This window comes from Anser cygnoides, chromosome 8 (assembly GCF_040182565.1).
Source record: "Anser cygnoides isolate HZ-2024a breed goose chromosome 8, Taihu_goose_T2T_genome, whole genome shotgun sequence".
NCBI lineage: Eukaryota > Metazoa > Chordata > Aves > Anseriformes > Anatidae > Anser > Anser cygnoides.
In genome coordinates, this window is record NC_089880.1 from 21,407,110 (window position 1) to 22,246,598 (window position 839,489).

At 42.2% G+C, this 839,489-nt stretch overlaps 18 protein-coding genes and 3 long non-coding RNA genes across 58 annotated transcripts; 11 read left to right on the forward strand and 10 right to left on the reverse strand.

Moving 5' to 3' along the window:
* Positions 1–9,634: 9,634 nt before the first annotated feature.
* On the forward strand, positions 9,635–72,271 carry ZZZ3 (zinc finger ZZ-type containing 3). 5 transcript variants are annotated; one of them, XM_067001714.1, is made up of 13 exons: positions 9,635–9,784; positions 35,656–35,811; positions 39,681–41,239; positions 53,628–53,766; positions 55,170–55,317; positions 55,400–55,518; positions 55,809–55,880; positions 56,064–56,165; positions 57,523–57,618; positions 61,916–62,068; positions 65,447–65,581; positions 68,209–68,309; positions 68,684–72,271. In XM_067001714.1, exons 3-13 carry the CDS (start codon positions 39,732–39,734, stop codon positions 68,826–68,828), a joined length of 2,718 nt encoding a protein of 905 aa, XP_066857815.1. In that variant the 5' UTR covers positions 9,635–9,784; positions 35,656–35,811; positions 39,681–39,731; the 3' UTR covers positions 68,829–72,271. The 5 variants fall into 5 exon arrangements, with proteins under 5 accessions (XP_066857815.1, XP_066857818.1, XP_066857817.1 ...); XM_067001717.1 differs by having other exon boundaries at positions 55,403–55,518; XM_067001716.1 differs by having other exon boundaries at positions 9,701–9,719.
* LOC106034028 (uncharacterized) lies at positions 31,368–41,211 on the reverse strand. Its single transcript, XR_001205758.3, has 3 exons — positions 41,073–41,211; positions 33,347–33,437; positions 31,368–31,502 (listed from the first exon to the last, which is right to left on the reverse strand). It is a non-coding gene; the product is annotated as an uncharacterized lncRNA (long non-coding RNA).
* Positions 71,923–166,954, reverse strand: AK5 (adenylate kinase 5). Its single transcript, XM_048059040.2, has 14 exons — positions 166,715–166,954; positions 164,828–165,014; positions 163,626–163,793; positions 157,486–157,655; positions 157,242–157,355; positions 146,092–146,283; positions 118,693–118,783; positions 112,209–112,285; positions 97,633–97,675; positions 96,568–96,612; positions 88,148–88,311; positions 87,037–87,153; positions 83,121–83,309; positions 71,923–73,304 (listed from the first exon to the last, which is right to left on the reverse strand). Exons 1-14 carry the CDS (start codon positions 166,772–166,774, stop codon positions 73,200–73,202), a joined length of 1,722 nt encoding a protein of 573 aa, XP_047914997.2. The 5' UTR covers positions 166,775–166,954; the 3' UTR covers positions 71,923–73,199.
* Positions 166,955–182,066: 15,112 nt separating this feature from the next.
* PIGK (phosphatidylinositol glycan anchor biosynthesis class K) lies at positions 182,067–255,203 on the forward strand. Of its 2 annotated transcripts, XM_048059042.2 has the most exons (12): positions 182,067–182,215; positions 183,661–183,714; positions 185,980–186,071; positions 189,409–189,544; positions 190,906–191,017; positions 191,528–191,624; positions 191,967–192,084; positions 193,503–193,613; positions 200,569–200,741; positions 218,299–218,403; positions 231,566–231,641; positions 253,987–255,203. In XM_048059042.2, the coding sequence occupies exons 1-12, from the start codon at positions 182,144–182,146 to the stop codon at positions 254,101–254,103; spliced, it is 1,263 nt and encodes a 420-aa protein (XP_047914999.1). In that variant the 5' UTR covers positions 182,067–182,143; the 3' UTR covers positions 254,104–255,203. The 2 variants fall into 2 exon arrangements, with proteins under 2 accessions (XP_047914999.1, XP_066857819.1); XM_067001718.1 differs by lacking the exon at positions 218,299–218,403 and having other exon boundaries at positions 182,069–182,215.
* Positions 255,204–260,691: 5,488 nt separating this feature from the next.
* Positions 260,692–278,656, forward strand: LOC106034027 (uncharacterized). 4 transcript variants are annotated; one of them, XR_010833350.1, is made up of 5 exons: positions 260,692–262,071; positions 263,401–263,471; positions 265,619–268,244; positions 269,419–275,072; positions 276,650–278,656. It is a non-coding gene; the product is annotated as an uncharacterized lncRNA (long non-coding RNA). The 4 variants fall into 4 exon arrangements; XR_010833351.1 differs by lacking the exons at positions 260,692–262,071; positions 263,401–263,471 and having other exon boundaries at positions 265,619–265,735; positions 266,362–266,463; positions 267,993–268,244; XR_010833349.1 differs by having other exon boundaries at positions 260,692–263,471.
* Positions 264,438–386,121, reverse strand: ST6GALNAC5 (ST6 N-acetylgalactosaminide alpha-2,6-sialyltransferase 5). 3 transcript variants are annotated; one of them, XM_067001719.1, is made up of 5 exons: positions 385,661–386,108; positions 334,921–335,154; positions 278,651–279,060; positions 273,605–273,712; positions 264,438–265,933 (listed from the first exon to the last, which is right to left on the reverse strand). In XM_067001719.1, the coding sequence occupies exons 1-5, from the start codon at positions 385,730–385,732 to the stop codon at positions 265,702–265,704; spliced, it is 1,056 nt and encodes a 351-aa protein (XP_066857820.1). In that variant the 5' UTR covers positions 385,733–386,108; the 3' UTR covers positions 264,438–265,701. The 3 variants fall into 3 exon arrangements, with proteins under 3 accessions (XP_066857820.1, XP_047915002.2, XP_066857821.1); XM_048059045.2 differs by lacking the exon at positions 385,661–386,108 and adding an exon at positions 335,731–336,032; XM_067001720.1 differs by lacking the exon at positions 273,605–273,712 and having other exon boundaries at positions 385,661–386,121.
* Positions 386,122–393,014: 6,893 nt separating this feature from the next.
* Positions 393,015–631,297, reverse strand: ST6GALNAC3 (ST6 N-acetylgalactosaminide alpha-2,6-sialyltransferase 3). Of its 5 annotated transcripts, none has more exons than XM_048059047.2 (5): positions 631,167–631,295; positions 514,768–514,962; positions 470,676–471,085; positions 402,245–402,352; positions 393,015–400,660 (listed from the first exon to the last, which is right to left on the reverse strand). In XM_048059047.2, exons 1-5 carry the CDS (start codon positions 631,188–631,190, stop codon positions 400,474–400,476), a joined length of 924 nt encoding a protein of 307 aa, XP_047915004.1. In that variant the 5' UTR covers positions 631,191–631,295; the 3' UTR covers positions 393,015–400,473. The 5 variants fall into 5 exon arrangements, with proteins under 5 accessions (XP_047915004.1, XP_066857750.1, XP_047915005.1 ...); XM_067001649.1 differs by lacking the exon at positions 631,167–631,295 and adding an exon at positions 613,047–613,873; XM_048059048.2 differs by lacking the exon at positions 631,167–631,295 and adding an exon at positions 598,243–600,147.
* On the forward strand, positions 612,316–617,330 carry LOC125182211 (uncharacterized). The gene is made up of 2 exons (XR_007161503.2): positions 612,316–612,454; positions 616,689–617,330. It is a non-coding gene; the product is annotated as an uncharacterized lncRNA (long non-coding RNA).
* A 13,148-nt stretch (positions 631,298–644,445) lies between the features above and the next one.
* Positions 644,446–652,408, reverse strand: PIF1 (PIF1 5'-to-3' DNA helicase). The gene is made up of 12 exons (XM_048059036.2): positions 651,888–652,408; positions 651,704–651,809; positions 651,428–651,553; positions 651,179–651,332; positions 650,431–650,545; positions 650,254–650,360; positions 649,706–649,845; positions 648,917–649,023; positions 648,058–648,145; positions 647,330–647,475; positions 646,175–646,366; positions 644,446–645,840 (listed from the first exon to the last, which is right to left on the reverse strand). The coding sequence occupies exons 1-12, from the start codon at positions 652,380–652,382 to the stop codon at positions 645,784–645,786; spliced, it is 1,833 nt and encodes a 610-aa protein (XP_047914993.1). The 5' UTR covers positions 652,383–652,408; the 3' UTR covers positions 644,446–645,783.
* Positions 652,409–652,473: 65 nt separating this feature from the next.
* On the forward strand, positions 652,474–653,986 carry CFAP144 (cilia and flagella associated protein 144). The gene is made up of 4 exons (XM_013177887.3): positions 652,474–652,665; positions 652,940–652,999; positions 653,193–653,296; positions 653,550–653,986. The coding sequence occupies exons 1-4, from the start codon at positions 652,533–652,535 to the stop codon at positions 653,637–653,639; spliced, it is 387 nt and encodes a 128-aa protein (XP_013033341.2). The 5' UTR covers positions 652,474–652,532; the 3' UTR covers positions 653,640–653,986.
* A 103-nt stretch (positions 653,987–654,089) lies between these two features.
* On the reverse strand, positions 654,090–659,139 carry EBNA1BP2 (EBNA1 binding protein 2). The gene is made up of 9 exons (XM_013177882.3): positions 659,007–659,139; positions 658,848–658,931; positions 657,667–657,833; positions 657,238–657,361; positions 655,821–655,910; positions 655,516–655,591; positions 655,160–655,250; positions 654,696–654,858; positions 654,090–654,368 (listed from the first exon to the last, which is right to left on the reverse strand). The coding sequence occupies exons 1-9, from the start codon at positions 659,079–659,081 to the stop codon at positions 654,318–654,320; spliced, it is 921 nt and encodes a 306-aa protein (XP_013033336.1). The 5' UTR covers positions 659,082–659,139; the 3' UTR covers positions 654,090–654,317.
* Positions 659,087–680,986, forward strand: CFAP57 (cilia and flagella associated protein 57). 5 transcript variants are annotated; one of them, XM_048059033.2, is made up of 22 exons: positions 659,130–659,315; positions 659,396–659,715; positions 661,078–661,361; positions 661,534–661,717; positions 662,506–662,658; positions 663,383–663,522; positions 664,242–664,407; positions 664,785–664,898; positions 665,368–665,580; positions 666,232–666,405; positions 666,603–666,764; positions 667,235–667,390; positions 669,500–669,593; positions 670,482–670,672; positions 671,731–671,904; positions 672,703–672,861; positions 673,270–673,413; positions 674,524–674,640; positions 675,116–675,250; positions 675,373–675,516; positions 679,376–679,502; positions 679,784–680,986. In XM_048059033.2, the coding sequence occupies exons 1-22, from the start codon at positions 659,159–659,161 to the stop codon at positions 679,993–679,995; spliced, it is 3,720 nt and encodes a 1,239-aa protein (XP_047914990.2). In that variant the 5' UTR covers positions 659,130–659,158; the 3' UTR covers positions 679,996–680,986. The 5 variants fall into 5 exon arrangements, with proteins under 5 accessions (XP_066857747.1, XP_066857746.1, XP_047914990.2 ...); XM_067001643.1 differs by lacking the exon at positions 659,130–659,315 and having other exon boundaries at positions 659,588–660,524; positions 679,784–680,980; XM_067001644.1 differs by lacking the exon at positions 659,130–659,315 and having other exon boundaries at positions 659,588–660,393; positions 679,784–680,980.
* Positions 680,987–683,035: 2,049 nt separating this feature from the next.
* TMEM125 (transmembrane protein 125) lies at positions 683,036–690,853 on the forward strand. Of its 4 annotated transcripts, none has more exons than XM_048059050.2 (2): positions 683,036–683,428; positions 687,732–690,853. In XM_048059050.2, the coding sequence occupies exon 2, from the start codon at positions 688,042–688,044 to the stop codon at positions 688,702–688,704; it is 663 nt and encodes a 220-aa protein (XP_047915007.1). In that variant the 5' UTR covers positions 683,036–683,428; positions 687,732–688,041; the 3' UTR covers positions 688,705–690,853. The 4 variants fall into 4 exon arrangements, with proteins under 4 accessions (XP_047915007.1, XP_066857754.1, XP_047915008.1 ...); XM_067001653.1 differs by lacking the exon at positions 683,036–683,428 and adding an exon at positions 684,554–684,674; XM_048059051.2 differs by lacking the exon at positions 683,036–683,428 and adding an exon at positions 687,370–687,651.
* A 3,613-nt stretch (positions 690,854–694,466) lies between these two features.
* C8H1orf210 (chromosome 8 C1orf210 homolog) lies at positions 694,467–698,707 on the reverse strand. Of its 3 annotated transcripts, XM_048059044.2 has the most exons (5): positions 698,451–698,707; positions 698,218–698,321; positions 696,157–696,408; positions 695,266–695,412; positions 694,467–695,120 (listed from the first exon to the last, which is right to left on the reverse strand). In XM_048059044.2, exons 1-5 carry the CDS (start codon positions 698,690–698,692, stop codon positions 694,744–694,746), a joined length of 1,122 nt encoding a protein of 373 aa, XP_047915001.2. In that variant the 5' UTR covers positions 698,693–698,707; the 3' UTR covers positions 694,467–694,743. The 3 variants fall into 3 exon arrangements, with proteins under 3 accessions (XP_047915001.2, XP_047915000.2, XP_066857749.1); XM_048059043.2 differs by lacking the exon at positions 698,451–698,707 and having other exon boundaries at positions 696,157–696,664; positions 698,218–698,436; XM_067001648.1 differs by lacking the exon at positions 698,451–698,707 and having other exon boundaries at positions 696,157–696,769; positions 698,218–698,307.
* Positions 698,708–701,384: 2,677 nt separating this feature from the next.
* On the forward strand, positions 701,385–713,997 carry TIE1 (tyrosine kinase with immunoglobulin like and EGF like domains 1). 3 transcript variants are annotated; one of them, XM_013177997.3, is made up of 23 exons: positions 701,385–701,932; positions 702,386–702,688; positions 705,746–705,856; positions 705,979–706,134; positions 706,242–706,373; positions 706,628–706,768; positions 706,881–707,009; positions 707,378–707,523; positions 707,675–707,819; positions 708,057–708,215; positions 708,391–708,528; positions 708,634–708,924; positions 709,851–710,141; positions 710,709–711,022; positions 711,123–711,333; positions 711,494–711,604; positions 711,687–711,877; positions 711,948–712,061; positions 712,222–712,292; positions 712,509–712,549; positions 712,757–712,853; positions 713,038–713,137; positions 713,325–713,997. In XM_013177997.3, exons 1-23 carry the CDS (start codon positions 701,887–701,889, stop codon positions 713,394–713,396), a joined length of 3,510 nt encoding a protein of 1,169 aa, XP_013033451.3. In that variant the 5' UTR covers positions 701,385–701,886; the 3' UTR covers positions 713,397–713,997. The 3 variants fall into 3 exon arrangements, with proteins under 3 accessions (XP_013033451.3, XP_013033453.3, XP_013033452.3); XM_013177999.3 differs by having other exon boundaries at positions 701,386–701,932; positions 710,709–710,902; XM_013177998.3 differs by having other exon boundaries at positions 701,386–701,932; positions 702,401–702,688.
* A 168-nt stretch (positions 713,998–714,165) lies between these two features.
* Positions 714,166–720,148, forward strand: MPL (MPL proto-oncogene, thrombopoietin receptor). Of its 3 annotated transcripts, XM_048059037.2 has the most exons (12): positions 714,166–715,377; positions 717,058–717,187; positions 717,324–717,499; positions 717,666–717,937; positions 718,005–718,161; positions 718,295–718,424; positions 718,693–718,865; positions 718,962–719,104; positions 719,188–719,347; positions 719,445–719,532; positions 719,640–719,727; positions 719,832–720,148. In XM_048059037.2, exons 1-12 carry the CDS (start codon positions 715,275–715,277, stop codon positions 720,030–720,032), a joined length of 1,821 nt encoding a protein of 606 aa, XP_047914994.2. In that variant the 5' UTR covers positions 714,166–715,274; the 3' UTR covers positions 720,033–720,148. The 3 variants fall into 3 exon arrangements, 1 of the variants encoding a protein (XP_047914994.2); XR_010833321.1 differs by having other exon boundaries at positions 717,263–717,495; positions 718,962–719,347; positions 719,643–719,727; positions 719,832–719,857; XR_010833320.1 differs by lacking the exon at positions 719,832–720,148 and having other exon boundaries at positions 717,263–717,495; positions 718,962–719,347.
* A 141-nt stretch (positions 720,149–720,289) lies between these two features.
* CDC20 (cell division cycle 20) lies at positions 720,290–725,967 on the forward strand. Its single transcript, XM_067001647.1, has 11 exons — positions 720,290–720,360; positions 720,709–720,935; positions 721,469–721,614; positions 722,355–722,451; positions 722,905–723,033; positions 723,246–723,442; positions 724,128–724,222; positions 724,579–724,810; positions 724,996–725,121; positions 725,287–725,404; positions 725,705–725,967. Exons 2-11 carry the CDS (start codon positions 720,737–720,739, stop codon positions 725,881–725,883), a joined length of 1,518 nt encoding a protein of 505 aa, XP_066857748.1. The 5' UTR covers positions 720,290–720,360; positions 720,709–720,736; the 3' UTR covers positions 725,884–725,967.
* Positions 725,968–729,444: 3,477 nt separating this feature from the next.
* On the reverse strand, positions 729,445–741,053 carry ELOVL1 (ELOVL fatty acid elongase 1). 3 transcript variants are annotated; one of them, XM_067001651.1, is made up of 8 exons: positions 741,009–741,053; positions 733,079–733,149; positions 732,472–732,662; positions 732,218–732,298; positions 731,994–732,050; positions 731,574–731,679; positions 731,280–731,416; positions 729,445–730,895 (listed from the first exon to the last, which is right to left on the reverse strand). In XM_067001651.1, exons 2-8 carry the CDS (start codon positions 733,131–733,133, stop codon positions 730,641–730,643), a joined length of 882 nt encoding a protein of 293 aa, XP_066857752.1. In that variant the 5' UTR covers positions 733,134–733,149; positions 741,009–741,053; the 3' UTR covers positions 729,445–730,640. The 3 variants fall into 3 exon arrangements, with proteins under 3 accessions (XP_066857752.1, XP_013033415.1, XP_047915075.1); XM_013177961.3 differs by lacking the exon at positions 741,009–741,053 and adding an exon at positions 738,996–739,141; XM_048059118.2 differs by lacking the exon at positions 741,009–741,053 and adding an exon at positions 734,311–734,447.
* An 11,268-nt stretch (positions 741,054–752,321) lies between these two features.
* MED8 (mediator complex subunit 8) lies at positions 752,322–761,932 on the reverse strand. Its single transcript, XM_048059246.2, has 7 exons — positions 761,828–761,932; positions 759,661–759,779; positions 758,462–758,606; positions 757,643–757,783; positions 757,146–757,227; positions 755,936–756,184; positions 752,322–752,791 (listed from the first exon to the last, which is right to left on the reverse strand). The coding sequence occupies exons 1-7, from the start codon at positions 761,831–761,833 to the stop codon at positions 752,727–752,729; spliced, it is 807 nt and encodes a 268-aa protein (XP_047915203.1). The 5' UTR covers positions 761,834–761,932; the 3' UTR covers positions 752,322–752,726.
* SZT2 (SZT2 subunit of KICSTOR complex) lies at positions 761,813–818,582 on the forward strand. 9 transcript variants are annotated; one of them, XM_067001170.1, is made up of 73 exons: positions 761,813–761,966; positions 762,042–762,167; positions 762,280–762,453; positions 762,791–762,961; positions 764,818–764,949; positions 767,007–767,166; positions 767,618–767,724; positions 767,917–768,127; positions 769,339–769,509; positions 774,822–775,053; positions 775,673–775,802; positions 777,031–777,173; positions 777,773–777,925; positions 778,201–778,315; positions 780,009–780,214; positions 780,614–780,838; positions 781,213–781,291; positions 781,661–781,758; positions 781,991–782,159; positions 782,637–782,751; positions 784,246–784,359; positions 784,831–785,031; positions 785,149–785,261; positions 785,771–785,912; positions 786,290–786,454; positions 787,160–787,364; positions 787,602–787,714; positions 788,180–788,438; positions 789,763–789,928; positions 790,011–790,103; positions 790,284–790,365; positions 790,480–790,761; positions 791,111–791,249; positions 791,502–791,618; positions 791,726–791,789; positions 792,126–792,311; positions 792,383–792,721; positions 792,873–793,062; positions 793,446–793,520; positions 793,726–793,864; positions 794,081–794,201; positions 794,438–794,567; positions 794,670–794,822; positions 794,934–795,036; positions 795,410–795,527; positions 795,823–795,934; positions 796,383–796,501; positions 796,900–797,064; positions 797,684–797,768; positions 800,754–800,942; positions 801,042–801,242; positions 801,600–801,769; positions 801,957–802,117; positions 802,514–802,611; positions 803,196–803,328; positions 803,442–803,569; positions 804,144–804,274; positions 804,717–804,899; positions 805,343–805,613; positions 805,862–805,941; positions 806,253–806,378; positions 808,107–808,312; positions 808,431–808,524; positions 809,652–809,732; positions 810,174–810,248; positions 811,321–811,386; positions 812,561–812,774; positions 813,048–813,231; positions 813,562–813,684; positions 813,946–814,447; positions 814,742–814,858; positions 815,257–815,325; positions 817,856–818,582. In XM_067001170.1, the coding sequence occupies exons 1-73, from the start codon at positions 761,937–761,939 to the stop codon at positions 817,997–817,999; spliced, it is 10,983 nt and encodes a 3,660-aa protein (XP_066857271.1). In that variant the 5' UTR covers positions 761,813–761,936; the 3' UTR covers positions 818,000–818,582. The 9 variants fall into 9 exon arrangements, with proteins under 9 accessions (XP_066857271.1, XP_066857273.1, XP_066857274.1 ...); XM_067001172.1 differs by having other exon boundaries at positions 801,045–801,242; XM_067001173.1 differs by having other exon boundaries at positions 794,084–794,201.
* Positions 818,583–818,961: 379 nt separating this feature from the next.
* HYI (hydroxypyruvate isomerase (putative)) lies at positions 818,962–821,774 on the reverse strand. The gene is made up of 8 exons (XM_067001179.1): positions 821,554–821,774; positions 821,344–821,455; positions 820,429–820,543; positions 820,210–820,288; positions 819,983–820,032; positions 819,567–819,636; positions 819,254–819,388; positions 818,962–819,093 (listed from the first exon to the last, which is right to left on the reverse strand). The coding sequence occupies exons 1-8, from the start codon at positions 821,747–821,749 to the stop codon at positions 819,005–819,007; spliced, it is 846 nt and encodes a 281-aa protein (XP_066857280.1). The 5' UTR covers positions 821,750–821,774; the 3' UTR covers positions 818,962–819,004.
* Between the last annotated feature and the right edge of the window lie 17,715 nt (positions 821,775–839,489).

Here is an 839,489-nt window from a genome sequence, read left to right on the forward strand (position 1 = left end):
GTTTCCTCAGCCTGTCTGAGAAGAGCTAGAACTAAAAACAGATCCCAGCTGAGGGGCGTTTTCTGTTTGAGGAGGGTAAATGAACAGCAATGCAAAGCCTAGCGTGGCTAGTACATGAGGAAAACACTTTTCGAACTTGAACTGTATCACAGGTATCAATTGGCCACCCAATTTTTTCTTTAGTAATCAGGGTAGTGGAACAGACTGCCTTAGTAGAACTTGCAGGAGAATAAAGGATTGAATGTTGGGGACATGGGCTTGTCAGAGGAGCGAAGCAGTTCTGTGCAACGTATTCTGGCTATTACAGCAGATCAGGCAAAGAGTTAAAATCCAGTGATACCAAACCAAAGTATATTCTGGGTAATAGTAACGGAAGCATCAGATGTGAGGCACAGGAGGTAATTATTCTGCTCTACTTGGTCCTGTGTTTGGTGGTGAGATTGTCTGTACATCCCAATTTTGGATGTTATTGGGTACTAAATGCAAGTTGAGGAGAGATTATTTCAGAGAAGAGCAACAAGACTCAGAATACAGAAAAGTGCTTTCACTTAAAAGAATGCCGGTGGAAGATGCAAGACTTTCAGTGTGAAAATATTGCTAGATGGTAGTGAATGTTTTTTCCTGGATGTGTAGGAATATTTGCTTCAGCTTTAGCAATGGTGACTTGTGCTGGGTTTAGGTAGCCCATTGGAACCTAGAAATCATTCTTCTAGCAGTTCGACAGAAGTTTTTTCCACTGGATGCCTGGGAATCTGTAGTCAAACATAATCTTAAATTGTGATGTGCGTAAACCAATAACGAGTACTTTAAACTAGCAGAGCTGTGAAATGCCTCTGTCACCTCTGTGACAGGCATCTTCACACTACAACTGTCATGCTAACAAAAAAAAAAAGGAAATCCCCCAGTTTGCTAGATGAAATGTTTGTGTTTGAGACAGTTCCAAAGAGATGACTTGCTTGTTTTTAGCTCTTTCAGAACTTTAGAAGGGATTTTATGTCACCAAAATGGAAGTAGCCTTTTAAAATAAGACAGTGTGGGAGAACTCCAGATGGATCGCTTGTGTATACTGGCAGGCAGGCAGTACTGCAGTGTTTAAAGGAGAAACCTTTACTGTGAAGAGAGGTCCAATTCACAGCAGAGAAAGAATGCATCTCGGGAAGGGGCTATGGAAATGATTTTTTTCCATAAGCCTTTCACCAGACTTTTTAGATTCTTTGTCCATTTGTTTCCAGTTGAGAAAACATGGCAATGTGTTTGGGTGCCAGGGAAGCTGTCATTTCAAGAAGGGGAAAATTCAGTGGAGGCCTTGTTTGAAGCCTGGGAATCTATATTTGATCTGTTAAAAGCCTGCTGTTCAGTCTGGGAACTTTAACCCTCTCTTCTGGAGAAAACAGCATGGGAGGTAGGGTACAGCTTACCAGCTCTAAGCTTAATTTTTCTAATTTTTTTCAAGTTTTTTTTGCAAGTAGTACAGCTAATCGTTCGTTTGTCCCCCCAGCATCCAGAAGAATGCTTTAGATATTGTGTAATGTAAGTAAGCAGTGTAATTGGACAGAGAAAGGTTAACCAAAAAGCTATTGACTTAGTAGCAAAATAAGGCACTTTTACAGTATACTTCAGAGGTCAAAGCTAAGTAGTCTGCCTTTTTAATGAAACAAGTTAGCTGTAAAATTATCCCTTGTCATTGGGATGTCTTACTGACTTAAAAGCCAATCTTTTCCTTTCATGTCAATAGAATTTTAGGAAACAGAGGAAGTTCTGGAGATGATTGTGTTGCAAATTCATTTTTTGTTAGTCCAGAAAACTGTTTTTGCAAATAGAGTATAAATTAGTCCTGCGTCTAGGGATGGTGATGTGTCTGTATACTGATATATGTATGTATATATAAATGACATGCAGTCTATTTCTCCTGTTCCTCAATTGACCTTTGGCTGGAGGCACTACAGTAATTACTTTTAGTTCTACACTGGAATAGTGATCTTGAGTAGATGCATCAGATAAATATTTTTTTTGTTTTCAAACAGATAAATGATATTAAATGCCATAATGGGTGTCAGTCTTCCTATCAGTAATGGCCAGAAAGTTTGGGTAAGCTAGACTTAATACACTGTTCAATAATTGTGTCAAGAGAAGAAAGGTAATCAAGCTCAGAATCCATTTTGGTAACTGCGTGTTTTGAGTAGTATTGTCATTGCCTGATGTTGAGATGCCTGAACGCAGCGAAAACAATTTTTCAAGGTATCCTTTAGTATATTTGACAAAAATTGCTGTAAGGCAGCATCCCTTTGGTAAGAAATCTGCCAAATTCAAGAGAAAATAGCCCCACCCTTTGTTGCTACATGTCCCCAGCCATGATAAGGAAATGTTGCATTTGAATTTTACTGCTCTGTCTGGATACTGTACTGTGACTTGAAAACCTATTATATGCAGTTGCATCAATGGAGGCTAATTTACTTAGTTTTTTATTTAATTAATTTTCCTCAATTATACTATATTTTATGTGGGACTTCAAGTCTGTTTAGGTTTGCCTGGGAGTTGCATAGTCACATGGGAATACTTACTGTTCTATTGATAGAGCCAGGCTGATAGGAATTAACTTCTGACCAAGCTATCAAAGTAGAGATGTCAGCCAACTGCAGCCAACAAGTAGTAGTGTGTTAGTCCCTAATCTGGAGGCTAATTTGGATAACATGCTCACAGAAGTCTGCCCTTTCAGCAGAGTGCAACGCTTAGTGACATCTGGAAGAATTTATATTTAGAGCCTTTTGTAAATGTGTATAATCCTGTATTTCATTAGAGAGCCCCAGAGCAGGGTAATTTCATATAACTAGCTGTTGAGTTAGCAGTATGTCCTACTGGCAGTGGGATATCAGCATAAAGAGTTGGAAATATGCTTGGCTAGAAAATAGGTGGATGAAACATTTTTAATTTGTGGAACAAAAGTTAAATTTGCCCATCTAGGCCTGATTTTTTCTTATGCAATCTGGTGTAATTTGATGTGTGATGATCATGCATTATGTAAGAAACCTGATTTTCAGATTCAAAACTCATACACTGTTTGGCTTTTGGCAACACAAGATATTTTAGGATTTCTTAAAAGGACTAAATCCAAGAAGCTTCTTTCCTGTTTGTATTATAGGTACTTGTTTATAAAGATATTCATCGTATAAGTTCCTTTGGAAAAGCAAACGTGAGATTTTGAAAATTTACAGGAAAACTTTCAAATTATCTGTGTAAGGGGGCAAATAGATTCTTCATATTCATCACAGAACCATTTTACACTGAACTAAGAAAATCCTGTTCCATTTATTCCTTTTGAATTCCCTATATACATCTGGCTTATTGCAGTCTAAGCAGTTTTCTCACTGAAAACCTTTCAGCTCTTCATTTTGCCCAGGAAATGAGTAAAACAACTAGGCTTTTTCATTCTTCCAAACAGATGGCTTTTCTGGCTTCCCTCTATGCTTAAGCCATCCAGAGCTGACAATTAGTAGCAGGAAGCAAAGTAAGAGTTCTAGACTTCTGAAGTATCACAAAGAAGGACAAATCACTTTCAACATTATTTCACAGAAATTATCTGGTTGCAAACAAATTCTGTTTATTTTGGGATATTAGAAAATATTCTTGGTAAGGAAAAAAATTAGACTATTCTCACAATCAGAGGAAAAACATAACTTATTTTCTTGCGTGTGTTCTGTAATAGATACTGCTGTTTAAAACTTGTGCCTTGTTTTTAATTGATAGCATCAGCCTAGCTTTCAGCCATTCAACAAGGTGATAAGGCACTTTTCTCCATGAAAGAATTGTGAGCACGGCCATATCGTAAGATAAAGTGTCACCTTTTTATAATACATCTAACGTTACAGATGTTTGCTGACAATAGCTGAGTCATGTATTTCATAGAAAGCTGGTACACATTTGTCACAAAACGTTCCTCTCTTCTAAATGTGTCAGCTGAGCATGCAGATAAAAAAAAAAAAAGTCCATTTGTGAGAAGCAGCTCACTAATGCCTGATAGGTTTTATGAATCATTAGCAATACTACAGGCTTGACGAGTTATAAGTGCTGTATATGGGCAGATGAGTGGATTTAAGAAAATACAATAGGATCTTGATCACTCCAATAGAAAGTAAGTAAAGTTGGAGTAATAGGAATACGCTGGTGGTTATGCAGTTCTGTTATGCTTTTATGTAATGCAGGCGAATCGCAATCACTTATTTTTCTTATAAGCTAGTCATTTGTTCAGCAGCACAGAAGGTGCAAAATTAAAGCAGTCACCCATCCACAAACTGTTTTCATAATATAAATGAAGCTGAGACAGTATCTTCCAAATATAAGTGTAACAAACGTATATCCTTTCCAGACCTGTTCCTCCTTTTTCACTTGGAACTCACAAGGAATTTATTATATATTAAGAACTTCACTAAGTTCCATTTTTGGAATTAACCACGTACGAAAGTAAATCTTGAAGTACTTTGTTGAGAATAAAGAGGGCGGAGGAGAAGAGGAGACGTTTGGTTCTCACAAGTAAGGAAAAACCTAGCTTAAAATAACAGGCAGCAGTCAAGAATGAAAAATAGCAACTTTAGTCTCTTATCTCAAAGGAAAATGCCAAGACCTTTTCATTTTAATTTTGTGAAGTTTTGCCCAGAAATTAATATTTTGTAGGTGACTAATTTTGTTCTATCCTGTGTGGTTTTTGAATGTATGCTCTGAGACAAGATGTCCTGATACCAGGTTGATACATTGCCTTTTTATTCTCCCTACCATGCCCCCCCCCAATCTGTGGGTGTCTGTTAAAATGCCAAACCCAAATGAACTGAGATACAACACGTGCTCATGCTGTGAATGCATGTTCATTTCAACAGAAGCGCACACACCTTCTTCTTCTGTTGAGGACCATAAGTAAGATTATTAAAGATTTTCAACTGTAACAAAAGAAATGCACTCAGCCATTAATCCATTTGGGCAGTATTTTCAGTTAAATTTCTAGTCTACTCCCGAGTTCTAATATTTAGACTGACTTTGATTTAATTGTAGAAGCAAAAAAAAAAAAAGTTTGTAGCTGGACAAATGTCTTCTTTGGTGTCATAGAAGAGCTGCCTTCTTGTTACGCTGTTTTCGTATCTAATACGTTTCAATCTGGAGTATTTTTTTTTAATAATGCACCACAGTGTAGCTAATATTCGTATCTGACTTTGAAGCCTCTACTGAAATTGGAAGCAGCCATTTAAATGGGAGTACCTCATGAGCAAGGAGTGGTTGCGTGTACTGAATGTAGTCAAATGGATTTTATTGTGAAAGATACCTATTGGTTCTACTTAACTGTAACTTTCTTGGACCAATTTGGATTAGATTGCCCCTCCTTTAAATACATGGGCATAAGATGGAAATAAACTAACAGTTTCCTAAATGTGTTTAACTTTTACGATTGGCAGCTTGCTTTTTTGATGTTGTACATGAAATCCTTCAATGATCAAAGTGAACTCCACAATAGTCTGTGTGGGGCTTAAGACTCCTAAATAGTCTTATGTGACGTTATCAAGACTGGAGATTATTCTGTTTAATAAAAAGTAAAAATTGATTTTCTTAAAAATTGTAATTTAAACCATTTCCACAAAACCAAGCGCCATAAAACCAAGCATTGTTCATTTATGGCTTGTGTGGATTTATTTTGAGTAGATGTTAGACCAGGTGACCACTTTTATAATCATGTGCAATTTACCACAATTGTGTATTATTCTTTCAGTTATGATTTTAGTAATTTTTTTTGACATGGCAACTTAACTACTGTAAAGGCTTTCTCCAAGTAATATTTGAAGTAATTGAAATAGTTTTAAAAAAAAAATTACTATATTAGTGAACTGATAAAATTGTAAATTTTAACAAGTTCTGGCAAAAAACTTTAAAGTCTCTGATGTAAACTGACCACTGAAGACACACCTAAATGAGTCAGTAGAGTACCTCCTCAGGCAGAACTTTTTTGGGACACGAAGCAACTTTGTTTATCTAAAGCATTTTGCCTAAGGTAAGAACGCTGAAAATGCTTTTCTGTTGTTCTTGATATTAAGGGAAACCCTAGCCTTTCTCATGTTTGTTCTCTATGTATGGCTGCATGACTGAGAAATGTTTAGGGCTCTCCAGGGATTACAGCAGGCAGAGCTGAGCAGCAAAATAGAGGACTTCTAACGCTGAAAACAGGTAGTGATTCTATGTAAGGATACTTAAATAAATGTGTAAGAACTTAACACTCTTAAAAATGTTATTGTCTTTAACTCAGCTAATCTCTATTATACCTTTAAGCTCTTTTCTGTATCTTTTTTTTTTGAATTCTCAAGAATGTAAGTGTCTTGTGGTTTCTTTCAGAAAAACTGCAAATACAAAATCCAAAAAGTCACCTATAAAGTAGTCACAAACAAAATTACTGACTTGGCAAACTAATTAGTGCAGAGATTTCTGGCTATTGTGTTCAGCCAACGCTCATCCAGTCCAGGGTGGTTTATTAGGTTTGGGCAGTACTGTGGAAGCTGACACTATTCAACCTAAGCTGGCTTCAGGAAGAGTCTCTGCTCTTTTCCAGGACTTACTGTGCAGCCACCCAAGTAATTCCACACAAACCTGCCAGTCCAATCAGCTGGCCTTGAGTCAGAGCAAATAAGCCTGAGCTGAACTCTGGAGAAGAATTCAGCTCTAATCTCCCTCCTGCATGCCTTTTTTACATCTAGAGCAGCACCCAAGAACACAAACCCTATGTTTAATTGTGGCGTTGGGTAGCAAGCAGCAGCAGGTTGCTACTGCATTTCCTGGAGAGTGCTATGAAGATAACAGAGTGGCCGTCACAGAGCGAACCCACCTGTCCTTAGGATCAACTCAGTTGTGCTGAAGTGTGAAGACTGAACTTTGTTAATCTTTATGTTACCAAAAAAAAAAAATCACATTTTATTTGCTTTATCAATATGCTACTTCAGACTAAATAGAAAAAACAATGATGCTATTTGATGGATTGAAATAGGTTGAACCAATGATGCTACCTTTGAAAGCATGAGGCATGGAACAGCGCCATCAATGCCTGGCCTTGCGGTCTTAGGCAGCTCTTAGAGCACAAACGTGAAGTGGGGTTTCAGTGAAATGGGGGGGAATAAAGCAGTTTGTTGTGTAGCAAGTAGTGACTTGAGGGGTGGGGGCTGATCTAGTATTTTTAGCTTGTCCCTCTATAACATGATGAAAAGCTGGTGTTAGCATCATTTTCTCTTGATCAGAATAGGTTTTTACTGCCACCATTGGCAAGGGTGGAAAAATTTTATTGCCCTATCAATTACCCAAGGCTGGGTAAAAAATATACATAATAAATATGGTTACCCATTATTGGTACAAGACAGAAGTCGTTGCACAGAGAAAAGGGCGGCCCCAAGACTTTGGGTTGGGTTAAGTTTGGTAGGTTACATGAGGAGCAAGGAAGACTGTGGAAGGAGAAATGTATTAGAGCACTGTGATGCTGCTAGGCAGGAGTGGGTGGGTTCCTTTATACTTGGGAATTACTCAGAAGCTACTACAGGATCCTGCAGGAAAGGGGCAGCCAGATAGCAAGAGCACATGGAAGAGATTTTGAGCTGTGGGGATAAGAGAATCGAAGCAGAGCTGTATCCAACCAGCTTCAAACGAAGCAGGTTTCTCAAGGTTTAAATGTAAATTCTCTTGGGTGGAGATCTCATAGTAAACCTGCTTGATCTCACTCCTTACTACGCATGGACTGCTTTTTGTTTGCATATTATTTTCCTCTGGTAGGGCAGCTGAGCCAAACTACCCTGTAGGTACACAGATGCTGGATTCAATCCAGGGAAAGCAGGGGGCATGTAAAGGCAGGGTAGGAGCCCCAGGAGTATCCCTTTCATTAGCAGGAGCTATTACCTGAAACATCACACTATTAACAACAGTTGCTCTTTGTTATCATCCCATCCCTAGACATTATTGCTTCTTAAGCAAGATGGCAGAACATAATATTTAAGTACTTAGTGAATTCAAGGCAAATCCTGGTCCAGGGTGTGGTTAGACAATATGAACTGGTTTAATCCTGTTGCCAAAAGGTTACTGCTGCCAAGAGGATAGTCCTGCTCCTCCCCTCTGTTGGCAGCACCTTCTCCCCCACTTCTCACATGCTGGCTCCATTGTCTGTCTCTCTACTGTGAGCCAATGCAGCTCATTTTTTAGCTGAAAATTTAACACCCCAGAAACAGGAACAGTTTCTTGGTGGCTTAGGAAATCTGCCTGGTTGACCGTACGTATGCTCACATGAGCACCGGAATGGGCAGAGGGGCAAGCGCTGGGAGTGCATGGCTGGCAGCAAGGGCAGCTTTTTGTCAGCAGGCCATCAGATTAGGTCTGCCTATTGCTCAACTGCACCCTTAAGTGGCCATGGGAATTTGAAAAAATACAATACACTTTGCTCTGAAGCAGCTGAGAAGAACAGTCAGTTCTACTGCGAAAGCACTAGCACTTGGCTGAAATGCAATAACGCCTTCAACCACTGCAGCTGTTTAGCTAAGCGAACATATTTCCAAACTGATTGCAGTTAGTGCTTACAGGTGCTCCTGCAATAACACAGAAAGCTCCATTACTCTTTAAGATTTGGGCACGTGGACAAAAGACTGCATGAGAACAGTGGCATAGGTTCAAGAAAAAATTTTCCTTCCCTCTCTTGTGGGATTTCAGTTGTTTTGAATCTGATGGCAGGAGAAGAGTTCCAAGTCAGCAAGAAGCAGGGAAAAGTGAAAACTGCTTGGGAAAGTGGAAAAGCTACTGAGGTTTTTATGCAGACTCCAGGACTGCAGAACGAACGTCTGTCTGACTAGACTAGTAATTTGGACAATTACCATTTTATTAAATCTGAAAGATACCGTCTTCACAGAAGTACAAGCCAGTCTAACTACCATAGTAACTGCCTTCAAAAGAAATTGAAAATATTTTTTAGTGCCTAGTCTCCTGTTACAGAAAACTGGTTTAGTTTTAGGATTTTCTCGCAATTTGCAAAGTTGCTAAGGGTTCTTAATGCAATAAGGGTTTTGAATTTCATAAGGATTTAAACGGGAAAAAAAATGAATCTTCCCTGTTTCTTGGTTAGCTGAAGCTCTTACAGGTGAATTATAACTGTGAATTATCAGGGAAAAAATAATAATTAAAAAAAAAACAACGAGAGGATAGCGATAAATGCATGGTAGTTCCTCTCCCTCTGTAGGAAGACTGAGGTAAATAATGCCCTTTCTGAGCGCGCTCTGCGTTAGGCGGTAACTTGGCGACCACACGCCGGCTGGGAGGCAAACAGGCGGCTGCCAAAGCATTAAAATAGCCCCGCTGCTTCATTTCCAGTCACGGTCCCGCGGGCTGGGGAGGCGGGCGCGGGGAGCCGCTCGGCTTCATCCCCCTCCTTCTCCTCAGCGCTCCCCTCAGCCCCCCGCCCCCGCGGGCGGGGCTGGCCCGGCCGCAGCCCCCCTCAGGGCCGCCCCCCGCCCTGGGCATGCCCCGGGGGGCGGCGGGCAGGCGGCGCCGTGCCGAGCCCAGCCGAGCCGCGCCGGCCGCCTCCGCCCTCAGCCAGCAGGCGGAGCTGCAGGGAGCGGGTCCCCGCCGCAGCGCAGCGGCGGGAGGGGGAGGGGAAGGAAGCGGAAGGAGCCGCCGCCGCGCTGAGGGGAGCAGGCGCTGTGCGGAGCCGCCGCCGCCGCCGCCGGGTGCGGGCAGCGCGGAGGGGAGGGAGCGGAGCGCGGCCGGGGCCGCGGCCGGGAGCGGGCGGCAGGTGAGGGCCCGGGCCCGGCCCCGGGGGAGGGGGGAGCCGGGCGGGGACGGGGTCGGGACCCGCCGGGGGAGGGGGAGGAGGAGGAGGAGGAGGAGGAGGGAAGGAGAGGGGGGAAGCCCCCACGTGACCAGCGCGTGCGGGAGGAGGCGGCGGCTCGCGCGCCCCGTTCGAATCAGCTGGCCCGCAGCGGCGCCTCCCGCGCGTGCGCGGCAGCTCCGCCCCCCTCCTCTCCCCTCCCCTCCCCTCCCCTCCCCGGCCGGCCGTGCGCGCTCCCGCCCGCCCTGACACACGGCGGGGCTGGCGACACGTGCGCGGCGCCGCGGCCGCCATGTTGGGGCCGAGCGGGCGCGCGGCTTTGCGCGTGCGCGCGCGGGGCCGAGCCGGGTCGCGGGGCGGGGCTGCGTAGAGAAGGAGTCGGGGTTGGGGGGGGGGGGGGGTGAAGGAAGGAAATCTCGCGAGGTGTCGCGGTTCCTGCGGGAGCGGGCCGGCTGCGGGATGGCGGCGCAGCGCTGGGCGTGCTGGGTAATGGTACCGGGCCGGGGGGCGGGCACCCCGCGCGCAGCCCCCGCCCCGCCCCCGCCGCCCGGCCCCGGGGCAGCGCCGCGGCCTCGGGCTCCTCAGGGAGCGGCCCCGGCGCGGCCCCGCCTCACCTCAGCTCACCTCGCCCCGCCGCGCCCTCACAGCGCCGGCCGCTGCGGCACCGCCGGGCACGGCCTTACCCCGCCGCCCCTCGGGCAGCCCCGCCGCGCTCCCCGCCTCTGGGCACCGGCCCGGCCCGGCCGCCGCTGTGCCGGCAGCCCCCGGCCCCTTCGGGCCGGCCTCGCCCTGAGAGCTGCCGGGCAGGGCCCCCGAGCCGCCTGAGGGGGGTTCGCACCTCGGCACGGCTGTCCCGGGTCTCTGCGCCCTCATGAGCCTGAGCTGGTGTGGGGATGTGGGGCCCGGCAGGAGCCACCTGGCACCGCAGAGCTGAGCTCCTGGCGCGCTGGGTCCCCTCGTTGTCCCGGGCTTGGGAAATGTTCCTGGTTTCGGCTGCACTTGGACGCTACCGCAGTTATTCTTCCAAGTGTCCCAGCTTGGCGATGTCCCTTTGTCTCCTGGTCCTGATCTCGAAGGGAGAGCATATGGCTCTTACGGGGCCGGTGGTCTCTCCCCGAGTACAGGAACACCCGCAGTACTTGTGGTCAGGGACTGTAGCTCTTCATTTAATAATCCAGGCTTAGCGTGCCACGTAACTGAGCCTAGAACTCTTATAAATAATGGGTTCTTCGGCTTCGAACTTGCAAGCTGTGTTTTGGGAAGAGGTCTGCAGTCATTAAATGCACCGTAATAGCTCTTTGGTGTTTGTAGGTGTATCTGCATGTTTTCCGTTGGTGTTGCCATTATTATTGAAATAATATCGTGCAGATAGTTAGAGATCAAAGCTCGAAGCGTGCGCCGTGTTTCATACTGTATAATAACTCATACAACCCTCAAGGGCATGCCTTCTGGGTATGTTTCTACCCTGCAGTCAGTTACTAGACTTCCCCCCCTTCTAGCTGGTACAAGGACTGGTGATCCAGAAGGCTCTGTAGTTTGGGGTTAGCAAAATGTGATTCTTTCTGTAAACAAGTATAACTTCTCAGAAAATAGGCTGATGAGTTACTGTTGCAGTTTTTCAAGTTGTTTTTTTTTTTAATTTATTTATTATGCTTACTATACTGTCTGTCAGGTTAATTATGTTAGTATTTACTTAAACAAAACTGGAAAAAACTTTGTTTAAGAAAAAGTGGTGTAGAGGAGAAAAATGCAATTCTTTTAAATTAAAGAGTATGTAGTAAAATGTTAGCATTAGCAGGCCCCAGTTTTAAAAAAAATAAGCCATCAGGTGAAATTTTCACCCACTTGAGGCCACTCATGAAACTCCCTTGCCTTAGAAGGGGCTGGTTAGGATTTTACTTCAGCATGTGACTTCTAGCGAGTCATTCAGGGCATGAACAACTTTGGTTGCAGGATTTGTATAGCGCTGTCGCGTTTATTTCGTAAAAACATTACATGTCCTGAAATTACAGTAAATGCTTTTTGTTTTGGGCTGTTACACAGTGCAGCCATGTGCGTCCATAAGGAGCAGCAGTTAGCCGCCTTAAATTGAGATACTGTTTGTGTGTCTCTTCGTTGTTTAGTCCAACTTAGGCACTTCTTGCAATTATCAGCTGTACCACCATTAACTGAAATGATTTGTCTTTGCATTGCATGTCCTAAGTGTAGTTACTGAGATAAGCTGTATTAGGTAGCTTAGTTCCTGAGCTCTTTAGTGATGAAGTTCAATCATATGTTTCATCTCATAATATTGAACATTTCTGGAAAATGAGAAATAGTAAATAATATTTTTAAGCTTGGTGTTATTACACATCTAAGGACATAGAGGTGCTCGAGAGAGTCCAGAGAAGGGTGACGAAGCTGGTGAGGGGTCTGGAGAACAAGTCTTACGAGGAGCGGCTGAGGGAGCTGGGGTTGTTTAGCCTCGAGAAGAGGAGGCTCAGGGGAGACGTCATTGCTCTCTGTAGGTACCTTAAAGGAGGCTGTAGAGAGGTGGGGGTTGGTCTGTTCTCCCGCATGCCTGGTGACAGGATGAGGGGGAATGGGCTAAAGTTGCACCAGGGGAGGTTTAGGTTGGATGTTAGGAAGAACTTCTTTACCGAAAGGGTTGTTAGGCATTGGAATGGGCTGCCCAGGGAAGTGGTTGAGTCACCATCCCTGGAGGTCTTTAAGAGACGTTTAGATGTAGAGCCTAGTGATATGGTTTAGTGGAGGACTTGTTAGTGTTAGGTCAGAGGTTGGACTAGGTGATCTTGGAGGTCTCTTCCAACCTTGACGATTCTGTGTGATTCTGTAATATGCAAAAATAACTAGATCTCTCTTACACAAAATTTGGGAATGTATCCTATGGGCGTCGACTGTAGTGCTGACCAGCATGATTGCTGTAACGTTTATTGGTGTTACTGGCATACTTGTGATGTAAGATTCCAGTCTGCTCTCTGCCTCATACAAAATGAAGACTTCCCTCTCCCAGTATTTCAAGGAGACTGAAAGAAAATGTTGTTTCTTGTTCTTCCAGTGCTGGGAGCGGGTTGGCATCTGGTCAGTGATCCTTGTCTGGTTGATACAAGGTGGAGAGACTTTCACTTTGCTCTTTTGCCACTATATTGGCTAAGAGAAATAAGAAATAGTTTTTAAAAGTACTCATCAAGTTGGAATAGAAGTCTTGGCAGTCAGTCTGTCCTATTTCCAATTGTTTTTTACATTTTTTTAAAGTAGTCTTTCACATTTGAAAAGCTCTTTCAAGTCTTTACACCTAATCTATTGGTGTTCTCTTTGTTTTGGTTTTCCCAAAAATGGAAGTCTTTGCATTTTGTGGTAACTGATGATACAGGTCTCTTCACTTATAAAAAAAAGAGATTTGCAAGGGAGAGCTTAATTTCAAGATTCAGCACTTGCTTATAGCCACAGATTTACACTGTACTTACATAAATCCCAGAAATACAGTGCTGGAAGACCTATTGTTCCCCTTCTTTCAGGTTGGTTTAAATATGCTAGGATTATTCCAGACAGATATTTGTAGGACTTGTCCTTAAAAACCTTGAACAAGAAAAAAATCTTCCACCTCTGTAGGCGGGAGTGAAGTTGCAGAAAGTGAGAAACTTTCTCACTTCTGTAGTGAGAAAGGTTTTTTTTTCTTAGTTTCCAAATTAAGTGTTCTTTGCTGGAAATCAAGCTGCTTATTATAAGAACTTGCTCCTGATAAACGTTACGCTTATGGCTATATTGTTCTGGCTTTAAGAACATTGTAAATATGGCTTCTGCTTCAAAAACCGCCTGTGGTGTAGAAGAACGTTTGTAAGAGTTTATTTTAACTTTGTGAAAACTTTCTTTCAGTTTGAGTAACTTAAAATACCATTAGGAAATGCAGACCTAAACATTAAATAGCATGTTCTCTTTCTTCTTGGACGCTGTTCTTAAACAAAAAGACTTTTAAAAAGGTTCTCTGCTGAGGTGATGTTTCATAACCAAAGTAAATACTTTGGTTTTGTAGCATAAGTTGACCCTTTTTAGAGTTTGTGTTATAATCTGGGTATTAGTTACAAGGTTGCGTTCAACTACTTTCACTTAGACAATTTGTCATATAGGAGGTTTGTTGTTTTTATATAACTTTGGACCAAAAGCTTTGTAGATTAAGTTACACTGACTGTTCCTAAAAGTTACTTTAATGTTTAATGCTACAGTGAGTCCAGTTAAATGTAGAAAGGCGGAAAGATCAGCTAGTCCAATCCTCTGGAATCCTTTGGGAGGGCACCAAGATCATTCCCTCTTCTGACAAAGTTCCTCTTTGTGATGCTTCTTGCAGCAGCTCATCACCCCTTGGTGCAAGTTTCACCCGATACTCAATTTCAATATTTTTGCTTTGCATTAAGTGGATAGCTTTCTGTCATGTTGCTTCTGAAAACACTTGACTCCCCTTTCAGCAATGTTTTATCTGTTAGATTGCCGTTTGCCGCTCTCCATTTTTTTCTGGTCTATCAAACTTCATCATAGGATATAGAGAACATGAATGTTGGCAAGACAGAAAATATAATTGCCCGAGATTTTAAAGGTGTTTATACTAGTTCCGTTAAATACTGTATTTAGACACAAGTGTTTGCTTTGATTAATGGGATGCACATGTGCCAGACAAACTCCTGTTAAGACAGGTCAGAGTAAACAGTTGCTTTTAGAGAATACCTGTCAGTAGTAGAGCAGAGGGATTTTTTTGTCTGTTTTGTACAGCTCTGTCATGAGACATACCTAATTCTGTCCTTAAAATGTAGTGATTTGAACTTTAAAACACTTATTTTCATTAGAAAATGTAAAAATCGGAAAGGAAATGTGTGCGCTTGACAGTTTGCTTGTTGGTGCGTAAGTAGTACTATCCTGCTTTTTGTTGTTGCTTTCCTTTTTGTTGTATCGGTGTGTACATATGCACATATATGACCTGAGTTTTCTAGAGGCAGAGTGTTTTTGTTGTTGATTTAGTGTGTGTGTGTGAGCTGAAGTGTTTTTGTAGTATCGGAATACAGCCCAAAATCAAAATTGGAAGAGCTGTGCAACTGGGTTACTGTGCCACAGCCAAACATGTTAAAGAGGAAGGAGAGTGCCAGAGCCTCCCTCCCTTGTCTGTGTATTTGCGTTTGAAAGATAACCTAGTAGAATAAGTCCAGTAGTGCTGAAGTTAGGGGTTTTCTCTTCGCAGCTAAAGAATACAGAAACACCAAAACTAGATACTGTCAGAGACGATTTACTGTGCTGGTTAGTTACTTGTTAATTACATGCTCTAAGGACATTTCAGATTGAAGGAGTGCAGTGAGTGGAATTTAGCAGGTGTATTTTCTGAATTTAATCCTGTTGTGACCTGGATGATAGAACAGAGCACATATGCACTGTCCAGGCAATATGTAAATCAAGGGGGCAATATGAGCACCAGAGTATGAAAAGGTCCAAGCAAATCAACAAATAATCTGAAATACATGGGTTGCAGTTCAGTAAAGAGAAACGTGAAATAATATGTTTGGGTAGCAACAATAGACTTAAATAAGAGAAACAATTGGCTGGGCAGCAGCTCTGCAAATAAGCAGCTGTACCACAAAATGAGCACAAATGAGTCATGACAGCTTTAAAAAAAACTTACAGGAGTCACAGTGGGACATAGGAACAGGATTGTGGTTTGTGTGTAAGATAGGAAATGCTTCTACAGTGGTCGGCGTAAGGCCTCAGATTGGGTACTGGCTGGTTTTTGTTTTGTACTTGGAGCAGATTTGGACCACTTGAAGAGCATTTAGAGGAGGGTTGCAGTTAGGACCTTTGGGGAAGGACTGCAAGAACTGAACTTGTTTAGGTTATGGCAGAGGTGGGCAGGCATAATGATAGGTTTCAAATACAGTAAAGATTGCTACAGAGGGGACTGTAGTAAACTCTTCTCTCCAGGTAGGGTAAGAAATAATGGTCCTAAATAGCACAAAAGGAGATTTCTGTGCTAGAAGGAAACTTTCCAGCTCTGTGGATAGATAAAAATGGGGTTAGATATCTGAGGGAGGTAATGGGATATCTATTGCTGAAAGTGCTCTAGAAAAGGTTAAATAACCTCCTCTTAGAAGTGATTTGGGTATAGCTGGTCTGTCCTTGGCCACAGGAGGTAGGGTGACTTGCCAGTGTAAGATCTCTACGTTTCTGTGATTTTTATGATGTTGCTGGCAGTGACTAAAAAAACAACAACAAAAATCAGACTTAAAACCCCAGACTTTGTAGTGGAGCGAAAAGCTAAGTGATGTGACAGTCTGTAAGGTTTAGTTTGAGAAAGTACATCAAATAGTTCATTAAAGAGTTGTTTTATAAAGCACTTTAAGCCTTCTGTATAAGCTAATACGGAAAATAAATAGGCTTCCTTCTTTTTTTTTTTAATCTTTGACTTACCTTTTGTGTTTTTGTTTATGATGCGGTAGAAACAAACTGAGCTAGAGTCAAGGTCTTTCAGAAAACTTCACTGAAAATAATCAAAGTTAAAATGATGAAGTCTAAGGAGCCAGGGAATCAGGTGCATGCCAAGGCTCTGGAACAGAGCGAATCATTCAGCTTCAACTTGTCGCTGTATAACAGAGATAAGTGCTATCATCTGGGAGATGTGTTTTGGGCAATAATCATCACTTATAAAGTATCTTCAGTATCACAGTATTGCTGTGTAATAGTGCCAGTATGGAAGAGGCTGAATAGAAATACGTGCTTTCTGCTACATATACTATTTCTAAACAACATTTCTCCTTTGAGATTTTTTTAGGTGGTGTGAAAGTCTTTGTTTAAGGTGGGAGAACTACGAAAAGTTACTAAAGCTCTTTAGGATTAAAAGTGCCATGCAGTTTGATAGAACAGTTCTGAACCAAATTCAGTTTAATAATTTACTCTGAAATTTTTCTATTAAGTGTCAACTGCCTGCAGTTTATGTGACCTTGTTCAAGCTTTTCTGATTTTTAAATTTTGTCAGAGCTGCCTTGGGGTTAATGAAGAATGAAGGAAAGGCTGCGTCATATAGGTTTATGCTCTGTAATTAGAAAAAGGGTTAAATAAATTGTCACATTCTTAACATTTCAAGAGAGTGTAGAGGACTGAGATAAGATAATGCTTTCAGTCTGTTTCTTCCTAATTGCAATTAGACTTAATTGCATTTTTCTATTTGACCAATGGTTTGGATTAAACTTTCTGTACACTTTAGGTCAACAAGGTGTCGTCATCCTGTTTGTTGTAATTGATGGGAAATTGCTCGCTAAAGCATTGAGAAACAAGGTGTTGGTAACTGATACGGCACTGGTTTGAGGTGCTGACCTGCTGCCTGCTTACAAACGGCTGCAGGTGCAACAGGACACGGTGAAAGCTAATGCTAAAGGTTTCTTGTACATTAGTTAAATGGGGTTTCAGAACTGTTTTTTCTAAAAATTGATAAAAGGAAGAAAGATAGAGCACTGTCCCCTAAGTTAGAATGATGTCAAAAAAAAAAAAAGTAATTTGTTCCTTTCCTCAAATATCTCAAGTCTTCCAGGGATTTTTCTTACATGTATCACTGCAGTACAGAGGCTTTCTTGTAGAGTATTGTGAAGGGGTCACAGTATCTCGCAGTAAGGGCACAAAGGCTTAAGCCTTGGGCAGAGACAGATGCACCTATTCCCTAAGCTCCACCTGGAGAGCTGTTACTGAGAAGGAATCATCAGAGAGAACAACTGTCTGAGAGCTGAGCTGTCTGGGGGGAAAAAATGCTGTTTTAACCTGGAGTTTGGAGAAGTAGATCCTGCAGGGTGGTCTGGGGGAATATATGGGCAGTGGCTGACTAAAAGATTTGTAATGGGAACCCATGGATGTTACAACAGATGATGGAGTTTGTTTCCTTATTTTTTTTCTGTTTCCAAGCATATAAAATTTTGGCAACTTTTAAAACTGTGTTTTGCTAATCTCTCTGAAGTTAGAATATATTGGTACATGTTTTCTCGTCCACCCACTACCTTCTTGTCATGTACTTGCACTTTCTCTGTGTATGTGTCTCTGAAAGTCAGAGTATAACTAGCAGCAAGTCTTAGTTCTTCGGTGTATGTTGTTATATTGCTTTTGATAGTAACTGCTCGATCTAAATTGCTTCTTGAAAAGATTTGACAATGTGTCTGTGCTTTGCTGTGCTGCCAGGGCTGTTCTCTGGGTATTTCCTCAAAAGTGAGGTTTCAGGAAAAAGGAAGCTAATCAGAAGTTCTCAGTTCTTTCCAGTCTTCAGCCTGCAACGTGCTTTGTAGTTTTTAATTTGTTTTGCCCTAGAAAGATAGGCAAAAGAGAAAGATGCTGCAGCACATGATTTTTTAAAAAGTGGGTTTCTATTTTTAGCAGAATCATGGTCTTTATGAGATCTTTTTTTTTTGGAAATTCTGCTACATCCCATGCATTGCAAAAAGGCTGAAAAATCATCATTCAAGGTATTATTGTAGAGCCTGCAGCAATGCAATTACTTTTCATATATGCTTGCATAGTTTTAAGTCCGTCTGTGAGGAAGTGGTTTCTGACAGAACAGAGTGTAGTTATCTCATTTCTCTTCACTGAGATCAGCTGCAAATTTCTCTGGATCATGTAATTGGGAATCTGCTGATCCTTTGTTAAGAGGATTCCAAAGATACTTTAGATGGAAAAGGTTCTTCACCAGCTTGCCACCGTCTCAAAGGCAGTGCTGAAAAGGACAGTGAGAAACATTTACTACTTGTCTAATGTCTGAGTTCAGATAAAGCTTCTCCCCACCAAAGTAAAGCCTTTTCAGATTTCTTTTCCTACTCTATGGTTCAATTCAAGTCTTTTTTTTTGATGCTGAGTCTTATTTTGATGGGGTTCTTGACACATAGTTTGAAGATCTGAGTCATAGTTGATACAGAAAATGTTGCAAACCCTTAAGAACCCTCTGTATTTTATTGGCATGAATGGGTTGCTTTATGGAGAAGCCAGGCTTGCTGTCGGCACCTTCCAAATTCTCCAAGTGCATAAGGGAACAGAGTTATTGCTGTTAAGATCTAGATTTCTTTTTTTAAAGACTACCCCCCTCCCATCCCACTCAGTCGTTGCCCCCCCCCCCAAAAAAAAAAAAAAAAAACAAAAAAACAACACCCAACACACCAACAGTCTAGGTAATTCAGTTCTGTCACGTACTAACTTAAAATATCCCTGGTTACAGCACAGAGGTGATTTATTGAAACTTCATATATTACATGAGAGGTTTTTTTTTCTCTTACCAAAATTCTGAATACCAGAGGGAATCTTTTGCAGGGATCTGGAGGTAAAGGCAGGCAGGTTACTGTTGTTTTATCCGGTGTGAGTCATCTCATTGATTTTCCAGGTGAGAGGTAACTGGTGATCGGAATTGTCCTGCTCTAAGGACACAAGGATGATAACTCATCATGAGCTGTAGTTGTGGTTAGATCAATGGTCTTTAAAAAAAAAAAAATTAGATTGTTGAAAGTCTCTGTTTACGTGGCCCAATAAATTGTCCCAAAGAGACCATCCCAAAGAGTCCATGAGAAACAGAGCTGTGGGAAGGCGTACTGTGTGATGCTCGTGGTACTGTTTTCAGGCTTGATTCGTGGGTCGCTATAAGTTTGTTATATGACGTGTACCAGACAGTCACGTGGACATTTCTTCTTGTTCTATCTGTTGTATCAGTAGCCTGATTTGAAGAAGTGGCATGAGCTAGAATTTAAGGTCTCTGTGTATCTGCCCTTAAATGTGTCCTTTGCTACGTGTGGGCTGCCCTTACAGCTTCCCTAGCCGGTTCGCTCGTGCTCCTGCTTTGAAACAAAAGTTTGCTTTTCTTATACTTCAGCAATTACCTTTTGTGTGTAGTCTGACAACTGTTTCCTCTTGACCCTCACTGACTGTATTTTCCATAACAAGAAGATGTCAAAAAGAGCCCAGGGGGTTGAATCAGTAACAAACACAACCCCAGAACATCTTGCTTCTTTTTCTCTGATGCCTTCTTTGTGCCTCAGGTTCTGTCAGTGAAGACATGCATCAACTGGGTTTCAGTTAAACTTCCAATAAAAGTGTAAGTTTTATATTCAAGTCAGCAGTACAGCAGAGTGAAAATAAAGAGATGCTGTGACCCCAGCTTTGCAGAAGCAGATGTGAAGAACGTTTCCCCCAAGCAGCTCACAATTCCAGTATGACCTGATTTATAGCTGGGCAGTACAGCTGGACAGAAACAGTAAGGCAGCTAAATTGCTTTCTGTGCGTCAGTTATCAAATGGTTTTATCTTCATTGTGGAAAATCAGAGTTCTAAGCTAAGCAAAGTAACTGTGCTTTTTATGCTTACGAGGAGCTAAGGGATAAGGGACAGCCTGAGAGTACGGCTTCATGTTACAGCTAACCCGACCCAGTGGCTATCTGCCACCAAAGCACGTAGTTCTGGCCCCTGCTTTCTGGTAGCACCTGTGCTCATTTGACCATTACAGTATGCCCGTTTTGGGAGCTAAACCAGCCGAAAAATAATGGCTCTTTTGTAGGGGGTTGTGTTTTCTAAATCAGCTCATTGTGAGATCGGATTGAATACTACTAACATGAATGCATAGGAAAAATGAGGATGGCGTGTCAGGGTTACATGGGAGTGGGATTGCCTCTTTTTTGTAGATTATATCACTTAACAGTAAAATGAAACCTCACCTGGGAAGTCTCACTGAAAACTCAAAAGAGGGAATGAGTGAAGGCTCACCAGAGTACGTGTCAGGCCTTTTGATAAGGAGCAGGATGATAGATGAGTGTGGTTTTCTTTGCTGTGTTAGAAAGGTATGGGGAAAGTGGTTACTTGGATAGCAGCAAAGGAGGGAAATGCCCTTTGGAAACATATCTGAGTGGATACGAGTGGAGCAGGGGTAGGTGTTGCAGTAATTAGTATAGAAAATGATGAGATCCTCATCGAGTTGCCTGCTTGGCACAACAGTGGAAGCCTTTTTTAAATGAAGTCAGATGCTGAAAAGAGGGTTCATTCACTAAAAAAGGTGTTTGCCGTTGGGTCATCATAACATGCACTGTTGATGGATGTGCAGCCTTCAGCACAGGTGCCTACACTGGCCCAACATACCGAGAATTAGTCTGTGAACCCCCAGATAGATTTCCAGTTTTATTTCTTTAGCGTCTTTTTAAATACATGGACATTGAGTTGCTTTTCCTCTCCACTATGAGCGAATTAAAAGTGTTTCTAATGTTTTCTCAACCAAGTAAGGGTAATCCAAAGTGTATGCACACACAACTCTGAGGAGGAAGCAGCCACCGCCTTACCTGGGGGCTTTTTCAGTCAGCTGACTTGAAACGCATAGCAGCCAATATGTTTTACGAACATCCTGGGCAAAGTTTGGAAGTGTGTGTGCTAGGAGAGCATTAATTTCATTGCAGATAGTGTTTTGAAATGTTAATGTCAAGGTTTATTCTGAGCCTGGCAGAAGTGATTTAATGTACTCTCTCTACAGTTCCCGTATAAATAAATGTACAAAGGAGGATTCAACCCAAATTTTGTAGAGGGAATGCACGTATTCCTTTGGACAGAACATTCAGTATTTTCATGGATGGCATTGAATGTTTTTTTCTTCTCTTTTCTGAGCAGTACAAATAATCAGGTGTCTTAGGTGATGGTCAGAATTGTTAATTTTAATCAAGTACTTCTAGAGTGGTGATACTTTAAAAATATTTCAGTGATTACAGAAAAGAACTGATAATAATCTAGAGCTGATACAAATCTGACTTGATTTCACTGCTGGCTTGAGTCAGAGTTGTAAAATGATCTTGCAAAACTGAGTGAATGGGGGATAAAATAGAATCTCATTTTCAAAAATGGGAAATAATGCATAAGAATAAAATATGCAAAAAAAATTCAGTGTTCTGATATAGGTGCTTTTGTAAAAACATAACTCAATTTTCACAAGCTGTCAAAAAAAGTAAATAGTGTTGAGTGTTATTAGGAAGGGGGTCACAACACAAAACATTACTATTCTGTGGTAAAAATCGTTTGAATGAATTGTGGATATCATGCTTTGAATATTGTAGTCAGCACTGATCCCTCTGATGGATTCAGCACAGCAAAGAGCAACAAGAATAATCAGAGGCTTGGGATAGCTTCTGGGTGCAGAATACAGGGAAGAGAAGCTAAAGAAAACACCAGTTAATTCTGTGGCCATACAGCAGGTATATCCTCAGGTCTGCCATGCCCTACATGATCATTGTATTTAAGTACTTTTTCTGTTTCCAGTTACAGTGAAACTAATTTTTAAAGATACGGGATTTTCACATATTTTTCCTCAAGCTGTTGAGCATGGTATGTGTTTAATTGCTTATTGCCATAGGAGAGTGAATATGTCACGGAGTTATGAGGGCTTTGTGTCTTGAAGGTACAGCAAATCCTGCTCTTAGGGGCTGCATTCCTACTGTACTTCTTTTTTTATGGCTACAACGTTATGCCGTAGGTAATGCAGTTGTTCATATTGAAGTCATTTCTACTTTTAGAGAAAATTTTAGATGTTCTGTAAGAACTGGCAGTCAGGGTTTTTTGGAAAATATTTTAAATCATAAAGCGAAGCAGTTTTATGGGTGGCTTGTAAATTACGTTTGTCATGTTAATCCTTGCTAAATACTTGATGTCAGCTCTTCAGAGGTACAAAGAAAGGAATAAGCAAAGCACTTGCTTTGACACAGCACTCAAATTTCGTACAATAGTTTGAAAAAAAAATGCTTTAGAAAGGGTCAGTAAGGTTTTTCTGGGACATCACCGGCAAAGCGTAAGCAGTTTATTGTTAAAAAAGAGCAATGTCGAGTCATCTGCTTCATATCTTTTCTCTATAAATACAACTGTGAATATTCTTGTCGAGGTGAATGAAAACGATTTTGAACTTTGTAACTGCTGTTGATTATTTTCAAATTCACTCTATAAAGATCCCAAACTCTCTCTGGCAAACTCAGAAAGCTGCTAACAAATGGTTTTCAGTCTTGTAAGGAATAAGCATTTTAACTACTTAAATCTATGTAACTGAATGTTTCAGTAGGCGAAAAATGGGGAAAATCCCACTTTACCTTGTATTTGTATAAGTTAATATATTAAGTCCAACATAAATAATTTTCCTGTTTAGTCTAAGCTTGACCTAAAGTCTTTTGGTTAGTTTTTCAGTGTGGTGTCAGTGTGTATTGCAGAGGCAAAGCCCAAGCATGTGGAGAGTGAGACCTTGAAGAACTTAATGGCAAGTGTGGATTTTGTATTCCTGTGATGGGTTAGCTGTTTAGCAGTGTTTGAATTCTGGCAATCTGCTCTTGTTTGCTTAGGATAGGTATGGAAACTATATAATTCACACTCTTTGACCCAGCTGCTGACAGCTCCTTCCTGTTGCCTGAGTCTGGTAAAATATGCTGAAGATAGGCTCTTTTCCTTTTGTTCTTGTGCTTCGAGAAATTCTCTAGTGGCTGAATCTGGATCTTGAATATCCTTTTCATGTTTCTTCAGGCCTTTTACCTGCTGATACAGGGTAATTGCAAGGAATGGTAGGATGAGCATCTCCTTTCTTTCTTTGAAATAGATATTAAGAATAATAGGCACTCTATTCAGACATATTTACTATATAAAAGGTTAAATTCTCTGTTAACTTATTAAAATGTGATCACTGTTTGCAATATACTATTGAATTACTAAGTTAATGAAGTATAAAGGCACTAAAATACTATTGCAGTTATCATGAGTTCTGTCATCTTAAGAGAAAGGCCAGAAGTCAAACATGTCAAAAGTTAATTGAGTTTCAGGAAAATACAATGAGAAAGGACAAGATGTCATTTAAAACCTTGAGGTCTTGTGTTCTATTAGGGTGGATAAAACTGCAAACATACATTGAGGTTACCAACACTCAGTTGTATCCATGTGAAACATCTATGACGTTGTAGTTGAAATGGCATACTCATTTATGCAGTAGCTTTCTGTTACTGATAATACCATGGATCTTCTTTTTTTTTTTTTTTGTGGAAAACTGTATATAGGCAAAGTCAAAAAGCAAAACAGGTGGGGAAGCTCTAAGTAAAACACAAAAGTGTCATTCCGGTATGTACAATTGAAAGCAACAAAGAGAATGAGGTAAAACTGGAGTTGCTGTTGGATATCTAACCTTTCATCTTTACCTTTTTGCCAGGTTATGGGTCTTGATACCCATTTGTAAAAATGAAAAATTAGCATTCTCTTTTACAAACACATCTGTGGGATAGCTTGAATGCTAAAAATTTATGGGAGCTTAAGGGAAAACAGTGAAAATTCACAGAAGAGAAATCAATTGAAGTTTATTACATAGGTAGAAATCAGCCATGACGTAAGAGCTGAAAATAGTTGGAAGCTGGAAATGTATATTCCCTCTCTTCCCCAGGCATCTGCTTATGGCTGTTGGTGAGACAGAGTGCTGACTGGATAGGCCTTTGGTCTGACTTAGTTTCAAACTTCTTTCCTCGCATTAAGTTTAAAATAATGGACTTGCTTTTAAAGTCAGTGAATAAGTTTTGAAAATGGGTTATCAATTAACGTAAAAGGGAATTGAATGTGTATATGCACAGATGACAAGTATGTTCACATGCTTAGACAGTAATAGGTAAGTTGCTTGCTCTGTAAATGTAGTGCAGCTTCTCAGTATCTGGAGCATGGGATATATTTAGAAAGTGCTTGATAAAGTATTCAGAAAGAGGGAAGGGGTAGTACAATTGGGATGAATTCTGCACTTCGTAGGCAGTCTTTCATTTTATGCTTGAGCAGTGAGCATAATTTTGAAAGTAAATTGCCTCATGCAGGTGCAGGAAATAATAAACTGGGTATTGCAAAACAAAACAACCCTGGAGAACAATAAGAGTCAAAGCAGAATACCTGGGTATTCCTTATATCACAAAGTTGAGTAAAGGAAACAAAAAGAAGAGCATTCAGAGGGTAAATTGTAATTGTATTTCAGCAGTGTGTTGACAGGTTAATGGTGGGTTTAGAGGAACAGTATAAAATCTTAGAAAGGCTTAGAAACACATTTTTAATCTATAAAATATATCTATTGAGCAATTTAATAAGCTACCTGGAAAAAAAAACACATTTGATATATGGTTGTATTGTGTGAAAAGTTACTCTTCTGGCTGAGTCTTTCAAGATAACTGATACCTGATATCTGACTTTTAAACATTAAAAAAGTATGAGTCGGAATGGTCTGTCTTGTGCTGAGGACAGTAGAAATTGCAAAACCAATGAGTAAACCTGCATCTAGATGAAAAACACAAGTGGAGCAAGCTTGAAGACAGTTTGTCAGTGGTCGCAAGAAAAGCAAAGACCTGTAGTTATAGTAGAGAGAAATAAAAATAGTCTTTTTTTTTCTTTCCCCAAGATGATAATTACATTTCATGCCAAAACAGAAAATGTTCATATTGAGAATGCAAGAACTAAAAGGCTGAGATTTTAAATGTAAATGCAGGCTAAACAAACTTTTTATGTATTTTCAATGAATAGTATGAGCACAGGCAAGGCAGAACACAGAAAACCCAGGAAATTAAAAACAGCGAGTTATTCATCAGTGCATGTACTGGCCTACCAATACAAATACTACTCTGAGCAGAGCAAGAGAAGAAAGCAAAATTGTAGTCAAGCAAAACAAAGTTACACATGATGCAATCATAGGTCTATTGGAGAATATACTAGAATATATAGTAGAGTAAAAAAGGAAAATAGGCTCCCATTGTACTATTAAATCAAGGAAATTCTGGCTTGCTATGCTGTCTGGAAGTTGCTGGATATAGACAGAAGCAGCTACGCAAAGTAATGTACTAGTTGAATGAGGACCACTATTAAAATACTTCTGTTGTTGTTGTTGTTTTAATCGAGGCCAGTTCTGAATTAAGAGAAGATATGCAGTGATGTTCATACTGAAAGTTGTTTTTTCTGTGACCAGGTAAAGAACAATGTTCAAATATAAAGGGACTGGTCACTGTAAGAGCTTTAAAAAAAATGCAGTTACCACTGCACTTAAAACACCTTCAGTAGTTGTCAGCTGACACTTCAGGAATCCATGCAGCCTGAAATACGCACAATGGTCGGCTTATTCAGAATACTTAAGTGTAGACCCAGGCAAAGAATGAGCATGTCAGATAAGAGTGAGTTATGAAACCTGTCAGCTTAACGAGCTAAGAGTCGGTTGCAAAGCAGAATTTGGAAAGCATCTAAGAATAAGTTGTAAGACGTCGTTTACAAGTGCTGTTGTCTGTTGTTCCATTGGGATGCTCAGGCACTGGGAGAAATTATCTGTCTGCCTTCCAGTACTGGGGCTACTGAGGTGAGACCGGCTTGTTCTCAGTGGGGCTGATGCTGATGTGCAGCTCACCGAGAACAGAACTGGCCCAAAGCTGCTTTCAAAAGACCATCTGCAAAGGCAAAGCTATCATACGTGGCTAAGTGCAGCCAGCAGTTGCGGTATGTGTTAGACCATTTGTAAAAAGTCCCTCTCCAGCTTTCTTGTGAGCCCCCTTTAGGCACTGGCAGGACCCAATATATTGAAGTCAGTCATAACACAGCTGAATGAGCATTTAAAAGAGCTAAGAATCCTTAAAAATAACTGCCAGAGTGCAACACGAGGCAAGTCACTCCTGATAGCAGGCTACTACAGTATTTAAATTCCAGGTTAAAGCAGTTTGTTTTAAACGCTAGCCCATTACTTTCCAGAGCCCCAGCACGTGAGAACACTTCAGGTGGTTACCCAGAGTGGTGCTACAAGTACACCTGCACTATCAGCTCACGTGGCAAGGGAGCCTGTAATTCCGGGATCATGAAGGTGCCTCTGCTCAGAAGGCACAGCATGGTTCTGACTATTTCTTTTATTCGGAGATGCCAGGATAGTTCTTCTGCTACTTTTCCCTCCCTAAGTCTGTCTAGAATGTTTTGAAGCATTTAGAGCCATAATTTGATCAACCCCTTAGCTTAGAGAAGAAGGCATCGCTTTCTTTGACGCTACCAACACTGAGCATCATTAGAACCTCTTGGCCAGTTATGCTACATTTAGCAGGGGGTGGAGATCTTGGAAGTGTAAAGAGTTTGCAGCTTTCCTGAAAGCTGGAGTCTGCTTTTTATGAGAGATTGCGGTCTGACCCCAGCAATTACTTGCTCTGTATGGTTTGATAGCAGTATACGTGCTGCATGGGTAGAGTGGAATTGGTCCTTGAGTTTTGGAGACAGCCAGAGAGAGGAACTTGAAGTTTTTCAAAATGTTGGAGGCAAGGTGGGATATGTGGCAGAACTGTCATTTAGGATGACTAGGAGCCAGCCCATAGGATAACAGTTTTGTTGCTCTGCTTATAGAATAACAGGTTTATCTCATAGACTGAGTCACAGGTATTATCAGATGGAAACTGAGTGGTTAAAATGTGCTACTTGAATGGAGATAATTGGAAACAAATCCTTTTTCTTCTTTGGGTACAGAGGGGAACATTTTAAATTTTGATTAAAAAAACAGAGAAGAAAAGCATTTAAGTTCTGATACAATACTAAAAATACCTTACAGAAAGCATTGCGTACCTCATGCTCCCGTTTTTCTAAATTTTCTGGTGTGATACTTGCCTTAATACCTGTTGCAGTGGCACTTCCAAGTGCAGTGCATGGAGAATACCTGGTTGTGTACATAATACTGCTCCATCTCGTACATCATGGTTTGTCATTATGGTAGCTTTCTGAGGCTTATGTAGCTGATGCTGTAATTTTCCTATAAAAAGTACATTAACTGGTGTATTTCAAATGCATGCCCTTGGTTGAAAGTCATGTGGGATAAAAATACACAGTATTTCATACAATCCAAGCATTGCAGTGTACTTCGAAAGGTAACACGGTTGCGATTGTTTTGCAAGTAAATCAGAGTAGCTGTTCTGGTGTTGTGTTCTGCAAACAGGAGCAGTGGTGTTACAACTTATCTTTGGGCTTTTTAGAAAGTCGGGCAGCACTGTTTTTCTTCATCAACTTCCTTTTCATAGGTAAGCTATTAGCAGGGCTATTAACTATTTGATGACCTCTGGCAATAGCAGCCTGCCTTTTGGAAAAAAGTCTGTCTTTTTGTGCTTGGTATTTTTTGCATATTGTAATAATAACTTAATTGGGAAACATGACACATTTTACCTATTCACTTTATTGGTGTATAATTATGTGGTTAAGAAATTAAATACAATTGCAATCTATTCTATTACAATAGCATTTTGATAAATGGTTACTGTAATCCAGTTGCTGTTATTAATTTTATAATGAACTTTTTCAAAAATGTGTTTAATGTATCTGAAAGATATTAGATGTTTTGTTAATCCTGCACAGGAGATGTTCTTTGGGTAACAGCAAAGCTATTTAGCGGCTGAATAGTTTCACCTGAGAAGCAGTGAGTGTTTCACTGGGCTGATCACAGAATGGCTCAGGTTGGAGGGGACCTTAAAGCTCATCCAGCCCCAGCCCCATGGTACAGGGGGGTGAATAGGCAGAGGAGGCAAGAAGGGCAGAGTGCTGGGCAGTAAATGAGGTTACGCATGACTTTCTGAAGTGGCACATGGAAGTCATTTGCCAACTCTGTTTTTTATTTTCTGGAGAAGTGCATTGTATCAGCCAACAGTTACTGACCTTACTGGTCAGTCAATAAAAGGAGGGGTGTTGAGTTAAGGCTACTTGCCTTATGCTAAATGCAATTTGTATTAAATGGCTTCATAGTAATTTAATTAAACCTCTTGTAGATTTTTCCAGTACATTAAGAGGAAGCAGTGCTAGGACATGCATCAAAGTGTGGAATCTATTTTATTGTTTTTAGGGCTTTGTTTGGTACTGCTTACAAAGTTCACATCTTCACCTTTCGTTCCTGCCATGTGAACTCACTCACGCTTGTGCTGCAGCATGCTGGCCTTTTAATTTGGTCCACTGAGACCTATCTGAAAAGATACAAAGAGCAGTTGATATTTTCATATTAGACATGCTTGCAGATCCATTTCATAGTACAGTTGCACAAATATTTCTATTGACTGTTATCACAAATACTTGTTGCAAATCCTTGGTGTGATGTGCTGGGGTGATGGCTGGGGGTTGGTTGTGACTTGGTAAGATCCCAGATTGTGCAAGGTCTGCCTGCTTCCTCCAGTTATTCCCAGTCCTAGTTTCCCTCTTGCAGTTGTAAGCCCACTGTTTTCTACTAATTCTTCGTGATTTCCAGTCTGTCTCTCTTCCCAGTCAATACCCACTCGCTTTGTTAATCTAAGTGCTCTCCTTACCCATCTGTTCGTGCTTAGCATTCCCCTTAGCCTGCCTTCATCACAGTTCTACCAAGCATGGAGGTAAGACAAACTCCTTGAAAAAAACGTCAGCTGTTCTAGCCAGTAAGAGGATTGGATTGTGGTGGTGTGTTTTTTTTTAATTCCATATTTGTGCACAGAAACGACTAATTATTTTGACTGAAAATTGAGGGGAAAGGCAGCAGGGTGGGAGTAGCAGTACAAGGCAGATGCCTCAGTGTAGATTTCAGCTCAAAATCCAATTTGGCCAAGATACAAGAAACTGAAAGCAGTTTAGGTCTTGTCTGTAAGGAAAAGAAATCTGATAGAGTGCTTTCTTTTTCTAGAGTTCTGTTGCATAGGTACGCTTGCATAATTTATACTTGCTTTTATATAAATTGGCAGCCTATTGTTAGAATTTGCCTAGGAAAGGGGTTATGCCTCTATCATAACTATTCTCCCATTAAATTCCCTAATGTGGGTAGCAGCCTTTTGATAACCTCCTGCTGACTGGAAGGGTTACAGAGGGACAGATGGGCACTGCTAGTCATTCTCCTCTAACTTACTGTTTTGACATTTCTCTTTATTTTACGGGTTTAAAGAAAGAAGGGTCAATGTGAAACAGTGCAAAGAAGCTTATATGATGGAAGAGGATAAGCTTATGTTTATTTTCACACATTCGGTTATTTAAATACCAGATTCAGGTTATTCTTCTTCAATATAGGGTTGTTTTTTTCCCCCCCCCCCCCCCCCCCCTCAGAAGAACTAGAATCAGCTTTTTTGTAAGATTCTTTCTAAAGACCTTTTTTTTTTTTGTCTTGTCTAAGAATAGGTTTGTCTGGCCTTGTGAATCTTTCTATTTTAAGGAAGAAAATGAGCATATTAAACTATCCATTCCGGTTTGTCTCCAGTTTAGTGGGTTTTTGGTAAAGCATATCCCTGCTAGTTTTAAGTAGTATGACTGTATAAAAACAAACAAAAAAATGTGTTGATAAGTTTTTTTTTACCATTCTATTTTTTTATTTCTTTCTTTTTTTTCATCTTGTTGTCCTGATGAGATAAATATAAGTAGTATAACTCCTATTCTGACAAACTGTATTTGACCATATGTAGTGTAATTTTACTGTGTCAGAGACAGCTGAAATCTGAGAATAGTTCCAGGCTGTGGGGCCTTGTAACACTTACTTTTGCTCTTATTGCCTTTAGGCTTTCATTATAGCTTTAAGTAACTTGCGTATTATCTTTGGTGCAGATTGTTTCTATAGTTTGAAAGCATTGCTTGTGTTTGATGTAATGTGAAATCAGAAAACTATAGTGCCTTCTTCAGAAAACTAAATTCTTGCTAATGTAGTTATGTGTGGGAAGGGATGCTGGCATACTTGATTGTGATAGACTGGTGAATATAATTTGTTAAATGGAATTCATCCTTAATTTAGTAATGCCACTTTGCTAGGAGGTGATATGCTTTGTATGTGAAGATAAACCTAAGTCCTGATAATCTGAGGTCTGTGCAGATGCTCTTCCATTCCAAGATGTTTTTTTTTCTTGCACAAATATTCCTGTAAGTGATTAGATTGTGTTTACGTCACTAGCTTCTGCAGTTTTCATTTGATACTATGAACTTTCCATTTTTAAAGATGTTCTAAATAACATACTGCTGCTCTACGGAGGATTTACGAATTGCTATTTTCTAGCACAGAGATGCCCCAGTTTTATTTTGTAGCGTAAGTGATCCCTGAATATTCTTTACTTTTGGGATACACGCTTAAGTAGTACTATGCAAGCTTAAAATTTGTATAGTCTAATTGCTTCTTCTGTCACTCAAATAATATGGTCTGGAATGTATAGCTGATAAGAAGGTGTAAACGGCATAATGAGCGGGAGATATGTAGGCAGTCAGAACACAAAAGCCTATTCAAGATACCGTTGGTATAATTTGATGTGGAAAATAGAAAACCAGCAGATGTAACACCACTCCCTCTGCAAAGGTCCATAGCATGCAGTAAATACTGTCCTGCTAGTGATTAAAGATTGTGTGCGTGTGCTTAATGTATGGATACCCTAATTGATAAGAATGTATGCCGCACGCATAATAGACCGTAATGACAAACAGGAGATTGATGATAAATGTTATGCATTTTCTTTGTTAAACTGCTTTAATGTAGAAGACTGAACTACAAATCAACTCAGATCAAGCACGGTTTGTCAACTCTGATGGAGTCTTAGGAGAAGTAGAATTTAGAAAGAGGCTTGAGAAGAGCCACTTGGGCTCTCAGTTTTGTATCTGCACTCTGATCCACCACGAGGAGGTTCTTGGTACACTGCTCTGTCCTAACATGTAAATGGTGGCCGGCAGTTCAGAGTGCTTCTGGAGAGGCTCTGAAAGAAAGAGAGAATGTTTATAGGTTCAGAAATGTGGCAGATTTTTCTACATACTTGTGTGAAAATCATAGTTATTTTAACAGTTACATTCAGTACATTGTAATAGTGGTGTAGAAAAACACTAGGTCACTTGAAGCAGCATTTCAAAATTAGGGGGCTAGACTGGGATAAGATACAGAATAATAGAGTGGACATTGTTCATAATTTATCTAGTTTGACACAGTCTTAAGCTCAAATCATACCATCTTACTGTCATCGGCATGGATTTGTTTTGTTTTGTTTTCCTTCCCAGAAAATGTTCTTTGTTTCAATATTAAAGAGATGTGTGCAAAAGCGATGCTGCTTCTGAGGTATTACAATTTGAAACAGGCAATGTAAAATCTGACACAGTTTTTGTGTAAAGAATAAAATGCAATGCTTTAAAAAAACCCAATATATATCAAGGACTCCCCAGTTGTGTTGACAGAAGTATGATTAAAGACTTGTGACTGAACTAGCAAATTGTGCTATCTTCCTTTCAGGCAGAGGCAGGCATGGTCCCACAGATCTAGAACAGAATGAAAATAAACCAGGAGGGGGTGACTGTGTGTGTGTGTCACACTTGTTCTTGTAATTGGTAACTAAACCAATAACAGATTTGGGGATTTACTGCGGTATGGGACTTAAGAACACTACTGCTAGCAGATGTCCACAGCTGTAGTATCTGCACAGAGGAAAATGTTGGTCTTTATGGCCACGCATATTATCATTGTGCACAAATAGAAATAGATTATTAGTTGAGACACAGAAGAATAGGAAGAGAACAGATAATTTCTCATCATATAAAAATGATTCATTATAATCTAGATGAGATGAATGAAGTATTTTATTTTCTAGGGTTGAATTGATGTGGAAGGCTGTGATTATTGTCCGTTGCCATAAAATATGCGATAGCAAATAAGTATTAGAGACTTTCCTGCTGCAAGGGTCTCTCTTTTTTTTTCTACCACACAGGTATGAAATTTTGTGTGTTTTTTTAAAGTTAATATATCCACTCTAAGTACCAGATATATAAAGCACCACTACACAATTACAGTAGAGGCTGTGGTGCTTTGCTCCTTTCAGGTCCTCTATGCAGATACGCCCCATATGTTCCTATATAGAACTCTTCTTTAATGTTGCTTTTCTAGCTTAAGGCTATGTTGAATGTACTTTGTCTCTCTAGCTGTGTATGTGTTTCTTAGTTCTTGGGATTCCTTTAAATAATTGACTTGTACTTGGTTCCCAGATACCCAGAGCTGGCTTAACCCAGTTAAGAAATGGGTTATTCTACATATTTAGGAAGGAGCTGTCTTCAAGTGTTTGTATCCATCTCTGTGTAAATTTGTTTCCCCTGTTGCAGGAGGTTTTTTGTACACACAAGTCAGTATTTACTAGCCTATTTGCTAAGTAGGCTTCTGGTTAACTTAATAATCTGACTGCAGTGTTTATCGGGGAAGTCCACATAAAGCTGTGTAACCCTTCAGTCTGACTGTGAAGAAGTGCCGCACTGATTAATGTATGACCATTCCCTATAAGGATTCAGTATCACCACTTCTGTCTCAGTGCTTACCCATCTCTCCCGATGGGAGATGAATTCAGAGTCTCTTACTTTAAAGCTTTGTCTCCATCTGCGTTACATTCTACATTAATCTGTAATTTCTCACTCCTTCGTTTTTAGTGGACTTCACACGCAGCAGACCATGTTGTTTCTTGGCTAATTCTTTAGAGTCTTTATTGTAATATTTGCTTTTTTTAAAGGTTGATTTCATTCCCTGAAGAAAGCTTTAATCCTCGAAGCATGTTTAGTTTCCCTTGCATACCTTGCTCCAACTCATACTTTCTAAAGAGTGGTGTCCAAAACATAAGATCAGGCTGCCAGTGAACTTCTCAACCATGGAATGTGTGTTTGTTCTAGATGAAAAAAAATCATTCTAATTAGTTTTGAAATATACAGAAATAGTTTATTATCAAGACATTTTTGCCAAATGAACTTCTAAGTTGACGAACATAGAACTCAGTAAGTTCTTGGTATTTTTTTTTTTTATTTTTCTAGTTTTTAAGCAGTAATCAAGGTGCAGTCATTTCAGTGTATCCTGATTAAAGGTTTGTTTTGGGGTTTGGTGGGTTTCTTTGGTCAATTTAGTTTTTGCAAAGCAGGTAACAAAAAGTCCTGATTAGGTAAAATCTTTTTTTTTTTTTCCACCTTGGTTTCTCCTAATGTAATATTTACATTCTTTCAGCTGTTTCAGAAATCTTCTTGTTCTCCCAAAAGGCCACAAGGCACAGCAGAGGTGGTTTCTCCCCCGCAGGGAGTAAAATAGGGTGGTTTTGGAGGAGAGGAAATTAGGGGAGATGAAGTATACCAATCAGTGGAAAGCCTGCCATTGCTAGTTCAGCCATTCCTGAAACAACTTACACAAATGCCCATTTCTTATGGACTGGTAAAGTAATTAAAATTTTTGAGATTAGGATTTCTTATGTTTGACTTACAGTTCTATAGTGTCTTATGCTTTTCCTGTATTTTAAGTTTTACCAGCACTACCGAGCAATGGCATTTTTGTTGTGGTATGATGTTTGTTTTTTTTTTTTTTTGCAAGAATCTGTCAAAATCTGTCTTTACTTTTCGTAGTTACGTAAAGTTACACTTAAAGGGATCAATAGGAAAGATAACTGTACAGGTTTTAAGTAACTGAGAATATACCAGAGTATTAAAAACAGAAGAAATTTGATATAGTGGGGGGAGAAAACAGCCTGAAGTCAGTTCATATTGGAGCTCTTCATGGAGTCCATCTCTGCGTTCTGGGTATGTTCCTGGTTACAGCTAGGTAGCTGCTGTGCCTTTTTGCTTATTCTTTTCAGTCATTTACCTCTTGGGTTTTCAAATATTTTTCCTTGCCTTCTTGTTTTTCCGTTCTTTATTTGTCTTTTATTTTGACAGCTCCCTGCTGTTTGTTAAATTCAGAAATTCCACTGAATAATTGAAATCTCATTTGATTTAGTTAGCCATGTAATAGAATTTGTGATACTTCATTTAACATCATTGTAGAAATATCTTTTATTATTGAATTTCTCTATAACTAGATACAATTAAACTGTTCTGTTCATACCTAGATGAATTTATATTTTGAATTGGTAACATGATAGGGAATTCATTTTCAACTCTTACCAATATGATGATATTAGTAAGTTCAAAGTAAACAAGACAATTTCCCAAGGCTTTTTACATTTATAATCCAAATATAATAATGGTGTAGAAAGACAAATGTGGAGAAACCTGTCAGCTTGTGGTTTGCACCATGAAGTTTCTGAATTTTCAGTATGAAAATAAGATTGCTCTAATGAATTCAATAGAAGATGAAGAAAGATTCAGTAATCTCTATTCCACAGGGATCTCTGGTGCCTCCATAATACCGGGTGTTCTTAGGTTAAATGTGATTCCTGGTGTGATTCCTCATTAATAGCTGTTGGGTGTTGGCACTGGTGCCTATACTCGGGAGACAGCTGGAAGCATAGGGTGGCTTTTTATTCTGTACATTTATTTCTGTGTTTCGATGTCAAAATTGGTTCACTTCCACTGTAAACAAGGTATTTTTGTTTGTTTTCCTTGTGAGAAGAATAGGTTTGGTGTGAACTCTGGAAAGCATGTCACTTAATTAAGGGTAGATCAGGGATTTAGAGCTAATGTAGATTTTAAGTTTAACTTGGTGAAATTTGAATAGCAGAATAATTATTTTTCACTATGTATCTAATTATAAAATATATTTAATAAAGTATTTCATAATTCATTGTAATCTATATTTTTTTTACTACTTGCTTTCTTGTGTCTCTTGAAGTATCTTCCGAGGTTTGAATACCATGACTCCTTTGTGAATTCATTTTCTCGCATATCGTGAGTGTACTATACTGAGTCACTTAATCCAAGAAAGATATTTTACATTTGAAACCTGAATTAGCGTTTCACATTCTTAATTACTTTATAACATACTGTTTTTTATGTAGGACACTTGTAAAACTGGTAATTGCTTCTTAGGAAAGCCGTTACTCTTTACTATATACTGTTGCATTTTTCTTATTTTTTAATGAAATAACTTACATGTTTTATTGATGTCCTTTGTCCTTTTCTCAACAGTTTTCAAAATCTTGCTAATGTGATGGCATAAACTAGTAAAAAGCATTTGGATTACCTCACGGATGTCAGCAATGGTGTTTGATATTGTTAGAGTGGTGCAGTGGGAGTCTGCTGTATGAAACATCAGAAGTTTATATTTCTTCTAGTTTTGCAATGGTAAGATTTTACGTTTTGTACTAAGTAAATAACAGATTATTCTGTAAGGTTTCTTTCTTTAGCAAATAACAGCAGCAAATCAGTTAAGATTTTTGTCTTGTATATTATTTCTAGTTTGTCGAGTTTAACAGTAGTTTCTTGCCAAAGTGTACATTGGAATTTGTTTTATTTTATCAATATCTGTTTCAAATGTCAGTTACTGATCCTTATGTATGCTAGGCTTAATCACAAAACCTAGGTGAAATGGAGTGTCTAAATGACCTTGTTTTTTGTGTTTGGGTTCCTTCTCAAATGAGAATGCTCTCTAGAAAGTACTGAGCTTGTACATTAAAGGGGAGAATATACAGGCAAGTTGACGCATGCAGAAAATAGTTACAAACAACTATTGTAGACAACATATCGTTAGTTTCTTTACCTCTTCAGCTCAACTACTGATGTTTTCCCCATTTGCTATCTTGCTATTTATATTTGCTCCTAAGACAGAGTTCATCAGAGAACTTGCACTTTGTCCTGAATTGTTACTCTTAATTGAACAAAATGGAAGTTAATATGATAGCAGTTGTTTACACCTGTATCTCCCGGAATACAAACAGCACTCCTTTACAGACATAGATACTCATGTAAGACAGCAGGAGTAAGCAGGAGGGTTTTAGCAGTACAAATATAACTCAGTTTGGGGAGCTTTTGAAAATTCCATTTCATAATTGTTTTTTTTCTTTGTTACATGGTTATATAGCACATCCTTGTCAGTGTTCTGTAAAGGAGAAGTACTTAAAAAGAAAAAAAAAAAAAAAGGGAAAGGAAAAGACATGTGCAGTGTGGTTCAGCTAGTCCACTGTTTTCCAGCAGCACTGCTGGCATGTTGCTTTTCAGGAAGTGTGTGGCTGAGGAAAATGCTGCTGTTCAAGTGCCTGCCTTTTAGTATTATCCTAGCAGTTCAACAGCGAGAGTGGCTAGGGCTAGCCATTATTCTACAGCAGGAAAGTAGGAGTGTTTTTTCTTGCTTTGTCCTGAGTTTTGGAATGTAGGGAAGATTCCAGAACATCTAGGATGCAAGTGCAAGAATTCTAAGGTATAAACATCACACTTCTGACTTACAGGCCTTCCACTCCAACTGCTACAGCATGTCTTGGATGAAGGCCTTCCAAAACCTGGCTCTGCCTCCACTGAGGGGAACAGACAAGAGAAAGAGCTCTTTCCAGCATAGTAACATACAGTGTGCTAGGGGTCTGTTCTGAAGTTCCTGGTAGCACAATTACCAAATGATTTAGATTGTAAGCTCTGAGGGCTGCATTGGACTCCACAGCGGTGATTTTGACAGCGTTGCTTTTTGGTGACTTGTTAGATACCTTTGGGGAATTCTTTAATGTTGCTGTACACAGCAGAATACTATTTTGTCTAAAGATTCATAGCAACAGTTCCACATACTACACAGTACCAACTTAACAAAAATCTGCTATGTTGTGTTGAATTTCCTTAGTGTGCATTATTTACTTGAACAGGTAAAACAGGTTTAAAAAAAACAAAAACAAACAGAAGAAACAACTCCCAAACAAATTGTCCTCCTATCTTTGGTATCCTAATGGCTTTTTTTCTGCCTTTCCTCTCCTTTTTGATTGGCCTGCATTATGAAGCTCAGAGTTGCCATGTTTTATACAAGGTACAAAGAACCTGCCCTATAGCTGAAAAATGACCATAAAATGCTATGCTCAAATATTTTTACCTGAAAAAGGAATTGCAGCAATGACTTTGTAGAGAGGTGTGATGCTGAATTTAAATTTATATTGCTGCTCTGTGTGGTTGATTGAGATTTAGCAAGTTCTATTCAGTCCTAGCCAAATTAGAACTGTTCATAACTGGTATTAATTAATGTTTTATTTTGGGGTTTTGCTTTGGAATGTATTTAGGAAAAGAAAGATACTTGTGAATTAAGAGAAACATTTTCAGTTAATCTACTATATTTATGTTTTAAAGTATGTATTAGAAATTCAAAAGTCTCCTGTCTTATTCACATTTATTGCTTTGACTGGGTTAGAGTTTTACCTGTTCAGTGCTTTGGAAGTCTCTGTTTCCAGGTTTATGCTTGAGATTTTCAAACAGCACTTTTTTAAGTGGGACCAAAGGAACTACTGTCCATCGTACCTGATTGATTGTTGATTTGGAACTAAACTACTGAGCATTTACAGTATATAGCTGAGACTATAGTCAGGGTACTGTATGAGGTATAGTTTATGCTGTCAGAATTAATTGGTAATGAAAATCTGTCCTCTTCAGATCAGCAAAACTTCCTCTTCCCACCAACCTTCAGTTTGTCGTCTTGCTAGCTGAAAAGCTAGAGAGAAGAATTGTATAGCCATTGCTCATTCAAATGCTGCTAAAGCCAGAAGCTCCTTGAGAGTAACGTTTCTGTATTCCATAATTGACTTCTGTTAATTTATGACTTTAAGTATAAAAACAGTTTGCTTGTTTTTTAGTTGTTGTTTGTGGTTTACTACCAGTAATATATTAGGGTCAGACTGATTTTGTATTCAGTGATTTTCAGAGTTCACAAGCTTTATATTAACAAAGCTAAATGCTAGAGTTGTTTTTTCATATTATTATAGTTAAGAAGAAACACTTTGTATTAATTGTATATATAGCTATACCAAACAATACTTTTAGCGTACATTTCTTTTGCTATGAAAGACTGCTTGCACTAAGAACACCTAAGCAGACAGCATTACTAGTTGTAATCACTATTACAATTACTACTAATTGTGTCAAACTTTAATTGCTTCAGAGGTGTACTGGACTTGTCCCATTCTCTCTTTTCTGCTCTAGGACCAACTGACACTTAATAGAATTCTGAGAATCTGTGCTCTTATTTTTGTTCTCTTCTTGCTGAATATAAAAAAAAAAAAACCTCATAAAACAATTTTCTTCCATTTGTCATTTTCTGCCTTTCGAAATAGCATGTAAAAGGTTTGATTCCATATTTAAAATTTTAAGCTTTCACATCATATGTTAGTGGAACAGGTTCCTGAAATCTGGAATTCAGCTAGATGGAAAAGGGGATGGTATGCCATTATGTACAAACGTGAATCTATTCATTATCATGCATATTATGACAGATTCGTGGTGATGTGGATTTTGACATGTTGAATTTTTAGAGATGAAATGAATAAAAAAGGTATAAGACTGAAATGATTTTTATGAAAAATGTTTTTTTCAGGTTGGGCACATCGAGTGCTCCTATGTTTCAGCCAGAAGTCTCAAATACACTCTCAAACTAGATGTTTTAAACTTAGCATTGAGTCTGAATTTACTTAAATCCTGTGTAGGTGATGATTCATCCAAGCAGCTACGTGAAAAGTTTAAAAATTGAGAAGGCTTGGGAGGACAGCGTTCTAGTACTTCAGAGGAGATTGAGGCACTAGAGCCTGGCTTTTTGTTCATGTAAATAGTGCAAGAATGAGAGATGGTGATCAAAAGTTGAAAGAGGGGAGATCCCACCTAGATATAACAAAACTGTTTTTCCCTATGAGGACAGTTAAGCACTGGAACAGGTTGCCCTGAGAGGCTGTACTTGGAAGTTCTCAAGGCCCAACTGGAAGTAGTCGTATGTAACCTCATTTAAATTTTATTTGAGCATGAGGTTAGACCTGAGTGATTTGTGTTTTAAACAAGTTGAAATAGATGACCTTAGAGGTCTTTTCCAAGCTAAACTTATTTAATGTCCTAATTTATTGGCATAGAAAGGAGTCATATTAACATATTGAATATACATGTTCAGTTTTACATTAGATAAATGTGGTAATATATTCCTCAAAATTGCTATGTCTGTAGGTGGTTCTGTATTTTTTTTTTAATTCTTGTTTATTTTTTTGAAGGTTTCCCAATGAGTGGATCATGATGAACATACTTTAGGGACTTGCCATAGTATGGCTGCTTCTCGATCTACTCGTGTTACAAGATCAACAGTGGGTTTAAATGGTTTGGATGAAAACTTTTGTGGTCGAACATTAAGAAACCGTAGTATTGCTCATCCAGAGGAAGTTTCACCCCATCCTCAAGTACGATCGAGGTCACCAAAGAAGAGGCCAGAGTCTGTGCAAACTCAGAAGGGAAGTAACGGTGGAAGAACTACTGATTTGAAACAACAGAGTGCTCGGGAATCATGGGTGAGCCCTAGAAAGAGAGGGCTTTCTACTTCAGAAAAAGATAATGTTGATAAACAAACTGTGGAAAATTGTGAGAAAAGACAAGGAGAACCTGTATCACCAGTATTGAAAAGAATTAAGCGCTGTCTACGTTCAGAGGCACCCAACAGTTCAGAAGAAGACTTGCCTACTAAAACAGAGAAGGAATCATTGGAACGTAAAAGTTTAGTGTCGGACAATGATGCACTCTCTCCTGGGACTAAGCGAGCTTGTCGATGTCTTATATTGGATGATTGTGACAAAAGGGAAGTTAAAAAGGTGAATGTGTGTGCAGAAGGATTTAATAATTCTGCAGTAGTTGAAGAAATCGCTGGCTACCAGACTGTCAATGGAGTTGGCGAGAGAGACTCAAATTCTTTAAACTGTGATGACTGTCAGTTTGATGGGAACGCTAAGCAAAACAATGCTGGCTCCTGTACACCCAAGGATAAAACAGTAGCAGAAAATGGAAACTCATTTGCCCATTCTTCATTGTTGCTCAATAGCAGCAAGGAGGACAGTGTTGTAGACCATTATGTGCCTTGCACAAACTCTCAAGAACAGGTAAAGTTAGAGGACCATAAAATAATAAATGACTGCTTGCCTGAGGAGCATGCTAATCAGGCAGATGAGCCAGCTACGGGGTCCTTTTCTGAAATCCAGTCATCTTTGTTGAGGGATTCTGAGGAGGAAGTAGATGTAGTAGGAGATAGCAGTGCCTCTAAGGAACAGTGTGCTGAAAACACCAATAGCAACCCGAATACTCATCATGACAGTACATCAATCTCAGGTGAACCTGAACCACATTCTTCAGTGCTGGACTGTGTTTCAGCTCAAATGACATCTATTACAGAACTTCAAGAACACAGATATACATTGAGAACTTCACCACGAAGGGCTGCCCCTGCCAGAAGTAGCCCTACTAAAAATAACTCTCCTTGTAGAGAAAACGGACAGGTTGAGGAAAATAATCTTAGTCCCACTGAAAAGAATGTACCTGTAGGTATTAATAATATCAATGGATCTCCCAAAAACTCTGAGGAAATTAAACAGAATGAAAAAGAGAGGAATTGTAATACAGACCATGGGAGTGATGGACTAAGAAAGCCACTTTCTGAGGCTAGGCTTGTTGCTGGATATGTACCATCTGCCAAAGAGAGTGCCAACAACCACGCTGCAGAGGACGATGAGGAAGAGCCTGATGTGTATTACTTTGAATCAGATCATGTGGCATTGAAACACAACAAAGAGTATGTGTAACTATGGTAACCATGAATTCTGCTTTTGTTTCTTACAAAAATACGTAAATTAATAAGTATTTAAAGTACTGTCACAAAAACTTAAATGCTTTATAATTTTCATGGTCTTCAATCTTCATTTTTCTACCTTGTTTCTACCCCAAACAAAATTAAACTCTCTATTTAATATGCAGTATGGTACAGCAATGTGGTTTATACATTTCTAGTGATATGAGTTCTTTGGCCAGAAATTGTTTTTGGAAGCACATCTGTTATCTCTTTTCTCTAGAAAGCTAGCTGGAAGCAAAACAAAGAATCTACGACCCCCTAATTAGAAACAGTTCAGTTACCTATCAGCGTATCTAATAGACACAGCACAGACAGCTTATGAAGCTGACATTCTGTTGTATATAGAATTTAAGGTTAGATACCTTGTTTTCATGCTCATGGGAAAGACTTTCCGTTATCATATTAAGGAAGGTAAATTTTCTAAACACATCAATTTGAGAAATTTCTCCAGAATAAGTTATGTTACACTGTTGTTTATATTCATTTAAAAGTAAATATATATACATTCTGATTATTAGTAGAAAAGAGTACTGATATGGTTTTATATTTATCATCTAAATGTCTGTAAGTAGAGAATTGCAGTAATTGTAAATGCATGATAACTGTGACAGTGATCTTTAAAACAAAAGGGCGCTTTTCTCAGTGAAGAAAGTTTACGTGGAGAAAATTTGTCTTCAAATAATAGATTGTGGCAGTTTTTATTGTGCAGTCTGTTACACTTTTGACTTGTGCGTTTTGCCGTTTAGTAGATGCTCTGCATTTTGTTGTGAGTACTGAAGGGCCAAATTCAGATCATCTTCAGTTTGCTTCATGTGGAGAGCTAAAGCCATTGCTAGTAGTTTCTGTAATAATCACAGCACAATCTTTACGAATAAGGGGCACAAAGCAGAGATGATTGTTTAATCCAGCAGAAGTTTGCCTGCTTTTGGGGGGGGATATTAGAGTTGCATTATTTTCATGATCAAATTTTGCTCAATATTGGATATGAATGCATTATTTTAATCAGAGAAAATTATGGATTAGAGCATGGTTGACACAAACTAGTATTTTAAAATAATGATGAACTATCTATAGCTTCAGCCATCAGTCCGAAGTATATGGACACTTGTCCTGCTAGATAGAATTGTAAATGGGAAAAATGGACTGTTGTCTTTTGAAATTTTTTAATCTGTATATGGGATGACTTTACTAGTTCCGTTACTACAAAGATATAATAGTATTGTATCCACTTACTTGATATTCATTAGGAAGAGTGATGAAGATTAGATCAGATTTTTAGATGTAGTTTCCATTTTAACATCTTCCAAATTAAACATGTTCAAAATGCACAGTTCTTTAAATCAAAATCTGAACTTTAAGGTAAATGTGGGGGGAAAAAAAGTGTTTTTTTTTTTTTCCCCTAACAATTAAACAAAGATCCAAAGTGTTCTTGAAAAATTTCAGGAATATGCCCTAGTCTTAGCTTTTGAATATATACTGTTGCTCTGAAAATGTGACTAGTTGTTGTTCACACTGGCAGGCTGTTTGTTAGAGCTTTTGAAATCGGATCTTTGTACAGATCACCTGCAACTAGGATTTGGTAGCTTGCTATTAACTTGCTGTCTGAATGCAGAATTCTGAAAAAAGTGCTATGTTTTTTATCCTATCTTATATTTTACTGATATTTGGTGGTAAAACAAAGTCAAAACTAGAATTCTCTCCTAGATCAAGAAAGTCATCCCTACTATTGAGAAGGGAAGCATGCTTCTGAAGGTAGTGTTACTTAACTGGATACTCTTTTTCCTTTAAAAGCATGTTGTTATTTTTGGAAAATTATGGGCAGCTTTGCAGGGGCATTAGGGCTTATATTTGAAAGAAAATAAATCTAGTATTCTGATGGTTCCTCATGATAATGTGATCTTTCTAAAGAACTTAAATCTATATTTGGTATTTGAATGCTGTTATCCTTTATCTGGAACTCCATAGTTCAAAAGTTAATCAAATACAGTACAATACATTCTTTTACAGATTTAAAATACATCAACATTCATTACAGGGTACTCTTAATTCATGTGTTGGGTTTTGAATTGTGTATTGATTTTAGCCCTGTTTAATCTCATTTGGTGATTATTTTCAAAAATGGTAGCTTAAAAAAATAGATGTTGGCAGAAATGTTTTCCCTGATGTCCCCTTTTCGGACACAAAGAATTCCAGGGTTCCCATGCCATCAGGTACAGGCTATTCATTTTGCCTTTGATATTTTTGATTAAGCAAAGTATGCTAGTCTTAAGCTTCTTAGATCTGCAAATGGTATACGGTTTTGTTCTTCTGTCCTTCATTAGCTTGTGATTAAACTTGTCTTTATGGATGATATTTTCCTTTGGTTTATGTTTCTGTTCACTTTTAAAAGCAAATTCAGAAAGACATTAGCATCTTGGCTGGGTTCAGGAGACAGATTTCTCCAGCAAGCCATTAATACCGTTCTTTGGATCTGCCACAGAGGGGAAAAAAATCTATATTCCTCTGAGTTGTAGAATCAATTTATGTCTATAGACTTAAATTATTTCTTGTTTCATTACATAGTTTGATTAATACACATTCATACAGATGATTTACACTCTCCAAGAAATTATTGCAACATTGATAAAATATGAATATACCATAACCTTCAACAGCTGGTGATGTGACTTGCTATAAGAAAAACAAGTGAATGTATATTGTGGTATTTTGTATGAGTATCTGTTGTTTTTTGAATGTTAACATCTTTAAGCAACATTCATATGTTAATATTTTTGGGAAAACTGGATGATACGGTAGGAAAAATAATTATTACAGAAAGCACATTATGGAATATTATCGTTCTGAGAGAAGATCAAAACAATGGATGCTCCACAACCTCTTTAATAGGATATATCCATCCTACAAAGAAGGATCCAAGATCTCTAAAGATAAATTTTATTGCAGTGTTAGACACTCATGTAGACAGTAACAGAGTGATCTAGGGGGTTGTATAATTGTAAAGTATTGTTAATGTTAATTTTCCTGTGATTGAACACACAATTTGATTTCTTGTGTATTAGTGTAATGCCTCAGAAAAATATGGTTTGGTGAATATTTGAGAAATTGGCTTTTATTTTCTCAGAAACCTTTAAATCATCTTTTGAGATACTTTCATTAAAACAGAACTTGTTGATTTAATTTTTACATTGCTAAATTTTCTACGCTGTGTTTAGTGTTTTGCATATGTCTTTTATTAGTAGTGTTGAATATCTCTTTGCTGTATCTTTTTATAGTCTGTTTCTTACAGTGCATTAGCTTATTTTAATTTTCTATCTTTGCAATATTTTTTTTCTCAGTGTATTTTCCCCTTTGTCCTGTTTCATTTAGTGCTCTTTTTTCTTCTTCTCTTAATCTCTTTGGAAGTTTGCACTGTTTGGCAGGTACCAGGTTGTGAGGGACAAATTTTGCTCAGCGCTCTTCTGGAGCTACTGAAGGCTTTAGGTGAAAATGTGATGGAGTTTCCATGTGTATAAGATTCACGTATATTTCTAAGATAATGTAAATTGTGGTTTGCTTTGTAGGGAGCACTTAGGCCTGTAGGTAAGCCCATTGAAATACAAGAATTGTGCGTGAAGACTTGCCTACAAGCATTAAGTTGCAAGAAATAGTACCCTGTGTTTGTTCAGTAAATAAATATTCTCATATATCTTTGTTTTCATTTATTACTTTGTAATATTTAACATTATAATAGTTGTACTGACATTTAATCTGAAGACAGATTAAAATGAATTATTTTAATGCATCTCTTAAAACCCAGTCTTGTGAATTCTTATTGCAGGTTTTATTGTTGCAGAGGCCTTGGAAACTTGGACTACATTAGATAGTCCAATAAGATTTAATTGACCATTCATAGAAATACCGTTAATTTATTTGGATGTGTTTAACTTTCAATATTATATGAATGTGAGAAACAAAAACATCTGTGGCACTTTCTGTGGTACTGGATTTGTATTTTATTCAGTGAGTCAGAAATGTTTCTGTGTAATAAATCAGATTTGAAAAGTTTGTCTTATTGCACTTGACTTGCTAGTATACAGTCTCGTGCATCTTGCTATACCAGTTATTTATTTGTTATGCCTAGGTCTTCTTGAAGTGTAACTCTAACATAATTTTGTAGCAGTCTCTTTCATTAAGCTGAATTTCTAATATTCCCTACACCGTCTTTTTTCTTTAACTGGCTGGTAACGAATATTAAAAATCAAGCTACTTCTCAGTGAATATATTTTATGATAAAATCTCGATGTCTATCTTCATATGTATGTTGGTTAAGAATAAAAATATTCTAACAGTACTGTATTTTATCCCCATGCTTTCAGATATGTTCAGATATATATGTCAGAGTTAAGGACAAATTTATCATACAGTGTGGATTTATTTTAATGTACAGATAAGGTAGTCTAACATTCCTTTGTAGTGAGGGTATGCAGCTATGAGTAGCTAGTACCGCAGAATAAATTATCCTCCTGTGTTACTTTTCAGAACATCTTTGTCTTGTCTTCCTGTGCAGCATACAGTTTTATTCTGAGGAGACCAGGTTTTAGATTGTTTCATCATTTTCAGGAGCACAGGGAATTGGTGCATATCAAGTTACTTTTCAGTGGCAGTTTTTATTCCATACTGAGGTGGAGAGCATTAGGAGAAGGCAGTTGTTTTGTAAATATGTAACCCGTGATTTCTCTATAGGAGAATATTTGGCAGCATTGATGAAGTATAAATTTTTGTGTTGAAGAATAATAGAAATTAATTGCTAATTTTAAAAAAGCGCATATGCCATACGTATTAGATCAGAGTGTTTTAATTCCTGCTTAGTCTGCTCCACCATAAAGTGGTATGGCACATAGCATAACATTTTTCTTAAACTACATCTTAATGTAAAATTTAAGCATACACAATCACCACCATCCCCAAGGAGTAGTTTCTGTTCTCTGGTAGATGGATCTATATTCTCGGGAAGTAACAAAACATTAAATCGGCTTTAAGTTAAAAATCTCATTTCATGTAGAATTTGAATGCTACAACTAATTTATCTGCAACATAGAAAAATAAGAAATCAATTAAAAACTCCTAGTATGAGTTTCTGATCAACTGCAGATTGGTAGTGCAGATAATTGTGTTACTAAATCATATCATGTTCCTGTAATGGGCATACAACCAGATTTATTAATCAAGTTCTGGTTATATTTTACACCAGCTTAAAATATTCAGGTTTATTTTTTTCTGCCAGCATTATTATATTTTATAACATCCTTTCTATATACTTATCAATGGAAAAAGTTGTAAATGATATAAAATTATTGCAAGATCAAAGAAATGTTTAGTAAGAGTATTTTCATATTCATAGAATCATGATTTATAATTACATAAACTGCCCAATAAACACTAAATAATAGAGTTCTTAATTTGCAAGAGGTAATGTCTTGGGCGTGTGCAACATCTGCTTTTTTCTCACCAGTAATAGGCTTATCCCAGAAGCTATTAAATGTCAAGTACATTTGTCAAATTCATTTTTCTTTCTCTGAATATATTTATCTTGCTGTCAGCCACAGTGCAATCCTGGTGAACAGCACTATCAACCCCAGAGTGATCCTCATTTAAATAATGCATCCTGTGGAAAGCAAAGCTTGATTTCTCTTGGATTAGTGTCCTTTGCTCCTTGAATTCTCTTCTCGTTTGCCTGATACCTGCTTTTCTTTCTTATTACTCTCACCTCCAAGAGTCCTCTGTTGTAGCTTCCTGTCCTGGGAGAGAGACTGCTTACCTGCTGACTGACACGGTGGTGGTGCGTGTGCCTTCGTGCCTGCTGATGGACTGACCAGTATGCAGAAAGTAACAGCGGAATTCTGCTCGACTTGCTCTTAGTGGAGCCAGCACTTACCATCTCTCCCACTTCCCGTACTGACAGATTGTAGAGAGACCATGCAGGAACTCATTGATCTTTCAAACTTTGTTGTTCAGCTTGGATCAGAAATCACAGAGAAGAAATGCACAAATGAAAAACAAATGAGTAACCCGCCAATTTACTACTTTAATGCAGAACAATGGTAGAAATTTATTTTCCCACCTGGTCATTTAGAAATGCTTGCCATTTTTGGAGGATCCTCATAGTAAATCAGATGTTTCCAAGGTGTAGGAAACATCAGAGTTGCAAGATCAAATGCTGTAGGAAAATCATGGTTCTTATTTTTTTTTTTTTAAGTATTAATTTATTCACGCAGCACAGCTATGTAAGAGTAAAGGTCTGGTTTTGGCTTTACACAAGTGACACTTTAAACAAAAGCAGAAGTGGTGATATCTCAGTGCTGGTGTACCAGTATAAAAGTATATCTGGTGGGGCAAGGAATAAATGATAATGTAATTGTCTACCTGATAAGGATGTTCAGATATTTCACTAAAATGTTAATAAGCATAATGATGCAACCAAGAAAATAACCAGACCCTAGTGACTGACGTGTGCTATGAGAATGCTGGTGTTTTTACTCTTCAGTTTTAACTAACCTAGCTTGAAATGCTAACTTCATTACCAGTCTTGCATATTTGTTCTGATCTTATATGAATTTTTGGCAGGATGTCTATCATGAACTACAAACTGATTTTAGAGTCAGTCTTTTAGAGAGGAATTGTGTGAGCAGCACATACTCAAGTTTGTTTTAATCTTGTCAAGTTCTTATCAAGATAGTTCCTTTGGTACTACAAACTACTTACATGCTATTTTAAGAGGAGAAAAGATGCTAGGGTTTTGTTTCCTGTATATTCAGGCTTTGATAGGGATGGGTACGTGATTTTTAACTTCTCGTTGTTGCGTATCTCTTTGTCCATCTTTGTTTTGCTCTGCATAGTTAAAGATGAAGATAGTTTCTTGATTCATATAAGAAACTTTAAAAGTTCTGTTTCCAAAGTGAAGGCCCGAATGTGTTTGCTTCATGGTTTATTATCATAGTGGGTGTTAATAAAAAAAAAACACGTTTTAATCCTTTACTTCCTTATTTCTTCCCTCTCTTTCATTCTCTACACAAAAAAAAAAAGAGTGAATAATTCTTTGTTTTAAAAATTTTGTTCCTACAGCATGAACATTTTATTGTTACCAGCAGAAGTCACTTAGTGCGTGCTTTGTTGTTGTTTCATGTATAAAAATGGAGATACAGTTTAATTATTTAGTTATCTCAGAAGTCTTTTAGGTGTTCTGAAGTATCAATACTATGTATGGATAAAGTACAATAAATTACAGTACATATAAAGAGTTAAAGTTGTAGTGGAAAGCAGTTTCATAATGAGTTACAAAATGGGTCCTAAGTGGATTACCTTAGTCACAGTACCAAAGTATTAGGTAAGTAAAAACCTACCATGTGCTGCTTTCTTCAGGGAAAGGTGCTTTTGTCCTGATGGGACTTGATATATGTCTATATTGATTATACCCTTAAAGTCTCCTGTTTCTGAAGGAATATCAAAAAAGGGTCCCACTTCATCAGTCTCTTCTGCTTCCGTGTTGCTGTCATATGTTCTACAAGTCTCGCATTAGTGTGAATCCCAGCACTTGTCCCCAGTGCACTTGATAGATTTTTTTAAAAATCTTGAATGTACTGTAGAATAATTTGCAGGGAACTAGTCTCAAAATTTCTGCATCTTGCAGACTTCATGCCAAGGTTAAAAGCTGGGGACTTTATCTGATGTTCATGAACTAAATTAAAAGAAAAAAATGTCTTTGAAAGGAGATGATTCTGTTTGATCTGACTTGAAGATTTCTTTGGGAAGCTGATCTGGTACTATAGCTGCCTTGGGTTAAACTAGAAATTCTAAGTACGTTTTCTTCTATTTACTTGTGTAAATATACCTGTGTAAATTTAAATTAAGTGTATTTACTTAATTTACTACATTAATTTTCAGTCTTCTAATACAATCTGCTTAATACCAATCCTTTCTTAGCTTAGCATCTAATAAAGTTTTTTTCTGACTTGCTGATAGTATGCCAAAATCCAGAGTGATAAATGTTGAGGAAAGCATTTTTTAATACATACTTTGCTACAGTGCCAGTAGATGGCACTAAAACAAAGACTTGCTTAAAGCCTCCCAAGGAATGATAGATACTGATTGTGCACAGAGTTCTTGGAATTACAAATTACAAAACAAGTTTGTTTTGCTGTAGGTATTTTTTCTACATATATTTTAGCCATGTTTTTTTATTAAAAAATTATACTCTTTCTTTTAAGATAAATCCTACCTGCATAAGAAATAATAAAATTTTCAGATGTCATAACATTCAAATTATGGCATGCATATTTTTACCTTCTAATCCCCAAAAGTTTTGTTACCATAGTACTTATTATATTGTGAACTATATTCAGACAACTGTAGAAATGCAGCTAGTTTGGGGATTGGAAAGTGATGACTGACAGCTTCACAGCATTTTCTTGATCAGGAGAGGACAAGTCGCTTGTTTTTAGTTAGTCAACAAAATACATGTCTTCGCGTGGTACTGAGTGGTGATTGTGTGGCAAAGGGGGTTGACTTATTCACTGTTTTTTTAACCTGCAAGTAATTTCCTAGAGCAGGCAGACAATAAATTACAGGGAGGTCCGTAAGCTAACTTAATATATTAAAAAAAAAAATCCTCGCTACAGCTTTCCTTTGTTAATAAGTGTCACCTGCTAGCTTTATAAAGCTATTTTGTGTATTGCCATCTTTTTAAAAATACTGCATAGATTTGCAATAGTGGTCTGCCAGTGATAAATATATTTAAATAATAAGGGAACAGATTGTTTGTGATAATAATGGAAGTGTTTTAAATCCGTAATTGGTCACACTAAAAGCAAGTAGTAAGCTTTCAGCGATGTGTATGTAAGATAGCCTGTCTGAATGCTCTGTGAAACTTTGAGGTGGTCAAAGTCACATGTGATTATATAAAGAAGTAAATGTGAGAATTTGTATCGTTACTTTGGAGGTGATTATGTAAGGTTGATCAAGATAAATTAGTTAACATTAGGAAATAAGGACTAAACCTTGAGGTTGAAGGGATTTCAGTCTACAACTTCTGTTTATTTTCACCTGAGGGGAAAGTAGGATACTACTGTCTCTACCTGCATTATAATTATGTTGGAATATTAGATAATAAAAATTCAATAAATTCACACTGTAGTGTGCTGAGATACCTCTTGCAAATTTCAAGTTTGTTGTGTGAGTTTACTTTAGATAGATACTTGAAATGGAAATTATCTATGGATGAGAGAGGACCAGTGGCATACGGTTTTCTCATGTGTTCTTAAGCATTTGTGGATGAAGACTCTTTGGGTGGCTTATTTTCAGAGGAGGGCCTGGCACGTTTTTATGGCTGCCCCTTACATTGTCCAGCAGGACAAAACTGATGCTTTACATTTACATAATATATAATATATATTAACTAATAATATGTTTAACTGAAAAGCCTCACTCGTTACTTTTCATCCCATTCACTGATTTGAATCAACTGCCTAAAAGTTAAAATCTTCACTTTGTAGCATGTTTGTCAGATCACTCGTTCACTTAAGATTTGAAGTACAGTACATTCTCCCCTTGAAGAAAGGAGAAACCTTCAGCAAGCAGTAACTAGCATCTGACTCTTCCTGCAATACTGAAATTGATTTACTAAAACATGCTGAATGACATGACCTCGTGTACAGACTGCTGCTAAGTCATTCGCTATAAAAATAGTGTTTCACTATAGAAGTTGTGGAAACACAGAAGTGCATTCAGAAAATGAGTCTTCCTAAAAAATAAATTGTGCTTCAGGTTTCGTATGTTCCAAAAATTTTGTGATTTGAACTGAGAGAAGCTTACCTTCCATCACTGTAGGTGATACAAGTTCTGCAGGTTTACTCAGATAATGTATATTTAGTCGTATGACTTGGTTTTGTTTTTGCAGAGAATGTGAGTTCATTTTCTTTGGTAATTCCTCACAGATGCGTCACGGGAAATTCTGTAGTGGTTGCTGATAATGTAGAGATGGTTGCTTTTTGGTTGCCTTGTTGAAGTATGGACCCATTTTTACAGCAGAGTGGAGAATTGAGGTGCAGCTACTTTCTCCTTCCTGTGTCTTATGTTCACTAGGCTTTTTGATTTTTGGAGAATGTTAGTTCTCAGCTGCAGGAAGTAGTCTGAATCCTCATTGTTGTGCCTATTTACAAAGGAACTGGAAGATGTATCATAAAATTGTTAGCTGCTTTATTTTTGAAGTGTTGTGGAAATTATGTGGACACCTCTGTCCTTTGCTTAATGTAGTAAAGGAACAGACAGACTTTGAGAAAGTGCTCAACATGTGTTACTTGACTTACTGCTTTTTCAGAGAAATTCTTGGCTCTCTTACTTAAACAACTGAACTTACTTAAAAAACTAAAACTTACTTACTCTACAATCTGTAGGATTGTCGAGCGGAAAGCCTGTACAACCATGTGAAAACTGTAGTAGTTCAAAACTTAGGGTTATTTGCAGGTGCATTATTTTATAGTCAGTTAAAAAGTTATGTTAGAATATAAAAGGAAGAAGAGTGGTTCAGAGAGAATGCAGTATTTAGCAAATATCAAGTACATGAATATGGAATATGTTAACGATGTATTTGAGGGCTAGTATTTTCTGTGTTCTGTTTGCAAAGCAAGACCTAAAGTGCACATTTCCCCCCATTTAAACAAATCTGATGAGGAGTGGAAGTAATAGAGAGTTTGATATTCTTGTTTTGTTCCTCCTCCCTAGTTGTCATTTCTTTCCATTCGAACTCAATTATGGAAAGATAGGCAGTAATCCGATGTTATTGGTAAAAACTAAGTGAAGATTTTAATTCCACCTATGGTGCTTCCTGTGAACCCATAACCCTTTGAATTGCAGTATTTTCTCAGGCCAATTACGATGTGCTGTCACTACCTTCACAGAACTTATTTCTGAAATTCTTTGTTTTGCCTGTTCAGGAATAATTGCATTAGTTATTGAACAAGCATTTCTGGTCTCAATTGAATATAACCTGAATATGTACAGACAAATTTAAATAATAATAGATCCATAATATATTTATATCATGCTGGCTTTAAATCCACTCAGCATTTTAGTATTCAACTAAAAAATTTAGGACTGTATCTTGTGTTTTCAACTATTACATGTAAGTGGAAAGAAAATTAACGTTTTGGGGGGTGAGGCAACAGTTGGTCTAGGCAGAATCTTAAATGCTTGATGGTGTGAAGCCTGCACTTTGCCTTCAGGCTGTTTACTTCCCTGCACTTCAGGCCTTATCCAATTACCAGGGTAGTCAATTGAAAAACTTGCATTAGCTCTGTAACCTCTGGATCTTTTCTGTAATATGTGTGGAATTCATTATATTAGTGCTCTCTTTGTTTTAGCAATAAGGGAACAGAAAGAAAATTCACTGAAATAGTCGTATAGTCTATATTTAGTAATTGCAACATCAGTGGCCACAGGTAACTGCATGATTAAGGAACTGAAGTGGATTACCATAACTAGAAAGCTTATAAAAATGATTAAACATAGTTACCCATTTTTTAAAGGCTTACAGTATGGTATGATTTCCTGTCTCCAAGTTAGCTTTGTAGAAGGTAGTCTGAGAAGCTTCCATTATCAGGCACAGATATGAGAGTCACGTAAGTGATGCTTTAGTGTATCTGCTGAATAGGAAATCAGAACTGTATGTGAATCCAGCATGGCAGATTTGAGGGAAACTCAAAACTCAAAACTGACATTTCATTCAACTTCTGTATACTTAGAGGAATCTCTTTTTGTATGTATTTATTTTGCGAATTACTTCTTGGTTTATTGGTACATTTTGTAAATGGTCCTTACATTTTTCTCTAAAGTGAAGCTTCTATGAAATGTTTAACTACAAAGTTTGTACATTCCTGTACAGCGTGGGGGTGGTTGAGTGCAATGTTAAAATTTTGTAGTAGAGTCATTTGTAGCTTATTTTGAAGTGAAAGAAATTACATCATTTTGTTTATTTTCTTTCCTTGTAAGCAAAGTATGTTGATCGTAGCTATTGAGAATATGAGTAGCTTGTCCCTGATACCATATTGTTTTAGCTAGTGTAGGTTTTACATTTAAAGAAATATAGTACATACATATTTTTACTGGTTTATATAAATTCATCTACTACTTAAAATAAGTTTGAGATAATTATTTATATAACTCAGTAAAAATGTCTGTAAACTGTTTCAGATAAGCTATGAAATGTTAGATACTAGTTGATTATTGTGGCTAGTATTTAGATTTGGGGGGATCACTTGTAAAGACAAATTTAGTGAGATGTTTTCCTTTGTCTCTGTAGTTATCAGAGACTGTTACAGACGATTGCTGTACTCGAGGCTCAACGTACTCAAGCAGTTCAAGACCTTGAAAGTTTAGGCAGACACCAGAGAGAAGCACTGAAAGATCCTATTGGATTTGTGGAAAGACTCCAGAAGAAGGTATTTCAATGGGCATTTCTTAAGTCTTATTCAGATTTTTTTTTAATAACCAGTAATTCATTATTTGTAGGAATCAGAATTCCATATATACTTGCACAGAAACATTAGGAGCTTGAAGTCCTTTCTCTGCTGAGCAGAAAACCCTTGGGCTTATAAAATCTTTGAGAGAGGTCTTCAAATATTTTATTAGATATGTTTTCTTTCCATTGTTACATGGAAATGTAATTTTTAAACTTGTAATGTGGGTATTTTAAGATAACCTGAAATCTACAGGTGACTGCAAGTGCTTGGTTGTAAAGCCAGGAATTTGTAACTTTTCTCATTAGAGAAATTAAATGACATTCTATGAGTGAATTTGGTAGTGTACTTTTGAAAGAGTAGGAACTATAGTTCATTAAACCAAAATGGACATTAGAAAACATACCTGGAAGAGTGCTGGATAATGTAACTAAAATACTGTCTGATGGAGGAGAATGATTTTTGATAAAGAATGATTTTCTTTTCAAGCTTAAAATGTGTAGTAACAGAGAAACTAAAAAAAAAAAATAAATTTTAAAGCTTGAACATTTTGCCACATCTGCCAGTGACAAACATGCTTGACCCTCTGGTCTGGTAGCAACATGCTGTATTTCAGTGGAGAATTAAATAAGTATTTTATGATGCCCTTTCCCTAGGTTTGTAGAGACCTTGGTTTAAAGAGAGGTCTGACCTCAGCCTATTGGTTTCAGTGGTTGTTTAGTCATTACATTTTGAGATGTATTAATAACATGTAATAGGATTGCATTTGATAATCGTTGTATCGTATAGGAAATACTAATGCTAGTTGAAGGCATCTGATGTGTTTATGTCTCTGAATCCAAGGAAGGATACTCTCAAGGTTGACCATAAAATAAAGTTGTAAGGCTTACATCAGTTGTGTTATAGTAAGAAGACAGCATAAACACTGTGAATTGTGCTTTGATTTCCTTGAAGGGATTTGTTTGGGTTTCAGTTTATCAGATAATAAAACTTTGTGTTTTCTTAACCTTAAGAAAGTTACAGGTAGTGGGCAAGCAGTATGTCTAAACAAAATAAAAGACAGGTAGACAGCAACAGAGTATTGAAGTCAGAAAACACCTGATTTCAGCTGTGAAACAAATTTTAAAGCTTTGTGCTCAATAAGCCATCATTGACCGTGCCGCTGCATATTTTATATGCACTGTTGTGTATTACTCTTGAAAGAGATCTTCTCCTGAAAAAAAGTGTGCTTCATGGCACTTTAAAATACTGATTTTGAATTTTGCATTTAGTTGAAAGGCAGGTTTTCATAACTTTATCATAACTTTCCAGGATTCATAGTTCTTTGTTGGGATATACAACAATTACATTAAGTATTGTTTATCACTTTTCACATTTTTTTTCAGGTCGATATGGGTCTTCCATATCCTCAGAGAGTTGTTCAGCTCCCTGAGATTGCCTGGGACCAATACACCACTAGCCTTGGAAACTTTGAGAGAGAATTCAAAAACCGAAAACGTAACAGTAGGAGAGCAAAGCTGATTTTTGACAAAGGTAAAAGGAGAATGAATATATGTTACAAGAAGCAAAAGACCAGCACGGAGGTTTAATAATTCAGTTCTTGTGTTGTTTGCAGTAGGTATACCTGCAAGACCAAAAAGTCCTTTGGATCCCAAGAAGGATGGAGAGTCTATTTCATACTCTGTCTTGCCTTTAAGTGATGGTCCAGAAGGTTCTACAAGCAGTCGTCCACAGGTAGTTGTCACAAAAGGAAAGATAAATTTTTACAAAACAGTAACATTTTTCAAATTATGGGGTATGTGGATAATTTTAACTGTTACTTTAACCGTTAAAATTGATCATAAAATTCATTCATGGATCAAATTGGAGACCCTGTGTTTTGCTTTAGAACAGTTTTATTTCAATTTTTCGTGCATGTATTTCTTTCAGTTTTGATCCTTACTTCGGAAAAGGATCAAAGTCAAGTTATCCTAGCTGTACATTTTCTAAACACCTGTTCCATTTTATATACTGTATTTGAGCAGATGATAAGAGGACGACTTTGCGATGAGACCAAACCTGAAACTTTTAACCAGCTGTGGACTGTAGAGGAACAGGTAATGGGAAACTCTTGCACATTGGTAGCTGCAATAACATATGTGATAATAATGACAAACATTGTAATAATATTTACAGTAATTAGAAGTGAAAGTCACATGTATGTAGATACCTGTCCTTTGACAACTTGTATCTCTACTAAGAAAAATGTGTGTTTTTTCTGTTGTTTGTGCTTGATTTAGAAAAAACTCGAGCAGTTGCTTCTGAAGTATCCACCAGAGGAAGTAGAGTCCCGAAGGTGGCAGAAGATAGCTGATGAACTGGGAAATAGAACAGCAAAGCAGGTAACAAGTAAAATGCTTGATGAAGTAATCCCTTTTGTTGATTATTTTTTAGCTTTTTAAGAAGCACTGATAAGAGATTTTTTTTAACAGAAAATAAAAAATCAAATTAGAAATAAATCTAGATACAATAAGTCATAAAATGAGAAATTGGAGAAGAGGTTTATTTTTGATAATGTTCATAATTAAATCAATAAAACCTATTTTGATAGAAAAAGATTTGACTGTTTATGCATTGTTTGAATATTCTACTGCATATGGTAGTACCGGTATCAGTCACTGTATCCCAGCAGTTGGTATATAATTTCACAGTAGTTATAATTGTAGGTCTCTCTTTTTATAACTGCAATACATAAAATTCAGTACCTTTTCAGTTATCACTTTTTCTTAAAAATTTAACAGCAGGGTCTGCATTTCGCTAATAACAATGTGATTCTTTTAATCTCAAATAAAGAATTTTAATAGTGCCCCAAAGCCCATGACAAAACTGCCGGAGATAGTTGTTCATTAGATTTTGACAGCATCCGTTTAATTCTTTATAGCAAGTATAGTGTGTGACACCATTTGTTCTCAGATTGAGTTACACTGGAGTACTGAATTTCCTGCACCTCAGTACTGTAAAATGGGCAGACATTTTAATACTTGCAGACAGAAGAATTAGTTTTATACTGGGGCCCACATCCACAAAAGAAGTGGAGACACTGAATGTTTTTGCATCTGACTTTTAGGGATTTTTCCACTAAAGCAGCATACTTTCTCCAGTTTGACCAGAAGGTATAAATAAATAAATATGCTGATGTTCCGTGTTTATGGAACTTTCATTTCTCCTATTTCACTAGTATTCTTTTGCATAAAACAGTACTTAAGTGTTTCACTTAATACAGCGTTACCTCATCTCGGGTCATATCTATGCTTACAGGTATTTATGCTTACAGGTTTCTACATACTGGGAAATTAAAATGCATGCTTTTTATTTCATAAATAAAATGCAGAAGCACTTTCTGTATGCTAACTATACATAATTTATCTGTTGCTGTTAAGAAAGAATACGTTGAGCTTCAGCAGGTAACAAACTACTGAAGCTCTTTGCTTCCTATCCCTACTCTTGGTAGATTTCCTGTATAATTTTTAAACAAGAGGCATTTTTTACTCTTAAAGACTTCAAAGTGTCTGGAAATATGATAAATGAAGCATTGCAGGATAGGTAATGGTTAAAGTAGTTGTTGCAGAGCAGAAAACGACAATTTGTCGTCTTTATATTCTGAACCAGTGTAACGATGCTGGCAAAGCTTTGAAGTGAAGGCCTGTTATATTTCATTTGACATTTAATTGTTACTTGTTTTTTGCTTTTTGTTTTTAGGTTGCCAGTAGAGTACAAAAATATTTTATTAAACTGACTAAAGCTGGTATTCCAGTTCCGGGAAGAACTCCAAATTTATATTTATATTCCAAAAAGGTGAGACAATATTACAACAGAAATTCCATTTTTCTTCTTGCATTTGCATGCAAATTGAAACTAAAATATTAATATTTCAATGGACTTAAGCCTTGATTAAGGCTTTCTCATTCACTAGCTCCACATTGCATGTATTTCTTAATTAATCTATTTCTTTTGCCATTAGCAATGTAGAGTGAGTTAGGAGTTATTCTAGTTTCACATCAACACCTGTTAATTACAGCTGTATTGCATAATCACACCAAGATGAAGTGTCAGAAAAAAGAATGCTGCAGTTAGAGTGCAGGCTGAACTAACAAAGCTGGAGCATTGGACATGGGGGGTACTTTTTCCTTGTTTGTAAGTTTATTGTAATTGATATAGAAGAGGCTAATGAGAACCCTATTGGAAAAGGATAAGGAGCCCTCTGGTTCATATTGTACAGTCATCTTTTAATTAACAAAAACATATGTGAGTGTGTATAACAGCATCCTAAGCTAGCACATTAAATGAGCATTTAATTCTGAAATGTCATCTTATATTTTGATTTGCAGTATATATGACCGTTAAAATGAAAAGGTCATATAAATGACTATTAAAATGTAATGTTTTTCCTGATCTTGGAATGGGTGAGAAAATACGACCCTGAGAAATCTTCTTAATTTGCAAAAGCATAGAGAAGACCCTAGATTGCTGTGCAGGCCAGTCGTATATTTTGATGTAAATCATGTAGTACTCCTGGATACTAATGAGAACCCTAGACATTTGAAGAGGGAAATCTCAGCATGTTTTTGCTGTTGTTTTTTTGCTAACAGTGTGTTTACAGAAGTTGTTTAAAACCGGTTACAATCACATTTTATAGAGCAACACTGATTATTTTTTTTTTTTTTGCATCCAGGTATCTGTGATGTTTTCTGATAAGGAATTAGAGTAAGCCTTGCACTGATACTGAAAATGCATATTTGCAAATTTAGTCCCTTGAAAGTTTGGGACCTAAAGTTACTGTCAGATGAGTCTGATAGGAGATCTACTAATGCTTGTCTGTAATGATGTAAAAGGGTACACACCCCCACTTGTCTACTACTTTTCTCTGAAATTACTGCAAAGAATGAGTATCATAGACTTTCCATTTAACACGGTAATGCCATTTTACTTCCACCAGTATTTTAATCTACTATTCTGCTCTATAAACAGAGGCAGGGAAGGCACAGACATGATTTTGTCTGCTGCTTTATCTATTGGAAAAGTGCTTTCTGGCAGAAGAACCCAAAAAGCAGCTGCAAACATTGATACCTTAAATATTGTGGTGAGATTTATCTATTAGAGCTCTACATTCCTTGTACGGTTTACCGTTCTGTGGGGCTAATTTCGAAAGGGGGGTGAGGGGTGAAAATTGTTTTTTGAAAATTATAACCCTTGGGGTTCTTTGTGTCACCTTATAATTTTAAATGACCTTAGTCATGTGTTAGGGTTTTTTTGTTTCCTCTTGATTTTATTTGGAAGACTGTTATTACAGAGTGCAGGGCAGCAGACCACTGTATTTGCTGAATAATGGGAGCATTTAATCAGTACGTGTGTGACACTAACCGTGTTTTCCACTAATCTGAACAGTGATCCATAAAGTTCTTTAGCCCTGCTGTTCTGCTTACATACACAGTATAATCAATACTGAAACATATTTTACAAAATTTTCAACGTTTTCAAGCTGCAATATATAGATTTTAGGTAAACTTATACATAGAACAAATGTAACGCTCATGTCTGTTTTCACAGTATAATTCATACCCATAACACAGTATAATTCATACTTGGTAATAAACCAAGTTGTAAGAGTAAGGTCATTGTCCCTGATTTTTATTAAGGTAGCTTCTTCATTTTTTCTTTGTAACCCACATAACAAAAAATACAGCACATAAAATCAAACAAATAGTGTATGTGGGGGGAATTGAGCTAATATAGCTGTCTACTTAGAGCACTGATTGACAGCACCATACCAGGCTGTAGTTATTCCCAGGTCTCCAAAGCAAATAACATAATGTGGCAGAAAGGAAGTGCAAGGGGTACTGAAAGCCTGGATCCTGCTTATGCTGTGCTCATGTTTGTTTCAATACTGGGTGTGTGTATACACTGTAAAGTGCACTATCTGCTTTACTGCCAATAATAGAAATATAAATATTGGATGCTGATACTTAAAGTATGCATTTTTGAGGAAATAAAAACACAATTATATGTGACGTAAACAATTGTGTCAAAAGTGATGCTTCACAAGGGGAAGGTACTTCTGTTTTTCCATGGGGATTGCCTAGGCTGCTCTTTTGAAATGGTTACTGGGTAGGTGAGAATGCTATTCAGTTCCTTAACATCTTGTTGAAGTTGCTGTGTGTGTCTCCTTGTATGAGATAATGTCTCTTGTGATAAATGGCGCAGGAAATCAAGCACGATGCACCAGTTTATTTTCCTGTTCAATGTTATCAACTGTTGGTGAAAATAGAATCAGTGATTTAGGACTACAGTAATCAATTCTTCAATTACGGCTTATTGGTTTCAGTTTTATGTTTATATTCTATCAGTGCACCTGCCTTTAAGCTTAATCCAAAAGATAAATTTCCCAAAGGAAAAATGATTTTTTAACTATCTGCTCTTACATAGTATTTTAGTTCTTTCTTCACCAGAAGCAGAATCATATTAAAAACAGAATTCAAAACCCATAACCATATGCATAATACTGCAACTATTTAAGCATAGACATGGTTTTCCTTTCTTGAATTCCAGATCTAGTATTGTATGCAGATCTGTTTTCCTTATATTAATGGAAAATTTAAATCAGTGTGTCAGCTCAAGCTAAAATACAGCCTAACCTTACAAATTGAATTACTTTTGGCGGTATGAAATCTTAAAGGAAACCAGAAAGGAAGCAAAACTCAGCAAGTTGGTGATTGTAAGGCAGAAGGTGGAAAAATTCAATGCAACGGGCACTATATTAGTCTTAGAACAAAACGGTCATTTTTATTCCGTGCATTGTGCTCCTACAGATATGAGGTACCAGCTTCCAATCGTTATTATTTCAAATCATTCCTTAAAATGGGGCTAGTCTTAATTCCTTGTTATACTTCTGTCTGCAGAGCTCCATTCTATCTAATATAATTTATGGGATCTTTGCCTTTGCTTTTTAAGCTGTGCAGAACTATAAAATAATGTTATGTATTGAATCCCGGTTTAGAGATAAATGGTTTTATTACAGTGCTACAGGTTTCTAACTGATTTTAGGAGCCTTTGGGATAAAGCATCTTGTATGAAAAGAGAAAACATTAACTTGTAAATATTCCTTATGCTTTGTCTACGTGACAGAACCTAGACAAGTCCTCTGTTTTATAATTAAAAGAAAATGTTTTCCATGCTTACAGTTTTTGATTTGCATTGTTTACTTTAAATTGTGGAATGTATTTAAGATGTCAAAATGCTGGTCTGGAAAGGAGCTAAGTAAAAAGTTGAGTCAGTTTCATTCACTGATAGTTCTTCTACTTGATATTTAATATTCTTCCGTGGGGATTAAGTAATGGGGGCTGAGTGCCTTTAAGTAATACACTTTAAAATTGCTGTGCATTCTACACCTTCAGACAGCGTTAGATACACACTAATGGAGTAATTTATCTGTTCTAACATTTCTTGGATTCCTTTTCCAGTCAGTGGCAATGAAAAAGAACCTTCAGAGACAAATTCTTTCTCATATAAACCTCTTTTGTGGTGGAATGAAAAGCCTTTAGCAGTAGCATTTTCTTACCATAGAGTAAGAAAGAAATCTGGACAAAATTAGCCTAGACTAGCATTTTCTAAGGCACAAACTAATACACGAATTTGATGATGTGTCAAATGTGGACTGGTTTCTTGGGTCTTGAATGTGTACAAAAGTACTTCTTTGGTTAGTCCCACACGAGAGCCATCCCTTAAGCCTTGGAAGTCTTTTAATATCTTTGCACTTTGGTTCTCAGTCTTTAAAATTGTATGTTTTATTTTCTATTTTTTTACTGTTGTGTCTCATTAATTTAGATGGTGGGCTTTTTTATAGCAAGAGCACTTTCTTGCTGGGTTTTTAGCAGAGAAGCGTTCCACTCTTCATCTGATTTCACTTACTGGGGAAAAAAGCTCCGCAATATGAAGCTATACGAGGCTCCGATATAGAGGTTTAAGTAAAAATAATGGGGAAGATGATACACGTTCAGTGCAAAATAGTGATTTTTCTGACAAGGTTGTATTGATGAGGATTACTTAAAAGGTAATCAAGCAATTTCTTTATAAATATATTATTTTTCCACTGTAGTCATCAAGTAGACGGCAGCACCCTTTAAATAAACATCTTTTCAAACCTTCAACTTTCATGACATCTCATGAACCCCCAGTTTATATGGATGAAGATGATGACAGATCCAGTTTTCACAGTCATATGGATACTGCAGCAGAAGAGGAAGTATCGGTATGTCATTTAAATCAGTAAGCAGATGTATTCCTTACTGTCGTCTTAACTTGTTTATTGTACAATATAAGGATGAAGCATCTTTGTCATAAAACAAATATCATCAATTAAGTCCTAAATTGTAGTCAGATTCATGGGCCATTTTGAATTGCAAACACATCGTTAATGTAAAGGTTCACAATTCCAGAAAAATTAGACCAAAAAAAGAAAGGAAATAAATGAAGTAATAAAAATTTCCGTCCTGAAACAACTTCTAAAATGTTTTAGTTTTGCATATTTTCAAAAAGTGATCTGATGTGAGATTTGTTTTAAAATCGTACAAACTAGCCAGGCATGATTCTGGGTAAAGATGTGTGGTATTAGACAGGTTGCGTAGTGTCTTGGTAAAGCTTGAGTTCCGTTGGCATCATTGCTTTTTTGTCTTCCTCCACTGACTGAATTTTTTTTCAATCTGCTTGAAAACATGAACTAACAGTCTGAGTCCTGAAGTGGCAAATACGTGCTTTTAGAGGCAAATTCCAGTAGATGTCTTGTCCCAATGTGTCATTACAGCGTGTAGTGTTCCAGTTTCCTAATTTATCACATGCAGTAATAGTACAATGGTTTAGACACTTCTTACAACCATATGGGGGACTATAGTTCCTATATATAGGGATCCCAATGCAAAGATGTTTGGCAAGGCTCACAGCTGGTGTGAATCACTGTGGCTTTACTGTGTTTAGACTGAAGGACCTGACCTGTTAATTTTTTTTTTGTTTTGGAGAGCCTAGTGACATCTTGTGTGTGAAAAGCTTGTTGCATAACAGAGGCATTAAGGCTGCCCAGGTTAAGTCCATTCATTTACTTTATTGACTTTTTTTTACATGCACTGCATGATCTTCCTTAAATTATTACATTTGCTCATTTATTACCCAGTCTTAAATCACATTTTCACTCCTCCTGTCTCTCAGTGATGGTCTTTTTTCATCTACAGGCATTTCTGATAACTTATTTATTTCTAATAAGAATCTTAAAAGGCATGGAAAGAAAAATGTGTATTAGAAGAGATGCCGATTACTATTATGTATCTCAATGGAACTGTTTTTGATCACACATTCCTTTGTTCTGTATTATTCTTAAATACATATTCTGTTCTTAATATTTTCCTAAAACTTTCTAAACACTTTTTTCCCCATGGTGTCCTAACTTTAGTAAATAATGAGCACCATAAACAAACTGGGATTTATTTTCATTTTGATAGAAGTTGCCGTTTTTTTGCAGTGATAATGGTGGACTTGTGCCCCTTTTTTTTTTTTTTTTAATTTGGCTTAATCTTTTCTTTCTTCACTAGTGCAGCATTTCCAGATGGATATATTTCTGGCTTGCAGTAATGTAGAAAGACACAGGTGAGCTCAGTTACGAAAAAGATCCCCATTATCAATGCAAAATAGAAACAATTTGGAAAGAAAAAGAGATCATGAACTATAATCAAAATAAATATACTGGAGTCTGTTCTAATGTTAAAAATCAGATCTCTTAGTTACAGTCAGTGTCTCAGAGAAAAATACTTTGTATATTTGGTGTAGCGAGAAAATTATGGGCAAGGTTTTCTTTGATTTCTTTACAATGGAAGTACCAGGTGCTGTTTCCTTGTAAAAAACAAAAGATTATGTCTGGGTATTGCAAGTTGACTGGCATAACCATTCTTCAAAAAATTGTTGTGGTATAGATTAATTATTCCTAAGTGAAGACCCTCTATTCTTAAAAGAGTGAATTTATTTTTCAGTTATAGTTACTTCATTTTGTGAATAGTCTAATTATTCTAGAACACAATTTACAAGAACAGAATAAATTATTATAGGATTATTATAGCATAGTTTATTCAATATACAGTTATATTGTTCCAGGCAGGTTTTTCTCAGAAAAACTTAGATTTGCATAGAAAGTGAATCCCTGTTTTATATGAAAAGAACATAGCTTATTACCACAGAGTTTGTGTCATTTGATCTTGTTTTTTTTCCTGAATATTTGCAGTCTAGTCCTCAAAATAGTTTCAGAATTACAATTAAATAATTGATACAACCTTTAGAAATTTAGCACTAAAGAGCATGCCATTTTCCCTCCCTTCCTTTAGTAAACTTACTAAATATAGCATACATTCTTCAAACTTCACAGTTTCTTAAAATTAATTGAAAGGATGTGTGCAGGCTACATTTGAAGATTTTATTACTGTCTCGTAGTTCATTTTCATAACTGAACATTCCTACCAGTATAGGATCTGAAAACTGTTGTAAATCCATAGAGACCTCTCTTCTTTGAAAACTGTTGATAACTACCAAGTACAGCTGCTACAATTAAATAGCCACCTTGAAGTAGACATTTGAATTAGAATGAGAGCTTCTCTGTTCTCATAACGTACAGGTCTTTAAGCTTTGCTGAAGAAAATTGGATGAGAAAAATCAGAATGTTGTGTTTTTTATTTAAATAGAGAACTGTGTTATGATTTTGGGGGTACAGTTATATGCACTGGCATATAGGGATACAGACTTTCATAATTTAGGAAGCGTAGCAATCTATTTTATTGAACTATTAAGACAACATGAAGTGAATGGAAGGAGGAGTGAGCACGAGACGAAATAACCCTGCAACTTTCTACTCTTACAGTCATGGAATGATATTTCTCATCACTTTTTATTCTTACAGGTAAAGGTGAGAATCTAATCTGTTAAAGATTGTTTTCAGTTAAAAAGTACGTAGTACGTATAATGAAAGCTTGGTACTGTCTTGATTTATGGGTCTTTTAAACAAATGGCCTCATGCAAAAATTCTTAAAACTCTGAAGAATTTTTGGGTGTCATCAGCTTTTTATATTTTTACAGTTTTGAAAGTACTTCTGAACAGTGATTGCAACTATCCTTAGAATAATATTGCTCCATGTTATTCCATAGAATAGTAAAGGGGAAGATCAACGAAGTTGATAAAACCTACCTGAAATTTTAATACTCAAATTTAGTCTTTACTGCAGTTGCCATTTTGCCTACAGTATACGAGCAAGTAGATTACATACAAATTGCAGTAAGGCATCAAAGATGAGAGAAAAGCTGGGTTTTAAGATAAAGGTCTGCTGTCTCCTTTATCCTACTGCTAAGCAGTTCACCAGAAGAAACTTATTTGCAGGATAATGTTTTGGTATAATGCAAATAATAAAGAATATTTAATAAAAAATGTAAGTTAATTTTATGTACTTTTTTTTGCTGTGGTTTTAAAAATAATTTCCCATTATGTCTCTTTGAATATATTGCCAGCGTTTTCCCAGAAGTTAGTTAATTATACTTACTGATTTGTGAAATATGTAGGTACATTTCTAAAGAATATTTATCTTTTTTTAACCACGAACAGGATGAAGAGAGTATTCCAATAATGTATCGTGATTTACCTGAATATAAAGAACTGTTAGAGTTTAAAAAATTAAAGAAACAAAAATTACAGCAGATGCATGCAGAAAGTGGATTTGTACAGCATGTGGGATTCAAGGTAAGTTTAAGTGATGTTCCGTTACTCAGCAGAGTGTAGAAGTCTTTGAAGATAACATGGTTTAGATTTCCTAAAAAGGCTTTGTTTAGTATAACAAGTATGGTTCTGTAATTCTTTTTCGCTGTGTCTGCTTTCCCTCATCTTCTTTAATCAAAACAACTCAGTTAATCCACTCTTTCCAATGCCTCAGGTTTCATAGAATATATGGAATATTGTATGGAAATTAATAAGCATGTTGTCTTTTCCTCATTCATAGTATGGAAACATGGCTCTAGAGCTAGGTTAAATCACTACAGAATTCCATTTGGCACCATACTCTGGTTTGGCAGTGATTCATCGACGATAATTCTTATATGATTTTGGAGTCATTTTTCCTCCACCTTAGACCAAAGAAAGGAAAAAGATACGGAATGAGAACAGTAACAGATTAACAATTTTTTGATTTTTTTTCTCTACAGAGAAAAATTGTACCAGCTTCATAATCATATCAAGTAATGCTTGCAGAAGTTGAAGCAACAATATAAAACAATGATTATGTGAAAATAATATAATAAACAATGAGTTAAAACAGTGTGTTATCCCAGTGTCAGCCATTAATAAACGGTATGAAAGAAAGGGCATTCTCTCAATTACATTTTCTGGTTTGCAAGGGGATTTCCTGTATAACTGTGTGCTGTGTTGGAACAGCTTCTTCACCTTGTTAGAAGTATTAGACAAGTAGACTTATTTTCTAGTAACCATTTATATAAGAATGCAAAGGTATTCAGCTTAAAGTTCAGTTCAGAACAATGGGAAAATTGAGATAGCCTCATTTGTTGGCACTGACAGACTTACTCATGTTGTTAGACTTCCAAGGCTTTTCTTTTTCTTTTTTTCCCTCCTTTTTTTTCCCTTTTTTCTTCTTTAAGTTAGTGGGTTTGTTCCAAAAAAAAAAAAATGAAAACTTCAGTCAGACAGAGAGCCCTTCTAGGTTAGAAGCTAGTTGCTTTCTTCTACATAAAATTACACTGAAAAGTACATTTGGCATTATGCAGTGTCAGGCATCCAAAGATTGAAAGTTTCTTTGCAACCCCAATTTGATTTTATTATTCATTATAATCTATGAAATTATATGATTATATACTGTTTTCCCTCAGCAGTGCTGCCTCACTCAGCACGCAGGCTGGATGGTGCTCACCTAATAAGCAACTATTCAGAACGCTACTGGTTCTGCATGGCCTTCAACCTCATTTACTACACTTTATTCAAACTCTACTTTGAATATTGAATTATTGAATCTCATTTTGGATTTTTATGGCTTTTATTGCTATAATATCAAAATACTTTGCAAATACTATTTTCTTTCATAAAATGAAAGGCATGCTATTATTTGTCTCACAGGGGAGAGGGAAGCTGGAGCACAGAAATCAAGATTAAGGGTTTCCACTATCTTTTGGCTCTCAACTTGAGATAACTGGAACTGTTTTTAATTATAACTTAGTATCGTATTGAACTTGATACTTTCAGAGAAAAGCCCTAAGTATGCCTATTACTTCTTTATTATCAGCCCTCAAACTCTGAAAGCTGTCATTGTCACAGCTGTATCCCTTACTTTCACAGATTGATTGTGAGGTGTTTGTAACCCTGAGTGGTTTGGTTGTGCTTGGGTGAGTTGCTGTGCAAGTGCGTTTCACAGATGACACCCAAAGTTCTCCCACAGCACTTCATGTCCTGAAGGAGGATGAGCTATGTGAGCACGGGCTCGTTTTCCATGTTTCTCTTTCCTTTTCTGTCCTATCTCTGCAGCGATGTTGATGGTTTAGGTTTTTGCAAGTTCTTGCCTTAAAGTCCCATTCTCCAAGTTTCTTTTTTTTAACCAAATCTCTTTGCATCTCTGCTCTTCTTCTCTATCATCGTGAATTTTTCATTCAGTATTGCTGATTCATTTGTAGTTCATTTTTTTCCTCTTCATGCCACATTCTTCTTGCACTTAGATGCTCTTTAAGATGTACGATTCTTCTGAGGAGAATAGTTCTTTCCTTCTCACTCGGTTTAAGATTTGGGCTTCTGTTTCCTTATCTGAACCTGTTATCCCAGTTCCTTTCCAACCACCTGGCTTTTAGTTCCAGCCCACCTATAATGTGTAACTTTAGTATTGGAAAGTGCCTCAGTCTGACCCTTGTGTCCCTACCTACAGCACGTCAACAGCCTCCGAACAAACTCTAGTGGTAAAGTTTTGCTCCTGTCTTCTGTCCTGGAAAGTGAATCCATATTAAGGCATTACACATGGTTGGGCTTAAGCTATAGAAACATCTTTCAGCTGTGTGAGGATAAGCAGTGACTACAGGCAGGACTAGGCCTGCTTTTGTTGAGCAGGAGGTTAATGTCAGTGTGGAGCACTGGAGTAGTGGGAAGCAAAACGAGAGAGATTGATCAGTCCTCAGGGTTCTGGAGGGCCTGTCCTGGAGTCTGAGGACTTCTTTATCCCAGCTACATTATGGTCTGTGAGGAGAAGAATTCAGCTAGCAGTAATCGTCATATATAAAGACAGAGAATTGTATGTTATGTTGGTGCCATAAATACTAACCCTGTTACTAACGTAAGTGATTACAGTTGCTTTTTCCAATGCTCTTCAATCTGTTTCATAGTGTGATAACTGCGGGATTGAACCTATTCAGGGTGTTCGGTGGCACTGCCAAGACTGCCCTCAAGAAATGTCCTTGGATTTCTGTGACTCCTGTTCTGACTGGTGAGCAGCATATACTTGTATTTGGTATTTGTAATTACCGTGAGTATATCAATGTGGTATTACTGCTGTGTACATTGGGTACCTGCTCCAGCATAGGATACATCTGCGTTGGGTGAACTGAAAGATACTTAAACATATGTTTGTGGGAGATGTACATCTAGAACATGCTTGGAAAATATATACAATAATAATACAGAGGACAGATTAAGTTTACTACTGTTAAATAGTGGGGGGCAATGTTTTTTTGTACAATAATTGTTTAGTATCAAATTTGGTGACTGTTAATGACTGTTAATATGATCACTGAAAGATGTTTATGAAAGTTAAGGAAAATATTTGACTTTTAAACTGTTATCTTTTTCTTTCCCTTGCAGTCTGCATGAAACAGAGATTCATAAGGAGGATCATCAGTTAGAACCTATTTACAGAGCAGAGACATTTTTAGACAGAGACTACTGCATGTCCCAGGGCACCAGTTACAATTACCTTGACCCAAACTACTTTCCAGCAAATAGATGACATGGGAAGCAGATCTACAATCTTGGGCTTACTATCCTATTTGAAAAATAACAATGGCACCATTGTTAATTCTGTGCACATTTTGGAAAGACTCTCTGCTTTCCCTGAAATGTCGCTCACAGCATGACAGCTTCCTGGGTGTACTTGTCAAACTACAGCTTTGAGCTGTCATGGTTCTAGATCACTGAACAGCAGCTGAACATTCCTAGTGTGCAGAAGGTTTCACTGGGAGACTTTTTTCACCACATGAGTCATTTTTAGGTGGTGAATCTAAACACAAAAGAAAAACATACAAAAGGGTGAGCCAGAAATGAGAGCACACATTAAAGACAGAGTAAATTCCAAAGGCTTTGAAGAACTTGGTTATAACGAGATCCAGAGGAGATGAAGTATTTATATAAAAACAGTTTAGTAGCTTGCAGTTTTGTTGTGAAATAGTTTTCAGCACAGTAACTGACTTCTTTAGGCAAGGTTTTAACCAATGACAGTGTTTGCTTCTAGGATGTACTCTAAAAAATACTCACTGTCTCAGCAATGGTTGGTTACAGGCCTTTATTAAATCGGAGCTGCTTAATCACATTGACTTTCAATTTTTTTAATTTTTTTTAATTTTTTTTAAAACCACAATGAACTCTATTTACCAACAGTGAAGCACTACAGGGGGCAACTGTGGCATTGCTTCCTTAACCAGCTCATGGTGTGTGAATGTTATAAAATTGTCACTCAGATATATTTTTTAAATGTAATGTTATATAAGATGATCATGTGATGTGTACAAAATATGGTGAAAAGTGCCAGTGGTAGTAACTGTGTAAAGTCTCTAATACTCAACATTAACTCCTTTAAAATAAAATACACAGCCTTCTGCCTCTGTATTTGGAGTTGTTAGTGCAACTCATCAAAGAAAACTGCCTAATATAAATCATATATATGGTAATAATTTTTCCTCTTTTGTAGTCTGCACAAGATCCATGAAAGATTGTATTTTTATTACTATTTAAACAGTGATTAAAATTAGCCTGAGCAGTGAGCAAGGGTTCACATGCATTCTTTTATACTGCTGGATTTTGTTGTGCATCATTTAAAACATTTTGTATGTTTCTTCTTATCTGTGTATACAGTATGTTCTTAAATAATGTTCAATTGTCAGGAGAACTGTGAGAAATAAACTATGTGGATACAGTCTGTTTATATATAGAATGCTTGCTGTGACTTCCTTTCTGTGTAGTTTTGACTTTTTAATCAAAATTGAAAACATTAAAGGGCATTTTAATATGTCATTCACTATGCAGACCTGCAAGATGCCCAGCGCCTTCCTCGGCTGTTAATATCAGTAGGAGCTGATGGCGCTCTGCACCTACGTAAATATGCTTCGCCTTTGCAGGATTGGCATTTCAGTTTTCTTGTATCTTATTCATAAATTGTTCTTTTTCAGATTTCAGGAAAATCAGACTTTAGTAGCTTTGGTACACTGTATGCCATTGTCTGAGAAGCTTTGTAATTATTGTGACATATTTTTAGTTAATATATTTTTTATTGAAATGTATAGCTTGTGATTCAGAAACACTTGATTATTTTATAACTGTAGTAGACTTCCAGTTGCTTGAAAACTTGAACATTCAAGAGTAATTAGCTATAAAAGAAAGTAATTTGACTTTAAAAGTAAATAAATATGGCAATAAGAAGGGCTGGCTGCACCTAATAACCATAATTATAGTCTGATCAGTATTAATTTTCACAATAACATTTAGGTGTAGTCATTTTTTGCTTCAGAGGAAAGCAAATTTAAGCATTTAACCTATTTAGAAGGTAATAGAGTACAGTTACTAGAACACTGAGCAAGTATCATATGTAAACCTATCTCACATATCTTGTATACTTAAATAAATTAAACCTAGGAAAATACAACAGAAAAATTCACAAGGCATACTTCAGTTCTCCCTTTAATTCAGAAAGATACTGCTCTGACAGGATCTAGTGAAAGAGTATGAAAGACCATTTGTGCTGTTTATGAGAAGGCAGAGTTGGTGAAGATGTGTTATCAGGGAGAGAATCTGTAGTAAACTGTGTTCTGTTGATATCCTAAAAAAAAAAAAGGAAATAATGGAAGTACATTAGTGAAAATATGATTAAAAGCAAATATTCAGTCATCCATTTAGGATAGCTTGGGAAGAAAAATATATATATAACTTGAATGAAATTGGAAGCAGAAGGAGAATTTCAAATCTGAATCACCTAAGAAAGAAGTGTCTTGGATAAATCCTTTTGTTAACTGAATGCATATAAATACTTATATGTCCATATGCATGCATATACAGATATTTCTCTTGCATACATTATGAACATATGCAAATAGATATCTAATGCACATATACCCAGACAAGCATGGGATTTTTTTTTGTTCCATAAAAAGGACCAGAAAAATCAGCAAGAAAATTTAAACTGAAACTGTATGTTGAATAATTTTTGTATTTTTTAAGGTAGCAGCTGATTTTTGCCTTTATTTCCATCCTGACAAGTGTGATGTTCCACACTTTTTCCACACTTTTTAACCTATTTGTAATTAGTCATAATAAAAAAAAAAATACTCTAAAAGCTACCCAGATGAATTGGAACTTCATGGTAACTCCAGATTTTTATTTTTTATTTTTAAGTACTATACAATACAGCTGCTACTGCTGGCAGGCTTGGTTTAGAAAAAAACCTACCTTTTCAAGCTCATGCATTACAAAAGTCTCTTGCTTAAAGCTGTTGTACTGCAGATGTTGCTGGTCATGTAATGCCACTACTCTGGAGCTGGAAAAACACTTCCTAGAGCATCAGAGGTAAAATGTAGCCTGTAAAAGGACCGAGGGAAGGAGGAACATCCAGGATGTGAAGGATAAGAACATATCTAAAATATTCCCTTAACAAAATAATTGAATTAGCATTTACAGGGCAAATGCTATGGAAGAGAAAGAAAACAGAAGAGTCTGCCCTGAGCGGAAAAAAGACATACTTTGTAAGCATGCTGATTTGAACTATATGTCCAAGTCATGTACTGTGCTTTAAAAAGGATTAAACCCACATAAATTGTAACAGAAATTATTACTCCTCATTTTTGTATGTTTTATTTGTATTATGTCCTCATTACAAGAAAGGTAACTTTAAAAATACAAATCTGCTGCATCAAGTGCAACTTTAACAGAAAGAGCAATCATGCAACCCACTTCAACTGAATTTATCGAATAGTTCCAGTAAGAGGATGCAATTTTATAGGAATGTCAAACAAGCTTTTATTTAGTTGTCAGTAAACCAAAGAAACTCCACAATATTTTTGTTAACTTAATGGAAATACAATATGATTTGTACAGACTTATTTTCAGATGTTATGGATAAGTGGCCTACTGAAGATGCAAGCAATATTTTGATTATTTTAAATCCCTGACACCACCCCACCCCCCCTTTTTTTCTGTCAAAGTTTTGGCAATGCCAATACAGGATAACGTGATGGTCTGAATTTTGAATTTTAAATACCATTGAAGTATGATTTAAGGACACCTCCATATGCTCTGGCTCATGGTTAACTTTATATGTAGATTTTAGCTAGTATAGTAAAACTGCTGTTAATGTGGATTATTATCAAATTGCACATGTAACTACACTATACAATCATTATTTTCACCTCCGTCCATGAAACTGGGAAGTCGTCATTTATAATACCCAACACTTTCCAGCAGAAGACAGCTGTCTCCAAAATGGTGTCTGCTCTCAGACAAGTCACACCCACAGGACTGACAGACTTCCACAGTATTCAACTGTGTCTTTGCTTTCAATTATTTTTTCCTGCTTTGTGTTGTAGCCGTGTTCTGGGGATGTCTGAAAACTGTATTTTAACTTCTAGCTTGACTAATTCCAGCTGTCTTACAGCTGCGTGTAACGAGATTTTAGTCACTAGGAAAAAAAAAAAGAACAAGCCAAGTGATACCACAAATATTAATGCTGTTAATTAAAAATCAATGGGAAAATTGCAGCATTCTTAATATGCTATACAGTGAATGATGTGGTTGAAGAGCTCACTGCTGACCAGGCAATGTGTCTGACTTCCAATCAAATACATAAGATCATGAAATACAAACCAGAGCTGCTGTTCACCATGCTGCTTGTAGCCCGTGAAGAGCAAACAACCACTAAAACAACATACAGTTCTTAGTGTGGAGCATACAGGCCACTCAATATTGAGTGTATTGTCTGAACAGAGAAAAAAATCATCGAAAATAATATACCACATGCACAAATTTCAGATACCTCTCAAGAAAGCAGTATTGCTTTGAACAGCATTTTATTCATGACTGCCAAGTGCACGTGTGAGGTGAAGCTGTGTACAGACCATTACTGCATTTCTGTTGAAAACGCTGCAGCTTCGTTTTTCAGAAAAGAGTCAATTGACTTGCAGACTTCCAGAAAAACATCCTCTGGTGTTGCTTCTGCATCAACCTGTGAAGGAAAACAAAACAAAATTAGTTTTGATTAAATTATAAATAATTATCTTAAAAAATATCAACAATGACACAGAAAAGGGGTCCAGTATAAAAGAGGAATTCTGTTTCATGTTATAAGCATCCCAATATAACAAAGCAGCTTCCATAAAAGTTACTCAGTTTCCAGAGATTTATGTGGAAGAATCTGAAGGCTTCATTGTCTGGAGCAAAACACGCTGATCAAATGAGGAAGATTGAGCTCTTTATCCGAAGTACTCCTATTTTAAAGTAAAATTATACCTTTGATATACAGAAAAGTTTCAAAGATTTGCAGAAACTATTTCAATATTTAATACCTGCAAAAAAAACAAAACAAATTAAAAAAAAATAGAATAACTCTCATGCTCTGCCCTTAATGAAATGAAGGAATAACTTGTTAATTTGTTTTCTGTCATCTAAAGTCAGAGTATGCAATGCTCTGACTGACCTAAATGCTTCCAAATGACAGTAAGAGCAAGGTTGTGTGTTTGTGTGTTTCCATTTTCAAGGTTGGTGAATCAGTTCTGGTTTTCTTACAACCTCTGGGCAAGGTGTGTCTTACAGCAGCACTGCTTTTGTTGTATGACCACTCGCTTTCAGTGAAGGTTTTTGTTTCTTTAATAACAAAAACTTTCTGTTTTGGCCAGAGGTTGTCCAGGTTGTTCAAGTTATTTTTTGTGAACTGACTTCAACAAAAACAAGACCAGACAATTCTCCTATTCTGAGGAAGAGAGCACTGCCTTGTAGTGATGGGGAACAACATTTGCAGCCACTAATGTTCCTGTTACCTAGAAAACATAACATATCAACAAGTTTCTTTCAACAATGAGTTTCATGTCCAACCTGTGCAGGTAATTACTTGGGGAAGGAGAGCTTTCTGTTGTCTTCATAGTAGTCGCAGAAGAAGCTTTCATGCTGGCTGTGTACACCTGCAGATTGCACCTGCTGGTGATTCAGTTCCTCTCAAATGCCCTGGTGAGAGTCTTCAGATCCTCTACTCAAAAGCAAGCTTCCTCTCTGCTTCTTTCTCAGTGCTTCCTCTTTCATGCATGCAAGACATCGAGTTTGCACACATTCTAGTTAGACCCATGACAACTTTCCTGAAGCCTGTGTTTCTGACCTACACGCTGCATTTTCAACTCCAAGATGCTGACGCCAGACAATTGTAGTGTTTGAAGGGGACATTCTTGACCATCACGCTTTTCTGCCACCAATTTGTTCTGCAGAAGGAAAGGAATTTTAACACCCTCCCCCAATACATTTTTGAAATAATCCCCTCAGATGCACTGGTGCTTGCAGCCAGCTCCCATAGAGCCTGACTGCGCTCAACACACGTTTAAGTCCCTCAGTGCTAAGTCTTGTGTGAAAGTCAGCAGCTGCTCCTTGCAGAGAGCCGCCGAGGGATCGCATTTGTGCTCCAGAGCTTGGTTTCACTCTTGGTGGCAGCCACAGATGCTGTGAAGTTTGGTCCCTTGTCACGTCCTGTCAGACATGCTGGCACATCCAGCCGGGCTAGCTCCAAACTCAGCAGTTCCAGCAGTGGAAACAACCCAGCACCAGTCTGACCAACCTTTAATGAGCCTGACAGGGTCTGGTCCCCTTGGACTCATTGCAAGGGTGTCTTACAGTCTGAGCCACCCAACCCCATTCTGGCAGCCTTTCAGAAACATGGTTCTGTTGCTGCCATTGCAGCTTTGTTAGAAAGGTTTTTGATGGAGCAGGTGGTGCCTTGGAAAGGTCAGGTCACAAACAAGGGCTGCATGCCGTTCAGAAGCCCTCTATGGCACAGAAACAAAGGGCTTAGGGGATGGTTACCTATGTGTGCCAAGAGAAAAAGGGAAGAGAGAACCATTCAGGACCAAAAGCCTAGATTCCCAAATTAGAATAAAACTAGCAGCTCCCATCTTGCGTACTATAAAGCAGCTTCGTTTGCCTGTTTCAATTGCCAAGACACCTGCTTCATACAGCTATCCCACAGGGAAAAAACTTCACGCCAGGTGAAGGCCGCAGCCGCTTCAAAGCTCTCAGCATTTCTTCAGCCCGGAGGATCTCCTGGTGCTGACAGGGCCGTGTGGTCTGGCTGGGGAGCACACTGTGAGCTCCAGAGCTGACGTTTGATCTGATAAATGCACACCTGAGAACTGGTTGTGCCAAGCTTCACACCATCCTTCACCTACTTGAGAAGTTAGATCTCACTGCGAATGCTGTGAGTTAGCACAAAGGATCCCGGTCTGGTAGAGTTCATTGGGGCAGCTGTGATAGCAAAACCTGCCTAAGGACGGAAAGACCGGATTCAATGCCTGTGCTAAATTGATAGCTCACTCAGAAACTTCTGATTCATGTGACAACCACGTGAGACTAAACCTCTGGAGACAGTGCAAACCCGATGGCCGACAGCCTGTTCCCTGGCTGGTGACCAGTCTAACCCAGATCAGCCTTGGCAGACCTTCTGCTTCTGAAATGGGTGGCTTGCTCATGCCTGTGTAGCACAGCAAAAACCACTTCCATACAGTTGCAATAAACACGTGGGCTTATGGCTTGAGAACTATTAAATTAGACAAGCACTCATTAAGGTGTTGTCTCCTTGTTTGTTGAAATGCCTGCCCTCCTCTTCCTCTGATTCCTCCCAGAAAGCTGATACAGTGTGACTGTGCTTGCAGGGAGCTAAAATAGCACTGTGTGAATTCTGCCCTGCACAGACAGCTCTGAGCTTGAGGCAGTACAGAACGTGATTGTGATCTCTGCGGCTCCTGCAAGAAGTGTTATCTGTGTTGGAGCTCAGAATGAATGCCAGCCTTTGGTAAATATTTGGTGACTTTTAGTCCTAAACAGCTCTGATAGTGAAGGAAAAAAAAAAAGTTTAATACTAAATGCTTGAACTTGATATTTTCCTTATAGATATTAGAAAATACAGACGCATTTATGTATATACAATTTCTATATACACTAACATACATATATAAAATGTAAGTGTATTTGATAAATATGCATCCTTTTATATTGTCTCAATACAGATTTTTATTATCTCTTTATTGCATAAATGCATCTGAAGTGGATAACCAATCAAACCTAATCAGTGTAGCTGTCTTGCCATAGGTGTTTCCTGACCTTTTCTAGAACTGGGATTGATTCTCAGGTCTAGGTCCAGGATGCTGTGATGAAGAATTAGGTTTGTGAGCACGGAAATTGCTGCCCTTTATGACTGGCTGGAACGCTGCCTTCCTAACAGTCACAGTAAAATACGGATGAGCTTGACTAATGACAGCCCCATGCTGGCCTCCAAAATAACAAAGGTCCGATTCATAAAACTAACTTAATGTCGTGGCACAAAACTAACTTAATGTGACAATAATTCACAGCTAGTACAGCAGTAATTCAGTGGCACTCTCTGCAGTTCCAGGAGAGAAAACTGTATTTTTCAGATTAGAAGAAACCTCATGAACTAGGACTGTTTTCAAGGTTATTCAAGGCTATATTCTGATATTAAAAGCAAGATCTAGATATGGTTTTATATAGTGCTTTTAGGTCTGAAATACCACTATGACTTTAGGCAACTTCTAACACAGAACAATTTAATGAGCTTATTTGAAAGATGATTGAAATAATCATTATAGTACAATGTTGCTCATTCTGGCATTAAAATCAGCTAGTTAAATTTTTTGTCATCAGATCTCCATTTGTTGTAGGTTTGGGGAGCTAGAACCCTGAATGTCTACTGCCACCAGGAAAAAAGTGCCTGGAGAGGGGATGGGTGAGGACTGCAGTTTTCAGAAGGTCAGACTGAGACTGGAATAAACTCACTGGTTAGAAGCTTCTTATCGCAGGTCGGTCAAGGTCAGCTGTGTTGTCACTAACATCTCTTTGTCATTAAATAGGAGTGTTAAAAACCTCTTTGAGCCTGGTAGTACAGTACCAGTACCTCTTTGAGCCTGTACTATCAGAACCAACGGATCAAGCTGTCTGGAAATCCAGGGGAAACATGCTGCCCTGATTCACATTTGGTGTGAATAACACTGTGTGTTATCTATAACCACCTGCTAACATTTCCGATGTATCTTTTCACACTGGTGTCTCATCTAATGGGTCACAAACCACCAAGGGGAGTGACAAAGAAATACTTGTTCTTTTGTTCCCCAAGTACTTATCTGCCAGGGTTAATGATTCTCTGATAACCTTTCAAAAGATGGAAATAAATTACATACTTGCTATCACTATTAGCATTGATCATCCCTTCTCAAAAGGGAAAATTACACATCTGTCCCTCCCCAGAGAAACTTTTAATAGGGGATAGCAGCATGAGAAGGCTCAGAAGTGGAAGATCATGAGATGGTGGATGGTGGCTGATTCAGTGTGACCATCTGCTCACAATTCTTCTTACAGTTGTGTTTGTTTCATAACAGTTATGTGAAATGTGTGTGGTAAGAATCTAATAGTTTCTGCTTAACCAGCATGTGACTTTAACTAATTTTAGAAAAAAACAGTATAACAATAATGTGAAAAAGAAGGAAAAGGAAAAGGAAAAGGAAAAGGAAAAGGAAAAGGAAAAGGAAAAGGAAAAGGAAAAGGGAAAGGGAAAGGGAAAGGGAAAGGGAAAGGGAAAGGGAAAGGGAAAAAGGGAAAGGGAAAAAGGGAAAGGGAAAAAGGGAAAGGGAAAAAGGGAAAGGGAAAAAGGGAAAGGGAAAAAGGGAAAGGGAAAGGCAAAGGGAAAGGGAAAGGCAAAGGGAAAGGCAAAGGGAAAGGGAAAGGCAAAGGCAAAGGGAAAGGCAAAGGGAAAGGGAAAGGGAAAGGGAAAGGGAAAGGGAAAGAAAAAAAAGAAAGAGAAAGAGAAAGAGAAAGAGAAAGAAAGAGAAAGAGAAAGAGAAAGAGAAAAAGAAAAAGAAAAAGAAAAAGAAAAAGAAAAAGAAAAAGAAAAAGAAAAAGAAAAAGAAAAAGAAAAAGAAAGAAAAAAAAGAAAAAAAAAGAAAAAGGAATGCATTTTAATTGAAGTTTGTAGGCTAAGCAATAACGAAGGTTTACGGAAATCTGCTCTGGGATGCCTTCCTTGTTTGTTATATTCATGTTCCTTTTCCTCAGATGTCTGTTTGACTAGGGAAGTTGTATTTGAGACACCTACTCTTTTGATGTTAACTAGGTAGGATCAGCCTTGTCTTGCTTGACTACCAAGGCATTGCTCTTCTCTATTACTTATTACCCTCCTACATACTGTCACTTGGAAAAAGCTTTAAAGTATGAGTCAGACATTAAAAACAATCTTTTTTTTTTCCCCTTTCTTCTCAATTGACAGAGGGCCACGTATTCAAAGATATTTACATTTAGGCAAGTTAAAAAACAAGTAGGTGCTGACTGAATTTTCAGATACACTGTTCTGTCCAGGTGCCTCAGAATTCACCAAGAAATAAATTCAAGAACAACAATATCCACCTGCTTACTACAGCTAGCATAGTATATTTCATTCACCTGAGCATCTGCATCCCACAGAATTAGTCAATTTGCAACTGTTTTATTTGTGTGAGAAGCACTTTCAGCCCTCAGATTTCTGGTGAATTCTTTCTTAAAAAGCACCTCCTTGCTGTCATTAGCAGCAGGTGGATGTTCTGTAACTGACCATAAAAGCAACTATGGAACATTAAACCATATCCCCAAAACATTATTATTTTTTAAATAAATTGGAAATTTTCTAGCTCGCTGCAACAGCTACTTTGCCTTCCAGAACACAATTTGGAAACTGTTGCCTTAGCAGAAAAGGGAAGAAAGGACACTGTTATTCTTTGCCCTTCATTTTGTCAGTTCCTCTTCCCTCCTAAATACATCCCTGTGAGTTACATCACAGTCCTTTGTCTCAGCTGAGCAGCTGGAAGGATCACCATTACTTATTCCAGTCAGGTTCTCAGACATTTCATCTGCATCCAAAGGTTCCACCCTTTGTGCATGTCTCGCACTTCCACTGCTGTGCAGCAACACTGACAGGTAATCTTGGTACAAAGGGAAATTTCAGACAGAGTCCTGATCTTCTGGCAGCACTGTTAGGTCACAGTTCTTGTTCAGAGATCAGCAGAACAGAGAAATGCTCCACTTCCACGTATGATATTGGTTAATTATTAATGCATCAATGCACAATAACTCTGGGTTTAGAGAATGTCATAAATTTCTCATTGATTAAAAAAGGAATGCTGTTACAACCATATACCTTCATCTTTTCTGTGTAAATAAAGCAAAGAGAAGAATTCCCAATAACTGCAGAGGAAGCTAGGTCAGACCTGAATTTTTCTGTCTCTGTTGGGTTTATTAGGCTCCTGCCATCCGTGCTGTAATCCCTGTTCCAATGCAGAGAATGAGCAAGCCAATTTGACATTGTGGTCTCAAGTACACCTTGATGCGGCACAACAGACCAGTTCCTCCTCCACTGAGTGCTCATCTGACATTTAATTCCCGCACCAACCCCTTTGCTGGCCTTATGCCCAGGTCTGAATTTTACATTTGCATATTTAATCTCCTGCCTGTTTCCAGACTGAAAACTTCTGGGCTGGATAGGACAAGTTAAACGTGTACCACCATTGCCATGTGCTGTTCCCAGCCCATGGAAAACTGCTCAGCCCTAAATACACTTAAAATGGAGAAATCAAATAATATCAACATTCCAGACCGATGTTGTTAAATAAGTCTGTTCAACAATTCTGACTTTCTCCTCTGTGGCAAAGCAGGGACTGGGTGCTATAATTGAGACCTGTTAAATGTGATCACTTATACAATTAAACACCACTTCATCTAGAATTATTAGTGGTGCTTTGTCACACATTGCAAAAAGCTGACAAAAATGTCTGATGCTGAATTTTCATGTCAGTTAGGTGGGATTTAGACTCCAAGGTTCCTCTTAAAATCCCAGCATCAACTCCTTTGAAACTCCTCCATCAACTCCTAAGAAAGGGCCCAGCTGGAATCTCAAGGGACATAAAGCTCACATGGGTGCTTCCCTGAAGAGCTGCTTCTGTTGAAAAAACAGTCCTGGGCAGGATATAACTTTCCAGAAGAAGGCAACTAAATATTCATTTGAACCCTTATTCTCTCCTTGTCTTAAATTGATTCTCTTCAGATGCTTTGGCTGTCTCTTATCCTGGGATCACAGCTAGATCTGGATCTGTAAACAGCACCTTCAGGTAAGACTTCGCTTCCCTAAAGCTGTTAGACCCCATCAGCTTTGCCTGAGAGGAGTACAAAAGCATCTTGTCTGGAGTCACATGGATTAGTTTAAAGACTCTATGAATGTAGATGAAATCCTTTCTTTTGAGAGGTCTTCAAAGCAACACCTGTAAATTCACTGTGGTAACTTTGCCTGTCATATAACACAGTTCCTTCAGTGAGCAGAATTATAAAGGCAGCGGCATCTAAATGGGATGCTAACATCTAACATCTTCAGCCTGTGGTGGTCAGTGGTGGAGAGTAATAAAAAACACTTAGGAATGAACAGATTCCTCAAGATGAAAACATTTGGTGTTATAAATAAAATCAATAAATAAAAAAATACTTAACATGTTAGACTGCCAGTAGGTAAAGTCTCGGTCTTCAGTGTATGTGTATGATATTACAAATAACAAAAACCAAGAACTATTTTAGCCTAGCCTAAAATACAAAAAAAAAAAAAAAAAAAAAGGTGTGGGGGTCATTTACATGTGTTACTGATATTCTTTTTGCTTTCAACCCAAATTTTCTTTCTTCATCCAGAGAACATCAGAGTGGCTGCTAATGTCAATGCTTATGCAGTCTCTAAAATATGTTGCTATAAATAAGAAACTAACCCCATGTGCAGGGACCCTGGGAACTGCAAACTTTTCCATTACTCTCTGCTTTCTTCAACACATGCAGCTTAAACATATTCACTGCTAAAATTGTTTAAAAACTATATTCATAAATGTTTATTTTTTTCTTAATTTTCCACATAGTTTAACTTAAAGCAAATATTGCATATCACAATCAACACATTTTGTGTTATGTGGAAACAGCTGTTGACCAAGTCTTAATTTGAATTTTTTTTGTCTTTGTTCTTCAAATTGTTGACCCAAATAACGTACAGGCTTGAAAGATGTGCATTTACAAATGATAATACAGGTTGGAAAGAACCTCAGTGGGTCATCTTGTCCAACCTTCTGCTCAAAGGAGGGCTGAGCAGTGGAAGGATGCCATGATGCCAGGCACTATGTTTGAGTTGTGTGATTGACCAAGTCAGACTGTATGACTAAACTCTTTGGGATCACTTATCCAGGAATATTACCCAGAAAAATTTCCTATACAAGCATTTCTTCCAGAAAAATAACAAAAACAAAAAAACAACAAAAAAACTTGTTTCAAAGTATTTAGTGCATTTCCAAAATTGAATGTTTGATTGATTGATTGATTGTTTGTTTGTTTGTTTATTTATTTCTATTTATTCTAGCAGTACTCACTGCAGAACTGGTGAGGAGTATTTGGATCAGAATAGCTATTGAAGCCAACTGCACTGTGTGAATAAGTGCTTAGACCTACTTTTACAATTTGACTATAGGTGGAAAGTAAACTTTAACATAGATTCCAACAATTGTTCAACAACACTTGGTTAAAAAAATCACTTCCCTCTCCCATAAACAATCTAAACTACATTTACTTCTGCTCCTTGCTGTACAGGTACTGGGACTGGAGGTTTCTACCTGAGACTGTCCGTTGGTAACAAGGATAATCTGGGAGGATTAATTTTAAAAGCCTACCTTTGTTGAATATTTTGGCAGTGTTCTCCAAATGCCAGTGAATTGCTGAACAAGTACTTGTCTACATCATAAGTGTATGGTGGCGGGGGGTTGAGATAGGGGGTGTCTCTGTACTTAAATCCATAATGGATTCACATCTCTGACAGAAGATGTGTATTTTACCAGCTTAGTAAAAAGGGCATGAGGTGAATATTTCAATATGGAGTACCTGTGTTCAAGAAAAATAGAACACATTTTTCAGCCTTAAAAGCATACGTGACTTGCGTACTTGCTACAGCCTCTAGAAAGAAGCTCCCAGAATAATTCCAGAAAGTATTACTGGATTCTTTCACTTTTAGGACGAGAAGGATCAGCAAGACTGGTACTTTCTGTAGCTGATGATAAGGCAGTTTGCCATGATGGAGAAGAAAATATATAAAAAGGAATATAAACATCCTATGTAAATGAGATTAGAGAGTTGCCAGCATATCCATCAGTTAATTGCACTGATAGAATTTGTCTTGCTTCTCTGCAAAGTATTGGTCAGAGAATATAAAAAGTGCTTTAAATATCACATCCTCAGCAGGTGTAAACTGAAGTAATTAACTGAAATTAATATAACTATGTTATTTATACCAGCTGAAAGATCTTTCTTGTGTGCAGGTCTGTTTTATTTCAGGATATACACTGTCAGCTGTGTAAAGGTAACTAAGGGGCTTTGGATTAATATAATCTTTCATCTTAATTGTGAAAGCCTTTATAGAGAAATAAATCCTAATACCTAAACAAAAGCTTTCCAGCATTAACATTTAGCAAGAGATTCTATACTGATGAGGTAGTGATTCAGGATATGTCGTCAGAATCAGGATAAATTTGTGTTTTTATTCTTTCAATTTGTACCATGGAATTCAGAAATTTGAGAATTTTCAAACAAACCAGGTAAGTGGAAGATAAGAACAAACTCTGAAGTGCGGCAACTAATACAGTACATAAATGGTGTCATGTCAGTATTTTCTGAATATTGCTTATATAATGGAAGTAAAAAGCAATAATTTAATTCAAAAGGTCAATCAATTTACCTTGCATAACTGTGCCTTTTTTTCATAGTATGCAATCACAGGTTTTGCTGCTTGGTAATAGCTTTCGATTCCTTCCTTGATGGTTTCAGCACTGTCAAAGTGCTGACTGCTCTGACTTCTCATCAAAAGGCGACTGCTCATGGTTTCTGCAGAGCAGTCCAGACAAAACACAAGTTTTGGTTCTCCAATCTAGAAAAAAAAAAGATAATAAGTATGCAAAGCAGTGTCCTGGCAAAGCCTATTTAGTTTGGATAACTTTAAAAAGAAATGCTACCGAAATAATCATCAAGAAAATTATTAGCAAATTACTTATTTGTTTTGGCAGAAATTATGCTTACTAAAAAACACCTCTTTTTGTAGCAGAATTTAGAGAACCTTGTCTTTAGGATCAAGACTTGATTGAACTCTACACATACAGAGAAGAAGAGAGAGGATCTGAAAAATTCTGGCTGCTTTGACTGAAGCTTATCAATATATTCATCATTTGCAATTGTTTGATAAAAGCTTGATGCAAAAAGCACTGGACTCATGGTATGCTTGGCACGGTTATTCTATCCTTTAGTTTTTTTCAGTCTATGGAAAGTATATTTTTAATTTAGGGAGTGGTAAACTATAGCTTAGAGCTTCAAGAGTAAACCCAAGAAAATGTCCAAATTAAAGTGTGCCCACTTGAACTGGAAATGAGTAGCAACACACAGGCTCGGGAATACCATCAAATGCTTGTCATTGGACTTATTCACAGGAATATGTCCTGTGAATTATTTTGTGTCACACTGTATTTTATGTCAATATTTGCAGTGTAACTCTGCATCATTACTACCCATGGCATAAATGAAAGATCTGATATATACACTGCATTTTCAGATTGGTGGATCATTTCCAAATTCTGTGAGATGCCTACCACTTAGTGCTTTTTGGCTACTGCCAAACTAGTCCTGAGGGAAGGTCTGCCTTTTCCTATAAAAACATAAGTAAGGATTTATCTATTTTTATTCTCAGGCTTTGGGAAAGATAGTAAGTAATTGTCTCTATCTGCATTTGACATCAGATACTTTGGTACTTTATGGGTGAAAAATAACTTGCAAGAAACAACAAAATATTTCTGATAATATTTTAGGAGAGATCCAAAAGCTCTAAAAACCAATCTCTATCATTCTTTCCCCAAGATGATATAAATATACAAGTCTTTTGGAATAAACCTTGCAGTACACTCTGTCATGTGCCTTGCTCAGGCACAGCAGTGCCTGACACAAAGTTTTATCTGAGCAACAACTGTTGGTCTGAATCTAAAGTGATAAACTTCACTCTAGCAAGTAAAATAAAGGTGTTACAGGATCAGAAATAAATAATGTAATAGATTTTCCATGCAGTTATGCATTGAAGCTTTCAATGATGCTTTCAGGCTTTTTCTCATTCCTTCCAGCAGGGATTTGCAGAACATCTTATAGAAAAGAGTGAGAAAGTCTTGAGACAAGATAACTGTTCTTCACGCTAGTGACCATTAGATACTTATGTTTTTTCCATGGCTACATGGCAAAGGAAATCTAAATGACTGATACATGGAAACTGATGTTGCTACCCTAGTTTGCATTCTTTATAGAATTAAATATTCTAAAGGTAAATATTTCATGTTAGGCCTTGTGGCTTTGGGGATCGTTGCATTGTGTTGACCTTTCTACTACTTTAATGAGTTTCTAAGAGACAGCTGAATCTAAGGGATTATCCTGGACAGTTCAATGACAGGCTTTTTTCCAAGCATTTTTTCCATACGGACGAGAAAACATTAATGTCATTAGCATTAGCAGCAGCGGTTGGATTTCAAAAGCCAACGAGGCAGTTTTAACATTGCAGAGACTTAAATCAATTTAAAAACAGATGTGGGCTTAAGCAATGATTTCAACAAATGCCCTTTTTGTCTAATTGAATTAAGATTGTGAGAAATTATTCTGCCTCCTGCCCCCCCCCATTTGCTATTGAAAAATCCACATGGTGCTCTTAAAAGTTTCAACATATTCTCCTGACTTCAAAACGTTACAGAAACTTCACTCCTAAATGTTAAATACTGCAAAAAGTAAAAGTAATGACCCTATCAGATTTACAGCAATTTTTATTACTTTTTAAATTAGTGTTTTATTGACACAATTTACCTTAAACACTACATTTTGTGGGACATCTGCAGGAAGCTAAATAAGTCTAATGTATTGTGTCTTCAGTCTGTTTTATTGGATGTCTTACAACATAAAAAAGCTACTCAATCTGGTAAAGTGGAACTTGCAATTTAATATTGTTTTCTACTTCTCACATATAGCAGAAAGATCATGGAGGGAACAAAGAGAGATGTGGACTTTTGCTTCTCTAAAATTATGGCTAGTAAAAAGTTCAGTTATATCACAGAAAGGATTTGGGCAAAATGTGCTGAAGAATAAACTGTTTCTACATATCTGATTCTAGTTAGGGCTGTCAGTCTTTTAAATATAAGCACTATTCCAAAAGTCTTCTAAATAGAACAGCTCTTTGTTAACAATTATGTTTTTTGCACACCATGTAGATAGTAGTATTATTCATATGCACTTTGCCACCATTAATTTATACAGTCTATGTCCACCTCATTTCATTCAATTACAGCATAGGAAGAACTTCTGACCACCCTTTAGAAAGAATTGCAGACCATTATCTCAGTAATGAGTCATTTAAAAAAAACTTCATAGAATTTCTGAATAGCCAAATTCACCCTGCAAAAGCTGAAGTGGAAGCATCGATTCAAAACAGGTATGACCTACCAATTTCAAAGTTATCACTTGGTGTCCTTGTATTTTACTCCAAATGCCAAAGAAGGTTCAGGACTACAAGATCTTTTGCTGTGATTGTGTCTATGGGAACTGAAAGGGGCTCTGCTTTTCCACTGGATTAAGACCTGTTTGCCTGGCAATGCCACAGTCCAAGACACACTGATTTCCAAGAGTTATTTACAAGAGAAATCTCTAATGTCTTTTTAATAATCTGTGGCAATTTAGTAAAGGAACTAATAGGCCAACATTTCTGCGAATGGCTTCTCTACCAACTCCTAGCACCCATTATTTTTTCTAGTTTTTGATGCTGTCTGTAAGTCTTGATAGACTTTTGTGTTAATCAGCTAAATAAAGCAGCTGTTTTCAGGGAGAAAATAGATGATTCATTAAAGCTTTATTACCCTTCAAGCATGTATAGGACATTTGTGAAGTATAATTTGATAGAACATGTAGTTAACTATTTCCCTTAATTCAACACTTCCTTTCTTACAAGCCCTGGTAAATCCATTCATGGGTTTTATACAGAGTATTTTCTGCAGATTGAGAAATGGACAGCTGAGATTCCTAAGTAAGTCTTAGCACATACTGAGAAAATCAATAACTCTCAAAACTGCCACACAGTCACTTGCAAAACACTCTTTTTATGGTTATATCACCTGTTACTCATGACAAAAATGTAATCTGTTTACTGATTCAAAGTGGCAGCAAGCTTTAGCAGATCCGGCTCAATGGTAAGAGGTATTAATTGTGGTGACACAGACCTTCATGTACCTCCACCATGTAGTGCTTGATGATATTTTCATGAGAAGTGTAGCAACCATCCAATAGAATTAGAAAACTCACTCTAAAAATGGTAATTTTCACTAAATGAGAATCGCTCCCAGTTTTTATAAAAAATCTAGCTAAAATAATCCTTTACTGTCTGCGTAGGCAAGGGCAAAAGCTACAATCACTATATTAATGGGGTGCCAAAGTCTCAGTGATCAGCAGCAAAACTCTATTTTTGGGGCTGATGGATTGGCTCTTTACAAAAAAAACCCTGTTGAAATCCACTGAAGATGGAGCGGCACTAGAAGTACAGTCCTATCTTAATAGGAGTAGTAACAGAATTACAACTACACGGTCACCTTGCTCTCAAACTCTTTTGCTTCTTTCAGCTCCCGGGGATAACCATCGATCAGAAATCCTTTTGTGTCCCCTAAATTGGCAACCATGGCTTCCTTCAGTAGCTCTAGGACAATACCCTGCATTGGAAAGAAAGGAAGTTACTTGATTAATTAATAAGAAAGTCTGGTATCTTTATTTGTTACACCAACGTTAGTTCTATGCCCTTGAGAACCACTCTGATCTGTTTTGCTAAAAGCAGGTCCTGCAAATGCAGGTGTTTTTCTTTGGTACCTGCACATGCTACACAAATCTAGTTTTGCAACCCACCCAAGAGTTTCCAAAGTATCCTCTGCATAGCTGGAAATATTTCATAGTTTCAAAATTAATGTTACTATCTGTGAAACTTTGGGGGCAGTGCTGCTAATTTTTCTAATCTGATTGCATTTAGTTCTGTCACTGATAATAATTATATTACATGGAATGTGATAAGACACCCCCTTTGATCAAACACACTGAAGAGCAAAGCAATCAAAATCAAGTCTCATCATAGCTTTTATTTTCCCGTGAACAGCACTTCCCAGTATATTTCATTAGCAAGCACATACTACAATCTAACTGCACTTGCTGAAGACCCATCAAGAGGTCAGGCTGCAGACCTGCCACGTGAAAGTCAAGTTCAGCTGAGAACAACAAACTGTCTTCATAGTCTCCATTAAACTGCAGTCCAGCTACTCTGGGATGTTAGCCAGCTCTGCAGGGAAACACTGCAGGTATTGTAAATTAGAGCAGCTGCCAGGAGGACCAGCTCTGAATTTGAAATGCAAAGCTATAAAATGGACATAAAGTTTCTGTTTCCTGTACTTATTCTTGTATTCCGCAATGTATAGTACAGCATCTGTCTCACTGTATTTTTGAGTAATCTATATTGTGTATGGGAATCTGAAATGTAAACAGCTACTGGCACAGAAAGGGAAAAGAAGTGCCACAGATCTGGCAATGAGGAAACTTCTCCCTCAAGTTGCAGATTCATTTTCCTTAAATATGAATAACCTCTTATTTCCACCCTTTTAGACAATCTATATACTACCGTTGCTCTTAACAATTCAGACCACAGATAAAACTGTAGCTTACTCCTGGCACAGGTTCACCACATTCCATGATGTCTTTGATCAATTTACTTCTCTCTGATAATGACGATAACTCATTTTGGAGAAGGTCACCAGTGGACAGGTGAGTAAATCCATACTTCTTCACTAACTGTTCACATTGGCTGCCTTTGCCAGACCCAGGACCACCTTTGTAAGGGAAAAATGTCAAGAATTAGAAAGAAAGAAGTGCATTTTCTCAATTTATAGCAACTGAGAAAATTGAAGGAAATTGATATGACTATGATATTATTATTTTTTTATTTTTTAGCAAAAACACTCTATATAGTAGAACAAATCATATAATTCCTTTCCGATACACTACAGCGCTGACTCCAAAAATGTGTGTTGAAATCAAAGGAGTCACAACAATGTGAAATGTCTTGCAAAAGAGAACCTGTTCCTAAAACACAATTACCATGTCAATGAAATACATTAAACAGGGAGCAGGGGAGGGGATTTGATTCCGTACACATTCAGGCTTGCTAGTTGCAACAAATACTAGCAAATTAATCTTCCCTGCATCCCTGCGAAGGAAATGTTTTGCCCTCAGTTGTGTGGAATGGAAAGGTATAAGCAGAGATGGTGAAACCTGACTGTGTTATGTGGCATACATGTGGGAGCACAGCAGCTAAATCCTTTTGCCCTGTGGCAAATGCAAAAGCACAACTTCACTGAGCTTGCTCCCTCTTCCCCTGAGCTGGAAAGCTTTCACAGGTGCTGGTACATCTGCCGATAACCAAAAGCCACATACAGAAGCAGCTAAATGCTGGCGAAGGCTTGATCCTACAGCTCCCTGAAACTGTGGTATCAACTCGCTCTTCATGCGTGCTGCAGGGAAATGTAGGTGCCTAGTGCTCAGTGATGCACGGCACCCTGTCACCACTCGTTCACCTGTATTCAGACGGGAGCTGGAAAATCACCTTGGACCAGGGCTCAGATTCAAACAGCTGTAGGGGTAAGGGCAGTCTCAGCAGCTGAGGTGAAGCTGCTGAGGTGATTCTTCCACCAGCTGAAGGGAAGGCACCTGCAGCCCACCACAGCTGCAGGCCGGGTTTTGCTTCTCCCAGGGGCCTGTGGGTGACAGAAAGGGCGGGAGGGGAAGGGCAGCAACTTGGGTGGGTGCTGCAGGTGTCCTCCTGTCAGCAGTGCCTCAGGGATACACCTCAAGCCACCCTGCTTCCTCTAGGACTGTATCAACAGTCCCCAAACACACAACCTCTGGCAGGTATTCTTTCTGGGGTCTGCTCGGAGATGGTGGACGCTGCCTCGTGCTCCGGGTGCTGGCACTGCCCTGTCCCACCTCCTCACAGGAAGGTGGCGTCTCCTGCCTCCTCACCCTGATGGCTCACCCCATGAAAGGCCAGGGGCCTTCTCAGCCACTTGCTGAGCAGTAGCCACCCCAGGCTGGCTGGTCAGATCACCAAAATGGCCAAAAGCTTCATCTTGTGAACCCTGCTCCTGTGGTGGTGACCTCCAGAGCTGTTGGAGGATCTGAGGTGAGTGTTCCGCAAGGTTACGGCTGTGGGAGAACCTGAGGCGGCCATGTTGGTGTCCAGGGTGGGGGGAGGCCTAGAAAGTAATTTAATGTTGCAGGTATTGGTGTTTGGGGAGAAATTTCAAGGTGTGTGGCAGTCAGCAGCATTTTTATAATCTTTGATGGATCTGTTTGGAAGAACTACATAAGCAGGAGGTAATTACACCCTTTCAGGTGGACAGTACTCAAAAATCAAAAGAAGAGGCAAGGCTGTATGCTTAAAATTAAAGATAAAAAATCACACTCTATTAAAAACTTTTTTTTTTTTAAAGCATATGACTTGCATATTTATTAACTATCGGGAATCACAGATATGCCAATATGGCTCTATTATGTGGACTTAAGATGCTCGAACAAGTGATGATAAGCAGTGTGCTTTTTGTTTTTGTTTATCTTTCTGTTAATGAATACAGGAATAACACATTCACAGTGTAGTGAATGTGGCATCATCTCCTCCCACCTTGAAATTTCTTCTAACTTTTGCATTCAATTTAAGAAATAACTGCACCAAGTCTATAATTTTCAGAGAAGATACAGTACTGTAGCTGAGAATAAAATCTGGGTCATAAGGCAGTTGCAACAAAGGAGCGGTTTTGTCTAGCGTAACCTGCAGTCTTCTACTTCAGATTCACAAAGATAATCATCAGCCTGTGGTGTGAGGATCACAATTGTGCTATGGTTTTAGCTAGAGAGTCTTTTTCACAGTCATTTTCTTTCCAGTGTGGGTTACTTGCTGTTATTGTATTGCTTTAATAAAAAGAAAACCATACTTCTGTAAAAGCAGCCATTGGCAGAAAACAAGGAGTAAATAAGAATGGCTATAGAGGAACAGGTATAGAGATGTTATAGACAAACTACATGTAAATATCTGTAATGGCAAACTGTTTCTGGTCTGTTTTTTAGATGAGCAATTTTGTGTGTGCATGTGCTTGTTTACATATTCTGTCTTCTGGACTTATACATTAGCAGTGCAGTAATTTCATCCTACTTCTTTAGAATATACCCAGTATTAGGTAAACAGATGGGATGTAGAATAAGGTAATTTTTATAGCTATGTAACAGTTTCTCTCCTGAATGTAGAGCCAAAATAGAAATTCCATGGTGTCCCTTCACATACTAAATAAAACTAGATCTCTTTTCAGAAATAACAATACAAGAACAATTTTAGGTTGTTTAATTACTAGATAAATCCTCAGAAAAGCTAATGCATTTCTATAATACCTTTATCTCTTAGTATTTTAAAGAGAATGCTGTCAAAGTGAAACAATATGCAGGACATACGCTGTAACGACCATTACTGTTCTCCCAAAACATTAAAGTTGACTGTTTATTTTCACAGAAGAGTTCCAACAAAGCTGATATTAAAATGCTGAGCCTTTTAAAGAGGAGAAGATGTAATTAAATAACAACTATGTGCTGAAAGTGGTAATTTTCATGGCCACTACTATTAATTTCGCATAACTTGACGTGTAGCCAAGTATCCTATTGCCTGATAAGTGTATGTGACCCACTTTACAGTCTTGTGTTTTTCTTATCAACAAATGAGCTTGCAACTCTTACTTTGCCTGATCTGAAAGGAGACTGAATGCCTCCAGGGAATTCAGCATTCCTGAGCATACTCAGCATTTATGTCAGTATTAATTTATATACATGAAGTTCGAATATTAGTAATGTCTTAAATTCTGGCCTTCAGAGGGAGTTAATGTGATTGCAAAAGAGCTATCAAGATGGGAAAGGGCACTTCCTTCCTAATTAGTACTTCCTTTCTGCTTGGGGTACATATTTAAAGGAGTGCTACATAAGTGGCTTTAACAACAAACAAATCCCACAGTTGTGAGGTATATCATAATTTTTGCAACACTACAAATTGATATTTTATTGTTTTAGAGGGTCTCTTTATTAAATCTATGCATCTTTCTTTTAAAAAAAATGAGAAAAATAACTTAATTGAGGGAAGCTTATAATAAAACAGCAGCTGCATATTAAACATAACAAAAGCTATTACAAAGATATCTTCAGATAGGAAGCCTTCACCACAAGGCTTGTTACGCTGTTTTTCAAACATAAAGAACTGGAGGCTGTGAAAAAGGTGGTGAAGTTTCCACAATAGCTCGATTGTTTGGAGGAGAAAAACATGCCCCCACTTTCATTGCGAAGGTGTATGATTCTTTGTGAACACTGTCACTTTTTGGTATGCTGTCGTCTTTTATTCTGCCTACATATATTTGGGAAAAAGCTTGTGTTAAACCAGTGACAAACTGATTCTCAAGTAACTTGCTATTCACATTTAATCGTGTTCTTTTCTAACTTGTGCATATGACATGAAGTTAAAGTATAGAAATTACGAATGTGCTGTGACCTATAGGAAAATGTAGAATAAGTGTGTGGAGTTTGAACTTGAATATGTCCATCTATGCTTGTTTACAAGGAACAGTTGGTTTGGGCATGTTCCCTATCAGCAGATAAGCAATGGGGAGCTAACTGGAGATCAGCTATTGTGGAGATCAGAGGCTTCCAGGGTCAGGTCAGCATGGTTACACCTTGATGAGATCATGAAGACGTAGGAGAGCTTCTACCAACTCTTCATTTTTCTAATCAGGCTCACAGCTGTGTAAAGAGGTTGCAGCCAGGAGCTGCGTGGCTTCACTCTGCAGGCTCCTGCTGCAGCAGACTGTGCAGCTCCCTGCTCAGCAGCAAGGTCAGGGAAAAGGAGAGCATCTGTGAACTGCAGCAGGAGGGGGCACGAGGCCCTCCTTGAGCCAAAGGCCAAATTGCAATGGTCAAAACAGATGCATGTTACTACTGGATTTTGCATTCAGGATGTATTAATAGTAAAACTGCGCACTGCTCTTTGTTGGCCTTTACATACAGAATCTGAGAAATAGCAGTTCTTCAATGTTAGCATGTTTGTCAGCTATCTTATTATTTCTGAGTGCAGTATATACTGCTTTAAAGTTCATTCATTAACTTAACTAATAAAAATGTGCAGATTTAGAGATCGGGCGTATTGCTCACTGAGATGTATCTTGAAATCTTTTGTGTGTCCCTTTGTGATTTCTGGTGCAAAAAAGTGAGCAAATATCTGGAACCAGGGTACTAGACAATGCATAAAAATTACATGCAGTTTGGCATATTGATTTTTCTGTAAACAAGCTGGGATTAAAATGTCTGTGTGCTCTCTTAGCACGGATTTCTATTCCATTATGTTGATTCAGTTGCCTGTTCAATTGTATAAAAAAATCTTGGGATAAATAACTTTCTGGTAGCCCTGCCAACTTAGGTGGTCACCTTTCCTGCTTTAATTATTGACTGCAGAATTTCTTCATGGAGAGCCGTTCAAGGGCGGGAAAAGAGTGGTCTCGGTGGGGAGAAATGACAACTGCCTGAGCAGCACTTCTGAATATTTAACAGCAGCCTGCACTAGATCGTAAACAGATCTTCCAACAAACTTACACCTGCTCTACCTCAGGCCCTAGTCACCCTCAGACTATGAAAAACTGCAAGTCTATGCATGTGATTCAAATGTACTGGTCTGGCCTAGAGCACAGCATCACAAATGGATGAATTAATGATGCTAGGGGGAGCTGGGACTGCCGCAGGGAGCAAGCAGGGAGAGGAACAAGCCACGTGAGCAGTCTGTGAACTGGCTTTGCTGGCAGAAATATTAGTGAAGGGAAAACTGCCATACCGACAGACTGGGGTGTCTCTGTGTTAAACCTGCTAAATCTTGTGAGTTTATCATATAGCAGTGACATACATATTGCACGCTATGAACATCAGCATAAAATGCCAGCAGCAGAATTTACAAGAATCTCACCATTTATTTTAAAATATCTCAATTTATATACCTTGCTTTTGTAATGGGTATTATCCTTGTGTCATCCAGTGTCATGGGAAAGTGCTTGCAGGTGAAACCTAGCTGTACAATGAAGCCTCAGAAGTCAGAATTGAAAACAAAATAATCCTAGTCAAACTATCTTTATATTCAGGCTATGATTTTTTGGAGGCCTTGATCAATTTGGTAATTCTACTAAGGCTACTTGGATTATTTATACAAATACAAAAAGCTTAGCTTCAGAACATAGCATCTGAAGGCTCCTCAGTAGCACCTAGACTAAAATCCATACCTGAACAAAAGATTAGTTAAACCATATAGGAATGCTGCTGCTACTTAAAAACAAATAAAATCTTTTCTTCTGAAAGAGGATTTTAATGAGAAAACAACCTGGACTGCATGTCATGGGGATGTGGCTTGGGACATCACTGAGGTTTATTCGCTCCAAGAAAACACGTTGGAGTTCTTTTCCCTGCCCCAGCTTGCATTTTCTTGGAAAATTACATTCTGCTCCTTTGAGGTTTCTTGAAAACTTTCTTTTTTCTTTGCATAATTTTCAGTGATCAGACTCAAGTCACGTGTAAGTCAACTTTACTGCCTAGGCAAATTAGTATATGTTTGGCTAGTGTGTATAGTGTAAAACCTGGAGTGCGTGAGGGTCAACAAACTACTGAGGCTGATTTACTTTCCTGAAAAGGCCCCAAGAAAAACAACCCTGTGGCCCGCTGACCTAGCACCAGCATAAAGTCTGAAAAATAACGCGTTTTATTTTCACTACCTGGCTCTAGCAAAATGAAGATTTTGCAGCCAAATGAGTGACCTTGGCAATTTCACGTTGGTCAGATCAAAAAAGTGAAGTCCAGAAAAATTTACCCTCACTCCTTACATCAGACTTCTAGAAGTTTTTTAGGAGGTTATTTTTTGGGAAAATTATATATCGTTCTACATAATCTGAAAAGTAACCCGTGTTTGGACTTAGTCAAATTTTCTATTATAACATTTTCAGTGAAGGAAACTTGAGGTTTTCACAGAATCACAGAATCGAAGAGGTTGGAAGGGACCTCAAAAGATCATCGGGTCCAACCCCCCTGCCAAAGCAGGCTTTTGATTAAGCCAGTTTTTCCTCTATTCCTAGAAATAAGTTAATGGAAAATCTGAAATTGATTTAAGGATGGGAATAAATAGAGAAGAGGTGAATTTTAAGTTTCAAGCTGGAAGATGACTAGTGGATGGTCTATTTAAAAAAAATAATTTGTAAGTGGAGTTAAAAACCACTCCTTGAAAAGGAGAGAGCACTCCAAAGTTATATGAGAAATATGCCTTACCACAGGCAATTTTAAAGACAAAATTCCCTGAGCTGCTTCACATTTTTTTAATGTCTGTACAAACCCAAATGTAATTTCCCAATAAGATATGTGAAGAAGAGAGAAGGTAAAATTTGTCACTGGCAAACAGCAGGAAGATGTACTCCAGTAAGTGTGGCATTACAGTTTTCTTGAAGGTTAAGAATTAAGTATTATGTATTTTTTTCCCCTAAGAGAAGGCTCCGATGAGCTGTTCGGTAACCTAATTATGTCAAACGCATCGTATGCAATATATATCTGCAATAAACTGAGTCAACTCGTATTTGGGATAAGACAGGGTAAGCTAGAATTACAACACACAGACATGTCATCTACTAACAGGATCTTTTTAGGTTGGAAGAAACCTCTTGGGATCTTCAACCCTGTTAAAGTATGACCAGCTGGAGCAGGCTGACCAGGACTGAGCCCAGTCAGGTTTTGAGTACCTTCAGGGATGGAGACTACAGCCTCTCTGGGCAATCTGTTCCACTGTTTGACTACCCTGAGAGTGGAAAAACAAGTGTTTCCTTGTGCTCAGGTGGAATTTCATGTGTATTAAGTTGTCCCCACTGCCTCTTCTCCTGTCACTGGGTGCTTCCGAGAAGAGTTTAGCTCCCTCATCTTCAATCCCTCTGTTCAGGTGCTTCAGGCACACACATTGGTAAGATCCCCTGGAGCCTTCCCTTCTCCAGGCTGAGTTCCAGCTCTCTCAGCCTCTCATAGACTCTCTTCAGCAAGTCAGTATCTTTCTTCTGCTGGAGAGCCCACAGCTGGATGCAGTCCTCCAGGTGCAGCTTCCCCAGTGAGCAGCAGGGAGGTCATCTCACTTGACCTGCTGGCATTGAAGTGATTTTGTCTCCTGAATTCTGAATGAAACTTCCATTCATTTATGACTCATTTCAGAAGTCACATTTCTTTTTTTCTTAGGGCACAAAGTGACTTACTTTTTATGTAATACCTGTACTTGGGTCTCTCTCCTTAGGTCCATTGAAATGTACTGCTCTTGCTTAGTTTTACAAAACTTCTCTGAAAAACTCTGATTTTTAAGGAAAGCAATGATCCTTTCCAGCTTTCAGTTGAAACTTGTTAATCTTCTGGTTATAATATTTTTCAAAAGGCTGTTCCAAGTGTTTGTGGCTTACATGAGTCACATTTATCTAATAATGGATATTGACATGATGCTTTTCCTCTGTGGACTTCCAGAAAGGAAATATAATGTAAAGCTTGAATCTCCATTGACTTTTAATGGCACATTAAGCAAATGCGGGAGTGAAACTGGTATTTACAGATGATGATTTGCATATGAAGAGGTAAAGAGACCTGACTTTTTCACCTAAACCTTAAAGTTATAAGCCAGAAGTCCAAGCTAGTAATATCTTAGCTAACGCCTGAGTCAGCTCTGTCATATGGGATCACACAGCAGTGCTGTAACTGCAGAACTAAGGTCACTTTGAATCAGTTCACACTTGGACATATTTCCTGCTCTGAACTTTACACAGCCATTGTTAGCATGGCCAGTGCCAGGTTAAGAACATGATATCAATTTCTAACTCCTTTTCCAAAGACTGCACCCCCACTGTAGAGTAAATACTCAGCCAAACCCTTCTGCTAAACTTTAAAAGAAATCACAGAAGTAAAACCAAAACACATGGATTTTCAAATGTAGCAGTCAGATAAGGAATCCTACTTACCAACTACAAAAATGATGTTTGATTTCCTCAGGTCTTCTGAAAAATCTAAGATAAAAATAAAAATTCTTGAGTTGGCAGCACCTACTCATTTTCATCTTGCCTACTTTCCACAGTGATTTTTTTTTTCCCCTGGATTTGCTTTCTGCTATAATGCTGTGCATTCCAAAAGACACAATTATCTTGCTTATTTATCCCCCAGCCTTGTAGCTGTTGCTGCAGATATGATTTAAAAAAAACAATAAAAATGTCACCTGAAAACTAGACCTTGCATATATACATTGACTTAAATAAAAAATGAGAAGCAGATAAATCTTGATGTAATAATGTGCCTCCCAAGCCATTGCATCTTTCTTTGAATGTATAATTAGATTGTAATTGGTACAGAAATTTGTCCACATCCCATTAAGATTATATTTGGTGTACTATATCTGAGAGGTAGTCTTAAATTCCTTTGTCTCAGATCAGCCAAATAATGTGTCATTTTAGCATCAAAACTATTGTATGTACTAAAGTGCTCCCTTTTACTGAAGCTTTTTTTTTTTTTGAAGCAATTCCTTCTAGTCTGAGTCCTAGTCACTGCCCTGATTATACCAAGATAAAGGGCAATCCTGCACCATCTGAGCCTGCTGGAATTTTATTATGTCTTTCAGTAAACCACTTCCAACACACATTCATTTACCACGTATAATTTTGTTTAATGTGTTATGTAGAAGCATCTACATCTCTTACTACATATTGTGATTAGATGTAGAAGGTTTTCATTAATCATTACGTTCATCTTGGACTCTTAGCAGCTCATACTTTCCAACAAGCTTTTCATAAGTGCCAATGTCTGAAGCCATCTATCTGGTATGATTAACAGTCATGTTTTCAAATAATTTTGGAGTGTAGAAATGTCTTTTATAAGCTTTGTGTTCAAAGAGAATTCACATGGCAATATTTTGAGACAACTTTCATGCTATAAATAATCTGAATTCATTTTTCTTTTTATGTAGCTTTTTAAATATAAGGGGAAATGAAAGGTTTCGAAATTAAATGCAAAATTATACTGAAAAAGAAACTCACCTCCTGTGCTCTCATAACCAGAAAAACTTGACTGATCCTCCTCCTGTTAATTAAGCAATTGACAAATTGAAATGGATTTTTCTTGAACAGTTTGCATCACTTCTTCTATCTGCTTATCTGTATGTCTACATCTTCTCCATTTTCTAACCCTTTGAGTTTTAATCTATGTTGAGACAAGGTTAACAATCTCACAGGAATGTTTCAGTCTGTACGGTGTGAACATGGAGAACCGAAGGTAACTGTAGGTGATTCACTGGCACACACTGGTTTCTGTGAGGAACAGCTTTGTGTGCTTCAGTGTCCAGATGCACAGCTCCAGACCATCAAATAAGCAGCCACTGTGCACGCTGAATTGCTTTGGGAGTGTGGTATGATAAGCTGTATGTGCTGGAAAGGCAACACTGGAGCAAGTGCTAGAAGTGAGCTACAGTATGAAGACAAAATTAGCCTTTGGTCCAAACCAACTTGAATTTGCTGACCTTCAGAATGCAGTGCAAGCTACAACCTGTTATAAAGGCTGCTGAACTACAAAGAGGGATCACACCAGGGGAATGGGAAACTTAGTATGTTTTTTTTTTTTCCCTGATGGTTGGCCATTTGGGGTTATTTTGCCGTGTCCTGTATGGTATAACCAACAAAGATTTATGGATGCTGGCCAGTGAGAGCATCAGAGTGGGAATTCTTTGCTCTTCATATAAATCAGAATTATATACGTATATGCAGGATGTAGTCTGGGTTATGTAGTGTCAATACATTCATGTTGTTAGTGCCATAATCTAGTCTATAAAATATCAATAATAACCTTGACATTAACATGCATATATTACATAATCACTGCACAATATCAGCCCAGTACATATTATGCTAGTCCCCTCAAAATAACTTTGTGAATTCTATGTATTTATCTTCAGTACTAGCGCAGGGTTATCAGGCTGTAGTCTTCTGGAGTTCTGCTTCAGTATGGTGTCAGAAACACCCACCGTTAGGACCATGTATTGCTGCGTGCGTAGATTAAGGGGAACGAACAGCATGGTGACCAGAACAGATAAACTGCTGGCTGCTGCATTTCGCAGGGCTCATGCACTACGCTTGCAGGTTTCTCCCTGTGTTCCCATTATCACTAAAACACAAGCGCTCTTCATTAGGCTGAAGTACCATTACACCGACCACGCAGAACACTTTCGTTCTCTGATTTGCAGTGATTCTCAGCCTATTATGCTGCAGTAGGCTTGCCTTTATCTTCTTTCAGAATGCAAAATTAAAGTTTGCAAGAGTATTCCAGGGGAAAAATGTCAAAATGGAAGTTTTTTCCCTACAATTCAAGTGACAGAATTAATCCTGCATTTTTTCTGAAGTAATAATACAATAAAATTTTTGACCCTACAAAGGATATGTTACATATAAAAGGCCTGGTTTTAGATTCAGCTTCTTATCATGCGTTTGAATGTTTATGAATGCAAGTCACTTTAGGCACAAAGTTTAGAGTAAGGTTTCTTTAAAAATCAAGATCACAGTCACCAGTTTACCTTGTGATCAAATGAATGAGGCATTCCTTCTTTCAAGTAATGCTCTTTCAAATAATATACTTTGTTCTCCCTTGTAATTGCAGAATGAAATTGCCTCGATAACCCTGGTGGGCTGCTCAGAGCAGCAGGTGATAACAAAGGTCCATTAAAGTCAGGAACAGCTCTCATTTTTTAGAGCTGAAATATGTAAGAACTAGAGACAAAGGTGAGGCTAAATAAGCTATCAGCCTTTTTTTTTTTTTTTTTTTAAGTATTATTATTATTCGACCAACCTTATCTGCTTTAATAGACCAACAGGTTAACTAGCCAACCAGTCGTGTTCACATAAGGAATAAGGGCTATGAAAGGCCATTAAAGTGGATTCTAATTACAGCTCAAAAGCAGGTAAACAAGAAGTTTCAGTCACGCTGACCAACACAGAAATTCAAAATAAGAAATCCTGTTTATACCAGTACCTGGTCATCTTTCAGGTATAGAAATACTGGTTTTAAAAGAAGTAATTTTTTTCCACTTTTTTTTCCCCCTCCGAAAGGCACCTGTTCTATAATTCTAGGAGACAACTCAACATGCAGCTTGATGTGAGTGGGACCGCTGGCCCCACTGAACTTCCCTGGCAAAACAAGCTCTCCACAGTTCACAGAATAAGTCATGCTATAAAAACATTTATTTCACACAGAATTCAATGGCACCCAGCTCAGAGTGGAAAGAGGTCCTGACAGCTTGGTCTCTAGGGGAGTTGTGAGAGATGTCTGGAGGAACAAATTAGAACAGTGGGTCCGCAGTCGGTTTGACTCTGAGGATAAGGTGTTCACAGCTTTTGTTATTCTGTATGTAAGTTCTACTCAGAACTATTTCCCTTCATCCATTTCTTCCTAGTCTCCTCAAAAGTACAATCAGTTTTCCTCCTGATTTGGGTCAAGAAAGCCATACTTTACAGCATGGAGTCCTTTGTGGAGAGTAGCAGGCTTGCATCCTGGTTAATCCCACTGTGCTTGTGGTTTATGTTTGACAATACCTACTTCTAGCAGCATATTTCTAGCAAAAGGTCTCTAACCTGTGAATGACAGAACCTCTGTTGGCTTGAAAGCACTGTTCCACCGGGTTACCAAAGTGCATTGGAAAATAGCTGTTGGATTTAGCTAGTGACCGGATACAGAAAAGTGTCACCAATTCCTAAATATGATTTACACAGCATCGCCATCAGGAATGCAGTGAAACAGCAGCAGAACAGTCTTGGTATTCTCGGTGTAGCTGTTTCCATTTAGCTGAAAGCAAGGTAAGGAAGACAATCATACCTAATGAGCTCTGAAGAAAGGTGAGTGGTTTGTAATTCCAGCTGCCTCTAAAGCCATGTAACATCTACAGATATTATCCAGAAACATCAATTACTGGGGCACAGCTGATAGCAAATCCTAGAAGGAATATTCCATCTCATGCTTCAGCAAGTCAACCAATCTCTATCACAGATCTGGATAATATTGAACTTGAAAGTAACTTTGTATTTGGCTTCTGTGAGAATTTTCACCCTTTCTTCTGAGTTATTTGGCAGATGTTAAAACAAAAAATAGTGGAAGGACACTAAATAAGGCTGATCTGGGTCTGAAAGCAATTTGTATGTTATTAGCTGAATATTTTCCACACATGTATCTATTGTGCCATACTGGCAGTTCTGTGAGCAAATAAAAATATTTAAAAGGGGGGGGGGGGGGGGGGATAAGGAAGAATGTAGAAAAGATTTGTTGAAAATCAAAATTAATCTGTAAGTAAAAAAAAAAAAAGCAGCATAGGCAAATAACTTTATACATGTTGACATTCTGTACTGAAGTAAAGTACAGGCAAGAACTGATTATAGTTTTATTACAGTGATCTCATCAGCATCCCTTTAATGGGGACGTAGGTGTATATAACCACCAATTTCTCAGCACGCTGCAGTAGTATAGATCTCCCTTTGCTGCTGTTAGGTATGCAAAACACTTATACTCCTGTAGCATTTTATTTCTTCAAAGAACACTACAGTTCCACATAAATCATCCCTGTACTTCCTTTGGGAGTGGAGGTAATGGCATTATTTTAATTTTAGCAGAGACGTTTGGTGACTTGTCAATAAGAACGCAATTATATGTAGAAGTAGAGCCAGGTTTAGGACTTGGATGTCCAGTTTCACTTGTTCAGTCCACAGTATATTTGCTTTGAATTTCCTTTTCCTTAATAACGTAATATTAAATTAAATTTCAAATGTTTCTAGATGATGTTCCTACATCTAGTACCCTCAAAATCAACTTCAGCTGTCAATTAAATAAATTTTCTCACTGATTAAAAATGGTCAGGGGAATCAGAAAGCAGTATGAGGTCCAACACCCTCTGGATATACAATTTCTTTGTTTGAGCACGGTCCAGTCGGTCGCTGTCTGCGTGGTTGTAGAGTCTGACATCTCTTTTCAACTGCATTAGTAGCCACATGCCTATCACAGAGGCTGATATTCCAGATCAGATGTGTGCAGCAGCCTCTACTTGTCAAAATCTCGTGTCACTGACAGGTGCCCTTACGTCTGTAGTTTGGCTGCACTCAGACTACAGAGCATAAGGACTCTGAGCAAGCTTTAGCTAGGTGAATTTAAGTGTGAGAAGAAACTGGGGCTAGTCAGTGCCAAGCTGTGGAATTTCTCTTCTAAATTCCTGCTTTCCTGTAAGAGCGAATGTTTGGTTTTGATGAGATCTGCTGGGTTACTTGCTGGTTTTATGTATGGGCAATGGTCCCTGGGAACAGGTTTTATGAGCCATACAGTTGCTTGCCTTTAAATTTGATTTGTGACTCAAATCAGTTTTTGAGGTTGAGCTGCTTTCTGCAAGCTTCGTGTTGAGGTATGCCTCTGGAAAGGCGTGGGGGGGGGGGGGGGGGGCTGCTGTGCTCTGACCTCCTCTGGTCCAGAACTAATGAATATGTGTAAATAAGATAAGATTCACTATGAATGCGCTCAGACTTGAAGGCTTTTCTTTCCCCAGAAGGCATATCTTCTTATACGGTTCATACTGTTCAGCAGAGTGGAGTTATTTGTGTCAAAAGGGACTAATAGTAATTAGGATGAGAAAACAGTGCTAATGTTATTTGAGGTGATTTTTGTTTGTTATGCATACATCCAGGAAGTGCAGATACAATTATTTTTTTTGTAATAGCATCCACAAAATGCTGACAGATTAGATTCCTATGATTCCTCTTTACCTTTGAGTTCCTAGCAAAGACAAGAATTTCTATGCCACTTTACTTTTAAAATAAACCTTATTATCCATTCTTAAAAGAGGAGAAATTAATACCCATATAGAGATGGAAATGAATTTGTTTTAAACACTTATAAACCAAGATCATGCTTATCTTCATTTAAAGGATGTGCAGGATGTCTTCAGATTTTTCATTCTCATTCTTGATAGCATAAAGAAAAATACCCATCAGTAGTTTAGGGGGGAAAATTGCTATTTGTTTGCTGTACGTATGTGGTTTTCTTTAACTTTCTGTAGGCTATTTTATGCCAAAAATTACATGGGATTACTAAGAAGAAAATAAAAGTATAACCTATTTAGATTCATATTAATTTCCAGGCACTATCATGCTAGACAAAAAAAAAAAAAAAAAATCAAAGAAATTAACTTTTAAAGGGCAAACCTAACAAGCAAGGCATGCTGTGAGTATACCTTTTCCAGCAGGGCAGCAGCATTTTGCATGATCAGAGCAGCGTAAGAATGTTCTGGTAAATCAGACACTTCAGCTGCAATTTGTGCGGTGGGTTAAACATCTGACCTCGCGAGGACAGCAGTAGAACTTAGCAGCATGGGTTAGTGGTGGACTTTAGTACTAAGTTAAAGGTTGGACTAGGTGATCTTAGAGGTCTCTTTCAACCTGAATGATTCTATGATTATATCTGAACTGAAGAAGAACTGAGGCTTTTAAAATATACCTTTGTGCTTTGCAGACAGTAGAGAACACTCAACAGCTATATTTTCTGTGCATAGTTATTATCTATTGCTCATTTTAAAATACTTTATTATATACAGTTATGTTACTTTTCAGTAGATCTATTGTTATAAAAAGTTCCCAGAAAAAATACATATTTTTTTTCCTTTATCATTCCTCTTTTCTGCACCTTGTCATCACTCCTAAAATGATTCTTTTCTGTGTTGAGTATTTATGCTGCCTGGTGGAATTCTTCCCATGGGGGCTTTTTGTTACATTAAGCCACTGCAGCAGAGAAAAGTGCAGCAGAGAAAAGTGCAGCAGGAAACCTGCCGGTGCATTTCAACTGCAGACTCAGTGCTGCTTCGCTCCTGCTCTTAGGCTGCTAATGACAATGCTAATGAAAGTATCCCTCAAATTATACACCGTTGGCGCTATCTGCCAAGCTGGAATGCAGTTTTTTGTTTTTACTTTAGATGGTGAAGGCTCTTCTGCAGGACAGTCTCAAATAGAGTTCCAGTAAGACTGTGCTGCAAAGATGTCAAAGCTTTGACGAGATTCAGTTATGGTGGAACTCAGTGACCGGTTCCTTTGAAAGCACAAAAAGTTCAGGGTGTTACTTCCCACAGATAACCCACAGTGGTGTGTGTCTGCTGCCATGCATCATTATTGTTACCAGCCATTTGTCTTGCTAGCGTCAGCCCTACTATTTTATGAAAATGAAACTCAGGGATGGGTGCAGTAACCTGTGAGAAATAACCTGTCGTTAGTCTTAAAGATTTATTACAGCAATTCAAACCCTCTTTAAGAACAAAACGGCGAAGGAATCGAGGGCAGGGTGTAACTTCCACTTGTAATCTCCTGAGTTTTCTAAGAACATTTAATTTTCTATATGATGTATTTATTCCTTTATTTCTTTCTTTTAGATGAAAGTGCGTCCTCTCTTAGCTATGTCTGCAACAGTCTGTATGCTCAGAAATCTTTCCTATTGCTTGCTCCCTGTCAAGCTTGGTACAACCCATGCCCAGCGCAACACGCTACAGAGCGCACCCAAGGCTCTACACAGTACCACGTTTGTATAAAGCTCTGTTCTTTAAACTGCCAGTCAAATTTAGCACTGAAAGTGAAGAAAAAAAAAACAAAACAGTTTTGTTTCAGGATGGCACTGCAAAAATTAGCAGGCACCATTCCCATGAGTGGCAGATGATCAGGTCTTGAGACAGCGAGCAAGGGCTGGGGGCAGTGCTCTGCCCTGATCGCATTAGGCATTACAAAAAGCAGACACGTGCACAGGCACACGGCGTGCAGATATACGGCTCTCAGGATTGCAGCAGGGAGAAAGAGGGAAGAAATGTAGACCCAGGAAATGTGGCTAATGAGAACAGACCTTTTAAAATATGGAAATAGAGCATCGCCTGAAAGAATTTGGCATGGAGAAGGACGTGAACAGGGTGTTGTAAAATCAGACCAGCATGTGGCCTCACATCCTGTGATTTGCTGCTATTAAGACAGAATTTGACAGCTGTGCTCAAATCTTTCTCTCTCAACGACCTTTGAGACCAGCTTAACTTTTGACCGTGCTTATTCTAAGTTTACTAAAACACTTATTTGTGTTTTCTGAGTTAGTTTATAACAACAAGGAGCTTCTAGAGTATTTATAAAGAAGTAATCTGCTGAAAAGGATTTTAACCATGAGAACACTTCACTAGTCCAAGAGGCACTACTGTGAAGGAATTCTAAAACCAGGCCACTTCTCTCTCTCTATGAGCAGTATTTAAGCCCAAATTACTAAAGATTATACAGTCATTGGATACATAAGGACGAAAAAGACACCAAATAGGAAACACAGAGTTTCAAGAAAATACGTAGAGGATTATTTGTGTTTCTGTTGTACCCAGAGAAGCCACCCTGCTGTTTCGATACAAATAAGTTATTTAAAAAGCACTTCTCTATCCTGTACAGTAAAATAGCATCCTTGCAATCATTGCAGTTTAAAACATCAATGTAAAATTCTATAGTGTACTTTGACAGTGATTAGTAAATATTAATATTTGCTACAGAAGCGTTTCTTCCTTAATGCTTTAAAATATAGGAGTTGTTGCTAAAATGCTTTGAAGGAAGGGCTTTGGTAGTGGTCTTTTCAGGTGCTGGACTACGTGACCAGAGCCTGTCCATGGCCCTGTCTGAGGTGCCTAAATCTGGAGGGTGGATTTTAAAAGTACCGTTGCATTTCTTTAACAGCTCTAGGTGCAATGTGAAATGTTCCGATGTGGATCTTATTTGCATTAACTGTGTGGGATGCCAGATATTCTCCATGAATTATACAGGTTCTCTGGGCTGTAAAGGTAGACATGTAAAAGGCAGAACTCATAAATTTAGCTGCAAAGTTGTTTTTTATGCATGAAAGGAGAAGGCCTCTAGTTTGCCAACAGCGAGGCAAGCTGGTATTAGGAAAGGAGGTATGCTATCCTAGTACTATTTCCAGAAAAAATGAGGGTGAGGCATGATAAACTGTAATGCTTTGTTCTACAGACACCTTGCACAAGTCACAGAGCTGCCTGAGTTAATGCAGAAGTATTCAGTGGAGCATAAATGCGGCACATCTTGAAGAACGATGCTGTCACTGTAGTTTAAATCTCCAGTAACTCGCCTGAGCTCACCCTCCTTGTAACCGAGTCCTCACTGAAGCGTAATCGTGTCCTGTCCTGCCCACCACAGCTGCAGGAACAACTTCTGGTTCAAACACAGAAAAGAAGGAAACACCGAAACACCTAACCTTGACAGTTCAGTCCCCCCGAATACACACATCATCAGAAAGTAAAGCTAAATAATGTCAGTAAAAGGAGGAGCAAACAACTGTTTTCTGGCATTCCAAATTAAAAATGCAGATTGAGCTTATGGCAGTTTTTCTTGCCCATTTTGCTATGGTTTGCATGGGGGGAAACCAAGTGGTTAGCTTTCTTTTATATGCCTGAGATCAAAGTGTTCCATGGTGATATTGAAAGAGAGGAATAATTCTTCAAGCTTGCAAAATGATACAGAAGCACCAAAATACACTTGATTTGAGCTTATTAAGGGAGCACTTTGTAACAGGCAAACTGTAGTACTTTGTTTCTAGAACTGATTTTTTTTTTTTTAGCATTTAATAGGGTAGTTTCCATGGCAACTTGAACTGAACAGATTGTTCATTGACTTCAGTACATTTCTATTAAACATCTTTTCTCTGTAGTTAGGCCTGCCTCTCCAGCTCTTTCATCTATTTGGATGCTCATGCATTATTGTTTTTTTGCAGATATGCTTAAACTGAAATGGACTCCACTTTTCTGTGCTCTTTAACAAGCACAAACGTTGAGGGACAATTTCACAACTGTTCTCTAAGTTTCCAAGAGTCCATCTTCTTTTCTGTGTCACACTCTAGTTTTTAATCAGTTTCCCTGTAGAACCAGAATCTGTGGTTCAACTTCATGCCACTGTCTACTGGTGAAAGAGAAATGCACACCGCAGAGACGTTCAACATTAGGAGCCCAAAGGGCTTCTGGATACTTGTGATCATTTCACTCAGACTTGTAATTAATGCTGCACAGCATATGCAAATAAAACTGCCGTTATACCAGAAGGTCCCTACGTTCTCAAGTGAAGAGAAAGCACGATTAATATAATATATTGCAGATCTGATCCCCTTAAATAATTTAATCACTCTTTGTCCAATTTTGAAAGGCAGCTTTAGAAGTCCCAATGAAAGTTACTCCTGCTAATGGAAATGCACGGTTTGCTCTTTGCCATATTGTAATGTCAGCCTTGGAGCACTGTGTCTGAAGTGTTGAATAACTTTTGGACTGAATCTTCTAGGTGTAGAGAAAACGGAGTCAAAATACAGTTAAAACTGGTATAAAACACTGTAAATACAGGAAAGTAATCTTTGGTTTAATCCATAGTTTTAATTACAAGAGGCTTTAAATTTGCCGTTGCTCATGCATTTTAGGAACATTTGGGTTCTGCTTGTGCATTTGAAAGGCTTTCAGGGCCTTTTCATTATCTCTCTTGAATATTTCAGTTTCAAGGTAGGATAATCAGTCAGGCCAGAAATGTTGTTACACTCTTGGTAGCAACGGAGTCTGTTTTTCATCAGTTAGCAGCTTAAAGCTTTCCTCCTGCTCCCCTGCAGCCTAGATTTGTATGTGCTCTGGGTGGGAAGCGACAGCGAGCTGCAAGCAGAATTGTCACTGCATGGCAACAACTTTTAATCAAGAGGTTGTTTCCTCTCGTTAGAATGAGAGTAAATCTCTTCGAGAGCTTTTTTTTTTCCTCCACTACACTTTGGTTTTCCTTGTTGCTTTTCAAGTGAGCTGTCACATTTTCTAATTATAAAACATTCTGCACTTACATCAAAGATTGGGTTATGCAATTTACTTAATTCAATAGATTGCTTGTCACTGCTGAACAGAAAACCTTTTATTATCTTTCAGTCTTTTTTACATCTACTTTTCCTAGATCTTTGACATACTTGGAAAAAAAAAAAAACACACACACAAAAACAAAAACAGTCTTTCTGTTGCATATGCCATTGCGTTTACCTAATTGCACAAGTAAATGCAGTCTAACACTGGGAGGGCACAGAAGAAATACCTCAATTATAAACTGGTAGTTTCCCTTGTGGCACAAAAATGTGTTTTCATGTTCTGTAGATTTGAAAACATATTTGCTCTGTCCCCCAAAACACAGAAAATACAAAAACATTAGATATATAAAATATTTTAAAGAATTTTACTTGGACTTTACCTGCTGTTCATTACCTTGATTGTCATATTTCCCAAATTTTTAAGATTTCAATTCCACAACTACTTGTTCAGGAGTGTATTCACTCCACGATCACATAACTGTATGTTATAAGTTGTTCTTTAATTAGTCTAAATATTCCTCAGACTAGCTAAGATTGTCTTGAAAGCCTTGTTTTCACAAGAATATAATTGGATGCTCGTTTGTTCTGGAAGTCTTTTATAGTATTCACTGATGTGAATTTTTTTATGCTCCTTTTTGGTCTGAATGCACTTGAAATAAGCCAAATGGTAGATTTCTAATAAAAAATCTAGTTGTTAAAGTTAAAACTTGTCTGATCTTTGGAAACAAATGGCGTTATATCAACAGCCTCTCTGTGAAAGTTGAGAAATTGAATGGCAAATAAAAATGAACACGGTGAGCAGTGAAAACCTGCCTCCCACTTGAGGACATTCCGCTATAAAAGGTGCTCCTTGTTAAACCAGCCAGGCACTGTTCATGGCAGCGAGTTCTGCAAACTGAGAATGTTCTAAAAAGCCCAGGTCTTCCCTCATCAGAAGCTGTGCCCTTGCAACCGAAAGCGAGTCGCCAAAAAGATATTCCTGTCTTAATATAGGTGAAAGTATTCATCATCTTACTGTGCTTTGTTTTTCAACCAAGTCATGGATAGTGTAATCGTTGCTCCAGCTAAGGGTATAAGGAGCGCTACCACGTGGATCTTTGGCTGGTTCACCTGGTAGGCATTCCTAGTGAGAGGTACTGACTGCTTTTGTGTTATTTTTTGGTCAGATATATTTTGGGCAGTCATTCTAAACAGCTATCTTATTCTTTCCGTAATACGGGATCTGACAGCTGGAGATCTGAGAGAGAACAGAAATTAATATTTGTTTTGGAAAAATGATTGGTTCGTATTTAAAAATAAAGTCAGTATTTCCCTTTTGTCTTTCAGTGCTGTAGGGACATAGTGATCACAAATGTTCTAGGTCCTGAGGAATTCATGCATAGCCAGTAGAAAACAGGTCAGCTTGTTTTTAATTGTTACATGAATTAAATTAAAAAAAAAAAAAACAAACTCAGAAAAAGCTTGAGTTTTGTATTATACATACTTTAAAGGAATGTTCGATCTCCCCTGTGTATTCCTCTGGAAAAGCTAGAACTTAGTCTGAGCTAGTGTTGCTTTGCACTGTTTCACTGGTAGGTAGAGTGTTTCCAAAGCACTTTGCTGTATTTTGGAGCACTGCTAGGTGAGGTGATGACTACACGGGGAGGGGAACCACACCACGGGTTCTCCTTGTTCCTTCCTGCCTGTGGGTGGGAGAGGTGATTCTGGCAGAAGCAGTGCATGGCCTGAAGAACTCGGATAATACCTCATTGGCTTAAGTTTACACTGGAGAATTTCCTACCTCATTCCAAGAACGAATAAATGCAAAGGTGTCTGTGTACGTCGGTTTCAGTTGTGCCAAGTGCTACTCATCCTCAGCTGTGGCTTTGTCTTCAGTATACGCTGTGTACCGCTGTAACCCCCAGCTTCTCTTGCTCAGTGACTACCAAGATGTTCTGCTAAAACTCAACCATTTTTAGCAGCTCAGCTGTGTAAGGTTGCTTAGAAACAAGCCTTCTTATCCCCCACATTCTCATGACACATTTCCTATGCAATAACATCACTGCGTGACACATTTGTATCCAGACAAGCGTTCCTTTTCCACTTGAGATTCTCAGTGTAAAGGTTGTTGGTGCTTCACACAATTCGCAAACAGCATGCAGTAAATCACTGGAGTATTAAATCACTGCCACAGTCAAAATGAGCTCAAGTTTTGAATGCAAGCAGTTTTTCGCTCCTGAATTTAGTTATTGATCTTTTCTTCCTGAGAGTAATTTCTAATTTTGTTTTTCAGGCTGGCTAACTGAAAGGTATTATGACTGTATGGTAATCTCTCCCTTCTCTGCTTCGGTATCGAATACTGGCATCGTAACAAAATTTAGATCCTAAGGGCACGTCTGCAGTTGATTTTTCCCTTATTTTCTTCATATCTGTGTAAAAGAGCCCATATAAACTGGCTATAAGAATATTATCGATAGAACTATTTACACTTTTTAAATGTCACTAGTAAGTATCAATTAGATCTACTTGCAGCTGAAGATGGTCATTGTCAGCCACTTGGCATTTGCATATCTCTTATGACTGAAGGATTTTTAGCACTGTTTTTACTTAATTCTCCTTCTCTGTTTGGTAACAGTGATGCACTCTTTCCAGTATGGCAATGTGCTCATCTGGCAAAATAACAAAAAAAGCTCACAGCCACATCTGGCAGAAGGAAAAATTCCTATTCACAAAGACAACAAGGTCCCATCATAGTCTTCTCATTTAGTCTCACATAAGAACCTCATGCAACTTCATTCAAAGCTACAGTCAGTGCTTTTATGGACTGTGCAATGTATCACTGGGGAAACATATAGTTGGAAATTATAAATTAGTACAATTTTCATATATTTCTTTCTTAATGTTATTTTGTAACTGTAAAGCTCCTTGTGCGTGTTATTTTAACAGCACTTCAAACATTATGAACCAAGAGTCTAATTTCCACAGTGTTTATACTCTGCCAAAAGGACGTCTTTTGTCAATAAAAATGCAAAATTTAGCATCAGCAGAATCCAGACATGATTTAAATACATATTCCTGCTTTATAGGACATAAAGACCTATAAAGACCCTGCTCTAAACAACAAGTACAGTCAAGACAAAGATGATGAGAAACTAAAGAGTTTCCTGGGATAGAGAATGTTTTATGAAGGATTTATGAAAGAATGGAATTTAAAATGGGATTAGGAGACAAAAGCATGCTGTCTGCTTGACAAGAAGACAAACTGAAATAACCGTGTCAAAAAGAATAGTAAAAGGATCAAGAATTAATAGGAATCAATTGGGCTAGAACATGCAGCATGTTGCAGGTGAGAATAGAGTATTGCACTGAATACAGTGAAAGAAAATGATTGAATGAATGGATGGTACTGGATGAAATTCAGTTTTCTTGGTCCTGATTTTATCACTAGCTTTGAAATTTCACAAGAAAAGATGTCTTTCTGAAATAATGGGGAAAGAGATGAGAACAGTCTCAACTGCATTTAAATGGATGATAACAAACACTAAGATTCTTGGCCAAGTTGCTCATAAATCTGGGAAAATAGTTGTAGTATTTGTGAAGAAAGCAGAGTCATGTAAAATTGAAAGGCAGAAACCAAAACCTACAAAACCACCATCCTTCAGTATGGCAGTGTGATAGGCAGATAGGTTTAAAAAGAAATTCTTTTTAATTATAAGTCAGTCGTTCAGTGCTTTAACAGCACAGAAACAAGAGCAATGCTTAGCACAGTAACAAGAACAGTGCTTAGCACAGTATCCAAGCCATGCTTCGTCTCATAGGACACTTTAATTCTAGTACAGACTTGTATCTTTCACTGGCTACAGAATCACCACATAGTTGAGGTTGGATGAGTTGGAAGGCAACCTGCTCCAGTGCTCAGTCACCCTCACGCTTTGCTGATGTTCAGATGGAACCTCACATGTTCCAGGTTGTGCCCGCTGTCTCCCACCACTGACCAGAGCCTGGCTCTGTTGCCTTTGCACCCTCCCTTCAGATTTTTGTACACATCAATGAGACTTCCTCTGAGCCTGTTCTTCTCTAGGCTGAACAGTTCCAGCTCCCTCAACCCTTCCTCACAGGAGAGATTTTCCAGTCCCTTCATCATAGTGGCCCTTCACTGGACTCTCTACAGTAGCTCCATGTCTTGAACTGGTGAGCCCAGAACTGGACGCAATAGATATGGCCTTATCAGAGCTAAGTAAAGAGGAAGTATAGGCTGTATACACACTTTGATGAATAGAAAAGCTGATTTCAGCACACTGTAAGCATTTGTGATTATTTTTATAAGGACTTTTTCAAGAGAAGTATGTTTCATTTGGTTTTAGTTGTTCCACTTTTTTTTTGTATTTTCATCCCTCTTTTGAAAATTGTTTTGTTCTCTGTTCTTAAATATACAGTAGGATTGCAGTGCATTCCAACAATTGTTTGCAATATTTAGCAACACTTTGAAATTCACAGAGGATTCTCAGCAGTGTATAGTAATGGAAGATATGGGCTCTTAATAAATATTCACTCTTCTCATGATCAGAAAGCAACATTTGTGTGTCACAAATTTACTAATATTGCACTTAAAAGCACTTACACTTTGCTACACTTGCAGTTCAGCTACCCTGCTTAGACAAATTGTACAGCAGTATATACATAATGTAGAAAACTCGAGAGAGAGGCCGTATATACATAAAATTACCCGGTCGTCGAAGTCAAATTCTGTATAAGCAGTATCTCCAGAATCCATAATCAGACCGCAATCTAGTTCATTTGGCCCTAAAATAGGAAGGAAAATTTGGAAAATTTCACTTTCTGTGATGAAACACTCTGCTATTTCCAATTCTCTGTATGTATGCAAGAACTGTGACCCAAGAATTTATTCAGATGTGCCAGAATACCCAGGTGAACAGTATTCCATTAACAAAGCCTTCAAAGCATCCATAAAAGCTACCACAAACCTTAATAAGGGACAGGTCTACTAACCAATGAATTGTTTCAGCTAGCTTGCAAACTTATTGGGCAGTGCGTTCCGCGTGCCATGACTTGCAATTGTAACACTGTCATGGGAATCTTAGCTTAGGGAAGAATACAAGCCACAGTTAGGGAACATAAAGGAAGTACTGACTAATCAGCAATTAGGAAATATGGATACTGGAGTGACGCTGATGGGGGACTAAAGCAGCGTGCTTGCAGCAGCAATAGTCCTTGTTCCTCTCCCACCCTTTCCAAGGTGACAGTGTGGCCCTGTCCCTTTGGTCCATCATCTTCCTGTGTTGGGATCAGTAAGTTGTGCAGCCTCTTTCACTTGGGGTGACAAAATTCAGTTGCTGAGAAGACTTGAGCTGGCTGAGCTTTACCAGCTTAGATTCAGCTGGACAGCTGAAGGTGCAGGATAACAGAAAATTGGGCTTGGTATTTTGAGGAGTCATGTGGGTGGGTAATCACTGCTAAACAAGAATGGGAGGATTAACCACCTTTCTTTCTACCTAAGTGTAGCAAGGATGTAGCATGGACATCGCATTCGTTTTCTGGCATCACCACCCCATGCAGTTTATCTCACTCCTGGGCAGTGAGGAAGGAAAGAGTCTCCTGTGCCCTCCAGATGGTGCAACCCTAAACCAAATCCTGCAAATATTCAGCACATTAAAATGTCAATAGACATATGCCTGCAAGAGTATTTTTCACAGCATTAATAAAATTAGATAATGAAATACTGTAAGGACACACAGGGTTTTAAACGTTGTAAGCATCCATGAGTGGGCCCGATATGGGTCTTCATATGGGAAGCAACAGAAAACACCAGGGGGTGTATAAGATAAGTACTTAGTACTGGGCCCTCATGGCCCCAGTCAGACAAGGTCACTGGTGAGGAAGGGGAGCCAACCCCATCCCTCCTGGATTACAGGTGTCCCTACCCAATGTCCCTACAAGTAGCTGGCCTGGAGGGTATGTGGTTTTAAGACCAGTGTTGGCCTGGAGATGATTTCTGACTGTGAGAGACGCTGTGCGGATGGCTCTCTGTTACCAAGCACTATTAATAACAGATTTTGCAGTTCAACTTGTGCCAGATGCATTTACACATTATCTGCTTTTGTTTGTTTTTAAAGTTTACATAGTAATAATCTATGTAGGTGGTGAACTAAACATTGCTGAGAGAGAGAACAGAGGAGAGGAACTGGATGTCATGATGACTAAAACCATAACTGCTTGGCAGAAAGGATGGTCTGGGGTACCTTAATCCATATTAGAATTGCTGCCAAAGTCATCTTTGATGCAACTCTTCAGACTACGTAAGAGGCACCAGTGAAAGACTTGGGCCTACCATCTGCTGCTGTTTTTTGTTGGTGTTTTTTATTTTTTCTTTTCCCTAATGTTCCTGTATACTTTAACAGGTTGTTATAAAAAAAAGAAAGGGGGATTATATATTTCCTATCATACAATGCCACATGTATATATGCAGCATGTTCTCTGGCGTATACGCTTTGCAGTCTTTTGAAAATACCTGTCTGTAAAAGATACATGCAAGCAAATAGAATTACAGCTACTGAGAGAAGCTTAATTTTTTCTTGATTTATTTACACAGCTGACATCTCACTCTTGATACTGTGTCATTGTTGGTAATATGATTTACCTAAGACTCAACTGCTACTACCATTAGCCTACCTTGACCCATCAATCACTTTTAACAGCACTTGTGTGCAAGTATTTGATTAACTATCACTTAACTACGAAGAGCAGTATCTCTCCCCAGCTAGGAGCATTAATATGAAATATGGTGCTGGGAACTTAAATGTGAAGATCAGGCTGAAAATGAATACTCATGCATAAAGCATCTTAAGTGTCAAAAGCCATAACGGCTATATAATGTTAATGCATGGTCAAGCATCTTAAGGGCTTTTATCTTGAACTAGGACACCAGTTTCCTTGGGGAAGCATAACTCTTTTCCAGAGAATATTCGAAGGTCAGGAAAATTGGAAATGTCTTTTCTTTCTTGGTTCAATGAAAGCTAACAAAAACATAACCATCTATCGCTGGCCAGTGTACAGATTGCCCCTAGTGCTGTATGAATAAGCATGAGTTGTTTGCTATTTTACAGCTCAGTTTTTTGTTGGAGGGAGTATGTTTTGGTGAGTTTAGACTAAAGTTTGCTAAAACAGGTCTTCTATGGGAGGTGAACAGGCTCACTAACCAATCACTAGTACAAGTGGCAGCAGAAGCATGCCAGATAGCCACTGTGCAACATAGTGGGAGACAGTAGTTCTGGCAGTAGGCAAAGCTACTGACAAGGCTAAAGCTGAAAGGAGGGTGCTAGGAAGAATGGGTAATGTGAAACTCAGCTTAAATTCTCTGAGTTTCAATCATCAACATTTTATGTAAAACTTGTGGCAATATCCAGCTATGAAACGAGAAACAGAAAATGCTGGCTTAAGGAAAGGAGGAGGATTTGCTAACGAATTTGGAAATGAACATGCCCTGTTGCTTTAAATGAGTCTGCATCCTGCAGATCTTGCAGTCTTGCAACAAAACAGGATCATAAGTAAGTTTCATTGCATTTTCTGAGTAAGTTGTGTTGTTTTTTCTTTGCTAATTTGGTAGACTAAGAACTAGGTTATAAAAAAAATTAACACTTGTTTACCACTGAGAGGGAAGTATTATAGTCCGAAGCATCCTAGTTCCTTTCAGATGGATGCCCCATTCCATTTGATAATCTCAGCTCTTGATTAACTTAGAGCATTGGTGTCCTTGTATGAGCTGTTCACAAATGATGAGCAACTGTAGCAGATTTAAAAGGGGAAGCTCAACAGTTAAAAATTTAAGAAAATGCACAAAAGCTCCACTGCCGTGGAGAAATAACTTGCAGGCATCTGATCTGAAAGGGTACATTTGTGACTTGAAATACGCTTTCTCAATTTGAGTGTATGCGTAAAGTCGAGATACAGAAAACTTGGTAATTATAATGTGCCCTCTGTTTTCCTTAGGGAAAAAATGGAGAGGATTTTATTATGTACAGTACTGCACAATTAAAAAATAAATCAGTTGGAAGTTTTTATTAAATCCCCGTTAACTGAATAATCAGCTCTCCAGGGAGGAGGGGGCTGCTGAAAAAAGAAACAGCACATCACTTAGAATGCATTCCCCCCCCCCCCCCCCCCCCCCCTTTTTTTATGCTAGGCTTTGCATTTGACACTGAAGGCATCATTCATAAAGGTTTGTCTTGCTAGGGACTCAAGAGGACCAGCACTGAGGGAAGAGCTAAATTAATGGGTGGCTGCATTTGTCCAGGGGTTTGCTGACAGGAGTTATTGCCAGGGCTGACAGTCTGGGAGAACGACTCCCTTGTCCCCTGAAGCGGTGCAGGGCTGTACTCAGTTGCTTCTTTCCCCATGAGGCTTTACCTTTAAATTTTATGTTGTATTTCAGGCATTGTTTGTTGCTCCCCAGGACTGGTAATGGCAAGTTAGGAGGGTATGGCTGTTACGGGCTCGTGTGTGGTTCCTACCAAAGAAATGTACCCCAGAACCTAGGGGTGCAATGGTCATAAATGTCCCTGGTTTATGTTTACTTCAGTGCCTGGGTGTGTGTCACTTTCTCCAAAATCATATTAATCCTTAAGTTTTCATAAATGCAAGTGTCAGGCCTTGCTCTTTCACAGTTCACTAAATTCACTTACACAGATAAGCTAAATTGTACTGATCTCTCTAAATTTAGCCATAGTTAATTTAACTTCCTGTTACAAGGTAGCTATATACCATCATGTGAGGTAATTATGCTCCTTAGACATTTGTGTTTGGGCAAATCATTTTATGTATTTCCAGTCCTTGCTTAAATCTGTTACTAATTTGAAGTCCTGGTAGCAATACTATTCAGTGTGGTTCATTGGCTCGAATATGCCCATATTCATGTTTTAACAACTATAGTATTTGCACTAACACTGTCATAAAAGTAATTTAAGGCCATCCTGTGAAACATGTTGCTTCTACTAATATCATGTTTAAGCTCAATACAATAAAAATTGTCACTTTATGTTATGGAACATGCTCTGAAGCGCTGTCTAATAACTTACTTAATATATGTTGCATATAAGCACTTGAGCAAGACATGCTTGGAAGATTAATTTTCAGTGTCATAGAACACAAACAATTTACTAGAGGACTGATTAGCATTAGAATGATTACAATTTCATTTGTCTCTCAGTAAGATGCTTCTAATACAAATTTTATTGCAACCTTATTGAATTTCATGACAGGTTGTTGCTCTTAGCAACGGTCTTAATATGTCATAGAATGCCAAAATGAGAAAATTTGTATTATAGTCCATAAAAATATGCTGTTGTTTTCTTTCAGCATATATCGTTATATGGTTACAACTGGATCTTACAGGTACATCGTATGAATTAGTTTGATGTGAAGACATTAAAATATTATACTAAGTCTCTGTTATCTACCAGGAACCAAAATATATTGCAATATCACTACAAGGATTAAAAGACAAAAAGTGATTAAGGGAATGCTGGAATTGCAGCCTCTAGAAATTAAATACCTGGTCTCAAAAGATCACTAGAAATCCTACTTTAAATCTTCTTACCATTATTGGTGCTCAACTTAAGCACTAATTAGATGATTGTGGCATGGTTTCTGACATGGCTCATGGCTCTCCTATTATTTTTGTGATGAATTTATAAAGTATAAGCTCATACTTTCAAGGAACAGACTGGGACACATCCCAGATCACAACTATTTTGTGTGAATTGTTCAGCTTTTGCCAATCTCTGCTTGTCAGAGTTAGCACCTTTATGCCATGTGTTTCATCTGCTTGCTATTCAGTATTTAGCTCATTTAATTAGGAAATCCAGAGGTAATCATCAATACAATACAATAAAGTGGAAATGTCATTTTAGGTTAGGAATCGATCTCTCCTCCCCTAGAAATAAATCTATGCACAGAACAGGTAAGTGTGCCATTTAATGGAGAAAGCTGGTGGTCTTTTTTCTTGTGTACGTCTTACCTTGAAGCTGACCACTAGAAACCTGTTTGTTAGGTAATGCACTTTTTATCATTCGTTTTTACCCCTCATTGATAATTTGTCTTTATCTCTTTTTGAACATTCTAAAAACGAGCTAGCCTGGAACCTCCTTTCAAATCTTCAAAGTATAACGTAGTCTCTCTGTCTGAAGCAACTGCTCTTTGCACACCTCGCCAGTAGACAAGAAGTAATCCCCCGCGTTGTCAAAAAATGCTAATGGATGTATTGCTCCTACTAGATTTCACCATTTCTCCTTCCTTGGCAGGCCTTCATCCATTTCTCCTTCCTTGGCAGGCCCCAGATGATTGTTCGTGATTACAAATGACTGAAGCCATCTTGTCTGCCAATTTAGGGCAGACAAGTTTTCCCTTAAACAGAGGAGAGATCAGATACACGATTTTCTCTACTACGCATATCTAATCTTTGTTTTAATAAAACTAGTACATTTTACAGGAAAACATTTCACCTAGAATTTTCTTTGTGTGCTGTTTTGCATTACAACATTTATGACCTCATCTACCTATATAACCCTCAACATCTACTCAGAAGGCAGCCAGAGATGCCATCTGCAAAAGGAAAATTGTATAGTTACCAAGGAACATTTTACTGTTCCCGCAAACACAATATTTCTGACAGATGTCATGGATTTTTACTGTTTTAGCTTCTTTTTTTCTTTGAATACATTCAAAATTCAGTACGCACAAATAATAATAATAAGGGAAAACAAACAAACAAACAAACCCCCTTCCTTGACATACTTGCACACAGTTTCAGAATTAGTACCAACTATTAGAGAGGGAGTATGATCGTAAATCTCTTAGGATGGGTTTTCTGGTGACACTGAGGTATCATCTGGAACTAAGCCAGAGACAATTGGAATTAATAAACATACGATTTTTGCATTAATGATATAGCTTAGTGGATTATCTACATTATCTTAAAGTGAGCTTGTAGAAAAGCAGGATGTTAGCTAGGTTGTATGAAGTTTTCAAGTGCAAAGAGATTTTTTTTTTGCCCTGGGTTGTGCAAATGTTTGAGTTGGGTCAAGATTTTGCTACAGTACATACATTCATACTCAAGGAATATAAGAAAAGGCATTCCACAAATGTCAAATGCAGTAGAAAAAACATGTGGTTCTTTAAATCTTGAATTAACTCACCTGCTGCAGCCTCTTTGTTAGCAAATAGCTTACTGTCAACTGCCAAACTTATATCAAAGAACACTTCTTCTTCATCTCTGTCTGCATCAAACTATTAAGAAGAAAAAAAAAATGGCAGTCAGACACTACTTACTACTTGGCTGATCACTAATGTGTAATCCCAAGACTTTTAATTTGTTAGGAACATTTCTAATTTTCTGGGTGCTGTTCATTGCAAGCTTTAAGTACTTCAACTCAATTTTGACTGAAAACTGAACTAAATTTGTAAACCGTTTTGTCCATTTCTAATACCTTGTCAGGAATGGTAACTACAGTAAAATTGATTTGGTCTCAGAAAATGAAGTTTCAAAGCAGAAAGCAATACTAGTAATACCTTTTAAATGCTGTAGATGATTGGAAAAAAAATGACACCATAGAGACTGGAGAAGGGATTACTTTCTTTTCAGGCTCTTCAGAGATTAGTGTAATTAAGTATACTTAACTTGCAAGTGAAAAATTTTCAGCAACTTCTAAAAGCAATTTTTGTAATAGGTGTGTGTGTATGACTTCAAGTAGTTATGCAAAATTCTTATTGAAAAGTAAACTATTTTTGAAAGTGTGTCTGTTATTTAGAAAAGAAAGCTTTTCTTGCTCTGGCACTAGCACAAAGTGTACTGACACAGTTATAAATTAATAAAATTAGGAAAGCAAAGCTTCTTTAAAATGACAAATAATTAATCGAATTTCTTTCTATTTTGAACTTTTTTTGATTTATTCTGTTTCTTGATAGTTTGACCTTGCATCTCCCAAGTCTTCTTTCTCTGTCCATTAGGATTTTTTATGGCCAGGTGACATTGGACAGGTTTTGGTTTTGTTTCCCCCTTGATAATATTTATCAAGAGTTATTAGTTTAGATCATCACTTGTTGAACTTTTTGGGAAGAAAAAAAAGTACATCTTATTACTCTTGCTCTGAAATTCTTCTAATTTCTTGAATTAAGGCCTAATACTTTGCTATGGAAAAAGGGAAGAGTGTAACCCCATTTACTGGAGCAACCAAATAATGGTCCCACTATGCTGGTCATTCACTGCATGCCCCCCTGTATAAGAGTCACTACTTTCAATCATTTTATATTTTCAGTGTAGCATGTCTTAGGATGCAGAAATGAAACCCAGAAAACTACACTACTGATTGTGTGCTTATTCTTTCAAGTCCAAAATTGTTGAGCACCTTTTCAGATATCTCACCAACACCTGTCTGTCTCATGGTAAAAATTGTAGGTAGGGAAAAACTTTGGAGAGACAAAGTGAAACCCTAGTAGGACCTTGGCTGCTGACATTTATGGAAATGAAGTTGTTTTCTCAATATTTGTCATAGAATATGGCACAATAGTTAATAAGAGTAGAGAGGTACTGAATTGCTTATCTAGCACCCAGCATTGCCAAAACAGTATCAGTTTTTTCATTATGTGTTATGATGACTTATGTAGCATTTATACTACGTAAGCTGTTCTGTCACTGCCTAATGAAATTTGCTTTCTTATGGAATTTTCCACAAGCACCTCAAGGTAAACCCAGAGGCAGATCAGCCCAAAAATATTTATTTTGAGCGTCAGATGTCAGAAATAGTTCAAAAATAGAGAAAGAACATTAAAGAGACAAAGGCTGGTTCTACTGTGTGAATGGGCTGTATAAATGAAAGAAATTGGATGTTTGTGAGAGGCGAGAGTACGTAAGAGAAAGGCAGTAGTGAAGTTTGCTGCCAGCAAGCTAAACTCTCTAAACATGAGTGCTCAAATGTGAGTGGTATTAGCCCTGATTGAAGTCTTTATTATGGTCTTCATACATAGGTTTATGCTTAGCTCAGCCCAAGAGATCGTTTCTACCGCAGATGAGTCTAGTATCGTTGCCAATACACATGGAATTTTCAGATTGGTTTTTGAAATTGTTTGTGGCTCTGACTCGGAGGACCACTCAGAAGTTCATGCTGTGGTGCAGCATCGTTGTCTGTCTATCTGGGCAGACCTATTTGTTCTTGAGGAGGAGTTTATTCAATGTTAATTAAAACACAAAGCATTATTTTTTATTTAAAAGGCAGAAATTTGCTTGTTTTTAACTATTAGAAGAGGTAATTAGAATCTGAATTTGTGTCAAAACTGAAGCTTGTGGAAGAACAGGTCTTAAAGTTTTAGGCTACTGCTGGGCATTTTATTATCAGTGGACATTATGCAGAAAGTGCAGCTTTGGAATTTCCTTGTTGTTAAGGAAAGAGTATCGAGCTCTGCAAATTCTTTTGCACTGGTCTTTCTGTGAGGAAGTATGGAGGCATGCTTTTCTTCTATCACTTCTCAGCAAAAAAAAGTATGCATTTTATTAAATATGCTAGGGAAGACATCATATAATATAACATTTATGGATATGTGTAGCCATAAACACCAGTAAATTGTAATCAGGTTGTATCTAATCATTACTGCGTAGGTCACACCACACTTGGAGAGATGACAGGCTTGCTTTCTCATTAGTAGCATTACTTTGAGTAATTCAGTTTACCATGAAAAAACGCATGATCAATCTCAAAATGTTCTGAAAGTTCCAAGAATTTGAAAGATCAACTTCCCCCATTCAAAGAACACCAGCTGTGCTTCAGCACGCTGAAAAATCTGAGCTCTGTAATGAAATCCTATATTGTGACCCAAAGAAAACCAATTATTTGAAGCTTGCACATAGGCTCAGTTTTCCCCTTGCAAAAAGAGAATTGTAATACCCTGAGCCACAGGAAGGCAAGGTAGCTTTCATAGAGAAAATATTTTTGAAAGAAAATAAGTAACTGTGTGAGTTCTGTACTTCATTGAATTGCTAAACATTTTAAAATGAAATCCTTTGATAATTATTGGAGGCTTGAATAAAACATAACAGGTACTCAAACAACCCTATTCACAAAGAACAAACAGCAGTAAAACTCTTATTTTTAACAGAACATGCCTAAATCGATAGGTTGCTTTCCCTTCTGAAAACAGCCCCCTGCCTGCTTCAAAACATACCTCTCTGCAGCTAAATTATCTACTGGCATCTTTATGGATGGCTCAGTTCAATTATAGTCAAGGTCTATGTTGTATAGAAATACAATTTTATAAAGCATGCCACTGAAACCATTTGAAATACACAAGACCCGTTAACTGTACTGTTACCTGAACTGATATAACCTTTACCAACGATGCAGGAAGGAGCAAAGTATCTCTTCCCTGGGAGGTCAGTGGGGTTTGAGGTCTGGACTCACTCCCTAGTCTTTCCCTCAATGAGGCACTAATGAGCTTTTGTACCTTGCTATTCTGTTTTGTTGGGACAGGAAAATATGGAGGGCCTCAGCGGTCAGTTGAATCCCATTTCTTTAAGAGACCTGGCTATGACAGCCAATGTGATTTTCCCCAACCTTTCGAAAGTGTATTTGGTAGCTATACTTGGTCAGAACCTAGAGGAGTAGTTTTCCCCTTTACATACATGCACAAAAGCTGTGGGGCAGCAATCTCCACATCACTCCTGTGGTCTGTGCAGGGTGGTCCTGCTTCCAGGATGCATCTCCCTGTGATTAAGGATAGCACGAGAGGCTTTTCTACCTTCTGTCTCCATCAGTTCAATGATGCTGATACTACCTCTTCCTCCCACTCCTTTTAAAACAAAGCCAGTGATTCCAACTCAGAAACATCATTATTCATGTGAGTTTACCACATCCATGCACTGTATCTACACCATGCTGCTCTGCTCTCACCCGGCTCAGGGGAACACCTCCCAGGAATTAAAGTAGGAAGAGATCTCTGAAGTCTTCAATATTTCCTCTTAGTTGAATTTCAGATAGTTTTGCTTTGCTCTAGCATCAGTATTTAGTAGAGAACTGACTAGCAGAAGCCACATACCTCAGTGTGTGTGTGTATATGTTAGAAAATAAATGATGGCAGGCATAATTATGAATTTTCTGGAAAGTTTGTCCCAGTTTCATGAGAAGATCATTCAGCTGGAGGATTTGGTGCTGACACAGAGCTATATATAAAAAATGATGAAAAATATTTCCTACATACTCTGCACTGTAAATAATTGTTCTAGGGAAAGCAGGTTGTACATGCTGCCCTCAGAGACACAATGATTAGTGTTTCTAAATACGTGCCCAAGAAATCAGAGCCAAGAGAAGGAGCTTTACAGGAAAATGATCTGAGTTGTTGAACGTAGTGAGTCTCACTGGTCAGTGATGATAAATGGGGTTGAGTTAAAGAAAAAAGTGCACAGCTCTTCCCTTACAGGCTACTGGAGGCAAGCATCAAGGAAACTGCAGTTAAGTAGAATTTTGTGTGAGGGTGAAGACATTCAGTCTGGCACTGCCCCTGTGGACTGATTCACCCAAAGTGACACTGCTGGTCTTTGCAGGTGGTTTATCCAAAATGACAATCCCAAAATAGTGGAAGATCATAACAGCCTTTCAAATTGCAGCAGACGAAAACTAGAAAGAAATCTGATTGCAGCAGACTCGCAGGGAATTTTTGTTTGTGCACTTTGAAATAAAGGTTGAAATTGGGAAAACATAAAACAAATCAAGGTAGTTAAATAATATTTGCAACAGTAGATGAAAATGTACTCTCTTTTAGAACATGATGGATATCAATGAAAAGAAAATAAGCCATGTTCCAATTAAAATAATAGCATTGGGCTAATTGCTCTATGGCAATATTCCCATCCACCTCAAAATCAAATAGAATTACAGGAATTGGATGATGAATGCTCTATTTGCTCATCTGACAGGCAGGCAAATACTGCAACAATAACTGTAATTCATAAATGCCCGAGTGTTTTCTCAGTCCTTGAAACATGTATTATGTCACTTGAAGAAGTGCCCCCAGGTAGTGTACATTTAAAGGTATGGGTGATCTGATTATCAGACCTAGCTGCTGCAAGCAAGATGGCATTCACATGTGCTCTTTTAGGCTCTTGGTCTTGCCTCAGTAGGAAGTTATTCATCGCTTCTCTTCAAGAGCGGGAGTGAGCACAGAGTGCTAAGCCTCTGACCAATGCAGCCAGTGTTGGTCAGGAGAGAAAACAAAACAAAAACAACAACAAAAACACAAAAAAAACAGAGAGACATTGAGTCGTTCTTTTAAGTCACATCCTCAGGTACGGATCTTTCTGTAGTGTTTGACTGATCTTTGGCCATGGAAAATAGGCTGTTAGATCCCGTCCTGTTAGTAGGAGAGGGGATTTTTTTTTCTCAGATAAGGCAATTTCTGAAAGGAGATTTATAGCGAACAATTAAGTGAACAGGACTTGGGTTGTGCTGCTTAGTCAGAGGGTCTAATGAGACGTATGCACAGGAATGCTGAATGGATGCCAAGTGATGACATAACATCTGGGTGCTTGGCAGATGGTGCTGTGTGCTGTGCTGGTATCCACGGCTGAGAAACTGGAGGGGCTTCCAGATGGGCAATGAGAATGATGACTCGACTGTCACATCTAACGGGAAGATTCAGGGCTGAGATAAGAAAAGGATGAAAAATGAGTCTGCTTCCTGTGCCCTCCCATGGGACAGAACAATTTTAAGAACTACTATATCCAGCAGACAAAATTATAAGATACAAGGATGAGAAGCGAAACAAACTCAGAACTGAAGCAGCAAAATTTATTCTGATAAATAAGTTTCTTTACTGCTTAATGAATCATAATTGTTAATGGATTATCTATGAATTCTCTAAGAAAGATGCTTCCAAAAAATTAATTAAAGGTCAAACAGGAATTAATTCAGGATAGAATGCAGTTTATAAATTGCTTTACATAACTATAGCTGTCACTTCTGGCTTTATAATCCTTTAGTCAGCTATATGTGGAAGTGAAAGACAGTCATTGTTTAGGAAGTAGACAAAGCATCCATATATTATCACCTCCTGTGAAGGATTATTTTCTTTTTATATAGAAGAAAAGGACAATAAAACACAAAAAGAGAACGAGGCTTCTTGTATCATGAATATCCCATGCTTTTAAAGAGACACCTAGTTTAGAAGTTAGATAGTACTCCTGTCCTTGAAGTGTTGGTATTTTTTTGGTTGAAAAACTGTTGTTCCTTTAGCTAGTAACATTTAGAGATTCATAAGGCTGAGCCCCAATCTGCTACATCTGTGACAAGAACTCACTATTTTAATTCATGCTGGTTTAGGCAGGGTTTGTTTCTGAAGGACTGAAAACAAATAGGTATTTTATTTCACCCTTACCAGTACTACTGGGTGAAGTGAGACATACATTTTGGTGTATGTGTGCTTCTTTATGATTTAACAACACCCTCACTGATACTCCTTTATTAGTGTTGTTTCATCACTAGTTTGTTTCTCTTAATAATTACAAGTTAATTGACTCGTGCAGCAAGTTACTTCTAGAGAAATGTGGAAAGAGGAAAAAAAAATCAGAAATGTGAAAACAGAAAAGAAATATGTGAGAAAAAGACGTGATACCGGCCATTTTGAAGGGAGGAAAGGAAAAAGAGTTGAAGCCTTGTATAAGAAAAATAATAAGCAGAGTAGTTGAAGAATGAAGCTGGAATGTGCAGACTGGGAGCTCAGGGAACATTTCCCTATTATAAAGTACTTTTAATGATATTATTTTAAAAAAAGAGGAGAAGGGGACATAATGGGAAAGCTATCTATCTGTAATCCATTCTCTAATTCTGGTGTCTTCTTTTTTTATATCAAATACTCTGAAATCTCATTTTTATAGGTATTGTATCGTGTACAGAAGAACAATTACAACTGAAACTGCAGTAGAGCTCACCAGTGATTTATTAAAAAAAAAAAAATACCAAAGGTCATAAATTGTTGTCAGATGAATTTAAAAGAGAAACTGAATTGGATATATTATTACCATTATTAACATCCCAAGGACTACTCTGGGTTATCTAAAATAAACCACTTAATGCTTTTTTTTCTTTAACTGTAAGTGTTCCACAGAGGATTCATAAATCATTGCAGAGTCCCCAGACTTCTATCATTAGAGTTCCTCAAGTTCCACTTGTCATCTGAGTGTCTCTTGCTACGAGTGCTTCTTGTAAACAAGCACAAAGGTGAATGTTCAGCAGCCCTGAGTGGAGCTTACGGTTCTGCAGGGGCTGCTGTTACCTTGTGTGCGCCCCAAACTCACTCAGAATAGGTGCAATTTGAAGTAATGTTTGAAGCTGTTAGGTGCATAGACAGAATCTAGTATTGTAAGAGAAAATAAAAAATGAAACCATCAAATTCAAGTAACATCTTCCATTGACATTAGAGAGAACTGAAATGACCCTCAAAATGAGTAAATACACAATTATAACTGAAACTATCTTGCACAGCTAATTGCCTCAATATGACTAGATTTAGGGATTTTGTTATAGATGATCTGAAATACAAAAAATGAGGCCAGATTCTAGCCCATCCCCACACCAGTGCAAAAGAGGCTAGCTCGGGACATTTGTAGTTCCACTGCTAATCATCTCCCTTTTCTATTGACTTGGCAATGTATAAACACTGCAATTACTACAAAAGGCTTTGGTTTTTTTTTGTTCTTAAAGTGAATTTCCATTATTTCATAAACTCAAGAACATTGTGCCATGGCACACAAAATGTGTGAAGATGTTCTGACAGTTTAATTGCTTTCACAGTAAAATTATGTGAAGCCAGCATCCATATGTGTAATACGGAACAGTATGACACCAAGTAAATGGTATGTCTTATATGAAGAAACAATTAACAGTAAGCTGTAGGAATAGCCTGTCTTTGCAGGTTTTTACAGAGTAATAGCTTTTGATAGGCAGAAAAAGGGAGAAGTCCTGTCTTTATGCTGTGATCATACTGAGCTACACCCTGACTTATATCAGTTTTCAGCTGTTAAAAATGCGTGCCTTAGGCAATGTGGTGGCGAGAGTTGATGGGAAAGACACCATGCAATTATGGGCCCTTGTAGAGTGAAAAATGGGCAAGCTGAAGGACAGCTAGATTTGAGCAGGGGGAGGGAGGGAGGAAATCAATAATTTGGTGGCATGGTAGGCAGAAAATTAATGAGCTGGGTGGGGAAGCAGTTACATGTTTGGTAGGGAAGCTGATGGAGGCAGAAAGAGGCGCCACAGAGTGGTTTTGGAACATACATACTTTTAGTAGCACTAAGATGCAAGGCCTTTCTGTCTGAGCAGCTATTTAAGAGCACTAGCTGGTTATATTTTTCCCCAGGAAGGATATTAATCTGGATGGTTGGTGACTGTTGTGTGAAAAGCAAACCTATTGCTGCTTTATTTCTGAAATTGTTTTTGTGTCATGTTTTCCATTAGTATTAGAGCAGCTCTGAGCTTCATATAGGCGTTGTCTTCTGCTATATTTCTCTCTCTTTAACTTTCTAAAGCTTAAATCAATTTAAGCAGTCAGTAATCAGCAATTCAGAATGTTTCATCCATCTGTCAACATTACTGTGACCCTTACAATAACTATTCTATTTCTCTATTAATTTGTCATCAGGAGTCAGAACTGAATTATGCAGCATATGCATTAGTTTAAATAGTATTTAAGAAGCACAAATTGTGTTTGTTTGTTCCGGATATGTGACTTGTCAGCTTCTAGAATAACTTTTCAGGTTATAAATACAGCCAGCAGCTCTACATATAAACTCTCTGTGCATATTCACTTTGCAAATGATTAAAAGCTTGCACCTTTGAAATGTAGTACATCTGTCCAACGGTTGCTAGAATAAAGTCAACTGTACTAATTATTTTTGCAGATTAATTAAAAACAAAGAGATGCTTTACCTCGTGCACACATACAGACTTTTTCTACTTTGAAAGCACAAACATTTTTGCTTATTTTAAAAAATATGCATTCCACTGTTGGAGTAATTTTCACTTTTACTTTTAAAGGAGGTTGCCTTTAAAGAGGCAAATGGCATTGCAAAAGCCTGAATAGTGATGTCCAGCATCAAGACAGATCACTGCTGAAGAGCTCAAGTGGAAAACTGAATTGTAGTTTGAGTTAGGAGATGCTCCATGATATATTTGTTACTCTCTTCCTGTAAAACTCAGGAAAACATTAAGCCTGAGGGAGAGATCACCTTAGTCTTGCTTCCACTGGCTCTAGAAGAAATTGTTTTATTTTTACTTTATTGCACCTAACCCTAAAAGAAGGAGAAAACCACTATTGATTACAGAGAGTCAGGTATGGTCAGATGCTGTCCAAATCCTCATGTAGCTTTAACAACCCTCTCTGTCTTAACCAGCAATATCCCTTTTTACGTCTTACAGTACAGGAGTTCACAGTGATGCTGCAAATTCTGAAGCATTCACATAAAATGCAGTATTTTGAAATCCAGACAAAGGCCAGAGCTGTACAAGCAAGTTGCATGAAGCCTACTTAATGACAGATCTAGTTGGCAGTTTGCTAAATACGTCTCAGTGACATTACAGGAAGACTTCAAATCTCCCGACTCTTCCCCAGATGCCTTTGCTTTTTTTTTATTCTATAGCAATATTGCTGGTCCTCCAGTCTTGTCCCTTCATCTTCATCTAGGAAGATTTCTGTTGGGGCTTGGATGTGTCTTTGTTCTTCAGAAGTCTCAGGGAGCTCACACTATTTCATATAAACCAAGAGACTCTATGAAAATAAGAATGAGGACCAGATGCTACAGCATAATTCCTCTATTTCCTCCAGTACCACATGAGGCGAGTACTGCAGTGTTCCCATTCCTGCAGCCCCCAGCTCAGTGAAACAGCTCTGAGTACAGATACACTCAAATAAACGCTTTCCTCACTACCTCCCTACTGGGTGCAACAGTACTTCTCAGAGGGCACCAACCCTAAAGCTATGCAACGATAATCAATATGTTTGTGTGAAGCGGTATATTTTCTGAATGAAGTTTAAAAAATGTATCTGTTTTTCCATTTCTGCAGTGCTACTAGAGCTCCAGTTTTCCTTTCCCCTTTGTTTAAAACAAACCGAAATCATTTTCTGGCATTAGCTCCCACAGATGGCAGACAGGCATCCCAAACGAATATATAGTAACACTAGTTTCCTAGAAAAGGTTCATACATACAACAACTGTAACTCATGTAATGCAACTAAAACAAATTTTAGAAAAACTTGGAGAAATAAAATATATTTCTGCCTATAAATACTTGTTTCTTCCAGTGATACTTTGTACTTTACTTCAGTGAAAAGCATTGATACTAGTGCCAAATACACTAAATATTTCCCTTTCAAGATAACAGCATTGCTCCTGTTGGCTTTTGTAGCAGAGATTCTGAACTAAAATACTAAAATATTGTAGGCTGGTCTTTTAGCATTGTCAAAACAACTATTGCAAAAAATACGAGTTTTGCCTATGTGTCATCATAACTTTCTATGGAGGAACGCTGCGAACTGAAAGCTAATATGAAAAGTCCTGTATTAATCTCGACTGCAAATTTAATTAATTAACGCATGAGAACTAATGACTTAGATCCAAGGACAAGCACGGGATATACCATACACTTAAATGTTAGTTGCTGTATTTTTATTTATTTTTTAATGCCAACTTTTCATTTAATTCGGGAAATAATTTGACGTTTGTAGGTGTCAAAGATATTGGAAATGTGGATAGCTTGATCCACAGTATTTGTGGTTATTCCAAGTGGAATTTCAGGTTGTAAGAACTAGAACATTCGAAACTTACTAGCTTTCTCTGTTTTCCTTGGATGAAAAAAAAAAAAAACTTAGCCAAACATTTCTTGTGTATTTAAATAAATTCTGACCCAGGACAAGCAAGGTTTCAGTGGTGATCTCTATATCAAATTTATAAAAGGCATTGGAATCCTTGATAATAAGCCTTTCCCTGGTCTTCTGGAGCTGGAGAGTGCTAAATTTTGATAAAATTATATTATTTGTCTGTAGAAGCATGACTTGTACCAAATTTAGGCTAATGTTCAGCAAATGTCAGTGTGAGTTTAGCACGGGCTCATAAAAGCAGCTTCCAATTGTGCTGCCTCGGGAAGGACCTGAATTCGTTTCCTGCAGCAAGCAGTGAGAGCATTGCTATTTTAATTTCTGTACCAGAAAGCTCAGTTTAGTTGTCTAAATTATTGGAGCATGTTGTTTCAGAGCACAAAGGAGACTATTTGATTTATAAATGAAAGCTGGCAAGCTAAGGAGATACTGACAGAAACTATTGCTGTAGTTATCATGGAATGTGACATTCTTGCATCCAGTATGTATTTTTTGGAAATGAATATAGGACAAAATCCCACATGATTATGTAGGCTGAAAGCATTTTTTAAATATCATTAACAAAAAAGTGGATGAAGTGGAACTGATTGACATAATTTATTTAACTTCTCCGAAGCTTTTGACAATATGTCTACCCAGAGGCTACTGAATGAAACATAATTTTAGGGAAGCACCAAAAAATGTTATGAGTTTAAAAGTGAGAAAGAAGACATGACAACTGTCTGAAGGATGTCTTGTCAACAAGTTAGTGTGCAGAATGGCCGCTACATTGATCAAAGGAATAGAAAGCACGGATCAGAAAACTAGAGCAGCTCTCTGACTTTGTGGAAATGAAGTCTGAGAAGGAATAGGGATATTGTCAAGAAAAGCGTGTAATGTTGCTGTAGAGTGTGGCTATGGAGTGTGCCTGAAACCCACTTACTTGCAGGAGAAAGAGGAAAAAAACCACAAAACAACAAAGATGGAAATGAAGCCAGCACAATGGTTCCTTGTAAATATGATTTCTTAACTTTCTTTGGCTGTCATTTGAGCTAAGTGAATTATAGAACACCTGAAACTCTAACACTTGAGATCTAATTACCATAGTATTGATAGGTTCTTGAGATATCACTAATTTATTGCAAAAACAAGCCAAATAACCTATATTGAATATTTATACCTTAAAAACTGCTGTAACTGTTTTTGATGAGTTTGCTTTTGTAATGTGGCAGCTCCAAGTTCACGAAAGGTGCATCTCTTCCTTTCAGCCCTCACCGTTGTTGTAGTCCTGACTTGAATTCAAATGGCGAGTAGAAATGCTAGCTATTTGGAACATTTAACAATTATCCATTGTTTTTGATTTGCCTTTATATAATAATTTTTTTAAATTCACATTTGTCTTTCCTTCCTTGTTAAAAATGTATTATTAATAAAAATATTATTAAAACCATCCATGTTATCAAGAAAGAGCGAATGTCATAGGCTCTGGCATGCTTATGGACCCTGAAAAACAGGATAGATAGATTTGTATTCAGGATAGACTTTGGGAGAAATTCTTGATTTGATTGTATTTTGTATGTCGAAACACCTGATGAACAGCCGCCATACGATTATGGCTAAGAATTAATGTATGTTTGTGTTAACAATTAAAAATTACTTCAGTATAAGCTCACGGAAACTCTGTAAAAGCAACTCCAAGTGTAAATGGGTATTCTTACATGCTTCTTAGACACAGAAGATATATAAGAAATGAGATGACAAATTTGTATATGACAAATTATAAATTATCTATAGCTTGTATTGTCAAGATATTTTGAAAAGTAGCAATGTGAATTGGTACAAGCAATTTAGAATTTATTTCAAAAACATGCAGTGGTGAAGGTAATGTTAAGATGGAATTTACAAGCTTAGTATTAAGCTGTGTGACAGTTTCAATTCATCTCGTACTAGGCTTACAGGCATCTTTCATTTTTTTCTGCATAAGAAAACATGAAACAAAATGAAACAAAAGACATTCAAGAAAATTAGGATTTCTTTACTTTTGGAGTGAAATTGCTTAAAATGGAAAAAAGAAGTGTGAGAACACGTCCTGTTTGCTTGTTTGCTTACAAAAGGGATTATTTGGGGGGATTTTAGGTTCTCATTTTTCTTTACATGGTTTAAGCTAAATTGAAATAGAAAATGAAGTATTTTAAATACTTGTCTCTTTTCTATAACTTTTTTAAAGAAGTTCTAGCTAGACTAACTTGGATAATCTGACAGTAAAAGTCTTTTTAAATAAGAAATAATTTCAGATGACCTTATCCTGAACCTTTTTCATTAACTGAGTTTTCTGGCATTCTTTGGCTACCTGTCCCCTTTTGAGTGTTACGTTATAAGGCACTGCACAGTGCAGATAGTCAAATTCAGTCAGTGGTTCTCACCAGCAGTATCCTACTGCAATAATTAGTAGTCATTAATACAATTCCAGTTCCCTCCTTTTGCATATAATAAATATTACTACATCTCATAACTTTTTATATTGAATATTATATCAAACATTGTAAATTACTTTTTCATTCTAATGGCCACAGCCCTCTCCAATGAATACCTAAGCAGCATCAATACTTGACTCACTCTGAAAGTAAACTTGTGATAATTTGTAGAGCAAAGACAAGATTTTCAGAGTCTTCAAGCTAGTTTAGATACTAGTTCTTAAAACTAGTTTTCAAAATGTAAAGTTGAAACAATAGTTCTCTGTACTTGTAACAATATCCAACTTTAGCCTGTTAGAGAGGAAAATTGTCACATCCTGTGTTGAAATGTCTTCAGGCTTTGCCGAGGTTTCGTTTCTGGCTGCCTTCCTTTATTACATGTTTCTACACAACTTGCTTTCCTATTATTTTCTCCTTCAGAAAATTCAGATAGAACAAAAAACCTAAAACTGACAGCAGGATGGGCATATTATCCTCTGAGTGAGAATGACATCCCCATCCAAAGGATGTTTCCAATTACTAGAAACATTCAGGTAACACAAATCAATTATTTCTTCCCTGTCTGTACCTCTGTATTATGAACATATTATGAAGCTTAAATGACATATTTCAATGCTCATCTGTAGACGGTATTTTTGGCCACCCGGTGACTAGATTTGCTCAGAACAAAATTAGTGACAAAACTCCTTTTGACAACAGTGGGAAAGCACAAGATCAATTTTATGTATTTTTGAGGACATGCACATTTCATTTTCTCTTTCTGGAATTGCACTGATGAAAACAAATTGTTCTGTATCATTTTTTTTTATATGACATAGAATAGGAACTGCATACATCACATTTTATTATTATTGTTTTGTCCTGAATGCGTAATCCATCTCAAAAAGATGCTGTTTTACTAAACATTACTGCAAACAGCAGAAGGATCAACTGAAGCAAAACAGGAATGTAAAAGAATGAAAGAAGAAACATTCACTAGTAAAGTGTGCCACTTTCTTTTGACTTTTCCTCAGTCTTTGTTTCTATGACACAAAACATTTGACTCATAAATAATGAGTGTAAGGTGATACATTTTCCTCATTTGCCCTTCTTAGAAGTGTGTTGTTGCAAATGAATAAGGGTTAGATGTTCATGTTGTATCAATTGTTGAACATAGAGCTTCAAAAGCCTGTCATAGATTCATGGGTGAGATGATAGTACTGATCCCTGCCATTATAAACTGATACAATTTTGCATTATTTTATATTTACTTGCAAATAGTTGACACAAAAAATCCACAAATAAAAGGAGGCAAACAAGCTTTAGGATTATTGTATTGCCTTCAATAAAAGTATTGACAACTGTATGAAATGAACAGCCCTAAGTATGCAGAAGCAGGCTTTCAGAAAAAGAACTTAGATTAATAAATTTTAAGGTTGGAAAGGAGGACTAAAATCACTTAACCTGTCCTTTTGGGGTAATATAGACAAAAAATATCTTGCCAGTTGTGTGTGCATAAAACTCACAACTGCTGTTTTGAGCTCTAAGTTTGATTTCTAGAGTAATATCCAGTGCTGATTTAAACGACTGGGAGTAACACAGTATATGTAACACAGTATATGTGCCTATGTAAAACTTGGATATCTAAATTTTAGCCAGCATTTATTTTGCTTCAGCTTTCAATTAGTGGGATCGAGGCTCCCAGCTCTCCATAGCAGAGTTGTAAACAGTGATCTGGTCTCAAACGTATACTGTGAAAAACCGATGCCTGAACAGGCCAGCAGTGATACCACAAAACTGAGGCAATCTAGCCACTTCTTTCTTAAAACAGAGCATTGGCAGATGCTTATGATCCCAGCATCTGCACTAACAGGCAGTTGTTGAATTAAAATTCTTTGCTTTTACTGTGAATTTCTTTATGTACGTAGCTATGCAGTAAAAACCTTCCAGTCAGCAATTCTGAAGTGTGTTGCAGCACCTTGAATGTGTGGGAGATGATGTGAACAGAGTCCTCTGAGTTTTCATCGCTTGTTTTTCATAAGAGCAACATGGAGCTTCTAAAGTCAGACTATTAGTTGGTTTCATTCTCTCTCTCTCTTTTTTTTTTTTTTTGGACTTATGAAATTACAAGTCAGTAAATAAGTTATGAAAAATAGGTTCTGACAACTGTACTTAATTCTGAAAATAACATTTGTGATATTTGTCCCTGGCTCAAATACCACAAGAGATGATGATGGAGAAGTTCCCCTGGTTTTAGTCTTTCTGCTTGGGACTTTTCTAATTATCATCATTTCATAAGCCACTTTCATTAAATACAAATTTTCAGTGTAAAGCATACCACTGCATTCGATCTACAGAGTAAACAACACACTGAAAACATGGTGTTCTACAACAAAGCTGTTGCATATTTGAGTTATTTTCCAAAAGAAAACAAATTCAAGTAGAAGGGTATCTTTGTGCAATTAACCTCGTGTAGCAGTGAAATTTATAACAGAATGTCATTGTCTTTTCCTGGGGGAGGGTGGTGTGGGAAGTGTCAGATAGTTACACGTAGGTGTTCAAGTGCTTTGGGAAGGCATTGCTGCAGGGACGAATTGGTGACTGCATCCCATATGATCATTACTGCCACGGAGGAAAGTGTACAAGTTTTTTTTTAGCTTGGGCTGTAGCGATCTAGCTCCCAGTTATTTTTGAAAGTCACTGTTCTAGCTTCCAGAAGGCTCTCATCTGATTCCAGTGGTGCTGAGACTAGTCTATACTGTAAAAGAGGAAAAAGCACTTAGAGGCAGATTGTAATTATTTGTAGAGCTTACCCTGTATTAAAATTACACTGGGGGTAGAGGGACTGACTAATTACAAATCCCCTGTCAAAGGAAAGTCTGTGTTGTCCAGTCTACACTGAACAAACTTATTCCCACTTCCATTAATAGCCCTCCTCTGGGTCTTGGGATGTTGTCAAAATCCCCCTTCTTCCAGTGTGGAAAGCAAGATTGTACGGAGAGCCCCTTTATATACATTGGCTGTGCAAGTAATTGATTTTTCACACCAGCTAATTTTTAACAGATTGACTGATGTGAACTCAAGCACTCTTTTGCCTCATATAGTGAGGATCTTGGACACTTGCCTATGATTTATTTTGCAGGTTTCCTGCATACTCTCCTCTCAGAGCTACATCGCTTTTGTAAATACATAAATCATAAATAATCACTGAGGTAGAGAGTGACTCTCTACGTACTTATGTCCCATCCTTATTCCAATGAAAAACTTGTTATTGCAAGCTTCTATCCCTGATTAAGGCTTCTTTATTTGTCCGTTTTTTATCCTCAAGCCAAATCATGCACTAGATGAAGATTAGATTTAGGTCTAGTTTCAAGCCTCAAATGTTTGTCATTTTCTAGTAAATCTTTTTCTAGGGCACATTTATTTTTATTGTTTTTTTGTATCAGCAAAGTTCACCATGCTTGTGCAATTTACGGGAAAAAAAAAGGAATTTTATAATTTTGCTTGAACTTTGCTCATTGTAGAAAGAGCAAGCATAATTTGCTTGTAACTCAAATAATAATTAATATCTGCAAAGTATGTTATCAGAATGGGGTTATCACAAACTGTTGTGCACCCTTAACAAGAAGCTATCAAATTCCCTTGGAAGTTATTTCTATCACGGCTAATTGTAAAGCTAAGGGTTTGAGTAGAGACATCTTTCCAAGAAATACTGACATGGTTTCTGTTACCAAGTCCTAACCTAAACTGTGAGAGAATATCCAGATCTGTGTAAGTTATTCTTTATTAAATGTAGGGATTTTCTAAGGGGTGGTCTCCTGCCTGTAGTTCAAGGGTATAACGAACAGTTCTCAGAACCAAAACCAAACTGATTTCAGAATTCACACAGCTCCTGGCCCTCTTTCTAAAGTACAAGAGATATGAGAGAACAGGAATTACATAGATGAAGAAAAGATTCTGTTCACAGTACAGGAATGGAACTCATATGTGTCTTGTACCCCATGAACAGGGTCAGAGATGGAAGCTGAAGTACCTACAAAACCTTTAATAGCCATTACAGCAGACGTAGCCTGAAGGAGAGCAGAGAACTGTGATAATGTTCTAAACAAAACAAAACACAAACACAGAAATGAGCTGTTCTGGGTATAAGTGAAATAGGTAGAATCTATATAGCAAAATTCGTGGGATGAGACTTGGAATACAAAAAGTATTACTGAAACTTTTTTCAATGTTATAGACTGACAAATTTAATAAGCAACTTGAATAAAAACTGTATTGCCCACATTCTGAGATCCGTCTCTGTCAGGACTCTGCACTTATACGCAAGTCTGTTCTTTTCAAGTAGAGAAGACCAAAGGAGCACAGAAGGCGGGACACGGCAGGAAACTTGTGAAAAGAGTATTTTTAAATTGCCTAATTGGCATCTTGCAGTGGCAGGGGAGGGAGATGACATAGGCATTACAAAAAGTGTATTATTACCAAAACACAATGGATGGTAGAATGCAGGAGAAGACCTGAGACGTTAGATAGGGCAGAGAATTTTGCAGTGCTGGTTTGACATTGTGGTCAAAAGCGGGAGGAGAAAGCCAGTGAAGGACATAAAGAAAATATGTTAAGATCTGCCTAAAAAATATTTTTAACAAAATGGATCAAGGGGTATATGTATGAAAAATTCTTGATATATAACAGACCGATCATAACAGGTTACGGTGAAAAGATGCCACATTTTACACATTCAGATCTCTATTTGCTATGTCATGGCTGGCATGAATGACCGTGTTGTTGAGTTATTGGTGCAAGAAGAGATTAACCATCATGAATGGAAACAACAGATCTTCCTTCACAAAATATTACAATGATAACTGTGATTGCAGTGCTCCAGTGATGTTTTGTGAGGTTTGTCTTCCCATTTTATTATTTAAATACACTACTGAATTGCAGAATTTGGCATGGTGACAACAAAGTGAACAGATAGTTCTATTCACTGGCCATTAAAGAAACAAATTTCAGTCGTGTTCAGATGGGATGGTACAAATGCTAACTCGGGGAATAGGAAGGATGATAATTGTGCTGGAGTATAAAGGAAACATATGCTTAGTTGTAGTACTCACAAGAGATTCTTTGCCAAGAAATTTAGCTAATGTCTATGTGACACAAGGCAATACTGTGCAGAGATGTAGGAGCTAACTTTAAATGATGTAACTGCAGTTACCCGGAGCAAAACAGCCGTATTGGTGGTTACCTGATGTAGGTATCAGTGAATTTAGGATGCGGGATATGTTACTTCAATGAAGTGCTGAGTTAACGCAATAGCAGTGTTTCCTAATTCTGAAGTATTTCAAACAGTTCTTGAATGTACTGTTTGGTAGTTGTTCCTTAGTCGCATTAGAAAAAAAAAAAATCCTTGAAAGAGGAAGCATTCAAAAGAATCTTCTGCACAGGGGAAGATGTATTAGGGGAAGGCTACAGTTCTGACACTAGTCCTGCCTAGTGTGTTGTGTTCCCTGATTCAGATAACAGAGGAGTAGCTTTTCAGCTTTCTCAGTTCTTCACCAACACTGCAGCTGCATCTAACCATGTCTTGTGCTGAACCTAAATGCTGAAATAAGACTCCAGAATGCTAGAGAAAAATGCCACAGTGGTCCAGAAAATAACTGTATCAGACTTTCTGTTGATAGTCTGAGCTTCTCCATTTTGATACCTCAATGGCTGCCATCATTACAGTACCTGAGCATTCACAACTATTAATAAGTTTATCTTTATGACGTATGGAAGATAAGAAAGGGAAATCTTTCACGTCTCCTCTCTTTTTCATGTAGTAAATCTACAGGAAAGGAGGAACATGAGCAAATGCTCGAACAATCATAGGATGATATTATCTGTCAACTCAGTTTCATTTCACCCATTTGAATCCAAACTGACTATGGTTGATATCAGAACAAGTAGTTGCCTAGTGCATAAAGAAATAAAAATATTTCACAGAAGCTAATGCTACCAACTTATGATTCGGGAAATAAAGAAGTTAAACACCAGAATTGTAGAGCTCAAGCCAGCTAATGCAGTTACATTATAACAGGACTGTGAGAGTGAGAGCTTGTTAGGGAGAGGACTCTGTAGGTGTAGCAACTCTCCTAAGCTGATATCCAAAAATTCTTCCATCAATCAAATGTCAGCAAAAGGGTTTTGCCATAAAATTGGGAATTCGTTGAATATAAATTTTTCACAGGGAAGTCCACCAGTGGTAATCGGAGCTCAAAATCACTAATTGAACTTTTGGTAATAAAGTGGTATTTTAACATTTACAGAAAGGCGTGGCTGAAATGGAGCTTTGGATCTTCTGCAGGATCATCACAAAATTAGATGCATTTTAATATAGGAAAATTTGCTCACGGGTGCCAGGTATTCCTGATCCAATGCAAAAGGACTTCCCAGAGACGAAGTACTTTTTCCAAGCTGATTTCTTAATATGAGGCTCCTCTAAATATGAAAAATTGATCTTCTTTAAGCATCATTTTAACTACAAACAGGAAATTAGAAGCAAATATTCACGAAAAGGACACAGTTTAATTACCTTAAGATGAACGGTTTAAGATGACTTGAAGAATATATAGAGCATGATATTTTAAATATCTCTTACAGTTCATTTCTCTGCATGATAACTTGGCTTAATTACTTAGATTTAGTTTTACATCTGTAAAAACAACCCAGTTAATTTTAAATGTATCAGCTTTCACAGTGCCAGAAATGGATAAAATCTGGGGCAGCATGGCTGTCAAAAAAGCATTCCCTCTCTCTGTTTTGTGTTCCTAAATCAGTCTGGACCACAGCTAACTCTGGAGACAGACTTTTCAAAGTTTATTTCTTTTTTTCAAAGTCTACTTCACTGAAGCTACCAGGGGTCACAGGGTGCAGGGCAAGATTTCAGAAAGCGTGTATTTATTTAAATCATTATGCTTCCAAAGTTAGAAAAGAACAGAGTGCTGCACCAATGCTGTGCCCCCAGCAAAGAATTTCCACCCTCCAGTTTTTTCTGCACACTTGCGCATACACAGATGGCAAGTTTCCAAGCTTGGTCATTCTCTGGCAGACATTAGTGTTTCTGGTATACTGAACTTGCTGACATAAATCATATAATCAGAGGCTGAAAATATTTTGAAGCTTCGGAAGTGTGTATGGTGCACATGCTTCCACATATGCTCAAATGACTCGTTTCTCCCATACACAAAGTGCATATGTTTATAAATGGTTTGCTTAGGCACATTTCTATGTACATTTCATTTATATATGTTCTTTGGTATGTTCTTCAAATATCTCACAAAGTAGTAATACTTGAAGAGTGCTGAGACAAAATGTAAAACCCAGCAGTGATGACAGCATGTGTAATCATGCTCTAGTTCAGCAGTTCCACGGAAAACAGTTACAGAGGGAGGCTTGCGCTTGTGTCCTGGTTTTTCTGCAAAAGAGCTACCAGACATAGGAGAAACACACAGACCCTTAATCTGCAATGACAGCTAGGTGACTGTCTGTGTATGCTGAGATCTGATTACCTGTTCCAAACTTCAACTTCTGTTTCATTGCTCTGAATCAGCAGAAAAATAAAAATGAAAATGAAAGTGATTGTAATTCTTTCCGTCCCACATCTCATTTTCCCTGCATAGAAATGTTTCCTGGGATTATATAAGCATATGCATTCATGGAGCCAGATAAAGATTTGGGAACTACGCAGCAAAACACTGGAAAACTCCCAAATTACAAACAAAACCTATGATCTCGAGGGTCCCACAAAGAGCTGCCTGTGTTCTTTGTTTGATTTGAAAAGTTCCTTAAACATTGTGAAGTTTGGCTCCTGCTAACACTCAGAACTATCTGATTTCTTCTTCCCACCCCCAGGTGATCGTGCCCAAGAAACCAGAAGTACCCTGAAAAGCCAGTGTAGCAGTCATGTTGAAAGCACATCTAACATGTTCCTGCAAGACTGCACTCATGACTGCTGTATTGTTAAAACAATTGAGAGATAATTGAGGATATATTGGTAGACAATCAGTGGGAATCCTCAACTCAGTGCCCTCTACAAAGCACAGCAACTTCAAAGTCACATTTATGACTTGTGGGGAGAAGGGTTATGCTTGGATACGGACAAGGCTAGGTTCAAGTGAAACTATCCCTGCCAAATTTGTATTACTTTGCTGTCAAAAATGCAAGATACAAGGCATCAGATGGCATATAAAATGGCATATAAATGAGATCCTGAGCCTCTGGTGGAGAAGTGAGAGCATGCGGGGGAGGTGGTGGCTAACAGTCTCTATTCCTGGAAATATTTCAGGGAAGGGAGTGTGGGAATTTTATTTTTACTTTACTTTTTAAGGATTATTTAATGCAAAACTGCACGGATGAGAGCAAGCACCACTACCACAAAAATGAGAGCAGCGAGTCAGCCTGCTTTTTGCCAAAAGAGATGCAAGTGCCTTCACTGAGGAGAAGATTCGCAGAGCTGGGTGGAGGTTCAGATCATGCCTTTGCTTACCATTTCCTATCGATAAGATCTGGCTTGACCCTGAGAGTTGCTGGCAGGACTGCAGGACCCACTTTTCTCAGAGAGAAGAGGGGCAATTAAAGGGAAATGCGTAATTGAAAGTCCTTTGAACTCAGCATTCAGAGCTAAAGAAAGAAATAAGCAAAACAACAAAAAAGACCAAACCAAAACCTCACGTTGGACAGATATATGATAGCACAGAGACTTTAGAAACTGATTATGACTGATACTTTCATCAGTGTATTGGTAAGTCTCAGCCTGTAGCTAAAGTTCATGTCAGCGTGCAATGCTGTAGCAAAAATCTTTCTATAAACAAATCAAGAGAAAAATTTATATAATGCTGTTCCATGGGGAATTTTTTCTGTGACAGTTGACAGCCATTAGGCTTGTTTGATGCTAATGAGGACAGACAGCTATATAAGCTATTTCCTTCACCGCAACTATTTAACTTCTAAATTTGTGCTTAAAAAAAAAAAGCTGCAGCTGCTTTTTCTGGTTTCTCTTCATTTCTCTGACTAATCTGAAAGTCATTTTAATGTTTTTCATAGGCATGGTAGATTCCCTAAACAGACAAGTGAGACAATGAAGACATGGATGAAATCAGCATTTTCTGCCACTGGATGCTGTCCTGTCCTGACTGTTTAAATAAGGACTATAGCCTTCTCTTAATGTTTAGCACTTCTGTCTCACTAAAGCCAGTCTTGTATTTTTCTTCTTTTTTTAGAACACACACACGCTTATTAACATAACAAGGTTGACACTGAAGTACTATGCTTACACAGAATTATCATAAATAATAATATTATAATATATACAGATATATGTGTACCAGATAAAAGTTCAGATAAAGTAAAGACTTAAACATCCTTCTCAAAATAACCAGGAGCTGGGTAATGGGTATCACTGGGGTGGGAACAGCAGAGATTTAAAGTGCATATCTGAACAAGGCAAAGTAGAGACTTGAAGCTGGATTGCTTTTCCTTTTTACCCAACTTCTCCCCTATCCTACCATCTTCCTACAATTAGCTTTGGTTTGATACAGATCACTAGTAAAGGTTATTTGGAGATACATATTCTAAGCACTTCACATTATCTTGCTGTCTTCCTTTTTTCCGCTGATAAAATCACAACAGCAGTGACCACAACATGGCCAAAGTTATTACTTTACTCAACATGACTGATTGCTACCACTGGCCTAATTTTATAAAAGTAAGTACCCATCATTTTTACATGCATTTTATGCACTAAATTAGCAGTAAAAAGGGTACATCTGGCATTTTTCATAGCAGGTGTTCAAAGAAAGTGATCTTGGGGTGGGGGAGTGTGAGGGGGTTCTGTCTGCTGTCCTCTGAATTCCCTTCTCTCTAGAATAGAGCCCCTCCTTAGGGCTGCGAACTTAACTGAGTCACTTGAGTGGACAGAGCCATGTCTTGTACACAGAGGCTGCTTTCTGTGGGAGATTTTGTTAGTCACTTAGACTTAGGGACATCAAGATGGAAGTGCTAGACTGGTTTGTTCATTATGGTTTACCATATGTATTTTTGTGTTCTCTAAACTTCCCTGCATTAGGATGAATTATGTCTGTTGGGGTGTATATGAAAAAGTTTTCTAGTTAGGAAAATTTTCCATTAGAGCAGTTTATTCAAAGGTCAAAGAATGTGATTTTTGAGCCTTCCCCTAGAGTTCTTAAGGTAGTTCATAGCAGTAGGTCTACTAATGATGAAACATCAATATAAAGTCCAGAAGAGAAATGTATTTTAACACAAAGAAACCATTTTCAGCTCTTTTTTCAATTGATTCTTAAGAAACTCTTGTAATAGTAATTTTCTTTAAAAGCAAGTTCTAACCAGACAGCAATAACATGCTAGACTAGACCTTTAGCTATCCCAAATCATCTTTATCCTGAGATAGAGTTTGTCTAGGCTGGGGTGCCAGAGGTGGAGGGGAGGAGCATTAACCTTTTATTATTCGTATCACACCACACTTTTTGAGATCAAAGTAGCTCTCTGTCTGGACAGCAACCACATTAAAGGCATTAAAACACACTAGTTCCATAGGGTTTTGATTTTTTTTTCTCTGTATATATTTATTTGTTTCATTATTAACTTCTTTTAAAAAAACAGAGGGAAACCCTTATAAGTCAGCGTTAGAAGGTGAAATGATACCATACTGCTTCCAGTGATGGAATTTTCATCTTTAGAAATTCTGTAGCCAACATAACAAAGTACCTAGCAATTATTCTAATAGGTGAATGGTATGAACCACGTAAGTATTTTTAATGGAATGGCAATCAATGTCTAGAAGTTTATAGACACAGACACTTTTATTCTGGGGTTCTCTACTCATGGCCATACCTCAGTAGTAGCCTTGGTTTATGGGGCATGGCTGTGTACACGTACCAATTGTCATGTCAGCACCTGAAACCAAATAAACAATACTCTAAAATATTAATCTAAATAATTTCTAGGTGGCAGGAAGGATACAGGAATAAATTAAACTGTGTTCAGAACTGAAGTCCCCTGCTAAACAGTAGAGTACTTGCAGATCATCTCGGCTATTGCGTTTTCTCCCTTTTAAAATTTAATTTAACAGTAACATTTTTTCCTCTGGTATTTTGTGACTTAGCTATTGTCTTGATAGTATGTAATGTTAAAAGATTTTTAAGAAGTTTCTGGTTCAATAAATGTCAATGTATGCATCTATTTACATACTCCATGTCCAATATTGTGATATCTATTACTATTGTCTTGTTATCTTCAGAAATGGCATTTGACTTAGTAAAGTCAGGTTTTGATGGTAGACTTACCGACACATTGCTAAACAGAATTTCAAACACAGATTTTACGTGTTCATGAAAATATCATATATTTACTTCTTTTTCTTATTAATAATGCTGTTTACAATCTGTTAAATTTGAACAACAGTCCATAATCTTAGATATTCCAACTTCATTATTCCAAAGAAGGAGCTCTTCAGAAAGAACAGTTATACCTTCCTGTTTCTTAGAAGTATTGTAGGTGGGGCCCTCATTTTTTCCTTGAAAACAGAAACTAGGATCAGACTCTGAGGGCAGGGATGCCATGCACAGACTGTAAAAATAAGGTGTAGAAAGCAGCGAAGAAGTAAAGAAATATAAGATACATACCGTATAACACTAGCAAAGGCTAAGGGTGGGGTGGGGAGATGAAGGCAAAGAAAGAAACCTAAGCAACATAAGCAAAAAGATCTGAAACAAGACAAATGTGTTTTTTTAATTCTATTAACTTAATCAAAATATGTCAAATACAGTGTGAAATATCTGTTGGAGAAGAGAAATTCATAGTCTCTAGGAATTTAGATTTTTATTTGCCTGCTCATATAGTGTTTAACAGCAGACAATGATTGTGTCAGATGTCTGCTCATTAATCTCATGTAGTCACATTTTAGTAAATTTTTCTTTTCTCTCTTTTGGGCTTTTTATTGATGGAGAACAAAATATTTAACTAGATGCTTAAAAGTTGAGTTGTAGTCCTAGAGTTATAATTCTCTCTAAATCATCCTCTTTTTTTTCCCTGAATAGAATCGTGATGCTGGGTAGGAGTGTCTAAAATTCAGAGCTTTGAATAGCTGTGATAAGGAGCAGGTAGAGGCTTAAAAAAAAATATCTTTCTGTTTTCCCACTGATCAACATCAACCTTCCCTGACCTTGCCCTAAGGATTAATTCCTCCAGAAATTAGGCTAGTGAAATTCTGTTTTATGTTGTTCAAGATCTTACACTGCTCTCATCCACATAACATTTCAGTGCCTTCCAAGTTCAACATTATAATCAGCAGGATAAATGTGATTTTCTTTCTTGCTTCCTCCTCCTGTAGGGAAATAATGTGCACAAGTGCTTCAAATGTACATAGAAGTGTTAATATTACATGTATATTATACAGATATGTACTAGTAAAGGCAAGTTGAAAATATATGGCTTCCACCTGGAGGAAAACGTGATGAATACTGCAGTGGCTCCTGGATCCTATGGCTTTGAGAAAACTATCTTCTCCACTGATGAAAGGCTATCAAAAACTGTTAATTTTTGTTCAAAAACAAAAGAAAGCTCAAGTTCATCAATGAAGAAGGCAGGGGGATATTTCAGTGCGAGCAAAGATAAGGCAGAGTAAGAAACATCTGTTATCTCCATTGATTAAAGGAATTGTACAGGCAGTTGGAGAAACACACTTAGATTTCCCATTGGACAAAATAATTTCCAACAAAATGAACCTGTTAACAAACTGTTGTCAGAGGAATGTCAAAACTCAATAGATAATGCTAATCTATAAATTGACCACTAAGTGAAAGAACAAATGATGACTGATGACAAAATAACAGTTTTTTTAATGTTAAAGTTTACAACTTGCTGTAGTAGTGTGTAGCTTTATATGTGGACTTAGCATATGTTTCCCCTGTTTCAAGGTCATGTGTTTTTAAAAATGCCCTTTTGTAGGAATTTTTAATTGCTTACTTGCTCTGGAGTATGCATGCTTAATCCATTTCTTAATAAATTTTTACTACTTCTTTCCTAGCTACTCCTTTATCTCAGTTATTCCCACCACCCTAGTCGCGTCTGTGAAATCTATATTCTATATGCAATTAAATCCTATGGAAATGAGGTATGCCATATGTATTCTTATCATCTACAGAAAAGGATCTCCTTATCCTCTGGGCATCAAATTGCCAGTAACTCCATGGGCTCAGCTTTACTACTGCATCCTTCTTTTTGCAACGAAGGAAAAACAGCTGCACTACTGTAGCAGCTCTAATAAGACATGCAAACAACAGGGCCTCCTTTCCAATTCTAGACAGATGCCCCAGCCACTTTCTCTGCAAGACACATCTTCCCTCAAGAACTAAGAAGGCTTTGTGTAGGAAGAGCATTCAAAAAGACTATACAAATGTCACAAAATACATACTTTCTCAATAATGTAAAACAACTTCCAAGAACTCCAGTCCTCTTATCCTTCCAAAGAGAGTTAATGAAAATCCTCAAACAGAACGGATACTATCTGGAGAAAACAATTATTTCTTGGGAATTTCATTTTGAAATTCCAGAAAGTGTTGAATTGCATTGTTAGGACTACCAGCACCATTAGATGACGTTGCAATTAAAGACGCTCTGGTGCAGCATATATCTGTCCAGCACATAGAATCAGTCCTATTTGCCATGAAGAGAACGTACCTTGGTTACTTAAGCTATCATAAGAAACAAAAGGCCATCTGTGCTCTTCTGGTACCATATGTAGTACCAAGTTCCACACACTGTTACAACCAGGCACCGTTTGTAATTGAGAACTTGTCAGTAATTCAACCGTTACCAACTGTTCATTGAATTCATCACAATTAAGCACTTACATAGACAGTTGGGAAGATGGTTTAAGTTCTTGTCAATATTATCGCTCGTCCGTACTTATATATACCTACACACACACTCCCTTTGACTCTCACACAATTTTTTTAGTATAACAACTGAAAAATGTTCTGGATTGTACAGAACAATACAAAGAATGTCATATTCTTTAAAGTACATCTTCACTTTGTAACTACAGACGAAAGGTAAGTTTGCTGCCAGTAAACATGGTGTTTGAATACCTAAAACATAATTTGACTCATCTAGCCTGTCTTAAAACAAAAGGTCTAAGAAACCAAACGTAACCACAACAGTTAAGTTTTCAGAGGTATATATTAAATGACTTACTGTGATGATTAGCCCTTTTTCCTGGAAATATTTAACCAGGGGGATGGCATTCTGCTTGAAATTCATTAGTCTTCTTTGAGTAGCTTTCAGGTTATCATCAGGTCTCCCTTGCTGTTCAGCACGCTTCAGTAACCTTTCTTTGAGCCTTTGATTGGAACATGCCAGAAACACCACCAAATCTGGTGTACAGATCTGTGGAAAAAAACAATTTAAGAATTCTGTGACTGACTGCTCAGCACAACAGGACTCAGCAATTCCATTACTAGATGAGAGTCAGATATGCAACATTTGCGTAAAGTAGAACTTAATTAATTTTCTATCTTTTCATTTTGGGGGGAATTCACAGGTGGACAAATCTGTAAAACAGATTAAAAATAGATTAAAAATAAATAGATAAATTAAAAAATTTAAATTAACAAAAAATAAAATAAATAAATAATAATTCCATGTAGCTGGATTTCTGTCATTTGGGGGAATACAACCTGAAATACTCTGGCCTTTTCCCATGGCAGTCTCAGTACAGAAAAGTTCTTCTAAAGTCAAAAGAAATGAATAAAACTTTTCAGTTTTGGGGTGGTGGTTATTAGCCTTTGGTTGCAAAGTAGGGCACTGGCAGAGTAGGATATGGAGGAAGTAGGACGTGGCTAAAAAGCAGGGCCATTTTCAAACTGTAAAGGACAGTCTGATAAGCAGTACTAGCAAGTAGAATGGTGGCCTCTTTATCATTACAGAAAACCAGATTTTAAAGAAAATTAAATTACGTTTTATACGCATTGTAGAGGATTATAGACCTGAGGACAGAAACTACAACCGAAACCCCAAAATACTAATTTTGGTAATTTTTCAATTCCATTAGATTTTGAAACAACTAACCTTGTAATCTAAGGTGTTGTTTATTTGTTTGTTTGTTTTTTAATAACTGTCAGTGGGAGAGAAGCTGTCTCCTCTCTCTCCTAAATCCAAAACAGGTACCACAACTTTATAAAAGCAGAATAATTCTCCCACTTTTCAGCCTATTTTAATTGACAGGGTTATTTTGTCCTTTCATGGGATGAATTAATTACGACAGTTAATCTTATTACCACATAATAGCTTTAAGGCACATAATTATTCATGTGAATGACTATGAAAGTAAGTTTGTGTTAGACTTTCATGCAATGTGGACTTTATTAAAAGTAGCTCTGTTAAATGAGGGTTGCTTCGTTAGCAGTAGAAACATAATGAGAAATCAGACATTGGGAGTTTAAAGAGCATACAGTAGTAAAGAAATCCAGATTTTGACATAGTTCTTAACCACTGCTACAAGAGAATACAAAAGAATTCAAAGCCTGTTAGGCATGGAACGCAATCTCATGAAAGGGAACGACTGATGCACATTGCAGAGGACTGAGTGAGGTGTTTCATGTCACAGTGTGAATATCCAGCTGATTGGAACTTCCTAACATGAATTAGAAAAATTCAGAAATTGTAACTGTAAATCAGGGATCTAGAAAAGCAAAGAACAAAAGTGGTTTATATGAGTGATTTTTTTTATTTAGTATTTCCGTTTCTGCTGATTCCAATAGTTGTGAAGAAAGATCGTAAGAAATCTTCAGATGCTCCAAGCTGCAGCTGCCTTCTTCCCACTCTCAATACGCACTCCCAAATATCTTCCAGACTACCATCCACGACACACTTAGGTCTGTGAAGTCATACCAGACATACTCAAGAGTAGAACCTAAGCTTTAGCATATCACATAATTTTTCATATAGCATCAAACCTTACACAGAGTACTTAAAATAAATAAATCTCCCATTAAATAAGTAGCTCTAAAGAAAAAAGAGAAGGAAGCAAATCGAAGGTTTCCTTCTCTTTGACACAGCCACGAGACTGCACCTTTCCATGGTCAGTCTTAATTCTTTAAAGAAACTGTGGCTGACTAAGTGCAGCCTCACAGCAAGGGAAGGATCTGAAAACCACCATGACCCCACCAGGCGTGGGGCTTCTCACCTGCTTAGTTCCACCAAACTGGGCAGGCTTCCGCAGTCAGTTCCTTTTTAAGAAAAAGGGAAAGCATACCCTGGGCTGAATTCTTTAAGATTCTCATTGTAAAATGAGGATGATAATGAGGTACAACACAGTAAATGCTGTGAGAAATTAATTAATTAGGCTTTTAATTATTCCCTATTGCTTTTTAAAATGGAAAGGCCTCTACAGGAGTTAAGTATTGTTGTTCTTATTTTTTTTTGACTAGTAACAGTAACAAAAGACAGTATCAGAATCTCAAGAACTAAAACTATTTATTCTGACACCAGCTTTGTAATTTGAAATACATTTCATTCACTGAAATAAAATGCCATTGATAACAATGGCTTGAAAGTCGTAGTTCTTGAAACTTAGTTTCAAAGGAAGTATTGTCCAAAAGGTTTTCTGAAGTGGAAGAAAAGGTAATTCAAGCATATTTGAGGTAGAAATACAAAATAGATTCATGATTATGTGATGCCTCTATGAACTCTTCTCCTACCTACAGAATACTCTTCATCATCAGAAAGTAGCTGGAAACCATTTAAAAAACACATCTCTACTTGGTTTTAGATGTATGAAAGGGTAATATCTCTTCTACATCCACAGGTCTACAGATATAATAGCACTTATGATATTTTCCTACATGCATTTATAACCTTCAGGGTAAACCCTTGAAATGCTATTGATATTTCATTCCTGATTTCATGAAACATTCTGCTTCCATTTACCTCAACTGCACCCACCTGCAAAGCATGCTTATAAATATGGTGGAACGTAACAGCTCTGTGTGAATGCATGGATGTCTGAGGTTACTCCTTTGCTGATACAATAGCTAGCTATGTAAATATGAGTACAAGTTGCTTTTTTTCTGGTGATGGAAATGATTTTTTTATGACTTATCTGAAAACAAGATTTTATTTTATTTTTTTAAACTCAGAATTAACTGTTGTTGATTTTAATGACTAGGAACTGCTTTTTTCTTAGACTTGGCTTATAGAAATGGTTCTCTGTGTATGGAACCAGCGCAGATAGAACTGGATTCCTTCATGCTGATTTTTCTTAACATGCTTATGTTATGTTGAAGGTAGGGGGTCTTATTCACATCCAAGGGAACCAAATTTAACCACTTACTAATTGGGATTTGGCAGAAGGGAAAATCTTGGCTAATGGGAACAGGTAGGTTTCTGGTTTTTCACAACTTTCTGAAATTTAACTGAGACAAAAAACATATGGCATCAACTTAAAATAACACTGGTGGGTAGGAAATGTTCAATCCTCTCATTCTTTTAGAATGGTATTTACTAGTAAGTAAAACTTACTCTCTGTGGGTCTAAATCTCCTTCCTAAAGCAGTACAAAGAGTAATTCCATTCAAGTCAGTGCTTAAGTCCATTCAAGTGGTGTTACTGATGTAAAGCAGTGTAAGTAGAAAGATGCTTGTCTCTCTGGGGATATGTTCTACATCTCCTCTTATTACTGAGAGTAGAGTGGTTGTTTGCTATAAATTAGATGATTACGCTCTCTGTCGTTATTCCTCATTAGGCAAAAGATGAACATGCTTTGTTTCTTAATTCCTGGTATGTTCTATTAGATACTCATGAGAAAACTTAACTGACAGTTCATGAACAATCAACATTAATTCAACAGTGCATTTTATTCCAATTGGTAAAGGTTACCAGCAAGTTAGTTTATGTCCATTGTAAGGGCACTCTCCCTTGTAATTACTGATTTGATTTTTATAATTCCATCTCTGCTGGGTTACTATACTGTTTTAATAGTTTATTTTTTTTCTTGTTTTATAAGACCAAAATCGTGTAGTGTATTGTCAAAGAATGAATCCTGAAAATAGGATTTTTTCTGGTAAGTGCTTCTGAACCATACTCACACTGCCTGACAATAAGCTCACAGCAAATTGCCCAGACTAGGTGATTAGGCCCTCTAGTAATTGATTAAGAGTCAGATGCCTTTAGGAAGGACTAATGCAGTATTTCCCCTGTGTAAGAAAGCTAACCAAGAGGAATCCCTAGCTGTAAATACTAGTGTAAGTGCTACAAAGAAAAGTCTAAGTAGATCCCAGGTTCAGAACTGCTCAGCAGGCATCTTAATCCTTTCTGAATACAGAATATTAGGTCCCTTCCTGAGAGGTAAGGACCAACAATGGATGAGCTCTCATTTGGCTAGTAGGGAAGAACCTTTACCCAGAAAAATAGCAAACATGCGATTTTACCCAGCAGAAATTTGAACCATTGCTTGCTTTCCCCAAGAGTTTTTTAGCTACCAGGAGGTAAAACAGATAATGATAAGACCATTCTACAAGGCTTCCTGTTCAGGCTTGACTTTAAGAAAGCAATTTAAAGCTCACAGGGCCAAAGAGAATGAATGAAAGGAAACACAGCAATGCAGCCTGCTGTTATGGTACACTCCTACCCCTCGTACAGACTGGGTACATATGACTGGGTACATATATCCATTATCACAGACTATACCTGTGAGGCTTATCAGCCTGGGACAACAGACTGGAAATTTGGAGGAAGGGAGATAGAAATTGAAGAAAGACTGAAATGAAGAAGACGTAAAGACGATGATGCGGAAAAAACATCTTTACTGGAACAAAAGCCTATTGCAAAGGACAGATTCTTTCCCCTTCAGGCAATTAAGAGAAGGGTTTCATTCCTTTCATTAGTTGTTCTGGAGCTCACGTTCTTGACCAGTGACAAAGCAGATTTTCTCTGAGAAGCTCTTTGCTGAGCATGAGCTTGGCAGTTGGACTGCCATAGGTGTGTTGGCCACAAACACCTATGTCAAGCTTTCGAGAGGACTGAGCAGGCATCATTTCTGCTTGGAGGTTTAGGTATCAGACTTGGAGGAATAGTGCTACTTTCCTGACGCTGTGAGAGGAGAAGTCGGCTCTTCCCAACATCCTATACTGTCCCTTCTACACAGCCTGTTTTACTTCAGCACAATTATTTTACACAGTAATTTCCATAAGGAATATATCTGGGAGTTAAAAAGTTAACTTGAATCACAGCTGAGATGAACTAGTTATTCTTTGTACATGTAGCACGTTTATGAATATTCTTAAGGAAATTTTAAACAGACAAAATTTACTACAGTTATTTAAATTAACATTTTACATCTTCAAATATAGCCTTGTCACCAAGGCCATATAACACAAAAATATTTCTAAGATAATTTCTACAAAAATATTTTCTGTTTATCAAGGAATTAAATGATATTCATTAATGAGTATTCATTAATTCTACCTGTTCCCCATTTCATTTCACTGTTAATAAACCTCACAATTAATATATTTTAAGCAAACTTCATCTCGATTTACTTATTCTACTGAAATGAATGGTGTTAATGGTGGTGAAGAAATTACTGAAATCAGAAGGAAATTTATGCATGAATGACTGAAAATGGAAAAAAAACAAACAAAAAATCCACAAAGCAGTAATTGAAATTAACTGGTAAATACTGAAGTGAGAAATTGTTTCTCCTGGGACAAGAGAAACTTATCACCATGTGAGAGATTACACACAAAGTCAAACTGCCGTTTCTTCTTCACAAGTCATTTGAGTTCAATACACCAGTCGGAGACATTTCATTACAGTGCTACCAGAGAGGAAGAGATTTAGCATGCTTGAGCATGCTGGTACCGTAGGTGACTTGCTGAATTTCAAGCTGACAGGTTAATGGTAAGTAAACCATTTTCTCCTTGGCATTTTCGAAAGTGTGCTTGGAATCTAAACACCTTTCTAGTATTTGCACTCAGTTGAGATAATGGATACCTTAGAAGTGTCTGCTTTAGGGTTGCTATATGTCTAGGCTCAAACTGAAAAGATAAATAAATAAAAAAGTATTAAATCAGAACTACTACCAATCAGAAGAAATTTTAAAATGATCAAAATCCAGCAATTATCAGGTATTTAAAACAAATACATAAAGTGTAAGTTCTGTTTGCTTTTAAGCCATTAAAATTCATGTTTTCATTTTTTTCTTCATAACCATGAGCAGTTGAAACTTTGTTTTAAAGTGAGAGCTGAGATTCTCATAATTGTGTGACTTCAAGGTTTTATGAACAGTACCACTATCATAAATGTTAGCAGTATTGACTCTGCTTTCTGGAAGTAAGAAACGGGAGATTCAAATTCTGGCAAGAATTAAAATCTGACAAGAATCCAAGACTTTCAGTGAGAGAAGTTATATGTTATATATTCACAGAATCATAGAATATCTTGAGTTGGAAGGGACCCACAAGGATCATCGAGTCCAAATCCTTCAGTCTTTGAAGGTATAATTAAAAGAAAAAAATACAGGCTTGGCTTTCGACTCAGATAAGAATTTCACAGAAAATTAGGTAACTTCTCCAATACTCATGGCTATGAGGTCTCACAGGCTGAAAGGAGTAAGTGACCATTAAGAAATGAAACTGGTATAAGTATGGCAGAGCTGTTGCTGGCTGCTAAGCACTGCTGAAAATCTGAAAACATCACTGATGACATCTGAAGACTTCTTTCCTGCTTGAAATAAATGAATGATAGGAACAGTGATAGTAAAAAAAAAAAAAAAATAAATCAATAAAATAGAAAAAATAATGCTTGAATTCAAATGTAAAATTCCTCAGATGTGTAAAGTGCTTTTCATCCACTTACTGCAGATTGACATTATTGCTTGGAAGCAGTGTTTGTTCCTTCTGGTTTCTAGATCCGAGCAGGAAGAGAAATACTGTGTTTCTGTGAGTATTGCAAATGATAGGTTGGTTTATCCTAGGCACTTTAGTCGTTGGGATGTGATGTGTTTTTAATACAGTTCTGCCTAGCAACACTTGGAGTACTGACTGGCCAAATGGGAGCCTGGCAACATAATAAGAAAGGAATCATAATCTTTTAACTATATGTATGTTTGGGAATGTTAGCATAAGTTGGTTCGCTTTGACTCATTTATCTAAAAATAACATTTTTCCCAGAGAAAAGTTTAGCTTTTGGATTAGTTAACAGGATAAAAATGTGCTGGTAGTACCAATAGCAATTACGAGTGAAGTTCAATAAGAATTCTTTATCATCGTGTATTTTTGTACTAGATATTATATAGGACAAGTATTGTAACTAGAGTTCAGACATATAAGTTTTCATTTAACTTTTTCAGAAAAAAAAGAGATAACGAAAGCTCAAATAATGTCAGGTCTCAATAACAGCTGTTAGCCATAAAACTGAAGGAATTATTTGAGCATAAATAGTTTCTGTTAAAGATGTCTGCAGACCCAGCACAGTCAGACTCTGTGTGCTTGCAAAAGAAACCAGGCACCTTAGCTGACCTTCCTCTTTTCCGCTCGCTATTAATATGGTGAGCCATTTCCAATATAAATTAGTTTATCTTCACAGTAACTCAGCACAGTTCTTACTCGTGAAATCAATGTAATAATATATACAAAACAGTTTGGTAAATAGAGTTCAAGGAATTGTAGTGCTCAGGAGCAAGTTGGATGTTATGCCCTTCATGTTTTGCCTTTCAGTTCTTTAGCATCCACTGTCCACAACATGCGTTGGTGGAAAATGGGGAGACAGTGTGGCTTAGATCCCAAATATATGGAACAACATACGGGTAACATAACAATATAAACTTCTTATGATTAATAAAGACCAGACGTGCTCTCTTGAATGATAATTATGTTAGGTTTTGGCAGCCTGCTTTGTTTATAGACCTTCTATGCTCATTACATTTGTTCAGTCTCTGTTTGAGCCTTAGCTACTCTCTCAGTATCTTGTATTACTCGTCTCTAGTTCCATGTAGTGCAGTAACTTGTCCTTCACATTCTCCCCTACAATTTATTTTTGGTATTGTTGCATATATTCTTGGAGATCTTTTCTGTCTGTGTAAACAAGGGCAAAGGAGAAAGGCTATACAGTGGAAAATGATACTTGTAAAAGAATACTTCTTTGCTTATTTCAAGCTTTCATAGGATTACTGATGAATACACATCCCAACATACTCAAATGAGAAAGAATAAGCGAATAGTCACCCTTGTCCCTGCTGCTCATTCCTCCCACTGACAGCTACTCTATTTCCTATATGGCCAAAAGAACTGAGAAGGCAAACGTACTCTCTTTAACCATATACTAATTTACCTTCATTATTTTAATGTACATCATAAATTCCAAAAGTGTTCAGGCTGCTTTACAGAACAAATAATAATGTAAAATCACTGTTCTAAAGGATACAATTTCATTTTAGAACCCTTGTAATCAAAACAATTAGCTGCAAAGGGATCATGCAATGAGGGAAAAAAGTTAAATCAGTAGTAACTCCTACGTCATCTATCTGTGTATCTTTTGACAGTTCCCCTAAATGTAACCTTTAAAATGGCTTGTGTCATACAAACATATCTGCTGTTTTCAGGTACATAAGCATGCAAAGGTCTTAAAGAGACCTTCATAAAATAAGTATGCGTCTGTGTCAAAACTGATGATAACAATAATAAAAATAAATTTTTATTCACAACTTTTTATCAACACATTTCAGTATTCTACAGGGGATGTCTTTGTAAGAATAAGGCATACTAATTACTGAATAATGTGATTTGACTATTTGCATTTTGTGGGATTTCACCATTTTCTTCGGAAGGATGTCCCATTGCTTAATAGGTCTTCTAATTAAAAAAGTGTCTTACTATTTAATCAAAATTTTCTTTGCTGAAATTTCAACTAATTATTTCTCATTTTGTCACTTTTGTCTAATGAGACCAATTCTGTTCCTTCCTCATTATAAATTATGAATGGCTTCTACACACTGCTAGCAAGAAAGCTATAGCATTTCTAAACTGTGGAAAACACACACAGCATCTTTAATTGCAGACCTACACAAATTATCACAACAGTTAATCAATGAATTCACCACAACTCAATTGCACTTCCCATTGAGGGATCTCTGTGTTGCTCAGAAATACTAGCATGTTTAATGTAAATAATCTGACATGCCATGGATTACTGTCAGCCTCATCCTGTGAGGGAAGACAAGTACCACATCTGCTGATAGTTCCCTTGCCTTATTACAAGACATTGTCGTGTAAGTAGTATTATGGCTTACTAAACAGGATTTTAAAGAAACAGCAAGCATTTTATTTCTGTAAAATATAAAGCTAACATGAAATACTGGATTAAAAAGGTGTTGTACGTTGAAATACATACATCCTTTTTCTGCATTTACTTCCATGGCCTTAGATATGCTCATATAAGAGGTCAGCTGCAAGGATAGGTGAAAGAGGGAGGGTTGCCTAAACAGACCAAATTTTCGTTCCTGTGCTCACATAAAAGCTCTATGGTTCCTTTCCCTCCCCATATTCATTTCAGAGCAGATAAGATTGAAAGGTGGCCCTATATGAAGTGCTGTGCAATTTTTTTTTTTTTTGAAGGACTCAAATAGTCATCTATCTTTCAGGCAGAACCAGGCCTTGAGGAGGAAGATTTAGCAAATCCCATTAGACTAAAAATGAACAAACTGAGAATATAGTCAAGTCTAAAATGACTAAATCCATTCTCTCTTCTCTGGAAAAGTAAGACCAATCTACAGCATCCTTGAAATGGAACATACTAAAAAGGAGCCCAAGTCAGAATATCTATCATCCATCTTTCTATCAGTCTTTTTTTCATGCAGTTTTATACAGTGAACAAGGGCTAACCAAACTGGCAGAGTGGAATCTTTCATATTAAATTTGGAAATACTAGAAAAGCATATTTGAATGATGCAATGGGAGGGCTCAACCATATATGAAACATAGTGTTAATCTTTCTCGTCTTCCACAGTGTGCTTTGCAAGAGATTCTTCTACTACCTCCTCATCTCTGCTTCTTAGTTGCATTAGTAATGGATCCTATGATGGGTGCTCAAATGTTTTTTAACTGGTTTTCCATTGTGGAGGGAGAATCTGCTAACTTGAAGCATGTCATAATTTAGCTCCCGTCAGTTTTTCCACTCTTACATCCCCCATTCTTTCGTCAACCACAACGTAAGTGCAAAATTAGAACACCAAGAAATGCTCTTAAGTCATGCTATCACAAAATATACTGGAGATAAAAATGAGACAAGGAAATGACCATTAAGCCTAAATTCCTGCTCTCTGTTTCGTTTATAAAATAGTTAATCTTTCCTTTTGTTAATTACAAGGAGATATAACTGGCAGTCATTGGCTCTTTTCTATAATAACTCTTTTGTCTGTTTCCTTTAATTTCCTCAACTCGGTCTTCTAAATTTTGCCCAGAATACCTTATAAAAGCACATTAATGAAATGCCTCATTAGCTGCTTTCTTTTGTTAGTTCTGCCTTGGCAATGCCACTTAGAATTCAAAGTACAGAAACAGCAGTATGCTAGTGATTGGGAAGTACTTTGAAATGCTCTGCTTGAAAATTCAGCACTGAAACTGCAACCTTTACTTGTGACCACAGCCATTACGTTAACGGTGCTCGGTAAGAAAATTATGTAATCTGTTTGTTTTTCCACTGAAATAAAGTATTTTTAGATGAGTTTAAAATATACACAGGAAAACAACATCTGAATAGAACTCAGAAATACAGTTTTAGCTGACTATATCTTAGAACTACAATTTATAATAACCAAAATGACCTAAAAATAAAAAGTGCATTTATGGTTTAGAAAAACTTGCAAAACAGGCAATTTTAACTCTTATTTTATTCCCATTTTTTCAATGCACTATAATAAACTTGAGACTAAATTCATTGTGAAGATATGCATTGATTTAAGTACATTTCTCTTAATGTACAGTAAATTGAACAAATAGATGTGGAATATAATGTTTTCCTCCTTTCTAAATAACTAATAAATGAAAAGTATTGTTAGAATTCATGTAATTTTCTTCTTCACCTTGGGAGGATTTTAATTACTGAGACAGGAGACTTGGATCATTGGTTATACTATCACACTGCCTTTTTACAAAATACTCTGGTTTCACACTCGATAACATAAACCAAAAGAAGAACCTTTTGTCAGTCTGTAATAAGGTATTTGCAAACATTTAAAGAGCAATGCTCAGTTAGAAATAGCATATTTCTTGGAATCTGCCTGTTAATTTCAAGAAGCTTAGCTGTTACAGAGATACATAAGTAATTATAAGAATAAAACCAAACTCTTACTTGGTCCTCAAAGGAGATTGCCTGGGCAACATCTCTGGGAAATCCATCGATCACTATACCTTCTTCATCAGGGATCTGCATTAATCTCTGCTTGATCTCAGTTATAGTTGTTTCCTTTCACATAGAAAAGAAGTTATTTATTCAGGATTGTAAAGAAGGTTTTCTTGTTGGTGCACATTAATACAGCATGTACAAATCCTTAGAAAGTAAACATTAACACAGGATAGGCTTAACTTTGCTGTACCTGAGGGGCTAGTTCTCCAGTCGTAATTATTTTGGCAATTAGACTCCATTTTCTATTGCTGCTTGTGCTGTGGATCTTCTTCCTTAACAATTCACCAACTGATATGTAGTTAAATCCATAGCGTTCTGCTATTTTCAAACTCTGTGTTCCTTTACCACTTCCTGGGCCACCTATTGTTAAGTATAAGCAAAACATTAGATTAAACTCTCATCTGAGGTACCCAGTCATATGTGAAATCTCTGTTATCAGCACCGATCTTCAAACCATTATCAGGATAAATCTTGCCATTGCATGATTTGTTACTAATCATTAGAAATTGGTCTTATCTACCTGATCATAAAGGTAACAGTTTTTACAAGTAAAGAAAGAATACAAATCTGCTAATGAAAAAAAAATAAAAAATCTCTTTTGGGCTTGACTTCATTCTAAAGCTATTTCTGCAAGGGAGTTTTTTTTTTGATTTGTAGTAGAAGGAGACACAAGTGAACTGGTCTCCTCTTGAACTCTTTGAATCCAAAGGTAGAGTCAAATTGTCTGAAGTGTTTATTCATGACAGAATCACACCTGGTGAAATAAGTCAGTGAAATCAATGGACCATTCACAAAATGGATCTAATAAAATTTCTTAAATATGTTTGCATGAGTTTCTGAGGTTCTCTAATTGTAAAATACAGAAAAATATTAAATAATCAGCAGAGGTGTTTCCATAGAGATTTGGTACATTGATTTTTACTGAACTGTGCATACTTCTGGTATTGATGCTTGAAGCATCTCACAGAGAAGCAATTTGCTGGGTTCAGCTTGCTGGACAACCTGAAAAATACAGAGACCCTGGAATTTAGCACAGGCAGAATTAGAATCAAAATCACAGAAAACAGCCACACTAGATACCAGGGAATGCTGAAGTGAAGGTTGGCTGGACAGCAGAAGCAGGAATGCATGTATAAAAAAATCAGAACAGGTCTGAACTAAGAGGACATGTTATGATGTGAAGAACAGGGGAACTAGAATCCAGTATGTCGAAATAGGGAATGATTTTGATAGAATAAATATTTATGTATAGAAAGGTGTGTTTTACTGAATAGCATAACAAAGCAAAAACAAAACACATGTTTTGGTATTAATTCCTGACACTAACTAGTTGGAATTTTATTTCAACAGACAAAGAATTAGTCTAATTAAAAATATAGTATACATTTCCTGTGAACTTTAAAAAATAGAGCAATGCAGTGAAAGTAAATATAGATACAATGAGCTGCCTGTTAGTAATAATACAACTCTTTCCTTTGTTATCTGCTTCATTCCCATAAGTAGCTTTTTATGTAATTAATACAGATTTGACGGCAGAATAACTTTACAGTATTTCTTCCTACATGGTTATGTGTAACCAGGCTCAAACCTGTACCCCAGCATTACATGCCAGAGAGCTTTCAGCGAAACCAGCAGCCACTAGCAGCTCTTCTGTCCCCCTGACCCTGGTAACTCTCTGCCTTGCCCTTGCAACTCAGATCAGGACCCACCTGATGAGGATGGGCAGGGAAACGTGGATATTGTTAAGGTGTTACTTAAGCCTTAACCCAGCCTACAGTTTAGTTACACCCTTGGGTAGCGAATGCTTTATCATTACCCAATTAAATAAATAATGCTTAAATCAAGCCAGGTTAAAATAAATACAAATATAAGCATCTGTACATCCAACTTGACAATGTAATTACCGATGTTCATAAAACACACAATCAAAGATGTGAAAGAAAAATTGTCTTATCTCTGTGCAGTAACACTCCAGCAGAAAAATACTTTTCCCTCACCGAGTTCACTTGCTGTTTGTCCCTAACAAGGCACAAACTTTCTCTCTTCTTTTGGCAGATTGTGTTAGCCTTTACAGCTATTCTTGAATGTCAAGTCTTCTAGGTGACCTAGATGGACTTATTTTTTTCAGCTATCCTCTTCATTAGAATAAAGGATGCTTCCCTTTTGTAGATCTGCAAGCATCTGTTATACCAGGAATCACCTCCTCCACTGAAGTGCCTACAAAGCAATTCTGCTTTGGCTCTCCCTCTGATGGCACACCCAGCCTTCCCCACGACAAACACATTTCAGCAAACCTTTTGTTCTGTTTCACTCCTACATCAAAAACGTACCTGATACAAATTTTCAAACAAGATAATTCTATGTCTTTTATGGTTTATTACAGGCTCTCAGTAATTTGGGATGATAGTGGGTTTGCAGTAATTGATTTCCAGTGCGATTTTTCTTAAGTAGATGAAAACAAGAGCACAAAGAAGTGCTGCTAATTGCCAGATGATTGCTGCTGGTGTGCATGGAATAGATTTTGCCAGGTGTAAAAGTATGATTACTACTAAATACAGGAATGTCTACTCACTGTCTAAAGGTTGCCATAAGCAGCCTTCTATATGCATAAAGCCACATATTGCAATCTAGTGAGCATAACTTAATTTGTATTTTATAGTATTTGTGTGTGTTTACACGGTTAACATTTATTTCTGTGTATTTATGTGGCTTTATTTATTGGCAATAGTACTACTGGATAAAAGGAGCAGTAGGTTGTGACTATGCTTCAAAGCAAAGGGTTTATAAAACATACCAGAGCCAATGCTGTGCTTAATTCTTGCAGATATAAAACTTCCTTTCAAGGATGGAAATTCAGTTTATTTCCCTGGAGATGCAAGACCAGTTTGAAACAAACTATCCTGCACTATAGAAACAATAAAGATGCAAAATATATATAGCTCATAAGTAGAAAATTAGAAATGGTAGAAAATTTGAAAACAAGGAAAATAGTGCGTGTATTTCAGTAGAGATACAAGAGGTGCCAGAAAAACAGAACTGTTTCTCGAAAAAAGCATCTGTCTCTGTAAAAGCCTAAAATAGCTGAAAAAAAATCAGTAAAACTTTTTGAAACCAAGTAGGTAGACTTCATTTCTGAAGAAGAAAAGGAGATCTTGCCTTTGCCATTAAAGAGAAGCAGAAAAAAAAAGGCATAGATCAGCACTTCGTTCATTCAATTTAGATTTGCAAGCATAAAAAAAGGAAAATATTTGCTTCAGTGTTCATAAACTTCTCATATATTGTGTTTTTCTCAATCCAAAAAATGTCCCTTTATAATAAACTGGGATTATCCATTTACGATCTAATGCTGAATTCAGGTAATAAAAAAAGAGGAAAGTGATAGGACAAAACTACATCCCACAGTAAGTCATTACAATTTATTGAACTCTGTATTCATTTTTGACTCTGATAAATTATACTGAGAAACTGTTCACTAGAAAGGAAAATCAAATCACTTTTGTTTTTCATTCTTTTCACTTATTCTGAGATTATACATTATTCAGGAAGAGCATGACAATTATTTTAAGTATTTCGTACATGTCTAGACTAAGGAACATTCACTGCATCTAAAATTATGTTTTCTAAGTGTTTTTAAGTGATGGTTTTTGTGCCCCAAAAGTTTTACTAAAGCAGTTGTTTTAATTTAGTTTTGTCAGTGGAAGTTCAAACTTTTGACTTCGCTTAAATTGTAAATTCCAGTTCAGTTTGTGTAATAATAAGATTTCTGAAAAGATATGTGATTTTAAAATCTAGCTGTGGACTGGATTTAAGAAATAAAAGGGTCAGCTGACTACTGACAGTTCAGTCTTTGATCTATCCTTTACATTTTGCTTATAAAAGGATATTTTTCATTAAGTGCAGTTTAAAAACATATTGCAGAATGGAGCTAGTGATGTGAGGTAATTCATTTTATAAGATCTTTGTATTCAGGCTGTATCAATAGTATAAATGCATTTGTTGAAGTATGTCAGGAAGCACATTTTTCAAATGCAATGTAGTTTCCTAGTGTTATAATGTCTTAGAAACTTAATTTTCCATTGATTCAGATGTGTGCCATCCTGGCTGATTCCATATGATTTTTCTAAAATCCAGTCACATACTCACTTTGCAGCTTTACATTTCATCAGAAGACTTCTCTGCAAACGCAGAAAAAGAACAAAAACCAATCCCACACTTTTGAGTTACTTTTTGCCTTGAAGCTACTTGGTTCATTATATGGATGATAAATTTCATAAAGCAAGGAGGTTGTAAAAACCTTTATGGAAGCATTAACGAGATCTTGGGCTGGTGTATTATTAAAGTTCAGAAATACGTGAAGCAGAAGACAGTTTTTTAACTTCTGTTCATTGCAATCTCCAACAGTGAATGGGACTAGTATCGTCCTAGTTAGGCAGTATGGTGAATTATGGCCAGTTAGACATATCTACTTTCTTAACTGAATGCTTAGCTGGCATTTTATGCAAACTGAAAAGTATGCAATACATTTTTTTGTGTACAATTTTTGTTTCTTGAAATTAATAGTTCACTTTTTTCATTATCTCTCTTTTATTTAGTATATTAGTTACTCTTTTATACTTCCAATCTGTTTTTACGTGCTTTCTCAATAGAAAGTTGAATTTGGATGAAATTTTCTTGATATTGTACAAAATTGGACAATAGCTGTCAAGCTTCATATTGATTTGTGTTTCTATCAGATCACACTACAGTAGACAGATTCAGAGAAACTCAGTTGTAAAATAAACCTGAAATAGCTTTTGTGGGATGTTTACAATGTTCCCTATATAAATGGGGGAAAAGAAAAGCTTTGTAAAATCCATGCTCTGTTCACTATATGCTGGTGTTCAAGGATTTCACTTCAAATACTCCTGTGCTCAGTTCCAGAGCTGAAAGCCAATCTCTCTTTCTTTCACCTAGATCAAATCTTCATTCATCACTCTACTGCAATACAGCTACACAGATCTCAATGCATAAGAGGCTTCTGTGGTGACTGAAAAGGAGCCAGTTTTTCTCCTCTGTGAAAAGGAAGGCTAGCTAATTAGTTAAGATGAAAGAAAGGCATGTGTTCTTTCCCCATCTAATGCAAACTATAGTTCAATGGTGCATGGAGAGATTTGCATGGAGAGAATTGTAATTCAGAAACAAAAGATCAAGACAAAATGCTTAAGCAATTCTTTTGGCATACCACAAATATATAGAAAAATGCTTGTTTTTCTGTTTTTAATATATTAATATCATATTTCCAAGAACTGCTGTTTGCAGAGCACACGCTGTTCTTAGAGATCCCACTGTATAGCACAGAGAAGACATTTCTATTTTCTTTTACTATATTACATACTATTCTCTGTTATGGAGAAAATCTCTCTCTCTAAAATAAATAAGGCTTTGTAGGCAAAAAAAAAAAGAGATTCTTGTCACCTGACACCTGTGTTGTAACTATTTAAACAGTGCAGAGAATCAGGCATTAAGCCTCAATGTAGAATCTGGAAAGACAACCATCCCAGATTACAATCAAAATTCAGAAAAAGAAGAAAGCATTGATTTAGCCTTAAACTGCAGCTATCTCTTAATAAACAGAATGCTGGTCCAAGGCTGGAAAAGACGAGTTGCTTAGAAAGTACACTAAACAGCACACTAGAGATAACCTGGGGAGAGAGCACAATTAACTAATGATAACTGATGGCTCACTCTCCCTGAAGATGGCACAAGATTCACTCACCAAATAGATCTAGGGATTAATTACAAGTGAGAGTATACGTTCACCCCAGCTGGATGTACCGATCTGTTTTCAAGGTTCTAAATATAGAGGACAATTGCTCCCTATCACCTTTTTGAGTGGGCTTATCCAATGTTTTTAAATATCCTTTTTTTTGTGAGCAGCTTTGGTTACATCTACCTTAAGTGCTTCAGTTCCGATCCAGAGGACCCTTTGGAAGAGCACTTTGGTTCACATGGTGGACCTGTCACAAAATGGGTGAGCTGAGTTCATTTTAGGTTAAATTGTACTGGTAGATGTGCTCCAAAAGCGTGAGCACTCCAACCACTAATGGGGATTCAACCTACAGAATATGACTGCAGATGCTCCCTCTAACTCCATTAAAATGCTAACACTTGGGATGTTGTGTCCTCAGCACTAACAATTTCACTTTCTGATACACTAATCAGGCTGCACCACTTGCTAAGGTAGACAAAAAATGCATTTAAATACATATAAGCATCCGATGTATTTGCAGGACCGAATATTAGATGAAGTAACAAATATAAAATCTTGTCAAATTGAGTCTGCTTTCATACCTATGACAAGGATAATTTTTGGTCGCGGTCTTGCAGGATCAAACACATCATACTCCTCTATTAGCTCAGCAGTTTCAGAAAGGTCAGTGTCACTTTCTATAGAAAACTGATGGATTGGAGGGAGTCGGTCATACCGTCGGTATGGGAAGTTGGAATTGTCAGGCATCACTGTAAAACAGTAAGATAAACTGGGAATTGTGGAAACATACAGAAAGCTGAAAACCTATTCTTTACACAGATTTAAATAAATGTAGTAAGTAAAAGGCATAAAGGCTAGCTTTTCTGTAATAAAAAATATAATATCTCCTAATTTTACAGCGTGCTCACTATTACTGTATTAATTATTCCTTGCCTCTATTTAGCTGATTTATTAAATTGGAACCATTAGGAGTCAGTTCTCTTGGGTGTTTCTTTAAATTTATAAGCACTTCAGCTTTGCTGTGAAAATCTGCTCATAGCACCCAGAGTTTGGCAGTAGCCTGTGAGAAGAAAAACCTGGTATTGTGCAGACAGCCTGTACTGTCAGGCAGAACTCCTCTGGTGATACATGTTGTACATAGAGATAGAGTAGTATTCTTGCTAATTAGTTTAATGAACTGCTGGATGGCAAGGAAGAATAACTATGGAAACTGAAAGATAAGCTCATTATTCCTTGTTAACATTACAAATAAAATAATTACAGGTATTGGTATGACATTTGCTTAGGTTTTATGAGAAACACCTTTTTCTAAGAATTTATCATTTCCATCATATTTAGTAAATTAGCATATAGCTTCAACAGAAAAAAAATAACAGCGTAAATCCAAGGACGTTAGTATGTACACTAACTTCCCACCCATACACACCCATAAGGACCAACCAAAAATGTAAGCCAAATGTATTGTCGGCTTTGCCCCCATCTTTACAAATATTTTAAGTAGGATACAAGAAATCTCTCCACTAATGTGTTAAATATTTACACAGCAAACATCCTTCATCAGGCTGCAAAATGATCACAACTTTCTCTCTTGCACAGAATCCATTATGGGAGGAGAGAAAACCAAATGTGAAAACCCAAGCAAACAGAATACTTAATCCTTCGCCAAAGGAAGATCAGAATGAGGCTTGATCTGCTATGGAAGTGAGTAAAAAATAGCTCAGTAGAGGATGTTAAATCTTCCATAGTACAGGAAATATAAGTGTGTTCATAGTTAATACCTTACCATTTCTGAAAAAAGATCTCCTGGATTGTCCTCCATTGAGTGGAGGCAGAGTCTTCTTTTCTGGGCTGACAAAAGTGTCCCATTTTACTTTTTCTGCCCCTCCAAGCTCTTTCACCTTCTGCAAGCAGCTTTCCAAATATTCAATGGGGTCATCAGGTTTGTAACACATTAATCCATTCAACAGACTCTGCAATGTAAAATCGGACATACACACTGCAATGATAGATGGCAGGAAAAAATGAGCACTTCTATTTTGAATTTTTGACCTTACACAGAGCATTCCCGTTTTCCTTGTATTCTCAAACTATCCTATTCAAGGATGAGAGCAAGGTCTGCAAAATAACAAGATTTGAACTCGCTGGTGTCACAAAAATGGTTCAGAACAAGCGTGCTTGTGGCTATGTCTTTATACTTGTCTGCTTGCATAAGAATAACAACTGAAAATAGTATAAAAGTTCCTTACATTTTCTTAGACCTACCACTGGCAACTGTATGCACAGCAGTACATGAGCTAGATAAGCCCCAAAAGTTGCACACACTGTGTAGCCTACTAAAATACTAACATGTATCTTTTCCTTAAAGACAGGTGAAGTCACAGGTATTTTATCTGTATTGTTGAGCCAACACTTTCACAAATAACGAAAAAAAAAGATTCTAAAAATCATGAGAAATGCTCAAATACCATATTGATGAGCACTGGAAAAAAAAAAAAAAAAAAACCAAACCCGAAGTCCACAGGCACTTCCAGATTTAGCTGAGCAGAAATTCCTAGCCATTAGAAAATCCCTGTCTCCAGTATTAATTCTACACTCATTCTGCCAATGAACATTATGGGGTGTGTGGAAGAAGGAATGCCAGGCCCTCCTCTGACGCATGGGAATTGATTTTCCTTGACAAAGTGATACATAGGTCATCATCTCACCTCTCCACGAGACAACTGCATCCAACCTACTCTTAACAATAAATGTGTCAGGGTGATTTCTGTTCCTTTGTGCTTTCCCTAATTTGTGTGCAAATACACGGAGGGTTGTAGTTGATACTAGTCGTAAACATAAAGAGCTCTGATTGAGGATTTGCTCAGTTATTTGTTATTATCTACAGTTTATACAATAACTGTTACTTACACAGATTTGTGTTTATAAAACAGGGTATCATTTATATGCATCTAGGTTCTTATGATATTACTTAACTGACCACAGCAACTAGCCAGATATTTTTGCAGATGTGCACCATTTTTTAAAATTGCCAACGTGAGCCTTACGCCTGTAGAGAAAAACAGTTTTATCTGCATCTCCTGCTCAACCATTCACATCTTAGATGTGCTAGTAAAACATTAGCATGGGCTGTGCCCTGTAATTTTCAGACATGCATAGAAAAATGTCTTGCTTCAGAACAGACCAGGGAAAATGCGTGTGTGTGTGTTTTATATAGAGGCAAGGATGGCTGATTCTGAAAAAAAAAAAAAAAAAAAGAAAAAAAAATCCACATTGCACGGGGAAGAAGTAATTACCAGCCATTAGCAGCAGGTAACTTGTAGGAAGCCAAACAAAACCTCACTGAACAGTTGTGGGTTTTGCTTTTTTTTTAAGAAAAAAATTTCTCCCAGCCCGAGGAAAAGCCCGAGACACCCTGCAAACTGCCGGCCGCCTGAATTCCTGGGCAGGGCGGCAGCGGGCTGGGGTCCCCCTGCCCTGCGGCCCCCCAAGTTCGCTCCTTCCCAAGGCGGATGGAAAGGGGGGGACGGCACCCCCCGGGCCGGGACCGGCCCCGGGCCGGCTGCCCCGTCCTTGCGGCCCCCTCCAGCCCGCTCCCCGCCAGAGGGGTCCCGGTGCGGAGCATCCCCCCGAGCCCCCCCGGCTGCCTCCCCGCTGACCTGCCCCGCCTCACCTCGAAGAGCTGCGGGATCTCCCTGCGGGCCAGGTACTCCTTCGCCTCACCGGCGCTCATAGCGGGGGCGCGGGGGGGCAGCGCCGAGCCCCGAGCCCGGCACGGCACAGCCCGGCCCGGCACGGCCCGGCACGGCCCGGCGGTGCAATGCGGGAGCCTCAGCGAGGCTCCTGCGGGCGGGCGAGCCGGGGCTCGGGGGGAGGAGGGAGGCAGGCTGCCCGCCTCCCCGGCCCCGCCGCACGGAGCGAGCACGGATTTTTTTTCCTTCCCCCCCCCGCCCCAAAAATGAAAAAGGCGGGGAGGAAGGGCGGGCGCAGGCTGCCGGGGAAAGTTTGGGGGTGCCCGCGGGGAGGAGGCCGAGAGGGGGCGGGGGGGGGGGCCCGCCGGGCTGCCAGCCGCTGGGGGTGCCCCCCGTGAGCCCCCTGAGGGGATGAGGGGAGCTGGCGGCAGCTCCCCTGGGTAACGCGGTTCCTGGCACCTCAGAGCGGGGTGTTTTGTACGCTTTGGGTGTTGAGAGCCCACGGGCTGCTATCACCCCTGAGTGGCGATTGGTCCACAGGAAGGGACCCGAAGAGGTTTGGGGTCCGACCTCCTGCTCCCAGACCGGGCTACTCGGGGCTTTGTCCGGTCTCATCCTGCAAACCGTCAAGGATGGAGACTGCACAGCCGGTCTGGGCAACCTGTGCCTGGCTGGTCTCGTGATGAACAAGGGTTTCGTCCCGTTCCAGCAGAGCCTATCCTGCCTCAGTTTGTCTCTTGACATTGCACCACTGTGAAGCACCTGGCTCCATCTTCGTGGTAACCTCAACAGGCACTGGGGAGCTGCTGCTGTCTCTCCTCTAAGGCTAAACAAGCCCAGTTCCCTCAGCCTCTCCTCGAGGGCAAGTGCCCCCTTCCCTGCTCACCTTTGTGGCTGTCCATAACCTCACTCCAATTTACCAACATCTTTCCTCTGGGGAGCCCCAAACTGGATGCAGGAGCAGATTTTAGATGTGCTCTGATGAGTGCTATCAAGGGGATATCTCCTGTAATAGTCTGTGGCATATTGGGAGTCAGAGTAGATTATTTCAGTTGCTTAATTGTTCTACATCAAGTCTGATGTTCTAATTAGATGTTTGCTTGTTTGTTTGTTTGTTTGATGCTGAGCTTTTCTAACACAACATCCATGTAGTTTCACTCATGCACACCCTTACAGAAATAGGTTACATAACTGCGAGCTGAGCTTCTTGTAGCTTGTCCTGCCCATCCTTTGGATAGATCTTCTCAGGAGCCTTTTAGGGAGCTTCTCGTCTTGTGTGTGGATTTATTTGTGGGTCAACAGCAATTCGGCATGCTGCCCTCTCTCACCTGCAGCCACCGTCGTTGAACTGCCCCCTTCTTGCTCTGCCCTACCTCCAGCCTTTTATGCAGTTTCCTGTATCTTGGAGGGGCTTCCAGTCCTCGTTCATTCGCCGACTGATCAACGCTGCCGCAGGGGCAGTTCCACTGTCTTCTTCAGACAAACCAGACTGGGAGGTTTTCCAGGTATTCAGTCACCCACTAGCACCTCTTTGTAGTACCCCGCTGATGGGCTTATGCTCCACTTCAGCTGAGCTACCTCTGGAAAGGAGTTTGGATTAGACAGCTTCAGACCATTGCTCCATTGCTCCATCTCCAGCTCCACTGTCTGTGAATCCAGGTGTCCACTTAAGAAAGCTGCCGTGATGTCCCTGAATTGGAACCTCTCATGTGTTTAAGGATGTGGCATTAACCCTTTCTCTTGGTAAGATTTTAATACATCCAAATGAATGTTCACTGAAAAGTACAGTATCTCAATTTTGCTTAAGTGAGTACAAAATAGAGTAGCCTCCAATGTCCTAATAAAAAGAAGCGGTATAATTGCATTTAAAAGACCTTAAGTGAAGCTTGATAAGAGGAAGAATGAAATAAATTAAATAGATATTTTCTTAAAACAAGCTCTGTCCTAAGAGAGGGCTAATGGAAGATGTCATCCTATTTGGGAAGACAGAACTGTGATTTTGGCATTTTGTGGTTTTAAAATTTATTTTTAGTTTATGCAAAAAAAAATCTAGCTATATTTTTGTTGTCTCAGACAAATTCCTTTTATAGGCTTTCAACATATCTATATTTATATATTCAGCATTTATGGGGAAATTAGTATCTCATCCAATGTCCCGGATGTCCTGGAATAATTTTTCCTTTCACATGCTTTCCATGGTTTTGCATACATTGTGACATCTTCCTCAGGAACGTGATTTTTTGGGGGGTATAAAGTCTTGTTTGACATGTTTGTTTTCTACTGTAAGCTCCCTGTCATTTTGCTCAGTTAGGTCATACTAACAGAAAATAAAAATTCTGACTGTTCTGCCATAAATCTATTATCATTGTGCACATCCAAATTATTGTCTAAAGAAAGAGTGATTTTGAGCTAATTTCTTCTGTTGTTGCAAAAAAATCAAATTCTATGTTACAGAAATTACCACTTCAGAAAAAATATGGCCATTTAGGAAATCTGTCAGGCTGAATATGTGAAATGTATCTCAGAAAGGTATTTTTGTACCTAATAATATGGTACCTCCTTCTAGAAGTAATTTGTTATGCATTTGCCTGTGGCAAAATCCCCGTATTGAAACAGGGTCACAGGTCAATGCCTCTCAAGGGCTCTGAAGAACATCAGCAGCAAAGAATTAAGAATACATTAATTAAATGGGCACACAAAATAGGGTTATTTATCATTTCAGGTATGTGAGTAGCTTAAAGGCAGCTGTTTGAAGGTTAGCTCTTTGTCATTTAACAGTATCTGATCAAGACTGTGGATGGAGATGAAGTGGTCTTACTGCCTCAGAAAATCACAGAATCATTTAGGATGCAGAAGTTGACAGAAATAGGGACATGAATTTGAACTCAAGAGCAGTGTGCACTCCTGACAGTACAGGCAGTTCTTCATGGTACTGGGATGAGGCAGAAGTCTTACTGGTTGTACTTCTGCCACTTCCAACCTCTTCTGGAAAGGAAGAAGCTGCAGAAGAACAACGTTTTGCTATCAAAATGGTAATTCAACATTTCTGGAAATTCGCCTTGAAACTTCTAATGGGTCCTTTTTTTTTTTTCTCCTACTGATATCTAAACAGGTTACTTTAGGTTAAACAGGTTACTTTACATGTTACTTTTTTACATCACAACTAATTGAAAGGTAGGGAAAATTCAAAACCTTATCTTTGGATCTAATTTTCACTGAGTCCTAGAACTGCCATTTTATGTAACTTTAGCAGACACCAAAATGAATAAAACCTGGGAGGGAAGAAAGAAGGTTGTGCTGCTTAAAAAATTGAGGATGCATATTTCAATCTGCTGAGAAAAAATATTTAAAAAATGCTTTGATCAAGTCACTCCTTAACCTTCTTGTGATAAGCTAAATACACGTGGCTTTGATTTTCCCATTAAAGTGTAATCATTCTTATGACCCTTTCCTGCACTCTTTCCAATTTAGCAACAGGCTTCTTCAGCAGAGGCATCAAACAGGACACACTGTTCCAGAAATGGTCACACCAGTGCCACGTACTGATGTGATTCAGCCTGCCTATAACATCATGACAGTTCTCATTCTCTTCACACTGATGGATTGAAATTGTGCTTTGTCCTCTGTGTTGCAATGGGGTTCATCCTTAGTTGGTTATCTAGCAGGCTTCTAGCAGTGCTTTCCACTCTGCTATTTTCTCACATTGATTCCTCCACTCTAGAATCAACAACTGCTCTTTATTCTTAGATGTATAACATCATATATTTGCTTGCAGCCAATTTACTAAGAAATCAGATTGCTCAGTACCAATATCCTCTTTGTGAATTACCACTTCCCTGGTCTTCTTTGCTGTTTGTTTCACTGACTCTCTCTCTCTCTCTCTCTCTTTTGGGTAATCAATAGACATGGTATACAGCACGCGGCCCCAGAACATAGTGCCCATGGGTGCAAACCAGAAACTCGCTTAGTATTTCCCATTTACTTTTCAGTTTTGAGAATGGTCAACTAGCATTCTTAAATAATTCCCAATTATCATGCATATTTTTCTGTTTAAGTCCTTACCCCTGATCTGGCTTATAATAATTAGATAATATGAGGATATTGTACAGACAAAATGTAGCTTAATAAATTCAAGGTTGCCACCTCAGGAAGTCCTTAAGTCTCAGTGAGATAGAAAGCAGGAAATCCTGTAGAAGTTTTCCCTGTTCTTAACTCAATTCCTGCTGGTCTCTATTGGTGAGAACACAGTGGGGTTACATAGACCTTCAGTCCGAACCATTTTGGCTTCTGGATGCTTTTTGCTTTATGTCACTTATATTGAAATTCCTCACCCAAAATGATAAAGAAATTGCTTTTGGGGAAGGTTATTTTATTTTCCTGAGTTACCATTTTTGGTAACTGATTGATAAACATTCCAAATCATTTTGTACTGAATTTTCAATGACCGACTTAGAAAGGTTGTGATGCTTTTTATCGAATAAAATTCTAAATTTCCTTGCCTTTTCTTCCTGAAGAATCCGACCACAGATTTTCAGGTTCTAATCAGGTTAAATACCCCCAAATAGATACTGACAATCAATCAATTTCAGTATGTCTTGTCTACATGAACAAAGGAAATTGAGGTAGCTGTAGGAAAAAAAAAACTAAACAAAACAAACAAACAAAAAAAAACAGCAAAGAAACATGGCGCAAGCCAGTTAATAAAATAGGCTTGAATGACTTGGAGGGATGGAAATAAAAGAATTCAAGCACAGCTATTAGACTGTTCTGGAAACGGTAGGGAGCATAAGGCTGTTAGAAAGTATGTTGTCCTGCTACTTATCATTTGGTTTTTATTTGAGTGGTATAATGGACCAATGCCTTAGGACATTATTTCTTTAACCAGTTATTCAATCATACGGTGAAAATCTTCCCTACTTGACAATCACCTTGATACAAAGTAAGCTCTTGAAAAGATAAGCCTCTTGCTTTATTATTATTTTTTTTAATAGCTAAATGAATGGAAAGTAGTGACAACTTCCAATATGAAGGGCTTAGAAGAGTCGTATGATATGATTTCAGGGATTTCTCACATTGAGAAACCTTTAACAATTTTTCATAGTGATATCTTTAAGCAGCACAACACATTGTGATGTTAAGTCATGGGGAAAAAGGTGCAAGTTAGTTTGATATAATTCTTTTACCTAGAGTCGAGAAGGATTCCAGACTGAGCTTTATCAAGTACGATAGGGTCCACAGGACTTCTTCAATTACAGGTTTCTACTTCCATGTAGAAAAAACAAAGTGCCATGAATTTTGGACAAGTTGTACATGTAAATGAAACAATAAAAGTTAAGAAGAAAATCCTGTTTTCTACTACTGCTTTCTTTTTTTTTTTTTTTGTAGTTATGATTCACAATTGAATAACTTTGGCATGTATTCTTGTTGAGAGCAATTGCTGCAATAACTGTAGTGTTCCGGTAAAAACTGAAGAGTCACCCATTGCCATATTCAGTGTGCACTCAGTATTCACCACAAAGCACTAGCTGTCAAAATGACGGTCAGCCACTGGTGTTTATTGTTTCACTGGTAAAGAGCTTAGCTTCTTTAGAGCTAAAGCTTTGTTTGCTTCTCATATTTCATTGTAAAATGGGAAATGACTGTCCAAACTCTTTTTTCTAAAGCCAGGAGGGCTGTAACTTGGGAAGGTGTTGGCTCACAATTCTGATTTCTATTGTAAGGAACGGTAGCATTCTGGAGGGAATTTTATTTTTGATTGAGCTAAGTCCTTTTTGAATGAGCTAAGGTTCTTGAACTCATCCATTTAACTTTTTGTTCTTGCACTGCAGTGAATAGAACATGAATTAGAGACTAAAATGTGCACATTGCATAATTAGATAAAAATCAAAATATAGAACAAGGAAAAGATAAAGAAATTGCATCTTAAGATGCAATGAGATATGTGAAGAGACAACATGATAGAAATTGGCAAATGTTTTAACCATGGAAATGTTTTAATGTTAATTCAAAATTTATCCTGACTGTCTGCTGCCATAAAAGAACATTGTCTGAATTTAGTCACCAACTTCAATGAATGCTTTCTTGACAGTATAACAAATGAGAATTGGATCAAACACCTGTTTTCAGTAGAAGATGACACCCTGCCAGATGGTTTATTAGCAGAGATAACAGAACAGTTGATGAAACTGTAATATGATGGTTGAACTTGAACTCAGATTCAACAAAGCATGGGCTGAAAACTTCTGGCTAAATGGAAGAAGCATTTAGCTTGATACTGGATAGAGCCTGATACTGAATATTTTTTTTTAACATTTCAAATTGCTAACAATCCTCAGCACTTCTTGAGTCACCAAGACATTTTTTTCCTGTCCTGCTATCCAATAAAACTAAGTAGTTACTCGGTTTCAGTGCTGAGCAGGACTCCCGGCCCTGTCTTACTAACATCTCTTGAGAGATGAAGCTGTTTTGCTCTGGATAGTAAACACACCCTGGCTGGGTGTATGAGTGGTGACAAAAGGCAGGACTCAGGAGAAGCTTGTTTAGGATATTTATTTTCAGGAGAACTTCTTACAAAGTTCTGCTCGTATGTGAACTCATCATTTCAAGAGGCAGGTTGCTAGGAAGTTGCACAGCTGTACAAGTGACAAGCTCTGTGGCTGCAGTTTACATGCTTATTCATAAATGTTCAGGAAAAAAAAATAATGTTTTAAACAGTATTTTGACTCCCACATGTATTTGAAAAAGTAATTACTTGCTTCAAATGTTTTTCCTTGTATATTCTGGATTTTAATGGATTCATGGAGCAAGTCTTTTTAATATCTTTTATATCATTTTATTCAAGTTTTCTAATGAAACTGGAATCACTAATATGTTCCTTATCCTCATTTAATCAAAAATTTGAAAGAATGGCTCTCTGGGAGTCTGCAGTCCTAAGAATGTGTTCTCTGACTACACTTTAACAGTGAGAATCTAAGTTGATACTAACTTTAGGTTGCATTTGAATACTTCACGTCTGATAAATCATGACTTCTCTTACGGAAACAATGTTATGAGCAATTTCTGGAAAAGGACTGATTTTACCATTGAGTATTATTAATATTGAGCAAACACAGACATAGTCCCTTTCCAAAACATGTTTTATTAGTAAACCTATAAAAATCTCCTCTGAGAGAGAAAATACATTTGATTTCTAGAGTTCTGAGCAGTTAAATAGCCTAATGAATGAACTTATTTCACAAAAGGATTTGAAAACCAATGTGACAATTTTAGATCATAATAACTAGATACAGAATTACTGAAGGAAATGGAAAAGGTGGTTAACACTGTTCTGGTTCCTAGTTGAGGATATAAGGCAGACAAAATACTCTGAATCTTCTTAATTTTAAATAGTCATTTAGTGCCTTGTGATAGAAATCCATACAAGGAAGAGATGGATTAATTTTTTGTATTAAAAATGCTTCTCATAACATAATATATAACAACCCCAAAAATTAAATACTTTTCTTTATCTTCTGGAAATATTCAGGTAAACAGAATCAGATGAAAGAATGAAAATTAATATATAGTAGCAAAACCTCAGCATTTTGAGTAGGGTTTGCAGTCTCTTGGTTTCAAGGTCACATGAAATTGACACTGAATGCTTTGAGATCATTGGATAAGAGGTGCTGTATGGATGGAAAGTGTTTATTATTTTTATATCTAGTAAAGTCAAATGATTATCGTATTTATCCTAAATCTAAGTAGTAAGTGATATTATGTACCCTTGATCTCAAATGATTTTGATGTCACTGATGTGAAAAGGATTATCTTAACATTTTTAACATACTCTTTGTGAAACGTAAAGATGAAATTTTGCAATTTGAGCTGTAGATTGCAATTTGCAATCTACAAGTAGAGCATACATGATAAACACGTGTATATATATTATTATATATATATAATATATATATTATATATATAATATATATATTATATATTATATATATATATACACGTGTATATATATTATTTTTTGAGATGTGTATGATAGGGACATGTATCTTTTAGATCTTAGGAAAAATATGTATTTGACGTGTTTAAAGCCTGGGACTTTCATTAAAAGCTGGGGTTTAATGATTTGAGAGTTCCAAAAGGAAGATTTTTTTTTCTCGCCATTGACTAAGCCATTGCCAGAAGGACACATCTTCCAGACCAGGTCACTAATAATCTGTTAAAAAATAAAGAGAGGATGTGACAAAAGCAGACTTAAATCACCTTTGTAGTCTATAATGCAAGCCAGGCATATATTCAGTTAATCCATGGCCACTGTTGACTTAGACTGTGCTATCTGAGGTTTTGGGCCAGGGCACTGTGGGGAGCCTGGCCACTCCACTGACCTGAACTTCCTCCTTTGGGCTAGGGTGGTGAGGCAAAAGCCTGCTAAAATTATCACACAATGTTCTATGAAACTGGGACACACATCAGGCTCTATGCTTTAAATCTTTCATATACATACACACACAAAGATTTTTCTTTAATGTTGTTTTTAATCTTTTTTTTTTCCAAAGTGCAAGAAAAAATATATTTTTTCAGCATTTATTTTATTTTACAGTAAGAGTTTGTTTTGTTTTGTTTTGTTTTAAGGAAATCCATGATAGCTCTCAGAGAGTTAAAGTTCAGGAAGATGATTTTCACTGAAAAAATACTTTTGTAAATATATCCATTTAGGCACTGACTAGTTGAAACTGATTGATTGATTGGTGTCTTTTCTCCATATAAAAATCAATCACCTTGAGTGAACATGTAAATTCAAATGCCTGTCTTCAAAATGTAAAAGGTCATTACCTGCAATAAACATAGCTTTTAAATTTTCATGTCATATATATTTAGCAGTTAAAACAATTTGTTCAGGTCATAGAACAGGACAGATATACAGAATCAACAGACATGTATTAATATATTGGTAATTCCTCTTATCACTATGACTTTTTCTTGATGGTCTCTTTCAGATTCGAAGGTAGAAAAATTTTTTTTCTTTACTAGAAAATAATCAATATAGAATCATAGAATCATTAAGGTTGGAAAAGACCATCATCTTCATTAAGATACACTCCTCCTCACAAATATAAACGGAGGTGAAGAGAAAGCCTTTGATTTTTCTTCTTCTTTTTATTTATTATTATTCATGAGAGGATTGCAGAACAATATACAAAATCTTTCATAAATTTCATAACAAAACACAATCTCATCTGGGCAGTTCTCTTCAACTTGAACAATATCCTGATCAACTTAGGCCACAGAATTTGGCTTTTAAGTAACAAAGTATTTGGGGGATTGCCTAGCCACCAGTTTACTTTCTTGCTGAATGTGATATTTGGTTTCATCTAGACTTTTTGCTTATTAAGAGCCCATTTAATTTTTTAAGTAAAATTCCACTTTGCACTAAGTGCCAGCACTTTAATGGTGAAAAGGCGTATTTACCTGACCTGTACAGAATGCAATTTCAACAACAGTGCATTTTTATAAATCATAGCAAAATGTGGCTCCCAAGCATAATGATTTCAATTTACAAAGTCATTCTGGCATTTTTACTTGGGAACAGCTTCCAGTAAATATGCTCAAAGAAATACGTACTTTTAATTCCAAAGAGCATTATGTACGATGGAACTAGAACTTATAGTATGTTGAAGGATAGCTCAGCTTTCCTCCTTATCTGCAGCAACTTCTAGAGTATCCTGCTAAAAGTAGCTGAAGAGGGAACCAAATTCCAACCAAAGTTTTAATAATCAAGGAAATTATTAAGGGTTGTTGATCCACCTCTACTTTTATTCACAGCTTACCACCTACTCTAAAAGGTATAAGCAATCTTTTGTCTAAAACTTTTTGATTGTTTTGATCCATTCCAGCCCATAATGCCTCGGAAAGCAAAAACAATCAAAAAAAAAAAAAAAAAACAATAAACAATAAAAAAAATAATTTTTGTTTTTGTATATCTATATACTAGATCATTCCTTCTGTTGAGAATATTTCTTTGAATTTCTACATGGTCTGTTTTTGGATTTGCCTTACATTTTGCTTCTCAAGTGCAATCTTCCACTAATCAGTTCTAATAACATTTCAGTACTCATCACACAATGATCTACATAACCTTTGCTGGCAATTGTCTGGATTCAGTGTAGTCACTGTTCAAATATTTAACATTAATCAACATTATTGTACTTGGTGTCTGTGTAAGCTCTTTTAAAGTTGACTCTGCTCATTGTGTATCTTATTTCTAATGCATTTTTCATAATATTAAATCTAATACTTTTTCAGGTACTGTTGACATAGATGCCGCCTGTAATTTTCAAAACTTTGTTTGTTTTCTCATTTAGCTGATGAGTAGTTCTCAACAGAGTAAAATAAGAGCTTGCTTGCAAATGAAGAAAATTACTTGGAAGACAAAAGGATATATCTAGATTGCAGACTGTACCGTAGTTTAAGAATACACAAGACAGCTTTAAGTAATGGTTTGGGAGCTAAAATCAGTTCATCAGCAATACAGCCCTTTACTTGACTTCATTTAACCAGCAAAGCTGAGACTACTTCAGTTCATTCACTGTTTGGAGGTTTTTCCTGAGACAGTCAGACACTGTTTTTTTCTGGGGACATGTGACAGATTTATCATAGAGATGTCAGAACCTGCAATGGAATAAAAATTATGAATTTTAAAGGATTCTTAGGTATGATGTGTTATATCCACTGCTTGAAATTAAGAGTAGAACTACTATGTTTTTAAACTCAGCTTTACTTAGGGAAATTTAATTAAGATTCTTATCTTGTTCCTAAATAAGAAGCCCATTAATTTTCTATTTGAAAATGAACCCTTTTGAAATATCAGTGGAAAAATGCAATGAAGAGGATAATTTTAAAAAGATGAAGGTGGACTTTTACTGCTGCATTTCATTTATCTTAATGAGAATGATAAAAGTTTTAAGCATTGTTTTCTATTGAGAAAAATATTGTTCAACTAGACCAAATGTAATGTGAATTCGTATTTGATGACCGCCATTATACCTTACAAACTATGTAAATAAGTCATCGGTGTTTTTATATTTTGTTTTCTCATATTTTACTTGTATTACCGACAGGGTAACGTGTTGGAATGACTTCTAACCTGATGTCTTCCAAAGACGTGGATTAATGGATTATTACACAATTCAACATTATAGAAGCTACATGCCTGATGAGATTTGCAACATTAATTACAGAACAGAACTAATGACAAGGTAGATGGTTAATTCATTAAGAACAAATGTCAACTGAAATTCATTGTAGGTTTCATTCTTGCCTGTGTTCTCATGTGACCTCAAAAGGCACTGTAAGAAGTGATTTCCGTAATTTCACTTTGTAAATAACAGTAAAAAATATTATCTAGTTTGCTTCCCAAGTAGAGGTGAGCAACTGGATTCTATGGATGAACAGAAGTGTAGGTCATAATGTGTTTATCCAGTGTTCAAAAAGAATCTATTGAAAAATACAGTCCAGTAAAACTGTTTCAGCTTGATAATATTAGAAGGAAGACGTCTTTCAAGTTATTTTCCTTTGGAAGTTCTGTATTTATTACTTTCACCATAATAATGTTGCATATTTTTCATTAGTATTACTTTGCTATTTTAAATCTTTTTAAGTACTATGTTCCGTAGTAAAGCCATTCTCCTACTTATAGAAATGGAAAACAAACAAATAAACAACAAATGAATAAAATCAGTAATTAATTTGTAAACTATTGTTTCATCCAGGTTCCATATTTGAAGACAGAAATTTTGTCAGCTCAGATACCAAGCTGTAGTAGAATTGTTTGTTGGTTACAAAAACCACAAGCAATACAAAAATGGGAGATATTAAGGGACTTTTTCATTTTTTTTTAATGTATTATATTGACAGTCAAAATGAAGAAAGTAATAAATCTGCATTTTTTAGTGTGATAATACAGTGGAGCTATCACTGATGATTCTTTAAGTATCTGTCTTGTTGACATATTTCATTGCAAGAGTTCTTTTTCATTTTTCTTATGGAATCTTATTAAGTATAGCCAAATATATTTTTCTTTATCTTATTTCTACAGTAGAAAATCACCAGGCAGTATGTGCAAATCTGATAAAAACGGGAAAAGAAAAATCAGACCAGGATCAAGAATACACAAGAAGGGATCCACTATGATACATACAGGTAATATAATCAAGGTTAATACTAACCAAAATTAAGCTATTTAATTATTATTTTTCATACAGAAAAAAAAACACCCTTCGTGGTCAAAAAACGTCAGATAAACCCTAGTAGGCACAAATTCTTGTCTTAGGAGCTTATGGGGTTACATTTATGATTGCTAATCTTCCTCAGTTTGTTGGCACCATGCTGGACAGGAGGAACTGACAGATGGCTCTAAGAGGGCAATTTCTAAAGGGTTTAGATTAGAGGATTAGGGCCTGAGCAACCTGCTGAAGGAGGGAAGAATCTGGAGGGGAACCAACAGTTGCTCCAATGTGAATACCAACTGCAGTTACAGCAGCTTTTTAAACAGTTGTTTTAATTACAAATCATTTTTGGATACACACTTGGTGTCCTTTCTAATTACTCAGCAAGAGGTACAAGAAACACGGTGGTAAAGGTCAAGCTAAAGAGACTCCAAGCATGAAAAAAACTGTGATTAGCATGAAAACAAAACAGAACGAAGCAGGCAGCTTAGAGCTCAATTTCTAGAAAACAACAACAACAACAACAAAAAAAAAACTGTACAGGCGTGGAAGTGAACACCAAGTCTGTATTGAGAGCTGCCTATAGGGAATAGAGATGAAAAAATGAAGGCAAAGCTTTTTGAACTATCTTACTGGGGAAAAAAAAAAAAAAAAAAAAAAAAAGGAAAGAAAGAAAGAAGTGATGCCACCTCCAGGAATAATGCCTGCAGCACTGGGACACTCACGAGTGGCTGATGAATACTAAAGCCCATGAAAGACCGAGACTGTAAAGAAATAAAAGCCAGAAGTAGAAGAAGGAATAAATCCATTACAAAATACACTCAAGCAGGCTAAGGGAATCTAGCAGGCAAAACAGAGAGATCTAAAAAATGGTATACTTTATAATGTGGTATATAAATCAGGGGGAATAATGGCCATTCTTTTGGAATACTCCAGTGTGCTTGTGAAACTGAGTTTGCTTTAACTCAGCACTGTCTCCACCCTGGGAGGGAAAGGCAGCCATATGACCTGAACACTTAGGATAAAAGAGTAACGCCTGCAGTGTGACTGCAGTTGATCTAAATACTACTCACATGCTGTAGCAGACAGCATGTGACACAAGAGTGATGAATTTGCAACTATGCTTTTACATCAAGAGTCAGTTAAACCTTACTGTATGTTGCAGAACCAACTACAGACAGCCATGACAAATAGCAACAATATTGAATAGACAAGTGTGCTTAAACTATTCTATCAGTGAAACCTAGTATTTTAAATGTCTCATCCCCTGCAAGTGGTCTTTGAAATAAGGATAATTTACTACAGTTCTTAATTGCTCAGCACAAGGAGATTTCTGTTTGTAGAGTCTCTAGGTAAAAACCTATGTTTACATCATTCCAATAATATGACAAAAATTTGTTTTTTTTCCATTTCCTTATTTGTTTGTTATGTAGAAAATCACATGTAGTGAAATTTAAAGAATGTTATTAAAACTACAAATTCAAGTATTCCAAAGAATGCCATGACTAAGGTTGTCTGTGATACAAATTTTAGAAGGTTCAGGAATTTTAAAGTGAATATGACATTTTAAAGTTTTATTCACAGAAAATATGTTAATTACTTCTCATGTCAAGAAAGGTTCTTGGTAAGTTGAAGTTATCTTTTGGTAACATTTGACTTAACTTTTCATTCAGTATAAACATCTGAAGGACTTATGCCTGGTTCAAAGATGCATCATCAAGATATAGATGATGACATTAATTCTGTGGGAAAAACTGTTGACCAAAATGCAATGCCAAAGGATGAATACTTGTCATAAAGTCAAAGAGCAAAGAATTTGGCTTAAAAGAAACAAATTCAGTTAAAGAGTTGAGATTTTATGTATTTGTCACTTGGTGCCTGACCAAGTCCACGTGGCAGCTGAAGGGTAATGAGGAACTATCTGAGTCAAAGAACATGAAATCAGCTCATCAATTATAAAACTGGATGAGTACATGCTCTGAAAGACAGCTGCCTGTCCTTTGGAATTACTGACACATCTTGAACACATCTGAGAATGATCACAGACCTAAGCAGAAACTTTTGAAAGGGGAAGGAGAAATCTCATCTTTGGTCCCATTTTAAATTCATTTAATTTTCTGGAGCAAGAAGATTCATGATGCGGCGTACAAGCAGGGACAGAGGGACAAACACCCATGACACTTCTCAGTAGGTTCGTAAGAGGTTCACACAGGAGACATGTTCATGCAAAACAGGAGCTGGTAGCAACTGTCTTTGAAAGGGAATAAGTTCCTTAGCTTTCTGCACAGAAAGAAAATGTGATCTAATCACAGGTGATTATGTTTATAACAAGGAAAGCAGTAATTTCAAAGAGAAAATGTGATGTTACTGACATTATAACATCAATATATGGAAAAAGTATGACTTTCTCTTTACTGAGAAAGTCATTACTGATGACAAATAGACGGAGCAGGAAAGAGCTTCCTGGTTCAGGGCAGGTACCTTAGCTAATGGAAGGCATCAGGCAACTGAACAGAGGTGTTGATGGGGTGTTAGTGGAAATGAAGGAATCATACCAAGTGGTTCAATAGATTGAAATAAAAGCCTGATAATTTATTGGCGCTGAGGGATGAACTGTATGTGGCAAAGGCTGTATCCCGACAAAACATCTACTTTCTGATCTCCCTCCCTACATTGCTCACCTTTCCCTCGCTGCCCTGCAGCCATCTGGGCCCAAGGCCACCTTGCCAACCCCACATTCTGTCCTCACAGTGCCTCCCACAAAGGCCAGAGATTTGATGACATTTCTGGTATGAGGCTGAGAGGCACTGCTGGTGCTGCACCCCTAGGAGCCTCCCCAGCTTAACACAGGACATGAGGCCATCATGTTTTCTACCACCAGCTCAGCCTGTCCATGGGACGGCCAAGGTCTGGCTGGGGCCACGCTGCACTCCATCACAGGACTCTAACAAACAGCAGTGGTGAGACCTGCTACTACTACCGTCCCAGCTCTACTAAAAAAAAAACACAACATAAAACGACTAAACGCTCGTCACAGCTCTGATCAAAGGGACAACTCGTGCTTTATTCAGTTCCAAAAAGCTACGCCGCTAGCCCAGACCGACCCGTGTAGAGCCCCGGGCTGAAGCAGCCCGAAGCGCCTCTCCCCGCCCCGTGCATGCGCAGCGGCCGCTTCCCGGAGCCGGGCGGGGTAAGATGGCGGCGGCGCTGAGTGCCGCGGCCCTGCTCCTGGGCTGCTGCGGCGCGGCGCTCGCCAGCGGCGTCCAGGTACGGGGGCTGCAGGGGGAGAGCGGCTGGTGAGGACAGACAGAGAGGGAGGGCGAGCGGGCGGCGCTGCAGCCTCCACGCCGCTACCATGCTGCTGCTGCTGCTGCTTCCCCCCTATCTCCGCCCCGCCGCAGGCAGAGCCCGCCCCGCGCCGCTGGTGGCTCTCGGGGAAGGACAGGGAGGGCTGAGGGCAAAGGGGTTGAGCTGAGCGCCCCGCCGCGGAATTAGGGTTTTATAAACTAATGCGGCACATCCCAGAAGCGCCAGCTGCTCGTCAGGCGCGTGCAACTTGTTCAGTGTGTGTGAAGTTAAAGAAAACCCTCCCTGTAAATATATCTGCTTCTGAAACATCTCGCTTTGGCAGCGCAACGCAGCTCTCGGTAGTCGGTGATCTGTTTGGCCTCTTTAGCCACGTGCTGACTGAGTTGTGTGAGGGAAAATGGAGGTGAAAAGGGAGTGGAGAGTTGTGGGCTTCCACAGGTGGCTGGGTGCCACGGCCTCACCTGGCCGTGATTGCTGTGCGCAGCTCTGGCAGGTGTTTCCATTTTATAAACCTAAGCTAATGCTTTTTTTTTTCCAAGTGTGAATTAATTCCATATTTCAGTAATTATATTCTTTTTTTATAGCACACACGCTGCATCTGGGGTGTTTGCACTTGGATTCTGCTTTATTTAAAAAAAACAAAAACACAGTTGTACTTGAAAATAATTACCTGTAGGGCAAAATGTAACCAATAGAAACACCTTTAGTATTTGGAAACTGCAGATTTTTAGCTACTTGAAGTATAGTACCCTCGCATATGTTTTAACACACTTTTCTATGAATGTGTGTTTTGTGTAAGACATCAGGCTGGTACTCCTCAGAGAAGTAAAGCAGTCAAATTAAGCGTCAGGAGTCTGGATTTCTGTCTTGTCTCTTTCTGTGACTGCTGGAAAGTCTTAGCCCATCTGCAAAGCATGCTGGGATCTATATAGAAATGGTTGGCATTGTTCTAGCTCCTTATTTTGAAACGTGGATTTAAAATGGGTTACAATTCTAGATTAGCTTCTCTGCTGCTGAAAAGACAGGAGGAATAATGAAAACAGAAATTTATCCAAGCCCCTTTTCTCATTAAGGAAGAAACTGTAGGTCAGTAAATCATTGTACTTTGTTCTTGGAGTGTACTCTGGAATAGAGATGCGTGGGCTTTTTAACTAACTTGAAAGTGACTAATGGATCTTTCTCATTTAGCAAGTTTCGGGGAAAGATTTGTTAGAGCTAACTTAGATAAAATATGCAACATAGAATAAGAAAAATTTGTATTCTTGAATGTTTTGTGAGGTTTATTCAGTGTTAGGTGTGGTAAATGCAAACATGCATTGAACATGGTTTGTTTTGTTGAAACACAAATATGATCAGTTATTGCTTTCTATTGAAAAACATCTAATATTTTCTCTATCTATAAGGATCAAGCAGAACAGTTCTTTAGAAGTGGACATACAAATAACTGGGCAGTTTTGGTAAGTGCGGTCCAGGCTGTATTCTTCAAATAATGTTTACACGTTTTTACGTGCTTTTTGTAATGTGCCATAATTGCAACAGTTGCTCAAGAATTCTGTTCATCTGAAAGAAATAGAAGGAGAAGGGCTTGGAAATGAATAAATTTGAAGTTAGCCCTGCAAATTTATTAACTATATTAAAATTATCTTTTCATTGTAATTTCATGTCAAGCACTCAGAACGTATAGATACATGGTAGGTTTCATAAAGCAAAAGTTATAACAGCATTAAATCAGTTAATTTATCATGGTGCATATTGAACAGAAGTGTAATTATTATATCAGAAAAGTATATCTCTTTGACCAGGAAGGTATCATTTATTTCTGATTTATGTATTCTTACTCAATCTGTTAACTTGTGATAACAGGCTTAGAATAAAATAAATTCAGGCAACATAATGTTTAGATCAACTGTTCTTATCTTAATTTTTTTCATTGCTACGAATCTTTTATTAGCTTTGAATCATGCTACACAATTCGTTCTTAATCACAATTCGGGTCTTAATGACTAATTTGTCTCAGAACACTATCATGATTACTCAGTAGCAGATGTTTGTTTTCCAGATACTAAAATGCAGCAACATAAAATGAAAGTGAATAGTAATGAATCAAATTAGAACAAATAATTTCTATAGTCTACAGTGTACAAACTGGAAACCATTAAAACATCAAGTACTACTTTAATACCTTTAACAAATAGGTGCTGTTGTTAGTACACTTAAAAACACAAAGAAAGTGGAAAATTCTGTCCAAGGAACTGTAATTTCCATCTTCAACAGATTCCCTGCTGCTTTTTTTTTTTTTTTGGTAGTTCATGATTCAGCTTTATAACAATTGTAACTAATTTTTTAAAGCAATAAAGTACAGAGGGTTTAACTGCTATCAAATACTTCAGGCCTCAAATTGTACTGCAAACCCACCGTGTCAGTAGTTTGAATTAGTATGCTGTGAATAGCTAAATTTAAAACGTAGGCATGTTTTATGCTGTGTTGTAAGGGAGGTAATGAAGGGAAGGGGCAAATGATAATTTCTTGAAAAGTCACAGCTACATTTACCAGGGTTAGCTTTCAGGCCTGTAAATCTTGCTGAAAGGCAAATGTGCTCACAGACTTTTTGAAATTCCAAGCTGGAGGGACTTGAGGATCCTTTCAGGCTGAATTTTGATTTATAAGCTACTAAACTATTTTGATTTATAAACTACTAATTTTGATTTTTAAGCTACTATTCATTTCTTCGTATAAAAGACTAGAGAAAAAGATGTTATATAGTTTGCTCTGTGTGACTTGGCTTAAAAGATGTTTCTATTCAAATCAGAGATGAAGAATTAAAAGTGTCTTAAATGCTATGCTTGTTTCTTCTTAGCTTTTGCGGCTTTAAAATCATGGCTCAATGCTTTTTCCTTCATCTGTCTGAAAGACTGGTAAAACTGAAGGAAATTTGCAAAGGAGTTGCTGTCCTTGGTGCAGAACAAATTGAAAGTACTGAACTTCATTTAAACACAATGACAGTGATGAGGCTATTAAGAACTACAGCAGATTGCCTCTGAAGATTTTGGAATCTCATTGGTTTCAAGTTTTGGAGGACAGATTAAATAATATCTGACCTGCGGAATAGTTTCAGTACAGGAATGGCTCACACCAACTCTTTGCCCTGTTAGAAGAGTAGAATCTGAACTCCTTTGAGATGTTTTGAGAATCTGTATTCAGATTTTGGCTAGAGTTTACTTAGCTTTGCTTTATTGTATTTGACTCCTTAAATGCAAAGCACTCAGTGTGTTTTCTCACGTGTGGCTTCTGCATGAATTCGCTTATGCTTAATGCAAGAATGCTCCCAGAATGGGTTTGCTATTGAGATGAAAACTCTTCCTTCGATTTTTCTTTCATCGGATATGGAGAAAGTAAATGAAAAATTTAGCTTATCCACTTACTGTTGCTCGATTATTCCCTAAAGTGCCACTTTCTATGCTCGGTTGGTTTTATGACAATTTTCTTGTGAGCCAGTATGTTAAGAACATTTATTTTTTTTAACACTTATTTTCAGCGTTTATTGCTCTGGTGCAACAAAGGTTTATATGGCTTATATCATGACTTTCTTGGTGTTGCTATGTTCTTTCTGATTTGTAACTTTGTTGGAATACCTGTAATCAGTGTCTTCTGATGTATATTCCAGGCCAATTTGTATATTTTATACTACTTAACGTATTGTGTTTTTATTTTTCCTTTAAAAGGTGTGCACATCTCGATTCTGGTTTAATTACCGTCACGTTGCAAACACTCTTTCAGTATACAGAAGTGTGAAGAGACTGGGCATTCCTGATAGGTGAGGGTACCTTGGTGAATACAATTCCATATAAGTGTGCTATTAAAGTTCTTTCGTTGTCTGAAGCAGTATAAAAATACATTTCTCTTTCCAATTCAACTGGATAAAAGTAAAAAGTAAAGATGTGATCACAGCAGTGTTTTGAAAAGTGCAGCAATAGTGTTCAAAAGGAAAAAGCAACAAGTTATGTAAGAAAACTTCCAGTTGGAATGTGTCAATTAGATTTAAAAGAGGGGGACAAAAAAGAAGCTGTCTGGCCACTAAACTGTACCACTTACTAAATTGCTGAAAGTATAACGTGAAAGCTGGTAAATGCATTCAGTGATGACAATACTACTCTGAAACCTTGCTTTTGCTATACTTTAATTTCCTTTCTGTTAGCAACCCTAACTACTAAAAATAGCAAGGCTTCCGTATCTCTTACTACACTGAGAATCTCTGTACTTAAGGCCTTGAACAAAGCAGCTCCTATATATTGATAGCAGCCTTGAAAAATCAATTTTGCATGATATTTTTGAGGAAACCAGAGGCTTTGTCCATGCAAACTGCTTCTATAGCTGTAGCACAGAGATTAAAAGAATATTCCTTCTTTAACAACAAGATTAAGAAGATGAATGAACTGTTCTAAAGTGCCTTTTTAATTGTGTACTGACTGGAAGTTTTAGGGGGTATTGACAGGGTTCCATCCAGCTGTATTGGAATGCAGTTTACTAGTACCATATCAATGAAATGGATTTTGGTGCTTACAAATTCTTTGAGTAATAGGCTTTGTGTATCCATGGGCTCCTATGGAAATACTTGTGATCCTATTTTTTTATGTTAATTTAGGGCACTGGTAGTTTCTCCAGCATATCTGCCGAAGATGTATGGCCTGCTTCATCATTGCAAAATGCATATTTTAATGAGGATTATGTTTGTATGTCATTTATTTGTCCAGGATTAAACTGGTAGTGTCTGGAGTCCCGACTCAGCTTACACTCAACTGTGAATACAGTGACAACATCATCCCTATTCCTGTCTTTATTTTTAAAAATAAGAGAGTGACTTTTCTGTTTCTGAAAGATGGGATGTTGAAACCTAATTTGTGGAGGAGTTTTGGGGTTATAAATCCAAGGAAACATACTGCCTAAGCATTGTATGGCATTTTTTTGCACATCTCATTCAGAAATATCTGTCTTCTCTCCTGCTATCCAGGAGAGAATAAGCATAGACACCATAGGTGCTACCTTAGAAATTCTTTTGCTAGTTCTATCCTTACCTGAAAGCTTTTTTTTTTTTTAAAAAAAAAATCTACATCATTCACCATTAAGGTGAAAATAGGTGGTGGTTTTAGTAATACTACAAAAACTACAGCATAGAAGGAGATTTCTGATTTTCAGGGGCCTGGTCTGTTTGTTATCCGTACCCAAAGATCCAGAAATGAATCTCAAAAAGCTAGCTATCCTTTAGACTAAGGTCAAGAATAAGACATTAAAGAAGACCTAAAGAGATAGGTATCCCATTCTCTCCTATTCCATCATTTTCAACATGGATTTGAGTGGGTTTCTCCTGTTCCTCTACCTGGTTTGCTTTCTTTGCAGCAAGATTTCATTCAAAATACTTTTTTTTTTTTTTTTTTTTTTAGTCTTAATGATATCCTAAAAACAAACATTTATCATGATTCTTGGATGGGCTTCTTTGAAAGGATTTGTTCATAGCCTTGTTTTGAATGGAGCTGTGTCAGTCTGGTAGTTTAAATTATTTGTCATCTGACAACAGAACACATTCGGAAAATGGTTTGTGGTTTTCTGACTGCAAGTTGCTCTGATTTGTTGACATGTGGGCACAATGCTACAATTTGTAAGAACGAGTTATGCTAGAATATAACAAAGCCAAAATGAATCGAGAAGATCTTTTTGATTGCTGGAATCATTACACAGCTTAAGTTTTACAACATGGGAATAACAGTAATATAATACATGATTACATTAGTTTAACAGCTAAGCTTTGAGTTAGCACTGAGGTTATTATGTTGGATGTGTGGACAATGTGCTTTTAAGAATGCCATATGGTGTTCAAACTCTGTTTGTGCTTACCTGTCTTCACTACAACCATGCAGAGCTTTTACTGAGTGATGTGTGATTATTATTATTTTTTTTAATAGACACATTCCTTGCAAATAGAGTGCTAAATCATGGGTCTAGTGATGGCTTAGTTTTCATCTCGTCTGTGTGTAATGCAAAAAATGGGTCTAGACCTAAATGTTTCGGTAGACCTGTAGGGTATATATTTGACACTTGCTTCCAAATAATTCCTGTTTAACGAGTGATTTTTTTAAAAATAAAAATAGTTTTGTACTTGTGTGCAAGCGTGGGGAAAAATGTTATTTCTCTTCTGTGGTTATCTTCCTCTGACTTCTGTCATTACAGCATCATAATTATTCCAGCATTTTATTCCCAGTGAAATCATTTACTTTCATTACTTTTTAGGGTCTGTGCTTGAATTATTTTGGATAGCAATTATCTGTCTTTTTTTGGTGTGTTCAGTGTGGAGCGTATCAGCACTTAATAAAGAATAACATTACTCATAAAGTACTCATGCAGACATATAGGTGACACACAGGTGAATGATGACAGGCACAAGAACAGTATTTAAATGGCAGGACACAGTTTAATTTATAACTGTATCTGCGGGTCTGAATTAGCAGCATTCTTTGTGGATTACTTAAAAGTTTACTTACAAAGATTACTTAAACTATATCAAAGAGTGTTTTCAAAGGAAAAGAATTACATCCTTGTTCCAGACATCTCTGGCACATTCTCTGTAGTGCTGCATCTCTCAGGTGTCAGCCCATGTGTTCTTTAGGAAAATTCCTGGTTAACACAGATAATCATGCAGTCGTACATCAGATGTAGTATGATGTAGATGTAGTCTGAGGAGTGCTTAGGAGCTCCTCAAATTTAATTAACAACACAATTTTCATAACATTTTTAATTTGCCCAAAGGGCAAAGCTGGGATTTCTTATAAAAATCTGGAGATTTTGCTAGAGTTTTGCCCACCTAGCTCCAGGCAAGTCTGTACCGTAAAGTTGCTAGCATTAACTACCTGCATATTCAGGTTTGGCCTGACTGAACCCTGTAAATATCAGCTAGCTGCATTACCATGTGTGGTATCGTTATACTAGTGAGGATGTATGTAAGGAAGTACAGTGTAACTAAGCAAAGTTTCACTTGCAATATCAGGAATCTTCCTAATGTTGTAAGCTACTGTTTTAGTCATGGAATGGTTTTATTGTAATTTCCTTTTGACTCGTGTGAAACAAGAACATCAAAAATGTTTTTCTTGTGTTTCCTACAGTCACATTGTCCTGATGCTGGCAGATGATATGGCATGTAATCCCAGAAATCCCAAACCAGCTACGGTGTTTAGTCATAAAAACATGGAGCTAAATGTGTATGGAGATGATGTGGAAGTAGATTACAGAAGCTATGAGGTAACTGTGCTTTAAATTACTGGGTCTTGATTTTTGTTGTTTTAAAGCTTTATAAAGCTTCTGAAGGAAGTCTTTATTCACATGACTAGGCTGGGCTTTTACTGTCACCAACTCTCCTCCCTCATTGGGTTTTGTATGTGAAATTCATTGTACCAGAAACATGATTTGTATTGGTTAAAGAACAGAATCTCCACAGTATAAAAAAGATATCATGATACTTGAATGTGTCCAGGGGAGAGCAACAAAGCAGGTAAAAGGGCTGGAAGGCATGACCTATAAGGAGAAGCTGGGGACACTTGGGTTGCCTAGTCTAGAGAAAAGGCTGAGAGGCGACCTTGCTGCTCTCTGCAGCTTGCTGAGGAGGGGAAGCGACGAGGGAGGTGCTGGTCTCTGCTTCGGGTAACCGATGAAAAGCTGCACCAGGGGACGTTCAGACTGAACACTAGGAAAAATTTCTGTGCTGTGGGGGTAGTCAAACACTGGAACAGGCTTCCAGGCAATGTGTTTGATGCCCCAAGCCATCAGCCGGTGTTCAAGAGCCATTTGGATAATGCTGTCATTAATACTCTCTAACTTCTGGTTAGCCCTGAAGTGGTTAAGCACTTGAAATAAGTGATCTTTGTAGGTCATTTCCATCTGAGCTATTCTAATTAAGAATATATGGAACTCCTTGTGTGTATACAAGGAATATATGGATGTTACAGAATTTTCTCATTCGGAAATGGTAGATTGCTGGTTGATGTCTCATCTTGCAAGTACTTAACACCACTGTGAAACTTAGAGCATGCAAGTGAAATGTGTATTATGTTCTTACCAGAGTACGATTTTGTTGCTAGCATTTGAGTTGTATACATCTGCATGAAGAGAAAATGCTGTTTTATAGGAGGTTTTACAATCACCGTTGTGATGATTCTCAAAGACTTATGTAACTGAAATTGATCTTGTTTTTTCTTTCCTGAGTTGCAGAGGAAATTTAAACTTTTATTTTTCCATGGTAACACACACTAATGTTGCACTTTGAGTACATGAACAGCTTTGCCAGAATAAAGGTATACAGTGACAGGTTTTCAGATCAATGAAAAATGTACTTAGAAATTGCAACAGTGGTAGCCTTATTTGATATAATAAAGCAACAGGCTGATACTAGTGAGATGTAATAAAAGGTACTGTATAATTCTGAACCTTACTGCAGTAAAACCTTGAACAGAAAATGTCTGTTGATGCAGTTTATACCATGCAGTATTGCATCTTATTAGACGCACTACATGTTCTATTGTTCTGTTATGTATTTAATGTAACCCAGTTTAGAACTATTGATCAATCTTTTTCTTTAGAAAATTACTTTTTGCTTCTATTCATAGGTTACTGTGGAAAATTTTTTGCGTGTATTAACAGGAAGAATTCCACCAAGCACACCTCGATCCAAACGTCTTCTTTCTGATGACAGAAGCAATATTCTGATATATATGACAGGTAATTTAAGGTTTGTGTATATTGTTCATTGACTTTGTTGGATGGAGCTATATGAAATCTTGAAATCCCGTCAAGAGTCCAAACAAACAAAAGAATTAACAAATACATTTTTTTCTTATCACGTTGTACTAATTAAGAAAATCTGTAAGACAGTACTTATAACCTATAAGACAGTACAAAATATAGTATATATAAGAACCTGTAAGACATAGAGATAGTATATATATAAATCTATGTATATAAATACATCTAGAAAAAAATATAATAAGTATGTATAAAAATATATAAGATACTTAAATATATAACGAGACAGTACAGAATATAGTTTCCAGTCTAAAATCTTCTCACTGTCCTAGTATTTTCTTCTGCTGGAGTTCCATTGGAGAAAGAGAATTGTGTTTTGTGCTTTTTATTTTTTATTTATTTATTTTAAGAAAAAACATCAGAGCGAACAGACTAATTATCTTCCTTTAACCTACATACTTGCCTAACTTGTGTTTTTTCTACCAGGCCATGGTGGAAATGGTTTCCTAAAATTTCAAGATTCAGAAGAAATCACAAATGTGGAACTTGCTGATGCTTTTGAACAAATGTGGCAGAAAAGAAGGTAATAATTTTTTATTCAGCGGTTACATACTATATTTCATGAAGATGCCTGAAGTCTTACTGGTAGGCCTTGCTTACCTTTCATCAGTGATGCTATCTGTCATCCATAGAATTGCCTGAAAGTTTGCATTCAGAAAGAAGAGTTCTAAATTTTGTTTTTAGCGTCCTACAGTTACAGATGCTCATATGAATTGCTTTGTCTGAACTCACATCTTATAATCAATCAGTGTGAAGTCTTCTGTTCCTTAGGTTCCTAGAAGCTATCCTGGTAACGAAAAAGCAAAGCTTTTATATTTCAATCTAAAGGAATATGAGTAAGAAAAGGCTGTTCTATTTCTTTCAGGTACAACGAATTGTTATTTATTATTGATACTTGTCAAGGAGCATCCATGTATGAACGATTTTATTCACCTAATATAATGGCCTTGGCTAGCAGCCAAGTAGGAGAAGATTCTTTATCAGTAAGTATGCTTTTTTGTGATCCTGAAGACAATTTTCGGAATACCTGAGTGAATTAAAAGCACAGGTCCGATTGATTTTTTTTTTTTTTTAACTAAAGATTTCTCTTCCAATTGCTGAATGTATAATGTGTTTAGTTACAATGTACAGTTTTGACAAAGCTCCTAAGTGTATTTTCCTATTTGTTTTGTGGGTTCGCGCAAAGAACCAGGCTGCCAGACCAGAGGGAATGGCATGAAGCTGTGACAGTGGAAGTTCAGACTGAATATTAGGAAAAGGTTCTTCACTCAGAGGCCAGTCAGGCTCTAGAATGGGATCCCTAGGGAAGTGGTCACGGCACCGAGCCTGCTGGGGTTCAAGAAGCTCTTAGTCAGCATTCAGACCTGGTTTTGGTTTCATTTTTTTGGGTGATGTTGTGTGGAGCCAGGAGTTGGATTCAGTGATCCTTGTTTGTCCTTTCCAACTCAGGATCTTCTGTGATTGTATGATTCCAGTATACATCTTATTTTTCAGCTTTTCTTACCATAAAAATAAATAATATCAAAAATATTTCTTAGTAAATTTTATAAATGTAAAACAACAGAAAAGCTTAATTTACTATGCAAAATGTATCATATAAGGAAGAAGATGACTCATCTCTTCCTTTGTCTGTGTGTTGATTTAGTCTAAACTAAATCAACACTATCTACACTAGCTCTTATTGCTCTTGTTTGTGTATTTTGTACTGAGACTATTCTACACAGTTCCAGTTCTGTTCTAAAAAGTTCTGAAGGGCTTGGAAAAGTTTACAGAAATGTTGAGGACCCACAAATCATCATCAGTTCAGTGCTGATAGTTAAAGGTGTCAGTGGAGTTCTTTGCTTCCTGGCCAATTTATGCATTGCCTAGGACTGGCAAAAATCTTAATGGGAAGACTGAGGAGATACATGTGGGAAATATTCAGTCTAGTGTTTCTTACACTTGATATATGAAAAAAAACACCACTATCTTTCACTGTAATTATATCTCACCTACATTACAAAAGGAAAATGGGAGAGAGATCTAAGCCAGACCAAAACCAGCAGGTCAGGATTACCTGAATCCACAAAGTACTGTAAAATAAGCTGTCTCTCAGCTCTCTTTTCCAAGACGTAAGGAGCTTGGAGCAGTACATAAATCTCTACTGGAGCGCTAAGAAGAAGGGAGTTTCCACCTTTTTGTCTGGATATAGTCTGGAAAAATGAAGATAAACTGTGTTACGTAGCTCATCAACAATGTATTTCTTCATGGCTAGTTGTTTGCTTTGCTTAATTTTCCTAAGAACAACAACAAAAAAATATTATGCTTAACTTCTGTAACATGCTGTTATGTTCTGTTCCTTTGTCCAAACATCAAGTTCTCTTCTACAAATGCCCAGTAATTGTTGCATGTTGTTTTTAAGCATCAACCTGATCTTGGGATTGGCGTTCATCTTATGGACAGATACACATTCTATGTGCTGGAGTTCTTGGAAGAAATTCATCCAGCCAGTCAGACAAATATGAACGACCTAGTAAGTACAATCTCAACATTTATCAATACAGCAATGACTTCCATTCTTAAAACTATTTTGTCCACGGTGTTCTCCAGATACTTTCTGTTCACCTTCGGTTTCTCTCAGAAGAGGCTTTGTGGGGAGGGTCCTTGTGCCATTATTAAATGTAACAGTAGTGTGACATTTACAGGTTTGTCCTCAGCCTGAAAGTGGTTTGTTGGCTACAGAAAAAATTAACCAAAACTAGCTAGATTTTTAAAAATCCACTGAAAAATGGATAAAAATAATTAAATACTCATTTTAATAAGATGAAATATTTTCATGTGAAAAATGATAGTTGGAAACTTCTAAGATACGTAAAATCAGCTTAATAGATGATCAAAGTTAACGTAACAGATACTTTGCAGATGTTGGAAGGTAACCATCTATACTAAGGTGAAAAACAGTTAAAATACTAACTGTGCACTCAAACACCTAGAGACTGATTTCTTCACTTAGATTCCAGAACAAGATATGTGCAAATCCAGGTGTGTTTGGAGTTTATAATATGTTAGGTAACTATCAGATGGAGCTTTCACTTATGAGACGGGAAAAAAAAAAAAAAAACAGCAAGATAACCTCTGACAAAATTTATGAAAATTCCCTTATAACATTTAGATAGGTACATTGATGAGATGACACAAAAAGGAACCATCTTTTCTTTACTTTATTAATTCTTTATGCATGTTCCAGTACTAATTTTATTGTAATAGTATATTATTCTGCAGTATCTTGTAGCTGTAAATCCTGACATGCTGTGTCAATGATTTAAGAGCACCACTGACAGAGCCCATTGTCTTTGATTCATTTTTGTAAATGGAGCAGGTGCTCAAAAGTTTTATGCTACCCTCTGTCTACAGAGGTTGGTCTTAGTCTGGCTGTGAGCTCTATAGTAGAATTCACTCTGAACAGCCCACACTTGACAGATTTTATGTTGATACAGAAGCAATTCAGTAGCTGAGATTTGAGATTCTTTTATTGCCATGGGAATGCAATTCTGTTCTTTTAATTTAATACCTGTCTGATCATGAGATACAGAAAACTTTAAAATAAATCCTGTTAAAGAAGAATATGCACTTTTTTTTTCATTCATAGTGCATTTGCTTCTACCCGATTAATTCAAACAACATTTTAGAATTTTACTTTGTAAACCAATTTTTTTAAAAAAAGTAATCAGAAATGAATGGTTGTTTCTATTGTATAAGAAGCCATCTGGGAAGTGGTACAGCTGGTTCAGTCAGGCAAATACTAATTCAGTTATTGTCGACAGCATAGAAAACTTGTTAGTTGGTCAACCATCTTACCTTTTGTGCTCTTTGGAGAAGATATCATTCTGCCTTTACTTTTGTTTTGCTTTTTATGCCAAATAATTATGAAGAGCTGTGGGAACTTATCCCTGACTGATAAATGACAACATGTAAGTCATCATACATCATCAATCAGTCCCTTCTGGGAAGGGAAGAGAATGGACCCAAATATACCATGATACAAGTTGATAATGTGCTCAGTCATAATATGCATGTATTTCAGCAACCTTGTTATAGGGGATGTATGGGGAATACTTTGGCACTGGAACACTGTTAGTGTTGTGCTGGATTAAGAACAAAGAGTTGCTGCTTATGCAAGTCTGATTTTTAAAATTAACACTTTCAGACTCAGGATAACTTATTATGTGTCTCACTAACTAGCTCACTCACAGAACTTTTAAATTATTAGCTAATGTTTAGTTTGCTGTCCAGTTTCGTTCTGTGTCTGATGTCTACTCTTTCAGAAGTGCTCTGCTTTTTTACGCTGCTCCCATTGCATCACCTATGTAGTTTTCTCCAGCCACTCTTAAAAAAAGCTTCTCTTCACATCCACCTAAGTGTTGGATATTGCATTCCTGCAAAGAATGAGACATCTTTCCACCACCTACTTCCCACCTGCTCCGTCTGTGTTGCTAAGGGATAAAGCTGTGCAAATGACTGATTTTCAGTTTGACTGCAATTCCAAAAAAGTAAAGACTAAATTGAAATGTCACACATTTGAACTTTTAAAATAAGATTCAAATACATTTCTAAATGAGACATCGTTTGTCATGAAATAGCTACAAAAACTGTTAAGAAAAGTCAAGATAACAAAGTTTCCATTTGTGGAAATTGTATAGCTTATTTTAAATAGAAACTTATTTAAGCAATTTGGAAAAAATCAATACATTAAGAAATGTGTTTCATATAGCCAGTGTTTGCATTTTCTTTTTTCTTCTATCAGAAGACTTCAGTTGTGAAAGCGCTGGTCTGCTAGGATGTGATTGCTTTGCAGTTTTTCTTTTCTCACATAGGTACTGGGTAGTTGGATTGTTAATACTGAAGTCCTCTTCTTCCTAGTGCCATTATGTGTTTCTGTTCCAAACGTGTCTCAAAATCTTCCTGTGGTAATAAATTGTTGTTGGACAGGTTACAAACAGTTGAGTGTGCTATCTGTTTCTCACTTTCAGTGCTCATGCAGTTGTTTTTGAATGTGTACGTGTCTCTTAAGAGCTTAGAAAAGAGACTTTCAAATCACACCTGACTTGATAATTACATCATCCCAGCACAAAGCAGCATTGAGTAGAAAATTACCCCAAAATCAGAGCATTCATGGCAGAGTTACTGGGTCAAAGCCACTAAGCTTTGCTGACTGTGCCGTGCTAATGAATCTGTGTGGCTTTTGCTCTGGTTATTGAGTGAACTTTTTGCAATGATACGTGACCTGTTATAGCTACTTTTTTCATTGTAAAAAATAAGATGTTGCTATTTTTCTATACCTATCAAAAAACCTGTGAAAATTCATGTTTTTTTTTTCTCTTTTAATTGGGGAGATATTTTTCCCCTTTTTTCAGTGATGCTCAATATTAAGCAGTGCTAGAAGCATTGGTTTTGACCATTATTTAATGTTAAATATAATATATCAATATGTTTACTAAATAATTTCACTTAACAAAGAGAGGTTAATACAAAACTTACATGTGTTCGATAAAGTAGGTTCTCAGGATCTGTTTTCAGTTCTTCCCCAGTTAGCGAATATTGTATTTGCATGGGGGCAGTAGCTATGTTCTGGATGTTCATATGTGGTCTTGAACACACAGGAGAATAAATTTGGTGTTTTTTTTTTTTGACTGCTGCAAAGTACAGAAGCACATTGCTGGGTGCTGGTATGCTTCAGGATTCATACTCTTTCATAGGTTTTTAAGGAGTTATGCATAGAGATTTACGAGATACACCAGCTATTTTATGTAATGAACTCTTAAGCTTTTTTTCCAACATAGAAAATAGTATGGAATGTTACAGCTTTTCTTTGTTAAAATGATAGTTCTGATTTGAATGACTTTTATTAACAAAACTGATATAGTTTAGGTGAAAGAATTGCCATCTGTCTCTGCGTCTTGCTGTCCAAAAGAAGTTTGCATTTAAAATGAATCAAGGTAGATTATGAGACTCCATGATAAACATGCTGATTTTGGTCTGAAATTTGCCAGTTTTTAAAACAGATTAAATGTTTTACTTTCAGATTATAGACTTACAGTGCATTTTTGTTTTGTGTGTGTTTTAATTTAAATTTCTTTGTTTGTTTGTTTTAAAACCCCATCAGTGGAGGAAACGTGAGCAGGTTCAGGAGCAGTTGGTGAGACTGGTGCTATCTTCCCTCAAGAATCAGGATATGATAACAATGCAGGAGAGTGGCCTATTCAAAAAGAAACAGATGTTATGTTGTTGAAAATTCATAAGCTTTGAACAATCTGTTTAGTATGTCCGCGAGGTAAAGCTAAAAGGAATCATTAAATCATTTGATGTGATATCCTGCATGTTCTTGTCACAGGCTATTGTTTTTCTACTTACAAATGTCTGTTTTGCTAAGGCATGTTATCCGGAAAAGTGTTTAGTCTCTCTGTGAAAGCACAGAATTATTATACTGAAAGTTTGCTGTAGTGGTTGGACAGCTTTACAGGTAAACCTGTGCATGTCATTTTTCATTTGAATTTGTCTGAGCTTATATTTCTTTTTGTTGTTAGTATTGACAGGTCTAGATTAAATTCATCTTTGTTATTACTTTCTTTCCGTGAAAATATTTCTATACTGGAATCAATTTTCTTTTTTTTTTTTCCTTTTTTTAAGAAAAAACCTTTTTATAAAATGCAAAAGTTCTGTTTGTAATGCCACTGGTGTGCTGGAAGGAGGTAGGCTGAGGCAGGCACATGATGAGATTTATTCTGGCCGTGAAGACAGTGTTTTCATGCAGTGTCATATATGTGATACTCTCAGCTGAGTCTAGTGGAGGTGAAGTAAAAGCTCTAAAGAACGGTGATTAAATCCCTTCTCTGTTTAAGTTTGCCATAATGATTTGTGCAGATCTCACTCTTAAAATGCATTTGTTGAGGGCAAGAAGGAAATACTTGAAGCTGGTGTTTTAGGAATGAAATGAAAGTATTTGCCATGACCAGCAAGGCAAAAAGTTCAGTAAGCTATCAGATAAAAAGATCACTGGGCTTCTGTGCCTTTACTAGCTAACATAAAGCAGAATTGGGAAGCAGGTTTTTCTGATGCCTTTGAAGCTATTTGCAACAGTTGCCTAAGATCAGTAAACCTTTGACTTGCAGTTGGAGAGTCTGTTTGGAGCTGATAGAAGGCAGCTGCATTGAAAGATCATTCATAATTTTTTGAGTTGTTCATTCTCATCATCTAGAGTTATGCTGGTGTTAATGGTACAGGAACATAAAAGTATTAGTTCTTCATGTTTTGTAGCTTTTCTAGCCAGTACGCTTAAAAAGATAGCTGCAGCGTAGATCAATGGATCTGATATATTTATCAAAATAAATATTTAGGTTATATAGCTTACTTTAGAAGACAGTTTTTGTTTGTGCCCTTAGGTGGAGCTAAGTTGAAGAAAATGTGTTGTCTTTTGGTGAAACTGTGAAACAGTGTTAATGAGTACTGACAAACATCTTCTGTATGGGCAGCATGATGCTGACGAGCCTGATTCAGCTTCGCTTCACATGGAGGATAACAAAGATTGGATCTGCTCCTCTCTTGGTTAGCAGCTGTATGATACTCTGCCAACAAGAGAGATGGGAAACATTAACAAACAGCCCAGTGGGTCTGTGTGCTTGTATCCATCAGTTAGGGTGAAGCTGAGCTGGAAAGTGAGCTGAAGCTGAAGCCTCCCTGGACTTACAGGCTTAGACTTTAGGTATGAAACAGATGTTGTAATGGGAGCGGAATGGAGAGACAGAATCTGTCCTCAGTGACGACGAACTGGGTATATTGTTTCATCTCTGAGAAACTCTTTTAAGAGTAGGATTCTGTTGCCCTAAGAAGAGCCACACAAACCGTGTATTTTGTGTCAGGCTGAGCACAGAACTTGTGCTAGAAGGTATGGGACTGAAACTTAGAGATCTGGTTAGTCAGCAACTGGGCTAATAGAGGCTGCATCTGCATTGAGCCAATTAGGACCTGTGATTCTGCCCTAAGAGTGCAATCACCTAAGAGCTGACTCATGATGTAATAATTAGGGTGTATGAGCTCTACATTCTGTGACTCATGGACCAGTTTGTGAAAATCATTTGGAAAACTTAATCTTTAGGAAGATGAGCACCCTTTGTAGTTGTGTGGGTGAATCTGCTCAGTTAAATGTTCTTTGTTGCTGGAACACATGAGGACGTGCATAGCCTACAGTGTTAGCAGGTGGTCTGCAGGCTGTCCATGAGGCAGTTGAATGGACAGCCACATTTGGTGGAGAAACTGTCCGGGGCACTGTACACCTAGCACCCACATCTAGCGGGATTGTTTGTCTTGTGCCTGTGTCTAGCAGGGCCGTGCGTTTGGTTGTGCAGTGCCTTCTAAGGACTGAGACATGAACTCAGCTTTCTCCAGAGAGTGAGGCCGGTGGTTACGTTTCATGGCACTTGAAGCAATGTAGTGTTACTAAGAAAATTACAAACTAATTATTATTTATTAAGTTTAACTACATGCATTAGGAGATCCCTTGAAATAAGCAGTCTGTCCAGGTAGCAAATGTTAGAGACTTTTGGGTCAGTGTGGTAGGACTTGTGCAAAAAAGCATGGTGTCCAAAATCCATTGGTTTTGCCTTGAATATCTGCTGGATATGTAACAGTCTTGTTATTTAATAGGCATGCTGCTTGTGAGATATTTTAAATGCTACAACAAATCCATCACTATTATGTCTACATATTTTTCTGCAAATCTATACAGAATTGAGTCCATTGAAACCAGTTTAATTTGTTATTGCTGGTTTTATCTTCCAACTGTTGGAATGTGTGCTGAAGATAGTGGACTGACATGTATATAAAACAAATAGTAAAGTGTATAGCTAATTTGTAGGTGTTGCAGGTGTGTCTATGTGAACTTAGTATACATAAGACACCTTTCATATTTTAAGATCCTCATTCTACATTAATTCATAGGTTGTAAACCAGAAATAAGAAAAAGATTTTTTTTTCCCAGTCAAAATTTAAATTCTTGCTTCATTTCTGAAGCGTTTACTGAGAGATACTTGTCAAGGCTTGTTAATCTTGCCTGCCTCCCTTTGGTAAGTGTGAAGAATTTATACCAACTTACGCTTTTTGGAAGGTTATAGCAGTGTTGCTGCTTCTATATTCAGAAATGCATTTGTGCATTTAATCAATCAAAGGTAATTGGTTAGCTTTCGCAGAAACATTTCTAAACTGGTGTGGGTAATTGTGAAGATTAAGGTTTTTCTGAAACCCATTATCAAGGTGTTTATGCTTTTTAATGTTTTTGATCAATCATTCTTTTTCAGCTGTGGAGCTTGTAGTGAAGCTACTGCAAGTTCTGTGTGACATTTATCTTTCTTATATAAGAATTTCATTTTGATAAGTACCTGAAGAGACTATTAATCAACGAGGGACATGGTATGATTGTTCATCTTTGTTTTCAGTTTCAGGTCTGTCCAAAAAGTTTGTGTGTTTCCACACCTGGACACCGAACCGATCTCTTTCAGCGAGACCCTCAAAATGTTCTCATAACAGACTTCTTTGGCAGTGTAAGAAAGGTGGAAATTACGACGGAGACAATTTCTTTGGACCGTGACTTAGCTGGCTTTGAAAATGAGTAAGTATTCACTATTTAGACTTGGTTTAGAATGGCAGAATCGTTCAGGTTGGATAAGACCTTTAAGATTATGTAGTCCAACCTTTAACCTAGTACTAAGTCCACTAAACCATGCTACTAAGTTCTGAATCTATGCGTTTATTGAAGACCTCCAGGGATAGTGACTCAACCACTTCCCTGGGTAGCCTATTCCAATGCCACACAACCCTTTTAATAAAGAAATTTATCCTGATATCCATCCTAAACCTCCCTTGGTGCAACTTGAGGCCATTTCCCCTCGTCTTATCTCTTGGTGCTTGGGAAAAGAGCTACAACCTCCTTTAAGGTAATGGTAAAGTAGAATAAGGTCTCCCCTGAACTTTCTCTAAGGTGAAAAACCCCAGCTCCCTCAGCCACTTCTCATAAGATTTGTAATAGCAAAAATAAATGTGTATAGTTCTGTGCAGCAGAAACAAACGAAGGTCTTGTAACTGTCAAGGAAAGAAGAACTCTGACTTCCTGTCAATTTCCTACAGCTGTTCAAAGAATCAGGGAGTCAGTATGGACTGTTACTACTGATAAAGTTGGGATTTATCAGCTGAAAACTTACTTTCTGTTTAAAAATTCCCACCCCCCTTATTCCATCCTGTAAGTAAATACTGCTAGAGACGAAGGTGTCTTGGTCAAAACCAAACAATAACAAAATAGTATAAAATTTTATTTCTTCTTTGATAGTTTCATGTGCAGAAACATTTTATTACTGGAAATTCCTGTTTGTGGAAGTTTACCCCTTCAGATAAGCTCTGACTTTAAACTATTGGTTGTTTTCACTGCAGCTAGGTTTCCTTAATAAATGCTTTGTTTCTGTTCTGCAAATTCTCTACCTATTGGCTTTAACTGTCCTGAGAAATTCAGTTGCAGACGTGCAACTATTTACATGAATGAAGTTGCTGATGAAAAATTAGTTGATAGAAATAACAGGGATTCCATTCCTTTGAGGATAAAGAAAGAATTATAAACTCCTTTGTATTCTTGGTATTCTGTTGCCACCTATTGGAAACATGTAAAGGAAGATGTGCTTGTACTGCAGAGTTTATCTGGTGTTGAACTTCTTCCATTTCTAGTAAATCTTCTATGCTTCATGATACCCTCCTCTAGGAGGGGGAAAAAAGAATTAAACTATTCAGCTATAGCCAGGGATGTAATATTTTTCAACCCATAAATTTATGTAAATTATTATCTACCTTGTTGTTTACTATCACTCAAATCAAAGAAGTTGTTAGTGGATATCAATTTCATTAATTTTAAAGATAATAGTAACTCTGGCCTTTGTAATTAAAAATCCTACACTCAGTGTATTTTACAATTTATTTTCATATTTTTATTTTTATCTGCATTGGGCATTTTAGTACCAAACATATAGTGATTAAGCTAATTCTGTGACTGCTCAATTTAGAACAGTTATTCATTGCACTATATTCAGATAGGGGGTTGATTTTTTTTTTAAAACTAAGTTTTCAGTTTCTTGTAACCACTTTGGGAGATTATATAGAGAGTATATTTTAATCAAGAAGAAAGTATGGGCTTTGTAGAAAAGTGCTGGAAAATTGTACCATATAGATAGTGGTGAGGAGTGCTTAATAAATTAAAGAGAATCCCAGGGACTGTACCTCTTGGTATGACAGAGATCTGTCTCATTACAACAAAGAAGAATTCTAGCTTCGAGTGCTTATAAATTTAAATAACGTTTTTAAAAATTACCATTTTGGAGGATCTGTTCTGCAAGAAATGGGTATTCTCTTTTCATTTAAAGAATGGTATAAGCATCTTACACATCCCTTTCTAAGGTTAAGAACTCAGAACTTCACAAATTATGTGATTTTTACATACATGCTACCCAAGTTGTCCCAAATTAATGGAAGTTTGACCCTTGAATGAAAGAATGTGAGTGCATATTCTTATATCATCAGTGTTAGTTCAGTCGTTCTGTGCATTTTGGGCATGTGGTGTCTGCCTACACCCCAGATTGCACTTCTATATGAAATAGGCAGGGAAAGATGGGAATAACATGGACTGGTTTATTCTTTTGGTATCACTGGGAGAGATCATTACTCAGCTTTAATTTTTTTAAATAAAAACCCAGTAAAATTGATAGATTATGAAATCTTCTGGTTAGCACTCTAATTAAATGTTGTTTTGCTTTTAGTATACTTGAATAGTAAGTAAACTCTTCATAAGCTTAGTTTTTAAGCCTACCAGAATGCTTAACTGAATGAACTGCTAATGAATTGTACAACAGGATGCTTTCTTGGGCTAGCTAAATACATTACTTGCTATTTTTTCCTATGCTGTTTTTGGAATTCTAGGATGAAGGATTTTTTTTATTCTCTAGAAAGTGTGTAGTGAGGATATTGTTTTCATTTTAGTTTATATTGATGCCAAATGTTAGATTTTTTTTAAATGAATTTTCATCTTGATTACATTGATCCACAAAGACCAGAGTTTAATAATCTTTTCAAACCAGTCATGAATAATCTTATTCAAGCTTAATAGCATTTTTAAAAGCCTGGGCAAAGAGGAAAAAGGTCATGTAGAATTGAACTTGTACCCCTTACGGGTTTACCTTAACAAAAACATATGTATTTGCCCTTAAGTGTCTGATACAGAAATCAAGTCTATACACCCTAATACAAATATTGATGCATTACAGTTACTGTAAATCTGAGTGTGCAGATCTTATTCTAACAAAATCTATGCATAATATTAAATCTTTTCCTTGTTCTATATTGTATTTGTTAAGTTTTATTCTAAAAGATACTTTGTAGAGATTTTATTTTTAACATTTGATGTATTCTCTTGCTTGCATTCCTTTATGAATCATTTCCTCTTTGTTTCAGTGTTAGCTTGATACTTCTTCCCTTTTTCTGTTACATACTGGTGGCAGTAGAGCGCTACAAAATATTTGTGTTACAGAGCAAAAGGAGGAAACGAAATACAGACTCTAGCTCTGATCGAGTCCTAGGGTAGACAGCTTTAGGTCTGATTTATTTGCTTTAAAGTTGCAAGGGTCATGTGTGTAGCTAAGGATGTTATTTAAAGAAACAAACAAAAACTGATTACACAGATAATGGGTAAAGAAGATGCTGTTGTGAGATATGAACGTGTATTAGGACTGCACTGTTGGCAGACTGTACAAGTTTTCATCCAACCCACTGATGTGACTTTGCCAAATCTCTTCAGTAGAACTTTGTTCATTTTTACACGCTTCCTTAGGAATTACTTCATAATGCGGCTCTACTCCCAAGCTCAGCGCGCCCTGTACCTGTGCAACCAGCTCAGAATTGGCAGCTTTATGTTGAGCACAAGCCGAGGTATTTGACAGTGAGGTCTTTGAAGTTTCCTTTGGCTTGGGTTGAACTAACACAAAGAAACAATGACTAATTAACCAAAAGAATAGCATTTCTTTCTGTCCATTTAGTGGTAGGTGACTATTTGCAAGTAAAAGCTTTTTTTTTTTTTTAAAAAAAAAAAAAAAGGACGGGAGGGGAAAAAAAGAGAATCCTCTGTTGTTTCCTTTCTTCATAGCAGTTTCGACCTAAGCTATGTTCACTTCAAAGGGTTTCTTCTGTAGTTGCCTCAGTCCTGACTGGGCTTGTAGCTGCCATTTTTAGCAAAATGCCTGAATGTGTAGGTGTTCTGGGGGTTCACCTGATTCTTTTTGTGAGTCTAAATCCCTGTGAAATAACAAAAAGTGAGCATGAGGAGTAAAAGAAATCCAACATCTTTGGAGAAAGATCTGTAGAGTTTAGGGATTTGGTAAACCAGGAGTGTCTCTCTCGAACTGGGATTGTGACTACACAGTCAATTAGAATGCTTTCTCCTTTCCAGCTCCTATCGTAGGGAAAAGTGTGTCAGCAGGAAGCATTGATAAAAATTGGGGATGAGTATTTCTCCTGAGGATGGTAAGAAGTGAATTAAAGACAGCATCATATAAAACCTTCCTAGCTTTATTGCTTTTGAGAATTGGGCTTCATATTTAATAATTCTGTTGAGATGAATTGTGGCACTCCTATCAGTGACTGTTTTCCTGAAAATAAATAAATTGGCCACTTGAGTTAGGAAGGACGCTTGTGTAATAGAGAATAATTGTGAGTAATTGGTTCATTTGCAGTATGTTAATAGCTAATGTTGTCTCAATCTGGTTTTTTGATAGTGACTCTTGTTTTCTGTCTGTTTCCTGTTCTTTCTTCTTTTGTCAGTTATTTTCAATTTTATGTGCGTAATAGGTGAAGCTGCTGTTGTGTGTTCCTGAATCCATAGGGATCTAGTTTGTGAGCTAATAGGTAATTCGTTTTGGCTAGTAAAAGTTGCGTAGCTCAGTGAACATTTCCTAAAATAAGAGTCTGGGTTTGTTCACCATTATTTTCTGACCAGATGCCTCAGCTTTATAATTCTTTAAGCCTTGTAAGGGATTTCCACAACTAATTCTGAAAGCCCTTGTTCTCAGAGAAGTTCCCAGTTCTCATTCGCATTCTGATGTGCTGTTAGGGTGCTGATAAAGTTACGTCAGCTTTTCTTCGCGTTTTCTACCTATTCTTCAGGCGAAGGTGAACACCACCACGTTTATGTTGGGGTGGCAGCAGGTGCTGGGCCTTGCAGGAGCTGGTGGGGGCTGCCTGCGGCCCTGTTGGGGACGGCCTGGGCCCAGCTGCAGAGGCCGAGCACGAGCACGGGGCCTGCTCCTGCCATGCCTGAGGTGGCTGTGGCCTGTGGGCGGGCACCAGGAGGTGGCAGCGAGTGCTGAGGTGGGGGAGTGGCTTGTGCTTGATTTAGGGTTTGGGGTTTTCTTTCCTCGCCACCTGATCAGTTTGAGGGTGACGTTGGATGGGGAGGGGAAGGATGAGTTCAATTATCATTATTATCGTTATTGCTGGTTTTTACTTAGACTGAATTTTCAGGAGGTTATGTAAGATTTTTATTTTGCACTTTTCTTGTCAGACAACTTTGTGGAGATGTAAAGCATTTCAATTTCAGTGTAATGAATAAATAAATAGTCATAATACAGTAGGCCCCTAATCTGTAGTGAATTGACCAGGGGGTTACAAATCTGTTAATTCCAAGTAGAGTTATTTTTGTGAAAACATCTTCAGAAGGTTATATATATGTGTGTGTGTATTCATAAAACATGCTGATCAGTTATGCATGTAGTATATTTTCCTCTAATGCCTTACCATTCTAACAAAATAAATTCGTAACTGGATTTTTTGATCAATGTGTGTTTTAATAGCCTACATGTAATTCAAAAAGATTGGTGAAGTAATAATTACAGTTAAATATTATCGGTATATTTCTTAAAGTATTTAGTAAATACATTTGTTTTTTCTCTGCTTGCCTAGCCACAGAGAAATGTGTGTATACATTTACATGTGCATGTACACACTACTGTATTTGTTAGTGTAAAATAACTCTTCGAGCAAATGCAACTAATATTAATACAATGGCTGTAGTAGAAGGAATGATATAGTTGGATACAATTTTACTAGTATAACAACACTATAAAGTAAGTAAGGATGACTATCAAAAAGAACTGGTAGGTGTAAATTGTGTTGGGAAGACTTCAGATACACTGAAGTATTATGCTTGATAATTATACTCCCTATTTAGCAAGATGTTTTATATTTATCTATTTGAAAGGATTTTTGAACTGTACTTTTGCCAGAGTTTACTTGTGTTTTTTTGCGAAACTGTATCTTCAGTCAGGTTTTCTTTGATCTTGGATGTTTTTTCCTCCAACTTCTAGTGGGATTTATATGACATCCAGCATTTCTTCTTTGACAAAGCTTTAATTGTTAGTGCCAGGTTGTTTTGCTGTCATTTTGTGTTGTTTTCAGTAGAATGCTGCTCTACTGAACCTACATATAGTATGCTGAATCTGCATGCAGTTTAAATAGGCATTAACATCAAAACAAATCTGTTGGTCCACAGAGGTGCTTTTACTGGGAATACTTCACAAAGGTCAAAAACTTTTAGTCTTCTGAAAAGCGCATGTAAATCAGTGACAATATTTTTATGAACTTCATACATATCTTTGTGACTTACTAGTACAAATTAACTGAAGGCGCATAATAGTTTCAGTGAACAGACAAGTAATGTCTAAATTTGTAGTATGTCAGCTTTAGGAGGTCTTCAGTAAACCCAGCAGATTTTAACACCTAGATAGCTGAGAATATCTAGGAATCGTAGGATATTCAGTCAAGGTTTTTATTCCACTGCTTACCCATTCCTCATTACACCTTTCTTATGTAGCATTCTTATTTTGTCTCATTATTCCTTCTTCACCTTTTCTCCCTTGTGTGATCTTTACCTGCTATTATTTTTGCAGTTGAGTGGGCTTTTCTCTAATTCTAGTCCCCTGAAGTGCTCTTTAGACAGTCTAGTGCTCTTTACATGGAGATCATGATTTGATCTTGCTTTGCTGTCCAGGCACTAAATTCAAATTAATATCTATTCAAGGAGGTACTTATGTAGTTGTGTTCTATATTATGCCATTCAAGAAGACCATGCAGACAATTGTAGTGTTTGACATAGGTCTGACCAGGAAGTATTTCCGTGTAAATTTTTTTTCCAGGGCTTTGAGATAGCATGATCATTTCAATAAAATTCTATTATTATTATTTTATAATTCTTATCAAAAGTACCAAAGATGCTGTTGATCTTTCTTAGGTGAAAAGTTTATTACATACTTTTTGTGTGATTAAGAAGAAAATGTTGAGGGAGTAGAAAAATGGGGCAACAGAAGCGAGAAGGTGGGTTCAAACAGTTATTTTGTTATGTCTTAGACTGTTATGTCTCTGGAATTTAGTGGCCAAGCATATGTTACAGTTCCTTATGCCCCAGAAATGCTTCTGTGCACGTAACAAACAATTAAGTCTCCAGGGCTCAAACAACATTGCTTTTTTTTTTTTTTTTTAATATGGGATTAAAGCACATGCAAGTGCTCTTAGTCTTTCACTGTTTTGATATTGTGAAAAAGCTTACCCTTGTTTTTTGAGTGCCTGAGGGATTACCTTCCAGATGGTCAGAGATTTCTGCCACTGAAAATTCATATATTGTCCAAAACTGTAGAGGAGGAAGGGGCATTTTGCCTTCACAACACATTTATGTAACTGATGGTTAAAAGACCATAAAATGATCTTTATAGGCATCTCCCAGCCCTCCCAGTAAGAGTTGATTTTTTTTGAGTCATGTGTTGGGTGGAATAAAGTTCTTGTCACAGGGCTATTAAATTTATTACCTAAGTCCTTGAAGTCCTGTTACTGATTTTAGTAAGCTGTGAGATGATCTGAAAGATAGGAAGAAGTTTCTCTATACTGCTTATTTCTGAAAACTCTGTAACACTCACGTTACACTTCACAGTGACTGTAGTAAGGGTCTTAGTTCTTCAGCAAAAACAAAACAAAAAAAAAAGGAAAGAAAAAGTATAAATGTACTTTCTGAGAGGAGAAGAAGAGCTGAAATCCAAAAAAGCATTGCATTATTGCTAGGCATCTCTTTTCAGTCCAGTTAGCTATTTGAATAGACTGCTGGAAGCTTCTGGCAAGGGGAGAGCGAGGAAGCCACAATCACATCAAAGGACAAAGAAAACTGGAGGTGATTTCAAAAGAAAATTCTGATCACATAAAGAAGTGCGTTTACAGATGGTTTGCTGAACACTGTTTAATATTACTTTACAAAATAGTATTGTTTTATGTGCTTGGTCAAGAATATCAGAAATCTATAGAAGGTGTGGGAGGAGGAATAACAGATGCTGAATATGTCTACCAAAGTGCCCGAGCTTCTATTAAGATTATTGTATGAAATCTGTTGGACAGCAGAATATTAACTCTGTGGCAAGATTGATTTTACAGGAAAAAAAAATTATAAACAAAGAACTTACAGCAAAATAGGATTTATTCAGCTTTTTTGCAGGCAGGAGATTGTGATTGCACAAAAGGTTGCTATTGGTAAATGCCAGGAGAAACAAACAAAAAGTAATGAAACATAATAAGGGGTTTGGCATACCCTGTTTAAAAAAAAAAAAAAAAAAAAAAGGAAGAGGGAAGTGGGATACAAAGGGAGTTGGAAGAATTGCTGTTCAGAGACTGGATATGTTGTAGTATTCATTTATTTATTTTTTGAGTTCTAGCAAACTCACTTCAATGGGCTCCAGTTGCTATTCAGAGGTTGCTGCGACTGCAAGGGAATATAATGGCAACTATATGGATGTTCAACTGTCATAGAACGGTGACAGATCACCTCTATTGTGCCAGTTACTGTTAAAAAGGCAAGACTAAATTGGCCCCAACTTTACATAATATTGAAAGAGAACTGAGAAGCATGAAAACCCTTTATCCATCTGCCTAGAGGTCAAATCCAATTTGGAACATAAATACAGGCAGGATTTCTCTTTCACAAAATCATCTGGAAGATCCTACTGTGTATATATATGTGTACAGGCATGTTCATATTTTGTCATGTAGTATCAAAAGTAGTGCCACTGAAGGCAGTACATTCCCATATCATAAACAGAACAAACATTTTTGTTGCAAACTGAAATTACTAGGTTTCTGTATACTCAAACTGTATTTATGTTTCTTGTGAACATAGGAATAAGACAAATCATGACTTGCAAAAAATATAAATGGAACCCAACAGTTATGTTTGGGGAATTCCCCTTTCACTCTGTACGTATGGTACAGAATTTGTGAAGGCACAGTGTCACCTGAGTAGCGTTTTGGTGACTGGCAGGAATGAGGATTTGGAAGCAAACAGACAGAGCATTCCCTTCCTGCCCCCCTGTGTATTCACACTATGCGGCTCATTCCAGGAGTTCTCAGGAGAAGACAAGACCATGGTGGAGGCTAGGATTTCCTTCGTTGTAGGGAAGCAAGGAGAAAATGCTGACCATTGATACAGCTGCTTTAGCATAAGCTCCTCAAATTATATGATAGCTGGTTTAAGTGTCTGTTCCTCCTGGTTAAAAAAAAATGTTGCTGAAATCTTGCTGGCATACAAATTTGTTCTAATGTTGAGAGAATGCTTGATTAGAAATCAACAATTAACAATGTTGCACTTTCCTCCTGACTCCTGTTGGCAGATTTTCAATGTTACAGTAGTTTTCCATGTAATTTCTCCGTATTGCTATGTAAAAAATAAAAATGAAAAAAAAATCAGTTCTGCAGGGCCCAGATACAGTGGAAAAGATGGCACAATGCTGGCTGTGTGTATATTTTCAAAGGGTATCCTTTGATTCAAAGCAAAGTATAATGAAAACTTTGCTAAACTCTGAGACTTCAGCAGATTATAGTCTTTAAATCAACTAAATGTATGTTTTCATTCTGTGAAGTTTCTCATCTTAATGTTTTTTTAAAAATATTTATTAACTAGATTATTGGTTTATCTGTGACAGATGGTGAATGACAAATGTTGGGATTCGCACAGCTTCAGAAGGAGTGTGGAAGGGTACTTTGTGAAAGCAGGGTACTGCTTATCCTTATTCTGCAAAGTGTTTAAATTGACATTTAACATTAGTAACCTGCATAGCCCCATCGGGTTAACCACTAGTGAAGGTGTTTTTGCTGGCCTGGGACACTGCAGGGTTTTAAGACAAAGCTGGGCTTGCTTTTTCTGCTTAGAAAAGCCAATCTGGCTATCAGAAAAAGCGACTAAAATGTACATTTTCTGTGGGCCAGCTGGTCTCAGGTAGTTTGTTAGTCTGTATAATTGATACTCCACTGGCACAGCAGAGCTGCTGCCCTCTCGGGGAGGGAGATTATCCGCAAGGAGTGAACAGATGGTCTTCCTGCTCCCTGCTGAGGGCATTGTATCATGGAGAGGGCAGAGTTAATCTGTGGCTAGGACTTGCTAGTTTGGCTAGCCAGAGCGGCTGAAGGCATCCTGCTGGCCAGCAGTACTTTATTTTCAGTTTGTGCAGAGCCTGGACGGGCTCTTAGAGGACAGGAGGGTTGGGGCTGCTTCGTGCCAATGTGTTTTCCCCATGGCTGACTTCCTGGAACTGCAGTCCAGGGCTGTGGTGCTGCTGGCAGAAGCTTTCCTAGACTAGGGGCAAATCTGGCTTGCAGATTGTACATCTAAATTTCCTCTTGCGTAGCATGGTGCTCTGAAGGGTAGGAGTGGATAGATTTTTCAATGCAATAGGACATATTATTTTAAAGTGTGAAAGAAGCAGATAAGGGTATGTTTGTCCTGTAGTTCCACAGTAGCTGTTTAAATTTTACAGGTGGGGTACTGCATATCGTATTATAATTGTATTAAGTGATGAGGTAAAAATCAGAAAGGGTTACTTGTATTCCTGCATGATTTCTGGTCTTGTGTTACCTGCAAATGAGACATGTTGCCATAGGCATTTTTCATCTGCTCTAAAATTTCAGTAATATTTTTGTTTGAAATAGTAGGACAAAAGTTACGTCTATACATATTTAGCAATTTATGACTCAGTTTGTGAGAGCAGAATAATGAACCCTGTAGTTACTATAAAGTTTATCTGAATTTAATTGTAACATAATATTTAAACTTCATAGTTCCCCACTGGCTAGCTTTTTTTTTTCTACTGGTTATTTAAGAGTCTGAGCCATGACTACCCACTAGAATAAAATAGGAATGAAGACTGCTTGCTGTAGGTCTAAATTTTATCTGGGGAATTGGAGCAGAACAGCCACTAAGTGAAACTGCTCTGAATCTCAGCCATAGAGGACATAACCTCTGTTTCTTCCTTAGCTGTCAAATAGAGTGCCCTGCTTCCCTTTTCCTTTGTGTGTGGTTTCCCTCTGATACAGTTTTTACTGATAGATAATTTATTACAAAATATTCTGAGCTGAGTTCTATCTTATCAGGTGCTTAGGAGCTTTTATAAATGTCTCCATAAAAATATATGGTGTATCTGTTTTTGGAAAAAAAAAAAAAAGGACAAATCCACACTATACTATAATGTTTTAAAACTGAAAGCTGTACATATGCACAAAAATGTGATTAGATGGAAAATTTTCCTTAAAACAGAATATTCCTGCTTGATACATGAATCTAATGACACTATTGAAAAACATTAGCCTACATATTAATCTGTGACTTTATAAAGTAGTTTAGGAAGGGCAGAAGAAAGAAGTGCTCTAGCTGTGGCAGGAAGACTTTCCATGCCATACATTGAAAGGTGGCTTAGTTCAGGGGTTACTCTAAATATATTATAGGAATCGGTTGTTGTATTTTAAGTGATGTGTGGTTGTCTGTTCAGTTACTAATGAGCCAACATCTAGAAAAGACCTTGAGAACAGCTTCCGCTGTTGCAATTCTTGGGGAAGCTTCTAACAACACGGACTGTTGAAAGGCCATGGGGGAGGCCTTTATAGTTTGGTGATGGGATGTGGAAAAAATTGTACTGGTGGTGTACGTGTTCTGCAAACAGACAGCTTCCATTACTGGTCACAAAATTTGTATTATATTGGACTATCAGGGTTTTATGCAAACAAAATGATTTCTTTAACACCATGAGGGAGTATACATGAGTCATTTGGTAATTATGTGCCAAATTATGACTGTTTTTAAATTCGTCTAATACTAAATATAAAACATTTAAAATTACAGTGTAATTATTAAGAGATTATCATTATCACTGTGTTGAATTTTGTGTACACATACACGGGTTTTATGGTGGGTAATAATAGATGCTAAGGATGTGTTAGAATCATAGTGATTGGTAGTCTGACATGGAATTTATTTGTGATAATATATCACCCAAGAGGTACTTGGTTGAGTTTTTAGATATTCTAAATAATTGTTTCTTTCTGGTTTCTAACTGTTTCTTCCCTCTTTCTTTAGACATAAAATGAAGTCTAATTGAAATAGCTGTCTTCTACAAGATATATTGAGACTAGAAATAAAAGGGTGAGGGGGAGCTCATTTTACATGTAAATGATTTTATTTTAAAATGCAGCTACGAACAGACTTAATCTCTCTATGACTGTTGCCTATATCTGGTTGAGCATAAGAGTAAGCTATAGAAACTAAGGCTGATACAGATATCATTAGAAAGGAAATCCCACCTACTGAGGAAATCCCACCTTCTTTTAATGTGCCAAATGAATATGAAACCTGCGCATTGAAGCAAACTGGAGTCTCAGTAAAGATAGTGTAACATAAATTGAAACAGGGATTAATTAATGTGTTAATGCATTTTGTGCCTACTGTGCTCATCTAGTGATCGGATTATTTTGCTAAACGTAATCAGAATTGGACAAAAGACTAATTATATAATAAAGCTAACTTCACCAGAAACGTGAGAAGAAACAAAATAACTTAAGTGAAGTGAAATGAATTATAGAATGTTATTTATTGTCATCAATAATTGTCTTTGTAAAGTAAAAGTATAATTTCTAGGTATGATTCTTTTCAAACTGAATTAGAAAAAAAGGTAATAGAGAATCAGAAAGTCAATATAATCAGAAATACCAGTAATTTACATGTTAGTAATCCATCCAAGTCAAGAAGCATAATGTGTTTCTGGTTATAAAAGCTAAAATGAAGGAAAATTTTCATATCAAAAAAGATGAATTGTCATTGTTTGGGCAAATGAATGTTGAATGCAACCCATCTCCAAACAGAGTAAAGCAAAATCATTCTCAGGGTTGAATTCTTTGAAGTAGTAACTCTTAGTTTGTAAATCTTTTATATTATTTGCTAATATTATTTGATAGTGCTTAAAAGGACAACAGTATTAAAGGTAAATTAATTATTTCGGTTTTCAACTCTGTTGCTGTTTCTGAAGTCCACAGTGACATCAGTGTTCTAAAGAGAATACAAGTTTCCTAGCTAACATGGTTCTTACGATTTTCAAGTGTGCTTACTAAGTCCATGGTCCAGAATTATGGCAGTTGCAGAAGTGTGGTAACGAAGGAGGCTTATTGGAGACTGACCTGCATTACATAATAAGCAGGTCTGCAATGCTCTGCTTCTCATAATATCAAATGTGGCAACTGGTTTGATGCTGTAGCTGTGCAAATGGGTGTGTTCCACAAGAAGTATCATTAGGTTTTGAAAAGATGGTCAAGAGAGCAAGGCAGCAAAGGATGGCAGTGGCAAGCTGGCAGACACTGTGGAAGGGCTGGGCTGTGGGAGCTGGGAGGTGATGGGACGGGGTGGAGAAGCAGTCTTGGTCAACCCAAGCACAGCTCCCCAGAGAGAGGGTGGCAACAGGGTTAAGAGCTATAGTTTAACAGAGGTTGTTTCAATAGCTTCCTGTTATTGAAACTGGCTCCGCCTGGCCCTGGCTGTATATATTCTGGAGTAATGTTAGGGGACAGATGCAGGTAACTCTATTTGAGTAAAACTTTAGTTTAGGATGCTACTTTTGGAACTGATTTAATGAGTGAGGTAGTTAATCTGTTTGTTGCTAATATCTTTGCGTGGATTTATGTTTGTAATGCTCAGTCTTGCATGCTGGATGAATCTTGTGTAATTAGCTCCGTTTGACTGAATCACTGTATTTGAGTTACTTTTCATGAGTAAGGGGATAAATTCTTATGAGGAGTATTTCCTATGTAGAGCAGAAAAATATGACATTGTGCTATAGAAAATATCAGAAGAGCGTCTCCTTTGCATTAATTCAAGGAAAAGCAAGACCTCATGAACAAACCCGTATCAAAGAACTTAGTCCTAAACTTAAATAGTCATGGAAAAATAGATTTATAAAAGAATCCGAGTGAAAAGTGTTTGGAGATGGCTCAAGCCTTAGCATGTACTTCATCTGCTTGCTGGCATATGTAGTTTGCTTCTAGTCAGTTCTAGACCAACTTAATAACAGACTATGTTCTAATCTGAAGAAATCACTTTATAAAAGTGACCAGACACATTTTTTATATGGCAGGGTTATTTGAACTGATGTCCATCTGCAGTGGCAGTGTAGTGCTTAAGCACATTGAGCAATTGCAGAGAATCACTCAATTCTCTGTTTGTGTCCTGCCTAAGCCACATGAAACAACAATGATTAATTTTCTTCTAAAATAAAAAAAACCCTACTGGTTATAGTAAGTCACCACACAAGGTCTCTTGTTCCTGGAATGTTAGTGGTTTTTAAAATTGCTTTATCTTACATGTACTAGTACCTGAATTAGTACGTTTTACCTGAATAATGTTCAGATTAAAAAAGTAAATGTAGTCAGACACTAAAAAAAAAAAAAAAAACAACAAAAAACTTAAAACCAAAAAAGCCACTGCAATTGCTAGTTTTCAAAATTTAGTGTAACATATTTTTTTTTGTTCCAGTTACTAGTGTGAAATAGCAGGATTCTCATCTAATACAGTATACAGCACTTTAGTCAAGGAACTATTGTTATAGAGCAGATAAGATTAAAAAAAGTCATTGGGTTTGATGAAAACCTGCATGAACAGTGCAGGAAAAAAAAAGCCAAAGTTACCATAGCAACCAGCAGTGCTTTAGACAGAAGCTAAGTTAAAAAGCAAAGAAATGTAACAGAAAATGTGAGGGCCGTTTGATAAAGCATTAAAAAAATAATGAAATTTTAAGGCAAACATGATTAATGCTCAGCTTTTATCACTTTGGTGTTCCTGATCAGGTGCTGACTGTCCTTAAAGGAAAAATATTAAAACTGTTATTAATAAAGAAATTTTAGTGTTGGAATCCATTAGACTCTTTTAAGGAGACATTTTTGTGAATTTCTTGAAAAATGTGTGAAAGTTGTATGAGATTTTTTGCTTATTTTCTTGTCAGTAGATGTTAAGATTAGTCTTATCCTGTATTGTAGAATAGTCTTTAAAAATGCTTTTCATGATATAAGCAGTGTTTAGACCAAAAGTCTTTCCAATAAAAGTGGTTCCGCAGTAGGAATACCGTGAGTTCTTTGTGGGATTTTATGCTAGGTCAACTGACTGTGCAGCATTCCCTTCAGTATAGGAGGGCCAAGGGCAGCTTTAAAATGCTTGGATGGTGAAATTTCAAGACAAGACAGTGTTGGTACGTTATGGAGAGGCAGAATGTCCTGAGCAAAACAGGGTTTTGTAAAGTAATTTGTACAGCCAGTTTCCTGTGCCTTCGTGTCTGAACCCATGTTCTTTAACTTAAATGCTGTGCTTTGATTTTTGCCTTTTTGAATGCAATTCAGCATCCTGCAGTGATTTGCTATCGGGTATTAATGTTTTGCCTGTATATTGCTTCACAGTTAGGCAGAATTAGATGTTATGTGGGTGAACATCAAATGTATATGTGATGAGATTGCAAGCGTCATTTCTACTTCCTATGCAGCTATTAAGTCTTAAATTTGATCTTAGTCCTCATGGAGTGGTCTGTGTTGGAACCTTAATTAAATAAGAAAGTTATGAATGTGGAAAATGCATTTCAGTGTTCCATCCTGAAAGAGTGCTTTATATGGGAATTGAAACTATCTAAAAGTTTTAGTACAGCAAGGGAATCAAAAAAAATACTTTATTCTTTCTTTAAAATACAGTCACTCGCTTCTTGTTTTCCATTTGGAGGATTGCGTTAGCGTCTGCTGGGTTGCCACATTTTTTTTTTTTTTTTAGAATATGCTTCCATCGTACACAAGGAGCTGGTACACAGCTGTCCTAGGCAGTACCGTACGTAGCCTGGGGCTTTGCATACGTGTCGGCACAGTTGTGACTGGTGTCTCTTTCTTTTGTTCTTCTGGCATAAAGCAGCATTGTTTCTGAAGAATCAGAGATTGTAGTTATTTTATGAAATTAAAATGTTTTATTCTTCTCACATATAGAAGTTCAGAGAAGAGTAAAAAGCTTTGCATTATTCCCTGAAGTCCTCCTGTGAATCCAAATGGAACATATGTAATGAGTTCCTTATTGTAAAGAAGGTGCAGTATTTTTTCCTCTTCTGATACTAGGAGTTACAAGTATACGTCTACATTAAAGTACGAGCTTAAACCGATAAAGTGCTGTGTGGCTGGGCTTCGAGTAGCAAGGTTTTGTGTAGGGGCAGTGCATTATAAAGGGACATATATAACTGAAAACCGAGGCAGCTTAGGGGCTTCTGCAGTCAGGTTTCACTACAAGTGGTTGCTGCTCCCAGATCAGCCTCTTTCCTGAAGACAGAGCTCTTTGCACAGCGTGCCTGCCTCTGCCAGAGGTTTGATCCAAAAGCACTGTAGAAATCTTTCAAATCTCAGTGTGAGGCCTATTATGACATAACAGTCTGTTAGGACTGTTGAGGCTTTTTTGTGGTATGCACTGATGAGGTAGTGTTTGTGAGTACTTCAAGTCAGAGACTCAAACATGTTGTGAAGTAGTTTTCTATGACACCTCTGTGAAGTCCCTGCTGACCTTGTTTAACACAAGTAAAATAGGAACAGTTTTCTAGTGTTTTTTTGTACTGTGCTTTTTTATAGATGTGTGGGAACCTAGAAGTATGGTACTGTTAGTGGGTCATGCAGGCTTGAAATCCTAAGCCTGTCGTGAGAAAGCAGTCTGTCGCTGATGTCATGAGGTAGGAACATGACTGAACCCAATTTCGGTAGATGAAACTAAACCCCACTAGGTGGTGCAAGCAAATAAATCACCTTGCAAAGAGTTTATTTTTACCTTTGTAATTACGTACACCAGTTATTAAAATGCAACTCTTAACTGTGTTTTAGACATCTCTTCCCAGATAGAAGGAAAAGTGTGTTCTGTTCTTTGCTTAGACTTGCATATCTGCCTTTCTGGCAGCTTAGGCTGGTGTCAGGATGTTGTGTTCTCAGCTGACGTGGTGGCCCATGGAAGAAGTAGCAGAGCTTGCGCTGTGTTGTGCTGTGCTATCAGAAGGGGCTGCTGATATCCTTCTGAAGGGCTTAGTGAGGCATTTTCAGGCTTTCCTTACCTGTCTCTCAGGATCTCTCTCATTACAGTTTATCCTCCTGCCAGTTTCACTTTGAATTTGCTTACCTTTGAAGCAGTATTGCTTAAAATTAAACTACTTACTTAAAAATTAAAACTACTTACAAGAAAAACAGTAAGTTAATGTGCTGTCAATTTATTGTTCTGAAAGAAGTGGAATGAATAAAATTCCAGTAGAAAATAATTTTTGAGGTATAATGTATACAGATGGTCTGTAATGGTTAATGTACTATGTTTGTTAGATCAGTGGTTCTATTATGTTTTAAAAAAACAAACAAGACAACCAACAGAAAACCACAAACACCCAAACCTGGAAACACATTTTCATTGTACTCCTGGAGGTGATTATAATACAACATTATCAATTCATGATGTACCAGCTATACTGCTGTATTGAATTCAAACTATAGAATCTCTCAGAAATTCAGTCTTACTAGTTTTTCTTTTCTTCCTCCTTCCTGTTAAAAAGATCTCTTGTAGAACGGTGTTTTTTCTAAAGATAAGCTGGCTGGTAGTTGGTTAACAGCTTATTACAGCTGCAAAATATTTAGATTTAAAAAGAAAAAAAATACAAAACACATTCTTGAGATAAGAAGAAATTCCTGGGGCCTTCCACTTATGGAGAGCCATCAGCACTGTCATTTTCTTGTCATAAATCATATTTTACTAGAGTTTGTATGGCTTCCCAGCGGACCCCAGGCTGCCAGCTCTCTGAGAAGGTGATGGCATCACGGCTCTGCCATGGTACTGAGGCAACCCCTGCCTGTGCTAAAGGGTGAGTGCTGCAGTGAAAATGTTGTCAGCTGCTTAGCAGTCAGCTTGAGATAGCAGGTGTTCTTCTGTACTGCTGTTTTCCCCACTGTATCTATCTTTCAGGCCTTTCTCTCTCAAAGAATACAGTCCATCGGTAAATAATATATTATCATGTTGCAGTCTAGGGCTCTGTAATAAGACAATGACTGCAGCCATTAAGCAGCTTTCTAGTGAAAGTTGAGTACTTTACAGTGCCGTATATTTACTGAAATGGAAATTTTTCATTTCAAAGTGACTTACATATTCATCAGTTAGGTTGGGTGTGTTTGCTGCATTCACCCTAGCCTTGGTAAATGCAGTAGAAGCAGGTGGTTTGTTTGTTTGTTTGTTTGTTTTAGGAAATAAAGCAGGGAGACATTAAAGTATAAAAAGTAAAGGCAGCAGTACTTGACATAAAAACATTGCATATATAGCCTGTGTCCATGAAGTCTCAATTGACCAACAGCCGTACAGCGTACATATACTAGCCACAAATAGTCAACACATACTGAGTTTCACAATAAGATTTTCTTAGAATATATAATCTCTATAGACTAGACAAAAAATGCTGCAGAGTTGTTGTACTTAAAATGCAAAAAGAATTTTTTTTTTAACCTTAGTTTCTTTGGGTAGAGGACCAACATACTCTAATGCTATTATACACTTTTGGTTATCATTAACTCAAAAATCAGGGTAGGATTTGTATTTATATTATGAATGAAGCAGAAGGACTTTATAGTATGTATATTAAAGCACTTTGATATTCATGCTGAAAAAAATGGGGCCTACTGTGTTGGTTGGTTACTTAAATTGCAATAACATGTGGGAAGCCCAGCCATGAATGACGATCCGCTGTAGCTGAGCAATGAACGTACAGAAGAAAGATACCCACCTGCCACTATGGTGCTTGCGTTCAAAGTAGTCTAACAATTTTGGTGACAGACTGAACGTTCATGGAAACATGAAAGAGAAAACTGTTGATTTAGATAATCAAGTTTGTTTTCCACAAAATTTTTTTACAATGAAGCTAAAAGGTACATGACTAAGTGTGAACTCTGTCTTGATCTATTTGATAATATATAGCATGTAAAACTTTGTAGGAAGAAATCTTTTGGCTCTTGCCTGTGTTTGTGCTTTCCTTACTTTGGATTTTTTTTTTTTTCTTGAACATATTACTGTGCAGTTGGAGTTGTTCCATTGTTTCTGTAACTGTTAGTTATTCCATATGCAGATTGTGAAAGAGAAATCTGGCCTCATTATCTGTACTAGATGAACCAAGAAACTTAATTCTTTCCTCAGTTTCATATTTGCCCTTTTATGCAGATGCTTATGCATATGCACAAACTTGCACGGGAATGTGAAGGACCTTAGCAGCATTGGAGACTTTGTTCTTTTATGTAAGGTATACTGAGAGTCTGAAGTTTTAAAATCTGAGAGATTGGCATTTTGGATATTTTTCTGCTTTACACAGTCTGCTGAGAGTATCTGCTGATAACATACACTTAACATTCAGATTTACTGATACAATGCTCTGTAGATTGTAAACATTAGCAGGAAATGACTTTTAGATAATGGAAGAACTTGCCACTGAGATTATGTTAATAAACCGTGCCAGATGCAGGCACAAACTGGAAGATGGGTGGCTGGAAAGCATCTCAGCTGAAGGGAATCTGGGGGATCTGGAGGTGCTGGTTGACAACAGACTTGACAGGAGCCAGCAGTGTGCCCTGGCAGCCAAGAGGGCAAACTGCATTTTGGGTTGCATTAAACGCAGCACGTCCAGCTGGTCAAAAGAGGTGATTCTTCCACTACATTTTGTGTTGGTGCAGCCTCATTATGACATTGCAAGATTTTTATAAACTAGAATTCATATCAACATAGGTATGGAAATAAACTAAAATTTGTTTTTAAACTTTTTTGTATCAAATGTTTTTAGCTCTTTACTGTTGTAAGACAAATAAAACACTACAGAAAATATGAGGTAACTGAACAGGAACATGGTTGTAGCTCACTCAGAGCTGCTTCTGTTCCTGCTTTAACCTTGTCCCTGGGAGACTGCAAAGAGAAAGGGAGCTTATAGCTTGTGGCATGCTCAGAGCTACTGCATCTGTCTCGTCCCAGCACGAGGAGAGTGAGGTAATCAGAAATCTGGACTTCTCAGGTGTCTGAGATACTGGATTTTGTGTCAAGTATTTGGATTAGAAACCACCTTTGAACATTAGAAATCTGGGTTGTCCAGCCTACTGTTTGGCTTTGCAGCCAGGGATAACTTGCAAATCCAGGCGTATCTGGTAAGGTACAGCTGCAGGTATAGCTGGCAGATGCTGGAACTACTACAGCATTGAATTGCTTGGAAGGAGATAGTGTTCCTCTCTCTGTCCTGTAGACTTCGGACCTAGTGGCTTGCCTTGATAGGCAGGGGAATTCCAAAGTTTGTATGCCTCTTGGCAAGTAGTGTGCCATGTGCTTTGATGCAGGAGAAGTGATCTGACTTGCTGCTGTTTCTGTTCCTGAGAGCAGGGCACCAAAATTATTCTGGCTTAAGTGCTGCAAAATTTGGGAAGGCAGGAAGTTGAGTAGAAATCAGTGGTACGCAGTCATCATCAATATTGCAAGCTGCCTGCAGAGCTACATGAGGAGATTGCTAGCAGATTGAGCAATATTATTACTATTTCTCCACGATCATTACCGATGGAGTCCCACGTGAAAGAGTGTGTCTGGCTTTTGGCCTTTACCTTCAAGAAAGATGCTGAGGTAGAAGAGAGTGCCCACTAGAGGGTTGCCAAGATGTTGAGGACCTAGAGTAACCGACCTGTGTGAGGTGATTGAGAGATCTGGCCTTACTTAGCCTTGTAAAGAGAGGAATTGTAATAGCAGGCTGCAACAGTTTGAAATGCAGGTTTTTTGGTATCAAGGGGCATTGGCTGTGTGTTGCAGGCTGGCGAGGTCCAGGTTGTACACGAGGAGTTTGTTTTCAAAGAGATTAGAGTAGCCTTAGAGCATGTTACAAGGAAAGGTTGTAGAGGTTTTGAAGACAAAGCTAGACAAAGCTGTGGCTGACCTGTTCTGATATTGGGAGGATGAACTGGGTAATCTCCAAAAGTCCCTTGGAAACGATACTTCTATAATTTCAGGTGGTTATCTACGTTGATAAATTTGAGTAAAAGTGCAAGAAAGTGAAGTAGGAAGCTTGAAATGCAGGGAGGTGTTTTTAGAAGAAGGTCTAATGATGGTGTCAAGCAGAGAACAGACATTGCCACTGCTACTTTGACAGATTCTTGTAGCGAACTAAGCAGTCTCATGAGAAATTATAGCTGGATGGTACATTACATGACTCATGAACTGAAAAAACAGAAATATGTACTGTAGGTGTAGAAATATTGGGACTTAAAAATGTGTATATTACAGGGTTTTTAGAAAGTGCTTGTTGAAAAGTGTAACAATATAAATAATGCATACATTCTGTTTAATTTGAACATATGCAGAAAGGAACAGTAGTATTGAACAAAATATTAATTTAACTGATCATGGCCTCTAAGTAATGGAATTGCTATCCTGGCACATTTCCATGTTAATTCTTTGTTTTAAAACTTTCTGCTGATTTTTCTGCACTGGCAGGTGTTGTTACAGCCTCAGTTACTAGACATCATAGCAAAAATACACTTCAAACTAAATCAAACGTTTGTTCAGCTAGGTGGGAGATGTTCTGTCCTGACTGGTTTGGACCATCAATAAAAGGTCCTTTGAAATTGCTGAACTTGACTGTATGACATGCTCTGAGTTTGGGAAATTTCATGGAGACATTTGTTCTCTTTTCTTCCCCCAGACCTTGCCTGCTGTGGGAACGAATTAATGTTAAGCAAGGAGTACCTACTTTTAGCTGTGGACTCAAATGGTGATTTTCAGTGATAGAGACTTAGCTGGTCTTTTTATCTCAAATTTTTTATTAGCATTTTGTGCTTAGGCAGCATCATCATGTTGAAGTTTAAATTAATTCAAGAGAGATTTTCTAATTTACCTAAAGTGTGGAATATTTGAGATAACAAAATGAAGCCCTACAGGTCATGTGTTTTCCAGTAGCAGCAAAGTCAGTTCTGCTTAGTTAAGCTAATATTCTTTTTAATTCCTTTCCTGTGTCTTGCCTAAGTATAAAAATAGGAGCAGGAGCTTAAATATAAGAACAGAGAGTCTCTTCAGTGACTAGATGTATTTTGACAAAAGTCATTGGCTAGAAAAGGGCAGAGACAATATTGGTCAACCTGCATGTTTGGCTAAAAACACGTTACGGATTTCCATCATCTGTTTTTAGGATCTTGGGATGGTTAAGTATATGTAGCTCGACAAAAGTTAATCACCTGAGATTCTTCAGGTAAGAAATTATGTGTGGATCACAGAAATGCAGAGGAACCATTTGTTACAGTCTAGTTTTATACAGTTTATGAAGCAACAGATTAAAGCTCAAGTATGTCTGGCGACTCTGGAAATGCTAACAGACCTGTTTATGATCGCATCCAACAGAAATCACTGTGCCTTCAGAGACTCCAGGATTAAGTCTGTACGACTAGCTTGGATCAAAATTGTTGACACTTGTTTGAAAAGAAGTTAACAGTTTACTGAAAGTATTTTTGCATTCCCAAGCAATAAGAGGCTTTGCTTCTTTATTCTACAGGAGTTTATCTTTGTAAAGGCCAAGTTAAGAAACTTTACTGAAGTAAAATATTTTTCTTTTCAATGCAAGTCATTAGCTTTCTTTTCCCCAGATAATCATAAATCTGATTGTCTAACATTGATTGAATTTTTCATTGCATAAGAGATCACTTTTTTTTTCCCTTTTGTTTTCTTTATCTTCATACTGTATTGTTCATTGTTCTTTTTAAGCCTTCTTTCACAGTAGGCCACCTGCTGGATTAGGTTCCGCAAGCATCATGAAGTGAAGGTTACTGCATTCAGCTACCAAAGGATCTTGGTGTACTTGTCTATAATTGTGAAGTACCTGTGTATTTTCACTGTAGACATATCTCCTTCCTCTTTTCATCTTTGAATGTGCACTAAATCGCGTACCCGTTGAAAGACATGACTTTCAGACTTCGCAATAATGAACGGCAAAAGATGCACATTAGCATTCTTAGACAGTCATGCAAAGTCACGCTAGGTAAGCTGCCAGCTGTCCAGCTAACTAAAGCTCAGGACACTGGAAGTGAGTGAAATTGTTTGCGTTATTAGGTATATCAGGTTCTTAGAGAAGGACATCCGCACACACCTGAGGAAAGCGAACAAAGTGCACACCGAATGTTCTGTTAAATAGTCAAAGAGCGGTGTACATCAGGGGTCTGTCCTGGGACCCGTACTGTTTAATATCTTTATCAGCAACATAACATAGTGGAATCTAGTGCACCCTCAGCAAGTTTGCAGATGACACTAAGCTGAGCAGTGCAATTAATACAACAGAAGGAAGGGAAGCCATCCAAGGGACCTGAAGAGAAGGACGTGGGGGTTCTGGTGGGTGAAAAGCTTGACATGAGCCAGCAGTGTGCTCTTGAAGCCCAGAAGGCCAACTGCATCCTGGGCTGCATCAAAAGAGGAGTGGGCAGCAGGTGGATGGAGGTGATTGTCCCCTTCTTCTCTGCCCTTGTGAGGCCTCATGTGGAGTCCTGCATCCAGGTTTGGGGCACCCACCCCTAGAAGGATGTGGATCTGTTAGAAATGGTCCAGAGGAGGGCTACGAAGATGATCAGAGGGCTGGAGCACCTCTCCTATGAAGAAAGGCTAAGGGAGATGGGGCTGTTAAGCCTGAGGAAGAGAAGACTCAGGGGTGACCTGACCGCAGCTTTTCAGTACTTAGAAGGGGCTTATAAAAAAGATGGATGCCATTTTGCTCAGGCAGACAGGACAAGGGGGAATGGTTTTAAATTCAAAGAGGGTAGATTTAGATTAGAGGTCAGGGGGAAGCTCTTCACTCAGAGGGGTGGTGATGAAATGGAACAGGTTGCCCAGAGGTTGTGGATGCCCTGTCCCTGGAGATGTTTAAGATGAGGTTGAATGAGGCCCTGGGCAGCCTGATCTAGTGGGTGGCATCCCTTCCTGTGGCAGGGGGTTGGAGATAGATGATCTTTAGGGTCCTTCCAACCCAAGCCAATCTATAATTTCTAAGTAATGGAAGAAATTGATACCATAAAGGAGATGTGAGAAAATTCCTTGGGATGATTTTTACTTTTGAGTGTTTGCTTTTATTGTTTGTGACTATGTATGGTGGACATGCCTGTGTAATCTTGTGTTCCATTAAAAAGAGAAGAAAATAATCTATTTGCACATTTTTTGAGGAAGAGCAGAACTAACAATGTTCTCTTCTGGCATTTTCCATGTAGACTAGTGCTCCTGTTGGTTAAATATACCCTATTCTTAAGTACATGTGAAGTTAGGACTTAGCAGATAGATCAAGTACCTGGCATTGATCCAAGGTCTAATTCTTAATCTTTTGTAGTATGGATATGGTAGATAAATTTTTCAATGGCCAATTTTAAAAACTATTCACTCAAACTCGACATAGCCCATTTCAGGCTCTTTTTAATAGGAAACCTAATAACTTTTTCTGATGTGGTGCATAAAGCTCTGGTATTTTGTTTTCTTTTTATTGCCAGATGCAAGCACGTTCATGTATTTACAGTCAATAAAGCTATTGGTGCTATTCATGGACTTAAATTAATCATTTCGACCTTTCAACCTGGGATGTGTAATGTAGGCCACTGCAGTGTTACTTGCATCCTTTGGCCACATACTGACTATCCAATCAGTTGCTGTATTTCTGCTTTTGAGCCACTTTTAGAAGTGGGACAATCTGTTCCAGTATCTTCATTCATAATATTCAGAAGTTTTCTATTGAACAAGCCAGGCTGCAGTTCAGGAGCAGCTTGTCTTGTACATCTACATCAAATAAAGAAGGTACCCTCACACCCACTTCTTCCTTAATATATTTTTGTCTCTGATAGCCTGTTCTCCTTACCCTGACTAAACACTCTGACTTTGATTTTGTGTCATTTCTGAGAGGAGTGGTTATATAAGGACTTATCTTCACGGATCAGCACTTTCAAAGAGGTGCAGTACTGCCTATACATGGGTCATATGCGTGAAAGAACACGATCTGTTCAAACCAGCAAATCTAAAGACTGTATAGGAAGAAAGAAATGTTAGCCTTATCCCTAGTGCCTCATGCAATTAGCGAATGTTTACATTGCCCAGGGAGCCAGGTTATATGGCTGTGTGGTATAGTTTGTCCTGGTTATCAAGTCTTTTCTCTCCCCTGAAGTGTCCTAACAACCCATTTCTGCCATGAGCAAACCAGTTAGTGATCACATGCTGCTCTTTTTTTTCCTTGTATTCTTGCAATACTTGCACGAGATAAAATATATCTAAGCCCTAAAGCCACTGCAGCTATTCCGTGTAGCAGACCATAGGTTGGATTAGCATTTGTGGCAAAATATGCCACTTCTTGATAATAGGGATTTATATTTCTTCAGCACATGTTGACTTAAGAATTTTCCCACAAGAAAGAGCATGTAAATATAAATAACAAATAAGATTTTTCACTAAATATCTTGACACATTTTACTGGATTTAGATTCACTTTCCACAGTTTCTGTTTCATGCTTACTTTCCTCCATCTAAAAGCAGTCACAGTGGCAGTATAAAAATAACTTTCAAATTGAATTTTTCAGGATCTTCCTCTTCTGCTGTCTCCTACTGCTTCCCACTTCTCTTCTGATTTTATGTTTCTTTCTAGTCTTCTCCCTGAAAATCAAGATCTCCTTATGCTTTGCATTATCAGCTGTCAGGCGTGATGCACTATATGCTGATATGCCACTGCGTTAGCTTGCTTTGCCACTGTTGGCAGCACTCTGCTGTCATGCTCAATTGAGACAGAAAGGGCCATTTCTTACTGGAAAATTAATTCATAAAATATTAGTTTTGTTTTCGTAACGGAATTGTTTTGAAAGACGTTAAGCATACAAAGAAATCTGTATTACAACAAATTAGGCTTTAATTTTACAAAGGTTTAAGTGTCAAATATAAATGAACTGAACAGGCCGACTAATTTTGTGAAATTACAGCCTCAAATTGCCTCATATGTGATTTGAGCACAAATTCCATCAACAGAGATGATTTTTTTGTATTTTTTTTTCCTGGCATAACTGTGTTTGAGCAAAAGTGAATGCAGTCCCAGGCACCTGGAAATTGTCTTTGGAAGGAGGACAGTAACCAACTTAATTGTGTCCTGCTGAAAGGGAGAAGCAAGGTCAGGATGATGGTAATGGACATGATCTTTCTCCTGACCTGTTCTTCTTCCTCCGCCCTGCAAACGAGAGGAGGAAGTAGAACATCCTCTTTTGTGGTGACCTTTTACTCCTTGCTAGTCAGGGCCTTTCTATCCCTTATGCTTTTTAGAAGAGGATTGTCTTTTATAGGTAATTCATCCAGCCTCGGAGGCCCAATGTTAGTGGGCTAGTAATCTTAGATTCATGTAAAATGCAGTAGCAGTTTAGCAGTAAGTTTTCACATAATTCTTTCATACTCTGTACTGACTGCCCGAATCGTGCCTTTTTTTTTTTTTTTTTTAAATTTGACCTACTTACAAAGCTGGCCAGGCTAACTAACGTAATTCTCTAATGATGGAATATGAGGCTGCTCTGTACTTGTAAATTAGACAGACATAGGGACTGTCTTGCCATCGTGATGTTTAATTGTTAGCATAGTCCTTGCTCCCCTCAGCTGGCGCTTTCCCAGACCCTGTTTTGCGCATGGCTCAGGCCATAACACTCTGGTGTCCAGAGAAACCGGCTCTGGGTGCAGCTCCCACTTGGTTGGGGGTGGGAATTTAGAGATGTCTATGTCAGCTATGTCATGTTTTTTGATCTTACTGGCAGTGAGCTGTCTCTGTTCTATCTTATTTAAAAGATTATTTAAAATATAGTCAGTGTGCCTGCTTCCAGGGGATTTTAGGCTCCAGTAGCTGCGTTTGGCCTTTCCTTAGGACAGACAAGTCTTGAGTTTACTCCGGTTCTTGGAGCTTTCAGGATGGATGGTGTTTCATGGAGGCCTTTCGTATATAGTGTTTTATCCTCTGTGCTGCTTCTAGGATAGCAATTTTTTGTTGCATCATCCACTTCTCAACTCTGTTAGAGGGAATGACTGTATACAGGTTTTGTTGATAAAATAAAAGAAGCAAAAAGTGAAACAATTTAGAGGAGGTTGCCTTATACCAGCTATATAAGTATTTAGACCAGTAAGCTGGTGCTTGTGAGGGGAAATCAAAAAGGGATAGTTGGAGCCTTTGTATGTATATAATTTTCTTCAAAGGAGTTTCTAATAATTGCTTATATCCCTTAAAACTGATAATGAAAGTGGTATTGCTGACTGACATAGTTACACTTGTAGTACTTACCTAGACTAGAACATTTCATTCCATGCTGTGGATGTTTTACAGCACTTGGAAACATTTTCCAAACGAGCTGTATAAGACTACTTTAAAACTTAGGCCTGGAAGGAAATTCTGGGTCATAAAGTTCAATTTCTGTCTGTCACAGGTACCATCACGTGATGGAAAATTAGATAAATCAAGCAAAAGGTATATTTTTCTCACAGAGCTTTTATTTTTACTTGCTTAAAATGTGACAAAGAAACTTCAAGGGATTTTTTTTTTTAGCTAAAAGGAACATTACTACTATTAGATACTCTTAATTTTCAGGAGTGTAAATAGCTATAAACAGTGAACATAACTGCAGCTCATTACTTTGACTCTTGGTCAAAAGCACAAGTAGAAGTGACTGAGATTACTCCTAGAAAAATGCATTGAAATATTCTTATAGTTGATCAAAAAGAAGAGATCTGGGAACAAAATGTTCAGGACAACCTTTGTGAAACTATATATATGCATATGAATTTAGGCCAAAAAATTCATTTATGGTCAGTGAGAACTCGATGTTTTTGGTTGTCTCGATGATCTGCATATTCTTTTCACAGTTAATTTTTGTTAGACCGATCTGAGCATATGGTACTAGGAGGAGGTGGTCTGTTCTTTCACTTGACAAAACGCCTTGCTGTAGCTTTAGATGATAGTACTGCAATATCATTATAATGAACGCTACACTACTATTGTCAAATTTGCAAAGACCATTTACTGTGAGTTATTCTTGCTCTTTATTCAGTAACCTCAAATACCCAAAGTTTATTGATACATTGCTTTATCATACCTGCTAGCTCAAATTAATGACTTGCTGTAGATAAAAGCCATACTTTGGCAATGTTTCATATAGCTTTTTTGTCAACACTTTTGTGCTTCCATGCTTTAATTTATGCAGTTTAATATTGAAGATTGAGATGCATGCTCATCCAGTGGAGGAGGCTCATCTGCAGCAGAGAAGAATGAAAACTCTTTTGTTGTCTTGACAGCTAGTACATCACTGGGTATAGAAGAAGCTCATGCCATTTAAGCAAAAACTTTGAGAGAACAGTTCTGAGCTCCTCTTGTAGAATACCTGTGTGTGTGTGTAATTATAGTGTGTATATGTATGTATACACATGTATGCATATATAATGTCTATCTAAATCTTATAATTTATATATAATATAAAATGTAGTGTAGTTCAATTGACTTGATACTTTTTTTTTGAAAAGCAATTTAGAAAAAAAAAACAACTTGATCTTGAAAGATTCCTGTCAGCCTAATTTCAATGTAAATCTAAATCTACTTTAAAATACATGTTTATACTATTCTTTCCTACCCATTTTTTTAGTAAAGCTTCCTAAGGCTCAAAATTATCTTGGTAATTTTTCTCCTTTTAATCCTTTGACACGTTAAGAAAGGTCTTTGTCTGCAGTTGACAAGGAGGTTGTTTGACTATGCAAAGGGTGCTGACACTGTCTAGACAGAAAACATTGCCAAATGTACAAAGTCCTTGATAGAACAGACAAGCTTTTTTATTTCCTGCTAACGTTCAGTTATAGTAATTTTAGCTGTTACTTGCAGCTTCAAATCTTTCATTTTGGGATTTGAGATACAATTTTTTTTTCCAGATTTGCATTGTTATTGTAAAGACTGCAGAAATAAGTGTTCAAGATATTAATGAATATTATGTTCTGTGTGCAGTGGTTTACTGCGTCGAACTATGGCAAAGAAATGGGTTTATGTAGCTGGTATCCATATATCAGAGTATTGTGTCAGCTAACAGGCTCCCGGTAGAACAGAAGTCATCTCAAATTCACATTGAATGTAGATAGCTAAATAGACAGTGGTATGTTTGCCAGTCAGGACTCCACAAACGATAGAAAATAGAAAAGAAATGAGTGGAAAGGTACCTTCTGCACACCACAGATGAATTGCTGAGTCCACTTAAAGCTCCCATGATTCTACTGGACTAAAAAAAAGCAGTATATTTCATGACACGTACCTTCCAGATTACATCTGCAGTTGTTATGTATTTTTTGGAAGGGGAAAAAAAGAAAGGGTGCTTTTTAAAAAGAATCAATGCAACCACCAGTCACCTGAAACAGTAATGGAGAACTTGAGACTGTTTTAAAACAGTTCCAAAAAGATCTGACTACTTCATGGAAAAAAAAAAAACAACCAACCAAACACAAAAAGCAAACCAACCCCCCCCAAAAAAACCCAACCCATGGATGCAAATTCTCTTGCAGAATGCAATAAAGAATTGGAAAATCTTTTCAAAATTGGTGACAATTTTTCCAGGTATTTCAACAGAACACAGTGAAATACTTAGTTTGTTCAGTTGTGACCTCTTTGGAGCACAAACCATTATTACTGAAGTTTGGAAAGTAGCATGTTGTGAGTGTAAATTTATTGTTGCCATTAATAGTCCTTTCTAAAAAACCCTGTAAATAAATCAGCTGTTTCAGTCAACCAACTTCAATACTTTAGAGCTTGCTACTTAATTTTTCTTCATTCAGGCTCTTATTTTAACTTAAAAGCATTCCAGACCACAGCAGAAATAAGGAAATGGAAAATGGAAGAGATATATGTTTACAGTTCTATCTTTTACCTGTTGAATTAAGTACAGAGACAGTCTGTAGTTTCTGGCTCTTACCTGGCAGCCAACGTGCAGGCAAAGTAACCGTGCAAGCACACTTACTGGTTTTGACTTGAATACATATAAGTTAGTAACTTGAACCTGGAAAATAATGTCATGGCTACAGTTTTTGTGTGAAAGTAATTATGATTTAACTTTGTAGAAAGGTCTTGTTTTCATAGGGATCTCTTTTCCTTCATTTCTTCTCGTAATACGGTAATTCCTATATTCAGAACTCTTTAAAAGGATTGTTAGAAACTTTGAATGATACTTTGAAAATATAGCACATGCTGTGTGGTTTCAGTAGAAGAAAGCAGCATGGTTGAAATGTTTAAAACATTTTCATATTAATTTACTGTCATTTAAATATTCTTTTAAGTGAGGGTTTATGGATTCGGCGTTCTCAGTTGTAGCTACAGTTTGTTTGAAGTTTAAAGGGATGTATGATGCATGTTGTTTGTGAAGTATTCTGCTCCTGCAGTTGATGTTCTTTGGCTTGCTTTGAAACCAGTAGTACATGTTACTGTGCTCGCAAATGCACAGACGTTTGTGTTTAATTTATCAGCTGAACAGTGATGTGCACTTGCGGCAAAAGGGGAACAGACTAAATAATCCCTCTTGCCTTTTGAGATGGTCGTATTTGAGTTATGTTCTCAGGATTGAGTGAAGAAGCTTGTACTATTAACAGTGCTGAATGTGCTTTGCAAACTCTTAAGACTTCTTTTCTGTGGGGATTTCAATCCAGCTTTCACCAACACATTGTCTAAAACTAAATCTAAAGGCTTTCGTAGGCCTCTGCTGCTTAAATTGGTGGTTTACGTGCTTTGGCTGGGAGAAAATCCACAATGGTACTAGCATTTGTTTATAGTAAACTGAGTATTTCACTCAACTTTGTAAGAAGTATGTTCAACTAAGCTCTTAAAATAAACTTTTGCTTCATTTTAAGTAAAACTATCTCCCTGATACCAAACTTTTAAAAGTGATATACATGCAACTTTTAAATTGCAGTAATTTAACTTAGTAAACTTTGTGCTAACTTTAATAAATGTTAACTTCATTTCTTCCCAGGCTTCCAAAGGATGAATTGGCAACAGAACCACTAAAGTATGCTGATCAACTTCCTGTAGCTCAGATAATACACCAGGTATGCCTTTCTATTTTGAGGATTTTCTTTGAGAACAAACAACATCTGTAATATTTAAACTGCTTTTCTAGGTCATGCACAATCAATGTGCTCATGCTGGAGGTATGCAAAAACAACATATTCTTGTTCAGATGACAGCTATGACCTTATAAAAGGCTTGTTCAGAACATGGCAATGAAACAGTAACTTGCTGTATGACACAGTTGTAGCTTCAGAAGTTGCTGTTAAAATTGTTGTGTATTACTGATGTTAAAGTAGAAAAAATCCATCAATTTAATCTAATTTGCATCCTTATCCAAATCATATTTCCACTCCTAAAAAAAAAAGCAGCCAAGCTATAGAAATTATTGTTGTGGAATTGTCATGAAGAGTTTGGTGGGAAAACAATCTCCCCACCTAATACGGTTCTGAATGATGTTAGCAGCATTTCTGTTTCCAGCTACAGCAGTATCATTATACTTTCTGCTTTCCACAGACTTTTCTGTTTGCTTTTTGGTTTTGCGCAATTGTAAACAGATTGAGACTTTGCCTAGATTGTGCCTACCTACTGTGCTTCTATTTGGAATCAATACTTTTCCATTGATTCAGATGCTCAAATGAGGGATGATGTGGACTTCTGAGCTGGGATTGAATAGCAGGCTGCAGTTTTTATTACAATATGTCTAATTATAGTAAGCCTATGACAAGGAAGAGGAAGAGATCTTTTCTATGAACAAGGTTCTATAGTCCCTTCTGGCTCTTTTCTCAAAGTTCAGGGCCTCTGTCCATCCTGCTGATAGATTAGATGCCGGGACTGTATTTATAAGTCTTTCTTGTGAAGCCTGATTTTTGGGCCTTAGCCACAGTGGGCTCTGTATTCTTTGTGGAAGGACAGGTCTGGTGACCAAGTAACATCCACAGAACTTGTGATGTACTGTTAAACCTGAGTATTGAGACTTAGCATCTCTTGGTGGTGTTTTAAAGAAAGCAAAAAGACTTTGTTGCAGTCATTTGGAATTTTCTCTGAAAATTTCATTTTTGAACTTTGTTGATGTCAGTCCTGCTTCGGAGACGGATAGCCATAATGTTCCTAAGTCAGGTCTGAATAGGTCATATTACTGTTTTCCATGTGGTACCTTGACTGTATGAAATCTTTCAAGTAAACAGGTATACTCTGAACAATTGACCTGAAAGCTGGGGAACATGATGACAGTTCACCATGGGAGACAAAATGGTATAGTCCATTACCTTGTCTTGAGACAACGAAAACTTCCAACCTGAAAACTGGAAGCTGATGTTGATCAGGGTAGTAATAAGCCAGAGAGACAATGTTAAATAAAGCTGTGGTTTCAGACTGAGCTGGCTTTGAACACATAAGGATCAACAAGAAGAAATGAAAGTCCACCAAAGTTGCTTTCAAAATCCTATTAGTGTTAATTATTGTAGATCTTTCCGAATACCTTTGTCAATCAGTGTTTATAAGCAGTTAAGTTGCATGCTGCAGGCAGTGCTCATTTTACCTTAAAGGAAACATGAGCTTTATTTTAAAACTTTAAAGTGTACAGGTCTTTTCTGCAAGATGTAAGGGGATTTAAAAACTTTTGGCTGAAATCTGCACCTCCAGGAAGAATATCTGATGTGTTCAGAACATGGAAGATTGGAAATCAGGACCAGTTTGTATGTCAGGAACTCCCTGGTGTTGTCAGAGCTTCAAATGACCCAACAGCCTGCAAATGTCACATTTAAAATTCTGTCTTCATGCCTGACTCTCAGCATAAATGAATTAAACAGCAGAGCAGGCAGCCAGTCAATATGCTCTTAACAGTGAGAGTGAGCAATGAAACAGTTTGGGGGTTGTTTGGAATCAGTAAATAGAAACTGCACAGAATGTCGCACCTAGAGAAAAATCTCAAATAGGAAACAGAATTAACCTTTAAGATGGTCAACCAGACAAAATGTCATAGTAATATTTTTACAACATTAGGTGGGTAATAACCAGGAAAGGTTCATTTAGCTACTGTGTATTATACTGCAATAGAATATTGTACTGTGGAAAGGCAAAAATGTGTTTTTTATGTACTCTTATCCATTTGCTATAGCAGATTTGCCAGTATAGGCTGTTGTCCACACAAAGCAACAAGTCAGACCTGGCATAACTGCAAATGTCTCTGATGTAGAGAAACAGAAGAAAATGGCCATTGTTTAGCTATCATGTCCTGGTTTTGTTTGACATTGATGCTCTTTTTGAGGCTTTAGGTGCTGTAGTCAGCTAAGCATACTGTCCACCAGTGAGAGTCCTGGTGAATAAGCATTTCTAAGTTTACAGTGTATTGCTTCTGAGGAACCTTTAACAATTGGGACAGAGTGCAAGGACCGTGTAAAGTGTATATGAACAAATATATATATATTTTTTTGACTTTGAAAGTATAAGAGAAGAAAAAAGAACATGAGTAAAATCAGTGAATGCTGTATGTGGAGATAATCTTTGTCCAAACAGTTAATCACTGTCTTAATTATGGGCCTTTGTTTTCATGTAAACCTGTCTATATTTTAGCTCTAGGTAGGAATAAAGACACAGTAAAGATTGCAAATTATTCTGGTACATAAGACAGAATTTCTATTGTGGCATAAATATACATTAAAGCTTCTAAATGGTAGACAGGTAGCCTAAATAAATATAACGACAAGGTACATTTTAGTTCTATGTTGTAGCCAACATGGCCACTAATTTTGTCCAAATTTTACTGTAGATTTATATTCCTGAACATTACTAAAACCGTGCACATTTTCCTTGGGCACTTGTATGTAATTTCTAACATTCTCTTCAGTAGTTAATCTCTGTTATTTAAAAAAAAATATGCTAACCAATAGAAATTAACTTTTGATTTCTAATCTGGTAATTCCACAAAAAAAATGTCATACTTGGTACATGTTAATCTACTTAACAAAAGGGAAAAAAAAAAAAAACCAACTAATTTTGGGTCTGATCTTAAACTTTATGGTACAAGTAATTATTTATTATTGTAGCAGTATAAAAAAAAACTGAAGAATAAAAACCCTGTGAAATTCAAAGTTTCAGTTCTCATAAATATGTTAAATGCAATGCATTAGACCATGGTTAATTAAAAAGACAAATGTGAAGAATGAAATTAAACAGCAGAATGAAAACAGTTACATTTAAATTACATACCAAAATCAGACATTATAAATAAAACAGCTTTCTACATTTTGAAAAACAAAAAGGAGAAATGTGTTTAAATGAAGTAAAAAAACAAACAAAAAAACAACTAAGGAATCTAGTTATTAATATAAATTTCTAAAATGGGAAAACTTAAGCTGTCAGATGAATACCTACGTAGGACATTTAAATGAGGTTCTTTGGATACATCAGTGCATGCTGTGCTACTACTTAGAATGATTTTATGAATAGTAAGGCCAGAATAAGGAGAGAGTAATTTTGCATTTGTCTTTAGTTCAAACAGGTCTAGTGAAAGAACAGGCAAAACTGCATTTGAGAAGATTGTTTTCATATATCATTAAGGATATTCATTGCTCGGCCTCCGATGCAGCACGGTATTTTAATAAAAGTACCTAACTTCAGTGATAGCACTCATGCTCTGAATGTCACTCTGTGGTAATATATCTTACCTAACTGGGATTTAGGATATTGAAGAGACTTAAATTGTTACAGGTGTCTTACTGATGGAAGCATGTTTTATTGATGAAAGACATATTTCAGTGGATAAATGCCAGATCTTCTGATGTTGTTATAATTGAAAACAAGATGAAATGGCAAATTCAGACCAGAATCAACTTGTATACTTATTTATTATAGCCCACTGTAAAATATTAAGCAGATAAATTAACATGCTGTTAAAACAGGACAGTATTTCAAGAAAGCTAACTTCTGACCCTTGGCAGGGATTGCATAATTTATTTAATCTTTGACATGGTTTACAGTTGCACATGTACTTAAAATAAAGGGGGGTGTTTTCTCATGTAGGGGAATGCATGGGGAAATGTTAGAAGTTTTTCTAATCAAATTAAATTGAATTTCCTTTTGCAGGTTTGTTTGTTTTGTACCATTTTAAACCAGTGCACAAATGTAGCCTTTCTCTGTAGAAGGTTCAATGGAATATGCCTTCTGTAATCTCAGGAGATTACAGGGAGAGCATGCTGACCCTGGTGTGTAAATGTGCTTTTCTATTGCAGATTCCAGCTGAGCAAAGCGTGTGAGCACCGTTTGGGACTACACCATTAGCTTTGCTCAGTTTAGATTCAAGGGACATTAGGGACTTACTGTATCCAGTCCAGCCTGAGGGTATTCACTGGGGTCCACAGTAAGGGAAATGGAATAAGAAATTGAAGAAATAAGATGGGAGAGGAATCTTCAGAGCTGTGGAGAAACAGGCTGATGGTCATCAAAGATAACTTGAGTTGCAGTTCTTTGAGTCTTCCAGGAACGTCTTAGTTTCCACAGTTTTCTCTGCTTCTGTAAGTAGTTTGCCAAAAAGTCCTTTTGGCTTGAAATGTAGTTTTTATTCATTCTTGAAACCTTATTCTCACGTAGTGGAGGTGTGTTAGTTTATTGCATTCATCAATGTTACTACTATTTCACACTGGTTTAATTGGGAGAGGTTTTCTTTAGCAGCATTTGGCAGAAATTGTAGAAACAGTATTAAGAGAATACAACATGTTGTATAGATTTTTTGGAAGTATTTTTGGTTGTCTGTAACACAACAATTTTAGCTCTTGAGCTTTAATGTTTGTGAATATATTTTAAGTGTTTTTTATGTGGCTTACTGTGTTTGTGAAATGATGAACATGGAAATGAACACATCACATGCCGATAGGTAGCCTGTAGAGCATACCTTTAACGTTCAGGGATCGCACTGGTGCCTTGGCCCTGTCCTGTAGCTGTCCTTAGGCAGTTATGTTTCAAGGGGGGAATCTTGCACTCAGGCTGGGTCTGTCCTCATGGTGGAGTCGTGGTTCCTTAGTTGTGTTTTATAAAAATTATTGGGGACGTTCAAAACTGCAGTCAAGCATGCAAAGTGCTCACTGGCACAACAGTAGCACGGGTTTTTATTTTTAATGTAGACCATAATTTTATTTTATGGATAATAATTTATTAAAAAGTTTTAAATTACATTGATAAGTGATACTTGCTTTTTACTGTTTCTTTGTGTGCTAGAAGGTTCAAAAGCAACTTGTGACACTTAGATGTGTCAGGCTGTACATGTAAAGTTACAGATTTTACCTATTTATATGTTCTCTGAAGATCTATTCCTGTAGATGTGTTTAAAAATAACTTTAAAGGATAGCTTACTTTTATAAAACTGTGGTCATAGTATCCAGCTAGGACAGTCGCAGATCTCCTCAGAAAAGCTTCATTTTGTAAGACCTGAATTTTTTTCAGGATAGTTGAAAATCTAATTTTTCATATAAAAGATTAGAAAGATTTCATTAGCTAGGCAAAAGCCTTATTTCATGTCTTGCACTAGGACACCTGCCTGGCTCAGGTTTTACTTTTGGAATGTCCAGCAACATACTTAGGATGGTGCTGTACTCTTACCACTGCCACTTCTCAAGGCTGCTTCAGCCATGAGAACAGCAGCCTCTTCTGACAGTGTTCGTGTCTGTTTGTTCCAGACTAGAGGTGAAAAAAGCTGTTTCTCATGCATGTCACTACAATCTATGGATTTCTTCTTCCTCACTAGATGACCTAAACTTCCTTCAGGGCTCAGATATTCTGATGGGTCCATGTGTAGGGCGAAACCCAGGTGTGCAGTATACCTTTTGCTGAGCTAGCCCTTTCTCTAGGACACTTGGCATGGATTGAAGTTAGAAAGTAATGTGCTTTACTAAGATTTTTTGGGGTAATTCCTTTTCTCTTCTACATTAAACATATTTGTGAATTCTGTAAGCTAAAGGTGGTTTGCCTGCATTTTATAACTCTAATAGAAGTAGTCTCAAGTGGAATCAGAACTGGATGTTATCCAGTAAACAAGAACTTGCTTTTTTCCCCAAATGAAACACAGTATGTGGATTACATTTCTCTCACTCTTAGAAATTTACTTTTTGTTTGGCTTCCTTTAATACTACTGTATAGAAGAAAACTCTGCTTAGAAGGGGCAAAACAAACTTCCTGTCAAAAGCTATTACTGCATGTGTTTGCCAACCACCAAAACAAATATGTCATAGGACAGCAAAGATATTCCTGCCAACACTGTGCACAGCTTGGGGTGGTTAGGTGCTTTGATGTTTACTCCCCAGTATTTCTTCTAATGTTAAGGTTGATTAAAAGAGGTTGATTTAAGTAGCAGAGCTGTGCTGTGAACATGTGAGTCACGCAATGTATGTGATTTGCACTATTAACTCTAGAGAATGAGTGCATAATGATTTTAATAGTACTGTTTTCTATTAATAATTAATTAAGAATGGAATAGTCCTGTTTCTCTGACTTACTCCAAGAAACTACCAAGTGCATTCTTCACTTGGTTGTAGCTGTTACAAGTCTTTTAATGGCAAATCATTAAACCAGCAACATTTTCAGGTAGTTCTTCATCTAGTGAATTACCGCAGCATCAGTGAAGATACTCAGTACCCTCACATGTGAGCCGGTAGGTAGTCAACACTAACAGGGTTGGCACTATTTTTTTGTTCTATCAGAAATTAAGTAGTACACTAGCCTAATGAGCTCTCATAAGCAAAATCATAATATTCCTGAAATAGAGCATATTTCTAAGTGTAGCATGAGGTATTTTTGTAAAAGATCTGAACTATCATTTTTTGATGTGCTACTGTTCTTCTCATCTATTCTTCCTGATCGCAGAATACAATGATGTGGAGTTAGCATAAATTACTGATGATCTGTTTTTACAGATGAGGCGCAGCTGCCTTTATTTTGTTATGTTTTCTGAACATACATGTCATCTGAACGTGAGGGGAAGAAGCCCTCTGGAAGCAGAGACCCAGTAAAGAGGTCTCTTTTCTTCCCTCTTCCCATTAAAGGAGTGTTGTGGGTGATCACTTTCTGCCTATCCAGGATCATTATTTTACTGTTTCTCAACCATAGCAAGGTTCTGCTTCTTTATCTATTTATTATGTTGAACTATTACTTGGAACCTCTCCTCATAGTCTTCAAGACACAATAATGATAAGTTTTTTTGGAATTATTTTTCTTTCAAATGCTGTTTTCCAAATCTTAAAAATTTAGCAGTAATTATGAGGAACTTCATTTCCATAAGGATTGACTACCAAAATATTCATGCATGGGGAATTCTTCTTTTGTCTGCACACAACACTGCTTGTCAGAGCCAGAAAGGAAGCATTAGTTTTTTTGTTGCTGACCGAGCATTACAGGGGAATTGAATGTAGTATTAAATTCTTCCAATTATAGCTGAATACAATGGATTGAATGGCTAAATGCATTGAAAAGTAGCTTGCATGAGGCACCTGAACAGTCAGTTGTGGGGTACTTGCTTTAACTGTTTCCTAGTAAAAATATAGGAATGAACATTTTCTATAAGCCAGAGATAGGTAACTTTGCCATGGCCTGTCGCAGCCGCCCTGAGGCGCTCTTTTATCCTATTGCATGGCTCTGTTAAGAAGAGTTAGCTGAGCAGTTAGTAGGGTGCTCTGTTTGAGGTGCAGATGTATTAGCTCGTCTGTGTATTGGTAGGGCCCACTCTCTGCTGCCACGTCCTGGGGACACGAGGTTATCTCTTCACAATGGTGGCACCCAGCAAGTGTGCGTACACCTAGACTGTGCTCTCCCGCAGACACTCTGCACACAGCTGTTGGAGAGAGCTTTGTAGTTCCGCTCTCTTGCTATTCACCTCTTCAGGGAGATGCAGGAGCTGAAATGGATTCAGTTGATGCAGTGCTTTCAGATGGGCTGGTTTAGGCTGCACAGATCCTGCGGTTTGGACAAAGAAGTATAGCAGCAAACTGCTGAACTGTTTCGCTTTCTGAGGTCATGTAATTTTTCCCTGTGTCCCTGATCCCTGGAAAGCTGTACATTTACAGATCGGTGTTGTATCTTCATTTTTCTTTGGCATGAGCTGGGAGGATGAATTGATGGGCAGGTTGGAGTAATTTAGCTAGGGATGCCCCTTACATGGACACATTTTTCTCTCTCCCCCATTCATCTTACTGAGTCCTGTGCTCTCCCTTGCACTGCCACAACAATGTAAGCACAACAGTGAGCTCTAAACTACTGATTAAAAAAAGACAATTAAAAAGGGGGAGCATTAAAAAAAAAAAAAAAGAAAAAGAACAGTTCAGCCTGGTTTGTTATGTGAATACAAAATTTCTGAAGCCAGCTACAATAGGCAGTATAAGCCAAAATGGTTAAAACATATGTTTTATCAAATGAAAATGTTTGTTTGAATTTCTCATGAGCAAGTGAAAGGGAGTGAAACCAAATTGTTACTGTGGAAAGTAGACATGGAAATAAGTTGAAACCTTTTGTGCATATCACCGGAGTGCGTGGTTTGCCCTTGAGAATACTAGTAACATGAGGCATTATATGTGAATATCGTGGCATCCATTTAATGTATTGGGCTTATGAGACATCACTTGCATACCCACCAGCATACAGAACTGTCAGAAGTACTATTAAAAATATATGAAAAGATACCCACACACTAAAGTAGCTATAATTGTTACAGATACCATGTTGGAGGTGCGGCTTCTTTAAGACAATCCCTGAAATAATTTCTTTTTAATAGACATTATCTCAGTTTTAAAATGAAGGAAGAGGTTCAGGAAGTGACTGTAACATGTCAGGCTTTACAGAGTGCTATGCATCTTTGTAGTTTATTCATCAGAACTTCAAGTCACTGCATTTGGAGGGTCATTAGTAGCTGTGTGACTATGAACTGTAAGAACTGTTACATTTCTTATATTCGGAAGAATAACTAACATCTTTTTTTCGAGCTGAATCAGCCATGTGCTTCAAAATCCTGTATGCACAACCTTTCAATATATAATATTGGCATACCTTATATACCTTTATCTTGGCTTTCAGTTGGTCATGCAGTTGCATTTTACAGCCTGGTCACAGCTGTGATTTTAAGACAGTGGTTATTGTTTGTAATGTGCTGTAGATATTCTTAGAGCTTTACACAAAGAGACAGGTTCAAAAATGCTTACAGCTTAAAGTAAACTTCACATAGCATGTTGGCAAAAAGCAAAATAAGGTTAACAGTGAGAGATTCTGATTTGTAGACCAAGGCCTTAAAGGACCATTATGTTAATCTCTTCTGACTTTCTGCACAAAGTCCATACATAGTTTGTTTATATTCTCCCTTTGTTGTGGCTATGCTGAGATCAGGAAGAATGACTAGAAAAAGTGAGTGAGTAGAGGTTGTTAGACGTTTAATCAAAATACTGTAATTATAAAGGGAGTATAAATTAAGAGGACAATTACTGCATGTTAGTACAGGTATGTGATTAGGGAAAGTATGCACGAAATTGCAGCTGTTATGGAAGAAGCAATATGTATGTGTCCCAGGGGTCTCAATTACTAACGTCATGTGAATTGTTGCACGGTGCTATAGATAAAATATCAATAGCTATCTTAGGCAGCTGATGTTAGAACTGCTGCTGTTGCTGAAAGTGGAGGGAGGTTATTTTTAAGTGAGTTCTGTGATTTGAGACTCTTTTCTCTCCTTTGTGGTTGTAATAAGCTTGGGTAATGTTAGAGCTTTTTTGCAAAAATTCTCTCTCCAGTCGTTTTCAGTCTCAGCATTGTCCTCTGTTAAGTCCTCAGCATAGTCCTCTATTAAGCATATAATTTACTTTTTTCATCATTCTTTGCTTCCATGAGAATTTTTGTGATACACTGGTCTGCGTTCATTTGCATTTGTCATTCATAAGTCTGGATTCTCGGATATTCTGAGTCTTTTTGGATTTGTCTGCGCTGAGCCCCATTTATTTGCCATTCCTTCAAATATTGGAAAAGTGAATGCTATTTAGGTCACTGTGGTGAGTTGTCTCCAGTGGGGATAACTGAATAGGTTTTCAGAGCATAATGGTATGCAAATAATATACTTCTGACTCACATGGGAATAGACTAAATATATGCACAAGCTTTCTGTGACCTTAATAGGTTTGTAGGCATCATAACACACCATGTGCTGCTGCAGCGTAGTATCTGATGTACAAATATATAAGCTGTGGTGGGGGGCAAAGAAATGTATGAATTAACTCTGTGAATTTAATATGTGGTCCATATACCTTATTGCATCTGGAAGTGTACACCAGCGATATATCTGATTTACTTTTGTAACATAAGCAGTAAGTATGATAATATTAATCACTGCTAACAAAATGGAAGGTGCTTAATATCTTATGCTTAGAACATGCTAATTCATTGCACTGTTAAAGCTTGTTCATACTTGCTACAAGATGAAACTGAAAAACATACAGGAAAATGATAAATAAGTTGTTCCATTAGACTGGGTTTCACATTTATGATATTCACAAGAAGTAGTAGCTTTTACAAATTTTGCTGCTTTTAGTTTATTTTTATTACAGGTTCTAGAGCGATTCAGGAAACAGATGCTGCATTTAAAAAAGCTTTGTTTTAGTGAAGCTTTCTTTGCAAGAGAATTCATTCTTCCTAAAACTTCATTTCACTTAAATTAACTTGTATTGCCACTGAGGATGGCTTATATTAAACACAAAGGGAGGCTTAGCGGTTTAGGCTTCCATCAAATAAACTGCATAACTAAAAAGAGAAGATGCCAAGCCTCACACTCTTGTACTTGAAAGTATTGTGTTCCCTCTCATGGGAACTCAAGATTAGAGAAATTATAAAGGCTTTGCATAAAAACAGGGAGTTAGAATTAATTTTTGCTTAAGCAGGGAAGTGTCAAAAGCCTATTATGGTAATTTTTCAATTTTGTCTTAACTGTTCACACATTTTAAAATAGTTGTACAATTGAGTAGAGGCATAATTGATGTTTTGTGGTTTCTCTCTCTCTTTTTTTTTCTTTCCTTGGGCCATCATAAAGCGTAGCTTAGGTGCACTTAGAGGTCTGAGAGAAGTAGGTGTGCTAATTAAGTAGTTGATATTTTTCATATCATACTGAGAAAATTTGCCTAATGGACTGAAATAGTCTAAGAATGGTTCCCCTGTTCTTAATTACATCCAAGAACTAAATATCGATATTAGATGAAGATAGCTAAACCACAAAAAAACCTTAGTAAGAAAATGTAAAAGAATTTGGAGGTTGTAGAGACTATCTTCATTACTATCAGAGTAAATGGCAGCAGTAAAGGTCTACATGAAAAAATATTACTTCAATAACTTTATTAATTGTCTTTTAATATAAATACCAATTCTTTTAAAGAAGCTGAAAATGTCATGGAATGCAGAGCTACTGCTGCATTTGTTTTATTAATCTTTTTTGAATTAAAAAATTATCAATTTTTTCTATATCATAATACCTGTAAAATGCTAGAGTTGTAGTTTAAAAATTATGTTTGAACTAAACAAGCTTTAGGGCTTCCATAATGAAAGGAAAAAACTGATTTATCAAAACCTTCAAATGGTAAATTAAATCACTTTTTCTTTTAGTAAACATGGTATTTAACGGAAGAAATATTATTCCAGAATTGCTTTCATTTTGGTGACCAGTTTTACTGTTCCAGAGGAGGTGTTTTTGGTGGAACAAGCTTTGGATTTGGAATAAGACTTACTGGCAAATGTGAAAGTAAGCAATATTCCTAAATGATTGCTGATTAGGTAAGACTTCCATTTTTATATGCAGAGAAAAGGTATCTTTCCTACCTTGGAGCTATTTTTTCTGCAAAAGCCTCTCTGGGCTATGAAAGAGCTACCATTGGCATTCCCAGTTATGACCAACTAGTTTTGAATCTTTGTGGCCTTGTCTGCAGTAGAAACTGGTGAAAAAAGTGGGATCTGCTGTATTACAGGGATGAGGTATCTTCTTGAGAGCTTTTCCTAATGCTGCTGAATGGCTTCTGTGAGAACCCACATTCAGTTTCTCTTACTGTGGACATTAGGAGCGGTCTGAATCTTCCTTAGCTCTTCTTCCTTTCCCCCAGAACTGTGAATGGCAACTGCGCAACTAAAAGCCCAATGTGGTCCTGCAGTTTGTGTGATGAGGTAGCAGGTCAGCATCGCTTCTGGCTGCTGGCATTTTTCTTCTGGCATTTTACGGGTTTCTGGTGTTTTGTGTTTGTGTCACTTGAATAATAATGCCAGAATAATGGAGCCAGGTGCATGCATGTCTGTGTGCATGGAGTGGAGGGGAAGGAGCGGATGTTTTTAGATCCTTAGGCAAAGGGAACAGTATTTGTTGGTATGTATTGCTTATTTCATTACTTAATACTGGTTGCACCGGGCATAGAAATAACGTTAGTGTGTGTTTGTGGAAGTGTGTGTAATTTTAGTGTAAGACTAAATTCTTTGACGTAACCTGTGTTTCTTGTCACAAAGTACATGCAGGATCAGGACCTTTCTGTGTGAAACAGATCACTGAAGTACGTTATAGTAGGTTGTCTAAGATGGAGGATTTAATTTCAGCTTTCTGCTGTCAGTTCAGTGTTCTTTAATTTCTCACATAACCTTGTATAGTTTTTATTAATCATTGCTTTTGTGTTGCTTACACATGAAAGTTTCTCTGATAGACAGCGTTTATTTAAATGGTATTTCAGTGAATAGTAAAATTAATAGTAACAGTTTTCCATTTTTTTTCTTATATCTGCTATATTTTTTCTTCTGAGCTCATGCAGAATAAAAAGTAGCTGTTACCAATAAGTTCACATTGATAAGGACAGAATATAAATGTTATCAATTTTAGCCTGACATATTTTGTAGTGCTGTCTGTGATACTAGATACTTCTCAGAACATTTTTCCTCAGGTGACGGCACTGTTAGCTCCAAATATATTCACACATTTATCCCACTTAAGCATGTAAACTTAGTGAGGTGTTCTTTGTGATTTTTTGTGTTAAGTTAATTATAGTTTGTTTACCCTTCAGTAGCATACTGTGAGGAGCATGGCAATGTAACACAGAAGCTTTTGACAGTACTGATGAATGGCAAGAGATAGAGATATTGGCAGAATGTTCTCTAGTGCTCTGTCTGGAATTGTTTTCCTAAATAATTCAGAGAGTTGAAATTCGATGAAATCATTTCCATTTTAAGAACGGGTGGAAGGGGTAAATGAGTGAAGACTCCAGTATGGGAAGAGTTGTGTTCATATTGTTAAACAGAGAAGATAGCATCCTGTTTCATTGTTCTTGTGGAAATTCTTTGTATGCATCTGATTCAGCTTCGTGCAGGCAGCTACTTCCTCATTGACCAGCTTTCTTGATCTGCATGTGGCACCCAGCCAGTGCCAGCTTTCTCCTCCTCACACCCTTTCCCCACACATTGACTCTTGCACTCAAGTGATTGCGTATTTCCAGGAGGATTGTATGGAAGTAATGCTGAAAGCCCACCTACAAGTACGTGGCTGACAATCAGATGTTTAGTACTTACATGGGACATTTACAGTACGTGACATCTGTAGGGCGGTAACCAGGGGTCACTTTAGGTGGTAGGCAGCTAAAGTGGAACAGCTTTGCCATTAGATAAGATCATCTGTGGTTTTATCCTTTTAAAGGACTTACCCTTTCAGAAAGGTGATAGTGTATATACTACACGTGTTAGTCTGGGGGAGTATATATAGTCAGCTATACTCATTCATTCTTCCAGGACTTTGTTGAGCCCCAGGTGGCATCTGACTGATGAACTGGTGTCATGCAAATGTTATGGGGGAAAACGGAATATTTATGATACTATAAATCTGTCATTCTTTCTTAATGGCAGCTGCCTACAAAAACTCTTTGCAGGAATGAATCTGCTCTCTGGGACTCTTTGTTCTTTGACATATCAAGCGTAACAGAAATGGCTTTCTGGTGTTAGTCTAATTATGTGCAACTCCTAACTAAGTTCCTGTATTGCTTCCATGTTTTATGATTTGTTTTCAAGGTTGTATAGCAGCTAGAATAGCCAAAACTGTTGAGTTGATATTTCAGAATAGTTCTTTTTTCCTTTTGCATTTTTTCTGCTCACAGAGAGAGTGTATACAACATAAACTTGGGTGAGAATACTTGTCTGGCATGCAAGTGCAAAACTACTGCATACAACAATTGCTTTTAAAAGCAGGGTGGTGGTGGGGAGCAAACAGATCCAGCACCAGCTGTAATACCCTGATTACTCACCGAAAATGAAAATGTTTTGCAGTAAAAACACAGCTATATTTGATCTTGCTCATATATATGTGCAGACACCTTTTGCGTCAGCCCTGCTTCTCCCTCCATTCATTTTTTCTCATGTCTGCCTCTTAAATGTAATGCAGTTTTGAGTTGTGCAAGCCAAAGTTAGAAAAACCTGGAGCTCTACTGCACACAGGTATAATGTCGCACACAGCTTAGGGCAAAGGAGAACTTTTTAAATTATAGTTGTAGAGATCCTGGAGACATTTAAAAATGAGCAGTAAAAAGTACATGAATAGGGAGTATTTATTTGGATTCCAGTTTCTTTAAATGTAGCTGTTAAGATGTTTGATTAGATTTTGTACTCAATATGGCATATTGAGTAAAAGATCTAATGTTGTCTAACATCTGTTGTTAATACAGCCTGCCACCTGGAAATAAATGAATAGATACTCACGGGATATCCAGAAAAAAATGTGCGGTTAGAACCATCACTACTACTTTGAAGGGAAGAGCAAAATAATTTATGAATGTCATGGCTTCTCCGCATAAACAGATACAACTTAATCTGAATGTGAGTGACAAAACTGTACTTCATAGTGGAAGTTTGAGGCATATAATTAATTTTATGAGATTAAGAAGAAAAAAAAACTGCCTCAGAGTACATTGATTTAAAAGTACTTGAATGGTCTCACTGTGTGGTGCAGTGACCCTGTGGGAGAGCCACATTAGACTTCCCAGCAGGAGGCCAGTACGGGGAGCGGTCATCCGAATGCGGAGCAGGCTGCAGCCTGCACTGGCGCATGCGGTCTCTTCTCCTCTGCAGAGCTGAGCAGTTGCTTGTGGTTCTGCTCCCCATGGTTTTTAGACCCTGTATTTGTAGCAACAACCTTTGCCCTGTAGAAGACCTTAGGATAGTCTTTTCCTAGGGGAAAATGGGCAGTGTATGCTGCTCCAAAAATATTGTTGTGAGAGTAGGGTGGCTCACTTCACACCTTTCTAGTTAATACAAAATAAATTTATCCAACTAGAGCCTCTACAGACCTTTTTCAAATCCTTTGAACTTTTGCAGCTGGTTTTTCTGTCTGCTTAACCAAAAGTCTGGGTAGCAGCAGGTGGGTCATTTTTGGAGGTACCCTCCACTGAGGTGTGGGCAGCTAGTGCATATTTCTGTCATTTTCTGACCCCCTCTGATGTAAGGACCTCAACAACCTTATCCTTTGGATTGTGTCATGGCATTGTGTGCTGAATGCCTTCAGTCATGTTTTTGCTAATAATCCTCTTCTTGTTCACGTTAAGTAAAAACATTTTTGAAAAGAAGGATGCTTCTCAGAGTAACAGTGGCCAACTCTTGAATATCAAGTCTGTTTAATTATGCTGCTCATCTATTTTTGCGTGCTTCAGTTGGCAAGAAGCTCTGTTTGCAAATGTAATTCATGTATTTGATGTGGACTTGGATGTGATCTTTAATGAAGAACATGATCATGGCTTCATATAAGAGTATGAATGAATATGAACAGAAAAACAATCTGTCTAGTAGATCCTAAAAAGATGTGATTTATATAAATATATATATATATATATAAATATAAAATATAAAGCTTTTTCTTGTGACTTTTTTTGTCTCTGTCCTTGAGCATATGCATGATTTTGAGTGTCATAATAGAACTGAGTAACTGAGCAGGTAAGAGCTGAGTCCTCTTACCTCAGCAGAGTTAAGACCTCTGCTGTGCCAGCCTGTAGCAGATAGACATGCATTGTTAGAGCTGCCAGTACAGAGCCGTGTTTGTTAGCTTTGGTTTTATCAAATCGCACTTCTTGGTTTGGAAGCCCCATAGCACGATCCCTGTTTGCCAATCAGGCATCATTCATATGAGTGCTAGCTTGTCTGGGAATTAAACTGCACAGGGTCTCAGGTGCTGGGAAAGCTCCCTGTGATTAGAAGAAGTATATTATGTGTTGTGTCACAGGTTGGAAGATTAATGAATAATTGTTAAAACACTGAAAGCACTTTAAAGTGCTATGTAATGCTGAGAGATAACGCTGGAAGTAGAAAATAATAAGTGAGCAGCCATAATTGAAGTAGAAGTTCATTTCTAAAAAGCCCTTACAGATTATGTATTTTAGAAGGAAATGAAAAACTAAAGCTATCATAGCAGTATTTGTTTTATGGTGATTGTACAGTTTTCAAAGTAAATATTTAAAATGCAGTTGTTGGCAATGACATGTTAATTTAGTTTAACTGCTGTTTTTCCCCATATCTTCCATGAGTTTTTGATGTTGATGAGTGAACTTTCTTCACTATTTTATTAATATTGGAGATATCAGTAATCATGGCACTGTGGTTAATAAATACAAACTGGGAGATTAGACAAGTGTGCTTTAAATTGTTTTGCAGATTAACAGGCACTACTTAGGCTGGAGTTCTCTTATGACTTTAATCTTGCTGTGGGCACAAAAGAGGATTAAACTATTACTAGATGGCTGGAATTATTTGATTTCCCCCACCCCACTGTGAGGACCACAAATCAAAACTGTAACCGACAAATTAGAAGTGCATACTCCTAATAAAAGCTCTGAGGATGTATTTTATGCCGTGATTTACTTGTGATGCACATAAATTTGTTCTGAAATAAAACTTTATTGTGTGTTTTCTCATAAGAATTGAAATGACTACCCAATTTTAAATTGTCAGTAAAGCCAAATTCCTATGGAGTGCCTCTAAGAAATATATAAAGTGCTGTTGACGTGGGGTCCTGCCTAGTAGAATTTGGCTTTTCCATAGTTTTCTTGTCCTTTGGTTTGAGATATTATTATTTTTTCTGAAATAAGAAGTAGGTGATCTTGGGTCTGAGGTTAGTCCTGGATTTCAAAGACCTCCTTTTTGAAATGTGGATCTTTTCTTTTTTCAGGTATGAATACTGGTTTTCAACATAGACCCTACCATAAATATAGGTATCTTGAGAAACAAAAAATGAAAGCTTTAGTATTGCAATGAAAGAAATAGAAATGTTCATTCAAATGGAGAATGATCAAGAAAATAATCTTGGAAATGTACACCCCAAAACATGTAACATTCACCCCAATGACCTAATAATGATGCAGGGCACTGCACTGACAAGCAGCAGTCGTGCTTCACTTCTCTGCTAGTGCTTGCTGACCCCTAAGACTTGTAGAGGTGGAGAAATCCACAGAGAGATATGCACAGGACTTCCCTGAGTAGCTGCTGCTGTCTGCCAGAAAGCCCCAGGATCCTAAGTGATATTTTATATCATGTCCGCTGCAATAAATAGACCAAAATGGGCCTAGAGCACTGTGAAATTCCAGAGAGAATTAAGCACGGTTTAATCTGAAATATGATAGCTGCCACTTTAACGGGCTCATTGGAATACAGAACTTGTAACTTTTGATTTTTGTGTGATTACATATGGATATTTTGCACTTCTGTGATACAAATGCACACCACCTGTCTCAGGTTGGGTTAGAACATCCCTTGTAGGAAAGCTTTTGTACGTATTGATTTTTAAGGTTTTGCATCCTTTCCTGAAGCCCTGTGTGAAATAAGATGTTGGTGTAGACTGAAGAATTGACCTCTTTCCTGCTTGGGAATTTCTGCATTCCTGACTGTAACGCTGCTACGTTTATACTGTGTGCATTGCTTTTTCTGGATTCTGAGTTTAACTCAAAGCTTTCTGTACCAATATTCTTATCCTTATTCAGGACACCGGCACAAAGGGATTTCTGCTGGAAGAGGACTGTAGGGTTGGATTATAATGATATTTATCATAGTGTTTTCCATGTGAAATGTTAATACGTGATGTTTTAAATCTTGTTTCTGTTCTGATGTGACATTTTAAAATTAGACCATTCTTAATCTAATTACTACTTCAGCTTTAATACTTTCTATTTCTTGCATAAAACTCATTTTAATTGCAATAACAAGTACTGTATGTTTTATGAAACACCTTCATTGAAACTCTTGGATACTTTCCATTATGGTCTCTGTAGACCCATCCAGTTTGAAAATACACTGCTTTATCCTCTCCTTAATTACAGTACTTGCAGCAACTTTCTGTTAACTGTTTCTTAAGTTCTGCAGAATAATGAGTCTACCAGAACTAGAGAGAGTACAGCAGAAAACTGTTCACAGGAGGAAGCTTGCTGTTGCTTAGCTACCTATCTTTTTAATTTGGGATCTCCAGCAACTCAATAATGACTAGCCCTTAAGCTGCTAAATGCATTTGTTCATGACGCATTGTGCCATTTTGTATGTGTATTTCACCTGTGTGTTACTGCTATTATTGTAGGGAGAAAGAGGGCGTTTATAATGGGGTTGTATTTTACCATAAATGACAAAACCTAAATATGTCAATTATATAAGCAGTACTTAGCAAAGTTCTTATGTGTGTTCTGCTATACTGAAATTCAGAATGAGTCAAAAAGCTACTGCCTCTGCTCCTCCAGATCAGTCCCAAATAAGAGTGTTATGCATAATTTGTAAGTACTGCAACTAGTCTGTAGTCTTTCAATCATACACATTCTGACATCAATTTAGGCACCATAAAGCTATATAATTAATTGCAAATTTAAATACTGCAACACTTAATATTTTTTGTCCATATTTAGCGATTTATCACAAGTGAGAAAATGCCTGAATTTCAAAAATTGCCTTTCACAGAAATTTACTGGAATAAGACCCTGAATTAGGCCCTGTTCATGTGATAAGTACTGATTTTTTTTGTTTTTTATTTTTAGGAATCTGGGAGAAACTTTGTATTCACTAATGCTTTCTGACCAATCCTAAAAGTGATACAAAGGGCCAGTTTATCTGTAGCTTATGGCTACAGAACTGGTATAAGCATAGAAATAAACCATCTTTTCTAAACGTGTTTCCAGTATGTGCAGGTAAAATAGGAAACCTTTCCATTCGCTATTGAAATACTTCTGTTTTTAATAGCTTTTCCCACTAGGAGACATCTCAGTGATGTTTCCCTGCCCTCCTGAGAAAAATTCTATAGGTGAAGAAGTTTCTGCACCAGGCAGCCTCCCTGCAGAGGCTCGCCTGTGCTCTGCAGGAGGCCACCCCGGCCTGGCCTCCGACTTCAGGGTGAATCACCGCAGGCACTGCTGTGCCTGCTGGGTGTGATTCCACCCTTCCGAGCCCACACAGGTGTGCAGGAATTGCTTTTGGCATTGACACAGCTGTGCCAAGAGGGAAGAATTGCTGGGTGAGCTGTTACAGCTGTGCTGGCCGAAAGCTCTGGCAGCATATGTTACAGGTACAGTTCGCTGACATTAACTTCCAGAAGCAGGGGCTCCATCCTAAATCCAGAGGGGTGCGATTCACAGGTGTGACAGGCAGCTTTTCCTAAAGGAACCCTGGTGCTTAGCTGATGTGCCCAGCTGGACAGAGATGTGTTACTGAAGTTTTCTGTGTAACATTTGTTATGATTTTAAATGGATGAATTTGTCAAGTCAAAAGCTTGTTATGCTTAATTATGTTTTTACGTCAGTGATGAACTTTCTTGGGAATCTACGATGAAGTTACTTTAAAGAAACCTGCTTCTTTCAGCACTTACAGGTATACTTTAAAGGTTTAGACATGAATCTGTGTAATCTCATTTTAGGCATTCAGAAAGCTTTGGTGTTTTTGTCCCCAGTGGAAAATACTTGCATATTTCTATATAATTTTGTGCTCAATTAACCTCACTATTGACTTCCAGATGTACAGTAGAGTTGCATCTCTCTGCCCTTTTATTGTGGTTTAATATTTACATGTAGATTCCAGTTTCCAGGTCTGTGAATCTTTTTTGTTAAGATAATTTATTTTTAAGATGGCCAAGTATGTAGCTCTTGTATAGCCTCAGATATTTTTTGTGGTACCTTCATGTTTTTAACAGTAATATATCTTACAGAATTTAACACCGCATTGTATGGCTTTAAGCTGGTAATTTTTATGTCCTTGATATCTCAGTGTAGAGACTGCATTACTGCAGATTACTGCACTGGCCTTTGTTTCCTTGTGGAATTTCATGGAGGAGCTTTAAATACATGGCATGACAAAATGGAAAACCATACTCATAGATCACCTTATAAATATTTATTCATATAAATTCTTTAAAGAAATTAAATTACGTGTCCTATACAAAATAGGAGAGAGAGGCTTTTAGTGTCACTGACTGCAAATTGAAGTCATTTGTCTAGAAGGGTCAGATGCCACTTTGTGGTAAGGAATTTGTCTGAGATCCAAGAAAGGAAAGATTGATAGTACAAAGAGATTGATGAAACGGGCACTGCAATATGCATACGAAGTTATGGGTTAATTAGGAGGATTTAAACAAGAAAGTTCCTCTGTGTGGAGAAGTGTCATGTGCTGTTACTTTCAGAAGTGAGGTGTGCTGGCAGCCTTTTTGAACGTTCAGAGTCGATTTCTTGAGATCTTTATATGGAGATGGGTGGTTGTGAAATCAGTGAGGTGGCAAATTACCAATATCGCGTCCATTGCAGCTGATGGTTGCTTCTTAGGAAATTGAGTGGTTTGCATGCACATATATACCATCTTTGGTATGTTACTAATATAAATTATAATGCTTGTTCTGTGATTCCTGTATCAGAGGAAACAAAAAATCATTAATATTTCTGGGTATCAGCTTCTTTGGATGTCTTAGGGGACACAGCTCTTGTTCCACTTTCAAGTGCAATCGTGGTACTTATGCTAAAAAATTAAAGCTGTAACTATGTCACTTAGAGAATGGGAGCTGAAAGTCCACAAATACTGTTTTCTTGTTGATAGAAAAGCTGTTTTGAAAGAACAGATGCTGCAAACAGTTCCTTATTGCCTTAAAGTTCACCAGCCACTTGGTATGTTTAGTGGAGAACAGCAAGGCAGGCTTTCATAAGCAGATTCATGCAGAAATTGAAACAGTACCATCTTTTTTAAGTTATTCACATGGCTGAAAGAAAATTTTAAATTTGACTTAAATGCAACAAAGCTAAAAATACTCGGTGTGCCCCTTGTGCCTCATTCTGTATGAGGACAGAATAGAGCAAATCATTCAGCAAGGCAGGAATAAAAAAGTCAGAAAGTACAGTATTTATTATTGTAAAAGTAAATCACTTCTGTCTGCAAAGCAGACCTGTAAAGCATAACTGCTGAAGCAAGAGTTGACATAGGCATGAGGGACTGAATTATACCTCTAAATACTGTAATTCTGATACTTTTGTCATGATACTCTTAACTAAAATTTTGTATTCATACAGATTCACCTTGCTGCTTAGCCTTAGAGATAAGAGCTGCTGCACGCCCCAAGATCTATCTCCCAGAATCCATTTCTCACAGAATATGGAGTATCTGAAAGTTTTGTCAATATGAGAAGAGGAAGAAGGGGACAGATGAGTTTTATCTCGCCTTACTGTTAAGTGTGTGATAGGAAAAGCCTTAACAGATTGCAGTGAATTTCTTCTTACTGAAGATGAAAAAATTGTTGAAGGGGCAGGTATTTGAATTGCAGAATACATTTCTACATTAAGGAAAAGCAGTTAGACTCAGTGAGGCCTCTGGGAAATGTGATTGACATTAAAAACAATCCTATTTTGTGTTATGATATTCCTTTAATAATGAATCATAGCTTTTTATATGTTTAGATATCTGTTTATTTAAAAAATTCTGAATACAGAAAGAGCTGTAGAAAACATTCTGGGTAGTGGAAAAACAATACCTTCTATTCTCTGTCATGTTTTCACTTGCAGGAACTGTTTTTCATACTTGTAAAATTCTTCTCTTATATTAACACGAAACCAGATATGAGAAATTCTGTCCAAAGAAGTGAGTTTAAACATGTCCCACGGTGCCGACGTGCACCATCAAAGTAGCGTCATGGGCACAGCTGTAGTGGCCTTTTGTGGTATTTAACCTCCCTGCTTGAGCATCCACTCTCTTCCCATCAGCATTTACACCACATCAAGAAAGATGCTTCCTCTTTATGAAGAAATACAGCTTAATGGTGTTTTTCTCTGCTGCCAGGAGTTTTACTTTTTTTGCACTTGATAAAACACTGTGCCTGTTTAATATGGAGACTAAGTATGAAATCTTTGTTTTTCTCTCCTTGTTTGTTCTTTTTTTCAGAAGCCAAAACAAAAGGACTGGCATCCTCCTGGAGGATTTATTCTAGGACTCTGGGCATTGATTATCATGGTTTTCTTCAAAACATATGGAATCAAGCACATGAAACACATCTTCTGAATCTGAGCAAGCAAGATGATTGCGTTGACTGCTTCTTTGGATTCCCTGGTGTCATTTGAGTTCCCTGTATGTGTATTATGGTTGTAGTGAAAAACAGTGTTGCAATCTCACTTCAACTGTTTTTTTGAAGTTATGTCTTCTCTTCCTTTTTCTGAAAAGAGTCTCACAGGTGGTTATAAAATTAGACAGTTTTTTGAGTTTGTTTTAAGCATATTTTAATGCTTTTTTGAGCTTATCTTTCCAGTTAAATTTAAAAAGAAGGGGACTTAAATATCTTAGAATTTCTAAGGTTGACTATGAAATGTGAATGGGCAAATTTGTTCCCCCATACTTATAAGTAAATCTTAAAAGAGTCATCCTGTCACTGAAGAACTAGACAGTTTGCAGAACATTATTTAGGATGTCATTTTATCAATAAAAGCTTAAGCCACTTTGCAGACTTTAGCATGATGTATTGAAACCTTTCTTCAGAAAAACAAAAATTACAAGAAATACTCTGGAAAGATATTGATTTTTTTTTCCTGCTCTGTTAAATACAACCCTAAGAACAGTCTTTTCACCTTTAGGCAATTTTGGATTTAGGATTCTATGAACTGGTGAAAGTGAAACAAAAATACATGATAACCTCACTGAAACCACTTCATAAAATGCTGAAAAGGGTGAAACTACAACTACATCATGTCCATTAGGAACCCTTTATAGATGTCTTTTCACTCCGTATGATCCAGAGTTGGCCTCTTTCAGGTTTTTTTGCACTGGATTTTTGCACAGAGCAAAACTGACTGTAGCATCAGGATGAAAAATGTTATCAGTCGTACTATTGTATTCTGTAATGTCTGAACACTTGGAAATGAGGTTTATTGTTTAGGTTTTGTAAATTCTGTTCTGGCATATTGATTTGTTCTTCTTGGACGTGTAATGATGAATGCATGCTAAATGCATTTTGTCTGTATAATATACCGATAATAGAGAAGAGAACAAATTTCTGCATGTATGGAAACAATGAGGTTGTCAACTGGGTGATGCTCTTGCGGTGTGCTTTTGGAGTCTGTTCTCTATCCTGATCATAATAAAGCTGATGCATACGTGGTCTAAAGTCACTAGGAGTTACCTGTAACTGCATGTTATATCAGAGGCAATAGTGTTGTCTTAGCATATGGTATTGAGCATTTTCCTATTGCTCAGAACATACAAATCTCAGTGCTTATACATTTTTATTGTTTTTTCCTTTTTGTTCTCTTTCAGATTGACTGTGGCATCATAGCCTTGGGTTAGGGTTAGTGGCCTTGTCAGAGAGCTGTGTGTGTATGATGTGTATGTTTGTTTTGGACAGCATTTTTCACAGGCAGTAAATTCATATGCAAAACCTAATACAAGGGTGACTTCTTAAAATGTGTAAAATTTTATCTTTCTCAGCTATTTCTAATGCAATAATCAACTAAGATCTGTTGTAGACAGACTAATAGGAATGCAGAGACATTGTATAGAAATGTATAGATGCTTTATAGAAATGAATTCTTCAGAATTTGTTCTTAGAGGATTTGCTTACATTTGATTTTTTAATCCAGCCTTTGATACTCTTTTTTTTTTTGTATTTTAGTGAGTATTTTTAATCAGATACTTTATGGCTAAGTTTTATCACATACTTAAAGATGGCTAAAGTGAAATTGATTGAGCTTTCTGCCTTACTTCAGCTGCAATTACACTTACTCAGACTCCTCTGACCTTACTCAATTTCTCTCTTTCCCTCTTTCCAGCCACCTTATCCAGGATGCAATAGGTAGAAAGATCAACAGAACTCAGCTGAATTTTGCACATAGCAGAAGACACCACAGTTACTGTATTTTTAAAAGCTTATCTGCTTGGGGAAAAGGAGGCAATTAGGTTGGTTATTAAAATGCTATTTATGAATAGAAGCACTCAGTAAATATGCCTGTGAAGGTGATTAAACTGAAGCAAGAACAACAATTAGACTGAAATGCACCAAGCTATGGTTTGGGCATTTCTAGCATTTTTATAAGCACAAAGTAAGGAGTTGAAATAGATAGCTCTCAGAGAAACCATAAAGTTGTCTGTGCTACATGTATGACAGTATTTTCTATACTATGGTAACTTTTATTCCTTGAGCAGTTATAGCCTGAAAGCAACCTCAGAAATGTCTCAGAATTGTCTGTAAATGTGTTTTGTGCAATTATTTATTTATTTGCTTTAAGTTAGTAATCTTTTTCCCTGACAGCCCTTCAAACACAGTTTGGGATCTGGGCACTGGGAACAAACCAGGACATTCTTAAACACCATGTGTGCTTTTCAGGACAGAAAATATGGTTGTGCAGTGTAGATGCTTTCTGCGTTGTGCACAGATGATCTTTTTAATAGAATCCAGAAAACAAGCCAGATGGCAGTTCCTTTATTTTTCCTTGCATAGAAAGTTATAGAGCAGAATTAATTTCAGCATTGTGTGGGTCTACATAGAAAGGTCTGTGAACCAAGCATGCCCATGCTTGCAGGATTTTGTACATGCATGTCTGCATCTTGTACTATGTAACTGCATTGACGTGTCTTGCAATGGGTTTTGTAGGCATTGTTTAGAACACTAGAGGCTGATAAAAATTTAAAATAGTGGTTTCATTTCAGTTTTTCAGCTCTTTCAGAATCATGTGTTGAAATGCATTACCATTATTCAACTGGAGAAATGGTAAGTTAACAGTAGGTTTATACTCCTATACACACTCTCATGCCTCTGCACTTCATTTGATTTCTAAATTGTCTTTAAAATGCTGTATACATTTGAGAACGGTTTTGTTTGACCATGCCCAAACATTTACATAAATGCACAACTGTAAGCCATACTTCTGTAACGGATTGAAAAGCGAGATCCCTGCAGGAATCACTGGAGAAGGAAGCCTGAGCAGTGATGAGATGATCAGCATTTGATTTGTCTGTGCCAGCCAAATAGTTATATTTTTTATCTGAATATTGCCATGAAATGCTGTCTTTCTACTACAGGCAAAGATCACAGACTCATAAAAGTGTCTTTACAAGAGTATGTCTCTTCTCTAGAGATTGGCCTGGTTTTTGTCCTTTTTTCCTGCCCCGCCCCCCCCCCCCCCCCCCCTTTCCCTAAAGGCTGGTCTCCATTATTGACTAAAGGAAAACAAATGTAATCTGGTTCTAATTCTGTTGCTGAGTGTCTGCAAAATGAGTCCATTTCCATCTCTTCTTTCAGCAATCAGGGATTTCTGTTCTCTGGTACCACATCCTGGAAACGTACTGAAAGTGAATAGATCTCATGGTCTAATGTCCCTTCAAATGGGGATCGGTAAATGTTAAAGCAGGGCTGAGTTGTACGTAGTACTAAGCCAGAGCTAAGACCAGATTCAGCTATGAACTTATCATGCATAGAGAGGCTGTGCATAGTGATAAGGACAGGGAAGTGTTGTATATGGAACAATTTTGGGACAAAGCCTGGGATCATCACAAAACTCAAGTGTCCCTGCGTATAGATCTTCCACCTCTGTCTGTCAGAGAGCTCTGTGAGACCTGTTTGACTTTTATTATGCTTTCTGTACTAATTCACCTTTGGACTGAGGACAAACATAAAATATGTCACCCAGGAGACTAATTAATCCATAAAGTTATGAACTACAGAAAATAGAGTATATAATGAAAGCGTCTTGTCCACCGTAACTAGTTCTTTGCAATAATGAGCATAATAGATTTTTTGCATTTTTTGAGTGTTAAAAAGCAGTTGTTTTTTTTTTTTTTATAAGAAAAGGGGGAGATGTTTCTTGTGGAAGATAACTTCTGCTGTGTGTACTCCACTGTTATCTCTGCTTTACCTTTTTCCATTAACTTTTTAAAATAACATGCTATATATGGGGAAATGCATCTTCAAAGTGTGGGTGTTTTGTGTGAAAACTTGTATATGCTGTGTAATGTGCTCTGAAATCAGCATTTCCTAGCACTAATTTCACTTGCAAGTTATTTAAAATAAGTTACCTTTTCTACTTAATGAGGATTTCTGCCTCATTCAGTGATTGAATTGATAGTGTTTACGGTTTCAGTTCAAAGTTTCTGAGGACATACTTCTCTTAATGTTCAATTGTACTGTGTCTTCTTCCCCCTCAAGTTTTCGATTGTTGTTGTCGTTCCGTATGTATATACATACAGCACACTGAAGCCTTGTCAATACAGCCATGTCTTTTTTGTTAACAGGCTTACTAGAGATGTGGATTGTATCAGCAGAAGTTACTTGGTAGCATTGTTTACAGGAGTACCTTGAACAAAATAAGCTACACCAGAAATGGGCTGTTTCTGTAGAATAACAGCAATGCTGGCAAAGCTCTAGCAAAGATGCTTTTTCTTTCGGTATGATTTTTTTTCACGCTGCTCGCTAATTCATAGCTTTGGTGACACAGCTCTGTGGAGACCAGGCAACCAGGCTATTTTATTTGGGCAATTCATGGCATGTCATACAAGTTCCTATGTCAAAGCTGATTAATTTGAAATAGCACGTGTATTTCCTTCTGTGCTTGAAAATGGACTTACTGGAATAATGCTGTCATATATTAAATGTTTGACTTGGTCCACTGGTTTTGCATGTAGCAGGCATTTTAAGTTTAGGCTGTGTGCTTTCTTTACATTTGGTTCTAATGTAATGTTACTTACTTCCTTTGTCAAATGCTTTGATTTATTTATTTACCAATGAAGAGTACCACTAAGCATTACATACTGCTGTTTGGTTTTTGTTAGCTCCTTACTATTTTTGTGTTGGTTTTCCTGTCCAGCTTATGTTTGTAACTCAAAATATTATGGCTTAAATTGTGATGATATTAGGTTCCCCTTACCTCCCCCTCCCTTCATCTTTCTAAAGCAAGAGGAATGATGAACAGGATTGTCAGTATTGTTGCACTGCATGTTAGTATTTTGTAGAGCTCTTACACATAACCTCCTTCAGACTAGTTCCTATCTTTGCTATTTTGTTTGTTTGTTTGTTTAGAAGCTTTTCTGCACTTGCTTTTGTTGCATATTACTATACAGCTGCTTCTTCTCTGCAATATGATTTGCAATGGAGCAATCAGGGATAGCCTTTTAGTGTTTCATACGCTGCTTGTCTGGAGATGTATATAACCATATTAAAAAATAAATGCTGTAGTGAGAAATGTTCCAGTTTTGTCCAACACAAAGGAACATTGAGTATTAGTAATGTCTTCCAGTTTTGGCATTGTGTGCAGCTTGACTACAGCAAGGATAGAAGGAGGGGAGACTATAAATGTTATCCCCTTTTCTCTATTTGTTAAAATACAAACGTAACCTACGCTCTTGCCTTAAAGTCACAACAAATGTTTTCCTTATGAATTTCATTCATTCTGCTATTAATAGACTCGGATCATGCGTGTTTGGATTGTAACTAATAGGCTCTAGCCTGATCTAATGGCCAAAGTGAAGTCAGCAAAGTTCTAAAACCTTATACCCTGCTAAATATGCATTATTCCCTTTATCTTCACTATACTTAAGGAAGTATCTGGTGTCCTAAAAGCTATTGATGTTATCTTAATGGTTGTCTGTCTTGGCAGTGTAAAGAAGCTGGCCGATTTAAATATCATTGGGCATCTCCTGAAGGAGATAAATCTGCTCTGAGAAATCAGAAATTATTAAGATGGCTTTCCTTGGCTGTTAAAAAGGGTCTAGTTTTGCTCTCCATCTGAGCTAAGTGCTTTGACGTTGCTTTCAGTAAAATGAAAATGCGGTTACTGTTAGATCGTGTGGCTGCTTGGCACATGCCTTTGGTCTGCGTGGGCATATTGTGAGCGTGGCAAGACTGTAACTGTGCTTCAGTGTACAAATTAATGTTCATTGTATACAGTTTTTTTTTTAAATTATTATTTATCTATTTATTTATATAGAGTCTAGCCCTTGTGTCCTGGTTTTGGCCAGGATAGAGTAAATTTTCCTCCTAGTAACTGGTATGGTGCTGTGTTTTGGATTTAGGATGAGAATAATGTTGATAACATACTGATGTTTTAATTGTTGCAGAGCTGTGCTTACACTAAGCCAAGGACTTTTCAGCTTCTCACACTGCCCTGCCAGTGAGGAGGCTGGGGGCTCACCAGGAGCTGGGAGGGGACAGAACGAGGAGAGCTGACCCAAACTGGCCAAAGGGATGTCCCATACCATGTGATGTCATGCAGAGCAATTGTATGGGGTCTTGGGGTGGCTGGCCAGGGTGGGAGGGAGACCCATCTATGTCATATATGTCCCATATATGTCATATATTGTGACATCTTCCTCTGGAATTCTGCTTGTAGCCCTATGGTGATGGAAAAGCTGATGATGCGTTCTCTTAACCTCTGTTTCCTGTGTTCTGATGGGTTCCTTAGGTAACAATCTTCTCTGTTATGCTGTGCTACCATAGCTTTTTTGGAAGTCTTTGAAGAGCGACTTTGCAAAACCAGCTGTGGAGCTCCAAGTGGACTCATCACCTGGATCTTGTCCACTTGCTTCAGAAAACACCGAAGGCGTGAATAGATTGGCGAGGCATGCCTTTTACAAAAACTGCACTGATTTTTAGCCAAGATAAGGTAAGTCTTTATGACTGCTAATTCTCTTCTGTTACAGCTTTCCATCTATTCATCTGGAACGTGCTAGGGTTACTTGTCTGTAGTTTCTTGTCTTTGTGTTCATGATTTCTGAAGACAACTTCCAACCAAATTACTCTGCAATGAGTAACGATATTGCATGTTGATCATCTGTTGAGTAGTTTCTCAGGCTTGCTCTGGTGTTCAAAGACAACATAAGAAACATTCTCACTTTTCTGCTGGCACTGCAAGAGTGTGTCCTATTAGAGCTGTGCTCTCTTGTACGTGGCTCTGGGAGGGGTGCCACAGAAGGGAAGGAGATGCTGGTTTGTGGCCTCTAACTGCACATCACAGTTCTTTTCGATACTGTGTTTGCCATGGAGCCTGTTCAACATTCAGCTGGGATAAAAGTCACCATCTTTATTTCCACTACGATACTGAAAGTCCATCCTTACTGTGGTTAAATGACATTTGATGTTGCAAGTTTTGTTGTCGTTTTCATTGTAGAAAATGCTTTAAAATGTAGCAGTTATAACAGATATTCAGCATAAGCAGAGTTATTTTAGAGACATTTTATCAAACATCCTTTGAAGCTTTTATATTTTTCAGCTTCTGTCCAGAGAAATCTCTCACCGTCTTAGGCTTTTGTCCTTTCAGATTTCCCTGTTCTTTTTTTTTTTCATTTTTCTTTTTTTCAGGAGACTGTGTTCTTCCAAAAAAATTCTTTTTCCTTTCTCCTTATAAAATCTTGTGATGTGTAAGGTATGCTGGCAGTAGGTAGCTGGAAGCTCAGAATTGATCAGTATTAAGTAATGTACCAGAAGTGGAAACCTCATAGAACCTATAAGGTTTCTGTACTTTGTTCTTTTTTGCACTACATTTTTCCATCTTACAAATACTTTGTTTCCATACCTATTAGTTTTTATATCCCTAAGGTATGTTTTTAATATAGATAGAAATTGCATTTCCTTGCATCAAATAAATAATTTTCATTATTCAGAGGTGATTTTCAGAATTTTTCAAAGAGTTTTTGTGGTGCATGCAATAGATCTATAGAAAATTGAAAAGAAACTTCTGCAGCACAGTGTTTGCTGTTGAGCCACAACTTTCCACTCTGTCAGCTTCAGCACGACTTTGATCTTCCTGTTTCAGGGGAATATAGTTAGACAGCACAAACCATGCTCCACTGCCCATTTGCTAGACTCCCCTCACTTCATCCCCTCAAACTTACTGGCTGGGTAGTAATCTCCTTCATAAAAGTCTTGTATTTGGAATGTTCTTCCATCTGTTTTTCTGTTGTTGTGTCCTTGCCTCCTCAGCCCTATCTAGATTAAAAATCACTTGATTTCCTAAGAAGTTTGCTTGAGAAGTACTGTAGAACAAGACCCAGGTAAACACATCCTGCAGAATTTTATCAATTTATACTTCTGTTTGTGTGTTTGTGTGTAATACATGAAACATTGTGTGTTCTTTGAAGTCGTGGTTCCTGACACAATTGGCTAGAGCCAGAGGTAGTTTGTCAGCAGACCTGAATCTCTTCTAAAAACAGGGTGGTAAAGCTGTAGTTCATATGTTCTTATTAAGTTATTTAACTTAGTGAGTAGTTACTTCTTATTAAGTTAAGTAACTCCTTTTCTCGGTTCTCCTCTCCAGGAATAGACAGTATTAACCTGTTGTTCTGAGGTGCTTTAAAACTCTGTATGGAAGGTTTTCTCAGGGGCATTGTGTCTTATTTTGTGTAGTGATGCTGTTAGCTGGGTATTTTGCAACTGTGTTGTGCCAAAATAACAAAAACCGATGGTGATATTTTTCCATTCTTAGTTGCAGAGATTTTCTTTATCATTCTCAGCTCTCATTCTCATTTGCACGTGGCATGGCTTAAGAGCTATGGTTCTTCAAGATGAAAAATAGCTACTCTGTTGAAGCCTAACATAAAAGGATATAAGGGGTGCTACAAGTACAGAGCTGAAGTAACAGATCTTAAAACTGCTGATCTCTGTAAACACTGTTTTGCAACAATTTTTAATATATAAAATGATGCACAATGAAGCTCATGAATTGATCAAATTATAGTGAGGAGTGTAAGATGACAGCATAAACTAGAGAATCCTGGTTGTACTACTTATCTTTGGCCTGACAAGATTTCATGTTGTAAATCTGTTTGTTTTATAACTAGGCCATAAAACCTTACTTCAGGCTGAAATGTAGCACAATATGATATAGTTGAAAATTTTGCATTTATAGAAAAATACATCAGTGATTTTTAAATTAAAATTGCAGCGTTTTAGAAATAATTTTTTTTTGCACTCATAACTTGCACTTTCTGGACTGGATTTATATTCTCTATAAATCAGCGATCAATCCTATTTAAAACTTGCTGTCTTGGCTTCATCAAATTCCTTCTTCGGAAAGTCTTATATATGCACGTGTGACTTACTCTTAGAAAAGACATCTTCATACCTTTTTTAATTATGTTGGGGACCATGCTGAATCAGCATAGGAGTTTGATAAGAATAAAGTGAGTTTTGAGTTTGTTTTGGTTTTTAGAAGACTGGAAATGTTTAACGGTATCAACAACACATAATTATCAACAAAACTGAAGCAGGAATATTTATGATCCTTAGTTTCACTCTGTTGGAAGTTAGGAGATCTGATGTCAGTTTATCCCATGTTTCTTCAGAGTCTTAATATTTCATCTGATCTATTTTGTACTGACCAGTCTTTCAGACAGGAAACATGCATGTGGAGCACAACATATTCTTGAAAGTGTACATTGTCCTGCTGAATACTGTAAGTAGATCACAGTAATCTATTTTAAAATGATCTCTATATATATAAAAATAACGTGACTAGCTTAAAACATCTAGCATACATATCCTGCAGCCCTTCTCAACTGATGTAAAAACTAACAGCTCTACTTTATAATGACAAGATCCTTTTATTATTATATAATAAAATAAGAAAAGGATGGTGGCATCAGAGTACCTCCTGTGATCTGCGTCATCTCTTGCAGTCATATTAGAAATAACCTGTAAATCAATTTGACAGAGTTCCTCAATTTGAGTAATGCATGTTGGCTACATGCCCCAGTACACATGCTGAAAGGGATGTGCAAATTACCATTAGTTCAAAAGACAATTCTGTAGAATTTTTGTGAAATGAAGTGGAAGGAATGAAACACAATCAATGAAATAAGAAGAGTTAAACATCAGCTGGCAAGAGATGGGTTACAAGTAATTGTCAGTAGTAGAGCTTTGCATTCACTTTGTGTGCTGAATCATGTTTCTTTTGATGAACTTTACACCACAAGAGGAGTTTAAAGGTAAAATAGGTTATAGTTTCTTAATCTGGTTGCGGGGAGCACAGCAACAAGGAAAATGGCTCTCTCAGACCTGCTCTTCAGGTCCACACAGTATTAAAGGGGTAAACAAGGCATTTTACTGCACATTGTCACTAGAGAACCAAGGCATCTGCTGGGCAGCTGCAGCTATTGCTATGAATTTTGGAAAGAGGAAGTCATAATGGGTCATAATTGGGTTTAATTGACACGGAGTTTGGTCCCAGTTCCATGTACTGCCTCTGAGGTTGAGCTTGTTGGGCTTAGATGCTTTAAGGTAACATCTTTGTTTTAGCTTTATTTTTCTAATGACAGGCACCTTTTGTCACCTAAATTATGTTGTTTCATGCAATAACTTCTTCAAAGTAATCAATAGAGTAATTAGAGATTTAATATTTGTGAGGCAAAAGGAAAAATAATAGTGTAACTGAAATGTTCTTTATTCATAAGCCGAGTATAACCCAGTAAGACACAGTGTGAGGTTCCATATACAGAGCTAGCATTGCCCACCCCCTCGCGTTTGCCAGGCTTTAGTACTTCACAAAGAAAATGCCAAGTGTAACTTGGCTGTTTGCAGGGGCACAATTTCATACTCGTGGAAATCCTTCCACATCTCACCTCAGTGTGATCCACGATCTCTGAGATCGGTGATGGTCTTGGAACAGTGGAAGGCATAGACCATACAGGTGTAACATTACCATCTTTTTGGCTAGTATGGCTGATACTGTAGTACCTGGTGATGCAGCTTCTTGATTTCAGAAGTTTGGTCACGTTGTTGCAAGCCGTTGTTGCAAACTGTTGTTGCCTGTTTTTGTAGCTTGTTACCTCAGGAAGGTTGCTCCTTCAGCCTCTTACAGGATGACAACAGGCAAAACAAAACGCAACCCCTCTAGCCTTAGTTGGTCTTCTTCATTGAGAACGCGTTGCTATAAACAGTCATTTTTTGATGAACTTTGCCCTTCTTCCCCCACCTCTGATTAAAAACCAGCAGTTTGATATCACAGCAGAAAATTCACATTAATATCGAAAAGAATTTTCACTACCATTTTCATATTAACATGAATGTAAAGTTAGCTAGATCTGCACATGGGACCATTCTTGCTGTTAAAGGCTTTATGCTGGAACGGAGCCCAAAATTTTTAAAAGAAATGCAACATTTCCAGATCAAATATTAATTACATGCTATATAGAATCATATTTTTCAAACAAATCCTATAAATAAAAAGCTAGGCCTTTCAAACCATCAGCAATATTAATTCTGGATTTGAAAGATTATGAAAGATCAACAACCACAGAACTGTGAATTAGAAAAATACTGGCCTAGGTTGCATAAAAACCTCCATTAAATAAATACTGTAAGTTTTCACTATGAAAATTCAGTGGTGTTGTACTTTAAAAAATCATAATGAATTAACCATCCCATTAATGATACTCAAATTGCTTTTCACAAGTCACATACACACACAGGAAGTTAGATGGCCAAAAAAGGCTATACTGGATTAATACACAGTTCAATGGAAAGCACTGGATATACTCCTTCATAACTTCCTGACTGTTGTTGCAGTTATCAGCTGCAAATTCTGTTACCCTTCTCCTCTAGGTTGTCTTGCTGTCCCAGGAGGTCCAACACACTGACGGCTGATACAGGAGGTGATTGTGATTGCGGTCTTGTGCGCTCATCCCTCAGACCACTGGTTTAATCTCGGGGTGATTTACAGTAAGTGGTTCTGGTTTCCAGTCTGGTTGGAAAAAGTGAATATTGAATGTCCGTGCCCAGTTCTCAAACACTCGTTTCTCTGTGATGAAACGATGATGACTGCCCTTTCGTCCCCGCTCATGTGAAATGTACATTGTGCACTCGTCGGGTCCCAAAGGTTCATAATAATGATAAGGTACTGAAAGATGATTAGGATCCCTGTGGGAGAAAGAAAATAGATGGAAGCCCCAGATGTTCTTCTTTACTGATTGAAAAGATATTATCTTTAATAAGCTGATGGGCTCAAATCCACTTTTACTCCCAGCTAAACCATATTTCTAGGTATCTGCATTTTTCTTGAATATTTAATACATCAGAATGTGACAAAGGCTTTTCCTTTGCTCCTTCTTTTAATCTCTTCCTCCCAGTTAAACAAAAGACAGCAGTAGCTCAGAAACAAGGGAGAGTGCTGCAGGGCTGTGTTACTACTCTGAAATTTGAGGCAAACTGCTTAAGAGATTTATATCTTGATAGTGATTTGTAAAAAGCTTTGGAGAGGTATTTACTGAAATGGCAGAAGAAAGGGAAGGGAAAGTTAGAGGGGAGGTGGTTATCTGTGTCACTGCAGTTCAGTTGAACACTCGCAGGTGCACCAGGATGTGAGCACACAACTTCAACGAGCATCTGCATGCCAGGTCACTGATACAGCCCACTGCTGCTGGCCTTACAATCAAACATCAAACGCACAGGTGAGTTATTTTGGATTTTATAATGGCACCTTTCACATATCCAAGCTAAAAACTAAAGTCATTCACCCACAGTACCCTTCTGCCCTTGTGAGCCCATCAGTGTTAACCAGTAGGAGATGCTGTACTCATGTGGTGACACGTAGGTTATGCTGAAGACCCATTAGATAGGTAGGATAAAAATTATTTCAACAGTTTTAACATCAATGTTTTGGTGTTGCGTTCTGTAAAAGACACATATGTATTATGTTTATAATGTAGTAAGCCACAATGGTTCATTCTTTTCTGTCTTATTCTCTATAGTAAACTATACCCATTATGTTTTGCTTTGAGCACAGGCTGACAGGACCTCATCCAACTGTCTCTGTCATTAACTCAAAGAGAGATAACTGTCCCTGACAGAATGACCCAGTTGGACCTATCTCCGCAGTTACTACCAAGAAACTATTTTGTAGCGGCAGAAAAAAAAATAACAAAAAGTTGATCAAAACACTGCCATTTAGTAAAGCCTTGGAACTGCTCTATATTAAAACCTGAGCTGAGTAAGAACCACCGTACAGAGCAAAAATTCAGAGCTGTCATGGAGATTCAGGGCTGTCAGCTCTAATATTGAGTTGATTATTTTCATTTTGAAGAGCTAATATTTAAGCTCAATTTCAATTGAATGCATCCACAATCTGTCAGCGTTCTGTCTTGGTCATTATTTTTACTATGTAATTCTGTCACCTACGCAGTTCTCTAATTCTTCTTATTTTATCATTATCCACATTGTATATGCAGTGGTAATGTATGATATTACTGCTGTTTTCCATTTGTACTGTAGATTAATGTTTTAATTCAATCAATCTAGCTTCCTAGTAACACAACAGGGTGATCAATCTTACAACAACAGAATAACAATAAAATTACATTTTTGGAATAAGATGGATTCTAAATTTGCTGTATATATTCTCACTGGAATACATAGGAGAGTGAAAAATCTTTTAATACCTCACTTACAGAATGTGTATCTTTAATGTAAAAAAATACACTTTTATATATATTTAATACATTCTTTTTAGCTTTCACTATTAGATCTCAATCTTCAATTACATTTTCTTATAGTTCTTTTTTTATATATTGGAGCTTTTATTATAATTTCTTAAATTAATCATTTGTTTGCTTACTGTAAATCTAACAAGATACATTTGGATGTGATTTATGCTTTCTTAAGAACTACCGAACAAACCAGCATCTGCCTCTCATTTAGACTGTTCTTTTCCACACTGTAGCTGGATTTTACTCTTGTGTTCTCAAGGGTAAACCTATATTGCTTGGTGGAAATTTACGGCTTTAAAATTAGGATTAGTAAAGTTGAAATCTTATTTCGAACTGACTTTGAATAAATGCAGTCACAATGGAAATAAGTTAACTGCTAAGGCCCCAGTACTGCACGGAGACCCTGTTAAGGCTGCTGGCCCTGATGCCTCTTCACAGATTTAGTTACTGTTCCCCCCTTGTTGTGTTTTTTTTCTTTTTTTTTTTTTTTTCAGGCCTGAGTTGGATTTGCAGAACATGAACTAGAAGAGCAAAAAAGCAGGAAATAACTCTTTTTGCGTCCCATCCCTATTCCTTTGCTGTACACTGAAATTAACAATGGCTTGTTGTGAGAACTTTGGAATCAGATTTGCCTCAGAGGATCTAAAGGAATGCCTTCTCCCTGGCTCTGATGATGTAGTATTTACCTAGGGTTACACTTTTCCTAGTCCCTCTTTGAAGCAACATTTTGAAGCCTGTACCTTACAGTAAGTGCTTTCTTATCAATATTCTATATCAATATATAATTATATTATATATATAATCATTTTTATGATATTAATATATCAATTATGATATATAATATATCAATATTTAATATTTATTATTGTTTTATTTTAATATATAGTATATTTTGTTTTATTTTATTAAAAAGTATATTGTTTTGTAAAGTATATTGTTTTATTTTAATATATAGTATATTAATATTTATTATTGTATTATTTATTATTATATATTATTATATATATTATTTATTATATTATTGATATAATATATCAATATTTAATATATCAATATATTAATATATCAATTTTATGATATATAATATATCAATAATATATCAATATTCTACCAATGGATTTCTTTAGCAAAGGATTTCCCTTTTGAAGACAGGGATTCCACGTTACATTAAAATTCCAAAGTTAAAACTAGAATATCCCAAGTGGATACTGAAGTATCCTCCCAGGTACCCCTTAGCTTCGGGCTGTAGTGGGTCGCTGTATTTTGTGCACTGCCCAATGGGTGCTGTCAGGAGTTGCGTGGAGTTGCGTGCAGGCTCAGGGGCTGAACCAGAGGCAAATTCTAATACAGAGCCCAAAATGCTGATGGCTTTAACCAGCTCCAGGATTACCCTGCAGCAGACTGAGGTTTTTGAGGCTAAAAGTCCAAATGTGTTTGGCTTTATGAACACTGAAAGGCAGTTACGTACTTAGCACTTTTTGTCTGAAGTTTTTTCCCCTTTGTGGGAGTTCTGGATTCCCCCAGATTTCATGCTAGTAAGGTTTGGATTTGTATGCTGGCTTGGGTAACTACACCATAGCCGAAATTAACTGTACTGTGTTATCTTCTAACTCTGCAATTAGCTTGTGTCACCAGCGAATGAAATGCATGAGTAATTTCTATACGGAAATTGCTTGCCACCTCATTTATTAACATTAAAACAGATGCTGTTTTATCACTGACTGATACTGGACATTAATCAGTATTTTGTCAGACTTCACATGCATATTAATATCACAGCTGGGAGGAATCTAGGGAAGATCCTTTGTAAAATATACTCTACTTCCTGCCTAATAGCCTGCCAGCACAGCAACAGTGTAAGTGCTTGTACCCAATGTCAGTCATCTACCGTTTGCCACTTCAGTGCACATTTTCCCACAGATGGTATCCACCCACAGTGAAAGCTGAAAATACAGCAACCAGTGTTTGCCTCAGAAGAAACAAGACAGAAAAACACGGCCATCCCATTCCATGTTCTGGTCAGCCTCTCCCTTTACATACAGAGTGATCAACCTACTAAAGCTATATGAACTTAACTTGCAGTGTCAAGAAATTCCTGTTTTCAAGGGTGAGTAAGATGTAATTAACACATTGAGTGATGGGCAGCATGCTATGATAATACTATGAAGGTTTCTGGATAACTTTTTGCCTTTTATTCCTAGGATCCCATTTCCTTGACAGTTTTCCAAACCATTGTTATTAAGGTAATGAGGTGAAATGTGTGTATAACAACTAAAAGGCATGGCTACTTCCCATACAGTTTATACAATCCTATGAGCATCAAGCCCTCCATAAGCCGCAGCAAATCTAACTAGCAACAACTGCTTCTTTGCACTTGATTTAAAGCAGTTGAAAATGGAGAGAGGGAGGTAAGAAAACACTAGATTTAAAAGCTGTACCCAAAGGAATAAATTAAAGGATTTCAAATGCCAACTTTCAGGCAAATTATCGCAGATGGGAAATGGCCTGGCAGTCAAATGAGGATTCTTCATAGGAAAATGATCTGGTTCCATAATTGGAAGAAAAAATACTCCTATCAGTTAAAGTAAGGCTCAGAATTAAGCTTTAAGTTTCTGTGAGTTCCAGAAGGCCCATGAAGGCAGGGAGGTAAGAGAGGGGAGGTTAAAGAGGGTTCTTCAACACCTTGAATTTTCCTTGTGTGAAAACCCAGAGATACCTACAAGGACCCAACCTGCTGCAGCTAATCCGACAGACAGGGCTTGGCATTATTACAAAATGCATTAAGATTTGTCTGTGTCCTTCCCACATATGCTGCTGAGCAGCCACAAAGAAAAGCAGCAGCACTGCAGCTCCTTCAGGAATTGTGGTGCTATCTGAGCTCCACAATCTGGCTGCTGATGGAGGGAGAGTGGCAAGAGGAAACGTCGATGTCCCAGTCAGGGGTGAGTCCTTCCATGTGCATACAGTAGATTGCTGAAGGCTGCTTAGGGAGGGAAACCTTTCCTACCTGGGGCACTAGTTTTTACTCCAGTAAAGGCCAGGAGTGGGTTCCTGGGCACTGAAAGAAATATAGCAAGATGACTGGTTTGGTGGCAGAGAGCGAGAGGTGCACACTCTCCAAAACATTTGTAATGCGCATGCAAACACAGGCTTTCATCTTATTCTAGAATGTGCAAGACAGACGTATGTAACAGCACGAGAGCAGTATCAAAGCCATTAACCCTTAGAGCAGTGTAAATCTGTAGCCAAGTAAAGGGATTCAATATTACATAGAGCTTTGCTGCATGGTACTAGGAATTTATAATAATCAGGTCACCAATTCCAGTTCAACTATAAAATCAATGTCCAGTGAAAGTAAATAGAAATGAATCTAAAACACGTTGTTGCAATTAATAGTGACAAATCTTTTTAGTCTCTAGTGCAGACTGCTTCACTAGACTATTTTTCCTGCATGGGTGGAAAGCAATTTGGTTAATGATCTTAAGCTAATAATTTGTAGCAGATTCAATAGTATGATATTCATGATACCTTTGAGGTGTCCTTCACGTTACAGATGTGATACTAATTTAATTCCACAATAGTGATCACCCACACTCATTACTTACTCCAGAGATTAAAACTTAAAAAATAATGGGTATCTGCTGGAGTTGTAAATCTGGTGATATTACATTTGAGTGGAAACCAGAATACTTATAAATATATTTTAAATCTTAATGGTTCTTCAGCTGCACAGCAAATAAGATACACTTTTACCTATACCATTTCATACATACATGAGAGAAGTAGGGTGATTTTTGTTGCCTCTTTTATAATTTTTTTCGACGTGGTAGATGTGTGTTTTGTCTGAGTGCAAAGCAGGGAAATGTGGCTTAAAGTACAGCTGTTTACAGACTATTTCTTTCTTTATGCTATTTTGGTTTGTTGTCTTATTTCTTTGAAAGGAAGCACTGTTTAATGAGCAGCTGAAGAGCAAACTAAGTTTAACTTCATTTATAGCAACAGGTTCATTTCACAGATCTTCATGGATAGCATCTTCTAGGCATGGAAACTACAAATTTCCCCTTCGTTGTCTGGGGAATAAACCACTTAAGTAAGCACATTTTATATTATTTTGATTAAGAAATGACCTTCTAGCATTTTTATGACCAAGTGAGCCTTTAGATTATGATTTGTTATCCAGGCTATAAGCATTATTACATTTATTGACAATAGAATTGATCGCAGCACTTAAATGTTATAATTTAATATTACATCCATTTGATTTCAGGGTGTCAATTCCGTGAAAGCCTTTTGTATGGTCTCAGTTACAATTTTAGTCTCTCTCAAAGAGATGATTTTGTTTGTTTGTTTTTAAAACCAAGCATATGCACCTAAACTAATCTGATTTTGACAAGTAAGGAAGCTGGCCTGAAAAGTTAGCAATTCAATGTAAAGCAGTGCTCACTCCTAACTTCTCCATTTTTAGATCGCTTATTTAAGAATTACTTCCATGTGCCACTGGAATGCAGCCACTTCTGCAGTAAGATAGACCAGCCACTTACAGCGATGCCAGGGACATAACCATTTCAGAACAGAAACTGAAGAAGTGTGTCTTGGCAAAACGAAATGACAGGGGAACTGAAACGCTGTGCTATGGAAGGTATTTATGTTGCCTGGAATATCGGATCTAGTTTGTTATTTTCCTTGGAGAATTCATGATGAAATCTGGCAGTACATCACAGCATTTATCATCTGTATTTTGTTATAATTTGTAGAAATTCTCACAAAGTGGAATTTAGTGTTGACATTTTATACTATAATTTCTTCAGGGATTTCGACTATTTTGTGCCCAGGATAAATGCAGATTTTTGAATGATCCTTTTTAGTGCTCAAAAGAAAGTCAAAGCACTCCTATTCTTTGTGATAGATGAGCTAACCTGTCACTACAACAGTTCTCTCCCCTTTCCCCTGAAAGGCATCTTGAATTAGTCAATGAACCAAACTTCAGTGAGATTATTACATTTGCAACAAAATTCAGGCAAGTACCTCTCAGTGAGAGGGCCTTGTGAGCAGGGGTTGAAACGTTGCACTGATGCCACGTTCCAGACTCTGACTACCAGCTCCGTGCATTGCTGGATCGATCACTTGGCAGTGCAGCTGGCCTCAGGCCTAGGCGGGTGGGCACACAACCACATTTTTCAGAAGGCCAGAGTACTAGGCCTAGTTATAGATGGACAGATGATACTTAAATCAGTGTAAAGACTGTTGGTGTAAAACACATCTGTATGAGCTCATACCAAGTTAGTACTTTGCATCATGTGAATAACGAGGGAAGGGGAGGTCTGTTTCCCTACCTCTGTGACCCCTAGTAGGAAACCATAACTGGCACCTCAGGTCTGGGGCCTGAATAGGGCTGGGCATGATGTAGCTGGAAAATCTGCACAAGCTGTTACTGTGTACAACAGCGTGAAGGGGGTCACAGCTTCCACTGACAGAATGTGTGTGCTCTTTCCACCACTTGTAGCCCACACCCTGCATGACCAAAATGGGTGATTACAGGGCTGATTATCTAGTCTGCAGGCCCAAATTCTGAGGTGGTTCTGTTGTTGTTGTTTGTTTTGATTTTGGTTGGTCAGTTGTTTTTGGTGGGGATTATTTAGGAAACCAGTTAATTGGCAGACTGGGATGTATGTGGTATAGGTACAATGAGCTTAACTTTAGTTGTATAGAAAGTTAGTTTAGAAACTAGTCACTGTAATAACTCCATTTCTCTATTAATTGTGGCGGGAACCTTTAAAAACAAGTTAGAAGTAATATTTTCCAGTATTCCTTTTTTCAGATTAATTTCATGCCAATTATTGCATTACTTTTAGCTGATAAATATTCAGAGACTAAAAGAAACCAACAAGATGGATTAATTCTCCCACACTACAAACAAATTTTTTTTTAATATTTTATATAACATAATTAAATGCTGTTTGTTGCTTTCAGAATCAGATCTTGGGACATGTTAATTAATTGCTTTAAGAGGACGGAAAACATGTTTCAGAGAAAAAATTAAAGACTCAGATATTTATCTGTAGTGTTCAACCTTGTTGACTAATAATGGTTCCAAAATAAATCCTACCTGCAGAAATCCGGTGGCACCATGCCATAAACATTTATCCTGTCACAGAGCTCTAATGCGATAGTCATTGTGAACCAGCCCGTGCTAAGCCAAGTGTTGGATATCTTCCTGAAAGCAAAAACATAATTAAGTTTCTAGGCTGCCAAATAATTCTTGAGATATCTGAAACAATTTCTGGGCATTTCTTTCATTCTTGTGAAAGGTTATGAAAATTGGGCAACCAAGACTCGCTTGCTCATTCATCTTTTAACGATTTTACTAGTGTCTTCTGTCAGTGGACTAATTACACAGAAACTGCCATTGCTGTAATTAATTTTGGGCACAGCAATGTTAATATTTAGCTGACCTTTTGGTAAGTTTACCTTAAGTTACTGAAACTTCATGTCCTATATTTATATTCTTCTGCTAGTAATGTACTGGGAAAACACCACCCATTGGTAATCACTTAATGGAATTTGTACACTAAATAGTCAGGAAGACATCACAGGGGATAAAGAGGACTGCTTAAAATGCTACAATGCGCCTGTCTGCCGCAGTAAGTGATGGCCTCAAGTGCTTGGTCTCATCACCTTTCCTCACACCTTGGTCCACGGTTTGGTTTCTAGAAGCTCCCAGCCCCTCACCATGACTGCTGGCAGGAAACTTTGTTGGCTGCAGCTATGCCCTGGGAAACCTTCACCTAGGGCCTGCCCCCCCCCCCCCCCCCCCCCCCCCCCCCCCCCCCCGCCTCTCCCGAGTCCCATTCCCTCCTGGTGGGCCCTTTTGAATTTGACTGCCAAGTGCTGCAAGGGAGCCCTCCAAGGCAGTTCCTTTCCTGGCCTTGTCTGCAGGTTGGGAGACATCTTTTAAAAGAAGCACAAACTGATCCCAGCATTATTTATGCAAAATTAGCCCATATCTTCACGTAATCTCTCACAGATCTATGAGATTTACAACCTGTGCTTAAATTGCACTGTATCATGGGTTCTTACCTGCAAAATGGCATCAGTAATGCTGCTTCTTTCTAGCACTTGCTCATCACTGCTGTTCATTGTGTAAGAGCTGGCTGCTACAATGGTTATGGGTTGGCTGGCATATGCACTGAAAGCCCCGATCCTGTGTTAAGTTCCCGCACTGTCCCTATGCCTGGGGAGAGCTGGCTGTCTTGGAATGGGAGGACCAAGGACATGCCGGTGAGGAGCACATCTTAAAGATGCAATTGCATATTTAGGGACAGCCCTGCAGGACCAAGTCAGGCACCTCTGTTAGAAATGGGGTCACAGTCCTCAGCTCTCTTCTGGAGGTGGGTATTTGTCCCTGATGCAATGCATTCACAGGTCTCCTTTGAAATACTACTGAAGAAGGAAAGAGCAGGTCTCCCTGATGGCTACTTACTCATCTAGAAAAGTCGTGCAGGAAGAAGTTCAAACTCAGCAGCGTTTCAAAAAGATGGGCTTCGATTCCTGACTTCAGACTGTCACAGTGACCGGTGAGTCTCTTTCCATCTCTTACTCAAGCTGAGGCATTGCAAGAGCTAAGTGTGCAGGCTTGTGTCAGGTAAAACGTTGTGAGCCTTTAAGGTTTGAGGAGTGCCTTGTACTGAGGTCTCCTGTTTCCTCAGTGAATTAAGACTATCGCAAATTAACAAAAGAAGTGGTGGTATCCATGTCTACTGTTAAAAGGGCACTTCTAAACATAAGGGTATTCTTTAAACAGAAATGCCTAGAGGATGCTGGGGAGCCTGTGTACTTTGCCCTGTCCTTTGCTGGTTACCTGGTAATGTGTAAGCTTCCAGAATGTATGCCTTTACTGCTCCTGATGTCCAGGCTTTCAGGCTAAGCTAGCATTTGGAGAATAACTCATTTAAGCATCTCATTAGTTCCAATTATGGGGCTTTATTCTTATCTGCATTTGCACTTAAGCTTTTTTTTTTTTTTGGCGGGGGGAGGAGAGGGAAGAGGAGGACAGTTTATCACAATGTAGTAGCTGGGTCATGAGCTCAGCAGAGGCCTTCAGGCATGGCAACAATACAAACCAGTAAATAATTTCTGGCTCAAAATTATTAGGGAAGGGACGGGTAAGGAAAAGCCTAAAAAATTGCTTTCCTGCCACTTGAGAGTTTCTGAGCTTATGAATCACCAGGTAATTTAGGAACATACTCAGGCTAGTATTTTGGAGCTTGAACAAGGCGTTGTTCTAGGTGCCTAAGACCTTGCATCCAGAACTGAGGGAGCATTGCACTTAAACCACGACCTAGGCTCTGCACACATCAGAAAGCTAGCTAGACTGTGTGCTGGGTTAGATTTCTTTTTGCTTACACACACTTATTTTGCAATTTAGTGTTTTCAGTAAAGCGGAGAATAACTGAATTTAAGTAAGCTAAAAAGCTGAACAATAGAATAAAGATTTAAAAGCATACTCAAGTACTACTTTGGCCTCTTTAAATACCATGTCTGTAGGACAGCAATACAGAAACAGGGTTACAATGTCTTGCCTTTTCATAAACGATCTGAACAAGATTCCAACAAAAGAATACTGTTTTTATACCTAATCAGCTGTAATGAAAGAATATGAAGAACTGTCATGTGCTTATTAGGGGAAATTATCAGATATTCTTTTATATGATGAACTAACACACTGTGCTGATAATTCTGTAGTGCACACTAAATTACAATTAAAGGCCTTTCTGCTCCACCAAAATCTCATTTATAATCTCTATGGAAATACTCTTCCTGCAGTTATTTCATTTATGCTTCCTTTATCTAATTACTATAATATTGGTTCTGAATCATATTTTCTTAATGTACCCTTATTCAATTATAAAGTTATTTTCAAGTACAGTTACTTTATAATACCAAGTATATTGCTCTGCAGCCTTTGTCATTCACTGTACTATTTAATTGGCAATGTTTTCTGAAGTTTTTCCTTCTTTTCAAAATCAGCTTTTTATTGTAAAGCACAATATATCCAATTACCTTTTTTCTCATCATTTTCAAGACAGAAAGGAATGGTTTGATTATTGCACCCTTGCAATCAGATTTCTCTCTCCTTTTGTTTTTTTTGCAGGCACTGATGGTGAGAGCTCAGCAGAAACCTCCCAGGGAACAGCATCATCCTGGGCACAATGTTCTGCTCCTGCCGCCACAGCTACATAAGTGTTCTTCCCTTATAAAGTCTTTCCTACCCCTGTTTCTTTTCATCTTTCCCTCTTTTCCTGTGCTGCCTATTCATTTATTTCCATCTCCCATTTTAACCTTCTTAGTCCTTCAAGTATGCTGTATGTAGCCTCTAAAGCAGTGGCTCCTATACAGCAAAGCCTACAATTTCTTAAATGCAACAGGCGCTGCTCACGAACGAGGCTGAGTTTTGATAGATCCAAGTGCCATTATTCATGCTGGGAGTTCAGGGTGCCCACGACTGAGCCCACTATAAACTTGTTATAACATCATTAATGTCTCAGACTCCTTGAGAATGTTTCAGGAGCCAAGACTGGGCCTGGTGCCTGTGCAGAAAAAGAAATGCTTTCATCCCATGCTTAGCTGTAGGCCGCCGCCTGCTCCAGATCGGTAATACAGAATTAGAAAGCAGCAGCACAGCAAGAGTCAGGAAAGGAACGGGACCCCAGCTCCTCATGGCAGAACCGGCCAGCTCTTCCTCAAAACTTGGGACTGCGAGCAGTCCCACAGTGAGTCAGCTGGGGCAGAAGGAGGCAGTGTGCATGCCTTGGCTGCAGCCTCTGACCCCTAGGGCTGGTGGTAGCCATTTACAGCTTTACCACAGCTTTGTGAATTTTAATGCCTTTGTAAATACTGGCCATACAGATAATCCTTTGCATTTTTCTTGCTTAATTCCCACAGATTATAACCTTCTCACTTTGCTCGGCTCTGAGTGAACAACTCTGGCAGAAAATCACAAGCACTGTTTTGGGGATGAAGAGGAAAGGACCTTTAACAGTAAGAAACTGAACAAGTTACTGCGTGCTTTAGTGTTAATGTGAGCCAGTCAAGTATTTGGATACTTAGTTTGATCCACTGTAACTGAACTGTGCTCTGCAAGCAAAGCACGTGGGATATGACAAAAGACAGCAAACGCCAACCAAAGATGCAGTCGCCATCAGCTAATAGGATACAAGGGTTTCCTGTGCCACTGGCTCCGCCTCTGTTGTACAGCCCCGAAGACAAGTCTGTGCCCTCGAGCCCTCTGTCCACAGAGGATTGGCTTCAGGCTGTGGTGTATATGTTTTTGTAAAGTTAGAGAATTTTACCATGAGTTACTGCACAATAAGCCCACCTCTTCATTTGTACCGAAGTGGGGACCCTGTTCCATTTTTTACAGCTGCATATTTAATATGTAAAAAAATAGGAGTTCATTAACAATAAATGTGTTTCTCTCTAGGAAGTCTTTGGCTTAAATGCCCATTTTCAAACATTATATATGAAAATACTCAAGTCCTGCAGTGGGTCACTTATTAAAAATTTGATTTGAAGATCAGCCTACAAGTCATAAACAGTCTCATAAAGATGTAACTATTGTAATAACTTTCCTTTTCCCAGTTGGAAATATAAGATGAACTCCTCTGAAGCACCTAATGTATGACTAATGTTTATTTGTATTACAAGAAGCTTTACAGCTGCAATGTTCCAAGAAAGCTTAAATTCAATAAACAGCTATTATAATTCATAGAACGGTGACATTTCCTCTGTAAGAAAACATAACCTATCCATTCTGATTTTTCAGAATCAAAAAAAAAAAAAGGAAACTTTCAGGTATATTACCCCAAAGTGAGATTTAAACAGCTCCTAACTCCTTGGCTATATATACAGTACAGCCAGACTCTGGTATTCTAAGTTGATGCGGCAATACTCCACAAAAATTATTTTGATGCATAATTTTTCCTTACATTACAAGTGATGTTATTTGGCCTGTTATACCATATTACAACTCATGCAGCAGAGGATTTAATGGGTGTGATAGTCCCTCTGAGCAGATCTGAAATTGGTACATATAAACTACATTATTTTTCTACTGTATGACTTCCCCCAAATGTATCCACATAAATTTTCTCACCTGTCTTTCCCAGTTTCTCGTTTAAAAAGGTCATCAAATTGAAGCATCTTGTGGCGAGAAATCATATATGCTTTTAATTGAGGCAGTATCTGATTCATCAGCTGCAGGTTGTTATATACCAAGCCTTTACCATCTCTCCTCATGTAGCTGCTAGGACCCCAGAAGATAAACACGGCACCGTGGCTCATATTTAAGAGTTCGTTGCGATTTCGCAAAATCCTCTGAATACTGGAGTGTGCAATGACTCGAAGGCTCGTTTTGTTTCCAACATCTTTTCCATAACCTCGAGTAGGTGCATCATTCATTCGTATTACGCACTCTGTCTCGTCGATTCTGTCACCTTGTTTACTTCCCAGAAGGTGTCCAGAACTGGTTACCAATGCACAGCTCTTGCAATGCATTTTTAAAGGCTGCAAAGACATACATACTCGAAATTAGCTGTGAACACCTTCCCATTCACTACATGATAACTGTAACTAGTATTTTACATATACATGGAATATTTTGCAACAAAAATCTCAGAGGACTTTATATAAATCTCTCTCAGCATTCTTCCCAAATAACTGGGAACATATTACCTGAACCTTTTATAGAGGGGGAAAAAATGTGTGTAACCCTTAAAGTTCTTCCGTGGAATTGAATCCACTGTTTAAATCCTCCTTTCCACTGCTGTTTAACCTTCATGTATAGTAATGACAATGGCTTCTAAACTCTTTACAGCTGCATAGCATTGTACTTCTACTTGCTATAAATGAGCTCTAATTGGAGTATTTCTGATTTCTCCTCTTCCAATTTTTGCAGGAAATCAGTAAGTCCTGGTAAGCACAAATGTGAATAGCTTTTATCCTAGGGTCAGGATATTTTGCTAAGGGAAGAGAATTATACCTTGGTCTAATCCTTCCGCACCATTTCCAAATCAGTGCCATAACCACTGCACTGCTCTCATACTTCTGTTGTGGTTCTACAGTCAGAGCTGGTCATTAACGTCTGCATATCTTTTACATGACAGTGAGGCAGCGCACTGAACTTTTCCTAGCTTGTCAGGTCACGTTTAAAAGTTAAACAATAAAATGGAACAGGAGGTGCCTGTTCAGTGAGTGTCTGACCTAATAGAAGTGCGAGACTAAAACAAGCTTTCATGAAAATGCATTATAAACCATACTACTGAATTAAATAAATAAATACATACATAAATAAATATATAAACAAGAGGAGTATGTAAGTTTATCTGCTGCCCAGCATGAGAACTGAAAAGGAGCAAAGGGTTAACAGAATCCCCAAAGTGCTGATTTCCAACAATACAGCAAACAAAGGTGAAGAATGTTTGAAGGCATGCCTCCGTGATCCTCTGTGAAACCGTATCTTGCAGCATCTAAGGCCAGTAAGACCAAATTACAGACCATACAGATTGTGCATCCTATGCTGGTAGAAGGCAGTAGCCTGACTTGCTGTCCTGACTTGGCATGCTCGTGTTTCTTGCCAGAAGAGACAAAACAAACAAACAAACCAAACCAAACAAACAAAAAAACACAACTGAACTATGGTTACTGAGATTATGATTAATGATGAACGTAAAGATAATAGACAGCCTCAGGGAACAAGCTCAGTCAATCAAAATGACTGCGAACCAAAAAGACTGGGGTTCTAACACCTTCCTGGTGAGTACTAGATTTGTTTAATTCCAGAGGCTCCAAGTCAGACACGCAACACACTGGGAGCAGTCATCCCCTGCACTAGGCGCTGGCCTGACCCAGCACTACGTGTTGGCTCTGAGTTCTACCAACCTATATCCACCCCGACAGCACAGGCTTCAGCACCTCTCCAGATCAGATCCCGTGGCTCTCCATGGCAGCTCGTTGTTTGTGCCACTACAAACAAAGCTCGTGTGTTGCCAGGTGTACACCTGATGGATTTATAGATGAGGAGCAGTTCGTACAGTGGCATGTAATTATACTTAGTATCGACCACATACCTATAGGCAATAAATAATTAAATCAGTGTGCTATGGTGCACAGCTGAAAAAACTCTAAAGGTCAAAACAAGACAGAGCCTAGGTCTGGGATCATCTTAATGCCCTGTTTGCAAATACTTCGGCATCCAGTATTTGAAGGAGTTGCTTTATTTAAGTAATGTTTTTAATTCTGAAGGAAATAAGGGGTTGTAGTTTGAGCTTGTTTTCTATGAGAATAGCTATTGCATGATTAATTTAAAAAAAAAAAAAAAGACAAAAATAACTAAATTATACCATTTCTTCAGCGATACAACCAGTAAGCGTTGGGTCTCCATCTCCCCAAACAACAACATCCTTTTTCTTTCACATACATGGACTGTAATCCAGAGCTAATGATATGAGTAGAAATGTTTATGCTTTTGTGAACCAAGGTTTCTAATGCAGTATTTACATGCATTTTCCTTCAAGCTTTCATCTGACACTTTGATAAATTACCTAGCAAAAGGCTCTAAGGTGAACTAGCTTCTCCACCATCATGCATGGGAAAGCAAGATGAAGTGCTAATGAGGTTAAAGGAAATATAGTCGGCACCAGTGTTAATCACATGGGTTTGAATATCCACATTGCGAGACATTTTCTAAAACATCTGCTGGTTTCTGGCCTACACGTTACTCATTTCTTTTAAAAGTCTGCCAGAGAATGTCACTTGTGAGGAAACGAGGGTAACCACAGTGAAGCTGTTGAAACATTTTTTTTGTGGGGTGAGGAGGGAAATGTCAACATTTGCTAGATGATGCACATTAACACTCCCAAAACATCTGTCCCACATCTTGTTTGAAAATGGTTCCTTTTGGGAAAAGGTCTTTGGACTGAAGCATTCAGGTATTACCCAGCTAATGCTTCAATGATGCATGGGGGCTGATAACTTGCGCCTGCTCCGGGCAAGTCATTTACACTCACCTCACTGAGTCTTTCAGTCCGAATCTACAAAACTCATACCTAAAATTGTCAGGGGAATTCACAGCCAACAGTCACAACATTCTCATACCAGTTGTCTCTAAGGCCCTGACAATATTGAAAGCAAGGCGAAAAACCTGTTGGCTGTAATATCATTGGGAAGGCAGTGGTTGCACCAGAAATGTCATCTACTTAAGCAATAATAATGGAGGCACAAGGCATTGCTTTGGGATTGATGACCAGCTGGGAAAAGTTGATGGCCTGAGAATAACCAGGGGCCATTAAGCCAGAAGAACATTAAGTCCACAGAAAGCTCTCTGCTAAGGTAATTATTACAGTGATACGTGGAAAAAAAAGCAAGCCAAAAAAAGCAAACCCATGACATACGAGTTATATTTTAGGTAGGCAATGCAACCCTTACTTCATTAATCTTGCTTCAAAATGCCCAGAAAAGTGAGAGGTAGGTGAGTTTTATGGCACCTCTATTAGCTACCTTGAAACATAACACAGAACGCATGTAAAAGCTGCTGCCATTTAATGGCGCCCATTGTCACCAGCAATAAGCAGCTACGTTTTCACGTGTACCTGAAGTACACCGACAGCGCCTTGCACACAGAGCACGTGGCCACCTCTACAGCACAAGTCAGTCGTGTCAACACGCTGGGCACTTAGTGAATGAGCCAAGTAGCAGCCAAACAAACTGCCTCAATTTTCTCTCTTACTTCCAGTCAACCAAAAATACACAGGGAGAGAGGGGAAAAGGAGATTACAAGAAAGAAAGATGACTGTGCTAGTACCCCAGGAGCTGGCAAAATGAGCCGGTGCTTTTCCCTGATAGAAGGGCTGTCCCCAGTGAAAGAAGGGTGCAGAGGAACTTGCCAGGTTCTGGTAAACCCCGTAACAGCCCCGTAGTGGCCATGACAACTGGGCGCAACCTGGCACAACTCTAAGTATCATGGGCCAAAATGACTCCTGGCAGCTGTCACTTACGTGCGTTATAGCCCAGTCAGTACTGCTGCTATACCATATACTTCTGGTTTGTTTAAAAGCAACCAACAAGCAAACAGCAACAAAAAAAACAATGCCACAGTTGTTCCTGTATTTTCCAATTTGAGACAATCTCTGCTGTGTTATTGACTTCAAAATCTATGTTGTCCAATGATAGAAAAACGTTATTTTCAGACACTTTATTGCTCAAAAAAAAATCAATGGAAGAATGTTATTCCTGATTCAAAATACGTTACTCTTAGATAAAATTATTTTCTCTGTGATGAAATCAAGTGATCCATTTTTATTTATTTATTTTGCTTAAAAAAGGCCTTTGATTTTAAAGCCAAAATTTTAGAAAACAGGACAATTCCCTCCAGTAAAATAAGCAGCACTGGAAAGCACACTTTTTCCTACTGAGTACTTAATGACCTACTTTCAAGACCCCTGGGTTCAGATCATACCGTTATCAGTAGTATAAAAGTTTCCTTTCTATAAATAAAAAATCACATATTTTATCTTGGCAATAATGACCTGGCCAAAAAAAAAAAAAAAAGAGAAAAGAAAAGAATTATCTTCTGGAGTGAAGAAAAGCTCATTACTGAGTTCAGCAGAATAAGACGACCTATCAGTTCCTTAACACCAACATTCCTAATAGATACAGCTGGAAATATTGCAGATGATTTCCAAGTGTATTGGAGAGAGCAAGAGACCGAGAAAGATTAAAAAATATCCAAATTCCTTCTGGATGAATGACCTTTAGCTAAACATTTGAGACTGAAAGTGCAGAACATCAATGAGACTGCTCAAGTAACTGAAATAAGACTGCCACCGGTAGCATTTTGTGCCGCTGGAGTACCTGAGAGCTGTGGGCTCCTATTGCTCTGCAACACCTCCACAGAGCTTTCTGTTCCTCAGCGCCAACACACTTGTCTCCTGTCCGACCCGGAATGAAAAACCGTAGGGCTTCTTCACCTTACGCTAACCGAACCACACCAACCACCAGCTTCACAGCAGCTCTCAGACTGATGCTAGCGTAAAAGCAGCAGTAGAAATTCAAACTGTGATCCAAAGGAAAGCAGAATTGTTTCTGTTTGCGATTGAATTAATTCAGATAGGGCAATATTAATGGCTACAAAAGGAACACATGGACCCTGAAAGAGACCGTCTTACTGATTCAGAGGATGTCCATCTTCTTCCAGAGCAGTCTAGCTTTCTTTTTTTTTTGTTAGAAATAAGTGAATTTCTTTGGTAGGACTTACATTACATGTCTACCCTACCTAGTTCCTTTTGTGCCTGGTCTACACACAAGAGTTACCTTGTGACACTTACTGCACGTTAACCTCAGTAATTACTTTTTATGTTCCTTGCCTTGTGCCCAGAACTTGATTGGTATTTCATACCTGATATTAAAGAACACTGTATTAACCCCTGGTTCAGTGTAATTTGTTACTTATGGCTCACTCCTGATTGCTGGGTCATGAGCTACCAGCAATGACGCTGTGCAATTAACGCATTGCTGCTAACATTGTACTTTGCCCTGGCACCTTCAGTTCCAAGTTTGTACTTTCTTGGAGCCTTGAGCAGCTTTGGGATTTCTCAAAAGCTGCTGGCTTGAGACCGCTGCTCCAGCAGAGGCTGGCTGCTCCTCCCCAGTTCTCCTCTCCCAGCGGCTCCTAGGACAACCCCCCTATCACGACAGCACCCCGGCCTCTGCAGGAGCTGCAGGTACCCGCAGCCATCTGCTGGCACCACACAAACAGCTGCTCCAGCTCTGGCGAGCCCCTGCCACCCAGCACGGCTCCAGCTACGCAGCCTCTCTTGCCATTACACCTGCCACTCACGACCAAGCTATAGCATGTCGCTTCCCAAGGTGCGTCTCCTCCTTTAGTATTTTTCCTAGGAGACAAATGATTGTAAGGCCTAATCTATTCTTTGAGAAATTCCAATCACCTTCAAGTAGAATAGAAACCCTGAAGCTGCACATTTGCAAAGTAATGTCTGCTCTTCGAGTCAACGCAACAAGCCGTGGGGCTCAACCTGTCTCATTAGTGAACGACAGCTGTGCACTCCAGGACTGCTTTCCAAATTGCAAGTTACTTTGGGAGACACGATCTTGTGAAAATAATGCAAGTTCCCTGATATTTTTTGCTTTGTAATATATTGATGGTGGAACAGGGCATATGAAAAGAACTAAAAATGAAAAAAGAGATGCACGAGAGCTTGCTTTAGTATTTCCTATCCCCACACATGTGACACACTATGAAATGATGCTCTCAAACTAGTCTGAACAGTGAAAATAATTCAGATGCATATTGGGATATTTAGGTAATATTTCTATGTATTAAAAGCTGGAAGTAAAAACAGACTGAAACACACAAAGCACGTAGAGGATTCTGAACCTCAACCAACCTCAACTTTCTGTGGAACGTGCCTCTTAAGTCTCTGGGAGTTTTGGTTTTGTGGTGCCAAGTTCTGATCTAAGACATGAGTTTGCTTTGACCGTTAAATTCTCATGCATATGTTCAGATGAAGAGTGTAGCTTAATTTTTACACTACGCATGCCAGCTCAGACTTTCCCCTCAAGTTTCATAGCTTTTTGTTCTTTAACCCTTATGCTAGCAGGTACAGAGAGGCCTTAAAGAGGAGGAAAAATCCCCGGAGCAAATACATTTATAATTTTTGTTGAACTAGACTTTTAGAGCATTAGACATTCTGCCATGAAAACAAAGTGCATTATCCACTGAAATGAAAGCGCTGATTGCTTTGAAAGCTGTATCCCAGTGACTGATACCACACAAGTAAATAGAAAGGGTTAGGAGATACCACTTCCCAACATTGTTAATCCTTATGCAAATCCAAATAACAAGCACTTGCAGCAAAACTTTGCAATTCAAAAAAGGTCTGGCAAGTCTGTTTAGAAAGATAAATGCATGTCTGTTTAAAAAGATAAAAGATAAAACAAATGAATTTCTTATTACTTCTCTTTGTTTCTTGAGCTGTAGAGCTTGAATATGCAAATGTTGTGGAAACATTAGCATCTTCATTTCCCATTGATTCTTCAGAGTTAATTATATAACTGGACTCTGCCTTCAGATATTTGATAAATCGAAACAGTGAAATAGCCAAACTTCAGCAAATGCATTCATCACACCAGTGATCACAGTGCCGTAGGTTTTATTTCTCCAAGGAATGGAATATTTGTGTCTGCCACAATATTATACTGATGGGCATCTGCAAAACTTGTAGTAAAAATATAATAATTCTATTTTCAAACGGTCCTTAGGCGAATCTAATTCAATTTCTAAACATGAGGCTGTATTACGAAAAGAAAAATAAAAAAACAAATGCACTCCATAAAGCTTTCACTGGGATAATTTTCTTAGAAAAAGTACCGTTCAGCACATTAGTCAATGAAGAGTCTTCTGCTTGTGTGAAGTGTTTTCCGGCACATTAACTCTTTTTCAGGGAACTGCCTGCTAGTCAAAGCTTCCATTAGATTAATTAAAATATGGCTCCTCTCACTGGAAAGAAACGGCATGAGTTTGGTTACAGGACATTGACCACCTACAGAAACCAAGCCCTTGCTAGTCACATAAAATACCAGCGGAAGCAGCGCAGGAGCCTGAACAACAAGATAACTTGTAGGATAGGGAGCACATTTCTTTTCTTATTTGGAAGCATGATTACAAGGTGCTGATGTTTTCCCCTAAGCCACCTGAAGTGAATATAAGGTGCAACCTTGCAAATTGTCAGCACATATAAAGCTAAGATTTAGAGAGTAGTTTCCATCCTGCATCCTATAAATGTGTCCCATGAGGAAGATTAGTATCAATCATAGGCTTATTGGAGAGGGAGATAGGATACAATGATAACCTGGAGCTATCAACTAGAGTAATGGTCTAAGAAGAAAAAGCAATCAGAGAAAGAAAAGAATATCTTCAATGAAAGACAGCACTGGAAAATCAGGCAGGAATGCATCATGTTGATGAACATGAGCTGTTATGAGAGAGAGAATCATACGAACAATATACAGGCTCAGAAGAAATGGTTATTGCCTAATGTTTATCTTAAAAGGAGTGCAAATAGACATTCATATTACATCAAACTGCTTTACTTTTGTTCTGCAGCTGAAGTACTTGCACTAAAATGCAATAAAGCAACAAGCATGGTGTCTTAACTATGCAAACTGTTATCAACATTTCAGAAAAACAGGAACTATTACAACAGTCCTTAGAGAAGGCACTGGATGGTTTGGATTTTTGCTTCCGAAAGTTTGCACATCAGCTTCTCTCATCTGCTTTGGTATGTTTTGTCAATTCCTCATGGAAATACGCCCTCGGCTGCTCTCTCTGCACCTGTCGTGGCTGTGCAAGATTTTTTTGAGCTTCAATTTTCACAGGGTCACTCCTTTATCTAACCCAGCTTTTAAAGGTGAGCATCATTGATCCTTAAAGACTGTGCCTAAGTTTTCAGCTTAAAGCTCACGTCTTTCTGCGACACTCTTTGCCCCATCCAAATACATCTAAACTCTCACTAGAGCCAGATCCCTAGAAGGCAATAACATGACAGCAATTGCAAGGGCACAGGGAAACCTTTCCAGTGGCACCCAGTTTTCAGATGCCAACATCAACACAGCATGCTGAGTCTCTAGGACAGACCAGAAGAAATTTAAGATCAACTATCTTCTTAGAAAGAGTCACTGACCCCACAGAGAATTTTCTCTAAAACGTATTTTGTCTTTTATTTCTCTACCTTGTTGAAGTTGACTGCAATAAAAAGCAAGGCTCCTTATTGCTTTCCAAGGTCTTTGTTTCAAAAACTGTCAAAAATGTCCAGCCTCACTGTGTCTTCCAAGACCTTTTGATTTTTATGTGGCCAGCTCCGTATAATCCTCATCAGTTTATTTTATATTAACCCAGACTGCGCTTTACTTCTTGACAATAAAGTAAGATGCCAGAATCTGGTACTGGTACTGAAACTGGTACAACTGGTCAAAACATCCATCTCATTCCATAGCTATAGGATGTAGAAAATCACTGTGACTTCTCCCATGTGAATACATAGATAAGAAAAAAAGAGCGGGTTTGGAGCTAAAATATTTGTATCTTTGGTTTGGGACTAAAACAAGATGACAAGAAAATATCTTGCAGACAGATGTTAAATAGGTGCAGATGCAGATTTTTACTCTCTTATAATTTTAAACTTATTTTGGACAACAACTAAATTTGAAAAATATTCCTTTGAATTCAGGGGTCAACTTTGGGTATTTTTTTGAAGGGAGCATTTGAAACATGTCTCTCCAGCTGATTGTTTCCTATTACCACAGTCCTGATCAGGAAACAAAAATAAACATATTTATCCCATTGGACTATTTGTATCCACTCTATTTCCCAGTATGCAGGTTATTATGAAGTTAAATACTCCCAGGAAACATTTAGCACCGAACTGCACCTACCACCAAGGGTTAATAAGACAGTCGAGTGGCACCCTGTCTGCCACTGTGTCATTTGATTCCCTGAGGAGATGAGATGCTCTTAATTTATATCAGGAATGTCAAAGCTGAATGTCTTCTGAATGAGTTAGGGGTAAATAAGTTTGGTGGAAGTTTGAGGTTAGCTGGTATCCCTAGAGGAAACAGAGAAAAAGGCTGGCTGGAGAGAAAGGAAGGGCTCTTTCCGAGGAAGGCACCCTGAGCTGCAGGGCAAATGAGAAGAGGGAATCTTTGAAAAAAATGAGCCAGGAAAGAGCTGATAGCAAGGCAGCTAATTACAGGGAGAGAGTGGGTTTGACCTTGCTAGAAGTAGAGTTAAGTAGATTTCCATATCTGTGCATTTCACAGACATTTATAAGTGTGCCATCTCTTGGGGCCATGGCACGTAAGTGCTTTTATTTATGTTTTACTGTCAGCTGATTTGAGTGAAGAATAATTCCCAGGCACTTCGCTAACACTCTTCAGCAATATTCCTTGTTTAAAGACGGAGCTTATCTATAAACTGGGGAATGGTATAACTTAAATCCAGTGACCCTACTCATTTAGCCAAGGTATTTGAAGTGTAGAAGGGCATGCCACCGGGAGGATGTGAGAGGCAGTTTTAAGAACAGATACCACAGAAATTGGGAAGAAAGGAATCGTCTTTTAGCGAGCAGCAGCAGACAGGGAGCCGCCCTGGGAAGAGGTGAAGTGCAGAGCCCCAGAGTCCTAATGGATTCGTGGGTGCTTTACACTTCATCTGCTTTTTATTTTACATTAATAGTCCTAAATTGCGCTCCCTGAATGTGATGCATGCGTCATTTGAAGTGCATTTTACCTAGTAGTGACATTAAACAGTTCCTGCTCGCTTCTTCCCCCTTTTTTGTGGGGAGGTGGAGGGGAGTTTATTTCACCAGATCAGTCTTTGGAGCAGTTTCACAATGGAAACAGGAGGCAAAGAGAAGTACAAAAAAAAAAAAAAAAAAAGTCAGGTAAAAAAAAAAAGGTAAGTGGGAGGAATTACTTTCTTTAGCAACACTGAACGTACATAGAATTCAGCCCTGAATGCTACAAGATGGGTGGTGGTGGAGGAATGAAAAGGAAAACCTGACAGCATGACCAAGAAACGCGAGGCTGCAAGGTCTTTCAAAATCTCTCTCATCAGTCTTTCATTGCTACAAATCGCCGTTACCGAGCGCCTTGAGATGAGATACCTGGCAGCAGGAAGCCCTGGATTCTGCGAGGAACGCCTGCTTTCAGGTCACTGTACCTGCCTGCCTGCAGCCCCGAGTTCTTGTTTCATGTCCGTGCACCTCTGTTAAGCAGTTTCTTCAGAGCAGTAAGCATATTCTGAAGTTTTTCAGCACTGGACATGTAGGTCATCTTTCCAGCTTTACTGCCCCACATAGTGCCTGCCCACCTAAACAGCATTTTTGACAAATCTGAACCTCTCTAGAGCCACAGTTTCACATCTCAGGAGAGATGGCAGGGCCTCTTCTTCGTTACAGGGGAAACAGTGATGTTTTTGTATGGAAACCTTTCAGCAAAGGCTCAGAAAGGCCAGCTTCTCCTCAGGCACAAGCACTTCACTCCACCGACCCAAGAGGTGTGCAGATGGGTTCCTCCTGTCCGTACTGCAGGGCCCTGGGGTGGCCCGTGGGGCTGCTTCACACCACAGCAGAATGGGCTGAGGAGTGCCCACAGCTGCCAAATCCCACTGCCTGGCCAGCAGGGAGAGCTGGCACCCCTTTCCTGCCACCCATGTGCGCCCGCTGGCAGGAGCTCCCAACACTTCCAGCTCCTGGCTTCCCTCAGAGCCCAGCACTCGCGTCCACCTTGGCGACTGCAGGCACTCAGCAGGGCTGTGACACCCAAGCCCACAGCCTCAGCATCCCCGGCCGGGCTCAGCACACCTCCTGTACCAGCACCATCCTCTGCAGTCCCCACCACACCCCAACAAGGCCACCCACAGCCCCCTGCCCGTCTCACAGGGCTGGCAGGTGGGACAAGTGTGAGGACAGGACGGGGCCAAAGGGACGTGGCGCAGAGGCAAACACGGTGACCGCCTTTGCCAGGAGATGACATGAGAGCATAATCCTGACTCGGTGTGCCCAGCTGCAGGCACCGTGAGATGGCTGTCCGTGCTGCTCACAAGGGAGAGCCCTTGAGGACACCGGTCACCCTGACGCCCTGAAAACCACTGAATTTCACCTCAGGCATGGTATTGCCTGTGCTGTGCCAGGCCTGCCTATCTGCACACCTGGGGGAAGAAGACATCCTACCAGGATGAACTGCTGCCTCCGATAGTGTGGCACGGCCAGGGGCAGCCTCCGTCCTGGAAATACACGTCTGAACAAAAGAGCAGCCAAACTTTACAGACATGTCAGCATTTAATTACAGCTGCAGTGTGGTTAAAACCCTTCCCTTTCTGTCATGTGTTCTGCTTCCCAAAACAGAAAATTGCAACCGTGCAGAATTTCTACCCTCAAAAAATAACAATCCCACCACAGCACTACTATAATTAAACAAAAATTAATTACATCCTATAGAACAGGACAGGTTCTGAAGGCTTAACTGGTTTCCTTTTTAATTATTGTATAACATCGTGAACACAGCACAAATCTTCTTTTTAAGATGCTAAACACATTGGAGGTTTTGTTTGCTTTAAAAGACTGCAATGCCACGTTTGCATTTAATTTAAAAATAAGTTATTAAAATAGTTTATTTTGGTTCAATGTGTATTTGTTCACCATGAGACTATTTCACATCAGAAATCGGATTTTTTTTTTTCCCCCCAATTGGTATTGAGCAATAGACATCTGGGAAAGCAAATAAAAAGAACAGATCGATATATTTTCAAAGGAAAGCTTGTTGATACAAAAGCACTTGGTCCTGTCACAACTGGATTATCTTTTAATATTCACTGTTGCCAAAGCAATCAATCCACATCCCAAAACCTAAACAGAAAGTCACATTTTTGATGGGAACAAAGCACCACAACACCAGGAACCGGAACGCATGGAAAGGCGCACGCTCCGAGCGGGACCAGCCTCTGGACACGGCAACGGCAGCGGGCAGGCGCCACCGCCCCGTCCAGCCACATTTGGTGGGGCAAGGCTGCCCCGATGCCTCTCCGGGCCTGGCCATGGGACAAATTCCCACTGCCACATCCCGACCAGCCTTACACAGGGAGCAGGCGAAGATTTTGTAAGAAAATGCACTGTAGGCACCCGGATCACCTGCAACTCCAATGAGGAAGCAGGCAGTTGGCTTGCACGCTGCTGGGGTTAGGCAGCGGCCAAGCCAGGATTTCTTTAAACTGCAGTTTTACGTTGGGGTTTAGGAGCTTTAGTTGGGCTAAGTCCTGCTTTAGACATCAAAGCTCCTCCTCGCAGGATGTAACTCAGTGGCCCTCTACTGAATAAAAGTCCTAGGGAGCCACTTCTTTGCAGTCACACACCTGATTCATCACTCTTTGAAAGCTCCAATAAATCTGTCGGGGAAGCCTACTAATTGCTAGTAAATCACCAGAGCTGGAAGCGTCACAAGCATATGCAAAAAGAGTAAAAGTGAAGAACATAACATTCAAAGAGCTCTGGGGTGAAATCCTGTCTTGAACTTGTAATCTATGTGAAAATAAATGATGTATAACGATTACTAAATTTGAAATCAAATCTTCACATGGGGACAATTCAATAAGGTTAGGTGATTATAGGACTATGCAGCAGCATTAATTATGGAACCAGAAATAGCCTCACGTCCCTCAAAGGCTACAAAAGCTCTGCACTGCTTTAGTCACCAACATCAGAGGACACTCAAACAGTCTGGGGGTTCTCATTTGGAAAAAAGAAAGAAAGAAAGAAAGAAAGAACTGAAGGCATGAGCCCAGAAACGACTGGCAATGATCCTAACTTGTCATCTGAGCTACCATTTGCTCTGCCAGTTGATGGGAAATGAAGTGTGATCAATTCCAGTCCATCATACATTGTTCTCATTGACTGACCTGCCAAATCTTTGATTGAATAATTAGTTAAGATGTGAATATCAGACATTTTGCACAGTGCTCACAAGTCAAAGCCCTAATGTTGTCATAAAATGGAAAATTACCATGTTATCTGTGACTTTATATCTTTCACATAAGCCTTGATATTGCCAAAATACGGAATAAAAACATAATGGTACATAAGAAGTAGTAAAATCCAGAAGCATGAAATCCAGAGGTCAGTGCAGCTCCTGAAGTAATACAACATACGCTTTTAATCTTACGTATGGATAATAAGCCATATCAGATGGGATTAAATATGTGCTCCTCACTTACAATAGTTCACTTTAAGTAGCAGCCTGTGTATTTGCCAGCCTCAATGCCAGGGGAAGGGAGCGGCACTAACTGAGGTGCTCTGCAGTGACTGACATCAGCGCTGACATTTTAATAGCAGCTACTGCTTAAGAGCACCACCACCATCCTGTGATTCTTAATAGTGATTTAATCTAGATTTGATGCAGCAAAGCTCTTTACACCAGACAATCTGCTGTTAAGGCAGATGAGGAGGTGGGGGCTTCTTTACTGCTGTCACCCAGCCCCAGCGCGGGTGCGTAAGAGGCTGGGAGGCGAGGCCAGGCGCTGCTCCACATCACAAGCCCAGGGCTGCACAGCGAGTGAACGGGTACACTGTGGGTACTTTTCTATCTGAGACACAAATGGTGTTAGCTGTGAATACAAACCGGTTATTAGTGTAAAACATGACACCTAACTTGCAAATTGGGCCCTCTATGAGCACCGTGGCATTTCTGCGTTCAGCTCACACGCACAGACGCGGTCGCAGAGCGCTGTGGCGGTGTCGGAAGTCACCACCTCCCTCCCCACACGCCATTCTGCTGCGGCCCTGGCTGCACTCAACAACTTTCCCCTTAATTCTCCTGCCTGTTCCCTTCTTATCTGCCAACAGACAGCAAAACCAGAAAGAGAAATGTACAAATTGGAAATGCAAATGCATTATCTAAAATGTAGGAACGTGCCAGTGGCTTAGAAAGCAGCAATGGAGAAGCCATGTGAAAGGGAAAATATCCTACTCCACATCATGGGTGACTGATTCCTTCCCACACTGTGTTGTAATAAATCCTAGCCTTTGCTAACACAAGAATAGGAGAGCTCTTTCCCAGAGCTAATAAAGACATGCCCTGCTTAGCGCTTACTTTAGTGTGCATAAACGGAAGGCATTTCTGGCTTGCCAGGCAGTGGCACCTCAGATAACCCAAGGAGAACAGGCTCGTCTTCCCTCCTGGGCCGACAGCAGGTTACAGACGTAACACCACGGCTTTGTATCCGCAAAAGCTTCCTCTGGACGTCACACTGACCCTATCCCAGGTCCTTATTTTTAAATTGGCAGCAAATATTGTACCAGTGCAATCCTAGGGCTTGCTGACTGATTGTTTTTCCGATCCCTGCGCTCGGCAGGTATGTGACACAGCTGGGGCACGCTGCGGTGTGTTTCCGCAGCTGCCGCTGTAGTGCAGTAGTTTGCATAACACTTTGAAGTGAATGTTTCTTAAGAGGAAATCTGCATTACAGAGGCAGCACATGTATCACACACGAACTATATATTCAACTTCAGTGCCTTTTTATGCCAAACCAGCTTTCCCGTGCAACTCTGTACCAACAGGATCTGCAGACGAGGGCAGTGACACCTGTTGGACTGATCCCACTCCCAAATGCTTCAACAGTGTTTGCTTAGGATGTCTACAGGTGAGCTTTGTGCAGTGCACAAACTCTTAATAGGGAAATGTGAAATGCAGATATATTTGCCATGTGCAGCTGAGTATGGTTGGACGGAACCCAGTTCTGTGCATTTTGCAGGTTGAGATGGCTTTCTCTTGTCTGCTGTGAGTGATGCCTTTTTGCCCTATTTGACAACCAGCTACCCAACGCTACCTAGGAATATTTTACATTTGGTTCCTGCTAAAGTGAAGGAATGGAATGACCACCACAAGCCCACAGACAGACAAAATGCTAATGCACCATCTTCACCAGAAATAACAGCTCACTTCCTGTAGCTATCCATGGCGATTTGGGTCTTAAGAGTTACTCAGCCTCCCTCCTCAAGAACAAAAACACTTTCTCTGTTGTTTTCTACAGGGCTTAGCTCTGGTGAGTATTAATTAAGCACTGTGAGTATCACTGCAGAAAAACACCTCCTTTCTCCCTGCTAGCAAGAGTAGTAGCAGGGGGTATATAAAATATAAAATAAAATATTTCACCCTTTCCAGATTAGCCCAAAGCACAAACAAGTACTGGCATTCTCTTTGTTCTTCTTACCCAGAGCAAATGCTACATCAAGTTCGAGAAAGACAGTTGCATCTTGAGCAAATTGGCTCCAGGAATCAATCAACTTATTGCAGCCAAGAAGCTAGGATGTCTAGACTTTACACTTGTGGAAATGGTTACTAGGCATTCAGTTATAACGACAACATAATGGGCTGACAAGACTTTGTTTTCCTCTGAGATTGGAAAATTCTGATTCTGCTTGGCAATAAATGTAAATTATTTACAGTGCAAAGATTTGGCAGATACCACGCAGTATTGTGCACACGGGTGTAGGTAATTCTTATGTACAGTAATTGTGCACTATATATGCACTGATAAAATTAATGGAACCTCAGGCAGAATATTTCTATCTTGAATAATTTTCCACATATTAACCTATATTAACCACATATTAATGCCTTTGCTTATCTGATTATTTTATTAAGAATTGGTAGGGTTTTTTTATTCAACTAAAGCTTATTGCACGAAGAAAAACTTGCAATTGCTTAGCAGGTCAGGTAATAAGTGGATGAAGAAGCCTCAGTGCTGCATAAGATGCCAACACCCTCCTAAATAACATTCACTAAATGTATTTCACAAGCAGCAATCTCTTTACTGAAGTGGTAAATGCAGTCCTGCAATATCTAAAAGAATTAAACTTTCTCTGTGAAAATTAGCCATACAGCATCACAGGAGGCTCCCCTTATCCAGCATCAGTTAAATTTTGCTGTCTCTAAGAAGCAGATTAAATTTCCTCTTTACAACTCAGTTTCCAACTGTCTAACACACTTCAGCAAGCTTTCAGAGGCAGGCTGACATCACTGAATTCTCTCTCAAACCCTGGCTGCTTCCTTTGAACCAAGCCTCTCCACTCACTATTTTTTCAGTGTTTTTTCCTTTCTTTCAGTATATCCTTATTTTCTAGGGTAAATCTCCATGCCACATATATACCACTGCAATGATACAACATAAATGAAGCACATCTGGTAAATTAAGAGCTCATTTGAAACATCCCTGAAATTCATTTTGAAGGATGAAGGGAGCACATCAAAAATGTAAGATGTTACAGAATGTCAATTTTAGAATGTTACAGAAATCAGTGGGGCATGCGATAGATTTCAGACTTCTTTCTGTTTCTTTTGTATTTGTTCTCTGCATAAGGTTACCAAAGACTTTGTACGGATAAACTGCAGCCTAGGGATTGTTAACAAAATGTGCTTTCTGTATGCATTCATCATTTGTTTAAAACCTACACAGCTGTTACTTTAATAAAGCATGTTTTGGTAACGTCAATATATTTACAAGTTTGGGGTCTACATTCCAGGTTTTTTATTCTCTCGGGAACATAGCAGAGGCTGCTTATATCTAAAACATGGAAATTAAAACCTTTTCTGGACCTTAGTAAACAACTTTCCTTCTGGTGACCAAATAAAGCTTTTCTTGACTCAAGCATCCACAACAGAATAGGATGAATTACTACATATTGTAGTCTTAGACTGATGATGTTTACTCTTGTCACCATATTGCCAATTGTTAAAAGTTCATAATTTTTTTCATAATATAGTGTGTTTTTCTTAAATCTCCAGCTCTGAGAGTGGTGGGATTAAAAGAGAATGTGATTCTCAGAGTGGCTGAGAAACTGAGAAGTGTAATGTTCAGTACAACATGAAACTTCAAAAGCAGAGGAGACAATAAACTCCAAACATACTACTAGTGTTTATAGTTTATGGTATTTAACTTAATGTATTAATTGGACATAATTTCTGATTGTTTGACTTGGATTGGCCATAGCCATGATATAGAAGGGTTGGAGGAGGATTGCGGGAATTAAAGGCCTGTCAGTCTGACGGATGGATGGACTTGGTGATCTTGAAGATCTTTTCCAACCTAGATAATTTTATGATTCTGTTTCAGAGAATGCGCAAAGAATGGTCATGGATGCTCACTCTAGACTTCTGTAGTTATCACAACCGAGATATTGTTGCTTAAGCTGTATCTACTCTCTACCCAGGAGTTTTGAGTAGTCCTAACTGGTAAGTGTTGCCTCGCATTCTCATCTTTAACCACGTTAGCCTTGGGATTCCCACCGGGGGCTGCAGAACAGAGCTTCACGTGCTAACTCACTAAGCCTACCGTACTCTGCTTCCCAAAATCAGTTCTGCAACAAAACCTGAAAACTTCCTGTACACACGAAGTTTCTGCACGGTAACAGGCCTTCAACATCACAGCAAATCCCCTCTACCCAGCCACCCTGCTGCTGACTCCTGGTACTCCCAGACAAGCCACATATGTTCCAGTGAGCCTATTCCTGCTCCCTCCCTCTCACACAGAAGCACTTGAGTCTATATTTGATTTACTCTTCACACTTCAGCAGAAGACTCCCTTGTGCTGCATCCCCTCCACTTCTTCTGAAGAACAAGCCACTAAGGACTCACCTGCCATATGTCCTGGTATAAAAGTAAGGTCATTTGGACCACTTTTTTGCCCTCTGTCCTCTTGCCTTCCTCCTGAGAAGAAGCCAGCAACTCTCAAACTCCATCTTAAAGACAAAATTTTGTTCACCCTGGGAGAGCAAATTTATTGAGTTTCAACCTCTGTCCAGTTAGTGGCACTCCTATGCAGCTCTCAGAGCAACAATGTGAATGAGAAGGGTTTTTTGTTTTGTTTTTTTGTTTTACTTTTGAGTGAGACTGTAACCATCTCCTTGAAACACTCAGGAAAATCCTTCATGCCAAGTGAGAGAGATGTTACATGCTGCCTTAAAAATTGGTCCCAAATGAATGAGTCACCTTCTTAGTAAGTAAGACTTGGCAGGACTGACTTCCATCACAAAGCCACCACTGCCTTCTAGCATCCTGATGACATTGTCAGTGAAAAAGCGAAGGACTGGATGGATACAGATTAGAATTACTCCTAGGGTAAGCTTCAGCTGCCTAGATAGCCTGAACTTTAAGTATTGCTCCCTAACATTTCCCAGCCCTGGAAAGTTTCTGATCTGTTTCAGAGGGCATTTCCAGATTGTGTTAACACTGCGAGGGAAGTACAAGCCTGAGCCCTGACTTTGCTCCGTCCAGGCTGACAAGCTACCTAGCTGCATGTAACACACGAGCACACCGATCCCACAGGCTGCTAGTTAGTGAGCCTTACTGCACTGTTCGACTATGATGAGATGCTGTTGTTCTCTGGCACAAGCCCTAAATTTGCTACAGCAAACTATGATCATGGATAGCTTTTGAAGCAAAGATGTGTCATGAGATGTCACTGTGGCTATTCTCTATGTAACTTTATTTTGGCAGAAAAGAAAGGGAATCTTCTAAAAAGATCTTCCTTGGTTAGCAGTAAATATGTAATATATCACCAGCAATCCCATTATTACACTGACACTAACTTTATTTAAAGGACTTCCATCCTCTCAATGGTTTCAGGCAATTCCCTGTGAGTTTCCATGTCTAGTATGTCAATAAAGTCAGTTTCTCAAGCAGCAAGAATAATCCACCACGGGAATAATAACTGCATTTGCCAAATGTACACAAATAAATTAGACTAACAGAAGTATCAGTTTAAAAGCAAAAACCACACCTGTTTGTATTTATATGTATTAAATGCATTCTTGTCCTATCTCCTTTGGTTCACAGAAGACAAACTGCAAGGGTGTGATTCTTGCATAGAATAATCCTGCTGAGCCTCACTTTTTATCCCAGCCTCTTCTTGAAATTCGTTCCAACTGCTGAGTGTGACAGGTATGCAGCAATATACACTTAGTGATAAGCATTTGTGACAACATTTAAGTTGACCCAGTTTTCAAGGTAGTTCATATATCTTAGTAGAAAAAAAAATCCACATCAATGAATAGGATAGAAATGCTATTATAACATTTTTGTCTCTACTGACCCTCCCAAAGAGAAAAAGAAACACTCTTCATTTGTATTCGGCCTTTCTCATTCTTAGGTTATTTTTATTCAAGAGGGACATTGTTGTTATAGCAAAACAAGTATATTATGCCAAAAAGCAGCCCTACCAAGGGTATGGCTATAGGGTAAAGAAGTGCTTTGCACTAGACAAGTTGCATCACCCTCTCGCAGTCAAGCCAAATTCTACCAGATTTATGGGTACAAACACTTCTATATCACAGCCTCTTCAGGAACAACTGTGCCAGTCCGTGATTACACCTACTCTCCTCTATCACCACCTACAGGTCTCCTTAGCATAGATTTGCTTTCTGATTTCCTCCCTTTGCTACCAAAAGTAGCACTGACAAAGATATTACTGTTAAGATGCCAACAGCCCCCACTGCCATTTTGATTAGGCATTCCCCTCCTAAGCTCTAGAAATTCTGATTTCTTTAGTCTTTCTTTTTGACAATGAAAAAAAATACATCTGGTCCTCCCACTGACCAACTACAAAATCAGACGGACCAGTAATGCTTCAAAAGTTCCCTGTTCACTTCTCTGTTTAGATGTCACATTGACACAACCTTGCTTGCTTACGATTAAATGCAATTTCCATCCTACCATTTGCAGTCCTGGTTCTTAAGTGCTTTTTACAAGCAGGAATAATGGTACTTTATTGCTTTCAGCAATAAAGCATTCACTGGTCAAAACCAGAAAAGCAAATATAAAATCCCTCCTTCTTCTCTTTCACATAAAATTTGTTTAATAAAAAGGCTGCTTTGTTTTTCTGCGGCATAACTCTTAGCACCAAATGTCAAGCCAGGTTCTTTCTCATACCACAAAAAGTAATTAGGATGCTGCGCTCTCCGCCAGTTGGCAACTTGGTTGATAAGCAGTAAGACAGAAAAAGAATTCAAAGTTCAAGACTCCTTTCTATCACTTAAAGCAGTCAAAGAAAAAGAATATCTAATATGAATGACCAGAAGAAATGGTAAGCAGAGATTGCAGAGCATGCTTGCCTGAAGCTATTTGATGCTTCAAGGACGTTCACGAATTGCACCATAAAATGGTCACTGGACAACATGCAGAAAGACGAGCAGGGGTTGAAACCGTGCCCTCCCCAACATTCAGCTCGCAGTGCAGCTGGCTCAGTTGTGTGACCAGCTCACCGATCAGAGCTGGCAGTTCTTTAAGGACACTTGGAGTGCAAGAATCCCCACGTGTAATAAACGCCCTTCTGTGATGGGGTGACTGCATCAGTCACCAAGGGAAGGCCTACTGATGTCATCTACTTAGACTTCTCTAAGGCTTTTGTCACTATCCCACTTGATAGCCGTATCTCTAAATCGTAGACATGAATTTGAAGGGTGGGATATTCGGTGAATAAGGAATCCTGGGCTGCATCTAAAGAGGAGTGGCCAGCAGCTGGAGCGAGGCAAAGCAGAGGACCCCCTTGTTTGGCAATTTTATTTTTTTTGGTAAAGGTGTCCTTGATCTCATATTTTTGAGAAAAGGCCTCAGGAACTTATTTCAGGATCAACTTTTAGGTCAGCATTAAGGAAGGTGTTTCCTCAGATGCATGAATGAGTTTGAAGACAGTATATTTAAGACATACTCTCTCCCTCATTGTTTTCTATTATCTCGTTTCTTCTTTCTCTATTGTCGAGGCAACTGTATATTACCTAAAACATATGTCAAGGGGTATATATTTACTAAATACTGCATAAAGTATGGAGATTAGGTATTTTATGTGCAAACACAGAAATACCTCTAAGGCTTAAACAGTAGCTATTGAAATATTTAGGATCTTCAAATATATTACTGCTTTACACAGTTTATTCACAGACATTTCTGAATGCAAGACAAACTCTACTTTTCAGTAAAGAGCAGATGCTATTTTCTGAAATATAAGCCCAGTAAAAAAACATTGCTGTGGTTATGTAACATGTTTTTGTATTTCTTCCTTACATCTTTATCTCCATCACTAATTTTGTAATTTCAAGTAAATCCCAGTGTATATCTCCTGTGAGAATATGAAACACTATTCCCTTCACATCTACAGGAAGCACAGATACTGCACTGTTTATCTTGAACATAGATTTGAATGTGTTCTTGACAGGAAAGTGCCCACCTTATTGATTCAAACAATATCTGAAAGGCATCAAAACTGCAGCAGTAGTTTAGCTGCTAACCCGAATCACAAACTCTTTTTCAGCACATTTGAACTGGGATCTTACTGCCCTGAACACTGATACATAAATACAGTTATCTGACATAATGTAATTTCAGAGCACAATCACATCAGTGCATTGACTTAATACCAGATTCTATATGAGAGTCTCATATTCTTTGCTGATTACTTAGAAAGTGCAGCCTAAACAGCCCTGCACAAGGAAAAAAAATACCTAACCTATAGAAAATAAGATGAATAACTTTATTGGACAGATGCACTCTGAGATTTTAATTCTGCTACAATTCCTGTTTAGCAGAAGTTCATTAAACTCCTACACCATGAGTCTGACCTAGAAAAGTAAATAAGTACTCCGTTATTCCCTTTAGAGCCCCGAGTTACTAATAAGGAATTATAAATCTCCAGTCACTTTGTCAAGCAGCCAAATACATCCCAAGTGAAACACAACTGCAAAGTTCATAAAAATAAGACCGATGGAAATGCTAGACTAAAAATGTGATTTTGTTTTATAGACCATGAATTAATACCACATTGTTTCCGCCTTTCTGAACTACAAATATGGACAACTAGGAACAAAGAGAATACAGCTACATTCACTGACCTAGTCAACTCTTTTACTGGTCCTTATTTGTCTCCTCCTTAAAAACATCAAGTTATTGCACTTCTATAGCACTGTTCATCATAGATGTTTAAGCTTTTTATGAAGACAGATTGGTAGCTTAGATGTGGAGAGACACCGGAGCAAATAATCATAAACATTCACATGTGACTTAGCCAAAGTCACCGAGCAAGCCAGTGATGGATTTGGTAATAGGACCACAGTGCCCTGTCTCACCTCTTCCAGCTCTAAAAATCACAGCATGTCATGGGCACTGATCCAGCAAAACGCTAAGCGTATATATTACTAGAAATTTATGAATAATCAAATTTAAGATGTTTTCTGAAACAAAGCCACAGCCCTTCTACATGTAGAGCGCAATCCTGGCTCTGCTAAAAAACCTGACACACTGATAGAACTCCTCTTGGCTCCAGTGGGTCTAAGACTTTCCTTTCTAAACGTTTCTTGAAAATCTGCTCTGGATTTGTTGATTCATTCATTGGATGACCTCAGTTATACTATCCAGGCTATGTTAAATATAGTAGCTTGAATTGTCATTACCTACAGCAATTAAGCCTATAATTAGATCCCCTTCAATGTCTTCTTGACTTGCAAATGCATCCCTTTAACCTTCCCCGATGCAGTTTTACCATTTGACCCTGGAATAACTCCAATTGCTTTCCTGATGCAGTAGCTCTGATGTCCTCTTCAAACTAACCTAGCCAAAAAGCTGAGCGCTACTTTTAAAAATCTAGTGAGAATTATTTATAATTGTTTCCTCTGCCTAACTACAAAAGGGCTAAGGCTCACGTACAAACCATCCTACTACACTTTATCCCACTGCTCTTGCAGCTGGCAGTCAGAGCACAGCTTTGCTTTCAGAGCATTCTGCCTGCTGAAACTTCAAAATACACAACTGTCCACGTAAACATTGGTTTTGGTTGGAATGTGGCTATATTAATCATACAGGTAAGCTTAACCCATCACCTTGTGAGGTTTAATTGGTTCATGAGGAAACCCTTCTAGAGCCATAAAAGCTCCAAAGTCCTGCCTGCTCCCAGGAATGAAGACGGCACACCTTTTTCACAAGATTCGTGTTCTGCCCATGGCCAAACCTTCCTGAGTCAGGTGCTGTCCACTTGGCAGCTGCTTTCTCGAGACAGAATGGCCTGTGCTTTGTACATTCTGCATATGCTCTGTAAGCAGTTTGGGACTCTGTGGTACGAAAATAATTAACATGGCTTCACAATTTGAATTATACCTGATGTATTTGTCATGCTGATTTTTAATTCTCTATCCACCTCTAAAGCTGATGTGGCATCATTAATTACACAGATGAAATACCATACCTGTATAAAAATGTGAACAAAATCGCTACATTAAGATTGCTTCCAAGAAACTGTTGCTTTCTCTCATTAGCAATACAAAAGTGCAGTAATTGAAATGCATACACAAAGCTGTTTATTCAACTGGCCAAGAAACCTGACAGTTACTGAAGGCAATCTTAATCTAAACAAAGAGAGGGTTAATTAAAGATATGCAAATAATTTGTTTTCCTGTATTTCAAGCCAGAAAGTTTCTAGTGTTCCATTTAAATAGGTGATCACAAGACAATGGATCCTTTGGAAGACCACAATGACACATGGAATACATTGTAGGGTAGGCGTTAAAAAAACATCATGCTAAAATACAATGTACTACAAAAATGGAAATTAAAGTCTTGCGTACTTGGTCCAATTTCCATGCATTTTAGCACCCCATTGGGGAAATAAACATGCTTTGTAACTACTGACACCTTCACATCAAGTTCAGAGACCTAGTCACTGAGGGGGTTTTCTGGCCACACAAACGATGTTTCAAAGACAGCATGTCACAGTCCTTCCAGCTTTGACAGAAAAAGACAGACATGGCTTTGGGCTGTCAGAGAGACTATGCTTTACTGTTATATGGTTGAACCAACTAAAAATCCACCAGCAATTCTGTAAACTGAAGAGTAATGCTAGCAACTGGACGTTCTGTGTCTCCACTTCAGGCAATTTAATATCTCCTATCTTTTATTTTCTTTCTCTCTCTATTCCATAAAACACCAATAAATCCTCCTTTTCTTTAATCTAAGCTTAATTGGGTTTTTGGCTGTTATCTGGGGAAATTACTTTTTCACATTCCTGAGGGAACCAGAACAGTGTCCCCAGGAGAGCTGAACACAGCCGTCAGCGTACTGGTCAAGGGCACGGGAAAAACTGTTATCTTCTTTCAAGGAATAGCCTCAGAGGGGTCAGTGGTATCATTATGAACACAGAAAAGGCTAAATGACTTGAGGATACAATGCACCATCAGGGACTTAGATACATGTAATAGACTACTGTTAGTGAGAGGCAGGATTATACACAAACACGTTAGGAATAAGATGGATATCTTCAAAAATATTTCAAAAGCAATGTGTTCACTGATATAGAGCCCACATGCAGAAGTCACATCACTTTCATTATAAAAGTAAATTAAAATGGTAACTTGTCTTAGTGTGAATGCAGACTTAGAGGTACGAAGGTGTTTGTTCCATGATAAACTAGTCTTGGAAAACGAGAATAAAGTGTATTTCTGGGATAAGGTGTCTTGTCTATACATCTATGCCAATGGCAGAAGGTGACTGTTTCCATTAGGGATGTGAACATAATATAAACTGCATGTAGACCAGTCCAAACAAAAGAGGGCATGTTTTAACAGAAATGTGGAAAATAGGGTTCTTGATAAAAAAAGCATTAACAAAATTATCTTTTGTTTGCATATCAAAGGCACCCCATTATCAAAACAAAGGAAACTTCTATTCTCATTGAGGCCCTCCTCAGGGATTTCACATGCAGACCTTCCAATAATAGTCCTCGGCATCATGTAATTATAGAAGATGGAAATAGACCCACGGTTATGAGGTGCTTTCAACAGAGTTATCACTTTGCAAGTCTGAGCCCAGCATTTTTATTATTTTTGCTGCTTTGTATCACTGTGCTGTTTGGAATATTTATTCAGAGCATTTGTGTTCCAAATATTTCCATTTTCAGAATACAATTTAATGTATAGACAGAGCAGCAGACTGTCTGCTTCCTGACTGTGCCGATAAAAACCCGAGCGTTCACAAGGTAAAACTCTCTGAGAAGGAAAGCAACACCTCTGCAGGACAGGCAATCAGACCAGAATATCTAATAGTAAATCTGAAATGTCCCGATCCCTGGAAGTGTTCAAGGCCAGGTTGGAGGAGGCTTTAAGCAATCTGGTCTAGTGGGAGGTGTCCCTGCCCACGGCAGGGGGCTTGGAAACAGATGGCCTTTAAAGTCCCTTCCAACCCAAACCATTCTAGGATTCTATGACAGAGACATCCTACAAGCTACCCAAAAATAAATGTTTCTCTGAAATGCCAAAAGATGTAGTAAAAATATTACATCTTCCCCTATTATGGTCAGATATACCCCATACAGCAACATACTTGAAATGTTTTGCTGTGGCACCAACATCCATGCATATTTTTTCCTCCTACCTGAAACTAGATGCTTCTGAACAGCCTGTGATGTGCTAGGGCAAGCATACATTGCTCTGCTTGGATTTCTTCAACAGCTCTATAGAACGTGGAAAGTTATTGCAACCCTTGTGTGGTGCCTAGCGCTGAGTACTGTTATGTCCCGCTGCACTCTTAGGCCATGCCTCCTGCAATCCTAACTTGCGCCCACAACCCACTAACTCATTGCCCGGTACCACATTGTCCTAACACAAGCAATTTGCCAAAAGATCACAATATCCATAATTCTACATGGCTACTTTGAGAGAGGGCTTGGGAGGAAATAAATAGCCCTGAAACAAACTCTGCCCAGTGAATTATTCTGATGCAAATCCATACTCTAAAATATTTTGTGCGCGCTAAAAGAAAGGAATGTAAATAACTGAGAATATATTTTTATATTTGGATTTACCATTATGAAAAATCAATTAATTATAACAAACCTCCAAACAAATACTAACTTAAAGAGTTACTTACAGCAGTGATGAACAGCTAACCAATACCTAACACAGAGTCACATTCAAAATATGTAACTTCCATTATTCCAATTTAATGTTGTGGATTTTAAAGTATTTTGGCCTAGATCGTTGAAACACACAGACACTTAAATCTATTTAAAATGAAAGAGAATTTCCATCTAACTACTTTTGAAGAACCAGCCTCTGGATTTCTCAGGGTATTATCATCACAGTTAATATATTCATAAGAGAGAAATTGGCTTAGTCACACAACCCATCAGCGGAGGTTTGCAGAACCCTCCTCACTGAAGAAAATAATTTAATATCAAACTTTTGAACATCTTCAAACTGCTTCAAACAGCAATATTGTTCCGCGCAGCACGATCCCCTCCTATTGATGATGGCTAACATGCTGGTATCACCACAAGATCAGGATTCTAAGCTGATGAAATACTGAATTATACTGGAATTACTAGGTGCCGATTCCACCAGGCTACCGTGGTGCCTGTGCCGCAGGGCGCCGGCAGAGCCGGCAGCTCCCTGGGGCCCAGCGGCGGTGGGGCTCCCCTCAGGGCCAGCAGGACTCACCCCAGGGCAGGCAGGGCAGGGCCTGGCAGCCGAGGCCCGTCCCACAGCCCCAGCTAGGAGCACGGCTGCCAGGGGCACCTCCGTGGGGACAGGGACGGCCCGAGGTCTGTGGGTTTGGCCCAGCTTGGCACGGCAGGGCTGGTGCCATGGCAGAGCTGGAGACTGGCACTCCCATGGCGATGGTGTTGGGGTCACCAGGCAGGGACTGACAGCATGGGCTGTAATGGGGCTGCTGGACCCACAGCAGCAGTGTGGGAAGCCCTTCACATCCCTCTCCAAAGCAAAAGCAGAGCTAAGTGAGCTGAGCAAAAAGTATCTGCTGTTTTTAAGGAGAACACAGATGAAGAAGACTGCTGTACTGGGAAAGGGTCCTGTCGTAAACGAAATGTTGGGCAGGAAGGTCCCAGTATCTGCTTGTGCTGCAGTACTGAGTCCACAACAATGTCAGTTAGGAATACGTCCTCATCTGTTAGGGAGATCTAACAAAATTAGGCATCAGAGAAGGGGTAGGCAAGTCAAACAGTAATTATAGTATTTATAACAAGGATAGAAGTCAAAAGACACAGACAGTGTTGCTCATCACTCAGTTACAGTGATTCCGTGATGGCATGGCCAGGCCAAGTTACACTAAGTGACATCTTTTACAATTTTACCAGTCTTAAGCACATCAGGGTAAGACACCAGGATATGATCTTTCTTCTGTGTGCATCGCTCTGATGAATTTTAGAAAATGCCCAGTTATAAACCTGGTATTACTATTCCACAGTAAGAGTTGAGATCTTTCATTTACGGGCCCTGAACATAAGATGCCAAATTCAACCCCAGAAGTAGTCAACTACTATCAATTTAGGGCAGCTCGTGTCCATCCAACCAACATACAAATAGTTAACTGCACACAACCTTTCTTAATCTTCTAAAAGCAACTTGCAACCAGTCTTTCATAAAAGTCACTATGAAATTCACTTTGGAGAATCCATTTTTTCATCTTTTCCTAATGCAGATTTAAATTAACATGTTCAATAAAGCAAGTAACACTCCAGCTCTAATAGCCAGAATCAGGCTTGACCCTCATTTCATCTTAGCTGGAGATAATTACTTGTTACTAATGTTGAGTGCCAAAGACATTCCTGAATTTCACTGAATTATTATTAGACAGACGTTGGTTCAAATCACTCAGTATAGCACAGCATTACATAGCTATATACCTCAGTTTATTTTGTACTATTCTTCCTTGCTTGCAGATGAAGGTCACAAACCTTGACTTACATTCAAGTAAATCCACAGACTTCAGGACCAATCCCATAATCTGATACATGCCAGTAATCACATCAATTGGTTTGTACAAATCCTTTTCAAATAGAAAGGTGCGCACTTGTTTTGCTGAACCATTTTATGTGCATTTATTACAGGTAGAAGGCGTGGAATATTATATTCCGAATAGGATATCGTGCGTGTCTTACATCAGCTATGTAGCAAGTAGTCGCTGCTTTTGAGGGGGTGTGTTACACGAGCTGTCAATAGGGTTTGTCAAGCAGTACCTTGAAATTCAGTTATATCTCACTGGATGACTGGCTAATTTTATGGAGTCTAGACGGAAAGTCTGAAAATTAACAGGCATAAATTTGAATCAATCATTCCCGTGCATTTAGCAGTCCCTGAACTACTGATATCTATGGAAAAATGACCAGAGCTGTCTGGAATATCAATAAGAAACACACTAGGTGGTTACCTGTCAACAAGTCTTGAAGTATCTGTATAATCACAATTCCACTGCGTTTGAAGGAACATACAATCTCTCTGAACGAGGTGCCCGTGCCCTCAGTAGCTATTAGCATTAAGTAGTGGTCAGTCACAGTGGAAAATCTCCTTGATTCAGCCTTAGGATATACAGCACAGAGCTCTGTGTCACATGAGCAAAGTCTGGCTAGGTTTTCACTAATCAGTTCTGAGAGTGCCAAAGGCTCGCTGATTGTTTCATCAACTCAGGTTTATTCCAAGGATAGCTCATCAGATTACAAGTCTGACAGATGCTGAAGTACCTCACAGTGTCACACAGCTGATGAGCACGGTGTCACAAGAGTAAACTGAAAAAAGGCAGAATCTTTCTCTCAAAACATATTTTACTAAATATTAAGCTTTCTCCTTCAAAGTATGCTACGCAAAAAAATTAACTGTGTCATGCCAGAACGCCTTAATATTCGGATGCCACCACTTAACTGCATACTCCAGCACACCCTACTTTCACTGTGTGTCTGCAATGACGCTCCTATGCACATTGAAGTAATATGACAAATGGTGTCTTTTGTATTCTTAATGGATCAGAACCAATGCAAGGACACAAGATGGTTGATCTGAGAAAGCAACAGGCACACAGGCATTAATTGAACAAGGTACCTGATATATGAGGCAATCCCCATAGTGGATGTTTCGCATGCATCAGATATGTTGCTTTGATATTAATGCTCTGAAGAAATATTTCAACCTTCCTCTGCAGCCTAGTAAGTAGTTAATAATCTTAATCTTGTCTAGTATATCTTTAAACATTGTAAAACATTTTGTTCTGTTGTATCTACCATACACACTCAGCCTAACCAGGAGTGACACATACAGGCATATATCCCTGGACTGGTATTAAGAAACTAATTTTTATTAACAGACAGATCACTTTGGATTATAGGAGTTTAGAGCCTCTGAAACATTTTGTAGTACTGTAGGAACCTTCCACTGCACTGACTCCTATGAGGAGCCCAGAAATTTGTAGGTAATTCAGTGACTTTATCCTGTGGTGCTTCAGCATTCCTATTGACTTTTTTCTGGTGTTTGATATAGTTAACTGAATCAATCTGTAATTATAGCAATATGAGATAAATGGTACCTATAACACTTACTTTTAGCACTTAGCAGAACTCCTTATAGTTCAGATGCGAGTGTACTACAACAGTAACCAGACTTTTTTTGAGAAAAGCCTCTTGTTTTACCTTGCGTCTTCTTGCTTAACCTACTGTCTTTCATCTTAGTCCTGACCAACTTGAGGTCTGGGAATTGATCTATTTATTATATGTTTGTACAGTTCCAGGCACGTTTATGCTTGATCCCCTACCCCTGCTTTAACATAATAACAGAAAAGGTTCTCTATTGCAGTTCACTAAAGACAATATCCACCACCAACACCCCAAAGCTCATTTCTTTCAGGTTCTCAGACCAAAGCAATGCAAATTCATACATTCCACTCACAGCAAAATGCTGCACCTGCACTTTGTAGGATTCATAGATTGTATGCTGCTTTACATAGAACGATAACTGAACTCTCCTGCAGAGCCAATATTGTCCTCCTTTATTCTGACCTTATTCAAACATACCCTATCAATGCATAAAAATCCATATATTTTCATATCACTAAGGTACAACATTGCAAGAAAAATGGGGGAGGAGCCCTTTTTATGCCAAGGGCTTCAGTTCTGGATACAGAAGCACTAACACCACTTTTCCAGATTACATCCTGTCAATAGTAACTAATCACAAGCTGCCTGTGTGTAGATTCAAGTAGCCACATATCCCCAAAGGGCAATGCATCACTTCGGGAGAGGCCGTCACAGTGGCCGAACCCACTGAAGATGTTTACATGCACCAGGGGAAGCTGAGGCCGGTCTGGAATCAGCCTAGGATTACCTGGAGTCCCGCGCTAATTACTACAGCCTCAACTCAGCAAGACAGTTAAGAATGTGCTTAAATGCTTAATTATTCTCACTGAAGTAACAGAACTCACATGCTTAAGTAACTCAGTGAATTATAGCTGCAATTATGCTCTATTCTTCCTGCCAGTACCTTTCAATATCACCGAAGATGGATTCTTCTAAGTATGTAGACGTTTCTGGACTTAGATCGGCTGTTGAGAGGAGTGGGGCCTCGACAGCAGTCACTCGGTAGTTTCTCAGCATAACCTCTGCGAGTACTGATGTGCTGGTCTATCCCGAATACTAGGTATCCCTAAGTTTCTAGAGAGTCAATGCAGGGATGCTTCTAAAACGTAGTGCTGTGCATTATCTGACTGAACTCCATTCCTCCCCAAGGGCTTGTGAAGCAATATAAAGCCAAAGTGGGTTAGGCATTAAATAGCATTAAAACTGAGTCTGAAGTTCCCTTTCCTAAATTCTCCTATGCTGAATTAAATAAATAAATAAAATCTTCATCCTAGTAAATAATTCATGATAAACATAATCCTTGGAATTTGAACACCTCATTAAATGCTGCAATCATTAAACATTTATAAAGTTTTAATTTATAAAGTTTTAAAAGTACGGTACAGTTGAAAATACTGAATACGTTAGTTACAGAGAAATATGACTTGTCCTGATTATTCACTGAGTCCCTGACATACCATAACACACAGCACTGATCTTGGAACTTGGCACTTGAATTACTGCACTGTTTGTTCACAGCAGATCTTTACAGAATATAAAGGAAGATTTTGGTTGTTTTTTGGGGGGGGGCGGGGGGGGAGCGGATTTTGTTTTCTTTTAAGATGCTGAAGTTGTACAGTGAAGGCACTGAGGGGGAAGGAGAAATGGAGCATGGGAGTTGGATGAGTACTGGCCTGAAGACCTCATGGATGTGGGTAAATATTTCAATTATATTTTTAATGCTCAAACTTACAACCATGCAACAGTCCTGTGAAAGGCAGAGGAGAATGATTTGGCAGGATAAATACAAGTTCTAAATGGCATATCTTTACCTCAAACTAATATCCCATCATAATCATTACTAGCTGATTCCTTTAGAATAATAGCAAAATACTGTTGAAGGTCACAATTTGAACACAGATTCTCTTCAAAGAAAGTCTTTCACAGTTTTGAAAAACAGTTTTGAAAACTGTTAACATTAAAACAAAAACAACCTAAGCTTCCTAAAAAGTGTGCTTTTCTCTCAGCTTCAAATTTATTTGGTTTTACGGAAATGCAGTGTCACTTGCAATTGCAACATAATTTTCAAAAATTATAATTTTCCAGATATCAAAATACATTAATATAAAATATGAAAACCTGTATTTGAAATATCTAAAACAAAATACCTGAAATATTTGAAAATATTTGAAATATCTAAAACAAAATTTAAAAAATTTTAGAAATACTTTAGTTTTCTGGTAGGTTCTCCCAGAAAGAAGACAGATTGCTAATGTCTCTACATATGCTTTCTTTAAGGCTGGTCACTTTTTATACAGCATAGAAAATGGTAAAGGAAACTTACCCTCTCATTACTATTATAACTCACTGGTAAACACAAAGTATACCAACTATACACAACACTTCCAGAACCATTCTGTTCACTTAAAAACAACTGAAGAAATATTCCTGCCATGCAAATTATTTGATATTAAATCATTAATTAAAGCAAATTTAATTTCACTTGGGATTCCTTTTTATCTTAGAGCAAAGTAAGTAAATAGATCCTATTTGTTTTCATGTTTATGCTTTCTTTGATCTTCAAAATACAGGGAAATATACTGCTTTTTAAAATAATTCTGTATACTCAAATCATTAATTCCTACTAACGAAGTCTCCAAACCACAGCCTTATTTTAGAACAGCATATAGCAATGCTCAGAAGAAAGATTTACCTCTATCCCATAGGTTATTAATGAATGCCCATTAAAAAGTGCAAAGATGCAGGTTATTCATTTATCCGATAAATAGCTAAAGTAATAGTTGTTATACCCTGCAACATTCATGACACTCAATATCACTAGGTTGTTAGAAGGCAAGTTTTGTTCTCCATGCAACCAGCTACTTAAGAAATATGAATGTTCACAGGCATCAGAACATATCTACACCTGGTACATAATAACAAAGAATATTTACACTTCCACATAACTGACCCTATGGGAGAGCTTTTATTTAGTAACCAATATAAGGATTTGGGTGCCTGATGTCAAATTTAACTTCACTTTTATTACAGTGTAGTTTGGGGAGGTAATTAACCATAAATTCTTTCAACACTTAAACTCAAACCATCTTTTTGTAGGATTAAGGCTTTCTAGGACAAAAGAAACACACCTGCAGGAGCACATTTTAAAGACAGACCTGCCTAATTAAACATGACTGGGAAATTTTGCACAGCTCCAGGCTGGAGGCCTAACTGGATTTTCTCCAAAGTGCCATGACTTTTTTCACTTCTAAGTACAAGGAAATTTGTAAAGCATTTGACAGTGGTTGTGTAGAAAGTACAGTCTTCCAAATCCCTAGCTGCTTCTGAACAGGGAAGCTGCCTGCAGTACTTTGACCATGGACATGATGTGTATTAGCTAAAGTTATGGAGCTCAAACTTAACTGCTGTTTTGAAGGCAGGGAAGTCTGAGGTGGAACCAAGCTGAGGTATTGATCCCTATTGTATGTAACCAGCAAAACAGGCATCGTAAGCCCTGAAAAGCAGCATAAGCATCCGAGACATATTTAGTGTAAAGATATATCTGAAGTTTAGGAGAATTAAAAGGCAGAAGTAAAACAAAACACAAAATATGATTAACATAACAAGCAGGAATTAGACAGGTAGAACACAAAGAAGAAAAACAGGTTAAAGGCAATAAAATGTGAAATTTCATAAAGAGCATTATGCTATATTGAGAAAGAAGAAAACTACACTTAGAACAGGCAAATCTCTACCAGAAGTCTGAAGGAGAGTACTAGAAAATATAATGGATAATGACATGGGATAATTTTGAAAGAAAGTCCTCAGTAAAAGGGAACACAACTTATGGTCCTTCAAACACATCTCACAATTGTAATTGGTATTCAGAGAAGATCAGAAAAAATAACACTCATCAACTTTCTTCCTGACATCAAAACCTAGTTAAGAAAGAAATGTGATCAAAAGCCCACTCCCCCATCAATGGGCCTGGTAATACAGCAAGAGGTGCTTGTTGGAGAGCAAAGCACCCAAGGAGGGGAGGCTGGATGCCCCCAGGATGACTCCACCATGAGGTACAAGCACAGCACTCCCTAGCATGATGATGAGCACAGAGGTCTTCCCAAGGGCTGACCTGCTGCACTGACTTTCAACCTACAGCTATAATGAGGAACATTTCAATCCATATTGTCTACAACAGAAAAACATCAGTGGGTAAATGAGCTATTAGAGATAATGAAACTACACCTGCTGATTAAAAAGCGCATGGATTAGATTCTGTTCCTCAAATCTGTACATAAAGACAGACCCTGTACCACATTTCTGTACAGAGAGTTAAAATACTAAGAGCTAAGTTAGCATAAGGTCACGCCACGTCCTCGGAGACATACTTGCATAACAACAAAATCTTGTAGAGGACACGTAAGATCATTGAAAAGGACTTTTCTTACCCTCAAGGAGAAAGACCTAACCTGCTGAGGAATAAATGGGAGCTATGTTAGTTCCAGTCACATGAAGACAGCAAGAATATTTGACCAATATTGTAGAAATGTTCAGAACACTGAATAATACTGGACTGACTTCAGACCAGCTGAGGACTTAAAACTGAAATCTTGGGAAAGAAAAAGAAAAAAAAAAAAAGATTATAGAGTTTTATTTCAAAAAGAAAGAAAACTGCAAAACCTCAAACGCTTTCTGGTTTCAAAAAGCCAGAGGTTATACTAATGAATACATAGGATGGGAGACAGGCAATGTACTCTGTGTTTAATCAATTCACTTAAAAGCTGCAAGTAGATGCAGTATGAACAAGTCAAGTTTCTAATTCAAGAACCCCTGTGCTAGAGCATTAAGATTCATGGCACAACTTCCTTCGTATTTCAGGTTTTCTCATAATCCAGGAACCAAAATAGTTTTCAACGTGCAATAACATGCATATAGTGCAATAATGCATATAGTATCTATAGCCCCGTAGAGATGTCTGGCAAGAATCCATTGTACCACAGATACCAGTCTGTTACAGCTCAAACTAGAGCAACTCAAGTCCTTCAGTTCCTACTGCAGCATCCTTTGGTTTTAAATCTGTGGGTCTCCAGTACAAGCTATGATGTCTGTCACATACATACTAAATAAAGTACTGACACAACTGTTAGAACAGCTCAACATCTGAACTTAGGCATGTGTTGGCAGGACTGTGGCTTTCGATTCTACATATCTGGAAGTTGCTGGGAAGTGAAGCAAAAGGAAAAATATCTCATGGTTTCCTGGAGACAAGAGAAGAGACTGTCTCAAAGTAAAGAATGATTTATTTATGTTAGTAAAAAAGAAAATAGACAACTATCACAGAAATACATTTCAGTATTTATTACTATCCCCTAAGATGATCCATAGAAGTCATTGATGGACTTGGTATTGACTCCAGGGCTTCAGAATCCCATGTAAGCCATGTTCACTTAATAAATTCTAACCAAGTACAAGATGAAAGTGCTGTCTACATTTCTGGAATGCCTAATGTTATGTTCACCACATCGGACTACCTGATATTCACGCTGAAAACCAAGATAACCCTGAGGAAGAACTAGTCATTAACATTCCAGAGGACACCACAGCTGCTGAAGGAGTGGATAGTTTGGAAAAGCACTGAATTTTAGAGAATCACCTTACAGGAGATGCAGCAAGGAATATGGATCCACACGCACTCCTATCTGCAGGTGAGTAACTAAGCTACCTACAAACCAGTAGCTTTTCAAGCAGTCACAAGATAAGGCTTTGCAAATGGGCAAAGAGAAAGAGCAGGCTTAAGACTGTAACTCTCCAAGTAATTATGTAGTTCTGTATAACCCAATAGACATGTTAAATAGGCACCTGTCCTTCTGGAGAGAAGTGTACAGTCAGAAACTATTTAAATTCAAGTGACTACTTAAATTGAGTAATGCTATATAGCCCTAGCATTACTGATTGTCCTTCCTCTTGTTTGTTCCTGTGTCACAAGTTCTACCATAAATCACTTAGATGACATACTAAATCCTCACGCTGGCTGCCCCAGACCTCAAGAGCATTGCTTCACTGCCTACAGCAGAATCGAGTAATTCTCCATGGCAAGCCTTAAAGCAAGTAGAGCAAACCTATGGCAACACTTGTGGGCAGCCCCGTCATTGTCACCACTCCCCTCCAAAGGTCTATCAATGTTATACCAATGTGGACAGGACAAAATGGGGGACAGGAAGAGGAAGAGAGACATGACATCTCTATCCAAAATGCCACCACAATGAATCTTTCCATTTTGAGTGCTAATTCATCTGGTAAGTTTTAAGGGTAACTGCAGCACACACAAAAATCCACTTTCGGTAATAAATCCTTAGCAGCTCTAAATAACCAAAACATTACAACAAATGAGCATTGTGAATAGTCACATATCCATTTCTCATTGATTTCAATGGGATTCAATGTACCATATCTGCTAAATTATACTGCACAGCTGATACAACACACACAGTACTGCATGAATATGGATATTTCCCTTTTTTTTAAACTCGTAATTCTATAAATAGTACTTTGTATTTTATATTGCTTTTAGGGCACATATAATGCATTATGTCCCACTAGAATCAATGAGGGATGAAAATACAATTACTGAAAATAATTTGGATTAAGATAAATATGATTGACCTTTTAGCCTTTTTCATGTTTTCAACAAAAGAGGCTGAGAAACAAATTTAAGGGTAGCACAAAGGGATAAGAGAACTTATGACATCCAGACACAAGGGATGGACCTACAAACCAGACAGTAAAATTGCTCAGGTGAATAACAAATACATGAAGAGTTGGTCTGACATTTATTTCTTACTTCTTGCCTGTCCCCTATCAAACTTAATTTTCTATCTAAATCAAACACTGAAATCATCAGCGCTTTTCTTGTGAAAACTGGAATTTAGATTCTATAGCACATGCTTAATCTTCTGGAAAACAGCATTACCACAAGCACAAGCAATTATATCAGAATATCAAATAAATGGATTTAACTGACTTTTGCAAAAACTACATCGATGAATTCATCAGTCAAATTTAAAGGTTTGAATAAAGCAATAATGTTACCTACTAAACACGTCTATGAAGAGCCCGTAGATTCTGTACTTGCCAAGAGCAGCAACACCCACCTGAGAATAATCATAAATGATGTGGCTAAAAACTAAACAGGTGCTACCACTTCACTCACAGAGGGTGGGAAGACAAACAGCATAAAGAATATTGACAGAAAGGCAAATTACAAATAGTAGAACTTATCAACATGCTATTTTGTAGTTGTATCACAAACATACTAATGCAGAATACTAAGTTTTTTCATGCAGGACACAAGCAAATTAATTTCAAAAACAAAGATCTTTTATTGTCTTCCAGAACATGAATACCGATCTCGTGTAAGTGCATTGTTACCTCAAAAGAAATATTTTCCTTCCTATTTCTACAAACTTAATCATGTCTCTTCTGCTTCTTGCTTTTTTAAAGCACCCTAGTGCTGTGTGGTGGTTCTTTTGAACTAATAAGATTAGAGACTTTCATTATCACTGTCTACTAGTAAAAGGGAAAATGTGTCTCACCAGACTTTATGGCAGAGGTTTTCAGCGTTATATATCTTAATGGTACATTTCATTTGAATGCACAGCAACAGACCGCACTGAGATGCAATGAGATGAGGAAATAACACACAGGAAAAAGATTATTTTTTTAAAAAAATGTCATACTGAGATGATATATAACGTACAATTGGTATTTTTGAGACTACCGTTATTCCAATGCAGGATTTAACCTTTACTGAAAGAAGACCAAGCATCTAGTTTCTCTGACTTCAAAACAAGCATTTCACTGTGTTTCACTTTACCTCTGGCATCAAATAATTTGAGGTAAACACAGCTACAATATAGCTAAAAGGTGATTTATATTTTCAGCACTGGGCTTCAAGACACAAACCTTCTCTTTTTGTAAACCAGATTCACCTGGTACTACAAACTCACTGCAGGTGAATTACTTTTCTCCTCTGCACCCCATCCCATACCCTGTCACTATATATTCCCTCCATACTCTTACTCTGATTGCAAATAACAAGATGAACCATTCTGAAAAGCAAATCTGAACCAGCACAACTGAGTCATTTCTAAAACCTGGAAGAATCCTTCCAAAAGCTTTATCACTGAGAAAATACTGAATCTTGCGTCTCCTCCCTAATATCTTCAAAATTGCTGACTTCACAACTGGATTAAATGGCAAAGGAGGTAAAGAATGTCTGCTGCTTTTGCAGTCAGATATGCTATGTAGAGTAAAATCACCAAATTGTTCCACAAAAAAGAACAAGGCAATCACATGTGAAATACAGACAACTCGGATGAGATGCTCTCTGCATAGTTTTCCAGGGATGAGAATGTTTCGCCTGGATTTAGCGCCTACACTCAGTTATGCAACTTTGTAGAACAAATGCTTAACAGAAAAATGAAAACATCTAATTTCTTTCTCTATCCCATTTCATGGCTGTAAGTCAGTCTCCTTAAACAAGTAAGAATGTACTGCCTTTCATTTAACAACTGGAGCAGACAGGCAGCAGGTCCAGCAAGTGTGGGTGCAGGTGTGAGTGGAATAAGCCCCCCTCCAGCTAGCTGGGCTGTACCTTTCAATCAGGCACCAGCTTCCTCCACATCAGCCACAGGACAAGAAATAGAGAACCCCCAAGCAAACAATGCAGGCTGCCTTTAGCCTAAGCAGCAGCCCTGTGGATCATTACGAACCCACAGGCTGCCTAGTTTGTAGTGAAATTATCACTAGGAATTTCATTTTCCAGCTTTAAACTGAGAGTCATAACATTGATCCATTCTTTACCCAAAGAGCTCAAAGCACTTCAGGAAGAGTTATGCAAGTGCTCAGTACATCATATTAAAGGAACAATCAATAGCATGGGACTGTCTGCTTGTCCTGTGTTTGCAAGTACCTGGCACCCCAGCACCTGCTCTGTAACCTGCTTAAAGGAATAATGGTACCAGGAATAAGCACCCCATTCTGTACCCGTGTCCTGCTTGCGTTGCCCCCGCAGCCAATTAGTTCACTGCCAGGAACAACCGCAAGGTCTGTTTGTAGCAGTCACTTCTTGCATGGCCTTGAGTTAACAAGTTCTCACATAGTGTCACACTATTTTCATTTCTTTATTAAGAAAGCAAATGAACTGCCAAACACATCACTCATTAAAGCCAAATTATAACTTGCCTCCTTTAAATGCTGCTTCCACTACAAAGGGTGCCTAAGGAGAGTTAGAGACAGCATAGAGCTGCTTGAATGCTCACCAGGGTCCAGGAGAAACAAGGTACAGCTCCAGAAATGTTCGCCTGTTTGAGTTTCTCTCTCTCTGTCTCAACTACTGGACTAAACCAGAAGTCAGCTTCAGTGTGGTAGCATTTACAAACAGAATTTGTAGTTCAAGTACCAAATCTCTGAAAAACGCATATAGAATTATAACAAGGCATCGTATTTTTGCATTCACAAAGGGCTCCTCTACCTGTATCTCTGGTTTCAAGTTGACTGACACATTCTTCAATCTCATCAGACAAATGTTTTTTTGTTTGTTTGTATTCCCAGCCTTTTTAATACATAGAAGCGCTCTTCTCCATTTCCTCAGATTTAGAATAACATATTTAAAAGGCATTCAGGACTCACATTAACATCTAACCAGCAGCAAAAACCGTCACTTCTATTTTAGCCCTCTTAGCTCCCCAATTACCAAGTTCTATTAACTGAAAGACAGCACCAGTTCACAAAGATAATCACGATGAAAGGTCAGTGGTTTATGAAAGGAAGTTCTGGCCTTTCAGGGCACCGCTGGGACTTGAGCTTAGCGTTAGTTTCAAGAAAAGGCAGAGATTCAATGTCCCTCATTAATATAATGCTGGCACCACTCATAAAACCATACAGATTTCCTCTGATCTGAGGAAAACCACTGAAACATTAACCCTCCAACGGGAATTCCATATAAATGGTCATTGCATGGACACCATCAGAATAATAGGCAACTATCAGCATTGCCAATGTCTGTACTTTATTAAAACCTAGAACTGTTAATACAAAGACAAGTGTCACTTTCTATTGCTGTCACCCTTTAACACAGAGAATCCTAAAACATTTTAGAATAACATCATTATTTCCCCCAGCCCAACTCTGTAATAGCAGCATGGCTTCAATGTCTGTAGTAGTTTTCTGAGTTCTCTTGCTCCTTGAACAATGAGACCTATATGCAAGGATTTTTAGAAGCGTTCAGGAAGTCTTTGGGACCTATTATTAGCTCTAGACTGCAGCTTCCCACTCTTTTCCCTAACATGTATCAATCTGACAGAGAGAACCTGACCTTGCATGATATTTGCCCTTCTGTCTTCAAATTTTATTGATCTACAGATTTCAACACTTCAGAGCAGAATGAGGAAATAATCTGTGCCCTAACATAAGAGAGGCCTGCTATTAGGTGATCAGCAGCTGACGCTGGACACAGGTCTGAGCCCGCTGCACCAGCAGCCTTTGCTAACAACAACTGACTGGGCTGCAAGCTTGGGTACTCATCCTGCTTCTGCTGATTTCCAGGGGAGAATTCCATGGAGTTAGAGCAGAAACAAGACTGGGCTCTTTGAATAACAGCATGTCATTCGTAGCATTTTCTGACCTCGTGTGCCTCTTCCTAGCTCTGCAAAGCAGCATGTGGGAACGGCCCTAATCAGCCAATGCTATGCTTCGTTCACCTAAGAAATACAAAGAGTTAGAAAGTAAGAAGAATATCTGGCAATATGAGAACATTAGGAGATGCACAACAAGAAATGATGGATTCTAATAAAGACAATAAAAGTTGTTGGAGGCTGCCTTTCCTGAGACTCTTCTCACCATCACTTGATGGATTATTTGTCAGACTTCACCATCTGTGAGTCAGGCAGCTAGCCTATGTTACCGCAGGAATGTGTGTAATTCAGTACCTGATCGGAATGGCCTGGTTAGTACACCTTAACTCTAAAAACTGGCCACTGTAGCTTTTATTGCAGTTTTATTATTCATGATAACAGAATTCACTGCTTGCAGTTCTCCAACCTTCCCATTTTAAATGAGAAGATCAGAATTGTCTTATCTTCATTTTCACCCACTGAAAGGGAAGAGAAAAATATTTACTCCTAATCCACAGAAAGCAAAGAAAACTGAGGTCATTTAGACGTCAGCTGCGTAATGTTAAGCCTGAAAAAAGACCTGTATTTTTTCCAAAGAAGATACTCCACAAATCCTGTATTCCTGTACCTAATTGTTTGTATGTAACTACTGCTGTGTAGAAAATAATTAAACTTTTTGTATCTGTATTTGTAATTTGCACTTGCTCTATAGGTTCCGCAAATTTTAGGCACAGGAAACTGAGGGCTACATAAACACTAAGCCTTCAGTGGATGTCCTGGCAGTCTATAAATCTTCAGAAGATGTACCATTTTCGCTTACAAGATCAAATACAGCCCCACCACAAGTGATTTTTATGCAATTCCATGCCCTGGGAAACTCTGGGTCAGCATTCATACAGAGGTTAAGGACTGAGCTGGCAGCCTAAAGAGTGCTTCTACCTTTGCTCTTAAAGAATGTTTCCAGGTATACAGCAAGAATTTTCCTGCTCTTCCCAAACTGTTTGTGTTTTATAGGATTGTGATAGACTCCAAAATCCAATACTGTCAGTCAAGTACTTTATGTAATCACAACATTTACATTCAAGTTTGTTTTAAATCACCCTATTTGTTGGTCTTCTTCTGTAGTTATGTAAGGATTTTATTTTTCTTTATATTAAATATGATGGGCTTACTTGAATATGCAAAAAGTGTAACAATCTGAGATATGTTATCATAATTCTTCTCTCCATCAGTGAAATTCACTTGATTATTAAACATTTTGATATTATGTCACATAATAGATATCAAATGCACAATATAATAAAATATAAAAGATATAACAAATATTTTAAGGCGTAAGAAATTAATGAACTTTGTATTAGTAGTTGGTGCCAGTTTGATGAATATGCTGCTTCTCTAAGGACCTAAGTCAAAGACCTGAGGGTGCCTATTTAACGCTGTTCAGTGCCTGTATTTGCACGCCCCATTACGGTTTATTACCGCCCAAAATACTGTGCAGCCCTGCTGTGCAAATCAAATACCACGCTCAAAGAGTTAACCTGCCCTAGGTCACCAGAGTTGCTGCGAAATGCATGTGGTTCAGCATGCTCTGAAAATCCGGTCATTTATTTACGTGCCCGCATACTAATTTAGAGTGAGATCTCAGCATCACAGACACAGATGACATTTCCACAGAACCTGAAAGCCTAAACCAAAAGTGTGGTCTTCAAAAGCCTTTTGTTCAGCTACGATCTCAATCTGTGCTCAAGTGCCACTCTTCCTGCTTGCCTGACCATGTTCTGGCAGGGGCTAAACCTGGCGGCCGCCCAGGACACCCAACACAGCATTGCCACACACAAGGAAGGGGCTGGAGGTGCCTGGGCAAGTTAATTCAGTAGAACAGATTGGAAAACCTCTTTGGAAAGTTACAAGGTAACGCTGTAACCTTCCACTTATGTGGCAGAACTGTTTAAAACATGTTTTAACAGTTTCTGGAGCAGGAACTCAGGCCCTTTACGCCTCATTTCCGTGTAAGATCCACACATTGCATTCTGTTTTGCTACCTTTTCTCTATGTGCTAAATTATCCTTCACCATGATTCTGGTCAAGCAAAAGGTCCGGACTGAAAGTGCACTTCAGTACTTTTCTGCTGGGCAGCTCCACACAGCAGATGGGTATCCTGAATCCATTTTCAGGTGCATAACTGCCCCAGTACACAGTATGTAACTCCAAGTTAATCTCCAGTGAGTGCTTGTGGGCCTATCCTGAGGTTGAGTCCCCATGGTTTTCAACACTTCAGCACTTTTCAAATTCCTGTCTGAAATTCCTAAGTGGGCACTCAAGGTCAAAACTATGGTTTGAACTTTCCTCTGTTTCACTATCCCCCTATGTAATAAGGAATTAATACGCCTGTACTGTAAGGCAGGAGTCTCCATTTAATGTTTCTATGGCACTTGGAGATCCTCAGAAGCAAGGTGATATGTAAGTACAAAGTATTATTATTTCATGAGTTGAGGGAAAGGACCTCCTGTTTCAGAAAATGGGAAGGTTGTATGTGTATAAAATACAAAAACAGGCACTTGAAACTATATTTGAAGAACAAGATAGAAAATTTTTATTTGTTGAGGGTTTCTTTCCCCATTACTTCAAAAAATATGGCCTGATCAGAAAAGTACTATTTAGGCATCTTCCATGCCAAAAAGCTTATTTGTAGAATTTTTTGCTACTGCTGCAATGTTCAACCTGTATCATTTCAATGGATGATTATGCTACCAATTTCATGATCACATATATTTGCACAAATTGCACTACTTGGCTATTATTGGATAATTATTTTAAAATCCTCTTCATAAATTTTAGCTAAGACAATATTGAAGTTATTAAACAGTACAGGCATCCACAGTGAAATCTAAACATCTAATATCTATAGCACAGCACTGTGGCTCCTTATTACCAATTTTATACCTTGCTGGGGCTAAAATATTAGGTTTAATCCCTCACGATGAATTTAACTTTGCCTCCCAGCTTCACCACTCTTTTCATACGGTTTTGTTTCAAGTCTTGCCTTCTCGAAATATGCTGCAACTATAGCACATTTCCTCTTTTGTGACTTAATGCTGTAATTTGAAAGGAAAGTGTAAGAGTAATTACTGATGTAATAAAACATGAACATAACGTAGACAACTCTATAGAATTTTAATTAGAAAAAGTAGGCTCACACAATTTCCCCTGTCCTCCTTTCAATGGGCTGTCACCCACTGCACGTCTTATTTTCATGAATTTAGTATTTTGAACACCTTCTGTCAACTTTGTCTTCATATTTCACAAGCATAAACATAAAGCAAATTATGATGCTGCTAAATAAGGGCCTTGAAATGCAATCTTCTTATAGGACTATCTATGCCTAGCGCCGCTTCTCTTTTTATTGATTGCTCTGTGCAAAAATATGAAGGCGTAAATACTAGGAGAGTTGATTCTTTTTAATTTTTTTGCACTTAGACATGGCCTCAGTCTAAAGAAGGATCTCACCAGAGTCTGACAGTTAAAGATTAACAGTCCTGCCATACCAACAGGCTTGACAAAGGAGCTTAACTTAATCCTTAAGGCAGTATAAGATGTCTTATGTGTATTACTGGGTAGGAGCACAGCTTTAATAAACACAGTGTAATGTAATTTTCAGTACTTTTACTGATGTAAAATATGGGATATGAAACAAAAAAATTGACACATCTATTTGTTTTCAAAGGGAAACAAAAAGGAATTAGATTTTTTTTAAGATTGCTTTTATTTTGAATTTCAAAGTCTCAGTGCTTTGCACAGACTGGTACACAAAAAGCAATTCCGATAAAAAAGAGTAGACGCAACTTCATCATCCACGCTCAAGAGGCAATGGGACAGCAATTTTAGCTAAACTGGCTTACACTCTGCTCTGTTATAGCTGTCCTTAGTTTTTACCTCAGATCTCAGTCACAAGGTTTTCATGCACTTTCTCTGAGCATGCACTCAAATTCACAAAGTCTTGAGGACTTGAATAACCACTGGTCCTTGGACGTAGCAGGACACAGCTGAGATAACCTCTTGCACTTTCAAGTGGAATTAATCTTCTTTTGTAATTTGCTATTGACTGTGAAAATTAACCATCGTACCTGAAAGTTCAAATGTTAGGACACTAATCATCATGTTAAAACATTTTTTTTCACATTATGCACTACAAATAGGAGATGTCATATTCATAACACACTGAAAAATATCCCTAGGAAGCAGCACAGTTATAAAAAAAAACAGTTCTGAGAAACTTTAATAAAGCTGGTACAAGATATCATCAATCAATTTATTCTAGATATGTCTGAGAGCACTGATATAAGCATTACGGCTTTGTCGGTGTTTTTAGCATAAGCTCGATTTCTAAGGTGCTCCTAACACAGCAGTTTCACTGTATACCATAGCAATATGAAAGACAGGTTTTCAGGTCCTGTGAATCATCTCCAACCTAGATTTGATCTGAAGATATGTGTCATTATAGGTAATATGCATATGTATGTATATGATATGTTGTTACTGCTTCTTGAGAGCTCTGACAGAAAGGCTGAGAGCCAGCTGCACCTTCTACTGAAGCCCAAGGTGCTGTACATTCATTGTCTTTCATGAGAGCAGAAACATGATCCTTACACTTACAGCTGGGTAACAAGCTGTGCGAAGTTTCAAATCAGCACAGCTGGGAGTGAAAGGTGATTCTAAAGCCTCATTCCACTTTCCAGGCCAAAATGTCGACAGGCATAATTAAAGATACCCGGAAAGCTGCTCTGTATTGCACAAATTGCTGCAGATCAAAAGGGATCACTGTGCTGGCAGAAATCAGACACATTAATACCAGAGATACCCTCCTGGCCCTGCTATCCCTCCTGCACATCTACCAGCTGCACAAAGTACCTCATTTATGCCCTTAAACCATCAGGGATACACCAACACTGCTACTGAGAACAAATATTCAGCATATCTGTAACTAGCTTCATTGCTTCTTTGTGCTGCCACCGAGACACAGCACAGATACAGGGAAAAGGAAGACTTTAGCTCTAGTTTTGATACTACTTTTTAAAAAACATAGCTTTTGGCAATTCATAAAAATTAAAAGAGAAGTCTAAATTAAATCTATGAATATGAAAATTAGCTATGGGAAGAGTACCATTAAGGCTCAGTCTTATGTTAGATAGTGAAGATATTGCTAAATATCCTATCATCTTCAAAAATTTCTTCACTGACTGAAATTAAGGTGCAGTTGTCAGTATTTCCAATGAAATGTACATGGTAAGAAAACACATTACAAACGAAATAACCTGTCTAGGTGTATAGAAACAGCTATATAACAAACAAACAAAAAAAACCCTTAGCCTGATTTTCAAACATGACTTTCTAAACCAACACAATTAAAATCTTTCTTTGATAAGAATGTGCCCAGTGAAATCAGCAGAATTTGTCCTAAATTAGATGATTAAATTGTGCTCTGTGAACTTAGCTTAGGGTTTCATTTCAAAAAACTGAAAATATTAGTCTGTTGCACAAAAGAGAAATGCTGAAAAACAACCTTTTTATGTATGTATCTTTGGCAGTCTGTTCTAGGGACCACAGTTGAAGTAACAAGTACTGTGAGGTATGTCACACTTCTGACTGAACACTGAGGAGCGTGCAGTTTCCTGTGCTCCTCGAGGAGCATGAGGAAACCACCAGGATGTGGAGTACAGGTTTTAGCAGGGAGGTGCAAGCAAACGCTGCCCATGCTCAGTACAACCACGAGCAAGCTCTGCCTGTGAGTCAAGGCCGTAGGACACGCAGAAGCTCTATGGTACGAGCCACAGAACCACGCTAAATATCCTGCTGAGCCCAAGATAATAAACCCTGCCTCCCCGTCAAGCTTATTAGTTCTGGCTTAGCAACATGCTCACTGCAGCTCCTCAGCTGCCAGAGCGGAGCTGACGCATCTCCAAGCAGCTCAAAGGGAGGGCAGAGCACGCGCCCGTCTGCTGGCAGCCTCCCACCCCGCCATATGCTGCGACACCGTGTCAGCTGGCACCCGGCACGAGGGGAAACCCTCACTCAAGTGCTGCTTCTTCCGCATGGACCCGTTCGTGTGCGAGTGGTTCTCGTGGACAATGTGAGCAATGCTATAACCAACTGACCCAGTCTTCCTAAGACTCACAAATTGGTATTAAAAACAGGAAGAAAGCCGGAGTGGTATTACAAAGAGAATACACAAGTAGCTGAACGCATGGCAACGGCAGTGACTTTGCCGCAGGTTTTTAATCTGTAAAATGTATTTTGGATAGTCATCAACGATAATGGTAATTTCTTTCTTAACACTTATATTCTTTAAAATAATCTAAATAAAATATAAAGTGATTTGGTTTGCTTTGTTTTAGAAAAAAAAAAGGAGTTTGCCTACAAATATCCAGGCACAGGACAATTTGCTGAGAAGGACAGGCAGCATTAATTCTGCTTTACTCTGGCAGCTGCAGTCAGACCACTGGCTGTATTTTGAGATTTTATGTTCCTAGTTTAGAGACAACCAATATGCTGAGGTATGTATAACTAACCCTTTTACAGTAGCATTAGGAATAAAATGGACAGCAACAAAATTTAGGAGCACGTTTGTCATTATTCTAATCTCCAGGGATGAAATTTAGCCAAGTACCTCAAGGACGGGCCCAAGGAAGGCATGTTGTAAGCTACAGCAGAGCAGGGAAGGGACGGCACAGGTTGTACAACAGCGCACACACTGCCCGTGAGCCTCTGTACTCTGCATAAAGGTTGGGAGGGCAGTGCTTCCATGCAAATGGTCAAAAGATTTCTCGTAAGGACTATGGACAGGCCTTGGAAATCATAATGTTTTCTAAGCAGATTTTTAGCCAAATGTTCAATCTCTGCAAAATACAACGTGGTTATAGTTTAGAAGGGTAAAGCTAAAGAACAGCTAATACTGCAAATGTGGTTTCAGTCCTTGGCACCACACCTGAGAATTGTCGAGAAATGTTCTGGACGTGCCGGTACCACCTTTCACAAGACCCTCGGTGTAGCTGCAGCCTATCCTGACCCTGAGTGCTGCAGACAGCACGGTGCAGAGCCCACACAGCTCCAGAAGAAATATTGCTGCCAAAGGCCAGGATTTATTTGCTCAGGTTCAGTGTGACAATTCTGATTTCAAATTCAAGCTAACAAGCGTGTCTCAAACTACACTGTATAGAATTATTGACCAAGCCCCCCCTAGCTTTGGGATCTCTGCATCACACTTTACTACCCCACGACAACGTGCCACCTTCCTGTCAGCTGCCTCCATCATGTGCTCCCTCAGATGCTTATGGTTCGTACAAGCCATGCAGGTGAATTTCATTGACACAGAACAAAAACGCCTATCCATAGAGAATGCAATGCAGGCAAGAAAGTTTAGAAGGCAATGAGCCTGGATGTAGCTCATGTCACTATCTGCACAAATTGTCCTGGTGTCTCGAACTGGAACAAAAGGTTTTAATCCCATGCAGGCAAACTGGTGAAGAGCGTGCCTTGGTGACGAGCGCAGTCTCCAGAAGCCTATTTCTCAGAGAGCCATTTCTGAACCATAGCAGCTGCCTTTAACTTTCCTGTGCACAGAGCTTGATACAGATGTACATTTGCACAAACTTTCACTGTAGAGTTTTGCTTTTCCTTAGAGATATACCGATGCTCTGCTGAGTGTTACTACATCTACTCTTATGACCTGCTACAGCTGAGGGCAAGACATACTCTAATTTAATGCTGACGGTATAAACTTTACAGAATATTTTGCTTTTGCAATATTAACTTCACGACAATATCTCAGGAGGCTAATAACATAGTAAAATAAAAATATATTTGCTAAACAAAAATGCATAATATAAATGCACTGCCTGTTTACTGAGAAACATACTGCTGCTCTTTTCCGGGTTATTTCTTACCAAGTCACCCATTCTGTGATGGGAAATTTTCTACAAATGCAATGAAGTCTTAATGTGTTCTATTAGACGACAAAGCACACATTTATATATTCTTGTTCTGTGTTACTTACAACAGTCTAAATTATTAAATCCAAACTAAAAAAAAAAAAAAATCTATGCTGCCTGTATACCATGTAAGCCTATTGCTGTTCCCTTATCTTAGACAATGAACATTTTGCACTGGCTCATCATCACTGTGAAAAAAAAATACTCTAGTAATCTATTACTTCTACTAGTTTACCCCCCTCCGTATTTTAAATTAACCTAATCTTTTTCCAAAGTTTTCTTACAGTGATCCGGTCAGAATTCAGTATTACCACAGCTAATACACACGTTGTATGGGAGCATGTACCTCTCTGCATACAGTCCAGGCACTAGAAGTATTACCAGATTCGCCTAATCTCAGTTCACATGTTGTGTATTTCCTACAGGAACGTGTCGGCATGTTTCTCAGGGCCCAGCTCTATCTTTCATATACCATCAGGGGGCACCTCAGAGCTCCACTTCACCATCTGCATTTTGCAAACAGACTGTGAAGGCTGAAGGTTACAGCTTTGATCTGTCCCCTCCCATCCTATGAGACTCTTATTCTTAACCGTATTTGGATATTTTCAGAAAGACAAAGGAGAACAATTAATAGCAATGCCTGAACTGAAAATATTTGCTTTTCCAGCTGAGAGCAAACTTCAGTAATTAACCTGGTCTTAACACTTTTAGCTTTAACTGCTGGAGCAAAAGAGTGATGAGACTGCTTAAGGAGGAGGTGAAACGGGATGAGGTGAAACATCATGATGCTCCATCTCACCTTCAAAGTAGCTTTTGTGCTGTCACATCTGCTTATATCAGCACCAAACGACTGCTGATTTGATCATAATTGCCCTAATTAGAAGTTAAATTAATACACTGAGTTCCTCAGTATCAATGCCACCTCAGCATCAAGGATGTGCATACAGAGCATTACTGAGCAATACAGGTTAAACTAATAAAGAAGGTCACCGAGGAAAGGAAACTACCTGCAGTCTATTGTTCTGAAGATCACACAGTTAGGACGGCACTCAATATCCACTTACGCCCCAGGACAAGCAGAAAGGGAAAACTTAAGGAACTCTATTGAGAGATATCCATCAGTTGTGAACAAAAATTACATTTCCTGTCATTGAAAATCTCATTTAGTTCAGACTTGCTTCCACTAAGGATTAACGCCCTTCAAAAGAGCACTTCGTCTTCACAGGAAGATGGAAATAGCCTAAAATGCTCACAGTGAAAGACAGTGTGCAAAAAGTGCGTAACATGGTAAATTTAAATTGTTATGAAGTGTAATATACTTAGGCACGTACTGGAAATATAAATGTGGTCATTGAAACTAATGATGAAAACGAAAAGAAAAAAAATAACAGGTTTTGCATGAAAGACATGCAAATCTTCCTAGCAGACAAAGTGTCACTAATTCCCCGTCTGGAAGTATTTTGCATATCCACCAAATGAGGAATTCTTCGTGTTCTTAAAAGAAGACAGGGAATGAGATAAGGGAAACAGGCCGTTCACACTTATTAAAATATGATGCAAAGGGCATTCATTAAACTGGAAAGAACATATTTACTCATTCTTCATTTTCCATGAGTCAGAAGAAAGGCTGTATGTAATCCAGAAACAATCAAAAATGAGAAGCACAAAATAAATAAAAACATCTTCATGTTCCTGCAATTCTTCTAGGAAGAAAAAAAAATAAGAACTTTGTCTGAGTCAGTTGTAAAAAGAAGATAATTATTATGACCAATTTCATGGTGTCAGATATTGCTGTGAGATGTGACTCTTTCAAAATGTAAGAAAATTAAAATACAATTCTGCATTAACTGTCTTGACCTGACCATCTATCTACTATTTATGCTTGTACTGAAATCAATCATCAAGAATTTGTGATACAGTCTCTGAAATAATCTTTTTGTTTCAGTTTATATGAAAGACTTAAGGTATACCACAATTTTAGATCATGTCACAAATTACATGGGGCAAGATCTTCGTCTGGTGTAAACTCCAGTGCTTTCTCTGTTCTCAGTACAATGACAATGATTTATTCTGCTTAATCTCCTCAACAACCAAAAAATGATCAGAACATGGCTAGTTTGTGGCTGGGTAGGATTTTATGTATCACATTACATGAATTAATGTAAAACCAGCAAATATTAGATGCATACCAAACATCTTTCAATTTCAGGGACATCTGAATGGTACCTGTACTCTTTTCGGACATTTCTTTCAAGCAACAGGTCCTCATCTCAGCCTGGAGCCACTACTTCTGCTAGATTCCATCTTCAATGGCACTCATTTCAGAAAGAATTAGGCAATAATTATAACTGTAAAATATTACTTGGCTTTATGACTTTGACAGCCAACATTCATATTCTCTCTCAAGCAGACACTGGAGTAAGAATTCTAAAAATAAACATTGTCCAACTACAGAAGATGCCCCTTTCAAAAAGCTGAATAAAACAGATGCATAACCTGCACAGCTAACTCATGGCTCTATGTAAATAATATTTGAAAATATTTCAAGATCTTGTAAGTAGGAACAGTGCCAAGCTAGGACTACTGGTTTTTCGCAGAGGTGCCAAGCAACTTGGAAAACAGAAAAATGTACCATCATTTCCCAGCATTGTTGTGTGCTCCGTAATGCACACTAGGTGAACACGGAAGCTGCTAGAAATTTTAGACAAGGATCAGAACAATGATTTGTTAGGTTGAAAAAGCAGGCTACTGCAGTAGCTCAAAAGCAAGAAAATGTAAAGCACAAGATAGTTGTTACTCAGACACTGGGTAAATCTGGTAAAATATAATTGTCTCAGACTGTACGTCTGTATATTCAGTTACATTCTCCTATTGTCATAGTCTTACTGTTTTGTTTACTCTGTCAGTAATGAACTTACAGCTTATCAGAAGAAAAGGTAACTACAGTACACACACACAAGTATATATATATATATATATATACATATATATATATCCAAGAAACCAACAAAACCAAGGGGCTCTTTGGACTCTCACCTCACTTAGATTTTTGGCAGGTGTGAGTGTCCCCCAAGAAAGTTATTCCAGAATAAAGTCTCCCCCTTGTGGATCTCTCTTATAATAAAAACTCCATCAAATATTTAATTGCACAGTAAAGTCTGTGCTCCTTCCCTTACAGGTGAGAATTTCTAAAGCAAAAAAAGAACATTTAATGGAATCATGGAATATGGTTTAGTTTAACTCAGTGTGTTTGAGCCCACCTCAGGCAAGACAAGCTATTTTGTCCCAAGATACCTTCAATTTTGTGAGAAATTAATTTCAAAGAAGCTATAACCCTCATTCCTTCCCATCTCCACATAGGTTAGTTGTGAAGGTTGGTTTAATGACCCCCTCTAAATATTCAGCCCCAAAACATCAATGCTTTAATTACTTAGGTAAAATTCAAATTCCAAACTGTCTCTCTCTAATACTCCTTAAAAAGGACATAAAACATGGGGAGATTGCACCCCCCACCTCTAAATGAAAAAAAGTTTACTAAGCTAGAAAAAAACAGCTTAATCTGAGAACAAGTTAGTGTGTCTCAGATATTATGGAGCTATTGCACTATTTGCAGAATGACTCTTCCTCAAACACTTCATTAACTACACCACTCTCTGATCTGCATTAATTTACAGGGATCACAAAGATTTCTTTGCATATGATGATTTACATTACCATAAATTAAGAAAACATTGTGATCTCTTATATTATCATGTTGGTCTCCATGCTCTCTTAAGGTATTTCAACAGAGTTCTAGTAACTCGTACATTTTGTCTGCAAGACTGATTTTGATTTTTTGTATTATTTTCTAAGAAACAAAATGGCTTGAAATATTATTCAATTACACATGTGACAAACTCGTATTTTATTCGTAGTACCAACTGTTGAGTCAATACCGGGTAAAAAGCTTTTTAACTATCCAGAGACATGTTCTCACATTCATTTCAGAATAGTAATATAATGGTTAAATATTTATTTCTTGCAAGTTTTGCAATAGTGCTAGGTTTCCTACTTTCATTAACAGTCCCTTATTTGTATGCAGTAATTGCTTTAAAAATATTAGCATTGTAATTTCTTGCCAGCACTGTGATAAATCAGCAGAAAGTCTTATCCTCATGCCTCCCTACGGAAGAGCATAATTCTGCTTCCCTTGACACCAATGACAAAACCTCTTTAATTTCAGGATTACACTCAAAGAATTCATGAAAGATGTTAGTTTGACAGTCTGGGACTCTTGTCCTTCCTAATTGCAGATGCAAAAGCTAAGCAGCGCTCCTCTGCCAATGTGCCTCTGCAGACAGTAACAGCTCCTCGAAGTAGGGCAGCTGCTACATCTCTGTTGCGCTTCAGTCCTTGACCCCCCAACAGCAGCCATCAGCAAACCATGTTTTCTGTTCCGAATGTGAGAGTTTTTAGGATATAAACATCTGACTATTAGGAACAAAAAGGATATTAATTCATTTCAAACATCCATCAACAGTGACTGTCAACTGCTGTTGGTCTGGGACATGCTGAGGTGAAATGCCAAGAACCCACCTCTGAATCGGTTGCCATTCTACATTTCTTAAGAGCTCAGTTCAACAAAAATGAAGTTTGCAGTGCTAAACTACAAAAGGCTGCTAAAGCTAAGAAAACGGATTCTGATCTCTGCTTCTCCGTTCAAGGAAAAAGGCTTGCAAAAACCATAAAGACAAAACACTAAGAACAAAACATCACAAATCTGACCAAGTGACAAGAGACTCCTGCAAAAAGACTCTCCAACCCAGGAAAAAGACAATTATGTATTTTAGCCGTATTCTCAGAGACTGCTTGCTTATCTTGACAGGATGGATGAGGAACTACAGTTCTTACTGAATGTAAAATAAAAGGAGGCAAATAATTGGTAATTACAGAATTGCAAGCTATATTTTAAAATCATTGGTACTTTACTAAGTACCTTGATTTTCTGGGAAACAGTCTTCATACATTATCACCCAGCGCTACCAAATGAGCTGTACTGCTAGAAGTGATAGGCATTTGTAATATGTGGTATATCATAAGGTGGACAATTATTAAATTTTACTCCTGAAGAGAAATGTCTATGCAACCGTATAGTACAGCTTCTGTACATGACAATATCCACGTTGCAATTTTGGATTAATAACTTTATCACTTATCAGCTTCTACATATACGTGCATACTTACTCTCATTAAAGGTATCAGAAGGTGTACAAGAACATAAACACGAAATTAGTTTTCCTATTAAAGCAAACCATGGGCTCCAGAGAACAAACAAACAAAGAAGTCTTTCTAAAGTTATCAATGTGTTTTAGCTCCTAGACCTGAGTTCAACAATTAGTCTACTCCTGTCAACAGTGCATGAACTGTATGCAAATGATGAATTTTGCAAAATGGTCATTCAGCTTCTTGGCAGATAAAGTGCAGATTCTATGTGAGAAATTAAGGCAGCTGTTTTGTGAAAAATCCCTCTGTTGTCATTTCACAGTGACCTCTGTGCCATCAAAATAACACATACCTTTGCTGAAGTCATTCTCCTCCCCTTACCTTTCCAAGCCTGTTGTCCTCATACACAAAGTACTTTTCATCTCCTTCCAGACCCATCTCTTAAAATACCATGTCCTCCTCACAGGTACAGAAGTTTATCTTGCTCTCTTCTTGCAGTTCTCCTAATGTTCCTTAAATCTCCCTGATTACTTCATTTTCTTTCGCTTTGGACTGGACTTTTATGCTTATTGCTATTCAAACTGTCACCTCTGCAGTCTTCACTGTCCACCGAAGAACCATGTTCCCTGAAAATCTGTCACCTTTTTTCAGTTCTTGCAAACTCTCTCCTTCTCCTTCTCTCATCATCACTAATCCTGCACCCTTCTTTTTCCAAGCCATTAGTGTCTGGGATTTTCAAGCTCACCATTTTTTATTCCACCAGAAATCTACGTATTTTGGGATTCAAAATCCATGTTAAATATCTCTGTCTCTTAAATTACTAAAACAAATGCACTATTAAGAGACAAATCTGAGCCCTTCTTTCCACCATCATCTCCCTGTCCTCACGGCTCTGTGTACCACGGTGGCACAGCTCTCTGCAGGATCTCGTGAGTTAAAATAACACAAAGCAAGCTGGGATCACAGCAGGGACTGCACTATCTTCTTTTTGACCCACAGAAGTTATGTGGAAAAGTTATTAAAGCTTCAGCAGATTACTACTGCAAGGCACAAGCTGTGTGAAATAAAATTCAGAAATAGAGTGTCTGTGGGTTTGGGGGCATAATACAATATATTAAAAAGCTAGAGAAGCAGCTTTTTCCAAAACACAGGGAAATGTTAAAATTACCTTGGAAAATAATAATCACAGAATAATGATTTTAAATATATTCTAATAATATTTTGTAGTCAGGAGAAATGGTCCTAAGGGGTTACCAGTGTCAGATGGCTATGCACATATATGGCCTAAAAAACCCCACAGATGCCTTTTCAGTGATTACAGCTTACGAAAATCATGCACATATATATTTACATCTCATCACTACAGCCAAGTCCAAGAAGGACAAAAGAATTACAAAAGATCACACAGTAGGTATACACACATTAGGAAGCCCCATGGCCAAGCTTGCTTCTTCTATAGCCGACAGACACTGCATCTGAGAATTTCCAAGGAACCATGTAAGAAAGCAAATAAAGCCTACAAGGGACCATCACGAGCTATTTTTCTGTGTTAAGAGCACTACAGATAACTCTTGCATAGAAAGCGAAGCCAGAAGGAACAATAAAAATCCCTGTATATCAAAGTCACTAGTCTTCACACAGTACCTCTAAACTGAGCCCAGTAACTTGTTTGACAACACATCTTTCAGAAAGATGTCAGTCTGGATGTGAAAACATGAGAAAGTTGAGAATCCTCACTTCCCTTGCTGTTTTTCCCATTCTTGCTGTAAAGTGTGCGTACTAAACATTAGCTGGGGGGTTGGCAGAGGGGGGTCCTTGGAGCCTCTACATAAACGCAACAAACTGAGCACTGCCTGAGCGGCAGAGGAATCTGCCTTCTGAGAAAATTATTGAATCTCAAGTACCTCTTCAGCATGGATGTGCCACCTTGCTCACTTTATTTCATTACATCTCTCCTGTGAGATACCAAAGCTCAGTCTGCCTATCTCTCATACACGGGCATTACAGTCTGATGATTCCCATGTCAAGGGGAGGGACATCATTTTGATCACCATTAAAGAGGTGTCCTCGATTTCTAGAATGGAAACTATGGTTGACAACTTCTGCTTCCCAGGAGGAGGATGAAAAGGTCATTTGTGCTGGAGCTACAGTTCTCTTTGGTTTCCCAAGACTAAATCAGCTAAGAATAAACACCTGCCTATTGACTTTCCCTTCCAGTAACTAAACTTACTTCCTTAACCCTTCCTCGGCTCTAGAGGTAGTGTACCTCCAGCATTCAGCACCAGACCCTAAACACTTCACCTTGCATCTTCTGCTGGGCAAGAGAGGAGAAAAAACAGCACCACGGAGGCTCACCTGCCAGCAGTCCACCAACTCCTGACCCCGCTAACCCACACACCCAGGGCCAGGCACATCAGCACCCGAAGGCTGCTGGAGCCAGAGCTGGCTGCGAGGCCGGGGGGCATCCCGAGCCCCCCACCACCTCCCGGTGGGCTGCGAGGCGAGCTCAGCTGTCCCCTCAGAGGACGGGGCAGCGCAGGACCCCCAGGTGCCCGGTGAGAGGGCTCACCTTGTGCTCCAGGACGCTGATGTAGCCCTCCAGGAGCCCGGCTCCGACGGGGAGCGCCGGGCGCTGCTGGCCGCGTCCCGGCGGGCGGCTGGGCACCGCCGCCACCTGCTGCTGCTGCTGCTGCTGCTGCTGCTGCCGCGGCTCCGGGTGGCCCCCGCCGCCGATGCCGCCGTACATGAGCAACAAGCTGGTGCACATGGTGGTGAGCGCCAAGCAGACGGCCAGCCCGTGGCGCTGCGGGGGGCAGAGAGAGGCGGCTGAGCGCTGCGGGGCCGGCCGGCAGCCCCGCTCCGTGCACCGCTCCCCACCGCAAGTTTCACGCTGCGAGAGCCCCGGCAAAAGTGCGCCCGTGGATCACCCCCCTCCCCCCCCCCCCGGTGCCGACCCGCTCCTCTGCCCCGCTGGCAGCCCCCGGGTCTGCCTCTTGCCTCCTGCCCGGCTCCCCCGCGCCTCTCCTCGCCATGCACCGTCCCCCTCCGGGCATCTCATGCGTGCGTTTGACCGAGTGCTGGGGATTGTCGCGCCCCCCCCGCTCCCTCCGGCCACCTCCAGCCTCGTCCTTTAAGCAGCTCGGCTTTCCGCACGCTCCTTCAAACGCACACACACACACACAGCCGGATCCCCCGAACGGCGAGCAACACGAATAAAAGAAAGCAGGCGGAAAGTTCTTCGCCGCCGCCGCCTGGGTTTCGCTCGGCTCCCCGCGAGCCCGGGGAGCCGCGGGGTGCGCGGGCAGGGATGCGGGGGCCCCGGGGCAGCCCCGCTCCCCCCCGCCGGGGCCGGGCTGAGCAGCGGCGGCAAGGCACTCACCAGCAGGCTCTTCATTTTGGGCGCCTCCCGGCCGCCGGGCCTCCCGCTGCCCGCTAGGCTCGGCATGGCGGGGATGCCGCGGCCATGGCTCGGCCGGGGAAGCGCCGCCGTGGCGGGGATGCGGGGGGAGCCGCGGCCGGCCGGACCCCCGGGGCTGCCAGAGCCGGGTCCTCGGCTGCCCCGCCTGCCTCCGCCTCCGCCTCCGCCTCCTCCCGCCGGCGCAGCGGCGGCTGCAGGGCAGGTGGAAGTTAACTTCTGCCTCCCCCCGGCCGCGGGGCTCCGCCGGAGGGCAGCGGCTCCGGTTCCGTCCCCAGCCCCAGCCCCGTCCCCGTCCCCGTCCCCGTCCCGCGCAGCCGCCCCCGCCCGGCCGCCGCTGGCTCCCCGGCAGCGGGCAGGCAGCGCTTGGAAGCCGCGTTCCCGAACCACACCGACGCCCCCAACTCCTGGTGCGGCGCTGCCACCGCCCTCCCCCTTGCAAGCTTTCCCCGAGCCGATTCCAAAGCCTTTCGATCGCAGCTTCCCTCGGTATTTTTCCCGTAGAACAAGAGTTTCTCCCAGGCTTGCTGCCCGTGCCGTCTCTTCGGTAGCTGAAGACGGGCGTTTTCCCACCCTTCCTTTACGAGCAGCCTTCTGAAGTTTTTTATTGTGCCCTTCTTTGTGCTAATGGTGTGCGGTTCAGTTGTAAAAACTTTAGTCAGGGACCTGGACTTACATAGGCTTCTTGCTCTGGGAATTCCCCGTGCAGAAATGTGCCCCTGCACAACAAGCCGCTGTAAGGCTGGTTTCTTACGAAGTTATTAAAATGACAGCATAGCATTAAAAAAAAAAAAAAAATCTATCTCCTAATCATGAAGATATTTCTCTTGAAATTACTCATGGAAATAATAGTTCTAATATATGGCTCCACATCTAACCTATAGCTATATCACATTAAGGATCACATTAAGGGGAAAACGATCAGCAGGCTAACTCAACCATGGTCACAATAGCAGCTTTCTCAAGGCTGGAGTCAGTGAAATCCATTTTTTATCTTTACTAATTCATTGGAGGACTAACAGTGAAACAAATGCCATCTCTAGCACTGGCACAGCCCGCAGCATTTGCTGCCTCTCAAGAAGGGAAAAAGAAACAAGAATGTAGGGTTCGTCAGCGGACAGCTCAGCAAACCTCTTTTCCCACTTCAGAGAGTGGCCATGCTGCACGCATACCTGCTATTCATTCAGTTTGCGGGTTGAGTTTCAATAGCACCGGTTGTTAAGACAAACGAAGCAACATAAGAAGGAACTTATCAGGTCTTGGTAATTCTTTATGATGTGGTTGCACTTGACACTCAAATTAGTGAAACAAAGGGCCAACTTGATGAATCATTGAAAGCAAATTATCTGTGGCTCTCCAAGGCTTCCTGCAATAGACTACAAAAGGCAGCTCATGCATTTTACAGTGCTGATTCTCAACTATCAGCTAGCAGGTTGCTGGTGACTGACCTTTCCAAGCCTTCCTAATATATTTTGCCATGCCAAACTGAAGCCTCACTTTTATGATTTAGGCTCACGGCCCTATGTCAGACATCTGTTACCCAGCATGTCTGACCAAATTCATTAAACTTATGGGTTTTGGTAGAATAGACCGATTCAAAACTCTTCTGATAAGGGAGACAGACTAAATTTTCTAATTTAATGCTGAGCTTGACTTGAATAATGTCCAGCTTTCTGCTTCTCAAATATTTAATTAGATTGCCATGGTGGTCATAGACAGTATTCTTGGCAGCCAAATGCACACTGAAACTAATACAGTAGTGTAATGTAAATCCTACAGAGGTAGTTATGTGTAAGCATGGGAACTTTGGAAAACATCTGGAAAACAGCCCAGCCATTTAATTTAATTTTAATTCCTATGAATTAATACTTTTAGCTATCTAGAGGCTTGCATTTTAACAGTATGTGAATCCACATATGTGTGTGGGTATGCATCTGAATACCCAGTAGCTAGACCTGAAAAGAGCAGAAGAGCATAGGCTGAACTCATAAGCTTTTAATCAACTTGGAAACAAGTCAATGAAGAAAGTATCTTAAAATGCATCCGAATTTCTGCTTCAACCTATTTATTTTCATTATGTGACATATACTGGACTGGATTTCTGACTGTTCAGAATTTCACTGTAGTCCTGTACACCGAAGGCATTGCAGGTGCTTTGTCTCACCCATGCACAGTTTGTCACTTTGGCTGTTTCTCCAAGGTTCGACACTCACTTGGAGGCAAAGCACAAGACTGATACTGCTCTTCACAGCCCTACTTATGCCACTGTCCATTTATTTCTCTTCCTACTTAAGAACTGGGGGTAAAGACATTAAAATATGAGCAGCTGCTTTCCCTAACCCATGAGTAAAAGTGGCAGAATCACTTTTTAAGGCTTTCAGCAAAGCCTGACTGAGGAGAGCTTCGCATGTGCTCGGAAGGGACTGGGTTGTCCCCTCTCCTGATTCACCCTTCTCACTTTCACCTTTCTGGTAGCCACAGGCTGTCAGAAGAGTCACACGAAATAAAAATCTGCTTGTGACAGCTTCAGGAGGACCTAAGACACTAATGACGACATAAAAATCCACGTAGCGTGAGAAATCCATGTCAGAAACAGTGATGTAGATGGAGACAAACTTCTCCAAACTGACAAGACTTGAAGCAACAGGACTCCTAGATGAATTCCCAAATAAAACTGCTCAAACAGCAACTTTCCCTCAGCTGTCTGGATGAATGAAATAGCTACCATTTCATAATGCAGTTTTTGGCTTGTCTTTCAGAGATTCCCTTGTATATATATAGTATAGATCTAGATATAGGACTGTATCTGTATAGATACCATATATATAGTTCCTTGTATAGGCTTCCTTGCATAGATATAAAACACCCTTTCAAACAAACTATGGCTGATTTCTCATGAAGCTCATAAAAAAGCAACGTAGTGTAATCTACACCTTAATATCATGACAAATTCCAAACATGTTCTCCACATTATGGTTGGCCTGGAATGAAGTGTAAGAGCCTCTTACCCTTCATCCATGCCAGAGCGTCTCAGCAGCTTGCAGCCAAAATGTTGAGTGCAAGTCAGGGTGAGGGCAATGGCTGGTGTTTCTGATGGTGACCCAGGTGCTGTCTGCCAGGACATTGTCCCTGAGCACCTTGGCTACCACCTGTGTGACCCCAGCAGCCCCTTGCTCTGGGCCCTGTTGTCCCTCTCTCCTTTCCACCGTACCTGGAGGCTGTGTGTTTGTGCCTGCAGGTGCACAGAATGCCTCCCAACTGCGAGCCTCAGCTACTCTTCAGCCCTGTCACCTCCTCAGAATGAAAGCCCAGACACTCTTAAATGTTTAATTATTTTGTGACTCATTGATGGCAGCATGGCTTCTTTGCTGGAAAAAAAAAAAAAAAAAAAGAAAAAAAAAGAAGAAGACTATTTGGAGAACTGATTTAGCTTGGTGCCCAGTTCTAAAGGGAGTAAGAAAATGGAGTTTTTGTTTATCTCCCACCCTTCACTAAAGAGTGAGAAAAAAAAGGGATTTGGTGTGATATAAGTAGTTAAACTCTAGGTGAGTTCCACATGTTACTCTGCAGGAGTGCTGAAAACACTTTCATACATTCCCATAGTGCAATATGTTTGAAGAGGTTTTCCAGAAAAATATTGGTGCTAGAAATGCTTAAAATAGATTGGAGGGGGCAGGTTAATTGTATCAGGGCCACTTTGATATCCTTATGCCTTTGATATTAAGAACCTGAGTTACTAAGATTCAATATGTGGGTAAGCAGGAGAAAATATTTGTTAAAAATATAATATTCATCTGAAAGTGACTCTGTTAAAGTTGTATCATTTTGCCATTTCCATTATATTCTGTGGTCTGTGACGCCCCGGATCTGTCTCTTCAAGAGTAAAATCCTGGCCCCACTGAAATTAACTCCTATACATCTCTTATCCCTCTTTGCTTGCTGGGGCAAAGAGCTCGCTAGCAAGTACAAAGCTCCCACTTCTAGCTCTGCAGCCTCATGAGATATGAGCTTAAACCATGATCACTAGCGTAGAACAGAATATTGCTTGTCCTGGGCCTCAAGCCAGTGACATTTGGGAGGATGGCTTCAAGTGCCACATTTCAAGGGGGGAGAAGTAAGCATTTTTTGACTGACTAGCTAGAAAAATAAGACTAAAGGTGCTAAGGAGGTTGCAATATCATGAACGTTTGTGTGGATTAATGGACAGAGGGGTAGTCAAAGGTATACAGGAAATGAAATACATCACTTTGATATCACCTCCATTTTTTTAATTATTATTTATGTACATATGAAAATTTAACTTCTTTTTCCTGAGAGAAAGGGCTGTATATTTTGCATCACAAACAGAACCAATGGAAAACACTCAGCAGCCAGAAAGTAATGAGCTTACACTATAGATTTTTCAAACTGCCCAGTGATTCATGAAATACTTTTCAAAACTGGAAATACGCATTGAAGATTGGTCAAAAAAGGTAGAAACAATATTATAGCTCAGTCAGTACAGTCCCTCCTTTATGAAAGCAGGCTGCCTTTGAACTTCTGACAGAAGCAAACAGTGATAGATGCATAAAAAAATGAAATACTGCATGGAAATAAAAGTGCAAATGAAAACAGAACGGGAAAAATAGTGAGATAAGATCTGCTGAATCTGCTGGTTTTTACTTTTCTATTTCGTAGTTTTCTCCCCAATCTTGGAAGCATAAATAAAGATATTGAATATTTCAGAAACAATCTGTCTAGCTCGACTGAGTGGACCCTGCTTTAAGGCTACCTGTGAAACACGTTGTATCGTTCTAATCACTTTTTTTTTGGGGGGGGGGGGGGGGGGGGGGTGGTGGTGGTTAGTTAAACAAGGCGCAGCCTGGAATACACAACATGCCAGCCACTACATCTGCTTACAACAGTTCAGAATTCCACGTCTAAAGTCAGAAACTTTGGAGGTAAGAAAATTGGCACAGGAGGTCACAGGTGGAGGGTGCCCAGTACGGCATGTGAAGCCAACAGGCATGAGCAGCAAGTGTTGTGCATGGCCTGTTGTGTTACAGCGCCATGCCAGCACAAAAGCAGGAAGACTTTCATAATCTCTGTGCAGAGAACAGGTCTAACATATGGACTAAAGCGACTGAGGACATAATTACTACAATTTGGTGAGTGATCAGATATATCTGAATATTCTAGGTGTACTTTTGCTGTTTACTTTTGAGATCTCAACAGGATCCTGAATGTCTGTGTATGCCTGTTCCTTTCCATAGAAAAACTATGCTGATGGGAAGTCAAATTGTTAAATGGAGCAGAATTTCTAAACTTTTAAAAAAATTACTGAGCAAATATCAGACATGAAGCATTACAGCAAAAAAAAGGAAGCAAAGAAGGATAAGTGCTCATTATGGATTGGTTTGCAGTTCTTTATGTATCATTAGAGAGTCGATAGAAAACTCTCCTGCTATTACTAACACAAACACAAACATCACTTATGATGACAGGCTGAACAACAACCAAAGCAAAGAGGGGATCCATTACCATCAAACTGAAAAGGCACAGTCACAGAGACAAGTAAGGTCCTTCAGTGGTCAAGCTATATATATCTTAGCTTCGTAATAGGTGTTGTTCTCATCTACAAATTTACAGAAACCATCCATACTATTCACATACTCACTATATAAGCATATATGCAAATTCAGAGTAATAAATCAGTAAATGTACAGTGTGAGAATATCTGCTAGTGACTCCCATCATAGCTCAGCAATTTCAGGCTTGTGTCCCACATGCTTCTGTTTCATTAAAAATTAGTATTTTCTACAGAAAAAAAAAATACTTTTTAGAGCTTGGGCTCTGTAGTAATTTAATGTTTCCTATTTCAGCTTTGTAAAACAAAGTAGGCAATACATTTAAGTCACAGAGTGGTTAGGTTGAAATCATGTCGTGGCCTTCTTTTTTATGTGAGAATTTCTTTCATTTACCCAGAATACTCCAGGTACAGGTACCTGAAAGAAGGAGAGAAGTCTTTGGGAGCTGAGCGTACTGCTGAGGGATCCCAAGCACTCCTGTTTCCAAGGAAGTCAACAGGAATTGGAAGAGGTTCTCTGCATTCAAGTGAGCTGGTGATAGGTGGTGACAGATTTCTACTAGGAGATAGCAGAGAGTGTGAGTCCAAGGTGCAGTAATTTGAAGGAATGGACATAGTGAATTTGTTTATGCAGCTTGCTTAATTAATTGCAGTTGCACACAGAATGTGAACCTACAAGAGAGCACAAAATGGCTATACAATGATTTCTAGGCCTCATTCTGCAAACCATCCCAGACAACTCTTCTAGCCAAGATGAATAAGCATTACAGGAACTAGACTGAAACACTGGGAGAATTTCTTTGCTGATGTAGGTATCTCACTGAATGTTTCAAAGCAGCTGCTAAAACAGATGGGTTGTCCTCCTTTGTGATCTGCTGTGTCCTTGTTTAAACATTTCTGCCTTATTATTGATATTTGTCACTCTCAAACAAATACAGAAAACCAGCCTTCTCCGTTTCATGGAGGATAGATATCCTGGTTGTCTACTGGCATCCTCAAATCATGGCTTAGAGCAAATCCATGGCTGCATACGCTCATTTTTCTCTCTTACACTTCAGGGCAGACGACCAAGCCCAGCTCAGCTGCAGAGCTGGATCCAACACTTCCTGCAGCAGCTGTACCTGCCTTCCTTTGAACTGCTATCAATACTTGTTGTCACATTCCCCCTAGCCTTTGTCACCACCACCTGCCTCATGCTTCTCATTCAAGTGACAGAACTTTAAAAACTCCTATACTTTTTCCAATCACAGTAAATATTTTTTCAAGGTGATGATTATCTATCTAGTCCCTCCAATAAACTATAGTGCCAGGAACATGCTGACTTGAGTTTTGCCACTGTACTTTTACCGCCTTCTGATGATTTCCTTGGTGGGAATTGCACTTGGTCTTTTTTTTTGCTGAATTTATCCAGAGACCAAAGCGTTCTAATCTAACTCTCCTATTTATCTAATTGATTTTTCCTTTTTGTTCAGGATTTATCACAGTTTAGAAGTGATTATTATGATTCTTCTCTAAAACGGTTTTTGCTTTTATGGTAAGTATCTAATTTTAGTTTTTACCAAAAGCCCCCAAATTCTGTAAGGCTTGTTCAGTTTTCTTTGTAATCAGTACTTGAAATGTGAAGCTAAGCTCTGTAGGGCATGTGTTGTTTCTGTCCTGAGCTCAAATAAATGAGGCCTTAGGCCATTTATGGTTTAGACCATAAATTCAGATGTCAAAGGAACAGGTGGTAACGTGACACAAGCTGTTCTTGCTCGTTGTATGAGTTTCCTCTGCTCAGTCTCCTACTGCTTTATCTTTGTCACAATCCCGAATCACTCTCCAACAATGGGTACTCCATTTTGGCAGGTTCCGTTGCTGCCCATTGATAAATGAGAGCTGCTCTGCTTCTAAGCAATATCAGTCTGGAAAAGCGTGGAGCTTGGAATCTGAGAGCGTGTCTGTACTGGCACAGTAACTCATGCACAGCCCCGTGTTACTGCGATTAACCCTTCTGGGATAAACCTGGCTCACGTCTGCCCAGCTTGGAGCTGGCGCAGAGGAGCTCTGTTCCATCTGCACACCGGCTCTGGCTGACTAGCATTCTGCTAGGTTGAAGCACGAAGGGCTGTGGTTCAAGATCTTGCAAACAGAGGAATGAATGCTTACCAGAAAAGTGAAAACAAGGGACACGATACATTAGCATCAAATAAGGTGATAGTTTTTCAATGCAGTCACTGATTATGGAGATATTTTACATATACTATTTGACAGCCTGCTAGTGAGCAAGTGTGGATGGTGTTGAGCTTCCTAAGTGAGGAGAGGAAGAATTATCTGCTTGAATTATTAGTTTTTTTTGTGTAGCTGGCTCCATCATTTTAATCGAAGAAACTACAGACTTCGCCAATTTCCTTAGGATCCTCAAAAATTGTATCCGAAGTACTATTAATCTTCAAGCATTGTCTTTACATTAACTAGTCCTCACAAAAACCACGCGCATACATCCCTTTTGACAGAAGACATCAAGATAAGAAGACCTCAAACAAATACTGGTTTGGAAGAGTATCTGACTGATTCCACACATTTCTAGTTACCGTAAATTATGAAACCTCAGAGTCTCTCCTGTATAACCATAAAAAGTTACCAAAAGCTGATCAAACACATTGGAGATTAGCAAGTCATTAGAAAAAATGTCTTCCTCCTTCTTCCACTAAAGGCAAAGATGAACTATACACACAGTCATTTCATGAGGTATTGGGTTAGTCTCTGCTAGCCAGACATGTGGTCCAACTTTGCTTTTCAGTTTCCTTTATTCAGCTTCTAAAGTGGCCACACAGAAACGGTGGCTCTGGTCAGCCATTTTTACTCTGCTCTCAGGCAGCAAGGCACAGAGACCTACCAGAAGCCATGCAGAGCTGAACCAGAAGTGTCGAGGTGCCCATCATCACTGCAATCATTTCAATTGCTCTGTACCTCCAGTTCTGATTGTCCCAACACATTGCACCTGCAAACAGCACCTGACACACAAACCTTTCTCACATTCCTACCCTCATCTTCAATTAGAACCACCAGCACTCATTTTCTTTCTTTTCTTCTTTCTTTCCTCTCTTCTTTCCTTCCCTGTCCCTTGCCCACTCATGCAGTTGCTGGGCTGGGTCCTCCCTGGCTCCTGCTCTTTCCTACCACTTACTCAAACCATGCAGAGCTCCACAATGTAACTAAGGATGGCTCTGCTGGGCAAGTTGCTTTTCAGCAGAGCCCTGGTTGATTACTTATCTGTAGCCATATTATTACAGCATGTCTTCTTGATTAATTAGAAATGCAGCACTGTAGGTTTAGTTTCACAGTCAGGGTAATATTAACTAACATGCAGAAGAAAGAGTGCCCTGTTTGCAGCTTCCCATATTTGAAGGTGAGAGAGAAAGGAGAAAGGATTAGGGTGGGGTGGAAAGAGTATATGCAACAAACATGGATACAGTATAGGATGGGAAACTGTAGAAGGGGGTATTTAAGGGGTATGTCAGGGATAAACAAGGCCCTGTACATCATCACAGAGAGCTAAGAAGTCAAAAGAGATATTAATACGAGTATTATGTCTGAGCTGCACAGTTTCACTTGCACAAACAGAAAAGAAAGCTCTGGGGCCTAAAGGCGGCCCTGGGCTCCTGAAATTTCTTCGGCTAAATCCTGATTAGCTGGCTTGAAGTGGAAGATGGTACACAGCAAAGGCATGGCATGCAATGTCTGCTCTCCGACCATACCAAATATAAGGGAAGTATCATTTCTAAATCTTAACAAAGAGATGATTTAAAGGGAAACAACAGCTCTGCTTCACCCATAGAGTCATAAGAGCCATAAAAGCAGAGGCTACTTGTTCAAACCTGGGTGATTAAAGTGTATTCCTAAACGCAAATGCATACAAGCACATTACTTCTCAGCATGCTGTGCTGTCTTGAAAAACCAGCTCTAGATCCAAGTTGGATCTTTGTCTTATCTTTCATCCCACCCAAAGTTGTTCAGTCTTTGAGCACATGTGGGCTAACCTTTCACTTTTCTGGTCCATTGCTAATGAATGGTTCATAAATCTTGGGACCATTAGGCAAGGTTAGCCCTCACATTTCAAAAGGGGAACATCATTTTTGCAAGCTGTGTTGGCTGTTTTCATGTCTTTGTAGCACTTGATTATGCAAACCAGGTGCTGACCAGCAGATACTTTGCAGACTGCAGGGTGCTGATTCTGGCAACACTGAAACAGACTAAAACATACAGCAATATGGGCTGCATAGATCCATTTCATTCCTAAATGCAGGTATTAACAAATTGGCAAAGTCATTGGCCAATTGACTTGAAGTATAAGCATTAAAATAATTCATCCTGAACAATGCGTGGTTTTATTTTATGTTTAGTACGGGAGTCTCACCTGCATGAATTTGCTGTGCTTATTTAATATCCTCTTTAAGATGAAAAATGATGCCAGTCCTGTGGTAATAGCACCTTTTGACGCTGAGAAAGCATTTCACTGGATTGAATGGCAGTTTCTATTTACTATGATAGAAATTTAAAAATTTGCTCTAAATGTATTGCATCAGTTACACTGTTCTGAGCAAGGATGCATACTAATGTCACAATACTATCTCAATTTTGACTTTCGAGGGAGACTAGTCAAGGGTGCCCACTTTCAGTGCTATTTTTGCTAGCAGAAGCAAACCAATCTTTAAAAGACTAAGGAGATTGGGTGGAGATTCTAAGACAGAATGCATTAGAGCTGAGAGCTCGTATTTGCAGAACTGCCCTGAAAATAGCGTCCCATTTTGTTATATGTTAGTAATCCTTTGGAGAATCTAAAAGAGATTCTACAGGGTGCTACAGATCCTAAACAACCCCCCAGATACGTTGTAGATCAGGATTCAGCCAAAGACTGGAGCTGAAGTGATGATATCTGTGGAACCTCTGTGAGTCCTTCATTGCTCATTAAACTGAAAACTCGCAAGTCTGAGGACATTCATGGTGACCTGCATGGGGTACAGCAAGGCTTTAAATGAAAGAAATGCTTTACTCCAGGCCTGGATTTTCACATGATTTTCTGGTGGAAGAATTTTGTGAGGAGCATTACAGACCGTTCTGGATGCTATGATCATTGGAGTGATATAAGGAAGAGGTGTCTCTTCCCCTTGCAGTCAAACATATCACCAAGGAGAAAAAAAAGGAAGATCCTTATGAATTCTCAAGAGTTATAAAATTTTTTAATTACTTTTCCTCAGTGTCCTGACTGAGTTGGACAGAAGTATGGCAGCAGTATTAGAAAGAATAAGTCTTTGCTTCTACAAACAGAAAGAAAATAATATCTGAAAATACATTCAGTTAAATCAGGCATCCTGTGAGTAACTGTGGCATAACCTCTTCCTCCATGTCCTGGCTTTCTGCTCTTGCTAGCTGAAACACACTAAAATGTCAGAACCCTCTTCGGTGATATTTTAGACATTTCTTGTTCTGCTTTCCTGCATTATGTTCACATTGACAGTGCTGAGAGATCATCCTCACATACTGATCCTCTCCAGCACACACCAACCCTTATTTGAACCCTCCCCAACCCAAGTTTTTGTTACTGTTCTCCCCAGCATCAGAGGAGCTTGGACATTCTTGCAGATAGCTGTTGGCAAAGTTTCTTCCTCCGCCAGCTCACTTACAGCTGAAACCTGTGACCTCCATACCTTGCTGCTACAGATTTGGGAAACTGGAATTAGTCCCTATGGCAACGGAGAAATCAGTAAAGTACAGGTGAAATGTTGAGAGGTACCTGATGAAACTAAGTAAACAGCTGGTTCCAATTTTTCATGGGCTTCTGCAATTAAGTGTAATCAGATCATCATTTCCACTAAGACGAAGATTGGAGATAACAGTGCATGGCCAAGGAAATGCTCTCCTTGAGTAGAGCATTGTTTGTACACTAGGGCACAGGATTGCCACAAAGGTGATGGGTCATTTAATTGCCCCTAGAATGAGCAGTGTCTAACAGGCACGAGTTCTTGGCAAGCCTTGCCTTTCAGTAACAGGGTAAACTGAGGTGTCTACAGAGGGAAAAGCAATCTAAAATAAATTAAATGCTGATTTTCCATTCTTACATCATAAAAGATGTTACAACTGAAGGTACTTTTTGCAAATTCATTACTTTAAATCTCCTGTTAAGCTATTTGTATTTATGGACTTGTGACAGGTTTAAATATACGGCGATGTAAATTAAATACACATTATTTCAAACATTTAGGAATAAAGCCCTATCGTTACAGAAATTGAGATTTCACTAAGTACTTAAAAGTTAAACACAAAATTAGTAAATAAAGTTTAACAAAGGTAAAATGAAAGGCAAAATGAACTCACTCTGATGAGTTAATGTAATTCCCTTATGTAATGCTAGTTTCCCTACAATAATTAATTTTAAACACTAAACCAGTATGTCGGTTTTTTGATAATTATAAAAATGCATTCATCCATGTCCTTGCAAATTATTAATATTTATCATATGGAATATCCTGTAGACATTAAAAATCAAGGGAGACAGAGTTTTCAGTAAATTCTTGCACAGCTTTACTGAAACAATAATGGAGTTTTAAATACCTGTGACTCCAAACCAAAGAGAGATACAGGGCTAAATCCTCAAGTGCCCTACCCATCATCTTCCTCACAAATCACTCAGGCAAAATTTTCACTGAACCTCAAAATCAAAGATTTCAGGACTGCAAGTGTGTGATACTGCCAGGTATCCTATGTGCTCACTTCAGTTTTGTTCCACTTCACAGAGCCAAGAGTATCAAGGGTTCTAAAGGGATGAGGCCATAATGATGTTATAAAAAGATTATGAAAGCCCCTGTAGTTCTCTTCCATTTCAGGGATAACTTCAGCGATAAGGAAGCAGCATCATGACACTTTTGAGCTACTTCTCTGACATTTCAGCAACACTGATTATCAGTAGTTCTGTTCATGGATATTGTTAAGCCTCTCAGCACATTGGACGTAAAGCTCCACACTTATAGGAACTCAAACTCATCACTGGTAGCAATAAGGAGCTTCCCTTAAGTCAGCATGAGTCAATGGGGGTTTTGCTTGGATAGAATCTGCTAGATCAGATGCATGTGATCTAGTTATGCATTGGCTTTCTGATTATGATAAACCTGAAAAGCAGAAACTGGAGCCAAATATGAAGCAAAGCACTTGCAGTTTCAAAAAGTTAGCTTCCATCTAACTTTCTTTTCTGTAACAACAAAATAAAACCCCAAATTCACATAATTCACTACTTTCTAAATGGAAATCCAACCAGAATGTACTTTCTTTCAAAATATAACTCAACCCAGAGGCAGGAAGCAGAGTAGTTTCATGGAATAGCTGATTCTACCATACACAGAATCCCAGAATCACTAAATGGTTGAGACTGGAATGACTCTGGAGGTCATCTGGTCCAATCACCTGCTCAAGCGGGGACACCCAGAGCAGGCTGCCCATGATTATATCCACATTTGAAGATCTGCAAGAATGGAGACTCCGCAACCTCTCTGGGTTGTTCCAGTCACCTGCGCAGTAAAGAATAAACACTGACGTATGCCTCTGTGTGTGTGTATGAGATAGAGAGAGAAAGAGAGAGAATACGCATTCGAATTTGCTTGGTTGATAGGGATTCAATTTTAGGGATTTTTTTCTGAGTGAAGAAGCAGAAACTCACCTACACTAGCAGCAAGGTTTACAATAGCAATGGCCAACAACAATCATCATCTCCTTCCAAAATTATAGGCAAACATCAGTTTACAGGCTCACAAATTAGTGGGCAAACAGTGTCATCTCCACAGATCTGAGAAAGGGAGATGAATCTTGGTGGGGATATCAGGTGAACCTAATAACATTTTTGTGGATAGTTCTGCCAACAAACTGAAGGAGTTGGGTTTTAAGAAGATACCCTGAGTTGTTTTCTTCTTTTTCTTTTTCATTTGACTGAAGTAGAACAGCTCAGCTCTGTTTGTGATGGGGACTGTGAAAACACAAAGGAGCAGATGAGGCAGAGCAAGATAAGAAAGGACAGAAGTGTATTCCTTGTCCTATCTCTCTACTCAGTAACTAGAGGAGGCAGGAACCACAGCAGTGTTGGTACAGGCAGATGTACATTCTCCCTGTGCAGAGTGATGATGCAGCAACCTGTGCTCCTACAATGCAAATTAACTTCCCGCTGTTTCATATTCCATTGGAAAGACTTAAACCAGCAAGTTAGCTAACATGCTAAATATATAGATATAGGCTGAGGAAACAAACTATTAGATTCATTTTGACTAGTCCAGAAGTATCAGAGGCACACAAGACAACCATGTTGGTGTAAGACAGATGAAACAGCTAATGATGCTTTAAGGACGAGTAGTTCTTGCCTCTGAAAGTGAAGTGCTGTAACTGGTTTGTTCTCTTTCGCTTTGATCTGACATTCCCACTTTTGTTCACCTTGGTGACCACTGAGAGAGGGGAGTGAAAAGATTCTGTGTGTGAGATTGTAGGGTGCTATTTTTTATGTCAGTGTTCTTCATTATTGAGTTGGCTGTTTATGCTGCTGGTGTGTAATGTTGTGAAGCAGATGAGCTGATAAAGTATGAAGGGTATTCTATAACCTTTGCTATACTTTCAATTACCTTACAGGAACTTAGAATTCAGAAAGGCCACTCTGAACAAAATAAAAATACAATAAGATAAACTCCATTAGCAACTGCAGTGCTAGGGCTCTTGTTGAAGGAGGGCAAAATGGTCTAATTAATAGTTACTGCATTAAATTCATGCAGCAGTTGCAGTAATGACACTGATGATACTGATGGCATTGAAGATGGGGTTTAATTCACAATGGAAATGAGCAGAATATTCATCTATCAACTGCATATTGCTGTAGGCGGTGGAAGGCCTCAGAGCTTCTCTTTTTTTTGTTGTTATTGTTCGCTTGGTTTGCTTTGGTAGTGCAGCTCCAAGTGATTACTATATATTTACTCATGAGCATGTTATTTCACAGGACCCCTATGGCTGACACTTGGCCATACCTGAAGAATAAGCATTTATTGGTTTTTGTTCCTGCTGTTTGGTTTTTCAGTGGCAGCTACGTGTAGGTGGATAGTTATCTAAGCGGGTCTCCCAAATTCTGTATAATTTTTCTAAAACATTTCTCTCACTTCTTTGGTTTGTGAAAGCTGTCAGCAGCAGAGAATGCCAACTCCTGCGTTCCGAGATAAGGGTTCATTCTCATCAGTATTTAGTTTCCATTCAGACTCCTGTTGATATGTTTTCTTTCTTTCAGTTTACTGATGTATCTGTTTGGCTTGTGTTATTGTTCAGAAATAAACATGTCACGAAGTCTTCCAGTAACCAAGCTGATTTCTGTAGGTAGATGAGGTCTTCATCGAATGTGGGTTTGGTAAAGTTCACACCCCCTCTGTCTCACAAACACTATTTGGTAATATGAAATGTCAAATCCCTAAACTGGAACAAAAATCACTGAATAGGACCTGAAGCTAACAAGGGAATCTAGAACTTGGAATATACCTAGGGAAATCATCACAGTAACTGATGCCTATAGCAATAGCACCTTCATCCTGAGTGGGTCATGCCATACAAGTAAGATCAAGACAGCCCTGTGATCAAAACAAGGAGTCAGAGTTACATACTCTGGATAAAATCTATTTTTCCAGTCCCACTGAATTTGATGGTAAAATTACTCCTGACTTCAGCAGAGGAAAAAAATGTATTTCCTTGCCTCTATCCAGGCTTGAGTCACCTGCTAATGCAGACTTCAAGGTTGCAAGTGCAATCCCAGGTGCAGCCAAGTCAAGGTGCAATCAAAGGTGCAGCCAAGCATCCTAGCAGGTTTCTCAGTAAGCAACTCTCAAATACACAAGTGGACAGAAGCTTACCAGGCAAACAAAGAGTGTGTCAGGCCTCCAGATACTCTGTAAGCCACGTTTTCAGAGAGGCAGGTAATATTTCTACACCTTTCTGGATAGCTCCTTCAGCACAAAACAGCTATAGGACTTGTTTAGCTGGCTGCCTGCAGGTTCTGCTAATTAAGGAACAGTCTCTGGTGAAGGTGTGGCAGAATGGCTTTGAACTCGTTTTTCAGAAGAACTGTTGAGAAAAATGAGATTTACTCTAAACATCTCCCTGGCTTCAGGAATGGCCACTTGTGATTAGAAGGCAGCCTTTGGCTTTGTTCCTTTCTTTCTGCTTCCCCCAGCATCGGTAAAATGATGGGTCACTCAGTGTTCAAATTTCCCCAGGTGAATCTTATCTGTTGCCTTAGGAGCAGACTTACTATTTACTTTCTTTATGTTTTAATGTGCTTTCCCTATAGATAGCACTCCAAATCAGAAACTAATGTTCTGTAACCTCTTTATTGATCCATCTTAACACCTGTTCATCCATTTGCAAAGAGAAACTCTCTGTGCAGAAGGAAGAATGGAAATAGAAGAAGTATTGTAGAGGCCTGGACATATTCCCAGGCTTTACCATTAATTTGTACGTTTAATGTCAAGAGAAATTGAAGGTTTCTGTCATTCTAAGTTTTGAATTCATATAATACCTTAAAAAAGTTATACAACTTGTTCTCCTTGATGGTGTACATCATAAAACCTTCACTATCCTTTAGTCCAGAGCTGCTGACAACAGAGCTAGCTGCTCCATTTCACCAGGTACACATACCACAGAGCCTGAAAATTTGCCTTTGCCAGGACCATCCTCTGCCATTCTCTGGTTTGCATCATGGAAACTTTTTCATTCATTTGCAAGGCTTGTCCAACTGTTGGCATAGATGGAAAGCAGACAGGATTGTTGCTAAGAATATAACAGCAGTAGAATCAAAGACACTGAAAACCTCATTTCTAACTAGGCATGATATCCATGTTATTCTTGGTTTTCAACCTACTGTCCCAGATTACAGAGTACAGGAGAATCTCTATCCCAAGCCTTACCAAATGTCAATTAACATAAGGCCATTGGCCCCAGAGCAGCTACGCAAGCTAACCTCAAGAAGATTATGCTCTTTGCATTCCCCAGGATAGAGAAGGCTTGTTTTTCAGTAGCATGTCTGTCAGTGCAGTGTCTCACAGTCCACTGTCTAACACTGATATGTCAGTGTGTGGTCATTTGTTCACAATTTGGATTAGGAGTGGCTGGCACGTGTTCAGTCTGGATTCCTACTTAGAAAACGTATCAGTTTCATTGTCCTACTAGGTTTGTAGGGTTACAGCTGAAATCAGACCTGGATCGAGGATGTTTTGTCTTTGAACAATAACTAATGACCAAGGCTAATACTGCACATGTGATATGGGCACAGTCTGTCCATATGATATGTGAACAGTGTTCAAACAAGGAGTCTCAATGTTATTTTGTTGGGGAATATAATTTGCTAAGGGACCACTGAATGAGGACTCAAGAGCTTTCCTTTCAGCTCAACCAAACGCTTACCATTTGAGTGGGGACAAATCATCTCACCTGCCCTGTATAAATGAGAATGATATTTTGCTTGGTATGGGGTTTTCAGAATAATAACTTCATAATGGCTAAGACAAATGTGATGAAAACCAAAGAAGTATTTAACAGATAATGTTAGACCTTTAAAGATCCATGTTCATGTTCTCCCTCAAGATCTGTGCAGAAGAGGTGCTGAAATTTGGCCTCATGCCCTGACATGCTGTGACAAACTATTCAAAGTTTCCTAATATGTGAGACTCAGCAGAAGGGAAATATTCTTGCCTTATTAACACAAAGCTTCATTATACTAATTTTATTAATTGGTTACTAAATAGTTAGACTAACCCTTCCTTTAAAGTCTACATCTGCTCTCACATACCATCATCACTTAGTATTTTATGCAGTATTACTTTCTGGGTCTTTTTTGTTTTGTTTTGGTTTTTAGCAGGTATCCAACCCACCTCAGGCTATTTTGCTGCACACACCCCTACTTCACTCTTTTTTACCTTTCTGTGAACCACAGAACGTTTGCTTGCAGAATAAGCTTCACGGGCGAGTTGTTGCATTCAACAATATTTTCCCCTCTCGTCTGCTATCACATGCAGGGTGGCCAATCTGCCCGGCCAAAGTAAACGGAGCAAAGGCAAGGCTGCCAGCTAGCAATCTGTGCTCTGTTTGGCATTGCTGGAGCGAGTTGTGATGTGGCAGGCAGAATGCGTGTTACCTACATATTGAGAGTACCCGTCAGGGTCAAAAACTGGCCATTAGGGGCTAAGGACAAGTAAGAATGTATGAAAATTATCCCAAAATCAAATGTTTTCTGAAACTGCATCAGCTTTAATAAGAAACGGCAGCTCCAGGCACCACACGCACCTTTTTATACTGTCAGACGTAAATGCACAGAAAGGTATAGTACATGATTAGCAAGTGGAGCCACCAGATCTGCCAAGAAATTCGTGCACCTTGCCAAATAAATGCCAGTCAGGTTAGGCAGCACAGACACCGGTTCTGGCCTTGGCACCTCTGAGCAGTAAACACTTGCCCCTCTAATAAATAGTGAAGCACAATGGCATTGGGCTTCTCCAACATATGGGCAGCAACAGCAATATCTCAGCTCTTGTGAAGAGAACTCCCTTTATTCCCCTCCAATATTTTCTTCAGTTTATAGAAAAATAAATGTATGTTCTCCTGCCTATCAAGCTGGTAGTATGCTCCTCTGTTACCAGTCATCAGCGATATGCTGCGCACTGGAGTGCATGACCTGTTTTAATGAGCTTTGGCAGAACATCAGATTCATTCCCCCTCCCCCGGCTAATTGCTGTATGCCATTTGTGCCATTCTGGTTCAGGATCTATCTGCAGATCTACTAGAAACACCTATTTCTAGGGATTTAGAAATAAGCAATAATAACGTGCTTAAAAATGACAGAAGAGTGACGTGCAGCTTCAATATTTTTTGATCCTTTTTATGCTGTTTACCCAGTTGGTTTGAGGTGTTTTTGAGGTCTTGCAGCCCTGTGTAAAGAGCAACGTTTCCTGCAATTAACATATGCTGTAAATTAATTCATTTTCGTACTTGAAGGTGTTTCATAAACTCTTGTAAAACAATTCAGTGAGAAAACAATTTGTGAAATTTCACCCATAGTTCAAAGTCCTCATCCTGCAAGGACGAATACACATATTTTACTTTCAGTAATTTAGCAGACATGTTTACATCTAAAGGATGACTGATGTGCTTAGAGTCAAGCCCGGTGTAGGTCTTCAGCAGACCTGGATCTGCAGGAACAGGCTGAAGCTACCTTTGGCCCCTAAATGCTGTTAAATTATTTTAAAACAAAGCATTTGAAAATTAGTTCTAGCTTTATTCATTTGCCAGCCCTGGTTTTCTCAGGACTCAGATCCTGGCAGAAAGACAAATGATATGTAGAATGTTTTGTATGTGGATTAGCCAGGGACAGAAATTGGAACTGTACAATGTATGCTATTCTGATGATTAAGGACAGGACTTTGCCATCTTTTCCAATTTTTCTGAACCAAACAGGAATTTTGCTTAAATACAATCTGCATACAAGCTGATCAACATGATGCTCAGGTTGCTTTTGAATTTTCTTAAGTTTTACAGATTGAAATACATACCCATGCACATACATATGTATGTATAAATTCTGAGGTTAAAAAAATGGTGTTTGGATTTTCTAAGCTGTCAATTGTTATCTAGTAACCACAGATTAAGCCAGGACAAAGTCAAAACATATCCTTCCTGCTTATAGACAGAGATGGCTCCTAAAGTTTTCTAGGGTTATAAAACCATCAGCTTCATTTATTTCAGTTCATTTATTTCCTTTCTGTTCCACCAAGGGTATACAATACAGATAGTAGTTTCTGGTTTTATTTTTACAGGAAGAATTATCAGTATAGGAAAGGTGATAATCTGAAGAAAGAGCTGCTGTAGAGGTCACAAACGCACAGCAATTTTTGTTATTGCAAGTCTACCTCACTCCATACAACTATTTAACACAGCCTTTGCTTTGTTGCTGTATTGCATTTTCCATTCTCAGCTTTGTTCTCTGAACACCAAATGTCATGGCTTATGAGCTGACTTTGTCAGCTTTTGCCCACTACCTCCCCATTTTTATCTACGTAGCTCTCCAGTTGCATTATCGGTAACATGTTTCTCAAGAGCAAGTTTAAAAGTGGATAATGGGGTATGAACGTCTTTGTTTCCCTTATCCAATGCACACGGGTATGGCAGTATGTGTCCTGGTTGCCAGCCTTTCTTCACTCTTGTAAACCAAGAACTAGTACAGTTCCATTTTCCCCTTTTATGCCTATTTACATTTCTACAGCTTAGTAACTTCCATAAAACAAAAGGTTCAGGGTGCGTTTTCAAGGTTGACAAGTTGAAAATGTGGTTACTGTCCTACCAGTGAAGGCTGCAATGGCTATAAAATCCCAATTTCCAGAAACACGATGTGTATTAAGTTTGCAGACAATGGTATAATGGTAAATACAAATGTGGTGAGAAGTGCATAAAAAGCTGTTATTAAATTCTTATAAATAAGAAGTAGAAAAGCTCCATTTACTTGCATCTACCCCTGACTGCATCAGTACCTGATGACATATACCTCTGCATCTTCCTGTTTCACCTTTCTAGCTGCCTGTGTTTTCATGGATCCCTAGGGCAGGTAAAAACTTTACTCTCTAAACCACTCAGTCATGAACTTCTTTATTTACAGTCCCAACAGCTCCCAGATTTTATTATCTGGCATTGCTATGTCCTGTTTTCTGCAGAACTGACTGTCATCGTTTCTTTAAAGGGATTGCAGGTGCTAAAACTATGGTATTTCAAAACAAAGCTGGGGATGACATTCAGGATCTGTTGGTTTTGTCAACCTTCATTTTTCAGTTTCATTATAATTATCAGTAAAAGCCACCTGCTTCTTGTTGTGGGGACAGAGGTAGGATCCACAGTGGGCACATTCAATTAAAAACTTTTGTTGGATTTAAAAGGTATTTAATTTAATTCCATCTTCAGGTATTTCAACTCTCAATAATCTGAAGCAGCATAAGGCATATCAAATATGTCATCACTTTGTGACCATCAATTAGGGCTCCCATAAACCTGGGATTTGCCACAAACCTTTATGACTTTAAGCATGACATTTGCCTGACACTCAATTTTCTGATTTAGGAAGCAATCGCAGTGGCTTCATGGGAATGGTGTGTGGATAGACATTTAATGGCTATGAGACACTCAAGTACTGTTGAGAAGTGGCCACAGAAAAAAATCAGGTAAAATCTGTAATACTGAGTGATCCAGCGAGGGTGCCAGTAACCATATACATACATCCTGCAACCTTGCCAAACACTTCTGGATGACTACTGCAAATTAACCACCTGCCTTCATTCTCCATTTAGTTTCTCCAGTCTCTCTGATTTCCATACATTTAAGAAAAAGTGTGTGGAAAATGCAAAGGGGGGTGCACGGTTTCCCTGTTAGGTAGCTAGTTGTGGACAATTTCTTTGTACTATTTTAACTCAAATCCTATTACCTATGTCAACAAAATAGTGATAGCCAAAATGAGCTGCAATGTTCTTGGACCTTTTCTATACACAGGTAATATTTCTTAAGGGTCATGGTTTCCTGAATATACATAGAAGGTTATGCCGGGCCTGATTATAGCTCCTTTGTATTTGCAAGGTGGCAAAAATAATTAAAAACATGGGCTTGTGAAGTTTAACTCTTAATATAAAAATTAAATTAAACAAAAGTCAATTTCATGAGTCATAAAAGCAAAGGTTCTAGACAACGAATGTTCATCATGCATCTAACTTCCATTACTACAATTTTTCATTCTACAAACTCATTTGAAATAATAGGGATGCTCCCTGGCCGTTCCCATTGGTCCTTTGGTGCATGCTAAGAAATGGATTCACAGAGAGGTAGGTGGTGAAGTTCAAAGATCCTTTCTGAGGCAAAAATGCAAGAAGCCCTCAGACTCCCCAAAGACATCAGAATACAATAGGATCCTGCTGATAAAGAGTAGAAAATGCCAAGTAGCCAGTGCAGCTTCCTAAAAGTCTACTCGAAGACTGACGGGCAGTGAGAAAGTTCTGGAAATGGAGAGAATTGCTCATAAACGAGCAGAGCTGCAGAAAGATGAGAGCAACTAAATGTGCACTGAGGTAACTTCAGTCAAAGAAGAAGCAGCGAATAAAAGAATACTTACAAAGACTTCAAGAAGAAAAGATAAACTAATCAGTTAAGTGGCAAAAAAGCTGTCAACTCTGCATGGCTGGCTTGGGAGCCCAAAGCTCGTAGCTGCTATTAGCAGCCTTCCCGACGGCAGACTCACCTGGATGCAGGCATGCTTTCCCCAGATCTCTGCCACTGCTCCAGGGAAAGTTTGCTGAATCCAAAATGTTTCAATGAACTGGTGTTACCAGTGAAATTTGACTTCATTGTATTTCTACAGCAAGCTCCTCTAACACTTGCAAGAGGGGTCCTGAGCCTGGCTGGGACATAAAATGAGGAGTTTATATCAAGTCAGAGTGCTCTGATAGCTTGTGTTGGTTTAATTCTGGGTGGTGGAAACAGCACGGTGCATAGAGACAACTGGAGATACAGAGCCAGGCAAGGCCTTAGGAGAAGGTCTTGCTCTGAGGCAGAATCAGGAAAGGCTGGCCTATTTTCCTTTTCTCAAAATCCTCTGGGAAAAGCTCACATGACTTCTAGAGGAGTACAGTGGTCCTGGAGACTCCCAGCAGTACTAAAAATCACGGTGTAATTAGATCACTCTTGTACTACGCTTCAGAATGGCATTTGTTTTTTTCATACAGCATCATATTTGTATAGTGACTCCTATTTAGTTTATGGCCAGATAATTATCTGCAGCGATTTATTCTGCATAACTAATCATTTCTCAGGGTGTTGGTGTTTCTGTCTAGAGATCCGTCTTGATTGGATGTCACCTTACCGATTCCAGACTGTTTTTCCAATTTATCATAACCATTTCCAGTTTCAATATTCCCCTCCAGACGACTTGCAGTTCTTCCCAACCTTTTAGTCTTGTCTACAATTTTTTTAAAACCCCCTGTTTCACTTTCTCAATCAATAGTGAAATGCTGATATTACCAGACATAGAAAAGATCCTTGTAGGACTCCACTTGTCTTCAGTTTGATGTACCAACAGACTTACCAAACACTCCTCACTAAGTCTTATTAAAAATGCATTTAAATTATCTTGGACACTATCACTGTCTTAGCAACAGGATACAAGCAAACCCCACGATGAACAGGAGGCTAGCATGCTTTATCTAAAGCTGTGACAATTTAAATGAAGTAGAAAAAACATATTCCACATATTTCATATGCCAGCATATAATTTCATAATAAATTTGGCCCTTTTGCATTCTAGTAGAAGACAGAGACATCATATAAAGAAATCTTCGACATTAGAAATAAGAGTAGAAATAATATGAAATTCTTTCTCCAAAAATTAAAGTCATGCTTTGTTATGCTTCAAAGCAGTGCTATTCTGTACAAAGGACATACTGGAAAGTCCAAAGAAACAGCCAAGCATGGCAAATTAAAGCTTATAGTGAAAGGCTGAAGCAGGCAAAACTGGGTTGCAGAAATGCTGTATCACAGCCCAGGGAGGTGATCGTCTTTCTCCTTGCAGCTTTCGTAAGACTGCACAGAGAATTCTGTACATAGCTTTTGGTACTCTAATACTGGAAAGATGTCAGCGAATGAAACATAATTTGGGGAAAAAAAATAAGTGGGAAGATGTGTAGATTAAAGATACTTTTGAAGAAGGATTAAAATAACTAAGTTAGGGTTTGCTAAGGAATGCCTATAGGGAATATTATAACATCTACCAGTATTTGACAAGGGAGAAGTGAAATATTTCAGAGTTATATAATGGATCATAATAATGAGTTGCAAAATGAAGGTAAAAAAGCAGATATAACCAGAACACTAGGAGAAGCTTCCTAACTTCATGGCCAAAGTACATTTCTACTGGGAATTAAGTCAGCAGCCTTTGTCAGCCCTAGCAAAACTTGCCTGAGAAACTTCATGAAAACCAGGAAATGGATGTCATCTTAATGAACTTTCTGAACATATGACAGAGTGTTATATAACTTCCATCTAACTTTCTATCTCATTTAACCATATTGGAAATTGTACTCCAGATTGAATTTGGAGTATGGATTTTGAAAAATAGGATCTCTTTAGTAAACCTTTCCAGAAGGCAGTGAAAGATGATCAAGTCAGGCAAAACTGCCATTAAAGATGTCGTTCAAAGTTAATGAATAATCATTTCTTGCTACCTTTAAGGGAATAAATGGGATGTTTAGTTCTATTCTTGTCTGAGCAGCTGACCAGGGCGGAAGATACTAAAGGAAAAAAGGACTGTCCTGGTCACACGGATGACAAGATTGGTTTAGATGCAGTTAGATTACTGGGAATCACAGAGAGATCAGGGGCTTTCTCTTAGATGACTCCCACAGCTCCACTCATAGTAATCATCCTGCTTTTTAGACTTCACTAAGAATTCCTCTGAATTCCATCATTTTTTTCCTATTTTTGAAATACCTTATTTATCTGAATCTATAACTCATACTGTTAACAAGCATCCTGTGCCAACAGAACTAAAACCTGCTGGAATTTCTACACACAGAATCATACATTTAGCTTGTGAAATATTCCACTAGCTTGAGCCAGAAGCTGCAAACAGTACTTTCACTGGAAGTGAACCAAGGTCATACTTACACCCAGTGAGATCACCTGCTTCAGCTGGAAATAAAGAACATCCTACCAAATAAAGGAGAAAGGGAATTTCAATGCTATGCATGATTCCCCCTTCCTTCCTCCAAAGGTAATCTAGCCTTAGGAGTGAGATGTACAACTGCCATGTACATGCCATGGATTCTGATAGCCATTATGCCTTTAATTATTGCACCCTGAGTGCATCAGGTGCTTTGTAAACAAATATGGGGACAAGCCCTGAGGAGCTGACGATCTAAATAGGTTACAAGTTTTAGCATCATGCTAAGTGGAGAGTTCGGCCGCAGCTGATAGAACGCAACAGAGCCCAGTTTCCACCATGGCGATTTTCAGAAGAGGAGGAATGAACACCCCATGAATATACACATACTTGGTATCTGTCATTTCAGCCTGGGTAAGAGGGTGCTGCTCTCACGGAGATTAAAAGATTTGCAAGTATTCCTTGCCTTCAGGTCTTGGCCTTTTGTAAAAGAAGCAATCACTGAAGCAATGGAGGCTCAGAGAATGCATATTAAACAGTCAAAAAAGAGAAAAGTGCTACCCTTTTAATTAATGCACATGAATCCATTTTTTTTTCATGAGAGAAATCACTTTCCAATATTGTTTCTGCTTACCAGTATTGTTTCTACCACACCATTGCATTTCAAAAATACTGCCTGAATCAGTTTTCAAAACCTAAATCAGAATACCAAAACCTAAGTACTTTGCTGAACTGCCGTCCATATAGCTATTGATTTAAAAGACAAAATATCCTGTGATTTTTATTTTTTTTTAAATAACCAGCTCCAATCTCAGTTTTCTTGAAGCTCACACAACCTATTGGTAAACATTTTCCTAATAACCTGTATATAGGGAAAGATTAGGTACATTTCTGTTTCTAGACTTCAACAACTACTGTTGATACAGAAAATAAGTGGAAATAAAACAGAGACAAAGAATGAAATTTGTGTATTTTTGCAGACAGATCAGCACTACCTTATACATTGTTATTAATATTCATATAGTGCCCTGGGAGAGTCACACAATGCATCAAGCAAAAATTAAAAGGCATAACTTATCAGAGCCTTTTAATCTTTTAAAGAGATTTTACTGAGTTATATTAAATTACCAATGTCAAAATCTAGTAACTGCTACCTGTCTCTGACAAGGTTATCAAAATCTGATGAAAGAAAGCTGTGCTACAGTTGTTAGGCAGGCAACCTGGCCGGGTTTTCTGCCATACTTGCTGATGAAACAAAAGCTATAGCTTGTAGAGAACAATTGAATATTTCCATGTGTTATGCCAGTAATAGCTTTCCCTGTAGAGAAATGTCTCTTGCTTCCAGCTAACAGCCATGCTAGCTACCTAAAATCTGACAAATGGACTGTGTTCAAAGTTGGCTAATTGGAATCTCAGTAGTGTGGACGTGACTTTTGTCGCTTAAAGCTATGACAGTTCCTCTGTTGTCAATGGTAACTTAAATAGAAAGCAGAGACCATTCATTCGTCATCCTTTGCTATATATTCACAAGTGCTCACTGTCACAGTTACCAATATATTCAGAACAGAATTGTTGTGAAAATAGTTTGAATGCACTCTTGAACAATTTGAGCTGACTCAAGAAAGCCTATCAAACATGAAGATAAAATAGTGCTGTAATGGAGATTCTACAATATGGTTCTTGAAGCTTGAAAATAAGATAAAATTAAGTCTAATTTTGGAATGTTTAGGATTTGGGGTTATAAGTCATTTCAATTTGTTTTTGACTCTTAAAATAAATAAAAAATAAGTACGAATTGTAAGATATGGAGGACCCACACTTAATTGCTCCATTTAATGGTATCCTTTCTCCTAAAATATGTGATAAATGTTGTCAATATCTGATTGTGTACATTGATTTTAGACTAGGCAAAATGTTCACTCCCCTGACTGCTTTCAGATAGGAATGTTTAAAGTGCAAATCAGCAGACAACACTGGTTTATGCTGGTTGCACATAACAAGGAATCCTCATTAACATTTGGGAAAATCATATTCCAAATTTTTAAAGCCCAATAAACACTGAGGGAAAAAAATTAAAAAATTCAGTAAACTGGATTCTGTTCTCACCATTGCTTCAGTTATGCAGTGTAATTAGGTAGCACGTAGTTAAAACATGCAAGTAAACAATGGCTTTGAATTAAAGGCTCCATTTGAATGCTTGCACTTTGGTACTTGCTTACACAGACCTTAAAGCAAGAAGATGTAGGAACCAGGTGTAGAAATCACACAGAAAACTTGGGGACCTCAAATAGTCTGAGCAGTAATGAACTAATGATATGAGATCATGTCTACGTACGTTTTCAGGATAAGTATCTTTTCATTGATTAACTCCATTAAGTCAATAAAGTGAAAGTAACCAAACTGAAAATCTTAAATGGGTTTCTGTAGCAAATCTATGATGCCAGTACGTTAAAATTCAGTGTTCAGAATATGGATAAACAAACAAAAACCAAATAGCTTTTTGTTTTACCTGATTTTTACTATCAGTTTAAGTGTTCCTTAAATTGCTTATAGCAGACTTTACAAAACTTTGAAAGAAAAGCTGGGATAAACATGGCAAGAGACCCTCTACTCCCTATTCAAACTGAGCTCCCAATTGCAAGTTTTCAAATTTTTTCCATAAGCATCATCCAATGCTGTGGCAAATCATTGCTGAATGTGTTAAAAATTCCAGTAACTGCTTACATATACAAGTTCCTTTTTCATATGACTCATCACTATCAAAATATCTCAAAAATGAAACAGAGAATAAAAAGACTGAGTTGATTTGTAATTCATAAGTCAGTCAGAAATAACTTTTAAAAAATCAGATAGTGAAACGTTTGAATTTGCCATAGTCTCATACAAAAAAAAAGCCTTCACCTTCTAAAAAGCAGAAGTAAAACAAAAATAAATATTTCATATTTTAAGGGAGTATCATGTCAAGCAGTGACTGGATAAAATATCCCTATTTTACTAAGTCTTCACTATTTCAAGGCAGCAATTTCCACTATGTTCAGCTATCTCTGACTGCAGGACTAGTCAAAAACAAATCAATCCAGAGATTTGACAAAAAGGGTATAGCAGCATTTCCTCCAGTTGCTCAGAGATGGCTTGGACTAATCTTCACTACTGTTAGGTCTGAACACGACCTAAGGCATGACAAGGCAGATCTCTTTTCTTTGTATCTCCTTACTCTCCTTGCAGTGAGATGAAACTAAGAATGAAGACCTGATCTACCTCCAGAATAGTCCAATACCAACCAAGTCCACTCTTACAATATGCATATGTGTTTACACCTGCACTGACAGGTAAGAAATGTTCTGGGGCTGATTCTGATTTGCACTAAGGTAACTGTAGCTCTTATTGGGCTGTGATTGGGTAAATGTCAGATAAGAAGATCTTTCTAAAGACTCCTTTTCATTGCTTTACAGGTGTCCAAGATTTCATGTAAAGAGTCAGACCCCATCAAAACCCAGGGTAGTAAATATTCTGATGAATAATTACCACATTTTCAATGCATGTCAGCATCCATGTGGAGATAAATTCATAATGTAATTAAAACAGTTTGAAAATTAGGAAAATGAAACACTATATTTGCAGTTTGATTCACAGAGAGCCAGAATAGTGTTACTTTTCTCATCTGATAAAAAAATCTTATTTATATTTTCTGAAGAAGTGTCTGCATAAGCATCTTTTTTTTGTTTAGTTCATGAAAATAACGGAGGAGTAAGGACATTTATTAGCTGGAACCTGACAGCATGTATACATGTAGTCTTATTTGCAAAATAATTCAATTTGACTTCCGTGGAACTACAGGACATAAGCAAGAGGTAGTCAGATAAAGTCTGTGTGATCAACCTCTGTCTGTTTGCCTTATCCAGGATGCCTAAAATTGGCCCACCATAATTATATGTGAGTAATGGGCTTCATGAAGAGCTGATTCTCCTTTACATACTGGTTTATGCTGTAAAATAATCTTTCCTAACTTATAAAAACTTAAGAAATAACAATGCTAAGTTGTTATTAACAAGGATCAGTACACACGGTTGAATGTCACTGTACTGATTTGGTGAGGTAATAGAAAAAGCAGTGCTTCTATTTATTGATGTTACTTTTCTGCAAGGTAAGAAAATTGGTTAGAAAATTTGCATCTTCTACTCTTTTATAGTGTCCCAAAGAAGATCAGATATACTCCTGCAATGGAGATATATACAAAATATAGGACTTCTGTTTGGCTTTTTTTATTTTACTATTACAGAAACTTTTTACCTTTGGATAAAGTATTACTTCTCAATGACTTTACAGAATGTCAAGAACTGTTAGGTTAATATAACAACTTTTTAGATGCTTGCTCTTATTCTCCTGTGTATAGCACTCACTACCCCTATTTTCCTTCATTTGATCATAACACTAGTAACAAAACTTCACTTCACCTTAATAAAACGGAGTCAAAACATCTCATTTCATATATTTCTATTTTATTTTAAATAGACGCCGATTACTGATCTGAAAACATACTATCCTATGCTGTTGTACATTTCTGCCTCATTTTTCCACCTTTCAGTGTATATCCATTGTTGACTGTGATGGAATTATACTAGCAAAACAATATGATCCCAGCCTTGAGAAGATGTCTCTCTGCTAGGTCAAACCATTTGCCATAATGAAAATTGCAAAAAGAAAATAAGTGCATTCACCAAACAGTCAAGAACACTGGCCTTTCTTCTCCATGCCTCGTAATAACAGATTGGCCTTGCCAACTTCGATCACAAAAACATTTTCATCTGTAGGAGATCTTATAATTCTTGTTTTGAGTGACTGCTTTTAAATGACACACTGCAGTAAATATGAACTTTATTTTATTTAGTGACCAGTGCTTCTTAAAGAGTGCAAGCCAACTAGAGCAGCAGAATATTGAATACATAAAACTGCTATTAAAGAAGGTTAAGGCTGTGTCATAAACCATCTAAAATGTTATTATTATTTCAAGCTCAGGCTGATCTGTTGGCACACTGTAGGGAGAAGAGAAAATGATACAATAGCAGGAGTGAAAGCACAGTCACAGTCAGAAAAGTTGCTGTCATGACTTTGGGATGACTTCAATACAAGCGAGCAAATCCACTGGGGGGATACCCAGCCTATGCCAATGATATAATATCCAAGTCATTCAACTCCCAAGTTACAGGAGATTTTTTTGTCAAATAACAGCCTAGAAGACACAAGGATTGGCCTCATTTGCAAAGAACACAATGTGAGCAAGAGCTGCGATTTGAAAACTGAAAATCTCTCTACCTTTCTCCTGTTTTTCTGCCACCCTTACTAATGACTTTACAGCTGGAATGTAGTGGATGGTTTTCATACAGAGCAGAAACCAAAAAGGTCCTATCAAGTCCACAGACAGATAATTCAGTTGTATTAACAAGTACATCTTGTTATATAACTTTAGCATTCAACAAACTTACTGCCTATGTACATATGCACCGCTCCGAAGTCCAAGCTGAGCGAAGGCATTGCCCTCAGAGGTCCCAGAGATACGCTGGTGAGGTAGCTACTCTTTCTAGAAACCTCTCCAGGCAGCCAGCGTACACAGCTGTCCCCCTTGGCTACAGGAATTGGTATTCACCCCTCAGGAGCATTTGCAATTTTCTCAATCTTTTCCAGAAAAATCCACTTGAAAAATGTCCAACTCACAGAAAATTTACATGGTGAATATAACACACAAAGATTTCTAAAAACACATCTGAAACCACTGCTCTTTAACAGCATGAGAAATGTTCAGATGTGTGCTCAAAAATAACGTTGCATGCACTTCACTCTCTTTGTCTTCTCACCACTGGCTAGGACAAAGCCCAGGCGGGTGAGTAACCCATGGTCTTTCTGTGACATGGAGTTTTTTCAGCCCAAGTCGGGTACCCATTCATGCTGGTAATGAAATATAGCAATGTTATACCTTCACAATATCTCTGAAACTATGTAACTCTCCAACCAGTCATAGAAATTTCTCAATTAATGTTGATGGGCATTGGCTCAAACATTGAAAGATCATTGAAGGAATCAATCACACCACTGAACCAATGATTGCTGCACAGTAGTGCTGGTGCAGTCATGATGGTTTGTGGGTATAGGAGAGAAGTAGATGATACTTGTACCTACCGAAATGAAAAATGTAAATGCAAAATATTTCCAGCCACCGTGTAATACAAACTATATTTATTAACTGAGTTATACGGCTTGCAGAATGACTGATGATTTATACGTGATATTTACATCTGGTTGAAATATCTGAAATCCAGATTCTGATGATCTGCTGACTTAGACACATTCTGTGTTTTTGCTTGATTGTGAATAAAGAATATTTTTCATTTTTCTTCTACCCAATGCCCCAAAGAGCTGAAAGCATGGTAAAATTCATTAAATAAATAATTTCTGCTAGGTATTGGCTTATGCTAACACAATCCATACTGTAAAATACATATTTCCTCCATTTTCCTAGCTGATGGATTTTTTCTCTGCTTTTGTATTTCCTTGAGTTTTGCAATCCAGGGGCCCTGGAAAGTAAAGTCTGTTCTGCAGCTGTAAAACAGACATTATGTTTGCTCAGAGAGAGCTCCCCCACAAGAGAACGGGACATCTGAATAGCATCTTCAATGCCTTGGCATATCCAGTATAACTATAATCGGGTGCCAGACACTGGAAGGATTAATTACCCAACACCTCAGTACTGAAAACATGATTATCACAAGGAGATAAATGTCATGTACACAGACATGACATGGTAACAACTGTCTACTTTTTTGATGATGTAGATTTGAACTGCAGTGTAGAAGCAGGGATCGTAAGTGCTTTTCTTTGCTTTCCTCTGTGGAAAGTCTACACCCAAACAGAAAAAAAAACAAAACAAAAAAGCTAATTTTTCCTTCCTTTTTTTTTTTTTTTTTGCATGTGATGTCTTTTCTTTCTATCTTTAGTATATGTTCTATGATATGGGAAGGAATTTGGATGAGAAAAATGTTTCTCTTTTAAAGTAATTAAAAATTCTTATTTTATGTATATCAAATATATTTATGACTACGCCATATTATTTTTGTTATAATGTGTGAGGTAGAAGATACAAAATACTGCATATACTGATAGGAAATGTTGCAATTTTAGGTTAATCACTGAGAAAAACTGTAGCTTGATAATGAGGTTAAGAATAAAAATGTGGTATACAGAAAACCTTATGTGATATACATTTCAAATGCAGTTTTAATCAACCCCTTACGGAGGAGTGTGAAATCTAAGTAATAAAAGTGACATACTGCCTGTGAGAGTTTTAAAGTGACATGACATTATACACCAAAAAGATCAATGGCTGGATAACCTCTCAAACAGGGTTATTGAACATGGGTTATCAGCACAGTTAGTATAGGTGTCTCAAAACTATTTTTCAGTGTCATTATAAGACTAATTGAGACCAGATAGGACACACAAACTATATAGATTATGGATGTCTTATGAAAGAAAGGGGATTCATGATGATTATAGGCAAAGTGATAATTAAAAAGGCATTTAATCATTTTTAATAAAGCTTACATATCAGGTCCACACGTAACATTTTAAATCAACAAGACCGTATACCACATGAATAAGTAAACCCTGGCATACTTATTAACCTATCGGGAAATGTCAAGTAATGAGGCAAAGGGCATTAAGTAGATCGTTTTATTACCATGACTGTAGCTAACACTAGGAGCTAGGCTTCTTTTACAACAAAGAAAAAGCCCAACAAATCTAACATGACAAAAGATAAATCAGTGCTCTCGAAAAGCTATTAAGACATAAGTGTTAATTTCCCTTAGTTAAATCTTTGCTCCATCACCTTGTTATATGTGAATCATTTCATAAAAGTGAAAAAATGGTGCTTTAGAAATATTAAAGTAACAGCTTTATGTCTTCCTGAATAGGTCAGGTTCTAAAACTTTCAGTAAAGGGTACCTAAATGCAGCTATCTTTGAAAAAGCTAAAAAAAAGATGACACACAGCGCAGTGGAGAGAATCTGTGAAAAATCAAGAATACAGACATATCTCAAATAGATCTCATTGACTTTTAGAAACACTTTGAACAACAGCTGTAGCCACTGGGGTGCTGTAATGACATACCCCATTATAAAATGTAACACTAAGTAAATGTAGGAGTGGAAATTTAACAATTGGACGTTTAATGGCTGCAATTATGGCAAAAGAATAATGAACCTATTAGACAGAAGAACTGGCAATTACTCTAAGGCTTATTGCAATACAGCTGTGAAAAAAGTAATACAGAAGCATGCTTAAAAATGGTTATTAAAGGGGGATAATGCATTCTGTTTACCTTGACAGAAGCAATTTTTCTTCTGAAATGAAATGGAGCTTTTTGGCTATCAGACATGGGAGCTCAGATGTGATGGATCCTGCTATTTAAAGGTAATGTATTTTCAGGTATGCTTTTCTAGGTATAAATGATGTCTACACTAAGCCTGTAACAGCTAGATTTATCAGCCAACAAACAGACGGAGGAAGATGTTTAAGAGCAGACATAAATGAAAAATAAATAACATACAAAAATTTAAGGTACCCTCTAAACAGTCTAAGTAGCTACTTTTTATGAATGGAAATGGTAAATGTTAGTTGTCTCCCTTCAAGACAGATTAGGTGCCAGACTCATTAGGCAGCTTACAAGATTCCCATGTTGGGATTCAAATATAATTTATTTGGCTTACTTAATTTTCAGCTGTACGCACCCCAGTGAGGGCAGAAGTGAATGGAAAGAAGCAAAATGTGATACAGATGCAACAAAGACGACTTGAGAAGAAAGCCTCAGTGGTATTGTATGAAAGCATAATATCTGATTACAATAGTATATAATTTTGAAAATTTTAGTTTCCTTTTGATAGCCAGAGTCAATAACTAAGGGTAGAAAGTCCATGAAAGTGCTAGTAAATGATACAGGATGTGTTGTTTGTCCACTCGAAGTCCACATAATTAGCAATCTGAGAGAAGTTCAGAGGACAGTCGTGTCCACCTTGCCCAGTTCAATGCTCTAACTGGTTACTCTAACTTAAATACTGAAAAGTTAAATGTTCCACATCAAGTCGTGGCAGTGTTCCTAAAATATATGTCTCAAGCCTGACTACCATTCATTGGCTTTCCACTTCCTTCAGTGTTTCATAAGGAATTTATTAAATACATTGCAGTTCTCAGCTGTACATCACCAAGAAGGAGCTCAGAACATAAACATGGCTCTGAATTTGGTGGCATTGAGTGCAACTGAAGAAAGGGCCCACATCTTACCATTCGGTGTGGACGGTTTAAAAGAAATGAGTCCTTGCCCTTAAAAAGCAATGAAAATAACATCAAATAATTGAGAAAGAGAGTCTTGGAAGACACAAAACACAGTGCCTTATGAATAGCTTCATAAGGCCAGGAACCAAAGTAATCACAAAGTTACCCACTAGGAAAATTCTCATCAAGGGCTTTATGCTAAGCTTGCTTACATCACAGAAATGAGTATGTCCAAGACCAGGTTTATGCTTGGCATTAAACAGCATGATCTGTGTGCATTTGGTTCAGGTTCTGGGACTGGCTTTGGTTGTTTCATGCAGCTGTAGCTGCTCAAAGCAGCTGGAAAACTGCTATAAGGGGCCATAAAATGCTCCAGTTCGCTCTAAATTATTCAGTAGGCCGTTTAGTCCCAAGGCTGGTACATGAACATGGATATGGAGAAGTGGCTTTGAGCTATGGCTCTCAGCTATTCTCTGCTTCCCAGTATGGGAATTCATTCTGAGAATAAAAAGGAAGATGCTGAAATTTGACCTGTTGACTTTAAAAGGTTTCTGGGCAATATGAAATGAAAATCAAGCTCTTTATAATGTGCACCTTGCACTGCGGTACATTTTTGTTACATACTTGTTTAGTCTATGGAACTACCTCATTAGTACACACGTTCTCTGCATGCTCTTCTCCGAAAGTATCAGTTCTTGAAAATCAGTCCCCAGATCACTGTGAGCGGGAGGGCTATCAGTGTAGAAGAAACAGGCTCTTGAAGCTCAGGAGTGGGAATTGTATAGGCTATGGACAAGCACGTTACTGAGGCAGAAGCAGAAAATACCACTAGGGAATTCTGAGGTAAACGTAACCTTGTATTACCTGTCCACGGTCATAACTCCACTGCTGCCAAAATGCAGGTTGTTTATTTATTCTTAAAATATATAAATATACATGTATTTACAGATGACTTGCGGGTGCTATAGTGTGAAAATACAGTATAATAATTCCCCTGAAAAAGATAGACATTCGTTTTACTTTGAAGTTAGTGACACTTATACCATCACTCCTTGAGCATGCCTGCCAGACAAAATGTCATGATACTATAAACGATGTCTCTTTTCCCACATGTACTTCCTCCTTGTTTCCCTCATCTTTGCCCAAGACACTGCTGTAGGGGTTTTAGACCTTACTTACACTAGCAGTGTATTGCATCAGCATGCAAATTACACTTACATCTCTCAATATGCAAGTGGCTGTTTTACCAGTGTCTAAATCATTACGCTTCTCTTTAGACTGCAATGAATCATTGGTGTCTCTGGCTGGAGAGGCAGTGTTTTCACACATCCAACTCAAGCATGGCTGAGAATGTTGCTTTAAAAGCATAACCTGTTTGATTAGTGTCAATGCATGCATCAGAAGCCACTAACAAACAGAAAATCCAAGAAGGTGAATATGAAGGAAAGTAGAAAAAAATGTGCCATGAAAAATTCCCGTTAAGGCAGAATGTTATCCTCAATTGTCATCTGCTGAGAATATATTTGTTTACCAAGTAATAAATAAACATATCCTCAGGTTCTCTGCTTTGAAAGGATGTTACAGAAAAGCACATTTCTACTATAATCAAGTTCAGGTTGTCATTGGGTTACGACAACTAGATGGTATTAGTTAACTATCACTTAAATAAATCATTCATTGCACAAGGAGGAGCAGTGTGGTCAAAGGCCTGCCTTCAAACTTCCCAGATCCCCAGAGATGAAGCATATTACACAAGACTGGGGAAGAATAGTCTGTCTGTGCATAAGTATTAACATGCAGTGCTATCTTTTAAATGTTTTAATTGCTGGTATTCAGCACTTGTATGAGTAAGACAGTCTGTTTATATCAAATTTCTCTTCCTTGTTAACTTCCTTGTTCTTCAGAAATTGCTGAGAGGAGTTTGTGCTTTTTCTCTACAAGCTGTGCATATTCGTCTGGGTGCCCCTGTGCTCAGTCTCTTTTGTACAGAAAGCCCTCACTCTTATGCTTTCTCAAAGCTCTTAGAATATAGGTAGGTTTTGCAACATAGTTAACTTTCAAATATCACTGAAAGTCACTATTAAAAAAACATAGCTACTATGTGGACTACTATGTGGACGGATGAGGCTGGACTGTTGAATTTTGAATCTTCTTGAATGTGGTGATATAGCTGATTTCCTGAATTCTAAAAATTGCCATTCAGATAGACAATACACTAGGGACACACATTTAGGATAGTGATTATCCTATAAAGCTTCCCTTTTACTTTTTTCTTTGTTTTATTCTTGTGTAACATCAGACCTTTTAAAATGAGCTGTAGGTTGTCCTGGTTCATTTAGCTCCATCTGTCTGCTTCAAATATGGTTTTATTATGTGGTAGACTGCCTATAAGTGTCTTCTTTCTACAGTAACCTTTTAAATTAAATATGTTAGCGGACTATGTGAGCTTGCTAAACAAAGATTTGCCCTGTTTCCCCTATAGCTTCCTCTCAAAGAAAAATTCTCTTTTCACAATAAATAAATAAAAATAATAAAAAAGAACCTACAGATACTCAGCTTACCATCTTGGGGAATGTATTTCACTCCACAGAGTTCACAAGACAGGAAGCCCCATTAGTTGCAATCTGAGGCTGGTAGCAGCACCTTAGAGATACAGTAGCTTGGACCTGGAAGCAGAGCTTTGCTCATGTAGGTCTATGACCAAGCTAAGAGTCCATGCTGTGATACTGAGGTGACCAGATGTTTCAGGTCTGAGCTGCTTTGTGTACACCTATGTAGGTGTTCCCACAGTGTAAGCCTCTACTGTACCTCCTAACACACATCTATGTAAACATGGCTAAAAATGCATCCAAAGGTGCACCTGTGAAGACCTCAGTACATACTGAAAAAATGCTTTAAACAGGCTATGTGGAATATCCAGAGCACTCCTGGCATTAGCTACTCAGTAAGAAGGGTGGGAAACATCACCTCAAACATGCTGTGTAGTGGAGACTCTCAGATTTGGTCTGTAAGAAGTCAAACATTCCCAGACACCAGACTCTGGCATCAAATGCCCAATTGCAATAGCTTATAAAATTCTGAATTCTGACTATATGAAGGAAATACGTGTGAATAATTACCTTTCATATTTTAATGAGTGTGTGTTTTTTTGAAGGCAGTGAAAGGTACCTCATTATTTACTACTGCATTTCTTGAGGGGGCAACTAGGCTGTGTTATTTATAAGACAAGGAATGTACTTGCTTAGTTCTTGGAAATCTGTTCTTTAGAACTGGACTGGCACAGAGTGCTAACGCACAGAGATGCTGTTGGTTTTTTTTTTTTTAAAAAAAAAGTCTCCCAAAGACTCATGAACTGGAACTACATCTGCAAACATCAGAAAATGTTTAGAAAGTTTGGGTAAACTCAAATTTCATGAGAATTGTTCATCCCTAATTTGCATGTATGAGTCATGTAATTGTCAGTGAGTGATGAAACAGGGAAGCAGGTGGTAGTGTCTGCACACTGGGTTATGAGCAGAGAGTTCCGAGGCAGGATGTGCTTCAGTCTATAAGAGAGTTAGTGGGAAATGCGACAGACCCAGTTCTTTTGGTTACTGGACAGACAGAATAGATCGGAAAGAGCAGTTTAACAGGCCAGGAAGATAAATGCTCTAGCTATGTTAGAAAGTCTGTTATAAGAAAGATGATTTCTGGGATGACAGATGTGAAAATATTGCAGGCTCAAAAATACAAAGCACTCTGAGGGCTCCTATTATAACCAGCTCAATGAAAGATAAGAGAATAAAGAAGATCAGAGAGATACATTTGCATTGAAGGGTGGAAAAAAGCGTCACACCCTTTTTATTCTGCCCAATGGCCTCATTAAAACAAACAAACAGACAAACCACCTCATTATAAAATTGAGATCTGCTGTCTGTGTTCCTCCACTCTAGTGCAGGCTGTCTTATTTCCTGACATCTGCATATTCCCATAGAATTTATACTGCTTGCACATCTTTCTAAACAGTATTATGCCACAAAAAGTAATGTACTAGGTATCCAGTACTGCAACATCCTTTGGACTAAAAGAAAAAAGAGAAAAAGAAAAAAGAAAAAAAAACAGGAAAAAAACCAGGTACATATTCTTCCAAAATATTGTTTTGGAAACTGCTGGACTGCATAACCGTGTTGTAGTTCTGGGAGGTTTCTTATCACTTTTTTTCATAAGCTGCTATTTTGGCTGCTAAAAGAACAACAAAAAAAAAGCATAGACCGATGAGAAGAAAATTCAGCTTCCCCAGTTCAGCTCTGACACCATTCAGAAATTAACAACAGCATGATGGCTGGACATGGATATACACATGATGTAGCTGTAAAGCCTGGAAAGCTGCACAATATTAACTGTGTAACGTTCTCCACCTGTCCATAACTAAGCAATCCTGAAGGCATGTTGACAGCCAGGCCACATTGCAGATTACAGTGGACAGAATCAAAGTTTTCTTAATTGCTGGGTCATTAATACAGACTAAAGAAATCTAAATCATTACTAACAATTACTACCTGCAAAAGACATTCAGGAATACTCTGACATTGAGATCAGCATTTCTGACTTGTCCATTTTGAAAGATGATAGCTCTGTACTGAAAGCTAAAGGCAAATGTTTTGTCATTGGCTTGTTGCATTACAAGCTCCATTTAGGACTAAACCATCCGTACTGTGCCAGGAGATAGAAACCATGTAAACCGCTGCGAACTTGAGAGTCATTGTGGGATCTCAACTGCATATGTCTCTTCCTCACTGAAATATAATACAATTTCCTAGTAGGAAAGCCTTTGAATGGACTCTGCATAGAAACCTGCATGGGAAAAGTGAAATTCTTCAGTGGTTTGCTCTGAAAGCTGCAGTTTATCTACCTGAACACTTAGCTTGTCTGAGGAGCGAGCTGTTTTCTTGCAACTAGTAAGGTGAACAGGCTGGAAGAAGAAGAGGCAGGAGGCATCCATTTGAACCAAGAGTGCTAAGCAGAATGAGAATCAAAGATAAACCAAGATCCATCAAAGAGAATTTTCTCATTTTCAGATTTCCAGGGCTGTAAGCTTCTTGAGAGAAAACACCCCTTGGATTAAGAAATGCTTTGCCAAGTGTGTTTTTGCCATTACTGCCTCAGTACCCACGAATGTATTGAAGGTGCCAGGCTCTCTGGTTCTGCCATGTCTTCCACTACATTAGCAGATCAGTGCAAAGCAAATTAATAAGTCCTATTCTTTGCTTTATGTATTCTTCCTGTCTCTTAGTGACCAGGTTAACAAGGCAAACTTGTATCCAACAAAGAACAGCCTAACAAATACTAGCACTTGTGAAATGTCAAGAAAATGTGTATGCTTACAGAATCCAGAGCATATTTCTATGAACTATAACTCCTCCAGGCTTGGAAGGTAGGTAGGATCACAACAGTCGTGGGCTTTACATGCTCCCATGGTGCTTCTAAATAGTCAGTGCCGTAACCGCCAACCTAAGCAGCATTCTTCTGCCACCGTTTGCTCACTTTCTGCATGTGCTCATCTAGCCTGACCTACAGGACGGCCTGGTTGGAATGTCAATTCATACAAACCACCAAATTGCTACCCATCAGTGTTCGATCGTATGCTCTGATCCTTAATTTCTTATTCTTCATAGATAGACTTCATAGAAGACCAACATGCATAAGTAAAAGCTATCGCCACGGCATGCCTGCAGGTAGAGCAGCACTTGGCAGACAGAACATTCCTAGAGACGTGGTGCTTGCAAAATTTCAGACGTCTGTAGTTTTCTGCTTGGAAATAGTTCTCTTTGCCTAGATTAATTTCTTAATGACAATCAATTACTACACTTGTTGTTGGTTTAGATTACACTTAGCAGATTTCCAGTTCTCTGCCAATGAAAGTAAACTTCCTGACCTTCAGTACATTAAGCTAATGTACTGCCACATTAATGTAATCAGATGATCACAGCACTTCCCACCATCTGCAATTTACTTTTACAGTGATCAGTGCAGAAGCCATCATGTTTCAGTTGTGTTGTCTGCTACGATAACAATCTCCTTGCTATTTAATTTTCAGTCTGTTATTATGGTGCAGTCACACTTTCCACAAAGGATGGTGGCTATGAGAAAATGTAACTTGCTGAATGTAAATGAAAATTTAACTTAGAAGAAAAATGTAAATTTACAACATTAGGGAAAGGTAATATTTTTATTATATAAGCAAATGAAGTAAGGACTAGCTAGCTTTGGGTGCACAAGGCCTTCTTCAAGTGAGGGTATTTTTCCCCCGCCCCAAAAAATATAATAGTTTTTGTATTAAAGGGTACGAGTTTTTCTTGCAAACCTTGCCTTATCTGTGCTCTTAGACATCACAATGTTTTTTCTCTATACTGTACACAAAATTGAAAACCTAGGAATCTCAAAATAATTTGTATTGTTTCTGTTTGTTATGTGCCTTTGAAATATAAACAGTTCCTGAATGGAGACATGGGTGTGCAACACTGGAATTGCAACACAAACATTTAATACAGGAAATTAAAAGTTTCCCTGTTAGAACTAGCAGAAGGAATTAGGTTGGAATGCAATGATTACATAAACTGAAAACTTCACATTTTTCCTAAACTATGCATGAAGTTAGTCATTTGGGAGAGGAAATCCTAAAAGAGGCTCACTGCCTGCCAGCCACTTGTTCGGTGATGTCATATGGAAACAAGCGCTAGCTCCAGCGCTCTTTAAGCACCCAGGCTTGGTTTGGAGGAGTGTGCTCCCTCCAGTAACGTAGAGCAATCCAAACAAGGAATGTGCAATAAATCTGCATACTTTGTAAAACTCATAAGCTTATCTTACAAGCTGGTTACATGATATATTCTCTTTGAAAATGTTATGGATAAACTTGTGCCAGCCACAGTCCATCAATTTTATGAAACGATATTTAATGAATGCAGCAGATTCCCATAGCATAGGAATAACTAGAGAACCATCATGAATAATGAACATAATGAAAGAAATATACCTTCAAGCACAGAATAAACTACTGACTGCACCATCAGATTAAAAAAAGAGGGTGACTTAAATAGTTATTTGCAAATATCATTCTGTAAACAAATTTGAATATAAAAGCCACACAGAATTTGTTGTTTTTCAAATTTGTATAAAGGATTTGTCATCTCTGAAATGACAATCCCTTCAAAGTACAAAGGCAAATGTGCTGAAGGTGGCAGTTTGATGTACCAGAAATACCTGGAAATAGGGCAGAATACACAGAGTATAAATTGCTACCTGAAGTTATCCTTAAGCGACTGATCACCAGAGAGTAAGATGCTCATGCCTCCATTTCACGGAGATCTCAAAGTCTCGCAGTGCACTTATCACTAATCAGTATCATTACCAGAAGATCATACTTGGAGAGGTTTATTGTGTCCTTTATTTTACTGTTCCCAATCAGATTCAGACTTGGATCTAAAGTGACCCCCACCTTTTCCCATGCAGAATAAAAACCAAACAAAAACACACAAACCAACAAATCATTTGCCCCCACATTCAGAGAACAGTCTGAAGATAAACAAATGGATTTTCCCTTTGTTTCCCAGTGTACTGCATACCTTTATCAGGCCACTATCACATACTGAAAGATTAGAGCGCTGATAGTGCGATCACCTGACAGTGTTGGCTCGAAGACAACTCTAAACCCTCTGTTTGCTAACCAGCTTAATTCGGCCCCCTTCAGCAGTGCTCAGTCCGAGCCTAAGGAGGGGAGGGTCTGTGACTGCACCTGCCAGTGGTCCGCCTTCTTGGCGAAATGCAGCTTGCTCTAGCACCTTGCTGCAGGTAGCATCTCTGCCTGCCTGTACAGCTCCTCATTAAAGGGGAAAGTGAACTCTCTACATGGGTGAGGATGAAACAAACAGCCCAAATGGGATGAAAGCTTTTAAAATAGTTTACAGATAGGGGAGAGATAGTACCTACAGCAGAGGCTGGGTGAAAGTAAGCCTTGAACTCCAACCCAAAAGCTAGCTGTAGCCCTTAGTGTCCACATAAATGGCCACCAAGAGAGGGCAGGTGAAAGGAGGCTGGATTTGTCTCCTCCAGCTTCCAAACTAATGTTTTGCTTTAGTAAAACAGTTCATGTTTTGGTTAGCACGTTGTTACCTCTGCTACAGAGGGATATGTTTTCAGTTGGTTACAGACATAGCAATGACGTTATCTGGAAGGTACTGTCTCCTGTGCACAAGCACTAACAAGAATATACGAATTTATGAGTCGCGCCAAGGTGAATGAAAAATTGTCAGAATAGTTGAAGGAATATGAAGAGGGAATATAGGAGGCAAAGAACTACTAAGCGAGTAGTGCAGGTGTTAATTTGACTGTAGACACATTCTCTACATTTTTAGGGTGACTTAGGATGTGTTTTAGGGGATCTTAGAGTTAATCAGAGGCTTACTCATGCAAAGCAGTGGCACACATGGGACATAGCATTGGTAACTGCTTCTCACTGGCTTTTTTAATGTTTCAGGAAGCCAATTAAAAAAAAACAAAAAACAAAACAAAAAAAACAATCATAAGCAATCTGGTTATGTCATTGCATTTCCTGGATGGTGAATCTGTAAAACGATGCTTGGACTTTGTATAATTGGACCCACAGATGTCTCTCAGAGGAGTTGAAATGTACGTAAAAAAGATATATGAGTTTTTGTTTGGGTTCATTTGGAAAGAAAAGGCACAGCCCTACTGCAAAGCATATTTGTGAAGCTGGGAAAAAAATAAATGTGGTTGTTGCCATCTGGCTCTTTCAAAACGATCCCTGCAGAGATTTGTCTCTGTCTATTTATACCGTATCCATTGTCATCATATCTGACCGTCCTGTGTGATGGGATTCTGGGCAGGAAACATACAGGATGATACTTTGAAGATTATGGAGATGATTCTCAGTGAAAAATCCACATAGCAAGACTAATGAATGAATTACATCATTTATGCCAAATGAGAATCTGCCCTTATGAATGAACTGCCCATAGTTAAAGGATTTTAGAAATACACTATGTGGTTATTTTTAGTGTGCTCATCCTGCCTCAGGGATGGGGGATAAGTAAAAATGGCTTTTTGCTTTCTTCTGCTGCTGAGCATTTCCATGTATGCACAAATAGAGGCTCATTTACACGCCTGTTCATGGACCCTCTGTAAGCATACTCACGTACAAATACATATAATGTCAGAAAAGCTTAGATAGCTATCTCCAACATTCTCTGTAAGAAACAGGACTAAAAGGAGGTTGGAGGGACACTGGAGAGGGAACAATTAAAGATAAATATCTGTAAATTAAATACAACTACTATAGAGCTAACAATGAGGGTAGATAGGCAGAATGTTAGCTATTTCATATCTAATATTCAGGGATACCTATGAACAGAACATTGTGCTCTTCTGAAGACTCATCTCTTCGTAGCTTTTGTCTACGTATCTCCAGCTGTCCTTCCTCTTTATGCAGTTGTCTCTCCCTTTTGAAGGCAATAAAATCCCTAACAGACCCAAGCAAGGCTCACTTTCTGATTAAAAGCACCGTGGGCATCCACTCTAGTAACAGGAACAATACTATATGTTTTATCCATCCATTCAGAGCATTCAAATGTTAATTATTCACAGTAGAAGTTCAGTGAGGAAGCCACAGGAAAATGTGTCATAAATACGTTAACAACGACTGTGCTAACAAAAGGTATTTACCTGATTTGAGGGAGGGAGCTGCCTCCAACAGTTAAAAGGGACACATTCCACCAGTTTCCCCTTTTCCAATTTCATATCCCATCCAAATGGGAAAAGTGTTCAAAATATTCAACCAGCCAATGGGGGAAAAACAACAACAACAACATTAACTCCACTGATTTTCTTGGTACAGCAGAAGAAATGCTGTAAACACTGGGTTTTTACATGTAGCATTCTATCAGTGTTTGTAAAATATACCATTAAGACTCTCAAAACAACTGAAGACTTCAAAAACAACCCCCCTCCCCCCCCCCCCAAACAAACAAACAAAAAAATGCCCTGACATAATCTTTAAGACCCTAGGCAGGGGCACAGTTACATTATTCACAAACAGCTCACTTCTCTTAAAACATCCAGACTCCACATCCCCAAAAAGGGTCTCTGAGCTTTTAAGTGTTTAATGATTTCTGAAAGCTTTCAAAGTGTTTTTTTCCCTTCTGTCTGATATCATGTATCTGCTGTTACTGCCCCTTAGTCATGTAAAGACGTCCTAAAAATGGCTAGACGTTTAAATATGAAGGAGCCTCTATAAGAATACGACTGAGGGGCTTAATTCTGCTCCGACTGAACCGAGCTGAGAGTAACAAGGAGCAGTTTGGTGCTGGATTAAGTTTCTGCCTGCCCTGTCCCCTGCTCACTGCTGGAGTTAGTTCTTTTGGCAAAACCCTGCTATGCAAATCCCTGCAAAGACACAGGAACATGCGTCTGGGTGAAGGACAGCTGGGCCTGCAAGCACCTCAATGCAGTACTCTCACCGAATGCTTCTTGGGCTCCACCTAACAGCAAAGGGCCTGATGCTGATGCACCCCTTAGTGTAAAAAGGTACGACGTCTATATCAAACTTAGTTACAAGGTTGTATCCTCGTGGCAAATCCACTGAACCACACTTGAGGTAGGAGGTATTCCTAACGTAACCACCAGGAGTCACGTCTGAACCACAGCTCCTGATTTAAAAAAACAAGTTCCAGGAGTATGAAATGAGATAAGATCCAGGGATAGCCGATATAGGTGAATGCAAGGTTAGCGTTAAAATTGTCATGGAGCCTCCTCTTGGACAGGCTGCAAGATGTGAATATTTATCAGAGCCCAAATACCTACTACACAGCAAGTCCCTAGTACGTTCATTTTTCTTTAGCATTTTGCTATAAATAACTCTGCTAGAGAAGCCTAGCAGCTGATTCTTTCCCTACCTTTCAGTCACCTCTTAGGAGAAGAGCTTCTACTTTCAGCTCTTTGGGGATCACTTTTATATCTTTTCTTCTAATCACATCTAGCTCCTTTGCTGGAAGTTGAATTTTCTTTCACATTTTTCTCTTTAAAAGAAATACAACTTTTCCGGCTACAGCCCTTTGTTCCTTTCTCTTCAAGTCACACAACTATCATTCTGCAGCTCCCTCTAAAAAAACATTTTATATAGTTACTCATAGAGCAAAAGAGCAGAGAGCATCCTTCATACTGCAGTTTTTGAGAGTTTCTGATAACTATATAATGGGAAAAGGCTCTGCACTACAGTTTTTGTGGCCTAGTCTGATATTACTCATATTTAGATCTTGATATAGCAAACACTTGAAATTAATTTTCACGAGTATTTGCTGCAAAAAGGAGCTGCATTTGAAATGATAATATTTAGATTCTATTAAGGTGCAATTGACCAGCTCGCAGACAGCAACAAAGGCTCAGGAAGAAATTACCTAAGATCCCTTTAGGGCTCAACATTCAGGACCAGATCTTCTGCTTGGCTTCAATGGAGCAATGCTGATGTGCTCCCACGCACAATCTGGCCTTGTTCTCTGCAGTGCTATTGCACCCAGTACTTTTTTTTTTTCCCAAAAAAAAAAAAAAGACAGGTTTGCCTTTGTCTGATTGAAAAAAAATTTTTTTGAATATTCAAATAACTCTTCTTTATTAAAAAAAATAACAACCAACACCTCTGGTTGCATTTTAAAGCTTTGAAACACAACGAACTCTGTGTCAGACTCCTGCCTCAACAATTTTTTATTCAGTCTTCATGGGCAAACTCGAAGACCTTCAAAACCCATTTCCTTTCTGCTGCATCTCCCACAGATGCACAGTATTCCTTGGAAACTTTTCCAAAGATTAATGTGCTGAATATTCACAGTGTAGGGATAAAATATTATATTATGTAATATTGAGTTTAAGTCTCATATCAGAGATTTTCATCTGGAAATATTACAGCACCCAAAATGTAATCTTCCAGCCTCAGTATTTAACTGCCAAATACGTGCTCTGTCAGCTGGATCCCTCGAGTGGTATCTGGAGCTCTTCAGATAATTCTCAGATTTTTTTTCCCCTGTGAATTTCTTGGGGAAGCGTCTCAAGCTAGATTGTGCCTATGTAAAAGCAGCAGTCCAAAAGTAAGACCATGCTTGCATCCAACACGCCAAGATAAAACATCGTCACTGGTTTATCGTCCAATGTTCTGCAGTTACAGGTATGAATGGTAGGCAAAACCCAGAATTTAATAAGCTGCTCTCATTCATGTGTCTACAGGGAGTCTTCATTAAGATTAAAGCTGAACCTCTAAAGAGATGGCTAGACATTTTGCATGGTGCTCCTCCTGGCCCATTACTTACAGTATTTTATTAGCATCGACACCGAGATATTACTTACGTAATAAGGGTTTATGACAGCACAAGTGCTTGTATGAGAGGACTGCACTTCATTAGAACATATTTTCTGACATCGTGTATTCTTCATTAACTTTTAAACATTTTACTAATTAGATTTCACTTTATGAAATGGACACTAAGTAGGATGGCTTTTATCCTGGATCCTACTCAGTGAAAAATTATGGGATTGTGGCAGCAAATGTTAATTGAAAATAGAGCAGTGGCTGAGTTGTGCTGCTGCCCTTCTCTTCCTGCTGCCCTTTCCGAGACTGAAGGCTGCCATTATTGTTTCATTCCTTTGGCCTCTTATAAGGGCAGCACAGAAAGGTCAGGCTGCTCTTTTCTTTCCTCTCCTCCAGATCCCATGAAGTTCAGACACAGCAGCTGACAGTCCAGACCTCTCTAAACCTCTGCCCATAGTTTTCTATTACAGAACACTCCCCTGCACACCTTACTTGTTCTTACCTCTCATTTACTTTTGTACTATTGATACATCCAAAATTAGACACCTCCATCTCTACAGCCACCAAGATTACCTCTTACTATCAAATGACTAACAGTTCTCATATGATAAGACACCTAAAGCAAAATGTGATACAACCCTGCAACAGTTTCACCCAAAATCCCTTGTTGCCCCCTTTCAGTCCCTCTGCCTCTGTGCCCAGAGGGAAAACAAGCAACTGGTCCTGAAGGCTGACAGCGATGCCGACAGGAATGCTGAGCCACTGCCTCCATTTTCCCACTTAGGTTTGTTTAAGGCAGAGTAATCAAAGCTTACGTGACCACTGCCACCCTGCTCGTGTGCAAGTGTGTCTGCCTCTGCCGGGTAACTTTGGATTTCACTGGATAATTTAAAACTAATTTTGCAGAAAAGCACAAGTCTCAGACAGAGGCATAAATTTCATGAAGCTCAGCAGGTAGCTAATAGGAGAGAGCCCCTGATAGCACTTGGAATGAAAAGGCAGGAATGGTTCAAATTGTTTCTTTTGTTCAGTTTGTGCAGATTTTAGGAGGAAGTAGCAAACAGGTGAGTCATGCCATGTGTTAACTGGACCAGAAGTCTACGTGTAACTTTAATCCAGCCAAAACATGCTGGTTTTTGACCACTTGGCAGGGCTGAGGCTGGTAGAAATTAATTCAAGCATTTTCTTATTAAGAGATTTTAGTACTCTCATTAACAGCACAAGAGCAGTATCTTGTTAAGAGGAAACAGTAGCTGAAGGAAGAGTGCTCCAGAGAGGAAGATTTTCACAGAGCTTAAAGATCCTTGGGACAGGATACAAATGAGAGTGACTTTTTGGTCTCAGAGAAGTTACCTTGCTTTGCCCACAGAAACATGGCCAACTCTGGGTTCAATTAAATACAGCCCTTAGGCTTAATTGCTATAGGTGACGAGTTTGATGTTAATTATCCCTTATGCATTATGAGTTATGAATAGAGGAATGTACTGATTTTGTGTAACTTGGATGTGGGTACTACTGCTTTGGAAAATCCAAAGCAAACATGTTGTATGGCTTCCTCAAGTATCTGAATACAACTTGCAGATTTGTTCAGAGACTGAAAATCCTGGGATAAAATTCAGGAAAAGGAACAGACTTTTTTCTCTGTTTTAACAAGCATTTTCTTCCACACTTTCAGGCAGATTATTATGGAGTTTAAAAACCTAAGTAAATCTGGACCACCTAAGGAAGAAGACAGGTTTAATCTATCCTGAAACACCTTTTTGTTTCCATAAGTGTTAAACCTTCTGTACTGGAAAAAAACCACACACATATATTAAGCAACAGATATACTGGGGGCTGATGCCATCTATTCTAGGACTTGTGCCCATGCTGGCAATGCTCCTATGAAACAGGATTTAGGCATAGTAAAAGGTATGGCATGTGAGGAATTAAGTTGCTTCTTTCATGTCTTCATAGCTAACACTTTTATCTAGTTAGTATGTGGACTGATCACAGTAAGAGAGTTTTAATAGTTGGTGACTTGTCACACTGGGGCCTTCAACTGTTTGGAACAGTAGATTATTTTCAGACAGTTGCTGCTGTTCAATTATGCATTTTTGCTTTGTGATGCATATAATCAGTCACTATATTCACAAATTCAAGATTTCCCAGTGGGAAAAGTCTTAAAGATAGGACTTCTATTGCTTTCATGCCTTATCAAAATGGAGGCAAGTAGTACATATCTTCAGCAACAAATATCCTGGGAAATATAGTAAAGGCTCAGTCCTGCAGTTTTCAGAAATGTTAGTATTTACTGCTACCAATATAATGGTTTAAGGCAGCATGCTAAATCCAGATCTATTCTGTGTTCCAGGCAGCAAAATGTTTTGAGAGGAATAAAGGCTATACAGGGAGGCTACCAAATTCCAGACTAAAAGGATAATACACATGTCAAAAAAATTTACTCAAAAGAATGAATGTTAGTTTCTTTGGCTTACACATTATCAATTTTATCAATCATTTTTGTGAACAAACCCAGGAACAAAAACCTGTAATCAGCACTGAAAAACCCTCTTCCCAACGAGGAGAAGCTGCCAGTTTTGCAGCTATCCCTCAGCATCTACCTGCGATGTAGCTCAGCACTAACTGCAGATGCACAAAACCACTGCGCACCTCCCCTGACACACAGCTGACCTTGGTGCCCACCATACCTTCTTTTGCCCCTGACAAAGTTTTTACATAATACATCAGGTAAAAAGGAGACCACGTGCAGGCAATCCACCTAGATTTGCCCCATGCATTCCACCAGAAGCTTTGGTTCTTTTGATATGTTAAAGATGGAAATGCATTACGTCACTGATAGACTGTGACATAATTCTTGATATGGAGATGTACGGTAATGTGACACCACTGAGGCCCAGACTGCTTTGAAAAATGGATCCCAATCATAGTCTCTTAGCTCACTAGATGACATCAAAACAGCATCTAAAATTTTAAGCCTTACAAAATTTAAGGGAGAGGAATACCAAAATACAGATCCAAGCTTTGTCCAGTACACCCACCTCTATTCATACCGTGCAGGAAGATGGAGGACGAGGCACATGCCAAAGATAGGCTGCCCAGAGGAGAAGGACAGTGATGCAGCTTTTACATTTCAAATCTTAGTTTTGCTTACCATCAGAGATACTTCCAGACCCCCCTGTGAGAACCAAGACGTCATCACTCTGGGTGCTGAGCAGACAGTTGGTATATAGCCTGATTCAGGCCTGAAGATTTTTCCATTCCCAGACAAGATATATGCAGCCAACTTTGACAATAACTTTTCACGCTTTTTTTTTTTTTTTTTTGGATTAGAAATGTGCTCAGAAAACAGTCCATTAAAACTCAATGAAAGGTCAAGTCTCCATTTGGGTAATTATGTTGTTTTCAAGAGTGATCAGAGAGAACTATGGTAACATATTGTGGATTAGTATCTGCCACCATATGGCACTTCAAAATGACAAATAGAAACAATATATATACTTTGTTAAAGAAGCAAATTGTAAGCAGTTTTAAAGACTGATTTACCAAATCAGTCCTTGGTATTAAATACAGAAAATCTGTGGGATATTTTCCTGTGCACATTGCTATTCAGATACGGAAAGATCCAAGACCAACAAGACTTTAAAAAAAAAATAAAAAATACTTCTGATTATGCTTAAAATGCAAAGCAAAGACACCCTAATTGAAAGGCTGAGTACTTAGCCCTATTAAAATCAACAGAGAAGAAAAAAAAAAAAAAAAAAAAAACAGGAAGAAATCCTACAAAATGAAATGGGGCTGAGATTTCAAATGGCAACAGCTGAAAACCAAATTGTTCCTCCATCCCTCTACTTCCCTTTCCCCAAATCATGAAATGGCTAAAAAACTAAAAATACAAGAAGAAAAAAATAACTTTTTTTTTTTTTACCTGTTTCTTGCCTTCAAACTGCCGAAGTGCACACAGACCAGCTCTGAGGTTTTCCTGAAGGATGAACTGCATTATTTTTTTTATTTTTTATTTTTTTTCTTAAAGAGAGCTCTGGTATGAACCAGGTCTTCAGGAGACGTCACAAAATCTTGCAAAATACATCTTTATGAGCACCTTTGGAGCAGTACGCACCTTGCGTCCCACTGCTGAGGGAAATGTCGCCCCCTTCAGAACGCTTCCTCAGTGAGAGGCTGGTGATGGACAGCCAATCCCTTGCCTTTCCCGGAGAGTGACGCACCTCTTCTCCAATGAAAGCCCAGCTCTCGGCCAGGCAGGCACCGCCCCACGCCAAAGGGGGCTGGCTGGCCAAGGGCAGGGCAGGTGGGGCCCTCAGGCCTCAGGTGCCCCTCATGACACACAACATGGCGCCCATCATGGCGCCCATCATGGTGCCCCTCATGACACATAACATGGCGGCCATCATGGCGCCCATCAAAGTGCCCCTCATGACACACAACATGGCGCCCATCATGGCGCCCCTCATGACACATAACATGGCGGCCATCATGGCGCCCATCAAGGTGCCCCTCATGACACACAACATGGCGCCCATCATGGTGCCCATCATGGTGCCCCTCATGACACATAACATGGCGGCCATCATGGCGCCCATCAAGGTGCCCCTCATGACACATAACATGGCGGCCATCATGGCGCCCATCAAGGTGCCCCTCATGACACACAACATGGCGGCCATCATGGCGATGCCTGGCCACCGCCCACCTCCTTGCCTGGAGGGTCAGAAATAGAGACAGAAACCTCCCCAGAACACCGCAAACAGAACTGTGTCAGTCAGAAACCCGTGGAAACAAACCTGAAGAACCACATGGAAATCGTGCAATCTCTCTCCTACCTTATCATTCCAATTACATTCTCCTAATCTACAAAATTGAAAGGTAATGAGCAGTATTTCCTTAAACCACATTAAATAACACTGTCAAAATGCAAATTTATTCATTAAGTATAAATGAGTATGTTAAATATTCATGAATTGTTGCTTGCAGTATATAATTAATCCCATGGTCTGTGTGTCCAAAAGCATTTAGAAGATAAAGAGTTGAGAAAACGCTGCTGTAGAATGATAACATTTAAAACATGTTTTTAAAAGCAGAGGTCGTCAGCCCTTTGGATTCTAAACTATTAACAGTGCTTATAATTCATTGTAGTACCTCTTCAGCATGTATACATGCTTTCATGATTCAAGGCTTGTATCCTCAACCCTTGCTGTCTAATAATCTATTCAAGGAAAGAAATACTTGAGAGCGGAAGGTGCTATTAAATTATCCCATTCACTACCACTGCACTCAAATTAATACTCTACTTTCCACATTTTAAAATTCCCAAGGATTGCAAAGCTGCCCTTGAAAAATGATGCAGTTTGACTCCCTGTCCCTCTTTCTTCTGAAAAACTGCATTCTGATGCTTACTTGAACTATCACTAAGTCTGGTTGCCATTTCAAATATCATTAAAGATAAAACAAAGGTTTCAGCATGAGAAAAAGACTGGCTTTTTTTTTTCTTTTCTTTTTTCCTCTGTGCTTTATAGTCATTTACAAATAGGAAGCACAAACCTCAAGTCCTGTATTAAGATGTAAGTAGGTGCCACCATTGATGCCAATGAGAAGTACAGCATATAAAGACCTGCAATGTTGTGGCTCAATATCTTTAGCTTATTCACTCTTTTCTCTGCCTTTCTTAAATTCCTGCTTCTTCTTTTCATGTAATTGAAACAGGGCTTTCAAAAACTCTTATCTTTGTCAGTTTGCTTCATACTTTTTTGAAAGAATATTTGAGGTACCAATGCAAAGAACCGATTTTTCTAAGATAGCATGAAAAACTAACAACAACAACAAATCATTATAGTATATTCATGGTAATTACTACCACAATTGCTTGATGATCTCATGTTGCTTACCGCATACAGCTTTCAGCTAGTCATGCAAGTATAAACCCTGCAGTCTCTCCTTCCTTTCAAAACAATTTCAGGAAAAACAAAACAAACAAAAACCAAAACAAACAAAAACACATGGCAGTGACTTGATCTATGACCATTCATGAGACTTTTATCATGTCAAATAAAGAGAGAGACAAAATTGTTCAACACAATACCAAAAACAATTCACAGTTCCAAGTAGCTCAACCTGTTGTCCACAATACAGGCCATAAAAATTAGATATTTAAGAAGAGGTATGAGGCTATGATCTGTCAGTTTGCTTCATGTTTTCCTTCACAGAGACGTAACAAATGCTGTGTCATTTGTGTAAAAACTTGTTCATTCAGAGCTGGCTAGAGTTCTTCTGCATGGCATGGGCTTGTTATGTACCACGCAGACATAGCCTGCAAGTTAGTTATTAGGGGATTTTCACTGCTACTACAGTGACTTCAGGGAACACATTTCCATAGCTCTTTCCCTAGTTCAGCAGTATGAATACATAGGACAAGGAGGCAATCAGACTTTTTGCTCACCATACATCAAGTGCCTTAGTGCCTTTCTTCATTCAGGTCACTAAGATGATGAAGCAATGCAACTTGCAGTGCATCAAATCTGAGCATCTTTTTTGAAGTTCTGACCAAAAAAAAAAAAAAACAGCAATGTGGGACCAAATGGATTTGATTAGCCTTATTTTAAAGCCTGAGTAGGAGGTCTTGATGAACTATACACACTGTAAGAATGGGTTGAAGGCAAAGTTGGTCACAGAACGCATGATAATGTTTAAGCAGGTAAGTCATCGAACCCCACAGTCAAGCATCTGCAATCCAAATGCTGTTGATTCTGAGTTTACAAGACATTTGTGATAAGAGCTTTTGTTGTAATTAAAAAGCTGTGCATGGCTACCCAGATGTGTTGTAACCAGTACCTTATCTGCTGTGCCAAGATGAGGACAGACCTCACTTGTCAAAGACAATTAATTTAGATAGCTCTCTGCTGGACAGGAGAAGAGTTAATCAGGATTTCTCTGGTAGAATTTTTTTTTTTTTTTTTCTCAGTGAAGAATGCTATTTGGCTGTCATTTAAATCTCCCATAGAAAGGTGCAGAATTTGATCAATCTTCTGACAAAACAAGCCAGTTCTTAATCTGTTTCATTTTTGACAGTTCCTCTGCTCACTTCATACACTGGCTGAGAGCCTAGAGTCTGTAGTTCCCAAATTCTGCCAATCCAGAGGAGAGATGGAAGCTGCTAGCCCCAGGATTGGGCTCACCACAGAGCTCTGGCTTCTCTTTGCAACAATAAAAAGAAGCGCCCAGGCAGATGTGTTAAAACATCCTACATTTTCATTTTGAAACAGGATGGTTTTCCCCCATCTTCCATTCCCCACCCCAAAATTCAAAATCTTCCAGAGGTGGAAGCTGCATTTAATAAAGGGGCAGCTAGTGATCATATATAGCTGAACTGATCTGGGGGAAAGGGTGGAGATACAAAGATGACTGAAAAGACTGCTTTGCAAAGGAAAAATAGAGAGCAGTAGAGTGTTCCTGCAGCCTGGATTCGAGGTATGTCTTTAAGATTGGGCAGATAAACAGTGTCAGAGAGTGAGGATCATCAGTAACTATGAATTAAGCACTAGTGACTCTGCTTCATAGGGGGTCTCACAGATCTTACACAAATTCAGGGAACCCTGAATGTTGCTGAAGGAGAATAATGCCTGCACGATCCTCTAGGTTATTATTCCTGGCTGGCAAATAAAAGAAGACAGGATACAAGAAAAAAAAATCTGAACACGGAGCATCTGTTTTTTGATGCAGGAGAAAGGATGGCACAGGTTGGGTGGTCTCCTGTTCAGTGAAAAGGCAAACAGTCTGCTAGGGAAGAGGCTGAAAATGAGTGCTAACAGGGGAATTGAAGTAAAGCAAAACAAACAGAGTCCTTATGCAGCATGAAACCAAGATTATAAAAGCAAAATTAATCAAGGATGTAAAGTTAGTAGATTTTCTATAAATCAATACTAAAGAGTCTGGGTAAAAAGGAAAAGGAATCAGAATTACCTATTTATTAATTCAGTGTAGCTGGTAGTATTGAAAGCAGATGGGAAGAGCTGCATAACTAGAAGTTAAAAATCAATGGTTATAACCTATTTTGGAAAGATCAAGTAGGGAAAAGAGAAAGAAGTGCTGAAATATACAGTAAAAAATGACATAGTCTGATTTCAGGACACTGACAGCTCAGAAGCAAATGATTTGGCATGCATTGGATCAGTATTCCTAATGCATAAAAACCAAGATGGAATAGTAGCTGCTGTCTGCAAATCACCAAATCATAGAAGAGAGCAGGATGACTGGGTGCCTTAGCACCTTCTCTAATGTGTAGGAGCAAAAAAGCTGCACTATCATCTAAGATTTCAATCTGCCTGACATATGCTTAAAGTTTCATGATGCTGGTACTAGTCTGTAGAATTTTTGAACATTATATATGAACATTTCTTAAACGAAAAAGTGAAACTCTCCAAAAAAGGGGGATTTTATGTGAGATCTTATCTCACAGATAATGAAAAGAGACCAAAGAACTTGATAAAAGAACTAAATATTAGTGGCTATGATGATAGCATGTTTGTTCTTTACAAAAAGGCTAAAAGAGAATGAAACCCAAACAGTACTACGGATGGTGCAGTCATTTTACCAAATTGAAAGTGATTGTAAAGGAGAACCAGCTGGGAGAGAGAACTGATCAATAATTGGAAAATACAAATATTTTATTAAGTATCTGCAATATTAGGAAAGAAAGCCATGTGTGTTAAAAAAATCTATCTCAAAAGGTTAATGAAAACTTCTATATAACTGTAAATCAATGGAAAGAAGAAAGAAAGTTGATAACACTGAACACAGAGTAGAAGTAGGGAATTACATAAATAATTCCTCCGATAAGGGTAGCCAAGTTGTAAGAAGAAATGTATGGCTAGAGAATTAAGGATAATTTTCAAATACCTTCAGAAGCCATACAACGGTAACAGTCCTTTATCAGATTAACTTGAAAGATTTGTTAAGAATAATGAAGACAAGAAAGAAGTGTTCAATAAGTATTTGTGTTCGGTATTTTAGGAAAAGACAGACAATTAGTAATGCTCTATGAGGATGATGATGAATTACCATGTTACAAAAAAAAAAAACACATGGAAAAACATTGAATGGAAGCTACTAAAGAAAGATATATGTGCACAGGAGACTTCAGATGACTTGTATCCAAGAGTTTTAAAGGAGCTGACTGAGAAATCCATACTGCTATTATTGTTGAGTTTTGTTTGTTTGTTTTTGTTTTTTTGTTTTTCCTCCTAAGTTTTGGAACAATTTGGAAAGTTCCAGAAAGATGTGAGAAAACTTACGTTGTGTTAATATTTAAGAAGGATAAACTTAATGACCCAAATAATTACAGTCCTGTCAGTCTGAAATTGATCTGGAGCAAAGCAATGGAATGGCTGACAGGGGACTGAATTACTAACTAATTAAAGAAGAGAAATATGGTAAATGCCACTCCAAGTGCAATATGGAAAATAGATACTGTCAAACATTTGTTGGCTTTTTTTTTTTCCAGTTGTGACTACAAGTAAAACACAACACTTGACATACTTTGATTCTATATGACATTTGATGTGGTATTTGTGACATTTGAGTTAAGAAACCATGATAATACAAAATTGACGTCACACAATAAGTGAATCAAAAACTGGTTAACTGACATTTCAAAACTTGAATTTAAATGGGGAGTGATCACAGAATGGGTATTCTGTTGGGATAGCTGCCTGGGCATACTCTAGTTAACATTTTTATCAACAATTCGGAAGAAAAAACAAAGGTTTGTAGAAGACTCAGTCATTAAGGGATTGCTCAGCAATAAAAAGAAAAGATCTCTGAGACTAGTTGACACGGATTACTGGGAGAGCTGGCACAAATCAATAAAATCAGATCCAAATGTAAAACCATAGGAACAAAAACTTCAGGGGGATAGGCTGGCTATTCCATAAGGGTTTGAAAATAGCTAATGGGGATAATTCTGTAATTACACTATTTTTTATCTGAGTGTCTGGTTCTATGACAAATAATTGAATAAATTAGCATTCTCACCCCATGCTGCTGCTATTAGGTATGAATGTACTTCACAAACAATATACAAAACCAACTATCCTGCATGGAAAAAGGATTAAATGAATCCATATTACATCATGCTATTAGTATGCATTCACAGCTCACACTGAAATGGTTCTGAAGGGAATATTATGATATATTCAGAGAGTATGTCTGAAAAATAACACACAAATTCTTAACAAGCCCCCTGGCAGCATATCAAATTTGAAGGACCCTCAAAGCTGAACATGTGAATGGCATTTCTTCCCTTTATTTAGTTTTAGTCTTACCACAGAAATTCTCTTTTTCCTTTCCCTCATTGTGGTGGCTGACAAAATAGCACAGTTTCTAAAAAAACAAATCTTTATGCCATGCTTTTCAGTTTTAGGATTGATACTGAGTACCAGAATCTGGACAAAATTAGATGGTCACAGTTGCTGCATTACATATGCCAATGCTGACAGACATACCTGCAATCTCCAACCCTTTCACAGACCCAGTCCGTCTATATATGTTTAATTCACATATAGACCAAGTTAAAATTTATACATTGAAGCTGGTTGCTTTTTACTGATGGTCTTAGCTGGACAATAAAACAGGCTAATGGAGTTACGGTTTGTTTCTTTTCTTAGAAACTGAGGTCTGCTGATGGAAGAGAAGTTATGTAGGTCCCACTCGTGCTCATGTCAACATGGTAGCTGCAAGTAGAGCTTCACAACTTTTCAGGAGATGTGAGCTCTCCCACAGCCCTTCAGTCTCACAGAAGTCTCTCAAGTAAGTGGTGAATGTCCACTAAGGGTTTGCATGATGTGACTTCTGAAAGTGCTGCAGTCTGAGAGAGTGCTGGAAGGATGTAATTTTATGGATGGGATCCAATGTACTTTTCCTACAAATCTCCATTTCTGTGTGTGTGTGCAGGTGCATTTACACACAGAAATGAAAACATTTCTTGTTCTTCTATGTGTAGGTTCTGTGAGCGGATTTCCCAAAATTACTTGATATGTTTGGGATAGATGCCTTAAATATCTGTAATGTCAATGAAGAAATAATTTAGGCATAGTTCATGTTTGCATGCTGCAGATTATAATACTTTCTAGAACAGAGATCTTGTTTTCTTTGAGTTCAGTGAATTATCAGATATGATTACAGTGGCATATACATCAATAAGAATAAAAGTGCTTAGCACGAAATTATACATAAATTATGTCAGACAAAAGATCAACATATCCAGCAAGAGATATTGGAAAATTGTATACATTTATTCATATTTTAAAATATCCCAGGCACAATTTAGCAAGTACATAGAAGCACATTCTCCAAATGAGAGCAAAAACTAAGTAGCATATAGCACATGGCAAAACATCTAAAATAAATTGCATGAAAGTTTTCAAAGTCTACAATATCTACTATGAATACACTGTTCAGCACTACAAAAAGTCAACCGAAGAATACATGTAATAAGTAGCATAACATGAACTTTCTACATCATTTTGTTAGAAGCATATAGTAGCAACTGTGTAAGAACAGAAGAAGGATTCTATACTGTATATACACGCACATGTGCACACATATACAGATATAACTGGAAGGCCACAACAACAAAAAATATCCTGGAAAAATGATGAAGGGAATTTTGAATGGGTTGCTGTATATAAAAAACAATGGATACATTAGCAAGCATTCAACATGTTCATGCTAAAACCACATCCACAAGTGGAATCACAATTATCTCTTCATCAAACTTTCCATGTTACACCCATACTGGATTACATGGTCCTATACCACATTTGGATGCTATTTTAGGAGGAGTCAGGAGCTTGCATATCCCATAACCTGACAGAAGGGACCAGATCTCATATGTGAAAGAAAAATACCTATGAAAAGAGGGAACTCATGGGAAGACTGGGGAAAAATAAATAAATAAATAAAACCCAAAGGGCTTCTATTTATCCAAAAGATGGGCTAATAGAAATTTCACTTTCCTATGGGGCAGACCTTTATAGTAGCCCCATTTAACAAGGTTTGTTTTGCATTATGGAGCGTTCCTCAGGACACAGACTTGATTCCTTTCTGATAAAACTAAAAGATGTGGCATTCAGCCCATGGGACCAAAGTAGAGGCTGTGTATGGTGTGGTTATCAAGTACTTAGCACTAACAGTTTCAGGCTACAGAGCTGATCCAGCTGAGCTCATTTCTCACTAATGTAGACACAGGCTTCAAAAACATACAGAACAAACATGAATCAACAAGTACTACAGCCTATGTTTGCCACATAAGAGATTAGTCTTCTTTGTTCTGACTTGCCACTATCTGGAAAAAAAGGCTTTCCCTGTAGGCACTCATCATGTTTGCAGATGTGTGTGAGAGCCTGTGTGTGAGGAGGGGACAGATTAACAGCCAAAAGAGCAGTGAGCACCCAATTTTTTGCTCCAGCCATCCTCAGAAATACTATTTTCAGCAGCAACAATATGAAAAAGCTGCTGGCATCTTAGCTACTCTTCTACATGTGCAATTCCCATTAAAGAGATGCCACAGATATCAAAACTTGTGCTTGCTGCCCTGCCAGCATCTCGACACTAGCTGTGTCAATGAAGTCATTCCCTTACACTTAGATGTGAAGTTTTCCTTATAACGGGACACAAAATTGTGACTGTGAGCACTACAGTAGGTTCGCAAAAGCAAGTTTAACTCTTTCTGATATTCTAATGAAAAATGTCAAGTTTAGTAAATATTTTCTGACTGGTTTCAACAATTTATATGCTGCCAGCTGCTAATGGCACTCACAGAGCTCCAGCAAAGTGCTCTGAACCAAACATGATATGAGAGAAAGAAAAAGCACTACGTCTGCTACTTAAACTATGTCTACACACAACTTACATTATTTATTACAGTGTTAGAATAAAATATATAACATGCTATCATGCATAATACATGGTTAGAACATGCATTAGTTCAAGTTTACAATCTCTTTATGGCCAGTAAATCAGGACAGCAGTGGCAGATGCTGACAGCTACATATCTTCATGAATTCCCAGAAATAGCAGCAAGCAATGCAAAAAAAAGATGCAAAATCAGCTGTTTTAGACACCCATAAAATGGTGATTCTTTGTGAGTTAACCTTAAAAAAAATAAATAAATAACCAAACCCCAGTGATCTCTTTCCCACCTCATTCAAAGAAACTGTTCAGCACCTGAGGTGAGACTGTGCCCCAAGTGAGATCACTCTGCTGACTTGACAGTGTCCCTGCCTGTTGCTCCTCAGCCCTGGTGCAGCATCAGCATTCCCGTGGCCCCACAGAAAGGGGGGAACGGGGCAGACTTTGTGCAGCTCAGGGGCCGTGTAAGTCAGCTGGAGAATGCACGTCATTCAACAGGGCTGGAAAGGACCCAAAGCAGAGGCTGCATGAGCCTACAAAAGCTGGGGGAGTGGGTCCCGGGATGCCACGCATTACACAGAAGCCTTGTCTTTCACTGGGGAGAGACTGCCACTTTCTCCTTCAGCCTCTTTCTGAAGGGTTTGCCTGAGACTCCAGTGCAGTGCAGACCACACACATGAGACTTTTGTGGGTTATGCAATACAAAGTTTACAAAAAGCTTTTTTTTTTTTTTTTTTCTGTGTCATTAGCTATATGTCACAACAATAGACAGAGAAATATATATGAGCCCGGTAGTAGGCTATTTATTCACCATATCATTCTTCACTCCCCCATGGTTAAGTCACATTCCTCTGCATCCTCCCAGGAAAGAAGGAACAGAATGAGACACATCTGCTGAAAACGAAATACTTTTTGCTCAAAAGAGCTAACTATGCCTAGTCAGGAGAAACAGGCCTTTTTAGTAAATACATGATTCTCCGATGTATGTGGTACATAGCAATGCCCCAGACAGCTCCTGTGTGATCCTTTGGCACTGACACCAATTTCCCTCCTAAGGCTACCCCTAAGGTAAACAAGCCTCAGACTTGCTCAAGCACCACTAACAACATGCGCTCTATGATACATGCAGGAAAATATTGTCAGCAACATTTAAGCATTAATTTCTGAAGTGCTTCTGATTTTCTACTTCCTAAGGACACTATCCAGTTATAATTCATGAGTGATTACTTATTTAATTTTTACTTACCTGGACATGTCCTCTGGTTGAGCATTCGTATTCTGCTGTCAGCTTTCTTTGTGTGGGGCCCTACTTTTGTCTGGCCTGTTATCAGGTGACTGAGCACTGCCTGCATCAGCCCTCCTTGTGTTGGATGGGCTCCTCTTTAACATCATCAACTATGCAACACATTATGTGCATGTGGTGCTTCTCAAACAAAACACTGCTTACCTCAGTACCCTGGAGTGCAAAAATTTTACTGGGATGGTTGCTCTACTCACGGTCTGAACTTGCCAAACTGATTTCCATAACTTTTGAATTGAGAGATTCCTAGATCTGTAGAAGTGGGTCTTCTACACATGATTCAAGCCATGCCAGGCTGACTTCTTCCTCCCTGGTGTTGCTTATATAGACATCTTTGACAACACGGAATTTGCCTCTGCCTTTCCCTGCAAAGGACATTTTCACATTTTCTCTTCACTGGTAATCAGCAGTGGGGAGTGGAACAACTTATCTAGATAGGAGCTAAAGACTCTGCAAAACAGAGTATTGCAGGAGAGATCAATGGGTACTCCACTCCTGAAACATTTTAGGGACATTTTTTAGAAGTTGGAACACCATCTGCTCCTCAGTAGAACTCTTCCTCAGTCCTTCCTGCTTACTGCTGTAACTGATACAAGCAGTCTGCAGATGGAGCCTCCCAGCCCAGATGGGAAGGGAATTTGGCTGGATACATAGACTACTGTTTTCTTTCTGTGAGGAGGCCATGCTATAAGAGGGAAGTGATCTGGACATCTGGGGGGATGAGAAGGCTGGGATCGTGTCTGCTGTATCTGTTTGGAAAACAAAAATCATTTTTTTCATTATTCAGTTAATTAACTGTGAATTGGTAATTAGCTAGTCAAAAAGATTTAGAAAAATTCTGCTCTTATTTAAGACCTCTTTTTTTCTGGAAAAAAATAAATCAGAAGGTACTGCAACAGAAAGCATATTAAAATTTAAACTTTTAATAAAACTAAGGCTATGACAAGCCAAAAATGTATATTTTTAAAAGTGTCCTTTCAGCAACCAACTAAATTACAAAAGAAATATTTGATGACTACTTAGCTGACTGATGGGGGAAAAAAAAGTCAAATTATTTGTAAGTATCCCTCTATTAGCAGCAATGGGAAGATCTATTTTGAAAATCCAAGGTAAACTCCCTGCTTGTTTTATACACATAACTAGTTGATTAAAATAGGGCTGCCTGAATGAATAAGCAATTAGGATCTGATTACATTCAGGTAAACTGTAGTAGGCTTTATTTCAAAGAATTAATAAATGATTCTCAGCTGAAGTCTTAACTGCTCTCAGAAGGTGAATCATCAAGGTTTCTTACCACACAGCCAAGCGCTGAATTTTTTTTCTTCAGTACCACAATGCTGATTTTTAACAAATTCCTACAAAGTCATTTCTTTGTAGAATCATCTTTAACACAGCGGTCACAGTTCCTTACTCATATAATAAAAATCATGCAAATATGTTTAGTTTATGCTAAAGACAGTCTCATTTAAATAAAGGAACTGATGTTCATTTACTCTACTGTGAATGAAGTCTGCTGCAATGTTTCTAAAAGTGGATCTCCTCTCACTGCAAATCCAAGCCCCTCTACAAACAGAGAGCAACACTTTTACTTTTGCTCTGTGACAACTGCACTCTTAGTGACATTCTCATTTTTGCTGTACATTTAGCTGTTCTTAGAGATATATATTTCTTAGCTAGCCATAGCATGAGATATTGTTTCATACAGCATGCAAGCACTCTACAAAGAGCTGCAGGATGAAGCACATATTTTACAACACATTCATGGTAGTTTGGCAAGCCTTAATTATCTTAAAAAAAATTCTCAGGCTTAAAAATGGTCTTGCATGCAAACACAACTCAGGCAGAATCCTTATGCTGTGCTTGCTGGGATAAAGTCTATGCTTTGTGAGAACACTTCTCATGGGTCCAAGCCCAACTACACTCCCATGTGCAGCACTTTCATCGTAACTTTCTCTTAACCCAAATACCTTCTAAACACAAGATCAATTCAACTGATATTCTCTTTTTCACCTCCTCTTCTCACAGGGGAGCTATAGGTTCTCCTAAGTTTCCCTGTACAAAATATGTGGAACATTGTCCCTTGTTCTGTGTGCCCTGCATTCTTCAAATCCTTCATTACAATTTCTTTATTAGCTTTCTGTCTATCCAGCCATCCATCTGAACTGAAAAGATGAATATGCATATAGCAATAAATCTAGCTCACTGTCTTTTGCTACTACAACCCTTCATGCATCCATGACCCTTTCCCCTCTGGATTTCATCCCATGCTGTATTAGCCTACGATTGATTGTTAACTCCAGCGACAAGAAACAGCCACTTTAAAAATATTGTTTGTATATTACAGCATTGCCTGTAGCCTTCGGATATGTTGGGCACTTCTTCTGCAAGACACTATACAAACACATTGCAAATGAGAATATCTGTCTCGAGAGCTTAAAAGAAAGTCAGTCAAGACAGGGAGTAGGAAAGTGTAGGGAGTGTTATTGTTCTCTTTTTTCCAAGCAAGAAGGTGAGATATCAAGTCACACGAATGTGGAACAGAGCCTGTATTTCAATATAGGTATTCATCCATGATCATAGAAATGGCCCCAGCCTTTGTCTAACAACCAGCATGAACACTTACAGCGCTAAAGTAAGCAGTGAAAGCTGAGCTATATTAAAAATAAAATCAGAGAGCTGCATTTACAGTAGAAAATACAAAGGGCAAGAGAGATTATACCCTAGTATCACCTACCAACAGGAACAGGAAACCAATGATCAGGAGGAGTAACACCGGTAAAGAGTTTTTGTCCCCATCCTAAAAGAGTTGCAGCTGATGATGAGAATATATATATATGCGCTATGAGCATATAAAATATAGATTTACATGTACAAATATACAATAGGAAATAGTATACAAATACTTACATGTAAAAATATCTTTTTTTACTTCCCCTTTTTATGATTTACAAAAGCATACAAAGTTTCCTATTGTTTAATGTTAAAGTAGCATGAGTAAACCCTGTGTGTCATGTTCCACACATAACTCTTTCAAGTGTTCACAGTATTGGCTATTACAGTGTAGAATCTGACATTCCAGATGTTAAAATATTCTTAGGACACATTCTAAACTTAAAGCATTAATTTAAATACAGTTTAAATAAAACTTACATGTTTAGTTGAATTATGGTCATATTAAGAATGAGTCTGCTGCAGTTGAAAACTTTCCATAAGAATAAGCTTGGAAATACATATCTCAACTAGAGATGAGTATATTTTAAAATTCTTGAACTGCTTCTTCATGTGTAGATAATACTGTGAGGTGGTGAGTTCTTTCAACTCCATTTGAAGCAATGCAAGCTGAGGGAACTCAGTATTACAAATTATCCTCAGTAGGAATGAGGACACACAGAGTAATCTGCCATCGTATCCAGACATGCCATCGCTTTCTTCAAATACCCAACAGACAAGAATAAACGACAGGTATCATTGCTTTTGTGTTAAGAATAAATACTCCGTAGCATTCTTTATAAGCAATGTGCTTTATGGACTTAAATTAATCCTCACAATTCCCTTGTGAGGTAGATAGATACTGTCCCCATTTTTAAAGATGGAGAAGTAGAGAGAGGAATTATTATTATGGCTGCAAAGGCAATACTGTCAAAATACTAGTATTTGGATGTTGGAGCAACTCAAGGCACAGCTGGAGATGTTCATGTGCCAACCTTACGCTAACACGTGGATCCTGACAGCAGGATAGTTATGACAGACAAAGGTTTGGTGTGGGCTGCAGCACACAGTCTTTGCTAAGTCCAGTGTTGCTGGAAAAAAAACTGTGGAACAACACCTTCAAAAACCATGCAATATGGTTTGACCTGATCAGGGTGGAATGAAGCTGCATTTTAGAAGGTAGGAATTAATCAGGAGCTTTGAGTAAGTAATATCTTCTCATGTGAGAGTTGTATGCAGTTCAAGAACCATGTTTAGCTCATCTCTAATTTTACCATATATGCAAGTGCTCACATGTATCAATGTATTTAGGTGGTTTCTTAACATTTGCTTACTCATAGATAAGACAAGCAGACCCTGGAGGTCTGTATATTTCTTCATATTTCCTTTGTGGAAAATTCTCCATGCTGCAAATGGAACTAGTGCTGCAATACTATCAATACTGCAAGCGAGTTACAAATACAAATTTTAATTAACTAAGATACTGAACAAGTTTTAAAGGACCACCATGTTCCCTGTGTGCACCTGTATATACAGGAAATCTCACCCGCCTTTAACTACTGAAGTAAAATCCAGTTAAAGTATAAAGTGCATTGTGTGGAGTAAAACCCTAAGAAATAACAAGCAATGTGTCTGCCTTCCACAGTTTGATCAATTTTGCTTAACAGCTGAACCATCACCCTCTTTGTCTTCTACTTTTTAGTTTAGTGTTACCTAGGCTGAGAAAGGCCTGCCAGATGTAAGCAAAATTATTGTAAACTGAGACATTTTTGTAATATTATGCTATTAAGAGAGAGTTAAGAAAACCAGTATCAAGACACTGTCCAGTTTGGGTGTGTAAATACTATTGTGTGTTTCTTGGCCCATTTAGCAAATACTTTCTTTTCCGTGATAAACCTATGGCCTCCATAGGGAGCATTTTCATGCAGGAAGTATTCCTCACACTCATCTCTTCCTGGCTCGTAATAGTGGTAGGGAACTTTACGAAAGCCTTCTGACCTAGGGAAAGAAAAGACAGACTTAAGTATTATTTTCAAGAGAAACAATATATACTGCAGCTGAATTCACTGAAATCCCTTCCATGTGTTGGCACCTCAGCTCCTTTGCTAAATTGCACAAGGGCTTTCATTACAGCATGACTTGTATGAATTTTGCTGTAGAAAATGAAGCTAAGTGTATCTCTTGACATATACTGATCTTATCAGTCAGCAAGGAGCTGAGGGGCCAGCTCTTATGGGTACTACATGTTTTGTTTGACTCTGAGGAACAATCAGTCCAGAAGGCTCCATCCCTAAGCAAAGTCTTCTCATTGAATAGTCCCAAGTCTTGAAACCGGTTCTTGGACTGGCTGATTAAGATAGTTATTAGAATAATATAAATTACAAGGAGGTGATGCAGGCAGAACTGCAGCTTTAAGGAAACCCATCCTTATCTGCTGTCAACAGACTGAAGTGCTATCATGCCATTAGCTGGTTTTACATCAAGGCTATGCAATGACAGCTCGGCTGAACTCTGTGAGGACAACTTTAGTCCTGTCACTCCTCATCTCAGGGCACCTACTGTGTTTTCATAAACAAAGAACAACATATGTTCGTTCCATCTGGATGACTCAATCAGTGGGATCTGCAAGTTCTGAAAAGTCTCTCTACTCTTATGATATCCTAATTAAACAGCTGTGACTCAAATGCCTCTTTTGGGGGGGGTGGTCTGCCAGGAATGACTCCCACGCTGGAGTGACACAGAATATGGAGTGAGCATCTGCATGAAGACATTACTCTAGGAGCTGAGGACCCTTTGAACTGGTTACATGCAGGACTTGAACCAGCATTGGTACAGAAAAATAGACTTGGACTTAGCATCATATATTGTTTATGACATTTCCTGCTTTTGTGAATGAAGAATAGTTTCATTTTATGTTTTGCTACCTTATCCTGTAGATTAAAGCACTTAACCTGGACTTTTAAAAATTGTGTTTGGAGTTATACTTCTGACGATAGGATTAATCCATTGTCACTGTAAGGTCACTAATAGTAGTTGGTTGGAATTTATGTCAGTTTACTGTGATAAAGCTTGCAGGACTTGTTTTATTATCTAATTAGAAACCCCCTACTACTCAAAACAAGCCATATATAACCTGGAAAGTTCAAGTAGGTTGCTCAGTGGTTGTGAAATGCAATTTCAGGTAACTATCCAGGACTAATCAGTTTCTTTCACTTCCAGGTGTATTTGGCATTCAGAGTACTAATATATTAGTATTTCCTCTATAGCAGTAAAGTAAGTACATTTTGTCAAAAGAATAGGAACATACTTGGTTTCCAGCTAATTCAGAAACTGCAAAAGATCTTTGATTAAAAATAGTTCCTTATGACATCTGATGTTAGACTTTGTAAATGTTTTTATTTTATCAACAACAAATGCCATATCAGTACTAAGTATGCTGACAATATAGTGTCACATCAATGCAAAACACTGGGAAATGGCTGCCTGATCCATTTTTTGGATTTATGATATTAAAATCAATTGTTAAATTTTGACAAGACATCAGAATTGTAGATGCATGAAAATAATTTCCTGTGATCTTACTTGCAGTAGGTGTCATTTATCATCCCATAGACGTGAATTCCATAGCAGGCATCCATAGCCAAAATTAAGGTAAACCAACCCGTACTGAGATATGAACCTGACTGGACTCTGTAAAAATACAACATACACAAAACAAATTGCAATGAGAAATTACCCACACTTTATCAAAGAAATATAATCTATTACCTGGGACAAAAGGCATTAAGCAACTTGACAATCTGTCAAAACCATACAATTATTTTGAATTATATTGAATTATTTATAGATATGCTCTCATTCTTGCCAGCATGGGGCCTCATGCTATTGTCCACAGAAAAAAATACCATGTTAAATATATGAAGTCAAGCAATGCATCTCCCATGAGATGTAAAATAATTTATTTATTTGTACATCCAAAAGATAACAATTACTAGAGTGTGTAAAATGAGATAAAGTTCAGCAGAAAGCAAACTACAGGCAGGGTTTGTGCTGCACTCGTGGATATGCACTATCCTCTTCCCCAAGCAAAATCTGAATTTGCAGTGGGCTATCCTCTGTGTGAAAATTCACAGAGAGATGAAACTTTCAAGGCCATTTTGGTGGAAAACCATTGAACACAAGGAACTGAAAAATAAAACTTTGTGTGCATCCCTTTACACAAACTTGTACTTTAAGCTCTTTAAGCTCTTTAATATAAGAAAACAGAGAGAAAAGCACAAGACATCACTGTCCAAATTGATGACCTTTGCTCAAATAACTAGTCCCATTAAATCAGTCCAAAAGTATTATCTGCATGAGTAAGAACGAATGATGTGCAAGGATTTGGTCACATACTGGCTATGTATGCAAATGTACGCATTGTTAATTACAGACCAAATCTTGTTCACTCTACTCACACAAGCATTACCAATGGCAGACTGGGAGTCAAAAAAATGACCCATATAATCTAGGCAAGCAACACTTACTACTTTAAAACCTCATAAGCAATAAGAATACATTTAGTACTCAATGCTTACAAACTGGCTGAAGTCCAGCTTTGTGCATGTACTGCTTTCAGTTTGACTGAAATCAATGAAAATCATTATCTTGAAATTATAAATAACATATCCAGTTTCCAAAGAAAGATACCACAGAAGTCATGAAACCATCTTAATAGAGCCCTAACTTTCAGCTGTGTGTGAGTGAGAGGAGGTGATAACGTAGCTTTATGCCACATCTTTTAGCTTTTGGCTTTTGGGTACAGCAGGGAGCTGTCTGTTCTCCACCATAAGTTAAAGTAACCTAAGGTTTGCACTCAATTAAGTTTGGCAGCAAAAGAACTCCCAGGTAGGCTTATGTGCAAATCAGTTTTCCCCATTAACAAAATAGTCTGAAAACATTTTCATCCTGGGGTAGGAATAAAGCTTTCTTGTGGGGGAAGAAAAAAAAAAAAAAACACAAAACAAACAAACCATATATATACATACACACACACACACACATATATATCTATCATACAGCAAGTCATCCAGCCTATAAAACCCAACTTTCCTGTGAGACAGAAGAACCAACTTCAGGTGCTTCTTCCTGATTCAGAGCAAGGACATACCATGGTAACCTCCCAGGTTAATCTGTCAATCAGTGGCATTTGGCTCAGATTTGGTGTTACTTCCTTGCTTTTTCTTGTTGAAGTTTGACAAAGTACTAATTAAGAAGATTGGTAAAAAATTAGTTGCACAACCTTTATGACATTGACCTGACACATACAAGACTGAGATTCAAATTCCTGCTCTAATGAATGCTTACTATTGTGGAAATTAGATAAACTTCAAGGGCTTTACATTCCTAAAGAAATTCCAGAAGTTCAAACAAATCTTTTTTTTTTTTTCATTTTTTTTTTTAAAAAAAAAAGTGAAAAACAACTATCTCAACTCCTGGAGAGTTTCCTGTACTCAAGAACACTCAAAGGACCTTGGGTTACATCTTCTCTTCCTTGTCCATGTCTAGCATTCCCCACAGGTTAGACAGCGTGAACTTCTATCCCTACTTTTTCCTGAAAAGTCTTTATTCTTGGGGAAACTCCTCAGCATCTGTTGGGCTGTCTTTGTAGAGTAGAGGAGCATTCTGGAAGCAAGGAATAGAGGGTTAACTTAGTGCTGAAGGATGGCAAGTGGGAACAAAGGCTGGGTGTTAAATACCCATCTTACATTAGGTGGAGACCAGTTGTAATTGTGCTTCTTTGCTTGACACCTTATAGCCACAGAACTGTACATCTGTTTAGGTGTCCGTTTAGGGTCTCCATTGCTCTGAACAGAATGTTCTCCTGTTGTCTAGCAAAGAGAATTCCCAGCCCGGTTCATGTTACTTCAGAGCAACATTCTGCCATGATAAAAAGCTGCACTGCTTCTAACTTGCTTTCTGCTTTTGCACCAGAGGAACACTATCCTTGAACTTTTAAAGCCATTTAGAATCATAATAACCATTTATAAAAACACTCTGAAGATCAGGACCCTTCCAATATTGGAGGTTCATTGGAGAGTACTATATTGGCAGTAGGATCTGAAATTTGCTATACTCAGGAGGAAAACGGAATTTTAAAAAAGAGTTAATCAATATTTCATGTCCTGTTTTAACACCATTGGACCTTAGTACTCTCATCTATATACTACATTGGCAAGATAAATAAAAACAGCAGAGTGAGTTCCCAGATACCTTCCCTGGGAGATGAAGTACATGACAGAATATAGATTATGTACTTTAAAACAAAGCACTTATATTCCTCCCATTTTTCCCTTTCCTCTGAAGATACATAGGAATATGAGGGAATACACTTAAGCAGTGGGGACTCTGGATGATTTGGTAACACCCTAGAATTCAATCTGATACCATAAAGAGACTTTCAACATTCTAATGAAAGCAATATTAAAAGTGTGAAAACAATTTTAGTTGTCCCTAAAAAGTCATAAATCTCTGAATACTTTTTAAAATATCATCCCATAAAACTGTAGTGCAAAGCAGTGTCTCAGCCCTTGCTATTATGCTAACACTGTGCATGCAATTTCTTTCTCTACAGGAGAGTTTTGCATGTTTTTTGGCCAGAGTTTTTTTGAGACTCATTTGAAAGGGTTTCTCTTGTTACTGTAATTGCATTCAAATTTCAAATTTTGCACACTGACAGTAAAAGAATCCTACAGTTATGCATAGCATGAGTCTATGTTACTGCACAAATCTGAAGGAATATGAACATTAATCCCAAAATAGTGAAAATAGGAGTTTGTTAAGCATCATCTGCAGAAGTACTATAGGCAAATCTGTTGTGATATATGTGTGTGCAGCAAATCCAAAATTGTTCCCTATGGCTCTGAGTGACTTTTTCTTATACTCTAAAATTAATGGGGCACCAGATCTAGGCAGGAAATTGTCTCAACAGCTCAAGAGAAAATAATGCACTATTTTTCAAAAAATGCATTTAAAAAGAAGATGATTTTGCTTTCAAGACATGATTTACAGCTGGATGCAGCAATAAAAAGGCAATGCTCACAAAAAGTTATTTTCTCTGTTTACCTTGAAAATGAAAGTTTATTTTGCATACTTCCTACTTTATAAGGATTCTTAAATGTGAGTTATCAGGATGAAATTCATTCTGCTAAATACCATTCAGCATGCCTGGGAAGTACATAGGCCTATGCTCAACATTAAACAATTGAAAAGACCAATGAAATCAATTTAAGATGCTTAAAACTAAGTATATGCTAGCCTATTTTGCTCTTACTGAAGGCTTAACTATTTAAAATGTTGTTATTTTATCTCAGAATAGAAAAGCTGGTGCCAAGATTACTAGTTATTTGCAAGTTGCCAAACATAAAATTTGCAATTTGAGGCATGCTTCTGTAAACTCCAGTAGAAAGAACTAAGTATAGTTCCTCACAACCCCTTAAGTAGACTTACCTTCTATATTTTAGAAGAAAGTGGTAAAAAAAAAAACAAACTATCTAGGATTGCTAGAATTGTAATGTGTGATATATAAAACTTTAATTAAAAATTAATTTAAAATGTAAGCAATTAGGGTTCTTTTGCCTTAGCTTTCCAATATTCTACAAAAAGCATAGGAAACTGATGTAAAGAAGCTGGAGTAGAGAATGCCTCATAAAAATATTGTAGACTGAAATTCACCTTCTTTGACATCTATAACCATCCTTTGGGGTAGGCTAAACAAAGGAAAAAACAGTTCCTTCTCTCATCAGGGGAAAATGGAGGTATATTATATTTTTTTAATGATCAAGGGAATATGAGTTCAAATTGGGTAAAAGTTTTGTTGTCACTTGAGTTCAGATTTTACCTTAAGATTCCAGAAAGCTCTTTTCTTTATTCAGTTGTTCCAGGATTTTTTTATATGCACAATCAATTCTAGCTCTCTGGTTCAATGGATTGTAATTTCCAGTGACGAGTTCAGTGGTAAAAAATTAAAAATGGAAAAAAAAAATTGTTAAGGTGGAGGCAATCTGTAGACAAGCAATTTCATGTCAATCTGATTTCAGAAAATTATTTAGAAGTCTATTTTTTAATTCTTTCCTTGGAGAAATCAGAGAGCACAGAAGGTCAATTGAGAGTGCTAATTAAGGGGAAAAACTCAGAAATTTAGGACTTCAAGAAGCTATTAAGTAACAGAGAGCTTGCCAAAAGCATTAACAAGACAATTTTTTGCTTCATTTCAAAATATTGCTGTAAAATGGAATTCAACAATGACTGATTGAAATGACAAGATTGTCCAGGCCAATTAGTTGACAAAAATGTATCCTTTCATAAAGGCTGTTTATAGACTTAAATCCTCAGTTGACCTGCCTACCAAAACTATTGAATCAGCAGCAGTTTTATTTGCAGCAGCTTTGTCAGGCCCCTTGATTAATAAATAAATAAAGGTATTGGTCTAAACAAAGAGTCCTGTAATTCAATGAGAGGAGGCTTAACAATGTGAGAGGTGCTTCAGCATGCTAAAACATTTGTAGAAAATGGTTCAAAACAAACAGAAATATTTTCAAGAACAGTGTTAAGATTAGTTTAGACTGTTCAGGTAAACATGTCCCTGGTCTTGTTGCTGCGGGGCATCAAGATCCCGTCAATCTGCGAGGGGTCAGCTTGCTCTGGTTTTGCCTGGCTCTGCCACTCCGGGTGAGTGACCCTCAGCAATGAGGGGCATGTCCCCTCTGTGCTCTCTTGTTGAAAACTACCAGCTCTTTTCCTCCTGGGGTTACAGTAGGTTTGTGAATGATAGTATGTTGCCTTACAACTGAAGATGATATGAAAAATTTATCTACTAGCACAGACTGGTGATCCATTACAAAATTCCCTGCTAACCAAATTAATTCTGTTATTGTACTTATGTTGACTGAGATTTCTCCTTTTTTTTTTTTTTTCCTAAAAAAGCAGATATGAATGTAGCTGCTGAACAGGTCTTCTTTGCCAAATTAGACACCCACATTCCCCAAGTCACACGTTTGGTCTATGCCTTCCTCTTTGTAGCAAGCATAGATTCGCACATGACAGATCAGAATGAGCTGACAGAAAAATGCCCGTACCTCGGAGAGAACAGCAAGGCGCATTTTCTGTGCACCTCTGAGAAGCGTATATACTTCTCATCCCAAAAAGCTGTTTTCTTGAGAGGAAAAAAGGAAATAAATTTGGTACAGGAGAGGGTAAGAGTCTAAATGCTGAAAAGCATTAGCAATTGCCTGGATTTAATTCTGTTTTCTGTAAGACTCAGTGCTTTGTTGCTAATAATTTCATTATATACATTCTGCAGAAATAATTACACAGGAAGAGCAATGAACAAGATGCAAGCACAGAGAATTGATTTCACCTGGTAAAAATGGTTGCTATTTCTGCATTATAAAGATACCTGTTAGGCAGTTGTTTATCATAATTATTCATTCTTTTGTACGTGTGTGCGTGCACGCATGCGTTTGCTTTGCATTCATAACAATGCAGGACATCTAATAATAAACACCCATGCCCCTCAAGCAGTGAGCAGGCTGTCTCACACATTCAAAGGCCCACATGGTGCTTCAGGTCATTGCGAAAAGTGAAACATTTATGTATGGACAGATGTTTTATTATCCATCGTGTATGGTTTCATGCAAAGCTTAAACAAGTGGAATGCATTACGAACAGCACAGGCCACATTCCAGGTTCAGACAGTGACTGTGCCCATCAAGATGTACCTGGGAGTAGACAAGTGATGCCCTCCTGCCAGCTAAAAAACTCTTGGCAGATCATCCTTACAGTGAATCCTGAAAATAAACTGAAGTCAGGTGGCATAGTGTCCAACTGATGTCTAGAAAATATAGATCTTCTAGCTACATTAATAGTGCGCTAATGGAACTCAGAGGACAAGAGTCAGTTACACATTTCAGTTGAATTTGCTACAAACACGCAGCAAAAGGCTACTCCTGGGTCACAAACTAGCCCATGAGAATCTCCCCTTACAATTTAATTTAAAAAGAGATGTAAAAATTAATAATTCCTATGTAAAAATGGCCTTGAGAAAAGGATAGAAAGGACACTGCTGAATGATCTCAGAAGGAAATAGAGAAATTCAACTATTTGTCTTAGTATTTACAATTTTTGGCAAGAAAGGTAAAAACAATATTAGAATTAAGGAAGACTGTGTTCTGCAATGACTGAAATGCATACGGCCTCTGCTTGGGTAAGTAATTTATGCATATAATTCCAATCTTTGTGTTATGTGTAATTTTTTTTTCTTTTCTCTCTATCTCTGCTCTATTCTATGTGGAAATGGGAACAAAGGGGAAAAAAAAGCAACTTAAAGAAATTGACTTCTGCTGCCCAGGCTTCTATAGTTTCCTTATTTCCAATTCCTTGACCTGACTTTGATGCATCTCAGCTCAGTTGTGAACTCAAGCAGCAAAAGAAGGAAGTTATTTCATCCATGCAGAGAGAGCTCCTTCAGACTCCTGTGCTGCTGAGCTCAGAGGAGAAAAGAATTCCTGTTTATCAATAGTAATCATGGAGGTCTAGCTTGCTGCAAAGCACACGGAAAAGAAACAAGACTAATGAATTATCATTGTAAACCCTGCCTTCCATCCAATATATATGCACTATTTTCAAGCTGATTCTCATAGAGGAAAACCTGTGCTACACTTTTCATGTTGAATGACATCCCCTGTAGAGAACAAGAGCTGCTAACTAAATTTCTTACAGTTGTTGGGTTTCTGCAGCTCATACTGACTCTTCAGATAAAATTGTGATCTTGGTGCAAACCACTTACAGAGCAGCAAACCACACTCTTAGATCCAACAAAATACTATCCTTTTTTGGTAGAAACAGTCCCAATCTTCTTTTCTCCCCTACTCTCTTCCATACTCTCCCTGTTTCCAGAAATACATATTCTCTTAATTTCTTTCAAATCCTTTTCTTTGTTTCCCTTTTATAAGTACAAACCGTGGTCTGAGGCATTGTTGATGCCATTGCATGTGCTTGAGCTATTAGGAAAAGATGTCTTTTGTAAATGCCCTGGTTGCAGCTGCCACCTGGGATGGGAATTTAAGCAGCTCCTGCATGATAACCGGTAACCTGGACCCAGTGGAGGTGTATGGTGCAGAAAGAGAAATTGATGGGCATGGCTCTGCAAATCTCCATTAGCACTTAGATTTAGTTGACAAGCAAATGGATGGTTAAATCAGAAGAGGATCCACAGAAGTGTTAGGTGTCACTGACAAATTGGTCAGATTTTTTTTCTTTTCTACATTTTTTTTGTCATACTAATAACCATCACAACTATGCAATTATGTTTGGAAAGACAGGAAGCTAGATTCCCATCAGCAGATTTAAGGGCTAAGCTGTTGGCATCTTTACAGTCATTTTTCTCCTTGGAAATTACCCGAGTAAAAGTCACTCCACCCTGAGAAAGACTGAGATCATCAGGAAATGCAACTCTTGTGGCTTATGCCAGTTTAGGGCTTTCTTCGCAGTACAATTAATTATGTTTCCAGGGATTGAAGCAAATGGGAGGTAATACCAAATTTGCTTTCCCTGGGTAATAACTTGAACCTGCAAGCTAGTTGCAGCACCACACTGTACTCCCATCCCACTACTTTTCACTTTCTGTTGGCTTGGTCAAAACCTTACTGCAAAAGAGCACATCCCTGATGGCTGGTGACACAGGGACTGATGGCTGAAACCTCGACACCAGTTTCATGACTTGCGCCAGGGGCTTCTGGAGGGCAGCTTTATGCACTCTTCTCTTCACCAGTAGCCTGCAGCCAATTTGGTGAATGCTGGTTCAGCATTTTCCCACTGAATGAAAGGGAGCAGAGAAGGATTTACATGTTCATCTTCTGTAACTAAAAATGAACCAAAACTCAAAAGTGTGCCAAAGGGAAGAAAAAAACAAAAATAACATGACTTTTTCCTGCATCTACATTTAAATCAACACTTGCTGTCTTGGGCCTCCACATTTTTCTCCGGGGAGGATGTAAACTAAACAGAGCTGCAGTTAATCCAGGATCCCCAAAGAGAATTAATTAGGCAGGCTTTCCCACCCTTTTCTTTTGGTATCAAAGGGCACTTACTACTCCTAGCTGCATATTTTAGTGAAATCTATTGTAGGTGAACATAGAAGAAATTTCTCAATTAGCTCTTACCTTGTCAAGACAAGACACTGAAGGGCGCTCCTCTAACCTTGGCTGAAAGCAGCTTGTATTTTTCATAAAAACACGTTACTAGTTTTTGGTATTTTTAAAGCAAAAAGTAAGAGACAACTTTCTAAAGATGCTCATTGTATGTCTGTGATGTTGGGATGGAAACAGAGGCTATTCTATAGGTATTTTGTCTTACTACTATGGTGAAAATGAAAGAACAGCTAGCACAAGACTGTACCTTTAACGCTTCTTTCGAGTGGGGAGAACACTGCACCAGATACTGGCTGACAGAAACAACACTGATGGACACCAGCTGATATACTTCTGAATTTTCTATAGTCTGCAGTCATTGTGTTAATTCAATTGCTACCTCTTTGATGTTAACATGGAGGGGAGGGCAGTGTGGCATTTTTCTCCCTATATCTCACATCTATCTGAGAGTTTTGTTTTTCATCAGGATGGAGTCTCATCAACAAAAAACTTATGGAAGACCAACTAGGCTACAAATCAGAAGTTTCATTTCTGAAAGGAAAATATTCTCTGAAAAAAAGAAAACTCAAAACCCACAGATGAGGCCTTCATTGGTGCATATCCCACTATTAACAACATATCTCTCCCCACCTGTAGTATTCATAAGAGTGTTTCCAGATATTCTAAAATTAATTCCTAGCTCATTGCTAAATTATTTACATTATGGTAGCACTGCGAATCCTCACTGTGCAAGGCACTATACACCCACAGGTGACAGCCTCTGACACAAAGAGTTTACCTGTCAAATAATCAAGAGAAACAGTTTCTTAGGAGAAAGTACATCTCCTTATTTCTAGCTCTTACAGGGAACTGCTACATACTGCAATTTGCTCCTTTACATTTAAGGTACGTACATAAGTAGTAATTTAACATGCATGCTAAAATCTCTCCATCAAGTATAGTAGGTAGAATGAAATAAAAAAATGCACGACCTTCTAGTCCTGTTCCATAGAAACTCCCTACAATACTGTATTGTGTTACAAAGCCACATTCTGTGAAATTGAATCCGGAGCTACAGAGAGCGAGTAGTGTTCTCTCCACTACCTATTTGTACAAGCCAAAAGTTCATTTTAGATTATGGAACATCAATATTTTTAGCAAAATGAAATCTTAAATCCAGACAAATTATTCTGATATGGAAAAAAGGAGTTAAAAATAGATCTTGCGTGGGTCTGAATTTTAATTCAAATGCAAGAGGCCATAATGTAACCCATCAGTCAAGCTTTGAAGATGAACTGCTAATTAACACAGATGTTGCCTTCCCTTTTACTACTGTAACTTTTTCCAGATTAACTTTTTCCTTAATGTAGAAAAGGAAAAAAATATTTCTCTTGCCTTTTTTTTTTGATGTACTATCTAATAAAACACACACATACATGTATAGATATCACGTTACTCTTTAGCTAGCAATAGGTCTAGTCTTTCACTGCTTTCCTAATTAACTCACCTATGTTCAGCACCCTAAAAAGAAGCAAACAATCACTAGCATCACTAGCCTCTGAGCTACTGAAGCATCCCCTTCCTTCTCCACAGCTCTGTCTACAGAGCAGCTGGCTTTCTGATGGGCACCTCTCCCTGACACACATAGTGGACTGAAGACCTTGACGTCTCTTGAAATACAGTTTCAAGGAATTAAAGGTCCACTTGAAATATAATATCCTCACAACATGCAAAATTAGCTTTTGTCTCTCCCTCTGTTCTGCAAGAGCCACTACATTTATGCAGCAGGGTCTTCTGAAGGCCAGATGTCTGCAGCCATTGACACAAGTATTTACGTTGAAGGCAGCACCTTAATTGCAGGCAAGACAGATTAGGCAGAACAGACAAAGAATGATGCATTTTTTCCCCTCAAACAGTCATACAGCATCCTTTGGAAAAAAGCAGCAAACGATTTGGAAGCAGAACAAACGCCACGGAGAAGTGCATAGGAAGAGGAACTACGGATCAGAGTAGATTCCCTTCTAGTCCACTTTGCAGTTCCTTCAGCATTCGACGATGTTGGATTGTTTTTCCTCATATTCATTGAACAGACTGCAGGAGGGTAACTGTGCAAATGGAAGCTGGGAGAAAAATCTCCATACTTATTACAACAGCAGTGAAATGCTCTAGAGGAGAATTTTTATAGCTTCCCTGCCATCAACTGAAGTAGCAAATTAGTTAATTTTCTGAGTCTTACAAAATCCAGCTTTTTGAGAATAGTAAACTCAAGAATTATAGGACTAATCATCTAGCCAGCTCATTGTCAGACAATGCTAATGCCTAATTATCAAATATGGTGAAGAATTCAATTAGCTTCAGTTATTTGAAATTTCCAGCGAACCAAAGTTATTAGAACAGTCATGAAGCAGGACAGTGGTCCTCCACTTTACAAATAAATGCTCTGATTCCTCCTCCACATATTATATTGCTCTAAGTGATATCACATCTTCAGTAATTCCTGGTAACAGCAAGTTAAGGTTTGGATACATGGCCAGTGAAGCTCTGCAGACAAGCAGCCCTTCAGCAGCCCACACCACACACCTGGCAGCGTACATCAGAGGCTGTTGCTGCTCTCTGGGCATCAAAGTTCAGGACATCAAAATTTACCGAATTCATGAAGGATTTGCATTACGAACATTAAAACAAGCTAATTTGTTACAACTATAAACCACAGCCCACTTGCAGATGACTCCAGACTACATCTTTTTGGTACCAAATTGTAAAATTCAAAAGTGCTAAAATTGATTATATAGTTACATTGCAAAGAACCTAAGGTAACACTAATAGCTACATTGCCGAAAGGAATACCAGATTAAAAATTAACATTTCGATCACACACAATACCAGAGATAGCATCACAATTAGCTTTACAAAACAACATCATTCTTTATGAGGCTTTTTCTTTGCCTCTTCATGCTATTTGCCTGATAAGCCCTTGCCAACAAAGACATTATACTAATTACAATTAGTTATACAAAGTGTGGGACAACTGAAATGATTTATTGATTTTTCCTCACAAAATAAACCTTATTATGAATTCTAAGTATACAATAAGGAAAATAAAGTAGCAGCCCCAGATGGCATGTTTACTCCAGACATGTATGAATGTGAATACACTTACAGAGACACTCAATCCATTTAAAACTTTAATCTTAAAATAGTTGTCTGGAAAACATCAGTGCAGAGTAGGTTTTATGCAATTAAATTCCCTTTCCTCTGAGAAGAGACATTTGAGGTACAAAGCCAAGAACTGAGCTGCTTTCTAAAAAAAACGTAGAACTAAGAGGCTCTTTCAGCAATAGTTGTGTTTTTTTTTTTTTAAAAAAAAAGACAGTGTCCAGGCCAACAATATGAACATTTGTTATGCAGTATTAAGACAGCACTGACTGCACTTGCATTTGATATGATCTGTTATCTATGTGAAATCTGAAGAGATGCAAAGAATATGAAACTGTGTGTCCTAGTTTTGGCTGGAATAGAGTTAATTTTCTTCTCAGTAGCCAATGTGGTGTTGTGTTTTGGATTTAGGATGAGAGTAATGCTGGTAACGCGCTGATGTTTCAGTTGTTGCAGAGCAGGGCTCACACAGAGCCAAGCACTTCCCTGCAGCTCATGCTGCCTGCCAGCAAGGGGCTGGGGGTGCCCCCGGAGCTGGAGGGGGCACAGCCAGGACAGCTGGCCGCAAGTGGCCAAAGGGACGTCCCATGCCACAGGGCGTGATGCTGAACAACAGAACTGGGGGGCTGACCGGGGGGCTGCTGGGGGACGGGCTGGGCATTGGTCAGCAGGTGGTGAGCAATTGCATTGTGCATCACTTGTTTGCATATTCCTTTATCATCATCATCTTTATTTTCCCTTCCTTTCCTGTCCTATTAAACTGTCTTTATCTCAAGCTAAGAGTTTTACCTTTTTGTTTTGATCCTCTTCCCCTTCCCATGGGGTAGGGGGGACTGAGCCAACAGCTGTGTGATGCAGAGCTTTCTGCTGGGTTAAACCACAATGCTGTGTTAAATATCTTTCTGGGCTTAAATACCTATCTGTGTTAACAATCATTCATATCTAGGCCTGGAAATAATGTAGGAATCTCTGCTTCGGTTCTTTGGGAACTCATTCTAACCATTTCTACAAGAATGTTCTACAAATGTTCCTTTGTCCTCCACCCTGCAACATCATGAATGATCCTCAAAGCATACTGAGAGTTCACTGATTCTGTGAATATCACCAGTGTTCAAATGTATTTCCATCAAGGACGTGCATGGTCTATGTCTGAGCAGAATTTCTTCCTTCATGGGGACCCTCCTCATAACTCTGTATGTTAAATTCCTTTGAAGTTCAAAAAACAAGCAAACAAACAAAAAAACCTAGACTTACTGAAAAATGAATAGCTGATCCAGTTTGATGTTCTCCCAGCTCTTTTATTTCCCCTATCTCCAGGGCTCCAACTCAATCAAGCCTGTAGATACAAACCTTCCGTAATGCAGATGATGAATATATACAAGTAAATGTGGCTTAGATGCAACAGCCACACTCACAAACAAGCAGGTTTATTCCCTGTTCTCTGCAGTGCCTTTTGTTACTACACCAGCCATTTTGTCCTCAATCTTGACAGAAGGTATAGCACTTAGGCAAAACACATTTCTTCTCTCTTTTTTCTGGTCTGCAAGTCAGCATTATCTGGTTAGGTCTACTTCCTCCGGCTTGTTCAGTCTCGCTTATCAGACATGCTGGAAAATATTTCCAATAATAAGCCACCAGAAATCTGCCTTCATATCTGGTATCAGGCTACATATAACAGAAATCTTTTCATTTTAGTTTTAAAGTATTGCTTCATTCAACAAGCTGACTGCTGGCTGACACACAATCTAACCTAAAGGCTATGGATCAGCAGGTAAATGCAGAAATTCTATTAGTTTTCAGACCTGAGGTTTACGCCTTTCATTTCAAATGAAATCAAAATCCTACACATGAATAGGTAAAGCACAGAGTAAAGATCCTTTCTTAAAGCCATCCATTACCTATTACATGAGTGTGAGGAAGAAAGCAGTTTCTGCATCTTGTAGATACTGTGCTCAATGACTCTGGCAAGGATGGTAAATAGCAGACATAAAAGAGATCCATTCTGAGGAAAAATTAAAACCATGACGAACGTTATAGTAGGCAATGTGAAATCCTGCAAAGGCACAAAGGTAGGCATATTCAGATATGTTTGGTATTAACAAAACCTCTCTGAGCTTGTAAAAATAGGACCTCCTTACCTAAACCTGGATTTCAAAGTCATAGGCAAACTTCTCTATGCTTTAGAGATTTTGGAAATAAGCAACCTCATTTAGCACCAGACTAAGGAAATAGCACAAAACTGCATATTACAGTGTCCATAATGTTTATGAACTATATATATATTCAAACTGAAAGAATAACCAGCAGTAAAGAGATTTCATTCTTTTGTTCCTTCAATAAGTGTACATACTTTTGATATGCAATCAGATTGCCTACTCAGCTTTATATATAAAACTACAAGGGGTTTGTGCATGGTTGGCACCTGACTCCATTTTACCATTTGCTCTAAAGAGATAAGTTCACTGGAAGTGAACTCAGAGCACAGGTGCCAGCACTTTGACACACTATACAGACAAAAATTTATATCCGTGAGTATAACTCGCTTCTGGTGTGGGCTGGCAGAACTTCACGGAAGTCACTGGAACCACCTCTGCCAGAGCTGAATTTTTTCTGTGAGACTGGTACATTGTACATAGAAGTACTTTTTGGAGATAAGGCTCCCTAATATGGAACCCGCCATACATCTGTGATAAGAATATATCTACATTCTAGCTTTGTGGCTCAGAGATTTCTTATTATTTACACAGTTCCTATATAATTATGCCAAACACTGTTTTCCTCCAAAAGAGTTGATGATGATTGTCTTAGCAAAAGAAAATCAATTGTGATTACCTAATCACAATTATGATCACACTAATAGTGTTTGATTTTTGTTGTTGTTGGTTTGTTTGTTTGTATTCTGTATTTCTCATTCTGCACATTCAGTTAAAGAAATTGCTCCATGATTTCACTATTTATTCAGGAAAAATACTTAAGAAAAGCATGACTTTTTCTACTTTGAAAAATTAAATGTAATGTTTGTCATTGGAGTATGGCATTAAACAGTAAAGTTATTCGAATTCTTGGGCCTCTTCTTTCTCATTATAGAAGCCTACTCACATCTTTCATTTGTATTTTGTGTTTATTTGCATTTCATCTGTGTTTTCCTTTGGCAATAGGTTTGATAGCCTCTTGTTTCATTTTGCACTGATGCTATCTTACAGCTTGATGATTACGAGTCAGTTGGTATTCCTTACCATAGCTCATAGCTATTACAATATTCAGTCCTCATGTATGGATTCTCCACCATAACTCTCTCAACATTTTCCCCAAGAGAGGTAGAATTGTCGCTGTTACACAGAGCTGAGAAGAAACAGAAATCCACACCGTGTAAGACGATTTCACCCTATGTGGTCATTCAGGTCAAGAAACGTTACCTCATCTGTCTTAGAACAAAAGCAAACAGAAACCTCAAGACACAATGGCCAAGTCCAGCTCCCAGTTAAGTCCGCTATGCCAGTTACATCACAGCTTACAAAAGAACTAAAAATAAAGCTATGGTTATTTTTTTTGTCTTACAAAAGATGATAGTGGACATGCTGGTTTATCTTGCCCTTTTGAAAGGTATAATGCCAGTGTTTCTCCTGATTCCGCATGAGAACTTTTGACAAGGAAAATGCCCTGAATATTCCAGTCAAAGGCTTCAGAACGGTACTTCAAAACTGACATTCTGTTGGCATACACTAAAATTGGGGTTGCTGAAGGCTAATATAAATACAGTGTCTGAGCTGGCACCGTTGCTTATGTAGCACCTTCCACACACACACCCACTGACAAATTCAGCCAGTTGTGGGGGAATGTGGAAACTGTTTAACGGTGCAGCAGTGATTAAGGGCGATTTAGGATGGGGATGAAGAGCCATGTATCAAGTGAACTCCCCAACAGCATGGGAGATGCTTGTTCAATGCTGGCAGGAGAGGAATACTGATATGGAGCAGTTTCCTAATGCATTCTTGAATTACCTCGGAAATCACTCATCTAAGTATTGACCGGATCTGACTACGTTTAACTTGTTAGATCTGATGAGATCAGGTGGTATGGCTGCAAGTTTGTGATAAGAAGTCAGTGTTAGAAAGAAACTGAAGATCTCAGAAAAGCAAAGAAAGAAACCGTACAAGCCTAAAGTATTCATATGGAAATTATTCGATATAAACAGCTAATTTCTTTTTGAACTGCTCACATAATTGTCTATAACCATCTATCATCAATAAAAACTACATGGATTCACAAACTATTACCATATGAAACAATGCAGGCATCGTGCATCTCATAGGTTTACTAGCATTGCTCAGGGCTTTGCTATTTTAGAGTAATGTCATTATCCTTTATGCTGTGTAGTATTGTCCTCCATTGTGCACTATTCATTATTAGACACTTTGTTATGCACAGCCTCTGCAGATATATAATACACAGAGATTAAGCTAAACTGATTTACTGATACCATAGACATACGTTGCACTGAGATCTGTCACAGGTATTCCTTATGCTTACAAGAAACAGCAAATGAGTTATATTTATACACTTGAGGATCACTTTTTGTAAATGTTGAATGATTTTAGTGGGGACATTGTGATTTTGTTTTCCTTCAATTTGTTCCTAAGAGGATGTAAGAAATAAAAATTTACTGGTAGGGGGAAGGAATATAAATTAAACTATTTTATGAAAGCCATTCCTTAAAATGACTCAGACAATAAATTTCAACAATTGTTCACATGCTGCAGCTTCTGTAAGCACCTGCGAATAACAATACAGGTGGAGAAAGAAGAGAGAACATCTTCAGCTGAGATGACGCAAGTTTGCTATTTCATTGTGCAAGCATAATCAGAGAGCTGCTCTTCAAACAGGGAACTGTCACTTCCCTTATGGGCCTTGAATGATGCTTTGCTCTTGTTTTACCTTTGTGTTTTTATTTGGCTTCTTCAAGTGCATGTAAAGAACTAGTTTGAAACAATGCTTATTTTCAAATACTGCCCATTTCTACCCTGCAAACTGCAATGGAGACTAGACAGGCTCCATAACATTTAAACAGAGTTTATAGATGCTGTAAGAAGCAGCTGGACTGGAAGTGTTTTGTACAGCACAGTGTTTGAAAAGATGTTAGATACGATCTCACTCAGTCCTCAACAACCCCAGAAAACGAACACATAAGATATTATGCCATTTTTCCTAGGAAGGGTGTTTTTACTTACCTTCCTAGAGATTTCAGGAGTTTACCTTTAAGAAGAGTCTGGAATGAAGGCATAACAAATACAAAATTATCTCCTCCTGATAACTTACTTCACTATTGCATAAATTGCATGAAATGCAATTCTGTATTGCATGAATGCATGAAAATTAGCCATGGGAAAAAACACATTTTACACTGCAGTCTGGAACTGAAACACACGTTGCTGAAATGCTCCTTCCTAAGCAGTTTAATAATGCACATAAATGAGACCTCAGCATTATGCAAGGTATTCAAGGATGAATACTAACATTTAACAAGCTGAAAAGCTGAGACTCAGGTGAACAAAGCTAGGTCTATATGGCTCACAGCTAAATCTGTGCTGAGTTTATATACCATCTTCACTCATGCTCAGCAGCTTGTCAGCCAGCGCCCGAACGTAACTATGTGGCAGACAACGCTACCGCTCCAACTATTTATCACCACCACCAACTGCAGGTTACTGATCCCACAGTTCCAGCAGCAAAATATGTCCACCCCATGCAGGTCCTAAGCAGCTCCCAGCAAAATAACCAGACTAGGCTATGTCATGTCCACTGGAAGCACAGCTGAATTTGTTTTTTCAGCTGGCAGACAGCTGAATTTGCACTGGGACAGCAACCCCCAGTGGCTGGGCAGACAGAAGCAGTTAGGAAGTGGCTGTGTCTTAAAGCAGTGCAGCCAGCAGGGGTATGTGTGTAAACCCTCTGCGGATGTGTATTCATGAGCCTTGACAGAGCAGCTTCCAAGAATTTTCTATTAATAGGAAACTGGGAAAGTAAATGAGTCAGAGGAGGGAAAGCAAAGTATCTGATATTTTGATTATGGACAAGTAACCAATTTCAAAAATACTTTATAAACACAATTATTGGAACCACATCTTTTTCAAGACTACATCGAAGTATGCCTAGTATCCACATACAAAGATTATCATTGTAATCGTAATTGCTTCGCCGCTCCAGGAGTCCACTCCAGGAGCCTGCAGAGCTGACTAAAGATCATTCAGCTCACCTCATTGTCTCTTTTACCTGGCACCACATTGTTATTTACCTGAGCAGTAGTTATAACCCCCCACCCAATTCAAACATTATGCAATGTGACAGAATATTGCCAACTTCAGAGAAGACCACTAGTAAACCACTCCTCCCTAAGCAAATAATGGTGAGAGCTTTTTGGTGCTTTGCCTTAGGTGCTTAACGTTGTTCAAAAATAATCACAAGGGGAGGCGGAAAAGATATTTGACAGAGCTGTTAGGTGGAAGCTAACATTATGGATTTGCTTTCAGTAGCAGAAGGTAGAAGATAAATGTACATTCTAGAAAATAATCTGTCCTTTTCTCCTATTTTCTCCTATTTGTTTAAAAAAAAATTTCAATTAAAATTCTTTTTTTTTCTTTTTTTTTTTTTTTTCCCAAAATGCCATAAAAACGAAGGTGTAAGATTATTTACGTTCTTTAAGATCTCTTCTGGTTTTGGTCTGGCAATGCACCATACTGTGCTCATACCTAAATGACTGTGTGGATAGAGGGCCTCAACTATCACATACTAAGAATGAGTGCTTGCACAAAGTTGTACTGAATTATTAAGTTGCCTTCACTTAAGCACTCCAAAATTAATAGTAGCCTTTCTGTTTCTGTTCAAAGTGCTTCCTTGGGGAAAAAAAACAGAAAAGCTATTAAGATATTAGCACACCTGTAAATTAAGCAGGCATTCAGACTTATTAACTGCAGCACACAGATGCTATCTGAGGTACCCAAATGGCTCACTCTTGCTCCCACTGAAATCACCAGCAGGACTCTCATTGTCTCCAGAGTCATATAATCAATCCCATAGGATCAGCAGCAAATCAACTAAAGACAAATCTAACTCTCAATCAATTGCATTAAGAATGCATAGTAGTCTACAGAACAACAGAAAGGCAATGTATTTGGCAAACACAAGTTGCACAAAACAACAGCTAAATACAGCACGCTCCACGAGGTGTAGGCGAGCCTTTGCAACACGAGCACCTGTGTAAAATTTGCCCTGGCAGTTCTCAAACATCTCCCTTACAGGTGGGCAATGTGCACGCAATCATCCAATTGGGACGGAGAGGCCTGTTGAAAAAGTGAAAATCCCTGTCTGCATCTGCCTCTGAACCTCAAGCAGAGCTGATAAACCTAATGACTCCCTATGAGGAAAAATATATTCAATAAATCATCATGAATAACTAAGGGGGATGTATGCTTAGGTTGGGTATGCAAAGAAAATCTTCATCCTGGCTTGAATGCAGGCAGAAATTCTTGAAGTAAAGAATTTCACATAAGATTAAATGATGGTAAATCCTCTTTCATTGTGCCTCACTGTACAGACTATCCTTCACTGAATGCAGGCTTCGAATATGGGGGAGCTGGTTTCTGAGAGTGCCATCCTTCACTGCCTCAAGTTCTTAGCTTTTTTTTTGTTTTTCTCAGCCAACTCCACACATTCCTCTCACTAACGAGTGCACCTCTACCACAAAACAGACATCAAAATGACTGCCACACCACAGAATTCAGGTTTCCTCAACAGAATAGAAAAGAGACATATTGTCCAATCCTATTTCCCCAAATGATGCAGAATTTCCTTCAGTGAATTGACCTGATGTTCCTGGTAGTTTTGCATTTCTTTTCCAACATGTCCTGTTCAATAAAGTTTGAATAAATCTTCAACAGTTTAAATGAACTGCTCTGGAAAGGGCAAGCAATCAACTTCAAAGCCAAAGGAAAATGACCATTTTTCATTACAGAATTTATATATCATTCAGAAGCAATATCTTAATTTTAACCCATATGGCATCCACAAATGAGCTTCAGCCTCACCTGAAATACGCAAAATCTTGCTGAAAGAAAAAAAATGTGCTCACAGCCTTTTACCAAGTTCCAACAGAAGACATTGAGTATTCAAGAGGAAAACAGTGCCAATGATATAATATTGCAAATATTTCTTGAGTATGAAGCAGGAATGATTCAATAGTTTCCTTTGAGAAATTGTGAAACATTTTTTTTCTTGCAAAGAAGTAAAGAACTTGTGAAAGTCTATAACTATTACACTCTAAATAAGTATTAGGTACAGAAATAAAATACACAACAGTTAGGAAAAAAAAAAACAGTCAAAAGTTTCTAATCATGAAACTTGTACAGTATCACCCTACTGGTTTCTTCTGGAATAGAAATGAGTATCACAGTGATTAAAAGGAGGAAAAGCAATAATTATATAATTAATTACTAAGGATAGAGGAATAAAATCCTTAAAATTGCAGATGTATTCCCATGGGGTTTGCTATTTGACACCTAAGACATCTGCCAGGAAGAGGTCAGCTGAACTAATCAGTGCTTATACCTTGGCATCGCCACTGAAACACGTCAGCTCTCCACTGCAGGGAGTGGAGCAGTTATTACTTGCTGCCTATGACACTAAGTCTCCGAAACAGGCTAGGCTTGATCCTGAATGGAGCTCTGACTGATGAGTCTTTTATAAGCCAAAGAAATCTATACACTGGGTGTCTCAGGAGACGAGTAGTTCAACTTCCTTTGGAGTACCTTCCTCTCCTCTGGCTTTCAGAGCGCTCCTTTTCCAGTGTAGTAACTACAGAATGGAAAAAGAATCAACTGAAATTCAGTATCAGACAACTAACTTTGTGGGACACAGCTCAGAGGAAAGTCAAATGTTTTTTCTTATATTCATTTATCTGAACACAGGGTTTAAGCATTCACCACTAGCCGTGAATTCACCTTCTCTCATTGCAGAACCACAGCTTCTCCGGTTGGTCTCACAGGCTGTTCTCAGACCTAATGCAAAACCATCTCTTCATAAATTGGGAATTGTAAAATCTCACAGTGAATGCCTGGCAGCAAACAAACAAATGAAACAACACATCACAGAATAAAAGCAGACATAAAAAAACCCTCATGTATAAAAATTAGTTGTCAGATAGCTGATGACTCCATTCTGTCTTCCTGTAGCTTGTAATACCTAGGAAACCACCCCTCCGCATTTATCACTGTTTACCAGTACCACTCAGGTCTCAGAGCTTGGACCAGCTACAATTGCCACCCACTCCATATTCATGGAATCCATCTCTTTCTCATGCCATCTGTTCTTTGTCCCAGACTAATCATGATATATAGGGTGATATGATTGCTAACTGCTCTGCACACTGCTCCTGGTATCTTACCGTAGCTTTCAGCAGACTCACAACCGTGAGGCTGTGCATACCGTCTCTAAACCTGTGGCGTAAAACCACTGGAGCAAAGAGGCAAGTTTTAGGACTGGCACTACTTCTTGTACTATCATCACTCCTTGTTCAGTGTTAGAAGAGAGATTCTCTCTGATTTCTTACCACTACTATCCTTCAAAGCTACGTTTGGTGCAAACAAATCTGGCGATAATGGCTTCTGTTGGATAACACGGGATCATGTTTTGAAATTGGACTTCGAAAGGACTGTAAGGTTTACCCCTGAAAATTAGGCTTTGATCGGTCTGTTTGGGAGAAAGGCTGGTTATCAGTGATAACACATGTATTTAGACTCTTACAGAAACCTGACAGGTGCCAGACATAAGAAATTATCATTTTCCTCTGTGAGTCTGGCTCCATTACACACATATTCAGATCCCATTTTTGTTAGCCAAACCCCTGTTTAAAAAATCATTTTACAGGTTTTAAGAAGCCCACAGTCATTTATTCAGAGTTTTTCCTTTTTCTTTCAGTCAGATATTAATAGAACAGCAAAGAAAAATGTTCTCATGGTTTAAAGAACACATTTTTCTCTGTATCTGCCTCTGCTTACATGTGAGGGGAAAAAGGCTCTGATAATCTACAGTACAAGCAGGGAAGGTGTCAAGGGAAAACTTATCTTTTAAAATGCTTTCCTGTTTTATTTCAGGTGAAACAGGCAGTTAATATGCTAGAGGCTGTTTTCCGTGTAGCCCAGAACACTAAAGAGAAGTAGTATGTTAAATATCATATATACAGCCTGCATCATAACACAGCAGCCTAGATACTGCAGGAAAATGTGACAACTTGAGATGGATTGGCAGGGGTAAAAGTTTAACGAGTTTTGAAGTAAAAAGTTAAATACCAGAGGGAATGTTTCTTACTATCTGCCCAATATTAAGAACACTAAATAATTTGAAAAACTACAGTGAGCGTAACATATACAGCAAATCACACCAGACTTTACCCTTGCAAACAAAGTTTGAAAGCATTTTTGCTCACAGGAAAAGCATCTTAGTTTGAATTTGTATGATAAGTAAATATTCCCACTTCTCTGCTGGTTTGGAAGAGAGGTTAATAGAGGTGAAACATTCAACCAACATCTCTAACATACACATTTATCTGTGCTAGAAATCATTATTACTCCTGCTTCATGATTTTATCAGCCTGGATGTAAGATCTGCAAAATGAAGAAAGATTTACAAAAGTGAAGATGACTTTTAGAGCAAAACAGAATTATATGTTTATGATTCTGGTCGGAAATTGAAAGTTAGGGCAGCCATTTCATCGAATAAACAAAGACCAAATTAGCACTTCTCTCTTTGCTACGTTAGGTTTAGGATTCACAGTTTGCACCCACCAAGACCTGGATCTTCAGAACTATCCATACTGGTATGACTCAATCCAGTCAGTAGTAACATTTAGGTGGTTTCTGTTTTTGCTCTGCTTGAATTAACTGTCTGAAAGATTCATTACTTACTTAGTTCAAGGCTCTCAACAACTCTGAATCAACTTTGGTGGCTCATTTTCATAGGACAGACAGTTTGTACACAAATTCAGTTGGAACTTTATCAGTGACTTAGGGTGGCTTGATATGCATGGGACAAAGAGAAGATGATACTTGAGGATGTTAGAACCTTATTTCCTTAACTCACATTACAACCAAATGCATTGTGTATTGTAGTTTTAAAAAATCTATGATGTTAACAGCACAAGTGGTAAAATATGGGTCTAATCAAAATGACTCAATATTGAACATTAAACCCTGCAGTACCCAATTACTCATTTCTGTTTTTTTTTTTGTGAAGAATGCAATATTCAAAGGTATAACCTAACCTGCAGCCACAAATAACAGGTATATTAAAAAGAACAGGTTGATTGCAGGGCATCTACATGCTGTTCTGTTACTGTGTGATCTTAGCTTTGAATCCATCAGTAGTAGCAGCAGTACAGTAGTTACATGGTATAGTTTTATTTAAAAGCAATCGGGTCCACAGACTCAGAAAAAACAGTGGCGGTGCTTGTCAGAAAGCAACATTAATAAGCTTGGGCTTGGTATGGGTATGATCTTCTTTTAAAAAAAGGATTTGTGTGTTTTGTTTTGAACTTGTCATTTTGATTTATCTGGAAGCCTCTTCTTGAATTGCCTCAAAAAACCTTAGGCGTGACAAAGACCTTTTTGGGATGTCTTGTCAGACCTTTCTGGCCACCCAGTTTGCTAAATAAGTGACCTGTCGTGTTTGTATTAATTCACTCAGGCCAAGACTAAAATTAATTTTGAAGCTCATAATTCAGCATCTTTCCTTTTGAATGTATTGAGCTCGTTGTGTACAAACACAAACCTGTCTGTCATACAACGGAAAAACCACTCAAAAAAAAAAAATTGGGGGAGGGGGGGGACTCCCTGTCATATGCTTTGAGTTGTTCCCCACCACCGCCAATTTCAGTTCAAACAAGTGCCTGTTTTGTGCTGCAGAGATTGGTACAACACCTCATCCATTTCAAAAGAGAGACTGCTTTATGAACTCATGGAAAACAGTTATTTTATACAGCAACTTGCAGATATGATCCTCTGACAAGCAGCGCTCATTAAAAGAGCATCAGCTGGCTCAAGCAGTAGCCTTGGTTGTTACTGAAGAAAGTCAGACCCTTGGGGATTTTAACACCATTTGTTCAACAAACAGTCTCATTCTGTCCAGCTATAAAAAAAAAATTCCAATTTAAAAATAAATCTTTTGTAATGGGCTCAAGAAAATATATGGTATGGGAGGATTGAGAAGTTATCCATTATACAGGCATTCTGCTCACATCCAGGATCATTCTGCCTTGATAAACGAACAGTGACACTATTGGCAAACCTGGGATTTGAAGTAATGGTTCATTAATGCAACTGCACACTAAGTAATGTACTTGGGTGTCAGTGTTGTGCTGGGTTTTCTACCTCATTGTAATGCTCTTTTTCCTCCTGGATATGCTTAAAAATATCCCGGCACTCCTGTCAATATATTAGTTTGAAAAATGTCACCGCCGTGGGTCTGGAACTGTTGTGTGTGTATGTAACTGTGCATTGACACATGCATTGGCTTGATGCATTCTGGTGATGCGAGTTCAGGCTCCTGTAGAGATCCAAATTATGATACGATTGCGCTGAGCTTACAGACTTCTCTCATGCTGGGATGGAGATGGTGTGAGGAAGTAAAATCGCAAAACAGAACACCATGCTCATACTGCATAGTTTGAATAGCTCTTCCAACTGCACACAGTGCGCATCCTGCTTCTCTTTGAGTGTGGAGATTAGATATGGCTGCGCTGGGGATGTGAGGTATTCCGTTTTTCCCTTTCACAAAAGAGATCCTTCTCTTTCTGGTCTGAGCTTCCACCATTCCTTCCTTCCCTCCGTCCTTTTTAAAATCACACTCAACAGTTCCCACATCCACCTGTCAGGGACCAAAAGTCTAATGCAACAGTTTGCATAGCCCATGGCTGTGTTCCAACAGGGTGAATGCTCAAATGCCCTGGCAATCACATTTCAACGTGTCAGTTAAGATTTAGGATCTATTTGAAAAAGACAATTGGAATAGGTACTGCTGGTAAGGCAAAGTTTTAAAGTGCACATACAGTAGGGGAGGATTCAGTATCAAGGAAACATCATGCAAAAGGGAAAGACTTGGTAATTTATTCCATCTGTCACCTATAGGTGACACCTATAGGTGACAGAAAGTTGATTAATCCATCTTTGTGCTATCAGAGGGGAAAAACACATTTTCAGCACAATTATGTAGCATCACGATTAACTATTTTCATGTTTGTCAGCAACAATTGCTAGTCATTGGGTAGCTTGTATAAATTTCTTCTATGAAGTACTCAGAAAAGGTGTGTGTAATTTTTTCAAATGTTTCATTAGATTTTAATTTGTAGACTGGTGTGACTGGTGCAGAATAAAGTGACCTCATGCTTCCTGCCCCAGGAAATTCTTGGAAATTAGATTCTTCAACTCAGTGGGATTCACACCGCAATGTATTTTAAATTACGAAGAACCAAGTATTTTGCTTGCTGTTGTCCATCTGTGTTATATTCTTCGATTTACTCCTATAAAAGGAATGTATAGATCACTTCTTATCTACATTGCTTAGTGCATCTTACTCAGAAAAAAATCAGGAAGGAAATGTCAAAGGCAATTAAGTCGGAATTAAACAGCTGCAAGGAATCACCAAATGCATTTTGGCCTGACCCAGTGGGAGAGTTTGAAATAGTTTGATTTCATGCAAAAACTCTCCTCACATGGACTTTTTGAAGGAACATACAAGTATTTGGTTGGGATTTTTTTGATATTTTAAAGAATTGTTCAATTTTCCCCAGCCCTATGAAGACATTACTAACAGTCAGCAGCTCTCCTTTGCTCATGGCTACTGATTGTAATCCCTTCCCCTGCCCCCACAGGTAGGGAACCCGAACAAATATCCACTGCAGTTAATGGGATCATCTTAAATCCTTCAGAGGCAACTATACTACTCCATTAACCCACTGGGGACTGGTCGATTGCAACAGAAGCCAGAGTGTGGTTCAATTCCTAACCTGCCTCAATTGCCACAATATATCTTAGGGCACCATTTACCAATGCATCTTTGCACACAAATGAGGCCGAATGCACTGAACCAATGAAGATTACCTCCTGTTCAAACTGTAAAGCACATCAAGGAGCATGCCTAACTAATTCCACCACTGGGCTAAGATCATGCTGTATATCTGACAGTAAGCACAATCTTTCCAGCTTGCCCAGAGGAACTGGGCACTCTTATCGTTTGGCTTTTGATGTGCAGCACCTATGAAATAAAAATACTTAGCAAGCTGCAAACACTAAGGGTGCATTTGAAAACTTGTTCCAAGCCCAGATATCTGATATTGAACGCGCCCGTTGGCACACTGCAAGCCAGAGCAATTTAAAAAAACAAAATGAACATACTATTATTGATCTGATTTTGTCTTCTGTGCAAGGTGCAGGCTTTTCCCCCTGAGGTACCCATGCAGTTCACATGGTTGGCTGTAGTCTGAAGGCCACTGAACTAGAGAACAAGTTGATTGATTTCCTATTTGTGTCCAACAGCATTTTAGTAGCATTAAACATTATTTAATGGCTCTGATTACATTTTAATGAAACTGCCAAAAAAAAAAAAAAAGAAAGAAAAAGAAAGAAAAAAACAACCAAAAATAACATCAAGCACCTCATCCCTAACCATAGCATTGTTCTGTCTCTGAAGCAAGCACACTGTCTGGTTGCATTGGAGGGTCACATCTTGATTAAGCAGAGTGTCAAGAGTATTGATAGCATCTTTTCAGTATTCTGGGGAGCAGCCATCAATAAAACCCTAACAGAGTACAATGGCTTCTACTCGTTTTATTAATCATGAAAATATATTTACAGTTGGAGCCGAAGTGCATTGTACAGAAGCATCAGTTCTCTCTGCTCACATCCACATTACAGTCCCTTTTCATTTTATAGGAATTGAAGTCTAAAATGGAAGTCAGTTCACATGAATCTTCCTGTTGCAAACAATTACTGTTACCAGAAATCTTCAAGGAAAATCAAAACAAAGCTCACAGGCAAATCAAAATGACAAGTTCAAAATAAAAGCACATTAAAGCTTAAAAAAAAAAAAAAAAAAAAAAAAAAAAGATCTATTTCCTTTACCAATTCCAAGTTAATAAAGAAGATTCTGACAAGCATGGTCCTGTCATATATACAGCTGTTTGAATCCCCATTCCCGATCACTTTATATGAAACTGTGTCAAGAAACTACCCTTTCAATAGTGCTAAATGGGAAACATTGCAAGTATATTGACTTTAAAGGTCAAATGCAGGGGAGCAGGACACAGTTTCGTGGTTTTTTTTTAGTAAAATTCTCCTCTCATTTCTGGACCACTGCTGTTGATTTGTTTGCAGATAGTTTGACTTGTCCAGAGGAAGGAGAATGTGGACAGAATCTCAGATTTTCAGAGCGGAGAGGACAAGCTTTCTCCTGCACATCTCCAATATGTGGTGTGGGTCAGATAGGCAAGCTTGCCTGTTCATGAAAACCATGTAAATAAAAATCCTTTCCCTCAAACTATATATATATATATATGTATACATTTATTTATTTATTTATTTATTCAGGAAAGAATTTGTTGCACCCACTCACTGTCAGGTCTCTGAGTTACTGGTTTTACCAATCCCAAGAGATGCAAATCATCTCCTGGGACATGACCCACTACAGCACACAGCTCCTCATGGGAGACATTCAGCATCCCACGTGATTTGGCTCTTAACACACAGAGGCAGAAAACGAAGAATTAAACTAAACTAAAATAAAATATTTGCATGGTTTGTGTGCATGAAGCAAGGAATCCTTTTGAATACACTGCAGAGGGTGAGCAGCCGGAGAAACAGAGTTCCTACTAGAAAGGGAAAACCACTTCTATCTCCTATGTCAATTCCATGGCAAATATTTGCAAGGACTAAGCAAGCATACTTAATTGGCTACTCTTTTTGTAAGCAGAAGCTACAAAAGATGTTCATCTTCAAATCTGATTTCATGCCTTAGCTGTCACTAAGGAAATTAAACATTCAGCAAGTCACTCTCGCTGTCAAATATGGAGACAGTTGGCAAATGTAGGCCATAAAGGTAGAGATTAATTACTGGCTGTATGAATTGTTGCTGTTTTCCTCTGTCAATTACGTCATGGTTAATCATGAAATGAACTCCTGAGAGTTTTGTATCTTTCTTCCCTGCATTTTTCACAAATAGAATGCAAGCAAACATAACCAGAGGTCATTCAAAGCTCTCTTCATCCACTGGCAGGATAAAGTTCTGGGAGTCACAGCAGATCTCTCCATGAACACGGATTTAAGTGTTTTAATCAGTTTCAAAAGATGATTTAAAACGAACAGATCAAGCCATGGCATAATTTATTTCATGAATTTGAATAATATTTATGCACACATTTACTTCTGGTAAAAGAATTTCTGGCTACTATTAGTAGGTATTTCTTGCTCTTTTGGGCTCAGAATCCTTTACATTGGGCTCCATAAGACTTGTCATAGAGGGTACAGAGCAAAGAGAGATACCAAAAAGAAGAAGAAATGGATATACTGTAGGTCTATCTTAGTTGTAATTACTGAGCTAAGCCTTCCTCCCTCTGAGGCCATGCTGTACTGGGTTTCTACCAAAAGGATCAGTTATAGCAGATAAAGGCTGAATTTCATTAAAAGGTAGAAATATGGGTTGCTATTAAAAAACAAACAAACAAACAAACACATAATATATCAACTTATGTTGGGCAGCCAGTAACATACCAATTTCACTCTAGCACTTCAAAAATGACAATCATCCCTGTTTGCTCCACAGTTTTAGAAAAAGTGTTATTACAGTTATTATTCATTAAATAAGCCTAGATATCAACATTAGCCAATATCTACACAGAATTTCCCACAGGAGACTAGATGAAAAGAATGCTGCAAAAATGTCGTTAAGGTACCTGATAGCTGAGGGAATGAAATCCTCACAAATACAGACGTGGGACACTAGAGGCACAGTTCTAAGTTTGACTTGGATTGCAAGAATGGTCTAACCCAACTGCCACATGAGGAAAGGAGCTTTTTCCACTAGCTTTGGCATGTAGGACAAAATCCACCATAAACAGACAAGGAAACTATTCATGCCTGTTACTCACCAGTTCTTTCCTCCTTACAGATAGTTATGGTCACTCTGTAATTGACCAAGTGTCTACCAATACCCCTGAAAGGACTTTGTAAGAGCAAGTATTAGTCTCTCTCCTACGTTACAGTACCATAAATACCTTTACAGAAGTCTTTTTTTCCCTTCATCTGACACTAAGGAATAGTAAGTTAAAAAGCCTGCTCTGGATCAAATGACCACTTTTGCTGACAGAACTGCAGAAAGACCTCAAGAATTTTAATTTCAAATATGGTGAAAGCCCTATGTGCTACTCTTCACTTCAACAACTGTTAAGATTGCATTAATTGAGAAAAAACGTATGAATAATTGCATGTAATGACATGACCAAAATTATTTTTAATTGGGGTAGTCGGTTATGGTTTGTACTTGACACTGCTCAGTGACACAGCACGGGTCCAAGACAGCAGCCTTTGGTCAGTTCTGGGTCAGAACAAGCCATTCGTATCGTTTGGATTGACCAACATGACAATGTCTCAGTCTTACTCTGGAAAAACTGTCAATGTGTGAGATAAACAAGGCGGGCTGCTCAGATAAAGAATAAAAAATAGCAATTATTGAAGGTCTGTTGTTTGAGTTTGCTAGACATAAAACTGATTAAGAACATCACCAACTTTTCTGCCTCGTGGAAGATGACCAGGGTAAGATGTTGTATTTCCAAAGAGTTATGGGAAGATAACAGGTAAATACAAATACGTTTGCCTTCTTCTGGAAGGTGCACACACTGAAATGTGTTAAGCAGCTAAAGCTGTTACAGGGGTTACATCAGTTCTGTTGGCGGGGGGGGGCACAGAAGAGGTTACAGGAAAGAGCGGACTTTGTCTAAAGCAGAGAAGTAAGAGGCCCCAAAGCAACATATTTGCAATATTTGGACACGGATATATAGAAACAGACAAAACCCACCTGCTTTGATACCTCTGTTTCAGTTCAGCTCTTTATCATCCAGCTAGCAAGCTCCACAGCCCTGTGTGGGGCTCAGCAAGGTTATGGCTCTGGCACTTCTTTCCACTGAAGGGAATTGTGATCTGACATGGGCCTCCTTTTCATACCTATTTTCTTTATGTGATTGCAATCGGATCTAAACCTCCCTGCAGGTATTTTAGAAATTCTATCCTTAGCATAAATGTTCAAACCTTATACATAATCTTCTGTTGTAGACTGTAACTCCTTGTTGAGGCTGAGCCCCGTCGGGCAGCTCTGCACCGCATGGCCGCTCGCTTGCTGTCCCCGGGTGGGATGGGGGAGAGAATGGGAAAGGTAAATGTACGAGAACTCACAGGCTTAGATAAAGACAATTCAGTAAGTAAAGCAAATGCCATGTGTGCAAGCAAAGCAAACCAAGGAATTCATTTGCTGCTTCCATCAGCAGACCGGTGTTCAGCCATCTCCAGGAGAGCAGGGCTCATCACACCTAACCGTTTCCTGGAACATAAACGCCATCGCTCCGAACGTCCCCCCCTTCCTCCTTCTTTGCCCCAGCTGTCATTGCTGAGCGTGATGCCACATGCTATGGGACATCCCTCTGGTCAGCTTGGGTTCCCTGTCCTGGCTGTGTCCCCTCCAGCTCCTCGTGCACCTCCAGGTGCTGGCAGGGCAGCACGAGTAGCAGGAAAGCCTGTGGCTCTGTGTGAGCACAGCTCTGCAACAACTGAAACATCAGCGTGTTATCACTGCTATTTTCATAAAAAACCCCGACCACAGCATCACACAAGCCTCTGTGAAGAAAATTAACTCTATCCCAGCCAAAACAGACAAATAGCCTTAATTTATGGATCCGTACATTTTAAAGAAAATACCTCAGTTAATTCTTCACTAGACTTACTGGTAACTAAACAAATATTGGGTGATAGTGGGTTTGGAGTAAAGAGGCCGTATTCCAGGCTGCAAGGGCTACCAGGACATCCAGCCACTCCTGTGAACTGTCCCTGGTTTGGCATGGCAGTATCAGGCTACAACCAAATGAAGACTGGAGTATTCCCATGTATGTTGTTAGGACTAAAAATAATTAATTGGCTTATTAACTGACAATAAGATTCTGCTAGTTGGGCTTGTCCCATTTGATTACTTACTACTTCTGTTTACAGGGAATTGGGGACTATCACTACCCACCGCAGCAGTCATTAAGAACACCTACTGAAAAACACTGAAAATATAGGACATTTTCCTTTTTCCAATCAAGCTGTTATGGTTACACGTTTTTGCCTTTTCTATTATCCTAATAATATGAATTACTGTAATATTGGCATAAATAGAATCTTTCTTTTTTTGCCTTATTTTAACAATTAGGCAGCTTTCAGGCTTGGCCATAGGGCTGTCAAAATTAATTGCAATATGACAATAGATGTCATGGATGGGATGAAAAGACCTAAAGCACAACAGTAACATCAGGTAATAAGGCTGAATTATTATAATGGTAAATTTGCATCACATACAATCTTAAAGTGAGGCATTTTAGCACATACCTGGCTAGTTACATTCCTGACAGGCATATGCATAACAAATTATCTTCAGTCCACAGTGGAGAGAGGTTCACTGGTTATTTCTAACTCTTTTCTAATTCTGAAATAGATCCATGCAATTATTTGAAAACTGTGTCTGAAATAAGCTGATTGTTTCAGCACCTGTTTCTTATACAGAAAAGGGACAAAAAATAAGAAAAGGAAAAAAAAAAAGGTTGGGGCGGAAAGAAAAAGAAGCACCACAGAAGTGACAATTTGATGGGATGGCAAACTTACCCAGCCATCACTGGGATGCCTGAAAGGCCAGGCATTTAACTTGCTTTAGTACAGATTAATTAGCCAGCTGTGACTCCTAGATCTCTATTTTTAAATAATGACTTGCATAAATCTCTAACGACAAGAATCTACCACTGCTACATTACACACAACTGTGGCTGCAAGTTATTACCACCAGTGGAAATTCAAGTTTGTGGGAAACTGATGTAAAGTTTTTTCCACAAAGAGCAAGAAAATTAACCCAGACACCTATAGAATTCTACTTGGGCTCACCCCCATTTCTGATATAATGCTACAGGAAATTGCATCCTCACACTTCTTACACAGCTATGACATTGGTAATATTCAAAAATCTGGGAAGGTGCCTGTGTTTTAGCTAGAATTTATACTCATAAAAAGGCAAAAACCAGGGAAATGTGGCAGTAAGCAATGGCGGGTGACTTTGTCCCAAGGCTCATGAAAACTACATCACACACATTCCTATACGGATACTTGCAACTTCAGTGAAGGTAAGCAGAACTATTTTGCCATTTTTCAGATTGGTTTTGTATATTTTGTACTTATTACCATTGGGCTCCCAGCTCTCTCTCCTTCTGAGCAGATGCACTGAAGTAGGTTTAACTTCCTGCAGGTTTCAGGTAACAGTCGTTCCTTTTCCAACCTCAGGTTCACATTCCCTCAATTCATGTAAAATTTCTGTCTCCAGTCATGGTAAAGACAAAGTGCAAGATGAAAGGAATAGCTGTCTGCAGAGTGAGCCTCGAAAACTTCATACCTCGTGATATTGTCACCAGCTGGGATAGCATTCCGGATTCAGGTGGTATTTGTAAACACGATTTTTACCAAAATGATAATCAATAGAATTGCCGTATCATTACATGTGGGGAGAGGGAGAAAATATGAAACACTCCCAAGCTGATCTACGCTGCAGTATTAAGTGAATTACCAACATTTTGCAGTAGGTTTGTCTCGAGGAATACAAAAATAACTTAGCTTTGAAACATCACAGTAGTTATTTAATAGGCGCAAAAGATCAACAGATAATTACAGTGTATTTTGGTAATTACAGTGGATATGATTTATGGTATATTTTAATTACCATAGAGAGCCTAGCATGAAGGACGAATACTTAAAAGTCAAGATAAATATAAGAATACTTCCTCTATAAAAATAAATCCATTAAGTAACATGTACTTCGCTGATATTTGCAAGGAACTGCAAAGCTACAGAAGAATAGCCCTTCTCCGTTTATGTAAACTGCTGATGAGTCACCGGGCCACCCCCCTGTGTGCCAGCTGCTGCAGCACAGTTCTGTTCCCCATCACGGGCATGTACCTTTAAGACATCCAAAGGAAAGAAAACACCTAGTGCTTCACTTTAAATAGGTGACACCAAATGCTATTTTCTTAGCATTATTTCAGCCTTATGCAAATGAATTCCAACACTGTTGTAGGTGAGTCTCTCCTCAATTATGCAAACTTTGGTCTTCAGTATAGAGGTCATTATGTGACAGACAAAAAATTGTATAATAATGAGGTTATTCACATTCTGTTACAGTGCATAAGAATTGAAAGCCAAAAGTGAAATTAACTTTCTTCCTGGTCTTTTTTGTCTTCATAGATTTAGGCTAATAACCTAGTGGTATGGTATGCCCGGGACACGAATATTTTAGAACACAGCATCATACCAATATCACAAAAGCAAACATCATAGTGGGGAGTATTGCATTAACACCCCGCTTCTGAGCTCTAGGAGATGAATTTCATATATAATACAGTGTGATGTTTACCAATTCATTACAATGACCTGGCTTGCTACTTCCTTAGAAAACTGCAAAAATGAAAATGTCACACATATTTGCATTCAGGAGGTTACTATCTATCACTGCACACTTCTTATGCTGTCTAAACAAAAGTCTGCTTTCTGCTGTCAGTCTAATGGCTCAGCTGCTAACCCTATCTGAACTGCCTTTGGGAGGCATCAAGGGACTCTGGATACTGGTAGCTCGAGGCATGAAGAAGACGAAGCACTTTGTTCCCTAAAGAAAGAGAAAAGCTGCTGTCAGGTCAGTGCATATCCCACAGGATCTTCTTTTGGAAGTTATCAGAATAGGCTGGAAGTGGGACTACAAGCAAGGAGAGATGGCAGAGGATGGCTGCCGTGGGAAGCTGGAAGCACAGGAAAGGGATTGATGGGAGCAGGATTTCAGATTGGGAAACTGCCTTAGGTCAAGCTGATTGAGAATGCATCTTCAAGGACAAAAGACCCTACCTGCTGCATGCATGGATAAAGACACCCATGTGCTGGTACCTCCGCTTAAATTCCATCTGTTTCAACTCACTGTTTGGTTGAATCTTTCTGTAACTAAAATAATAGCTTTATAAAATGTGTGTACAGTGTATGGTCCTGGTGTCTTTAAAATAAATCTCTAGCTATTACAAAAAGTAAAAACAACAAACTAAATCTATTAAATGGATTAAGACCCCCCCCCCAAATGTTCATTAAAAATCTGCTGAAATCTATAAACCCAAGCGAAGTTTCTAAAATTATTTTAGAGCAACAATCCAACCTGGACAGGGCAAACTGCTCAGCACCTTAATTTTGTGGAATATCACCATTTAGATCGCAGCAGAAAGAGAAGGGCTGTGGTCAGGCTAGCTTATATCTCACGAGATCTCTTTCTGGGCGTTATGAGGATGTGCTGGAAGCAAACAGACAGGAACCAAAATTGATTTCCATTTTATGGGAATTTTTGACAATCCAAAATTCACTTTCACTGCAAACTGAAAATGATGATTGCCAAAGTAACATTTTACAAGGTGTGCCATCAGACATTTTTTATCTTTAAATTTCCCTTTCAAAATGATTTTTGAATTTTCTTTTATTGTTTTTCCAATAAAACATCAGTAATCCATTATGCACTATTTTGCATGTACTGCAAATACGAGCTAAAAGTATCATGCTACCTTCAGAAAGTGGATACGGCTGATTAATTGCCAGTAAAAGCTGACATCTTCCTCTGTTTTTCTGAATGAAGGATACCTGTGCGTAGCACAAATGTGTGTAACGCCAAATAGAGAGCTCCGACTTCAGCTAAAGACTGAAGTGCAAACAAGTCCCATGCCTCCTGTCTGCATGGTAATAAAACAGTGCAAGAAACGCCTCTCCAAGCGGCCTGACCTTCTCAAGTAATGAATACCCAGCAGCTACCGCTGAAGTTGCTGTACCTCAGAATTCATTTGAACTAAAGCCATTTATTAAGGGGAAGATTTTCACAAGGAAAACATGCAGTTATGGGAACAGAAATGCCAGGCATACCTTGGGAAATCTCCTCCCTGTCAAACTCTGCAAAGAACATTCACCTTTTGGTACCTAAGCATGTGTGCCTTAGTTATATGCATTGTCCCTGTGTTTTATACACAAATGCAGACAAATGAAAAGTAATTTTTAATTAATGGTGGCACTAGATCTTTTGGCGCTCCAAAAGTCAGAATTCCTAATTCAGCATTTATTCTCTCCTCTCTTTTCCTTTCGTAGGAGATCTGTAGCCCTATCAGTATGTGCAAGAAAAATCGTGACATAATTCCGTTGCATAAATGTTCTTTTTAAAAATCAGTTCTTCCAAAACAACCTCTTTTGTGACTTTGTGGGGAGTCACAAGGGGAAGAATCCCATCAAGTCTTAATGCACCTTCCTGAATTTCTCAGCTTTTGGGAGATAATAGATGTTCTCTGACTCCTTTGTTTGAAATGCCAACATATTTATGTTGAGATCCAGGGTCTGAGGTTGATGCATTATTACAAAAGCAGCAAAGTAGCAACAAGTTCTAAATGCAATTTTCTGTGAGACAGAAGTACATTCTGTTCCACGTTTACATTCAATGATCTTTACATGCTGACTGCAATACCATTATCACATCTATCTGAATTCTTTCTCTGCTAAGGCACAAAAGAAATAATTCTTAATCACACAGCCAACTTAGACTTTCAAGCCATCAGGAGACCAAAGTTTCCTTCTGTGTTGAAAGGGCTGCGCCACAAGAGATGCGGAGGTGAAGGAGAGCTATTGTTTAGCTGCAGGACAAATCCTGTACTCTACACACTGCAGACTGGCAGAGTGCCCAGCACTGGGCTGCTCTGCTCACACTATCAGTTCAGCACAGCTCCAACCTGAGAGAATTATTCTTTATCCGGCAAAAGAAACTTCTTGCTAAGACTGTGCCCATTGTTTAGCATCTTTCCAATGGTGTTGAATGTGCCACTACTGAGTTCTTGAGGTCTGGAGCAACCATGTATGGGTGAGGGCACAAAATCAGCTGGCTCACTTGGCTGTGTTCTTTACCTTTACTTGGTCCCGGCAGGTTAGAGGCAGGTTCTACCAGTTGCATCTGCAAGAAGGAATCTGTTTCCATTAAGAAATAGTCTCTGAAATCACCAAGCCTGCTTACTCAAGGGCAGGTCCAGCTGAAATTTGGAAATGAGAGGACGGGTTATAATTGTGCCTGACACTAAGGGAGGGTCTTCCAGGGAAAAATCTGCCTGTGGTCCTCCTGCCAGGGTGGCAGATTACAGCCAGCAATTCTCATTGCTCTCATCACTGAGGATTTTTGTGCAGGAGTCTGAGAAGGGAGAGGGTCTTTCTTCTGCACAGAGAAGCAACAATTGCTTCCCTAGGACAAAATCCTGGTATAAACATCCTCCACTCTAAAAAGTAACCTGGATCAATGTGGCTTTTTGTACTGTCAAATACTAGGAGTACTGCATTGCACCACTTTCTCTGGGAGATCCAGCATAGGCCAGATGCTATTTCAGTACCACCAGCAGCAGAACTAAGGCTGATGTGCTACACTGGGGTTTTGCAGGGCGGTGAAACAGTGGTGATGGGGAGTTCCCATAATGGGTAGTTTCAGAGCTTCTGGACGTAAATGAACCTTTCCCTGAATCCATGGGACTGGGAGGTACCAAACTTATCTATTCAGAAATTAAGGCCATTTTCTCGTCACAGAGCTCCGTTATAAATTATCAGTCTTCTTGACTGCCTTCCATCAAAGATAATTCCTGCTCCCTTCCTGTGCCTAGTACTAAAGCTTCAGACTTGTGTTTGCCTTAATATCTGTAAATTACAGGGTTTTGGAGAATAGGCTTAGAAACTTCTGAGCCTAAAAAATTCTTAGTTCAAACTATGTCCCCAACTTTCCTAAACATTTGCTCTGTCATTCAAATGCATAAAACCTTGTAATCTGAAACATTCTTCTGCAAATGACTGTGGTATTTCCAGTCTCTTCATTACAATTAAAGAACCTTTAATTCATTCCATCACACAAGAAGGGAAAGACTCCAGACATGTACCCTTTTTTTCAAGGTCAACTGCTTCTAGGGCAGTTTCACTACAGTTATAACTTCAGTTTGTACTTACAATACTGCAAGGGTGAACCTTTGTGGTGAGCTCTCTCCCATCAGTTCTGAATTCTACCCCACTACTGGCATTAGCATGCAAAAAAATCTGCTAGAATGTGCAATTTTTATCACAACTATTAATGAAATGCAACATCATAAACAATAAAGTTTAATTAGTAACTAAAGTGTCTATAGCAATTAAATAAGAAGGAAGTGTTCTGGAACACAGCAGGATGGATTATACTTTGAGAAATTTACATTTCAAATGAATTTTAAAGATGTTATTGATGGAAGTTTGGGGGAAATTGAGATTTTAAGAAAATAAGATATTGACTCTATGACACTCAAATACATAACTTGGCTGAACATGAACTTGGTACTGGAACTGCAGGTGGAACTAATGGGAGCAGCTAATAACATGAACTGCATTGAAGAAACATTAAAAAAATAAAAGCTTAAGAGATCCTAGTGTAATGACATGACTCATTAGTGTTAGGCCAGAATAGCACTTCAAATTAAAGAATACATCTTCAGTTATATGGTAAAGAAAAAATGCTAATGTATTTTATGCCTGAGTATTTGAAATTGAACACAGCTGCTTACTATACAGTCATAGCTCTACCTGAAACACTGTAATCATTGAAGATTCAGAGCAAAGGTCCTATTTCAAGACAATTTGGGAATAACTTAAGTGGACAAGTGGTGGAACACTGTCTGCTTGTTTCAACTCACAGTTCATTCCACCTGAATTATTCAACCTACAACAGCAAAGCTGGATAATCATCTGGGTAAGAACAAAAACAGAGGAAAAGAACCAAGCAGCTGATTTCTCCTCTACGACAGGAAAGTAAAGAAAGCATTAGCGTTTGCTCTTCTGTGGAAAAGGCAGTGAAAGGTAGATGGTGAAAGAATTACACTGGCTGATTCACTTGCAAAGTGAGTTTTCAGCTTTGCACAGGCTGCCCTGAAAGCGAGCGAATCCTCCTGGGTTTGGAAGAGGACAGGGTCACCTCCAAACCAGGCTGGTGCTCGTGCACCTTCCCACCCAGCCTGTGTCGAGGCTCACCGTCTCCGTGACCCCCCTGGGAATGGGTGCTCAAGCATGCTGAAACAGCGCCGGTCCTGGAGCAGCGGCCGTGATGTGCCAGCTGCAGCCCCGAGCCCTGCAGAGGTTCTCCAGCTTCTGAGCTGTTCATGAGGATATTTTTAGGAAGAGGCAAATTGTCTGGGTGGTACAGGAATTCGAACTGTTCCCACTGACATTAGAGATTGCAGATTCATTTTTATGATATTAAGAACTGAAAAACTTTTGGGTTGATATTTGCATTTCACAGGCTTGCCATGAAGTTTCACTTTTCAGACCAATCTAATCTTTACAACAATCTGCTCTCCCTAATTGCCCTTGAGTTCTTTTTTCCTCTTGTTGCCTATTGTCTTCCCCACTATCCCATGCTCAGCATAGCAATCTTAGTGATATTTAAGACACAAAATTCAGGGCTTTGGTGCTACATTAGAATTTTGCTTGGTTTCATAAGGATCCTTGGGACTGTCTACTTTCTCCTTAAGGGAAGAGGTAAGTAAACAGAGCAAAATGTATTTGTCAATAGCTTCATAAATAAAATCCCTTGACACTTCTGCTCCTACTCATATCCCTCTTTGTTTGCATATTTACAAACATCCCAGCACTGAAAGATAGGATTTTCAAAAGCATTCAGGTGTTTGTTTGCTTTGCTGCTAGTGCAATAGGAGGTAAAAGTGTCCCTTACCTAATGGGAGTCCTGATAAGCCTTTGCTTTTAGTAAATCCCATCTCCCGGGTTGTTCCTCCCAAGAATGTTTGCACAGTGAGCACCACAAGAAGCTGATAACTTAGCCCAGGGGATGTCTGCTGCATGGGGTAAATTCTCCCTGGAATATCTGCTGCTGTCAGGTGAGCTACAGGCAGGGGCTGTTTCTGCTACACAGCCTTGCCGGGTGACAAACTTCTCTCTCGCTTGCTCCTCATTATTACAAGGAGACGGTGCCAGTAGCTTTCTTCTGTTCTGAGGTACAGTGGGCAGAGCGAATATCCTCAGATCCTCACTTCTGAGAACTGCTTTGCACTCTAACATTCACATCTGCGCAACATGAAGGCAATGCAAAGGCAGAAAAACCGTGAAAGCAGAAATCCAAATGTGTTATTCAAAGGCTTGAAGTTTTCTTCTTTATGCTCCTCTAATGTCTCTGAAATGAAATGACACTAGATCTTTTTAACTGCACGCAGAAAATCTGATCTTGCAAATGCTGGCTGCTTCCCTCCCGGTGCTGAGAGCTGCTCCCATTGATTTAGAGCTCCAGTGCTCAATGCATTTGCTTGGTACCTGCGGGACCAATCTCATCATTTATATTTTTATTATCGCAAGGTGAAAGAAAAAACTGAACTCTCAGAGTTTGTATTGTTAATACATGGAGTGGCCACAGAGCTGACTCCTGGAGCAAAGCTTAGCAACTGGAGGGCACATGCAAATGTCTGCATACTAAGTGGCTGAGAGCTCATTTTTCCTTGAACTCAAACTTCAGTCAAATGACATGACATATGGAAATGGCTGCTTCAGGACCGGCTCATTAGAGCTCTTAAGACCTCTGATTCACCTACCGTTTTAAATGCAAAAGCTTCCACAACTTTTGTAAATATTAAACAAAATAATTGTGTGTGCACAAATGTATGGGCAGGTTTTCAGACAGCTTGGAAAAAAGCACTCTGTGTTTGTTGCCACAAAAAATAATAATAAAAAAAAAACAACCACACTTATTTTCTTCTGCGAATGTCAACACGGTATGGGTGGTAGTGAATTCTGATTCCCAGAGACCACTGTCTGCTCATTCAGCCCTGCGTGGATGAGGGAAGACAGCTCCATAGAAGATCTAAACCAGGAGGCATCTAAATTTTGCAAAGGGTCTTGTGTCTTTAAAATGAGACAAATCTAAATCTCACCTCTGCAAAACACTTGTCTTTGAGGTGTTTTGCTACCAGGTAGGCTCAGATCAGAGGTCTAGAGTTTTAATTTTTTGTTCCCTGATACCTGTTTCTTCCCTATGCACAGCAATGCCACAAACAAGGAAGAAAGGCTGCCTTATAATTAGAGCACAAGGCACAGCAAGGGGAGAGAGGATATTCACACAGCTTAATTGAGACACTTTTCCCCAGGCTTTCTACAGCCATTGAAGACAGAGAACTTCAGAAGGCAACCCAGGGCCCCTAAGTAGGCCTCTATTTTTAAACACCTCTCTCTCCAATGACTCTCAAAAGGACTCCAACAGCTGTGAAAAGAGGCTTTCTCTCCAACGAATACAGAAGGAGCAAGAAAGCCAAATCTTCTAATGTAGGTCTCTAATTACGAGTTTAAATCTCCTCAGTTGTTTCTGCTTATTCCGGAAGACCATGTGCCTGACACAAGGCAGGTGCCTCAGTTTCCTCACCTGCAAAATGGGATAGCTGCTCCCCTTCCATCCATGGGCTCCAGGGCTGTGAGGCTGATGTTGAAGCCTGTAAAGCCCTGCAGCTGTGCAATGAGAATGCAAAACAGGTGTCACCCTTAGCTGCCACGGACAGAAATTAGGATATGGAGTGAGGTGCTGCCATGAACGCTGTGCGTTGTATGGAGAGGCGGTTTTCCCTACAGTAATGCTATCCTGGATGTAGCATAGCTATTTTAAAATGTTTTACGATTTTAAAGCATCAAAAAGGTCAAAGTTTAATAACTGTGGCAAATAATTCCCTCTACCTTTAGCACTACTTCCAGTGTTATTAACTTATCCCCAGTCTCGATGTAATATGCAGTGCAGCAGTCGGAGCAATGCTCTGCCAAGTTGACAGGATCAGCTTCTCGAGGGACCTAAGGGTAATTCAGCCTCCAACTTTACTGAATCCTCTTTGGACCAAAACCTGCTAGTTGAACAAAAGTTGCCACGATGTGTCATATGCTACAGAACAGAAGAGATGTGAGATGTGGGGAACATTTGTAATTGAAAACACACAGCTGAGTGCAAGAGGAAGCCAGCTGCATTTCGGAAACTGAAGGGGATGGTTCCACATGTCGAAATAGCAGTTTTCACTAATGTTATCCAGAATAAAGAATAAAAGGTTTGCTTTTGCTTCCACTGAAAGCAGATTCAGGCTTTAAACTGATTATGCTAGCCACTTTGCTTGGATCGCTCTAAGAGCAAACCAAGGCCTAACCCAACATGTCACTGAGAAGGGATCCATGTTCTCACAGCATCAACACAATCAGTCCCCAAAGTCCAACTAAAATAACAATCTATTCAATTAATGTGGTCTTTTTCCCTGGATCTGGATTTTCTCAACTGTATCCATGATAATACCGATATAGCACACTCCCAAGCCAGTGAGTGACCACGCTGGGTTTCAATAGTTTTTGATCGGCACCCATTTAAATGAATCTAGATGGCCTTTTGCTCTAGGAATTAATCACAGATACTTACTGATAAAACATTTGGCTCTGCTGCATTTTTAAGTGTTCTAGTAACAACGGTGATTTTTCACATAGGTTAGAGAGACTTGTGCCCGGCCCACAGCTGGAGGAGGAGCATTAACAGGTATTTCTGCACAGTCAAAATTAAAACTCTGTTCCTACAAAAACTCATATATGAAATGTCAAAATTTACTTTCTGCAAACGTTTATACCAGATGTGATTGCTTGCATGTTTGCAGAGCTAATGTGAGAATCGAAAGTAAATTAATTTAAAAATTAAAATGAATATTCATAGAAGTTTTTAGTCCATATTACTCATCCAGCTTTGTTTAATACAGAGGCCAAGGAACAAACGTGCATGGAGGCAAGAACTTAATTCCAGTCTCCTTTGCTGCTCCAATCTTTTACGCGTTCTGGGCATAGCCTGCTACTCTCCAGTGCTGGCAGTCAGAAAACCTTCATTAGTATTAACATTTATATCAAAAAAGAAAGAAAATCATTTCATTTTGCTCATCCCAAGACACATATGTGGAAAGAAATGTGGCATTTCTTAGCTGTAAATACACTGTACTGGGGATAATCTCCCTTCCCGTGCTCGAGTCTAACTTCAGAATTAGTATTAATGCCATGACACCATGAAACAGACATATGGAAGTGTTATTTGTTTCTCATTTGCCAAACAGATAAGAATATGGAAATAGTTTCAGTCCATTTGTTTGATGAGCTTCCTAAGCCAGTAATAAACAAATCAATACAATTAGTTTTGGCTCATCATCATTAGAAACCTTCACTACTGGGATACAATTTAATTATACCTCTTGTTCCACAGCAACAGAAAACCTTTGAAAATGGACTACTTTGCCAACTATCGAACCAGGAGGGAGGAGCAAGAGGATATATCAGTGATGGAAGAGTTATTTTCTAAGCAGGGTGTACAACATATATAGCATATTGTGTGATACAATTTCCCTGATAGCAAGCCTAAAACATTCCTTCCATTAAGTGCTTATGAGCAACCCAATGTGAAATCCAGCTGTAAAATGACTGCATATATGACATGCTTCATGGGAATGTTGCAATTAATGCAGCATGCATCAATCACTCTTGGACTTGATTACAAACTGCACTAATCCTAATTGATTAATTAAGCCGCAAAGTTACATACAGTAATGTAGGTTAAAAATCCTCACCATATGTGTGCTAATGTCCCAAAATACATTTTCATTGTGGAGATTAATGCCGTCACTTTGTTCTCAGCTGCGCATCTAGATTCTAACAAGTAAGACTGGACTACACATGGATGTTCCCCAAATTAGAAATTCTTCAGCATAGTAATGAAGTTAGCTGCAAAAATTAGGGATGAGGGAAATGAACATCCAGGTTCAAACCCTCAGAAATGCTTTTGGGAGGAAAGAAGGTAAAGGCTGAAATCTAAACCTGCCTTTCTTGGAGAACTCCTGAAGCACACTTCTGTTGTGGTGAAGCCCGCTGCAGAACAGTCCTCACTGCAGGGGTGACAGCAGACGATTCCAGTCCTAGGTGTCTGCTTGTGCTTAGAGTGGCAGCTCTCCAACACTGTCCGTCAATGCCTCAAGACTTTAATTGGCATTTGCGCACCATCTCATTGTGCCACAGTTGCAGTCACTCCTCTCTAAACCATGTCGGACGGGCTTGGAAGTGAAAATGACTCCAGAGGGGGGCAGCTGGGGTAGAACAGTGCCAGCCTGCATAGGGAGAGGGCCCAGGTAAGCTGTAGGTGGAGATGAAAGAGCTGCACAGGAGAGGAGAGAAAGCTCCTGTGAGCTCCCCATCATGGCTCCTTATCAAAGGCGAAGTTTGCCAGGCTTTTATTTGCCACCTCAGTCCTCCAGGAAGAATGTGTCTAAGGTGACTTGATACATAAATAACACATCACTCAAAAAGCATTAGATTCACTGCACACGCAGTGCAAAGCTCACTATTGTGTTCATAACAATGCATCTTTGGGTGTCACATCTGAGATCGACTTGTGGGAACTTTTTACACAATCAATAAACGTTATCTCCAAATTAATTGCTTAGATGTTTAAAAGTGTATGTCTGCTCAGCGCCCACCACCAGGCACTAGTAATCAATGCAATCTACTGTATAATTATCCTCCTAATTATCATCTTATTTTTGAATGGCACTACAAGGGAAAAAAAAAAGTCATAAAATATAGCAACTGCTGTATGCGTACTTTGAAAAACTGTGTATATTTTAGGTTTCCACATGCAGAGTTAAGATGCTAACTTCGGAGAGCCTTTCTTTAGGTGTCTTGCTGTAAATAAACACATAGAAATTACAGCAGGTTGTCCTAGCAGAAATTCAAAATGTTGTCAGAATGACAAAAAGGGCACTGTAGGACACTGAGATGCGGTCCATCAAAGGCTCTGCTTTCAAAGTCCTTGAGGTCAGTTTTCAGCTTCTGTTGGACTCCATCATCATCAGAAAGAACCAATTCACACTAGAAGGTAGGTATGAAAGGAAAATTACCCTAAGCTTCCCCAGTAATGCCAAAGTGACACTGCCAATTCAGTATCTCAGCAATACAGTCCCAGAGTGAGTATCTGAAGATTTCCAGAAAATAATAGGATTTTTTTTAAAAGCCTCTTATACAAGCCTCTACGTTTAGCTTGGCAAAGTCTGAGAAAAATAACATGGTCTGTTTCATGTTTGTTTATGGTTACTTTTGTCATCAGGATGTCAATGCAGTCTAAAACCTATGCATTTGCCCTTCCTAAGGTTTAACACTTTAGCTTCTCTTCCATCAGGACTCTGGATCATAATCCAAAAGTAATGGTCTAGCATCACTTAAATTGTCATCCGGGTACAAAGCTATTAAACAGAGCTGAGCTGATAAAAAAAAGAGGCTACTACTGGTGAAATGTATTGATAGCTGAGCTCTGTAACAAATTTATCAGTCTTTTCTGTAATGTATTATCGCTAGTAACTGGTGTGGCAGAGTAGAGACGGCACTGTGTTGCTGGAGCTATTAAAAGCCCATTTTTTCCCGAGGAGGTTTGCACTGTTCAGATTGAAGAGCTCAGCGTTGCTGTATTGTCTTTGCGTGAACACCTTCCTCAGCCTCACAGGACGTGACATTGGCTGCAAGCCAGTAAAGCGAATCCTACAGTTGAGATGAAAGCGATGTGAGCTTGGGGGAGGAAATGCAAATTTATTAGCACAGTCATGCCTGAAGAGCATGGGGAGTTGAACCTTTGGCACAGCTCGAGGATCTCTCGATAGGCCTGTGCCTGTTTCACTCCTTGCCTCTGCTGAGAGTGCAGGGGAAAAGCCGCAGTAGCCTTAACTCAAACATCTCCACGGTGAAAAAAGGAAAGCTAATCAATTATGGGCTGTTATGTTAAAAATGTGGCAAGGCCATTTTCTAGGATGTCCTATCCTCCACAGTGCAGTAAATCATCCATGCAAATACAAGAGTTGTTCGTCTTGTTGAACCCTTGCAGCCCTTCTGGCCTGAAAATGTGATCCAAACATCTTTTGCTTCACGGGCTAGCCCCTAGGGCTGTGAGGTTTCACAATTTCCTTACAAGTTTTATGGTATTTAGTATTCTTTGAGCCCCACTTTCTGGAATCAGTTGACTAGATGGGAGGCGTCCCCTTTGCTGAGACAGAAGGCATTTTCTACCCATCATCATTTCAGAGAACAGCTGGAAAACAAAATCTGGAGGCTCAAGAACAAGAACACAAATTAAAAGTACTCCGTGATCATCCTTCTGATATCTCATCCCCAGCCTTTAACAGCTGGAAATGATGACATTAAGACACCTCCCGACACCTCAAACAAGCTCCTGTTCCTGATCCGGAATCCACCCAGGGACTCAGAGGAGAAGCTCCACACTACATGTCAGTGGGGATGGGATGAAAAGCACATGTGTCACTTCCAAAGAGACACCTTCTTGAAGCATCTGCTGGCTTTTTCCAACAGCACTGTTTCACTGCAGTGACGAGCCAAAGTTCAAAAAGCAAGAAACCAACACACTTTGGGACTTGAAGGTAAGCCAGCTGTCTGAAGGTCTTACCTTGCATGGCAGTGAAAAATTCTGAGGCTTGTTACTACAAGTCTAGAAACCCTTCCTAAAGAGAAAATACAAGTGCATCTATTTCAGTGGGCACGCATTCAGAAGAGTACACACATCGTGTGCTTTTATCTGAACATCTGATTATATATATGCAAAACTATTTGATTCTGTCATCACCTTGGTAATTTTGCTGTTTCATTGTTTCTTTTAAAACAAATGATAGCTGCAAATACTGCAATAACAGGCTAAAAGCTTTAAATGCACAAAAGCTTACACATGCGTTTTCTGTGGTGCCTCACAACCTGACAGCTCCTCGCTGATCGGGTCTCTCGGATCCACAGTTACAACGTCCATTAGGATCTTGCCGTGAATTCTGCTGTTTGATCGTTCTAACAGTTTTTCCTAAGAGGATAAAACAATATGGCCAAATTCTCTATTTCTATTAACGTGGTTACAATAATAGGCCCATAATTCCTACAGCAACCACTTAGCCACGGTCATGTGCTGTAAAATACAGGGGCTGTGGAATTTGTCAGAACTTTGAGACCCCTCAAAATTGCCTCTGCCTTCCAAGATTTAGTTAAGATTATCTGGGAAATTTATGCCAATGGGGATCATACAAGTTCATCTGCAGATTCTGGTTCAAAGGACAAGTCTCACGATTTCAGAATATGTTCTTCCATTTTAATTGAACCCAGGATGCTGAAAGCAAGCTGCAAAGCAAAGTCCTTTACCAGTGTCCCTTTTTCTCCAAAACTGAACGGTTTGAGTGGATGATTGTTATGGAAATGAACGGAAAATGTCAAGAGATTCTGAATTTCAAGTGTTCTGCTCCCGATATCAGATCAGACTGAATTGTAACACGTAATTAATTGTGTATCTGCCCAGTGTACTCAATTAGAATGCTTTTATTAACTGAAATAAATATTTCTTGTATGCATACACCCAGATGGTTGACTTACATTAGCTGTATGACCTATAACTTTGAACATCTTTATATGCAGTTAAAATCTCAAGCATTCTGTTCCATCATCATAGTTCCTTGAATTTAATATGATATGAATTCAGCAAGTCACTTAAAAAGAATTTGAGATGAGATAAAACAAACAGTATGTAAGAATTTCACCTAATCTGAAGATCCAGTAACAAGGGACAGCTCTGGTTTTATAATCTTGCTTCAGAAAAGAAAGTCTGTCTTATAATCACTGAAAATTTTAATTTCTCTGCACAGAATGAAATTCCAAATGGGTTTTGACAGTAGTAACTCTTATGCAAACCTATTTCATTTTAGTAGCTGAACATCAATTCATGCCATAATGAAAAGCAAATCTTTAAAGTTGTCTTTCACTCTCTCTCTTCCCGAGCATTTAATACAAATCGATGACACGACGTGACCGCTATCACAACATCTCTCCTTGCAGATTATTTTCTTAGTTAGCTTCACACATTTAATCAACGATGCTAAGATACTAAAATCCCTTTGCTGTCTTTTTTCAATTTATCAAGACTCGGTCTCCCTGCAACTTTCAGCTAGCATGTAAGTTAAATAATACTGGTTGAATGTGGATTTATTTGGGGGTAATAGTTATCCGTGAAATAGCATAAATTTCATTTAAAAAAAAAAATAGTGATCTAATTTAAACAGAGGAATTTTTGAGTGCATGCATCACAGACAGCATGGTAGTTTATCTTTCAATAGGTCTCCTGTTATAAACTGTAAACTTCACTCAACAACCTCAGTAAAACATTTTATATATATAAACTGACTCCTAATTGTGTGCTGACATTTGTAATAGTGCAACAATCCCACGGATCTTTCTATTTTATTTGGCAAAGTGCTCTTTACAATATCATTCACTCTCTCTCTCGAGATATATAAAGGTTTAACTGGAGCTTTAGGATACACTGCACACGGTTAGAGAATTCATCAACAGCCAGCCAACCTCTTTATTACTCCTTCATTCCCTGGGTTTATGAAAAGGGCTGTTAATTCAGTAGGCAGCACTCTTACCTCTGTCCCAGAGCTGCTGGAGTGATGGCTCTGATTCCTCCCGCACTTGCACTGTTCTGAGTCTGCAATAACTCCAGTGAAATCATCAGTAAAACTGGTCCTTGTGAGAGGAAAACGAAGCCCTTTATCTTTTCGAAAGCAAGTGTTCTTTCTTACTGTAAAGTAAATGCTTTTTCTGCATTGAAGCTATTAAAAATGTCAAAGTGCATCTTGCAAGGCCAGAGACATTTTACTTTTATAACTAAATTCCAGTTTGAATAATCACAAGAGACAGTTAAAAATATGTTTTCAACAAAAATAGGGGCAACATTTTCATGAAAATGTTTTCCTCCCATGCTGCATTTTCCCTACTCTGCCAAATGCATATTTGTTCTTTTCTTTCATTCTTAAACATCTCTATGCCATTTAGCAGCCATTGCATTTCATCCCAGAGGTGGCTGCATTTCACAGTGGATAAAAGAGACTCTTTTATAAATAGTAAAGTTAATTATTTCATCTTATTTCTTCATTTCCACTAAGATTAGCTGTTATAAATAAATACATTTACAGTCATCAAATACTACTGCCTAATTTCCCATTAGATTCATTCTCTACAATTCTTTTCCATAAACTCAGACTCAGCTTTTTTTTTAACAAAGAGGGCACATGATTTTTAATTCCACTAGGATTATGTTTTGGGTCAAAGCATAATTGCCTACAATAAATAGAATCATGAAAGAGTAACTTGGAAATGGTGAGACAATATGCTGGACCTGTTCAAAAGACATCTGGTGCCCCAATTCACTGGTAGCAATGCTGAAGGGCATTTGTTTTCCCCTGCTATGTGAAAATTCAATTTCCTTTGAACTAGGGGGAAATCGTATTTTTATTGATTAAAGAGAAAGAAAAAAAGCAGACATACCCAATTTTGTTGGTATCACACAACATCTCTGCCTTTGTGTACGGTGCACTACTGCTTTAACTAAAATATCGTTGGTCTTAATTTCTTTAGGTAGCAGCCAGATCTGGAGAGCCAAGTGGGAAGACCAGTGGGAAACAGTTCTGAATCTTTACATTTAGAGTTTGCCTCAGGCTGTAACTGTTATTCAGCAGAGCGGCTTGGCAGGGAAGGTATATACTGCTTTGTAAGGTAAGAAAGGGTCTCCACTCCCACCCGAGCACCAGATGGAACTGATGAACTACAATTAAAGCAGTACTTGCTCCACTTACAGATGAACTGGCAAAATATAAACTGTGGCGGACGGGGGCTCAGCATTTCTCTGGAAAGCAGATATGAACAGAGCTTTTAAAAACCCGGTAGTTGTGTGCCAGGTATCCTCAGTATCCTTCCCACCAGCTCTACATTCCCCTGAGTTGCTTCAGATACCTGCCAGCCCCTAAAAAAATCACCAAGCTCTTCTCAACATCAGCGTCCTTGCAATGGCTCCAGGACACACATCTTGCACTGGCTGTATGTGCTTTGGCAATTTAGACTCTGGTGCCTCAAAGTTATTCACACAAGGGGAGTAAATGCCTTTTCAGTCAGCTGTAGAGCAGTTGTGAACAGCTGGAGCAATGAAAGACAGCCTCTTTGAGCTGGCTCTCCTCCATTCAGCTTGCCCACAACTGTGGAAGCTCCCAAACATGTGGGAAGGTGACAGGGATTCAGCATCCCCAAGCACTGTGGGGCAGCTCCCGCCTGCTGGGCTGCTACAAGCCAGCGCGGGCTCTGTGCTGTGAGGGGTGCGTGGCAAGGGGCCCTGGGCTCACGTGCAGAGAAGGCAGCGGCGTCTTGAGGATTTACTGCAGGCCTTTCCTGAGGCCACAGCCTGGCCAGGGGGCACACTCTTGTTAACAGCTTTAGCGCCTGGGAGCAGCAGGGAACCTTTGGAATAGTAACATCCAGTGCTGAAATCGGCCCACGACAGATGGGAAACTTAATTCACTCCTGGAGCAGGCACTGCAAAAGGTTAGTCACAGAGACACGGGTCTGAACAGGCACTGTAAATACAGTTGGGCATCAGCTTATGGTACCTGACTCCTTTGTGATGAGTTTCTTTTCCATTTCATTCCCTCAGTGGGTTCACCGCTCCGCCCGCAGCCCCACAATCACAAGAGGGAACAAGCCACGATGTTACGCGCTGGGTAGATTCACACCGCGCTCACAGACGTGTGGCCCAGGTACAGCTCTGTGGGTCCCACGGCGTGAGGCTACAAGGGCAGGACAGCGTGCTACAGGGAAGGCACGGACCTGTCCGCACTCCTTGCTGATCTACGGCAGGAATGAATCTCAGAACAAAAGGCAGTCAACTAAAACTGCCAACTGTATTCACGGATTTAAGTCCGCAGTACTGTTAGCTTGAATGTCCCAGCTGAGTTTAGTCATCGCAGAACTGGAACAAAGCAATTTCAGCCATTTCTAAACTCAATTTTTGCACTGGAGAGATTCCAGGCAGCTTTGGACAGTAATCTCACTGCAGTCAGCTATGGCAAGGTATTCCTTTATCAAAGTGAGCTCCAGCACATCTAGCATATTTGTGAAACTTCTGTATAACAACTAAAACTTCCCCATACTGTTCCCTACAACTAACTTCTTGGAAGAATATTTAAAACTATAATTCCTACACTTGGAAAAGGCACTCCAGCTATCTGGCCGAACATCTGTGAATAGACTCTTTTTGTACTTCTCTCACTTTTTCATTCTCATTTTTTGACTCTGTCCCAGGGTGGAATTAATTGTCTGATCCAGTTTTATGTTGACAGAAATAAACAGTTAGGAACACCAGGATGGCAACCAGACAGAAAGGAGTATGCTATAGCAGACTAACTTTCTGCTCTGCACATATTAGAAGACACGAAGCGCAGCCAGAAGACATAACCACAACCTATCTCTCCATGCTTTGCTAATGAAGAGTTAAGTGTCTAGGTCAGGCACCCAGACTGCCTTTAGTCAACAGGGAAAGGAGAAACAATTTACTTCACCTATCTTTAGACAGCTCTTCCAGAATAAAATACTTTTTAGAGATGCTTACTGGAAACTGCCTGAAGGGAGGTGAGAGAACAATCTAACCCAAGTGCCTTACCTCCACACTGCCACAGCAACCCACTGAAAGTCTACCTGCATGAGCAATTTCACAGCTCAACCTTTAGCCATTTCAAACAATTTCTGTATATTTTATATTTAAAATGATAAGAATCCAACCTCAGTCAGTTAACTATGTTTAATTTAAGCCTTTGGTTTTTATTGGGTTTGGAGTTCTTGCCTGCAGCAGCTCTCTCCTTTTGCATTAGCATTCTGTGTCAAGAAGCTGCACCCTATGACATTAGGGGTCTAAAAGTTTTATGACTGTATTCTGTAGCACTAAAATCAAAGAATCCAAATCAATGCTACAGATCACAGGCTGCATCATTGGGAGTTTCTGACTATTAAAAAAACATTTCTCATGATCTGTGTTGTAAATACACACTCAATCAATTTTTAAAACATATATTGCTCTGAGTGCGTGGTGATGGTAATGGGAATGGCAAGAATGTCACCGAGATGTTCCTGCCCAAATGTCTCCCCTGCGACTACAAGATGTTTTATTGAACTGATATGTGAAACTATCAAGACAGGCATTACAAACACAGGCGCATACAGTTTGTTAGTTATAGCCAGGCTCTTTTGTAGCACTGATGACTGAAGTTATGGCTACTAATAATGCTAAAAACTGATTTGGTAAGGCCACTAATTTTATAATCCATAATGGTGCAGATCGGATGACTAGGTACAACTTATTTTTATATATTCTTCCACATGGAGGCTTATAAATGCATTTTCCTCTGATAGATAAGCTAATGGTCCAGCAGAATTCTATTTTTCCCCCCAAATTTATTCAAACAATGATAAAAACAGGTTACTGTATTACCCCTGATATTCCATGGGTAATTACAGGTACTTTTTAGGGAATCAGACAAAGCTTAAAAGGAAAACCAACCCACGAAGCCAGCCTGTGACTGAAAGCAAGCCATATTGTTTCAAATTCTGTTCTGCTGCCAGAAGCAGAAAAGTAAGAAATGAAAGCATCTGCTAACTACAAGGTGGGGAAGACTGCCGACCAAACTCCTTAGCATCCAAAGAGTGCGACACAATGAAAAGGGTCCAAACTTCCTGTGTGCGGCTGCAAACCGCTCGGTGACACTCGGTGCGAGGCTGATATGACTTCTTACATGGTAGCATTGTAAGGTAATTTGGAGTTCAATTGTACTTTAAATAGAGATGTCTCCCCTAGGAATTAGAAGAATCAATTACTACATATTAGACACAGCAGAGATAACTTTTGTGTGAGCCTTTAATTTGAAACCAATACATTCAGCGCTCAATAGAAAAGTATGCACTTTGTAACTTTGACTTTAAACAGCATTTTCTCAGATGTTTTTCAGCTGAGATACTCTCTGTATTCAATTGTCTTCCTACCCACTCCTTTCAATTCAATCCTTTTGCACATCAGACACTGAGGTACACTTTGGAGTCTTTCACTGTTAAGGTACTGACTGAATTTTAGACATTGCTACCTCAGATTTACTCAACATGCTTTAAAATATTACTAAATAATAAGCCTCTACCATTGTTTATGATATCCATCTTTTACTCCAGAGATTTAAGGCCAAATCTAGATTAGACAAGCTGGTGGAAGCCAATAGCTTCCCAGTGCCTGGCAGTGGTTAGTGTACATACGAGAGGTCAGCTTACATCAGGTGGATCAGGGATCTTTGTCTGGGGAGGAAGCCGAAGCCTGGAACAGCAAAGTTGCAGTGATCTGGGACTGATGCAAACTCACAGAACTGGAAAGGTTTTATGAGGTTCTGGCGTGTGACATTAGTCTGTCACTTTTAAGGGCACTCAAATTATTCAAGCTATTTACACGTAAGCTAAGAGTTTCGGAGAGTGAAGGATATGACTTGTCAAAGCTGATCAGGAATCTAATCCCAGTTTACAGGAACAGAAAGCCATTACTGCTGGATGGCCAATTGCATGCACGATGAGTTGCTGTCTCCAGTTTCAGAAGGCAGAGAATGCTCATGTCACAAAATTGTCATTTCTCTTGAAGTACACTTTGTGACGGCCCAAAAAGGAAGGAATGGGCAGAGAGACCAGGACATTAGAAACAATGCTTTCTACTTAAGGTACAGTATTTAGATATTTAGATGTATCTTTTTGCTGTGATATTGGAGTACATTACTTTTAGACATGGACAGGATACACTGCAAAACCTCAATCTTCAGTATATTCGCAGTATATCCATCTTTTATTTACTACTACCATCATTTTATAGTACTAAGATACCTGCAATGCCTGCAACATGCAGAACTTCATAATTATGTTTAGGAAAAACAGCACAAGAGATTTAGACAAATGTTACTATAAAGTCCCTGCTTCATCAATTAATGAAAACATCCCACAGTAGTGTTCCCAGTTCTGCTTTCTAGATATTCAAGAGGAATTACAGAAAAAAAAAAAATCCAGTAAAAAAAAAAAAAAGCCTAACATGCTATTTGTTCAACCTGCTCCTGATGTAGCTTCCCATAGAGCAATCCCACCTGTGAACAAAAAAGCAACATGAAGCCTGACCTCCTGGCCTCAGAGGGGGATGTGTGTGTTGAAAACCAGACTAAAGATCCTCTTTTCAGACCAGACTAGGATTTACAGGGATTTGGTGGCAGTGAGGAGAGGGGATGAAGAAGGTCATGGCTGGCTGAGAAAGCTGTAGCACTGCTCAATTCACAGTGCAGGTGAAAGGAAAGCTGCAGCAAACAGCAAGCATGGCTTTTCCACATTTCCCAAAACGGAAGTTTAGATCCATTTCTATTAATGCTATCTGGATGCCACTACAGTGCATCTGAACTCACAGTTTTTACCGTGTTGAGTAAGAAGAATAGCAGCATATTGTGGACTATTTTCATCAGGATTTCTTCAGCTAATTTCATTCATCTCATGCTAGAAGATCACTCAGAGCAACTCAGAAATGCCTAATGAAAAGAGAAATGCTGTATCTGATTCCAGTCATATTATTCTAAGGGAATTAATTGGAGCCATCATTACCTTAAACACTCCCATTCAGAGTGTTTTTTATGATGAGCTCAAGAAAAGTAAATGCTGTTTCAAATAGGTACCTCTATATATTAAGTCGAATAAATGAATGATAAAGCACTGGCACTTCTTGGCTATAATCCTGTTATTGCTTAAAGCCATTTCTAATGCAAATGAAGAATGAGGTAGCAGAGCTATTTTGCAATTTTCTTTGATGGGCAGTGCTGACTGCTGGAAAGTGCCAGGAATGCAACTGCTCAGACACAGAATGCTCCAGCACGTCTTATAAGATTCCTGCCCAAACCTAATGATTACCTCTCCCTTCTGCAAAGTGGGATCCTTAAGCAAGGCTCAGCTGAGCAGTACAAGCTTACCTTACACTGAGGCTGAAAGGCAAAAGCCAAGTCATACAGTATTTAAAGTCATACAGTATTTTAGGAAATGTGTGATTTCTAGTGAATTCACTTAGGGAGTCCCACTTTTGTCTGTTTATTAAAATGTTTTTGATATAGATTTGATCATCACTTGTTCACCCAGGACTCCCTCCCAGTTGAGTGTGAACTTACACAGGCACGAATACACTCCTGTGCTTACTAAAGGATGGGGTAGTGCATCAGGGGCCATTTGGGAACCCTGACTGAAGGATGTCCTCATAGCTCTGCCATAAACTTGCAGGATGATTAACTGTTTAGGCTGCTGCATCCTAAGGAAAAGCGAGGCATGGTATTCTGAAGTGAGTGAAACCACTTCCACGAGGATGCTGGAAGGTCTGGAAAACTGGCCAGATCCTACTGAAGAAAATGTCCAGGAAAAAAAAACCTTCAGAAAGTTATTTTTCAAACTGACCAGGTTTGAAGGATGCTAACCAGCATTTTTGCAACAATATTTGACTAGTTTTTTGCTCAAACATTTCCACCTGAGGAATGACTTCGGAAATGGAGAAGCAGGGCTTGCTGCGATCCATATGCTGTGGTGAGGAGAGAGATAACTCAGAGCTTTTTTACAACAACAGTGGGCAGGGCAATCTGTCCTTAAAGAGCATATTTACAGGAAATCATCAAAGATAAATTTGTGGTTTCCACTTTCCTGATTGGGGCGGATGGTACTGTATGATTGCTGTTCCAGGCCCTCAGGTTTCCTGCTGTTTTCAATACTTTGCACTTTAAACTGTCTTACAACTGACTTTGGTCATGCGGTGGTTTGGTGTTTTTTTAAACTTCCATCCATTTAACTAGTTAATGCTTTCACAGCTCTTTGAAGTTTTAAAGCACCACAAATTTAGCAACTGTTCTTAATAATCATTTGGACAAATGGATCCAGAAAATTGCATATTGATGGAAGGAGTTTATGTTCTTTGCAGTCAAATATTTTCTCTCTAGTTTCATGCAAAATTGCTTGGCCAAACAGATTTTCCCAAGGCTCTCTCAATAATGAATGTAACTTTCTTTTGTTTCTGGCTCTTCTCCGAACCCATCAGGAAAGGGTAAAGCATAATGACATAGGTCTGTTGTCTCCTGTAACCCTCTGGGACTGTTTTCTCTAATGTGATTGTTTGAAAATCAGCAGTTTTCTGCCAGGAAATAAAACAAGCCATTTTCCTTCCAAGTAACACTGGAAAAATCGGAATGTCACAGAGCGTGCTTACTCATGCAACATTAATTTTTAAAAGAATCAATTTTGTAATCTTTCAATTACGGTTTATTATAATGATGATAATCACAGAGAAATCACTTTTTTTTTTTTCCATTGCTAGTGCTGGGGGCTGTCATCAAATCACTTTCAGCAATGCTGAAAACACCTGGGCTAATAAACCAGGCATTATTTATTTATACTTTTGTTTTACTTATTTACAAGCATATTAAACATCAATTCCCTTAGCAGTTGGTGACGTTACAAAAACTAAAAGCAAATAAATTACATCTAGCACATAAAGACCCAGAAGTCACTGCCAGTCTGGCTATCCCAGACGGTTACAACTGAAAAGCACTTACAAAATCCAAAACAAACCAAGTGAAACTTGCTCAATGCTAACACCATGGAACATACAAAGGGAGCCTCTGGACGAATACCTCCTGTGTAGGGAGCTCACAGAAAGGCTGCGTTGGATGTGCTCAGGCAGCCGCACACCAGATCCATCTGCTTTCCACTCCGAAATCATAGTGCTGCTTGGTACACCTGAGCACAGACAGGAAACATTTGCGAGAGCTCATCTTACAGTACAGTGGATTGGGGGACGCACCTAGCACGCTTTGCAGCGCTGCAATTTATAGTTGGCAGGGCCTTTATATCCTCTGGGTCAAAGAAATGCTTGCAAATGCTTTTATTAAACTTCCTGGGTAGTTTTTATCTTTCTGTGTCTGTTTCTCCAGACTAGATACTCTGGAAACAGAATTTCTCCTTACTGCATGCCACTTTGAATCTATGTTTGTGCATCTAGTGAATATGCCCATACATACATATACAGAAGCATATATATAAATTGCCATATAATAGCTCCAAGCCTTCAGCAACGCTCGCACATACAGAGCTACTTACTTGCGTAACAGGGAACATGTGCTGTTCATACAGTAGGTCATGCCAGAACTTAGCATTTAACAGCATGAGTGCAATGGGTTTATATTATGTTCACATTTTAAAAATAAAAAGTGTACAGGAAATCACTTGGTTTCTGATCAGAATCTGAGCTCCCTGCTGTTTTAATTCACATAGCCAACAGTCATCAATAAATAATCATGCACAGCTTCTACATCCCACTGTGAAATTTTGTTTTTGTTTTAAGTACTGGACGTACCGAGTTGGGATCTGCAATTCCAGACCAGTCTTTCAGGAATTCTGATCCGTGATTCAGATGAAAGAGCAAGGGCAAGGGCATGGGCACATGGAGGAGAACTGTTCCTCATCACATACCTTGCAGGGCTGTGGGCTGTTTTAATAGAGATTGTGCAGAAAAACAGGAGGTGTGTTCAAGGCAATATGTTTCACAATAAAAAGACAAAAAGCAGAAAGAAAAAAGCTATACAGATGACAGAGTTACAAACAATGAGGCAGAAAATCAAAGAGGAAAAATGTGGAAAATACCAGTAAAGTAATGATAGATAAAATATATGTATGTGAAGGAAGGAAAAAAGAATATTTCAAAGAAAGCAAGAAATATGCCGAATGGAAACAAGTATCCTATTAAAGAGAAATATGAACAAGGAAGAGTTTGGATCGAAGTACAGTGACAGCATGACAGCCCATGATTTGAGTTAGCTAATCCAAATGGAAGAGTCTGAGATGGGCAAAAAGAGAATGAGCCACAGAAACTGTTTGGGGTCGGGCCTCACGGATGATATGTGTCTGAGTATGTACTGAGCTCTCCTAGCACCCAAAAGCGCAGCCAGCAGCCAGGCGCTGAGCACCACCACCCAACCGGGTACACTGCGGCTCCCAGGTTTAACCTACCACTTAGCTCACTGAAACAGAAAATTAAACACTGCTTCTGCAAAGATACATGGTTGTTGGAAGCAGCACCTCCAAGAAGGTGATCCTGTGTGTGGACTCACCAGATAACTCAGCTGGCCTCTGTACTCACTCTGCTGCACCACTCCCACCCCATCGGCCCTGAGTCGCCTTGGCCTTCCCATGGCTCATGTGTGACAGTCACAGGGAACGTGGTGAAGATGGTGAAGATGGAAGCCCACAGTCCCTTCACCTCGACAGAAAGGCTCCTCAGAGTCCTTGGCAGGGAGGCCAGGCTGCCATGACCTCCTGGCAGCGGTGGGGCTGCCAGCTGTATCTGGGGCTCTCTTCTCCCCTCTTCTGTCACGTTTACTTCCCAGCCAAGTCTAAAGCTTTTGCTGAGTATACAGGGGACGGGGGCACTGGGCAGTGGAGGAACAGCAGAAGGCCAAACGTTAATTCATTCATTCATTGAATAAATAGAGAAATCAAACCATTTGTTGCTGAAATGCAGGCAATTAACAAACTAATTAAATATCACACTGTTAGACCAAAGACATTTTCTATTGATGTCATGAGGAATAATACCTAGAAAAATCAATGTAATTATTTTTCAATGCCTAATTCATAACTGTTTTACTCATATCTCTTAATTATACTTTGCAGTGAAATGGATTAGATAATATAATTCCCATCTCCATGAGTTTGGTATTTAAAGGTAATGTTCAACCATGTCATTATGTTTAGAAAACATTGAAAGTATTGAAAAATGGGGGAGCAACCTTACTGCATCTTGAAAAATCAGTGTAGTCAGCTCTGGATGTACAAACACTAAAATGTCTTAATTCTAATCAATGCTCCTGCCCCTAAGATCATTTGGGAGCTCTAGCCATGTGATCCTGAGCTAAGCACTTCTAAATTTGAGCCCAATATCCCAACATACAAAATAAGAAGCTTCTCTATCCATGTCAAAGCATTGTTTTTCTGTTTGTTCTTGCATGTTCTGTCTCTGTATCCAACAGAAAAGGAACTTGCCCAAGTGGCTGAGCCAACATTAAAACAAAATTACCGCAGACGATAATGCACCCGTTTAACATTTCTCATTCACCTAAAGAGAGAAGTTATTCTACTGCCTGCCTCAATGTCAGGCTACCTTCATTTTTGTAACACGTCGAACCTAAATGACCTAAAATGATTTTTTATTTCTGTTCAGTGTAGCCACATTGCACATAACTACCTCTGGTAAGTAAATTTCAAAAACATTGAAAATCTCAACCTTTGTGAAGATTGTCTGCCATTAGATAAAAAAGAATTTGTTAACTATTGGTTTAAAAACAGTCATATTTCCAAGTACAGAGAGCGTGGACACAAACCTTACTGAAGCATCCAAATCTACAAATCCATGCAAAATATTCTCTTTACAGGAAATGCAATAGTATTGTTAAACGTAATTAGATATAATCTTCCCTGTTTTCATTAGCTATTAACATTATGTAAAGATAAACTAAAGCATAATGACTCTTTTCATTATCACATAATTGTTATTTTAATGGTTACATTATGAGCAATATGATACCACACATATTTCCACCTTTCACATTAGTAGGCTATTATTTTGAAACTTTCTATTACAATCCACCCACAGAGACCAGAGTATTAATGCCACCATTTTAGTATAATGATGACCATGGGTTTGAAATCAATATGATAGCCTTGGGAAAAATTTAAAGCAATAATGAAGAAAATATTTATATCATATGCCAGTCTTGGCCCTGGTACACAGACAAAAGGAAAACTTTAAATGAAACATGTAGAACTGCTCTTGCTAATGCTACCCTAAAACTGGTCAAATACTTATTAAACTGGTGGTTATTATTTCAAAAACTGAAGAAAACCTTTAAGTGATCCATAATTAAAAGTTTAAAGTGAAACTGAAATAACCTTATCCTAACTATATCATCCCCAGGTACCATCCTACACCCCATCCAGAAATATTGCCTAAAATACTCTGTTTCCCACTGGTAAGCAATGAACTGCCCATAGTTATTCATTCATTCATCACCTTTCTCCTAACCAGGCAAAGTAGTGTAGCTTGGCAGAAAGCCACTGATGCTTAGACAAGTCAGGGCAGTACATAACACCTGAGGATATCCTATATAAAGCTAAATTAAGTTCCATATCTGCAAGGCACTCCATGAGTGAGACCCAAAATATCTCCAGGAGTGAGAATGCTCTGGGATGCCACTGCAGCTAAGATTGCCTGGCTGGATCCATACAGTGGGGCTGAACTCCAGCTCCCTTGAACAGTGTGCTTTCTTGGAAGAGCAGGTAAAGGCAATTTAAGACCATCAAATAAGCCCGGAGGAGTTAAGGACCACTGCTTTCTTCTACTCCAAATACAAACCATATTTCATCAGTGTCATCACTAATATAAAATTGTAGCAGCCCACACGGAGAGCAAAAAAAATCTCTGAGCTCCAACAAAGCCACAATTCTCCCTTGATGAAACAAAAAGCCACGTATGACAAATGCTAGTCACATTTGTTAAGGCTCTGAAGGAAGATGTGGAGATGATGCTGAGAAGCATGGACACAGGATAGGAAAACTTATAATATTTGAACAAATTGAAGCTAAACTCTTCTTTTAGAGGAACACACTTCGCAAATGCTCTTCAGATTATTTTCTTTCCTTAATATTTTGATTGATTGTAAAATGTCAAGAGACTACTGCTAATTTCACGTGGAAGGAAGTGCCAGAACATTACCCTGTTTGGCTGAAAACAGGTTATACAGCAGCAGAAATTGGTTCTCTTCTGCGGTTCCATACCATCCCACCCCACAATTAGCAGTGTAGGAGACAGGAGAGCCATCATGGTAAATATACAAAATACAAAGATCCCCATAGGCATGAATTTCCACATAGCAATAGTGCCTGCTTTCCCCCAGTGTCTTTTCTCAGGGAAATCCAGTTGTACAAAGGGGATAAATATTCATTGCCTCACAGAGATATTTTGAGGCTTAAGTGATATCTGCAACATATTAGGAAATGCTATCATGGAAAATGTTTGGGATGTTCTTCAGTGACAGGAGCACCAGTGTCTCTAATGAATGTACTTCAAGGAAAGCTCAGAAGCAACATATGGAGAGACAACTGAACTCAGAGTGCTTATTTCTGACACTTTGTTTTTATTGTTAAGATAAAAGCACGCTGTTTGTTTCTTAGGATTTCATCTGCTATTGCTTCCTTTCCATTCTCTGTGTCTTATTCTACACAAATGACATCATCTGCAGCGATTTTTAAAGTTTTGCAGCAGATGCTGGGCTTTGGAAGTTTTAATGAGTCATGCAGAGATTGCATTGCGCAGCTCAGGTTTCTTCTCTGTAGCAGCACGAACAGAGCAGAGATGTGCTTGCTGGGCTGACTGACTTTTAAAAAGAAAAAAAGAAAAAGAGGTCTCCAAAGATCAGGCTCGTGTAAGAACAGCAAACTTGCAAAGAACAAATACGGGCATTTAGAACATTTTCTGCTACTGTAGTTGCATGTTTATTGCGCCCTGGGTAGGGCAGCTCAGGCTGGGAGAGGAGCGGTGCCGGGCATGCAGTGCCCCCTGCACCGAATGCTGCAATAAGCCAGAGCTGCCAACAAAATGCTGCAAGTAGAATGGCTGAATCTTTGATGCCTGAATCAAAAAGTATTCCCTTTCACACCCAAACTGAGTTACATGCCGATTAGCATTCAAGACATCAGACAAACTCTTTGAGGGCACTCCTCAAGATTCATAATAAATCCCCAAGTTGTAGCTATGCTTTTCCAAACTGAGTAAAATTGTACATGCTGCTCTTGTGCATGTTACTCTTGAAATGCATAGCTGCCTCACTGTTAAAGGCTCAGAGAACTCAAGCATTACAGGACCTGTATGGGGTGTAGACGGCAATTGTTTTCTAAACACAGGTTGCAGCATAACCAACCAGCACAGCAAGCTCTCCGAGAAGCATGGCTGTGAATCCCGAGTCACCCTCGAAGATGTGCACTATAAAGCCACATGCGCACGTACATATTTGTAGGGTTTTACTGTTCTGAAATCGCAGACTGATTTTGTCTATGGGATACATGATCACTGACACATAAACAAACATTGCAGAACATCTGCTTTGTTTACATATGGGTAAAAATACATATTGAAGCTCTGCATGAGCTAGTTTACACCAACTTCCAAATGAACTTAATGAGACAACATTTCACAATTTTCACAGTTTTCCTCCCACCTATGTGTATGAGATCTCACATCTGAGACCTGAGTTCTTACAGATTAAATTTTCAGTGCAGTGTTTGTTTCCTAATCCTTCTGTATTTTTAAGGCAAAATATCCCAGTAGCAGTTCTAGCTAACCTGTTTCCACTTTTAACCAGTTTTTCTTCTGTTGTGTTGCCTACCTGCTCAAAGCTTTGAGAAGACAATATTTTCTATATCACATTCACTGAGAGATTTGAAATTAGTATTGGGTCACTTTTATTCTCATACACCTTTTCTTATGAAATTCTGTTCTTGTAAACGTTATTAGCTAGTAGGTGGACAGACATACAGAAACCCTTCTCTATCTGAAGCAACAAATTACCGTAGTGTTTTATTGCCTGCCTCTGAAAGTTGCTATCCTCCTTGAGCAGCAACTCTGTAACACAAAATCTCCCAGTGCATCGCATGCAGTTTGATTTTATATTGCTAAACACTGCAAATATGACCCAGCATACTTTAGGGAACTTCCATTAGAAAACCCAGAGTTATCAGTAACCAACATGTATCACACTAAAGTAATAGCAACATTACATTATTTCCTAATCTATTTAATATATCATAGAAAAGCATTGCTATATGACAAGCAGTGATAAGCATAGATTTCAGCGGAAATCATCCTGTTTTTAACAAAAAGACAATTATTCCAACTGGCAGCAAGGTTGAGTTAAAAAATAGATTAAATTCTTGATTTTTTAAAAATTGTTTTGTTCTTTTAAAATTTTAAACTCTTTTAGAAAAATCAAGGTCTAATTTAAACACTGTGATCTGAAAAATCAAAAATGCTGCAATGGAAGATGATCTAGTGAAGCCTCTTCAGTGAAAAACTGTGCTTCTACTTTTTTCCTCCAAGTCTTCTGCCTTTACATCCATAAAATACCTGCAGCACCAACAGCAAAACAAGAGCCACTAGGACCCACAGTGCTACCAGGTTTGCTAGCATGTGTGTCATTGGCTTGCCTTACCCTTCAAATGTAAACGTTCATGGGATGTGAGAAAAGTCCAGGAAGAATCTCATCTATATGCGCAATCACAATGTTGCTCACGAGAGATAAAACAATGCAATCATGGCCATAAAAGCTGTAGAACATTTAAAGGACAAGATGGAGAAGGTGTGCATGTAATTAGGACAGTATCAAACTCTGTACAAAGATTTAACGTCCGGTTTGTCAGGAGCAAATTCAGTGGCATCTAAAGAAGATGCAATAAATTAAAAGAATGACATGTTGAACTAATTCAAGGAACATGTGAAAACACATGAAGGTAAAGTTGATTTTGGTTATGTATTTTTTCACTTACATCATTAGGTAAAAAGAAATTACTCCATGGCTAAAGTCAGCAATCACCACAGAATCAATAGGTCTCTAAGCCCACAGAAATGCAGCCATACACTTCCACAAAATAATAGCTAATACTGATAATTTCTTAAATAAAACTTAATTTTACTACATAATTACTATAATGTAGTGGGAGCTGTGTTTCTTAACAAATGTGTCGGTGCTTTGTACAGCATTTACTGACATGTTAATAAAAAACAGACTTCTATTGAATTCTATCTGCCTAATAGAGAAAAATGTTCATCTTAATTAGGAAAATCTTCACAAAGAAACATAAATGCAGATACTAATGGGCTGCAGGGAATAAATCTAGGACACTCCGGAACAACTGGTGTTTTACCAGGGAATGGAAGAGTGAATGCAGTGAGTGTAAACCCCAAAACAGTTGTTACAAGTCCAATGATTGACCACAAATAGCAATAGAGTTTGAGGTTTTAAGTGTTTTATAATGAAAAATCTATTTATTTCATTAAGGTTTCATGCTTTAGACCCTTGTTTTTTCAAGTAATAAAGCAGTCTTAGCTGACAATGAAACTATTTAAGCCCTCTTTGAATTAAGATGGACAAATCCATTAACGTTTTTTGAAGGGATTACTTTATAAAAAGAAAGAGTAGAAGTGCCAAGCACTAGTTTGAGAAAGATCCACAGTCAAGCACTTGAAAAATGGTCACTATATCAAACACAAATATGAGGGTTTGCTCTGATGCTCTCAGGCAATGGAGAACTTTCGCTGACTTTATCAGTGTAACTGCAGAGGCTACATCATGACAAAGACTACATAAAAATGTAAACTACAATTTTTGTCCTTAAAATGTTTAAACAAGCTAATGTTCCCTAACTCTGTTCATTTTCCTTTCAAAGCAAAATGAACTTTCTCTCATCTTTCAGAGTTTTTAGACAAAGCATGTTAATATAAAGCATGGATGAGAAGTACTTCCCAAGTCCCAAGATCTAACTTTGAGCCAAGTTCAGTGTCACTGTTCCCAACTTCCCAATGAAAAACTGCTTTCTGCAAACGTTATTTAACACTGGCTAAGATTTTATATTTTCTCTGAATGGTGCCGATGGGAAAACTAGTATGTTTATGTAAGCAAGTGCAAAAGTGAAAATAGCATCACTGTATTATTTTATTCAAGCCAACATCCAGAAATACAGCATAAAACTCTGGTGATCTGGCCACGGACAGCTTTGCTATCTCAATTCACAGAGAACGTCACCAAAGTGTAGAAGTTGCAGCTACCTGAGTCTCAGAGAATGTAATTTCATTTATTCATTTCAGTGACATTTTTACTAGACTACAGTTTTGCATAGATTAGTCAGACACATCAAAAACCACATATTAACTGAGGTGAAGCTGTGATGACTGCAGTTGTCTAACAGTGTCAATTTGAATTTCAGATGAATATAATTTGTTAGCTCTAAATGACAGAGATATAATATAGACCTCATATATCACCAAAGTAATAAATAATTAGTGTGCAGAACTGCGTAAAATAGCAGGTTGAGCACACCTCCAAATTTTGAATCTTTATGTAGAAGTCAGTGATCAGGATGATCCATCTTTCTGCCTCAGATGATAAACCAGCTTTCTCACAACCCAACACATAGCACCAAGTGGCACAGAGGAAACTGAGAGCTTCTGGAGGAGAAGCACAACAGCAATTTCATTTCCTCAGAATTGTCCAAGATATTAACAAAAATCCTTCAGAAAGAGCAATCTGATTGCAAACATGGCTCACCGGACCTACCTCCTGTAGACATGCTTGTATAGATGATAATCTCAGTAAAATGTTGTTGCATTGAACTGAGTAGTTTGGGAATGGGATGGCTGTTGTTAGAGGTAAGACAGCACTTGCAATGGTCTAGCCAACTGGCTGGCTTTCAGCACATTATCTCAGGTCTCTTAATGGGATTTTTTGGGGATCAGAATACATCTCCTGGGCAAACCTTATCAGGCTCTTTGCAGGTAGTTATTTATAAGAAGTATTACCACAGACGCCAGGTGAAACTGTGCACTGAGCGGTATCAGCACACGCGTTAGTGGCTGTTTGCTGAGGCTCACCGTCCTCCACAGGCAGCGGCAGAACAGCGGTCCGTCCGATCACACCATCAGCCTGAGAGGGGACGTGGAGCGGTGCCATCAGAGGCACTGCCTGGACACACTGTGCTGAGAGGTCAGCCTGAGATGTTTGTAGAATAAACACAAACGGAGTCTGAAATCTGGGTGACGTTAGAGTGTCTCACCAATATTAGCACAGATTTATTTTATCATTGCTTTTTGAAAGTGACTTTTAATGCAGTCTGTTTTCTAAATGAACCTTAAAAGACACTCCCTTCTTCCTCATCACCTTCACCTAAGGCAATAACATCCAGTAGCACTGATCTATTTGCTGCTAGTTTTCATTAATTTTACCCTCCCTAAGGGTGGTGCAGCTTTGGTGCCAGCTAATTAAAACCTATTTAGGGCTGTTCAGTGCACTTTATCAGACCAGAATTAGCTCTGCTGCTTTAATGAAGACTACAGTTTTCTCTGTTATTACCATTTAAATGTTATATCATCTTGTGTTATATTCCTTATGCATGGCAAAGTTAAAGATGTCTTTAGAACCACTTACCTGGATTGAGGTACATACAAAGATACCACATTTAGTGATTGCCTCATGTTTCGTTACATTCTTTCACTTGACTCAATGCATGTCATATACCCAAACATCAGTGAAATACTGGGAGAAGCTGCCAGGTTTATGCTCCCTCTAGGGAAGCACCAAGTAAAATGCATTAATGAAAAATTGTCAATGTCTGGTAATGAATATTATTTATGTACAACAATTATTCAAAGTGGATAAGCATTCACCGCCTTGAACTCATTGCTTCACTAATGAAGACTCTCAGAAAGAACATATGTCCCCCAGATTCATGACACTGCATGCAAGGTTAATTCACCAGCATGGATAACCCATATCTCAGCATATTTTGTACTGTTGTAGAATAAAAAATGCTTCATTCTGAGTTAAATCAACTTGTCTGCTGGAACTTCTTTAGGGACAATTCTTGTTTCTTCCACGAACCTGTAATAAACTGCCTGTCAATAGCAAAGCTGTAGGGTTTGAACTTGCGGAAGTCAGGGATGAAGCTCCCATGTCAGTAGGAGTGTAGGACCAGAGCTTTTTCTGCAGTAGAGAAGTGACTGCAGCACACACCTGTTAGCTGCTTCTGAAAATATCCTTTAAAACTTGAGCACTACTGAAACTACTTATAAGTCCCACTAATTACCTGAAAAGATAGTACACCAAAGAGTAGAAATAGAAAACTCATTAAAGGCTTGACAGACTAGAAATCTGTTGTAATTTTACTATGCCTTAGTAGCATACACTGTACATAAGGACAGTATTTTAGGATTAAACTAAAATAGACATGATTACAATCCACTCAGTACATTTTAGAATATGAGTTGAACTTGGTTTCCTTCCAGAATTTTTGCTGGGAACATGTTGAAGCAGACCTTTGTTCAAACTAATACAGCGAGCAAGAGTTGATGTTTCTCTGAGGAACAGAAGGAATATTTGGCTGAGGAACTTGATTCTGTCTCAGTATCATAATAGTCTGGCACAACGTGTGAAACTATTTTCACCACCCCCAAATCTCTTGTGCTGTGCCTTTACTGCTTCCACAACTGGCGTATACCTCTATGAGCATCATGACCCTCCCTGGAAACAGCAGAAGGGCCCTGTGAATTGAAGATGTTGCAGAAAATGAAACAGCTTCCAAGCGGAGGTCCCCTGATTAGCAGGGAACTGCAGGATGTTTTCTAGCGATACAGAAGGTGTTGGCTGGTGACACGTTGATTGTTCCTCTTGTTTCGGGCTTACAAGTGCATAAATGATGCCACTTAGCATTTGATGTGGAAAAGTAGGACTAAAAATGAAAGTAACAGTAGATACAAGGATAGTATCCGATTGCCACTATGAGAAGCGTGGTTTTTTCACAGTGTTAAAGGGAAGCCCTCACATACACAATGTCAGGTGGATCATGAGGCAGTCTATTTACAGTTTGCCCTTGTTCACAATGTGAAACTTTTAGTTTCAGAAAGAAATCGGGGCACTGACATCAGGCTACCCAAGAACTTTGTTCATAAGCACTGGGAGAAGAGAAGTTCAATCTGCCTTTGACATGGAAAGAAGCATTTGTATCGTGTTAATTGGGTAATAATAAAACCTTGTGATGTGTTAATTTGTTAAAGAGGAATGCATTAGGCTGGAGCTGAGGATACTTTGACATTGGATGATGAGATTTTCGATAGGCTATACTAAGGTACCCATTACACTGGGCTGGTCTCAAAATAAGATTTTAATGAAGTATTGTAAAGTCACTGCCACCTGACAGACTATTAATATGGAAGAGTCACAAATATAAACAAATTTATGTTTATGCAGTAATGTACCCATGATCATATTTAGCTTAATTAACAGGTAAACTAGATGGCTTGGATTATAAAAGAGGGGTTTGAAGAGTGGATCTTGTGTATTTTCTCTATTAGCCTCTGTTCATACATAAGCTTTTTCAGCTAAACCCAAGAAGCCATGACAACCTTGACACGTTTATGGTGTGTAGGAGCCCCCTCCAACTCCTGAATCACAGCAGCCACATGTAAATGTGGTGAACATGCTGAGGGGGAAATTATTCCCCACATTTCAATGCTTTTTAAAATGGCAAAATCAAGCCTAATCAAGTTTGGACAGTTTGGTAACAAAGGGAATCTAGGAGGTCTGAGAGAACAAGCTCTTTTACTGCAACAGCTAAGTCAAAAGGTTAGACTAAGTTAAACTAGTTGAGAATATCTGTATTGTTAGTTTGGTCAAAATAGCTACAGTCCTGCACAACTGCAAATTCATGATGTGCAAATTAAAAGACAAATACTGAGGCACAAGAGTGGTCTGGAAACTCCTTCCTAGCTAGCTCCAGAGGGTATGAGGAAGAGGTCCCCTTCCATGCCAAAACACGGAGCATCAGAATTTTTGTAGGTCAGTTACAAAATCGTGCAATTTGTGGTCTTAATTCCACAGATCCAAATTCAGCTCTGAAAATGTTAGCCAAAACATTGGCCGTCACACTTTCATCTCGTTATAGCCCTTACTTGAGCAGCATAAACACATATTCTCACACAGGGTGAATACAATTTCAGCATCATTCTGGTAAAAGCCTACATCTATTATAGTATCACTGATAATCCATTTTCAGCAAGAAATACAAATAATACACAACCCTGAGGTTTGTGTTTGAAGAAAAGCTACAGTGAATATCAACAGAGATGAAAATACAATATCCAGAGTTATCCTGAGGTTGTGCACTTGGAAATGTTGTTTGTGTAGGATTATCCTCTTCAAATAAAATGTCAATTTAATCAATAGTAAATTGAGCTGAAAACAACATACAGCTTTGAAAACATTTCAGGAAGACATCCAATATTTTTGGGACTCAAGCCAACAAAAATGGAAAGAACAGAAGGTAGCGTAGGTGGGGTAAATGGGGCCTAGCTGCTGCCTCATCAAGTGCTTATAACAGTCAAAACCATATAACAATCCATTAAAAACATATCTCGGGACTCATTTAGTAGCTGGCATCCAGCACGGCCTTCTCTCACGTATCTTTTGTCAAACATTATAATTGCTCTTCACAAGTAGGACTTACCGGTCTTTTCCTGTCTCCTTCTTGAACACCGCATCACAGTAACTCATGCGCTTTTCTGTTGTCACATAGATTTTGGCAGCTGGGTAGCTGTCAACAGTTTTCTTCAGCATGTTGTATACAATGCCATTTCCATCCTTCCTCATGTTTCGAAAAGGTCCCCAGATCACATAAACAGTGCTGTTGGTTTCTCTGAAAAAGTACTCGGGATTCTTGAGTAGGAGAGGCACGCTTGTGTGAGAGACCACTCTTACTGTTGTCCTCTTCCCAACGTCCTCCTCATAGCCCTTTGTGGGAGCATTGTTCATCCTCCATATGCACGAGGACTTGTCTATCTCAGCTCCCACCTTCTGGCCAGCCATCTGTCCTGAGTTTGAAACAATGGCACAGAGATCGCAATCTAGTTGTAGAGGCTGGAAGAGAAAAAAACAAAAATATATGGAAGTCCTTCTCTGTAAAGCATGGAGACTGAAAATTCAGTTAATAGAAACATGAGCACAGTCCAACAAATTGATAATGATACTTCTCTATCAATCCCCTTGTGCTAGAGCTGGTGGAAAACCCTGCTGCCTCAAAGTTCTAAATGCAATTCTTTTTGGTGAAATAGGTAGCAGCTGTAATCTTCTCCTTTGGTCTCCACCTTGCAAAGTCAACTAGAAAAATAATAATTTCTTTTTCTCTCTAAATGTTACTTTTTCCCCTAGAATACAATGAAAGAAAGCAGAAGCAGAGAACAATACTTAGATCAAGGCCTTTTTCTCTCTTAACAAGTTGTCAGCAATAGGAAAAATGTACAGAAAAAGTAATGCTGGCAATTTAACTATACACTGACTCTGGTTATGTGTCTGAATGAATAGTTCCCAAGTTTCTGACAGAAGTCAAACATGAACCACAACTCTAATAAACAATCTGTAGTATGGAAACCCTGCAGTTGGAAAGAGGATGTAGACACAGGAATATGGTGTGCTCTCCAGAGAACAGTTACGACCCATGAAAAATCAGAGGCAGATGGAGTGGTGACATGGGAACTAGGAACTTATCATGGGCAAAGTGAAGTCAAAGACAGTATTTCCTGAGTGCATTCCATGGTACTATTTCTCCCATGTGAATTGAAAATAGTTATCTGTTTAACAGAGATATAGGGACCTATCTGATGTTTCTTTTGCCAGAACAGAAATAATAGATGGTATCCTTTGGTTCTTTTGCACCAAAAGATTAAAAGAGGATGTCTTATGTTTAAGTTGCATTGTATGAAAACTTTGGATAGAAATCTAACAAAATAAAAAAAAAAAAAAAAAATAAAAAAGCTAGATCCATCCATAAAAGCTACAGAAGATGGTCCAGGCAACATATTGTCTGCAATTCTGACATCTAGTTTGATGAGACACTAGGTGCTTTTCTGACCAGACTTGTGGTTATTTTCCTTCAAAATCACACTTCTTTTAGTTGATGTGGATAACATCCCAGCTACATTTGACCGCTATAACCTTAGGACCTGGTGGCTGACAAAACCTCAGCTTTCTTTGGTAATGGTGTGTTGTGTAAGGACAAGAAATAAACATCTCAAGAGTGCCAAATTATAATAGAGAAAATATCAAATATTTGGATGACAATCATTATACTTAACAAAGGTGTGCCCTGCAAAACTTCTACAATAAATTTCACAGTTGCAACATTTTGATTTCTCTGTTGTGATTGGCTTGATTTCTCTGCGTGAGTGGTTCCTGAGAATGTTCTTTCCTCATTTCTTCAGGAGTTAAGGATGCCTGACTGCATGCAAAAGCATTGGCAATGTTTCCTTTACAGAACACCATGTATTTTTCATAGCTGTTGTAGTTTTAGAGAGCTGTCCTGCCTAGCTCCCTGACAGCAGGGTTGAAATCCCGGGAGATACAGCTGAACACAACAGTCTTTCTGTTTACTGCTTAGTTACAGAAACCCTCTCTGAGATACATTATGAGGACATGGCTGGGTGACCTAAACAAATCCATAAGCATAACTCACATCCTAACATGAAGCAAATTGTTAAAGTCCCAATAGATTAAATTATAGCTTTCAGGGTGAACTTTCAAAGTTACAAATGCTGAATATGAAAACTGCTAGATAGGAAAAGTCAATTTGGTCAAGAATCTGGTCCCATTTAAATCTGTCTCAACCTTGGTGTTTTTTCACAATATTCTTTCTTCTCCATTAAAATAGAGCTGCTCTCTTAAATTTGGAATTGTTTGATTTTCTGACCTTAGCTAGAAATGCACTGCACATTTTCTATTCACTGAGTGAAACTGTTCTGCTGGAATAAACTGAGTACACTCACTCCTGCAATTGTGTCCCCCACTTTTCCAGCTCTTTTGTTGTGATTCATTTATCTTGTTCCAATTTATGAAGCACTTTCATAATATCGAATGCCTGCACTAGGTCAACATATAATCTGCTCTTCTTCAATAGAGGTGGAAGCTTAACCCCTCCCAGCCCTATCTCAGAACAAATATTTTTACAATGTAGAGAAATTTTAGATGCCCTAATATGCATATGTCCCAAGAGAGAATCCAGAAGGAGTTAAAAGACTGACTGACACCCATGACAGACATCGCACTGATTGCAGCACCTTTCACTGAATTCAGTACCTTTTTGCATCATATTTTCTGCAGTATATGGGAAAGCACACAGCAATATTAATTTGCTAACCCCTATATGGAGACAGCCTCGCAGCTTGCGGTCTTGGTTAATAACTCCTACAGATAAAAGGGGCAGTTTCAATAATCCACACACCTCAGCTTTCTCATTTTCATCATTTAACATGAAATTCCTGTTTGTTATTACACCCCATCTCTGATATGGCTGTCCCATCACTTTGAGACTCACGAACTGCTCAAATGTAGTTCCTCTGCCACGGGGCTCCTATAGGATCCCAGGCACAGGGATTTGGGTGCCCAGAGGGGCCAGAACTGGGAAGTAGCTGGGTAGCTGTGGTTGCTACTTCTGCTACTAAACTAGGACACATTTGGTGGCTCCTGACAACCTTTGAGGAGCTAGAGAGATCTGCAGTTGTCCCTCTTCACCCCATACTCTGAGCTTCCTATGTGCCTCGCACCCTTTACCTGTACACGGATTTTTGGTCGCAAGGTTTCTCATGATAGCCCTAACCTGTATCAGAAACTATCACATTTCTATTTAAATTGCTGTTTTGTTTGTGTTAAGGATGAACAGAAGCAGAGAGCCAATTCTTGCACAAAGAAACCAGAATACAGAGATACGGAAACTGGAGAATCAGAGAAAATGAGCCTTGCTGGTGATCTGTTTTACGGTTACCGGAAACTGATTACAGGTGTCCATATTGCAAACACCAGGATAGCAATTAAATGCTAACTCGGCAGCAGCCTTATCAGAGAAGCCAAAAGATGAGTCTGGCAGGCAGTGCAGGCTATCCTCTTGCCCGCAGAGCAGTTCAGCAGCAATGGGGCTGAGAAAGACTGGCAGGAACATGGAAACCTGCGCTGATACTCCTTATGCTCTTTAGTCCAAGAACAGCAGTTAAAGGTTTACCTGTACCTTTCACAAGATCTTCACTCACTTGCATGGTAGATATATCAGCTAAAGAAAAAAAGATAAAGAACTTTTCTTCTTCTTTTATGTATTTAGACAGCTACTTCACCTCTAGACACCAAGGGCTCTGACCTAGTATCTTTGATAAGCTGCTTTTTGCTCCTCAAAAATTATTCATGTTGTCGCTGCCCAGAAGGACACGGAACTCCTCAGCAGAGTAGCTGGGCACGATTCTGACAAATTGTCCCATCTTTTTCCTGAGTGATACATTGTAACTCTTGAGGAGCACTTATATTTTAATCAGAAAAGAAAATGAAATGTCTGACCTTTCCATTTCCTGTGCAAGCTTACAGACAATAGAAAAGATAATTAAAACTGTGAGTTAGGACTTGCAAAACAGTGCTGCATCTCTAGCAAAGAGAAATAGCTGTGTAATAAAGGTCACTTATCAAACAGCTCTAGTTATTAAATCTTTGCATTTAGCACTGAAGTGGCTTCACAGAATCAAAGGTCAAACCATTAAATAACAAAAACAGCCAGAATTAGAAAAGGTCACAAAACACAGTTCTGTTCCACAGAGGATTTTGATATTTGGAAATTTGGTTACTTTCCAATCTGAACACCCCCTGGCCCCAATCATTTCAAAAGTCTCCACCAAGTGAATGACATTCCAGCTACAGGACCTTTTGTATGGGTCAGTTTCCCAACAGCACAGACCCCGGACTGCCAAGCTCCCCTGCCACGGCCCCATGGGGCTGCCAAAGACCAAAGGGGATGTGACCTCAGGCCAGGTCTCTCAGACGTCCTGGCCAAGCCTTCAGCACAACCCATCCGATTTCTGGAGGCTGGTGGAGCCCGACAGCACAATGTCTTGACAGAGCATTCCCGTGCCAAGCTGCCATCTTCATCAACGTCGCCTGATTCTTTTCACTTGGACCAAATCTAGCTCCGGACCTAAGCAGATGTAATTCACACTAATGAAAAGCTTAATTCCTCCTGAGAGTGCCTGGTGCTGTGGGCTCGTGGTGCACTGCAGAGCTCACCCCAACCCACCAAGCCCGCTTCGCTCTGCAAATCCCACAACTAATCACAGCGATAGTTAGGAAATTCAGATTAAACTTTCCCAATTGTTACTTTAACAATATGATTGTAATTTTGTAAATTGGACGCAATGCCCATTCACTACATAATGAGGCAATTATTAGCAGCTCACCACATATTAATTTGCTCCTTTAATGTTGAAACAAATGAGATCTTTTCTTGTAATCATCCTATTTGAGTGAATTCTAACAAAGCCGATTGAACAAAGCTCCAGAGAGACTTTCTTTATTTCAATGCCATTTATTCTCCTACTCTTCTTGGACGTCTTTAGAGTTTCAGAGGATACAACATTTATAATGATGCCAACAGGGAATAGATTTTGCGTTTATTCTTCTTGATGTTCTTTTGAGGTCTTTCAAATGAAAGGTACAAGAGAGGCATTAACCATCCAGCACTGTTTTTATTGCTTTTCTCTACTTTACAAGCAAAAAATGTATTTTTTTCCTGTGTTTCAGTAACGATTAACCAAGCTGGTTTTATCCGCACTTACTCACTTTTTTCAGACCTTTGATTGACACGAAAGACTTGCCAGGCTTCTCTAAGTGAAAATTCAGCACATTCAAAGAAAAGAAAGATAGTGCCATGTTTGCTTGTGTGTTCACCCCACAGGTCTGGTTATCCTGAGTTCGTGGTTATCCCCACCTGTGGCAGTGCTTTTTTTTATATTCAGATGGTTGCTTTTGGTCCCAGCCGCCGGCATCACATCTCAGCAAACATCTCTGTCTTCATAAAATTTAATGCTAAGATTTCATAAAGATTTTAACATTTTGACATTATTTTGAAATAAGCCCTATGCCTACGTGCATTCCATTTCCAAATAAATAGAATATGATCTGCCCCTGCATAAGGCTGTTCCTGTGACTCAGGTGCCTGGTCTATTTTATTTAGATGATTGTCACTGATACATATATAAGTGCTAGCGGGAAGTTTTTATTTAAATTGAATGAATTGGAAGGGAACCCATAGGAGCCACATAATGAGACTAATCTTGCAGCAAGAGACTGAATAAATAAACTTCACCGAAATTCTTTCCGTACACACTGACCCAGTTGTTAGAGAAGTGCTAGTCCTTGATTTGCAGCTCATGTTGCAGCTCTCTAAAATGTTTGGTATCAGTCCTTCTCTTGAACAGGTATCCTGTGCATTCCTGATGTCAGTGGTAAAGAGACAGAAAAGGGAAGGAAGCTCAAACGTTGTGCAGAGGTTTAAACTTGCATGCCAGAGTTTCCAGCACTATCTGAACTTGCATTCAGCAAATGCAGTCTTGAAACGTTTTAGCTTGCTTTCTCATGGAGAAAAAAAAAAAAAAAAACACTTCTGAACATGAACCACAGTGCAAAGTGATGCAGTGTCATCTTTCTCACTTTGAAGACAGCTCCAGTTACTCCATGCCAGCTCGTACCTTTTTCAAGATATAGCAGAGCAAATGCTCGCCAGAATGTCGTTGATTTTGCTGCTGCTATTGGGAACAATACAGGCAGCTTTGAAACAAGGCAAGAATCAAGTACAGCTCAAATACCCGAGAACTGAAAAATAAACGCCTCAAGGAAATATGAGAAAACTCTGAGTAGCAACAGGGTCAAGCATATGACCTACAAAGAAGAAATCGGAAAAGTCGATCTTCTTGTGTATTTTTCTCTATTCTAAAATAAAGCAAAAACTGCAAAGTCAAAGATAACACTCCTCTTGATATTCCCATACAATAAACTTCTGGTAAATATAGGTCCTGGCTGATCAAAATATTTTAACTTTCTACTTTAAAAAAAAATCATATTTAAATAGGTCTCTAAAATTGAATTTAAATTCTTCTTCAATTGAAAATTTTGCTATGTTATGCAAAAGTTAAAGCACGGCAGTTTATACTAACAGAGTGCTCCCATTCATTTTTTCCCTCCTTCCTGATTCCCAACTAAAACTTCATTGAAACTGGAGCCTTTTAAATAAGTTTAGACTAGCATTTTCTCGTGGAAAAAATCAACTATCAAGATATTTCTGATAGCTCTATTGGCAAAAAAAGTCTCAAAAATAGAGACAGGACAGAGAGTAATTAAAGAACATTAGAAACTGTTTTGTCTCTATGTGGAGGGTTAAGGAAGGTAGGAAGCTGCCAGAGTCGGTGTTTCAAGTACAAGGACAGAGCCAGCAAAGACAAAGCCCTGGAGGACCGATGGCCAGCAGGCCTGGGGACTGTCGGTACAGAGAGGCAAGTGAAGAAAGTTTTGCCCTAAGGCATTGCCTGAAGGATGTGGGAAGCATCCTTCTCGTCCTGTGGGGAAAGCAGAAGCCCCATTTTAGTTCATGGCTCAGGTGCTTGGTAGACTCCCCTATCCTGATGTATGATGGCAGGAAGGATGTGCTCCTATTAACAGAATTGAGTACTTTGCAAAAGGGAAAGGAAATAAATAGAAGTAGGATACCAAAAGAGAAGACACAAGAGAAAAAGAAAAAAAAAAAACTCAGAGAAGTGAAACAGGCTATGGAAAGGTCGAATATAAGTTAGTGTTTGAAAGAGAGAGATGTATGGGCACAGAGGATTTGGGGAAAACTAAAATACTGATCCATAGCTGGTGAGATAACCCATGGTGTCTGGGAATGAAAACTAGCACAAGGGAAGATCCAAAACCACCTAAAGATATTTGTTAACATAGAAACTAACTTTTGTGAAGAAAGCTTTATCAGACATGTCAATCAAACACCTCAGCATTAGGCAGAGAAGAACTGTCTTCATTTAAACTGCAGCTGCTCAGGCAGAGAACAGATGGGGACAGACAGTCATCCCAGCGTACAGTGCTACAGCTTGGAGGTAACCAGAAACCCTGACAGCAGTAGACATACAGATGTCTACAGTTCCAGATCCACCTAATTAACACCTCTGAATCAGGGGGGAAAAAAATAAATCGTCTTTGGTATATAAAATATCACGACAAAAATAAAAACATGCACAAGAACATAATTGGAAATGTTCGTGTCAAGCATTTGAGGATCAAATGCCTACATTTTATGGGGGGAAGCATCCTCTTTTATGCCCACTCTATGCAGCAAGTTCACACAATAGGCACTAAAGTAACACTGACTCTGAAAAACTTCCTATGAAAAAAAATAATTTCCCAGTTTCTCAAATATTACCCAGGAAAAACAAACTCTATCGGTTCTAGAGTACCCCTAATTTCATTCCAGTGGTCTAGCTGATGACCATAAATAACCATTATGTTTGTCACACTCCATCTATCACTCATTTGCAAATATACAGCCTTTGAAATACCATGGCTTTGTAATAGTTCAAAAGCCGGGAATTCTTCCAAACAAATGCCACTTGCTGAATGCTGAGTACAATAAGACATTTATCTTCACATCTGCCACGTTGCTCACTTGCTCTCATTAGCGCTTCATGACTCTTGAATTTCGTGCACAAAAACATTACTGGAAACGTACAATTTAAACCAGACACTGTCCAAAGAATTTCATAAACAACTCCAAACACAACCAGATAGTTTTGACTACAGCACTTTTATCTCTGCCTTGTAAAACGGTATTTTCAGAAGCACGGTCAAAGAGTATTTGTTACCAGCAAGTTATTAGGATCATAATTTTTAGGTTTACTTTTATTTTTGGCAATTCCCCATTTATATTGTATTTCTTCTCTGTTTTTTATATGTAGCAATACGGAAGATAAAATTTGTTTCTTCTCTATACAGGCATATTTGCTCAGCAAACAATACAAAACACAAGGAGGTAAAATGTCGTTTACAGCTCAAGGAGACATAAAAGGGGGAACATACCCTTAGCTGAATGGACTGAACAGTGAGTGAATCACAGTGTAAAGGACAAAACCAGCTTCTACATCCAACATCACATATGGCAGTAGAGCTCAGGTGACGTATAACAGATAGCCTAATCCTTCCATCCAGATGGGACTTCAGAACGACGACATTGAAAACAACTGCGGCCAAAAGGACTCTCTCCACAAACGCTGGTTTTTGGTTTTGTTTTCTGCACATAATGGCAAGTAGCTGTGCAAAAAACAGTGAGAATTCTTCACTCCGACGTTGCCCACCATAATGCTATGTCTAAGGAATTCTTTGTCACATATGCAAAATATTGGTGAGAATGGGAGACATGATTACTCTGTAACCACTGACTTTCATTTGTATTTATTACAAATACCCACAGATGGCGGTAAAGTATATAATGTATACAGTAGATTTGTTCCAAGTTTGCTTCCTCTAATAACCTCCTACTATCAGCTTTCACCATTAATCATAGGCCATTATCTAGAAACTTACTTGGCTGAATTAAAGATGCAGGAATGGCTGTTAGGCCCCCAGTCTAAATACATTTGAAAAATGTGTACTCAGATAAATTATGGGACTTCTAAATCTAAGTTTGCATCCTATTTCAGGTCAATTTATTTGGGATCTGGTATGGGGAAATGATATCAAGGTAAGCAGTAAAAACTGTTAGAAAAAAACTAGCTCGTATTCGTATTCCCAGTAAAAATATATATATTTTTGCATGAATATCAGCCTAACAGGCTGGAAGCCTAACCTCTAATTTACTCCAGTTCCATGCTGTCTAGACCTATTATTTAATTTTCTCTCTCTTGGTGGTCTATCTATCAAATTATTTGTATGCATGGAAGAAAAGTGATAAGCTAAAATGCTAATTATCCATTTTTCTGAAATTAAAAAAAAAAAATCCATGCCAGGAATAACAATAAGTTTTATTACAATAGCATTAAAACCAGTAGCATTTTTCATTTGACAAAATAAGCCTTAAGAAGCTGAGTCCAGTGTTTTTAATTGCAGGATGCCTTATCTAAAAAAGAATACATGCTTGCTTCTGGCCACATTCATTTCTTTTCACTTCATTGGTATATTGGGAGCATTTGCTGTACCACGTTATGACTGTCAGCTTTACTGACAGGCTATCCTGGCCTGTATAACAGGCTATCCTGGCCTGTATAAGAAGCAGTGTGGCCAGCAGGTCGAGGGAAGTGATTGTGCCCCTGTACTCGGCTCTGGTGAGGCCGCACCTCGAGTACTGTGTTCAGTTTTGGGCCCCTCGCTACAGAAAGGACATGGACGTGCTCGAGCGAGTCCAGAGAAGGGCGACCAAGCTGGTGAGGGGTCTGGAGAACAAGTCTTACGAGGAGCGGCTGAGGGAGCTGGGCTTGTTCAGCCTGGAGAAGAGGAGGCTCAGGGGCGACCTCATCGCTCTCTACAGTTACCTGAAAGGAGGCTGTAGAGAGGTGGGGGTTGGTCTATTCTCCCACGTGCCTAGTGACAGGACGAGGGGGAATGGGCTAAAGTTGCGACAGGGGAGTTTTAGGTTGGATGTTAGGAAGTACTTCTTTACCGAAAGGGTTATTAAGCATTGGAACGGGCTGCCCAGGGAGGTGGTGGAGTCACCATCCCTGGAGGTCTTTAAAAGACGTTTAGATGTAGAGCTTAGGGATATGGTTTAGTGGAGTACTTAGTGTTAGGTCGGAGGTTGGACTCGATGATCTTGAGGTCTCTTCCAACCTAGAGAAATCTGTGAATCTGTGAATCTGTGAATCTGTGAATCTGTGAATCTGTGAATTTACAAATGTTTAAAAACTTCTGTAGAAATGCCATTTCAGGCTAAAACTTCTTTTACAAGGTCCTAGTCCAAAAAATAAATTGTTTTAAATATCTTTTTAATTTATTTAAATCACTTTAATTGCAGAAAGATACAAGCTTACATTTCCATTTTTCAGACATCTGAACTTTCAAACACTGCAGCATTGGGCACTAGGACAGAAATTTAAACTGCATTGGAGGGTTCCGCTTAAATAATTAGGAAGACTTATTTTAAGGTCTTCTAAGTCATTAATGGAAACTGTTGGAGCATAGCTGCATTTTAAAATCTTTGATGCTAAAGGTCTGTTTCAAATGAAAAATCTGTTGCAAACATATTCTCTTCCGATTGCTTTTACACAACTGACCCAGTGCATATGTCCACCAACCATATTTCATCTGTGCAGATTCCATTGCAGGCACTAGTGTGAACCACGGACTAACATCACCTACCATAACTCTGTAAGCACTCTCAGCTGGGAACTACCAAGTTAAATGATTTGCAAATAATTCACAGATCAGTCTTTGTTGGTTCTCCTTCCTCATGGAGCTCGATGGCGCAGCTTATGCCATCAGCATATTCCCCACCACCCCCTCACTTACAGGGCTGTGCTGAAGAAAAGCCCTAGACACGCTGACCTGTCCCAACTCACCGGGTCCGAGGGATGTGCCGGCCACCGCAGCGTCACTGTGGGGCTCAGAGGAGCGAGGCCTGAGGAGGTGCTGCACAATGCACGCGCACAGGTCAGGTGGTAAGTTATGAGGCGAAGCATGGTAGTAGCAATTGCAAAATAAAATATTACTAAAAAATGAAAATAATAAACCCTATCAATCTTTTCTCCACTACATAGGTATAGCAAGCAAGGAAACGGGAAGGAAACTTCTCATGTGGGGTGAGAATCCATACAGGACTGGGCTCAGCAAGACATCCTCTAATATTTTATAAATTATATGAATTTTTATTACAAATTTATACATTGGACCATGATTCTACAATTCTACATTTCAACCCTGCCTCTGAGTGCACAGGGTCTGTGTGTTGGTTTGCTTTTTTAAAAATCTGTTGACTTTAAGGAACCTTGTGACTCCTTGTGCTTCCAAGGACTGTAACGACAGTAGAATCTTTTCTGTTTGATAACTTGAAAAGCAATCATAAAGGTGAACACCAAATCTCATCAGCTGCTCTGCAGCTCCAACTGATACAGCACGGAGCACGATGGTTCCGACAAAGCAGATTCTTGGGGACAGAAATGAGGATGGAAAGTCAGTGCCCTCTGATGGTATCCACCTGCTGACCACTTTGGTTTGTTGGCACCATGAATATATGTCAGCTGATGGCCTTGTGTTTTAGACAGCAAGGAGAGAGAACAGAAGACTGACAACTACCTTCTACAGCAAACTGGTCGTGCCTCCCCTCCTCTCTTCCTTACAGCAGGATGCTGCCCCATGCCACAGGCACTGTCGTACCTTTGACTCACAACTGCACATCGGCAACTGGAGGTGCTAAGGTCCATCTGCCTCAAAGAAAGTCTGAGAGACTATGCTACGCAGCTAAGTGAAAAAATCCATTCCACTGAAGTCATCATAAAATTATAAAATAATCAACCAAAAAAAAATGCCCTTATAGATTACAGCTGGTGTTGAGCAAAAAAAAAAACAGCAATGAACCTTGGCTGGCATAAAAATAAGATTTCTTCATTTCCGTGAACAGCATATATCAGAAAACTTCTTTTTGTTTTTCTTTTTTAATTATGTTAGTTAAATGTTCTCTTGTCTGTTTAATGACTTTGAAGATAAGGTGTATATATATTTCCACAAATATATAAACAAAACTAAAAGCAGTAACAGAGGTGTATGTGGAGGGTTTAGATGATGTATTAATTTCATTACAAGAAAATATTTACAAAGCAAATGTGAAAGCTTTGGCATCTTTTCTCTATGAGTCATATCAGTGTAGAGTTATAGATGCAGTAGGAAGAAAAATTTGTGCGCTTGTGTTCAACTAGCTCATCATATGTGTTCTCAGCTATGCAACGGTATTCCTTATTGCTAAAAAGGACCAAGGGAGATGAACTGAGGAAAGAATACTGATTGGCTACATATGTCAGAAAGATCACTTTTTTAGCGAATATACTTTCATAGCAAAGAACAATTAAACTTTGGAACAGGTGCTTAGAAAGACTGTAGAGTTTCCACCCCTAGAGATTTCCAGAGTTTGTTGAGGCAAAAACCTGACCTAACCTTGACGTTAGTCCGATTTAAGTAAGATGGTGGACAAGGTGAACTCTGGAAGTCACTTCCAACCCATTTTTCTCAATAATTCTGTAATTCTATCACTTTAACAGCCAAGTTGAAGCTGAGTACATTTCTATGAAAATGAAGATACATGTTTTTAATAGTGAGGAGTATTCATCATTGGGGAGAAGAAAAAAAAACACCAGAAGATAATTAGAGAAAATATTTATCTTCTTCCTTGTCTGTTCTTGGTTGTTTCTATCACCTATCACACACAAAATCAAATATAAAATACAAGAGAGAGAAACATTCCTAAAATGAAAATAGGATGATAAGATTTGATCTGCATATCGTATCACAGTCCTACACAGAACCTACACCTAATAAATCTTATTCCTGATTAAACATAATTAGGCATGGTTACAACCCTGGAACCCAGACTGAGCAAAGCTCCCAAGCACTCCAAGCACTCCCAGTACACCCCACCAGTGCAGCACAGGGCACGGGCAGGCAGCACAGTGCAGTTTCCTTCATGGCAGAGATGAACCAGCTCCCAGGACTGCTAAATGGGGTGGTTCAAATAGTTTAGGTTCATTACTTCATAGGATATTTGTAGAGACTAAATTTTAGTTCAGCCTTCCCTCTAAGTTCCCTCTAAGTCGTGTTAGCAATGGATATATGAGGTGACACGGATCACTTCATGCCTCAAGACCGAGGCTGAGAGTCCTTGTTACTGCTTCCAGCTTACGAACGGTGGTGCCCCCACTAGCACTGGAACATGGCTGAGATGTAGAAGCGGTAAGTCAGTGGAGTCTGAGGTTAGGAGAGGGGTAAAATTAAAAATAAAAAAAACTGATTGGACAAATCTTTTCCAAAACAGAAGCCAAGAGCGCTGTCATGTGCCAGTGATCACTGATCAGCAAGCTGCAGCTTCACAGCTGGAGGGCTGCAGAGATTGTAACGTACAGGCTGAGATGGAGGGGAAGGAGTGGAAGAGGTATGTTGCAAGAAATCAGATGCCAATTGCATTCTAGAGAAATGGGAAAACTCCCATACAATCAGATCCACAAAGCTGCAACTACAATACACCAGAATTATAGCGGCTACGAAATGCAGGATGATGAAAACCAATTCTGAAAAAGTATATCACAAGTAAATGCTGTACTTATCCCCTCCCCTTGGAATAACTCCACTATAGTAGCAAAAACATTGCCTGTTCTGTCACAAGATCCTCACAAAAATCCTGCAGACCCTGTTTTTCAAAAGAGCAATAATGAAAAAATAAAGTCCTGTGGTGCTTTTCCTCTATCAGCCCTGTTTATGAATTCATAGCGCAGCATGAAGGTTATTAAAATCCCATATGTGAGAACCACACGCAGCACAAGGAGATATGAATTGGCATTCCGCAGAGATAATGCTATCTAATGGGCAAAACAAGTAGCATGGTTTCATTCTTATTCAGAGTACATTTGGAAAGGGCAGAGCATCTGGCTGCGGCTCGTGGGTAGGTAGCCATGCACAAACCATTTCTTCTTCTCACCTGTTGGTTAATAAGTTAAATGTAAAGAGCATGGCCGTTATCTTGTTAGGCCTTGATATTCCCCGGACACCCTTTTACCCACAAACCATTTGACATGGAGGGGATTAAATGCTATTTGGGCTACCCAGACACTGTACCTATTAAACACATGGCTGTTTACTTCCACTTACATGCATTTCAAATCAAAATGCAATTAACTGTGGAAATAACCAATACACCTCATAAATTAATTCCAGGGTTCTGCCCATCCAATAGTTTAATTATTTTCTAGAATTATTAATTTAATTCCCATTTTGTTGTTGAAGCAAAATAGTTAATCCTGTGCTTTATTTTGCTGCCAAAATGATTTGGTCCAAAGTAGCACAGAGCTGTTTGGAGCACCATCAGTAGCTGGAAGAACTTCAGGGGAAAAATAAACAAAAAATAACAAAAAAAAAACTGTTTGGGAAGAAAGGTTTATGAAAAAAAAAAAAAAAACAACTAGCAAAACATAGACACACAAAAAGTTTCCCCAGATCTCAAATGCTCTGAAACTTCTGCTAAAGAAAGAGCAACCCCCAGTCCCTGATTCTAAAAACCTTGACGAGTCAAATTTAACATCGAATGTCTAAAACATCTACTTCAGGACGACGGTCAAAGGTTTGCAAGGCTGTTTCTGTCTCGCACAGACAATCAGTCAGTCAGCTGTCACAGTAAAATCACAGGTGTCTGATGGTAGCCATCATTAACAACAGAGATGGAAAGCCCTCCAGAACGGGGAAGGCAGGGGCTGCCATGAAACAACATGAGACACAACCATCTTCTGGCAGGATTAAAATCTGCTTTGGTTGCTCGGTATTGCAGCTCTTGCTGCAGAAAGCTTTCCTTACCCACATCTCTGCGATCAGCCTCCCCCACTTGAACAATCATTGCAGAAATTCAGCAGTGGGATGATGCTGGGAAGTTTGTATTCAGATCTGATCTCTTTTTAATTTTAGGAGTGTTCAGACTCAAGATTCTCATTTATACCAAATTATACACTCTTTCAGCTGCACCTTTCAACCTTGTCACTATGTGATAGGCCCCATCACAATATTACACCATCTGTTTCTGCTGTTGGATACTACTTACACGCTACAATCAACATCACTGTCAGGAATTATATCTATATCAATATTTTTCTGAGGCAAAGGAGGGAAGACAGTGAAAAAAAATTAAGTTTAAAAACTACAGTTAAAAATCCTTATCCTCTAATGACTCCTGCCTTCTAAACTGTCCGCCTTTATGCAGGAGAGAATTTGATTTAGGATTTGCTACCCCATTAGGATTAACAACATGCTTTGGTACAGGAACCACTCAATGAGAAGCACATTAAACATAACAATAACTTTCTGTGGCACGCCATTGCAAATAGAGATGGTTCCTATCACCCTTCCTATCATCTTCACAACTAAAGTATAGTTGGATATTTCACACCATTCCACAAACAAGAGCTCTTTGCTTGAATTCAGCATGCAAACAGAAGACCAGTAGCTGAAAACTACAAGTTTCTGTTAGCAGACAATTCCTTTATGTTTGTTTTGGGGTTTGTTTGCTTCCCTTTTTTTCCAAAGGATGAGGAAAATAGATCTCAGGGGCAAGAGCTGGGTAATATTTTGGTTTGCAACTGAATACCAAGATGAGCTTTGTATATGCCTCCACAATCTCATGAGCATTGCCTCATCACTTCACAAACATTTAAATTTCTTTTCAGAATTGGCCTTAGATACAGAGGAGGTGACTGATCCAAAACTGCAAACCCTTACAATCCCCACCACTTAGCACACATTCAGCCTTAGACTTGCAAGCGTCTTCTGTCTCAGATTAAATCATTAACTTTGGTATTTAAAATTCTACACGATGCCCAGAGTACAAGCTTCCTGTGGTCCTAATTTTCAACCTCCATCTCTTTGGCATCTAAGAACAAGACTGTGATGTAAAAAAATCCCCGAATCTGGCAGAGGAGATCAAAGAAGCGCTGTCACACAACCTCTTAGATCTTCTTTTTCCCTTCTTGCTACCAAATAAAAATTAGCCATTTATAGTTAACTTTTACTTCCTGTCACCTTACCAGTTAACTCACAGGAAAAACTTCCCTGTGATGCTGAGACAGTCCATTTTCTTCAGAATCTTTAGAATTGTTAAATGAACATCTTCTCACGGTGATGAATATTTAATGTATCAGTTTAATTTAAATGTCATCTGTTATTACTTTCCTTGGAGGGCTGTGCATTTTTTTCTTGTTATTGTTGTTCTTGATTTTGTTTTTGTTGTTGGTGGTGATTTTGATAGATTAGAAATATCTGAGCCTCTGACGTGTGTACTGATTTGTATTTAGATCGCTGTCCAAAGAGCAACAGCTGACATACAGAGACAGGCAACCTGCTGATACTGGAGCTCGAGAACGCTGTTCCATGGACACTTCCAAGATGTACAAAAGTGTTCAAGATGCAAAGTGGATTCATTGCTGCATCACCTGATGAATGACACATCTTGTTTGACCTTGTGTCAAAGGAAAACATGTTTATATATGTAAATATGTCAACTTGAATTTGTCTTCCTGCATTTTTAATGTGGACAGCAGAACTTCACTGCTCAACACAAACTCTTCTGTACACCTGCACCTTTAGGATGTGATTCTTAATTCCTTATTTAAACTACTACTCTCACCTTAAAACACACTGATTGTTTTTCTTACCATGAAGTATTCTATGGTTTCTCCAGTGATGATTCATAATACAGAAGGATTCAGAGCCCAAACGCTGGGTCTTTGCATTCTTGCAAAATAGTCAGGAACACAGAGCTAAATCTTCAAATGCCTTGAAGGGAAAATTGACTTCTCTTAATCCTTGCTGCAGCTAAAGAATACTCCAGCTTCACCTAGGAATCAGAACAGCCCAGCAGAAGCTTAATTTTTCAAGATTTGTGGTGTGCTAGCCTAGGAAGATGCACACAATGCATTTATTCCATAGGGATGCCAAGATTTTATTGCCTCCGCTTGAAACAAAAAGACTGGTAATAATATGTAATTTTTTCCAGATACATGAAGTAATGATTTGTGGTTTTGAAAAGGCACAGCTACAGTGTAATTGCATTGTGTAATTACAATTCCGGCACTTTGGAGGAGGTGGAAGGTAAGGTCACCTTCCAGAACAGAGAAAATGACCCTTTTTAAAGAAGTAGATGAAGAAACATGTTCTAAGGGCTTGGAGGTTTTCTACGTGCAGTTACCTTTCAGGTTGGAACTCAGCTCTGTCTGAGGATACTCTGTTTCTGCGCAACGCTTTTTGGGTGATGCCCACAGCAAGTCAGGTCACTGTAAGGTTCTGATGCTGCAAAATACATCAGCTTTTCTTTTTCTTATGCTATTGGATTATTTGTACTTCAGTCACAAGCTTACAGTATTTTGCTCCATGCTGAAAATAAGAGTGCACCCCTGTTTCTTTTTCACTGCTACTAATATTACAAAATATGAGGAAAAAAAAATCCACATTGCTGTTACCTTAGCTGCCCAAAATAAGCCTTACTGCATCTGTGCCAAATCGGGTGAGGGGTGGGAACTGCTTTTTGTTCTTCTGACCTTGGGAAATAAAAACTCGCTAGAGCTTCCCTTCATCTTCCCACTTCATTTCTGCCAAGTCACAGAACAAAATAAATATCCAAGAAAAAAAAAAAACTTCTATCAGTCTTTTGAATACTTTTGGGACAGAAATCACTTAGAAGTGATGTGTCAGGGCACCTTGTCTGTTTCTTCGTCTCCTCTTCTCAGCCTAAGGATGGTATTGAAATAGCAAAAGCACTTATAAGTGCTGTTTGGGGCATAAAATCCCCTGCCATTCATCTCTCACTAGGCCAAATTTTGAAAAGAAAAGCACTCAGAAGCCTCTTTTGGTCTCCATCTACATTTTTTTTTCTTTTCTTAGATGTGTTTTGAAATAAAAATAGAAATGAAATGCTATTTTCACTGGTTTGATGTTCAAATCAGGCATGTCTCCTCTAATTTCTTCCTTTTGCATTTGCTCTGTAGCAAATACCAGTTTTGGTCTATACTTCATTTCATTTCTCTCTGTTTTTAATCTCACCCCACCACCACCACCATTGAAATAATGAGATTATGACGTTATAATCTTATTCCGAGCATGGCCTTTGATTTCTATGGATTTCTATTCCAGAAAAAGATATATCTGTTGTGCTGGCCAGATGACAGCAATATAAACATTTCATTAATTTAATTGATTTATTAGCTTTCTAAAGTGGAGGAGCTGACACTGACAATGCCAGTAAACGTGTGCTCAGTGGCAACAAAATCATCACTACAGTTTTTAATAACTATAACTATATATATATAAAATCCTGAGACATACATAAAGGGTTATGAAATGATCTTTTCAGTCTATTCAGCAGCTATGACAGTAAATTCAGTCTGGGCATTTGACTTCAGCACAGATTTGGATCAGCTGCTGAAAGGACAGAAAAAGCAAAAAGAAAAATCCATGGCCTAGAAAACTTGACCAGTAATGGAAAAACTGGGTTAGGGCAGAGAAGAGAAAATGGAGGAGATGCGATAAGTGCCTCCAAATATGTAAAACATGCTGCAAAGGATTCTCCATGTCTGTTCTACATGAGCAGGGTGGTAGCAAGTGAGATTTGGGTTAGAATTTAAGCTGCTTTCTAACAAGCGATATAATAAAACACTGTTATAAACAATCTTGCCTGGGGCACGAGTACTAACTAGATAACTCCTGAGGTCCTTTCTTACCCTGTTGTCAGTGATTCAGTGGGTTTAATAGGCTGATATACATACAGCACTTCACAATTTAGCCTTCCTGGGTAACGCCAAAGAAAGCAGGTGACTTTCTGTGCTGTACAGCAACCGCTCAGCGCTGTGCCCTGCAACACATGGAACAGTAGACATCCAGGTATTCGAGTGAAAAAGGCAGCTGGGCATGTGTGTGTGTGTGCCTTGCAGGGGGTGTAATTAATTTACTAGCAAGCAAACTGCAGTTTGACATACCTTAATCCACAGAGAAGCCAATAAAACGAGAACAAATCTAGTTCTCCATAGTGTAGCAACAGCAATGACAACAACTTCGAACCTGCTGGAGATTCAAGAACATCTTGTTCAATATTTCTGGTTGTTTTAAGATAGTCACGTGTTTCTCACTTTCAAGTTCAAGTTACAGCAAAATGAAACTGAAATGGAGGAATACACTAGCCCATCACCTTTTAAGGTTCCTGCTGAAATGCTACTTAAATGCAACAGAAGCGTTGCAGTCAACTTTTTTATGTTGTTGTTACCTTAAGTATTCCTAACAAACTCCTGCTTCTCTACAACAGAAGACAAAGCTGTCTTTGAACAAAAGCTGTATTTCTTCTTAGATTATGATAGCTCTAGGCTTGCTTTTTTTTATATTTTTTTTTTCAGTAAAAAGAATGGGAGTAATTGTGGAATAAAGTACCACTCATCATGAGTGAGCGTATCAAATTCTGGTCTATTGTAAGCTCTGTCAAATGCTAAGCAATTAGACCCTGCTTTCAAGGTCACTTAAATAATATGGTGTATGAGTTATTTTTCAAAAGCCGCCTAATGTACATATCACTGTCTGAAACAGTGATGTCTACACTGACTGTGGTGTTGAATGCATATTTCAAGTATAGAAATATCTGTCTGTGCAAAAAAATTTTTTTTTAAAGTCAATCTGTGGGTGTGCATTTTCACATGTTTCTGATCAGCTTTTCACTGCTGCTTTCCAAAATCAGTGCCATATTGTCAGTGTCATCTTCACATATAGCTATGAGTGGAAAATGGATCAGACACTACAAATTGCTCAAGGGCAGTGAAGCCTTGGAGGACCCTTCTGCAAAAAGTTCTGAACACAGAGCCCGAGCCACTGTTGCTCTGAGTTTCCTTGGTGGGATTCTCCCGTGACGGCAAACATACGCTTGTTTACTGCAGAGGTGGCACGCATGTCCTATGGTGAAGAAATGCTAGCTTGTGGCTAATGCATTTGATAATTTATTCACAAAAAAATATAGTTATGAATGCTTTAGAAACATTGCTAAGCGACTGAGCCTACTGACCTACAAAACACAGACTGAAACTGCATTTCATGCACTGCTTGGTTCCAAGCCCTTGCACACTTGCATGCTAACCATGTCAGTGTTTCACTTGAAAAAACAGATAAAAGGGTTTCAATGGCAATAACCCTTGATAAAACACGAGTGTATTGTGTTTAACCTCTGATGCCCCCTGGAGCAGAGAGGTATTGTGCATCAGTGACACTGAGTTTGCTATCAAAGAAAACCCCTCACTAGTGGAAATGCATATCTAGAGATTCTGCTGCAATGTATTTCCACATCCCTCGCTATGGCTGAACTTGCCCACTGAACTCCAGACTGGCCTCCACACATCCAAGTCACTTTCAGCACTGAACAAGTCTCTCTGGCAGAGATGAGCCTATCTACTCCATTTCCCTTATGGGAAGCAAATATTGCACGGAGCTCCCTGGAAGCTGAACACCGACACAGCGCTGTGCAGCGGAGGGGCTCTGCTGCAACACGAACATGAGGTTAGAAGGCAAAGGTAAAGGCTGCAAGCTTGGGAAAGCCGGGCTGCAAAAGCTGGTCTGCTCTAACTATTGCCACCAGGATGACAGACTAAGAGCTGGATTTATACCACCGGTAACTTTAAAATCAAATCAAATCAAATAAAAATAAAAATAAAATAAAAATCCCAGTTTTGTATGAGTGTGCTAATGCACACAATGTCATTGCAAGGAAAACGGACAGAGGACCTCATTCTCCTTTCACACTAATGTAAGCCTGAAATCCTGGGTAAGCCATCTATGCCAGTGGCAGAAATAAGAAACCTGCCCTGTGAATTGTAAACCACTACAGAGAGATCTAAACAAAGAAGGTAAAGAGACTGCACAAGTTTCTCCTGAGAAACTGCTGTGCTGAGGGAAGATATTGCTTCTGGTTTATAATTGTGCTTTTTACTTTTGTCACTGTAGCTGAGCATGGAAAATTCCAATTCTGTTCCCCAAAAGCTGATATACGAGAAAAAATAATGAATACAGTTATCTTTTAGACCAAGACCGATTGCTTTAAAATCTTCTGTATATATAGGTAGCATTGTTCAAGGGGTATTTGAGACTACAGAGGAAGGGTAAAGGAAATAACCCCTGTGAAGAAGCACAAAACAGCAGAAGTGGTAAAGGTTGAGACTGACTGTGCAAGCACTTCCAAATTTTGGAGTCTGAACTCTGGCACCCACATCCATTTCTGAACTTCTAAATGGATGGAGCAGCCATCAGGGCTACTTTTAATATCAAATTACTTTGTAAAGAATTAAAAACCTTTCCTTCCAGTGTTGGAGCAAACACATACCAAATGGCGTATAGCTCTCAATCCCTTGCACGCGATGTCTGAGTGTGTCACCTTGAGTAGTGCTTCCTACTCAACAGGCCTTCTACAGTTATCTACCTTTACTCCGGGACTGAGCTATTGCTTACGTCCAGCAGCCCCCTGAGCGCTGCAGTTTGAGACAACATTCATTCCCGTGCAGTTTGGTCTGTGCTGTGTTACACTTGCCCTCTCCTATGAGGAGACCACAGGCAGATGCTGGGAAGAAGAAATGAGAACAGAAGTTTAACAAGGCAGAAGGAAGGCAGGGACAGCAGAGCCCACGTCTGAAAGGCAGTTAACAATATTCACCTTGAAGATCCTGGCTCAGTGAGCTCATCTGAACTGGTATCTCAGAATGGCAAGACCGAGAACTGGGCCCGCTCAGTGATCTGGTATAGATGTCTGGTCAGGGTGGGTGGGAGTCAGAGAGGCAGAACCAGCCTGCTCTCAGGGGGGTGGTGACAGGAGAAGAGGCATTGGGCACCAGCAGAAAGACAGGAAATTCCCTTCAAACACAGAGGGACCTTTTAGACTGTGAGGGTGACCAAACACTGATACAGGCTGCCCGGAGAGTCTGTTAAGTCTCCATCCATGGAGGTATTCAAACCCAGCTGGACAAAGCCCCGAGCATCCTGCTCCAGCCGACTCCCTTCAAGGAGGGAGGTTGGACTAGACAGTCTCCAGAGACAAATACCTTGAACAACCCCAACCGAGCCATGTTTACAGCAGAGATCAGTGACAATAGTATTTTTTATTATTTTTTTTCCTTTTCTTAAAGGAAAGTTCTCCATGAGCAAGCTGTTTGAAATCCTCTCACCATTCAGCAAAGAAAAAGGTGGAAGGGTGGGCACAACTTTTCTGGATCTCAGAAAAATGATTTGATACTGCTTCATCCAACAGATTGATTTCTAAAGTGGGAAAGCGTGGCATTGAGAAAGACAGAAAAAAAAGAGCAGGTTATAAATCTTTCCAGTGAGAAGAAAACAAGGATGTCTATAAAAGGAACATTTCAAGGTTTTAGCGTAGAGAATGCGTGGTGCCATACGGGTTCCTATGAGAACCACTTAAGCTGTTTTTATACCATTTGTAGCCATTAGGAAGAAAATGAATCAGAGAGCATCTAACATAAGTCAAACGTAAAAATAGAAAAGCATAATAAAAAAGTCTGCTAAAGAGGAACAAATGAACTGCAACCTGCTATGCTAGCCAGTGGGCCTTTCTTAGACGTAGTGGGGTAATTTTCAGTCTAACAAGTAGTTTTCGTCAATGATCTGTAATATATATGTTAGGTATGCAAACAGCACATAGATACAAACCAAAATATCTTTACTACATATTACAGTCTGTGTTAAACACTTTTTATTGCTTTTTATTGTTTGCATAGCATGAGCAATAAGCTGCGTCTTTACAGAAGGCTGGAGGGGAAGAAGCAGGTCCACAGGAGCAGATCGGAGCTGGCTGCTCCTAAATGCGAGACTGCAAAGAGCTGAAATCAAAGTCTGGGGACAAAATGTCTGCAAACTGTGATGTCTCGTATAAAGTATTACACTTTCAAAACCCAAATGGTGTCACCTTCTCTGTATCCACAGCGTAGATAATTACATCCAAACAATGAAGAATGACGGGTAACAGTTTATACAGATTGATTTCTACTATTTTGCTTTTTCTCGTTGTTGTTTTGTTTTTTGTTTGTTGGTTGGTTGTTGTTTTTTTCAAGATTTGGCAGTTACGTCAACTCCAGTTATGTCAGCCCATGTTCTGGGGAACGATCCCATAAATCAAAATATGTTAAGGCCACACACAGGTTGATTCTCACAGGTGAAACCCATGCTTTACAAAGGGGATCAGGAATGGTATGTTAACATGTGAACTCCTGAGACTGGGTAGTAGTAAAAATCATACAGACTAAATCATAAAAGAAAGGAATGAACAGCACAACATCTAGAACAAGGAAGGGTTTGGAGATGATGATAAATAATACATTAAGCAATCTGTGCAATATATTTTCAATAGATGTTACGTTCTGAAACTGTCAGAGTAGGACCACATTAGAGATACTTCACTAAGTAGCTGGAGTCGTGTTATTTGCAATTAAGTTTACCGTGGATGAAAAATACAGCAGAAAATCAACCAAAATCATGTGACTGTGGTAGAAGCAAGTTGTTTTTAAAAAAAATAGGGAGGAGTGGGGGGAAGAGAACTGAGGGAATACAGCTTCACTGCCTTCAGTGTACACCCACTGACTATCTCCCTTTAAAATTTTATCTATTACAAATTGGAGGTAATTCAGTGAATATAGAATTTAACATGTGCTTAAATGCTTTGGGACCTGTTCCAAAACACATGAAAAATCAATGTCTTTATCTGGTTTTGGATGAGGCCCCTGTTAAATACATCTGGTGCCAAGCATGAGCTGAAGTGCTTTACTAAGCAAGTACCAGAGAGAAAAAAGATCTCACAGAGGTACGTTCTGTCCAGCACTAGATAGTACCAAGCTACCTGAGGTGCCAAGTTTTAAACAACCGAGGGTGAAAACATTCAGATGCTTCAAGAATAGCTTTTTGAAGAAGCCTGAATGCAGCATAGCAGATGTCATAACTTTTGGATAAGTACTTAGTACTTTGCATGTCCTTCGGCTTGACTTTCCATCTGCATTTGCTATCACCTGATCATCTACATACACTTCTCTGTGTTCCTAATTCTAATTCACGTGAACAAGGTGTTACAGGAATATGCGACTCCACAAATCAGTAACTATAAAAGTGAAAAATGTGTCACAACATCCAGATATGATGCTCAAAAATAGTACTGCTGTATATCAAAATAACAAAGGATTTGCAAAGCTTCCGTAACTTACGTGTACTTCAAGACTGTCAGAACATCTCCCAGCCTGAGTCTTATAAAAAGATGCCAAAGGACTTCACAATGTAAGATAAAATAATAATTTTAGGCTATGCTATAGCATAATTCATTGCCAAATGATTTCCATATAGTTTCTATAAGAGAGTTTTATAAGAATGGAAAGCTTTATAAAAATGTGGTAAAACAGATATAAAAGTTGCAATAAAGGAGTCAATATAATTTCAGAGGTAGCCATCTATTTTCACTACTACTTTAGGTATTTTGTGAGAGGCTTTCAGGGTCTTAGAGACTTTTTAATGTATCATTCCTGAATGCTAAACAACCAAAAGGAAAAGATGCAACTAAAGACAATTTCAAATGAAAAATAAAATACATATTAAGTACTAAGTGCAGGTAAAAGGGCACTTGCAGCTTATTTTCAATCACTTAAAAACTATACTACACTTCTGTTCTTCCATTAGTGTACTAAAACTCATTTCCTTATAGGAGAAAAAAAAGATCCCTTCATTCCTGTGCATCAATGTTTCATTACAGCACATCTGACTAAGTCCAAGAAATATTGGTTCTGGAAAAAAAATACAAATAGCGCTTTGTAGATGACATCTGCAAGGCTTGATATGTAATGCAGAGACCTCTATTCATGATTTCTTGTCCCCATCATGACAGCTTTTTATTTCAGGCAAATTCTTAGAAAAGGGGAGGAAAATAATTGAGTTACAAGTTTGTGGAGAGAGCAGATGAAAAAAGGCTGAGTTTTTCGGGCTTTCTAATCTTAAACATATCACTTTGGTTTGTATTTTGACACTACTACTGATGCTGAAGATCACCTACCATCACCAGCTGTCCCTTTGATATGAAGATAGATTTATCATGAGTAAGAATATAAAAATGTGGTTTTACTAATAAACCTGACTGCACACTCTTAGGTACAAGACTGTGAAGGTGGCCGCATACTGGAGCAAAGGGTGTGCCTTCAGGAACACACACTACCAACGGTGGCTCTCTGTTCGGCACCCTGCAATCCAAACACCCCCTCGTTCAGCCATTGCTCTGACAGGTTGGGAAGGGGGACCCAGCCTCTGACGACAGACATCCAGGCATCTCTCCTCACAGAGGAGCACAGGGAACAAAGCCTGTGCTCAACCGCTGAACATACTCCTTATCAGCTGAGGGCATTTTTCAGAAAAACAGCATCCTACTTCATGTAGCCCACTTACTATACGCGCGTGCAATCCCATCTTACCCAATGGGCAGGGCACAGGAGAGCAGCATCACTGAAGCATTGAAACAATTTATTTGCATGCATAAGACAGAAGTCTGGATAAACCTTTTTACTTTCCTGTCCATCCTTCTCTTATTCCAGTCTCTCCATTTTTCCATTTTCATGGTTATCACTCTTCACTGGTATTCTGAAAAGTTCCAAATCGTACAAGCAGATGATGCCAATTAGAAAGCTGCACTTCAGAACCAAAATCGTCTGGTTCCAGATAATATTTTTGCAACAGGAGAAACGGATGAAATAAAATTATCTTCTAAAATAAGGGCCATAGCTAAAGACTACTCAGACTCCAGGGAGAAGAGCGTTAGGAACACAATTCTCATTAAAAAGATGTTTCAACCATACCATCATCAATAAGCCGTGAAGAATAAATGTAGGAGCAGAAGTAGAAATAATGGAACAGTTTAAGGATAGAGACTGGAAATGATTATGCACTAAAAACATCACTAACTTAAAAATAATTAAGCAAAGAAAACAAATTCATCACCACCGATGTAAGGCCTTCAGAGCTCTGACAGCCTGAAGTTTTCTGCTCTGCAGCGTGCCACGCGAGGCTCACTGCAAAGCCCTGCTTATCCAACTAACTGCACTGCTCAGTAGTTCTACCTAATTAACAGCATGGCAATGAACGAGGCTATAGGGAGCATCTATATGTAAATACACCAAAAATATGCTAGAGAACATTAAATGCGTAAAATCAAGCATTGAAAATTTAGGCAAGTGTCAGAATTAAGGTTGCTGTGCAGCCCTAATTGGGCAACCTTGTGTGCACACGTTATGATACTGCCTTTAATTACCCAACCACCTACTATTTTTTCCACTGGACCCCTGCCTGCAGTGACTGGCATAACGAGCTGCTACTCAATGCCTTTGTTTTCCTGTTATTATTCAATGTGTCCCCATGCCTCATTTATTGAGCACTATTCACACCCTGCTCTGAGACTTATTAATTTCTGCCTGGGCTGGTGTACAGCACTTTAATTCTAGTAGCTCCTCACTCCTCAACTACCTTTCTAAGGAGAGACAGGAGAAGATTGTATTAACCCTCTTCAGCAGAAGGGTTCTGACAAATTAAGGTGAAAGTTGTAAATTAAATCTAGAAGTGCACATTCACTGACAGACAGAATCCGAGGCAATTAAAATTCTTTGCTAATTTGTATATTCAAATAATTTCCGTTGACTTGAGCTATCTCTGTGAAAGATCAGTGCTTCATAAATCAGACCCAAGGGTCTCAAACTAAGCATTCAGAAAGTAAACAACACACAATTAGTAAAAGGCATGGCTTGATTAGTTTGGAATCATACAGAAATTCTGGAACAGAGACTGTCAGCATTAATGCTGAACTCTTGCAGCCTCGCCTTCCATTCCCGTAACGTCCTGTCTCCTTCACACATTGCCTTTATTCAGCAAATTAAGCAGCAGTCCTAGAAACTTTCTTTATACATTTCCAGCTGACACCAGAAACAGTGAAATCCGGACAGTGAATGAGGCTGAAGTTGTTCCACCATGCACAGCCATGAATACATCACAGAAGTCTGAATCAGAAGTGGACAGGTGATTTTAGTTATGGCATGTCCCAATTCCTGAATCTTGACTTTGAAGCCCTATTAGCATTATGTCAGCTTCAAAGATACATAATCATACCAAAAAAGAAGGAAGTCTGCTCACAGCACGAGAATGACACCTCTGTTGCCCATGGCAGGGCCACAACCTTCCTGTCCGCTACACAGATTTCAGGCATTTTCAGCATTTTCAGGAATATGGCAGTAGCAGAATACCACCCTCAGCTTTAGTAGGCATGCTATTTTTCTTCTTTCATTATAACCTCAAGATTGGTTTTAGGAAAAATATTTTTCCAACTAGCTCTAGTAAAAATAATGTATTTTCCCCAATCAACAAACATGTCATTAAAAAATAAAATATTCATATTAAGGAAGCATCCAAATTTTTGAGCCTAACATGCACCTATCTTCCAAAATTCAGTATATGCTGAATAAATAAGTACCTAATAAATACCTACTGAATAAATAAGTACTTAATAAATACCTAAATAAGACGTATTTAATAAGACTATGTTCTAAATTGCTATTTGGGCCTTTCACTCACCAGGCCTCCTTTAGAGAACACAAGTTGTTTGCTGGACATACAAGCCCCACGGGCACCATGAAATAAAGGTCTAGAGGTCAGAACGGTGGCCTCGGACTCAGGAAGTCCAAATTTTGGCCTGGCCTGCTGCCGATTTCCTTTGTGGTCTCAGGTAAACAGCAACCTCAAGGTCTCGTTTTCCCAGGCTGCAAAATGGGATCGATTCTTAACCTCAGAAAGAACTGCATGCACTTGTTACACTACTGCTATTGGAAAAGAGCCTCAGAGGTCTCCCCAAGTAAAACAGCGTGAGAAGGCAAAGTATTAGCGTGGTCCATTTCGTTAGAGAAATGTCATTCCCCGTTTGCTCCCCGTACATGGAGAGGAGCGGAGCTGCACTGCCAACCTTCCCGGCATCGCCCTGCGGGGAGCGAGCGCAGAGCGGCTCCTCAGCTCCCAGCATCCATGGAGGGAGAACCTGCGGCACCAACACGTGAAACTTAAAATGAACTAAGCTGCATTTTGCAAAGTCCTTCTAATTTAATGTGGGTTTAGCTACCAGTCAACTCTAGACATAATAAATCCAAACGCAGGGATCCTACAGGGGAATGATGGAGAAAGATTTTCTCACGTGCTCTGTTCCCATGCCCTGAAGGTGCTGGGATATTAGAAAAGGTAATTTAAGACAGTAAAATTTAAAAATCTGTGTAAATATACTCAAAAGTATAAAGAGGTCATCTCACTGCTAGTAAAACATAGCTAGCAAAGTGACAGAAGTTTTTCTTATTGATTATATTTCTTTTATATGAACACTACAGGAACTGCAGGGAAAAAATTTAAAATCAGACAAAATCGTTTCTGAAGACAGGTTGTTCTCCCATTAGCTCTGCAGAACATATTAATCCTGAAAGAGTGATATTTCCTTTCAGTTTTGCATAGCAGTGTGTACAAATAAAAATGTTAACTGCCAGGACATAATTTTCAGTATGCTTGTCTTACTTCAGATGTGTGTTTTCTGCTTGGAGCACAGCTGTTCATATATCCCAACACGAGCTTCACTGCCGTAAATATCTTTTCTATTGAGGGCTACATTCCCAAAGTGCTGCACAGGGGCCACACGTAGTGCTAATGTGAGCTGTGTGCATGCAAATCCATGCACGGCACTTAGAAAATGCAGACCATGGACCTTGACCCCAGAACTTCGCCACCGAACCAGAATTGCTCTATTTAATGCTGTGACTGTGACATAAATCAGGTTTTTCAAAAGGCTTTTATTCAGCTAAAAGAACTCATTCTGTGAGAAAATCCAAATAGATCATGCTGCAGAGCCACGTTAATGAAGCAAAATTACTCCAAGCAACCTGGAAAACAAAATAATTTAGAAACTGAAGGTAAGATTGGCTGAGGTTTATTGCCACTTTTTTTTTTTTTTTTTTTCCAGCAGTAGAAGTCAGTGTGTGTGTTTAGCTCAATTTCTTTACTTCTGGATATCAAAACAAAGTCCTTTGCCTGTCAGCATAACACAGCTGGCAGCACCATTGCCTCTGTGCTAGAAGGTCAGAGATGCGCAGCTCTGACTGAGACATGGGCTCACATCCAATGCTGATGCTGCAGCAGCGCTTTTGGGGGACAGCGTTGCACAGTTAGAGCTGTCTGCCTTCAGATGAGCCATTAAATCAAGGTCATTTCTGCCCATCAGTGGGGACCACCTGGGTGAAAGGTAACAATCCCATGGTAATTTTCACCACAGTAGGACATAAGCACAATGGTCTTCACAATATTTGCTCCTAACAAATAGCTTCTGCTATCAGGTTCTTTGGAAGCAATTGTTAAGCAAAATAATAGAAATCCACGGGGCTTTCCAAACAATGGAGATGATATTGCCCTCCTTGCTTTGCAAAGCTTCCCGTGTTTAGGAGGCAGGGTAGCATACTTCTAGGCACAATGAGAGGAATCAGTACAAATGTAGAGTAATACATTTTGTGTAAATGCAGAATATACTGTAAGTATTTAGAAACATGGATTTGTGAATTTCAAGTTTCCTAAAGGGAAATTTGCAGCAATAATTATCAAATTAAGTTAGAATCATTCATCCAGTCTGCCGCTTCAGGGAGAAGCAAAAATGCAAGAAACATAAGAGTATGGGAAATTAAAGAAAAGCTATTTCTACACCATTTTCTTCTGAGCCCAGCAGACAAATTCAGTCTATGGCTGGTGTCAAAGGTGGCAGTTGGTGGCCATCTACTCCCTCTGTGCCCCAGCACTGCAACCGCAGGGAGAGAATCTGATGAACCGACACAAGCATTTTTTCAGCTTTCATAGGATAAATCTATATTGTAAGATCAAGAGCAGAAAGAAAGAATGGTTCAGCTAATGATGGATGTCAGGCTGTCTTTCTGAAAGTGGTGAGATATCACATAATATCTTCAGTAAGAGCTAGAACAATACAGGATGGCATGAAAGGACGGTGCACTGCACACCGGGAACACGGGCAGTCACAGAAACCCTCCCTTCGGAGCAAGGATTCCAACCATTCTTCATGGGCTATGACCAAGCTAGAGGATTTCTGCTCTTGTTTTTTATTCAGACACTGTCAGAACCGAAGATGAGGGACAATCGCAAGCCAAGAAACTTCTGGGTACAAAAAGAGATTTGATTAAAATAATTAATAGAAATCTGAATTGCTTTGTAGGCAAGAAATAATGCAGCATGATTTTCTTCCCAAAGAAGCTCTCAAAAGGAAATTGAGAGGAGTTGCATCTTTTCAGGTATTGATAAAATACGGCTCTTCTTTGTGTTAATTTGAGTAATCCTAGGCAGGTTGCAAGGAAAGAAATATGCTGCTTTATTCATTCGTGTGACAAGTAAAATAAGAATGGAAGAAAATCAGCTGAAAGGCAAACTGGACTAAAGTTATCTTTCACCACAACTGAAAATAAGAAGCCAAACCTAATATATACACAGTTGAGAGTGAAATAAAATTAGGCATACAAATAAAAACACCACTTCTGTAAAAATAAAAAAATATGCATATACTTAATATCCAGCATGGGAAAAATTCCAGTGAAGTTACAATTAGATTTTGAGAGCAATTTCAGTAGCAACCTATTTCACTCCTATAACTCTATAATGATTTCATCAGTAACAAATTCTCTAGGTAGTATCACAGTGGAAAATTTAAGGATGGTGCCATTAAATAGCATCTGTAATTGTTACAATCAACTGCATATTACAAAAAAGGGTGCATTTGTGGATTGGACTTCCACCAATTTGCCAGATTAACGTTTTGCTGAAAGTACCTCTCAGAGCCTTCAAGAACCTATTACCTATAGACCAAAGCTCATGTCAAGCTCATTTTCTGCTGCAAATGAAACCAGGCATCCTTTCATAGTAGGATTTATATTACAACCACAAATATCACTGACTCCCATAAACAGTTTAGTTACAATGGTGCAAAATATGGATTTTTAAAATATCGCTGAGTGCAGGGTTGAGTATAACAGCTGTTGATATATGGATGTTTCCTGAACTCGTTTGAGTCACCTCTGCTTTTAAACTATTGCAGGAAGCTGTGAGCAGTGCTTTGCAAAGGGCAACAGAATTTGGGTATGAATCAGACAAAATACCAAATCTAGTGAACAGGAAGAGAGCCATACAGACACACGCGTGTTCCACAAGGCATGAGAACCTGGGGCTTCATTTCCAGTGATACTGGGAGCAGAACACACAAGCAATCAAGAACACATTGCCCTTCCCACATCCTCTAAGTCATTAAATAATAGTTCTACCTCTGTGCAGAACACATTGTTGGGGTTTTAATTATTTTTTAAGATTTTCCCATCTCAAATACATAGAAAGTAGTAGAAATCCAGGACATTCTTACATAGACAAATACCTCATTGCATCCAGAAATAACTAAGGGTTATGTACCGAGACACTCATATTGGAAAGAAACAAAAACGCTGCATTCCTAAATCCTCTAGTAATTTAAACATTTAAAGAGATTTTAAGAAGTATTACACTATATCATCTACTCAGTCACATCTAATGTAGAAATGCCTGTTAGTGATATGTGGTTGCTAAAATTATATTTATGTTTATAAAGATGTTGCCAGACGAACTAGATTTTTCAAAGAAAGAAGACATTTAGTGAGTGAAGGGGAATTACTAGATGCACTTTCAGATTTAGTAAAGATTGATAAAAAAGACTGATTTTCAGGAATCCAGAATACAACTTCCTAGATAATTGCATAAGTAATCCAAAAGTACAAGAACTATAAATATACATAGAAATCAAGTGTTTATGAACATAAAATGAACAGCTAATTTCTTAGCATATCTTGCACACTTCATTATGAAAACTGTTCCTCAAATGAACAAAAACATTTAAACTGCAAGAATGCTAATGAAAACTGAAGGGAAAAATGGCCCAAAATCTTATTTTCAACAACAACTCAAACTGCTCATCTGGACTGAAACAAACAAACAAACAAAAAACACTTTGCCTTTAAGTTCTAAACCCTTTTTAATTGGCCTCATACAACACAAATCTTTGCGATCTTCTTGTTAAATCTGCCTTATCTTTACAAATGTTCTTCGGTAGAAAATAAACAGCATTTACAGAGAGTGGAAAAGCATGAGGGAAGTACCCAGCTGGGCATCATCCTGGGAAACTGTGAAGTAATTCATCTCATGCATAAGATATCCAAGATGTTTTAGGAAAAATAAATCCCGGGTAATTTGGTATCTAGAAGCAGAGGTAATGATATGTCGTCTGCTCCCTCATTACAGCTGAATCCCATGCAGAGTTCTGGGAAGCTGAGATAGCTGAGATGTGAGAAGCAGGTAGACCGCTGCTATGCATGAATTAGGAAAAATAAGGAAGAGATTTGCTTGATAACACGGTGATAAAGGTGAATCTGGAAGCATCTGTTTACACTGGAAGAAAGAAGAGAATGAGAAGTGGAAACATTTATTTTTAAGGAAGCAGGAAAGAAAGAGGTATAAACAGCTGTAGTATTTTCCATATCTCAGTCTGTGAGGACAAACTGAAGTGGTGAACTGTTAGTCCAGCGCGGGATCTTCCAAGGGATGTGGGCAAAGGCCCAAAAATGGTAAATATGAAAGCAAACAGGTTACAACCTGAGTTAATGTAGAATACAGCTCAATCACGTACTAGCAGGGAGATGTGCAGCCAATTATTTTTCGTCAGCTCTAGATTTTAGTTTTTGTGTATGTTGCTATTTAGCACACTGAAAGTAGCAGAAAAATATATGCATTATTCATGCTATTCATGGTAGACATGCACTGCAGTTTCAGTGAACAGGACTGGAAGTAATACCAGAGGAAATAGAGGCCTTAAAGGAAGACACTAATCTCAGAAACCTCAGAGTGTCACTATAATTTTAGTTTTTTAAGGACTCTGTTATGATAATAGTCAGGTTTGCAGAAGAAGATTTCTGCAGCATTCAGATAAATGACCTCACAGAAGGCCATTTCTTCCCCAGGAAACGAGCACTGGCTAACACCCACCAGAATAGGAGCAAGCCATTTAACAGCGAGTGGAAGGAGCACCACAATGTTGGTTCCTACATGATTGCCAGCAGCCTGAACATAGCGAATGTTTTAGATTTCATGACAGAATTTACCTGGCATTGTGCCCAGCAGAGGCAACTCGTCATTTTAAACAGGAAGCAATATCACTCTCATCCATTGCTTGAAAATGACTTCTCATCTACAATTATCTGTCAATTTTACCTTCTCATTTTCAGCTATCACCAGTCTCCATATTTACAGGAGTCCATTTCTCCTTGATTCTTGTGCTCAGCTCCAAAATAATTTATTAGAAGTTACACATGCTTATCAAAGACAGACAGAATTCATGCAAAAACTAATGGCAGCCTAGGCAAGTTGCTATATATCATTATACAATGTCTGCCAACACTGCTGTCACAGTACCTGCACTGCCTTGTTCTTTGTCGATCAGAATAAAGCATTAGTACAGTGCAAAGATTATTTTTGTTCTTGTTCTTATAATAGTGTTCGGACAGTAATGCACTGGCAATAAGTGATAATATATCAGGGTAGTGGATCCCCCAGCATTTTGCAAGGAGACTCAATCTGACTGAACCCACCACTTCGCTTCTTGCACTTTACCAGAAGCGACTTGATTTGGGAACGCTCCCTGCTCTCACAAACATGAGGAAGCTGAAGCAGTGAAGAGAGGAAGTACTTGGGTCCAGGCCAGCAGCAGAACAGAAACTGAGACTAGTTCTCACATGTTCCAGCCTGCTCCTCTGCCTGTTCTCTTCTGAGTAGCAGGTCAAAGCTAAATATCGTTATCTGCATTATAGTAATGGTACCAGCAGCTCCAGCTGTCACAGATGCTGGTGATGACATGGCATATTCAACACCAAGGACCAGCTGGAGCAGAAACAAATAGAACAGCTCCAGGACTCACCTGAATGGGGGATCCCATCGGACTTTCCCTCTATCCCCAAGACATTCTCCTGTGGGACTGCCTAGAGCTCTGCCACAGAGAGGATCAATGAAGAAACACCATCTGATACGTGTCTGAGAAAATTACATTTCTCTGCCTTCTCACCAGAGAGCCTATTTAGCCTTGAAAACACTGAAAAGTGCCCATTCTAGGCCTTTGGGAGACACCTACATGGCTGCAAATAAACTTTTTAGAGATTCATCCCATTTGAGAAAGAAGTTGTACTTGTAAAGACATTGGAAAAAAAAACTTAAAAATGCATGTGAGCCCTGAGCTGAGACACAATTTTGCCATGGGTTCTTCTGGTTTGAAATCTATTCCTGGTTCCTTTTCAAAAGCCTGTCACCTGAAGACTGGATCAATATAATGCATTCATCTTGGGGCTACACCTTGAATCCATTCAGGAAACAAACCTTACACAGAATGCAGCAGTAGCTGGCTCGTTAAGAACAGACCCCATTCCCCAAATCTCCGAGCTGTGCCTTAGAAGCTGTCCTAAATGGTAATACATTTTCTGAGAAGAGGTACTCTGACGACTTAATGAAAGACATTTTGGGCAGTGAAGGGCAAGCCAAATTGGAGAGGACGTAGGCTGAAGGAAGAAATCAGCAGTTCTGGACAATGTGCACTGGATCCAAAAGGGAAGAGCGAACAGGAAATAGGATAGATATTACATGCTAGAAACAGGATGACATGAGAAGTCATACTTTAAGCTAGAAAATGTTAACAAAGAAATAAACTAATTACACAAAATCATCAGTCATTGATCAATTCTATAATATACTGTATGTCACCAAATAGCAGGTTATTGTTTTTAACTAAAGGCCAAACTTTGTCCTTCACCTTTATGGTTAATTTCTGTTATAGAATATTTGCCAGCGCTGACCTGAGCTTTTCAGTGTACAAACCTTGGCACTACTTTGGGGTGACTTTTGTGCCTGCAATCAGGCATTTCATAGGAGTCTAAATAGATCTGAAGAAAAAGCTTAGAAAAATACTTTTTTTTTTTTTTTAATGAGATGTGCTCCAGAAATGATATTTTTTCTTTACAAACTTGAATTCTAGGCACAAGAACTCAAAAGGCGGGAGGGAGGGAGAGTGGTAGCATCATTGAACTAGAACCAGGGAAAACAACCCAAACCAACTTGTACTTTAGCTGGTGTAATATTAATAAAAAGCCCTTGAGAATTCTTTGCAGTCCCTAAATGGAGCAAGCTGGTTCTACCCCCTGGAGAAATATTGATCCAAGACCCGTGACATTTTCATCACTTTCAAATCCAAAACTCTGGGTCCTAGCTACAAGAGACTCTTAAAGACAAGCTCAAGAAGCTGTACTTCGAAAAAATGATGCTATTACTTGTGGAAAAGGGGATTGAACTGGTATGAACAAGGTGAAGGCAGTAATGTGCACCCCTGGGGTGGGTGAAAAAAATGGAGGATGAATTGTTGTTATTAAGTGGACAATCCCAAAATCACTCTAGTAATTTCTTTGCACTGGTTGGGGGAACTTCATTTAAAACTGTATTTATTCATCTAATGGAAAACTCAACTGTTTTCCTGCATGACAGGAAGAAACAGATTACTGTAATCTCTGACTAGCTGAATATGACAAATATATCAAATGGGGAGGGTGAAGATACAGATGGAAGAAAGAAATACTGCAAATAAACACCAAACTTCATTTTCTTCCCATCCCTCCCCAGACTGAATTGCTTTTCCTTTTAGGGTGCAGCCCCATGGACACGATTTACCACGAACTTTTCATTGTTAGTAGTGATATCACTTATTGGTAGAGAGATAGTGCAAAAATGATTTATGATGAATAGACAGGCAAAAATTACAGCTATAGCTATGCTCACAGAAAACTTAGTTCCTTGTTACATACAGCATAACTATATCAAGTAAAGCTCTATAACGCACACGCTGCCAGCACAGTTATGCCAGTAAGGAACATGAGGTTTAAGATAAACAGTCATACAGGATCTCTTACAGACCAAATAACACATTTTTGGTAGTATGAATTAACGTATTTAGCCAGACAAAGGAGACTATCCCAAGAAAAGCAATTTTTTAATTTTAATTTTTTTTGCTGGTACAATCTGCATCTGCTCTAAGAGGGTCTCTGAGCTCATTTCTTTCTATGCAGCAGCTACACCATTCCACCTGTTCCAGCCCAGGCTGAGTGCAGATAGCACAGATTAGCAGATGAAAATGCATTTAAGGTTCACAATTTAATCTAACAAAAAGCCTAAGAGAAAAGGCTCACAGTACAAACTTCCCACCAACTCAGAGAACAATAAAAAGACAGAACTATGTATTCAATCCACAGAGCTGTGCAGCAGAACCTGAAGCTGCCAAACACAGGCTATGACAGATGGCCAAGGGAGCAAACTTGGAAAGCAAAGGCTTTCAAGGAAGATGGCAGTAGCTTTAAAACTAGCCAGCAATTGGCATGATTGTCACTGTTAGAAGTCTGTCTCCTGAGCAAGTTCTAGCTGCTGCGTTTACATGCACACCCATGCACGTATGTGTGACTGTGTGCTTGCGGCTGGCGCTCCGCTTCCCTGCAGGGAAGTATTAAAAGCCTCAGGTCAGCCCAGTGCTGCACATCCCTGCCAGAATAGCTATGCTGGGCAAGAGCTCAAAGAGCTAAAATTCCTGATTGCCATAGCCAGCAGAAGCCCCTTGTGTAGAAACAATTATACGAGCAAAACTCCATTTTCACTGGCTGCTTTTACTCCATGGTGTATTTTATACACCAGTACAGAACGTACCTTAGCCATTATCAGTGCATCCAGAACTAGGAACACTTTGCTACAAAGCATACCTTGAATCTCTCTGAGAAATACGCTCCAGGTATAACACAGGAGGCTGACACTGGACTTGCTATGATGAAGGCATCTTAATTTTTAAACAGCAGCATTGGGATGAAATTGTGTAAATGGCAGAGCACTGCTCTCTCAGCTGATGAAATGAAACACAAGACAGCTTGCTTGCTAATAATGCCAACCAGCCCGCCCTTCATTTAGCAAATATTATTGACAAAAGCTGAGATGATATCATGGTAACAGAATTCATGAGCATGTTCAAGAGCATGTTCATGTTATAGCGAGCTTCTCCTTCCCCCGATTGTTAGTAAGCTTTGTTCTTGTCCATTTATTACTCAGGCCAGCCCACCTTTCACATCTTCCCCTGTAGTCTGGCCTCATTCAAGAAGCTGTTATAAAACCTCCCTGCTCTCTTCCTTCCCAGAATACTTCATTCATCTCATCTGGTCCTTCTGCTATTTGGCTAAAAACAAAATATACTGATAGAAATCTCTCTATCAAGCTGGCTGACTGCAAAACTTAACTCTGTTTCCCAAATGTCCTCAAGTCAGTTTTCACAGCGCCTCTCATTTGAAGAGGCATCCATCCTCCACGCTCCTCACATGGGAAGCTCAACTGGAACTTCCTTGGAGGGAGACTAGTGTTATCTAACAGAAACCTTCCCCTCGGCAGCAGTAAAAAAATCTCGAAGAAAGTGGGAGAAATCTCTGGAAATAACATACAACCAAGGTACATGGCAAACCTGTGACAGCAGGCACCTTGTCTGGTATAACGTGTAAGCTCTGTGCAACAGAACAACCCAGCTCAGGGCTCTGTGCATTGTGCACATTTATTCCTACCAGACCAGACTCTTTAGGGACTGACTTTCGATGGGATAGCTTGCTGGCTGATAGCGATCTCAAGTTCCTTTGCCGTTTTTTGAAAAAGCAGAACTGCCATGCAGGCAGCACTGCTTGGCTCATCACATTCAGGCTCTGTGGAGCAGATTTAATTCCTTTGTACAGAATACTTGATGTATTTATCCTGGCACTTGACTTTTTCCTCACGAGACACCATCCGAGTTGTGGCAGCTTTAAAAACCTAAGCTAGTTCCATATATACAGAGAAAAAAGGCTGAGCTGGCAGGATTTATTCTACTGAGGACACACATGATCTGTGCTCCCTTCCCTCGTGTAGGTTCATAACAGCCTGAGTGGTGCCGGGTGGACCTTGCAGCTTATTCTGAAGGTTTGCTCTTCTCCTGGGCAAAAAGGTGCTGGAAAGAGGAAGAAGCAAGTGGGGACTCTGGCAATAATTTGTTTAGTGAGGTCCATATCCATAATATAAAATATGCTCCTAGTGGTCAAAGTCGTCGGCAGGAATTTTATTTTCAAGCGTGTGCCTATAGCTCCCAGTGCTGGGAATGTGAGCTCCAGTACAGTTAGCAAACACAGAGAAAAAAAATATATGTATACACAAATCTCTCTCAGAAGTGTAACAAGCAGTATGTTGTCATTAAAATGTTATGTAGTCAATCCTTCTGTAATATTTCCAGCAAAAATTGTTCCTGAAAATTTATATGGCAGAAGCAGAAAAATATCCAGAAAAATGTGGCGTGTTTAGTTTTACTTCCATTATTATTATGATGGTGATGATTACAAGATTACTAAAGCTGAAATGATGTAAATGAGCAACTGACATAAAATTGTGTCTTAGAAAGGCTATCAATGATAGATGGCAGCAAAGCAAATGACCTTTTCTTAACAAAATAGCCTATGAATTCTTAAGCTGTAGCAATGAATAAAGTCCCAAAGGAAAAGACAGGATGGAAATCATGAATGTGTCAGAAATTAAGACTAAAGCAACTTTTTGTCACAGGGAGTTCCGCTTGATGTAGCTTTTTCAGTCCCTCTAGGACCCAAATCTCCCCTGCAAGAGCATAAAACCAACATCTCTGAAGGCAGCTGAATGCACCAATCCAAGCTCACTGCCTGGTACCTTCTGCTTTGGCAATGAAGCCCAGTGCTATTCCATGAGTTTCTTTTCACAGTAAGTGTGATTCTGCATCCACCACTAAGGCAAAACCTAAACCCTCCCAGGCGGATCACTAGCTTTGCTTATTTCAAGTATTTCATAGTACAATTTCAGTCCTTTTTAAATTATTGCTGACTTCCCATATCTGGAAAGAAACTAATATTAAAACATCCATCACATTCTTTGCTTTCTTTGTGCATTTTTAAATTTAGCTATTAAACTTTTATAAGAACATGGACTCTCATGATTGCTATGGCTCCTTTCAATGATTACTCCTAACATGCTTGACAACTACGCTTTTGCTCTTGCAGAAATGGTGTGTGCCTTATCTCATGATCTGAGAGCACATCCCATAGCCTGCATTTCTGCATGTTATGTTAATTTTCTTCTATACTTCAAGTGATGTTTTTTCATTGTATGTTAGTTTTTGTTGTTGTTAACGTTTTTTAATGAAATGACCTTATTGATAATAATTATTATCATTACTACACAAGCATGTATTAGGTCTGCAGCCTCTTCTTGCTTTTATTCATACCTGGGACATTTCATCTAAATAGAAATTCATGGAAACCCCCATTCGTTTCAGTTGAGCTCTACCACAGAACTTCTGGTAAAAAGAAAAAAAAAAAAAAAGGTTCTCTACGTTCATATATGTATGTGGCTCTACATGCCACAGCTGGCAAGCAGTTATTGCTTGTATAGTAGTCTGTCCAGATCCCAGGACAGAATGCTATGCAATATGCTCCAATTTTTTCTTCTTCAATATCAACACAGTATTTACGTTTTTTTTAGTTACAAAAGAAGTTAAAAAATCATAACAGCTACAATGCCTGTTCGTTTTATCTAGTGCTCATCGCTATATTATGAGATTCTTCAATGTTCATGAAACAAAGCCTTTTCTCTCCCTCAGAATTCATTTTAGATTAAGCCATTAGATCTCACAGCTGCAGTTTAATGTAGGATTTTAGGTCATCTCAGAACTTACCCTTTTCCAAGAACAGTTTTAATCTTTGTATAGTACTTGAATATACTTCTTATAATTATGTTTCAAGTGTTATTGCAGCTATATTTCAGATTTTACGTATGTAAGAAAATGCTATATTATTTTAATACTGACGGTAGAATAAAAATCTATTCAAAATTCACCTTTCAGGAAGCACAATCAAATATCCAAGAACACTATTAGACTTGCTCAGCATAAAGTTTCAAACTGCTAATGGGTTTTAAATTGATGTCATAATGCCGCAATTTAAATACATGGTGTTCATTAATTTTGCTAGAACTCTTTGTAGAGTAGGAGTAGTATGGAAGAGGGAGGAAGGTTATATTTTCTATACCTGCTTCTTTTTATCTGATTGCCCATTCTTGATACACAAGAAGTATCATCATATCAGCTTGGGGTGGGGGCATGAAGTTTACTCGAAGGACAATAGGCTTCAATTAGATATCCACTCTGGAGTTGTATCAAAATTAAATTTTATACGAAAAAATACCAGGAATAAGATGAAAGTAACCAACACCATAGACATGGCATTTCTTAAAAGATGGATTTCATCATTTCAGGACCTATCACCAAAATCCAGAGGTTCAAAAGAGAGGAATTAAGAAACAGAAAAGATGGTAAAGGTCATTTCGTTCATACACCTCCTTTCCACTGTAAGGTCGAAATTCACGTACTTAGGTGAGAGAGCACTACTGCAAATCAGGCATCCATCATCTCTCTCAAATCTGAGAGAGTCCTCCCAGATGTTGGCATTGAAAAGGGAGAAATCTCCCTGTGGAGGACTAAGGGATCCTCTTGTCTTGCAGGGAACGAAGGGATGGGATGCAACTTTCTAGGTGAGGAGTCATCTCTTTCCGAAATATCTCAAAGGTCAAATTAAAATGTGTCTAGACATAATGGGCCAGTATAGTACAACACTTCACATCTATTTATACTTCAAATATAGTATGTTTACTGTACATAAAGTCAGTTTTTCTAAAGCTGTTGCTATAGCTACAAATCAAGGAAACCATAGCAACAACACTGTATTATGCACAGCCCTAATTAGGGATTAAGTTATGTCTCTCTTCGCAGTTTATATTAAATACTCCCATATAATCTAGTTAGAGTAATCTTAAAATGTTTTCAGACTTTTTAATAATAAGAATTCCATACAATTATACTGTCAAGTCAAATACACAACATACTCAAAATGTGCCTTTAAAGCATTTTTTCGATCATACCTAATAATATACATGTCACTGGTTTTTACTTAAGTACAAATGTTCATATCACCATATTTTCTGACCTTCTTTAATACAAATCATTGATCATTTTAGCCCTAACCACCAAAGTAATTGATTTTCCGTCACCTCATAAGGTTTCCAGCTCTTATCCCATTCAGCCTTACCCAAAAGAAATTAACTCCTAACTCCAACTTTTTTTTTTTTTTCCCATGGATTAAAAGTGGATACTTTTTTCTTCCCTCTTGCCTTTTCCTTTAGAGAACAAATACGTGAGGGAGGGATGGGAAAGTAATATTAGACAACTGACTGGGCTGGTGCTAAAGCACATACATTACCCTGTTTTGCTGACCTTGCATATGTGTTATTTTAGTACACAGAGAAGCTGGCACACGGCATGCAGCCAGGCATACTGCTGCAGGAGTGGAGCCTGAGAGGAACAGGTAAAGGAGAACAGAGAGTGGTGAAGAAAGAAGAAGGATGCTGCAAGTGGGTGAGGAACAGGAGGCAGCATTATCAGACAGCAGGAGACATGTAGGGCCCAGTGGGGTGACAGGCTTCAAAAGACACCCTAGAAGACTATGAACATATTCAGTGGGCGTGCACAGATTCTCTCAACAAAAGAGAAAACCATAATTGATGTCTTTAAAAGCCTTCTCTCCTATCTTCCCTTCTACCACATACATTTCTAATAATTCATTATGGTATAGTTTCCCCACCTTTTGGTCCTTGCCCACTGATGAGATGGTAGCAGTTCCTTTTTGTAAAAACCTTGGCTACATTTGTCTGGGGCATTAGCTGCCCTCACAGCCTGGGCCTTCTGCTTATCTCACATACTATAGCAGCATAAAAACACTAGGCAAGGATATCCGAATCCTATGAAATGAGCAGAAATTTAATGTGTTTGGCACTTACACTTACCGAAATGATAGATCTGTGGCTTTAATCTCTGAACAACTGAAAAATGCTGGCCATTTTAATACAAATAGTATACCAGTGCTTATTTACATGCTTTTATAAAGCAATCTGTTATATAGATTGTAGTCACAGAGAACATCTGAGTGCAGGCTAGGAACATGAGCTGCGTAAAAGCTTTTCACATGGGCAACACAATAAAACTTCTCTCGCACTGGGAATAATTAAGGCAGAAGATAGTGCATTCACAATTAGCAGGGCATGTTCAGTTTCTTCATTATCATTTTAATTAGCAAATATTAATGTAATCTACAAGTACAAGGGGGAAAACAACTAAAATTACTAAGTTTAAGGAGTCCTTCATGACCTAAGCTAAATTGAGACAAATGTCTTACTAATCAGTACTGGACACCAACTTTCAGGACATTCATTTCCATTTACTGTTAGAACTTCCAAGCGTGTTATCAAATTTAAGAATGAATTAAGGCTCCCACAGGCTACATCTAACCTCTGATGAAGGCAATGGTTAATAAAAACGGATTAGATGCTCTTCTCCTCTTCAGTTATCAGTTCAGACTGATAGTGATCAAGTGACTGTGGCAGCTCTGCCTCATTCAGATTCCACGCCTGTGGCTGTGGCAATCACGTAACCCAGTGACACACAGAACACACTGCCCTCTCATTTTTAGCGGGTTCCTGGACCTTTTATATTTAAGATACGCTGGACGAAGCCTTAGCCTCTTTGAACTCAACAGCAGAGCTCCCATTCATTTCTCTGGGACTCGAATTCACCCTGACTCAAACAGATTTCCTTTCTGGTGCTTGTCCTTTTTCTGCCCTGTAGATGAAGTACTTTGGCCTCCAATATAATCAATGATGCATCTTACATGAACAACAATTAAAAGATAAAGAGGTTTAAAAGAAGCTAGCTCCTAAAGACTACAGTCATTTCTCATTCTGATTTTCATTTTTAACACTCCAGCAGTAAAATAATAAATAACTTGTCCAATGCACTTGTAGGACTGAATATTATGATGTGGTAAACTATTTTCATTCTCTATAAAAGCTGTTACTTGAATAAGTCTGATTCATGAATATAATAATCACAATTTTATAAATAAAAATTAGTAGTAAATGGAACCCGTAGTATTTATCATGATTGACAGTGCTATAACTAATGAGAAAGAGCTTTTAGAAAGTTGTTTGTTTTTTTTTTTCATGTTAGCAAATTTATTTTCCAAGTTTGCATCTGTTATTAATAGTACACACAAAGACAGAGGGGGGAAGATTTTGTGGAAAAAGCACCACTGCCGCTGAAAATCAACATTGTCATTAGACATTTTGCCAACTGGATAGTTTAAAGCTGAAGTCCTTGTAAAATATTCTTTTATCAAACCCCAACGAAAGTATTTTGCAAGGCAGCTAGAGGTAAAAGCATTTTGAAAGTATAGACTGAAAATACCCAGTTTCAGAAAAATCCTCTAAATCTCTAGCTCTATACCTTTTCTAAACTTACAAACATTCATATCACAAATTATTCTCTTTTCCTTCTATGTACACAGAAATACAGATAAACTACTTCTTACTTTAGTATCCTAGGCAAAATTAAGTCCTAAGACTTCTATTACAAACATACACAAGACAACTTCTTGTGTATAGATTGAAGGTTGGAAGTTCATTTGGAAAACTCTCTTGCTTGTGTAAAACTCAGTCTTCACTGTAACCAAGAATGATTTTGAGGTCAGCTCGCTTTTCTATCCACTGCAGACAGTACAAAAATTAAAATAATTAAGTGGTCGTTTAAGTGGTAGCACACTTTTAAAAGACATTTTGCTCAGACACACTCCTTTCTTCAGTTTTTACACTGGGCAGTAGAAAAGAAGTTATGTGGGATCTGAGAGAGTTTTACCAGTCTATTTTGCTGCACTTTTGATATGAGGCCTTACCTCTTGAGTTTTCACGTTTACATATCCATAGTGAGTCCTCAGAGGCTGCCGTTGGCCGTTAGAAAATGGTATCCACTTGACACTGGTTTGTCCAAAGCAGTTTAGAATCAAAGGGAAAGTTACTTCATTGGTGAGACGAACGATGATCAGACAGAGGAATGCTGCAATGAAACTCACAGCAACAACAGACTTTCTCTGTGATAAAAAGAAGAAAGAAAATAAAGTATTAAAATTAATAGTTAATTTTAATTTAAAAATGTATCTCCTATTGTAGGATGAGGGAAAAATGGTTTAGAAAACTATTGTAAGATTATTTTGTATGGTAGTCACCTTGCTGCAAGAACAGAAGACAACAGGTGTACTGGATCATTTTGCTTCAATAAATGTGCGTTTCAGAGATTCAGAGTTTCTTTTAGAACAGGTAGGAAATAAATCGACTTTGCTCAAAAACTATCATCATTTTATTTCTTACAAAGTTTCAAAAAACATCTACCAGTTTTAAATTTTATTTGTATTTGGAATTAAGATTTTTTTCTGTAAACATCCACAGCAAAGCCTCTATACACAATCATCAGTGCTGTAGACACACATAAATATACACAGAGAAAATGCCATTTGCATCCACACCAGACAAAGTCTACTGTGAAGAGAAAGTTCACCGCTGATTTTCTTTATTGTGTGTTATTTTTAAATCATCTCTGTGCAATAGAATTTACACTCTAATCTTAAATATTTTAGAATGGTTGGTGAAGCCAGCACAACCTGCTGCCTTATTCCAGGTTCACAAATTTACAAAGGCATTAGTATCTTGGACAAGATGACCTCCGTTGTTAATAATGTACCAGATCTGAAGCCTGTATCTAATTAACCTTTGCTTTCCACCTCTAACCTATCCAGTTGGCTGGACCAGTTAATACAACCACAAAAAGATACCAACCTTTTCCCCTGGGTAACTCCTCAGTCTACAGGAGAAAAACTAAAAGGAATAAGCTAAAAGTGAGGGGAACATCTATTTTTTAAAATATTGCAGTCAACTACTTCTGGACAAACTACTTAAGAAAAAAAAGGGTTAGTTGGCATATGTAATGGTTCGTGGTACAATACTCAATTGTGAAGGTGATTTTTTACAATCTCCCCGACAGAATGGAGTAATGGTCATTTACAGGTGTTTTCTACAGTACTTCAACAACATTCTAGCTTTACCAAATTTGTTACTGTTCAGTCATCCTAGTGAATTTAATTCTATTGCTCTAAACAATAACAAAGAGATTTATTTATTTATTTATTTTAAACCTAAGGGTCTACCTAAGTGTAACCCTCAATGCTGGGTGGCAGATTCTGATCCCGGTAATTCAACCACCACCAACTAGTGGGAACCAGCACCTTACGTGTTTAAGACTGCTTTCGTACATGAAGGCCATGAGATCACGGGTGCTGCAATAGCGGTGGAGGGATGAAAGCTGAGCTCTGACTCCTACCATATAAAAGAAATGAATTTCTTCTTTGGAGGTTCATTTGAAGATACTAAAATTCAAAACACCAAGCAGAAAACACAATGATATTTACGCAGCAAGCACCCAGTGAAACACGTAAATCACAAGTTGTACTGAACGTGACACAGGAGGCTCACGTGCCCCTGCGCAGAGCGTGCAGGCACCGCTGCCGTGCTTTGGGTCAGTGTCTGGCCACCAAAAACTGTGAGGATCACAAAGAGTACACAGAAAATTTGCAGGGATATTACTGTATCAGCACTTAAAGAGCTGAGAAAATAGTGCCTTGCGGCGGGGTGTCAATTGCATGGCTCTAGCCGTATTGAGGTATTCGGAGGCTGCAATTAATAAGAAAGAAGAAACAAAAGACTGAGATGGGAGACCTGGGTGAATGAGGTCACTGAGGAGAAAGGGGAGAGGATGATGAAGAGAGGTATTCTGGCAACTTGATTCAGCGAGGAATCTCAGTGAACTAATGGCTGTGTAATGTAAAATTAAACCCAGCAAATCTTCAGAGGACAGTGTAACAGCCACAACCCAATCACAGCTCTCAGCATCCATGGAAGCCACTGCACTTTTCATCAGCTGCATTATAACAGATTTACATTAAATTGCAATAAACTGGCTGGGGAGCACTTCTGTGTCACTTCTCTTTGTGCCAGATGGAAATAGAAATGTTTAGCTATATATCAGGGCCTTGTAAGTGTTAAGAGCAGCCAAGATGTGCAGCACAAGTGATAATCGTAAAGCAGTGAAAAAGAGCATAGATTAGTCATATTATTTATGGCAGATCTGAATTAAAAGATTGCAAATATTTAAAGGGGAATCTAGATACTCATTCCACTACATGGGCATGCTTCAATCAAAATGTCCATGACAGGAAAAAGTGATCCTGCCCTATGTGATGCCACTATCTGATTTCCACATATTCTATGTTCCTGGCTTGTCAAATGCCCTTTTTTTTCTTTTTTTTTTTTTTTTTTTTTTTACTCCTCTGTTTTGCACAGAGATGTTCTGAACTTGAAAAGGTTGTGATCAGCTCTGTGTGCTTCACATAGGAAGCTTTTCAAAAGAACCTCCGCCCCAAGAAGAAGTCAGATTGCATAGCCAGATCTTTGGGCCTTCATTAGGATGCCATGTACTTTTTATATTCCTTCTCTTTAAATGCACTGCAACAGGAGGAAAGAAAAGTGTGGCTTTCTTCTGTTTTGGTATTTAAGAAAATGTTGTTTGAAAAAGAAAACAGCAAAGATTTTTCTGTACGTTGCTTAGCTAGAAAGAACCTGCAGTAACCACAACAGCACAGTGAGAGAAAGGAATTTTTACAACAGAAAGGAACCGAGGCATCTGTTACAATTGTTTGGAAAACAAAACAAAACAAACAAAAAAAAAACTTGGCATATGCAAAAGCAGAATACCTGCCTAACAACTTCTACAAAGGTCAAGTGTGTTCAGGATTCAGTTTGACTGCAAATTTTATTAAAGGCATGAGATCTAACAGTATGCATTCTCTGAAGGAAGCACTACTGCAAACTGGAATTTTCCTGGCTTTACAAATTTCACTGTAAAAATATTTTAAAACTACACTATGAAGCACCTACTTATAATTTTGGCCTTCTTCAAGATCAAGTAAGGCAGTCTGCTCTCTGCTCTGTGGCCAAGAGTACTCTAAAGGATACTTCTAAAAAGAATTGTTTCTCCCTCCTTTACCTACTCAAGAAAACAAAAAACAAAACAAAACAAACAAAAAAAAAACAGGTGTTATTTGTCAGCAAGCACTTCCTGTAAAATCTCCCTTCCTGCAGACCAATAGATTTTGCCATATTTCCTCTGAAAAAAAAAATAATAATTTTTAGCATTAGAGCTTCCAGGAATTCTACTAGACATGACAGAGAAGCGTGGAGCTATGTACATGGATGAATACCAGACTCTAAACCATCTCAAACTTCTCTGCAGCAACATTTTAAACACTTACAAAATCATTCCATTTGGGAGACCTAAACAAATGTTAACTAGACACTCCGCAAAGAAAAAAACTTTTTCCTTCTTAAAATTAACTTCTCATGGATGCAAATTGTCTCCTAAAAGAAGGAATTTTCTCTAACATGAAAACATCCTCTGTAAAAATCTCAGCCAATCTTTATGTTTTTCTCATGAATTTAATGTAGATGTTTTGCTGTTTCTAACATGGTCATTTTATGTTGTTTAAAAAAAAAAAACATTAAAGTGGGTACATTTCAGACCAGAACACAGGTACTGCCATACGTGAGACTCCCCCCGGGCAAAAATCCCACATTAGAACTAAACCGTTTCTTCTCAACTCTTTTTATTCAATATCCATAATAACATAATCCCAGTTTTGGTTACTTCTGACACCAGTCTGACTCTGTCTAGTGTGTATACGAAAACCAGAAACCAGTAGGCATGACTCACACTTCTAAGGCTTAAATTTATATTGCTGGGAGAAGGAATGAGATAAAACCAGAACTGTCATAATAGTATGCTGGTTAGGATTTCATGAAAAACTTGGTGGCAATAAAACATTAACTGTATTTTTGTGGGTATATATATATATATATGTATTTTGGTACCATAGTTCCTATCACTATTTATAACCTTCATAACATCTGGTTTTGGCTATTTACCAGTGCCAGGGTGATTCATTAGCTTCAGTTTGGCAAGAACTTGCCAGTCTGAGTGAGTTTAAGTCATTTCTCTTTCATAATCTGTTATGAAGTGTGGAGAAGACGAGACCCTTTTTTATAGTTCAATAAGGCCTGATAGAACAGTAACACACAAACATTTTTTGTGTTGAATACAGTTGTCTAGCAGGGAGGAAGAAAGGAAATATTTTCAGCATAAGCAGAGAATTTCATAAGTTGTAAATTTTACTGAGGTATGTAGTAATACCTTTATTATGATTTCTAGTCCAACAGCAATACTCTGCCACTTCTGATGTTTTATGTGGCAAACACTGTCAAAACACTTTATAATCTATAATAAATCCCCATCCTAGTGAGATTAATAGTAAAGACCCATTTCACAGATGCATAAACTGATGCTGAAAGCAACTTCCTCAAGATCACAAAAAAATCAACAGAATCTACTCCTAAACTTTTACTCTAGAACAATTTTGTCTCTCAGAATTATTATTTCCATTAATTCTGCCTGAATTTTTTAAGTGCCAAAGTTGAACATAATATTATGGAAGACTCTAGTAAAGAATCACTGGAACTAGTAAAGTTCCATGCCACAAACAGTAATTGAAAATAGCTATATTTTTTTTTGAGAAATTGACATTTTCAGTATTCATTTTCTCCATTATTTTCATGGATACATGATGACACAGTGCTTGGAAGGACAAATGAAAGGTAAAGAGTTACATGAGGGTGTTAAGTATCTTAGATGACACAATATGCAGTAAAATTTACAGGTATAGTGAATAACTCAATCACTTTTTTAATATCTCTGCACATTAAACTACTATTATTATGGGACTGATGCAGGGTTTCAGGCTTTTTATTCAAGTATGATACCAATTGAAAACAATAATGGTTACACTTACTGAATTTGTTTCATTTTGTAGACCACTATATGGAAAAACTAGTTTATTTAATTTTCTCTTTTATTGTCTTCAGCATCCTCTTGAAATACTGCTTTCTGTTACATCAGAGCATAAAATGAAATTCTTTCAGCACACTACTTCAGCATACCTTCTGATTTTACCAGTGCTGGAAATAAATATGCCTTCCAGCTATTCCTTCTGGCCTGAACCTCCCTTTAACAGGGCTGCTGGAGGGAGACTCAGGCAGGGGTCCTGAAACTTTTCAGAGAGGGAGCAAGACTGGATAGCAAACATCCTTTTAGAAACAGACATGTATCTAACAACATTTGCATAAAATCGGTAGCTGAAGATTTACTTTTTTCTCCTCCAGAAGTGAAAGTTAATGTGAATATGTTCAAAGGCTCCACAGGAGAGGGCTGTCAATGTTTTCTCTCTCAGGAGCAGAGAACAAAGCAGGTAGGGGGCTATATCAGAAGTAAGATCTGGTTTGAGTTCAAAACCCAGTAAAATTAAGATTAAAGCAAAATTTTAATATTTTCTGGAAAAGGACACCTTTGCTGAAACCGGAATGTAAGCAGCCAGGAAGCAGAGGCATAAGAGCAGAAATGAAGATCAGTGTTACAGAAACAACAAATGCTGCGTACATAAAAGTAGATAGAAAAGGTACAATGAAAGAAACATACAGCTCGTATGCACAGCCTGGGAAGTGTTTCTTCTAAGCACATACCCTGAATTAGGACTGTGTTCATGGCTTATGATGTTTGAGCAGGCATGAACAGAAGACCCGTTACTTTCCACATGCCTCCCCTATAGGGGGGCTCTGGCCTTTTATATAGCTAATGCTGCTGAAAAGCTTTCAAGAACACAGCTCGCCATCCATCTTTTATTGTTGTCAGTTGTTGAGAACTTGTTACATAATTCAGTTTTCACCGTGATATTTTCAATTCAGTCACAGATGAATGAATAGTGATGTAGCTAGATTTATAACAGCTCAACAGTGTTTTCCACAGCAAAATAAAACATATTCAAACATCTCATTCATTAAAAGCCAAAAATCTGCACATAGTGCTCAGGCTTACTGAGGTAAAACAAATGAGAGCTTCCATGTCACTGTAAAAACACATTTGACTTGAGCTACTAAATAAAGAAAAACAGGAATCAGCAGACAAATTATTGCCCAAACAATTGACATAGCAGCAGCAGTCTATATTAAAAGCTTTCTGCGCTTACATACAGGAGGATTGTTGGTATTGCAAAGCATTGCCAGATTCCAGGTGTTGATCGGTATCACTATTCCCCTGCCCCCTTAACTGAAAGCTGGACAAGGAGGAGTTCTCTTTGTCTGAAGACCTTCTTACCCCTCCAAGTGATTTCAGGCTTTCCAGTGTTTTGACTTCTTATCCTTTGACCATTGTTTCTCCCACTCTTTTCTTGCTTACCTGAAGGTGGATTTGTGCTTCCCTCCGTAGCCCAATTCTGGCCTAGGATACCCAATGCCAACAGCTCCCGCTCCCAACAAGGCAAAAACGCATCCTTACCACAGCTCATATTTTCACAAGCAGAAAGTCACTGTACCGCCAAGGCAACCTGAACTTTGGAGCAAAGGATGTCTTGTGCCAGCCTGCTACTTCATTTTATATTAAAACTGAAAGCTGTCCAGTAGCTTAAAAGATCTAGCCCATTAAAACACCCATGGCAGAGAAGCACACTTTAAATAAGGTTGTTGATTTTTCATTCCTTAAGATCTGTTAAGAATATTTAATCTAATACTGCTGTTACTGATTCATCAATGTCCTTCACAACTAGGGTGAACTTCATCAGCAGCTGTAGGTGCATAACATACAAATACTGATGTAGTCTCTGCATGATAGAGCAGTATTAAAGAGGGAAAAGAAAAAGAAGCATCTGCAGTACACTCTCAAATGGTGGTTGTTTTGGTTTTGCTTTTTTTTTTTTTTTTGTAAAATAAATAAACAAACTGGATTATTGCCCAGCTCTTCTTATCAATAGCTTGGCAAGCTCTCAGACACACGCAGGCTGATGTGTGTTTCCCTATAATAGAACTGCTGGTATAAGAATTTGTGATCTTTCAGCCTGGCAGTTGGTTGCTACTACTTATTGAAGTACCACCTGATTGTAGCTATTTTTCACCTGCTGAGAAAAAAGTTCAAAGAAAAACCACCCATGTCTGAGTATTAACTCTCCCCCTGCCAGGTATACCTCACCGAGGTGACCTCTCTCTCTCCTCTGTAGAAATAGATGAAGATTCATGATAGGCAACATCTTCAGAGTGAACCCAGTATTGAGTGGTGTCACAAGCATCCTGCCAGACACCCTGTAGCTGCCAACATTTTCATGAATAACACCTTGCAGAAAGTTGGTTCTTTCAACCAGAAATAGACTCGAAAATATATAAACTAGAAGAAAGGCAACAACAAAAAGCCCTACAGATGCATCGGGAAAGATTCTTAGCAAAAAAACAACAGCAGACCTCTGATATGTAGATCTCTCTATATAGAAAAAGATATACTTATTAAAAGCCTATTGCATTTCTTTATTATTTTATATGAAATATCAGAAATACTCAATTTCTTGTTTCAAAAAATTACAGGAAAGAGAATGTGATAGCTTATGAAATCAAAGAAAGATAAATTCAATTTCTGTTCCTAGCAGTAAAATGCTCAGTGCCTTTGGTACACAGCAGGAGGAGCAGACGTTAATCACGTACATATATGCTTAGCACACGCTACCATGATGGAACCTCTGGAAGTACTAAATTCTAGATAAGAAAAAAAAAAAAAACGAACAAATAAAATTAAACATATGACAGAAGCCCAGAGGCAGAAGAAATTAGAGTAAATAAAATGTTGTAACAACTCCATATTCTCAGGCTGCACATCTGTGAGGAAAATGGTTTTTGCTGGAAACCTTCACTTGCCTGCAGCTCACTTCTACCTGCAGGGGAAAGTTTGTGCTACAGAGCAAAAATTGCATAACCAGAAAATCACACAGGCGAAATGTAATTGCCTACCACCATCTGGACAAGCCGAAACTTCCTCCATTTAATTATCCTATGTAAAGATCCCCGGCTGCCATGCTGGACTTGAAGCTAACAAAACTTGGCCTCATGCCTCAGTTTCCCTCTAAAGGCCGGCTAACGCTGCAAGACAAAAGAGATCTTGCCCAGCCTGTTGCTTGGCAGGACTCTTGCTCTGGCCCTTCACATCAGCTTCATCCTACACCGAGGTCGATACTTTTGGAAACTTGCTCTGAATGCTCTCTCTGCCACAGCGCACCTGCTATTCAAAAGCATGGGAGGGAAAACAGTAGCAGGTGGTCATTTTTCAGTTTAGTCTTCTGTTAGGCACCCTCAGACGGCCAGTGTACCTTGCTGCAATGCAGATTAGTACTATTATCACAGCAGTACAGCACAAACCTTTCCATATAAGATGCAGATCAACTGTGTTAAACACCATGCGTGCACAGGCAGACCCAACAAGTTTGTGATCCAAGTGAAAAATCGAAGGGAGGCCCCCATTTTAAATTCATTTGTAGGAGGGGCTGCATGGAGCGATGCTGTGTCTGCACTAACCCAGATGGGCAAATGGCCTATACATTTTTGGCAGAGATTTTCCTTTTAAGTACTGGCATGGTCTGACCTCGCTTAGCTCATTTCTCCTGATACAGTCACAGGAAAATGCTCCAAATCAGCATGAACTTAAAGAAAATTTCTTGCCCATTGGGTACAATTGCATTCCTTCTCCGTGCAGGGGTCTGTTCATTATTCATCCTTGGAAAGCATGAACAAGAGGATATCAGAAGCTGCCACAAGAGAGACTCTCCAAATAGCAAGGAATATGCAGCTTTATAGTTAGAGACCCGAACGGCTGCTCCGGTACCGCTCAGAAGTTGACGACACATTCCTCAGCTGACTAGGGAGCTGCTTACATCAGGGCACTGAAACTCAATAAAAGCACGGATCAAGGTAGCGGCCTCAACTTAATTATGAGTCCTATTGATCGTGTCTTCACTTCGTTTTAAAAAGAAAAAAAGAAGGCAGCACTAAGCTCACGGCAAGACCTGGTGGGACACTGCAGAGCAGGCTCCTTGGCTGTTCTGAAACCCAGCAACAAATCCACAGTGGACAATCTTTGCCTTCTGTGTTGACCTCTCCCTTCTAGGAGTTAGGAAAATAATTTGTGTGAATTGTTTTCATCAGAAAGAAGAAAAACACAATTTCACATTTACCATAAAATCCACGATCTGAGACATATTTTGTGAATACACCCAGTTTAATGGTATACTCGCAGTGGAATAGCACCCAAAAGCCACAATCAGGAGCCAATCTCCATTGTGCTAAAAGCTATAAATTCTTTGGATTCATTATTTCTGCAGAGCATCTCAATAGGAGCTAGAGGAAATCATAAAAATTGATAGTTTTCCAAAAGAGATTCCTCCAAGCAGTAAAGTTTAATCTCTCTCTGATCTGTTATCCTGATAGAATAGAACAGGGACAGTAACATATATATCCTACCCAAACACACATTCCATCATCATATCTTACTCCTCTCATGCTGGGTGAGCTAACTGAATTGAACTTGACCTTCAAAGCCCTTGGAATGCAACAAAATATCTCTGTTTTCTGACATTTATGGGTGGCTTTTCTGCATGGCTGCATTTATTGCCTAGAAAATAATGGTGAAAGCTGTGTGTACAGACCTATTATAAACACTGACAAATCACATGAAAGGAAGACAGATTTATTTGGTATAGATTACTCCAGAGATAATCTAATCAAATCTAAGATTTACATTTTTAAAGCAGATAAGAAATTCACTGAGTTAGCATTTTGATACAACGGATATATATTACCCTTTTATTTTAATCTGCAAGTGTCATTGAACGGATCCAGGCTTTTGGTGCTTTTACTTTTGCTTTGAAAAGCCTTATGTATTTCATATGAAAATGCAACTTTGAACTAGCACATGCACAAGGAAAACCCTATGGAAAATTCTTACAGAAGAATATCAATCTCTGTCTAATAAAGCTTAGATAAGAAATACATTTGGACACAAAGCTACATTAAAAACCAGGACTTCTAGATGTGAAAAGGCAAACACATCCCATTCATGGCTTTCCTAAAAGAAACCACATCTAGCCAGCATACCAGAGGTGATCCTGAACATTTTGCTGACACACACTGTCCATTTTGATGGAAATGTGACACAAACATGCGCCTAACGATTTTTCATCCTCTAGCTCATGAAATATGGAGGGAGTGTCAGACATGATCCCAAACTCTTCAGCTCCCTTCACACACATTTTCCTTATTTGCATGCAAGAAACAAACAAAAGCAATAAAAAAAATCATTCAAACTGAGCTTTATTTTTGTATGCTTGTAAATGAAAATGACAGTGGCAACAGTGCCCCATTCAATCTGTGGGCTGCTCTCTAGCAGATGAGATGGGCTCAAGACACAAAGGAGGCGCCTCTACCGTGGGACGGACTCAGGTGGCTCTGGTTCCACAGCCTGACCTCGGGCAAGTCACCTCTGCTCTGTTCCTTAGCTTCAGTCTGCAAAAGTGCCCTGGCACCCACCAGGGTACGATGTTTTTATTTTAGGTAACAGCAATCAGTTTGTACCTCCAGCTTTACCCCAGTGCTGCTTAAACAGCGATTACCGACAGCAGAATTAACCAGGACAGGACAGAGCCCAGTGGCCACGTGTGCCCAAACACCTTCTGCTGCATTTGTGTCCTTGGTCAGAATGTTTGGGTTTGTAGCACTTCGTACGGTCGTTACAAGTTATGGGAGTATTTTACGATCTGCTCCAATCACTGTACGTCGTGACAATTATCCCACAGTGCTCAGAAAAAAGTAGCCCAAGATTTCCTCAGCGAGCCTCTAAGTCTTTCAGCCATAAATCTCCACAAATAATGCTGTTTGTTTAATTTAAGACTGCTATACAGATTAATGGGACAAGTTGTCCACTAGTCAGGGGAGGAATACAAAGATCCATCTTAACTTATTTCATTTCCAGATTTATTCATTGCAAATGTTACATAATGTGACATTCACACACTACTGGAGAAGTTAAGGAACAAAATGCACATCACTAATCAGCTGATCATTTCTCATTTGGCTTTCAATGCCAAAATTAATGATGCACTTCGTTTTTCATTAGATCTTTTTTTTTATATACTTTGTTTCACAAAATCAAAAACAGTGTGGGAACAAACAAAATATTTCTTTGTGATTTCCCTGCTTTTGTACCCGTAACCAACCCCACAGTGCTAGAAAATAGATTTAATCAGTTCAAACCCTAGGTCTGCTGGGACTCCAGCAACTTTTTTGACTCTAAGACACAACTTCAGATGTTAATGTTCCAAGACACAAAATCCTGGTATTTTCAGTTGTGCATTCGGTTGTGTCATTCAGCACTCACCACAAATGCCACAAGTCAAGTTTCAGCTGCTCTTACTCCATTTCTCTTGCCTGAAAGTTATTACCTCACTGAGTGCCACAACATGTAATATCATTCCCTCTGACCATTCTCAGAGCCCCTAATCTTATGAAATCCACAGAGCGCTCCCCATTTTGCTGTGCTAGAGAGAGCCTCTGCGTCAGTGACTTCTTGCTATCCAACACTACTGTTTTCGAATATTCCTCTTTCATTTATTTTATGGAATTTACATCTCTAATTCTTTAAACCCACAGTTTTTCCACAGCTTTGCCCCAGCTTCCTGTTTAACTCTAAAGCCTTCCTGCCAGTTTCTTTTTCCATAATTCCTTTCAAGACTCTTCTCCTGTTTTCCCTAACTACTCTCCATTTGCGTATATTCCTCTGTCCTTCTGACTAATTCCATCCTAAATTCCCCCTCAGGGCATCATCTCTCCTCCCACATTTAACATGATGAAAAGACGGATTAATCTCATCTCTCTTTTTGGAAACAGTTTCATTCCCTCTGCAGACCAGTACGTGTGCCCTTTTTTATTGAAGGTGTGGCTTTTATTTTTCTGTTATGACACCATTATTGTGGTGGCTACAGTGCTCACGGACTTCTGTACTTCACCCCCGTTAATATGTTTAGCCTTTGTTTAAGCCTGGAAGTGTGTAATGCTGTTGGGAAAGGCTTCCTAGGAGTGAGCTCTGGGGCACTACTGGGGACACCCCCTTCTTACAATGTATTTACCTAGAAAATATTAACCTAAGTGGAAGGCCCCTAGGTTAGAAGCAGTTTTCTAAACAGACAGCATTTAATGTATCTAACTAGTCTTATCCTTTCTGAAAAAACACCTTTGACACATCTCCCCTCAGCTAGTTTCAGCAAGCTAACAGAACCACACTTGAGTTTTCCGTAATGCAGGTCCTGCAGTCTCCTGGTACCCTACTTTCTTAGCCCATGTTCTGCTTTCAAGTCATCTTCCTTGACTACAGGTCTTGCACTTGGTCTTTCAAATGGGCCCTCACCACTGTGTACAGCCAGACAACTTCCCTGAGCTAACATACTTCATAATCCCATTTCATTCGGATTCCAGATCACCTTGTGCGTGGTCAGCATATCCAGAATCGGTCCGATGTCATTTCTGCCAACGCTGTACAGCATCTCTGGAGTCTTCTGCAACTTTACCCTTGGTATAACTGTAGGAACCAAAGGACCTCTAGAAAGCTCTCATGAAAAGATTTTCAGAGCAGCTCAGGTCTCGGTAATGCCAGGCAGGACAGAAGAGGCTGCAGCAGCCAGAATAACAGCAGCTGTTGGGTTCGGGGTCAGGTTTTTGAAAAAAAACTAAGTGGCAGATAAGTTACAGAAATGGGTCTTGAAAACAGCGTCTCAATCCATTTCTTAGTCTTTAGACACTAGTTCAAAGACAGTTTACAATGGCCAGCCTTAACTCACATTACCTAGGAAATATCTCAGGGAAACACGGTGTACACAGGCAGTACCGTAAGGGAAAATCTACCACAGCTGCATCATGTTATATAAAGATATTCACTTCCTTTTTAAACAAAGTGCACTCTTCATGCTAAACAATTTAGCCTCTTGAATTTTGACAAAGATTGTACCATTGAATGTCATATGTTGTCCACTGAAGGATAAAAGCGTACAAAGCATTAGAGGATGAAGTATATTAGGATTACATACATTCTATTCCATCCTTCCTTCTTTTCTTTTTTTTTTTTTTCCATTGAGCACCAGAGCTGTCATCTCCTAAAAGCCTCAGACTGCCACCTCAAAGAGACAGCAGCTGACATGTCCCTTTAGTGAAAGGGAAAGAGATTTTGTGACATAATAAAACTGGGGATGATAAAATCAGTTTAAATGACAATAAGTACAGAAAGGCTCGTGCTGCCCATCTTCCACTTTGGTCTGTTATTGTTATTAGATGCTCAAAGAAATAGAGAAGTAATGGAGCTTCCTCTCTCACACCCAATGTCTCAGTCTTTGGTGATCCAAAGACTACTGAAATCTATATGAAAGCCCTCTATCAGTTAAAAATCTCAAAGTTTTCTCTGTCTTCCCTGGCCACAGAATAGATTGCCCACAAGATATTTATAAAGAGATAAATTAACATGCTACTTTCCTGCACAAAGACCTTAGAAAAGAAGAATCGAAAAGGTTTTGACAAATCAACAATACACAAAAAAAAAAAAAAAAGCGACAGCAATTAAATAGCCAGTCCTGGCACACAAGCTCACTTAGAGAAACTCTTCTGCACCACACAAGAAATAAAGAACCTAAAAGACACCCTTTGCCACCAGCACCAAAAGCATCCCCCAGCAACTTTGGCTGCTGACTAAGGCGAAGCATTGCCCCTATTATATAGGGGTAAATGATTTGCTTTTGTTTTAAACACATCGAGTGCAAACAAAGCTCTTGTTAAGAAACAACAAGGCCACTAAGCTGGACTAAAAACCCATTAAAAAATGCATGAGAGGGAAAGAAACGTTGCAATAATAGCTGAATATAGTACAAAAACAGCCTGATCAAAATGCAAACGAGTTCAAAACTTGCCAGTTACTCACGCTATCCAAGATTCAAACCAGGTAAGGCAAGCATATCACTAAAAGCAAAATTTGATTTTTTAATTATGCAATTGTCTGGTAATGAATAAATTAGGTTTGATTCGTTTTATTCTCCCCTCCTATGCAGCACAATTACAACAGTACTGGAATGAGATTTTAAAAAAATTACCATTTCATCAAGGCTTTTTAATTCCCATCTATGATTTAATTTGATCACGAAATTTGATCTATAACAATATTAATAGACAGAAAAATCCATAGTAGAGTCCATTATTGTTGAACTTTATCATCTTTTTAGAAAGTACAATAGTAAAATTATCTGTTAATTAGATTAATTTCAAGGAAGCGTAAATCATCCCGACCCATGATACTTGCTTGCAAAGCTATTGTGAGAGAATAATTAATAGGCAATAGTCCAGGAATATTATTCTGAGCAGATGCGAGCCTTGAACTTCCAGTCACTAGACTTAAATTCTAAGAATACATCATCTGACAAACTCCAACATCCTGGAGAGCTGCAGGAAGGAGGAGAAGAAGAAAACTACGTGTACTGCTATTGTTACATATAGTCTGTATTATTGCTCGACCTATCCACTTTTAATTTGTGGTCATACGGAAAAATCTCTGAATTTTATATCTTCAAGGTGAAAAGGACTGTGCCACTCAAGTAACAGATCCCCATATAATAAACATGTCTTACAAGTCATTTCATTTGGACCTAGTCTGTTGCCAAACTGTATGGCCTCAGGCAAGTATTTAACCCTACGCAGTATCTGGCAGTAAATACATGCCATAAGGAAGATGGATAAAATATGTAAGCATGGGTTTGCAATTTTTCCTCACCTTTCCATCACATGAAGTCAATTTCTACAGATTCTGGATTAGATCTTGTCCCAAACACATATCTGATTCCTATGTCCTACATTTAAAATTTAATTGTGAGATCTTCCCAGCAGCAATAACATCTGCTGAACAATGAATGGGAAGTAATCAAGACCAAAATCTTGTATTCACATGTAGATTTTCAGCGGAAATTAGTTACTGTGTTTTCTGATGAGCTGTATGTCACATTGCACTATCTGTCTAATAAATAGCAAAATGTCTTCAGTTGTGATGGATGGAGCACTTATCCATGAAACGTCTTTATGCTGTACTGAGAGACTACCAAAACGTTTGGTTTCAGAAGCTGAAGAGAGGACAGAAGTGACCTGAAAACCTTCGAACCACATATCCCAAGACTCCAATAAAGATCAGGCTTTAAAAACCATGTATTTAGAATACTTGGACTAAATATGGAAAGGTTGGAAGGAAGGCAGAAAGAACCTTCTTCCCATCCCTTGAATCCCCAGTTAGTTTTAACCTCTGTGTAGTAGAACATATTGAGAACAGAATGTGATAAACACAATTGCTTTGGCTATAATTCTATGAAAGCACTAAGCTTGATGGCATTAAGCAAGAATATTTTTGCTTGGGCGAAATACTGCGTTTTTCTGACAGTCTACTTATCAGATGCTAAATTCAGCAGATTTCAAACGAAATGTGCACCCCAGTGGGTCAGTGGAAGAAGGGTCTTGCAGTAAAACCCTCAACCCCAAGGCAGAAGTGTTTGGTTTGGCATTCAGTAAGGCCTGGAGCTCTTTTATAACAAAGCTTCAAGCATAAACTCCACCAAAAACACCACCCGTGCTCCTGCTATCTCTCTGGGAAATCTAGTGAAGTGAAATTGATTTTCTTTTTTTATTAGAGAAGCCATTAAGAATGAGGCACCAAGAGATGAATGGAGAACAAGCCACGAGAAGAGACAGAAGCATCTGAAAACACTTTTTATTTGCTGCACAGTTTCTTTTGAGAAGAAATACCTGAGTGTGCAGAAGATCAATCTCTGCCCAGACTCCAGCAGCAACACCCACAGCAACCCCAGGAGCCTGCATACAGGCAGAGCTCTGCAAGTGCAGTAAGCGGCCACCTCCAGAAATCTGATGCTAAACTTGTCAAAAGAACAGGATGTCTCAGAAGAACGTACCCAACATACTAGAGGCTTGCTTCAGTAAAAGCGACACACCGCTGATGGCTCACTTGGACTGTTCAGTTATAAAGAAATTTGAAATCAGGGGGTTGTAGATGAGGTGAAGAAACTCATTACCCACACCTCTCCTTTCCATCCTTTTATTTTAAACTCATGCCTTCATTTCTTGTTTTTGTTCTTTGTTCTTTTTTTTTTTTTTTTTTCCTTTTTCGTGCTTTGATCATCCCAAGCTGGCCATATGGATTTGTTCCCTAAGTCCCCTTTCAGCAGAAGCAGGAGTGGTAGGAGAGCTGGGAACCACACCTACGAGGCGTTGGATAGCAGCACATCGCTGCCATCAAGCAAAGGGCCCTCATTCTGGTCTTGTTTGCTCCTGATGCATTGGTTTCCTGGCTGGTCTTTCAGACAGTGTGATAAAAATACTATAGACGTAATGTTTCATTTGCTGGTATTAGAGCAGTTTGGCACACAGTGACAAAGAGAACAAAGGAGCACTGCCCACCCAACACACACATGGTTTCAAAAGCACTTGTGGTCCTACAAGAGCAGAATGAATTCCTACAAGCAAAATTAATAGGATGTCTTATTCTTTAACATCTGAAGGAGACAGGAGTGAAAGAGAAATGAAACTTCAAGTGTCTTACTTCAAACAAAAGGAGGGTATTTAAACAGAAGAATCTCATGGGAAAGATGCTGTACCGCTACAAACTGCGCACTGCCTCAGAATATAACAGCACTGATAACATTACTAATGGAAGTAAGACATCCTCTCAATTTCCATGTGGATTGTAAATTAGAGAAACAAGTACCAGAGCCAGGATATCCATATATGCATGTGCACGTGCAGGCGCACATACACCGCTCGCCCTTTGCAATCACTTAATCGTCGTGTCAGATCAAAGGCAGCCGGAGCACAGATGGATGATTTCCCATCTGCATCTAGCTGTGGACTTCCATTTGCCATTGGGCCCAGACTGTAGCACGAAGCAATATTACTCTCATTAGTCCCTGGAGGGTTCTGCAGCTTATGATCAACCAGGGATGAGTTTTCCATCTTCCTCCTACTGCTTGTATATCATTTAGCATTACAAGATGTTCCATGAATAATGGAAATAATGAAACTACGTCCTCGAAGACACTCTCCCCAGGCCAGAGACAGCGTACACTGTAGTTATTGAGGAATTATATATGGCTTGATTAGCTGGCAGCTGCTCCCAAACAGTGCGTGTGTTACAGCTCAGAGTTGCCTGGCTTTCCTTTAGCTGGGATGTTTCTGTGGGACTCCCTCTTCTCATGCTCGCAAAACTTTTGGGACTGTAAGTAGCCCTGAGATGATCAAGTGATGCAGAAGTTATCTGGAGAAGAGGAAGACTGTATAGATGAACAGGCAGATAACGGCGTGGTTGTGTAAGCATTATTTCCAATAAAAGACTGTAACAATTCTTCTTTATTTCCTTACTGATTCTTGGACATCATAATTTTAACACAAATCATAAATAAAGACTAATTACAAGATTTGTTTTTCCTCATTTGTACACAAGCTTGAGGACAAGAAAGTCCATAGTCTACCCGTTCTTCACAAGCATTTATAAGCATGTCTTGGCAGCTTTCAGGTCTTAGGAACAGTAAGACAGGATCCAGCTTACTGACTACTGAATAATTTTTTGTAGTACTTAAGTACACTGTAACAGCAAAAGCCCTTAGAGACTTATTTAGTGCAGTAGTCTACAATACTCTAATTCTGGCTGCATGCTGGCTTTAGTAAATTGTATAACAAATCCGGGGCCATGCAGGAATTCATGGTTGTAACTACATTGAGCAGCATGGCCAGAAAAACACTTTAAGGGAACTAAGATAGAATTGAATCCTGCCAAGCCAAAAAGGTTTTTTTCCCTCAAATTGTTGTCAGAAAGAGTGCATGTTACACAATTTTAATTCCATTTATTGGAAAAATATAAGCATTAGTTATAATATAATTAATATATAATATAATATATAATATTATATATATATATTATATATATAACCAGTATATAGAATATAACCAGTTCACTATTACATGAAAAGTGAGATCTACAGGAAGCAAGCACCTTAAATGCAAGAGCTCACTGCTGAAAATATGCTAACGTGAGGTTTGGGGTGTGGGTTTTTTTTGGTTGTTTATAGCTTTTTATAGCTTGGCTGTAACTCATCTCTCTGCTATCTATCCTTTCTACCTCTAGTAAGTTAAATATTCATTTGCAAATTTCAATGAAATCAAAAAAGTGCTAAGCTAGTTTCTTATCTCAGAGGTAACTAAATTCCCAGCAGAGAAACCAGCAGCTGATCAGATCAACAACCAAAATTGAGGTCAGATAGGCACAACTCAGCTATTCAGCATTTTGCTTGACATTTTTCTGGCTGACCAGTGTATGCACATAGCTCCTGACTTGACAGATCATTTGCCATCCTGCATGCTGAGAGAACAGTAAAAGAGAGCAGGTAAGCAACAATGTACAAGAAGGATGAAGGACACATTAGATCACCACTCATGGAGAAAAAGCTGTTTACTCAAATGTTGCTGATCTTGTAAAGAAGCTCAAATCCTCACAGAATCTCCACAGACACGACTAGCTGAAGTTAGAAGAACCCTATGTGCAATTATATGTATGTATCTCAGATTTACTTGATGATGCTTTAATGCAACAAAGAGGAAAAATACAAATATTTGTTAAATCACGTGAGACAAACAGCTCCACAATCGCACTGCACTGGCTAAGTCTGATTTCTCTTCGTGCACACCAGCTAATGGGTGCATTGTAAGTCGAGTCAATTGAACTATTCCTGATTTTTCATCTGTGTGAAAAGAATTCAGTTCAAGATTAAGATACAATTAAGTAGTATTTAAAATCCCCATGAACTGAATGAAAGATGCATATACTAGAGCTTTGGTAAGTCACTGATTTTCATTAGTCTGGTACTTTTTTTATTAATCGTAAAAGTTACAGATTGATAGACAAGCAAACACTGTTAGACAACCATGCAATTCTGGTATCTCTCTAGAGATGAGGAGAAAAATACATTATGTGAAGTTTGGGTGCATCAAAAGCTTGTACTAAAATCCAAGAATTGGGTGGAGGAGAAGAAAAAAAAAATCCTGAATCTGGGAGATATACAGTGCATGTGCATAGAACTGCAGAGTTTCTATTCCCAGGCATGTGCTTAAATACATCCTCAAGGCAGCAATGTGATTACAATGAATTGGTGCATTGAAATGTTCTGAGAATGGAAGCTGATCCAGTTCAAACAAGTGAGAAATGAGGATGCTACAATGTTGAATATTTAATTAACAGAAGAAAAACAGAGAAGATTCACTAGAGAAAACTGTTCTGCATTTCCCAGGCTTTGGCTAGCTGGCTTGAGAAACATTTCCATTGTTAAATTCAATTTAAAGAAAGGAAAAGAGACAGAGGCGTGCAGAAGCCTGATATTGTCCAATTAACATTTTAGTTTAAGATTTTAACAATAGCATCTTGAAAGAGCCCATTTAACGTGTAGGAAATCACCTGCTCCCAGTTGGTTTGGTATGTTCTGAAAACGCTGTCTGATTATAGCTCAGCCCAGAAGATTGAGAAAGCTCTCTTAAAGGATTACAACCTACAGACTTACATTTCAGATTTGTACAACTGCTGGAGGGCATCGTTGAGTGAAAGCATTTTGCGAGGGTATCACACAGAATGTGCATTCAAGTGTTTTACACACATAAATTCAGCAAACCTGCCTTCCTGGACAGCAGCAAATCAAGGACCCAAGCACGTTAGAAGGAAAAGGTGAGAGTAACACATTATATATTTTTCTCTGTTTCATCCTGTGAACATACTCTTCTGATAGTGCAGAGGTCTGTTTGATAAAGCAGTTTGATTGATAACAACTGTGCCATTCCTCTGAAGAGTCCACATGAGTATCCCAGATGGTGAGATAACTCACTGTAATTTTCTCACCAAAAAACACAGAATCAGGCTTTCAGCCCACATAGCAGTCAATATTTCCAATAAAATTCACTAAAGGAGGCTTTTTCAGGGGTTGTTGGTTGTTGTTTTTCCCTCCTTGTACTTCTCAGTTTCAGATTATCCCAACAGCCATGTCTCTGCTGCAATGCTGGATGTATTCTGCACTCAGCATGTTGAATGTTTCTGCCCTGGTGACTCTGAGTGCACATGTAGGCTAATGTCACATTTTGACAGTGATGAAGAAGTGAAAATATGGGAAAATGGGAAAGCAAGAGGGGAAAAACAAGCATAAATAACAGCAAAGTACAAGAGACTTAACTGAGATGCCCTGAAGACTTCAGAACTTGGGGTCTGGTCTAGTTGAGCAATCACTTGATAACATCTTTGCATGACACTGCACTGGCTTGGTAATGCAGCGTCACTGTGTCCTGCTACTCGCAGCCTAACGAGAATAACTGAACACAATTACATTTAGAGTGGATTCATGGGGTGAGGCATCTAAGTCTAAAAATAAATCAAATGTATTTCACAATACTGATAAATTGAAAAAATCACATAAAGCATTTTTAACATCCAATCTACTCAACTGCAGCTATCCCTTAATGTTTTAAAGTTGGTGGGGGTTTTTTTGTTTTGTTCTTGGTTGTTTTTGTTTTAAAAAGATACACTGATCACAGAAAGGACAAGCACAGAGAAGACCATAAATCTGCAGGTGCACTGTGAACTGTAAGGGTACGCAGTAGGGTCTGTTAACATCCAACAAGAAGCACTGCCAACTAAAGGGCCTTCAAGATATGTACCACCCTGGACTTCAGGGATAATACTCTACCAACTGAAAAAAAAATAAGCCCTCTGCTTTCAGCAGAATTCACTCTCACCTCTCTAATAAGCAGTCCTTCCTGTTTCATCAATAATATCCAACATACGGCAAGGTTTGTCTGCTTTTATGACAGTTGCTTTCTTTGGTGCCTTACTTCAGACAACGCAAATATATTCATGTACTTCTACACTCTCTCTAGCTGCAAGTCTTGATAAAAACTCAAACAGTTCTGTGCAAATATTTTAAAATTCCAGTGATGTCCCAAAAGGCTGTCCCTCTGGTGTCCAATGTAGCAGATGTTTTATGAGGCTAGCTAATTTTATCCTTTACATGTCCCAACTCCTCATGTACCTTGCTTTCTTTTCCTATTTTAAGGAAATAACCATTTACTTTAGAACCATTTTCTGATAAAAGATTTGTCAATATTGCAAGTGTTTTGAAAACAAGGTAAAAAGATGCACTGCGTCATCTTTCTCAGGTTTTAGTTCCTGGATTCATATTTTAAGGTCAAGAATTTTGGCATTGGCTAGATTTTTCTCGGTTGCAATAAGGTCTTTCCAAAGAACAGACTTGATGCTAGATTTGGTGCACCTTTACTGGGAAAAAAAAAATACTAAAAAGTATTAACCAAAAGATCAAGGACTGTAGGAGAGAATCAATGTACTTACTCATCTTTCCTGTACAATTTCTCATGTGATGTCCACCTTAAGAGGCAATGCCTGGCCATCCTGATTTGCCAGAACAGAATTTCATTCTAGCTTCAGAGGGCTTATTCGTTTTGGTTGGTAGGTTGCAACGTTTTCTTTTGTAGGTACAATGAGTATCTGAATTACTACTGCGCTTAACAGTCACAGTTACAAAAATCAAAGCATTACACGTAATTTCAAAGCTGGGAACTTTGCCTCCTTGAATAAAGGTAACAATTCCTTGCATTGAAAATAGCATTCTTCACAACAGCCAGACTCCAGGTTTACCTTCCCAAACCTATGATTAGAATTCATTCTTTCTTCAACTATAAGCATTGAGGAAAAATATATATATAGATATATATATATGTATAGATCAGCATAGGCTAATATTGGTGGACAGCAGCAGACAACTAACTTTAACACGTTTTTGGATTTGTCTGTCAGGGTCACCGGCTAGGTAACAGTTATCCCCCAAAAGCCAGTTTTTGACTTTCTCTTCCTCCCTCCCCAGCTCATTTGTCATTGCTTTTCTGCATCCTTTCAAGTATTCTTGGTAGCTTCAGGAGATTCTTTAAGAACGTTCACTATTTTTTCTACAAGACCATAAATAGCTGAGATCTCAGACACACCTAGTCTTCAGGAAAGATGAGGTAACTGTGTCTGCAGTCAGTTTAGATTAATCCTATTTTTCTACAGCTGTTTCACTGATCTTGCTTCCTCCACGCATTCGAGCTACAGCACGGTGCCACGTCCAGGAAGAAACCTCTCACCTAAGGCATCTCTCACCTGCTTCTGAGTGGCAGCATGGGTTTTGTTAAACTTGGCACCCCAGGCCATCCACACATCAACCCATTTATGCAGTAATGAAGCCACTGAGGTGAGAGCTGTGTTTATCACAAAATCTTGCTGACAGGGCTTACGGTTTCTCAGCTCCCCTCCAGTTGCATTTATTCTCCCTATTTTAAAAGCTCAGAAGCTATTCTTGCAACTTAACCTAATGAAATTCATAGAAGCCTCCGTTTTTGCCATTCCATCATGTAGAAGTGCTCTTGCTGATGAGGTGAGGTACCAACTTCCATCACAGGATATCACTGCAGGGCTCTGCCCACACAGAGGCAGGATTCAGCTGGGCTCACATACTGGCCTGAGCTGGGCTCACATATTGGCCTGAAGTGTTCAGCCCAGGAACAGCCAAGATGCTGCTGCCTTTGCTTAACTGAAAGTGGACTGCAGTGCCTTCTTGGTAAGCGGTTTTAGTTGCATCAAGCCAAACTTCTATTTCCAGTGACTGTTCACATTTCTATGAGGTAAACAGGAGAAATCACCATCCGACCACTGACTCAAGGAACAGCACACCTGGAACCTGACATCTCACTGAGGTAAACGAGAAGCGTAACTCTGTCCTTACAACCCAAGTGCTGTAGTAACTTTGTTCCTATGACCATTACGGTTTCCCTTGGGTGACACAAAACTTCAGAGCGTGGGTTTGCCTGCCAGTGTTTGTCATTGACGTTTGTCCCCCCACTGCCTCGCCAGGCCGCCCCCATGTCCCCTCCCCACACAGAACCCCTAAAGCACTGCTGCCGGCTGCGCTCACGGAGTATGCACAAAACTGGCTGGCTGTCTCCAAGCCACCTTCCTTTGCCACTGCTTTCAGTGACCTGCCTGAAGAGCTTGTTTTAATTTCATCTCTTGCCCCTTTCATTTACTGGCATTTAGTTCCGTGCCCAGCAGCATGCCCCTGGAGAGCTCTCCCCCTCGGGAAGAACGGCCATGGCTCCATTGATCGGCCCGTGCTCCGCGCAGCAATTTCACTGCAGCGAGCTACATTGCTTGAACTCCATGGCATAATTCCCATTGTTTTGCAACAGCTTTAAGGCTCTCAGAATGGTCTCATCAGCAACATGATTACCAGTTTAAAAGGCTGCAGCACTCTTCGAGTGCTGTCATTCAGTAACCCCACCTGCACTGAATGGAACAGCATCCGTGTTGGAAGTCTGGATCATGCTTTAGGTCTTGAAAAACAAATACTGCCTGCTTCAGCTCAAATACAGAACTAACTGAACCACCAAGGTCTCTTTTTTGGCCTTGATCCTTTTGATTGCAGCTGACAACATTTCAATTACATACTTTTCCTTGTAATAAAACCTTGGGATGTGCTATTTTGGCAAGTTCAGAATGGCTTCTGCAACAACCAACTCCTGCACAGTCCTATTCAAACTAACACAACTAGTTTTTCTCAACTATCTCCATGCAAATCTCACTTTCAATTTTATGAACCAAATCTAAAAAAAAATTGTTCTTTGGATAAAGAATCAATCACATTATGATTTTAAAATCCTTAAAGACTTGGTTCCCAGGAGTGGGGATATAAAATCCTTCATATGTCTGGCTTTTAATTTCCATTCTGCTTTCCCACAGTTGTACTTCAGACACCTTTAACTTCTCATAGCACCGTTTCTGAATTGTCCATTTTTTACAGGTGAGAGGTGACTCTACTCTTGTCACTTTAGCACTTGCGCAGAAGACACACTTTTAACTCCAGCAGCCCCCAGTCTCCTCAGCCTCCACCACTAAGAAAGAATATTCTATTTTTTATTTCAGTCAAATAGTGTTTTGCTGTGAAGCGCGTTATCTTTTTTGCCATTATCACCCTTCAGACAAAACAGAAGTCTTTCTCTCACAGATGAAAGCTGCTGGTCCTTTCCTAGCTGTAGCAATTACAAAACTGAACCTTCCACAGCAGCCACAGCCAGCTATGGCCTGTAGCCAGGTTTTGGAAAGGTCAGGTCTTCACTTTCAGCCTTTCCTTCCTGTGGTTTTGTTTTGGTTTTTTTTTTTTTTTTTTTTTTTGCTTTGTGTTACACAGTTACAAGTGTTGCATTCCCATGCCGTGAAAGAAACCTATTAAATGTAATATCAAAAGTAACCAAACAGCATTAATAACTGTTTGCAAAGGAATCCACAGAGGCAAATGGCTTTGTGCTTTAACAAATCTGATACGTCAATGTTATCGAAATGAGCAGCATGCAAGGGGCTGCTCCCAACATTTCTGGTGTTTCAGTTACAGCAAATTTCAATGACAGAAAACTGTTGATCAACCGACTGTAGAAACACATTTCTGAAGGATCTGAGTGATCCCATGTGTCTCATGGCCCTGGCATGGGAGAACGGCCTCCTTCCTATGGAGCATCAATTAAAGGAAAGAACGTACTTAGACAGCAGCATGGCTTGAAACGAGTGAAGTATGGAGTGCTTTGTCACCTCCATGCAGCAGGCAGACCCTTGCTCAAGCCTCTGCAAGTGCAGACCCGGTGCGTCTTCGCTGGGCCTTGGGGCCCTTTGAGAGAGAAGAGCACCGGCAGGCAGCGGGACTGCACGTCCTGCTTGCACAGTGTAAGTTGTGCCACATCAGCCTGGGAAGGCAACAGGCACCACCCAGAAATTGCAGTTTGGTTAACTATGTTTTTGCTTGATCGAGTGCTTTTGTTTCCAAGACAAAACATGTCTCCTACGAGTTAGCTACCATGACTGCACCTGCCTCCCTTTTCAAATAAGCCCAACCCAAACCAAGTGCCTTAGGTACATCGCTAGCTCGCCTGGTTAAGTCCTACACAGAAGTACAAGGCTTTCCCACAGGTTTGTCCACATGGTGGGGAGAAAAAGAAACAAACATATTCCCCAAGAAGGGCAATAACCAGACTTGGACACTAAGGAAGGGACGTCTGACTTCTAAATTCCTCTCTCCTGAGACTCCATACGCAATAACAGTTTGTGACAATGCTTTCTAAATCCCAGCCAACAGTTCTACCTCGGCAGATATACAAGGGTTCTTAAGAAATACTCTTATTAAAAAATCAGAAAATGTGATACTGAAGTCCATGTGTTTGTGAGTGTGGGAATGACGCCCATGGTGCAAGCTGAAGTTTTTCCCATGTTACTCGTTAGGAGCACACAATAATTCTATTTCATATTTCTGCAGAAGAAGCTCCAGACTTTGAGTCCAGTTCTTGTTGTTAACAATAAAGCTTGACTGGTAGAGGGAGGTTATAACAGCTCCGTTATAAAGCAAACCCAAAAGAATAGAGAGTTAAAGGTTTCACAGCTCACTTCAACTCTGTCACTGCTTGAGGATTCGGCTTTTGAATTCTTATCTTTGCATCTTCCTTTTAACATTTTACAGGACATTCTAGCTGGACTACCTACTAAAGCAGCTGTGTTGTTTGCTGGATGAAAATCTAATATAAGGTGCTCCCTCTCTAAAACAAATAAAAATAAATGCAACAAATATGTAGTTCCACTCTTGCCCTATTGATTTCAAATCCAACAGGAGTTTCACTATTGCATTACCATTTACATGATAACTCAGGGTAGAAGTCGCTCAGTGAAATGTGCTGAAGTTCACCCTGGGACTTGACCCCGGCAGGGTTCCACCCTCCTGTGTTTCCATTTTGCCTTCAAGTTGAGTATTTGTTTATAAACTACACCAAAGTCTACATATGGCTCACAATAAAATTCTCAAGAGGGGGGCCACCATTTTTAGAAACAACAGTGGAAGGAACATGAATGTAGCGGTACGAAAACAACTCTCAGCAAGGCTCTGCCTGATTGAAGTGTCTTTTACATTCAACATTTGAATTTTCTACAATATTTATTGCCATCATCAAAAGTTTAATCCTTAAGGCATCATTCTGCATGCAGTTCCCTTCTAAGCATATGAAGGTAGCTTAATTCCAATACAGTTATATAAATTATTAATCTCATCTCCAAAGACGATGTGCATTTCATCTGAGGAATTGTCTGAGATCCAAAGCGTTAGTATGGAGACCAAATTTCCTACATTCAAGCTTGCTTTCAAGAGCTCTGTTAAGTGGTCTTCAACTGAAGACTATGTCATAGACCAGAGGCATTCCGTAAAATGCAAGCAGGACCAAGAAAAAAAAATCCAAATGCAAGTAATTTATCTAATAGAAACATTTCCAACCTGCACTTCAGGATTTTTCTCTCCAGCTGACCAGCCAAACATTCTAATTTTTTTTTTTTCCTGAAACCTCCAAGCAGATTAACCTACAAGTGTCTAACTGTAAGGTGCCTTGAGGTAACTCGGTACTTTGAGTGCATCACACAGCTGAGAATGTGACAAATCTCACAAGACAAAACCTTCTGCAAGCACCACTTCCATTATTCATTCCCCACTGTCACCCTGAGTGTTCTCAGAAGAGCTCTCCAAATGTCACCTTCCCACTAACTTTCACATTGCTATGTACATGTGGCTACAAATACTGTTTCAAGCATATCCCAGTGTAAACGTTCAGTTTCCAGATACACAGAAAATGCATTAGTTTCTTCTAAAGAAAATGGTAGGAAAAAGAAGAGAAAAATAAAACAAGTTATATCCACTGAGGCAGTACATCCCTCTATATCATCTTCAAAGCCAAAGGTAGATGGAATGAATAAAGTCATTTTTAACATTATTAGGGCTCTGAAGAGCTTCCTCCGAGGGTTGCTGAAACATGCAGAAAGATGCATGTTGACTTCCTTCTGCAACGGTCCCGACCATGTATTCAGCCCATGACTGGCTGCTCAGCTGGCCTGTACTTGTTTCTCTATTGCTGCTTCTGATATTTCCCTCCAAAATTCACACCTGACAAATGGTAGGACTTGGTGCAAATACCTACATTCTTCTACATGAGGAAATAGGAATATTCTTTTTTAACATTTTTTCTTCTACTTGAGAAGTTTTAGCCATCCAGATAAGAAAAAGGAACAAGCTCAAATAAAGAGCAAGTAGAATCGAGCAAAGGACCTTTTGGCTAAACTACTGGTAAATACTACTGATAAATCTGCAAGAACCAGGCAAATTCACTGTTTGCCTAAAACAGGAAGAAAAACAGTTGTATTTTGAACAAGGAAAGGAAGCAACAAAAACATGTAAGTACCTTCTGAAAATATCTTTAGATCTCTTTAAGTGGAAGGAGAGAAAGTATTGTAAGATTTGAGAATGAAAATACTGATACCATCTCAGCTGAACCCATTTACCATCTAACCCAAAACTCAGTAAGGAGACGAAAGACTTGGTGGGTTCCTACAGGGCAGTAAATTCATCTCCATAGACAAAGTATCAACAAAATTGCTGCTAGTAAATAAGGAGGAGCTGTGAAATAGGCAGTACATATCCAGAAACTGCACTGCCAATACATATATTTAATTTTTATTGTATAATAAATACCCTTCAGACATGAGGTTTGAGAATCCCAACATAACAAGCATTTTAAGTGGACTTGTGAGTTTCTTGAGCTAACCTGTTAAAATAGTATTTTTTTCAAATACTAGCTCCCTTGAAATCAATGACTTTATTCTGCATGAGCAAAATGAACCACTATTTTGAAACAAGGAAAACTCAAGCAGATTGGATAAGTAATCCAGATTAAGGTGGAAATTTGAGCATACCTGAGTCATTGCTCAAACCACAAGATCCATTAGCTACAGTAGTTTACCTGCTTTCAGTGCTGCCTTAGCTACAACACTGCCTTGTAAAACTAACGCAAACTCCACTGATCTCTCTTGCGTCCATATCTAAAAATAAATAAATAAAAAGGTACCTTTTTCCTTAGAGCATACAAGAAATGTGCTTCTTAGAGTTTGCTTTTCATTAGAAATCAGGAGTAGTATCAACTTTTTTTTTTCCAAAATTACCTTTGGAGGCCGCATCTGGTTAGTTTAATTCTTCAAAGATTGCCTTCCTCTGTCTCCTTGGCTCTTTATTCTCTGTCATACATTGGCTCATTTTATGTCTGACAGTTCTTTTATTACCAGATTACATTTTGAATCCGATTTCCCCCCTGTCTCATTACTTCTGTCTTGCTCTCTGTTTGTTCTCTTTTTCTTTTCCTGTCTGACAATTCTCTTATTAGTGGATTTGGTTTTGCTTTTGTTTCATGCTTTCTGGTTTTATTCTCTTGTGTCTTATTTTTGTTCTTTTACTTATTTTTCTCCTGTCAAGACCTCCTTTTCTTCCTGCCTATTCTCTCACAATGTATATACTCGGCTTTTGTTTAAGGTTACCGTATTTCTGCATGTTGTGGAGCTGGTTTATTGTTAGATATTGCCATGCGGAAGGACCCCTTTTTGAGTCTTCATTGCTTCAGCAGTTTGGTATAAGATCACAATCACTAATCCAAGGACTGAACCTTTTTTTATAGCCATCAGTCCTGCTTCTCAGCTACTAGAACATGCCCTCCATCTAAACTCACTGGATTAAGAGCAAGGACACTGCTTTTACATTCGTTACTTTCTCCCAGCATTGTCCATAAGCCATTAGGTGCCTTCCAGTTAGGGAGAAAAGGTGACACACACGTCACACTTTCATTCTGCTCCTTGCAGAATCTCATAACGTTATCACTACACTCAATATCACTACAATAGCATCCCTAAGCACATTAACAGGCACACTGAACATTATTTGCAGTTCCTTGTGTCTCAGCTCCTGCCCAGGGAAACAGTGACATGTGCACTTCATGCAAGTTTTGCTTTAAGATATTTTAGAGGGAAAAATAAGAGCTTCTGTGGGCTTCACTTGGAAAAACGTGAAAGTGCTTATATTAGAGGGAGTCATCCATCTGGTCTCCTAATCCCTTAAAAAAACAGTATGCCACCAGGTTTGCAAGTGTCCACTGAAGCAGAGTGAACATTTCCAAGAACTCAGGGCCCTAAGAAGAAGCCAGGGGGACCTCACTTATTTGCCACCTGCATCGCTAACTGCATCAGGTGCCACAACACAAGAAAAGACCAGGCAAGTGCTGCTGGCACAGGAAGCTGATCTGAAAGAAGATGCTTGGCCTACACTGATACTTGGGCAACCACTTAACAATGAGGTATTTATTTTTATGGGAGTGGAAAACATAGCTGGGTGAAGTTGCTGCCATTGACTGCAAGAAGGAGCAGAATATTGTCTCGCTGCCACACTCTCCCCCTTCATATTGTTGTTGCGGTGCTTTTCAAATTAAAAGGGAAATACTGTAGTCATAAATTTTCTCCTCCACGCTTATGAATGGAGAATTCCTGCTTCCAGAAGGAAGGAGCTTTACTTGATTTCTGGGTGGGAGCTCAAACTGATTTATTATTTGTCAAGAGACGCATTAAATAAACTTGGCCTTTTTTGCTGTCATCAGCTGTCTGAAAGACAAGTTACAAGCATCAGAGTTTCTTTTAATGCCACAGCACTTATGTTAGAGGAAACACAGCTGAAGCATCTTACCTTTGAAAGAAGGGTGGGATTTCAGGGATAAGCATTACCTGCTCTAGCTATTTGCTTCTCGGTGGGCAACTTGTACAGGGGACAATGCTCAGGAACATCTTTACTTTGGGGATAAATGAAGCAATAAATTGTCTTCCGTAAAGTAAAATATGGTGAAGGAAGAGGAGGATGAAGTGCCGTGTCATTTTCACAGCCTGTAAAGAGGATCTCTATCAAGTGACTCAGCATTCCTTGAAAGGTCATTGCAGCCCAACTGCAAGGCGAGTACTTCCATTCAGGTATTTTTAGAACAAAGCCTCTCCATCGTCTCCAGTGAAATTTTCAGGTCATTTTTTGTTGACAGACCGTAGGACTTTCTCACGGTTTCCAGTTCTCTGGACTTAAAAATCAGAAGCAATACTCTATACAAACACCAGTGCAAAGTATGAAGACAATGATTTCTGCTTGCACTTCTGAAAATTAATGAAAAAGCAAATTGTGTGTCACACACTGTGGGCTAATCGTACCCTAGCACCCTGTTCTGTTTGCTAATGAAAGCTAAGAAGTCAAAAGGGTATAATGTATATAATGATGGGGCAGTGAAACATAAAATGTAAAGGCATGCAGCCATACAGCATCATTTGCCATATTCAAATCCAGCAGACATCCTCAAAGCTGCAGCTGTGTCAGCCAGATACCAATCCCTCCTTGCTACGCACAAATTCTGTATTCTTGGACCAATATCAGACTCATCAAACTGAGACCAAGATGAGAAAAAGAAAGAAAGGAAATTAAATGCTCAGGAACACACTGTTGATGGGGCAGGTTTTTTTTTTTTTGTTTTTTTTTTTAAATAGAAGCATCTGAACCAATTTCTCAGACTTAATAGCATTAATCAGATTACCCCAGCAAGTCCCATAGCAAAGACAATTCATCTGATCTGTTGATTAACAAGGCCATCTCAGCTCCTGCAGACCCTGCCCTACCCCACGTCACTTCATTTTCCTGTTTTGCGATTTAAATAGACTTGGGACTAGATTGCAGACCCATGATACAGGAATCACGCTAACACTTTAATAACTGTTCACCGCTACGCACAAAAGCTTGTATTTGTGGTCTTTGAACACTGCTGAACCTGACATGGGACTGAAGCGCAGCAAGCAGACTGGGATTAGAAATTTCAAAGCCATTTAAGATGCTTTAAAGATGCACAGGTATAATTTGCCTTTGGGAGTAACCTGTCCTCACAGGAAACACCAGTGGTGTTAGCGATGCCCTCCAATTCCCACAGGCTCTCCTGCAGCAAAGCTGTAGCTACCGTACATCCTGTTCCAGCAGCCTCCACTGTCTGTGCTGGAATTTATCGCAACAAGCACCACACAAACCTTTCCCAGGACAGCCAGAATCACATATTTGTGCACACACACTGCTTTTAAACTAAAACCATATGGCAGAGCTTCCCTTTTTTTCCAGCATCTAAGGATACCACATCTCCTGCCCCTTCCTTCCAAGCAGCCCCCCGGCCACAGAGATCTTAACGCCCTTCTCAGTAAACAAGCAATGAGACCACAAGACATCTTTGGCACACCCAGTTGAAACAAAACCTTTTGGCAGTCTTCTAGTACGTGAAGGCATGCAGGCTTCAACCTGACACAGAGACCCACCAACAAGACTTCAAGAGCTCCATCCTGCAGCATCAGCACTACTTGGCACCACCAGGCTGCTACCGGGGAACTCAAAGGCAGGATTTAAACCAAGGCACTGAAAGGGCAGCTTGGAGCATTCATCTACAAAAGTGATCTGAAATGATGAAATTGGTCTTAGGACTTTGATCTGCATTAGCATAATTTTTGAACCAGTCAAAAGACAATTAATACATTTTCTAAACTCAAACTCCATAGCAATCAGAGATCGGTCTGCATTCAAATGCATCACCTAAGCCCTTTCGGCCAGCTCTTAGATCTTGTACTAGTCAGCCTCATACCCCAAACCGAGACCGGCAAATAACATCAAAATTTGCCTCTGCACTGCAATTATTAGCAGAATCCAAATGATCCTGAATAGAAGATGCATAAAGGATCCTGGATCCCCAGCTTCTCAACCTCTGTGGACTGAATTGAGGCCAAAGCAGTGATTGTGTTGAGTCTGAACGCTGATCTGGAGCCAGGAACTGCTTTTAAGCTTCTGTCTGGAGCCCATCTCTACCGTGTTCAGAGTAACTACACACGCCAGAACCATCATAGATCCTGCAGGGTCCTGCCAAAAACTCTGTACACTTCACTGGAAGTTAAGTAATTTCAGAGTATGGACCAAATTAACTCGAACAGAATCTTGTTATAAACTTGCTGGGAACTATCCCCTAGTTGTTTATCAGCAGCAAGACAAAAAAAATTAAAATACATTTTCTATTTTTCAAGGCAAGGAACTGCTGGCTTTATAGCAACACTATTGACTTTTAAATAAAAAGTTAAAAGGAGGGTAAAAATCGATCATACAAGATAATATCCCCCTCATAAATACTCAAATTATATCTACCTAGCAAACAGAGAGCAAGCAAGGCTTCTGAAACACTGAACACTTCAACAGTTCGGAGAAACCCTTGGATATTGTTAGCAGATAAAAGCTAAGTTGTGAAATGAATATCCTCTCATTTCCCTTTCACTTACTTTACATTACTTGGGATAAGAATAAATTACCTCAAATGCAGCCCTTATCGAAAAAACAAGGTTATGTTCCCAACCACAAACGCGGTATGTTTCCATACCCTTAAAACATTTCTATTTACATTTCTTCCCTACAACTTCTGTCAAAGATGTACATAGTGCCAATATTTTCCCTCCTGTACATCATCCACAGAAGACGCCTACAGGATGCACAACACGAGTGTCAAACAAAGTCAAGGTTTTGGCCAAATCGACGTATCCCAGTTCTTCACCACCCACTTGACCATAGTTTCCCCACAGCTCAGAAGTATTTAGACCTAAGTTTCAAGTTAACGCACATAAGCGGAACACTTCAAGCAAAAAGGAAAGAAACCTACGGCTAAAATACAGTATTAAAATGTCTACAGATTTCAGATCGTATTTCAGGAAAGCTCTCCTTCCTAAAGGCCTGATTTGGTCAGAAAAAAGGCATCCAGCCATTAAGTAAATTGTCTCCCTTGTTGCCATATCGCAGCCTTGTGACTCCCAGCCAGGAATTCTCATGATAGAAATACTTTGTTGATTGATAGCAAGGCTGCTTCTACCACAGAAACACCTCATCTGACTCCTGCAGATGTTATCCTAAATGAGTTGACTTCGGTAGGTGTCCCTTCTAACTTCACAACATTATTTTTCATCGTCATCCTTTTAAAAGTTTCAGGTTTCTCCAGACGCTGCATGGGAGAGCTACAGATTCCCTGCAGCACTAAACCTGTCAAAAACTTGGGCCAAAAACCACTCAATTTCCCTAGTTTGAAAATACTAGTAAGGCAAAATAAATTGAAGAAAATACTATGCTCCAACTGTTGTCTATATTCTTATTTTTATTTTCAAACAAAAACCTGTCCTTAGTGGAAGATCATTTCTGATCAATTGGTTCTAATCAATTGTCTCAAAAGCAATGATTGAATTTTGTACAAACCAAAGGAAGATTGCCAATGAAGTCTGTGCCTCACTCCTGGTAAGACTGCTTTATGAGCCGTAATATTCTGCAAATCTCATCCAAAACTGAGCTCTGCCTCCAAACTATTTAACAATTCGATGAAAACGTTTTACTACAGTTTTACTGTAATTCAGCTGAGAAGAGGCTCCAAGTGAAACAAAACTTTAAAATGCCACCATTTATATCCATCCTTATGTTCCTTAAAATACCCAAGACCACTTCCAGCAAAGATTTCAATTGCTGCAAAAAACTTAATGGAGCTTAACATTTCACATAGCACAAAGCCAAACATGGACAGACAAACTGCAGCTTGATGTTATTTAAAATACTGTAGGACACTGAAAGAGCACTCCAGGGTATTTTAAAAAATAAATAAATAAATAAAGCTTCCTGACATCCTACCACTAATGGTCTGCACTTGAGCTGACAACAGTGACGTACACATCCAGGGTGAGAACTTCTTGGGGCAAAGCAAAGGAAACAAACCATCTTCAGAAGAGAGAGGCACAGATTCAGAGGTAATATCTACACAAATACAAAGGTCACAAAAGCAAAACTGGCTGAAAATTATTTTAAGGATTAAAGAAGCCAAGGTACGAATTTATGATACCATCAGAAAACAGGGAACATATATGCGTGCAGGGGAAGAAGGAAGGGATGCCCAGCAACAAGGATAACTATTACTTTGTCAACTGACAGACAGGTCATTATATTCACACTTGATCTGATTGCCTAAATACAAAAACTCATACCTACCTCTGCCCTTTATATGAAGTCATCAGTTAAAATTCAAAAAGTGTGTCACTACAACCTTGACTAGTACAGAAGCCACCTCATACTTGCCCTGAAACAAGTAGGAACTGATTGATTCTGTGCTAGTACATGAGATTCCACTGATGGGGCACCAAGAATGCTGAATGGCCTCCTGTTATTTTTCCAGCATCTTCCATCTCATTTGCTATTTTCAGCTTGTTGTTCTAAGAAAAGAAATCATACACAGCTGTGTTCTGCCTGTCCATTCCCCACCTTCAAAAAAATTATTTTCTTATAAGTTTTGTAAAGATCTGCTTGACAGTATTCTCAGAAGCTCCCCATGCTCTTCTGGTTCTACCAGCCAGCTATCTGGGCAGCTCAGGTTCACAGCATTAGTTGGAGAGCTAGACAAAGGAAAGGAGCTAGACAACACTAGGGAAAAATCAGTAATACCACAAGGAAATGCCATTTCATAAAGGCTGAGGGGAAGCAGACCGACAAGGAGGAGATATTGTGAGGTGGAAGCATATAAGATCCCCATCCCGAGGCAGCCAGGCTGCATTAATTCCACTCCTGATGGAATGACTTTTTACTCATTTTGAGACTCCCTTTAGATAGTCTGTCTGAGTCTGTTCTGATTGTTTCCAGGACAGAGGGATTCATTAGGAGGGTTAGGTAACGATAGATGTCTGTAAGACAAATGAGTCAATGTAGAGGTGTTTCACTGTCTGCTTGAGGTCACAAGTAAAGTGTGCAGACATCGATTAGCAGTGCAATAGCTGTTCTGTGTTGGCCACCATAAAGCCAGCTCCAGCAACACAGTGCGCACGTAGCAGCCGCGTTCAGGGCTTATCGTGGCCCAGCCCAAGTCAGAGGAGACTACTAGGGCTCGTACATAAAGACGTTAACTCTTACCTAATGTCAGGAAACAGAATGTTTCCATGGAGAAAATCTAACATTTTGCTTACACCAACCCTAAGACACGAGAGCAAATTCACAGAACTCATATTTCTGAGAATCCTTTTTGACAGAATTCATTAGCCAATGCAGGAGTCCCCCAGTTTGATTAGGATGAGGAATTTATGACAGAACAAAGCATCTCGTGCAATTCTGTTTGGTAATACTAGACAACAACAACAAAAACAACCACCACCACCACCTTGAACACAATAGAAATTAAAGCAAAAGGAGTTTTTGTTTGTTTGATTGTTTTTAATGCTCACACAGCTCCAAATTTCTTTCTAGCTGACATTCAATCCAGAATGATTTTTCATCTTTTTCTCTGGACTGCCAGAAATACATTGATCCCATTTAATACTTCAGAAATCCAGCCCCCTCCTCCCTGCTTCTACCTTCTCTTCCCCATCTATACAAGCCTCCATAAAATCATACACAACAAAACCTTCTGCCCACCCTGTGCTTGCTCATACTGAAAGTGGAATCCGCTATCACTCTGCCATCTGTTCCACAAAAGAGCATCTCTGTTTCACAGTTTTCCCAGATGAAGGGCAACTACTGTTTCCCCATTGGTAGCAATAGGTAATAATATCTATAATAGGTAAAAATAATAAGTAAAATAGGTAAAAATAACAGGTAAAAATAGGTAATAGAATATTAGCAATAACCTATAAAAAAAACCACACCACTACCAAACCCACACTGTTTGAATAAAGCAGCCTGGAGAGCAACCCAAACAACCTGACAACTTTGAAGAAGCTAAGGAGAGACAGTAGGGTTACACTCAAGTGCATGTGGGTCTGCCCCACTGTAAGCCCTTTAAGTGGAGCCTTTTTGATGCTAAAGAAAAGTGATGGCATGAAAGCATTTATGGTAAAAAGCCAACATAACATTGCCTTGGCTCAGAAGCCACTCAACACCAACCATATTTGATTTTTTTAAACTTAGATCTCTACTCTTCATTAATTTCTTTTTAAAACATATCTAGAAGTGCAACTCAGTTGTAATAATCTGTGAATAAATTTTGAGGAAGTGTTTCCATTTTGAGTTTAGATCCTACAATCTTAGTTCCATATCAAACAATTAAGATGGCCCTATTTTTTTTCCCAGCAAAACCACAGGTTAAGATGTTCTGGCACAGTGCGGTGTTGTGGTGTTTCATGCGCATATTTTCTCTCTTATTCAGGCCAATTTCTGCTTAGCCTCTGTGGCTTTTGCCTCTGATCCATTATGTATTCCTTGCTCTGTGTGCTTGTATGCTTTGGTCCCTAGTTATAGGCACTGAATTTTTTTTTTTAATTTTCTTTGAAAAATTCTGATTTGCTGTCCATTTTTAAGGTCAGGCTTACAAAACACGCACACCCTACCTTTGCTTGATTTAGCTTGTTAAATATTTTATTTTATTTGTGTTTTTATTAGCTGGATATAGCCCTCTGGGGCTGTCTTATGAAGGATGCTTTTGAAATGTAAATGTGATTGATTTGATATTACAGCTCATATTATTCTACTTGCATAGTGCCTTTGGGAACAAGAGAATGGAGTTTCTCTTTTTACTGATGAAAAGGTCCTATGGTAGGTATTTTCCTCTCTTCTACTCACAAAAAGACTACTAATTTCTAAAAAAAAAAAAAAAACAATGCTCATGCCAAACAACTTTCAGTGCTTTTTCCATTTTCTGGATTGTTCTGGATCATAAAAATAGTAATTTTGACCCTCCAATGTAAGAGTAAAGTTAAAATTTACACATGATGCAGACACAGCTCCACATTTAGTAGGCTGGAGTACAAACCATACATTCTTACCACAGTTGCTGATGAAAACTGAATAAAGCAGGAAAACTAAGTCATCTTAGACAAAACGAGAAAAGGTGTAAGGACAAAATAAAAATTTGCAAAACTCTTTGTTGACTTACTCATCATAAGAGTGATTCAACTAGATTATAATTAAATAAATGGCCAATTCCAGTATGCAACAGCAAGTCCTTTAAGAAGTACATATTCCAGGTGAACATTCAAACATCTGGAAGTGATGGACTAGCACACTCCCATTTGAAACAGCGCGTTCCATTTCCCCCTGCCTCCAAAACAACCTTGAAGGAAAAAATAACGAAAGAATGAAAAGAACATAGCAAATATGTCTCACTGTAATTCTGAGAGGAAATCTGTCTGTTTCAAAGGAAGCATATTTGTACGGCTTCTGCAACCACTCAAATCCCAACAATTTAGCAGAAATATTTTTGACTGTAATAAACAGTGGAAACCATTTCAAAATAGTCATGTATTGTCCAGGGAGATATTAAAAGCAAGGCAAGTAACTAAGAAGCTATCTGCATTTCACACGCACAGTATTAAAATACATCCACAAGAACAAAAGGCATTTGAGTAAAATTTAAGCAATATTAAGCATGCAGTTTTTCCAGTGAATTGGTGAAGCTCAGAAGATGTAACTAATTAGAACAGAAGGCTGCAACAGTTAGACTATTTTAGAAAGAATAGTTAAGGTACGTTGCCATATGGTTCTGAAACCTCATTTAATGCAATCCAAATAGAAGAACATGTGCATGTACCCCTGTGAGTTGCCCAAGCATTAATACCGCCTTTTAACTCAGCCATTTAGTACAGGCACAACTGTTACTGAGCAGCATGACTTTAGACAGTGAAGGCAAAGAGAAATTGCGAAAAGATTACAAGAGCTGTGAAAACAGCATAAATCAAAAGCCAAATTAAATATTCACTTATGTGTTATTTGACATATAATTTTCCATTCTGCTGAACCAGACAGCAATGTATAGCAAGAAGCTTTAGAACTTCAGAGCAGTGTCTGTATCACTGCACATATTCAAACAATGGCTTGGACAGTGTGGGCATGCAGCGGGTCCTGAAGTGATGAATTCATATAGCATCGAAGTGGCAAAGCTACATGCCAAAAACATAGAAAGAGACACAGCTAAAGTCACTTATAGGAAAGGCCCTCGTGTTTGAAAGCGTTAGATGCCATCTGTTCCTATTCAAGTGTGCTCCTCGGAAAAAAAAATCAGGAAGAAAATTTCTGAGTTTTAGAAAGAAGCTGGTATGACATTTACGAGTGTAAGAAAAAATTAGAGCTAGAAGTTGAGACAATAACATTCAAAACCTAGAAAAACAAAATTTAGCTGTCGTTCACTTTTGGGAAAACGCCAACTTTTTTTTAAGGTAATGAAGAAACAGCACTGTTGAAAGTTAGTCTCACCTTTAATTAGGATGTGACACTACCAGTATAATCCAGAAACAACACCAAAAACAGAACTTCAGCTCTTCCTCTATCAAACTTTGAGAGTAAGTGAACCTTATTTAAATACCAAGGCTTAGATCACTGCCTAACAAATAAGTAATTCATCACACTACCCTGGAAAAAAGTTCTACACCAAAAATGAGTAGGTGGAAAAGCTTTTCTTTTCTTCTACTTGAGCCAAAATCTATCATTGTATAAACTCTTGGACTGCTATTTATTTTGACCATAACACTTAGCAAGTTTGCGGCATCAAATAATACATAAATAAACCCTTTTATTGAATCTAAAAGAAGAATGGAAGACTAATTTTGCCATTGTTTGGCAGATAAAACCGTCTCATGACCTTAATCCCTGGCTGACCCACTAGGAGACAGAATATAATCCCTTGGAAGGGTTCAGTAAAACTGGAACCGTGCTCCAGTTCCATACCTAGCAATTGCCTTCCAACAGCTCTGTGCTGACGCAAGGACGCCGTGCAGAGGAGCAGCTGTTCCGCTCACACGATGGGCGATGGGAAACAGACCTGTATTCGTACCTCTTCCAGTTCCTGAATCCTAGTCACCTGGGGGCTGAAGACACTCCTTTAATTGTGTATATTTTACAACCAGTCAATGCAAAATTAATTACTAACTTGCCCATTCCTCCAAAAGACATTTTAAAAGATTTTTAGACCTATACATTTTTTAAAGAGTGTCCTCCATTGATCTATGTCTCTGCTGTAGATTTGTGTGCTGTTTTCTGTTCTCTTCAATCCAACCCCTGAAAACAAGGTACCTTTTCTGAATCCCAATGCCTAAATGTATTCATTGACATTTAGTAATGTTTTTACTGCTTTGGCCTTTGAGTATGTTGTATTGCAACTGCCCAGTTGTCCCATAGCTTCCCCACAGGTCAATGATAGTTCGAAGGAGGGAATAAGCAAAATGCTATTTGAGCTGATGCTATCACATTCTTACTGCAGAGCCTTTGAATTAAAGGTTGTGAATAACAGTAACAACACAAGGCAGCTCATTGCTTTTGGTGTCAGCTCCCTTCAGAAACGACCTTATTGCTTCCAATGAGGCCACACTCGTAACAATGGCCTATAGAAGAAAGCTCCAGTGGCATTGCTTTCAAGGTGACAATAGATTTTGCAGAAAGTTAATTCTGAAAATAATGTGGTTGTAAACAAGATTCTCTGAAATCTGCAGCACTTATTTTGAAGGAATCTATGTGAGACAGAACACACAGAGAAACTTCAGAGAGCATTTGCTAAGAATCATTCTTTTTGTTACTTCTTTGACTGGTAACATTTAGCTAGGGTGAAAAAATAGCTATCAAAAAACACATTTATATGTATAAGACATAGCCAGATATTTTCATACCCCTCAAAACTGATCTTACTAGTAGAACATTGCATCATTGAGCAGTCTTCCATGAGAACAACAACTATTATACATTAATTTTTAATTTATCTTTAACCAAACTGCTTCAAAGTCTACATTCTCACAGCATATTGAAACCCAACCATTTCTGTAACAGAGGAACTACCCATCCAGCACCCAAGCCCAGCAATACTTTGGGAGAAAGCTGATGGAAAAGCTGTCAGAGCAAACTTTATCTGGAGGGGAGAAAAACATAACAGCAAGTCATAGTGATGTCAATTTCATAAAGAGAAAAACAGTACTTAAAGCATGCAATGAACATGCAACGTGAGGGCACACATTACAACAAGGCACAGACTTCTTAATTCTAGGTAGGTCATTTACATGTGTAGTGAAGAACGCATTCTTCCTTGAAATCTGCAGCACTCCCATCAATCTCCATGGGGACCACACTATTTTTCCCATAGCTCTGTTTCTGTAGGGGAGACCTTAAGAAGGGTGAATGAAAAACTGCCTCTAGGAGAAAAGTGCTTCTGCTGAAAATAATTACTAAAGGCACTTCTTTATTCTCATTCTCCTTTTTATCTCCTTCCACAGAAGAAATCAAAATCTGTTTTTTGTCTTCTCAGAACAGCGTTGCCTGATGCTACAACTGTACCAAAGCTGACTGATTAGCTTTGATATTTTGGCAAGCTTTCCTATCAAGAGCCCATGATTTTATTCTGACAAACGCTCTAGACAAACGAGCTGGACGTCTCCAGCTGACTTTCTAGGAAAGTGTGCCTCACACCTTCCCCCTAAAGGGCACATGCTTTTGCTGTCCCTGGGCATGTGAAATGGCATTAGACACCTATGCTTATGCAACTGAATCCCACGTGTAACATCTATTTCAAATTCCTCAACACCTGGTTGAGGACAGATGAAAAGGAACCTCAGAGCTTCAACTACTTTAAATATGCAGTTGTTTTAAAGTGTTTTAAAGGACAGATTCCCCTAGGACCATACTGAGTTTATAGATTTAAGAGAGGTGTATCCTATAAATTTACTATACACTTAGGTTTACATATTAGCCGCTGCTATTTCATAACAGTAAATGGTTATAATAATAGTATTTCGTATTGTTTCACAGTTAGGGAAGATAGGAGAATCAGCTAGGAATCCACAGGGGGCTAGTGAAGCCGAGTAAATGTTTTGCTATTCAAATTGTAGTGTGAAAGCAGGATTTTTCATCAAGAGTGGTGGTATAGATTTTTCAAAGTCTCTTTAAATACCTCTCCTATAAGCTTTGCCATAATACACAAGAATGTTTTCTCCTGACTCCCAAACATGAAATTAATCATTGAATTACCTAATGATTTTTCAGAAATCTTTAAGGTGCTTAGTACGTTCTTTTACAGTAGATTTGCCTTTGTGTTTTAAAAGCAAGTGATTGCACAGAAAGATTAAAAAAATGCATTACTTAGAAAACAAGTTTGATAAGAATAACTAATGACCACTTTCTGCTGGCTGGAAAACATAACTGTTTGATTGACGGCTGAAATGAAGTTTGGATGACAATATTCACAATTAGGTGTAGTACCTGGCAGAACAAAGATGAGTCAATTAGAAAAGAAGAGAAAACAAAATGTCTGGGAAGGAGAAGCCAGAGGAGCCTCAATCTCCTGCTGAGAAACACTCTGCAGCTCTTCAAAATTTTAATGCACATTTACACTACACCAAGTTACAATTTGTCATGTGTGTGTTTTAGGACCAAACAATGCTAGTAAATTCTTCTAGAAGAGAAATGTGGTAAATCATATTTCAAATTATTTCAGAACCTCTATTGTCTTAGACTAGGAATTGAACCCTGGTGCTTTGTACTACTAGTTTCAGTGCAATTGATTTACTTCCACAGAAATCATTCATCTATCTGCATGGAAAACATAAATCTCAAAGCAGCTATAACACATGTGCACCAATAAAGTCATCTGTTATGTCTTTTCATTGTTGTTTTTTTTTCTTAAACAGAAAATAGAAAAAGGCTTTAGTAACCTTCAATAGAATTAAACCTGGATTTTTAAAACAGAGGATTACTGGATGACTTCCAGCCAGGGATCCTACAGAGGGAACAACAAGCTTAGGCTACAGAGCAGTAACCAGAAACGGTCAGTTCCTTTTCTGGCCTTGGCAGAATCATTTAAACTTTCTTGCCCCAGTTTGTTAAATGTGGGATCATAAATAACAGTGTTGATGTCGAAGATCTATGAGGTCAGCTTATTCCTATGGCTAACACTGTCAGTAAATTTAGCAATAAAATAGCTAGAAAGGAATGATGTGCATGAAGCACAGATACACATCCTGGCAGAGCAGACAACCCACAAAGCAGCATAAGTCACTCACTACCTTTTTTCTAGCTGTTCCCAAATCACTTTGCAACTTGATCAATGACATCCAATCCATTTTCCCATTTAGCTAGTTTGACTAGAGTTAAAACCAAAAAATAATACGAAAAATAACCCAAAGAAGTCTCTGCTGAAAGTTTATCTGTCTCTGGAAGAACAAAGAAAAAAAAGTTTAAAAAGTTAAAAAGAACATTCTCCCAAATGGGAAATATCTTGAGTGCCAAGTACTACCAGGTCTCTTTAAAACATGCTGGTTCATCTGTCAAATAGTATCATATTAGGACTCCTAAATAGCTAAGGTTCGTTAATTGGTTTCCTATATTCATAGGACAAAATGCTGCTTGCATGCATAAATAACTCCTTTATTTTAATGGCAGCCAAACTCACAGCTTAAGGCTACATTTCAATACAACAACACGTTGTGCAGGTCTAGCTCTGACATCCCTACGATACTGTCAAAACCTTTGCTAAATATAATGCCTTACATTAAATTTTGTGACAACTTCTAAGGAAAGTGTCATTGTGTGCCTAACTGGGTAGCTCTGTGTGATAAGCTGATAGACAAAGTTACAAAGCAATAAAAAATAAAACCACCCTCATCAACTACGTCACAAGAATATGGCTCTAGCAAGGGCTCATCAAACACGCTCTGCATCATTAGCTGTTCCATCAAGAGCCATGTGCTGAAAGGTAGGAAACCTAGAAAAGAAATAAGTAAATGTAACTTGACCAGTTCTGAGAGCTACACAACTGAAAATTGACCGACAGCAATGGAAGCTCATGTTCCTTCAGGAGAGACCCCAGGCACCCCCTCTTGCTCACACACAAAGAGTTTTGTTAGCCCGCGAGGTGGCAACAGCAGCCGGGTGCCAGCCCTTGGCAGAAGCCCCTGAGGAGGGCCTGGGGGATTAGGTCCTACACCTTTAGTTTTACGCTTGGTTCACCAACAGAAAATAAAGACCAAAAGTTGAGGCGCACAAAAGACTGCAAGTCTAATAGCATTTTGGAAGTGATCTAGAGTTGAAAATTTCAGGGCGAATAATTTGCTGTTTGAACGAGGAACATTCATCAACATTTGCTCTGACATTTAAAAGTAAAAAAATAATAAATAGAAATTGGACAAGTTTACAGTGAATAAAAGGTCTCTGGTCCACAAAAATATTTAAGTATCAAAGTCCCACTTACATCCATGCCATTTACACAACTTCAAATTTTGGTTCCAAACTTTTGTTCCATTAAACTGCATTGCAAACACCATCCAATTTATTCTAGGATCAGTGGTGGCTGTAAGCTTCTTAGTTGCTGTGGATCTCCAATTTTGTAGTAGACAAATGTGTGTGTACATACTTGCACATGTGTTATACAACAGGTGTGAAAACTAATTCATACAAAACAGGTACACAACACAGGCCAGTATATTTAGTAGTGGAAAACAGAAAAAAAAAGTCCATCATTTTGCAGAGGATGTTGCAACTCTGTCCTGTACACCTCGTTTTGGTGCCCAGCCCAGGGAGCTTCAGCAAAGAGAATAAAAACTCTACGGTAGGCTAGTGAGGAGGAGCACAAAGGCATCAGAGATCTGCATTACGAACATTAAATGCCAACAAGTTGTTAGATGTTGTAATTTATTCAATGCTATGATAATATTCTCTAACATTCACTCCATTATGTCACTATGGCACTTAAGTGTCACCGTAGAATATCAAGAAAGTATTTTGCCACTTTTTTAAACTTTTGGTGGGGATAAGATCCCATTAACTTCAAGATAGAAGCCGCCCCTGTCTAGGGAACTCAGTATAAAAAAAAAATTTAAAGTTTCAATACATCTTCCACAAGCGAAAACAGATTTTGAAACAGTTCTATGACATGTCAAAGTTCACTTAGGCTAATCCTGTTCCAACCTAATTTAGTATTCAATATCCACTTACTTTAGCAGTTTAAGGATTAATGTCTTTTTCAATGCTATCACTTCTTTCTGCTATACAGCTTTGGGAAAGCAATTTTATGTCCCACAAGATCATACCAAAAAACTGACTTGATACATCACAGCCACAGACAAGAAAAGTGAGATATAACAAAGTATTTTAAGTAACTAAATTCTTCTCAGAAGATCTACTTGGAATATAGTTTTAACTCTGCAATACCATACCTCCAGCATAACACACTATGTCTGTCTGGGATTGATAGAAAATCAATCAAGATCAAAATTTCTTTTTCCTTGCCTAAAACTAAACCCAACAGATGCAAGCAGGAATAGTCTGCGTTATGGATCTCCTTACTGTTCCAAAGAATACAGGTCCAAGCCACTGGAAGGTTTCTTCACAGCTCTCCTCTCATCCCTAGAAAGGCTGCATTAAATGCATGCCTAATGAGATGCCAAACAGGTAAAGCAAAACAAAAAACAAGACATGAAAAATATTTTTTTTTTCTTTAAAACATCAAGAATATGAGTTTTGTATCTAATGCCTACACATTGTGGCTTAACAGAAGCATTAAAAATGTATAAACAGCATTTGAAATAGCTTTGAGAACCACAGAACAACACATCTGTTAAGCAAATGGAAAGTATCTAAAAAATTAAAGAGGTTGTGGAAAATTATTTGTTTTATTCTTTTGCACTGCACACAATCATTTTGTGTTCTTCCGTTCTAACTGAGTCCTCTAAGCTATAAGAGTTTAAATAAACACAAGTGTCCAGCTATAATATCTGTTTATATCGGTCTTTGATCAAGCCTAACTGCAACAAATTAGGAAGAGTCTTTAAGCAGTAATTAGCTGCATTATTACGAAAGACCAAAATATTTGCATAACATATTTCTCGCAGACCAAAACTACCAGCAGTATTAAGGAAAGAAATCTGAAGCTGTTTTTGAAGATCTCACAGTGAAGAGCATGAATTGACTTAAGTATCTGGGTAAGAGAAGATGCAACAAGCTCAGGCTCATACTAAAATAAACCACTACTGAAGATTAATATGGTCTTTGTATAGAATTTCCCAACCTTTTGTGAGGAGAAGGAGAGAGGGAAGGACATAAGAGAAGATTGACCGAATGTAATCACAGAGGGAATACAGGAGGAGGGGGATATCTTCAGCATGAGTGGACTGCTTTTAATTTACATTTATGACAAGCTTAATGCCACTCCCACCTCCCCCAGAAAAAAAAAAAAGGCATTTTTCGATTTGCATAAGCTTCATTTTGAGGTTGTCAATACACTGAAAGAATCCACAAGAAAATTAATGTGATATTGCAAACCAATGAGAAAGGTGTATTTTTCTTCTAGGTCTTGTTCTACTTCATTAGCCAGCAGGAGTAAAGTCCTGGAGCGTGCAACTGAGCAATTTGTCTGTTGTCTCAGAAACATACCAAACGTATTTGATATGCAGGGGAAAAAAAAAAAAAAAAAAACAAACAAAAAAAAACAAGGTCTCTCCTTGAATTTCTTCTTATTAATCTGTATCTGAGAAGTCATACAGTTTTCATGCATTTGCACCCTAACAGCCAGTGGAGGTGGGCAAAGTAGCTGCCTCTGCCTTTTGGTGGTGATAACAAGCCTTGCCATTCCAAAACCAACCTAGAAGTGGGTCCATGAATCAAGGAAAAGATAAACAGTCTCTTCCATAGCACATTACCCTTCCACAACTAAGACTACGAAAGATACCATCACTTCATAAGAGAGCAGATAATTTCAGAAATGCTTTTTAAGAGACCTATTTTTACTTCTTCAACTACATTAAAATATGGCTACAGCCAATCCCTACTCAGAGCTAAAGGCAGTTTTTAAATTACCAGTTATGTTAATTCTTTGCTAATTCTTTGTGATTTATAGAGCAAGCATAGTTTACTGTAACTATAATTTGCCTTCCCACTGTTAATTGATAACAAAGCACTACATACTTTTTTTTAAAAGAAAAATTAAACAACATATTTTAGTGCATTATTGGCCTTTATTGTACACAAGTCACTTGGAATAATAATGTTATGATCTACAGTCAAGTTCTGGATTACTTTTAACTTCCACACCCTGAATACCTCTGCTACATACCATCAACCAATTAATATAATCTCTTTCTTTGGAACATGAGTACTAGTGGAGGAAAATGGCAGGATAATATAATGTATGACCAGAATAACATGGTTTTAAACACATTTTTCAACGTTGAGACTTTGTTATTTGTAGTTTTGGAAAAAAATTGTACTGCTAGATGCATATATAACATAAAACAAGCCTTACCCCTCCCCCCCCAAAGAAAAAAAAAAATCAATTTCCTTTTAGTTAGTTTACAGAGATTTCCACTTCCACTAAAGCACTTTTTTTTTTTTTTTTTAAGCTAGCAGAAATTCTGGTAAAGGTAGCCAATGTTTGTTCCCTGACATTTCTGCTGAGAAGAAAAACAAGGATTTGCTCATCTTGCTCTCTGAACCAACAGTACATGTGTGAGAAATGATCAATAGATGTCGCATAATACTGCAGAGTATTTCTGTAAATAATCGCTGCAGTTGTAATAGTTGGGCCCATAGTCAGGGCATCACCTTCGATTCTTCCCTCTCAAAAAACCTTTTTAGTGTCTCAAAGCTACTTCCCATATAACATTTCCAAAGCACAATCTTGAGTTGTGTGGACATCAGCACAACTAATTTGGGTCCCCATTATTTAAGTTTTGACATTTTCTTTCCCACAGCTGCTCTGAATTTATTCATTTCAAACATCCAAAAAAAAGCTGCTGCTAAATTTATCTTCTAGTTTTCCCCACAGCTTTTCTTCCTTTGATTATTTCCATTGGATCCCCTTTCCATCCAACTAAAAAAATAAAAAACCACTATTTTCTACTATTTTTTACTGCAGAACTCAGCTTCACCTTCTCCTTTCAGTGCTCGCCCCAGCTTTTCTCTCAGAACCCCCCCAGGAGCTAACGTGGCCTGTTACTGCTTACAGCTCATCTCAACACAGCGACCTGGCCACTGCTTCCTTCTCCTCAGGACTCCATGCAGCTGCGAGAGCCACAAACCTGGTCTGACAGAAATGAAGTACAACATCTTCCTTCTCTTCCCGGTACTTCCAGCGTGGCACTCCCTGCTCTGCCTTCACACAGAGTTCCAGTGGTGAAGACGCACCCTCTGGCCCCCCTGCATAATTAAGCTGGTCCAGCCCTTCAGTTTCAATTATAATAGTCATTCAGCCCCACTTCACCTCCCTTCGTGCTTCTGCTTTCTGTCAGAGTTTGAGATGATCTTAATTTACAGAAATGTTAACAAAAACCAACACCAAACTGCAATTTTCAAGGTTATGCACAATGTCACCTACACAAACCAAAGGCTGTCTTTGCCTGCATGCACTGGATTGCTCAACCTGTCATAGGGCCAAACCCCAAAGTGATAGCATGCAACTTTTCCGACAATATAAATTAGCTATAATCAAATCTGAAATAATAAATATTAAATGTTTGCATGGAACTAAGTGACCCAGTCCAGGGAATATTCTTTAGTGGGCATGAAGTGACTATTTTCTCCATCAAGATCTATGGGGGAAGAAAAAAAATCCATTTTCTAATGGAATAAGAAGTTTGCCATTAGGCTCCCTGAAACAAACACTGCACTCCTTGCTTTTTATTTGAAGGCCACCTAGAACAAGATTCACATCCTTAATTAAGCTTCTTAAGCCTCTTGAGAAAAAATAATTTTTACCATCACCTCAGCTTAGATGGATAAAGCCTTAGCATAATGAAATTAGTAGAGAACTTTACCCTACAGTCTAGAATCTAACGGTAATATCATTAAAATATAAGCCTTTGTGTAGTAGACAGTAAGAGAAATCCAGAAAATTACTAACAACATTTACATGCTCGCAATTACGCACAAGCTTTGCAGCCACAATGAATTAGGCTTTTTAACTAAGACATCTACACAAAACACAAGTACTTACACAACAAGGTTAGGTTACGCAAATGCCTTCAGGAAGAAAGACCATCCCAGTTTCTTTCTAACACAATACCGAAGATATTCATTATAATCGGGGGATACCTGCCTAGAAGGTCACTAAGTCAGGACCCCCAGAACACTCATACAATCCAGAAGAAATTTTTATGAACAGGCTTAGGTCAAGGAAGATTCCTAGAGTTAGTGATGAGTGTAATTCCATCAGGAGCTTACATATGTGCCCTGGGGAACTGCATAGTTTAGACAAACTTGCATCAAGGATAAGTGCTCTCTTAAGATCAAAAAGAGGAACAACGAAATTGAATTTGCTTGATTAAAACAAATTTGATCTATTTGCAGGGGAAAAAAAAAGCTCACCTCTGATCAATTGAGATTCTTTGAGGATACTGCCAAGATGAAAATCACAGCATAATTCAGCCTCCTCGTTTTCAACGAAGACAGAGAGATGGTAAAGGAAGCACATCGCTAAGGTGAGCTCTAAGGTGAGGGCTTAATTACAGGGATGAGAAATTATCTTTTGGAAGAACTAACTCGAAAATTTGAAGAATGGGTCAAAGGTTATGTACTAACTAAACTTTTAGAAAAAGCAGCATCTCTTCCTTTCCCATTTCTGCCTGTGACCACAAGTAGAATACGACCTACCCAGAATCAGCCCTGACACAGAGACAGAAATTAAGTCAGTGGAGAGCAATGAAGCAGCCAAGTAAGATTTAGTATAGGAAGGCAGAGCCATAGTGTTCTCTCCCCACCTGCCGCACTACGATCAGGACCTCAACCTGTGGAGCACACACTTAGGACCATATCCATCAGCAGCTGTGCATCTTCCAGCACACACTGCAGTTGTTATGGATGTCCTGCTCTAAATCAGGGCATGAGGACCCATGGAAAACAGCTTTCGCCATCGATGGGGCCACCTCAGCCTCCATGCCAAGAGCTGAAGCTGAAATCAGTGAGAGCTGTGGGTGCAGCAGAGCGAAGGCACGGTGCCTGGGAACTGCTGAGGGCAGGGGAGGGGACAAACCCCAGGCAGGGGGTCCTGGGGGCCTGCCAAGGGCAGCAGACACCGGTGTGGGAACAGACTCCAATTTACGCTCTTCAGGTGAATTGCTGGGGAACCTTGGAGCTTTCTGGAGACTAAACCGTGCACAACGCAATCCAGCAGTTCTGAGGAATTAGGATCAATACTGTCAGGTGGGATACCAGCGTTAGACAGATAACAAGTAGGTGCAGGAGAAGATTTGACTTTTAAAATACTCGGTGGTCATAAATAAGTGAGCACTGCAAACGATATCAAATGCAGAAGGCAGCAGATCATTTAAGTGCAGGTGCGCAGGCTAACAGATAGTAAAGCAGTTCAATACTGATAAGCTTCAACCAATATATCTTACAGCGAAAGGAGAAGAAATTCTTGCCAGAACCTGTCCATAAGCAGATGATAAAGGAAAGAAGCAGGGAAGTACCTCTAACGTCCCCATACCAGAGACGGTGGGTGCTGGGGATTACAGGAGAGTGCTGCTGCTATAGGAGCAGAGTGATGGGCTTAGAGAGATCATTAGTCTAACCCAGAAATGTAATTGTTCTTAAAATGAGAAAAAAGAGAAAAAAACACACTGTTGTGTATAGAAGAAAGTGCCTAAGTACATGCGAGGAGGGGAAAGAGTTCAGTGTGCAGCTGCAATAATAAAGCTTCGTGTGAACAAAGACAGCCATCACCACCACCAATTTTGCAGTTCAATCAAGTTTTTCATTCACAACTCTCCAAGGATTATACAAATGTTCATTAATGAGGTAACCAATCTCTTTCCAACTCAGATGAGTTAACTAAAAAAAAAAAAAAAAAGATAAAAGCTAGTTTCCCAAGCTTGCTGTTTTACAATTAAACTGCTACCCAATAGGAGATTTTATGGCATATTCACATCTAAGGCAACATCTAGAAAGCTCTGCATTTAGAAACTGCCTGATGAGCTGAGATAATACACGAACAGAAAGGAAAAAAAGGTCAAGTGTTAGACTTCTTGGCTCTGTCTACCTTTATTCTTCTGCAGTGAACATGGTGCTAGAGAGAAATTAGCTCCTTCAGGTACCTAAGAGCAGAAGCTAAGGATCACATCTCCCTGCTCCTGCACACACAGAGAACAAAATGACTGTGGCAATGTACCAGAGTCCTGTTGCTGGGCAGATGGACACAAAAAGAATTTAGTCAGAAATTGGGAATCCTTCTGATCACAATGAAAAATTGCGGTAAAGCTAGACAGAAAGAAAGCGAGAACAAGAGCAGCCACAGGCTCCAAACAGTGTTTGGAGTTTTTCAGCAAAAACTAGGAGGACGTACACAAAATTTTAGAAACATTTTTCACCCCACAATGCCTGTCATATGCCAGCAAAGCATAACCACAAATCTAGAGAAAGAGCACCTTGGTAGATTGCCAATCTGCATTAAATGGCCAAGTCAAGCTATTATGAAAGCTTAAAAATATAAACTATTGTGCAACAGATTATTAAGGGGAAATAAAAATATAGGAAAAGTAAGAATGCTTAGGAAGTCTGTTAGACCTACAGATACATGCAAAGCTAGTGAGCAAGGCTCCATCCAAATAGGGGACCAGTGGTATGGGCTCAGTGTCTGTTCATCCAGCGCTCAGAAGGTGCAAAAGCAAACAAAAAGGAAACGAACAAGTACAAAACACAGATGAGCTTTATACAAGGCTCTGTGAGGACAGGAAAGAAGAATACTCAAGACAGTAGGGCAATGTTTTGTATAATCAGTCACGTGCAGTAACTCAGGTAAGGAGAATAATTATGTCACAGCTTCCAGACAAGAAAATAATGCACCACACTGAAGTAGGGAGCAGAAGGGATCAGTGGCTCAGAAGGTAGCATTCTGCACGTGTGACATTAATACAGTGCCCTGCTCACAAAGCAGTACAGGAATCAGTAAAGAGAATGAATGAGACATGCACAAAGTCCAGACAATTAAATGCAACGTGAACCTTACTCCATGTACTGCACCATGCTGTTTTCCTCAGGATTATGCAAGAAAATGATGCAAGGCTACTGTCCAACAAACCAAATTAAATACTAGTGAAACTGAAACACGGGTTATAGCTTTCTATAAGAACACCAAAGAATAAATATAAATTCTGAAATTTCAGAAAGCACACAGACAACACAATCGCTGCCTTCAGTTAAAGCAAGTGAACGGGTGTTCCTCGCAGTGCTAAAACAAGCCAAGGGTTCCTATGACACACACATCAGATGCGAAATAAAGATGTAGCATGGATATGTCTATTTCAGGTTGATACAGCCATCAGAGATAGCATGAAGCTTATTACCAATCATCCCACCTTGAAGCACTACGTGAACAAAAAGGCAATCGCACAAGGTGATGCCAGTGAGATGGGGCTTGAAGCATCATTCCTATAAAAGGGACAGTCGGTACCTTGTGTGTGAAGGTCACCATCGCCAGAGGAAAAATATGCACCTGATTGAAAAGAAACGCCTTACAGTAGTGTTTGTGTGTGAAAAGTTTGGTTCAAGGACAAGAATCTATTCTAGTGGAAAGAGATCATAAATCACCAGAGACTTTTTTTGTTGTGTTTTTTTTTTTTTTAATAATAATGACAATAAAAAAAGACTGATATACACCTAACTGTCTTCCCATCCAGAACAACCTTGCTGCATCAAAATATGGCAGTCTTGCAGTAATATTTAGTAATATTAAGTCTTCAGTTTGTCAAACTCGGCTGAACCAGCTTTATACCCATATCAAAGGAGATGCTAGATAGAATCAAAGAAATCACAGAACAGAAAAGTTTACTCACTCTTGCACCCAGCACCTTTTCAGGATGATTTTCCTTCCCAGAAATTTGAGTTCCCAGGAACAGAAAGACCTTAAAGTGCCACAATACATGGCAGTAGTGAATCTCAGTAGCCAGTCACTGAGAAAAAGTCTCTAAATATTAACTCACACATTTAGAAATGTACCCAACTGATGCTATGCAGACCTCTAGGTTGAAGATAGGTATGGGATCCCAGAGAACAGCAGTAACTCCTATAATGGTGTCCAGCCTAAGGAGTGGGAAGGTAGCATCCATGGCTCACTACAGAAATTAGGGCAATGTAGGAAGATACCTACAGATTGCTACTGGGAGCTGGCTAAATGGTCAGACTTCCTAAATTATTCAATACTAGATGAGCAGAAAAAACAAAGTGAGAATCAAAACTCAAAACCAAACAAAAGCACACATTTTGCACATTACTTTGTTTAAAGACATGTTGAATATCAGCCCTTAAAGGAGAAGGCCTTACTTCAGCTATCTTTGAAGGCTGAGTCAGTCATTCAAGGCAAATTACACGGCAGCAAAGGTACCTCTGTTTAAGCATACACAAATTTATTCATAAACAAACTGCAGAGATCTGGAACATAGTTCACAAAAAAGCAAGTGAGCTTGTTCATAACAAACAAAGTCATGACTGGGACCAGCAGAGATGGCAAAACATGCTCTTGAGACTGCATCAGCAGACTACAGCAGAAAATGGCAAAGTTCTCTTACAGTCTATTTTATCAAGAATTTCTTGTTCTCTGAAAGGAAAGACTCAGGCTTACTTCAAAAAAAAAAAATCAAGAGTTTGGGTCACTAGCAACAAGAATTAAACTGTGAAAAATTAACATGCTCAAAGTCAGATAGGTTTCCAGTCCTTATAACACCAATTTGTTCTGCCTTCCCTTGACTTGCGTTCATTTATATATATACACACATAGAAAAATTTTAGATGCATAATAAAGACAAGATGAATGACGCATTTTTCTCAGCACTGCTGATTCATATGAAAAAGAAGGGCAGGACAGGTTCCCAACTGAGGGCTTAATATGGCTGCATTCATGGTAGCATTCAGGGATCCTTCTCCAGACAGTGCTCAATGATGGGAGAGAATAAAACCTGAACAGTATGTGGTCTTAGCAATCAGTGTGTCCCCACTGCAGGGTGTGGATCCCGGGTGCCATCACAGCTCCCTGTGCTGCACGCACGTCTCACGTGTGCAGTTCCATCCTCTGCTGGCGGCTGGTGTTTGTGGTAACAGCTCACTTCTGCTAGAGGAGCTCCTCTTTTGTTCAAATTACACAGATGGGGGTTGGGTGCCAGAGGTCCCACTTCAGTCCCCGCTGATTCGCATCGTGTCTTTTCTTTACGCAGCTATGCTTCATTACTCATCTGGCTACAGGGTTCTTCTGTTCGCATCCCTGACTAACTATTAAAGCACACTAATATGGAAGATTTACAAGAAATTGGACTTCACTGCTTTGGATAAAAACAGTATTAATCACACACAGATCTGCTCCGTGCATTTGTAAATATTGTGGGGAAACTATCAAGTCTGGCTGTGACCCAAGAATGTGCTTACAGCACTAGAGCTACCTAGTTTAAAATCTCATTTTCTAAGTACTAGATTAAATAAATACTGCAGTCCACAAATGAGGAATTCTGAAGTCTTTTCCAAAGCTATTTTACAACATCAGAATGTCATTTGTTATTCAAGGAACCTACAGTCTGTGAAAAGCCAAGGAAGAAGAAAAAACAACCAGACAATGACAACAACAAAAGAGCAACCCGTGCTTCCTAATTATACCCAAATAAAACAGGTTAGGGAAAAGCATGAGTTGAGGCAGAAGTAGTTTCTAATAATTCTTCCATCTTATGCATGCTTCAGAACTGCAAGACAGGACTAGGTTTTAGAGTTTGAGCAGAGTAGAAGCTGAAAATATCACGTTTCCTATCCCTTTAATATTATGTTAGAGGATCTCTCCTTCAGAATTGCTTCTGCAGTACTTGAAGAAAGAAAAGACCATCTTCAGAAGCAATAGGGACACTTTCATATGAGTAAGAAATGTTTTTCTATTTGAAAAATTTAAATATCTTTCTCAGACTCTTTGCTTAGTAATTTAAGCTCTCCTGGCAGACATTTGTGGGTAAGTTGCTGGAAGAGTTGTTCTGCTTCCACCTGTTACAGCCAGGTGGAAAACACTAATTCTTCAAAGATATCTCGGTCTGGAGAAAACACTGGCAAAACATTCAGTTTGTCCTTGGAATCATGATAAGGATTGGACATAGGGGGCTACTTGGGAGAAAACAATGCTAATTTCAGTTCCCCAAACAGAGTCAGACTTAAAGTGTTAAGCCCTCCATGCATAACAGGACACACAGATGGCTAAGGCAAAGCAGACCCATCCTTCTGGCCACTGATCCAGTCTGACCTCTGCGTGATACACAACCAGATTGCACCCAAACAAGCTACATCAAGCTGAAAGACTCAAGGTACACAGTTTCATTTAGTAGTGAAATACTTGGTCTGCTGTAACTAGAGAGAAGAAGCCGCCAAAGCACCTGTGGCACACACCACCTTTGCAATGGCCAGGAACTAAGGAGCGGAGGAAAGCCCAAGTAGTTCCACACCACACCTGCAGCACAAGGTTGAAACGCTCCCAGAGCCCCTGCCAGGCTAAGCCAGAGGAGAAACCTGAATGATCACAGGCCTGCAAGCAAATCTGTGCCGAGACACACAAGGGAATTCTCTGTACCAGCTTCCTGGTGATTACACTGACCTGACCTACTTCTTATCCAGAAGCCAGTTACATCCTGGGTTTGATGCTCACAAGGAAGCCTGCTCTCACCAAAGTTAAAATATGCATGGGGAAAGGGCAGAGTGCAGAAGAGGAATTCATTCCTGGCAGGCAATTAGTGGAAACCCTGATGCAAGAAATATAACGTCATTGTCATATTAACACAGAGCTCCATGTAACAAAAACTACTCCTATTTTCTTTCAAGCTTTCCCTGAAGGAAAGAAACAGCCCGAGGAGCCTTTAATTCCACGCAGCCGGTACCTACGCTCTAAAGAGCATCTCCCAAAACTGGAGCAAAGCATGTATTTCAAGAGAAGTAGCCCCTTTCTCCTTAAACACTCATGGTGATGTAAGCCCACTCTCTCCCTAGGGCACTGGTCCTACGCTGCATCCCTCGAGCACAGTGAAAACTAACAAGAGTCACTAATGACATATTTGCTACAAAGTGTAGGCCTGTTCCTGATGGTATTACTAGACTTATTAGCAGTATTTGTTACTGTTCAGTAGGTCCTGCTGCACTGCTGACTAGCAGCAATCAGTTACATGCGGCTGCTTCTGTTCAGACTTGGCTGCAGTCTTGCTTTCAGTTGGTGAAAGTGAATTCTTTCTCTCCCTTTGCTGCGTTTATGCATGTAGCTCAATTCTCCCCACATTGATTTCAAGACCTCAGGGCAGGACATATTTCTTTTATGACTTTTAATTGTTCTACATGAATTCATATGCATACTTGTAAAGTGCATCTGAGATGAATATACAAACACATTATCTAGTAAGCTACATGAGTGTGAGCAAACTACAAGCAAGCTGAATGAAAGATGGCAGCTCTGACAAGTATCAGAGACAGGACAATTTTCCCAAACTTATGTCTCATTTAGTTTTCCATTTCTGCTTTCCTACTTTTATTCTGCCACTGAATTGCCTCACTTCAGCTCCCCCTCTCAAGTCCTCTTGGCTCTTTCTCCCCCTCTCTCAGACTCAACCAAGAGGCGATCTCCCCAGCTCGTGCAGTGGGCTCGCAGCCTGACATTGCTTTCACATTGCTACTGCAGCAGTTAGCACTCAATCTCCACGAGGACGAACAGTGCCAAGAACACCAATGCAAAGCAAATAAAATGAGAAAGTGGGATGGGGTGGGAAAAAAAGGGAAGACTGGGATGATATAACAGCCCCTGTTTTTATGTGCAACATACGGCAGCTAAACTCAGCTCTGTGATGTAAAACAGGAGTGACATCTGCACTTTCAGAACGTGTGGCCTAATCCCTGCTGGAATCCCTAGTGCTTAATCCATCAACTACCACACACAGATTTAGTATGTGCTGCCAGGTAGTAATTTGCAACACTTCCAGGCACAAAAATCATCAGGATTGGACAATACAGCTAAGAACATGGGGAGATTTTTGTGTTTGTTCTTACCCCTCTTCTCAGAGACGTCCTTCCTCCCTTGTTTTAATTCATAAAAAATCAACCCTACCAACTAAAAACTTAATCTCACCCTGAGTATTTTGCCAATGTGACCACAGAAATATCGCTGAACCTAACACAAATTTGAGGCCATGTGGGTCTAAACTTCTCATTAGCAACAAAACCAAAAAGAACCTCACACAGTGGAAGACTAGAACCAGATCTCCTTTACTGCAAGTGGCAGAGGAGTTTCACAGGGAAATTTCTAGGAAGGTTTTTCAGTTCTGGATCATGCCATCTTCTGCAGTTCAGAACAGCCCTGAAGTCTTACCCCCTGGGTCCCTCCTATTACTTTAGATGTAGATCATGAGCAGTTATAACAAGGGAGTGCTTCTCAGCCATAGTAAAACAGACTGTGTCATGCCCCAAGCATTTGGAAAGCAAAGGTTGTTTCCCTTTCCTTCCTACTGTTCTTTCCTTTTAGAAAGTGCAGGAGTAAGTAAAATAAATTGCTGTACAAAGGAAGAGGCAAGGAAAGATTATTCCCTTTGGGAAGGACAGCAAACAGTTAATCTGAAACAAATGTAAATAATTACCTCCAGTCTTCAGTTCCAACAAGTAAGATCTAAATTGCATGCAGTTCAACGGGTTTCTTTGCTTTACTTTTACAAGTTCCATACAAACATTATGCCAGAGGCCCACTTGAAGCATCAATACATTGCAAATGTGATGCACTAACCACAGCTCAGTGGAGCCCATTCGCAAGAGCCCAAACTGAAGTGAGGAGCACTTTGATAAAAAACTTCTGATGATTAAGAGATGGAGAAATAAAATTCCAGGTCCATCACCATACTTGGACCTCCTAATTCACAGGATAACTTTCCTTAATATTGTCCTGGACTATTCACAGTATATTTTGAATATGCTACGTGGGCTACACCACATTGGCATTTCAAGAAAAATGTTTTGAACTTTCATAAAAGTAACTCATAAAAGTAACCTCATTTTATGGCTGCATCCCTCATCAGACAATTTGGCACTGACTGCCACTGGTCATCAAATTTCTTCCCTTTTCAGTCACATTTTAAAGGCAGAAGCTACAAAGAATAATATCCCAGAATATGTCAGCTCATTCATTGACCAAGACAGTCTCATATATTTTATTCGACTAAAGTCAAACCTCTTCTGTGCCTCTCATTTCCAAAGGTACAAACAGACAACAAGCATTTTCCATCCAATTCTTGGCAGAGCTGCTTTAAACACGACAAAGTCATTCTGTTTGCCAACTCATCTACCAAGTAGTTTCTTTCGAAATGGAATGACCCTCACTGCAGTAAATTTTTAGGTGTAAATGCAGTCAGACTGCCCATAGTTGCCAAACTAAGAGCTATATGTTTATGAATAGTTCTGTTCAAGTAAGCAGAGAATGCAAGACTAGATGTTTATTTTATTTTTATTGATGATAATGTTTCTGTCCGATGGAAGGCTAAAAGCTTAAATAAAAAGCCTCCTTGAAGTGAAGGTCAGCACAATCAGATACTTAAAACTCAAGGTTTACCTCACTGTATGAAGGTTAGTAAAAGAAACCATCAGAGACTACTTAGCACGATGTTACTAATGCAGAAAAGCTTGCATAGCACCGCAGCAACAGATTTTTGCATAGGCTTGCTGCAACATTTAGAGTGCCAACACAACACCAATTTAACTGTTCTAACTGTTCACCATCCAAACAGTTATCAACAGCAATCCTGAGCAGGATGGCTTGGTATGTGAGTTAACAGTATATCCAGGCAAATGGACTTCTATTATGACTGCAGAAACAAAAGACAGTGGTGTAATTTTGGTACCTACTGAGGAAGTATTTCCATGCACTAGACCAGTATTTGAAAATTAATACATCTTAAATGTTATAAAATACAAAAACGCCTGCTTAAGAACTCAGTAAACACTATATTGAAAGGATTCCTTCAAACACCCTATCCTTTCAAATCAAATTACAAAGTGATGTCTTTAATTCTGTACTGAAAATATTCCAAAATCATTGTCAACTGCATGCAAGCCAAATATTGACAGACTCAGGTTACTGTTGTACATAACCAGTGGACTTTTGCCTGGAATCGAAAAGATAAATAACAGTGCTGTGCTTCCAGATGTCCCAGGACTTAGTTACAAATTAAATAATACATCACCTTCTTCAAGGAGAGATCATGTTGCTAGAACTCCATGAAATGTTTGATCTAGCTGCAGACTAACTGCAGACAGACATCTCCACAGTGTTATTGTTATTGACAAAACTTCCACAACAGGGACACAACCTAATAAACCAGAAGGATCAATTATTTCTGTGTTACATTCTTTACCACCTCTGTTCTCCAAGCCCTTTAAGTAATTTCTTTAGGAATAATTCAAAGCAATGGCAAAGAGTCCTTGGAAAAGTATGCTTAACTTTATCAGACTTCTGGAGACTTGTAAGCTAAGCTCTGATATTTATCAGCATATTCTACAGTCTATATAGCACTGGCTTATATTAAGTATTTTAATATAAGTAATACTTATATTAAGTATTTTCTCGGCAATTCTACAAAAACTATCCTCTTTTGATGATGTGGGATCACTTCAGTATCTGAGGAGAATATCATCCCCATCTCCCCCACGTCCTCCCCAGCTTACATCCTCAGAAGGTGGCTCCAGCCCATGCATCGAGGGAGAGGAGCAGCGGGTCCCGGACTCAACTGCTTCAAACAGCCACTGCGTCTGCATCTGTATGCCGGCGCCATATTACATTGAGAGCTCCTTCAAAAGCAAAACACTGATAAAATACCAGCAGTACGTCATTGGATATCTGTCGTCATAAAGTTTTCTGATCCCATTTATATAAAACTGACTAAATGCTGAAACTTTGCACAAGCATGCTCTGCTCTCCTCCATTAGTTACTCCAAACACTTCATCAGCAACGTGAAGGTATCCAAAAAAATTTCCTTTACAAATCTTTTCTTGCACAGCAGCCAATACAGATCACAATTCTTGTAACCATCATCTTTTATCAGTGCACTAATTTTATGCCTTCTTTTTTTAAAAAAAAATAAAACATGGAAGCTCTCTAGACACTGCTTTCACTGGCTCTCACAAAAGAGTATCGTACACAAAATTTGCTAGTGTATTGGTAGTTGGTCTGAAATTAATGTGATGTTTGTCATTGTACCTATTGACACAGAGCTGCTAGGAGAGCGCAACCTCCCACATTTCAGATCCAGCTGCTGAACATCCACCTGGCACGTCCAGCAAGGTAGCACAGCTGGAACGACTGCCACCTGGGAGCAGGCTGAACAACACGTGCAGAACGGACTTGTGCAGATACCCTTCTGGATGGTGGGAAACTGCAACAACATTTCTGGTCCTTGTTTACCTCAGAGGGAGAATCACGTACCAACACCCGTTAATTAAAACCCTGCCTGATCCTTTATTCAACAAAGGCATCAAGTTTGCTTTTCCTTAACCCATATGCCAAAGTGGGTGTTTAGCGATGGAAGTGTTAGGTGTTTAACACTCCTCAGAGTTACAGGCTTAGATCCTATCAGCAATCTAGCAAATATGCTGAACTTCTTTAAATGTACTACACGAAAACTTTCAGTAGAATGAAAAAAAAAAAAGGTGGATGCTAAGAAGGCACAGTACTAGAAGGTAGCAAATCATGTTTGCCAAATTTTAGCCAGCTTAGACCAACATTCTACTCATGTTGATACAGAAATTAAATAATCGATCCTCCTCCTGAAAAAGGCCAAGAATTATATTGTGCCATTAAAAGGGAGGGGAAAAAAAAAAAAAAGGCCAGCTTAATTCTTACAGCGAACATAAAGAAAGAGTAATTACAGAACTACTGGATGGAAAACAATCACAGTATTTTAGTTAAAGAAGCTGAAACTAAGTTGTATAATGTACTCATCTGTTGTTTGTCATAATGAAGGCAGTAATTTGTTCCAATACCATTTAAGTATCTTAAATCATTTGGAATGCATGGTAAACTTCACGACAGCATTGCAAACATTTAAAAAGCTATAATTTTGTTGGGAATCCAAGTTCGGGATTAGGATGGCAACAACAGAGTGCAATTAAAGGGAGACACTTCACTAGCAAGATTTCCACGAGGGGTTCAGGGGCGGGGAGGGAATGCTGTTCCCTTGGAAACTAGTCCACATGTTTAGTTGCAATGCTTAATATGGATTAGATGGCACAGTTACTATGAAGCAAATATAATAATTATTCTTTAAACTGAACAAATCTAGAATACAAAAATTTCCACTCTGAGAAACATAGAAGGATACGCAATCAAAAGATGAAAGCAAACAGCAGAAGTGCACAACCAGAGCACAAGAGAACAGCCACCAGCACCCACGCTGTAAAAACAACAGGGAGAACAAATTCCACGTGTGTCCTCCTTTGTGAGGAGTGACCGTCACAAGCAGAGTTCAATCTTCTGTTTCTTTGTTCTCCCTACAGTCGTTACTGGAAAGATGCTTTTCACATAGCATAGGTCTTAGAAACAGGCTGCACTTCAGGAGAGCAAAATTCATTTAAAGGCATTTCTGTTAATATATATGTATCTTTTACAGGGTCCACACACAAGATAGTTACCAAGAAGCAAATTTTCATAACAAAAAAAAAGGAATTAAGAAAATACTATCCAATCATCTTTGCTATTAGTTGAGCTAATACTTTACCTGTATCCTGGAAGACCAAGAATGCCCTCTGCACTTGAACAAGCAGCTCAGTAGTGGGTCACAGCCTTCAAGGGGCTTTTAAACATAGAATTTCCTGACTGAATGGCCATAAGACCTTCTATAGGATAGAGCTATAGTGGGCATATGTTTTAACTGGAAATATTTTAACCCCCCAGAACCATCTAGAACGCACTTATGAACACCCTTGATTTTGTGATCACAAAAGTACTAAGAGGGAAAAAAATGTCAGCAAAAGCACTGCAGCAGTAAGTTGCCCTACAGACATCTATGCACACAATTAAGTCTTTGAATACTCGCTCAGACAGTCTCCACACACCGCTCTAGTGGAAGTCAGTTACAACTAAGGGCTAAAGGCAAAAAAAAAATCTGACTTTGTGCTGAAGTCAACCTTTAAAAGAGAGAAAAGTAGTGCAGAGTTTTCATCATTTCCCTTGCACTGCTGAATTACGGGAACCAACAGAAAGATTAGGAGTAAGAGAATATTTAAATCAGTGGGTTTTTTTAAGCACTTGAAACTACCGTACATCTGTGAAAAAATATGATAGAAAGAGAAACCTGTTTAGGTTTTAAGTCATTGACAGATCAAAGTTGGCCCTAGTCTGAAAGTTTATTTAAATCAGTTCTTGATAGAATAAATTAAATTTTCAGATACAGGATGCAAAAATCCAATAGAAAATTGATCTCCAAAAACACATCTGTTACATGAAATGTTCCCTGACTACCAGGCACCTAAATAAATGTCAGCTCTCCTGACAACTCCACGCTAAAGACATGCACTCATGACAGAGCAGAACCACAGCGGTCAAGTTAAAACCAAGTTACAAGCTTCTATGCAATGAGCAGCTTGCCAGTCCTCCTTTTCTTAAGTTACCCAGTGAAAAGTCTTTGGTAGTGAAATACTTCTATTCTCTATGTGAAGAACAGAAAGAATAGAGAGGAACCTGCACTGAACACATCTGTAACTGCCCTGTTCCTTTGACATGCCTATCTCCACACTGGTTAAATCCTCTACCACCAAAACAATAGCTGCACTTAAACAATATTTTTTTTGTTGTTCCATATGTAGATTACCTAATTATCCTTCAGAATAACTAGGAAAATTCAAAAGGCAGCAGGAAAATCCAGGAGATTTTTATTTTTTTTTTTTAAAAGGTAGAGTCATAGAAATGATAAAACCAAGCAAGACATCACTTGCTGACAATGATGTAGTACATTAGCAGAAGAGCCAGGACCTCTGGCAATAAATGGCAAAGTTCTACAAAAGGACAATGCAGCTTTCATTTGCTTTGTTCTTAAAACATTTCTGTTGCATGAGAACAAGGTAGGGAAGGTAGAACAGAAGTTACTAAAGACATATATAACCCATTACAAATTAGTTAGCCACTTATGTAAATGTAAAGTTTATATATGTACATCTACAAAGAGAAGGTCAAACATATGAAATTGTTATCTTTCAAGACGTCCAGATGCATTTCCCTTGGTTTAGCTCCTTACCGCATCAGTCATTGTGTATCAGCCTGCAGTAGTGTTTTTTTCTGCCAAATTCATATTTAGTAGTAGTAAAAATTATACAAGAAGTCTACTAAATTAAAGCAGTTCTTTAAAAATAAAGGTAACCAAAACACTGTAATTTCTACTTACACTCTGAATACAGAGTAACTTGCTACCTGCAAAAAAACAAACCGACTAACCTATCAGTCAATAGTAATCAATCCAGTTTGCTCTCCAGGGTTTTTGTTACTGTCAAAAACATTTAGGAATAAAGCCACTGATGAACCCTTCCAACTTGTCTGTCTAGAGAATATGTCTCTAGTAGTAACAACCAAAGACTTGCACAGAGTTTCTTTGAGTTCAAAAAGCACAAAATAATATTCAAATAATGAAGAGAGAAGAACAATGGATAGAGATGAACAATCATTTAAAAGATGTTTCTTATATCTTATTGGGTCACAAGGAAAAAGAACATTTTTTTCTGGCTAGTGGGAGTAGGACAATGAGAACCAGAAGGCCCCTAAATAAAGCCTAATAGAGATGGAAATTACCTTTGTTGTTGTTTTTGTTCATTTGCCACTTCATTTTTCTTTTGAATACCTTGGTTCTTGATCAAATATTTAAGGGTTTTTGTTTTTATAAAATTGGAAGAAATTTTCTAAATGAAGACACTTGAAAGAGAAGAAGATTCTTGTAAAATGTGTCTGAATTAAACACTTGGATTTCTTGTCTCTACATTTTAATGCTACCTCATCTCCTTTCCTCCCCCCCATTTCATCATCTCATATCCATTTGGGAAAACAAATACAAGCTCATGAGTTATTTCATTGTCATTAAATCTATAGTTTTGATGAAAAGTCAGCTTTCAACAAAAATATTTCCTAAAGGGAATTGCAATTGCAGGGGATTCTGGTTATGTGCAGAAATCCCCACTCTCAATCCTCATCCCTAAGGGAGGCAGGTTCCCCGTCGGTTCTAGGGAATACAAAATGCTTCTCCTTATGATGCCTGGGGTAATATTTGAGGTCGTGCCTCTCCTTATGCCTCTTCCTCTCCTCACTGCTGTTCCTACTTCAGCAAACCTCCCACTGGAGTCAATTAGAATTTTGCTTGAGTAAGCACTGCAGGGTATGGCCTGTTGACATTAAATAAGTCATCATTTTTAATTGGCATTTTAAGTTCCGTCAAACTACAGAATATACCTCACACTGCCTTAGTAAATGTTTGCACAGGGTAACAATTTGGATCATGCTAATATTCAGAAGTGATCCAAACATACACTGTGCAAATACTGAGGCTAGGTGAGTTATTTCAGGGCAAGAGATGTCTAGATCTATTCTTCTTAAATTAGTATGTATTTTGAAAGTCATAAGACAGCTCAAAGTTATTTATTTTGGGGCATGCACATATTTCTTTTAGATTGTTTGGTCCAGTGCCAGTAAGCACTGTGTACACTGAAGACCTTATAAAAGCTTGTTTTTATCAGTAAATTCATCCTAAGCCTCTTATTAAGTGTAACATTATTCATCCTGAAAAGGCTGTAACAGCACGCTAACCACTTCCCATGATTACACTAGCTGCTATGAAAACACCCCCAAATCTCACATTATTCAGATTTCTTGTTGGGACTTCCCCCCGATTTTACTCCTCCTCCCCCATCAAAACTGGCATTAAAACAAGCTTTTAGATTTATTGTGTAGGCTGTATTAGACACTCACGATGTTTGTTCTTTGAAGCACTTTGAGATCAGAATTTGTATGAGCTTCAACAGATGTTGCAGTACGTAACACTAGATTTTCATTTATTTATTTATTTTAAGATCCTAAACCACTTAGCACAATATCATTCTGGACACACGAAGGACAAACAAACCACTGATGAACAGCCCATCTCAATTTCTATTCACACAAGTGGGCCTGTTGGCTTCTGGGGAAGTACACGTAGGATCTGAAGTCACTCCAGTCTTCAAAACTGAGTTTTTCCCCAGTTTTCTTCAAACAAACAGAGACTTTACCGAGTCTTATGACCTATGTCAATCAAAGAGGATTTTTTGTTTCCTGTCCTGTTACCCCTTTTACAAGCCTAGATTACGCATATTTTTTTTTTTATAAGGGAAGCCTCCATTTCGTGAAATATGGATTTATTTCAAATATCCCCATGCATCTGATGCATCTTCAGGATTAACGACAGCTAAAAGTAATAAAATATTGAGCTTGAATAAGATTAAATCATGCTTACAGAGAATGGGTAACTAGTAACTCAGAGGAACACATGAGCTTATGTACACTTGCTTGTGTGCAGGCAGAACAAAAAGTGAAGAGAAAACACTACGAGCTGAATCAAGGGGATTGTTTCTGTAGCATTCTAGAGTTAAAAGGCAAATTACAATCAGTCCCTCAGTAAAATTGAATTTGACACCTCTTTTCTATTGAGATTAGGAATTATCATCTTGCAAACCTGCACTTTGGAGCATCAGTGTCAACCTGTCTGGAATGTAATTTAGATTTTTCAGTAACATAAAATGCCTACTCTTCTGTAGTCATTAGTGGCTGGCATAAACAGTCTGACAGTATTATAAATGAAGGCCCTGACAGTTTGCAACACTAATCCAATATTTTGCCAGTAGCTCTGATGTTCTCTGAGGGAGAAAAAAAAAAAAAAATGCACCTCTCTAATCAGACACCCCTCTTTTTTCTTTTTTTTTTTTTTTAATTCCTGTAAGGTTTTTTATTGTTGTTGTTTTTTGTGGGACCAACCTGATTTCTGCTGAAGAGCTAGCAAACACACAGTGGAGCCGAGATTTTGAAACATTTATGCACACGCTAAATGTTATTATCATAAAAAAGATGAGCTAATATAGATTAGCAGTTATTTCTTAGAGATGAATCTGAAACTAATGAGGAAAAAAAATGTTTCTTTTGAAATGGAAACAGCGTGGGATCTCTCGTTCCCTCTAGTGGCCACTGGAGCTTAGACAACAGACTCAAAAATGTAAGTGAACTGCATCCTCTCATTTGGTATACGTAACTAGAGTGAGCTCTGCTGTGATGTCACATTTTAAGAGAAACTCCCTGAAGATATCAGTGGGGAATTCTGCTTAAAAAACACTGGTATATTATGGCCTATAGTTGCCTACAAAAGATTTCTTCCTAGCAGGGACCAAAACGAAGGTCATTCTCTAGAAATAGATCTCACTAGGGCTGAACTCAAAGTAAATTAAAATTACATTAACATTTTGACTGCTTCTCATCTGTTGTTCTTGCCTGGGCATCAAATCGGGAAAAAAAAAAAAGCCACGCAACACTAGATTTTACATTCAAGGTGGATTAATGATCAAATAAAGAGATCAATTTACATTGTGCAAAGTGACAAATATTGGAAGTGTTAAGATGCTATTAAAGTGACAAATGGTAAAGTCAGTTATGATATTCCAATTTTAGAACAAATAGAATTGGATTTTTATGGCTGAAGCACAGAAAAAAATGAGGAGTTTGAGGAAAGCTAAGACTGGATTCATCAGATAGGTTGTTTGATGAAGAGCAAGAAAGCAAAACTGAAATACACGTCTAGAAAAGATCTGAAGATTATTTTAGAATTAAAAAAATGCCTCTGTTTGCCTTCTAAAGGAAAGTACACATCTTATAGGATCTATATAAAGAAACAGCTGCAAAATACTTTTGTTATACTGCAAGACTGTAATGTATCAGCTAAACTATTAGTCCCACTTCTGAGCATCACATATCAAAAAAAATGGGAATTAAATAGGGAATCCAGACAACAATCAGAATGATCGGATCAGAAATCTTAAAGAAATATGAGGAAGGCTAGGGTAAATACGTCAATTAATTCAAAGGAGAGATGACAAGGTGATATGCTTCAAATACATAAAAGGCTACTGTTCTTCATGCCAGGTGGACAGCACAAGCAGTAAAGGGATTAAGTTTCAGCAAGACTGACAAGGGCAGCATTTTCTAAGAGTAATGAAGTGCGATAGTTTAGCCTGCAAAGCCTGCCTTATTGAAGGTGTCCAAAACTAGTTAGACAATCACCTGTCCAAGATGACCAATACAGCTGACCTTGCCCTAGGGCAAGGATCACAGAGGCAATGAAAAGTCCTTTCCAGACCCGTAAGTGTGTGAATAGAAGAAGAGTAGTCACTGATTCTGAAAGACAGAAGATAAGAAGCAAAGCAAGCGAATTAACAGCAAATACTCTTTAACACATTAGCTTGCTGGGCCACAGAATTCATTACCAGGGAAAAATAGAGGTTGAATGTTAAATACCTTACTAAAAGCAATCATTCGTTTTTATAGACACTGAAAAATATCCTCAAACTTACCAGAACTATGCAGCTATAGCACTAGTAATGTGATTATTTATGGCTATTTATGTGGTAATTCTGCAACAGGAAGAATAACTCAGTCAGAAGGTAAAGTGGGGATATGGGAGAGGGCTGCCCTCCACGGTTTGCTGTTCTGAAAGAGAGGGCACCAAGCTGCACGTGGAGGCACTAGGAGAAATCACTGTCTGCCTAACACTCACAAGGAGCCCAGAATACTACATGCCAAAACAAATGCATTAACATGGTTTAATCTGGTTTGTATGTCATATAGCAAGTGTTCTCCCTTTGCAAACTGTAGGAGATGAGAAACTCCAGAAAAAAAGCGTTGCAGTTCAGGACAGTGGAAGAACCTGATCCCATAAGCTCCAAAAAGCCAGAACCAAATTTAATATATGTATCTTCCCAGAAATCTGGGCCTTCTCTCACCAACATAAAACCCAGTTTCTGTAGCAAGAAATGCATCAACAGGCCGTGCCAATGACCTACACAGCCTCTGAGCTTTATGGCATCCAGTCTGAATCGTAACCAGGCCAGTGCGCATTCAAAAATCATCATACCCAGGTGACGACAGATGAGATGAACTCAGTAGGAAATGGCATTTCCACCTTTCCCAGCTGTCACCATCCTCGATTAGTGCATTGCAAGTTCTTCAACTACCGGCCACGTCTACGCTGTGTTTTGACTGTACCCAACATAGTGACCACAACTGAAGACACTGCTTTCTGTATAAAAAATCCCTTACAAAACAACGCTCTACGATTTTCTGGAGAGATTCTGGTTTTTAGTTGTGTTTTTCCCCCTTTCTACATTACCCTAAAAGCAGATGCTTTTCTCCAGATACTGAAATTGTAATAAGTACTTTGCCAATACGAGGATTTGCTTTGTCAGTAACCTGCAACTAGGTCACGCCACTGACTGACAGCATGCAAATACCACATCTTACACAGAAGGGATCACCTGCCATTTACATAACTCTTATCAAAATCTTCCTGGTTGCGCTGCTCAGATTCCTTGCCAATCATCCTTTCCCACCCAGCAGATTGAGTGGGTAGAAGGTGTAACACGAATAGGTGTCTGTCCTAATCGTTGTGAAGGTAAATACAGAAGGAAAGGGGCACTTCTCCAGGCAGCAGACCGAGCCTTAGAAAATCAGGAGAGCTTTGAAAATGGCATATTAAAATATACATGCATGTTTAAAAAATAAAGAGCTCTACCAGAGCCGAGTATCTTTTAAAATTCCAAGAGCGCCCTCTTGTGTGAAAACTAACTGATCTTACTACTCTATGCGATGGTGAGGCACGTACCGTGTTTTGAAGTCGGCAACAACATAATTACATTCTTTCTTATCACCTCTTAACTTCGCTTGTTTCTGACATTTAATTTTTTTCTTCCAGCCTGTTTCACTGGATTTTTATTCTCATGGACACACAAGCAGGGAAAGCCAAAGTCAAATTGGGGCAGAATAATCTATTCCCTATCTTGTCTCATAAATGCAGTTTCCTCCAATGCTTCTTTGCTCAGCTCTGCGGGAATCATACTTCCTCCAGGCTGAAACACTCGCACACAGCAGACTAACAAAAATAATAAGTATGAACCAACACTTTTAAGCTGATAGGAAAAAGCTGCAAAAATATAACTAGAACAGAGGTGAGCAGGCAGAGGAGTCGGCTCGCTTGTCATTGTCCATCTTCAAATCAGACAGTTTGTAATGGGAAAGTTCCAGAAAATAATGGCCTATTTACGCTGCGGTGTCAGTAGGAAAGCATCGTTTGGCACAGGGGAAGATGAAAACTGAAAGGCATCACAGACACTCATCCTGAGGTAACATATTGACTAAGGCCACAGATTTCAAATCGACAGGTGCTCATTAAAAGGCACAAATGCAAGCAGCCCGAGTGAAGCCAGATTTACCAGGGAAGATGCACACGTTGCCTGTCCCAGCTGCCATAATTACCTGCAGTAGAGCAGACTCGGAGCTGCTGAGGAAGAGTGGGTAAGAGCAGGCAGGGAGAGAGACAGATGGAAACACCTAAAGCAAAGGTAGAAAGATGAAAGAGGAATGGGAGAGGGAAGGAGTTTACAAGTCGACTCCACGTAGAACATGAAACCCTTACCACTCACATTATTCATTCTTTTAATTGCGTGCTTGCCTTCCCCTAGCAATTAAACTGAAGGTCCTTGACAGTCTGTCTTCTACAGCAGCACAGAACTGAAAGTAGACATCAGCTTCAGTGCTTTATGGTCCCTATAGTATTTTAATTTTCTAAATTGGAGATTTATGGAAATGCTGACATTCATCTCTTGGTTAAAATGCTAGCATGTTGCTTACAAACACAGACTTTTTCTTCTTTTAGCTAAAAGGTTGACAAGAAGGGCTTAGCTGCTTTCTAATCATTATGCAGCACATGATGGGCTGTGAATTTTTAGCTTTATCATCTTACTACTTAAATCTTTAAAAGCGTCTGGCCATACACATGCTTTTGCTCTCTGCATTCTTTAAACAGTGATAATAATTAGCAACTAAGCAGCCTGATTATCATATGAATGGAGAAACAATTGAAAATACAGTAGAATTAGGATCCAAATGTCTAAGTCTTCAAAATCACAGGATCCTTAGGAACAGATGTCATTCAAAAGTTTACCTGCCACCACGCTGTTACATCAGATGCTATTAACAGCAGACTAAATTGCACCATGAGACCAGGTTTGATTGAAAAGACTTCATGGCATTGACAACATCTTTCCCTACATAGACGCATGTCAAGGGGTCCCAAAGTAAGCTTAGGATCTTTTCAGCAGACTTACTTATTTTAAAAAATAAGGCTTTTTGTCTTTTCTCAGATATAGCAAGTCTTCATGTGATTAATTCTGCATGTATGTTGACAAAACAACTAAAAAACCTTGATGTGATTGAGAATCTACTGTTAAGAGAAACGTTACTGTCCATTGTGACAATCATTCCTTGCGTCTTAAATAGAATTTTTAAGGCATAGGAACCTTAAGACATAGAAACTAGAAAGCTAGCCTGTCCTCCTGAATGGCAATTGGCTTTATTTTTGCTGTCTGCATAAAGTGGCTTCTACAGGAGATAATTTTAAAAAATTGCAAAACTAGACAAAAAATTAAATACAAAAATCAGTAGTTTTAACTTTAATTCTCCTTGGCAGAGGAAAACGTGCTCTCATGCTGTGGAACACTGGCAAAGGGTTACAAAAGGCTAAAAGAAAATGCAAATTCCGTGATTGTTGGCATTTGTGTTTGTGAAACGATAGCGAAGCCAGACCAAGAAACAGAATTACCACACAGACTGGATCTAATGAAAATAATGCAGAGCTTCCCCAGAATATGTTGTTATACTGGCATGTCTTTCACCAGTGGGGTGCCCAGAGAATAAAGCTACATGTAAATACCAAGATGCATTAAGAACTATTTATAACAAAAAGTGTTATCCATTTTACAACTGTCTCCATATACCAGGCTTACTCATTGCCTTTCCAACAGAGTCCTTCTTTCATAAGACAAAGATTTAATGAAGTTTTCTAAGTGCTGGCAATGCTGACCATAAGCCGAGGCACTAATACATTCCCCTCATCCTGCAAAGGAATGGTTCCTAATGAGCACATGTTTAACTTAACCCATGAACGATCTTTTCTCCCTACCCAGGTCCTTCCTCAGCACTGTGTGTCAGCCACAAGTGGGCTGGGATCAGGCAATGGACTTAAATACATTTCCTTCACACACACATCCTTCCTCCTCTACCACATGCTTCTTCTCCAGACCATGGTAATATTTATATTTAGTGTTCCTTATGTGAACACAGAGACAATAGTATATGTAAATTATTTTTAACAGAAACAGTGAAACTTCACTTTTTATTAGTGAATTTATAGTTTATTGTCGCTTTCTTCCACAAGGCAGAAATTCAATCCATTTACAAACCAGTAAATCACATCCCCAGAACTTTCACATTTATTTGCAGAGGTATTTAGTCACCTGAGAGTCATAGCAATATTTTAACATGCCTCAGAAAATGGCTTCCCGCTTTTGCTTACAGCTTGAGACAAAGGACAAACACCAGGAAACAAAACAAAACCCACCAACATCCCCCCCCAAAGCAAGAAAAGCAATGGTTTCCTGCAGACAGCGGCTTGTTGCTGTTAGCTTCAGCTGCTGAGAGTTTGCATTCCCCTCACAGCTCCCGCTGTAGCAAAAGGAGGGCGGGGGAATCACTTTCCAACACACAGCACTTCTGGAACATCTCCAAATCCCCCAAAACATTCCTCCGGGACTTAGGGGATTGACAGACAGCACGCTGCAACCAGCACCCACTGCGTTTTCCTCTAACATTTTTAAAGCCCTGCAGCGCCACTGTCACCCGTTAACATCCCAATCGCCTGAAGAACAATTTCCCTGGCCTCAGGTCTCTCGCAGCACAAGGCACCGAGCTGTCACATCTCTTGTAGGTCTGCTGCCTCAGCAAATTCAATTTACACTTCTATTTGCCTGTTTTCTAAGCAAGATCCAAGCTGGATCACTTCACCAGAAAGGAAGACTGACGTTAAAAGTCACCTGAATTTGTCTCTCCTGACAACACTTTAAACAAGGAGTTAAGAAATAATAATTTTCCCTTTATTCAAATCGGGGAATTTAAGGCTTTAGCAGACAGCAGCTTAGATCATCCCAGCAATCAATCCCACCCAGCAAAATCTAGGTCAGTAAAACCGAATGGGAGTCAGAGGGCTCCAAAGAATGAAACACTCAATTGTAAGGAATTGTGGAAAAGCTGCAGATCTGGTTAGGACAAAGGTCACATTAAAGCTGTCAAGTGGAAAAACAAGTTATCTGGAAAATAACCCCCCTTCCAAATCCTAAGCATAGCAAACTATTTTGGAGAGTTTGTCTTGAAACAACAAAAATGTGGCTTTGCAGAAGAAAATAAACAAATGCAGCCGTCTTGGAACCAAAAGTATTTTTTGCAGTGACCACAGGCTTCACCAAGGCCTTCTTTGACATCATCTCAAGATTAATACAATTAAACCCAATATTTTCAAGTGTTAGATTTCTACTAGTAGAACAGAAAAGGGTTACTGTGACAGACAGGTCTCCCCAAGCCTTACAAAATAACTTGCAAGTCTAACAGTACTCCTGGTTAAGACGCACTACCGTAAGTGAAAGGCATATGCATTACTTCATTTTCCTTCCTGCTGCAGCAGGAATGTAAAGCCTTCCAGCTGTGTCACGGAACGGATTGCAGGCCGCTCTGCGGAGCCACTCCGAGCAGGCTCTGCTCAGCTTCTCTACACACGAGGCTCCATCTGCCCCATGGGCAGCACAGGCCCTGCACTGATCACAGCTGCGTGAATCAGGGCTTCCCCTGGGACTGCGGGCAGAGCATCACTCCTCAAGTTCTGTTCATGCTCTGAGCACCTACAAGTTCCCTGTCCTAGGAGGTGAATGAGGAAACTGAAAATCCCAATTATGACCCACAGCCCTTTAACAATTCTTAAGCACCATATGGGCATCCCCCCCACTCCAAACCTAGAAGTTATACTTCACTGTTTGTGGGTGGGTTTTTTTGTTTGTTTGGTTGGTTTTTTTTTTGCTGGGGGCACACTCTTGTTGTGCTCCTTGTGTTTCTTTATAGTATGAAGCAGAATCATGCTGACTGTTCCTCATCAGACCTGTGACACCTTCAAAGCCACTCCAAAAGTGAGGAGCATCACACAGGCAGGTTAAAGGGCAGATTTTCTTGAACCCTTATTTTATTTTCAGCTGAGAAACCCTTTGGAGTAGGGAAGAAAGGAGAAATCTAGGTCATGCCTTGCAATGCAATGTTTAGAGACATAAGTGATAGGAAAGACTTTGATGTGTTTCTGATATGTTTCATACTTTTCTTTTTTTTTTTTTTTTTTGAAGCGTCCCAGTCTGCATGTACTCCCGTGAAAAGGATCTTCAGCCTCCTCACAAGCAAGATGGAGAGTTGTTATTACTTTGCACTAATCTTGCCCTATTCTCTCAAAGTTTTTGGGGGCATATTTGTTCATTTGGTTTTTGGTTGTTTTCTTCAGCTCAGCATTGTCCTCTAGCAAGGACGGAAAATAGAAATTTTGAGACCAAGAAAGGTGAAATCACTTGACCCCATCCACAGAGATGGGAATGGAAGATACCTCTTTCATCTCCAGCTGTTTTAATTAAGCTAAATTTGCCATTGCTTTATAGCAAATACACAGCTATACAGGGTAATGAAAATGGAACAGAAAACACATGGTATGGACAAGGGACCTTCAAAAACATACAGACTGACCTGGTCAGTTAACCAGAGCCCTTCTGCATTATTTCACAGACACTCACACCATCCTTGTTTCTGGACTGTATTTCGCATCAATAAACCTACCTTTTCTGCCATAGACGTGACCCAAAACTAGTGGGTATAGTACCAAAGATTGATTTCATGGCAGAACAGATTAATTTTCCTTATATACCCAATAATGCCTATGTGCTGTCCATAAACCTTACAGTTTTGGAATGCTTAGAAAGAGGTCAAAGACATACTTTAAGGGATGAGAAAGTATAAATATATTTTCTAGACAACAGGAGGCTATGAACCACTGCTAACAGACAACAGATATTGATGTTTCTCTATTTATTATGTCCAGCACTAAAGCATCTAAACAGTTAGACATCACAATTTCATCTTCCCAGCTAAAAAGGGACTTTAAGAGACCTGCTTCAAGGTTGTGGGCACTCCTTGTTAAAGAGTTCAACAGAGGGGTAACTTTGAGAAATAACTTCTAAAGTGCTCAGCAGTACTGAAGTGCAACTCAGCAGCTTCGCAGTGGTCTATTTACTAAAAGGTCTCCTGAATGCGGGCATGCATGTGCATAGTTTAAACACACAGCATTGTTAAAAACACTAACATTTAAAAGCAAACAAAAAAATAGTAAGAACAAGATTACTTAAGGCATGCTTTTCCATGTTTACAAAAGGCTGGCTGATTGATTCTCACAAAGAATAATATTCTTTAAATGGTATTTTCATTTTTTAAAAGTCAAGGAAAGTGAATACAAGCACGCCGACTCACATATGGGAAAACAACCTGAATACAGGATGAAATGGAGGAATTTCTGCCTCCCAGTGTAATACTTGATAATGAAAACATGTTTTATTAAGACAGCAACAAACTTCAAGTCTTTAATAGTCATATTTGCAGCTTCAAAGAACAATGACCTCTTTAAACCTAAGAGATCCATATAACATTTAGAGATTATATCCACTTGAATGCTGTATTTACTCATACTGAATGCTGCAGCAGTGCCTTCCACAATCAAAAACCAGCTGAATACACATTTCCGAGCTCCCCAGTCTTTTTGGTCAAAGAGCTTCACTACACGTAACCGTAGACCTCTCTCTCCTCTGCAGGGAGATGGAAGACAACAAGGGAGCATCATCCGATGCTTGCTCTGATCCTTTGCTTCTGCCAAGTGGGCTTTGGTCTCACCTATCGCTGCCAGTCTCCAGTTTGTATTAGTATCATTTACATCTTTATTACTACAATGATATTCAGAAGTCCTCATTAGGATCAGAGCATCATGCTGAGGGAGCACAGGACTGGAAATGCTTACAATGAAAAGGATTAATACTGTGCTGGTAGTCCTAAAGCACCTGCACAGAGGTGGGAATGGGAGGGCTCATGTTTTCCTGGCTCACAGCAGAGAACACCCCACACAGCATCTGTAAAACGTTCTGTCTTATCTATGAGTATCTGTTTAAACCATCTCATTCAAAATAAACACCACATCAGGTAAGATACTTAAAAGGCAACTCAGAAGCCTTGGGATCCTTATAAAATAATGCAAACACTCCTATGACCTAAATTCTCACTAATATCAAAGAAGCAGAAATCAGGCACCAAGTATATTTCTTGTTGTGTGCCCAAATGCTTAAATCCCTTTTCAAAAAAGAGACTTAGCCCTAGCAATCCTGCAAGAATTCTTTAAATCCTGAGCCTGACAAGCTTTTGAAATGTTACCCTTTGGGCCACATGATGCCATCTCCAATATTTTATGCCTAGCATTATCAGTGCTGGCAGGGGCCCGGCTTCACAGCTTGAAAATCTGTGCAGAGACAAACATCTGGCAGCAATCTGGATGTGGCTCCTCTTCAGCTGCTGATTAACAGCTCACGCTGGGTCGGGATCGCCACTAAGTCAGGCACCTCCTTATGCCTCTAACCCGACGCCCAGGGGGAGGATAGCAGCAAGCCACAAAAAACACATCCATAGAGCAGACACTGGAACCGATTAGCCTTTTTGGTCAATATTCTTCATTTGTAAGATTCAGGACCTGGACTCCAGTTCTACTGACAGCAATGGATGCATGAGTGACAGAAGCAGTTTCACAAAGAAGGAAAAAAATAAGTCTGCTCCCCCCACTGTCCCTGCAAGTCTTTCCATCCATTATCTGGTATCAAGACTCCAAGACACTCTGCCAAAAACAGCTGACAGATGACTGGGATGAGGGAAAAAAAAAAGGAACTAGAGACTGTAGTTGCTATGAGACATGTCCTACATAGCCCCAAAAGACCAATGCCACTGCCAGCCTTCTTCTGGGCCATTCCATAGCAGAATGGAAGCTGTCATGACATGCGCACAAGTCTACCAGAAACTGGACAGATGGGGAAAGCGTAGATTTTACCATTACGCTATATGGAATGGGACCCAGGAGCTTCCACATGCTGGATGTCACCACATCTGTCATCAGGAATCAAGGTGCCTTTTCTTCAAGTCATCACCAATCTGGTTAATTCCCACGTGGTGTAAAAAGCAAGATTGACAGGTTTATGTTTGTGTTTTTTTCTGGTTTTTTTTTTTTTTTTTTTTAATTCTTGGGCGGGGGGCTTTTGTTGCCTTTTTTTTTTTTGGAGAAGTGTGCTGACCTATACACAAACCAGATCCCGTGAAAAGAGCAAGGTGGCTGAAAAATCAAATGGAAAATGAGAACAGTTTCAAGAAAGATAGGTCTGTAGCAAATGGGAATCTTATTGTTACATTTGTCAATACCACAGTCATAAACAGAGGGAGAAAGCAAGGCAGGAGTATAAAACAAGGATCAGAGGCTCCTGAGATGGATGCAAAAAAATTAATCTAATGCACACGGCTAAGTCTAACCTAAAGCATCACAAATCACATCAACATATTGGAAAGAATAGTGCGCACACAGTAGCATTGACACTGCTGATAACACAAACTGACAAATATCCTAATATATTAGGCAGAAATATTTTTTCATGCAATATCAGACATGCATGACTTCTTATCCCATTGATTTCATTCCCTTTTCTGCTAGCAGGAGGATTGAGTTAAGATCCAGTCCAGTCAATGAGATTCTTTCCATTGATTTTTGTGAGCTCTGGCTCAAGCCCATACTTGTCATGGCCAATGGATGTTTCACAGTATTTGTCTTGTCACTGTCCAAAAAGAAAATTATTTCAGTGTTTTGCATATCCATTTGCTGAATCAGGGAGAAAGCAGATTTTGCTAACAGCAGTAGAAAATAGCTAGGAGGAGAAGAGGCAGAATTAATTTGGGACCTTAACAAGCCAAATTACTGAGCTATTCAGTTGCTAATTGAAACGCTGGAATCTAGGAAGGGTTCCTAAAGGCTCTGAACGCACCCAGGTCACCTCACACAGCCTCCAGGTTGTGGGGAGGGGGACATGAGAAAAGGATTCAGGACAGAAGAATCCAGCTTTATATATATACAGAACCAAACTTGGTATCAGATTCTCTTTAAGCCTGTACAATTTGTTTAGTGTACCAGGAGTGGAACAGGATGTCACAGATTAATTCAAATTATGACTAATAAAGACAGCAACAGGTCAAATAATTTCCCATGTTCTTAAAAAGCTGCAAAGAGAGCAGGCCATGCTGTAGTGCAGCTAAACCACAATCCAGAGGTGTGCGCAAGGTAACGTATTCCTCCTTCATGCTTGTGTTAACTCATTAACTTAGAGGGGAAAAAAAAAAAAATCAAGTCCCAAGCCTTTTGTTTTCTGTGCCTAGATTTCAGGGCTTCACAGCCCAGATCATTAGTTTAACAAAGGCTGCAAAAAACTCAGTGTTGTAGAGCAATAGCCTAACTGGGCAGTGGGAAATGCAAAACAGAAGAAAATAAAAAGGAAAGCAAAAGCTCCTGAAGAAGCTCCTACGAACACACAGCGTTTAGTTGACACAGTTCTGAGTCTTTTTTTTTAGAAACCGTAGGATGAAGGCAAAAAGTCTCAAATACCTCACTATTCAACTTAAACCTATGGATTTTAAACTGCTTTTTGAACACCAAATACTGTTCAGAAATGGACTCTTGCTGCCCAGCTGGACTTCATGTTCTAGCATAAACTGCCAAGGCAAGCATAGAACAGGCGGGAACAGCACAAAGCTACACCAGGGGAGGTTCAGACTGAACGTTAGGAAAAATTTCTATACTCTGAGGGTGGTCAAACACCAGAACAGACTTCCTGGTGAGGTGGTTGATGCCCCATGCCTGTCAGCGATCGAGGCATTTGGATAGTACCCTCATTAACACGCTTAATTTTTGGTTAGCCCTGAAGCGGTCAGGCAGTTGGACTTCATGATCTTCAAAGAGTGCCTTCACGCTGAACTCTTCTATTCCATTCATCTTCACTTTTATCTGACTGCAAAGGAGGAGCAACCTCTTCCATGCTCTCTCAGTAACACGATGACACGATGCTGCCAAAACCATCACTGCCTGCTGGCTCCCTCCTCTCTCAATGCAGTTTTAAAAAAAAAATGTTACACTTCTTGTTTTGTGTGCTCTCCCCAGATATAGTCTTGGAGAAGATATTTTGACATCATTTTTTGTTTCCATACTTCAAGCGTGAAGGAATTTTTCATCATTCTTTGATTAAAAATCAAATACACATGCACTTGCACATTCTGAAGGTACTTTCAGCTAAACTTTGACACTAATATTTATGATATACCACCATTTTGCAGAAAAACAATCAAAACGGTAAAGATATCCCACTTTTTTAGAGGCTTCTTAAAAAAGCGTTCTCAGCTCTGCAATCCCTTATCTTTGAATCAGTCAAAGCCTGTCATTGGGTTTTATGACATCCACAAAAATGGTTTTTGCATCCACGGTATGCATAAAAGCTCTATTGGAGATGCCAGCCCCACATACAAATTCCTATTCACGGAGCTTTATCAGAGCCATTTAAGTACCCACAGTGAGATAAGGGCACGCTGGCACGGTACTGAGAACAACTGGCTGAAGAGCAAAATAGTTTGAGGGGTGGCCAAGAAAAGTAAAAATTGAATGTGAGCTCATGACAGTGTTGGAAAAGGAAGTGAAAAAGCATGAGTGCTAGAAATGAGTAAGGACTTTGGCTCAAAACAGTCCCCAGGCAGCTCCCAGTCCCATTTTCCCCCCTACGTTTGAGTGTCTAGAGGTAGTTTCACTGATAAAGGTTCCCATTCTCTTCACCACTGAAACTCTACCAAACAAAATAGCTCTGTTATTCACAGAGCAGATACTAAAAACATTTGCAACAACCATGAAAGTCAGCTTTAATGTAGGCATATGCCCTACTTATTCTTTTTCTAACTACAGATCACTCCAGCCACTAAAGCAGAGAGACTTTTCTTTGCTGACAGTCAAACTTCACAAAAATGAAAAAGGAAACAATCCTCAGAGAGAGGTAACAACCCACCTCCAAATCCCGTAAGTCAAGCACCCCATGCTATGATTCATCTCTTAGGACAGAACGTAAGTCAGGACTTCCTAGGTGGATGGCTCCTTTGAAGTAGGCTTTACAGGTGTCCCTTCCTCATGCAGTGTTGCATTCACTGCTGCTGCTTAAGAAAACAATACCATAGGATATGGGACAAATCCCCACATACTACTTTTACCAATAAGTGTGAAGCACCATATGCTACAGATGGTATCTAATGTTTTAAAAATCATCTATGATGACTTCTAACTACACATACATAACCATTTTCAGATGTTTCAGAAACTTATAAACACTGCTTAAAATTTATAAAACGCTAGCAATACTACAAGCAATGCATTCACTCAAGACAAAACATAGCTTACTAAACTGGTTTACGTGTGTTCAATAAATCATTTGTAATGAACTGTGAACTCCTTAGAAAAAGATAAATGCAATAAATTAAGTTCATTTGGTAAATGCAGTTATTGACTAGCTATTTAATAAAGCACTCAGACCACATCATATTTCTATAGTACCACATGCTTACTGAACTATTCACCATGGAAGCAAGCAAACTTTAATAATAAAAAGAACACTAAATTTAATTCTAAATATTATTGACTTGCTCTAGTAGTTAAATACATCATTCATAACAAGTTTAGTGAAACATTTATTCCAAGTTATACAGCCCTCAGAACACATTTTCACAGCTGTTGAAATAGCACTAATCTTCTATGCAGTAACTACTTCATAGATTATGGTGAACATATTAATAGTGTATAGGCTATCTGGAGTTAAGACAGAAAACCATTAGAGGACAAGCATTTGGTATCTACCAGAATAGAAGAGGAGAAACACAGAAACAATACATGAGCAACATGCCCCTGGGGACTTGCTCCCTGCTTTCTTTGGTCCTGGAAGGATCCTCTAAAACATCCTCTAAAGGGGCTGGTTATTACATGTCTTTGAATTTTTGAGCTAACACTAAGACTTCCAGAATCACAGAATTTTCAGAGCTTACTTTCTTGTTTACACCATGTATTTCTGCCCTAGCAGTGAGCACGGAGTTTTGGACTCTGTATGAGAAAGGCAGCTGGTGCAGTTCCTTTAAACAGGACACTTACATTACAGTTAGAAGGTCAAGATCCCTGCTTCTTTTCATGAACATTCATGAATTCTACTGTCCACTGCTCACTTTGGCCTGGGGATATAGCTTTGTCACTACATCTGATTTCAATTACGCTATGCATTTTTTCTTTGAAACACCTTGCAAAGCATTAGCTTGTTACTTTACATGACAGGAGCTCTGTGGGATTTGATTCTGTTCTTTCTTACTCCAGTGAACCCTTGCTGATACTAATGAAGTTGTACTACTTCATCCAGGAATTTGATTATTGGTAGGTATGCAGATAAAATATGTAAAGCAACTCAAGTTTTTCTACATTTTTAAGGAATTTTGTGCCGCACCATTTATAATATGGAAAATGTGTTCTGGTTTACTGAAGCACCCAAGACTGTAACACCTCTGCAGGGTGATGTGTGACTACTTAGAATACCTCCCCTGTTCTCTTCTGTCCCACTACCACTCTTTTTTTCCTTCCATTTCAATAAAGTTTTTAACTGTCTTCTGGAGAACACAGCTTACTTCTAACACAACAGCATAAAATGGCTTCAGACTCCAGTACAGCTAGTAAAATGGTTAAAGCAAAACCAGTCCCCTACAGCAGGACCAGAACAGTTTCAGGCTCACCACTGAAACTAATACAATCCATATATTTGTTCTGGAAAGCCGTGGCTACAGGAAAAGACAATTCTAATGCCTCAGCAATTCTTGAGTAAGAGTAATCAGAATAACAATATATTTATTAAGAAACAAAAACAAAACGACTGTTCTGTTACAACACTCCTGTAAAAAACATTGCTTTTTCTGCAAGAAATGAGATCCTTTCTTCAGCAGTTACAGGTCAAGCCTCACAGAGAGCAGGCTAATTAATCCCATTTGAGTACAGTCAGAGCTGACCTCGTACAAGTTTCATAGAAATATGCAAAAGCCTAAACAAGAAAAATTCAAATTAACAGAAGAAACTAAAAATTCAAATTCTTGCAACTGCTCAGAACTTTATTCTTGTTGAGCTATTTACTATGAAAAAAATACGTTTCATTAGAAAAACAGATAAAATACCTGCAGCATCCTGTTTTCTTAGATACCAAATTTAACTAGATGGCTGAGAAGTCAGCAGATAATTCAGGAAGACCCCTTTGAGATAGCCAAGGCAGACATACACTTGATACAACCACTTGGCAAATTACGCCACACTGTTGTTTTGCTTAGATGAAACCAAGCAAGAAACAAACTGGATTTAAGACAGAACATTATTCTGGCTTATTTTCAGTCTCTGCTTATTATTTTGGCAGACTTCTATTAAGTTATTTTCCCTTCAAATACCAGAGGGGTTGTTGAAAGACAACAGTAATTGTTCAATCCAGATGTATATTAAATGCAGAGTTGTTACAGTTGGCCTTAGTTTATATTCTTTATTAAAAGCAGCTATTAAAAGATTTTTGAGAGAGAAAAACCAGTATGAAAATCTCCGATTATAGGTCTGGAAGAGAGAGTCCAACAGACATTTTTGCATTAAACCTGACCTGAAAAATTCTGATCTTCGAAGGTTGGTAACATCAACCAAAGCTACACGCTAACAGAAAGGATTGTTTATTTACAGATTCCTTAAACTGAAATACATATATTTCAGTTGGAAACATCACAATGTTTTGTTACTATTGGATATGGAGGTCTGAATAACTGAAAATGAAACTACTCTAGTCACGCACAATCCACTAATGTCCTCCAGTCTGTCTCAAACTAACCCACAATATACTAGAAATACTATATCCATATCTTACAGTGTATAAGAAAGAAAATTTTGGAGCTGGAAGAAGTCTTGAAAGCCAGAAACTACATCCAGAAAGACAGAGGACATGAGATACAAAATCAGCAGTCATATTTGCCTTTATCCTCTGTCCACCTGAACATGGATGCGCATACAAAAACACACACACTCCAATCCAGTCTTGCAAGCAGCTATTTATTTAAAGTTATGCACATTTGCCAATGATCGCAGACCTACAATAACATTCCTAGTAATACAAAATCTGCTCTGTGGCATGCTTACAGTAAACTATGTTTTGTTTCTATCTTTGTACCAGAACAAAACTCTAGTTTAGTTCAGGAGTCAGAGTATCATAAAACTGTTAGGTGAAGTCTGTCTTCTAGATCCGAAGCTTGTGACAGCCACCATGTACACACAGTTCGGCTGAAAACCCCAACTGTTTTTAGTTATTTCAGCTTTTAGATTCAAGGTGAAGATCATGGCAGGGTGTTAAGACATAAGCTCATTTGAATCTCCCTGGATGACAAGCAAGCACAGCTAGCAGGAAGACCAAAGTCACACTAAAGTAAAGATCTGTGACCATAATGTTAGAATGGATTCACTGTATTGGCACCAGTGGATTGACCTTTGTTCCCTACAAGCATTCTTGAATAACACTTACCAGCAAGTCTTTTAGCAGGCAGTTGATTTTAAGCTATGGCAAGTAAGTGGCAAAACGGGCCGGGGAGTAGGGAGCTTGTGAATAGTTTGACAATACATTAGCATCATTATCTTCACAAAAACATAAGGTAATGAGAACAAAGCAAAACAATTTTCCTTACCTCCTCTGAATCCTGTAAGATTAGGTTTTTGTGTATCTAGCAGATACTGCCCATGAACTACATTGTATGCTCTAACATTCCAATAAAAATAATGGTGTGAAATTCAAGTAGCAGTCTAACCATACACACTTTGGTTGGGCACAACTCAACATTTTCTGTGCCTACACTACAGCCCTTGAGCAACAAGAAAAGGTTGTTGCTCAAGAAAGGATTTCAGCAGAAACAGCTGGAATACATCACTCCTGTTCACTTTACTTAGCTGTAATAAGGGTATATGTATCAAACATTCCTTCATTTATCTTTAATTAAAAAAATAAATTTGTAAAAAAGAATTTTCATACCAGTAGCAAGCTATAAACCTCATTCCAGATCAGTCTCTCTTGTATAATTACATAAAGCTTATTCTCTTAGTGAAAGAGATAATAACCCTGAATATCGGTTTTAAATAGGGCCTTTGGGAAAAACAGGGCCAGATGAATCAGCAAACCGCAGAAAAAAGCTGAAAGATGGACTGATTTTGCACTTGCACTCTCACATACCGTCAAATTACAGCAGACTTAAGGAATCTGAATAGTTTGGGTTAGAAGGGACCTTAAAGATTATCTAGTTCCAACCCCTTATTGGTTTATCCAGGTTTTCCTGTCTAGTTGAAAACATGCAGCAAAAGCTGTTACATTCTACCACTTCAGAAATTTTTTTACTGAATGACTTTTGCATGGAAAAAAAAAAGCTATAGGACAACTAAGTAAATCTGCCACATTAAAGTTTGCTGCCAAATACAATTCCTCAGGCTCTCTTACAAGTATTGCAAACTGCAATTCCTTTCAATAAAAGCCTGCATTTAATTGCAGAGGCCTTAATAAAGGATCACGAACACTACATTCAGGACTACTAGACAGCAATTTATTCATCCCCTCAGCCAACTGGTAAAGGAATCCTCCACCTCACCTGAAGGGCCGCCATTTCCAGCTCTTCAATGTACTCTGTGCAGAAACAAACTATGTTTTTCACTTTCCCGAGGTATCACCTCCAGTGTGCCAACTTAGCAAGATTAAAGAAAGAAGCAAAATGTTTGACCTGCACATAGGTGAGGATGATTCTGTTGACACAGCTATTAGATATGTTTCAATAAACCTGATACATATGGTGTACTATAATTAACATTATGAATAGCAGCAGCATTGTAGAAATCATTAAAATCACAGAATAATTAAGACTTGGAGACCTGACCTCTAGAGATAACTTTGTCTAACTCCTGCCTAAAGTAGGCCTAACTTTAGTCACTTACCTCACACTGCTTCAGGCCTCAGCCTGGTCAGTTTTGAAAGTTTCCAAGGGTGGATATGCCAGGCTTCTGTACCAGTGTTATTCCAGTCTTAGTGGGATTTTTTTCTCCTTATGTTTCTTTGGAACTGCCCTTGCTGCAAGTTGTGGCTGCTGACTCTTTCCACAGTGCACCTCTGAGAAGAGCCCACCTCCATCTTCCCTACGCTGGAGGTAGCAGAAGACCGCTAGTAGCTACTGCTCAAGTCTTTTCTGGGCCTAGCCAATCCAGCTCCCTCAGACTCTTCTCATAACATTTTTCTTTTCTAAAAACTAGCACATGCATTAGTGGATGGTTACCTGCCTTCCACTGTTCTTCGCAAAGGAGAAACCACAGACTTCAGGATTTTTTGCTTTTAATTATATTCTTTCTGTAGAGAGAATGCATACGCACACCAGCTTCCCATACATGCGGACATATTTGCTTCTTGTTCTAGGCAATGATCATAGGGGTAAACATGCTCACGAGTTCATCCAACAACCCTTTTCTGGCTTATTTGTCACATTTCAAAATAACTCTTAGCCTGCAACAGGGAAAAAATAGGACCAAGGCCTAATCTCCACTGGGTGCCTATATTTACCAGAGAAAAGCTTTAAAAATCTACATAGAGGTCTCTTTTGAGAACAGGGCCCAACTAAGCCCAGATGACAGGCTGTCATTACAAGAAGCATCTTCAGGCACCTCACCTCTGCAGTCAAGCCAGGTGCGATCCACTGTTAGCTTTCAGAAAAATGTCAGTACCCCCATGGTCCCGCTCCCATAGGAAGCCAGCACTACCACGCCTAGCTGGGGAGGCAGCCATTTTATGTCACCCATCCAGCTCTCCTGCAGCTGGCTTTCAAGGAACAATGTTTCTCTCAGCAGAACAAGAAACAAACAATTGTTTGGATCCTTTTTTTTTTTTTGGTCTATCAACACACAAAAATCTAGTGCAATAACAAAAAAACAAGCTTTGCCATCCTCTCACAAAGAAAACATCAGGAACACCTGGTGATGCAGCCTACTGTATTATGCATACATTGCCATAAAATCCCCACCCGCAGCATGAATTGCCAACAGTATAAGATGCAAATTAAACCCAAGAAAACATTTAAAATGCAGTCCCTCTCACAGTTCTGCAGTAAATCTTATTCTACTTACCACATTTCATTGCTGCTACTAAAGTACTAAACAAATTAAGACACGGAAAAGCCTACTCTACTAATCTGTTACTTCTTCCTAATGGTAGACAGAAAAAAAGCAATAATATGCAGCATCTTCCAATCTGTCCACAGATACATTTTATCACTTCAGTGCTGGAGAAGTCTATGTGCCCATCCACATGGGGCCAGAGACAGACCCTGCTTTCCTCTGCATTCCTACCACCAGACTCAGCCCATCAGCAATTCCACCACCAGCCAAATTCAGAGGGCCAGTTGTCTTCCACAGCTGTTACTCCTATGTCTTTCCCCCTTTGTGGGTCTGGGAAGGAAAGGGTGGACTCACACCTAGCCTCTCTGGAGTTTAACAGAGCAGTTAATTGAGATATTTGAAATCTTTTCTATTTAATACCATTGTGCAGGTGTAAGGAAGTTAACATTTGATATTCTGAAGCACTAGAGTAAGAAAAGGTTTCATCTTTATGTTTAAGGTTCTCTTCTTTGCATCAATTCTGCAAAGAAATACAGGATGTATGCTGTAAAAACTAACAGTTACCTGTTTTTTTTTAAAATGCAGATTTCATAGTAAGTTCCTTACACAACAAAAACCTGTACATTTTCCTATTTATTGCAGAAAATTCAATTTAAGGTCCTGATATAAAAATAACTGAACCTTTAAAGTCCATTAGAATACGAAGATGAGAAGATATAAAATTTCCTGCAAGTAACATTTGATAAATATAATGTAGTTACATTTCAGAATTATTAATATAGTTTTTTCCTGTAATTTCCAATGGATGTCTTAACACAGCTGATGAAGTAGCCTGACCTAATTCCCAGTTCTATCGTAGTAGTTTGTTGTGGACAGCACTTCCGGGATTTTTTTTTCCTAAGAGTGTAATATATTAAGAAACAGAAGTAACAACCCTTATCAAAACTTAACCCAAGTGTCTATTATTAGACCTGATCTCCAGACTGAAGTTTCAGGAGACAGCTTCACATAAATTTAAAAAATGGTAATACTCATCTATTTGCAAGCTAGCATTTCAAAGCATGTGTTGCCTAAATCTGCTTTGAATTAGGCCTTTGCATCTGCTATTATACTTCAAAGAAATGACTTCAATTAAACTTAATTACTTCCTTCCATAGCTTTGGATACAGTTCTTACTATATTTCATTTCTCTCACAGACTGCGTGGCAAATAAATGACTAATAGAAGTACAAAAACAAAAACTATTAAGCAAATACATTACATATACACAGCAATAGTGTACATGTATTACACTAATTAAGTTATTGTCAGTCTGCAATCACACAAATGGAACAGTAAGAGGGAACTTTTCACACAAGATCAGCAAAACCAGGCTCATCCTTTGAAGTTTTAATACCTTTCTTACCTAATTTATAGAGTTTTTAAATTCCTGAAAGCAAACAAGCCTATTAAAACAGTTACTTTATACTTTTTACTCAATAATAGGATATTGAAAAATAGCATCTAGGCAGCAAGCTGGCTACTAATTATATTCCTCTATATCCTGTTTGTCTAGTAGTCCCAGGAACATGCAAAATAATTGTCCTTTCCAGTCACCTGGAATACCACACACGATTCAATATGAATATTGTAATCTCACTTCGGTTTCCCCCCAACTTCAGAGATACGAGGAAGCATGCAAACAAGAAACTGGGTTTTAATCAGAGCATGAGATGAGGTAAAGCAATGGTAGTACTAGCATGTAAGCATAACAATTCTTCCTATTTCTTTTGGATGAGAAGGCCTCAAGGATATTTTTATTCAAAAAGGCATAGTTCATTTATATAGTTGGCAATGACTATTTTGATCCAAGGTTAAAACAATCTTACATCCACTAAAGAGAAGGAGTAGAACAATGTTATCCTACCATTTCTGTTCCAAGCAACAAAACAACCTGTTTCAAAACAACCATTTTTCTGTTACTAATAAAACAGTGAGAAACAACCAGCAATTAATAAAGTGTACAGCTGTTTATGTAAGTCTTTACTGAGAAAAAAAACCAAAATCATGCCAAGTAGCTGTCACATATCTAAGACTGTTAAAGCCACAGTCCTTTTAAGGTCTCAACAGCAATTTCAAAACACATTTTCATTTGGTAAAAAATTTTTTCCTCCCAGTAAATACTTTTATTATCAATTCAACGTTCAGGTTTTATTTTGTTTTTCTCCCCAAGTAGACTTCCCGCAGTTTTATCTAAACTACTGATGAGTTTTCCATTTTCCTTCCTACAAGGATGCTTATTTCCATAAACGGATTACTCTTTCCCATAATTTGCTTTAGAGCACTTTCATGCAATGCTTCACAAGACACTTTACAAGTAAAACAACTGACTTAATGGTGCCATTAGCAGACCATGACAAGACATGGTACTTTGCTGTGAGGCCCACAAGTCAGTTCTTCAGGCCTTATTCACAAGGGGCTGAGAACTTCCCTTAGAGAGCAAGATTTGGCAAACAGGCAGAAGAACTAAAAAGCAGCAAATCTGTTAAATTCCATTTTCTTTTCACTGTCACTGAATGTTTTGCTGCAGACTTTGAAGCTGAAAGGTAGTTACAATACATTTCCACATATCTGTGACCTGCGTGATATCTACCTTTTGGGAGATGCACTTTTCACTGTGTGATTGTTCTTCATTGCAATGGCCTCCGGCAGATTTGAAACTGATGATCAGAGGTAAAAGGTAAAATAAGAGTCTGTAGCTCTAAAAGCTCTTGCAATTAGCATTCAGAACAAGCACGCCAAAGTCAGCCTCTCCCACTGGAATCGATGAATGGCTAGTAGTAATAAGGTCTCATGCAAGATCTCGGTAGTAAAAAAAGCACAGTCAAACTGGTTCTTCTAATACTTCTGGTTAACATCGGTTTTGGCAAATATTGAAAGCTGACTTTTCAGAAACATTTATTTTCCAACCACCACATGAAATACCAGACAAACGAAGAGGCAAAGAAAACTACGCAAACAAAACTTAAAATGACAGCTGAGCTTCACACAATGTACCTTTACTGTCTAAAACTATAGCATTAGTGCTACTGGAATACAGTACTACCTAAATAATTTAGCTACCTACCCCTTTCATCCACTGTTAAAATGTAGAAATTAAGCAATGCAGGTATTTTGTGGTACCTGGAGTTTGCACAGGATTACAGACGAGGAGGAGTAGTGGCACAGAGACAAGGAGACAGGTGATCTATGAGCATTGTTCAAAGGTAACAAAGCTAGATAGTACACAGCCTACTCAGCTGAGCATAGCTGGACAAGGTCACAGAGGTATCTACAAGTCCAGAAAAAACGTTTACTGCTGTCATGACTAGATGAAGTCGGGACCACTCCTTTTCTCCATTCTAGGCACACTAAAACCAGATTCCAGTGCTCAGAGACGCCAATTCAACACAGCGGACAAGAGGATTTGCTGCCTCTCGAACTCAGGGCAGTGGGGCACACACATGATGAAGCTACATTTCTGATACGGAACTTCCCATATAGATTCTTCCCCCATTTAAATGGTGGCTAGATCCAGTTATTGTCTATACACTGGCAACCAGCCCCTCACTTTAGTGCAAACAATTAACACTGCTGGAAGTTTTTTAGGTAGTAGCACCTCCATAACTATCTTCTGGCCCCATGTAGGCCACCCCTTTGCATGTGTGCTGGCCCTCAGCTGGGCACAGTGCAATCTCTAGTATTCAAGAAACAATCTTAAACACAAGCCCGGAAAGCTTAAAAAAAAGGTGATATTCTAATATTCTAGTTGTGGTTATGTTACCACAGTTATACAGCTGTGCTGCCACAAGAGAGGAGAGGGAAGTGAGTAGCAACGGGCAGCCTAGGAAGCCAGAACTTCTCCAAGGAAAGGGCGAGAGGACAGCGCGTCCCTGGGACACTATCTATAGTATTCTCAGGAGGAAGTGTGGTTAGATGGAGGGAAACTATGTCACTTAAGGTCTTCGGGTCTTTTACTTGATCTGAAGTGACCACTAAGATACCTTAAAAAAATACAAATGCACAAGTGGCGGTGAATGCAAAGAAAAAAATACATACATATGAACTGCAGTTTGTAGCAGGAGCTGCAGAGACAGACTGCCGGGCTTTAAGAGCATGCAGCAGAGCAGCTAGCAGTAGCTGAGAGAACACATGCACTGTAGTACAGGGTCTGTTCACAGAGTATCCTGAAACTGCCATTTCTTGGGGCTTGTCTGAAAAGTTCAATGGCTCTTCTCTTCCCATTCCCCTGCTTAAGGAAAACATTTAGTAGGGTAAATCTATTTTTTCTGTGAAAATATTTTTATGACCTGTGGAAGGAAATAAAAAGAGACAAAAGAGAGATAAAGAGACCTGCAGAGACAGCTGTCTGAAATTCCCTCATTAACCATACAGAAAAAAGTTACTAAAGTTTCTCTTCCCACAAAAATTCCCCAAAAGATACATCTTCAAGCATTTTTCCCCTACTTACACATTCCAGAGCTCCAAGGATCAATCCCACAGGACAGTGAGTCAGTCTCCTTCTCCATTCTGTTTTTTTAAATGCAAAGATCTTTTTTCTGTCTCCACATATAAAGCACTAAGAAAAATTTCTCTTCTGTTAATACTTTATTACCTGACCAGACTGCCACAGACAAATGCAAACACAGGACAACTACCATAGATCAATGGACACAGTAACTTGTAAGTAACTCACTCACAGGGCTGAGTGCACTAAGGTAGAAAAGTTTAGTAAAAAAAAAACTATTGTGAATTTCAGTAGTCTCATAAGCCCCAATAAACATCAACTGAGATTTGAAACCTTTGTTCACCTGCCAAATCAGAACAAACATAATAGTAAAGGAACTTTATTCTAGAATATCTGCATCCCACAGCACAACACAACACAGTAAAACATCAAAACCTTCTACCACGGATGAATCCAAAAAAATGAAGTTCCACCTATGAGAAGGGGACACATCTTAGGAATTTGGAGGAGCACATACAAAAACTACAGGCACATAGTTTCACAGTCTAGTATAAAACAATAGAAGAGTGATTACTCAAAATACTCAAGGTGGTGCTCTATACTGGCCTCAATGGGTTTGTAATAATACTAATGTGAATATTAAACAGCTAGTAAATATACATTGTTATTTGTTAAATGTCGTATCATCCCATCATTTTCAGAAGGAAGTGTCTAAATCTGAGTGAACAACAGATTTGGAAGAAAATAAAATTCATTATAAACAAAAGGTTGGGAAGCATGCAAAAAAAAATGATAGTGAGGTTAATGTGATATTTTGTTTCTGGCTTTTCTAGAATTAGAACACCAAGTAGAACACCAAGTATCATGAAATGATGTCTCATGTTGTTACATGCTCAGGAGGTCATTCCCTTTGTTAAAGACCTGGCAAAATTTTGCTAGAAGTGAGACTATTTGTATTTTAAGGAAGAAAATTTTAGAAAGAGAGAAGATACCTAATCCTGCAAGCCAGCATGCAAGCAATGCCTCATTAGGAGAAACAGGATCTATAAATAATTCATTCTGCATTTCTTCTACGCAGATTGCTATTCCCATGAAATAAACATGTTTTTCTGCCGACTTCCAACTGCTCCACACCTGGATCTTACCAGCCTATGCTAGTATTCCACTGCCTATTGGTAATGCAAATTGCTCCAAAATACATCTTTCATGAGAAGCTACACTTCATTTAATTACTAGCAAGTGTGGTGCTCCCACATCAATTTTAGAACGTCACACACGCTGCACAGGTATACAAGAAATACTTAATAGGATTGCCTTTAGACAACATAATCCATTATTCCTGAACAGCATCACTTACAAGATTTCATATCCTAAACCCTTCCATTTCAGTTCCTGCCTCACCTTTGCTCTTCTCAATAGTAAGGAAGAAATAGAATGTCCTGTATAGTATTTTATCCAATTTCAAATATATAAAACTAAGAATGATCATGTTCCAGATGGTTCTGCTAAAGTGATCAGAAACAAAGAAACTGTCATTATTTTAAATACAACACCACACTTATACAGATTTTGTGCTGATAATTTCAGTTGGTTGACTGATTTAAAAAGTTAAAAATGATATAGCCATGCAGCTCCTAAAAAGCATGTGAATGTACCAGTATAGATGTATTTTACCCAATAAAACTTGGGGCACTACTATCAGAATTGCATTTATAAGAGCACAATGGAATGCAATGGAATTATTTGCATAAGTGTTGGGTGTTGTCAAAGTGGTACAGGGGATGCAGAGAAGCCTAAGCTTAACATTAAACATTTTCTGAGATGACATACATACAGGAATTCACACCTCACCTGGCCACGTCTTCTGTCCTCAGACTCAGGAACACATGATACACAACACAATCACATTGTCTTTTTTGTTCTAAGCTGCCAGCATGCAGAAACCCATGAACCCAATGGAAAAGTGCGGGTTCACTTAGCTCAGCTCAAGTGATGCTTGTGTTATTTGCAAGAAGAACCACAGAAAAAGCAGTAGATGCAGACTTCCTCCACCAGGAATAGCAAACTCAAACCATGTTAGTATTTGCTGCTCACAACCGTGAGGCAACTGCTCCCTTAGCTTTGAGAGATGATAGGGCTCAAGGCAGCATTTTGCCTTGTTTCTTGGGAATGCACCCTGTAAATAGGACTGCCTTTACCCACTTTGATCACAGATCCCCACAAAGATCAATTTTTCCTAACTCCTTGGGACAGGTCTGAGATTCAAACACTACCAAGTTAACACACCTCCACCTCTGTCCTATTGGCACACACTTCCAACCTTCTGTGCTACAAATCGGGCCATGGATGGAGAGCAGCTCTTGGGCACAAGAAAGTATTGGGAACAGGTCATGGACAACAATAACAAAAATTATCTATTTAGTTCATAGGCTGGAATTGTTCTTGGGTACAACTAAGTTTCCACAGCAGCACCTATCTTCAGCAATTAAGGGATCAAACAGTAATGCACAGACTAAGGCCTCCCACCCTTCCCACAAAATTCCCAATCCTGTTCAAGGTGTCAGCCATTGAATTGCAATTGGCTGCATGACCCAGGCCCGTGACAACTGAAAAAATCAAACTAAAACTCTGAAATAAATTTAAAACCAGTAATTTCAAGTCTCTTGCACAAAACAGCTATTTTATGGTAAGAGCTGCTCTAGGTATGTGAGCATTTGACCTTTCCTTTCCACATCTAATACACACAAGGATTTATTTATTTTTCTTTTTTTCTTTTAAATAAAAGCCTCACACAAACAAATCCCTCTAAATGAAGTCAACCTGCGCTGCACAAATATTGCTTCTTTGGAAAAAAGTGAAGAACAAACCCTGGACAAATCGGTGTCCAGTAGTTCTCTTCTGGAAGGTGCACAGATACTACTGGAATGAAACGTAAAATGCTGAAAACTGCCTTTTCAAATTAGATGCGCAGATGCTGTGATATTTGTGACTAAAACCTAAGATTATTTTTTTAAACGATCTTTTAAGCTGCATTTCAGGTCCCCTTTAATTGATCATGCATGTTTAGTTATTCTCACATGATCTGCTTTCTTCTGCCTGCCATCTCACTACAAATATTGAAGAACACATCTGACCTCTATTTCAAGCATTTTGATATATTACTAAGTATAAGAACCTACTGCTTCCTGTGATATTGTGTGCAATACTGTAATATACCATTATTTGGCATTCACGACATACCAAAATGAGAATTTAAAAAACAAAAGAATAAGACAATCACTGAAGCTCATGCACAAGTCTATAAAGAGGCTGTATTTTGAGAAGACTACTTGACCTTTGATATATGAATTTAATAGTCCATACCCACCATTATGCATAAAACACACACAGCCTAAAGGGGGAGAGGGAAGGGGGCAGAACATCTGGATGACATATGCCTCATCGCTTAAAGATGAACTGCAAACCAAAAACCTTTTGCCGCATTACTAGTTTATCATGTAGTACTTAAAAGCAGAACTGAGACAGGTCCTAATTTTGTGCTGATTTTGCAGTTTGGGTTTTCACACCTCTGCTGAATTAGGACAACAAAAGTCCAATTTTAAACTAATTGAAGCATGCTTATACTGGAGGTTGTCTTGTTTTTAGCTACACGGGCATCAAAATCAAATGCATTCAACCAAAGGAAAGCCTTCTGTAGGACACAACCCGACTACGCTTCTATCTCCCTGTGCTTGGGAGTGGACTAATATATAATCTTTGAAGTATAATTACTTAAATGTCATTGCAAATAAGAACAAGAATGTTTTATAATTATAATTTAATTTTCCTCATTTTTTCAAAAATCCAACATAAAAAACACATTACAAAATTTCTTGTGCTACACTCCATAAAAATCTGAAATGGTAATTTAACACCACTGGACCATGATACAGCAAATCGTAGCCCTACACATTGCCAGATTAATTAATGCAACTTCATACACTTTGGAGCAATTTAGAGGCAAACAATATAGACCTACAAAAATGAAGTCTTCTAGTTAGTAACAGAATAACTGTAAGGAATTTAAAACAGAAATGACCAACAAAAGGAGAATCAGAAAATCAGCTGTGGAGTTTTGCAAGGATCCATTAGAACGTCTCTCACTGTCTACAAAAGCATTTTTATTTTTTGGCAGGCAGTAGGGGTGGGGGAAATCAGCCACAGCAAATAAGGATGGGCTGATTCAACAAGAGACCTGGTTACTGCCTCAAAAATGCTGATTCTACTCTGTAACGCTTCATTGCATCTGTCTGCTAACTTTCCAGCTCACTTGCATACCTCATAAGGGGCACCTTTATGCACTTACACTGCAATTGTGATCTTGAAGGTTGCTTGCTATTACAATGCCTTTAAGGCACATGACCCATACTGTAGAAGTATGAAAGTTTCCAAAACACAGTATACAGGTACCATACAAAAACAGAGCACTGATGTTATGCAGCCTGCTACTCTTGGAAGAGATTTTTCAAAGCAGTCTTGCAGCAAACTATGTGCGTTTTGCTATTAACTGCATTTGCAATGAAACATTTTCGGGACTCTTGAAATGGGTACAACTCCTCTTGTATTTTCCTCACAGAAAATTTCTCCCCCTCAAGCATTTTATAATTAAAAATAGAAATAATAAAAAAACTTGCAGAAACCACAAAGTGTGAAAAATGGCAGGAAACGGAAGTTCAGAAGACTGATCTCTGGTATTTACATAACACTTTCCATCCCTAAAGATACAATGGTACGATCATGGAAATTATCCCAGTCACAATAAAAATAGCACAGCCCACAAAACTGTTGATCAGCAGACCACAACAGGCTGAGTTGGGCACTCAGATTACAGTCAACCTGCAGCAAGTTCAGCAGTTGCTAGGAAGTGACCCATCAGGTGGGCATCCTCCCACAAGGAGGGTTGCCTTTGTTCCTTTCCCTAGGATCTCTATTTCTTGTCATGTCAGAGGAAAGAGGACACCATGAGAATCAAATGAGACCAAAGAACAATTCTCTGCACAGGAAAATGGATAGGTCCCATGCATAAGAATTGCTGCAGTCAATTTAGCAGTCAAGGGGTATGTGAATTATCTTGGACCTCATTCAAGCAGAATATACACATCATCTCCACGGACAGCCCTGCATTCTGCAAACCCTTAGCAGTAAATAGATTTATGCTGAGACACAAGGTCTTTTACAGCATCCTGCAAAACACTGCTACTGGCAGTGCTAAAGGGTTTGGTTAAAACCTGCAAGTTACAGTTTGTGAAATTGTTTTGTCAGTTTTATAATTAGATAAGGAAAACACTAAAGAAGCTAAGGATTTTAGCTAGCCACCTGCTTACCTTGGAAAGAACAACTCAAAGTCATTTGGGGTAGCAACAGTATTGCCTTAGGTTGTACAAATTCTACAATGGTTTGGGTTGGAAGGGACCTCAAAGACCACCCAGTTCCAACCCCCTGCCATGGCAGGGACACCTCCCACTAGACCAGGCTGCCCAAGGCCCCATCCAACCTGGCCTTGAACACTTCCAGGAATAGGGCATAACACTACTTACAACACAGAATTTCACCGAAGTTCTCATTTGTGATCTCTGCAGATAGGTTACATCCAGTCTATAGGCACGTGAAATCACTTTTGTTCAGAGTAAATACACAACATACAAAACAGAAATAAACTTCCTTCTGGATTTCACACTTCTCTGTACAGGCTCATCATGTATATTTTCTGTTGAACTCTACCACTCTAAACCTACACAGTGTAAACTGTCCTTTGATGACAGCATAATTCACCTCCATCTCCTTCAAAACCTCAACTTAAAAGAAGAGTCTGTGAATATGAGAAGGCATAATTCACTGCAAAGTGTAGTATTTATGAAGTAACATTACCCAGTCTATTTGTTTTAAAGTATCACTGCCCAATCCTCAGTGGGGGATATTAACATTTTAGAGTACCATCATCATTCATGTGTTTGTTGTAAGGAGACAGGTGCACTGAAGTGTCATTTTTCAATTAATCAGAAACCAGGGTCCCTTTGAAATAATGTATTTAATAATATTTTGAAAAGCCAGTGGCTGATGCAGCAGAAATCAGGGAGTTCAACATCTGCAGAGTTAACCGTGATTACGTAAGTAGTAATCAGTATGTTAATCTAGTAATCAGCGAGGTGGCACGTAGCTGCCATAGTAACAAGCAGAAGATCAACTGTTTTCTTCCAAGAAATGCCTACACTTCACTCAGCTATTCTGTTGTGATTTTTAAAGACATGATGGTGAGAAAAAAAAAAATCTTGCATATTAGAACTTGCCTCTTTCTCTGTATTTCCTCAACAAAGGAGAGAATTCCTCAGAAGAGGGTTTCAGTAGTTATAATTCAGGATGTCCCACCAGTGATTGGGATACCGACTTTCTGGTGCCTTCACAAGCAACAGTCCTGACAATCTTAACTAGAGAGAGTACACAATGAAACACCCCAGAGACAGCACACATTTTAGGAAAAAATCACCTTCCCAAGCACTCCTACAAGTGCTACACACACAGATGATTTCTTGCAGTAATTATAGCAAAGGGGGGTGTCATGCTATCTAAAGGTTATACATTTTTTCCAATATATTTCAGTAAACTTCAAGTTAACTTTGGTTAATTAATAGCCATTCACCTCTGTTCTTCATAGTTAGATACATCGCCAAACATCATTTATATTAAGCTTTTACACATACCAAACTCCAATATTCAACAAGACTCAATATCTTTGTGAAAGGAATGGGAGAGAAGGAAAAAACATTTAAATCTAGGAACTAAGGCAGGTAGAGCCACAAGGCAGCACAACAAAGCTACTCAGAGCAAAAGTGGCAGGGAAACACAGTTTGTCTGGCTCCCTATACACTGTGTCACTACCTATTTAAAATATTTTATATAAAAGTCTTTGCTATAGGTATGTTTCCACGCAGGCTACTGACCAAATAGACTAGGGAGCTGGAACAAACCTAAGAGAAAGGAGGAGGATGTGGGTAACAGGTTTGTAATTTCAGAGAGGAATTAAGTGTCATATTAAAAGATACATATTATTCTGAACTTCCTTGCTATGGTGTAAGTTTGAGGAATACTTGTGATCCCCTTTGGGCAACTGCTGCTTTCATTTCTGTCAGATCCAGAAATTACACAGCTACTCATATTTAAATACAAGTATAGGTATTACTTAACTATGTATGAGTTTTTAATGTACCTTATTCTATACATTTAGATTACTCCTATGGGATGTCTGTCTAAGTCCAGCCTGCCTTATGGCAAAGCTAATCTTCTCATATCTGTTTCACTTTTTATCCTTGCACCTGCTTGTGTTAACAAGATTAAGAACCAGGCTGGCAGCGGGTTCCCTGTCAAGGAATTCCAATTTATCTATTGATTTAATCATCAGAACTACAACCAAATGGAGCTTCAGGACTGGGCAGAGGGAAGGCATTTATTGTGTTATAATTCAAACTCTAAAGGCAGGCCCTGCAGAAGTCATGCTGGTGGCAGGCTGGGAGACGTTGTGCCACCAGACTGTGCTGAAGGAGGCTGGGGGTAGACACTGCAGCTTTCTTCTAAAAGGATATTCTTTTAACTGCCAGAAAGAAGATTTTGCATGTGATCTTTTAACATGGTCAAAAAAAGGTTCCCTTCTTCTGGAACCTGCAGATCCAAGCCAAGTCTAAATAGAGAGTGTTTAAAAAAGGGTTGCATATGCTTATCTTTGCGAAGCCAGGCTCCATTCACAGAGCTCCTATCACCTCATCCCAAGTCGCAACTTAACTCTCATTTGCGTCAGTGCTGTCTGCTTAAGGGATTCTGTTACCATCCATCTCCATGCAGAACCTCTGAGTTCAGGGAAGTTTCCGCACTTGAGGTAGACTTCACCATATTTATTAATAAGAACTGCCATAAGATCCATGCTCTCAAAAGAAAAAAAATAATAGTAATAATCCATGTACCACAGACCTACTATTAGGGAAAGAATGAAAGGGGAAAACAGTGCAGTGAAATAAGCAGTTGTTTTTGGAGTTGAACACCGAGGAAAGTGATAAGAAGTGGATTCAAGGAAACACAAATGTTTATTATCTGGGGACTGTTTTGAAGCTTTGCGATTCACCCGTTCAGCTGATACGCTGAAGGCAACTGCTGTGAGAGGCCATCCCAAAGTTTGGGATAATCAGCCCTTCATTAGGAGATCAGACTGAAAATAAAGTATTTCCAGATAGGTTTTATTTACTAAAAGGAACAGAGCACAAACCTATTCAAAATATACACAGAAAGGAGCAAGGCAGATAACCAATGAATCGCAAACAAATCACTTTCAAACCAGGCACAGGAGAGGGACTGCCTGCAAGTGACAATGCCGTAAGGGAACAAACGCTGTTTGTTCTCAACTGACTGCACTTCCGCCTCCTCCCCTTTCATTCAGGACTCGGTGCTAGCGATGCTCCCTCCATCTCCCTGACATGCTGTTTGCAAGTACTTTTATCTGAGGAAAGCAGGCTGGAGAAAGCGTATGAGCACACGGTAAGTTTGCACTTGTATTTGCTGGCATGAAGGGGAAAAAAACCCTGCATCAAATATGTCCCTTAATTAGGGAGCACAATTAAATGCTAAATATAATTTGTGGAGCATGTGGGTGTTGGGTAAATTCAGCAGGGGAGTGTGTGCTTAAGGAGCAACTGGGGCAGCTGTGTACATCTGCAACCTTTGCTTCAAAAGCAGTGAATGCTGCACAGTCAGAAAAGAAAATAACTTCCCTGTTTTGTCCTTTGTACTGGGAGTCTGTTGCCCAAATGCTATAGCTCCTGAAGGAATTCAGCTCCAACAAAGTCAACTGAGACAAACCAGAGCCCCTCACCCCCCTCCTATTACTCGGCACACAGTTCCCTTCCCACTAGCTGATAGCTTGCCGTTCTGACAATGCAGGGAAAGAGGAAAAGAATGGCAGAGGGAAGCAGAGCACAGCTGTACGTTGCAGAATCTCTCCATATTCGTTTGCAAACAAAACCAGTATTCAAAAGAGACAACGAAGATGCAATAGGACCATACCGAATCCATGCCTCTGAGCAGCGAGGGGCTCTCTAACAATGCATTCAAGCAACAGATAGAGATTTACCTTCAGAATGCAGGCCATGTTCTTTCTCTAGCCTTCCTACCACAGAGCAGCAGGATTCTACTTTGTGAGCAGCAGTTCCAGTGTCAGGCAAAAGGCTGGTAGAGCCGCAGAACTGCTAGAGCCCACATTCCTGTAGATCCAAATAAGGGTACCACGCAGCCAGGATCCGTTAGTCATATTAGTCTTTTTATGCCCCGTTTGTTCCACCCATCAGCTCCTGCCACTGGCTGGGCGCCAGCCCGGTACCTCCCCTCCATCACATGACCGCGTTTGATTCATGGCTCCAGCGTGTTTGCGAGCCCCGGGACGCGCTCACCATCAAGTGTACGTACAGACGGCAATCCACGGCTTGCAGGCGTTCCGTGATGTTCCAAAAATCAAGCTGCACCTTTATAATTAATCCCCGTGCAACTCTCTAAGTGCTCTCAGGAGACAGTTGCTGCCAGTTGGTCAGAAAAGTCCACATTCTGTGTTATTTGGGCTCTAAAAACCCTTACACTGCCTGTGAGAATGAAGTATTGTTTTATGTTCGGCCGGCTTCCTTTTGTGAGCTCATCGTTATCAGCAAGCGACACAAATACCCCACCAGAGGTGCCTGTCTTGTGCTGCGCGTGCCTTGCCCTACAAAGGGCTGCCACACGTCACATGGAAGGGAAAGCTTTTTGGTGCAAGTCTGAAAAAGGCTCTGAACTTTCTCTGCGTTTAACTACACTGAAGTAGGGTTAACGCAGATTAATTAATTCAGCTGTTGAAGAATTCTAATTTCAGTTAGTCTTTGCCTGTATTTTTCTACATCATCTCACTATACTCAAACTTCTCTGTACCACACTCCGTATATTATAAAGGTCTTACTTCTTATTTGTTGCTTCTCCTGCTGTCTTTCTTCCACTTTCACGCTGTCTCAGCACTTCTCAGTACTACATCTTGTAACTCTTCTCATTTTCTGCACTTGACATTTCTGTATACTTTGTGTGTTATATTGCTTCACTCCTGCAATTTTGATACACACAAAACTCCTTGAAATTGATGCATCCTCTCTGCACTGTATGTGGAACCCAGAAGGGGTTAGTACTGTGCCACCCATTTAGTAACTGATGCTGCTCCTACCTGGCAAGCTGCTCCTAACCAGGCACAATCCCTTTAGACAACAGGTAGATTGAAACTAAAGAAATTAGCCCTCCTCATTTCCATACAGAAGCAAGTCATCCCCAAGAGCAGAACAGAAAGGGACTGTGGAGGCTTTCCGCAGCTCATGCTCCCTGGCTGCAATCCCTGTGCACCTCCAAAGAAAATGCCAATTTGTGTTTGGCCTTTGCACTGTCCCTCCAGACTGCCACAGGTTTATTTTGTTTTCCTCCTCTCTTCTTCAACATAAGTCCTGCAAGCTCCTCAGCCCCTCTCACCACTGAGGAGAACACATGAAGCTTGACACAGTTTGAATTCTACTTTTACTTTTTAGGAAAACCTTACTCGTATGGCATGCTTGTTTTAAGCTGTAAGTGAAAGAGCCCAATGGGAAGTATATGTTGCACTACCCAGCTTATTTCTCAGTGCAATTCATCTAAACCTTGCTCAGCTGCAAGACAGCCATACTGCATTTAAAAAAAAAAAAGTTGAGTTGTGGAGTACTTCTGCACATTTTACCAGGAGGAGACAATGATTGCTTGGCACCATTAATGCTGTTAGAAATTCAGCTCACCACCTCGCTATTATTCAGTGTCATGGTAACAATTTAGCATGGCCACACAGCCTCACATGTTCTTGAGTCTCTCCCCTTCCATTTCAAATGCACACTTACAAACGCTCAAATCCATGCCTCCCAACTTTCTTTCAAAGAAATTCTAAAAAAAAAAAAAAATCAAGTGTTGTCCAGACCTAGCAGTTTTAGGAAAACTTTTTCTTTCTTCTCCAAGATGAGATAAACCTTGAATAAGGTAAATGCTACAGTATTTTATATCTATAGGATATAAAGGATATATATCCTTTATCCAACCCAAGCCATTCTATGTTATAGTCTATCTTACACAGTATATGGCTTTCATACAAAGCACAGTGTTGTCAGGAAATATTTACTATTTAGAAAGAAAATGTATATATTTTAATGCATGAACTTCCAGGGATCAAAATGCAAGCATCCATAGAAATACTGGAAGAAGGAAAAGCAAACCCTACAAATCAGTAGCAACTTTTCAGATGATTGCTCTTTTATTTTCAATCCAAACTCAGATGAGAGCTTTGGGTTTCTGTTTTTGAAGTTGCTCATTTAACAGCAACCAGTTTACACAGAACTAGGGATTTTTTTAAAAAATAAATGGAAAAGCTTGTGTAATCTTATAAATAAGATTTGTTTTAACAGAACAGATGGAATTTAAAATGGATAAAAATGTGCTCAGAGAAGAAACTGCCCATCTTTCTAGGTAGCTTACCTCTAGCTAAAGCAGACTAACCAACTGTGAAGAATGCTGTGTTCAGCTATACCACCAGATGTTTTGCCTGTGTAAAAATTAGTAAGGATAAACAAAATGTATAACTCACTGTAGTCTCCCAAAGAAGAAAAGCCATCAATGAAATGCTAAAGGGCATTCAAAAGCTAAATGATCTGTTCAAAAAAGTACTGTCATTTAAAGGTAATGTTGCTGACTACAGAATACAGTTGGTTAATAGACCTTTCTAGCAAGTTCTTCAGCCAAGGACACATTTGGTTTTTCCACTGTTAATGATTTACATTCCTTGCTCATATTATCAAAGCCTTACACTCCCAGTATTTTTATAACATATAATTCTAACATCACAAAACATTAAAGCTATTTCACACTTAGATAGGCTCGTGCGAATTTGCCCTCTAACAAGATTTTATCTCTGAGAATACAGCTGTTCACATAAAAGCAGCTTAGGGAAGAACCAGCAACTCCTTCAATTACAGTACGGAAGGCCCGAAATTTGAACAGAAAATTTAAATCCAGCATTTCAGGGGAATGCCTTCTCCTGAACTGCAGAAATGAAGACTCTTCCCCTGTCGTGCTCCCTCCAAAGATCCAGGCAGATACTAGTTTTATTAGACAAATTGCCTCTCTTTTGGGGGCTGAGGGGAAAAGGAAAAAATGTTTAAAAAAAGGAACCCTACACTCTGTCCCCATCCATTCCTGACACTTTATCTCATGTTCCACTGCACTTGAAAACACATCAGTAAAGATTTATTTTTTTAAACGCAGGAATGAATGAATTTAGGTTCAAGACAAAGAAGAGTAGTGTTTTCTTTTGACCACTCTAATGTAACATACTAAGAAGGGCACCAATACAGTCGGATCTGAGCCACCTTGCTCAATGACATCCTGCTTTGCATCATGGCATCACAAAACTCAGGGAATCCCAAAGCCCCATCTTGGGTTTGAATGGGAAACTATCCTCCAGGGAAGAAAATAAGTAAAATTGAAAAATGTATATATACATAAATATATATACACATATGTATAAATTCTGGGGGTGAGACAGGAACTTGAGAATCCTGGTTTTTGTTGTTGGTCTTGTGAAGAACAGGAACCCATCTCTACTTCACTGGCTGGATAGTAGGAAAACAGGGGAAGGGCCCCTGACGCTCACTTTGCCTACCCAGTATCTCATACAATATTATTGTATTTTCAGTGGAGAGCCCATCAGCAGCAGCATCCTCTGAGGACTTCTGGAGGTCTTCCCCTGCTCTGGCTGACAGCAACGGGGCCAAGGGGAGACAGCAGCAGCCACTGCACAACAGGCTCCGCCATGCACAGAAAGCCAGAGCAAAGTGGCATGGCACCAGGAACAACAGATCGTCTGCCTCACATCCTCAGAAACAGGGCAGCATGACAGCCAGAATAGAGCGCAGGACAGAGGCTGCTCAGGGCCTGGGTCCAGAAAAAAAAATAAGATCCTGAAGCCAGATTTGTGCCATAGTCCAGAATTTTCTCTCTATAGAAAGAAATTTCTATTTCTAAAAACAGCACAACAACAAGACAAAAGCAATCAAGAGGATATTTTCTAATCTCAGTCTTAGGTTTTGTAGCTCTCTATGGTTACAGACTTTCAACAGAAAATAGACAGATGTAATAAAGGATGGGTCCAACCCTGCAACAGTTTATCACCTCCACCAATTCTATCAAAGCACGCGCAGGATGTAAACTAGCACTGTGTTTAACTCATGGCCTTGTTGAATTAGGATTATTTCAGAATGCTATAAATGGTCGGTAACACAATGACAGTCATTTTAGGAACAAAAAAAAGCATTTCGCATATGTGGTCTGGCTTGGAGTTCTGTGTGGGTTTTTTTTGTTTTGTTTTGAAGTTACGGCTCCGATGTTTAGATAGGGTGCAGAAATACGATTTATATACAAGAAAACTAAGCAACATTTTCTTGCTTAACATAGGTGTCATATGAAAAGATTTACGGAGAAGGTCAGAAACTCACTAGAACCCAAATATTTCCATTTTTAAACCTCATTCTATAAGTGATTTCTGAGTTATGACAGCAATCAAATTATCATACTGAAATCCAACATGATTATCTCAATGAAATTTCATTCCTGACAAATTCAAAATCTTTCTTAGCCACAACTCAAGAAACAGAAGCAGTAAAAGCTGCTTACAGATATTCAATCATGAGCTTTCCTCCCCTGAATCCAAACAAAATGATGCTCTAGTCCCCTATTAAATTCATGCTATTCTTGAAGCCTTTAGAGGCACTAGCCATCATGCTGTATCCTAAGGTCAGAGTTTGTTCTACTGGATCGGAAGAGAACAAAATGTCTACCTGTTCATTAAAACCACTGTCATCCATGAAAACTGCCAGTGGCAAAACCCTGCTGTACCTTGTAGATTCCATCTCAAACTATAAACATACATTCTCAAGGCAAAAGCTTTTATGTCTTCTGTAACATCCGGTAGCTATTGTACCAGACTTTTCATAAAAATACATTTAACACAATCCTTTTAATTAATAGAGACAGTGTTACCGGTGTATTACTGCCAGCAAGCTTGCTTCTAACAGTTTTCTACACTGCTGTGTAACAGTGAGCTAAAAGATAAAAAGATGCAGTTATAATGGGATTTAAGGTGGCTAATGAGTTAGAGATCTTTGTATATTGCCTTTATTAGAATAATCAGCAACCCTCACTTTGAGGGTTTAAGGTTACAAACAAAAACTGAATTACAAACAAATGATACTTTTAAAAGCACTATTAAAGCTGTACCATCAAACGCAAGAATAAAGAAATAAAAGAATTCAGTTTGTATGTGCAACTTAAATTCAGCCTGTGTGTGTGTGTCCCCCAGAATTAATATGATCACACAATTCTTTCCCCAAAGGAAGCTGTTTTTTTCTTCCCCCATTTTTCTTCCTTTTCATAGTTCAAAAGAAGGACTTGAAAAAGATGAGAGAATCAGCATCACACAGAAATACTATTTCCTACAGGATAACTGCCTCACTTACTGGAAAAATTAAAAGTTATACAGTGAATAAGAAAGAGGTCATAAGGAAAGCCTGCATCAGTTTTCTGATGAGAAATCATTGAAAGCAGCTGTGAAGAGGTGGATTCTGTACTTGTCTCTAACAAATCCTCTGCGGTGCTTTCTGAAGTAATAGCTAGGAACTAGTATGCTTGCCCCTCCTTTTCTGGGTTCCCAGTTTGAAACCTTAAGGTCTTACTCACAAATGCACTGGGTGCTTGCAGCTGCAATTGAAGGTAATGGGAGTTCTATTCTGAGCAGATTTATCAGCACATAATGCTAACATTTTGGGAAAAAAATCCCAGGCGCCCTGTATCAGACACCAACATAAATGGACATTGATTTTTTTTCCTGACTCAACTTCTTTCCTACACAACAGCAATATGTATATGCTGTCTAATGTGGATATTACACTGAATAAGAGTGTCCAATTAGAGAATCTAATTAGGAAATTAGGCATCCTGTCTACAGGACAACCCTTTCATTGTCATGAAGCAACATATGGCAGAGGGTGGCCACATTTAGACAAGGAGGAGCTAACAATTAAATAGCTGCTCTCTACCTGCATCTGGCCAACCTATGCCCATAAGCAGGTTGGTAGCATTAGAACTAAAAACAGGTTGTGATCATTTGACTTAAATGTATGTATGATGCTTAGTACAAAATTTGACTAAGTCAAGACTGCAGAGATAATCAGCTCAGCACTTTAAACTTCTGAATGCTTAGGTTTGTTATTTAATGTGTTTTTGTTGTTTTTTTTAAATGATTATATCCAGAAATCAGACAGATTCCATCTCCCGCCATTACAGTGACATTCAGTGGGGATGCCCATAAAGTTTTCTGACTTGCAAGGCTATATGTGACACATACGAGCAGCTCATGTGGAAGTGGTTACTTCCAGGTAACAGCAAAGATAGCAAGATGCTGTCCTGTGACAAACCCTAACCCAATTAATACCACTTGTTGGGTCCATGAACACCACCGTTTACTATGATGCGACTTAAGGATATATTGAGATGACTTTCTCAAAAGAAAAGCTACAGAAAGAATGTATTCCATTTTTATGCTAACTTTTAAAAAGAAAGTGTTAAAGTGTTTAAGAATCCCAATATCTTAATGAACAAGGAGTTTTAGAGTAAGCCCATTCAGTGGTCCATATAAAGTCCACACAATGGTCCCTGTACCATTGTAAAAATGGTATCTTTGTTAATTTGGGTGATTTACGACTTCTGATGATCCTGATGATTTAAGTCATTTTAGAATTTTCAAGAGAGCATTAGCTCCTTTGTTAACAGTTTTCCAGACTGAAAATGGAAGATGCACACATCCATTATAGTGATTAAACACAAAGATAGGGTGGCCTACTTTTAAACGCTAATTTTGAAAGCAATTTAATCCTACCATTCATCATTCTGAAGCCACTGAGAGACTTTATTGATTCACCAGTCTTTGGTGTAAAATACCAGTTTCAGCAAGGATAATTTAACGTGCAAAATTTTCACTGGAAGTAAATTGTATGGCTCCATGAGAAATTTACCACATCTTCAATCACAATCATTTACAACCTTGATAATTCTCATCCCTCCCACTATTCAAATGCCTAATATTACACTGAATATTAACCTCTCTCATTACAATTTAAAGACACCTGTAGAAATGTGCTCAGCAATTTCAGTACATACGTACTAACACTGCCCTGTAATCACAGCCTACTTTTCAATAGCAAAGAAATTGGAACTTGGAGCCAAAACCATTTGAGAAGGTCTAAGCGAGATATATTAAAGGGTTCATAACGCAGATTTTTAGCATTAATGTGCAAAGCAATTAGAGAGCTTTCCTGTCCTTGTATTTTTCAAGATTATCATCAGCGTATCATTTTTCTGTCTGTTCCTGTTATTGATAGTTTTTCCATTAATGTTTGGAGATCACATAACACCCCGATTCTCTTGCAACAAAAGTGAAAGTGATATTGTATGTACAGCAAGGAGGGAATAAGTTGAGCATAAATAGTCATGCTTTAAACAGAAAACTCCTAAAGCACAGGCATGTAACTTTGGAGCTGAAGAGAGAGATGGAGATTTGATTATATTAGGCTAACCCTATCAAATGAAGTGACATTCCAGAAAGTCAATGTCACAGGATAATTGGCCAAGTACAGTGCCAGATCCACCGGCCTTTGCCCAGGACTGTATTTGTCCTCCTTGACAAAAATCATAACCCTTGGAGGTTTTTCCATGAGAAGGAAAATACAGGCAGGACTTTAAGATGAGGTCATGAACAACTGAAGGGCAAGTGGTTCAGAAGGACAGCTTTTTTGGTCAGTTCTGTCATATCATTTGCATTCTTGGACAATTAGCTTTGAAAATTAACATTTAGTCTACCTTGTACTCTTTGGTAAAGGCACCAGGCCACTGACTGACATCCCAGTTAAATAGATTGACATTAGGTTAGGTCTGCAGATAAAGAGCTGACAGATTTGTGTCTAATTCTGTTTCTACAAATAGAAGTAGCAACTGTTTTTCTCCAGTGAAATTCATTTTCTTTAACATAGCCTTCAAAGAGTAAGCCCAAACAGCTTATCCAAGAATTTTCAAAGCAGTATCTTAAACCCACTTGAGATTTCTGTGACATTTACATTTCTACTGTGTGCCCAGTTTCTTTCTAGCTGGGTTTCAGAAGGTGGCCATCATTTGCATTGCTTGAAGCTTTCCTTACACACAGTAAAAAGAAATACCGTTACACAAAGTTCACTTAAGGGGCACGAGAATTCAGCTTTGAATGCATTTCAGATGTTCGCCCTCCTTTGCTTTGAACAAAGCCTTTAGAATTGCATCATGCTATTTTGTGTCTCATTGAGAACTGCTGCAGAGACACAGAGATGCAGGACCCCTCCTGCCTCTTCTGCTCCCTTTCCCCCATGCTTTTCTCCCCAAACCAGCAGCGAGGATAACTGACCTCAGGCAAGCTAGAATAGCATTGGAGATTGCCCAGGTAGCATTGCACTAACATAGTCAAGTGAATAAGTGATGAAAATAGTAATTTTGTTAAAGCAAGGGGAGATGGAGCCTCAAAAGGAATTATTACTTGCTTTCCAGCTGAAATAATCTACAAAACAATATTTCTGCTTCACTGTCTGCATGCTAAAGTTCACCAAAAAAGTGAAGCAACTTTCAAGAGGCAAAACAAAACTAGCTCAGGACTTTGCAAGCCTGAGAGAGAGCAGAATGAAAGGGAAGGTTGTTAACACCCAGATCTCATCACAACACAGACGTAGATTTAAAGCTTTAAATCTTTCCTGCATTCATTATTTTCATTTTCCAGGAGGTATTTGCTCAACTGTTTAGCACATATTTGCAGTTTGCTTCTAAAATCATGCAAGAATTTTCAATAATGTGTGAGAATCTCTGGAAAATATTCTCAAACAAAACATAAAGCTGTTTACAGGAAGCGTGTAAATTCATCCATTTCAGGATTAGTCAGAAAGCTTCCTATCTGAGGCTGAAATGCACGTAAATGCTATCTGATACACCAACAGAGCAAACACCAAGTACGGCTCAGGAGAACAAGCTGCTAAGCACACCCTGTAAAGTGAAGCGACTTCTCACAGAAGTCAGGATTTGTTCACAAAGCATTTAGGAACACAGGACATTATAATTAGTAGCCAATTATGATTTCATCACAGCCAGTACACAAGACCTACTGGAGCTCAGGTTCATATCGGCTCTTTCAGCTCTTGTTTAAGGCTACTGTGGTTGTACTGGAACATTAGAGTCCAAAAGCACAGACAAGTTTCAGATCTACAAACTGCAAGAAAAAATAAGCTGCATCAGGTGGTCATCCATTTCACAAGTGCATGCCATTTGTAGTGAGGTAAGTGACATAGGAATAATGAATTTTTTTGTTAGTATTGCTAGAACATAGTTCTGTCATAATAAGAAGTTATTTATCCCTCTTCTATCCCAAACAGATTATTCTCGGCATGGCTGAAAAGCAGTCTGCTTACGGTGCAAACCTGCACAGCACCTGAAGCAATTCAAGCAAAGGTGGCAAGTACTTTCACAGTCCTGCAATATGCTTTGTATAAGGACCAGTTCTTCTACCAAGTCTAAAGTAGACAGTATTGGTTACTACAAAAACCTCTTAGTTAGATTATCTCCAGGAGAGCCACTTTCCTTCCACAGCAAATACCCTCATTAAGAGATTATTCTGCTTTAGCCTCAGACACTCCATTCCATGCAATGTTCTTCTTTGGGATTATCCTTCATACCCAGGCATAACAGGATCCTTCTTTCCTGTTTCTTGCACATACTGCTACCAACAATTAGTTATAAACCAAACCATTTACTTTAAAAAAAAAAAACACAAAGGAAATTTTAAAAAAGTAAAGAGCACCAGGGAAAGCCTCCTATTGATCCAAGTCATCCCTACTTGTCATTACACCAAGAACTGCAAAGACAAATGGTGAAAGAGAAACACCACGCTGCTCATCCTTTTCATCTGCAACATCATTAAGCAGTCGTGGCCTGCTCTGGGATCTAAGCACACCCTGGGATAAGATGACCCCTGAAGAGCTGCCACTTCACACAGAGAGCAGTAGGTATTGATTAGAGTTCTGATCCAGGCCTGTGAACACCAAAGAGATGCTAGAAAGCCCTTAGAGGTCCATGTAAAGGGCACAGAACTGCAGACAGAGAAGGTGCGAAAAAGAGCAGTTGCACCACATTTCATGTTCAGCACACTTGAACAGGACAGAACAATCCATCTTAGGGAAAAAAGAAAAATTTGCTTTCAATCCGAAGTTGTATTTACAGGAAATAGCTCTCTCCATTCACAGAGACAGTACAGTGGCAAACTGCACAGAACTGCCTACCCGTACATACAAGATGAACCAACTTCATTACCTTTTTGTATAGGGACAGTCAAACCGCAACTCTGCTACAGCTTGAGTTAATCTCAAATCCTTTGTTCTGCTGGATTAAATTTTCACTAAATCAACCCTAGGAGCTTGCACCTAGTTGCATGAACAATATGCCTAGTGAGGGAAAAAGTGCACGTGTGCATGTGTAAGGGGAAGGTGGAACACAGAGTAAAGGCTGTGAGGATGGGGCAGTGGCTATTTAGGTTTGCTTAAGATGTCATGAATCCTTAGAGTGACCACAAAAGTTTAATCAAGAAATATGCAAAGCTTAAAGCTCACATTCCAAATAAATAGCATAAATAGAGCAGATATTGAACTCATCAAATATGACAAACTGTAAAAAAAAGTGAAGACAAAAATACAACAGGGCAAAATGCAATGAAGAAGAGCAAATACAAAGTAGAGGAGGTAAACCTACATGCAAAGTAGCACTCATGGGAGTTGTGGAGAGAACCACAATAATGGAAAGTGTCCTGAGTACAGGGACATCTGAGCGACAGATAGGAAGGATGTATAAAGGAGTTTCACAATAATTCAATAGATGGCGTTCTGTATGTAAGAGAAATGCACAGTGCAAGCCAGCAAAATACATTTAATGCACAGATAACGGCCAAGATATGACCTTCATAGACAGACAGAAAATTGGATGGAAAATAGGCATGAAGATGTCAGGGAATATGATATAATAACTACAAAGACTTTATCAGCATTATGCAAGAGAAGGAAGCAGTCACCCATCCGAGATAAATGCTGGCATGATAGTTAAACCACAGGGACAATGCAAATTACAAAGAAAAATTATGCTGGCCTAAATTTCACTTAAATCTACTAGAACTGAGAATATCAGCCAACACTGTCAGATAATATTGGTATCTCCGTGTTTGCTTTTGAAAATAAGCAGAGCACATTTTACTATTAAGCTAACAGTAGGATCACAGCAATACAACCAAGATGTTCATCTGCACAAAGACTCAACATCACACAGAAGAAAGTTCTGGTGTATAAATTTCAAGAAAACAAGAAACAAACCATAATGCTCACAGTTAAAATACTCTCTGTCAGCTGAAAAGGACCAGAAAAATAACTGGAAAATAAAAAATGGCACTGTAATAGGTTTTTGCACTACTTGGGGGCACAGTGCAGGGACTCCTGACCATCGACTGAACAGGTTCCTATGGCTACGTGGTGCAACACAGCACGTGGCAGGTACATTAAACATTGCTCTGTAAGCCCGACACCTGCATTTACACAACACCACGACCAGTGTTATTCTGCAGACAATAAGAGAACTAAGGGGAAAAAAAGATATAAACCTTCTGTTCCCTTTTCTTAATGAGAAAGGCCTTGAAATTTGCCATTTATGATTGTGTAATTCTAAATATGCATGTATTGACAAGCTGGAAGGGTTCATTTCTCCACCATGAATTGGCAAATTTCACATCAGATATTGCTCTACGGACAGTGAAATCCAAAACTGGAGCAAATTCCAAAAGAGTTGAGCTTACTTATAAGTGATTTATAACAGTTAACCACCAGTGTGGGTACATGTGTGCATGCATTCATGTACATCAATATGTTTAAAAACACTTAGTACATTACTAGCTTATTTTCTGGCATGTCTTTTTCATCACATTGGCTTTCAAAATCATTTTACAGTATGTCTGACAGACTTTAATGGCTTAGGTAGCTGATTAAGTAAAATACTAAACAGATTTTGCATTGGAAAGCATGAGAGAAGAGACCTCACTAAAAGTATCACAGAATGTGTAGTCAGCTAGCACTCTAGCAATAGCAGAGCATGAAAACAATACTTGCAATTAAACAGTTAATGAAACAAATTAATAATTTCCAAGGAAGACTGTGACTGGGTTGTGCTGTGCTTTTAGACAGAGTGCTCTAACCCAAATTCATGTAGCCAGTAACTACAGAAATTCCTCCTTTGGATTCAAAGGCAAACCACTGCCATGGAAAAAGTATATTTTGTCAAAAATTCAGCAAAGTGCAATGAAACATAAAATGACATTGGAGAATAAGCTTGTTAGCATCCTACCCTCCAATTCCCACTAAAGACTTTTTCTTAGGAGTATGCATGTGGCAGTATTTGGAGAAACTACAGTTCTAAAGCGAACAAATTTAAGAGGCACCCATGCAAATACACTGACCTCTCTTCCCCTTCATGGTATTTGGTTGGGTATAACAGCTCACTGCAGATTTAAATACCGTTCAGAATGACAACAGTCCAATTCATAGCTGGTACTTAACCGAGGCTCCCCAGGTGAGAAGACTGAATTACTTTTCTGAGTCAGAGCTTTCTAACTTGCCCTTTGTAACCTCGCTGCTCTCCTTTCCAACCTAGCCTCAAATGCAGCATTCCAAAAACACACATGTGAACTCCACCTGATTTATCCAAACGTTATATATAACATATTTAGAAACCATTACACAAAACTAGAGAATGACGATAATTAAGTCAGACATTGCATGTGCATTCCTACATTACCTGTGGCCCAACCCATTTAAAATGGATTACAGAGTTTAACAGTACAGACCGGGTTATGGTATATAGCTAGACCACAAAGGAAAAACTGGGCCACACCAAGATGAGCAGGATCACCCAGGTTTGTCTTGTCTTACTTAGAAATCAGTCTCAAGAGGAGATAAAATACAGCACAGACAGCTATCAGATGTCACAGACCAAGTATCAGTAACACACCGAACATGGACCCAGAGCCCTGTCCCCACTATCACCCTCATTCCTGATGTGACAGCAAGTCATAATGTACGCATAGATAACCCCTTGGAAAACAGTTCATTACTTCCCTGGAATTGTTGTTCTTAGAAATTATTTATCTTTTTGTCATCTTCCCCAGAAAGCTTTGAGAGGAATTCTGTGTCTGTTTCCCCCGCTGACTTCCTTCACACACTCTGCTGAGGGAAACTTGAAATTAGTTGGTGATTCCTGCCCTTTCAAGGAACAGATCGGAAACAGACTTTTGATGAGTGTTTTTGGATTTGTGAGCTGTGTCTTATCATCACTTGCCAAAGACAACCTCCAGGCAATTGCTCTGAAGCTCTCAGTTCCCGTCCAGCACAAGTGACCCTTGCAATCTAGGGAGGAAGAAGTAGAGAGCCAACAAGAAAAAAGAAAACACACCTTTGTGAGCCATGCTGGATAACTGTTTACAGCATACTCCCTACAGGAAAAGAATAAATAGTAACATATGCTTATATATTTAATTATTGAATTACTTCCAGAATTCTTTCTCCCCTCAATTTACCACTCACATTCTATCACACCCTTCCCTAAGAGGTTTTTTCTTTGGAAGTGTCCGGGTTCCAGTTAGGACAGAGTTAATTTTTCCTCATAGTAGCTGGTAGGGTGCTATGTTTTGGATTAGGATGAGAAGAGCGCTGATAACATGCTGATGTTTTAATTGTTGCAGAGCAGTGTTTACACCAGGCCAAGGACTTTTCGGCTTCTCGCTCTGTCCTGCCAGCGAGCAGGCTGGGGGTGCAGCAGGAGCTGGGAGGGGACAGACCCAGGACAGCTGACCCAAACTGGCCAAAGGGGTATTCCATACCATCTGACGTCATGCTAAACAATATATAGGGGTGGCTGGCCGGGGTGGGGGGCCGGCTGCTCGGGGATAGGCTGGGCATCGGTCAGCGGGTGGTGAGCAATTGCATTGTGCATCACTTGTTTTCTTACACATTATTATTATTAATACTATTATCATTATCACTATTATTATTATTATTGTTATTATTATATTCCTGTCTTAATAAACTGTCTTTATCTCAACTCACCAGCTTCACTTTCCCGTTTCTCTCCCCCATCCCAGAGAGGGAGGGGGAAGGGTGAGCGAACGGCTGTGTGGTGTTTAGCTGCCAGCCGGGTTAAACCACAACAGGAAGGACGTCTGCCTCCACCTTTATAGAACTTGTATTCCTCTAATCAAGTGATGGGGACTCCACCACTGACCTGGGCAGCCTGTTCCAATGCTAGTCTATACAAGATACTGCCAGCTTGATTTGACATTTACCTTCATACTTTCTTTTTTGACTTAAGGCCATTCATCACTAAAGCAATTTATAGAGTACTTCATATCCAGGATTACAAACAGCTGCATTGTATTCCACATGGGTGTACACCCATAGCTTAGCAGCATTCTCTTTAACACTAAAGTCTCTCAGTTTCAAACCAAAGCAATGCTGGCTCCTAGGTGTCACTATTCATCAGTTTCCTTTTCCCCAGGCAGCTTAGGATTTCACAATAAATCATCCTAACTACTTTCTCAGTCTTGCCATTAAACAACATCTCTTCTGTAACATATATTTACCTTCCAAGGATCTTCACTATACAAATCTTAACACATTATTTGTTTGACATGTACCAGGGCATAAATATTTGCATAAGTGAGTCTACAAACTCATATGGCTAAATACTGGGATAACTAGTTCAACATCATCTAAACATTAATAGGAATACAGATAGATAAAGCTCATGCAGCAGTTTAGTGGCAGTGATGTTCACTGGTCATCATGCAAAACACTGCTGGAAAGTAAACAGCAATGAATTGCATTGGAATAAGCAAATGAACAGAAGAAATCAAAATTCAGTCCCTCTTCAAATCTATTATGCTGCTTTGTGAGATATTAAGGTGGTTACATATTTCTACAAAACTTTAAAGATAACATGCTTTACACGGAAAAGCTAAGATAAAACAGAATCATGTACTATCCTGAGTTGGAAGGGACCCACAAGGATCAAGTCCAACTCCTGGCTCTGCACAGGACCACCCAAAAACCAGACCATATGTCTGAGAGTGCTGATCAAACACTTCTTGAACTGTGGCAGGCTCGGTGCCATGACCACTTCCCCAGGGAGCCTGTTCCAGTGCCTGACCACCCTTCCGTGGAAGAGCCTTTTCCTAACACCTAGCCTGACAAAACAAAACAAAAAAGCCATAGCAAAGCTTTATGCCATTTCCTCTAGTCCTGTCACTGGTCAGCAGAGACAAGAGATCAGTGCCTCCCACTCTGCTCCCCTTCACATTTCACATGTGTGTAAAGGTCACCCACGTGCATCAGGAAAGCCTGGACAGCGCTCTTCTCCTCCAAGCGCTTCCAGTAGAAGCTTTTATTGTTCGCTCCAGCTGGCAAAGCAATGTGTGCTGCATACAAGTCACTTAATGTTTGGGAAACACTCAAATACTAAGGCTATCAATGCAGGCAAGACCCTGGAAAAACAAATAATTGCAGTGTTCCCCCACAACAGTGCTCTGCTGTCATTGCTTCAGGCCATGGAGCAGCCTGTTTCAATCAGTTTCTGAATGAGTTGCTTGGCAGTACATAAAATGGACTTCTAACACCGACCACCTTTTGCAGATGCCCCTTGCCAAAGCCTCATAAAGGGTACACCTCCCTGCCAGACGCAGAGCACAGCACGCGAGATCATTTGTTTCTACTGGCAACTTCAAACTGGAACCTTAACAGCGAAACTAAGGGGGAGTCCGAGCCCCTGATCTCTACAGATCCAAAAATATCCATCATATCATAAAAATCAAAGATTAGCCTACAAATACATACATGCTATATGTGGTTCTTATTTTGATACCTGGCTTTGTTGGCAAATATAATGCTTTCTGCACAGCAATGGCCATCTCTAGATGTTTTCATGCGGCAATATTCTTTTCTCAGTTACAAGTTCCCTGCATCCAGCATGCTCTCACGTGATACATCTGTTTCCCTGGCTAATCAGCCAAATTAGTGTTTAAATCATGCCTAGGCCTGCATTGAATCAAAAATTTAAGTTTTCACTCCATTTCATGATTTAAGAAGTCTTGCAAAATGGAAACTATGCCTTGTTATTGACAGCTTTTGCACTACACCACCACATTTTTAACAAGCTACGGGTATTCTGTGTTTCACAGTGCTGATAACTATATTCTAACAAAATGAGTTTGTAAAATCTCTCAGGAAAGGTAGACCAAAAAGGAGGCAGAAATCCTAACCAACTATTCATTGGCCTTTCATTCTCTTCAGAAGTGCCAGTCCCTTTGAGGACATATTTTTCCTTTCTTTTAAAAGATCTTTACAGCAGCCTCCTCAGAACGTGTTACAAGGATTATTCTATGTCAGATGAAGTGTAGTAAAATACGGCTATATGAAGCAAAGCTTTTTGCTGAAACAGATAAAAAATAGATTTGCTTCTGTTTTTATGCTGAAATAGTAAGTCACAGAAACAAATAGCTAAAGTGATAGCTTATATCAATTTGAAAAAGTGCTGGCACCTCAGAGAAGGAGTACTGTCTTCCTGAGAATACAAGAGCAGATGATACACATTAACACCAGAGCCACACAAATAATTGATTTTGCAGTTTGCTTGGTGAACACAAATAACCTCATTTCAGTTTAATCTGAAATATTCTTAGTACTTGGGGATAAAAAAAAAAGCCTTCAATCTAGAAGACAGAATTTCACACAAAGTTTCTAAGCTTCTGAAATGCATCTGTGTACGAAGCAAATAGAAGAAAAAAGTTTTAAATGTTTATTGCCCCTTTTGCAAAAGAGTAATTAATACTGCTCTCCAGGCAGGCTTGCAAACAGTCATTGTTTAAAGAGAAAAACTAGAAACACTTCAAGCCTTATGCACCTATACTAAGTTTCTATTAGAATTATTTATTAGCGAAGGGAAATTTGCAGCATAGCGTTTATATCTGCTGCATAGAACCCAACACCAGAATCTACATACATGCATTCCTTTCCAAAGGATACTTGAATTAAACTGTGATTTTTTTTTGGATCCTTAGCAATGCGTTTAGCAGAACACCCTAACCCATTCATAACTGGGCAATAGAGTTCTACAGAACAGTATTTGTTTAAAAGAAAATAATATAACGTTCCATTTAAGGTCTACCCATCTCTATTTGCTTGTCTTTTGTGTTGCAACGCACATAACAAAGGTTTTGTTTGTTTCTTCTATTGTTTTGCACACATTGTTCAAAATTAAAAGCAATAATAAAGATTAAATGTGAATTATTCCTGGCATCAACAGTAATACAAGCAACAGTCCCAGGCTAAATGATGTGCTTCAAACGCTGTTTCCATCACATCACAAAACCTTAAGTATTCTCAAAGTTTACTAGTCTATATCAAGCCCTAAGTGTTTTTGAGTATTCATAAGCCAAACAAAGGCATATTATTTTCTGCAAAGTCATTCACAAGTTTTCTCAATTGTTCATGCTTTGGGAAAGTTTTCCATGGCTTTCATTTTACCTTTACATAACAGACTCAGGGTTATCTAACATATTGCCTCTGAAAATTCAGTCAGCAGCACTTTCTGCCCAGCCCATGTTTGAATCTTAACACTTACACAGTATCTTATATTCATCTTTAAAGCATGCGCTACACAAATGTTTAAACTAATCCTCATAACACTTCAAAGTCCACATCAGTTGGCTAATTTAAAATGAATGAATGATTTATACCTGGAACAAAGAACAAAGTAGTTCTGAAAAAAGAAATAAACACATCATGCATTCACTATCCTGAAATGAGGTATCATAAAGAGTTAGGCCTGCTTTATAGAGAGCAAAGTTCATTCAAGCAAGGACACTCTGAAATGTGGCAGCATTAAAAAGTCAGCACTACACACACGATGTTTTCAGAACAGAACCACTACTAATAACAGCTCATCCATACAGCTCCATTTATCAACTAACCTTGATAAGCACGTAGTACATCATCCACGCTTCCCCTGATTTACAAGCTCTCAACTCTCTTCTTAATGCAAGCCCTGAATGAAAAGCTATCCCATTTAAAAAGCAGTTCTTTCACCTGGGCTAAAGCAATATTGGCCATGGTGGTCAACGAGCTCATCAAGCGGTAAAGAAACCCTACCCATCTTTGATAAATACTCAGAAGGCAGCTGTGACTGGCTTGGCCAGAGCTTCTGTTCTGCAGCTGTCTTGCCAAAGCCAATGTTTGGCACCTTCTACCCATTTACTTCTTTAGTAACTATGGAAGGTTTACAATTCTACAACACCTGTACACATTTAAGCTTCTCAAGGAACAGGTTTTCAAAGGTATTTAGGCATATAACTCAGTTACTACAACCAGATTCAGACACCTAACTATTTTTATGGCACTGTGTCTTAATTCTGTGTAATCTATCATCTTCCCACTTCTGCTTAGAGTTAATCTGAGAATTGGGGCACAAAGGGCTCATTTGTGTCACTACCTCAAATGAAGGACCTCTTTTCCTTCCTTGGCTCTTGCTCTAGGTACTTGGTTTCTTCTTTCCATCATGTTAGACTTGCATAAAAAAGATCCATCCCCATTTACTGCAGTGACTGCTGGGACTCTACTCAGTATCTCATTTCACCTTTAATTTAATTTTAAAGTAGATGCTAGAAAACCAAGATGGACAATTGGAATCTAATCTAGGTAACCAAACTTTATTGACAATGCCATTAGCTTACCACTTTCCTACAGATACTGTGAGGAACTCCAAATTCAAATTCAAGCCCAGAAATTGCCCCAGTTTAACAAAGAAAACTTTGTTGTACATAGCAAGGCCAACTCACTCCCTTACATGCCACTCTGGAAAGATAACAGGATGTCTGAGGGACTTCAGCCACAAAGGAAGAAATGTCCCTAATAAATGAGACAGTGAGGACAGATAAAACAACCCTAAGCAGTTCCTGCCACAGGCAGAAAGAGACAGGTACTGGTCAGAGCTGGCACAACTGGGTCTGCATTTATAGTCCTGAATGCTGCTCTTAATCACAAAGCCACCCAGAGGAAAATGCTGTGGAGTGAGCCATACACCAAACTAACCCCCAGCTTAGCTTATTTTGGTCCATTAGATAGTGAAAATATGAGTGGGAAATTACTGAAGAATTTTTTTCGCCCTCCCTACCTGTTGTACCTTTCACGTAAGAGAATTTCTCACATCTTTCATGCAAACTGTTTCCCAGGTCTGCAGGGCTGAATACTTTGATTGCAAAAGGGAAAGATGTAGGAGGCAAAAGACACGGATGTGTTTTTTCTGGGGAAGCTTAATTAATTGTTTTTATAGCACAATTATGACATTAATTGGTTTGGAAAAGCTAAATTTTTATTATAATTGCCAGCACAAACCATCATGGAGGACAAGAAATAGTCAGATCAATACACTTGATGCATTGATTTTAGATTCCAACTTTAGTGTTCTGTAGATTTTTCTTTCAATAGATAATCACAGTCCACACCATACTACAACAGAAAGCTCTTCTGATGCAGATAAAGGATGTTTGGGGAGATTAACAGAGGGCAGAAACAGAGCATTTTTTTTCTAATATGTTTCTATGGTGTAGGAACCCCAACCCACCTTTTAGGTATTCACTTGAGTCCATGCTGGTTTCATTCCATTCTGAAATTATCTTGGTTCAGTTAGAAGGCACTGCTCTCAGCTGAAATAGATAAACACAAAGGAAAAGATTGTAATTAAAGGTTGTTTTTTCCCCCCATCTTCAACACACACAGTTGGTCCTTACGGGCACTACTCACAGCTAGAAGACTACAGTGCCATCTCTCTTTCTCAGCAGTGTTTGCACCATCATTTAACCTGCCTTCATCACAGGGCAAAGTTGTGAGAATTAATTATATTTATGTACACTAAGGAGGCAACCATTACAGCTACAGTGCTGTAATCCTGACCTCTCATTTATATAGCTACCAACAGTTGCCCACTGCCATTTTGCTGTACTCTTCCAGTTTCAGCAACACCTTACTGAAAGAATATCAAATCCCATTAGTTTATCTCCTCTCTGCTACGTGATTGAAATACTGCAGTTATACAGCACGGTAAAACAACTAACTCCTGCAGAAACAGTAGAGCTGGATTACAAGGGAATATAGATGAGACAGGCAGATAAACACGCGAGCAGGAATACTTCACGGGCAGCCTTTGCTGACAAGAACCTAGGAAGGCTAATAATGCGCTGCTATGTTCTTGTCATATGTGCTCTTAAATGTCAACTTAATGATTATCTAAAAGCACAGATGAGGGACAATTTTTACCATGCCAATTCTGTGACTGGGGGTACTGGTTGTTCTGAAGGAAACAATCTGCTGGACAACAGATTTGGTATTCTATTAAAAAGGTCTGTTCAGAGACCAGAAAATTCATCTGTCCTGGGTCAATTTCAGGACTTCAGTGACATCTCCTGTGTGTCACAGAAGGCTGCTGTGGTAAACTATATGGATTAAAATTGCTCCTTGTGCTGAATTCAGTGTTCCAAATAGCCTCATAAAATGATACTACCTGAGTGCTCTTCTGCTCTCATCAGCATTATCTCTGGATGTTCAGTAGGATCTCTTTTTATCCCTCAGCAGTTGTCACTGCATCAAATTTCCAACTTTTTGAGGTAAGCTGGCCTCCACGAACAAGCACAGATAGCTGCAGCCAGCACCGCCGGCTACCTCTGGTTACCAGTATGATTTGAGGCAGACATTCAGTGTCCTAACTGGTCAAGAAGAGATTTCTCAAATCAAGCTGGTAGCTTTCCTTTGAATCTTCCATACCTGGCTCAGGCAGCTTAGACCTAGAGACAGTTCTGAGCTTATTTAACTTTACTGTGTGACCAGAGAACTGCAGAGATGGTCTTGACACACGAGGCCTCTCCACTGCAGAATGGCATTGATAATGCCACATAAGCAGTTACGCAGCTGAGCCAATATGATTCAGAAAGTGTCCTGGTCAGCCTTAGATTACAGGTCATACACGGCGGTGATGTGGCTGACTGGACACATGTTAAGACAATTATGTCAGGGGAAACACAGGATGAAAATTTCAACCCCCAATTAGTACTCTGAATTCAAATGTAACAAACCTGTACAAATCCCAGTGATCAGCTCACCACACTGTGGAAATGGAGTTTAAAGCAAAATACTTTTCTTCTGATGTATAGTAGTTTACCTTTTTCTTTCAGATCACTAACTTAGAGAGTGATGGGAAGGAAAGGGTAAATCAAATTGGAACTCAGAACCAATATAACCTTTCCCTTTGTCTCCCACCAGACATAGCTTTTCCCATACAATCACAAACTCCAATAGAAAATGAATTGTGACTCAGTGACCTAAGAAAGTTCAAAGCTATTAAAACAGCAAATCAGCACAAGTGGGTCGGAGCCAGTGCTAACAAAGAACACATGCTACCAGCTATATACATTTGGAAGCTAATTTTCAGTAGTGCTGAGCACTCACAATGCCAGCTGAAGCCAGGTGGAATGGTAGGAGATCAGCACATCAGAAGATCAGGCTCCTTGGTTTAAAGACTATCCTGAGGCACAGAAAGCCTACTAGTGGGATGAAAGAATGGAAGACGATGACTGTCAGTAAGAGTCAAGCATTCTGGGAAAACAAGTGGAAGCCAGCAAAAATAATCTCCTCTATGCCAGACTCCTCAGAAAGGTATAAAACTGAGTACTTTAAGAATCCAGGGATGAAATGTCTGTGGAGAGGGAAAAAGTGATAAAAGTGGTGCAGTACTGTTTCAGAGCTGTTTTCAGGGTGACTGCTGAACAGATATTTGATGGGAGTACCTAAGGGAAGACTATTATGTTCTCCAACTGATGAAACCCATCTCTGCAAATGGATGGTTAGAAATCCTTCTACTAATGCAGAAGATAAAACACAAGCAGGTACCCACACAAACAACCCTGTAGCTTGCATGCCCAGCTGTTCAGCAATTTCCAAATCTGCATAAATATCATGAATTACATTTTACTATGAAACATATTCTCTCTAGTACCTATAAATATGTCATCTTATTGCAGAGCCTTGATTCAAGTGGATTTCTATGCTCTCACTTTGTAATTGCCTCTTCCGCTGACAGCTACATGAAGAGGATCCAAGTGATAGACATTATGCAACATATACAGTATTAAAATACTAAACACCTACTAAATACTAAAAACATGTCACACACATACTTCTTCTCTTACAAGCCAAGAGGGAAATGTGAATAAAGTTTGGTATTTTTGGTAATCAAGAAAAAGGAATTGAAGACACGTATATTAAACACGAGCAAAAAATTACAATACAAGTGCTTGCAGTTTGTAAATCAGCACATTCCCAGCTGTGTCAAACTGCAGGCTCCGGACTGGATCAACAATCTCCGCAAACATGGAAGTGAAGCGCTGTATTTCAGACTACGTTGTCAGACAGGAGACATTCAATGCTTAGCCTCTTTTTTAGCCTTTCCTTTACCCTTCCTCATCCTCAAGTCCATATTAACAGCAAGCATTCATCTCAGCTGTATCCTGCTGTTGTTTCTCTGTTGTGATCCTTTTTTTACCAGCTCTGCAAATGCAGACCTTGTCTCAGTGAGCTGGACTGTAACCAGCACGCAGCAGTAATGAAGTGCCCCATTCTACTGGATGCAGAACGTAAACCTGGGAGAGAGAACCAGTTGGCACCTCTTTAGATTTTTTTCATTTAAGATAAGAGTCTCTGCCTCAATAAGAAAGATAATAACTCTTATCACTTAATAGGAAAAGTTGGAAAATAGACATCTGGAAAGTGGGATGCTCCCAGAGCCTGTAAAAATCACTACACGTCCACATAAAACTTTCCTTTAGCAGCACAACCCACGCTGTAGACCCTTCGAGCAATAAACTCCCCAGACTTCCCTGATGGTAGACGCCTTCTGAATGCAGTTAGTGTACTGCAGAGGGAGAAAAAGCACAAGTTAATGCAGCCTCAGACCCCTTTAGATAAGTAGAGGCTTTAATCTGGCTAGAGAGATAGATGAAGGCAATGTATTTAACCCGGGAGAAGATAAGCTTCCCCTTGGAGACTGGACTCGGGGAAGAACAAGGAGTTTCCAAAAGGTAAATAGGATATTCAGAAGAGGCGGCTTAGAGGAAAGCAGGTGGAAAGGACATGTCATTTTCAAGGAGTTCTTCAGAAAAGATAATCTATAATGGTTCCCTGATCACTGAATCCCTAATACTAGTTTGTTAGTTTACTAAATCCTCAATTAGTTTTTCTCATCACTCTAATGTCTAGTTAAGTCTCATATACTGCAGTAGAACATTTTGAAAGAACAATATTTTTGGTTCCTTATGGAGAAGGGATGGATATAAATGTATATAATTGTTTTGCCATGTTGTGCGTTTGTGCCGTTATCAGTTGTTAACAGAACTCAATAGTTTTTGAATGTGTTATTTTAAGCTACCCTGCTGTCAGTATATAGATGCCTTGAGTTCTGCCTATATTTACGTAATTAAACTGCATTTAAGTTTCCTCTGCCAGGGGTGATTTCTGTGGTAACATGGTGTGAGCTTCTCTCCAGGACAGGCTTTCAGTAATACAGATTTCAATAAAACTTCAGTATGAACACACTGCTGAACCTTGACGGCTAAATGCACAAGACTTGAGTGCTGAAAATAAATACAGGGTGGATATTTATGTCTCTTCTTCTTTTCTGTGACTGGCTGAGCAACCTCGCCTGAATACGAAGTAATCGAGTTATGAATTTACTCAACATTGTTAGTGGGCCCCAGGTTGCACATGACTGCATATTTTCACTGGCTGCTCCTGTTTTCAAACAGCTTTTAATGACAATTCCAAGTTCAAACTATATTTTGATAGTCTAGCTCATACATATAGCTCCTCATATGCTTTGACATAAATCAGGATGAAATGGAATATAGGTCCTATGTGTCCTTAATATTCCTTGTAAGAAATTGAAGGAAAATGAATACTTAGAAAACAAACATAAGTAAAGGTATTTAGAATGTACAGTTTTCTACAATAAAAGTGAACTTGATATTGGTGCCACTACACTTTGCATGTGATTAATGTTCATGGTGGATCATAAAACTGCATGCAAACATTTCTGCAAGACTCCATTGACACCTACAGGGAATGATCACGTGTCATTTAGCCAGAACATTCACAGAGGAACTAATCAGTCAATTGGTACTACACTGAGACTGTACTTGGTTAGTTCAAAACGAAACAGGTAAATATGCCTAACGCTGGTTACGTCTCACCAGACTGAAGACAGAGGAGCTTACTGCGTGCATACAGGCTCCCAGCTTGAGTCTGTACAAGTCTGATCCAACTTGCCAAGCAGCCAGGGCCCCAGCTGAAACTCAAGAGAAGGCCAGCCAAACTCAGGAGAACGCATATGTCTTTCTAGACAGTAGTCAAATCTAACAACTTCAATAAGAGGTTTTAACCGATGCGTTTGAAAATGAAATGTGATAAGGAAATTACGCTCTTCCTCAGCTGGTGTATTGAATGTACAGAGAAAATATCTGACAAATTGAAGATGATGGCATTTAAGATGGATCAGGTAAAAGCTCTTCCAACTGTAGCTAAAAAACTGCACACACACACACACACACAAATATTTGCACAGCTGCCTTTTTTTTTTTTTTTTTTTTTTTTTTTTTTTTAAGGCAATAAGTTTTACCTGCTAGCAACTCTGTTGATGTGTATGTTTCAAGGATAACAATCTCATCTTTCAGGGAAGGAGGTTACAGCTTTTGCAAAAATCAACAAGGAATCTACCCCCCCCCCCAAACAAGTCTCCCTCCTCTGAGTGCCTTAGATGGGCACATTCATAGAAGGCAGTCCCTCATTCTCTGAATAACTAAATTATAAAACTATAGGCATTACCAAGGGAAAAAAATCAAGCTTAATGGCCTGATGCAATGTGGCAATTCCTACATCATCACTCCTAGTAGTTCATTTCCATACAAAATCCTTCTAATAGCTAGACAAGAATTCCACTCTCCCTCAGATATCTCTGTCAAAAGAATTTGCATCACATACAACATTTATTACATCCTTCAGGCATTCCACATGGCTTGTCTCACGCTGGCATCTGTACAGGCCCAGGTGCATATGGTATTCTGAGAAGCTATGAAGGAATCCCTTGACAAAGGGGCTTTAAGATGTGGTCAAAGGCCTCAACATGGTTAGCTGGGACTGTATAGAAGCCATAAGATGTTATGACTTAGTTCCTTAATTTTCAAGGCAAAAATTAAGACAGAGCAGACATACTGTATTAAGGAACAGTCTGGCACACCGGTAGGTAATTGATTGTTAACGTTTAGTATATTTGTAAAATGGAGCATAAGGAAACAATTAAGCCTCCATACTGCTTATAAGCTGTAGAACTGATCCTTGAAAATCTGCCATATCTTATTTGACAGAAAATAACAGGCACTTCCAGCCTGCCATCAAAGTTTATACAGCTAAATAAAGTAGGCAATGTGGTTTTCTTCTGACAGTTTTTGTCACTTACGTAGCATTTAAAATCAAAATGTGCACTCTCCGCATGTTTTCATCATCAATTATCTTCTCTTCAATGAAACTGCAAGTTATAGACAGAAAACAATCCTATGCTTTTTACAAAAAAATGAGCAGAACAGCTGTTTACTTTGGAGAGTTCAATAACATCCAATCAACTTCTGTCCCTCTCCAAAAGAAAAGCTGGGTTTTAAAGAGCACCCTGAGCAGCATTTCTACCAAAATACTTGTTGTTAGTTAGCATTTTTTCCTCAGTTGTTGGAAAATGTGCAAAAGAAATATTGGAAAAAAAATGTAGCTTTCTTTTAACTCTAGAAAGTATTTTTTTGGTTGTTCATTTTGGTTTTAAGCACAACTCTTTGAAATATTGAGATGTCTCTGATTAGAATTCTGAAATTACACAAGCAAACCCCAGTCAAACTGTAAAGAAATGAAGAAAAGCAGAAATGAAGCAGTTACCTTTCCTGTCAGCATGCTAAGCAAACGATTCACCCTTGCTTTCCAGAAAATATTTCAGTGAAAGCAAGACGAGGTCTTTATGAACTGAGAAGTAAAGAAACATGCTCCACCCACCAAGCTCTGGAAATAAAATGAAAGGGCTTCATACAGCAGCAGTACAGAATCTAATCTCATTTTCTTTGTGGTATCGTTTCTATTTAGGCTCCATATTGGCTGTTACTTCCTTTTCAGTAAGTTTCATCAAGTCTTTTTCTACTCGTTGGGGCTGAAATCTATTAACACACGACCACCTTGGGGACATTTCATCATCATAGCTTGTGTTCTATATACATACATGTAACATCTATCTTATGTCACCTCTTAAATGTCCTGGAATTACTATTTTTCCCCTTCAAACATTCCATCATAGCATACCATAACTCTAGTTCATGAATGACAAAAAAGATATATTCGTAGCGCGTTGGTAGGTTTTCTACTGTTCCAAAAAGTTGTCTACACCGTAGCCTGGCCAGTGTGCCTTGCATGATCTATCTGCCACTAGCCGTAACTTCCCTGGGGGGTACCCTATCATCACTTCATTGGACTGGTATGTGTCTAACATGGGTTATAGTCATCTGGCTGCATTCAGCACTAGCTTCATCATAATGCTTCCTGATGGCTTCTGAACAGTCTGCAAGTACGTCTGGTGCCCCAAGATGAACTGACAAACTCATTCTGCAGCAGAGAACAGACAGCAGCTCCTTTTTAACTCGAGCTTATCTCCCTTCTCTGCCCATCAACGCACTGCAGGCTCTACTGAGCCGGCTTTGCCTCAGCACATCCCTACTAGGCATCATTACCTCTGTTATCATACTTTCAGAATTCCACAACAAGACTAAAGGTGCTAGGATGGTACCGGCCTTGCAACTTTCCCTGATCTTTCAGATAGCTTTTTGACCATGCTAAATCTCTTAACATTCACAATAGTGCATCATATATGGATATATGGAAACATGCTCAGTAACTGATCTAAATAAAGATATTGCCTCTGTATGTCCTCGAGCTGTCTGCATTCCTCATGATTCAGTTTCTCCAATTCTAGACTCCTTCAGATGCCACATTCTCCACACCTTCAGTATTTCTCAGCTTAGCTTGATATTCTGTTCCGTACTTGGAGTTGTTACAACCTGGCAACACATTGAATTCTCCCTTCTTTCAGGTCTCATGCTGCTGTTTGTTTTTTTTTTTTTTAGTTTGTTTTGTTTTAAGAATGCTTCCCAAAGCCCATAGCAAAGGATGTCGGGGGGTTGATGCTTCTTTTCTGCATTATTTCTTGATCCCCAAACTTACCACCATAAGTATGATCTGTGCCTTACAGAAATATTGAATAAGTATTACTTTTGTGACTTTTTGCCTAATGTTTTTGATGCGTTATATTTTTTGAGGCCCTTGAAGACATTCCTAGGACAAATGTCAAAATATGATTATCATTTATTTTGACAATATTTTTATTAAAATAGATAATAGGTCAGAGACAATATTTTTGACCTTGCACTTTTTTGAGATCTGAGAGTGCGCAATACTACACAGCAATCTGTCAAAACAATATTCGACCTATAACATGAAATCGAAATTGTTTGTACACTGAGTAATTTTATCCTTTGTTTTAAAAACAAAGGCCACGCATAATATTTGTCCAAAAGTTTAGCTGACAGTGATAGCTATGGCTAATGAAGACAGCAAAGAGACACTATTTTGTGGAAATTTGTCATTTTGATCTGACTGGATCACGTTTTGTTTTTAGTGCGAACTTCATGCTAAAAAACTTTTTACTGCCACAAGTAAAATGGTTTAGATTATTTTAAGATCTCTTTCATCTGGAGAGAAGATGCATAAAAAACGAGCTGTTTCATCCCTTTGCCTAATGCAGAATACATTGAATTTCTGGCAATTAGATATTAACTCATTGCTAGATTTATTTTTTTTTTAATTTATCTTGTATTGCAAAATGTCAGTTGAAAGTATCCGGTATAATTATAATCAAATATTTGTTTTCAGGGTGCCCCAATAATCCAGCGCAAACATGAAGGGAACTTACCTAGAATGTTTTTACAGAACAAGTTAAGGACCAAGATGATCACTACACATGACTTCCAAGATGTATTTTAAAATTTAAAAGCTATTTTAAAATTTAAAAGCTATTTTTTAAACCAAGTTATTCTCGTATTAATCCACATAAATGATTTTCATTTAATATAAACCCATGCAGTCTTCACCTGGAGATGTGTGTTGCCTCTCCTTTGTGAAAAATTAGCTGTTACAATGTTAAGGAGTTTTACCTATACTGAGTGTCTAGCTTCATCTGCAAAATACATTAAATCCTCTCTAAGCTGATATTTGATAGTATGGAATCACAGAACTTTCCATAAGCAAAGCAGGATCCAGAATCATTGAAGACCTAGACTAGCTTCTAGCCCCCAGCTGAAAGGCAGGGCAAATGACCCTATAAATCTCAGGGTATTAATAATATTATGAAGAGAAAAAAAAAAAAAAAGAAATACTGTATATCTACAGAAAATTGATATAGTTCAGTGGCTTAGGAAAAGTATATGGAAGATGTGATTCATGTGCATATCAACCTGGGTGCCTATTTATTTATTGTAAATAATACGAGGAAAACCCCCTAAAGTGCCAGACTTCATATGGTTAGGAAAAAAAAAAACAACACACACAAAAAAAAAAACACTCAAATTTCTGTCGGAGGCATTTATTATCATAGTTCTATATTCTTGCAAAAAGATTACAGCAAACAATTTAGTAAAAACACACATTCAGGTTACATTTGGAATATTGTGAGCTTAACTCAGTTGCCAATAGGTTGTTGGTACTATTTAAGATGTTCTAGGTGCCTACTTGGCCTTCAGCTGCCATTCCGAAGGCCTCTCATAGGTTCTTTGTCACATCTGATAGCCACCTGCACTGACACCATATTTTTTTTTAATTTAGGTAGCAGAATATTCAATAATTATAAGTGAAGTTTACCATGGGACTTATCAACTTATTTTGCTCGTATAACCAGATTTCATAATTTAGTAGCCTAACTAAAAATTCTTTTCAGAATCCTTATAATTTGTAAGAGAAACAAGCATAAAATAATCACACAGGAAATAGTGAGATAGAGATTTTACACATCTAAATGCAATCTCTAGTAACTCAGGTCTTTTCTCATGCTAATAATTCAATTGCTGAGATTTAGCAGCAGAAGACAATTGCATGTCACCAAGTGGTATAATACAAAATGAGAGACTTTTAATATCTGTGAGAAAAAATAATGTTATTAGCATTCATAGCAGAGCCTTTAATGTACTGTATTTCCATTACTTAAGAGTAGCATTTGTTTGATCTATTCAGAGCAATTCGGGATAGGGGAATCTAATTCATGGACTCAATAACGTTATAGCATCTGAGACCAAGAGGAATATTGCTCCCTTTGCTGCTCACCACAGAATTTCTGGGTACAGACTGCAAGGACGTACTCATGTTTAATTATTATGAAAATGTCACATAAAAATGAGAAGGGAGTTAAATCACTGTACAAAGATTTAAACTGGAAGCCGATCGGGTTTTAATAACACCCTGCATGTGAATTATGTTTCCAATAACACATAAATGTATTATGAAACTTTAGGCAACATAAAGCAGTTTCCTATGGCTTAATGTATTTGGAAAGAGAATGGCTGTACTTGTGGTAACAGAAATACCAATTATGAATCAAACATGTAGTTTAATTCACTTTATTATAGCTGTGGTTGTTAAGGCAAAAGCTGCGTTTAAATACTTTCTCCACAGTTTGTGAAAGTGGTGAGACAACGTTCATTCCCTCATATTTATGGGACTATAATAAACCACAGCTATTCACCATAGTGCCACACACCCTCTCAGCTTGTCTCTCGTTTTGACGGTGCTCCAGAGCCCTTGCACCTCTCCCCTGCCACCCACCACACAGGGATGTCCATCCCCTCCGTCTTAGGCCCTTTCCCCTTTGGCACACCACCGCACCTCCAGACTTACCCAGTGTATTCAAGGGTGCAGATGGTACAAGCAGCTACAGGAGAGGGTAGAGATGCAATTTCAAAGGAAACCTACACACTTGGTGCTTGGTGCGTGGGGTCTCTGTGACGGGTGGCCGGGGCTGCCCAGGGCCTGACAGGACAGGACTGGGTCGAGCCAATTCCACAGTAGGCCCACGACAGCCCAGCCCCAACATCGGTGGTGCCCCTGTGATAATTTGTTGAAGAAAGGGAAAAACACCTCATGGCAGTGAGATGTGAGGGGAAAAAACGTGTGAGAAACAGCCCTGCGGACAGCAAGGACAGAGGAGGAATGGGAAGAGGTGCTCCCCGCGCTGCAGCTGGGGCTCCCTTGAGGCCTGTGAGGGGGTCACACCCAAGCGGATTTTCCTGAGGCAGAGCAGCCTGTAGGGACAGTCCTGCTGGAGCAGGGGAAGGAGCACGGAGCAGCTGAGAGGATCTGTTATGGACCGACCCCAGCTCCTGTTCTCCCTCTTCCTGTACCACAGGGGGCAGTAGGGTAGAGGAGGTGGTAGCAAAGTAATGAAGTTGAGTCTGTAAATAAAATAGGGGTGGTGGCAAAGTGTTTTTCTGTTTATTTTTTTGTCTGTTTCTCACTATTCAAATATATTTTAACTGGTAACAAATCACATTTATTTTCCTCAAGTTGAGTCTGTTTTGCCTGTGAAGGTACTTGGCAAACAATTTAATTGTAAGAAGATTTTTACTTCATAGAGATGGCTGTTTTATTCTATTAAAAAAGCAGCATCACAATCCTGACTGCAGTGGAGCCATGACAGAGGCTGACAGCTCATATTTGTCCTGACTGCCCCTTTTAGGATTTAAATAGCAGTCTTCACCTGCAACCTACATCTGCTTTAGCTGGGAGTGAGTGAGAACATCCAAAATTTACAGAGACAAACCCCTTTCAGCCTCAGGACAACTGCCAAGCCATCATAAGCCACTTCTATTCTGTTTCCACTGTTTCACCTCTGAAAGGGCAACCCTAATATTTCACATATATTTAATATTAACATGAAAGTTAAACCTGGAAGGGGTAATAAGTTCTGATGTTTAGCTCTAACCTCACATCAACACCAAAAAAAAAAAAAAAAAAAACACACACACACACAACTGGTAATGTCAGTCCTTAACCCATGAAAGCGGCGGTTAAGGCAGCTGCTTCAAGAAGATCACAATAGTTTATTTGCATTGTGCATAATCACCCTTCTTAAACTCTAAGTTATCTTGTTATTACAGAACTTTAATGCAGGTTAAAACCCTTTAAAATCTCTTATCTCATTACTCTTCTCATCTGTCCATAAATCACTGTATTGTGTATGACAAAAAATGGCTGGTGTATCCTTTGTAACAGTCTAACCCAAGAGTAAACATCATTTTAACAGACATTACTATTTCACACTATTTCTGCATATTAAACATTTAAAAAGATACAAGTTACTTAAGCAATATGCTGAAATACAAAGGCTAAATCTTCTCCTTTATTAAGGCTTTAAAAAGACAGTACATTAGTTCTGTTCAGCCCTCCTTTTGCTGAAAAAAGTGGTTACGGTTCACTTCCCATGTCCTTGGCCATCTCCCTATTACACACTCAACTTCCACCTCACTAGCTATGTGTTAGTTCTAACAAACCCCCTCCCCTTTGAAAGAACCTCACGTGCTTAAACAAAAGGGGGGCCCATCAGCACCTCTCTCTGCTCACTCCCTTCTTGCTCCAGGGTAATGGATCTTCCCAATTCTTGTGGGTCCATGATTATGGGTAGAAAATGTAGGACTTGTTCCTAACTTTAACAGTGCCAGCTCATCTTGGAAGGATTAAAAAAATAAAATCATGTGTTCCCGTACACAACAGGCTAACAAAATGAATGTATCAGCATAATAGATTACACAACTTTTTACAGTTTTGTTTGTGGATGAAGTTGTGCAAAGCCTACTGGTGTTAAACATTTGAAATGCAAAAACATCCCAACATGCAATTTGAAGCAATAGCCTAGCTCCTGGCAGCTCCACACTTCCAGGAGAATCACATGTACTCCAGATATTTTGCATTGCTTTCCCCTCATGTCAGCAGCTCTAGTGAACAGGTCCAGATCATTCAGGCAAAGGGGACACAAACTTCCCATCTCCCAGCTGTGGTATACTTGAAGAAAAAAAAAATACAAGTTTCGCAGTCCACATATGTGCAGGATAAAAATGCAGCCAGGACAGAACCATAGGAAGGTCCCTCAGCAACATCCTTGTTCAGTCATTTTGTTTGCTAGAGTCACACTGGAGACACACAAGTGCTTGGGACTGTGGACCCAGAAAGGGGCTACAGAAGACTTCTAGATTTCAGAGGCACAAGACAGGGACACTTCTATACATCCAGAGTCAGCTGAATGAAACAAACATTTAAAAAAATATCTTTTGAATTCATCTACATTATCAAATATACTCAACAGCAAGATTGCTGCAACTCAACCATATGTGTTGACGCCTCATAGAGGCCAGAAGAGCATTCTCAGCTGCTTTTCCAGTTCTCTTTTTCATCAGCATCTGAATGGGTACGTAGTGAATCCTGAGGAGGAGGAAAAAATATTAGAGATTTCTTGTTTGCCACTTCCTCTTGTTCCCCTTTACTCCTTACTCCAGCAGGAGGATCAAAGAATCCCACCCACCCCCTTTTTCCACCCATGTGGCCAGGAAGCATTATATAACCCCAACACTGCAGGAGATTTTGCTGCTGAGAGCTGCCCTAGTACATTCCCCCTCCCTGTGGTTTCATTTCTCCTGCCACTACAAGTTTTAGTTTGAACGATCTTGCTTAAGAAATAAAATAAAGCATCTCAGCCCAGACACCTGTCATCCTGGTTGCACAAGGCACTCTTTGCTGGCACAGGATTTTTCTTTACCTGGGTTAGAAGTTGATGACGTCTCAGTTGTCTATAAAACTGCAACACAGAAGGATCAGCTCTCACTACTTTTGGGTCAAAATCCAGAACACGGAGACCTGCAAGGCTACGGGCTCGAGAAAGGGCTACATAAGCCTGCCCACTTTCAAAGACACGAGACAGGGAGATTTCCACACAATCTAGAGACATGCCCTACCAAAGAGAGAGAAATCTGTTATACAGCACACACAAAGAACACCACATTGCATCAATACTAACCTATCGTGTGAGTTTGTCAAAGGCTGTACCATCCTCAGTGTACAAGCCTGATGAGAAAGGAGGTCCCTTGTTTGACTATATATTTAACTGATTAAAGGACGGGAAACAGCAGAAAGAAAAGTCAGTAAATTGCTATCAGACAGTAGGATCCACTAACTCTTACAAGCCTGTTATTGTGTGAAATTCTACAAATCCCATGAACCCAACACAGCAGGGAAGGAAGTCCCGCTGTTTCCACTCCTAGTAATTAACTGGAGGAGACATCATTCTCAAGCAGTCCATCTGAGAGAGGGTTTGGGTTAGTCCTGGCACGCCTTGCCTGCATCAAGAGAAATTACAGGAGGCAGCAAAATTTACAACAGCTTGGGAACAAGCTCATAGATCTCTTATACTGAGAGGAGTTTATCAGACTGTATGAAGTATTCCAGGGAGGTAGGAACTGTGTGAGTTACATTAAAAAAAAAAAATGCATCAAAAGGACAGTTTAGCCCAAATAGCACAGCTGTGACTACTGCAGCTTCCTTGGGTACACAAAGCAAACCTCAGGGTCATGAATGCTGATAACTAACAAGGAAACACAATCCTGACCAGCCCACAGCAGTTAAGCACTGCTGATTTACAGTCCAACACCAAGTATGTAGACAGCAGCACCATTATGGAAACTCTAGGATCAAAGACAGGCTAGCAATACTACTGCCTACCAAACTAAGCTTATAGACAAGCATCACGAACAGGAGAGATGCTGCCTTCCCTGCAACTAGAGACATACATACCCCAGAGCTTCCCCACAAGGGCCTTTCATTTTTCCTTCCCATTTTACCAGCAATGCAAGCTCACCCAGGAGAGAAGGCTTATGGCAGTATACGAGCCTCTAGATAGTTGTATAAGAGCACCCACCTGACTCTTGTGAATGGAAATGGCCCATGCCAGTTTTAGGGGCAACTGTTGGCGACTCAGATGAACTCCAGGTGGCCCTTTGAAGACCCACCTCTCCATTTTGATGACTTGTGTGACCCCGCAGAGAAACCTCACCTTAGGCAGCCCTGTAGGAATAGAAAGGAAAGGGAATAGGAGAAAAACAAGGGTGTATTCCTGACACTCAACAGCAGGAAGCCAGCAGCCTTAAGAGCTGTTTTTTTCTTCTATCCCATACCAGTCTTTCATGAGTTTTAGGGCTACATTAGAAAACGTCATTAAAAAAAAAAAAAAAAGAGCCCACACATTAAGTAGGATGTCCTGAAATTAAATTTGGGACTTACTTAAGCAGATGAATTCAAGTCAGATAATTTATCAGTTGACATGCAGAGAAATACATGTTGCAGGTAACAGAACATTATTCTGAGAAAAATGAAAACAACCAAGACTTGTTTCAACAGCACAGAAGGAAATGCAAAATGAGCAAACGTATCCAGAGAATAAAGAGAAGCAAACATGGGAGGCCTTATAGATTAGGCTGCAGCTGATGCAGCAGATGACATGGCAGCTCATGAGAACCACAAACCTCTTGCTGCAGAGATCTCTTCCCTGCTTTCCCTCAGATTATTCTTAAACAATAAAGAAAATTAACAAGTCATCTGTAGTCCATTATTTTATTTTATTTTTTAAGAAAACAGAGTTTACTTTACCCTTCTGATCACTTTCAAACCCCACAACAACTCCTCGTGCTCCATTCACCAGCCCTTGAGACACATCCAGATTCTTAGCTAGCATCACCTACAGGGGGAAAAAAAAAAAAAAAATCCCTTTCTAGCCTGTTTAGCCACCTCTGGCTAAGCTTCTAGCCAGAAAGCGTAAGCACGGCCATGTTATCCTATTGCAGAATAGAGCATAATCTCTGATTAAACTGAATTTATTGCACAGCCTTCCCTTCCTAGGATTCCCAGCTACATCATTCTGCAGCACTGAACACTTTTCCCTTGAGCTGCTTCTGTCCACAGCTGCAATGTCAGATTCAGGGAACAGGTTTCCTCCTCCCAAATGACAACAAGCTTAGACATGTATAGTTTCTGGGAACAGCTGAGGAACACCTTCCAAAGGCACCCAGTGGTGCTGCTTTAACACAACCCGTTCTGCTTTGACAGCCCCAGCACACAGCAAAGAGCCCAGTACTTCACATTTGGCAATCTGTGTCTTGCTCTTACAGGTCAGGAAGGCTGCTATACCTGAAGCTGAGACTGCAGGCAAGGACTGCCTATACCCTCTGCTTCCTGGAAGCTTCTGTGCGTGATGGGAAATGTGTGTCAAAGTCCGAGTGCTCACCACTGTCCATGGGACAGGGACCTGAGCTCAAATCAAGTCAACTTCTGTTTGGATTCGAAGCAGAAAGGACACAAAGACTGGGCTAGTCTTCTGTTGGTATGGTTTTTCCATACATAATCTGCATTCTATACATTAATCTACTGTATATATTTATCTGCTGTTTATTTTTCTTACACCACTTGATCTGCTGGACTTTCCCAAACAAGCATACGTACACACACTCACCTGAGCTCCAACCTTTAACACAACTTTACCACCCACAGGACACGGAGCATCAATTAACTTCACGAGCATTGGGTCACTGTCCAAAGCCTCAAAAGTGTGCACTTCTCCTGTTAAGGAAAGAAAGGAGTCACAAATTACAGCCATTGGACATAAGCTATGCAGTGTTTGCAGGAGACTCAGCTTTTATTTCTTACAGCAATTCCTCTTTCAATATCCATTCTCCTCTGCTGGTATGACACTTTCACACAAGCCCTGTTACATCCAACAGTGAAAAGCTCATTGGTACCCCTCCTCCCAGCACACCTCCCAGAGCACGAGAAGGCTCGGGAATTAAAGACCACCAATTAAACAGGAATTGATCAGTTGCCACTTTGAGCATAGAACCAGTTCCACTCACTGCCAACACCAGATCTCCAAAGACAACTAAGGAGGAATCCTTGGTCCTGACAAGGAGGCAAAAATGAAACAGCCTGATAACTCAAGCAGCATCGGTTAGACCATGGCCTGAAATGCTACAGAAGGAAGAAGCAGGGGTGTGGAGGCACTAGTGACCCACCCTATCCCATTGCAAGCAGTAAGTTCACTGTCTACTGCACACTAAGAAGTAACAAAGTGGATTTAAAAGAAATTTGTGAAATTTCTCTCCAGGCAGCTCAACTCCTACACGCACAGCTCAGACTAGCACTGCTGTGCATGACAGAACACCGATTCCTCCTGTCACCGCAATATCCCCATTGCATCCTCTTAGAGCTCAGCCCTGAAGCCAGCAGCTTCCTGCACAAAGGTCACCTGATAGCTGTTGCAAGCGTTTCTCATTAGTTAGTTCTACATCATCTTTGTGCGTGCAGAGCCGCGTAGCCAGGATCCCATCACGCTCAGACCTGTTGGTAGCTGTCTGCATCAGCAGACTGGTAACCTCCTCTGTGCACCTGGGGATCCAAAAAAGGGGATTATTATTGAAAGGGATCACGAACGTGTCTTGAGCAGCAGCAACTCCCACATCGCTACATCAGGCTTTGCAAGCCCAACCAAGAAGGGTGGAGAGAGGTAACTACACAAAGCTGGAGAGCCACACAAGTGTGTGCCCCAGTCCGTTCCCAGCCATTGCCAGTTTGACATCCATTGCATTCCCTAGCAGAAGTTGCAAACAGGGAACCTAGAAAGGGTCCTTCCTTACCATAGCAGCATACAGTAAACCACCTTACTTTGACTAATGTGTTCATAGCTATTGCCCCCAGCCCCACATCCCTCACAGAGAACACGAGGAAGAGGTGACAGATGGCTCTTGCCTCTGCTCCATCAGCAGGGAACAGAAAGAGAGCAGAGTTTCTCCTCACCTGCCTAAACGGACTGCACTCAGGAGCGAGATAAACGTCTTATCGGTCTGTCTCCGCACTTCAGTGAGCTCCATGTTTATGTGGATGCATTTCCTCCAGCTTTTTGCCTGGCAAGTCATTTTCTTGTTAAGAAAGGACTGACAAAGTATGAGGGCAAGCTTAGGGACAGCTTTCTACCTGGAAGCAGAACTTGATTTCTTCATTAGCCTTGCACACTGGGGGTAGCTGCAAGAAGTCCCCACAGATGATTAGCTGAATTCCTCCAAAAGGCTCATCCCGTTTCCTTACTGCTCTGAAAAGTAAAGAAGAGAAATTCTGAATGCCCTTCAGGACTTGACCATAGTCAAGTCTCAGAAGTTACTTCTCTGTCAGTATGTTCAAACACTTGCATTAAAAGATGGCTATCCTCAGCCGTATGAGAACAGTTGAAATAATTAAGCAGTACATTCATTTTTGTCTGTGTATCCACCCAAAATGTCATTGTTAGTCTTTGTTCCTCAGTAGCTGTTACAGCTGCTTCCTGCTGCTCAATGTTCAGCATCAAGACAAGTTTATTGGTTCACAGTGCAAGCTCCGGTACTGTGACATGGAGTCAGAAAGTGCTGGGAGCCTGAGCTGAAATCCAGCTTTGACCTGGGATAAACACAGCAAGCTTGGTCCAGGAAACAAGAAATAAATGCTAGGAGCAGAATAGACAACTGGGTTCTAGACTCAGCTCTCTACAGACAGCATATCGCTCTGGAGATGGAAACTGCAACCAGAACAGCCAGAGCTGGGAAAACTTGGACACAATCAAAACTTATCTCAAGCTAAAGGTCTGTCCTAATGCTGGCTATGATATCAGGCTTTCCTTTCTGAAAAGAAGCAACCTGAAAGTATAGGAAAACTCACTTTTTTTTAGTTGTTTGACCTGACGATCACTCACCTCGCCACTGCCTCTAGCTTGTCAAAGAACTTGCCATCCACCATTGAGATCTCATCGATAATTAAGTGCTGGCAGGCCAGCCAGTGCTGGCGCACTCCAGGTCTCTCTGCCAGCTGGATACACTGCTCTAGCGGCGCCTTTCCGGAGCCAATCCCTGACAGGGGAGAAGAAAGCAAGCTTTGGGAAGCTCCTAACCTCTTGGGTAGGGAGCAGGAGCCCTCAGCTCCTTGATGCTTGGCCGACCTTTACCTGCAAAGGCGTGGAGCGTCGTGCCACCGATGTGGCAAGCTGCCACCCCGGTGCTGGCTGTGGCATAGGTGCTGTTCGGAGGGAGGGAGCCCACGATCTTCTTCAGCAGGAACGACTTCCCGGTCCCTAGGGGGAGGCAGAGGAAACCTCCTTCACCCCCGGCTCCCCTCCCGGGGCTGCGCTCCCTCCCGGAGGGGAGTCAGAACCGCAGGGGCGCGGGAAGCGGCAGCTCGGGGCCGAGGGTTTCCCCCGGTGACGGCCTCCCCCGGCCCTCACCCGCGCAGCCGGTGAAGAAGACGCCCTTCCCGCTGCGCACCGCGCCCAGCACCGCCTCCTGCTCCGCCGAGAGCCTCGCCGGGGGCCGCCGCTCCGCACGGGGCACCTGCGGGACGGGAGCACCGTGAGGGCGGCGGCGGCTCACCGGGGCCGCCCCGCCCCGTCCCCCATCCCGGGGCCTCACCTCCGCCGGGCGCTGCCCCGGCTCCTCACCGCCACCCTCCCCCCGGGGGCGGCCGGGGCGGCGCAGCACGTCCCGCTCCCGCAGCGGGCTGATGATGGCGAAGGCGGGCGGCGGCCGGGCCAGCAGGCGGGGGCAGCGCGGGGCGCCCCGCGGCCCGGCGGCCAGCTTGTGCCGCAGCAGGCGGAGGAAGCGGCGGAGGGCGTCGGGCGGGCAGTCGGACAGCAGCAGCTGGGCGCCGCCCGGGGCCAGCCGCACCGCCGCCCGCCCCTCGCCGGCGAACCGGGCGAAGAGCCGCACGGCGTCGCCGCTCAGCGGGAAGCTCAGCGCCGTGCCGGTGCCGCTGCCGGTACCGCCGAGCACCCGCAGCACCGGCTGCCGCAGCTCGTTGCGGCCCAGCAGCACCAGCGCGCCCCGCACCACGCGGCGCCGCGGGGCCGCCCCGCCCGGCAGCGGCTCCTCCACGGCCACGGTGCAGCGCAGCTCCGCCGCCGCCATCTTAGGGCCGCCGCCCGTTCAAACCGGCCGCGTGCCGCCGCCGCCAATCAGCGCCGGGGGCTTTAACTCGGCGGCCAGTAGGAGGCGGGCGGGCGGCCGAGCCGGGCGTTGCGTCACGCGTTGCTAGGCGGCGGGACGCCGCGCGTAGCCATGGCGGCCCGCGGCGGGGAGCGGGAGCGGCCGGACCCGGTGCAGCTGGACCGGCTGCTGGGCGAGCGCGTGCGGAAGGAGCTGCGGTGCCTCAGGCTGCGCACCGAGCACGGCCTGAACCCGCTCAGACGCGGTGAGGCGGCCGCGCCGGGGCCCCCGGGGCTCAGCGGGCCGTGAGGCACCCCCGGGCAGCTCGCCCTCAGCACCCACAGCCATGGCACCCAGGGCGTGCTTTCCCCTTTCCAACTGGGAACTCTCCTTCTCAGAAGCTGCTTTTCCTTTACAGCTTCAGAGAAAGAGTTGGGCTCACACTGGGGAAATAACCGCAAAGAACGTTTGCAGCGATAGATAACCTTTACCTGGTTGCGATGCTAAATGCACATTAAAGCAATTAATTTCTTTTTCAGTTCACACGGTCACCAAGAAGCCTATGTCTTGGCACGACAATATAGAAGAGCCTGCAGATGGTAAGAAATCTCTGAATCACTTGTGATAGCTATGAGAAAACAACCAACTGCCTCCCACCTTGGCTGTCTTGCTATTGTTTGGATAGGGTTGAGACATCCCACTCTGGCATACATCCACACCATTGATTTGTATTTTGTTAGGTTTTAAACATACTACCTACCTTTCATTTGTATTTGTCTCTTAAACCAACAGAAAAGTTTCTGAATGTTATTCATCATGCTGCACTGGAGCCAACAAAGAAATATTCAGAGCCACAAACTGAAAGCCAGGAAATAGGCTGGAACACAACACCTTTGGTGAGTAGAGTGCTTAAGGATTCAGCTCTTTGCACAAGTGTGGGGAAGTAAGTTTATATAGCCAGGATTCCTAACGCTGTTTCAAAAATGAAATTCTCCTTTTTCACAAGGTTCGACTATACTGAAATAGTGAACATTATATACTAAGTGGTACTCTACTCATTAGCTTTTTTTAGCACATCACTCGTCTCAGGAGGGGCTACTACTCGTTCTAGAAAAGCACATGACTCTTCAGCCTATAATTGTTTTCCAGATCGATGTAGACCGCACTGATCGCAGACTCTACTTCCCACGCCGGAAAACGGAGATCACTAAACTAGGTAGCTGCCGTGTAGCACCTTGAAGGAGCAGTATGAGAAGCTGCAGTAGGAGAATGGCAAAGCCACACAACGTAGACTGAGGCAGTTAATGACATATAATGCGTTAGACCCTGTTTGTTATTAGGTGAATGTGGTAGATTCCTGGCACCAGAAGATTGCAAGAAAAGGGAGGAGAGAACCCATCTGTCTAGATTTGCAGCCTGACAATAGTTACAGGAATAAACCTATTAATAAGACCTTTACATTTGTCTTGCTGCTGTTTCCAAAACCATCTACACGAGTAGTCTAAGAAAACTCTTCAACTTTTTGACAGGCTTCAGACTTCTCATTTTGACATGAGCAACATGACCCAGAATTCAAGTTCACAAAGTATGTATCAACAGCAGCTGTGGAAAAAGCTGTCAGAATGAGGGGAACACAGCAGATTTCAGCCACCGTTCATAACACAACTAAATATGAATTAGACATAGGAGTTGAGTTCTGTGTAAACTATTTAATACGTTCACACACCAAAGGTTTAAATAGCAAGCAATCATTCAGCAGAACAGACAGTATAAAATTAGTGATAAGGCACTAATTTCCTTTGACTTTTTTCTTGCCATTTGGAAGCATCCTGCTTGCTCCACGGTTAGCTGCCTGGAGACAGCAGAAACCTTCCAACACACAGAGACAAAAGAGCCCCACTGGGGAACACAATCCTCTTAGCGTGCTCGGCTCTTCATTTTCTGCCGTGTTCTCTTGCCAGGTCTCTTCTGCAAAAAGAGCATGAATTCAGATTTTTATTTTGATGTCCTAACTTCATTCTAGCTCTATAGCGTAGGGAAGATACTAAAAAGAGATTATGTGGCAGTACCTCTGGAGAAGAAGGTTTGGGGACAGAGGTAGCAACAAACAATACATGCTAATTCCCCCACTTATTTCCCTGCTCAGACACCAAACCACCACCCTCAGCCCCCTGTCTGCAACTGAGTTGTTACTTCCAGATGCTGGAGGCGCCGATCATCTACTCAGGTCTTCCTCCGAGGCAAGGGCTGGCTTCCTAACAAAAAAGGATCACCTGCACACAACATTGTACTTACATTGAGGGCTTTTTTTCCTCCTTTTCCTGGGCCTTTATTGTGAGCGACATTTGACTTGAAGCCAGATACATCGTCAAAGCTGTCCTTTGTGTTCCACTTTGAGCCTTTTTTCTTCCCACCAAAACCAAACTTCTGATTTTTGTATCGTCTTTTGGCATTTGGTCTGAAAAACAACCCAGCAACACCACTGCTTAGAAACCTTGCCTTAGGAAGTTCCTAAGAAGGAAGTACATGTATCTGCTGATGGACTCCCATCAGCCATTGTAAACCTTTCCTCTCTTATTGAAGAGGCAGAAATTAGCACCTTCCAGCCTCTGCTCTATTGGGCCACAGTTATCTCTAAGGACAGAAAAACACTTGGGACTTATTTTTCACCAATATTAATTCAAACATCTTTCTTGTTTTACAAAACTGGAAAAAAAACAGAGATTCTGCCTTTAAATATCTTTCTTTCTTAATCTCACCCTTTCTTCGTCCGTTGATTTGCACTGCCTTTTTTATTTCCCTGAGACGAAGTCTGCTCTTCATCTAGAAAATCCAGCTTGTCAGAGAGACCTGCAAGAGCAAAGGCAAATGCTCAGCTACCACCACGGAAGATGAGAGTTTTCAGTCTAAGCAATATTGACAAGTCACCCTCACTGAAGACCAGCTACTTGGAAGGATTTTCACTGCCACATGCATATGATTCCGTACAGCAGCAGCCTTTCACGCTAACCGTCCAGCAGTACAGACTGACACCACACATCATGGTACCGTACATTCTTCACGCATTTACACTATTTCCATTACACATTTACTCCCTTAGACAAGTTAGCTGTACCTTTCTGGTATTTCTTGACTGCGTTCAACATATTTTTCTTCTCCTTTTGCCTCCTCTGGAGAATTTCTATTTGTACCTGAGAATGTTAGAAGGCAGAATGTTAGTATTGTTTCTTCTAGTGACCCACGCTTTTTTTTTTTTAAATGTATCCCATGTTTTGCTTTGTCTCCTGTCAAAGTATCTATACAAAAGACTAGACAGATTCCATATATTTTAGCCTGCCTCCTGGGATCTCAATTCCTAAGCTCCTCGCTCAGGCTCCACATTCTTGTCATAGATATGTCTCTTTTGTAGCTCCTCCTCACCTTCTTTCCATATTTTCTCATTGCACGGAGCTGTTTTGCTTTTTCAGACTTCTCCATCGCTTCCTGTTTACTCTTAAGCTTCTGACGAATCTGGGGGAAAATAAACAATCAAAATTGATCAGTAATGCAAAAGTAATGCTGTGCAGTCCTGTAATCAATAATCATGTGAACAACAGCAGTGAATGCCAAAAGAAAATACCTCTCAATCAGATAATATGTAATTTATCTCCAAAATTACTTGCTGGCTACCTCTTTGATACAATATTATTTTCTTTGGTATATGCACTGATTATAAGGCATAACTTACTTTCAGTTCAAGGCTAGGAGTTACTACAAAAAATCCTGAACTAATCTGTAGCCAAAATCTTATTCAAAAGACAAAATTCATACAGACAAAACAAAGCCTTATACAAAGGGGCTCTACTGGAACAGCTAAACAAGAGTATCTTGTCACACACTGTCAATATACTCGGGTACATGTAGAAGACTTGATAGTTTCTTTCTTGTCATTTTTAAAAAAATAATAAAGCTCTTCTATAGAGTCAAAAATCCTTTCATGCGATAGAAAACTGATTTTCTATTCATTCCTTGTGCACAAACATTTCTGTAAGGAATTTCTGTTACAAGGGATTACAAAGATTCCAACGCAGATATTCTGAGGCTATGACTGCAGTAGGAGATAAAAGCCTCTGTTCTTCAAGCAGAAGCCAGCAAAAGAAAGGAACCGTAATGTGTAGAGTTGAGTTAAACCTCAGCACAAACTATTAACGATTATCTTCTCTAAGAAGGTCCTATCAGCATCAGAACAATGACCAAAACACACACGAACTCCAGCTCATGTCTCACTTACACGATGTAGATTCTTCCAAGAATTACGGCTCCATTTTGAACAAAGACCACAATCGAGAAGCAACTTTGTGAAACTCTTATCTCCCGCACAAATCTGACTTACTATCCATGATAGTTTAATTCAATACCACACAGTTTAAAATCAGAGAGACCAAATATGCTGAGTATAAATGAAGGGTGATACTTAAATGGGGAAAAAGGATCACGTTAATGCCCCTGTTCACTGCGAGTTTTAGGACAGAGAGCATAAACACAGCCAACTTTACGACCGCTGTTACATATATGGAGAAGAAATCTCCATTTTTAATACTAATTACATTCAGGACAGAATATAAATCACACTCTTCTACTGTACATTCCACCCTGTTATGGAAACCCCTACATTGCACAGAAATATCTAAGCAGGAAGACATTTCCTACCATAAAAAAAAAAATCGGACTTGAACACTGTCACAGATCTTTGTCAAAGAGGTAAAGGTAACTATTGACAAACCACACAGTTAATACATAAAGTAGGCTAAAACCAACACACAGCACAGGAAAGAAAGCTATTTTTCACTGCACATACCTTCTGCATCTGTTGGTCTGATTTGGCCATCTCTGCAAAGTAATCATCTGGCCTTCTAGTAGGAACTTTGAGCTTCCGCAACCTAGGGAGGGCTTCCAGGACCGCTGCCTGAGCCTGGCGGTAGCTAGGGAGACAGCACAACAGCAGCTCTGTCAGAGGGTACCAAGCATCGCGCAGCGCTGATCTAAGCTCTCATCGCATAAGCTAGCTGATACTGGGATCTAATAAAAATTAATCTAGAATTATATCAACATTCATACCCTACAGCATTCAGTGCTACTAAAAGCGATTTAGGTTCTGGTACAATATTAATGCTGACAACTTCCGCACATTTATCTAGTTTCCAGCCACGGTTTTATACACTGTATAAAGTGTCTATCACGTATAAGCATGCTGACCCTACAAGAAATCTCTCTTTTTTATACTTACAAGCTCATCTCTCTCTGGAAATCATTCTCAGGGTCCACAGCATCTTTGTCAGTAGTATTCTGTGAGACAGATTCCACAACGTTTGTAAGCTGACCCAAAGTCACATCCAGCCTTTCCACCCAAGCTAGCTGCTGTCTGAATTCAGCCAGGCACTGCTTCAAACCTTCCTGTGAAAAGGAAGCACAGCTCTGAGCAACAACACACAAAAACCACTATTCAAGCTCACCGCAGATGAATATCCAGGTCACAAAATGGACTGCTCCTCAACAGCAGTTTGATTATTCCCAAAAGTACCAGAGCAATGCAAGCTGGAAGGGAACTCTGGAAAGCATTCATCTCCCTGCTGGAGCAGGACCAAACACAGCGGATCAGCTCAACCTCAGCTCTGCCAAGTATCGAAGCACCCAGGGATGGAAACTGGTGCCTGAGTGGTTCTCTGAAGCACTCTGCGCCACCTCCAGGCGCCGGAGTTCTTCCTGTGCCCAAGTTGACCTCCCCAAGCCACCCCACGCCTCCTTCCCCTGCTCCCACCCCACCCCAGCAGGCTCTGGCTCCAGCATGACCCCAGCCCCCCTGGGAGCTGCCCACCCGGCACCCCACTTGATACCAAGTCAGAAGGATGTATGGTTCTCTCCCTGTTAGAACTACAGGGCCAAATCTGAAATGAATGTCTTAAAATTTGTCCAAATCTGAAATGAATGTCTTATGAACAGGTAAGTCAAACCTTTACTATACTTAGTCAAATAGAAGTTTAGAAATTTTTTAAGCGTAAAGGAGGACCCAGGCTTGGAAGATGTGTCTGAAAAGATGAGGTGAGGAACTCATGGCACGGACACGTGCTTGGACATGTAAGTGACTTACCTCGGCATGCGTGCCTGAGTTAACTATCAACAAACACCAGAAGATCCCCAAAGACCACCACCAGCAGAAACAAATGATCATGCGTCAGGGATATTTAGATACTTTAACGAGTTCCGGGAAATAGTGTGGATATGTTATCTTTCTTTTTTAAATCGATTTTGATTGTAAATAACCCCCGTAGCCTGGACAATTCGGCACTCACACATGGGTGAGAGATCCCCTGGGTGTCTGGCACCGTAATTAAAGAACGCCAGCTTTCTAAAACCCCAGATCGAGCCTGAGAGAGTTTCTCTGACCGACTTTTCGGCTAGCACGCTCACCACATCGTTGGGCTGCTTCGGCCGCCCCTCCAGCACCACGTTGAGCCCCGGCTTCAGCGCGCCCTTGGCGAAGGCCTCCTGGAGCTGCGGAGAGAACAGGAGCAGGGTCAGGAGCAGGGCCGGGGCCAGGCCGCCCCGCGGGGCCGGCACCGGGCTCACCTCCGAGTCCGAGAGGGAGGAATCCTCCGAGCCGGAGTCCGCGGACTCCTCAGACAGGCCTCCCAGCGGCGCCATCTTCTCGCCGCCGCCTCCGGGCACGCGCTCGCCACCGCCCCTTCCGCCGGGGCCGCGGTTGCCGGGACGACGGCGCCATGGCGGCCGTGGTGGCGGAGCCCGCCGCCGTCTTCGGCTGCCGGCCGCGGGTCGGCGGCGGCGTCTGCTTCGTGGGGGAGCGGGAGGTGCTGCACGCCGCCGGGGCGGGCTGCGCCCGGCTGCACACCGAGCACGGGCGGCAGGCCTTCCTCCCAGGTGGCCCCGGCCCCGGTCCCCGGCCCCGTCCCCGGTCGCGGTGCGCTCCCCCGCCGCGCTGATCGCTCTCCTCCCCGCAGGCCGCGAGAAGAGCCGGGGCGTGCAGGCGCTGGCCGTCAGCCCCGACCGGCGGTTCCTGGCCGTCTCCGAGACGGCGGCGGAGGAGCCGGCGCTGACGGTGTACGAGCTGGCGGCGGGGCAGCCGCCGCGGAGGAGGAGGGCGCTGGCGGCCGCCGAGCTCCCGGCGCGGGAGGCGGCCGTGTCCCTCGCCTTCTCCCCCGACTGCCGGCACCTGGCGGCCGCCACCGGCCCCCCCGAGGTGGTGCTGGCATACTGGCTGTGGGACAAGCGGCGGCTGGTGGCGGCGGCACGCCTCCAGGCCCCGGGCGGCGGCTGCCAGGTAACGGCACCGCGCTCGGGCCGGATCGCCACCCGCAATCGCACCGTGGTTGTGTGATTCGTGAGGGGGTCGGCGCTGTGAAAGCGAGGTGCCGAGGGAGTTATCTTACAGGCAACGAGTCAGCTGAGAGAGTGTGGTCCTTAAACATTGCACCGTGATGCGTGGGAATGACAGTGCCCGGAAAGATCCCAGCCCGAAGGATGTGCAGGGGATGTCTTCCTGTGGCCATGTGGCATCTGGTCAGGGCAAGAGAGAGAGGGGAGGGCTCTGCAAACTCTACACAATTTCTGTAACCTTTCTTGGTATCTCATATTGGCCCCTCTCAGCAACAGGACAGAGCTAAATGAGATTTTTCTTTGATTTCTTATGGACGTTCTCATGTCCTTATATCACAGGAGACCTGTGGCGTGTGGCCAGCACAGTTGGCCAGTGCACATGCAACGTGTCCGTTGTGTCCCCGCAGAAACACTCATGAAATATACTGGCTGCGCTAAGTGGGCTTAACACACATCTTGGAAGCTCTCGGTGTGGTTGGGCACCTTTTTCTTCCTGCGGTCTATTCTATGTCCAGATCAGAGGAGTATCTCAGAAAGAGTGGCTGGGAGCAGGATGATGCCACTCAAACAGTTCTTGCATCCTGCTTAGGTTGACCTATTTCAGTATCTTTCTTGCAGGAAGGTAAGAGGCTTTCATTATGCGCGTTGATTGGACCCTAGCTGCGTTTTTTTTCTGGGGTGCAGCTGCAAGCAAAGGTGGGGTGACTGGCATCAGCTCCTGAAGAGAGGATTGGAAGATAACTGCTGTCTAAGGTCCCATTAAGCATGAAAAACAGGTCTAACTACCCCTGCTGTCCTTCTTGGGTATTGAGGTGGTTACTCCACTGTTTTCACCAATACATACCTAATTCTACAAATTAAAATGCATGAGTAAGGTTTGCCTCTCCTGAAATGCAAAAGTTCTTCCTCACCTTTAAGGATGGATGGTCTCACTTTTCAGGTAGCTGGCTATCTGAAAAACTTGCTAATCTGTAGTAAAGATGTATTTTTGCCTTTGTTGTGTGATTCTGAAGGGAAGAGACAACTTCCGTATTACATTGTGATTCAGATGGCTTCTTAGCTTAATAGAACCATAGAATCCGTAACATGGCGTAAAATTGATATACACAGTTCTGAAAGGGGGAAAACTGCAATATACAGTTATGATTTTTTTACTCTCTTCTGTATTCCTATATGCTTCTGTAAACCTTTTCCCCTCATTTTATCTCCTGTATCTAGAACCTTTCTAGAACTTGCTTTTTTTTTTTTTAAGTTCTGAAAGTGAACACAGTTATGTGAAGTAATTTCTCTCTCCTTTGTTCCATAGGTGAGCTTTAGTCCTCAAGACAATGCACGTGTTTGTATCACTGGAAATGGCTTTTTTAAACTTTTTAAATACAGTGAGGGAACTTTGAAGCAGACGAATTTACAAAAGGGAAAGCCACAAAACTACTTGTGCCATGCCTGGCTCTCTGAGGAAGAAGTTATATGTGGCACTGACACAGGCAAACTTATGTTGTTTAAAAATGGAGAGCTGTGCTGGCAGACAAGTGTAGAGTACAGAAAACCACCCAAAAAAGAAGGTGGTACAACAACAAAAGAATATGAGAGGTAAATCTTTGCAAAATTATTGGTAGGTTCATACTTGCGCATGAAGACTAGTTGCAGGCCATTCACTTCCTTCTTGTCCTGTTTATGAATGTGTTATATTTTTGTTGCTGATGATAAACATTCTTGTTTTGTCCTTTCTATACTTAAGTCTTTATGCATTTACTGCTTGCAGATATTCTGAAGTCTCTTGTGAACTGGCTTCTGAAGATAATGGTTCACAACAGGATTTTGTGCCTCAAATATCTGCAGTTGCAGCCTATTCTAAAGGCTTTGCATGTTCATGTAGCCCAGGAGTTGTTCTTCTGTTTGAGAAAACTGAGGAAAAGGAAGTCTACAAGGAGAGTCAAGAAATCTGGGTAGGGAGATAAAAGCTTTTCTAAGCAATTATGCAGCAGAGACCTGCTTTGGCAGGTGGGAGGGTTTTTTCTGAGTCAGTTATTAATAATTTTAAATGCATCTTTAAAACACATTATAAGCATTGGCTAAGTGTCCTGGTGATGTAGAAAGGCAGGGATTTGCCAGAGGTCATGCTGAAGGTCAGTGACAGCCTTTTGCAAGGCAGCTCTGCATGTTCTACATGTTAAGTATGCTTTGAGGTTGCTAAACTTCAGGAAACCTTTAAGAAACTTGTATTTATGGAGACTTGGGAGCTAAGAAATAGTCTACATCAGTTCTGAAAAATTAGTCTGCTTTTTTCCCCAAGGCAAAGCTCTTTTCCCTTCAGATATTCAGTATAGATTTAATGAGACAATGCACTTTTAAGTAATCTAGTAAGATTTCTAACTGGTCTATAAGGAGCAGTATGCACTGACTTCCTGTGGTCCCAGGATAAGAACATTTAACTCTGGTGATCTGATCAAGCCTTTAAGATTCCTGCTGAAATGTCCTCTGATGCTTTTTTCAGCTTCATTGTTGTAGGTACGGTTATGTTATCTTGAACGCTGTTCCCTGCCTGGCAGAACTTGTATTCTATTTACTATCCAAGTTCTCTTACTGAGAGAACTCTTACTCTTACATTGTATGTAAGTATGTATGTACTTATTAGGGTAGCATTACAGCAAAAGCATGTATGTATGTGTGCACATATGCCTACTACTGGAATGTGGAGACCTGGAATATCCCATGGGATACTTTTCTTGTGCAGCTTCCTCAGGACCTGTTCACCACTGAGCCAAAGCAGTCACGCGGCCAGGATATTACATGTATATGTTTCAGCCCCTCTGAGGAAACAATGGTTGTTAATACAAATAAAAATCAGCTTTACATGTTTACTATGCCCTCCACAGATCTTCTGAAGGTGAGTGCAACCTTTCCACATTCCACAACCAGCATGCCCAGTAAGGCGTGTATTGTAATGGCACAGGCTATTCAGTGTCACTTTCCGTGATGTGTTCTCATGAAATCTGTTAGCTAGAGTCTGAACCCTTAAACCTCATGATATGAAGTGCTCTGCGCGCTTCTCTAAGGGCTGTATTTCAGCAGCATTTCAACTTGTATGGGGTTAAATACCTAGCCTGTGTACAGTAATACAAAAAAATATTTACACAAAAGGGTTTTGTAGTTATGGGACCTTTTTCTACATGTAGCCTAAAATGTTATTGGTGCTTCATTTCCAGCATGTAATAGCTAACATCCTGGTTAATTGGCTTATCATTCAGCACTTGAATACTTCTAAATATGTGTCTGACCATAACATCTTAACTGAGTTCTTGGAGGTCCAGTTCTATTTATTTAACTTGTATTTCTCTCGGTACCTACAGTTATGTTGTGCTCTCTATAGTGTATGAGGACTATGGTGCCTGCATCTTCCCTGCATCACTTCTCTTGATTATTAATTATAAAGTTGAAACTGATCCTAACACTTCTGTGTTTCTAGGGCTATGTTCAGACTGGTGCAGTGACAGGGTTGAGTGGCTTCCTCAAATCTGCTGTACACAAAGAGCTATGATAGATTTCTTACCTGACTTACTGCCTGCAGTGAAATACTTGATATTTTGTTGAATGTTCTCATTTGTTCTCAGGAGAAATCAAGTCATTTTGCATATCTGCATTTCCCATTACATTCTGCTTCGATCACGGGTCTGGACATCTGTATTCGGAGACCCATTGTTGCTACTTGTTCCTTGGACAGATCTGTTCGCATCTGGAATTACAGGACAAAGTAAAGAGTTGCTTTTGTTTGTTACTATCTCCTGCTTTTTTGTATATTGTATTGAGCGGGCGACAGCACAAGCTCATATGAATGACAGTGTTCCACTAAAATTCTTGTGTGGTGTGGGATACAAATGGTCTTACTGACATGATTTGGTCAGTATATGTATGCAGTGCCTATAAAAACAGTGTCGATAGAATCCATAGCCTTTTCTATTAAGCCAAATTTGTGTTTAACTTCTCATGTGTTTTGGAAAAAGAATCTTGAGGAACGTTTCATTCAGCTTGAGATCAGTTGTCCTTAAGACTACAGACAATAACCTTAAGATACTGTTGTCCCATCTCCTGCTTGATGGCTGTAGTTCTGAAGCAAAATGAGTCCAACTTTTAAGGTTCAGTGGGGGTGAGGGGAAGGAAAACAAATCTTAGAGGATACATTTGTGTAGGTTTTCAAACAGAGCTTCACCTACCTTCTTTGTTGTATTACCGTAAAAAAGGATTTGCTCCTGCACTTTCCCCACCTTTTCTGTGAACCAGAAAGTTCACATATGCCCTTGTTCCTGTAATATCTGTGTGATCATCACTTAACCAAATACTTACAGATTTCCTCAAGGATAAGGCAAAGTCAGGTTGTACCTGCAGTTGCGTCTGCTGGGCCAGATGTTATCTTGTCAGGTGTGCATAGGGAGTTTGTACTGTTCCATACTGCACAGTGGTTTTGTCTTTCAGCACTTTGGAGCTGTATAAGGAATTTCGGGAGGAGGCGCACACAGTATCACTTCACCCCACTGGCCTTTTCTGTTTGGTTGGGTTTTCTGACAAACTACGATTTCTAAGTCTACTATATGAGGACATGCATGTTTTCAAGGAGTTTGCTGTGAGAAAGTGTGAAGAGGTAAGGAGTGATGCAAGAATGAAACTCGGGAGTTACAGGGAGCAGAGGGGTGAAAAAAATGACGGTTTAGATGACTGTCTGTTAGATCCTTGTAGGAGTTAGGATATCAAAGCAGAGAGAAAAGGTTTCTGACTACTGGAAAAGGAGCCCGGAGACCTGTGCATAACTGTGGGCCTGGGAGCCATTGAAGGGGTCGCTTGTTCAGAAATGTTAGAGGATTGGATTTTGCAGGGGAAAGCACCAACTAAGAAAGTGATAAGAGGCTGATTATGCTCCTTACGTAGCATTCAGATGTTACATGATGTCATTGGAATTCAATGCATGAATTTTCATATCCACTGCATCTACAGTAACGGTTGGCTATATTCTTTTTGTAGTGCTCATTCAGTAATGGAGGCCATCTTTTTGCTGCAGTTAATGGAAATGTGATTCAAATTTATTCCAGCACCACCTTTGAGAATACTAATAATCTAAAAGGACACAGTGGGAAGGTTAGTAAACAAATCCTGAACAGTACAACTCATTAAAGCATGGACTAGTTCATAAGATGCATTTTGAAAAGGTGAAGTATAACCTTTGACACAAAAATTAGAACAAGGAGTACAAAAGTCAATTTCGCTACTTAGTGTATGTGTTCACTACATACATCTAGAGAGTCAGTCCTTATGTTAAATGAGAATGATTTGCAGATAGCTGAACTAGGAGAAATATCCCAACAGTAAATCATAAAAATAAAATATACTGCTTATTACTGAAATGAGCTTTTTCTGTCAGCGTGGCCATTAGGTAATTTGTATTGATTATTCTTGAATGCTGAAATGGAATTATCTGAAATATACCTAAGCTACTTAAGTAAAATTTAGAAATATGGTTCCAAAGTTGTCATGGTTTTACCAGTAAAATGACTCTCTACTATATAATTTGCATATTGGGGTCATTGGTGTGTTTTGCTTTTGCCAGATACGTGCAGTAAAATGGAGTGCAGATGATGCAAAATTTGTCTCCTGTGACACACATGGTGCTGTGTATGAGTGGAATTTATTGACAGGTAAAAGGGAGACGGAGTGTGTGCTCAAGTCCTGCATCTACAGCAGCATTGCTCTGTCTTCTGATGCCAAAATCATCTTTGCTGTTGGATCAGACCAAACCCTCAAAGAAATTTCAGAGTCTTTGGTGAGCTAACAAGTGCTCTGGGTATTAGCTAAGTTCTCTGGGGAGGGTGTTAGTGCTTAGGTTTTCTTATCTGTTTGGTAAGTAGAAATTAGAGATTTTTTTGATAGCTGCAGTATTTATTGACACTTCTCTTGTGTTCTTATGTCCTTTAGCATGAAACTTGAGATTCTGTTGTAGTTTTATATCTTTATAACCGTACTTGGATTTACCTAGAAATCTTCTAATCCCACTAACATACTAACTTTGCAATATGGTATTGACTGTTTTGCTGAAATATCAGGGTATTCGATCTACCTCTGTAGGCTACATGCATGTATATATTTTTAATCCAGAACAATATTAAATTGTACACGGTAAGCATTACATTTTTCAGAAGAGATTGATTTATGGAACTTGGCTTAAAATTTTAAGTGCACATGTGCATAAAGCTTAATACTAATTATTGTTAATGTTTGTTTGTTTGTGTTTTTGTTTTTTTTTTTCTATAGGCATGTAGATTCTTTAAACTGCTTTATTTGCTGCAGGCAGTGATATGACAATTGCTCATGTAATAAGTAATCAAATAATCTGGGGGAACTTAATGTAACGTGGTGTTTTTCTATGTGTTTTGTTTTGGTTTTGTTTGGTTTGGTTTTTGTTTTTCTTTTTTAGATCCAGCATGAAGTGCCTGCTTTTGATGTTGACTATACTGCAGTAGCTGTTTCTCGTTCTGGGAACATGGTATTTGTTGGTACATCTCTGGGGACAATTCGAGCTATGAAGTACCCCTTGCCTTTGCGCAAGGATTTCAATGAGTATCAAGCCCATGCAGGTGCTGTTACAAAGGTAACATGGAATACGTTCTTTTCCCTACTGTGCCAGTTGCATGTCTCATTTAGCATTGATTCTCCTTCCCATTTCATAGCATAATACATTAAAACTAAGTCTGAGCCTGCATGTGGGGAATGGAGATCAGAGCATTCACAGAAGTCCTGTCTTTAGAAATAAAAGTCTCGACTATTTTACTTTCTCTTTCTTCTAAGATGTCTGTAACAAACGATGACCAATTTCTGCTGACTGCCTCAGAGGATGGCTCCATATTGATCTGGAAGGTGTATGACAAGGAAGGTGGGATACTGAAACGGGAAAAGGAAGTTGAATATGCTGAGGAAGTGCTGATCATGAGATCAGATATAGAAGAGAAGGTAGGAGGAGCAACCTGTCTATATGAACCATAGGATTCCTGGTCTACAGCTTATGAATTACATTTTCAAGATGTTTCTTACTAGCTGTGCCTATTTGTCTAAGGGGGTTTTCATGACTTTCTTCATAAGAAGAGGCTACAGCAAGTAGCTGCAGCTGCTTGTTAATATGCAAACAGTGTTGTATTTGCAGCAAATGTGGATAAAGCTTAGGCTTTTCTCTAATACTTCCCCCAATCACTTGTGAGTAGTTTTAATGTGGTGAAAAAGTCAGGAACTGCATTTTATAAACCATCTTGTAAAATAAGAAAGGAATTTTACTTCTGGAACTTCTTGGTCTGTCTTGCTAAAAATTCTCTGCAAAGGCTGTCTTTTTCATAAATATGTGCATATAGATAAAACATCCTTAATAAGTTGTTGCTAGTGGCAAATAATCTATTAAAATAAATATTTTCTCATCCATATCCTAACAGAGTCAAGCAATGCTAGACCTGCAGATTCGTGTGAAAGAGCTACAGACAGAAAATGATTACCAGTTACATCTCAAGGACATGAACTATAATGAAAAAATAAAGGAATTAAAAGACATTTTCACTCAGGAAATAGGCTCCCTTAAAACCAAACACCAGGTAGGATTTATACTTCAGTGCCAAATACCAAGAAATCTTTCCCTTTCCCTTTTTGAGTTAAATTCAAACTTGCATTAAATATGTATGAATGCCATAAGGCATCTGAAAAGTGAAATATTCCTTTCCAATAAAGATGTTTTTGATATTTGTAAAGCATGAATGTATCTCATAGGTACTGAGGGGAAGCAAGAGATCTCCTAGGTAGCCTGGGAGAAAACAGTTTCAGCAGTTTCTGCAGTAAGTGCTGCCTAAGACCAGGGATCAGTAAGCTATATCACCCTTGAGTAGAAATGGGACCGTGCTTTAAAACCTCCATCAAGTGCAAGTTGCACCTGCTGCAGGATCCAACAATTGTTCTTCTTAATGCCTTCTTCTTTATGCCTTGGCTGCTTAGCATTTTTAAAAATACTCAGTGATGTGTCTTGTATGCTTTTGGAAAACAGGAGTAAGATATATTCCCTGGATTTCTCCTGTTCATGTACTTACTGATTTCCCTATGGTCATGAAGGAGGAATTTCCTGAAACGCAAAAGCTGTAATAATTATTCCCAGTGTCTTATTTATCTGCGTCCACCAATTCTACTCCATCCATCTGTCTGGTGCACACACCAGCTTTATGATTTATTGCATTTGTATGATTTTGCTATATTTCTGGAGCCTTTCTAAAGTTAGAATGCAAGTGATGTAATAGCAATTTCACTGTCAGTCATATGGCTTGAAGTGAGAGATTGTCCACCATATATCACGATTCAATTCTGTCATCCTTATGTTCTTTTCAATATTTTCAGTGAATAATATCCTGTCCTGGTGATTTGTCAGCACTTATGTTGAGTTTTACATGGCCATTTCAAACAGTATTTTGACTCCACGTAAAAAAGGATTCCAGAGTGAAAGCTTGCTAAGTTACTAATTAGTTCTATTATTTTATGGTCTTTTCATTTTCAAGTGCTCCTTTTTATATCTTTCTTGTCTTTTGGTTCTGCAAATAGTCTGACAGGTTTCTACTTCTGATTTTTTTTGAGAAATTTAATTACTCGTTTTAATGTTTTCAGGTTGATACTCAGGCTCTTTGGTGTTTCTGGTGGGTTTTGGTGGTTTTCATGTGGGGTTTTTATTTATTTACTTATTTTATTTAAGTAACCAGAGTTTTAACCTTTCTGTTTTCTCTCATTTTTGTACAGCTTGACCTTTCAGAAGAAAACCTTTTAACTTCTTACAGTTTCCTCTACCTGTGTTTTACCTGTGCCAGTTTTATTCTGCTGTTCTTCAGGTCTTTTCGTAGGTAGTGCTTGGCTCTAGAGTTTTATTAATCTCAGCTACACTGAAACTTCTTATTATAAGCTTGCAAGCAAATGCCTTTGAAAGTGAATAAAAGTTCTAGGCAGGGAAGTTGTACTTGCTGTATGAGTATCAGTATGTGTTAAGATTAAACAGAATGACAGATTTAGGCAGGTTTGGGGCTAGCCTTTCTAGTTTTTGTGGCCAGTAGGCAAAGAGAGTATTTCTGTTTATGCAAGACACGTACAGTAGTTATGAGAAGAAGGTCAGAAAGTTGTACCCATGGCAGTTCTCTCCAAATTTTCTGTGAAACTTCTCACTCATCTTCTTTTTCCAATTCTTAGTGCTTTTTTAGATTAAATCGTTTGTAGTGGTAGTAGGACATTCCAAGAAAATGGTGTTCAAGCCTCAGTTTGAATGTCAGTGTTTTAGGATCTCAACGTTCCTCCAAGTGAGAAAGGAAGCAGCTTGAATTTTCTTATCTTGACAGCAATTTGCAGAACTGCAAATTCTCCTCAAACAGGCACACAAAGAAGTGGAGGTTTTTGTGGCTGACAAACTTTTCTTGTTAAATTAGGGTTATACAGTGCCTTGTATTATATGAAGTCCATTTGCTACTTTTCTTTAGCTTCCTTAGTTTTGTAATTTGTTGTAGTGAATTAATCTCTGGGAAAACTTGTTTTTGTAATGCATGGTATCTGCTTTTTTGGTGAGAGATTTCAAACATAAATCTGTTGTGTATGTGTTCCCCATCATGGGAAAGAACTCAAAGAATTAGGACACTGCTTTGCCTATTTTTTAATGAAAATTTATTTTTCTTATTCTTTACCAGATTTTGCAGGCAGAAAAAGAAAAACAGGAGCTGCAACACCAGTCTCAACTGTCTGAGCTGATGAATAAACAGGCCAAGGAGATGCAAGACCTAGGTTAGACTGCAACAAATGTTTATAACTAGAATGTGAAGCAATTGCATTAGATTCCTAGCAAGTAACATGATGGGAAGAGATTACTAGAGTGCAAAGCACAAGGAAAAAATGCATGTATGTCATACAGTTATCACAAACCAAAAGTTTGTCTTAACAGCATGCACAAGCAAGAGAATGTGCATGTGGGCACTGTATCTTTTATGTTCTGTTCCTGAGATTAATAATTTCCTTATTTATACTATAGCTCACTGTACAATAATAGTGATATCGTACAGTTCAGCAAGCAGGCTAATTAATGTACAAGGTGCATAACATGGAAATACCTGAATCCCAGATTCTTAATCAAGATAAAGCAGAAATACTGCAAATTAGTACCAAAAATCAAGTCCACCCATAAGACTCATCCTCCGTAGCAGTTGTAGTTTTACAGTTCTGTCATTGTTGACATTCTCAAGAGAATGCTTAGAGTGGCTATTATTCATTTATTGTTATGGCAAACTAGGAGATTTTGGTGCAGGTTTTGGACTTGTTCAAGCTGGAACAGAACTTTTTATTTTCTGTTGCAGTGAGCAGGGATACAATGGAATATTCAGAAACAAAACTGAGAAGGGTGAATGACAGCTTTGGAACAGGCATTATTAGCGAAGTGATAAGTAAAAGGAAGAGCAGGAAACCCAAGAGATGGTTTTCTGATGTAGAATTTTGTATGGCCGTAGAGCCTAAAACCCCTGTATATCTGATGAAGAAAGTGATGAGGTGCTTCTAGTATAACTTATTGCAACCAGCTGCCAAAAAGACAGTAGAAAATAAGACATTGATAACTGCAAAAGGATAGGATACACCTCTTTACTATTAGTTTTATCAGTTCCATATGTTTCCTGTTACTAGAATCTGACAGTAATAAGAAACTCTTAATGGAAAATGAGAAATACCAGGAGCTGCAAGTGAAATCCCAGAGGATGCAGGAGGAATATGAGAAACAACTGCACAATTTGGAGGAAAGCAAAAGCAGGACTGTGGAGGAGCTAACAGTATATTATGAGGAAAAACTTAATGAGAAATCTGTTCTGTTGGAAGAGGTAGGAAACTTGATTGACAGTTTGAATTATTGACTATGTTTATTTCCAACTGTGATGAAATGTTCCCTAGAGGAGGGAAAGTTGGCTCCCTTCATTCAAATCCTAATCTGCCTGTAACCTTGGGGAAATATGTCGGCAGGTAGAATAGTAATGAGGAAAACCCCAGCTGAGTTACCAGCTTTTCTGGGCTTCATACATTCAGCAAGTAACCTGCTAAGGAGGATATCCTTGGGCATTCTATTTGCCTCTCTTTCTCCTATATCTAAGAATTCCTGTTTATTAATGTGTGTTAGATGATACACTTAACTGCAGTTGGAGAAAGATTCAATCACCTTGTTCTAATGAAGAGATAGCATATCTAAAATGGTGAATTCTGTGACAGATCAGCTCCCATTTGTTGAAATCACCACCGACACTAAGTCCCTGGGCTTCCTGTCTGCATAATTTGGGGAATACCCTGAGTACTTAAGAAATTCCTGCACGTTGAGGTCAAAGACTTGGCCAGATAGGGTAGCCAGATAACCAATGCTGATACATCTAATGCCAACAAATTCCATCAACATCACTGATTGCAGCCCTATGTTGCAACACCAATAGGGAAAGAATGAGAGGAAAGAACATGAGAAGAGAGTGATACAGAGACCGATGGAAAACTGAGTGTTTATTGGTTGTTAATGTTATTAATGTTTGTTGGTTATTAATGCATCAGAAACAGCAACTTAAAAAGATTTTCTGAAGTGTTTCTCATGTTTGCATTTGCTTCTGCCTGGACAATTTTGCTGATTTGAGCTAGATTTTCAGATATTTTTTTTTTTCTAATATTGTAGTCTTCTTAAGACCTGGATGCTTTAAGTTAAGAATTTTTTGTTTCTAAGTTTTTTAAGTGACTTTAATCCCTTCAGAACTTGTTAGCTTAAACGATATTGTTGTTGAAGAGTCCGCTACTAGGGTGGGCCGGGTGGGCCCTCCCAGGAGAAAGACAGTTGCAGATAAAGAATTACCCTCTTTGTTGATCTCTTACTTTTGTGTTCTCTAATATTTACTTCTCCTAACTGCAGGCAGAGGAGGATATAAGGCAGCAGCTTCAAGCACATGAAGAAATTAGGAAACAGATTGAAGAAGATGAAGACCGAGAAATTCTAGATATCAAAATCAAGTATGAGAGGCGACTTGTAGAAGAAAAAGAATCAAATCTGCAACTGAAGGGAGAAATAGGAGTCATGAATAAAAGGGTATCTCTTATTCTGTGATAGGATCACACCTGTAACATGGAGACCTATAGCCAAGAATTGAATATGATTAATGACATGTTAAGGCCTAATAATATTTAGTCTGTAAATATTTGGCATTTCATATGAGAATAGTTGTCCCTTTTTATATCAGTTTGAATATTTCAGGATATTTGTGCAGAAGAAGATGTGTGCCGATTGTATTGTTGATATGGTTATAGACAGATGATAGAGCAGTGTGTGTGTTATTTTTAGTACACTTTTTGTATCTTATGTAGTTTGAAATCATAAATAATAATATTGTTCCTCCTATAATGGGAAAGAAATGAACCTTTTCATTTTTCCAAGACCCGATGTGCTACTATGTTAGAAAAATACTTCTACTGCTTCATTTAATGCAATACACTTTGTGTTTTGTACACATCATCATTTTTTATTGTTCTTACTCCTTGAGTTTTTAAGGAGGCATAAAACCTTTTAGCTCTGTTACTAGCTGGGCATTATATTTGCCTGAGGATGTTGGATGGACATTTTTTCTTTCAAGTTTCTTCAGTATCTATTTTGGAGGCATAGAGGTTCTCTACCTTCCCGCAGTCTTTCATCATGGTATTGCTTTCTGTTCTGATGTCTTTTAGACACCAGCACATTAAATGCCCTTCCTGAAGTGATATCTAAATCCTGTAATGTCTTAATTTGATAAACTTTATCCTACACTGTCTTCAAAGTAACTTAGAAAGTATGGTAGTTAAGTGGTGCACAGCTTCTGGAGACTGTTAAGCTCTTACCTGTTTGCCTCTCCAGTTGAGCAGCCTACAGAAAGAGCTCAAGGAACGAAACAGTGACATCGAGGAAATGAAACTGGAACAGCAGAAGCTGCAAGATGTAATTAAGTCACTGGAAAAGGACATTGTGGCGCTGAAGACAGAAATTGAAGAGAGAGCTAACACTATCCAGGACAAGGTAAGAAACTGGACAATTGGCTGATATCAGTCACCCTCCCTTAATTTAATACAAGTATTTATTTTGACAGTATTGTATTGCGTTAATATCACGTGACTGGAAGCTCAACTTTAATTTGAAGAATTTGCAGTCTTTAGTTTGGGACCTCAGTGTTTTACTGACATTCTGAGCTTTTGGGAGCTCAAGTGTTGAGTTTCTCATTCCCCATTCTGGGATTTTTAGGATTATACATTATCTCTGCATTATTTGCCCCCTTCCTACCCACCCAATCTGTGTGAGGTGTATGAAGCCTAGTTTTCCATTAGATCTATGACTGCTGTTTTGGCCTCTGCCATGTTTGTATATCGTTCTAGGGATCTGTTTGAGAGTGCTGTGGCTGATTCATAACTCTGTACATATTTCTCCCAGGAGAAGCATATATATGATCTGAAAAAGAAAAATCAGGAACTGGAAAAGTTCAAGTTTGTACTGGACCACAGAATAGAGCAGTTTAAGAAGCAAATAGGATCACGTGAAAATGATACCAAAACGATGAATGAGCAGATCCATGAGGTGAGTAACACTGTCATTTGGCCTCTGCTTCTAAACCCTTTGGCTGAATACAGAGATGACCAGGCAAGTCCCGTGGAGGTTCACCTGTTTGTTCCTTAACTTCTTTCAAGGATACACAGCATTGATTCAGTATGTTTACAGCTAATAAAAATATTTACCCACAATACCTGCTATTTATTTTTTGTGTTACATGGTACCAATGATCAATACAGCTATTTAAGCTCCTCTTTCAGTATTTTATTCTAGACTCTGAGTAATATACTTTTTGCTTAAAAATAGATCTCATCCTTATGTAGTTGTCCTGCATGCACCCTGTAGAGTTTGCAAGACACTGCATTTATTGATCTGGAGGAAGAGAGAGTGAACTTCTCTTACAAAGTTACAGATTTGTGCAAATATAACCCAATTTAGGAATTAGGTTCATCAGCTAATCCATGGAAACTTTCCATGTGTTCATAATTAGCTTGCAGAAAAATTTTTGAGGCAACTTACTCATGATAGGATCTTACTGTGATCTCTCAATAGCTAATCAGTGATCTGTTAGTTTTCATAAGTCTGTTTATTCAGAATGAAAGCCTTTTAAATAACTAGCGAACATTTTATATGCATGTCAGACTATCATGATGAAAGCCCTAGCCTCTTCTCTGGTCACCATCTCATGTCAGTAAATGCTGAAGCATTAGGGCTTTTTTCCCCCGTATTCTACATGTCATCACAGCTTTTCATGGATTTGTTTCTTTTCAGTATCAGTTGGTTCTTATCGTTGCACTTGCTTTTTCCAGTATTGACTATTAATTTATACCTCACCCATTTTTATTCAGGTGGAACAGTACAGCTCCAGTCCAGGTCAAGGAAATGAAGAGGCATCGCATCACTTAAATACTTATAACTCAAAATGGGATTGAATAGGCATTTTTTGAGTGTTTTCTCTGTACTCTGGCAGAGGGCAGTGTTGTTCCAAAATTGTCTTGGTTCATGTTGTATGTAATTCAACCTGAAGGGGGATCTACTCCCTCAAGTCTGTGTTTCTCGTCTCTGGTTTTCCTGTTATGTGTTATTTTTTTTATAATGTCTTCTCTTAATCTTGATTACCCCCCCGCTTCCTTTCAGATGGAGGGGGAACTGGAACGATTCCAGAAGGAGAGCACACATTTGAAACTGAACATCACACAACTGCAGCAGAAACTAAAGGCAACTGATCACAACATGCACAGAGAGAGGCAGAAGGTATGAGGTAGCAGTCCACAGGTCCTGCATAATGAAACAGGGGGGATGAAACACTGCAGAAGCATTAATCTGAGCAAAGAGGTCCTTCAGGAATACTGTGTACAAGGACCAGGGAACAGGAGATTCTCTGGTTAAGTGGGAACAATGACAGAAAACTTCCAAATCTGAAACCAGGTTAGCTATTTGATATTAAAAAAATCCAGTTTCTTGTATGTAATTTCAACCAACACATTCTCACAGATTTAACAAAGCAGTGAGGCAGAAGCCTAACTGAGTCAGTGCCCTATCAGTTTTTGTTTGTTTGTTTTTGTTTTGTTTTTAATGAAGTATTTTAAAACAATAAAGGGAAGTAAAAGTATATGAGAGCTTTTACCTGTTTTGCTAGACTTTCTAGGAAGATTGCATGTGACAGAGTGCTCTGATGAGCCAAATAAGAATGTATCTACATTAAACACTAACTACATTATTCTTGCAGAAACAAAATATGGAAACTTTGATCAAACGATTTAAAATGGATCTTCATAATTGTGTGGGCTTCATTCAGGATTACAAAAAACTGAAGCATGGGATCCGTGAGCTCTACACCAAGTATGTGCAGCAATTGGATATGGTGAGTTGCCTTCTCACATGGTGAGTTGCGTTTGCCTTCTCTTTGCAGGTGAATTTATGTGGTAGTGTATTGAGGCAAAATTACGTGGTAGTGTATTGAGGCAAAACTTTGTGCCCTCTCAGGTGGAGACTGAAGAGGTAGATGTAGATTTGCAGAAGGAGTACACGAGACAGCGAGAGTATCTTGAGAGGAATTTGGCAGCTTTGAAAAAGAAGGTGGTGAAGGATCAGGAAGTCCATCAAGCTGCTTACATGCGCATCATGCAGGTAACAAGCTTTTTCCTTATGTTAAGGGAGGTAAGAATGAAGCAGTTGCACAGAAGAGACTTCAGTCACCATAGTGCTATAATTTGTTAGGACTTTGAAACAGTTTTGGTTTGTTTCCTTGCCAGAAATGCCTAGGGCTTTCAAGAGTTTCTATTCAAGGATAATATTCATTGAGCTCTAGTGCTCAACAGTTTTCTGGACAGAAAGAGCAAGATCTCTGAAGCCAGAAAATGATGCTGTTTGTGGATGCTTTCCTTTGTCTGCCACTTCCAATGTTAAAGGAGATAGGGATCTCTGCTGCCCGGATTTTTTTTTAAGCCATTGATGGACTTACTTTATTTTGAACGGTATTTAGAATTGCCATTGTAGTCAATTTGCACCTGAGTACTGAGCTGCACTTGCTGTGTGGTGGTGTTTAGGAAGTAATTTTGGAGGAAGAAAAAAGATTGGCTTTCTTTGGCCACATAGTCCAATGCCTACTGGTCTGAATTCAGAAGAACTTTCTGCTGCTCACATCCATGTTTTCCAAGGAAGTTCAGAAACAAATGATAAATAAGCCTATTCGTACTGAGACCTCTCAGAATCTTTGTTCTTTACGAGGCAGGATAAACTTGTGGCTGCTGGGGCCAAAGACCTAATTTGTTTTCATCTGGAATGAGAGGATCTAAAGGCCCACATCCAACATCCTGGGAGGACAGCACTTGTACAGTCTCTTCTTACCCTGGTCTCCCTTTGCTCAGTCAGCATTTCCTTTTCCCCTCACTAGCTCTTTCTTCATTGTTAGCTTATTATGCTTCCTCAGGATCTCTAGACCTCAGTCCTCTCCTAAATCATCTGTCCTTTGTTATGTATTCATAGTGCTCCTTCAGGCCCAGGCAGCAGTGATCTTCTTCTTTAGCCTTGATTTAATTTTTTTTATTCCTTCTGTGAATTAGATGCTTCCTTTTCATACAAAATGAGATGGCTTCAGAAAAGAAACTGAAGAATTTCCTTTCTGGAATAGGGTGACAGATGGTGCTCATAATGATAATACTTGATGTCTTGGACCGGTAAGCCTAACGTGAAATGATGATTAAAAATGAATTAATAAAACATCTGGAAGATGAAGATATCAAAGGTTCTAACCAGCCTAGTTTCTTCAAAGAAAAAGCAGTTCTCTGAAGTCTAGTAGATTAATGAGACTTTACAGCCAGGAGGAATTATCATGGTCTTCCAGTCCATCACAGGAGGCTTTTAAGACTAGTTTAGACAAACTTCTGTCAGGGCTTGCTTTGAACAAGTAAATGACATTTTGATGGCCTTCTAGCTCTGTATTTCTGTAATTCCTCAGTTGTGCTTACATTTTCAGAGCTGTGCATTCCTCTTTGAGTGACTGTTCATAGGTACATTCCATTAGTGACTGCTGCAACAGATGATTAGAAATGTCAAGATAATTTTAATTATTCTTACCAATTGACAAGTTGCTTGTTGTTGGACTGTTATTTTTCCCTCCAGCCTTCTGTATTTGTAATGGCATCTTTGGTCACGTGGATACATAAGAACAGACATACTGAACAATCTCGAAGTGAGACTGCTTGAACTGAAGCATGTGTAGGATGATCTTTTCTATTATGTGTCATACTGTTCTCTGACAGTCAGCACTGTAGGGACTTAGGAGATTGTAGATTGCATCCAGACATCATCTGCAGTTGTTCCTGGTGTCCTCATCCTCTATGCATTTGATCGATCTCTTTTCTGAAATATTTTTCACATTTCCACAGCATCTTATGGCAATGAGTTTTGCAGTGAACATTTATTTTAATCCGTTGCATGATCATTTCATTGCAGTGCAAGCTTACTGTCAGAATGCAAAGACTGAATTAAAGGCTAATCTCTCTGTATGGCATGCCTCTTCAGAAGAATATTATCAGCATCAGCCAGCAGCCTTTTTAGCACCCAGCAAGCCAAACAGCATTTCTACATAGCCCAGATTACCTCATACAGGATACTATGTATTATGCTAATAGGCCAAAAGTAAGATCTTCAATAGATAACAGCATGCAGCCACTTGGAGTGAATTTATGAATGTATCGATGCCAAAGTGCACCTTAACAGAAATAGCGTGACGTAACCCTGAAAGCTGTTTACCAGAAAATTTCTCTGATTGATTCTCCAAAGTTATCCTGTTCAGGATCAAGCTCTGGCATAAACATATAGCAGCTAAATTTTGTCTGTGTTTAAAGAATTGAATTAAACAAGTCAGAGTCTACAAAATACTATATTTTCAGAGCAGGCTGTATTGGGTCACCACCTCATGCTGCATTTAGAGTCCAACACAACCAGTGCAAGACCAACTGTTCCTGCCCAACAACTTCAAACCTTAACACATTCCACAATCTGCCTCTGCGTCACTGACTTTCAGCTGAAGGGAAACTATAGCATAGTTGGTATACTTGTCTTAGTTTGAGCTATTAAAAATCTTGCCAGATACATGCACCTTGAGTTATTGCTGCCAACTCGAACTCCTTGAATGCATCTGTATACAGAAAATTGCTGTAAGCGTGGTACTTTGTTACTAACCAGTTCTGAGTTGTCTGTTTCTACTGCATTGACTCTTGTGTGTTGCTAATATGTCTAATATATCATAAGGAACCAAATCACATGCTTTCCATATATCTCTCATGGCAACATAGTTTTCTTTATCAACCAAAATTATCATCTAATCAAAAAGAATCAAGACTTGAAAATATCTTTTCGATATTGAAATGTCAGTAATCCTTGTTCGTATCACCTGCTGTTTAACTGTGTTTCCTGTTGCATGAGACTGCTGTTAAAAGTGTACCTTTTGGCCATCTATCTTTCACAAATATTGCTGTTTATGGTGAAGTCCCGGGAGCTGAAATGGTGCTGTTTTCCAAAACTTCTGAAAAACCATTACAGATAACTGAAATCATTGAGGCTCTTCATACTAGCTGTTGATGTGATTTCACTGTCAAATGAACAGAGGCGAATGTACGATTCCACTCCTCTTGAATTAGAAAAGAAATATTTAGCTAGTGATTCTTCTATTTATGAGTCATGAGCAACAATTTTATCATCCTTCACTAGTTTTAGCCCATATTGTTTATGCTGAGGTCTTTGAACCTGTCAATACAGTGAGTAAAAGAGAACCATATTGCATTCATTTGTACTTTCACAACACCTTCGGCAAGATTCTTCGTGGTATGCTGTTAAAAAATTAAAGCTGAACTTTTACAGGTTGAAAACTGATCAACAAAAGAACAAAAGTTAAATACATGGCCAACTTTTCCTCATAACAAAATGTTAACAGTAGGTGTCTCAAGTCCCCATCCACTTTATATATTTCTTAATAATGTGGAAGGGGTGTTGGAAAGTGATGTCAGTCATAACTAATGAAAAAGTCTTTGAAGAACTGCAAGGAGATAGAGATCATTTAAGTGAACAGACACATGGTGGCAAGTGAAAAGCGAAATAACGCACCCTGGAGGGAGGAATGGGATTTCTTCACATTAATTCTGAATTAATTGGATCAATCCCAGAACAGGACCTGAGCTTCCCTGTTGAATTGTCAGAGAAGATGACGTCTTAGAGTGAAGCTGCAGTCAGAAAAGCAAAACAGATATTAGCTTCTTGAGCTAATGTGATTAGAATACTGTCACATTTTATATCAGATGTACTGTAGCTTTTATCTGAAATGCATAAAGTACTGACTGCTCTAGCTCCACAAGCATGTAGTATGTTCTGCTTCTTATTCTGATTCTATGCTGTCCAGTGTCCTTCCAAAGGAAATGAGGATACATATTGCTGAGCTATTGAGATAGTCCTGTACTTTTCCTCATAAACCACATTGTTTTTGCAGGAAAATGTAAGTCTGATTAAGGAAATTAATGACTTGCGGCAAGAACTGAAGGTGGCCTATACCCAGGTACATGACCTCCAGTCAACACTAAGGTTAACCAAGAAGAAGCAAGCAATTCAAGACCCAGGTGAACAGTGCTTCTTGTGTGTTTCCGTATTGTCAGGGCTCATTCCAGAAGCCGTCTTTGTCCTTAGTGAACAATTCTGTTACTGTCCCTGTATTGTACCAGCTTGTCTTGCCTGATGGCACCTGTTATATTGTAACATTCTGGTGAATACTGCAAAATCTTACTATTTAGCTTTACTCCTTCAGTTCTGAAAGATGGTTATTCCTTTCCTTGCTTATTCCAAAGAACTGTGAGCTAGACCTTTGTTTCTCTGCTCTTTGTTCCCTGTTTTTATCTTCTAGCTCCCTCCAGTGAACTGCTGTCCAGCCCAGCTGTGCTGAGGTTGAATGCACAGAAGGAAAATGAGAAAATCATAGAAATGCAGCAGCTGGAAATTCAATACCTACGAGACCAAATCAGGGAGAAGGGGCAAAGCCTTGCAGTTCAGCCTCTGTTAGATGGAATGCTTCCTAAGCTGAATCTAGAAAGAATCCACAAGACACAGCAACAGTGACCTGGCTCAAGGACACCTTATGTTATTATATTCTCCTGGCAACATAAGAAATACAACAGCATAGATTAGACTTCCGTGATCGTATACTCTTCCACTAGAAGCATTTGTGCAGCACTTATTGCTGAGGACACAAGGCATCAGCCTTCCTTCCCTCCTCCTTTCCTGTAATCTGTCCTTTCCTCTCGTTTAAGCATGCGTGTTCTCAAGTCTTTCTGCCAAGGAGTCAAGATAAAAAATAAATATATTTGTGTTAATGCAAAACTGATCTTTGTGCCTTCATAATTGGGCAGGTATACACTTGAAAGATAATGTGTCCTCATGTGTATTGAAAGATGTGTCCTAGTTCAGAACTGCTGGTAACTCTGTAAACATTTCTACTAGAATTCTAATTGTATTGTGCTGCAAAAATCACCATCAACCTTCTCTTTTCCAGTATTTCATATATCCATACAAAGGGCTGCCTGTACTTAAGATGGGAATAATGTCCCTTATTCCAAGGAAGTGTCCAGTCCCTGACTAAAAATCAGTTACCCTGTGAAGGCAACCTTTGCCTAGTGGTCAAGCACACCTGAACTGGAGCCCTTGCTCAAGCCACTGCCTCATGTCTCTGGATGTGTTGTCTCATCTGTTACAATCATTTCAGCAGGACAAAAAGATTGCCCAATTTCAGACTCCAAAATCTTCAATAAAGTCCAATCTTATGTCATACCTCACCTTAGATACCTCACCAACTTAGATAATTGCACCTTTGCTTTGTCTATTTTCCAACATCTGTATCTCCTTTAGTTCTTTTTTTTTTTCAGTGAAATTCTTCTTAATAAATCGCTTTTGAAAATACTGATGTATAGAAAATAAACAAGGAGTCCTTTCTCTAATCATTAGGGAAAAAAGTAAATTTTTCATCCTTTGTTGTCAGCACATGGATACATGGATACATGCCTGCCTGTCTGAAGAATTCTGTGCATGCTTCAGAAGTTTTTAGGTACTGATTGAGCATGGGAACTATATGGTGTTATAACAGCCACTACATTATTGTTTCTCTTTTCTATCCTGAAGTGTAGAGAAGTGACAAGTGCTTTCTAAATGCTACTAATATTATTACACTGAAGATCAAGGCGCCAAGGCTGGATAACATGTAATCTGTGTTAATATTTGGGATGCTAGACTCTTCCAAGTTAACTCCATGGTAAAATAGATGGTTCCATGAGCGCCTATGACCTAGGAGACTTCAGCTGAGTGCCTTGTCCTTGAATGTGGAATAAAGCTTCCTTAGTCTTACTTCTTTCATTTTGCAGCTTTAACCTGTGTGAAGTGTAAGTTTTGCAGGAACAAAAGGAAGAAGTTATGATGGAATTGGTCTTTTAATGTGCTTTCTTAACACCCTTTCTTCCTCCCTCCCCCCAATATAATCATCTTGATACTTCCTGTACAGAAAGAGGATGTAATTAATGTAATTAGCAAATATTTTAGAAACTAGTTCCCTCTTAAATTTTCAGAACACACCCATATAATTCGCTAGACTCCCATGTGGTATAATTTTCCCCTCACTTTGCAGAATAAATTGAGTGGTAGCAGTCACTACTTTAATAGATGTGGTTTAGAGAAATGGAATCAATCTTTCTGAAGAAAAAGAACCTTGTCCTAATAAGAGGAAGAAGCATATGCAGGTGAAGAATGATTTCTAAGTGGTGATTAATATGCTTAAAAGTATGCCCATGTGTCACCCTCATTAGAAAGATGTCATTTTAAAGATGATACAAAGCCTGATGGATGAAGCCTACGTAGCTGGCAAACTAGGTTCAAGAGGATTTTGAACTTGATCATGGTGGGTAAGACGTGACTAAAAACATTGTTCGCAAAGGAGAATATTAAAAGTCAGCCACAGCAAAATGTTACAGCTGGGGTTTATCAGAGACTCAGTGGGAAAAAAAATATTTTCCTTCTGTACTGGGAAAACAAGGCCAGGATCAATCTCCTACACATGTGCTGTAGAAATGCTTTCAGAATTAAGTCTTAACTCAATTATGGTTTTGTATTCTGATGGTCTTCTGAATTTCTCAGGGTGCAAAGATGCTTTCTGCTTTCATCCTCTCTTGGTCTGTGTTGTCTGATGAGCATCTCATGCTTTTATAAAGTTACAGGCCACTTTTTAAAGTGAGTAGATGGCCATCTTTAGAGCTGAACAAGGCTTCCTCTTGGATGATGTGTTCGTTAACTGGCCCACGAAAAGAACAATTTTTTCTGGGTAGGTAAGCTCGTTATTCAAGAGCATTTCTATAGGGATGTCCCCCACATCCCATTTGTTGTTTTAAGTTTTCACCAACCACTGGAGAAATTATATTTCACAAGGTTCAAAAGATCCTGTCACAGCTGTCGTACTAATTGGTGTCTATGTATTAGCATGTCCTAAGCTTCTCATCTTATAGCCTGCTAAAAATCCTAACATGTATCTTAATAACTGAGTCTCTTTCCATTGTTCAGCTAAGAGCTGTTGTTCAGCTCTCCTTGCTTCTTTCTGCGTCTCACAGGAGATTTTCTGGCTGCTCAGACCCATGTCAGTGATCCCTCTGTAGCCTTCTGCTATCGTTAAGCCCAGCCACAGGGGAGGGGGCATGTGCTCCATCCAGGAGCCTGATTCCCCTGCTGGCTCCAAGACTCCTGCTACTCCCTTTTCCCCCTTTCCTTTCTCAAGTGAGTCCTTTTCTGCTTCCCCGATCCCTCTCAAATTCCTTGCCCTTTTCTTCCCCCTGGACTGCTTGGAAGTCAGATCTGCAGCGTGGCGGGCTCTGGTGCTGCTGCCTCCCAGGGAGGGTGTTCTGTGGCTGCCTGGTGACAGGAGGTGGCACGGCACTCTGGAAAAGCACTGTGACATCTTGCCTGGTTCAGCCACCAGCCTGGACTAACGCTGTACAAATATCCGTTCCCACCGCGATCAGGCAGCCTTAGCCTATACAGCACGGCAGGAGCTACTTTATTTAACACCACGCAACAGCAAATACTCGCTTAATAAATCTTCCCTGGCGCTGCCAACTTGGCTGCAGACTTCCCTCACCTGCAGCCTCTCCCTAGCCCTGGTCCCCCTTCGCTCGCAGCAGCCGGGAGGAAATGAGCCGCCCGCCGGGATCGGGGCGGGAGGGAGGGCGAGGTAGTGCCTGCGTGACTCTGGAGCCTGGCCAAGGCCAGCAGCAGGTTTGCTGAGCCGCCACCCTGCTGGGGAATGCACCTGCCCCGCGAGGGCTCGCAGCCTGTCGCTGGTGCTGCCCGCGCCGGACCAGGAAGGAGAGCCGGCAGGAGCACCTGTTTCTTGGCAGGCAGGTGCCGGAGGAAGGGATTTTTCCCCGCGAGGTCCCTTCTTAGCTTGATCCAGTGGATGAAAAGCCTGGAAGAAAACAGCTGGGAGCAAGGAGCGGAGTGGGCAAGGTGTCAGCTGCAGGTGAGTGAGCCTGGCTTCCCGGGAAGGGCCCCGCTCCGGACCCGTGCGTGTGGAAAGGGCCTTACTCCCCCAGTAGCTGCTGGCAGGTCCGTGGGCTGCTCCACAGGTGCTTCGTAGGAGATCCTGCCTTCTGCCTCCACTTCACCGCTTCTCACCATCGCCCTTCCCCTTGGCACGTAAGGCACAGGAGCCTCTTGGTCTCTAGGACCCGCAGCCCGCCCTTGGCAGGGGTGCCTCAGGACAGGCCCTGTGGGCTCGGGAAGCCTGCTGCACACACAGAGAGGAGGGGAGGCACAAATCTGTGTCACAGAGCATGCCAAAGCTATCGAGAGTTCTGTAAAAAGCAGCTGCCCGCTGACCCTGCTACAACCAGCTCTCCACCACCCGTGTGCCCAGAGCCCCTTGACCCGACAGGAGGAAGGGTTGGTCCTCCACCAGCCCGGGCCTCCAAATGGTGTCTGCAGGGAGGGATGCTCGCTGCTGGGGAGAGAGGGTGGGCTCTCCGAGACATAGTTGTTAGCCTGGGGCTTGAGCAGCCCCAGAAAGGAGAAGCACTGGGAATTGGTGCCTGCTGTAGCAGCCAAAAGAGTGCAGATCTCTTGCCAGGATTTTGGGAAAGACAGAGAGGTGCCTCATAAAAGCCTCAGTACTCCCATTCCTCATGTGTTCCTCTATCCCCTCTCCTAAATTCTCAGGGAGGACATGTCCCAGGGCAGCGGTGTCCCCGATCCTGGCGGCACAGATGGGCTCAGAGCACTGTGGCATTCAGAGCTTCTGCTTGGTATATCAACAGTACCTCCAGCATAAAGCAACATATACGAGCTTCATTATCTTTAAGCCTACAGGGAACTGGAAAATTGCTTGAAAGGATGGGAAATGTGTATGCCTGTTCTGGACTGTAGGTTTCTGTAGGGCTTGATGAGGGGTAACATGAGGCACAGAGCGGTGACAAGTCCATCCCAAATGGGTTATGGCTGGACTGGCCAAAAAGAAAATAAATTGTGATGGACTGGAGAAACAGAGGAAGGAGATGGCTTGTATCTGTTTGAGATTGTGAGGCGCTGTTGGCATCTAGACTGCTGATGCAAAACATTTCATGTATTGTTTATTTTATAGCGAAACTTGCCAGACTCCCCAGTCTCCATGGGGCTGGTATTGTCCACGTAGCTGCACCAAACCCTTCCAAAAGCTGGGGGTGCTGCAGGAGCCTGTCCCACCTCCAGGCTTCCCCTCCTGAACGTTGTGGGTAAGCAATGTCTCACGTGGTACCCTGGGTTCAGGGAGACGAGGAAAGTCAGGAATATTTCAACAGCTGACCTGTACGTGACTCTGAAATGAACGTGTCAATTAACACAGTCTATGATCCATCTGTCAGATATCAATCAGACGTAAGAAGTCTGTAAGTAAATAAATAAATGCTCATACTGTTTCCTGGTGGTTGGCAGGCGTGTGTCTCTCACGCCTGCAGCCAGAAGTGGTCAGAAACCTGTTGGTGACAACTCTCATTTCCCAGTTAAACATTGCCAGAGCAGGAAAAAAAAAAAAAAAAAAAAGGGAAAGACTCACATTTTCTAACATTTTGTTTTTTCCTGAGTTCCCGGTGCTTTCCTGTTCTTTGTCCACCTGCCAGACAGCGGTGAGGAATGAGACAGCCTGTCATTTTTTTTTGTGAAATGTGACCTTCAGTCAGAAAGCAGTGTGTGGTTGGGCTGCTCTTCTCCTTTTTTACTTCCACACAAAGAAACCCATCAGCAAAGTTGATGTGAGATCTAGTTTCATCCCTGCTCCAGATCTGGGGCCACCTAGTCTGATTTTGAAGTTAAGTCTGCTTTAAGCAGGTGTTTGGACCAGATGAGTTCACAAGGTCTCATCCCACCTAAATTATTCTGTGATTCTAAGTGTAAAATTAATTACACCAGGGATACAAACCCTTGCAGTTTAGAGAAGCCCAAACAAGAGTGGATGCTCACGGAGCAAAAGAATGTATTCCCTGAACATTTTCAGTCAGATGCAAGGAAACATGGAGGCATGCTTCAGTGGAAGTCCTTGCTTCTCCAAATCATTCTTTTAATATAGGTTAACGTAACACTAGAAAATACATACCGTATTTTGTTCTGCAGCCAGGTGCTCTAACAGTTTTATCTTGCGCCCTGACTGTATTCTGAGCAAATAAAACAGCTAAAGTTTAGAAAGCAGCATAAGAATGCAGTTCTGTAGCTTGGTTTTTGGTGGTGTTTTCCCTCCTTGTGGTTTCTGCTGCTGTGTTGCTTTTGCTTACTGTTTGACTCAGCTTGATTGTGTGCACAGCTTCAGTCAGGCAGCAGAAGGCCACAGCCTTCGCACTTCTTCAAGCTTTACATTTCTTTAGTCCAAAATCTTGATCTTATCTACCAACCTGCTATCTACTAAACTCACGCATTCTCTGGTAAGGATGAGATAAGGCACCTCCGTGCCTGGAGAAGGAAAGGCAGGAGGAAGTCGTGCTTACACAGGGCAAGCTGAGCTGTTTGCCTAGGCTGGGGAAGTGCCGACAGGCCTGGTGTCTTCTCGCCCCTCTGCTTTCAAAGCTCCCCATGAAACCCTCACGTGCTTGGGGACCTGTGCCCCGGGCACACATGGCCATGCTACCAGCTTGAGGTATCTTTGCTGTCTTGTGCAGAATCAAACGGTCCCAGCGGGCACAGATCAGCATGCTCAAACGCTGCTTTTTTTCCCCCTCCGACTGATGTTTTCTGATTGTCCTGGCTAAAGCCGGGAGCCGCAAGTCCCCAGCGGGCCTCCTGGTGAGTGCTGGCAGCACAGCCCACTGCACCCCAGCCCAGGCCCCGCTGAGCAGCGATGCAGGGGAACAGCACGGTGCTCAGCGGCTGTGGCATGGCAGGTCCCGGGCGGGCACACCAGCAGTGGCTGAGGCTTCCTGGACACGTGGCGGCAGCTGGCAGCGAGCCCTGAGCCACGTCCAGGCTGAGCTCACGCTGCGCCGCCACGGTGACTCAGGAGGAGCCGGGCCTGACGCCGTCAGGCAGTGACTGGTTCGGGCACCCCCGCCATTGTCCTCCCTCTTCCCCCACCCCGTGGTGGCTTGTCCCTGCTGAAGATGCCAAGATGAGGCCTGGGCACAGGGGGATGTGGTCTGTGAGGGGTGTCTAGGGGAGAAAAGGTCCCTGCTACGTGCAGGGCTGCCATGCATGGAGGTCACCAATGTTCTCCGGCCGGCCGGAATGAGCCCAGAGTCCCAGTGCTGCGCTGAGTGCAGCACAAAGACAAATGCAGCGCGTTAGGCTGGTGGTCTCCTGGAGAGAGAGCAGGCAGGCAGGGTGGGTATAGTGCGGCTGTCCTCCCTCTCAGGAGCAGTGACAGCTCTGGCACAAGGGATCTGCATCAGTTCCTGTCCCTGCCCTGGGCTCCTGTGGGACTCCGAGCAATTCCTGCATGTGGGTCTGTGATGGCCAAGCGTGCACCATCCTGCCTGGGAGGCAGCTCAGGGTCTGACCCATGTCTCAAGAGCTCAGCCCTACCTCAGCTTCACCAGGTGACCCGACAGCGTTTTCTTTGGGTTTCAGCTGAGCTGAAGGGGTCAGCGGTGCTTTGGGAGCAGCCAGAGCACTCCCATACCAGGCCTGGAGGTTGGGTGAGAGAAAACCACAGTGCCAAGTCCCAGCTGCTTCTGCTCTTCCCATCCGAGTGCTGAGACACAACCATCACGTTTCTGCAGGAAACTTGGGAGGGGGACTGACAGTGGGGCAGGCCAGGGATGGGTCTGAGGACATGCAGCAAGGGCAGCTCGCCCTGTTCCAGCAGCTGGACTGGAAGGGTTAAGCCCCAGCCCGGACCCCCACCTCCCGCTGTCACTCTGGGCAGCAGAGCCAGTTGGTGACAAGAGGCTGATGCTGATGAGGGAGCATGTGAAGCCGGAGCTGTGAATGGGGCTTTATCCCCGGGGGGACTGGCCTCTGCTCCGTCCTGCCCCGCTGCCAGCACCAGCTGCAGGCAGGGCCCCGTGGGCAGTGACGTGCCAGTTGCCTCTGAGTGGGGCACGCGGGGTTGGGGAGCTGGAGACTCTCTCGGGCAAGGGCTTTGCAAGGGGAACTGGCTGGGTCAGGGCAGGCTGAGGTCACCCTGCAGCATGGGGAGGTCTCCTGGGAGGACGCGTGTGGCCCAAGGCGTGGGGCTTTTCTGAGGACAGCAGGAGAAGGTCAGCAGGCCAGCCCCGAGCAACCGAGGTCTGGGGTTTGGCAGGGGATTGTTCGAAACAGGGAAGCAGGATCTCTGTTTAACGCTATCTTCTCTTCTTCGCTTTCAGATGAAACTCACAGGAAAGGAAGGACGCAGCCCTGGACGTTCCCGTATTGTGCTGCTGTGGGGATGCTCCACCATGTCCTGCAACCCTGCTCGGAGGGTGGGCTCAGCCCCGGCACACGGACCGTAGCTCTGCAAGTGGCACTGCCACAGAAGGGAGCTCCGCCAGGCTCCAAGGAACGAGACAGAGCCGTCCGCGCTTGAGAAATGTAACTGCCTTCACAACCACCGCTGCTTTGACACCCCCCTTTGCTGTGAGGCTCTAGTTCCTCTGTGCGACCCCCCTGCCGTGCCCTCCCCCCCAGCCGCCCGCCATGCCGGAGCTGGCAGAGCTGAGCACCCCCCGCACGCCCGCGGATGCTGACCACATCCAGAGGAACATCCTGGAGGAGCACGTGGAGCTCTGGTGGTTCCAGGACCCCAAGAAGTCCATTCTGTGCTACGGGGTGGCTGTGGTGTTGATCCTGGCCTGCGGGATCGGGGGCATCATCCTGCTGTACAGCACCAGCAGCCGGTCCGGGGAGTGGCGGCTGGCGGTGGGCACCACGCTCTGCCTCCTGGCCCTGCTCGTGCTGCTGAAGCAGCTGCTGAGCTCCGCGATCCAGGACATGAACTGCATCCGCAGCCGGGATCAGATTGAGCTCCTGAAGAGCGGGGGCTTATCGGACTGCCTGGTGCTGCTGCTCAGCGCCCTGGTGCTGCTGGTCTGCGGGGTGGTGCTCACCATCCTCTCCACCACCACCATGCAGCTCAGCCCGGCGCGGCCGCTGGCCAGCATGTTCACCAGCGGGATTGTCCTCCTGGTCGCCGGCAGCGTCATCCTCCTCTGCCTGCTGCTCTACCTGCTCTGCACCTCCTGCTGCCAGGCTGCCCCGCGGGGCCTGGAGACGGGCGAGATCCGGGTCTTCACCATCTCCGGCCGCCTCGCCGCCAACAGGCGCCTTCCTCCCACCTCCAGCATGGCCAACCTCATCTGACCCGCAGCCACTCCATCTGCTCCAGGACACTCCTGCGTGAGGCTCGCTGGATACGGCCCCTCTCAGGGCTTGTGCTGGCCTTTCCCAAAGGAAGGGCGCGATTTGTGCCTCGGATTTCCTTCAGAGATGACTGGCATTTGCTGCACCTGGGCTAACAGCACGGCAGGGACTTTGGGTTGCCTGGACAGGCTTTGTGATCCGGAGCTTTACGAGCACAGCGCTGGCCTGTTCTGCTTTCTATCTCAGCAAAGCCTCCTGTGATAGCTGCTCCCCACCCCGCCGGCTGCGTCCCGCTGTCACAGAGCCAGGTGAGCCCGTCCCACACCTCGGGGGACCCCAGGACGTGGCTCCTGCCGTTCCCTGGGCCATGCTGCTCCTGGGAGGAGAGGCTGCGACCGCTGGTGGTGTAATCCCAGCCTCTGAGAGAGCTCTTGTGGGGGGGATTCGTGGGGGAGTCTGTGTGCCAGAGCCCCTGAAATGCCACTTGTTTCTGCAGTGTCAAGTTCTTTCCCGCTATTCCCTTGCTGCAGCCCCACCATCTCAGGTCTGGGGCTGCTCAGCACGGAGAGCTGCTGCTCTGCCAGGGAGGCGAGAGGTGTCTGACCTCAGCAACCCCAGCAGAGACACCCCGAGTGCTGCGGCTCACCCAGTCCCCTCCAGGGTGCACAGTTTTGTGCACGGCAGGGCAGCTGCTCCACTACCACCTGGGCCTTACCCTGAGCTTTTCTGGTTTTGTCTGTGAGGTATCTACCACTGGGGTGCCTTTCCTAGGGGCAGGCTAACAGCTCACCCTCAGAAACTCTTCCTGTGAATTGAGGCTAATCTACCTGTCAACATTTTTATTTCCTCCATGGACCCATGAACCATTTCACTGCTTCTGCCCTTTCCATCCAACCGTCTTAGCCAAGCTGTTCCCCTGCAGCCCTTTCTTTTTCTCTCCACTTTCCTGTCTACTCTCATCTCCCCTGACCTGAGCTGCTCTACCCTAGCCATTATTTTTGATCTTTATTTTCCACGTTCCCCCTGAGAACTAGGGTCTCTGTAATAGAACAAGATCGAACTTTTACTTTTTGGTGTCTGGTAGAAAATTTATTTTGAAGAGGATGATAGCTTGTTCCCTTAGTGACAGCATGAATCGCTGCCCGTATTACACCTGGAAGCAGTGTTGGAGGTTCAGCATCCGTGAGCTCCGCCAGGTATAGCTGGACAAGGAGGACTTCATCCCTGTGCAGCTCCAGACCACACCGTCCCTGATGCACTCAGATCACACGAGGGCACTTCTGTATTCATCTGCCCTTACCCCATTCCTTCCCCCTGAAGCCTGGGATTGTTTTCCCCAAAGTATGGGAACATTGTCTTGTTTTTTCTTTTCTGGATCTCTGCTTCTTCTATATTTTTTTTCTCTGCCATTTTCATATCATCCATACATCTTATTAAACTGATGTTTTCTCCCCTCTCTGCATCACTTCCCTTAATGCGCCCTAGAACTGAGACTGTGCTACTAAGCTCGGGTCCTTCTGTGCTAAATGTTCTGCGTTTGTGTAGCAAAGAGCAGTCCTTCCCCACAGGGCTGCTTAGCCCCAGGTTCAGCAGGGACGGCTGTGTGCACGCGTGGAGGGACGGCCGCAGCTGGACAGAAGTTTTGCACTTCCCGCAGCTGCTGCTGTGCACGTCCGTGCGGCTGCACGTGCAGTGACACCGAGCTGCACCGGCTCTGCCTGCAGCAGTGCTTTTCCAGTTGCTCCCAGCTTCCCCGCCCTGCACGCGTGGACAGGTCGCGGGGACCTGCGTGCCAGCTGTTTTGCACACCTGGGCACTTCTGTGAAGATCCACGTCTGTGCCCAGCTCGCAGCTCTGTGCTGCCCGCCTGTCAATGTGAATCCTTCCCTCCGTAGCCCCTTCAAAATGTGCCCCAATGCACGTGAACTGTGCCAGGAAAGGGTGCCTGGGGACCACGTCCCAGCCCAAGGAAGAAACAGATAAGAACAGGCTGGCTGTGCAGAGGGAGGTTTGGGTATCAGGCTGCCCAGATGGACGGGCTGCATGGAGCCTGTCACTGACTCACCTCCTGCAGCAGCATTACTGTTTTGTTCCTTTCTCATTTCCTGTGCTGTGCATGGAAAAACATAATAAAGTGTTGCAGAAGTTGGCTGTGCCGAAGGCTGGTGCTTCACCGCGGGCTCTTCTCCAGAGCAGGAGATTGCAGGGCTGTGCAGATCTGACCTCTGCTTGGGGCGGGAATCACGACAGCCTGGGGTCCATCCTTCGGCTGTGGTTTCAGCTCATCAGCTAGCAGGGCAATGCTGACACACTCCCCCGCGTGCCTGTACTTATCTCCTGGTACGTGACTCCCACTTCCTGATGCTCACACACCTCCCTCTGCGCAAGGACCTCGCCACAGCAGGTCCCCCTTAGCACTGCTCCATGAGCCTAAGAGCCGGCCGTGCCCCTGGCAGGAGCTCACGGAAGCAGGCAGAGCCACCTGAACGTGACGGTGCGGGCTGGGTTGTTTACAGAGAAGCTGCTTTGCCCTGCGGTGGGGCTCAGCCTCGAGCCTCGCCGTGGCAGCTGCTGCCTCCGGGGAGCCTGGAACCAGTCTGGCTGCATACCTGCTGCTGCTCACATCCGCCAGCCTGAACCTCCGTCCTCTGGGCAGCTCCCAGGGATGACCCCTGTGCGAGAAGGCTCCTCCTTTCCTGCTGTGACCCTCTTGTGTCCCCAGCTCTGGAGGCCACATGCATTTTTCCCCAGCGCAGGCGAGCTGCCAGGCGCCTGCCCCCGGCACTGGAGCTGCCTGGGGGTGGTGGAGAGGTGCTGGGCACCCCACACGACGGGAAAGCATCCGCGCTGGTCGGTTAAAGAATAAACAGGTGGGCATCCGAGCAGGGTCAAAGTAGACAAGTAACTAACCACTCGGTACTGAGGGATGAGAGTGAAGTCCTGAGATTAAAAAAAAAAAAAAAAAAAAAAACAGCAAGCAGTTGTGTGTTTAATCTCCTTTAAGACATCGCTGAGACCAAAAGTAAACTACTGCATCTGGCACGAGTTCTTATTGTAAAAAGCACATTGAAAATCTCAGAAAATAGCCTCCTAAGGATAAATGAAATGTATTTTCCCAGCCCTCAGATTTAAGTTTCCTGTTCCATGTTACATGAAATATGTTGCGAATTTCCCCAAATCACAGCATATAGTGTATCTTCGGAGTGAGGGGCAGAGGTAGTAAAGGGCTCCTAAGGTGAGCCCAGAAGGCGAAACACGAGGCAGTGACTGCAAAACTAAAGGCAGGATGAGTTCAATTCAGAGCTGTGGCATCTAAGAGAGAAAACTCAGGGACCACTAAAACAAGCCACCAGGTTTTGCATCTCCTCGTGGTTTCAGACAAGACTTTCCCTCCCCGGAAGATGCTTTAAGTTACCACCCTGTATCAGACACCTGATCCAGTAGTGCCCTTTGTTTTACATTCTCTGACGTGTGTTATCTGCTTCTGTATACACTGTGCTGTACAAATACCTTAATATGTGCCAAAGGAGAAGATGGTTTACAACAAAATGGAGGTCTGGAGGGCACAGGGGACTCAGCAGCGTGGCAGGGCTGTGAGGAAGGCATTCCCTGTGACCAAGCACCCTCAGAGCAGGGCGGAGGTTCCCCAGCTTTTAGGGACAGCAAGGACTGGGCTGCGTCATCTCATCACAGAGATGACAGGAATGCAAAAATTATAACATTTGCATAATTCATGGTTAGAGATATGCAATCAGTCCCGTGAGATGGGGCCATTTTGCCCCAGCGCACGTGCCTGCCTGGCACCACAGCCTTTCCAGGTGCCTTTGTAGCACATCTTGCTGCAAAGGGAGGAGAGAAAATAGAGAAGGAAGACAGCAGGAAACAATTCTGGAGAAGCGTACACAGGAACCCTGCAGCGACGCGCAAGGACGGTGTGTACGAGATCACGTAACATGTTTGTTTGCACAAGAACACAAGTTACGCCGTGAATCTCTTCTCTCAGGGCACAAAGTGCACAGCAACGCCTGAGCAAACCCGAGGCAGCACCCGCGTCCCAGCCCGGGCAGAGTCTGCAGTGGGGCCGAGCACCATGGGCCGGGGTCCCTGGTGAGGGTCTTGCAGTTCCTGGCTTTCCTGCTCCATCCTCGTGGGCAGAGCAGCGAGCCCCTCGACCTCACAGTACCCCATGGCCCCGCCGGAGTGGGGGGGATCCAGCCCGAGGGAGGAAGAGCGGGGAGATAGCGGGGGTCCTGCTGCCGCCAGGAGGGGTTGCTGGGGTCGGAGGGAGATTTTTCACAGTGGTTGCTTGATCAAGGACACCTGGAAAGGCACCTGTCACCCACCAGTGCCAGCCTGCCAGAGCCCTAACATGCAGCTTACGTGGGATGGGGGAATACGCCTGGCAACTGGGACCTCGCTTTGTCTCCCATTTTTCCTAATTACTTTCATGCTTTAACCTGCAGACCCCAAAGACTCTGGTTGCTTAGTGTCTCGCTGTCTGGACATTAATACAGCTGGAGGGAGCGGCAGAGGGCAGGAGGGGACTGCCCGGGCCGGCAGGCAGCTGCGGAGCTGGTTCCTGGGGCACCCGGCCCCGGTGCCGCACGTGGTGCTGGAAGCGGTCCCTGCTGACAGAGCAGCCTTCCCGCACGAGGAGAGGGCACTCCTGCCATCCGCAGTGAGGACACGGGGTCCTTCCAGCTCTCCCTAGCTGTTCAGCATCGCTTTCCCTGTTTTACCACCCAGCGAGCCGATCAAACGCACGTGCTGCTGGCAGCATCGGCATGAGCACCACATGGCTGCGGGAGGAATGAACGTGATGCCAGCACGCAGAGAGGCTCAGACCCAGCTTCCTGACAGCAGCAAGTCACGTCAGAGGACGGGGAGCTGCAGAGGTGGCTGCTGGCAGGCCCAGCAGCACCACTCCGTGGGACATGCCAGCATCCCAGCTCTGCGTGCCCCACGGAGCGCCGCGAGTGGGACAGGAGCCGTGCCAGCACACACACAGGCCGACACGGGAAGTGTTTGCGATCTAAGCAGTGAGCTGGCTGACAAAACACTCAGGCATCTGAGCCAAATGTATAGGCCAGCTCCTGGCGTGGTTTCACGCAGACGGCTCCAGGAGGCCGCTGATAAAAAGGCTGGTTTTGCAGCTGGGCGCGTGCTGGTACGGCGCTCTTCAGCTGGCGCTGCAAGGCCGCGGGCAGTGCTGGCAGTAAGCGGGCAGGTGCAGGGGGATCGTGGGCACTGTGCAGAGAGCACAGCAGATTTTACAGGTCAGGAAACCCTCACATATCACACCTGGTACAGACGTGAGTGTTTGAACTGTTGCCCCAGAGAAATGACTCAATGTCTGCGCCGGGTATGGAGTTCTGTGAAAGGGAATATAAAAAGATATTGCTGAAACTACACAAGTTTAGTCAGACAATTAACAAGTTTAGTCAGATAATTAACAATTAAGCATCTGTTACAGCCCTAAACCTTCCTCCTGTGGGCTGGTAAAGGTTTACTGAATACACAATGATGCTTCAACCGTTTGACCTGTGGCAAACAGTGCAGTGACACACACTGTCCCCGCCACAGGAGAGGAAAACCCAGGTGAGTAACTCTCCTTTGCCAGAGACCCAGCAAAGCCGCCAGTAGTGCTGGTGTGATGCTTCCCCTGTGGCAGGAGGGGTCCGGAGGCCCTGCCAGGCTGCCCCACACCCCTGGTCAAATATGGAGCCACAGGGAGAGCCCCAGAAAACCATCACAGGCAGAGGCAGTGTTGAATCATTCTTTAATCACATTTTAATCCTCCTCATCCAGCTGTGACCAGCACCATCCTGCTCCTCCTCAGCACCCGAGCAGGGCTGGGAGGGCAGCAGTGCGCCTGGTGTCTCCAAACCGCTGCAGCCCCGCTGGCATCACACTGGGGCACAGGGACCCCTTCTCCCCACTCCTTCCCTCCTGCTCCCCTCCGCATGGGGACAAAAGCCAAGGGCGAGTGGAAAAGGCAGGAAGGAGATGGGGGCATGGGGATGGAGAGGGGCTGCAGCCTCAGACGGAGAGGTGTGACTCCCTCTCCTCCTCCTCCTCCTCCTCCTCCTGCATCTGCTCGCTGGGCTGGATGTAGTTGTCCTCGATGAAGCCGTCATCATCCTCAGCTTGCAGGCCAGTGACACTGGGTATGGGGTGGCTCTCGCCGTCACCCCAGCCTGAGGAGCCCCTGTCCCAGCCCAGGCCCTCCTCCAAGGGGTTGCCTCCAATTGAGCTGGTTTCGGGCAGCGGCCGGTGGTGGTAGCTGACAAAGTTCTTGTGGCAGAGCTTGCACTTGGCGACCAGCGCCACCAGGATGGAGATGCTGATGGCTGTCACCAGGAAGCCCACGAGGTACGGCCAGCTCCTTCCTCCCTTCCCCACAGGCACCGTGGTGGCTGCAGCAGAGGACAGGCACGTCAGGGCACCGCGGGCCAGGCTGCGGCACCGCAGGCTGCAGGGGAGAGCGGGGGGGTCTCCACCATGGGGAGGTCACCCGTGGGGGTGGGCAGGAGGGAGCTGGTTCTTACTGACACAACTTACTGTCATTGTGGGTGGCTGTGGTCAGCTGCCCTGGGCTGACATCCCGAGGAAACCGCTGCTTTTTTTGGCAGCCCAGGTCCTGGGAGTCCAGAGCTGCGATGCCCTGTCCCCACAGCTCTGGGGGTGATGCGCAGGTGACCTGCATGGCTGGGAGACACACAGGCCAAGGTGAGGCGGGGGGTCCTCACCTGTTCCCTCCCCACTTCAGGGAGAGTGCTCCCTGCCTGCTCCTGGCTTGATGGGGTGCCTCACGAGGTGCTCCTGGCACTGCCCTCCAGCCTCGCTGGTCCTTAGCTAGGTGTAAGGCACAACCAGAGTTAAAAATCCCTAGCCATGGAGCTGCCAGCAGTGCTGTGCAAGTGTGTGTCCGTGATTAGCAGGCTCTCCTTAACTTACTCTACTTAACTCTACTTAACTAACTTACTTAACTCTACTTAACAAATTCATGGACACTGACAGAAACCCCACAGTCATAGGGCTGTTCTTGCCTGGGAGCTGAGCTCAGGGGGTTGAAGCCTGATACTGCTCCTCAGGAGGAGATGCTGAATGCTCAGCAGCTTGTGAAAATCTGGTCACTTCATGCCGATACATATATATATATTTAGGAGCTGAACTGTATGTGCTGCTCATTTCCCAGAAAAATGGATAAATTACAGCTCACTGAATATTTTCCTTCTGCCTGTCATTCCTAGAAATCTTTGATACTGTCTGTACCCGCAAGTGAGGAACTGACACTTTATGTCTCAGTTCAGCGTCCCTCAGCAGGGAGGTGAAAAATCCCTGGGCAGCAGCTTCAGAGCCTGCGGAGGAACCGGAGCAAAAGGATCAAACTCCCCCCCCCCCCAATTCCTCCTGTCTGAAACCTCTCCTGTCACCTGTCCCCCGACTCACCTTGTCTGTCCTTCAGCCACTGCTGCAAGGGGTGAGCAGCACAGTCACAGACCCAGGGGTTCCCATCCAGCTGGACCTCAGGGACAGCCTCCATCAGCTGCAGCGTCAAAGCATCCATGGACAGCAGCGCATTGCTCCGCAGGTCCAGGTGGAGAAGACCTCTCAGCGGCAGGAAGAACGGGACCTCCAGCTCTTGCAGACTGTTGTTTCTTAGGAGCAGCGTGTGCAAGCTTTCCAAGCCCTTGAAAGTGTCTGTGTGGAGATGGGTGATGCTGCAGCTGCTCACGTCCAGCAGCCGTAGTGCCCCCAGGTTGGAGAAGACAGCGGGGCTCAGTGTGAGCAGGGCATTGCCAGAGAGGTTGAGGGAGTGCAGGGAAGGGAAATACATTAAAAGTGTCCCGTGACGAGGCGTGACCAAGCTGTTGAAGGAGAGGTCCAAGCCTGTGATATTTCTTGGAAGGGAGCTTGGAGCGTACAGAAGATTCTTCCCATTGCAGTCGGCCCATCCCTGGGGAAAGAGCTGCTGTCTGAGATGGGCTCTCCGTACTGGGGAGGATCTCTGGACTGAGACTGCCCAGAAGTTCAGATGCCTTAATTAATTACCCTTTCAGAGCTTAGAAAAGCAAAGACACAAACGGGTGCAAAAATACATAAGCTACCAGCTTGATGTGAGCCAGGATAAGCAGAGATAGACAGAAACCAGCCCATCCCCATTCCTGGTGCAGTTGCCACCTGGGGTCACCTTGCAGCAGGCGCCAGATCCTCACCTCCAGCCCCCTGTGGGGAGCTCCCCACTGGGCAGGAAGCAAGAGAAGGCAGGCAGCAGCTGCTGCAGGGGCATCGCTGCTCCGTTGCCCACACACGCTCATGACAAGGACCAGTGCATCTGCCACGCTGCTGTGATCACCTGGTGGTGCTGTGCCTGCAGGGCCTCTGCTTTATGTCATTTTTTTTTTATGTAAAGCCACAAATCTGGCATTATGTCAGGGTTCTCGGCAGCTCTACCTCGCAGACCTTTGTGCCTCCCCACAGCACCAGCAGCAGCCCCCTCCCAGCTCTGCAGCCCATGCCAGGAGCGGCTCCTCAGGCCCCGTGCAGGGATACAGCACCCACACCTCCAGCCCTGACTGCTTCTGTAGCCACATGGTAAATAGTGGCCTAGTCCACACTGCCTGCATCTCTACTAGAGAATAAAACAGACTGGAGGCCACTCTCTGTCCCAGAAGGCCAGCAGTCCATGCTGGATAGATCCATCAACCCAAGCGGATGGATTTCCTTTTCCCTCCAAAAAACGACGTGGTCAAATTCAAGCTGGTTTGGGGAGCAGTCCCAGCACACGTTACTCCTGCCTGGGCATTACCCGGGACAGGGCTGGCTGGCTGGGAGGGAAGCTGCCAGAGATATAACACTGCCAAGGCACTGCTGTTATTTACTATCGGAGCCGCACGTGGGTGTCCCGTGCTGGACACTTGCTGTAGGCCTTGGTCCCAGGTTTCCAGTCTGGCTGCTCTCCAGCTAGCAGGCATTTCCATTCCTCCACCTCCCGCATGGCCACCCCTCCTTCCATCCTCCCGTTCTCCCAAATCTCCTGCCAGGCCCTTCTGTCCCCACTTGCCAGAGACATGGGTGGGCACTTACAAACCCAGGCCGACAAGGACTGGATGGTGCCGGGGCCGAGCCGCGGTGGCACCACACGGGCACAGTGCTGAGCTCGCACAGCGCAGGCTTGGGGCTGCTGGGGACAAGGGTCCTGCTGTGAGAGCTCCCTATCTGCCATGCTGCAGCCTCAGTCAGTCCCTGCGTCACCGCACACGGGAGCAGGGACCAAGGGGCTCCCAGGAGGTGACACACACCCCGTACAGATCAGATTTGGGCTGGGAGCCCCTCGGGGTAATGCCTGCTGCTGCACGGCTGCTCAGGGGCGGTCGCGGTGCTGCAGCTGAGCAATCCCTGGAGCCAGCAACACGGCAGCCCGGGCAAGTCCCCGCCAGCCCCGGCGTGCTCCAGCAACCAGCAGGGACAAGGCCACCACGAGCCCACCCCCAAGCCCCCGTCCCCTACCTGGAGGTCGAGGCTGCAGGGGTGTCCCGCCACCGCCGCTGCCCAGGCGCAGAGCAGGCCGCAGACACCGAGCAGGCCAGCAGGAGCCATTTGGCTCCAGGAAGCTGCCGGGCAGAAAAACAAGTTTGAGGGCGGGTGGCGGAGCCGACCGTGCCGGTGAGGCGCGGTGGTGACGGGGGACGCCCACCCCCGGCCAGGCCACGGCCACCACAACGCCCCGCAGTGCCGCTCACCCGGGGCCAGCCCGGCGGCCGCGCTCGCTGCCGCGGGCCGTGAGGCACAGGGCAAGGCGGCGGTGCAGGTTACACATTAACCACCACGCCTCGCCGCCCCAGGGGCTGCTCTGGGGAGAGGCAGGCTCCTGGCCGGGTGGCTGTGACAGAGCAGGAGGTGGGCATGGAGGTGGCACCTCAGGAAGGTCGCGCTCAGGGGAGCAGCTTGAGGACGGCTGACCCTGGGGCTGCCTGCCAGCCATGCCCTGGCGTCAGCGAAAACCAGGGAAATGATCCTCAGGGAAAGTGTTTCCCAGCCACCTGTCCTTGATCTCGCCAATGTGGGGTAAATGCAACACAGACGGGCACTCTGCCTCCTCCTGCTCTGCCGATGCAATGGGCAGGCTGGGGATGCCAGTGGCACCGTCACGCAGCAGCCCCGTCACACAGAGGCATCGTCATGCAGCAGCATCGTCACACAGCAGCACCAATGCTGGCGGCAGCCTTGAACCTGGCCTTGCAGGGTGTCTCCAGGGCCTGCTGTGCACAGAAAACAGAGCAAACCGCCAGAAAGGCAGGGCTAGGAAATGCTGCTGAGGCGGCCTGTAGGTGGACTCGCAGGGTGTTTGCGTTTCCTATCAGGAAACGTATCAGTGCATTATGGTTTCTGGCATGCGGTGCCTTGGATTAGAATGTGCAAATGATAACAGAAAGGGGTATTTTTGTCACTATTTTTTTTAGTACATTATGATTCAGCAAAAATGTTCAAGTCTGTGAATCCAATACAAACCAAGGTGCGGTGGAACCACCCTGTGGTCCTATGGCTCTGTGTTAGAGGAGAGCAAGTGTGGTGGGCACGGCTGCACCAGGCATCCTGGTTCCTTGTCTGGAGCTGCAGAGTCCTTGCTGAGTGTCCCCATGAAACCTCCCAGAGAGGTCTCCTACCCTGCCTCCGACCCAGGGGATTTGTGCAGATACAAACCTCTTCTCCAGAAAAAATGCAAGGGGATGAATAAGATTGGGTTCGGTCCCTTGGTGGATCCCTGAGTTCATCGCCTGGTGTGAGAGCTGATGGCTAAATGGATCTAACTCCCCAAAAGACCAGAGCAATGCCTGGTCTTAGTCCCTTCCTGCGGTAAGTGGAGCCGTGCCTTGCTCCCTGCAGGAGCACGCTGCAAGGCCCGTGTTTGCAGTGTCCCCACAAAGTGTGCTTGTTCCACGTCAATAATCCCTTCATCACAGTGGTTCCTCATGTCAGACAACGTTTCACAAAGTGCTTCATAGATTATTGTTCTGCCTGCATGGCCACGCTGCTGTGACCGCAGAGCGTGCTGCCTGTCTCCAACACAGATAAGCACAAGGTGGCACAATGGCAATCACAGTCCTGAGCGTGACTGACCTCTACTGCCAGTAAACTACGGGAAGCAGCCATTTATTTATGTTTTCATCTGCCTATCCCCCTTCCTGCAGCTGTATTGAGTGCATGGATGAATCCCTGACCCAGAGTTGTTGCAAATCAGCTTTGGGTTTGACAGGCAAAGCTGGACAATGCAGTCCCCGTGAGTGCGGAGAGGCGGCACTGACCGCAGGAGGAACCGGCTGCAGTTGCCCAGCCCACGTGGGGCAGCCAGGCTTCTGGACATGCACTCGTTGTTTAAATTACAGACATGCCCCAGGATCTCCCAAAGACGTAGCCCCTCACCTACCCACAGCCCACCAACCAAGGAAGCAATGTAATTCATTTTCCAGGCAAATGTAGGCAGCTGCATCCAGCACCCATCTTTTCGGGGTCTCTCCATCGCTCCCGTCTGGGGTAGCCGATGGCTGTGCTGGCAGGAGCGGGTGGGAGCCGGGCACGGAGGCGGCACGGCAGTGTCCCTGTCCACTGCCATCACTCGGCACTCCTCGGGCCCCCGTATGGCCCCAGAGCGCGCTGTAAATAGTCGGAAGCGATGAATGGATTTCCCCTTCCTCTCCATGTGTGCTTTAGATTTTTGGCCGGATACAGCATGGGTTCGGGACACACCAAAACACGAGGCTTGCTCCCCAGCAGCCTAGGCTTTCACATGGGAACAACTCGGTGTGCTGCTTGAAAACAGCGTGTGATTGAGCGGGTGAAGATTGCGGCGATTTCCTCGGGAATGCCGTGAATTTACCTGGCTAACAGCCAGTGCCCAGCACCCATCTGAGGCCAGCATGGCCTTGCAGGTCTGGGCAGGCACACGGAGAGGCTGCCGCCGTGTCAGGGCCCAGAGCTTTCCCCTGGGTGTAGCCCAAGGACGGGCGGTTTCTGAAACAGGAAAGAGGGAGACGGGCTGGAAGGCGGTCAAGGAAAGCCAGGCTTTCGGCTGCTTCCAGCTTCCTCCCAGACGTGTTTATGGCCATGCGGAGGGCTTTTTTCTCCCCTCAGCAGCTGCTGCCCTCCTGCTTGGGCTGGCTGGCCGTGTCCTGCTGCAAGGTCTCATCTGGTGCCAAACCAGTCCTCTGCCCCGATATGGGCCTCTGCAGGCAGAGCAGCTTTGCGGTACCCCCTGTGCTGCCACCCAGCCCCGCAGGGACACAGATGGGGCAGGGGATGGTGGCACCCTGTTGGGGCTGCCTGGGGCTGCTCATCTGTTGTACACACCGCAGTACCAAATTCTGGCACGCAGAAGTGAAGGGGTAAGTGGCAAGGGAAGGAGCAGCGTTAGGACTTCCCTACCAGAAGGGTGTTTGGACACCTCTCAGCCAGCACTGGGGATGGGGGCAGAGGGAGGCTGGATGGCCCGTCTGGACTCACGGTGGCCGAGGAGTCCCGAGCTGTGCACGGCCTCAGCACCGTGGGGCACATCCAGCACAGGGCAGCTCCCGCCCGCTGCTCCTGGAGTCAGGGCTGGCTCCAAACAATGGGTGGAGAGCAGGAAACGCCGCATGGGAAACAGGATTTGGCTCCGCCGCCGCCGCCAGCCGCGGCCCCTTGGCCCCCTTCCTTTCCCTGCTCCACAGAGCCCTTCCCACAGCCGCAGGGGCACACCAAGGGGATGAGGATGCTGCCGCCCGAGCGGGCTCGGGCGTAAGACCCTCACCATCACAGGCGAGGAAGGGGCTGGGACACCACCTAGCCTGGCTGGGGCTCAGCATGGCTGGGGACACCTTGAGCACGCAGCCCTAACCCCAGGGGGAGAGCCCCCACCGGGCAGCCCCTTTGCCAAGCAGCCGGGCAGCTGCTGAGCAGGCGGGGACAAGGGCATCTTCGTCACCATGCCCAGGCTATGAGCCAGAAGAGGGGGTCCTGGCTCCCCCAGACGCCAACCAGCATTACAGGGACAAGATGGGGGGCACAGACAGGGGGCAGGGGTCCTGAGCCCCCGCTCATGTGGATCCTGTAGGCAACTGCCACTGCCGGCTCCATCCCCCGTGGCTGGGGCATGGTGGGGATTTTCTGACCTGTGCCAGATTCAGGACACGCCGCTGGGACATGGAACTCCGAGTTTATCTTCTGCTTCTCTTCCCGTGGCTGGCAGGTAAATCTCCCCTTTCCCTCTGCCCTGGGGGCAGCCCCTTGCTCGGGGAGCTTTGGTGGGACAAGGCAGCCATGGCAGCCCAGTGGTGCTGGTGGAGCAGGGACTCAAGGGGGGCATGGAGGGAGGAAACATCCCTGTGAGATTGGTGGTTTGGAGACCTCGGGTGCTGGCGGTGCCAGGGCTGAGCTGCCCTCCGCTGCACGCCAGCATGGGGCTGGGGCACAGGCAGTGCATGGAACGAGAGGGGGATCCCATTCTGCTGCATGCTTGGCTCACGCAGGGACCTGAGCCCGTGGGGATCTCCAAAAGGAGACTGGAAATTCCCACTGTGCCACGCTGTTGGGTTGGGGGCAAGAAGGTTCTGGAAAAGGGGTGATATTTGGGTTATGGGGGTCTGTCGCTGTGACTGACCTGGGTGGGCCCAAGCCCTGGTCTGGCCATGACGTGCCCCAGTGCTCCCCCCCACAGGGGCCATCCTGGACATCACCCTGATTGCCAACGTGCAGAGCCTGTCCCACTCCGACTTCTTCCTCTCCTGCGTCATGGGCGAGCGTGACGTGAGCTACCTGCAGATTGAGCGGGAGAACAAGATCGTGATGACACACCCCAAGACGGGCTTCCAAAACTACCGCAACCGCAGCAACCACGTCCAGGCCAGGGGCTTCTCCATGCCCGACCTGGTGGGGATCCTGTACTGCATGGGGCGCACCCCGACGGAGCAGGCCCAGGTGGTCTACGTGCACAACAGCCACAACGGTGAGCGGATGGGGCTCTAGGGCAGCGTGACCCAGTCACTGAAGCTAGGTTTGGGGTCTGCTGGCACTGGTGGTGGCAGCTCTCGGGTCAGCAGGCAGCTCTGGTTCTTGTGCAGAACATGGGTGAGGTGGTGGACCACCACCACGAGGTCTTGTCTGGTCAAGCATTGGGCATGAGCAGCAGCCATTTTGATGTTTGTAGGGTGCTGTGGATTAACCCGTAGCATGCAGGAGATGGCACCTGGTGCAATGAAGTAGCGTTTGCACGCCGTGAAGGTACGAGAGGAGAGGGATTTTCAGCTGGAGGAGCGTGGCCTGGCCCCAGGGGTGCTTGGTGGCCTCCTGCCAGGGCGGTGTGTGGGCAGGGCGGCTGGCGGCAGCCGCCTGGGGCGGGAGCGGCGCGCAGGAGCCGGGCAAGGTCCGAGCGGAGGGAAGGTGGAGGAGGTGGGGAGGTCTGGCAATCATCAACCAGGCGGAGGGGCCAGCGGGCAGTGCCAGCCCCAGGGCCATGCTGAGGGGCCCTGGCAGGGCTGGCACTGCCCCAGCCGGGCTCCTGGGGAGGGCTGGGTGCAGGAGGCAACATGGGGCTTGTCTCCTGCCCCTGCTCCTCTGCAGGCCCATAGAGCCAAAAGGGCCTCCTCAGGCTGGCCATAATGCCCGGGGATCATGGTCTCTGGCACTGCCCTTGCTGACCTCCTCTTCTCGTGGCCCTTGAGACTTCACGGAGCTATTGGGACTGAAATTTTCTGCGATAGGTGTTTTCCTCTGGATGTTTTCTAGCTCTTTGTTAGAAAGATTTGCCTAAAACAACACATTTCCCTGCCTGTGTTAAAATTCAGCTCTACCACACTGTTTTGAGCTGCTCCAGTATCTCAAACTGGGGAACAGACTGCGATAAGGACTGTGCTGGTGGGGCATGAGCATCCTCCAAGGAGCAAGGGCTGGTCTGTGTCCTCCGCCAGGGGTTTGCACTGAAAATGGCAGCGGTCTTATCGGGAACAGAGACGGACGGTCTGGGCAAACAGAGTGCTGGGGAGGTGCTGAGGGAGGAGGGCAGAGTGCTGGGAGGCGGCGAGGGAAGGCACAGGGGTGCACAGGGGACAGGGAGGGCGTGGGCACGTTGGAAGAGCACTGCGGTAAGTTAAGGGGGAGTGAGAGGAGCTCTGCACCCCTATATTGCATGGATGAGGTGGTGGCGGGGACCCAGGCTCACTGGTCTGGTCCAAAGCCCCTGCAGGAGTCACAGGTGACCAAAAAGCTGTTGTTGCTCTGTTTAATTTAGAGAAGGAGAAGCTTAGGAAAAAAATGAGGAAGACTGATCAAAGGAAAAAATAACAAAACAAAAAAAATCTTGCCAAGGGAGTGAGGGCTGTATAAAGAAACCACCTTGGAGACTGAAGTGCATATTGTATTGGCTCTCCCTGGGGGGCTGAGCATGCACAAAAGCAGTATCGATAAGCAGCAGGTAGGGAATGCTGTCAGAGGAGAGTTGGTGTCTTCCAAGAGGCTGTGCACAAGTGGGAACATAGGAAAGATTTGAAACTTTGGAAGTGTTGCTGTAAAAGCACGGTAAAACAGACCAAAAAGATCCCAAGAAGCAATTTGATGAAGGGTTTAAACCTGACAATAAACTATTTTTTTTAGATATCCAGAGCAGAAAGGTGCCCAGAGAGGCCACTGCAGAAAAATGAAATTATTTTATTTTTGTGTCTGTGAACACAATAGGGAAGTTCAGGAAATTTGTCAGAGGATCTGTCTAAAATTACAGGGCTGATAAGAGAAGACAGGCAATAAATAGCATAAACGAGCAGTGCTGCGTTGCCAGGACCTCTCCTTGGCTTGCATCAGTGCCAGCGGGCAGGCTGCAAGGCTGCTGGTGTGCCACTGGCCTGCGTTACGAGCTCTCTAAGAGGGGACTTGCACCCTCATATAGGAAAATTCCCTTTCAAAGGCAAAGATGCTCATGGGGACCCTGTTTTGCAAGGTTAGATGCTGGGCTCTCACTTGGGGCATTGGACGGAAGGTCCAGAGGCAGGCAGAGCCTCCTGGGCTGCCAGAGAGGGGGCTGCAGGGGGACGTGCAGAGCTCTGTGAGATGCTGCATGCCTGGGAGCACCGCAGAGCCGTCAGTTACCTGATGTTATCTCTCCCACTGCAAGCACAAGAGAAAACTGGTAACAGGCAGGTGAAGAGGGGACAAGGAGGTGGTTCCTTGTGCTCCGTGCACAAGGAACTGGGCAGGACCAGGGCTAAATCTGCGTGCCTTTGACAAGAACAAAACCCATGGAAGAACAATCTCGAGTGTGGCAGAGTGAAAAGAGAGATAAGAGCTGACTCGGGAAGCTGCCGGGCTGCAGGTGGTGCAGGCGGGGAGGCTCTCCTGGGGAATTACCGGGATGCACTCGACCTGCTGTGCCCTTCCCCGGGCGTCCGCGGCGTGTGCCGCTGGCCCACGCTGGGGGCAGGATGCAGGGCTGGATGTGCTCTGCTCCCACCCAGCACGGCCGGTGTCAGGGTGTGCGATCCGGCGCCCTGGGAGCCAGCACCTGAGTGTGCCCTTCTTTGTGTCTGCCCTGGCACGCCCAGGGCTTGGCTTCCCAGTCCTTAACGTATTTATAGCCTGGTTTAGGCTCAAAGCTGCGCTCTGGCTGACTCACAGCATAGCTATGGGAGTTCGTCGCTGTCGCATACCCTGACACTTGGGAAATCAGGAAAACATGGCTGTGCTGTGGCTGAGTGCTCTGCTGCAGGCAGGGGCAGCCGCCGGTCCTGCCCCTCACTGCCCCTCGCCTGTCTGCAGCCGCTCCGCGACTCCCTGGTCTGGCAGCAAGCAGGGTGTCCCAGGCTGTCACGTCTCCCCAGGCTGCTGCCAGCATCACGGGAGAGCAGGACGCCCCGTCCCTGGGCTGACAGCCCTCTTGCAGCTCATCTAGCAGGGGTGCAGATGGGGATGTGCGTGGTGATGACCCCATGGAAAGCTGGGCTTGGGCTGTGTTTTGGGGTGGCTGGTCCAGGGGTGCCGGTGCTGCCCTCAGCCTGCTCCTCCTCCTCCTCCGCAGCCCACCTCTTCCCGGTGAGGGCCACGCAGTCCGTGAACATCGCCGAGACGGCCACCTTCTCTGCCAGGGTCCTCAAGAGGAAGGAGACAGACGTTATGTGGAAAAGAAATGGCAAGTGGCCCCGCAGCAGGGCTGCTCCCACACGGTGCCTTGCGCCAGCCCCGCTCCCAGCCCCGTTCACTCCCCCACCCCAGGGTGCCGGTGTCCCCAGGTCACCCTCTGTCCCCTCGCAGGTACCTACTACCAGACCACGGACCGGGGCGAGGTGCGGGGCGACCTCTTCACCCTGACCCTCCCCAACGTCAGCATGAGCGAAAACGGCGTCTACAGCGCCACGTTCATGGGGGACAGCCCTCTGTGGAGTGCTTTCTACAGGCTGATCGTGAGAGGTGAGCAGGGCCGGGGAGGTGGCACCCCGCTGTCCCTTCCTGTCCCACAGGGACACGTGGCCCTGCTAGACCAGTGCCACCCCACGGCCCCTCTGCTCTCCCCGCAGCATGCACCGCGAAGAAGTGGGGACCGTCCTGCGAGAAGGACTGTCCTGACTGCCTGAACGGGGGCGTCTGCCACGACCACGTCGGTGAATGCATCTGCCCTCCCGGCTTCACGGGCACCCGCTGCGAGAGAGGTAGGGCGCCCGGCTGCCTCTGCCCCCCGGGGATGAGCTGTGCCAGGGGGGTTCCCTGCTGCACCCCCAGATCCAGGCACCACGGCCAGAAACTGTGTCTGCATCCTCAGCCCCCTGCTTCTCGAGCAGGACCATCCACCTCCTCAGGACAAGCTTTGGGGTGGGGGCTCCTTGCCTGCTTGGGGTGGTGATGGGGGGCTTCAGGACCCCCAGCTGGCACCACGCTGTGCACAGGCAAACTGCTTGTTTTCCAGCCTGTCGGGAAGGCCAATTTGGCCGCAACTGCCAGGAGACGTGCCAGAGAGCCCAGGGCTGCAGGGGGCTGAGCTTCTGCCTGCCGGACCCCTACGGCTGCTCCTGCGCCTCAGGGTGGAGCGGCTCCCGCTGCAACCAAGGTACGGGGATGTGGGCATCTGCCACCCGGCCCTGCGTGGGGGTCCCTGCCCCGGCGTGGGACCACCGGCACACCGTGGCTGGGGATAGCAGTGAGCATTTCTCTTCCCGCAGCCTGTCCCCCGGGATACTACGGCCCTGACTGCGCTCTGGGCTGCGCCTGCCGGAACGGGGGCAGCTGTAACCGCTTCAGCGGCTGCGTCTGCCCCGCGGGCTGGCACGGGCAGCACTGCGAGAAGTCAGGTGAGGCTGGCGCAGGGCTGCAACGGGTCTCTGTCCCCTGCAGGGGGGCTCCAGCTCCTTCCTCGCTGGGGACATGGTGGGAGCTGGTGCCAGCCTATGCAGCTGGGTGGGCAGCCCGCCTTGCTGGCAGAAATAGCCCCCAGCCCCATGGAAACCAGGGTGCTGAGCTGCAAGGGTAGTGTGTACTCCGGCTCTCATGAATTAGCTGTGCCGAGAGCATCGCTGGGCCTGGAGCATGGGGAGGGATCTGGGATGGACCCCACTGCTCAGCACCGGCTCCACTGCAGATGTGACTGGGGAAAGGTCTGAGCATCTCCTGTACATGGGGCAAAGCACGACCAGCCCTAACGCTGATTTCTCCGCACCAGACCGCTTCCCCCAGATCATCAAACTGGCCTCGGAGCTGGAGTTCAACCTGGGCTCGGAGCCCATCATCAGCTGCGTGGCCACCGGCAACCCTCTGCCCGCGAGCGACGGCGTGGAGCTGCGCAAGGCCGACGGCACTGTGCTCAAGGTACCGCACACCGCCCCGCGTCCACCCCGTGTCCTCGCCCCGCCGTCATCCCTGGGCATCGGCACGTGTTGCAGGCTCCCCCAAAATCAGCGGTCTCCCCGCTGGCGTGGGCTGCCGCAGGGAGTGATGGATGGCTCCTCTGTGCCCACAGCTGGTCAAAGCCATCATCGAGCCGGGGCAGATCACCTGCGAGTTTCAGGTGCGGCGCCTGATGAAGGACGACGCGGGGCTCTGGGAGTGCAGGGTCTCCACCACCGGGGGCCAGGACAGCCGGAAAGTCAAGGTCAACATCCGAGGTGAGGGATGAGTGGAGGTGCTGGGGCATGGTGTGGCAATGTGAGCCCCCTGCTGGACTAGATGCCGCCCATCATGTGTCACAGTGCCAGCAGACAGGTTTGGGTGGTGATAAGACACTTGTTGGGGTCCTCCCTTCCCTGACAGTGCTGGAAAGAGCCGAGAGGTGGTGGATGTCCCCACACTCTGCTCCTCATTGCTCCTGGTCCCACTCATATTGTTCCTTCCTTCACACCCAGTGCCCCCAGCGCCCCTGAGCCCCCCCCGGCTGCTGGCCAAGCAGAGCCGCCAGCTCGTGGTGTCACCTGTGGACTGCTTCTCTGGCGACGGACCCATCGTCTCCGTCAAGCTGCTCTACAAGCCCAAGGACGACACCTCAGTGTGGTCCTCTATTGTGGGTATGTGCCTGTCCTCACAGATAGGACCTGGTGGAGGGGTCTGGGGTGGGCAGAGGTCTCCATCCCGCTCAGCAGGACCCCCTGGGACCCTCTGTGGTGATGCCGAGGAGGACACCGATGGTGGGGCAGGTTGTGGGTGGGGGGCATGGCTTTGACAAGTCCTCTTGGCCAACAGTTGACAACAGCGAGAACATCACCCTGATGAACCTCCGGCCGGTGACTGCCTATGTTGTCAAGGTGCAGCTGAGCCGGCCGGGGGACGGCGGGGAGGGCAGCAAAGGACCTGAGGCCGTCATGGTGACCGAGTGCCTAGGTGGGCCCCCGTCCCTCTGACCCCAAATCTGACCCTACGTGGCACAGGGTCCGCCAAGCCTCAGGGCTGGCACGTGGTCACTTTTCGCTGCCTTTTTGTTCACAGAGCCCACAGTCAAGCCCGTGATTGAAGGCTGGTCCATCGAGGAGAAAAACACACTTCATGTCAACTGGAAATTGCCAAGTAACCACGAGCCGGCACACGGGTTCATCGTCCATCTCTTTGACTCTGCAAGGCGGCTGGTCTGGGAGAAAAACATCACGTCCATCTCCGTGCTCTCCGCCCGCATCGCAGACCTGGAGTTCAACAAGGAGTACGGGCTGGAGGTGCTGGTGTACCACTGCACCAGCCTGGGGCCCCCCTCCGACCTCTACAAGGTCATGATCAACAGCAAAGGTGGGCACCGCGCGGGGCCAGGCGCAGGCACGCTCCCCCCAGAGCATGGGGGGCTTTAGGGGAGCCATCTCCTACCTGCACCTCATGGAGAAAGGGGGAGGAAACAGGGAGGTGAAGTGCAGTAACGTGTGATGCCTGCAGACAGATCTGTCCTCCGTGTCCTCGCCCAAGCCTTGCTGGGCTTGCCTACACTTGCTGCCCTTACAACACCCCGTAGCGACAAGTTCCTCAATGTAACTATTCCGTGTAAAGAAAAAAAACATCTCCTTTTGTTTGCTTTCACCCCAGTGATCTCACTGGGTGGTCACGTCCCGTCAGCCTGGCCAACCCTTCTGGCAGACGAGGGGGAAGGAGCGCACAAGGTGTGACTTCAGTGAGGTTCAGCGCAGCCTGGTACCAGCTGGGAAGGCTTCTTGCGTGTCAGGCCCGGGGGATGTAGTGCTCCCTCTGCTCTGTGCTTGTGAGAGCTTCGGGTATTTGCGGGATGCGTGCTTTAGGATGTGGGCAAGGCTCAGAGGAGGAAGTGGGAAAGATAAAAAAACATCATCTGTGAGGAAGGGTTGAAGAAAGGAAATATCCCAAGAGGTGTTCAGTACAGAGACATCTAGCTTGAGGGTGCCTGAGGCTGGGAAAAGGTGGTGCAGCCCTGTCCTGCTGTTCCACCCTCCCATCCCCACCCACTTCTGGCCACCGCTGGAGGCAGGACACCAGGGAGGTGGTCTGACCCAAGGGGCAGATCCAGGGAAGAAGGTCAGACTGAAAGGTGGCTGGAAAGCCAGCTCCCAGCCCACACAGGGTCACCAGGAAGGGGACAGTGACCAGCTGCTGCTCGTGGCAGCAAAGAGATGGACGAGAGGTCCAGCGCTCAGCCCCTGCAGCACTGGGAGCCCCATGCCGGGACTGACGCTCTCCTCTCCTCCTCCCAGGGCCCTCCTCCCCACGGTCACTGTCAGCAGAGTCCGTGTCCGACACGGCCGTCAGGCTCTCCTGGCAGGTCCCCGAGTACCCCAACGGGGGCATCACCAAGTACATAGTGGAGCTGCAGCAGGTGGGGGGCACCAGCGAGCCCCAGTGGATTGACACCGACAACGGCGCCGAGACCACCAAGACCGTCGGGGGCCTCAACGCCAGCACCACCTACCAGTTTCGTGTCCGGGCCAACTCCCACGTCCCGGGGGAGTGGAGCCAGCCTGTGAAAGCCAAGACCCTGGGGGACGGTGAGTGGGGTGTCCCCGGGGCTGCACCACAGCCCCTCGGCAGGAGGTGTCACCTCCGCAGCCCCACCGCTGACCTGCCGTGCCCTGCTGCCCACCTCGCCCCAGGAGCTTGGAGCTCTCTGCTGGAGCTCGGTGTCAGTGTCTGGGTCAGCAGAGAGGCCGGGCTGCTCGTGGTAACCTCTGGAGCAGCAACCCAAGCCCAAACACTTGTGTATGTCTTCAGACCTCCTGCTCCTCCTACTCCTGAGCAGATTCTGGGTGGCTCTGCCTTGGTCAGAGGCTGACACGGTGTGCAAGGGGCAGGACAGAGGTGGCACAAAAGGGGCTGGTGGCTGTGGAAACACAGGGAGGAACCAGAGCTGGTTGCAGGTCGAGGAACCGATGAGTTTTCTGGCAGGGTCCAGGCAGTACCAGCCTCCCCCTGTGCCGCTGGGAGCTGGGGGTGGACTCTGGTGCCTTCATGGGCTCCCACGATGCTGGGACAGGGCCGAGGTCTCGGTGCTCAGCCATCCGTGCAGCCCCACGATGCAGGGCTCAGCCGTTGACCTCCCTCCCTCCTCTCGGCAGGAGCGCTGAGCGTGCCGCCCAGCCTGGGCAGCCAGGGCACCGAGCAGTCGGGAATAGACCAGCAGCTGCTCTTGGCCATCGTCGGCTCCGTGTCCGTCACCTGCCTCACCATCCTCTTTGCCCTCCTGGCGCTCTTCCTCATCAAGAAGAACTTTTTCCACCGGCGCCGCACCTTCACGTACCAGTCTGGCTCGGTGAGTGCCGCCTGCCCCGCCAGGACGGTGTCCCCAGCTCCCCACGTCCCAGCCCGATCCAGGTCACGCTCCGTAGCCTCCAGTCCGGACGCAGCCAGGCCTCACCTCCACGTGGAGAGGGTGCGGAGCCCACCCTTGCCCATGACGCCTGCCCTGCCGGCCCCGCCGCGGGGCAGAGGGGTGCCCGGTGCCCCTAACCTCACCTGCTCCCGTCTGGCAGGGCGAAGAGACCATCCTGCAGTTCAACTCGGGGACCCTGACGCTGACGCGCCGGCCCAAGCCGCAGCCCGAGCCCCTCAGCTACCCCATCCTGGAGTGGGAGGACATCAAGTTCGAGGATATGATCGGGGAGGGGAACTTCGGGCAGGTCATCAGGGCCATGATCAAGAAGGATGGCTTGAAGATGAACGCAGCCATCAAGATGCTGAAGGGTGAGTGCTGCTGTGGGGTGGGCAGGGCAGAGGGCGTGGGGGGACACGGCTGGGTCTTGAGCAGCACTCGGGGCTGAGGAGGGGCGGGAGATGCCCATGGAGGAGCAGAGAAAGGGTCACTCCTGTAGGACCGAAGAGTGCATCCCTGCTTTGCTTCCAGAGTTTGCCTCAGAGAATGACCACCGGGACTTTGCCGGGGAGCTGGAGGTGCTGTGCAAGCTGGGCCATCACCCCAACATCATCAACTTGCTGGGGGCCTGTGAGAACAAGGGTGAGGGCTGTCCCCTGCTCCCTGCTGGGTGTTCCCTGGTCCTGGGGACAGCCCCACGAGCCCTGCCTCCTCCTGCCCGCAGGCTACCTGTACATTGCCATCGAGTATGCCCCCTATGGAAACCTCCTCGACTTCCTCCGCAAAAGCCGAGTCCTGGAGACCGACCCGGCCTTTGCCAAGGAGCACGGCACCGCGTCCACCCTCACCTCCCAACAGCTCCTCCAGTTTGCTTCGGACGTGGCCAAGGGGATGCAGTACCTGAGCGAGAAGCAGGTACGTCCCGGGGATACAAGGGCAGGGGCGTGCTCCCATGCCGCCATGGCTCACTGCTGGCCTCTCTCAGTTCATCCACAGGGACCTGGCAGCCAGGAATATCCTGGTGGGAGAAAACCTGGCCTCCAAGATCGCCGACTTTGGCCTCTCCAGAGGGGAGGAGGTCTACGTGAAGAAGACGATGGTGAGGCAGGGGCTAGGGGACTCCATGGGGCCTGCACAGATGCGGTGGGCAGGACCCCCTGGCAGCGGGAACACCCCACCATGCTGGGACCAGCTGGATGCCAGCTGCCCACACCTCCTTCCATCGGATGTCCCCTGACGGTCACCCTCCGTTTCCCCAGGGCCGCCTGCCAGTTCGCTGGATGGCCATCGAGTCGCTGAACTACAGCGTCTACACCACCAAGAGCGACGTGTAAGTCCACAGACACTGGGGTCGGGGCACAGCCATGGCCACCTCTGTCCTTCCAGGGCAGCGGGTACATCCCTGGGGAGCTGCGGGCTCTGCCCAAGCCCTGTTTGCCCTCCTGGCCCCATCCAGTCCCACCACAAACCCCGTCTGCTCATCCCCGTACTCACGAGTGGGACGCTGCCGCTGGCTCTGTCCCAGCCTCACCTCCTGCTGTTTCAGGTGGTCCTTTGGCGTCCTGCTCTGGGAGATCGTCAGCTTGGGTAAGGCTCCTCCTTGTCCTCTCTGCCTGCTTGGGTCCCTGCAGGTCTGCAGAGCCCTCGTCCTGCTGCAGCCCTGGAGGGGACAACCCAAAGGGGCGGTGGCCGGGGGCCTGGGCACTGTCCCAGGGACAGGGTGGACATCACCGTGTGGGTCCTCCGCGGGGCTCTGGGTCAGGGGGATGAGGACACGTGTGTCTGTGGCCGCAGGGGGGACTCCGTACTGCGGGATGACGTGTGCCGAGCTCTACGAGAAGCTGCCCCAGGGCTACCGCATGGAGAAGCCCCGCAACTGTGACGACGAGGTGTAAGTGGGCAGAGCGCCCTGCGTCCCCCCCACCACTCCTGGGGGCAGCTCCTGGCCGGTCCCCTGTGCACCCCAAACCTCCTTCCCCTTGCTTTAGCCTCCCACCTGCTCCTCCCCATCTCCCCCAGCAGCTTTTCCACCCACTCCGCTCCGTGCACGCTGACCGCCCGGGCTCTGTCCCCAGGTACGAGCTGATGCGGCAGTGCTGGCGTGACCGCCCCTACGAGCGGCCGCCCTTCGCCCAGATCTCCATGCAGCTCATCCGCATGCTGGAGGCCCGGAAGGTGAGTGGAAACGGGGCACAGGGGGGCCACCCGCCCTCCATCCCTGCGCGAACCCACCAAGAGCACCCCAACATCTCCCCCGGGCAGCTCTGCGGGCTCCAGCCCCGTGCCCGTGAGCAGCGGGTGCGGGAGGGAGCGGGGACGGGGACACCGTCACGTCCCGCTCCTGACTCGGGTTCCCACGCAGGCCTACGTGAACATGGCCCTGTTCGAGAACTTCACCTACGCAGGGATCGATGCCACCGCCGAGGAGGCGTGAGGCTGCGCCCGGCTCCACGCCGCAGGGGGACAACGCTGGCCCCCAGGCTGCTGGGACAGCACTGCGGGGACAAGAGGCTGCCTGTCCCCGCCGGGTGACAGTGGCCCAATGCCGGTGGCACCTGCAGAGAGTGTCCTCCTGGCAGCAGGACGGGGCCATCCCCTTGGGGTACCTCCCCGCGTGCGTCAGCAGTACTGGCACGGCACCGACACTGCTGGAGGACACGCGAGGATGGCCCCGAAGGACAATCGCCAGCTGCATGTAGCACAGAGGGCAGGAGAGGGGCTCTGTCCCCAGGAGCCAGGGGTTGCTGCAGCCGTGGCAGGACACAAATACCCGAATTTTGGGGTGAGAGAAGGAAGCAGAGTCCTGGCAGCTCCCTGCCCTGCAGCTCTCAGCATACTCTGGTGCCAGCGGGGCTGCGAGCATCGCTGCCGGCGTGGGACACGGCAGCCCTGGCACAGGAGGAAGCACTGTGCAAGGCCTCCAGCTCGGCACTAGCCCCTCAGAAATCAACAGCTATGCTTTATGGTCAATAAACACAGTGCAACGGACAGCCGGCTCTGGCGGAGCGGAGGGTGTCTGCTGCTCTGCTGCTGCAGCAGTGACTTCTGTCACCATTCTGGTCCTCTGCCCCAGATCCCAGTGTCCCCTCAGCTGGCTGTCTGTGGGGACGAGGCTGGTCCCCCAGCTTGTCCCCATGCAGCAGCGCATGTCCCCGGGCACTGCTGGCACCCACCTGCGTATCAATGCCATTTTGATTTCCCACTCTGGCCTCCAGTGCTATTTGGTGTCAACTGCAGCCATCAGTGAGCATCTTTTAGGTTGGACATTAGGAGGAACTTCTTTACGGAAAGGGTTGTTGTTTTTGGTGTTGAGTCACCATCCCTGGAGGTCTTTAAAAGACGTTTAGATGTAGAGTTCAGTGATATTGCTTAGCGGAGGACTTGTTAGTGTTAGGTCGGAGGTTGGACTCGGTGATCTTGGAGGTCTCTTCCAACCTAGGTGATTCTGTGATTCTCTGATCTCTGCTCCATCACTGAGGTGCCCAGTGAAAAGGCGACCAGGACCAGCCCCTGCAGGCAGCCTGGTGCAGTGTGCCCCTCATTGCACCGAGGGGGCTGCTGCTGGGAATGGCACATGGGGCAGCATCACCAGCCGTGCCGAAACCAAGTTTCAAGTTTTTTTTTTTGAGTTTTGAGTGTTTTTGCCTCTCTGACTGCAAAGCCCAGTCGCCGGATAGAGAAGGAAGTGGGATTGGTTTGACAAAACTTGACTGTGACAAACTGGTGCTGGCTGTTCCCCCCCTTCCCTCCGTGCCCCCTGGGCTGGCAGTGCTGCCCCCATCCCCTGCGGGGTAAGGAGATGCTGACCCCCCCGTGGCATGGTGTGGACGTGTGCCAGCAGCTGCCCAGCCCTGGATGGTGCTGCAAGGCAGAGCGGGTCCGTGCAGAGCTGCAAGGGGCAGCGTGGGGTGGGATGGAGCCGGAGCCGCTGCCCTGTGCCCCACGCACCGACGTGCCAGCAAGGACACGGGTGTCACGGAGCACCCAGCAGCCTGCCCAGCCCCGAGCAGGGGCCTCCCTGCTTTCTCAGGGGTTGTTTTTCTTCCCACCCCGGCCTCCCGGCGTGCCGGTAGCCACAAGGGCAGGACGTGCCGCCTATCTGATGGGAGCAGTCTCTCTTGGCACTGCGGCTGGCGGCGGAGGGGCCGCGGCACGGTGGTTTTGGGCACGGGGAAGTGCCGGCGATGGGGCGGGGGGAGCCTCCAGCCAGGCTTCCTGAGCAGCACAGCCGACACTTCCCAGATAAAGGTATCGCCCCGAGGAGCCGCGGCAGCAGCCGGGGCCCCGGGAAGCACCGAGCACAGCACGCGGGATGGCGGCCTGCCTGCCCCGGGGCTGGCTGCCCTCGCTGCTCGCCATGGTCCTGCTGAGCCTCCGCAGCCCCGCGATGGCCCCCGAGCTGGTGACATCCCAAGGTAGGACCTGGGGGCCTTTTTAACCCCCCAGGAGGGCCAGAGGGGAGCTGGCATGCTGGCCTGGCAGGGTGCAGCGAGACCCCCCGCAGCAGGCAGGAAGGTGTGGGATTGGGGAGGGGGCAGCCGGGTGTGCTCGGGGTGGGCGATGGAGCCCCCACTCACACGTGGGGCGCCTCCCTCACTGCAGAAAGGACCTGGCAGCTCTAAGGAACGGTTTTGGGGTGGCAGCTGCCAGCCGTGTGGCATCATGTTGCTGCACAGGGTCTCCCGATGACAAGGTCTGAGCAAAGTCCCAGGGCACGGCTCTGCACCGCAGCACAGCAGCAGCACTGCTGGCTCACCGCGATGCTCCTGTGCCAGCCTCGCAGCACGCAGCCCTGAGCGCCGTGACCTTACCTCCCCGGTGGGATGCTCCCACCCAGCCCTGAGCTGGCCCCACGGGGCTCCCTGGTGCTTTGCAGCCCGCTGCACAGCTCTGTTAGCCTCAGGTCCATCCACGTGGCCTTTGAGCCCCTCCGTAGGTCTTCTAACCCTTTCTGTAACACCATAAAAAGCATTAACTGAACAGAACTGTTGATATCGTGCCTCATCTTTTCACGCCCACCCAAGGTCTCTGCCCATCCTCCTACAGCAGGCGCTGGAGCACACTTTAAGTTGCTCCTATAGGGGCAGTGGGAGGAAAGGGTTTGGGATCATCCTCTGCCTGAAGCCTCCACACCCCGACACCACTGCAGCGCTGCCAGCGCGATGTCTGAGGGCGCTCCGTGCCGGCTGCAGAGCTGAGCAGTGAGCTTTCCTAGGAAACTGCCTGCACTGAGCAAAGATGCTCTGGTGCCGCAGCGCCGCGGGCCGCAGCCGGAGCAGGGGGACGCAGGTCCCCGTGCCACCAGGCTGCAGGGACCCGGCCACCCTGTCCCATGTCCCATCCCGTCCCCCAGGGCTGGGGAAGGTGCGGTGCTGGCAGGAGGCCAGAGCAGGCCGGGGGGGGGGCCGGGAGGGTGCGAAAAGGGAAGAGCAGGTAGGAGGGAGGCTGGCGGGGAGCGGCTGTGGTCTGCGGCCAGGGGACGTGGGCTGGGGGAGGAAGGCGATGCTGAGCTGGGAAAGGAGGAACAGGGCCAGGGGTCAGGGCAAGGTAAGGGGCAGGGAGAGCGAGGGGACACCTGGCAAAGACATCGGGGGACCGTGGTACTCTTATGGTGACTCCCTTCTCCTGGAGAGGGCTCAGCAGGCATCGCAGGGGTGCGACGCTCCAGTTTACCCCTGCAACAAAAGGGAGGAAGCGGTGCAGAGACACAGAGCCCCCCACAGACCCGGGGCTGGGGCTGACACCACCCCCCGTGCTCAGAGCCGTGTGCCCCCACGCCAGCCCCCAGGCCCCTGGGGCGCTGCTCCTCCTTATCGCACTTCCGCGCGCCTTCCGGCGTGAGCAGGGCAGGGGTGCTTCCCGCTGATCTCCAGGGCCGGGCCGAGCCCCCTGCGACCGCAGGGCTATTTCGGGATGGTTGTTTGTCCCGAAGGACCCTGCGTGCTGGGGAGGGGGGAGCGGGGCTGCCAGCCCAGGTCACGGCGATGTGCGCGTCCCTCCCCACGGTGCCACGCTGGCAGGGGCTCAGGTGGGATGGGGACATGTTGGGGACAGTGCTGTGCCTGGGGGTGCCTTCATGCCCACCCTCCTGCCAGACGCTGCGCTGCTGGAGGAGGTGCGCGAGGACATCCTCTGCTTCTCCCGCTCCTTCGAGGACCTCACATGCTTCTGGGATGAGGAAGAGGAGGCGAGGGGGATGAGCCACTTCTACTACTGGTACAGCAGGTAGGATGTGGCGGGGACGTGGCCCGGCCTGGCACATGGAGTGCTGTTGGGTGACACCTCGGTGCCATGCCCCAGATCCCCTCTCCTCTACCTGGCCCCAGCCACGGGGTGCTGGAAGACCCCATCTGTTCCTCAGGGACGTGCCCACGGCGTGCGCAGTTTCCACGCAGCGCCGCGAGGCCGGCGGGACGCGGCACGTCTGTGCCTTCCCCAGCCAGGACGTGCGGCTCTTCACCCAGCTCCACGTCCTCGTCCTGGACGCCGCCACCAACCAGACCAGGCACCAGCGGGAGCTCAGCGTGGACGTGGTGGGTGAGTCCCCCCCGCGGCACAACACCAGGGCACTGGGACCATCCCTACACCTGGGTCCCTTCTCCCTGCCCGCCAGGGGCTGGCAGCACCTTGTGCCTCAGCAGGGCCGGGGGTGCCCGTGCCGGGGCTGCCGCAGGAGGGGAACGCCACGGCACGTTCCCCGCAGGTCTCATCGCCCCCCCGGTGAACGTCAGTGCCCGCTGGGCCGGAGCCACGGGGCAGCTCCACGTGTCGTGGCAGCCACCACTCCCTGACTACCCAAACTTCTTCCTCTACGAGGTGCGCTACAGTGCCGCGAGCCCCACGGGGACGCCCCATGGCACAGCGTGGGACCCCGGCAAGCAGCACACCGGGGACAGGGACCCCCCCACCCATCTGAGCAGCAGCACCCACCCGCCCACGGCCCGGGGAGCCGCAGCCTCCCCGCGAGCAGGGCAGGTAGGTACAGGGGCCGGGGGGCTCGGGGGCCACAGCAGCCCCCCAAAGCCTCACGCCTCTCCTGCAGGGGCTGGTGCAGGCCGACACCTGGGTGGTTCTCCAGCACCTGCGGCCGGGGGTGAGGTACCACATCCAGGCGCGCACCAAGCCCGACGGCACCTCCATGGACGGCGTGTGGGGGCCCTGGTCGCAGGCGGTGGCCGCGGAGACACCCCACTCCTCCGGTGAGCGGCCGGGGGCTGCCAAGCGCCCACACCCGGGAGTAGGTCCTGGGGTAGGTGAGGCGCAGCAGCTGGGTTTTGGGGGGCCAGGGCAGGGGAAGCAGCCCCCTCCCTGCCCCGGCTCTCGCCTGCCCAGGGGACATCGGGCTGTGCTGCAGCACCCCTGACCTGCAGCACGTGCGCTGCGAGTGGAGCTGGGACCCCGCGGAGCACAGCAGCTCCCACGAGCTCTTCTACCAGGAGACTCCACGTGGGGCTGGCATAAGGTGAGGGGCACGGCGGGGATGCAGCAGTGTCCCATGTCCCGCACCATGCCACCAGGCACCGTGCCCTGCTCCGCCAGCATCAGCCTCGCACCTCCCCGCCGCCTCCCCCAGCCACGCTGCTGCTCCGACCCCGACTTCCCTGGGCAAGAGCAGGAAGGAGCAGCGCCGGCTGGGGGACAGGGGGCTCTGCCCCAGAGCAGGGCTGGCAGAGGGTGAGGGCAGCGGTGCCACCAGGGCAGGGCTCACAGGCTGCCCGCTCACCGCGCAGGGAAGATACGTGGCAGCGGTGCCAGGAGGCCAGCGTGGGGATGCAGGGAGCCCACACCTGTACCTTCCAGCCCAGCAATGACAGCGCCATCGCCGTCCTGGTGAACGTCACCCGGCCCCACGTGCTGCCCAGGCTCAGCTACTTCAAGGAGCCCTTCTGGCTGCACCAGGCCGGTCAGTCCCAGCGCCGACACGGCCCCGGCCCTTGCTCGGATGCTGGGCACAGGGTGCCGGAGTAGGGTGCCAGTAACACGCCCCCCGTCCCTGCAGTGCTCACGGAGGCCCCGCAGCTGGTGGAGGCGGCGGTGGCACAGGGCCAGCTGAGCCTGCGGTGGCTGCCGCCCCTGGAGGAGCTGGCGGAGCAGCTGGATTACCAGGTCCGCTACGCCGCCGAGAGCAGCCCCGACTGGAAGGTAACACACAACACACAGGCCGGCACCCCCGGAGCAGCCGGGTGCCCGCGCAGCCCCGTCCCCAGCCGGGCTCTGCCCCGCAGGTCCTGCAGGTCCCGCGGGCGGCCAGGGGAGAAGTCCTGGACCTGCGGCCGGGCGCCCGCTACCGTGCCCAGGTGCGGGCCCGAGCCGGGGGGCCGCGGTACCAGGGCAGCTGGAGCGCCTGGTCCAAAGCCGTCGTGGTCGACGCCTCGGCCGACGCCGGTAAGGGTGCGGGAGGCGTGCTGAGCAGCGCGGGGCTGGGGGTGCGATGGGGCCCTGGGGTGCGCCCAGCACCACCCCCGCTGCTCCCCCGAGGCAGGCTGGATCATCCCGAGCGTGACGGTGCTGCCGCTGGTCTTCGCGGGAGCGCTGCTGGGGCTGCGGTGCACCTTCCCCTCCCTCTACAGGTAAGGCCGGGCCGGGCCGGGCAGCGGGGGCAGGGCCCGTGCCGGGGGCAGCGCGGTGCCTCGCCGCGGGGGCCTGCCCTCGACGCCCGCCTCCTCCCCGCGCTCAGCAGCGTGAAGCAGCGGCTGTGGCCGCCCGTCCCCGACCTGCACCGCGCCCTGGGCAGCTTCCTGCAGGACGGCGGCAAGCAGGGGCAGGTGAGGGACGGGACGGGACGGGACGGGACGGGACGGGGGCGGGACCCCCCCGGCACCCCCCAGCCGCCGGGGCCGCCCCGAGCCCTGCCGTCCGCCCCCCGCAGGCCTTCTACAAGCAGCCGCCGGAGGAGGCGGTGCTGCCCTGCCTGCTGGAGGTGCTGCCCGCCCCGCCGGGCGCCCTCACACCGCCGACGTCGGAGCCCGCCGCCGGCCGGCCGCTGCCCCGCGCCGGGGCGCCCAGCACCGACATCGCCAACCAGTCCTACCTGCTCGTCAGCGGCTGGGAGCCGCGCGGGCCGCCCTGAGCCGCCCCCCACCCCCCCCATAAACGACACCGACCGCTGCACCGCCACCCCGCCTCCTCCTTCCTTCGCGCCGCCCCCCGCAGCGACAGCCCGCCCCTCCCAACCCGTCCCCCACCACCCACCGACTGCCGAGCTGGGAGGAGACCCGCCCCCTTTTCCCCGCCCACTTCGCCGCGGCTCGACCAATGGCGGCGCGGCGCGCGGGAGGGGTCGCCATGGCGACGGGCGGCGGTTTGGGTTTGAAAGGGCCAATGGGGGGCGGGCGGGAGGGGGTTTAAGGGCTGAGGGGAGCGGCGGGGCGCGAGGCGCGAGCGGAGTTGGAGCTGAGGTGAGGGGACGGGACAGGGGGCTCCCTGAGGGGGACCCTGAGGAGGGGCCCTTGGGGGGGCCTGAGGGGGGGGGGCCCTGGAGCGGGGTCCCTGGGGCTGAGGAGGGGCCTCTGAGGCTTAAGGGGGGTACCGGCGCTGAGGTGAGGGGGCCGGGGGGCTCCCTGAGGGGACCAGGGGGAGCCTGAGGAGGGGCCCCTGAGGGGACGGGGGGTCCCTGATGGGACGGTGGGGTCCCTGGGGCGGGGTCCCTGGGGCTGAGGAGGGGCCTCTGAGGGGTCTCTGAGGCTGAAGGGGGGTCCCGGCGCTGAGGTGAGGGGTCCCCGGCGCTGAGCAACCCCCCCCGGCAGGCCGCTGCCGCCCCCACATTGCAGCGCCATGGCGCACCTGGTGTTCGAGGCGGACCTGCACGGGCTGCTGAAGCTGGACACGCCGATCCCCAACGCGCCGCTCGCCCGCTGGCAGCGCAAGGCCAAGGAGAGCGGAGCCCCCGGGCCCGGCACCGACGCCGGCGTGTCGCCCATGAAGCCGGCCAACCGCCTGCCCAGCGGCAGCAAGACGCCGGCCAGGACCCCCGGTGAGAGGAGGGGTGGGGAGGGGAGCGTTGGGGGGCTGCTGGCAGGAGTTGGGGGCTCTGGGCCCGGCTGGGGGCTTGGGCCCGGCCCCTGGGGTCGCCCCCCTCTCCCTGGGTGGGCAGAGCTCCGTGTGGTGGGGCTGGGAGCCGCTGAGCCCGGTGAGGTGTGAGCTGCGGCTCCCTGCTGGGGCTCGTGTGGGAGGGCTGCGCCTGCTGGCAGCTTTGTGCGCTGCCACAGCGGCCCCTGTCCTCCCTTAGCTCTGAGCTCCGGGGATGTTGTTGCGCTAGAGCTTGAGGTGTTATCTGCTGTTAGTCCCTGACCGGAGCTTAGTGCCTGCTCCGCAGGGAGGAGGTGAGAAATAGGAGATAGCTGCGGCTTGGATGGGTTGTGTGCTCTGAGCCTTGATAAGGTCGTGGGACTTGTCAGGTTGGATGTAACGCAGGCTGTGCTGGTAGAATGCTGGTTTGGTTTTGTTGAAAGCTTTAATGCAGGCTCTTTATTACCTGTAAGACAATGTTTGTGTGTGTGAATGCAGGTAAATCTGGATCCAAAATCCAGAGCACCCCAACAAAAGCTGGGGGGGACCGCTACATTCCCAACCGCAGCACTATGCAGATGGACATGGCCAATTTCCTCCTAACCAAAGAGAATGACCCTGTTGAAGACTCCCCTACCAAGAAGGTGAGCACACTGCTTTAGTATCATGGTTGTTGCCAAACACCTCAACATCCGTGACCTTTCATGGGTAAGCAGACTCCAAAAGTGAGCATACGGGGGTGACAGCCCCAGGCACCGCCACTCCTAGCACTGGGCTTCAGGAGCCTGGGGTGAGGTGGAAGCTGTAGTGCCTGCAAATGGAACAGGTGCACAGCTGCTCTCTAAGGATCTTTGCTTATGCACAGGGAAGAATGCAGAGCCTTATACCTCTGCTTCTGCTTTAGTCCGTGTGGTTTCTTGTAGCAAAATTTGGGCTATTGATTGTTATAAATAGAGCATGTTACAGAGACCAAAGCTGAGAGCCTGTGCGCAGTGAAACTGCTGGTGGTAGCTGTTCTAGGACAATGTCTGCATGGGGAGCTGTTCTGGAATGTGTACACTGTGCTCTGAAATGTGTTTATGAAGCATTTGGTCCCTTGCGGCTGTGGCTTTCCCCACTGGCCATGAGACACTAAATTTGCCTCTCCTCAGCATGAAAATCTGAGCAAGATACAGTGCCAGTGTCTGAGAGAGAAAATGTGCTAAATCTGCTTTGAGCTGCCTGTGTGCAGCTGTCTCCCACAGCACAGCCCAATACCTCCTGATTCCAGGAGAAGGAAGGGGGCTTGGGTGTATTTTCTACTAGCTGCAGTTCTGTCTAAGGGGTGGCATGGGCTTTATGTTTGAAGTGAGTTTTGCTGAGATTTTGTGATTTCTCTCTGTAGGAGCAACAGAAAGCCTGGGCAGTGAATCTTAATGGCTTTGATGTAGAAGAGGCAAAGATCCTCCGCCTCAGTGGAAAGCCACAGAATGCTCCCGAAGGTATGATGCAGGGTCTATGCGAGTGATTCAGCTGGGGAGGTCTGGGCTGGGGAGCTGCAACAATAGAGGCCCTGTGTTTGGCCATGGGAGGGATCAGCTGCCTGCTTCTCAGAGTTCTGTGCACACTGGGTCTCCCTCCCAGGTTTCCTGAGGTTGGCTGATGACTGCCAGTTGTTAACATGTACTACAGATGGCAAATCTTCCTCATGTCTGCAAAAGCTTTAGACTCCCTAGGCCAGAAAGTGTGCAGCAGTGGTCGCTAAACATACTGGGATCAAGGAATTGGAACCCACCCTAGCTCAGCAGTTAATTCTGTCCATGATGGTAGCACACGGTGCTCTTCTGAGCAGTTCTCTTCTCTAGGACTTCATTTTCACTGAAGGGGTTTCCTAGTTGGGTGGGTGGTCAGGAGGAAACTAGCTCAGGATAACGAAGCTGTTTCTCTGCACGCAGGCTATCAGAATAACCTGAAAGTGCTCTACAGCCAGAAGACTACACCTGCTTCCAGCAGGAAGAACGGTAGATACATTCCCTCAATGCCAGACCGGATCCTGGATGCACCGGAGATTCGCAATGACTATTGTGAGTAGCCTGCAATGCTGAGTGCTGGGATGGTTTTGCACAGGAGTGCAGTTCCTAGGGTCAGTGTGATCTGAATGGGACATCTCTAACTGGGCTGTTGCAGTTTCTCATGCACCCAGACTGGCACTGACTGCTTCTGAGGTGCAGCCTGTGTGTAGGCAGGGCTCTGCAGGTCAGCACTGCGTGACCTGCATTGTTCTTCCAAACTGTAGATCTGAATCTCATCGACTGGAGCTCTCAGAACTTCCTGGCGGTGGCTCTGGACAACTCCGTCTATCTGTGGAATTGTACTTCTGGGGAAATCATCCATCTGCTGCAGATGGAGCATCCAGACGATTACGTGTCCTCTGTGTCATGGATTAAAGAAGGAAACTACCTTGCTGTTGGTACAAGTAATGCTGAAGTCCAGGTGAGGGCAGTGGAACCAGAGGGGCTGTCTAGGGGTTGCTGGAGCTGTGGGGCCTTGGAACAAAGGCTTGGCTATAGCACACGGAGGATATGGTGCACTCTGCTCCCCTGTACCCTGAGGCTGGGGGGAGGAAGTACTCTAGGACTCGCTAGAGTTCAGTGAGCTGCAGCTCTTGGTGGAGAACTGAGGGGTGAAGTGGGTGACTTGACAGAGGCCTGTAGAGCACATCTTAGGACAGTGTGCTCTGCCATGTCAGCAACAACAGATATTGCCTGAGGGTGTCCTTGTGTTCATGTCATCAGGAAGTAGCACAAATTCCAAGTGGTTTTCCAGCTGTTGTGTGCTGCCACTCTCCAAAAGGCTTTCAGGGACCTTCACTGCAATGAATCCTTTCTGCAGCCCTGGGACCACCAGTGGGTGTAGCCTCCGCCCTGTGATGCTGAGGGTGCAAAGACTGTTATGGGGTAGAAGTGTTCCCATCCAGCTGTGGTCAGTGACCAACTGCAGCAGCAAGGCAGAGCTTCCAACACCTGGAATAACTTTTGTTCTGTATACATGAGATAAATTTATCCCTTTCCATACTGAAAAGATTGAATGCCAGCGCCTGTGTAGTAAGGTTCCCTGGGCAAAGCAACAGGGCCGAGTTTCCTTATCCTTTGGAGAACTTATTGCTCTCTCTCTCTAGCTGTGGGACATACAGCAGCAGAAACGTCTCCGAAATATGGTCAGCCATTCTTCCCGCGTGGGCTCCCTCAGCTGGAACAACTACATCGTCTCCAGGTAAAGCTGTGTGTGGTGGTGAAGGACAGCATCCAGCTGTTGGAGCTTCCTGTTCTAGATCTGTCAGTGCTGTGGATTAGCGACTACAGGAGCTGCTCTGGGCTCAGGGGTTCTTACCTCCTCTCTCAAGGCTCTTACTCAGCCTGTTCTGTTGGGATGTTGGGGAGGCCTCTGCTTTCTGCCCTTTGTGCTGAAGTTATGAAGAGTTTCCATGGCTGCCTTGCTCACATCAAGAGGCCAGTAGTGCTGGTGATGCTGGCTGAAACCCAGCAGCAGGAAGGGCAGTCTTGCAACAGCACAGAACTGGCTTTTGGTGAGAATGTGCCACTCTGACCCTGCAAACCTCCTCTCTGCAGTGGGGCACGGACTGGTCACATCCACCACCACGACGTCAGAGTGGCAGAGCACCACGTGGCCACGCTTTCTGGCCACACACAGGAGGTGTGCGGCCTCAAGTGGTCTCTAGATGGCCGCTACCTGGCCAGTGGTGGCAACGACAACCTCGTGAACATCTGGCCATGCACCCAGGGGGACAGCGGAGACTATGCTCCTGTACAGACCTTCACGCAGCACCAGGGAGCTGTCAAGGTGAGCGTGGTTCCGCTGTGGGTTGGGCGCATGTCTGTGTGCGAGGTGGATGTGCAGCACTTGCTGTACCCCCTGCCTCGTGGGAGGGAGGCTGCTGTGGAGCTGCTGTGGCCTGGGCGCTGGGACGTGCAGCTAGGGAACAGGCTGCCTCTTGTACCTCTGACAATGAACCCTTTCTTTCTCAGGCTGTGGCCTGGTGTCCGTGGCAGTCAAATGTTCTAGCCACTGGAGGTGGAACTAGCGACAGACACATCCGCATCTGGAACGTGTGTTCTGGTGCCTGTCTCAGCGCTGTTGATGCTCATTCCCAGGTGAGAGACGGGCATCAGCTTGGAGACAAGTACCTTCTGGCAGGACACCTACACACAGGCTGGCTCCTGATTCCCAGGGCACGGGGAAGGAGGAGGAACCCACCCTTGGTGGTGAGCATCAGCACAAGTGGCTTGTAGTCTACCTGCATTTCTGCCTCTTCCCAGGTCTGTTCTATCCTGTGGTCAACAAACTACAAGGAGTTCATTTCAGGCCATGGCTTTGCACAGAATCAGCTGGTGATATGGAAGTACCCGACGATGACCAAGGTCACTGAGCTTCGAGGTAGGCTGGGCCCTTTGCCTGGGGGAGGGCAGGTGTGACCCTCAGCTTGAGCAGCCTGCTGCAGGTCTAGCCTGAAGTACTGGTGGTAGGGAATGGTGCTCAGGGACATGCTGCTAGAGGGAGGCGTGCCTGGGGGATGTTCAAGTGTTCCAAATGCATACCTAGGATGTCCATTCATAACCCCGCAGCATGGTGTGTGGGCTGTGGGGCTTATGGGACACAGGAGCAAATAGGGGAGGAGAAGGGGAGCAAATGTGGCTGTGTTCAAAACAACACAGCCCTGACTGCACACCTCCTCAGGTCACACCGCAAGAGTCCTGAACTTGACCATGAGCCCCGATAGCTCAACAGTGGCATCGGCAGCCGCTGATGAAACACTGCGGTTCTGGCGCTGTTTTGAGATGGACCCCATAAAGAAGAAGGAAAAAGAGAAGGCAAACAGTGCCAAAACCAGCATCATCCACCAGGGCATCCGATGAGTGCACTGGGTTGGTGTGGGAAGGGGGTAAATGACCATATACACTGTACAGTATTTTAAATGTTAATAAACAGCTTTAGTTTGCTTTTTTCTTTTTATGGAGTTTCCTGGAAGCAAGGACCAGGGCCTAGAGCATCAAGAAACTCTTTCCTGAGGCTTTGTTTTCTGGGCAAGTTGGAGCGCTGTCTTCAGAGACAGTGCAGGCAGCCTGAGCCCAGCACAGCCCTGAAGCTGTGGCAGATGCTGTCGGGTGGCTGTGCTTCTGTCTCTCTCAAGTAGGGCAGCGGTGTCACCTGCCACAGCCCAGAGCTGACACTGTGCAGCTTCACCTGCGGGGCTGCAGCTTGCTTGTACCCCACAGGGGGATGCTGTAACAATGAAAGTGCAGCTTGTAGGCTCTGCTTTTGGGGCAGTAACTTCTCAAGCTGGTTGCTATCTAGTAGCAAACTGAGCCCTAGCTCCAGCCCTGGGGTGTAAGAGGGAATAACCCTGACTTGTTGCACCTTCTGCAGGGCTGTGGACCTGCTGCTGCCTGCTCTTGTAGCCAGCTGTGATGGGTAGCAGCGAACCTTGAGTTAAAAGCACAGCTTCTGTATCCTGCCTCTGGGTGAGATGGGCCTTGGTGTGTGTGTGTGTGTGCCTCCACACGCAACCTCTGCACATAGCTGCCCACCTGGGAGCAGTCAGGGGACCTGACCTTGGCAGTCCAAGCCTGTACGCTGGTTCTGCTGCGTGCAGCCTGTGTGCTGGAGCAGGGAGGTCCGCAAGGGCAGAAATACCTGTTCCTGCAGAGAGTTCAAGAAATAGCAGGTATGTGGGATTTATGAGCCAAATGTTCCTGTTGCAGAAGGTGGGGTAGAAATGCAGCTGTACTCACTCCAAAGGCCAGGCAGGGGCTGGCGATGGCAGGTGTGCACTAAATGTGATGCCTGATGCAAAACAAATGTGCTGTTTACACTGTCCCAGCCAGCTTGGTTGCCATGTGACATCAGTCCAGCGCACTCCCCGGGGTTGTCTGGCTGTCTCTTATAGCAGCCCTCCTTGCTCTGAGGGTAAGACCTAGTGCTGAGCACAACCTGGGCACGAGGCAGCAGTGGTCAGCTGAGACTTGGTGCAAAACTTGACCTCGCAGCACTTAAGGAAATCCCATGCTTCGCTATGCTGCTGCAGCTGGGGTGGGTGCATATTTGAGCCTTTAGCTGAGCAAGGAGAAGCCAGGCCAGAGCTGCCCTGCTCCTCAGCATGCTGGAGCCGTGCTGTCTGAGGCCGTGGGGCTGCACCAGCCCCATCGAGCCTGTCCTTCAGCTACAGCAGGGCACTGTGCACCTGCCTCAGCACAGCCACTGGGTGTTTGGGGAAGCCTGGGGAGCTGCACAGTCTGATTACCACCTTGGCCTATGCAAAACAATACCCCCCAGCCTGTGCCACCCATGGGCCTGTGATTAGCTGCAGGTGGATTATTTTTTCCCCTTCCTCTTAGCACAGCACCATGCTGTACGTGGTGCCAGGCTCTCGCTCTGCCTCTGCTGTTTAAGCTGACCAAAGCCTTCAGAGGAACACAACGTTGGTACCAACTTGTGCTGTGCTGAGGCCAAGCCAGCACATCTCCACCCCCACCAGGGGAGGTCTGTGCCCCCTGTGGACACAGGGCGCAGTCTCAGCAGGACAAGCACCTGAGCCAGGCGCCTCCCCCAGGGGGCTGTTGGTGCACCCCAGTTTGGCCACCTGGAAGAGCAGAGGAAGGTCAAGGGAGGAAAAGGCAACTCTTCAGAAGCAAAACCCTGAGCAGCAGCTGGATCCCATGAGGAAGGACCCAGATACAAGGTTTGGCCTGTCCCAACCCAGACCCGGGCTGCTTATTTAAGTGCTGTGGTGCCGGAAGTTAGACTTGGCCTGTGGCATCCACTGCTGAGCCTTGTTTGTCATAGGTGCCTGTCTCTGGAAGAAAGGCTTTGCATGCTTAAAAGCTCATGTAGTTTTTCCACCTAGCCCAACGTAATAGCAGTTTGTCTTCCCCAGGGCTTATCTTGCCTCTGTCCTTAGCACACACCCACCCCCAGAAACTTTGCTTTACACACCCCTTGAAAGCCCTCTGGGCAGTGCTGGAAGGGGATGGCAGCACAGTGCTCTTCCTCTGGCCCCACACCGGTCCTGCTGCCCTGGGTGAGAGGAGGAATGAGCTGGGCTCTGACCCAGCGAGCCCAGGAACCTGCCATATAGGGTGTGAACGCAGCTTGGAGCAGCAGCGTGTGCTGGCTGTGACGGGTATAAATCACCGAGCACAGCAGCCAGCGCATGGAAAGATCACAGCGAAGTGGAACAATTGGAGGAAGGGAGAGCAGAGCACAGGGAGGGAACAGCCCCTGTTTTAAAATACCAAGTGTAAGTAGTTTAAACCATTGTTACTATTTTGGGCAAAAGCAAAGACAGTCCTGTGTTTAATAAGAGCCAGCTGGGAGGGGCAGGGAGGGGAGAGGAGGCTCAGCAACAGCCAAGTGCCATCAGGGCTGGACTGCCTCCTCCAGCTCCTGAAGCAGCGACTCCTGAGCCCCACTGTAACACTGCACAGCACTGCAGCAGGCACCAGAACTCCCCTGCCACTCCTGGCCCAGGGAGCAGCAGTAGTAATTAGGAGAACCCTTGCACAGGGCAGCAGCCTCACCCCCCTTTTAGGGCTTAATTAATAGGAGGGCAATGAGCCCTAACTGGGCAATGCAGAGCTTTCTCTGACACCAGGCCCAGCCACAGGGCTGTGGCTGGGCTTCCACTACAGCCCTCCCACACCACAACCCAACCTACAGTGAAACTCAGCTTTGGAGGCCTGCTGGGCTCAGGCATTCCTCCTAGCCACAGCCAGGAGCAGCAGCCTGAGCTGGCTACCACCTCCACCTCACCCCACAGGTGTGAATCAGCACCGAGGCCTGCCCTGATCCTCACAAGGTGATGGGGAAGGCAGCACTGGCAGCCCTGAAGAAAAGCAGGCTGTCAGCTGGCAGAGAAGAGCAGAACCCAGCTGGGGAGGATGCACCACTGTAGCAGGAGCAAGAAGGAAGCAGCTGCACCCTGTAGCCCTGCCTGGACTGCTTTCTGTACCACCTTACACTGCCATGGCACTTCATGGATGGAAACTGCTGAGCCTAAGCAGCGTGCCCCTGCCTCTCCCTCCCAAAAGCAAGGGGCCGGGGTCCTGCTCTTTCCTGTCACCTGGGTCCCCCCCAGCTCTGCACTTGGGGCCAGGTCAGGATTTCTGAAAAGCAGCAGCTTCTCCTGGCCCTGGTCCCAGCCCGCACCCCTGCTCCACCCCAGCCATTCTTTCACAGGGTGGAGCCACTTTCACAACAGGAGCCCTGACACACTTCCTGCCCTCTGCACCACTCTACCAAAGCGCTTGGAAACAATCTGCCATCTGCTTCATCAGCACCCTGCTATCACCCTCTCCCTCCAACACAAACCTGCTACACCAGCTGCTTCTCCCGGCCCTGCCTCCAACCGCACTGGGCAGGACCACAAACCTGGAACGGCTTCAGAGCACAGCAAGCCAGGAAAATAAGAGGACAGAGCCTTTTCTCCTTCTGTCTGTTTATTTACGATAGAAGAGCAGCCCAATCAGACTGGGCCTGGCTCCTTCACCTCATCCTCAAGGCCATTGTTACGGCTTTGGTTACAGCCAGAGCAGGTGATGGGCACCAGGCCCAGGAGAACTGCTGCATTGCCCTGCTGAATGGCAGAGGGCACCTTCCCCCAGGCCCAGGAGGATCGATGGAGGCAAGAGGCGCTCGCTGTTACACCACAGCCGGGCACACTACAGCCATCCTCCACTGCGTTCACACCGGGCCAGAGCAGGGCTGGGCCCACACAGAAGCCAAATTCTAGGGGCAATTATTGCTCAAGTCTTGAGTTTGCAGGAATGGAAGTTGTCCAATGCAAGATGAGCCTGGCCTCCCCCGCTCTGAACAAGCCACCAGCTGCCCCACTGGATCCTGCAGGCTGAGCACCTGCTCAGCACCCAGCCCAGGCACAGAAAGGCAACACCAGGCAACCTGGGCTTATGTGGCAGAGGCATTTCAGGCTGTCACTACCCCACTACGTACCAGGCACTGGGCATGTGTGTTGTACTGGGCAGCTCTGGGCCCCTAGGTCCCATACTGGCTGCCCCTACATTCTCCACAGCCACACCTGAGCACAGACACCAGGGCAGGACCCCCCCACCTGGGCACACAGGGGCCAGAAGGGACATGCAGCACTGTGGCACGGAACAAGGTGGCACGAGGCATGGTAGCGCAGAGCACTCACACTGGAGCTGGCAGCAGCAAGCAACCAGGGACAAGTCGGTTCAGCCACACAGGCTCTGATGAGCCAGGGAAGAGGAGAGGGCACCAGGACAGGGACCAGTCTCTTCTTTTTGGTCCTACTCAGAAGGAAATGGCCCCCAGGCAGAAGGGCCAGATGCAGGCACTTGGGGGGAAGTTCCTTTGGAAACACTGGAATGGGACTGCAGCCCCACAGCTGTGATGCAGGCAGCTGCCTCTCTGCTCAGCAACAGCTAGAAACAGCACGAGCCTCCCGAGAGCAGGAGAAGTTGCCCATGGCTGCTCAGAGCAGAGGGGCTGGGCATGCAGACAGAGGACAGCAGGGCTGGGCACAGGGGTACAACAGTCTGTAGGCACTTGACTTAGCTAGTGGCACCCAGGAGCAGGGGAACAGGTCCCAGCTGCCTCCGCCCTGGGGCTCTCATTGGCTCTGGGAGGGCCTCGCCCTCTAGTTGGCTTTGACCTTGCCGTTGGTGACAGTGCCATTCTCATGGATGCTGCTACCGTTGTGCTGGGCTGCTTGCTGAGCCACCCTAGGCAACCGCTTGCCTTTGGTGTAGGACTGGTACCAGAAGTTGGAGAAGAGGATGAAGAAGATGGTCCCATAAATCCAGATAAGGTGGACAAAGATAGGGAACTGGTACTGGCAGCTGGGCATGAAGTAATACTGGGAGATGTGGACAGAGACGATCACGAACTGAGCCTGGGAATAAGGCAAAGGCAGGGACAAGTTATTCATGGGAGCAGGGCCAGGGATCTCCCACTACAGATCTTCCCAAGTGAAACCAGTAGGCTCCTTGCCCACCCTAAAGTACAGGTCAAGCATGATGAGAAGATGAGGAGCAGCCAGCAGCAGCTGGAAGAGACAGGGACAAGTCTCAAGGCAGCTTTTGCATATCACCCTCCCAGCATGGCCCCAGGGCAGCAGGCTGAGCAGCACCCATGCCCTACCAGAAGCCATGATGGGGCAGAGTTGCTAGAAACCCAGGGTGAGAGGCTGTAGAAGGGACAGCTACAGCTCCTGGTTGCATCTTTCATATGTACATCAGAGGCTGAGGGCACACACCCCGCCCCACAGCAGACTCACCAGCTGGATGGCCGTGATGTGCTTCTTCCACCACAGGTACTTCTGGAAGGCAGGTCCTGCTGCTGAGAGCCCGTAGTAGAGGTACATGACAACATGCACCATGGAATTGATCATGGCATGGAATGAGCCCATTCCCCCTGTTAAACGAGTTTACATTAGCATAAGTCAGTCGTGTGCAGTAGTCAGTACAAGCAGCTCCTAGAAGCCCAGCAGGGCCAAAAAAACCCTTCCCTGGTTAGCTGATGCTAACCCCACCCTTCCCCCAGCTGTGCGCCCTGACACTTTCCATCTTACCTGGTCCAAACTTGGCTCCCCACCACCAGCTCCAAGGCAGAACAGAGTGGTGGAAGAGGTGCAGGAATGTGACCTGTTCATTCTTCTTCCGCAGGACAAAGATGACCTGCAACGAGAGCCCACCGCATCAGGGACCAGCAACCCCAGCAGCAGCTAGAGCCGGCCGTGCCACTCGGTCAGCGATGCTTCATCCCTAAGCTCACTGCCACCACACGCTAGGTCACCCCACAACTTCCAGAGCTGTAACGCTCTCAAAGTGGCTTCTGCAACAGTCCAGTGACCTCCCTGGCACTGACGCCAGACAGAAGCACAGGCAGTCCAGACTGGAAGGGTTGAAGGAAGGACCTACCCCAAGTCCCCATCCAGCAAGCAGAGACCAAGCCTCCCCCCGGCACAGGGGCTGCCCAGTAACTCACTCACCGTGTCTGTCAGCTCAATGAACTTGGAGAAGACAAACAGCCAAGCAACACTGACCATCTGCAACGCAAGAGGTTAACATGAGGCCCGTCTCAACCTGACCATGCTGCCCCATGGCCAGATGCTTCCATCTAACAGCCAGGTACCACATCAGCTGCCTCAGAGGAGAGGCAGGTGGCTGTGATCCTGCTGTCCTGACATTTATCAGGAGAGGGAAGGGAACTCACCCTGAGGGCCTTGGGGTCCTGCGAGAAGTCCACGGGGTCACATCGCCAGGTGTACCCAGTGAGCCACCCTGCCATCAGGAACTGCAACAAGAGCATCATCAGGGTGAGGACCAACGCATCAGCTGCTGCATTTCCCCAGCCCTGCTCAGAAGGGCAGGGAACAGCCCAAAAGCTCCCCACCACCCACACAGCCTGCATGGAGTGCTTTATATATGCACACACACCCCAGACAAAGCCTGCTGGTGGCAACTCACCTCATAGACTATGTAGATCGAGAGTCCCACCAGGAAGAAGTTATATAGCACCATGAACTTCTTCAGGTTTAAAGGCTTCCTGTTTGCCATTAGCCGGGGACCCAAGGACAGTACAAAGTAGACATATGCCAGCAGGATGCCCATCACAAGGAACGGGGACTGCATCAGTGGGTAATCAGCAATGCGGGGGTCTGTGGAGAGCCATGGAGCAGAGCAGTAAGCATCCCCACCCCCGTCTGCTACACCAGCATCGCTCATGGGGAGTGGAGGCAAGGACACGGAAATCCTGTTCTAGGACAGGAGCACAGGCAGGGGGCAGCCTGGTGACAGAGGCTGGAGAGCCCAACAAATCTGAGGAAGGAACAGCCTGAAGCTGTGCTGCAGGGCTGCCTGGAGACCCCAGATGCAGGAGGGGACAGGTGCCCCAAGAGGTCCTGAAGCAAGACAGTCTCAGATGGCCCCCAAAAATACAAAGCTGCGTCTATGCCAGGGCAGAGGCAGAATGCAGCTAGACCCGGACTGCTTCGGGGCCGATGGCGCGTCCCCACAGCTGTGGCAGAGCACATAGTGCCACCTGCCCTGCAGCTGGGCAGCGCCGAACACTCACCTGCTTTCTTCATGAAGTCCTGATATATGGTCACGATGCCCTCAATCCCCTCCATGGTGGTGGCACTGTCTCTGTGGAGAGAGGAAGGGCAGATCAGGCAGCTGCTCCGGGAGGGCAGCCTGCAGAGCACAGCCCTGCACAACAGGGCGTTTTGAGCACAGCTTCGCAGGTCCTGCGTGTCTGGGCAGCATTGCTTCCAGCCAACTCTACACCAGCACCCACCCTGCGGTAAGGCCCTGTGCTACCCACTCCTCCTTCCCGAGCCTCACCCACCCAGCACACTGCTCTGCCTGACCCTGGCACGAGGTCCCCAAGAGCGAAGCAGAGCCGTGCCTTTATGGCCAGCTTAGGGCTCCTGCCCACTGGTTCCTGAAGGGCAGCACCTCAGCATCACTGCCAGACCCACGGCACGCGGAAGGAAAGCCGTCAGCTCAGACACTAACACCAGCTTGCCGTTCTCAGAGGTCCTGGCTTCACAGCCTTGCACAAAGAGCTCCTGACAAGTCCTGCCATCCCATAACCCAGCACCTCAGAGGGTAGGCAAGTCCGACGTGGCAATGACACTTCTCCCCCTTCCAGACAGGGGCAGAGAGTGATCCAGCCACAGCCTCCCAAAGGAACAGGCAGGGGAGTTTGAGACATCCTCACCCCAGCCTCCCTTGCTCCCCCAGCCCAAAGGGGGGCAGGAAGGAGGCAGTGCAGGCCCCAGCCCCTCCTGCCCCCTGCAGCAGGAGGCATTTCCCTGCAGGGCTGCTGCCGAGCAGACACTCTGCCTGCCCCTCCGGGAAGGGGCACAGGAATTGCTTCCCAGCCACCGTGTCCCCATCCCAGCCTCCTCCAGAGGATTGCTGCTGCCACCACCAGGAAGCGCGCAGCTCCTGCCAGGCCAGCAGTGGGAGGCTGAGGCTGGAGCAACCTCCTCCCCAGCAAGGTCCCAGCTGGGAGCAGCCAGCCACCCTGGGCCATCGCCAGCATCCCTCCTTCGGTCAGGGCCCAGGCAGGACAGCAGCAGGCACCACACAAGCCCAAGGACCCGTGTGGTGCCGCCAGACACCACCACGGCATCGCTCAGAGGACAAACACCCTTCCAACCTGTCCTAGCGCAGCGTCAGTGCTGGCGCCGCGCCGTCCCACACATCCCCACTCCTCTGCACTGGGGAGTGACACCCAGCTCCCTGCAACAGGGGTGGGGTGAGACACCTGCCCCTTCACCTCCATCCCCCAATACTCACTGGCAGCGTCGCCCTGACGAGAAGTGTTTAAGGTCCCCGACACGCAGCAGAAGCCCAAAGAACGCAGCAGGAACTAGAGCATCCCCGAGAGCCGCTCAGGCTCCAGCCGTGGGACGGGCAGCGCACAGCTCCCCGGAGCCGCGGAGCTTTAAGCTGCTCTGATGGCAGAGAGCAAGCTCCAAACTCGTCTGTCGGGTTCCAGCTTTCAACCACGACACCCAGCTACACCTTTATTTGCTAGATTGAGGAGCCCTCAAGAGTTAGTTCCCAGCACAGGTACCTGACTGCTCAAGCTGTGTTTATCTTATCAAGCCGGTGAGTCAGTCTTACTGCAGGGCCGGGGCAGAGACACGTCTCAGGTGGAACAGGAGCCTATTTTGGGCAGGCTGGGATGGGAAGATAGTATCAGTCACCTACAAACCTACATCTCACGCAGCAGAGAGGGACAGCACTCAGACACCACAGGTAACTCTGAACCTGGTGCCAGCAAGGCTCCAGCACCACCCAGGACCCCAGACCAAAGCAGTTCAGGGGTCCCAGGGCAGTCCAGACCCAGGTCAGAGGGCTCGCTGCAGTTTGGCCCTGGCAGACCGAGGGAAGGCCTGTCCTGAACACGGGCTCTGGGCAAGCACCGGGACCTCTACCAGGGCAGAACTACGCTCTAGACCTTTATGAAGGGATCTGAGCTTTCCCACAGCTGTTAGGCAGAACAAGCTCCTGCTGCACTCAGCTAACAGCAGCCACATCTGCAGGGACTCCGAGGGTCTCAGCCAGACCCGGTATCCACGCTGGCACACTGCACAGTCCTGCAGCAGGCAGAGACCAAAGCCCCCCTCGCAGATAGGTGTATCTCAGCCACCTCCATCTCCTGCAGGGCAGCCACTGCCCTTGTGGAGCTGCAGAGGGGCAGCTGAAGAGCAGACCCAGGCATCACCTTCCACCACACAGGAGGATGCCAAGTGCACTGGCCAGCCCGAGCCACGAGGGCTCCACAGCAGCCTTCCTGCTGCAGGCAGGGGTTCTCCAGCACGGAGCAGCACATCTCCAGGAGCCTCACCTCACCCCTGCCATTTCCTCTGCACGTTGAGAGGGGTTCACTGTTCAGCCAGGCACCTGCTCTTACATGCTGCACTGCACATCACAACGCGGTTACAGCTCCCTGCTTGGTGCCTGCCCCCTCCGAACAGGAGAAACTCTCCTCCGACTCCTCCAGGATCCTGAGCCTCTTGTGCAAGAGGCTGGGAGGAGATGGGGGAACCCAGAGATGAGCCTTGATTAGCTGAAGAGAAATTAAGCAAACAGGTTCAAGCATCCCAAAGCACCTTGGGGCCCAAACACACCCCACACAGTATCTACAGGCCTTGCAACACACCTCCTGCACCTCTCATCAATGGGGTGTCGCTGCCCTCCCAGGGGAAAGTTCCAGCTGTGGGCCAGAGCACTGGGCCACATTCTGCCCCGATAGCCAACGCTGAGCACCCGATACTCGCTCACACTGACACAGGGAGAGGCGTGCTATCCGCGAGCAGCAGCCCCAGCCCTCCCGCTCCACCAGCGTTCAAGCCGGAGATCAGTCCTGTAATAAGGGAGAAGGAAGCCACCCTAACTCCCCGCTGCTTAATTACAGACACCGGAGCAGTCTGGCCGGTGGCCGCGGAGCTGCCGCCGCAGGGAGGGCTGGCACCGTGGCCTCACTCAGCTGGCTGGAGCAGGTCCGGCCCCGCGGGGCTCCGAGGGAGCAGCAGCCCTCAGAGGTCAGAAGATGACCAGCTGGGCAGAGACCGTGCCAGCCCTCATCGGCCCTGTCCTACAAGCTGGCAGCGAGGCTTGCTGCCTCCAGGGAAGGCCTCCTCCGAGCTCACCCTGCCCAGCTCCATCACAGCGGCTTCCCAGCGCTGTGCTAGCCCCTGCCCCACCTCCCAGAGCTCCGGAAACCCACCGGGGGTCCAGCAGCGTCCCCACAGCTCCAGGGGCTCAACGGCCACGTTCCCCAGCAGGGCCAGGGGAGCTGCAGCTCAGATCCGCCGGTGGCAGCTGCACGGGATGGATGGACCCAGAACAGTCCAGTGGCTCTGGAGCCATCGCAGACAGGGCTGGACACAGCACCAAGGCTGCCACCTCCAGATGTCACCGAAAGCTGTCACAGCTCCAGAAGCTCCCCTTAGCTTACATGCAAGGGAACTCAGCGAGACGAGCGCAGAACCACATCTGCCCAGCACAGCAGCAGCAGAGCAGGACCAGGGACGAGGAGCTTGGCCAGCCCCAAGCGGCAGCAGCCGCCTGTTCTTCATGAACTGGGCAGCGGGACCGCTCTAAGACCGAGGTTTATCACAAAAGATGAAGCTTTCCTGAATCCCACAGCCATTGAGCACTTCCCCTGGCTCAGCTCCTGCACGCTGGATGTCAGAGGACGGGGCTCACAGCCGACACCGGCGCCCACATCAGCACGCTTCCATGGCAGCACAGCAGGGCCGTGCTCGCAGCGCAGGCACAAAGTGCAGCCCTTGCCATGCAACAGCTCTCGCAAGAGCTGCAGCCGGGACGGAGCTGGGCACCGCTCCTGGCACCGCAGCTCCCAGTGCAGGAAGTGACCTGCCTGGAGCGGAGCAGTTTCTCCATCCTCGGCGGGTGGGCGTTAATACCACACCACTATCTCAGGCAGCAGCTGCGAAACCCTCAGGCCTTTGGATGGCATCCTGCAGAGATTACGTCCTCCCCTTCCCATGCTCGCTGGAAGGGAAGAGTGAGAAGAGACTCCCAGACCAGCAGGCGAGCCCTGCACAGCGTGTGCAGCCATCGCATCCCCCCAGAGCTTCCAGGGGAAGGAGCGAGCCCACCGCAACAGGGTCAGGTAACCTTGTACAGAACCAAGCAGGTGATGGGTGCGGAGGGCCCAGAAGAACGCAGCTCACGGTGAGAGGACTGCACCCGGGCACGTCACCCACAGCACAAGCCGTGTTTTGCCACAAACAGCATCCCCGGCCTGACCAAGCGAGCTGCTGGAATAGGCTTACTCCCGATCATGTCCAGCACTGCGCCTGCACGGTCAGGGAGCTGGTGTCAGCACAGACGGGAGCTGCCGGGGAAAGGCGATATTGGGGGGAAGCCTGGCACTACAAGGAACAAGGCACTAATGAAGGGAAGGAATAAAGAAACACGGCCAGATACCTACAGAAGTAGAAGCAACATCTTCCAAAGCCAGCAAGTGGCCTCTGCTCACTGGGGTAGCACCAGGGGAGAAGGTGGAGACGGCCAGGCTGCCTCAGAGCGATGATGGCAGCCCCACATGGTGCATGGGAAAGGGCCCCCAGGGTGGGCAGGATTAAGCAGTAACAAGGGAGAGCACAGGGATCAGCCCTGCTTGGTGTAACCCTGACACCAGCCACTAGAAATAGCTCAAATCTTTCAGAGCCCTCTAGCAGAGGGAATCACCCCAACCCGTACGTGGGACAGACACGGTGCCAGAGCACTCAGCTGTGGTTTTATCAGGCAAGCACCTCACAACAGGGCTTCAAACCCGTTCCCACAGCAGTGGCTGTACCATTACCTGGTGATCTGTGTGCTGTCCCGCCCAGGCCTGGGCATTAACTGGACAGACACTAACACAAGATGGACATTAGAAGTCTACAAAGCAAGACGCAGAAAGGAGAGACTCCTGAACGCCCTCCAACAACTCTGACCACTCAAGAAGCTCAAGCACAAACTCGGAGCCACTCCTCATCAAGACAAGGGGACACTGCCTAGACCTCACCACACCAGCAGCTTTGGGCCTCCCTGCCCTCTGCACCGAGCAGGCAGCGGTCATACAGCCACGTTCAGACAGGAGAAGGTTACGTTTGTTGGGAATACGAGCGATGTCAGAGACTCCAGCAGCAGCAGCGCTGCACCACAGGTATCTCAGCAGCCCTAAGGCTTAATAGGTGCCCCCTTTACAGGGTTTACAGCCCTCCACAGAGAGGCACCTTATAGCATTAGGCCTGATTATCTCCACAGGTGTAGAAGAAAGATCAGTGCTATTGCTCCTCCTGCTGCTCCTGCACAGAGGGGGAAGCCACTCAGGATTAAGTAGCAGCAGCATGGGATCCAACTCAGTCTTACACAGAAGCTGTTAACAAACCATGAGCAAGGAGCTAACTGGAACAAGGTTCACAGGCTGAGAGCACCCCTTGCAGCAAAGCTGGGGAACATGCTGCCGCAGTGACAGCTCACCACCCCAATCCATCCCACGCGGGAAGGATCAAGCTGAAATTAAGCAGACTGAGGCACCGAGGCAGACTCCGGAGCCATCGGAGCTGGTTGCCATCTCCACCAGCCCCAAGCTGCTGAGGTCCCAGAGGCAGCCAGGCCACGGGGAGCTGGCTGTGACTGCCGCAGCCTGTCATCTGAGCAGCAGCAGCCCCACAGCTCCCGCGGGGAAGAGCCCTGGCTCCTGGGGACCAGCTCCTCCCTGCAGGAGCTCGGGCTGCCTCACCTGTTGGACGGGCAGGAACCAGACTTTCCGGCCCATGTCCTCCCACCATCTGACAGCCAGCAGGGCGCACGCTAGCACAAACCCAATACAAAATACAGGCGAGATCTCCCGGGCTGTAACAGGCTCCCGGTACCTCCTGGGAGGTGCCTTCTGGAGGATCTCAGCCCAAGAGCTGACTGTGCTGCAGCCCCAGCAGAGAAGGGGAGGCACCCACCTTCACCCACAGCAGCAGGCAGTCTGTCATGCAGCAACGCAAGGAGGACAGCTTCATTGTGTCCTGTATACACAAAGCTCTTCTTCACCAGGAAAAGCTGCAGACACTATGCACCTCGAATAAACTCGCTTGTTTTCACCTACAAGACAGGCTTCAAGACACCTCTGGGTCAGAATGAGTTTTGTTCCCCTCCCTCCCCAGCTTCACCAGGGCTGCTTCATTACATTCCTGTCCCAAAGGGCCATACAACCCCACACATCTAACAGAATCTCAGGAAACAGAAGTGAGACTACTACACAAGGAAGGACCACAGGGGCCCAGGCTGTGTGGGTGGCATGGCTTAACCCCTACAGCGAGATGCAGCAAGAGGCGGCTGCTGCAACAGCTGGCATGGAGCTGCTTCTGGGAGGAACAGGCTGTCATCAGCAGCGCACACCCATGAGCTGAAGGGGCTTCCCTGGAAGGAGATAAGGGCACAGCAGCCTCAGTCGAGCCCCAAGGGCTCAGCCAACTGTTTGACTCTCTAAACCATCCTTAAGAAGCTGCCCAGCAGGTCTGGTGGGAAGGTCAGCTACATCCAGCTAGGAATCTGCCCTGGCTGCATTCTGGCAGGAGAGAAGGTGGACAGCACCTTGGGGTTTGGACAGCTGCCACTGGGGCAGCACAGCAGGATGGATGCACTGCTACACGACAATCGAGTGGATGAGATGCTCCGAAGGAATGCACCAGCAGTGAAAGCACCCTGTGTGATCCCACACCATCCACTGAACCAGGGAGCCTCCACCCGGGGTAGGAAGGGGCATTCCCCTCGCTTCTTCCTGCCCTCAGGACTCCAGAACCAAGGCAGAAAGTCACGGGGACAGCATCAGGCAGCCCCTGTGCTGCTCCAAGTGCAGCTGTGGGAAGAAGCCCAGGCACTGAGACACTCAGCCTGCTTCCCCCATAGCCTCCCCACCTGTCGCAACACCCTTTAGTTATGCTGCCCCATTAGGTATTGGGAGGAGACCAAAGCAGCAGCTCCCCTGCCGCCCCTCCATTACCGCAGGCCCCCGCAGAGGGCCGAGAGACAGAGCCCAGCACCACCTACAGCAGGTCAGATGAGCGTTTGGCCACGCTCGTTACACCTGCAGCCACCAGCACGCACAGCCCCATGTGTGAACCCACAGCAGCAGCACCGCGGCCACCAGGAGGGTGACGGGGCCCTTCCCCGCTGGCATGCCGGGGCAGGAGGCCGAGCACCTACAGCAGCCGGCGCTCAAAGCCAACATTGTGCTGCCAGCCGCGGGGGAGGCCTGGCACCGCCATGCCGCCCGGAGGAGGAGGGAAGAGGACTCTCAATGGCACATTGATGCTGACGGCCGGGAGCCGGTGCCGGCGGAGGCCGCTCTCACCCAGCGCCGCGCCGGGGGCAGCCCCCTCCCCGCCGTGCCGCCACCGGGCGGGGACAGCCCGGCCCCCCGGCGGCCTCCCCGTCCCCTCCCGCCCCGCAGCGGGCGGCGCCGGGGCCCCGCGGCGGGGCGGGGAGAGGCCGGGCCCGGACGGGGCCTACCGCGGCCGCCCGGAGCCCCGGAAGCGCGGAGGCCGCCGGCCCCGGGGGCAGCCCCCAGCGGCGGGGGGGACACCCGAGGCCCGCAGCCCCCAGCCCGGCGTGGGGCGGGCGCTGTCACCCCGCGGCTGTCACCCCGCTGCCGTCCCCTCCCCGGGGCGGTGACAGCCGCGCCCAGCGGCCCCGCGGCCTCGCCGCCTGCCCGGCGGCACCCGGCCCTCCCCGGGGCGGGGGGGGGGGGGAACACGCCGCCGGGACCCGCGGTGACGGCGGCGCCCAGCCCGCGGGACGCGCAGCGCATCGACGCCGGGCCGGACAGACCCTCCGCCCGGGCGGACCCGCCCCAGAGCCTGCCCCAAGCCCAGACACCCCCAGCCGAGCCCGCCCCGCTCCCCCCATGAGCCCCGTCCCCAGCCCCGCCGCCCCCACGTGCGCGCAGCGCCCCCGCCGCCGCCACCCTCACTCACCGCCGGCCGCACCCCGCTCTGCCCGCCGCCACGGCCGCCCCGCGCTGAAATAGTGCCGCCCTGCCCCCTTCGCCGCCGCGGATTGGTTCTCAGCGGGAAGCTCCGCCTCTTAGGGCGGGGCTTTCCCCTCCCGAGGCCAATCGGCGGCGGAGCCGCAGCCCGCCCGTGTTGTGGCCACGCCCGCGCCGGCAGCACCTCAGGGCTGGGGCTGTGAGGGGAGCTGAAGGGATGTGGGGCGGTGGGGGGGGGGGCGGGAGTTGGTTTTGGGGCGGTTTTGGTGATTTTGAGCGGCGAGGCAGCTCCCTGAGGAGGTCGAGGGGCAGCAGCGAGAGCCGCCGTCATCTAAAGTGGGGGGGATATGTAAAGCTGCGCTGTCTCAACATCATCTCCAGTGGCAGTCCCGGTCCTCACACAGCATCCCCAGGGTGCTCCACGGCGGCAGGGTCCGTGGGTCCGCCATGGTGGGCAGAGACCCGGCCGCCTCAGCCATCTTCTGCAGCCGAGGCACAGCCTCCACATCACCCGTAGGCAGTGAGGCACACCTTCACCAGAGCTCAGTGTCAACGGGAGGCCCCGGACTTGGTGTTTTAGGAGGGCTCTCCCAGTTTTAGGCTTTTAGGAAACGTCCAGCTCCAGGTGGCACGTGCACTTCTGTTTTTTTCTCCAGTGACACCACAACGGCTGTGGCAAGCACTTGGGGACACAGGACAGGAGTCCTCAAAGACATCAAGTCTGGCTGCCTCGTCTTCACGGCTTCATCGTGTGTTGTCCTCACAGACTTATCAAGCCTCATCTAAAAAAGTGTCTGGGCTTTGGCTCGCGCTCTTGTGATCTGAAGGCAGTTTTGGAATTCACTGTTCTAATTGTTAGGAATCGTCTTCTCATTTCCAGCTTACATTGATTCACGGCCAGTTAATATCCATTTGTTCCTGTGCCAGCACTGTCTTTTATCTCACACAGGTCCTCACCTGGGTATTTGTGCTCCAGTGTATTTGTAGACAGCGATCACCTCCCTCTCAGCCATTTTATGGAAGTCTAAACAAGCTTTTCCAGCATCTTCTTACTAGCCAGACTGTCGCTGCACCTAGTGCCTGGCAGTACTTCTGGTCACACCGCTGTTCAAATTCCCTCTTCTGAAGGTGGGTGACCAGAAGTGGTGGCACACTTGGTGCTTACCTGGTGAGAATTCCCCATTTGGACAGACCAGGGCTGCACTTGTAACTGTGCTTCAGGTGCTTGCAGCTCACAAAATCCCAAAACTGAAGTGAAGAATTGCACTCATGGTGATTTTCACACCTTTTTAGGTGTACCTTTCCTGCAGCGCTGATGCCTCAACACTGGATTCCAGCAGATTTCATCAGAATGCTCCTAATATTTTTGCTGGTCCGTAAGGAAATTAATTATCAGAACATCCACAAAGTACCTCAGTAGTAACCTTCTGCGTGTCCTGATATGCTCCCTTTCACCAGGCTCTGCTTTCATCTTGACCTTAACCACTCCTTCCCACATGAAATTCCCGTGCTCACCTCTGCCCCCCCCACCTACCTACCAAGGTTTCTCGTGTATCAGCTGCTTCCCTGCAGCCTGTATAGGGCCAATTACTTAACAGAAAGGTTAGTCAGACGTAATAGACTATTTTATCCCACTTTCCATTTCCTGTCCATGTGCTGAGTTACTCTTTAATTGAATACTAACATCAGACTGGCAGGCCTGCAGCTGTCTGGATCACTTTTTCTCCCCTGTTAAGTATAGGGATCAATCTTGTTTGTTCTCTTCGCCTTTTTTTTTTTTTTAACTTGTCCTCCTTTTAATTTGAACCATCAATCTTTTAGTTGATTCTTGGTCCAGCAAAGTGGAAATCTTGCTATGTTTCTTGTCATGAAATGAGAGATCACCAGTGGATGCCTTCCCATTCCCTACCAGATACTTTTCAGCCTTGTATCCCACATCTCAGAGCTTTCTCCAAGCATTCCTTCTCTCCTCTGGATCCACCCTTGCTGGCAGGCTTGTCAGGCTCTAACAATGAGCCCCAAATTGCACAGCCCAGCCTCTTCCTGCTGTTGGAATAAATTTCCAGGTCACTGTCTTCTGCTCTGAATTAAATTTCTTTCTCCTCTCTCTCAGTCCTGGACTCTAGTTCCCTGTTGCGTCTGCCGTCTCCACCATTATTCCTGTGGGGTATTTGCTCTTTAGCTTTCCCTTGCTTCCTCATCTTCTGTTCGTGCTGTCAGTTCTCCAACACAGCAAATATATTTCTTCATTTTATTTCTCCTCTATTAGTTGTGTTTGTTTGTTTGTTTGTTTCCTTTTCATGGTCATTTGCTTAATGGGTTGCCCTTGTCTGCATGTCATTTGCACTTCTCATGCTCAGTGGGTGTCTGCAGTTCCTTGGAGTCCCCCTCCAGCCACGTCCCCAGAGCTGCACCAGTTAGGGCAGGAGCTCCCGGAGGTGCAAGGACCCTTGTGCACCAGAGCACCCAGTTACGGCTGGCTGGAGGGATGCAGAGCCCCCTCCTAACCCTTGGGGACAGGTCTCCAGCAAGGACTTGGTTAATCTGCTGCGTGTTGTGGAGCTCCTGCCTTCTGGCCTCTTTGGAAGTGGCATGAGCACAGAGCAAAGAAAGTCCCTCAAAAATGAGGGAGGTGAGGATGAAGGAGACAAAGCCACAGAGTGACATCGCCTGTCATGTACAGGCTGATAATTCCCGGAGTGTCTGGAGAGAGACTTTTATAAATGGATAATCTGCTTTGATCTGGAACCCTGCCTGCGTGGCCCGCGATACGGGAGAGTGGCTGTTTGCAGGCAGCCGAGCGTGTCACTGGCAGCAGCCGGGAGTGCGAACCAGAGAGGATCGTGTCACACGCATGCAACCACTCCTGCAGCGGGCAAAGCCCTGCGGGTCATTAACTCTTCACCTGCAATTCAAGAAACAACCTGGCTGTCGTGCTCTAGTTCGCAGCAGCATGGGCTGCGTACAGCCCGGCTGAGGCACACCGGGCACCGGCTCTGGAGAATTTGGGCTTCTTCCTCCATCGCTTATCTGGGAGAACAGCACACCACTTCCACTGGCTTTAGTGAGGGACTGCTGATCCTTCTCAGCATGGAAGTCGGTTCAGGTGGACATGGGTGTGAGTCTCTGCACTCTGCCTTTCTGCTTTGCCATCCACCGGTTGTTACCTTCACTCTTGCAGAGCCAGATGTGGCTCTCCTTCTCCTCGTTGCTCTGTCTTGGTGCAAAAAGCAGGTGTGCACTAATGTAACTTGCTGAAGGCGCACAGATGGAGGTATTCAGCACAGAGGATTATCGGACTATCAGATGGGAAGGTCTGGAGGAACTAAGCAATAAAATAGGAATGAAGTTCAGTGAGGGGTTATGACCTTAGGGATTAGTAATGACAATTTCGTCTGTATGCGACGAGAGATGCTGGTGCGATTTCTCAGTGAGAGAAACAGCAAAGTCTCTCACCTTTTCTGCTCCTGCCAGTCTGGAAAACTGGCTTAGAGTCGCCCTGCAGCTGGGGGGGATAAGTGGGGTGTGAGCCCCTCCAGGCGCTAAGATCAGTCGATGTTCTCCATTAATAGTTTTTCAGTTTTTACTGCAGAGGTAGAAATTCTCAAGATCTTGGCTTTCTGAGAACCTAAAGTATCTTCTAGCTCATGTCTGATTTATATAATACATTTATATTTTCTTATCATTCACTGAATTTATAGCTGTGATTTTTTTTTAATACTCAAAACTTGAATCGTGAGTCTCTTGTTGGCAAAAAGATTGACATAATTCAAATCAAAAAATCTAAACGATAATAGATAAGATGAATTCAGTAAAAAGTAAGCACGGGTACTCTTGGCTCTCTATTCTTCAGTGGTCTTTGACACACATAATTAGCAAATTCATGTACCTAATTGGGGATTGAAAAGATGATATCCAGGTCTCACTCCTACCCTTTTCTTTTTAATCCTGAAAAGCCAGGCATTGTGCATGCAGTCAATAGAAACCCTGCATGTAATTTGGCTCTGTAATGTGGTTTAACCCTTCTCCCTTTCTCCTGAGGTTGGACCCTAAAGCACTATCAGTCATGTATCATTGCTGCACACTTTCTCTGTAACTCCAAGATGAAAACTGAGAAGTTGATTATGTTGAGAGCCCCAAAAGGAGATGCTCCTACATCACCTGCCTGCTACTGAAAAAATAAAACAGGGCTTTCATAGTCACTAAAAGCGGAGACATACGCACTGCTTGGAGCCTGAAAGACCACAAAATGCCATAGTGCCCACTCACGATTTCGACAGCCGCAGATGGGCAGATAGGCCGTGCCCAGTGCGCATGCGTGGCTGAGCTCAGGCTGATACGCTGCCTCCTTCCATGGCTGTTATCAACATTAAGTGACTCATCTGTGCAAACCTGCATCTGTTGTTCGCGCTGATTACATCACCCTGGCAGTACAGGCCCATTACCCCAGCACTGACAGCGCCGCACTCTTCCCTTTGGCCAGAGGAACGAAATACCTTCGGCCTTGGAATCCCAAGTGCCTGGAAGCCCCTCAAGCTATCCGGAAACAGCTCACGCCGTTCCTGTAGGCAGCAGACGTGAAATGACCCCGCTCAGATCCCAGCTGGAGCACGGCGCTGTAGTTTCCCTTTGAAACATCACCTGGAACAAGGCGTCCTGTGAGACAAAAGCAAAGGTTGTGGGCACCGTGGTGGCTGAGCTCAGGTGCTTTGATGGCAGACTTTCACCCTGCTGTGCTTAATTGCTGAACTTTGCCTGCCGGCCGGGGTGGGCAGCATGCATGACTGCGGTTTCCTGCCATGACGAGAACTGTTTATCAGCTGCATAAAAGCCAGCAGCCTCGCTGGCGTGAGCCCTGACGCCCCAATTGCAGGCTGCCAACATGACTCCAGCAATACGTGACACCCTGGGACCCTCTACGGACATGCCAGAAGTCACCGGGCCTGCTAAAACACCCTCCTTCTTCTTCCTTGCCGGTGCCAACCTTCACGAGTGTCCACCTGCAGCGTGCCGCAGCAGGAAACCGTGGCAGCTCTGCGAGCTCTGCCCCCGGTAGGAACCTGAAAACGGCCCCGTCGCAGGGAGCTTCCAAAGCTGTCTCACGGGCACATGGTCAGGAAGAGAGAAAATGCAGGTGATGGGAAAGCCCCAGCTTTGCTCATCCCCAGCATCTCCCTTTCTCTCTGAAGCCATTTCATTTTGCCTCTGCGATTTAGAGCCCGCAGCGGTGGATCGGCTCCGGCAACCCGTCCCAGACTGCCTGGAGCCTGAGAGCTGCTCCTCAAAGCCTGGCAACATCTCCACTCCCAACGGGTGTTTGGGGTTATGGGTAGATGTGGTGACTGCCACCCCTATGCCATGCTCCAGGGCTGCCCTCCCAACGCGTGCTGCAGCATCTCCATGGAATGAATGAAACCAGAAGAAAAAACACCTCTCAGGTGCCCTCAGCTGTGCCGGAGCTTTTCCTGGGGGGCCTTTGCCTTTACCTGCAGTGAGCACAGCCTCGTGCGGAGGCTGGCTGGCCCCGCAGGGGTCCTGGGTGCTGAGCCTCGGCCGCGGGGCCGCGGGGCTGCGGGCAGGCGCTGCTGCAAGCTGCCAGGCGTCGGGCTGAGCGCGCTGCTGCTCGCTCTGCGGGGACTAAGCCACAGAAAGGACATTGTCAGAACAGGGGATTGTTCTGGGAGAACAGGCCGCACAAAGAGGGATTGTTTTGCTGTGAAATGAGGCCGTGTTTGAGCTCTGGCCCGGGATGGGCTTTGCCTGCCTGTCCGGGCTGCAGCCTGGTGGGGGACGCTGCCTGCTCCCCGGTGGCTGCTGTCCTCCCCAGCCCTCCTGGCATCTTCTCTGCTTCTGACGTTCCCCCCTGGTGCAGTCAGAGGCACAGCACACCCCTCAAGACCCACGATGGGAGATGAGGAAAAGCAAATTCAGAAAAAGAGAGCCCATGGCAGGTCCTGGGCTCCCACACCTGCCTGGCAGGTCCCAGGGGCACAGGGACAGAGGAGAGCAGCAGCAGGGCAGCTCCCACCGTGAGGGGCTGCAGTGTTTCTCCCAGATAGCTGGCAGCAACCGTCCTCCCTTGAAGGGACAGATATAACCAGGAGGGAAACAGAGATATGCAGTGAACTGCTCCGAGATAGTGGGCAGAGAACATAGCAGCCTCCTTTTTGCAAATGCTCATCTCTCCAAAAAAGTCTTGCTCCTGGCGAACATCACAGGCTTCCTTGGGTGCCCTCATGCCTGCACGGCGTACAGGGACAAACATTGTATACTCGATCTCAGGCAAGACACAGAATACGGGGTACGAAGACGGGAAGGAGAGGGGGCTGCATGCTCAAAACACAGGTTGGAGCACAGCCACGAGGTCTGTTGCTATTTTTTTTGGCATTGCCTAAGCCTGGCAGTAGGCATTGCAGGGACAGGCCTAGGGTCAGACCAGCAACATCCTGGGAACACTGCAGCTTCAGCAAGGAAATAACACCCACCACGCAGCAGTGACGCCCCTTTGGTCCCCAAAATTGGCCAGTAAACACTCAATGAAAAAAAAAATCAAAACGACACTGGGGCACGGTCTTCGCTCAGAAGAAACGCAGCTGCCACGCCACGAAGCACAGCAGGGCCTTAGCACCACCGCCAGTGTGCTGCAGAAGCTGCCGGGATGTGGAGGCAGCAGAGGGAGAAGCCTCACAGCGAACCTGCAAACCAGGGACAGGATCAGAGCAGCAGGGACAAGAGAGCCGCTGCAGGAACCAGCTCCTGATCCCCTGACTTTGGAAAGTATGTGTCTCCGTCAGAAAAATACACACAGTAATTTCCTTTCTTAAAAAAAAATAAATAAATAAAATAAAAATAAAAACCACATTGACACACACACAAAAAAAGACAAACGCTTCTCCTTCCAGGAGGCCAGCCAACAGAATTTGCGTAGGCCTTCGGCATTCCCTCGTGTGCAGGATTGCCCCCGAATGTTTTGCAGAAGGTTTTTATTAGTATCTAAGTGCAGGTTTCCACCAAGGCAACATTTGTGGATCCAGCCAGACAGCTACAGTGTCGTAAGGACAATAAACACACTGCGGGGCCACATCAGTCTGAACTATTCTTACGGCACGTATTACGAATATTTCCAAATATCCCACCGCAGGAGCATGCTTTTACCACCACAGCGTCTATGTGAGGCACAAAGCGGTAACATTTACCTCCGAGGTGGATGAAGATTTATTGCACTTGGTTGAAAGGCAGAGCTCTGGGGGATTTTCCCAAAGTGCCCGTGTGTTCATTTTTAGACACCGGCTGTCACTTAGACAGGACCTGGCTCTCCCGGGGCCACCGAGCTCATGGGGAGAGCCTGGGGGGAGAGGAGAGCCCGGCTGGGGTTCCTGCTTCTACCTCTTGGCCATTTTCCCTCAGTTTGTGCGTTTGGCTTACGAGCAGTTTTCGAGCTTTTTTGCTTTCCAGCTCATTTTGCTGCCGTGTCCGTGTGTTTGTGCCTCTGCGAGCTGCAGGTGAAGCTGCTTGGAGGGTGATGCAGATGCAAAACTTGGCTCGTTGCGTTTTGGCAGCACACACGCCGTTGTGTTCCTTCTTAGTGAAAAAGAAGCGCTCAGACTCCCTCAGCCCAGCCACCAGAAACGTTCTCCAGTCCCACAGACACCGGGTCCCTGCCGTGGCTTTGGTATGGGGAGCAAAGACCTGCAAAGGCTCCCTTCCCTCGGCCATCCCGCTGGCCGTTTCGGTCGCATCTCCGCTCGCCTTACGTACCTCACCTTCTCCATAAAAAGATCCGCAGGTTACAAACTAAACAAAAAAAAGTCTGTGTTTTCTTTTTCAATGAAAACGAGACACCTGCAGGCACATCTCCGCCTGGGGACGGGCCAGGAGAACAAACACGCGGCAGATGTCGGCCGTGCTGCTCAGTGGATGCGGAGAGGTCCCGGGAAGAGGAGGCACCCCGACAAACCTCCCAAAACCCCTCCAAACCTCCCCAAACCCCTCCAAAGTGGAGGAGCAGCCCAGGGCAGCGGGACAGGCCGCGGGGAACGCGGCACGAGGTGGGAGCGGTGGGACCAGCATGAGCTGGGCAGGAAGGAAAGGCAATAAATACCCCGGTCCTGCGCCCGGGAGGAAGCCAGATGAAGTGTTCCTGTCAGAAGGGTGAAACACTTTCCACTCTGACAGGAACTCAGGAAGATGTTCAACAGCGGTTGCACAAGGCAAATGGTAAAAATACAGAAAGTCCACATACCCTGCATCTCTAAATTTAAACGTATGTACGTATTCTAAATTAATATACAGACGAATTATTCAAATGCTGACATTCAATGAGTCAAGGAGGACTGGAGAAGCTCCAGAGGCCAAGAAAGCTGATGTTATGCCAGCATTTTAGCAAAGTAAACAGGATGGCCTTGTAAACAGGTGTGTCTATTCGACAGCCATTCCGTGCACAATAATGACAGAAAAATATGCGATCGTATCAATAAACGCTTAAAGCAGAAAAATATAAATACCAATCATCAGACAGTAAACCTGTCAAGCTAACATGATAATTCTTCTGGCACCGTATAGCCTTAAATCTCCGGGGGAGAGCTGGCTGGGACGGCAGCGCTCAAGGAACAAGCTGCCGACAACGTGGCCGGGCGCGAGGCAGCAGAGGCGATGCTCCCCGGGGAACTGGCACCGACGTGCTTCTGTCGGGGAATGCTGAATGGAGTAAAGCTGATGGCCTGGAAGGAAACGAAGCGATGACAGGTAAAGCGTGCCGTCCGGGGAGCCAGGGGCACGGCAGCAACGTGGAGCCTTCGGGATCCCCAGGGCAAAAGGTGTCCGGGGGGAGAGCAGCCCAGACAGCCCAGCAGCGCCTGCCCCGCCGGGGTGAGCCTCCTCCCTGCCGAAATTACCCTGCTAGGAGGAGACAGGCTCACAGGGTGATGGGACAAGGCAGGAGAAGGAGTCCCAGGGGCTCTGCGTGCAGCACGTCCCCGTGCTGGCGGGGAGTACGAGTCCCCGAGCACTTGGTGGGGCTGCTGCGGCAGCGGGGCTCAGAGCTTTGCCCCGGCCATGCAGGGCTGTGCTTTTATTCTGATACAGTGGACTGGGAATGGTGAAACCCCACTGGACTTACAGGCCACAGGGACAGTCAGTGGACCATGTATTTCCAGCATGACTTTGTGGGTGAAAGGCCTGTTCCTGTTCCCTGCTTCCACGTTTGAGCACTGTCAGCGGCTGGATGAGGGGTTAAAGTCTGCCTTTGAAATTCCCATTCCCACAGCCAGAATAGCGTGTCCTAGTCCCACGTCCCAGAGGACACGAATGCATAAAAATATTTGGATGAGAGCCAAATGCTGGAAAACAGAAAAAAAAAAATGCCTTAAAGCAAACGGCTCTGGGACCTCCATCGGTTCAGTTTGTTGTAAAAATGGATCGAGTATAACATCCAGCCTCCTCTCCATGGGGCTAACAACTCAGGGGCTCACTCCCTGGCCAAGATCCAGCAGCTTGAAGGGAATTAAAGAAATACAGCCTCAACATAAGGTGCAATAAGTCAAGAAAATTAACCTTTGCAACAACCTACCAGCCACTGCAGAGCTGTATCAGTTCAGGATCAACTGTTTTCCTAACAACGATTTACACAAGATCTAATTCAGGGCAGGCTGTGTCATACAGGAAGTTACGCTGGCGAGCTTGCCGGCCTCCCCAGCTCTATAATCTACGGAAAAAAAAAAAAAAAAAACCCTGCCTGTATTTCCCTTCCTCCTGTCCAAGTGTGTGAAAGGTCTGGCCTGCCCCACTGGAGGCGTTTTTGGGAGAGCCAGGTTAGCGCGTGTGGCTGGCAGCCACGCTCTGCCCGTGTCCCAGGCTGCCCCAGCTCTGAAATGTTTTAGCTTTATAAGGAAGCCAGGCTGGGGGACAAAGCAAAGCAGCATCCCAGAGCTGAGGCTCTGCGTATGACCACGAGCGCCACGCATCTGGCACAGGTTCCTCTGACATTTTTCCGCCTTCCTTCCCAGCCTAAACAGGGGCGTGGGCTGGAGCAGGGAACAGCCATCCCCGCGGCGCTCAGCCCCTCGCAGGGCACACGCAGCCCGTCATCCAGCCCCCGGCGCTGCCCCAAGCCCTCACACCAGGGCCAGCAGCACGGCCCTGCCTTCCCAGCAGCTCCTCGCAGCAGTCAGCAGCTCCCGAGCGCTGCGCTAGCTGGGGGCAAAACGCAGCCCCATCAGCCTGGCCGGGAGGATGTTGCTGCAGACACGTAGCTGGGCTCATTTGTAATGGAGCCGCTTTGCTTATCTTCCCAAGCTGCGCTTCCAGTTGAATTTTCTACTTCCCAGCGCAGTGCTTTTCAAGCCATCTGCAGAACCTCAACGACACCGGGCTACTTCTAAGCAGCGACAAAGAATAACTCAGCAAAGCACCTCTTTGAGGAACAGGTTTTAATGCATTAGAGTCCATAACTCCAGTGGACAATGCCCAGGCTCTGCACACCAAAATGGGTTGACAGCTGCCCTGGTCACAGTTTTATGGAAGGTTTCATTTTGGGAGAACAGCCTCCACAAATAAGCTGGATCTGATTAGCTCAGAGGCAAGCGGTGCGGGAGCAGCTGCAGGCTGTATCTGCTGAGTGGAGATTTCCTCACCCTTAAGATTGCTGACAGATGCTATTGAGTAAAGCACAGCAAGGGCTTTCACCACAAGTCAAAGGGGAAGTCCAGGCAAGAGCAGCAAGAGGCAAGATGGCTCTCTTCTGGAGAGTTAGTATGTGCTAACACGCTCTGTAGGCATCTGTCCCCACCCTTAATTCACAGAGGAATCTTCCATTAAGCAGATTATACCTTACAGCTAAAGGGCCGAAATTAGAACAGGGATGGCTTCACAACGTCCGGTTCCGAACAGAAATGGTCAGATCTCAGGGCCTGGCTAATTCAGAACTTTATAGGAACGCAGAAGCAGGGAATTATGGAAGTGAAATCAGATCCAGCTGGGATTTGCAACAGCATCAGAGTGCAAAAGCTCTGTGCTTCTGTTCCTGAAATGCTGCCTTCTTGCTGTGGGTCTTGAAATAGTCATTGCCGGTATTTTGCTTTCCGGGGAATAGTTGTAATGGGTTTACAAAGAACAAGATGTTTACTATTTACGTTTGTACTCTGCTGATTCACTTCATAACAGCTCTTTACACACAAGCCTGCAGCTCCAGCACTCAGCCTCTAAAATTTATTGTTTATTTCAGATCAGAGCTGCTCTGTAGCCTCACCCAAAGGGAAATGAGACTACTTGTGACCCAAGAGATGGACGCCAGTGTCTCACAGTGTGCAGAACAAGGTCTTTATTCAACAACAGGGAGTACAGTTAGGAGCATCTCGAATCAACAGACAGAAACAAGAAGCAGAGCGATCCATGCAGCTCTTCATGTTCTGTATCAAGAAAGGGTAGGTGCGCTCCAGGCCAGACCTGAAGAAAATGGGATTGCTACTACAAAAAAAGCTGCTCTGGCTGAACTGAGTACTTGTCTCCAGGAGACATGGCTCCTAGCAGCTCCACACAAGCCACCCAGCACTAAATAAAACCCAGGGAACGGTGCCATAACTCCCAGCTCCGTGGATATGGTGTATGGATGTGTGAAGGAACTCAGAAGTCCAAAAAGGAATCCGTGTGTGGTAGCTGCAGCAGGAGCAACGTTGGTAACTGCTGTTCCCTGGGTCTGGTTCATGTTGGCTCATCTCTGATACGGATGCATTGAGGCAGATTTGATGTTTGTCTTTATGCCACTCGGCATCTTTCCTAGAAAAAGAAAACAAGCAGTGCAAAATCAGCTATAAGAAAGGATATTTGCTGTCCTGTCAAAGCTTTTCCTTTTCCACCCCAGGCACCACATCAGGCTTATGAGCTACAGCATCTTTCAGCTTCTGACCTAATACAATCACTCTCTCTTATAAATCAGCACTTTTCCCTGTTGAGAAATCTCCTTGACATCAGGTACCACGTCCCCCTACCAATTCTATCCTTGTTCCACCTTAAACAAGCTTTTCTCTTTGTCAGGAGGCTTCTACAGGAGTGTAGGACTTGTTCAGTTTGATAGAAGTTGTTACCAACAGCCCTGACATAAGAAACCAAACTGATCCCCACTTCATTTCAGAGAGACAAATGCAACAGCCTGTATCCCCTTCCATGTAGCGTTATTTGTAGTCAGGGCATATATTTGCGTTATTAAACCCCTCTCAGGTCTCTTAATTTCTCTTAACCACAACCAACTCTTGGGCATTATTACTCTTTGCTGACACCAATCACACGTGGGATCCTAGCAGCTCAGGATAAGTGTACAGGGCTAGACAAAACTAAGATGATCAGAAAAATAAAAAAGGCAGCACTTCTTCAGAAAGTGCAATGTGTGCTTAAATGAGAACAGAAAAAAAAAAGATTAATTTCTGAGAATTGAAATTGTAGCGCAGCAGGACAAGAAAAGATTTGGTGAACAACTAGCAAACACAAAAAAGATTATTAACCTTTCTCAAACACATCCAAAGCGCATCATTGCCTGCAATGAGTTGGCAGGTAATCTGACATCACTTTAGTGCTACCTAATAATCAGCAGACAAATACTTTTAGATGTTAGTCCACAAGGAAGAGTGAACAGGACTGCACGGTTCACCCACGTTAGGAAAACTGTGAGTGGTTCTGGTCCTCCCAGTCTTGAAATCATATAGAAAAGGTGCAGGGAAGAGTGACAAGAATTGTCTGAGATATATTAAAATTTTCACACAAAGACGTATTGAGCAGATTAGGACTCATTAGCTGGGAAAAAATAAAAAATAAAAAAAGACGTACGCAGGGAAGAGAACATGACAGAATTCCAAAAAATGAAAACTAGTGTGGAGAAGGTAACTGAGGAATGATTATTCACTGTTTTTCAGTACATGGGTAAAGAGGAAGCATCCAATGAAATTATCCAGTAAAAGACTTAAACATAAAAAAGGAAACTCTCTAAAGCAAAACATGCAGTAATGCTGTGGGACTCATTGCCACCAGCCTTGCAGGAGTTAAAATTGTAATTCAGAAAGGAACTGCAGAAATTGTTGGCTCTTGGACCCACTGGTCTCAAACCGAACTCTAGCTTAAAATTTGCCTAAAGAACAGCTGCTGGAGGTGCCTGTCAGGACACGCTTTGTTCTTCTACTCTTCCAGGCTCCACTGTGGGCCACTATCAGGACCAGGATAAGGGGATTGACCTTTGGCCAAACACTACAGCTGCTCTTATCAAATCGGAACTCCCTGGTAACACGGGCTGGACAAGTGCTCGTTACCAGCACACGGAGCTTGATGTGCAGAAGCTGTATAAGAGGGGATGTCTTCCCATCCTGGAGACAGTGTTTGTGGGTATGCAGCCAGAAATCACAGGAGGCTTCTTTGTTTCCAAATTACACTGGAAATTACTTTCTAAGTCTTACATAAATACCCAATTAACTTAGGATTAATATCGTTGCTCAAGTTCATTTCTAAACAACATGGTCATTATGCAGGCAAAAAAACACCAATTAGAATATCCAATATCCAAAATCGCCATTAATACGAACACAAGAATGACAATATAGGGTTAGGCCTGCAAGTCCCCCAAGCCAAACCCATTTCTGACAGAATCTAGCAGGGGACATTTATGGAAGAATACCAGAACAGGACAAGCCTAGAGTGATACTTCTGCAAAATACACCCTCAGCTTCCAATATTGTAGCTCAGGGACTTTGAGTCAGAGATGGCGTCTTCAGGATTATTAGCTACTGACTGATTTTTCATCCAGAAATTTACTTTTCCATTCCATATAAACTTTCTATGTCTACCACACACTTGGGCAATGTGCTCTACAGTGTGATTATCTAGTATTCAGAAAAGTGTCTCTCTTTTGTTGTGAACCTACAAGCTAGTATTCTCATTAGTGCACTTTCATGGACCCTTCTGTTTCGTGGGAAATCACGAGTAATCATTCCCCATTCACTTCCTCTACACAATTTGGGATTTTACAGGCTTTCATGTTTTCTTCCTCCTACTCCCAACCTAACCTCAGTAGCTATCCCCAGGACAAACTACCAGAACATTCTGAAGTCTTCCTTCCAATGAAAGCCACTCCAGACGTTTAGCCATTTTATCACTCTTCCCTGATCCTTTTCAATTCTACAACGTTTTTTTTGCAGAGAAGGGATCAGAACTGCACATAATATTGCAGATGTGGGTGCCCAATGGAATTATATAATGGCCTAACAATATTCTGTTTCTCTGTTCCTCTCCTAGTAATTCCTTACATTCAGTTTGCATTTTTAGCCCCAGCTGAACATCTACTTAATGTTTTTACAAAACTATTATATCATGTATTAAGTTCCTAAATACAGGCAGCTAAGTTAGAGTCTAGGTACTGGACATGTAAAGACAAATTGGTTTTGCTCATTGTGCTTCACATTCTATTTAATACAAATGTAACCTACTATAATTAAGTGAAGTTACTTTGAATATGAAATCTTTCTGTGGCTCTTTACAGACATCTTTTTTTTTCCTACCTTAAATAATTCATTACCATCAAACTTTTCTGCTTTACTCCCTACCTTCAAATCTAGTTTGACAGCAAAATTCCCAGCATACATCCCTACAAAACCACACTGTGATCTCCCTCCATACTGAAGCCTATGTTCACTAACTCTGTTATTAAACAGGTATTGCAGTGTGAGTTATGAAGCTGAATGACTGGGATCTACTTCAAGCTCCGAGCCAATTTGAAGCAGGTATTACTCCACTGTTACAACCTGACTTAAGTTATTAAGGCTAGAAAGGACCCTCTTATTCAGTTATATTTAAAAGGTGGCTGGGGAAGGATCTCGGCACCTGCATTTATCTTTCTTGCTCCCAGCTTTTCAATCACTCTCAGATATGCAGCATATTTACCTGGCTGTCCTGCTTGTGCCATCTGCACTCCTGCCAGCATTGGCTGCTGCTGAGCTGGTGCACCTGACATTGGTACCTGCTGCATGCCCGAAGCCCCTGCAATGATGGCACCAGCTCCTGGTTGCCCTGACTGGACAGATCCCCCAGAGCCAGGGGGTCGCCGGTTTGACAATCCTTTCCCAAAGGCCACAGCCGCTACCAGGGCATTGGTATCTGCAGGGTTGAAAGTCTGCTTGTTCTGCCGTAATCCTGTAGAAAAATAAAGAAAAGATTTTGGAGCATTCTGGCAGTTGAGTCCAAAAACCAGCATAGCTTGTCCTGAATTTACTTTTCTGATAGTTTGCTGTGTGTAACAGAGATCAGCTTCTAACAAGTTGTACGACAAGAGTTTTGGGAGGGCCAAAGAAGCTGCAAAGTCCAAGGACAGTGGTGTTCCAAGAGCTTCTCCACTGAGAGCTGGGCGCATGCTGCTCAAAAAAGGAGGTCAGAGGAAGCCAACTCCACTAACTATTTTCCATGCTGAATCCTACAGCAGGTAACAAGCATTAGGTTCTAAATAATCAACGGCAACATCCCTCGTCTGAGGCTCAGCAGCAGCATGGTGCTAACATTCTTAAATTCTGTTTTCCACAAATGTATTTATTTAGACTGTGACAGTGAGTCTCATATTGCCTGCAGTGACCCTATCATACTGGGAGCTCTGAGCTATCTGCGTAGAAAATTTTGGATTCAGCAACACAGGACTCATCGTGCATATCTCTGCAACAGTGCTATCACTTCTCTGTGTGAAGGGAGAAGTGACATAGCAGTGAGTTGCAGGCCATTATTAAGCAAAAGACCTGCCTTCAGCAGCCTCCCCTCATATATACCCACATCATCAATTTTCTAACTGCTGCTTTGCAAAGAATGCACTTCTACATGTATACAACATGCCACCAAAAAAATGTTAGTTTTGGGGAGACGCTAAGGTATGCTTCTACAGCTGCCCCTCCTTTCCATTTCACAGAACTTCCTACTCCTTTCCGTGCACCCACAGGACTCCCTCCCAATGAGGGGCCTCCAGGACAGCCACTCTTGCATGTTCCTGAATGTTTTTGTCTGTGCTAACCTGCATTTCCCATGCTTTAGGCTCTCTGCTTTACCTACTTTGCCACCATCTCTCAAGCTTGTTGCTTGGATCCTGCACCCCACTCCCACCTCAGTGCCATACCTCCGCTTTCAGATTCCCGCTCCTCCTTACTGATTTTCTCCAGCAGATTTGAGCACATTTTATTCAGACTTTGGATCTGTTTCTGCAAAAAGGAAACCAACAGTAACTGCCAGGATATTTCCACCACAGTACAAGTCAACAAGGTAAATTAATATTTTTTCTCTTCCCAGGGTCTGTGTAACCAAACATAAATATTTCATTAGCAAAGCTTAGAGAGCCCAGCTCCAATGCATGCAGGAGGGCAGTATGGGGGTGGGACAGCCTTCGTCTTTCTTTGGTCTGATGGCACCTCTCGTGAGCAGGCAGTGGGCTGGACACCCTAGTTTTGTGAGACTGAAGGAACCCAAACCTCGGCTAAGGTCATCTGGAGAAATCTCAGGCAGAAAAGGGCATAGTAAAAAAGAAAACTGTCAGATAAAAGAGTAAAGGAAACAGAGCTAAAGGGCATTTGTGCCCTAGGGCTAAGAGGCAGAATTATCAAACTCTTTTTCACCTACCTGTGCCACATCGGGGCTAATTCGAGCTGCATCTGTGATCAATTGCTTTTCCTGCTCCTCCACCTCGGGGTCAGGCTTCGTTCGAAGATGGTCAGGCACTACCTCGTGGCTGAACACGGGCACGCGCCCCTCCGTCTGCCGCTGCAATGGTCGGACAAGCCACGCTCAGGGACTCCTCCTCCAGCCAAGCACTCAGAGAGCTCAAGACCAGGGCACAGGCCATGGAACAAGGCTGCCAGCATGCTGTGGGGAAACCCTGACTAGGGAGTGTGAGGAAGTTTCAACCATTTGTCTAGGAATTTGTACTGTGTCTGGTCAGAGCAACCCACGGCGGTCTGCAATCCCACCTGCTGCCTGCCAGCGTGGCCACAATCAGTTGAAATGTTTTCTTACTTGAGCAGAGAATAAATATTGCTGGCACATGCCATAGGTTCTGAAATACACCCCGTGTTGGTCAAATAACAATTAGTGCAAACCTAGATGCAGATGTCTAACAGAAACTGCACAGCTACGGCAGAGGAAATCAGGAGATGGCAAGGAGGCCTTCCAGTTACACAGCAAGACACCATCTCCTTTGTCCCTGACCTTATGAAAATACAGCATTTATGAAGAGCACATCCTGTAAAGTATATCCAGAGCAAGTCTTGGAAGGTGAGAGCCCCCGAGCAAAGCAGCTCCAAGGCAGAACCACTCATCACCTTTTATTTCTTTACACCCAGAGCTGAGGAATGCCAAGCGCAAGGAATAGCAAACTGAAGTGGGTCCGTAAGCACACTGCAGTACTCCAATGAGTCCAACACTCATTGGGAAGTTTCTTACCATGATCTCCTCATCGCGGTCTGGAGACAGCACTAAGGGTATGATAACCTGGTTTCGCAACAGTGGGGTCTTCTCATGCTTCAGCACTTTATTTAAAGTGTTCAGCTGTCCTGAGAGCAATGCAAAGCTGTCCAGAACTGAAGGCCTGGGAAAGCAAATAAAGAAGACGGAGCACGCAAACAGATACCACAGATGGCTTTTATCTGTTCCTCACTCAAACGTCTGGGAAGTGAGGAAATAACATATTTATTCCTCCAATCAGTCTACTCCGGACATTAAGGAGTAAAACCTAGGGCTGAGTGTGCAGATGTGGACAAATCCCGGGCCCTGTACACAAAGCTGCAAACAGCCCAGGGGCACTACAAGTACCACTGGAAGTGGCAGTTGTTTGGGAATTCGGTAACATACACAGAAGCAATGCTTTTCTTATCACTAACTCTCCCAGTAAAATTCTAAAGCAAGGCCTGAGACACAATTTAGCTCCTAAGCAATACAGCCAGGAGAGACAGTATTTATAGCTTGGCTATCCAGACTAGGGGATAATGAAGCAAAATAACTGATAATCTTGTCAAGGAGGTCCCCCTCAGCTTGTTTTCTCTGGGGAATTCATCACCTCTCTTTCCTTCTGCAACATTAATGCTAACTGCCTGTGACACTTTGCTTCAGTGGCAGCTACTGCCTAAGATGCTGCACAGGTTATTAATCTGCAGATATATCATCCTTATGCTCCATCAGGACGAGAATGCCACCTTGCAAGCCTCTCAAACTGTCTGGTAAAACATGCTGAAGCAGCAAACCACCAGCATAAGAACTCAATTTATTTCAGAGCCAGAGAAAGCCAAAAAGGTCAAGAAATGCAGAAAGAATGATTGCTCATTTCACAGCATATGTGGGTCTTAAAGATATTTTATCCAAGGAGTTTCCATTCACTGCAGATGCAAGCATCTTCACTGGCTCCCTTAAGTGCCTAGCTCCCTGGGTGTTGGCATGACCATTACTGCGTAGTGTGAAACAAATGGATTTCAATTGTTTTTTGGTGGAAGACATTTAGTGGCTCCTCCAGTAGAAATGTGAAAAGCAAATTTAAGCCTACTGACAATGGGCTTGTGGTTTTTAATTATACTTTGTGGTCCTTTGAGCAGAGTCTGGAAGAGTTTCAGCAGTGATCAGGGGTGCCCTGTCTCCGTGAGATGCCTTACCACGTGAGCCGGTCGTACTCATTCTCCAGCTTGTAGATAAAACTGACCAGTGAGTTCTTCAGGTCAGCCACCTGGCTGATGAGCGCCTCCAGGGTCAGCTCCAGCTGCTTCTCCTCTCTCTAAAAAAAGGCAGGAAAGACAGGGATGAGGACAAAGCTTAACATCTCTCCAAGGACCACTGCGATCCACACACATGCATCCATAGTCCAATCTCTCAAGAGGAACTCCTTTGCAGGGGAAGGAAATAGAGACCCTGAAGAAAAAAAATACTGTATTTTCACACTGAACATGTCTCCTTGGGAAGAAAACTTAGGCAAGAGGCACGTACCTGTACCAAGCCCTGGCTAGCTGTCCTTTTTAAGATTTAGATGAGAATGGTGAAGACATTATCTCTTCCATCTGCTTTTTTACCACATCAGGCAAAGTCATCAAAGTTGGCTCACGCCACCTTTGTGCGCTATTTATGCTAACCCAGCTCAAAGCAGATTAGGATTCTCTGAACCCTTGCTGACAGCAGACGTGGGCACAGTGATGTGTTCACCCAGCACAGCCATTTGCAGAACGAGTATCTATCAGGTCTGGGGCCTAACGATTCCAGTTTCTACCCTTAACCTTACTTTTTACTTTCTTCCTGCCCTAGTGCCACTACCGGCTGCTAAAAAACTGGGAATTCCTATGTGACTTGTCCCTTACCAGCTGTGGGAAGCACTGAGGTGACGGACACGTCAGCTGGACACGTGCAAAGATCACCTCCTGTGTTTTGCTCTGGACTACGCCGCTTAAATAACCTTTCTCTCTGGGTGAGGGGGTGTCTGGTGATCTGTTGCCACAGACACCACGTCATATCTTTGACTCTTGCAAAAACCTTCTAAAACCTTATCTATTCTTACTTATTCATACAACAGAATTGCACAAAATGTAATTAAAGTCCCAGCCCTAATGAACTGCTAATGTAAGTCAGGCACTGTACAATAATCCATGAAGAGGGTGGGACAAAGCAATCAAATAATGGAAAGGGAATGCCGATTGGGAAAGCAGATGGGGTGACTCAGGCTGCTTGCATGCTTGCTGTTGGGTTAGTCGTTGTACTGTTTAAACAAACTCAACTAGCATGAGCTTCATGGGAGAGACTTTTAAGTATCTCGCATGTTCATGAGAACACAAAGCTATTCTACTTAATTTATAGTCTCGCTAGACTATAAAGGCTTTATTTTTATTTAGAAACTGCTGATCAGTCTTCACTTAGCCACCTCAGAAGAAATGGCTGAGACAATTTTGTTAAAACCCACTCCCTGTGCACGGAGTGGATTCACGGAGCAGACTGGGGGTGTTACATCTCAGAGCGCAGCACTACAACTCTCCTCCATCTTATGACGGGGCCCATCAGTTCCTGGCTGAACTGAAGAAATGAGTCTACAGCTGCTCCTGCGCACTGCGTGCTCTGTGTCTGTGCGAGCAGGTTAACCACACTCTGCACTATGAGTTGGGCCAGGAGCCAGCGTTTTACTGGCTCCTGGCCTTTTCAGCGCCAGATGTACACATCCAAGACAGTTCACCTGGTCTCAAACCTGGAGGTCTTTAAAAGACGTTTAGATGTAGAGCTCAGTGATATGGGTTAGTGGAGGACTTGTTAGCGTTAGGTCAGGGGTTGGACTCGGTCATCTTGGAGGCCTCTTCCAACCCAGGTGATTCTGTGACTCTGCGATCACCGGTGCTTATCCCAGCAGCTCTCAGGAGGGCGAATTAAATCCCACCGCACACAGCGCTCTGCTCCGCGGCACCTGCGGGGGACCCCGGCCTCCTCCTTTTGCAGGCTCTCTCCCAAGCCCTTGGGATCTGGGTGCGATGGACTTCAGGGACCTCGCCACCACCGTGCCCTCGTCCCGGGGCTGTGAAGGGGCCGCTCGGGGAGGGGCCGCTCAGGGCCCTGCCGGCGCGGCGGGGCGGGAGGGAGCCGGGACCCGGGGCGGGCACACGGAACGCGCCGCGTGTGGCAAAACAAAGGGGGGGAAACGGCCCCGATACAACACCGCGGGCCGAGCCTCGAGGGAGCGCGAGCGGCAGCGGGGTTCGGGGCTACGGCTTCGCCTCGCTTCCCGTCCCCGTCCCCTCTCCCGCCCCGGCTCCCCCCGTCCCCGTCCCGTCCCCGCCGGCCCCAGGCCCTCACCTGCATGGCGGCGCGGGCCGGTTGCTAGGGGAGCGCGGCGCTTCCGGGTCATGGCGGAAGGCGGCGGGGCCGGGGGGCGGGGGGCAGGGGGCCGGGCCGCCGGGCGGACATGGCGGCCGCCGAGAGGGCCGAGGGCGAGGTGAGAGGGGCGGCGGGCGAGGGGCGGAGGGGGCCGGGGGCCGGGTCCGAGCGGCTGCCGTGGTCATCCCCGCAGGTGGAGGAGGCCGGGCACGTGTTCCTGCTGATGAAGAAGGATTACCGCATCTCCCGCAACGTGCGGCTCGCCTGGGTGCTCAGCCGGCTGCACCAGGTCATCTGGGCGCTGCCCGAGCCCGAGCTGGTGAGCGGGGACGGGGCTGGGGCGGCCCCGGGCACGGGGGGGGGGTCCCGGCCCTGGCCCCCGTCTCACCGCGGGGCCCCCTCGCCTGTCGTTCCCCCCCCCCCCGCCGCAGGTGAACTCGGAGAACGAGCTGGACGTGCTCAGCATCCTGCCCCACGGCTGGCAGCCCGACGAGCCCGTCCAGCCCAGGCCCTACCTCCTCGTGCCCTCCACGCGCGTCACCTTCCTGGCCCGCCAGTACCGCTTCGTGATCGAGCTGGATCTGAGCCCTTCCACGGGCATCGTGGTGAGTGCAGGGGCTGGGTTGCTGGGGCGCTGTGTCTCAAAAGGAGGAGCGGTCTCCTTGCTGAGCGGGCTTATTCCTCTCCGTGTTAGCCTCCGCTTCCGCAGGGGCCTTGCCTTATTCCCCAGGAGCAAGGTACGTGATGCTCCTAGCGAGGCAGCCCCACGGCAGCTCCATTTCTCTGCCTAATGCCGTGCGTGTGCCCACGGTTTGCAGGAAGCTGCCGTTTTAATGCAGCTGCTGCTGCAGAAGAAAGCTTGTTGTTGGCTCCGTGTGGTGGGACAACAAGATGGAGAGTCCTGGAAGACGCAAAAGCTGCCTCACTTCTCTGTTTCCGTAGGATGACTCAACGGGGGAGATCATTTTTGACGAAGTGTTCCATGCCCTTTCCCGGTGCTTGGTGGGATTGTTAAGACCCTTCCGCATTCCTGGCTCAGACATCATTTATCAGCCAGAGATCTTCGTCACCATCCAGGCGTACTCCTCCATCATTGGCCTCCAGTCCCACCAGGTAAAACTCGGCCTCACCCTTGGCGTGGTGTGCAAGCAGCTTGCTGCGCTGCTTTCTTGTGAACCCAGAGGAAAGCGGGGACATCAGTTAGCTGGGCTCTGTCAACTAGGATGCTGTAGCCTTGATTCATTAAAACACGTAGCCTGAGGCGATGAGGAAGTGTAGGTGAGCAACTTCTCTTTTCTGGGAGGAAGCAGAGTTTCTTTTGGGGGAGCAGGGCCCTTCTGAGAAGGCACCTGCAGGCAGCGTTCTCTGAGTTAGGCCGTAGCGCATCTTTCCTTCATGCTTACTGCATGGTTGTTGTTGTTTTTTAAATCTCTGTTGATTAATTCTTTTTGGCCTATTATAATTAGTTTGAAGTATTCAGAAAGAGGCGGTGTGCCTAAAAGCTTGTCTGCCAGCTCCAGCTGTGTAGCAGTGCTTTATTCAATGATAATTTTCTCTTCTGGCAAACCTTGCTCTCTGTTTGCATTGGTATGAATGTGTTTCTCCTTGGTGGAGAGAGCAGCCAGCCCCAGTAATCTCACACTTACTTGAGCCGGGGCAGGTCTGTTTAGTAAATTGAAGTCTGGTTTACAGTGCCTGTAGGGGTTTTTGAAGTTTATCCTCCCTGTGTTGCTTCCTTCCACCTCCCAGTATTTTCACATTTCTGATGGTGTGTTTCGTTCCTCTGCTAAAACCAGAATAAGTGGGTGGCAACAGGAAGAGCCTGTAAATCTCTTCTTGCTTCCTCCCTCCCTCCCTCTCCCCTGGCTCACCTCTATTCAAGCCTTCTGGGCAGTCTGCAGGCTTGAATGGTTTGTACATTGCTTGAAGAGCATTTACTTTAAGGGCCCTTGCTTCAATCTTAGGTGCTACCAAAGTAAGCATAGTGAGAGTCTTCTGATTCGCTAGTGATGTTTTTGTGTTCTGGTCCAGCTCTCCTTCAGGTGTCATCATGCTTTGTCTCAGTATCTCCTGTATTTACACTAAATTGAGCACTGAAGTGGCTATGGTTTTCTTCTTCAGATCTCTCTAAAGACCCGTTTCTTGTATGAGACCGGTGACTGTAATTTGTGGGGACAAGTGGAGAAGCTGTGTGTTCCTTTCGTGGTGGAAAAGGCATATAGGTGTACCACTCATCCAAGAAAACTCATCTATATTGTAATTGTTTACTTTCCCCAAGTTTTATGAGGTGCTGCAGGAATGTGGATCATGTGCAATGTCCCAGCTGTCTGTTGAGTTCTTGCTGTACACATTGCATCTTCTTTGCCTCCTTGTTTTGTGATACCTAGTTTTGGCAGAGGTTTGCCTGTACGAAGTCGCTGTAAATACAAGCGTCATTCCTGTCAGCTTAGGGAGTTCCTTTGGTGGCAGGCTCCCTCTGTCATGTCTCACAGCCTCTTCTCTAATGTCTGATCTAAGTTTTTTTTTCCGCTATTTCAACTTACTGTTCTTCTATCCAGCCACTTACTGGAAGATAGTTGGATTAGTCGGTAGCTGGGTTAGATTGGAGTGAACAGGTCTTCCTTAGAGATGTGGGCCAGAGTTAATGCCTTCTAACGAGGATCTCACCTTAATTTTTCCTGCCGACTGCTTATCTTAGAAGAAGGAAAAGTAGAAATTTCTTGCCCAAAAGGGAGACATCCCAGAGACCAATGTGAGCATCTGCTGCAGAGTGCACTGCAGATGCCACAGAACACTGCTGCACGCAGGCAGATGGCTGCAGGCAGGACAAGAGAGGCCTGTGCTGTACCTCTGCTTTGTAAGGGACGTGTCTGAACTGTGCTGCACCGAACCGTGTTCCCGTGTACCATTGTGGGGGCTGCCACAATAAAACCTGAACTTGGTGACTGACGTGTGTGTCCTCGGGCCAGGTACTGTTCCAGGGCTGCCAGCTGGATGAGACGAAGCGAGAAGCCTTCCTGCACCAGGTTTACACGCAGCTGTGTGCCTTTGAGAACAAGGTGGCAGAGATGCTCCAACAGCAGTATGAACCCAAACCGCAGGTGAGGAGGGCAGAGGTGGTTGGGGCTTCTTGCTCACTGGAGATCTGCTCTGTGAGGCCTGGCAACACGAGGAGCAGTGGTGTAGGTCTGGAGAAGGAACAGCTCAGGAGTCTGGAAGAAAACTTTTTGGAATACAGCAACAAGAACACTGAATAAAGCAGAACCAGTAAGTGTTTAGGAGAAGGACTGATGAAAGCAGTTATCTTTCCCAAGATTATTGTAATAAAGGGCCTGAATAAAGTACAGTAAAGCAGCTTGACTTCTTTGACATCGTGGGACAGACCGTAGGATGTGCTTTCTCTCTGAAGAAAATGGTGGGAGAGGTGATTACACCCCTATCATTAGTTTATAAATAGCTGTGAGTATGCCCTTGGCCCTTATTACAATCTTGAATGAAAATACTTCCTTGTCACCACAAAAACTGACCATGAAACTGAATATGCGGCTGGTGCAGTTCCTGATACTCCTTGAAATCTGAAGCAGATGCTGTTTAGTGGCTAAGGATACAGGTGTCAGCCAGCTAAGGACAGCACTGTAAACTACAGCTGAGGAGGACAGTAAAAGTGTGACTTTGTAGGAATTCAGGGTGTCTATGAATTTCTCATCGAGAGAGTGCATTAGGGTACTGGTACGCTGCTCTACAGTCGGAATCGTATCTGTGAGGACTCTTCTCACACTCAGAGGCGTTTTTGGCCTGGTTGAGGTTGTTTAGTCCTTACTTAGTGTTAGTTTTTAGTGTCTGAGCTCAAAGCAAGGGAAAAAAAGGTCCCAGTCATGAGCAAAAGGCTACTTGTGACCCCTCACAGTTATGTATCAGAAGTGCATAAAATCTCACGTTCTAGCTGAAATTTGTCTTTGAATACAAAGACTGACAGTACTGGAATAAGAAGGGGCCTGCAGGAAGTAAACAGTTTTCTAGCATGACCAGCTGGTGTTTTGCAGTGCTTTGTATGCATTCCTGCTTGCTGCAGTATTTCTCTCATAACAAACTACCCTGTAACTAATGCCATGCAAATCCAGGAGAGAGACGCACTTGCAGGCCAGAGGAACTGGCGAGTCCTGCCACAGGCTGTGGGGTGGAGGTGGGAGGCCCCAGGGGAAAGGCAGGAACTGAAACTTTTCTTTTTAACTTTTGAAGTTGCATTAGCTGTGTTGCTGTCAACAAGAGTCTGAACTGAAGGCATCTACCAGACCGAAGTGATGGATAGTCAGGTTTTTTGCTCGCAGCAGCAGACTGCTCTCATTCGTGCAGAACAAAAGTTCAGTTTGTTCTAACTCTGTTTTCCAAGCTCCAGACATCTGTGTAGCTGTACAGGGGAGGGTCTCACCCATTCTCTGTGTTAGCAGTAAAAATGAAGCAATAGTTTATTACAGGGTTGCCCCGTCAGAGCCTTCTGGAGATGAGGGGACTATGAACACAGTAGGTTCTTCACAACTGTAATTATACAAATTTTAGGCTTTGCCTGGGGAATACTTTTGATAGAAAATGCAGGAGAAGCCTACTTGCATTTGCTTATATCAGCACTGCATAACTAGTGCTGGTTGAACAGATAAATATAAAGGCACTAGACTTCGTCCTTACAAGGCTCCTTGTACGCTCTGCTGCCGTGCTTCAGAGGTGAGACACAGCTGTTTGAGTGTCTTGTGCCTTTCTGGATTTTACTTGAGGAAATGCTAAGTGGCTGCAGCTTCTACTAGATGACAAGGAAAAAATAAAGGTATTCAGCATCTCTAATTGAGAAATGCTTTGCTCCACAAAGGAGCTTGAGTGACCCCAAAGCGTCTCATCTTTCCCATAGTGTCAGAAATCAACTTATAATAAAGTTCTGAGCATGTTGTCCCCTTCCTCCACCCCCAGGAAGCCTTTCCCAGCTGTTCTAAGGGGCCCGAGAGACTAGGACTTTGAGAGAACCTGGAAATTTAAGCTAAAAGTGGAGTCTGCCAAAGTACAACAAGGCTGTGGTACCATGGGGCTGCTAGGCTGAAGGCTGTTTAGGAGAATGGGACGTTTTTTTTTGTTGTTGTTGTTTGTTTATTTCTTTTTTTTCCTCTCCCAGGTGGATTTATCACCTCTGAGCCAAGAGGGCCCTGGTGATGTGCAGGAGCCATCAGGGAGGAAGCCCAGTGTGTCTGTTGTCACTGCTGACGTTGGCCTGGTCAGCATGGTCCGGCAGGGAATACTGGCGCTGCAGCTGCTGCCCTCCAACTCCAGCGCAGGTTGGCTTCGTTCTCTGGCTTTCAGGGTGCCTGGCTGTTTGCGAGGGCTGCGTTCCTCTTGCTGTAGGCTGAGATGAATTTTGTAAGGGCTGGTACGTGGACCCTTCAGTTAGGGATGAAATTCCAACGGCAGCTTTTGCTCTGCCCTCCGTGGGCTAATTGTGGTGGGATTGGGAAGGAGGAAAACATTGCATCACACACCAGGTGTCAGCGTTGGAGAGTTTGTGAGGTAGCATAGCCATGATTGTTGCTTGGAATAACCCAGGGTGTGCGGAGCTGTGCTGAGTGCTTCACTGTGCCTTGTCGAGAAGCTTGCCAGCTCTAAAATGCCTTTTGTGTCCTAAGACATCCCAAGGTTTTACTTTTTACCTTTGCCCTGCCTAAATTCTATACCAGGAGAGCGGTAGCTGGTTGAGGTGGAAGATGCTCTAAGATAATGCCTTCTTTACAGGTATAATAATAATTACGGATGGTGTGACCAGCGTCCCCGATGTGGCTGTGTGTGAGACTTTACTCAACCAGCTCCGCAGCGGCACTGTGGCCTGCTCCTTTGTCCAGGTACGTGTGCTGTTAGCAGGGACTGTGGAGGCTGCTTCCTGCCAGAGGGACGAAGGTGAGTTGCTGCTGGTAGTGTTCACCCTCCAGAGGGGAAGAGGGGACCTTGCTGCCTGTCTGAGCCCTTCAACAGTCCTCTCCCACGTCCTCAGCAGTGCTGTGCTCACTCAGGTCTCTTCTTTATCCATCCATTAGGTGGGCGGTGTCTACTCATACGATTGCAGCTTTGGCCATGTTCCCAATGTGGAACTGATGAAATTCATCGCCATGGCCACTTTTGGTGCTTACCTCTCCACGTGCCCCGAGCTGGATCCCCTGAGCCTGGATCTGAACGTGTATCACAAGGCATTTCTGCTGTACTCCTTCCTGCGTACCGGAGAGTCCCTGAATCCAGAATACTACTGCGGTGAGGAGTGTGCATGTCCTCCTTCGGAAGGCAGAAGAGGGTCTTATAGCACCAATCTTTGGGGTGACTCCCTCAGGCTTGGTTATGCTGATGTTCCCCCTTGTCCTCTACGGGCCCTTGTGAGTATTGTGGAGGCAAGGGAAAGGCAGCAGTTTGTGTGACTTGGCAGGAATGCTGCCTTCCCACATGGGCAGTGTTTGTGTTCGTGCCTGTGTGAGACAGAGGGCCCCGAGGGCGCTCACTGTCTTGGACTCCACAGAGCTCCGTGCCTCCTGTAGGCTCTGGGCACTACTGGGCCGTGCAGCCTAATCCGTCACTGCCCTCCTGGTTCCAGGAATTGGGTGGATTGGGGAAAACTAATGCCCAGTTCTGTGCCATTCCCCTTTCTTTGGACTTCACTCAGGAAACTGTAATTAGGCCTTCCATGTTGGAACTTGGAGGGGGTGAGAAGTTCTCTTCCAGGCCTTCCTCCACACTGGCTAGCTCACAGATGGGGACGTCTTGGAAAGCTTGTCCTCATCAGGCTTGCAGATGGCAGTTCGGATTGAAAGATTAAACTCCTGAGAACCACCCCAAATGCCTCTCTTGGTCGTTCTTATGCCGTGTGTGTTAGCAGCTGGGAGTGTGCCAAGAGAGATTAGTTACCAATAAAGCACGGAGACACCCGTTCGTGCCCGGCTATAGTGCTGCTGCCATCTGTGCTTTCTGCAGCTTGCCAGCAGAATCTGCGCACAGTGAAAAGTTTGAAGAGAGCTGGCATGGGATGCCATCGGGGATGTTGAATCTGAAAAGGATCAGGTGTCAGTGGTTTAAACCTAAAGCTTCCACAGCCTGATACCTTTCAGAAAGTACTTGGGAATTTGAGGTTTTCCAGGGAAAGGGGTAAAGCCCAAAAGCTTCCTGTGTGACTGTTATAACAGCTGTGTGTTTCCTGCCTGCTTAGGCTAAACGTGTAGCTCTAATACCTGCCTTGTCACAAAGGCTGTCCCATAGGAAGCAGGGCCTGACACCCCACCCCGCCTCATGCCAGCAGACCTGTTTGCTGTGTTGCAGAACCGGGAGTAGGTGTAAGTGATGCCTGAAGGATGTACTGTCCTCCGGGCCAGTGGGTGTTCCAGGCGGCTCCTGTAAAGCACCTGGGGAGGGCTCTTGCTGTAGGAAGAGGAGCAGGGGAGCTGCTCCCTCGTAAACCCCATCTCTGTTGTTTGCAGTGTCGCAGCACCGACTGTTCAATGAGCACCTGGTGTCTGCCAGCAGCAACCCTGCTCTGGCTATGAGGAGGAAGAAGCACACGGAGAAGGAGGTGCACGCCGACCTCGTGAGCATTGTCTCAGTCCGGCTGCGCGAGGGCTACAGCATCCGGGAGGTCAACATCACAAAAGGTGACAGCTCAGTAATGGGCCTGGAGGCTTGCACAGGGCTCCGTACCAACTGTGCAGAGCACAGTGCAGGCTCTGCCATCTTAGCAGAGTGCTGGTACATGGGGAAAGGAGCCTTTTTCCCCAAACCGTGACAAAGTTTGTTTTCTGTAACAATTGCAGGGCACAGGATTGCTCAGGATGTTTGCACAGTTGTGTACTTACTCATTATATGTGCATGTGGAGGGACAGACAAACTGACCTTTTTTATCTTGGTAATGAGTCCCCACAGCTGCAAGAAAACTAATGACATAACTTGTGGTTTTGGAGAGTTTTCTAGGCTTTCCTCTCCATTTCCCCCTTTTTTTTTTTGTCCCTTTCTAGTCTTTTGCCAGATGCACTCCGAAATATTAACACAAAGTTGAGCCCTTCAGTACAAAAGATTCAAAGCCTCCTAACTACAGCGTTCCAAACGAAGAAACTGGGGGAACCAAAGAGAATGTTTGATGAAAATGCTCCATCAGTCAGAACTGTGACCAATGCTAGAAAAACACATTCAGTGGTCCTATTCTCTCTGACTTGGTAGAAGTTGTTACGGCACCTTGAGAAGTAGCCACTAAGTAGGGGACTGTGAATGATTTGAGTATCCCAAGGAGTGCCTGTAAGCCCTACCTAACTTTCTAGCCACCAGTCACAGCTGGAGATGGAGCCTTAACTGAAGGGGAGATGAGAAAAATGTAAATGCAAGTTATCAATTGCAAGCAAGGCAACAAATTACTTTTGACTTTTACAATGACCAGCAGAAACCCTGAAGAATAAAATTTGTTTACACAGTGTAAACGTGTACGACACCTAGTGATCCAGTGTCTTCACTATCCTCTTTGGGATATTAGCACACAGAATACATTTTATATGAGAGAATCAAGTCTGTGATAAGATTTAAAAATAATTCCAAACATGCCATGTGATGGCATGTTCTTCTGCCTTAAGACCATATAAGTTGGTGTCATGCTGTGCTTGGAAGGTTGTCCCAGAGCTGCATTGCTCTTTCTCTAGCTTCCTTTCTAAACTTACTCAGACCAAATTAGACTTGTGTGACTTTATTATCCTTAATTAAGTTTATCCTCCTCTGGCATTGCACAAACTTATTTAGGAAGAATGCCTTTCTCCATTTAACCTTCCTTTTGGCAGGTTAGGCAAGGCAGTGTTTCAGTCTCCTTTTGCAAGGACAGGCTTTCTGTTCTGTTTATTTTTCTTAACAGTACTTTTTTTCCAGTTCGTTTTCAGTTTGGTTTCATATTTCTTGAAACAGTTGATAAGTGTTGTAAATGTGGTTTTATCGCTGCCTTGCCTTAGTTAATGCCAATATTTCTGAAGTAAAATACCCTATCTGATAGACCAGGAATCGCGTGAGCTTTCCCCATGATTGCATTATATTGTTAGCTCAGAAATGCCTGCATCTTTTACATACCTGTGCTTCCAGCTGCTGAGTCTTATGGTTTTGGTTTGTTGGTTTTGTTTGCTTTCTAGTAGTCCCTAAATGTGCTGTTCTTCACATCGCAGTAGACTAAATTAATCTCTTGCTTTGGTCTAAGTGGTCAGTTCACTCTTCCTGTGTGATGACTGGGAGTTGTTCTTCTGGCCTGATGCTTTTTACAAACAGAATGAATCTGAAACCAGTTGGGGGGGGAAGAAAGATGTTGGCCTTGGTTTGTTTTGGTGTTGGTTTGTTTGAGGTTTATTTATTTTTGTTTTGTTTTCTGTGCAGTGTGTTTTGTTGTTTTTGTTGTTTGTTTCTTTTGAATGTTGCTAACAATTAGATTACACAGGATAATTTCTAAAGATGGTCTTCAAGGAATACCCAAATTTTTTTGTTTTGGGAATTTTCTGTTTAAACTAAGAATCTCCGAAGGTTTCCCACTGAGAAGCTCCATCTCTCCTTACAGTGTCCCCAGGTTGCTTTCACTAATCCGTAGGTGTGGCCTGAGATGCTTCCATTAAATCCAGACAGATTAGGTCCATTGCGCTCTCCTTGTCTAGGAATGCCTACGGAACAGTCCGACAAGTCAGTTCCTGTCCAGGTTGTGCTCAGTACTGTCTCTTTTGTCCTTCTGTGCACCAGCTCACTTACAACTTACTGCTGAGAGCCTTTCTTACATCTGCCAACAACGGCGAAGTGCTCTTGGTGACGGCGGAGCCCCATACAGAAATGCTGGAAGAGGCAGCGGGTGTGAATCATTCCGAAAGCAGTCAGACAAATCCACGCTGTACCTTTTTTGCACAAGGGAGGAGCTACAACCTCTAGCTCAGGGTATTGTAAGGCAGCAAATTCCTGGGCTCTGAAAGAATGCGTCAGAAAGATCACTGCACGCTTAGTGTGCTCCGTGCACTTTTCTCTAGGCATCTTCCTGCCTTCCTTCAGCTGTTGGACGCTGAGTTGGTCGTTTGCTCTTGTAAGAGCAAAAGAGTGGCTGTACTGGGTTGGTGTTGCCTTTGGTGATGAGTAGCTAAGGGCAAGGAGGAGTAAGGATAGGGTGAACATAGATACTCCCTTTCACGTTTCCTTTGTTTTCACTTTGAGCACCCTCAATCTGTTTGCAGCTCAGGGGCTCCCAGAGCCAAAAATACTTCCCGTGTATTTCCATGAGGTCTTTTTAGAAGGAATTTAAAAACGAAATGTCTGAACTATCAAAAATATAGTGTGTATTTCTATGCCAGCCTTCAAAATAGTAGGGGATGTTACTTAGCCTTTGGAAAGGCTAAATGCTCTGGGGAATTGCTGGCTCTGATCAGAAAAATTGTTGAACTAACATCTTACAGTAGAATTTATAAAAGATCAAGACATTTAGACATCCAGCACTGCCTCTGCAAAGTAAAAGCATGCTTGGCTAATTCAGGGCTCTCTGGGCCATTCTGTAGAGAAATGTCTAACAAAGAACAGTTAATTAACCTGGATTGCCAAAAGCTTTTGCCAAAGCTTGCCAACTAGAGGCTGTTAAAGAGCCAACCTGGCTGTGAAGCAAGAGGAAGGAGTGCAGCTGTGGACTTTGACACTGTCGCTTTTCTGCTTTACTTTGCCAAAGGCAAAAAAGAATAAATAGCTAGCTTTGTGCTCGGAGGTGCCTGAGAGGTTGGTTGTGGTATTTATAAGTGCTCTGGTTACCCTCACGATTTGATTCCAGATACTTAGGTGTTTAGAAGGTTACTATAGTTAGTTGGGAATACAGAACTGCTTGTGAAAGGGGAAGAACTGGGAAGTATGGAAGAGAGAGAAGCTCTGCCTGAGAAGGTGTGATGGAGCTCAGCTCCTCTCCTGTTTTTTTTCTGGGACAATGGCAGAGGACTGCTGCCTGTAAAAATAACAATAAAAATAATTAAACAAGGAAAACAAAACACAATTTTGTGTTGTTGTGCACTGGGGAGAGAAAGAAAGCTTGGAAAACTTTTTTTTTTTTTTTGAAACTTCATCTTCTGTGAAGCCAGTCCAGCACCAAAAATGGCTGGGCATAGTCTGGCCAGTGAGAATGGCAGTTCTCAGTGTTTTCTTTTAAAAAAAAGAAAAAAAAATCTCTGGTTTTCTAAATACCATAAACTGGTATATCGTAAAGCTGGACTTCATGAAAGAAATCAAAGAAGCAAACACCTTTATTAGCTATTAAGTTAAGAAACAGAAATGGATTGGTGAGCAGTAAGAACAGACTGAAGATCCATCTAGGTATGACTTCAAACTAAGTGAATGTTTTTTGCCTGTGATTTTAGTTTTGCTTGTGTTGGATAGTAAGAGCAAAGCCAGGATGACTAATGGAAACAGTTGGAAACTTCCTACAGTGGAAATAGGAAATATTTTCATTAATGATCTAGACGAAAAATAAGTAGGAATTTACTTATCATGTTTGCTGTTGATGAAGTAGGAAGGCTTTGTTATGAGAACCAAAATATTGTGCAGAAAGCAATGGATGAGCAGTAGGAATAAAATGCACTTTAGCAGCATGAAACGGGAAGACATGCATTTATAAATTCTTGTTTATGCATCCATTGATAAATACTTATTCATGGATAGTCTGTCACAGGCTGCTGACTATGGTTTGGTTTAACCTACACAGTAAAAGCTGAAACTGGATGAGGATTTCTCCCCCCTAGTACATGCTGCTTATTGATTTTTCTGGTAACGAAGCTTCTCAGAATAAAAACAATTTCAGCAAAACAGCAGCCAAGCATGAATTGGGCATGTACTCTGAAAGGCTTCTTCTGAATTTTGGTGGGGGAAGGGTGCTCTAAGGCAGCCTCCTAGTAGGCACCAGGGGAGTAAAAAGCAGGATAGCTTTAAAATGTCGTGTAATCAGCCCATGAAGGAGGTGGCATGATGTATCTATGACAGCAGCAAATGCAACTCTGCAAGAAACATAAGATCTAGGCTGGTGACCTGTTCGGATGGTTTCCAGCACATCTAATCGCTCACCTCACAAATTCTGCAGGTCTGGCAAACTACAGAGCAGGCTGGACATCAGAACAGATGATTGAGCAGTTGAAACAGCAGCGTGGTGCTGCTATAGAAAATCATGTGTTCCCTGGGTTGTTTTGGTACAAATAGACATGCACGGTCAGCAGGACCGGGACATTTTCTGCTCTTCTGGCTCAGTGAGGCTTGCTGTCGGGTGTTTGCGTTAATTGTGCTAGAGATGCAATGGCCATCTCAAAGAAAGAGATGAAACTACAGTTTGAAGAGTGGGTGAATATTAATTCTTAACTTCTTTACTTTGGGATCAGCTGAGGAGAAGAGGGTAAGCATGGTGAGAAGCTCTTGGTACTTGAAGATTCTTGAAGATTGCATGAAATACTTTCTGTGCAGGAAGAACGTGCAGTTCAAATCAAGAATTGGTCCTCACCTTCCATGGCAAGGACCTTCCTTTTTGATCAGGTCCCATCATGTCCGAACATCCATGTTTCTGCAGTGGGATCGATTTAAGTGCAGTCTGCAGAGTTAAGCTTAAAGGCCTTGCTTATCAGGGCAAAGCAAAAGTTTTCTTGGAAACAAAGCTGAGGCTGTAAAGACAGCCCATTGCAAATGTCAGCACCTCCCCCAAGTTTCGGTTGCCTTCTGTAGTTCAGCTAGTACGTGTGCATTTAAAGGACTGTTCACCAAATGCTGTTGAGCAAGCAAAGCCTCCCTCTGTTGGAGAGGAGAGAGAATGACTTCAGTTAGAGCAGCTTTTAGATGACTTTCTCTTCCTCATGGTCAATAAGCAATCTCTGTGTCCTTGGGAGCCCATGGTCAGAGATAAAGCTCAGATGTTTGCAGAACAAGCACTTGTAACTATTCCTCTGCTCTCACGCAGGTGGGTCTCAGCTGGAGGTGAAACTCGTGCTGCTTTGGAAGCACAACATGAGGATAGAGTACTTAGCTGTGACACCCTGGCCCCTGGACCCATCAAAGCGCAGCACGTGGGTAGAGGTGACGATGGAGGGGAGCTACGACATCTTGCACGACATCAGCTGCACCATGAGGAAACCCATCACCAGTTTGTACCGCACTACAGTCATCCGGCGCTTCTGGAACACCTTGCAGAGGTGAGCTGCACCATCCCTAGCAGTCCTGAGTCCATTGTACCCAAAAAATCCCCTCCTTGGCATGCTGGGGCATGGGTTATGTAGATGGCCTTCCCAACCCAGGGTCCCAAAGGAATGTGCTTCCGGGGAAGAGGCACCACAGGCAACAAGCTTGACTTCTGGCCAAGGAAAATACTCCAACTGGCCTGTGACCTTGTCTGTAACGTTGCTTCATGGCGAGGGTATTGCTTCTTCTGAGTCCTGATGCTGTGATGCGAACCTTAATTCTGACTGCCATCCCATGGAGGCGGTGTGTTCCTACAGCGCTGCCTTGCCGTGAAGGCTTGTGCTGCAATAGGTTTATATGCAGTAGCCGTGCTGCACCGTGATGTTAGGAAAACCCCTCGTGTCTCCTAGGCCTGAGGGTTATGACCATTTCCTGGCCAGGGTGACCATTGTTCCCTACTGCTCTGCAGATTTCTTTCTTAGCACTTCTTTCCTAACTTTGATCATCTGTCTCTTGAGTTGGGGCAGATGGGTTCCCAAGACACAGGGAGTGTTGCACGGGCAGCCACTGGGTGACTGAGGCATTGAAGGGGAGAACATGGGTTTGTGTGGCTAACTGCCTCTTCTCTTTCAGCATCAACCAAACGGATCAGATGTTGGTTCATCTGCAGTCTTTTGACACAGTCCCAGAACACTTCACCATTCCTGAGAGCACCAAGAATGGGGTACCTCTCTTCTACATCCCCCCAGGCTCCACCACTCCGGTACGTTCCCTCTCTGTGCCATTTAGTGTAGGACAAATTGTCCCTCCTGCCTGTTCTGTATTGCACCTGGGGATGCTGAGTCCCAACAAGCAACCAAGTTCTTCTGTAACTCAGTCTTCATCTCTTGCTCTTTGTCCCAATCAGTAACAGCTCAAGTACAATTCAGTATCTGTGAACGTCCCATCCCATGTTTTTTCCCCTCCGAGACATCACTCTATGTCTTTATTGCTGCAGCTACACCTCTAAGCCTCACAGCAAGTCTCCTAAGCATGCTGCAAAGCCTTCTCTTGTAGTGATGTGTGAGACTGATGGTCAAGCTGACACTATTGCCGTGCTTTTTTCAATGATATGCGTGGAGTTGCTGCTGGCAGCCTTGTACCCTGGTGATATATCACGAGGTGAAGATAGGTTCTGCTAAATGGCTTTTATTTAATAGGCTCATTGCTCTGAGCACTTGTGAAGGGTGAAAGAGACATATTTGTCATCAGCACAGCAGAAACAAAAAATTATGAGCGAAGTTTCCACTGTGAAGTTCACAGAACAAAAGTGCTAACATGCTACCTGGTCCTTGCTAGTAGTGTCCTTGGCTTTGGCAGAAGATGATGACTAGCAGATATCAAAGTTAGGAGAGCTGTCATTTAAATTTTATTGCTTAAGCCCTTTACTCCTTAAGGCTTATGTAACAAATTTACTCTCTGCATGGATATACATCCCACGGTGTGTCTGGAGCATCCCATCTTATGGCTAACCACTTTATTCCTGCGTCAGCAGCGTTGCTGTAGTTGGTGGAACTACAGTGTTACCATACAAACAGGTCAGAGTTGCCCAGTGCCACCTATTGCTGGTACGCTATTTGCATGTGCTCTCTCAGGCGGGTTTTCTCGGTGTTTAGTTGTTCTGCTGACACAAGCCAAATATCCTCGTATCAGAAAAGACACCATTACATATGCTATCTCTTCTGTAGTTGAATTACTTGATGCTAAGTAGTTAAGTTCCTAATTAACTTGACATTTCAGAAGCCTAATTTATTTTTACTTATGTTGCACTGTTTCAATGTGAACACGTTTAGTTATTTTTCTGTGAGGCAGTTCTTGAAAGCCAGGGATGCGGCTAGCCTTCTAGACCTACACAGCTAGTCATGAGAGAAATTCCTGTGCTCTCTGGGTGGAACTAGACAGATTCTTGCTGCACGTTGCCTCTTACCGATCCATCCTGTCATTTTTCTCAGGTGCTGTCCCTGCAACACAGCGGGTCTGACTCAAGCCATTCCCAGTTTGCCTCCTACTGGAAGCCTATCCTCTCCATGGATGCCAACTTCTGGCAGCGGTGGCTGCACATGCATCGCATCGTTCTCCTCCTGGAGCATGACACGTATGTAACTGGCAGGGCTGAGCTTGTGTGCACCAGGTAGGCCAGCCGGGGAAAGCACAGCATCGGTTTGTCCAGCCAAACACCGTGGAAACTGCATGCCAATTCAGTCCTGCTACAGAGCTGCAGGTGTCTGTGGCCAGGGGAAGGACTTTGCTAGCTGGATGTGACAGATGATAAAGGCTCACTTCTCTGGGAGGGACTGTGGTTGGGAAGTCAGCTTTTGGCGAGAGGGAGTTTGTTCTAGAGAGTATAAATTGTTTCTCAAGTCCTTGGATTTGGATTGCCTGACTGCAGGGGGTGCGGACCATACAGCTGAAGCTATCCCACAGGCTTTTGTTTGCTTTTTGTATGGAGGGAGTTAGAAACAGTACAAGAGCGTGCTCTCTGCAAGCTGGAGAATGGGGTCCCTGAGCACTCAGGGAGTGTGGCTCTTGCTCACGGGCATGGGATATGTTTGGATATGGGTGGAAGGAGGATATGTGCAGGAAGAAGGCTGTGCTGGTTGGATGAGTTGCAATGGGTGTAGCAAAGTCTCTCTAAGCTTTGGGGAGGAGAAGAGAAACTGTGGTTTTAAAATGACTGTTTGCTGCACTCTGCAGGCCTGTGCCCAAGCACCTGCACACGCCGGGCAACAACGGCCGCTACAGCACCATCCAGTGCCGCATCTCCCACTCTGCCCTTACCTCCTTGCTGCGGGACTGGAGCAGCTTTGTGCTGGTGGAAGGCTACTCCTACGTCAAACTGATCCATGGGTGAGTGGCTCGGAGACAGTCCTGTGTGGGTAACTGGGCACGTGGCCAGGCCAGAGATCCAGCTAGACCAGTATGCTGTGGTGGGCCAGAAGCTGATGTCTAGAGCAAGACACGTAGTTGTAAAACTCTGTATTCCGAAGTGCTGCCACTGGGTTTCAGCAGAGCCTGGAGGGAGAGGGAAGGTAGCTGGGGCCTGAGGGGGGGGGTTGTGTGTGCTAGAACTGATGAGTTGCTGCCATGTTACATTCAGCCCTGTCTTAATCCATCCTCCCTAGCTCTGAGGATCCTACTCCTTCCTCATTCTACGTGGTGCGGATCATCTCCAAAGCTCCATGCATGGTTCTCCGACTGGGCTTCCCCATCGGCACGCCTGCACAGGCCAGGAACAAGGTGAGAGCTGGCTGCCTGCCTCCTGGGGTAGGAGCAAAGCACATAGTTTTGGATGTGGAAGTGGTGGGTAGATCACAGGCAACACTCAATATATTAAGGCTTAGGTAGGTGTGAGTTTACTGTTACAGGAAGGAACAGTTTGGACAAAGCTTTCTTTGTTAAGTCTGCGAAAGATCTAAATCCAAAAACTCGAAGATCAATAAATAGCTGGTCATGTGAATGCTCTTCCCCCTGCTTAATAGAACTGTGGGCCTTGAAATGACTCACAGGTTATCTAGACTATCCTTGTGACCAAAGCACAATCAATACTGTTTGTCAGGAGCAGCAGATACTTGTCTGACTCATCTGTGGAGACCTCTAAGATGGAGGTACTACATGTTCCCTAGGTTATCTGCTGCAGTAGGTGGTAAAGTGCATGTATGTATTGTATAATCTAGGTGAGGAGAGGGGTTAGAGTTAAGATGCAAACAACGCCCTGTGTGACCAGTACAGGGATGGAAAAAAACAGTGGCACACAGAAAATGCTTTAGAGAGATGCAAGTCTGCTAGATAGACTTTTAATAACCCCTTTGTACCCAAAGAAATGGGCTGCCCCAGTCAGATTCAGAAGGTGGGGTTACTGCATGAACTGTATCTCCAGCTCCAGTGGCAGAGACAAGTCTAAGTGTTCCTAGGTAAAACAGTAAGTGTGACAGATGTCCTGCTAATAATCTGTGTGAACCTTTTGGTGTAAACAAGGGGTTTATCGTTAAACCTTGATCTTTGGACTTCAGGAAAGAAATCTTCGGTTTGTCTCACTTAACTTTAGTGTTAGATTAGTCTGAGGAGAAGCTGACAAATACACGAAGGACCATCACTTTTTGAGATAATGGTGATCCTAGATAACACTGACTGCTCTGGCACTCTGTTGGACCTGCCCTTTCAAGTCATTAGGAGATCCAGGCTTTGGGTACTGGTTGCATGGACAGGTTTTATGAAGGAGTTCTCTCTAGCAGGTATAAGTTAAAACCTGCCTCATGAAGGAGGTGTGAGACAGGCACCATACCCCGCAGCTGTGGGCAAGCTCCAGAGCATTGCAGCAGCAGCTGTAAATTATAAATTGTATAATGCACAATCTTCTTTCTTTTTTATTCTTTTTTCACCTGCCAGAGGTCGTTTGGAAAGTATTTTGGAAAAAATAACCTAACCTACAAAATTAGTTAGTCTCTTGAAATCTTTTACTATAGAGATTTGACACATGAGTGTGATAGTGGGGGACTGTATCAGCTGTGGGAACAGTGGCCCTGTCTTAAATGTAGTAGTTTACATTTACTACAGGCTGTTGAGGGGAGGAGTGAGGGTGAGTACTTGGCCTGCTTCTGTAGAGGGGCTAGCATGCAATTAATTTTTTTCTTTAGAATTATGGAAGGTGATTTCTCCAGCCTTGAAACAATCTTTGGGTTGTTCTGACCTTTTTTTTGTGCTTTTGAAAGTCTTTGTTGTGATTGTTAAAATGCAGACCTAAGAACCTTGTGTCATTTTGGCCTTGGTCTTACTAGGGCCTCAGAAATAGAATGCCCTTTAATTCTTCTTCAGTATATTTGAGGACTGTGTTACTCCTTTTAGTCAGACTCTTGTTCTGGAAGCTTATTTTGCATAGCGTATTTCTCCAGACAAAGGTGGTCATGTTTACCTTTTGCTTCTGCCATGACAGATAGTGGAGGAGTTACGGGACCGAATCTTGCAGCTCCGCTTTCCCCACAGGGTCCAGAGCAAGGAGGCAACTCCAAAAGCGAAGAGGAAAATGCTTGGCAGCAGTTCTCCCTCCAAGTCCCCACCTGTGGCTGGGGCCCAGTCAGCCCTCTCGGACAGACCCTGCCTCGTAGTGCTGCACAAGCCTTTGGAGAAGCTGCTCATCAGGTAGCGATGGGGAGCCGGGCGGTCAGTGCGGCCTCCTTGCCCTGGGAGGTGGGAGGAAGAGGGGCTGTGGGTGGTGCTGCCAGCGGCAGGATGGGAGGGCTGTGAAGCCTGGGCTTGTGGTGCTTTGGGTTGTGTGGCTAGGAATGGTGGCTGGAGTCTGGGGGGGCTGTGACTTGCAGGGGGCCTTGCTGGAAAGGCAGATTTGTTACTCTTACCAAGTGTGATGCAGAATTAAGCTTAGTTAGCACTGTGTGAGTGGGATATTGTGCTGGGCTAGCCACATTCTGCTGCTGGAGGGCTCTGTCCCAGGCCTAGCAAGCAGGCTGTGAATCCAAGCAGCTCTGGTGCTGAGCAGAACTTCCTTTGTACCTCAGCAAGCCAAACTTTTCTTTCTCCTAGGTATGAGAAGCTGCCTTCTGACTATCGAGCTCCCTTCATTCTCAACCTGGAGCATCCTCCGGTGTCTGGCCCGCTCACTATGGTGGCCAATCGTACTGCCTCTTCCACCCTGGCCTCGCTGTCCCGCTACTTCTACCACCAGCGCTGGATATGGAGCGTCCAGTCGGGGCTGGCACCAGCCGTGCCCATCACAGCTGTAGCCCAGCTCCTTTCCACACTCACGGAGTAAGTTGTACACCTGAATGAAGATGCTTTCTGTGGGGTCCTGGGGGTGCAGATCTGAGGCAGAGAGTTTTGGTCCTGCACACAGCTTCCAGAGCTACTTGGGCCAGTGCTTTACCCAGTTCTGCAGCTGCAGTTGAGGAAAAGGAGTGTCCTGGAAGACATACAAAAGGGCAGGTGGTGTTACTATGTCCGGAGTGTGCTGATCTTCACTCAGGCTGTCCTGTGCAAAGTGCCACCTTTCCATATTCTCTGTGTGCAAATCCCTCCCTTGGGAAGGGAGGTGTTATGGAGTGAGGGGTTGAGTCATTCTTGTATTTAAGGCTTGCAGTACAGCTAGTGAAATCCTCTTTGTCTGACTGCCTCTCTGTTGCCAGGGTCCGTCTGTCAGAGGGTTTCCACTTTGCATCCAGCGGGGATGGAATTATCAACATGGTGCTGGAGCTGCCTATACAGGTGAGCCTGGAGGCTGCTGTGGGGAGGGAATCCTCTGTGGCTTCTTAGGTGGATTCACCTTCCTGTGGTGGGTGTGTGGGATTCACCTTCCCACCTGCTTCTAGCATGTACCCTTGCTGCGTATAGGGAGACTTACCTCCTTCCCTGAAGAAAAGCAGCCTGTGGGTTGGGTCTTTTCCTGTCTTTACCAGCAGTTAGAGAGCTGCTTTGCTGGCAGTGACATGCTGTGCTGGAGGAGTTCTTGGGGCTGGTGCAGGCTCCCTCTCTCCCCCACCATGAGCTGAAGGATGGGGCCGTGCTGTGTAACAGGGCTCTGGGTAGGTGTGGGCTGTTGCTGCTGGCCGGGCTTATGCTGTGTCTCCCCTCCAGATTGACGGCTCAAGTGAGAGCAGCAGCGGCAGAGAGAAGCACACCTGTGTTGTCCAGTACATCCTCTTCCCCCCACATTCCACTTCCACCAAGGACAGGTGAGGCTGGCCCTGCTCCTGGGGAGGGCTGGCAGCAGGGGGGGCACAGCTCCAGACTTGCCCTTCGCAGGTAGCAACAGAACAGACACCTACCTGTCACAGGTAGCTCACCACGTAGATGGGGCTTTGCCTGCACACCTGCAGTTTTTGTGGCTGCTCTCACAGCTCTGACAGGAGCTGCAGTAAGCTTTTGCCTCTGTTCCATCTCATAGGATTTATGTTTTTCCTCCAGCTTTTCCACCGATGATGACAATGATACAGAGGTGGAGGCCATTGAGGTGGACACAGAGCTGAACCTGGTCACTGAGTGCTGGGTAGAGCCCCAGAGTGGCTATGTGCACAGTACTGCTGAGAACTGGAAGCACCTCCACGGCTTGCCCTACCAGAAAATACCTAAAGCGGTGAGTCCCTGAAAGGGTTTGGGCATGTGCTCTGTTGTGGGGAGAGGGGGTTTTGTTGCAAGTGCACCACAACGCTGCAGGTAAGTCACTGAGGGCCAGAAGAGATGGCAGTGCTGGTAACAGAGGAGGCTGAGATTTCCAGAAGAGGAACTGGGCTGCTGGACAGAAACGGCTTCTGAATTGCAAGGCAGTGGATGCAGTGGTGCTCTGGGGTAGGTGGTTCCAAGAGCCATTCCAGTAGAGGGGAGCGGGCTGGGTCAGAGAACGGATTGCAGGCAGCACTGCCTGTGTACCCCCTGAACAGGACAAAGGGAAGCTGACAGGCTGGTGGAGCAGCGGGGAGCAATGAGTGAGAGTAAAGGGGTCAGGGGACAGGAACGTGGGTGTTTCCTCTCCATGCCTTTAAAGTGCTTTCTGCTGCATTTGGGGATAGCAAAATTCTGCTGCACACAGCTGAGCCTTGACTGCTTATTGCAGCTCTATCCACGGGACCTTGCGTGCATTGCCACCATGCTGACATTTGAGTACATCAGCCAGTTGTGCCAGAACAAGGAGTGGGTCTGCCCTCCTTCAGACACCAAAGCTACTGAAGGTGAGCACAGCGTACATGTCCTAGCAGTTCTGAGGGAGCAAAAGGCAGCCAGGCCCTGAATGTACTGGGGAATGCTAGATGCTTCTGCAAGGTTGAACATTTATTTTGACAATAACTTTCTAGACTTTGATGGCACTGGGTCACTTTGTTGCACTTGTGCTAAGCTACCAGAGATCTGGCTTCATCCTAGGAAGGCCAAAAAAAGCACTGAGACTTTCTGCCCGGACTGGGGAAGTGACGAGGTGGCTCTGCTTGAACAGGGGGCTGGACCAGATGACCCACAGAGGTCCTTTCTAACTGTAGCTCTTCCGTGAGAGGGGCTGGTTTCTGGAGCAGAAGGAAGATGAGCTCACCCGTGCAGCGATGGGCAGGGGATGTCTGGGCAGGTGGTTGTACAGAAATTGCAAATGATGCAAGCAGAAGCTCCTCCATCCTCTGGAAACTCTTGGAACTGAGCAGTTTGTGTCTTGTAACTGAGTCTTGTGTCTTGTAACTGAGCAGCTCGTGGGACGTTTTTGTTGTGGTGGCCCTGTTCATGTCTAAACCCTCTGTGAATGTTCCGTTATCTCATGAAGACAGGGAAAGAGCTCTTGGGAGGTCTGGTCTGTCCTCCAGGGTAGGATTGCGCTACTCTGATCTGACAGGATTATCGTAGTTCACTGAGAAATCCAGGAATGTGGGAGAGGGTTCACTCCTGCCAGGCAATCTGTTCCAGTATCTCACTGTTTTTGCTTTAAAGCTTTTCCCAAATGTCTAGTCTAACGTTGCTTCTTGTCACTGGTTTATCCCATCCTAGATCTTCTGTTTGCTTGCCTTGCAGCGGCACACAACAGGTGTTGAGTGGGTTTGAGGGAGCCAAGATCACCCCAAAGTCTGAGGGCAGGACCTGAAGGAGCCCCGTTGGGTCGTTTCACTGCTCCCGTGGGAGGAGGAGAGGGCCAGGAAAGCTCAGGGCATGGAGGTCAGAGACTCCTTCCTGAGTAAGAGGACAGGAAATGTCTGCAGGGATGTGCAGAGCCTGCCGGATGGGAGATCGCTCACAGGAGCCGGGGGGAAGAGAGGGGTGTCCTTGTCCCTGACATGTCTGGCTCCTAGCGTGGCCGTTGGCCTCCAGCGGCGTTTCCTGTGACACCAATGTACAGTGCTTTGTGGGCCTGGCTGTGCTGCAGGCGGCCTGGGCTGTGTAGGGCCTCGTGGTTTCCAGTCCATCCTTGTGTGAAGATGGCAATAAGCCCAGGGGACTCTAAGAGTGAGATACCTCTCTGCAGGTACCTCACAACCTGCTGCAGGTTCCATCAGGCTTTGGTCTTCCCCACGCTCATTCTTTGTATCCCTCTGCCCTCCCAAGCAGAGGGAACTGGGGCAGTGCTGTTGTTGATTGTCACTTGTGCTCACGTGCTGTGCTTGGGGCTGGCACCGTGCACGTACAAGTGACCTGGGGGGCAGGACCCCGTGGTGCCATGAGGAACGTCGCATTCCCAATTCTTCTTGTAGATCCAGACATGGGGGCTGGTTTCCGAGTGCATGAGATCCCGTTCCAGTTCAACCTCATGAAGCTGTTGCCCAGGTGCCAGCAGGTCGAAATGTTCTTCCTGATGCTGACAAAAGGTAAGTGCCTCTTCACTGCCTGCCTTCTCCTGTCCTCGTTCCCTGGCTTTGGGCACGCTGCTGTGTGTGCTTGTCTCCATGGGAAGCGGGTCGTGGGGCTGCCATGCCTCTTCTGTTCTTCTCAGCTCTGCAGCCCGAGGGCTGTGCAGATACATTGCTTTCTTGGGATGGCAGTTTTGGAAGCGCTGCTTTTGTAAGCATCCAGCCTAGGCAGTTGCTCTGTGTGGCAGTTTCTTGTCCTTCTCCTCGGGCATCTCCAGAACAGTTACAGCAGCATGGCGAGTCAGTGCAGGGCAGCTCGTGAGGCTGGCGCTGCATCTCAGCATCCTCCAAGGCAGACTTGCAGGGGTGCTGCGGGAAACTTCTGGCTGTGTGGAAGTGTCACTTTGCAAGGGGCTGCTTCCTGGGAGCCTGGGCTGGTGGTGGCTGTGGAGATGCTGTCTCTGAAGTTGCCGTGGTTCTGTTTTGGAGCAGAGAATGAGGAGGTGACCAAGGACTCTTCATTTGTGCCCAATGAAATGCTACTAAACCTCTTCCATGGCTGCCTGCAGCACGACCTCAGTGATCGGGAGATCCCCATGGCTGATGCTGATCACGTCGCTTTCATGGAGCAGGTTCTGCAGCGGGATCGTGATGGCCATCAACCACCCTTCACTCTCCCTGTGATCCGAGGTAAGGGCCAGGAGCACGGCAGCAGGGACGCTGGTGGCTGGGGTGTCTCAGGAGCCTTGCTTTCAAGTCTCTTCCTCAGCTGGTGTTCCTCAGGTTGGTTTCTCTGCTCCATTCTAGAAGAAACCTTGAAAGCCTCTGGGACCGTGGAGCAGCAGGATACTTCTGCATCCTATCATCTGGTTGGCAGCAATGGCACCAGGGATATGACTGGCTCCACGAGTACTCTGCAGGTACTGCTACGCTGCTGTCCCTCTCCTGAGCCCTCTCTGGGGGGCAAGGGAGCAGCTGTTGAGGATCAGGAGAGTTAGCGTGTGGGTTGAGAACAGGTAGAAAGGCTGCTGTTTTCCCCACAACTGGCAGCAGTTTAAGCTGTAGCCTGGGGCTGAAGTCAAGCAGGAATCCAGTAGGTGTGTGGGCAGTTGCACTCACCATGGGCCTAGCCTGTTAGAGCAGCACTGATGCTGCGCTGTGAAGAAGCTCAGAAACCATGGGCAATCATTGCCTCGAGGTCAGAACCAGCCCCAGCAAAGCTGGTTTAAGTTAAGCATCTCATGACTGTATGCACTGTGTTTCCTGGAGCCAGGCTGCTCTGAGAATGCTGCGTGGACTCGCCACAGAGTGATTTCAGCGCCATGCCAACCAGCAGTCATGGGGGAACTTGCTCTGTGTGGTTTCTACTTGCCCTGGGGTAGGCAGTGCCATGTGCTGTGAACTTACCCAGCTTCTGCTCTTTCATCAGAGCCTTGGCAACACAGAGCTGCCTGAGGATGATGTGACCCTGAGTGATGCTTCGGGGCCCTTTCCCCCGCAGTGGCGATGCTACGCGAAGCTGGTCAATCCGCAGCATGTCTTCCTGACCTTTCTGCCAGCCACGTTCTCAGGTGAGGCCCCCTGTTGTGGGGAGGGAGAAGATCCAGCAGTCCCAAGCACCTCCTCGGGAAAACAATAAAAGCTCTTCTAGGATGGAGGGAAGACTGAACAGCAGAATCTAAACCTAGTCTTCTTGTACTATATGGCCAAGAATAGAGCAGTGCAAAGTGGTGAATGTCTTGTTCTCTCCTTGGACGTGGTGCTGCTCACTGCTGATGGGATGATTTGGGAGAGTCCCTGCTTCTGGGCATTGGGGCTGGTAGGCTCAGCTGGAGGAACTCTTTGGAACACAGGCAGTGGGAACCTCTGCCCTCTTGGGAATCTATGTGGAGGGGTTAAGCTGTTCACACTGAATAGAGGATGATTTTTTTATTGTTTTTTTTTCCAGATGTGCAGAAGCTGATGGCTTGCGGATTGGACAAGCCTCCAAAAGATGACAGTAGATCTGGAGAAGATACCCTGAGACCTGTCTCTGCAGAGCGAAGCAGGCCTGAGTCTGAAGAAGGGGATGCTGCAGTGCCATTACCTACCCTCAGCATAACACCAGCGCATGGTACTGCCCTCAGAACTACACCTGGCTAACGTTAGTGCAAGGCCTTTCCTTGGCTATTCCCAAGCACAGTGGTTCCTGCTGGTGGGCAGATTGCGGCAGCAGGAATAACACACCACTGCAGCCTGTCAGCTCCTGCCTGGCACTCAGCATAGTCAAGATCAGGACAAGGGGCACAGCAAAACCTCAGCCAACTTTCATGCTGTTTATGGGAGAGTGAAGGAGTGCAACGTGAGCTGAGGGAGCATGGCAGAAGGCTGGATCCCCGTGGACCAGGAGGTTGTAGGTTTATAGAGACTACTAGGAAAGGCAGTCACTGGTTTACACAGGAAAGTCAGCAACTATTGCATTATGATCTAGACTGGCACTACCAGCAGCACGTTGCCTTAGAGAGAAAAGCACAGATGGCGTCCTGAGGCGTGTGGCATTTGATTGATCAGCCCCTGGTGTAGTCAGCCAGGTCTGGGGATGGTGCGTTGTGCTGCTGCAGAAGGTGGTGGTAGTGGTGACAGGTCACAGCTGCCCAGGAAGGACATCAGTGTGGCCCAGGCGCTGCGCTGAGTGGTTGGGTGCTGGCTGGGGGAACGGCCCTGGGTTTTGAGTGGTGAGAATCTTGTAAAACTATTGCTGCTGTGGGAGCCGTGACCTTGCAGGCCAGGAATGAGGAACTCATTGAAGGCCTTTATCTCAGGATTCTTTCTCTTGCAGAAGTGAGCCGTGACACTGGAGAACAGGGTGGCCCCTCACGGAGAGATGTACACATCTCCTTCTGTCGCCAGAACTCACAAAGTGAGCTAGGCGAGTGTCGGAGGTTTCGCTGCCCCATTTATATCTACAGCTGCTCTCTGGAGTTGTTACGGGAGCAGCTTGTCAGCCCACGGACGCATCGTTCTCCCCGGGACATCTTTTTCAGGTAATGCCAACCATACTCGGCTCCTAGACAGTGGGCAGAGGAGCATCCCTTGTCAGGAGTGCCCCTGACAAGAGGCTGGCTCTAGCCCTGCCTTCTTCTCTTGGCTTGGCTTATCTACCTTAGAGCAGCCACTGCCTGTGCATGTGCTATGGCTCTGCTTTACTGGCGCCAGAGCCATTTACAGTCTAAAACATGCTTTACAGGTGCTGAAGGCTTCTGTGGCTCCTTTTTTCCCAGGTCCCAGTCTCTGGAGCGTCCTCCTGCTGCTGCTTGGTTAGACCACAAGCATAAGGAGTTGGTGAGTTACTGCACACTGCTGCAGGAACACTCCCACCAGTGCTACGTGAAAGGTGAGGAGTAGCATGATGGGTTTGAGGCAGCGTTGGGGCTGGACCCTGGGTCTCCTTTAAGAAAGCAGTGTCTTATTTTTCCTGTGATGTTACCCCGAGGAAAAAGGGAGGAGTTGTGGGACAGCTCTCTCACCAGGAAGGACTTAAAGATGCCTCAGTATATTCCCTGTGGGCCTTGCACAGGCTGTTCCTGGACCTGTGCAGTGCTGTGGTGGTGGGATTCCTTCTTGGGCTTTTTCTCTCAGCTTCAGGGTGACAGATCCCTAGGCCACTCTTGGCATGGCCAGGGCCAGGCTAATGCATAGTGCTAGACATCCTGTCTGAGTCTTGTCTCACAGCATTGACAGCAGCTCTGTGCTGGGACTTGGTGAAAGCCTGGTTTTTGCTCCCCAGAATAAGGCTATTGCCCGATTCTCGTGGCCTCACATCCTTGCAGTGGGCTCGAGAGCTGTGTTTGATCCGCAGGGCTGTTCAAGAGCCTTCAGCAGTCACACAGCATCAGTTCCCAAGACCTGCTTACAGCCATGGACTACTGCGAGGAGCTGCTCCAGGAGATCGACATCACCAACTTCCTGCTGACAGTGTGCAGCCACGTCCGCTCCTTCCGAGAGAGCCACCAACATTTCCGTATGCACCCCAAGACTGCCAGTTTCCAAGTGGGCAGCATAGAACAAGAAGAGGAGCAGAGCTCTAGGGAACGGGGTGTCTTGGTCTCTGAATCAAGGTAGGGGCCTGCCTTGGTCTTGCTTGTGCTCTGAACGTTGGGCTGGGACAGATCAAGCATCAGCTGCTGCTTCTAGAAAGGATGTCGTAGGGCAGGTGTTAAAAGAGACGTGTAGGAAAACATATTTCCACTGGAATATGCCCCTAGTATGTCATCTACCAGGACCTTCTTGTTTTTATGATCTCTAGTGACGTGCATCTTTTACCTGTCCCTTGTAGTCTTAGCTCGTAAGTCCCAACTGGCCTGGGCTGGAGGGCAGTTTGTCTGCAAGTAACACTCTCAGGTTCGTTGTTTCTGGAGAAGTTGTGTGTCTCCTGCTGCCTGACTCATCTGAGATTTGCTGTTGACTCTGGTGAACAGGACAGGTGACATCAAGCTTTATCCTTTGATCATAAACTTCTGTCCTGCTAGGATATTTCTGAGGTTTGTGTTGCCTCTGGAAACCTAAGGAGGGAGAAATACTCTGCCTTACTATGCTGTGTGTTGAAGAAACATTCTAAGTTCTTCATCCTCTGTTTGCTCTTGACTATCCTTGGTTCCTTCATGTGAGTTCACTAGAATTTGTTGAGAATCCCCAACGCTATTTCTTCTTACGTTGTAAGTCAGCAAGATGGGGCTCTGTTTTTGAAGAACGTTCAGTGTTTGGATAGTCCAGTCACTTCGTCAAGTGCAACTTTCACACAAAGGAACTGCGGAAACTTTTCTTGGTTTATAAAACACAATCTGAGTTGGGATTGGTGATTATAATAAACATTTCTGAAGGATGTATAGCTTGTGATCTGCCATCTGTATTACTAATTCGGGCACCTGGCAGTACTTTGACCAGCCTTCATCCCACTCCCCAGATCACTTTCTCTGAGTTGTAGGGACCGATTCTGTCACAGAGCTGATGCGTGCGCGTGGGCCTGAGCTTTGTGCTCTCTGTGCTGCCAAGACATTAGGAATGCTGGCATGGCAATATTTGCTGTGAAACGCCTTGAACTGGGCTTTGGGAATTCACGCTGCTCCAGGCTGATCTTATACTCAGCCGCTTGTCTCTGTTTCCCAGGGAGGGGATAGCATGCTGCAGCGTAAGTGACCACAGGATTGGTGTGGTTCAGCTGCCTCTGGCCTGGCTTCAGACAGCCTGCGTGCTTATCTGGGTTCGTGGGTGGGAGGAGGGCTTCTGGGGCTGCACGGGTGGGGACTGTGGGGACATACGAGTCACCTCGTGTTTACGCAGATGAGGTGTGGGGAACTGTGAGGTGGGATGCTTGCTGGGTAGATAATGCATATAACTACTGCTTCTTGACTTGCCTGTCTGACCTGTCCACGATCCTTTCAGTGCGGAAATGGAGGACTACAGTGAGCAGGACTCCCATAATGTTGCTAGCCCCACGGAAGAGCCGAAGAGCAGTGTGGGCACCAGTTGCTGTTCAGAGTTTCCCCTTTCACTGCTTGAAATTGGACAACCCTGCCAGGCACACCCTGACCTGCATAAAATTATCCAGGTGAGGATCATGGGAGCTTGGCTTGGCTCCCACAGGACAGTGGAGTGGAATGTCTGCCTCATGTTTGGGATTTCTCTTTTAGGAAAAATTCCTGGAAATTGGAAGTTTACATTTCAAGCCAGTGCCATCAAATCCTCACTATTTCTTCTACTGCCCACCATCAGCCAAGAAGGAGGTAGGCGTGGTGCTGCCCTGGCAGGCACCTAGTCTTTGTGGAGTGGAGTAGCTTTACTTGCAATCAGATGTGGATTTTAGGCTGGTGGACTCCTGGGCAGACTGAGCCCTTGGAGGGCATCAACAGCCTGCTTCACTGCCTGGCACAGTTCTAGTACCTGCCCTCCTCCTCTCCCTTCAGGAAGAGGCATCCCGGGATCAGACAGACAGGAAAGGCAGTGAGGACATGGAGGGATCAGAGGCAGAACTGGCAGCTGAAGAAGGTAAAATTTGCTTGTTCTGTCCTGGAGAAGAAGGTATCTCGCTGTGGTAATGCCTGTCAGAGCTTGGCTGTGTCTGGTGGGGTCTCTTTGCTAACAGGGATCCTATGTCAACAGGAGCCGTGTCCGGGTGCTGCATTGCCACGGAGAGTGACCCAGAGCTGGAGGTGGAGTACCGTGAGAAGCTGGAGCATGAGTTCCCCGACACGGATTCCCTCTCAGATTCCAACACAGTGAACCAGGATGACGACTCCTTCAGCGTGCTGGGAGGGGACTCGCTCAATGAGCAAGAGTTCCTGGAGCAGGAGATGCCCCCGCTCTTTGTGCACCTCACCTGCTCAGTGAAGCTGCGTAGCCAGCACAGCTCCATGCCTGTGCAATCCCTACCGACTTGTCTAGGTAAGCGCAAGCCTTGCTGTGAAGTTGCAGGGCACTAGGGCATTTGTGGAGTCCTGGCTGGGGGAGCACCCCTGGAACAAACGTGCCGTGTCCTGAACAGCACTCTCGATGGACTAGCCCTACCTGTACTGGAGCCCCCACGGTCTCCTAGCATCAGACAAGGGCTGTGGTTTAATTTGCTGTGGGTTTAATTATGGAATGATCATGGAGGATGGTGATGTTCTTGAGCCTGCCCAGGTGTGGGACAATAGCCACCTCTCGCAGTCTCTGTACTTACCGGCAGGCTGTGTGTGTGTGGAAGCAGAGCTGTTTTGTTGTATGATCCCCTTCATCTGGGATCTCTCCTCAGGGGAAGTTCTGGGCTGTCTGGAAAGCTGCCAGGGCTTGAACACTATTGATTTGGGGGACTTGTGTGTGACACTGGACATCTTTGTGCTGACGCTACCCCTGGAGATAGAAGTTGTGAATACGGACATTCTCCACAACAGGTAGGTGGAGAGAGGCCCAGCCTTTACCCGTCCTCTGCCTGCCCTTCCCAGCAAGACAGTTTCAGGTCCTCTCTCCGTACTGAGACTGGGGATTATCTTCCTCACAGAGCCTGCCACAGCCCTCAGAAAACTAAGTTTTTTCCAGGATAGTCTCGCCTTTTAGAGGGATCCTTTCTTTTTCCTCTGGAGACTGTCTGTTTATCCTCTCTGGCTCAGAAGCTGATGCTCAGCCTGCTCTCTCTCCTGTGGCAGATGCACCTCAGAGAGCAGCGTGTCCTTCACCCGCTCTCCTGGGCAGCCATCCTCTTTCCGGTCAGATGAGGATATCATGCACAACTTGGACCGGCTCCCGTCCACAGGAGATGAGAGGTATGGTGCTGCAGCTTTTTGTGAGCTCCTTTTGCTGCTTAAGGGCTGCACTATGGCAGCTGCATGAATGAGAACGACTGATGGATTATTCTTGTGCTATTCCCTAGGCACCCTGCACTTTCCAACCTCCCTGGAGTGCACAGGCAGGCGATTGAAGCCACTATGAATGAGGTGAGGCAGCCTTGCCTGTTGCTTGCTTCTAACTGAAGCAATTTGCCACAGCACACAGTTGCTGCTCCGCACTCCCTAGCCTGCTCCAGGCTGTAGCCTCTGTCAACTGAAGTGACTTTGCTTGTATCACACAGGCCATTGGCCTTGTGCTGCCCCAAAATGTGGGACTACCCTGATAAAATTCTTACTCCAGTTGGGGTGGGCAGAAGTCTCTTCCAGAACCCTTTTCTTAGGTACAGTAAGAAGGAAATGAAGAATGTTGGGACTTGGGTGAGAACTGGGGCAGCCTTGCAGCTGGCGGTGACTTAGATTGCTCTGTGTCCCTGCTCTGCTCAGATTCGCTGGCTTCTGGACGATGAGATCGTGTCTGCGCTGCGCCACTCACAGGTCATCAGCACCTCCATCCTGCACCGGGTGGCCTCCCACATCTACAACTCCAAGGGGCGGCCCAGCTGCCACAGCGAGGTGGTGCTGCTCCAGTTTGTCTTTGGACCCGAGCACTCGCTGGAGAAGTTCAAGGAGGTAAAAGAGGGAGCCCTGAGGCGGTGTCCTACCCTTAGTTAGCGGGTTGCTTATTCTTCCCTGTGTTGCAGGAGTTCAGAAGGATGGCTCTACCAGGCTACGTGCTCAACGCAGAAGGCAGTGACTACCACTACATCTCCATCAGCCGCCTGCACTCTAGACGGGCAGCCCCAAACCCAGCAGGGACACCGTGCTTGCAGCAGCAAACTGGAGGGAGCACCAGGACAGCCCTGGGCCAGGCGGGCCGGGAGGGGAGCAGTGAAGCAGAGGCAGAGAGCTCCGAGCTGCACCATGCAAGCTGTGCCCTCCCAGAAGAAGCCCAGGGTCTCTGGGGGTGGCCAGAGAGTGAGACACACGTTGTGCCAGAAGCTGGAAACCCTGTAGCTGGGGGCAGCCACATGCAGGATGAGGTGAGAGACACTAAGGTGGTCTGTCGGTGGGAAGGTGCGGGACCTTCTGCCAACTGAAGGCGGAAGGATACAGGAGGGTGATGTGCAGGGAGTTGTTTGGGTTTTGCGCCTCTTTTTCTGGTCATTTTTTGCAACTTTGGCTTGCGTACAGGTCACAGGAGAAGCACTGAGCCTTGAGCAGAGCAGAGCACCTGGCCATGACTCCCTGGAGGAGACAGCTCTGGAGACAACCATACAATCCCTGCCGTCCTCGTCTTCTGAAAAGGGCAACAGTGAGAAATCACCGTTAGTGACACCGTCTGCAGCAAGCCTAGTTGAGTCTGTAACACAGGGCAGGGAAGGTAGGAGCTGCAAATGTGGGCAAGATGTACCTCAGCCTCATAAGCTGTTAAGGGAAGGGCCCAGTTTTGGCTGTAGTGTATGAAACACAACTGTTATTCCTTTTCCAGTCCCCAAACACCAGAATCAGCGCTCAGGGCTACTAGTCTCCCCTTCCCTTGCCAGGGTGCAGGCAATTTGCTGTTTAATGTTACCTGGGTTAGTCTGTGCTGCTGCACTGATATCTGTAATGACACGAAATTCCTGGTGTTTCCAGTAATGGCTGCATGAGGCCTGTTCCCAGCGCTATATTCCCCAGCGCTGCCTGCCCGTAGCACTTCTCTAACACGTGGTGCGTGCAAAGGGACATAGCAAGTGCTGTCATCAGCTCCTCTTCCCTTTGCAGGCTCCAGCAAGCAGCGTCCCAGCCGCGTGCAGAGCCTTGTGTCAAGCCAGGGCAGCATGGACTCTGACCACCTGGGTGAGTTCGGTGCTGGCAGCAGCAGCGTGCAGCCAGGCGCTGGCAGTGAGGCGGCAGCGGGGGGACACGGGGGGCTGTGTGCCTGGGCTGGGCTGAGCCCTGAGGACGGGGCTTGGGAATGGCTTTAACCTCGCAGAGCTTGCTCTTCCCGGGGGGGAGGCTGGCTTGCCAGGCGGCCTGGGACTGAAGTGAGGATACGTTGCAGGTTACGATGGGGGGAGCAGTGACTCCGAGTACGAGGAGGCGTTAATGAGCGACCAGGAACCCAGGTGTCCCCTCATGCCGGACTTCTGGCTCATCATAAAAATTGAGCAGGACCGAGTGGAAGTCTATTACCACACACGGTAAGGAGGGTCCTGCTGTCTGGCCTTATTGTCGCTTGCTCGTCTCTGTGGGCAGGATCTCCTTCCTGCCCTGTGTGGGTGGGGAGCTGCAGGACTAGACGGGTACTCCGTATGGGGAAAGCCACTATCCTTCCCCACCATGCGTGTGCTTTCTGCATACAGAGAAAGGTGCTGTCCAGGTGTCCTACTGACCCCTCTCTCCCCTTCCCTGTAAAGCAGCCTGAGTGTGGAGAAGGCAGCATCAGCAGAGACAGAAGAAGAGCAGCCAGGGGAGTGCCAGAGTCTCAACCAGATGGTGGTGAAAAAGATCAGTGAAATCTGCAGAGTTGTCAATCAGGTAACAAATTGCAGAGGACAGGGGTAGAGCTGCCAGTCATTAGATGGCTTAGATGAGAAGGGACCTCTAGAGTTTGTCTGGTCCGGGCCCAGCTCTGAGCAGGGAGCCAGTTCAGCAGGTGGAGTCCCAGCTTGGGGGTCAAAGGAAAAGGGACTCTGCCTGGCCCTAGGCCCTCCCTGTTGCTGTCTTGTGTGGCTGCGGAAACAACAGGAATTGTCTTTTCTCATCTGTTACAGCGCTTGCTGCTGCAGGACTTGCATGACAGCCACATATGCAACTCATTGCTGGTGGCAGAGAGCGAGGAGGACATCTGGAAGAGTGAAACTCCCTATACTTCCTACAGGCAGCGTGTCTTGCCCACAGATGGTACGAATACTCCTTTTGGCTCTGCCTCAGCAGCAGTGCAGCTGACTAAAAAGACAGTGACTTCAGTGTGATGGCCATGACTACTTGTTATTTTCTTTGCAGATTACTCGGTAGAGGAGAGCTACCAGCCCCGGGACTACCTGGCTGCCACCATGCAGTTCATGCCAGGGCACTTTGCTTGTGACGTGGTGTGGAGCACGCTCATCCACGTGCATTCACGCCTCAAGATGGGCCCTAACATGGGGGTCTCGCGAGGTGTGTACAGCCCAGGCTCCTCCTCATTCTGTGTGTCAAGAGTCTGGCTTCTGGCTGGATTGGCACGACAGGAGGGTGTGTGGGATAGCTAACGTCCCACGTTGCTCACAGCTATCCAGGCGCTTCGGTCGGTCCTCAACGCCTTCTCCGTGGTGAACAGGAAGAATATGTTTGTCTACCAGGAACGTGCCACTAAGTCTGTTTTCTACCTCCGGTAAGAAGTCAGCTTGACTTGTTGGCGTGCCCCTGCCCTGCTATGTGTGTTGCACCAGGCTGAGAGCTCCTTGGGGCAGGAAGTGTCTACCCAGCCTCGGGGACCCTGCTGTGACCCAAGCAGCAAATGTCTGGTTTCTGATGAATCAGAGTCATGTCAAACCAGACCCCTCCTGCTCTTCCTGCACTAAATCTTTACCTGGAAGGAAAAGTGTTGTTATGTGAGGGAAACGGAGCAATTTTTGCAAAAGCTCTGTGCTGTAAGGACTGATTCCTGGGAATTCCTCAGGGGAGAGTAAGGAGGATGTATATCTTCTGGTATGATGCTGCCATTCTTGGGAAGGGAGGCTGACACGTCTTCCTCCTATACTCAGGCTGACTGAAACCACGTACAGTGGGAAGGTGTGGGAAGCAGAGAGCACCGTTAATCCAGCATCTCGCTCCCTGGCACTGACACGCAGTCAGGAGCCCATCTACACTGAGGATCTAACAGTGAGTGCTGCTCTCTGGGACTGGATGTGGGTTTTGGTCACAGAGTACATGCGTGGAGTAGAGGAGGATGGGTGTTTGGGGAAAAGGGGGAACTTGGTAGTTCCAGCTACCTGGATTTTAAGTAGGGTAAAATTTATATTGCCGATGTGTGTGGGGGGGGGCAGCAGTAGGGGTTTCTGCCTGACCTTGCTGACAGGTATGGGTGGTGCTGGTTCAGGGATTCACATGGAAACTGCTTTCATGCATCTGGGTTGGTTTTTTTTGTGTCTTTTTTTTTTTTCTTTTTCCTTTCCAGGGCTCTCGTTCCTCTCTGGACACAGCCTCGTGCCGTAGTGTGGACTCTGCTCGCCCAGTGGGACAGGTAGACAGGCACATCCAGTTGATGGTCCATGGAGTTGCCCCAGCAGGTAAGCATTACAAAGCCTGGCAGCAGATAGACTGTGCTGCTGCAAAGCAGGGGAATGAAGCTCTGGTCTTTGCCCTCTTTGCTTGAAGAATGAAGAGAGAACGTCCCTCCTGAGCAAGCTGCTCTTCCTTAGCCCAGAGCTGCTCTCCATTCTGCCTGGGTGGAAATGTGAGGAAAGGACCGAGGGCCCATGATAAGACCTCTTGCAGACCAGGTGGCTTATGCCAGCTTTCCCTGTGCAGAAGTACATTTGCCTTTACTTTGTCAGCAGTCTTTTGTGATCAAAAACAGGTGGAAAATGACGTCTGAAGAAGTTGATGGTGGGGAAAGACATGTTTCCTGTGAGAAGTGTTTGTGAGGGTGGTGCATTCTGGACAGGTATAGGGAGGTGGCTGTGGTCATAACCAGATGAAGTGAAAAAGTTGCATGTTCCTCTGCTTCCTTGTTAGGGCCTGAGATCACAGATGAGCTGGTAAAAGTGCTGCGCAGGCGCCTGGATGAGGCCACCCTGGATATCATCACTGTGATGCTGGTGCGGAACTGCAAGTTGACCCCAGCAGATGTTGAGGTATGTACCAGGATAACCCCTCTGCTCGTCCTGTTGCACATCCCTCTTTCCTCCTTTTTAACCCGTCTCGGCCCCTCCTGCACCAGGGCAGGGAAGGCCAGGGCAGTCAGCTGCATCCCATCCCAGCTCCAGCGCTGGCTTAGTCTGGCATTCACAGACATACACTCTGTGTGGGTGCCAGGGTAGTTGGTGGGATCACCTCTGCTGGGTTCACAGCATGGCAGGCCTCCCTGTGAATACGCATGGAGCATTGGCCCCCATGTCTGTCTCAGGGTGCTGTCTGGGCTCTGCACACTGTGCTCTCCCTTTGTGTACCCAGCTGGTGTCATTCAGATGCGTATCAAAGCCCCAGGGCATCCTGCTGGACTCAGCTGAGTTTTAAAGCCTTCTCTCTGCAGTTCATCCAGCCCCCTGGGACGCCGCCCACAGAAGTCCTGCAGTTTGCACTGCCACCTTCAGCTCTGCCTTGGCTGCCTGCAGTGGCCTACTACCTGCGCCAGAACCTGCTCATCTTCCTGCACACCCCAAAGTACACAGACAGTAACGTGGAGCACCACTTCAAGGTGAGGAGAGCGACAGCTTGCCCAGCTTCCACCTGCTGCTGGGGGGTGCTCGCTGGGGCAGCTCAGCTCCTGTGTTCCCAGCTCTGCCATGTGTCGCTGGGGAGGAATTGACACTGAATAGTGAAGCCTGGAGGATTTGTGCAGGACAGCAAGCAGATCCTGTTTGGCCTGGTGTAAAAGTGGACAGGCCTTGCTTTGTCTCAAGTAGTCACTTGCTGTGCAAAAAGTTGCAGCCACAAAGCTCGTGCCCACAGTCTTCTCCCAGGAGCACGGGAGGAGACCCCCTTGCAAAATTGAGCTTGGTTCCTTGCGCGGCCAGGCTCTAAGGACTGAAACATCAGGGTTAATAAAAGCTTGGGAGCAGCTACCCACTCCTTCAGAGCATGGCCATAGCAAGGATAGAAGGTGAGGCCAGATGTGCAGTGCCTTAAAACACTGCGTAGAGCTGTAGGAGCATCCTTCTGCCAAACAGTAGCCAAGACTGTGGTGGTAAGTGGTTTTTAAGTAGGTAAGGACTGCTTGCTTTGTGCCAGGGGATGAGCTCTGCACATGTGGACCTCTGCTTCCAGTCAGTGCAAGTTCTTTAGTCTCTGTCACTTTTCTTTCTTGCCCCCTTTAGCACTACTTCAACCACAGTGGCAGTGTCCCTGACCAGGATCTCTATCTGTACAACAAGCCGGGTGGCCAAGGCACTGGTGGCAAAGGTACTGTGCTCAACTTTTTTTGAAGGCGGGTATAGGGCTGTGCATTGGGGAGCGACTTCCCACATTGGAGAGCTCTGACTGAGGAGGGCGAGTGTCAGGGTGGCGTGTTTCTCCAATGCCTAAGGGATGTGCAGGGTGAAAGGATATGCAGGGCGTGTGCTTGGGAGGCTGCAGAACCATGCATCAATTGTAGAATTGAGCTAAGGAGTCCCCCAGAGCGACTTGCTAAGCTTGGCCTGTTGCTGTAGGAAGCAGCTCTAGATTGCAGCTGCTGTGGGGCAAGGCATAGCTAGTGGCACAGTTGTGGGGGCAGTGCCTTTGCTCTTTCCTGGGGACTGCTGGAGGAAGGATTGGATAGGGCTAATCCTGCAGCAGGCTGTCGTGTCGTGTTGTGCCAAGGCCATGTGGTCTGTTACCTGGCCATCGTGAGTCTTGTTGTGTCCCTTGTGCACAGTCTGAATGTTCTTCTGTTATGTAGGTACCATGTCGGACCTTGTGCAGCACCTCTTTCCACTCTCCCACTTCCAAGGTAGCACCTCTGGCTCCAAGTACTACTCTAGTTTCCTTTCTCATGCAGATCCTTGGTCCCTCTGGTCCCTGCTGTTCTTGTTCCCCTTGTGCTGTGGCTTCAGCTCTGACTCCTCTGTGTGTTTGTGTGTGTGTCCATCCAGCTGAGGCGCCGTTTTCTTGCTGGCTGGGTAAATGAGCAAACAGAATAAATGAGCAAACAGAACAAATGAGCAAACAACCTGCTTGCAAGCAGTGAGCTTCAAAGTTCTACACCCCTTTTCCCCCGCAGGCCTATATGGCCATCTCATCCCTGAGAAGGACAGGGATTGTAATCTTCCAATTGCAGTTTCAAGCTTCAGGGCGTAGCACCATCACGCTCCCAGTGGCTCTGCCCTGGGCTGGGGGCTGCCTTGCACACCGAAGGGCTGGAGTGACCGGGCACCTCTAGGCATGTACTTTTTATTTCAGAGTCTGGATTGGAGGGGGCTTGGAGAGCCCTTCCTAGCTGGGAGGTTGCAGATCACTTGCACCCCAACATCCTCGCAGGGTGCGATGGATGAATACGTAGCCAAACGCCAAGGCTCTGGGCAGGAAGGTTTTCGGCAGCCCTCGCTGGCTTACCTCTTCCCATAGCCGCACAGCTCAGGCTGTGTCCATCCTGTCAGGGCTGTTTCTTACCTGTTGCATTTCTGCTTCTCCGTGCTCCTGCGACAGAACTGGAAGCCTTGTTCCCTGCAGCGGGGAAGGAAGCCTTCCTGCTGCCAGGGCAGCAGCAGCCGTCGGCTCTGCCCCAAGGGACTGAGCCTGCTGCGGTGCTTGGCGCTTGCTTGGCAAACCAGCTCCCCTCGGGAGCACGTGCAAACGAGCATCTGCTCCTGTGGCTGCTGACCTGGCCTGCTTGAAAGCACTGCTGTGGGTCCTCCCTCTCTGGAGCACGTGTCCTAGCATGAGGAGGACGTGGGATGTTGTGCTGGGCTGTTGTCATCTCCTCGCTTCAGGTGGACTGAAGCGGAGTGGAGCTACGGGAAGGGCTGTGGTCTGGAGGCCTGCCAGAGAGGGGGAGGCTGAGGGGGCTCAGTGCAGGAGTTTATCCAGGAGGAGGGGAAGGTGACTACCTGGTCATAATTGGTCTAATTGGTCTACAATTACCTGCCTCAAGAAGAGGCTAATGAGCATCCAGTGTCATTCTGGGGGGCCTGGGGCTTACTGTCAGGCCAGACAGATGAGGATTTTGTGCCTTTTGCTAAGGCTTGTGACTTTTACTAGGCTCATGAGCTCTAGCAGCACATACACACTGTCACATGGAGCATATTTGCAGCTCCTGATATTTCTGTATTGACACCTAAATCCCAGAGAGCTGCTCTGCTGCAGCAAGAGGTTATGTGAGGCAGGAGGGTCTTGAGTGAGGCTCCAAAGGGGAATGAGGCTGGGTGAAGTCCTGGTCCCCTCTTGCTTTGATATTTAGGAAATGATAAACTTCCCCATTGGTTGCTGGATAAAGGGTTGTTCCTGTGCCTGTCTAGGGGAGAGACGTGTCAGAGGCTGGTACAGAGCACCTGTGAGATAAGGCAGCTTCTTTACTTTTCTTTAAGTGGAGTGGTGCTTGTAGATTAAGATTTCCTCAGCATGAGTGCAGGTATGCTGCACTCTTACTTGAATGCCCACCTCCCTCTTTTGGGAGCAACCCTCTCCATCTCAGTTCCCTCTCATTTTGGCATTTCTTGGAGGAAAGGGTGCTGCAGAATTTACACTTCATTAGGAAGGATGGAAACCAGGTTGTTTGGCTGGTTAGGCCTGGGCACAGGCTGCTGGGGCTGGGTTTGTATCTGCATGGAGAGAACGCCCATCCTGCGCGCCCTGCCATCGACACCTCGGGACAGCTTTGCCGTCCAGTCCCCTGAGTGCTGGCTCAGTTGGCTGGGGAGCTTTGGACCTTACAGCTCCATCCCCACTGCTGTTCCCCTGGTATCCTGGCCAGGAGATGGGCTGTGGGGGGTGAGCTCCCGTTTTGCTCTGCCCCCCAGCTGTGCTGATGGGAATGTGGGGAAGGCACCTCGTCTGTAGGCATGTGCGGTGGGAAGCAGGCCCTGAGCATAACCTGCGACAAGGTGTTGTGTGTAGTCTTCCTCTGCAAGGAGCCTGTGAGCCCAGAGAGGGTTGTTGGAGAGTATCTGGGCTCTGTCTGTACGCTGTCCCTTGGGAGGATAGGGATGGTGAGCCCCATCCCAGAGGGATGCAGGAGGGAGATTCTCGGGGTGATGGGGACACCCTGTGCCAAACACCATGCTTCTTACCCTGCCTCCTGATGAACACAGCTAGTCGCCTCTCCCCTGGCTGCTTCCCTTCCTGCCCTGTGCACCCGTGGCACTGTGAAACCCAAGTGGCCAGAGGATGATCCCAAGCCCTGGTGGGCAGGCGTGGGGTGGCCACCCTGCTCCTTGGGCTGACGGGGGCTGCCTCGGGCTCTCCCCACAGGGATTGCGTGCATTGCCCTGACGTTTGTGGACGAGAACGGCAGCCCCACCGCGCTGCCCCACGGGGAGAGGCCCGACCCCCTGAGGATGGCTGCTTCCTCACCCGTCACGGGCCTGCTGCAGGAAGCTGACTTCGAAAGCCTCACTGCCGTTAGCAAGCACCAGCCTGAGGCCGGCACCCTGCCTTCAGGTAGGCAGTGAAAATTACTGATTCCCTGCTGCCTCTCCAGCCCCCGGGGCGCCTCTGAAGGCTGGGGGTGCAGAGCCACGCAGGATTGTCTCCTCCCAGCAGAGCCCTGCGTGCTGGTACGCCTGGACATCTGGGAGAAGGGCAACATCAGCCTGCTGCAGCTGTCGGAGAAGCTGCGCGGGGCCCTGCGCCACGCTCTCTGCGACGCCGTCATGGAGTTCCTCGTGCTGCCCGCCCCGCTCTGCCTGGAGGCCGCCTGCCCCCTGGCTGCCACCGACGTGGAGGAGCTGAGCTCTGCGGGTGAGAGTGGGAGGGGATGGGCACCCCGAGCCCCCCACCTGCCTTGTTTCTCCTCCCTGTGGGAGCTCGGCTGGTGCTGGGAGGGCGCTTGGGCTGGGGAGGGAGGAAGCCACTGTCCCCTCTGCCAGCTGTGCTGTGTGATGTCCCAGGGGAGAAGCGACATAGAAACAGGGTTGGAAGAGATCTTTAGAGGTTGATCTCTGCTCCAGAAGACTGAAGGAACTTTGCCAGGTGTTGCTGAGGGCTCCCTCCCTTCTCTCCATCCAGGCTGTGGCCAGCCATGGTGGGGTACATAGGTACACACGTGAACGTCACAGTGAGGGGCTCTGAAGCATCTCATTTGCTCTGTCTCCACAGGAGGCCTAAGGAGGACCATGTCAGAGACCAAGGGCCTGGCCCTGAGTACCAGTGGGACTGGCAAGAGCTGTCCTCCGCCCTTGCAGTTCACAACTGCCCCTGCAGCCAGCCCCGGGGAGCCAGTGACACCCACAAGCAAGCTGGGACGCCGCAGCTTCTGGGATATGCTGGTAACACTGCTGAGGGACTGGTGGGGAGCAGGGCCTGCAGCTCCTCATGGTATTTTAGGCCAGGAGGGACAGAGGAGGGATCTGGCTGGGGTAGGGAGGCCAGGCTTGGTAACCAGGGTGTTTGAGATCAGGGCAACAGCTGGGCTGCGGATATGCAGAGCCTTAACCCTGCACCGCTTCTTCCTAGAGCAAGGCAGAGTCTTCAGAGCTGGGCAGCCCCAAGACTACTGATGACATTGTACTGGAGAGGCCAGAAGAGGCTCGCACAAGGCGGCGACACAAGACCGAGAACGTCAAGCAGCACTTGAGCCAGGATCGGGCCACAGCTGAACTGGAGCAGGCACAGAGGTGAGTGTGGTCTGTGGGCCAGGCAGCTGGGGTGTCGCTGTGCAGAACTCCCCAGCCTGACATCCCCCTGGCTATTCATGCATCTCAACCCTCTGGACCACGTCCTCGTTTCTTGCAGTGTCTCCCTTACACAGCCAGCTAGGGGAGCTGCCTGCCACACACAAAGCCTTGATCTGTGTTGGTGCTGGGAGCACAGCTGGTTCTCCCTGCCAGAGATCCCTTCCCCACACAACACCTATGGCTGCCGACCCCAGGGACAAAACTCAAGCACTATAGCAACCCGAAAAGGGGATTCCTTGGGCTCTGCTTGAGCTGGGAGGGAACCACTGCGCCTTTTTGCCTTTGCTGCTGTTGACTTTGCTCTTGTATAATGATGCTGCCCTTCTCTCCTCCCAGGCGCCGAGCCTGCCAGTTGGAAGAAGGGGACGTGGGCACCATGCACCCGCTTTTCAGTCAAACCTGCCAGCAGTGGATGGCATTCATGAACCACCTGGGTATGTACCTCAAGCCACAGCAGCTGTGGAAATGATGGAGCTCCCAGATGTAGTAGGGAGAGAGGATCTGAGCCTCTGAAAACACTCTGGGACTGAGAAGCTGCATGGGAAGCCCCCACCCATGCAAGGAGGGAGAGGAGGAGACAGGCAGCAAACTGGAAGAGGGATGCCCTTCAGATAGTGGGATCTGGGTCTTTGTGGCAGCTGTGTTGCTGCTTTCTGAATACCGCCCACTCCAGCATCTGTCCTCACACCTCATGCTGGCAAGGCAGAGCTGTCCACCTTCTCTGATGATGAATAAGCCAGGAAACAAGGAGTTTATGGGGTAATAAAGTGCCAAGCTCAGGGCATGTGGGAATTTTATTGCAGGTGTGACTTCAGGCCAGAACCTGAAACAGGGATTATTTCATCTTTTATCTTTTCTTGTATTCATTGTTCTACAGCTCTGCCTCTGCTCCAGGCAAGGCAGGAACTTGGCCTGCCCTGGGCAGCAGTCCTGCAGCGGGCCCCCCCTTGGCCTTCTGCGCTGCCAAGGACAGGGCTTGGAAGTCCTGGGTAAGTCCAATAGTGCTTCTCCCCTGCAGGGTGCCCGTCCGTGCAGCAGTGCTCAGCAGAGATTGTGTCCCGCTTCCTCCTGTCCTCCATCCTGGTGGAAGTGGTGAACCTGGTCACCGCCCTGGCAAGCGACACCACCGTCAAGGTGTTTGAACGGATCTGGTGAGTTACGTGGCTCACGGGGGCTGGCTGGCACCAGCAGAAGCCGATCAGCTGTGCCAGCCTCTCCTCCTGTGGCTCTGTTTGTCACACACCTTTGGTGCTCCTCCTTGCAGCTGCCATGGGAGCACTGCCTTCCTGCCCTATAAACCTGGCCAGAGTGCCAGTCCTCGCCCCGCAGCCGTCAGACACTTCATCCTGCTGGGGCGCAACTTCCACCAGTGGCGCTGCAGCACGGAGCAGGGTGAGCGGGGTCCGTGGGGTTGTGTGCTGGGGACTTCTGGGGTGGGAGATGCGTGGGCGGGGTGCCTGTCCTGGCGGGGACGGGCTGCCTGTGCCCAGAGGTGGGCAGTGAGGTGTCCATTGTCAGCCGCTGGGATCTTATTCTCAGATTTGCTTCGAACTGCCTATTTCAAGGGGGTATTTCAAGGGGAGGTATGCAGGGAAAAATATGAAGGACTGGGCAAATAGTATTCAGATGAAAATCATGGGGCCTGGGAGGTCTTTGGTTGGAAATGACGAGGAAGCAGAGCCAGGGCGTGCCGGGTGATCACATGGGGTTATCACAGCAACATAGGTAATAAAGGTAAAAGTGAACAAAGGCCCCCAGAGGGGAGGCTTTGGGTTGTGATGAGGAAAATACCAATGCTGTTGCTCAGGATCTTAGTTAGATGATGTGTGGGCTGTGTTCTACTGTCCTTTGGGAGCGATGAGCTGAGCAGTAAGTACCATGGCACAACGTCCCGCTGTTCTGGGATGGACTGGTACTGAGGGTAACAGCTCTGGGTACTGAGGGTAACAGCTCTGGCTTCTTCCAGCTCACAAAGGGCTCCAGCGCTTCGAGGCCATGGAATTCAGCTCAGCAGAGAGAGGCTCTGACCCAAGCCTCGCTGGACGAGACCTGGCACCCCGGCAGAGGTTTCTCTTCATGGAGATTATTGACAAAAAGGTAGCAATGATGCCTGTGTGATACTGTCTCCTGAAAGCCAGTCTTTTCCCAACTGGCCCGGGGCTAGAAAGAGGACCAGTCCTGCTGTGGGCAACCAGCCTGCCCCAGGCAGGAGCCCTGTGCCACAAGCAGAGCAGCGGTTCCCTGCAGCTGTCCCTGGCTCCTGCTGTCCCACTGTGGATTGCAGTTGCCTGTTCCCTCCCCACAGCAAGGCCCACATCAGCCTGGGCACTTGTGCTGCCAGTTCAACACCCTCTGCTGTGGCTGTTAATGGGGTGGTGTAAATGGGTGGCTGTCACTATCCCTCTCCCAGCCTTGCCATCTGAAGCCACCTGGAGCTGCAGCAAGTCCCTCCCAAAGCACCTGGAGCAGCCTGTGTCACCGTGCAGGACTTTACTGAGCAGATCCTTCACCCTTCCTCCTCCCCCTCCTCTCTCTCCAGCTGACACTTTACACCTACAACTGGTCCCCAGACCTGGGAGCCAACTTGAACTGCTCACTCATTCGCCTGCTGCAGTGGCAGAACGCCCGGTCGCACATCGTGCACTGCCTGATCAGCCAGAAGCTGGGACTCTTCCACCACCACTGCTTCATGGACACGCCATGGCATGAAGACAGCAAGCAGGTAGGGCACCCTGCCTGGCAGGGCAGTCCTTTCCCCATCTGGAGAGGCCTCGGCAGCTCTGGGGTCTGAGGAGGGTTACAGACACTTCTGTGCTTTTGCGCACCAGTTGGAAGGCATCCCCAGGGGCTTGCGTGTCCAACTGTTGCTGTGTCCAGCCTGGATGCTGCTGTCTGCTCTAGCAGACAGCCAGAGGTGGAAAGGGAAGTAGGCTCTGTAGTTGGCAGTGTTTGTGACTGGAATATTTAGGGTAGAGGAGGCTGGGGAATGGACTTCCCGCTGCACATAACAGCCATTCTGGGCCAAGGCTTCAGTCCTCTGCACTAGTGGTGGAGAAGGTCAACAGATGTCTGGAGATGGCAGAAACTGGGTTTAATCTGTTCTTGTGAGTCTTTGCTCTGAGGCTGGCAGTAAGGAGGCTTTCACGGCTGTGTCTCCTTGCTTAGGAGCCAAATCCTTTCCTGAACTCCACTTTGGAGGTGGATGCGCTGATCCGGAGCCCCACTCCCCCACCCAGCAAGGAACAAGGCCGGCTGAGCAGCTCCGCACGCAGCCTGCCATCTCTGCATTTCCATCCCGACGTGGTGCCCTTTGATGAAGCTCTGCGGGATGTTACCACTGTCAAACGCATACCCCATGGGCCCGAGTTGGGACCTTTCGACCCCGTGTCTCGGCATGGGGCCCAGTTCCTGGAAATCAAGAGCATGGAGAGGAAAGGTAAAGCAAGAGTTGTGCTGTCGCTGGAGTCTAACTGCCCCTTCCCACCCCTGCTCCTGGAAAAGGAACTTAAAAGGAGCAAAATGGAAGTTCTGGCAGAGGAGGCAGTTCTGAGCCATTCCTGCCAGGGTAATGGGATGGGATGGGTTGTGGCCTGTGTAAGTAGAGTGGGTAGGATGAGAGTGAAATGGAGTGAAAATACTTGGGGATGTGGCTTGATACATCTGTGGCTGCTCTCTTTCCTCCAGAGCTGGAGAAGCAGATGAAGATTGAGAATCTCTTTGTGACCTGGCAGCAGAGATCAGCGCAGTCCAACATGCCTATCAGTGTGAGTGCAGCTCAGGCAGGCAGACAGCAAAGTGGGCCCATGAGGGAGCAGTGGAGCTCGGAGTGGGCTGTGTGTCGGGGGTGGTGTCTGGCTGTGGAGCAGTGCTTTCTGCTTGAACTGGGTCTCCTCGGCTCTAGTGCTGGGATTTGCAAATGGGGCTTTGCTGCCCAGCACTGGAAGAGCTGTAAAGCAGGGTGGTTGCCTCACAAGTTAGATCCCCACTTGAGCAGCACAGCAATGTTACAGACAGCTTGTTCCTGGTCTTGATGAGTTACGCATGTTTGTAACTGTGTTCCTCTTGTGCTATGCAGCTGGCAGACCTGGAGACCCTGAAGCAGTCCTCACGCCTTGTTCACTACTGCGCTACCCCTTTGCTCTTTGACCCAGCCTTCCGTCAGCAGATCCAGACTGACCAGCAGGGGAAGGTAGAGGGGAAGGTGAGTGTCTGAAAGGGACAGTGGGGTTTGGTTTTGTGCACTGGAAAAAAGAGGATGGCTTTGCAGTCTTTTTTCCAAGATAGCTCAGAGCAGAGCTGACCCCTGCATTACAGGATGAATCTGCACCCTCAGCACGGGGCTTTCGCTATGGTGAAGATGGAGACTGAGAAAATCACTGGGTCATCAAAGCCTGTTTCCTGCTGTTTCACCATCCCTAGGAAGACTTGAAATCCCTTGGCTACCCAGGGAATCCAGGGATGAGTCTAGCAAAGCCAGCTGTCTGGCTCTAACCTGTTGGGGAAACAAAACTTCCCCCTGTGTGTTCAGCAGCCAGACCTGGTAGAACTTGCCTGGGCCCAGCAAATAGCTGGAACAATTGAAATCAAGCCGCCTGAATCCTGAGCAGGTTGCGACCTGACAGCATAAGCAGTGCAGATCCTGTACTGGCCGTTCGTGGCCTGTACGTGTCAGAAGGGAAGAAAAGGCTGTTGTAATTTATCTAAATGTCAAGAGGATTCTGACAGGGTCTTTAAGCAGAGGTTGCTACAGAAATTGAGCACTCAAAAGAGAAAAGAAAACTATTACCCCAATGAAAACTTAACTTTGTGTTTGGAACAGAGCAAAGTGAAAATTGGCTATTTGATTTGAAGAGCCTGGCAGCAGGGGCTTCAAGGTTGTGTATTGGGTTCTGTATCTGCAGATAAGTTACCGCAGCACATATGAGATGCCAAGCTCTGAGACACTGTGTAGTGCTTCGGATTGCTCAGGACAGAAGGGCTGAAAGGAACTCTCCCTAGAGCAGCCTGTGAAATGAGGGGTATTTTGGAGCTGGGACCTGATTCCCAAGAAAGCAGAGCACAATGTGGGAAGAAACTTTAATTCCTCCTGTACTGTACGCTACCTGCGGAGCCTGTATGAGCAGAGTAGACAGCCTAGTGGATTTCTGCATTTCTCGGACAGTTTCATACAAAATGCAAACCAATTAAAGTACATCAGAAAGGTGTGTTAATACTATGGGTAATGTTCTAATACCTTTCTAAAATACTAGTGGATGATTGTCTTCGTTTGGACAAGTGAGACACCAGGCATCTTGTGGCAAAGGTGCTGAACTAGAGCAACTTGGAGAAGGTTAGAGAGAAGCTGGAGAGACTCTAGGTAAAGAGACCTACTTCTGGGGCAGGTGGATGAAAGGGCAGAGAGAAATATGTGAGAGCCACAGGCTCAAAGGAGGGAGATCAAGAAAAGAAACTTCAGTGTCTCACAGCACAAAGACAAGTCGTATTCAAATACATCAAAAGGGGAACTGAAAATGGTTAAAAGGAAACATTCATACCGTGTTACTGAACTAGTAGTAAAACCCGAGATGTCACCAGGATTCATAAAAGAATTGGACTGTTACATGGCAGCAGAAGCTGAGGCACCATGGAGTTCTGTGTGAACCAGCTGAGAGTGAAACATGACTTTGTGTAAGCCATTCTGCGGGGAGAGATATGAATCCTTCTGCCAGTGCACCTTTTCTGGCAGTCTGTTGCAGTGCTGTTAGGTCAGTCAAGGGCTGGGTAAACCTTGGATCTTGTGTTCCAGCACGTGCAGTGTCAGCTGTTAGCGCTCTCTGGCAGCGGAGAGTCTGCCCTCTGCTCAGCCAGCGCAGCTGGTGGTATCCCAGCGAGCGTCCCCTCGCACAGCAGTCACAGCAGATCTCCTTAGGAAATTATTTTTCTCTTCCAGAAGCGCCACCGCTCAAATGACTCCACAGCTTCAGGGAGAGACCGCAGCCACAGCTGTGACTCAGCGGAAGGGCTGCCCTGCAAGCTGAAGGAGGAGCCCTGGCTGCAAGAGATGTGCAATGCCTTTTTGCAGCAATACATCCAGTACCTGCAGAGCATGGGCTTCATTCTGGTCCAGGTGCGGCCACCGTCACCTACCACACGCAGGTCAGTGATGTTCTGGGAGAACTGTTGGTGGAGAAGGGCTGACCCAGAGCCATGCCCTGGTTTGGCACAACAGGAGAGGTCGGTTCCCCTGCTCAAGGCTCTCTCTTGTCATTTCCAGTAGCACAAGTCGGATCCGAGCTCTGGCAGCAATGGGTGTGGAGGGGAGAGGATCCTTTTCCTACACAAAGCCAAAAGCAGAGGGGAGTCCAAAGGTAAGTGCTTGTGCTGTTAGAGAAGTTGAACTGGGATGGAAGTCAGGCTGTGGCGTGGGGCACTTCTGGTTGGCTTCTGAATCAGTTTCTCATGGAAGGGAGGTGTGAGAGCAGAGAGGGGACCGAAGCAGGAAAAGAATCCACCTAGACCAGAACCATCTTTGGGATGCTGGGCCAGGTGAGACCTCCTTCCCTTCCTGCCTGTCTTCCTGCAGCTCTCAGAAACCCTTCCTGAGACTGGGTGGAACCAGGGCAAATCTCAGGAGGACAGTAATAGCTTGAAAGTACAGCAGGATGACCTGAGGGCAGGAGATGCTGCCGCCTTGTGTGCATAGCTAGCCGGGAAAGGGATTGTCTACCTGCTGTCTTTTTTCGCTATCAAATGAGAGTAGTGGGGGGATAGTCTCTAAGTGAAAGGGAGTGTTTCTTCATTTATCAGGTAGCGGTGGTCTTTATCAAAAGGTTTTATGAACATTAAGAGCTTATATGGGTTCAAGAGAGAATAGGTAAGTAACTGGAAGAGGAATCCATCAAAATTGCTAGGTAGGCAGAATCCACCCGTGGGTCGGGAAACCCAGGGAGAATGGAAGCGTAGCATTTGCCGACCCTATTGTCACCCTTTCCTGGTACCTGCTTATGGGTGAAGTTCATACAGAACTGTGGGCAAGACGACACCTTGCAGTTAAAACAAGAAGAGAGCAATCCACCGGAACAGCCTAGTAGGAGGGCAAGTGAATTTTCTGGCAGCCAAGCTCTAAATCCCAGTTGGATGCCTCTGATAACTGCTGTGTCGGGCAGATATGATGATCTGGTGAGTGCTCAGCAGGGAGAGGTGGGAGTGGGGCTTTGTGGGCAGCATCACCCCTCAGCTCACAGGGCCTTCAAACTGGAAGGGAGTTCCAGTTTGAAGGGAGCAGCACCTCTTGAAGGCTGCCTATTAGTTTTGTTGGAATTCTTCTCACAGTCAGCTCTGGCATGTCTGCTCGCCCACCTCCGGTGAGGTTGGTTGGTGGTTGAGGTTCCTGTTTCCATCTCTGCCACAGAACCTCATGGCAGCCTTGCACCCCGGTGTGTGGGCTGCTCTCCTGTGCCAGAGCGCCTCTCCAGCTTTGTCTTTCTCTTCGCAGAGCACAAGCCCTGCTGTTGCCACCTATCATCTGCAGAGAGCTCTTCCAGGCGGGATCGTGCTGATGGAGCTGGCCTTCCAGGTGAGAGGACAAGAAACAAAGTATGGTCTGTGGGAGTCTGGGATGGTCTTAAGAGGAGGCGATGTGTATGATGAGTGCAGCAGGAACATATGATTAGTCCTTTCTTGTCTTGCATCTTCCACGGTCCTGCAGGACTTTGGATCAGCTAGGGACAGATCTGAAGGGATGAAAGCAGTAAGAGTTGCCTGGAGTGGAACTGACACAGGCAAGAGCTTAGCACCAGGTAGCACACTCTGCTCTCAGACATGAGTTGGCTGTTCTTCCCTGAGGCCTGCTTAGTTCAGACAGGAGAGGAGATGAAACAGGGAGCAAGAGTGTCAGGGACCCAGCCCAGAGGATGAATTGACGAGTCTGGGGTGCAGCCAGCCTTGTGGGAGCTGCTCTCCTTCCTCGGAGAGGCCCAAGGCCTGTGCTGTGCTCAGTGTGTGCTCTCTCCTCCAGGGCTATTACTTCTGCGTGAAGCAGTACGCGCTGGAGTGCTCGCGGATCCCCATGGGCCAGTCTGTCAACTCCCAGGTAACGGCTTTGCAAACGCTGTTGGTGCTCCTTGGAGTCAGGGGTTGCTGTGGGAGAGGCAGCGATCTGTGGGACAGAGCGGGCGTTTCAGGTGCAGCGAGTTCTGGAAAGCTCGGCTCCCTCCTGGAAGAGCAGAACCGTGCAGAGCTTTCTGCAGCCGCGTGCCCTGTATAGCAGGCTGCTTGAGCAGACCTGGAGTGCAGTGCAAGGGGGATGGGAGTTTTTACAAGAGTGACTCTTGTCCTAGTTTTGGGGAGCAAGATAGAACATGCTGGGAAGGAACAGGAGCAATTTTGGCCAAAAATGGCTGCTCCAGGGAAAGTCAGTGCATGGAAAGCCAGAAGCTTTCTGCTTCCATTGAGCAAGAGGGAAGCAGAATGGGAACAGGGATCTGTGAACATGACTGGCTGCTCTTTGCTGGAGAGGATCGCTTTCTACACCATGAGCCCTGGTTCTTGATACCTCTATGCATTGTTCTGCAGCATCATGTGGCTGCCTGCACCCTTCTCTTTTGGTGTGTTCGGTTGTCTCCTACCTGTCCCCAGGGCACTGGGAGGCTGCCTAGAGGCTGGCTACCCCCAGCCTGTCTGAGGCAGCAGACACGTATGACCATGCTGTCCTTTCCAGGGTGGCTCTGTAGCAAGGTTGCGTCATATATATGTCAAGAATAGCTCTGTAAGCTTAGAGCCTACTAGGACCTTGCTCCAGTCCCTGAGAGTTGGCTGAGGCTTTCCTGGGAAGCCTGCGTTGCATAGGGCAGTGTTACCAGTCTGCAGCTGGCATTGCATGGATCGTTCAGGCTCTCTGGCTCACTTGGGAAAAGGCTTTGCTGGGTTCTGCAGTGGGAGGGCACGGTGCTGGGAGCAGCGGGTGAGCGGTATGGGGCTTGCTGCAGGGGCCTGGCCAGCCTTGCCACGTGCTGGAACTAGCCCAGAGGTCCCTCAGGTGGGGCAGGGCTCCTCTGCCCCGTCTCTCCCCATGTCCCACCCTGGGCCTGTGTAGGACAGGCTGGGGCAGGAACAGGGCAGTGCCTTGTCCTTCTTCCCACTGGCTGTGCATCTCTCTCCATCAGGGCACTCTTGCAGCCAGAGCTCGCAGCAAGAGCTGCATGGGACCCAGCTCCATCTCTGAGTCTGCGGTACGTCCTCTCCTCCCGCTGCCATGCTGGGCAAGGCAGGACCTGCCGAGTGCAGGGCTGAATCTCCCACGGGCTGTGCTTTCACCCTTTGTGCCCCAGCAGCCAGCCTCTCGCCTCCTGCTGCCGGAGCAGTACGTGCCACAGAGGGCAGCACAGCTTGGGAGGAGGATTGGGTGGGCCTCGGGTGCTCGCATGGGGCAGCGCCTTGTGTTTCCTGCTCCTTACCCTGCCTTTTCTGGGACAGAGCTATAGGCTCCTTGCCGGGCTGGTCCTGGCTGTGCTGGCTGCCTTCTGGCTCATGGTGCAGAGAGCAGACGTGTCTCATGCCAATGCCTCCTGCCTGCTGGTTTTCCCTGCTTGCCCCGTCCTTAAGCCAAGAGATTATGGTGTGGGTTAACTGCCCAAAGAGGGCAAAGAGCTGAAAGACATTAAAATGGCACCGTGGGCTCCTGGCGTGAGGGCAAGGCTGAGGCCTTCACCAACACCATCCCCTGCCACAGCAGCTACAGCTGTGCTGGGGACATGGCTGAGGGTGTGTGTGTGAAGGCAGGCGCTGCCTTGGTGAAGGACTGGCATGCTGGGCAGAGGTGACAGCCATGCTAGAGAGGCTTTCCCCCAGGCACAGCTGTGACACACCAGCCACGGCTGGGTCTCTGTTTTTTACTGGGCACTAGCAGCTCTGATGCCCATCTCTGGGTCCAACCACTCTGCGCAGGCCCCTGTGCTGCCTCCTGCTCGCCGGGGATGTTCGGTGAGTCAGCCTTTGCCTGAGGATCCAGAACTTGCTGGGGCTCCAGCCCCAGCGCATCCTGTACCTGCTCAGGGACGAGGCAGTGCAGAGCAGCACTTGGCTGAAGGGGGGCTCTGTCGTCAGTTTAAGGGGGAAGTTTCAGTTTAAGGGGGAAGATGTACTGATTCCAAAAAGGAGGCGGTGCTGATCAGTCCGTGCTGCTACTGGAGACCAGTGATGGGGTCAGGTTTGGAAACTGCTAACAAGTTGGATCACTTCGTCCCAGGGGCCAGGTCTGCACGTCTGCTATTTGCACTGTGCACACAGCTTCTGGGCTGCATCCTGCTGTGGTGTCAGGGCAGGGGTGACTGTGCTGGTGCTGCCATGCACAAGGGTGTGAGGTGCCTGGTAACATGCCTGCCGTGATTCCCTGTCCCTCCACAGCTCTCCATGCTCTTCACGGAGGAGTGTGACAAGGTGCGGGACCTCATGCATGTGCACTCATTCAGCTACGACTTCCACTTGCGTATAGTCCACCAGTACCTGCTGGGCTCCCACATGACTCTCCGCCAGGGCTACCATCTCACCAGCTTCCTGGAGGATTTCATCGCCCACCACCCTGACATCCCCAAATTTGGCCGCAACCACGTTTTCCAAGGTAACTCAGCATGTAATCAGCTGGGGGTTGATCACCAGCCCATGACTTGGCGAAAGGTTCCCAAGCGTTTTACAAATACACCTGACCCCGCGAGCATCTGGGAGGAGGGTGACATGAGGTGCCACTCCAGGGGATAGTCCTCCCTGCCCCGTTGTGGAAGGGAGGCTGGTTGCTCTAGAGCTGTGTCCCCCAGGGCAGTTTGTAGGACACTGCCCTGCCCAGGTAACAGGCACCGAGCGACTCCCATGGCAGTAATGTCTCCTCCTCCACTAGGCATGCTGACCCTGCCCACCAACATGATCACTGCCCACCAGCTGTACAACTACATTGCTGACCACGCCAACACCTACCACATGAAGCCCCTGCGCATGGCCCGGCCAGCTACGGGCAGTGACAGCAAGAAGGGGACGCCAGGCACAGAGCAGAACGAGTACGCGCTGGTCTCTATCTGGAACAGGTGAGTGCATCTGCTGCAAGCTCCTGGAGCTGCCTCAAGTTGCCTGGCACCACCCCAATCGTGAGGAGTTTGCCCTCAAAGGTGCCAGCAAAGCTGACTCTGTCCTGCATAGCACCAGGCAGTGGGTTCTACCCAGCTTTTTTGAGCTGATGTCCATCAGAGGTGGTGGGCATGTGTTTTTGTATGCAGATGCTATTGACCTGCCTCCTGTAGTGCTTTTTGAGGGGTCCTGCTGTGGCAGATCTCACATGCCCAGCAACTCTGTGGTGACCAGGAGCTCTGTGGGAACCAGGTGAGATCCCCTTCACACTGACGTGCTTTTGCTCCCAGCTCGGGCTCCTACAAGGACTCTGAAGGTCTGCGTCATCACGATGACTTTGACGTGTCCCTGCTGGTGTGTCACAGCGCAGCACCGTTTGAGGAGCAGAGTGAGGCAGAGAGGCGCATGCTCCGGTGAGAATCGAGGGCCAGAGGCATGTCCCTGAAGCTTCCTGGCTAGGGAAGAGGGCTCTGGGAGGGACTGGCTCTGTCTGGGACATCACAAGCAGGTGTGGTGCTACCTCAGGAGATTCCTCACAGGGCAGTGCGGTATCTGTTCTGGTGGGGACAGAGGAACACCTGTACTGGTGGGGACAGAGGTGCTCATGGCTCTTTTGCAGTCTAGCTGAGAAGGGAGCAGCCCTTCCTCAGGTCACAATGTCTCCTTGCTCTCAGCTTGCGGTTCTACGTCATCATGACCAGCCAGCGGGAGCTCTTCCCCCGGCTCACGGCCGATATGCGGCGCTTCAAGAAGCTGCCCCGCTTGCAGCGAGAGGTGCTGGAGCCGGTGGTGGGCCGGGCGGCGTGGGAGGCCGCAGAGCCGGAGCCAAGCCTGGCGCGGCAGCAGCCGGCCGAGCAGGAGCTGTGGCAGGACGTGGAGGACAGCAGCGAGTTCTACGCAGGGGGCAAGCAAGTGAAACTGGGACCCGGGCTCTTCTACACCTCGCCGCTCTTCCCCTTGCTGGCCTCTGAGGTGGCCTCGGCCCAGAAGCAGCTCAGCAGCATGGTGCAGCTGGCCAAGTGCCACTGCCGCAGGGACAACCTCTGGAAGCGCCTCTTCCTCCTGGAGCCGCTGGCTTCCGACAAGCTGAAGCTGGGCAAGCTGTCCCTGGTGGAGCTGGAGGAGCTGCTCGACGCCGTGCACGGGAAATCCATTGCCGATGTGGACCCCCAGCTGGTGAGCAGCAGGGCTCTAATCCTGGTGCCCAGCAGTGGCTGTCCTGCGCTGGGGGAGGGAGTGGGGCTGCAGGTGAAGGGCCTGCAGGGCACGGCTCTTCCTGCCTGAGCGGGGGGCAGAGGCAGGAACATGGCTTCTAGCAGGAAGGGGGAGGCCGCACAGATCTGTCTGTGGAGAATTACTGGCCCTGGGTCAGCACGCCTCAGTGGGCTCTGGGAGATGCATCTGGTGTTGAGGGCTGCTGTAGCATTATGGCTGCTGGCGCAGCTGAGATCAGCCCCTTTCCACCCACAGGGCTGCTTCCTCACCATGACGGTCTCGTGGTACCAGAGCCTCATCAAAGTGCTGTTGAGCCGCTTTCCCCAGAGCTGCCGGCACTTCCACAACGCTGAAACCGGCACCCAGTACCTGGTAAGACCCAGCCCGTGGCCCACCTGTGGCCCACCTGTGGCCTGTCTCCCCTTTCTAGGGCCCTCCCCTGCCGTGGCTTCCCAAAGCGAGGGCTTGGCGGGTGCTGTCAGGACAGCTGGGGCGCTCCTGGTGCAGTGTGAGGTGTGTGCTCCTGTGGTACCGCAGCGCCTGCTCGCCTGCCCCCAGGCCTGTCGGTCACTTCTCTCCCCACAGAGCACAATACCAGGTATATGCCCAGGGGCTGGCGGTGTTACCCACCAGCCAGGCAGATTTGCACCTTCACTTTATCAGGCCACTCATCCTGCACGTCAGCACGTCCCTGGGTGGGTGTAGTCCATAGCCCTGTCCTGGGGTTTGTGCTGTCTCCTTTCCAATGTGTGCTGTGGCTTTCTTGACAGGTTGTGCTCAACCAGAAGTTCACAGATTGCTTCGTTCTTGTGTTCCTCGATTCTCATTCAGGAAAGACGGTAAGAACTTATGAACACAAGAGCAGTTTTATTGGCTCAGGCCAGGAGTCTGTCTGGATTCGTCCAGCAGTGGCTGAGAGCAAGTGCCCATGGGAAGAATAAGAGCAAGTCAAGAAGCTTTTGACACGCCTTTCCCAAATAACTGTCCCGACACCTGACCATCTGGCACAGGGCTGTCCTGAGCTAGAGGCCTTTGTATTTAATAACCCTCAGTGGTTTTATTTCTTCTGGTTAATTTCTAATATTCGTGATTTCCTCTGACTTGCAGCTCCATGATGCAGTTACAGCCTGCGTAAAGAGCTTCCCTGGCTTGTTTTTTGGACATACTTAAGCTTTTTTTATTTGATGCCCCTTTGTTCTTATATTCGAAAACACTGAACAGTTGATCCCCTCTTCTTTGACAGGGTTGCTTTTAGGTCCCTCAAGTTGTTTCTGTCCAGGCTGAGTCCCTTCCATTCAGTCCAAAGCTAGAGCACGCTTAACTGCAGTGTTGCAGGCTGCTCCTACCTGAGCGAAAAGGAAGGGGACCTGAACTGTGAGCGAGGGTCACAGCAAAGCTGCATGGGCCCATGTCCATGGGCCTTCATTGGACTTGAGAGCAAAAAATATTCTGTTATCAACTGTGCTGCAGGCAGGGGATTGGGTGGGTCACGGGGAATGCAGCTCCGTGTGAGAGCAGGGGGCCTACAAGATGCTTCAGTCCAGTGAGGCTTTTGCAGGGACTGCAGCATGTCTGATCCCTCTGGAAACAAATTGCATACCATCTTACGTGGCTAGGGGAGACAGAAGGGGTGGTGCCTGCTGGAAGGCTTCTCAGTGCTTCTCGCCACCTGATGATGAAGAGTCCTTCCCATTTTGAGCTGGAGCTTTTGTTGTAGCCACTTTCATCTGTCACTTCTCAAGCCAGTGGTAGCTCGGAGCTGAAACAACTCTTCACACATACCTGCTGCTTCCGAGCCCTACATTCCCCTCCACGTGTGAAGGTGGAATTTTCTGCTAGCCCTGTGTTGCACAAGCTTCAGGCCTCCCTTCCCCGACGGCTTCATTGTCTTTCACAGCCTGAAAGGCTCGGGTCAGCCTTTGTAAGTACAGGTGTTTGGGACTGCACCCAGTGTTCCTGAGAAGTCTCAGCAGAGCCAGACAGGCTTTGCTGTCCCTGCTGGCTGCTTGTGGTACAGCCTAGGGTGGTTTTGCCTTCTCGTGGCTGTCGCACTGCTCCTAGTGCCACCTCGTGGTCACTGGCAAACCAGGCCCTCTAGCACCTCCAGCACCTCTCCCAGTGAGCTCCATCCTAAGAACATGAAGGATTTCTGTTATAACCGTGTATTTTCCACTAAACATTCATCCTTTTTCCTGTGGCCTCTCAAAAAATCTCTAGGCCTTTTTTTTTTTTTGTATTATCCCAATCCACTTTTGTATTAGTGCCTCAAATTTTATCAGTGTGCTCCTCATCTTTGTGCCAGACTCATTAAAGTACTGGGCGACGTGAGTCCCTAAACCCATCCTGGAGGAACTGCATTTGTAACCCGTCTCCAGCCAACCACTTCCCCTTTCAGCACTACCCTTTTCACCTTAAATTTTTTTGCATTAATTCCTATCTTCAGCTTACCTAAATTTCCCATGTGGCCCTACATCAAATCCTTCCCAAAGCTCAGATAAGATACACCATGATTCCTTTGTCTAGAAATATTACCTTATCAAAGAAAACTCTCGTGTTAGCACATCACTTTGGTAAAACAGAGCTGCCTTTACCTTGTTCTTTCCAAGCCTGCTTTAAAGCCTTGCACACTCCTGGAGTTAGGCTCACAAATCACTTTCTCTTCCCTCCTAAGTGGCAGCAGTGCATTTGCTGTTTTGCAGTTACGTAGCTGTTCTCAGGGCTTCACAAGTTCGTTAGGAGGCCCTGGCTGCTAGGTGTGCTCTATTTCAGCTCTGGAGAACATCCAGTCCCCGTGTCTTGCCTCCACGATGCTGCTCTGAGTGCACTGAGTCACTCGCGTGTTTCTTCAGCTTCGGTTCCTGCAATGTTCTCTTCTGCACCCTGTTCTCTGCCCCCCCTGCCCTTGCCCCACCTTGTCAGTACAGTTATTAATGAGAACGGAGCAGCTAGCATTTATTTTTAGGATTGCAGTTATTACACCTAATCTCCTCCCCTTCCCTATTCGTTTCACTCCTACTCTTTGCCTTTGTAGAAGAAATTTCCCTCTAATTTCCCTGGAACCCCGTATTACTGTGGAGGCAGTAGGATCCCCTCCTCTCCCGAGGCAGCTGCTGGGGTTTGTGTAACTGCAGATGCACGGGGGCTGGGATGGGGGGTGGGCATGTCCTTGCACCTAATTTCCCCTGTGAAAATTGGGAGGAGGCTCAAACATGCTGTCACAGGAGGAGGCACAGCTTAGCGCCGCTGGCATTTTGGGACTTCTCCAACTCTCTGCCTGACTCTGCCAAAGAAGTGCCCACGCACCTGCGCTAGGGGCTACGCGGTGCTCCTCCTAATCCTGTCCCCTGACCTGCTCCTTCCTCTCGGCAGAGCCTCACCGTGGTTTTCCGGGAGCCGTTCCCAGTGCAGCCCCAGAACAGCGAGAGCCCTCTGCCCCAGCTTGTGTCCACGTACCACCACCTGGAGTCGGTCATCAACACCGCCTGCTTCAACCTCTGGACAGGCCTGCTCTAGCGCTGGCACCCGCGTGCTGGACGGACACACGTACCGGATCTCTGCACGCCTGTGCCGTGGGTGACAAGAGGGAAGGACGGCCCGCTGGGCGGGACCTGTTCTCAGCACTGCTGGCAGCACGCATGGGTACCAAACAGGAGCTTGCAGATGGGTGCGGGCAGCCTGGCTGCTCCTCGTGGGCTCCAGCCCCAGCTGCACCTTGGTCTCCGGCTGCCTGCTGGGGCCCTGGGTGCAGTTTTTGGTGGGTTTGAGTGACCTTGAACCAAAGCGCAAGGACAGGAGCTTGGCTGCTGCAGCCTGGCTGAAGCAGAGCAGCTCTCAGGGATGTGCCTTTGGCACCTGCAGTGAGTTCTGCCTGCCAGGAAGGGCTGGAGGTGCACAGTGGGCAGCACTGCACAGCACTCTGCCTGCACGTGGAAAGACTGCACCGCTGGGCAGGGAGGCTGCCCGCTCCAGGCCCTTTGCTTTCGTCAAGAGAGCATCGAATGGGACAGGAAGGGTGAACTGGACCAGGGGAAGGTTTTATGGAGGTGTACATTAAAGCCATGGACATATCTGTGAAATAAACTCAATCAGATCCCTACTTGCGTGCTGTAGGCTAGGATGTGGCAAGCCTCCCAGGGGCTGCAGAGGCAACCCTAGTCCCTCGGGCTGCCTCCCCCTGGAGCAGGGGAGGCTGGGTTTGCACTCTAGTCTCCTGCCTGAGCAGGAGCAGCTAGCTGGAGCTGGAATGGGAGAACACCCATTTCCCAAGGAGTGAATGCTCCCTCAGCACAGGGGCCTGGAAACTTCTGCCTAGACCCCCCCCCTGCAGACTTGGAAGTGAAGGTGCTGAGAATGACCTGGGAAAGGGGAATAGGACATGGATGCTCCTAACTTCATGCTAACTTCATGCTAGGTATCAACACCTTCCCTCCCTTCCTCCTTCCTCCTTCCCACAAAAAAGCAGACAGGTTCCTGGGTTAGGCCATTGGATTGACTTTTTATTCCAGTGATTTCCTTGCTTTAGTCTGTTGCCTTTCTGGTCCCACCAGGCTGCAAACCGCGGCTCTCCCAGTACGAGCGCAGCCAGCCCAGACCTTCCACCGTGTCTCCTGCAGTGACAGACACAGCGTCCTGCTGGCAGCCCAAAGCACGCTGGAACAGCTTCTGCTCTGTTGTCCCCAGGTAGGGACCCTGCTGTTCCCCAGTGCTGGTCCATGCTAGGATCTGCCAGGGGGGCTCAGGCCCCACGCTGCCCCCAGGCCCACTCACCTTTTGGAGCATACTCACACCCCACGTAGCCGGTGTAGCCAAGGGACTCCAGGAGCTCAAAGATGTAGGGGAAATTCAGCTCCCCAGGGCTGTCGGGCTCATGCCGCCCTGGCACCTGTGCAATCTGGATGTGACCTACGGAGGAAATCGGAGGTTGTGCCCAAGGCAGCCCTGCCTGCAGCCTTCTGGTAGCACAGGACAAGGTAAGCTGAGAGAAGCCCTTCCTCCCCAGCTGGCGTGAGGAAGGAGGGTCCCCTCCCAGTCCCTCCTGCCCCGTGGTCGCAGAGGAGCCAGTTGAGGAGCAGGGCTCTACCAATGAGTGGGAAGTACGTCTCCAGGTTGCGGGACAAGTTCCCATCCATGATCTGGCAGTGAAAGATGTCCTGTGTAGGGAAGAGGAAAGAGGGTGCAGCTGTTTGGGAGCCAGTGTTTGGGGATGGCTGTGTCATGGTCCCTGACCCTCCCCATGTCCCCAGGAGGTGATAACGTGCCCTCAGCCACTGGGACTTCCCTGGGCTCCCAGGCACCGTGCTCCTGTGTGCGATGTTCTGGGGCTGCAGGAGCAGGGCTGCCCAGCCCTGAAGTGTAACCCTTGCCTGCAGCCCTCACGCTGCTGTGAGGTGTCTCCTGCCTCCTGTTCTCAGCTATGCCCAAGTGCTGAGGTTCTGCATGAGGGAAGCGAGGTTCCCTGGTGGGAGGTGGCCCCTGGAGAGGTCAGTGCTGACTCACCAGCTGCAGCTTCAGGTTGGGCCGCCCCACCTTCTCCAGGATGGCAGCAGCTGCGGGTGCAAGAAGTGAGAGCCTGTCACTGCCAGGCCCGAAGCTTCAGCCTTTTCTTCAGTACAAGCATCCTGCCTTTATGCTCAGGTAACAGTGAGGGGTCTGCCTTCCTTCAGGCAGCGTGGGGCTCCCCCTCCTGCCTCAAAGGAGACATGAGGGAGGGATGTCTGCCTTACCTTGCTGCGGGGTGTTCAGGAAGTAGTGAGGGTCAGTGATGCGGCTGTTAATAGGCTCCACCAAGCCGATCATGTCCTCCTGTAACAGCAACAGCACCCTATGGTTCAGCCCCTCACCTCTGCAGCGGGGAGCGCTCCTTCCCCATGCCAGGGTGGTGGGGATTTTCTGTCCTCGGTACCCTAACAGCTGCCCCTACAGAGGGCTCCTTCCCTCATTACCTGGGCCAGGATGTCTGCGGCGTATCTGAGGTTCTCAATGAAGGTGGCCTCCATCTCACCTGCCACTGCTGCACGGTCGGCACCCTGAGGAACCCGCCCGGCCATCAGGTGGATCCTGCAGAGACAGATCAGTCCCCAGGCAGCTGCTGGCTCTAACACGACTTGCCCTGTGTGCAGGGTCTGACTGCTGGGGCTGCGTGACAGGAGCGGGTGCTTGATCTCACTGCTCGCTAGGGCCAGCTCCTCGGAGCGGGGAGGGGACGGCGGCCAGCTGCTGGGCCACAACAGGCTGCATGCAGAGAGCAACCCCGGCGTGACAGCAAGCTGCTTACACCGTGTGGTGAAGGGGTACTGTGACCACAGCAGGGTTTTCAATCTCCCCACTAACTGAGAGCACAAACTGCTCAGGGCAGCCGCAGGGCTGTCCGACCGTGCACAGGGCTTTGGGTGCACTTCTAGGGAAAGGACGATGCAAAGTAGGTGAGATAAGAGGGCCGTGCTGCTTTTCTGAAGCGGATTGTGTCAGGCGCATTGCATCTCCTACAGGGCATCTGCCGGGCTTTGGTCTTTGATAAAGCAACTGTGGTGGTGTCGGAGGGGTAATTACTGCTGTAACTGGAGGCTGGGGGGGAAAAGAGGATTGTGAAGGGGACTGCGGGGTGGAGGTGAGGACAAGGGCCCCGGGGGGCATCACCGGGCTGCAGGAGAGCACCGGGCACCTCCTGCGGGGGTGGATTGGGGCCTGTGCACAGGGAGCTGCCTCCTGCTGCGGGCGCAGCCGGGCCGGGAGACTTCGGACTTTGCCCAGGACAAAGTCCTGTCCTGGTCCTTTGCTCCGGCCGGACCTCACCCGGGGCTGGCTTCTCCCGGGGCACCGAGCCCCCAGTGCCGGGGCAGAGCCCCGTGGGCACCTACCTGGGGCAGCCCACCTCCCTGGCGTACTGCACGGCGGCGGCCAGGCCCTGTCGGAAGGCGTCCTGCCGGCCGGGCACGGCGCCCAGCCCCCTCTCGCCCCGCTCCCGGTCCCCTAGGAGAGAGCCGGGGTGTGTGTGGGGGAGGGCGGTCACCGACCCCCGCCCCGCCGCCGGCCCCCGGCGCCCCCCGTCCCCATCCCCGCGGCGGTACCGGGCGGGGCGTTGAGCAGCACGATCCGCAGCCCCGCCCGCTCGGCGGCGGCGCGCAGGGCGGGGGCCGGGCAGCCCTCGGGCCAGGCCGCCTCCGCCGCCGCGAAGCCGGCGCGGGCCGCGGCCTCCAGGCGGGCCGGGAGCGCCGGCAGCTCGGCGAACAGCCACGAGACGTTGGCCGCGAAGCGCAGCGACATGGCGGCGGGCCGGGGCGGGGCGGGGCGGGGCGGGGCCATGAACACCGGGGGCGGGGCTATGCAGATCGGGGGCGGGGCTATGCAGATTAGGGGCGCGGGGCTATGCAAAGCAGGGGGCGGTGCTATGCAAAGCAGGGAGCGGGGCTATGCAAAGCAGGGGCAGACCCGCCGCCATCTCGCGGCTCCGCCGCACGGCCGTGGTCGCGGTCCCGCGTGGGCGCAGGGCTGGGGCTGGCGGGGGCGGCTGCTGGGCTGTCCCTGTGTCCTTGTCCCCCCTTGTCCTTGTCCTAGTCCTCATCCCCATCCCCAGTCACCAGCCCAGCACCCGTGGGTGATGTGGTGCTGCTCCGAGCCCCGTCACAGCAGTGCAGGCTACCGCCAGCTCTCGCCTCCCTCCGTGACAAACCCACCAGGGGGCTCGAGCTGTCCCCCTGGGGTGTCCCCAGGGCCCCATCCAGGTCTCCTTGTCCCCATCTGCCTCCACCCACGGCTGGAGGGCTTTGGAGGAGGTCAGGGCTCTGCAGGCAGAGGGGAAGGTGGCAGCAAAGCTATCCATTAAAGAGTCTCAACTCAATTAAGGCTATTGATTAATCAATTAGGAGAAGCTTGACCTGACTTCTCAGCAATAATCAGAACTGTCCCTGGTGATGGACAGCAGCAGGCACGGGGCTGGCGTGTGTCCCCGGGGCACATCCCTGAACGAGCCTGGTGCTTGCTCCTGGTCCCAGTACCTGGCCCTCGTACCTGATCCTTGCGCCTGGCCCTTGCTCCGTGGAGCCACAAGGCTCCTGCCGAGGCCGTGCCCACTCCAGCTGCAGGAAACCCGGCCACATCCACAGCTCTAAGCTTGGCATCAGGCCGGGGCCAGGCCCGGGAGGCCACGGGTGTGAGCACAAGAGACGTAGGTTTGGGCAGCCTGCACATCAAACCTGCCGTGCCAGCACCGAGCGCATCTGCTGGGCTCTACAAATTAATGGCGGCTTTATATCTCTGGTAATATATTTCATTGATTTTCTCTTGTTATAACTGCAGTTCCTGCATTGCAGTCGGGTGTTCTGTCGCTTTACCCTGACAGGGCGCGGAGGATTTACCGCCGCTCGGCTGGCCGAGGCAGCACCGTGCCGCCGGCACCCCCAGCCCTGCCCGCCCCGGGGAGCCACGGCCGCATCCCTGCCGCGAGCTTTATGGTCCCGGGGAGAGCGTAGCTCTGGCTCGTTTTATTAGCAAGCTAACATTTTGGCGCAGACCCGGCTGTGGCCTCTGTGACTGCAGGGGTGGGGAGGCGGCAGGGCCCCCTGCCCCGGCATGGTGCCTTGGGGTGCCCCATGGCACCAGCAGCACGTGGCCAAGCCAACTCGGAGCCCACGGGGACAGCGTCTTCACAGCACCCCCTAAGTCCCCCTGCTCATTGTGCTGCGGGCAAGATTTCGTCTCTCTCTCTCTCTCTTCGCAAGCCGTGTTTTAATTTAAATTGACATTTCTGCATTTTTAACTACCTGTCCCCAGGCTCGGCTGCCACCCTCGGGGGGCAGGAGGGCTGCGCCACCACGGGCTGGGGTGGCTGGGTGGCACGTCCCACCCGCGCCTGTCACCCTGCCGGGTGGGCAGTTGTCCCAAAACCCATCCCATCTGGATGAGGGGGTACCAGCAGACAAAAAGCCTTCCCCAGCAGCCAGCTCCCTGCCAGAAATGTGAGGTGTTTCCGCTTGGGACCAGGGAAACTCGCTCTCGTTCAGCTGGATTAACAGCCCCTTTAATTCGGCAGAGCTGGGGGGGTTGCTTTTCTTTTTGGCTTTCAGCTTTAACCTGTAATAGTGCCACTGCTGGGCACTACGTGGGGAACCTTGCCAACCTCTCCCCAAAGCCTGGGTGAGGATTTCTGCGAGGCGCTTTAGCGATCTCGCCGCGTTGCAGCCTCCGAAAACGCTTGGCTGAAAATCCATACATCATACGCTGGGAAACAAACGCACGCCGCCGCCGGCGCTATGGCTATTCTTCATCAGCGAGCATCGAGCCGGGGCTGAACGTGATATCGATCCCAGTAAGGCCAAGACAAGGAGGCGAAGGCCCAGCGCCCCGCACCCCTGGGCCCCTCAGCATCATTTTCCTGCTATTTGGCCGCTTTCGGTCCATCTGCCTTGGCCCCGGCGGCATGGGTGGGCTCGCCCCACGTGGGTCTCTGGGATCTTTCTGCCATCGCAAGATTTCACGGGAAATTAACGAGGAGGCCAAATTCTCCTCCAGCTCTTGGAGGAGGCCGGTGCAGGCGGTGCCTGGGCCTGCTGAGCTGGCAGATGTTGTTTAACATTCCCGGCAGTAATTAATAGACGGCTTCATCACTCTTGTATGATTCAAACATGTCGTCCCGCTTCTTTCCAAATACAGAGCAGAAATATTTGTTAAACGTGTCTGGCGTTTTTGCATGATCATTAGCGCTCGAACAATTCCAGCGGGTGCAGGATTTATAGCCTTGCCAGGATTTCTTTTGGCCTTATTATGCTTTAGACATTCCTCCCTCCTCTGCCGGTCCCTTCCTGGCGAGAGGCTCCCTTTATCAATTTCCCACTGATTTATGCGCTGCCACTTGTAACTTCTCCTTTACCACGATTATGAATTTCCCCATTTCCCACCCGTTTTACGCCGGTCACCCTCCATCACCCACCACAGACACCAATTTTGGGCTCTGCCCCGGGCTTTGCCCCTCTTCAGGGCTGCCCGTGCTGGCGCCGCGGCTGCGCCCGCCTCCCTCGCCCCCGACACGCACGTTTGTCACAACTATTTTGTCAGCTCCGAGCGATTCCCCTGCACCCCTGTAATCTTGGTGCCAATCAGCCCCTTAACAGCCACCTCGGCAGGGAGCGATTTCCCCGCCAGCCCAAGGCTTTGTCGCTCCGCACAAATATTTAAGCAGACGCTTGCAATCACGCTGTCGGCGGCTGCCTGCACCCGGGGAGCGCGCCCGGCGTTGTCACCGGCCCCAAATCTGCTGCAGGGCACCTGCGGGCTTGTGCCATCACCCATCGGCTGGGGAGCAGCTGCGGGGTGCACAGCACCGATGGTCCTGGTGGTGGGACACGGGGAGGGATCCAGTACCACTATGGGCACCGCCAGGGCACGTCCCCAGCTCCCTGTCCCCTCCTGCAGCCCTGTGGGGAATTCGGGGACGGGACCGGCTCTGCTGGCCCCCGGCACGCTGCAGCCCCGTGGTCCTGCCTGAAGTGTCCCTCTGCAGCCCGGTCACCGTGTTAAGCCATCTCTTAATTAATCAGGCTGATTGTAATGTGTTTTTAGGGCATTAAAATTCAATTGTGGAATTCTCCGCTGGCTGGGCTCGCAATGAATACAGAAGTTTGCCTAATTAGAGCTGACACGCAGCCGGCGGGAGAGGCAGGCAAACAGCCCCGGCAGTGCCGCCCGCCTCGTGCCCAGCGCCCCAACCCCAGCTCCTGGCCCCCTGCTGATCCCCACCCCACAACCGGTGCCCCTGCAGCCGCAGGTGCTGGGGGCACGGTGGGCTGCAGGATCAGGCCCCCAGGGCAGAGGAGCAGCCCCAGGCACCGAGAGCTCCCGGCCGGTGCCCGGTCCCGCACCCCGGGGTGCCAGGCACAGCCCAGCACCGCATGGGGCGGCAGCATCCCTGCCTCCGCTGGGACATGCTGCGGGTGCTGGGGAGCCACACGGATGGACCCTGGGTGCCCAAGCGCTGCGTGGGGCTCCTGGGGCAAAGGTGGTGCTGGAGCAGCCCTGTGCCCCCGCAGCAGCATCCTGGGAGGGGAGCGGTGCCCGGTCACAGCGCCCTGGGGACAGTCCCCACAGTGCCACCCGCACCAGCCCCGGGCCGGGCACCAGCCGAGAACAGTGGAGATATTTCCTTATCCGCAGCATCAGGTCTTCTTCGCTGTCATTACCACGGCAATTATCATCTCATTTGGAGTCTTTAGTTGCCATAATCTGTCTCCTGCACTGATTTATTCTGCAGGCCTCTTCCGAGAGGGGAGCAGGAGGAACGGAGCCATCCATTAGGAGGCAACGAGGGCTGGGAGGCAGCCCCGGCCGGAGGAGCAGAACAGAGCAGAGGTGCCCCTGCACCCCGATGGAGCTGCAGCATCCTCCCTGCAAGGCAGAGGCCCTGAACACGGGCAGCTCAGCCAGACCCTCCTGGCTCCATACAGGATGCGAGCTCCCCGCTGCCCCCAGCTCCGGGGCATGCAGACCAGCGCAGGATGGTGCCCTTCCCTTTCACACCAAGGCGAACACATCGTCCTGCACTTCAGCACAACCTGGAGCAGAATTTCTGCCGAGCCACGGCTTCGTCACCTTTCCCTCACCTCCGGACCAGGCTGCCGCTGCCTGCAGTTGATTTTCTCTCTGTTTGCTTCCACAATTATCTCCTGCTCCCTGCGACTCCGCCAGCCGATGGCTTTCATTGATATTTTCAGCATCTGCATTTGCCGACTGCCAGCTTTCACTCGCTGCTCCCAGCTCTCCAGCTTCCACGTGCTACGTTCAGCTGCCATCTCTTCTCTCACATCTCATGGGGGAGCACTGGGCTGCCCGCAGGCCCCAGCTGTGCCAGCACCGTTTGTCCCCATGTCCCCCATCTCTGGGGTCCTGCAGGTCCCCTGGTGCTGCCCCCTGGACATCCCCTCTTTGGTGGGGCTGCCCAAGAGGGGCTCCCTGGGTTTGTCACACAGGAGTGATCCCACACCCCAGAGGTGCTGGTGTCCCCGTTTGGTGGCAGCCCTGGGGGACAACAGGAGGGAAGAGATGGTGACAGCCACCGGGCAGCACGGCTGTCCCAGAGGAGAGGCAGAGCCATGGCACGGGGACACCAGGACGCCGCCAGGTGACTGCCAGCCCCGAGCAGCATCACCCCTGCCCGGCACTAACCGTGTGCCCCCGGGTCTGTCCCACAAACAGCTGTGGCCGCAGCAGCCCTGGCGCCTGTCCTTGCTCCCACTGGGCTGCCAGGGGCTGGGGACAGGCAGGAGCCAGCAGCCGGGGACTGCCACCACACCAGGGGCAGCTCCGTCCCAAAACAGCAGCACTGCTGCCTTCCCACCCCCTGAACCTGCCTAATGGAAGCCATTTATATGCAAAATCCCCAGAAAAAAAAAGCGGTAATTAATGAAGTCCCTTTCATTACCATTATGCAAATGCGATTAATTTCAGCTGTTATGAATATGCAAATATTACAATTATGATCTAATTGCCAATGTGTGTAGGGGAGCGGGCAGAATATCAACTCTCAGACCGGGCTCCGGGAGCTTTGGGGTGCGGCGGGAGGGCAGGGGCAGGGGCAGGGGCAGGGAGCCTGGGCAGGGGGTGCCCCCCTGAGGGGTGCCCACCTGGGGGGCTCTGCCCGCCCCTGCGGCACGGCGCCAGCACCGGGGGCTCCCTTCCCCCTGGGAGTCAGGGCCAACTCTGAGTGCCCGGGCTGCTGAGAGCAGCTCAGTTGTGCCTGGTGAGAGGGTCGTGCCTGGGCTGCGAGGAGGAGGAGAGGAAGAGGAGGAGGAGGAGGAGGGTTACCAGGCAACTTGGTGCTGCAGCGCTGGAGGCACACAGCAGCGGCAGGCAGCGCCCTGCCCTCACCCCTCCTGTGCCTGCAGACCCCAGCCGGGTGTCACCGTCCCCCTGTGACCCACAAGTGGGTGCTGTCCTCTGAGCCAGCTGGGCCCCCCAGCCCCTCACACACTGCCCCATGGGGGCTTGGTGTCCACCGGGCCTCGTACTTCTCTCACCTGGGCGGGAGGAAGCAGGGAGGGCGGCAGCAGAACGGGGTGCGCAGCCCCCGCATCCCCAAGCCCCCCGGCCCCTTCCTGCAGGCCCAGCTCGGAGGAGGAGGAGGAGGAGGAGGAGAGGGAAGGCTTTGCAGTGCTGCTGCTCGGTTTCCAAGGCAATGAGACACGATGGCTGTTCATCCCGGCGGGGTCATCGCGCCGCGTTGAAGAGCGGGGGGAAGAGCCGCAGCCCCCAGCCCCCCCAGCTCCCCACGCTGGGACCCGCTGCGCTCCCCATCCCCTGCGGCTGGGGTACTCCGGGGCCAGCCCTGCTGCTTATGGGGTCAGAGCAGGCCGGGCGCCTTCCTGAAGTGCAGCCACACTTGGGGACGTGCAGGCTGCTCCCGGTCACTCGCCATCCGCCCAGGGGACGTAGAGGGCACGTTTAATTCACTCACACAGCTGCTGCTGCTACCGGCGGGTGCCAGACCCGCGGTGACCTCCCCGGTACAGGAGAAACACCGGTGCTTGGTGAGGGCAATGCCTCCACCCCTCCAGGGCGCTGTGGGCACCCGTGGGTGCCATCACCCCATGCCCGGTGGGTGCTCACAGAGGGCAGCCACCTCCCCGCGCCGCCCGGCATGTTTTCCAAGCTAATTGAATTCAGAGAGATTTCTTCCTGGCAGTGACAATCGATGAACTCTGTGTTATCAGCACCCCCCCCACACCCTCGGCACTGGAAATGGATATGGACGAGGGGAAAAATTGAATTTGCAGCCATTTTTATTGGGATTTAATTGGGCAGTCTCACCTCGTTGCCTTAATCCCGGGCGCTGATGCGTGCAGCCGAGCCGGCAGCTCCCCTTATTTATCACTTTTCAAATATTTGCCTCTTCGCAGCAGTGGGAAATCGATGCTCCCGCCTGGGGCATGCCGGGAGCACCCCGAGCGGGCGGCTGGGGATCCATCAGCCTCTGCCACCGCTATCGACAGGGCGATTGGGGTTTAAGAGGCACTTTGATAGCAGAACTGGCACACATTAAGTGCTCGTCATCAGGGGATGATCATGACTTATTACCGCTAATTCTCCCTGCGCAGCGGCGGGGCCGCAGGGCTCGTCCTCGGCATCACTGCCCCGGCGCCGTGCCCTCGTCCCTGGGGACGGTGCTGCCCGTGTGCCCTTGTCCCCAGGGCCGGGGCGCTGTCTCCAGCAGGGTGATGCTGGAGAACCTGGGGGCTCCCTCACCGCTCCTTTCATCCCCAGGCAGACAGGTTTGGGGGGTGATTACGGAGGGGACGAGTCCGTGCTCATCGTCCCGGTCCTGTGCCCAGCCCTGGATCCCGTCCCCGGGGTGCTCCGGGGTCCCCGCGCTAGGAAGCCAGCTGGATTCGTGTCACCGAGCCGCCTCGCTTGGAAGGCGTCCAGCAGCGAGCAGCCGGGGAGCGGTGCCGGGTGGCAGCACACAGACTCTGCTGCCGCGGCGCCCGCGGGCTGCCAGCTCGGCACGGGGAGCAGGACCCCCGGGCAGCGGGTGGCCCCCTCCCGTCCCCACTGCCTGGGGATGGGGGGTCCTGGGCTCCCCGCCGCAGCACTGGGGCAGGTTTTGGGATGCTCCTGTGTTGCATGGGGTCCCCCAGATGTGGTGCAAAGGACAAGGGTCCCGTCCCACCACCCTGGGCTGTGTGGGTCCCCTATGTGGGCAATGTGTCCTGTGCTCGTGCACACCAGAGCCTGTTTCTGGAGATTAAAGATTCAGGGGAGGCTGAGCGGGGCCTGGGGTTTGCAGGATGGTAATTTGTTTCCTTGTTAAGTGCTACGTGTTTTGTTTTTTTTTTTTTTTTTTTTTTTTTTTTTTTTTTAGCAACCTGTTTATGGGAACGGAACCGCCCCGGCGTGAATTATTCATGGCCCCTCGCAAGCTCATTCTCAAAATATCAATTTTTCCCAGTCACGCCAAGCAGCACTTAAGCTTGAAAGCCTTGTTAAAATGAAAGGCTGGCCCAGTGAGCCGGGGAGGGGACAGGGGACACCGAGGGCCTGCAAAGGGCGTGGGGGTCCTGCCCCAAGCCCCTGCACCCCCCTTTCATCCAGCCCCACTGCTCCGTGCAGCTGGTGGGTCCCAGAGCCATGGGGTGGGACACGGTGCAGGACGGAGGGTGGGTGTGGGGCTGAGGGGATGGGGGCATCACCCAGAGGAGAGCAAGGGGAGCAAGAGGGAGCAGGGACTCCCCATTTTGTCTGAGAGCTTGGGGACGTGTTGTGGGGGCATGGCATGGCCTGGTGGGGGGACAGCATGTGAGAGCTGGGGGCACAGGAATGCAACCCCAGCCACCCGCACCTGCAGGGACAGACAGGGACAAGGGCGCCAGCCTCCCCATCCCGGGGGTGTCACAGCTGCGGTGGGAGGACAGCAGGGGACAGTGACCTGTGGTGACAGGACAGCACTCCTTCCGTGGGGGCGGCCAGCATGGGCACAAGGGCAGGCAGGGCCAGGGCATCTCCTGAGCACCAGGGGCTCAGGGGGCACCGAGCAGCACCCAGGCCAGGGCACCACAGTGCCACCAGCCCTGGTGTCCTGCCCAGCACCCGCTGGGGACACCCCAAAGGGCACGGGCACAGCCCCACGGCCCCGACCCGGCCCCAGTGAGGGCAGCCCCAAGCAGCAGCGGGGACCCTGCAAGCAACAGCTGGGCCAGAGCAGCACTGCTGGTAATTGCTCATTAAAATGCAGATGCTCCCCAAACTGCAACTTTTAGTTTCTCTAGCAACTGCTAAATCAAAAGCAACGAGGCAGGGAAACGGAGCTGTGCAGCGGGTGCCACCGCGCCGCTGCCATGGGCGCAGCAGAGCCCGGCCCGGCCCCGCAGCCCCGCTCCGCTCCCAGCGGGCTGCTGTCACCTTTCGGGGCTGTGCACCGAGGTCTGGGCTTCAGGAGGGTGCCAAGACGCCTGCCGGTGCTCCAGCAGCTGCGCTGATGCTGCAGAGGGCTGCACGGGGGTCCCAGCTGGGTGGGTGCCCCACGCTGGGCACGGGCACCTTGCCCTCTCCCCTGCTGCGCCCCGGGGAGCAGCCACGCAGCCAGCTCCCTGCAGTCTGTGTGCCCGGCCAGGCCGGGCCTTCTGCTGCCCCCCGGCCCCTCCGAGCCCACCGCCCGCTGCAGGAGCCCTCACCCTGCTGCCTTAACCCCGGCTGAGGCTGCTCCCTGCCCTCAGGGCCAGACCAGGCATCCAACAGGACTAATGGGGGTGTTTCCCCCCCAGGGGACAACCTCTCCATCCCCTCTGAGAGCAGCGTGTGTTAGGAAGGAGGACACCCCACTTCTCCCCATAAAGGCCCCTGCGGTGCCACCCCCTGCAGGTCACACCCCTTGCAGGTGTCACTGCCAGCAGCAGCTCGCTCTGCTCTGCTCCCAGCTCAGGCAGTGATGCCGCAGCAGACGATCTCTGTGGTTATCATCTCACAAGCCTCTGTATCACCCGCACAAAGCCAAGCCAGCAAAGCTTGTGCATCCTTAGCTTGCCTTTTGATGGGAACTACAAATAGTTTCGGTCCAGCCCCGGCTCCTGCCCAGGAGGCAGCGGGGCTGTGTGACAGCACTGGGCTGGGATGCACCCCGCTGTCCCTCCGAGCCCTTTGCCGACACAGTCCCGATGGATGCTCCACTGCTTGCCAGAGCTTAGCATCTCCCCAGCTGCCCTTTGCTGTTTGCACTGTCACTTTTCCGCCACCATCCTTGTCCACATCGATGGGGATCTCACCTCCGTGCATTTCGCGCACAGAGGCGCGGGGACGGGGCCGCAGCAGGGAGCAGCAGCCACAGATGCTCGTGGGTTGCCAGACCTGGACAGCCAGCGTGGGAGAGGCCCCGACCGCGTCCCAGACACGGTGAAACCTCCCTGGTGCCTCCAACTGATCCCACGGGGAGCTCACCTGCTCCAAAACCTGGGGCCAGTCTGCAGGCTTTGGGCCCGTCTCCGTTTTTCCAGCATTTGTCCCAATTAGTGGTTCGTGCCTGGGGGGGCTCAGCAGCAGGCGATGGGGTGGGCCATCCGTACCCGTGCGCCTGCCCGTGCTGTGCCCACGCAGCCGCTGCTCCGTCCCCTCCCGTCGGGGCAGGACGTCCCGCCAGCAGCCCCAGGAGCCCCCGCCCCAGCTCCACACGCCTGCGGTGCCAGCGGGGCCGCCGGACGCGTGGTACCCGGGTGCCCGGGGCTGGAGGACGGCTGCTTGTGACAGTGTCACCGTTTCCATGGCAGCCGCGTGTGACAGCGCGAGCACCGGCTGCCTTGTGGCGGTGGTGCCGGTGGCTGGCTCCCCGCTGCGGGCCGGGGTGGTCCCCGAAGGCGGGCTTCGTCCTGACAGGGGACGTGAGGGGCCATCCACGTGCCCTTCAGCAGCCAGAGGGCACGGCAGCATCCCCGCGTGCCCTGCGCCCGTTCCCCAAACGGATGCACCACCACCAAGGCGGTACCGAGCTCAGCGTCCCCCCTTGGAGCAGAGCCACGGCGCACAGGAGCCCCACATCCCTTTTCCCCCCCATGCAGGCAACGCCTGCGCCCATGGGTGCCCGCACAGTCTGGGGGCTCGTGGCGGGCCGGGGGGGCGGCAGGGAGGGCTGGTGAGCGGCACGTGAGCGCTCGGCCGTGCTCCGGTCCCCTGCCCGCCTGTTGCTCGCAGAGAGCTGCCAGGGAGGATGGAGTGGGCACTTAATCTCCCCCTATAAGTTTAATTAATGGGCTGCAGCGCTCATTCTGTGCTGCCGCCTTAATTGGTACAAGCTGCAAACGCTGTGGAGCCTGGAAAAAAACATTTGGAAATGAAAAATATATTAAGCAGGAAACAGATCAATGGCTCTTAATGAAGCTGATTCGGGGCTGCCTGTCGTCCAGGGGCCGGGGCCGGGAGGCTCGGCCGCCGCGCAGTCTCCACTGCCGGGCACGGGCTGCGGCGGGCCGGGTGCCCCCGCTGCCTGGCTCCCCGCCTCGTTAGGGCTAACGAGCAGCCCTGGGGTGGGAGCAGCAGCCCCGCTCTGCTCTGCAGGAGGGCGGTCTGGGATTGTACCCGTCTGTGCCGGGCCGTGGGGCTCCTTGGGGGCAGCTCGAGCCGCCCCAGCACAGCTGGAGCGCCCCTCGCAAGCACAGCTGGGGGGCCAGCCCTGCACGGCTGGAGCCCCATCCCGTTCCCGAGCAGCTGGAGGCTCCCCACGCGCAACGGGAAGCTCACCCCTCAGCACCCGCGGCCCCCAGCACAGCTGGCAGGGAACCCAGCGCCCAGCTGGCGGGGGCAGCCCGCGCACAGCCCGCAGGTCACCCCAGCACCTCTGGCCGACGTGGGGGCCGGAGCAGGGCCGGGGAGCCAGAGGGGCGCGGGCGGCTCGGGGCTGGCTTCGTAGGGCTGGTTCCACGGGGGTTTCTCCCTGCACCCAGGGCGTGGGGGGAGCCGGGGCCGATTTGCATTGAGGGGGCCGGGGGGGTGGCAGCGCTCTGATAAGGGCTGTAATTGCCTCGGCTGTGCACAGAACATTAGCTGCGCTTCCCAGATATTTACACAGGGGAAAACAAAGTCATAACTCACCGAATAAATAATCGCCTCGGCGCGGTGCTCGGGGAGCGGTGCCCCCCGCACCTGCACGGCCGCCTCCGCCGTGCCGTGAGGCCGAGGGTGCAGCCGTGCGGGGGGCAAAGGGGGCAGCCAGCGGGCTGGGGGTGCGGGGACAGAGCCCTGCCGTGGGGCAGAGAGGGGAGAGATCAGGGAGCGTGTGAAGGCAGCCCCTGCTCTCCCAAACCTGTGGGGCCGGGGGGTCCTGTGGGTGCCCCCCTGCTGCTGACGCACATCCCAAGAGCAGCAGCAGCCAGGGCCATGGGACGTGGCCAGGGCGTGCGGGAGAGACCCGCAAGTGGTCCCTGGCTCCAGGGGAAGCAGGGTCTCAGTGCTGGCCCCTTTCACACCACACCAGCTTCATTTAATATTTGGCATTTAGTTTCAGCTACTTGACAGCCTGCTAACAAATTAGCGCGGCACGGTATCAATAGCTCCAGACTGCGTAGATTAAAATCTGTTTAACTGATAGATCCCAAGGAAAAAAGAAAAAAAAAAAGTGAATGAGGCCAGGCGGCTGGGGGGAGCTCCCTGCGACCTGGAGCTTTTGGGGCTTCGGCGCAGAGCATGGCCGGGTCCTGGCCAGCATCCCTGGGGGGCCCAGTGCCCGCGGGGAGATGGCAGCGGGGGGGCACAGCACATCCCGGCCCCCCTGCAGCCGCGGGTGGACGAGCGGCTCCCCGGGTCCCTCAGCTGCCCGGCTATCGACTGGGGTCTGCAGGGAGCACTTTGATTTCCTGCTGCTAAATCCCAGCCCCACTAATGTGATTGCGAACAGCACGCGGCCCCTAATGGGGAAAGCACGCTGCAGCCTGCCTGCCTGGGACAAATTGCAAATCTCATTACGGCATCGTGTCCAGATTTTTAACATGGTAATAGCTCCCCGGCTCAATTACGTGGCTGGCGCGCTCCCGATGGTCCCCAGGAAGGGGCCAAGCAGCTGCACCCTGGTGTCCTGCTGGGGTGAGGGGATGTGGCTGGGCTGGGGACATCCCGGGGTGCAGCGGCCCTGCGGTGCCACCTGCCGTGCGTGGTCCCAATGGTATTTCTGGAGGCCCCACCGAGCGCCAGCGCAGCCAGGCTGCTCATGGCCGGACACGCACGGCTGCTCCTCGTGGCATTGACTTAGAAAAAGAGGGGAAAAAAAAATAGATAACTAATTTAAAACACGAATTCCTTTGCACCTGTTCAGCGCTTTGCACTTTCAAAGCCCCGGCGCGCCCATTAACTAATGAACCACATCAAACCTGATCGCGCCTCGCATCTCGCCAGCCTCTCCGTTCGCCTCCCAGCCCCTCCTGTGCCACCGTCCCCGCTGTCCCCAGCCCTCGGCGGTGGGGCAGGGGGCTCTGCGTGGCCGTGGCCCTGCCCGGGGCGGGGGCTCCCCGTGACTCACCCCGCCGTGGGCTCCTCTCCGCGCCGCTCGCGTTGTGAATCACCGGTGAGTGCTGTAGCGGGGGGACCGCGCCTGTCACCGCAGCTGTGATCACGCATTCATCTTCTCGGCATCTTTTGCAAGGTTTAGCGCGCATTGTGGAGTTAGGACCACGTAAGTACAGGGATCGTTTTCCTTCTCCCACCTCCGAAAAGCAGCCGCCCCGGAGCGGGCTGCGGTGGTGTTTAGCAACACGCGGCGATGTGATGTTACTCAGCAGGGACGGGCTGGGGTGAGGGATCCCACCGCCGCCCGAGGGTGAGGGATGCGTATATTGAAATTACCCAGAGCAGGTGCTCAGCCGCTCCCGGCACAAGCAGAAACTGTGGGATGGGGCCTGGGATCAGGGCTCTGGGCCGCACCCGGCCATCCCAGAAGCAAGGGGTCAGTGTCACAGCCCTGCACAGGGACATGGGGGGACCCCAGCCTCCGCGGGCAGCACCGGTGGGACAGGCAGCAGGAGACGGGGGGGGGTCACTCCAAACAAAGGGGTGTTTTCCGAGGTCTGAAATTAATAACACAAACCCTAATTTAAAATTATATTAGGCTATCAATTACTCCCTGAGCGTCCAAGAGCTTTGCTGGCAGCATCAAATTGCCAGCTGTGATAAATTGTTTTATTGGAATTTCATAAGGTCTGAGTTATTTGCAGATAGGAAATTTCGGTGGATTAATTAAACTTTTGCAACGAGACGGAGCAGTTAGCTGCAGCCCCCTCTCTCTGCTGGCCCAGGATGGGGCTGGTGCTGTCCTGAACCAGGGGGCTCAGGAGCAAGGGGCTGTGCAGGGGTGGCCGTGCCGAATTTGTGGGTTGGTCGGGGCAAGCAGAGCGGCTGGAAGACTGCAACGTGCTCGGCATCAGCCAGCACAGCTTCCGCACAGGAGCATCCAGCCTCATTTGTTGTATTAGAGTTCTTCTAATACTCCAGTAAAGAGTGGGTAGAAGAAAAACCACTCGACATAGTTTATTCAGATTTTCAAAAGGCCTTTCGACAAGCTCCAGCACAGGAGGTTACTATAGAAATTAAGTTGTCGTGGAGCGAGAGGCAAAGTATTGCCACGGATCAAAGGCTCACGGAGAGCCAGAAAGCAGAGGAGGAATCAACGGGCAGTTGTCATCCCAGCGCAGGGCAGCAGCGGGGCCGGCAGGCTCTCCGCAGGCCCCGTGCCGCTCAGTGTACCCGTGGGGAGCCCGGGGCGCAGGAGGCAGCAGCACCTGGGCCGTGGTCCCCGGGGGGCGATGCTGCAGGGGTGGCCCCGGGGCTCCCCATGGGGTGAATGCAGACCTTCAGGGCATTCCTGGGGTAACAAGGGGCAGGGGTGGGGAGCAGGGATGGGGCTGCTGGGTGGCTGGGGGGCCTTGTCCCTGGCCCCATCCCTGGCGCCGCACCTGGCCCCACAGGCGTCTGCGGCCACCGACGTGGGTGCGGGGCCGCACCACAGCGCTGGCGCCTGGATCCCCGCTCCCCCACCCCCGGAACCTGCCCTGCGGCTGAAGGGGCCCCACGGGGCAGCAGATAAGGGAGGGAATGCAAACACCCTCCTCGGCCCAGGCATCCCAACTATCTGAAGCCTCAAGTGCCTCACGAGCAAATTCCTCCCCTCCGACGCAGCCTGAGTCAACTGCGGGGCCCCTGCCCTCGGCTGGGGACGTGGCCTCCCCTCGCCATCCTGCAGCTCTCCCAGGTCTCTGTTAACCCCACATACACATTCTCCTCCTTTCCCTCTCTCCCCCCCAGCATCCTGGGTGGCTCCTGGGACACCCCATGCCCTGGGTGGATTGGGGTGACCGCCCCTCGCTCCCCCAGCCTCCTGCTCAGACAAGACCCCGCAGTGCAACCGTGTGAGCGTTCAAGGGGCAGCTGGATACAAACGCCTCTCCCCACCCCGAAATCAGGACAGGCAGCACCCTGCTGCCCTCCTGATGTGGATGCTAAGGGCACCAGCCATGGGCTCAGCATCCCACAGCCCACCCAGGTGGCGACGGCACCCGAGGGGGATGTGGGGCTGGGGGGGAGCCCGCAGCAGCCTGGGGGCTTGGTGCCAGCCAGGCAGGCTCACATCAGGGCTCCCACGCCTTCCGAAAATGCTGCATCCGCAGCAAGGGTCTCCGCCGGGGAACCTGTTGATATGGCAACCCCGTGCGGGGGGAGCGCCCGCCCCCGCGTCCCCCCGGCGTCCCCTCGGTGCCTGGAGTCCCCTGGAGCCCCCACGGAGTGGCTCTGGGACACAGCCGGGTCACAACATGGGTGGTGGCAGGGCGGGGGAGATGCAGCAAAATGCCACACGCGGCGAAAAAATAACCCCGGCGTTTCCATGCGCTGCAAGGCTTTACATTTCCATTCAGATACGAGACCTCCGAGTCCCTGCGGGTTCCTCGCTGAAGCGCTAGCGATGCTCGAAAAGGCAAACAGGAGAGGGATTTAAGGATGCTGAAAGGAAAAAAAAAAAAACAAACACGCTTCGGCAGAGTATGCACAGCAAAGCCACAGCAGGAGCCGTGCCCCCAGCCTGGGGGGCTGAGCATCGCTGGCACCGCTATGGCAAGGTCTGTGGCGAACGCAAAGTGGCACCGTCCCCGCCACAGAGCTTCAGCCCAATGCTGGGAGAGCTCGGGGAGAGACAGGAGCCCCCAACACTGGGGAGCAGCCACTGCATTTGTAATACATCAGAGAAACGGCTGGCAGACGTCCCCGCAGGGCTGGAGGGGCCGGGGGTGCAGGGCAGCACAGGGGCACTGCCAGCTTTGGGAAGGGTGCGTTTGTACCCCCTTGGGAGTGCCTGGTGGAGGCAGACTCCAGCTCTTTAAAATCAAACGGAGCTTAAAATGGATTCTCGTTGCTGATGGGCGAAGTCTGGTGGACAAATTGCATTCCTCTGTGTTTCCAAGTGAACTTTTGCTCACTTTGACCTCGGTGCACAGGGACAGCAGGGTGGCCTCTTCAGAGGGACCCCCCGAGGCACGGTGCCTCCTGCACCAGTTGGCATTGGCCATGTACTGGGTGTTGGTGGGTGCCAACGCGCCGTGTCACAGCCCAGACACTGGGGACAGGACACAGAAGTGACCTTCATGAGCAGCTCCTCCGGGCAGCAGCCCTGTGCCGGAGGGGACTGCTGGGGGTGTCAGATGTCCACGCTGCTCTGGCGGTGCGCTGCCTGGCTCCACAGCCATCCATTATTGATGGGGTCGGTGCTGCTGAGGGGGGCGCAGCCGGGCCGACCCCCACCCTTTGCAGCAAGCACTGCGAGAAGCAGACTGTGCGCTGGCACTAAGCCCATGCCCCGCTCTGCAAAGCAGCACCGCAGACATCGGAGCAGGGAATACCGCGTCCCACGTCCGAGGATGGCACACCTTCACAGGAACGCCTCCCTTCTCCCCTGCAGGCTTTGTGCCTTTTTTTCCCTTTTGCCCCCCCCCCCCCCTTTTTTTTTTCCTTCACTCTTCACCCTCTCTCCTCCTGGCTTTGCCATATGTAATAAAAAATAAATAAAGAACACCGAAAGAAAAGAAGGAAAAGGCTGGGTTCGCTCTGCTGGGCTCTCACTCGCAGCAGCCCGGGGCTGCGGCCACCTGCACTGTGTGCCCTTTCTGCAGGTGGGCAGCCCAGCTGGTGCCTGCCTGTGCGATGGCAGCGGGTGCCGCTCGGCGCCCTGGTGCTGGGGACTCCAGCAAGGCAGCCCCTTGGAGAGATATAAGAGGTGACTCGCACTGCAAACATATTTAAGTCACTGTTTGGGTGTTTCTCGCAGTATTTTCCCCCAGCAGGTTTCATGCGAGACTGTTTGGCTTTAATCTGTTCTTTGAGTAGCCAGAGAAAGAAGAAAAGAAGGTTTCTGAATTTCAATCAGAACACCCTTATCTCAGCCTCCCCCATCAGGCAGCTCCCCTCTCCCTGCCCTCCGGTCCCCCTCACGCAGTGATTTACATGGTAATGGGGCCTTTGGCCCGGGGTTGAATCAGGAATCGGTGCTACTGCCAGGCTGCAAGCTTGCCCTTGGGGCAGGGGGCTGGGGCCGGGGGTCTGCCCCTGCTTACTGCAGAGGGCAGAGGAGCGGGGAGAGCCCCGGGCAAGGCGCCACGCCGTGCCCCACGCGTGTGCGGGCGGTGGGGACGGCACGAGCGTCCCCGCGGGAGCACTCGAGCTTGGCGCTCAGCACGGCTCCTTGCCTGCTCTTGCCAGATGGTGACTGGTGCAGAAAGGCAGAAATGTTTAGTAGATATTTCTGTTCTGTATTTGGAATGAAGCAGGAGGATATATTCATCTCCAGATGATACTGTGGATGGAATATAAATCCTGCCATCTGTAACAATGGGGGATGTGAGGCATGATCTCCTCGAATTCAGCATTTGCAGATCATCCGGACAGCTGATGCTCAAGAGTCTAGAAGGAACTAGCTCAAGCCAATGCTTTGGTTTAAGAGATCTTAGAAAAGTGGGCAAATTCTAAAAGATTGGTGAAATGTCAGTGTAGTTCCAGTATTTAGAAAAATTTAAAGGCACAGCCCAGGGACTTGCGTTTCAACCCTGCTACTTATGCGTTTTTGTGAGGGGTCTCTTTTTGGACAGAATTATAGGTCTGGCTGATAAAGGGACGTGTACCAAGAGAGCAAACTTGGATTTCCTCAGAACATTTTGCTTATTATCACGTGCCAATTGAATTAAAAAACCCACACTATCAGGGCACACACTAGAAGGACTCACATCTGTCTCACCCAGACCTCATGGTGCGGAGGTTACTGAGGGATTTCAGGGTTTTGGTGCTGGGGTCCCTGGGGGAACCTCCTCCTGCAGTAACGCTGCGTGTGCTTCTGTCGGGTGGTCACCGTGAGCAGAAGGGGCTGTGGTGGTTGCGAAGGGGCTGTAAGGTCTGCAGGTGACGCAGAGACTGGCAGGGGTGTTAATAACGAGCAGGCCAGGCTGCAGCTCTAGTATCTTCTAAATTGCCTGGTGAAATGGCTGTAATCCAACTAAATGCATTTTAATAC

Excerpts from the sequence above, each read along its gene's own strand:
- ZZZ3 (XM_067001714.1), top strand. The coding sequence starts at position 39,732 with ATGGCTGCTTCTCGATCTACTCGTGTTACAAGATCAACAGTGGGTTTA. Across the intron at positions 41,240-53,627 it reads GCATTGAAACACAACAAAGA|TTATCAGAGACTGTTACAGA; the intron begins GTATGTGTAACT and ends TTGTCTCTGTAG. Across the intron at positions 57,619-61,915 it reads TATATTTATATTCCAAAAAG|TCATCAAGTAGACGGCAGCA; the intron begins GTGAGACAATAT and ends TTTCCACTGTAG.
- AK5 (XM_048059040.2), bottom strand. The coding sequence starts at position 166,774 with ATGAGCGCCGGTGAGGCGAAGGAGTACCTGGCCCGCAGGGAGATCCCG. Across the intron at positions 163,794-164,827 it reads GAGATCTTTTTTCAGAAATG|TGATGCCTGACAATTCCAAC; the intron begins GTAAGGTATTAA and ends ACTGTTTTACAG. Across the intron at positions 87,154-88,147 it reads GTGGTGAACCTGTGCCAGGA|GGTATTGTCCTAGAGCTACT; the intron begins GTAAGCTACAGT and ends TTTCCAATGCAG.
- PIGK (XM_048059042.2), top strand. The coding sequence starts at position 182,144 with ATGGCGGCGGCGCTGAGTGCCGCGGCCCTGCTCCTGGGCTGCTGCGGC. Across the intron at positions 218,404-231,565 it reads ACCCCTGCCTGTGCTAAAGG|GCTTCCAAAGGATGAATTGG; the intron begins GTGAGTGCTGCA and ends ATTTCTTCCCAG. Across the intron at positions 231,642-253,986 it reads TAGCTCAGATAATACACCAG|AAGCCAAAACAAAAGGACTG; the intron begins GTATGCCTTTCT and ends TCTTTTTTTCAG.
- ST6GALNAC5 (XM_067001719.1), bottom strand. The coding sequence starts at position 385,732 with ATGCAGTTCATCCTTCAGGAAAACCTCAGAGCTGGTCTGTGTGCACTT. Across the intron at positions 273,713-278,650 it reads CGAGAAACTGGGAAAGACAG|GAAGATATCCAACACTTGGC; the intron begins GTGAGAAAATTT and ends TTTTGCTTTCAG. Across the intron at positions 265,934-273,604 it reads GTGCCACCGGATTTCTGCAG|GGATCCTAATCATCTTTCAG; the intron begins GTAGGATTTATT and ends TTTCTCCCACAG.
- ST6GALNAC3 (XM_048059047.2), bottom strand. The coding sequence starts at position 631,190 with ATGATGTACTACGTGCTTATCAAG. Across the intron at positions 471,086-514,767 it reads TAAACGTGAAAACTCAAGAG|CCTCTACAACTAGATTGCGA; the intron begins GTAAGGCCTCAT and ends TTTCTCTTCCAG. Across the intron at positions 402,353-470,675 it reads AAGGAGACAGGAAAAGACCG|AGTCCAGTCAGGTTCATATC; the intron begins GTAAGTCCTACT and ends GTATTTTTACAG.
- PIF1 (XM_048059036.2), bottom strand. The coding sequence starts at position 652,382 with ATGGCGGCGGCGGAGCTGCGCTGCACCGTGGCCGTGGAGGAGCCGCTG. Across the intron at positions 650,361-650,430 it reads AAATCAAGTTCTGCTTCCAG|GCAAAAAGCTGGAGGAAATG; the intron begins GTAGAAAGCTGT and ends ATGACTTGCCAG. Across the intron at positions 649,846-650,253 it reads AGTGCAGTCCGTTTAGGCAG|GTGCACAGAGGAGGTTACCA; the intron begins GTGAGGAGAAAC and ends TTGGATCCCCAG.
- CFAP144 (XM_013177887.3), top strand. The coding sequence starts at position 652,533 with ATGGCGGCCCGCGGCGGGGAGCGGGAGCGGCCGGACCCGGTGCAGCTG. Across the intron at positions 652,666-652,939 it reads CCTGAACCCGCTCAGACGCG|TTCACACGGTCACCAAGAAG; the intron begins GTGAGGCGGCCG and ends TTTCTTTTTCAG. Across the intron at positions 653,297-653,549 it reads GCTGGAACACAACACCTTTG|ATCGATGTAGACCGCACTGA; the intron begins GTGAGTAGAGTG and ends ATTGTTTTCCAG.
- EBNA1BP2 (XM_013177882.3), bottom strand. The coding sequence starts at position 659,081 with ATGGCGCCGCTGGGAGGCCTGTCTGAGGAGTCCGCGGACTCCGGCTCG. Across the intron at positions 658,932-659,006 it reads CCTCCCTCTCGGACTCGGAG|CTCCAGGAGGCCTTCGCCAA; the intron begins GTGAGCCCGGTG and ends TTCTCTCCGCAG. Across the intron at positions 654,369-654,695 it reads GAGGAAAAAAAGCCCTCAAT|AAGAGACCTGGCAAGAGAAC; the intron begins GTAAGTACAATG and ends CTCTTTTTGCAG.
- CFAP57 (XM_048059033.2), top strand. The coding sequence starts at position 659,159 with ATGGCGGCCGTGGTGGCGGAGCCCGCCGCCGTCTTCGGCTGCCGGCCG. Across the intron at positions 661,718-662,505 it reads AGGAGAGTCAAGAAATCTGG|CTTCCTCAGGACCTGTTCAC; the intron begins GTAGGGAGATAA and ends TTTCTTGTGCAG. Across the intron at positions 673,414-674,523 it reads TGAATGAGCAGATCCATGAG|ATGGAGGGGGAACTGGAACG; the intron begins GTGAGTAACACT and ends GCTTCCTTTCAG.
- TMEM125 (XM_048059050.2), top strand. The coding sequence starts at position 688,042 with ATGCCGGAGCTGGCAGAGCTGAGCACCCCCCGCACGCCCGCGGATGCT.
- C8H1orf210 (XM_048059044.2), bottom strand. The coding sequence starts at position 698,692 with ATGGCTGGCAGGCAGCCCCAGGGTCAGCCGTCCTCAAGCTGCTCCCCT. Across the intron at positions 695,413-696,156 it reads GTGGCTGAAGGACAGACAAG|CCATGCAGGTCACCTGCGCA; the intron begins GTGAGTCGGGGG and ends TGTGTCTCCCAG. Across the intron at positions 695,121-695,265 it reads CACAGCCACCCACAATGACA|CCACCACGGTGCCTGTGGGG; the intron begins GTAAGTTGTGTC and ends CCTCTGCTGCAG.
- TIE1 (XM_013177997.3), top strand. The coding sequence starts at position 701,887 with ATGGAACTCCGAGTTTATCTTCTGCTTCTCTTCCCGTGGCTGGCAG. Across the intron at positions 708,529-708,633 it reads CATGGTGACCGAGTGCCTAG|AGCCCACAGTCAAGCCCGTG; the intron begins GTGGGCCCCCGT and ends TTTTGTTCACAG. Across the intron at positions 713,138-713,324 it reads GCATGCTGGAGGCCCGGAAG|GCCTACGTGAACATGGCCCT; the intron begins GTGAGTGGAAAC and ends GTTCCCACGCAG.
- MPL (XM_048059037.2), top strand. The coding sequence starts at position 715,275 with ATGGCGGCCTGCCTGCCCCGGGGCTGGCTGCCCTCGCTGCTCGCCATG. Across the intron at positions 717,188-717,323 it reads TTCTACTACTGGTACAGCAG|GGACGTGCCCACGGCGTGCG; the intron begins GTAGGATGTGGC and ends TCTGTTCCTCAG. Across the intron at positions 719,533-719,639 it reads ACCTTCCCCTCCCTCTACAG|CAGCGTGAAGCAGCGGCTGT; the intron begins GTAAGGCCGGGC and ends CCCCGCGCTCAG.
- CDC20 (XM_067001647.1), top strand. The coding sequence starts at position 720,737 with ATGGCGCACCTGGTGTTCGAGGCGGACCTGCACGGGCTGCTGAAGCTG. Across the intron at positions 724,811-724,995 it reads AGCACCAGGGAGCTGTCAAG|GCTGTGGCCTGGTGTCCGTG; the intron begins GTGAGCGTGGTT and ends TTTCTTTCTCAG. Across the intron at positions 725,405-725,704 it reads CAAGGTCACTGAGCTTCGAG|GTCACACCGCAAGAGTCCTG; the intron begins GTAGGCTGGGCC and ends ACACCTCCTCAG.
- ELOVL1 (XM_067001651.1), bottom strand. The coding sequence starts at position 733,133 with ATGGAGGGGATTGAGGGCATCGTGACCATATATCAGGACTTCATGAAG. Across the intron at positions 732,663-733,078 it reads GGACTTCATGAAGAAAGCAG|ACCCCCGCATTGCTGATTAC; the intron begins GTGAGTGTTCGG and ends GGCTCTCCACAG. Across the intron at positions 730,896-731,279 it reads ACATCACGGCCATCCAGCTG|GCTCAGTTCGTGATCGTCTC; the intron begins GTGAGTCTGCTG and ends CCTTATTCCCAG.
- MED8 (XM_048059246.2), bottom strand. Across the intron at positions 757,228-757,642 it reads TTAGCCCCGATGTGGCACAG|AAACAGATCCAAAGTCTGAA; the intron begins GTAGGTGAAAAA and ends TCCTTTTTGCAG. Across the intron at positions 752,792-755,935 it reads GGCACAAGCAGGACAGCCAG|GAAAGATGCCGAGTGGCATA; the intron begins GTAAATATGCTG and ends TTCTTTTTCTAG.
- SZT2 (XM_067001170.1), top strand. The coding sequence starts at position 761,937 with ATGGCGGCCGCCGAGAGGGCCGAGGGCGAG. Across the intron at positions 761,967-762,041 it reads CCGAGAGGGCCGAGGGCGAG|GTGGAGGAGGCCGGGCACGT; the intron begins GTGAGAGGGGCG and ends TCATCCCCGCAG. Across the intron at positions 804,275-804,716 it reads TGGAGATTATTGACAAAAAG|CTGACACTTTACACCTACAA; the intron begins GTAGCAATGATG and ends CTCTCTCTCCAG.
- HYI (XM_067001179.1), bottom strand. The coding sequence starts at position 821,749 with ATGTCGCTGCGCTTCGCGGCCAACGTCTCGTGGCTGTTCGCCGAGCTG. Across the intron at positions 821,456-821,553 it reads GCTGCTCAACGCCCCGCCCG|GGGACCGGGAGCGGGGCGAG; the intron begins GTACCGCCGCGG and ends GCTCTCTCCTAG. Across the intron at positions 820,544-821,343 it reads AGGGAGGTGGGCTGCCCCAG|GATCCACCTGATGGCCGGGC; the intron begins GTAGGTGCCCAC and ends CTGTCTCTGCAG.